Genomic DNA, 915,843 nt, shown 5'->3' on the forward strand with positions numbered 1-915,843 from the left:
TTAGGATTGGTAGGGGGAGTCAGCAAGGCTGCCCCCTCTCACCGCTGCTGTTTACGTTGGTGACAGTGCCGCTGGCAGAAGCCATTCGTCAGAACATCCACATAACCTCTCCGGAAGTGGGATCGAGGGCACACAAGATTACGCTGTATGCGGATGATGTCCTTCTGTTTTTATCGAACCAATGACCTCCGTACCCCATTTGATACAATGTATCAATTCATTTGGGGCTATTTCAAGATATAAGATTAACTTTGCAAAATTGGAGGTTATGCCTCTGGGAATCTTAAGGATGTACCAAAGGTGGCCCTAAGTTCCCTTTTAAGTGGTCACGGGCAGGGTTCTAATACCTAGGCATTTTTATTACCCCCAAGTTTGATCTGTTATTTCAGACTAACTTTGCTCACTTGCTCAACAATATTAGGCGAGATCTCCAGAGATGGGAGGCTCTTCCAATTTCATGGCTAGGCTGAATATCTCTAATTAAGGTGAATGTTCTTCCTCATTTGCTTTATGCGTATGCTCCCTATAATGTTTCCCAGGTCAACACTGCGGAAGCTTATGGGGTGGTTTGGTTCCTTTGTCTGGCATTGTGGGCGGCCCCTCATCAAACTTACTAAATTGCAGTTGCCTCAAGGAGGAGGAGGAGTTGATTTCCCAGACATCAGAAGGTATCAATTGAGTTCCCTGCTGTCCTTTGTCTGCGATTGGGTAGGTAACGATCCAACCTCAATATAGCTGGATATTGAGGCCTCCCACGCAAAGTGCCCTCTTATTAACCTATTGTTCATGGATAAGATGAGGACAGTTATGGACCATTGCCGGAACCCCATCGTCGTTAGTACAGTCAAGGCATGGAGGGAAATACATCAGAGTGAGGGTTATTTATCCAAGACTTCGCCACTTACACCTATAGTTGGCATGCCAGGATTCTGACCAGGAATGATAGACTCAGGGTTCAAACTATGGGCAGCAAAAGGAGTTTCTAGTTTGGAAGACTTGTTTGAAGGGGAGGTTCTGATGTCTTTTGAGCAACTGCGCCACAAATATGGGTTGCTCTGCAGGGATCTTTTCTGTTTTTTTCAGGTTAGGCATTTCATCCAGAAGAAGACTACACTTCTCACTGAGCCCTAAAAGCCCAATACAGAGAGGTTGTTGCTACACTCCACAAGCACCCTTTCGGTTAGTGCCCTCTATCGCCTGCTGGGTGGCAGGATCTGGCAGGATATTAACCAGTTATGTAGGTTTTGGGAGCAAGAGCTGGGAATGGAGATCTCTTCTGAAACATGGGAGAACATATGGGAGAATACACAAAAGATCTCAGTCTGTAATAGAACATGCGCTACGCAGTTAGCAGTTCAGCACAGGGCTCATCTGGCACCAGACCGTCTGGCGAAGTTTACAAAAGGGACATCTTCAGTGTGCCCCAAATGTAAAATAAGTATAGGTACTCTTACCCTTTGCTTCTGGACATGCCACAGGCTCCATGTTTATTGGGGCGCTGTGGTGGGAAAGATAGGGAGGGTATTGAGGACTGAAGTCAAAGTCGACCCGATATCTCTCCTTTTAGGTCTACTGAATTTATCATCTTCAGACGGGCGTGAGAAGAAACTATTTAATATTCTTGCATACTGTGCACGGAAGAATATTCTGATGAATTGGGTGTCTGAGAACTCGCCGGGCTTGCTGGGATGGCAGAAATTAATTATGGAGCACATTCCCTTGGACTTTTTCACAAACATAGTACACCACACAACAGACAATTTTTATAAGACATGGCAGCCCTACTTGAGTTATTTGGATATAGATTTGTCAGTTATCTGAACTAGGGCGTTTGTTTAACCAGGATGATTAGATTTGTCAAGCCCTGGGTCCTGGAAGGGGTCTCCCGAATTAATATGGGTATATATACAATGTTCCTGTTCCTTTGTTTGGGAGCCTTGCGCCGAGCATAGCTGTTGTGTATTTTGTGTTTTTTTTTGTTTTCTTTTGCTTTTCTTTCTTTTTATTGGTGTCGCTTTGCACAGTGTTAGGGTTTGCTTTGTATTATAGAGTAGGTTAATAGTTAGTAGATAGTAATTGTATTGTAATTTGTGTTTTATTTTCATTATACTGATATTTGTTATTAATTTTTTTTCAATAATTTTATATGTTTATAAAGTTAAAAAAATTTGCTAATAAATATATTTACAAAAAAAAGTATGGAAAAGGACAGAGATAAATCAGGAATGAAGTTTTTAATTGGAGGAAGGCAAGTTTTACAAAACTAAAGAAGTGACTGGCCGGACTGGACAGGACTGCTAAAGGATAAAGCAGTAGTAAACCAGTAGAAGACACTAAAAAGTGAGATCCTTGGGGCAGAAAGCAGACATGTTCCTTCCAAAAATATGACCGAACCAGATTATTATTTCAATCAGGTAGCTGTTCAGGTTTTGTTCAGGACTTTGCTGAAGCTCCCATTGTCAAGAACAATAAAGGAGAATATTAAACAGAAAGAGAGAGCTTAATGATAGTCACAAAAAAACACTCTACACTGCAGGTAGCCTACAACAGTATAAAAAGTACAGGAATCAGGTTTAAAAGAAAGGAATTCAAAGAAAAGACATGAAAATCTATCAGCAAACAAGGTAAAGAAAATCCAAGGATGTTTTGTCAGTGTATAAAGAGCAAAAGGATACTTAAGGAGAAAATGAGCCCTATCAAAGATGAAGAAGGGAACTTCAGAGTATATGGGAAGAATTTGAAATGAATATTTTGTCTCTGTATTCACAAACAAGAGGGATGATGCGGACATGGTAACAGGAGCAATGTGAAATATTGGTCAAAATAATTACAATGAGCGAGGAAGTGTTAGAGGAGTTGGAATCCTTGAAAGTGGATAAGTCACCAGGGTACGATGGATTGCTCCCCAGGTTGTTGGAGGTGGACAGGAAGGACAGAGCAGATGCTCTGTGGATTATTTTCAATCTTCACTAGACATAGGTGAAGTACTGGAGGAATGCAAATATGATTCCATAGTTTAAAAAGGGTAAAAAGGAAATGCCAAACAATTATAGGCCAGTTAGTCATACTTTAGTGATCAAATTGTTCAAATCAATCCTCCGAGATCAGATAAGCAGTCACTTAGAAAGGCATGGATTAGTCAGGGATAGTCAGCATAATTTTGTTGAGGGAAAGTCATACCTTACAAATCTGATTGAATTCTTTGAGGAAGTAACAAGGAGAATCAATGAGGGTAGTGCAGTGGTGGTTGTCAAATGCTTTACTGTAATCCATGTGGACAAGGTCCCAAGTGGCAGGTTGATTAAAAAAGTAAAAGCCCATTGGGTACAGGATAATGTGTCAAATTGGGTCCAAAGTAACAGCAAACAAAGGATACTGATTGATGGCTGCCTTTGTGAATGGAAAGATGTTTGAAGTGGTGTCCCACACAGCTCGGTGTTGGGACCCACTGCTGTTTATTCCTGTTGCTGACATTATATCAATAGCTTTCTCATCAAAACAATGAAGCATCATGTTCTGTCCTGACTTCACAGTGCTGAACACTCACCAGGGGATGTTAATGTCATCACGAATACAATATCTGGCACAATTTGGCCACAAGCTCCATTAGAGTCATTCACCATACTTAAGGAGTAAGGGGCTAATTTCACAAAGAATCCAATGTCATGCAATGATAAGTGGTTCCTACCTTGTAATCTTATGCAGCTGTGTGTTGCTGAAATCAAGTTCTCATGCAACATGGGGGAATGAAATTCTGCCATTAATCCATTGCCATAACTTCGTCTTCCAATAAGCCCAACCTTGAACATCACAGCCCACGGTTTTGTGTGTATTACAGTTCAGTGTGCAGATATTACAGCACCAAGTGTTATCTGTCTTTATCTGATAGGAAATATGATTCAGAAAGTGTAAACCCAGGAAATGTCTGAATAGATTTATTTATCTGACATGACATGGAGGCAATTAGTACGATTGTCATGGTGGTGCTTGATGTCATCATTTTCAATTGAGTATTCTTACAAAAACAAGAGTCTGCCAATGACTGGTAATCTGATGCCAGATTAATGTAGCTGCTCCCAGCAGTGCCTCAAATTCAAAGAATTATACTCCGCCCCAAAAAGAAAAGAATAACATACATCACCCACTCTATATGCTGTGACCACCATTTTTTCTCATTCTTGTGCAGTTGACTTTGGATTAAAGATGGTACAGTTCAGACTTGGTCTTCATGAGTGACTTGAAGGCTCTGCCTGCGATACAGAATGTTCCCCTTATCTTTCATGTTTCCTTTTGCGTTGTTGTCCTTCTAGCCCGCTGAAGAACTTTCACCCTCTTCCCCATTTCCTTTCATTCTCTTTATAAGACTGTTAATGCCTCCATTTGCCCCTGTAGCCCATGGCTTTGGGAATTGCCATGCTTTTGGTGGTCATCGATCTCCTCATGTTTAGTACAGATTGATTGATTGAATGTCTCTCATGAAAATCTTCCCTCCAGAAGCACCCTGTCCCCTTATATGTTGTATGAGATCCTGCCCTCTTATCTTGAAAACCTTTGCCCAGCAACCCTGTCCAAAAACCCAACCCCAGACTTGAGATTTTCATTTTCCCCAAGATTCCAAGAATTGCCTGCTAAAAGCCCCCGATTATTAATGCCCAAACTCTTGAAGTATAATCAGATGGCACCCTTGATGAGCTGTACCCTATGACTGACCATAAACCTTCTTGAACCCACTACGGACTGGTCTCCTTTGACCTTCAGACATGATCATCTGCAGTGTCTGTTCCGTATTATTGATTGTGGATGAAATGGGAAAGGAATTATTTTAAAATAAAAGGTCCATGGAAGAGATTGCAGTGCTTTCAAAAAAGCAAACTACCAGCTCTTGCTGTAAGTGATGTTTACACTTTTTTTCAATGAATAAGACACAACTTACGTGGAAATATAATAGTCACAACGCGTTATTGAGTACCTGAACTTGCTGTTGAAAATTTAAGATGATAATTGGAGGGTTTTCTCCTCAGCACTGAGATATTTTTTTCATTTTCCCTGTATCTTCGCAACTTCCTTGCCACTGCCTAAACTGTTCAAAACAGTAGCACATTCTGTCTGGATGCCTCATCTTCCACTTTGAGACCCTCTAATCACACAGCATCAACGTCAACTTCACCAGTTTCTAAATCTCCCCTCCCCCCCCCTCCCCCACCTCATCCCAGATCCAAGCTTCCAACTCGGCAGCGCCCTCTTGACCTGTCCTACCTGTCCATCTTCCTTACTATCTATCCACTCCACCCACCCCACTAACCTATCACAATCCCACACCCCCCCCAACTGCATCCAACAAACTCCTTCCTGGCTACTTTATCCTCAGCTCCACCCCCACCTTCATATTTATGTCTCAGCTCCCTTCCTCCTCCACAATCGGCTTATGCCCGAAATGTCAATTCTCCTGTTCCTTGGATGCTGCCTGGCTACTAGTGCTTTTCCAGTGCCACACTTTTTGATTCTGCCTGTTAATTCTGTTAATTCTGTTTCTCTTAGCACATTTTCTGTTTTTATTTTCTCTCACTCTCCTCCGGTAGAGAAAGATTTTTTGCATTGTACATTTAAGGAGACAATTAATGTATGTTTTGTGTTGGGGGAGCATCATATCATATTTTTAAGTATTTATGACAGTCAATTTATCTTTGACTTCAGATAAACAGGTTTGGAAAATATGACTAATTTATTAATAAAACAGATTTTTTTCTGATATATAAATTAAAATGGATGAAGCAATAATACCTTGCAAGAATTTTATAATTATTTGAAAAGTTCAACATTGCAGAGCGAAGGTGACAAAGTATAGGAATAGAATTATTCAGACAGCTCTTTCAAACTGACAGTACAGGTTAATAAAGTGAATGGCATCCGAAAGCTCTGCACTCTGATTCGATGATCTCTATAGTGATTGCCATTGCTATGTCTGGATAAAATGCACATGCCAATATTGGATTGTTAAAAGTCTTTTTATATTCATTCTCATTCCTCTAGTTACACGATATATGCTTTTGTGGACAACTGGTGTCACAACCTTTGTCATGAAGGAGTTAAAACATTTCCGTAATTTTCAAACTAACCCTTATTCTTGTCAGAGAAAAATGGCATTTTTTTCAGGTATAGTTAGTTCTTTTGTATCTGAAAGAAGCTCATTTAAGGCTAATAATTAATTCAGAGGAGCCAATACAAATGAATCCAAGTCTGGTTTCAAATTTTCCTTCTGTTGTAAATCTTTACAGTAATTCCTTGAAGTAGCTGCAAATCCCATTACAATATTTCCACAAATTAACAGAAAATATTCTTCACAGCATCAGGCGTGTCATTAAAGCTTTTGAAATGCAGAGTTAGTGAGCCAAATTGTAAAAAGGATCATCAACTTTACAAGCTGTGCTTAAATGGTGCAGTACTCTTCGCCTTCGGCTACTCTTAAGCTTTATGAAGATCATATTGTTCTATAGTCATTTTTTAATTCATTCAATTATTATATACTGTTTCTTGCATTTTGATAAAAAGGCAAATGTACTTGTCATTAGTTGTAATACAATATGAAATTACACCCTCATTTGTGTATTTTGGTTCATTCATTTCCACTCCAAAATAATCATAGCAACACAATTACCACAGAGAATAATCAAGACCCCTCAGAACTAATATTACAAAATTATTAGGTTTTACTTAAATAATAATAAATATGGCTCTCAGGATGCAACCTATTAAATGACTTCTATAGATAGCTTTTGTGTTAAAAATCTAATCCCTATCAGTTGAAGAAAAATGGAACAAACAACAAGGAAGATCTGTCTTGTGACTGTAATGGGATACTCACTGTGGAGGGTCCAGCCTGTGAACCAACACATAGCCTGCCAACGCTTTATTTTATTCCTTCATGCCTTATGAGTATTGATGGCATTTACTGGCCATCCTTTGAGAGCACAATGGTGAGCCACCTTGAATAAAAGTGGCTAAGCGCCAAGCACAGTACTGTAGGCGTAGATTTACATATCAGAGAGGTGAATTACCATGCGCGATTGCAGCAGATGCTAGCTGGGAACTTGCTGTCTCATCTCTCTCAATCAAATCAAAAGTGGCATGAAATGCCTCAAAACTTCCCAACTTTCTCCGTGAGTTTCTGAAAGGTTTAACATACGAAGGTGACCTCAAACAATTCTGGCTGATGTTTGTTCCAAGATGAACAATTTGATCAGCTTTATTTTCATCCTCAATGATCCAGATATTTTGGTTGACAAGATACTGAAGAATCTCGGATTCATAGTAATTGTAGGAAGTACGAAAAATTGTATTTGTGTACTGTTAATATTTATATGCCCATTTTTCACTGGAACATGGCTATTGTCCACCAGTAGTTAACTGGTCACTCACTGAATTACAAGCTTGCACAGCTGCATGTACATAATTTTGACTTTAGTTTTCTGTGTCAAATCACTAACTTTACCGTTGTTTAATTAAATGTAAGGTTGTTGAGTCAATAGCTTGTCAATGTAATAAACTGATGAATCCACAGAATATATACATTTTACATAGCAGTCAGCAGACTACAATTGCTATTTTGTAACAGCATTTCTATTATACTGGAAGAAAAATCTACTCTTTACCCTCTAATGATGTACCCAAAAATACATTTTAACTCATGCATGCATCATTTTTGCTGTCATACTCAGTTTTAAGTTCAGCTATGATTCATGATTGGCCATGAAGTCCCCAGTATTTCATGATTCAGTTCTAACTTGCTAACAAGTTATGGATCCATCGCACATATAAAGCTTACTATAACTTCCTGGCAGATAAAAAAATCATTTTCAGAGGTCAGGATCCATGCATTAACACCACACTTTCTTTCCCCGCAGCACAATTATATTTAGGAATATCACTGAGCTGCAATATCATTTTTAAACGCAATTCTACATTTTACAAAATTGCCTTTTCAATTTTGTGCTCAACTGATTTGTTAAGAATAGAATAACATGCAGAATGTCTGTTTATTCTGCACAAATTTGGTCCTGAACTAAGTAATATTTACAGACTACTTTCTAGGGAATTATTTCAATATTAGTGAGGAAATTAAGTACTGAAGATGTGTTCCTTTTTCACAGTCAGCAAAGAAACAGGGTTTCTTTAAAGTTAGTCTCTTGTGCCACATTTACCAAAAGAAATGGAAGTTATTAAACCTCCAGATGTTTTGAGTGGCCATGTCGATTACTAAATCTATTCATTAATGAAATTTTACTCAATTGCGTTGGAAAAAATAATGCCACACTCGATTTAACCTCGCTTGGGAATGTAAAAACAAGCCATGTGAATGAGTAGGCATAATGTTAGTGGCATATGGGCCCTCCTGCTGTAAGAATACCTCAAATTATTGGCATAAATTCCAATGACTGCTTTGAGACACAGTTATATGCTTCTTGCACACAGCGACAATCAATGATTACAGAAGACTCTTTTGGATCATTCTTTGAAAACCAAAGCCTCAAGTATCCCTGAAGCTGAACTATTACTCAGTTCAGTCTCCTCGGTGACTTTTTTTTATAGAGCCACCAGCTGTTAGAGTGTAAACAAAAAAAAACATAAGGGTGTCATTTGTACCAATATCTTTCGTACAAACAGAATAAATATTCTTGCAACTTACCATCTGTGTAATTTGGTCTATTCACTCTTGGGATAAATATGGCATTAAAAGCACTTTCTGCCCCAATAGACATCACTCATGAGTATTTGGATAAGCACCATTGTCATATGGATAATCAAATGGATTATACATATAAATGCACAGTATTCCTGCTGTGCTTATTTTTTGTTTGTTCAGTGAAATATGGGTGTTGCTAGCTGAGTCAGCATTTATTGCCCATCCCTAATTGCCCTGGAGAAGATGCGAGTGAGCATCTTAGACTTAGGCAGTCCTTGGAGTGTAGAAACAACCACAGCACTGTTAAAAAGGGTGTTCCAAGATTTTGATCCAGTGTTGTTGAAGGAAAGGCAATATAGTTCCAAGTTGGAATGGTGTGTGACTTTTTAGTCATGTTATATGCATCAAGTTACAATTTGCTGTTAGGTTTTAACCATGTGATCAAAATTATTCTACTTATTTTACTCATCTCTAATTTGTTTTTTATTATAATTTCCCTTAATATTGATGATCCCAATATTCACTTCTCGGTGAGTAATCTAAAGTAGTCATCATGTTTCATTGAGGAAATTCTTTAGAGAAATTCTAATAAGTTTGGACCCTCTGTTGCTTTACTAAATTTTGGATACTCCTTCCCCTATGCATACTTCCCCATTACCCCATTTCAGCCTGTCTACAGTTCTTTGAATTCCTCCTCAACTATAGGCTGCACTCATGCACCCATGCTATCCCCAGCTGCCAAACCGCCCTAATAAATCTCAAGTTTGTTAGTGTTTTCATATCTCTGCACTAATCATTGTCCCTTATTCTTCCCCTGCCTTATCCCTCCTCTGGTGCTCTCGCAAACCTCAGGACTATATCATAGTTAATGTACCAATATCTTTCCTTATGCCTCCCAGTGCCTAATAATCCCTCTGCTGTGTTCCTAAATACGTCCGTTGTCCAGACCAGTGCTGCCTCCTACTATGATCCCTCCTGGTTCTTCTCAACACTCCAATCCTCCCAGCAATACTTCCCCACATTATGGCAAAATCCAGAATAATTATTGTCACATTCCACCGTACACAACCCCACAGCTTCTATTAAATATCACCTACCCACAACCCACAGCATCTGCTCTGCATTACATTCCATATCCTGAGTTTAAGAAAAAGGGAAGCAATTAATATTTTATGCATATCCCTAATTTAAACCAAATGCCACTAGTTTTAGTTTCCATAACAAAATGTAGTTGTTATGGAACTCCATCTCAAAAATATCGCCTCTTTAATAATCAAAACACAGTTTATATATGCTTAAGGCAGGATGAAGTGTGATTTTCTTGAGAATTTGGGAACGATAATCTTCCATATGCCTGCTTCTTTTGTCCTTCTGGGTGATAGATGTTGAGTTGGGAAATGTTTTCCACAAGGCTTTGGTAAATTAATTCTAGATGGTGTACTCTGCAGTTTCAATGCACTGGTGATGGAGGGAGGTGTTTAAAATGAGAGAAGGAATGCTAACTGAGCAGATTGCTTTGCCTTGGCTTGGATAATGTCAAGCTTCTTGGATGTTGTTGCAACTGCTCCAATCCAGGAAACAGGAGAGTATTTTGTCACACTTCTGCCCTGTGCCTCGTGGGTATTGAAGAGGCTTATGAAGTCAGGTGAGCCATTCTCTGGCCTGTTCCGGGGGCTATGGAGTTTATGTGCCTTTTTATTTAAGCTGGTCCAAGATAACACCTTGGATTTAATGGTAATGCCATGACTTGGGTGCTTCATATTAATAAAGGTGAGGGCTTTTGCCCGAAACGTCAATTTCGCTGCTCGTTGGATGCTGCCTGAACTGCTGTGCTCTTCCAGCACCACTAATCCAGTATTTGCTTCATATTAATTGCATGACATGAATTATCACATCTTTCAAATAATTGTATTCTATCCATAATGCTAAATCTTTCCAAAGCTAATTAGAGCAGGAAAGATAGTTTTGTGAAATCCTATTCATCAATTGGCCATTTTGTAATAATCAAAGTTCACAGTAAGTGGGAGGGAATAGTGCTCCTTGAACTCTGCTGTCTTCTTTCCTTTGAACTTTGAATCACCCTAACAGATTAATATTGATGCAGATGATATTTATGTCCCTAGAATTATATAGTGCGCTAAATTTCATGGACTTATCATTAAGAATTGCAAAACAGGTGAGACATCCATTGATTAGAAATAGCAAGCCAAACAAATTTGTAAATCTGTACAGTTTATCTCATGTTGTCTGGGTGTTTAATCTGCTCATCTTTTCTGCACCAGTTAACTGTTTTTGAATAGTTTGGAATTTATTTTGTGCTCACCCTATGATTGAAATAAGCCAGTTACATTTTTCTCGCTATGATCCTGTAAATGTTCAAATCACATGGACTGATCATCATTGTTGAAAATGGCTGAAGAAAGTTTGCTAGGAATTATATTTTGGTGAGAAATAAACTTAGAGTCATACAGCACAGAAACAAACCCTTCGGTCTAACTTGTCCACGCCAACCAGAAATCCCAATCTGATCTAGTCCCATTTGTCAGGATTTGGCTCATATCCCTCTGAGTCCTTCCTCTTCATATATCGATTCAGAAGACTTTTAAATGCTGTAATTGTTCCTTCCTCCACCACTACCCGACACCTCATTCCATAAACCATCCTCTCTGTGACAAAGTTACCCCTTTTTAAATTTTTCTCCTCTAACCTTAAACCTATGCTGTTTACTTTTGGATGTTCCTACCCTGGGAAAAAGACCTTGGCGATTCACCTTATCTATGCCCCTCAGGATTTTAGAAACTTCTAAAAGGTCACCACTCAGCCTCTGACGATCCAGGGGGAGAAAAGTCCCAGCCAATACAGCTTTTCCTTATAACTCAAACCCTCCAGGCTTGGTTACATTCCTGTAAATCTTTTCTGCACTGTCTCAAGTTTAACAAGATCTTTCCTATACAAGGGCAATTGGAATAGTATGCAGTATTCGAGAAGTGGCCTCACTATTGTACTGTGCAGTCGCAACATGAAATCCCCAACTCCTACTCGATGTTCTTTCTTACTTTTTGCCAAAATGCTAATTGGTAAATATTATTAATTTCTGTGGCAATATTATACCTTTGATCAGAACATGTTTATTGTGATCATAACAGTATAAAACCAGGATAACTTAGAACCATAAATTATTAACTAGGCGAATAAAGTTTTATTTCCTTCAAGGTTTGTAACCTTTAAGAATCCTATTTTATTCAGAAGAAATTTAAGGATTTCAAAAATGGTAGCTGTGGAGTTGGGTTCTCTCTTCTTTTCCTGGGATGGGTGGAAAAGCAAGAAGGGGCTATCATTTAGAAACCAGATGTATTCATTGTTCTTATTAGACTGAAATATGGTTGTATTATTCATACTTTACAACATTTCAAAGACATGGATCATGATTCTTTGCAATGAAAACTAGTGCAGTTCTTATAAAAGCAGTCCAATTCTTTGTGAATGTAAAATATGGTGATGAAGAATCAGTAAGTGAATCAAAAGAGAATTAAAATAGTCTTTTTCTTCTAGAATTACAGGTAGTTCTCATAGTAAGAAAAAAGCTAACTTGATGACATTTCATTCACCACCTAACTTTTCACTTTAACTTGTAGTATTAATGTGTTCTAAAATTCTGGTGCCTTCACAATATTGTCCAGTCTATCTGTAGAATCAATGTTGTCTGCTATTTCACCTTGCTTTTAAGACAATGATTTACTTGCAAATGATTGTGAGATAGAGGACTACCTACACATGCACAAGATAAGGTAATATTGGACCAAGAGGTTAAAGAATAGGTTCATTTGGCTGAGTTTCAGTAAAGGCAATTACCAATGCCAGGACCAGCTTCATAAACATAGAGGAACATATTACACTAAAGTTTACAGACCTCTAACATAATTTATTGCAGCAATTCTCCTTTTGTTACATTAGCAGCAATTCATAATTCTTTGTAGTTCTTCTTTGCCTATGTAGAATTAAATTAATTAAAATGCCATCTTTATTTTGTCACATCTGTGGCTAATGCACAATTTGAAAGGAATGAAATCAGCCAAAGATACAAGACCAGAGACACATCCAAAGCAATAAACTGGACTTGCAAAGGCTTCTGTTATTTTTGATATGTAGTTCATAGAATCTTTACAGTGCTGAGAGACCATGTAGCCCATTGAGTCTGCACCAACCCTCCAAAAAGCACCCCACCCAGACACACCTCTGGACTTTATGGGCAATTTACCATGGCCAATCCTCCTAACCTTCACACCTTTAAACTGTGGAAGGAAACTGGATCACCCAGTGAAAACCCATGCAGACACAGCAAAATATACAAACGCCACACAGACAGTCGATCAAGATTAGAATTGAACCCAGGTCACTGGCACCGTGAAGGAGCAATGCTAACCACGGTAATGTCCATGTCATATGACGATTCTTTAATAGTAATGCATCTAGCTGAACTCAACTGCTGACTTCATGATAGATATGGTTGTACAAAACAGCTTCTTTTGGTCGGATGATACAGCATAGTGGACTTGCTGGGCAGTCTAATGCAATTGTAGTGGAGTGTAACTGAAAGGGGACAAAGGAAGTGTTGAGAGAGGACAGCTCAACAACAAATGACAAAACCAGTCACTTGTGCATGTTAACAACAGCTGTCCTTTCAGAAAATATCACAGTAGACATTACAACTCTGTATCTAGCCATATGTTACTCCAGTGTTTCTCTGACTAGATCCATTTGGTCATTGCCAGGTGGGTTGTCCACAGATGTGGTTTCAAGAATGTGGTGCTAGAAAAGCACAGCAGTTCAGGCAGCATCCAAGGAGCAAGAAAATCGACGTTTCAGGCAAAAGCCTGCTTGATGAAGAGATTTTGCCAAAAACGTCGATTTTCCTGCTCCTCGGATGCTGCCTGACTTGCTGTGCTTTTCCAGCACCACTCTCTTGACTCTAATCTCCAGCATCTGCAGTCCTCACTTTCGCCTAAAGATGTGGATTGTTGGCGGTGGCAGTAATGGCTAGTCTTTGATTATGGGGCGGTGAGCGGGTGGGAGCTGGTGAGGTGAAGTCTGCTCAGAGTTGTAAGTTTCTATCCTCAGACTTAAACACGCAGATTCCTGAACCACATATGACCATACATAGGTCAGAATGCTCATGAGGTTGTGGGATCCAGAGTGCAGGATTTGCTTCCTTTCCGTTTCTCCTACACTCTACCTCTTCATTAAGGCATTGGGACCTGAAACAAGATGCAGCTTGATGATCATGTTGCTGCTATTCTGAACCATTGGGTAGCAAGCTCCACTAAATCAGTAAAGAAGGTGTGACTGCGAATCAAGAGGACAGGAATGCAGATGTGTCAGTCTCAGCAATTGACCAATAACTTTCAGCTTCTCTCAGCCTGATGGAGTGCTTCTGTTTCAGTGTGAAACTGCCTCATTTGAAACAAAACCAAATATAATCTATCAAGTCTGGGATCGGAATTGCCCAGTATTAATGTCAGCTGGAATGATAGCATTATCATTAAGTGAGGATTGCATGCAATGGGAGGCAATAGCTAGTGGTATAATCATGAGATAATTAATCAGGAAACCTAGGTAATTTCTGTGGACCTGGCTTCAAATCCCACCATTGTAGGTGGTGGAATTTGAATTCAATAAAAATCTGAAATTAAGAATCTAATGATGATCATGACTCCATTATTGATTGAGTCCCTTGACTGAGGAATCTAGAACATCGAGGCATAGATAAGGTAAATTGGGGAAGGCAATGGCTTAGTGCTATTATTGCTGGACTGTTAATCCAGAGACGCAGTTAGTGTTCAAATCCTGCCATGGCAGTTGGTGGAATATGAATTCAATAAAAATCTGGAATTACGAGTCTAATGATGATCGTGAATCTTGGTTGATTGTTGAGGGAAAACCTATCCCTTTAGGGAAGGAAGCTACCATCCTCACCTGGTTTGGCCTGTATGTGACTCCAGACCCACTGCAATATGGTTAACTCACAACTTCCCTCTGGGCAACTAGGGATGGACAATAAATGCTGGCCTAGCCAAGGATAGCTGCATCCTGTGAATGAATAAAAACAGTTAAGAAAAGGCATTGATCATCCTGGTCTGAAATGAGAAGAGTTATGAGAATATTTGGCATTCTCTAACACAGTACTTGCTTCATTGCTGAATATACCTGAGGTTGTGATAATCAAAATTTTGGTGTCTCAGGGAGATGGGGAATGGGTGGGAAACGTCGATACAGAAATCTGCTGCCCTTATTTTGAATGGCATACAAGGTGGATGAGCTTCGGGCTCCTATTTCTCATATTTCATCGTGTGTCCAAGTCAGGGATATCATGTGAATTGGACGTGGGGATGTTCCTATTAACATGCTGCCCTTGTCCATTGTGATGGTAGTTGTGCAGTTTGGAAGGTATCATGTCCAGAGGAATGGATTCAGTTTTTGTTAATATGCGTAGATGAAGGTGGAATCACAGACCCTGATTAGGACAGTCAGATAGAATAGAGAAGTCATGTTCCTGTTATGAAATTTTGATTTTATGTAGCTGTAAATAAGAAAATCTTACTCCAACCTATATCCAAATCACTTATAGAGTAAAATAAAATTTGATTTGATCCAACACATACAGAAATGAGGACAATGATCTGAAAACACTGTCAAAGGAGTCTGCTATAGTACATCTTGTCAATGGCACACATTGATGCCACAATGTATTATAGAGGAGGGTATGACATAAAATGAGTGTTGATCAAGTTAAATTTAATTGTCTTTGGATGATTTTGAACTTGTTGAGTATAATTGGAACTGCATTCATGTACCTTCGGTCAATCAGGACGGAAATCATTCATCACAGAATAATCAACCTCTGACCTACTCTTGTAGACACCGTATCAATGTGGCTGGTTCAGTTTAGGTAGTCATGAATGGTAACACTCCAGGCTGTCAATGATAGATTGACAGTTAACGTCATTGGGAGATAGCTCAATTCTCTCCTTGGAGAGATGGTAATTGCCTGACATACGTGTGACAACCTATCAGCCAAAGCCTCAAGATGTCCAGATACTTCTGAATGTAACTGCTAACTGCTTCATTATCTGAGAGTTGTGACTAGAATTGAACATTCTGTAATCATCAGCAAATATCCTCACAATCAACTTTACGATGGAGGAAAGGACTTTAAGCTATAACTATTTTTTCTTAGGCACTGAAAAGCTCCTGCAATGATGTTCCAAAATGTAAATCAAATCTATTGTGAGGTCTTTCCATGTCATTCCTTGGGAGAGTTGGTAGAGTTGTGGTAATGTCAATGGACAAGTAATCCATGGTAATCCTTGACAGACATGGGTTCAAATCCCACCAGAGGAGTTGATGAAATTCAAATAATAAGATCTAAAATTGAAAGCTGGTTTTAGGAATGGTGATCTAAAATCCAATATCAATTGTTAATAAAATAGCTACAGTAGAGGCCAGTATCCCATCCTTTGTTTACATGGACTCTGACCAGCCTGTTCAGAAATAGTCGCCAGACTGAGGAGACCTTCAAATCTCCTGTTTTATTTTTTTTTTCTTCTTTAAAGAGCAGAGCACTTCACTCCACACTGATTCCAGCTCCCTCAGAGCCAGCTCTCAGAGTGAACAGCACCTCTGACACCTTTATTTTACTTTTTTTAAAAAAAACACACTATCACCTATCATAGTGCTTACTTCTCCCCAGCACCCATGTTGTGTGAGCAGCTGTGAGACACAGTGAAAGGCACAAGATGAATCTCCTGTTTTTCTTTCTTTTTTTCTATTTTGTTACCCCCACAGTACCGCCTAATTGTCGTAATGCTTACTTTTGCCCAGCACCCATGTTGTGTGAACAAGTGTGAGACGCAGTGAAAAACACAAGATGATTCTCCTGTTTTTTTTGGCAGTTGAGGTTGCAGAGTGAATTAACTCCACAGAGGCTGGTATCCTACCACCAAGTCTCCCTTTATTACTTGTGGAGAATAGTAGCTGATCCAGCTCCCTCAGAGCCAGCTCTCAGACAGAACAGAATCTCTGACACTCCTGTTTTTTTTTGATATTTTAAAATTTTTTTTAGGATGCCTGACAGTCCTGTTCTTTTTTTTATTTTTTTACCCCCACACTACCACCTAACTGCGGTAGTGCTTATTTTTTCCCCAGCACCCATGTTGTGCGTGTGCAGGTGTGAGACACAGTGAAAGACACAAGATGAATCTCCTGCTTTTTTCTTTTCTTTTTGTCAAAAAGCCTGATGTAGTTTCCCTGTTCCTTGAATTGCTTAGTAAAAACCGATAGCATCTCAAAGTTTGGCTCCTAATACCAAAAAAAGCTGTCGGTCCACAAGCTGTCAGGAGAATTACTCATTACTTTTCATCTGCCCCAATATCATTTGCCCAGAAAATATAATGGAGTCTTTCCACATACTTTCCACATACAGTCTTTGATGGCAGGATCGAATGAGTCAAGCTTCCCAAATAACAGCATGATGCTAGAATTTATCTCCTGTTTATATTTGTCAGCTAGGGATCCCTGATTGGCCCCAAGTTAACAGCCCCAATCAAGGGTCTTGTAGTCAATGAGATCCACCTGGCCCTTGTTCCAATCATTACAGTTACAAAAATCCATCTGGTTCACGAATGTTGTGTCCTACAAACAGTTGTAGACCTACTACAATGTGATTGACTGTTTGAAATGGCCCAGCATGCCACGCATTTGAAGGGAAATCAGAAATGGGCAACAAATGCTGGCCTTATCAATGATGTCCACATCACATAGAAAATAAAGAAAAATAAACTGCACACCTCAATAACTGTACAATTTCATTTTACATTTGGATCAATTATTACGTGTTATCCTGGTGTAGATGTTGAGAAATGATATGGACATGTAAACAGCAGTATTGAGGTCTAATTTTAAAATTTGTGAACTGTATTTTGGCAGGTGCTTTGGTGCAATTATAAAATTCAGCTGAAAAATTGGATGGTGTGCTGAACAGTTGGGAATGTGGTAAAATAGATTTCTGCTTTTTCTCAAATGTAGCCATCGTGGTGTTCCATTTTGAAATCCCATGTTCAGTGATCTTGTGTCTGAAAAGTATATACGTTAAAGTATTATCATTCAGTACTTTGTATTTTAATGAATGAAGCCTGACAAGTGGTTGCAGTTTCAGTGGGTGAGAATTTTGAGCATGGTGACCATCTGTAAGTTTCAAAGTCATTATGGAAAGAGGTAAGGTAGTGGAGAAGTTAAATGCCTAAATTGAGGAAAGGCCAATTTCAATATTATTAGACAGGATCTGGCAAACATAGACTGGGAACAGCTACTTGCAGATAAGTCTACGTTTGGAAAGTAGGAGTCTTATCAAAAAAGGATTATAGTGAGAATTCAGGGTCAGTGTGTTCTTCTAAGAGCGAAGGACAAGGCAGCAAGTCCAGGGAATCCTGAATGTCATGGGATATTGGGGGTTTGATAAAGAAAAAGAAGGAAGCATATGTCAGGTACAGTGCAGTATAAAGAGGGAGGCCCTTCAAAAGTAGGGATGGTGTAGGTCACAGTCATAGATTCCCTATAGTGGCTCAGTGGTTAGCATTGCTGCCTTACAGCACCATGGACCCAGGTTTGATTCCAACCTGGGGTAACTGTCTGTGAGGAGTTTGTACATTCGCCCCGCGTTTGCATGGGCCTCCTTCAGGTGCTCCGGTTTCCTCCCACAGACAAAAATGTTCAGGTTAGGGTGACTTGGTCATGCTAAATTGCACATAGTGTTCAGGGATGTGTAAGTAGGTTCATTAGTCAGGGGTAAATGTAGAGTAATGGGGAGAGGAATGGGTCTGGGTGGGTTACTCCTCAGAGGTTTGGTGTGGACTTGTTGAGATGAAGGGTCTGTTTCCACACTGTAGGGATTCTATGAGTAGGTGGTTGCTTAAAAAGGAAATTAGAGGAGGCCACAAAATATCTTTAGCAGATGGGATCAATATATTAAGAGTAAGAGGATTACTGGGGAAAGAGTGGAGCCTATTAGAGACCAACCTGTGCATGGAGCCAGTGGATGTGGGTGAGATCTTAAATGAATATTTCTCATCTGTATTCACAGAGGAGAAAGATATTTTAGCCAGTCATATTATATGGGATGGTTCAAGAACACCTTTTAAGATTAATAAGGAGAAGTAATAGATGCTTTAGCAGATATACAGTTATAGAAATCCCCAGGGTCTGATGAGATGTATCCCAGGCTGCTCTGGGAGGCAAAGGAGGCAATTCCTAGGCCCCTGGCAAAGATATTTAAATCTTTGTTAGCTACAGGTAAAGTGCCAGATGACCAGGTAATTACAGACTAGTCAGTCTGATGTCAGCAGTCGGGAATTATTGAAAACAATTTTGAAGGGTAGGATTAACCAATACCTGAAAAGCCAGCGATTAATCACGTATACTTTGCACAAATTTGGTAGAGGAAGATCCTTTTTCTAGCTCATTTAATTTGACTTATTGAAAAGGTGACCAAATACATCGGAGGATAGTGCAGTTGATGTGGTTTATGTAGATTTCAGAAGGCCTTTGACAAGACCCTGCATGGAAGGCTGGTCCAAGAGCTAAGAGCCCATGGGATCCAAGGCAAATTGGAAATTTGGATCCAAAATTGACTTGCAAATAAGAGGCAAAGGGCAAAGGAGGAGGGTTGTTTTTATAATTAGAAGTCTGTGACTAGCAATGTGCCACAGGGATAAGTGATGGGAGCCTTGGTGTTAGTTACGTACATTAATGACTTGGGTGTGAATGTAAATGGTACAACTGGTAAGTTTGCAGAAGACATGAAAATTGGTGGTGGTGTTGTTAGGAGGATTGTCTCAGACTACAACCTAATTAATGGGTAGTGCAATGGCAAATGGAATTTCATTCTAAGTGTGAGGTGATGCATTTTGGGAGGTCAAATAAGGGAATGATATCCTCAATGAATGGCAAGGGGAGGGGAGTACTGGAGTAAAGGGACCAAGTCCATAGATCCCTGAAGGTGTCAGCACACATAGACAAGGTGGTGAAGAAGGCTTACAGATGCTTGCCTTCATTAGTCAGGGTGTAGAATGTGGTAGCAAGGAAGTCTTGTTAAAATTTTACGAAGTACTGGTTAGCCCACAGATGGCAAACTGTGTACAGTTCTGGTTGGCACACTAACAGAAGGATGTGATTGCACTGGAGATGGTGCAGAGGAGATTCACCATGAATGTTGCCTGGGATGAAAGTCTCAGTTATGAGGAGATACTGGATAGGCTGGGTTTAGTTTCCTTGGAGCAGAGGAGGATGATGAGAGATCTGATCAAGGTATACAAAACTTTTGTATATCAAGGGTTGTGGGATGTAGGTGTGAGGGATACAAAACTGAGAGGCATAGACGGTAGATCCTGAGAATCTCTTCCCTATGACAGACATTACTGAGACAATGGGGCACATGTTTATGGTGAGCAGTAAGTGATTTAGAGGAGATCTGAGAATTCTTTGTCACCCAGAGGGTGGTCAAAGTATAGAATGTGCTGCCTGAGAGGGTGTGGAGGCAGGTACTCTCTCAACATTTAAGAAGCATCTGGATGAGCACTTTAAAATTTCAGGACACAGTAAGGTATGGAGCAAATGCAGGTAAATGGGAGTAGTGTAATGTGTGTTTGTTGCTTGGCATAGACATGATGGGCTGAAGGGCCTGTTTCTAAGCTGTATAACGATGAAAATAATTTACAAATATGTACAATCAACACACTTACATTAAGATTTATGTTAATTTCAACAGAAGAGTAACACTTTAAGGTTTTTTTTACTGCGGAAGACGTTATCGTCGGTGTGGAAATTAAATTATTTATGGAAGAGTTTGTATTCTTAATACATGTCTGATTTCTCACTAACTTTTAAAAAATATTTTATAGAATCTGAGATTGAAGACAACACAGAAAGAGGTCACTTCCATCTGAGACTGAACTTGTGAAGAGCAATCTGTCCAATCACTCAAGAGAGTGAGGGAGAAGAGGTGAGTCTGTGGCCTTCACTCAGGAGAATGCACTGGCTAGGCTGAAAGCTGGGTAAATCACCAGAACCAGATGGACTACATCCCAGAGTTCTGAAGGAGATAGCTGATGAGATTGCTGAGGCATCGGTGGTGATCTTTCAATAATCACTGCAACCAAGGAGGGTTGCAAAAAATGGTTAATGTAACACCCCTGTTTTAAAAGAGAGGGAGACAGAAGACAGAAAACTATAGGCCAGTTAGCCTGAGCTTAGTTTTTGGCAAGATTTTAGAGTCCATTATTAAACATGAATTTGCAGAGCGTTGCATGAAATAGGACTGAGTTAGCACAGGTAGTTCAAGGGGAGGTCATGTCTGACAAATTTGTTGGAATTCTTTGAAGAGGTAATGAGTAAGTTAGATAAAGGATAGTGGACATGATCTGTTTGGATTTCCAGAAGATCTTGAATCTGCTAAATAAGCTCATAGTGTTAGGAGCAGTGGACTGGCATGGGTAGAGGATTTGCTGATAGGTAAAAGGTGGAGAGTGTGATAAAGGGGTCTTTTTCAGGATGGCAGCTGGTGACTAGTGGAGTTCTCAGGGGTCCATGTTGCAATCACAACTATTCACATTCTACATTAACGATCAGGACAAAGGAACTGAGGCCATTGTTGCTACGTTTGCAGATGACACAAAGGTAAATGGAGAGACAGGTCATGTTGAGGAGGTGGGTATGCTGCAGAAGGACTTGGACAGGTCAGGAGAATGGACAAAGAAGTGGCAGGTGGAGTGCAATGTGAAAAACTGAGGTAATGCACTTTGGTAGGTGGAATAGAAATATACACTACTTTCTAAATAGGGAAAAGCTTTCGAGAGCTGGGAGTTTTGGTTTAGGATTCTATGAAGGTTAACATGCAGATTCAATTGACAGTTAGGAAGGTCATCATTCATTTCAAGAGGGCTAGAATATTAGGGCAGAGATGTACTGCTGAGGCTGTATAAGGCTCTGGTCAGACCACGTTTAGAATATTGTGAGAAGTTTTGGGCCCCATGTCTAAGGAAGGATGTGTCAGCCTTGGAGGGGGGGTCCAAAGGAGATTTATAAGAATAATCCTGGGAATGAAATGCTTGTCATATGAGGAGTAGTTGAGCATTCTGGGTCCGTACTGAATTGAGTTTAGAAGGATGAGAGAAAATCTTGCTGAATACTGAGAGGCCTGGATAGAATAGATGTAGAGAAGCTGTTTCCACTAGTAGGAGAGATGAGGATCTGAGGGTGCAGCCTCAGTGAAGGGATGATCCTTTCGAAGTGAGATGAGAAGGAATCTGTGTGGAATTCACCGTCACAGACGGCTGTGGAGACTAGGCCCTTCAGTATATTTCAGACTGAGAGAGAGCAAGGTTCATGATTTAGTAGGGGATCAAAGGTTATGGGGGGGTGCAGTGGAAAATGAAGTTGAGAAACATATCGAATGGCAGAGCATACTCAATGGGCCGAATGGCCTAATTCTGCTTCTGTATCTGTGGTTTTAGATTAGATTCCCTTCAGTATGGAAACAGGCCTTTCGGCCCAACAAGTCCACACCGACCCTCTGAAGAGTAACCCATCCAGACCCATTCCGCTCCCCCACCCCCTGCCATATATACCCCTGACTAATACACCTAACACTATGGGAGATTTAGTAAGGCCAAATCACCTGACCTGTACATCTTTGGACAATGAGGAAACTGGGGCACCCAGAGGAAACTCATGCAGACACGGGGAGAACATGCAAACTATACACAGACAGTTACCTGAGGCAGGAATCGAAGCCAGGCCTCTGTCCCTATGCGGCAGCAGTGCTAACCACTGCGCCAATGTGCCACCCAAAATGGCAGTTGTCATCAGATACTTATTTCCATTTTGAAATAACAACTACAGTGTGGAAACAGGCCATTCAACCCATACTACCCCTCTAACCCAAGCTTACCCTTGTATTTCCCATGGCTAGTCAACCTAGCCTATACATCCCTGGACACTACAGGCAATTTAGCATAGCCAATCTACCTAACCTGCACAACTTTAGACTGTGGGAGGAAATCAGAGCATCCAGAGGGTACCTACACAGACACAGGGAGAATGTGCAAACTCCACAAAGACAGTCACCCGAGGGTAGAATCGAACCCAGGCTCCGTGAGGTAGCAGTGCTAACCACTGTGCCACCCATATAGTTCTCTTTACCTTTTCCCCATATTTATGCAAATCTTTTCTCTTCAAGTAATTCTTTGATTCCCTGTTGAAAACTAGTTGAATCTGTTTTCACCTCAGGATTAGACAATGCATTCCAAATCAGTGACTGGTTTTAAAATGATGTCCGCTAGTCCTTGACCCTTCTGGTAACGAGAAGAGTTTCTTGCCTTCCCCGTGCAAATCCCTTATAAGTTTTAAAACCTTCTCTTCATTGTCCCTTTATCTTCTTGAAGCAAAACAGCCACAGCTTCTCAAATCTACCATTGTAACTAAAATTTCTTACTCCTGGAATCTTTAGAGTCATAGAGTCATAGAGATGTATAGTACAGAGACAGACCCTTCAGTCCAACATGTCCATGCCGACCAGATATCCTAACCTAAGCTAATCCCAGTTGCCAGCACTTGGTCCAAATCCCTCTAAACCCGCCCTATTCAAATACCCATTCAGATGCCTTTTAAATGTTGCAATTGTACAAGACTTGAGGGTGTGTTACTGGAAAAGCACAGCAGGTCAGGCTACTGTTGGGGTATGGAAGGAAGATTGGTGAAGTCCACATTGATGCACAGAGTGCTTTAGAGAACATCTCTGGGACACCAACACAACCAACTCCACTGCCCCGTGGTTGAACATTTCAACTCCCCCTCCCACTCTGCCAAGGACATGCAGGTCCTGTGCCTCTTCATCGCCACTCTCTCACCACCTGGAGGAAGAATGCCTTACCTTCGCCTTGGAACCCTTCAACCTCAAGGGCATGTGGACTTCACCAATTTCCTTATTTCCCCTCCCCCACCTTACCCCAGTTCCAACCTGCCAGCTCAGCGCCATCCTCATGACCTGTCCCACTGTCAATCTTCCTTTCCACCTATCCGCTCCACCGTCCTCTCCGACCTATCACCTTTATCCCACCTCCATTCACCTATTGCACTCTCAGCTACCTTCTCCCCAGCCCCTTCCCTCTCCCATTTATCTCTCCACCCCAAGGCTCCCAGCCTCATTCCTGAAGAAGGGCTCCGGCCTGAAACATCGATTCTCCTGCTCCTCGGATGCTGCCTGACCTGCTGTGCTTTTCCAGCACCACACTCTCAACTCTGATCTTCAGCATCTGCAGACCTCACTGTCTCCTCAATTGTACCAGCCTCCATCACTTCCTCTGGCAGCTCATTTCACATATGCACCACCCTCTGCATGAGAAAGTTGCCCCTTAGATCTCTTTTATATCTTTCCCCTCTTACCCTAAATCTATGGCGTCTAGTTCTGGACTCCCCCATCCCCTATCCATACCCCTCATGATGTTATAAACCTCTCTGAGGGCAGCCCTTGGCCTTTGACACTCCAGGGAAAACAGCCCCAGCCTGTTCAGCCTCTCCCTATAGCTCAAATCCTCCAACCCTGGCAACCTCCTTTGAAATCTTTCCTGAAGTTTCACAACATCTTTCCAATAGGAGGGAGACCAGAATTGCACGCAATATGCCAACAGTGGCCCAACCAATGTCCTGTACAGCTGCAATATGACCTCCCAACTCCTGTACTCAATACTCTGACCAATAAAGGAGAGCATACCAAACGCCTTCTTCACTATCCTATCTACCTGTGACTCCACTTTCAAGGAGCTATGAATCTGCACTCCAAGGTCTCTTTGTTCAGTAACATTCCTTAGGACCTTACCATTAAGTGTATAAGTCCTGCTAAGATTTGCTTTCCCAAAATGCAGCACCTCACATTTATCTAAATTGAACTCCATCTGCCACTCCTCAGCCCATTGGCCCACCTGGTCAAGATCCTGTTGTAATCTGAGGTAACCTTCTTCGCTGTCCACTACACCTCCAATTTTGGTGTCATCTGCAAACTTACTAACTATACCTCCTATGTTCATATCCAAATCATTTAAATAAATGATGAAAAGTAGTGGACCTCGCACCAATCCTTGTGGCTCTCCACTGGTCACAGGCCTCCAGGCTGAAAAATAACCCTCCACCACCATCCTCTGTCTTCTACCTTTGAGCCAGTTCTGTATCCAAATAGCTAGTTCTCCCGGTATTCCATGAGATCTAACCTTGCTCACCAGTCTCCCATGGGGAACTTTGTCGAACGCCTTACTGAAGTCCGTATAGATCACGTCCACCACTCTGCCCTCATCAATCCTCTTTGTTACTTCTTCAAAAAACCCAATCAAGTTTGTGAGACATGATTTTCCACGCACAAAGCCACGTTGATTATCCCTAATCAGTCCTTGCCTTTCCAAATACGTGTAAATACTGTCCATCAGGATTCCCTCCAATAATTTGCCCACCACCGAGGTCAGGCTCACTGGTCTATAGTTCCCTGGCTTGTCCTTACCACCTTTCTTAAATAATGGTATAATGTTAGACAACCTCCAGTCTTCTGGCACGTCACCTCATTACACATTTTTCTAAATTGTTTTCTGAAGTGTGGTTTCTAGCATTTGATACAATAGGCCGATTTGTTTTGGATGGCGGGATTTCCTGTCCCATGACCTGAAGACTCAGTGAGGAGCACATCCCAATAGGTGTCGGCTGTGTTGTAGTCATATAGCAATCAGTGGACATTAGCTAACTACAAGACTTCTGTCCTTGTCTAAGGAGGAATCCTGTTGTCGAGCTTCCTGCAATCTCAGTAGCCAGCATTACTAATGTTCAAGCAGTGTCAGGTTTGAGCGGTGCCCATGCTGGGACTACAGCTTGTCCTCAGAGCAGAGAAATTGATGGAGGTCAGGCTGAAAGGAAGTCTGGGTTTAAAGCAGAGAAGGAACCAGTGAGAGGAATAAGCCTCTATTTCCTCAGTTGCCATAGATTCATTTGATTCTGTTTCAATTACACAGCAAATTTAAATATATACAGCCTTTCTAATCATTTTTCAATTGTCTTAGTGAATGCAGTGTCTCAAATACTTGTTTTTTCACGATGGCTTAGCTGTGTAGTCTACCTTGGCGATTATTACTAAAGCCATGCATACACCTCCACATATAAATTCTCTTTTTACTCCATAATCAGCCCCAATTGTTCTTTTACTGCATCTGATTTCAGGTTTCCCTCTTATTTTCGCAGACCATCCCTTTTCATATTCACTCTTATTTTTGTTTTCCATTTCTATTTTCAGCTTGGTTCAATCTGAAATCTTTACCAGACAATGTTTTTCTGCTTTATCCGACTCTTTCTAATCCAAGGTACCATGGCTTTGTTCGTCCTACTTTCCCTCTCCTACAAGTGTATTCTGACTGTATTTCAAGCATCTCTCCTTCAAAGTCATTCTGTTATTCTGTTACAGTTTTAGATAACACCAATTTCTCTGGCTCACCCCTTTGAAATTGGCCCTCATCCAATTATATCGTTCTAGTCTGAATTGCTCCTTGTCCTATTCCACTGCCAACCTAAATCTTATAATACAATGATCACTGTTCCCTAAACGATCCCCAAATTACACTTGACACACCTCAGTTCTAGAACCAGATTCAGCAAAGCTTTATTCCATGTTGGCCCAGAAACAAACTGATCTGGAAAATTCTCCTGAACGCATTCCAGAAACTTTCTGACTTGACACTAGTTATCCCAATATAGACTAAGATAATAACAAGGACACCATTATCTCTTTTTGCTCCTTCATCAGCCCCATTCCTTATCAATTGTTTTTGAAATTCTCCATAATTCCTTTTCAAATTTGTTCCCCTAAATTCTCTGCACTGGTTAGTGGCCTAAAGAGTATATCCAACAGCATAGCATCACCTTGAGTTTTTCTGAGCTCTAACCAAAACAGTTCTGTCCTTGTGCCTTTTAGGACGTCCTTCCACTCGAGGGCTAATTTGTTTTTAAAATCAGAATGCTCTCTCTTCCTCTGACCCCATCAAATAACTTATTATTTCTTACTTTGTTGCTATCAGCGGTTTGCAACTTTTGATCTGCCATGTTTTTCCTCTGCACTGTTATGTGCTGATTCCCATATCCCCACCAACCTAATTTACAAAAACATTCCAGAATGACCTTGGCCCCAGCTCTGATGAGCTATACCTTGTCCAGTGAAGCAGTAGCCTGTCTCAGAAATTTAAAGCCTTCCATCCTGCACCATCCCTCCAGACATACATTCATCTGCTTTATTCACTTCATTCTTGGAGGTAGGGCAATTGGAAAGAAATTATGCTGAATACATTAGTTCCTGGGGTTTGGCTTAGGAGTTTTTAAATCTGCAGGTTTTTTTTGCCTGTCGGAACAGATTACAAAATTAGTACTGAATGGGAGATCTGGGATCATGACACTTAATTGTCAAATAACTGACTGTATGGGAAAGACTGTTTGGAACAGCTGGTCTTTTTCCTTTTCATCATTTTTATATCTTTGGTGACTTACCAGGAAGTGCAGAGACATGACAAGTAAATCATTCAATAAAAAATTATCTAACCATGTTTTGATTACCTCAATTTAAACACCAGCATGTTGCAATTGGAAGCAAACTATTCACATAATGCTATTCCTTGAGGCTACATTTAACTCTGTATTATAATGTGTCTTTCTATTATGGTTTTGTAGATACTTTTTAAAGTCAAAGCTTTGATTCATGATATCATTTTAAAAATATATGATTTTATACTAAACCAAGGCGGCACGGTGGCACAGTGGTTAGCACTGCTGCCTCACAGCGCCAGAGACCCGGGTTCAATTCCTGCCTCAGGCGACTGACTGTGTGGAGTTTGCACATTCTCCCCGTGTCTGCGTGGGTTTCCTCCGGGTGCTCCGGTTTCCTCCCACAGTCCAAAGATGTGCAGGTCAGGTGAATTGGCCATGCTAAATTGCCCATTGTGTTAGGTGAAGGGGTAAATGTAGGGGAATGGGTTGCGCTTCGGCGGGTCGGTGTGGAGTTGTTGGGCCGAAGGGCCTGTTTCCACACTGTAAGTAATCTAATCTAATCTAATAATAATTCTACTCTTTAGTTCTTTCTAGTGCAGACCCAAAAAGTGACACATTTTTGTTTTCTATTTCTGAAACGTTTTGCTTCCTCATTTATGTTTTGGAAAGTGGAAATATTAAGAAAGGACAGGTTGTCTAAGACAGCCATTCTCAATGGGCACTATATGGCCCCCTTCGGGGTCCTGGCACATTTGAAGGGGGCTACAGATTGAAAGAAGGGGAGCCCCAAGGGTTTATGGGGGGGCCTGTTAACTGAACCGATGACTAATCTAATTTGGAGCGCAATATCATGAAACCTGCAAAAAAGCAGCAAGCTCAAGGGTCACATTAAGATTGATAGATGTTTAATTTCATAGACTTTTTATAAGTTTTGTCCAGTATGTCAGAACGTTCATGTTTTCGTGGTGTTCAATAATAAGTGATTTTCTGTCTATCTGTTTGTGTTGTATCCATGTTTGAAAGGGTGGCCCTAGAACCTGAGAAGAGCTCCGAGGGGAACCGTGGTTGAGAATCACTGGTTTAAGATACAAAAAAATGATGTTGCCTTAAAGGACACATATCATTCATAGACATTTTGGCAGAATCAATTTGTGAGCTATCGCATGAAAATGTTGCAGATTAAAAATTAATAGAGGCTGATCTGGAAATACTTCAAATTCTATGACCTTACCACTTTCAATCTCTGTAATCTCCCACGGTCCCACAAAACTCCTAGATCTGTGCTTCTCCTAGAGTGGCCATTTGCACATCCCTGATTTTCATTGTGTCGGTGTTGATGGCTATGTCTTCTAGGTTCAAAGCTCTGAAATTCTCTCATTTAAACTCTCTATCTCTCTCTCTCTCTCTCTCACTCTCCCTCTTTCTTTCTTAACAGCAGGTGGCCTACCTTTTTCGATCAATCTCTCGGTCATCTGCGCTGTTATCGCTTTCCATGACTTGGTGTCAATGTATGTTAACAATTCTCCTCGTGGAACTCCTGGGGATGTTTTACTATGTTAAAGTTTCTACATAAATTAAGTTTATTGTGGTTTTTACTTAGGAAGATAAAAAGAATGTTGTTGTGAGAAATGGGAATGTAGTCACGGATGACCCACAACACTCTGCCAGTTCAGTTGGTCGGGACGTGATAAGTTATTTCCACTTGCTAAGAATACAATCCCAATGTTTTTGGGACTGTCACTTGAATTCAAGGTTATTTGGATTAGTGAAGAGTGTCATGCAATCTGCTAAGAGGTCTGTTCTGCCCACCAACTAGCCTGTGTGGCTTAGTTACCATGGGAAAGAGGGTTTGGGGGGGGAGGTGGTGCTCAGATTAAGAGCGAAAGCAAAGTGTGAAATATTCACATTTGAAACTAGAGGCAAGAGCAGCTGAGCTAACTGTGGACAGACTTTCTGTCTCAAAACTTTTATTGAGGCAGAAAGAGACAGCGTGTTCTCTTAGCAACAAATGATTGAGCTGATGTAGTCAGCAGACAGGGGCAGGCCACAAATTCTCTGTGAGCTACCAGACAGAATGTAGAGGAAATACAGTCTGTGTCAAAGAGACCCATCCCATATATAGGCAAGTTGGTGGAGTCGAAGGAAAGGTGGCTCAATGTAGAGAATTGTGAGGTGATGCCATTCAAGGTTCTTCTCACCAAAATGCAATACAAAATTGGGGAACAATTCTAAAGGAGCAGATGACCTGGGAGTACATGTGCACAGATCATAGAAGTTGGCAGGATAGGTGGAGAGAGCAACTTATGAAGTATACAGTATCCTCAGCTTTATTCAGAGGGGCATAGAGTACAAGAGCAAAGAGGCCATGTTGAAGGTGCATACAATACTTGTTACACCTTAGCTGGAGGACAGTGTACAGTTCTGAGTGATACAATATATGATAGATATACATGCATTGGGGAGAATACCAAAGAAATTTACAAGAATGGCTCCAGGGATGAAAAAATTCAGTTATGAGGATAGATTGAAGAAGTTGGGACTGTTCTCTTTGGAGAGAAGATAGCCAGAGGAGATCAAACAGAAGTTTTCAAAAATGAGTGGTTTGGTAGAGAAATTTTCTGCTTGTAAAAGGTTTAAGAACCAAAAGACACATATTTCATAGTTACATACAAAGAAGCAAATGTGATCAAGAAAACGCTTTAATAACAGTGAGGAGCTGTGTGTAGAATGCACTGTCTGAAAATCTGGTGGAAGCAGGTTTAATTGAGGCATTCAATGCTATTGAATGACTCTTTCTGGATAGAAATAATTTGCAAGGATATGAGGAAAAATTAGGAAATTGGCAATGATTCTCATTTAAACGCCACTGCAGATGCTGGGTTAAACAATCTCCTTCTTCGCAGTTACACTCCTGTGATTCTGTGATACCCAGGACAACAATAACTCTGCAGAGATTGTGCTGTAAAACTCAGAACAACTTGATGAATTCTCACAGTCTACCGAACTTTTATTCTTTTTTTTAAAATGAAGATGTCCTTAAAAATCTCCAAAGTTGGTGGGATTTGAACCAAGGCCTCCCTTTTCAAAGGTAAGTATGTTACCACTGTCCCACCAGAACCCCCAGAGCTCCTTGTTGACAAAGCCAAATTGCTCACAGCTGCATGCTGATGGAAGATCTTTTAAACAAACCTTCAGTTTGAAATCTTTGCGTAATGGTGCAGTCTTCCTTTTACAGGGTTTGCAAAGTAGTCAAAACTCCAAGATGTTGATTCTATCGGGTTCCCACATTTTAAACCAGGATAAGTAGGAAATAAATGAGAGACCCTGCCACATTAATGCTGCTTTTCCTTTTTTGTTGTTTCCCTTTGATATCTGAGTTTGACACAGCAACCCTGGCTGAATTTGATGTCTATGCAAACATCGAAATAACGATCCTTATTTTCTTCCAAGGTCAAGGTGTTCCATCAATTAAGGAAAATCATCACTTTTTTTAATATCCTGGAAAGTGTCCAAAGAGTTTAATACATTTCAAATTTCCCCACAGATATTACTGGAGAAACTCAGCAGGTCTGGTCATGTCGATGGTAAGAAAGCAGAGTCAACATTTCAAGTCCAGTGAGTCTTTTTCAGAACCATTTTTATCTTGTTTTAATTTGGAGGAACTGGTGTTGGACTCAGGTTGACAAAGTCAAAAATCACACAACATTTGGAGTGCAGGTTCATAGCTCCTTGAAAGTGGAGTTGCAGGTAGATAGGATAGTGAAGAAGGCTTTTGGTATGCTTTCCTTTATTGGTCAGAGTATAGAATACAGGAGTTGGGAGGTCATGTTGCGGCTGTACAGGACGTTGGTTAGGCCATTTTTGGACTATTGCATGCAATTCAAGTCTCCTTCCTATCGGAAACTTGAAAGGGTTCAGAAAAGATTTACAAGAATGTTGCCAGGATTTGAGCTATAGGGAGAGGCTGAACAGGCTGGGGCTGTTTTCCCTGGAGTGTCAGAGCTTGAGGGTGACATTACACAGGTCTACAAAATTACAAGGGGCATGGATAGGATAAATAGACAAAGTCTTTTCACTGGGATTGGGGAGTCCAGGATTAGAGGGCATAGGTTTAGGGTGAGAGGGGAAAGATATAAAAGAGACCTAATGGGCAACTTTTTCACACAGAGGGTGGTATATGTATGGAATGAGGTGTCAGAGGATGTGGTGGAGGCTAGTACAATTGCAATATTTAAAAATAATTTGGATGGGTATATGAATAGGAAGGGTTTGGAGGGATATGGGCCAGGTGCTGGCAGGTGGGACTCGATTGTATTGGGATATCTGGTCGGCGTGGACGGGTTGGACCAAAGGGTCAGTTTCCATGCTGTACATCTCTATGACTCTGTGACCAGGTTATAGTCCTGTTGGAAAATATGTTGGGCTATAACCTGGTGTTACATGATTTTTAACTTTATTTTGCTTTAAGTGCTATAGAAGTGTATTGATGAGAGGTTAAGGGCAAGTGTGCTAACAAATGAGCTACATTTCAGACTCAAATCAATTAATTGAGACAACTAAAAACAATTTCTCAGCAAAAGATGTGAGGCAGGCACAGTATCCATTATTTAGCAATGACCCAAGCACTGATATTTAACTCATTATGGAGAGAACTACTTTGGTTCAGTAATCATGAAATAGTTAGATTTTGCATTCTGAGGGCAAGTGTCAGAATTAACATGTAAGAATGATGGAATTTAGAAAGGAATCTAGGAAAGATGAACAGAGCATTGTACCAACAGAGAAACAACTGAAATGAACTACTTTTCTCAGAGAAGATACCGAGAACTTGCCTGAGATTATTCTAATGAGGTACCACCGATTAATACTTAAACTATATTCTGCAGCTCTGCATGGTTATCTTAATGCAGAATAGGGTTCTTAGATTGGACAGCATTTGCCATATCTTTTAAGATAAAATTGGATACATATTTGAAACAAAAGAAGATAAAGGGTTATAATAAAGGGATTAGTTTTGGATTGCTTTTTCAGAGAAATGGCTGAGATGCAATGGACCAAATGTCCTCCCTTAGTGCTATGAATCTTAATGATCCCACGACCAAGGAGTGGCGATCACTTGTGCAGATTGTTTCATTTGCAATAGGCATATTGGTGCCACAACAGGATAAATGGTTTATAATGTATATATGAAAAGAACCTTATTCCATTCCATCTTTCTCATGTTCTTGAACAAAGTCAAGAAATTACACCAACTCTATATTGGACCCTAAAATGACTTTTTAGAGTACATCCTTTCATTTTGTGGAGGTTCAATTCATAGAATTAAACATGGTTAAAAATGACCAATTCTTTTAAAATTGTACACAGGAAGCAACGTGGGTGATTTTGATTCTTAATATATAATAAAACTTACTTTTAGATTTATCTTATACTTTTTTTATTCGTTCATGGAATGTTGGCATTTCTGGCTTGGCCAGCATTTATTGTCCATCCCTAATTGCCCAGAGGGCAGTTAAGAATCCACCACATTGCTGGGTTTATTGCTTTTCTTAAAGGACCAGATGGGTTTTTCCAACAATAATCACCACCAGACTCTTAATTCCTGATTTTTAAATTGAATTTACATTCCACCATCTGCCATGGTGGGATTCAAACCCAGGTCTCCAGAACTGGATTAACAGTTCAGCAATAATACCTCAAGGCCATTATCTCCCCTCAATGTTATAGACGTCACATTTTAAGAGGTGACAAGATTCAGATCTATAAGATCATTTCAGAGTTGATAACACAGTGATTATCTGATTCTTTAAATATTTGGAAACAGTGTTGAGGTGATGGGTTCAAGTTAAATCCCCAAAAGCCAAGGCATTGTGACAGTATAGTTAATCTCATCTAGTCTGAGCAGTCTCTCTGGTTTCCTTCAAGACAGCCTTAACATTTTTTGTGTGTGAATGTCTAGGGAGATGTAAAATTAGCTATTATACAGAAAAAAAATTGTCCAGATGGCAAGTGGGTTTAATTTCTTTGTGTGCAGGCTGACTGGAAACTTCGATGATTGCTGTTATGAAATGGTCAGGAAAGATTTGATGCACCCAATGGTTTTTCCTTATTAGCAAAATTGTATTCATGGTTCAGAAAATTGAAACTTGTTACTGGATCTTCATTTGGTTAAAATATGTATTGGCTCCTTTTCAGTCAGGTCCTGAATGAAAACTGTGCAAATTGAATTTGCTGATCTTTTGCTGCAGTGTTGCTGAGATGCAATGGTGAGTTCTTTTGCTAGAGTTGGTAATCCTCTGCAGAGTAACGTAATAGATATTCAAACAAATATGTACATTAATAAAAATCAATGTAATTGAAATTGGTACATAATTATTTTCTACATATGAAGTAAAAGAACAAAGTTTGAAAACTACATTTTAAGATTATTTTGTTGCTATTTAGGCTATTTCTTTTAAATTTGTTTTTATTGTGACTTTGTTATAAAACAAGGATATTTTGCTCTTGGCGGGAAAACATGATGCAATGATTATCTTAATAATGAGAATCCTATGTTGAAAACTAATTTCTGATAAGAATAGGTATGATAACACTGACTGTTGTACTTTATGGAAAGTTAAGATAGTTAAGTTAAAATGCAGCAAAATGGGATTGAAAGGTATAAAGGACTGTATAGATCATTTTTCAAACTATAATGGAAGGGACTAACTTTTTTCCTTTTTGGAAGAAACATGAGAAGTCAGACACTGCTCTACTTGGAGAGTTTTGCAATTTAAATATGAGGTAATGCACAGTTTTATCTTCACAAGACTATGTTGCTTTTGGAGCAGTGAGGTTGGTATATTATTGAGACAGAACGGCACCAGGAGTTTGAGTTAAGGAACTCTGCTTGATGACAGCCTTGGTTTGGTCTAGCTGCGGTTTGCTGCAGACTTGAAGGTAGTTCAGCCAGAAACATCCAGAGGTGGGAATTGGAAAACATTTCCTTCCATTATCTCTGAGTGAATGAAAAGACAAAGAAAAATCAAGAAACTTAGAAGAAGGAATACTCATACATGAAAAGAACTAGGTCAACCTGATCAAATCAGAGAATTACTCTACAGATAACAATATTAACTTTGCGAAAATCAAGAGAATGTGAGAAGTCACTCTCTACTGAGTGGCCTTGGCTTTTGATTTTCATAATTTGTTTTCTGAAAGATTTTTTTCCATCCATTATGTTCGTATCAACCTGTCTCTTGTCTGTTATGTTTGAGAATAAATGTTTGTGCTTAGGGATATGGTTTAAGTTATATTGTAGTAGAATAGTGATCATTTATTTTTCTCTACTCTTTTTAAAGAATAAGAGTATTTACGATAAATAGTTTTAAAATCTCTCAAGGGATGTGGATATGACTGGCTGTCTAGTATTTATTGTCTGACCCTACTTATTCTTGAAAAGGTGGTGATTGGCTTCCATCTTGAATCTTTGCAAACCATGTGCTGTAGGTATATCCACAATGCTTTTGGGGAGGGGATTCCAGGAATTTGTTATTTTCCAGTTAGTGATGAAACCTGGTATGAATTGCTTTGTCCCTAAATAGCAGACAATCTGACAAATTTAATCATCTTGGGTTAATTGTCTATTTATATATTGAGATGGTTTGTAGAATAATGGATCTCTATTATTGTTGCACTCTTCTGACTTAAGTGGTAACATTAATGGAATAATCAACTATAATTCATTTTATTGTCTATTTGTGGATTCCTAACGTCAAAGATAAGTTCACAAACACTTTAAGAAAGAAGCCTGTGCCAGGTATCAGATATCAGGACACAGTGTAGTAATAATTGACTTCTTTTGCTTTGCATTTTGCGTTCAAGATAAAGAATTAGGTAACATCACTTCATCCAGATAAAGATCTTTTTCGTACGCACTTTTATTTTGAAACCTGACGCAACATCAGAAATGTTTACTAATTAGATGGCTCCATTTACTGCAATATACACATATGCAGAGAAAGAGGACCCCAATTGAAGACCACTTCTGAAGAATTAATAGTGAGGCATTTTATCAAGCTTGCAGTTGCAAAGCTTGTAGATTTTGACGGAAAATGTTTGCATGTGATGGAACCCAGACCTATGGGAGCACCAGGAGACATTGCAATGAGTTTAACTTCCACTTACAGAGCGTAGCAGGAGGAACAGTGTGTGGGTCTAGTCATATAGAGCTAAGCACTGTCAAGAAATGAATGTTAAAAGGAACCCATGATCACTGTAATGTTAATTTTGAAAGAGAAGGCATTGACAGCGAATGCTGATATTATTGATTATTTCGCACATGGTAATTATTTTCCTGTATCCTATTGAGAAGAATGAGAGAAAACTCGATGCTGAAATCAGGAACAGTATTTTAGTCTTCCAGATGTGGTTACATCGACAATAATGGAAGGGAAAAAGCTACAGTCCTTTATCGGTTCTATCAAAGCTAGAAATCAACTCCTTGTTTAATCCACAATTATAAAGTTTTCCATGAATCATACAAAAGTTATCCTTGCACAATGACTTGGTTAACCAAGCATCTATTTTGGAAAAAAAACCCGATATTCTTTGAGTCATTCTTGTTAATTGCAGATTAGTAAGATTTCTCCACAGCCCAAACAGAAGTAATGATCTCTGGAGAAACTCAAGTAAAAAGGAGTAACCGGTGAATGAATTAAGAATATTTACATGTATGGAAACTTTCAAGGAATGACCGTTGCCTAACGTTATAGTCGTATCTGCTCTGCTTATTTCCGCTCATTTAGACCACAATAGAACTTATTAGCGCACAGTTTACAATGCAAGTTCAACCCGTTTTCCGACTAAACTGAAGTTCGGCAGCACTGCTCCGGGAATGAAAACCAGATTGTTTCTAAACCCCAGCCTCTAAAGGTACGTAATGGAAAAATCTCAGTCACTTTCAGAGCAACTTGAATCTCTCCTGCAGACTACTTTTTGATTAACTTGTTTAACAGCCTCTGAGGCTTTCCGCACTTTAAATAAAAAAAAGTGGAAGGCTGAACATGAGACAAGTTTTCACATTGATCAAACCATACGCAGAAATCGCATTATATTCAAAACCAGAAACAAGGATCAAATGAGGGGGATGTATTAACGTATTTTCAGGAGATAAAAAAGTTTTTTAAAATTTTAATTTGAAAAGATATCCATTTGTAAAGGAGTGCGTTATCCAGGACCTTCTTGTTTTACTTTGTAGAGCGATGACCCTTTCAAAGGTAAGCTTTTATTTGAATTGCTATGGGAAGCTCTGCCTTGCTCGGATGGTGGGTGTGCAGGGTCTCGAACAGGGGACTGCCGCAGTCTCAGGAATTAATCTCCAGAATTCAACTTTCTCACGTTGCTGTTCCTCCTGGTGAGGGGAACCCGACCAATCGGGGCTCCGCTGGCGCATCACGTGCCGCAGAATGTGGAGATTGAGGAACATCTCTGAACCATTATTTGCAAATTGTAATTAAACCTCCCCAATCGTTACAAATAAATGATACCTCGTTCCAGAGCCCCTTTCTGCTTTGATCGCAGTGAGATCACTAATGTGTTCCTGTTGTTTGGTTGCCACCAGCGTGTTTTTCTTCTCTCTGAACATAATCCTCAGATATATACATATTCCTGCTGAAATGGGTGGTTAGTTGAAGCGCCATTGTGAGTGAAAGCGTTTTTAAATGGGTTTCTTTTGGTGCATTTTTCAGTCAGTGCTGGGGAGCTGTGGTGACAGCAGCACTCAGTCACACACACACATACCCACCCACACACACACACACACGGAACCAGCCGGCACCGTCATAATATACACTGAACAGGTAGGAGCAAGAACGTTATTCTTTCTGCAGGTACTTCATTTTTTAAATGCATATTATTATTTCGTGGAAACACCGCTGCTGGTATATTTCTTTCTTCGCAACCTTATTTTATTCGTTGTCTGACCTTGAGGTGATGGTGTATTACAGCAGCATCTAAAGCAACGCTGTTCTATTTCAACATGTACCGATTTGAGTTAGCTGGGAAGAGTGAGCGGGTCCAGTTTGCAGCAAAGAAAACATGCTCATGAATTGCACTGCCATATAAATCATTTTATTCCAAAATCTTTTGTTGTTTGCTGTTGAATACTGCAGCTGATTGATCATTCTGTACATCAACGATGGGGAATGGTTTATATGTCATTATGTTTTAAATATCCATTTGTTACTTGTTAATTATAGATCCTGTATAAGCTGCCTATAAGTTATTTCAGTTGCTCTCCCATTGCTCAACCATAATGTAGATGCTGCTTTCTGAAATTTGAATGTGTGCCTAAATATTTATGTACTTTACACTAGACCTTAAACTCGTCTAGATAATTGAAGTTTTAATGGTATCTGAAGGTGCTGTTTCTTTTATAATGCAAGATAAAAAACAAAGTATTCTATTAGTCACAATTAGTAATAGAATTTATAAGTAATCTGCAATGCATACAGACACAAACCTTCCATCTGTCACTTATATGCAGTCAATATTTCCACATTGTTTAACTTATCTTTAATTAGAGAACAGTAATATTTTTCATTCGAGAAAAACCTTTCTTTTTGTTTGTGTGGAAGACAAGAAAAAGAGGTAGTATATACTGTACAAAGTTTGTCTATACCTTTGCCTGTCGCCTTTCAGATAATGTTATAAATTATGATCTGAATGGGTTTGCAGTGTATATTGTAACATCTTATTGCAGTCTGAACCTTTTTAGGAGAGGTATTAAAGGTTTGTGTTGTTTTAATCTCAGTTGAACATTGATGAAGGTATTTGAGACTTAGATGAGTAATCATCACAATTTCCTATCAACTTGCAATAGGAAGAATAACAAACTTTTTTTTAGCTTCACCCCTTTCAACAAGAAGCAATTTTCTGCTCTGATTTTATTTAGTTATTATAACACTATTTTGTTCAAGAATACTTAAATGACTTGAATTTTTTCCTACATTTACCTCCAAATTGGTGATTTGGAAATATTTGTTTCCTAATAGGCACTGTATGAATGCTGTCTGATATGTTACTGTTATTTTTCAGTTATTGCTTGTGTGTGTGTGTCTCAGAATATTCACGTAAGCTTTGGCTCAATTGAAAAGTCATAACTACATAAATGTGTGTTCAATATTTCATTGTGCGGTTTGATTTTTCTTGGACACAACCATTCAGTCACAGTTATACTTGGCAAACAGTTGATCATGTGAAATAACGAAACAACTTCATTCCCAGCAACTATTTTCTAGCTGTTGCTTAAACAAAAAAATCTTTCTGATATCCTCAACAGAAAGACATTGAGCAATGCAAGGTTAAATATGTCAAATGTCATTAAATTATTGGGATTGGGCAGATTAAAATAACTGTGTGTTTGAATGCTAATGATGTTTGCGGACAGTGTGGGGATGGGGTGGGGGGTGGCTGCATGCCTTTTGCTTTGTCAAGAATCTTTATTAGATGAATTTATGTCCCGTAAAGAAAAGGTCTTCAAATATTTAAGTGGTGATTTGTCAAATAAAAAGACCTATACTCTGTGATAGATAATATTTAGGAATTTTACTGTGATAAAAGATGCAAACCACAATTTTTTGCATTATGCCCATGGTAAAAGCAAATAAGTACAATTTTTATCCTGTGATCCATTTTCTTTCCACAAATGTGTTTACTTTTTACAAATGACTGCTGATAGCAGCATACTGGAGATTAGCACACTGGTTCTATCTGCAAATGATCCAAACCTAGCTCTTGCTGTTCAAATAACATTTCATCTTATTTGCATTTCTGAAGGAAAAGCAATTTTAATGCAAGTATGAGAATACCTTGACCTGATAAGGATAATGGATTTCAACATCCTTCAGATATGTGGTCAAGTGGAATGTCAGTTTGGATTGCAAAGAAATTAATGTATTGACGTTTGCTACTTTAAATAATACCATGAAACATTCTCGTTCTCTTTTTATGAGATTGTGCGCAGATCATTGCTAAAATGTAGATTTCTGCATTTACTGCATTGTCAGTATCACGCTTGGACCACTTGAGACTTAATTTTTGCCTGCTTACTGTTAAATGGTAACATAATTATTTAAAGAAAAGCAAGTGACATTTGGATTTGATTGAACTGAATGTTCTCCTTTTGGAACTGCATGACCTCGGTTATTCAGACCCAGTTTTAAAATAATATAAAACAGAAGTAGATTTAACTTGCAGTTAAATTTTGTATTTATCAATTAACTATACTGTTATTAAAACTGAATAATTCCTCCAACCAAAGACTTTTACTATAACATACCATGGGCTTTTTTATGTTGATTGTCGTTTTCTGTTGACTTTATAGAACTACCTAACCAATAAGTTGAAAGAAAAGTGAAGGAACACGTGGAATATAGTATTCTCAATATTTGTACATATTAAACGAGATCATGGAAGCAAACTGGTGCAGAATTCATGGCCTTTTTGGATTGTCTTAAAATGTGGCAGTCTTACATAATCATATGAAGTCTACAACCTTGCATATAAAGTCACACCAAGGGTACACCTTACATATTCCTACCTTCTGTTGCAAAATTGACATTTAACAACTGATGATTGGCACTGAAGCCTAGGACCTGAATTATCAATGGAATTTATCGTCAGAACTAATTCTACTGACGCCAAGTGACAGCATGATTCTTCCATGTCAGAAACATGTATTGCCTGAAAACAGGTATTTTCTCATTAAGCTATTCTGGGATATTTTACAATAACAGATCTGTTTTACACTATAGTTTATACAAAGAGTAGTGCTTGTTTTAATATAAACCTTGATTTTTCATTTTTTTTTTACAATGGAACACATATAGAAGGCTTCCTCTTATGAGTAGCATGTTTGTATGTTCCCAAATGTTTTTCTCATTGATGTGATAGGGAGCTGCAGTGGTATAGTGCGTCGCTCTTCTGTCTCTGAACCAGAAGGGTTAAGTACCACTCCAAGACTTGCTGGCTTTATAATGACTCAGCCACTGGTATGTACATAGGTGAGTTGTATGTATTCTTGTTAGTTGCCATTCTGAGGAAATGGGGAAGCTTCATGGTGGAAAGGGCATATGATTGTTTCACAATCTGGCAAGTCCAAAACCAAATGATGGTTGAGATTAAGGTGATCAACCAATGTTATGCTGATTTTTATGTAACATGGGAAAAATCAAAAGAAAAATGAAGATACTAAAACAAACAGATTTTATTGACAATTTGGCTGGCATGAAAGGTGAGGTGAGTCACTTTTATTCTAGGTGAATGCCCATATGTTCTTCATCTGTCTTTGTCAATTCAACATATCCACCTCCCAATGACTATTGTTTCGTGAAGAGTTCAGACATATAAAATTTCTCTCTTTACCAAAGATTTGTTTGAATAATCTCAAACATAAGACTTGCGAAAAAGTTTGCAGTTGTGCTGAATTAACACTGTTGTCACTATCCATTCCCAGTGCTCTCGAGAAAAGATGTTAAATATGTTATCTTCATTGGATGCTATAGTAAAAAGAAAAGCAAAATTAACATTAAAATGTTACAGATGATGCTGAGTTCACCAATGGATACTTGTACTTTTACCAGGAAACAAGGAGAACACACTCCGGCATCTCGATCAAGATAGTCCTAGTTAACTGGAAATATCTCCTGACCCCAGGAAGTGGTCAGTTCGCTGATGTCCCTACTTCTGCTTTGTTTGTAAGATTTGATTGAGCATCAGCAATCCTGAAGGTCTTGTTTTCCTTTTACTAAAGGAGATCTCCCTTCCTTATTATGCCTTTTCCTTACCTCCCTCTGTCCAACAACCCTCATTCTCTCCCTTCCTCCACCATATCAGCCATTATTCTTGTAAAGAAATGCAAGGGATTAGAAACTGAGCACTAACCAAAAAAATGAGTGGAGGAAAGAGTTAGTTTTAATACGTTTGGATAATAGCTGTGTTATATGATGGTGCATGGGATTCAGAACCAGAGGGGATATGTTTCAGGTGATTAATAAAAGAATCAAAGGTAACATGAGGAATTGTCTTTCTCACAGTGTGCCATTAGAATCTGAAATGCAGTGCCCAAGAGTATGGTGGAGGCAGGATCAGTTCTGGCTATCAAAAGGGAGTTGGGTAAACAGCTGAAGACAAGGAAAGGATGCAGGAGAGGGACTAGCTAAATAGCTCTTGCAGAAAACTGTCATGGATCTGACAGATCAACCATCCTTCCATGCAGTAACCATTCTATAATCTGTCAAAGCCCTCTCTTTTTGTTTGTATGTTCCAATTTTTGAAATTTTCCATAATTCAAAAAAATTCCTGAATGTTTTCACGATATAAAGTAAAATAACGGAATATTCCAGCAATTAAAATGAATGAGCAAATTTAGTTGGTTTGCCCTCACAATGAAACTTTAATTCAAACTAAGCAAAGTTTATCTAAGCAGCCCAGCTTTTGGTTTGGTCTTTGGATAGTATTTTTTCCCACCCTGCAGCTCCCCAATGCACTACCAATTTCACAATACACACGAGAGCACAAGTGACAGCAAAATTAGCTAATAGTGCAAAATGTACCAGGACCTAACTTAGATTGCAACTCCATCTCAATGTAAAATGCAACTTTCCCTTAACAAGAGAGAATCTTTGTACAGGTATGGAACTTTATTCTCATGATTAGATTCCCTACAGTGTGGAAACAGGCCCTTCAGCCCAACAAGTCCACACCGACCCTCCGAAGAGCAGTCAACCCAGACCCATTCCCCTACGTTTACCCTTGACTAGTGCACTTAACACGACAGGCAATTTAGCATGCCAGTTCATCTAACCTGCACATCTTTGGACTGTGGGAGGAAACTGGAGCATCCAGAGGAAACCCATGCAGACATGTGCAAACGCCACACAGCCAGTTGCCTGAGGTGGGAATTGAACCCGGGTCCCTGTTGCTGTGAGGCAACAGTGCTAACCACTGAGCCACCGTGCTGCCCTATTGTTCTATGTCAGGAGACATTGAGGACATAAAACACAGACTTAGTGACTGCAGAACACCCATGGCTTGTCTCCAAAAAATGACCCCGAGCTTCCTGTTGCCTGTCACCTTAACACACCACTGTATGCTCTCTGGCCCAACATCTTTGTCTCAGGCTTGCTGCAGTGCTCCAGTGAAGCATCTCATTTTCCACTTGGGGTCCCTGCAGCCTTCAGAACTCAATATTGAGTTCAATAATTTCAGGCCTGAACACCATCTCCCACACTCTTACCCAACCTCCATACACCAGATCATTTCATCACATGGGTTGCTACAACAAAGAACGCATTGTCAGCCATCAACAGTAATTAGTCGCAGCTATTGATTTTCCTAGGCTGGCCTTTATACATCCACTTTCTCTCTCGACTCCCATCTTCACTTATCATGTACTCCCATGTGCCCTTCTAATCTTCAGCATATATACTAACCTTCTCTGAGTTATAATCAGTTCTGAAGGAGGGTCACTGGACCCAAAACGTTAACTGTGCTTTCTCTCCACAGATGCTACCAAGATGTGTTGAATTTTAAGGCAATTTGTGTTTTTGTGCTTATTTCTAGCATCAGAAGGGTTTTTAAAAACATGTTTACCCTCATAGATATAGATATTTTTAATCAGTCTGTTCAGACATGTTATGATATACCTCTGGAGCAAGTGAGACTTGAATCCAGGCCTCTGGCTTAGAGGTAGGGACACTAGCACAGTGCTACAAGAGCTCTTAGCCATTGAGTTAGGTTAAATCACTTTCTTGTTGTTGACAGTGTAGCATTAAAATTTGAAATGAGTTTGGATGGTCTCAGTGGTTTTGAAATGTTGCCAGTCTCTCCATTGTAAGATTCCTTATTTTTGAAGCAAAATTTAATTCATTTAACTTTTTATGTATTCATTCATGGGATAAGATTGTTGCTGGCATTTATCACTCGTTGCATATTGGCCTTGAGAAAGAGATGATAAATTGCCTTCTTGAACCAATGTGACTAGTATTCTGATCACAACAGAGAGCTGTCTGGTCAAAGTAAAGTCTCTTTTGAAATGCCCATAAAATGGCTGCTTACAGTGTGTGTGCTTCCTGGTGGAAGGCACATGATTTTGGCAGACCGCGAAGGACGTTTGTACTTGATTGCATTTCAGTCCAAGCAACTACTCGAATGCTGAAAAAAAATCAATGCCATGGCCTCAGCTATTTACAATCTACATGAATGAGTTACACAAAGAGAAAGAGTAGTGTGTCAAAGATTGCCGATGATACGAATGCAAGCTGAGGGCAAGGGACAAACATTTTGCAAAGAGATATCGACAGAATCAAACAAAGTAAATCAGGCGAAGAACTGTAGTGCTGGAAATTTGAAACAGAAATTGAGAAACTCAGCAGGCTTGGCAGCATCTATGGAAGAAAACAGCGTTTAATGTTTCAGGTCCAGTGACTCTTCTTCAGAAATTCATCAGATGAAGAGTCACTGGGCCCAAAATGTTACTTCTGCTTTCTTCTCACAGATGCTGCCAGGCTTGCTGAGTTTCCCCAGCAATCTTTGTAGACAGATTAAGTGAATCAACAACAACAAGATGGCAGGTGGACCGTAATGGACCCAATTTTGAGGCTATTCAGAAATTAAAAAGCAGAGCTTGTGCTAAAAGACATGAACCTTTTCAGTGTTGATGTTCACGTTGGGACTTGGTGTGTACTTCGAATGTTAACAGACAGAAAGTAAAGGGTGATGTTGGAGGGTTGTTTTTGTGGTTGGAAGCCTGGGACCAGCATGTATCACAGGGATTAGTGCTGGGAACCTTGCTGTTTGTTACATACATTAACAAGTTAGATGTGAATGTAGAAGGTATAATTAGTAAGTTTTGCAGATGACATGAAAATCATTGCTCCAACCTTATTAATGGGCAGTGCAATGGCAGATGGAATTTAATCCTGATAAGCGTGATGCATTTTTGCGAGGTCTGATATTTCCAAGTGCTTTTTGCCTTTTTCCTTTTGAACTCCAGGTTTGAAAAATGCTGTCCAAGAATTCTTGTCTGGTTGCTGCAGATTTGTAGATTCCACCTACCTCTTCTTTGTACGTGCATATGGTGTAGTGAGTGAATGTTTAAGGTGGTGAATGGGATGCCAGTCAAGTGGACAGCTTTGTTCTGATTGGCATTGAGTTGAGTGCTGTTGGAACTGCACACATCCAGGCAAGTAGAAAATATTGTATCATACTCTTGGCAAACTGCAGGTGTTGGAAAGCCTTTGTGCAGTTAAAGGGTGAAGTACCAATTTTTGACCTTCTTATCACCACAGATTTAGAAATTAGAACATAGAACAATACAGCGCAGAACAGGCCCTTCAGTCCTCGAAGTTGCACCGACCTGTGAATTATTCTCAGCTCGTCCCCCCTACACTATCCCAAATTTTATAGTGGCATGTCTGTTAAGTTTCTAGTGGGCAGTGATATGCAGGATGGTGATGGTGGAGGATTCAGGAATGATCAGGCTGTCAAATGAGAGGAGGTAAATTCTTAGAAGTGGTCATTGCCTGACAGTTTTTAAAAATCCTATTGAATGCTACTTGCTACTTTTCAAGCTCAGCCTGAATACGATGTAGATCTTGTTGTATCTGCTTACAAAAGGCATCATTATCTGAAACTTAGAAATGGAAGTGAACACCGATTATCAGTGAACATGGCCACATTTGAACTATAAGATATGGGGAGGATCATTGATGAAGGAGTTGAAAATGGATGGGATCTACTGGATTGTCAGACCGTAATCTGAAGAATTTCTGCAGTGAAATTTGGGAATGAGATGATTGGTCTTTTAGTAATTATAGCCATCTTCCTCCATATTAAGAATGACTGAAAGGATTTCTCCCTGATTTCAGTTGACACTGGGTTTAGTAGAGTTCTTTGCCATACTTGTTTAAATGCTGCCTTTTGACTTTTCTTCATTCATTCCTGGGATTTGTGCATCATTTGCAAGTTCAGCGTTTATTTTCTATCCTTCATTGTCCTTGCAAAGGTGGTTCTGAGTCGTTCCGATGTTCAATAGACAATAGGTGCAGGACTAGGCTATTCTACCCTTCAAGCCTGCACCACCATTCATTATGATCATGGCTGATCATCCTCAATCAGCATCCTGTTCCTGTCTTATTTCCATAACCCTTGATTCCACTCTCCTTGAGAGCTCTATCCAACTCTTTCTTAAACGAATCCTTCTGGGGCAGAGCATTCCACACAGCCACCACTCTCTGGGTGAAGATGTTTCTCCTCATCTCTGTCCTAAATGGCCTACCCCTTATTTTTAAGCTGTGTCCTCTGGTTCGGGACTCCCCCATCAGCGGAAACATGTTTCCTGCCTCCAGAGTGTCCAATCCTTTAATAATCTTATACGTCTCAATCAGATCCCCTCTCAGTCTTCTAAACTCAAGGGTATACAAGCCCAGTCACTCCAATCTTTCAACATAAGATAGTCCCGCCATTCCAGGAATTGACCTCGTGAACCTACGCTGCACTCCCTCAATAGCCAGAGTGTCTTTCCTCAAATTTGGAGACTAGAACTGCACATAATATTCCAGGTGCTGTCTCACCAGGGCCCTGTACAGCTGCAGAAGAACCCCTTTACTTCTATACTCAATCCCTCTTGTTAAGAAGGCCAGCATGCTATTTGCTTTCTTCACTACCTGCTGTACCTGCATGCTTGCCTTCTTTGACTGGTGTACAAGAACACCCAGATCTCTTTGTACTGCCCCTTTACCTAACTTGACTCCATCTGCCTTCCTGTTCTTGCCACCAAAGTGGATAACCATACATTTATCCACATTAAACTGCATCTACCATGCATCTGTCCAGGTCACCCTGTAAACTCCTAACATCCTCCTCACGTTTCACCCTGCCACCCAGCTTTGTATCATCAGCAAATTTGCTAATGTTACTATTAATACCAAGTAGTCACTCTCACCTCTCTTCTGGAATTCAGCTCTTTTGTCCATGTTTCGACCGAGGCTTCCAGAAGTTCAGGATCAGAGTGATCCTGATTGGATCTGACTTGCCTAATTATTTTCTGTGCAATTTTAGGGAGATTGGAAATGCAAATTTACCAGTGAAATTATGCAGCTTGGGTTAAGGGACAATTGAACACTTTATATATCAAACTCACCTATACTAACATATGATTGATATTTCAGAATATAAAGTGGACAGCTGCTAGGGTCACCTTATGTTGATAAATAAAAATGCAAATTCAGATGTTTATGGATAACTGTCAGCTAAGTGCTGCCCTACCTGAAAATCCTTTGGCACACATCCAGTTTGCAGCATGACTCTGCATCTTGAACATGGGATACAGAATGCCCTGCTGTTGCATGTTGAATTTTGAATCACACAAAAGGACACTTAAATGACAAACATAATGTTCCAAATGGAAATGGCTGGAGGGATTAAACAGCCACCTCACATTATTATGCTAATCTGCATTGAATCTTTGCTGTCATTGATTAAAACAATGGCCTTTTTTTTGCTATAGGTGACACCAACGTTTTAGCATTCTCCATTTATTACAGGGAAAATCAAACACTAACTTCAGGCACCTCTGTGTATAAGGTTAAACATAAAAGTTGAAAGGTTGCTGACCAAGACCCTTAGCACTGTTGCAATCTTGGATGATATACTGAAATCACTGTAATAGTGTGAACTTGGATTATGTGGCCACTATTTCTGCATTGCAAATTTTAATAGTGCATTTAGGAGTGAATTTTTAATGGCATAATATGCGATGGCTACTTCTGAACAACCTCTTTGGCTCTGAAAACAAAACTAATGTTACAGATATGGAGGCTTGTTCCTTTATCAGAAAACCTGCATATTCAAAAAAAAAGAAAATCTGTTTGCCTGTATAATTTCCTTTTAATCTCATTTGTACTTTAAAATCTTTTCTGTTTTGCTTTCTTATATGATGTGATTTCTGTTTCCTGTTTACTTTCTGGTTTAGATTCTGCATGCTCCAGTGAAGATTCTTCAGTCTTACTGAAGAACTTCATCGTTACTTGCCTTGTTCACTTGCTACAGATCTCTTTGGACAGTATGACACTGAAACTGATGTCAGACAACTGAATTTTCCATTCCCAAGTCCACAAAAATTGAAATCATAATAATAGAATCTCTGCAGTGCAGAAAGAGGCCAATCAGCCCCTCGAGTCTACACTGACTCTCAAAGTATACCACCCAAATCCAAGTCCCCCCTCCCACTCCGTAACCCCACATTCCCATGGTTAATCCAGCAATCTTATACATCTCCAGACATTATTTGCAAATTAGCATAGCCCAGAGGAAACCATGTAAATATGGGGAGATCATGCAAACTCCATGCAATCACAAATGGCTGGAATTGAATCAGGGTCCCTGATGCTGTGAGGCAGCTGTGATAGCTACTATGCAACTATGCCATGTATAAATACTGACACAGTGACCCTGGCCCACTAGTTGAGAAGTCTGGGTGATTCCTCCTTTCCAGGACACCATACTAGATTGAGATTCAATGACTGAGAGGCTGTTACTTGCCATAGAACGACGACTCAAACCCTGTCGAAGGGGGGATGTCTGATCTCCAAGACTTGCCGCCTAATCATATGGCTGGCAGTTCTTCTATCCCAGCAGCACCACTGGGAAATGTGATCACTGCTGGAATTACAGGCATTCCCAACAAAGAGAAGACATAGAGCTAGAGACCAGGTAAATGTAGTTCCTCTGGGGCCAAGCTGACATTTCCCAGTGGAGGGAGGGTTACAGTGGTTGGGGGAGGGGGGATGGCAAAGTTTGACAGGATATGGTGAAGCAGAACAGACATGATGGCGATGACCTCTGGGAAGCTCCGTTGAACACAACATGCCTGAACAGGAGGGATTCCTTTCAAGCTCCAACAACACTGCCAGCACTACCACATGGTCTGGGCTATTAGTTGGCCCTTAAGAGCCTCAGTGTGCTTGGAGGAGGGCAGCTCAAGTCTTCACATTCTCTCTCTCTCTCTCTCTCTCTCACACACACTCTCTTTCACAAGGGGTGGCACAGTGGTTAGCACTGCTGCCTCACAGCGCCACAGACCTGGGTTCAATTCCTGCCTTGGGCAACTGTCTGTGTGGAGTTTGAACATTCTCCCCGTGTCTGTGTGGGTTTCCTCCGGGTGCTCCAGTTTCCTCCCACAGTCAAAACATGTGCAGGTTAGGTGAATTGGCCATGCTAAATTGGCCGCAGTGTTAGGTGAAGGGGTAAATATAGGAGAATGGGTCTGGGTTGGTTGCTGTTCGGAGGGTCAGTGTGGACTTGTTGGGTCAGTTTCCATGCTGTAAGTAATCTAATCCCTCTCCCACATACACTCTCACCTCTCCCAGGGCAGAGAGGGCCTGTAAAGGTCCACCCTAAATTTCTGTGGATAACAATGCATGAGGTGAATATTGAGCCATTACTTAATGAGTAACAACCCAAGTTCTAAGCCGATGTACACTTTGCCTCTATTAATATGAAGTTCTAAAGCTAGACTAAGGGCAGTATCCAGCAAATTCAATTCTCTCAGTGCTATCCAACATATCATTAGTGAAAGCATTGAATAGGAATGGTCATAGCAGATAACCATACTGTTCTCCTGCATAGTTGGAGAATGGCACCGAGGTGATGTAGAGAATCTTGATTCTGCTCTTTCATTAACATGTATCCTGGGGATCTGTTATGAATAAAATTTTCAAAATGGGCGAGAGAATACCTTCTAGCTCTTTCATGAGGTCTGCATGAATCAATATGTCAAATGCATTTTGCAAATTAATCTTAGCAAAGATTTTTCTCAGGAATTACAAATCTCAATAGTGTTTGAATACAGGAACAGCATATCTAATACATTGCTTGCAACTTCAAATTCTAGTCTGTTCCTTTCTGATTGCCTCACAGATTTCCAGATTATTTAATATGAATCTTGTGACAACTCCCAAAACCACCTCGTGGGTACAATATTCTAGATGTCAGCACAATGCTCTGAGATAGAAGATTGTGAGTAGAAGTCACGCTTGAGCATAAAACCGCTCGGCTGGTACTTGAATGCAGCACAGATGGATGATACCGACACTTGGTAAAAGTTATAACGGGTAGATTTGATGCCACCATGTTATAGAGGTTCAGACTGGTTAAGTGTAACAGAGGGAGTGTTGGTAGTTTTAATAGAAGCTGTTCTTGTCTTAAATGAAATATAACTAATTGCATGATTATAACTATATTCAAGCAGCACAGTGGCTCAGTGGTTAGCACTGCTGCCTCACAGTGCCAGGGACCTGAGTTTGACTCCAGCCTCGGGCGACTGTCTGTGTGGAGTTTGCACAATCTCTCTGTGTCTGTGTGAGTTTCCTCCATGTGCTCCGGTTTCCTTTCACTCTCCAAAGCTGTGTAAGTTAGATGAATTGGCTACGTTAAATTGCCCATAGTGTCTAGGGATGTATAGGTTAGATGCATTAATTAGAGGTAAATATAGAGTAATAGGGTCTGAGTGGGTTACTGTTTGGAGGGTCGATGTGGATTTGTTGGGTCAAATAGCCTGTTTCCATACTGCAAGGATTCTATAATAAAAATAAATAAGTTACACTGATGTGATTGAGATTGGTACTAACGTGATGACAAATGTAAGTCTAATTATTTTGAAATCCAGAGCTGTTCTCCCACCAATATCATCATATTTTGCAATATTTCATACATTCCACTGCATTAAGCATTTCAGAGCCTAACACATTCTCTTTATGTATGTACTGTCAGTGAATAGGAAAGGTTTGGATGGATGTTGACCAGGAGCAGGCAGGTGGGACTAGTTTAGTTTGGGATTATGTTTGGCATGGACTAGTTGAACTGAAGGGTCTGCTTCTGTGCTGTATGACTCTGACTCTGACTTTATGGTGTTGTCTTTTAGTTGAGATCTGAGATCCAAGATCCATCGTCTGTCCCCTTGGTTGGATTCCATGATATTTATTTGAATAAGAGCAATGGAGATCTCTCAGGAGTCCTTCTTGGAATGGGACCCAATATTTATTTCCCTGTCAACACCTAAAAAGAAAGATGGTGCTCAATACCATTGGGATCTTACTTTGTCCAAAATGGCTACAATATTACTCCCATTACAACATTGACATTTCAAAAATGCATCCTTGATTGCAAATTATCTTAGGATATCACAAAGTCATAAAAGGCACTAAATAAATGCAAGCCTTTTTACTTTTAATGTTCCTGGATATGTGTTAGTTCACTAGAATGCTGTTTCCTCTGGTCAGAAACAATGTTATGGAATACCAGTGCCTTGTAGGTTCAATCAGCTTTACAACCTCAGAATGATATCTTTAAGGTGCTTTCCTGGGCATTGGCACTGTTCCCTAGGATCATTGCCATTTTCCACTCCTTTTGATGCAGTCAACGTTTTTTAAAAATTGGCATGGACATCGCTCACATTTGTTGTCCTGCCATTAGTTAGGTCATATAGTACAGAGTCTACCTCCTCCCATAAAGACTGAGTCAGTGATCAATATGACAACTTCATGTGTGAATGGACTTTTTTTTTAAACAGTCCATGACATGAAGAGGGTATGGAAATAGTTTACCAGGATGTTGCCTGGTTTGGAGGGTATTCGCTAAGAGAAGAAATAGGGCAAACTTCATTTGATTTTACTTGAACATTGAAGGATGAGAGACGACATGATAGAAGTTTACAAAATTGAGGGGTATGGATAGAATAGATAGGAGGGATAGCCAGAGCCTTTTATCCAAGGGTAGAAAAGTCAATTACTGGGAGACATAGGCTTAAGGGAAAAGGGGGTAAATTGAAAGGAGATGTGAGAGGCAAGTTTTTTTTTAAAGAGGGTGGCAAGTGCCTGAGATGTGCTGCCAGAGGAAGTGGTGGAGCAGATCCAATAGCAATTTCATGTTGATTCTTAACGAATATATGAATAGGCTGGGAAAAAGGAATACAGAGGGCATAGAAGCAAAAGATTTTTAGTTTGGAAAGATGTGTCAGTGCAGTTGTTATGGACTAGGTCAGACCACTCGAAACATTCCTAAGCAGGCAGCCCAGACCATAACTTTGCAATTTGTTTTGGTAAGTATACAGTGAAAATTACCCGGATCAAGTTAGCGAGGTTGACTACCAGGTTTAAAACAGACAAAAAATGTGTTCTCAAAATTACACAATGAAACACTAAGAACAGAATAAAGAACCTCTATAGAACTCAGTCTATCCTAACTAGACTTAAGTATGCTGTTCCCAAGTATACACAATGGTCCAATAAGCAAACCCTCACTTTAAAACGCGGTTCAAAAAAGGGTCAGATGCTTACAGGTTGAAGTTAGAAGGGCAGAAGAGAGGGTTTTCACACAGCTAACTGTTGAACTCCCAACCAGTTCTGGACTGAACTAAACTGCTCAGCTAGAGAGCTGACCACTCCCCTTTCATTCTACAGGTCACTTCTAAAACATGACCACTTTGGCCTCAAGACACATCTGTTCACATATAAACAAAAAGGCCTCTCAATACCTTTTAACCTCTGTACCAAACCAGATTAATTGGAACCAAGACTGGTTCATTACCCTTCTGAAAAAAAAACAAGGACATAGTATCCTTGAGAAAAGGAACATCTTTTAGAGAAAAGAAATTTAGCTTTGTGACAGAATCCTGGTGGGCCAAGGGGTCTGTTCCTGTGCTATACTGTTCTTTTGATGTTTGACTTCTTCTTTAATCGAAAAATATTATTGTACTAGTTCAATGAAGAAGCAACTTTCATGGGCTAGAGTTTTTGGATGTTGGGGTTTCCTCCACCACTCATCCCTGCTGATCACAACTGCCCCCAAACCATTTCTATACTCCATTATGCAGACAGGGACCTAAAGTAGAGAGGAGAGCAGATTCCCTTTCTAGTTGACCAGCAGATCAATCAACATGGGCCCAAATTGCAGCCCATAAAGGCCAGATGAAGTATGATACTCATCAGTGTTGGAAGCAGGTCAATGATCTTCAGTGCTCTGAAAGAGTAAGTGTTGTCACTCACTTAAGGGCCACCACTCACTTGAATACTGCCACTGCGCATATCTCTCACTAAGATTTATGGACCTGAACATCCACTCCTTCATGTATCATGCCCATTCAAAGACTATCACCCACTTCATCCACCCAAACTACTAACAATTCATATCCTCTGCCTGTCCCACTTATTCAATGCATCTCCCCAGCTCCTGCTCTTGCATCTTCTATCTATTTCCTTTATACTCTTTGTAATAATTGCACAGAGGCCAGTATCCCATCACCAAGTCACCCTTTATTTACATGTAGACAGTACTCTGGCTGTGGCCAGCCAGCTCAGAGTCAGTCCCTGAAGTGAGGAGATTCTGAATTCCCTGTTAATAATCAGAGAGCCAGAGCTCCCTGATTTGATTGGGATTCTAACCCCACCCAGGATCACATAGATAATAAAATCCATCTGATTCCAATCACCAGATTCCACCCCCACCCCAAATATCTGGGGATGTAGGTTACTTCCTTTTGTGATGTTTTTGCCCCAGGTCCAGTTCTTCTGATACAGGTGGTGTGTACCGGAATGTAGCCCATCTTTTGCATCTGGAGTGTCTTAGGAGAGTTTCCTCCTCTTCAGGTGGTAACGGCATGGAGGCTGCATCCATCTTGGACTCTGAGATTTCCTCGAGACCCCACAGTTTCTGACAGGCCTTTTGGCTGTTCTGAGGGATCAGGTGTGTTTTGCTGCCACCCCATTTGTGAAATAAAAGCTTTCGGGTGAACCACATGTTTGTTCAAGACTGCCTCTCCTACCCGAACTTTGTATGTCACGTGGCCCGACCTCGCCTTGCCCCCATGCAGGGTCATTTCTATGGTTCTGGCACCAAACTGCATTCCCTGAAGCAAAGTATTCTCTCTCACTTGTAGGAAACTTGTGGCCAGCCTTGTGGTTTCACATACCCCACATACCCACTCTGATTTGCATGTCAGGATTTGCAATGTCAAGTTTCTTGGTGGAGGACAGGGTAATTTTAACATGCATTTTGGGGTGAGTTGGGCTTTATTAAGCTGCAGTTACATGAAAATAAGGTAGTTACTGCTCAACGTCAAGAGTGTGGTGCTGGAAAAGCACAGCAGGTCAGGCAGCATCCGAGGAGCAGGAGAATCGACGTTTTGGGCATAAGCCCTTCAAAAGGAACCCAGTGCCACACTCTCAATTCTGATCTCCAGCATCTTTCTCCTCGTGATTGCTCAATGGCAGGCTTCTAAAGCTGCCATTTAAGGCTTGAAGGAAAAATGGCAAAAATCTTTCTTGATGTCAAGGTTTTGTTTTTTGTTTAACTGTCTTTTTTTCCACCACTCTTGCCATTACTTACATCACAGCAAAGACAAGAATATTCCACCTTTTCTTCCTTTTTGTTTAATTGTTAACCTTGATAACTGTCAATAAACATGGTAGTGTTTTGAACTGTTTTTGACTTTGCCCCATACAGAATATACTAAAGTCCAAAAGCATCTCAATCCATGTTGTTCTCAGTGTTCTGAAGCAATTTGTTCATTCTACAGTTAACATTTAACATACATAATATTAGAAAAAAAAGGAAACTGCAAAGTTAGTCTTGATTAGTGAGTGAGACAAGCATAAATACAGTAAACTCCACGGGTCCCGGAAACTGAAGTGCTGCGATATAGGAATCGGGTGTCGGGAGCTTCAGTTCCACACTTTCACTGTCAATGAAGGTTGCTTTTTGTCATTAAGCAGGTCTTTGCCACTTTCAGGACATGCTGTTGGAAAGAATGATGCATGATAACAATGCTTTGTCTTCTACAGACAAAAGGTTCAGAACCTGTGGGGTGATTTATGGAGTTGCACTGGTAACTGTATATTCAGATTGACCCAAATGAGGGAACATGACTAATTTACAATGTAAGAGGTGAGCGAAATGGAAAACCAGAGAAATAAGACACACAGAGCTATTTAATGAAAGCTGTAAATTAATTAACTTTAACTTTGATCTGGGTGTGTTGTTGATCAGGTGGAATGATTCCAATGTTTTATTCTATTGCCTACCACTGAAAATTAATATAACTGTAGATATGGTGAGTGAGAAAATAGAATGAAGTCTCATAGCAAATATATTAAGCGATATCTTCTGATCTGGATCAATAACCCTATGTCTGATCCTGATCAGACAAAAAAAACATATCCATCAACTGATTTCTCTGAGTGATCTTCTGATGGAAGATCCTTCTGAACTGACTCAGTGCAGCAAACCTTGGAAGGGACAGTGAAGAGAAAGACACATCACTTTTTAAAGTTTTTTTTAAAAAGTGTAAAATCCCAAAGTTTCATTGAAAAAACCATGAAGTGCAAGTATGTGTGTAAAGGGGTTTGTGACAGAATAGTTAGATAAGGTGACAGACTGATGGTAGCACCAGGGGGAGGTGGGCAGATAGCTGTTGGGTGAGGTGGTGGGTAGCAGGTGGATTGGCGGTAATTGGGGCAAAGGGTGTTATTCGATCACAGTTGCTGTGTCAGGGAAGGAGCCAATTGGAGAGTCAGGTGGGGTTTCATTTGAGGTTGTGTGATTGGTATAACCAATACTAGAGCTTGCTCACCACCACTTTCTTGAGGTTCAATAGGGATGGACAATAAATAGTTGCAAAGTGATGCCCTCTGCCCACCCCCCACCCCAAGACACAGACAGACAGACACACAAACACAGACACAATCACTGATACTCATAACCCAAATTATTTTTGTATTTTTTCATGACCCACAAAGAATAGAGAAGGTGTGAGTGTGTGGTGGATGCATGGGAGTGGTGTGGAGGAGGTGGTATGGCGGGTGCTGGGGGCTACTGTGGCTTGTTACACAGAAGTTAAACTTGGATTTTTCTGTTTAATGTTTCCTGAGAAAGCATTGAGGTAAAGAAGTCGAAAGTACTTTCTTTTTGGAGGGTCTCTACAAGTAGAGGAGTTGCAAGATCAAATTTATGGGTCAGTTCTCAGAGTCCTGTCTTAGGACAGCTGAGAGACTCTAGTATATCTGAGGGTGTGCACCTAGTCTCCAGCCATCTGGTGACTGAAAAATCTGGGCCTAGGTCTTTGTCGTTTACCTGAATACAGCTGTTTTTGAATGAATAGAATGTTTTCATTGATTTGTCACACCCATGGTGTGCTATTTTTAAATCTGTTATCCAATTAACGAGAGAAGATAGCAAGAGTGGTTTGTCTCCTGCTATCTTAAGCTTAGTGCTAGATTTATTACCCTGCAGGAAGATATCCAGAATACCAATTTTTATCCAAAATTAAAATGTCAAAGGGAAAGCATATGAGCAAGTGAATTATTAGCAGAAGTAGGTCATTCAACCCCTCAAGACTGTTGTCATTTGATAAGGCCACAATTAGATTAGTCATGATCTTGATTCCATCTTCATGACTACTCCTGATATCTCTTGATTGCTTTGTTAGTCAGGACTCTAGCTATGCATTAGTTCTATTCAATGACCCAACCTGGACCGCTCTCGAAGGAAGAGAATTCCACAGACGTGCAACCCTCTGAGGAAACATACATTCAAGATGGTTAATGAGGAGTGTTAAATGAAGCCCCAGTTAAAGGGGCAAATAGATGCCCTGCAGTTCCTTTCCCACTGGAAAGTTGTGGATTGATGGTGTGAAGTCTTGCGCTAGAGGATGACAAGGCAATTTATCATGCAAATCAAATTAGATGCTGCCTCACACACAACTCAATGTAAATATACCTCAATGAAGCAACTTTCACTTTCATCGTGCCTTTAATGTAGTAGTATGCCTCAGTGTTTCACAGGAGCATTATAAAACACAGCTTGAAACAGTTATTTAAGAAGACATTTGAATTAGCTTTTGATGATCTTTCCTAATAAATAGATTTTAAGGTGTCCACCGAAGAAGGAAAGGTGGAGAGACTGCGAGGTTAGAGTGGGAGTTTCTGAACTTAGGACTGCGGTTGAACATGTCAAAGGTTGCAGAAGGATTGAAAGACAAACAAAATAATGTACCGCAGTCACATTTGCAATCAGCTTAGTATTAGATGTCCAACCTTGGGTTCTGGTTTTTCACTTAAAGTCAAATGAGCTATTTACTTTTAATACCTCCTTAATGTTTTAAAGATTTATTTTACAGAACCCCTTAAACCCTGTGAGGGTTATGACTGAGAATGCATATCAACAATGCAGACAATGCATTGTTGATATGCTTCAAACCATCCATATGCATTAATTTCTTTTTGAAAGTCAGTGTACAAAATTACACATCATAACAACAAATTTGGTTTTCAGGTACAATGTGAAGTCAATAAGTAAAATGGTATAATTTAATTACCATTGTAGAAATCTGGCCACAGGGTGACAAAGATTGGGAACTGAAAATTTGAAGATGCTCATCATTTAGGAAGTATATGCAAAAGGGGAAAAATGAGGTGGGTAATGCTCCTAATGAGGACTGGAAGAGAAACATAGATTGAAAATCAAGATGTAGAATCAGTTTGTGTGGAGCGAAGAAATGTCAAGGGGCAGTATGTATTTGTGGGAGTTATTTCTTGGCCACCAAACAGTAATGTTGATGTAGGGTGTGGTATAAATTTGTAAATTGAAGTACATGTTAAGAAAGTAACTGACTAATCAAGGGCAACTTACCTTTACATAAACCTAGTCAGTACTAATGTTGTCGAGATTGAATCCCTGGAGTGTGCACAAGATGGATTCCTGGAGCAGTACATTGAGAAACCAATGAAGGATCAAACTACGTTAGATTTATTTTGCAATGAGAAAGAGCTAATTGTTAACCTCGATGTAAAGGAGCCTTTGGGGAAATGGTGACCATAAAATGATGGAATTTCACGTCAATTTTGACTGTGATATAGTTCACTCTGAAACTAGACTTTAAATCTGAGCAAAAGTATGACACAATGAAGGTCAAGTTGACTATGATAGATTGAGAAAATAATGTAAATGATCAATGTTGGACAGCCAATGACTAGTGTCTAAAAGAAGCATTACGTGGTCTACGCAAGTATGCAAAAAACGCATGCTCGGCACAAAAACCCAAAGGGAAGATGAATCAACCATGACTAGATTGTTATGTTAGAATCTATTATAAAAGGCATGATAATTGGACACTTAGAAAATAATAATAGAATTTCATAGCATCAGCTTAACTTTGTGAAAGGGAAATCTTGTTTGGCAGATCTGTTGGAATGTTTTGAGGATGTTATCCATAGCATCTGGAGAATATTCTGTATTTAGGTTTTCAGAATGTCCCATTTGGGTGTTTAGTAAACAAAAGCAAAGTATATGGGATGTGGGAATATGCTAGTACTCATTGAGAATTATTAACAATTGAAAGTTGGAGAATAGGAATTAATGGGTCATTCACAGAATGTAGGCTGTTACTACTGTGGTGCTACAAGTGTGAATGTTAGGGCCACAGATATCACATAATTTTGAAATGTGGGGACGAATAGTAATATTTCCAAATTTGCTGATGACCCAAAACTAAATGGGAATACAAGCTGAGGAGGATTCAAGAAGCCTACAGATAGGCCAAATGAATGTGCAAGAACAGGACAGTTGTAATATAATGGGAATAAGTTTGAAGTTGTCTACTATGGTAGAACAAAACAGAATATTTCTTTAAATGGTGAGAGGTTGCGATGAGTTGCTGTCCAAAGGGGCCTGAATATTGTTGTTCATGAGCTTTTAGAAGCTGACATGCAGGTACAACAATAAGTAATGAAGGCAAATGGTATATTAACCTCTTGACAAGGGAATATAAGTACAGGAGTAAAGACGTCGTGTTGCAATTGTATCGTGTTTTGGCGAGAACAGAGCTGGTGCACTTATGTGTTGTTTTGGCCTCCTTATCTAAGGAAGGATATATTTGTCATAGAGGGAATGCAATAGAGGTTCATCAAATTTCCCCCTGCAATGATTTCACTTCTTAAACAAGAAGAATAACAAAATATTACATTTTTGTCTTTTGTTAATCTTCCAGAAAATCTTCAAAAAACAGCTTCAATCAATCACCAACATTTGTCGACAGGATATATCTAAACAGACGACAATATGGAAATGCTTTACTGAATTATCATAAAACTTACAGAGAAAGTACATAAATAAAGAATTAGCTAAGGTTTATAAAAAGAGTAGATGAAAAATAAATTGCAGGTTGGAAGGAAAGAAATGCATCTTTCAAACTTGAAATTGCATCAACCTGGAGATTAATTTAAGGGCTACTTCGATCATAAATGTTTGTTGAGGACACCAACTAGCATGGCCAGGTGATAAACATGAAAAAGGTTGTGTGATATTGTATTATGATTCTCTTTACTAACTCGCTCATTAGCCCTCTATATTTACAATACTATGTTTCCATCCATTCATTCCTAAAATGGTGTTTTTCCAGTACATTTTACTTTTACAAGGTAAACTAAATTAAACATCCCTTCCTCGGCTGCCAACCCATTACTGTTTCTTTACACCTTTCAATTGTTATTGGTCCCATGCTGTAAGCAGCATTTAGACCTGTTTCTGTATCAAAAGCTACTTCTGAATAAGTGTTAACACTGAAACCTACTCAGAACAAAGCTATCCCCGCCATCGTGTCTCCATAACTCATTTGAAACTATGGAAAGGTTATAATATTGACTAGTCCTTCGTGACCATCTCTCAGGACCTGAATAGGCTGCAGGACATCAAACAGTTTCCTTCACCAGGATGTCCCTGCAGTCTACTGCTTTTTATCTCTTTGAAATGTCCTTATACACTACTTATTTCGAATAACACTGCACTGTCTATTTCTAACTTTTTTTAGCACCGCTATCTTGTACTAACATGCGGGTTTATACTTTTTAAATATATGTTAAATAGGGCCACTACCTCCTTAAGGAGCTTATTATCAAAATGAATGAATGTGTAGAAACTGTCAAAAACAGGCAATAATAGATGAAATCTCACAACCCAGATCAGTTTAATATCCTCTATATTTTTATTTAGTAGACATATAATTTCTCATTTATTTAGATCATAAAAGGTCTAGTATTTCTACTAACATTGCTAACTTTAAGGATAAAATGACTAGCACCTCTTAATTATACAAACTCAGACCGGAAAGACATTCTAATTGCATCAGGAGTAACAGCCAGCATTTAGAAAGTGCTTAAACTACCTCCTGCTTCCCCAGGACAGATGTTACACAAACCCTGTGTACAATAGGTACAACTATGTGACACCATTGTGATAAAAAATGTTAATGTATGTAAAAACTGTGTATAAAGGAGGCTACTGTAAAGCTATACTTTGGATCCCATCGCCACCTCAAACTTTGCCACTACGGATGCTCAATAAAGAGGCTATTTTTGCCACTCTCTGATCTCTGTCGCTATTGAACATGATCCCACAAGGTACATAAAAAAACAGTCCAGAAACTGAACCAACTCAGCAGTGAAGCTAAGGCAATCTAATGGATTTCAGTGGAATTATGACATTTTCTGATGAACAGAGATTGAAGAAACTGGGCCTGTATTCCACAGAGTTTTGACAAATGAAAAATGATGTCATTGAAAATTACAAAATTCTGACCGAGACTGACAGTGTGGATGTAGCTGGGTTGCACCCCTGGCTTCTGGATCTAGAGCATTAGGACATTGTCTCTAAATAATCAGTAGACCACTGAGATGAAGAGGGATTTCTTCAGTTAGATTCTCTTTCCCAGAGGGCTGAGAAAGCTCAATCATGGAGCACGTTCAAGGCAGAAACTGGTAGACTTTGGACTCGAATGACATCAGGCGTTGTGGAGATAGAGTCATAGATATGCACAGCATGGAAACAGACCCTTCGGTCCAACCCATCCATGTAGACCAGATATCCCAACCCAATCTAGCCCCACCTGCCAACCCCCGGACCACATCCCTTCCAACCCTTCCAATTCATATACCCATCCAAATGCCTTTTAAATGTTGCAATTATACCAGCCTCCACCACTTCCTCTGGCAGCTCACTCCATACACGTACCTCCCTCTGTATGAAAAAGTTGCCCTTTAGGTCTCTTTTATATCTTTCCCCTCTCACCCTAAACCTATGCCTTCTAGTTCTGGACTCCCCGACCCCAGGGAAAAGACTTTGTCTATTTATCCTATCCATGCCCCTCATAATTTTGTAAACCTCTAGAAGGTCACCCCTCAGCATCCGACACTCCAGGGAAAACACCCCCAGCCTGTTCAGCCTCTTCCCAATAGCTCAAATCCTCCAACCCTGGCAAAATCCTTGTAAATCTTTTCTGAACCCTTTCAAGTTTCACAACATCTTTCCGATAGGAAGGAGACCAGAACTGCATGCAATATTCCAACAGTGGCCTAACCAATGTCCTGTATAGCTGCTACATGACCTCCCAACTCCTGTACTCAATGCTCTGACCAATAAAGGAAAGCATACCAAACTCCTTCTTCACTATCCTATCTACCTGCAACTCCACTTTCAAGGAACTATGAACCTGCATTCCAAGGTCTCTTTGTTCAGCATATTGCAGGAAAGTGGCATTATGGTGTCTTGACATTATAGTGTCATGATTTAACTGGGTTCTGGAGAAGGCTAGACTCCTGTTCTTACATTCCTATCCAAAATGTAGTTAAACCAGTGTCTGAACAGATTTATAATCACATGTATAAGTATTGTGTCAACTTTAATAACTTGACTGGAAATTTACACTCAAAGATCAAACTTTGAAATCAAAACATTTGCCATCAATGTTAATTGCACACCTTCACATTATGCAGAGTAATTGTTGTTCTAATGTGTTATATTGTATGCTGAAATGATACATTTAATTACATTGAAATCCATTTATATTACCTTAGCTTCATTGCTGAGTTGGTTCAGTGTCTGGAATATTGCTCATGTACCTTTTTCATGTTTAACGTATACTAGTTGTTGTCCTCAACAAATATTCATGATCGATGTAGCCCCCAAATTAATCTCTGGGTTGATGCACTTTAAGTTGAAAAATGTATTTTCTCGCTTGCAGCTTGAAATTTATTTTTCATCCAGTCTTGGTATAAACCTTAGATAATTCGTTATTTATATGCTTTCTATGAGAATTTTATGATAATCCTATAAGCATTTCCATATAATAGTCCGGTTATATCCTGTTGACAATGCTGGTGAAGCATAGGCACACCTGATGAAGCTGGTTTTTTTTGGAGATTTTTCAAGGAGATTTACGAATGAGGAAAATGATAATTTTGTTGTTATCCTTGTATAGAAAGTAAAATTTTCCTGAAATAGCTAGGGACAACCACACTAGGTAAAGGGAAGCTGTAGAATCTTTAATGTGTAAAGGAACCATTTTTAATGCAGTAATATTGCCATGGAGTATAACACCATCACCATATTGACTTTTTCTGGGTATCTATGACCTTGTTGTCTCTGCACAATCCAGTCTTGGATATAGGTCTCCATACAGATCGATAACTTATAATTTATTTCAAAGATTCCACTAGAAGTCCTGGGACTGTGCCAAACTCTGATAAGAATAATGTTCAGTGAACTGAATAATTATTATTTAATCTGAACTGGCAAATGTTTGAGATTGAGCCATATTTTAATAGTAAGTCAGCAAGTCCAAAATAATGTGCACAGTGAATGCAGATTTAATTTTTGAATTAGATATTTGTATGCTTTCTAAATATTAATTACATTAGCGGTCAGGCCTTAGAAATGGTACCTTCAATTCACTGCCAATGATTAGAATTCAGAATATCAAAGGACGATAGCACAATAACTTACTTGATTCCATTTGTTGAAAATATTTTTGCTGTATAACAACTCACAGTGTTTTGTATATGAAAGTAATTGTGCAGCAAAAGAGCACAACTATTAATTTCTGTTATTAACAATTTAGAAACAGTAAGGAAGGAAGTGTGTTTAACTAGTGTGACTCAAATATTATTATTTCCCAGCATGTATTTTTCACTTCAAAAAATACATAAAACTGATATAATTATAAAAACAGTCATTTGTTAGTCAGGTCGTAAAGCATTTAAATTGAAATAGTTCAAAGCTTTGAAATGCCACACTACAACAGCAATATGTGCTTTCGGGTAGCATTGTAAGGGGGGAATATTAGTTTATAAAGAGGGCAGTAATGAAATAAGCATTTGTCTCTTTCCTACCCAGTCCTCCTTCCCAACCTCAACCCAGACCACAAAAAGGATTGTATTGCAGTTGAGATTTAAACTCCAAAGTGGTGATTAGCAATTGGAATTAGAGTTGGATATTGGGAAGCTTTGTAGCTGAGCGAAGGAATGTTGCAGCAAAGAGGATTGGTGCAATGACTCAACCTTGTTTAACCTTGGTCAGTAAAAATACTAAATCAGTAGTGGATCCATTGATGAGGAACTTGCATGAAATGGTGCAGCAGGTGAAGGATGGTGAATTTCTGCACGCAACCAGATTTGAGGAGGGTACTCCGTAATCTCTCCCATTTTACAGAGTCAAAGTCTTTTATGAGGGGAAAGAAAGCAGTGTATAAAATTAGCTGCTGCTCTCTGCCCACTATTTGTTCTTGAGGTCATGGATTTTCTTTGGCCTTTATCCTTAAATTGTCTGTACATCTGCTTTCTTACCTTCATGCACGGTTCAAGAACACCTTGCAATGTGATTTAATTGCTCCTGAGTCTTCTGGTCATTCTTATCAAGCCAATCTTAATGTTTCTGACAAATCACCAAGCTGTAAAAATACAAGGACAAAGACCCGCAGGTAATGGACACTGGTCACTAGTTATTCTTTGACTGCAATATTGAAAATGTTTACTTACAAAACTGGTTTAGAATGCTAATTTTTACCAGGGAGGAGCAGGTGCATAAAAATGCTTTGCAGTGGATATCTTCAAAACTACACGTAATGCAGTCTTTGAGGATGGTAGACTTCTGTGAGGACATCCTACCAGAAGGGGAGGGTTTGCAGACATTGCTCCTTGCCAAGAGTCCAGTGGAAACCCTGTGCAATTGTAGACTTCTGCCAAGAAACTTTCTCCCCCTCCCCCTCTCTCTCCACTGGTTTGTTGCTTTCTGTTCAATCTCCCATCATGCTGTAGTCTGAAAGGAATGCCTACTGTTGTACCTAAGTTCTGTAGCAATTAGTTTGTGTAGAAGCTTGGAGGTGTGCCAAAACCTCTTGAAGCACCTATTCCATTACTTCCTTTCAGACTTTTGCAAAGGAGGAAAGAATGATAAACAGTTTCAAATACAACTATCAGCCCAAAAAGAAAAAAAAAACAACTTGGATCTAAACTGTAAGCAGTTGATGATCCTTTTTTAAATATGGTGGGATTTCTTCCTGCTGTGGAATGCATGTTCAATTGTGTGAGATTAAGAGATGGCAGTAGTTTGGAATTCTGTCTTCACTTCAATGTAGGATGCATTTGGTATCATGATCTGCTTGATCTACATACTTCAGTGGCTATTCACACATTCAGAACAACTGTCCAACATGATTAGTCCCTACACAACAAATACCACCATTTCAGAGCTGCAGGGCTATTCATATCATCTACACCCCTTGTATGGGATCTTCTTGTTTATTGTGCTTAGATCGTAGCTGTGAGAAATTGAGACTAAAACTCTTACCATTTGGAATATAATCTGTTGAAATGTATTTGAAGTTTCCTCTGTAACATTAAAAGAATTTGTATATTTGAAAGTGTTTGATCATGTCTAGGATAATGAGTATGTAGTTATGTAAAGTGAAAGGAAATAGAATCACCTTATTAAAAGCCAGCAATCTCTTTCCCTACTTTCCTTAAGAAAAAACTCCACTATGACAACTTGGATGCTGCCTGGTTGCCCAAGCTGGACCTTTTTCTAACCTCCATGATAATTCAGTGATTTACTTTGCTCATGGCAAGCCACATTTAGGCTTGAATTGAGGACTTGAAATGTTAATTAATGTATAGAGTATGTGGCAAGTTCCAACACCTGTCTTCATTGGGTTGATAGTGGACAGAGCAATGAGTGCCTGATAGCAGCAGGGTGGAGCTGAACCACGGTTGAGTTTGGATTCATTTGCATTGGCTTGGTCTGCCGCTGAGTGTTCGTTAAGTGCTGGTGAGCAGCTTGTTGAAATATGGTTGGGAAATCTGTCAGCTCTGTCAAGGAATGAGCTGAGATAAAGCTATAAAAGGCAGAAGGGGGACCCTTCAGGAGGCCCCATGAGACAGGAACTGCACATATTTAAATAGGAATTTGCAATTTTATTATTCAGAAGTGAGGATCAAAGGCACTTTGTTTACTCATGCTGTGAAAATTGTGTGCTGCTCATTGACGTATCTTTTATGCACAAACCGGTTGATAGTCTAAGGTTGTGGGTATCTAGGAATCAGTGCTTCATGTCACCTTCTGTCTGTCTAATTCAGGAGTTAGAAATGGTGCTGTTATCATGCTGGGACGTGCCCACAACTATTTTGATGTCCAGTGAATTGCAGGGGAGCTGAGCAAATATCTCTGGTAAAAGTGTAAAGATTGTGGCATCTCATTGCATCTCTTCCCTCGCCCATTCCCTCATGCAGACATGGTTTCTCATGTATTGTACATGACTCCTTAGCAGAGGGAGCTGGCGGAAGACTTGCTCTTGTCCACTGCTTAAAGACATTGTTCCAATTTGCTGCCACTCTTCAACCAACCTTCAGGAAGTATGTGGAAATGCCTTTGACTGGCGTAGAGTTCAAAATTTCATTTCTTATAACGATTTCCCAAATAGCTAGTTAATGCAGACAATAGAACACTTGTTCTAAAGCCAGGAAACATTAAACTGCTGCCTGAATAGTTACTATCAAGAAACAAAAATATAAGTAAGATACCAATTATCATTAATATCAATGAAATTGTATGGAATATGGGAGAAGATGTTAATATTTGCCTTTTCTTCCTTTTGAGTGGATTCACTTGCACTTACTGATACAACAGCGTGAAAATGCTCACTATCTATCTTGAGTTCTGGACCTCCGATCATGTCCTAGCGGAGTCATTACGTAATGGAAGTCCACTGTTGGTTGTTTGTTAGGAAGGAACATAGGAACTGGAATAAAAAAACTGAGAAATTTGGTCAGGAGTGGCTCATTCAGCTCATTGAGCCTGTTTTGTCATTCAGTTAACTTGAGGCTTATCTTTAGGCTTTTGATTTTCACAATTCTGATTGTGAATTTTTTTACAAAGGAAGTATTATCATTATGCCTTTTGTATGATTTGCTACAATAGAATAACCATATCAAAAAATATTCTAACATTGAATTTTAATTATTCTTAAGATCAGTTTCTATGAAGTCTTTGTGTTTTATTGATCTAACATGTCACTCAATTTGATTTGTCATACCGCCAGTTATAAAGTGTAAATAAGATGCTAGGGTGTGTGCCTGAGCTTTTCCTAAAGAAATCAATCAAATCAGTTCAAATGGACTTTCCTTATTAAAAGGTGTCATGGCTTTGTTTGAAAGAAAGACTACATTTTTATGATGCTTTTTATGACCACTGGACTCCTCAGAGCACTTTATAGCTAACAAAATAATTTTGAACCGTAATCACTGTGTGGTGATACACAAAATGGGACAGTCAATGCACAGTATGCTCATTTTTTGTGTGTGCTGTTGATTATGGACTGAATATTAGCCAGATCACTGGGATAGTTTTGAAACTGTGCCATCAGATCTTTTATATCCATCTGAGGGGGCATGCACAATATTGGTTAAACAACACTCCTGAAGAAGGGCTTATGCCCGAAACGTCGATTCTCCTGCTCCTTTAATGCTGCCTGACCTGCTGCGCTTTTCCAGCAACACGTTTTTTAGCTCTGATCTCCAGCATCTGCAGTCCTCACTTTCTTCTAAACAACACTTCTGAAAGACAGTACTTCTGACAATGCAGCTCTGCTTTGGTACTGCACAGGAATGTCAACTTCTGCGATATTGCACAAATGTAGGATGATACAACATGACAAGAGCATATTCAGCCCAGCTTACCACTTGGCTTTCTGATAGAGCTATTCAATTGACCCCATTATTCCTCTGTTTCTCTATAGCTGGTAATTCTTTTCCCTTGAAATATGTATCCAATTCCCTTCTCAAAGTCATTATTCAATCTGCTTTCCTGCCTTTTACAGAGTGTCCAATTCTAAATGGCAATAACTCCTATTTTAAATAAAAAGCTTCCCCATGTCATCTCTGGTCTATTTGCCAACAGTTTATGCCTGTGTTCTCTGGTTTTGACCAGTCTGCCACTGGAAATGTTTCTCCTTATTTACCCTATCAAAACCTTTTCAGGATTTCTACCATCTCTATTGTGTTGTTCTGTGACCATTGGCACTCTAAAGAGAATGAGCCCAAGTTTTTCCAATCCCTTCACAAGGCGGCAGTCATAAATTCTTGGAAAGCTGTTCCACTAAACCTCTTCTGAGCTCTGTCCAAATATTTGAGGACATCTCTAAAGTGTGGTGTCCAGAAGTCAAACTGAAATAACACTTACACATGTGTGTCAGCATCTCTGTTTTCCTTTGGTGGAGAATCCAGCAGTGTAACCAAATGAAGATTTAAATGTTAATAGATCGCCAAGTGAAATCGTTTTTGAGCTGATTTGAGTTATATTGTAGCCTTGTAAACCTGAAGTGTTGTTAGAAATGGTGAATCTTGAGAATTGGTTTTGATTTGTTATGCCCTTCTCCTTTTGTGGAATTTGAATTCAGATCTGTTTGATTGGGAGAAAAGAGTGCTACCAACCAAGTGATGTTTAGCATTTCACTATTTGTACTGTGGAGTAGGAATCAAATATAAGTGATGTCTTGCAATGTTTTCGGAAATCTTTCTTGGAGAGTTTTGTTCTAACTTAAGTTTCTGTACTTTCTTTCTATGTTTCTCTTGACTGCTTTTCTTTTGCCACTCTGACACCTGAGCACAGCATTCCGATCCACGACTATGGAATCGGCCCAAAGGGATGATAGAGACCATTGTACATGACTCCTCTCCAACCTGCTGTGGCTCCATTGGGAGTACTGTTGCCTCTGAGAGAGAAGAGGATCTGGAGGCAGTCATTGGCACTTAAAACAGCAAGTGGGAGAGAGTGGACACCAGATAAAACGACACAAGGAGAGGAGAAAACAAAGGATATCATTGCAGGAAGATAGAATTAATAGTTATTGCTTGTTGTGCAGCTGCTAACAGGGACTGTGCTTCAGCTCTAGTAATGTTGAAAAATGTAAATGTTTCTACTAACACAGTGAAAGTAAGAACTTATAGATACAGAAGAGGAAGATGACTTGTGAGTCAGGGCAAAGAGTTTCTACTCTCCAGTAATCTCCATTTTTCAGTTAACAGTGCAAGAATAAGGCAGATAAAGCTATAGCAATTAAAGTAACTTCAAAGGGCAAGTTAAAGATTGTTTTGGCAGCTCAACCAAGTGTCCTTTGGCTTCTAGGGAGTCAAGGACAGTCCCTATGACCTGGATGAGCCCACGTGCTGGAATTATCACCTAATGCACAAGCTTGAGCTCTGAATTACCTAGTGTCACTGAGGTGCATCTGTGCAGCAGAGGACGACTTGTTTGGGGGCGATTGGGGGGGGGGGGTGGAGTTGTTATGTTGAACCTACATAGGGCTATTGTGCAACATTACCTTATTGTTTACAGTTCTAGGCACCAACACTTCAGGAGGAATGTGAATGGATTTCAGATGCAGAAGAGTTTGAGAATGCTTAGAGAAATTGGAACTGCTTGCCTTGGAGAGTCAAAGGCTAAGGGGAGACTCTTGTCAGACATGCACAGGGAAGTTTGCTGTACCAAAGGTGTGTTCCCACTCATACCTAAGCTTCCAACTGCTAACATGGAATCACCATCTCACGGGTCTGACTGGGTGACTAAAATAAATGCAAATGAGCAGGAGCATGTGTAGGTGGAAAGGGCACTTTAGAAAACAGCTCAGCAAAGGGAAAGCTTATTAGCTGACAGAAGAGAACATAGAAACATCTTTTAAAAGAGAGATGCTTTCTGTCTAATGCCAATGCATTTTTTTACAGCATGTCACAAAATCTGAAACAATATACTGCCTACCTGCTGTTGTACCTGTTTATTAATACTCTGCAGCTATCAATAAATCATGATGACTTCTGCTTGAAGGGTCCTAACATAACATCCATTTGAAGTCCCTAGTGCCAGCAACGGCATTTCTCCAAGTTGCTCATACTGAGTCAAGCTGGCTTTGGGCTCCACCATCTGATTCCACTTAGGGGTCTTTGCTGCATTTCATAAAACCTCTCTCCACAGATGAATGGTAGTGCTAATCTGTATTTCTATATGACAGGGGGCCATGGAATGAAAATAAAAATCATTGGCATCTCTCAGGTTGCCAGCACTTCTGCACCATTGCCATCTTCTTAACCAAGGCCAATGCTGATGCCAGAAAGCTGGCTGGGCCAGATGTCATAGCAACCCATAAGTCTCATTAAGTCTGCTTTCTCAGGTAGTCAGGAGTTATTGTTTGTTGGCACTTCAGGAACACTTGATTGAGCCATTACAACCCCCCCCCCCCCCCCCCCCCCCCCCATGCAATAGCTGCTGGTGAATAACTGTGAGTGGTAAGAGAAACTGGATTTCCTGGGGAGATAATTACCACAAAGAATTTCTTTCAACCATGACCATTATAATAATATTTTAATACCTTGTGTTCAGAGTGTTCTTGTAGCTGGTGACATCTTGGCATTAATTGACATGAATAACAGTGTTGGTCTTTTAGACAGATGCCATTTAATTGAGATTGGAATGACTGGGAGAGATTTTAGATAATACCTAATGCAGTGCAGCAGACATGATACAGCTGAGGTACACTTCAATGAACTGCTGCCAGAGATCTGTGTCTGCAGGCAACCTGCTTCCATGTTCTCGTCTATGTCAGCACTGTTCTCTTACTATTCAAGCCCCTGAGTATGCTCGCTGTATAGACCATTGAATATAGAAGCCGGATTATGCCATTTGGCCCACCGAGTCTTCTCCGCCATTCAATCATGGCTAATATGTTTCTCAACCCTATTCTCCTGCCTTCTTCCTATAACCTTTGATTCCCTTACTAATCAAGAACCTATCTATCTCTGTCTTAAATAAACTCACCAACTTTGCCATAGAAGTTTGAGGAGGCCATGAGCTCCCCAAACTTACCAACAATGACCTCCGTTCCTTTGTTCGCATTTTTATTATAACGTGAATATTTGTGGTACCAAACTGATCCCTGTAGAACTCTACTAGTCACTGGCTGCTGTTCTGGAAAAAGACCCTTTTATCCCCATTCTCTACCTTCTGCCAATCCTCGATCAATTGCCAGTACCTTGCCCCGAAGAGCCCACTGGAAAATTTCTTATTTAGCAGCATCCTTTGAGGCACCCTGTCAAAGGCCTTTTAGAAATCCAATTAAATCACATCACTGGCTCTCTTTTGACTAACTTGCTCATTACCTCTCCAAAGATTTTGAATACATTTGTCAGTTATGACCTCCCCATGTTGAAGCTGTGCTGACTCAGCATTCTTTACCAATGCATTTCCAAGTGTTTTGCAATCTCATCCTTAATAATGGACTCTGAAATCTTACCAAATACTGAAGTCATGCTAACCGACCGATAATTTTTTCCATCTTCTGCCCCCTGACTTCCTTAAACGGGGGTGCTACATTCGCCATTTTCCAGTTGTCTTGGAACCTTTCTGACTCTAGTGATTTCTGAAATATCACCGCTAATGTCTCCACAATCTCCTTACCTATTGTTTCCTCCCTCCACCCCTACTACTGCTTTGGGGACATGGCTTCAAATTGCAGTAGAAGGAGGAATTTAAATTCATTATCAAATTTGGAATTAAAGGATAGTCTATGAGGGTGATCATGAAACCATTGTCAATTACCATAAATATTAATCATGACCACTAATGTCCTTTAGGGGAGGAAATCTGCAATCCTGACTTGGTTTAGCATATTTATGACTCTCATTTGGGCCATATAAATACAGTTGCTAAATGAGCAGGAAGGAGAGTAGGAGTTCTCAAACTCACCACCTGAGTCCCTCGAGCCTTTCTACTATAAATGACACACTGGTCTGGAATCTGCTGCCATACTCTTCACTTGACCACAGTAGTGACATTCCAACAGCCATCAAGAAAGTCAATACCACCCAGGACAAAGCAACCCACTTGACTAGCACCACATCCATCACCTTCAACATTGATTGCCTCCACCGTCAATGCATAGCGACCACAGTGTGCATCATCCATAAGATGAACTGTAGCAATTTCAAAGCCTCTTTTGACAGCACCTTCCAGATCTGTGACCTTTACTACATAGAAAAGTAAGAGCAGCAAATGCATGGAAGCACCATCACCTGCAGGTACCCCTCCAAGTCTCACACCATCCTGACTTGGATTTAAATCATAATTCCTTCATTGTCACTGGACCAAATCCTGGAAATTCCCTTGTAACAGTGCTTTGGTATCCCTGCAATATATGAATTTTAGCAGTTCAAGAAAGGAGCTCACTATCACCTTCTCAAAGGCAATTAGGGATGGGAAATAAATGTTGGTCTACCCAGTGATGCCTTCATCACATGAATGAATAAAACAAAAGTATGACTTTTTAGTGAACAGCCTTCTGTGTTTAGCTTGACAACACTCTCTGAACTCTTTATTAACACTTGGGCTAATTGGAGGAACACGGAATCGTACTACTGATGAAAGGCTAAAGCAGTCTTTCCTTACTAAAGCAAGATGCTATGTGTATGCTATAAACTTTACTTTGATTTGATAGAAGAGATACAGCAAGAATTAATTTTATGGATTTGGTTTTGAGGGTACTGGTGGAGGAGGCTAGTAGGAGGTGTTAGTTGTGAGAAAGAGAGCACGGGGGATGCTGGAGATCAGAGTCAAAAGTATGGTGTTAGAAAAGCTCAGTTGGTCAGGCAGCATCCAAGGAGCTGGAGAATTGACGTTTCAGGCATAAGCCCTTCATCAGGAATGTGGGGGCCCCAAGAGGGCTGAGGGATAAATAGGTGGAGGGTGGGGCTGGAGGGGAAGTAGCTAGGAAGGCAATAGGTGGGGTGATGGTGCTAGGTTGGAATGGAGGGTGGAACGGATAGGTGGGAAGGAAGATGGGCAGGCAGGACAGTTCAAGAGGGTGGTGCCAAGTTGGAGGGTTGGATGTGGGATGAGGTGGGGGGAGGATAGATGAGGAAACTGGTGAAATTGACATTGATCTCATGTGGTTGGAGGGTCCCAAGGCAGAAGATGAGGCATTCTTCCTCTAGGTGTCAGATAGCTAGGATTTGGCGGTGGAGGGGGTCCAGGACCTGTATGTCCTTGGTGGAGTAGGAGATGGAGTTGAAGTGGTTGGCCACAGGGCAATGGGGTTATTTGTGTGTGTGCGTGCGTGCGTGCGTGTGTGTGTGTGTGTGTGTGTGTGTTGTGGAGATGTTCTCTGAAATGTTCTGCAAGTTGGTGTCCTGCCTACCCAATATAGAAGGGACCACATCGCGAGTAACAGACACAGTAAATAAGGTGTGTGGAGGTGTAGGAAAATCTCTGGCAGATTAGATTAGATTAGATTACATCAAATGATTGGAGCTCCAACAACACTCAGGAAATCCAACACCATCCAGGACAAACTAGCCTGCTTTTTTGTGCTTCTTTCATTACCTTAAATAATGACACTCTCCAGAAATGACAACAATCTCTATCATCTACAAGGTGCGACTTGGCAAGGTTTCTTTGATAGCACTTCCCAACACTTCTGTGACCAGAAGGACAAAGGCAGCAGACTTGTGGCAGCACCACGACATCATTCTGACTTGGAATGTAATTGCTGACCCTTCTTTGTTGCTGAATTGAAGTCCTGAAACTCCCTTCCTAAAATACTGGACATGTTCTTCCACAATATGATATGGATTGCAGTATTTCAAGAAGATGACTCACTGTCTTTTTGTTGAAGGCACTAGACTTTGGCCTTGCCAGTGATGTCCCATCCAATGAATGAATGAATGAAAAATATCACATATTCAGACTTTCCAGTTAACCCTGAACACATATTCTCTGATTGCTGCATTAAGATTCTCAGTGCTGCAAGCTGCCAACTCTGATATCTTAGATGGAAAGTTGGATTGTTTCCAACTTTGCTTTGAGTTGCAGCAACTCATTTACTTGCACAGTTTGAAGGAAGCAAGAGGTTTAAAAGTGCCTTGTCACCCCTTCAGTTTGAATCCTGACATTCAGTTCCATTAAAGTAGCATTGGTTTCCTGTGGCAAAAAAGATAACACTGTGCCTACGTTACTGTCATACTTTTAATAGTCTTTTTGTTTTCATGGCCTTGTTACCCCATTCACCCTTCCTTCTCCTTGCTGTCTGTGTGACCCTGTACCTACTTCCTTGCTTTTGTTTCAACTCCAAAATCTGACTGAAACTACCCATACTATAGCTGTGTGAAGTAGGCCACGTTTTATCTCCCGAAAATCACTGTTGAGTTCAGTTTAGTGAAACACTAGCCAAAAATATTCTCAAAAAGTTAGCAAAATATACATCAGCAGCTTATCAAGTTGAAACAGAGACTTGGCTTTTGAGAGGAATGTCTTTAAAAAAATTGTTCAACTGATACTTCCACACTTAGAAAATTAATTCTCAGGTTAAGACCCAGTGAACTCAACATCCACATAAACTTACCAGGAGAAAAACTTGCAAACATAGAACCCTTGTTTGTTACTTCATACCAAAGCTGCTGTTTTTGTTTTGCCCTTGCACAATTCGCTAAATTTCAGGCATTTTTCTTGCTGTTGTTTTGTGTTTCTTATTAGGAATTGTGCACAATTCTTGCTGTTTACTTCTTGTGCATTTTCCTGCATTCCACAAGAGTTTACTCAAAGTCAGGAGCTAGCCATGTGGGGGGAACTGAAAGCTCAAATAAGTATCTGACCGCTCTCTCTAATACACCACTGCCATTTGATATAATTTTCTAAACTTTGTGACAACACAAATGGTTCAATCATAGATGTACAATGATGTATCATACCCTAAAGTAGACATTTTTATTATTTGCTTCAAATGTGAGATTTTCAATCATTGAATCGTTCTAGGTTTTGTGACTTTCTTCCTTAACTGAAGCTCTTGCATACATGTTTTCTGGGAACAGTGGTTGGAAGTTAGGGAGCAGGCGCAGGAAGAAAAATTACAATCTCCTCCCCAGGTTTGTAAAATTGGCAGTAGCAATGTACCACTTCCAAGCATTTTTAACTGAGGAAAACACTAGATATATCATAATATATCTGATAATATAATGTCTTTATCCAATCATTTACTGGATGTACTCCCATTATTGGTCATAGGTTAAATATTCACTATAGATACAAGTGTACAGAGTAAATATTTCACAATAGCTCCTGCAAAGCGCAGTGCCCAAAAAGCAAATGTGAAATGATGAATGGCTTGATGTACATATATTCAATAATAATATTCTTTTGAATAAGCACTTGTGTATTAGTCATTGTGATCTTTCTCAAACTGAGAACATAAGTCTTTTGTTGTGAGTGGACAGGTCATCTTCTCTATTTCTGTCTAAATGTAGTTTTAGTTTGTTATTATATTAACTTCTTGTTTGTCGTTGCTATTTCTGTCAACTGCAACAAATCATCATTCCAGACTAAACATTAGAAAAACTTAAGTCATTGGTGAAATCTATTTAAACCAAATTTTGTTGCCTTTTTAGTAATCTACAATTGCATTCCCATTTGGAGGATATATTGGTCAAAACAATGGTACACATTTGAGGCTTGTGTTCGGGACTAAGCACATAAAGTAAGCGCTGTTGTACTGCAGTGGTAGTCTGTTTACCTCTGAGCCATAAGGTCCAGCTTGAGGTCCCATTTGCTCCATATGTGTGCAATAACACATCTGAACAAAAACAACAATTGCTGGAAAAGCTCAAAGGGTCTGGCAGCAGCTGTACAGAGAAATCAGAGTTAATGTTTCAGCTATAGTGACCGTTCCTCAGAACTAGACCTGAAACATTAACTCTGATTTCTCTGCACAGATGCTGCCAAACCTGATGAGCTTTTCCAGTAATTTCTGTTTTTGTTTTTGATTTACACCATCCGCAGTCCTTTTGATTTTTAACACTTTTGAACAAGTTGATTAGAAAATGATGAGGACCAAACTCCAAAGCCTATTTTTAAAACTTTGCATTTTTCAAGATATCAAGATATCAAGATATCTGACAGAAAAGAGTCAAACTTTGCAGAATAAATTTTTTTTTACCCTTTTTATTGGTTTGGTGGTCACCTAAAAGTGAATCTTGCCTACTGCAGTTAGCCTGTAAGTTGGGATGTACAAGTATAGAAGTAATAATGTGCCAGAAACCCAAACAGAAATTGCTGGAAAAGCAGCAAGTCTGGCAGCATCTGTGGAGAGATATCAACGTTAACATTTCAGGTTGAGTCCCCCTTCCTCTGATTTCTCTCCACAGGCGCTGCCAGACCTGCTGAATTTTTCCAACAATTTCTGTTTTGGTTTCTGATTTACAGCATCCAGGGTTTTTTTCACTTTTTAAAAATGTGCCAACTTATTTTTTTTTAAAAAGAAAAGACACACAAGCACTAAATTAGTGTCATCTAAAAGTGAGTGTAAATATTGATTGACATTTATCATTTTGTTGATTGGAATGTCAAAGGGATATTCTGTAGGCATGCTTCCAGTTTTGTTTAGAAAAGCCTTGGAAGCTCAGAGGGCTTTTCTGTTGTCAGTAAAGCATATTAATCAGTTACTATGGATTATTCAAGTATCAGTATGTATTCATATCATATAGCTGAATGTAAACATCATTGTAAGATTTATGCATCTTGATTTTAATAGATTCAGCGCATGCTATATTAATAAATTTGAATAACGTCAAATATCTCCATTACATACTCCCAGTGGTTGAAAGGAATACTGTATTGACTAAATTGGATGTTCATCCTGAGAATAAATATTCCTTTTCTTTCTGCAATTCTCAATGATTGACTGACTGACTGTTCCATTGCTTGCAGTTGGGTCTCTAGTGAATTCAGCCTGTCATTTCTGGAAACAGCATACGTCAGTCGTATCATGAACACCCCATCTGCTCATTGCTACTTTTCAGAGGAAATGTGAAGAGATCTCCCAACTGTTGTCACAGTTGTCTAGATTACCCATACCAACGCTCAGTTTAATTTACCCATTCTAAATTGTTTTATTCATAGCGACACACTATCTGATATAATGCTAGGTGGGATTAGTTTGCCACCAGAAGTTTGTCACATGAGGGTACTCAACTGAATGATGAAGCACAGATTTGTCTTTTCACTCTGTTGAAAGCTGCTTAACTGTGGGGAAAGGCCACAAAGTGGAAGGAAAATCTAGCAGAGGGCCAGGTTGCTCTTATATAATTTGCCAGCAACCTGTTCAGATGGATGTTGGTGGAAATTGGTGTATTGTACACTTCTTCTTGTTTTAGATCAATGAACATTTTGCATTGCAAAATCTAAGTGGAGGCTTGAGGTGGACTATTTATGCAATAAGCCCTGTCAGTGTCTCTGCATATTGTTTTCTTTGTGAAGTTTTCTGCATTGTAAAATTAGGATGATTTCAAATATTTGAAGTGTGTGTCATGCTCCAAGTACAAATATATTATAAAATCTTTTGACATTAAATGTGGAAAATTTATATTTCTAATAATATTTCCCAGAAGAGTCTCATTTGGTTCAGTCATTTGTTTGCATTGTGTTCTTTACTTTGGCGAATAGAATGAGGAATTTTGGTCCTTTACCTAATTTTCACCATGTGTACATCTAATCAACATGAAATAAAAGGAACGTTATGATATGTGTTGTTAAATAATGGAGATGTAAGTTATAAATTAATAATCACTTGTAATTGAAACTTATTTCAACTTCTGCTTCGCTTTTTGGTTACATTATTTAGGGTGGGGAAAAGTAGTCGTTGAACATTTTTATATAATTAAATAATTCTGTGATTTATGAAGCAGCTACATCATTTTTTTCATTATGTACATTTCAGAAAAAGAAACCACAAAATAAAGCTGCTAGCCTGTAGGCAATATTTGAAGTTCCTTTATTGGACAAGTGCTCAGTGCACTCAAGAAAACATTTGGAGTTGAATATCTCCCAAAGGCTTCTCCTGATTTTGTGCTTTTTGCTCCGTTATCTTTTTACATGGCTTTATTGAATTGGTGCATTGAAAACTTGAGCACTTCACAACACTAATTCACGATATTGCCAGCAGTATTGTGATTAAAAATAATCGGATTTCCCATTAATGGTTTCTGACACTTTGGTCAGAATACTGTTACAATGCAGAGAAACCTTGTGCTGGATTTAATGTTCCACACTTAAGTTTTTAGTTGGACACGGGAGGAGAGCAATGGGAAATCCAGCACCCCATTAAACAGCACTCTAACTGACAATAAATCATCAGTCTCTTGGTATCGGTTTATTAGATACTATTAGATAAATTTTTAACATCTTTGTTGTGAAGTTACCATTAAACAGATAGATGCTGCTCCATTTATTTTTCAAACAGTTAAAAGAAAGGCACGAACAGTTTATGGGGAATTTGTGGTTTGCAGATCAAGCACTGTTTTTTTTCTTTTAAAGAGCATTTTGGGAAATAGTTCCAGCTGCTTAAGCTGGTTAGGGCTATAGTTTATCCTTATGACTCAGATTATAAACGGATAATAGTGAATGTGACATTTATTTTATCCGCTTACTTGCAGATTTCTACATAACAACAATGATTGTACTCCAAACATAATATTCTGTTCATTGCTTTCAGACATTCCAGCAATGTGATCAGGTACTCTAATGAATACAAGTTTAAACTTTTATTCCCCCAGTTCTGTTTTCTTTGTCCTGTGTCATTGTATATTCATTGTATGACTCTCAACAGGCTATTATTTGTTTAATTAAAAAGAACCAAATAACAGTGAGGAACATTGCCCTGATGATTAGTTTTCTTTAAATATGCTTTAAGACAAAGTGCAAGATTTCATTCTCCGTAAGTGTCTCTTCACTAGACTAAGAGCTGTGCCATGTTGTGAGGTTATGAGAATAAATAGTAAAGCTTACATAATATGATTATTTTGCAGTTTTAGTATGTCCTTGGAAAGACTATCTGTGTTCCCACTGGGTATTATCTACTTCTACTCGCTCCCTGTAGTTTTCACATCACATTCGGTAGAATAAACATAAATGAACTGGTTTTGTTGATATGAGATGGAATAAGTATGATAGTAAGAAATTACCCAGGATATGAAGGCGTAAAACCTGTATGTAGGTATGAAATTGGTTAGAGTAGTCAATAGGCCTCACGATAATAGCTGTGCTATAGGACAGAGAATAAATCTGAAGATAATGAAGGCATGTAAATAAAGGCAGTACATTAAATGCAGATGACTTTAATCCACATATAAATTGGGAAAACCAAATTGGCAGAGTTGAATGTGAAGAAGAATTAGTAGTGTGTTTGTGTCAATTTCCTTAAACAATATGTTGTGGATTCAGCCAGGCACCAGACTCTATTAGGTGTGGTAGTGTGTAATGAGGCAGTTTTAATAAATGATCTCCAAGAGAAAAAAATCTCTAGGAAACAGTGGTGAGAAATTCAGGTTGGAATTTACTGTGCTATACTTAAATAAGGATTATTACAAATGAATGGAAGAAGAGTTGGTTGGAGTGAATTGAGACAAGAGTTTAGCAGTAAAGATAAATGAACAATATACAATGGTAGATACTTAAGCAATTGGTTCATGATTCTCAACAAATACATATCCCAGTGAGAAAAAAGGATTTTAGGAAGGGGATAGAGCAGCCAAGAAATTAAGGATGTAATCAAATTGAAAGGAAAAAGAAAACAAACAATGTAGCAAAGATTAGTGGTAAACCAGAATATTGAGAGAGTTTTAAAAAACAACAAAAGATGGCAAGAAATTAACAAAGTGCAAGAAAATAAAATAAAAGTAAAAGCTTTTATTAAAATATATAAAAGGGAGAAGAGAAGCCAAAGTTAACATAGGCCCCTTTAGAGAATGAGACTGGGAAAATAATTGGAAATGGTAGAGAAATTGAATAATCCCATTGTATCAGTCTTCACAGGAGAAATGTGAATATCATTCCAAAAATACCTGCAGATTCAGGGAGCAAAGGTGGTGGAGGGTTTTTAAAAACTATCGCTACTGAAAAAGTACTGGGAAACTAGTGGGGCTTAAGGCTGATAAGTCACTCATTTAAAAGGCATCTGGATGGGTTTATGAATAGGAACGGTTTAGAGGGATTATGTGTGTAACGCCAGCAAATGGGAGTAGATTAATTTTGGATATCTGATGGGAATGGACGAGTTGGACCAAAAAGTCTGTGCTGTGCAGCTTTATGACTCAGTCCTCTGGACCTGATGGATTGCATCCCTGGATATTAAAGAAAGTGGATGCACTGGTAATCATCTTCCAAAAATCCTTAGATTCTGTCAAAGTCTGAGATGTTTGAAAAATTAGTGAGGCAAAATAAATCAGATAACTATGAAAATCTGTCAATAGAAAATGTTTGCATCTATTATAAGATGGCATGAACTAGGAGCAGAAGTTGGCAATTTAGCCCCTTGAACTTGCTTCATCATTTTAATATGGGAAAGGCTGACCTCTTCTTGGCCTCAGCTCCACTTTTCTGCATGCTCCTCATGGCCCTTTAACCCACTACTAATTAAAAACATTATGCAGTGTGTCAGAGTTCATTGTACTCTGGGGTAGTGAATTCCACAGATTCACTAACCTTTGGGACAAATAATTCCTCTTTATCTCTGTCCTACATTTGTCGCCCCTTAGCATAAACTATGACCTCTCATTCTACATTACCATACAGAGGAACCATCCGCTCTATCTCTATTTTATCAACCCTATTAGCATCTTGTATGTATTAGCGGGTTTTGAGAAGATTTGTAGCTCAGGTTGAGGTTTTGGATGTAGGTTGCTCACTGAGTTGCAAGGTTCATTTCCAGATGTTTCGTCACCATACCAGGTAACATCTTCAATGGACAGGAGAAAGTGAGGACTGCAGATGCTGGAGATCAGAGCTGAAAATGTGTTGCTGGAAAAGCGCAGCAGGTCAGGCAGCATCCAAGGAACAGGAGAATCGACGTTTTGGGCATCAACCCTTCTTCTGAAGAAGGGCTGATGCCCGAAACGTCTATTCTCCTGTTCCTTGGATGCTGCCTGACATCTTCAATGGGCGTCAGGCAAAGCCAAGTTTGAAAATTCTTGCTTTCTATTTATATGTTTGGGTTTCTTTGGGTTGGTGATGTCATTTCCTGTGGTGATGTTACTTCAGCATTGCTTCGCCTGAGGCCAACTGAAGATGTTACCTAGTAAGGTAACGAAACGTCTGGAAATGAACCTTGCAGCTCAGTGAGCAAACTTACATCCAAAATCTTGTATATATCAATTAGACCTCATCTCATTTTTCCCCAGTAAAATCAAGCAGAGCCTCTATGGCTACATGCTGACAATACTTTCGGATTATTTGAGGAGGTAACAAGCAGGATAGATAATGGGGAACCCAAAGATTTCTTTAATTTCTAAATGTGTTCAACAGGGAATCCTATGGTGTAGGATGCAGTCTATGTGTATGGATAGAAGATTGGCATCCTAATAAAAGAGTTGAAAAATGTGGTGCTGGAAAAACACAGCAGGCCAGGCAGCATCCGAGGAGCGGGAAAATCGATGTTTTGGGCATAAGCCCTTCTTTGGGAATGAGCTCATTCCTGAAGAAGGGCTTATGCCCGAAACATTGATTCTCCTGCTCCTTGGATGCTGCCTGGCCTGCTGTGTTTTTCCAGCAACACATTTTTCAACTCTGGTACTCCTCACTTTCTTCAACCTAATAAAAGAGGCAGTTGGGATAAGTGGGGCATTTTCAGGATGGCAATCTGTAAATAATGGAGTGTCAAAGGGATCAGTATAGGGGTAAAACTATATATATGGAGAGGAAAATGGCAAATTTGTCAATAGTACAATCAATGACCAAAAAATAAGGGTGGGGGGGTGGGGGGGGGGAAGATGGTGAGGAGGACAAAACTTCTATAGATGGATAGATAGGTAAAGTGAATGGGCGACAAAATAGAATATGGAGAAATGTGAGATAATCTAGTTTGGCAGGAAGAATAGAGGAGCTAAATAGCATTTAAATGGAGAAACACTGCAGAAAGCAGTGGGTGGCACGGCGGCTCAGTGGTTAGCACTACTGCCCCACAGCACCAGGGTCCCAGGTTCGATTCCAGCCTCGGGCGACTGTCTGCGTGGAGTTTACACGTTCTCCCTGTGTCTGCATGGGTTTCCTCCGGATGCTCCGGTTTCCTCCCCGGTCAGGTGAATTGACCATGTGAAATCGCCCATAGTGTTAGGTGCATTTCTCAGAGAGAAATGGGTCTGGGTGGGTTACTCTTCGGAGGGTCAGTGTGGACTTGTTGGGCCGAAGGGGCTGTTTCCACACTGTAGAGAATCTAATCTAATCTAAAAGAAAAGCTGCAGTGCCAAGGGATTTAGACCATAAGACATCGGAGCAGATTAGGTCTTTTGGCTCACCGAGACTACTCTGCTATTCAATCATGGCTGATTTGTTTCTTCCTTGTTAGGCTCCCCTTCCAGTCAACTGGCCAACTCCTCCCTCATCTCCTTGTAGTTACTGTTGCTCAAATGAAATATCGTTATATCTGATACCAGCTTCTCTTCCTTGCAAACTACAGGGTGAATTCTATCATATTATGGTCACTGCTTACTAAGGATTCCTTCACCTTAAATTCCCTAATCTAGTCTGCCTCATTACACATCTTCAAATTCAGAATTACCTGTTCCCTTGTGTACTCTACCATGAGCTGCTCCAAGAAACTTTCTCGTAGACATTCCATAAATTCCTTTTCTTGAGGACTGCTACCAATCTGCTTTTCCCAGTCCACCTGCACATTGAAGTCCCCCATGTTTATTCTAATAGTGCCTTTCTTACATGCTCTTTCAACCTTTCTGATTTATTTTCTTCCCCAGACTACTGCTAGCAGGCCTGTTCACAATATCTTCAGGGTCTCTTTTCCTTTGTGCTTCGTCAACTGTACCAACATTGATTCTACAACTTCTGACTGTATACCACTTCTTGCTATTGACTTAATTTCATGTTTTACTGATAAAGTAAGCCTCCCCTCTGCCCATCTGCCTGTTCTTTTGATAGGAATGTATCCTTGCATATTTAGTTCCCAGGGCAAAAGTGAGGACTACAGATGCTGGAAACTAGAGTTTAGATCAGAGTGGTGCTGGAAAAGCACAGCAGGTCAGGCAGCATCTGAGGAGCAGGAAAATTGATGTTTTGGGCAAAAGCCCTTCATCAGGAATAGATGATGAAGAGCTCACTAAGGGCTTTTGCCCGCAATGTCGATTTTCCTGCTCCTCGGATGCTGCCTGACCTGCTGTGCTTCTCCAGCACCACTCTGATCTAAACAGTATTTAGTTCCCAGCCCTGATTCCCTTGCAGCCACATCTGTGATACCCATGACATTGTACCTGCCAATTTCAATCTGCACCACAAGCTCATTGTACTTTGTTTTGTAAACTGCGTGCATTTCAATATAACACCCGCAGTCCTGCTTGACCTTCCACCTTATCTGCTATGCCTGAAGTTAGATTCCTGACCGTTTCCATACTACCTGTCCTATTACTTATTCTGGAAACTTTATTAACCTCTGCTGAGACCCCCCTGTCTTTAACTTTTTCCATGCGACTGATTCCCATACTCCCACTGTTTAGTGTGAAGTCCTATCCCTAGCCCTAGTTGTGTGATTTGCAAAGACTCTGGTCGCAGCATGATTCAGATGGAGCCTGTCTCATGGGCATACCTCCTCTTCCCCACTACTGGTGCCAATGTCCCATGAATTCAAACCTATTTCTCCCACCCCAATCTTTGAGCCATGCACTTATCTCTTTAACCTTGCTGACCCTGTGCCAATTTGCTTGTGGCTCAGGTCACAATCAAGAGATTATCATCTTCCTGGTTCTGCTTTTCAATTTTGCCCCTAACTGCTCATATTGCCTCAGCTGTACCTCCTTCCTCTGGGACATATCATTGGTACCTATGTGGACCACGACATATGGATCTTTTACCTCCCGTTGCATGTTTTGCTGTGCAGCCCAGTTGTGGTATCTTGAAACTGGACACCCAGGCAGGAAACACATTATTTGGGACTCTCAATCCTGGCCACAGAGAGCAGTTTCTATTCCCCTAACTATAATATTTCTGATTAGAACTATATTTCTCTTTTCTCCCCCCTCTTTATTGGCTCCCTCTACCTTAGCATTATGGTCAGTTTGCTCATCCTCCCCACAGCCCCAACTCTCATCCACACAGGGAGCAAGAATCTCAAATCTGTTAGACAAGCTCAAGGTCTGAGGCTCCTTCAGTGCTACCTCCTGGATCTCTCTACCTGTCTTGCTCTTAGTCACACCCTCCTGTCCCTGACTAACGACTGAAATTGAGGTAGTTAATCTAATGGTTGTGACCATAATAGGGTCCTCCAGCTCCCACAACATACAGTAGAACACATTATATTGTGTTTACTTAGTTCCTATTTTGATTTTTACAACGTTCAAACTGGTCTTTTTGTTTGTAGCCTGTAAAGATTTCCCCTATTTACCTTCAATTTGAAAGGAACCTAAAATAGTTAGTAAATTAATAGCTCTCACTAGCGGATGAGTTTATGGTCTACCTGGTGATATCACTATTTTGTGCTGGCCCCTAATCTGGCTAATCTAAGGCTTTAACTTATCTTGTTTAGAAGAAAAGCCTTAAAAATAACCTTTGGCTATGAGCCAAAAAAGCAAGCACACAGCACCTCTTTCCTGCTGCTCCAAATTCCCACACTGCCTCCAAATTCCTTGAACTTTATACTCACTTGAGTTGTGTCTCGCTCTGGATGTGAACTTTCCTCATTGACTATGCCAATCTTACTGATTTGCATGTCCATGTGCATGAATCACAAAAACCTAGCATATAAACTCAGCAAGTAATAGGGAAAGCAAATTGAATGTTGGCTTTTATTTCAATGGGAAGAGGGAGATTTTCTTTTAAAAAACTATACAAGGGACTTGTCAGAGCTGGTCTAGAGCACTGGAAGCAATTTTGGTCCCCTTATCTAAGGGAAGATAGCCCAGGGAAGGTTCACTCAGTTGATACAAGGTACAGAGGGATTTTCTTTTTTATGAAGAGAGGTTGGGTAATTTGGATCCGTACTCATTGGAGTTTTAAAAAAACGAGAGGATAACTTATTGAAAAATGATTTGGAGATGCCGATGTTGGACTGGGGTGTACAAAGTTAAAAATCACACAACACCAGGTTACAGTCCAACAGGTTTAACTGGAAGCACACTAGCTTTCAGAGCACCGCTCCTTCATCAACCACTCCGAAAGCTAGTGCTTCCAATTAAACCTGTTGGACTATAACTGGTGTTGTGATTTTTAACTTTAGTTTCTTATGGGGCCTGACAGATAGATGCAGCAATGTTGTTTCCCCTTGCGACAGAGCTCAGAATCTGAGGGCATAATCCCATAGTAAGGGGTCACACATTTAAGACAAAGGTGAGGAGGAATTTCTTCTTTTTACTGCAGAGAGCTTTTGAGGCTCAGCCATTAAGTGTACTAAAGGCTATGATTGAACAGATTTTTAATCAGACAGCAAATTGGGTATAGTGTAAAGTTATGGGGTAAAGGAAGGAGAATAGAATTGAGGATTGCCTGATCAGCCATAATCTCATTGAATGGCAGAGCAGACTCAGTGGGCCAATTGGCCTACTTCTACTCTCGTGTGTTCAGTTACAGAAATAGATTTGTTAGGTGTATGCATTGCTGTTGCTCATTGGTTCACAATATTTTACTTGAGCAGCAGAAGGACTATGCAAATATTGATTTTATTTTCAATATTTCTTTGATAAGGTGTAAAATTATGAAGGCACGTTCTCCTGTGGCTAGCCATTTATTACTTTTGAATAGTTGACATTCATGAAAAAATGCAGCAGAGCGTGAATCCATTGATTTAAATATTTAAAGCAGAAAGGAAATAATAAGCAGGGTTGTTGCTGTGGATTGTTATCAGGATCTGATACTCCTTTTTTTTCTCCTTCCCCTCTACTTCAATAGACTGCTAATGTTGGCTGTCACACATGAATAATGATCACTTGGGTAAAGGATCAGAAAGTCATTAGTGTCCATTGCATCTTATCACAGCACCGTTGGAAATTGACTCGTTTTAAATGAGCAAATAAAGAACAGCAAAATTGAATTTAACCTTGATATCTTCATAAATTTCAAATAATTTCAGCATCGGAAGAATGAGCAGAACCTGGTATTGCCCCCTAGGTGGGTGCACAGAGTCAGGAAATTCCTAGCTTTGCCATCCACCTTGTGAGAAACCCTGGAATTTTGGGGGTTTCTGGATGGAGCCAGGTCCATCGTGCATGTAAAAAGTTCAGAGACAGTATCAGGGGCTGCTAAGCCCCAAAGGGAGCTGCTTTAAAGGCCAACCTTTTGTACTGGGGGACTTCATCCTAGTTGTGATATAGAAGGGTTAAGCTGATTAGCCCTTACTGCTTATCACCAGTGCCAAACCATGACCCTGCCTACTCCCTTCTGGCTGCTCATAGCCTCCATGACAACCTATGCCCCACTACCTATCCTACATTGCCCATTACACCCACTGTGCCCCTATCCCTCCCATACCCTTTTTTTAAAGATAAGATGCCCTGCAGTGTGGAAACAGGCCCTTCCGCCCAACAATTCCACACCAAAACTCCAAAGAGTAACCCACCCAGACCCATTCCTCTACCCTATATTTACCCCTGACTAATGCACCTAACACTACTGACAATTTAGCATGGCTAATTCACCTGACCTGGATATCTTCTTTGGATTGTGTGAGGAAACTGAAGCACCCGGAGGAAAGCACTCAGACACAGGAAGAATGTGCAAACTCCACACAACATCCGAGATGGGAATTGAACCCAGGTCCCTGGCGCTGTGAGGCAGCAGTGCTAACCACTGAGCCACTGTACCACCCTTTAGATTCCCTACAGTGTGGAAACAGGCCCTTCCGCCCAACAATTCCACACCAAAACTCCAAGGAGTAACCCACCCAGACCCATTCCTCTACCCTATATTTACCCCTGACTAATGCACCTAACACTACTGACAATTTAGCATGGCTAATTCACCTGACCTGGATATCTTCTTTGGATTGTGTGAGGAAACTGAAGCACCCGGAGGAAAGCACTCAGACACAGGGAGAATATGCAAACTCCACATAGACAGTCACCTGAGGCTGGAATCGAACCTGGGACCCTGGTTCTGTGAGGCAGCAGTACTAACCACTGAGACTCCTCATATATCCATGACAACCTATGCCCTTCTATCCATTCTCTGTAGACCCTCATACTTTCTATGCCAACTATGCCACTCTACTAATCCCATTGGCTCCTTATTCCGCCATTGTTAACTCTCCTAGATCAATCTACTTAAAACCCTTCAAGTGCTTTAGTCCCTATAAAAGCAAAAGTTTGTATGCATAGTCCTACTTTAAATACAGCTACTCACTGAGTTCTTAGGAGTATAAATTAAACTGTGGATCTGCCTCCAACTGTAATAATAGGTTGTGGAAGCAGTCAAGCGGTAATATTACAATTAGTACCACTGACAAAAAAACACACTTTGTTGAGGTTCTGCATTTCAACCTCTACAGCATAACCATAATTTATACACTGTGAGAACAGAATGCTGGTTATGGTAACTGGACTGTGTTTGAGGAATTGCCTTGGGAAAGGCCTCAATTAATGAAGATTTATGGTTTATTGCCAGGCATTATTTAGATTTTAAACCAGCCAGATTGAGTCTGATTGGTCAGGACATGAACCATGAGAAATGAACCAGCAAATGCCTGTTACTTATTTTGTTAAGTGCATGTTCTTTCTGCCGGCAAAGAATCATGACTTCCTTCAGTGCACGTGAAATGTTCTTCGATTCTTTGCAATAGGACCAATTTTTAAAACTTATTTTTGAAAAAGGGACATAATTAGAAACTGGGTCAAAATGAACTCGTGCCGCATTTTCCTTCCTCCCTCGGTAACTAACTATTTGCAGGTCTTCTCCAGTGCTACAGTTCTTCTCTTGTTATGACAAGCTTACATTGATTTGCCCTCCACATTTTCTTACCTTACTGGCGGCAAGCCTTGTGCGTGGTATTTGCACCATGTTGAAGGTGAATAATACACTTGGTAAGGAAGACATTTCCGACTTAACATATTTGAGTTTCCATATCGTGTGCTGCTTATGGATTTGGACTTTAAGATCATCGATGGAAGTAGCTGAACCTGAGCAGGAAACCTATAATAGAGAGTATGTGTGCTCAATGGTCTTCATTGCCATTTTACCCTTGTAAAGTGCAGAATTCATCTAAAACTGTAGAACCTCTTAGAACGTGATTGCAGTGTTTTCTTTCATACCATTTTATTCCATCAGTAATGGCTGGTAGATTTGATGATTTATGAAAAATTGAGGTGCGTTATTCCATTGCCATGACTTGATTACCCTTTGTCATCCCCTTGGTATGGTGACCTGTTAAACTGATACTAATGCTAGTGGGCAAACTGTTTCATTTGGCAGAACATGTAACTGCAGGGTTAAATAAAGAAATAAAACTCAATAAACAAGCAGTGACCCTGCTGCCAAGAGAAAAGACTGAGCCAAATCATTAGATAGAATAAACCTTAGAATTATTGAATTTACTGTCAAGCCTGTCACTTCAGAGTAAGTAAAACTAAACTGTAATGTAAATTAGATGAGATACAAACAACATTAACATTATTACAGTAACTAAAAGGGCAAGTTAGTATAATGATAGAGCAGTTACACTAATTATCCCATTTTATTATCACCTTAAGTACTGAAATTATAGTTGCTCTGATCGATGCCAGTATAATCCATTTATCTGAGGAAAATCTGGAATTATCTGGGCAAGATATGTGGGCACTAAAATACGCTTATGGTCTGTTATGTTATTAATTCCAGACCGCACGGGCATTGTATGTTTAAGACAGTTGCATGACATTACAACTTGCGACGTTCTGGATGTCCACAGGGACTTGGGGTTTCTGGTACATAGGTCTTTAAAATGCCACGGATAAATGCAGAAAATAATCAAGAAAGCTAATGGAATGCTGGTCTTTATATCTTGGGAACTGGAGTGCAAAGATCCAGAAGTTATGCTGCAGCAAATTAAACCTTAGTTTGACCCCACTTGGAGAGCAGATCTGGTCACCGCACCTCAGGAAGAATGTATTGGCCTTCAAGGAAGTACAATGTAGGTTTACACGAATGATACCTCCAGGGTTTAAGTTATGAGGAGAGAACATATAAATTAGGCCTCTTTAATCTAGAATTTAGAAGGTTAAAGGGCGATCTATCTAAGTCATCAAGCTATTAACAGAAAGGTCAGGGTAGTTAAAAGTAAGCTATTTCCACTGGTTGGAATTCTAGAACTCAGGGGCGTTGTCTGAGAATCAGGGCCAGACCATTCTGGAGAAATGTTAAGAAGCACTTCCCACACACATAGCGTGGTAGATGTTTGGAACTGACTTTTTCACAAATGGCGGTTGACACTGAATCATTTCTCAATGTTTAAATCTAAGATGGATAAATTTGTGCTAGGTAATTGTATTAACTGATATGGGCCAAAGGCAGACATATGGCATTACACCTCAAATAATCCATCATGGCCTATTCCTGTTCTTAACTTTCTTAAAGGTTTCCACCAGTCCCTCAGTCAGCCTCTCAATGTGATGAAGTCGGGTGTAGTGTGTTCAGTCAGACAGGTTATGTATATTCTGGATTAGTGGTGCTGGAAGAGCACAGCAGTTCAGGCGGCATCCGAGGAGCAGTAAAATCGATGTTTCAGGCAAAAGCCCTTCATCAGGAATAAAGGCAGAGAGCCTGAAGCGATTTTATTGCTCCTTGGATGCTGCCTGATCTGCTGTGCTCTTCCAGCACTACTATTCCAGAATCTGGTTTCCAGCATCTGCAGTCATTGTTTTTACCAGGTTATGTATATGTCATGTAACCATAATAGTATACACAGAGCCAGTCTATGTGTAAGTCTGTAATATTATGGCAGGGTAAATAACGTTGTTAATATACTTTAAGATATTTACCTGAACAAGATACTAGTTTTTGTATGCCGTGGGAACTAACATTCAGGGAGGCACTCCAACCTTATCAGTCTGTCAGTGATGTTTCACCCAAGAAACCGAAACCAACTGAAGTGTATTAACCCAAGAAGAAGTCTTGAAAGAAATGAATATATTATAAATGGTCTGAAGTATCTTTCTCTTACAGTGCATTGGACTGGTTAACAATCTGAATTTTCATAAATGAAGCATACAGATGGAGAAATTAGTTAATCTTAATAAGGCAAGTTTGGTAAGATGTGGCGAGAAAACATACTAGGACTCATTGCCAAAAAAAAACCTCAAAAACTCAGCGCAATTTAGACTTGGCCAAAAAACAAAAATTACGATTCAGCCCGTTGAATTAAATCAGAGCATCATAAATGTTCAACAACAGAAATTGAATTTTTTGAAACAATTTCATGCTTTGTGGCTGAGTTACTGCACAGTAAATAAAAAGAAATGTACTTGTAAGTTTTTAAAAAGGACACAAAATAGCAAACTAATAGCAAACAAGATGTAAGTCGCCCAGGTTTGGATTTATCTCCACTATTTCTGTACCTGACTCTGAGGTGGTCAAAGACTCGGAAATGACAATAAAATAGATTACATATATGTTGCCAACAGAATGCTGTGGTCCATTTATTAAAGCATTTTTGCAGTATTTTGTTTTGTTGCACAGAATTATAAAAATGGGTGAAATATTTATTGCCTTACATTGCAGTTTCACAGGCAGTATTTTCTTATTAATCTGCACACTTTTGAAAGCGAACAATTGATGCAAATGCTCTGTTTTTTTTCATTTTTGAGAGCAATAGTTCTCCTTCCCAATAAAAGACCAAAGGTATTAATTAAAATGGTCACATCCCTTTTCCTCAGTGGGCATGCATTTCAGCCCATGTGTTCAAATAGCATTCAACTACTTAATTTTTTCTTAAATTCCTAGCTGGCACTTGATGTTAAGCTTTTGCATTTCCTTTCTGTGCCACAAGAACTCAGGAAAACAGCTTCGTTCATGAAAATTCAGATGGTTAACCAGTCCAATGCATTGTAAGAGACAGATACTTCAGGCCATTTATAATATATTCGTTTCTTTCAAGACTTCTTCTTGGGTTAATACACTTCAGTTAGTTTTGGTTTCTTGGGTGAAACATCACTGACAGACTGATAAGGTTGGAGTGCCTCCCTGAATGTTAGCTCTCACAGCATACAAAGACTAGCATCTTGTTAAGGTAAATATCTTAAAGCATATTAACAACGTTATTTACCCTGCCATAATATTACAGACTTACACACAGACTGTGTATACTATTATGGTTACATGACATATACGTAACCTGTCTGACTGACACACTACACCCGATGTCATCACATTTAGAGGCTGAGTGAGAGAAAGATGGCATCCAACACATGCAATTCCAACCCCATCTTGTTACATGCCTGCCTTCAATAACTTGCCACTCAGCAGATATCTGCCAGAAGACTGACATCCCTTGGGCCCACCCATGTTTGAAAGGCATCTGTGCCTCCAGACAATCTGGTTAAAAACAAATTACTGCAGATGCTGGAATCTGAAACCAAAAGAGAAAATGCTGGAAAATCTCAGCAGGTCTGGCAGCATCTGTCAGGAGAGAAAAGAACTGATGTTTCGAGTCTAACTGACCCTTTGTCAAAGCTAAAAAAGGGAGGAATAGGGAGGTATTTATACTAGGCTAAGAGAAGGTTCACCTCTTTACCTCATTTCTTGATTGTCTCTCTTTCTCTTGCTCCCCGCTCTCTCATCACCTTTTTCCTCTCCTCTTCTCCCTTTGCTATCCTTCTCTCCTGTTTTCCATTTTGCATCTGCTTCACCCATTCCCCTCCCCCCATCCCCCACATATTTTGTTACATAGCACTGGCTTCAGCCTTGGTCGTTCACAGCTCCTAATCTCCCTATAATCTCTCTATGCACTGTCATTATCACCTCTTTATTGCTACCTTTGCTTCTGGTGCCATGACTCACCTTCTCTCAACCTTGTATAAATACCTCCCTATTCCTCCCTTTTTGTTAGCTTTGACAAAGGGTCAGTTAGACTCAAAATGCCAGCTCTTTTCTCTCCTTACAGATGCTGCCAGACCTGCTGAGATTTTCCAGCATTTTCTCTTTTGATTAGCAATCTGGTGTTGCCCCTCACTGGCAATGGAGTGATGCAGCAGGCACAAAGCTACACTGCTCATAGCTCCTAGTTAACATGGTTGACGCTCAGTTTTACAGACAACCCCATTCTGTCACCCTAGTTTTTATTTAATCTGCAGACGCACAGTTTATCTGTACTTAACTGCATCCTGTAGTTCAGTGCTACCTTGTCCTTTCTGACGACCTGCGGCTTGTCATTGTCCAGTAGGAGAACATCAAAGGCAGTAATCTGACAAGTACAAGCATGAGTTTTTATTTATAGCTAAGGGAATACTAGTATAACCAATACAAGCTGAAATTCACTCTGACAATGCAAACCATGTTATGGTATGATATCAAACAGTTCCTTTACAATCCATCATAGTGTACTACTCCTAGCACTCATCTACTGGAACCAGTTGTCAATGAGGTTCTGTTTGTCTTGTGGCACCTGACACTGCTCAGCCCTGTAATAGAGAAGGAGACCTTCATCCTCCTTCAAAGGCTGATCTTATTCCCACAGTTCCTCAGTATCTGATACATTACCTAATCACCTGCTCTAAATGTCGACACCAGATCAGTCTAAGCACAGCCCAATATTCTGTCAAGGCATGTATAATATGAAATCTGTACTCTGGATCGATCAGGAGATAGCATAATTTTGTTATTAGCCATGCTCATGGTGGGTAGTTCTTGGCCATCCCCATAACCAGTCTTTTAAGGCACCTGGATTCTCAAACACAAGAGGGTTCCAGGATGTAGTAGTTTTGGAAGCTGTCAGTGTAGTTGCCAGACACTTTCAGCAACAGTAATTATGAATGACCTAGACATTAAATGCTAGGAACCACATCCTTTTGCTGAAATCCTGCAGCATTATGATGTGGACCTTCAGTTCCACATGTGCAGTCAGTGGCACCCTGCACCTGTGGAAGTCCGGTATGTTTCCACATCCTATTGCCTGGGCTGCAGCACTGACCTTGTCATTGGTTCTTTTGAGTTCTCCAATGTGACCAGTGCATCGGGCAATGTCTTGATGTATTTGTGGGTACATGACTAAGGGTTCCCACACAGGTCACCTGTTACTCACTGTTCAAAATAGTGGATTGTGCCCAAGACTGATTGTACTAAGGCCTACTCTCGGACTTGACTAGACTGAGGACTAACCCCTACCACCCTCTGCCATGGCCATTTGATTGGAAAGCATGAAATGTGTTTAGAAAGCAGGTAACAGGCAAACACTGTAGGTATTAGGTTGAGGTTTTGTTAGGCCATACAGCACGATGTAAACCCCAGAGAGATTCCTACTGACACACATGAGAAGCAGCCTGTTTGTATGTCTGTCTTAAACAGCACCTCAGTACAGTGGAATTGATACCTTTGGTGTCCAGCTGAAGTGCCAACGTGCTAACTGGCATGGCATGGCACAACAGGAAGCAACAAGCATTGAGGTTAATGCTAAATGAGCAGGTGAGCAGCCCTGAGATGCAATTCTTATGAAGGGTCATCGGTCCTGAACCGTTAACTCTGATTTCTCTTCACAGATGCTGCCAGAGCCATTGAGCTTTTCCAGCATCTTCTGGTTTTGTTTAGTCCTGAGATGCAGTCTGGTCGCATCTTTTTGTAGTGAGTGCCTCTTACTGTGTCCTTTCAGCAGCCCTTCAGCATCAGTTGTTGATGTACTCTACACTGCAAGTCTTTGCTTCCAAAGCAACTTATTGTAGAATCCCCACAGTGTGGAAGCAGGCCATTCAGCCCATTGAGTCCACACCAACTGTCTGAAGAGCATCCCACCCCCCTGCCCTATTCCTGAAACCCTGCATTTCCCCTGGCTAATACACATGGCCTGCAAATCACTTGACATTATGGGCAACTTAGCATGGCCAATCCACCCAACATGCACATCTTTGGACTGTGAAAGAAAGAAATCAGAGCACCCGGACGAAACCCATACAGACACTAGGAGAATGTGCAAACTCTACACAGACAGTTGTGTGAGGTTGGAGCCCAGATCTCTGGTACTGTGAGGCAGCAGTGTTAACCACTGAGCCACTGTGCTGCCCTTGTAAGTATATCAGAGAGATGTCACAATGGTTGCAAGCAGTTGGCAAATGCTGTCTGTGGGAAAGAGTGCTTGTTGCTAGTGCCCATAAATCATGCTCTGAGATGGTATTTGATTGATCCTTCAGAGACAGCAGTGAGCTGAATTGGTCAGTACCCCAACTGGTTTGCATAGTTTCTCAATGTTCAGCTTCTCTGATACATTTGGTAAAATAGAAAGTTGCAAATCAATGAAGTGAGTTGGGCTATTGACAAGGCATTTAACAAGCAATGATTCCCCTCAACTGGGAACTCCCTGCTGCCTAGTGAGAAACTCACCACGCTCCTTGTGAAAACTGTAAAAGGTGGTATGAGAGGCTCCTGATGTTGAGAGGGGCTTCACTGAACTTCTCCTCTGATTCTGCTACAAATTTCCTTAAAAACCACAGTGCTCAGGTCCTTCTAAGATTCCTCCCTTTGATTCTAATAGAACATTAATATTGATACGTAATATTTATAGAGCATTATTATAATTTACAAGACTGCAGTTGTGAGATACAGATGCTACTGCAGGATTTCATGAGAGGAATCTTCTGATGCTCAGATAGACTAGCTCATTGACCTGTCATTCAAGCATAGCCACAATCAGATTGTAACAGGGTATGGCAGTTTCACATGAAGTTTATTCAGTGCTTTGTCTCAATTCTAAATTCTAAAATTATCTGATCGTGAAGCTCAAGCTATCTACAACATTTAGAAGATTGTTGAAATTCAGTTCTGACATAATCAATTAACTCTATCTACTCCCAAACAGTTAGCCTCCATATTAACTATTTCACAAGGAACAGATTGTACAAACCTGCTTATTCATTTTAAGCCCCACTGTTACTGGATGCACGAATGTTACACTTACTCTTCCACCACAAAATATTTATAGATTTTTAACACTTTTTGTCTTGAGAAAGTCTTTTCACACATTTCTAAACACAAATAATAATTTTCCTGCCTTTCTGTGCCTCAGTTTATAGTCAATGATGGTACATTCTAAGCACCATCTGTTCACACACACGCATTTCTTTTCAAATTTTTGACCCTTTTATTTGCCAAAAACAAATTGGGTGGACACTGAGTGACATTTCCCCAGTCCTTCAGTGGTGTGGACAATACAGAGATTGGAAAAATGATTCTCAATGATCGGAAAAATATTTTGATTTTCTCTGTAAGAATTTTGTTGGTAAATGGTGATTGTATTTGGATCTCATTAATGGCTCTTCTTGTCTTATTTCTATGCAGCTCACAATTCTCCCCTCCTTCCCAAGAAACTAGACAATGACAGTTCCTGATTTGAAAGTCAAGATAGCTGGCAGGAGCAGCTTACTGCTTTCTTCTCTGGGCCTCTATTTTAATGTCCCATCACCAATACGTCCTTGAATCCTGCACAGATATAATTGTCCTCTGCCCTTCAGTACCCACACACCACCAGCTTCCCCCACATGATCACAGCTGATCTCAGGTCAACTCAGAATCAACCCTTCAGAATGTCAATTTGGAACTCGGGGACATCTTTGATTTGTAAGCTTCTGCCAGGTTGCTTTGCCCACAGAGGCTCATCTACACAGGATACACCGCATGGCTCTTAGATTCATTTCTCGGCACTTACTCAATTGGTGCTTATTTAGAGATTGTCAGCCTCGATAGAATGTATATCTTTTAGCAGAGACCATGAAGGATTGGTATTTGTGGAGGATGAGGTGGGTGAGAGCCACTGTGTGGAGATGTTACATGCAGTATTGAGGTTGATAGTCCATGAGCATTGATGAGATTTGCCTGCACTAGTAGAATTCGAGTGAGTGAGGTAGCAAAGAGTCTTAGCCTTGTGGACCATAGAAGATCATTGATCTTTTTCTTACACTTTGATGCATCTGACTCGCCCTGGAGACAAACTGACCTGGGCAGCTGTCTGTTTCCAAGCCAGCTGTACCATGGCTTCCTCTGGTAGCTTGTGAGGCAGAGGAAGGCCCTCCTATTGGCCATGCCTTTCACCAGCAGGGCCTGGCACATGTCTGGAAAGTGGGTGCCAGCTTCGCTTTCTGGGGCTTATATTTTCTGTTAACATTCCAGCACCACATTGTGAAGGTCAGTTCCTGCCTTCCAGAGTTTGAAGTGGTCTGGAGCTGAGGTTGAACTGTGCTGCCAAACAGTGTAAACAGCACAAGGTCCCAGTAGTGACGAGCACTTATGCCTCTGCAGCCATGTGATTGCATGAGATGGTGACCAAAGAGGGCAGTTGTATAATAAATGAGGTGAGCAGCGGAAGATAGAGTAAGACACTGTGAACCATGAATGAATACACAGCACAGAAAAATAACACAGTCTATATTAGCCCTGTTTATTAACTGAAAATCTGCCCTCTACCACTGATGTTTTTTCTAAAGAAATGAACTATTAAATGTGCTTTAAACTAATTTTACTTGTTGTCTAGACTTCTAATGCTCATAATGCATTAACAGAGCAAAGGCCTTCTGAAGAAAATCCATTTGTAATTTCATTTCAGTCTTTACTTTTGAATTTTGTTTGACCATTGAAGGAAATAAATATTTCTCTCCTTTTGGTCGGATCTCACTTTGAGAACCCTTCTCTCTTCCAAGGGTTTCATTGCTCTTGTGGGCTGGCTTTTACCCTTGTCCTGATATATTTCATGGTGAATGTCCTGTCATGGTTCACAGCATCTATTTTTCTCGCCTCAACTTACAATCATAACTATACAAAATGCACCAATTTAATTTGAGTGCTGGACAAGCCTGGACTACAATGTCTTATTTTCTGAAATGTAACTTTTGTTTTGTTAGTTCTCTTAATTATTAATTTAGTTTTTCTTTTTAAAAAGTCTATTTCAGTAATTTGAAGGCAGGCCCCTGACAGATTGGAGATTGACTTTGTGATTTAAAATACATTTTTTTGGTGTGATAAAAGTGCATTAATTAAACACTATCAAGTTGCCACTCTCAAATATCTCAAAGGATGTTTTTGTCGTAAGGTTAAACAGATTAGTGATTTTAAATGACTGGCTGACGAAGTGTGGGTAGAGGGAATTTGGATTAATGAGGCACCTGCACCAGTACTTGGCAGCTGTTGTTAGAATGTGCTCCACTTGAACCAGGTGTTAGTGTTCTGGTGAATTGTGGCTTTAAAATAAAAGTGTGAAAGATTCAGGTGAAGGGAGATTTAGACATTTAGGGACAAAAGTGGGGACAGTAGTGATCCTCATGGCAATTTGGGTTAAGGGAAGCAATGTTGGACAAAAAGGGAAAAAGAGCTGAGAAGTAACAGTGCCTCAGCAAATAAGATCCATGCAATTACAAGAAGTCCTCAGGTAATTACACCCCTTTAAGGCTGTTTTAACTTGAATGTCGGTAAATTTAATGGGCCCATAATCTCATTTAATGTCGTGAGATGCATTTTATTTTTTAAGTTATTCATGGGATAAGGATGTTGCTGGCTAGACCGGCATTAATTGCACAGAGGACAGTTAAGAGTCAACCACATTGCTGTGGGTCTGGAGTCACGTGTAAGCCAGACTAGGTAAGGATGGCAATTTCTTTCCCGAAAGAAGATTTGTGAATTCATAAAGAACAGTCAAGAATGATTTGATGGTCACCATTAGAGTCTTAATCCCAGATTCTTTTATTGAATTTAAATTCCACCATGGTGAGATTTGAACCTGAGTCCACAGAACATTAGTTGAGTTTCTGGATTAACAGTCCAGTGATAACGCCACTAGGCTATCACCTCCCCTCATTTTAATATCATTTTCTATATAGAACAACTTTTTAACTCTTTTTAACTTGAAGCTACTACTTTTCCCAGCTTTCAGATGTGCGGCCTCTCCCTGTACCTCAACCCCCCCCACCCAAGGCCTCTCACATGAGGAGAGTGGACCCTGAGGCGTTTCTGCCCAGGGAGTCTCTACTTCCCAGAATTCATATGGCATACTGAAGCTGCCAATTGGTCTAGGTCATGTGGGGAGCTGCTGAAGTTGCCAATTGTTCTAGGCCATGTGGGGAGCTGCTGAAGTTGCCAATTGTTCTAGGCCATGTGGGGAGCTGCTGAAGTTGCAAATTACTCTTGGCCATGTGGGGAACTGCTGAAGTTGCAAATTGCTCTAGGCCACGTGGGAGCTGTTGCCTGCTAACATCTTTCTGAAACTTGTATGAAGAGGCTGTGGTGTCCCTTCTTTCCAGCCATCACTGCCTCTAGTTTCTGCTGGCTGAGGTCTTGGCTTTTCTTGACCATCAACGCCCTTCTGGTTGGCAGGGCAGGCGTGAAAAACAAGTCGAAAGAGACTAGACAGTGATCTCTTGTGATACAAAGATAATGAAGGGCTGACAACTCTCTCTGTTTAGCTGCTCCCATCATACCCATGAAAGTGGAAGATGGAGGATCAGGTAGGGGAAGAATTTGCAATAAATAGGGATCAGGAGGTTCACTAACCACAATTGTCAGCAAGCAGGATACACTGTAAATAGTTATATTTAAAAATAAGAAATGTCTTATTTCACAAGTAATTTCATTTAGCAAAATAGAAATTTAGCAATGTAAAATATCTCATCTAATAGGCAATAGTGTTTTGTTTTTTTCTGACAAAGAAAACTGTAAAGAACCAAACTTTTAGATTTAGCATCGATTCCAGTGGAAAATATAGTTTCACTTAATGTTGTGACTTTCAAGATTGCAACCTTACTAATGGTGCAATCTATTGTAATTGTAGTAAAAGCAAGAAAACTAAAAACTTTTTACCGAAATGTGCAAAACATTCACAATGAAATAGATGAACCAATAGCACAAATTGTTCAGATGTGATCGCTATTGCAGAGATTTGGAACTGAATTTTATCCTAAATTGGGAAACTGTCAATTTTGTTGAATTACATTGAGGGTTCTCTCCGTGACGCTTTGTGAGTTTCCTGATGCTATCTTCCCAAACTCACCTCAGTATATATGTTCAACATCCACACACCCCTGTGGCACCCGACTTGTTGCATTCTCCCACTCACCACAGGGGAAAGTACTGGCCACTTCCAGGATCCCTCAGGTGCTATCGACATTTTAGAGCCCAGTCGTGCACTTCTTTAAGCTCTGGCAGTCTGCAGCTGCTCTACGTGGTTTTGTCAACTGCCCTAGACCCAACAGACAAAGGGAAATTAGAAGCCCCCTTTGCTGATGGGCAGCTGGTGGATAGGAGTGTGTAAGTTCACTGCCCACTGAACACATCCACAGCCATTGGTAAGTAGTGTCCAAGATGGAAAAAAACAAGTGTGAACATGAGTCACTAGGTAACCACTTCTGCTTTCATTTCATGAATTGTTGATGTCCAGTTTACACCCAGTGAGAAACTGAACATAAGTGAGATGGGATGATATATGATGAGGATATTATTGCAGGACAAAGCATGTAAATAGATCTCTCACTCCTCACCAGTGAGATTCTTGGTTGGAAAATAGGGCTTTTTGCTGATCATGTTGGGAATCATCTTATTGTTGATCGCTTTTGAATCTCCCAATTTCCTCAACAATATCCATACCGGTGTTTGGGAAAATTCAGTCCATGGATGGAATTTAATGCAAGCTGTGAGAGGTGAGTTTGAAGTGAGAGAACTGTTTTGATTTGATGGATGGGTGCAGGGTGGAAACCTCATTACCTCCCTTCCTCTCCCAATTAAGCCTAGGGTGGCAAGGCTCAAGGATGACCTTTTTGTGCCTGGGAAACTTTCAGTGGATGGTTAATGCTGGGGGTCTGACAGCCTAGTGGCAGTGTCTTTCATTGGAGAGCGAAAGAGAGACCCTGGGAATGCTGTATTTACGGATGCAAACAGTAGCCTCTCAAAGGGGTGAAAAACAAGTTGAAAGAGACTGGACAGTGATCTCTTGTGATACAAAGATAATGAAGGGCTGACAACGCTCTCTATTTAGCAGCAAGTCACTCTCTGAAGATTCTGTCTCAAGTTGTAGATATAGTTTGTATTTTTCTCTTTGAAGAATGCACAAGGGCATGGCTTAAGAATCCAATTTCAACATTGCTGGAGTGAAGGCCTGAATGCTGTTTTATGTTCTAGACTGGGTTCAGCGATTATTGTGTTGTGACAGTCTCCGTTGAAGAACTGTCTCCAGATACATTTATTGTAGGTAAGGGCACTCTCTCTCACATTGAGTGCTAGAAGTTAGTTAGACAGCAGCTAGATGAAAAGTAATCAGAAGTACAGAAACATAAACGATCTGCAAAACTAAAGGTCATGAAATCAACTGTTCAACTATCAATGGCAGGACTACCAGAAAACACCACTACAGCAACCAAAACATTTATCTACTCTTTGCGAACAATTCAGAGACTTCTGTTTTGTTTTTATTTTTGTCTTTTTGGACTCTCCTCATTTCTAATTTGTGCCTATGCGTGTTGAACCATTAATTCTTGTCACATTTATTAATTAAGAGTTCTGCTTTCACTGTCTTTTGAGGAAGAGAATTCCAAGGACACTCTGAGGAAATTATTTTGCTTATCTGTTTTAAATGGGAATCCCATTTGAAGCAATCCTCCCTAGTTCAAGGTTCTCTAACAAGAAGATACAACCTTTCCACATGCACCCTGTCAATACCCAGTTTAAAAAAAAACATAAAACTGATTCCCTATGTTAGTTAAAGAGAAAAGAAAATTCAACAACAGTGCTCGTAACATTTAAAACATTTCTTAAACATCATTACTGGCACTTTTAGAAAGTCAATTCTGTTTGTTTTTAGGTGGCACGTACTGCATTTGACCAGTAACGTTTCTCTGTTATTTGCTTGAATCTGCAATTTCCATTCAACCACCTAGTCAATGAGACACTGGATTGGCCAAGTATTGAGACCACAGACCTTTTAGGTTCAAGTTCAGGTTACCATTAAGCTGAGCTATAATAAACTGATTTATCTCAAAATGTGAACTCGAGAATCTGCTACCAATGTAATATGACAAACTATGGTTTTGAGGTGACTTTTGAACAGGAATTATGACCGATATTTGAGTAGAGTTTGTACCAGGATTTCAAATTCCACCCATAGCATATACCCTTCTCTCAGGTTTATCCTTAATAAATTGTTTTGTTAATGTTCTGAAGAAAGTTTTTACAAATGAAGAATATACAGTAATGAGGTCACTGCTTTGCACATTTCAAGGATGAAAGGATGCGATTGCAATAGAAAATACCTGAATCATGAACAACAAATGTGGCCTCCTATGTGATAATGATAGGATTTACATTATAAAACAACAACATGGATAATGTAAGATGGAAGCTTTTGACTGTACTAAATTCATGACATTATAATTGACCCATTTAATGTGCAAACTCTTCATTTGAGGTAATTAGCACAATGTGCAAGTGTACCAATCCTGTCCTCTTTAACTAAACTGCAACTTCAAAATAAATTGGTGGATACAAAAACTTCTTTAAAAGGAGCAAGTCCAAAACTATACACTATATTGTAACTTAGCTAAATTGCTAAACTGGTTTTGTTTAGTTCCAAAACTGAGTATGATTAACATAACATGGATCAATTGGTGCACCAGAACTGATTCTTCACTAAGACTTGGGTGCAAATTCAGTACAGACGTATGCAAATCTACTCTTGCGACTGTTTTTATAATATTAAATGTACAACTTTTTTTATTCTTGAGTTGGATATTGTTGTCAAGGTGAGCATATCTTGGCCTTTTAATTCCTTACTAGGCCATATCATTAGAACTAAATTATTTACATTGCTCTGGATCAGGAGCCATAAGCTGGCCAGACCAGGTAACAAAGGTAGATTTTCTTCCCCAAAAGGACATTAGCAAACCAGATGGGTTATTACTTGGAGATAGTGAGGACTGCAGATGCAGTCAGAATCATAGAGTCATAGAGATGTACAGCATGGAAACAGACCTTTAGTCCAACCCATCCACGCCAACCAGATATCTTAAATTAATCTATTCTCAGTTGCCAGCATTTTGCCCATTGTGGAGCCAGAAAAAGCCCAGCAGGTCAAGCAACATCAGAGGAGCAGGCGAGTTGTTTTGGGCAGCATCAGCACCCTTCATGGGTTATTACAACAGTTGTTGGCAGTTGTTATAGTCACCCTTACTGGGACTAATTCTATATTCCAGATTTATTAACTGAGTTTAAATTATAAGCAAAACACCACTGACTCACCTGAATTCCTTTAGGGTAGGGGAAATAGAGCTGCAACAATAAAATGTGCACAAATAAGCATTATACGGGCAAAAGGGGATCTGAATAGAGAATTATATAAGGCCAATCGGCATAACATAATGTAGAAACAAATTACTGCAGATGCTGGAATCTGTGCCAAAAACAACAAAAGCAGATCAGATAATGTTGATGGAGAGAGAGCAAGCTTGAGCTCAACACCTTTAAACTGTGAACAGTTCTTCATTTCAGTTTGTTATCATGTCCTTCCCCCATTCCACTTACTGTCCTTCCAAGTCTGGCAGGAGACACACTATTGTTCTGCGATTCTCACATTCCGATCACTCAATCTGAACTACAAACATCTACACCCACTTACTTTTATGGAGTCGGACACGCAACAAATGATCAAGGGCATCTGGTATGCACTGGGACTGTTTTTCAGCATTTTTATGGGTGCTGTTCTCCTCAACCAGTTCAATTACCGAGTCATGACCATCAGCCTGATGGTCCGTTCAGCTCTAATATCTGCAGTCTACCGCAAATCTGTGTGGGTCAACACGATGACTCTGTCCACATTCTCCATGGGTGAGATTGTCACCTTCATGAGCACTGACACAGACTGGATTGTGAATTTCTTTCCTATCTTGCATGAGGTGTGGAGCTTACCGTTTCAGTTTGGTATCACTCTCTATTTTACCTTCTGTACCAGCGGGTTGGTGTGACCTTCCTAGGAAGCCTTGTGGTAGGCTTACTGCTGGTGCCATTAAACAAGATCATTGCCAACATAATTATGGAGAATAGCAAGAAACCTCTAGGACAGAAAGACTCCAGGGTCAGGGTAAGTCTTATGTAGAATTGTGTAGAATTTACTGAACAACAGTGAGCCATTCTGTCCATTGGTTTACAGCAATATTTATGCTTTATGCAAGTCTTCTATCATGCTTCATCTTTTTATTGACACATTATTCTATTCCTTTACCACCACCTGCAAGTTCCCCTTCAAGCCACTGCACCTCCACTTCAACCATATCCTGTGCAGCAACCTTTTTCTTGGTAAAGATAAATATTCCTTGAAACATATGGCCCTTCAAGCCTGCACCACCATTCAATATGACAATGGCTGATCATGCAATCTCAGTATCCCATTACCGCTTTTTCTCCATACGCCTTGATCCCTTTACCTGCAAAGGCAGTGCCCAGCTCTTTCTTGAATATATCTAACAACCTGGCCCCAACAGTTTTCTGTGGGAGAATTCCACAGGTTCACAACTCTGAGTGAAGAAATTCTTCCTCATCTCAGTCCTGAATGGCTTACTCCTTATTCTTCGACTGTGATCGTTAGTTCTGGATTTGCCTAACATCAGAAGATTCTTCCCACATCTAGCCTGTCCAGTCCTAACAGGATTTTGTGTTCCAACAATATCTCCCCCTCATTTTTCTTAATTCCAGGAGTACAAGCCCAGTCAATCCAATTTTCCTTCATTATGTCTGCCTTTCCATCCCAGGAATTGAGGTGTGATAGATATAGGACAGATGTCAAAGGTAGTTTCTTTACTCAGTAGAGGGGTGTGGAACGCACTGTCTGCTACAGTAGTAGACTCACCAACTTTAAGGGCATTTAAATGGTCATTGAATAGGCATATGGATGAGAATGGAATAGTGTAGGAGAAAGTGAGGACTGCAGATGCTGGAGATCAGAGCTGAAAATGTGTTGCTGGAAAAGCGCAGCAGGTCAGGCAGCATCCAAGGAGCAGGAGAATCGATGTTTCAGGCATGAGCCCTTCTTCAGGAATGGAATAGTATAGGTTAGATGGGCTTCAGATAAGTTCCACAGGTCAGCGCAACATTGAGGGCCGAAGGGCCTGTACTGTGCAGTAATGTTCTATGTTAGACAATGATGGGCTTTTATGAGAATTCACTACGAATATCACGTATACGTGTTTCACGTAGTTACTTTGTGAGTATTGCATTTCCTACTGCTATGTCGAACAAACATATTTGGTCTAATTTTAGTTTTTTGGTCATGTATAGTGTATCTTTTTCAGCAACAATACAATTTGTATTTAGATTACACATTTAATGGAAGAAAACTGCCCACAGTACTTTCCAGAAGTGCCCTAAAGCATATTTTGACACGAAACCATATAAGGCAATATAAGGGCAGATAATAGAATGTGTGAGCAAAGGGGGAATGAGAGGTAATGAGATGGAGTGGTTAACATAGAACATTACAGCGCAGTAAAGGCCCTTCGGTCCTCGATGTTGCGCTGCCCTGTCATACCAATCTGAAGCCCATCCCACCTGCACAATAGATAATAGATGCAGGAGTAGGCCATTCTGCTCTTTGAGCCTGCACCACCATTCATTATGATCATGGCTGATCATCCTCAATCAGTATCCTGTTCCTGCCTTATCTCCATAACCCTTGATTCCACAATCCTTGAGAGCTCTATCCAACTCTTTCTTAAATGAATCCAGAGTTTAAGGTAGGCCTCCACTGCCTGCTGGGGCAGAGCATTCCACACAGCCAGCACTCTCTGGGTGAAGAAGTTTCTCCTCATCTCTGTCCTAAATGGCCTACCCCTTATTTTTAAGCTGTGTCCTCTGGTTCGGGACTCCCCCATCAGCGGAAACATGTTTTCTGCCCCCCCAGAGTGTCCAATCCTTTAATAATCTTATACGTCTCAATCAGATCCCCTTTCAGTCTTCTAAACTCAAGGGTATACATGCCCACTCGCTCCAATCGTTCAACATAAGGTAGTCCCGTCATTCCAGGAATTGACCTCGTGAACCTACGCTGCACTCCCTCAATAGCCAGAAGGTCTTTCCTCAAATCTGGAGACCAGAACTGCACACAATATTCCAGGTGCGGGTCTCACCAGGGCCCTGTACAGCTGCAGAAGAACCTCTTTGCTTCTATACTCAATCCCTCTTGTTATGAAGGCCAGCATGCTATAAGCTTTCTTCACTACCTGCTGTACCTCCATGCTTGCCTTCATTGACTGGTGTACAAGAACACCCAGATCTCTTTGTACTGCCCCTTTACCTAACTTGACTCCATTTAGGTAGTAATCTGCCTTCCTGTTCTTGCCACCAAAATGGATAACCATACACTTATCCACATTAAACTGCATCTGCCATGCACCTGTCCACTCACCTAACCTGTCCAGGTCACCCTGTAATCTCCTAACATCCTTCTCACATTTCACCCTACCACCCAGCTTTGTATCATCAGCAAATTTGTTAATGTTATTACTAATACCATCTTCTATATCATTAATATATATTGTAAAAAGCTGCGGCCCCAGCACTGATCCCTGCGGTACCCCACTGGTCACCGCCTGCCATTCTGAACGGGAGCCGTTTATCACTACACTATTCCATGTACGTCCATATGCCTGTCCAATGACGACTTAAATGCACTTAAACTTGGCGAATCAACTACCATTGCAGGCAAAGCATTCCATACCCTTACTACTCTCTGAGTAAAGAAACTACCTCTGACATCTGTCTTATACCTATCTCCCCTCACTTTAAAGTTGTGTCCCCTCGTGTTTGCCATCCCCACACTTGAAAAAAGGCTCTCCCTGTCCACCCTATCTAACCCTTTGAGACATCTTGTATGTCTCTATTAAGTCACCTCTCAACCTTCTTCTCTCTAACGAGAACAGCCTCAAGGCCCTCAGCCTTTCCTCGTAAGACATTCCTTCCATACCAGGCAACATCCTAGTAAATCTCCTCTGCACCCTTTCCAAAGCTTCCACATCATTCTTATAATGCGGTGACCAGAACTATACACGATACTCCAAGTATGGCCATACCAGAGTTTTGTACAGCTGCAGCATAACCTCCTGGTTCCGGAACTCAATCCCTCTATTAATAAAGGCCAAAACACTGTATGCCTTCTTAAAACCCTGTCAATCTGGGTGGCAACTTTCAGGGATCTGTGTACATGGACACCGAGATCTTTCTGCTCATCTGCACTCCCAAGAATCTTACCATTAGACCAGACTTTGCATTCCGATTACTCCGTCCAAAGTGTGTCACCTCATACTTGTCCATATTAAACTCCATTTGCCACCTCTCAGCCCAGCTCTGCATCCTATCTATGTCTCTCTGCAACCTACTACATCCTTTGTCACTATCCACAACTCCACCGACCTTAGTGTCGTCTGCAAATTTACTAACCCACCCTTCTAAGCCCTCCTCCAGGTCATTTGTAAAAATGACGAACAGCAGTGGACCCAACACTGACCCTTGTGGTATGCCACTAGTAACTGGACACAAAGATGAACGTGTTCCATCAACTACAACCCTCTGTTTTATTTTAGCAAGCCAATTACTGATCCAAACTGCTATGTCTCCCACAATCCCACTCCTCCGCATTTTGTATAATAGCCTACTGTGGGGAACCTTATCGAATGCCTTGCTGAAATCCATATACACCACATCAACTGGTTTACTCTCATCTACCTGTTTGGTCACTTTGTCAAAAAACTCAATAAGATTCGTTAGGCACGACCTACCCTTCACAAAACCGTGCTGACTGTCTCTGATCAGATTATTCATTCCTAGATGGTTATAAATCCTATCTCTTATAACCTTTTCCAACACTTTACCAACAACTGAAATGAGACTCACTGGTCTGTAATTACCAGGGTTGTCTCTACTACCCTTTTTGAACAAGGAAACCACATCTGCTGTCCTCCAGTCCTCAGGCACTATTCGTGCAGACAATGATCATTTGAAGATCAATGCCAAAGGCTCGGCAATCTCTTCCCTTGCTTCCCAGAGGATCCTAGGATAGATCCCATCCGGCCCAGGGGACTTGTCTATTTTAGGGAGGAAATTCCAGCATTTACAAACTCAGCAACTGAAGGCGTGATTACCAACAGTCAGCAAAAAAAAATTGGGGATGCTCAGCAGCCAGAATTAGAGAGAATTGCAGAGATTTCAGAGTGTTGTCGGGCTGGAGGAGATCACAGAGACAGGGAGGGCTTGTCATGGAGGGAATTGAAAACAATGGTAAGAATTTCAGCATTGAGGAGTTGCCCAACAAGAAGCCAGTTTAAGTCAGCCAGGACAGAATTGATGGGGGATGTTTCAGTATAGTTTACTTGGAATGCACAACGTTCGTTTGATTTATATCTGGAACCTGAAGAGAATTTGGCCAAGGTTTTCGTGGTGAATGAATAGGGAAAAATATGCCATGACTTGCTTTATTGCGGTCATCCAATTTCAACAAAGGTAGCAAATATTCCTGGAGAAATTTATAATCAAATGAAATGCATTCCTTTGAAACAAATACTCTCGTTTGTTGCTAACTGGAAATTAATGAGAAGCAGTGGCATTCTATCTTATTCTGTGATTTTCACTGGCAGCAAAGGGAGCAGTATTGAATTCACAGTTTTGCTGTAGCATTCAGCGTTGGTGCTGGACAGGTGCTGCACGAATAACCATTGGCTATAAGCCCACCCTAACCCCACATATCTCAGGAGCCAGACTGCTTGTTGTTTGAGTACATAAGTACATAAATGATGATGTATGATCCTGACAGGTTCTCTTTTATTGATTCAGACAGTGAGTTGAGAATTGCCCCTGTGTACAGTAAGATTTGGAACATCATTCCACAATTCTGTTACTGCTTTGTGTCCTGCTTCTAACATACTTGCTGGTAAAATATCAGTGGCTGAGATTGAAAATTGGTGCATGTTGCGTTTGTAGTAGAAATTGTTGTGCGATGATTTTCACAGTCAATATGTCAGCAAACATTTAAGAGATATGCTCATGATATCATCATAATATTACCTGAGGGCATAAAGAACTTAGATTACATGTTAATCTGGGCCATTGGAAGCAGGACACGTTGATGGAAACATGCTGCTCTTTGTAATCAAATACCTTTTAATGTTCTGGAAATGTAACACTTGTGTATATATTAGTCAGCGGTACTAAGCATCTGTTGGATCTTTCAATACTACGTTACCCACATCTCAGTTTCTTCACTGATGAGGGATAATATAAGCTTTGCTGCATCAGGTAAAGATACACAGCTGGAGAATGAAATTGAAAGGCAATGAAAGTTACATTTATGATGGAAATTGCCATTATGAAATAAATATATGAGGGCCAGTGCCTGAGACAGAATTGCCTGCTAGAAATTGTATATTGCAGTATAGCGTAATCAATTGCATAATCCAGCTATTTTATTGCTGTCGAAAGATAACTGTTTAGTAGTTTCCTGAATATCAATATCCCCTCCAGGATCTTTTTATGTTGCAAGACAATCTTCTTGGTGATTTACATCTAAAAGTATACCAGTCCTGGTTTTGCAACATTGACAACTCCATATTCCTCTGCTCGGAGTATATTTTGGTAATGAATGAATCAATATCAATCACAATGGCAAACTGTTCTTTCTGAAAACATGCTTTTGGTAATAGCTATCGGTCAGTCACAATGTATTGGTCAGTGATCCTACAGGATTTGTTAAAGCAAGTCCAAAGTGCATCATTTGTTTGGAAGTGATTGAATACTTGTGACAGAAAAGAATAATTTATTAATAGGTCCCTCCCTGTGTAGTAACCATGTACACCTGTAGTCAGAAGCCTAAAGCTCAAGTGGAACATTATAAGGCTCACCTGATTTAAAATTCAGAAAAAATAAGCACAGGATGCTACTTCTGTGTGGTTTTTAGGTCATGTTTGTTGACCCTGTCTGGGACTGCTGCAGTTACTCCCATGACGAATTTAGGTAGAAAATTGCAGAAATTTAACTTTACATTGAAAGAGGAGCAGTGTATGTTCAGTATATAGTGTGATTAAAAGCTTTGGTCTTCTCCCAACATTGCTACACCTGTTCTTCTCTGTCTGCACCCTGTTTCACCCTGGGAGGTGAGGCACAAGTAAACCTGATGAATTGATGTCAGTAAATAGTCCATGCCAAAGCCATAGTAAATTCATGGTAGATAGGTTGGATACTAAACTTGGTAACAGGAGCAACATGATTTGCATGGTGGAAGGGAGAGATTGAATAGAATGGGCCTATGCTATCTGGAGCTTTGAAGAACAAAGGGTGATCTCATTGATTCAAAGAAGACTTAACAAGGTGGAAGCTGAGAAGCTGTTTTCCCTGACTTCCAGACTGAGGGTCATGGTTTTAGGAGAAAGTGTTGGGCACTCAGGATTGAGAACGGGAAGAAATGTTTCACAGAGATATGTGAACATTTGATATTCTCTACATCAGAACAATGGATGCACAGTTGTTGAACATAGACTAGACTGAGATTGATTGGCAATTGGATTCCTAGACAACAAAGGAAATGGTGATCCAATGTGGAAAGTAGAATTGAGCTCCAAGATTAGCCATGATCTTATTGAATGTTGGAGTTCTTTGAGAGCCGAATTTTGTTCCATTCTTTATGTTCTCTTTGAGTGTTGTGAACTTAACCAACGAGAAGATTGGTGAGCAATCTGATGCAGATACCTATTATTCTGTAATGGAATCAACATGGGTAGTGAAAATGCAAGCGTGCTACGCATATCTAATGGAACTGTGTTTAAAAGTTTATTTGTGACATTGTATGGAATAAAGCAGATGGCTAATTATACTCCTCCCTGTAGGTTCACCACCATACCAATGATTATGTATCAATGCATTGGAAAAATAAAGATATTTGCAGGCAAGGTTTAACTTCTGCTGAAATTTATTGCTAAAACTTCAGAAATATGCCTCCTCTTTCGATTTTATTTGTGTCTCTCTGGAGATATTCTAGGGTATGTTCCAGTGACTGGATTTTAGTGCACTATATGTTATAAATGACTTGTTGGTCTAAACCTGTTTCTCAAGGGGTTAAATTTACAGGAAATAGGTGCTGGGAGATGTAGTTTAGCATTTAGACAGAACATGTTTATTCATTTGAATGTAACAGGGACTGGTCCAAGCTTGTGGATTTCACTCCTGGCTGAGGGGAGTTTTCATGTTCTGTCCTAAGGCGGATAACTCAGACTCAGATATTTAAATAGACAGCTACAAGGGGGTGTCAGCTTTCATTAAAAGGAAAAGCTGAAAGTGCCTTTACTGAAGCAAAGAGTTTACTAATGCTGGCAGACAGTTAGAAGACATCTTCCTTTATTCGAGTAAGATGACACATCATTTGTGAAAATGTGTTCTTTATTCTGCATCACTGCATTGAGTGGAACTTCCTCCCCAGTAGCGTTGTCTACCTACGCCAGAAGGGCTGCAGCATTTCGAGCAGGCAGCTCACCACCACCATTCTCAAGGGTGGGCAACGAATGCTTATCCAGCCAGTCATGTTCACATCCCATGAATTAATAAAAACAAATTACTTCAGTAATACTTATTGCACTTAGTGAAATTGCTTATAAATTTTTTTATGATTAGTCCATGTGAAGGACATATCGACTCACATGAAGCTGCATCAATAACAAACTGAAGAAGGGTCACTAGTCATGAAACGTTAATTCTGGTTTTTCCTCCACAGGTGCTGCCAGACCAGCTGAATTTCTCCAACAATACCTGCTTTTGTTTCAATAATAAGCTCTTGGTCATCCCACCTTTACAGAGCTTATTCATTGCCAGCGTCCGGAAGACCACCTTCTGTTCCTCTGAGGTGCTTTATAATCTTCTGGATTCCATATTGGGTTCACCAATTTCAAAATGTTTTGATCTCTCATTTTGAGTTTTTTTTGCCATGTGCCCACCTGAATCTTGTTTTTGCTTTTGAATAAAGCTGTTCATTATTCTGCCATTCAGACTCTCATGGCACCAAAGTTTTGTTTCCTCCTTCTTCAGTTCTGTGCCTGAAGACCAGGTTTAACCCGTAGCACTGCATTCTCCACAACAGGGCAAGGAGGTTGGTCCAAATCATCCTAGTCAGAATGGGGTTGAAAACCATTCTGTTGACACCCATCTGATCCATCCCAACTGTCCAGCCAACTCTCCCTCAAGAAATCCAAGTTCTTGTGGCAGGGTACACTTCTACAGGCAGGGACCCTGCAGCAAAGAGTAGGAATGGTTCAGTATCCAATTTCTTTCCACCACATTGCCTGACCAGAAGAGTCATCCAGTCTTGCCACCCGCCATTGGTATGTGTTGGCAGGGCTTACATGTTGTTAGTACTATCTTCCTTTGGCCATCAAGTTCTGGAGTGGTACCTAAACTCAGCTCCTAGATCACTACACACTGCATCACATCACCTCCACATTTATTTCCTTACTACAATGATTTAACCTTGTTTATTTTATAATGCTTTTGCTATTTAACCTCTCCTGTCTTCTATGCCAATCATTCCTCTTTGCTCTTCCCACCCCTCCATTGATTAAATCCATCGCATTTCTCACATCCTTCAGTTCCGAAGATCAGTCCTTTTCAGATTTGAAACTTGCATTTGTTTCTCTCTTTACCGTTGTTGCCAGACCTGCAAAGTATTTCCAACACTTTCTGCTTACACCCTGAAGATTGCACGATCATTTATTTTAGATGTGAGAATGGAGATGCAATTGTAGTTTCATGGTGGCACTAACAACCCAGTCAACAGCTTCAGATGGTACAATGTGAATGGTTGTTTCAGCGGGAATGGATCTCTCAGGGCAGATTGGATGGCCACAGTCACAATTTGAGGTTCATGTTCCACTTGTGAGCAAGTGATTACACCTTCCCCGGCCTGGCCTCAAGTGATTGAGGGTTGTCCAGATTTTCTTTGGGAAGTTGAAACCTGGGACTTCACTTGGTTCAATGACCAGGAAATGGTTTGTGCTGTTTGCATTGGATCAGGAGGTGCACTATTGAGAAAAGGGACTGTCGTCACTTTGTAGCTGATGAAGTGTGTTCCACTAAGGGCTGTAGGATTTCATATGAGTGCATATGTTTGTGGCCCCATGTCAACTGAAGTGCTTAGTTAGCAGCCACCCATTGATGTTCTTTGAAGAGACTGTTTTCCTAGCAGACATCAGGACCTTCAATATGTGCTAGCACAAGAAGCCACTTGAGTTGTGTCAGTGTTAAATTCCCAAAAATAATCCTCATGACTTCTCACGTAGCTATCTATCATTTTTTGAACCAGGTTGAATAGCAAGGCTGTGCAGTTAACTGTGAAGAGCAGGATGAAAGAAGGAGTGTGATGGCTCAGTTGTTTGATGTGGTACCAGCCAGTTTCCATATGAGATTCATTCTTGTCTTGACCTTGGCTCTTGCGCTTTGGAGGGATTACCAGTAGGTCAATATACAGTCACTGGTAATGCTAACAATTATGATTTCATGATGAGAAATGTAAAAACTTCCTAAGGCTTGTTTTGAGTGTTCAGATTTGGTTTTAGTTGCTACAAGTGTGGCTTTCTAATTATGACGAATCAAGTTCAAAGGTTTGGGGAAAAAAGCAATGTGATGAGTAGAGAATGGAATGCCATTGAATGCTTAAAAAAAAATTCTCTGTAAACTGTAAAGAATTTCATCTGTCAGGAAGGTGACATTATCAGATATTATCCTGGTAAACAGTTACATTTATTCTGCAAAGCATCTTGGAAAGGTGACTTAAATTTACTTCTTGGAGGAATAGGCTTATCCAGACGTGGGGAACCTATTTATGTTGGAAGGCCGCATTATGTTAGTTGTAATCTAATAAGGCTTAATTTTTCTAATAAGAAATTTCAATTATATAAATGTTGATACGGTTAGACTGTGTAACTATTCTCAAATTTCACTTCAAATGGAAAGCCATGTGCACTGTTGTCATAAGTTGATAAACGCTGGCGTACTGGATACCCACAGGCTCTCGCCAACCAGCCTCGGGCAGTAGTGGCACCAGTCAGGTGGGGAAGATAGCGTACATTCTAGAGTCGCATTATTACTAAATCATGGGCATAGCAGTTGTCGAAATAGCCCTTATGACGTACCAATTTTTTAATTGTAGCGGTCAGTCTGTGAGGATTATTTCGTTGAATTTTCTTTTACTCTCTGATATTTTAAATACATTCATTTTAAGATTAAAATAAAAATATTAAAGGACAAAAAAAAATTAATAAAAAATAAAAGATTTGTTCTGCAAAATTTGGATTCATTCAAAAGGCCACACGCAATGGCCTAGAATGCCACATGTGGCCTTAAGGCTGCAGGTTCCCCACCCCTGGGCTTATCTTTATAAATACCTCTGTTAATATCTGTTTCCCGCCTCAGTCGACTCTCTGTGTGGAGTTTGCACATTCTCCCCGTGTCTGCGTGGGTTTCCTCCGGGTGCTCCAGTTTCCTCCCACACTCCAAAGATGTGTAGGTTAGGTAGATTGACCATGCTAAATTGCCCGTAGTGTTAGGTAAGGGGTAGATGTAGGGGTATGGGTGGGTTGCGCTTCGGCGGGGCGGTGTGGACTTGTTGGGCCGAAGGGCCTGTTTCCACTCTGTAAGTAATCTAATCTAATCCACCATGTAATTCAAATGACCTGTATAAAAAAGGTAACCCAACACACACTCATATTTGTGGACAAATTGAGCTGCTGTTGTATGCTGAGAGAGCAGTTGAATTTGTTTGATTAAATTGAGCATCCTTACCAAGGCAATGATTGGAATGTCTTTGACTGATTTGGTCATCTACATTAAATTAGATGCACACTATTTGTAATGAGTAAGTGTCAATCTGTGCATCAGCTTTAGAATTTGCCACACCTCTAGCCAAGCTGCTCCAGTACAACTACAAAGCTGACATCTACCCGACAATGTGAAAAATTACTCATGTATGTCCTGTACTCAAAGCAGGATAGATCCAAACCTGCCAATTGTTACCTTATCAAATCTACTCTTGACCATCAGTAGCATGATGAAAGGTGTCATTAACAGTGCTATCAAGAGCACTTGCTCAGTGACCCCAGTTTTGAATTTGCAGGGCTGAATTCCGAACTGGTTAATTCCAGAGTAATGGGAGAATGATTGACCCTTGATATCAAGACCGCATTTGACTGAGTGTGGCATCAATATGAATTATGGGAAAACTGATTGAAGTCACACCTGGCACATAGGAAGATTTGTTGGAGATCAGTCATTTCAGCTCCAGAAAATCTTTGCAGGAGTTCCTCCAGGGAGGTGTTCTAGGCCCAAACATCTTCAGTTGCTTCATCATTGACCTTCCATCAAAAGGTCAGATATGGGGATGATCACTAATGATTGCATAATATTCAGCATAATGTATGACTCAGTTACTGAAGCTCGTGGCCAACATCTTGGCAAGACTTGGACAACATCTATGTTTGATCTGACAAGAAGCAAGTAACTTTGGCGCCACACAAGTGCCAAGCAATGACCACCCCCAACATTGTCCCTCAACATTCAATGGCATTATTATTGCTGTATCCTCACTACCAACATCCTGGGGTTGCCATTGACTGGGATCTGAACTGGACTAACCATATGCATATGGTAGCTCCAAGAGCAGATCAGAGGCTAGGAATCCTGCTGTAATAAACTTGCCCCCTGTCTTCTCAAAGCCTGTGCACCATATATAAGGCAAAAGTCAGGAATATAATGGAACACTGCCCATTTACCTGGATGAGTACAGTTTCAACAACTTAAGCCTGACATCATCCAAGACAAAGTAGCCTGTTTGAATGGCATCACATCCATAAACATCCATTCCGTCCATCACTGCTGCGCACTAGTAATGTATACTATTTATAAGGTTCCCTCAGAAATTCAGGAATGCACAGCATCTTCCAAGAGTGTGACTGTCGCTACCTAAAAGGATAAGCGCAGCATTTACATGGAAACACCAAGCCACTCATCATCCTGAAATATATTACTGTTACTTCAATGTCACTGTGTTAAAATCCTGGAACCTTTTGCTAAAGACACTGTGGGTCTACCTGACCAAATCGACTGTGACCATTCAAGAAAGCAGCTCATAAACATCTTCTCAACAGCAGCTAGGGATAGATAATGAATGCTGGTTCAGCTAGTGAGATCCACATCCCATGAATGAATAAAAATGAAACATTCTGGTGTTTTCATAATGTTTTAGCAGCTGAAGATTTGATTCCCTAGCTAGGATCTTGATTCTTAAAATGTCAGTTAATTAAGAAGCTTAAGACAAAGCTAAATGTGAAATATCCCTTTCAGTTTCAAAACACTAAGAAGATATTTGCCCATAATCCTTGAGAGTTCCAACTGTCCATACTGACTTCCTGAATACGTGTAATCTTCAAGATTTAGCTCTGTTTACTTGAGGGCCACTTGGACATTTTTCAGGGTGTATATGTAGTTCAGGCTTACAGATTCGTACTGCTGAAGAACACCTGCATTGAAACATATGACACATAAGTAATGTTTTACTAGGATCTAATTCATAATGTTGGACAACCTCAACCCAATCAAAATCACTTCTAGCTGTTTTGAACCAGCTTAAACTTGGTACAATATGAACTGCAATTCTTGTGTATACATTATAGACAAAATGTATCACTGTCCAATGTTTATCTCTCAACCAACATCAAAGAACCAACTATTTTGCTGCTATCTGTTGTTTGTGGGACATGCAGATTGGGTCTTAATTTACTATATTATGACAGTGACTACAGGCAGAATCTTGTAGGGTCTTGAATGCCCTGGGTTATGGCAAGAAATGTGGCAGAATTGTGCAAGATGTCATGGGAAATCTATCTTGATATTGGGAACAACTCACTGCATCTTTTAACTGGTTTCAGGCATTGAGGTAAGCATTTCGCTACGCATCAACAACTTCCCTGGTAAGGAGTTATTGCTTATGAAATATCTTATTAACTTAAGTCTTGCCTTATTAATAGACAACTTCATTTCTTACCACCTGCTGTAAGCAAACAAGACACTGAGCTTTCTCAGTATGGAAGTCAAACCTCATACCTGGCAACTTCAGCTTGCAACTTACTTCAAAGGATTTCCATGTTGGACTCTGGTATCAACTTCCTGGGAATGTTCCGCGGGCATTGATCATGTGCCCACCTCCATGGCCATGATGTGGGCATTTGACATATGTCAACCTCTAAGAACCTTCAAGGCTCACCTCCTATCCATTCAGTACACTTTTGCACTTCAATGCTACACCTCATGGTGTAACAGCAACTATCACTGTTTTCTACAGCAATGACATTTTGCACTCAGGAACCCCCACCCAGCCCATGGACTGGACCAGGCTGCATCTCTGACCCATTGGCTTGCTATCTTAGCAATCACTTTGACTGTAACTGGTTTCAATGACTGCTTCTATAGTTAGAATTCCAAACTGAAAGCTAATGTAATGCATCAACAGTCCACCAAAGTATATGGTCAGAAGTCACATGACACCAGGTTACAGGAGAAAGTGAGGACTGCAGATTCTGGGGATCAGAGCTTAAAAATGTGTTGCTGGAAAAGCACAGCAGGTCAGGCAGCATCAAAGGAGAAGGAGAATCGACGTTTCGGGCATAAGCTTTGGGAGCACTGCTCCTTTGTCAGGTGGAAAGCTTGTGATTTCACATAAACCTGTTGGACTATAACCTAGTGTCATGTGACTTCTGGATATATACTTTGGACTGTTGATGCATTACATTAGTTTTCAACATTGGTTATAGTAAATATAGAGGCAGTCATTGAATTTGAAGGTAAGACAGACAGTAAATTCATTGCACAACCAAATTCTTGATGACACATTATTGTTTAATATAATTCCATTTTTCAGCTATCATTCATGCCATTCAAACAATTGTTTAAACTAATAAAGAAGGTACAGTACTGCATCAGTGACATTTTTGTTTAGAAAATGACACCCTGCGATGGTAATGAAGGAGTCATACAGCATGGAAAAGGACCCTTCATTGAACATAGAACAGTACAGCGTAGGAGCAGGCCCTTTGGCCCACGACATTGTGCTGAACATGATGCCACATTTAACAAATCCCTTCTGCATCCCCTCAGTCCATATCCCTCCATTTCTTGCATATTCATGTGCTTATCTCGAAGTCTCTTAAACACCCCTATGGAATATGCCTCCACCACCACCCCGGCAGCGTGTTCCAGACTCCTACTCTCTGTGTTTAAAAAAAATTGACCCTCGCGTCTCCTTTTGAACTTTCCCTCTCTCACTTTAAATGCATGCCCCCTAGTTTTAGACATTTTAACTCTGAGAAGAAGATTCTGACTATCAACCCTAACTATTCGATTCACCTCATCCATGCTGAACATAATCCTGAACAACACTTGTCCCACTTGCCTGCGTTTGGATTCTATCCCTCTATCCAATTCATGTATCTATCGAAATGTCTTTTAAATGTTGTACTTGTACCTGCACCTACCACTTCCTCTGTCAGTTCATTCCATGTACCAACCACCACCCACTGTGTGAAAGAGTTGCACCTCAGGTCCCTTTCAAATCTTTCTCCTCTTATCTTAAAAATATGTCCCCTAGTTTTGAACACCCTGGGGAAAAGAACTTTGCTATTATCTATGCCCCTCATGATTTTATAAGACTTTATAAGGTGACCCCTCAACCTCTTGTGCTCCAGCTCACCCAACCTATCCTTATAACTCGAACCCTCCAGCCCTGGCAACATCCTGTTAAATTGTTTCTATTTTAATAATATCTTTCCTATAACAGAGCAAACAGAACTGTATACTGTACTCCAAAAGTGGCCTCGCAGTATCTGGTGCAGTTGGTAGAATGTAGGAAAATGTTTATGAATTTCAGGATTGGTTAAATATGTCTTAGAATCCTCCACTGTGGAAACAGGCCATTTGGCCCAACAAGTCACACCGACCCTCGGAGTATCCTACCCAAACCCATTCCCTTACATTTATCCCTGAGTAATGCACCTAAACATCCCGCAACACTATGGGCGATTTAGCATGGACAATTCACCTAAGCTGCACATCTTTGGATCATGGGATGAAACCAGAGCACCCAGAGGAAATGTGCGCAGACATGGGGATATTGTGCAAATTTCACCTGAGGCTGGAATTGAACTCAGGTCCCTGGTGCTGAGGCAACAATGCTAACCACTGAGTCACTGTGCTGCCCTTAACGTGTGTGATGACTGAACATGTAATCTAACCCATTATGTACTCTTCTTGAAGTGACACTACATTGTCAATATTTCATTGGCAAGCTTAGTTTTATAATATATATATGTATGTATGTATGTATAATACTCAATAGCATTTACTTGTGCTGATACTTTTTACAGCTCTAAATAAGGTTCATTGGCTCTGCTCCCTGTATACTTTGAAGTATTGCCAGAGTGCTAATGAATAACATTTTCTCAAAATGTATGTAATACTATTCTTACATTTTGCATTTAGTGCAGTTGGACCAAGCAAGTTTCAGACTTGACTTGAGAGGAAATAATTTAGATGACAGTGGATTTATGGAAAACATGACTGGGCACCAGTATAAGTTAATCTTGGGTTTTTCACAGATGCAGGATACTGGCATGTAAAAGCCAGATTATTTTTGGTGAACCTGACTGAAGTTTTGGAAGGAGCTTATAATGCAGTTGAAAGGAAATATCTGAGGATTTCTTTTTATCGACGTCTGGAAGACATTTGGGAAAGTTCCTCTGAAGATACTGTCTGGTCAATTTGAAACTTCGGTGCAGAGAGTAAATTATTGCCCTCGTTAAGAAATTGGTTGAATGGCAGGAGACAGCGATTTGGGATAGTTGGCTAGTAACTTTCTATGCACCTAATAGTGTTTTGCAAAGATTTCTGTAGAAGCTTCAATGTCACATGATATTTATTAAAGAGAAAGGAAAGAGAAACTTCAGTTACTCCATTCATTATCGCTTATTGTAATGCACTGATCAGCACACCCTATGAAGTATTTTTGAAGTCTAGTTATTATTGTAATGTTGGAACTTAGATGGTGAGATAGAAAGCTAGATATCCAAGCTTGCCAATGTTGCAAAGATAGATAGAATTGTAAGCGGAGTAGAGAGTATGGTGCTGGAAAAACACAGCAGGTTAGGCAGCATGCAAGGAGCAGAAGAGTCGACGTTTTGGGCAAAAGCCCTTCCTGACCTGCTGTGCGTTTTCCAGCACCACACTCTTGACTCTAATCTGCAGTCCTCACTTTCGCCTTGTAAGCAGAGTAGGCAAAAGCATGAAATCAGATGTTAATAGGTTAAGTGAATGGGTAAGACTGTGATAGGTGAATTCAAAGTTGTTCATCCACTTTGGACATAATGACGATTAAACAAAATACTTTATACTGAATGAAAAGCAGTGGGGTCAAAAAGGATTTGGTAGACGAGGAATAGTCCATGTGCATAGGTTTTAAAATGCCATGAATAGCGACAGAAAATAATCAAGATAGTTAAGTGAGTGCTGCCCTTTCCTCTATGGAGAAAAAGAGTACAACAAGATAGAGTCAAAAACGCATTGTTGTATAAATACTGTTGAAATAAATCTTAAATAAAAATGGAAAATGCTGGAAATACTTAGCATGTTAGGCAGTGTTCATGCAGAGAAAGAGTTGATGTTAAAGGTTGATGACCTTTTTACTGAACTACTGAGTATTTCTAGTATTTCTTTTTATTACAAAGTTCTACAAAATTGCAGTTAAATTATACCGGAATATTGTGAGTAATTCTGAGGGCATTCCTTATGATCTTTGATTTAATGATCTTTGAGGGACTTCAGTGCAGAAGGACCATCTGGACTCCAAAGGTTAAACGACATGCAGAGATCAATGATACAAAATGGGATTGTATTCCCTCAAACTTTATAAGGTTAAGGATTGATTTGATTGAAGATTTTGAGGGGAATAAATAAGGCAGTTTATGCAAATAGCCTCTGACTCTCCTGTTAGTCAAGAATCTATGGGGTAGATTAAATATAGAATAGAAGCCACAATCAAATCAGTAATGATCCTGTTGAATGACAGAGCAGACGCAAGGGGCCAAATAGCCTACTTCAGTTCCTAATTTGTATGTTCATAGACTGAGAGAAATTATTTCTGCTAGTTGGTTGCCCAGGACTGGGACACAAGTCTAAAACTCAGGGCCAGATCGTTTGGGAATGAATTTATTAAAAATATGATTACCCACAAATTGTGGTAGAGGAATTCCCAAAAATTGTGGCATTCGTTTCTTTCAGGCTTCTTGGTCTCCCAAATATTCTTGGTTGACAGCCGATTGCTTTTGAAACTTTGGGCTTAGAAGGAAATGCATTATTTTAAGACTTGCGCTGTAGCTTGACGTCTACATTTACAGAGCCCCACGTGTTGCTCCTGCATTTGTCATTGGCTGGTTACAGAATAGCTGGGTGCAGCATTCCTGCCTATCCTTTGAACGTGGAAATGGTGAGTTCACAAGGCGGAAATTTCTTTGCAGATATAGAGAAGATTTCTTTCATATATAAAGTGCAGGTGAGACCTACTCTTCCCAATCTGTTATATAGAAAAACTTGCATACTTCCACTGTTATCTTTTGTAAGCAGGTGCTGTTAACTGAGGAGATTGGTATACATTTGTGAAGGTGTTCATTTTCAGTTTGGCATATATGATGACCTGAAGTTAACAGTTTCAGTAATCTTTATTGTGGTATGAATAGTGCAAAATCCTTTTAAGAATACCATGCATTGGGTCAAATTTAAATTTGCAATCTGTTAGAATGACACTACCAAATTGAATCACATAGAGGAAACAATCAAAATAAAGGCTTAATTGACATGGAATCCAATTTCTTTGAAAAAGAATGGACACTTACAATTTGGTGAACATGTTACAACCCACGCCACGATTTGAAGTGTTTTTCAGCATTTTTCTATAAAAGTCTTAACAGAAATAACTGTCTTCCAGCAATTATACTGCATATAAGACAATTTTCTTTGACATTAAAAGTTACATTTTAGTGACATTAAGTGGAATTTAATTACAGGCTTTCTTGGAATCATTTTTGTTGAGTTCATGGCAGTCTAAAATTAAGCTTTAAAGTGTGAAGTTGTCATGCTTGGCTCTCAGCTAATGTAGATCTAGTTTAATGACTTTGTCAGATAGTAAAAGGATCTAAATCTGATAAACTCAAACAGTGAAAAAAACAGGAAAGCATTTGAAGTTTTAGTTCATGAATACTAAGAGGATAATAGCTATTTTAGAATGTAGTTTGTTGCTTTACGTCACTGCCATCACTAATTATTTTGGGAACATTACATTTGTGTAGAGAAAGCAAAATATTGTTTAGACTTTGAAAAAGGCCACCCAGTACTGACACGCTAATGTTGTGAGATTAATTAACAATAATTAAAGGAAACGCTGGAGGTGATTATCCAAAGGAGAGGAATCTTTATTAATGCTTGTCACAGGAGGACTCTTCACTAATGAACCCCCAAACATGCCTCATGCAAATGTGAATGCTATTGGGTACCGCTCAAAACAATGCAACCAATGATCTGTGAATTCTTGTTTCATCATCTCTTATTTTCCAATACTCAACTTCCACCTGATGCGCAAAGTTTAGTTTGCCAAACTAAAAGCCCAGCAAATAGTCCCAATTCCCAGACTTCTGATAATGAGAAACTCGGCAGTCTAGCACAGGAGAATGGAATGGCCAAAATCACACCTAAGACTATAAGACACAAGAGCATAATTAGGCTAATCACCCCATCACATCTATTCTGCCATTTGGTGAGATCTTTACTAATCTGAACTCTATTTTTCAGTTTAGGGTTCACCGTGACCTATCTCTCTTCCCTTGTTTGTATATTTAAAGAATTGCTTTCTGTCCTTCTCAGTACTATTCTATCTTCTCTTACATTTCGTTTAGTTTTTTAAAACTTTCCCAGTCCCCCAATCTTTGTCACACTCTGTTTTTTCTTTCAATTTGATGCTCTCCTTAACTTCCCTGGTTAGCCATGGTTGGATTACCATCTTCCGAGAAACCTTCTTCCTCACTGGGATATATCTTTGCTATGAGCCAAGAACTAATTTCTGAAATGTCTTCCACTGTCCTTCAACCATCTCTGCTTCTAACCTCCTTTCTCAGTCCACTCCAGTCAATTCTGTCTCCATTGATTTGTAATCACCCTAATTTAAACTCAGCACAGTTGTTTCTGACCCAAGTTCCTTCTTCTGAAATCAAATGCTAAATTCTACCATATATGGTCATTGTTTCCTAGAGGATCTTTTACTCTGACATCATTTATTAAACTTTCATAGACGACTCTTAGCAGTGTTATCTTCCCCTTTTTATTTCTTACCTTCACCCACATAGATTCTATGTCTTCCGATCCTAGATTTCTTGCTATTGTACTTAATTCTATCCCATACCAACAATTCTATCCCTCAATCCTTTTCTTCCTGCCTGTCCTTATGAAAGTTACATACCCCTGGATGTTTAGTTCCCAGCTTTGATCTCCTTACAACTATGTGCCATTATTTAATTTATTTTGTTAAGAATATTACACACATTCAAGTAAGGAGCTACCAACCTTGCAGTTTTATGGTTTTACCATTGTTTTCCCCTTTGACTGTATTTACTGTTGTTTTTCTATGTTTGCATAGTGTCTTACTTCCTGTTCCACACGGGGTATTATTATCCAAATATCTACTCTATGATGCTGCCATATCCTCTTTCTTCACAAGCCTACATTTCCCAAAGCCTCCAATCCTATAATTAGTTTAAGACCCTTTCTACAGTCCGATTTATTCAATTCACCAGGACACTGGTCCCAGAACAGTTCAAGTGAAACCTATTTCACCAGAACAGCCCCCTTCTTTTCCTGTGCTCCATGAACTGAAACCCGTTACACTCAAGACTATCTGTGAGCCATGTGTTTTAACTCCTCCACTTTATTTACGCAGTTTATTCCTGGCTTAGGTAGCAAACCTGAGATTATTACATTGGAAGTTCTGCTTTTCAATTTCTTTAGTCCTATCAATGTCATTAATATCAGCGCAGATAAGAGATCCATCTCCTCCTACTCCTAGTGCTTCTCCAGCCCTGGGGAGTTATCTTTAACCCCAGTACTAGGCAGGCAACACAGTTTTTGACTTCTATCCTCCTAATTATACTATATCCCACTACTTCTACATTACTGTTTCCTCCTTTCACTTGAATGGCTCCCTGTATCAAGGTGCTGTGGTCAGTTTGTTCATTCTCCCTTCAGACCCTACTCTTGTCCAAACAGCTTGCAAGAACCTCTTAACTGTTGAGACAGCTGCAGGGACCGAGACCCGCTAGATCCTATACCTGCTGTCGCACCTAAAAGCAGCCCAGTTTTGTATTACCTAGCCTGAGGGGTGTGGCTACCCTCTGGAACAAGTGTCCACATAACTTTCCCCTGCTCTGATATGGAGCAGTGTCTGCAGCTTGGACTCTTGCTCCTCAACTCTGATTCAAAGTTCCTCAAACTGCAACCACTGAGTGCAAATGTGTTCATTCTGGATTTCATCAGTGTTCAACAGCTTCCACATGCTGTGGCACCAGCTACGCATCACCCATCCTGCCATCACTTTTACACTTGATATAATTTAAAAATTAATTACTTGAGAGGTTCCTTGCTGTTTACATTTTACTGCAATGACATTTCATTTTTTTAAGCTAAAAAGAAAAGAATTCCCAATGTCAATCTGACACTTCAGCTGTTATTTTGCATGAAAAGCGTGAAAATACTGGAGAGCTAAATACATACTGAAGACTTTACTTTTACTTTAAAGACTAGAAATATTCACTGCTGTTACTCACCAATCAGCTTCTTTCCCTGCCTTTGGGTTACATTGTGTTTTGTAATCTCACTTTGCTGTCATCTCACTGCAGCTTGGCTTCTTGTTCCATACCTTTAATCCTCTCCCACTCAGCTCTTGCTCTGGAGACTTTACATCTTGCAGTAAACCTAGTTAAAGCATCTCTGTCCGCTTTTGCACCAAGTTTCCATTATGAACCAAATTTGTTACAGTATAGCCACAATCCACTTGATCTTCATCTCACTCTGCTGAGGTCTCCTCACACTGACTGTGCCCCTTATTCAACTGTTGAAGTGCACAACATTTTTGTATTTGAGTGGACTTTCTGGCAGCTACTATGCCTGTGCTCCAGCTGTGCACATGGGATCTGTTTTGGTAGTTTTCTTATTCCCAAATCTAGCCTTCTGTTTGAAACTTTTAAACAGAACAGAGAATTTAGAGGTGACTTCTCAGGATTGTGGTCCTGTTTGGTAAATACTGAATTGCTAGTTTCAACATGCCATCAAAAGTACAAATAATATGAAATTTAAGTAAACTGAGGCAAAATATTGTTTACATTTGTATATATATTTGTTTCATTATGCATCATTCAACATGACAAATTGGGAATGCCATACTTTTGCCAATGCTGGTCTTGAGCCTGCGACTGTACATAATGTGAGAGAAAGCAATATGCCTTGACTCACTTCACCCTTCTGTCTCTATTGGGAAGTTCAGATTGTAAGGTTTCAAGCCTCTTCTCCAGGATTCTGTGATATTGAGTTTTGGGGGAAAAAAATCCAATGAAGTCTCCCAAATAGGGAAAGAGAATTTAAAGGTAATTGACTGGTAGAGATACTAGAATTGCCCAGATATGGAGGGTCCCTGGAATGGTGTGTCTGTTATGGGAGCATTGGAATGATAGTATACGTTCAGTTACAAGTTGTTATGACACTGACAAGAATGTTGCATAGGCATTAGGGGTTTTCTGCTCCTTTTATGAGAATGGGCTGGCAACAAAATTGTCACAAAACTACTTTAATGAGATAAAACCGGAACAAGTTTATCATGGGCTGTATTTCCCCCTTTCTGCTCCGAGCAGAGAGTGCATGATGGCTTCTCTTCTTACAGCTTCAAGCTTCTCTCTATCTCTATGTCCTGCCTTCATTTTTGTCCAGTTTTCACCAGGAGCTGCCTTGCTTGGAAGCATCACTTTTATTCTGGCTCTTACTCAATTAACTGCTCCCACTTGCAGTCACCTTCAACCCCGTGGGACTCATCCCCTGCGTGTGCTTTTCTTGACTAACCAGGAATAGTCCATGAAGGTCTTGGTAACCTTACATATTTACACATTGCCCTTTGTATTCTCCATTGTATCTCAAGACTTCAACATGTCGTGGTCTCTTTTACAGGGGCGTATAGTTTTCATTTTTGTCTTTCCAATGTAGCCTCGCAGCTTTCACTGTCTTCAAGAACATTGTGTTTCCAATGCAGTAAGCTTTTTATGTGTAACATTAATGTATGAAAAGTATGACATTTCCTGTAATCCTCCTACCTTATGGCCTAGTTCTAAGTTTTCAGACTGAGTGCTGCAGAGAAGGGTATTTTAGAAAGTTTAATGTTAATAAACATATTAACAACCTAGCAATCTCATAGTTCATGTATAATCATCAATAATTTGTACTGTCTTTCCTATTCTGCATTCAGTGATTTAATGGAAGTATGTGCAGTGAAAAACAAAAGAATATATCATGGCTAAAAATGAAAGATAAATTATTTTCACTGAACCGGCATCATTGACCATGAGCTTTATGTTACACAAACTTGTATACGAACCAACACAGGGTTTTCCCTTTCCAGAAATTCTGAATATTTTCTGCTTATTTTTAAACTTCTCTCCAATGTAGTTTTCATATCAAAAGTACAATTAAAACAATTAAATAGCACAATTAATTCCCAGTATGACACAGTGCAAGCCAATCAATATGTATTGTAAATCCAGTCTGTTTTCTTTTTAAACTTATCTTTCTGTCCCAGTGAAGAGGGCTCCTAGTCTCTCATTCTGATTGTGATGTTTGTTAACTTTTTTTTAAACCATCTCATTGGCCTAGGCATCCTTCCTAGAGACTTTGGAGGCACTTAATAAAGTTCCATGAGGAAAGCAATTAATTAAATTCAAAGCAATGGGGATTCAGGGTAATGCATAACAAGTGATTACAGAACTGCCTGAAAGATGGGTAAGAACAAAGCCTCCCTCAAAGAGAGATGTACTCCACGTGGTATCTCAGTGTCAGTACTTGGGCCACTACCATTTGTAGTTTTGAGTAATGACCTCGATTCAAAAACTCAAGGGGAAGAGCCAAACTTGATTCTGATGCCAAACTAGGAAAGACAATAGAGAGGAGGCAGCTCAGAATGGCAGAGAATGTGAGTGGGCTTAAACTGAAAGGGAACTGTAAAGTGACACAACTGTAAAGGAAGAAAACTGGATGACACTTCATGAACGATGTTGAAGTAACAGAGCAAGTGATTAAAATGAAGAAAGGAGTCTTTGTGGATTTAATGTTAAACGTGAAGCCTGTGTAGAGTAGCAAAAGGGAAGCCAATAGGATGTTGATGTACATTATGAAACGATCAGAAAAAGTCCTGATCAAACATGCAAAAACCATTAAATTGTGCTGTATAGCACTTGTTTTTCAGCTACCATGAAGCATGTAGGTTGACCAAATTGGCAATCAGGCAGGACTCCTGCTTCGCTGGCATCTGGGAGTGTGCCTCTCGCTGTGTTAGATAAGGACAAAACATTTCTTCCCATACTGGAAGCAAGAATGAGGTCTTACCTATTTGGGACCTGTGGAGGGAGGGAGCCGTTGGAGATTGTCCTGGCAACAGCCTGGAGCAAGGAAGCGCAAGGGCTGCCTTGGGGAGGGGTGTGCAACAAGAGTGCCCCTGCTCCTCCTACCCCACAAGGAAACCCAAAATTATGTTTTAAAGATTATCTTCCTTAACCTCTTCCGGTTCACAAGCCACCTTTCCGTAAGTCTGACCTGATAGAGAAGGTGTCAATGCTTTTCTGCACAGACCTCCAACTGGTATTGCAGACAGATCTCAATGATGCCAGTGAGATTGCATTTGATATTTAGTTCCTTTCTAATGACTGTCCTGGTAGGTAGTTCAGAAGAGCAGGTTATCATCAGGACATGCAGATAGATAATGGTACCCGTAAGCATTTTAAATATCTATTGCCTGGTTTGTGCCAGACAGGATGAGTTAATATTGGTGCTATGATTTTAAGGAGGCACGTGTAGGAATGCTAAGAATATTAAAAAAAACACAACCCAGAACATTACTTCACTTGAAACTTAAAGACATACTCAAACTAAAAACAGCCAATTAAAACCGAAGGAACTGAGGATGCTGTAAATCAGAAACTAAAACAGTTGTTGCTGGAAAAGCTGAGCAGGTTTGGCAGCATCTATGAATTGAATTGAATTGAATTGAATTTATTGTCACATGTACTGAGGTACATTGAAAGGCTTTGTCTTGCGGGCAGTACAGGCAGATCAATGGTAAAGTAGCATAGATTAGTAAATAACAACACGTAAACAGCAGCAAAAAAAAACACAGGTACAAGCGAATGTTAAGAGTTTGAGAATTCATTCAGTATTCTAACAACAGTAGAGTAGAGACTGTTAGGAAACCAGCTCCTGTGTGTTCAGGCTTCTGTACTTTCTCCCCGACGGTAGAGGTTGTAGAAGAACATTGTCAGGGTGGTATGGATCTTTAAGAATGCTGGCGGCCTTTCCTTGACAGCGGGCCTGGTAGATGGATACTATAAATGGGAGGTTGGCCTTTGTGTTTGTCTGGGCCGAGTTCACCATTCTATGTAACCGTCTCCGATCTTGAATGGTATAGTTGCGATATCAGGTAGTGATACATCCAGACAGAATGCTCTCGATGGTGCCGTGGGCAGCACGGTGGCACAGTGGTTAGCACTGCTGCTTCACAGCGCCAGAGACCCGGGTTCAATTCCCGCCTCAGGCGACTGACTGTGTGGACTTTGCACTTTCTCCCTGTGTCTATGTGGGTTTCCTCCAGGTGCTCCGGTTTCCTCCCACAGTCCAAAGATGTGCAGGTCAGGTGAATTGGCCATGCTAAATTGCCCCTAGTGTTAGGTAAGGGGTAAATGTAGGGGTATGGATGGGTTGCGCTTTGGTGGGGCGGTGTGGACTTGTTGGGCCAAAGGGCCTGTTTCCACACTGTAAGTAATCTAATCTAATAAAAATTGGCAAGGGTATTCGCCGTTATGCTAACAGCTGCCTAAGGAAGAAGAGATGATGGGCCTTTATAACTAGTGCGTCCACATGAAGAGTCCAAGAAAGCTTGTTGTGGATGACAACTCCCAGGAGCTTGACACTCTCCACTTATTCCACCTCTGTGCTGTTATGCCCCCCTACATTACCAGTAACGTCCCTCCAAAAGTTGCTAATGAGGTACTTGGTTTTGCCGGCATTGAGAGCTAGGCTGTTCTCAGTTGACCATTTTATCGAGTGACACTTCTGATTTCTGTCCATAAAACTGCTGATATTAGGATTGATATCCAGAAATTCTTCTCCATTTAAAATAAAAGAAATGTGAATATGTCAGGAATTAAAATAATGGCAAATGCTGCATGCTGTTAGAAAATCTAACCAGGGAAGGTATCTTTTTAAATCAAGGACCAAATACAAATAAAACCCAAACAAAATGTTGCACATGCAGGAAAACTGATCTAAAACCACAAAATGCTGGTGAAACTAAGCAGCTCTGGCAGCATCTATGGAGTGAAAAACTGATGTTTTGAGCCTGGTTCAGAACTCCATTTTTAAAAATAAAGTGTCATTTTGAACTCAAAATATTAACTCTGTTTCTTTCTCCACTCATGCTGTCAGATTTGTTGAGTCTCCCTTGCATTTTCTGTTTTTACTTCTAACCTTTTTACACCAGCCAGACTTCTGCTCGTTCTCTGGTGCTGACCAATCTGCTGAAGCACAATTATGAAAGCTGACAAAAGGTTTGGAAATTCACAAACCTGTCTGAAGGTATGGTCATTAGAAAGCACAATGCACTGTCCGTGAAGGAAGAACATTTGCTGCAGTGTGTGGCTTCCAGGACGATGAGTAAATCTTGGCTGTGTTTTTTAAAATAAAACACCTCTTGTCTTCAATAGTATTTGACAGATTGTGAAAGAGAAAAAAAATGAGCTGACCCACTTTGCACTGCAAAATCAAGGCACTGACTGCAGTGCATTAGCAGGGGTTTGAAAGTGCCAGTGGCATAAACATCAAGTCTGACTGTCACCTTTGGTAGGAATTCTGAGTAAAATTCCTGCTTTCCTGACATTACAACACAAAGAAGTAGTTTCTTGAATCTGAAACAATAAAAAAAAGTGATCTGATTTCGACAGGACTCTGAATAATCACCACACCATCAACACCGAAGAACTAAACCTCCTTGCCAGTTTTTCTTTTGTATGAAGGCAGAGTTTATTTATTTTTAAGTGATACTAAACAGTGCGAATTTACAGGTTGCTATTGACATAAGAGATGGCTGAAGACTCTACCATCAATGATATGCCTTAGAGAATGGATATTTAGTCCAAAATATAGAGGTACTAGGACACCGTGGATATGAGAGCAGGAACTCTCAGATTGATGGCCATTTGGTCGAAGGGCCAATGTAAATGGGAAACCTGAGTGTGGGATACAGCTAACAGCTATCTTGTGAAGCGATTTCCTCTCACTCCAGACAGGCGGTCTGATTGATAAAGAAATGTTTAAAAATGTTACCGTGAGAGCATTCTATGAAATTGATCAGTCATTGTAATAGGTCACCTTTCTGATGAATCCTCTGGCCCTCCAGGTTTGAGAGCCAGCCTGTAGCCTTTGATTGTGCAGGAACCCTGTTTCCATGTGAACTAAGGGTACAGCCCATGCAAATCCCAAAGAATGAGTGTTCCCTCCTGCCCTGATACAGGGTGAATTCAGGATGGTCCCTCTTTCCCACTCTCAGACCAAAAATTCATCTTTGAGACTCTATGTAAATTAAATTAATAATGAAGCTTGAGTCAAGTTAGGTGGTGGATGACATAAATTATGCTTTTATGTGACCAATATCCTACTATACAATTATTTGTATGATGGCCATAAATATATTAAAATTAATGGTTTGTGAATACTTAACAAGTATTATCATTTCATGCTTCAAATGATGGACATTAAAGCAATATTGATGAAAATATGTTTAGAAAAATATACTTTCTTGGTAAAGATGAAGTGTCTAAAAAGCTGCAATAATGTTACTTGCCTGAATTGGTATTATTAGTGCCTTTAGTGTTAAAGGCAGAACACAATGTAGTCTGTCGAGAGAAACTTGCTTCTGAATTGTTGACATTACTTCCATCTTCCCATCAAACGTCAAATGTAGATACAGTTCTCAGAATTGTCACGTATTTTCTGTTTATAAGTTCTCATTCATGTCACTGTAATGCATACATGAGTTTTGCTATATTGGTGCCATACTTTATTATAGATTAATTTCCTTCCTCAAGGGACTATTGTGGGAACCTTAAAGTAAATACAGTAATGGTCTTAAAGGAAAAGCAAGGCATCTTTTGTTATTTGGCAGGATAGTTGTATATGGGCTCCTTGTTGTTTGGGTAATACATGTTATGATGGCTGTGAATGCAGCACCTGCAATTCCATGGAATGTAACAGTCTGTCAAGAGTGTAGTGCTGGAAAAGCACAACAGGTCAGGCAGCATCCAAGGAACAGCCCTTCCTGATGAAGGGCTTATGCCCAAAACGTTGATTCTCCTGCTCCTCGGATGCTGTCTGACCTGCTGTGCTTTTCCAGCATACACTGCAGACTCTCAACTCCAGCATCTGTAGTCCTCACTTTCTCCTATGTAAAGATCTGTGCCTCAGACCCACATCTGACCCACATATATGACAGCCCATTCTCTATCAGAGTATGGCAAATGTACTATGACATAGCAACTGGGACAAGGGTTGGGGAGGTGGAGAGGGAATGTATTTTCTAATAGTGAACTTTGAAAGTGAGTTGATTGTTTATTTAATTTGTTTTAACAAATGGTATTTCATTAGCTCAGGTGTAAGTAGCTGCAGCACAAAGAAAGCTTCATTTAAAAAAAATGCTTGCCTATAATGGAAACCCAGGATTTTACAGTGGAACCATTTGAGAAATGATACATTCAATATTCCACTAATAACCTTATAGTTAACCACAGTCATTCTGAGTTTAATTACATTTTTTTTCCAGTTTTATTAATTATCTCACCAATCCCTCACAGCTTACTTAATCTATCTTTAAATAAGTTCCATTTATTTGAATACTAGATATACATGTTGTAGGAGAGCTCACCAAACAGGTATACTTTAGGGATTCAACACACAATAACCAACACCAACAGCAACACAGCCTGCTGGTTACCTGCAGCTTTACATCCCAGTTCTGCAAAGGCACATGACAATTTGCATATTCGTTTAAAATGGTATCACAATAATAAGTACCCTAAATTTGAGAAGAAAGAGTTCTGTGTTTGTTTGAAAATAAAGGTTTTTGAAATTCCCCTTCTGCCTGAAAGCAATATGAATACCAGCATTGACTGTGCAGGAAATTTGATTTTATTTTGCCAAAAGATATTTGACTGGAATTAGAACTTTACTAGCTATTTGTTTCCCTGGGATATTTCTTGTACTTTGGTTTTATCACTTTGGAAATTTTGGTGTTATGGGAGTTGGAAAACCTCCTGTAAGTGTGCAAAATGCTTAATGTTTTGTTATAGTCATGGTGAATCTTGGTTGTAGAGTCATAGAGTCATACAACATGGAAACAGACCCTTCAGTCCAACTCCTCTATGCTGACCAGACATCCTAAATTAATCTGGTCCCATTTGCCAACATTTGGCCCATATCCATCTAAACCCTTCTTATTAATGTACTCATCCGATGCCTCTCAAATGTTACAGGTACCAACCTCCTCCGCTTCCTCTGGCAGCTCCATACACTCACCACCCTCTTCATGAGAAAGTTGCCTCTCAGGTCTGTTTAAATGTTAAATTGGAATGAAGAGAAACAGGTGCTAAACAATATTGGAATATGTGATACAATCAAATGATCTATGAAATGTTTAAGGCAAGAAATCTAGTACTTCAGTCACCTTCAGCAGCAACTCTCTATCACCATCTTCAACATGGCATAGGAGCAGGCATGCAGCTCTATCAGCCACCTCTATTGAGATACAAGAAGGAAGGCCACACTACAGTCAACAGCTCCAGCAGCTGCTGCTTTCTCCTCAGCCACATGCCCTTCCACAGGACAGATGGATTCTAGCTGAGATCTAGCTAGAAAGAAGCAAGATTTCTAAGACCAGGTCCTCAAGCAGTGGATCAGCTCTCAACATGATCCATTGCCTCAGCAGGTTCAGGATTCCATAGCTGGTCACTACACACATCTGTGGCCTGGTGTGATCAGGCCATCTTTTGGAGTGGGCAGATTTAGTTTGGGCCACAGTTGTCAAGGTACTTGTACCTGGATGGTCAACTACCAGCTACCCTGAACTAGCCCACCCTCAAGTCTCTGTCTTTTGCTAAGTTCTGTACTTTTTTCCGCAGGTGTGGGTATTTCTAGTGGTTTGTGTGGGATGGAGGGAAGGACATTATTTATGGAAGGTGGGAGGTGACTGTTAGGAACAGTTGCAAGTTGACACTAGGCAGAGGGTGAGTGTGAGTATTGGCTTTTCAAATAGGAATGTGAGGTGCCTGGGAAGAGCTTCAGAGTCTTGACCTGAGGAGTGTTGTGTGGAGATCGAAGTATGATGTTTGGCACCCAAAAGCGTTATGCTGTCACCCACTACTCATTCTCTCTTGTGATTCTAGTTATTTCTGATGAGCTGTCAGCTTCCTGCATGCCTTCCAAACACACACCACCGGTTAGATAGATGGGCCTCTCCCATCCTTGATTGAGCTCACTTCTCTGCAGCCCATCCTATCCTGCAACTTATTGCTGGGTAACTGTGAGAGACAATGAGGAGGTAACCTTCCTACGGCTCCTCTCTATTCTGTGATTACTGTAGTCTCAAGAATCCAAGGGCTAGTGAGCCCTTAATTGTAAGCCATGGTATAATCACTTTATTTGGAAATCTTTCCTTTGAATGGGCATGTTATCCAGCCCGGCCTTATGGTGCAAAAGTCCAGAGGAATTACAAGGATTCGAGGATACAGCAATAACTAATCATGAAAATCAGTCACCTCCTTACCTGAAAGTGGCAGGGACTAAGCAACATAAAAGATCTAATTCATGTTTTCTCCTAAGTGATAAATCTAATAAATTGTTCTCTGTGGTATGCTTTCCAACATTGTTGTGTAAAGAACCAATTGAAAGAGAGTCAGCAAATAACTGACTCACCTCCTTCAGCACTTGGCTCCTCTACTTTAATCCTCTTAATTGATGAAGCCCTCATGATAACAGCACTACTTAGCATGTCTGATTTGCTCACAGAATTCCAGTCCTGATTTTCTGGGCTAAGTCCAACACCAATTCTGTTCCTGCTGGGCGATATTCTTATTCTTGTTCTAATGTAGTTGGCAGTGTAGGTATGAGAAAAGCCAATTTGATCCTTTGTGACTATTCTGTCATCCCCTTTCACAATGTAAGCTCCCTCCTTTATGAAGCAACTCTTGTTTTTGGTGGGAATTGACTAGGAAAGGACCACAAAGTGCAAGACATTTGTAGTCTTTGCTAACACTGCTAAAGTTCAAAAATACTCCATTCTCATTTACACAATATAATGGGGTATGTTGCATACAATCTGTGAGCTCCTCCAACTCTACACTTCTGCTTCTACCTCCTGCACATCAGATTCCAACTAACTGTGTGTGTGTGTGTGTGTGTGTGTGTGTGTGTATATATTCCCTCCTTTCATTAATAGTAGATTCTTTTAACTATCAAATTAGTGTTCAGGATTCCTGTTTCCAAATCCTACTACTAATACACCTTAGCTTGGGAAACGCTCCTCAGAAATAATCTCATATCTTGCCTTGCCCACTTCTGTTAACTCTTGGAATAGTCTCAACCTCAACCTCAACATCTCATAAATGAAGATTCAAAATCTCAATTCAAGCAATTCAATTGTTTAATAAAGAGTTGCCTTTTCTTCAAAAACAGGTCAACATGGATTGAAAGTTAATACCTACACTTCATTGCTGATGTATTTAATCTTGAACAGCTCTGAATGTTTCTGATCTCTTTTGAGTTTAGAGATGATGGAATGGTACAACAAGAAGGAAGATGCCTAGCAGCCCATTCTCATTTAATTCTCGAGGCTAGACAGGTGGGGGCTGAATGCTTCATGGATTTAAAAAGAAGGATCCTGAGTTTTGAGACTTGAGATTCTGTGAGAACTAGTTATATTTAAAAGTTGCATCTTAAGCAATAAATTTGAACAAGTTGGTAGATGTGCTAACTTTTTTTTTATTTCAAAAATATACTTTATTCATAAAATGATTTGATGGTCTGTACATTGGATCATGCCATACATATGTCCACATGTACAAACACAGAATCGACTTTATCCTTGTCCTTTACAATCCTGTGCATTTTTCAATCTTGTACATATATTTGGCTGAGGCATCAGCAGAGCCCAAAAAAAAACGTCCGCATGGGCCCCCTGTTCTTCTTTAGGCAGGCCGATCTTACACGGTGGTCTTTCCCCACCGCGCCTTGGCGGCAGCTGCCCCAAGCTTCAGCGCGTCCCTCAACACGTAGTCTTGGACCTTGGAATGTGCCAGTCTGCAACACTCGGTCGGGGTCAACTCCTTCAGCTGGAAGATCAACAGGTTTCGGACCGCCCAGAGAGCGTCCTTCACCGAGTTGATGATCCTCCAGGCGCAGTTAATGTTCGTCTCGGTGTGAGTCCCGGGGAACAGGCCGTAGAGCACGGAGTCCCGCGTCACGGCGCTGCTCGGGACGAACCTCAACAAGCACCATTGCATTCCTCTCCAGACTTCCTCTGCATAGGCACATTCCAGAAGGAGGTGTGTGACAGTCTCGTCCCCCCCGCAGCCACTTCGAGGGCAGCGTGCGGTGCGGCAGAGAGTCCGGGCGTGCATAAAGGATCTCACGGGCAGAGCCCTTCTCACCACCAGCCAAGCCACGTCTTGGTGCTTGTTGGAAAGTTCTGGCGATGAGGCATTCTGCCAAATGGCTTTGACAGTCTGCTCAGGGAACCGCTCGACAGGATCCGCCCTCTCCTTTTCCCGAAGGGTCTCAAGGACGCTACGTGCTGACCACTTCCTGATGGACTTGTGGTCAAAGGTGTTTTTCCTCATAAATTTCTCCACGAAGGACAGGTGATACGGAACGGTCCAACTACTCGGAGCGTTCCGCGGCAGCGAGGCCAGGCCCATCCTTCGCAACACCGGGGACAGGTAGAACCTCAGTACGTAGTGACACTTGGTGTTTGCGTACCGGGGATCCACGCACAGCTTGATGCAGCCACACACAAAGGTGGCCATCAGGGTAAGGGTGGCATTGGGCGTGTTTTTTCCCCCATTGCACCGGTCTTTGTACATAGAGTCTCTTTGGACCCGGTCCATCTTTGATCTCCAAATGAATTGGAAGATGGCCCGGGTGACTGCGGCGGCACAGGTCCTGGGGATAGGCCAGACCTGTGCCACATATAGCAATACTGAGAGTACCTCACACCTGATGACCAGGTTTTTTCCCGCGATGGAGAGCGACCGTTGCCCCCATCTGCCTAGTTTCTGTCTCATCCTCCTGATCCGCTCCTCCCAGGTCTTGGCGCACGCCCCAGCCCCCCCGAACCAAATACCCAGCACCTTCAGGTGGTCAGTCCTGACGGTGAAGGGGATAGAGGATTGGTCGGCCCAGTTCCCGAAGAGCATGGCCTCGTTCTTGCCTCGGTTTACCTTGGCCCCCGAGGCCCGTTCGAACTGGTCGCAGATGCACACGAGTCTGTGCACGGACAGCGGATCCGAGCAGAAAACAGCGACGTCATCCATGTACTAACACCTAGTTGGTGTATGTTTCTCCACCCCTTTTTCACAAGTGCTTAGGGATATTTTGCTACATTTGAGGCACTGCTCAGGTTCCTATTACTGCTGCTGTTGACCACAAGAGTATTTTATTTTTGTAATCTGTACTGGCTCTTACACATGAAGAAATTGCCTATATGATGCCAGCAATAACAGTTGCATTAAAGTTAATTACTGTGAAATGTTTTGTACTCCCATTCCACTATAATATGTTACATGATCCTCTGTAATCGATCTTTAATTTGCATTCTGAGAGTACCTCACACCTGATGACCAGGTTTTTTCCCGCGATGGAGAGCGACCGTTGCCCCCATCTGCCTAGTTTCTGTCTCATCTTCCTGATCCGCTCCTCCCAGGTCTTGGCGCACGCCCCAGCCCCCCCGAACCAAATACCCAGCACCTTCAGGTGGTCAGTCCTGACGGTGAAGGGGATAGAGGATTGGTCGGCCCAGTTCCCGAAGAGCATGGCCTCGCTCTTGCCTCGGTTTACCTTGGCCCCCGAGGCCCGTTCGAACTGGTCGCAGATGCACACGAGTCTGTGCACGGACAGCGGATCCGAGCAGAAAACAGCGACGTCATCCATGTACTAACACCTAGTTGGTGTATGTTTCTCCACCCCTTTTTCACAAGTGCTTAGGGATATTTTGCTACATTTGAGGCACTGCTCAGGTTCCTATTACTGCTGCTGTTGACCACAAGAGTATTTTATTTTTGTAATCTGTACTGGCTCTTACACATGAAGAAATTGCCTATATGATGCCAGCAATAACAGTTGCATTAAAGTTAATTACTGTGAAATGTTTTGTACTCCCATTCCACTATAATATGTTACATGATCCTCTGTAATCGATCTTTAATTTGCATTCTGAGTATCTATAGGTTATGATAGCTTGGTGTTCAGCTACTTCCTCCAGCTTGTAATATTTGGAATGTTGGAAAAATCTTCTTTTTAAAAAACATTTTAGGAAATTTGTTCTCGGGAACTTTCTTCATAGAATCCCTACAGTGTGGAAACAGGTCCTTTGACCCAACAAGTCCACAACACCCTTCTGAAGAGTAACCGACCCAGACCCATTCCGCTACCCTACATTTACCCCTGACTGATGCACCTAACCTACTCATCCCTGAGCACTATGTGCAATTTAGCTTGGCCAATTCACCTAACTTGTACATCTTTGGATTGTGGGACGAAACTGGAGGACCCAGAGGAAACCCATGCAAATACAAGGAGAATATGCAAACTCAACACAGACAATTGCCTGAGGCCGGAATCGAACCCGGATCCCTGCGCTGTGAGGCAGCAGTGCTGACCACTGAGCCGCAGTTCTGTCTCAAAACTTCTTTCTTTTGCTTGACCTTTTAACAAAAAGGCAAATCCGTCACTCAGATTCAAAAGCCTGAAAATAGAAGTTGTGCTTTTTGTAGGGCAGCTGGAGGGAAGATGGCATTAAAGGAATTGCTCATTCAGAGAATTGTTGCAGATACACTGGGCTGAATGGCCTCTTTCAGTAGTGTTAAAGTTCTGTGGATTGAAGCTTATCAGGCTTTGAACAACATGGCTGTGATGAGAGGTAGAATTGGGCAAGTCCATTTTGATATTAAGTTTATCTCATTTGCTTTTTTTCAAGCATTGGGGCAAGTTTAAAAACATTAGTGAATTGGAACAGGAGTAGGCCATTTTGCCCTTTAGAGCCTGAACTCCCATTCCATGTGATCATGGTTGATCATCCAACTGGGGATGCAGTTCCTGCTTTCACCTCATATCCTTTGATCTCTTTATCCCGAAGAATGACATCGTTCTCTTTTTGAAAACATCCCAATTGGTGCTTATTATTGCTTGTTAAAAATGCCTTGTCAACAGTATGACTCACCATGAATGATGAAATTTCAAAATGCACCACCTAAACTAGCCATTGGGAAAACTTGACATGAAAGCCAGAGCTGGCTCTTGACAAGTTCAACTCCCCACTTACTCCAGAAGACCTCCATACCGTACACATTATTAACATTTCAGAGTATGCTCCACGGGCACCAGCCACATGCACCCTACTTCCACGGACATTGGCATTCGATATGTGTCAGCTTTTATGAATCTTCATGGCACATCTGTGATCTACTTACTGGATGCTTCTGCACTTTAATGATACACCATAGGCTGTACTGCCAACTATCATTGCAATGCTGCAGCAAGGACACTTTCCACACAAGGACCTGGTATTATGGAGGGTAAAAGTGGTTGGCATAGCTGCTATTGTTGCTGCAGGTGGGTTAGTGTCCCAAGTGAGTGAGTAGGCAGAGCAGAGGTGATGAGTGTGGAGAGGAGCAGGAATATAGTATTGGGATAGGTGAGAGTGAGTGAAGGAAAATGTTGCAGCCAGCAACTGTTGGTAGAGCATGAGCTTTGGTGGGAGCTGGGTACAGTAGTAGCCAATGAGTATTAGGTACTAAAGAGGAGATGGTGGCACTTACTCTGATGGAATGGAAAAGATCATTCATCTTTTTCCTACATTTTGTGAGTATTCCACCAAAAGGCTGAGACTACTAACCCAGGTGGCAACCTTGAACCAGGTCATCGTCTCTACAGCTGATCCTGGGGGAGAAGGATGTCCCACCTGTGGGCCACCTCCATACAAAAGAACTTTTAGGTCCGTGCCCCAAAGCTGGGTACTGATTTCCCCATCCACCTTGTCCACGTCAAATGTCAAGAGCTGTGCAGGGGCAGCTGTGGACTGACAGAGCTTGTCTGGATGCACAATGACCTTTTAAATATGGTGCTGGCCCCAGGGATTTTGGCCAATTTTGAGATCTCCGGTGAATAGCTCTGGGAATGGCATGTGGTGGAAATTGGAAATGTTCACTGTAAGGGCCCAAATGCTAATGTGGTGCGTTTGGTAAGATAACGGTGTGAAAATTTGATTGACCTTACAGCAAGAACCATTCCACCGGACTCCATGTGACTTGCACTTGGCTAAAAAAATCCTTTACTGTCCTGCTATGCACCATTTGTTGGTGTATAATTGTGAAGCATCATCAGTTTTAAATGGTTGGCAATGAGTTATGCTCATCAAATTTCAATTATACAATTATAGCTGGCTAGACTTTTGGCTGCTTCCTTTAACACATTGTAATCCTCTGTTTATTTCTGTGCCCTTTTTGCAGGCTGTGTTTTTTTTTGTCAGAATTTTTTTTGTTGTTTATCTCCTTGTCTATTGTCACCTCAACCACTTATATTGATATCCACCCTATGTTTTTGATCTGCAAAATTTTCTTATTTGGTCCAAGTTTGGGACAGCACTATTCTGTGTTTCTGTCCTCCAGAGCCTCATGTTAACTGTCCTGTTTTCCACTTGGTGCTGTAGGTTTTGGAAGGAAGGTAGGGAGGAATGAAATAAAAGTGATATAATAAAGTGTGCAAATGGTACATTATTTTGTGGAGAAGTCTAGGTGAAGAGGCCAACACAACTGTACACTAATGGTTGGCTTTTTCCGGAGCAAAAACAGGATAATTAGGAAATTTATAGTGAAGAAAATATGCATAAACTTGAATTATATGTATAATGAAGTCTTAGGCTTCATCTGTAAGTGGCAAATGCTAAATATCGTAATTATAACTGTAAAATAAAACCTGAATAATATTTAAAATTCAATAATTAGGAAACAAAAATAAAACTGTCACAGAACTGCAGGTGGTGGTGTTCCCTTGAATTCGCTGCCCATCCTGTCAGATGATCAAGGCCATGAGTTTGGAGGGTGCTGCTGAAGGGGGCTTCATGTGTTTCTAAAATGCACCTTCTACACACTATTACATTGTGGTACAGACATCACAAAATGATGCCACTGTGTGTCACTAGTGACGGGAGTGAATGTTTATGATGGTAGGTGAGGTGCCAATCGGGTGGACTGGTTTGACCTAGATGGTGTCAAGCTTCTTGAATGTTGTTGGAGCTGCACTTATCCAGGCAAGTGGGGATTATTCCATCACATTCCTGACTTGTGCTTTGTAAATGATGGACAGGCTTCAGAGAGTCATCATGTGAATTACTCACTGCAATCTTCCGAACTTCTGACTTGCTTTTGTGGCCACTGGACTTGTATGGCTGGTCTAGTTCAGTTTTTGGTCAGTGGTGTTGTGTCTGATTTGCAGATTCAGGTACAATGCTTCATTTGCTTTGCACTGACATCAAACCTAGTGACCTTGACTGAAAATTCAAGATTGAGATTAGACATTCTGCTCCCAGCTTTGACAACATTGAAAGTTCCATGAAGTTCTAAGATGTTTAATTCAGATAAATTACCTACTGAATTTAGAACTCTCTCTCTATATTATTTGGAGAAATTAGATACAAAGCAGTTCATTTCAAACATAACAAATAGTAACCCCAGGCAGTTGATGATGGCAGATTCATTGTTAGATGTTATCTGACCAGGACTGCTTCAGTATCTGAGGAGTCATGAATGGTGCTGGGCATTATGCAATCATTGGTAAACATCTCCATTTCTAACCTTATTATAGAGGAAAGGATATTGGTGAAGAAGTTGAAGATGGGCGGGCGTAGGTTGCTATCCTGCAGAACTCCTGCAATGCTGTCCTTGGACTGAGATGACAGATTTCCTGACAACCGCAAAATTATTTCTTTGTACTAGATATAAGTCCATCTGGCAGTGGATTTTCCTCCTAATTCCCATTGACTTCATCTTTGCTTGGGCTTTTTGATTCCATTCTTTGTCATATGATTTCTTGATGTCAAGGGAAGTCACTCTTACCCCACCTCTGATGTTCTGCTCTTTTGCCAGTTTGGACCAAGGGTGTAATGAGGTCAGGGAGTGAGTGACTCTGACTGGTAGGATCCAAACTGAGCATCAGTGAGCAGATGAATTGAATGAACTCCTAATAATTCCAAACCAAAGCAAAATAAATTGTATTCTGAGGACTTAAATGCAAATACATTTAAAGCAAATATTTGGGGACACTTTGTTTAATGAGTGCCGAGCAAGAAATGCCATTAAAGAAAATGTTATGACTGGTTATGTAATAGATGAATGCACTTTGTTAAGATAAGTAGCTTCTCTGATTGTGTTTTCTAATTTCAGGTCAAGTTGTTTGTATAAGCTGTCTAACCTCCACGTCTTGTTAAATGGCGTTGCTTCTGAGCAGGCTGCTTGTGAATTGCAAAATGTTAAGAATCGTTGCGGACATATATAATTGACTTTCTTTTGGATTCCACTCCCACAGTCGTTTGCACAAAATTGTTCGTGTGCCCCAATCATGTGATCTCATATTTCCTTCATTAATGACAAAAAAAACTGAGAACTTTTCCATTTTGTTCTCTTAGAATAACAAAAATTGCCCAAAATAGTTTTGAGATTATTAACACACTCTTTCTTTGCAAAACATTAATGACACCAATGACAGGTGATATTGACTCCCTAAACTTGAACTGTGGGATCGAAACTGCTTCATACTTCCCTGTCTAACGTGATAAATCAAATTTGAATGAGCCTTCAGTTTATTTTTTTTGTAATTGTAGAATGCTTGAAAATTTTTTTTGTAATTGTCTTTTTCTGCAGTTCTCTCCCAGATTTTTAGTTGTTTACACCTTTTCAATGACAGAAGCCACAAACTATGTCCCAACTAAGAGCGTCAACTTTACCCTCCAGTTAGTGTGAACCATTACTCCTGATTTGCTATAAACCAGTATAAAGAGTTTTTGGTTTGAGTTTTGGTTTGCAAATAAGATCTAAATAATTGCATAGAACCACTGATCAATACGACACAAATTCAGCTCATTGAAACCAATGGTGTCTTCTGAGAAGTAGCCATTATAGTCATGGGGCAACCAATGATTGACACTTTTTTGTCCTCTGAGTGAAAATGTCCTTTCTGTTATGAATCACTTCACAAGTTAGCACTGCTGCCTCGCAGCGCCTGAGACCTGGGTTCAATTCCCGCCTCAGGCGACTGACTGTGTGGAGTTTGCACGTTCTCCCCGTGTCTGCGTGGGTTTCCTCCGGGTGCTCCGGTTTCCTCCCACAGTCCAAAGATGTGCAGGCCAGGTGAATTGGCCATGCTAAATTGCCCATAGTGTTAGGTAAGGGGTAAATGTAGATGTAGGGGTATGGGTGGGTTACGCTTCGGCGGGGCGGTGTGGACTTGTTGGGCCGAAGGGCCTGTTTCCACACTGTAAGTAATCTAATCAAAAAAAAAGTTCTTTGCCCAGAAGATTTTGGAACATGTTCCTGTTGAGGTCAGGCAGGCTGAGGTGACTGACAGTTCTGGCAACTAAATATGTGAATTCAAGTTGGAATAGGTGCTGTAATATTTGTGCTTTTGCAGTGTCTACTTGTGTGTTAATAATTGTAGTCTAAGATTGTAGTGCTGTAAAAACACAGCTGGTCAGGCAGCATCCGAGGATCAAGAGAGTTGATGTTTCAAGCATAAGCTCTTCTTCAGGATGAGGGGGTGGCCCAGGGGGCTGAGAGATAAATGACAGAGGCGTGGGGCTGGGAGGAAGATAGCTGGGAATGTAATTGGTAGATGAAGGTGTGGAAGGTGATAGGTCAGAGAGGAGGGTGGAGCAGATAGGCGGAAAGGAAGATGGACAAGTAGGACAGTACAAGAGGGAGGTGTGGAGTTGGAAGGTTGAGTATGGGATCAAGTTGGGGGAGGGGAAATGAGGAAACTGGTGAAATCCACATTGATCCCATGTGGTTGGAGGGTCCAAAGGCAGAAGATGAGGCATTTTTCCTCCAGCGTCAGGTGGCTAGAGTTTGGCAGTGGAGGAGGCCTAGGACTTGCATGTCTTTGGTGGAGTGGGAAGGGGAGTTAAAGTGTTTGGCCGCAGGGCAGTGGGGTTGTTTAGTGTGGTGTCCCAGTGATGTTCTCTGAAAAGTTCTGCAAGCTGGCATCCTGTCTCCCTAATGTACGGGAGACCACATTTGAGAGCAACGGACATGATAGATGATGTGTGTGGAAGTAGAGGTAAATCTCTGTTGGATGTGGAAGGATCCTTTGGGGCTTTGGACAGAGGTGAGGGGGAAGTGTGGGTGCAGGTTTTGCACTTGAGGTGGCAGGGGAAGGTGCCAGGAGTGGAGGGTGGGTTGGTGTGGGGCGTGGACCTAACAAGGGAGTCATGGAGGGAATGTTCTCTGTGAAATGCAGATAGGTGTATGGAGGGTAATATATCCCTGCTGGTGGGGTCTGTTATAAGTGGTGCAAAAGGGAAGGCTGAAAGTTGAAGAAAACTTCAGCTGTTGGCTTGAACAACATAAAATCAAACACCTGCCTTGATTATTTAAGAAAACTTATAAAAGTGGAAAAAGTTCAGGAAAAGGGAATGTTTTTGTAAAATGACAATTTGTGTTATATTTGGCTTCAAGTACCCTGGGCTACAGAAGATCAAAATCAGTTTGGGCACTAGCTCCTGATTACTATCCAGTGACCTGTGCGAGGAAATGCATGTGCAGCTATCATATAGGAACAGAAGCAAATTACTGTGCGTGTTGGAAGTCTGAAAAATGGTAATTGAATTGAATTTGACATTGATATTCCCCCTCCCTCCCACTCCTGGCAAAGAAGCATTTTGTCAGTTATAGTGACAGGTGAAGGATGACCACTTGTGCAAGACACCAGAGGGTCGCTGGAGCTCACTGAACCATACCCTTGTATGAGTCACAGCCTTCAGGAGAACATTGGGAGATGGAGGGAAGAAATCAGCATTGTGTAGACAGGAGCCTGAAAAGCACTGTAACAGTACAAGCACAATGGTATCAGTTCTGCAAAACAATAAAAACTGTATCAAATATTATATTTCTCATTCCATTCAGAGCCTGTACTTAGTATTGCATTAGATATATCTACTTTTAGTCTGCATTAGAAGTAAATGTAACATCACTTTATGGAATGCTAACAATTTTATTTGCATATTTTCAAACATGTAAAGGTGACAGAGTTTATTGTAATCCAAATCTATGAAGGCAGCTAGATCATAAAGAGGGGCAGTTTCTTTATATTGCTAACTAAATTATGAAACACTAATGCCATCTAAAAATGCTGTCAAACCAAAGCAGACTTCTAAGATATTATTTCTCCATGATCTCTTCATACTGCATAACTTCTTTTGTTGATATTCGCAATAACACATTTTTAAAAATCTGAATGTGTATGTTTTGTCACCCAAACATCATCATTGAGGTTATTTTTGATATATTCCTGCCTCATGACCTTTTCTGAATATAACAGACACATTATCCTCAATTTTAATTGAACCTTGTCTGTTTTTGGTTTAAATTGGCACTGGTTTTATTGAATTTTTATTCTGTTTGATTTTATTGTTCATGGACTGTTAATTTTAGGGTTGTGATTAATCGCATAACATTGTATGGTTGAGGGTCTTAGACTATTTTCATGAACTTTGCCATCTACGTGTGTATTGTTTGAGTTTAATGTCAGGATATTGTTGATTCAAATGTCCTTAACAGACTGCTGCTTTGGAAACGGTCAACAAACTTTGCCATAAGATTTTCTTCCAATCAAAGGTATTAAATTAATGAAAAACCTGAGTCAACTTGTCAGTGTATTTGGGTAAACTTTGCGACAAACTAGAGATCTGGGAAAAATGGGGAAAGAAATAATGTCATGACAAAACTTAACAGAATTGTATTCAGCAATGTGAATTAAGTAGCCAAATTATAATTTTGACTAGGAATACATTGTCACTCAATTTTTCTGCTCGTTTTAATTCTAAATAGTTCGTTGGGCAGAAGAGCATAAAATCACTTTGGTTCTTGACTTCTCACAACATATCGTAATTTGCCCACAATGGTTTTCTATCAACTTAAACAATTTTGAATATAAATAAACTTATTTCGACAACAGCGCTTCTCAGCTTGATTCAGTGATTCAATGGGCTAAGTACTGTGACATAATCAATGTTCAGAGACAGCTAATGTCATGTTTATCTCTTGCCATCCTAATTAGTAGACAGTTTTAAAAGTAACGTAGACAAAGAAATAGAAACACTAAACTTGATTCGTTTGTGGTGAATGGACGTGCTACAGACTGGGGTGAAATAACGAGTAAGCAAAATAACTCCAAACAATGCACTATTTGAATGATTTATTCTTCACCCTGATTATTATGAACTTAGAGAAGGAAGTACAGAATTTGAAGTTCAAACTGAAACACACAAAGAGTTTTTATTTTATACAGTCAGGAATGCTCTGGTGGATGGAATTCCTGAAGTTGAATTTCTTTAGTTTGTATGTTCACTTTGTATGTTCACAACAGTTAGATGCATTTAAAACTTACACAGACAAATGGTGACAACTGCAGGGCATTGATAAGTATAAATATTTGGCACGTAACACCAAATGAGGAATACATTCCCAGTTAGTCCTTTAGTTCTGATTCAACTCATTGCATTCTAACACTTTCTGATGCTACAATTCTGTTCTGGTTTTGCCAGTTCCATTCTTAAAGTTCCATCTTGAGATTCTTTGTTTTCATGCCCTAATCATTTTACTAGCTGTTTGATTTCCAATTTGGTTCTCCTGCTGGTTTCTTGATCTGTGTTCTGGCTGCAACCCATGCTGTCCCAGCTCACTGAACATTCTTCTGGCATAAACTATTCATCAGCAGTAGCTGTGAAGAAATCGCTAATGTTGATTGAAGGGCTGACTATGCAGCGAGTGTTTCATGATACAAGTCAGAAGTAATAATGATTTATTTTCTTGACTGAAGGAAAAATAAGCTTGATACCAAGGAAAAAGGAAGGAAAGCTCATGAAATGAAAAGGACAAACATTACAACAAAGACAATTAAGCAAGAAAGATTGGAACCCATTAAAATTCACAAATTAAAATGAGTTACCATTTCATCTAGCTTTACTTATGACTTTTTAGCCACTTAGTGATTCCATAAATTTAAACTAGACCATTTTACCAGAGGGGCAGAGCAATAATTTGTCATCAATGTATCATGTTACATTTAGCATAGATCCATGTGATCCACATCCATTTCACATTGTCAGAATTTTGGAATTTGAAAGTAACTTCACATTTTCTAGTGGATAATTTATATTCTTACTAATAAATGATGTGTGTATTAATAAGTGGTGTTTACTGCTGATTGAATATTGTGGTATCTATTGATTTAGTTTTACTAAAACTGAGATGCATTTCCAGGATTTATAAACTTGCATTAATGTTATTGATTTGGCATCTGTTATTTGCATTAAATTAATAAGCAAATTGACCTGCATACATTTTTTAAATGATTTGTGTTATTTAACTTAGCAGTTTTAACGGAGTGGTGTTATAAAAAAGGATTTTTGTAGGCAACTTTTGTATCTTTAGAATATTTCTATTAATTAGCTGAATCCAGTGTAACTTAGTCAAGTCACCATTACCTTATTTAGGAAGGCACATTGCAGTCCAAGACTGGTGCAGGGGTAATGGAGCTGAAATTATGCAGATCTACATTTTACCAATGGAAGTATATTTTCTAGTCGTTAGAGCAGGCATGTGGCAATGATGGCAAGTGAAATTTTCTGTACGTTTAAAAAGTTTGTGCTGTGAATTTTTATTATCATCAAAAGTAGAAAAAAAGAGAAAGTTCCCATTGGCAACGTAAAAGGTACCTCAAACTCAGGAAAATAATTTTCAATCTATCAATGCTGAGATTGCCGCTGCAGATTAAATCTTGGTTTTCAAAGTCTTGGTTATAAAATTTTTTGACTATTCCAGCACATTCAGCTGACCTCCTGACATTATATCTATCTTCCATAAACTTGAAGCCATCAAAAATTGTACTGCTAATTTCCTTACTTGCTCCCAAACCTTGTTCACCAATCACCCCTGGGCTTACAGTCTTATATTGCTTCCTGGTTAAATGGCACCTTGGTTTTAACATTGTTTTGCAGTTAAAGGTAGTGGTGAGTGGGTTTGGACAGTAAAAGTTAGGTCATCAGAAGTCTGATCAAAGACATCGGTTTTAAACAGTGTCTTGGGAGGACAGACGGGGAGGTGAAGAGATTTTTAGGGAGTGAATTCCAGAGCTTAGGATCTTTGATCTACCTTTTTCTGTTTTTGTGTCAGCATTTGTTTATGCTATTGGTATAATTTGTGTATAATTGGTATATTGGTATAATATGCTATTGGTATATATTGGTGGAGTTGGTATAATTTTGCTGTTCTGAAGGTGCTACTCAAATGTAAGTTAATCGTAATAAAAGAGTGTGGGGGAGGCAGGGGAAACTTCTCAAAATCACAACCGTACCCCTGGGGGAGATAACGGATTCATCCGCTTCCCACTACTTCTGTCCCAATCTTTTGGACAAGATATTCAGCTTATTTTCCAAAGGGAGTTAAGGATTCAAAGTATTTTCCTTTCGTACCGTGTGACCTGAAAGTGCCTGCAGCCAGTCTTGGTGCAGGGTTTACCAAAGGCTTGTGATCTCATTCCAAACCGCTCTGCAAAGGGGTCACTTATATACTGCAATAAATCTCCACTACTTGCAAAGATACATTGTTGGTAGCTACCACAACCTGAACCAGTCCCTCCATATCTGAAAGGATTAAGTATTCTATTCTAATTAAGGTTTGCAACCTTCGCAAGACTTCACAGAGTCACTAAACAGGCCGTAACTGGCATGCATCATAAGGTCTTTGCAAAGTTTAGTGGATGGAATTTCTGTATTGTACTGAATTTACTATCCAGTCTTTCTAATTTGTGTGAAGACTTGGCATAAAGCTAGAGCCAGTAGATCTGAGGTTAACTGGTAATGTGGGTGTGATTGGTCCGACCCTAGAGTAGACATGTGGGTGGCACGTTGGCACAGTGGTTAGCACTGCTGCCTCACAGCGCCAGAGACCCGGGTTCAATTCCTGTCTCAGGCGACTGACTGTGTGGAGGTTACACATTCTTCCTGTGTCTGCGTGGGTTTCCTCCGGGTGCTCCGGTTTCCTCCCACAGTCCAAAAATGTGCAGGTTAGGTGAATTGCCATGTTAAATTGTCCGTAGTGTTAGGTTAAGGGGTAAATGTAGGGGAATAGGTCTGGGTGGGTTGCGCTTCGGCGGGTCGGTGTGGACTTGTTGGGCTGAAGGGCCTGTTTCCACACTGTAAGTAATGTAATGTTACGTTAAAACTGCAAATGAACATTATATTTTGTAAATATCACATCTTTCTTTTCTTCTGTACTTTTCATTTGTGGAATGAACTGGAAAAAAGGATTATTTAGAAAAAACAAAGGCTATATAAAGGATTGCTATATTTTTTAAAAGCAAGTTACTAAGATTTATTGTCGATGCTCTTTGTTCAACCAGTCGGGAGATTTATTTGTAGACGAACTGACACAAGAAAGTTTGCTTAAAGTGAGTTTTGCTTGGCAACAAGTAGCCGATTGGTTCATGGAGTTGTGACCAGTTGTTGATGACAAAGCTCTTCTGCCTGCCAACAATATGTGATTGGCTCCCAGGTAGCTGAACAGTTTTGGGTGGAAACAATATAACCTGAAGCCTCTGGAAGGGGTGGTGGCATCTTTTTCTGCAGTACAAACTACCTAAAATCAAAGAATAAAATTTTATTTCCCTCCGTGTTAGCTGTAAGCTATTCCTTTTGACCAATAAGTCCGAAATCTTAAGTTGTAAAGCAATCATCAACATTCCTGAGAAGGGCTTTTGCCCGAAATGTTGATTTTCCTGCTCCTCGGATGCTGCCTGACCTGTTGTGCTTTTCCAGCACCACTCTAATCTAGACTCTGGTTTCCAGCATCTGCAGTCCTCACTTTTGCCTAGCAATCATCTTATGCCTCGTGAAAGCAAGTGAAAGTACCTGGAGATAAGAGTTTGAGGAGTCTAAAGGGTCATCTCAGCAAACAAATATCCTTCAACTGCCTTCTCAGTTTCTCCCTCCATCCATAATATTAATTGTTTCTGTCTGTCTGTATATATCTGTTTGTGGGTGCAGGGAATTTTTTAAATGGGGTTAGAGTTTTAATGAATAGTGTTACACGAGACCAGTTCATGGCCATTTTACCTGAAACTCGAACTATTTATTTTTAATAAACTGTAATTCTTGTTAAGTACAGAAACTTGGTCTGTACTTGTCTTAACATCAGTGTAAAAGGTCAGGTAAATTAGGGAATTTTATGTACTTTGATTAAAAACTTTAGCTTTTGGGATGACTCTGGGAATGGTGGGCCTTGATGTCCATCATGCTACCCCAGTGAGGTGTGACAGTTTACAAAAGGGAAAGATTCTTGACAGCGATGTTTCATCCTCACCACCTGTGTGACCTCAGTAAGTTTTCTTCCTCTCTGTTCCTCTACATATAGATGCTGTCCTAATGTCCACAACTGGGGTGGACAGAGCTTGCTCTGTTTGGCCCTGTTACTTTGGAAGACTTGAGTAGTTGTACCAAGGAGCTTTTGGACCTAGAGGGCAGAGGTACTCTTTGATCTCCTGCCCAAATGTAGGCACATCCTCCTTAGCTTGAACATTTGTATGCTGTGGCATCAAAGTGGCCAAAGTGGAGTGCCATGAGAAGTATTTCCTGGGGGTCCTATGTGTGGTGTCTCCTCACATCATTCTAGAGTCACTCATTCCCATCTTGCCTTGCCATTCATGCTCGCACCTATGGTTGGACCAATGGAATGCAGGTCCGTGAGTGTATCTGGCAGATGTTGAGTATGCTGGACTGGGATCTCTATGGCATTTACAAACTAGTCCACAGAAGCAGCCAGATGCCTTCATGCTGGAGCCAGCACAACATTGATAATGCTGGTGGACTCCTCTATCATTTGCTTTACCCTTGTTCTGTCAACATGTGAATTTTGATGATGTATCGGGCTGACACTAAGGGATTGTCTTGGAGCTGAGTAAGTACCTGATCCCTGGAATTCATCTGAGTGCCAAAGAGCTGAGATGTTTCTTCCTCAACAAGTTGTAGAGACATGTTAGTGATGCACTCATCAGATTGTGCTCCTAAATCTAATCTAGAATACAGTAATGACTGTAAGTCTGTGTTGGAGGGCGAAGATAAAAGTCTGGTGGTGCATCCTCTGAGGGTTCAGTAGCTTCTTTATCAATAGTAGAGGTGGGACTAAGGGTCTCTAGTGCTGGCTTCTTTGTGGAGGTTTGCTGGGTACTACAGAAGTGAAGAGGGGGTTATCATTCGAACTGGGATCAAAGCTTATACAGATTATGAATGGGTTAGCACTGGTGATAGTGAGAGAGCAGCACAGCATAGCGTAGCTTACTTTGTTGGTTAGCTATAAAGTCTCTCAACCCTCATGCAAACAATTTATGCTCTAGCCAAATCCAGCAGTTTCTCTTAGGCAGCGAGGAGTGAGATATCTACCAATCTTAGCCCCCCTCAATCTGACTGTGGACCATTTCTTATGAAGAATCAAAGGGAGGATGATGGAAATAGATGAAAACATAGCTTGTGTTGGTGAGGGAGGTGTCCTTCGTGAGTGAGTAGGAAGCACAGGAAGGATTCACAGTTTGGAAGGTTGAGATGGGTGCAGATTGCTGAGTGGACATGATGGACACAAAATTGAGAATTATGGTCCATGCACCTTTCGCAAGACATGTATGCAGTGGCAGATCAAAGTGAGTGCTGGCCCTGTGAGTGTGTGATCACAGGTGGGCGAACTCTTACTGTCAGGGGACTGCAGAAGATCATGGACATTCTTCCTGCTGTACTGGGCATCCCAGCCAGGGCACAGCCCTGACCTAGGCAGCAGTCTGTGTCCCAGCCGCAGTGTCTGGTGTTGTGGGCTCATGTGGCAGTCAGTGGGGAAGATAACTGTCCTTCTCTCCATCACCCTATCCTCAAACCCCTTCAGGTCCTTATCTGTGATACAGAGAGTGAGCTCTTGGTTCCTCTGGTCATATCCTAAATGTAGAGGCTTGAGCAACGCAATGTGAGGTTTCGTATCTGGTTTGCAGAATCTGAAATGGTGTACGGCTAGGATTTAAATATTGTGCTATACCTGTGTACACTGGAAATGTCCAGCAATGGCTATTACTTCCACCTCTCTGGCTGAGTGATTCCCAGGAGAAGGTGCCTAAGAGTTCAACTGCAAAAGTAATGAGATGAAGAATAGAAGATTGCAGGAGAAAAGTCGCTCTAAAAATACCTCAAGTGTGGAAGCAGGCTAAGCAGCCTATCGAGTCCACACCGACCCTCCGTCAAGAGTAACCTATCCAGACCCATCCCCTTACCCTATTCCTGTAACTAATGCACCTCCCTTAGCTAATCCACCTAACCTGCATATCCTTGGATTGTGGGAGGAAACTCACGCAGACACAGGGAGAACATGCAAACTCCTCATACACTGTCACCTAAGGGTGGAATTGTACCTGGGTACCTGATGCTGTGAGGCAGTAGTGCCAACCACTGAGCCACCATGCTGCCTCAGTCATCGCCCTGGTGACTACAAACCTGGATTGCATTGTTTCAGCCACTCACACCCATCCATACCTGAAAATACTGGTCTAGGATGGTGAAAAGATGAAGTTAATAGGCAAAGTGGACTTTTAATGACATGAACATATTGGAGTTTAACTGTTGAACTGAATTGCGCTGTGTCTAGTCTGGTCAGGCTCAATGTTGGCATGAAATAAAGAGAAATATTTATCTTCCAGCACGGGCATTGCTCACCCAATGAACAATTGATTAAGGAAAAATAATCAATTAAAAATCATACATGGGACGACAGCTGAATTCAAGGGAAGTGAAATTGCCTTGTTTTCTGAACTTGTATGTCTATAAATTTAGTATCCACTTTTGCCAGGGATAACCAGCTACCTGAGCCTCCGAAATAACAGCAAGTATATATGCTTCTCTCCAGAAGAGGTTGTCAAAGGAGGTTGTACCAGTGAAATGAAGTGACATTATAAAGGGAAGAATAATTGGACCTGAATTAGAGTCTTGGGTTTCTTGCATGACTTGCTTTTGATGTTTGAATGCTCCAGTTTGTCAGTTATTACGTGATGGATTTACACGGCATGACATTGCAATAAACTGCAGGAAGGCCACTACACTGCCCTGAATGTGAGTCCTGTAGGAGCAGGAGTTAAAATAGCACTGATCAGCAGCCCCCCCCCCTCCGCTCCACACCACCACCACCATTGGCTAACAGTTACCGCCATAAGGTGCACTGCCACATGATCTTCAGTGCTCATTCACTGCTAGCTTAATAATTCAGTTCACATATTGCTCAGGACTCCCCTTTCAGCTGCAAGAATTGAACTCTGCAGGCAAAGCCCCTGAACCCCGCTCTGAGCCGAACTCCTGAATTTCACATTTGTAACTTTGGGCATCTATTAGTGTGCTGTTCTATTATTATTTTAAAAGTAGCTGATGCGTGTTGGAGTGTGTGTATCGGGTGATATGACAAATATATGAAATGCCTGGCAATGTGTAAGGTGGGATTTGGTGCTACCAGGAACAAAGGAAGAGGTGGGATCAATTGGTAGATTTAATTAGTGTGGGCAATGAAACAGGCAGTGGCGATTTCCTATCTCTCTTTCGATCTTGCTATGAAAAGATGATGAGATGGTCAGTGGGGGAAGAATTGGGAGAAATGAGCATATGGGAAGGGAACCAATGGTACTTTTGCAGCCCAGATTCTTTTAATTGCACAGCAAATCTGCTCCAGATTGATTGATTGAGAAGGATGTCACAGTAAAAACTAAAATGAGTAAATGTTTCCCCTGGTGATTTGTGGAGACATGTGGTCCCTGGGTGGAATCGTCCCATTCCTGGTGTATTGCAAATATGAGATCCAGGGAAATCATACGTGGTGTTGAGAAAAATTTGTCCAAAGTCCTCAGGCCTTAGATGGCAAGTTCAGAATCTTTTCATGTTCAGAAGCTCATTTTCCTGCATTTGCATCTCATTAAGAGGCCACCTCACTTTCAATTTGCCTCAGCATGATCTGGAAACTCAAAAGTTCAAAAGGTCAATGGGTTTCTCAGAACAGGTGCCTGGTGACTGTCCTGTTGCAGTGTGTCAACCATTTTGCTTCTGCACAAGGTCAATGGCCACAGTCTTTCTGACCCCTTCATTGAGGCAAATTGGCATCAACAAAACCCCAGCCACACAACATCATCTTCAAGCTTAATCTTGGTCCAACACAGTCATCACGCCAGGCCTTCATGTATGTGTATTAGAATGGAGGTTCAGCCAGGACTTTCCCGCTTGTGGCAGCTCATCTTGTGCTGAGTGAAAACCAGCTATCTCCTGTATCTCCACAGATGTTTAGCTCTGACATGGAGCTAGCTATCCACTGGGTTTTACCCTGCTTTTCAGGCAGCTTTTAGCAGTAGGGAGCATTGAATAATGAATGCATCAGTCAGAGATGGGTCGACATGTCCCTGTGCCCGACTGTGTTGCTTCAACCTTGGAGCTGCAGCAGCGAATGCAGCAAATGCACTGTTCATGCATGAAGAAAACGGGCTATGTGTGAAATTCAAAGCAGGACATGTGCTTAATGGGGTTAGGGTGGCTTCCTGTCATTGAGGCAATACCACCACCGTCATCCAAGGTGCTGCTGATCTATTTGCAGACTAAAGGGTAAGCCACTCTTGAGCCAGGCAGTTAGTCTTACACAGGTCTGGGCATCCATGTTCTTATAGAGTGGGGATTGGGTCACAGTCAGTTTTGAGTCCCACAGTTTGGGAATTACTCAGGGCTATCCTGTCAAGTTAGTCCAGGGCTCGGCTATTGTCAGACATCAGTGTTTCAGTTCTAATTGTTGGGGGCTATCATGGAGTATTCCACAGTGAGATGGGAAAGTGGTAGATTTATTCTGGGGGTTGGGCTTTATTACAATGGGTCATTGAAAGAATGGTTGCAGTGATCGGAGTTGATTGCATATAGAAAAATGGGACCTCACAATGAATGGAAGGAGACTGGGAGCTCTTCAGGTGGGGCATGGGGAGGTTCAAGCAGGTCATTTTGACTTTGCATCTTCCTTTTCATCTCCCCATATTTAGGTGCAGCCCAATGTCTGTCTGCAGCAGGGTGGAGAGAGTCTGCTTGGTGATCGACCCTGTTGGTTTAGAAGAATTGGCACTTGTCTCCGATACCCTTCAGCCTAAAAAGATCCTAGGCCTATTGAAAGTCTCCTGCATTGAGACAGGCTTGTATTGCTGTAGGATTCAGGATCAGAGATCGGGAGTTTGGAGAGGCAGAGAATTTTTGGAGTGTGCTGGATATGAGAGTGATTTTTTTTTGAGAACAGATAGGTTAAAGCTTGTGCAGAAGAGAAATGAGTTAGTTCTGTTGGTGATCAGAGGAGTACAGCACAGTGGAGCATATTGGGCTCATTGTCCCTTGCTGTGTCTCCAGCAGGAAATGAATGGCGTGAGTCTTTCCCAGCCACCCCCTCCCAAAACCGCAATCCACCCACTACCCCACAACTGTCTAGGTCCTCTTGGCTACATTGTGGGCTAGTTTATTTCCTGAACTATGGAAAAGGGAGGGTTGGAGTGTGATGGAAATGGAAGCAGGAGCAGTTAGTGATCATGCATGAGGAGGAGAAGGAGGAGGGGTGGTGGTGAGATGCCTCCATGAGTGAGTAGGAAGAGCTGAGGGCTGAAATGGTTAGTAGCTGTAAAAGGTGAGATAGGTGTGCGCTCCTGAGTGAGTGTAATGCATGTGATGCTGTAGTGCTGTAGACTATCACCCTCTTTAATCCAATGGCAGAGTTATAATGAGTGCTGGCCCCCTGAGTGTGCAGTAGCAGAGAAAAGATGTTGCCACTTACCCTTGTTAAACAGAAGAGATTGCTGACCTTCTTTTTGCACCTTTTCATGATGGAGGCTTGTGCTGCTAGCTCTTCCCAGGCTGCCTGAGTCTGATGGCGTGGAACTCTCTCCATTGTCCCATCCGCCAGTGCCTCAAGATCTTTCTCCAAAAAGCAGGAACAAGCTTAGTTTTCTTTTGCACCATGTTTTGAGAAGTTAGAGGTATGAAACCAGCGTGGTAGTCCTTGGCATGCAGCTGCTGGCAAAGCCTCAGGAACTGGTAAATCCTTGCAGCACCCAGAGCCTCTGCCACCTGATTTGCTGAGTGATATGCCCAGCGTCTTGCTTGCGTAATGAATGAGTTGGAAAGTAGGTGATTGTTACAAGATAACTCTTCCCCAGACCATGTGGTGCAGCTGACTCTGTGAAAGACACTTGCCACTGCCTTTAACTTAACAAAAAAACCTATTCCAGAAACTCTGTTCCTGCTCCTGGAAGAAATGTCCTTCCCAATCTCGAATGTTCTGGTGCTTTCTGATGGAGTGGTACAGTGGCTATCCCTGCTGCCTCACAGTGCCAGGGACCTGGGTTTGATTCCACCCTCAGGTGACTGTGTAGAGTTTGCGCATTCTCCCCTAAACTGCGTGGGTTACCTCCCACAGTCCAAAAATGTGCAGTTTAGGTGGATTGGCCATACTAAATTGCCCACAGTGTACGGTGATGTACAGACTAGCTGGGTTAGTCATGGGAAATGCAGAGTGATAGGGTAGGGGTGTGGGTCTGGGAGAGATGCTCCATGGAAGTTTGGTGTGAACTCAATGGGTTGAATGGCCTGCTTCCACACCTATTGGGTGTGAGTTGCATGAGTTGGAGTGATGGGCTGTTTAGGTGCTTAGACTTCAGTGATCACTAAGTATGTCCATGTTTAAAATATTTAATTGTTAGCAACATTGGTTTCACACCCTAAATTTACTTTTGAAGTTACCTTGTTTTCCTGGATTTAAAGAGATGGAATCCATTCATCTGCTTATTGAACTCATCCAAGGTCGTGTCTCCAAATCTTAAGATTAAAGCTGTATCATCCCTAGTGAGTACTCCAAGTTGTGATTTTAATAAATCTAAAGTTTTTCTCCCACACCATTCTCTGAGTTCACATACCCAAGTAAGATTGACACAAATAACTTACCTGAAGGCATAAGGATTGATAATTCTAAATTACCTATGTTTGTTAAAATGGAAGCCATCTGTTACTGAATAACTGTTTCCTATTGTACTGATCGTACAAACTAGTTTCCTTTTTGTTTTGGGGAAAAAAGAAAGGTTTACAGAAAAGGTGACATTACAATAGGTTGCATTAATTAATTAATATTGTCTGTCAGTTGAAGTCTTATTTTATATTTTCTTGGCATAGATGATTTGATCATATCCAAAGAGCTTTAAAATCTTTCCAAAATAATATTAAAACAGTACAATATTCTCAGCAGTTTTCATTTGAAGTCTTTTATAGGTAATTAAAAACACAACAGTTGTTTTCCAGGATCCATGCAAAAGAGATTAGAGAAATCTCCACAGCGTGAATATTTTTTGTTGTCAAACCAGTGCAAAATTGTCATGGTAACAGTGAGATACATATATGTTTGTGACGTTCTTCATCTGAGGAACCAGTTGCACCCAAGAGGAGTGTTTTAAAACTTTTATTTTAAAGTTAACGTTGCTTCAAACCAGAGAAACTTCCAGGGGCAAGGAAAAAGCTCCCTGGTCACCAAAAACTCCCAGTCCCTGTAACCAAAATCAGGGCATCTAGGTGAGGGCAGGTTATTTGAAAGGAGAATGAAGATTCCATATTTCTTCTGACCCCACCTTCCTTCTGTTCTCCTATGTTTGCCTACTTTTATGACCAAGACACTTGTAGAAAGAACATGAGATCATTCTTCAAATAATGAGACTCTGACTTGACTACCATATTAGATTGAGGTTTAAGTGGGACAGCAATGATGGCGCATCCCTGTCAGGCCAAACCTGCCTGGGAAAGATTTGAGATGCTCAGATAAGAGCGATTTAAAGAAAATAATAATTTTAAGTTTCCTCACGGACCAGAAGAAGAAAGACCACTCCTCTTTAGGCTTGACAAAGGCTTAGGCTTCCCTTAGCCGACAGTGTGAATGAGCCCTGGGCTTCTGCAAGTTTCAAATCTGAGCTATAGAAATTCAAACTTTTCCAACTGTGTTTAAATTGAATGCAATACCGTTTGATTTTGGGCTAGCAGAATTAGCAGCTACATCACCTGAGGCTGTTGATTGCTTATCCTTCTATGTTAATGACACGAGGTGGAGCCTGAATGTGGTTTCAGAAACTTTGGAAAACTATGCTTGAAAATCTTGCATCAGATAGCTGCCTCATGAAATGATTACTGCAGCAAATTGGCAAAGATTATTAACAGAGTTAGAGAATCACTGAATTATTACAGTGTAGGAGGAGGCCATTTAAATCCATTGTTTCAGCTTTCCAAAGGGCATTATGACATTGTTTCATTCACCTGTCTTTTCCCCATACATTTGCACATTATTTTTCTTCAAATAAGCATCTAATCTCCTCTTGATTTCCTCAATTGATTGTATTCACATCCAGGCAGTGCATTGCACATTTGAACCACTCATTGTCCAATTAGATTTTTTTCCTCCCATTTGCTACATTTGCCAATCACTGTAAATCAGTGTCCTCTCATTCTTGATCCTTTTATGATCATAAAGAGTTTCTCCTTATCTACTGTATCCAGACTTCACATAATTTTGAAAATTTCTGACAGATTTCCTCTTAGCTTTCTTCTCTCCAAGGATAATGGTTCTACACTGACCTCATAGTTTGCAAAGCTTCCAAGTTTTGTATCATCCACAAACTTTGAAAGTGTCCCCTGCACAACACGACCTCGATCATTGAATATATCAGGAAAAGTAGGAGAAAGTGAGGACTGCAAATGCTGCAGATCAGAGTCAAACATTGTGCTGCTGGAAAAGCACAGCGAGTCGGGCAGCATCCAAGGATCAGGAGAGTCAACATTTCAAGCATTAGCTCTTCATTAGGAATTCCTGTTGAAGAGCTTATGCTCTAAACATTGACTCTTCTGCCCCACTGATGCTGCCTGTCTGGCTGTGCTTTTCCAGCACCACTCTATTTGACCTTGATATATTAGGAAAAACAAGGGTTCTAAGACTGATCCCTGGGGAGCTCTACTGCAAATCTCCTCCAGCCTACAAAATAACCATTGATTATTATTCTGTTTCCTACCCCTCAGTCAATTTAGTATCCATTTTACTACTGGCCCTCTTATTCCACGAGGTATAACTTTTCTCACTAGTTTGTTGTGGGGCCTTTTGGAAGTCTATGTAAACCACATCAACATCGTTGCCTCAGTGCCCCTTTCTGTTATGTCTTCAAAGAAATTCCAGTCACCTAGTCAAATTTTTTTTCCAGGTGATTGCTAGTTTCATCCTGAAAAATGGTTTCTGGGAGCTTCCTCAAATTAGATTAGGTTCCTTACAATGTGGAAACAGGCCCTTTGGCCCAACAAGTCCACACCGACCCTCCAAAGAGTAACCCACCCAGACCCATTTGCCTCTGACTAATGTACCTAACACTATGGGCAATTTAGCATAGCCAATTCACCTGACCTGCACATCTTTGGACTGTGGGAAGAAACCGGAGCACCCGGAGGAAACCCACGCAGACAGGGGGAGAACGTGCAAACTCCAGACAGACAGTTGCCTGAGGCTGGAATCGAACCTGGGACCCTGGTGCTGTGAGGCAGCAGTGCCCACCACCGAGCACCATGCCACCTATTCAGCTGACTATTTAATCAGTTTTAGGCATATCCTGACAAAATATTTAAAATAAGTCCTGATAAAATCTTTAGAATAAGTATGTAATGTTTGCAAATCTCAAATCTTCTGGCAACTCTCTGATTTCAGGCAAGACTGAAAGATGATGGCCAGTCTCCCTGCAATTTACATTCTCATTTCCTTCAATATCCCTAGATGTATCTCATCCAATCCCAGTGCCTTGTCACAACTTGTTGCCCCATTGGATTTTGGCTTCTTTGTATTTCGTAGGAATGCTAAAACAGAAATATAAGTAGGGACTGAGTTCAACAAATTGACAAAGTATTGACAATTCAAGACATGAACTTTCATTGGTTTGTACGATGTTCACTGTAGCTCAATAACTATAAAATGAAATTTAAATATTTTGAAACTTCCACTTTGTGTACAAGATGCTTTTGTAATATTTATCAGCAGTTTTTCCTTGTGTATTTAATATAATCTCTCTTAGATTTCACTTATGATTGTGCCAGTTATTTGCATAATTTCTTTGACTAATTTTGCAATCCATGCGAAGGGTTAGTGTTTTATAAGCAAAGGTTTAGTTTTGGGCTGGTGAAAATTTCCACCAGTACAATCATAGAAATGTTCCATCAGGTAATTAAAGTAGTACACCGAATGTACAAATCTATAGCATATGGGTAAATGACATTGTGTAAATTATGAAAGACTTGAAACATCAGTCTTTCAGTGCTACCATTTATGGACCAGCCTTTTGTGCTTTAGCTGCAGTGAAGTTATGGATAATATCCAAGTAACTGAGTGTAGAGAGGACTTTGGACAGGTGTTTGCTCTGGAGATCTGGTGGAAGGAGTAAGGAGAGAATTTTTCTGCTCCTGATAGTCTCAATTCTTTCGCATGCAAGTCCTCAACTACTGAGTTTGGTTTCTCTTTAGTTGTGGAACACATTATCTTGAAGCTGTAAAAAGCCAAAAGTGGAATAGAATAATAAAGACTTGTTTAATATTGTTTAATTGTAATATAGCCTTTATCTCAAATGTTTAATGAAAGTAATATTTGTTTTTAATTAACTTTGTTATTTCAGTATTGAAAGAAGCCCTAGGTTTGTTCCTTTCAATTAGATGTATATGAAGGCACAAAATGAAAACCGGCTTCAAACATTGTAATTTGACACACAATGTAATGCAGTACTACATGACAAACTCGGATGTCATAAAGTTAAAGTATCATGAAAATTCCTCATTATTGTCAACACAGCACTTATTCTCCAAATGGAGGGTCCAGCTGGATGCCAAGTACCACTAGAGTTTCAACTCATTAGACTCTGAACATCCTCAGGCAGTTTGTCCGCAAACAACAGATGCTGATGCTGTCGTACTATGTTGGCAAGTGTCCAATGCACCACATCACTTCAGCCTTCTTTTCCTTCAACCACGCTGAAACGCACTCCATTTCCTCATTTGCAGCCTCCACTATTGCCTCTTCCAATCTCCCAATAATTTCAATAACCACGATGTTCAGTATGAAATATAACTTCGACATAAAGCTTCAAATACATCCACCCACTCTTGCCACTCCAGATTCTAAGCCAGTAGAGGGACAACCACGTGACTGTGAATTGTTTTGAAATAAATCATATTCTCCACAACATTATTGCTATGTAAGGTGATTCTAAACTAATATTCTGGTAGGTGTTTTCAAACTTAGGAAAGAATTAAATAAATTAGATTGTTAATAAGTGTGCTCCAGGACTTTTTTTTTTCCCAGTGGTGAATATTAATTTACCTAACCTATCATTAACTCAATATTAATAAAGCAACATTTTGATTTTATTTGTTGAATGTACTTTGCCTTTACCAGCCATTTCCTTAGCTTTTTGAAACACGTATAAACTATCTTTCTAAGACCCCATAATTTGGAAAGGAATTCTGCCAACAATATTGTTGTTTATAATTCTGCACTCATATAACGAGTTTGCAAAACCTGTCAAACCTTTCAAATTGGGCTGATAAACTGATTGAAATATAATTGGTCAATATAGAACAACATTGAAAATCAATGCTGCTTGAGCAGAAAGCATCGCCTTGCCATTTAAACATGTATTTATTCAGGGCCTCCATTAAGATAATTGCGTATTCCAGTAACAATGTCCCTTTAGAATAGTAACAAGATAGTTCCAGATTTCTGCTGATGAGCTAATTTTCTACCTGATTTCTATCCAAAAATTCTTTACTAGTGAGTGATGAGACAGATGTGCATTCCCTCCTCCAAATTCCATTAACATCGCCCCACTGTTCTTGTTCTTTTATGCTTGTGTTCACTTTTTAATTTGTCATGTTAAATTTGTTCAAATCTTCTGATTTAACTAATCATAATTGTCAATACTGTATCGCAAAAGCAATACTATTTTCCATTTGAATCTGTTCGTTGTGAGATTTTTGTTGCACTTGTGAAATAATCAGCTCATTAAGGACAGGAGGCAGGTAGATTTACTGAAAACATATTCAGATTCGGTGTTGAACCTTTTGACAGCCCTGTCAATGTTAAAGAGAAAATTGCAGTGCCAACCTTCTCAGAGTTAAAAACATGAGCAAGTTGCTCAAGAGTACACAGTGATACCCGACCACAAAATGGTATCAAAATCTCCTCTTCATGAGACCATCCAGCCATTCTTTAGCCAACAATAATAGTTTATTTTAAAGCAAGGAAGTGAAAGGGAAGATAAATTGAGAAAGAAAGCAGATCACCTCCATCTTTTCCCATTGCCTGTTTTTCCATTCTCCAGTTTTAAGATTTTTGGATATTACTATTCCTCCTGATTTCAGTCCAGACCTATACTCCTAATTACATAAGGAAAGCAGCAGCAACCAATGCTGAGGTTGGAAGAGAGTTAGCATTTACTGAAATAACTCCAGAGAGGCCGATATCCCATCACCAAGTCACCCATTATTTACATGTGGTGAGCCCTTGACACTGATCCAGCTTCCTCAGAACCAGCACTCAGAACCAGAGTGAACAGGATGTCTGACACTTCTGCTTTTTTTTGTTTTTCTTCTTGTGAACCCCCTCTTTTTTTTCTCATTTTTTTCTGTTTTTTTCTTGTCTAACTGCAGTCGTGCTTATTTTTCCCCAGCACTCAAGTCGTGTGTGTGCAGGCGTGAGAAACAGTGAAAGATACATTGTGTACAAATCTTTATTCAATTTCCACCACCAGGAAGAAAAGAAACACCCAAGTGACCAGTGAAAAACAGTGCCCTTCACATCAAAGGGCAATGCTGACACTTCTGTTATTATTTTTGGCTTTTTTTTCCCCTAGACTGAGGAGATTCTAAATCCCCTGTTCATTTTTTTTTCTTTGCGTGTGCAGATGTGAGACACAGTAAGAGACACAAGGTGCATGAATCTTTATTCAGTTTCCACCACCAGTAAGAAAGGAAACAACCGAGTGGCCTGTGACAAGCAGTGCCCTTCACATCAAAGGGTAATGCTGTGTGATCAAACAGTGAAGGGGAGGGCAGGGATTAAATCAAAATAGAATTGGAGGGGGAAATAATGCACTCCACTCCCTGCGGCGCCTACCTCTCCCTAAACAACTCCAGGGTGTCTGTGGAGACTGCGTGCTCCTTCTCCAAGGACAACCGGGCTCTATCGTAACCCCGGAAGAGGGGCAGGCAGTTGGCCCTAATGACCTCCTCCACGGCCTGCTGCCTGGACCTGTTGATGGCCAGTTTGGCCAGGCCCAGGAGCAGACCCACAAGGAGGTCTTTGGACCTGCCCTCCCTCCTCCGTACCGGGTGCCCGAAGATCAGGAGCGTGGGACTGAAGTGCAACCAAAAGCAGAGGAGGAGGTTTTTCAGAAAATCAAAAAGGGTGTGCAAATGCCCACACCCAATATACACGTGGTCCACGGACTCCACAGCGCCACAGAACAAGCAGTTGGGCTTGGAGTCAGTGAACCAGCTCAATCTGCGGTTGCAGGGGACTGCTGCATGCAGCACCCTCCACCCCAGATCCCCGAGAGAGAGGGGGAGGACTCCCGCGTAGAGACCCCTCCACTGGGGATCCCCACCGCTCGGTGGCAAATGGGCACGCCAAGGCGTGTCCGGACGGTGGATGAGGGAGAAGAGGTGGATGGTGTGCAGCAGCAGTCTACATAGGGCCCGCCTTTTTACCCCCTGGAAGGGAACAAAATTAAAATTCCGGAGGCAGCTCAGGTTGTGGGGCACAGGCTCCCGCGGGAAGTATGGGACACTTCTGTTCTTTTTTTTAGACCTCTTGGCATCATGGGACCCCACATACCCTCCAACACAGTAAAACAACAGCTCATGAATCCAAAAGACCCCGTACAGACAACAAGCAAAACTAATGTCACTTACAAAATACCTTGCAAGAACTGTAACAAACACACTTCTGTTCTTTTTTTTTATATTTAACCCCCACACTACCGCCTAAGTGCGGTAGTGCTTATTTTTATTCCCCAGCACCCATAGTGTGTGTGTGTGCAGGTGTGAGACACAGTGAAAAGACACAAAGTGCACGAATCTTTATTCAATTTCCACCACCAGGAAGATAGGAAAGACACCCGAGTGGCCAGTGATAAGCACTGCCCTTCAAACCACAGGGCAATGCTGTGTGAGCAAAACAGTGAAGGGGAGGGTAGGGACTAAATCAAAATAGAGTTGGAGGGAGAAATGATGCACTCCACTCCCTGCGGCGCCCACCTCTCCCTGAACGACTCCAGGGTGTTGGTGGACACCGCGTGCTCCTTCTCCAAGGACACCCGGGCTCTAACGTAACCCCGGAAGAGGGGCAGGCAGTCGGCCCTAACAACCCCCTCCACGGCCCGCTGCCTGGACCTGTTGATGGCCAGTTTGGCCAGGCCCAGGAGCAGACCCACGAGGAGGTCCTCGGACCTGCCCTCCCTCCTCCGTACCGGGTGCCCGAAGATCAGGAGCGTGGGACTGAAGTGCAGCCAGAAACAGAGGAGAAGGTTTTTGAGAAAATCAAAAAGGGAGTGCAAACGCCCACACCCAATATATACATGGTCCACGGACTCCACAGCGCCACAGAACAAGCAGTTGGGCTGGGAGTCCGTGAACCACCGCAATCTGCGGTTGCAGGGGACTGCTGCGTGCAGCACCCTCCACCCCAGATCCCCAAGAGAAAGGGGGAGGACTCCCGCATAGAGAGCCCTCCACTGGGGATCCCCACCGCCCGGTGGCAAATGGGCACGCCAAGGCGTGTCCGGACGGTGGATGAGGGAGAAGAGGTGGACGGTGTGCAGCAGCAGTCGATACAGGGCCTTCCTTTTTATATCCCTGAAAGGGACAAAATTAAAATTCCGGAGGCAGCTCAGGTTGTGGGGCACAGGCTCCCGCGGGAAGTATGGGACACTTCTGTTCTTTTTTTTAGACCTCTTGGCATCATGGGACCCCACATACCCTCCAACACAGTAAAACAACAGCTCATGAATCCAAAAGACCCCGTACAGACAACAAGCAAAACTAATGTCACTTACAAAATACCTTGCAAGAACTGTAACAAACACACTTCTGTTCTTATCTGTCAGCCAGGGCTCTCTGATTGGACCAGGCTAACAGTCTCATTCAGGAAACTCTTATTCTATGAGATCCACCTTGCTGACCTCATTACAATCACTACCTTTATGTCTTGTAACACATTGAGACTCAAACAACTGTCAGCAGAAGATGTTAGGAATGTGCTGGTTGTAGTAAGGAAATACATTTGTCAATGTTGTGTTAGGTGTAGGTTCTGTGATGTTAACTTGAATGTTGTATGAGATGTATGGATTACATTGGATCAAATTTTGGTGGATGTCCTGTGGATATATATAGTACAATGGCAATGGATCGATCGACCAAGGTTGTTTGTGGGAAATTATGCATGGTCTGATTTGACCTTAAGAGACAAACTAATGTAAATTGTGCTATAAAACTGGGATAAGATGGAATCTTTATTCTGTTATATATATAATTATGAAGATGCAGGTATAAAAGCAATATCATGAGTCTGTGAACAACAATTTCCAACACATGTATAATATTATTTTATTTCTTCAAAGAAGTTGCTCATAGCTAAGTGGGACCCTCCACTCAAGTCGCCATGTCCAGTGCACAGTGTGGGATGGGCCCAAAAACGAGCATTACTGAGAAAATAATTGTATGGTACAGGTCTCCTGGCTCAACTGGGGTAGGATGCAAGTTGGACCTCTGTATTGCAGGATCCTAATCATCTTTTGTGTAAGTTAATATCTCACCTCACTTATCTTATGCTAATTATCGTCTGCAGAGCAGAAAAATCGACGTTTCGGGCAGGAGTCCTTCATCAGGAATTCCTGATGAAGGGTTCTTGCCTGAAACATTGATTTTCCTGCTCCTCGGATGCTGCCTGGCCTGCTGTGCTTTTCCAGCACCATCTAATCTAGACTCTGATCTCCAGCATCTGCAGTCCTCACTTTTGTCTTATGCTAATTAGGCTAACCCTAGAAATACCTTGAGGGGTTAATACCATAGGTTAAGTAGGCAGACTTCTGACCACATCTGGACATGAATTCTACATGAGCTTTATTCTGCCAACTGTAAGTTGTTTATCCAAATGCCAAACAAGAGAAGGAAAATCAATTTATTCGTTCCATTTAGATATTGCTGCAGGTTGCAGATCAGTTTTTAAGTTAGGAAAGCATAGGGCTGGCAAGGTGCTGAAAATGAAAGAGGGGAAATTAGTAATAGGGAAAATGTTTGACTTTAACAGAAAACAGTTTTGGGATGGAATCATATAAGTCTCTGAGTGATGTGGGCAATAATGGCATTTGTAGCAGAAATGGACCAGAGGTCTGGTGAGGCCGATCTCATTCCATCTTTTTTACATTCCATAAGTGTGAAATGATTCTCACTAGACTGTGGCGAGTTGCCAATTGAAGGTGATTAAATATTGTTGAATTCCTTGTTGATGGCCCAACCTGCCTCATTAATATTCAGCTATCCTCCTATTAAAGTGCATAATGTCACATTTTCCCCCATTATGTTCCATCTGCCTATTTTGTCTTTTGCCCAATGAATTAGCCTGTCCATATCCCTCTGAACTCTTTGTTATCCTCACCACTTGCTTTCACATCTATTTTTGTATAAACAATAAACTTGACAATTGTGTATTCACTTCCATCACTCAAATGATTCATACAGATTGTAAATAATTGTGACCCAACTACTCTCTGTGCCATTCTATTAGTTATAGTTTGCCATCTTTATCTTGACTCTTTGTCTTCTATTAGTTGTCCAATCTTCTATACATGCTAATATACTACCTTCAACACTAGGCTCTTATGTTATTGAACAATCTTACATGTGGTACCTCACTTAATACCTTGCAGAAATCTAAATATATTGCATCTACTGGTTTCCCTTTATCATCTGCTTGTTACTTTTCCAAAGGATTCTAATAAGTTTGTCAGGCATGGTTCCTCCTTCCTGAATCCATGCCACCTCTGCTTGATTATATCATCTATTTCTAAATTGCATCCTTTATAAGAGGTTAAAGCATTTTCTCAATGACAGATATTTGTATTATAAGTATGATACTCAAATTGTAATTATGGTGACATTTTATTCGATTAAAATAAGATGAAAAAAATAGTCTAAGTTTGAACTTTTACAAAGCCTTTTGATCATAAGATCAATATAATGACATTCGGGAGAGTATTTTTTTTTCAAGTTTGCATGGCATTTCATAGTTTAAGTGTGTCAAACCAGAAAGTTAATCTTTTTGGGTTCAGAGACGTAATTCTGCAAAAACGTACAAAATGAAGACTTGTTGAACATGTCTTAGTTGATAGCCAGTACCACATTTGGATCATGTGGTGCCATTTTTAGCATCTGTGTTTGAAAATGTTACTTTGAACACAAGAACTTGGAGTAGGAGGAGGCCCCCAGTCACCTAAGCCTGCTGCATTTTTTGATAAATTTTTGACTGATCTGATCGTGGCCATTACTTTCCTGTCTGCTCTCTATAATCTTTAACTCCCTTCTTAGTCAGGAATTTATCTTAAAAATATTTTATGGCTCATCCTTCTCTTAGATGGCAGTGAGATGTGGTGGTCTGAGCCGGCTCAGTGCATGAATGTAGATGGGCTTCTCTTTAAGCTTTTTTAAAAAAAATTTTCTCTAATTCTTGAACTATTGAAATGGTACTGTATTGTGTTGACAAATGAAAGCTATTCACTGTTGGAAGTGACTCAGAGAAAATTGGAATTGCATGGTACCCCAAATCCTGTAAACACCCAACTACAATGCATGAAAATTTTCCTAACATTGCAATAAAAACATAGCTAACTCAATTTGATACGCGCTGAAAACAAGGTATGGGATTTAATTTTGATCTAGAATTGACCTGGGATGATAGATCAATTATAACATAGGCACCACCCCAGCTATTGTGCCTGCTCATTTCAATGAGTTCAGTGCCCAGCCAAGGCTAATTGTGCTGTTCATTGTCTGCACTCTTTAGCAGGTGTCCAATATCATTCGTGGCTAGCACCACTTCAAGCTAACCTGCACTGCTGAAAGCTAACCTGCGGCTCTCGGGGGTTGTGACTGGAGCAGGTCCTAGATGTTTTGTGGGAAAAACTATTTAATTCATGTTTTGATAATATTTCACATTATTATTACATTTTAACATTTGTTATTATGCTGGCCCTAGACTGTACTTGAGGAAATATTTTGAACACTGAATTACAATGAAGTATGCCACTTTGCCACATAACAGGCCGAATTGTAAAGCTGCAGTAGTAAATAACTTTCTGTGCAGACAGTGACTTACTGGTTGATGAGGATCATTTTAATCAAACTCTTGGATGAACAACCAACTTTGACAAGCAGTATAAATCTGTTATTTCATTGCTACTAAAAAAAATAAATTTGATCCAGCTATGAAGAGACACTAGTTAGCTGGGTTGTTTTCCCTAGTGCAGGGAAGGCTGAGGGTACATGATGAGGTGTACAAAATTCTGAGGAGCATAAATAGGGCAATAGGAAGAAACTTTTCCCCTTCCTCATGAGGTCAATAAATAGTGGGCATAGACCTAAGCTAAGGGACAGGAGGTTTAGAGGAGATTTAATGTAACACTTCTTCACCAAGAGTGTGGTGCATATCTGGAACTCACTACCTGAAAGAGTGGTAAAGGCAGGAATGATCATACAATATAAGCCATAGCATATAAGGTCAAGTGAATGGAGAAAGAACTGGAGTAGCTTGGTGCTTGCTGACCTCACGGTTAGACCGAAGATCCTCTTTCCATGTTGTAAAGCTGTATGACTCTATCAGTGTTATATAATTATTGCTCTGATTATTTCATATCAACTGTTGAAATACATGCTATAAATTGAACAGGCTACACAGGAAACATTGTCGAGAGACAGTGATTTGTTATCAACTGAAATTAAGGACTGCAACTTAAATTTGGTGATAAATATTAAAGAACAAACTTGAACATTTCCTGGATAAATTAACCTTCAGAAGGATTTAATATTTAGCAATGTTAAACATTTACCTTCTGTAGATTGTGGTGAAGCCTTGCACGAAAACTTATATCACTTATATGCCAACATTTAACAAAATATGATTACAGTTGGTAGTTATATGATTTCTTCTGAATGGTTTCTGTTTGACTTTTTTTTCTTTTTATGACGAGCGTCTAGCTATTTGGCGAACACAATATGGTCAATTTAAGAAATGAAAATATGCACAAGCATATAGTGATAAAGATTGAAAGAAATCACCACAGTTGGTCGGTCCTATTTAAAACTGCTCCAGTGCTGGATTATATGGCTGTTTTTCAACTACCTCTTTGAAGGGCAATTAATAGTTTTGCAGAAAGAAGCAAAAAATAACAGTTCAGCTTGCAGTGGCACTGAATCTAAAGTGGTCAACTAGTAGAATCCCAGCAGTTAATGTATGTTCCACCTAAGTTAATGTATTGTTGCAAAAAGAACACTAAAGTCAATCTGATTCTGATTTAACATATTCCACACTAATTATCTATAAGTCAAAAGTATCACAATTCATTATCAGAAAATATCAAACTGCAAATGACTTTAAACAAAACAAGAAGCTAGGTTTACTTGTCATCTGTGTTGTTTTTCAGCTTACTTTGATGTATTCTGCTTGTAAGTCATATTCAGAATCTGATCTCAAAACATCATTCTTAATTTCCTGCCATTTGAAGTTAGAACTAACATCTCCATTCAAAGACCACTTGCAATTTAAGCTGGCCACTGTAGTGGTGATTTTAAACTACCATGTTCGTGATATTATTGTAACAAAACACAGTTTAAATGTACTATTTTAAACACATCAGAATCACGAGTAAATGTAATAATTGTTTGATTCAACATCAGTCATCACTCATTTTTGATTTAGGTGCTTGAGCATTATCTATGTGAATCATGGTTCTTTCAACTTACTGAAACGCACCTAGAGAAGCCTAAACTGATCTGTTGTATAGTCCCCATGTTCCATCTGCCCACACAGCAGCAACTAAGCAGTTTTTTGGAATGGACAATTAAAACTCTAGGCAAATTCATAAGAAGAAAATGAATTCACAACTATCCCTCTCTGAGCCTCAAACAATCAGAAAGGCATTCTAAAGGATAAGAGTAACCATGCGACATTATTGTCTAATCTCCAATCCACCATTTGTCAACAGAGAAATCAGCCTCTTCAGAACTCATCAGTTTTGAATGTTTGTAGTGAGTCTGCACCAACAGAATAAGTCAACAACCTGTTTTAAGTGACAGTGATCTTACATGAAATGAAAACTCCTGTGATCTAACCTAGCTCAAAGTGTAATTTAAACATTATTTATTTAATAAACAGTCCACATATACACTATTTACCCCCTTCATTACTTTAACTATTTGAATTAACTCTCCCTAGAGTTCAGACTTCTGTTGAGTAAAGCGAGCGGTGCACTAAAGCCTACTGTGAAATCCAGAGTTCGAAGAGTTAATCTGGCAGGATTCTTCTGAAACTTTTCTAAGACCTCTACAGTTAGAGTCTTGACACTGTTAGAAAGAAATGCCTTTTGAGATTATTTCCTGGTTCTCATCCTGAACCTGGCAATGTTTAAGCCAGTACAATTTCCCAAGAGTTGGCCAATTAATGACAGATGGTTCCTGAAGTTTCCAAACCTACAACATTCTGAATTAGGAGGAGGAGGCGGCCATTGAGCCTCTCAGGCCTGCTCCACCATTCAATAAGACCACATATTGAGGCTTTTTCCGAAAGGTCTCTAATTTGTTTACAAGAACTGTGGCACAACTACCAGGCCACCACTGTGAAAGAGAGAGCCCTCTACAGGTTAAGCTGTGGCCTGCTCCTTTGGTTGGGGTAAAGGTGTAGGATGCCATGTATACTCTCTGGCCAGCAGCATGAAAACTACATCCAGTCACTGGGCATTGGCCTCAAAGGGAGGGCAGAATAAGGCATTTACAGGTACAGGTTAGTTAACTAGCTAGCTGGTACTGCTAGATGACCAGCCCGCACCACTTGCTCCCTGATTCTGGCAAGATTGGTGGGAAGTAGGAACCTGTTGTTGCACCAACCCTATGCCATCCGGCACCTACTTTCCTCTGACTCTTGACTAGAAACTCACTTCCACGGACAAGATCCCATATCATCTCCAAAGCCCCCAACTCCAAGTCCCAAATATGAGAGCAGTAGACTGAGGTGCAATATTCCAGGTGGGATGTTATGGTGCTTTTTGTTTTACAACTCAGTTATAGCTATGTTTAATTTTGAATGAACATATATTTACTCCTAATTAATGGGTTTGGACAATGGTGCCATATTTTTTAATGAATGACTAAATGTCAAGGTTACAAGATACCATGTAGTGCTTTGCTTTGAGAGATGGTTTGTCTCTTTTCCTCATCATCCTATAGATTCTGCAGCATTTTCCCAGCATGCAGTAAAACATGTATATTTAATCATTATGAATCGAAGAAAACCTGTCTAAAAGAAGTCCGCCCTAAATCCAAACGTTATTTAAAAAAAAGTAAATATTGAGTGCATCTTATTAGAAGAATTTGAGTAGTGAGTAACCAGGATAAAGGTTTAGAAAAAGAATGCTATAAATCCTGCCTGTTCAAAGGCTTTTAACACCCTCATATTCTCGTTCTCTCTAAATTCTTTGTCTGTGTCATTATCCTCTTGCTCAGTTGTTCTGGAATGTTCTATTCCATCCACCATTTCCGTATGGAACTCCTTTCATTCAGTCGTCTAACCATTTCACATTCATATTTTTAAAAAACTGTTCATAGCTCATATTTTGACCAAGGATTAAAGTCACCTCTCCTTACCTTTCTTAAATTTTTTTCTATCTCAATGCCCAATCGCACAATTGGATTTATTATCATTTCCATTAAAGATGCAGTTTATTGTTTATTCCTTGCACAGTTAACAATGAAAACAAAATAATGTAATGGAATTAATTAATTTAATTGGTTATTTTGAATCAAGGGCAGATTGTTTAAAAAAAAGGTTTTTAAGCTAAAAGTGATCAATAAATATCAGAAAATAGCAAGCAGCTTCACAGTGGTTTTGAAATGTTTCTGTTGGGAGACATCTTGCAGCTGTTCATACTCTTCTAGAAGCACACTATGCTAACATTTGAAAAGCTGTTAACTATCTAAAGAAAAACAGTTGCAGAAAGTATTTATTAGGGTTCATCATCAGGCGGAATAGGCCATCAATTCAGCAAGTAGGGACAAGTACAGAAAGCAATGATGAACAGATACATGGCTTTGCAAATTACTAGGATCCAGGGGCCACCAGTTATGACTCAAGAGATGCTGATGTATACTTAACAAATGTAATCAATGCTCCAGTAATTCCTATATGCTGGGAATTAAAATACAGTAATATTTAACAGCCTCAATGTGGTACGGAGCTGTTTTGTTTCACTCTAACAAAGAAAGAGTAAGCAGCAAATGGATATATTAAATAAGTCCCATGAAATTTGATACTTTCAGCAACAGTGCTGTGTTATTAAATGTAAACTTGTACATTGTTATAGAGATTCTGGATTAGTGGTGCTGGAAGAGCACAGCATGCAAGGAGCAACGAAATCAACGTTTCGGGCAAAAGCCCTTCATTAGGAATAAAGGCAGAGAGCCTGAAGCGTGGAGAGATAAGCTAGAGGGGGGTGGGGATGGGGAGAAAGTAGCATAGAGTACAATAGGTGAGTGGGGGAGGGGTTGAAGGTGATAGGTCAGGGAGGAGAGGGTGGAGTGGATAGGTGGAAAAGGAGATAGGTAGGTAGGACAAGTCCGGAAAGTCATGGGGACAGTGCTGAGCTGGAAGTTTGGAGGGGGAAGGGGAAATGAGGAAACTATTGAAGTCCACATTGTTGCCGTGGGGTTGAAGTGTTCCGAGGCGGAAGATGAGGTGTTCTTCCTCCAGGCGTCTGGTGGTGAGGGAGCGGCGGTGAAGGAGGCCCAGGACCTCCATGTCCTCGGCAGAGTGGGAGGGGGAGTTGAAATGTTGGGCCACGGGGCGGTGTGGTTGATTGGTGCGGGTGTCCTGGAGATGTTCCCTAAAGCGCTCTGCTAGGAGGCGCCCAGTCTCCCCAATGTAGAGGAGACCGCATCGGGAGCAACGGATACAATAAATGATATTGGTGGATGTGCAGGTGAAACTTTGATGGATGTGGAAGGCTCCATTAGGGCCTTGGATGGAGGTGAGGGAGGAGGTGTGGGCACAGGTTTTACAGTTCCCGCGGTGGCAGGGGAAGGTGGGTTGTAGGGGGGTGTGGACCTGACCAGGTAGTCACGGAGGGAACAGTCTTTGCGGAAGGCGGAAAGGGGTGGGGAGGGAAATATATCCCTGGTAGTGGGGTCTGTTTGGAGGTGGCGGACATGTCGGCGGATGATTTTGTTTATGCGAAGGTTGGTAGGGTGGAAGATGAGCACCAGGGGCGTTCTGTCCTTGTTACAGTTGGAGGGGTGGGGTCTGAGGGCGGAGGTGCAGGATGTGGATGAGATGCGTTGGAGGGCATCTTTAACCACGTGGGAAGGGAAATTGCGGTCTCTAAAGCAGGAGGCCATCTGTGGTGGAACTGGTCCTTCTGGGAGCAGATATGGCGGAGGTGGAGGAATTGGGAATATGGAATGGCATTTTTCTGTGGTGGAACTGGTCTACCTCTTGCAAAAATGCCATTCCATAATCTGCTCCCTCTCCACCAGATGCCTGGAGGAAGAATGCCTCATTTTCCGCCTCGGAACACTTCAACCCCAGGGCATCAATGTGGACTTCAACAGTTTCCTTTATTTCCCCTTCCCCCCACCTCACCCTAGTTCCAAACTTCCAGCTCAGCACTGTCCCCATGACTTGTCCGGACTTGTCCTACCTGCCTATCTCCTTTTCCACCTATCCGCTCCACCCTCTCCTCCCTGACCTATCGCCTTCACCCCCTCCCCCACTCACCTATTGTACTCTATGCTACTTTCTCCCCACCCCCAGCCCCCTCTAGCTTATCTCTCCACACTTCAGGCTCTCTGTCTTTATTCCTGATGAAGGGCTTTTGCCTGAAACGTCGATTTCACAGATCCTTGGATGCTGCCTGAACTGCTGTGCTCTTCCAGCACCACTAATTCAGAATCTGGTTTACAGCATCTGCAGTCATTGTTATAGAGAGTCATAGAGATGTACAGCATGGAAACAGACCCTTTGGTCCAACCGTCCAACCACATATCCCAACCCAATCTAGTTCTGGGCCTTATTTTCCTTGTGACAAGTATATTTGCTATCCAGGAATTTGGACTACATTGTCACACTATTAGAGGGTTCCCTGAGCATGTTCCGTACTTGGAGGCTTAACTTACTGCTTTTTGTTCTATTCTTTCATGGGATGTGGATGATGCTGGTTAAGCTGGAATTTATTGTGCATTCTTAATTGCTGTCGAGGATGTGGTGATGAGCCATCTTCTTGATTGGCATGAGTTCTATATGACCATAAAAAACTGTGGCTGTAGCTATTCTGAAGTCTGCTGAACTACAACCTCCTGTTGGGATTCATGCTGCATTTAGATCACCTTTGTCTTGCAGATAAGTCTGTTCAATAAGGTTTGTTTTAATAGTGCTAATTCCTCTTTGCTGGCTAAGTGTTCAAATACAGTGAATGTACCAGTGTTTATGGGAACATGGACTGATAGCTATGTTGCCAATTGAATTTGGACTTCAGGATTGTGTTTTCAATAATGCTGACTGCGAAGGCATGCCAATAATCTCAGCAACGCTGTGACATCTGTCTAATAACAAGGCAAATCTGGCCTAAATCAAGCTGTACAGCAGTGAAATAAAGAAACTTCACCTCCAGCAATGTTATCATACACAAATGCTTTTATTCATTGTTCAAAAACAATTAATAGATTGGACAAACTAACACTTGATTTGTGTTCAGTACTTGCTTTAAAGACTTTTTAAAAATCAGGAATGTCTTAATCAAGTGAACAGGGAACCTGTGGAATTCTCTGTCGCAGAAAATGGTTGAGGCCACAACATTGGATGTTTTCAAGGTGAATACAGTTCTTATGGCTAACAGCATCGAAGGCTATCATGAGAAAGTGGAGTTGGAGGATCAGCCATAATCATACTGAATGGTGGAGCAAGCTGAGAGGGGAGAATGGTCTACTCCTGCTCTGATGTTCTACGTTTATAAAATAACAATGCTTATAGAAGACAGCATAGGATTGTAAATTTACTTGAATTTGTAGGGGCATTTCTCATTTCCAATTCTTTTAAAAAGATCATTTGCCTTTTTGGCAAGGAAAAGGCCACCTTTGTTATTCTATTATGAGAAGATTGAAGATTTTTCTTCTGTTGAAATTTACAGAAAGGCATTCCCTGAGTTTGATTCCACCGAAAGGGTAGGGCTCACTTCTCTTTGACAGTGCACAATGCCCATATTTTCTACAAGGTTTACCATAATAATAATTATTTGTATATCTATTAGTTTCTGGTCCTGTTTGCAATTTGTGGGCACTCTGCCCACGAGTTAGATTAGTGGCACACAGAAAGTTAATTTACCAGAGACACTTCTGAGGAATATTCAAACTTTTTAGATGGACCTAATAAAACACATATGCCTTACATGTTGCACAGATAATTCAGTATTTCTTCTCCTTTAGAGATTAATTCCGTTCATATTATAATGCATGCACGTAAAGCTTCCAAATTCTGATATCTATTGCAATAGATGTTGTTTGAGGGAGTTGTAGACGTCTCAGTACTGGATTCTGGATTAGTGGTGCTGGAAGAGCACAGCAGTTCAGGCAGCATCCGAGGAGCAGTACCCATCTTGCAGATAAGTTTTGTATGCTGCAGATGTTCTGGAAAAGTGATGACCCTTTAAAATGTTCAGATTGAATTGCAACAGGAGAAGAACAAGTACAAAAAGAGTCCTGAGTTATGTTATTTGAGTGTTTAGTATTTGAAAGATCCAGATTTTCAGCTTCATTTGAGAGCTAGCAAACACTTGTAATTAATTTGGCAAGAATTTTCCTATTTAAAATCCCCTTCAATAGTAGGATTGTAAATTCTTTGCCCCATTAGAGCTATAGGAGGTTATTGCATATCTGAAATCTGAGACTAGTGAGTTCGACTGGAATTATTTTTTGTTAGGAATGGAAGAACCTCAAACAACAGAATAACATGCACTTTTGGACTCAAATGTAATCTAGCATGACATTAACCTATTTATGAGTGCAGCAATCCATTGAAATCTCATTAGAACAAGTGTTTTAACTGGATGTGATTGTTGCTCGATTAGATCAGCAGAAGGGCTGGAATCTGAAGAGGCTGTATTTGATCATAAGAGCCCCTTTCTTGGACTGAGTTTGTAATCATAGAATTTAGTAGTAATTGTGTTTACTTGAGAGTATGCCTTTGTACAAGGATTTAAATACTTAGAATGCCAATTTGTGACTCTGCTTTCGCAACCAGATTGCACAAGTGATAGGGGAGATTAATTAACTTCTATAACTGAGACAAATAATAACATGCAAATAAAATCATGTTTTGTAGCATTGGGTACAATAATTGTTTGTTTTGACGTCTCTTCATATTCCAGCTGACTCAAATTTGCTTTAGTTGTTGAGCTGCTGTCTTTGTTGGGACAGTAATATTATCAGACATCTACTTCTGAATAGCATCATGTACGTTTGACCTGGAGCAACAGTATTGAATATTTTGACAGCTATCTGGCAAAATTACAGCCATTGGTCACACAACACTTTATGTAGTTGACTCCTTGCTGGGTCTTGCCTGCTGCAAATGGTCCTTTTTTATAGTAGATTGCAGAATTAGATTTACGAAGGGATTTCTGAAAATGACCTTTCAGCAAAAAAAGGCATTTAATTTATATCGTTGATTGGTGACTCTGATAAATTTTGCCATTAAGGAATCTTCCCATCAACCTATAAAATCAGTCACAAACATAAACATTTCACTGCCTATGTCATTGAGTTTTTGAGTTATTTCTGAATATGGTACTTAAAATGGAGATTGCTGATAATGTCAATGGGGTTACTTGTTTGTAATGATAGTGTTAAAAAAAACTGCATTGATGAGCACAGTTGATGCTGTGTGATCTTTGGGTTTATGACTATTTCATGCATCCACCCTCTCCACCACTGAAGCTCAGTAGCAGCATTGTGTGCTATCTACAAAGATCCTCAGACAGCATCTTCTAAACCTATGACCAACTCCATTGAGAAGGAAGTGGGCAGGAGGTACATGGGAACACCATCACCACCTTCAAGTTCCTCTCCAAGCCACTTACCATCCTGACGTGAAAATATGTCACCATTCCTTGACTGTCGCTGGGTCAAAATCCTGGAATTCCCTCCCTAATGGCATTGAGGGTCAACCTACAGACGGTGGACTGCAGTGGTTCAAGAAGGCAACTCATCACCACCTTCTCGAAAGCAACCAAGGATGAGCAATAAATGCTCGCCAGCCAGTGACACCCACAACCCAAAAGTGAATAAATTAAAATAAGAAAAAAAATTATACTTCAGCTGCCTTACATAGCCTTAATTTCACCTTCAAGCCAATACTTTTGGCAGTGCCATAAGTATTTGTGGGCGGCACGGTGGCACAGTGGTTAGCTGACACACTCACACTGTGACACTCACCCTGACACACTCACCCTGACACACTCACGCTGACACACTCACGCTGACACACTCACCCGGGAATTGAACCCGGGTTCAATTCCCGCCTCAGGCGACTGACTGTGTGGAGTTTGCACGTTCTCCCCGTGTCTGCGTGGGTTTCCTCCGGGTGCTCCGGTTTCCTCCCACAGTCCAAAGATGTGCAGGCCAGGTGAATTGGCCATGCTAAATTGCCCATAGTGTTAAGTAAGGGGTAAATGTAGATGTAGGGATATGGGTGGGTTACGCTTCGGCGGGGCGGTGTGGACTTGTTGGGCCGAAGGGCCTGTTTCCACACTGTAAGTAATCTAATCTAATCTAATCTATTTGTATAGTGGCTCAGTGGTTAGCACTGTTGCCTCACAGCACCAGGGTCCCAGGTTCAATTCCAACCTTGGGTGACTGTCTGTGTGGCATTTGTACATTCTCCCCGTGTCTGTGTGGGTTTCCTCCTGCAGTCCAAAGATTTGCAGGTTAGGTGAATTGCCCATGCTTAAATTGTCAATTAGATGTATTAGTCAGAGGGAAAAGGGGTTTGGGTGGGTTGCTCTTCAGAGGGTCGGTGTGGACCTGTTGGGCCGAAGGGCCTGTTTCCACACTGTAGGGAATCTAATAACAAATGAATTTAATAAGACAGCAGGAGACAAAAAAAAATCATGATTCCTTTGTTTGATTTTCAAAGATGTTCTTGTGATTAGATTCTCGGGATTTTCAGTTATTGGTATTGTTTCTATTTTTGATTGCTCACACGTTCAGTAATGAGCAGGATTGAGTAGTATTTCAGAGATAGGCTAAAAGCATACTAACATGCTTATGTGGAGGCTTCAGACTTAGCAGGGTGAAATTATTCCAAATAATTATATATCTGACCTATCGTTCTAGTTACCATACAAGTTACAATAGCAAGAAAAAAAGGTCCAAAGTTGAAACATATTCTTCATTTAAGATTTTTATATAAAATACTCTACAGCTCAAAGCTCTACAACTTGGATTCTCCTTTTATATGTGAGGGTCGGCTTAGACTTGGTATTAATGTCCAAAGAAAATTGCTTGGACATCTAATTGATGCCAGTGAAAATTAATTGAAAGACTTTAATGCAGTTATGACCATAAATATCCAACATTCCACTGGAAATACAAAGGTATGCAAGCTGCTTGAAAATCTAAGATTACGGATCTTACCTGTTGCTAATTTTCCACTTAAGAAATGGAAATAATCACTAAAAGAAACGTTGGTCTATTCGTTAATCTACTAAAGTACCCTTGTTAGGACACAAAATTTAATTCTTAAATAAATAGAAGTTTGGATCATTCAGAATTGAATTTCTCATTGTAGAAACTTTGCTAATTAGATCTGCTCATCAGTTTGTGGCTGCTTATTATGAGGCATTTTAAAATAGTTTTCCCTTGAACCAATTGTGATGCCAGGAATTTGGTATCTGCATGTGCCAAGTACATAATTTTAAATATATCAGATAATAATGGAGGTTATTTGTGTACGATGTACTATTTTGCAAAAGTGGTTTGTTTTTCCTCCCCTTTTTATTCACTGAATTACTGCATTAAATCTGCTCAGTAAATTCTGACAAAACCCAACATTAAATAAACTGTGTTATCTGATTTCAGTTGGGTTACTTACGATTTTAGTAACTTTATGCTTTATTTTCATTGTGGGGAGCTGAAATATTCCATTTTCAGTTAAAGTGTCTTTCTCAAGTCTGATCCTGGTTCTGCAGGGTTTGTAACAACACTTTACTCACAAATTTCTGTTCTTCACCTCATTAGTTATGCAACCAGATTTTTTTGGCATCCATCTTGTGGAATTGTCACTAGAGAAGTGGAACTGCTGGCCATTGTCAAGGCCTATCAGCACCATATTTAATACTCAACTGCCCACCATTTCAAACTCTGCAAGCCAAGAACTGTCACTCATACTGTAATGCCTGACCAAAATCACTCAGGAAATGGCTCAGAATGTAACATTGGCTCTCTGCTATCTGGACAGGGACCTGTAGGTGCTAGTGGCAAAGGAGAGCATGTCACCTCTCATAGCCAGCTTGGATACACAGTGGTGCAGCTTGGTGCTTTGTCACAGGACAATGCTCTTTTGCACTGTCTGACCTCAGAGGGTCAGAATGACTCAAACTCTGCCATTGCGCATGTTTCTCACCCAGACTGTTAGACAACAGTTCTGACTATTGCATGCATGATATCCTCTCAATGGCTCTCACCCACCTGTCTTCCCAAACGACTAACCTTCCCGTTGTTTGTGTTTCCTACTCAGTCACTGGGGACACCTCACTACCTCTCTTGCTTGAGCATCATTTTGAACTGCTCTTCCATTCATTTCCAACGTATTCACTCTCTCCCATTGCCCTGTTGCAGCAACAAATATCTCACTCCCCAGAGAGATCTCCATTGCACCTTTACTGATTTAACTGTGATCTCCAGACAGGTAGCACTTAACCTACAGTACGGATTGTGACCCAATCCTTGAACTGCAAGGACATGAATCTGGTAGCACCAAATGGCAGACCAACCTCCTGACTGACTGCAGTCCACTTTGACTCCATGGAAGACAGCTGCCCTTTGACTTTCATGCATGGCCACATGCTTGTACCACATACAATGTGTTTGCTGCAAAACTAGTCATGTAGCACTGTACCATATAACATCATGTCCACTCCCTCGAGTATTCAGTGTTCCCCTCTGTGACAACCACAGACTCTTTCCTTGGGCTTTAAAGCAATGAAAACCACAGAAACTGGCAGCATCCAAGTAAGCACCAAGTGAGTAAGCACAAGAAATCAAGCCAAGAACCATAACTTTTCATATACGCGAGATACAGGTGTGTCCCTGTACACAGTGACCTGGTAAAACTGTGCAAGGTCTAGGCCTCCCAGAGCTCCTGACTAAAGTCCTGGATGGCTAAGATGGTGTATGAGTTGGTTTGAGAGCAGGGTATCGAGACTGGTGATTTACCCATGCCAGTCACAAGTTGGAATTGTTAGGTCCTTGTCTGATTCACATCTTGGGAATTTGCATCATCTGTTTACTTGGAAAAGGAGAATTGCTTGTGGCATAGAAATCAGGCAAATTGCAAAAGCCATTATTTAAAGCTTAATGGGGAAATAGGGAAATGGTTTCTTGTTGTCAGATTCTAATTATTTTTCTTACTGTATTTTTCTAACTTTCTCCTCTTTGCCCACACCACGACGGAGGGGAAAATTATGCTCATGATGTTGGACAATGTCAGAGCAGTATGTTGTAACCTTGCCTTGGTGCTAATTGATGGGAAAAAGTATCAACAATGCATCCTTACAAGTACAGGCTATCTTGCGCAAGGGTGCAAATGATGTAACCTTGAGGACTTGGACAGGGTTTACTTCTTTTTTGACTGGTAGCCAACAATTCCCTAGTTCAATCAAGTTTCTGCTCGTGCAACAAGTCAAATATTCTCAAGCACAATTCTGGAGTATTCTATAATGGCAATGCACAGAATTTCTGTTGTAATGTTCATGAGGGTATTTTTGAACATGTGCTTTTTATTTGCAATATCTTTAAAACAATATATAATATCTTTGGATATGCAGAATTCAACCTTTGGAAGCTAACTATGGAATATATGAAATTGGAGACACTAAAATATTACTGTTTGTAATTTTTATTAATGACTTAGATGAGGGAGTCGAAGGGTGGGTCAGTAAATTTGCAGATGATACGAAGATAGGTGGAGTTGTGGACAGTGAGGAGGGCATTTGTCGTTTGCAAAGGGACTTAGATATGTTGCAGAGCTGGGCTGAGGAGTGGCAGATGGAGTTCAACCCTGCCAAGTGTGAGGTTGTCCATTTTGGAAGAACAAATAAGAATGCGGAATACAGGGTTAATGGTAGGGTTCTTAGTCAGGTGGAGGAACAGAGGGATCTTGGGGTCTATGTACATAGATCTTTGAAAGTTGCCACTCAGGTGGATAGAGTTTGTAAGAAGGCCTATGGAGTATTATCGTTCATTAGCAGAGGGATTGAATTCAAGAGTCGTGAAGTGATGTTGCAGCTGTACAGGACTTTGGTTAGGCCACATTTGGAGTACTGTGTGCAGTTCTGGTCGCCTCACTTTAGGAAAGATGTGGAAGCTTTGGAGAGGGTGCAGAGGAGATTTACCAGGATGTTGCCTGGAATGGAGAATAGGTCGTATGAGAATAGGTTGAGAGTTCTCGGCCTTTTCTCGTTGAAACGGCGAAGGATGAGGGGTGACTTGATAGAGGTTTATAAGATGATCAGAGGAATAGATAGAGTAGACAGTCAGAAACTTTTTCCCCGGGTACAACAGAGTGTTACAAGGGGGCATAAATTTAAGGTGAAGGGTGGAAGGTATAGGGGAGATGTCAGGGGTGGGTTCTTTACCCAGAGAGTGGTGGGGGCAAGGAATGCGCTGCCCGTGGGAGTGGTAGAGTCAGAATCATTGGCGACCTTTAAGCGGCATTTGGATGGGTACATGGATGGGTGCTTAATCTAGGTTAGAAGTTCGGCACAACATCGTGGGCCGAAGGGCCTGTTCTGTGCTGTATTGTTCTATGTTCTATGTTCTATGTTCTATTGACTGAGTTCATATTAGACTAGTCTTGGCATGAGTAGATGCATCAAAAACTTTGTTATAATTATCAGTGATCTGATCAACACCAGTTTAACACTTAACTGGGCAATTAAAAGATGACCATTAGACCAGGTCGCTAAATTATCTGAGAGATTGTTTAATGGGTACTCCAACTGAGTTGGTTAAATGGAATAGAGTATCCATCAAATTGCTAAAAAATAATAAATTTGGTGTAAATTTGAATGGGTATGAAGATCAAGGTCTGTGCAGTGTATAACCAACTTGGTGCACGATTTTGATGGTGATAAAGGCAATGTATTAAACATCTGCTTGGAGATGACAATAATGGTTGAATTACTCAAATCATACTTCTGTAGCTGCTTCAATTTAATGGGAATTTTTTGAGGCTTAAAGTTGCTATGTTGCCTAGGCTGAATGCAGAATCATGGATATAACAGATTTTGGCAAATGTACGCATATCTATAGCATTGGCTTCTGGAAGACAGCCCCATTCCTTATGTGGACTTGAGAAAAAAATTGACAGTGGCTGTTCATCGGATTTTATGAGAACTAGTGTTTAAAGCTATCTTTAAACTTGTATTTAAAGCTCTTCTTTTGGCTATGGAAGTATGATGCGTGTGGGAAAGCAATGCTTTGGAAGAGGAATTACTTATGATTTTCCCAAGTTATGCCTCTTTGGTTTCCGAAAATATCAGTGAGTTTGAAGAGTGGGAAGAGTATCTTATCAAAGATTAAGTAAAAGAAACAAACTCGACATTATCTCCGTAGAAAAATGCTGCAACAGTATTCCTTGTATCAATACTAACATTTTTGCAAGTATAAATCAGGCTATAAATGCCAAATTAGAAAAATAAAAAGGCTGACACAGCTCTGTAAAGCAGACCACTCAAAAATGCTCTTAATACAACTTTATGACATGTGAAAACAGTAATTACACTGAAAGTATAGTGGGATGCAGTCTTCTAACTTAATTGCATACCCAGCATACTTTCATATGCATGGGAGCAAGCAAAACATTGTCTGAAGGTCTGAAGGGGATTATTAGTGTAGAAAGCACAGGGTTTATTTTCAAAAGGGCATTCCCACAGCCTGGAAAATGTTTAATTTTCAATCCCTTTTTTGGCGGTATTTTAGAATTATGGTGAGGGTGGGCATTACGTTTGCTCTCTGCTTTAAAAAAATGTTCAGTTTCATAGAAAGTGCATTGTTATTTATCTTTTTTAATTGTTGGGTCCAGCTACATCAGATATCTGTGGAAGTCATCCATTATTATACTGTAACCTAAAGAGTTTGATTTGTTAATCTCCTGCTGACCCTTTTTTATATTTGGTGACACAGCTATAATGCCAAGCTTATTTATGAATCCTCTCATAAAAATCCTAAGTTGGTAATGGTTTATGAAAATGCACTTTATATTTCATAATGGGCTTTCTGTACTTCAGTGCCTGCATTATAGCCATAATCTTGAAAAAGTTGAATGCATTTAATGTGAACAGTGTTGTCATAAGGGAAACATTCTTTAAATCATACACCATCCAATATGTAGATAATTAATTTGTATCTGATTGAATCTTTTAATTCAATGAATGCTTTCATTATCAGGAACCCTGTTACTCTCTGTTATTGTTTGTTAGATTGCTATTCATATTTAGAATTGGACAGCAAGAGGCTTTCAGAGATTTACAGGAGTTTTATTGTCAATGTATAGTTTAGCATCTTGCGACCATTCTCTTCTGGACCCATTCCCTGTCCAGAAATCAATCCCCAAACGTGGAAGAACCCATCTCTTTATTTAAATCAACCTTCTCTGAGGCACGTGGGATTTGAACCTGGATCTTCTGGTTTAATATTAGCTTTTCAAAAATTAAACTGCCACCAAATCACCAGTTTTCGAATTAAAGGAGCAATTAAGAAGCACGACCCACCAGCGGCAGTGCAGCAATAACAAAAGGGAAGGGTAGGGAAACAGGGAGAGTGTTAAAGTCCAGTTAGAGGAGGAAGAACCTCACTGTTTGTTTTTACTAAATTCTTGTAGAGATAAAGAATCTAATATTGCCCTTAAGGTTTCAACAGCAAGACCAGAATCTTACTAATAATTGGTCACTGCCTTATTACCATCTATTTCCATCTTGTTAATACCTAAGTCACCTCATTTCTATGCAATTGCAATTCTCCCCTCTTTCCCAGGAAGCCAGGTAGTGACAATTCCTGACTTGAAAGTCAAGATAACTGGTAGCAGTAGCTTTGCAGTTGCCTCTCTGGGCCTCTATTTTAATGTCCCAACACCAACCTATCCTTGAATGCTGCTTGGACATGGTTCTCCTCTACCTCTCAGGATCAACAAACCACCAGCCTCCCCAAATGATCATGGCTGATATTGGGTAAGCTCAGACTTCACTTTGGAGCCCAGGGATATCTTTGATTTGATGCTTTGCCATCTCATGAATACACACAGGATAAAGCTCATGGATCTTAGCTTTACTTGTTAATTCCCAATCACTTGGTGTTTACTTGGAGGTTGTCAGCCTGTGCAGATTATGTAGCCTTTGGCCAGAAGCCATGAATGTGTAGCATTTGTGGAAGCTGAGGTGGGTGAGAACCATTGGGTGGAAATGCTGTATGCAATAATGAGTGAAGTGAATAGTCCATGAGCATTGGTGACATTTACATATAGTGTCGAGTTAGATTGAGTGAGAGGTAGCACAGTGAAGGTAGTGTCACTTGTGGAACACAGAAGATTCCATCTGACCCTGGAGATGCCACTGGCCCAGGAATCTGGCTGGATTTGGTGCCGTGGCCTCCCCTAGTGGTCCTCTGAGAATCGGATGATCTTTTTTCTCAATCGCCTTGTCCCTCAGACCCTCTAGGTGCCTAGCTGAAAGCACGGGGCTAGTTTCCTTTTTGGGGCCATCTCCATTTCCTAAGAGGGTGGTATGTGAAATAGTTCCTGGTTACCAGCATGTGAAGAGGTGTGCAGCTGGGCTTTAAATATGGCACCAGCGGTTCCAGCAGCACTGGGAATTTTGCCCCTCCTGCATGAGAAGGACTGCAAAGCAGCTGGCTGCATAATTGATGAGGTGTGGAGTGGAGCATAAAAAAAGTCACCATGGTGGGGCGCCTGGTGAAATTCCCCAAAAATGGCACTATGCCTAAAATTGGAAAATCCAAGCCAATGTTACTTTCCCTATATTTGATTCAGCTAATAAAATTATTATTAAGAAAAATGTACATGTGATTGGGCATCAAAAGTTTCATTTGATGTCCTTGTTTGGCAAACTTATTAAGGGTACAATAGCTCATCAAACCCTAATGATTTGGATCTTTACTTTAATCTTAGTTCAGTCTTGCTTTACTTTGAAAGATATAGTGTAATCGTAAAAAGATTATGAAGTCATTAAAAAAAATCTAAAATTTCACTTGCCTGTCAATGTGCATTGTAATTATCACAGATTGGGTAGTATAGTACAAATTAATGCTCAGAATCGAGTTAGAATGTGTGTTGAACTTGATTGTGACCTGAACTTGGATTATTTTTGGTTTATTTATGAAACCTCAGCAGTTCAGACTAAGTTGTACTTATGACCTTTCTCAAAAACAGAAAGTACTTGAGGGAGGTATTTGTGAATCTGAGAGTAGGGGTAAGTGACTGTGTACAATGAATTCAGATATAGAAATCAGTCCTTTCTTTAATTGCATCAGAGCCTAGAGTAGAAACAATAAGAAAAGCAGAAAATATTTTCTATTTAGGTGTTGTTATTTTTAATACCCTGTTTTCACTTTCCTACTATGACAGCTTCTTGTTTTTATTGCTTTAAACTTTGATGATCTCCCCTATGTTATTTCTCTGGTGCTCGATGACTGAATATTTATATAACAGCATGGGCCTGAAATGAATTTTTCATGAAGTAGTGAGTGAATGCTTACATGTTTGAATGAATATTTGAACACACAAAAGGGTAACTAGGGAGTGAATAGGCGCAGGAGATCGGGAGATACTAAATGAGTATCTTGCATCAGTGTTTACTGTGGAGAAGGACATGGAAGATATAGAATGTAGGGAAATAGATGGTGACATCTTGAAAAATGTCCGTATTACAGAGGAAGAAGTGCTGGATGTGTTGAAACGCATAAAGGTGGATAAATCCCAGGATCTATTCAGGTGTACCTAGAACTCTGTGGGAAGCGAGGGTAGTGATCGCTGGACCCTTTGCTGAGATATTTGTATCATTGATAGTCACAGGTGAGGTGCCGGAAGACTGGAGGTTGGCTAACGTGGTGCCACTATTTCAGAAAGATGGTAAGGTCAAGCCAGGTAACTATAGACCGTTGGGCCTGACATTGGTGGGCAAGTTGTTGGAGGGAATCCTGAGGGACAGGATTTACACATATTTGGAAAGGCAAGGACTGATTAGGGATAGTCAACATGGCTTTGTGCATGGGAAGTCATGCCTCATGAACTTGATTGAGTTTTTTGAAGAAGTAACAAAGAGGATTGATGAGGGCAGAGCGGTAGATGTGATCAGTTTGGACTTCAGTAAGGCGTTTGACAAGGTTTTCCATGTGAGACTGGTTAACAAGATTAGATCTCATGGAATTTAGGAAGAACTAGCCAATTGGATACAGAACTGGCTCAAAGGTAGAAAACAGAGGGTAGTGGTGGAGAGTTGTATTTCAGACTGGAGGCCTGTGACCAGTGGAGTGCTACAAGGTTCAGTGCTGAGTCCACTACTTTTCATCATTACATAAATGATTTGGATGTGAGCATAAGAGTTATAGTTAGTAAATTTGCAGATAACACCAAAATTTGAAGTATAGTGGACAGTGAAGAAGGTTACCTTAGATTACAACGGGATCTTCATTAGATGGGCCAATGAGCTGAGGAGTAGCAGATGGAGTTTAATTTAGATAAGTGCAAGGTGTTGCATTTTGGGAAAGCAAATCTTAGCAGGACTTATACACTTAATGATAAGGTCCTCGGGAGTGTTGCTGAACAAAGAGGTCTTGGAGTGCAGGTTCATAGCTCCTTGAAAGTGGAGTCACAGGTAGATAGGATAATGAAGAAGGCGTTTGGTATACTTTCCTTTATTGGTCAAAGTATTGAGTACAGGAGTTGGGAGGTCATATTGCAACTGTACAGGACATTGGTTGGGCCACTGTTGGCATATTGCATGCAATTCTGGTCTCCTTCCTATTGGAAAGATGTTGTGAAACTTGAAAGGATTCAGAAAAGATTGACAAGGATGTTGCCAGGGTTGGAGGATCTGAGCTATAGGGAGAGGCTGAACAGGCTGGGGCTGTTTTCCCTGGAGCATCGGAGGCTGAGGAGTGACCTTATAGAGGTTTACAAAATTATGAGGGGCATGGATAGGGTAAATAGGCAAAGTCTCTTTTCCCTGGGGTTGGGGAGTCCAAAACTAGAGGGCATAGGTTTAGGGTGAGAGGGGAAAGATATAAAAGAGACATAAGCGACACAGTGTATGGAATGAGCTGCCAGAGGAAGTGGTGGAGGCTGGTACAATTGCAACATTTAAGAGGCATTTGGATGGGTGTATGAATAGGAAGGGTTTGGAGGGATATGGGCTAGGTGCTGGAGGGTGGGACTAGATTTGGTTGGGATATCTGGTCAGCATGGACGGGTTGGACTGAAGGACCTGTTTCCATGCTTACATCTCTATGACTTTATGACCTTTATGTCATGGTGAAAACCTGCAGAATTACAGACTTGTTTTCGCATCATGTGTACAATGTAATAAAATGCAGCATAATCAGACATAATTGTCTTTTCACTATGAAAGATTAAAGGGACAAGTTGGTGGGTAATTGTGTTACTGCCTTGCACTTGAACTGATTACAATGACTACTGAGGCAGCACAGTGGCTCAGTGGTTAAAACTGCTGCCTCACAGCACCAGTGACCGGGGTTTGATTCCAGCCTTGGGTGACTGTATGGACTTTGCACATTCTCCCCTTGTCTGCATGGATGTTCTCCGGGTACTACAGTTTCTTCCCACAATCCAAAGATGTGCAGATTAGGTGAATTGGTGTTGCTAAGTTTCCCATTGTGTTCAGGGATGTGAGGTTAGGTGCATTAATCAAGGGTAAATGTAGAATATTAGAGTAGGGGAATGGGTCTGGGAGGGTTACTGTTCAAAGGGTTGATGTGAACTTAGGTCAAATGGCCTCTTTCCACACTGTAGGGATTCTATGAATAAAAGTTCAAAGTAGGATGGCAGAATTACAAACTGTTTCATCCTTCCTGAATAGGAGCATTGATGGGCCAAACTGTTCCACATGTAATATCACCTACCATGGAGTGAAATTCGTCTATAGTTGTCAGTGGCTAAAGAGGAGAATTTAAGGGACCACAGACTGAGACAGGTACTGGGAGGTAACCAACTAGCAATGCCCAAGAAAAATCTAAGCCAGTGTCTCAGTAGGTTTTACAAACTCAACAGCAGCAGTCAAACCTAATGAGGCACAGAATTAATAAAAATTGTACTTAAGAAGAAATTCTGAACCCATCTTGTGCATTGTTCAAATTAATGTTTTCCTAAATAAGCAATTTAGATATTTACGTTCAGAATTGTTGAATCTTAAGGCTGCTCCTCAGTGAGTACCTTTTTTAATTCTACAGCTGTTAACATTTCATTACAGTCAGTTGCAAGTAAATTGGATGCTTCATTAATATTGTTGATATTACCTCTTCTACTGGTGTGTATGTCAACACTTTTAATTTATTCTTTCTTCTCATTTTAGGGACTTCGCTAACAGAAGTATTGTTCACATTCCACCTCAAGATTCCAATCTCAGGCCCTACACTTCAATGGTACTTTTTTCCACTCCTGTTTTAATATCTCTGTCTTGATTAGTTATCTCTTTGTAAACTAATAGTTCTCAGTTCCTACCCAAATAAGGGCGCATACGGTTACAGCAATTCAATGGGTATGGTGTATCTGCCCATGAAATTTGTATAATACTGTTCTGGAAATATGCCCAGCAGCCTTTTTCCATGATGATCGTAGACAGCCACAGCTGTATTTCTTGTACTTTCAGTATAAGTATCAACAAATGCTGTTGTATGTGAAACAAAGCAAGTCCAGATTTAGCTTATACACATAAGTAGCTATGCAACAACAGGACTGAACTGCTTCTTGCAAAATGGTTCTCAGATTTGTTGCCACTACTTTGTTCTTAAAAGACCTGACGTATCCCAATATGTAGTAAGGGCAATGGAACTTTAACCCCTTACATACTAAACTGCTTATTACATCGTTTACTAATTTATTTAATTTGGCATATACAGATTGTTCTGTGGATAGTTAACTTGATGGTCTTGAGGCAACAGATTGAAATTAGTAATTTCAACTCGTTCACTTTAACCAATAAAAAGTATGTTGTTTAGCTGATGTATTCCCTAATACAGTACTTTTGTAAAAGTGTGCTTATTAACCTTGAGGTTATCCATGGGTGTACGTTCCCTTCCTACGTAAAATATGTGAGTACAATAACACTTGGGCTGGGATATGTTAAAGACAGTTATACTAAGTTATATTAAAATGATGTCAGAAACAATGAGTGGTTTGTCAACATTTTCTAAATGCAAAACATGTTACATCCTTGAACCAGCTTCAACATAATACTTTACATAGTACTCCATCAATGTACTCTTATATTGCTCATGATGAGTCAGATGGTGTGCTCAGTAATAGAGAATGCATTTACATAATGCCAGGATTGCCATTACTCAGTAACCTTTTCATCCTCTGATCAGCTAAAGGACCATAACTACTTGCTGATATCCCGTTTAAGGTGAACCATAGTCAACCGCTGCTTACCACATACCCATCTTTGGAAAGATTGGAGAAATTACTGCTCATTACCTCCCTTTTCATTTTCCAATGGAGAAAAGCATTGTTTGTGTACTCCCACTATCGGTTGTCTGACATATCCATCTTCGACTACCACCTCCTTAAAGTAATAAGAATGTCAGCAATTCTTATTTAATCAGTTGGATAACTCATCATTCCCAGTCAACAAACTCTTCAACTGTCTGATATTTTAAAAATAAATACTGTTAAAAGAATCTTTAAAAAACATGGATTTTTTTTTGTTCTTGAGTTACTTATCATGTCCTAGAGAGGAGTCTAAATCTTAGAGACTCAAGTGGAAGCTGAGAGAGGTAGCAATCTTATTTGTAAACCTTCGGTGAAGTTGTGCCTGCTAATTTGAGAAATTACCCTTGTCTATCTCTTAACAATTAAGAATGATAATTTATTTCTCTCAACAATTGAAAAGAGTCTTCAAAACTGAAGGTAAATGTAAACCTGTTTCTTCCAGCAAGTGTAAAAAATGTTTCCGAATAGTAATTCCTTTCAGTTTAAAGTTTGCTGAATTCCACATGTAAATTTCAAACTGAAACAGTGAGAGAGACAGTACATTTCATTTTTCATTACATTAAAGGTTACCCACAACAATGTCAATGAATGCAATATATTTTTCAGGAATACAATCTGATTAAATATTTTATTTATTTGAAAAATGTTGCAAAAGCCAATCTGAGGCCACAATGAAAAGGAACGACCATTGTGTGTAACAGTTATTAGTGGCATTTTTAAGAATGTGGAGCCAAGTATCAGGATAAGCCTAATTATTTTCAGAACCATTATACTTTTATACATTCATTAATTTTGTATTTACTACAGAATAGCTTTCGACTTCAGGGATGTTTAATGGACTGCATTGTAGGAGCAAGACAGCTACTGAGCAGTTTACTTTGTTTTGTGGTGGTTGCCAGCTGCTAAATTGGCTGCATTTTAATGAATGGAAAATTCCTATAAAGAGATAAAGTGAAATATTTTCTTTTAAGTGGTGGGACATTTGAACTGATCAAGATGTTTTTGTGTTGTGAAAATCTTTGTGGTGGTGCCTTATGGATATGGTGTGAGGTGCAATACCGTTAAGTTTCTAAATAGGTGCAAGCGGAGGGCAAGGTTTATTATGTTGGTGGGATGCTTTTGGACTGGGTCTGGCTGACATGGTGAATAGCAATAGCTGGAAATTTATGTTGATCGTCTGTTTTCATCTGGAATGCTATCACCTTTTATGATTTGAATGGTGGTGATGCTGGGCTTTTAATTTTATTGCATCTGAGGAGTACACTATCCATTAGTGTACCAAGTGGACTTTATAACACTTGGAATGAAGTTCATGTTACTGTCTCTTGATTATTAACTGGCTGCATGTTAGACTTGGGAGATGTTCCCTTGTCTAGTGACATGAAACAGACACAGACATGTTTATGTTTTGTTTCAGGGCTGGTTTTTCTGGATTAGCCTATTTCCAGGGCTAAAGCTTGAGAGGTGCCACTTGACATCAATCATGGATGACCAGGAGATGTTTCTGTGCTTGGTCCCTGACATAGGCATAGTGGAAGGCTTTTGCTATTGATTGTCAATCTGCTTTGACTGCATTAGGTACACATGTTCCATTGCTATCAAATCCAGGTATGGGACATTACCTGCTGTGCCACAAGACCTTCCAAACACTTCTTGGTAGAAGTGTAATCAACTGCATATGAAATAAAACTAGATAAAACATGACTGGAATGGTCCTGATGGATGGAATGTCCATTAGAACTCAATGACCACTTGGCATGAAAAAGCAGTTGCAATCTATGTTTTAATTGCTGCTTTTCATGTGAAAGTGTTTGGAGAGAGCATTTGTCGAGAAAATTGATTAACATTGACAAATTGAGCTGTCTTAAACTCTAAACAGTAGTCAAATTAGGAGTGAGTCATGGAAGCAGTAAGAATTTTCAGTTCAGTGACTCACCTCTGCTGTAAATAACCAGAATGAAGTATTCAGATTTACCATTTAGCACAAAATATACAAATAAAACTCGTTCTTTCTTTTACTTCTGTCCACGTTACAAGTGCAGAAATATTGTTTGTCAGCCTGGCAATCATGTCAAAATAGTAGAATTATGAAAAATTATTCCACTCTTAAGAGTGCACTTGTGTTTTATAAATAGAAATGTGCTCTTCAATTTGTATGTTTGTGATTTTTGCCTGAACTCTACTTTGGGCACTTAGATTGTGGCAATTTTCATAATTTGACTGTATACTGTTCCTGAGTACCTCATTAAATTAGTCAAATAATAACCCTTGTCCTGACCTGTTCAAAGACTATAGGTTCCTTATGTAAATTATCATAGATCTAGCTTTATTAAAATCTTGACAAGATAATGCATTTAAACTAGATTTCTGTTTCAATACAAATAACAGTACCCCTCTTAATTGTGTTCTTTGTGTTAGTTTGAAAGGAATTTTGCTCGCTTTTCTTTATATTTCACTCTGTTTATCACACAGTCTTAGCACAACTACTCCATTGGATGTTTATATTTCTGGTGTCATTAGCATTTGTACAAGCTTTCCCTCCTAAGCCATCGAGACTAGAAGAGAAAAACAAACTTCACATGAAATAGAATGATCACACAGGTTCAACTTCTGCAGTAGGGTCATGAGAGTGTAAAAATCAGAGGTAGTTAGCATGTATTTGTTGGAGGGAGATCCTATCTGACTAATTTAATTTTGATTTTTTTGAAAAGATGACAGAATAAATTGACGAGGGTAGTGCAGTTAATGCGGTTTATGTCGACCTCAGTAAGGCCTTTGACAAGGTCCCACATGGAAGGCTGGTCAAAAATGGTCCAAAAAGGATTCAAGACAAGTTGGCAAACCGGATCCAAAATTAACTTATAAAACAATATGGAAAGAGTGATAATGGAGGGTTGTGTTTGGACATCTGTGACCAGTGGTGTGCTCTTGGGATTGGTGCTGGGAACCTTGCAGTTTATTATGTACATTAGCATTATGTACATTGGATGTGAATGCAGAGGGTATAATTATTAAGTTTACAGATGATATAAAAATTGGTGGTTTTATTGATTGTGAGGAGGATGGTCTCAGGCTACAGTCTGAGATTGACCAGGTAGTAAATTGGGCAGAGCAATGGCATATGAAATTTAATTCTGATAAGTATGAGTTGATGCATTTTACTGAGGAACAAAGGGACCTTGTGTACATGTCCATGAATGTGTCGACACAGGTCAACAGGGATGGTGAAGAAGCTATGTGGGATGCTTGCCTTCATTAGCCAGGGCATAGACTATAGGAGTAAAGAAGTCTTGTAATAATTTTGTAAAATATTGATTAGGCCAGAGGTGGAATATTGTGTGCAGTTCGGGTTGTGACACTATTGTAAAGACCTGATTGCCCTGAAGATGGTGCAGAGGAGTGTATGTTGCCTACGATGAAAAATCTCAGCTATGAGGAGAGACTGGATAGGTTTGTTTTCCTTGGAATAGAGGAGGCTGAGGGGTGATCTGATTGAGGTATACCAAATTATGAAAGGTATAGACAGGGTAGATGGTGAAAATCCCCCCCATGGAGACTGTCTAAGATCAGAAAGCAGGGGTTTAATATGAGGAGCAAGTGATTTAGAGGAGATCTGAGAGATTTTGTTTTTCACCCAGAGGGTCGTAGATGTGTGGAACATGCTGCCTGAGAGAGTGATGGAAGCAAGTACTCTAACAACATTTAAGGAGCATCTGAATAAGTACTTACAATGCCTATGGACCAAGTCCAGGTAAATTGGATTAATGTCATTTGGTGTTTGTTGGTCAGCATAGACAAGATAGGCCGAAGGGCCTGTTTCCCTGATTCTCTAAAATCATTTAGAATTTTTGAAGTGATAGCTGCTCAGTAAATGTGAGAAATCAGTCTTCCATGATCATTTTAATTCATCTTAATTGAATGTTATAATTTTTAAACACGTTACAACAGATGCCTATTATGTTGCTGTATTACAGTTTAACCTAAATTCTGAACCATCTTTATTTATTTAAAAATCCCGTATGATTAGGAATTATGCCCTGAAAAGCTCTAGATAATAATTATTTTGGCATACTCCCTGTTTGATCTTGCTTAATGTAAAAAAAACTGATTAATTAAACAGGACAATTTATTATTTGCTGATGCTGAAATTACACAACAAGTGTATAAACTCAATTTTGTGTCAATTCATTTTTTAATATTTTTATTATTGAGTGTCCAATCTGCAAATTCTGGGATTGGGTTATTGCAATGGACTTATACTATTACTGAACAGACAGGTTTACACTTAGCGCTCTATCTTGTTCAAAAGAATCCAATTAATGGATTTAATGGAGAACGTGGAGTAAGTTAGGACTGTCCTATTTCCTTTGATGCTTGAACAAATATCAAATTTTAGGAGACAACAGAATCGTGTTATTAAGGTTCTACTGTCAGCATTTTAATTATTGCTGCATTAACTCTGTTGTTCAAGTAACTTTCACTAAATACACATTCTTGCTCCCTTTGTCTATTCAATCAATAACAGCAATAATAAAAAGATTTTTTTCATAATTTCCAGTTTTCTTTGAAAATTTGTTACCAACTCTAAGTAGATAATTAAATCTGCTAAAATAAATCTAGAATAGATGTGTGACCTGGAACGTTGCTGTAAAATCCCAGTTGTCCTTAGCTGCGCTGCATCTATATGCAATTCTAGACCCACAACTAAATAATCATATCTTAACTACCCTCTGAAATGGCCATTCAGTTGCATTCAAGAAAGCAGGTCAGTAATGCTTGCTCAAGGGCAGTTAGGAACAGGCATAAATGCTGAATTTGTTGGGGCTGCCCACTTTAAATCTCATCAAATTTTGAACTCTGTGTGGATTAGGGCTGCAGTTTTTCACTTGGCAAAATAGCTGAGTATCAAATTCAGCCTACAGAACTGGGTAGTTGTCCATTAGGTGCCAGTTTTATCTGACACGAGCCAGATAGTTGAAATTTAAAAGCATAGTTTTCCAATTTATTATTAATCTAGTCTGTCAGTTCCAAACGTCCTAGAAAGTCTATTTTTAAATTTGCACAAAATCATGTGATCAAGCACTTTAAGCCTAGAAGTGTGTAAGTCAGCATTTATCGTAAATTTTATGTTACTATCTTTCAAGATGGCATTTTAATTCTAATACTTTGACATCAATCAAAGGTTCATGGGGATTAGGGATGGGCAATAATGCTGGACAAGGCAGCCTGCTTGTTTGGCGTCCTGTTTACAGTCATCAACATTAATTCCCTTACACGAGTGCGACAACAGTGGTATTGTGTTCAAGAGGGACTGCTGCAGCTCACTAAAGCTCCTTTGACTGCTGGTTCTAAAGTTGCAATCTTTACCAACTAGAAGGACAAGTGCAGCAGATGCGTAGGCATAGAGTAACCTAGCGTTTATTGTCACATCTTCTCAATAGTGAAAAGTTTATATATCGCCAATTACAGTTGTACCTAGGCACAGCTGCTTCCGTTATAAGATGTTAGACAATAGGGGAATAAAATGTTCAGCATTACAGAAAAGCGTTCAGTATGGCACTCAGCTTCCAGTTCAAATTGGACCTTGGCTCCACAACGCACTGGCAGCACACAATGACAAGAGGCTGATGCAGGAGGCTAGAAGGTCACCACACCAGGCTGGGAGGATACTACGGGAGGATGCAGCACAAGGCCTAAAGGTTACCATGCCACACCAGGAGGTCACTATGCCAATGATGGGAGACTGCTGAGTGAGGCTGGGAGGTTGCTGTGCCCCATCTGGAGGCCCCTATAAGAGGAGGCTGCCAGCCATACTGGGAGGTTGCCAAACCAATGCCGGGAGTCTGGAAGGTTGTCACACCACACTGGGAAGCTGCTGTGCCACTGAGTGCTGTCACGGGAGGCCGGAAATCGTCGCTTGCCAGAGGCTGGGAACCATCGCTCGTCAGAGGCCAGAAGTCGTCGTTGGAGGCCAGGATAAAAAGGAGGAGAAGAAGAAAAAATGCACTGGGAGGGAGAAAAAGAGAAGAGACAGAAGAAAAGAGGAAGAAGAGCAGGCAGAGCGGACAAGATCCAGCTGAAGGGTCCTACTCTGCCACCATCTTACACAAGATCTTCCTCCAGGCCACATACCATTCTAACTTGGACCTCTATCACCATTCTTTCACTGTTAACCAGATTAAAATCCTGGAACTCCCTCCATAACAGCATTATGGATGTACCTATACCCTAACTGCTGCATTGGTACAAGGAGACAGTTCACCACCACCTTCTCAAAGGCAATTAGACTATAAATGCTCGTTCATAATGCCAGTGTTTCCTAAATGAATAAAAAAGTTTAAGTTAGTGCAAACATTTTCTTATTGAAGATTTTCAGTTATTTCAAACCGTATGTCATATAACGAATGCAACTGTGATGACTGATGGATTTCAACCCTAATTAATGCAAGTGTGTACTGTCTCCTGGAAAGTATATGAAAAGTATTGATTTTTGTGCCAACTTTTTCCTTTTCTGGCACACGACCGCGAGGTTGGAATGTTCAGTGATGCAAAGGATTATGAATCCAGAAACAATCTCGACACTCTGCATTAGTGCAGAGTATGCATTAGAATACCATCCCTTAAACTACACTTTCTATGAAAATGAAATTGTACTCACCATCTGAAATAAACAGTACTTTTTCCCAAGTGTGAAAGACATAACTACTTCAGAAATCAGTCTAAAGTACACATGTTCTATTGCATTTGCAATTAACCAGAAGAAGTGACCAAGAGATGAAGCTAATAATTCTATGTTTATACTGTTTCACAGCAACAGGCAGGTTCCTCTCCATTAATGGAACATTGCCCACAAAACTGATATCAACTAGTGTGTTCCTTCGCCTGTTCACAACATGCACACAAGATTACTGACCATACTCAATCAGTCTGGATTGTGAAACTCCAAATATATTGTCTAGTATTCGATACGATTTGAAAATTGGACAACACTTACTAAGTGCTACTGTGCATCCTAACAGTTACACTAACAACCAATTTAAGTTTATCAGTCAGAATGGCATTGTGACTTGTTTCTGCTGGGTGCTGCATCTATTCATATGGAGAGCAATGTTCTCTGCTTTATGCCTTTTTCAATAAAAACAGAAGCTTGAAGGACAACCATTCCCTAGTGCATACACCTTAACTAATCAGGAACATGCATTATTTGAATTTGAGCAAATGTTTGGGGGCTGCACCTCAACACCAATTTACTTATCCGTTAAACAACATCTTTTTTTCTGCTGTAGTATAAATTGTTATTTCCTTTGAAATTTGATATTCTTACATCTTTCTGAAAGAGTGCAAGATGAAATACTTTGAGAATTCTGCACTTCCCATTTCAACAGACCTCTTCCATGTTAATGTTGATTTCTCTCTGCACCTTCTCGGCAACTGTAACACTGTTCTGTTACCCTGATGCACTTATATAGTACGAGCTGTCTGTAAAGCATGTAAGCCAACACGTTTCTCTGTACCCTGATACATGTGACAGTAATAAATCAAATCAAATCAGATCTTAATATGTTACTAATATAATGTACGTTCCAGGTAACAGTTCTTAATTTTAAGAACAAAGAACATTACAGCACACAGGAACAGGCCCTTTGGCCCTCCAAGCCTGCACCGATCCAGATCCTCTATCTAAACCTGCTGCCTATTTTCTAAGGATCTGTGTCCCTTTGCTCCCTGTCCATTCATGTATCTGTCCAGATACATCTTAAATGATGCTATCGTCCCCGCCCCTACCACCTCCACTGGCAAAGCATTCCAGGCACCCACCACTCTCTGCATGAAGAACTTGCCATGTATATCTCCCCTCAACCTTTCCCCTCTCACTTTGAACTTGTGACCCCTAGTAATTGAGTCATCCATGCTGGGAAAAAGTTTCTTGCAATCCACCCTGTCTATGATTTTGTAGGACTCAGTCAGGCCCCCCTTCAACCTACTTCTTTCCAATGCAACTAATCCTGTCTACTCAAACTCTCTGCATAGCTGGCATCCTCCATATCCAGCAACATCCTGGTGAAGCTCCTTTGCTCCCTCTCCAAAGTATCCACATCCTTTTTGTAATTTGGCAACCAGAACCGTGTGCAGTATTCCAAATGTGGCCGAACCAAAGTCTTATACAATTGTAACATAACATGCCAACTCTTGTACTCAATATCCCATCCAATGAAGGAAAGCATACCATATGCCTTCTTGATGACTCTACTGACCTGCGTTGCCACCTTCAGAGAACAATGGACCTGAACACCCAGCTCTCTCTGTCCATCAATTTTCCCCAGGACTATTCCATTTACTGTATAGTTCGCTCTGGAATTGCATCTTCCAAAATACATAATCTCCTGTTTGTCTGGATTGATCTCCATTTGCCATTTTTCTGCCCAACTCTCCAAACTATCTATATTCTGCAGTATTCTCTGACAGTCCCCTTCATCATCTGCTACTCCACCAATCTTAGTGTCACCTGCAAACTTACTAATAAGGCAACCTGCACCCTCCAAATCATTTATGTATAAATGATGATGCTCAGCAATGCATAGATAATGTTGTCCAATTTCCAGACTGGCAGTCATTTGACCTTTAAACCAGAGATGTTATCAGAAGCAGGTTTGTCCTTGCTTCAGAAAGCTTCCTTGTTAGGTCCAGCGATCTGCTTTTAGACAGGTCGCCTCTATATCTGCAGTTTTCATAATGAGCTTGTGTTTTCTTTGATGTCTTCATTCGGGTACACAAAGCATCATTGTTTTTCAATGTTTGTTGCATTTGACCTGCCAGTATTAGACTTTAAAGCAAAATTCTCCATACTTATCAGGCTTGTTTGGTCCTTTGTTTATCCCCTTTTTAAACTACCATTCAGAACACTAACTTTTAGAAGTTAGTAGTTCCATTTTCCTTCGAGTCATGGAGGTGTAACAGCACAGAAAAAAGTCCCTCTGACCCATCGAGTCTGCGTCAGACAAAAATAAGCACTTAATTATTCTAATCCCATTTTCCAGCACTTGGCCCATTCTCTTGGAAATACAAGTGCACACCTAAATACTCAAATATTATGGGGCAGTGAGTTTCAGATTCCCCATCACCCTCTGGATGAAAAACCGTTTCCTCCTATTCTCTCTAAACCCCCTGTCCCTTAAATTAATCCTTCTACTGAGGGGAAAGTTCATTTCTGTCTACCCTGTCTATGCCCCTCATCATTTTATGCTTCTCAATCATGTCACGCTCAGTATCCTCTGCTCCAAGGAAAGAAACCCCAATTTATCCAATCTCTTGATAACTGGAACTCTCCAGCCCAGGCAACATCCTGGTAAATCTCCCGTGTATCCTCTCCAATGCAGTCACAACATTCCCAAGATATGGATTCCGGAACAACACAAAGTACTCCAGCTGTGGCCTTAGCAACTTTTTATACCGTTCCAGTGTAACCTCCCTGTTCCTAAACTCTGCTTTTGTTAGTAAAAGCAAGTATCCGATATGCCTTGTTAACCATGTTATTTACCTGCCTCACTACCTTAAGGACTGCTGGAAATGCACAAGAAGTTCCCTCTGATTCTTGGCCCTTCCTGAGGTCCTCCTGTTCATGATGTAATCCCTTACCTTGTTTGTCCTGCGTAAGTGCAGCACCTCGCACTGACCTGGATCGAACTTTATTTGCCAGCACTCACTGGAGAAGAATGCATTTTTAAAAATAACTATTCTGGAGCAGATGACACTTGAATGAAGGCCTCCTGTCTCAGAGGTAGGGGTACTACCACAAAAGCTCTCAAAAGCCAGTTTTAACCAACCTGTTCATGAATGTTATGATTCATCTCTGGAGCAGGTGCAACTTGTACAAAGCTCAGTGAGCAGCATCAGCTTTCAATAACCTCTGGAGCTGTTCTGGTTGACTCTTAAAGAGATGTGCATTTCTAACACTGACAGATTGCACAACCTCATGCCAACGCTTTAATTGGACTTTAATTACTGATAGATCACACATATATAACATCAGTAATTTTTCTCAGATTTGATGAGCCAAATGTTTTAAAGCTTGATTATATTAATTTACTTTTCATAATTCCACCACATATTAACTTCTCTGATTAAAATGCTAACGTATGTCTATGATATAAATGCTACACTTTCTTTTTAAAATAATCGGCTAATATATTGACTACCAAAGTTCAACACTGCAGTGATATTTTTAGTTTCAGAAATTCATTAAGTGCGACACCATGATGACACGAGTTATTTGAATTAAAGACAGAAATATAGGATAATGTATGTCTGGCAATATAGATTCTTACCAAATTATATTTATATTAGCAGTAATATGCAGCTTCTATTTTACGTTTGGTTGCACTGATTGTTGCATTTATCATTTTATTTTATTTTATTCTTTATATTTTATGTGGATAGTGTGGTGCAATATAATTCCTACGCATACTCTGCTCCTCTGATCACTCAGCCAAAATGCAAGGTAAGTGACCTGCTCCCATGGGGCCATGGCATTCCTGTGCTGTCATTCTATTTTGGATGTTAGAGAGACATGCAAAGCAGTTCGGTTGAGATACCCTGCAGCTTTCTATCCCTCAACACATTATGGTTTCTCTCCCAGATAACATATATGTGAAAGCTCACAGTGATGTATTATTCTTTTTAAAATGCTGAGGCAAATGCCAAATATAATTTTCTTATTAAAAGAGTTCAAAGCACTCTTGAGGAAAAAGAAAAACATTACTTTTTTTGAATAAAAGAATTTGCAATACTCTTTTTCTCTTTAGAGAATGTTGTCTGTACCAGTTGTATCTCCTGTTACTATTTCTGTATTTGCTTGTGAAAAACTGAAATCCAGATGTGGGCAATGCACAACTGCAGCTTTTCTGTTGCACAGATTTATGGTCAACATTGAAGTTAAGCTTTTATCAAACAGTTTGCTCCAGGAATTGAATGTGCACTCTGTATGCATTAAAAACTTACTGTTTGTACAATCTGTGTTAATTATAAAACCCGTAATGACAATTTGATTCCCACCGGCATTGCTCAGATAGATCAGAAATCCACTATATATAGTGACAGGAGTATGACAATGGCATGCGCGCAGTGCATTATCATCCTCTAATGTAGAGCCATGCTTAACGATGCCTGTTCTGAGACTGCAACAATATTCTTTGATCTCAGATATGCCTAGATCCGGCAATCAGAGATTGTATGTATTTTTGTAATGCTGCTGAATCCAATAGAAACTCGGGGGCTGAATTTTCCCAGCCACTGAACAATGTAAGCATTGGTGAGGCAGTTGAAAAAACACAGAGCGTTTAGAAAAATTAGATTCTTGACTTTGGAAAACAAGTCCAATTCTGCAACCAAGTTTTGAATGGTGAGACAAGAATCTAACTAGCGTGCAGTGAGAGGCTGACTTGTATCTGTTTACATTTCATTAGTACCTAATATCCCCTCATGATATCCAGTTTCTGATTCTCCCAAGGGCCAGACAGAAACTAGATGGTGACCATTATTTAGGACGTTAGAGCAGGTGCCTGGTGGATCCCGGTTGCTGCTTGCTCCTCCGGGCATCCATCTCGGCCAGCAGTTCCCAACAAACTAGGCTACACTCTATGGGCAGTGACCTCCTTCACAGACTTCATAGAATCCCATTCAGCCCCTCGGGGCCACACCCATCTCTGAAGAGCATTGCAACCAAACCCATACCATATCCCTATAATCCTGCATTTTCCATGGCTAATGCATCCAGCCTGCACCTCCCTTGACACTATGGGCAATTTAGTGTGGCCAGTCCACTTAACCTGCACATCATTTGACTGTGGGAGTAATCCAGAGGAAACCCATGTAGATGCGGGAGAACGTGCAAACTCCGCACAGGCAGTTGCCCAAGGCTGGAATTGAACCTGGGATCTTGGAGCTGTGTCTCAGCAGTGCCAACCACTGAGCCACTGTGCTGCCCCAACACATTAGCAACCCATTGCCTTAACCTCTCAGCCATCTCATATCCTGTGCCCCAGTCCACAAATGTTGGCATTGAGCATTCATCAGTTTCACCATACCATCATTGCAGATGTATGACTCACTTTGAATGCAGTTCACTATTTCAATGCCAAACATAAAGACACCAATACCTGCTATTGAGAAGATATTGTGAACAGAGACAGGCACCCATCTCATGCATGGTCCAATGTGCACTTCAGGGTTCCTCATTTTCCTTGTTGTCTATACTCACTTTGCACCTACTTGGATGTTCACATCTCTGCCTTACCTTACCTTTTTGCACTTTGCTATCTCCTTTAAATGCTCACAGTCCTTCTGTCTTTCCTTGCCTTTTAGTGCAGACACAAAGTCATGCACTTGTCATGGTTGTCATGAGTGATCACTTACGTCGACATTATTGCTGATTAACACCAGATTATATCTACAGTACAGAAACATAGAAAATAGAAGTGGAGTAGGCCATTTGGCCCCTCATTCCTGCTCAGACATTCATTATGATCATCTAACTCTCAGCCTGTTCCTGCTTTTCCGTCATATCCTTTGACCTCTTTAGCCCCAAGTGATTTATCCAACTCCTTCTTGAAATAATATAATGCTTTGGCCTTGATTGCTTTCCATGGTCGCAAATCTCACAGACTCGCCACTTCCTGGTGATGACATTTCTCTTCATCTCCGATCTAGATGATGTACCCCGAATTCTTAGTCTGTGACTCCCAACTCTGCACTCCCTTATCATCAAGTACATCCTTCCTGCAAATGCCCTGCCTAGTCCTGTTAGATTTTATAGGTTTCTATGGGATCCCCCATCATTCTTCTGAATGCCAGTGAATATAATCAGAATATTTTCAGAACTGAATCAACCTCTCCTCATACATCAGTGCTACCATCTCAGCAATCAGTCTGGTAAACCTTCATTGCATTCCCTCTATAGCAAGACTATCCTTCCTTTTTGGATAAGGAGACCAAAACTGCACACAGTATGGTTTCACCAAGGCCCTGTATATTTGTAGCAAGGCATCTATGAAGGCCAACATTAATGTCCATCTTTGCTATTAAGGCCAACATACTGTCCTATGTTGTATACCACTTACCTTCTTTAATGACTGCTGCATCTGCATGCTTGTCCCCAGTGACTGGGGTACAAGGAGACTCTTTGCACTTCCCCTTTACTAATCTAACCCCGTTTAGACAATAATCTAGCCTGCCTGTTGTCGCTACCAAAGCGGATAACCTCACATTTGTTCACATTATACTGCATCTTCCATGCTTTTGCAGATTCACTCAGTATGTCCAAATCACACTGAAGCATCCGTGCTCACCCTCCCACCCAGCTTTGGCAAATTCCAGGAGATTATATTTGGTTCCCTGATCCAAATAATGCATATAGAGTGTGAATAGCTGGGGTCTTAGCACTGATTTCTGCAGTATCTATTAACTACTGACTGCCATTTGGAAAAAGAACTGTTTATTCCGACTCTGTATACCTGTCTGTCCTCCTCAATACACTACTGTGACTCCCATACATTTTAATTTCATGCTAATCTCTTGTGAGGAACTTTTGTGAAAAGCCTTCTGCAAGTCTGAGTAAGCGACATCCACTGACTCCCCCTCGTCAATTCTATGAGTTACATCCTCAAAGAATTCCAGTAGATTTATCAAGCATGACTTCCCAAGTTGACTTTGACCAATGCTGCCTCTATTTTTGAAATGTTCAGCAGCTCAGCTATTAATTCTTTTATAATGGACTCTATCAGCATCCCCAGTATTGACATCAGGCTGACAGGTCTGAATTTTCTCTTGGCTTCCCTTCTTAAATAGAGGGGTTACAATTGCTGCCCTCTAATCTGTAGAAACTGTTCCAGTGTCTTTGGCATCTTGGAAGATGTCCACCAAAGTATCTGCTGTTTCTAGGGCTACTTGCTTAAGTACACTGGGATGTAGATTATCAGGCTCTGGGGATTTAATGACCTTCAATCCCACAAATTCCCAACACCATTTCCTTACTAATACTGATTTCCTTCAGTACATCGTTTTCACTAAACCCTAATTCCTCAACATTTCTGCTATCATATTTGTGTATTTTCTTTGTGAACACAGAACCAGAGTATTTATTTAGTTGGTCAGCTATTCCTTTGTTCCCCATTATAAATTCCGCTGTTTCTAACACCTTTGTCTTCACCAATTGTTTTCTCTTCATATACTTACAAAGACTTTTATGTTCCCAGCAATCTTACCCTTGAATTCATTGCATCCTTCAGCACTGTGTGATCCACATCTCATCCTTATGTTATGCAAACTAATGTAAGCATCACAGCACAATAGCAGCAGATGATCAGTGTGTCTTATCACATCCCACTTATGGGCTTTGGTGTGATTTTTGTATCCATAAAGATCAGTAGCTAATCTTGTAGCCCAACTCCAATTTTCTATGTTGACCCATTGATGAAAATGTCAACCATGTTTTATTAGGCACTTCCTTCTTCCCAAGTTGAACAAATTGTTTGATACTAAAAGCCAATATATGAACTTGGAATGACAATTTTCAATGTAGTCAGGTTACTGTTTTTGCACAAGGATTGCCACGATATTGTGAATGCTGGAGAAGACTTGATTGCATTAGAGACAAATTATTTTCATTGTAAGAATTAATATGTTATTGCACTCCTGCAAAATACTTAGCCACTTTTATGTCAATGCAGGGCCTAATGGAGGTATCTTCCCTTCCTGGAAGAGACAAGAAAGGTGACAAAGACAGGATATATTTGGGTGAGGAGACCCTGGAAAGAAGGTTTTTATACATTCAGGGGATGTGGGCTTTGAGGGCTGAGACAACATTTATTGCTTATTCCTAATTACCCTTGAGAAATTGGTGGTGAGCTGCCTTCTTGAGTCTGTGCAGCCTATTTGATGTAGGTACATTCACAATACTATTGTGGAGCTCCAGGATTTTAACCCAATGATCGTAAAGGAATAGCGATGTTATTCCAAGTCAGGATGGTGTGTGGCTTGGAGAGAAAATTGGTGGTGTTCCAATATATCTGCCCTTTGACCTTCCAGATGGGAGTGGTCATGGCTTTAGAATGTGCTGTCTAAGGGGCCTTATTGCATTTCTGCTATGCATCTCATAAATTGTGCAGATTGCTACTCTTGATCATTTGTAAGAGACGGATTGAATATTTCTGATGTGGCGCAACTCAAGCGGGCTCTTTGTCCTGGAGTGTGCCTAGTTCTTGAATGTTGTTGGAGCTGGATTCATCTAAATAAGTGGAGAGTATTCCATCATTCTCCTGACTTGCATCTTGGAGATGGTGGACAGGCTTTCGGGAGTCAGGAAATGAGTTAATTGCTGCAGGAGCCCCAGCCTCTTATGGCCACAGTTTGTACGTAGCTAGTCCACTTCTGTTTCTGATCAAGGCTAACCCCCAGGGTGTCAATAGTAGGGGATTCAGTGATGGTAACACCACTGAATGTCAAGAGACAATAGTTAGATACTATTTTATTGGCAATGGTCATTACCTAGCATTTGCATGCTGCAATTGTAACTTGCCACTTGTCACTCCAAGCCTGGATATTGTCCAGGTCTTGCTGCATTTAGACATGAATTGTTTCAGCTTCTAAGGGGGTCACAAATGGTGTAAAACATTGTCCAGTCATTAGTGAATATCCCCAGTTCTAACCTGGGGATATAGAGGGAGCATCATTGATGAGCAGTTGAAGCTGAGGAACTGCTACGGAGACATTCTGGAATTATGATGAAAGACCTCAAACAGCCACAACTCTCTTCCTTTGTGCAACGTATGACTCCTTCCAATTGAGAATTTTCCCTGGCTTCTTATTAACTTCGGTCTTGCTAGAGCTTCTTGATACCATACTGTCTAATGTGATATCAAGCGCAGTCACTATCATTGACTTTGCACAATTTGTCTGGAATACCTTTTCTCTCCTGTTCACCACCCTCAAGGCTTTTTCCACATCCTTAAAGACCATGAATCATAACCACTACTATGGCAGCATGGTGGCACAGTAGTTAGCACTGCTGCCTCAAAGTGTCGAGGGCTCAGGTTTGATTTCGCCTTGGGTGACTGTCTGTCTGTGTAGAGTTTGCATATTTCTCCCCATGTCTGCATGAGTTTCCATAGCGTGCTTTGGGGTTTCCTCTCACAGCCTGGGTCAGGTGGATTGGCCATGCTAAATTGCCCTGTGGTTTCCAGGGATGTGCATGTTAAGTGGAATAGCCATGGTAAATGCAGTGTCTTAGGGATAGAATAGGGAGGTGGGACTGGCTGGGATGATCTTTGGAGTGTTGGTGCAGACTTGATGGGCTGAATGGCCTCTTCTGCAGTGTAGAGATTCTATGATTCTATGATCTATGTTGTGCTGTAAATTGCTTACATTGTCTTCTGCAATCCTTTCCAATATGTGCTCAAACTACAATGCACCACCCCTTTTAAAGCTTACAAGCTAACCTTTACTGCCAGCTTTGAAGAGGAATAAACCAAAAAATTATGGATGCTGGAAATGGGAAGGAAACAAGATCAGAAATTGTGGGGAGTTGATGGCCGAGTGGTACTATCGCTGGACTGTTAATTCAGAGACCCAGATAACGTTCTGAGGACCTGGTTTTGAATCCTGCCATGGCAGATGGTGGAATTGGAATTCAATAAAAATCTGGAATTAAGGATCCAATGATGACCCTGAATCCAGTGTCGAATGTTGGACAGAAGTGTAATCCACCTGCTGCTGTATCAGAAATAAACTAATAGCGTGAAAAAGAACATATAATACTGAGGAAATAAATTGCATTGAATTTTTTGTGAATGCACAATTAGTGGTCGGCATTAAAGTTAATAGCAGATGTTATTTCAATGTTCGAATGCAGTGTAACACAACCACTAGATTTCTTTCTGTTCCATTCATTCCCAGTTGGACATCTGGTTCACGAATGTCCTTTAGGGAAGGAAACTGCCATCCTTACCAGGTCTGGCCTACATGTGACTCCCGATCCACAGCGATGTGGTTGACTCTTAACTGCACTCTGGGCACTTAGGGATTGACAATGAATGCTGCCTCGTCTCGTGAATGAATAAAAATAAAAAAAAGTTCTCAGTTGGCCTGGCAGCATCTGTAGAGAGAAAGCAGAGTTAATGTTTCAAGTCCAATGACTCTTCTTCAGTTCTGGTGAAATCTGAATTCAATCAAACCTGGAATCGAGAGCTGACCCAATTGTGACGATGTAACCATTGTCGATTCTTGCAAAAATCCATTTGGTTCACTAATATCCTGCAGGAAAAGAAATTACCATCCTTACCCAGTCTGGCTGGCATGTGATTCCAGATCCATGACAATGTGATAGACTCTCAATTGCTCTCTGGGAAGTTCAGGATGGGCATAAATGCTGGCCTAGTCAGTGCCACTACAGAACAAATAAAAATAACTAAAAAGGTCTTTCATTCTATCATTTTGTTCACCTTGGAATTATGGGTTTCAGGTCTTCTCTTACTCATCCCTGAGCTTCAATATTTTTTCAGTGTAAAATTATAATCTGAAATTGGGGGAAACAAAGAGCTAACTATTATATTTTGGAATTATGTACAAGAATACATAAGAAGCGAATATGTATAATTGCTTAAATAAAATGAAAAATGTTGGAAACAGTCAGCAGGCCAGCCAGGGCTGTCAAAAAGGCAAATATGTTACTGGTTTGGATGTATATTCTTTGTAATTTGAAGGATTTAGAATTAAAATATGTGTTAGAATTAAAATCTGTTCCATATCATTTGGGTCCTCATTCAGTTTCATTTCAAATTCTGCTTCTTTCATGGTTGAGACGATAGCTGGTTGCACTTCTGGTAGACACCTTTCAGAGTAATTTAAGATGATAGCAAGAAATCCTACATTGACTTTGTTTTTCCTCTAGATTTTCGAGGAGAAATTCCGTTATATCCATTTCTTGCCTCTTCACAACAATATGGCTGAGAGCAGTAGCTGTGAGTGATCTTAATTACAAATCAGTACTTGTGCTCTCCCACATAATATGTTGGATGTGCTGATCCACTTTGCTAGTACCTGCCTAACAAGTGGATATTTGCACAAAGCAGTGACAGAAAGAAAAACAGAAGTGGTATGTCTTTGGACTAATAAAGAATTATTCTACATTTATTGTAGTTTTGCTGTATTCTGAACTGTATAATGTAACTTAGCTGTGAAGTTGACTCATTCTAATTTAGATAAATGCTATATGAGCATGTAGACTAGGTTATCTGTGCTGATAGAAGTACATTGACCTGAAATATTAACCCTGTTTTCCTTTCCTTGAAATGCCCCTAATGTCCTGAGTGTTGCCAACAATTTCCGATTAGATTTCAAATTTCCAACACCTGATTTTTTTTTTCCTTGGTTTGGTAAGTTCAGCCACAGATGGCTTCAGTCTTATTGCACTTTGCAATTGTTCTGAAGAAAACAGAGCTTGTATTGCAGATACTGAAAGCTTAATTTTCTCTGGTCAGACAGTGTTTGCAGCTCGCTGTTTCAATTGGCTTGTCAATGGTACAGTTCTCGAAGATGTCCCTGAAGTTATAGTAATACAAAGATGAAGTTTCTTTCGGCTGATGCAGTACCATGGTATACAGACTCATGAACAGCCATATAGAGTTGTAAGAACAAAATGCTGCTTCGGCAATAAATGTGCAATAAAAAGAATGACTGGAGAGACTGTATTTTTAGAGAGGCAATGTTATTGTTGCAAGCTGATGACTTAGAGAGCATCCCCAGAATTTTCAGTTTGTACAATAGTCCAGTCTGACTAAAGGAGTCTTTAAATTATGACCTACTGGGAATGAATGGAACAGAAAGAAAATGTAGTTGTTGTATAACACTGCATTCGAACATTGAAATAACATCTGTTAATGACTTTAATGCCTACAGCTAATTGTGCATTCACAGAAAATTCAATGCAATTTATTCCCTCAGTATTATATGGTTTTCTTTTGCTACTGGTTTATTTCTGGTACAGCAGCAGACTGACTACACTTCTGTGCCCTTGGTATGACCGTGAGCTCTGGCTATCACACTGCAGAGAACTGATAAAATGCATGGCACGGTGCATGGGTAGGCTGATAGCAAATCTGTAATACACCATTCAGAGCTTGTTAGCATGCATCACACTGCTTCACCTGCTGGTGTTTAATCATATGCTCCATTGTTGTTTAAGCTGCTTGTATGAGCTGCACTGCAGCTTTTGTATACAAGCTGATTTAAACATGCAAACGTGTTGAAAGATAAATTTTAAATTGATCATTCTTCGCCAGATGAGGGGCATTTGAGAATAGCATTTGGAGTTGATTATCACAAGGTCTTAGAAACGCACTCTTGGCAAAATGTTCTTACTATATTTCATGGCCACAATGATGACAACTTGTACTGTCTCAATATGTCCTGGACCTATGTTGCTTTAGTAATAAGAAAGAAAAATAAAACACATTCTCTGGTGTTTGCTCAATCGACTGTGTAATCCTTCTTGACAGCTGTAGTATGCATAGAGCCTGTAGGCAGCATAAAGAGAGGGACAGCTCAGCTAATGCAGAATTAAATAGAAGGTAAAAGCAGATCAGACAATGTACTGATCAAACAGATGCAAACTTTTAAGATGGAGACAGAGTGGAGATTCAAGGTCCTCTGATCCTTAATATGTTTGAAAATAAACGAACCATGGAATATATAGATTCTAGTTTGATTTGCAAAATTATATAGCACTGCTGCCTCACAGTGCCAGGGACCCGGGTTCAATTCCAATTTCGGGGGACTATCTGTGTGATGTTGGTACATTTTTCCCCATGTCTGTGTGGGTTTCTTTTGGGAGCTCCAGTTTCTTCTCACAGTCCAAAGATGTGCAGGTTAGATGGATTGGCCATGCTAAATTTCTCAGTGTCCAGGGATGTGTAGGTTAGGTGGATTAACCATGGGAAATGCAAAGTTACAGGAATAGGGTAGGGGGTGTCTGGGTGAGATGCTCTTCAGAGAGTCGGTGTGGACTTGTTGGACCAAATGGCCTATTTCTACACTATAGGGATTCAAATTTAAATTATATATAGTGTCATCTAATTATTTAGTCAAAATGGATTTACCAAAATGTTAACATGTTTTTAAGTATGTATGATAGTTTTGTATCTCTGTACTTTTGATCTAAACACAAATGCCTCTGAAAATAAAAGTTACATTGACAGGAATTTCATTTTCTGCTATGGTGACACTAGCTTTAATTTTAAATAGGCTGACATTTTAATCAAATTCATGTGCAGATAAATTTCATAGCAGTGTGTTAACATACTTGCTACTAACGCATCAAAATGTAATTTTAAGCTGAAAATATATTAAGTGTTACATACCATGTTGAAAATATTGACCAGATTTTTGTCATGATATGCTAGTTAGCTGACAGTTTTCTACTCATTAGTTTTATTTGTCATTAAATTGGAACCTATTTTGGATGGAAGAGCAGAAAATTGTGATTATTGCCTGCTATTGTTCACTGATTTTTCAGTGATTTTGATTTCCTGGTGAATAGCACCATCATACATATAAAGAAGATCCTAGATTCAATTCTAAAATTGCATTTGGTTGGATGAATCTCTAGCTAATTTCTTGACCATGGTGCCCTATGTTTCCTCACGTGGGGAAATGTGTAACTAGAAGTCGTTAATCTCAGGTAGCAACCAAGAAATCTAATTTGGAATTCAGAAAGACCTCTTTTCTCAAAGAGTGGTGAGAATGTGAAGCATGTTAAGGTTGAAGTGAATAGCATCATATTTAAAGGGAAGATAGACAAATACATGAAGGTGAACTGTGGCACTGTGGTAATGGCTTTAGTTCTGGACCAGAAGGTCTCAGATTAAGGTCTGATCTGCTGCAGAGGTCTGCCATAACACATCTGAATGGATTGACTTGAAACAAAATCAACAAAGGAGAATAAGGATTATGATAAATTTAGATGAATAAATGTTGGAGGAAGTTTAGGTAGAGCATAAACTCAAGCATGGACTGTTTTGCCCTTATTTTCGGCCATTTATCCTACATAATAAAAAACCTTTGAATGGAAGGTATGCTGAAATCTCATTCTCGACATCATTTAGCAACCCATGCTGTATATGTAAGGATGTGACTGGGCTTTGGTTAGGATATTTCCTGTAGCACTCATCGTCATTGCTTTTGTATGTATAAAAATAATGGTCAGGGTGCCAAAGCACACACGTCATCAGCCTTGGAATAGTTTTATTCATTCATAGGATGTAGGCATGACATTGTTTTCAAATTAGGCAAAAGTGAGGACTGCAGATGCTGGAGATCATTGTCAAGATTAGAGTGGTTCTGGAAAAGCACAGCCGGTCAGGCAGCATTCGAAGAGCAGGACAATCGACATTTCGGGCAAAAACCCTTCATCAGAAATGAGACAGGGAGACTCCGGGGTGGAGGGATGAATGGGAGTGGGTGGGGCTGGGGAGAAGGTAGCTAAGAGTGCAATAGGTGGATGGAGGTGGGGATGAAGGTGATAGGTCAGAGAGGAGGGTGGAGCGGATAGGTGGGAAGGAAGATTGGTAGGCAGGACAGGTCATGAGGAAGGTGCTGAGCTGGCAGATTAGAAGTGGGGGGAGGGGAAATGAGGAAACTGGTAAAGACGGCATTGATGCCCTGGGGTTGAAGTGTTCCAAGGCGGAGATGAGGTGTTCTTCCTCCAGGCGTTGGGTGGTGAGGGAGCGGCAGTGGAGGCGGCCCAGGACCTGCATGTCCTTGGCAGAGTGGGAGGGGGAGTTGAAATGTTGGGCCACAGGGCGATGGGGTTGATTGGTGCAGGTGGCCAGGAGATGTTCCTTAAAGCGCTCTGCTAGGAGGCGTCCAGTCTCCCCAATGTAGAGGAGACCGTATCGGGAGCAACGAATACAATAAATGATATTGGTGGATGTGCAGGTGAAGCTTTGATGGATGTGGAAGGATCCTTTGGGGCCTTGGATGGAGGTGAGGGGGGAGGTGTGGGTGCAGGTTTTGCAATTCCTGCGGTGGCAGGGGAAGGTGCCAGGAGGAGAGGGTGGATTGTTGGGGGGTGTGGACCTGACCAGATAGTCACAGAGGGAATGGTCTTTGCAGAAAGTGGATAGGGGTGGGTGGGAAATATATCCCTGGTGGTGGGGTCCATTTGTAGGTGGTGGAAATGTCGGTGGATGATGTGATTTATGCGAAGGTGGGTAGGGTGTAAGGTGAGAACTGGGTGGGTTCTGTCCTTGTTACGGTTGGAGGGTTGGGTTTGAGGGCAGAAGTGCAGGATATGGATGAGATGCATTGGGTGGCATCTTCAATCACGTGGGCGGGGAAATTATAGTCTTTAAAGAAGTAGGCCATCTGGTGTGTTCTGTGGTGGAACGGGTCCTCCTGGGAGCAGATACGGCAGAGGTGGAGGAATTGGGAATATGGGGATAGCATTTTTGCAGGCTATCCCATTTTAGGGTGGGAATATAAGTCAGTGTTAAGTTGGTCGTCATTGATGGAAATGGAAAGGTCCAGGAAGGGGAGGTAAGTGTCAGTGATGGTCCAGGTGAATTTAAGGTCGGGGTGATGAAGTTGATGAACTGCTCAACCTCCTAGTGGGAGCACGAGGTGGCGCCGATGCAGTCATCAATGTAGCAGAGGAAAAGTCGGGGAGTAGTGCTGGTATAACTACGGAAGATGGACTGTTCTACGTAGCCAACAAAGACAGGCATAGCTGGGGCCCATGCGGGTTCCCATGGCTACCCCTTTGGTCTAGAGGAAGTGGGAGGATTCGAAGGGGAAATTGTTAAGGGTGAGGACCAGTTCAGTCAAACAAATGAGTGTGTCAGTGGAAGGGTACTATTGGGGGCACCGGGAGAGGAAGAAACGGAGGGCTTGGAGGCCCTGGTCATGGCGGATGGAGGTGTAGAGGAATTGGATGTCCGTGGTGAAGATGAGGCATCGGGGGCCGGGGAAACTGAAGTCTTGGAGGAGGTGGAGGGCGTGGGTGGTTTCTCGAACGTATATGTGGAGTTCTTGGACTAGACGATATAGGACGTATCGAGGTAGGTGGAGATGAGTTCGGTGGGACAGGAGCAGGCTGAGACAATGGGTCAACTGGGGTGGTCAGGCTTGTGGATCTTGGGAAGGAGGTAGAACTAGGCGGTGCAGGGTTCCTGAACTATGAGGTTAGAATCTGTGGGTTGGAGATCTTCTGAGGTGATGAGGTTCTGTATGGCCTGGAAGATGATGGTTTGGTGATGAGGGGTGGGGTCATGGTCAAGGGGGTGGTAGGAGGAGGTGTCTTCGAGTTGGTGTCTGGCTTCAGTGGTGTCTAGGTCAGTGCGCCAAACTACCACTGCGCCCCCTTTATCCACTGCTTTGATGGTGAGGTTGGGATTGGAGCAGAGGGAGTAGAGGGCTGTGCGTTGAGAGGGTGAGAGGTTGGAGTGGGGAGGGGGGGCTAGACAGATTGAGGTGGTTTTTAAATTAGTCAAATTTAAATTTTGCTGTAGTGGGTTTCGAACACACTTCCTTAGAACCCTTGGTCTGGATTGTTCGACAAATAATATCTCCACTAGTCCACACCCCTCTTCCGCTGTACCCCAGAGACTTTTGGAGAGGTGGAGGGTCAAAAAAGAGCTCCCTATTTCTGCCATAGTCTGCAGTGACCAGTATCATGGTTCAGATTGTATTTGGTCACCTTTTCCCTCTAAGAAATCAGAAAAGAACGATCCTGATCTTTTGATATCCTCAAAGTACACCAGATACTGGAAATCTGAAATGAAAACAGGAAATGCTGGAGGAACTAAGCAGGCCTGGAGGCATCTATGAAGAAAGATACAGAATCAGTGTTGTGAGTCCAGTATGATTCTTCTCTGGAACTGAGATACTAAAGTGGTCGCTTTTATACTATAGAAAAGGCTGTAGGGACTCACAGGGAACAGAAAGGAGGTCAGGGGAGGAAGATGAGAGATCACAGGTGTTACAGACCAAAAGGCAAAGGTTGTTTTAGAGAGGAGGGTTAGATGTTAATAGTAGAATACAGGCCAGCTCTGCTCAGAGCATTACCAAGAAAACCAGACACCAGAAGTTGGGGGGAGGTTCGGTTCGGGAGGATGGTACCATGCCTGGAGCAAACACAATGGCAGACAGATTTCATGATCTGAAGTTGTTGAATTCATTGTTGAATCATGAAGACTGTAAAGTGTCAAAGTGGAAAATGAAGTGCTATTCTTCCAGCTTGCACTGGGCTTCAGTGGAATACTGCAGAAGATCCAAAACAGAAGTGTGAACATGAGAGGAAGATGGTGTATTGAGATGCCAAGCAACTGGAAGGTCATGAATTGTGCTGTGGTGTTTCACAAAGTGGTTTCCAAGTTTGAATGTGGTTCTTGCCAATGTACAGGAGACTGCATTGCGAACAATGAACAGAGAAGGCTAGTTTGAAGGAAATACAAGTAAACCACTGGTTCCCCTGGAAAATATGTTCGGGGCTTTGGACAGTGAGTGGAGATAGGTAAAGCTTAGTGTTATGATCGGATGTGAAAATGCTTTGGGAGGAGAAGAGGTTTTGGGGGTGATAGAGACCAGAGTGTCACAGAGGTAGTGGTTTCTTCAGAATGTGGATGAGGAAGGGGGGGGGCGTTGGTGGGAAGGGGGATTGGGAGCAAGATGTGTTTGGTGGTAGTATAAAAAAATGGTGGATAATGATGCTTTAAATATGGGGACTGGCATATTAGAAAATTAGGTCTGGATTCTGGGAAGAGGGAGGGAGCAGAAGAACTGCGAATGGGTTGAGGGTCCTACTGATTAATACACTGGAGAGTACTGGAGAATTGAGGGAAACAAAGACATGTCAAAAGCACTGTTCTGGAAGGTAGTTTCATCAGAACAAATACAGCTGGGACAAGGAAACTGGGAGAATAGAATGGAGTTTTTGCAGGAAGCATAGCATGAGGAAGTGGAGTCAGGTACAGTGGAAGTCAGTAGGTTTGTAATGAATATTTGTTGACACTGTCTCCCAGAAGTGGCAGAAGACAAGTCGAGGCTAGAATCAGACTGGATCATGTGAAGGTGAAACAAGGTGGAAATTGGATGCAAAATTAACAATTTTTTCTGGTTTCAGATAAGAGCAGGAAGTAGCACTAATAGAGTCATTGATGTATCAGAATAAGAGTTGGGGGAGGGGTTCCCACAAGGAGGACTGGAACATAGAATGTTCCATAAACTCCACATGAGGACCTGTGCCATTCAGGTGTCCGTGGCTACACCTTTTATATAAAGCAAGTGAAACAAGTTCAAGGGAAAATTGTTCAATGAGAGCAGAAGCTAGGCTAGGTGGAAAGGTGGTGTGGATGGGGATTGTTCGGGCTTCTATCAAGGGGAAGCAGATACTGTCCTGGTTAGAGGTGAAGATGAAGACGGATTGGACGTCCCTGGCGAAGAGTAGGTCGATAGGACCAGGAATGCCATAGTCTGTTAGAAGAAGTGTGAATGCAGGTGGGAAGAGACTGGACAGGGGAGAATTAGTAAGAGTCAAGATAGAAAGAAATAAAGCCAGTGGATTGGTCTGACATGTCAGTTTAATTTATGGAGAAGTGACCTGTCCTGATATTTTGAGACTTTGCAGCCAAATACATTCATTTAAGTTTAAATCAAGAGATGAAGTGTGACTAAAATGTTAATAAGCTTGGCATTAAATATATTTCCCCAAGGACTGAAAACAATAAGTGATTTGTTAGCCTGCCATAGGAATTGATAAACACATCAGATCCATTGTGTTGGAAAGTTCCTGGTCCTGGGTGTTGCAGCCAAGGTTATCTGGCTCCAAACAGAAGGATTTTTTTTTTAAAAGACAGAAAAGCAGACTGATAGATTTTTTTAAAATAAAAAAGCTAGGCATGGCAGGATTTCACTGAGATTCAGAGGTTAAGGATGCGGGAGGGTAGTTCAGGCTATGGTGTGTGAATCAAGTCTTTTAGCCTACTGACTTGGAGAAGCAGTGTGTGTTTTCATTATTTTGTGTTGTTATGAAAGTTGTAATGATTTAAGTGTGATCCATCATAACTTTTTTTTGTCTGAGGAATATTTGTTCTGGCTTCAAAACAGAAAAGTATGAATAGTCTGCCTACTGGAAATAATGTTGGGCCAGCCTTTACACTGATCCCCAATTGGCTAGGGCACAGTTAAGAGTCAACCGCATAGCTATGGTTCTGAAGTCATATGTCGGTCAAAACAGCAAAGGATGGCAGATTACCCTCCTTCAGGAAGACACTTGGCCCACTTGGTTCAATTAACATGGTTATCTTGAGACAAGGTTTTTAAGTCAAGTTGTTATTAGCTTCAAACTTCAACATCTGCAATGGTGGGATCCAAACCCCACATCTCTGGATCACTAGTCTCGGTTCTGGATTAATATTGCAGTGATGTTACCACAATGTCGTGCCTCATCTGAGATCAGAGGCTCTCATTTCTGATTCTCTGGGAAACTGCCTTTAAATATTTAAAGGGGGGGGTGGAATTTGAATTATGGACCGATATATAGTCTACTTCTTTTGTAGAGGATAGGTCCTAAACATTGTTTTTGTGCTGTCACATGCTAGCGGGAATTTAAAAAGGATGATTTGTGTATGGCTTGCACAGAAACTTTAGGGATGCCCAGTATCCATGCGATTAAGGGGCGGTGGGGAGTGAATATTGCCATGGGCCATCACATTCTAAATTTGACGCCAATGTTGCAAACAGTCTGGTTCATGGATGGGGATGGCATTGATGTCAATGCTGGAAGATAAAGCTTTGGTCTTCACAATGTTTGACTGGAAGGAATTGCTCTCACCGAGGAATGGATTTCAGATGAAGTTCTTGAGGGTTATGATGGTAAAATTGAGTTCAATGTTGTCAGCAAACATGGGTTCTTGGATAATGTTGCCTGGCATGTAAATGAAAAACAAGAGAGAACTAAAGTTAGATCCACGGAAGGCATGAGGTGTAACCATGCAGGGCAGGAAGTGAAGCTACCGGTGAGATACTCCCGCTATGACAGTTTTGGGAAAGAATGGAGTCAGGCAAAGGCAGGGTTTGGTCAAACTCATTAAAAACTGCAGAGGAATTGGAAGAGGTGAGGCAGGATAGTGGACAACTCTTACAGTCATTTAGCATTCACAGAATTTTAGAATCCCTGCAGTGTGGAAAGGGGCCATTCTGCCCAACGAGTCTGCATTGACCTTCTGAAGAGCATTCCACTCAACCCCAGCCCCTTACCCTTGCCCTGTAACCTAGCATGTGCCATGACTATTCCACCTAGCCTATCCATCCCTGGACACTATGGATGAATGAATTAGTGTTGATCTAGAACTATGGCAGGGTTGGTGACCTGATTGGAAAAAAACTGAGACATGAAGTTGCAGGGAATGTGGGTATTAGGTGGGGAGGTGTTAGCACATTCAAGAACTTTGGAGAAGAAAAAGAGAGATTGCAGCTGAGATAGTTTAAATTCAAGAATGGATTTTCCAAAGAGGGAAATAATTATTATAAAATTGAATTGAAGGGCAGCAGTACCTAAGGGAAGTGGACCTCTACAGTATCAGTTAACATGGGAACCAAGAAAGATGTGAATTCCAGATCTAGCCAAATATTGTGGATTTGCACAGAACTCTTTTCCTCCCTCTGCTCCTTAACCATCAGCATTACTTCTAATCTTCCTATTCAATTAAATATATACTTACACTGGACAATGTTCATCATCACATAGTTTTGAGATTTAAGCATTAGATTATTTTCCCTTCGGTATCAGCATGACTCCCAAACAAAGTGGCGTCAAAGTGCAAACAAGCAGAGGTAATTGAGAGCAATTCACTTGTTCACTAGTGGTAGCAATTCACCAAAGGGTATGTTGTAATGAATTGGAATTGACAAGCTTGTGCCAAATATCTGAACTTTGTCTCCCAAACATGTCCACTCCACTCAATCAAAGATTTTAACACATCAAGAGGATTTGCTCCTTCAATGATTGAAGCAATTTCATACTTGTGATTTCTTTCTATATTTGCTAATCTACATTATAGATTCATGGCACCATAAAACCAGCTGTTTGAAAAAGATTTTGCAGCCTCGATCCTCTTTCCCGATTGCATCCAAATTTTTCCTTTTTGAGTTTGTATCCACTTCCCTTTAAACAGTTGCTATGATTAGATTTTCGCTGCGTAAAGACATTTGTCCTTCTCCTTTCCCCCTGGTGTTTTTCCTTTGCCAAATATCTAAATTTGTGCCTCTGGCTGCTCAAACCTTCACCAAGTGGAAATGGCTTTATGAAAAAGAGAAACTATTTAGCAAATATAAAGTTCACTGAATGAAACGTTTTATGAACCTGCCGAATCAATTGACTAAAGATTTAATGATGGACACAGAGAAGTTGGACTGGGTAATAAATATTCTGAATTGAGTGAAGGCTATTGTTAGTTATATAGGATCTGGCCAAAGTGGACTTAGAGCAGATATATGCAGGGAAACCCAAGTCAGAGCAGTGGGAAACATTCCAAAGGATAAAAGTGAGAGTGCAGGGCGATTAAATTCCCATAAGGGTGAAGGTGAAATCAACAAGTTCAGAGAACATCGGATGCCAGGAATGTACAAGATTGGATAAGGATTAAAAAAAGGAAGCTTATGGGAAATAGTGAAGGCTCTCAACACAGAGTACCCTTTCAGGGGATAGAAAGTGCAGAGGGACACTTAAAAAGTAATTAGGAGACTGAAAAGGGGGCATGAAAATACTGGCAGGTGACATGAAAAGAGGTTCAAATGCATTTTATCAGTACTTTAGGGGAAAGAGTGGTGCCCATTAGGGTCCAAAGTGGAACTGTGTGTGTGGAGCTAGAAGACATAGCTGGAGTTTAAAATTAGTATTTTGCACCCGTATTCACTGTAGAGAAGGATGATTTGGATGAAATCAGAGAGGAAGACTGTGGTATATTTGAACAAATTAGCATTGAGACAGAGAAGGTATTAATGATTTTAGAAAACTTCAAAGAGGATAAATCCTCAGGCACAGATGAGATGTATCCCAAACTGTGGTGGAATGCAAGGCAGAAGATGGCAGGGGCTCTGACATTAATTTTCCAGTCCTCTTTGGCGACAGAAGAGAGGGCAGAGGACAGGAGGACAGCTTAACATGGTACAATTATCAAGAAGGGTGGTAGGAATAAACCAGGAAACTACAGGCCATTGAATCTGTGGTTGGAAAACTTGTTGGAAAAAAGTTCTGAGGGGTGGAATTAATCTAGAGTTGGAGAGGTAAGGATTAATCATAGACAGCATGGCTTTGTATGGCGAGGTCATGTCTAACTAATTTGATTGAAATTTTCGAGGAGAAAGTGAGATGTGTAAGTGAGGCTAATGGAATTGCTATGGTCTACATGGACTTCAGTAAGGCCATATGACAAGGTTTTGAATGGCAGACTGACAGGTAACATGAAAGAAGATTCGAAGGCTTTTTATAAGTACTTTAGGGGCAAGAGAATGATCAGAGAAAGAGTTGTGCCCATTTGGGTCCAAAGTGCAAGTAAAAGCCTATTGTAGCCATAGCAATTTGATAAACTGGATCCAAAATTGGCTGAGTGGCAGGAAACAGAGGGTATTGTTTTGTGAGTGGAAGAATGGACGTTCAGTGGTATATTGTAGGTTTCCATATGAACGTAAGATATAGGAGCAGAATTAGGTCATTCAAGTCTGCTCCACCATTCAATCATGGCAAATATGTTTCTCAAGCCCATTCTCTTGTCTTCTCCCTCTAACCCTTGATTGATTTACCAATCAAGAGTCTATCTATCTCTGTCTTAAGTATGCTCAATAATCTAGCCTTTACAGTCTTCTGTGGTAATGCGTTCCACAGGTTAACCACCCTCTGGCTGAAGAAATTCCTCCTTATCCCAGTTCTAAAGGGTTGACCCTTCACTCTGAGGCTGTGCCCTCAGGTCCGAGTCTCTCCTACTGGTGGAAACATCTTCTGCATGTTTAGTCTATCCAGGCCTCTCAGTATTCTGTAAGTTTCAATGAGATCCTTCCTTTTCTTTTCAGTACAGTCAAAGATCCTCAACCACTCATATGATAAGCCCTTCATCACTGGGATTATTCTTGTAAATCTCCTCTGGACACCCTCAACATCAACGCATCCTTCCTTAGATACAGGGCCCTAAACTGCTCACAATATTCAAAATTCAGTCTGATCAGAGCCTTATACAGCCTCAGCAATACATCTGTGTTCTTTTATTCTAGCCCTTTTGTAATGAATGCTAATGTTGCATTTACCTTCCTCATTGACAACTGAACCTGCATGTTAACCTGAAAAGAATCCTGAATTAGGACTCTTCAGTCTCTGTTCATCATATTTGTAAAAGCCTTTTCCCAGTTAGAAAATACAGTACATCTGTATTCTTCCTACCAAAGGACATAACCTCACACTTTCCCACATTGTACTCCCCCTTTGCCTATTCTCACAAGTCCTTCTGCAGCCTTCCAGCTTCCTCAACACTACCTATTCCTCCACCTACTTTTTGTATCATCTGCAAACTTAGCAACAGTGCCCTCAGTTCTTTTGTTAAGAAACCTTTGTTTTTGTATTGGGTCTTTTGCTCTTTGTTTTTTAGATTAGATTAGATTACTTACAGTGTGGAAACAGGCCCTTCGGCCCAACAAGTCCACACCGCCCCGCCGAAGCGCAACCCACCCATACCCCTACATCTACCCCTTACCTAACACTACAGGCAATTTAGCATGGCCAATTCACCTGACCTGCACATCTTTAGACTGTGGGAGGAAACCGGAGCACCCGGAGGAAACCCACGCAGACACGGGGAGAATGTGCAAACTCCACACAGTCAGTCGCCTGAGGCAGGAATTGAACCCAGGTCTCTGGCGCTGTGAGGCAGCAGTGCTAACCACTGTGTCACCGTGCCGCCATTTTGTTATACTTGTTGTATAGGTTAATGATCTAAACAGGACTGTAGGAGGTATGATCAGTAGGTTCGCAGAAAATTTGTAGCGTGGTAAGTAGCAAGGAGGAAAGCCTTTGACTGCAAGGAAATATAGAGGGCTAGTCAGATGGGCTGATCATTGGCAAATGGAAGTTAATCTTGAAAGTGTAAGTGTATTTTGGGAGGACTAATGAGTCAAGGAAATACACATTGAATGGTAGAGCCCTGGAAAGTCTAGAAGATTGGAGGGACGTTGGTGTGCATGTCCATGGACCTTGAAGCTAGCAGGACAGGTAGGTTAAGAAGGCATTTGGGATACTTGCCTTCATTAGTCAAGTTATTGAATACAAGAGCAAGGAGGTTAACATGGAATTTTATGTAACATTGGTTAGGCTACAGCTGGAGCACTGTGTGCTATTCTGGTCACTACACTGTAGCAAGAATGTGATTGGACTGGAGAAGGTGCAGAGGGAATTCACCAGGATGTTGCCTGGACTGGAGCAATTCCAATATGAAGCAAGACATAGATACACTGGTGTTGTTTTTCTGAGAGCAGAGAAGTCTAAGGAGGGATCCGTTTTGAGGTGTACAAAGTTCTGAGGGGCATAGACAAGGTGGAAAGGGAAATCCTCCTTCCCCTTCATAGGGTGGATCAATAATTGTGGGTCACACACTTCAGGTAAAGGGCAGATGGTTTAGAGGGATTTGAGGTTTTGTTTTCACCCAGGTGACTGTGGGTAGCTGAACTTACTGCCTAAAAGGGTGATTGAGGCAGGAACACGCAAGACACTTAAGAAGTATTTGGATGCTCACTTGAAATGCCACAGCATCTCAGGCTATGGGTGAAGTGCGAGTAAATGGGATTAGAACAGATGGATCTTTGATGAGTGGTACAGACAAAATGGGCCAAAGGACCTTTTTCCATGCTGTAAACATTCTTTGACTCCAAAATAAACTTACAATTAGGAGAGAGTTGTGTTTCTGATCATTTGAGCTGAGCGATTCTGTCCCCTCTTTATGTACCAGTGTAATCAATGGCAAAACACTCTTCACCTTCCTCAGTTTATATTCCTTTAAGTACAAGTGGGGCAATTCATCTGTTCAGCATGGAGTTTATTGAATTTCACAGCAAGCATTCTCAGGTGATTAGCTAGCCAGCGGTTTCTAACCTCTGCTTTGAAAGATCTAGCTGACTTATCTTTCATTTCATTTCTAACTGGGCTAATTGCACTGTGCTAAGCTTGCACTAAGGTCCACAGACTCTGGGGAACGTTCTGAGGAATACATTTTTAGAAGGCCACAAATGCCTAATTAATTGCTTCACAATTTACTCCCATTAACATTCAGTTGCTTACATTTGGAACAATGTCTGATTATTTTTCAGCAGCTTCGCTGAGAATATTCCAGCTGTCCTTTTAGTGCCATTGGTCACAAAGACATTTTTGCTCTTGTATTTACTTAACTAAATCTGTATTTTTCAGCAAGCAGGTGGTTCAAAATATTCAAAGCTTTTTGTTTAGTTTGTTAGCCCTATGAGTTTTCAGCAGTTTTCCCCTCTTATTCATTTTCACTTGAGTACGTGGGCTAAATCTTCACCAATGTGTCTTCGTTGGCGAGAATGACCGCACTTAATGTTTCTTTGGAGGAAATCCTATTTTTGTCCACATTCTTGACAATGTGCCATTTCCCTCGGGCCTATTACTGGTTGGTAGTAGCTAATGTACAAAATTCTCCCCACGTTCAGGTCATGTTTTCCGTTTTATAAGTGAGCAAAACATAATACCAGAAGCAACCTCAAACCTGTGCAAGAAACTTGAACATTGTATTAAAATTAGCAAAAGGTTAACAGCTTTAACATCAAAGGCAAGGACACACACTGAGTTCTAATGAAATGGTTCTAGGATGGTGCCATTGGCGAGGTGGGCCCAGCTGTGAGTGATAAGAACATAAGACATAGGAGCGGAAGTAAGGCCATTCAGCCCATCGAGTCCACTCCGCCATTCAATCATGGCCGATGGGCATTTCAACTCCACTTACCCGCATTCTCCCCGTAGTCCTTAATTCCTTGTGACATCACGAATTTATCAATTTCTGCCTTGAAGACATTTAGCGTCCCAGCCTCCACTGCACTCTGCGAGAATGAATTCCATAGGCCCACCACTTTCTGGCTGAAGAAATGTCTCCACATTTCTGTTCTGAATTTCTGATGGCACCGGAGCAGGAGGAGTCTGTTGTTGGTGGGTCCAACACACATGATGGGAATGTGCAGGACTCAAGATGGCATTACTGGCAGTGGCGAAGTGTGTTCTGCAGTGATTGTGGCACTGTGGCATTGAGGGGGCCAGCTCATGGCAGTGGTTGTGGCAAGGGTGATCGGGATATTTTCTTTTCCTTTTGTTTTCATTTCTTTAATTTCAGCTCTCGTTTTTAATTCTAACTATTATATTCTAAGATGGTGCTGGAGAGTGGTGCCTTTGTATGCTTTTCTATATGTTCCTGTTTTCTTGTACTTGGGTACTTGTGACAATAAAATTTAACATGGGGGTTGATCATTGGATCTCTTCCTGTATACAATTTTTATTTGGTGGTTTGGAATGTCATTAAAAAAATAACAGGTTGAGAGTTCACGAAGAAAATGGCAAGCCTGTTAAGAAACCGGAGCATTTTGAATGGCAAATGTTTTGGCAGCAATTCATAATATCATTTCAAGACATAGCATACTGATCTGTTCTGCAAGGGTGAGTTGATCATTGCGACCAGCTGTGTGTATTTCCTTGCATGCATTACCATACTATTCCAAGGGAGAAACCAGTGGGGGACAAAATAAAAACAAAAATGCTGTCAGACTGTGCTATCATCCTTTCTAATGGGACTTAAGTGGTGCATACTGACTTAAAAGTATTTTCACCCTGAAAAAATGTCACCAACACCTCTCTTGTGTCGATTGCTAGGTACTTTGCTTTATAATTAAAATGAATACCTGCTGTTCTTTCCTTCCCAGAGGGGAGTCAGTTGTTGTACAACTTGCCAAATTGAATGTTTGACTGAGTTTCAAGTGCTAGTAGGTTTCAGCACAATATGTGTTCAGCTCCTCTGAGAATAAGTGACAGTGAAGAAGATCGTGCCATTGATAAAGCTTCTGTTTTATTGACAAAAACTCACAGGACTACGCATGTTACATGTTTTGTTTACACGGCAGAATGCATTTTTGTTATATTAATTATACAGAGATTTCTGAGACGTTTAGGGATTTATTTTACCTCCATGAATTGCAAAATGTTTCGCATCAATGTTACATTGAATCTGATGACTGTATATAACGTATACTGGCTGAGTGGCTAAAGAGAATCATTGGAGGCAAGGCTGATCAACCATGTATGCCGGACACGAGAGCATTGGGATCGTGTGGATGATATCAGAGAGAATGGAACATAGAACATTTCAGTGCAGTACAGGCCCTTCGGCCCTCGATGTTGCGCCGCTCTGTCTTACTAATCTGAAGTTCATCCCACCTACACTATTCCATGTATCTCCATTTGCCTGTCCAATGACAACTTAAATGCACTTAAACTTGGTGAATCTACTACTGGATGGAGTATACATAAAGCATAGATGTGTTCTAGATGGACTGGTTTTCCAGGTATCAGAGGAAGATTTGACTCCAAGCATCTGATTAAGTATTCAATTCTCCTTAAATGAATGGTGGTGCTGGCTCGAAGGGCAGAATGGCCTACTCCTGCACCTATTGTCTATTGTCTAAAACGAACAAATGTCGCCTAATTTTGAGGGTGTGTTCTGTTTTATCAAATTTCGACCTATTGTGGACAAAAGGCAGTAAGTATAGCAACAAGTTGCTAAATCTCTGTAGTTTTAAACATTGTAGTTAATTGTCTGCCTGAAATTGAGAGCCCCGCCTTACCACATACTATCACGATGATTCTGAAATTTGTGCTTTGGTTAATTGCGATTGTTATATTATTTATCAGTTTCTAAACAACTTGTCAACGTTTTTTGTCTTGTACACATCAGGACAATTTGCAAGAATTGCCAACGGAAAAGAAAAATAACATTTATGTTGTAGGAAAGGAGAGTGCGGATTGGTTTTCAAGTGGACTCTGTTAAAAATATTGGAATGAAGAATCAAACTGTTATAATGATTGATAGACAGCTGCCAGACATTATTTAACTTTTAAGCTAGGTCCATGGGTCCACGTCCCTCTGTCAGTAAAGAATGGAGTATTGTGTATTAATGTATGGCTTCCAATACACACAAACACACCACACTGTGAGCTCAACTGACAATTCTAAATTGGTTGTTACTGTAATTCTTTGCACACTCAGGATTGTTTAACAAATGCACTCCAATTGTTTAATTACAACTAACGTTGAACATTGAGGTTTGGGTTTTGTAGGCACTGACCAGTTGTTAGCATCCTGCTTGTCACAAACAGCTAATGGGATACATGTACACACACTGCGCCTGTTTCAACCCAATAAAATAATTCTCTGCTTCATTTCTCATTACTTGACCAATCAGAGTCAAACTTTCTGGTTTACAATTTAAATGAAGTTTAGCAGTTAATTATCAGTCATCTTTTAATTGCTGTATTCTCCACGGTAATGTTTCTAATAATCAGAAAGCACTTGCCCACAATATAGTATAAATGTTGTTTTGCATTTACTGTGATATTTCTTGCACAATGTCCTGATGAGTGCAAGGCAACAAAAATGTGCTTGTTTTCAACAGTGCTCCAAGTTCTGCACTGCTGCACTTGAAAATTTACATTGTGATATGACTGTAATAAACAATAGCATAATCACAAGCTTTGGATGTTAGAGATTTAGAGTTCAAAGTGAAACTCCTCATAATTAAGAATGTGCATTTTTCTGCCTGCAGAACATTGAAAATTTTTACCTGCCAAATATGCCACCTTGTGGTTTAGAATTGCTACTGACCCTGGAAGCAATTTGACTTGATAACCACTTTGGTTTTAGAAGTGCCTTAGTTCATCAGTGGCAATGATCCCATGTTTCTTTTGTCAAGAAAAAGCACAAACTTTTTAAAGTCCTGTAAACAGCATTTCAGTTCAGTACAATCACAACCTTGAACTTTGCTCTTTTGAACTGTGCAAGGGTTTTGTTTATTTGCCATGTGTGCTTGTAATGACAAATTCAGCTACTAATGTCGACCATTAAATTCTCAAGCTATGTAAGCTTTTTTCTTACATCCTGGCCATGTGCCAAAATAATTTAGCCACAGGCAATTGTAATGAGAACAAATGAATGCAGACTTGACCTAGAAAGTTGCTGAGAATATAAAACGACGCTGTCTCGAAGCAGACTAGTAGGTGACCCCCCTCCAAGTATTTTTGAGTACCACGTAATGTCCTACTACATTTTTGAAAAGTTCAACAAACTAATTTTTTTCAAGCAATGCAAACCTTATAGTTGACGTTGCCACAGGGCTGTTCATATAGGCAGAATATTTGTGATTCTATTGGTAATAACTGTACCTTCAAATGACAAGATCTTTCAAAGTAATATATCGACTCAAATCAAATTTGTTTCCCTCTGCACAAAGGCAAAGTATTGCTCATGTGATAAATCTGAAAAATGACCAGACAATACTGGAAACACTTAGCAGGTCAGGTAACATCTATGTAGAGGCAAATAGAGCGAACAGGCTGAGCTTTGTCAGCATCAAAGAAATTCCAAAACCTGGGACCATGAGCAGGAACTGACCACCATGTGCCCAGGCAGTGGGACCCTGCACTGGTATTATATTAGCGCCTAATGATCAAGAGACAGGACCACTTCTACATGTGGCCACTGAAGAGGTTATGGGATGAAGGAGACAGTACCTCAATACCAAGCGTCTTCAAAACTGAGGGAAACTTGGCCAGACAAGCCAGGTGCTGGTAGACAGGCCAAGGCAATTAAAGGAGGGTGAGGGATCTATTCCAGTGAGGCACCCCAAACAATAGGGGTAGCCATTTCCACCAGGGATGACCCTGTGCATGCCATAGAATGGCCAAAAGGAAGGCCTCATCAGAACTGAGGACAGTTTTGGTCTCTTTACTTGAGAAAGAATGTTCTGGCACTGGAAGGGGTGCGGATGAGGTTCACTAGGTTGATTCCAGAGTTGAGAGGGTTAGTTTATGAGGAGACATTGAGTACACTGGGACTGTACTCATTGGAATTTCGAAGAATTGGTGGGGAATGCGGGGGGCTGGATCTTATAGAAACACATAAAATTATGAAGGCAATAAATAAGATAGAAGCAGGGAGATGTTTCCACTGGCAGGTAAACTGGAACTAGGGGGCATAGCCTCAAAATAAGGGGGAGCAGATTTATGACTGAGTTGAAGAGGAACTTCTTCACCCAAAGGGTTGTGAATCTATGGAATGCCCTGCCCAGTGAAGCAGTTGAGGCTTCCTTGCTAAAAATTTTAAGGCAAACATAAATTTTTGAACAGTAAATGAATTAAGGTTTATGGTGAGCAGGTGGTTAAGTGGAACTGAGTCCAAGAAAAGATCAGCTACAATCTTATTGAACGGTGGAGCAGGCTTGACAGGCCAGATGGCCTACACCTGCTCCTATTTCTTTTGTTCTTAGGTTTTTATGAACCTGCTGGGAGGGCTCCAGGGTTTTCTGGTTGGTCTCTCGTGTTGGTGAGCTCTCCTGACACAGGCAAAATGCTGGCATTGGCAGGAAGTGGTCCTCTCTTGTGGTTCTAAATGGTTGTCTGTTGGGTATCCTTGTGTTGAAATTCCTGCCACTGGTTATAAGCCATTGCAGCATGAAAATATTGGGTTCCCTTCTCAATATCTTTTTCTAATGTATCCACAACCATCCTGCTGTAGGGCTCATAAACTTGAGCTTAATGTTCCAGACTGATGACTTTTCATTTGGAATACTTTTCATAGTCGTTAGGAAATTAAATTTCATCTCAATTAAAACATGTCACAACATTGGTATCTATCAATTTGATATTATTTAATTGCAACGTATAATTTATGATCATTGCTACAAGAGTTTTGCTAAGATTAGTTTTCAAGTTTTAGTAAGATTTAAATCATTTACACAGCTCCAATTTTATTGTTTAGTTCAAATATGTTGATTTGTATTTTTAAATGGTTGAACTTAGACTATGAAATGGAGATGGAAGTTCAAATTATTTATTCAGGAGTCCCTTTAAAATATTAGTTTAGAATACCAAAGAAGATATAATTTGTTCAGAGATATGACTTAAAACTTTGATAAGACAAGTTCTTTTTTGCATTTATCTTTTTTTTGAAAGTGCTTATGACAATGTGGAAAAGTTATGGGGAATGGCATATTTTTCTGACAATGTTTTTTTCTGTGATTCATATTCACAGGTTGACTGCTGAATTCAATTTTTTTCTATTCCTTCTTGGGTACATGTCTCTGTCAACAAGCTTCACTTCCAAATTCTGACAAAAATGCATCTGTGAAGTTTTCTGTTTCCCATATTTCTAAGTGAAGCTATAAATTTGATGCTGACCAAGGGAAATTGTCCATTGTGGACATCTACCCATGAAGAGCTGGTGTACAGTTGCCTCAATGACCTACCAATCTCTGGGAAGCAAGAATATTTTTCCTGATGGAGTTGAAACATAGATCCCAGACAAATTGCAACATCCAGTTACAAACAGAGAATGCTGGTGAAACTCAATAGGTCTGGCAGCATTTCTGGCAAGAAAAGCAGAGCTAATGTTTTTCAAGTCCAGAAGGATTCTTTGATGAATTAAGGTATGAGAGAGAGAGAATAGTTCCTCTCTACTGAGAGCAAAGTAAACAAATCACAAACAAGAGAAGGGGGTTGGGGGAGCTGAGGTTTTTACAGTCAGAGAGGGAGTGTAATGAAAATGGAGAATAAACTTTGCGCTCTCTGCTTCTGAAGTTATTGATTTCAGTATTGAGACCTAGAGACTGTAAAGTCCCAAAGCGTAAAATAAGATATTGTTCCTCCAGCTTGCATTGTGCTTTGCTGGAACATTGTAGTAGGCTCAAGGTAGAAGTTTTAGCATGAGAGCCAGTTTTGAAGAAGAGTCATACTGGACCCAAAATGTTAACTCTGAAGAACTCTCTCCACAAATGCTGAGTTTCTCCAGCACTTTCCAGGTTTGTTTCAGATTTCCAGCACCTGCAATAGTTTTATTTTTATTTAAGTAGACGATCTTGGTTTATTGAGGAAGAACATTTTTGTTCTTTTTCTTGTGTGCAACACTATTAGTCCTAGTCATAGCAGTATTGGGACGATTGCCACTGCTGTTCTTGTGAGGGCATCAATTGAAATTGAAGTCAATTAAATGAATGGTAGTTGGTTATAAATATGCCCAAATGATGCATCGATATTCGTTTAGTAAAAACAGAGTTTTAAAAATCCTTCAGTCTTTTGGTAAGGCAAACCAGCTCAGGATTTATGCAATTAATGGTTGTTGTCTGGATAGTGTTGTAGCATGCAGAGACCTAGAGGTTCAGATGCATAGTTCTTTGAAAGCAGATAGACAAGTAGGTGAAAAATGTATTTGGCACGCTTGCCTTCATTAGTCAGATTTCATTGAATACAAGAGTTGGGATGTCATGTAGCTGTATAGGATATTGGTGAGGCCGAGTTTGAAATACTGTGACCAATTCTGGTCGCCCTTCTATAGGAAGGATGTAGTTGAATTTGAGGGGGTGCAGAAAAGGTTTATTGCCAGGACTGGAGTGTTTGAGTTATAAGAGGAGACTGAATATGCTGGCGCATTTTTCCTTGAGTGTCGGAGGCTGAGGAGTGACCTTGTAGAGTTTTATAAAATCATGAGGGGCATGGATAGGGTGAGTAGCCAAGGTCTTTTTCCCTGGGGTGGAAGAGTGCAAAACTGGAGAACATAGATTTAAGGTGATAGGGAAAGGAATTAAAAAGCATCTGAGGGGAAATATTTTCAAGCAGAGGGTGGTGCGTGTATGGAATAAGCTGCCAGAGGAGGTGGTGCAGACTACTATAATTACAACACTTCAAAGGCATCTGAATGGGTACATGAATAAGAAGGGTTTAGAGGGATATTGGCCAAATGTTGGAAAATGGGACTAGTTCAGATTGAGATATCTGGTCCACGTGGATGAATTGGACCGAAGGATCTCTTTCCATGCTATGTGACTCTATGACTCTACAACTTTCCTTCATCTTTATCCCCAACCAGCTGCCATCTCTTGAAGTGGAAGATCCATGTTGGGATCTCTTCAGTGAATAATTAATATTCTTCCTACTTAGGCCTGAACAATGTGTCAGGTTGCAATTTGATGAAGGAAAAGGAGACTTAAAGGTCACCCAGTCCCATTTACACTCAGAGTATGATTTTCATGGTGTAAATAAACATAAACATTTTCAGGTTAAATGCCAAGATCATCCTATCTGCCACAAATGCAATTTCTAAATGAGAGTTTGTTCGTTTTGCTCAGGATTTTATTTTCTGAGCAACCTATTGTTTATCCTCAGCCGTAGCTGCTGTATATTTTTCCAGATCACCAAATTTATTTTTTTTAACTTTTGCGGTCAAACTATGAGAAAGAGTGGTTATTCAAGCAGGCTGAAATAAAGAGTGTTCATTATCTGATAGATGGAAGTCCAACACTGCAGGGTTCAGAATGAATTGTATATCATTCACCTTTCTACCCCTGAGGGTAACTTAACAGAACATAACAGCATTACTATGGGGAGGAAAGAACTTAGCAAAACTAGTGTCATAAAGAAAAGAATATAAGCCATGCACTGTGTGGCAAACATATTGTGCTTTATTTCCTTAAATAGAAATGGGTCTTTTGTGAACTGTGAAACTGTCAATAAGGATGCTGCGACACTAGCAATGGAATCCAGATTGACAGTACAATCATCCAAGAAAATAGAGTTATGTTGTTCACTTCCCCAGACTAGGAATCAGAGCTATCTGCATTAATGACAGCAGTGTGGCACTTATATTATTTAAGTAGTATTTCACTGGTTTTAAAGAATTAATCTGCATTGATTGTCAAATTTTGAGTACCAAGCATGTAGAGGTTGAGAAAGACTTACAGCATATGTGATTATGTGGCTGTATGAAGTGCAGGATTAACGACTATGACAGATGTGTATTTTAGCACTTGACAAACAGACTACGTCAGTAATGAATTATGCAATAACCGTTGCTCACAAATCTGGAGCAGAAAATGAAAATGAATATATGATTTCAATGCCTTTTAACCATTCCAAAATTGATTGGTAATATCTTTGGCTTTAGTTGTTACATTTCCAAGTTACATATGGTCATTTCACTTCCCTGTAACAAAATATACTTGAGGTGAGGATTTATTTTAAACATTTGTGGCTGAACCTCTTTTATTTTTAATCTTTTTCTGGCTAGGTGTTCATTCTCAGAGGTAAAGTAATTTGTAAAAATACATGCTTGACAAATTGACAGTAATTGTGTTTATTAGATAGTTTTGAAATGGCACTGGGCATTTTGTCATTGCAAGAGTGACATTATACCTGCAACATTGATATTTTCTTTAGATAAGCAGGATTTTGCAAAACTTTGAGATAAGATACACATTATCTGTGTTTGGTGTCTTTTTGGGGTGGGAAACTGCCATTCAGTTTCAGGTACCATGCTAAAGGTAAGGTGCATGACATGGCAGACTGTTATTTTAACATATTTGGAGATCGTGAGCACACTGGGTAAGGGTCAATATATATGTCATCTCAGCAACATTCGAGTTTAGTTCTGTCATCCAGTTGTGAAATGCAATAATTATCTTGCAAAAGGATTGAACTCAATGGGGTAGATTTTGAACTTGTCTCCGAGATATCCAACTGGTATTGCAAATTGGATGCTTTTATAGGGGACAACTAAATTTTATTTCCAATGGAAACAGAACATTCTTTGTAATCTGCAGTGGATCCTCACAACTTGTTTTTAGTCATGGTGACAAGCTGAAAATAAAACCCAATTTTTTTTTCAAATATGAACTCCTGACATAGGGAGGTGAATTGCTGTCTCCCTGCTACAGGAAAGATGTCGTGAAAGTTGAAAGGGTTTGGAAAAGATTCACAAGGATGTTGCCAAGATTGGAGGATTTAAGCTGTTAGGGAGTCAAGAGTGTGGTGCTGGAAAAGCACAGCCAGTTAGGCAGCATCCAAGTTGCAGAAGACATTCCTGATGAAGGGCTTATGCCCACAATTTTGATTCTCCTGCACCTTGGATGCTGCCTGACATGCTGAGCTTTTCCAGCACCATACTCTCGGCTCTGAACTCCAGCATCTGCAGTCTGCAGTTTCTCCCCGGTGTTAGGGAGAGGCTGAATAGGCTGGGGGTTTTTTAGATTAGATTAGATTACTTACAGTGTGGAAACAGGCCCTTTGGCCCAACAAGTCCACACCGCCCCGCCGAAGCGCAACCCACCCATACCCCTACATCTACCCCTTACCTAACACTACGGGCAATTTAGCATAGCCAATTCACCTGACCTGCACATCTTTGGACTGTGGGAGGAAACCGGAGCACCCGGAGGAAACCCAGGTAGACACGGGGAGAATGTGCAAACTCCACACAGTCAGTCGCCTGAGGCGGGAATTGAACCCGGGTCTCTGGCACTGAAACATCTGAGACTGAGGGGTGACCTTATAGAAGTTTTACAAAGTCATGAGGGGTATGGATGGGTGAATAGCCAAGGTATTTTCCCCAGGATAGGGAAATCCAAAACTTAGGCTTAAGGTGAAAGGGGAAAGATTTAAAAGAGACGCTTTCATGCAGAGGGTGATGCATATATGGAACAAGCTGCCAGAGGAAGTGGAAGAGGCTGATACAATTACAACATTTGAGAGACATCTGGATGGGTACATGATTAGGAAGGGTTTGGAGGGATATGGGCCAAATACTGGCAAATGGGATTAGATTAATTTAGGATATGTGGTCAGCATGGACAAGTTGGACCAAAGGGTCTGTTTCCATGCTGTGACTGTAGTGGCTACTGTCTAATTTTGGAGGGGGGTGGGTAGAGAAAGAGACAAACAGAGAGAGACTGCTGATATAGCAGCATCCAGTAGGCAGGCAGAACACATTCAATCCACTATTTTTCTAAGCTTAGTCAGGAGAGAGCTGGTTGCACACTCTTGCAACTTGTGAGGATAAAAGTGGAGACTACATTAATTAAAGCCTTGAACTTATTCCTGAAAGGCAAAACACTAGAACTTGAATTTCTTTTCATCATTATCAATTTTATTTAGGAATTGAAATTATGAAGCTTTTGGAAAAAGGAACGGAGTAGATGGTGTTAAGATACTGAGGAGCCATAATCAAATTGAATGGCAGTATAGTCTCAAGGAATTGTATGGCTTACTTGTGTTACCAACTATTCTCTGATAGCTGATTTTGCAACCTCGTTACCTTGTCTACTGATGATCACCTTTCACTTAGAAACTCACTGAATATCTCTAGGCTCCAACTGTGTGATCATCAAGAGGTTTGGTCATGCACATGAAGGTGCACCTTTTTCAAGATTTATTAGAAACTGAAAATACATTGCAAAGACATTTAAAATATTTTCCAAGTTTAGACAAATGTAAATTGTTATAACACTTATACTATCACTATTAAATCATGAAATTTGACAAATGAAAATATTATGAGAGCTTTTTTGTTGTCTTGCTACCTGAGAGTTTAACTACATTGTATTTTACAAATGGCATTAAATTATAAGTTATTAGACCAATATAAATGAAAGAATTAATATTAGTAATATGTATGTTTGAATATGCAACATGATAAATAAATGCTTATAAAAGCATGAAAAAAATTGGCTCCAGTTCTGTCTTGATTTGAATTGAATTAGCTGTATTGTCATGGGCATTTGAATGAGTGCAGTGAAAAGTTTGCAATGTCACTACTTACAGCACTATCTTAGATACAAGATATCTAGGCAAAGAAACTTAAGTATTTGGTACCAAATTGAAAGAATAATAAATAAAAGTCCAGCATAACAATAAAAAGGAGAAAACATTCTCAATTTACAGTCATTTCACCCCAGTCCATGCCAGTACTGAGCCTCCACACTGCACTGGGTAAACTCTCCAGGCCATAGTGGACTTCAAAACCTGAGGCCTTTCCTTAAGTCCACAACCTCCTTATCTCTCTGCGATAGCCTTCAGTTAAGGACCCCTCTGAGCCTTGTCTCCCCATGATGGCCTCCAGTTCAAGACTCACCTCCCTGAGATGGAATCTAATCTGAGACTCACCTCCCACCTGCACCCCATCCCATGATGGTCTCTCGTCCGAGACTCTCCTCTCCGTGACAGCCTCCAGTCCGAGACTCTCCTCCCTGTGACAGTCTCCAGTCTGGAACTCTCCTCCCTGTGACAGTCTCCAGTCTGGAACCTGCCTCTTCATCCTCTGGCTTTCTGCAGTATAGCAGAGTAGCAAGTAGTTGCTTAAAGCTTAAATTTGTGAGAGAAAAATTCCGTCAGAAAACTATAATACAAGAGGAAAAAATTGTGGGAAATGGTGGAAATGTATAAATTGTCAAAGTATTATTACCCTCAATGGTCCCACACTCTGAACCAAGTGACCAATGGAAGAATAAAATATGAAATAAACACAAGTTACATCCCCATCAAAAAGCAATTAAGATCTTTCCTTGGCATTGTTTCATCATACAAGAAGTGAAATAAGAAGGAAAGCATTTTGTGAGATAGATTCGTGTCAGTTGGATAGTGTTGAAGTTTTCAAATTTCCATTAGAGATGTAGGGGGAAATAGTCGGCTGAATGCCTAAAGACATTGTCAGAATTTGAAAGGTTTTAGAAAGCTGATGGTAATCTCTAGGAGAAATGTATCAAAGATCTTTACAGATTGTATCAAAGATAGACAAAATTCAACTTGCAGATCTTTAATCCGCACTTAAATTGTTGCCTGGAGTAATCAGTATTCCCTGGATCAGTGATAAAATTATTGACTTGTGTTAAGATGTCTAAGAACAGAGACAGCTCATGCTTGGTTCTCAGAGAAGAGATGTTGGATCAGATATTGGATCTGCTGCCATAATAGAATTTCTGGCGAATTCATCATCTTATAGAATGACTATCATATGGAAGCAGGCCATTTAGCCCATCGAATCCAGACCAGCCCTCCAAAGAGCATCTCATCCAGAACTACTTCCCCGTCCTTGTAAACCTGCATTTTTCCCACATTCACATAGCCTGCACATCCCTGGACACTATGGGCAATTTAGCATGACCAATCCATCTAACCTGCACATCTTTGGTCTGTGGGAGGAAACCAAAGCACCTGGAAGGAAACCCACGCAAACATGGGGATAAGGTGCAATCTCCATACAGACAGCTGCCCAAGGCTAGAATCATATGCGGGTCGCTGGTGCTATGAGAGAGCCGCCCCAAAGGAATGAATTATTTCCATGATGACACAATGAAGACTGAGTAGTTACCAGATTTTGAAATAGTCTCGCTATCAGATCAATCTTATAGAAATATAAAGACAGATAATATGATGATTTCTTTCAAAGGTCACAATCAAATACAAAGTGGAATAAAATCATCAGGTGAATGAATACTGTGAGTGTGCAATGAACAGTTAATAAATGTTTAGCTGTAACTCAAAGTACCATTTTGTTTTGAACTGCCCAAAATGAACAAGCAGGACTATTGAAATGACACATGGCCAAGAGAACTTTGAGGAAGAGGGTGAAGACAACGACAAGTTGGAACAAACTTTACAAGGAGTTTTAATCTCACAATTAATGGATTAGTCTGTTTCTTGCTTTGGCTATGATGCAAAGAGCACATTAAGGCCGCAAAGAGTTGTAATTCCATGTGAAATCCATGGAATCAACCACTTCATAAATAGTGAAAACAAAGTGCTGTGAATGCCAGAGATCTGAAATAAAATACAATGCTAGAGAAACTCAGCATATCCAAGAACACCTGTAGAGAGAGAAAGAAACTAATGGGACTGAATTTTACCAAAACTCATCACTTTCAGGTGTTACATGGATGATTTCCCTTTGTGAGTTAAATTGTGCAATTCTCCATTGCGAACATCATTGTGGTATATACCATGCCTCAATGGTGCTGCAATTGTGACGCCATCACCGTAATAATTAAAGCTGAGCTGAACCATGGATTATCATTAGGTTATTAGTCTAGAAACTCAGCTGATATTCTGGAGACCCAGGTTCGAGTTCTGCCAGATGGTGGAAGTTGTAATTCAATGAAAATATTTGGAATTATAATCTACTGATGACTCTGAAACCATGATTGATTGTTGCGAAAACCCACCTGACTCACTGATGCCCTTCAGGGCAGTAAATCTGCCACCTTCACCTGGTCTGGCCTACATGTGACTTCAGACCCACAGCATTGTGGTTGGCTCTCAACTGCCCTTTGAAATAGTCTCTCATATCAATTGGTATAAAGTTTCAACACAGAAATTGAACCAGTTGGACAATCTGGCATCGATACAGATATGGGAAATAGCAACCTCAAAACAGCCCTGTGAACTCTGTAACATCCTCCTTGCTTAACGTCTAGGGGCAAGTGCCAAAATTGGGAGAGCTGTTGTACAAACGACTCACATAACAGCCTGACAGAGTTGTACTCTCGGAATCACAGATACCACCATTACCATCCCTGGATATGTCCTTTCGGCAACCCCCCCCCCCACCAAATAGGATGCTCCTGGCAAAGGTGGTGGTACAGTGGTACACAGTCAGGAGGGAGTTGACCTGGAAGTGACTCTGGACCCTGTGAAGTCTCATGGCATAGATTAAACATGAGCAAGGAAACAGTCTGCTGGTTACCATGAATTGTCCTTCCTCCGCTGATGAATTAGTACTCCTCCATGTTGAACAACACTTGGAGGAAGTACTGAGTGTGGCAAGGTGTAGAATGTACTCTGGGTGGGGGATTTCAATGTCTACCACCAAGTGTGGCTCAGCAGCAGTACTACTGATCGAGCTGGTCAGATCCTAAAGGACATAACTGCTGAACGGGATCTGTGCCAGTTGGTGAGGTAACCAACAAAAGGGAGAAACATACTTGACCTCATCATCATCAGTCTGCCAGCTGCAGATGCATCTGTCCATGATAGTATCGGCAAGAGTGACCACCACATGGTCCTTGTGGAGACAAGGTCCCACCTTCACATTGCGAATAGCCACCATCGTGTTATGTGACGCTATCACTGAGCTAAATGGGACAGACTTCAAACAGATCTAGCAATTCAAGACTGGGCATCTTTGAGGTGCTGTGGACCATCAACAGCAGCAGAATTGTACTCTAGCATAATCTCAACTACATGGCCCAGCATTTCCCTATCCAACCATTACCATCAAGCCAAGGGATCGACCCTGGCTCAATGAAGAGTGCAGGAGGGCATGCCAGGAGAAACACCAGGCACACCTAAAATGAGGTGTCATAAGCAGCAAGTGATAGACAGAGCAAAATGATCCCACAACCGATGGATCAGATCGAAGCTCTATACTCCCTTCATAGTACATGTAGTGAGAGGGAAATGGGGAAAAAAAGCTTCTGAGGGCACATTTAGTGGCTTGGGAAACACTTGTAGAAGCTTACGTTTATAATTGTATTGCAATTTTAAATAATCGACTGATTGACTGTCAGTGTAACTGAAACTACAAAAATAAGAGGCAATCTATTCTTAGCAAGAGTCTATGTTAGCGTCCTGTTGAAGCAAGTGCTGTTGTTACCCTCCAGTCCAGTGGAACATAACGTCCTGTCATTGTTCAATATGAAAGCACCACATGCATCAAATATTGAAAAGTCTTCACACATTTGAAAATGTTAAGTTTTTCAGTTACTTTTCTTCAGTCACAATGTTTTGCTGTTTTTTTGGGATATTTGGGACCAGATTGTCTTCTAAATGTCTATAGTGGTTTGTGTTCATTTCCATAATAATCTTTTATTAACATTTGTTACTCCATAACAAAGAGAAGAGAAATGTCAATTATATCTGAAAATGATTACAAACTCAAGAACGAATCTCCAGTAGTACAAGAGGGTGATCTCACAGCTTTTGATGTTACAGACATGGAAATGCAAGTCAAGGCTGTACCTAGAAAATGAAATAGAATTCGCAGAACAGTCTTGTAGTAGAGCTGGAAACACATTATGATTACTAGGTTTTGGTGGCTGCCTTTAAAGTGGAAGACAAGCTGTTAAAAGGGGCAAAACAAATGGTGGTGGATAATTGGAGCGAGTTTGGAATTTATTTCGATAAACCAGATAAGAATCAATCTTCTGTCTAACCCAGGCGGCTTTGTTCTGACAAAGTCATGCAGATCTGTATTATAAGACTAAGGTGAAGTTGGATGCTCGGGGTTTTGAAGAACTGTTGGGTCATAGAGATGTTAGAATGTATTCTCCCACAGGTGAAAAAGTAAGCTGACAAATCTTTTTAGCTGTTTTGGCTACATATCCATCAAGTGAAAGAAAAGTGACATTTCTGTAGTGTGACATGTTTCACAGAGAAGTATTTCTGAAACTTGCCAAAAATACATGTAAAAATAGAACTGGAAATTAAACAGACATTATCTGAATGATGCCTTCAAAGTGTGGTATTTTTTGGTGAAACCTACTTTCCTGAAAATACACTGAGTTCAACTCCTAGAATTCCTACTTTGTGGAAGCAAGCCATTCAGCCCACTGAGTCCACACCAACTCTCAGAAAAGCATCCTGCCCTCTACCCTTCCCTGTAACCCTGTGTTCCCCCTGGCTATTCCATCGAGCCTGCACCTCCCTGTACACTATGGGCAATTTAGCATAGCCAGTCCATCTAACCTACACATCTTTGGAGCATCCAAGGAAACTCACACAGACATGGGGATAATGTGCAAACTCCACATACAGATTTGCTCAAGGCTGGATTCGAACCCAACCCCCTGAGCTACTGTTCCTCACTAAAATACGATGCAATATTTAATTGGCATCTTTAGGATATAAACCAATACTCTCTTATTGGGTTACTGTGGAATGTAGAAGATATTTTAATAAAATTAAGAGTCCAGCTGATGGAACTTCTATTCTATTTGTTCATGGATCAAGCAAAATAAATCTGGAATAATTGTAAATTAACAATCCCATTTGGAGTGTGTTACTCGCATCCTGTTTAATCATGTGAGGTCATTACAGAGATATTGTTTTAACATAAAAATAGAGAGTATAATCGCAAAGTTTGACTAGTTTGTTGAACTGGTTCTGCATCAGGCTAGACCAGATGCAAGTTTTGATGTGTTGGAATTAAATACTCTGATGAGATGCCAGTTTAAATGTAAACAAAACATTATAGAAGTTACAAATGGATATACATGTGTTTCAGTTCCCATCTTTGAGTGAGACAAAGAACATGATGCAATTCATTTTTAGCAATGCTTTACATGCTAATCTTTCTGATTTCATATTCTGGTCCACCTGATCTTACAACATTTCTCATGAGCAAAAATGGAAATTTTGTCTTTCCGCCAGAGAAAGCTAAGAAAACATAAAAGCAAGGGTTGTTAAATGTACTCTAGCTGCAGAAACATTGACTCTTGTGGAAGCAGTGGCTGTGGGATTCTGTTTATTGCATATATTGGAAACAAGGATCTGAACTGAAAATAACATACCCATTGAAGACTATGTGGAGAAGTGTTCCTTGCCGGGTGTTGTACAATGTATAAAATGTGCGAGTGAGTAAAGATTACGGTTTGATGAAGGGTCACTGGACAGAAACACTAACTTTGATTTTTCACCACAGATGCTGCCAGACCTGCTGAGATTTTCCAACAATTTCTGTTGTTGCTTCTGATTTCTGGCATCCACAGTTCTTTTGGTTTTTTAAGATCACAGATTGACCTAGCTGGTTTGCAATTTGCTGGAGAAAAAGGAAATCTTTAAAATTAAGTAGGTAGATGCTCGAAGAAATTGTCCCAGATATCTCTAACTCATTGAAAAGGTACCTCTGCCAATTTGATTTGCCCAATTGCCATGTAGATTAAGTCACCCATCAAATAATGTGACCCTTCTTATATGCCCATTTTATTTTTCCCAGTATGCTCTGTGCTACAGTGTAACTACTGTTAGAGGAAATATAATTTGCTCCAATTATCGTACATCTGAATAGGTCATTTTCTACCTTTTCACACCCACACTATACCTTGAAATAAATTGGAGATCGTGTTTTCACTTTTTAGAATCTGCTTTATGGTCACGGAAATTGCAACACTGATTTCCTCTTGTAGATCTTCACACATGCCCCTAACGAGAACTCTGGTTTGTCTTCTTTTACTGTTCTTAATTTTCCAAACGAGAAGCACAAATCTTCTACACATGTGAAGCACAGTGACAAAACTGTTTACACAGAGTGATTTGGCAGCAAATGGTAACTAATACTCAAGATAAAACCAAGAGCTGAAGGGGCAAAAACAACTATTTTCCTAATTTTTGTCGGCTTTTTTTTTTAAATTGCAGGGGTAAACACAGCATTTTTGAAATTAATAGGCCAATCACTTCTAAGGAGATTCGCTTGATATGAAGAACTCGAATGTGGAAGGACATCTGATTTGCATATTATGTAACCTTAACTTGTTATATATGCAAACATTGATATCAATTGAGAATGTCTTGATAATTATGTATAATTTGATGTTCATATTACAAATGCTTACCTTTGTGAATAGATGTTATGTATAACAGCAGTAAAATATATGGTGTGCGTTCCACTTTAGAGACCAGACTGAGTAAATAATGCCATTAACAACTTCCATTTGTAACCATGGAACTGCGTAGGAAATTAACCACTAATGCAATGCTTATTATAAACCATGCAGCAGCAAATTATATTTTATGCAAATCTCTTAAAAAGCACGCTATGTTATGAGCAATAATGTTGTAAATTTACTTCAATTCATACATTTTAATTTGCTGTGGTTAATTGCACATGAGTGGGAATGACTTAACATTGAAAATAGGTAAATTTTGCTTCTCTGCTAGACCATGTTAACGAAGATTAGAACCAAGATTTCAAAGAATTGCAAATCATTTAAAAACTTAGTGCAAGTAACTGCTTCACTACAGTAACCAAGGAATAAATGCAAAATACTTTTGGACCACGGTAATTTCAAATAAAAACATAAAGTGCTAGAAATACTCAGAAGATCCAGGAGAAAGTGTTCTCTTTTTCAGTCAAATTAAGTTTGAAATGTTAACTGTGTTTTTCTTTCCACATATGCTGCTGACCTGCTGAGTATTTCCATTACTACTTATTATTTCAAAATAACTTTGGAATGTGCAAGTCACTGACAGGTACAAACCACTTGTGAGGTTTGTCTCAGCTGAAAAAAAGTTCCAAAATCTCTACCTTCTCAGCTTCCAAATTGATTTAACTTTTTTTATGAAGTGCTGATCCAGAGTCCCAAATGTTCAAAAGTTTGGTCTTGCTTGTCCAAATTCTCAACGTTCTATTCAATCCTGAGATATTGAAATTTCATTGTATGTGAAATGCCTTAAACAAAAGACGTTTTAATGTTAGCATTTAAAAAAAGACAGTGCTATTAGATATAAAGCAGATAGTGATTGGAGGTATTGAACTCAGTGAATTTGTTTTTGTTCATTCATGAGGTGTTGGCACTACTGACTAGATCAGCATTTATTGCCCATCCCAAATAGTTCTCAGGAGTTTGAGCTGTCTTTTTGAAACACTGCTCTCTTTGAGGTGTAGGAAAACTCAGTGTTTCGGAAGGTAGTTTCAGAATTTTAACCCAATATCATTATAGAAATCGTGAAATCGTTCCAAGTGAGTATGGTGCTTGATTTGAGGCGGAACCTGTAGATGATGTTGGTCCCATGCATCTGCTGCCTTCGCACTTCAGGGTGGTAGAGGCCATAAGTTTGGAAGGAGCTTTTGAAGAAGCCTTTGTGTGTTAGTGCAGCGTATCCCCTGAATAACATACTGTACTGTGCAATGATGGTGAAGGGAGTTAATATTGGATGGGTGGCCAGTTGAGGGAGCTGTTTTGTTCTGGATGGTTTCCAGTTTTTTCAATATTGTTGGAGGCAAGTTGAGGGTATTTCACCATAATTCTGATTCGTGCCTTGTAGAGCCAGTCAGACATTGTGAGACAAAAAGTAAGTTACTTGCCACAGAACTCCCAGCCACTGACGTTTTCTGGGCTACCCCATCATTGAGGACAAGGATACTTGTGGAGTTTCCACTTCCAGTCAATCGTTTAATTTTCTGCCATCATTCATGACTCGATGTGGCACATCTGCAGAGTTTTGATCTGATCTGTTGATTGTGGATTGCTTAGCCTTGTCTATCCCAAGCTGATTCCGCTGTTTGGCATCCATGTAGTCCAATGGTGTAGTCACTTCCTCATGTTGACACCTCATTTTTCGGTACATCTGGTGTATCTCTCGGCATGCCTTCCTGCACTCTTCATTGAACTAGTTACTTAACAGCTTTTATGGACTAAACAATGGGGAACCAAGATTTATACTGGCACCAGAAACAGGTAGTGCAGTCACTTCATTATAATGTGTTGTTTCATCTAAACAGTGACTTTGCGACATTGGAATTTTTCACTATAAACAGAACATCACTAAATCAGAGCTCACTGTAAACAATTTCCACTGCCTTCTGGAAAGATGTAATAACAAATTGTTACCAGTGACTCGCTTTCCTCCGTCTGTTTCACTTTGTCAAAATGTGGTGGGATTGAATTTTATGTCCACCAGCAACCCTCTGCTGCCTCACATGCAGTGTTCAAAAAGTATAAAGGACAGATGCCTGAAATGGTGGGGTATGACTAGTGGAGACTTTCAGTGATCTTTTTCGAGGCCTAAACTTTTAATTGTATTTATTTATAACTTAGATGAAGTGATAGAGAACCACAGATCCAAATATGCTGGTGTCACAACGGTTGATAGCTTATTGTAAGCAATGTAGATGGAAACATAAAGTTGCAGTGAAATGTTAATAGATAAAGTTAATGGTAAGGACTGTGGAAATTGGATATAAATGTAAACAAATGTGAAGTTGTTCACTTAGGACCTAAAAAGGCGAGAACTAGATACTTGTTAAATAGTGAAAACTTCAAAAAGACCTTGGGGATTTAGGTCAGTTGTTGAATTAATTGAATTGAATTGAATTTATTGTCATGTGTACCGAGGCATAGTGAAGAGCTTTGTCTTGTGAGCAGTACAGACAGATCACATAGTTAAGCAGCATAGATAAGTAAATAATAGGTAAACAGCGACAAAACCAAAACAACACAGGTACAGGCGAATGTTTAGCATTTGTGAGTCCATACAGTATTCTAAAAACAGGTGGGTAGAAACCGGCTGGTGTGTGTGTTCAGGCTTCTGTACCTTCTAGAGGTTGTAGAAAAACATTGCCAGGGTGGGATGGATCTTTGAGAATGCTGGGGTCCTTTCCTTGACAGCGGGCCTGGTAGATGGATCTTATAGATGGGAGGTTGGCCTTAGTGATTGTCCGGGCAGAGTTAACCACTCTCTGTAACCGTCTCCGATCTTGAATGGTACAGTTGCCATACCAGGTAGTGATACATCCAAACAGAATGCCCACGATGGCACACCTACAAAAGTTGGCAAGGATATTCGCCATCATGGCAAATTTCTTCAGCTCCCTGAGGAAGAAGAAACTTTGTTGGGCCTTTGTAACCAATGCATCCACATGAAGAGTCCAAGAAAGCTTGTTGCGGATGACCACTCCCAGGAGCTTGACACTCTCCACTCATTCCACCTCTGTACTGTTAATGTGTAAGGGGGGCATGAGTAACATCCTGCCAAAAGTCAATAATGAGTTCCTTGGTTTTGCCGGCATTGAGAGCTAGCTTGTTCTCAGTGCATCATTTTTCCAAGTCTTCCACCTCCTGTCTGTAGCCTGTTTCGTTGCCATCTGAGATTTGACTGACTTCAGTGTCTTCAGTGAACTTGTAAATGGCATTAGTCTGGTATTTGGCGACGCAGTCATGGGTATACAGTGAGTACAATAGGCGGCTGAGTATGCACCCCTGGGGGGCTCCAGTGTTGAGTGTTAGTGACAATGAAATATTGTCCCCAATCTTCACTGATTGTGGCCAGTGGGTCAGGAAACTGAAGATCCAGTTACAGAGAGTAGGGCTTAGTCTGAGATAACTAAGTTTAGTAATCAGTCTCGAGGGGATAATATTGTTGAAGGCTAAACTGTAGTCCATCAGTAGGATTCTTACGTAGCTGATCTTGGTGTCAAGGTGTTCTCGGGAGGAATGAAGGGCAAGTGATATGGCATCTGACGCGGATCTGTTGGTCCAATAGGCAAATTGGAATGGGTCAAGAGTAGTGGGGAGGCAGGAGTTGATTAATGCCATGACCAGCCTTTCAAAGCACTTCATGACCACTGAAGTTAGAGCCACTGGACGGTAGTCATTGAGACATGCTGCATGGGCCTTCTTAGGCACAGGGATGATGTTGGCCCTCTTGAAACAGGCAGGGACAGTGGCCTGCTGCAGAGAGAGGTTGAAGATGTCTGAGAAGACCTCTGCCAGTTGATCTGCGCATGCTCTGAGTGCACGGCCTGGTACTCTGTCTGGTCCCATTGCTTTCCTTGGATTCACATGAAGGAAAACTGATCTGACCTCTGATGCAGTGACTGTTAACATAGAACATAGAAAGGTACAGCACAGAACAGGCCCTTTGGCCGACAATGTTGTGTCGAGGATTAATTCTAATGTAAACTAAAATAACTTAACCTACGTTCCCCTCAACTCACTGCTATCCATGTGCATGTCCAGCAGTCGCTTAAACGTCCCCAATGACTCTGCTTCCATCACCACCACTGGCAACGCATTCCATGCATTCACAACTCTCTGCGTAAAGAACCTTCCTCTGATGTCCCCTCTATACCTTTCTGCTAATATCTTAAAATTTTGACTCCTCGTGACAGTCAATCCTGCACTGGGGAAAAGTCTCTGGCTATTGATTCTGTCCATGCCTCTCATTATCTTGTACACCTCGATCAGGTCACCTCTTTTCCTCCTCCTCTCCAGAGAGAAAAGTCCGAGCTTATTCAACCTTTCTTCATAAGGCAAGCCCTCCAGTCCAGGCAGCATCCTGGTAAATTTTCTTTGCACCCTCTCCAAAGCCTCTGTATCTTCCCTATCGTACAGCGACCAGAACTGCACACAATATTCCAAGTGTGGTCTCACCAGGGACTTGTAGAGCTGTAGCAAAACCTTGCGGCTCTTAAATTCGATCCTCCTGTTAATGAAATTCAAAACACCATATGCTTTCTTAACAACCCCATCCACTTGGGTGGCAACTTTGAGGGATCTATGCACTTATACAAAGATCCCTCTGTTCCAACACACTGCCAAGAATCCTGTCTTTAATCCTATATTCAGCATTCGAGTTTGACCTTCCAAAATGCATCACTTCGCATTTATCCAGGTTGAACTCCATCTGCCATTTCTCAGACCAGCTCTGCACCCTGTCTATGTCGCACTGCAGCCTTCAATAGCCCTCGATACTATCAACAGCACCTCTCACCTTCGTGTCATCTGCAAATTTACTAACCTACCCCTCAACCTCCTCATCCAAGTCATTTATAAAAACTACAAAGAGCAGAGACCCAAGAACAGACCTGTGGGACCCCACTCAACACTGACCTCCAGGCAAAATACTTTCCATCTACAATCACTCTCTGTCTTCTGTCAACTAACCAATTCTGAATACAGATAGCCAAATCTCCCTGTATCCCATACTTACTGACTTTATTAATGAGCCTACCATGGGGAACCTTATCAACTGCCTTGCTGAAGTCCATACACACCACATCCACTGCTCGACCTTCAGCGACCTGTCTTGTCACCTCCTCAAAGAACTCAGTAAGATTTGAGAGGCATGACCTGCCCCTCACAAAGCCATGCTAACTACCTTTCATCACGCTATGATTTTCCAAATTGCTATAACTCCTATCCCTCAGAATTCTTTCCAAAACTTTGCTGACCACAGATGGAAGACTGACTGGTCTGTAATTGCCAGGAATTTCCCTATTACCTTTCTTGAAAAGAGGAACAAAATTCACCTCCTTCCAATCCTCCGGTACGACTCTCATGGAGAGTGAGAAGGCAATGATTTTTGCCAGCAGCTTAGCAACCTCCTTTCTTGTTTCCTGTAGCAGCCTCAGATAAATCTGGTCTGGCCCTGGGGACTTATCAATCTTAATGTTTACCAAAATTTCCAGCACATCAACGTCTTCAATCTTCATCTGTTCCAGCCTGTATCCCAACTCCTCAAAGTTCTCATTCACAACAAGGTCCCTTTCCTTCATGAAAACCGAAACAAACAACTCATTTAGGGCTTCCCCTAAGTGCTCAGACTCCACGCACAATTTCCCTCCACTATCCCTGCTCGGCCCTACCTTCTCTCTGATTACTCTCTTATTCCTCACGTATGAGTAAAATGCCTTTGGGTTCTCCCTAATTCTTCCTGCCAAGCCTTTTTCGTGCTCCCTCCTGGCTCTCCTCAGTCCATTTCTGAGCTCCTTTCTAGCTAGCCTGTAATCCTCTAAAGCTGTGCTAGATCCTTGCTTTCTCCACCTTATGTAAGCTGCCTTCTTCCTTTTGACGAGAAGCTCCTCTGTTCTCGTCATCCAAGGTTCCTTAATCTTACCCCTTCTTACCTGTCTCAGAGGAACAGATTCATGCATCACTCACAACAACTGCTTCTTAAACGGTATCCACATGTCTGCTGTGCCCTTTCTGTGGAACAATTGCTCCAAGTCTGTACTTCCCAACTCCTGTCTAATAGCGTCATAATTTATTTTCCCTAATTTAATATCTTCCCTCGATAACTGCTCCTTTTCCTCTCCAAGTCTATGGTAAATGTGAGGCAGTTGTGATCACCGTCACCAAAGTTTTCTCCCATTGCGAGATCTGACACCTGTCCTGACCCATTGCCGAGCACCAAATCCAAAATGGCCTCTCCCCTCGTTGGTCTGTCTACATACTGAGTAAGGAAACCCTCCTGAACACACCTGACAAAAATTACTCCATCCAAACCATCTGCACTAAGGAGATTGGGAAAGTTGAAATCACCTACAACAACAACCCTGCAACATCTGAATTTTTCCAAAATCTGCCGACCTATGAGTTCTTCAGTCTCTCTGCTGCTATTGGAATCTGTAGAAAACCCCCAATGAGGTGGCTGTTCCCCTTGCTGTTCCTAACTTCCACCTATACTGATTCAGTAGACAAACCTCCCTCAACAACCTTTGTTTCTGTAGCTGTGATGCACTCTCTGATTAGTAATGCTACACCCCCTCTTTTTCCACCCTCTCTGTTCTTTTTAAACGTTCTAAACCCTGGAACATCAAGCAACCATACCTGCCCCAGTGAAACCCAAATCTCCTTTATGGCCACAACATCACAGCCCCAAGTACTGATCCATGCTCTAAGTTTGTCACTCTTATTTCTGACACTCAATGCTTTAAAGCAGACCCACTTTAACCGATCCCTTTGTTTCATCGTGTGAGAAACCTTCCCGACAGATTCACTACATCCTGTCACTGCCCCAGCTGCAACTGTCCCCCTCTCAGATATGTAGCTGTTATTCCCACCCCCCTGCCAATCTAGTTTAAACCCTCCCAAACCACATGAGCAAATTTTCCATCCAGGACATTTGTGCCCCTCCAGTTCAGGTGCAATCCATCCTTCATATACAGGTTCCACCTTCCCCCAGAAGGTATCCCAATGGTCTAGGTATCTGAAGCTCTCCCTCCTGCATCAGATTCGCAGCCATGTGTTCAGCTGACTATTCCTCACCTCACTATCTCATGGCACTGGTAGCAAACCCGAGATCACTACTCTACTCGTCCTGCTCTTCAGCTTCCAACCTAGTTCTCTGTAGTCACTTTTCAGATCCTAAGTCCATTTCTGGTTATATCATTTGTGCCAATATGTACCACAATTTCTGGCTGCTCACCCTCCTCCTTCAGAATCCTGTAAACCCGATCGGTGACATCCCTGACCCTGGTACCTTATGGGAGTCCCGTTCCTGACCACAAAGTCTCCTGTCAATCTGTCTAACTATTGAGTCCCCTACCACTAGCACTTTTCTATTCTCCCCCCTTCCCTTCTGAGCCTCAGTGCCAGAGACCTGACCACTATGATCCGTAGTTCATCCAGCTCCATCTCCAGTTCCCTAACTCGGTTTTCAAGGAGCTGGAGTTGGATGTACTTCCTGCAGATGTGGTCGGCAGAGACATGTGAAGTGTTTCTCACCTGCCAGATTCTGCAGAAGGAACATGCGTATCCCTCTACTCTGAAAGCCCACACAGGACTAAACAAAGGAAGAGAAGAAAAGAAAAACAATGAGAAAACCTGAAAACTTACTGAATTTACAGACTCTTAGTAAGGTTAGAGGAGGTGGATGGGAGGGAGGCTCTACGGTATAGGCTCTCTGGTTTAGATCTCACTCACTTAAAAACCTCCTGGCAGCCCTCGTTTCTCTCCGCCCTCTCTCTCCACCGCTCTGTTCAAAAAATGTTTTTTTACTCACCTTCCCAGCAGTCCTCCACTCCTCCCTCTCACCTCTTGACAAATGGAGGCCACAACTCCTGAGGTAAATATTTTAATCTGTTATACTCACTTCCGCTACTCCCTCGCACCTCTCGGCAAATGTTGGGTCAGGTTCATCAGGACTTGTTGGAATAGGTGTTGAGACGATCTGGGAGGGATATGTCATTGTCTGCTATCTTGCACTGTCTCTTTTTAGAACCTGTGATGTCATTCCGTCCTTGCCATAGTCGCCGGGTGTCTGTCTGGGTCTCTAGTTTGGATCAGTGTTGGTCCTTGGCTGTCATCATGGCTCTGTGAAGGTCATAATGGATTCCTTACATTTGAGTAGGCCTCCTGATCTGAAGGCCTCGTGCCTGGTTTTTAGCAGGTTCTGTATGACCTGATTCATTCAGGGTTTCCTGTTGGGGAACACCCAGATTGACTTCGTTGGTATGCAGTCCCTCCACATACTTGTTGATAAAGTCCGTGACAGTGGTGGTGTTTAATAAAATACTATGAACAGATTAGCCAGTTAATGGAATGCTGGTCTTTTTATGTAATAGACTAAAATATAAGAGGTTAAAAATCATGCTTCAGTTTTACATAACTCTTGCTCAGTGCCAGAGGACTGTGAAAAGTTCTGGTCAGTGCAGCTTCAGAAGAATATATTGATTTGAGAGGGAGCGAGTGTAGCTTTGCCGGAATGTCACCTAGACTTCTAAAATATGAAGTGAATTTACACAAGCTAGATTGTATTCCCTGGAATTTAAAACATTAAGGGCTACACATAAGATTATACTTCACACAGAGCCTGGTTTAAGACTTTATACTTTGATGTTGGATTGATTCAGGTGGATTTTCATGTCTACATGTGCGCGTCAGTCAAGAAGGCAATGGCCTTGTGCTATTATTGCCAGACAATTAAAGCAGAAACCCAGGGTAATGTTCTGGGGACCCAGGTTCAAATCCTGTCATGGCAGACAATGAAAGTTTACTGGAGTTAAGAATCTACAGTCCACTTCTCCATTGCACATCTATGTCTTTTGCCCTGTGCACGGAATGAAGTGGATATACAGTTGATCTGTTGCTGACTATTCTTGTCAGTGATTGTGCCACACTTATTCTGGATGGTCGCTTCCTTTGATTCCTCATGGCTGTTGTAGCAAATACAATGTAGACAGGCAGGAGGCTGGAAGATCACAGCAAGCCAAGCAGCATCAGGAGGTGGAGACTTCAACATTTCAGGTGTAACCCTTCTTCAGGTTACACCCGAAATGTTGACTTCTCCACCTCCTGATGCTGCCTGGCTTGCTGTGTTCTTCCAGCCTCATGCCTGTCTACCTTGGATTCCAGTATCTGCAGTTTTTTTGTCTCGCTGCAAATACAATGGCTTGAAGGGTGTGGTCAGTCAGATAACACTGTTTGATGTTCACCTTCACACCCTTCTCGGACAGCATCAATCAAGTGCTTTCTGAGGAAGAACTCAACAAATCTGAACACAAAGTTCATAAACAACAATGAGAATGAAGGCTAATTCATTTACCTGTGATTAAGGGAAATGTGTAAACCAATATGACAGGAGAATTTAGGAGCAAATTACTACAGATGCAGAAATCTGAACTGAAAACAAAAAGTGTTGGAGACCACAGCAGGTCAGGCAGCATCCATGGGGAGAAAACAAGCTAACATTTAAAGGCTGGACAACTCTTTGTCAGAGCTCACGACAGGAGAACTTTTTGCACTTTCACATGATGCCATAATACATTTTAATGCTCATTAGAACAGATAGAAGATAGATCACACCTTGGTTTAATAGCTCATATGAAAGACAGCACCTCAAATAATTTGTGGTATCAGTTTAGAGTATGTGTTTAATCCTCTTGTGTCTGCAGTGGATTTAATACTGTCAAATAGGCTAATACTTTAGCAATGATCACACTCTGATCAGTGGAGGAAATGATCTTGATTTTAATGTATTACATGAGGTAATTTTCATACAGTCGACAAATAGCTCCATTTTATCTTGCCCAGCTATGCCAATCCAAACTTTGCACTGAATGGAATAACGGAAATCTGCTGATATATTCTCATGACTCACATTTTGTGTACTGAGTAAGAGTCGGAACTTCTTAGACAATCACTTAACCTCACCTTTCAACCTTTTATGATCAAAACCTTGAATTGCCTTCATTTCATATTCATACTAAAATATACTGTTAAATGATGTAGTTGTAGAATACAGTTAGCATTGGTGCACAGTTGCCTAAGCAGTGGATGACTGTCTTCTGAACAAAACCCCAAATATGATTATGTGTAGAGTACAGAATGCATTTCATAACTAGTAGCAATGATTTAAGTCACTCATGACTGCAACGTTTCAATACTTCGTCATTCATCGCTGTTTTCCTCTTCACACAAAACATTTTTCAGTTGTTCTTTGCAAAGCAAAATACTGACCTTCTCACAGTTTATCCCCTCAGTTTTTGACAGCAGTATGTAATAGATTAGATACTCTTCCATTCATTCTTACAAATAATTAGATTAGATCCCCTACAGTGTGAAACAGGCCCTTCGGCCCAACCAGTCCACACCGACCCTTTGAAGAGTAACCCACCCAGACCCATTTCCCTCTGACTAATCCACCTAGCACTACGGGCAATTTAGCCTGGTCAATTCACCTAACCTGCAAATCTTTGGACTGTGGGAGGAAACCGGAGGAAACCCACGCAGACACAGGGAGAATGTGCAAACTCCACACAGACAGTTGCCTGAGCCTGGATTTGAACCCAGGTCCCTGGTGCTGTGAGGCAGCAGTGCTAATCACTGAGCCACTGTGATCACATTTTGTAGATAATGTTGAAGAATTATAAATGCTTAAAGTATAAATTATTACAACTATGACTAATTTTATTATAACTACTTGACAGATATCCTGGGATATTAAATACTAAATGTAATGTATTGCTTTATATATTAGCTCTTCATGCCAGTATCGGCTCCCTATTGTCTTATTCTGCTATTTCAGATTTATCTATCAAAAATATAGGGCTGGATATTTCTCTGGGAAGGCTGGAAACAGAGGTTGGGACTTTCTCTGAGTTCTGAACTCACATAGAGGGGGAAGTTGTCTCTCATTGTGATTTTGTCATTAAATGACCTGGTGACAAATCTGTCATTTAGTGAACATGTCCAATCTCTCGACCTGAAGGGCCAATCAGCAACATTCCATTCTTAGTAGGATCAGCTGGCTATCACGGATTGTGAAAGTAAGAGTGAGGTTATTTTAAGGTGGAAGAGCCTTCTCTCTATTTTCCTTTCAAATCTAAATTAAAAGTTGGCTTCTGCAGCCATTACTGTGGGGGAGAGAAGAAAGAAGTGGCCTGTGACTGGTCCTGAATATAGGGAGGCAAGGATAGTCTCAAAGTTGTCTCCAGGCAGCCCCTGTCCCCTGTAGAACCCAGACATCGAATGAAAAAATCCCACTTGCTGTTTTTGCAGTTGGCCTCTTTAAGTGGGCATTTAAAATCATGGGAAGTACAGATAAGATGGTAGGTGTTGTTTCCCTACAGTTGGGGGTTTAAAGACTTGGGGGCATGCTCTTAAGGTGAGGGAGGAAAGATTTAAAAAGGACATGAGGTGCACACAGATTGGTTGATGTGTGGAATGTACTTCCAGAAGAATTGGTGGATGTGTGGGTATAGTTGCAATGTTTAAAAGACGAGTAAGAAAGGTTTGGAGGAATACGGGCCAAGTGCAGGCAGATGGGCATAGTTTAGTTTGGGATTGTGGTCAGCATGGACTGGTTGAACCAAAGATTCATAGTTCATTGAAAGTGGAGTCGCAGGTAAATAGGATAGTGAAGAAGGCTTTTGATATGCTTTCCTTTATTGGACAGAGCGTTGAGTATAGGACTTGGGAGGTTATGTTGTGGCTGTACAGTCCATCGGTTAGGCCACTTCTGAAATATCGTGTGCAATTCTGGTCTCCCTCCTATTGGAAGAATGTTGTGAAATTTGAAAAAGTTCAGAAAAGATTTACAAGGGTTTTACCAGGATTGGAGGACTTGAACAAACGGAAAGGCTGAATAGGCTGGGGCTGTTTTGTCTAGAGCGTCAGAGGCTGAAGGGTGACCTTATAGACGTTTATAAAATCATGAGGGGCATGGATAGGGTAAATGGACATGGTCTTTTCCTGGAGGTAGGGGAGTCCAGAACTACAGGGTGAGAAGGGTTTAGGGTGAGAAGGGAAAAATTTAAAAGTGACCTAAAAAGCAACTTTTTCACGGAGGGTGGTGCATGTATGGAATGAGCTAATAGAGAAACTGGTGGAGGCTAGTACAATTACATTTAAAAGGGTATGTGAATAGGAAGGGTTTAGAGGGATATGGGCCAAGTGCTGGCAAATGGGACTAGATTAGGTTGGGATATCTGGTCGACATGGACGTGTTGGACCGAAGGGTCTGTTTGCCTGCTGTACGTCTCTATGACTCTTTCAACTGCTTGGTTACTTGCTGCCTCCCCCATCAACCCCACTCAATATTTTCAAAGATGGATCAAATTAAGACACAACTTCTTCCACCTCAGATCTGCTGGGGACAAAAATTCAATTTGTAATTTCTGTTCTGCACTATTTTATTGAATTACCTGAAAATGGGTTTTAAATGGGTATGTCAAAGGTTGAAATGATATCTGTTGTATTGACAATTACATCTGTTACCAAACCTGATCATTTTATACCTCATAGGTTCTTATTGGTTTGAATTCTCTTCAGCCTTTTATTGTTTTAGGCTAGTAGGAATAATTTTATCTATTTGGCAATGAATGCCAATGAATAACGTAAAGACCGTGAATTTTTACTTTTGTGCTCTTTAAAACTGTGGACTGAAATAAGTAAGAACTGTTTTGAAATCTAGAGATTTACTAGGATGGCTGTATCTTTTGAAAGCACGGAAATTGAAACGTATTGAGGCCTATTTGTGCAGATAAACTGGAGCCAAGGGAAAGTAAACTTGATTGGTTTGTGAACTAGCGGCCAATTATCAATGACAAAATTCCTCTGCCTGGCAACAACTCAGTGATCGGCTGTTAGGTAGTTGAACAGCGTGGATTTTGACCAAGTTAGTGAGAAGCTACTTCAGACTAGAAAACAAACCAGCAGGTCTGCAGCAGCCTAAAAACTCTGTCTCTCCATTCTCTGCAATAAGCCACTTTAAACAGGAAGAAAACTGGCTTATTCTTTAATAAGTTGGGACTTTGAATAGGATAGAGACATCTTATAAGTGAAACAATCACCCTGCACGTTTTGCAAAATTGTTGGAAGCATTAAGAAAAAGGAAAGTCAAGGAGAAACTTTCAGATGAGCAAGGATAAACCAAACAGGTCTCATGAACAAAGATTACAGAACAGTTTTCCCAGCTTTCTCTCTGCCCATGGGTTCTTTTTCCTGTTTATGTGTCTCTGTCTATATGTATGTAAGAGGTTTAGAGTTTATGTAATTTAGTTTGATTGTTTATTATCTGTAATAAACAGTGATTTCTTATTAAGTACATAAACTTGGTCTATGCTTATATCAACCTGTGTCTGAGAATCAGGAAGTTTGGGAATTTTGGTGTTTCTCTTAAAACCTTTAACTTTTATGATGACTCTAGAAATAGCAGGGCTTGATTTCCAACACGTTACCCTAGTGAGTTATGATGTTAATAATCATACTTTTAATCAAGTGCAATGCATCAGTAGGCTTTAACCAGTAGAAGTTATTTTGATGGTTTTGAAGGTTGACGTACATGACAAGAGTTTATATAACTAATACCTTTCCTTCTACTGAGTCATTGAATTTATTGGTGGAATGTGCAGTGTTTGTGTAATAATCAAATTCCACTCTTTGAATTCTCTTGATAAATGATTAGTAATCTTTCAGGCACATATGGTCTAAGGTCTATTTTCAGTTTTAGACCCAGTCTGTTCTGCTTAATGTTGCAGTACACAATGGCATTTGCAAACAGCAGAATTGCCTGCCCGTTTTTCATCAGCTGAGTTGTCTAGAATGCGTTTTTGACTAGTCTGTTATACTTCCTCTTCTCTTGATATATTTAAATATCAGAAGAAAGTGAAGACTGCAGATGGTGGAGATCAGAGCTGAGAGTGTGGTGCTGGAAAAGGGCAGCAGGTCAGACAGTATCGGAGGAGCAGGAGAATCAACGGTTCAGGCAAAAGCACTTCATCGGCATGGTGGCTCAGTGATTAGCACTGCTGCCTCACAATGTCAGGGACCTGGGTTCAATTCCAGTCTCGGGCAACTGTGTCTGTGTCGAGTTTGCACAACTGTGGTATGTAATTGAAAAGCTTAATATTGGTATTTCTATACCTAAAGTTCTATCAAGAGCAGGTCAGATGTTGGGTACTCTGATGAGTGGCTCACATGTTGACTTCACAAAACCTCTGCATTCAACAATAAGCCTTTAATGAACAGTGTGTCCACCAACTCACCTGCAAATGCTGCAGCAACAGTACCTGAGCAAACGCTGCAGCAACATCAAAATAAGCTCAACAGTAACAGTAGCAAAGGGTTATTGCTGAATGACTTTTGTATTCAATGTCGACCTTTTGAAACATTGGTGCATTGTTTCTAAATTATGCATTGTCTATTGGATACAATCTCAAAGCTTAGCTTGAGCACATCTTCCAGCTCTTTGACCTTTACCGTCAAATGGACCAAAAGTAATTACATAACTCCTGGCAACAACACCTTGGCGAAGTCACTCCAGCAGTGCAGAGAGAAATTGTACCACATATATAACTGTAGCTGATCTGAGTATTGTCAACATTGCAGCTTCTTCAAAATTGAAAGGTATTCCCCCAAATAGTTGATAACCATCAAGTTCTACATCCTTTCTCAACACTAGCATCATTTTGAATTATGCAGTTACTCCTGCTTTCTGCAGACAAGAGAATGGTTGCTGCACTCTTTATGTTCCATATCCTAAATTCTCATCAGGGCAATAGTTTTAATACATCATTCAACAAGTTACTCATAAAGCAATAAATTATAATGTGAACATGGCAGAGGTCAGGCAGTTATTATCTTGAGTTGAAATGCCTCTAGTTGAAGTAAAGCCCTGTCTGGATCTACTTTCAACTACTTGCTACTTTCTAGAAGCCAGGTGCAGTGCATTCGTATGTATGAGACTTTGGTTTGAATGGTGAAAATTGATTTTCGTTGGGTATAAATAATTGCCTATACAACCAGAAAAACTGAAATGCCACAATCACACAGATACAAACTGAGTATTCTTAGAGCCGTGTAATGAGCTGCTTGGTTTCTGTTAATGAATTATACCCTGATGATTATTTTAGCAAATGATACTTAATTGATTGCATGGAAAGCTGATGGATTCCTTCCATTTGATTCTTCTCCCTGGATTTTCAAATGATCTGTGGCAATGTAGCCCTGTTGTTTCCCGTGTTCTAATTCCTAGGTTTTTGGTTTGATTTGATTTTATTGTCATCACATGCACCTAAGTACAGTGAAAAGCTTTGTTTTGCAAGCAGTACAGGCAGATCATAGCAAACAAGGACATACAGATCATGGGCTGGTTAGACAGAACAAAGCATACAAGGTTACAGGAAATGCACAAAGCAAGATCAACATTTCTTCAAGTTAGAGAGGTCCATTCAGCAGTCTAATGACAAGGAAGAAGAAGGTGTTCTTGAAACTGCTGGTGCGTGTGTTTAACTTTCTGTAATTTCTACCTGACAGAAGAGGTTGGAAGAGAGCATTACAGGGGTGGGAAGGGTCTTCCTGTAGCAATGTGAAGTGTAAATGTAGCCCATTGATGGGAGATTAGCTTCCATGATGGTCTGGGCTGTGCTCACAACATTCTGTAGTTTCTTATGGTCCTGGGCAAAGCAGTTGCCATTCTAGACCGTTTATGCACCCAAATAGAATGTAAACGTTGGTAAGGCTTCTTATGGACATGCCCAATATCCTAAGCCGCCTGAAGATGAAGAAGTGTTGTGCCTTCTTGACTTTTGCATCTACCTGTGAGGTCCAGGACAGATTGTTGGATATTGCCATTCCTCGGAACTTGATGCTGTCAACTCTCTCCACCTCAGCTCCATTGATATAGATAGGGGTGTGTCCTCCTCCTTTCTTCCTGAAGTCAATGATCAGCGCTTTAGTTCTGCCAACATTGAGAGAGACTTTCTTATCATTGCACCATGACACCAAGGACCCTATCCCATTTTTATATTCTGACTCATCATTGTAAGTGGGTGATTAGGAAAGATTAGACTGGTGCTGGAAAAGCACAGCGGGTCAGACAGCAGGTGTTTCAGGCAGAAGCCCTTCAAGCTCTGACTTCTCCATTCTCTACTTTCCCACAGCCCACCTTCAATAAGGTCATTTAAAGACAGTGGCACTGACTCACTCAACCTCCTGAGGTGATGATAAACCTATGGATGTAATACACTAAAGGATTTGCTATACAACCAGACCAGCATCCCAAAGACTAACAGTCTAGTGCGTGCGTTCAAATCTCATTCTACTTCAGAATTTGAATTGAGGTTTGTTTGAAAAAGAATTGGATGTAAAAATGACTGGTATTTCCAGAAGCAACCATGGCAACTGTTAGTCAGTGTCAATGGAAAGAGAAACAGACCTAACATTTAGGTTACTGACCGATTCATGGTTGGTAACAGTGAAATGTTAATTCTGTTGCTTGCTTCACAGATGCTGTCTAGCATAATTTATTTTTCTGATCATTTTCAATTTTGATTTTGAATTTCCAGTATCCATTATATTTTGCTTTTTGAATGAAATCTGTTGAATTGTTCTTTAAAAGCTCACCTGGGTTTAGTTGTACCTTTTTGGGATGAGCCCTGCTATTCTTATTTGATTGGTCGAGATACGAATGATCAACATGGTTAAGTCTTAACTGCTGTCTAAAGTGAGCAAGTAGGGATGCAAAGTAAATTCTGGCTTCACTAGAAATGCAATTCTGAGAATGAATCTATAAAAAGGGCTGTCCCAGATGTCTTTGAGACTGTGACTACAGGAAACACATAAGGATAGAAAATAAAAAGATACAAAAATGACATCTGCTGGCATTTGTTTCAGTCTCCTCATCTACAAATACTCTTTAGGTTAGTGACCTGAAATAGACGATTGAAGTCCTGGGAGTAGCCTTCTACGTGCTATTCAATATAATCAAATAAATCTATCCTTGCCTACTAGAAGATACAGTGAAGAAGTCATGTAGAGGTTTCACTAACTCATTTTTCCTGTGTTGCTTGCCAAGAAGCCTGTCTTATAGTTAATTGTAACTGTTTTTGAGCATTAAGATAAACCAAAGAATTGCAATACTTGTGATCTGAAACCAAAACCGAAATTGCTCGCAAAACTCAGCAGGTTTTCCCCCGTGGGGGGAAGAAGCAGAGTTAACGTTTCAAGACCAGTGACTTTTCATCAGAACTGGACTGATGAAGAGTCACTGGACTCGTAACATTAATTTTGTTTTTTTTCCCCTAAATGCTGCCAGACCTGCTGAGTTTAGCGAGCAATTTCTGTTTCTGTTTTCGAGCATTCTTGGTTAAAGTCTTGTCATAATTTCCAAGCTATCTCCCTCCCACACCACCACCACCACCACCATCACCACAATACAGTTGAGAAAGTATTCTGGACTGTTACTCTCTATGATTCTGTTAATATGTTTAATACGTAGCTTTCCAGTTTTGATGAAAAAATGTGAAGCAGAATCCATCAAAAACCTGCTTCATCAGGAGCAGAGCAGCGCTCCAAAAGCTGGTGCTTCCAATTAAACCTGTTGGACTATAACTTGGTGTTGTGTGATTTTTAACTTTGTACATCCAGTCCAACACCAGTATCTCTAAATCCTGTCTCGGAGGAGCTTTCCTATCACTGTGTGAGAGAGCAAGCTGGATATTTGGGGAGTTAGGAAGAACAATTCAGACCTTTAAAAATGGCACATGGTATCTGGATATTGAAATCTCATCCCCATTTCTGATACTTTCGGTTTTGTCAGGCAGGAATTTGGAGACTGGGCAGATTTACATCCAAGTGTGGTAAAGCCATTTGAATTTAGTACTGAGTTCAAACAGGGTCTCTTTGGCTGTTCCAAGCACCTTAAACCATAATTTGGGAGTCACAGATTGACAGAGTAGATGTGAAAGACAAATAATATATTTGTGTGTCATGATGCAAACATTTCAAATCCCCTGCTCTTTAAACTTGAAAAGAAAATTAGGCTGCAGCTGTCAATGTTTAACAAATTGACTGCTGGACCTGGTGCAGGTGAAAGAAAACAAGTTCCATTTGCAGTTTTAATGGAGTTTTTTCTTGACACTTCCCATGCTATTATTTTATCTTGTTATAAATGTTTGCCTGAGATGGAAGAGTCACAGGTATCTCAGCAGTGGGTTATGACTGGCAGCTGTTAAGAGAGTAAGCATCTTTGTGGCTAGTGAATAGAGGTCTGTTTGAAGGCTTTGAATCTGTTTTATGAATGGGAGTTATTCAGTCTCGAGAATGTATGGATAAGAACTGTTTTGGGTTGTTACAAGTTTATTTTTTTTCATCTTTGCATGCCTCCTTAGGTCTGCACATTGTGGCTACAAAGTGAGTGGCCATAGAGTTTGTATGGGGGAATATCAGGAAGTGGGGAATGGCTGTAGGTCATGTATTGACATGGATCTACCGTGGGAGACAGGCATGGAAGTGTGAGGTTGTAAAGGGTCAGGATTTGGGGGCCTAGAACTTCGAAAACAACTGGGACATATTCCCAGATATATATGTCCCAAAGTCTTGGCAGTTCTCCAGAGAAAGAAGGTGACTAATGTACCTCTTTAACAGCCGATGAACTGGTTGACAGGTTTAACTCTGTTCCACCACTGCCTCTCCAAAGTGTAAGTTGGGTCTAATGGGACCCTTTATACCAAGGCAGATCTGCTGAGCCAGGAAATATATCGAGCCGGGCTACCTGCCTTGATAGCAAAAATCCAGCCCCCAGAGTTCAATTATGCCTGCTCATGCAAAGCAACCATGTCTCCATACTTAATAACAAAATATGGCTTCAGTGGATTGATCCTACCAAATTGTTAGTTAATTCATGGACAAAAGGTGGCAGCAGTTTGAATTCTTCTGTTCCACAACTGGGTAGTGAACACAGAATAGATTAGGCATCTCATCCTGGGAAAGCCATAAGCTTGTAATTTCAGTTAATAGGCTCCTGATTATTGGCAAGGTTGGTGTATAGCTGAAAACCACCAGCAGCCTCCTGAAGGGTCAGTTGGCCCAATTTGGGTGGGGAAGGGGTCCAAATCTATATCCCTGAAGAATGCTGAGGATTTTTACAAGCCAAGTTGAATTTCGTCTTAATTGCAAGATGCTTTAGGGGACAGGGGATATTTGGCAATCTGAAAGATTTTTTTGTGGCAGGTAGCCCTGTGGACTTGTCACCTCTTGTGAAGCAGTAAACTCATGGAGGACCTTCTAACTTTTGAGGAAAGGCACATATGCACATCTAGACACACAGACAACTCCACTCCTATACAAGATGGATATTCTCAGCATGTCCTCACATTCCCAAGTGTGGTTAGTACTGGTGGGCACAAATGGATATGAACCCACTAAAAGGGCAAGAATCACAGCCAGTCATGGTTTAAGGCCAGGCGGCTACTTATTATTTTCAATAATTCTGTCCAATTGAGTTGAGTATTGCTTTGAATGACAAAGTTCGAAATTTAGTTCTCAGGTTTGACAAGACCAAATCTAGCTCCTTTCTCCTAACAGGAAACATTTTTGGGTAATTTGTCACAAATCCTGTCAATGGTTTAGTTTCTATCTCTAGAACTGCCAGAGTTTGATAGTGCCACACAACATGATGGAAGGTACCCTCAATGTGAAGACAGGACGTCCTCTCCACAAAGAATATCCAGTGGTTACCTTTGATGATATGGATATAAGATCCATCTTTGTTACACTTTGGTGCAATTTACACATCCTTCTGATCATATCAATCAAGAACATGAAGATCACGAGGTTAAATGCTCCCATCAAGCTTAACTTTCTATAAAATAAATAATAAAATAATTAGTTTCAGTTCCAGTTGAGTGTAGTTGCAGTGGACACAGCTCATTGAATGGGAATTGAAAGTTAGATTCAAATAACCAAAACTAGTCATAGCCTTTTAATGGAGATGTGTTGTTCCTTCTACTCTTAGTAACTTATTTTATCTTTATGTACGCACACATTTTAAATATGACATTGATTGACAAATTGTCATTTCAAAAGGTGCTCAACTTCATTGCTTATTTTAAAAGGAATTTGAGTTTTGTGTTTGTCACTTGTCTAAATGGAGAAAAATATCTGTGTCCACATTAGACACTGGAGTGTTTAAACAGTTTGAGCATAGAGAAGGCAGTCTTTATATTCCAAATAAAAATACAATTTCATTTACCTTCTTTGATTCCTATAAGAAGACAACTTTCTGCTTGCTTGTCTGCAACTCTTGAAGTTCTGTCGACTGACCACCGACAGAGATAGAAATAGATAACATTTTGGGTTTGTAACATTCCATCGTATTGGAGATGTACATGATCAGATCAGTACTATTTTCAAGCTTTACTGGACAAAACTCTAAAGTCAGTCTGTGTGTAGAACAGAGTGTGTTTCCTACTCAGTGTGGACAGTGATGCACTGTCTCTTGCTTCTTTCTCTTTTGCCCCATTACACAAAATTCTGTTGGGATTTCCTACATATTTATTTATATTCAACTTCTGACTTCCTGTCCCAGAGGTGCAATGAATTACAACAACACATTCCCACAGTTTGGTCTTGTTGGATGATAAATTAGCAGTTGGATGATGCAAAGCTGCTGAGAAGGTTTTGGAGGATGAATGGTTCTCCTCAGAGAAAGCAAAATGAATCTTGCAAGACTGGAAGAAGCAAGCAGAAACTATGGAGGGTTGAACACTGAAGACTGAGAGACAACCAATTTTTATCCTCTATTTTACCAGTTTTGGCTGGAGAGGCCGAGGGTTGATGATATTTGGAATTCTTCAGCTAGTTCTACCAATGGGACAAAAAAGGCTGCAGATGCTGGAATCCAAAGTAGACAGGCAGGAGGCTGGAAGAACACAGCAAGTCAGGCAGCATCAGGAGGAGGAGAAATCAACGATTCGGTTGCAAGCCTTTTTTGGACAGTCACGTTGATAGTAAACCTTGTAGATGTTTTCTAATCAACCTGTTCAGAGATATTACACACCTTTGGAACTCTGTAAGCTTGAGTTCTTTGTGATCTCTGACAGTGAGTAACAAAGGGTAGAAATTATCTTGGATCCGATTGGAGGGAAACTACCCATGACAAAAAGGAATGCTGAGTTGGAGATGAGGTTTGTAGTCACAAAATACCTATATTGTTTTTCATTTTTGTTTGGTTCCTGTTTGTTTTTTTGAATAAGATTTGGGAAACAAATAAGCCAAAGCTTCATTAAAGATCTCAGCAAGTGTTACCTGGAACATAAAAATGGAGAGGCGTGGGAGGGGAAACTCTGCTATTTTGGGATAGTTCACATGGCATCGCGATCTTGCATCTGTGTGATTTTGCAAGTTAGTTGAAATAGGTAATTAAGGAATCACTCTAATAATAAGGTATAAATATAAAGTTGTACAGCAGGCAATAGAATGTGTTGATTTTTACATACCTATGATTATTTACCTACTTTTCAAAATATAGGCACACTAAGTGGTCAAGAGTTGTATTTTGCAAAGACTTTTACCCATTTACTTTAAGAGTTATCCATGACCCAGTGTAATATTAATAATCTCATATGCACATGACAGGAATAAACAAACTGAAAAGTTAAAATCCTCTTTGATAATATTACAAGCAGAAATTTTGCTTATTCACAACGTCTAGCCTCAAAGAGGGTAAAATTAGTTCATACAAGCAAAGACACTTTGGTAGCAATCCAACTATCTACCAGATTTCTCGGATGCCATTTTAAGTCCTAATAATGTATTGTAAAGTGGAAAAAGCTGAAGGTAGGGATTGATCTTTAATGGAAAATCAAGTGTAAGGGGTTAGCTCATAAATTGAACATATGATATGTTGCTTAAATCATTCCGATGCACTTCATTCAGTTGAAAGGAACTGACTCCCACAGCAAATGTACTCCAACTGTGACCTTTTAGCCATGTTCCATGACATTTTGCAACAGTTTCACTAAATTGAAAACTTTTTTTTATTAAACCAAATGCTGCAACTAAAATTTGTGGTCCAGTGAAAGAGTCTGGATTAAAGGGATTTCTCCACAACACACGAGGGGGTGAAGTTTTACAAATATAAGTTTAATAACAGGTTACAACACTTTTTAAAGACAGTTTAAATGTAAGTTCTGTTGTGAGTTAAGCTTTGTGTGGGATATTTCTGCTTTATTTCCAGTAATCTCAATTCCACCAATTAAATTCATTTTATGCCTGATTTCCCCCCCTCTCCCCTCCCCTCTCCCCTCCCCTCCCCCCCCACAACCATTACTGAAAACCCTTCAAGAAAGGATTAAGAAGGCTGTCAGGATTTTTGAGTTGGCCTCCAATTCACTGAGGTGACAGAGACCAGGTGTTCTGCTTGGATGTAGAAGTGGCAGCTCCACTTTCACTCCTTGCCCGAGATTGTTTGGAAATTCTTCTTTGCTACCATGGTGGCACAGCTTCTTGTTCTATTTTGTGTTTAAAGTTTAAAGGAAGTAGCTGCAAAGTCATAATCTTGATGGAAGGCCTTCTCAGCTCCCTGCAGCTGGATGCTTTTCAGAAACTGGAAGACTTCTGATTGGCCATCCTGCTTCAAGGGCCCAGCCACTGCCCTTAATTGGACAGGAAACTTCCATGACAATTAAAGAGGCACTGCAAGCAAACCTTCAGGTCAGTGTTTTGTTGTTCCCCAGGAGGGTGGTCTTGGTTTGCAGAATCAGTCCTGGCTCCAACTACTGAGGTCAAAATTCAGCCCATAGAATTAGGCATTGGTGTGCAGGACCTTATACTTTGGTGGTAGATGTGCCTGTTTCTATTTGATTGCACAACTGCATTAATTCAAACTAAGAGAATGAAGATTTGCTATGTTGGCAACCATTTTATTGAATCACAGAGAAGAATGGCAGGGGGAATCAGAATCCCTCCCAAAATGTAAAATTTTAGTTCACTTCCCTTTTTTGGGGGCAAGAGTTTTCTTCCGTCATTTTATTTTGATTTATACAGGCAGGAGTCGACCTTTTCACAAAATTACTTACTTAAACAAAACAGAGGTGTTAGTGCATGTTGGGGTTTACCAGCTGACAAGTTTGTTGGTGTGCAGATTTATTGCTGACCCCTCTCAACATGTGCTTGCAGACTTACTGCTAACTGTTATTTTCTATGTGAAAGTACAAATTAAATCAAACCATGAAAATTAATTACCATAATCGTGGCATTGTCCTCTGGGCCACCTGCAGTCCCTGAGCCTTGGCAGTCTGCTCCTCACTGCAAAGCACAAAATAACTATTTCTAGAACTCTTTACTGATGACTAGATAATACTTTCACTAGGACACAAATGCATCCTATATATATTTGAATTAATGTAAGCATAAGTACCTCTTTTGCCAGTTTGTCACAGTTTTCATAGCTACCAGGTTTGCATTACTGGGAACCAGACTAATTTTGTTAAGTGTAACATCAATGTGTGTTAATGCTGGCCTGAGCAAAATAATATTTTATCAAATAACACACAATATTAAACTTTTTGTGTTGTTTCAGATCAGTGCATCATTGTATTTAATTTAAACAGACTACAAAAGGTTGCCCATATAGCTTTTGGTTTGAAAAGTCTGATTCTCAACTTCTCTTTTTTTTGTTACATTTTTTTGTTCAGTGGTCGAAAACCTTTTGATAAATAGCAGTGAATTCTTATTGCTTACTGAGATAAGCTAAAGAGTGGCTTATTATTTATCAGTGACAAAACAATTTCAAAACCTAGCACTTCAGCATTTAAGCAACCAATCCATCAGTGTCTTTGATTTAGAAACTTTGTTCCTACACTTTACATGATAAACCCAACATTTAAATGTAACTCTGTTTCAAATCCTTTCTGTGGGAGAAAAGCTCAAGATTTCCTGCAATTTAACAGCATGTGAGAGCTTTAAAAATTATAATAATCTATTACATGAAAATTTTGTTTGTGTATTTTTAATTTTATACAGATGTAACGGTCGCAGTGGTGACTGTTGCGGCTATAGCTAATGTGAGCTTGCTATTTCTGCAATTATTGAATTCATGTGCAACAGTGTATGATGGAGATGTTGTTGGTAAAATAGGTCATATTTCGTGCAGAGTAGGACAATAGGATTTAGTATGATTGAAATGGCATCTGCAGCGATGAGACAGCATTCATGTATAGATATAGTGAGCAAAGTAAGACACACATTGGGTCATTCTTGCCTCCGTAAAATGACTTGTATTTTGATGCAATTGTTATTTTTAACTGAGTAATTACACTGAAAAATGCAACATTTTAATTTTATTCACTTTGCTAACACAAGTACTATTGCTTTTACCAAATGTTTTCCAGCTTTTTTGTCGGTTGTTCAACATCTTTTTGAACCACAATAATGTGTTATTGCTTGCCTGGTTGTCTGACAGTGTACATTTTACATTGACTAATGATTGCTATGGCCTCAGCTACATATAAACATTATTTGCAAACTAACTGCTGGAAGTGCCTATCCATTATGTTAGCACTTTTGAAAACCTGAAATAGATTAGGGGAAGAAACTTTAAATTCATCTGCCTGCCCTTAGGATTTCAGACCATAGATGGACATATATGTACACAAGAATTATTTTCTCTCCACTTGAGCATTGTAATGCGGAACCTGTGCTGTAGAAAATATGTTGCGTTATAATCCAGTCACCAAAAGTAAAATGTTTATTTTCTGGGCATCATCTCCTCCGAAACATCCTCGGCACCCCTCCATTCAGTGGTGTTGAGGTTATTAGAGGTTGGGGTTAGGTGGGAAGGGCAGGAGCAGGGTAGGGGTTGGTTGGGGTAGTAGAGGCTATTTCCAGCTGCATGCCGTGGTAGCTGATTGCTGCGGTAGCTGATTGCCTGATTCTCATTCAAGATTCCCTCAGGTTACAATCTAGACTGTGAAATTGAAAAATTAGCCTTGTCTGTGTTAATACATAGCTCAACAAATCTGCAGATGAATAAGGAAAGGTGAAAACTAAGAAATAGGTTACTGCAAGGCTGTACATTTTTCACAAAGTTAAATTTTGTATAGAAAATCAATCCTGAAACTTAGCAAACCCTGGGCACCCGATGTCATGCATAGAGTTCTCCAAAAGTAAATCCTTCAAAGCAAATCAACTAGCTTAGGGATGAAAATCTTTTGAAACAAATACTTCTGCCATTTCAGGTTCCATTAAAATATGCCCCAGTTTCTGAGCTTCCAGCCTGGAACGATCCTCTGAACTGTTGTTGCTTTATCACAAGACAGTGTCATATATCAAACAAGACATGAAATCCATCATTACTTATCCATTTGTACAAACAACAAATTCATCTATTTCAAACTACCTTTCTATTAAAATGGTCTATCCAACATCACAGAATGCATTGTTTTCTCTTGGCGATAAGAACAGTCACCTCGAAATTACCGTTGTGACATTGGCTGAGCAGTTATTGACATGTTCATCAGATATTCCTTTCTATGCAATTTTAATTTTGGATCCAGCAACTAGATTTTATATGGGCTATTTTTAATAAAATGATTCCCTTTTGGAAAAGAACTAAACATGGCCCATTGAATATCACAAAGGAAGACAGAATTAAGTCGGTTAGATTACTTACAGTGCGGAAACGGGCCCTTAGGCCCAACAAGCCCACCAAAGCACAACCCACCCACACCCAATCCCCTACATTTACCTCTGCCCCTAACACTACGGGCAATTTAGCATGGCCAATTCACCTGACCTGCACATTTTTGGACTGTGGGAGGAAACTGGAGCACCCGGAGGAAACCCATGCAGACATGGGGAGAATGTGCAAACTCCACACAGTCAGTCGCCTGAGGTGGGAATTGAACCCGGATCTCTGGTGCTGTGAGGCAGCAGTGCTAACCACTGTGCCACCGTGCCACCCACAATAAGTCAGGAAACAATGTTTTACGTAGACCAAATAAAACATTTTTGGAGAAAATTATCAAAATCGGCAACTGCAACATGCCATATAAATAGACTCAAGTGATAACAGGGATTTTAAAAAAGAAATTTGGGTTTGAGGGACATGGAAGGATTTGTTGACCTAAATAGTCTTTCCATGTTATTATTTGAATGTTCTTGGATGGCACTTTTAACCTAATATACTGGAGAGGAAACTGACTGTGAGGGATATTTAATGGAAAGTAAATTTGAAAACATGTAAAACAGATCTGATGCTATTTGTTTACTACTCCCGTTGATTCGATTAAAATTGTTCCTGAGAGATTGTGTTTCCGACTTTTGGAAATACTATAATTGTTCAGAAAAGAATATCAACTCAGTGAAACTTAATTTTTTTCCAGCTGTGTGGGACACAGTGTACTCATCTGGTTCAATGTATTATCTACCTTAATCGTAGCCAGACTAGTATTTGAGATCACGACTTTTCCTGCTCCAGCATCATTGCCTCAAGGGTCGTACAAGGATCTATCCTCAGTGCCCTCCTATTTCTCATCTGTCTGCTGCCTCTGTGACATCACCTGAAAGCATAGTGTCAGTCCTGGGCAAACTGTGAATGCCAATTAGGCATCTTAATGTAGCTCATCAGTTGAGGCCTAACAATTTTCAATCAATGCTAAAGTCTATAGGTAAGTTAGGGATGGGAGAGGAGAAGAGATCATCAGCAGGGAGTGAGGGCGAGTTGGCATCAGTCAGCAATTCATTTACCAAAACAGTCAAAGCACTCAGTTTCTGAACCGAGGACTTATCAAATTTGGCAAAAACTTAAGTGCTAGTGTGTCTACCCTATTAAATAGGTTAACATTGTGTTCTTTTTATGCCTCGAAAATGTAGAACCTATTCACCATCATATTCGGTGGAATTCATTGGGCCGCATTGCTAGCTGCTTTTATCTATGCCATACACCAACTATGACAGAAGTATTCCAACTATGACAGAACTATTCCAACTATACTCAAATCTACATTGTTCTGCTCAGTTGACAACTTAGACACACATGGAAGACTCTGGTAACGTGCCACCAGTTCGGAAATGTTGAGCTACACTTGAATGTTCCTGATGGTGGCGTGATGCAGATGATTAACACAGTATTGTGGGGGAATACAGTTGCAAAGTCATGTCCTACATTTTGCTGTGCTGTAGTTGCTCCCAGTCCACAACCTATTTTTAACTAAAAATTAGGTTACCTTCACATCACTTTCACAATGTCGGGGAGGAAACTTTAGCCACTGCACCAGTAGATACTTTGATCATAAAAATGGGTCATCCTGGCCACTGTGTTATAGGAAAATGGCAATAAATTTTTCTATGCAGTGAAATATACAGTTTTACCTTTACTAAGTAGAAATGCAAGTTATTCAATAAGTCTTAATTGTTTCCTATTCAAATAACCTATTTGCGCCTATATAATAGCACCTGCAGAGCATTTATAGGGGGAAGCACAATGGATCAGGTCTCTTCTAAGTTAAATAAGGAGGTGGGTGGGAGATGAAAATACTGGTACCAGCTGATGGGTTGGTTTCACAATACCATCATTCTCCAGCACTGCACTGGTGAGAAGGACATGTAATTCTACCTGATCCAATACAAAGACCAATTAACGTGGTTGAGGAGTGCATTAAGAGTGTGTTAAGGAATATGTTGTGATTTATTTCAGGGTTTGTGGGCTGCCTGTGCTGTCTGGGACAAACCTGATTAATTGAGCTCGATGTATGTAGCTGATGAGTTAGTCATAACTGCCCATGAAAGGGTGAATATTGTAGAGAGGGTTTGAGCATTGGGATACAAATATCATTGGCTCAGACAAGGCAGTAAATGTTTGAGCAGAGCAGGGAGTTGTCACAATCCTGGCATCACAGTGCCATTAGAGGGTAGGATGCTAAAGACAACTGGGGGTGGGTTGACCTCAGCTGGCAATGGAAGCTGGACTCAAATTTTGGGCCCAGTGGCATTGAGGAACAACACCATTTGCAGGCAGGGCAAAAGCCTAAGTGTCAGGAGGGTAAGGTGAGGGACAAGAGGCAGGAAGGCAATAGAGAACATCTCCTCAGTAGAGGACGTGCTGGTGTAGAAGTAGATAATCAAGAACCAATGCTGCAGGAAGATGACCACAGGGATCTACGCCCTTATCTCCAAGTGTCTCATTCTGGCAGCACTGCTTGCTATGCTCAGGCAATATCAGTCCAAGTCAATGTTATTTTGGATTCTGCTAAGAATCATCTATGAACCTTGGTGACATCTCACAAATGCCTGCACTCCACTGCATCTTGCAGGTCACTGATGTCTGATTTGCCAGGGCTGAATAATATTCAATTGCAGACATATGAACATAAGGAATAGAAGCAAGAGTTGATCTTACAGTCCTTTAAGTCTGTTTCAGTGTATGCTGCAATCTGTATGATTGAACCGTGTGGTGTCATCGAGCGAAGAATGATGCCTGTTCTCTTATGTGGTCTGACCATGGCACAGGCAGCACATCTGAGCATGCTCAATCGCACTTTCAAGTGGCAATGTTAAACTGTTTAGTCTGTATTTTGCTCTTTGACTGTGCTTCAACAATTGTACATTTTTATGCACATTGGATGCTTTGACTGCTCCTCCCAGAGAATCATGTTGTGAAACTTTTTAAAAAATTTTTCCAACAAATTCAGCATAAAGAGTTCATATGGTTCATTGGTTTCAATTGTATAGCATAGCATGAGATTTAAACTCCCGACCTTGTAGTCGGATATCACCTCATTGTGTCTCAGAAAAAAAGTAATTCTTGCCATTAATTGTGATGAGTTTGTTTTGCAATGGCAAGTAGAAACTGGTGTGATACGATGGGTTGCTTGTCTATGATTTATTTAGCCCTGCCTTTGTCATGCAAAGGCAAAAACTTCTGAACATAGTCTACTTTCCACTGAGTCCCAAGACCTTGCATCTGTGCACAACTGAATCGGTGTGTCTCTCTCCTGCCTCCCCTGAGAGACTGCTCACAACTGTCTCTGCCTTGGACACTTTTCCTGCACTCTAGTTCAGTGCTGCTCACCTGGTGTTACCCAATCTAACTGCATGTGAGACCAAGGTGACTGTATCTGTGCTGGCGGAGATTAAACTTCTAAAGAGTGATGGTGCTCCCTCTGAGCTCTGCTGACACTCCACCAGTGAGGGAACAGACTATGAGAACCAGCCTTGGAGTGCAGATATCTCTGCAGACTGAGCTGAAGTGTCTACAATGTTGCTGATTTCCAGTGGCGTGCTCTGAGGATTGGGGGTTGCATTCAGCTTCTCAGAGGTTACTGGGTCTTCTGACAATGAATACAATGTTTGTGCACCACACTGCTCCTTGCTGTGTCAGCTTTTCTATCCTTGCCTCGTTGGTGACTGCCTTCTGACACCTTTTCAGGACTGGACCTTCCTCCTCTCCCTCTTCCACTCCAGATTGACAACGACAAAGTGAGCAGCTGCCCTGTCACAGATTCCAAGCATCTGGCTCTCTGAGACGTTCTCGGATTCAAAGTTTCTCTGCTATTCCAATTTGAAGTGAAAGCGCTAAAATGACAGCCATAACAATTGCTTTTGAAATCAGGTTCACACTTGAGCAGTGTGGTCTCCTTTCCCACATACTGTGGTCCTTACTTCCCTCGCAGACTGAAATATCTTATTTGATGCTCACCTCAAATATAGGTGTCTTTTAAAGCATGAACAAAACTAAAACTTTTAATAACATTCAGTGGATAATTAAGCCTGGGTTTATTCTTAACAAAAAGCTAGAAATTTCAATGGTAAATACTTATTTCTGAACACTTACATTATAGCCTTGTAACTGTTAATCTTTCCATTGTAACCTGATAAATCCTTGAGTAAAATTAGTATAGGTGCTAATGTAGATTGAGCATGTTCAATCTTTGTATATGAACTTTGCTGATTTGAAACTTTGAAATTCCTTTTCCATTTTTGTTCATCTTGAATTAAAGCAAGGATGCCTTTGAATCCAATTTCAGAAAAATTAACCTTGTGTTAGGTTGAGCTGCTCCCTTCACATATAGATTTGAAAAAAAAAAATTAGGAACCAGTAAGAATATCTAGAACAGTGTCTCTTAACCATTTTTTTTCTCATAATGTAACTTATATTTAGGTGACCTATTTTTTGGTTCAGCTCCCTTTTGATTCATTAACTTTGTCTTCCAAATTTGGCCACTCATTCATACTTAATTATTGCATGGAATTTTAAAATAAGAGAAGTATCTCAGTCACACTGAAATAATTGACGGTGTTTAAATAATTAACTAAAAAACAAGGAAAGTGTCGTAAATACTATTTCAAATCAAGGAATTATTTGAAGTCATATATTTCAATGACTGATATATGTATACATGTGGAGAACAGCAAGAATACAGATGTTGCACATGGATATTTCCATGATGTGGAGGTGCAAGGATTGGACTGGGTGGATAATGTCAGAAGTCACATGACACCAGGTTATAGCCCATCAGGTTTATTTGAAATCACAAGCTTTTGAATTGCTGCTCCTTTGTCAGGTGAAGACTTTGTCTGATGAAGGAGCAGCACTCTAAAAACCTTTGATTTCAAATAAACCTGTTGGGTTATAACCTGACATTGTGTGACTTCTGACTAAGAATATTTCCAACTGCCTACGGCTTCAGTATGGTAAAATAGTCTGACATTTGTACCCATTAGCACCTACACTAATTTTACTCGAGGATTCATCAGTTTACAATGGAAAGATTAACAGTTACAAGGCTATAATGTAAGTGTTCAGAAATAAGTATTTACCATTGAAATTTCTATCTTTTGTACCCAGGCCATCTGCAAATTATGTACTAGGAGATTGCAGTCTTATTTTATATTCCCCACATAGATTTAAAAATGCCTTGAATGACAGTTTCAGATTTAGTTCAAACTTTTATCCAAAAAAGTACAGAACACCAGGTTATAGTCCAACAGGTTTAATTGGAAGCAATCACCTGATGAAGGAGCATCGCTCTGAAAGCTAGTGTGCTTCCAATTAAACCTGTTGGACTATAACCTGGTGTTGTGTGATTTTTAACTTTGTACACCCCAGTCCAACACCGGCATCTCCGAATCAGTTTTAAGAGCAGTTGCTTTATGTAGCTTTCCCAGTGCTTTGTCAATACGTCTAACTCAGAGGACTTGTACAAGCTTCTTGGAAAATCATGTAATGAAAGCAATTATTACTAACATTGTGGATTTAGCTATCCTTTGGAGTACTCAGATACTGGGTAACCGGTTGTTCAATTGATGCACTGGAGTGAGAACCATCCAAGACAATGATAAGTCCATGCGGCAAGTGTAATCTGCCCTGTATATAGATCTTTCAGAAGATACTTTTCTTGGTAGCAACAAAAAGCATAGAGAGAAAGTTTAATTGACAGAATGACTAGGAATAGAGCAGTTTCTGCGTGAATTCTGCAATGAATACTCAAGTCAAGAAATGCCTTTCTTATCTCTGACCAGGTAACTTTGTATTGGCATGAATGCTTCAAGCACAGGGTTCAAGTATTTTCCTGAGTGAATGTAGAAGAGGGAGTGATAATGCTGTTTGACAGTAATGGAGAAGCAATGCCAAAAAAACTGCAATATAGCAGTTACTACACTGTTCATGGCCAAGATTACTTTGATAGTGTGCTTTACAGGATGCCCTAATCAACAAATTATTTTAGATGGGAGTAAAATACATATCTGGGGTCATAAGATATAAGTAGGATCTTGACTTCAATTTTAAGAGACAGCTGTGTAGGCTGTGTGTTCTTCTGTCAGTTCTAGTTGGTGGGTCAGCTGCAGCGGATAAGAAACAGCAAGTTTAAAATTAATTTTGAGCTCCTGAGGACTGCATAAGAATAATGTGATCTGCAGCTGTCTGGAATTTACCCCATTCCATGACCATGACTTCTCCTTCTCACCCTCTCACTATCTTCCTCCCCTCATCCCCAATACCCAATTTGATGCTGACTGCACAGCCCATTATTGCACTGATTCAGAGTTGACGAGCTGTAGCAGATTTATTTAATTAATTAATTGGCCACGAGCTCATGTACTAAGCTGTGTTGAAGAATCAATGGAGAAACAGTGAATGTTTCAGATCTGTAATTAATCATCAGAACTCACTTCTTCAGTTTTCCAGAATTTCTGTTCTGATGAATGACTGAGTTCAAATCTCATCATTGTCCATAACTGAATTAAAAAGTCTGGTAATCTATTAATAAATCTGGAAATAAAAAGCTATTAGCAGCAGCGATGTTCATGTAACTATTGGATTGTTGTAAAAATCTATTTCATTCCTAAATAGCCTTTTAGGGAATGAAATCTGCCCTTCTTACTCTGTCTGTCCAAATCTGACTCCTTACAAGTCATCCTTAACTACGCTCTGAATTGGCTGAGCAAGCCTCTCAATTATGGACAAGTAATATACGGTGGCCTTTGAAAGCCATTGACATTTCACAATGCTGAGCAATGGCATGCTGTCCAGTCAGTGTCACTACATCAGAAGACAATGTGAGGAATAATAAATACGAGAGTTACGATGTAGAAAATGGCTGTACAGGCCATCAAGTTCATCCTAGCACACTGTAAGCGACTTAATCACTCCCATTCCTTCTAGCCTGTAGCCTGGCAAGCTTATTTCCGTTATTTGTCTCAAGTAATTCTTTTTGAAATCAACCTTTTATTTGTAGGCACCAGGCGTTATTTTCATTATCACTCACTGTAATCCCCACTGTACCTCTTGCCAAATGTTTAAATCTAAGTCCCATAGCCCTTGATGCATCAACTGTGAGAGCATCTTTAACTTGTCTACCTTATTCAAAATGGTCAGAATTTTCTACACTCTCATTAGGTTTCCTGCTCCATTGCGAACAACTCCAGTTCCTCCAAATGAATTATAATGTCAGTTCTGTCATCCCTGGAAGTTGATTTTGTTTGCTTCTTATGTGTCCATTCTGTTTGCCCATCTTTGTCTTCTTGAAGTCGATTGGTATGATCCTCACTGTTTGCTATAGATTCAGGTTTGGTGTCACTGGCAAAATGTGAATTTCTCTCTGAGATCCAGTAATCAAATTGGTTATAAACGCCAAATAAAGCAATGATCCTGGCACTATTCTGCAGTTGGGAAAAACACTCATTTAACACAACATGCATTTCTGTCCTTAAGCTCATCACTGAAAGTACTCTACTTAGATTGGCACGGAAACAAGATTGGCTACCTAACAGATAGAAAAATAAAGAAGAAACATAACATCTAAAGGTGAGAGATTGTAGAGCTCTGAGATGCAGAAAGATCTGGGTGCCATAGTGCATGAAGTGCAAAAGATTTGCATGCAGCGAGAACATGTAATTAGAAAATAATAGAATGTTATTGTTTGTTCCAAGGAGCATTGAACACAAAACTAGGGGGGTTGTGATGAACACACAAAGAATTACAGATGCTGGATATTGGAAACAAAAACAGATTGTATGAGAAACACGTTAGGTCTTGCAGCATCTGTGGAGAGAAAACATTTTGAGTCCAGTGACCTATCATCAGAAATGTTTCTCCAGCAGTCTCTGTATTTATATAGGTTAGAGGCTAAGCTTCAGTTATGCTGGGCCATGGTGAGGCCTGACTTAGAGTAATGTAAATTATATTGCTCTGCTTTTTAAAAGGGATGATGTCAATGTGTTGGAAATGAGTCAGAGGAGGTTTATAAAACTAATATCCTGAATGGGCGGATTGTCTGATAAGGGAAATTTGTATAGGCTCGGTTTGTAGCTGTTGTAGCTTAGAAGATTAAGAAGCAACTTCATAGAAGCACAGATCTTGAGGGATATTGGTAGGTGAATGTGGGAGTGGCTGTTTATTCTTTTGAGAGAATCTGGAACTAAGTCACTGTTTAAAATAGGAGGTCATCAATTTCAGACAGAGAATAGGACTTTTTTTTCTCCCAGAGGGTCATGAATCTTTATAACTCCTTTTCTCAATGAAAGATGAGACTTTGAAAGACGTAAGACTGAACATGGGCAGCACGGTGGCTCAGTGGTTACACTGCTGCCTCACAGCACCAGGGTCCCAGGTTCGATCCTAGCCTCGGGCGACTGCCTGTGTGGAGTTTGCATATTCTCCCTGTGCCTGCGTGGGTGTGCTCCGGTTTCCTCCCACAGTCCAAAGGTATGCAGGTTAGATGAATTGGCCATGTTAAATTGCTTATTGCATTAGCCAGAGGGAAATGGGTCTGGGTGGGTTACTCTTCAGAGGGTCGGTGTGGACTTGTTGGGTCGAAGGGCCTGTTTCCACGCTGTAGGGAATCTAATCTAATCTAAGTGGTTAGAGCAAGGGACTGAATGATTACCAGAAGTCGGGCACAATGTAAGTATTTAGACTAACCATGATTATACTGAATGGCTGAGCAAGCCAAGGGGCTGGGTGCCAGTTCCTGCTCCTAATTTGTACGTTCATAATATTCATTAGATTTGCTTCAACATTCTTCTCCTTGAGAACAATCTTTTTACAAATTTGCACCAGCTCTCCTTAATTAACTAAAAAACTCTGAAAGTGCTGCTTAAATATTTCCCTTCAATAACTTTCCGACATGTTAAATTTTAGGTAGAAGTAAGGGCTTTACACTCTTGAACTAATTTTATGTTTGTCATTTTCAGCTCCTCTGGCAACCATGGTATTTTTCAGGAAATTGCAAGCCCTTGTCTCTATCCTAACTTCCCTTAGCCATCCAGACCAGGCAATTTGACCATTCCAATGCAGCACACCCATATATTTTCTCACCATCAATTACCTCCAGCTCTGCTTTTACCAATATTTTGTTCGGATCAATTCCTTCATAAACACTTCAGTAAACAGGATCAAGTCAATGTAGATCAGCAAGCTTTCAGTGGATTTGGTCCAAGTTTGGCCAAGGGCTGAAACTTTGGATGATTTCAAGTACTACATCTGCCTTGAAAACCAATTAGCCATTAATCTATAATGCAAAGTACTCATTAAGTATTTCAGCCTTGCCCTGTGCCAGGAAACATACATATTAACTTCTTTGTGTCAGCAGGTCTTACTCAAATTCTTAGTACCTCTGAATATCTTTCTGAAGCATCAATCTTACATCCTACTGTCAATTTAAATTGTACAGATGCTTGTTTATATCTAGTTTTCATCTGTAAATTTGGATGGAACATTTGCTGTAACAGATGAGAACATGTTTTACTCATTGATCCAGTCTTCCTTCAAAATACTTTTCCTTTGAGAAAGTTTCATTCATTGATCTTTTTCAACTTCTAGTATTCAATGATGAGAGGTGAATCATGTGGATATTACATGCCGATGTTATTCTGTGCATAACACAGAAATTATCTGGCTTGTTATCAGCTCTTGTAGCAATCATCTTTATTCTCTGTCCAATGTATTTATTTAGTTCTTAATTTTAGTATCAGAGAATATTTGATAATCTTTAATAATCCTTTTTAAAGTGTTATTCTGTTCCATTATAGATTAATGGCTAATTGGCTTTCAAGGCAAATGTTGTAATTGAGATCATCCAATACTTCAGTCCTTGCCCAAAGTTGGACCAAATCCACTGATTGCTTTTGTGCTTGTCGACCTACATTGACTCAGTGCTGTTGAAGCAATATCCTTGTTTTCAAATCCTCCATGGCCTTACCCCTCTCTATTTTTGTAATCTCTTCCAGTCTCACAGTCCTCTGAGATATTTGTGCTCCTCGATTTGAATTTTCAATTCTTGAACATTCCAATTTAAATTGTTCACCTGTTCTTCAGCTGTTGATGCCTTTGCTCTGGAACTGTCCTTAAGCATCCCCTTTTTAAAAACCTACCTCTTTGACCAGACTTTTGGTCATTAAACCCTGATATTTCCTCAAGTTGCTTAGTGTCAAGTTTTGTTTTTATAGTGCTTGTGTAACATGCCTTAGGAAACTTTATCACATTAAATGTGTTCTAGATGTCAGTATTGTTGTATTCAATAAATTACCTTTTATGGAAAAGCACATTGAATTAAATGGTATTTGCTGGTAAGTATTGTGATGATGGCTTGTGTGAAAATTCTTAGCATTGTGCTAAACTTCTTTAAAGCTTTAAGGCATCTCTCTTGCAATGGAATAAATGAACATGTAACCATGAGTGGGTGTTAAAAGCTGGTTTCTGCACGTTACCAATAAAGTCCTTAAGATCTGAAGCTGAAACTATCTGGGTGAATCATTTTTGCAAACTAACTTAAATGTTTCCAGATACCAGACACCCTCCAAGGATGACTGGTGGGTGATCCAGGGCAAAGCACAAAACTGGTGTAATGCTAAACATTCACTGACAATATTCAACCACCTTGAAGGTATTATTATTAAGGCTATTTGGGACTGATTCCATAGAAACAGGAACACATTACTGATCTTCTATATTGACTACAGATTAAAATAATCTGCTTCCCTACAAAGGAAAAGACCTAGGGGACCAATACCAAAACAGCAGCAGTTAAAAGGCCAATTATGTTCTTTTAGAGAAGAGCTGAATGTATGTCCATTTATAATCTAGATTAAAACTAAAATATAGACAGGTAATGATCATGATACCGTTGAACCCATGGATAAGTAATCAGTGGAAGGTCTTTGAAAACCTGATGTAAACTGTGTGATTTATATATATAATGTTTAGTGTTAGTTGCTGCAAGCTTGGATTTCTGGGGTTGAGCTAATAATTGGTTTTTCTGTATGTGTCTGAATTATGAATTAATTTGCATATATTTCTGGTGATTTCTTTTAAAAACAGTTATGGAAGCCTGGCTGTAAGGTGAATGGCTTCTTGCACTAATGGACTTTTATCTACTTTGATTATTTGTAGCATGGTAAACAATGGTACTTCAAAAGTTTGTGAGAGACTTTTTGAAACTTTGGTTTAAGCTTTGGGGAGGCGTCCTTGGTGGAGACAGAGAGATTTACAGTTTCACATTTAATTTTGGGTAGTGTTAGTGTTGAGAAGACCTTGGACCAGGATTGCTGTGTAGAGCAATGCTGCTGAGTAGAGAAGGACATAGTGAGTTAGATCATTTAAAGTGAAGAGAATTAATCTTTGTTCCAGATGAGGAAAAACCTGGAAGTGGTTTACTTCCACTCAAGTTTCACTGCAATCAGTTTATGGGAGTTCCAGGAAGAAGCTATTGCAGGTCCAGTTTAAAAGTTAAAGTTCAAAGTGACTTAAATCTATGCAGATGTTAGATACAGCAACATTGGTACGAGTATGGTACATACCGTGTTCTGAGTGCTGTACCAACAGTGATGTTTTGAGAACAGCATCAGGAGTGTTTAGGGTATTATACAAAAGCTGTTTGGTTTCTTTTCAATTTATTAAAGAGTGTTTTAGAATCAATGGGAGTTACCTTCACTATGTGTTTAAAAATCTTTGAATTTGTATGATAAGTGGATAGTTTGGGTTATTCTATTTTATCTGTTTCTTGTAGAATAAACTTCAGTTTTATTTTAGGGCATATTCTGCAGACTTGTATACTTACACTTCAATGAGAGGAGATTTCATTAAGAAGAACACAAAACAAAATATGATCTGTAATGCTAGATTCCTGACTGAGACTTGTATTGTCCAGTAATAACATGTGCATGGATCACAAAGTCAGGAACAACTTTCAGAAAAGTTTATCTTTGATGGTTTGCTTGTGATGCTCAACTTTTCTTCGAAATTTGTGCTGAGGAAGTAGGATTAGTCGACTGAATGACCTTTATTGATAGTACATTTCATTCTTAAATCCACTTGGTTAACTTGTTCTTTCTCTTTCATCCCTTGAATGTGGAGACAGTGGAAGGCTGCATTTTTTTTGTCCATTAGTAACGGATATGAGAAGATGGTTTTGAGGTCTTCCTCGTGAAGTGCAGCAGCCAGTGTGGCTTTGACCCCTGATGATGGTGTTAGAGAAAAAAAAATCCAGGAAAGTAATGACAAAGTCAGGATGGCTTGTGATTTGGAAGAGAATTTCAGGGTGGTCCCATTGTGTTGATCATTTTGAACATTGTTCCAGCTGTTATTCTGGACAAGTGGCCAATATTTAATTCTGTTCTTAGCATGAGTGGGTGGTGGATGGACTTTTAAGGTGCAAGGAGGCATCCTACTTGTCACTGAAGAAATCCTTTCTGGCTCTGCAGATCTAACCCAGAAAAAGATGACTCAAAATTGGGAATTGTGTACTGTGATGTTGGAATTCCCTGGGAATCAGCCTGCGCAACTCCAGGAGCCTGCTAGATATTGAGATGCGCTGGGCATTGCATCAAATTTAACACACATTAAAATGATGAACAGTCCTCACCCCTCACACCCCCTTAGCCCCCACACATACTCCCTACATCTCATCCATCCTTACCTAGGGCACTTTCTGAACCTATCCACACCTATAATCCTACATATCCTTCATGCCAAGTTGTGGCCCTTCACATACCCTCTATGGTCCTTTATTGTCCGCATGTCATCTCATGCAAAGTCATTATCTTCACCCACCACACTTTGGTCTTTACCTACCATACTATCTCAATCAGTATCCACATCTCTGGGTAATGCTGAAATGATATGGTGTTCTAAACATTTCTTTCAGATCTTTGTAAATGAACACATTTGTAAAAAAAAATTCACTACATTTAATACCTTTCACCTACTTCAACTTTTATCATAGACCTGAAACACTACATTCAAATGCATACTCTCTCATTGGGAAAAAAACCATTGAAATACACAGGCTGACTTCAAAGAATCTATAACTACTTCAAGCTGTCAAACAAGTTGTGAAATGGCACCCCACTGTGATCATGGAGGGTTGTGTAATAGTTCATGCAGAACTGATTCAATAACAGTAACCCTCATGCTTACGTGAACAGAGTAAAAAAATATTTAGCACAATAATTTCTTCTTTCTTTGAAAGGCAGGACTTCTCATTGCCTTGACAGCTTGGTGGATGCTCTTGATAGATCTTCTTGATAATTTCTCTGAATATATTTGCCCATTACTCTTGATTGTTCCAATGAACTTATGTACTTTTTATACGTGACCATGTTTATGTTTTACAATCCCAAAGTGGGATCTGACCTCTACAAAAGGTCACCTGACCTCCTTGCATGGTGTCCCAAGACTTTATTCGAAGCAGTACCTTTTTCCAAAAGGGTATGCTGGTTATTGGTAATACCCAGACCTACTCCTATCAGATCCAGTCTGTACACGTCACATTTACTGCACATGACTGCAGCTCCTCATTTATATGAGAGGCTGCTTCTGCAAAGTTTGCATGGGAAAATGCTCAGTGCATCCTTGAGACGGGGACTTCTGGATTTCCGGCTTGCCTCACTTATTTTTGTAACAACAGATAGTTTCTGTGTTGTTTCAAAAATCCAGGCTGGAGTAGCTACCCTCTGTTCTATCCTTGTAGCCAAGATGCTGACATAATGCTGGCAAATGAAATTATAGCATTTATGTTAAAAGAATAGAGTAAGAGTAGGGAATTGCAGCAGAAACTGGATATGACATTATTGAAATGGTACCCTGGAATCTTGTATACAATTTGTCTCCCATTACTTGAGGAGGGATATTATTGCATTTGAGGCAGTTCAGCAGAGGTTCATTAGATTGATTCCAGAGATGAGGCATTTGTCTTATGAAGAGAGATTTGAGCTGTTTTGGAATGAGAAGTGATCTAATTGAGGTATATAACACAGTAAAAGGGACTGAGAGAATAGACTTAGAGAGCTAATGTTTCTGCTTGTGGGGCAATCTAGAGCAGGAGGTGATAGCTTTAGGCTAAGGCACAGTAGATTTAAAACAGATGAGGAGAAATTACTTCTCTCATAGGGTCATGAATCTGTGGAATTCACTACCCCAGAGTGTGGCGGATGCTGAGGCACCGAGTACATTTAAAAAGACGATAGTTAGCAATGCTTTGAAGGGCCTTCAAGACCTCTATGTCTCTTTTTATCTCCCACTGCCCCGACAGCCCATTTCCACTATTTTCCCATGGTGGAGACCCTGTGATATTTTCCTCCAATTCCCCTCTTTATTCCTGAGCCCTGACATTATAATGCCTAATAATACCCACACTGCTGCTTTAGTCTCCACTGTACAGAGGCCACAGGGATCACTGACAATTAACTCTGCTCCAGCAGCCTATCATTTGGTCCTTGTACACCTTGAGATCAACCTTGTCTCCACCTCAGCATACACTTGCTCTCCATCCCCAGATCTCACCGTGCCATCTCTTTCAACAATGATGCCTCCTTGCTCGCCACACACACACACACACACCCTCCCTTTTTGCCCCCTCCTCATTGATCAATACACACACCGCCAGGACTGTATTTGGCTTGGAACTCTGACTGCCATCGATGAGTAGCCTCCAGTCATGACTGATCAACACCTGACTGCTGTCTTTGCAGCTCCCTGACTGATGATGCACAATTCCCTTGATGGTTCCTCAGGCCTATCACCCATTGTCTGGAATGTATCCAGACATATTCCCTTCAGCCTGACAGTTTCTGTGCAAAACAGCACGTAAATACCACAGTACTGAAAGCCCTTAGGCTCAGGCTGAAGTGACATGGCCAGGCATAAATGCTGTGAGAATGCAGATGGACACTAAGAGAGCTGGGAAACAGCCCCAGTGTGAGCTCAGTGTCTGTACCTGCAAGCTAAGCATCCATCGATGCTAGCTGCTGGTACACACAGCAGTGAAGCTCTAGCCATCCAGCAAATGGTCCTGAGAGGTTCCATGAAGATCATAAGCAATTGCCAAATCTTGGATGCTGCTATCCATGGGCAAAAGTTCCATACAGCCTGTGCCTGTCGATCATGCCCTGAGGTAATGTTTCATGCTGAGCATCCCTTGGAGGCAGGGATGAGTTGAAGTCACCAAATAGCAACACTGACTTTCATGTTGAGAATTATCAGTGCCCAGTTTGTTCAGTACGTTCGATAAGATAGAGAGCTGTATACCAAAGAGGTGAGGTGCGCTGTTAATGAGGTTGTTCATAAACCTTCTTAGTGGGCAATTTGCTGCTGTCTCAATGCCTGACAGTTGTTGAAAAGATGCTGTGAGTTGTTGTCGATGTCATGAAGGGCCTTGCCAGACATCTGGTCCGGTTCTGAGTGATATAGGCCAGAGATCTTGCCATGGCCTATATCACTCAGGGCCCTGAAAGGTTTCACCTCATGTTTCTACAAATCTCCAGTATAGCTTTAACAATGTGTGGCATCACAGTGAGTAACCACACTTCCAACATTATTTAGGCTTAGAATTCTTCTCTGAGATATAGTAACAATAATATCAAAGCATTGTAACGACTGGTATTGAACAAACACAACTGTTTTCCTTTACATCAGTGAAGTCTGCAGTATGAGGTTTTATTGGTGTTCCTTAATGCTGTACTGCATCAAAACCTGCTTTGGTACTGAGGGCATTGACTCACTCTTTGTCTGAAATTTGGTTTTCATTCCCCCTTCAGATTAGTGTGGTCAGGGGCCAGTTCTGTTGGACTCTGAGCTGAGTGGATGTTTTTGATGAAGGTATTGATGGCCCTTTGTTCAGCTTTACCAATAGTTGTGATGACACTGATAGTTATTGTTTGGTCAGGATATAGAAAAAATGCATTCTGTTTTTTGTCGCTGGGCCTATAAAGTCATGCCAGGTAGCTAACAGTGCCTTTACTCTTTTGGAATACAATAGGAAAATGCTGCAGATATTGCAAATCTGAAATAAAGAAATACTCAGCTTGTTTGGAGCATCTGCAGAGAATGCGTAGAGCTAATGTTTTAGGTTTGTCAGCTTTCTTCAGAAAAGCTTCCTTCATCGAATAAAGGTCACAGACTTCAAATATTGTTGCCCTCTCCTCTTTCTCTGTACCTTTCGGTCCCCCTCTTATCCTTGATTACAGGATTTACCTGCTCTGGTGTTGGCATTACAGCTGAGATATTGTCAGGTTTCACAGCTTTTACACTCTAGTACACTCATTTATCTATTAGTGACAATTGAAGTGACCTGACTTGGATGAATTATAACAGGGCCATTCAATTTTCTGATACTTCAGCCTTGCCCCTTGCACTCGTAAACTGGGCTTCAGTGTGGGGGAGGATGCAAGTATTCATGGAGCCTCCTTCACCATTAATTGACTTGCTGTACACAATCATCCTTGACTGCAAATGACAGGACTATAGTGCCTTGTTTTGATTCATTGATTGGGGAACTAGCTCTTGTCTAGGGGATGTGCGTGTGTTCTCTCACTTCAGTAATTTAGTGCTCCATTGTATGGAATGCTCAGTGCCAGTTGTGTTATGTTCTTGTTGTGGATAGGGTAGAGAGGTCATGGGATCGTAGAATCAAACAGTCATCCAGCACGGAAACAGACCCTTCGGTCCAACTAGTCCAGGCTGATCATATCCCAAACTAAACTAGTCCCACCTGCTTGTGCTTGGCCCATATCCCTCCAAACCTCTCTTATTCATGGACTTATCCAAAAAAACTTTAATTGTTGTAACTGTACCTGCATCTACTACTTCCTCTGGAAGTTCATTCCCTACATGGACCATTCTCTGCATAATAAAAGTTGCCATCATGTCTTTTTAAAATCTCTCTCCTCTTAACTTTTTAAGTGCAATGTTGAATTCTGTAGTTTACTCCCCTTCTGTCGGCAAACAAAGATGCTTTTTTTCCCTCCCATTTTTGAAATAAGCTGTGGTATAAAGACCCTCCACTCTTGAACCCTCTGTTTGGTGAGTCCATTTGAAAAAAAAACCCATTGCAAACTCTTAAAGATTATATCAGAAATATGGTTTATTAATGTACTGAAACCTAAAGGATAGTTGTCCCAACAAATGCACACACATATGTATAGTAGTGTACAAGGTAAAGGTAAGAAAATCCTAACAGCAGTCTCCTGCCAAACTGAAAAACAGAAATGTTAATTCTTGTGAAATGTTCTGAGTCCAGAAAGTATCCTGTGGAGGTTCATTTCTGTAGATGTTTAGATTCTAGTGGCTGCTGTTGACTGAAGTGGCAGAAGTCCTTTGAAATTGGACAAAGTTTGATCAAGATGATGTTAGTGTACAGGTGTGATCTACCTTTCCAGTGATAATGGGAATCTTTTATTGAACTAGGCTTCGAGAAGATATTGGACTTGAGGCAAGCTTAACTTAGGCCGGTTTCTTGTAAAGTATTTTGCAGGAAAATGCAAGTGAAAATGCAGACTGGTTATTGGCAGCAAACTAGAGTCTTATCAGATTGAGATGTTAGAATTGACTTGATTTTTTAACTGACTGACATAATGGGTTTCAGAGATTATCATTACCCTCTCTCGTGTCATAGCCAAGCAACAGTTCCTGTATGAGCTGTTTTAACTCTACATTCCTAATGAAAACTATTGTCTGTGTATGAGATAAGTGTGTTGACCCCACTTCTGGCCAAACTGGTTTTGATAGCTTTTTCCTTTTGTTTACCAGACCCTTGCTGGGGAGACATCACCTACTGTTCTTTTCTGCTTATAGGTTACAATGACTGCACATTGAAGATGTGAGAATTCTGGATGATAATAGTTTTAACTGTTGACCTTTGAAATTATGATACAACAAGTTTCTATAATTGTAGCTACATGTTCAGTTCACAAAGTTAATTTTAAAATGACAACAAAAATCATTTTTTAAATTATTTACGGTCTCTTTCAGCTCTCATGAACCTGGTGCCCTTCTGTACCATCATTAAACTAAGTAACGATGACCATGAAGCTATCATCAATTATTGTAAAACCAGTACAGTTCCACTTCTAAATAAAACCCATTCCACTTCCCTGAAATGTCTTTCAGGGAAGGAAATCTGCCATCTTAACTTGGTCTGGCCTACATGTGACTCCAGATTCCCAGGAATGTGATTTGACTTTTAACTGCACCTGAAATGGTCTCGTGTTTATTCATTTCAAGGGCACTCAGGGATGGGCAATTGATTGTTGGTGACACCCATATCCCTTGAAAACATTGAATGAGTGAATGAATGAATGCATGAAATGAGGATTTGTCTCCTCATTTGGCAAGCATGTTACTGATCAAATGAAGAATTTAAGAAGCTGCAAGGCCATGAGATTGCAGATTAATTTTGAAGTTTAACATGCCTCATGGATGCTCAGTTTTTGGTTGTTCATGTTTACTGATCATGTCTGTATTGATTAAAAATTTTCATTGTTGTCTTCAAATTGCGCAATAGCCTATCTCTGCTCTATCTTTATACCTCTTCCAGCCTGACAAGCCTTGAAGATCTCTGTACTGTTCTATGATTGTACAGAAGGGTGCCAGGTTCATAACACCTGAAAGAGACCATAAATAATTTTTAAACTGAATATTTGTTGTCGTTTTAAAATGAGCTTTGCTGCACTAAACATGTAGCTACCAACCACCTGATTCTTGCAAGTTATCTGCAATTATAGAAACTTGCCGTAGTATAATTTCAAAGGTCAAAAGTTAAAACTATTATCCTCCAGAATTCTCAAATCTCCAATTGTGCAGTCATCATAATCTACAACCAGAAAAGAATAGTAGATGATGTCTCCCTAGCAAGGGTCTGGTAAGCAAAAGGAAAAAGCTACCAAAACCAATTAGGCCAGAAGTGGGGATTGAGCACTTTGATCATTCCACCATCAATTGCCATTCCTTCAGTGACCTAGACTCTACATTGTAGAATTTTGGCTACCTGTGCATAATCCCCCAATGTGGTTCAGACTCCTGGTAATACTCCTATGAAATTATTTGGAGTGTTTTAGTACATTAAAGGTGCCATATTTGTTTTGGTGGTACTACTTAGCACACTTTAGTTATTAGCACATTATGTGGAGGAGACCGTGTTGGACTGGGGTAGACAAAGTACTTTCAAATAAATCTGTTGGACTCTAACTGGGTGTTGTGTGATTTTAACTTAGCACATTGGTAGTGCCACACAATACATCATGGAGATTTGTGTTATCATGAGGACACAGATTAATCTTTATCGAGTTAGTATGGTTTTGAATATTATGAATGTTATTTGTGCAGATGTATTAGTGACAGGTATTTTGTGAAGACAAAAGAAATGCAAGTTGCTTCCTCATGTTGATTCCTTAGCACCTGATGCCTCACCAGTCTGGCAATGAAGCCCTTCAGATTTCAGCTAGCTTTGTCAACAGTGATTCTGTCAAGCCATTCTTGGTGGTAGACTTTGAAGTGTTCTGCCCAGAATACATCTTGTGGCCAGGTTAAAATCAGACTTGCCTTAAGTTGATGTTCAATGTAAAATACTCCAGCTTTGTTTATTGACAATTTTGAAAATGGGGTCAGTGCGGGTTGTGATCAGCAGGAAATTTACACGTCCTTGTTCAAATCGAAGGCATGAGACATTATGAAATCAGGAATCAATTTTGGGGTGGTGCTGCAAGTGTCTACAAATGTTTATCAATAAGTATGTTTTATGTGACTACTACAGTGCTGCTTTATTGGTCTGTGGCAAGCTGTCCCAAGTTGCACATCAATTTTGAGATGTTTGTGAACTGGATTTTGTACATTGACGGGCGGAGATTGCTCTAGTCTAATTTTCAACTCCTGCTTTGATTATTGTCAATAGGTCCATTTAGCATCGTATTGCTAAACTTCATAGTGATTTGTTTATGACTGAAGGCTTGCCAGGTTATTTCAGATGACTTTTAGAGTCAACCACGTAATATAGGACTGGAAGGCCAGACTGGATAGTGATGGCATGTTCAATTCCCCGAAGGGCATCAGTGAATCAATTGATTTTCTGTGAACATCTGGAAACTTTTGTGGTCATTTGTTTGGTACTTAATTTCAAAAACTTAGCTAAATACTGATAAAATGTTATGAATATAGACAGTAATCATTCTGTAGCAAGTACTTTAGCACCAGGTCATGATATTGTTGGGAAGAAAAAATGTCAAGTGTTGCAAATTCCTGTTGTTTAGAACATGCAATTTCCAATGACGTCAAAGTTACAACAGTGGTGGTTGAGAATATCAATAATTTAAAATGGACTAAGCAAATATGACACTATGGAAACTGAACCACAAAGTCTTTCAATTTTCCACCTCTTAATTTATTTGGATCTTCAGTCTTTCAGTGTTTTCAGGTTGGAGTTGGACGTTCTTATAGAAATCATAATTAATATAAACCAATTAATACTCAACTTGAGAAAATTACATTTAATAATCTATGAATCAACATGTCACTGGATAAATTAAGTCTATGTGTCTGCCTGTATATCTTAAAACAACTTCCACACATTTAACAAGAAATGAAATTTAGTAACCAAAATAGAAAGTTCTAACAGGTGTACAATACAGGTAAGTAAGAAGTTTAAAAGTAATTAAGCACAAGCGAAGTTTGCTATTGCTGAAGCTAAGTTTCTTTATCTTCTTAGACAACTTTGTGAACAATATCTGGCATGTTAATACAGAGCTCAAAAGACAACAGAGATCTTTATTAAAATTTTGTTCATAACCTAACAACTCTCTAAAGCAAATAATATACAAGTAAATGAACTAGACTCAGATTTCATTTCTTAAGCTAAAAAATTAAGAAAAATGTATTGCTGGAGCCAAAGGCAACAATGTTGAGTCTTGCATGCTCAGTGCAGATAAAAGTTCAAACAAAGATATTATTGAATCTTTGTGGGAGATTATTAACAGAAATAATAAATTGAATGATACCCGCTTACAAAGAATAATTCAGAAGCCATCGGCAACTTCGAGTTGCAATATAACTGTGTTATAGAACAAATTCAATTAAAGGTATCACCAAATCTTTGAAAGGGATTGTTAACTCACTGAAGGGTATGATTAATAAATTGAATGATACTGCGCAATGTTACTAATTTTAGCTAATCTGCAAATTAATACAAGTGCTATTTCAGGAACCTCTAAACCATTTAAGGGTGTCCTTGTATTGCACGCACTAATTTGTGCCTGCAACCCATTTAGAATTACACAAGATTAGCATATATTGATGATTGTATGTTGCTTTCTGGAACAGGATAATGGAGGTTTGTATATTTGGGTTTATAGGCATTTGTAGAACTTCTCGCACCAACCTTGTTAAATTAATGTAGGCGGAAAGATCATGTTTACTTTTGATTTTGCTGGGTTATAGTGAGCATCCAGGGCACAACCAAAGATTAGCAACTCAAAGTAATTATGCATTGTTATGGTGAATTTGATTGTGTTGTCTTTACACCTCAAATTCCCTCGACAAAGTTAAAAATGCTCCAATTATTGCATGATTTGGAGATGCTGGTGTTGGACTGGGATGTACAAAGTTAAAAATCACACAACACCAGGTTATAGTCCAACAGGTTTAATTGGAAGCACACTAGCTTTCGGAACGACGCTCCTTCATCAGGTAATTGTGGAGGGCTCAATCCTAACACAGAATTTATAGCAAAAATTGCAGTGTGATGTAACTGAAATTATACATTGAAAAATTGATTGTCTGTTAAGCCTTTCATCTGTTAGAATACAGTGATAGTTTCACTTCTTTCATGTGTAAATCACAAAACCCTTTTATTTTAAAGTTGCATTCTCGGGTTAGCTGTGAACAATGGTGATAGCTAGACAATATGTTGAAGCTGGATTAGTGGTGCTGGAAGAGCACAGCAGTTCAGGCAGCATCCAAGTAGCTTCGAAATCGACGTTTCGGGCAAAAAATTCCTGATGAAGGGCTTTTGCCCGAAACGTCGATTTCGAAGCTACTTGGATGCTGCCTGAATTGCTGTGCTCTTCCAGCACCACTAATCCAGAATCTGGTTTCCAGCATCTGCAGTCATTGTTTTTACCTATATGTTGACGCTGTTAGCCCCCTGTGTTCTCTGTCTATGACCTAATGTTTAGATTGATTCTAATTTAAAAAGTGAGATAACAGAGTTTTACATAAATTCATGCAGTTTTTGAGCTCAGAGTTCTACATGAATGTATGCAGTTTTTGAGCAAAGTGCAATGTAACTCTGCAAGGACAAATTCACCCCACAAAATATATGTATGCATGTGGGTCTTTATCAGTCTGTGTGTGTGTGTGTCTGTCTGGGGAGGGGGTTGTGAATGTGAGAAAGTGTGTGTATGAGTGTGTGTAGTGAGTGCAGAGTGTCTTAAGTCTGTGAGGGGGTGCATGTGTGAGTGTGGGAGTGTGTGTGTCTATAAGGGTATGTGTGGGAGTCTGTGTGTACCTGTGTCCTTGTGTATGTGAGAGAGTGTGTGTGTGTAGTGCAATAGTGATCACCTGTAATATGTCATGAATCCAAGGTCCCAGTTGAGGCCCTCCCTATGGGTACCGAACTTAGCTATCAGCCTCTACTCGGCCACTTTCCTCTGCTGCCCGTCCCGAAGTCCACCTTGGAGGATGGTCACCCGAAGGTCCGAGGCTGAATGTCCTGGACCACTGAAGTGTTCCCCAACTGGGAGGGAACCTTCCTGTCTGTTGATTGTTGTGCGGTGCCCATTCATCCGTTGTCATAGCCTTTGCTCGGTTTCCCCAATGTACCATGCCTCCGGGCATCCTTGCCTGCAACGTATAAGATAGACAACGTTGGCTGAGTCACATGAGTACTTGCCATGTACAAGGCGGGAGGTGCTCCCACGCGTAATAGTGGTATCTATGTCCATAATCTGACACTTCTTGCAGCGTCCACCGTGACAGGGTTGTATGGAATTGTCCTGAGAGCCGGACAGTTTGCTACAAACAATGATCTGTTTGAGGTTTGGCGGTTGTTTAAAGGCAAGTAGTGGAGGTTTGGGGAAGGTCTTGGTGAGGTGCTCATTCTCATTGATAATGTGTTGCAGGTCACGAAGAACATGGCATAATTTTTCAGCCTCTGGGAAGTACTGAACAATGAAGGGTACCCTGCCAGTTGCAGCATGTGTCTGTCTCCTGAGGAGATCATTACGGTTCCTTGCTGTGGCACGTTGGAACTGGCGGTCGATGAGTTGAGCATTGTACCCCGTTCTTGTGAGGGCATCCTTGAGTACTTCCAGGTGTCCGTCATGTTCCTCCTCATCTGAGCAGATCCGGTGTATGTGTAGGGCTTGTCCATAGGGAATGGCTGTTTTAATATGTTTTGGGTGGAAGCTGGAGAAGTGTAGCTTTGTGAGGTTGTCTGTGGGTTTGTGGTAGAGTGTGGTGCTGAGATGTCCGTCCTTGATGGAGACGCATGTGTCCAAGAATGAGACAGATAGTTGAGAGTAGTCCATGGTGAGTTTGATGATGGGATGAAACTTGTTGATGTCACCGTGTAGTTTTATCAGTGACTCCTCGCCATGGGTCCAGAGGAAGAAAATGTCATCAATGTACCTGGTGTACAATGTTGGTTGGAGATCCTGCATAGAGAATAAGTCTTGTTCGAACCTGTGCATAAAAATGTTGGCATATTGGGGCGCAAATTTGGTTCCCATTGGCTGTCCTGTGTGTCTGGATGAAGAATTGGTTGTCAAAGGTGAAGACGTTATGATCAAGGATAAAGCGGATGAGTTGTAGGATGGTGTTTGAAGACTGGCAGTTGTTGGTGTTGAATACTGAGGCTGTTATCGCGATGCCATCCTTGTGGGGGATACTGGTGTAGAGTGCAGAAACATCCATTGTGACGAGGAATGTTCCCAGTTCGACTGGTCCGTGGGTGCTGGGTTTCTGTAAGAAATCTGTAGTGTCGCGACAGAAGCTGGAGATCCCCTGTACAAAAGGTTTCAAGATGCCTTCCACATAGCCGGAGAGATTCTCACATAGGGTCCCATTGCCCGACACGATGGGACGTCCCGGTGTGTTGGCTTTGTGTACCTTTGGAAGGCAGTAGAAGTCGCCTACACGAGAAGTACGTGGGATGAAGGTGCGTAGGGAACTCTCAAGGACTGGATCCAAAGTTCTGATCAGTGTGTTTAATTCTTGAGTGTGTTCTTTGGTCGGATCAGCTGGTAGTTGGCTGTAGTGTTGGTAGTTGGTTGTTCAGTTGTCGGTACACTTCCTTGCAGTCATCTGTTCTATTCTGAATGATAATGGCTCCTCCTTTATCTGCTGGTTTGATGACAATGTTGTGATTGAACGGGTGATGTTTTGTTCTACCTTGTGGGTACAGCTGATGAATCTGGCATTTATATATTTCCTGACAGTTTGAGCATACATGTCAAGCCCAGGGCAGCGGCCCTCTGGTGAGGTCCATGTTGACACCTTCTTTGGTCGCTCCTCTACAGATCCCTGTGATTACTGTTCTAGTTCATTAGTGGGCTCAGTGGGATCACTGCCAGCACCTTGAAAGAATTCCCGGAGCCTCAATTATTGCAGGTAGTATAATGTAATTGGCAAATGTGTGGATGTACAATGTAAGAGACATTTAAACAGCTTTAGCACATCGTATATCCAGCATAATTAAAGTTTGGAGAAATTCTCTAGTGACTGAGAGACTGATTTTTGTTTTCTATTTTAAAATACATTTCAGTTCTACGATCATTCTTTATGTATTAATTTATTTCTGTCACCGACATTCTGGTATAGGAATTTGTGCGTGAAAAGAAATTAGTCTTTGAGGGGCATCCCTTTCCTTTATTTCCCTTTTATGTTCTCTTTTACTATGCTTCTTCAGCAATGCACTGCCAAAGTCACAAAGACTTTGGCTTCTCTATGATGCACAGTCTGTGCCACAAGTTCAGAAGCCCTGATGAGGACACAAATAAATAATTTATTTTTTAATATCGCAGCTATATCAGAATTCTCCTCGAAGCTGGTTGTTTAACTGAATAGTGATAGAAATCACCATAATGGCGCAATCAGTACATACTTCAGTTAGAGCTGTGTTAAAAGCTTGTCAATTTGCAAGGAACATCATTGTTTTGAAACTGAGATATGTTTAAGTTTTTTTCAAAACATTACATGCCGTATTGGTTAGAACGGCCACAAAAGCGATGTTGAAAACTGGCCTTTGTGGCAATTCCTTCTCTCTAGATGGATGCAGTTAAGTGAGAAATGTGGCATCCTAAGTAATGCCCTGAACCTAATTTCTCTGTAAAACTAAAGTAATTAACTTCAGACTCAAATTGCTTTAGCCCTCAGATTGAAGCTATTATTTTTGTGATGAATTTAGCGCACTCACTTAATATTTAGTCGAGGACTTTTAAGAAAAGTTTAATACTTTTCTTATGGTAACTTATGAACAATTGTTTTTGCCACTTTATCCTGAACACAGTCAGGGGATGAGTAAGAAACATGAAAAATTTGTAATTGTGAACCTGAACAATGTGTAAAGATCTATGAAAAAAAGTAGAAGCCTTTTGAAATGCGGGTGTTAAGATGGATGTTAAAATCCATATATAGATGATAAAATGAATGAAGAGGTACTTGAAATTGTAAGAGCAAAAAGAACTCTTTAAAAAGTGATGTCAAGAAAATAAATTGTCAGGGCTTCAAAGCTACAGCAATATCTCCTCGAGGGCAAAGGGGAGGCAGCAGAAATAGGAGTCAACCTAGACATAGTTGGATGGTGATGTTGCAGAATGGTTGTAGATGAGCTACAGTGGATCTATGAGGATGGCACAAGACAGATGAGCATAGCATCCCATAACACCCAATCTCCTGGCTACAGCAGCATGTGTATTTAAATTGCTGAGCGAGACATTGGATGGAAGAGCAGTCAGAACAGAGAAACCAAGCCTGAAATCAGGTGATTTCTTGACCACCTCTGTGAATAATTCCATATACTGCTGGATCCCACCTCTCACCTCTCCCACTCCTTTTCCATGTGAATCCTGCATCCCTTTGAAGAATCCCATTCACCCTGTCCAGCACTTTATATGTCAATATTCTCAACTATCAATTTTTTGAAGCATTGTTTGAATACTCTTCAGTGCAATTTTAAAGAGATATTTTGGTGAATACTATGCCATTCTCAGTGAGAGATGTTAGTGTTTAGAAATGAATTCCTGCTCATTTTAAAGCTCTCCTTTAAAACCCAAGTTTTGTCACCTGGATTGGGGTACAGAGACCGCAGATATCCTGAATCTACAATCCCGATCTTTTAAAATTGGACAGCAATACTTAGAAGTTTGGTCTTGGGGTGTGGACTGGATTAGGAGTCAGGTCAGGTAACCTGAGAAGCTGCCCAGTTCCTGAGATGTGCTGGGTAAAACAAATGCAGCACTATCTGCAGACATTAAAAATAAAGATTTAGATAGAAAAACTCCTTCTGCTCTCACCTCCTCATTCTCTATACTCTATCTATACAAACCCATGCTCCTGCAGCTACACCCCTGGCTCCATTGTCACACTATACCCATCTACCCTCACTCATCGTTTCTCTACTCTGATGCCAATCTATTCTTCAGCACACACCCCCATGGTCCACTCATATCTGCTGTGTCATCCTGCAACAATCTACCCAATACCTAGACCTCATAACCCTATGCCAACCTATGTGTATCTTTTACCTTTTATGCATCTAATCATTCCCGTGGCCCTTTATTATCTCCTATGCCGATTCAGTAGGCAACTCCCATAAGTTCTTATAAACCGTAAGTTAATGAACATTTCCATTCAATAAGCAGTTGGAGCTGTCCGGCACTGACATCCAGTTGTAAAAATGGTTGTTTGGGAAATCAAGCATACAGTAAAAATGCTGTAATTACATTATAAAGCACTTTCAAATGTCCTTGCAGTGTTTTTATTTTATTTAATGTCACACCTTCATTGGACAGTTTCTTGACAACTTCGCAAGACCTAACGAGTTTATGTAATTTTTTCCCATTCCCAGAGGATGCCTGGTCTCTCCTAAAGGACACCTTGATACCACCAGTAGCCCCACAGGTTCAAATCTGTTGGGGTGCCTTACTATTCCAAAAGGCAGAAATATAAAACATTCCTTCAGCACTGACCCCTCTCACTTTTCATGTCAGCCCATGCCATGCCCCAGATAGTCTCTCGTGGTCCCTCATTCCCCTACCCCAAATTAGTGTTTATTTATTTCCATTCCCCAATTCCACTATCCATTCTCTGTTCATGTACAATGTCAGCTTATTAAATACGCTGGATAAATGCAGCTCCAAAATTCAAGATGCTCAACACCATCCAGGACAAGTGGCCCATTGATCAGAACATATCTACTACCTTCAAGGTTACCTTCTTCCACTATTGATGAACATGGGCAGGAGTGTTTGTTTATTTTTTATTTGCTCATGTGATATGGGCATTGTTGACTGGATCAGTTACCCTTGAGTAGCCCTCCAGTTATGTTTTGAAAAGGTGGTGATGGTGATGCTACAGTTTATGTGCTGTAGGTAGTTTGTAATGCCATGAGGGAGGGAATTTCAGGATTTTGACCCAGCTACACTGAAGGAGCAGTGATATAGAGCTGTAGAGATGTACAGCATGGAAACAGAATCCTTCAGTCCAACTCGTCCATGCCGACCAGGTATCCTTAACTAGTCCAATCCCATTGCCAGCACTTGGCCCATATCCCACTAAACCCTTCATATCCACATCCCGATGCCTTTAAAATGTTGTAATTGTATCAGCCTCCATCACTTCCTCTGGCAGCTCATTCCATACACACACCACCCTCTGCGTGAAATAATTGCCCCTCAGGTCCCTTTTAAAATTTTCCCCTTTCACCTTAAACCTATACCCTCTAGTTCTGGACTCCCTCACCCCAGGGAAAAGACCTTGTCAGGTTTCCCTATCCATGCCCCTCATGATTTTATGAACTCCTCAAGGGTATATTGGGATGGGCAATAAATAGTGGCCCAGACAGTGATGCCTATCTCCTGAGAATGAATTATAAACCCACAAGTGTCCATGCACAAAGCAAAAAAAAGCTCATTTACTACCATTTCTATATTGCTGACTGTACTGTATAGAGAAGAGCTTTGCCATTCATGTTTTTTTAAATTCATTCATAAAGATGCCATCTGAGGAAACTTAGTGAGTGGTTGCAGAGCATTTTATAAATGGTACGTGTTGCTGCCACTGTGCATTCGTGGTGGAATAAATGCAGAAAGTGTTCAACTGTTTGCTAGTCAAGTGGGCTACTTTGAACTGGACAGTGTCAAGTTACTTGAGAATTTTGGAGCTGCACCCATTCAGGCAAGTAGCATGTTCCATCACATTACTGACTTCTGCCTTGTAGATGGTGGACAGGCTTTGCCGAGTCAGGGGATGAATTACTCACAGCAGAATTCTTAGCAATGCAAGAAAGGAACAGCTCGTGTTTATATACAGCCGCTCATGTTTATATACAGCCTTTCATGTTCTCAAGATTCAAAGGAAATTATAGACCAAGTAGTCTGATCTCAGTGGTGGGAAAGATGCTGGAGTCAATTATAAAGGATGAAATTACGACACATCTGGATAGCAGTAACATGATAGGTCAGAGACAACATGGATTTATGAAGGGGAAATCATGCTTGACTAATCTTCTGGAATTTTTTGAGGATGTAACTCTGAAGATGGACAAGGGAGATCCAGTGGATGTAGTGTACCTGGACTTTCAGAAAGCCTTTGATAAAGTCCCACATAGGAGGTTAGTGAGAAAAATTAGGGCGCATGGTACTGGGGGCAAAGTACAGACTTGGATTGAAAATTGGTTGGCTGACAGGAAACAAAGAGTAGTGATAAATGGCTACCTTTCAGAATAGCAGGCGATGACCAGTGAGATACTGCAGGGATCAGTGCTGGGACCGCAGCTTTTTACAATATATATTAATGATATAGAAGATGGTATTAATAGTAACATTAGCAAATTTGCTGATGATACAAAGCTGGGTGGTGGGGTGAAATGTGAGGAGGATGTTAGGAGATTACAGGGTGACCTGGACAGGTTAGGTGAGTGGACAGACGCATGGCAGATGCAGTTTAATGTGGATAAATGTATGGTTATCCACTTTGGTGGCAAGAACAGGAAGGCAGATTACTACCTAAATGGAGTCAAGCTAGGTAAAGGGGCAGTACAAAGAGATCTGGGTTCTTGTACACCAGTCAATGAAGGTAAGCATGCAGGTACAGCAGGTAGTGAAGAAAGCAAATAGCATGCTGGCCTTCATAACAAGAAGGATTGAGTATAGAAGCAAAGAAGTTCTCCTGCAGCTGTACAGGGCCCTGGTGAGACCGCACATGGAATATTGTGTGCAGTCCTGGTCTCCAAATTTGAGGAAAGACATTCTGCCTATTGAGGGAGTGCAGCGTAAGTTCACGAGGTCAATTCCTGGAATGGCAGGACTATCCTATGTTGAAAGACTGGAGCGACTGGGCTTGTATACCCTTGAGTTTAGAAGACTGAGAGGGATCTGATTGAGACATATAAGATTATTAAAGGATTGGACACTCTGGAGGCAGAAAACATGTTTCTGCTGATGGATGAGTCCCAAACCAGAGGACACAGCTTAAAAATAAGGGGTAGGCCATTTGGGACCATAAGACCATAAGACATAGGAATGGAAGTAAGACCATTCAGCCCATCGAGTCCACTCCGCCATTTAATCAAGGCTGATGGGCATTTCAACTCCACTTGAACAGAACAGAGATGAGGAGAAACGTCTTCACCCAGAGAGTGGTGGGTGTGTGGAATGCTCTGCCCCAGAAGGCAGTGGAGGGCCAGTCTCTGGATTCATTTAAGAAAGAGTTGGATAGAGCTCTCAAGGGTTATGGAGATAAGGCAGGAACAGGATACTGATTGAGAATGATCAGGTATGATCATAATGAATGGTGGTGCAGGCTCGAAGGGCAGAATGGCCTACTCCTGCACCTATTGTCTATTGTCAAAGGAAACTGTTCTTACTCTCGTATGTCATTCTCACCTTCAGCAAATTGAAGATTTATTTTAAAAACCTTCCTGTAAACATTTTGTGTCTGTTTCGGGGAATCTGTCTGCTGTCAGAATGTACCCACTAAAAGATGGATTAAGATTGTCCAGATGTTGTACACATATCACCAGCAAAGGACTTTTTCATTCCAAATTTGCAGAGAATGAAGAGAGTGTGGAATTCACTGTCACATGGACAAAGTTAAAAAACACACAACACCAGGTTATAGTGCAACAGGAGTTGTTGAGCTGAATAGTCATTTAAATGGAAGCTGGAGATGGGAGAAAGGATTAGAAGGGTGAGATGAAGCAAGGAAGAAATTCATGACGAGAATAAACACAAGGATAGACCTGTTTCCAAATTGTAAAGTTCAATGCAGACTTTGGAATTTGTAAAAAAGTTTCAGAAGCAAAAGATGTCTAATTGATTGTGTTTTCCAGTGCATTTTAGCAAGTTAATATATACATGTCTTCTGTATCTTGCGTACTTTGTTTCCAATCAACGCCTTTGATATTTAAGTTATTTTTCATCACAGTTTAATTACGTTTTCATTGATTTCCTATTTTCCCTTGCAGCAACTTTTATGTAGGGGAATATGTGTGAATATAATCCACTTTTTGATTTTGAAATTTGGTATTCTTTATGACTGTTTCACTATTTATGACCTTTTCATTTTAAAATGAATATTGGAAATTTATTTTTGCATTAATGATGATTGAAGCGTCAACTACTTCAGGTTTCAAATAGCTCTCTTCTAATTTCTTCTGACTCATCCTTGTTATCATTTCGTTGTGGACTACCCTGTTGCCAGTGCCTTTGGTTGACAAGGCTACAAATGCTGATATTTCATCTCACCATCTCCTTTTCTTTCACCTTTAAAGACCCTCCCTAAAATCTACCTCTTTAACCACTTTTTAATTATTAGCCCTAATAGCTCCTTTGGTGTGTTTAGTTCACTCATGGGATGTGGGCATCGCTGACGTTTCTTGCATGCCCCCCAGTTGCCCTTGAGAAGTTGGTAGTGAGCTGTCATCTTCAACTGCTAAAGTCCATTTGAAGCAGACTTGCAATGCTTTTAGAGTGGATTCCAGGATTTTGAAGGAGGAACAAGTCAAGAAATGGCATTGCATTTCAAAGACTTGGAGAGGAACTTGCAGATGGTATTGCTCCAATGTTTCAGCTGCACTTGTCCTTCCAAATGGTAGTGATCATAGGCATGGAAGGTGCTGCCAAAGGAGCCTTGATGATTTTCTGCAGTGCATGTTGTAAATGGTATTCACTCTTGTTACTGAGCTTCAGTGATGGTGGGAGTGAATATATGTGGCTTCAGTGCCAATCAAGTGGGTTACTTTGTCCTTAGATGGCTGTATGCCACAGTTAATGGTCGTATCATGTGCATGTTAAAGGCACGATAGTTAACTATTCAAATCAAGCTTTCTTCAATTCTGAAAAAGAGTCATAGTGGACTGAAATTGTTAACTGTGTTATTCTCTGCACAGGTGCTGCCGGACCAGCTGGGTATTTCCAGTACTTTCTGTTTTCGTTTCAGATATCCCACATCTGAAGTGACTTGCTTTTACATTTGATTTTCAGATTAATTTCCTACAGCTTTCCTGATGCTTCATGGTTAATGTTACTAAAGTGTATCAGGAAGGTCACAGATCAATTTCTGGCCAATGTTGTTATTTGATCTAAGCTGAAATGGCCATGAGGAGTACCAGAACTGATTCCCTGCAGTCATGGGCTTGGCATAGAATCATTGAATACTTGGGTTCTACACTATTTGTAAGCCAACTACATTTATCAGAACATCCTCATGCTTGGTGGACAATACTGGGCTCTGATCATTAAAATTTTCACTTGAAGAATTAGAGAAAAAGAGAAGAGAAAACTCAAGTTACTTCAAAATTCTTTTAAAATATAATTAACTTCTTCTATATCCACTATAGTTTTTTTAAAAATTTAGATGTGGCCACTTACTTCAAAATCCTGGATGTGTGGATGAGGAATCAGGCATTAAGATATTTGGGGGATGCTTTGTAATAATGCTTGCACCCCAAAGAAGTTTTATTTTTAAGTTTCTAGTTTTAGTTTGAGTTTAAACTTTGAACTGCTTTTGCATGTTCTAGAACCATGCTTGTTACAAATCCAATTTTTGCTTCAAATGCATGTTATTTGTGAATTAATAGAATTCAATTATGCTGTAGTTGAGTGAAAGCAACAACATAAGTAATGTCCAAATTGCAACAGGCGCATCATTAAGAAAATGAAAAAAAATTGAAAGAAAATAATAGTTTGTGTTTAATTGTCTAGAAGATTGAAATGGTAGTGGTAACCTATTTGAAGATTGCAATGTTACTGCTAGTTTCCATCCTGCTACACAAAATTGGAAATACTTCAATTTGCAGGATTTCTACTAAGATTTAAACTGAGACAAATGGATTTTACTCCAACTCCCACTTCCTGCTGTGTCAGATTTCCCATTGTCTACATTTACAGTTAAGTTTGCTGGTAGCTTGTGGAACAAACTCAAATGAAGATTGTTATTTATTCAATTGAAATGAGGCTTCCTGGCTATCCAATTGGGCAGGTGATCTGATATGCATTGTGATTGAAAATCAATCTTGTAATCTAACATTTATAGTCAAATTTATGTCTACCTTAGTTGAAGACAAAGAGCAAAGTTATTAAAGTTGTATACAGTTGTTGAAGAGTACACAGTTATTGTACCTATATTTGTTTAACATAATTCTGATCAAGGACAAAAATATTTTATCTGAATTTAGTATTTGATTGTTTTATGAGCCACCGCCGCCCCACCCCCACCCCCGAGCCTATGATGATCATTTTACTTGCCTTGACATTTCATTAAAGTCTTTTGTACATTGAAAATAGATTGCATAACACAATCATAAATACTTGAGCCAAGAAACATTGATTTTAAGAACTTGCATATTTCTGTTTATGATCCAAAATAAAATATTACTTTGTGATTGGAATTGGTGGAATGGGAAAGGACATTGAAATGGCAAGTAGTTTTATTCAAAATTGTTGTTTAAGACCTGAACTGGAGTACTGAAAATGAAAACTGTTTCTGGTTGCAAGGTAATATAAAACAAAGAACTGTGGATGCTGGAAATTGAAACAGAAACAGAAATTGCTGGAGAAACTCAGCAGGTCTGGCAGCATCTATAGAGAGAAAGTAAAGTTAATGTTTCGAGTCCAGTGACCCTTCTTCAGAGCAATTGTAATGTGCCAAGACTGACTCAGTTTTGGTAGCATTTGAATCTGATTCGGAACATTGTGGTTTTGAGTCTGACTCGAGAGATCTGTTTTTCATATCCCGCTGGACATTCCGGTTCAGTATTGAGGCATTGCTGTACTGAAGGAGTTGCTGTTTTGGACAATGCCTTATAAATGGTGTAATTTAATAAATGACTTAATAGGGAGGTAGTAGTGTAGGGGCAATTTGCTGGGCTAAAAATCCGGAGATAAAGGCTATACTCTGGGGTTATGGGTTCAAATTTTACTCTGAAATCAGGTGGAATTTAAATTAATATGAAATCTGGAATTGAAAGCAATAAAACTATCATTGAATGTTGTTTAAAAAAATTGTCAGATTCTGTCCTTTTGGGAAAGCAATCTACTGTAGTAAGTCTGGCCTATGTCGATCTGTGACTCCAGATCCACAGCAACATGACTAACTCTAAACACTGTCCTCTGAAATGGTCTGGTAAACCACTCAGCTCAAATGCAGTTAGCATGGGTGCCACATCCCTTCAAAGTATTAAAAACATTCAGCTGCATTGAGATATTTTAAAATATTTTAAATTCCAGTCAATTATAAATATGTTAAATTTGAAACATTTTAATCATATAATTGATGTGTTTATGAAATCCTGACCTGAGGAGAATAACTTATTTAATTCACTATTTTACAGTGGGAATAGGGAAAACAGTAAGTAACTCACTAGAAGAAACGCATTTAAAACGAATATGCAATATAATCCCAAGAGGTCAGCTTGAGGATCTTCAAGATTTGGCCTCAGCTCACTCCTTAATAAGGATGGGCCAAATTTGGGCAGCTTGTTCGGTGCATGAGAGATGAACAAGCCGAATAATGAGGGCCGGCAAATACCAAAAGTATGAATCCTGCTCCGTGCTCATTCCATAGAACTGCAAACTCAATAAAAGTTACTGGTCTTATCTATGGCTTCCAATTGATTGCTGGTTAGGACGCTGGAGAAGTACAAATGTAAGATTATGAATGAAAATGCTGCACTTTGCTTTTCAGAAACATGTAATACAAGATCCTGAAACAGAGGCAGCCCACTTTCTTGCATATTAATATTGTGCTAACATTGTTTTCTGCTGACTGCAAAGTTTGCTTCATAATAGAAAAAAAGCAATATGGCAGTGACCATGCTGGCAAGATAGATTAGAGGCACGACATTGTGCTGAGAACATTATATTATATCTGTTCTAAGCCCGATAGAAAGATGCAACATGTGACAATATCTCCCCCTTTACACTTTGTCTGTGGTGGTAGTATATTAGTAACATATTTGAGAGATTATAAACACCTCAGATTGAGTTAAGGTTAATCCATGAGTTCAAAGTGGTTCAGGTCAAGAGGATGAAAAAATTAGATTATAATCTTCATTTTTCTTCCGAATTGTAAATTGTATCGTCTCTTTTGAAGATAACAGTGGGTTATTTAGTTTGTAATTAATGTGTTTGGACGAATCACATTCATTGGACAGCACAATGGTCTGACCTCGACTGTGATAATGCTGGTTTTGTAAAATGGTGTAATGTTACAAAGAACTGCACTGATGAGATTTAAAACTGCATTCATTACTGTAATTGAAGATATGATTGAGTTGTCATGAAGTTCCAAAATAAATGAAGAAATGTTACATTGCAGCTCATGTTCCTGATGCTTTATGCCTGTTTTCCTCTAATGTTTATAGAACTGTTCTTCTTACTGCAGTTTTCTTCTACTTCTATTTGATTAAGTTCTTTAGGTGTATTGACACATTTTTAATTAGTTGTGAGTAAATAGGCAAAGGATTTCTACTTTAAGCTTTGCAAGAATGAAACAGCTACAGTAAATGAATAACAATCTGCTTGTAGTGCAGAAGTTGACCTTCAAAACATGAAAGAACGCTACAAAAATCAGGGGTCAACTCATTTCTTATTAATCTGTCAAGAAATGTTATTACACACCTCTGGAGCAGGTGGGACTTGAACCCAGACTTCCTGGCACAGAAGTGGGGAGGGACACTGCCATAACACTGCAAGGACCTACCTAGAGCATTAGCCTGGGTTCTAGATTATTAGATCAGTGACATTATCACTATGCCATGTGCTCAATATAAAATATGAACTGCTGGTTCAGATGGTCACTATTTTTGAAATGTGAAAAGTTTTCTGTTTCTCCGTGACCATGTGCAGTACGCCTGTGTGCATATCTTCGTGTCAACGCAGCATATATTGCCTGCATCCCTTATGGTGACTTATAAGACAAGTATTACTCAGAACATCCCTGAACTGAAAACTTGAGGCTGATTTCTAATGCAAGTGTAGGACTAAATATGTGTCTTTGAGCTGAGAAATGGGAATCAATGTCTATGTCATACGTAAACCTAAACATACATCTTGTCATCCAAAAATTAGAGTCATTGTATATACAGGTCAACCACAATGTGTAATATGTAGTTTAGTCTGTGAACAGACATTCGCTTGACACTTATTTATGGAAGCATTCATCGATGTGCTATCACAGCATCCATCTTAAATTTTAGCAGTGGAACAACAAAAAATGCACTGTAAGTGGATTGTAATTGTGCCATGAAGGTTCTTTGAGGCTGGTACATGTTGGATGCCAATGTCCATGAACATGGGCATGTGTGACTGACACCAGTGGAGCATGTCCTGAGACACTAATGTCTGGAGTCCAACATGAAAGACCTTTTGGAGCGAGCTGTGAGTTGAAGGGTCCAGGTACCCACTCTAAGTTCCATGTTGAGATTTTGAGATCTCTAGCTGGTTTGGTGCATTTCGTAACATAGAAAACTAAATATTAATGAGGTGAGTTGGGCCACTAATAGGGTATTTAACAAGCTATATTCCCCTTCAATTGACAACTTCTACCTACCTAGCAGGAAACTCGCTTTGTTGCTCATCAAAAGCATATCAAATGGCACAAGATGCTCAGACTCCAAGATAGGCTACACCAGGCCTCTTGCACAATTCTGCTACAAATCTTGCCATAGCCCACATTACTCAGACACTGACAAGATACAGCCAAACGATATTATTCCAATTCAGGATGGAGTGTGTCTTGGAGGTGAACTTACAAGAGGTAATATTTTCATGCATCCCTTGTCCTTCTGGGAATTAGAGTTTGAGTTTGGTAGGCATTGGCAATGAATCCTTGGCAAGTTTCTTCAGTGCATCCTGCAGATAGTACACAGTAAATGTGCGACTGGTGAAGATGGTGATAGTTGAGGTGTTGATTAAGTGGGCTGCTTTATCCTGGATGGTATGGAGTGTTTTGTGTTGGAGCTGAACTCATCAAAGGAAGTGGGGATCTTGCATCACATTCCTGACTGTGGGCAGGCTTTTAGGAATCAGGAACTGACTTCCTCAGCATGAAACTCCCAGGCTCTAAGCAGCTCTTCTCGCCACACTGTGGCTAGTCCAGTTAAGTTTCTGGTGAATGGTAACTGCAGGATATTGATCACTGCTTATTATGTATCAAGCTCCAGTATCTTGTCTTTTAAAAGCTTCATGTTGCCTGTTTCCTCTTTTAGATAAGCAAATTAGATTTTTAATGCTGTAAATGTTGAATGTTTAGAGGCAAGCTTTGCTGAAATGATTTATTTTATGATTGGCAAAATATTCTTTTCTGCCCCTTCACATGAATTGAATTTAGCATTTGGGGTTCTCCATTCAACAAATGCCAAGGACTGGGTCAGTCTTCATGGAGGACAGATGAAGTTGTCAATTGAGATTGATTATTAACATGACACAGTAACATGTGCAAGCAACATCTAAAGTACTGCAACAGCTGGGTAAATTGTTTCTTAGCCTGTCAGTTAGATTTGAGGTAACGGATGAGTTAAAATCACTGCATTATTACCTGGGGCCTTTCACTAGGTGGTCCAGGGAAGGCCACAGTATCATTATAGTATGAAAGTTGTCAAATTCATTTATTCTGTTTTTGATTTTGTGAGCCTGTTTGCTATTGATGCTACTGTATTTGATTGTTAATGGATTAGTGGTGCTGGAAAAGCACAGCAGTTCAGGCAACATCCGAGGAGCAGTAAAATGCTGCCTGAACTGTAGTGCCTTTCCAGCACCACTAATCCATTATCGAGGTTTCCAGCATCTGCAGTCATTGTTTTTACCTGTATTTGATTGTTGACTTTTCTCTGAAAACCAGAGAAACCAGACTGAACCAATGTGTTAAAAGAGCTGGAAGCCAGTGCTGTCAAAATAGTCATTTTACAAATGCAGGAATATTTTAAAATTCTTGTAAATACATTTCATACTTATGTACAAACTGGAGGGTAGCATCTCTGCACTGTTCTGAGATTTAAAAATAGGCAAAAAGAAAACATGTGTGCATGGTACCCTATTACTATGTTCATACTCAATGCTTTTCCTATTTGAACCAGAAGAAAGCCTCAAAATATAAGTAAGTTATTCTTTTGTGGTTGAGAGGATCACCTTAATGTCCAAGGGAGTGCTGTGAACTTCTATCATGAGGGGATTTGATATTGTGATATGTGTTGGCCAGAATGCCCACTCGCTGATTAGTTTGAAACAGCGCTGTTGAATCTTTTATGTCCATCTGAGAGAACAAATGAGGGCCTTGATTTAATATCTCATCTGAAAGATGACATCTTTGACAATACAGTGTTCTTTCGCCCTACACTGAACCAACAGCTTGGAAATTGTGCCCCAAGTTACACTTAATCATAATATTTACGTACTCTGAAAGGGAAAAGGGGTGTGACTGTGAAATGGATGGCTTTGTAAAATCCTGTGGATTTTCATAAACTAACAAAACCATGTGACTCGTTTCACTCTTGTTGAGTATTATGAATAGATATATCATATGATAACAATCAACTTCTGCAAACCTGCAGCTGCAGAATTCATACCATAACGATATGCAAATGTTTTTGGTATATCAAGGCATTGTTTCAAATTAATTATGAATTAAAACTTATCTTTGGAATGCCTCAATGTGGAAATAGTACTGTTCATGTGATACATGTATTAAATGGCTTGTGAAATGATTCTGCTTAGAATTCATAGATGTGCAATGTTTAGCAAAATGGTAACAAAGGTTTAAAGCATTTTTTTGGGGTAAATGTGAGTTGTATTGCATCTTTTAGGGGTTTCTCACCATGAGCATGAGATTGGTGACTGCAGATGAGCGAAGTATCAGCAGCTCCTGGTGTTTTCCCTTTAGTGGAGCGGTCACGGTGAGGTGCGACACCAGACAATGCTCCCCTGTTCTCTCATGCTAACTTTCCCATGGCGCTGTCAGTATCTGAGCTGGTGGGGACTGCAGGAGGCAGCTTTGCCAATGCTTACTCTGAGACCTCTATCCTCCCATCCTCAGCAGTCAAGGAGGTGGCCATATCTCCACAGAGGTTCCAGACATCCCATTGGTACCTGCAAGACACAAGTGGTTAGGCGTATCTTACCGTATCTTACAAATTCCTAACTACCTACCCAATCCCAATGGCATCTCTCCCATCCAATTCTAGCTCCAACTTACCATTTGTCGTTTCTACACCAACTCTTTACTCACCAGTAAAGCGCTGAAAGGACAGCATCACTGGTGTCTGCCACATTAAAATGCTGCAAACAAATGAGCACTGGCATTCCAAAGTTGCCCTGTGGCAGGCAGGTTATGAAAATATCAAGCAGGGGAAGATGGCACCATGATCCTCGAACAGGGAGCTGGAGATCCTAGGGTAGTGCAGAGGAGGCCACTATACTAGACCTTGGCAACCTGGTCTGAGGTCACCACGTGGGTCAGTGCTATCTCTCAGTTCAGGAAAACGAGCAACAATGTGGCTTCTCCACTGCCCAGGGTAAGGTGCCATACTCTTCTCTCTGCTACTTGGTATTCACTTGACCTCTGCTACTGCACACACTTCCCACTAAGGTTCATGTTCTGCCATTCTCACTATTGACCTGCAAAATCTTCCCTCATTTGATCTCGTTTCATTCCAAACTTCACACCATAATAACCCTGCATGGTCTGTGTGCTGTATCAGTGGTAACACTTACGCCAGCTCAGTCAATCCCTCCTTCAAGAAAGCAGAAAGAGTCCGAGCAAATGGACGGATGCCCATCATTTGACTCCTCAGCCCCTACGCTGAGAGAATCCAGACTGAAGAAGACCATGACTGCTTCTGTGGGCATGCTGTATCATCGGTGTTCTACCAATGGCGTAGGTACTATTCTTCATTCCACTACAGCTATCACATTAGGCCTGTTGTCAGTCCCAATAATTGTACACCACGCCTAACCACTTCTGTCTTGCAGGTACCAATGGGATGTCTGGAACCTCTGTGGAGAAATGGCCACCTCCTTGACTGCTGAGGATGGGAGGATAGAGGTCTCAGAATAAGCATTGGCAAAGCTGCCTCCTGCAGTCCCCACAAGCTCAGATACTGACAGCGCTATGGGAAAGTTACCATGAGAGAACGGGGGAGCATTGTCTGGTGTCGCACCTCACCGTGACCGCTCCACTGAAGGGAAAACACCAGGAGCTGCTGATACTTAGCTCATCTGCAGTCACCAATCAGGAACTTCATCCACTTGCACAGGAAGGAACAGGAGCTGATATATGGGATGCAATTGTCCTCATTGCCCAGAAAAGCTGCAGGAATTTAGCTGCTTGTGCGACCATCTGGCTGCCTCCATGCTCAGGTTGGGAGCTGCCAGGGAGAGCCAGATCCGGCACCCTCTGGGTGCTACACGGTACTCCATTGCCACAGCCAGTGGTCCTCAGGACTGAAGGTGTATTGACACAGGGAACGGGAATCCAAGTGCATACTCCAGCTTCCTTTTCCCCATAAAGAGACAGGGCAGTGGAAAGAGGCATCCAGATGGAAGATGAGTCACTCACAGGCCCCTTAGAATTCTCCTGTCAGGGCTCTTCAGAGGTGACCTCCATTTTGTCTGTTCCCCTCCAACTCTTGGACGTTCTGGCCAAGGATGGTCCAGCGCCCTCTGGTAAGAAGCTCCTTTGCTTGTCTGGGCTGCCCAGACATAAATGACCCTGGGGTTGCACAATCAAATGCCCAGGCTCCCTCCATCCAGCTGCTGGACCAGGGGCTACAGTGAGATGTAGTGATGAGGAGAGAAAAATCAAAACCTATCGAGAGTAGTTTGGTGACACATGACATTCCACTATACACAAAGTTTCATGTTTGTATGAATTTGATGGATTTTGTATCACTTTGGTTTGTTTGGGTGCCTGTACAGCCCCAAATGTAACTGTGGAAGCTTGATGAACAAGGTATATAAAGGACAATGGGTCCTGCTGACACCTTTGTTCCTCATTCTAAAACATGTATCTTCTTTCACCGGCCTCTGTCTCCTAAAGTGTTGCTGGAAATCAGGGCAGTCAGTGATGCCTGGAACTGGGAAGTGTACAGTCAACAAAGAGTCAGTGCATTCGGATGGCCTGGGAGTTCTGGATCCTGCACTGTGAATAGGCATGTAATGTTTCTTCAAGGCCACACATTGCTGGGTCCTACAGCCTCCTCTTTCAAAGGTCAAAACACTTACCCCACTCACTCTGAGTGTGGCCACAGCCAGTTCCCTTTCCATTTCAAATTACAGCGGGTGAAAGGTACCAGTGAGCATATTTCAGTGGATTCCAGTTTTCGGCTCTCTGTGTCAGATACCTATATCCCCTTCCTAATAACTCTTCCCATGAATTTCATAGACTACACCTCCCTAGGATCTCACCCAACCCAACATGAGCCTGCAGCTGCCCATCTTTTCTACCCCACTCAATATGAAGTGATGATGCTAGGTGTGGTCATACAAGTTCTACCCCTTGAATTCCGGGTGCTCCTGTGCTCGGACAAAGTCCCCTCCCACATGATCCCCTTCGTATCCACGCTTTGCTGTACTTTCTCTCACAAGTACAGATGCCCCCTGCCACCAGTCCAGAAGGTACAGTCGCTAACTCTCCTTTCCATGCCAACCTGTCCTTTCCATGCCCCTTTCCCCTTAGCTTCCGTGGATGGATCTAATGGACTGACTATGGCCCACTGAGTCCTAACTGGGCAAGAAGCACCTTGACTTCTGACTGGTGCCTGTATATTTCCTGACTATGTTAGCACTAACCGCCACCCCCCCCTCCCCCCCCCCCCCCCCCCCCCCCACCCCCCCCCCCACAGACTGTAAACAGTGGAGCCACAGTTTGACTCACTCCCTGAACTGTAGAGACACAGGCCCCTTGACCAAAATCACCTTGACCAGTCACCTGACTATGGCCAATCCCCTGGACTAGTATTAGAGGCTGTCCTGACTTACTGTGCCAGGTCCCCCTGACTGATGAGTGCCTTCATGGACTTTATTGAAGACTATTCCCCTAAGGCTTTGAGGCATGGCTGTGTGCCTGCTGCACATGCAGTGTGTTTGCCAGGTAAACTGATGGCACACAATGCATGTTTGAGATTGATGTAGCACACTGCTGCACAGCAAAATGTACACCCCCTTGATTGGGGACTATTGCTGACAAGGCAAGCCACCTGTTCATGTGACTGTGCTAATTGACACAGCAAGGCTAGACATGGATGCTGTGTGTGCGCAGGTCGACACTAAATAACTTTGAACTAAGCAAGCAAGCAGCACTGAGATACAACGTGTTCCAATGTCCAATGTGTGGGATGCTGATATACACAAAGTGTCCTTGCAGCAGCCTTTCAAAGCTAGTTGCAATGCAGATCTGTGCTTCCCAGGCAGCAAGTGGATCGGAGAGGTGTCGTGATGGTTGGAAGAGATTGGGAAATGTTGACTGGATGAGGGGTGGATATACCATCAGATACTGTTTCATGCTGAGCAACATGGCAATTGTTGGCAGCCAGTGTGTGCTAAATTCTCCAGATCCCCAATCTGAATTCCATGTTGAGGATTTTCAACATTTGGATTGTTCAGCGCAAGGTAGGAAGCTGAATATTAATGAAGCAAGTTTTGGAATTAATAAGGCTCTAATTCCTCTTAATTGGCAACTTGCTACTGCCTACTGAGAAACTTACCTTGCTGGTCGTTAAGTATATTATGAAGGCAGAGAGTTCATCTCAGCATCAAGATGAGCCTTATGCAGTTCTGTCACAAATCACATCATCATCCATGTCATGGAACCATAAAAGATTCCACCCAATATTCCTTATCAACTGGCTAAGATTTTATGAAAGGCCAGTTCATATTATGCAGGAAGTGAAGATTAAGGAATAAGGCCCAAGTATACTCTGCAGGTGAAGCAGGCTTAGAAGGTGCGAGTTAATGAATAAGGGTATGCACATGTTGATCAATCTTCATGTTGTAGTCATGCATTCTAAGTATGGACATATTTAAAATAATAGAAACTACCTGAATAAACTCACCACATTGTAATTAAACCCTCACACAAGTCAAGTTGTTCCAGCAGCTTTGCTGCTGGGACTGTATAATTACAGTGTGACAAGTTTACATTGAAAATTTTCATCGTTAGTGTGAACAGAATAATTTATTGTGGAAGAAATTTTCATGAAATGTACATCAACTTAAGATATTCCACTGATACATAAACAATGGCAAACCCTCTCAACATAATCTCTGAATTATGTTTAGATGTTATGGGTTAAAATGTAATTTTAATGGGCACTTAATCATGTCACTCAGAATGCCCTAGAGCACTTTACTAGCATTTTGCTCTCTTGTTGTGTGAACTGAGCAGAGATTTTACCAAATGAGAGATTAATTTGTTTTTGTTTTTGTTGAGCAGTACGTTTTAGCAAGAGGCCTTAAGAATTATGTCCATTAATTTGGCAGGAAATTTTGAAGCATTTTGGATCTCATCTGAACTTGTCACCTGGAGGACGCCAACTTGAACAATTCTTGATCAACATTGCCTAAGAATTATTGGAGAAGTGGGAGGTCTGCACTCGTATGAGTGAAGATTTATTAATCATAGGCGTAGCAAGAGAAGACGTTCTGCTGAAGCCCCATCTGATCTGTTGTTGCTATGACCAATTATTTTCACACATGCTCAGTAGCTATGTGCATTAAAGGTATCATTAACTCCTTACTCTGCACAAGTTCCCTTAAGGTACCCATTTAGCCAGTCACATTTCAGCACAAAATATTTGACTCTGTATATCCACCATGGCCCCCGACCCTTCCATAATCTATAAGTCTCTCAGTCTTGATGCATTAAACACCAACAACATTCTTAGTTTTATTTTTGGAGAATGTATGGGATGCTTGGATGGAATGGGGTGACAACTTTCCTGCAGTCAAGAACATTTCAGGAACTCCCTCAGGAAGCAGAGGTGCATCATTTTTGAGAGAATCAACATCTTCATCAGTCTTTAGCTGAAGGTCTTGCGCAGACAGAAACTTGATCTGCTTCATCATGAATCGCTTAGCCTTTTTCTTTCAAATCAATTCTGCAACCGATCTCTATCTGTAACTAGGGCTTGCTTCTTTGAGATCATCATTGCAACCTTAAAGGACAATTTTTGTACTTTATTTTAAGAATGTCTTAATTTCAAAATAAGGTTAATGCTCAATAATTGCGCCACGTTATAATCCAACAGGTTTATTTGGAAGTATTAGGTTTCAGAGCAGCTCCGAAAGCTAGTGCTTCCAAATGAACCTGTTGGACTATAACCTGGTGTTGCGCAATTTTGAACTTTGTACACTCAGTCCAACACCGGCATCTCCAAATCATAATTGCAGCAGGATATTCTCATCAGCTAATGGTTCACAGCAGCTTTGAGATTCTGGTAATTTCTATGAAAGAGAGACTTTCACTTGCTTACTGGATCTCTGTTGTGTCAACTGTGTGAGAAGCTTGGTTTTCTGTGTTGAGAATTTCTGGAAATCTGCAGTAGTCTTCTCTATTACAGTTTCCATGGGTTGATTGCACTGTGCAATTATTAATTATTGGAGTTTTAGGGTCAGCAGTCTCTTTGAGATAGTTAGACTGCTCTGAGTCTTGTTTAACTTTGATCTGTTCTCGCTGTTTTATTGATGCTCACTCTAAATATTTGCCAATGCATTAATCATTTGGAGCCAAGTGTTTAGAAGCTCTAAATTTAGTGCTGTTTCTCTTTGCTGAGAGCTGGTTTTGTCCAGAATGCTGTGGGATTCAGCTACAGATTTTGTTTTTTTTTGTAGATTAGCAGTATTGGAATGTTGAATGTGGGAATGACCAAATCTGGACTTAAACACATCCTTTCTTCTGGATATCTTTTTCCTAGGAACTTGTTGAATTTCCACTTCAGCTAAGTGGAGTGTTTCTTGACCCTGACTGAATTTACATCTTGGGCATTGGCAGATTAAGATGGTCTATTTTGAAATTTCTGTCCTGTGGATTGAATGTGTCTTTTGCGACTCTGACAAACAGCCTGAAAATGATGTAAGTCACTGGCAGGTGTGATCTTCAGCATCGATGGCTGGGCTGGCTTGGAGCCAGTGTGGAGCTTTTCCATCACAATCTGACAAGAAATAATGTTGGGAACTGTACCTTCTCTTTATGGCTGTTGTATTCACATCTCATTAGATATCCTCAGATGTCCTCAGATGGATTGAGCTGGTTAGTGGGTTAAGCGAGGATAATTCATTATATATAAGAGGTCTATTTTGCCTCCAAAGTTCAGTCTGTCTGTTTGGGATAGTGTATGGTCTTCTTTAGTCTGTAAAAACTCTACAAAGACTTCATCCTAGAGTCCCAATGCTATGTGATCTTTTATGAGCTCTTCTTTCAAGTTTCCATATTAATGATCTGCGAACTAATATCACTCCTTTCTTAAGGGGCTGATTGATTGGACTGGCAACTGGCTGTGCCAATTAAGCTTTGTTTATAATGGAGTCTATAATGGAGTTTCATTTTAGATGGAAAATGGTGTCAAAGGCTTTAATGACCTCTTACAAAGTTACAGTTTCTTCTGCAATGCTTTGTCTGACAAAACTGAGGCTGGTACTTCTAAAGATCATGAGCAACAATACACTGGCCTAGTCATTATCTGACTTTGCATTGAGACCTGAAGCAGCACTGTATGTGGTAAACTGTCATGTTGTTGTACCCAATACGCTCCCTGGTTGAAGCTTTCTGCATTTTCTAAAGAACCTGGTAAAAGGTAATGCTTTTTCTACCTTCAAATATGTCTTATGTGCATTATGATGACTGAAGTGCTTTTATCCTTTTCTGTGCTTATTTAAAATTTCTGCAGTCTCTACTTCTTTACATCCTCTCTTGTAAGCTTTTCTTTCTGTAAATATTCCTGATCTACAGGAATTTAACACTCGTTGTATTTTCTTGCCTTTTTCTTATTAGCTACGTGCTCTGTTGCAGTCTTCTCACTGTACTTCTTCAGGTTTTGATTCCAAGTGTCACTTTGAGCTCTTACTGTCCCTTGCTTCCAGTTCTGTTGTCCGGTCACCACATCAACCATAAGATAGTGTGAGATCTACATTAATAGTGATGAACTTAACCAGCTTTATTACCCATAAACTATTAACAAGGTGTGATATGAGAGGATATCCTGCTGAAGCCCTGTGTACTTAGGCTCCAGTTTCATGCGATCTGACCACACAATGATAGAGCTCTTTTTGCACATGCTCAGGAGCTATTCCTGGGGTACATTAGTTTTCCTATGTGCAAGTCCTGAAGTGAGCCTTGAACTCTCAACTTTTTGATTCAGTTGTAAAAGCACTATAATGGAGTCATAATGATGCTAGTTTACAATGACCAATGCTTAGAAAAATATCACCAAATAATGATTTAATGTGTCATTGGTGAAGGTAATTAAGGTTCAGAAATCTCTTCCACAAAGGGCAGTTGATGCGAGATCATTTGTTAATTTTACATCTTGGATAGGTAAATATTTGTTGAGCACAAGTTTTTAAGGGGTAGGGCTCAAAGGCAGGCTTATGCAGTTTGTTTTCTTCATTCATGGCATGTGATTGCCATTGGCCAGTCTTATTACCCATCCCTGATTTGCCCAGAGGGCATTTAAGAGTTAACTACGTTGCTATGGGTCTGGAGTCACATGTAGGCCAGACCAAGTAAGGATGGAAGTTTCCTTTCTTTAAGGACATTAGTCCTGATAATCCACGATGGTTTCATGGTCATTAGACTACTAATTCCAGATATTTATTGGAATATTCCTGCTGTGGCAGGATTCAAACCCAGATACTCAGAACATTACCAGGGACTCTGGATTAACAGAGGAGCGATAATATCACCAGGCCACAAATCAGCCATGTACAGACTTGAGGGCTGAATGACTTAGTCCTATTCCAATGTGAGTGATTTCTTTTATTCATTCACGGGATGAGGGTGTCACTGGCGAGGTCAGCATTTATTGCCTGACCCAGAGGGCAGTTAACAGTCAACCAGATGAGCTGTGGGTCTGGAGTCACATGTAGGCCAAATCAGACAATTTTCTTTTCTCAAGGACGTTAGTAAACCTGCTGGGTTTTTCCAACAATCAACAATGGATTCACGGTCATCATTAGTTTATTAATTCCACATTTTTATTGAATTTGAATTTCACCATCTGCTGTGATGCAATTCAGACCCCGGTATCCAAAACATTACCAGGGCATCTGGATTAATTGTCTAGTGATAATATCACTAGGCCACAGATCCGCCATGAACATACTTGAGGGGCTGAATGGCCGATGTGAGCGATTCAATGCAATCGTTATGTACTTGTATAAACTAAATTGCACAGAACATTTGAGAAAATGTGTTGAATCCTGAACTAACAGTATGTTACAGTTGTATAAACAAATGTAAATGTAACCACTCAGAAATAAGTTTAAAGCTTTGCATGAAAACAGAAAGCCAGGTGCCACAAACTGATTCTCATAAACATGCGTGCTTTTTGGATTGGCAGCTTGTTATTGAGCAGGGCACAATGTGATGGGATTTTGCTGTGTGCTGTCAACTGGTTTGTGTCACCAGGTGACAGTGAGGTGACTCAGAGCATTACGATGAGGTAAAAGCAGCATTGCAGATAGCAATCGAAGTGTAGGTGGAATGGACTGATGCCGGATGAGACGAGCAGCGAGGTTAATAGCTTGATGATTGGTTCATGTCAGAGAGTGTCTTATAAGGTCCATTGAAGAAACTTTGGTAGCTTAGCAATCTGTATTTTATGATTTCTTATCTGCAGTTGCCTGCATGACTCACTGCATAGCTTAATATATCTACCACTAAGCTCAATTTCTTTCTGAACGGACCACAGCAGTGACAGCTTTTTCAATAAGTTTATAATTTTCAATAAATAGAAACTGCAACAAATTTTATAGCAATGTTTGACAAGATGCACCTTTAGAAGTGGGGTCCGACAATTCTTTTCATACATTACGTAGATTGCAGCCCAGGGATGGAGGCTGGGATTTTTAGGTCAGGCCAAGGTTGGGAGGAGAACAGAGGGGCAGAGCCCTTACTCAGTCTCCTCCTAAAGCAGATACTAAATGGTCGAAGCCAGTTTGAGGTTCACACCTTCTTTTGACCTAACTGGTCAACTTGTCACCTCCCACAATCTACTGCTTGACTGCAGCGGTCCATTTTATAGGAGGACAGTGAGTTAGTGTGTTTGTACTCTATAATTACAGTCTTAGTTAGTTGGGGGTCTCTGAGAGGCGGTTTGACTTGGTGATCTGAAGCAAGCCAGAGAATGACTCACCTCGGCACTGAGCTGGACTACAGGGTGCATCCAGACCAATCCTACACCATCCCGGGACAAAACATTCATGGCAACATCCATCTGATCCATTATTCACAAGGGCTGGCCTGTTGAGTGCCTATCTCTCCCTTGATCAGAAAAAAAGGGTTAAACAGAGTGGATCATGAGTAACTGCTTGGGACTGTGTGAGTTTTCTGGTTTGGGATGCATGTTGTTCCCGAGACATGCAGCAGAGTGTGTAGTGAAGGTTGATGGGTCTCTGATGGCACCCCTGTGCTTTGGGAGAGGAGTGCATCAGGCTGCCCCTTGTCTGGCCAGCTTTATTCTCTCTCTGTTGGAGCTGTTCCTGTGCCTCCTGTGTAAGCGGCTGTTGTGTATGGCTCTGAGTGGGCCGGGGCTGGAGGTGGTTCTTTTGGTGTATACCTACGACGTGCTCCCCATATTTACAGATCCAGCTGACCTGCAGAGGATCGCTTGGAGGTCTACAGTGCAGCATCCTTCATGAGAATCAACTGGTGCAAGCGTTTGGGACTTCTGGTCAATGTGTGGCAGATAGGCATTGTGCTGAAGGAGCTCTGGTGCATTATGTGGAGTACTACCCACCTCCGCTACCTGGGAGCCCATCTTTGCCGTGGTGCGGAATCATGGCCAACGAATTGGCAAGTGTTGGAAACCTAGGTGAGTGGTCACGTAGCACACTGGACAGGACTACTCCAAGTGTTGTCCTACAGGAAGTGTGTGCTGCTCAGAAGGCTACTGGCTGCCATATTCTGGTAGTGGCTGGTTACTTTGGTCCCTCCCCCTGGTTTTGTGAGGACTTTTCAGGAAAAGCTCGTCGGGATTTTCTCGAAAAACAGGTATCGTCGGATCGCTGCTGTAGTTCAGAGTCTCGTGCTCGGGCAGGGCAGTCAGGTGCTGGTGTACCCTTGCACCCAGATAGTGACTTTCTGCCTTTAGACCCTGCAATGATACCTTTACATCATGCCCCCCCCCCAAGTGTTATGTCCTGATGATGTATTTCTTCTGTCACGGAATGTAGTTTCTGGTCGTGGAGTGGTCCCAGTCTTGGGTCTTCTTTCAGGAATTGCACGTCTTCTGTCTGGACCTGACTGCAGTCTGAGAGACAGGCAGCTTGCAATGGAGCGGCTCAGGAACAGATACCTCCTTGAGCATGGTTCATGCTGGCTGAGGGAGGAGAGAGTTTGGGATGCAGGACTGACCAGAGTCGGGGATGACTGGATGACAAAGGAGCAGGCTGGCTGCTGCCGGCACAGTTGACCGAAAGGACACTGACCCACATTTGATTTGGGACTTGAGCCTTCCTGAGCCTGATGGAGTTGAAAGGGTTCCCCATGGTAAACTAATGGAGAAAGTGAAGTCATATGGTGTGCAGGGTGTTCTGGTTAGGTGGATAAAGAACTGGGTTGAGCAACAGGAGACAGAGAGTAGTAGTTGAAGGGAGTTTCTCGAAATGGAGAAAGGTGACCAGTGGTGTTCCACAGGGGTCAGTGTTGGGGCCACAGTTGTTTGTAATATACAAAAATGATCTAGAAGAGGGCACTATTGTTTGCAGATGACAAAGATTTGTGGAGTAGCAGAAAGCATAAAGGACTGTCAGAGAATACAGGAGGATATAGGTTGACTGGAGAGTTAGGCGGAAAAGTGGCAGGTGGCTTTCAATCCAGACAAATGTGAGGTGATGCATTTAGGCAAGTCTAATTCTAGAGCGAATTATACAATGAATGGAAGAGCCTTGGTAAAAGTTGATGGGCAGCGAGACCTGGGAGTGCAGCTCTATTGTACCCTGAAGGTTGCTGCACAGGTGGATAGATTGGTCAAGAAGGCATATAGTCTGCTTGCCTTCATTGGACGGGGTATTGAGTATAAGAGCTGGCAAGTCATGTTAAAATTGTACAAGACATTGGATCGGCCGCATTTAGCATACTGTGTACAGATCTGGTCACCACATTACAAAAGGGATGTGGATGTTTGGAGAGGGTGCAGAGAAGGTTTACCAGGATGTTGCCTGGTATGAAAAGTGCTAGCTATGAAGAGGTGGAGTAGGTTAGGCTTATTTTCACTGGGAAAAAGGAGATTGAGGGGGGACCTGATTGATGTTTACAAAATCATGAAGGGTACAGACCGGGTGGATAGAGACAAGCTTTTTCCCAGGGTGAAGGATTTAATAATGAGAGGTCATGCTTTCAAAGTGAGAGTTGGAAAGTTTAAGGGGGATACACGCGGCAAGTACTTCACACAGAGGGCATTTGGAACATGTTGCCAGCAGAGGTGGTAGAGGCAGGCATGGTAGATTCATTTAAGATGCGTCTGGACAGATGCATGAGTAGGTGGGGAGCAAAGAGATACAAATGCTTAGGGATTGGGCGACAGGTTTAGACACTTAGGAGAAATTGAGGACTGCAGATGCTGAAGATCAGAGCTTAAAAATGTGTTGCTGGAAAAGCGCAGCAGGTCAGGCAGCATCAAAGGAGCAGGAGAATCGATATTTCAGGCATAAGCCCTGCTTCAGGTTTAGATAGTACATTTGGATCGGCTCAGGCTTGGAGGGCCGAAGGGCCTGTTCCTGGGCTGTAATTTTTCTTTTTTCTTTGTTCTTTGTTCTTTGATAAGGCACTCAGCCCTGACACCTTGCCTGCACTCAAGGTGGCTCAGGCAGGTGATGGGCTTCTAGCCAAACTGACCCCTGTCCGTCTGGAACTTGACATGGCCCCATGCCACAGGCCCTCCCTTGTGACGTGGTGCCCCAAACTTTGAGCCATCTTACAGATAACCTCCGGCTGCATTTTGAATGGCACAGTAGTGCTATCTGTATGGATTTCACCTCTACATGTTCACAGGCCACATCTCATCGTGATATTTTGTCCTCCAGTGGTGGAGATCCCAAGTGGAGGGCCCTTTAGTAAGTGGTCCTGCCCTCTTACATCAGGGATAGGGTGGAGAGAGCCACGTGTGGCAGTTGTGTAAAACTGGTAACTCAGCATGGTGACATTTTGTGACCTGAAGGAGATGGTCTTCCACTTCAATGTTGAATGTGTTCATTTGCAGCCTTTTTTAGTTTTTTGAAGGGGCTGCTGCTTAAATTTTAGTTGAATATCAGCCCTACACTCCTGATCTATGGACACCCAGTGCGCGAAGGGGCAGACAAGTCTATGAACCTTCCGGTGGCTTTGCTCCTGTGTCTAACCAAGATGGCCATTAACAGGTCCAGGCAGCGGGCTGAGGAGGGGCTCGTCATTCGTAGTTGTCTGTCCATCTTTTGCGGTTACTCCTCTGCTTGGAAGACCCTGGAGCAGTAGTGCACGATGCTCACCAGCAAGGTCAAGGCCTTGCGTGACCGATGGGCACAGCGGGCACTGGAAAGCATCATCAACCTGGACAATAATATTTTGATTTAGTAAGACTTTTGTTTTCTGTAGTATAAGTTTCTGTTTTTGCCTTTTGAGTTTGCATTTGTGTTCTGTTTGATGTCCCAGGAAGAGGGCTGGATTTTTCTTTTAAAGTTTGAAGACCAAGTGCTTTGTTTCTCATACCTGACATCTGGCCGGATGCAAGTCAACACAAACTCATCTTGGTGCAAATCTACTCATGCCCAGGTTCAGCTCCCTCTCCCTCTCTCTCTCTTTCTCTCTTTCTCTCTGTCTCTCTGTGCATCTCAACACTTGCTCTCAATGTTACCACCTGCTCACACATCCAACCAACTACGGCTCCAAACACCACCAAATAGCATCAGAACTTTTCAAAAAGAATAAAAAGAGATGGAACAAGTGTAGCTGTCCATCAGCCTTTCCTAATAGCGAGCGGCAATTCAGTAAAACAAGAGAATGTGAAGTCTGCTATGCTGATGGGTATGGAGCTATAAAGCTATTCAGTCATTTTCATTTTGATGATGGTATGGAATACTTGGATGCTTTGAAAGAAAAATTTTGAGAACACTGTGAGCCAGGAAGGAAAAAGAACATCCATCCTAATGTGGCCTTGATTTGCACAAACAGATTCACTTGTTTGTTTTGTAAAGAGAATGTTCCTTGACCATTTTATTGATTCACCTGAAAATTGTGCCAGGCTTCTGATTTGGAACTGTAGCAGTCAGTTTTCCAATTAGAGTTCCGGTGGTTTGGAGGGAGATGTGAGATGTGACACAAACACCAAAAGAACTGCAGATACTAGAAGAAGGGTCACTGAACCCAAAACGTTAACTCTGTCTTTTCTCCACAGATGCTGCTAGATCTGCTGAATTTTTCCAGCAATTTCTATTTTTGTGTGAGATTAACAAAAGTCAATATTGCCCCAACATCTTAATTTTGCTGTTGATGTTAAAAGCATGAATCATATTTATGAGGATAAGGCCATAAAGGTAGTAAAAAAACGACTGTGTAAAATATTAAAATTTCCTTATTTATTTACTAACCCTGATAATGGGGTTCAGAATAAATACAATTATTTAGGACTATGAGCAGCTGAAGTTTACATCTTGGAATTCAAATACTTAGTGAACAGGTTCCTCCAACAATAATAAACAAATGTTGTTACTGTTGCAAAGTTTTAAAATATCTATATGCTTAAATGTGGAATTCACATTCAGGATTGTGAGTAAGTTCAAGTTGAACTTGCGTAAAACATGGTTAATATGATCATAAAGTTCCTACAGTGTGGAAGCACACCATCCAGTCCACCGAGTCCACACCAAACATCTGAGGAGCATCCCATACAGACCAAATCCCCACCCTTTCCCAATAATCCTGCATTTTCCCATGGCCAATCCACCTAACCTGCACATCTTTGGAGCACCCAGAAGAAACCCACACAGACAAAGGGAAAATGTGCAACAGACAATCACCTGAGGCTGGAATTGAACATGGGTTCCCGGTGCTGTGAGGCAGCAGTGTTAACCACTGAGTCACCACACTATTCATGTATCTATGATAAGTGTCTTTCATGCAGCAATGTAGAATGCAGATAATTGGTACAAGCAATTGAGCAACTGTAGTTTCATGTTTTTCGCATTTAAATAATGAAGCTTGGCATTGTATCATTTTCAAATCAAGAATATTTCCTCTTTTTTAGTTTTTTCTGGTCTATTAAACCTTTTTGAAGTTCTGAATAATACAGGTCATCATTTTGACAATTTTAATGCACTATTAATGGAGCGTTTTACCAAAAATAACTTGTTATCGTTGCCCCTACCTCTGTAACCTTGGAGATTCTGCATGTCTCAATTCTGGATTCTTGAGTATTCCCAGTTTTCTTCACTTTACCCTTCCATACGTTCACTTCTCTAGGCCCTCAATCATGGAACTCCTTCTGCACACCTCATTGCACCTTCATCTTGCACTCCTTCCTTAAGACAATCCTTAAATTCTATTTTGTTGGCTGTACTTTTGGTCGCTTGTGCTAGTGGGAGGTACAGCAGGAGTGTAGTGCTCATCTTACAGAATTAAAAATCTAGTGGCCTGGATTTATGATCATGAGTTCAAATCTCACTGTGACAGCATGGGAATTTAAATTCAGTTTATTAAATAGATCTGGAATTAGAAGTTAGAATCATTAATAGTGACTATGAAACTCTACTGATCATCTAAGAAAAAAAATCTAGTTCAGCAATCTCCTTCAAGTCAAGTAATCTATTCTTACCAGCCCTTGCCCACTTGTCACCTCAGATGCAGAACAATGTCATTGACTCTTAATTACCCTCTGAAATGGCCCAGCAGGCTACTCAGTTGTATTCAAGAAACCAGCTCATCACCAGTTTCTTGACAGCATTTAGAAACCTGCAATAAATTTTACCATTGCATTCCATGAATGAATAAAAAAAACCTTACGTGGCTCAGTGTCAAATTTTGTTCGATAGAGCTTCTTGAGGGGCCTTGGGACATTTTATTAGATTAAAGGCAGTATATAGATGGAAATTATTGTGATTTAAAAGGCCATCAATGTGAAATATTAGGCATACAGAGATTGGCATAGATTTCCAAAACTTTTTCTGTGTAGATTTCTGCCTTTTAAAGTTCTAGTGCAGAAACAAACAAATTGGTGACCCCTGCAGCTGAAATACAACTGCACATTAAAATAATGTGTACAAATGTGACAGCCAGCTCACAGGAAAGATATTTACCCAATCAGTATCATATGAGGGGCTCAATAGAAGCAATGTATTTTCAGTTGTTTTGGACTCAAAAAATAGTGATATTAGATATTGCTATGAGATTTATGCTCTTACCATAAGAATCATTGCTTTCTTTCAACGTACTTTTTTAGAGCACGTGCTGAAAAAGTTGCATCCTCAGAAACTGAAGCAGCCCATGTTCAAATGCAGCAAGACCTGGACAATATCCAGGGTTGGGCTCACAAATGCCAAGTAACATTCATGCCACACAAATGCCAGGCAATTACTACCTCCAATAAGAGGCAATTTAAACCACTGCCCAAGATTTTCAATGATGTTATCATCCCTGAAGCCCCCCGCCCCACTATCAATATCTTGGGTGTTACCATTGATCAGAAACTTAATTGGACTCACGATATCATTATAATGGCTACAAGACAAGGTCAAAAGCTATGAATTCTGCAGTGAATAACACTTCCAGACTCACCAAATGCTGTCCATTTTCTAACAAGGCACAGGCCAGGAGTGTGATGGTATACTCCCCACTTGCCTGGATGGATGCAACTCCAACACACTGAAGAAACGTGACACCATAAGGTCAAAACAGCCCACCTGATTGGCACCATATCCACTACCTCCATCACTGACATTCAATAGCAGCATTGTTTACTATTTAGAAGATGCACAGCAGAAAGTCATCTGTGATCCTTCGCACCCTTCCAAATCCACAGCCAATTCCATCTAGAATGACAAAGACAGCAGGTACATGGGAACACCACCACCTGCGAGTGCTCCTCCAAGCCACTAACTAGCCTGACTTGGAAATATATTGCTGTTCATTCACTGTTGCTAGGATTCACTACAGGACTATACTGCCATAATTCAAGAAGGCAGCTCACCGCCTCCTTCTCCAGGGCAATTAGGGATGAGCAATAAATGCTGGACAGCCAGTGAAACCTACATCCCATGATAGAATGTAAACAAAATGAATTAGTTTACCCATGGCAAGGGACATAGAATTGAGCAATATTCCTTGGCAGAACATTTTCTAACCTCTTGTGAGCAACGCAGAAGGGATCTGTGAAGAATAGGCATAGCGGGTAGAAGAATGAAGATTAGGGCAGGTTAAGGTGTGGCAATTCCAAGAAGGAAAAGGGAAAGTGACATTATACCTGGGTAATCGGTTCCCATTTCCATGCTGTTTTTGTTTCAGAGCAGTTCAGAGTACCAGACAGGTCATCAATATTGCATATATGTTGAATTTTATTTCAGAGTCACTTACTGAGTCATAGAGTGTAGATACAGGCCCTTTGGTCCGCCATGTATATTGGTGTTGTTTGTGACCAGGGGAGAAAAGATTGTATCAGTCTTGAACGAAGTCCTCAATTTCACGTTGAAATTCAAAAGGAGAATATGAATCTTGGATCAGACTTGGAGCTTCGGAGCACATTCCTATGATTTTTTGGTTATTAATTTTAATATGTCACTGAAAGTACTGCCCTTTTCTTGTCCTGTGTGTGTCAGATGTGTATAAACTAACTGCACCAATTATTCTCATGATGCTGGGTTTCTGAGCCACTGTTGATCAAGTATTTAAGTTTAATTGCTTTTTTATTGCTTCATATCACACATAATATGAAATAATCAGCTGCATTGCTTTATGTATTAAAATTATCTTTTCTTTTCTCTGCTGTGCCCTACATTTTGCTAAAGCTCTTATGAGACACTGTGGTAAGAAGGAACAAGCCTGCAAGGTCATATCTTTGCCTCATTTTAGTGTGCTGTTGCGTGTTGTTCAAACAGTTATATTGGTATTCAGAGGAGCGAGTGGTGAGATAGCATCAACATAGCTACTTTTTGTTAACTGTCTATGGCAGTGAGCTGGCCTGGTATTGTCTACTTTGTTTAAAGCAGCATTGTGACTAACCAATGTTATTTTTCTGATTCCTGTACTGGCATTCCCTGTCATGTAATAATGCAAGTGAGTGCAATTACTGCATGAAAATTATGTTGCACGTATCAATAAGCAAGGCAGTAGCTACAGTAACCTTCAGAATTTTCCTCAGCTAATAACTTGCATCAAGCTGATCTCTTTGTTAAATAACAATGGATCTGCATTGAACTGCATTTTGTTTGTGCTTTTGTTTCTGTCACCTTTGCTATATAAGGTTTTCAAATGCTGCATAAAATGCAAGTGATTGCTTGAGCTGGCATGTGAAATAAATGCCACATTGTATTCAAAGAGTGTGCCATCTCAATTCAAGAATGATTGATACCTCAAAATGCTCTTGGAAAGATTGCACTTCTCGAAGATATCCCCAGGTTAATAGGAAAGAAAAGGTGTGAGGTCATCATAAGCAGAAAGACATTCACAAATGCTGTATAATTTCAGAAACAAAATAGAAAACCAAGTTATATAGAAGCATGGCAGTTACCAGCACAATGTATTAAAATGACTTAGGTATACAAAGGCATCACAGTTGTAATAAAAATAGAAAATGCTGGAAAAGGCTAAGCATCTGTGAAGAGAGAAACAGAGTTAACGTCTGACCTCACATCACATTTCAACTGTAATGTCTTAGAAATGGTGCCCTCTATTTCTGCTTCAAATTATACCCCAAACTTCCTTTAATCACAAACCCAGCATGGTTGGCCACCCCTCCTCTGACCACCCACGGACCATCATTATCATACTGTAACTCAACTGAGCTTCAGAAGGGACATTTCAGAATGCAGGGAATCTTTGTTTCTGACTCTTCCTCTGCCAGGTATTTGCCTTTTAAGCGGCAGATGAAAGTATTGCCTTGTGGAAGGCATTGAGAAGATTCCAAGTAATCTCGCACCACAGGCGTGTTGGTGGTTGACTGGGATTCCACTGGGATCCCTCTGCTGATGGATTATTGTGGAATCTGAGGATCTGCTTATTTACCTATCCAACATAATTAATTTAACCATCATTTACTATTTTTCATTCAAAAACCCTTGGGACAATGTTATTTCTGTTCGTACATGCACTGTAGTTTAAATGGTGTTGAGGCCAGATTAACATTTTAAAACATGTTTTGTATCTCTATTTTGCATTCTGTAATTAATCTATTGCTTTGTAAGAAAGTAAGAAATGAGAGACAAGCAAATCTTGGCAAAGGTTTTCAAGTATAGAAAAATCTGTGAAGTATCAATGATTAAAAAGAGAGAGGTTTTAGCTACAGTTTGCCATAAATTCTGTAGATGTTCAATTTGGAAAGAAAGTAGGTGAGGACAGAGGTATATTATCATGCAGTGTTGCTGATGAAGGTTGATGGTCTGTGTCCTTGAAGGTTTCTCCCTATTCTGATTAAGTGGCATGTTCCTGGTGGTGTGTCATCTTCCATATTTGTCATTGCCCCACAGGGATAAACTGAAAATTGCCAAAGGATGCTGTACTGTGCACTTTTAAAATATTTCTAGTTCATCCTTGCTTGCTGCAGTATCTGCTGCTTCTTGATTTAGTCCAGTTCAGAAGATGTGAGACTCAGGATCCATGCATGATTTGTTCAGTCAGTTTATTAATAACATATTATCCGAGAAATTCAGGTTCCCCTGCTCTTCTGTTGAGATGGTGCAGTCTGCAGTGGGACTTGTGTAATGTAGTCCTACTTATCAACCCCATACAGATGCTGAACTGTGATTAGTCTGCTGTATAATTGAAATCATTTTGGATTTGTGATTATAACATAGCCAAGTAAGTAACCGTAGAATCTGCATAAATATCTGAGGCTTTTTAATTGGCAGATTTGATTGTGACTTGTTAGGATTTTGCTTTTCTCAGAGATTCTGGTTATGGAGAAAATGGTGTGGATACTATTGCTGAGGGAGAGTGATGCATTATGTTTCCGACTGCATGTGTTCCTAGAAGGTAATTTCATTACAGAAATATTATTTCTGGAATACCAAAGAGCAAATCTTATTGTGCAAGCTGTCCCTTTTGCATTCTGTTGGCAGGAATGATTTTCTTTTAGTTTTTGCATCTTGTCAGTACGTGGTTATTATCTATGATTTTGCCATCGTTTACTTGTGTTTTTTGTCTTTACAACGTGGTTGTGTTTTAAATAATTTAATTCAGAGCCAATTCGTAGAAAGAACTGTTGTAAATGCGGCTTCAATATAATCTCCAGATATAGTTATTCACACTGAAATATCCAGTCCTCACTTTGGGTCTGTAATGTGGTATAAGTGACTCTGTCTGTTTGCAGACAGCAAAACTAAGTGATCTATTTATTCATTTTTTATTTAGATGGAATGATTTGATTCCTGGTTTAGCATCTTCAGTACATGAATGCTTATGGGCAGTGTGAATTCTCCAGGCATTGAGAGAGGCTGGCAGGAAAGCTGTCAATTTGTAGTCTGCAGTAGTTCAGTTGATTGTCTGTCCTTGGACTCCTGCTTCAGTGGCAGCTAAGTGGTTCTGCACAAGCCAAACAACCAGTGGCTTTACACAGCTCTAGTTTATAAGATGCTTTAATATTTACTGGAAACATGGAGTTATCAGACAGATTTATCTGACCTGTTGCTTTTATCCAAAAGGTAGGCAACAAAGCAAATAAGCATGTTTTATTTGTATTTCTATAACATTAGGCAGTTTTCCTGTATGCACTGATCTCACATTATCTTGGGGTGGGAGCTGGTGGATGACAGCGTAGCTGAAAATAATTGGTATGTGTCAAGAGTTTGCATTTTTTTTCTTACCTGCTTGTAGTCAGTATTTAAGGAACATTCAGTGCTGCCCTTTTTTTGCCTCCTAATGCTTATGCTTTGATTTTTTGGCATCCACTCATTTTTGTAACTGCAGTGTATAAATTGCCACCTGCAGGGGATGAACTCTATGCTTGCCCTGCAGTACAAGGCAGTAGCATATTTTTTGCACATTGATAGAAAGGTAAATAGCCTGGAGCTGTATTACACTGAGTTCAATGCTTTATACTGTTGTACATGTGCAACAAATTTTACATTATCAGTTGAAAGAGAGATCGATTGTTTCTGTTGTATCATTCCAAAAAGTTAAGCAGCTTAATATTTAGGGACTTAACATTTCTCCTATCTGCTTTGATTTACTTGAAATTTGTTTTAATTCTAGTGTGGGAAACTTTTAGATGCAATTTTCTTTTACGGATAGATTGCAGTTGTTGTTAAACCTTGCATTTATTTGGCATTTGCCTGAAGTGTGACATTGTGGGCAGACTTGCATTTTAACTAAGTTTAATGTTGATTGATGTCACATTTTTCAGCAGTGCATTGAAAACAAACAGATCCATAATATCTCATCAAAGCAATAGTCGTTTCTTACTAGGCTCCCCCCCGCCCCCTCCCGCCCATGCCTCCTCCACACACACACACACCACACACACACTAACACATTATTTTCTGGCCGAGAGTGAGCAGGTAAGCTGGTTCCACACCTCTGATTGTGCCATTCCTGTACTGACCACTAGGAGATGCACAAGAGTGGTGCAAGCTAGCTAACTTGCTTTTTCCCCCCCCCCACTCTATCTGTGGGGAAGTGCTTGGCAGCACCTTCCAAATGTTATTCCAGCTTGGGCAGGATTTGCTGCAGGCTGGCATTAACCCTTTGGGCGCCATAAGGAAAACTTTACTGTCTAATATCAAATACAATAAAAGATTGTGTTAACATTACGAATGTTTGTGTGTTTTAAAGCATCTCTATGATAAACAAAATAACTTTTTAATATTGAAATGAACACAAATGTATATTTTCCATGGTTCCAGATCTTAATGGCTGAAATTAGGTTTTAATATTAACAACACAAAGGTAAACTTGACAAGAAAACACTGCTAGAAAGTACACTGGCATGCCATTTGAAGATTATTCTTCCCCCTTGAACTTACCAGTTCTATTAAGGACTACTGTGCTCTGAGCCAACGTTTTCCTTCATTGGGACTTATTACGAGCACTTAGGAAATTAACTTCTTTAATGTTTGATTCCCATAATTTAGCTAAGATTTCAAACTTGGCTATTGAGAAGTCTATGACTATGATTATGCCTTAATGCTGTATGTCATGTGGCTTAATATCACTGTTATGCCCTCTCCCCACCATGGGCGCCCCACCTTTGAAGGTCATTGAAAATTATGAAAGGAAAAAGAAAAGCTGACTGAAGAAAAGATTTGTGAAGCAAAACTACTATAGATCCATATAATTCTTCTCGTTTAACTCAAGGCTCTTAGGTATTTAGTATGATTTTTAAATTCATAATTTCAGAACTATGATGGCTATAGGATAAAATTCTAAAGGATGTGTACTTTTATGTATGAGAAGACACAGTTAACCATTATTCTGTAGGCAAATTGCACCCAAGTTTGAGTGATTGTCCTGAAACTGAAAGTGGATGATAATCAATCTAAATTACCTATAAGCCTCTATTCTGTAGGTGAAAACATCCACTCTGTACCGATCAGTGATTTATGACCATTCTGTGCTTCAGTACCCCATATATTAAGCACTGAATGAATGAGCCGTGGCAGATGTTAAACAGTTTACTCTTTTAGGTTCTGAGTGAGATTGACTAGTTGTCCAGAAAAATTGAAATCTTGACCAAGATTTCCACATGTGCAAAAGCCAGATGATAAAGTGAAGGGAGCCAGGTCATGTAATCTGGATTTTTTAAAAAATGACATTTAAATTTTTAAAAGCAATACAACTTTCCAGACTTTCATGATACTTTTTTGTGCTCACTCACTTTGAAAGCAATCCGATTTTTCCATGTCTGCATGTTTTGGCCGAAGTTGATGCTATTCTGTTATTTGCACTGGTCAAGCGAATCGAGTGGGAAATGTTTCTTATTGGAATCTTATCTTCAAGTTAGAAGAGCTGTTGCCCAGTCTGTACCTCTGTTGTGTCATCAGCTGAAATTGTAACACTTTGTGAAAAATGGAAAGGTCGTGTCATGGTTGGTTTGTCTCTTACAATCTACTGCATGATGATGCAATCAGGCCACATGTCAGAACTGCGAAAAGGTCTCTGGAGGTGAAAGGAAAATGCAATACATTTTAATGGGAAGCAAATTTGCTTAAGAGCAGTAATTTTAAAACATTAATCAAATTATATTTCTTTAGCATTTTAAGATGTACTTTTCAAATTTAACAAACGTGTAATTATTAATAAGTGCAGTTTTGTTTTGCAATCCCTGTAGCATGCAAGTCTGGTTAACTTTTTTGTCAATCTTGGTTTCTTTCGTGTTTTGAAGTTTCATACACGTATAAGGATTTTCCATGATATAGCATTCAAACCAGCTTGATGATGACCTGTTACACAGAACATAGAACATAGAACAATACAGCACAGAACAGGCCCTTCGGCCCACGATGTTGTGCTGAACATTTGTCCTAGCTTAAGCACCTATCCATGTACCTATCCAATTGCCGCTTAAAGGTCACCAATGATTCTGACTCTGCCACTCCCACAGGCAGCGCATTCCATGCCCCACCACTCTCTGGGTAAAGAACCTACCCCTGACATCCCCCTTATACCTTCCACCCTTCACCTTAAATTTATGTCCCCTTGTAACACTCTGTTGTACCCGGGGAAAAAGTCTCTGACTGTCTACTCTTTTCCCCTGATCATCTTATAAACCTCTATCAAGTCACCCCGCATCCTTCGCGGTTCCAATGAGAAAAGGCCTAGCACTCTCAACCTATCCTCGTACGACCTATTCTCCATTCCAGGCAACATCCTGGTAAATCTCCTCTGCACCCTCTCCAAAGCATCCACATCTTTCCTAAAATGAGGCGACCAGAACTGCACACAGTACTCCAAATATAGCCTTACAAAGGTACTATACAGCTGCAACATCACCTCACGACTCTTGAATTCAATCCCTCTGCTAATGAACGCTAATACACCATAGGCCTTTTTACAAGCTCTATCCACCTGAGTGGCAACTTTCAAAGAGCTAGGAACATAGACCCCAAGATCCCTCTGCTCCTCCACCTTACTAAGAACCCTACCATTAACCCTGTATTCCACATTCTTATTTGTCCTTCCAAAATGGATAACCTCACACTTGACAGGGTTGAACTCCATCTGCTACTCCTCAGCCCAGCTCTGCATCATATCTAAGTCCCTTTGCAGCTGACAACAGCCCTCCTCACTATCCACAACTCCACCAATCTTCGTATCATCTGCAAATTTACTGACCCACCCTTCGACTCCCTCTTCCATGTCATTAATAAAAATTACAAGCAGCAGAAGACCCAGAACTGATCCATGCAGAACTCCACTTGTAACTGGGCTCCAGGCTGAATATTTACCATCTACTACCACTCTCTGACTTCGACCGGTTAGCCAGTTCTCTATGCAACTGGCCAAACTTCCTATTATCCCATGCCTCCTGACTTTCCGCATAAGCCTACCATGGGGAACCTTATCAAATGCCTTACTAAAATCCATGTACACTACATCCACTGCTCAACCTCATCCACATGCTTGGTCACCTCCTCAAAGAATTCAGTAAGACTTGTAAGGCAAGACCTACCCCTCACAAATCCGTGTTGGCTGTCCCTAATCAAGCAGTGTCTTTCCAGATACTCGTAAATCCTATCCCTCAGTACCCTTTCCATTACTTTGCCTACCACCGAAGTAAGACTAACTGGCCTGTAATTCCCGGGGTTATCCCTATTCCCTTTTTTGAACAGGGGCACAACATTTGCCACTCTCCAGTCCCCTGGCACCACCCCCATTAACAGTGAAGACAAAAAGATCATTGCCAACGGTTCTGCAATTTCTTCTCTTGTTTCCCACATAATCCTAGGATATATCCCATCAGGCCCGGAGGACTCGTCTATCCTCAAGTTTTTCAAAATGCCCAACACATCTTCCTTCCTAACAAGTATCTCCTCTAGCTTACCAGTCTGTTTCATACTCTCGTCTTCAACAATACCATCCCTCTCATTTGTAAATACTGAAGACCTCTCCTATCTCTTCCGACTCAATACACAGTCTCCCACTACTGTCCTTGATCGGACCTACCCTTGTTCTCGTCATTCTCATGTTTCTCACATACGCATAAAAGACCTTGGGGTTATCCTTGATTATACCTGCCAAAGATTTTACATGCTGTCTCTTAGCTCTCCTAATCCCTTTCTTCAACTCCCTCCTGGCTATCCTGTATCCCTCCAACGCTCTGTCTGAACCTTGTTTCCTCAACCTTATGCAAGCCTCCTTCTTCCTCCTTACAAGACATTCAACCTCCCTCGTCAACCAAGGTTCCCTCACACGACCATCTCTTTCCTGCCTGATGGGTACATACATATCAAGGACACGTCGTATTTGTTCCTTGAAAAAGTTCAACATTTCAACGACGTCCTTCCCTGACAGCCTATGCTCCCAATTTATGCTCCTGAGATCCTGTCTTGCAGCATTGTATTTACCCTTCCCCCAATTGTAAAACCTGCCCTGTTGCACCTATCTCTGTCCATAACCAAGGTGAAAGTCACAGAATTATGGTCACCATCTCCAAAATGCTCACCCACTAACAAGCCCATCACTTGTCCCGGTTCGTTACCGAGTACCAAATCCAATATGGCCTCCCCTCTGGTCGGACAATCTACATAATGAGTTAGAAAAGCTTCCTGGACACACTGCACAAACAATGCCCCGTCCAATCTACTTGATCTAAAGAGCTTCCAATCAATATTTGGGAAGTTGAAATCGCCCATGACTACTACCCTGTGGCTTCTGCACCTTTCCAAAATCTGTTTCCCAATCTGTTTCTCCACATCTCTGCTGCTATTGGGGGGCCTATAATAAACACCCAACAAGGTGACTGCTCCTTTCCTATTTCTGACTTCGGCCCATACTACCTCCAAAGGCAGATCCCCTTCGAATTGCCTTTCTGCAGCCGTTATACCATTTCTAATTAGCAACGCCACCCCCCCTCCTTTTTTACCACCCCCTCCTAATCTTAATGAAACATCTGTAACCAGGAACCTCCAACAACCATTCCTGTGCCTCTTCTATCCACGGTTCCGTGATGGCCACAACATCGTACTCCCAAGTACCGATCCACGCCTTAAGTTCACCCACTGATACAGTTCTGTTGAACTGGATTTTATGTTCTACAATATAATTGTGGGACACATCTACCATTTTGATGTAAAACATGCATTTTTCACCATTTTATATATGTTTAATTAAACATTACTATTTTTCACTGTAGGGTAACTGTTTCCCCCAGCGTTAACAATGTTCAAAGCATCAGTCATGTGGTAACGTTCTATGTAATGCACATGCCAAAGGTTGCTTCACGATCCATTGTGGGGACACATTAATAAAAGGTCAACCATGTGTGGAGGAATGCATAATTATTTGTGAACTAACTTAAACAATGTAGGAAAAATGCAGCCTTGAAATATATTTGGGCAACGCTATATTAAGGCTCGTTGGCTTCATACAGAGCAATGACCTCTTTTCAAATCCAGTTGATTGACTGCAATTATACCAAAATGGCTTGTGGCTCCTCTATTAATGGAGAACACAGGCTATAATGAACCTATTTATAATGCAGTGTTTTGTGGAGCCTAAAGGCAGTGCTACGTATTTTATTTCTGATTTCAAATACCAAACTATTAAAAATGTCCACTATATCTAATTCTTGATTGCAATCTGCAAGGGAGCACATAAACATCTCCTATGCCACTCGTACAGTATTGACATTACTGTCAAAACTAGATACTGTGCTTAAGTATAACATTTCACATTTTACACAAACAGATCTCAAGAGTTTCTTTTAAGAACAGAAATTAATCTTGAAGGTATTGTGCAATAGGGAAGAACAAAACTGATGTACTGTGAATATTGAAAATTTAAAAGAAAAATGGAAAATGTTGGAAATATTGAGCTTATCAGGCAGCGTCCATGAAGAGGAATGGTGTTAATGTTTCAGGTCGATGATTATTCTGAGGGTCATGGCTCCACTGATGTGTCTGAACTGCTGGGGAAAATGAAGTTTGTGAAAAAATATTTCCTCTTGCTTCTTGAGCTGCAGTCAGGATCAGCATGAAACAAAGCAAGATTTTACTGCCAAAGTTATGATTCGTTTGATGTGCAATTTGTTGTTAATGTGTAAACCATGCAGCAACATCTCATGAGTTGAGAGCCGCACATGATGCAGGCTGATTTGTGTGACTTCCCTTTTATTTTCTCATCAACCTGTTCAGAGATGTTACACACCTCTGGAATAGGTACAACCTGAGCCCCTAGCTCAGAGGTAAGGACACTATCTCTGTGCCACAAAAGCCCATTTTTTCTTAATTTAACCCTTTTTTCTAATCAACCTGTTCAGAGATGTTATTATATATGTTTAAAGCAAGTGGGACTTAAACCCAGACCACTCAGCCCAGGGGTAGAAACATTACCACTGTGCCATGACAGCCCTTTACAAAAACCCTCTTCCATTCTGCTTTTACAGCCTGTCTTCAGTAAAATTGCTGAGTTTTTACATTAATTGCCAATTAACCTGGCAGCAGAAAGTTAAGATGACTATTTAACTACATAAATACCTTTTTAATCACTAGCTTTATGCTTTTGGAATGTCAATCAACTTTTCTGGCCTAGAAAGGAAAGCAATTAAAATAATGGATTGTAATATTTGAGGTTATACATTATTATTAGTTTCTAAAATTAGATTCCAGAAAGTTTTATATTGTGCATTTTGCTTTCACACTTTTCTTCTATCGCTCCTTTCTCTTAATCAGTTTTTTCATTACTTCTCTTTCTACATATTTTTGACACTTAATTCATTGCATTTCCTTTTTTTCAAATTCCTTTCCAATTCTTCCTCTCAATCCTTAAATCTCATTTAGTTACCATTGGTCCCATTTATACCAGAGGCCCGGTTGCCCTTACCATGCCAATATTAATCCACACTTTCAGCAACAGAAAGGGCAAATACTTTTTTTTGAGTTGATGTGCAAGTGGAGAAGAACAACTGATAGAGCACTCTGTGAGATGCCTAACTCCAGCAATATCTGGACTAGTTTTTATAAGCAAACTGTTGTCTTCCTTTGCAGGCTTCCTCCAAGCCTCTTATACAACCAAATTAGGTGATTATGCTTCTGTCCTACATAGGATTTTTTTCACTTTAAAACTGAACCTGTAGTGAAGGCTTTAGGCACACATTTCTTCCTTTCCACAGCCTGGCCTCATTTCTCTGTAGCAGTGCATCATTCAGTTTTGATCTCTCAGGGCTTATTACCATGTCAGTCCCTCTCCCCAAAATGGTTGACTACAGAGGTTAGTAGATCACCTACATAAAGGTGCAGTGCTAAATATATAGATACATTTATTTTAAAAGTGTCAAGGCTCTTTAGGGAGTGAAGACACCAAGGAGAAAGCCTGTAGGTTTGTGAGAATGTATTGTTCTTACTGGCCTTTGAGGTTATACATTTCCAATCCATACATTCAAATACAATATCTCCTTTAAATTAAGATGTATACTTGTGCAATTATAAGTCTTACTCTCAGCATATCATGAAGGATTTTATTATTTATTCTTAAGTAAACCATCACTATTAACATTCAGTTTAGGGATGGGCTTTTTTTATTGATATAAATTCTCTTGATTAATGGCACAAATAATTTGTCACTTTGAGGTCTTTGAGATGTTGTGTTCTGGGAGTGTATCCTAACTGAAAATTAAACATAAAGTAAGGAATAAACACAAAGTGCAAGGAACGTATTAAGGGAATAAAAATATTGCCCCAAGATAGTACTTTGTGGATTGCAGTGCCATCAGATCAGAACCTCTGAAAGAGGGACTAAGCAAGTAAAAGTTAGGAAGTACAGTAGTCACAAAACAATATTATGTTTTGAGAATGATTCATCAGCCTGCACAAATCATTAAGTGAAAGCATGGATTCTCAGCAGTTTCTTGAATGCTGTTTGGTGAGGGGGATAATTATGCATATTTACCCACTATTCAAAACATTTCGGTAGCTAGGTCCAATCGTACACGTGATATAACTGGAAAGGTCTCTGCGGTGTGGAAGCAAAGCACTTGTTTTGCAATGCAAGAGAGATTTGCAGTAGGTGACACTACAAGAATTTATTGTCAACAGTACGTCTGTACAGAAGCCAGGCTGGTAATAGAATACAGCGTGGGTGTTTGGGTGGGTGAGCTAGTGCTTGAACAGTTATATCAACACCAGTTTTCATTACTGTAAAAGGCTTTTATTATCTGACTCTTTATAGTATTTTGAATTCCACTTTCCTACAAAGTAATTGAGGTGTTTAACATGTGACTTGTCAGTAGTTTTTTTCAAAGAAGGAAAGCTGAAGTCTTGAAGAAAAAGCAAGCCCTGCCTGAGCCAGGAGCTGGGAGGAGGACTAAATTCTCTTCTAACATTTTTTGGCTAGGCATAAAAAAATGTATTAAACCCATAATGCAAATCTAACACTAACAAAGGTAACTAAGAGCTGACCAAACCTCTTGCCAATTAAAGTCAGTATTGAATTTTCCTTACTTCATACAGGCTTTCAACTGTAAATGTGAAGCTTTTCATCTCTGTGCACTACCATAAATTGATGTGTTGCCTGCTAATTGATGGATAAATTAGAAGTTAATGAATAAATGCACTCACGTGTCATTATCACAATCCAGAAATGTGATAATGACCATTGGCCTAGAAATTCCAATTACCTTTTGAACTGATTTGGCTGACGGTAAATCTGTTCAACACTACTTATTTACTATCGGTGATTCTTCTGGCTAAGATTCCAAATCTGTATTGTCACAAATGCATCCTTCGGAGATAATCCGGGAGAAATTCCCTCAGCACAAGAGCAGCAATGAATGTTGAGTCACACACTTATCTTCAAATAATATTTGGTGCCCTATTAAAGAAACCTGAGGTTACAAAGGCACTGTGACAGTGACTGAGGAAAGGTAAGTGTGTAAGGTAAGTGAGGGGGGTAGGGTGACACTTGGGTAATGTAGGGGAGGGGATTTGGGTGCCAGGTAAGCAGAGTGCCAGGTAGGTGGATAACGCTTAGAGTAGGTTCGGAGGAGAGGGGAGGTGATCAGGTTGAGCCAGAGCTGCATTGTTGGGTCCAGTAGGATCAGATCCCACCAGGAGAGGGATGGATGTGAGCAGTGAGGGGGTGTTGTGATTGGGGAGTTGTAGGGCTCAGTTTAATATTTGGCCAGGAGTTAGACTTGGTTGTTCTCTAATTTTATTTTGGATATTTGTTAAACTTAAGCTTAGTTTGGAATTTTCCAACAATGAACTTTTTCAGAGGTCATAGACGCAGTGGAATTGTCCATCATAAAATTGAGTTTCCTGGACAATGCTGTGAGTTAACGATGTCAGGATTCTGCATGGTCCCAACTCGTTCTGTGCTGCTGCAGTGACTATCCAGCCATCAGAATAATGGGGCCAATCTGGTTTTGTGATATTAATAAAAGGCTAAACATCGAGCAAGACACTCAAGATAACACCTTGGCTCTTTTTCAAAATAGTGCTTGGGGATTTTGACATTCACTTGGCTGGGTACATGGTACCTCAGTTTAAAAAAAAACTCTTCTAAAAGACACTACTTCCAACAGTGCAACACTCCCTCAGCCTTGATTTATTTACTCAAGCCTTGGGGTGAGGATAAGCTAGCAAGTCTTTGGGAAAATGCTAGAATCCATTATTAAGGAAGGAATAGAGTCATAGAGATATACAGCACGGAAACAGACCCTTTGGTCCAACTTGTCTATGCTGACAAAATATCCTAAATTGATCTAGTCCCAATTGCCAGCATTTGGCCCATATCCCTCCAAATCCTTCCTATTCATGTACCACTCCAGATGCCTTTTAAATATTGTCATTGTACCAACCTCCACCATTTCTTCTGACAGCTCATTCCATGCATGCACCACCCTCTGCACAAAAATGTTGCCCCATAGGTCCCTTTTAATCCTCTCACCTTCAACCTATGCCATCTAGGTTTGGACTCCCCCACCCTGGAGAAAAGACCTTGTCTTTTTACCCTAACCATGCGCCTTATGATTTTGTAAACCTCTATAAGGTCATCCCTCAGCCTCCAACACTTCAGGGACGCAGTATTCCAATTGTGGCCTAACCAATCTCCTGTACAGCTGCAATATGACCTCCCAACTCCTATACTCATTGCACTGAGCAATAAAGGCAAACATACAAATGCCTTCTTCACTATCCTATCAGTTTTGTGAAAAGGAAATCATGTCTGATAAATTTACTACAGTTCTTTGGAGATATAACAAGCAAAGTTGACAAAGGGGAACCTGTAGATTTAGTGCATTTGGATTTCTAGAAGGCATTTGGTAAGGTGTCACATGAAAGGTTATTGCATAAGATAGGACAAGGTGGGGGGATGTATTGGGGATTGAGCATTGGTTAATACGTGGAAGACAGAGAGTCAGAATAATTGGTCTTCTTCAGGTTGGAAAGTCATATAACTAATGGAGTGCCACAGTGAGTTCTAGACTGTTAATTATTTATTATGAATATTATTAACTTGAAGTAATGTATTTCCTATTTGCTGATGATGTAAAAATAGGTGGAAGGTCATGTTGTGATGAGGACGCCAGGAATCTGTAATGGGTTTTAGACAGATTGAGTGAGTGGGCAAAACCATGGCAATTGGAATTTAACTTAGGAAAAAAGAGCTCATGTACTCTATTATGAAGAATGAAAAGGTGGACAATTACTTGAGTGAAGAAAGACTTCAACAATTGCAGCGCATAGGGATTTGAGTGCAACTATGCGTGAAGGACAAAAAAGGAGCATGCAGATACAGTAAGTAATTCAGATGCCAGATAGAAGTTTGGCCTTTATATCTTGGATTGGGGAAGGGGGAGATAGTAGGTGGTAGTGTGTGGATTTAATGTAGGGAAGCCTTGTTACCACTGTTCAGGCTGTTGGTGAAACCTAACTTGGAATATGATGTACAGTTTGGTTCCTTTATTTAAGAAACAATTAAACTGCTTTTGGAGATGGTTCAAAAAAGATTAATTAGGTTGATTCCTGGGATGAAGAGGTTGATTTATCAAGAACAGCTAAACAGCTTAGACATTTATTCATTGGCTTTGAGAAGAAGGAGGGATAATCTGATTTGAAATATGCAGAATTCTGAGTAGACTTGACAGATTAGTTATTGAGAAGATATTTCCATTCGTGGGGGACTCTCAAACTAGGGGACGTAGTTACAGCAAAAGGGGAAACCTCTTTCGAGCTGAGATGTGAAGGAATTTCTCCTCCCAAAGATTAATGAATGTCGAGAACTGTCTACCCCAGAGAGTTGTAATGGCTAAATCATTGAAGTGGAGGGAGATGGATTTTTGAAACATGGAGGTTTTGAGGGGCCTCGATGAGCTGGCACAAAAGAGTAGAGGCCTTTGGGTGGATCAGCCATGATCTAATGGAATGGTGAGCAGGCTTGAGGAACTGAATGGCCTAAGGCCTGCTCTTTTTCCTTTATGTTTTTAAAAGGGAAATTAAGAGCTCCTTCAAATATATACAAAGGAAGAGAGAGACCACAGTGAACATAGGCCCTGAGATCAGACGAAGAAATAATAATAGTGAAGTTAGATAAATACTTTGCATCAGTTTTCACAGTAGAAGACATTAAGATCATTCCAAAATACTAAAGAATCAGGGTTCACAAACCGGCAGAAAATAATTATCATTAGAGAAAAATTATTCAGTAAACTAATGGAATTAAAGGCTGATAAGTCCCCAGGTTCTGATGGGGGTGTGTTCCAGGATATTAAGAGAAGTAGCTACAGAGATAGTGATAGTAATCTTCCGAGAATCCTTGATTCAAGATAAGTCTCAGAAGATTGGACAAGTGAAAATGTAACACCTTATTCAAAAATGGAACAAGGAAAAAGACAGGCAACTATAGGCCAGTTAGCTGAACATCCATATTGGGAAAAATGTTAAATTCTATTATAAAGGAGGTAATATAAATATTTAAAATATTAGATTTAGAACATTTTGAAATACTTAACCTAAGCAGAGTTAACAAAGGGGAAATCATGCTCGACAAAATGATTTGAATTCTTTTGAAGAGGTAACAAGCAGGATACATAAAGGGGAACTAGCAAAAGTAATAGATTTGGATTTCCAAAAGACATTTGATAATATATCACATATTACTCTACTTAATTAAATAAAAACTCATGGTATAAGGGGTTGTATATAGGTATGGAGAGACGATTGGTTAAATAAAAGACAGTGTTGAGAAAAGGAGGGATTTCAGAATGGCAAACTGTAACTGGTGGAGTTCCAATGTGATCAGAACTGTGTCCTAATTATTAACAAAATGTAATAATGCAAACTGTCACCAAGTTTACTGATGGAATAAACATAGGTGGGCTGTCAAGTGCTGGAGGCGACCCAAAAAGTCTGCAGAGAGTTATAAACAGGTTAAATGAATGGGTAAAAACTTGTCATGTGAAACGCAATACAGGAAAGAGGAAGAACGTTAATGTTGACAGGAAGAATAGAGAAAGTGAATAATATTTAAATTGAGAAAGACTGCAGAAAGCTGCAGTTAAGAGGAATTTGTGTGTCCTCCTGCGGAAATCACAAAAAAGCAAACATCCAAACTCAGCAGGTAATACAGAAGTCGAAAAGTATGGCACTGTAAAAAAGCACAGCAGGTCAGGCAGCATCTGGGAGCAGGAGAGTCAACTCCTGCATCTGCAGTCCTCACTTTCTCCTAAGCAAACAGAAGACAAATGGAACAGTGACCTTTGCTTCAAAGGGAATGGAACATAAGAATAAGAAAGTCTTGCTAAAATTATATAGGACACTGGTTAGACCACATCTTGGATACTGTGAACAGGTTTTGTCCACTTATATAAGGAAAGATGTACTGATTTTGGAGGCAGTCCGAAAATATTTACTAGGTTGATTCTGGATGTGGAGGGATTCTTTTTATAGAGAGGTTGAGTAGGTTGGGCCTGTAATCATTGTAATTCAGAAGGATGAGAGCTGACCTTAATGAAACATGTAAGATTCTTGGGGGAATTGACAGGGTATATGCTGAGAGGGAGTCTTAGATGAGAGGCTAAGAGGATCTCAGAGTAAGGCATCACTCATTTAATACAGAGATTAGAAGGAGACTCTTCTATCGGGAGGTGATGAATTTGTGGAATTTTTTGCACAGGGCTGTAAAGGCTGGGTTATTAAGAATATTTAATACAGACATGAACAGATGATTATTCAGTAATCAATAAGAAGGAAAAAGCAGAAAAGTGAAATTGAGGATTGTCTGATCAACCATGATGTCACTAAATTGTGGAGCCGACTCAATCGGCTAAATGGCCTATGTCTTAATGTCTCATGGTCATATGGAGTGGGATTTGAGTATAGAAACTTATTATTTGTTTGCAAGAGTGCTGACAACTGCATTTTAGTTAACACAAAAGAAATCATTGAATGCCAATTGTGTGAGTATTGTAATAAAGTTCTCGCTTGTACGCTGTGCGGATCATGAAATAATTATTAATTGATTAATGTAATCGTATGGCTTCCCTTCAGTAGCCTCTGTTTTTCTCACAACATTTCTGTTCCTGATTGCCCATCCATTTGTAAATGGGCAGCACAGATTTGGAAATGACTGAAATATTTACCTCACATAAGTCAAGCATGAAAATTCCTTGTTTGCAGGTAATCGAGGGTTTTCTTGGTTTGAACTGTGTACATAAGCCAGCAAAGATACATCTAATATGCACAAACATCATGTGGAAAATGCGTCTGCTCTATGACTGAAGATGTAAGTTTTACTGGGTGGAGCTACCAGAAGCCCTACTGTGGACTCTCTGTGTGAGCTGCAGCAGATATGATTGTTTGCTTTGAATACACAGGAATCATAAAACTATATAAAACTGAAGGGAGCTATTCCATACATTGTGCTACGTTACCTTTTCGCAAGAGTTATCCAATTTGTCCCACTCCCTGCTTTTGCCATGAAGTCCTGCAATTCATTACCACTTCAAGTATTTATCAATTACCATTTTTCAAAATTACTTTTGAATGTACATTCTATCTTTTCAGGCAGAGCATTGTAGCTTATTATAATGGAATACTCGAACATTTCTGCTAATCATGCATTAGATCCTTTTGCTAATTATCTTAAATCCTATCCTGTATGGTTACCAATGGAATGGAAGCAGTTTCTTAGTATTTACTCTCTCAGAATTTCTCATAATTTTGAACATTTCTTTAAAATCTCCCCTTAGTCTTCACTGCTGTAATAAGAACTAATCCAGCTCTTCTAAAACACTACTGAGGTGGTCTCAATGTCCCTTCCTGTCATTGTCTGTTTATCGTTTCTCACATTAATTTCTTAATTAATTCCACACACTCTATTGCTTTTTCCCCAATCTTTAGATTAGATTACTTAGTGTAGAAACAGGCCCTTCGGTCCAACAAGTCCACACCGACCTGCTGAAGTGCGACCCACCCAGACCCATTCCCCTACATTTACCCCTTCTACTAACACTCCAGACAATTTAGCATGGCCAATTCACCTAACCTGCACATTTTTGGACTGTGGGAGGAAACTGGAGCACCCGGAGGAAACTATGCAGACACGGGGAGAATGTGCAAACTCCACACAGTCAGTTGCCTGAGGCAGGAATTGAACTCGGGTCTCTGGTGCTGTGAGGCAGCAGTGCTAACCACCGTGCCGCCCACTTTAGTTCACAGCAACTTCACAATTTGTGTCCTTTTCCCCACTGTTTAGTTTAAAGGCTTCTCTACTTCCCTATGCAGCTTGCAAGAACACCAGTTCCTGTATGGTACGGGTACAGACCACCCCAACATTACAGATCCCATTACCTCAGTAATGGTGTCAATGGCCCACTATCGGTATGCAGTTATCCCATACCAGACTTTTAGCCGTGCGTACATCTCTCTGACCTTGTTTATTCTATGCTAATTTGCAAATGGCTCAGGTAATAATCCCAGAGATTATTTATCAGGACTCTTCATTAGAACTCTGTTGAAGATGTCTACTCATGAAGAGTCACTGGACTCAAAATGTTAACTCAGCTTTCTTCCCATAGATGCTCCTAGACCTGTGAAGTTTCTCCAGCAATTTCTGTTTTTGTTTCAGTTCTCCAGCATCCACAGTTCTTCGTTTTATTACTAACTTTGATGTTCTCCTTAGTTTGGTGCCTAGCTCTTCATACTAGCTATGCAGAACCTTTTCCCCATTTCAACCTTTGGCATCAATACTTACATGGCTACAACAACTGGATCCTCCCTTTCCATTGCAAATTCTTCATTAGCCCAGAGCAGATATCTTGAACCTTGGCAGTGGACAGACATCCCGGCCATCTGGACTTGTGCTTTTTTCTGCAGGGAACAGTCAATCCCTCTGACTATGGTGCTGCTACTGGCACTACATCCCTTTTGGCTCCTCCTGCTTGGATGGTTGCTTGTATCATGGTGCTGTGGTGATTTAGCTCATCCATCCCACAGCCCACACTCTCCTCCAAGAAAGCTGAGAGTATCTCCAAACCAGTCAGCCAACTGCAGAGGCTGATCCTCCTGCATTTCTCTCTCGATCTCCTTGCATCTCTCATGTGCAGTCACATCTCCTGTCCCTGACGATTGACCATTTCTGAAGAGGTCTGTCTATCTCCTGGCACAAAGAATCCAGATAACATTCCCCTCCCTGATGCATCACAGTGGCAGTAGTTTAGCTATCAGCTCATAAACCCAGCCAAAGCTACTTGGAACTTCAAACATTTTATTGCAGATATGTTTGCCCCAAATCACAATGGTATCCTTGAGCTCCCACATACTGCAGTTTTGACACACCACCATTCTTAATGAGCTTTCTACTTAATTTTTTAGTCATCTTTTTCACTTATTTATCTTGCTTTTTATGTATTATTTTAACTTTAACATAGCATACACATTGATGTTAGAACTTGAGAATAGAATTGTTTGTAACCAATTGACAGACATTCACCAAACAAAGTAGCTCCTCTTTCCTCGAGTGGAGCAAAAACCAATTTCTATCAATTAGCACTTTGCATTGTGCTGACATCATTTTCATCAGCCTTTTTGAAATTTGGGGGAGCGATGAGCCAATCATGGTATTCCGGGAAAGTTATAGTGGCATCAAATTGAAAGAAGAGAAAACATAAAATGTTGTAAAGATTACTGATACGCCAGAGGATTGGCTCAGATTTTCAAAAACAAACAGAAGATGACCAAAACAAATTAGTCGGACAAAATGAAATTTCAGGGTAAACTTGCAAATAATATCAAAATGGACTGGAGATTTTTTAAAGATGTAAAATGGATGAGAGAGGCTAAAGTGAACATGAGCTTCTTAGAGAATGAAGGTTGAGAAATAATAATGAGTAAGTAGGAAATGATAGAGGAGTCATATAAATACTTTACATCACTTTTCACAGTCAAAGATATTAATAGCATTCCCTAATACTAAATAATAAAGGGAGGATGGGAAATAAATACAATAACTATTAATAGGTATAAAGTACTCTTGAAACTAATAGAGATTAATGTCAAGAAGTCATAGAGATGTACAGCATGGAAACAGACCCTTCAGTTCAACTTGTCCATGCAAACCAGACTTATCTAATCTAGTTTCATTTGCCAGCACTTGGCCCATATCCCTCTAAATCCTTCCTATTCATATATTCATCCAGATGTCTTTTGAATGTTGTAATTGTACAACCCTCCACCACTTCCACTGGCAGCTCGTTCTATACACGCACCATACTCTGCGTGAAAAAGTTGCCCCTTAGGAAGTCCCTGGACCTGAACAGATGAATCCAGAGACATTAAGGCTACAGTTATATGGATGCATTGGTAAAAACAATGGGTGTAATGTATTTGGATTTGCAAGGGGTGTTCGATAAAGAAAGGCATGTAAGGCTATTTAATAAGATAAGAACCCCCAGTATTAGAATGCATACAAATATGGATAGAGGATTGGCTGTCTAACAGAGTTGGGATGAGGGTGCATTTTTCAGTGTACCACTGAGACCTAAGGTGGGGCCACAATTACTTACAATAGTGTCAATGCCTTGGATAAGGAAGTGAATGTATTATAGTCAAGTTTGTGGATAATACACAAATAGTTGGAAATAGTCAGGTGATGAAGAGTCTATAGAGGGATATAGAACGATTAAGTGAATGGCAAAAATTTGTTACCTGGAATATATTATGGGAAAATATAAGATTATGCAATTTGGTAGAAGAATAAAAGAGGTGAGTATTATTTAAATAGAGAAAGATTGCAGAAAGCAGCAGCACAAAGGGATTTAGAAGTACTCGTGCATGAATCAGAAAAAGCTGGCAACCATGGGGAATAGGGAAAACAAATCGAATATTGACATTTATTTCAAAGGAATGGAGTTTAAAATTAGAGAGATTTTGTGAAGACTGTAAAGGCACTATTTAGGCCAAATTTTGGAATCCTGTGAACGGTTTTGGCCCCTTTTTCTAGGGAGAGATATATTGGTATTGGAGGCGGTCTAAAGAAGGTTCACTAGGTTGATTCTGGGTGTGGAGGGGCTGTCTTATAAGGAGAGGTTGAGTAGGTTGGGCCTGTACTCATTGTAGTTTAGAAGAATGAGAGGCGACCTTATTGAAACATATCAGATCCTTCAGGGCTTGACAGGGTAGATGCAGAGAGGCTTTTTCCCTTGTTGGGAGAATATAGGATCAGAGAGTATAATCTCAGAGTAAGGGGTTGCTTATTTAAGACAGATAAGGAAGAATTTCTTCTCTCAAATGGTAGTGAACCTGGGGAATTCTTTGCTACAGAGGGCTGCATACATTTAATTGAATAAGTCTCTTCAAGGCTGAGAGAGGTTTTTAATCAGGAATGGAATCAAAGGTTTTAGGGGAAAAGGCAGAAAAGTGGAGTTGAGGATTATTGGAGTAGTCATGATCTTATTGGCAGAGCAGATGCGATGTGCTGAATGGTCAGCTCCTGCGTCTTTCAGTCTTGTCTTAAGAGAATAGAAAGTGATTTAAGTCGGCAAAGACAACCTGAGATCACTCCACAATGATTGATTGGTTATCAAATATATTACTGAGTGATGATAACCTACTTTTAGACCTTCATTAATTCGGAATGTATCACCAAGGACGTCTCACAGAATTAGCAATTTGAACTTAATAACAACTTTCATTCTCCTCACCTCCCACTTTCTTTGCTGTCATTTTCCAAAGTTAAAGCAAAATGTGTAAAAATGCTCCGATAGTACTATAAAAGCAACTTGAAGTTAAATATTTACATAATCCTTACTTCTGCCTGGGTAGATGCTTGTAAAAAATTAAATCTTGGAAAATATGCTTTGTTATTGTTTGAAGCTTGAACTTTGTTTGTGTCTCTGTACTATGATAACATCTGTGACAAATTTTATTTAGAGTATTGGCCATTCGCACATTTTGCAGCATTTTGCAAGGTTGGAGGACTTTGATATATTGCTTTCTTTACTGCCCTCTCTGTCGGAAGGTGTAAATAAAATGGTACAATATCAGTTGCTTGCTGTAAATCTTCCTGTGAACTTTTCTCAATGTAATACATAATGGAAGAATCCAATAAGGCTAGGATAGTTTTTTTTTTACATTCCGTTTCTGAAATTATGGACTGGAGAATGTTGCTGATACAATCATTTGAAATTCTAAAGTTAAGGAAGATTGAGCAATGAGAAAGATTGCTCTGTGTGTATATAATGTGTCGGTATGCAGTGAGTCATACACAGCAGGTAGTCACAAAAAATAACACAGCAGACATATTGGGAGACAGTGGAGGCATTTTACTGAACCAAGGTTGCATATTTGGCTGAGAGTAAGTAAAAGGATAGAACAAATGTTCTTCTCACCATGATGGAACCAATTGCTTTTGATGTGGTGGCTAACCAGCATTGTCCGTGTGACTCCCACAGTATAGATTATACTGAAAATAATCAAATTTCGGGCTTATATTATGGCATGACAAAGAAACAAATTGCGTTGAGAATGCATTCCATCAAAAGAAGCAGTTGCTAAGTGAGACAATTGCTGATTTCATCCTCACATTAAAGGAGTTGTTTTGTCACTGTGGGTATTATGCAAACTTAGAAATCAATCTTAGAGACATGTTTGTAGGATGATTGAAGAACAATAAAATCTAGGCCAAATTTTTGAGTAAAATACAATAAACAGATATAAAAGGAGGCCTGCAATGAGGTCATCACAATAGAAATGTCAGAAACACACAGTTGCAAATTGCAGGGGAGTTCTTTTTCATAAACTGGCAGGATAAGTCCACTAGATTTCAATGGGATCCAGGCCACAGCAGCCCCATTCACAGTCTTAGAGTCAGAAATGTTGATGTCACTTGCTATGGAAGCCACAATTGCCCTGATGTCTAGTCAAAGTGCTATGCAGGTAGGCAAACTTGTCATATCCAGATGGCATGCAGTGGTAGAGGATCAGGGGTAGGTAAGCACTAGGTTGTAGCTATGCATCAGGCTAATATTGTGGCAGATCTAAAGCTGGTTCAGAATCTGGAAGTCTTTGAATGCGCATGTGAAAAGTATGGAAGCCAATGTATTTGTTATTGTGCAGGTAGATCAAGAGTAGTACCAGTCAGGAAATCAACTCATGGAACATGAGGTTTAAAAAGCGAACATTCCAGCAGCCAAGGTGGTAAGGAAGTTAGAGGTTCATAACTAACTTTAACCGTCAATATAACCATTTCTGTTGTCATGAAGAGTGAACACAAGAAATCTTGAGGTGAGGAGCCTTATAAAGAACTGGAGGGAAATTGAATAGTTTTTTTTCAATAACAATATTCTAGTGTTAGGATGGAATATGATGATAAATCCTTTTACTTGTCATTGATAATGGCTTGATGAAGTAAAGCCTCCAGAGTGAGAATGAATAAACATAAGAAATTACTGTTATGCTGGCCTAAGTTATTTACAACAGTGATCTCTAAGAGTACTGTTTTCTTTCAGCAAGGAAGACCAAATGAAAAATGACTCATCAGTACAATTTAAAATATTGTAAATCAGCAAATTATCCAAATGTGGATGTTCCTTCAAGATTTCACATGAATGTCAATTCATTTCTAGCCTCTGAGCTACCTGGGAATTGCTTTAGATGCACAAATGACATGTCAGTGTCTATCAGATAAACTAGAAAAGAAGCTTGCAAGGATTTGATGCTTTGTGAGGTGCTCAATTATGTCAAGAATGGATGACCTAAAGAGTGACATAATAAGAAATTGAAGGAGTATTTCATACATAGAAATGAACTGAATGCAGAAAAAGACTGTTCTCTCTGGGGTTTCAGTCATTACTCCATTAAGTTTAGAGAAACATTGTTAGGTGATTTTTATGAAGAGTGCACAGATTTGTACACCTGAAAGTAACAGTAAAGATACTTTTGGTTTTGAATATTAGTGATATTGAAGCATTCGTAAAACTTGCATTTCCTGGACAAACACAAGAAACAAGAGTGTGTCAATTTCTTTTAAGTGGAAGTGAAAGTGTACCTTATTTTGATTGATAGCTTTAGAATGTGGACAAATGTTGAGTCTATTTCCAAAACCACAGGCGCCAAAACTATTGAGGCTTTGTGGCATTGGTTAGCAATTTATGGGTTACCAATATTGTTAGTGTCAGATAATGGTCTACAGTTTATATTACAAGAGTTTGAAATACTTCTAGTTGTGAATGGAGTCAAATGCAGTATAATTACATTATATCAGTCAGTATCAAGTGGTGTTGTGGAAAACAATTGAGAGATTATGAAAAGATTTTTGAAGAAGTATTTGCCAGGGGACAAGCTAGGCAGTCATTTTCAGTTTCTCAGTGAACAAAGGTTTGACAAATATTTGTTCTTAAACAGGATGTCCACATAATCTGCAACAAGTTGCTCTCACACTCCTAGGACAAGGCTTAATTTGTTTAAGTCTGATGTATACAGCAATGCAATAGAAAAGCAAGACAAAACAAACATGAACCATGAAACTTACAAAATTCAGTGCTGGTCTGTTAAGCCCATAGTGGAAAAAAACACTGAAGTGGTGAAGCCTGAAGATGTAAAGATAAAGATTTCAGCTGCGTCATGTAGGCCACTTGACCGAAAAATTAAATCTGATGAAAGGAGTAGAGGAGAATTCAATGTGAATTGCAACTATTGACCATGATGGATGACAGAAAGAAAGTGGAAGTCAAAAAGAAACTGAAAGTGTGTCAGTCTTGGTGAATCCACAGGTACAGCAATGTGGGTCAGGGTCTTTGACATTGATTGAGTTTTCTTATTCATAGTGCCTATCATTATATTGATAGTTAAAGATAATTCTTTGTTCATTACTACTTGTTTTATTTATGATTACAATAAAAATAAGTATGCAACTCAACCTGTCACTGTGTCAGCTATTATTTTGTAGTTCAGTCATATTTTATTCTGGGAATTTATGCATGTCTGCCATTTTACATTTTATTGCATAATTTGCTTCTTTTTAAGTAGGGAAGGAGTGTAGTACATTGCAAAGTTTTTTATAAAATTATTTTTCTGTTATGGGCAAGTGTAAATAATGGTTATTCAATAAAGGCTGACTGCTGTATATCCACGTGGTATGTTTTTCTAAGTGAAATACACAACACTATGTTTGGCTTCGTGAGAACTAAAATTCCTTGAATCATTAAATGTAGGTTGGTTGTTTCCCACGTTATACGTATCAGCAGAATTTATTCTATTGGGGAGCTCCAATTATTCTCCAGTCTTTTATCCTTTCAAGAAAACCTCTGACTAATAAAATTGGACTATCCTGAAGTATTAACAATGAAAGAAAGTGAAAAATATCTGTGACTCAATTACATTTCATTGATAATCATGACATAAAGCATGCCGTAACTGGTTGGGTACATACAAGCCAAAAGTCAAAACACACCAAACAGAATCGTGCAGAATATTTGCACTGCATGGATGTGGCTGGGAGAGGGATGTTGACTTTAGATATTAACTTAATAAAACATTCAACCACATTATATGTGTAGAAATGTTAAAATGATGGCTTGAACCTCTGAAATACGATGTCTTTAGCCCTTAATTCTGAAAGATGCTTTACAAGAAGGGCTGATATAATGAAAAATGTCTGCAGATGTAAATTAAGATCTCTCTCTCTCTCTCTCTCTCTCTCTCTCTCTCTCTCTCTCTCAAGAGAGAGAGAGACACTGCTGACTGATGGTAACATCTAAAATGTCAAAAACCTCAAATATACTGCGTTGTAATCTCTGTGACAAAAAGATACTGAGGGTCTCACAACCCTTTGTTCAGCAGTAAGCTATCTCCCTGTAGATCAGGTCCCAAACTCCATAAACATATTGTTGTGTTATTCGCTTTGATGAATACACAGTGACAGGTTAAAAAGCCAGTCCCAACCCTACTGAAGTGGACTAGTGGGACTGAACATTGTCCTGTGTTGGAGTGTCCTTGAGTTTCAGGCAAAGACTACCTCTACTTCTGAATGCAGCATCCCAGTTAAAAAGGAAACATGACACAAAAAGACTCTCTCTCTAACCTTGAATTTGAGAACCACAATCAGCCTACAATACAAGAATCTCAAAAAAATGACTGTTAACTATGAACATCAACACTATCAGGGCCACGAAGTCAATTATCCAGTCCACAAACAATTTAGAGACCAATCTATGTAGATTTTTAGAAAACGTTTTATAATTTTGAACTCACACAGTTTAGAAATAAGAGGTATGTATGTTGCATTACTAATTCCACTAACACTGAGCAGTTAAACTCATTTTGTTTTGTTAATTCAAGAAGCCCTGGTTAAATTGTTTCCATATAAAACATTCATTCATTCGGATCTGGGAGAAGGGTATTCTCAAAGTAAGGGATCCTTTATAAATTAACCTTGTTGCAACCAAATGAGGGGCTGGCTGAATAAATAAGGGGAGTCATATAATCCTTTCTCACCCTAAGTGTAAAAATTTGGGGTATCCTGTCCAGAATTGTAAAGATTTAGTTTTTTAAGAACCACTTCCTCCTAAGCACAGCATCACTAAAAACCTTGCAATGAAATGTAAGTTATGGCTGATATTAAAGGCCATCATGAAAAATATATATTTATTCACATTTTACAGCATTTTGAGCTTTTGTATGCTTTGATGAAGCAACAAATAAAACTTGGGCAATTTTGTAGTTTTTTACAGAAATGCACAACAGATTTGTTCATTTATCTTTCTTTCTTCTACTTGAATCTGGAGGTGACACCTTTTATGTTCATAAGCTGAATATAACAACAACTTTATATTAAATAGCAACTTTAAATATGACTATCCCAAAGAACTTCTCAGAATCTTTTTGCATCAAAATAGGACACTGACCCACATAAAAAAGAATCAAGTGAGATGACCAAAGGCTCAGGCAAAAATGTTTCTTAGAAGAGAGAAGTAAGGGGATGGATGTAGCGAGGGAATTCTAGAACTTGCATCCTGGGCAGGTGAGGGTGCAACTACCATTGGATGAATGAATAAAATCAGGGGTACTCAAAAGGCCAGGATGATATGAGTACAGACATCTTGGAGGGCCTGTGTAAGTTAAAAGACATGTAAGTCATCTTGCACTCTTCACCTGCAGAACTTCTAATGAACATACTTAACTTTTATTCTTCGTTTTATCCTTTTCTTGTCGTCGATATAAGAGCCATTATTTTCACTGCAGCCATCATTAAGGATAATGTATAATGTATGTTGCATTTCTCTTCTAACTGACAAGACTGTTGCTGATGAGTGCAGTAGGACCATTTTGGGGCATGGCAATTACTATTCATTCCATTGGTATCTCTTGTAGTGTACAGAACCAACCCCTCATCACTGACTCAACAGCAGAGATCCCTGGCTTAGTCTTTGGGAACAGTTGGAACATGTTCAGTTGAATCCACAAAAGGTAAGGTATGGTGGTACACAAGAGGGACAATGCAAATGTGATTGAAGCCATTAGGCCCAGCCTAAGGAACATATCACATCAACCTGTCCACTAAGATCTGTTGGAGGAGGTACTCCATTTATACACTTGTTATCTAAGGAAACCATTGATTGGGTAGCCAAACTAGACATCTTCATAAATATTTTCATCTTCTGAATGCAACACCATTACATTCACTACACTTTCTGAACCATACTCAACAGCTGCAAAATATATAATATTAGTTTGTTTCCAAAGAAAATTTGCAGCAATTCAAAAGAAATCCTGACAAGCCCACCTTGATTTCAGTCGGTAAACTGTAATAACTCAGTAAGTCCAACTGGAAAGGAACATCATTTATTGCTGAACACAAAATAGATCTACTACTCATGTTGTTTTTGGCCGCCTTGTATCTGGAAGTATTATCACACACAGATGGACAGCTTTCCCACCACCAAATCACTGTGACTTTTTCAAAATCTATTAACCGCCACTAGTAAATCACCTGTGTCGCCAATTTGAAATTTGCATGCCATGCCCTTACGCGTAATGTAAACTGACAAAGTGAGGGATGAGTGGGAAGAGACTAAATCAAAATGGAGCTGGGGGTGTAAATAAAACACTATCCCTTGGGGTGCCCACCTCTCTAAAGACAATGAGAGTATTGGTGCACACTGTGTGCACCCTCTCCAAGGGCACTGGGGCACGGCACAAACATAACTTCAGAAGAGAGGCAGACAGTTGGCTCCCTCCACAACTCACTGCCTGGACCTGTTAATAGCCAGCCTGGCCAGGCTCAGGAACAGACCAACATTGAGGTCTTCCAATAACTTTTATATATCCATAAGTGTTATCAGAACGACTTTCTCACCAGCAAATCACTGTGACACTTTTTGTTGTTTTTAATTCTTAACCACACCAGTAATCACCTGTGCAATGGATCTGGGTTTTGTTTAAATCAACTTGTTTAGAATTATTGGTATACACCTCTGGAGAAGGTGAGACTTGGACCCAGGTCTCTTGGCACTCAGGTAGTGATGTTACCAGTGTAACATATTAGCCCCTAAACAGACAATGCAAGCATCCACAAAGAGTGTGGCCCAACTTGTGCACAGTAAACCTCAGAGAAGCCAGGTCAAGGAATTGAACTCTGGTCTCCTGGGTGACAGGCAGGGATACGAACCACTATATAAATGAAGATTTCTAAAACTTGACTCTCTGGAATAAAGGGCTCAGGTGACGAATTCCAGCTGGCCGGGGCATTGCCTGTTACCAAGGGAGTTAATACTCAGCAAGCTCCACAGGGAGATTATTTAGTGATTTCCCATGGGCTTCATAGGATTATCAAATCAAGTTAGAAGCAAGTCACAAATTACTTTTTCTGCTGACAACAAGTGTTGAAAATAACGTTTTGTGTGGCTGGTAGAAATGCTTTCCCACCAATCCCTGAGCTGTCTCCTCCCCACCCCCAATAACATGGTGGAGAGCAAGACTTCTGTTAGCCCACCCACTATGAGGCTTGTTGAACCCCTCAACTGACCAATTAAGAGCTTAATTCAACTTTCCCAATTTGGCAATGGCAGGTACAATATTGTGGCTAGCCCATGTATTCACCATGTGAGGTGAAAAGGGTGGGAAGGAAGGAGGAGACTTTCTGTTTGGAATGTCCCATGTGTACATTGGCAGTACCCTACCCCTATCAAGGTCTCTTATTTTGTGACCATGCCCCCAGCTTCCAAAATCCAATCTCTCCTTGTCCTAACTTTATTTAGTGTGGCATCCATGATACTTTTACCCAGGCATTCCCTCCTCATCCCAGCAGCAGCCAGTGTTTGCTGCTGAACCTGCTCATCTGCCTTAATAAGGCTGCCTGACTATTTTTGAAGTCAGTCAGTTTATGACAGAGAGATCTTACATATATTTTGCAGGTCGGTTGCAGGTCATTTTATTGAGTAACTGTGTGAACAGCTGATGTTCCTACTTTTCTAACATTTTTAGAAGGATATAATCTATATTAGAGATGGAAATCCTATCCCAGATAAAATGTACATGACTGTATAGAACCGTGTAAGTTGAATGACACAGGTTTGAAAACTCTAGAGACCAGCACTGGGCCTCTCTGTAGAGTATGGACACCTGGTCTAATTTACAATGAATGGCCCCTGAACATTATACCAATGTCATCAATGACTATTCTGAGGAACTGAATGAAGTCATATCATGTTCATTCAAAATGAGATCTGGTTCACGAAATGAATCCTCTTACTTGGCGATATGACGGTAGTGAAAATGCACAAATTTGATCTCATATTGCTATTGAATAGCGTACTACACAAAATCAATTCTATATGCTGGTATGTGGTATTCTGAAATAGTTTTGAGATAACAAATGTTTGATAGCCCTGACAGAGCACTGCAAGACTGATTCTGGGGATGGTGGGACTGATGTATTGAGAGAACCTTGATCTCTTAGGACTATATTTACTGGAGTTTAGAAGAATGGGTTCTAGTCCAGTTTTGGGTGACCATCTCTGTGGAATTTGCTTGTTCTCCCCCGTCTGTGTAAGTCCCTGCTGGATGCTCTGGTTTTCACCATGTGCAAGTTAGGCGGATTAGTCATGGTAAATGCTGGGTTATGGGGATAGGGTTGGGACGATGGGTCTGGCTGGAATCTTCTTTGGAGGGTTGGTGCAGACTCGATGAGCTAAATGGCCTCTCTCTGCACTGTTGGGACTCTGTGATTCTATAAGCTATAACCAGACATAAGAGCAGAGTTTTGTGTTTGGTATTGGAAGGGAAAAACATCTTCTTTACAACAGATTACAATTCAAACTTTTTCATAATATTTATACTTAGGCAATATTTCAGAGTTAAAAATCACACAACACCAGGTTATAGTCCAACAGGTTTAATTGGAAGCACACTAGCTTTCGGAGCGACGCTCCTTCATCAGGTGATTGTGGAGGGCTCGATCGTAACACAGAATTTATAGCAAAAATTTGCAGTGTGATGTAACTGAAATTATCCATTGAAAAATTGATTGTCTGTTAAGCCTTTCATCTGTTAGAATACAGTGATAGTTTCACTTCTTTCATGTGTAAATCACAAAACCCTTTTTTTAAAAGTTGCATTCTCGGGTTAGCTGTTAACAATGGTGATAGCTCGACAATATGTTGAAGGTGTTAGCCCCCTGTGTTCTCTGTCTATGACCTGATGTTATCTCACTTTTTAGATGAGAATCAATCTAGAGTTATCTAAACATCAGGTCATAGACAGAGAACACAGGGGGCTAACACCTTCAACATATTCTCTAGCTATCACCATTGTTAACAGCTAACCCGAGAATGCAACTTTTAAAAAAAGGGTTTTGTGATTTACACATGAAAGAAGTGAAACTATCACTATATTCTAACAGATGAAAGGCTTAACAGACAATCAATTTTTCAATGTATAATTTCAGTTACATCACACTGTAAATTTTTGCTATAAATTCTGTGTTAGGATCGAGCCCTCTACAATCACCTGATGAAGGAGCGTCGCTCCGAAAGCTAGTGTACTTCCAATTAAACCTGTTGGACTATAACCTGGTGTTGTGTGATTTTTAACTTTGTACATCCCAGTCCAACACCGGCATCTCCAAATCATGAGCAATTTCAGGACTTTGTAAAATCATTTCAAATATTTAATCAATTTGCTTATTTTGTATGCCAGCCACCCTGTGCACTGACAATAGTCAGACTCACTATTGATGATCAGCCAATTTTCATTGGGTTAACAACATTGTTGAATCATGCACAATTCAATATCAGATTAAAGAATGCAATTAGGAGAACAAAAATTGCTGACAAATTCCTAGTTATGCCATTAAATCTTCCTTGATTGGAGAAACGCACAGTGCTTTGGAGGGATTTGATTTTCTCCAAGGAGACTGAAGGGTTGAGAAATCAAAGTATTACTTCTAACTGCTGCATGCCTTCAAAACTGAAGAATTGTAGAAGGCGTTTTCAAAACAATATTATGAGCAAAGTGGCCAAACTATTCTGGTTTAGCAATCAGATAATTATCACAAGTTAAGGGAATGACATGTTGTAATGACGTGCAAGGAGATGCTAACAATTGCACAGAGGTGAAAATATGTCAAGAGAGTTTCATTTAGAGCTGATGCAGTGGGGCATAACAGAGACGTTCAAAGTCAGAACTGGTGAAGAGAAAGGAAACTGCTGATTGATCGACAAGATCCAAGGTGGATACATAGTTATATAGATGATATTCTGTTGAAACGTACCTGAGTGTGTCCTGTTTAGACACCACTTCTCTCTCATTAAATGTTTACAGCTACACCACTTAATTACAGGAAGAAAAATTACAAACCTGACATTAGTCAGGTTTATTTTGCAGATTGCCAGCTGCTTGTACGTTTCTGGCTCAAAGGAATGAGAGAAAGATGTGCAGGAGCTGGTCAGATGCCCTAGTAACCTCTCTCACTGTTCAGTAATATTGTTGCTGAATATCTACTGCATCATTATTCCACCTTATTCCCATTGCCTTTGATTTCTCTGACCCCAAGTCAATCTGAATTTCCCTCCTCAGCATCAGCATTACCTCCAGCTGACCCTGGATGAAGCTACTGTGTCTCTTTAAAGCACTACTGACATTTTGAAACATGACAGATGCTCTTGTATATTTTAGTAGTCGATTTCCTGTGGCACTGCAACACATGGCAGTATAGCCCACCCTCTGAGCAGGGATGATATATTACTTTACAATGACAGAAGCACCATGTTGCTCACAATGTGTTATTCTGATGTCAGTGTTTAAACTGACCTGTCTTGAAAGCCACAAAGACTAATTACTGTTAGTGAACACAGCCTGAGATGCATGAGTTTTCATTTGTGGTTTGGGATGGGTAATCCACGGTTTACTGGTACTTATGAATTTCTGGGCACTGGGTGAGAAGTGTGTGACACTAAAGGACTTTTTTTTGGCTAAGTCTGAGTTACATCATGTTTTTTGCAGGGATCTCTACTGTGAGGCTGAGTCAGTCTTCTTGCTGTATCTTAACAAGTTCATCGCATTAATGACCTCCCTATGGCACCCTTCATATCTAATTCTAGCACAGCCTCAGCACATGCCGTTCCCTGAACAGTTTGTCACTCACTAGATAGCTGCTGAAAGATCAGTATCCCTTGCACTTATGCCATCTTTGAAAGGCTGCAGTGCACCCAGGCCAATGTTGGTTGTCTGGCATTGTCCCTGACCACCAGTCATCATGGCACAGCAGTAACACAGTCACAGAGCTAAAAAGGCCTTGCACGACTTCTCATCCGATTCTGCCACAGATCTCACTGTAGCAATGTCACTCAAAACCCTCTAAGATTTTGCTCTGTGTGTGTTTTTTTCCCTTTTTGAAATTTGATGGAATTTTGGCTTTGAAAATGATAGATGCTTGGAGAGGAAAGACAAAACCTACAAGTCCTATGACTTATATAACCATTCATGACCATATATCTTCATAAATGTTGTTCTGTAATTGGAAGGACTTGCTTGTTGATAAGCCTGCATTTGTTTTTATTTCAGTATTAAAGACGTTGTTGAAGATGCGAAACCAAAACGGAAGTTGCTGGAAAAGCTCAGCACGTCTGGCAGCATCTGTGAAGAGAAATCAAAGTTAATGTTTCAGGTCTGGTGACCCTTCCTCAGAACAGTTCTGAGGAAGGGTCACTGGACCCAAAATGTTAACTTTGATCTCTCTCAACTGATGCTGCCAGACTTGCTGAGCTTTTCCAGCAACTTTGATTTTTGTTCCTGATTTATAGCATCCACAATTCTTTCGGTTGAAGATGTGCAGGCCATTTCAAATGTTAGCTGTGGAGTTTGGCAATAGACCATATAGACTGTATTAGATCATTCTTACTCTCCAAAGAAAAACAGTAGATGCCAAAGTAGTTTTGAGAGTCAACACTTCAGTTCATTTTCATTGTGTCTATTTGCTGGCACTTGCTGCTTTTGTTTTTTATCAGCTGTGTAAGTGCAATACTGTCACTGAGAGACACTCTTCGACAGCGTGCACTGTGTGTCATTACTTGTTCTCATTGACCTTTCCCACAAACACAGATCCTATAAAAATGGATGAAGCTACACTCCCAGAAAAAAAAACAAATAAAAAACGTTTGAGTGGTTGCCTATATAGCTGATTACAATTTATGAGGTCATAACTGAAGAGGCAACTGATTTGCAGATGGCTGAAAGTAAACTGTTTAAACCATATTTCCAGGGTGAAGTTTCTGGACTAATTTTAAAATTCTATAGTTTAACAATTGGAAATACATGAATAAAGTTATTACAGATTTTAGAATTTTTTTGAAATGAATTCTGGTTACTATTAAGATGGAATCTAAGAGAACAGTTGTCCTTTGTAACTTCAGCACAGATTATCAGGACTTGGGAATGTTCCAAGTTGAATCTTAATGTGTGGGGATCTTCCCTTGAATGGACTTGCCTCAACTTCAAGCTTTGCTGAATTTGTGAACCATAGTTCAAACCTTACTCCAAAACACACAGACAATGGACTACCAGATCCTGTGTCTCCAGGTTTGCAATGCACCAAAGGAATGCTGATGAATGCAGTCATCCACAAGTGTTAAAGACAATTGTTTACCTGCAATTGACTATCACGTGCACTTGACTATGTGACTGAAACTGGTTCTCTGAAAGTGAAGGGCCATCATTTACCTTCTATTGTGTATCAGTAGCTCTTATTCATATGATTGAAATGGGTTCTGGGATCCTGAAACTGATTTGGGCCAGAACTCAGAAAGCCTGAGACCAGTTTGCAAAATAATACTGACAAGACAACAGCTCTAGAGAAAGGCTCTCTCACCTTGACCTTTTAAGAACCAATAGGCTTGAAAGTCTTTTTAAAAAATCCTTCCAGCCTGATACAAAGATTCTGAGTTCGCTTTTAACGAAATTGGACCTTTAATTCTGACACGACAGCCACAAGTCCCTAACACACTGATCTGCTGAACACTTTTTTTTAGTCTTCACAATTGATAGCTAACCCTAGCCACCCAGAAATATCCAAACTGAGTAGAAAAATTGTTCACTGAACTCTCACTGACATATGAATGTTAACTGTTCTTTTCATTTATATTGGCAGAACTGTGCTATCTTCTTTAACTGTAGCTTTCTCGACTACGTAGAACAAAAATAATATGATTTGGAGGTGCTGTATAATGTGGCATTTAATAATGATCTTTGTTAAAACCCACAAAAATCTCCTGCTGAAAAGTTTTTGAAAAAAAAGCTGACCAAACGCTAATGGGGGCTTTAGAAGCACACACGTTTTGTTATAACTAGGTGAGGGGGGAGGGTTTATCAGTTCCCTTATTTTCACCCCTGCTCAGTTAGTTGAAACAATTAAGTTCTTTTCTAGAACTCAGCAATAGAACTTCAAATAAAATATAATTAACTAGATCAAAATGAAAGAAGCAGATTACAAGATTTTGGTGAGTGAAAGAAAGAAATAATAATAACCAGCTACATCAAATACAATATACTTCCAATGTAATAAGCCGAAAAAGAAGTGTTGGATGGGTGTCTAATACATAAAGAATATAAAGTTTACAGTTTACAGTTTTCCAGTCTTTAAATTGTGAGAATGACCTGTATCCTATCATACTTCACTCGGATCATGCATCGGAAATCAAGCCATCCTATTCCTGGAGTCATCACAAAAACTAAAGATTTTCTAAAAGTACACAGCATTTCCAAGTTAACCTGTTGTTTTAGACTCAGGTTGATAGAAGGCACATTCTAGGTTTCTGTGCTTAGCAATAATGACTATTTATTATAAATAAATGGGTCCTAGCTCCAGTTGAACAACAATGGACTGTTCACATATAACTCTAATTGTTTTGTAAATGCCTGTACATACACAAATAGTGACAGATACAGATAGCCAAAAATACATTGGTGTTATGGGTGGAGGAAAAAAATGGGAAGACATTTCAATAGTCCTTGGTCACGACGTTTGGTCATCCTTTTGCTAATCAAGACTTGCTGTTTATTATTCTCCCTCTCTATATCTCTTCAGGTAATTTCACTTGTTTGAAGGAGGCACCGTGCAACTCATTCACAATTATTAAAGTTTATAATATATTGATTAAAAACAACAGCTGATAGTCACTGAAAAGGAAAAATAAACTTTTTTTCTCAGGGTTAGGTGCTTTTTACTCTAGAAGAAAGGACACCACTCCCCCTTCTGGAAGTCCAATGGCTTCTGACTATATGATTCACACCCATAAGCTTTTCAGCTGCCTGAGAGCCAATTACATTGTTGTTGGCAGGGAGAAGCTCTTTGTTATTAACAATTGCATCCGCTGCACCCAATGTGGCCTCCTCTACATTGGGGAGACAGGTCGCCTACTTGCGAAACGTTTCAGAGAACACCTCTAGGACATCCGCACCAACCAACCCAATCGCCCTATGGCTGAACACTTTAACTTCCCCTCCCACTCCGCCAAGGACATGCAGGTCCTTGGCCTCCTCCATTGCCAGACCATGGCAACACGACACCTGGAGGAAGAGCGCCTCATCTTCAGCCTAGGAACCCTCCAACCACAAGGGATGAATGCAGATTTCTCCAGCTTTCTCATTTCCCCTCCCCCCACCTTATCTCAGTCCCAACCCTCAGACTCAGCACTGCCTTCTTGACCTGCAATCTTCTTCCCGACCTCTCCGCCCCCACCCCCTCTCTGGCCTATCACCCTCATCTTAACCTCCTTCCACCTATCGCATTCCCAACGCCCCTCCCCCAAGTCCCTCCTCCCTACCTTTTATCTTAGCCTGCTTGGCACATCCTCCTCATTCCTGAAGAAGGGCTTATGCCCGAAACGTCTATTCTCCTGCTCCTTGGATGCTGCCTGACCTGCTGCGCTTTTCCAGCAACGGAATTTTCAGCTCTTAACAACTGGTGATAACTCCACAGACAAACCAATTACTTGCTGCTGATAGAAACTCCTTTGTTTACACCTTCTGATACCAGTACATCTGCAATTACGCTTTCTCCCATTGGTTGACCAAACAACAGTACAAATAGCACTTCCAATAAATGCTGATTATTTGCTTTTAAAAAGTTCTTCAATCCCTTCCACAACCCTTGATTTTTAAAACCATTCCTTTCCCATTTCAGTCCCATAATCAAAATTTTAAAACTACAATCTGTACAGACCCAATGTTTAGCTGTTAACTTATTTCTTCAGCAGTGGTAAAGTTTGCAGGTAATCCTGAGCTCTCAATAAATGGTTATTTTGCCAAGTTGATTTTTCACTGGCCTCTGACTTCAAGGTTGAGACACAGAGAAAGAGGCTTCCAGCTTCTTGTATCGACTCATTTTTAAAAATTTCTGCATGCTGCTCCAAAGGTGTTGCCTAAAATATTGTTCTTTTGTAGATTCCTCTGTCTGGCATCATTGTTTGTTCAAACCGGAAGGTCCACAGGCATCTTTCATCAGAATGTGTATCTTCTAGAAAGGTGTGAATCAACCATGAGACAGAGAACTCAGTTTCTCATGAGGTTAATTTCAATTTAAACTAGCCCTTGTTTCACGATGCTTCGCCAATATGGTTAATTGATTGCAAGAGCCATTTGAGGTGAGTATTTATCTTTATTTGATGTCATTTTAGGCATGGGAGTCTCAGATATTAAAATTGACTTGCAATAGTCCCTGTTTAAAATTACCATAAACTTTTCAAAATAAACCACACTGAATATGGACAGAAGGGAGAAGAATTGACAATTTCTGTTCTTTCTCTCCTCCACTGTGCATAACATTTAGATATGGCCACAGGAAAAGATATATTACCAATTGTGTAAATACGTCATAGATTTTCGAATATTTGATTCTTTGGAGATAGTGGCTGGGATTTTTTTTTTGTTTTGCAGGCATGGTTAGTAAGCTTGCAGATAACATTAAAATTGGTATACCCGACCGTGAAGAAGGTTATCTAAGATTACCAAGGGATCTTGATCAATTGGGCCTGTGAACTGAGGAGTGACAGACAGGGTTTAATTTGGATAACTGCAATATAAAATAACAAGTGCAGCAATTATATTGTTAATGGTAGGATGCTGCTGGGAATGGAGGGTTCAAGTTATAAGGATAGGCTGGATAGACTGGGACTTTTATCACTGGTGCATAGCTGATTGAAGGCTGACCTTGTAGAGGTTTATAAAATCATGAGAGGTACAGATAAGGTGAGTGGCAAATCGAGGTGGCATATTTTTTAAGGTGAGAAGAGAAATATTTAAAAGGGACCTGAGGAGCAACTTTTTCACGCAAAGAATGGCTCATTTCTGGAATGAACTACCAAAGAAGGTGGTAGATGCAGGTATACTTATATCTGGATAGGAACATGAATAGGAAAGATTTACAGGGATCTGGGCCAAATGCAGGCAAGTGGGACGGGTTGAACTTGGGAATCTTGGTTGACATAGACGAGTTGCACTGAAGGGTCTGTTTCCTTGACTCTTTACGTCTCTTTAAATGGCAGAATCGTGCATTGGAACAAACCCTGCTGTGTTGAGATTGTGAGAAAGTCAACTTGGTAGGAAGGGGACAATTGCAATTTCCCTATTTTGTAGATCTGGTTTACAGGAGTGACATGGGAACAACAGAGCATGAGACCCTTGTCAGCTATAATAAAGAAGAAAGTTGGGTTTAGTTGCCTTTGTAAAAGGTTGCGTGGTTTGGTCAGGTGACTGAAAATAAGTAAACATTTAAGAATCAGGAGCAAACTTGCCTCGTAGAAGCTGTCTAGTCGAGTGTCATTACTGACTTTCACTTGAATGAGCAGGGTCAGGAGGATACCCCAGAGAGCTGAATGCACTGATCTGCCATGGGCCTCATTCTTGGAAGCTTTCATACCTCCAGTGAAGAGAACATCGGAGACGGAGAAAGTTGTAGTCACAGTTCATCTCTGCCTGACTGCTAATCTGCTCAAATGGACTAACATACATTTCATAGCCAGCACTGATGCCCCGCAGGAGGCTGGAAGAACACATCAAGCCAGGCAGCATCAAGAGGTGGAGAAGTGGATGTTTCGGTCTTGCCCTTCTTCGTGGTGGGGTGGGGGGGGAGGTTGGCTGCAGATAAAGAAATGGGGAGTGGTTTTGGAAGGGAGAGGGGCAGAATGGTGAGGTGGTGATAGATGAACACAAATGGTGGGTACTACTGGGCTGGTTGAGAGGAGAAATGAATCCAGTTGATGGCTGGAAGGAAGGGTCAGTAGATAGAATGGAAGGGAGGAGGCCGGGCTGGAAAAGTAGTCAGGGGATGGATGGAAAAGTCCTTTGAAATCAGAGAACTCAATGATGAGTCCTCTGGGCTGTGGGCTTCACAGGTGGAAGATGAGATGTTCCCTAATTTGCACTCTGATTCACTGTCGCAATGGAAGAGGCCAAGGATGGACATGCCGGAGAGGGAATAGGAGGAAGGATCAAAACAGGACATCATGCTGGCCCTTCCAAGCCTGGCTGAGATGTTCAGTGAAACTTGCTCTTCGTTTACATTCGGTCTCACATCGAGAGGACCACATCAGGAGTACTGAATGCAGTAAACTAGGTTGGAAGAGAGGTAAAAACAATGACGACAGATGCTGGAAACCAGATTCTGGATTAGTGGTGCTGGAAGAGCACAGCAGTTCAGGCAGCATCCAAGTAGCTTCGAAATCGATGTTTCGGGCAAAAGCCCTTCATCAGGAATAAAGCTAGACCTCTTTCACCTGGAAGGACTGCTTTGGGGAGGGGGGTGGGGGCAGGTTGGTGAGGAGAGTAGTGTGAACCAAGGAGTAATGAAGGGAATGGGTCTTTGCGGAAGGCAGTGAGGGGTGGGGAGGGGAAGATGTTCTGAATGCTGGGGTCTAATTGGAGTTGGTGGAAATGTTTGAGGATGTGTTGGATATGGAGACTAGTGGGGTGGAAAGTGAAGACAAAGGAGACCCTGCCTTTATTATGTTTGGGGTGGGGGTGGGGTTGGGTGGCAGGGTTTAGAGCATTTCCAACAGCTGGCTGAGCATGCCTATTTCCAATCTCAAATTAATCAGCTGTCACATTTCAGATCTCACAAGCTGAATATTGTGTTCTGCCCTTACCTTTGTCAAAACCAGTCATTGATCTTCTTTCAGTGCCACCATATTATGGGGGACAATCCCATGGTTGCTGACATCTTTTGTTACCTCCATTCAGACTGGTTTGGTTTGGTGAGCTGGTCACCCCCTCCCATTCTGAGGAAGTAGAAAATTCCTCTGTGCCCTCAGACTGGAAAAGTCAGTAAATCATTGCAAGTCCGTCCTTGTGACCATATCACTCCCTCTTCATTGTACTCTCAAAATTAGGTTACTGCCAATAGAATTCTGGCCCATTTATTCTAGCCAGTACATTGCATTATAATCAATATTCAACCATCCCAGTCGATTACTTGAATTAACCGCAAAATCAGGATAAATGTGTTCACACTGACATAATAACATTATGGACAAATGCTGATTTACTTGTTCCAATGATGCCTTTTACCTGAGGTCTTTACTGATCTCATTGCAATATTACCAACTTTTGGTGCATTTCCAGAAATTAATCATTTTAAAACATTTATGATGATGGTAAAGCAGAAAGAAATTTTAAAAGGTCAAAATAAGAAGGCAATTCACAAATTGAATCTTCTAACCTGAGTTTTGAAAAAAATAATTAGGGTTCCTTTGAATAGTTTGCTCAAATCATGGATGATGTATCAGTGTTTTATTCGAAGGCAATATTTCATTTCATTGTCCTGGGCAATTGATTATTCACTGAAGCTAAAGCACAGATTATATAGACGTAACTTAGCAACCATTTCTTTTCTGCTCACTGACATTTTGTTAGCAATAATCAATGCATTTAATCAAAAACATTTATTCCTTGATCTACTGTTTATTATTGATAGACTGAAATTGTGTGCCATTCTTCCTGTAATTGTGTCTCATTCTTGAACTCTTTTTGAGTTGATTTTTTTACTGTTTCTCCGACCACAGATGCCTCTCACATACTTAGAATAGAATGATTAAAGCACAGAAGGATGCCATCAGGCCCTTTATGTCCATGCTAGCCCACTGCAGGTGTCAGTCAGTGCCCATCTCCTGTAGCTTTGTAAGTTCTTTATCTCATGATAATTATATGATTCCCTTTTTGAAAGCCCTGTTTGAGTCTGTCTCCTCTACACTCTCTGGCAGTCTATTCTGCATCCTAATCACTTGCTACCTAAAAACATTTCACCTTTGATTGCTTTAGTTAAAGTACCTTAAATTGGTTTCACTCAGTTCATGATCTCTCCATCAATGTCTTTAGCTACTCGGTTCAATCGACACATGATTTTGAACACCTCAATCAAACCTCCTTGTTAAAAATCACATGACACCAGGTTATAGTCTAACAGATTTATTTGAAAGTAGAAACTTTCAGAGTGCTGCTCCTTCGTCAGGTAGCTAGTTTCTTGTACTTTCAAATAAACCTGTTGGACTATAAGCTGGTGTCGTGTGATTTTTGATTTTGTCCACCCCTCTCCAACACCAGCCCCTCCATATCAGATCTCCTTGTGATGTTTCCTTTTATAAGAAGAACAGGGCTGCATGGTGGGTCAGTGGTTAGCATTGCTGCCTCACAAGGATCCAGGTTCGATTCCTGTCTTGTGGGGAATTTGCACATTCTCCATGTATATGTGTGGGTTTCCTCATATTGGCCATGCTAAATTGGCCTTAGTGATTGGTGCATTAGTCAGGGGTAGATACAGAGCAGGAAAATGGATCTAGGTGGAGGGTTGGTGTAGATTGCTGGGCTGAAGGGCCTGTTTCCGTAATGTAAGTAATCTAATCTAAACACCAATTTATCCAACCTATCCATGTAACTGAAGATAAGTTTGGAGGAGGCATGAGGAATAATAAGAGCGAAACTAGAGAACAATGTGAGTTCAGAACTTGGGCACGGAGGAGCCTAAGAGGAAGTTTAGCCAGTAGGGGTACAGGAAGGGAGGGATGAAATGATGATGGCAGATGATTTCAATCTTACTGAGAACTGGCTCAAAGGTAGAAGACAGAGGATGGTGGTGGAGGGATGTTTTTAAGACTGGAGGCCTGTGACCAGTGGAGTGCCACAAGGATCGGTGCTGGGTCCACTACTTTTCATCGTTTATATAAATGATTTGGATGTGAGCATAAGAGATACAGTTAGTAAGTTTGCAGATGACACCAAAATTGGAGATGTAGTGGACAGTGAAGAAGGTTACCTCCGAATACAATGGGATCTTGATCAGATGGGCTAATGGGCTGAGAAGTGGCAGATGGAGTTTAATTCAGATAAATGCGAGGTGCTGCATTTTGAGAAAGCAAATCTTCGCAGGACTTATACACTTAATGGTAAGGTCCTAGGGAGTGTTGCTGAACAAAGAGACCTTGGAGTGCAGGTTCATAGCTCCTTGAAAGTGGAGTCGCAGATAGATAGGATAGTGAAGAAAGCATTTGGTATGCTTTCCTTTATTGGTCAGAGTATTGAGTACAGGAGTTGGGAGGTCATGTTGCGGCTGTATAGGACATTGGTTAGGCCACTGTTGGAAAATTGCGTGCAATTCTGGTCTCCTTCCTATCGGATGGATGTTGTGAAACCTGAAAGGGTTTAGAAAAGATTTACAAAGATGTTGCCAGGGTTGGAGGATTTGAGCTATAGGGAGAGGCTGAACAGGTTGGGGCTGTTTTCCCTGGAGTGTCAGAGGCTGAGGGGTGACCTTATAGAGTTTTATAAAATCATGAGGGGCATGGATAGGATAAATAGACAAAGTCTTTTCCCTGGAGTCGGGGAGTCCAGAACTAGAGGGCATAGGTTTAGGGTGAGAGGGGAAAGATATAAAAGAGACCTAAGAGGCAACTTTTTCCACGCAGAGGGTGGCACATGTATGGAATGAGCTGCCAGAGGATGTGGTGGAGGCTGGTACAATTGCAACATTTAAGAGGCATTTGGATGGGTATATGAATAAGAAAGGTTTGGAGGGATTTGGACTGGGTACTGGCAAGTGGGGCTAGATTGGGTTGGGATATCTGGTCGTCGTGGATGAGTTGGACCGAAGGGTCTGTTTCCATGCTGTACATCTCTATGACTATAGACTCTATCAGCTCTTTACACATAGAAAATATTTTGTAATATCGAGTAAAAAGCAGTGGTAAGCTTTGCATTCTAGAATGATCCTGGAATAACAAATGGTTATGCAGATAAAGGCAAGCCCTGATATTCCTTCATGTGATCTGACCATCCAGCAGTGCAATCAGTTGTCTGCAATTTCCGTTCAAGTCTGCATCCCTTAGATTTCAGTGAGTGGAGTTAAGGGTTATCTTGGACAATGAACAGGGTGAAAAAAGTTATAATTTTCATGGAGATGATGGCATCAAGTGGAGACGTGAGACCAGGATTGAGCAAATCAGCTGCTGCAAAACTTCATAATAAACAGAGGGCTGGAGGGTGGAAAACAGGGATAATGGTAAATATACAATTTTAAAACTATGGTCGAGCCCTTATTTTGGGCATTAGAAATTGCACTTACACAGAAAATGATGACGGTTTGAAAAAAAAATAATGCCAGAAAGCATTCTGAATAGTTTACAGGAACCTTGGGCCATAATTGAGCAATCAAGGTGTGACACATTCTACCTACTAAGTGGTAACTGTCATGTGTCACAGGGTGTGACATTTTGTTACATTAACAAGACCCATTACAGTGCCTCCTCCAGGAATACCAACCTTGTAAGTACTTCTAATGAGCTTTCAATAAAAGGTGCTGCCACATACAAAATTTAAAATACAGTTGATAGGTGGAGCACAGCTCCCCGAATCGTACAAAAATAGATGCATTCTGCAAAAGAGGAATGAAGACTAAGTCAGTGAAATTTGATGTGATTGAAATACATGTTCTAAAAACATTGCATTGTCTTTGGGAACTTAACAGCAAGATGAGGCCATACAGCTCCTTGAAACTGTTCTGTCTTTCTTGATTCACACCTAATCATCTACCATAATGCCACTTTTCCACATGACCCACACTCCTTGATGCCATTGGTATCTAGGAGTCTACTCACCTCTGTTTTGAAGATACTCAATAATGAGTATGTTCCCCTGGGGAACAGAGAATTTCAAAGAATTTTCTTTACTCAGTCCTGAATGGCTTGCTCTTTATTCTGAGACTGTTTATACTGATCAAGTCACTCCAGCCACAGGAAACATCCTCTTGCATCCACCCTGGAGGAATATTGTCAACATCTCATTCTTCCCAACTCCAAAGAAGGAAGACCAAGTCACCTCAATTTTTCTTCTTACACTAATTCTGTTATCCCAGGAATTAATCTGTGAACCTCCACTGCAGTGTCTCTCTGGTAAGTACATCCTTCCCTAGATAAAAAGATCAAAACTGTGTACATTTCTTGAGGTGCAGTCTCACATAGGTTCTAGACAATTGAAGCAAGACATTTTACCTATGTACTCAAATCATCTTGCAGTAAAAGTCAACATTATATTGTATTTTGAATCTCTATGTTAACTTTCAGTGATTAAGAAAAAGGATATCCAGATCCCTTTCAATAGCAACAATTCTCACTCTTTAAGAAATACTCAGGTTGGAGGAACACAAGTTCAACATAGATAACCTCATACTCATCTACATGATATTGCATTTGCCATATTCTGGCTCTCTCACTCAGCCTTTAAAAATTCCCTTGAAGCTGTTTTGCACTCTCCTTACAACTCACATTCTCACCTAATTTCGTGTCAAATGTAAATTTGGAAATATTACATTTGGTCTTCCATATCCAACCCATTGATGAAGCTTGTGAACAGCTATATCTCAAACACTTATCTTTCCATTACCAAAACAGTCACATGAGAGTAGCCCATTAATTCCTATTGTTTTCTTTCTCTAAACCAATCCTCAATTCATATCAGTCTGTTATTCCCTAACGCATGCACTTGTGTGACTCTTTTAACTGTACCCCCTCCTCTTCCCATCCAATCTCCGTTCCCAGTTTAGAATTTATTGACATTGTGCATTGGAATAGTTAGTTTTTTTTCCCGAGGTTGTTGTTTTATTTGTCTTCCACACATCTTTCTACCTATTGCTGGCAACACCATTGTCTTAGAGACAGGAAAGTAGGAATGAAATCCTGCCATAATCAAGAATAAAAAGTGAATTAGAACTTGAGAAAAGATGATTCATTTTGCATCAGATAGAAAGCTTAGTTTGTATGATTTCTTGAGATGAAGGAATTTCAATAAGGAAAGTTTGGGCAAGCTGTGCCTCATTGTTTTGGAGTTTAGAAGACCAGAGCTGATTTTATTGAAACATAACGTCCTGAGGAGACTTGACAAGGTGAATGGCGAAAGGATATTTTATCATGTAGAAGAGAACAAGGGGCCATAGTTGAAAAATTGGCCCCTCCCATTTAAGGTGGTGGCGAGGAGATTTTCTTTCTCTCAGAGGATTGTTATGAAATTCTCTCCCTCAGAGGGCATTCGAGGCTGGATCAGGAAAGATGTTTACAGCTGAATGTGAGAGATTTCTGACTTACTGGGGAGTCCAAGGGTTTCGATAGTAGACAGGAAAGTAGAGACCACAATTAGATCAGCAACGATCTTGCCAAATGATGAATTAGTCCTTAAGGAACAAAATGGCCTACTCCTGCTCCTGATTTGTAAGTTTTTAGCTTTCCAAGCAGCCATTTGTGTCTGCTGTTCTCCAATCTTATTTACCATGCTTCAGTCATTTTATATACAAGTGCTCTGTAAACGTAATTTAAGTCTTATGGTGTTCCTTCTTGGTCTAATCCAAGCTGATACCTTACAATTTCTGACTCTAATGTTATCTGTCTCCCCAGTTTTTTGTGCATCTATATTAGAGCCATAAATGATACAAGGAAGGAATGGGTAAATGTTTTGAGAAGGTGAGGAAAAGTTAGACATTCAGATATGACATGAAAAATGCTATCCTGTGCCTTTCCTCCAACAATGTTGTCAATGAGATCAGTCCTTTCTGATACCTGTTTTGTGAGGCTTAATCAGAGTAATTTAATATCTGTTTAGAATCATTGCATGTATCAGATAGACGTGCATTAGAAGTGGCAAGGTTAACCTCCAAGCTGATTGTACTTCATGTTAAGATAAAATACACACATAGTAAATAGTCTTACAGTTGTCTTGAGCTCAAAAACATCTTAATGCATCTTCGTCAAACAGTTTCCATCTCTTTTCACTCTGCACGGCTGTGTAGAGCAGTAACATGATCTCACTAGGTTACCCAAACAGGTGGCCATTGTTGAAATCATGGCATTGCTGAGTAAGATTGCAAAGATTTACGTAATAAACCATTAGAATGAATTTTAAAAACAAAAATTAAACGGATAAATTTCTTTCTTGCTAATAATGGTGTGGGCTGATGGCATTAATGCGATTATCAAGCATTCCCAGCACAAGTTTAGCATAGCATATTTGCAGAGGAAAGTTGCTGTGATAACATGGAGGATCACCTCCAACTCGATCACTGTAGCATTTCTTTTTCTTGTGAGTTGCCCTGTAGTTTTTCCAAATATGATTGCTAATTCAGCAGTTCCAGTGTTGGGAGAGGGGGAGTTTACACTCTGTTCCCAATTGTCACAGCCTGTCTCAAAACAGGAACAGAACTTGAAAGACCCTATACAGACAACAAGCAAAACAAATGTCATTTACAAAATACCATTCTAGAACTGTAACAAATACTACATCAGACAAACAGGCAGAAAACTAGCTACCAGGATACATGAACATCAACTAGCCACAAAATGACATGACCCTCTCTTACTAGTATCCTTACATAAAGATGAGGAAGGACACCACTTTGACTGGGACAACACATCCATCCTAGGATAAGCCAAACAGACACACACAAGAATTCCTTGAAGCATGGCACTCCAACCAGAACTCTATCGACAAACACATTGAGTTGGAACTGAGCAAAAGAACAGGAAATGACATCACCATAGGAAATGACATCACCAACCCAAAGAAACCCAAACATATAAATAGAAAGCAGGAATCATCAGCAGTGCTTTGTCTGGAGGCTCAGTGAAGATGTTACCTAGTATGGTGAGGAAACATCTGAAAATGAACCTTCCAGCTCAGCGAACAAACCTGAATCCAGAGTTGCCTGCGCCAGGCAGGCAATATCATATTTCACAGAAAGTGCAGCCTTACGATGTCATCATTGTGGTGGTGAAATGTTAACTGCTGAAATGGGGATGGCTACACAGGTCCAAACCCAATAACTCACACACGTTATTGAAAAAAACAAAGTTAGGACTGAAGTTATTTGTTCTCAAGTTTCTTACAGGCTTCAATGAACAAGAGAAACTCCCTGGATTTCAAAAAGAGTTCATGGACATCTTCATTTCTTCTAGTCCCACAAACTATGTGAAATCTATTGCCACAAGCCCTGACTTCATTCCAAGAACTGTTCCTTCAGGTCCATGATGCTGTCAGGGACCATTTCTGCTTCAGCTCTCCATTTATGCACCATTTCTGCTTCAGCTCTCCAGCCTGCCTTTATTCTCACATGTTTGGGCAGAAGGTCTTTTTTGGATTATTCAAATGAGGTCAAGGAGGTAAAATAGTCAGGCTCACATTGAATTGATGCTGGGAAAAGGGGTATAGTTGGTCCTGACAACATTCAATACTGAAGTGTGTAGGTGTTGCTGTCTATGCCATTTTGGTGAACCTATCTCTGAAACCTCATGGTTTTTGCAGATTACCATGGCAAAGTTTTGGGATGAGCACATCTTAAAATTTATTTTTTGTATGTCTTCCTGGTGGACCTTTGGTGCCACACTGTTCATGTTCTAAACACTTGCCTTCTGTTGTGTAGACCGGAACGTGGTCACAAGGACAGCAGGACGAATAGTTTCATTTTGGTTTTCAGCAGTTTTTATCCTTGCTGAGGGTAGAAATTTAATATTGACAAGCTAATATTCTAATTTTTAGGCGGCTAACAGCCAGCTTTTCTCTTGGGCAATTTAATAATCTAAACTGAATGAGGAAATCTGCCATCAGTATGTCTGTCAGATTTAGCCATGGCTGAAAAATGTGTTGCTGGAAAAGCGCAGCAGGTCAGGCAGTATCCAAGAAGCAGGAGAATCGACGTTTCAGGCATAAGTCCTTCTTCAGGATTTAGCCATGGGTCTAGGTTGTCATTGTACAGAAGATTTGGGCTTACAGAGCTGTTTGTAGTTTACACAGCAGCTGACGTTAATTTTGCTGATGAATGTCTTGTTAATGCATCTGCTCCCACAAATGTTCTCAATGATTGTTTGTTGTGCATTTGAATCTAATGAGGAAAGCCCTTGCATCCTTTCCTGTTTTGTTTCACTTTTCAGTGCTTTTCTATGTTGTTGCATAATTACCTTTTCAAATGTTATCTCAGTTGGATGGTTTTACAGTGGGAGGGGTTTAAATGCCTTGGTACCTGAGTAAACAGTTAGCATGGGGCAGAATCACATAGGGTCTGAGTGCTGTAGGCTATGGTGAGATTCATGGCAGATGTGGAGCAGAATCCATGAGACCCATCTCATTGCTAGGAGCATCTTAGTCCATTATTTGTGCTTTTGCTGAGCAGTGAGGCAGGTTTCTCATTAGTCAGCAACAAGTTGCCAAATTAAGAGAGATTGCAGCTTGTTAAAAACCTTTATTAAAGCTGAACGCATCTCATTTACAGTCAACTTTCTTTTTTACCAATGGTGCCAAACAAGCTCAAAACCTCTATGACTATCAGAGTGCCTGCCAACTTCATCCTGCTCTAAAAGATTGTCATGTGACTAAGGATCAAACTGCATCTCAGGACATAATCCACAGGTGCCATGCGATGCACTTCTCATCCACAGACATTGGCATTTGGCATTTGTCAACATCTCACAACCATCATGACACTTCTCCAATCCATTTGCATTCTGCTCAGGGAGTTGGTCAGTCAGGCCTGTGGTTCCAAAGCAGGCAGTCCAGGTGGCTAGGGGTAATGTGGTCAGTGGGAGTGTACAGCTGTCGGTCAGGGGTCTGGGTATTTCTCATCTTGGACTGTCCAGTTAGGTCACTCAAGGCGGGTGGGATATGGTCAGTCTGTCATTCAAGTGCTGTACATCTTGCTGTAAAGCAGTGTGCTACATTAATCTCACACTAGCACCATGAGCGAACAGCATCTGCAGCAAATACATTGCATGTGCAGCAAGCCATGTCTCAAAGTCGTAGAAGAATAGTTTTCATCAATAAATCCCAAAATTGCATTTTTACGAAAAGTGAAGGATTCTACTCCATCAGTGTCCTGCTGGTTTACAGGCTGTAGGTCTGTGCTTGCTGTCACCCTACATCAGTGCCACCTTTATACCGTCCAGGCTGGCATACAGGTTATTGGCTGACTCAGGTTATTGCCCGACTCAGGTTATTGCCCCTGCACATGAGTTATGACTGACATCAGTACCCCATGCCCATTGGCTGTGGTGGTCAATAATGAGTGCCTGTCCACCGCACTCAGAATCGCGGAGCATTCTCTTCTGGACCATCCCTCAGACCTTTTGAGCACCTTTTGAGAGGCTATCAGAATTTGTCTTTGCCTGCTCCTCCTGCCATCATGAAGGTCCTGCCTTTTCTGAGGTCTAACCTGACCAGCAATAAATGCACGGGCAAGAAGCTGGAGCAGGAAGAGGAGAGTCCACTATGACCGCTGCCTTTAGGACCAAAACTCAGAGTCATGAGTTCATCAAGGAATGCTACACATTCCAGTCTTCCCCAAATGCCAACAAACACACAGCCCTTGTGTGTTTGCACACACTCTGGTGGCTGCAGGTTGGGGATTGAAAGCTGAACTGCTGTCAGGATTCATTATGTTGCCATGGAGAATAATTTTGGGCAGTTTCTGGCTCCAACTGCAGACTTGAGTGTGCTGCTGTTTGCCAGAACAGCCTGGTGTGTCTGATTGCTTTTTAATTCATTCACACCACATGGAAATCATTGGCAAGGGTTAGGATGAACCATTTCCTTGAACGCTGTAGTCGTTTGTGTAAGTATACCCTCAGTGGCATAGGTATGGAGTTCTAAGAGTTTTAGCAAATGATGAGAGACGTTTGGTGATATATTTCCATTCCAGGGTGGTGTGTGGTGTTCTCATATCAAACTCTTCGTAGTATATGCTTTCTTTTATTGATCAATGTAGTGAGTACAGGAGTTGAGAGGTCATGTTGTGGCTGTACAGGACATTGGTTAAGCCACTGTTGGAATGTTGCTGCAATTCTGGTCTCATTCCTATCAGAAAGATGTTGTGAAACTTGAAAGGGTTCAGAAAAGATTTACAAGGATGTTGCCAGGGTTGAAAAGGGTTTAAGCTATAGAGAGAGGCTGAACAGGCTGGGGCTGTTTTGGGAGGCTGAGGGGTGACCTTATAGAGGTTTACAAAATTATGAGGGGCACGGATAGGGTAAATAGGCAAAATCTTTTCCCTGGGGTCGGGGAGTCCAGAACTAGAGGGCATAGGTTTAGGGTGAGAGGAGAAAGATATAAAAGAGACCTATGGGGCAACTTTTTCACACAGAGTGTATGGAATGAGCTGCCAGAGGAAGTAGTGGAGGCTGGTACAATTGCATTTGGAGGGTATATGAATAGGAAGGGTTTGGAGGTTTATGGGCCGGTGCTGGTAGGTGGGACTAGATTGGGTTGGGATATCTGGTTGGCGTGGACAGGTTGGACCGAAGGATCTGTTTCCATGTTGTACATCTCTATGACTCCATAAGATGGTATAGGTCAAGTATTTGGGAGCTGCTGGTGAAGAAACCTTTGTGAATTGCTGGATAGCTGCTGGTAGAGGGAGTGAATGTTTAAGGTGGTCAATGGATGGCCGATCAAGTAGATTGCGTACTTGTGGATGGTCTCAAACTGGAGTTGTGTGGCATTGTGTGGGACTAGCCAAGTTGTTGGCAGAGTGTTTGATGGAGAAGCAGGAATGCCATCATTGTGAGGGGACAGCATTCGCTTTACGAAATGAAGATGGCTGTACTGGGACAGAGCCTCAGCAATCCTGCAGCTCATTCTGAACAGAGTACTGGACCGCTGTAACAGTTTGGAGCCTTTTGTCAGTACTGGCTTCCGGGGCCACAATGAGTTTTCTGGGTGTCCATGGCATAGATTCCTTAAGGAATCTGCAAATGCGGTGTTTCATGGCATGCAAAGTGCTGGCAGTCTTCCAGTGTAGGTTGCATTACCTGGTATAGTGCCCATGTGCCTTTTTTCAGCTCTCAAAGTCTGGCATCTGATTTCTTAAGAGCAGATCTGGAGTGTAGACTCACTCACCAGCAAACTGGGGCCTGTAATGTTCTATACCCTTGCCCAAGCTCCTGCGTACTTCCACTTTGTGAGGTACCATATTGTTACAATTCAGATTTATAGAATTATCGTGTTTTGAGATTTTTGTGTTTAAGTTGAAAGTAAAATGTAGGGGCTAGGCTCATATTACATCTTCTGAAATTTACTCAGTCAAGTTGATTGCTAGAGATCAAAGGAAGGCTTAAATGATTTTACTCGGAGACAATGAAGGAATCCTGGGTGTTAACACTATGTTTCCAAAGTACTAGAAATGTTTTGAGAATGTCAGGTTGTAATTAGTTGTGCTTTAAATTGTACCTGTAAGATAAATAAGATCATTACCTACAAGGTAAAAATGTTGAGGTCAAGAATAGCTGGTCAGAATGTTTTTCTGGATACAAGGATAATGTGCTTCATGTCACATTTTAGCTCAATATTATAGGAAAGATGTGAATGCTTTGGAGAGAGTGCAGAAGCAATTTACAAGAACGGTTCCAGTTACGATGATTGCTGTCCTTGGAGAGATTAGGCTGAGAGGAGATCTGATGGAGGTTTTTGAAATCATGAGCAGGTTGGATAGACAGGAAGAAGCTGCAACCACCATACTTCCAGGCAGTGCATTGCAGATCGTAACTTCGCACTGTGTGAGAATTTTTTTTTCTCAGATCATGTTTGCTTCTTTTACAAATTATTTTAAAATGTGTGCCTTCCTGTTCTCGAGTGGGAATGATTTCTCTGCATCTACCCTTCATGATTTTGAAAACTTCTATCAAATCTCCTCTTAGCTTTTTCCTGTCTATCTTCAGAAGTGAAATTTCTTATCCTGAAACCATTCTTATAAGCATTGCTTGCATTCTCTCCAATGCATTCGCATCTCTTGTGAAGTGTGGCACCCAGAACAGTACACAATGTTCCAGCTGAGGTATAACTAGTGATTGATACAAGCTGAACATATATCTCCTTGCTCTTTTACTCGATGCCATTTGTCCATTCATCCTTTCAGCTCACAACTTTGTCACTTTTAAAGTTGTCTGTCTCTGCAGAGATCTTAACAATGTGCAGACCAAGCTAATGAAAGTACATTGGTGCCAGTATTTGAGTTTGTGTTTGTGTGAATCAGATGCAGTGATAATGCAGCTTCAGAAAGGTGGTCTCCCCCTTCCTTCACTGGCATTGGAGTTTTGACATTTTCATTCAAATGATCAGGTAGATCGATATTACTTGCTGGTTGAGACAATGTTAATTTTGTACCTTGTTGGGTTTTTGGACCTGTGACTGTAAGTGGTATAATTTAGCAGTGATTAGAAGCTGCTGTGACCGGGTTGATTGCCTCTTCTTTTGCTCAACTAAAATAGTATATTTGTTTGCCAAATATAATGCAGAGCTGATTACAATTTTGTAGAATATGATAGTGATCTTACTTCAATATTTTCTGATTTTCAGACAGCTTGTGTATTTTATACCTTTCTTTCATGTATTTTTGAATATATTCTGCTTCAATCAGTGATATTTGCTGTAAGTATGATAGAAGGGGTTCTGTATCAGTAATGGGCTGCGTTGTCTGGCTGAGGAAGATGAATTTGAGTAAGGTTTGAGATGGGGACAAATCAAATGTTCTCTCACCCTTTAGAGACCGTGGAAAATAAAATTACAATGTGAGGAACTGTACCAGGCAGCTGTGAAGGCACCAGTTTGTATGTAATGGAATTGTAATGTTCGCATTTTTTATTTTTGCCCTGCTACTGGAATAATTGTCAACAACTGCATTACGAAAAAGATTTCAAATGTAACATGATGTGATTCCTTAGGAAGTTTACATTAATAAGGCTGAATAATTGATTACTTTTGTTTTTTGTTAGTTGTACTGTTTGGGTTGGTGGGCAAGGTAAGTGGGAATGATTCTCCTGCCATCGCACTATAAAACTGGTCTCAAAATATAAAGCTCAAAATATAAGGGACTCTGTTCATTGTTTATGGTACAAATCACAGGATTTTTATTTATTCAGTCATACAACATGGGCATTGTTGATTAGTATTTGTTGCTTAGGCCAGCGTTTATTGCCCATCCCTAGTTGCCCTTGAGAAGGTGGTGATGAGCTGCCTTATTGACCTGGTACTGTCCATGTGTTGTAGGAAGATCCACAATGCCATTAGGGACAGAATTCCAGGGTTTTGACCCAGTGACAGTGAATGAACAATCTAGTCCACCTGCCAGGACCTGGCCCATATGCCTCCAAACCCTTCCTATTCATATACCCATCCAAATGCCTCTTTAATGTTGCAATTGTACAAGCCTCCACCACTTCCTCTGGCAGCTCATTCCATACACGTACCACCCTCTGCGTGAAAAAGCTACCCCTTAGGTCTCTTTTATATCTTTCCCCTCTCACCCTAAATCTATGCCCTCTATTACTGGACTCCCCGACTCCAGGGAAAAAACTGTCTATTTATCCTATCCATGCCCCTCATGATTTTATAAAACTCTATAAGGTCACCCCTCAGCCTCTGACACTCCAGGGAAAACAGCCCCAACCTGTTCAGCCTCTCCCTATAGCTCAAATCCTCCAACCCTGGCAACATCTTTGTAAATCTTTTCGGAACCCTTTCAAGTTTCACAACATCTTTCCGATAGGATGGAGACCAGAATTGCATGCAATATTCCAACAGTGGCATAACCAATCACAACATGACCTCCCAATTCCTGTACTCAATGCTCTGACCAATAAAGGAAAGCATACCAAATGCCGCCTTCACTATCCTATCTACCTGCGACTCCACTTTCAAGAAGCTATGAACCTGCACTCCAAGGTCTCTTTGTTCAGCAACACTCCCTAGTACCTTACCATTAAGTGTATAAGTCCTGCTAAGATTTGCTTTTCCAAAATGCAGCACCTCGCATTTATCTGAATTAAACTCTATCTGCCACTTCTCAGCCCATTGGCCCATCTGGTCCAGATCCTGTTGTAATCTGAGATAATCCTCTTCGCTGTCCACTACACCTCCAATTTTGGTGTTATCTGCAAACTTACTAACTCTGTCTCTTATGCTTGCATCCAAATCATTTATGTAAATGACAAAAGGTAGAGGACCCAGCACCAATCCTTGTGGCACTCCACTGGTCACAGGCCTCCAGTCTGAAAAACAACCCTCCACAACCACCCTCTGTCTTCTTCCTTTGAGCTAGTTCTGTATCCAAATGGCAAGTTTCCCTGTATTCCATGAGATCTAACCTTGCTAATCAGTCTCCCATGGGGAACCTTGTCGAACGCCTTACTGAAGTCCATATAGATCACATCTACCGCTCTTCCCTTATCAATGCTCTTTGCTACTTCCTCAAAAAACTCAATCAAGTTTGTCAGACATGATTTCCCACACACAAAGCCATGGTGAACTTGCAAGTAGTGGTTTTCATGTGTATCTGCTGCCTTTTCCTTCTCGATGAAAGTGATTGTGGGTTTGGAAGGTGCTCTCTAAGGACCTTTGGTGATTTTCTGCAGTGCTTTTTGTAGATAGTACGTACTGCTGCCACTGAGCATCTGTGGAGGACGGAGTGGATGCTTGAGGATGCAGTGCCAGTCAAGTGAGTTGCAATGTCCTAGACGGTGTCAAGCTTCTTGAGTGTTGTTGGAGCTGCACCCATCCAGGCAAGTGGACAAAATTCTTCACAGTCCTGTCGTTCCTTGCAGGTGCTGGACAGGGTTTGCGGAGTTAGGAAGTGTTCCTCACTGCAGTATTCCCAGCCTCTGACCTGCCACGTAGCCACTGTGTTTATGCTTCTGGTCAATGGTAACCCTCAGAATATTGGTAGTGGGCGATTTGGTAATGGTAACTTCATTGAATGTCAAGGAGCAATGGTTAGATTGTCTCTTATTGGAGATGGTTATTGCCTGGCTTTTGCATGGTGTGATTCCACCTGCAAGAGAATCACAGAATTGTTGGAGTACAAGAGGCTGCTCAGCCTATATGTCTGTGCTGGCTCTCCAAAGAAGCAATTCACTGAATGTCACTTCTCTCTCTACTCCTTGTAACCCTGCACATTCTTGTCTTTCTGATTATAATGACATTTCCTGTCAAATGCCTGGTTTTAATCTAGTTCACCCTGAGACAGTCCACTCCAGATCTTAACCACTCACTGCATGAGAAACATTCTCCTCCTGACTCCATTGTCCCTTATTCTGCCAATTACCTTCATTCTTTTTTCTGTCTGGTTCTCAATCCTTTTGCGGGAGGGTGATGGCCGATTGATATTATCACTCAACTATTAATCCAGAGACCCAGACCCAGATAATATTTTGAGGACGCAGATTCGAATCCCACCATGGCAGATGGTGACATTTGAATTTAATTAAGAAAAACTCTGGAATTAAGAATCTGCAGATGACCATGAAATCATTGTTGATTGTTGGAAAAACCCATCTGGTTCACTAATGTCCTTCAGGGAAGGAAATCTGCCATCCTCACCTGGTCTGGCCTACATATGACTCCAGACCCGTAGCAATGTGGTTGACTCTCGCTTACCCTCTGAAATGGCCTAGCAAGCCATTCAGTTGAAACCAGATGGATTACCTGGCGTTTACCAAGGCACTGCATAAGACAACAGCAGATACAGGCCTGTTGATCCTGCCAAGACCTCCTCACTAACATCTGGGGGTTAGTGCCAAACTTGGGAGAGCTATCTCACAGACTAATCAACCAACAGCCTGACATAATCATACTCACAGTATCATACCTTACAGGCAATGTCCCAGGCAGCACCCTCAGCATCCTTGGATATGTCCTGACTCACCGGCTGGACATATTCAGCAGAGGTGATGGCGCTGTGGTATATAGCCGGGAGGGAGTTGCCCCAGGAGACCTCAATATTGACTCTGGATCCCATGATGTCTCACGACTTCAGGTTAAGCACGAGCAAGGAAATCTCCTGCTGATCACCACTTACTGTCCTGCCTTGGTTGATGAATCAGTACTCCTCCATTTTGAATAAAACTAAGAGGAAACACTGACGATGGCATGGCACAACATGTATTTTGGGTAAGGGATTTCAATGTCCACCACCAAGAGTGGCTTGGCAGCAGTACTACTGATCAAGCTGGCTAGGTCCTAAAGGACATAGCTTCTAGGTTGCGTCTGCGGAAATTGATGAGGGAACAAACAGCGGGGAAAAATATACTCGACATCATCCTTACCAATCTGCCAGCTGCAGATGCATCCGTCCGTGACTGTATTGGTGAGAGTGATCACAGCACTGTCCTTGTGGGACAAAGTCTCACCTTCACATTGAGAATAACCTCCATTGTGTTGTGTGGCAGTATCACTATTCTAAATGGGGCAGACTTCAAACAGATCTCGTAATTTAAGATGGGGCATCCAAGAGACATTGTGGGCCATCAACAGCAGCACAATCTGTAACCTCATGGCCTGACATATCCCCCATTCAGTCATTACCATCAAGCCAGGGGATCATTTCTGGTTCAATGGATAATGCAGGAGGGCATACCAGGAGAAGCACCAGACAGACCTGAAGATGACAGGTCAACCTGGTAAAGCCACCAAAAAAGATGACTTGCATGCCAAACAGTATAAGCAGCAAGTGATAGAGCTAAGCAATCCCATAACCAACAGATCAGATGTAAGTTCTGCAGTCCTGCCACATCCATTTGAGTGTGGTGATGGATGATTAAACAACTCACTGGAGGAGAAGGTTCCACAAATATCCTCACAAATGATGGAAGAGCCCAGCATATTAGTGCAAAAGATCAGGCTGAAGCTTTCGCAGTAATCTTCAGCCTGTAATGCTGAGTGGATGATCTATCTCTATCTCCTCCAATGGTCCCTAGCATTCCAGATACCAGTCTTCAGCTAATTCGATTCACTTCACGTGATATCAAGGAAGGTTGGAGGCACTGGATACTGCAAAGACAATGGCCCCTGATAACATTCCGGCAATAGTCCTGAAGACTTGTTCACCAGAACTTAATGCTACCCTAGCCAAGCTGTTCCAGTACAGTTCCAACACTGGCATCTAATCAACAATGTGGAAAATTGCCCAAGTATGTCCTGTACGTTACAAAGCAGGACACATCCAACCTGGCCAATTAAGGCCCATCAGCCTATTGTCTATCATCATGGAAGGTGTCATCAACAGTGCTGTAAAGCAGCACCTGCTCAGCAATAACCAGCTTATTGACACCCAGTTTGGGTTGGCCAGGGCCACTCAGCTCCTGACCTCATTATAGCCTTCATTCAAACACGGATGAAAGAGCTGAATTCCAGAGGTGAGGAGTGAGTGACAGCCCTTAACATCAAGTCTGCATTTGACCAAGTGTGGCATCAAGGAGCCCTAGCAAAACTGGAATCAATGGATATCAGGGGCAAACTCTCAGATGGTTAGAGTCATGCCTGATACATAGGAAGATGGTCGTGGTTGTTGGAGGTCAGTCATCTCAGCTCCAGGACATCTCTGCAGGAGTTCCTCGGGGGAGTGTCCTAGGCCCAGCCACCTTCAGCTGCTTCATCAATGACCTTCTTTCTATCATAAGGTCAGTAGTGGGGATGTTCACCGATGATTGCACAATGTTCAGCATCATTCGTGACTCCTCAGAGACTGAAGCGGTCTGTGTCCAAATGCAATAAGATCTGGACAATATCCAGATTTGGGCTAACAAGCAGCAAGTAACATTCACGCCACACAAATACCAGACTATGACCATTACCAAAAAGATACAATCTAACCACTGCCCCTTGACATTCAGTGGTGCTACCAGTAATGAACCCCCCACTATCAACATCCCGAGAGTTATCATTGATCAGAAACTCACCTGGACCCACCACATAAATTCAGTGGCTAGAAGAGCAGATCAGACACTAAGAGTACTGTGGTTAATAATTCACCTCCTGATTCCCAAATGTCTGTCTACCATTACAAGGCACAAGTCAGGAGTGTGATGGAATACTCCCCACTTGTCTAGATGATTACAGTCCCAAAAACACTTAAGAAGCTTGACAACATTCAGGACAAAGCAGCCCACTTGATTGGCACTGCATCCACAAGCATCCACTCCTTCCACCACCGATGCTCAGTAGTAGTAGTGTGTACTATCTACAAGATGCATTGCAGAAATTTGTCAAAGATCTTCAGACAGCACCTTTCAAACTCATAAGCACTTTCATCTAGAAGGAGAAGGGCAGCAGATATATGGGAGTACCACCATCTTCAAGAGACCCTCCAAGCCATTTACCATCCTGACTTGGAAATATGTTGTCGTTCCGTCACTGTTGCTGGGTCAAAATCCTGGAATTCCGTCCCTAATGGCATTTTGGGTCAATCCACAGCAGGTAGACTGCAGCGGTTCAAGGTGGCAGCTCACCACCACCTTCTCAAGGGCAATAAATGCTGGTCCAGCCAATGATGTCCAGATCCCACAAAATGAATACATTTGAAAAAAGCAGGAGCAGTTTCTCCCAATCTCCCAAATGTAAACCTCACATGATTTTGAATAGCTCCACAAGATTGTCCATAACTGAAACCATTCTTTGCTGCACTCTCCCCATTGTCTCCACATCTTTTCTGGAATGTGCTGCCCAGAACTGGAAACAAGATTCAACTTGTTCCACAAATTCAACATAACCTCATTGCGCTTTTAATTGATGCCTGGATTAGTTAGGCCTAGGATACAGTATACTTTATGAACTGCTCTCTCAACCTACCTTGTCACTTTCTGTAATTTATGCATATTTACCCAGGTCCCCCTGTTCATGCAGTATTTAGAATTGTTTTTCTTTTGCACTGTTTCTCCATGTTCTTCCGGTCAAAATAATTGTCTTTATACATCTCGGCATTGAATTTTCTTTGTCATTTTTGCATCCACTCCATTTTCACCATGTCCTTTTCAAGTTCCACCCTACCCTCCTCACAGTTTGCATTACGTTTTGTATCATCCATAAATTTTGAAATTGTGTTGTGTACATCACTAACATAGATCAGGAGGGACATGGGCTCTAACACCAACCCCTGGATACACAGAATCCTCAATTACTTCTGGATATATTGTTCTTTCTAAAGTTGCAGTATATCAAAATTTCACATTTTCTGTATTCTTTAAAAAAAATGCAAATCTCTTCTGATTTTCCCAAGTAGAAGTCACATGGAATAAGCAATGGTAGATGATAGAAAGATAAATGACTTGCATTAATGTATGATTTCTTTTATGATCTCAGGATTCCATCGATGTAACAGCAATGCCAAACTAGTATTGCGTTCAAATTTTTTCAATGTGTCACATACCTATCACCTGTTGATTGAGAGATGATAGCTGATTCACTGAGCCTGGCTGACACCTTACCACTTAATTGCTAAGGTCACATTTCCCTCCTATAGTACTGAGAGAATGGATGATGACATGGGTGAAAATATGATGTATATCCCTTATTAAATATTTAACTCAGAAAGTGAGGACTGCAGATGCAGGAGAGTCAGTCAAAAAATGTGGCACTGGAAAAGCACAGCAGATCAGGTAGCATTCGAGGAGCAGGAGAGTTGATGTTTTGGACACAAGCCTTGATCATCAAGGGCTTATGCCTGAAATGTCAACTCTACTACTCCTCGGATGCTGCCTGACCTGCTGTGCTTTTCAGTACCAGACTTCTTGACTATAAACGTAAATGAACCATGTTACAAGCCCAAATTATTATTTTAAATTGGCTATTTATTAATCAGTTGTGCTCAAAACATGTCTCATTTATACTTGCTAGAAGTCACATACATTCTTACTCAGGGAACCGTTCTCTGCAAACAAAAGGAATATGTCCAAGCCTTGCAACATTCTTGAATTACTCAGGAGCTTGAACAGCCTATAGTTTCCCATGGCCTTCTCTTTAGCAATGTTGTGACCAATCAGCGTTGACAAATTCAGCATCCTTTTTCTGTCATGTAAATTAATGTGACCATTTGAAATTTGGCATTCTTGCACTGTTCCTGATGAATTCAAGCTGAAACCTTTGACAGCATGAATTTACTTTCAGCAGTATTCACATTTTGTACTACTTTTGTCTGATTTTGATTGAATTGGACAAATTCATGAGCATGGAATCAGGAACTAAAATGGCTCGTTAAATGAGTAAAGCAAAATAAGAGGAACATGATGTTGTCCTTGTGGTGCAGCAGCAAAAGAACTGAGCTGAATAGACTAATTGGAAAAACTATTTGAAAATATATCCAAGATAGGAATATGTGCCCCAGTATTCCAAATATCTGTAAAAATTTATGTACAGCCTTTCCTCCCACGCAATCCTCCAGTACTGTAAGGTTAGTTGTTAAAACAATGTGCATGAGTATAAATTATGCAAAAATAGATTTGTGATAAATTATCAGTTCTACATACAATAAATCCACAACTTAACTGTAACAACTTGTCCATATCTCTGCTTAATGGCATGTAGCAGCTGTTGCCACAGTAACATGGAATCATTGAATTCTGCAGCTCAGAAGGAAGCAATTTGGTATATCACATCTGAGCTGGTTATCTGTACAGAAAAACTAGCTACTCGTAGCAAAGAGGGCACGCACACAGATTGAACCATAATTCCTGTCAAGCAAAGTTATCATCATAGAGTTCCACTCAGGAAGGCATTGAAAATCCACGATGATTACTGGGAACTGCCAGTGAGGCAGTATTTTCATTTGTGGTCACAGAAGAAAGGTCATGGTGGAGGGAATATAGTGTCTCTTCCCAAGATATGGAAAAGGCTGATATTTTACTCTTTGCAGTAGGTCTCTATGTCTACCTCAAATGTTTAGGACCCTTTTCATTCGTTGATGAAGAGATATGAGGCAGACTTTCCCAGATACAGCATTTATGTGTTACATAAGCGTATTGCAAAAGACAATAGGGACAATGCTCACGGTTGCATGCAACCTGCATAGCGTCTGCTGCAAAATCACCTGGTGATCCTGCTGACACCAGCGAGGGGCCACGGTTCTCTGACCAAGAAAGGTTTTTGGTAAATTTGCTCATTAAGTGTTGCAGATCTAGAAACCCTCTTCAATGTGTCTCCAGATTACCAGAATATTTCGAGATCTGTAGAAACGGCTGAAGGCATGTTAGTGTTTGGACTGAAGCCTTTTTCATTATAGTCCTTGTGTTTCTGCTACAGGGCACCAGTCTAGAGAAGAATCCTTTAATAGATGAGTTGAAGCAAAACTCAATACCAAATTTTCTAAACAGTTAAAAGTATAATGCCTGTTTCAAACATGTATGTTTCATAGAACAGGACACTATGTTCAGGGTTTTCGTGAAAGTTAAAAGACCTGAAAAAGATTAACTTCTCATGAAGAAATTCTAACTTTTGATTCTGGGATATCTCCATCGGATGCCACATGGTATTGCCATGGAGACCGAGAGCTCCAATTGCTGGCATTCCCTGAGACTCGTGGCTCATGATAGGCTGCATCTGTTCTATCAGAGTTTATTGCACTGTAGCTACAGAGATTGGGAAGGGCTTTGTCATTCTAACTTATTCAAACAATAGTGTACCTCTGTTGCAGAGATTGGCATGGAAAGGAGACCAGAGAATCAGAGAGGGGGGAATAAAAGTGCCCCAAATGACCCAATCAGTTTGTCAAAGGCAGCTGTAGCAGAAGGCTCCTTCCTTTAGTCTGCTGATCAGTCAGGTATATAGGAACAGTGGAAGACACCCAGTCTAGCTAAAATTGTGCTGTTAGCTGGCTGAGTGCTCAGGGAATACCCTGCAAATTGATAGCTCTGTGCTGCTGGGTTATTGGAGCTCAAGGAGGCCCTGGGGATACTTTAACAGCCCAGTGGAGTTGAATGGAAGCTGTCTGCTAGAGAACTGGCAGCTGGTCAGAAAGGAAGCCTAAGAAGGTGATTTCACATTGCAGAAGTGCTGCTGTTTGCTCAGAGGAGCCAAGGGCTCATTGAAGTCCCAGAAGCTATTTGTTGGCTGAGATTTGCTGCTCTCGGAAGCTAAGAGAGTCACTTGCCGTAGTGTAGCTTGGGAGACTGAAGTTCAGAGAAACCCATAAGTGGTGAGAGCTGAGTGAAGCCAGCTATGGCTTCATGACAAAGGTGAAATTGCATTGTAAGTAGATGCTGGAGCTCAGCTTCGAGAATCCAGGGGAGCCCAGTTCCAAGAAAACAGTTTGAACCATTTGGGGGTGAGCAGCCTTTGAGGCAGTTCAATGCGTTACGCCATTTGAGGAAGTTCAGAGGCCAGATCTTTGAAAGTGAAGTTTCAGTGTCCCTTGTGAAGGAGGCAAAATTTTGATGTCACTCATTTTGAGTGGGTTGCTAGTAAGTCCTTGTGGATACAGAACAGATACTGAAAATGTTTTCCAATTGTGGGACAGATTAGAACTCAGGGACGTTGTTTAAAAATTAGGGGTTTCCCATTTAAAACAGAAATGAGGAGGTTTTTTTTTTATCTCTGAGGGTCATGACTCTTTGGAACTCTATTCTATAGATAATGATGGATGCAAGGCATTGAATAGTTTCAAGGCAGAGATAGATTGATACTTGATTAATGAGGGATTCAGAGGTTATTGGGGTGGGTAGGAAGGTGGAGTTGAGGCCATATTAAATCAGCCAAGAACTTATTAAATGATGGAGCAAGTTTAAGAGTTGAATGGCTTATTCCTATTCTTAATTTACATGTTCTTATGTTTGTGTTTGTCCTTGACTGCATTTGGTATTTGATGTACACAGAGATATGTTTATCCATAATTTATCCATTGACTTATATTACCTCATGGTAATTCTAGATGCTAGAATATAACTTGTATGTATATTATTGGTTGTTGTAGTTTTTTCATCCTGTGCCATAAACTTTATTTTGTTTGTTCAAAACTGTGGAATCTTGTGCCTTTACTTCCTTTGCAAGTACATGAAATTGCAAACTGTCTTTACTTTTACCAAACATATTTTTGGTCCTTAATTAGATTGTGACAGAAATTTGGTGGCTTTGTCAGAGATTGTGATACTGCCTCTTCAGACTCTACCAAAACCAATATCTTTGGCATTTTCTATGCTTATTCTATATGTTACAGTATGAATGTCACTGCTTATCTTTGGAAGATATTTCCACACAATACTTGAAAGAAATGGTACAAAATAGATATTGTAATGGAATATATTAAGCACTTGCTAATAATATGTTCAAAACTAGGTACAAATCAGGGGTGTAATGGAATTCTCCCCAGTTGCCAGGGTGGGTACAGTACTAACAACACTCAAAAGGCTCCACACTATCCAGGAAAAAGCAGATGATTTGACTTAACCTCCACCCAGCAACTACAACATTCACTCCCTTCACAACCATTGCATAGTGGCAACAGTGTGCACCATCTGCAACATGCGCTGTAAAAACTCAGCACAGCTCGTTTGACAGCACCTTCTATCTTGTGACTTCTACCATCTAAAAGGATATGGAAAGTAGATGCATGGGAACACCACCACCTGCCAGCTTCCTCCACCCCAACCATATATGATCCTGAGTAGGAACTATTTTGCCATTCCTTCATGGTTTCTGTCAAAGTCTTGGAACTGCCTTCCTAATAGCAATGAGGGTGCAAGACTGGAATGGTTCAAGTTAAAAAATCGCACAACACCAGATTATAGTCAAAAATGTTTATTTTGTAGATAGTACAAATAAACGTGTTGGACTATAACCTGGTGTTGTGTGATTTTTAACTTTGTACATCCCAGTCCAACACCAGCATCTCCAAATCATGGTTCAAGTAAGTAGTTCAGCACCACCTTTGCAGTTAAGGATGTGCAATACATGCTTGCTGAGCCACTGAAACCCACATTCTGTGAATGAATAAATAAAATAATCTGCTAAAGCTGCAGAGAAAATGCTTATATTGCTATTGGATGAATCCCTAGTGGAATTTTCAGCTTCCAGAGATAGTGAGATTAGACGCAGCATGGTGTCATGACCAATCCCACTCTTCTTGCCTCCACTGGAATTAAGTTCTGGGTGGAAAGGCCCATGTCCAACCTTCTCACCCCATTGCAAACTGAGGCTCTTAAAGTGGCCAGTTAACGATGACTAAAGGCCTCATCCTGCCACTACCAGGATTAATCCAGTAGCAAGTGGGTCTGTCACCATGTGGCACATCCAGAAGGTCAACTTTTGGGCTGCTTGTCACATTGGTGAAGTGAGGTTGCTCAATCAATGCAAATCTGTGCATGACTAAGGGACTACACTTTGGTTGGGTGTGGGCAATTCCCCCTTGCCCTTGCTTCTGATCATTCTACTCCTCTCTCCTTACAACCCCCAACCTTGCCTCCCTCTCATCATGTTGCATGTTTTCACCTTGGGTCCTATACAATCCTGGGGCTGCAGGGTAACTCTTCTTACAGCAGCCATAGCCACTTCGGTGGTATGGCTGAATGCAAGAGAATGCAAGCTTTTGATTGGTCAGCAGCACTTGCTGTGTGGGACTTCCATCCCCAGGGATGATGATATTATGGCAAGGCCGATGGGTAGCCTTGCCACTGCCTGATTCATGTATGGTTCAGTGGGACATCTCTAGAAATGGTAGTACAAGTTTCTATAGCTCTTCAACCAGGGGTGGAGACCCCGATATCTTCAAAAGATTTCACCCACTGTTACACAAGTCGTCATTTTAATTGCCTATAATTATAGCTGCTGTTCTGATTGACTACAACTCACAGAATTCATTGCAGGTAACTCCTGATATAAAAATATAGCTATAAATGGGAGACCAGCAGAATGTAACTAATAGGCTATGTGCAGCTCATACTAATGACTGTCCTTATTGGAATAACCATCTCTATTCAGTTATATTTTCCATAATAGACAGCATCAACAGATCATGCAGTCCTTCTTACACCTTTTTGGTGTATGTTTGGGGACTCTATCCTGAATTTAATTCCAAATTTGCGATCATTCACAATGGGATTCTAGGCTGCCCATTTTCTAAATGTATTATCAAATATGGGAAGCCTGTTTATCAGTAAAAATAATTTGTACGGAATAGATTGTCATTATTGCTCTGCATCATATGCTCAAATTTGGCTGGATTGAACATCAAAATTAGATTTGAGCAGAGCCAGCTGAAATGTTAAAAATATGTTGTTATTATAATCAGGATGGATTGCAAATATATTCAATTGTCCTACATCTATCGTAACAGGTACAAGCTATACTGCTGGCTACAAATACAGCTCCAACACATCTTGTCTGAGGACGAACAATTAACAAAAGAATTCCTTAAGCTTTCAGAATCAGATTGAAACTTAAGATGTGTATAAGATGAGCTGACAAATCAAATGGCCTTTCAGCTTTGCTTTCAGGAATAGGTCTGCATGCAAGTTTCAATCACAAAACAGCATCAACAAAAAGAGTCTTCCATAAGGGTCATAACATTTATGGAAGTGAATTTCATTATGAAATACAACAAGACAGATGCTATTATGCTTTTTATGAGTGCTTCACAGTGTCCATGATGTGCCTGCAGCTTTATCGTACAGCTGAAAGATTAGAGGAAGCCAGGTACTGCTAAAGCATTATTTGGAACTGAATTTCTCAGATCATAGATAAACAGAAATTATGTCAAAATTTATGCCAGTGTCTGTTGCCAACCTTGCTGTTGGAAACTTCACCAAAATTTCCCATGGAGACTATATCAAAACATAACACTGACAGCACCACCAATTATTGTAAATTATGTTGAAATTATAGATGAGGTGGGGGTCCTTTTGAAATGGCAACTGCATGTTTCCCTTTTGCTGTTTAGTGACGTGTTTTTATAAAATCAAGAAACTTGAATGTGTGGAGTGCAAACCAGACAACCACATTATTTCATTTCACAGCAGGAATACTCCTTCATTTAGTGGTCTGGCAAGAAGCAGCAGAATATGTATAATAAGGGACTGTTGTGTGAATTTCTGTCATATCTGCTTTGACCTCTCAGTTATCCCACATAGATCTCTTATACTTTACCACTGGTCACTGGAGAAGAAAGTATTTGTAATTCAGCCTTCCATTTCTATGTGTAACAGAAGAAAATATTATTCTGTCTAGTAATAACAATAAGATGCATCACATGCATGCTTTCAAGATGGTGCCAATTTAGGCTGCATCCAATATTAGCCTCAAAAGGCCATTTGTTACCATGTTGAAGTCTGCCTTATTCAGAATTCCAGTATGAGGTTAATATCACTACTAATTGCAGGCACACATTCATGTGTGCCAATATGAAACTGATCAAGTGCAAATTTTCTCAAGAAAATCAGTCCAACCCTATTCTTGAAACATTTGAATGTTAGTGGTTGTGAAATTCATTAGCATTGGTCTAGTGGAAGCTCTACTTGTGTGTTAATGGAGTTTAGCCTACAGCCCCAGTAAAATATTCCTCATTGAGGAGGGGTGGTCATTTAGTTTTGTTGTGCTAGTGATTTCAGCATTTTGGTTCTTTTGCCACAATGCTTCATTCTTGAAGGTTTTCCTCCTCCGCACCTCTGTTGTGCGGAAGAGGTGAGCAGGCCATTCCAGCCACTGAGGATTCTGAACATACTTGAAGGCATATGAACCAAAGAATTATCTGTGCCTGAAAACACTTCCGTAATGATGATGGAGATGGAGTCATTGTTGTGGTAATGAGGTAATTTGTTGGACTAGTAACCTCAAGAGGCTAATGCTCTGCAGACATGATTCCAAATGATATTGAGTGGAATTTAAATTCCATTAATAAATCTGGAATTGAAAGCTAGTTTCAGTAATGTTGGCTGTGAGAACTATCATTAAATATTGTGAAAACTGGTCTGGTTCACTATTGTCCTTTAGGACGGAAATCTATGTCAGTACTTGATCTGGCTGACATCGCTGGCTCTCAACATGGTTGTTTCTCAACTGCGTTCTGAAATGACCGAGAAAGCCATTCAGCTTGAGGGCAATTAGGAATGGGCAATAGATGATGGCCTTTTCACGGACACCCAAACTTGACAAAAGAATAAGGAATGTAGATCAAAGTCATGAGAAGAAAATTTTACAGAAATGGCTGTGGGTCTCCAAAAATTTATTACACTGGTGTCAGGTGACTTAGATCTATTCTGATAGCAATACACCAATGCCTGGACATTTGCCTGAGGGATAGAGCAGCAGTGTATATTGACATGAAGTGAGCAGCAGTGAATGTTGACAGATGCACTTCTGAAGTGATATCAATGATCAAGGAAATTCATGTGTGCCAACATGAAACTGATCAAATCCAAATTTTCTCAAGAAAATCAGTTCAACCCTATTCTTGTAGTATTCCTGTTAAAAACATGTATAGTGCTAACAAAACAATGACTTTATAGAAAAACATTAATTGAAATTATTCCCAGAATAATAAATCACTTCTGGTAAATGAACTAACAAAGAGATTTGCTACTGCATATCTTGTCAATAACATTTTATCTCAGTCTTGAATCTATTTTGGGTATAGAGAGCAAAATTACTGTACTGAAGTAATTTTTTCATTCGGTGCCAGTGCTAAAGAACATTGACATCATCAGCCAACTTGGAGAGTTTGGCTGAAAATTGCATTTTATCTGAAGCCAAAGGGTTAGTTTCACACACTTGAATGTCATACAGCAAAACATTATAGTCACCCCAAGCAAGTTTGACATAAACATTAGTCTAGTCCTTTGGGCAGTTCCAGTGCTCACTATTTACTTCAATCTGTTGCCTACTTTATACTGTACATTATCCTAAGGCAGCATTGCAGCAATCAGCTTAATGAGCAAGATGTAGAGTTTCCAAGGTTGCATTCATCTCCGATATCAATAGAAATCATATCGAGCAGTCCAAGTCAAAAGCAGTGACAATTGGAAAGAAATGGATTCTGTGTTGGAATGAGAGCTGCATGGTGCTTTGTATTACAACTATAAACAGGGTTTATTTACTGTAATGTGGTCACAAATATTTGGCTACATGTTCAGAATGAGAAGAGTCAAACTGATCAAAAAACTTCAATTGCAATAAGCAGTTGATATGATATACTGATGTATATTGAACTTGTGTTTCTGAAAAATGGATCAAACAGGAAAAGCCTTTGCAATTAAAATTGTCAAGAAAGCATGGACCTTCACATACTCCAGTCCTTTCAGGATGTTGCACAGATCCCAGTTTGTCCAATATTTAGAAAAACATTGCTGTTCATTGTAGCTCCCTGCAATTCCCTGAAATACCTGTGGTGTACAATATAAATATCCATTGTTACAACAGAATGGAATATGATTAGATTAGATTCCCTACAATGCGGAAATAGGCCCTTTGGTCCAACCAGTCCACACCGACCCTCTGAAGAGTAACCACCCAGATCCATCTCTCATGCACCTAACACTGCGGGTAATTTAGCATGGCCAATTCACCTGACCTGCACATCTTTGGACTGTGGGAGGAAACAGGAGCACCCGGAGGAAACCCACGCAGACACGGAGAGAATGTGCAAACTTCACACAGACAGTCGCCCGAGGCTGGAATCGAACTTGGAACCCTGGTGCTGTGAGGCAGCAGTGCTAACCACTGAGCCACTGTTATATGAAGTCACCATTTCTTCATGTAGCACATGGAAAACAATCTCTCTTTCAATGTCAACAAAACTAAATAACTAATTGTTGACTTCAAAAAGGGAAGAGAACATGTTTCCATCTACATCAACGGAGTGGAGGTTGAAAGGGTGGAATTCCTAGGAGTGATGATAACTGACAACCTGTCCTGGACTTGCCACGTAGATGTTCCAGTCAAGTAGGCACACCAAAACCTCCTCTTCTTCGTCGGGACTCAGGAAATTTGGCATGTCCACAAGGCCCCTCACCGACACTTACAGATGCACAATTGACAGCATACTGTCTGGGTGTATAATGGGCTCCGGCCTGAAACATTGATTTTCCTGCTCCTCGGTTGCTGCCTGACCTGCTGTGCTTTTCCAGCAACACCCTCTCAACTGGTATAACAATGGCTTTGCCCAGGATTGTAAAAAAATACAGAAGGTTGTGGGCACAGCCCAGACCATCACAGAAGCCAACCTTCCATCCATGGATTCCATTTACATGGCCTGTTGCCGCGGAAAGGCTGCCAACATCATCAAAGACCCATCCAACCCCTGTAATACTCTCCTACAACCTCTTCCTTCAGGCAGAAAATATAGAAGCTTGAGCATATGCACCAGCTTCTTCCCAGCCATTATTAGACTGATGAATGGACTCTCACTTCAAATAATGCTGGTCTTGCTAATATTAATCTTGCCTTGCACATGCCCTGTGTGATGTAACCTGTATGTCTCTGTCTATTTTTGTTTTCTCCCTATGATCTGTATACCCTTGCTTACTATGATCTGCTTATATTGCTCATAAACAAAGCTTTTCACTGTACTTCAGTACGTATGACAATAAATCCATCAAATCAGACATTTTAAGAAAAAGATAAATATTTTGTAATTTTGTATCCATAATTTGGAATAAATAAGTATTTTTATAGCTGTGCTGATGACAATACACAGAATAGCTAAGTCCTCAGCAGTAAGAACAGATGGCCAGTCAAATACTATCCTGTAACTTTATTCAGGTAAGCTGATGGTGTGTAAGCTTGTGAGCAATCAGAATGTGACTGCTATTTCTTTGCCCCCAGTGAAATATTAGCAAGGTTATGCCAAGAAGCTCAGCTGTTGCTCACAACGTACTTGGCTGAATAGCTTGATGACGTTCAGACTTTCCAGGTTTCCAGTTCATTATGATCAAATGGATGATTTGCATGAGGCAGCTTCTGAAGGTACACTGAGCTTGGTAAGAAGACAAGACAGCTGTCTGTGCAATGATCACCAGATGGAATGGCCACAGGCAACAGATAAGCTGACAGCATTCTGCCTGCAGATAGTAAATCAAACACCTGCATTTTTTGGTGAAAGTTACTTTTCTGGCTGGGTGGTAGGACAGAGAACTCGAAAAAGGCAAGAGAAGCTTTGATGTAGCAGTAGTTGGATTACAAGCCATTACTTGATGAACGTATCGGAAGAAGTGATGCAGAAAGTGCTGCTCAATGCTTATCATGGTCAAACTAATGAGACTCCTCAATTCGGTTTTGCACATTTAGGGTCTGGAGAAATTTTTTTTTAACCATTTTCATGGGTACTTAATGAATCTTTGTTGCTCACTTGTTAACCTCACTAATTCCTTCCACTCATGGGTACCAGGCTGCCTTACTTCCTGCTGAAAATTGAGACAAGACAAAATAATTTAAAAAAGAAAGAACAGAGATCAAAGTTAAAGAAATGAAGTTGCAATATACTGATGGTGCAGATAGTACCCATTTGTCGACACTAAGTCTGACATTTTGTTTCCAAGATGTTGTGTGTGGTCCAACTGTGCATATTTAGGTGGTGATGTGCCAGAAGCAGTTTTACTGAGGGCCTTAGTATGTGTGCAGGGAGCAACATCTGATAATACACAGTATAGGCAGTTAGTTATGTTGCAATCTGATTTGACATTAGTGCTGTTATGTTAGAGCTTACCATTCCAACTAATCTGAAAAGCTTGTGAATTCATTCATCATTGGCAAGGGCACTGACACTAACAAAAGGGACCATTTACAAGCTTCAGATTCTATTGACAGTTGCTGTGATGGCAAAAGGGTTTGATAGTTTCTAGAATTGCTTAACGTTGATCATGTAGGCAAGAAAAGGCATGATGCATACTGAGGAAACTTATCCTGGTTTCAAAGGTTCTGCATCAACTCAACTGCATCAGAGGGGGTGGAGTTGCCTTGTTAGTTAAGAACAAAATTAAATCTATGGTATTGAATGACATAGCGTCGGATGATGTGGAGTCTGTGTGGGTGGAATTGAGGAACCACATAGGCAAAAAAACCATAATTGGAGTTGTGTACAGACCTCCTAACAGTGGTCAGGACCAGGGACGCAACATGTACCGGGAAATAGAGAAGGCATGTCAGAAAGGCAAGGTTACATTGATCATGGGTGACTTCAATATGCAGGTGGACTGGGTAAATAATGTTGCTAGTGGATCTAAAGAAAGGGAATTCATGGAATGCTTACAGGATGGCTTTTTGGAACAGCTAGTCATGGAGCCCACAAGAGAGCAGGCTATTCTGGACCTAGTGCTTTGCAATGAACCAGACTCTATAAAAGATCTTAAAGTAAGGGAACCCTTAGGAAGTAGCGACCATAATATGGTAGAGTTCAGTCTGGAGTTTGAAAGGGAGAAGGCGAAATCTGATGTAATGGTGTTACAGTTGAATAAAGGTAATTATGAGGGCATGAGAGAGGAACTGACGAAAATAGACTGGAAGCAGAGGCTAACCGGGAAGACACTAGAGCAAAAATGGCAGGAGTTTGTAGGTATAATTGAGGACACTGTACAGAGGTTCATTCCCAAGAAAAGAAAGATTAACCGGGGAGGGATTAGACAACCTTGGCTGACAAAGGAAGTCAGGAAATGTATTAAAGAAAAAGAGAGATCCTATAAAGTGGCTAAGAACAGTGGGAAATCAGAAGATTGGGAAGGATACAAAAGCAAACAGAGGATAACAAAGAGTGTAATAAGAAATGAGAGGATCAAATATGAAGGTAGGCTAGCCAGTAATATTAGAAATAATAGTAAAAGTTTCTTTCAGTACATAAGAAACAAACGACAGGCAAAAGTAGACATTGGGCCACTTCAAACTGATGCAGGGAGCCTAGTGATGGGAGATAAGGAAATAGCAGGAGAACTTAACAAGTACTTTGCGTCAGTTTTCACAGTGGAAGACAGGAGTAATATCCCAAAAATTAAAGGGTGTCACCGGGCTGAGTTGAGTATGGTTGCCATTACGAAAGAGATAGTGCTCGAAAAGTTAAAAAGTCTTAAAATTGATAAATCTCCTGGCCCCGATGGGATACACCCTAGAGTTCTGAGAGAGGTTGCTGAGGAAATAGCAGAGGCATTGGTTGAGATCTTTCAAGAGTCACTGGAGTCAGGAAAGGTCCCGGACGATTGGAAGATGGCTGTAGTAACCCCCTTGTTCAAGAAAGGATCAAGGCAAAAGATGGAAAATTATAGGCCAATCAGCTTAACCTCGGTTGTTGGTAAAATTCTAGAATCCATCATTAAGGATGAGGTTTCTAAATTCTTGGAAGAGCAGAGTCTGATTAGAACAAGTCAACATGGATTTAGTAAAGGGAGGTCATGCCTGACAAACCTGTTGGAATTTTTTGAAGAGGTAACAAGTAGGTTAGACCAGGGGAACCCAGTGGATGTGGTCTAGCTGGACTTTCAAAAGGCCTTTGATAAGGTGCCACACGGGAGACTGCTGAGCAAGGTGAGGGCCCATGGTGTTCGAGGTGAGCTGCTGGGATGGATTGAGGATTGGCTATCTAACAGAAGGCAGAGAGTTGGGATAAAAGGTTCTTTTTCAGAATGGCAGCCGGTGACGAGCGGTGTCCCACAGGGTTCGGTGCTGGGGCCACAGCTGTTCGCATTATATATCAATGATTTGGATGAGGGAACCGGGGGCATTCTAGCGAAGTTTGCCGATGATACAAAGTTAGGTAGACAGGCAGGTAGTACTGAGGAAGTGGGGAGGCTACAGAAGGATCTAGACAGGTTGGGAGAGTGGTCCAGGAAATGGCTGATGGAATTTAATGTGAGCAAGTGCGAGGTCTTGCACTTTGGCAAAAAGAATATAGGAATGGACTACTTTCTAAATGGTGAGAAACTTAATAAAGCCAAAGCACAAAGGGATCTGGGAGTGCTAGTCGAGGATTCTCTAAAGGTAAACATGCAGGTTGAGTCTGTGATTAAGAAAGCGAATGCAATGTTGTCTCTTATCTCAAGAGGGTTGGAATATAAAAGCAGAGATGTACTACTAAGACTTTATAAAGCTCTGGTTAGGCCCCATTTGGAGTACTGTGTCCAGTTTTGGTCCCCACACCTCAGGAAGGACATACTGGCACTGGAACGTGTCCAGCGGAGATTCACACGGATGATCCCTGGAATGACAGGTCTAGCATATGAGGAACGGCTGAGGATACTGGGGTTGTATTCGTTGGAGTTTAGAAGATTAAGGGGAGATCTAATAGAGACGTACAAAATAATACATGGCTTTGAAAAGGTGGATGCTAGAAAATTGTTTCTGTTAGGCGAGGAGACTAGGACCCGTGGACACAGCCTTAGAATTAGAGGGGGTCATTTCAGAACGGAAATGCGGAGACATTTCTTCAGCCAGAGAGTGGTGGGCCTGTGGAATTCATTGCCACGGAGTGCAGTGGAAGCCGGGACGCTAAATGTCTTCAAGGCCGAGATTGATAGGTTCTTGTTGTCTAGAGGAATTAAGGGCTACGGGGAGAACGCTGGCAAGTGGAGCTGAAATGCGCATCAGCCATGATTGAATGGCGGAGTGGACTCGATGGGCCGAATGGCCTTGCTTCCACTCCTATGTCTTATGGTCTTATGGTCTTATGGTCTTAACCCTTTGTCTCAGACTTGGATGCAGCTGTTTATATTCCCCATGAACTACAGCATAACTGCCAGAGTGTGGTTGAGGCCAAAATATTGTGTTTTCACAAAGTGGGTGGCATGGTGGCACAGTGATTAGCACTGCTGCCTCACAGCACCAGAGACCTGGGTTCAATTCCTGCCTCAGGCAACTGTCTGTGCGGAGTTTGCACATTCTCCCCATGTCTGTGTGGATTTCCTCTGGGTGCTCCGGTTTCCTCCCACAATCTAAAGATGTGCAGTTTAGGTGAATTGGCAGTGATTAATTGCCCGTAGTGTTAGGTGAAGGGGTAAATGTAGAGGAATGAGTCTGCGGGGGGGGGGGTTACTCTTCAGATGGTCAGTGTGGACTAGTTGGGCCAAAGGGCCTGTTTCCACACTGTAGGGAATCTAATCTAATCTAATCTAATCTAATCCCATTTCCCTCTGATTAATGTACCTAACACTATGGGCAATTGGCATTGCCAATTCACCTGACCTGAACATCTTTGGACTGGGAGGAAACTCATGCAGACACAGAGAGAATGTGCAAACTCCACATAAACAGTCACCCAAGACTGGAATTGAACCCAGGTCCCTGGCACTGTGAGGCAGCAGTGCTAACCACTGAGCCACCATGCGACCCCCCACTTCAAAAAGGTGTTAGATGTAGCTCTTGTGGCTAAAGGGATATGGGGACAGGACAGAATATGATCACTTGAATGGTAGAGCAGGCTCAAGGGGCTAAATGGCCCACTTCTGCTCCAAATTTCTATACTTCTTATGTTTCTATGGCTGGGATATGTAGCAGGACTAGAACTTGGAGGAGGGCTCTCAGTGGGGAGCCATAACTGTTCAGTGTGTTTACAGAGCAATTCCACTACCTGAATTTCAGCAAGAAACAGTATATTAAATGTCCTTACTAAGGATGTCCTTACTGAAATCCATCATGGCTGCTGCCTTAGAGGATAGAGAGGCATAGCATTGACTTTGCAGCTGAAATGTGCTCAGGAACCTCATATACATCTTGGCCCTTCAGATTTGTTATCAGCAAAAACTTTGCTGTCCACTGTTGCATGAAGGTGGTCACTGAAGCTCTGTATTTTCAGCTGAATACATTTCATTATTTCTTGTCAGAGAAAAGCAGACAGAGATTGCAAGTGACCTTTTGTGGATTCCAGGCTTGCCCATGATGAGGACATTGTTGGCTACAAGCCCACCACTTTGTGGGCACCAGATATCAATCAAACAAAATCCATTCTTTGCATACCCATATACAATGTAACATGTATGTCACTGCTCGGTATCCTGGCAACAGTCATGTAGCTTTGATTTCTGTCATTTCAATATTCCATCTACATGAGCCACCATGACAAACCAAGGGATTGCTACTGAGTGACAAGGTGCATTCACTGAGGATATAGCTTATAATTCTAACTAGCAATCTATGTACACTTGATCTGCTGCCACATGACTTGTAATGGATAGGACTGTTGGGTTTTTAAGCAATGATTCTATTGCAAAGTCCATTTTGAGGAGGCCTGCAGTATGTGGGAGAGTATGTTTCAAGATTCGTAGTGGTTTGTTACATGCTTCAGAACTTTACCATCATGAGGGCATGACCTCAACCATCAGTTATATTATGACCAGAGCGGAAGGAAGAGAAACACCTTTCTGCATTGGTAGTCCATGATGGACTCATTTAACGGTAACACAAATTCCACATGCACCCACAGTTCCATGCCTTCCCCCTCTTTGTTGCTGACCATCCCAATGTTTGCTTGGTCACAGTAAAAACTAAAAGCCATCAGAAAATAATGAAGTTAAGAGGTCAAAGCAAGTCATATTACCAACTAATGTCGACTGATCGTTCTTGTGTATTCCCTGAATGCTTATTTTCTGTCCTGGTGTTCCTACACAGTGCTGCAGCTCGACTGGCTGCAGGCTCCTGTGTATCAGCACAGGAGACTAACGTGGTTTTGTAAGATGACTTCAAACACCTCTGTTTCTAGTCTTCAAACTACATCATCTCAGCAGAAGCTGCAGTAAAGGGTGTTGGAGAGATGCAGCCTTAGGAGAATGAATGCTGTCATCCTGAGAGAGGACTCTAGATTCACAGAGCCAGGGCCACTTCTTTGGGGTGGCACTTCAACAGTTCTAGCCATGTATTGGAGGACAGATTGCTGGTTCATCAGATAGGTCCTTTCATCATTGACTAAAAGAGAGGGTGGACAATGGAAAAAAGAAAAGCATCATCACTCCCTCACACCCACAGCCACAACTCAGGCACTGAAGCTGTGTGTGCTTTAGAGGATAACTTTGAGGTGGAATCTGTACATGATGAGACACCAGGCCTGTAATCATGGGAGGGCACAAGGATGATGCAGGAGCCAGCTCTGCAGAGTGCAAGCTCATACGCATGGATTCTTCTGTAGGAGTGAGACCTGTAAAAGGATGGGTACTTCTCTCCAAGCTTGGGATAAGATGAGCAGTGATGCTTGTCCCCACTGGTGAGTTGCAGTTGCCTGTAGTTTTCAGTCACCTTGTTCTGCAGTACCGGTGAGTATGATACACTATGTTGATGTGATGTGGGCGATCACAGGTAAATAACTGGGATTGAGTGGAAATTGTGTGTATGGCTTGCAACACTATCAAATGTGTGAGTGAGTGATAAGACATGAGAATGTTATCTGTGAGTTCTGAATGAGAAATGTTTAGGATGAAGGAGTGATCATCTGGAGCATGGAGTAGTGTGTGAGGCTTGTTTTGCAGTTAATAGGATATGATATTTGATGATGCATTCATTGACCTTAACCACTTATGTGAGGTTTCTTATACACTGCACTTACTCAAAAGCATGACTCCAGCTTTTTAAAAACAGTGAGCTTCACCAAGCCAGAACTGCCTCTAGACTTTTTCTGAGCTCCATTCTGGCTCTAAGTAGTGCAGACCAACATTACCTCTTCATCTGTTATAATTTTGCCTCTTGTGCTTGGGCATGTAGTTGCTCTATAACTTTCATAGTGCAGGCCATGTATCGAAATCATTTAAGTTTTCAGGCAGCATCAGGCTTGAACATACCTTCATTTGAAGACACTGTGTGCTGTCAATACCACATTGCAAACCCCTCACCTGTTTTTAGACACTGCCCAGTCTTGTAGCCAATATGTGTTGCCATCTGAGTTTGAAGGTATATTCATTTCACTGAAATTTAACAAAATAATGCATTGTTTTTTCAATGAAAACATTTTCTTTATTAGGAAAAGTTTTCAGCTTCAACTTTATTCAAGCTTAACAGTATTAAGCTTGCAATTGCATGAAATCTGAGAAAGCACCCTGTTGTTTGAATCAGACAATAGGCCAGTCAGTACTTGTAAAGTATTAAAACAGATTAGAATGTTTCAAGTTCATCATTGCTATTTATTAGACATTTGTATTTGATGGTTATTAATTAAGAAACTGAATCATAATTTCCTGCCATACTGAAGAGTTTGTAACTTTTGTATGCTGGTAGATGTAGGATTGTGAATATAATCACTGAATTCTTCAATTTTTAGTGGAACAGCATAAAACTTGATATGAAATGATTTATTTTAGCCTGAGGCATGCTTTGGTCTGGCATTTGGATGGTGGGAGAAAGGGGTAGGGATGAGGATGAATGTGAAAAGTGCTCTTAGAAAGTTGAAGCCAAAGTATTTTAATTCCTGGGTTTTATTAAAGTCTGATAAATGGGCTTCTGATCTACCATATGGCTGCCTCCTAAGAGTGCAATTTTTGGTGAGCTTTTCAAAGCATTCACTATAAAAGTGGGAATGTATATCTTAAAGAAACAAAGAATGTCAAAGACCAGTATTATATAAAGTATTTCACGATCCCAAAGCACTGTATAACTAATGTAGCGCCTTTCAAATGTTGAATAAATTTCTTCAGAACAAACATTGGGAAACATAAACATGATGACCAGATAATCATCTTTTTGAGATGTTGATTGAGGGACAAGTATTGATTACTGGAGTTCACTCCCTTGCTTATTCGAAGAAATGCCATTGGATCTTTTATATTAAGCTGAGAGAGTGGATGGGCCTTGATTTCACATATCATCCCAAAGGTGGCACCTCTGATGATGAAGTACTCCCTCAGTACTGCACTGAAATGTCAACTAAGATTGGTACACTCAAAATGGCATTTCAACTCTTAACCTTGTGACTCAGAGAGAGTGCAAGATGTATTCTTTTCTGTTTTGGATTGCACTAGGAATGGAAAGTGATGACAGAGGCCATTAACTCCAGGAATCTGTATCCAGTGCTCCATATGACTAGAAAAAGTAGGCATGGCATGGCAGTTAGTTCTCTAAAATAAAACAAAGAATGGCAGGTGCTGAAGATCCGAACAAGCATCACTGGGGTTGCAATGTTAACTCTGCTTTCTCTCCACTGTTTCTCCAACAATTTCTGTTTTTGTAGCAGTTACTCCTGTGCTGTGTATTTCAGCACTCTGATCCTTTCCTCCATTTTGTTGTCCACCATTCATCACAAGTCCTTACTCTGCCATTCTCATTTCCAGGCACATCCTCACTGCTTCCTCGTTTCTTTCGCAGGATTCACTCATTACAGTCTGTTCTCACACGGAAACCTTTGTCAAAGCAGCAACTTCTCTCATTACTGCTTCCTCACCACACCAGCTGCTTGCTGTCTATTCAGCACCTCCCCTTGACTGCCTGTATCCTTCATCATCAATTCTGTCTCAGCTTGAGCAATGCAAGAAGAAGGCCCAACCACGTACACTCACTTTAGTAGGAAACCCTCATTATCTCTGACCCTGTCTCTGTGTAGGAGGAAACAGTTAATGACACCAAGGAGAGGAGTAGGATTCGTTGAGGACTAATCAACCTTTTGGATATATCAGAGCTGCAGCAGGTAGTTTTAAAAATCAAGAGCCAAGAGCACTTGGGATTTTGAGACTCAGGATAATATCTGAATCTGAACAGAGTACTTATTACTTCAAAAAGCTGGGAGAAAAGACACATTCAGTCAGCTTCTCTGCAGCTAGCTGTAATGTGATTCATGCCATCTGCAACTGCCAGGGGCACAGTCAATATTGTCCCTTTTCCTGTTTCCTTCAATTCCTCCACTACGACCACTGCCACCTCCCACCCACCATTCCACAAAGCAAGTCGCCTGGGGTACTTCATTTAATAGAGGCACTCTCTTGCACACCAGTGTTCCCAACACAGAGACCTGTGCCGCTGCTAAGTTCCAGGGCTTTATAATGTATCCAGCACTAAGGAGCAGGTAGTGGGGCCAAGGACAACTGAGGAAATAGCTCCCCAAATGGAGAGTCCTTCCACCAATGAGAATGTGTGTGAGAGGTATTAAACAGATATTAAAAGAAAGTAACGTGCTTGCCTCAAGCAAGTAGCTTTGCTGGATATCAGGAGGCTTGACAATGAATTGCAACACCATGCTACCTGCCTGTGTGCTGTCATCTCCCAGAGCTCCAGCACTCTGCCTTGAAGAGTGGGGCCATCTCCAGGCAGTACATATCAGCAACAGTCTGCCTGGTGAAATGAATAGGCAGAAAATCACAGCCTGTAGGCTGTGTGAGGCCTCCTACGAGAAGCCCCCTCACACGCTGTGTTGCACTAGGCGCACTGCTGTTCACGCCTGTTCTCGACTTGGCTGCTGCTGCTTTTCCTCCAACTGTTCTTCCGTGCAAAGCAAACAAGCAAAAATGGCAGCCGTTACAAACAGTGAGTGCTTACACAGGAGGAGTAAAGCAAATAACATCAGAAATGAGCAGTCTCCAAGCTCAGAAATCCTTTGGAAATGCACGACTTGCAACAGTACTTGCAACTCTAGTGCCTGCAGCAAAGTGCACTTTTAAATCGTGCTTTCAGTCAGTTTGTGAAGCCAGTCACATACAGTTTTACTGTTGTTGGGTTAAACTTCAGTGCTATCTTTCATGTGGGGAAGATCGGTACTCCCAAAAAAAGGGCTTTTTTTTGACAATAAAGGTGGCTTTCCAGTTTCCGTATTGAATGCAGAATACCACTCATTCTTTATACTTAGCATCTGGAATTGAGAAATAATAGCCTGACAAATTGGCAGCTGTTGTTATTCCTGAACCATCATTCTTCGTGCCCACACTTGTTTTCACCTTACTGCTTGGCACCGAGGCTGCTGCTGCCATCCAAACCATGGCACAGCAGCATGAACTCATTGCCAAGGAAGTAGAAGATATCAACACACCCGAAAGCCACCAGCCTAGAGTGACAGCTTCATTGAATTCGAGACGGCAAAATTCACGAAAGCTGACATTGTAAAGTTCTGCACAATGCCGTTACAGAACTACGATCTGTTTGGTCTCCCATTGAATCTGTTCCTTTGAAGCGCAGAGCTTGGATAGAACCTCCTCTAGAGATCATCACTGCACTCACTGCACACACCTTGCTCAGCATCACCGTCTGTAACTGCAGGGTTATTCCCATAACTTAAGTATAAAGGCAAAGTACTGAGGTTTAGGAAATCTGAAATTGGAACAGAAAATTCTGAAAATACTCAAACATGAAAGAATCTCTCTGTTCTTCTGCCTGCAGTTTCTGCCTGACTAGCATTTCCAGCATTTCTTGTTTATAACCCAGCAATGCAGGACAGTATGCAGCACTGCACACTAATAGGGACAGAGGCATGTTTAGAAGCAGTTTAATTTGAAAAGGACGAGATGTGCATTTATTTTTGTAGAAAATTTCCTCATGCTTTCACTAAATCCTGTAATTACCTTATGTCCCTCGTTAGAATTTGGCGAACTGTGTTCTACTTTCTGATGGGCTCAATTACCTGTGGTGAGCAGTAGCACGTTACCTTCATGAAATATTTGTAAGAAGCAGTAAGCCTCATTTCAGCTGTTGTTCAAGGCCTGGTCTATATACCGTATCATTTGATTTATCTACAAGAGTTATTAACTGACTGCACACGACAAAAATTTCAGGAATGCTCCTTCAATACAGAAGTGAAAGCTGCAGAATATTTCCTTCAGTTAGACTCCCCAGAGATGTTCCTGTTAAGGTCAGTATCATGTGTATGGTACCTTGGTGATTATTTACGTAGCTTTCTCTCTGTCGTGATACTCAGGTTGCAAGAATTATGGTAGGCACAGAAAACTCTATGCTGTGCTTTCCAACAGCAACTGCAATAAAAAGGTTAGCCTTGAATGAAGTATTATGAACATTCATTTACATTTCAGTACAGACAGCCAATATATTTTTGACAGATTATCGATAAAGTGTTTTTCAATCCTGACAGGGGACAGAAGGTGGAGTATCAATCTACAACAAAGCTACATATGAATGTCCTTTTTATTCCATTGTGAAATGAATACAATAGTTTATTTTGTTCTTGACTTGATTTATTTGTTTACTTGTCTTGATTACCTATTCAGTACAATTGTCACCTACACCATAGAATATATGGGGGCTGAAATTTTAAGGTCGAACAAACAAAGTAAAACATAAACAAATCAGCAGATGAATGACGAGCAAGTCAGTTTGAAAAATATTTAAACTTGCAAGTGTTTGTCAGCCCTATCTGTCATATTTTATTCCACAGAAACCTGTTGGTAAATCTGTGTTTTGGTCTGTTGCCTCACTGTTGGATGCTCAGAATTGTGTGGCATATGCACATGTAAAAGCAAATCTAGTAATGTATTATTAATAGCAACCAGTACAGTAAATCTGATAGAGAGACAGAGGGCATTATTGTAATCAACAATGTACTGTGTAAATCATAACGCCATACCTTCAGAACCAAATTGCCAGAGGGACAGGAGAGGAAAGGTGTGGTGACGGTGGCTGCGATCTACATGCAAATTATTGCAGGACGAATGGCAGTTGAAAGAAAGACCAACATATTTGTCGCATCTTTCAGGAGATCCCATAGCCCTTTGCAGTTAATTTGTGCACAGTCGTCTCCCACAAACAGCAGGATAATAATTAGAGTATCTGTTTATTTAGTTGTGTTGATTGAAGGATAAATATTGGCAAGGACATCAAAAGCATGCCTCAGGATCTTTTACATCTATCTGAGAGAGCACACGGGGTCTCTGTTTAATGTCTCATCCAGCGAATGACATCTGAAGCAATGCTGCATTTCTCACTATTGCAGTGGGTGTGTCAACTTGGATTTTGTGCCCAAGTCTAGTCTCAGAGACAGAGAAATGTTAACAACTGAGCCATTGATAATATGTTTGTGCCTGAAGTGCTGACTGCCTTGTGTAATTATGTTGTTTGTGTGCTCTGGTGATTTAGTAGTGCAAGCCTGTGTGCTTGTCAAAGCAGAGGAATTTGTATCTGAGAATGCAAAAGGCCAGCCTGATCAATAAGGATACAGGTATTTATTACCAGACAAGATCAGTAGCCTTGAAAATGATCTATATTTCTGTTGTTATAGGTTTACATTAACTACACAGACAGACTGCATGAGGATAAGTTGTCTTATAACCTGTGAACATCATCTGAATTATAAAACTTACTAAAATTATTGCTGGGAACATTCAACAGGCCACACACCATTAGTGCAGAGAGCAAAACAATGTTAACATTTTAGGTCAGGCCTTTTAGCTAACTGGAAACAGTTTGAGGTTTAGCTGTTGGGAGCAACGTAACGATCCAAAGTTGGTAAACTTTGTTTTGAGACTGGGAGACTGTAAAATGTCTAGTTGTAATATGGGATTTTTTTTGGGTTACAGTCTTGACTCTTATCTCATTTCAGTAATTTGGCTCATATTTAATCCAGGCAGCCATGCCTAACCACATAGGATATAGGAAAATCTTCAATGTTTTAGCCTCAACAGTTTCCTGTGCCAGAGAATTCCACAGTCTTACCACTCTCTGGCTGAATAAATTTCTCATCATCTCAGTCCTTAAAGGCCTATCCCCTTCTAACTGTGACCCCTGCTTCTGGACTCTTCAGTTCTTGAGAACATCCTTCCTATATCTAACCTGTCTAATCCAGCTATCGGTTACATTAAGATTCCCCTAGTTTCTTTAAAGTTTCATAATATAGTCCAAACCAGTCCTATCCCCCTCCATACGTCAGTCCTTCTATCCCAGGAATCAATCTGGTAAACCTTTATACTCAGTCAATAGCCAGCACATCCTTCCTCAGATAAGGAGACCAAAATCTGCACACAATACTTCAGGTGTGGTCTCACCAAGGCCCTGTATAATCACAGTAAGACATCTCTGCTCCTGTGCTAGAGTTCTCTTGTTATGAAGGCCGACATAGCATTTGCCTCTTCACATCTTGCTGAACCTGACTGCTGACTTTCAGTGACTGGTGTATGAGGTCACTGAGGTCTCATTGTAGCACCTCCTTCCCTGTTTTATTGCCGTTCATGTAATAATTTGCTTGCCTGTTTTTACTACCAAAATGAATAATCTCACATTTAGCCATGTTATTCTGCATCTGCCATTTATTTGTCCACTTATCTAACTTATCAAATTGCATTGAAGTTTCTTTGCATCTTCCTCACAGCATACTCTCCCACTCAGCTCTGTCATTTGCACACCAGAAGATATGATATGTAGCTTCCTCATTAAAATCATTATTATATATTGTGAATAGCTGGGGTCCAAGCACTGATTCCTGCAGTTTCCTACTAGCCACTATCTGCCATATGGGGGCTAAAAATCCATGTATTCCTACTTTTTGTTTCCTGTCTGCCAACTCGTTGTCAATCTATTTCAGTGCACAATCTCCAACCCCATGCACTTTAATTTGCAATTGTACAATTACATCATTCAATGGTTTATCACACTGTCCTTCCTGTGGTATCTGGGGTAGAATACAGAGCAGACTGGTAAGTTGAAAGTAGGCTTTCTTTATGTACTATGTCACTTACATAAAATGATGTTGAGAAGCTTTCAGCAAACACAAAATTGTCTTCATTTCAATGTAAAGTTGCTAGTGTCACTCAAGGAGGTTACCATGGCTGGTTGGGAGAGTAAACCTCATCCTAGTAAAAGAGAGAAATTTCGCCAGGCAACTACATTTCTGATTAACAACAACAACATCTATATTTACATAACGTATTTAATATAATAAATGCACTTTACAAATGTTATCAACAGAAAAAAAAGTCAGTGAACCATAAAAGGAGAGATTAGGCTAGACGAAAGCTTAATTGTAAAGCTATGGTTTTAAGGAGCATCTTATAGATGAAAAAGGAGGTAGTGATATTAGGAGAGAATTCCATGGGACTGGGTCAGACAAAGACGTGGACTATTCATAGTGGAATAATAACAATCAGGAATGTTCAGGAGATTGGAATCAGCAAAGTTCACAGATTTCAGGTGGGGAAAAAAATACATTGTAGTTGATTCTTGGCTGTGACTGGATGACCAATTGCTGTTATGTTGAATGAAATCATAGTGATTGGGTGAAACTGTGGAGAGATTTCCAAACTTTAAATTCAAGGTGTTGCTTAACTAGCGGCCAGTACAGATCAACAACCTTAAGGAAGCAGGACTATGTAGTGGTAGTAGTTTTGAATAACTGCTAGTTTGTGGGGATGTGATCGGCTGGCCAGGAATAAGTAGAAAATCTCACAACACCAGGTTATAGTCCAATAGGTTGATTGGGAAGGTAAAAGTGAGTACTGCAGGTGCTGGAAACCAGAGTCTAGATTAGAGTGGTGCTAGAATAGCACAGCAGGTCAGGCAGCATCCGAGGAGCAAGAGAATCGACGTTTCAGGCAAAAACCCTTCATCAGGAAAGCATTTTCCTGCTCCAGGTTTGTTGGGTAGTATAAGCCGTTGGAGCACTGCTCCTTCATCATGTAGCTAGCTGACAAATGAGCAGCGCTCTGAAAGCTTGTACGTCCAAATAAACCTGTTGTATGATTTTTTAACTTTGTCCACCCCAGTCCAACACTGGTGCCTCCAGATCAGGAATAAGTAAGAATAGTTAAGTCTGAATGTAACAATTGAAATGAGGTTTTCAGCAACTGAACCTTGAATGGAGTCAAGTGATGTTGCAGAGGTGGAAACAAGCAACCTTAATAATAATGGAGATATGTGTAGAGAGCTCAGATCAGTGTTAAATATAACAATAAATTTGATTCAGACTCCTAAGGTTGCCAGGGAAAGGAATAGAGTTTGTGATAATGGAACAAACTCTTGTGAAAAGTACAAACGTCAATGACTTCTGGTTTCCCAATTCGTCGTTTGAGGAATTTTTCTCCTCATGCAAGATGTGCTGATAAACAAGTCATGTGACAGTTTGGAGGTTATAGGGGATTCAAAAGGTAGTGGAGGCGGGGTGGAGTGGGCATCATTGACATACATGTGACTGATGCTGTGCTTTCACATGATGTCACTGAGGGCCAGCGTGTAGATGAGAAATAGAAGCAAGGGCCAAGAGTAAATCTTTGGGGTATGTGTTATGATCTTATTTGGGATATTTAAAGAAGAAATTCAACACTGAGTAATCAGACTACATAATTGTGCCACAGCATTTCACACCTTTAAGTAAAATCAAAATTAATGTTACATATAAAAATAAAATAAATGCTACTAATCTAATTACACATTTTTCAAATACTTCTGTTACAAACTCAATTTTAGTTTTTAGGTCATCACTCCCTGAGATTTCTTGTATCTTATGAAATATAAGGACCTCTTTTTTTATTCCCAGTGTGCTTGCAGAGAATGGCTTTTTCTTATTTAACTTTCTAGTCAAGCTGAATTCTTTCAGACACAAGGCTCTGGGAGGACCACTCTAGATTTCTTTCAGTAGCTGCAAATGAGAACAAACCTTCCAGTTCCACTCCCTGATGAAATGCAAGCTGAATTGCCTGCTTCTTTCAAAATATACACACAGATTACTGAAACAAAATTAAAGGCCTCACAGTGCCAGGGACCTGGGTTCAATTCCAAACTTAGATGATTGTCTGTGTGAAGTCTCCCTGTGTCTGTGTGGGTGTCATCCGGTGCTCAGGTTTCCTCCCACAGCCCAAAGATGTGCAGGTTAGGTGGAATTGCAATGATAAATTGCCCCATAGTATCCAGGAATGTGCTGGCTAGGTGGGTTAGCCATGGTAAATGCAGGGTTACAAGGATAGTGTGAGAAGGGGGTGGGGGCTGTTTGGGGAAGGTTTGCTGGGTGTGGGTGGAATGCTGTTCAGAGGGTCAGTACAGCCTCGATGGGCTGAATGGCCTCTTTCCACACTCTGGAGATTCTATGATTCCAAGTTAGCTTTTAACTATAATTAACTCCAAGTTTGTTTAAATTTCATTTATTTCAGGTCTTAATCAGTTGCTCCCATTTTTCTACCAGTTCAAGCCTTAATTACTGAGGTCAAAAGTTACAGTTTAAAATCTATGGATTCTGAACTAGATATTTGCAATAGATGTGAAATATATCAGTGTTGGAGTGAGAAGAGAAGTTCCTGTTGACAATTTTGAATTGAATTGAATTTATTGTCATGTGTATGAAGGCACAGTGAAAAGCTTTGTCTTGCGAGCAATACAGGCAGATCATATATTTAAGTAGCATAGATAGTAAATAATAGGTAAACAGCAGCAAAAACAAAACACAGGTGCAGGCAAATATTAAGTTTGTGTGTCCATTCAGTATTCTAACAACGGTAGGATAGAACCAGTTGTGAAGCCAGCTAGTGCGTGTGTTCAGACTTCTGTACCTTCTCCCCAATGGTAGAGTTGTAGAAAAACTTTGCCAGGGTGGGATGAATCTTTAAGAATACTGGCACCTTTTCCTTGACAGCGGGCCTGGTAGATAGATTCTATAAATGGGAGGTTGGCTGTGATTTCCTGACTGTGACTGGGTAGTTAATAATGGTGGCGGGGAGGTGCAGACCTACCTAGCTGATTGACCATGGAGCATAATTTTGTGATTAACTGCATCAAAGGTTTCAGACTGGTCAAGAAGAAGAAGCAGGGGTAGTCTTCCATGGCCACAGTCAAATAATGTCAGCTGTGACTTTGGCATGCGCCATTTTAACACTTGTTGCAAGACAGAAACATAATAGGAGAATTTCAAATGTAAAGTTATGAGAGACAGATTTGGAAGGCAGCAAGTTTAATGACATTGGTAAATCAAGAGAGATTAGAGATGTGATGGTAGTTTGCAAAGGCAGAGGGTTAGGGATTTTTTTTTAAAGGTAGTGGTGATGACGAAAGATTTGAAGGAGAGGGGAATAGATGAGGAAGCTGTTAATCATGTCAGCTAACTTGAGGTCCACAAAGGGAACTTGGCTGTATAACTGTGTAATAGGAAAAAGGTCTAGAAAGTGAAAGATAGCTCTTGTCAACAAGCTGAGCTCAAAGAGGGTATGAAGGGAGATAGGGAAGAAACTTGAGAAAGAGTTAGAGCAGCAGTAAATGTATGGAAAAGTTTGTCTTCAATGAGCTTAGACTGAGTACAATGTTCAACACTATTCACAACTCCTCAGTTTCTGAAGCAGTCTATGTCCATTTGCAGAAAGTTCTAGATAATGTTGAGGCTTGGTCTAAGAAGTAGCAAGTAACATTTGTAAGTACCAATAACATGAGAGAATATAACCATCAGCTCCTGAATATTCAATGGCATTGCATCTCTGAACACCCCGTTGTTAACATGCTGGGGGTTACCTTTGACCAGAAACTCAACAGGCCACATGAATATTGTGGCTGCAAGTGGGGCAAGACGTTGGATTTCTGTTCAAGTAACTCAGCTCCTGTGTCCTCAATTCTTGTCCACCACCTGCAATACACAAGTCAGATTGGAATACTCCCTACTTACCTCAATGACTGCAGCTCCAATAGCACTTTTGATACTATCCAGAATAAAGCAGCCTGTTCAATTGGCACCCCAACTTTGGCATTTGAACATTCAGTTCCATCACCGCCAATGCACAGCGGCAGCAATGTACTCTATCTGCAATATACAGTGCAATACTTCACCAAAGCCTCTTTGACATCCCCTTCCAAACCTGGGACCTCTATCATGCAGAAGGACAAGCACAACGGATGCATACCCAGATTGCACATCATTCTGAGAAGGAACTACTTTCATTCCTTCACTACCACTGAGTCAAAATCCCAGAATACCCCTCCTAGAAGTACTAAAAGTGTACCCCTCCTAAAAGGGTGGCCCTTTACTGCAGGGACTGCATTCGTTCAGGAAGAACCTTCTTGGTGGTAATTAGGGACACACAATTAACGTTGGCCTAGCCCTGTGCCAAGAATAATATAAAAGAAAAGGACGGAAGCAGCAGAGGATCTGAATAACGATCTTGGTATTTGTAACAATATGTCCATGAGTTCCTTATGTCATGTTTTAATGTGTGATTTAACAAAGCAGGTTGTGGTGGAGAAGAACAGCTGCGTGTTATAGTTGCCTTTCTGTGATGGAAAACAGGACCTAATAATGCATAATGTTATGCTGCCAGATCTGGGAATGAATTGTTTGATGAGGTGCATGCTGAAGGTGTTCAAATCTACATTTCTTAGATGTAAATAACCAAAGCTGGGCAATACTAGAGGAATGATGAGGGTGGGTTTAGAAAGTGTCATGTTTCAATGGCAATAAGCGCATCAATAATAGTTGAAAGAATGTGTCTTATTGGGCAGAATGTGTCTATGATTATGAATAGGAGAGTGGAAGGAGAGGGTGAGGTGAGGATGGCAGCTTTAGAGTACAGGACGATATAGAGGGCTGGTCAGATGGACCTAAGAAGGCAGATGTAATAGAAGCCTTTATTAGCCGAGGCATAGAGTTTAAAACCAGGACGGTTATGCTGGAACTGTATAAAACATTGGCTAGGCCACAGCTGGAGTATTGGGTGCAGTTCTGGAATCCACATTATAGGAGGGATGAGATTGCCCTGGAGAGGGTGCAGAGGAGATTTACCAGGATGTGGCCTGGGTTGGACAGTTTTAGTTATGAGTAGAGTTTGGACAGGCAGGGATTGTTCTCCTTGGAGCAGAGGAGACTGAGGGGGAACATAATTGGGATGTATAAAATTATGAGGGGCATACACAGGGTAGACTGGAAGAAATGTTTGCCTTTGTGGATGGATCAGAAAACATAGATTTATGGTAAGAGGTTAGAGGGAATGTGAGAAAATAGTTTTTCACTCTGGTGGTAGTAGGAATCTGGAAATCACTGCCTGTGAAACTGTTAAAGGCAGAAACCCTCATAACATTTAAGAAGTATTTAGATATGCACTTGTGAGGCCAAGGCATACGAGGCTATGGACCAGGTGCTGGATATGGTATTCAGTTAGTTTTGTGCTTGTATTTGACTGGCACAGACTCATTGGACTAAAGGTGTGCGATAGACCTCTATGACTCTGTATGGCTGAGAGATTTGGGAAGAAAAGGCGGCTTTCACCTCAGGAGAGACAGCAACAAGCATTGTAATGGAGATTGCTTGGTCTAGGAGCAGAGAGAGAAACACAGAACAGATACCTCAGTGAGAAACAAGGTGTCATTGTTGGGTGGGTGGCTCAGAGCAAGGATTTAAAACACAACAATTTGGTGTAGAGCAAAGTGAGATGCACAAAGGGGAAAAGTAATTAGAGGAGTAAACGGGCAGTCTAAGAAATTACTTCAAGACAAGGGTTGCAACACAGCCACAATAGTATGGAAAATGGTGGAAGTATAAATGGACAGGAATGTAGGGAACAGTGTCATTACCTGCCAATCCGTATTTCCATTAAACAATGATGTCAATTAGGTCAACCAGATTGAGCTCGTGAATGGCAAAGGCCCAAGTTTATAAGTGAGCATACATCCCAGAGAGAGATGTAGTGAGGTGGGCTGCTGGGAACTGATTTCAGAAGGTCAATGTTAGAAGCAGAAAATTAAGCATCATGTAATCCGTATGAGCTTCCAGATGTTTTCCTTCTGCTTTTGTGCTCTGTCTGCATTCAGTGCTAGGAGCTGGATGGCAACGAAGCTGATAAGATTAGTCCCTGGAAGATACGAAGGGGGAATTACAGCAATTCACGTTCCTGCTTGTCATGAGACTGTGATAATATAAGGATGCTGTCAGATAAAGGAAGAGGCAATTAAATCTGGCAGGAGAGTAGGAAAGATAATGAATATTAAGCTGGTGTGAAGGTACAGCACTGGAAGGAGGGGAACTGAAAAGAAGCTGTGTTGTTGGAGAAGAGAGAAAAGAAAGTACAGGGACTTACAGGCTTTAGAGTGGAGACACACCAAATGTGAACAACTGTGCTACAGAAATGTGGCTACAGTCAATTAACAATGAATGTCTTGATGCCAGGATGGATAAACTATGCTAGTAGACCATTGAAACATGAATTCCAATAGTTTGAATGTTTCCTGAGGCAGTGAGAGTTGCTGTGGTGTATACATTTCAAACCCTCATCCCCTCCAATGAAGCCAGACTGTACTAGATATCAAGGTGTTCTGCAATATCATTGTTGAAAGAATTAGAAAATATTTGATTTCTCTGGAATGAACTGGCTTGACAACATGCCTAAGAAAAACCCCTTAATGGTCAAGGTAATGCAGCATGAAGTGGTGCATTTGTGTAACATTCACACAAGATCCTAATTTGCTTACCCACAAGAGAAAGATTTTAACATGAGACCTGAATAACCCCACTGCTTTGGCCATCATTTCTTTGAAAAGTCATCCTGGAAAAATTCCTTGGTTTCAATGTAATTATCTCATTGGGTGAGCTTCATAATCTCTCATTTTCATCTCCAAAAGAGGAAAGAAAATCTAATTTGGCAGAGCAGTTGTTTATAAACCTAGTTACTGCTGGCCAGATGGTCAATGTGCAGCACTCACATATATTCTACTCTGAATTAAATCAGAGAGCAAAAAAATGGACATTAAATTTGCTACGTAAGTTGCAAATTCCAGATATGTCAGCTTAGTAAAGAGAAAACTAGGACAGATGAACATTTTCATTAATATTTTCCTAGAAATCAAAAAGAAGCAGCTTTTTTGATACTTATCTTAATCAGGTTTTGGCTCCATCATTTTGAAAGCCATCCAGCTATGGAGGTCAGTTTTTTTTTAGAATCATGCCTCAAATAGATCCCATTTTATACATATATACACACACATATATGTGTCTATCTCACCACTGCTGTCGATTACTGTTTAATTCATCTGCATATTATGAGTATGTTCAGGGATTATAGGTACTGGAACATATTGTTACTTTGCATATTCCTCATCGCTGCATCCTTGGGCAATCTCCTCATTCCTATTGATTCCAGTGTAAGAGCTGCTTATTTCTAACAGCTGCTTATTTCTAACAGCTTTGACAAAAAGTCTTAATTTGGTCATCAGACTGGCATAGATTTCTAGTGTGGATATGGTAGATGTAGGAAATCACAGCTTATGAAAGATGTCTCTTAAGATATGCTTTATTTTAACTAAAATGAGTGTGTACATGTAGAAATTCCTACTCTTGCTGAGTCTTACTTGGGGACGTTTAGATTTCCTTGTATTCCCCATGTAGTGACTTTGTATGGAATGCATTCTGTTGGTTCCATGACACTGTATTTTACACAGTGCAATGAGTATCCTCACCATTTTTGGTGAATGTACACTGTACAAATGGTGCAACATTTATTTTCAACTAAGATATTTGTGTAGTAGATTTTTTTTGCCACTTGTGCATCTTAATAAGCCTTTGCTGAGTTTCTGTTTTTTAGCTGCTCTACAATTCACTTGCTGGTCTGACTTGCAAATGTCACAGTCAGACAGTCCGAATCAGCAGCATGGTAATTCATGTTTTTAGAGTTTGCAGTGCATTGCAGTTTTATCTCAGATTGGGGAAATGTGCTGCTAAACTGCCTCTTCCATAAATGATGCGGTGCCCTACCACATTGGTTTTGGCCTCATTGCGAAAAATGCACCAATGGGCATTTTAATGTAGTTTGTCAGATTGCAGTCTCAAGACCCTAGAAAGAGGTGAATGTATATAAGAGCAGTTAAAGGAAGAGATGGATTGTAGTTACAGGGGATAGGAACCTTTACAGAGAGCACTACAAACTGTTCCAAGTAAAACAAGGTAGTCTAGACTCTGTATTTAATGAATCTTGAGGGGCAGTCATGTAATGATGACCCCAAGCTGAACACCCACATGCAGTTATTCGGTGGGAATCAAGAAAATGTACAAAATGTGCACCGCCAGGAGAGAAGGCAACCAGTAGACAAATGCAAGTGATGGACATCCTTCCTTCCAATCTAATGCTCCATGTCAATATCCTTTACATGGAGTAACATAAAAGACCCCAATTTATAAACTACAATTCCTGAGAGTCAGAAATGCCTTTAGTAACTCACAGCCTGACTCTGAGTGGAGTTAGCCTATGTGGTTGAAACACTATTTGTATCTCAGCCAAACCTCTTGTCCAGATGATGAAGAATTGAATATAATGGTCCAGAACTTGCAGCATTTATGATCCAGATGACAAATGGCATTCAACAAATGCACACATGGCAATCTCCCAGGAGTGAACTCACACCACAATTTGCTGGAAAAAGATAATTAGAATGTGCCACAGCTAGCAAAGTGACTGATCAGGAAAGACATGGCCAATGTCTGATGTACCTCCAAGATACTAGGGTCTGTCACAATGGAACATCAGCATATCTATGAGGGTCAGATTAAAAGCAGCATTGTGGACCATCAGATATATGACTTAAAATGTAAAAGTGAATTTAGAAACTTGAGAAGTAGCTGGTTGGAATTAGAAGTTGGAGATAGCAAAAATGTTGCCAAGGTCCGGTTCCTGTGCCCAAATTAACAGGACCAACAGCATTCACAGAAATGAATTATAGACTTCTCATAGGAGAATGGGTCACAGTTGTACAGGTAAAATGTTCATCTCTGGTTTAATTCCATTGATTTTGTTCTGAAACTGCATTAAACACATAAGTAGGCATTTAAAAGGATGACCCAATATTGGGTTGTCACTTGAAATACATTTGATCTCCAGCCAAAATTAATTACCGGTTGAAATAACCTTTTAGAATGTGACCTTGAAATGAATAAATATTAATATAAATTAATATAGCACACACTATCACTCAGGGAAAAAAAAATCAGTGCAAGTCTGGAAGATTGAACACCTATTTTTCCACTTAAATTTGAACATTGAAGTTTACTTAAAGCTTCCGGACGAAGTTGGTCTATTGTCAATAATTATATGTGTCTCAATAAATCGACCTTTATTTGGTTGGGGCTTAACCAATTAAAGCAAAACAGGACAGCTTGGACAGTGAGTTGGAGAAAATCCTTTAAAGACTTGGGGTAAATAACAACTTAGGACAGTGATGTATACAGCTTCAACAGGACGCAGGTAACAGGATGCACTCTCTCAAGTCGCTGGTCTGATCTCAAACTGACTTGTTGAGATTGACATAGATGATTTGAACTATTGAAGGATAGCAATGAAACCTTATAATGCACTGCCCTGTGCAAACATCGCACCATCCTAGAGCCAGCCTATTATTGATTTAATGATTGGCTATAGCTGTCGCTCAGGAAATTTTGTTGGCTTTCACTTAATCTTCCATCCTGAGTTAATCTGGCCTCTGTATCTTTCACAGAAATACGACAAGATTATTATTTTACATTCATTCACGGGTTGCAAACATCACTGGTTGGACAAGCATATATTGCCCATTGCTAAAGAATGTAGTAGTGAACCACTTTCTTGAATGCCAAGGATGGTGCCAGGGTTGGAGAATTTGAGCTATAGGGAGAGGCTGAATAGGCTGGGACTGTTGTCTCTGGGGCATTGAGGCTGAGGGGTGACCTTATAGAGGTTTATAAAATGATGAGGGGCATGGATAGGATAAATAGACAACATACTTTCCCTACGGTGGGGGAATCCAGAACTAGAGAGCATAGGTTTAGGGTGAGAGGGGAAAGATATAAAAGGGACCCAAGGGCTATTTTTTCACAGAGGGTGGTGTGTATAGAGAATTAGTTGCCAGAGGAAGTGGTGGAGGCTGATACAATTACAACATTTTAAAGGCATCTGGATGGGTATATGAATAGGAAGGGTTTGGAGGCATATGGGCCAAGTGCTAGCAAATGGGAGTAGACTAGGTTAGGATATCTAGTCAGCATGGATGAGTTGGACTGAAGGGTCTGTTTTCATATCGTACATCTCTATGACTATGCTGTAGTCCTTGCTATATAGGTACCCAAAGAGTGCGGTTAGGAAGGGAGTTCAAGGAGTTTGACATAGCAACAATGAAATAATGGTGATGTAGTTCCAAGTTAGAATGATATGGGACTGCTGCTCTTTTTCTTCCAGGTGATAGAGGATGCAAGTTTGGAAGTTGCTGTCAGAGTATCCTGAGTGAGTAACTGCAGTGCATCTTGTAGATGGTATATATAGTTGCTATTGTCTGTGAGTGGCAGATGGGGTGTCAGTCAAGTGAGTTGCTTTGTCCTGGATGATGTTGAGCATCTTAAGAGTGTTGAAGCTGCATTCACCCAGGCTAGCAGGAATATTCCAGGAAATAACAAATATGTCAACTTCTGACATTATACAAGGAAGGTTAATCATCACTTCTTCTTAATCTGATTTTAAATAACTCTTCATTCCTTAAGACAGACCACCATCATCCCGGTGCCAAACAAGTTATGCAGCATGCCTTAAAGATTACTGCCTGATTGGTCTGACCTCTATAATTTTGAAGTGCTTCGAGAGATTATTCATGGCTCACATGCCTAAGGAAATTTGGTATATTCACAAGGACTCTTACCAATTTTTATAGATGTGCCATAGATGAATGCATTACTGTGTGGTGTGGTAACTGCTATCCCAAGATCACAAAAAAAATGGAGAGTTGTGAAGGGAGCCCAATGCATCACACAAACCAGCTTTCTATCCATTGACTCCATCTATACTTCCAACTGCAGCGGGAAAGCAACCAACATCATCAATGACCCCTCCGACCTGGCTATACTCTCTTTTACCCTCGTCCATTGGGCAGAAGGTAGAAAAGTTTGAACACGTATGAATAGATTTGAGAACAGCTTCTTCTGTTATACTGTTCTCAGACTTTTGAATGGATGTCACAAATGGTAATTCTGATCTTTCTCTCTGGACCTTCTGTGCAACTGTTACACTGTATTCTGCACTCTGTTCTGCTACCCTGATAGACTTTATATGGTGCAGTCCGCCTGTGTAACAAGCAAATAACACTTTTCACGATTCTTGATACATGTGACAACAATCAATCAAACAATCTCTAGTGTCTTATAAGACCGTTGAGTGCTGTCTTATTCCACAATTTCGTTCATATTTTTCAACTGAGATAACACTTTTACATGAGAGAGTGAAACTAAAAATGTATACCCTTACCAATACTTAAGTGAAAACCCTATCCTTCTGATTTACTTATTGATTACATAAATGTGTTGGTTATAACTGAATTAAGGTTCATTACTTTCACAACCATCTATTCATGATTAGCCACCAGTCAACTTAATAGTTTGCTTAATGCACATTGTTAATACAAACTAGCTTCTCCAGCCTCACATTAATCTAATAATGGCTTCCTTGAACTTGTTAGTTGCTATGGTAAATATAGTATAAAAATGGGCATGTTGAACAAAAATCTAACTACCCCATTCTACTTGCACCATGTCTTTCCTAATGCACTTTTGGCTTTCAGCTCTTCAGTTGGTCATATATTGTTTCTCACAAATTTTCTTTTAATTTACTTCAGTCTTTTTTTTATCATTCTGAGACTTTAGGGTGCAGCTGTTGGCTTGTTCCCAGCGAATGAAAAAATGACTCAGTGATTCAATCATCAGTCCTATTTTTTTTCCCATGGAAACCTGCATAGATTTCACTCAATACTTCACCCAGACAATATTGTTTTTTAGTTGTAGGTTCCATTGAATGTAGGGGCTGGACATTTGCTGGGATTCAGTTATACCCTAAACAGAAGGAACCTGATGATTGGTTGTTGAGGTACTTGCTTGTAATGTGTATCTTCATGAATAATGCTCATAGAATTGTAGTTAACTTTAAATATTTCTATCACCTGGTGTCCTGAAATAAAACACAATTGAGATCAGGAATTTGTGTTTTCAGTGGTGTGTGGGGTAACACTCCATCACCACAAAGATAGATTACATGGTTGCCTTTAAAACAGATGCAAATACTGGAAATCTAAGTTCAAAATTGAAATGTCTGGATGCACGTAGCATCCAGAAATCAAAAGGACATGTTAATAATATGGGATTAGATTCTGAAAATTGAAGAAGGCTCCAAAATATTAACCCATGTTTTCTTTCTGCAGATGTTGGTTAACTTGCTTATTATTTCCAACATTTTTTTAAAAATTAAGAATCGGAAAGTGCTCTATAAAGTAGAAGGCAAAAATTGGCATCTAATAAATGTTCAGAAGAAGCATTTCCAATGCTTGCAATATACTAAGTAAGCTCATTGTGGAGCGATAATGTGTCTTGGATATTTATGAACTGGAATCAAATTTGCTCTCAAAGAGAGTTAATGGAAATAATGTTGACTGCAAATACTCTAATTTACTGCCTGATATTTTGCACCTATAGCAATAGCTGCCAAATTAAGATATTCAGATGACCATTTGGTATTGTTTTTGTTTGATGTTAGTCAAAGGCTCTATCGTTTGGAAGAGAATTGATGTAGGGGGTTGACTTCTCTTTCCATTTTTAATATAGGCCTTAATACAGGTCTTTGAGCACAGCTTGTTTCCAATTTACAAAATATATTTCAGTTAATGGTGGTTACATTTTTAAGAAAAAATCTGTGTGGAGATATTTTTGTTGCCTCTCTTCTGTTAACAAATCTGCTACTTGTGTTTATTATTCAGTTCTGCCTGTGGAAAGTGGTTTTAGTTGGCAGTCACAATGACTTGCAGAAAATATTAATTCCTCAAATGGGTCATGTACCTCATGTCAAAAGAGTTTAGACCCTTATGTTTGGTAGATGTTTTGTAAGAATAAATATAAAAGTCTATTGGGCAGTGTCAGGCCTTTGTGAGGTAAATTATGTTACCTATTGAAGATGCTCTAATTAGCCTTATCCATCCACATGATTATTAAAGCTACAATCCTTTCAGGCATGTTCAATCCTGTAAACCATCTTGATGAAGCTTGTAACTGTGCTTTCACTCTGACTAAGCTGTTAATTGTGTTTGGAGGAAGATAACAAGGTGGTGGGAGCATGGGGAAAGGCACTCAAATGCTGAAATTACAAATTCAAACCTGAAAGAATATGATTCATTGCTGATAGTTGTGACTAACATTTTTTTGTTCAGACGGGACTATAGCTTAAAGGGCACAACTGGAATATACACATTTGATAAAAAAAGAAGTGACTGCTGATGAAAACTCATTGTTTTGTTGCTTGCTCTTAGCTAGGATTATTGATAATTTGCATTGATTAGTTTAACTGAGAGCTGGCAATTCTCCACTTCACTTTTGCTGTTTGTGTGGTGATTTTTCCCATTATAATTTACCAAATCTGTCAGTGCAGTTATCATCAGGGGGCCCTTAATATGATGTTATGAAATATTAATCAGCTTAAACCTCAATACATTTTGGGTACAATAACTCTTATCTGATTTTCTACAGTGTTGCTTTTAGTTAAAATGCAATGCACTGAAATTTATTCAGGAATTGCTGCAAAAAAATGATAAACGTTAATGAAGGAAAACATGGAAACACGACTGATTGGCATGGATATATTAAGATTTAATGGAGATTCTTCATAATTTATGAAGTCAGAATGAGAAAAGAAGATTCATTTTAGTGAGCCGGAACAGTTAATTCTGAAAAAAAAGGTGAAAATTTATGACTCAGCTTGCCTGGTTCATAAGTTCATGATTAATCAGTAGGAAATTGACAGTGATGTGCTTGCACCTTTGACAAAATGGACAGATCAGAAAAGTACAAGCAGTGTACTCTGGACCATGTGGGACTTGAACCGTGACCCCCTCGCTCAGAGATAGACTGCTGTGCCACTAGAGTCCTACTGTTATTTGCATCAGTATTTTCAAATGAATCTATTTAGAGTTGTTATTGTACCTCTAGAGCAAGTGGACCTTGAATCCAGGCCTTCTGGCCCAAAGGTCAACAAACTGCCATTGATACTGTAAGAGTTGTTTTTCTAATATTTTCTTGCCAACATTATTACACACCTCCTGGAGCATGTGGGATTTGAAGCCAGGCATCCTGATTCAAAGATAGGGACACAAACACTGTGCCACAAGAGCATTTTCTTCAGGTGATGGGGACTAAGCTGTGCCCATAAATGTATAGGGGCAAGAGGGTCTTAACGGTGCAGTGGTAATGTGAAAGTGAATGTCTTATCTCTGGACCACAAGGTCCAGTTTAAGAACGTCCCACCTCAAGATATTAAGTCCATGGAAGTGTATCATGATGTGTCTAAACAGATTGATAAAAATATATAGAGGGGTTGAAAGAGGGGTTAGAGATATGTAAATAAATCTGTAAATAGAACCTTGTAAGGCATGGAAAGGCTCACCTGTCTTTCACCACCTGACTCTGAGGTTTAACAGTTACAGGAAGGCTCCTGCTGGCCTTCCAGCCACATATCACAGGGCCCTGCTTCACAATAAACTATGTGTTGAAAGCATAAGAATGACCATCCTCTGGCCTACCTCCTTGGGTGAAGTGATCATTGTTCGTGTCCAGTTTAGCTACAGTCACAAATATCCTCTCCAGTGACTCCTTAAATAACCAGATGCATAAGAGAATGTGAATGGGAGGCTCAAGATTATTAATTTACTTCCAATTTTTAAAAGAAATCACGATGCATTGCTTTGTTTTTTAAAGTCCAGCTACAATCAGGGTAGCTGAGTGAAAACTGCTCATTATTGCAGACAATTTCTCAGATGCCTATACCATTTAAAAAATGCAGTCAAAAGTTTGTGAAGCGCCTGTACTTTAGTAACTGTTGGTACTTATTTGTGTCTAAAATAATGTTTGTACTGCACACACAAACTGCTTGTGCTGACTGTGTGATGCCATTTTGGATATATGTTTGTGCAGGAGCTAAGCTGCATCGGCAGACTGTGATGGCAGTGTAGAACTCTGATTGGATTCTACTTGTCCTACTTTTGTCCTCCAGCTAATGCTGTTTTTTAGCATCTGAATGTGTGTGCAGCAGCAGGAAGGACACCCACCAGTACTGTTTAAAGGGATTGTCAACCATTTTCAGGTTTATTTCTGATCAGTTTCTGCTGGCTGCTTGATTGTACTGATGCTTAAAATTGAACTCTGCAGGCGATGGTGTGACATGTAATGAAGGCCTTGTCACTTGTTTTGAATTCTGCTCACACCGCTTGCTCCCAGTTAGATGTGCCATTGCTTCTATCCCTCTTGGTCCATCGCGTGATAGGGAGAATGAGCAGAGGTGACTCAGAGGAGGAAAAGCTTCTCAAAGATGGAGGAACTAAGGGCTACCAGCAAGAAAGTATGTCAAGCTGAGTTTTTTCAGAAAGAAGTTCTCCATTTTATGAAGGAGATACTCGTTGAATTCAGCCACCACTGCACGCAGACCTGTGGACTCTTAGAGTAAGTTAAGAGTAGCATTGCCAAAGGCTGCAGTACTGAATATGGCCTTGAACTTATTGGTGCTGGGCTTCTTCCAAGGTCAAACAGGCAACAGCTACAGTATTTCACAGTCTGTCATCCATACCTGTATAAGAGAAGTCACTGAAACTCGTGTTTGATTCACAAAGCAGTGGAGTTGATGTGGAAATAATTCTGATGTAAAATGCACTTCGCCGAAAGTCGTCAAGAGGCAGCAATTTGTTGAGGACTCAATTGGCAAAAAAAAAACCTCTGTTGTAGGGTTAAAGAATCATACAACATGGAAACAGACCATAAAACAGAGCTTGCTGGAAAAGCACAGCAATCCTGACAGTATGTGTGAAGAGAAATCAAAAGGGTTCTGAGGAAGGGTCACTAGACCCAAAACGTTAACTTTGATTTCTCCTCAGAGGTGCTGCCAGACCTGCTGAACTTTCCAGCAACCTCTGTTTTTGTCTCTGATTTGCAGCATCCACGACTCTTTTGGTTTTTATGGAAACAGATCTTTTGGTCCAACTCATCCATGCTGACCAACTTTCCCAAACTAAACGAATCCCACTTGCCTGGGTTTGGTCCATACTTATCTAAACATTTCCTATTCATGTACCCATCCAAATGTCTTTTAAATATTGTAATTGTATATGCATCTAGCACATCTTCTGATAGTTCATTCTGCATACGAACCAGCCTGTGTGAAAATGTTGCTCCTTTTATATCTTTCTCTTCTCACCTTAAAAATATGCCCCCCCCCAATTTTGAACTCACCCACCCTCCAGAAAAGACCTTGCTATTCACCTTTTCTATGTTACTCATGATTTTATAAATGTCTATAAGGTCATCCCTCAGCCTCCGACCCTCCAGTGAAAAAAGTCCCAGCCTATCTGACCAATTTTATAATTTAATCTCTTCAGTCCTGGCAACATTCTGGTAAATCTTTTCTAAGCCCTCTCTAATTTAATAATATCCTTCCTACAGCAGAGCGATCAGAACTGTCCGCAGTACACTAAAAGTGGCCTCACCGATGTCCTGCACAACTTCATCATGACATCCCAACTCTTATACTTAATGGTCTGAGCAGTAAAAGCAAGCAAGCTCAATGCCTTTTTAACCACCCTATCTATCCGTCATGCAGCTTTCAAAGAACTACGTACCTGAATCCCTAGGTTTCTTGGTTTGACAACACTACCCAGGGTCCTACCATTAACTGTAGAAGTCCTGTCATCCTGTGCTTTTAAAGTGAAAACTTACTTTGATTGCTCATCACTCTATGAGACAGCATTCTCCCAAATGAAGATAATCAAGTCCACATATTGCACCTATCTGAGAGTCTTTGTAGACTGTATTCAACTAACTGCCTTAAACTACAACCCACATGTTAATGCAGTGGTAGATAATGTGCAGTTATGGGCATCAAACTGATCCTTGGTGGATACGGAACAAAATGAGTAATTATATGCACTCGATTTTAAATTGATATAGCTATAAAAATAACCTGTTTATTCTTTATTTTCTTGGGAGTAGATCATGGCATGTGTATAATTCAAAGAGTGATTTTGTGCATAAAATAGTTGGAGACTACTGACCTGGAAGATCACAATGCATCAAAGCGTCACCACCTGCGAGTTCTCTTTCAAACTCCTAACCATCCTTACATAGAAAGATATTGCCATTCCTTCAGTGTTGTTGAGTCAAAATCCTAGATCTCCCCCTCTAATAGCATTGTGAGTGTCCCTACACCACAAAAAATGCAGCAGTTCAAGAAGATAATTCCTTACCACCTTCTTCAGAGCAACTGGGAATGTACAATAAACACTGTCCCAGCCAATGATGGTGACAACCTGGGCATGTTCAAACACAAAGTTGGGTGCTTCCTGTGTGTGCTGCAGTAGAAAACTGAGAGCGTAGTCATTAGTTGATGCATGACTGCTAGTTCCATAAGTATAGTAATGGGGTTAATTACCAGTTGCCATGAGCAATTAACAGTTAATGATTGACCCTTAATGATCTCGTTTGAAGACATAATTTTTAAGCCCAACATTGCAGGAAGTCAGAAGATCTGGAAGCATCTGGAGAAGAAGTCCAATGACCCTTTGTCTATTTTAATGAAAGTTTACCAGATTTAAAATGTTACCTCTGTTATGTCTCTGCAGATGCTACCAGATCTGCTGAGTTTCTCCAAGCCTTTCTGTTTTTGTTTCTGATTCTCTGCAATTGCAATTCTTTGTTTTATTTCAGAGAAGGTATGTTGGGTTGCTTCCTGGGATGAAAGGGCTACCTTTTGGGTAATGTCAAATGGATTTGGACTACACTCATTCAAGTTTAGAAGAATAACAGTAACCTTACTGAAACATGAAACATTCTGAGGACATTTGACAGGATAGACACTGAGAGGATATCTCTCTGCAGTGTGAGAGGGGCCAGGGAATGTGTAGAACTCGGATACATGGCTTCAAAATAAGGATTGTATTCTTTCAAAGAATTGTAAGTCTTTGGAATTCATTGCTTCACAGAACACCAAACACTAGGTAATTTAATGTATCAAAAGCCAAGTTAGGTATACATTTGATATAAGGGAGTTAAATGTTATAAGGTGGGGAAGGTGCAGAATGAGATGGGGGTAGGAGGTGGGTAGGTGCAAGCAGGAATGTTAAAATCAAGTTAAATAAGCCATGGTGCCATGATCATATTGAATAGCAGCACAAGTCTGAGGGACAAAATAGCCTCCTCCCATTTCTTAACTCTTGTGCTTGGTTGCTTTGGTCCTGCTGCTGGCCATGGTTTCAGTGATGGTGAGAAGCCACACATTCACAGGGATAAGGACCTGCAGTTATTCCTGTCCTCTACCAGTTAGGGCTTGATCACCAAGGAACATTCATTCAGTTTGTGCCCAAACAGGTTCAGTATTAAATTGCAGATTCATATACACCACTTGTGGCAATATCGGGCTCCAATTTCTTCTATAACTGGTTTCTTATACATTGATTTCTTACATTGATTTCTCACCTGCTATCCCTGCCGCCTTCCCAATTCCTGGTGCAGGTTAAAATTAGGCCTTTAATTCTCCTTAGAACACTGCATCCTTCACAGAGCAAGATTCATTCTTTAGTATATTTCCTTAACTAGTCCAACTAAAATTGAAAATTTCTATTCAAAAATGCTGAGGCATTGTACAAGGACAAAGCATTATATTTACAAACGAGGATGGCAGTTTATTGTTCAAAGCATAAAGTTCAATGTAGTCTGTATTTTTTCAGTTAGTACATTACATTGCAAACAATTTTGGATATCAGTGATAGTCTGTTTTGTGTTTAATTTAATTTTAAATGTCATTTTGATGCACCATTGTCAAACTTAAATTTTGATTCAATTTATGTGTGAATTTAATCCAGATTGGCATCCAGTACCTTTAAACTTGTCATTTCATTACACTCACATATGCAGTATTGACATCTTTGGCTCTGTTCAGTGTAACCAAAGCTGAGTCCAATCTGGCAGGGAGTGAGCATCTTTGTTGTTGTGGCCAAGACCTTGAAGAAGCAGATTTACAACAGCCATGCCATTAAGGCAGCTTCATTACTTTGTAATCTCATTGAGGGGAGAGGGGTAATATATATTTTGAACAAAAACTTTCATAGACAACTTTAAGGAAAGAACAGCACACCATCGCATTGGAGTGACATGAGTCAAATGGTACATCGATTAATGATCACTCTGTGTACAGTACTTAACACTGTGACTGAAAGCCATTAGGAAGTGATGTTGGACTAACTGATGTTTCCAAATAGTCAGTGGTACCATGGCAACTTGATGTTGGAATTTCAAAAGAACAGCAATTTGTCTTCTAATTTGGCAGTGTTTAGTTTTAAGAGCTCATGAATGAAATTGTCCTGCTGAGGTTGACATACGGTCATTATCAGGTTGATGTAGAAATAGACGATTATATGAAATACAGTCCTGCTTATGTTGTAGTTCATGCTGCTTTGATGCTGGCTTGGACTTTGTAGAGCAGACCATTTTATCACAGTACTGGCATAACAGAAACGGAGTTGTAGCTATAGCCTCCACAACAATGTGTCATCAGTCTTGGTGTGAAGTAAAAACGGCAAATATGAGATAGTTGTTGATTTGCACTTTGTACCTCTAGGCAGCATAGCAACTGTACATTAGTTCAGTTCTGGTGCAACTCAATCCTTCACGGTTGGATTTAAAAGGTCAGAAATCCACAGATGTGTGGTCGCTGCAAAAATTGGACCATTGCTGTAAATTAGCTGACTGAAACTGACTTGGATACCAGTGAGCTGGTGCTTCTAACCAAGGATGTGCATTGATAGTTTAACATTAGACTGTGTTAATATCATTAGCATTGTTTATCACTGGTTTTACTTTTCATCATTTCAGAATTGAAATTTGCTAAATAGTATAAATAGTTCTAAATAGTTACATCCACAAATATGGAATTGCTCGTTTCAATATATATTCTTAAAGTACTTTTTCAATGGTACACAGAATGATTGATTTGAGTTCAGTTTATTTATGAATATCAAAATCTGATGGAGGGTACTGAATCCTAGCATGCAGTTTATCATTTGTGACATGAGACCTGAGGCCAAATATGAGTAGTCCAAATTATCCAGCTACTCATTCAAATTAAGGTAGAAAATGTTGTAAATAGACACAAGCATCTGGAAAGTTTAAAAAAGGTGAACATTTTTCATTTGGTCCATCCTGTCAGAACTTATTTCAGATTCCCAGTGTCATTCTCACTTCTTGCCTTTATGCCTATTTTTGTGTTATCCATAAACTTGGCTAGAGAACACTCTCACTTCCCTCATAGCAAGACAAGGTAGTACTCAGTGATTGGTAGGACACTAGCTCATTAATGTCCTTCAGGGATGGAAATTTGTCATCCTCACCTGGTCTGGCCTACATATGACTCCAGACCCACAGCACTGTGATTGACTCTCAATTACTCTCTGAAATGGCCTAGCGAGCCATTCAGTTTTACCAATCACTACAAATGAAACCAGATCACCTGGCATTGACCTAAGTACCAGAAAAGACGACAGCAGAAACAGCCCTGAAAAAGTATATTTTGAAATTTAAAAAAGTGCCAAAATTGGGAGAACTGTCTCACACACTAGTCAAGCAACAGCCTGCCATCGTCATGCTGAAGAATCATACCTGACAGACAATGTCCTAGACACCACCACCAGCATCCACCAGCAGGACAGACCCAGCAGGGCAACGAGGGAGTTGCCCTGGGAGTCCTCAACATGGATATTGGACCCCAGGAAATTTCATGGCTTCAGGTTAAGCATGGACAAGGAAACCTACTGCCACATACTGACCTCTCTCAACTGAATTAGTATTACATCTTGATGTTGAACAGCACTTGGAGGAAGCACTGAGGATAGCAAGGGCACAAAATGTGCTCTGGGTGGGAGATTTCAATGTCCACCGACAAGAATGGCTCAGCAGTAGTATGACTGATCGAATTGGTCGGATCCTAAAGGACACAGCTGTTAGATTGTATTTTCAGCAGATGATAAGGCAGTCAACACGAGGGAAAAACATATTTGACCTCACCATTACCAATCCGCTAGCTGCAGATCCATCTGTCCATGACAGTATTGGTAAGAGTGATCACTGCACAGTCCTTGTGGAGTTGAAGTCTCACCTTCACATTGAGTATAACCTCCAATGGTTGTGTGGAAGGTTGACTAGTCTAGATTTAGAGTAGCTTTAGCAGTACAAACTCATTGGGCTGAAGGCTCATCTGTACTGTATGTTGCTCTGATTTTCTGTCATCCTTCTAGTGAGTATATGCCAAACCTGCTCAACCTCTGCTCATATCAGAATCCCTCCATACCTGGGATTAACCGAGTGAACCTTCTCTGGGCTGCTTTGCATGTCTGTATATCATTCCATAGCTAAGCAGTCCAAAACAGTTTGCAATATTCCAGGCATTGACATATTCCTGATGAAGGGCTTATGGCCAAAATGTCATCACTCCTGCTCTTCAGGTGCTGCCTGATCTGCTGTGCTTTTCTAGCACCACATGCTCAACTCTGATCTCCAGAATCAGCAGTCCTCACTTTTTCCATGGACTGATTAATGCCTCACATGGTTTTAACAAGATCCCGCTATTTTTATACTCCATTCCCTTTGAAATAAAGGTCAAAATTCCATTTGCGTTTTCTACCTGCTTAATTTGCATGATCACCCCCAAAACCTTTAAAATTGCAGCTTTCTGCAGTCTTTCCTCATTTAAGAAAAAAAAAGATCTTCTAGTCTCCTGCCAAATTGCAAACCTTCATGTTTTTTCACCTTATATTAACAAGTACATTTCAGCAATGTTTGCCCACTCACTTAACCTGTCTGTATCTCTCTGCAAGCCTTTTGTATCATTCTCGCTATTTGAATTTCCACCCATTTTATGTCATCTGCAAACTTGGCAATAGTAAGTTCACTTCCATCTTCTAAGTCTTTAATATATAATGCAAGTAACAGTGGCCCCAACACTGATGCTGTGGCACTTCACTAGTTCCAGGTTGCCAGCCTGAAAATGCTTCAAACAGATAGTTGACAGAAATAAAAAAAAGTTAGCAATACGTTCCTATTTGAAGCATAATGCTAATATGGACACATTGACATTACTAACATAACTGTTTTTATCTAAGCTGAGAAGCCTGAGAACCTTAAACAAAGTATTTGAATTTCCAATGACCAACCTGAACATCTGTCATATAATTCCTTTATGTTTTAAACTTTTACTGTAACAGCTAAAAAAACAGCATCAACTAAACATTATCCAGTCAGTACCTATTACGCTATATCGCATAAAACATATCCCCTCTTTAACATTTCAATATGACCAAAATCCCCATTCCAACATTATTATTTATGTTCTCCACAGAGAATTAATTTTTACAAGAATTGGTCTAGATTTGCTCCTAGTTTCCTATGGCTACGCCTTTTCTTGTTTCATTACATCATTGAGTGACCATCAAAAGATGTCTGCCTCCATTTCCAGAAAAGTTCCATCAGAATATCAATTGCAAAGCTTACTCTGTTAAATCTTTCCACCTTCGCTACACTAAGATGAATCTTTTGGATTCACTAGGTTACTGTATGATTTATCTCTTAGATCGTAGATTATTTTCTCCCTGTTATCGTTTAGAGAACTTGCGACCTTATTCTTTCTGCTGACTAGACCACCTTCAGCTTTCATCTCCCTCTGAGACCTTTTCTTCTTTCCTTTCCTGTGGAGAAACTTGGAGAATGAAAATATGTAGGTCCATCCATATTCAGCACAGGTTTTCAGATGTGAACATTTTGTCCCTTCCTCCAACTTAAACCTCCCTGTCCCCGTGGCAACTACGCCATCTACAACTGTTGTGGAGCAGAACTCATAATCAATCACCTGACTCTCTTCACTATAACATTTTCCCTTGAACTAAAGAATGTTTTAAATCATAATCTTGTAACCTTTATTTTAGCAACAAGCTACAGCGTGAGACATTGACGGTTGTTCTTTTTGAGGTTTATAAAATCATGAGTGGCACAGATAGGATAAATAGACAAAGTCTTTTCTCTGGGGTGGGGGAGTCCAGAACTAGAGGGCATAGGTTTAGGGTGAGACAGGAAAAATATAAAAGAGACCTATGGGGCAACGTTTTCATGCAGAGGATGGTGCATGTATGGAATGGGCTGCCAGAGGAAGTGGTGGAGGCTAGTACAATTGCAACATTTAAAAGGCATTTGGATAGGCATATAAATAGGAAGGGTTCAGAGGGATATGGACCGTGTGCTGGCAGGTGGGATTAGATTGGGTTGGGATATCTGGTCGGCATGGATGAGTTGAACCAAAGGGTCTGTTTCTGTGCTATACATTTCCATGACTCTATGGCTCTAATTACAAAGTGAGAAAACAGAAAAAAAAAGAGTTCATTGAAGTGATATATAGATTAGCTCTGTATTTCCAAAAATATTTAATCATTACATCAAAGGCCTAAGTTTGTTGTATGTTGGTATGTGGCACTGATTTTTTTGAACATGGTCTACTTCATTATAAAAACTTGTCTCTATTCTTTAGTGCAAGAGACAGAGAACATAGAACATAGAACAGTACAGCACAGAACATGCCCTTCAGCCCACGATGTTGTGCCGACCACTGATCCTCATGTATGCACCCTCAAATTTCTGTGACCATATGCATGTCCAGTAGACTCTTAAATGTCCCCAATAACCTTGCTTCCACAACTGCTGCTGGCAATGCATTCCATGCTCTCACAACTCTGTGTAAAGAACCCGCCTCTGATATCCCCTCTATACTTTCCTCCAACCAGCTTAAAACTATGACCCCTCGTGTTAGTCATTTCTGCCCTGGGAAATAGTCTCTGGCCATCGACTCTATCTATGCCTCTCATTATCTTGTGTACCTCAGTTAGGTCCCCTCTCCTCCTCCTTTTCTCCAATGAAAAAAGTCCGAGCTCAGTCAACCTCTCTTCATAAGATAAGCCCTCCAGTCCAAGCAGCATCCTGGTAAACCTCCTCTGAACCCTCTCCAAAGCATCCACATCTTTCCTATAATAGGGTGACCAGAACTGGACACAGTATTCCAAGTGCAGTCTAACCAAAGTTTTATAGAGCTGCAACAAGATCTCACGACTCTTAAACTCAATTCCCCCTGTCCATTTTCTTTCAATGGGCATATTAAGGCTGCAATTATATGTAGTATTGGACTGAGTACAAACACTTAGTGTGAAAAGCTGCTATTATACCATGTGGTGCAAATTGCTGCACTTGCTGGGACAGAATTTCAAACAATTATCTTGTTTTTGGGTGAGTGTCTGCTTTGTCAATAATAAGTTCATAAAGTGTTTAAGAGGTCAAGTATGAACAATTTTTAAATTACATGTGCTCTGTGTTCAATCGGACTAGAGTTTCATTCTAAGACATATTCTTGGGTTCCCTTTATAAATCTTACTGTTCACACTCTTTTTAACCCCATCCTTAAAATAAACTACCTCTTTGACCAGACTTTTAGTCACCATCTGAACAAATTTAGCTCAAGATCAGTATTTGTGTGATTATACATCTATCAGGCAGTTAGGGAGATTTATCTATGCTAAGAGCACTACTTAAAAAAAATTATTATTGGGACTGAAATTACAATCTGTTTTGTTTTACAAAGTACCAATTGTTAGTGAGCATCAACATAATAAATGCCAGGAATTACATATTCCTAATGGGAACAACATATGCCTTTGGTAATTTTGTTTTTAAAAGATATTTGTTCATGGGGTGAGAGCACTACTGGCTGGACCAAAATTTCTTACTGACCCTGGAAAAGATAGTTGCAAGTTGGCTTCTTAAACCATTGTAGTCCTTGTGGTTTAGGGACACCTATTGTACTGTTTGGTTGGAAGGGAGTTTTAGGATTTTGAAGAAGTGACAAATGAGTAGAGGATATATTTCCAAATCAGAATGGTGTGCGGCTTAGAACATAGAACACAGAACATTACACGCTGTACAGGGTCTTCAGCCCTCGATGATGTACTGACCTATGAAACCAATCTAAAGCCCATCTAACCTATACTATTCCATTATCATGTTTATCCAGTGACCATTTAAATGCCCTTAATGTTGGCGAGTTCATGACTTGCAGGCAGGGCATTCCACGCCCTTACTACTCTCTGAGTACTCTCTGAGTAAAGAACCTACCTCTGACATCTGTCCTATATCTATCACCCCTCAGTTTAAAACTATGTCCCTTCATGCTAGCCGTCACCATCTAAGGAGAAAGACTCTCACTGTCCCCCGATCACTTTGTATGCCTCTATGAAGTCACCTCTTAACCTTCTTCTTTCTAATGAAAACAACCTCAAGTCCCTCAGCCTTTCCTCATAAGACCTTCCCTCCATACAAGGCAACATTTTTGTAAATCTTCTCCGAATCCTTTTCAGTGTTTCCACAGTCTTCCTACAATGCGGTGACCAGAACAGTACGCAATACTCCAAGTGAGGCTGCACCAGAGTTTTGTACAGCTGCAACATGACCTCATGGCTCCAAAACTCAATCCCTCTACCAATAAAAGCTAACACACTGGACTCGTTCTTAACAACCCTATCAACCTGGGTGGCAACTTGCAGGGATCTATGCACATGGATACAAGATTTCTCTGCTCATCCACATGACCAAGAATCTTACCATTAGTCCAGAACTCTTTATTCCTGTTGCTCCTTCCAAAGTGAATCACTTTTTTGCATTAAACTCCATTTGCCACCTATCAGCCCAGCTCTGCAGCTTATCTATGTCCCTTTGCAACCTACAACATCCTTCGGCACTGTCCACAACTCCAACAACTTCAGTATCATCCGGAAATTTAATAACCCATCCTTCTACATCCTCATCCAGGTCATTTTGGAAAATGACAAACAGCAGTGGACCCAAAACAGATCTTTGCAGTACACCACTAGTAACTGAACTCCAGGATAAACATTTCTCATTAACCACCACCCTCTGTCTTCTTCATCTAGCCAATTCCTGATCCAAACCACTAAATCAGCCTCAATCCCATGACTCCGTATTTTCTGCAATAGCCTACCATGAGGAACCTTATTAAATGTTTTCGTGAATTCCATATACACCATATCAACTACTTTACCCTCATCCACCTGTTTGGTCACCTTCTCAAAGAACTCGATAAGGTTTGTGAAGCACGACCTACCCTTCACAAAACTGTGTTGACTATCCATAATCAAATTGTTCCTTACTGGATGATTATAAATCCTACCTCTTATAATCATTTACAAAATTTTGCCCACAAAAGAAGTAAGCCACATGAGATCAATGTGGAGTTCACCAATTTCCTCATTTTCCTCCCCCACCTTATCCCAGATCCAACCTTCCAACTCGGCGCCTATCTCTTGAACTCTTGAACCTACCTGTCCATTTTCCTTCCCATCTATCTTCACCACCCACCTGTCTGACCCATCACCTTCACCCCCACCTTCATCTACCTTACACCAGCCCCACAACTCTCCCATTTATCTGTCAGCCCTCATGGGCCACCAGCCCCCCATTCCTGATGAAGAGCTTACGCTCTAAACATTGACTCTCCTGCTCCACAGATGCTGCCTGACTGGCTGTGCTTTTCCAGCACCACACTCTTTGACTCTGATCTCAGGCATCTGCAGTCCTCGCTTTCCCATAACAGAAGTAAGTCTCACTGGTCAATAATTAGCAGGGTTGTCTCTATTCCCCTTTTTGAACAAGAGGACAATATTTGCTATCCTCCAATCTTCTGGCACTATTCTTGTAGACAATGATGACATGATGATTAAATCCAAAGGCTCTGCAATCCCCTCCCTAGCTTCCTAGAGAATCCGAGGATAAACCGCATGCGGCCCAGATGATCTATTTTTACACTTTCTAGAATTTGCTTGGAGGCGAACTTGCAAATGATGATGTTCTCTTCCATCTTCTGCCTTTGTCCTTCTAGCTGGTAGAGGTTGTGGGTTTGGAAGGTGCTATCAAAAGAATCTTAGTTGTTGCAATGCATCTTGAAGATAGTACACACTTCCATCATTATACATTGGTGGTGAAGGTGGTGGATAGGGTGCCAATAAAGTGTGTTGGTTTGTCCTGAATGCTGTAAAGATTCATAACTGTTGGAGTTGCATCTATCCAAGCAAACTTCTGACTTGTGCTTGATGGATAGTGTACAACTGGCACTGGGGTCACAGGAGGTGTCCTTCTCCTGTAGCAATATACTTCTACAGCTGGTCCAGTTAGTATTCTGATTAATGTTAACCCTGAGATGTTGTTAGGGATGTTCCAGTGATGGTGATGCCATTGAATGTCAAAGTGTGATGGTTAGATTTTTCTGTTAGAGATGGTCACAGCTTGGCCCTGTGAGGTAAAAACGTTACTTGTCACTTCTCAGCCCAAATTAGAGTGGTACTGGAAATGCACAGCAGGTCAGGCAGCATCCGAGGAACAGGAAAATTGACGTTTCGGGCAGGAGCCCTTCATCAGGAATGAGGCTTGTTTCCTGTTCCTCGGATGCTGCCTGACCTGCTGTGCATTTCCAGCAGCACTCTGATCTTGACGCTAATCTCCAGCATCTGCAGTCCTCACTTTTGCGTACTTGTCAGCCCAAGCCTGGATCTTGTCCAGGTCTTGATGCAGGTGGTCATTTCCTGTTTTTGTACCTGAGGAGTTATAAATGAAGCTGAACATTTGTGCAATCATCAGCAAATATCCATACTTCTGACCTTACATTGCCAGGAAGGTCATTGATTTAACAACTGAAGATATTTGGGCCGAGCACACTACCCTGAAGAACTGATACAGCAATGTCACACTGAGTTATATGCTGCATTGATAGCAACGCAACTCTCATTTCACCTCTGGAATTCAGCAATTTTATGCATGTTTGGAGCAAGGCTATAATGAGGTCAGGAGCTGAGTGGCTTTGGCATAAATTACATAAGTGTCAGTGAACATGTTATGTTGGATTTGTTCTGCTTTGCACATACAGGACAAATCTGAGCCATTCCCCATATTGGGCAAATGTGAGTTTTGCAGCTGTACTGGAACAATCTGGTTCAAGACACAGCTAGTTCTGGAGCACAAGTCTTCAGCACTACTGTTGTCAAGGCCCATAGCCTTTGCAGCTTCCAACGCCTTCAGTATTTCTTGATATCACATGGAATTAATCAAATCAGTTGAAGACTTGCATCTGTGATTCTCAGGACCTCTGGACGTGACTGATATCTAAGATGGATCATCCCACTTGTTATTTCTGGCTGAAGATGAATTCAATTTCTTCAGCTCTCTTTGACACTAATGTGCTGGGCTCCCCAATCATTGAGGCTGGAGATGTTTAGAGTCTCTTCCTGTTGGCTGTTTAATTGCCCAGCACCATTTATGGATGTGGCAAGGCTGCAAAGCTTCGATCTGATCCTTTCATGTCGGATGTTTAGCCCTGTCAATTGCAAGACAACAATGTAGGCCTGGTTTATAGCTTCACACATTTAATGACCAACAACTTTATGATGTACTAAGAAATAGTTACAAACATATTTACTGACAAAATCAGTGTTTGAGAATCATAATCATATTTAAGGTCTTACGTTTTAAATAAAAAGCGGAATACCAGTGTGGTGCGTGAAAGGGCAACAGATGGTAAAAGTTCCTGGAACATCATATTTTAAAAATGGGATGCAACTACCATTTGTTTGATGTTTAATGAGGTTTTTAATTGTGTCAACTGAAAACTTGCAATCCTGTATAGAAATATAGGACAGAAATAGGCCATTCAGCCCCTCGAGCTTATTCTCGATTCAGTGAGATCCTGGCTGATCTGTGGCCTAATTCTATTTACCTGCCTTTAATCCATGTCACTTAATACTCTTGCTTTACAAAAAATGTATCTATCTTTGATTTAAATATTTCTTTTTTAAAATAAGCAATTGATCCAACATCCAGTAAATAGTTTACAATCTTGTGTATGCATCTCATCAAAATGAGACAAAAATTAGCCTGAGTGTCAGATATTGTTTTTATTTTGGGTCACCTCATGCAGAGACTCTCTGACACGTGGGCATAACTACCAGCTGTCTACTTAGCAACAAGAGCAACCCAATGATAATTTTTATCACTTGGGCAGGGATTCCATGACTTACAGACCCTCCCAACCCCTATGCCTACAACAAAGAGACTAATTTTTAGTTGGCCTTTGCTTGCCAAATTGAAATTGGTTATCACAATATATATCAGAGCTCAAAGCTTTGATTTCCCTGCTCTTGTACATTGATGCTTTGTTATATGGTGAATTTGCTCTTTGTGTCGTGTGGTTTTATCCACACATGCAACAGTTGGCTTCAAGAACACAGGTCAAGGAGCAGGAGAAATTAGGAACTGATGCCACACTTTAGCCATATAAAATAGCTTTAGAACTGTTTTTTTTCCATAATAATACTAAATGCTCTTATACAATGTAATCTGAGATATACCAGGCTTCAATATTACAATTATATTGTTAATATTATTCTCAACATTGTTTTTATCTTGAAATGACTATTTACCTAACTGAGTCCGTCCACACTGTACTATTTATGTCTGGTGGGTTGCAGCTCCCATGAGAAAGTAGTCTTCTTTTGAGATGATCATGTGGTGGCAAAGTCTAATATATATCCCAACCTCTTCCGAACAATCAGTTCTGAAGAAAGGTCACTGGACCTGAAATGATAACCCTGCTTTCTCTCACAGTTGCTGTCAGACCTGCTGCGTTTCTTCAGCAATCTCTGTTTGTGTTTATTACTCTTTCAGTTTTTGAAAAAATTGGTCAATCAAATTGGCTATTTTATATGGCTAGAGACTGAGCATGCTATTGACATTCTCTTGAGATCAAATCATTCATTGCTTTCTCATCAGGTGGTATTTATAATTCTGTTAACTAAATGCTGTTTATATATTTCCATGTCTATTTCAAACTTAGTAGTTTCTGAACTGAATGCCATGTTAATTATATAGTCACAGTTAAGGGTAAATGAGTAGTAGGTAATGATTGATGAATTGCCTTTGATTATATATAGAAAGGCACTACTCGGACTCTGGGGGTTTAGTAGTTCAGTAACCGAGATGTATAATACTGCATCCTGTGATGATGATTAATAAAAGAAAAACCTGTCTTGTTTCATACTTCACCATTTGGCTTAAGGGGTCCACATGAATTTTTCTTTTTAAGTTGTTGTCCTCTTGACCATCTACCACTTGCGTACAAACATGCATTTCTTTTCCAATAGAAAAAGAACAATCATTTCTGTTTATGTGCCCATATAATTGTGAGGCCCTTTCCATGGCAATATAAACATTCTCTCCCCATTTCAAGCTATCTCATAGCATGCAGGAGACAAACATATCGGCCACTTAGGGAAACGAATTTCATTTCCAAACTCTTTAGGCAGTCAAAATTAATCCAGGAGATCTCAGTAACCCTGATTTATTTTGCATCTGTCTGTTGTTCAATATCCTTCAATTTGCTCAAGACACATTCCAGTGTATCAATATTATAGAATAGACTCTTGTACGATATCTTTCAAAGTTTTCTGAGCGTCCAAATGGACAAGGACCAGCTGGTCATTCTCATCCACCCCAACTTGCTGCCAGACCTGCTGCGTTTCTTCAGCAATCTCTGTGTTTATTACTGTTTCAGTTTTTGAAAAAATTGGTCAATTAAATTGGCTATTTTATATGGCTAGAGACTGAGCATGATATTGATATTCTATTGAGATCAAATCATTCATTGCTTTCTCATCAGGTGGTATTTATAATTCTGTTAACTAAATGCTGTTTATATATTTCCATGTCTATTTCAAACTTAGTTGTTTCTGAACTGAATGCCATGTTAATTATATAGTCACAGTTAAGTTTGAACATTTCAGTTACATTAGAGACATGCAGCCTTCTGGCACAAATTTACATCTTACCTATTTCTGATCCAGTTACTGTGCCTATGGTTATCCAGATCTCCCCGCACATTATTTAACAACTGAAATCAAATTCACCTCCTTCCAGTCTGGGTGTCACAGTGGCTCAGTGGCTAGCACTGTTGTCTCACTGCGACAGGGACCTGTGTCTGATTCCAGCCTCAGGTGACTGTGTGAAGTTTGCACATTTCCCGTGTGTGTGCATGGGTTTCTTCCAGGTGCTCCAGTTTCCTCCCAGAATCCAAAGATGCACAGGTTAGGTGAGTTGGCCATGCTAAATTGCCCATAGTGTCAGGGATGTGTAGGTTAGGTGCATTAGCCAGGGGTAGATATAGGATAGGGGGAATGGGTCTGGGTGGGTTGCCGTTTGGAGGGTTGGTGTGGACTTGTTGGGCTGAAGGGCCTGTTTTCAAACTGTAAGGATTCTATGATTCTAAAAACAGTTCTCAATTCTAGCCAGTCATCAAAGATGAGGATAAGGACTGTGCATCATATCTATTCCATATTTTTAAGAATCCTTAGGTAGATGCTATTTGGGCTTGCCACCCAAATTTACTTTAAGGTTTCTTATTCGGTCTAAGGCACCATTTTCACTGAAAATTAATTATGAATTGGTATCGTGCAGAAGGAAGCCATTCAGCCCGTTGTGCTCACAATGACCCATCTTCATACGCTACATATTTTTTCTGTCCAAATAATCACCCAGTGCCTTCTCAAATAATTCCGTTGAACCTCCACCACATGTCCATGCAGTGCATTCCAAACCCAACAACTTGCTGTGTGAAAAAGTTTTTCCCACATGATGTTTGGTTTTTTTTTAACAATTAAATCTGTGCCTTCTCTTCCTTGATCTTTTTAAAAATTATTATTTTAAAAGCACGGTTAGCTGCTGCTGTTGTGAATTGTATAAAGGTGCAGGCAAAGATTTTTAAAATATCTTTGCGTAACCCCAAGAGTTTTTTTCTAATCCGTCTATGGAAAATCTTTCGAAGAAGCTGTGGTGTGACATAGCAAAGAGAGCTTTTCTCATTGCTGACTCAATTGTCCACAATCCTGTTTCCCATTAACCTTTTAACTGATCTAACAGCAATACAGTTTCCTTTCATTTGTGTTCCTGCCTTGTAGTATAAGTGACACATTGACTCTCATTGATTTTCTTGCTGGTATTTATGACAGAGAATCAAGTGTTTGAAAGCTTTTAGCTGTCTGATAATTTTCTCTGCTATGTTTGATCAAATAAGAGTATTCCACATGACAGAAGTGAAAGAGTTCTAAAACCAGAAGCAATATAGTGTTGCAGTAGGAACAGAAAGAAGACATCACCATTATTTTTGGTTGATTTCAGCTGCACTTATTCCCTTTCTCATCACCTTCCTCAAGTGCATGGCTCTGCAGGAACACTTCCAGTACCTTATGCTATGTGATTTTACACTCTAGACACCAAGATATTATGAAGCTGCTAGTTATTCAGACTTTCTGATGGTGAAGATTCAGGTTTATAGTGACTGAGCACATTTTTTTCTAGGATTTGTAGGCAGTTCCGTTTGAAATAAATCATTTGAGGGCATATTGATTTAAAAATAAAATCTGCACTTTAAATAACTTGTGTATTTTATGTAATGCTTATTGATTAGAAGTTCAAAGAATAAAGCAAGTGTGAAAATCTGATAGTTAATGTTACGTGTTAGCTACACATTTGAAAACAAATCGAATATAACTGCTCAACAGTATATATAGAGATCATAAGTGAAAATCCTTTATTTCTCGTTAATCTATTATCCACCTGTGTTTTTCTCCATTCTTTCCATTAAAAAAATGTTCCTGAGACATAGGAACAATGAGCTAAGCCAGCATTTATTGCTGAGGCCGACTTGTCTGGGCAAATTGGTGGGCTGTCATCTTCAAACCCTTTCAGCCTTGGGTGTGAAAATTGCTGTTAGGAAGGGAGTTTCAGGCGATACTGAAGGAATTGTGAGGTTGTTCCAAATCAGCTGTTATTGACTCATTCTCAGTGAATGAGACAGACTAGTCCAGATTATCTTGTATTCTTCAAAATGGATATTCTGTTGTTGATATGAATTTATTAAACGATTGTAAATAGAAGCAGGAGTTACCAATTTATTGATGCTGATTCAGATACCTGGTTTCAATGTCTTTAGATAAAGTGGTAATTTCAGTGCAAATGGTTTTGTTTATTTCCCGAGTCTCAAGAAGTTTGCCTCAATCTGTGATCAGGTGACTACAGCAGCCATTAGATCCAAGTCTTTTTCTTTCTTTCCAAAACCATTTTAATTCATGAAAAGTCTTACATGGAGTAATCAGATGATGTAAGTTTAAAAATTGAAAGCCAATATGCTCATCTCCATATCTGCCTCAATTTATTTGCTGTTGGAACCCTTCCCATGTCTTTCTTATCTTCAGCGTTAACTATTCCAGCATAATCCTGTCTCCACCCGCCTTTCCACTAATCTCTATAAACTTAATACCAACTAAAAACTGCTCCTTGATTTTTTTTTCCCTGAACACCAAGGCTACGTGGAACCCATTTCAGGATCCAAGAAATTCTGGCGGTTCAAAAACAAATGCATCCATTATCTCTACAGCCACCTCTTTTAAAACTCTACGACACAAAATGTCAGATCTAGTGGATTACTCAGATTTTAGCCCCAGTCAATTTCTCCAGTACCTTTTTTTTTACTAACATTAACTTGTTTAAATTCATAACTCTCTCTTGGTTCCTCCTGATTCTCATTCTTATTGTATCTTCTACTGTCAAGACACACTCAAAATATTTATTGAATGTCTGTGTTATTTCCTTATTTCCAAGTATAACTTTCTCTTTCTCAGCCTCTAAGGGATTCATATTTACGTTTGCTAATCTATTTTATTTTATATGCTTAAAGGTTTTTATGATTTTTTCTAAACTTTTTGTTAGTCTACTCCCATGCTATTTTATCCCATACATATAATTTTTGATTGTTTTAACTGAATTTTGAAAACTACTGTGTCCCTAGACTTATCCTCTTGTTGGTGACACTGTAAACCTCTTCTTTTAATGTAATGCTATCCTTAATTTTGCTAGTTTAGCGATGATCGTATCAGTATTCTAGTGAATTTATATTAGAGCATAAGGATTGGAGCAGGAGTACGTCAGTCGGCCCCTCAAGGTTTCCCTGCCATTCAGTATGATCGTGGCTTATCTTCCAGAAGTCTCAAGTCCGCTTTTCTTTAAGCTCATCGTAGCCCTCAATTTCCTGTCATTTCAAAAATCTATCTATCTTTTTCAATACTTTCAGCGATCAAGCCTCCCTAACTTTCTTGGGTGAAGAATTTCCAACGTTCACTACCACCCAGTAGGCCAAATTACTTTGTATTGCCATTTTAAGTGAATGACCCCTTATTCTGTAACAAAGACCCTAGTTTGAGATTCCTGCAGCTGTGAAATATCTTCTCAACATCTACACTGACCATTCAGCACCATGTGGGCTTTAATGTGATCACTCCTCATTTCTCTCAATTCTAACAAATCTATCTTCACTATGTACCCCTCATTGATTGGCTTGACTGAATTCACGATCCTAATTACATAGTTCAGCATATCATGCTCAAACTTGATATGAAATTTCTTCATAATATAATACTCTTCCCTAGAAAATTGATTTCTTTGAGGTCGTTAATTAATCCCATCTCACTACAAATACTAGTTCTAAAATGGTCTGTATCCTTACTGGTTTCTTAACACATTTTTCAGGGAAACTGTCTCACGTGTCTGCCGCAAACTTAATCTTCAAACTGCTTTTGCCAATTTTGTTCGCCAAGTTCAGAAAGCTTCCCATGGTTATTGTATTGCCTTTTCTATGTGGGCCTCTACTTTTCTTATTTATACTCCGTTAAACATTATGATTATTATTAGGTGGCCTATAAATTACCTCAGGCTTTTGTTATTTGGTAGTTGCATCCATATTGATTGTGCATCTTGGTTTTCTTGGCTAAGATCTGCCTACTTACTGGTAAGCTCTCTACTTGTTTGCTATTTTACTTCTTAATCAGAATAACCAGAACAAGGATAAATGTTACATTTTGCATGTACATAATAAATCAGCTATCAAAGTCTCAGATGAGTCTAATATTATTTGTAAATGTCTCACAAGGATCTAAAATTTACCCAATTTATTGTTACATTCGTCTATGATTGAAAACTGGTTTAACAAGTCAATGTATGAATCCTGAAAAATTGGCATTGACTGCTTTGCAGTAGTTATTGTGCATTTGTTGGGTACATGATGAGCTGTGCTTTTGTTTGTTATTATGTAGAGTACCTGCTGTTGAGGGAGGCAGCAGGGCGGACGCTGAATGTTCTGAAGGGACACAATGGATTACATGCATGCTGTGCTGTGCAAAGCTTAAAGCTGGAGACATTATTGGATGCAAGATAACTATTTTATCCTTCTGGCCAAACAATTAGTCAGTGTTTATTTTATTAAGTGCTGCTGCAGTCATCCACCTGTCCTTTAACAGCACTGAATCAGCTCAGGGAATACCTTAGACAACAGTCTGTAATTTAATCCTGAGGCTACTGACAGGTTCAGGGAATCTCCTATCTCCGTGCGCCAAATGGTTTCATCTTACACATTCTAGTAATGCAATGAGTACAACAGGAAGCATTTTGTTACTGGAATAATCCATCACTACCAAACGAAATACCCAAAGTACAATTTAAGATCAAAAAGATAAAATGTAAAACACTTTGACTTCCCTTTTGGCTTCATTCCCTAGTCCTCTGCACAAACCATTCATTTTTGAAGTTGGAACAATTCTTTTTTAAAAGGTTAGGGCACCCTGAAAGAAACACTTCTAAAGGCTGGTTTAACAGCCAACAAGAAAACCAAATTGTGTAATTTAACAATTGTAATGGCCTTTTTAAAAATATCAGACAAAAAACCTATTACTAATGCATTACATATTTCTGACTAATGTTTGTACAACACAATTTTAGAACCCATCTGTAAAACATTGTCATGTTTTCATTGACTTGAGAGAAAAACTAATGATGCTAACTTCAGTAAATAAATTAGATTATATTGTTTGCATTAAGATAAGACAGCTGACAGAAAACTCTGTTGCTCACAGAAATATTTAATTTGTAGCAATCTTCAAATTACCATATGAAGGCGATAAGGATAAGCACTTAATTGTGAGTCTTTGGAACTCACTACACAGAGAGCTGTAGATGCTCAGTCATTGAGTAAATTGAAGACTCAGATCGTCACATTTTTGGACTCTGATGAAATCAAGGAAAATCAGGATTGAAGATGAGAGTTGAGTTCAATGATCAGTCGTGAATTTATTGATTGACAGATTTGAGAGGTTTTGTAGTTTAATCCTGTATTGTTCCTTAAAATTCAGAAATAAGAGCTAGAAACCTGTAATACATTTGTGAAAACACACAGCAGCTCTGTCAGCATCTTAAACCAGACTAAACGGCCATTGTTTTCTGTAGAAAACCTTCATCCGAACTAAACAAGAGAGAAGACGACCACCTAATGAAGGAACAGCGCTTTGAAAGCTAGTGCTTCCAAATAAACCTGTTGGACTGTAACCTGGTGTTATGTGATTTTTAACAAGGGAGAATATGTTGTCTTTTTTTATAATGCAGGTTAGATACATTCAGAATCCAAACATTTTGCAGAGACTCTGTGTAAACTCTCTGAAAGAGAAAGGAGGTGAAAACATTGCCCTGAACCTTTCAATTTTAAGTTTTAAAATGTTTGCTTTTTCAAAAGAATTGTCCTGCGTTCAGCTTTCATCCCTGTTGGAGTATGTTCTGCATCTTAGTGTGTATTTAGATGAAAATAATAACACCAATTCTTTCTTCTGATAATTACTTTAAATGTAATTTTTTTATTACTGACTGATTGCACCAGTGAATTTGGCTGATTTTTTTGTGTTTTATATTCTCATTCCACTTTACTCTCTTTGATTTATTTAGAATCATAGAAACCCTACAGTGCAGGAAGAGGCCATTCAGCCCACTGTGTCTGTACCAACCCTCTGAAGAGCGTCCCATTCAGACTCACCTCCTTACCCTATTCTTGCAAGCCTGCATTTCCCGTGACTATCCCACCTAGTTTGCACATCCCTGGACACTATGGACAATTTTAGCATAGCCACCATGCTGCTCCTATTCTGGGTACCACAACTCAGGAAGGATATTTTGATCTGGATATTTTGATCTTGGAAGTAGGTACATATTACCAGAATGATACCAGGGTTTCAAGTGAGGATATATTGTATAAGCTTAGCTTGTATTCTATTGGGTATGGGAGATTTAACATTGGACATACCAAGGTGATTATAATTTTGAAATCATAAGGATTCATAGTCTTTAAATTAGAGCTAGGCCAGTCAGGAATAAATGAACTATCATATATTCTCTTAAAGGACAATAAAATATTCAAAATTCCAGAAGTCTATGGTTACTGAGTTAGTTAAAATGTTCCAGACTGATGTTGGTTTGACTTTTATTTTGTAACAGTGACAGGTATACAGGATAAAGATGAGTAAATGAAGATGGGCTACAGTGCAGCCTGATCTGATTGAATAATGTATAGAGTTTGAGGACTTTAATGGCCTATTTCTGTTTCTGTATCTTGCAAGTTGTGCAATGAAATGTCATGTCAGTAGCTATTGTAAAGCCTACTTCCCTTTTCTAATTTCGAGAAAAGTCTTTGCCAAAGTATTAATATACCTGCCCTTGAGTCAGATACTGACCGTGCCGATGTGTTTCCAGAGGTTTCCAAAAGCGCACATTTTTAAAATTAAAAGTAAAAAGGATGCTACGGGGAGCAAAATATTTACAGATTTTCAATCAATGACTATCTGGCAAAGACCTGTGTGAAACCCATCGAATGTCATGTCTATAAAAGGTCAGGAAATGTGCAAACAGGGTGAGACTTAACAAAAAGAAATACAAAGGGGGTTGACTATATTTCTCCCTCAACACACACACAATCTCATTCCTTAGTAAAAAACCACCAGTTAAAGTCATGTCTCTTTTGCCCTCCAGGAATACGCAAAACCAGGGTTTAACCCCAACTGGAACATTAGTCTGGATATGCCATTGGTTGGATGTCACTAGAGTGCAGAGAAGGCTGCAATTTTGTGAACAGCCAAGTTAAACAAAGGGAAAGTCTCTCTTTCAGTCTGAACGTTGGAATTTAGCAACTATCTTATTGGGGTCAAAACAACAGAACTTCTGCAAATTTGCAAAATCAAGAATCTCAAAGCCTATTGTTTAACTGTCAAAGTCAGTGCTGCCAGAGTTTGCAATAATTATTGCAATATCATCTTACCCGCTCTTCATGAGCATTTTAGAGACTGATCTGTATCCCTTTATTTTTCTTTTATCCTTTTGAACTCATCTCTATACGTATGTTGCATTACTATTTCTTCTCACTTTCAGAAATTAATAAACTCACTCCTTTTATGAATTGAAGAAAACCTGGTTAAATTGTTTGTTGTAAAGCACTCATTTGAGTCTGGGAGAAAGATATCCACAAGGAAGGGATCCCTTTTAAATTGTTGCGACTAATAGAAGGGGTGGTTGAATTAAGAAAGTGAGATGATCCATCTCTCCTTACTCAAGAGTTTAGCCATTTCCAATTTGGAACTGTTACACAATGAGGAACCTTACCCAGGGTCTAGTCACAACAATATTAGGAGTTTATCTGGTATTTTAATTCACAGGAGAAATCAAGAAATTGGAATGGGTAAGTTGTCGTTTTAAAATCAATTTTTAAAAGTTAAAACCACAAAAAGCTTTCTTGAGTTTACATTGCTATGATATAATGATATCTGCAATCAATGCCAGTACATTCTGAGCAGAATTAGGGGAAATCACTTTTTGAGCTTTTTAAAGTTCTGTCCTTTAAACAGCCAGAGTATTTACTGAGGGCCTTGGGATTACAGTTTTACTAAAAGCCAGAAAACCTGAAATTTTATAAAGGGTGGTCGTGGATTTACAGATGGAAACTAAGGTTGGTGCGATAGACTGATTAAAATTGGAACAATGGAAATGAGAATTTCAAGAAAAAAGAAAAGAAGAGGGAACAAGGAGGGAGAAGAGGGAACTTCAGGAAAAACAGCATAAGAAAGATTTTGAACTAAGACAGCTCAAGTTGAGGAGATAATAACTACGGAGTCCTATAAAGATACTCCTGGCTCAGACTTAAAGGTGGCATCAACTTACTTTTATCATTTAATTCTGACATTTGAGAAGGCAGATATCGAAGCTTTATCTTTTTCAGGTGGGTCGCACAGCACTTAAAGTGGCCAGTCCATCTTTGGTGTTTATATTGAAGTATGAAATCTCAGAAAAGCATACAGTTAGTCCCTCTTGCCTGAGGAAAGTGCCACTCAGTATGTGAAAGTTAAAAAAAGGCTATCTTACATATGCACCAGTTAATACCAGAGGCAAGCTGTTAAAACTTCCATACTCTCAGGAAATAGCCTCACCAGACATACCTGGATTTTGAAAGGCTTAAGCAGCTTATTTTTGACCAGATGCAATTTATGAAAACATTAGTGAATGACCCTTCCGAATACGAATACACCTCCAAGATCAGACGTTGACTGTGTCCAGGTAGGCTGGCATACTGACTCATGATTATGAGCTGATCCATAGTCCCCTTTTCAAGGAGAAATCTTTGCCTTGTCAAAATCCACCATTTCCCCAGCCAACTGGAAAAAAATAGAGGTGGAGAGATTGATGGGAAATCTTAAGAACACCTACAGAAATGCTTTGAGTCTTCAGGATAAAAACGTTGATGCTGAGATGTATATCAAACTCACATCAGTTAACATTCTTAATGACCACAGCCCCACTACAGTGTATAGTAAATTCTGTAGAACTTGCCACAGTTGTCAAGTTAACGGGAAACCCCAATTCTGCAATTAAGTCCGTACCTCCAATTCCCATGTATGCTTTTGGGGAATCATTCAAGTTTTTACTGAACTGTTGGACCCCTGCTCTCAAACAAAAGGGGGCTACTAGTGTATCGTTACCATCACACACATGGTTACCCATTTCCCAGAGGTTGTTCCTCAGAACCACATCTGCCAAGACAGGGGTGAGGGAATTGACTGAATTCTTCACCCGGTGTGGTCTGCCCATTGAGATCCAATTAGATCAAGGTTCAAATTTCATGTCCAAAATAGTCCAGAAGTTATGGGTAACATGGGTGTGATTGGGAGTCTGCAATGCAAGACTCACAGTCACATGGAATGATAGACTAGTACCCCCAAAACCTAAAAACAATGATCAGGGCATACTCCCATGAGTACACCAATGACTGGGCTGAAGGACCAGATTTTCTTCAGTTCACCACGAAGAGCTCACACACAGACTCCATGATTTTGCTCCATTTGAGTTAATTTATGGGTACCAAGTCTCTCTATAACTACTCACTACTAAGGAGAGCTTTTTAAATGTTAAGGAGGAAGTTTCCATGTTAGTCTACATAGCACTGTTTTGAGAGTGACTCTTAGGAGTCTGTGAAGTAGCCCAAGAGTATGTGAAAATGTTCGAGGAGAAAGTGAGGACTGCAGATGCTGGAGATCAGAATTGAAAATGTGTTGCTGGAAAAGCGCAGCAGGTCAGGCAGCATCCAAGGAACAGGCGAATCGACGTTTCGGGCATCAGCCCTTCTTTCCTGAAGAAGGGCTGATGCCTGAAACGTCGATTCTCCTGTTCCTTGGATGCTGCCTGACCTGCTGCGCTTTTCCAGCAACACATTTTCAGCTGTGTGAAAATGTACTAAACATCGATGAAACAAAAAGCAGACAAACAAGTCAGAACCTGAAACTTTCAGGAAGGAATATCGGCTGCTCATATGAATATCGGGTGAACCCTTACAGGCTCAGTTCACTGGCAAAGGAGCATGTGGAAGGGAATTATTTGATTGAGACCCTGGATAAGGGGAAGAAACAAAGGCTGTGTCATGAGAACATTATAAAGCCACCATACCGCCATAAGAAGGGGACTAGTCCAGGAGATCAATTGCAGTACATGCTGGAGCACCAACTGATAAAACCAGGTAGCAGTAGCTGGAGCTTCCCATTGTGTAGGTGACTGAGTGAGGCTCTGCATTGACTACTGAAAGATTAATGCAGTCATCTGCACAGACTCCTATATGATTAGTCAACTGGAAGATTGCATAGAAAAGGTCGGTAAAGCGGCTTAGATTCCCAAGATAGTTTACTCGAGGGTTACTGACAGGTTCCTATGACTGACCGACTGTGTGAAGGTTATCTCCAACTTTGTAACTCCAGTTGTTCTATTAGTATCAGGTCATAGAATCCTCACAGTGTGGAAGGAGGCCATTCAGCCCATCGAGTCCACACCGACCTTCCAAAGAGAATCCCACCCAGACCCACCCTATCCCTGTAACCCTGCATTTCCCATGGCTAATCGATTTAGCTTGCAGCCTTTAGTCTCTATGGTCAATTTAACATGGCTAATCCACCTAACCTGCAAATCTTTGGACTGTGGGAGGAAACAGGAGCACTTGAAGGAAACACATGCAGACATGGCGAGAATGTGCATATTCCGTACAGTTGCTTGAGGCTGGAATCAAACCTGGGTCATTGGCACTGTGAGGCAGCGGTGCTAACCACTGAGTCACCATGCCACCCACTGAGCCACATTTAGACTCCTCATCCATCCAACACTGTAATTCATGGGATATTAAACAGTTTAATTAAAAACAAACTCTGAGTAAATTCACCCGGATCATCTTCAGTTCTATCCAATCATCCTTTCCCTCACCTCCATCCGAAACTCCCATCCCTGGGCGTGCATGCAAGCTCATATCCTCTCACACGCTCTCTGTTCTAATTTTGTATAAAGAAATTATAAAAGAACAGATATGACATCAGATGGTTCTCATGAATTCAGATGTTGACTGGATTTGCAACTTTCACCTAGATATAGCTGCCAAATAATGTCTGGTAAACAAACATTGGGAAATGATACAGCTGCTTAACTATTCCCCTCTACCCCTGGCTCCCCTTCCTTATCTGACCCTTGGGAAAGTCAACAATCTGTACCAACCACTTGATCAAAGGAAATTGAACATATGTCCAGCATTCAGGAACCTATTCAGGGTAGTATTGTGGAAATTAAACATTTTTATAGCCAGAGGTACAGTGTTCACTTCTAAGTTTTATTCATTGGATACATGACTGGAGAACATTTCTTGCAACATACACTGAAGCAACAACAACCTATATTTGTATTGCACCTTTATTAAAATGAAACATTCCATTGCATATCACAGGAGTAATCTGAAACAAAAGTTTGATACTAAGCCACCAAGAAGAAAAGTCAGGTTGATCAAAGAGATGGATTTTACGAAGTGTCTTAAAGGAAGGAGGGTAGAGAGGCAGCGAGGGAATTTCAGAGCTCAGATGCAAGTAACTGAAGACATCACCATCAATGGTAGGACAATTATTTGATTGGGAATGCACGAGATGCCTGAATTACAGGAATGCAGATAGTTTAGGGTTTTCAGAAGGATGGTGGAGATGACAGAAATAAAGAGGATTGAGGCCATTGTGGATTGAGGTCATCGTGGAAAGGATGAGAATTAAAAAAAGACCTTGCTTGACTATTAGCCAATGTAGGTTAGTTGGCGCAGGGACAATGGGGGAACGGAGGCCAGGAGGGCATAGGAATAGTAAGGTCCAGCAATAATGACTGCTTGAATGTGGGTTTCAGTGGTAGCCAAGCAGAGGTGGGCAAAATTGAGTGAGTAAAGGGAAAAAGGCAGTGATAGAGCAACACGAATGTGAGATCAGAAGCTCATCTCAATTTCCATCCTCTGTATGCTGTAATCACAATAAAGAATGCAGTGAAAAATTCACAAAACAGAAATACTTGGTCTTTGCTGCTGTACTCTCTCACTCGATCTCTTATGTTCCAACGTTTGTCTTTGCAATTGTCTGAGATGAATCTCCTTCATTATCGTTCTTCCCACTTGTAAACAAGGTCAGGGTACCTGTGCAATTTCCTGATTGCTTTGGTTGATGCCCTTTTCTTGCCTGGTTTAATATTATGTGCAAATTGACCAACTGGCACTATGCTTGTGTCTGAATCCACTTGAGTGGATTAGTGACAGTAAATGCTCACCATCAATTCCTGGGCCATTGCATTTAGTATATTTCCCTAGTGTAGTACCATTCCTCTAATTAGTATTCACTGGTTTCTCTCTTTTAGTCAATTCTTTATCAAACCTATATAATTTAAAAAAAAATCTAAAACATGGAAAGGATGAGAAAGAACCATCTGATTCACCAGAGCCACCCGATTTAGACTAGATGCAGCTGTGTGACTCATTGACTCAGTCCCTCATTCAAAATAAATATTCTTGGAGATTCAAAAGGGAACGGAGAAATGATTCTGGGAAATTCTTTTCTGATCACTAAGTATTTCAAGAGATTATTGGAATGTGCGAATCCCAGTCTTCCTAGCTACTCTGTGGAAACATCTTTTTGGAAAACAGAGCCTAGAATGCGTGATGAAAAGGCAGTCTCTTACTTTTGATACCAACAACAGATTCGCATGGATCAGGAGAAAATGTATCCACCACCCTGTGAGGCAATTCATTCCAAATACAAATACAATTCAAATGTGTTAGCTCTTTATTTCCTCCACTATGTTTTCAGAACGGGAAGAAGAGAGCACTTTGGTCCAGCGTTGTGCTGTACACAAGAATACTGCGTCCAGCTGTGCACATAGCGCACTGTATAATATTCTTTAATGTTGGGGAAACGGATTTCCATCAGAATCTTGAAAGGGTACAGAATGGAATGGGTCCATCTGATCTATCTAGTTTTCAGCAGCGCTTTCACAGAACAGTCTAGTTATGCCCTGACATTTCTTACTATTGCTGCAGTTATTTTTCTCCATCGACTGTGTATTCAGTTCTTCTTTGAAGGCTTCTGTTGAAAATGCATCACCACCCTATGAGGCAATTCATTCCAAATCCTAACCGATTAATGTCATATGCAGATTGTGAGGTTCCAACTGCCATCATCTTTACCATTCTGGGATAGTGTCCTTCAGTCTATAGTGGAATCAGCTGAAGGCTACTTTGAGGGAATTATCATGACATCATACAATGGCATTTAATCTGATGATGCCACTTCATCATGAGGGTGACTGCGTGGATAAAACCTGCAGAGGATTTTCCAAAGCTCATTAGTCACTGATGTATTAAATTGCTGAAATTATTATCCACAGTGTTATTTTTGAACATTAAAATTAATGGTTTATATGTTGTAATCATTTTTAAATTTTACTATTTAAAATTAGCCTTTAAATAGTATTTCAGTGTATTTCTGTTGGCTTACAGAGCTCGGGTGCTAACAAGTGGTTGTTTTATTGTTGGGTCTTGATATGCCTTGTGAACTATTCAATAAAACAGGCCATCACACTTTGGAGCCTGATCCTGTCATTAACAAATGTCAAGATTGCAGAGTCTCCAGCCAGATTGTTGTCTTAACGACAAAGCAGGCTGATTTAAGCCCTACCTAACTCAGGGCCCCAGAAACAAATTTCAGAACCATTTCTTTATTCCAACTCAGATCTGCTAATTTTGCACTGATTCGAGATCAATAACAACAATGTGCATCTATATCTCACCTTTACCAGAACAAAGGGTGCCAAGGTACTTCACATTGAAGTATCCAGACTAGAGTTGACATAAGGCAAAGGAGGAGACCGTCAAACATGTCACCAGAAACGTGGTCAAAAAGGTAGGTCATAATGAGCATGTTAAAAAGAGGATAGAGTGGCCATGAGGTTTAGGGAAGGAGTTCTAGATCCCCAAGCCCAAACAAATCGAAGTACGGCTGTGGGGGGATGCAAAGCAAGTTGGAAGACACTTTCAAAGGAGCCAAACCGGAGGAGCATGAGTAAGGTTTGTCGGACTTGAGGTCACAGTGGTAGTGACTTGAGCAAATTGGAAGCATTGGTGGACTGGGAATGATGTCAAGCACAGTGATATAAGTGAATGAAACTTGGTGCAATTGAGGATGAGTGCAGCAGATTTAAATCAAAGGTAAATCTCAGGTTTCATACTGAACCATTGGATCAGCTTGAGGTTTCATTCAAAGTTTCAAATGTTTTTCAATTTATAGTCCATTTCAAGTTTGGTCTTATAGTCTAAAGTTATTTGCTCCCTATTCGGGGTTTAGGGCAATTTTTAAAAATTGATTATTTCTTTGCTTTGTGTTTTCCTTTTAACCATGGAGGATGTTAATAGGTTCCAAATTGGAGGTGCAATCTGATATATGGCTTTGAAGAGTTTTCACAATAATTGTATAACATGGGATCCTACTTCTATGCTGTTGGGTTTGCCATTACCAACATATCAGTAAATTCCTAAGTTAATTCGTAAAAATCCCCATAAATTATTAATCATAACCAAAATTGTTTACAAGCAAAATTATCATCTAATGAGATGGACCAATGGCAATATAATTTCTCTGTTATGAAAATGTAGAATTCTGCATTATAAAGTCTTTTTTTATGACTGGTACGTACACATGGCTTGAAGAAAGTCTTTTTATCTTGTGGATTGTGTGTTTTAAACTTAATCTAATCTATACCTATTAGAGTAAGTGCAAAACTTGACCTACTCTTGGAAAATTAGGCAAGGCAGGTGACTGAAGTGTCAATGGGGGAGCATTTTGGGGCCAGCGACCATAATTCTATTAGTTTTAAAATTGTTTTGGAAAAGGATAGACCAGGTCTGAAAGTTGAAGTTCTAAATCGGAGGAAGGCCAGTTTTGACGGTATTAAGCAAGAACTTTCAAAAGCAGCTTGGATGCAGATGTTCGCAGGTAAAGGGACGGATGGAAATTGGGGAGCCTTCAGAAATGAGATAACGAGAATCCAGAGAAAGTAATTCCTGTCAGGGTGAAACGAAAGGCTGGTAGGTATAGGGTTTGTTAAGATAAAGAAGGAAGCATATGTCAGGTACAGACAGGATAGATCAAGTGAATCCTTAGAAGAGTATAAAGGCAGTAGGAGTATACTTAAGAGAGAAGTCTGGAGGGCAAAACAGGGACATGAGAGAACTTCGGCAAATAGAGTTAATACAATGAAGGAGAATCCAAAGGGTTTTTACAAATATATTAAGGAGAAAAGGATAACTAGGGAGAGAATAGGGCTCCTCAAATATCAGCAAGGTGGTCTTTGTTTTGAGCCGCAGGAGATGGGGCAGATACTAAACGAGTATTTTGCATCAGTATTTACTGTGGAAAATAACGTGGAAGATATAGAATATGGGGAAATAGATGGCAACATCTTGCAAAATGTCCATATTACAGAGGAGGAAGTGCTGGATATCTTGAAACACATAAAAGTGGATAAATGCCCAAGATCTGATCAGGTGTACCCTAGAACTCTGTTGGAAGCTAGGGAAGTGATTCCTGGGCCTCTTACTGAGATATTTGTATCATCGATAATCACAGGTGAGGTGCCGGAAGACTGGAAGTTGGCTAACATGGTGTCACTGTTTAAGAAAGGTGGTAAGGACAAGCCAGAGAACTATAGACCAGTGAACCTGACATCGGTGGTGGGCAAGTTGTTGGAGGGAATCCTGAGGGACAGGATGTACATGTATTTGGAAAGGCAAGGACTGATTAGGAGTAGTCAACATGGCTTTATGCATGGGAAATCATGTCTCACAAACTTGATTGAGTTTTTTGAAGAAGTAACAAGGAGATGAAGGATGAGTGGTAGATGTGATCTACATGGACTTCAGTAAGGCGTTTGACAAGGTTCCCATGGGAGACTGGTAAGCAAGGTTAGATCTCATGGAATACAGGATCCAACTTGCCATTTGGATACAGAACTGGCTCAAAGGTAGAAGACAGAGGGTGGTGGTGGTGGGTTGTTTTTCAGACTGGAGGCCTGTGACCAGTGGAGTGCCACAAGGATCGGTGCTGGGTCCACCACTTTTCTTCATTTTTATAAATGATTTGGATGTGAGCATAAGAGATATGGTTAGTAAGTTTGTAGATGACACCAAAATTGGAGGTATAGTGGACAGCGAAGAATGTTTCCTCAGATTACAAGATTACTTGATCAGATGGGCCAATGAGCTGAGAAGTGGCAGATGGAGATTAATTTAGATAAATGTTAGGTGCTGCATGTTGGGAATGCAAATCTTAGCAGGACTTATACACTTAATGGTAAGGTCCTAGGTAGTGTTGCTGAACAAAGAGACCTTTGGAGTGCAGGTTCATAGCTCCTTGAAAGTGGAGTCACAGGTAGATAGGATAGTGAGGAAGGCGTTTGGTATGCTTTCCTTTATTGGTCAGAGTGTTGAGTACAGGAGTTGGGAGGTCGTGTTGTGGCTGTACAGGTCCTTGGTTAAGCCACTGTTGGAATATTGCGTGCAATTCTGGTCTCCTTCCTATCGGACAGATGTTGTGAAACTTGAAAGGGTTCAGAAAAGATTTACAAGGATGTTGCCAGGGTTGCAGGATTTGTGATATAGGGAGAGGTTGAATAGGCTAGAGCTGTTTTCTCTGGAGCGTTGGAGACTGTGTGGTGGCCTTATAGAGATTCATAAAATCATGAGGGGCTTGGATAGGATAAATAGACAAAGTCTTTTCCCTGGGGTGGGGAAGTCATAGGTTTAGTCAGAGGGCATAGATTTTGGGTGAGAGGGGAAAGATATAAACAAGACCTAAGGGGCACCTTTTTCACTCAGAGTGTTACATGTATGGAATGAGCTGCCAGAGGACGTGGTGGAGGCTAGTACCATTGCAACATTTAAACGGCATCTGGATGGGCATATGAGTAGAAAGGGTTTGGAGGGATATGGGCTAGGTGCTGGCAAGTGGAATTAGATTGGCATGGGATATCTGGTCGGCATGGATGAGTTGGACCAAAGGGTCTGTTTCCGTGCTGTCCATCTCTATGTCTCTATGACTCTATAGTAGGTGATGATTTGAAAGCTGACTAATTAAGTAATATTTGGCATGAAAGGTCAAAGAGACAACAGTCCTTTTCTATTTCAAAAATTCAAATCTAGGGACATGAATCAAATGCTTGGGAGTTTCTTATGGGGAAAAAAAAACATTTTTGCGGACAGTCCCCACCTGTAGAACATTATATGTTATGGTTACTGAGCTCAACTTTGGCTTTCAGCTCCAGCTTATAAACTTGAGTCTATAGGATGTTGCTCTCTATATCTCTCTCTCTCTCGTACATTACATTCCATGACCTTTGCACCTGCTCATAGCAGTGTTTACTAAGAAGATCCAAGCTCTTGACATTTATTTTCTGTTGTCTCAAGCCGTAGCAGGCTCTGCTTATGTTTCACTTGAGAAAAGCAGAAAATATTGCAGCTGTGACTACGCAATAGACAAATTTATCTGTAAGCATGCATGAGTGAGGATTTACATTTTCTGAAAATGTGAATCAGTTTGTGACCTCTGTTACATTCTGTTTATTTCTACCTTCAAGGTTAGTACAAAATGCATCATCCCCATGCTCTGGATCTCTTAACAGATAGTCCTGACAGACATGATGATATTGATTTTTGTGCATTATTTCGAGTATAAAATATTATGGAAGTGACTTATAAAAACACTAAGTAACATCCATTAGGTATGAAGTGTCAGGTTTAATGATGAACCTCATTTTTCATAAATCCAAAAAGATAGGCAGCCCAAAGTGTCACTAAATTTTGAAGGGCTGGATTTAGGTTTAGCCGGGTAAGCTCAAATAAAGCCTCTCTAAACAGTGATGTCATCAAGCACAATAAACAGCCAATCACATCAGAGTATTTATGCCCACCGACCACAAACCAGGAAGTAAAGATCATTGAATTCCTTAACATTAGTAAGTCAAATGATCGGGATGTACAAATTAGAAGTTGAAATACCATAAATTAAAAATAATTTGAAAATGTGTAAATTTCTCTCATAACGAAAGAAAATTCAAAAGAATAGTAATAGGAAAGGCTAAAAGTTTTGCTGTCATTACCTTAAAATCTGGGTGGAAGTTCATAATGACAGGAGCCAGGAGCTTTGAACATTTCTTTTTGCCCTCCTACTAAAACGCTGAGTCATGCACATAAAACATTACAGTCATGTTCCATTTAATTTTTGTACATCAAAACTTTACATCCTTCAAGATCTTGGTGCAAAGATGTAGCATTCAACGATACTGATAGGGCAGCAGGACCAAGTACACATTTCTCGGTCTGTCTATTTCTATAGGACAAAACAGCAGTTAAGGCATGTAACTCATAATAAAAATACATTGCTGGACCTCATTGATCACTTATTGACCACAGTTTGAATTATGTAAAAGTAAATGATAATTTGTTAATCCATCTGATTTCACATTATACATTTGTGGTTTCATCTCTTGTGGTTGAGGCAGGTTCCTTGTGATAGATTTCCTTTTAATGTTCAGATGACTGTGACAGATGCAAATTTCCAATCTCTTTCAAATTTGAGGATTTTCTATAATATATAATTTGAATAAAAGATAATTGGTTGAAACTTTTTACCTTGCACTCAAAACTATATGCAAGAATATCAGTTCAAAAGAACCAACATTTATACTGCATGAGAAAGGAGTACCTGCCAGTTAACTGTTGATAAGCATTCCTCTTGACAATGTCTCTATGAATCAGAATCCACTTGCCAATCAATCAGTACTCTTGCCTCGTACAGTATATATGCTGTCTTCCCATTGAATTGGTTTTCTTGCAAATAGTCCTGATGAGTGCAAGTCAAAAAGCTTCCACAACTGTCTTTTTTCAATATTTCTTAAATTCTGTACTACGAAATGATTATTATATTTTGTCATATGAATTTTTTGGTAGCACAATGTATTGTAAGATCTAACTGCAACTCTGTGAACTGCATTACTTTGTCTTAGAACTTAAAAGTAGATTGAATGTATAACACAGGCTGGGAGGAGATGGTAATAATATCAGGAAATGTAACTCAGCCAACTTTACAAAGAAAATAATTAGTATGTCAATTGTGCCAGGAGTTCTCCTCACTTTGAGATGTTGTGTAAATGCAGAATCAGTAATGCAAAAGGAAAAATATTGAGCAATATTTTCCCATTTTCAGTTTAGTTGAGTGAGATTCATAGAATCCAATCTACCATGCCTCTGTGTGACTTTTCTCAGACATTCTCCAAGAAGTAAATTTCATTATTTATGGACCGACTGTGGGGCATCTTTTTTGGCAGACCCAGGCATTTAGAGATATGGAATGCCTGCAACTGCTGGGTCCTTATGATGTTCATGGCTCCCCATTTAATGCCCAGTTATATACAACTTCAGATGGTGCAAGCTAGAAACTGGCCTTCATACTGTCATGCTTGACCATTATCTTGCTAGAGGACGGAATAGCTTACTCCCTGCTTTGCAGAAAGGGCCCTTGGATGGAGTAATGGTGAGGAGGGCACTTCCTTTTCCTGCCGTCCACCACAGGAAACAACACCACCAGACCAAATCAGTCTGGACCCAACTTGGGTGAGTACCATGTTCCCTTGAAACAAAATGTCAAGCAGTGCAGAAAGAAGATCAGTGATCTCCTGTACTTCGCATAAGTGCCATCATTTTCTCTGCTGCCTCACATTGGTCACTTGTACTCTGCCACTGCAGACAACTCTCATCAACACTCAGAAAGTCACCAACTCTCAGTATTGCATGCATCATATCCATTTGAAAGGCTCTTACCTCATCCTTCACAGTACTAATTCTTCTGTGCTTTCAACTCAGTTACTGGGGACACATTACACTTCTCCTGTCCCTGCAATACCATCAATTGATCTCCTATCCACATTCCAACATACACAACTTTGTCTCTTTACAAAGGAAATTGACTGGTGTCTCCACAGCACCCAACTCTAATCCCCAGATGATGGCCTTCAGTGCTGAACCTAGTCATCTCTAGGCTGGACTAGGATGAATCCCTTGACTCACTGTGGCAGTATCTCCTGACTGACAGGATTTCTTCCTTCGCCCCACTTAGGACTGCTCCCCTTTGACTCTCAGACATGACCATTTTCTTGAAGCACACATGCATCAGCTGCTGGCACATGGTACAGGTCTGACATTGACATGGCATGGGGCCAAGTAATGACATGTCCACCTCCTTGACTGTCCAGAGCTCCATGACAAGCTGTGTGCTTCTCCATCTCAGCTAAAAAAACAATGCAAGTCACAGAGGCTGGCAGCCTATAACTGATCATGTAACACCTTGTGTGCTAAGAAAACACAGTCACCCACACAGAGATTGGCAGCCAGTAAGTCAATGCTGAAGTTAGTTGGAGAATACAAAGAAAGCAATATGAAGTAGACAGAAGCTTGCAGCCTCCAGATAAAGGAGAGTAAAAACGATGAGATAGCTCCTGTGAGATGCATGAGATTTCTAAGGGTCCCTACACACAAAGTGACCTGCACACCATTGGTATTCCTGAGCTCCAAGGTGAAGTGTTGAAGAGTTGAAGTGGTTTGTGAGTTTGTTTGAGAGCAAGCATGATGGTGTGGTGAGGCTGATGGTTTGCTGATGCCAACTTGTGTGGATGGGAGCCTTGGAGCATACAGGGACATTGCTGTAAGGAAACAGTTGGATGATGGCTGGGGTAAGTATTCAGTAAGCTGGAGCTGCCAAGTACCTGCTTTGATTTACATGCTGTGTATTTGCACTATCTAGTTTCTCAGGGAAGTGTCATGTAAATAAGATGAGTTTGGGCTTTCATGAGATGCAAATACATGGAAATAAGGTAGTCACTACTTACTGACAAGATTTAAGAAGCCATCATATAAGGTGTGAGGGTAAAATTGTTGAAGTCTTTCCTTGAAGTCAGGAATCTGATGTTTTCATTCTCTCCATATTTTTGCACTTTTCTCCCCATTGCTCCACCGCACAAGGAAGGGGAAAGGTTTGTGCATGGTCATTATTCCATCTTGGTAAGATATGGAATAAATGTAATTCATGTCTCATAATTAATTCCCAGGATTTTTATTGAAGTCTGGATGAGTTATTGGTCAGACAAAAACTTTGTAATAGGGGTAGATGGAGTTCAATCTGGATAAATGCAAAATATTGCATATTGGGACAACAAACAGGGTTAGGACTTATACAATGAATGTAGGGCCTTGAGTAGTGGTGTAGAACAGAGGGACCTCGTGGATCAGGTACATAATTCTTTGAAGTTTGCATCACATGTAGACAGGGTGGTTGGAAAAGGCGTTTAGCATGCTTGCCTTCATTGCTTATTTCTTTGAGTTGGAATGTCATGTTGAGGTTGTATAGGAATTGGTGAGGTCTATTCTGGAGTACTGTGTAAAGTTCTGGTCACCCAGTTATAGGAAGGATATTATTAAGCTGGAGGGGGTTCAGAAGAGATTCGCCAGGATGTTAGTGGGTATGGAAGGTTTGAGTTATACTAAAAAGCTGAATAGGCTGGGACATTTTTCACTGGTGCATTATTTGAGAGGCGACCTCACGGAAGATTGTAAAATCAGAAAGGGTATTGATAAGGTTCATTGTAAGTGTCATTTTCCTAGGATGGGGGATTTCATGACCATGGAGCACATATTTAAGGTGAGAGGAGAGAGGTTTAAAAAAAGACATGAGGGGCACATTTTTACACAGAGGGTGGTTCATGTGTGGAATGAACTTCATGAGGAAGTGGTGGAAGTGGGCACAACATTTAAAAGACATTTGGATATGTAAATGTATAAAAACAGGTTGGAGGGATATGGGCCAGAAGCAGACTGATTAGGACTAGTTCAGTTTGGGATTGTGTTCAATATGGATTGGCTGGACCAAAGGCTCTGTTTCTGTGCTAAAGAGACACAAAACTGGACAGAATGACCAGGAGACAACAGTTAGAAGTGTGCAAAGTGGAGCATGCAGCTATAGAGAATTCATTACTCTGCACAATGCAGAAGATGAAAATTTAAATTAAATATGCTCTGTGGTTAAAACTGTGTCCTCTGCCCAAAGGCAGTTCCACTCTACAGCACCTCACTGGCAAGAAGGCAGGCCCCAAACCACTGCAGCCAGAACTGGGATTGACCCTGTGTTGTTGCCACTACAGTGGCCAGCAAATCATCTAGTCAACAACCTTGGAAGGAGTCAGAGTTACTGGGTGATGTGAACTTTTGTATACATGTTGGAGCCTGGAGCTGTGGACGGAGATGAGAGGCTCCAATTTCTTTCCATCACAAGGCCAATCAAGAACCTTTCCTGCTCTTATTGTGTTGTACTGTTGTGTGTTGGGAAGATTTGTAGGTTGTTTGGCTGTGTTCCAGGCATATTTCTTCCTTGGCCATCTAGGCTTGGAGTGACTGTTAAACTTGTAGTTCAGGGGGAGGAACAGTACTCTAAAACCTACTCAACTGAAAATAAATCTCAGAATCTTTAAACATCAATGAAATTTTTAGTCTCCTAAACTTGCAGCAGGTACCTCCTAAACTGTACTGTGAAAGTGACTGATTTTGAATACTCAGAAAATGACAGCTTATTAGATTGAGAAGTATTTTCTACAGGTCATGAGTGACAGCCAATTGCAAGACATTATTGGTACGTATATAATTTATGCCTGATTATTTGTTTGTTATTGTGTCCCCTGTCATGTCCTCAGATGGACAGGTTATAATGGATTAGGATTAAATACAATTGAAAATCCAAGTCTGGCTCTCCATTGTGGATTGTTGCAAAAGCCCATCAGGTTCACTTTTGAAAATCTGCTGTTCTTACTGCTGTGGCATTTGTGCGCTGAAGACCTAAAGCAATATGATTGATTCTTAACTACTCTGAATTGACTCAGTGAACCACTAAGTTGTATCAAACTGATACAAGTCCTGAACAAAGGGATGTAACCAGCGGACAAAGCAGCATCAACCCAAGCACTGGCACACCCAGCACTGTCAATCCTGTAAAGTCTTCCTTACCAATATCCGAGGGCTTGTGCCAAAATTAAGGGAACTGTCCTGTAAAAACAATAAAGCAACTGCCTGACATAGTCATACTCACCAAATCGAACCTTACAATGTCCCCGACAACACAATCACCATGCCTGGCTATGTCCAGTCCCACCAGAAGAACAGAGCCACCAAAGGTGATGACACAATGGTATATATTCAGAGGAAGTTCCTCTGGAAGGGCTTAACATTGAGACCATGAAGTATCTTATGACTTCAGGTCAAGCATTGGCAATGGAACATCCTGCTGATTATTATCTTCCAACTACCTCCCCTCCCCCACCTTGGCTAATGAATAAGTCCCCTCCCATGTTGAACATCACTTGAAAGATGTACTGAGGGTGGCAAGGGTACAAAATATTCTCTGGATGGGGGATTTCAATACCCATCACCAAAAGCAGTTTGGCAGCTCCACTACTGACTAAGCTGGCCAAGCCCTAAAGGACATAGCTGGTAGATGGGAACAGATTTCTTCGACAACAAGAACAGAACAGAGGCTATGAGCTCTCTAGCAAGTGATTCAGCGTTCATTTCCCCAAAGCCTGTCCACGATTTTACAAGGCACCAGTCAGGAATGTGATGGAATACACTTGCCAAACCCAGGATGGATGCAGTTCAATCGACACTCAAGATGCTTGACACAATCCAGGACAAAGCATTCCACTTGATTGGCACTCCATTCACCACTTTCAACATTTACTATCTTCATCATCAATACACACTGGCAGCAAAATGCAATGCAGTAATGCACGAAGGCTCCTCTGACAACACTTTATAAACCTGTGGCTTCTACCATCTAGAAGGACAAGAGCAGTGCATACATGGGGACATGACCACCTACTGGTTTCCCTCAAAGCCACACATCATCTTGACTTGAAACTATATTTCCACTGTGGTGTACACCTGGAGCTCTCTTTCTAACACCACTGCTGGTGTCCTACATCTCGAAGACTTCAGCAGTTCAAGAAGGCAAATCACCACCTTGCCCATGGTACTTAAGAATGGCAATAAATGCTGGACCATCCAGTGACACCAATTTGGATATGGGCCAAAGACTGGGATATAGAATCAGGCCACATATTAGCCACGATCTATTGAATGACAGAACAGGCTTGAGGGGCTGAATGGCTTGCTCCTGTTTCTATGTTCCCGTAAATGAATAATTGGAATAAAATTTCAGAATCCCACCCTTATGATAGGATTTTACAGTCTCATGTGAAGTCAAGCAAACTCCACATTATTGTTTACAACAATCTTGAAACGCTTACATTTTTCAATTTGTAGAACTTCAGTCTGCAAATATCTTAAGGTTCGAGTTCTATGGAGCCTGACCTGTTTATGTTGTGGTTGGATTCCATAGCACCGAGAATAATGGGCAAACAATTGACTGACCTAATCAAGTATCTAATGAAGCACACCAGTTTCTTGCTACAGGGATAAATGTAATATCTTTTTAGAAAGGGATTTGGAGAGACATGATGAGATGATCATGCTACTGCATGCAGAGATGTATTTTTAGTGGAGGCCAGTAACAATTTTCTTAAAAAATAAATCTGAAACCTTGTTGAAAAGGCAGATATGTGACGAAATCTTTTCACCTTGTAGTCATCAGGACAAGTGCAAGAATGCCAAATTTCACAAGATCACATCAATGTTTACTACAGGTGAAAAGGTGTTGATTGGTTGGCAAGATGATTCCAGTTGACCAAGAAATTTTAATGGAGAAAACAACGGAAACTATATAGGATCAATGAAACTTCTGGTAATTAATTAAAAGGATGGAGTATATTCTTTTTATTCACAGACAATGGATTCCTCTGTATGTGACTTCTAGCAAGCAATAATGAACCAAATTCTGAACTCAACTAATCATCTTAAATTGTTTATTCGTATAGCTGTTAGAACAACAGGATTGTGTAGCAGTTCCAAATCATAGAATTGTATCCAATAGCAGAGGTTTTATTTGGGGCTTTGCAAGCATGAATCAGTTCAATATGGTCTGCACTCGACAGGTTACGAACAATTGAAAGAACATGCTCCCAAACGAGAAAATGCTGGAAAATCTCAGCAGGTCTGGAAGCATCTGTAAGGAGAGAAAAGAGCTGAGAAAAGACCTAATTGACCAGTTTTGACAAAGGGTCAGTTAGACTTGAAACGTCAGCTCTTTTCTCTCCTTACAGGTGCTGCCAGACCTGCTGAGATTTTCCAGCATTTTCTCTTTTGGTTTCAGGTTCCAGCATCTGCAGTAATTTACTTTTATTTGAAAGAACATCCTGTTTGATTTGATCAGTCAGTTGTTGAAACGTGCAAGACTTGCCATTGCACTATACTGAAACTCCTGCACACTATTGTTCAACTGTGTATTAGGTAGAATGTCTGTTTGGATTGATAGCAGCATCTTGTTTGTGGAAAATAGCCAATGCATGGCAACACCACAAACCGCTTGCTTAACATGTCGTTCAAATGTTTTGAGATGTTCCCCAAAGCAAGCACTAGGATAATGAGGGAGGCATTTAGAATGCTTGCCTTTATTAATCAGTGCATTGAGCATAGAAGTTGGGAGGTCATGTTGCTGTACAGGACATTGGTTAAGCCACTTTTGGAATATTGTGTGCAATTCTGGTCTCTCTACTATGGGAAGGACGTTGTGAAACTTAAAAGGGTTCAGAAAAGATTTACAAGGATGTTGCCAGGGTTGGAAGGTTTGAGCTGTAGGGAAAATAGGCTGGGGCTATTTTCCCCGGAGCATTGGAAGCTGAGGAATTACCTGATAGAGGTTTATAAAATCATGAGGGGCACAGATAGGGTAAATAGAAAAGGTCTTTTCCCAGGGGTGGGAGTGTCCAAAACTAGAGGGCATAGGTTTAGGGTGAGAGGGGAACGATTTAAAAGAGACCTGAGGGGCAACGTTTTCACGCAGAGGGTGGTGCATGTATGTAATGAGCTGCCAGAGGAAGTGGTGGAGGCTGGTACAAATACAACATTTAAAAAGCATCTGGATGGGTATCTGAATAGGAAGGGTTTAGACGGATATGGGCCAAATGCTGGCAAACGGTATTAGATTAATTGAGGATATCTGGTAGACATGGACGAGTTGGGCCAATGGGTTTGTTTCCATGCTGTACATCTCTATGACTCTATAACACTATGACACTCAATCCCTGTGGATCTTCTTAAAGTAGATAAGATTGCATGGTGAGCAGTGTTTATGAAATAAGAATTTGAAAAAAAAAGTACAAGCACAACACCATTTCCTCTGGAAGGAGAGTTCAAGGCTTTGGACTGTGACAAGAGGAATTATACAGGGACGTGTTTTATCTCCTGCACTTGTGTGGTATTGGGCAGGTGCTGAGAGTGGGCATAGAGTCATGGAAGAATGTTCCCTTCAGCAGGCTGACAAGTTGAGTGAATAAGTTTGGCAATAACATTCAGCTGGAGGTAGCAGAAATGGTAGAGGGTAATCTGTTAAATATGGAGGCTGATGGAGTGAAGGGCATGGAACTCTTGTAAGGCCTGCAAGAGAACTCCTAACTTTACTGGAAGGTTGTCTACTTCTGCTGATTGCCCTCAAGCAGGCTGGAGCAGCTTTCTTTCTTAACACCAGCATTAAAATGGGACCTGTCCTCGTGATGTAATCAGATGGCCATTTGCATTTTTAAAATATGGAATCCATTTTGTATGCACTGTGGAAATTCACCAAAGATCCTCCAAAGATCCAAACCCTATGACCACTTCCATCTTGAAGGACAAGGGCAGCAGATGCATGAGAACACCACCAACTGCAAGTTCCTTTCCAAGACACTCACCATCCTGACTTGGAAATAGATCACCATTTCTTCACTGTCACTGTGTCAGAATCCTGGAATTCCCTCACCAAAGGCAATGTGGGTCAACTCACAGCCTGCAGACTATAGTGGTTCAAGAAGGCAGCTCACCACTACTTTCTCAAGGCCAGCTCGGGATGGGCAATAAAACGCTGGCCTGGTCACGAGTCCCACAAATGAATAAATAAAAATTAGGCTTTGGAATATCACACTTCTCACCCACAACATAAAGTTGTACTCTGTCTGATCCCACAAGGAGTCCTAGTGGGTAAATATACTCGGTCTGATCCCACAAGGAGTCCTAGTGCGTAAATGTACTCAGTCTGATCACACAAGGAGTCCTAGTGCGTAAATGTACTCTGTCTGATCCCACAAGGAGTCCTAGTGCGTAAATGTACTCAGTTCAATCGGATGAGCCCCGTTTTAATGCTGATGTACTCTGAGTAAACATACTATTCCATTTTACTTACCCCTTTTCCATCCCATTCAATTTCTCTTGGGCCAGAAATTTAAGATATCTCTCTAAATTTGATTCGTTAGTCAATTTCATTGGAAATCTGTCTTGAGTGTCTAGTATAACCAGACTTTCATCATGCTAACTTAGAATGACCAACCATTGTGTTTAGGAAGTCAGAAATCATAGACATAATTAAAGAACAAAGAAAAACTTAGGCCATTGTCTATTCCAATTTTCTCCAACTGGGATTTCACTTTCCTTATTTTTATTGTCTCATGCAGCAATTGATATTTATTCTCATTAACAACCAATGAATGAAAGAATGTTGACCATTCCATCACATACAGACTGCTCTGACTAATGCTATCAGATGTGGGAGACCTCTCATATGTGTGAACTTAAAATATCAATTCTTCTTAGCTGCTATCCCCCATAACTCTGAAGTGTTAGCTAGGTATTTCTTTGATATGTGAAGGAGTGAGTAAAAAGCAGCATCATAAATGATGGAAAACATTTGCTACGTTCTGTGTTTGAAATGATCACCTCACACCAATGGCTTTCTCCAGTATTGTTTCTGGTAATTCAGGTGTAATGGCCTGTAGATAATGTTTTGACGGGTATAAGTCTAGGCAACTTGCTGGAACTGTTGAGTAGTGGTTCTTTCTGCTTGTTATAGTGATCATCAAACCTTACCTTCATCTTAAAATTTTAAAAGTTCCATATTATAATCAGATGATTACTGAAGAAGATCACCCATTCCATATGGCTTGTGGTCATATTCAATCACTCTTGGACTTTTCTATTCTAATCTAATTTCTCTGGCCATTTCCTTCTAGCTGTCTCTGAATGTCCTAATTGACTCAAGTATCATAGACCTTTGTAATAATTCATTTTATACTCTCATAACCATTTGCATGAAAACAATTACCTAGTATTCTGGCCCTTTCTGTTTCTTGCTCTGATCCTAAATTACCTTCTAGTTCCTTTTTCACTGACCAGTTTGCATGATCAACATTACCAGGTCAAGATTTTGAACACTTCTGTTGGAAGTTTTCTTAACTGCTTTATTTCATTCAACAAAGCCTTAATTTTCAAAATATTGTGATTGTATCTTCCGATTCCTTTTTTATTCTTTGAGATCTACATTGCTCATTTTCTATGGCTCCATTTATATATTTGTGTATGGTTGCCTAAAACTGCACCCAATGCTTACATTGTGGCCCAATTACAGCCTAATCAGCATAACTAACCTTATGTTCTGGTTGAAAGCTAGGCAACTAGACACTTCAAACCATCCGAGTTACTTGCCTAGGCTGGACATAGCTCCTGACTTTAAGATGTTCAATTGAATAATTGTTAAGCACGTTTCCTAATGCAGTTAAAAAAAATCACACAATACTAAGTTATAGTCCAACAGGTTTATTTGGAAGCACTAGCTTTCGGAGCGCTGCTCCTTCATCAGGTGGTGCTGATGTTCCCTAGCAGCTGATCTTCTTGCTGGTCTGGGTGATACAGGTTGAGGATTTGGGAGACACTGTCAAAGCAGCCTGGGTGAGTTGCTGCAGTACAGCTTGCAAAAGGTATGCTGCTGCCACTGAGCTCAGCAATAGATGGACTGAATGTTCATAGAGTGCGGTAGGGAAAGTTTCCTAGGGCAATACGTCATGAAGCTAATCAGGAACAGGCTATGCTGGATTGGAATACACATGCTCCGAGCCTTTCTCTAGAGCACCGGGCTCGCTAATGAGGCTGCTGCAGCTGTTGGCAATGCCCAGCAGAGGAGCCCCTGTGTCGGTGTTGGTCAGCCATGTTGACTCGGTTTCCCTCTTTCAGCTCCCTTAATATTTGGGCTCAATGGTGTCAGCATGGCTATCGCCACAGCCCATCCCTTCCACTCCAAGCGTGGATCCTAGCTGGAAAGCACTCTCCGTACAGCCAGTCAGTTTACTCAGCATCCAGAGGGGGGGGCACAGCAACCCAGCCTGCTGCAAAACCTGAGGGAAACATCATCGCTTTCTGTGTGTGTGTGTGCGAGACTGATGTCTCCAAATCATTTCTGAATGCAGGTTGGGTCCATCTTTCAAGCTTGTTTGATTTCACTAATGTCATCAGGATCAAAGGCATCAGGTTGCCAGTTGGGCCAATTTAGCAGGGAAGTGGATCAAAGCTCAAGCAGCAGTTTTCCTGTACATTCCAAAAAGGAGAGATGTAGTTCTCTGTGCACTAGGCAGATATCGGGAATGACTGACTGCCTGTCTCTCCCAGCAAGAAAGACCCAGTTGTTGACAAGTTCATTGACTAGATTAGACTCTCTTTCTACAGTGTGGAAACAGGCCCTTCGGCCCAACAAGTCCACACCGCACCTCAGAAGAGAAACCCACCCCCCCTACCCTATACTTACCCCTGACTAACGCACCTAACACTGTGGGCAATTTAGCGTGGCCAGTTCGCCTGACCTGCACATCTTTGGATTGTGGGAGGAAACCGGAGCACCCGAAGAAAACACATGCAGACACAAGGAGAATGTGCAAACTCCACACAGACAGTCGGGAATCGAATCCAGGACCCTGGTGCTGTGCTAACCACTGTGCCACCCATTTGTGATGTCTTGAAAGGTTGAAAGAGCAATAAGATAGAGGGATATTGGAAGGGTGAGGATGATGTAAAGAGGGAGTTCAAAGATCAGGACAGGATTTTATCTGTCAGTAACCACTCCTAGTCCCCATCCATGCCCCTAGTTGTCCCAACATTAGGGAAAGTAGACCGCTTCTAACCTAAGCTGGCATGTAAAAAACAAAGTCGCCATAGTCCAACCAGACGTTGGGCAGCTCTTTTATCAGAGAGAGATGTCATGTGATGTTTTAATCTGAGGGTCACTAGGCAGCAGGTACCCTCTCTGTAGGGAAGACAGGTAATCATGCTGGTGGTGAATTGAGGCCCTTAATGGTTGCCAATTGACCATTAAAAGACCTTTACTGGTGGCAACTCAATAAGGTCACCTAAGGACAAAGACTGTCTTTTTCACCTTCATAACATTGACCAACTTCATTTCTGCGTCAGCCCATCTGCTGTTAAACTCTTCATTTATGACATTTTACTTCTAAACTTTTATCCTTTAAAGCACTTCAGGCTGGTCTACTGCATTCTTCCCTCCATGTATCCAAAGTCATCCAAAACTCTGCTGCTCCTGTCTTAACTCGCTCTCAGCCTAACTGACTCAACACATCCATTCCTGCTGACCTATGTCAGCTCCCAGTCAAGAATAAGTTAATTTGAAAATTCTGCCCTTGTTTTCAAATCCTTCCATGACCTTTCCAACCTCTGTCATTGAAACTTCCTCCAGCCTTACCACACTCTTTGATAATGTGCACTCGTCTAATTCTGGCCTTCTGATTAACCCCTAATTTGAATTGTTTGAGCCATATTCTTAGGGCTTCAGCTTTAACATTTTACCTCCTAAATCTCTCCACCTCTTGTGTAATGTTTCTTCTGGTACTAACTATCTACCAATCTCAGGATCCTGATGAATTGAACCTTCTTAATTCAATACCAAATGCTGGCAGTTTTTCTGGTCTTTTCCCACAACTCATTCTCTTGACATTAAGACCTCTTTGATTAAACTGAGTGTGCATTAGAACTAGGTTAATTCTTAATTATGGCCATAACTTTAGCCATAAATCAAGGTTGGGATGTTAAGGTGTTATATATCTCAGATCTGGCCACATTTCCTTACATCAATCCACTCCTCATTTCAATGAAGGTAGATTGGAAGCTGGCAACCATTCATCACCTGGGAAAGTTGGTTGTTTATTGAAGTTTTTTTAATAAGGATGATTTGTTATGATTGAGGTTGAAGAAGTGCACTGTCTGTTAAGACACTCCTTAAAACCTACCACTCTGTCCAGGCTTCTAGTCATCTGACCAAATATTTGTTTTTGTGCTCATGTCATCATTTGTTTAAACTGTCCTATGAAGTGCTGGGGACGATTATTACTTTGAAGGTACGATACCGATATAAGTTCTTGTTCTTGCTTTTGTGTAGCCATATGGACAGTTTAATTTAGGGAGAGATGCCTTTGCCCCTCACTCAGATTCTCATCAAGATGAAGAAGTTGATGTAGTCATCCACAAGTAGCTCACGGAAGGCAACAGTCTGATCCACAAATGAGAATGAAGGAGATGTACATTGATGGTGATAGCTGATCAGAGTCGAAGAGTGTGGTGCTGGAAAAGCTCAGCAGGTCAGACAGCATCCAAGGAGCAGGAGGGTCAATGTTTCAGGCGTAAGCTCTTCATCAGCATCTGCAGTTCTCGCTTTCTTCTAGGTGATATTTGATCCACTGGCAAAGTTATCAATGGGAACAGTGAGTGAATGGAGAGGAGATTAACCCAAGATTAACACCCAATGCAGACATGTAGTCAGAGAGAGATGGGATTAGATTTGGAGCTCATATAGACGCAACAACAATTGCCTCAACAGGCCCTGTTGAAGATGCCAAGAAAGATATAGTGGGAAGCTGTAGGTGTACATTGAAAGGACTCAAGTCTGAAACGTTCGGGGCGTCAGAAGATCAATGGCTCCAGCATGTGAGAAAGATGGAAGCATAAGAGGCATAATGACAGGACAGAGGCTTAGGAAAGGTATTGAGAAAAGAAGTAAAATGAAAAGGACTAGAAAAAAATGGAAATAGGAACAGTAGGGCCAGATTCATTAAGACAACCAAGACAACCAAAACAACCACATGATTAAACATAGATAAATCTCAACTCTCCTGGTGATAAACAGGGAATGAACAGCAATCAAATTGCAGCTGGAGTTGAAGTCTGAGTCCTGTGCTGAAATTTAGAATAGTTAGATTAGAGTCAACAAGGATCATCAATGCACAGTTGTCCTATTTCAGAGGCAAGTTCAAGAGTAGAACATTGAAGGATAAACTGACGGAGACGTTATCTTTGGGCTAATGGTACATAGACATAGCGCAGTACAGGCCCTTCAGCCCTTGACGTAGTGCCCCCCTGTGAAACCAATCTGAAGCCCATCTAACCTATTCCATTCTCATCCATGTGTCTCACCAATGACCATTTAAATGCCATTAAAGTTGGCGAATCTACAACTTTGCAGGCAGTGTTTTCCACACCCCCACTACTCTGAGTAAAGAAACTACCCCTGACATCTGTCCTATATTTATCACCCCTCAATTTGAAGCTATGCCCCTTGCGCTAGCCATCCCCATCTTTGGAAGAAGACTCTTACTGTCCACCCAATTAACTTCTGATTATCTTATATGTCTCAAGTCACCTCTCAACTCTCTTTACTCTAATGAAAACAGCCTCAAGTCCTCAACCTTTCCTCGTAAAACCTTCCCTCCAAACCAGGCAACATCCTAGTAAATCTCCTCTGAACCCTTTCCAAAGCTTTCACGTCCTTCCTATAATGCGGTGACTAGAATTGCATGCAGTATCCAAGTGCAGCCACACCAGAATTTTGTACAGCTGCAGCATGACATCATGGCTCCAAAACTCAATCCCTCTACCAATAAAACCTAACACACTGTTTGCTTTATTAACAGCCCTATCAATCTGGGTGGCAACTTTGAGGGATCTATGTACATGGACACCGAAATCCCTCTGCTCATTTACACTACCAAAGATCTTACCATTCGCCCAGTGTTCTGCATTCCTGTAACTCCTTCCAGGAGATGTGTAGGATTGTTTGCAGGGTGAGGGAAAAAAATCTCCCTGATTTTATCTGGAATTAAGAATCTAAGGATGACCATGAATCCATTGTGGAATATTGGAAAAACCCATCTGGTTCACTAATGTCCTTCAGGAAAAGAAACAGTCATTCTTCCCTGGTCTGGTCTACATGTGACTACAGACCCACAACAATGTGGTTGACTCTTAACTGCCCTCTGGGCAATTAGGGATAGGCAATAAATGCTACCTAGCCAGCGGTGCCCTCAACCCATGGAGAAATAAAAAATAATTCAGGAACCCATTTTCCAGTTGAATGTTCCTTCTCTTGCTTTTAAAAGTCTATCCAGCTGAATCCCTCAATCAGTCATTCCTTGGTTCATGTGAGGCTTTTACTGAACAGAACAGATTTCTAGTTTGTTATTTTTGCCAGGACTGACTACTGCAGATTTATCTGCAATGATCTACATTTGCTGCATACCCATAGCTAATCTGTGTCCAGAATGCAACCCACTGTATGCATTCTCAGTTTGCCATCCTTCATAATTTGATATTGTCAGTAAGTTTTGATATGTTGATTATAAATCGAAAAGCCTTACAAAGGCTAGCTTGATACCACCTATAATATACTAGAGAGGAACAAATACCAGCTTGTCCAATCGTGGTAAGTCCTCTGTCTTTTTCTGATAACTGGTCAAACTGCTTCAGCACAATTACTACCAGATTTAAATAGTCAGGGGATGTTCAATTCATTTGTGTTTCATGCAGCTGAAACCAAAGTAAAAATTATGAACAGTTGCCCTTTTCAGGCACTAGACATTCGTGCAACCTTATGCACTAGATACATCTTTTCTATATACGCTATGAAAGTACAATGAAGGAGAAGTATAAGGAAGGATATAAACAAAGCAGAGAGGAGACTGCACACAAACAAAAATAGAACCTGGAGCACAGATCAAAGTCTGGCCAAATAATTAAGTTGGACAGGCAGAGAATACATAAAGAAGGACACAAAATAGTTGACTGAGTCACAGAAAAATCGATGGAGGAAGTAATTGTGTGCAATCTATATTGGGATATTTATATGTGTCTTTTAAAGGAGTCTTGCCATCTGGGTCAGGTGTCTTTTGACTGATGCTCCAAGCTGTCAGTAATGCCTCTGTGCTCCGCAGTGCTTCATATCGCATCTCAAAATTGTTGGTGGTACAAGAACACATTTCAAAACGTGAAACAAAGCATTTAAATCAAAATAAGCGGATTGTATGAATGGATGTTTTGTATAACACTTGCCATTTACCAAAGCGATTCATGACGCTGGAGATCTGTGGGAGGGCTGTGGAGCAGCTTGCAGAAGCCTTTGCTAAATGACCTCACCTGGAGCAGACAGAATGTTTAGTAGTTGATGCCAAATTGGTGATTAGAATGTGGATATTGCTTTTCAAAGGATGGAACTTACATTTAAAGTGTGAGGAAAATCTGATCCCTGTGGTACCATCTGCTGCTCCTGCGAGGAGTGGGAAGCTGGGCACCCGACTGTTTCTACTTCCTTTAAATGACCTTCTCAAACACTGTGCTGACTTAAAAAGTATATAATGCAACTCTTTCACCATCACGAAATTCTCATACAATGGCATGTTTTTCTTTAAGCTATAATAACATCCTAATCACGGAAGTGTGTATCACATGATATGACAAAGCTAAAATATTACAGTAATTTATTATATCTCCTTAATAGTGGTATATCTGAAAGGCTATTTAAACGAAGAATTGAATTAAAGCTGCCCCTTCCTTGATGACTCTTTCTGTAAGCACAATGTTATATTTCAATTAGAGGGTGTTTATTGAGTCACCCTGATGGAAATTAAATTAACAAGCTGAGTGAATTGCTCCATTTAGTAAAACCTATCAGTACTGATTCTAATGCATTTGGAATCAATTAGAGCTTGAGAAAATACTCCTGGTGAAATAATATCCTCATTAGTTATATTCCTGAAATAATTAATGTCAATTCTAATTGTGTGTGCATGTGTGAATTTCAATAGGAAAATAAATTCTTAAAGTAAAATTGTCCCTTCATGGAGTGTGACAAATTATTCATTTGGCATGACTGGTTGGCATTTCTGAGAGCAACAAGAAGGATTAATTTATTTTAATTCATTGGTGCAGATCCTGCTGCCTGACTCTGGGGTTCAAATTCATATCCTCAAGGAGAACTTCTTTCCAAGAATAGCCTTTGACAGTTTCAGCCATCAGGGCAGCATGCATAATTAAAGAAAGCAACCCCTGCCATCTTACACTGTGTAATAGTCAATGGAATAAGAAGAGGTTTGAATGCCAAAGAGCAGCAGGGAACAGAGGTGAGAATGTTGTCAGGCTTTGAAAATTTCATACACCCAAGATGGGTAGTTATTTGGTGAAAAGTTAATTGTACATGTATTTCTATCCATGAGAAATTATCTCAGTTACAGATTGAGGGATAGGTAATAGCATTCATTTCATTTTGCTGCTCTAGAAATTTCTTTTTTTTACCATTTCTCTTTCGATAAAGATTTACAATACCACTTGAACAAACAGCACATACTGGAGACACATCTGAGATCCTGGCATAAAGGCTTACTGTTTAATATTCATGAGCCATCTAATTTGGCTGGTGCACTCGGTACTGATCAAAGTGAAGAATGCCGCTGCAGGAAAGCTCTGTGCCTGTGACAGTCATCAGTGTCATAACCAGTCAAGGCTGCTCAAGCAACAAACTGTATTGTACTGAAGCACTTTTAGCCCTTTTACAGGATTGAGCTGTTACTCTCTAATTTTGCAGGGGCAGGGCTATTCAGCCCCTGGATACCTGTAGTTAAGGACGTTTGCTAATGCTTTCTTCTGCTTTTTCTCCTCCTAAAGGTTTGTTCAACCAACTGACCATGTAGAATCTGAGAACCTGAGACAACCACGATGGGAAACTCTATATGGAGTGGTGCTGGACTTCAGCCTTGCCTGCAGCAATCCATTTGACTATTAACTGGTTCTTGATTCCTGTCCTTGATGAGACTAAAGTGCAGCGAATATACATTAGCAACCTGCAGTACAAAAGCAAAATAAAAATAGTGGATATTTTGATCATCCTGTTTGAACAGAAACTTGAGTACAGTCTGCACTGATCTTACCCCTGCCATAAATATCTTCATAAAGCTGTGAGCAATACTGTGGAAACAATGGGAGACATGACAAATAGTGCGGTGGATTTCTATCCAAAGAACCAAAGAGGCGAGTCTAATCATGCAGGTGAATTTGGGTGTTCTCTCAATGAACTCCGCTCTCTTATGGAGCTACGTGGATCAGAGGCAGTGCAAAAGATACAAGATACCTATGGTGATGTGAATGGATTCTGTAGACGTTTGAAAACTTCACCAACAGAAGGTAAGATTATTTTATGGTGAAAAGCATAAATGTACGCTGACACTAAAATAGCCAATCCTCAACTTTAATAAAAACGTTGATTATTTTGACTTGTTAATACATTGCTTTTGTGTTCAGTGACTTGTATCTGTGCAATGTCACATTAACCTTGAGAACAATAGCTCGTTGTGGCAGGTAATTTCTTTGCAGCATTTGGTCAATATAGCACATGAAAATGTGTTGTGCCTATTTTGGCCGGCAATGTATTTAGTTGTGATCTCTGCATTGCTCAGTAATAATGTAAATTATATAAATATATGCACAGCATGCATACATCAAAATACAATTAACAGCTCTTTATCGTTCAGCAGAATCAGCCAGTTTAATTATTTACATGAATTTTTCATTCTCTGTCTTGAACTGCTCTTGTACAGTGCATAGTCACAGATCATTACAGCAACAATTATATATTTTTACAATAAATGAATATATTCTGAAATATATATGCAAACCAGGTCAGACAAAGCTTTGAACTTGGGTTATGTGTAGCTCAAGAGAAAGTTTATTTTGTGAATGTGTATAATATTTGAAATCCTAACCTATGAACAGTTTTATCTATACAAAGGAGATTTACTTGCAGCATTCTATGAATAAAACATTATCTAATACCATCACAGTAGTACTTAGGCACTGGTTTATAACTACAAGTTTTGAACTCCTCCAACATATTAACTGATATCAGATATTCTCTTAAAGTATAACAGGAGTTGTTGTTCATTGGCATACTAATGAAAGTCCATTGCATGAAATTTGCTTTCCTTTTTCCTTCAAGAATCTTAGCAGGTGGATTTGACGGCCAACAGCAAATGAGGCAAAATGGCATAAATATTGAACTGGATGTATCAAAAACAAGAGTTTGAAAAAGTACAGATTTCTTTACATTGGATGTGGTCACAAGCGAAAGAAGGATCAAAAGCTCCCAGTTTTGATTGTGTTTGTGCTTGAGCTCTACTCTCCATCCTCAGTGTGTAAAGTTCTTTCCTCCAAAAACTGTCCTCTGTTTATAACCCAAGTCATGGTCACTTGTAACACCTATTCTTACTGACCATGTAAATTGTCTATTACTGTCACAAAATCTCCTTGTTAATATTTTGATTCATATATTTAAACATCTCTATGGCCTTGCCCTCTCTGTGATCTTTTTCGCCCTTATTATGAACTTTTCTCCTGTATTCTACATTCCCTTGAATTTGACCATTCACCCCTATCCTTTTGCCCTAGCATTACAGCCGAGCATTTAGTTATTTGGGCCTAACTCTCAAGAATTCCTTTACTCCTCTGTTTCTCGACCGAAGGACATAAGAAACAGGAGCAGGAGGCCCATTAAACCTTTGGTTATTCAATAAGATCATGGCTGATCATCAGCTAAAATGTAACTTTAATGCTCACTCCTCATATCCCTTAATTCCCTGAGCATCGGAACGCCTGCCTGTTTCAACCTTAAATATTCATTTATGAACATTCCACAATCCTCTAAGTTAATGAATTCCAAAAGATTCCCAACCCATTGATTGAAGACATTTCTCTTCATCTTAATCCTAAATGATTGGCCCTTTTCCTGAGCCTGTGTCAGCATGTTCTAGATACCCAAAGCAAGGGATACAACCTCTCAGTGTCTATCCTATCAAGATCTTTCTAAATATCAGCCCCTGCTACTTTGAAAACATCTTTAAGATTTCTCTCTTTGACCAGGTTTCTGGTCACAATTCTGCATTCCTTTTTTTTGAACATTGTTGAAATTCTTTATCATATTTAACAAAATTGTACTATTTAAACATTCTTAAAACATACAAATATTTTTATGCTTAATTAATTTGTTAGCCTAAACTTGTGATGCTACACTGCTTACCCATAAAGATGTACGCCAGTAGCTGAAGGGAATTTCACAGTTGATGAGCTCATTGGATCATAGAATTCTGTGTTCTTCTCTCATACAAGTGCAATCCCTTGTCTGAGCATATTTTATGAGTCCATGTGTTGCTAACATTGTTTATTCAACTGTGGAGCAATATTCCCAAGTTTGATGGACTCATTACTTGACTATGTGTTTTGAAACAGCAATTGTTTGATAGCCATCAAGAACTAGGTAGCTGACAGGTATTTAAAAAGTAGTCCTTCCCCCATCCTCCTTCCCTCTTCTACCAATAGCTCTGTGGGTATTGAAATGAATTGTAGTTCTCCATTACTGCCTGGTCCATCTAGCACAACAACTGATCCATTTCATTTCAGAGGTAGTTTAATTTTCACCATTCTTCCTTGCTGAGAATTTTTGTTCGTTTTTTTTTCAAAACATTGGACAACCAACCCTATTAAATTCTTTCATGTTTCAAGTAATTTTCTATTATTTTAGATGGTCACTGAATTCAAGTTTGACTAGACTGCATTGTGATAGTCATTCTGTGAGTGTTGATCAGTATTGCATTGTAAACAATGTTGACATTCTCAGTGCTGAATTATGTCAATCGCACATTAAATTCTGCTGATCATACATGCATGTGGAAATCGCCAAGTTTCTGACAGAGATTGCCCTGTTCTCCAGAAACTGTACAATGACCGTATCAAGCCAAGAAATCTCTGCATTGAAATACTTTAAATTGTGTGAAGCCGTTGTACTTGTGCACCCGAGCACACTAAACTCACCAGAAAAAGGCTAGGGTTTTTCTGTTCCAATGTAAGTACATTTTTAACAGCATTATATTCCATAACTACTGCCAGAAGATGGAAAAGAGTTCTGCAGATAGTCAAATCAAGATCAGATTTGATTACAGCTTTTACTCTGTCACTTGCTGTCAACAAAGCAAAGTTGCCCAATCACCATCTGTAATACATGGTGGAGCTGTGACATTCCATCAACACTCTGCTGTATGTATTTAAATAGATATATACAATACCTTTGGGATTGTTGTTTAAAGTCATGAATTGGCCTAGTTTGCAGATTATACATATTCCAACTACAGTACATTGGTGATAGAGGAGAAGGCCATTGAGTCCAATATAGGGTTACTGATCAGACAGATTGCTCTCTCTTGGATAATGTTAACATTCAAAGCCACATGGGTCCAGGTAAATGTTAGGTATTGCATTGTGCATGTTAGAAAGTATTTCTATCCTACACCTGTAGGCACCCCATTGAGTAGTATGGTCCTGGTTAAGCTTCTCATTTCTGATAACCCCAATGATGTTGAAGAAAGGTAACAATGCTGCATGTGAAGATCACCAAGCAATTGTAGGGATTCCTCCCATTGGAAATATTGGTTACCAAGCTGTTATAGAGCATAAATGTTAAATTCACTTCCTCAGTTTTGTTCTGAATATTGTCCAGCTCTGAATTAAATATTGTTAAAGCAGAATTAAATAAATTCTTATTCGGAAAGGGAGTCAAAGGTTATTGTGGCGAGAGGGATATGTTGAATTTGAAACAAAATTGATCAGCCAGAGTCTTATGAAATGATGGAGTAGGTTCAAGTGGTGGCGTGCTCCCTTTCTACCCTATTTCATATGTTTGTACTGCAGGCCAACGTGAACTGCTGAATTAACTGACCAGTTGTGAATGAGGCCAAGTATTATAGAATTGACAACACAGAAGCAAACTATTGACTTTATGAAGGGCTGTTCATTGACTAAGCGGCCAATGATGATGCTGAGAAAGTTGCTCTGAGGAGTAAAGACAATATCTTGGGCTCTGATGATGGGCTCGGTTAATCACAAGCTTCTTTCTTTGTGACAGGGCCCATTGTCTTCAGGGTAGTTTATGTTTTACCCCAGTGAGAGAGCTGACCAAATCAGTTTGACTATTTGACTTACTTTCTGCTGGTTTTTGATTTTCCAGGTGAATTAAAGGCCCTCATTCTCTCAAATTTTTACTTAGTCACTTCTTAATGCTACATTAAGTGAAACAAGTTTGTGATACCATTATTAAATAAGGAAGACATGAACAAATCAAGAAATTACAGGCCATTGAGTCTAACATCAATTGTACAGAAACTATTAGGGATAAGAATTGAAAGACATAATTAATTTCCATTTGGAGAGGCAAGAATTAATCAAGGATCATCTCCATGGCTTTGTCAAAGGGAAATCATACCTGACAGATTTGTTTGAGATTTTCAAGGAAGTGACAAGATGTGTGCAGTACAATGGATGCAGATTACATGGACTTGGATAATGTAGTACAGTGGATGCAGATTACATAGACTTTTGACAAGGTCCTGTTTAGGACCTTGCTCAAGAAGGTAAGAGCCCATGAGATCCAGGGTCATTTGACATAATGAATTCAAAACTGGCTGAGTGGCTAGAGGCAGAGGATGATGATTGAAGGTTATTTTTTGACTGGAAGCCTGTATTCAGTGGCATGCTGCAATGTTCACTGCTGGGTCTCCTCTGGCTTTTTAGGTGTAAATGAATGATCTAGACATGTATGTGAGAGAAAGTTGATTGGGAACTTTTCAAATGAGCAAAAATTAGGAGAGTGTAAATAGTGAGGCAGAAAGCCTTAGACCACAGGATGATATAGAAAGGCTGGCAGATGGGTAAAACAATGATAAATGGAATTTAATCCCAAAACATTTTGGGGAGATGCCAAGGCAAGGAAGTACACAGTGCATTGTAGAACCCAAGGAAGAGCATCAAAATGATCTTTATGCGCATGTTCACAGATCCTTGAAGGCAAGTGGGACAAATGGATTTGATGGTTAAGAAGGCATGTGGAATATATGCCTTTATGAGTGAAGACAGTGAAGACAGTGAATACAAGAGCAGGAAGGTTATGGTGAGTTCGGCATTAGTTCTGCTCCAGCTGGAGTATTGTGTGCAGCTTTGGTCACAACACCAAAGGAATGATGTGATTGCATTAGAGAGGTTTCAGAAGAGATTCACCAGGATATTGCCTGGGGTGCAGAAATTCAGCAATGAAGAGAGACTAGATAGCCTGGAGTCATTTCCCATGGAGCAGAGAGGCTGGGGTGTCGAAAATTATGCAGAAATTTAAGGAAGAATTTTTTTCACCCAGAGGGTGGTTGCTCACTGCCTGAAGGGGTGGTAGAGGTAGGAATCATCACAACATTGAGGAAATATTTAGATGATCTCTTGAAGTCCCAAGCAGGATGTAGACCAAATGTCGTTAAATGGGACTCGATTAGTTAGGTGCTTGATCAGACATGATGAGCCAAAAGGTCTCTTTCTGTGCTGTAAAACTCTATAATATGGAGTTGCTGATGTTGGGCTAAGATGGACAAGGTCAGAAGTCACACAACGCCAGGTTATAGTCCAACAGGTTTATTTGAAATCACAAGCTTTCAGAGCATGGCCCCTTCATCAGGTGATGAAGCAGCAGCACTCTGAAAGCTTGTGATTTCAAATAAACCTGTTGGACTATAACCTGGTGTCATCTGACTTCTGACTATAAAGCTCTATGGCTCTGTGATTCTGGTTGAGCATTAACTTTGATGATAATGAGCACCTTAGCAAAGGCTGAACAGGATTTTCCCCTTGTTAACTTCTGACATTCCACCCTTGCTTTTTATGCTTTCGTGGCTGCTCCACAGCTAAGGATGGGCTTATTTATAAACCACCTTCTTCCCTGAACTGCCCTCTTGTCAACTACATTGTCAACTGAATGCAATGCTGCTACACAGCTTTGCTTTAGTCTACTGGTTATTGGCCTCAGCTGTATTGCCTCCTGACTTATGTGATTAGCACGCTGGTAACTCTGTGTAGTGGCTTCAATAAATTGCTGCTTCACTCATGGAGCCGCTTCTGGCACACTCTCGTCTCCACTCTGCATTGAACTGGGTGCACATATTGCCCTGTAACAATCTCGTTATAATAGAGTCTTCATGGGAGACAGCTCAGATTGGGCTGGAAAGTAAACCTCTATTTAAAACAGCACCAATGAAATTCCATCCTCTTTTTAATGATCAGTGGGATAATGGTAGTCTGTAATGCACTCCTTCTTTCTAATGGGTGGTGTGAAGTCTTTGATAGTCAGGAAGTAACTGAAAGCCTGAGAATTGAGAGCGTGAAGTGAAAATGTTAAAAAGTACATCTAACAGTGATTCCTACCAGAAATAAACAACAGATTCTCCACCCACTCATCTGAAATAACAGAATATGCTTTCTCTTCTTTTTCACGAAGAATATTTGTTGAATAACACTGTCACCATTTAGGGAATTGGATGAAGTATCTATAAATTGGATGAGTGAGAACTAGCATCACATATCAATATTAAATGTATCAATTTCTTATTGACAATTTCATACTCATCTGTGAAAGTGCAGAGAAAGTTTTTTCTTCCAATGAAAACTAACCTCTAACTTTCGCAGTATTCTTTTAAATTAATTGAACATAAGGTTTGAATATAAACATGCAATATATTAAAGCTGATATTAGACAATAGACAATAGATGCAGGAGTAGGCCATTCTGTCCTTCGAGCCTGCACCACCATTCAATATGATCAGTATCCTGTTCCTGCCTTATCTCCATAGCCCTTGATTCCACAATCCTTGAGAGCTCTATCCAACTCTTTCTTAAATGAATCCAGAGACTGGGCCTCCACTGCCGTCTGGGGCAGAGCATTCCACACAGCCACCACTCTCTGGGTGAAGAAGTTTCTCCTCATCTCTGTCCTAAATGGTCTACCCCGTATTTTTAAGCTGTGCCCTCTGGTTTGGCACTCTCCCATCAGCGGAAACATGTTTCCTGCCTCCAGAGTGTCCAATCCTTTAATAATCTTATATGTCTCAATCAGATCCCCTCTCAGTCTTCTAAACTCAAGGGTATACAAGCCCAGTCGCTCCAGTCTTTCAGTGTAAGGTAATCCCGCCATTCCAGGAATTGACCTCCTGAACCTACACTGCACTCCCTCAATAGCCAGAATGTCTTTCCTCAAATTTGGAGACCAGAACTGCACACAGTACTCCAGGTGTGGTCTCACCAGTGCCCTGTACAGCTGCAGAAGCACCTCTTTGCTTCTATACTCAATCCCTCTTGTTATGAAGGCCAGCATGCTATTAGCTTTCTTCACTACCTGCTGTACCTGCATGCTTACCTTCATTGACTGGTGTACAAGAACACCCAGATCTCTCTGTACTGCCCCTTTACCTAAATTGATTCCATTTACAGTGCCATATAACATCAGTGAGTATCATATGTACTCAATTTAACATGTGTGATGCTCTAACTTTTAAATATTAAAAATTACACATTTAAGTAACTTTTACTTTTAGTGATTGTTAGACCTCCTGACTCCAACAGGAAGTTTATTTAAATGAGGTTGGGGATAGGTTTAGAGGAAAGTAGATTAAACATCAGACTTGATGTCTGTTTGTATTATTGCTTTTGCAGATTTTTTTCATTATAGTCAAAGTGATTTCTTCCAGCAAGTTGATGTCATTTAATTCATCAATAACTAATAATTAAAGCACTAAAATTTGACTCCTTGTGTCTATGCCAGTGCTGTGCAAGAACAAATTAGGTAGTCCCATTTCCCCACTCTTTCCTGAGAGCTTTTCAAACATTTTCTCTTTGGATATTGCTCTTTTGAAAGCCATGATTGAAATGACCTCCACCATCCTCCCAGGCACTGAATTCCAGAAACTACATACTTGTAACATAAACAGAAGCTTTTCTTCATCTCACCTTTAGTTCATTTGTCATTTAAATTGAATCAGTTTCCCTGGTTCATGCCATTTCCACCAATGGGAACAATTTTTCCTGACCTGTCCAGATCTGTCATGCTTTTGAACACTTCTTTCTAAACTCCTCTCAAATAATTCCAATTTCTGCAAACTATCTAAGTAACTGAAGTCCCTCATTCCTTGAACTACTTTTGTGAATCTTCTCTACTCTTTCTAATACATTCATGTCCCTCTGAAACTGCACTGACTGGCTGCCTTCTGTACTGGAAGCACCATATGATCCTCTGATTCTGTGACATTTAAAAACTGTGAAGTTAGTAACATAGCACCTGCTTGTATATGTCTTTGTTACAAATCCAGGTTGACAGTTATCTTTCTTGGATTCATTGCCTATGATCTGTCACACAAGTAAATCCCAGCCCTTTCTGATTAAGAGGTTACCTTTGCTGTCCAGGAGTGTGACCTGAAGGGGAATATAAATTACAGTTCTCATTGGATGAACATGATTATAGAATGTTCCTCGTTGTATACTTCACCATGATTCATCAATGATAGATCTCACCACCTAAACTTCCTGATATTCTCTGTGTGTTCCTGCTTTTGGCTGGCCTGATTACAAGGGAGACCCCAGCATGATGTTTCTGGATGCATCAGAAGAAGGATTAAAGTGCTCCTATTATCTCACTTGGAATGGTTTGGGCAATTTAATATGTTCTTGATATGACTCAGTTTCTGTGTACCCAGTCAGATGGACAATTAGTTGCCATTCTGGATTCGAGTCTATTACCTTTTTTTATTCTCTTCTCTACCTTATTCTTTCTCTTATTACATATGTTCTCATTAGGTACTTTATCTTCACAAGCCCTATTTCATCATAATGTTTATTCCTACTTTCATGCAACAATCCAAACACAACTCTCTTTTAAATGATCCTTGAACTTCTCTTTGTTCCACTCTTGGCATCCTCCGAAAAATCTACTGTGGCAATAACAATCCCAATTGCCTCATCTTATTTTATCGACACACTTATACCCCAAAATAGAGTCATAGAGATGGACAGCATGGAAACAGACCCTTCGGTCCAACTTGTCCATGCCGACCAGATATCCCAACCCAATCTAGTCCCACCTGCCAGAACCCGGCACATATCCCTCCGAACCTTTCCCATTCGTCTACCTATCCAGACGCCCTTCAAATGTTGCAATGGTACCAGCCTCCATCGCTTCCTCTGGCAGTTCATTCCACACACGCACCACCTTGTATGTGAAAATGTTGCCACTTAGGTCTCTTTTATATCTTTCCCCTCTCACCCTAAACCTATGTCCTCTAGTTCTGGATTCACCCAACCCAGGAAAAAGATTTTGTCTATTTACCCTATCCATGCCTCTCATGATTTTATAAACCTCTATAAGATCACCCCTCAGTCTCTGACGCTCCAGGGAAAACAGCTCTAGCCTATTCAACCTCCCCCTACAGCTCAAACCCTCCAACCCTGACAAGAACTGGAGGCTGAACTACAGACATTGCAATACGTTGGAGGGGGAAATTTCCATGCATTCTTTGCACAAGGAGACAGCCACACCATAATAAGAGCTTCTTATATGGTCAGGATACAAGTGTGTGACTGTGAGTGAGACAGATTGCGGGACCCACAGGAAGGAGTACAGCCTCTGTAATTGTTCAAGTGATCTTATGACCTGTTTGAATGACAGCAGTGACTGTAGGGTGGATGAACAAACTGAACATGGCACCAGCCTTCAAGTTGGAGAACCAACAAGGAATACAGTGATTGGTAATGGCATAGTGCGGGGAATTGACACTGTTCTTTGCAAAAAATAATGAGTACTGATGGCTGCATTGTCTGCCCGATGTCGGGCAGCCTCATTACCATCCCAGCTCTGACTCCTGTGGGCTCAGATGACTATTACAATTTCACTGTACATTTCCTTCCAGGATGCACCTTCATGTCAGAATATAGCCCTTTCCATTCGTGGCATTATTGTAAATGATCTCATTGACATCAATGGCTTGTTGAAAACTTGGATGAGGGTTTACTAACACTTTTTTCTCTTTCGAAAAAACTTTCCTGTGAAGTTATACTTTCCATATCTCACCCTGCTCACACCATTATGATGGTGGTGTATCCCATATCACTTGGTCTACATTTGTATTACTTCTAAAACTCCTACTTTTAGTATCGCACCTTCTTCCACTATTCAAATCTTATATTTAATGTCATATTCCATTTGCCAATGCTAGTATCACTCCCAATTTTTTTCTACTTTTCATGGTTCTGCATCGAATGCTGCCTCATCTTGACGATTTCAATCTCTGTTTCAACCCTTGCAGCATTCTCTCCTGAGATTGCCATTCTTTTCTCTGTAAATCTCTTCCTCCATATAAACTTTCCTCTCAACCTTGTCATCTCAGGTGGCCTTGCTTCTGCCATTGTTATTACTGAAAAGGAAGTCTGTCATCATTTCTTTCTATTGCACTCTACCTATATTCTCATTTCCCCTCCCAATGACATTTCATCCTGTGCTCATCCCTGGAAAACAAACTCTGAAGTTCCTTGCCACTTCACTTCAGAAATTTTCAACTACCTTGACTTTGGCTTATCCTTTATCGTGGCATTCCTGCAACTACTGAATCACATTATCTAAACCACTGATAATCTCGTGTCCGCATTAAAATTGTTCATTGGTCTTTCACCCTAATTATATGCCAATCCTGCACCCTTAAGTCGAAGGAATTCAGATTTTAATATCCTTTAAAAATTTGATGAGGCCAGCATTTGTTCCCTGTCCTTAATTGTTCTAGAGCTGATTTGGCAGTACTACATAAACTGTTATCTGGTTATGTTCTCAGTTACAATGTACAGATCATCCAGGAATGAAATTATAACTTCTGAAGAAGAGGCATTCCACACTCAAAGAGTTAACTCTGTTTCTCTATCACATTTTTCAACCACCACCCCTGCCAACTTCATCCTTAGATCCCAGAATGAATGCGATAAGCTCATGAGACTTCCTTTCACAATGATTGAGACCATTCACTTCACAGCTTCTGCTATTTTGTCTTCCTTCCCCTAATCTCACCAGAATAAACTTATCCAAACGTTCCTCACTGACCTAGTTGTGAACATTATTTAATGTTCTGAATTGTTTTAGATAGTGTCCACCCTCCAATCTTGATGCCTTCTCCAATCTTATTTCGGTCATGAACCCCACATTTTGCTCCCTTGATTCTAGCCCAACAAAACCTTCCACCATTCAAGTTCCTTTTCTAGGCCTATGCTGCTATTATTGATGTCTTTTCTTCACTCTTCACTTCAAATTGGCTTTCCTCAGTCTTCTCCTCAAAAACATTAATCTTTGACTAGATTGTCATTGCAAAATATCTCTCCATTTCCAACTTAATTTTCCTCTAATGTTTGTAAAAGTGGTGTTGCCTCCCAAATCCATGTATGTTTTTCTTGCAATGTGATATCTAGTAAGGTCTCCAACCTGGCAACAGTATTGAAATGACCTTTCCCAAAGTCAAAATTTGACCTTTGTGACTGAAACATGGAGATTTTCTCTCCTTGCCTCTCTTGACCTCTCTGTAGGCTTTGTAGCAGACTACACTATATTCCTCCAATGGCTTTGCTTTGTTGTCTAGTTGGAGGGAGCTACCTCAGTTTGCTTCCATTTTTATCACTGTCTTGGCCATGTTACCCCAAAACACAACTTTGTGTTCCATTTGTATGCTAATGACTCTCAGCTCAATCTCTCAGTACCTCTTTGGACCTCTCCACTCTGTTTGATTTGTCATGTTGCTTATTCAGCATCCAATGTTGTCCAATAGATGCTCCCCTGCTTCAAGAAGACCCCCATTATCCCGGTGCCAATGAAAAACCAAGTATCGTGCCTCAATGACTACCACCCGGTGGCTCTGACCTCTGTAATTATGAAGGGTTTGCGAAGTTAGTAATGGCTCACATTAGCTCCAGCCTACCAAATTGTCTTGGTCTTCTGCAATTTGCCTACCAGCACAACAGGTCTACAGTAGACACCTGGCCCTGGACTCATCCCTGGATATCTGGATAACAGGGTTGCCTACATCAGGCTCCTACTTACTGACTACAATTCCACCTTCATCACCATAATTCTAAACATGCTCATCTCTAAACTCTGAGACCTCGGTCTTAGCCCCCCTCCTCTGTAACATGGATCTTCAACTTCCTTACCCATAGACTGCAATCAGTTAGATCAGTTGACAACCTCCTCCATGATAATGCTTAACGCCAGTACTCCACAAGGCTGTGCACTCAGTCCCCTACTATACCCGTTATACACTTATGTATGGCCAAATTCCCACCTCAGCTCCATTTGCAAGTTTGTTGATGACTTCAGGGCATTGAGTATCGAAGTGGGAGGTCATGTTACAGCTGTACAGGACGTTGGTTAGGCCACTTTTGGAATATTGCATGCAATTCTGGTCTCTTTCCTATTGCAAGGATGTTGCGAAACTTGAAAGGGTTCAGTAGAGATTTACAAGGATGTTGCTAAGGTTGGAGGAGTTGAGCTATAGGGAGAGGCTGAACAGGCTGGGGCTGTTTTCCCTGGAGCGTCGGAGGCTGAGGGGTGACCTTTTGGAGGTTTATAAAATCATGAGGGGGATGGATAGTCTTTTCCCTGTGTTGGGGGAGACCAGAACCAGAGGGCATATGTTTAGGGTGAGACAGGAAAAATATTAAAGGGACCTAAGGGGTAAAGTTTTCACGCAGAGGGTGGTGCTTGTATGGAATGAGCTGCCAGAGGAAGTGGTGGAGGCTGGTACAATTGCAGCATTTAAAAGGCATTTGGATGGGTATATGAATAGGAAGGGTTTAGAGGGATATAGGCCAAGTGCTGGCAAATGGGATTAGATTAGGTTGGGATATCTGATTGGCATGACAAGTTGGACTGAAGGGTCTGTTTCCATGCTGTATATCTCTATGACTCTATGACCATCATTGTAGGTCAGATCTCAAACAACAATGAGACAGAATATAGCATGCCTAGCGGCGTGGCGTAAAGACAACAATGTCTCTATCAATGTCAACAAAAAGAAGGAGTTGGTCATTGACTTCAGGAAGCAGAATGGAGCTGAGGTAGAGATGGTTGAAAGCGTTAAGTTCCTGGAAGTCATGATCACCAACATTCGGTCCTAGTCCACCCATGTAGACGTGACGTAACAACACCTCTTTTTCCTCAGGGAGGCTAAGGAAATTTGTCATGTCCACAAAGGCTTTTACCAATTTTCATAGATGAACTATAGAAAGCATCCTACCTGTGTGTGTCACAGCATGGTATGGCCACTGCTGTTCCCAAGACCAGAGAGTTGTGAACACAGCCCAGTGCATCACACAAACCAGCCTTCTATCCACTGATTCCATTTATACTTCCTGCTACTTTGGGAAAGCAACCAACATAATCAAAGACCCTTCCCATCTCCGTTATACTCTCTTCCACCCTCTTCCATTAGGCAGAAGATATTAAGTTGTCAATACATGTACAGATAGATTCCAGAACAACTTCTTACCCACTTTTATCAGACTTTTGAACAGAACTCTCAAATGTTAATTCTGACCTCTCTCAGCTGCTTCTCTGCAGCTGCATTTTGCACTTTGCTCTGTTCACCTGATGCACCATGCATGATACAATCTGCTTGTATAACAACACTTGCAAAACAACACTTTTTACTGTACTTGGGTACATGTAACAACAGCAAATAAATAAATATTGAAAAAGCAGTATTTATTTCAACTAAGTCTTGGGATAACTGTTTTCACTTAATGCCACAAACTGCATTCCCAGAACATCCCAGGCTACTGTCTTTTGCTGAGAAAAGTCATTTACAAATTTGGTGTTGCCTTTAAACCTTGAGATAAGTTTCTGGATCAAATGTGCACTTTGTCACCTGAGTAACATTATTTGACTCCAAGCCTGCTTTGAGTCTACTAATTCTAAAACTCTCACACATGCTTTTGTTACTTCTAGATTTGACTATTTGAAACTCCTCCTGGCTGGTCTTCCATCTTCTACTCTATATAAGCCTGTATATATCCCAAGTTTATATCTTATTCCATATTTCATTCAACCTCATGTGTTTGCTCGATGACTGTCACTTCTGGAGCTAGTGAAGATGTTTCAATTTGTCTTCAAATCCCTTTATGCCCTCATTGTTCCATGTGAATTTATGTTTGATTACATTCAGGTGATGGCCATTAACTGGGAATTCACCTGGACTCGCATAGTTAGAAACAGGCAGAAGTTTTGGTTATGGTTTGAAAGTGTACTGTATAAAGTGTGTCTCTAAAAATAAACACTTCAAAGTACGTGAAGACTAGGCTCTAGTTCTATCCTACACCGCTGAGCTATTTACATGTAGCTGTGACAGCCACCTCCAACTCTACAAGGCTTTGGGATCCCTGTGCACTTCAGTTCTAGCCTCTAGCTTTCCTAGTTTTAACTGTTACGTCATTACAATCATACTGAGTTGCTTTGAACCTATGCTCTGAATTCAATGCCTCTCTGACTATCTGTCCTCTTTTAAGATGCTCCTTAAAATCTACATGTTTGCTCAGGCTTTTGGTTATTTGTTCTTGTACTTTCTGCTGAAGCCTAGTACCAAACACGTCTTGGTAGTTATTGTTCATGTTAAGCATCTAGAGCTGTTTTCCCCGGGTACAACAGAGGGGACGTAAATTTAAGGTGAAGGGTGGAAGGTATAGGGGGAATGTCAGGGGTAGGTTCTTTACCCAGAGAGTGGTGGGGGCATGGAATGCACTGCCTGTGGGAGTGGCAGAGTCAGAATAATTGGTGACCTTTAATCGGCAATTGGATAGGTACATGGATAGGTGCTTAAGCTAGGACAAATGTTCGGCACAGCATCGTGTGCCGAAGGGCCTGTTCGGTGCTGTATTGTTCTATGTTCTATGTTCTGTTATTATTCAATAAAATTTAGTTGCCACCTTAAAAAAATTACATAAACGTATATTGCAAAAATATGTTTCTAAGCATAGTGGGAATGCATTAAAGGCTCCTGAGGTCGCAGAAAGGTGATCTCATTGAAACTTAGAAAATACTTAAAATGGTAAGCAGGGTATGTGCAGGGAAGGTGGTTCCTCTAGATGAGGGAGTTGAGAACTGGACCCGAGTCACCAATTTAAAAATAACGGAGATGCCATTTATGATTGAGATCAGGAGAAAATGTTGCTTTACTCAGAGGGTTGAGAATCTTTAGAATTTTCTACCCCAGTGGGCCCTGAAAGTTCAGTCTTTGAGTATGTTTAGAGTAGAAATTGATAGATTTCTGATTTTCAATGGCTAAAGGGATATTGAGGATAATATGGAGAAAAGCTTTGAAGTGTTCAAGCAACTATGAATACTCCAGTTATGATGATCTTATCTTTGCCACTTTTAAAGCACATTATCCAACTCTTCGATGAAGGGAACTTACACCTCCGAGAACTAAATTTTATTGAATAATAAAGTTTAAGTGTAACTCATTCTGAGAGCCATTCCTGGAAGGTGGTCTGCAATTCTGCAGTAATCTAAATTACTATCAAGCCTGATTCAAAAATGACAGTATCCATTTCTGCTGATTCAAAGGTTTGTTCTTCATTAAGGGCATTCGGTCCTGAACTGTTCCAATGGGAGGTTTTACATCTTGCACAAGAGCTGTCCATTGAAGTACAATGCAGAACCTCCGATCCACAATTTCTCATTGAATAGCTGGATGCCTCTTTGAAAATGCTTCAGCTAAGTTTTCTTTTATTTTTGTATGGGACTAACAGAAGCATTTATGAATGATCCCTACCTGCAATTGTGGTTTCTTCAGTGGACTGAAAAATTCCTGCAATGATTTTTAAGTGTTTCAATCTCCTCATTTAGTTCCATACTTGAAATTCACAATTGTTGTACATAGTAGGGAAAGTTGCTCATGTTTCTTCTCTGAGAGTATTCTGTGGCTGGGCAGTAATAGACAGAGAGGGAAAGAAACATCAAATGAGGAAAAATGTTTTTTTGTTTAATACTGCACTAATGACACTAACTTTGCTGTGCAGTTCCTGCTCAGTCTTGGTGAATGATTGAATACTGCATTAAAAATGCACAACCAACCATACAAAAATTGTTCCAATTCTGATGTCTTCTTGGCCTACAACATTGTCTATGTAAATAGCTGCCATTGATTTCAGGTCTGTAGTTCATTTTTCTTTGCAACAATACTATTTCTCACAAATAGCCAACCATCTGATATAAGTTATACAAAACAAGATCTCCCTTTAAAAAATAGAGTATCAGACCAACTGAATTATTTAGACAAGTTGTAACTGCCATTATATATCAAAAAAGCTTTGTTGGTCATTTTCACTTACTCCTTTTTATGAGAAAACTATAGGAGATTATGCTTTGTTTTATAATCCAATAATTGTAACGTTTCCAGTACTTGACATGGCCAATGTTTGACATGTTTCCTAGAAATATATTCAATAAAATGACGTAGAGTAAAGTGATACAGATATTGAGATTAAACTTCCTTTAAAAAAAACGATTTTCAAAATTGCTGTAATAATCCTAAGCAAACCTGCCTTTTTGCTCATTAACTGAAATGCTAAGCATCTTTTTAATATGTTGTATTCCGAAAATCTGATTAAATGGTTGAATTGGGGCATTCTCTTTTTTTGAGCTTGTGATTATTTAATAGCATAGACAGATGTTTATCAGAGACTTAACACTCTCCCCTTTAAAATAAAAGGCCATATTTATTCATTATGAAAGTATTTTAATTTTGTTCTCCAAACATAATGAATTCAGTTTCAACATATTACAATGTTTCAGTTTACTTCTGTTGGATTATTCAATTTAATTTTTTTTTGCTTAAAGAGTTTGAGCAAAAATAGTCAGAGACAAAAGAACTACAGATGCTGGAATCCAAGGTAGACAAGTAGGAGGCTGGAAGAACACAGGACTGAGGAAGGGTTACACCCGAAACGTTGACTTCCCCATCTCCTGATGCTGCCTGGCTTGCTGTGTTCTTCCAGCCTCCTATTTGAACAGAAGTTCCATTTTATGAATTCCTGCAGCCTCTATTCGAAATGGATGAAGAACAACAAGCGTCAGATATATGATACCCGCAAATGTGTGCATTTACCATAACATGAGAAGCAAATCTTTGAATCTGCTTCACCTTTCAAAATGATCAGGAGTGACATGCTGTCTCAAATTCACTTTCTCACTTTCCCCTCCTCCCCATATTCCTTGATACCCTGAGAAATGGAAAAAGGAGCCTTGAGTAAATTCAGTGATTGGATAGAGATTTCCAAAGATTTGCGAAACTCTGAGTTATATTTTGTTCTATATTTATGGAGCTTTAGTTTGTGTTTATTTGTTCACTGCTACATGGTTACGAATTGATTTTGAAGATGAAAAACTGAGTTGATGAAGACATCAGTGAAAGTACCAAATCAATATAAATCTACATCGAAGATCATTAGCCAATATTTATGTGTTATAATTGCATTAGAATTTTTTTCTGAAGTATATAAAAGAGGAAGATGATGTTAAAATGCATGCTCTGTGATGAGCATTTGAAGTGGTTGTTAATAACTAAGCAACAAGCTTAGGGTAGTTTTGAACAGTCAATACACTAACCATTAAAAACGTGCCTTCTGCATTGATATTGTGAAATATGGGCCGACGTATCCTTTCATATTATACCTTTAAAAGGTATTTTGACTCTTAAAATCAAAAACAATTGCACAAGTATGTTTTAAATTAAATTCACTTTGATCAGAAAGTGAAAGCTGCGATTTATATTTGATTGACCTAAGAACAAGTGTTGAAGTTATGCAAAAGATGGCAATTCTGTCCCAAGTGATCTTTTTCTTAAAAACAAATGATTGGCAATTGAAGATTTCAAAAATATTTACTTTAGCATTAATGTCTACCTGAGGTATGAAAAAATATCTTTGATTTGATTTATTATCATGTGTATCTAAGTACTTTTATGAGAGTACAGGTAGATTTAAAAAACATTTAAAAAGTAAGGACGTACAGATCATAGGGTGGAAAAAAAGAACTTGGACAGAGTAAGGGATACAAGTTACATCGCACAATGCACTACATAAGATCAACATTAGCAAGATCAGCATTTTTTTCAGTTAGACAGTCCAATAAAGGCAGGGAAGAAGCTATTCTTGAACCTGCTGATGCATGTGTTGAAGCTTCTGTATCTTCTGCTGGATGGAAGAGGTCGTAGGAAAGCTTTATCGGGGTGGAATGGGTTTGTGATGATGTTAGCAGCCTTTCTGCAGCAAGGGGCCATGTAGATGAAGTGCATAGTTGAGAGGTTGGCTTTTGTGGTAGTCTGGGCTGTACACACCACCTTCTGTCGTTTCTTATGGTCCTGGACAGAGCAGTTGCCATACCAATCTATTATACACGCAGACAGTATGCTTTCAATGGTGCATCTGTAAAAGTTGGTGAGGGACCTGATGACATGCCAAATTTCCTGAGCTGCCTGAGGGAGAAGAAGCGTTGATGTGCCTTCTTGACTATCGCATCTCTGTGGGAGGTCCAGGATAGGTGGTTGGTTATTGTCACTCCGAGGAATTTGACGCTTTCCACCCTCTCTGCCTCAGCTCCGTTTTTTGTAGATGGGGGAGTGTACTCCTCCTTCTTTCTGAAGTCAATGACCAGTTCTTTAGTTTTGCCAACATTGAGAGAGAAGGTGATCTCATTGCACCACATCACTAAGCCCTGTATCTCCTTTCTGTATTGAGACTCATTGCTGTTTGATATCCGTCCTACCACAGTGATGTCATCAGCAAACTTGCAGATGGCGTTTGTTCAGAATTTGGCAGTGCAGTCTTGGGTGAACAGGGAAAACAGTAGTGGGCTGCGAACACACCCTTGGGGGGCTCTAGTGTTGAGTGCTGTTGTGGAGGAGGTGCACTTGTCTATCTTCACTGAATGTGGTCCGTGGGTCAGGAAGCTGAGGATCCAATTGTAGAGGGCAAGCCGAGACCAAGGAATTTTGAAATCAGTCTAGAGGGGATAATGGTGTTGAAAGTAGACCTGTTATCAATGAGCAGGACATATGTGTCCTTGTTATCCAGATGTTTCAGGGATGAGTGCAGGGCTAGGGATATAGTGTCTATTGCGGGTGTTTTACATTGTAGGTAAATTATAGGGGATCGAGGTAGGGTTAGAGGTTGAGAGTTGATGTGGGTCATGACCAGCCTCTCTAAGCACTTCATGACTTCATGATTATAGAGGTCAGAGCCACAGGGCAGTAATTACTAAGACACATTGCATGTGCTTTCTTAGGTACTGGGATGATGATGGTCTTCTTGAAGCAGATGGGGACTAGGGTTTGTAGGAGGGAGAGGTTGAAGCTGTCATTGAATACCTCCACCAGTTGGTCCACAGAGGGTCGAAGTGCACAGCCAGGGATTCGGGTCAATCCTTTTCCTTGGGTTGACTCCCAAGAAGATCAATCTGATGTCTGCAGTGGTAACCGAGGGACAGGTGTATCCTGAGCTATCACCATGCTGCTGGCATTCTGCTCGAGCCAAACATAGAAGGCATTGAGCACATCAGGGAGGAATGTGTATTTGTCTGCTATCTTGCTGTGCTTCATTTTGTGTCCTGTAAGGTTGTTTAGGCCTTGCTACAGGCGGTTAGAGGCTGTATGATTGGTTTGGGCCTCAACTTGGTCTGGTACTGCCTCTTGGCTTCCCTGGTGGCTTTGCAGAGGTTCTATCTAGATTTTCTGTAGGTCTGGGTCATCCAACTTGAATGCTGCCCGTCTGGTCTTCAGTATGGAGTAGCTTTCCTGTGTCATCCAAGGTTTCCAATTGGAGAACATCCAGATTGACTTCTTTGGTACATAATCCTTCACGCATCTGACTAATAATCTGTCTTCTAGCCTGATGTGCACCTCTAAAAGTATGAGAGATTAAAATGCTAAAAATCTTTTATGATTTTCAGCTGGCCCTAGTGGTTGGTCCAAATTTAGATCGCTGAATTCATGGTTGTTTCTCAGGAAGACAAAGGGCCTTGTTCCAATAAACTCTGCCTGACTTGGATAAGGTTTATTATTCATTGAGAAAAATTCCATGTAGGATTTTTTTTAAAGACAGTAGCACAACGTGTTGGAGAAACTTAACCAGCCTGGCAACATTTGTGGAGAGAGAAAAGTCTAATTTGACTCTTCTTTGCAAGCAGAGTTCTGAAGCTGTTGATTCATCTCTCTTGGTTGTGCCAAAATATGAAAGTTTTGATTGAGTGAGGAATAGTCAAATGACCTCCCTCTTTTCTGTTCCTAGTTTAATCACAGTAGTTTTGTTTGAAAAAGATGGGCTTGGCAATTCAGGGAATGTTTGACTGCTCACATACAAACTCACATAGGAGTAGGACTCGGCGATTCAGCCCTATGAGCCTGCTGTACCAGGAATATGTCTGGGTAGGATGCTCTCCAGAGAGTTGGTGTGGACTTGTTGGGCCAAATGACCTGGATCTACGCTATAAGGATTCTTTGATTATTTATTGTACTTAATGCAGCCTAAGAAAATAGTACAAATGTTCCAAAGGGTAGCACATGCTTAAAAGTTCGACACACAGAAAATTACAGAGTGAGAGGATGGGTGGAGCAACATAAAGTCCAATAAAATAAAAGGGTATAATGCCTTTGAAAGTGGTAACTTGGCTGATATAAGGTTGATGTCGATGGTCCTCCTGAAGTATGCAGCAAGGCAGTTCAAAGATGTAGATGAATGATTTATCTGTTCTTTTGAAGATAGCAGCTGCTGGAGTGAATTAGCTTCAAAATGTCTGCAGTACATGGAGAGTCAATAAATATCAGACAGATTTTGAAATTTGCAAGTTGGCTGGAGAGATACAGAAACCTGTAGAAGGTTCTTATTTTTTCGTTGTCGCATGCGCTTGTCCTGACCTACAGAGAAAACAGATACTTTAATAAACAGGATTAGTTGACGTGTCCCTGTATCTCCAGCTACTCGGAGACCAAAATATAGCAATGGCTAGTGTGTTCCAGCTATGAATTAATGAGTTTATGGCTGAGGATTTCCTCTCTGAGCAAGAGTCATTTGTCTGATGTGAATATCCTTTATCCATTTGAGCATGGATGGCCTGTAAAGTGGATAGGAGTTATGATTTTGCTTTTGCACTGCCTGAAGGTTATTGTGTTTGGTAGGCTCTTGCAGATGGGTAAGCTTCATTTAATGGTCTTGCAGTGTAGACATCCATTAATGTCCACGTGTAGTCACCTTTCACATGAATACATCATTTGAATGCACATTTTGACATTTTCTTTTCAAAAAGCCCATTAGTTGTATACAGCCAGTGAATTAATCAAGTAATTTTTCATAAAGCAGGGTTTAAGAACATTAGGAATAAAGCATTGATTAGGAAAATAAATTAAGATTCAGGACATAAGAACAAAAATACATGGTGGGGCTCATTCTCACTTGTTGGCATTCTCTCTAACTCTCTTTAGTAAAAGATACTGTAGACCTGACATAATTTTTCTATTTACACAGTATGGATTTGGAGCGGGTAAATGTTGTTATCAGCAGTGAAGAGTGCTCCCATGAAAAGATGCCGTGTACAGGAGGTCTTCAGTAGGTGTAGCTATTTAGGGCTACACCCATTGGTGACTCTTCAGAATAAGAAAAAATATTAATGCAAAATATAATGGATGCTAGAAGTCATATACTGTTTCCAAGAACAACTTGCAATTGTAAAGCACCTTTTAATTTAGTTAAACATCCCAGCGTGCTTCATGTCAATGTTGTCATGTCGTGTAAGGAAATATCAGTTCAGATGACCAAAAGGTTGACCAAAACAGAATGCAAAGAACTTTATGGGAAGAAAGAGAGGCAAAGACGAAATTCTAAAGCTTACGTCCTAGGGAGCTGAAGGCATAGCCACTAATATAATGATAAAAATTATGAATAGACAACAGGCAGAATTGGAAGTGCAGAGAGATCTTGAGAGTAGGGGTGAGTAGTTGTAAAGCTGGAGGAGGTCAACACCGAAGAAAGTCTATACGATATTTCAAAAATAGAATCATGGGATTTAATTTCATATATATATTATATATATATATTCCTTTTGAGTGAATTTAGGAAACATTGGGTGAAAAAAACATTAATTTTGAACCCGCACAATTCTAGTTTCATATCACTGCTGTATGTGAATGCCAATTGATCTGCTATCAGAAGTTAGTTGTTTAATGTGACATGACTAAGTCATAGAGATGTACAGCATGGAAATTAACCCTTCAGTCCAATTCATCCATGCCAACCAGGTATCCTACATTAACCTAGTTTTATTTGGTCCATATCCTTCTAAACCCTTCCCATTCATACACCCATCCAAATGCCTTTTAAAAGTTGTAATTGTACCAGCCTTCACCACTTCCTCTGGCAGCTTGTTCCATACTGCTGTTGGAACACCGAACAAATTGCTTCTCTCCTGAGAGGAACAGCTTGCTAACTGAGGATTTTTTTTATTCTACACATGATTTTTTTGGCATCCCTCAAATTTTCACTTTGAAAGCTGATGAAAATGTGGGGAACAGATTAGCAGAATCTCTAACTGTTTAAAATATGATAATCCACTAATATTAGTGTGCAGATTCAATGCTCAATTAGATTCTTAACCCAAGCTCCAGAAAAAATCATAGGATATTGCAAGAAGCTAGGAAAGAAATTTTGGGGCCCCTAGCAGAGATATTGTTGTCATCTACAGCCAAAATGGAGGTGCTGGAAGACTGGAGGGTGGCTAATGTTATGCCCTTATTTAAGAAAAGCCAAGGGCACTGGTGAGCCTGAGGTCAGTGATGGATAGCTTATCAAGGGCTTTCTAAGAGGCAAGGATTAATAAGGGATAATCAGCATGGCTTTCTGCATGGGAAGTCATATTTCACAAACATGATTGAGTTATTTGAGGACATGACCAAGCAGATAGATGAGGGTAGAGCGGTAGATGTTGTTTCCATGGACATTTTTAAGGCCTTCGACAAGCTTCTGTATGGTAGACTGGTTAGTGAAGTTAGATCACATTGGATCTAGAGAAAGCTGGCCAATTAGATATAAAAATTGGCTTGATGGTAGAAGGCGGAGGCTGGTGGGAGAGATTTGTTTGGACTGGAGGCTTGTGACCAGGGGTGTGCTGCAAGGATCGGTTCTAGGTCCACTGTGGTTTGTTTGTGTGTGTGTAGGAAGCATGGTTAGTAAGTTTGGGGGTGACACCAAAATTGGTGGGATAGTGGACAGGTAAGAAAGTCATCTGAGAGTACAACGGGATCTTAATGGAATGGACCAAGGAATGGCAGATGGAGGTTAATTCAGATAAATGTGAGGTGTTGCATTTTGTAAGTCAAACCAGAGCAGGACTTACTCAGTTAATGGTAGTGCTCTGGGGAGTGTTGTCGAACAGTGAGACCTAAGGGTTCAGGTGCTTAGTTCCTCGAAAGTGGCAAAACAGGTAGACTGTGTGGTGAAGAAGACATTTGGCATGCTTGCCTTCATTGGTCAGAGCACTGAGTGAATATAGTCCTGCTGTAGTTGTACAGGACTTTGGTGAGGCCACTTTTGGAAAACTGTATACAGGTCTGGTTGCCCTGTTATAGGAAGGATATCATTAAATTGGAGAGGGTGCAGAAGAGATTTATCAGGATGTTACCATGACTGGAGGGTTTGAGTTATACGGAGAGGCAAGGTAGGCTGAGACTTTTTTTCTCTGGAGCATAAAAGGTTGAGGGTTGACCTGAAAGCAGATTATAACATCATGAGGACATAAACAAGGTGAATGGCAAAGGTCTTTCCCCTAGGATAGGGGAGTTGGAAACGAGAAGGCACAGTTTTAAGGTGAAGTGGAAAGATTTAATCAGGATCTGAGGGGCAACTTTTTCATGCAGAGGGTGGTGCGTGCATGGAATGAACTGCCAAAGAAAGTGGTAGGTGTAGGTACAGTTACAGCATTTCAAAGACTATTTCGATAGATACATGAATAGGTAAGTTTTAGAGCGATATAGACCGAACACGAGTTTAGTTTAGGAAACCTGGTTGACATGGACGGGTTGGATCGAAGGGTCTGTTTGTGTTGTCTATGACGCTATAAAAGTGACTTGATGTCCTAGTGGACGTATAGTCCTGTTTGTAGACTGAAAAACCTGAAAGAGAACATCTCTTCCTGTCTTTGGTTATAATAATCTCTCTCTCTTTTTAAGCCTATTTTATTATATTACTTCCTCAGAGCCAGGTTGCTCACATGTTCCCTGCACAGGCCATTGAGCATGAAGTTCTAACAGTGGATTCGTCATGTTTTACATGATACCCAAATTATGATGCTTCATTTACTTTTCAGAGAATTTTGTTTGACAAAACAATTATATAACTGAAATTTTTTGCATATGGCAAATCAGAAAGGGTAAGATCTTGCATTCGTCTGGTCACTTTCATGACCTCAAGGTATCTCAAAAGTGATTCACAGCCGAATGAAGTACTTTGGAAGTATCACTGTATTGTAGGCACCACTGCTAGCAACTTGAGAAGAACAAGATCTAGTAGACAGTAGAATAAAATAAATGTAGAATAAATGACCAGGTCATCTATTACTGGTCATCTTTTGAGGGGATACTTATTGATTAAAGTAACAATTCTATTTTTCAGTATCATCTGAATGAACATGCAAGTCCTGGTTTAGCATCAGACATGATGGTGCAGTATCAGCTTTTAAAGTGGGCCTTCGATGCGTAAGCTTTTGATTCAATGGCAAGAGAGCTATGACTAAGCCAAAGCTGTCAACAATTATTTGAGAATTGAAAATAAATTCCGCCAGTATTTCAGTGGAAGAAAACTAAACAAAGAGCATGTTATAATGTATTGAAGAAAGGTAGTTGACCTTTCCTCCGAGAGTAATAAGTAAGAGTAGGGATTGCACTGTATACAGTAATTTAATAGGTCAGACTCAATATTCTTATATTTGCTACCAGGAAATAGCTTCACTTGATAACAACTTAATTGGATCAAACTTATTTCTATCAATGTGGTAAGTATTTTGCAAAATCATGGAATGATATGGCACTAAATAAGGCATAGAATCCCTGGAAGCACTATTCAGCCCATCGAGTCTGTACTGACCCTCCAAAGGGCATCCCACCCTGACTCATCCCATTCCCATAATCCTGCATTGAGTTTTTAAATGTGGCTAACCGCCTGGCCTGCACATCTTTTGACTGTGGGAGGAAACTGGAGAACTCAGAGGAAACCCACACAGACATTGGGAAAGCTTGCAAACTCTCAAACTTTCGCCTGAGGCTGGAATTGAACCCGAGTCCCTGGTGCTGTGAGACAGCAGTGCTAACCACTGAGCCACTGTACCAGCCATTTAATCAGTCGAGCCTGTATTAGCGATTTGAAAGGACTATTAACTGTCCAAAAAAAAGTGCTGAAGAAACTCAGCAGAACTGGCAGTGTCTGCAGAGAGAGAAACCAAGTTAACATTTTGAGTCCAGAATGAGACCTATTCGAAATGTTAACTCTGTTGCTATCTCCACAGATGCTGCTAAACCGGCTGAGTTTCTCCAGCACTTATTGTTTTTAAGTCAGATTTCCAGAATCTGCAGTATTTTGCTTTTACATTAACGAGGTCTATCTTCCCTGTCTTTCCCCATGATTTTTCCAGTATTTAACTGATTCCCTTTTGCAAGATATTATTGAATCTGCTTCCAGTACTTTTTTTAATGATGTGGAGGAGCCAGTGTTGGACACGTTTGGACAAAGTTAAAAATCACACAACACCAGGTTATAGTCCAACAGGTTTATATGGAGCTACCTGATGAAGGAGCAACACTCCGAAAACGAGTACTTCCACATAAACCTGTTGGGCTATAATCTGCTGTTGTAGGATTTCTTTTTTTTTTAAGAAGTGCATTTCAAATCTCATTGCATAAAAATATTTTTCCTAATTTCATCCCTTGTTTTTTGACAAATTATTTTAAATCTGTGTCATCTGGGAATTGAATCTTCAATTCCCATTATTTATTCTGTTAAAATATGACATGACTCAGAACCCCTCTTTTAAACCACCCTTTAACTTCTTCGCTTTAAAGAAAACAATTTCCCGTCTCTCCATGCAGCTGAAATCTGCATTTAGTATAAAATAAATATTTGATAACCAAAGAATAAATGAGCCCTGCTTTTAGATAAGATTAGAGATAATAGCAACAGTTTATGTGATTTTGTAGTAATTTATTTTGGGTAGGAATTTACAATGATAAATGCAATAATCATGGCCTGGATTGCAATAATTCCTTTAAAGCTGGCACACACATTACATGAAATATGTTCCGATACTGAGGAAGGACATAATGTACTAAACTTATGCCAATTCTTTAACAAGCAGCTTTTGAATGTATAACTGAAGTTTTGTTTTCCCTTGTTAGGTTTAAAGATATCATCTGCAATATATTTGACTTGAGTATTACTCTGACCTACGTCCCCCAGAAAACTTACATGCAGAAAAGTTGAAGAAAGTCTGGTGTCTTTTCCTGCATTCACTTGAAAGTAAAAACAACACAATTATTTTGGGAACAGAAGTAGCTGCCATCAGATCGCTTCTAAATTTGACCCTGAAGTACATGCTAGAAGGAAAGGAAGTGTTTAATTATTGAGGGCTCTAATAGGGTTTCTGTGATGGAAGTCTACTTACATGTAATGTTCTTTTATATCTAATCAGACTGAGTAGTATTACAAACACAGGCCCTGTTGTCACACTGTGGTCATTTCAAATGTGCAGGATAATACTTAGTGGAATACTTAATGGAATCCCAGTTTGACACTATGTATCATGGTTACAAATTGTGTTTTCTTTGTAAGCAGACTTATCAAATTTAAGAACATTTTGTTTCAAATTGTAATGAGAACTGCTGTTACAAACTTGTTTCATTACGGTTAATATTCAATAATTTGGACTCTGATTCACTAAATCAGAGAGAATTGGTTCTAAGTGGTGTCACGGACTAAGGGGTAATGGAGTGAATTTAAATTATGATTGCTTTTCCTCTCTCAAGTCTGAAATGGTAAGATATTGTTTGATTTAATCCTTTCCCGTTTTACTGCTGTCTGTTACTGTGGTAGGCCGAAGGATGATCCTCAAACCCTGGTTTTTGGATTCAGATTTTTGAAGGAGAACCATAGACTGAAATCAAAGATAAGATTTATTAACAAAACACATGAGAGCTACTTCACTATTCTGTAAAGACATTAGGAAATAAAGGCAGGGCGGGCAGCAGAAGGGATATGTCATAAACTACATCTTTTGGTAAATCCAGAAATATTATAAATCAGTTTGCATGAATTATAGCTTTCTGGAGATTAATGTCCCATAGTTCTTTTGATGAGCTGCGTCCAGTAATTTTCCTTAATTCATTAAAAGTGTAGACCTCTTTCCATCCAGCAACTTGGAAACAGAGATAATAAGTCTGAGACAACTCAGCTTGGAGTCCTGCTCCCCCTCTGGAGGTCAAAAGCAACTAACTTAGTACCCTAGAAGTGTAAGTGTTTTGAATCAACCTGTTCAGGCATGTTGAGAAACATTTCCCACTCTGATGGATCTTGAACCTGGCCTTTGAAGTAGGGGTACTGCCATTGTATCAGAAGAACCCACTGCCAGCATTGGCTGTTGAAGCAATTCAACAAGCTCAACTTTCAGTCATATGGCAAAAATGGTATTCCGCCACTGAGGGCCCATTTTAATCAGTAAATTGGAAGGTTGTTTACCTTCCTCATCCAAGTTTCCTTTGCAAGGTGAAGAGCATATACCCAAAGCATTACTGCCCATTTTAACACAATGGGGTTTGATTGTTTCCTTCGTTCAGAGCTGGCTGCAGGCAGATGGCCTATCTCCAAGTTCTTTGTGTCAGCTTTAGTTCAAAGGTCTATATTCCTTGGGGGGTGTTCAGCAGCTTCTGGAGATGCAATCATGTGACCTACCTCGGCCATTTTGAGTCAAGCAACATTGTTCTTTTTATACGAAAAACACAGGCGTTAAACATGGAAATATGGAACTTTTTTTTTGAGATTTTTGTTCATGCCCTTTGATCACAACAGTGGGTTACTTTAATTGGCAGGTTAAGCATGCATTGGTTTGGTCACAACCATGTCAGATGCAAGTAATGCAGCAATCTTTTTGTTGCCTGCTGATGACTTTCTATTTTAAGTGATTCACATCTGGAAAAGGTGGGACCAGTAGAAATCTAATGGGTTGTACCTGAATAGGAATGGGACAGACCCCCTTGTGGGGAGGTTTATTAGTGCAGTTCATGCACATTTAAGCTAATTTGGCAGGGGTTTGGAATCATGGTGGAGGAATAGTAGGGGATGATGCACAGACTAGTTACAGGAAGATTCAAATCAGTCTAGCAGGCAGTACAAATATAATCAAGGCACAAAGAAGCACCGCATGCTTGGACAGCATTTATGTTTAATGGAAGGAGTCTTATGAATAAGGCAGATGAGTTGAGAGTATTAATTAATGCAAGAGGATGTGATATCACTGCTATCATACAGACCACATTGAAGGAGGCACAGGAGTGGCAGCTCAGTATTCCAGGAGGTAGAATCTTTAGATGTAATGGGAAGGCTGGTGAAAAAAAAATGGTCTTGCAATATGGAATCGATTGTTGCAATAAGGAGAAATTATATCATAGAAGGTTCCTCAAATGAGGCTGTATGATAGAGCTTAAAACAGGCTGCTTTGGGAAGCAAGAGAGGACATTTCTGATATTGTCAATTTTCAAATAGTCCTTGGTCACAGGAGGAATGCAGCTAACAAGAAGCTAATATGGTACTGTTATTCAAGAAGAATAATAAGGATAAACTAGGAAACTATAGACCAGAGAGTCTAACATCTATGTAGAGAAACTATTAGAAAACTGCTGAGAGACAGAATTACTCTCCACTTGGAGAGGCAAGGATTAATCACAGATAGTCAGCATGGCTTTGTAAGTGGGTGATCATGTCTAATAAATCTGACTGAACTTTTTAAGGACATGACTAGATGTGCAAATGAGGCTAGTGCAGTTGATGTAGTCTATATGGCCTTAATTAAGGCTTTTTACAAGGTCTTGTATGGTAGACTCATTAAGAAGCTAAGATCCTGTCAAATTATATCCAAATTTGAATTAGTGACAGGAAGTTGGAAGCCTCTCTCCAGTGGCGTACCCAGGGTTCGATGCTGGCTCCCTTGCTGCTTGTTGTGTATATAAATGATTTAGCCATGAATGTAGGAGGTATTATCAGTAAGTTTGTAGTTAACAGAGGTAGTGGTGTGGCAAATAGTGAGGAGAAAAATCTTCGACTACATGGTGGCTGAACGGTGGCAAATGGAATTTAATCCTGAAAAACATGAAGTCATGCATTTTGGGAGGGCTACCGAGGCAAGGGAATACATGGTGAATTATGGGACCCTCGGAAGTACAAAGGATTAGAGGGATCTTGGTGGACATATCCAAATATCCTTGAGGGCAGTAGACAAGGTGGATAAGATGTTTAAGAAGGCACATGAGTTACTCGTCTTTATGAGCCAAGGTATTGAATACAAGAGCGAGGAGACTGTCAGAGCTTTATAAGACATAGTTGGAGTACAGTGTATAGTTTTGTTTGCCACACTATAGGAAGGATTTGATTGCACTAGAGAGGGTGAAGAAGAGGTACAGAAACTATTCAAGAGGATGTTGTATGGGCTGTACTGATTTAACTATGGAGGAAGACTAGATAAGCTGGGGTTGCTTCCCATAGAACAGTCTGCAGGGGATCTGATTGAGGTGTACAAATTTCCGAGGGTGGAACAGGATAAACATTTTTCTTAGTGGAGGAGTCAATAAACAGGGGCGACTTTGTTAAGGTAACAACAGGAGATTTAGAAGAGATTTGAGGAAAGGTTTTTCACTCAGAAGGTTGTGGGTATCTGAAAGTTGCTGACTAAAAGGGTGGTGGAGGTGTGAATCCTTAAAACATTTAAGAACTATCCAGATGGACACTCAGAACGCTGTAGCAAGGCTAAAGGCCAAGTGTTAGAAAATGAGATTAGCGTAGATGGATGTTTGATGACCAGCACAGAAACAATGGGCAAAAGGGGTTTCTTTCCTGCTGCAAAACTCCCTGACTCTGATAATATTTCATAGTAATTTTGGTAAATAATTGAAAGTGGCTGACCAGTGCTACTTTCAAAGGACAATTGATTTGTTCATTGATAGAAAATAAAATGCTGCTCTGTTGTAATGCCAGCCACTCTATTTATCACTGTACCATAATTAAGAGTTGCTGGTGCCTCTGAAAAATGCTGGTTGTTTATTTTTCCTTCCTGTCAATTAAAATAACAATACAAATAGGATGGCCTAGCAGTGTGCCATCATTATCTTACATCACAAGTCTCTCTATAAAAATGCAATCAACATAAACAGTCTGTAAAATCATTTAATTGCAATAGTTGCTTATGTTTTTGTTTTAACCTTTGATGCCATTGTTCTTTTCGATTCATCTCAGGAAATAACTTAGGTGAGGGTGTATTTCCATGGTCCACATGGGAGAAGGAACTTAAGACACGTGCACAGTTTTGCGAGAAGTGTGTATCGGTCTTGTTGTTTTAAATAATGAGGAATCAATGGATTCATTACAAGTCTGGGGAAGAAAGGAGAAAAAAATTGCAAAGTTTTTCAGTTAACAGTACCTCTTAAACATTGGTATGATGGCATTGATTAAAATGGAGGAGTATTTGGACACAATAGAAGATTGAGTGGGAAAGTTCACATAGCTCTCCATGTCAGTGATATCTCAGTACCAAATAATTATCTTTATGGTATATTTTATGAACTGGGATGATTAAGAGCACAAAAACAGAATATGCTGGAAAACTGCAGCAGGTCTGACAATATCTGTGGAGAGAAACTGGACCTGAGGAAAGATCAAGCGACCAGAAATGTTAACTCTGATTTCTCTCCACAGATGCTGCCAGATCTGTTGCGCTTTTCCAGGAATATCTGTTTTGGTTTCTGATTTACAGCATTCCCATTGATTCCTTTCCTGATTAAAAATCTATCTCAACCTTGAACAAACTTAATAATCCAACTTTGACATCTTTCTGTTGTAAAGAATTCCAGAGATTCACTCCCCTCTGAGAGAAGAAGTTTCTCCTTATGTCTGTATTAAGTGCATGACTCTTTAATCTGAAATTATGCCCTGTTAGATAGCAGTAAATAGTGTTTTATCCTTCAGTCCAAATGACCTTTAAATGGTAGCATTCAGTAAGCAACAAGAGCATTTATTGAACGTAGTAATACCTTACATAATTGTGAAGTAAAGATCCCTGTATGTCACATTGATTAAACAGTAGTGTGGTAATATTGTAGGATAATAGAGGCCTGCAATGCTTGAGTAACAGTGTGATATTTATAGACTTAGTACATTTGTATAATAATGTCCATTTTTTAATAAACAACAAGACAACTAAATTTGAACTTGAAAACATAGAGTCATAGAGATGTTCAGCACGGTAATAGACCCTTCGTTCTAACTCGTCCATGCTGACCAGATATCCAGGTAGTCCCATTTGGCAGCACTTGACCCATATCCTTTTAGACCCTTCCTATTCATATACCCATCCAGATGTCTTTTAAATGTTGTAATTGTACCAGTATCCACCACTTTTTCTGGCAGCTCAGTCCATACACGCACCACCCTCTGCGTGAAAAAGTTACCCCTTTTACATTTTTCCCCTCTCACCCTAAACCTATGCTCACTAGTTCTGGACTCCCCCACCCCAGAGAGAAGACTTTGTCTATTTAGAACATAGAACAGTATAGCATGTACAGACCCTTCAGCCCTCAATGTTGTGCTGGCCTTTTATCCGACTCTAAGATCAGACTAACCTACATACTCTTTATTGTACTATCTTCCATGTGCCTATCAAAGAGCCGCTTAAAGATCCCTAATGTATCTGACTCTACTACCACTGCTGGCAGTGTATTCCATGCACCCACTACTCTCTGAGTAAAGAACTGACCTCTGACATGGGAGGCACAGTGGTTAGCACTGCTGCCTCACAGCGCCAGAGACCCAGGTTCAATTCCTGCCTCAGGCGGGAATGTGGAGTTTTCACATTCTCCCCATGTCTGCCTGGGTTTCCTCCGGGTGCTCTGGTTTCCTCCCACAGGCCAAAAATGTGCAGGTTAGGCGAATTGGCCATGCTAAATTGCCGGTAGTGTTAGGTGAGGGGGTAAATGTAGAGGAATGGGTCTGGGTAGGTTGCTCTTTGGAGGGTCGGTGTTGACTTGTTGGTCCGAAGGGTCTGTTTCCACACTGTAAGTAATTTAATCTAATGAATCTAATCTAATCTAATCTCTCCTAAACCTTCCTCCAATTACTTTAAAATTATGCCGCCTCGTGATAGACATTTCCACCATGGGAAAAAGTCTCTGGCTATCCACTCTATCTATTCCTGTCAACACCTTGTACACCTCTATCAAGTCACCTCTCATCCTTCTTTGCTCTGATGAGAAAAACCCTAGCTCCCTCAACCTTTCTTCATTAGACATGGCCTCTAGTCCAGGCAACATCTTGGTCAATCTCCTCTGCACTCTCTGTAAAGCTTCCACATCCTTCCTATAATGAGGCGACCAGCACTAAACACAATATTCCAAGCATGGCCCAACTAGTGCTCTGTAGAGCTACAGCATAACCTCACGACTCTTAAACTCAATCTCCCTCTTCTCATGAAAGCCAACACACCGTACACCTTCTTAACAACTCTATAGACTTGGGTGGCAGCTTTGAGGGATCTATGGACATGGACCTTAAAATCCGTCTGTTTCTTCACACTGCCAAGAATCCTGTCTTTAACCCTGTATTCTGCATTCAAATTTGACCTTCCGAAGTCTAGGCTGAGCTCCATCTGCTACTTACCAGCCCAGATCTGCATCCTGTCAATGTCCCATTGCAACCTACAACAGCCCTTCACACTATTCAGAACTCCACCAACTTTTGTGTCATTGGCAAACTTAATTACCCTATCCATGCCCCTCACAATTTTATAAACTTCTAAAAGATCACCACACAGCCGCCGAAGCTCCAGGGGAAACAGTCTCAGCCTAGTCTTTTGATTAAACTTAAAGCCATAGCTATTAATTTAACCTAGTGCAGTGTTTTGTAGAGGAATAAGTCGGTGTTATTTTCTGGGTCTGTAGATTGTGAAGGAGCAAAAATGGCCTTTGCAGTGATATGTACTTCTTGTCAGATGTGGGAGTTTAAAGTGAGTTTAAGAGTTACTGTGGATTATATCTGCCATAAATGCTGTTGGATGCGAATCTTATCAGATTGAGTGGATCGGTTGGAGAGACACATAGAAGCGATGAGGAATTTGCAATAGCAACAGAATGTGATGGATGGCAGTTATAGGAAGGGGGGAAAGTCTCAGATACATAGATGGGTTAACTCCAGGAAGGGTGAGAGAAGTTGGCACCTCGGGCAGGAGTCTTTTGTGGATTTACCCATTTAAAACAGGTATGCTGTTTTGGAAAATGTAGGGGGTGATGGATTCTCAGGGGAACGTAGCGTGAATAGCCAAGTTTCTGATATTGAGACTGGCTCGAATGCAATGAGGGGTACGTCAGCTTCCAAGAGATCAATTGTGTTAGGGGATTTTGTTAGTCAGAGGTACAGACAGCTGTTTCTGTGGTTAGCAGAGAAAAAGCAGAATGGTGTTGCTGCCCTGGTGTCAGGATCAAGGATGTCTCCGAGAGGGTGCAGAATGTTCTCACGGGGGAGAGGGGCCAGCAGGAAGTCATTGTCCACATTGGAACCAACGACATTGTAAAGGAAAAGGTTGAGACTCTGAAGGGAGATTACAGAGAGTTAGGCAGAAATTTAAAAAGGAGGTCCTTAAGGTTAGTAATATCTGGATTACTCCCAATGCTACAAGCTAGTGAGGGCAGGAATAGGAGGATAGAGGAGATGAATGCATGGCTGAGGAGCCGTGTATGGGAGAAGGATTCACAGTTTTGGATCGTTGGAATCTCTTTTGGGGTAGAAGTGACCTGTACAAGAAGGATAGATTGCACCTTAATTGGAAGGGAACTAATATACTGGCAGGGAAATTTGCTAGAACTGCTTGGGAGGATTGAAACTAGTAAGGTGGGGGGTGGACCCAGGGAGATAGTGAGGAAAGAGATCGATCTGAGATGGGTACAGCTGAGAACAGAAGTGAGTCAAACAGTCAGGGCAGGCAGGGACAAGGTAGGACTAATAAATTAAACTGTATTTATTTCAATGCAAGGGGCCTAACGGGGAAGGCAGTTGAACTCAGGGCATGGTTAGGAACATGGGACTGGGATATCATAGCAATTATGGAAACATGGCACAGGGATGGGCATGACTGGCATCTTACTGTTCCAGGATACAAATGCTCCAGGAAGGATAGAAAGGGAGGCAAGAGAGGAGGGGGAGTGGCATTTTTGATAAGGGATAGCATTACAGCTGTGCTGAGGGAGGATATTCCTGGAAATACATCCAGGGAAGTTATTTGGGTGGAACTGAGAAATAAGAAAGGGATGATCACCTCATTGGGATTGTATTATAGACCCCCCCCCCCCCCCCCAATAGTCAGAGGGAAATTGAAAAACAAACTTGTAAGGAGATCTCAGCTATCTGTAAGAGTAATAGGGTAGTTATGGTAAGGGATTTTAACTTTCCAAACATCGACTGGGACTGCCATAATGTTAAAGGTTTAGATGGAGAGGAATTTCTTAAGTGTGTACAAGACAATTTTCTGATTCAGTATGTGGATGTACCTACTAGAGAAGGTGCAAAACTTGACCTACTCTTGGGAAATAAGGCAGGGCAGGTGACTGAGGTGTCAGTGGAGGAGCACTTTGGGGCCAGCGACCATAATTCTATTCATTTTAAAATAGTGATGGAAGAGGATAGACCAGATCTAAAAGTTGAAGTCCTAAATTGGAGAAAGGCCAATTTTGACGGTATTAGACAAGAACTTTCTAAAGCTGATTGGAAGCAGATGTTCGCTGGTAAAGGGACGGCTGGAAAATAGGAAACCTTCAGAAATGAGATAACAAGAATTCAGAGAAACTATATTCCTGTCAGGGTGAAAGAAAAGGCTGGCAGGTATGGGGAATGCTGGATGACTAAAGAAATTGAGGGTTTGGTTAAGAAAAAGAAGGAAGCATATGTCAGGTATAGACAAGATAGATCGAGTGAATGCTTAGAAGAGTTTAAAGGCAGTAGGAGTATACTTAAGAGGGAAATCAGGAGGGTGAAAAGGGGACATGAGATAGCTTTGGCAAATAGAGTTAAGGAGAATCCAACAGGTTTTTACAAATATATTAAGGATAAAAGGGTAACTAGGGAGAGAATAGGGCCCCTCAAAGATCAGCAAGGCAGCCTTTGTATGGAGCCACAGAAAATGGGGGAGATACTAAATGAATATTTTGCATCAGTATTTACTGTAGAAAAGGATATGAAGACTGTAGGGAAATAGATGGTGATATCTTGCAAAATGTCCAGATTACAGAGGAGTAAGTACTGGATGTCTTGAAATGTTTAAAAGTGGATAAATCCCCAGGACCTGATCAGGTGTACCTGAGAACTCTGTGGGAAGCTAGAGAAGTGATTGCTGGGCCTCTTGCTGAGATATTTGTATCATTGATAGTCACAGGTGACGTGTCGGAAGACTGGAGGTTGGCAAACGTGGTGGCATTGTTTAAGAAGGGCGGTAAAGACAAACCAGAGAACTATAGGCTGGTGAGCCTGACCTCGGTGGTGGGCAAGTTGTTGGAGGGAATCCTGAGGGACAGGACGTACATGTATTGGGAAAGGCAAGGACTGATTTGGGATAGTCAACATGGCTTTGTGCGTGGGAAATCATGTCTCACAAACTTGATTGAGTTTTTAGAAGAAGTAACAAAGAAGATTGATGAGGGCAGAGCAGTAGACGTGATCTATATGGACTTCAGTAAGGCATTCAACAAGGTTCTCCATGGGAGACTGATTAGCAAGGTTAGATCTCATGGAATACAGGGAAACTTGCCATTTGGATACAGAACTGGCTCAAAGTTAGAAAAGAGAGGGTGGTGGTGGAGGGTTGTTTTTCAGACTGGAGGCCTGTGACCAGTGGAGTGCCACAAGGATCGGTGCTGGGCCCTCTACTTTTTGTAATTTACATAAATGATTTGGATGCGAGCATAAGAGGTAGAGTTAGTAAGTTTGCAGATGACACCAAAATTGGAGGTGTAGTGGACAGCGAAGAGAGTTACCTCAGATTACAACAGGATCTGGATCACATGGGCCAATGGGCTGAGAAGTGGCAGATGGAGTTTAATTCAGATAAATGCGAGGTGCTGCATTTTGGGAAAGCAAATCTTAGCAGGACTTATACACTTACTGGTAAGGGCCTAGGGAGTGTTGCTGAACAAAGAGACCTTAGAGTACAGGTTCATAGCTCCTTGAAAGTGGAGTCGCAGCTGGATAGGATAGTGAAGAAGGCTTTTGGAATGCTTTCCTTTATTGGTCAGAGTGTTGAGTACAGGAGTTGGAAGGTCATGTTGCGGCTGTACAGGACATTGGTTAGGCCACTGTTGGAATATTGTGTGCAATTCTGGTCTCCTTCCTATCGGAAAGATGTTGTGAAACTTGAAAGGGTTCAGAAAAGATTTACAAGGATGTTGCCAGGGTTAGAGGATCTGTGCTATAGGGAGAGGCTGAACAGGCTGGGGCTGTTTTCCCTGGAGCGTCGGAGGCTTAGGGGTGACCTTATAGAGGTTTACAAAATTAGGAGGGGCATGGATAGGATAAATAGACAAAGTCTTTTACCTGGGGTCAGGGAGTCCAGAACTAGAGGGCATAGGTTTAGGGTGAGAGGGGAAAGATATAAAAGAGACCTAAGAGGCAACGTTTTCACACAGTGGGTGGTATGTGTATGGAATGGGCTGCCAGAGGATGTGGTGGAGGCTGGCACAATTGCAACAGTTAAGAAGCATTTGGATGGGCATATGAATAGGAAGGGTTTGGAGGGATATGGGCCAGATGCTGGCAGGTGGGACTAGATTGGGTTGGGATATTTGGTCGGCATAGACAAGTTGGACCAAAGGGTCTGTTTCCATTCTGTACATCCCTATGACTCTATGACTCTATTCAGCCTCTCTCTATAGCTGAAATTCTCCAACCCTGGCAACATTCTTGTAAGTCTTTTCTGAACCCTTTCAAGTTTTACAATATCCTTCCGCTAGGAAGGAGATCAGATTTGCACACAATATTCCAACAGTGGCCTAACCGTTATCCTGTACAGCCGCAACGTGACCTCCCAACACCTGTACTACATACTCTGACCAATAAAGGTAAACATAACAAACTCTTCTTCACTACTCTATCCACCTGCGATATTCATTCAGTTCAAATCATTTTTGGATGACCAAATCTAGATAAAGCACCTTGCAGCACAGTAAGTACTTGTAACTTTTATGTTATGTAGGGTGTTAATGAAATGCAGGAAGAGAGAAATATGCCACATTTAAGGCTTAACAGGCAGATGGTATGTTCTTTGAAAGGATAGTGATGAATGTAGCTTGTTCCTTCCAAAGTGAAGTTGGTCTTGAAATGGCCGAAGAAGTCCCAATATTGATAGATAAAGGACCAGTTAAATGATTTGGATATTTAAAATAAAAGATTAACGAAACTAAGTACTATTGGTATAAGTGTGCCATTGATTTTAAAACAAAAGCAAAATAACTATTTTTTGGGATAATTCTATTGAGAAAAGGTGTGAATTCATCTTTATTGTGTTCTTTCATTTGTAATGTTAATTTTTAAGTTGTGGAGGAATCTATTGAGAAATATGTGCTTGCATTTCCTCCTCATTGTACGGAGTGTGAAGTATGTGAATAAACTAAGTATGTCTCTGTTCGTACCACTCAGTAAGAGATGAAGGTTGCTTGAAGGTCACTGCTGAAAAATCCAGCAGAAGTACGTGAAAACACTGGTGTTGATCAGAATGAGTAGCAGACAGAAATAGATCTGAAATTCAGTGGAGCTTTTCATCGAAAGATTATATCAGGTACTGCGGGAAAAATATAACCTTTGCAGTCTAGGATAATGAACATCATTACATGCCATACATAAGTTTACTAAACAAAATCCCGGACAATGAAGCAGCATTTATCTTCTCCCGAGAGACAAATTCATGTCTGCAACTGCTGTGGTGGCTATAGGCAGCCTGGTCCTGCATCCAATTCATAATGTAATTACTGTAATTTTGAGCTGCCACCTTTAATGACCTCTTCTATTCTCATGAATATTGTTGCTGCAGTCTGAACGCTAGGTAAATAAATGGAAGGACACAGAAATATGCACTGTTATGTTCTGTACTGAATTTTTGGGAGATTGTCTTTTAGCTGGCTTCTAACCTGATCAGCCAGAAAATTGTCAAAACAATTCATGAACAGTGAAATGAGTATAATGACTATTGTTCTGAACAATAAACCAACAGGACAATAGAGACTTTGGAGAGAATTTATCAGACAAGTGATTTTGGTGCACACAGCAAGTTAACTCCCCAGAAATTAACACAGATTGGGATTCTGATGATATCATGGTCTTTGCTTTCTTTCTGAGGTAAGTGGGAACTGGTGGGAGACAGATTGATCTGAATAAAAAGGCAATTACGAGCCTCTTTAGTCATGGATTCATTTCTTATCATAGAATCAGAGAATTCCTGTAGTATGGAAGCCCATGAAGTTCACACGGGCCCTTTGAAGAGCATCCCACCCAGACTCATCACCCCCCCCCCCACCACCGGTAATCCATCTAGCCTATATATCCCTGGATATTATGGTACAATTTAGCATGGTAAAACCAATGACTGCAGACGCTGGAAAGCAGATTCTGGATTAGAGTGGTGCTGGAAAAGCACAGCAGTTCAGGCAGCATCCGAGGAGCAGGAAAATCAACATTTTGGGAAAAAGCCCTTCATCAGGAATAGAGGCAGGGTGCCTGCAGAGTGGAGAGATAAATGAGAGGAGGGTGGGGGTGAGGAGAAAGTAGCATAGAGTACAATAGATGAATGGGGGTGGGGATGGAGGTGATAAGTCAGAGAGGAGGGTGGGGGAAGGCAGCAAAGAGTACAGTGGGTGAATGGGGGTGGGGATGGAGGTGATAGGTCAGCACCTAACCTATAGATGTTTGGACTGTGGGATGAAACCAGAATAGCTGGAGGAAACCTGCACAGACACGGGGAGGACATGCAAGCTTCACATGGACAGTTGCATGAAGGTAGAATTGAACCTGGGTCCCTGGCACTGAGAGGCAACAGTGCTAACCACTGAGCCACTGTACTGCCCTGTTTGAGAGAACATTTGTTCTCATTCTGTGCACATGCCCACACTATGTCTATGTTTTGCAATGAGTGAGTACACAGCAAGAAGAGCTTCTTCAGTGAAACTGAGCTGCTGGGAAAGGTTTGATCATGGAACACGAAGAGCTCCAGACAGGGCACTGAGAAAGTCCTGTGTACAGCACTTCCTCCTGTTGAGTGCTGTGACTGCTTGACAGGTGATTTCTGATTCCTTGGAAGGCACTTCATCTGACGGAGACTTCATTCACCATGATCTGCACATTGCCGCTACCAACCTTCAACATGGCACGGGAGCAGCTAATGATTCTCTGAGGCAAGAATGAAAGCTGTACTATTATCAACAGCTCGAGCAGCTGCGGATGGACCCAGCTGCAGAAGCACCTGACTTTTCTCTCAGCCAACTGTAACTCCTCTGGTCTGAAAGGATAGATAAAGCCAGAAAGAGGTGAGATTCCTAATGCAGGGAGTCTGCATGGCTTTTACCACAGGAAGCTCTGATTCTCATGATCACCATTGCTATCTGCAACAAGACCTACCTCCTAGTGGGCATGCAGTGCCAATAACTGATTAGGCTCTTGTTACTGGACAGTCTAGGCCCCATTCCCCTCCCTTCCCACAGCTTCTCAGTCATTGCATCTTGCAAAGTTGAATGCTTTCTCCTTCTGTAAGGGGGGGGGGGAGAACAGAGATGTGATTGTTCATATTGGCTCCAATGGATAGGAGAATAGAACTTCAATGTATGAAGGATGAGTGTGAGACATGGTTGTAATAGGCTGGGATTGACTGTGAAGGATGACTATTGAGAGGGGACCTGAGGAGCTTGTTGTATATGAGAGAGAGAGAGAGAGAGAGAGAGAGGCATGAACGATGTACACACCTGAGAATGCCAAGTGCCACACTGTGGGACTTGGCATCTGGAAACACCCGGGACACCCAGCTGCCATGTTCTCTGGAAGTTCTGGAGGAACTATACCACTGCAACTGACTTCCTTAGCCACTATCATCTACACCTGCTGGAATAGACAAATTGCCCAATTCTTCCCTTTCTTGGGACAACACAGTTCACTGGAGCCTCTCAGATCCGGTTGGAGGACCTTCAGTTGTGAATGAGTTCCAGAGGGCAACTGTCCCAGGCTCCCTTTTCATTCCTATGGTTGCTATAACCTTAAGAGCCCAGCTTTTGGTGAGTTGTTCGAACTCATTCAATGCTATCTGCCCTCCGAAATCCTCCTTTTAACAGAATGAATGTCACATCTGATTCCGTCTCCATAATTGGCTGGATTCCAGAGGTGGAATGTTAATGCAGGTGCTCTGGGAAGGAACCTTGGAAAAGCTCACCCATGAGAAAAATATTCCTGACAAAAGCCCACCATGACAGCAGAGAGTAAACGAATAAAGTTCCAATCATAGTATCAGGCAACACAGAATGTGAACATTTGGCTTACTGTACCTGCCTGTACTAGATATTTGAATGTACTTTCCAATTTGTCCCATTCCCATGCTGTTTCCCCACAGCCACCCTGATATTTTCTGATCAGGTATTTATCAAATTCTCTATTGAAAGTTATGACTGAATCTGCTTCAGTCACCCTTTCAAGCAGTGCAAACAAGACCATAACAACCTGCATAATTTGATTCTCCTTGTGTGTCTTTGCTTCTTTTGCCAATTACATAAATCTATATCCTTAGTCCAGCAAATCTTGGCACTATCTCGAAGAGCCTTGACATTTTTCCTAAAGTGCAGTGCCCAGAATTGACTGGAGTATTCTAGCTGGGGCCAAACACGAAGATAGGCTGAGCCTAACTTCCTTGCTTGGTATACCATGTTTCTATTTATAAAACCAAGGATCTGGTGTGCTCTTAAAAGCCTTCTCAACTAACCTAACACAAATAATTCATTATAATGGAACTACCTTTTAAATCTTGAGTGAAGAAGTGCAATGGAAGGAAATGTTTGTATTGCAAAGTAATACAATATTTAAGTATTGAATGCACCAAAATTAATAAATGAGGGCTTGGGACTGCAGTGGTGCATTGGGTTAGTATAATTTCTTTACATCTTCTGAAACATGACGCAGATTGGTATGATAAAAGCTTTCTCTCTATGATGACTAAGTTTATTTGTGTGAAAGAGTAGGAATAAATGGGTCTTTTTCCAAGTGGCAGGCAGTCACTAGCAGGGTACTGCAGGGATCAATGCTTGGACCCCAGCTATTTACAATATATATTAATTATTCAGAAACTACATATATATATCTAAGTTTGCAGATGACACAAAGCTGAATGGGAGGGTATGCTGTTGGGAGGATGCAGAAATGCTTCATTGAGATTTTAATAAGCAAGTGGGCTGAGAGACTGGATTAGTTAGGACGGTATCCACAGTGGTTTCGAACAATGTCGTCTTCTGAGATACCACGTGATCTCATAGAAGCCTCGAAAATTCTAACAGATTAGGCAGGGCAAATGCAGGAAGGGCATTCTTGATGACTAGGAAGCTAAGGGTTATCAGGAGTTCAGGATAAGGTGAAGGCATTTTAGAACAGAGATGTGGAGAAATTTCTTTACTCAGGGAATACTAAGCCTGTGGAATTCTCAGGCACAGGAAGCTGTTGAGGCCATATCATCAGAGTTTCAAGAAAGATGTAGATAGGACTTCAGACTAAAAGCCTCAAAGGAATTGGAAAGCTGGAACAGGGTACTGACTTGGATGATCAGCCATGATCATTTTGAATGGCAGAGAAGGATGAATGGCCTACTCCTACTTTCTGTTTCTATGACGATTGTTGCAATCATGAGGAGGCTCGGCTCATGTATAAATGGAAATGCCTCTTCCACTCATATAAAAGCAAAGTATTACACATGCTAAAAGTATGAAATAAAAGTAGAAAGTGCTGGAGAAACTCAGTAGATCTGGTAGAATCTGTAGAAAGAGCTACTGAGGTAACATTTCCGATCCAATTCTTCTTGGAATCTCTTTTCCTCATGTTGGCTTGTTATTGCTTATATACAATGTGCTCTTAGCTTTGACAATGCTTTCAGCTGTTCAGAAACATTTTTAATATTTCTCCACACTTTGTGCTCTCTATTTAGTTGTTCCCTCTCTTTAGTTATTCTTACATAATATTCTTTTCTTTCTAGTGGTATCATCCCAAGGGCCAACAGCGAATATGCCTGAAGATTTGGTGATGCTGGTGTTGGACCTGGGTTGTACAAAGCTAAAAATCACACAACACCAGGTTATAGTCCAACAGGTTTAACTGGAAGCACTAGCTTTTGGAGCGACGCTCCTTCATGATGTGTGATTTTTAACTTGGCCAAAGTTATGAATTATCTGAATATGATTAGACACAAGGCTGTTTTTCTTTGGATGCATTTATTGGTGCTGCACCAGTAGGGGGAGCACATTCTGTACATATGCAGATGCTGTGCCAAAACCTGGGATGACACTGACAGTGAGATGCCTGTATTAAAGATAGGAATCATCGAATGAAGACAGCAAAGACAAAACACTATTCTGCTTACTTTCTGCTTGCCTGACCCCTTTCTCATTCCCACCTTCCTCTTTTATCATTCACTCCCTACTCCATCACCATTGCCCCTCCCTCACTGCTCCCCTGCCTCCAATCCCATTCACCCCCTTTTCCCTATCCCCATTCTCCCTATCACTATTCCACCAGCTCCCATCACTGTTCTCCATACCTCCCATCCCCAGTCCACCCCCCCCAGCTCCCATCCTCATTCTCCTCTGCCACACCCATTTTTATTCACTCCCCTGCTCCCATCACCATCCCCCCATTCCCAACAGTATTCCTCTTGCTCCAGTCACTGTTCCCCTGGCTCCCATCACCGTTTCCCCCATGTTCCCCTCACCATTCCCCCTCAGCTCCCAACACAATTCATCCCCACCGTTTGATCACTGTCTCCCCCCCCCCCCCCCAAACTCCGACCACGATCTCCTCTATTCCCATCACTGTTCCCTTTCCTCCCAACATCGTTTCCCCTGGATCCCATCATCCATTCCCCCTTATTTCCATCACCGTCCCCTCCCCAGCCCCCTTCGCCATTCTCCGCCCTCTCCATCACTGTTCCCCTTACTCTCAACTGCACAGTTCAGCAAGTCCCTTTTTAGGGTCCTAATTCTAATTCCATGCCGACTGCAACACCGATTGCTAAAACATGGTCCGGTGTTGCGAGCAAAATAGCATTGATATAAGTAGATTTTTTTTCCAAAGATCCAGCTTGTTTAATTCTGCATTTTAAAAGAATACAAATGAAATGTGAGCACAGGGTTGACTTGCCGGTTTGGTGCCTCTGTAATGCTATAGCTATAATGAGAAAGTGAAGTCCTCAAGATGAGCACTACCGTGATACTCAAGTTTCTATCCTGAATGACTCAGTCTCAAATTATATTGAAGGAAAGAAAAAGTAAATATTTTAAAATGTTTACTTCTGGGAAACAAAAGCACCCATGTTATAACAATAATGGAATTTGTTGTAGAATACTGCTCCAAGACAAATCTTTAACCTTAATTATGGAGAACAATTGAACAGGCTAAGGAGGTATACATTACATTCTTTTGCAGACATCTGTAAGCTTGTTTCACATATCCTCTAACAAAGGTTCATCTCATGCATTAATGTATAACTTCCTGTTCACCACATGATACAGCTTTCATCTCATTGTCTGCAACTGATGTCAGCTCTACCACTTTCCAATGGCTCCTTGACAACGTAAGATATTGACAGATGACTGCGTGAGATGTCATTTGATTGGTCTTCCCTGTTCACGCAGGCCTGAGCAGACGATGCTTTTTCCACTGCCAAGTGCTCAGTACCTTTTATAATGAAATCCAAAAACTATTACATGCTGAGCTAATTCTCAGTTTATCTTGCCAACAAATCTTTCTGTGGAATTGTGCTGATTTCTTGTGTCTTTATGCTGCAATAAAAAAAGAAACATTCAAGAAGTGGATTATTCTGTAGTTTTGGCAAACAATCTGGCAAGTGTACTGCACCTGAAATGTCAATAAGGTGATTGTCCATTGGAAACTTGAATTAAACAGGAAGTTGTCCAAATGTTTAAGTGCTACTTTCAGTTTGGCCAGTACTTTCTAGATTAGTGGTGCTGGAAGTGCACAGCAGTTCAGGCAGCATCCCAGTAGCTTCGAAATCGACATTTCGGGCAAAAGCCCTTCATCCGGAATAAAGGCAGTGAGCCTGAAGCGTGGAGAGATAAGATAGAGGAGGGGGTGGGGAGAAAGTAGCATAGAGTTACAATGGGTGAGTGGGGGAGGGGATGAAGGTGATAGGTCAGGGGGGAGAGGGTGGAGTGGATAGGTGGAAAAGGAGATAGGCAGGTAGGACAAGTCCGGACAAGTCATGGGGACAGTGCTGAGCTGGAAGTTTAGAACTAGGGTGAGGTGGGGGAAGGGGAAATGAGGAAACTGTTGAAGTCCACATTGATGCCCTGGGGTTGAAGTGTTCCGAGGCAGAAGATGAGGCATTCTTCCTCCAGGCATCTGGTGGGGAGGGAGTGGCAGTGAAGGAGGCCCAGGACCTCCATGTCCTCAGCAGAGTTTTTTGTAACCCTCCCTACAATACAACAGCAAACAAATTATCCTTACAAACTCAAAGGTAATTTTCAGGAATCAATAATGACACTTTACATCAAAGAAGTCCAACTTAATTGTACCATCATCTTCAATGATCTTCTTTCAATGTTATTGCTCATATATCCATACCACTTACTGAGATATCACAGAATCCAATTTAAAAAAGCAAATATTTCAGAAAACTAAAAGTCATCCCTTCCAAATAAAAAGTACCTTTTTGCACTGTCAAACCATGCAGAGATGTCAGAGATTATGGATACTGTACTCAATTTTAAAAGGGCATTTTATATATATATATATATATGTGTATGTAAGTTAGAAATACAAAGCTTAAATGTTTTTGAACCCAGATAGTTAGATGTTAACATCCCACGAAAAGGAGGTTTAGAGAGGCAATTAATAATACATGTTTCTATTACACAAACTAACTACAACTAAAATTAGGTCAGACACAGGAAGTCTCTGCTGTTCCGTTTGACATGAATGATTTGAAGCTTGCTGTTAAAAGACAAGTGAATTCTAGTCAATGGTTAAAAATGCAGCTAAGAGGCATGAATTAAATGCGGCAAAAAAGCTCTGGTCATTCACCTTTTGAATAGTTTTGAATCAAGGTAACCAGACCATGTTTGCTGTGAGGTATGTTTTTGTAATGTGGAGGATTCAGTTGGTCATGATAAATTTGAGCACTGGTAGTAACATGACACTGATGTGTTTGGTCAGTGATCTATAGTTTCCACCTGTTTAGATCAGCTGTCTGTGTAAAGGAGTTCTGTGTGGTGGCATTGATAGCCACAAAAAGAATTAAAGTCCACCTTATTTTTCAAATTGGCTATCTCCATATATTCGCTAGAAAAGGTGGCTGGGGTTTACACAAGCACTTGACAAATTAAATTGTTTACTTTGAATGATCTACAGAGAGATTGCAGGATAGGAGCAGCCCAACAAGTCACCTGGAAAAACCTGCATTTACATAGTGCCTTTTGATGAATAAGGCATCTCTCGAGATGTTTCACAGGGGAGTTATGAAGCAAATTGGCCACTTAGGCAAAGCCACTTAGGCAAAATCAGGAAATCTGGCTAAAAGCCTGGTCCAAATGTTGGGTTTGAAGCAGTGTCTCAGAGGGGCAGGGAGAAGGACAAGGTTGAGATGTTTGGGGATTAGTGTTTCAGAGCTTAGAGTGTATACAGCAGAGTGTGCATACGTGGCCACCTATGGTGTGCCAGTTAAAATTGGAGCTGCACAAAGAGCCAAAATAAGATGAATGCTGATATCACAAGTTATTGGAGCTATTGCTGGAGATGATTACAGAGATGGGGATGGGTGAAGCTATGGGGGGAGCTGAACAAAAGGATGAATATTTTTGGCGGGAAAAAACAAAGAACTTCAGATGCTGGAAATCTCACACAAAAACCAAAGTTGCTGGCAAAACTCAGCAGGTCTGGCAACATCTGTGTAGAGAAAGCAGAAATAACATTTTGAGTCCAGTGAAAATGGGTCACCTGACCTGAAATAATAACTCTGCTTTCTTTCCACAAATGCTTGCCAGACCTGCTGAGTTTCGCCAGTGATTTCTGTTCTTGTTTATGACAGTTTGAAAATTGAGGCATTGCTTGACTGGGAGCTGATATCGATCAGTAAGGCCAGGGGTAATGGATGAATGGGACTTGGTAGAAGTAGCTGAGCAAAGCAGCAATTTGGACTGAAGTTTATGAAGGGTAAGATGTGGATGGCCAGGTTGGATTGTCTTGGAATCAACAAATTTGAGGTAACAAAAGCACTAATGAGGGCTTCAACAGCGGATGAGCGGAGGCAGGGACAGAGTCAGGCGATGTCACTTAGGTAATGTGTGATCTGAGGGATGGTGCAGACATGAGGTTGAAATATCATCTTGGCTAATTGTGACACCAGTGTTGCAAACAGCCTCTTCACTCTGAGAACTCAAACAGTTCATTCCACATACAAAGCACCCTCTGTGTGAAAAAGTTGCCCCTTTTAACTCTTGGCTCTCAGCTTAAAATTATGGCCTCTAGTTTTGAACTCCCCAACTCTAGGGAAAAGATCTTTGCTATATACCCTATCTGTGCCCTTCATGATTTCATAAATATGTATAATGTCACCCCTCAACCTCCTACGCTCTAATTAAAAAAGTCCCAGCTTCTCCAGCCTTTCCTTTATAACTCAAATCCTCCAGGTGGTTACAGCTAGACAATGGCATTTATGACATTGATTAAAGACATTGGTTTTAGTCTTTGTCATGTTTAATTGAAGTCAATTTCTACTGAAACAGTATTGGATCTTAGACCAGCAGTCTGGTAATTTAGCAACAGTGGAGGAACCAAGAGACCAGGTGATGAGAGAGAGCTGACTGGAGGTGGAGGGCCAAGTTACCTCTGTGGTCTCCTGAGTGGAAAGTGCAGCAGGGTCTCTGCATGGATCCTCTTGGCACTGCACTGCCTCCTTGTGAGGGAGTGGTAGTGATCACCTGAACTGGGGTCAAGGTGCCCCATAGCTTTATTGTCATGCCTATGGTCTTAATTATACTAAAAACTATAGTACATTGCTTTTGAGTGAGGCCACTGAAAGATGATGTGAATGAGAAATGGGAGGCAACAAGGAAGATTCTAGGAATGGTCAGAAAATATATTACAATTGAAACTCTGGTTATGACAAGTCTGAGAAGAATGGAATCAATCAAGTGCAGTATTAAGGTAATAGCTTTGTAGGAGGGTGATAATGTTCAGGATTGTTAAAGATTGCAGACAAGTTGAGAAGGAATAGCTTACCTTTCTCACAGTCACTCACAATGTCATTTGTCACTTTTAAAAATCACACAACACCAGGTTATAGTCTAACAGGTTTAATTGGAAGCACTAGCTTTCGGAGCGTCGCTCCTTCATCAGGTGATAATGGAGTCCAAATCATTTGTCACTTTGACAGAGTAGTGACAGTAATGTGTCAAGGAGACCTGATCAGAGAGATCCAAACCATTAGTTATGGAAAAGATGCATTCAGGGATTTTGGAGAGAATGGGAAGGTAAAAGGTGGTAGTTTGCACAGGATGGTGGGATTAAAGATTTGTTTTGTAGAGGGGCCAATTACAATAGGTTTAAAGGAGAGGGAAAGTAAGTGAAAAGAGGGAAGCATTCACAGTGTAAGCTGACATGTGGATCATGATGGGAAACTGGGCGGTTAGAAATTTAATAGGATCAGTGGACTAGGAGCTGGGCCTCATTGAAAATTGAGATCGGAGTGAACTTGAAGATGGAACAGAAACCAGAGAAAGATACTACTGTGAGATTTGTCTATGCTCCACATGATCTTGCTGCTATGTTACCTAATTTCACCCAGACAACGTAACAACCACTAAAGTTACTTGCATTTTTATATCATCATTGTTTTAGAAAAACCCCCTGAGACAGTTTGCAGGACCATCACCAAACAAGATTTGGTGCAAAGGTACACCAAAAGCAACTTGGGAAGATAATCAGAGCTTCATCAAAGTGGTAGGCTTTATAATTAATTTGGTATTCCCAATATTTAGTTATGCCCTCACATACATTTCGGGTTTCCACCAGTTATGTGATCTCTAGTTTTAGGCAGATGTCATAATCTTTACTTGGATCTGATCAATTTTCAAGACATTTATCATTTTTCACTTTTAAGCCAGATCAGAAAATTTTAAAATTTAAGAATATTCTTTTAGAATAGGCCAAAAACAGTATAATTATTAAAATGAGATAAAGCAACTCGTCAGTCAGAAGTATTTACTAAAACAAATAGAAAGATAGACCATGGGGCTTGCATGACCCAGGAGTTTTGGATGTGACTGTCATTCTGATTTCCATAATATCCAAAGTAAACAATACATTTGATATTTGTTAATTAAGATACAGTGGGCTTCGATATTAGAGCACACTGGAGCACTGATACACTGTAAAATTGGTGTGCTGTACATTTTACATGTGCCCACTTCAGCTACAGTTTCAGGCTTTGTTGTAGTGCTGAGGGGAAGTTCAGATCTAAGTTTAGTGTAAGAACAGAAACTGAGTTTGAAAATGATCTCTGGGCAACCTGTATTCGTAGACCAAAGAAAAAAATGATAGCAATGAGACCTGAAAGTGGAGGTTAGGATTCCTCACTCATATATCTCATGAGTAACTGAACTTTCAGTGAGGTCTTGTTTTAATCTTTAATTTATCATGGGTTAATGTATTTGAGCGACAGTGGATGTAGGGGTGCTGCAGTTGACACCAGCATTTCTATTTTATTTGGGAGAAAGGTTGTTTCACCCAGCAATGCCTGTGTGAACAAAAGATAGTTGGACGAGGAGAGGATTCTGTATGACCAGTCCTCCTGAAGTCAAGTAATCAGTGGAGGAGCACTTTCTTGGCTCACATGCAGAATGTATTCGAGCCAGCACATGTATTATGGGTCAGGTGAATCCTTTTGTGTTGTGACTGCAGAGCTTCTAGAAGTCGTTACGAGGCTATAATTCCAAGGTTCAGAGAAGCTTCATAAAATGGTTATGAAGCATCCATGGTTAAGTTCACAATTATGAAATTCACTGCTTACTACTTATTAATTTACATATTGTAGTATTTAAAGATATTAAACGAGTCATTTTAAAGCAAAAGGTTTGCAAGGATGTTGACAGGGTTGGAGGATCTGAGCTATAGGGAGAGGCTGAACAGGCTGGTTCTGTTTTCCCTGGAGCGTCGAAGGCTGAGGAGTGACCTTATAGAGGTTTACAAAATTATGAGGGGCATGGATAGGATAAATAGACAAAGTCTTTTTCTTGGGGTCGGGGAGTACAGAGCTAGAGGGCATAGGTTTAGGGTGAGAGGGGAAAGATATAAAAGGGACCTAAGAGGCAACATTTTCATGCAGAGGGTGGTACGTATATGGAATGAGCTGCCAGGGGAAGTGGTGGAGGCTGGTACAATTGCAACATTTAAGAGGCATTTGGATGGGTATATGAATAGGAAGGGTCGGAGGTTTATGGGCCAGGTTCTGGCAGGTGGGACTAGATTGGGTTGGGATATCTTGTCGGCATGGCCAGGTTGGATCGAAGTATCTGTTTCCATCCTGTACATCTCTATGACTTATACCTAGCATTGCCTGACAACCATTTAGGATTCTATTTAACCAGGTTGGGAAATTAAAATATAATCCTAACAAAATGATTTTGTTGTTTAAAGGTGATTGCTTTGTTTTATTTTATCAACCAATTTCCTTCATTCCCACAACAAGTGTACGAAAAAACTTTAAAATCCGTATTGAGGCTTATCATTACTTTAATCATCTGGAGATATTTTTCTATGGATGAGATCTTGCAGTGACTGAGAACGTGGGCAATGGTGAGATGTGTGGCAGAATTGGACAAGAAACTGGCAAGACCCATTTCAATGTTGACTTCATCTTGCTCCATCTGTTTGGCTTTATACTAACGGAGTGATGAGATTTGCTAGGCAGTGGCAAGATGCCAGTTGATGGGGATTAATGCTTCTTAATGCCACAACTTGCCTCATTATCATTCCAACTCCATCTTACCAAACTCTTCAGACAAGCTCAACAACTTGACAAGGAAACCAGATTGGGGAATTGGTAAATTCAGCTCATCACTTGCTCCGAATGACCTCCACACTGGACACTGAACAACAACATCGCCGAACACAATCCACAGGGACCAGCCATTCTTACATTTCATCTTACGGACATTGGCATTTACCATCTGCCACCTCATTGTGACCATCATGGCACCGATCTGATACACTTGCAGGCCACATGGAACGCAAGTTTGCATTGTAGGTGAACTAGCCACAAGCATTGAGAAAGCTGCAGTAGCTACACCACACTTGTACAAGGACTGACATCCAGCTAATGTCTAGATGGCCCAGGTATGCTGAGGATCTTCTTACCAGTGGACTGTCCTTGGCATGAACTTTTAAGGTTCAGAATGGGGCAGACAGAGTGGAGGTGGAGGGGCCAGTTACCTCTTTGGTCTCCTGAGTGGAAAGTAGAGTGGGATCTCTGCATGGATCCTCCTGGCACTGCACTGCCTCCTTGAGGGGGAGTGGTAGTGATCACCTGAACTGGGGTCAAGATGCCCATGCCTCTGTTGTCATGCCTACGGTTGTGGGGACCAATGGTTGGCGCATGGGAATGCTGGTATGTGCGTATCTCCAGCAGCCTGGAGAGTGCTGGACCTGGCTCTCCAGAGCAGCTGTCCACCAGTCCATCGAGGCAGCCAGACAGTCCTTGGACTTGTTGAACTATTGCAGCTTCTAGGAAGTGAGGGCCATTGTGCCCCACGTACCTGTCTGCTGCTTCTCCATGTGCATGGGAATGAAATGTCTGATTGCCAGTACCACAGGGTCCTTTCCTGTCTGGGGAAATGCTGGTGCCCAGTCTCCAGCAGTCCCTCAAGTGCCAGTTTCTTCCTCGACCGGCTGCAGAGCTGCCACAGCGAGGTGCTTATCAGATTGTTTTACCACACTTGGTACTGAGGTGTCTGCAGCTGGGCTGCTGGGCGGTCGAGAAAGCAGCCTTGCTGATGTTCCTCTGAGGCCCCCGTACTTTGTCCTCAGAGCTTGAGGTTGGTGAGGCTGGACGTTTCTCAGCAGAAGTCAGAGGCGGTTTGGAGGAACCTGCAAGACCAAAGAAAGAAACAGCGATATGGCCAGTCATGAGATGTGTTAGCTAATGATTGAGAGTGACCGCAAAGTTCATGTGAGAGTGACAATGGAATGAAGAAACGTACTTATTCATTTGGCTAGACATGGATATTTCTTCATCCCCACAAAGTGGTTGTACAAAGTTGGGCCTAGTTTCACTTGAGTTTAGGAGGATGAGAGGGAATCTAATTGAAACATATTAAACTTTAATAAGACTGGATGGCCATACATGTAGGAAGGATGTTCTCCCTGATTGGAGAGACTGGAACCAAAGGTCAGAGTCGTAGGATATGGGGTAGACCATTAGCAACTGAAATGGGAAAGCTTCCTTCACTCAAAGGGTTATGAACCTGTGGAATTCTCTACCACAGAAGATTCTGGCTACCAAGTCGCTGAATATATTCAAGAAAGACAGAGATACATTTTTAGGTTTTAAATGTATCAAGGAATGTAAAGAGAAACTGGGAAGATGACATTGAAATAGAGGATCAGCCATGAACATATTTAATAGTGTAGCAGGCTCAAGGGGGAAAATAGCTCACTCCAACTCCTTGTTTCTATGTTTGTCCTGGACTTCTCCTGCACAGGCCAGGATTCTCTCCTTTTAACAGACGAGAATACGGATATAATGTACTTCTTCACCCCTATGGGCTCTTTCTGCTGTCTTCTCCTGTGACATGTTAAAGGTAGGGAATGATTGAGATTACAGTAAACACAGCTGTTGCTGAGGTGTACCCAAGGGACTGAATAAGCATCTCAGAAAGCAGATTGGACTTAGCCAAATAATGGACTTAGCCAAATAAATGTAAGTTTCAGCCCTTTGTGATTGCATCGAAGCATATAAACTTGCTGCAAAAAGTGAAGAGAAGAAACTTCCTCTGACAGTTCCATGGTCATTCAGGAAAATGCAAAGTGACAAATCACTTCTTTCTTTGATATCTTTGGGCACCAATTTTTCATTGCAGGAAGATGCAATTATGCACCTTCAGCTCTCTGAACTGGCTTAACTCTAGTTATGCAGTTAATGCCTATATGAGTTTGAGCAAGGAAAAGACAATACAATCTAAATTGAACCATTTCAAATAGAGTGTAAGGACAGGCAGACCTGGGGCTATATGTTCATAAATCTTTGGTGGCAGGACAGATAAACAAGGCAGTTTACAAATATGTGACCTAGGGCTTTTTCTACGTAATGCATTCCAGATACCCACCACCCTCTGAGTGAAAACATTTTTTCTCAAATCCCCTGTCAATCTCCTGCCTCTTACCCTAAAACTATGCCCCCTCATAATTGATCCCTCAACAGAGGGCAACTGTTGCTCTGTATTCACCCTGTCCATAATCTTATGCACCTTAATCATGTCACACCTCACTTTTTCTGTACTAAAGAAAACAATCCTAGCCTATCTAGTCTCTCGTTATCGCTCAATTTATCCATCCCAGGCAACATCCTAGTGAATCTTCTCTGTACCCAGTCCCATGCTATCACATTCTTCCTGTAGTGAGGTGACTAAAGCTGCACACACTACTCCAGTTGTGGCCTAACCAATGCTCCAACATTACCTACTTGCTCTTGGACTCTATGCCATGACTGATGAAAATAAGTGTCCCGTATACTTATTCTGAACTATGTTATTCCTGTGTTCTAGAAGTAAAAACAATGACTGCAGATGCTGGAAACCAGATTCTGGATTAGTGGTGCTGGAAGAGCACAGCAGTTCAGGAAGCTCCTTGGATGCTGCCTGAACTGCTGTGCTCTTCCAGCACCACTAATCCAGAACCTATTCCTGTGTTCTGCTGACTTCAGGGATCTGTGAATAATTACCTTAAGAACCCTCTGTTCCTCTAAGCTACCAAAGCCCTGCCATTCATTAAATATTCCCTCATCTTTGTTGCTTCTTCCAAAGTGCATTACCTTGCACTAATCAGGGTTGAATGCTATCTGCCACTTGTTTGCCCATCTGACCAACCCACCTTTATCTTCCTGCTGCCTACAACCATTTCCTTCATTATTAACCACCCTTGTTGTCATCTGTAAACTCCCCCACCCCCCCCCCCCCATGTTTTCATTTATATCATTCATGTATAGAGCAAACTAATAAGGGTCCCAGAAGTGATCCTTCTGGTCTACTGCAGGACACCAGCCTCCAGTCCCTCCAACAATCTTCCACCAATACCCTTTGTGTCTTTATTACCAAGCTAGTTTCTGATCCGTCTCGTCAAGGAAATGAGGAGGTAGTGGGGGCTCTGTCAGGATTAAAAATGGATAAATATGCTGAATGAATTACGTCCCAGGTTGCTTGAAGGTGAGGCAGGAAATTGCAGGTGCTGAAACAAATCTTTACTTGCTCTCTGACCATGGGGTAAGTGCCAAAGGACTGGAGGATGGCTAATGTCGTTCCACTTTTCAAGAAGGGTGGTAGAGATGAACCAGGAAATTACAGACTGGTGAGTCTCACATCAGTGGCAGGAAACTTTTCGAAAAACTTCTGAAGGAGAGAATGAGTATTCACGTGGAAAGGCATGGGTTAATCAGGGATAGAAAGCATGGTTTTGTTCGAGCGAGTTGTTAGAATTTTTCCAAAATGTGGTCAAGTGTGTGGATAAGGGAAGTTCTGTTTATTTAGTTTATATGGATTTTAGTAAAGTACGGCAAATTGAAACTTCTTCATTTCATTTAATTCTGATATTTAATTTTTGTCATGCTTCATATTTTCATGACATTCTGATAAATAGCATTATAATTTTTGCAGAAAATACTACTTGTCTGAAACATAGAGATGTATTCCTTACACAGTCGATTACAACAGAAAGCAAGACTGTTATAAACTGCTGGATGTTATAGAAATAAATTAATTTGCTGGGTTCCTGGAATTGTTCAACAATAAACCTGTCAATCAATCTTACTTTTATGATTCACTTACACCTCCATATAAGACTTAGAAAGCTGAAGGAGTCAGTTGGGTGAGAAAACATTCTGAATTTCAATTATTTGGAACAATCTGAGTAACACTGAGCAATGAAAAGAACAACATTAATGCAGACCAGGAATAATATAGGCTCTTATCCAAAGCAGTGGTTGAGTACATGAAGAAAGGATTTATGCTCGTTTGGAAAATAAGCTAATGCTGAATTTTCTGACTGATTTTCAGAATTGAAGCCTAATGATTGATTGCTTCAACAATGGCCTTTGTTCCATCATAAAGTCTGAAGCGGGGACATTCACTGATTGTATGGCACTCAGTGTCATTTGTAACTCCTCAGATACTAAAAGAAGCCAGTATCTATGTGCAGCAAGACCTAATCAATGTTCAAGCTTGAACTGACAAGTAGCTGTGCCATTTATGTCAAGCAAGTTGCAGGCAATGATCATTTCCAACTGGAAAGAACCTATACATTTCTCTTTAATATTCAATGGCATTGCCATTGCTGAAACCCCACCATTAACATCCTAGAGATTACCATCGATGAGAAACTGAACTGGACCACCTTTATAATGTGGCAACAAAAAAGCAGATCAAATTCTGACTCCTCAAAGTCTGTCCACTAACTACAAAGAAACAAGTCAAGAAGGATGAGCAGGTGTGGCATTCCCCAATGCCACACTACTAAACACTTTGTGATATTTGCCATCTTTGACAGAGGTGGTCTCGAATAAGGGTTATTTGAGGTTGTTCACTGCCAACAATCTTCCATTTTCTATTCTTCTTTCTGCACCTGTCTAATGATCTATTAGAGAGGATTTATTACTGGAAGGTCTTTACAGAATAATTTTAGATAACAAAGCAGTTCAGATTTTAGATTTCCAGCATCCACAATATTTTGTTATTGTTTTTAGTTGGTTTACTATATGATACCAATAAGTACTACTACATAACTAGTCAGATAGAATTACACTTGGCAGTTGTACAGAATATGTCTGCTCCTAATAGAGGTTAGTGTAGCACTTCCTGTCTCCATCCATAGACTACATGTTACATCAACAGATTGGACAGACCCCAATGTAAAATGAGCATGAACTCCTTCAGGACCATTACCCTATAAAATAGGTGGCTCTATCATCATGCCATTTACCACCATAAACATTTACTCTGTCTTGGTGCACATTTGCAGCAGCATGTACCATCTTCAGGAAGTTCTCAAGCCTCCTTTGACTGCACACTTGAATCCCACATCCTCCACCATTAAAAAGGACAGGGCAAGAGATGTACCTGAAAAGTTCCCCTCCAAACCATGCACCATCCTGGCTTTAAAGTAGCTTGCTGCTGCTGTGGTTCAAGAACTCTTTCATGGCAGGCTTGTGGTTTCTTAGATAAGTCAATGCCTTAGTTAAAGTTAAGATCTCGTTTAGCAAAAGTTTCCCAATAAGCTGTGATCTTGTAGTTTATGTTTAAGGGGCTTTATTCACCGGTGAACTTGGAGTTTGAGTAGGTTGAGGAGGACCTTTTTTTGCACCCAAAAGATATTGGTGTCTATGACCATGACCATGCTTGTTTGAAATGTCCTCAATTCAATAATGGGATGTTGCTTGCAAACAGCAATTTTAAAATATGCATTGAAATAGCTTCCTCATGATGTGACTTGTAAATGTTTAAATTCCTTCTTCCAAAAAAAGATGGTGTATTGAAACACATCCTGTGTTGTTGCTTAACACTTGAAAATTCATTTAATTTGGATGAAAAATACAGAAAATGCTAGAGAAGTGCGGCAAGTCTGGCAACATCTATGGAGAGAGAAAAACAGAGTTGATGTTTCAAGTCATTTTCCAATTACTAAGGGAAGTCACATTGAACTTGAAATATTAGCCCTGTTTTTCACTTGATAGATACTGCTAGATTTACTGAATTTCTCCAACATTTGTATTTCATATCGCCAGCATCTATAGCATATTACTCTTGTTTTAGTTTGGATGAAGTGTGCTTATGATGAAATGGAAGGCAAATGAGGAACCATTCGTATTCCTGTTCATGTGTTCATCTAACACACTTTGAGTTTTGATTTTTTTTGTGGGCAAAGCAAAAAGGATGGGCCAGCTGAAAAGCTTTAGTTCTTCTTTTGAGAGTCCATCCTTTAAAGGGATGTGTAAATTTCCAGATGGCTGTGAAGGTCCATTAGTTATTTTCTTGAGTCTCAGGATTGTCTGGAGCTCAGAAAGGCAATGGTTGCATGATTTCCAATTTTAATAGCCAGCTTGTGTTCAAAATTTTAAAACAAGTTCATCATAAACAGGAAAATGACCAGAGATTATTGCATGGTGTTGGCAGATTTCAACATCTCCAGGAACCTGATGCTTTAATTAAAGATATTGTGCATTTTCAATTGATTAATGGGTAACATTTGGCAGAAATGGCAATATTTCTGATGGAGCAGTGGGATTTAGGGTGAAGTGGAGTAGGCAGAGAGCAGGGGAGTAATGAGGGTAAGTAGCAGTGGAGCAGCAGTGGCTGGTGAGCATCCTGGACTGGGGACCAGGAAATCCGAGTCAGGAACCAGAAACATCAGATACCAGTTGCGTATGTGGCAGCAAGCTCCAGATATTGTTTGTCAGTGGTAATTCAGATGAAACGTGAGATGTGTACATGTCCAGGGAGTTGTGCTAAAGTGAGTTTCTTTCACAGTGAAGGCATTCAAGTTTGGTAGTTGGTGGCAGAGAGAGGGGAGACTGATGTGAGTTCAGGGTTAGCAGTAATGTGAGTGCTGGGAAAAGGAAGGGGAGTTGTAAGAGTGCAGATAGTGCTTGAATTACAAGTTAATTTAGTTGAATGCTGAGATAGGGATCTTACTGGGGTGGGGTTTAATGTTGGATGGGAAAGAGGGACGAGCCATTGCCAACCCATCTGGGCAACAGGCTTCAACACTACCTTCTTCTAGAGGCAGCTAAACCTGAAGAACAACAGGACAGTGGCCAAGACCCTGCTGGACTCATCCTTTAACAGGATCATCAAGAGAGTTACATTTTAAGGGTGTAAACACAACAGGAAGGTTGAAGTACAATCTCATTCTACAGTTGGTGGCATCTTCAAGCAAGTACCACCTATCAATCCCTTGGGCTCCAGATCTGTGGATATTAGCTTAGGATATCAAGAGGGGCTTTCAGATGGTAGGCAGGCCTGCAACTCCTAAAACCATACTTAAGTTATGTAACAAACAAACAGAGAGCTCTCTCATACTCTTATCAGCAAGGAAATAAACACTGGAGGTGCCAGCTACAAATGTTACATCCAGCTCGACTTGCATAGAGCAAGAGCAGCATGTATTGTCTCTGACAGTAGGATAGATCATCACATCCTGTTGTTCGGTCACTGCTACCTCACATGAGGCAGCGTTCTGGCAATAAGGTACTGGCCTATCAGCATCCATCTTTCCCTCCGGATTTGAAAGATGAGAAATTTTTATCTCTGTAAGCAGATGGAAAATGAGTCTCCAACAAATGCAAAGGAGAGAATTTCCATGGGGAAGATGAGGATTTTGTGCATTGATAGAAAGAATGACCTATGGTCTACAACACCCATATACAAGACAATACTGATTTCATTGTGAATTATACAGGTTTGTTGATAATATTGCTGCTCTACAAAAGACCAGAATAGGGCAGACGGTCTGTGCTTGAGGCCTTCTACTAGCATGACAAGAGTATAGAAGACCATCCTGAATATGATGCAGACTTTGCATTCTATAATAGTTTGCCAACAACAATTGAGTCGCTAGTAGCAACAGCTGAAGACCTCTGTTTTATCATCTGACGGAGGCCTAATCTCTGATTTTGTTGGAGTATTCTTCATATCAACCACAGTGCAAATCAAAAAGACAAACCGCAGTCCTGTCAACAGCAGAGTAAGGGTTAACGCCAAATGTTTCATAGCTCCAAGCAATGCATGACCCCCAGCAGTTTACATTGGTGCTCAAGCAATTGCTACCTTGTATGGTAAAGACTAAAATGGGTCCAGGTCATTCCAGGGAAGAAGGTGTGAGATATATTCAGCTATAAACAATAATGAGAGTAGCTGTGCTGATACTGGGTAACATTTTTGTCTCAAAGTCATCACAGAATGGTGTTCAAAATAATTGGCTTTATGAACTGTTTGAACTATATTTCAAACTGTTTATTCATTTCAGGATGTAATGGAGTTAGAAGTCAAAAGGGTAGCTGATTGGCATTTCTACCTGGATACAAGATCTTTGTGATTCACATTGCTATGAGATAGGTTTTAAGTGAGGAAGACTCCATAACAAGCCATTGTGGGATCAGCTGACAGGTTTTCTAAAATATTCTTGCATTACTCTTAAATAAAGCCATACTGAAAGTTAGAAACTGAGTATAGCTTTTTGTCATTTAAGATAAAATATGGCCATAACAAAGGACTTCGGATTGTTTTAAAAGGCTACTGGGGAAACCATTTTGTTGTTTAAAGTATAAATGGACTCCCATAGTAGTATTTAGTCAAGATTGCTTTTAGATTGTTATAGGACCTTAAGTCTTTAAATCCTGTGTTATCCTTCCAGTAACTAAGCCACCAGGTATCATTTTTCAGAAAGTATCCATCTTTATGAGAATCATGACAAATATTAAAGCAGAACAGCTCTCCTGTTCTCTCCACAACTTTTCAACCTGGAAAATATGAACCAATTTTTTGGTTGTGCATTTTTCCACTACCTAGCCACACATTTAGCTGGGGAGCATAGGTTCACTGTCATATCTGTCATTATCTAAGTGGGAGAAAGACCTGGATAAGGTAGGTTAAAGGATCAACTCTTTAATTTTCTTAACTGAGGAATCAAAGTACATTAAAGTGCATCGAAGGGAATTAATAATATAGCTCCTTTACTTTGTTGATATATGATCCATTTATGCCCTTTAATTAGACCTCGTGAGTACAGTAATCTCCCGTGAAGCATGGAACTAATTTTCTATGCTTTATCATTCTTTGAGGGTTCACTCTGTTGCAGATCAATAGAAAATTATTTACTGTACAACAAGCAATTTATTTTGGGAATATTATGTTTCGTATTTATATTTTAAAATATGGGATAATTTGTTACTTTGAATTCTTTGACCTTATCAGAAAGTCAAACAATTGACAGATTAGCATTTGCATTAGTGAGAAGCAGTGGGGCATAGCTGTAATACCTTATAGTTTTCAATAACAATGGCTATGAAAATTACAACATGTTTTTGAATTTAAAAGTATTATATTAATGATGATGGATATAGATTGAATGTCAGCATTCCTGCCTATAAGAACAATATGGATTGAAGAAATAGAATCAGAAAATAGCACAGCACAGAAGAAGTCTATTCAGGCAATGGAGTCTGTGCTGGCTCTTTTGAAAAGTATTTAAATTAGTATTGACTCAGTTTCTAAACTATTGAAAAATACATTCTAAATCCTCGATGGATAAAAGTACCTATGGCTCTTTTGCCAAGCACTTCAAATGTTGTAGCACATCAGCCATTGAAAGCTACTTACTGGTTCAATTTGAACCATTCATGATTGTAATAATTCTGAAGAAAGGTCACTGCAGCTGAATCGTTATGGTGGCAAGCACGGTGGTTCAGTGGTTAGCACTGCTGCCTTATAGCATCAGGGACCCGGGTTCAATTCCAGCCTCGGGTGACTGTCTGTGTGGAGTTTGCACCTTCTTTCCATGTCTGCATGTACTCCAGTTTCCTTCCACAATCCAAAGATGTGCAGGTTAGGCGAATTGATCATGCTGAATTTGCCCATAGTGTTCAGGGATGTTTAGGTTAGGTGCATTAGGGAAACTGGTAGAGGAAGAAGTGCAGGAGAATGGTTTAGGATGGGATACTCTTCAGAGGGTCAGTGTGGAGTTGATGGGCCAAATGAACTGTTTGCACACTGTAGGGATTCTAATTCTTAACTCTACATTCTCTCTTCAAATGCTGCCAGACCTGTTGAGTTTCTCCAGCAATTTCTGATTCTGTTTCAGATTTCGAGCATCTGTAGTTCTTCAAGTTTTTTTTGTTTAAGAGATTGTAATAATCCATGTACAAAAATAATACAGTTCTTTGGCTTACCCCTGCATTTCCCCATCATGTGACGGGTTAAAGAGGGGTGTGGTGTTGAAACTTGGCGTTTCGAAGTTAACACATTTGTACTCACACTTGTATTCAATGGCTTGTGGAATTGAGTCAAAATTCTCCGTGTGGAAAATTGCTGAATGAATGTTCAATGTGATAAAAGCTGATTTTCCACTGGAAGACTATTCTAAGCTTCCTTGTGATTGGGTGAAGTGTGGCTCCATTGAAAGCTTAGATCCTGGCCCAGTTTTACCAGTCGTATAAATGTGAGAGTTAAGAGATCAAAGGAAAACACAAAATCACAAATGTTCTCATTCCTTTTCTTTTTGTATTTTGCTTTTCTCTTATTTTTGCTTTTTATTTGGAAAAACACTAGCTCCAGAAACATCTTTGGTCCTCGATTTCTGTTCCTGCTCTACTTAGTCCTTGTAAAACTAATTAGATTAGATTCCCTACAGTGTGGAAACAGGCCCTTTGGCCCAACAAGTCCACACTGACCCTCCAAAGAGTAACCCACCCAGATCCATTTCCCTCTGACTAATGTACCTAACATTATGGGCAATTTAGCATGGCCAATTTACCTGACCATCTTTGGACCGTGGGAGGAAACCCACGCAGACACTGGGAGAATGTGCAAACTCCACACAGACAGTTGCCCGAGGCTGGAATTGAACCTGGGACCCTAGTGCTATGAGGTAGCAGTGCTAACCACTGAGCCACCATGCTGCCCCTAAGAGTAGTTGGAGTGAGAACAGTGAACACTGCGTCCCTGGGAGTTTGTGAACCAACAACCTTTCGGCAATTCTTCTGTCATTCAGTCTCTCCTGTCATTCATCCCATCGTAGACCTTCCCTTTGCCTTGTCCCACCCACCCATTTTTCAAAACCAATTACATCTCTAACTTTTCCCTGTTTCAATTTAAAACAAAACTTCACAGACCTGAATGTTGATGTTTTTGCTTCTGTAGGTGGTACCTGTCTTGCTGAGGTTTTCCAGCATTTTCTGTTTAGATTTCAGACTCCCACTATTTGCGGTATTTACCTTTTAAGGATTGCAATCGCCTGTACTCTTGTTTTATAAAATAATTTTTAAAATAGCATTTTCGTAAGACGAGTATCACCAGTCAAGTCCTTATGCGTTTTCAGAGCTCATGTCCAGGCTACAATTTTCACTCCCTGGTTAAGTGCTCCGAAGTTAGATAAATCTCAGTTCCACATAAGTGACCTGTCAAAATGGCCACCCACACTTCCTATTATGGTCTGCGGAGGTGGAGTGGGATGGATTGGGAATTGGGCTGCTGACCTGGGTGGAGGCTAACATTTCCTGACATGCACTGGGCAGAAGAGCCTCGCCTCAGGGCTCTCGCACTGTGGTAAAAGTTTAAAAGTAATAAAAAAAAAACCTAAAATATCCCTTCTGCTCACTGTTCCTCAATCCCATACTTTTCCTATGGTCCCAGTCCAAGCCATCCTGTAACCCTGTACCCAACCTCTGGCCAGTCATGACAGCTGTGCCACCCTGTGTCAATCATCCATCACATATACATCTTTATCGAAGCATAGAATCCCCACATTGTGGAAGTAGGCCATTGAGTCCACATTGACCCTCTAAAGAGCATCCCTAACTGCCCTACCCCTGTAACCCTGTATTTCCCATGATAATTCACTTAATCTGCATATCCCTGAACACTATGCACTATTTAGCAGGGCCAATCCATCTAATCTGCACAGTTTTGGATTGTGGGAGGAAACTGGAGCACCCATTCATGGGAGTAGGCAAACTGCACACAAACAGTTTCCTACGAGTGGAATCAAACTTGGTCCCTGGCACTGTGAGTCAGCAGTGCCACCATGCTGGACTTTATAGTGCTTATATCACCCTACATCCAGCTCCTTAAACACTTATTCTCCCTGTGGTCAAGCCATGCTATCAATCATCCCTATGGCTCTTAATAACGCCATGTGTCAACAGTTAATACATTAATATTTTCAGGCTGAGTGCTATTTGTGCTTTGTTACTAATGAATTCGTTAACACGTTTTGCCTGTGATTTTAAATGTATTTAAGAAATATTTGCACCTTGTAGGTTAAAACCTCTTTTCAAATAATAGGCATGTAAGCTTCATCCACATTTATATCATCATTTCAACCCATTGGTTTATAATTTATATGAGCAGAGAAATTATTAACATCTAAGTATCTCATTACAAGTTAAATACATGGTTGAGAACTCTTATTAGGATACTGCATAAGAATTGAAATCTCAACAAAAGTAACCTGCAGATTGTGAATACATGTTTAAATCTGTTGCAACAAAGCAGGACATTTTCAGGTTTCTGTCATTCAGTGCTGTTCAGTGATAGGAGGTCTAGGACCTTCCCGCTGTCCCTGGAGCAAGGTTTTAATGGTGTGTCAGTCAATTTAATTTTCTGACAGTAAAATAAATGTTGTGGCAGTGCTAGTCACTATTCTATTCAATATACTCAAGGGCAGACCAAGGACATTGTGTGAAGCTGCCTGCTGCATGTGAGATTTGCAGCTCTATTACATGTGCTCATTGGTCTTTAAGCTCAATTAACTTATTTTAAAAGAAAAGTGATTTTCTGTCCGCTCAAAACCTGCAAAAGGAATTTAGTTTATTACAAAGGTAACTTTGGTGCTATTATTCATTATTCATTATACTAGATGGAATTATCCTTCAGAGCACAACCTGAAATTGGAAGGACAGCAGCAGAGGATAATGCAAATTCTGATGTTGAAACAGACTATTGTATCTCTGCTGCCATCTGGTAACCATCCCTTCGCTCTGCTGGAACTGCTAGCTCAGATCTTCTGATCTCTGGTTAGTTGGAAACTGGATGCATTTATTCCATCCACTGCCAGCAACACCAAGCTATGCGTTGGAACCCAATGTCGTAGCTGTGCTGGAACAGCTTGGCTAGGGACACCATTAGCTTTGGAGAACAAGTGTTCAGTGCTCCCACTGGGCTGATGTCAGGCCATTGACTTTTCTTCTTCCAATGCCTTCAGCCATTTTTCGCAATTAGGTGAATGAACAGAACAGTCTGAAGATTGTCATCTGTGATGCTAGAGACCTCAGGAGGAGACTGAAATGCACCATTCACTCAGCACGTCTAGCTGAAGATGGATGTAAACTCTTTGCTATTTTCACTTATTTGCCTTGTTCAAAATGGGGATATTTGTCAAGCCTTCACCTCCTGTTAATAGTTGATTCATTAATGAGTGTGGCAAGCCTGTGGAAATTACCTAGAAAATAGAAGCTGGTGTAGACCATTTGGTCCTTTGCACCTGCTCCATCATTTAATACGATCATCCAACTCAATATTCTGCTCTTGCTTTTCCCCCATATCCTTTGATCCTTTTACTGCTAAGAACTATACCAAATTCCTCCTTGAAAACATTCAATGTTTTGACCTTGATCGCTTTCTGTGTCAAGAGAATTCTACTGGCTCACCATTGTTTTGGAACATTTCCTGCTTTTACCCTGTCTAGTCCTGGTAGAATCTTATTATTTTTTATGAGATTCCCTCTCATTCTTCTAAATTCCAGTGGAGGAGATGCACTGGAGGGCATCATTGACCACATGGGAGGGGAAATTGTGATCCTTGAACAGTTCACCAACTCCCCAAACACCTTCCACCCTGACCTCAAGTTCACCTGGACCATCTCAGGCACCTCCCTCCCCTTTCTGGACCTCTTCATCTCCATTCCAGCGCATCTCCTCCATTTCCTGCACCTTCACCCTTGAACCCCACCCTTCGAATTGCAACACGGATAGAGCCACCCTGGTCCTCACCTTGCACCCCACCAACCTCTCAATAAATGCATCATCCTCTATCATTTCCACCACCTACAAACAGAGCCCACCACCAGAGACTATTCCCTCTGCGACTCCCTTGTTGGGTCCACGCCCCCCACCAACCAATCTCCACTCACGTCACCTTCCCGTGCCATTGCAAGAAGTGCAAAATCTGTGCCCACATCTTCCCCTTCACCTCCGTCCAAGGCTTCAAAGGATCATTTCACATCTGACAGAGATTTTCTTGCACTTCCACACATCATCTACTGTGTCCATTGCACTCGATGTAGTCTCCTCTACATTGGGGAGACCAGATGCCCACTTGCAGAACGTTTCAGAGAACATCTCTGGGACAGACACACATTCCTGATCAAGAGCTTATGCTCAAAATATCGACTGTCCTGCTCCTTGGATGCTGCCTGACCGGCTGTGCTTTTCCAGCAGCACACACGCTCAACTTGTTCAAATCATCTGTGTCCTCCTGACAGTTCTAATGGGAATACTTAACTCTGTCTGTCTGTTGCATTCTGGTTTCGCTGTTTGCTATGCTGGTGTGATGGTAATGGTGGAGTGGGAGATATGCTGGACAAGGATGTTACAGATTGTTATTGAATACACTCCTGTTGCTGCTGTTGGCCCACAGAGCTGCATCGATGGCCAATTTTGAGTTGTTAGATTTATTTGAAGTTTGAAAGCAAACCACAACATAGCTTCATCGTCCTGTTTTTGTTTTACAACTTCAGTGACCCTTTCTCATTAAAAACATGGTTTTTATGTTGACTCCAGTATCCTGTTGTGTTACCCCCTTGAGTGTTTTGAGTCAGTCGATTCCTTTGTTCTTGAATGATGAATATAACCTGATGATAATACCCTTTCAGATTTGTTACAGAGAATTGATCAATTGCAGACTGGAATATTCCTTTTGGTCCTTTTTGAAGTGATGGGATGCACTTTCAATAAATGAAAGAAAGTCAGTTGGACTTTAGGCACTCATCTTAATCAGCGTTTTGTGTACGATATAAGAATATTGACAGGAATGGCAAAAATGAGTGACAGTGTTTATCATTAAATCTCCTGATTGTAGTTGTGTTCTCATCGCCTTTAAAACTTGCTCTTCATCTAATGACATTGCAGCATAATGGATTCCTGACATTGCTTTTGACTTGCAAATGTTTTCTGAATGAAGCTAAGAATTCATGGTTTACAATGCCCTTGCGAATACTTCATTCAAAATGCAACTTATTATTGCCTTGATCTATGGCTGTGATATCTTACAGTAGAACTGTGGTTCAGACCGTGGCAAGTAATACCCACTATTCCAAAAAAACACAGGCAATTTCATACTTTTGTCATTTGGAATCAAATTGACAGAAGCATCACTGAAGTGGCTACATTTGAAAGGAAATGATTGCTCAAGGCATGCTGGTCTATTAAGTAGAAAACTTTTACCATCTGACACTAATGCAAAAGAAAAGAAAGGATGTGGTGAGTCATCATTAAGAGGAAAGATATAATGGTTTGGTTGAGTTGGACATTATTGCATCCTACCAAGTTGGTTGTGCATCACATATACAGCATCCAGAAATGGTATACAGTACTCAGTGATCAACTCCTTCCAACACTGACAAATGCAAAGCAGAAAATCAGGTCGCAAAATCTTTAGATGATGGCTCTGAAAATCTGATTAATACAAATCCTGCTGCATATCTAACTTTGAGTTGGCACATCTCTATTATATTGGAAAAACTGAAAGCAATCACTTATAGAGAAAAAATAATTAAAGTCAAGTTGATCATAAAGGAATGTTATAATCAGCTAGTAAAAAAGTTTGCCTTTTGCTAGAAGCGCAATGAGAAAGTGTGCACCTTGAATGTGTGCACCAGAGATGATCTTGTCATTTTTTTGGAATATTATTAGAAGACAAATATTACCATGATTTTTGGTATTAGCAGATTTAGTTTCCCACTTTTTGAAATCATTAACGAGGCCACTGTGGTTTGTCATTTTTATTAATGACCTAGATGAGGGCGTAGAAAGATGGGTTAGTAAATTTGCGGATGACACTCAAGTCAGTGGAGTTGTAGATAGTGCTGAAGGATGTTGTAAGTTACAGAGGGACATAGAAAAGCTGCAGAGCTGGGCTGAGTGGTGGCAAAATGGAGTTGAATGTGGAAAAGTGTGAGGTGATTCACTTCGGAAGGAGCAATTGGAATAAAGAGTACTAGGCTAATGGTAAGATTCTTGGTAGTGTGAATGAGCAGAAAGATCTTGGTGTCCACATACATAGGTCCCTGACAATTGCCACCCAGGTTGACAGGGTTGTTGAGAAGGCAAAGGTGTGTTAGATTTTATTGGTTTGGGATTGAGTTTTGGAGCCACAAGGTCATGCTGCAGCTGTACAAAACTCTGGTGCGGCCACACTCGGAGTATTGTGTAGTTCCAGTCACCGTGTCATAGGAAGGATGTGGAAGCTTTGGAAAGGTTCAGAGGAGATTTACTAGGATGTTGCCTGGTATGGAGGGAAGGTCTTATGAGGAAAGGCTGCGGAGGCCTGTGACCAGTGGAGTGCCGCAAGGATTGATGTCGGGTCCACTACTTTTTGTCAATTTTATATGAATGATTTGGATGTGAGCATAAGAGCTATAGTTTGTAAGTTTGCAGATGACACCAAAATTGGAGGTATAGTGGACAGCGGATCAGACCAGATGGGCCAATGGGCTGAGAAGTGGCAGATGGAGCTTAATTCAGATAAATGCGAGGTGTTGCATTTTGGGAAAGCAAATCTTAGCAGGACCTATACACTTAAAGGTAAGATCCTAGGGAATGTTGCTGAACAGAGACCTTGGAGTTTTCATAGCTCCTTAAAAGTGGAGTTGCAGGTAGATAGGATAGTGAAGAAGATGTTTGGTATGCTTTCTTTATTGGTCAGAATATTGAGTACAGGAGTTAGGAGGTCATATTGTGGCTGTACAAGCCACTGTTGGAATATTGTGTGCAATTCTGGTCTCCTTCCTATCGGAAAGATATTGTGAAACTTGAAAAGGTTCAGAAAAGATTTACAAGGATGTTGCCAGGGTTGGAGGATTTGAGCTATAGGGAGAGGCTGAACAGGCTGGGGCTGGTTTCCCTGGAGCGTCAGAGACTGAGAGGTGACCTTTATAGAGGTTTACAAAATCATGAGGGGCATGGATAGGATAAATAGACAATGCCTTTTCCCTGGGTCGGGGAGTCCAGAACTAGAGGGAATAGGTTTAGGGTGAGAGGGAAAATATATAACAGAGATCTAAGGGGCAAATTTTTCACTTAGAGGGTGGTTTGTATATGGAATCAGCTGCCAGAGGAAGTGGTGGAAGCTAGTACGATTACAACATTTTAAAAGGCATTTGGATGGGTATATGAATAGGAAGGGTTTGGAGGGATATGGGCCGAGTGCTAGCAGGTGGGACTAGATTGGGTTGGGATATCTAGTTGGCATGGACAGGTTGGACCGAAAGGTCTGTTTCTGTGCTGTCCATCTCTTTGTCTGACTCCATGACTCGAGGATTTTTTCATTAGATAGAAGAAAGTTGAGAGGTGACTTAATTGAGACATATAAGATAATAAGAGGGTTAGATAAGGTGGAGAGGAAGTGCCTTTTTCTCTGGTGATGGCTAGCATGAGGGGACATAGCTTTAAATTGAGGGGTGATAGATATAGGACAGATGTCAGAGGTAGTTTCTTTACTCAGAGAGTAGTAGGGATGTGGAACGCATTTCCAGCAACAGTAGTGGAATTGCCAACTTTAAGGGCATTTAAATGGTCGTTGAATAAACATATAGATGAAAATGGAATAGTGTAGGATTGATGGGCTTCAGATTGGTTCTACAGGTTGGCACAACATTGAGGGCCAAAGGGCCTGTACTGCACTGTAATGTTTTATGTCTTTATGGATTAGGTTTCATACAGGTTTGGAAATAGACCCACATAGAATAAAACAAAAGTCTTTGAATAACCTGAGGTTGTATGTCCAAATGTTCACAAGGCCATGTGATCTGTAAGATTGAACCTATTCAAAGAATGATCACCGTTTTAACGTAGGTAAATAATCTTCCTTTCTACAATACCCAACAAGCAACTTGAGAAGTAAATGACCTTTTAGTTTAGCGAATGTTAATGGTTTGTAACCCTGTGTTCTAATGGTAGTTACTGATAATGAAACAGAAGCTGACGATACTTGAGGCACAATACATCAAGTCTAATTACGAGACGATGATAACCACATGTCATTGTTATTATACCAGTGCTAACATGCTACTTTAACAAGACATTCTGGAAATAATTTGTAACCCTAGATAATGAATAAAGACAATGTCCTTTTTAATTCACATTCAGTTTTGTGTGGCATTATTTTGCTTAAATGAAATAATCAGTTATAGTTCTGAGTGAGCTAAATTCTATATGTTATTCAAGAGCATGAATGTAATGGTTAGAATGAGTGATAGACCTTTGTTTAATCAGTGAAACTTTAATGAGGGCTTTATAATTGCTTTTATTTTGTCATTGCTATTGAGCATTGCTGCAAGGCCAGTATTTGCTGCGCATCCTTAATTGCCCTTGAGTAGGTGTTTTCTCAAACTGCTGCAGTCCATGTAGTGTAGGTACCCCCAAAGTGCTTTCAGGGAATGAATTCCACAATTTTGGCCCAGTGACAGTGAAGGACTAGTGATGCAATTTCAAATCAGGATAGTTTGTGGCTTGGATGTAAATCTGCAGATGATGATCTTCCTGTGTGTCAGCTGTCCTTCTCCTCCTAGGCTTTAAAGTGTATATGTGGTGCTGTTGAAAAAGCCCTGCGAAGTTGTTTCAAAATATTTGATAGACAATATGCGCTGCTGTCACTGTGTTTCAGTGGTGGATGAGATAGCAGTTCAGCATGCTTCTATATTAAGATACTGTTGTTGTGGTTCTGTTCGCCGAGCTGGGAATTTGTCTTGCAAACGTTTCGTCCCCTGTGTAGGTGACATCCTCAGTGCTTGGGAGCCTCCTGTGAAGCGCTTCTGTGCTGTTTTCTCCGGTAATAAATACCGGAGAAAACAGCACAGAAGCACTTCACAGGAGGCTCCCAAGCACTGAGGATGTCACCTAGACAGGGGACGAAACGTTTGCAAGACAAATTCCCAGCTCGGCGAACAGAACCACAACAACGAGCACCCGAGCTACAAATCTTCTACTAAACTTTGAATATTAAGATACTATTGCATTTTTGACTGTTAGTGGGCCGAGGGGGTGTCAGTTAGCTCAGTTGGCTGGACAGTGATTTGCAATGCAGAGTAAGACAATGGTGTCTATTTCCACATTGGCTGAGGTTACTATGACAGATTCTCCTCAATCTCTTCCATTTCTTGAGATGTGGTGACCATCAAGTTAAATCATCAGCAGTCATCCCTGTCTAATTAGAGAGAGTAGTTCTGTGGTCATTAGGTCTATGACAGCTTTTAGGCTGAGCATAAAGTATTCCATTATACTCTTGGCTTGTCTCTTATAGGTAATGGGGCAGGTTTGGGAGACTGGAGGCAACCTATTATTAATTGTCGTATTCCCAGTCACTGGTTTTCTCATAGCCACAGTATTTATATAGCTGGTCCTGTTAAGTTTCTTAATGGTAGCCCCCAGGATTATTGTTAATAGGGGATCCTGATGGTAATACTTTTAAATATCAAAGGGAAATGATTAGATTCTCTCTTGTTGAAGGTGGCTTTTATCTCACTTTTATAGTATGGCTGCTATTTGCCACTCCTCATCTGAGTGTTGTACAGATCTTGTTGTATGTGGGGATGCCATGCTACTATACCTGAGTAGCTTGAAACAATCGTCTATCAATAGAAACCCTATTTCTGACCTATTGCAAACCATTAACATTCCCTAAACTAAAAGGTCATTTACTTCTGAAGTTGCTTATTTCTGACGGAAGGTTGTTGAATCTGAAGATGCTTTAATTGGCCTGTTTCCACATTGTAGGGATTCTATGATTTTCTGATTCTAAGAATTTAGGGCACTATCCTTGAGGAACTCCTGCACCAGTGTCCAAGCGATGAGAATAATTGATCTCCAAACCAGTTGGGGTGATACTCAGGTTAAACTCACTGCCATTTGTCTCTCTCTGTCAAAGAAGAGAGAGCAACCTTTAGTCCTCTGGGACTTAAATGACTTTTCACTGGCCTTTGGAGTGGGATCACTTCTCACTCTCGGTCATGATAACCTGATTCTTGTTACCTCAACAAAATTCAGTCAAGTATATTCACTATTCATCTCGAAAGATACTTGTAAGATCTTGTTTTATCTTTAACTGAAGGCTACGTTCCACTGTGTATGTTATTTTCGGTACAGTAGTGACCTGTTTTAAGCTCCACATTAATGAGACCAGCCTTCAATAAAGTATGAATCCCACAAGCCTGAGCCTTTTACATGATTAATGGGAAATTGCAAAGGACATTGAGTTATTATGTATGTGCTACCTGTGTTCAGAGAGTTGCTGCATTGCAGTCAGAGAAAAGATGAATCCAGCTGAGAGCCCTTGAGGCTGCAGTGTCCCATTTTTCCAATGTGCAAGTATGGCCTGAGGAACCCAGTGAAAACATAATCTCCCTAAATGTATCCACATTTGAAAAGAAAATTGAAAATGTCCTCTTAGAATCAATCTGTGTGATACAGAGGTTGCTGATGACCTCAATGATTCAGTATCTGTAATTAGCATGAATGGAAGATTAAAGAAGCAGCAGTGAGAGGTACCTTTTACAAACTGTGTTTCACAGATCTTGATGCCCATGGGAAGGAAGAATACTGAACTAGTTTAAGTTTGAAAAGAATTGCTTTCAAGGTTGTATTTATTATCCCATACTTTGGCACAGCAACTGAAATGCATGCAAGGCACTACTTGGAGGAGTAATTCATACCTGGTGATACCAAAAGAGAAAATGCTGAAAAATCTCAGCAGGTCTGGAAGCATCTGTAAGGAGAGAAAAGAGCTGACGTTTCGATTCTAACTGACCCTTTGTCAAAGCTTTGACAAAGGGTCAGTTAGACTCGAAACGTCAGCTCTTTTCTCTCCTTTCAGATGCTGCCAGATCTGCTGAGATTTTCCAGCATTTTCTCTTTTGGTTTCAGATTCCAGCATCCGCAGTAATTTGCTTTCATACCTGGTGATAGTTTGCACATATCTGGTGATAGTACATTTGCAGTAGGTTACCTGGCTGCCTCTCTGTAGAATGAGGACAATTCATGCGCAAGTACATTATTTTTAAAAAATGAGGATAATGGGAATGTAGCATGATTTCAACTTTACGACATTTCTGGATTGTGGAAATTATTTAGCTGGCGTGCAGAGTTCTTCCGATACATATTGAAAAAGGGTTGGGAAAAGGTGGCATATCATTTTTACAGCTCATTTAATGGAGTCATCTCCAGTGGACCTAGAGACAGGAGGGCATTGGTAATCTCCACTGATTTAGTGCTTTACGCTTTTGAAGGCACTTCTTGTAAATTTTCGGTTTTATTTAATACCAGGACTGTTGCTTCTGTGAGTCTTTAGCCTTAAATCTTGAGTTTGCCAATATTACTATTTTGCCTTAAGATGCCTTTTATGGCTTACAAAAGCTTTCTGAAAATTTTGTATCACGACTGTTCCCTTTTAATTGCTCCTATTAAATTGACTTCCAAAGAAATTTCCCATCCAAATGGTGTCAGCCTGGTCCTCATTTGAAATTATGGATAATTATATAAATTAGCAGACCAGAAAATAGAGTGTACTTTACTTGAGATTCATCAGGTCTTAATGCAGTGTGAATTAAATTAGATCCAAATTCCAGCTGAAGATTTTTCCTGTCCTATTGAGTTTTATGGAGGACTGTAAATTCTACAATGAAAGGAAATCCTTATGGAAAACTCAGAATATGTTCATTATCATGTTAGGACCAATAATATTTGAGCCAATTTCAACAGGAGTGTGGGCAAAATGATTCATTTAAACACCTCAAATACTGCGTGATGGCAGGCTGACCTTTGATTCATATATCAGCTGGTTATTTTTAATCGTGAACTAAAGCATTACTTCTCACCCCCTGCAACTAAATTTACTGTACATACACCTATTAATGAAGAAGATTCTGCGAACAAAAAGGTCTGGACGAATATTTTCAACATACTGCTGGAGTCTGCTTTTTAATGAGTGATTTCAAAAGATGGAATAAAGCATAGAAAATTTCAGCCTGAGAGACTGACTGCAACAGCCGCAGCTCTTTTGAGTTCTTTATAATTGAATCTGTGATACCTTGGGAGAATGAGGAAAATCTGGAATGTATTATTTGCTGCCAACTTTGTTTTCAGTGCTCGCGGTCTCTGAGCTAAACATTTTCCACTGAGATACTCTTTCGTTCCTTTGTCTTGAAAGTGCGTTGATAAATTTTTTTTTAGAATTAAACTGTATTCAATTCATTCTTGTGGCTGGCTGAATTTATGTGTCAGCCATTCTCTTCTTAAATCATTGGGGGTTATCTTATTTTACTGTTGCCTAGCCTTGTGGATCTTACCACAGGCTTTAAGATCTCAACAATGGGATTGAATGGAGATCCAAAGCGACCTTTGCTGGAAGTGAGGCTGGTGAAAGAATTATCTTTAGATGGCCTCCTGATTAGTCACACCGAAGCTCATCTTATCCGAGACATGATAGCTCTGGAGGCCCAGCTGAACTACTGGGAAAGGCAGGTGCTGTTCTGGCAAGTCAGGGAAGCAAAGCTCCTTACATCAAAATAACATTTTTCTCAATAGTTCTGAGGCTATCTCTCTTTCTCAGGAGCAGCTGTTTTACATAGCCAGCTTCAGACAAGATTGCTGCAAAATTGCCTAAACTGATGCCTGAGAAGCTTTTGCCAAAAAGAATGGGTACCCAATGAACACAGTCCGACAGTTTCTCAGCAACGGATCCAAACAAGTGGACAAAATGTGTCCAGAAACCCTAGCCTCTCTTCCCCCGACATCAAAGACATCTCGGAAATGACTGCCAGACTACTCAGACCCTTTGGCATCATGGTAGTCCACAAACACACCAACACACTAAAACAGCAACGAATGAACTTGAAAGACCCTATACAGACAACAAGCAAAATTAATGTCATTTACGAATACCTTGCAAGAACTGTAATAAACATTACATTGGACAAACAGGCAGAAAACTATCCACCAGGATATGTGAACATCAACTAGCCACAAAAACAAATGATCCACTCTCACTACTATCCTTACATACAGATGAGGAAGGACACCACTTCGATTGGGACAACACATCCATCCTAGGATAAGCCAAACAGAAACACGCATGAAAATTCCTAGAAGCATGACATTCCAACTGGAACTCTATCAAAAAACACATTGACTTGGATCCCATTTACCACCCCCTGAGAAAAAGAACAGGAAATGATATCCCCTCAGGAAATGACATCACCACATGATATGATATCATCAACCCAAGGAAACCTAAACACATAACTAAAAAGTGGGCCATATCATCAGTGCTTCACCAGAGGCTCACTGATGATGTTACCTAGTATGGTGATGAAACGTCTAAAAACAAACTTTCCAGCTCAGCAAGCAAACTTACATCCAGAACCTTAACCTGAGCTAAAAATCTTCTTAAAACTCACTAATCAATAAAATCCTGTATAAACATAGATCACATGCCATACCACTAGATAAAACTCTAAAAATCAAAAATGAATGATCATAAAATATTTAGCAATCACACAATGCACATCTCAATTGGTTTCCACCAAAGTTGTAGACTTCCATGAACATGGTTTCCTCTTTGTACCTGGAGCATTTGGATGTGATGGTCTCCCACTATATGAAAAAATATCATTGATGCCTCAAAAGTGTCTCTAACTGGGCCATAACTATCATTCCATTTCTTGCTTGCCAACTCCACACTAGGAATGTTGCCAGTAACAAGAATAGATTGGTGAGCCATCTTGTTGCTGCTTTTCATTGTTTTTCTGATCTCCACTTCCCATGCTACCTCCATGCCCAACAATCATGGATCAGGGAAGTTCAACCTAATATACACTGTTACAAGACCATTTAGCTGACATTTTTTTCTTGTTTTTTTTTATGAATAGGTTTCAATATTGCTGAAATTACGAGACACATTGTTAAAGCTTTTCATTTTGCATTTACCAGGATACTGACAAGACTGCAACAATTTGTCCTGCTTTACAAAAGCATGCTGATTGGTTGGCAAACCCACAGTGATTAATCAAATCATTGCTACAGGTATGCACCAGGGAAGGGTTGACCCTTTAGAACTGAGATGAGGAGGAACTTCTCCAGCCAGGAGGTGGTTAATCTGTGGAACTCATTACCGCAGATAGCTGTGGAACCAAGTCATTGAGTGTCTTTGAGACAGAAATATCAATTCTTGATTAGAAAGGGATCAAAGGTTATGGGGAGTAGGCAGGAGAATTGGGTTGAAAAACATGTCAGCCATGATTGAATGATAGGGTAGACTCCATTGGCTAAATGGAGCAATTCTGCTCCGATGTCTTACGGTCTTCTGGGGTGAGAAAGTGGAGTTGAGGCAGAAGACTAGCCATGATTGTGCTGAATGGTGGGATTGGCTCAAGTGGGTTGTCTTGTCAATTCCTGCTATATTTCCTGTATTCTTATATTCAAAAAGTCAAGATTACCTAGCTTAAATGCACATTAAATAGGTAGTAGCACCTAAGTTACCAAGAGAAAAATATTAACTGGTAATGAATTTCTGAGAGTTACCAAACCACAGGTTTATTTACCCTTTGCTCATGGCAAGATGAGAGCCGGCCAATTGAAATGGCATTGGCTTCATTTAAAACCCACCTAATGATTTCTCAACCATTCCAGGTGGGAAGTCTCTGGAAGTGGAGGACAGTGATATGGACTAGAGGCCACTTGCTGATTGTCGATAAGTGGTGAGGTCAGCTGCCTGGTCATCCTGTAGTGATTTAGCAATTGATGAAGGTCTAAGAGCAAGAAAACTCCAATCTTTTCTAATGGCCGTGGAGAAGAAATTCTAGGGGTGTAGGTTTGCTCGCTGAGCTGTAGGTTTGATATCCAGACGTTTCATTACCTGGCTAGGTAACATCATCAGTGGCGACCTCCAAGTGAAGCGAAGCTGTTGTCTCCTGCTTTTTATTTATATCTACCTGGGCGACCCCACCCACCCCTGCTCCTGTGCCCATAAGGGAAGTTTAATAATAATGATTAATTTGACCTCTTGCATCTTTTATTGGTTTTCATCCTCATTTTCTCAGAATCATACTGACCGCGAAGTCATGGCTAGTGATTAAGTAACAGAGTAAACTTCGTAGCCAAGTTTCAGCCATGCTATCAGGTCCTGATATGTCTGTATTGAAATGGATGGAGAGCAGGTTAAAGTACGAATCTGCCAGCTCTTAGTGGCCCTAGGCAGAATAGCTCATTTGGACTAATTTAATTGCCCATCTGCTGAGTTTCAACAGACAATTGGGGTTAAAATTGCCTCAAAACCTTGGTCAACTGTGTGAAAAATTGATTCCTCAATCTGTTCATTTAGCCCCAATGGTATTGTTCACAAGTGGAAAGTTAAGCAAACCTTACTGTTAACCTCATAATTCTGATACTATAAGCTCTAATTGTTCATCAATATTTTCACTCCTGCTAAATTACATTTTTTCTTCTCCAGGTTTAGCTGGCAATCCTGCAGATCTTGAAAACAGAAGACAAATTTTTGGTAGAAACTTTATACCTCCAAAAAAGCCAAAAACTTTCTTACAATTAATCTGGGAAGCACTACAAGATGTGACTCTTATCATCCTAGAACTTGCAGCCATTATATCCTTGGGTCTCTCATTTTATCAACCACCAGGAGAGAGAAGTGAAAGTAAGTGCAATATTTTACTTTCTGCTCTTGCATGCTGGCTATAAATGTGTATACATATGTGGTAGAAATATACAGACGTATATAAATATATTTAATTTATCATTTTCATTGTAGTAGATATATTCAATTAAGAAAGATGTTAAAACATACAACGGGTTTTGTATTACAGCCTAAATCATGCATGGATGGTATAGGATGAAGTTTTTTTTATTTCAAGAGGTTATTCTGACAGTTATGTGGGCATTAATTTTGCGAAAATGATATTATGCAAATTATCCTGGGGTTTTTCAAAGTTTTGTTGATTCCAGACCTGTATTCTGTTAGTCTGAAGGTGAATATTCAGAATGATGACAAGCGGAAAATTGAATGTTACTGCTGCTTTTGTCAGGTTGTAGCTTCTGCCATATGCCTGCAGCAGACAGACGCAAGGTGGGGATGTTAGGTGATTATCACATGTTACTGCTCCCCTCCTGGAGCTTATTTTTCATCATAAATGTGTCAAGGTGTGGGGTGCAGCGTGAGTGCACAGATTTGTTGTCGCTCCCAAGCGATGATGCGACTCTCAGTTGGTGGAGTTTGCAGGGGCACGTTGTCTGGTTACATCTCAACTGAAGGGCAGCAACCCTGTGGATATGTACAAACACATGTAAGACATATGTCAATAGTAAAAATCTTAAGTCTTAATGCATCCCCTAGGTCCAATTTCCAATGTCTGCTGGAGGAAATCTGTAGCCACATAATCAGTACGTGAATGACATGAGTTGTGTTATTGAGTCATTGGGAACTCAATGCCAGCAATTATGGAATACAATTGAGAAGTTCAACAATTCAGGATGGAAACAAGACATTTAAGAGCTTGTTAAAGGAAGAAGGTGATTTGTGTTTGCAGACACTGGGAGAACAAATGCTGACAACTATATCTTTGAGTAGGAGGACATATCATGGCAGGAGGCAGTCACAAGTCCATTTAATTTTGGTGTGGTAAAGGGGTGGCTGACGCAGCTGCTCAGTCAGTGGCACACAATTGCTGTTGGCTCTGCAGATGTCACACAGAGGTAGCTCCATGGACACTGGAGCACTTAGGCAAGGGTCACCCAAGCACCCAAAGCAGTGGTGGGTGGGGCTGCCCAGGTAGCCACGCAATCACTCCAGGAGATGGAAGGCTAAATGTGGAGTTGAAGCTCAGCTAGTCGAACAGTGATGAGCAGCTGTCACTTTGCAAGCAAGTGCATGCCATTGGTCCAGCCATGCAAAGATGCTAGACACAGAGCTAGGAGTGAATTAAGGCAGCACTGTCCACTCAGCAGATACCAACAGAAACTTAGCAGTTTGAGTCAAACTGAATGCCTGTGTTACAGAAGGATCCATCTTTCAGGGGGCAGTGCAGTTTCTCAGGTAAGGGAAACCTCCATGACCATTGGACATGTTGGCAGCTTCTGCCAGCAGCTGCCAAAGTGACCATGGCATAGATCTGTTTTGTCCTGCAAGTGTTCCAAGGGATTTGAGCTGACATCTCTGGTGACTTCTCATTGCAGCATAAGGGATGAATACTCTATTTGAGAAGACTTTGATTACATTGAGTTTACATCTGAGAGGGCCACACAAGAACTGAGAGCAGCAGAATTTGCCTCCAGTGCTGGGCATCCCTCATGTGCAGCAGCTTGTTGACTTACTGCATCCAAGTGCCCAACAAGGCACTGTTAGAGTGGCTAGCTGCATTCATGAGCAAGAAGGAATTTCACACACTCAGCACTCAGTTGATGGGTGACCAGTACAGGTATTTCCTGATAGAAACTGTGCATAGTATCTGGACAGCTGTCATGACTCTTTCATCCTTAAGCAGTTGTAGGTGCTTCATGTCATGACAAAATCATCTGGGATAAACAGGACCCTTTGAAATGTGTCATCTCTCAACAAAGGCAGAGTTGTCCAGCAATCGTCTCTATTCCAGTAAAAACACACCATCAGGTAGATCATTGCACATCTCATGAGGTACTTCCAATTCTATGGCATGTGAAAGGGTGCCTCCTGTACATTTGTTAAGTTGGATTGTAGTGAACTCGTGTGCTCTCCACATGGTCAATAAGACAACTGTAGACATGAGTGAAAAAATTGAGCACTTCCTTGGAGGAGGAGGAAGAAGTAATGCAGCAGAGTAATCCAGGCTTGCAAGAATCTCCAAAGGACTGTTTGAAGTCACAAAACATCAATCAGAATGGAAGGGATGCTTGAGCTGCTCTGATTCAGCCACATTTCCCCGAAGGACTCCTCATCCTGGAAGCCAAGTGGCGAATGACCTAATGTTTCTGTTGAAGGAAGGTTGCTAATAAATCACAGAGGCAGTCCCCTTACTACATCCATCTGCATTAACACAACTAACAACTGTGCTGACTCCTTCTTCTTTGGTTTAGGTAGATCAGCAATGCTCCGAGGGCGGCAAGGTGACTCAGTTTTTACGTTGCTGCCTCACAGCACTAGGTTCCCAGGTTCAATTCTAGCCTCGGTTGACTGTCTGTGTGGAGTTTGCACATTCTCCCCGTGTCTGCGTGGGTTTCCTTTGGGTGCTCTGGTTTCCTCCCACAGTCCAAAGATGTACAGGTCAGGTGAATTGGCCATGCTAAATTGCCCATCATGCTAGGTGGATTAGTCAGAGGGAAATGGGTCTGGGTGGGTTGCTGTTCGGAGGGTTGGTGTGGACTGGTTGGGTCAAAGGGCCTGCTTCCACACTGTAGGGAATCTAATCTAATTGTGTATAGATTGTTCAGGAGGACAATATGTCCTCAAGCCATTCAACTCATGTGGAGTTATTTTTGATCAGTCAATCTGTTCAGACGTGCGATGTCACACCTCCAAAGCAAGTGGGCCTTGAACTCGGCCCAGGGGTAGGTACATTGCTACTGACCCACTAGACCCTCATCTCGTGTGTATGCTTGTGATTGTGGACGTGGAGGTCCGTTGTCGTGTGACCTCCACAGCTGCATCCTCAAACCTGTGTACTGTGTCCCTTAACCACCCTAAAATTTCCCATTATGTCAACCAGCACATTCCATATCTTCATTGGAAGAGTCAGCAAAGATTAGATATACTGTTTCATGAAAATTTGTACCTTATTCAGCGCTTCAATTCTAAACCTCTAGGTATCCATTTTAGTATCTCTAGGTGTGTTTAAATCACAGTTTAGCCTCCTTTTTTGGATTGAAGCCAGACTTTTAAATGTTTTTAAAGTACAGCACCCATTTAAACCTGTTCTTATCCCTTTCCAAAATAATATCCACATTTTTGTAGCTCATAGCCTAAAAACAGATGAATATAAGATCTAACTCCATATTTTCTCCATCATTTTGAACAATAAGAGGGATGCACCTGATATTGCCCTCCAGTACAGCGTACATGCCTGGTGACGATGATTAAGGACCAGCACTTTGCTTTGTAAAATGATTGTTGCTATATTTTGTGGCAGATCTCCAGCCAGTAAAGCACAATCTAGACTGGGCTGTAATTTGACAATATGGCATAAAGTCTGAAACTTTAAATCTCATCTTTGGAAGCTGTCATTTGCAGTTTCCTCACAGGTATTTCATCATTCTCTGTAGTAGTATCTATGCTCCATCAAAATGGAGATTTGTTTGTGATGCAATTTGACGGGTTTTTTTTACAATAGACAGAAGACAAATTGAGTTTATTTACTTTGAGCACAATGAATGATCCTGGGTATAAGACATCAAAAACATGATTTGCAAGACATTGCAAAATATTAATTGGTCAGTCTGTTCGGCAAATGTTTATTAAATTTGGCACTTTTTAAATTGTTGAGCTGTGTTACAAGGGAAATATATCAAATTGAATAAAATTAGAAAACTTTCTCAGAAGATTGAGGAATTTAAACAGTAATTTTTTTGTTATGGTATATATCTGTATTAATCTACAGCAAATGATTTCTATTGTTTATTAAAATTTAAACCTACATTTTAAATCATTATTACAGCTCCCATTGTCATGTATTTCTGACTGCCCAAACGAATCTTCTGACAACAATTACTGGGCTCTTTTGATCCAATGATGTAGTTTCCTTAAAAAGAGGGGAATGTTTCCTTTAAGTTGCTCTTGAGTAACACATTCTGTGAAAAGGGAAATGGGCAGTGATCCATCACATCAGACCTCCAGTCCCCCTTCACAGCTCCAGGAATCCATGGGGAGCCTGTCTGATGTTTATGTATTTATTTCCAGTTTACGATGTGTTTTTAATTGTTGGATTTCTGTTAGTAATTTTAGTTTTTGATGTTTTTGAGCTTTTTTTGTCAATAATGCTGAGCACTTGAACAACAATTCATTCCCTCATTGCCCTTACTGGAAAAATTGCAGGTGGCAGCTAAACTGTATGACTCAGTTGGTAACACGATTACCCCTCAGTGGAAAGCTTATGATTTAAAAGCCATTCCAGTGACTTAAGCACAACATCTAGGCTGATGATCCAGTGCAGTATTATTAGAGATGGTTTGTTTTGGATGAAACGTTATAGCCAAAACCCTGTCTTAGATGGACATAAAAGAACTCATCACAATACTGTGAAGAGTTCTCCACGATGCCCTCCAATACTTATTCCTGAATCAACATAACTAAAATAGTTTAACAGGTCATCATCACTTTGCTGTTTGTGGGAGTTTATGTTCAATTAGATGACATGTTTTCCACATTACAGCCAGTGCACTTCAGAAATACTTCCTTAATGTTGTGAAAGGCACTTTATAAATAGAAGCGTTTTTCTCTCAGTGGTCCTTTGAATTTTTACTGTGCCATGCACTTTAATGTTTATTTCCTGTTTAATTGTGTCCATACCACTGATTTCTTTTAAAGCTATTTCCATCTTGGGAGTTTTTGCTAAGAGAATTCAAATTGCCTGCAGCCTCAGTACCATCTATTGCCATCCTATTGGTCATTCTATCTGCTGGTTCATTTGGGATTAAATGCAACTGTGGAGACATGTAAGGCAAGTGTGCTTACATCTGAAGTGCCCGGGAAGGAGTCATATTTATACCACCACTTACTTATGAATTGATTTGATTTATTACTGTCACATGTACCAAGATACAATAAAAATTGTCTTGCGTGCTTTATAGGCAGGTCGTACTATACAATGCATCAAGGTAACAGAGCAGAGTGCAGGATGCAATGTTACAGCTGCTGAGAAGGTACAGGCAGAGATCAACCTTAACATTTAAGAGATCCATTCAAAGTCTGACAACAGCAAAGAAAAAGCTGTTCTTGAATCTCATTGTGTGTGTCTTCAAACGTTTATATCTTCTACCTGATGGAAGAGGGTGGAAGAGAGAATAACCAGGATTGGAAGTGTCATTGATTATGTTGGTTGCTTTCCTGAGGTAGAGGGAAGTATTGATGGTGTCAATGATGGAAGGCTGGTTTGCGTGATGGACTAGATTGTGTTCATAACTCTCTGTAGTTTATTTTGGTTTTGGGAAGAGCAGTTGCCATAACCATGCTGTAACGCATCAGATAGAATACTCTATATGGTGTATTTATAAAGATTTTTCGCAGTTTTTGTGGACATGCTGAATTTCCCTAGCCATCTGAGGAAGTAAAAGCGTCATTGTGCTTTCTTGACCTAGAGTCATCATGGGTGAACCAGGAACAGAACTTGGAGAAAGTGAGGACTGCAGATGCTGGAGGTCAAAGTTGAAGAGTGTGGCTTTGGAAAAGCATAGTATGTCAGGTAGCATCCAATGAGCAGAAGAATCGATGTTTTGGGCATAAGGCCTTCATCAGGAATGTTGGCAGGGGGAGGGTGTGGGTAGGGGAAGGGGGCTGAGAGATAAATAGGAGGGGGTGATGGGGCTGGGGGGAAGGTAACTGATTAGGTGATATATAGGTGCAGATGGGGGGTGATCGTGACAGGTTGAAGTAGAGGCTGGAGCAGATAGGTGGGAAAGAAGATGGACAGGTGGGACAGTTCAAGAGGGCCATGCCGAGTTGGAGGGTTGGATCTGGGATGAGTTGGTGAAATTGAGATTGATGTCACATGGTTTGAGGGTTCCAAGATGGAAAATGAGGCGGTCTTCCTCCAGGTGTTGGGTGGCTATGATTTGGCGGTGAAAGACAGATTGTTGGTGATTGTCACTCCAAGAAACTTGACGCTCTTGATCATCTCCACCTCAGCAGCATTGATGCAGATAGGGACATGCCCTCCACTCTGCTTCCTGAATTCAATGACCAGCTCCTTCATTTTGCTGACATTGATGGAGAGATTGTTGTCTTTATGTCATGCTGCTAAGCACGCAATCTCTTTTCTGAAATCTGTTGTTGTTTAAGATCCGGCCTACAACGATGGTGTTGTCAGCAAGCTTGTAAATGGAGTTAGGAGTAAGGAGTATAGTAGGGGGCTGAGTACATAGTCTTACAAGGGGCCAGAGTAATGGGGGAGGTGTTGTTGTTGCCTGTTCTTACTGACTGTTGGTCAGGAATTCCGTATTTAGTTACAGAGGCTACAGCAGAAATTCTGAAATGAGTTTCTTTGGAATTAAGGTATTGAAGATGAAGGTGCAGTCAATAAGTAGGAGCCTGATGTAGGTATCCTTGTTGTCCAAATGTTTGATGAGGGAGATGTAGGGCCAGGGAGATAGTGTCTGCCATCGAGCTGTTGTGCCGGTAGGTAAATTGCAAGGTATCAAGGCAATCTGGGAGGCTGGAGTTGATGTGAACCATGGCGATCCTCTCTTCACATTATGGGCGATCAGAGCCACTGAGTGGTAGTCATGAGGCATGCTGCATGATTTTCTTTCAACACTGGGATGATGGTGGTCTTCCTAAAGTAGATGGGGACTTCAGATTGTAGTAAGGAGAAGTTGAAGATATCTGTGAATACTCCCGCTAGCTGAGTGTACGGGGACGGACTGCATCCAGGCTGGCCACTTTCTGCAGATTCACCCTGAAGAAGATGATCTAACATATGTGGGTGCAGATATATATGCAGGTATATCTGAGGCTGTTGGGACAGATGATGTCGTTTCACTGACCTTCTGTTCAAAGAGAGCATAAAATGCATTAAGCTTATAAGGTAGGGATGTACTGTCGCCCACGATTTGATTTAACTTCGCTTTGAAGCCTGTTAGGTTGTGCAACCCTTTCCACAAACTACGGATGTCCATGTGGATGGACTGGGTTTCAAGCTTAGTTTGGTATTACCTCTTGGTGTCTGATGGCCTTGTGAAGGTCATACCTGGATTTCCTGTATTGGTCAGGGTTGCCCAACATGAACTGCCTCAGACCCAGATGTAGTAGGGAATGAATCTCGCAGTTCATCTCTGGTTTCTGGTTGGGGAACATTCAGATTAACTTCTTCAGTATGCAGTCATCTACATCCTAATGAAGTCTGTGATGGCAGTGGCATACTCATTTAGTTTGACCTGTATTCTTGAACGTGGACCAGTGCATTGACTCTAAGCAGGTCAAGGTGATCATTGCTGCATGAAAACTGTAAATGAAAGCATGACAGACTTGTGCAGCAAGACCTTGAAGCAATTTCAAGGACAGAGACTATAATCAGTGGTCCCTTCCAAGCAACAGCAGGAGGTATTTGCCGAATCTCACAAACCACAGGGCTAATGCAGATGACAGATGCGTTGCTTGGCTGGGCCACAGATTTCATTCAGTGTTCCATGGGAACCAGCCAACAATATGAACAAGCCCTGCAATTTTACTGTCTAGCTGGATTCCAAGACATTGTTGATACAGCAATCGGGACAATGTGGCTCTACCCGTATTGCCACCAACTTCACAAAGAGATTCTACTGTATGAAAATACAACAAGTTTATTAGTATATCATTGATCAAGAACCAAAAGACCATAAGATATAGGAGCATAATTAGGCCATTTGGCCCTTTGAGTCTGCTTTGCCATTTGATCATTGCTGATATGTTTCTTAACTCCATTCTCATGCCTTCTCCCCGTAACCCTTGATCACCTTACTAATCAAGAGCCTATCTAACTCTGTCTAAAAGATACTCAACAACATGGCCTCCACAGACTTCTCAGCAATGAGTTCCACAGATTCACCAACCTATGTCTGAAGAAATTCCTGTTCATCTCAGTTCTAAAAGGTCATCCCCTCACGCTGAGGCTGTGCCCTTAATCTTAGTCTCTCTTACTAGTGGAAACATCTTCTCACGTCCACTCTATACAAGTCTCTTTGATATTCTGTAAGCGTCCTCCTTATCCTTCTAAACTCCATCGAGTACAGACCCGGAGTCCTCAACCACTTCTCAAATGATAAGCACTTCATTCCCAGGATCATAATTGTGAAACTCCTCTGGACTCCATCCAATGCTAGCACATCCTTCCTGAAATAGGGAACCAAAATTTCTTATAATATTCATAATACAGTCTAACCAGAGCCTTATACAGTCTCAGCCGTACATCTCTACTGTGGTATTCTAGACCTCTCAAAATGAACGCTAACATTGCATTTGTCTTGCTAACTATGAACTGAGTCTTCATGTTAACCTTAAGAGAATCCTGAACCAGGACTTCTAAGTCCCTTTGTACTTCAGATTTCCGAAGCCTTTCCTCATTTAGAAAATAGTCTATGCCTCCATTCTTCCTACCAAAGTGCAAAACCTCACAGTTTCCCACATTGTATTCCATCTGCCACTTCTTTGCCCACTCTCCTTTGCTGTCCAAATCCTTTTGCAGCCTCCCCACTTCCTCAGCACTATCTGTTACACCATGTATCTTTGTGTCATCCGCAAGTGTAGCAACAATGCCCTCAGTTCCTGTTGAAGATCAGTAATGTGTATCATGAATAGTTGTGGTCCCAACGCTGATGGGTACAGAACTCTACTCAACACTCTACCATCCTGAAGAAGACCCCTTTATCCCCACTCTTTACCTTCTGCCAGTCAGCCAATTCTCTATCCATGCTAGTATCTTGCCACTGACACCTAGCCTCCTGTGCAGCACTTTGTCAAAGGTCTTTCAGAAATCCAAATCCGTCAGGTTCATGGGCTCTCCTTTGTGTAAATTGCTCATAAACTCCTCAAAGAATTCAAACAGAAATGTCAGGTATGACCTTCTCTTGACAAAGCTGTGCTGACTCAACTTTTTCTTGCCATGTATTTCCAAGTGATCCACAATCTCGTCCTGAATAATGCACTCTAAAATCCTCCAGCAGCCAAAAATTTCCTATATTCTGCCTTCCTCCCTTCTTAAACAGGGCAGTGCATTAGCTATATTCCAGTCCTCTGGGACCTTCCCTGATTCCAGTGATTGCAAACAAATCACCACCAACACCTCCACAGTCTCCTCAGCTATCTCCTTCCTGGGGTGTAGCCTATCTGGTGATGTATCCAGCTTCAGACCTTTCAGCCAGGCACATGGTGTAATTCCTTTACTTGATATTAATTTAATCAATATCGTTGCCTGTTTATTATTTCTATATGGAGGTGAATTTGCAGCACATTATCAAGGCAATCATCTTTATGCCTCCTCAAAAAGATAATATGTTTGGATTAAAAAGAAATCATGCTGGAAATGTTCAGCAAGGGAGGCAGCAGCAGTATAGAGAAAGGAACTGTAATATTGTGCCAACATTGACAGGGTGGCATGAAGTAGGGACACAAAGCATTCACCAGACAGAAACAGGCCATCCAGCTGAATGTGTCCAGGTCAGTGTTTACACTCCATACAAACTTCCTTCCTTTAATCTTCCTGTTAAATTCCTTTCTAACCTTCCACCTCGTGCTGTTGCTAATGGCCCCTTAAATGCAGTGATTCTGCTATTTGTCAGAAATCCTAATTGTGCATTTATCAACACTTATATTTATGACTTCGGTTTTTGTATTCATTTTTAAGTGGAATTACCTTCTCTATGTTTACCATATCAAAAACGATCATGATCTTGAAGATCTTGGTCAGGCCACCATATAGTCGTCTCCTTGGAGGAGACTCTAGTTGGTTACTTGAATTGGATGTTCCGGTTCTATGTTGCTTACTCTAAATAATTCTGTGGAAGAGCAAATTCACACAGATGCTTGATTCAGATAAGACATTAGTGTCTGAGTCACCCTGTTGATTTTAACTGCTCATTGAATTTTTGCCCATTGAGCAGGATTAAGATTACTCCATATAATCTTGCTTGATTCTTTCACTTCATCCCAGATTTGGGGTTTAAATGTAACTAAGAACTAGCACAGTAAGTTGTTGTTGGGCCACAGTTATTGATACTTAATGTCAAATTTGTGTCTTGTTTTACCCTGACCAGTAAACCTCAAATTCAATGAGGTAGAAATGAATAGAGCTTAGGAGGAATTTCTTCTCTGACAGATTCATTAATCTTTGGAATTCTTTACCCCAAACAGCACTGGGGAATGGGTTACTGAAATCATTCAAGGCTGAGAGAGAGAGAGAGAGTTCTTTATCTACCTTTGACCCACTTGCCAATCAAGTAGATATCTATCTCCGTCTCAAATACACTCAATGGTTTAGTTTCTGCAGCAATGAGTTCCACAGAATCACCACTCTCTGGCTGACAAAATTCGTCCTCATCTCAGTTAGGTGAGGCAGGCAGGAAAATGGAGTTGAGGCCATAACCAGATTGGCCATGGACTTCTTAAATAGTGAATCAGACTGAACGGAGAGGCTGCCTTTTGGATTACTTTTCTGGTTAAGGTAGACATCAAGGATCTACTTGAAGAACAGTGATGGAAGTGTTTCAACAAATTTCAATCCCTCAATCAAGACGATCAACAAAAACCTCATTCATTCCATTGCAGCGTGGTAATAGGTAGCAGTGTTTGCTTCCCTAAAGCTAACTGCACTTCATACTAATGAGTTATCTGTGATGTGCTTTGGATGCTCTTAAAACATGTCAGAAGTGCTAGATACAAAGCTTTTGTACCTTAAGTTTAGATGAGATAAGGTAGGCACCAACAGTAAATGAGACAGGAATGACGTTAGAAACATGAAAATCAAATGCTGATAGTTATTATTTGGACCTGTATAGGAATTACAAGGCAAAATAAAAATCATGGGTAGATCTAGTTCTGCCTCCAGCATCTTAACATTGTACTGACTTGGTATAACAATAGTGAAATTGTTTACTGTTCATAGCAATCAGTTTCTCTCCATTAGTCTACAACAGACTCTGAGATGAAACAAGGAAAACCCCCAGTGGTGGATTGCTTTGGGATACAAAGATGGTTGTTTTTCCCAAGTATGCTCCACTTACCATATGCCATGTCTCAAATTATTCATACTGTATCCCAAAAATATTATTTGTGTAAAAGAAATCTGTTTCATTTGCATTTGAATGAGTAAATACTTTTAACCAAGTCCTGAGGGAGCCTGTATCATATACTCACTGGAATGATGGTTCCACAGATTTACTTTGAATTAACCTTGTTTTAAAGACATGGGCTGTACACAGTTTTACTGTTCTGGACCGTGCAAAGGCTTGGCACACCCCCTTAGCCAGTTTACTTTAGAACCCCAGAAATTGCAAATGTATTGTCCCTTTTGACTTTCTTTTTAAATAAAAACATGCTTAATTTATGCAAAATGGTCATCATAACCTAATTGCTAGCCTCTGTTTAATACTAGTAATATCCTTTTGATACTGTGATGACCAGAAATTTGCAGACTACTTATTGCAGATGCCATTTCTCCTAAGTATCGAGCTTTCATTAGGTTCCAACACCTAACTCATTTGACTAAATACAACTGACCATTGGTGTGATTGCTTCAGGACCCTATATCTCTATTTTCAATAATGTTATGGTAATGTATGTTTGAACCCCAAAATACAGTGGGTGTTTTTTTGCTCTAAATTCCAAATTCATTTTTTTTTAACATGAGAGGACTACTACAGAGACAAACAGACTATAGCTGTAAATTCAGTAATTGATTGGCAAGAATTCTGCATGGGTTTGATAGAATGTTACATCTAGAGGTGCTAAAGAAACTTCAAACAGTCTGGATTGTGATCTCCTGTGGCTACAATAATAACAAGGGCTCGATACAAGGACAGAACTTCAACTGTTTGAGTATTCTAGAGGATTAAAGATTTGGCTTCATTCTGTGAAGCTGTGAAGGTCACATCTGTGTTGCAGGTAAGGACTTTCTCTCACTCTAGTGCTGGACGTTAGCCAGCTAGCAGTCAAACTAAAGGAAAATAGGACAACATTCGTACTCTGAATGCTAGAGTTCGATCATGGTCAAAGAAAATCAGATTATGGAGTCTCAACCAATCTGCAAAACTAAGGATCATTAAACTGACTTTTCAACGACCAACATCAGCCTGATGGCTAACCTCCACTGGAACTATCATAGCCCCTTCAACTTTTTGCTCTTCATGAATAATTCTGAGACTGATTCTGCTTTTTTTACAGCTTTTAGATTTTAGAGCAGGACTTACCTCCTATTTCTAATGTGTTTACACATATTGTGTTAGTATTTCGACTTGTGTGCAGTAATGAATAAACTCACTCTTTTGGTCATTCAAGAAGCCTTGTTAAATTGGCTCATTTTAAAAGATGAATTCATTTAGGTGTGGGCGAAAGCTATCAACAAGGTGAGGGACCTTACAAGTAACTGAGGGAATAATGAAGGGGAGCCACTTCATCCCTATTCAGTGGGAGCTGATCAGTTTGGGGCATCTTGCCTGGAATCTTAGCAGAGTGGGGATTATCGCCTGGGATCTAGACATAACATACACTTCATTCACTTTCCATTTAAATTATGGTCCTTTTCGGAATTCCTTATCCACCCCCCACCCCCTGCCAAATGCGGTACTTTATACTTCATTTGAAGCATATTTTCCACCTGTCGGTTAGTGTGTTGCCTCCTAGGTGCCAGGGTCCATGATGTCTCTGATTGATTGTGTTTTCAGGATCCTTGAAGGGGAGGGGGAGCAGCCCCAAGTTGTGGTCCACGTAGGCACCAATGACATAGGTAGGAAGAGAGATGGGGATGTAAGGCAGAAATTCAGGGAGCTAGGGTGGAAACTTTGAGCTAGAGCAAACAGAGTTTGCTCTGGTTTGCTGCCTCTGCCACATGCTAGCGAGGCGAGGAATAGGGAGAGAGAAGAGTTGAACATGTGGCTGCAGGGATGGTGCAGGAGGGAGGGTTTTGGATTCCTGGATAATTGGGGCTCTTTCTGGGGTATGTGGGACCTCTACAAACAGGACGGTCTTCATCTGAACCAGAGGGGTACCAATATCCTGGGGAAAAATTTGCTAATGCTCTTCGGGTGGGTTTAAACGAATTCAGTAGGGGATGGGAACCTAAATTGGAGTTCGAGTATACAGGAGGTTGAGAGTAGTGAGGTCAGAAATGGGATTCAAGATCGCAAGAAGGCACTGGAAAGTAAGAAGTTGGTTTGAAGTGTGTCTACTTCAATGCCAGGAGCATCCAGAATAAGGTGGGTGAACTCTCAGTATGGTTTGGTACCTGGGATTTCAACGTTGTGGCCACTACAGAGCCATGGGTAGATCAGGGACAGGAATGGTTATTGCAAGTTCTGGGATTTAGGTGTTTCAGTAAGAACAGAGAAGATGGTAAAAGAGGGGGAGGTCGGGCACTGTTAGTCAAGGACAGTATTAGGGTTGCAGAAAGGACGTTTGAGGACTCGTCCAGTGAGGTAGTAAGGGCTGAGGTTAGAAACTCCCTGTTGGGAGTTTTCGATATGCATCTGAATAGTTTCAGAGATTTAGAGGATTGAATAGCAAAGATTATCCTCGATAGGAGTGAGAGTGACAGGATAGTTGTTATGGAGGACTTTAACTTTCCAAATATTGACTGGGATTACTATAGTTCAGTACTATAGTACTTTAAATGGGTCAGTTTTTGTTCAATGTGTGCAGGAAGGTTCCCTGACACATTATGTAGACAGGCCAACAAAGGGCGAGGCCACATTAGATTTGGTACTGGGTAATGAACCAGGCCAGGTGTTAGATTTGGAGGTAGGTGAGCACTTTGGTGATGGTGACCACAATTCAGTTATATTTACTTTAGAGATGGAAACGGATAGGTACATACTGCATGGTAAGAGTTATAGCGGGGGAAGGGCAATTACGATGTGATGAGGCAAAATTTAGGACACATAGCATGGAGAAGGAAACTGCAATGAGTGGGCACTATTGAAATGTGGAGTTTTTTCATGGACCAGCAGCTGCGTGTCCTTGATAAGTATGTACCGGTCAGGCAAGGAGGAAGCTGTTGAGTGTGGGAACTGTGATTTACTAAGGAAGTTGAATCTCTTGTCAAGAGGAAAAAGGCAGCTTATGTTATGAGGTGTGAAGGCTCATTTAGAGCGCTTAAGAGTTAAAAGTTAGCCAGGAAAGACCAAAAGAGATAGCTTAGAAGACCCAGGAGGGGACATGAGAAGTTGTTGACGGATAGAATCAAGGAAAACCCTAAAGCTTTCTATAGGTATATCAGGAATAAAAGAATGACTAGAGTAAGTTGAGGGCCAATCAAGGATAGTAATGGGAAGTTGCATGTGGAGTCAGAGGAAATAGGGGAAGTGCTAAATGAATAATTTTCATCAGTATTCACACTAGAAAAAGACAATGTGGTTGAGGAGAATACTGAGATACAGGCTACCAGACTAGATGCGATTGAGTTTCATAAGGAAGAGGTGTTAGCAATTCTGGAAAGTATAAAAATAGATGCGTCCCTTGGGTCGGATGGGCTTTATCCTAGGATTGTCTGGGAGGAGATTGCTGAGCTTTTGGCTTTGATCTTTATGTCGTCATTGTCTACAGGAATAGTGCCAGAAAACTGGAGGTTAGCAAATGTTGCTCCCTTCTTCAGGAAGTGTAGTAGAGACAACCCTGGAAGTTATAGAGCTGTCAGCCTTACTTCGGTTGTGGGTAAAGTGCTGAAAAGGATGATAACAGATAGGATTTATAATCATCTAGAAAGGAATAAGTTGATTAAGGATAGTCAACATGGTTTTGTAAAGGGTAGGTCATGCCTCACAAACCTTATTGAGTTTTTTAAGAAGTTTGATAAGGCTCCCCTCAGTAGGCTATTGCATAAAATACGGAGACATGGGATTGGGGGTGATTTAGCAGTTTGGATCAGACATTGGCTAGCTGAAAGAAGACAGAGGGTGGTGGTTGATGGGAAGTATTCATCCTGGAGTTCAGTTACTCGTGGTGTATTGTAAGGAGCTGTTTTGGATCCACTGCTATTTATCATTTTTATAAACAACCTGGATGAAGGCATAGAAGGATTGGTTAGTAAATTTGTGGATGACACTAAGTTGGTTGGAGTTGTGGATAGTGACGAAGGATGTTTTCGGTACAGAGGGATGTAGATAAGCTGCAGAACTGGGCTGAGATGAGGCAAATGGAGTTTAATGTGGAAAAGTGTGAGGTGATTCACTTTGGAAGGAGTAACGGGAAAGCAGAGTACTGGACTAATGGTAAGATGCTGGATAGTGTAGGTGAGCAGAGAGATCTCTGTGTCCATGTACGTAGATCCCTGAAAGTTGCCACCCAAGTTGATAGGGTTGTTAAGAAGGCATATGGTGTGTATGATTTTATTGGTAGAGGGATTGAGTTTTGGAACCATGAGGTCATACTGCAGCTGTACAAAACTCTGGTGCAGCCACACTTAGATATTGCATACAGTTCTGGTCACTGCTTTATAGGAAGGATGTGGACGCTTTGGAAAGGGTTCAGAGGAAATTTACTAGGATGTTGCTTGGGATGGAGGCAAGGTTTTAGGAGGAAATGCTGAGAGACTTGAGGCTGTTTTCGTTAAAGAGAAAAAGGCTAAGAGGTGATTTAATTGAGACATATAAGATAATCAAAGGGTTAGGTAGTTTGGCAAGTGAGAGCCTTTTTCCTCTGATAGCGATGGCTAGCACAAGGGGACATAGCTTTAAATTGAGTTGTGATAGATATAGGACAGATGTCAGAGGTAGCTCCTTTTCTCAGAGAGTAGTAGGGGTGTGGAACGCACTGCCTGCAACAGTAGTGGACTCGCCAACTTTAAGGGCATTAAATGGTCATTGGATAGGCATATGGACAAGAATAGAATAGTGTAGGTTGAATGGGCTTCAGGTTGGTTTCACAGGTCGGCGCAAGATCGAGGGCCAAAGGGTCTGTACTGTGCTGTAATGTTCTATGTTCTATGTCTGGAGCTTTTCTGATTTGACTTTGGAGCCAGCCACCTTCATTAGCATATTATGATTGGCAAATTTCATTGCTGTGCATGCATCTCTGAATCAGTGATCATCTAGGAAAATATTGACCAAAAGACATCTTTAAACAGACGCCTGTGGCCCCCCATGACCATCTCTCAAACCAATGACAATCTCTGTACCACCACATCTGGGTTTCTCCATTAACAGATAAATTCCAAAACGCCTAGATTGATTCCTTCTTTCCCAATTTTCCAGCCTCTTCAGAGGCATCATATCTAAGAGCATGTGTGAATTCACGTCCAACATATCCATTAGACACCTGGTTAATGAAGAAAGCAGTTATGTTGGCAATTGGTGTTAATTGGTTAATGAGTTCTCTGCATTGATATAAAGGAGGAACATATAGGACTGGTTTGTGAACAGAGCTTCAAGACTGAGCTGTTAATAAATTGAAAATGCCTTTTGCATCAGAGACGGTACAAATAACATCTCAGGAGCAGCAATAAATCAGCAAATGGAATGGAGGAAGGAACTCAGGAAAATCACAATCAATAGAGAAGTGGTACTGAGTAAATTGTATTGGAGCTGTGAATTGGCAATTCCCAGGTCTTGATGAAATTCTTCCTAGGGCCTTTAAAAAATGATTAATGAGGATAGTTGATGTACTGATTTCACTTTTCCAACGATTCCTTGATTTTGGAATGCTCGTATGAGATTGCAAGATAGAAAATGTTACTTTGTTCAGAAAGGGAGGGAGACAGAAAGCAAGCCATTTCACTTAACATCACAGAGAACATGTTGGAATCTATTATTAAAGACTTTATAACAAGCTCATGTAATCAGGCAAGGTCAATATGGTTTTGTGAAAGGGAATTGTGTTTGACCAATCTGTTGGAGTTATTTGAGAATGTAACATGCTGTGGATAAAGATGAATAAGTAGATGTATTGTACTGAGAATTTCGGATGGCATTTGATAAGGTGCCATATTAAAGGTTATTATGGAAAATAACAGCTTATGGTGTATGGGATGGCATATTAGCATAGAAAGAAAAGGTTGGCTGGCTAACAGGAAGTATAGAATAAGTGTAAATGAATCTTTGTCAGGTTGGCAAGATGTAACGAATGGTATGCTATGGAATCAATGTTGGGAGCTCAACTGTTCATTATTCATCCAAATGACTTGGATGAAGGTATGAAAGATCTGGAAGTTGAATGAACTGGTGAGACAAATATCAGATAAGAAAGAAAATTGTGAAGAGGATAAAAAGAGATTACAAAAAAGTATTGATTAAGTGAGTGAACAAATATGTGACAAATGGAATATGATGTGGGGAAAAATGTGAAATTGAACATTTGGCAGGAAATTTACAAAGCACCATCTAAACAGTGAGGGATTGCAGAGCTCTAAGATGCAGGGGTATCTGGGTGTCTTGTCCATGAATTGTAAAAGGTTAGAATGCAGGTACAACAAGTAATTAGGAAAGTGAATAGAATGTGATCATTTAGTATGAAGGGAATTGTATACAAAAGGAGGGAGGCAGGTAATTTTTCAATTGTACAGGGACCCAGTGAGGCCACATCTAGAGTACCGCACACGGTATTAGTTACTTTATTTAAAGAAGGATGGAAATGATTTGGATGTAATTACGAGAATGTTTGCTAGACTAATACTTGGAATGGGTAGGATGTCTAATGAGGGACAGGTTATCCTTCAAGCAATTCTCAATCCAAGCTAATGCAATACACTCAAGCTCACAAGTCTTGACTTTAAGTAGTGCCTGATCAAATGCCTTTTGCAAATCAAAATATCCACTGGTTACCCTGATTTGCAACCTCAAAAAACTAATAGATTTTTCAAACATAGTTTCCCATTGCTGCTTAAACATCTTCTGATTTTTTAAAATAAAGATTTGAGCATTTTCCTACTACTGATGGAAAGCAAACTGGTCTATATTTCTCTGTTCTCCCTTCCTCCCTGCTTCTGTTCAAACAGTAAGCTTACCTTTACCATGTTCCAGTCTGCAGGGACCATTCTAAAATTCAGAAATTCTGGAAGATCAAAAGCAATACAATATTATCTTTGAAGTCACTTATTTTAAAAGACTCCAAAGTAGGTTATCAGGTCTAGTTGATTTGTTGTTTTTTTGTTGCATTAATTTTTCTTAATTTACTTATTAATTTCTCTATGTTACTCATTCTCACTAGTCACTGTTTCAATTTTGTTTCATTTGTGCATGAACACCGATAATGTGTATGTTTTATACCTTTGGCACCCCTTTATTCCTTGGTATAATTTTTCCCGTCTTTCTAAGTCAGGCACCAATACTTATTTTCACTAATGACTGCATTTTACATCACTGTAGAAGTGTTTAAAATGTGATTTATGTCTCTTGCTAGTTTGCTCACAGATTCTATTTGTCTCTATCAATTTCTTCATCTTCTTTCACTGAATTCTAATATGCTCCCAGTCCTCAGGTTTACTATTTTTGAATCGTTATGAATCTCTGCCTATTATCTAATATTGTTTTTAATTTCACCTGTTAGTCAGGGTTCTTTCGCATCGGGCTTATTTTGCTTCAGAAAATGTATATTTAGCACAAATGATTAATTATTTCCATACATGTTGTAATTATCTTCCATCATTCCTTTAAATGTATTTTCTTGATCTACAATAACTAATTCATTCCTCATACCTACAGAGGTTATGTTTTCTGACTCAGTTAAGCATGAAGGTAGGAACCTAAGTTATTCTCCAACTCAATATAAAGTTATACCTGTTTATGATGGTCCTTCCCCAGCAGCTCCTTTACGAGAATGTTATGTATTAACACTGTTTCACCTCATAGCACTGCATCTAAAATAAACTGCTTACTAGGTTCTTCAACATACTGATCTAGACAGTCAGCTTTAGGGGATTTCATAGAACATTACTGCGCAGTACAGACTCTTCCGCCCTTAATGTTGCGCTGACCTGTGGAACCAATCTGAAGCCTATCTATCCTACACTATTCCATTATCATCCATGTGTTTATCCAATGACCATTTAAATGCCCTTAAAGTTGGCAAGTCTACTACTGTTGCAGGCAGGGCGTTCCACGCCCTTGCTATCTCTGAGTAAAGAACCTACCTTTGGCATCTGTCACACATCTATCACCCCTCAATTTAAAGCTATGCCCCCTTGTGGTAGCCATCACCATCCGAGGAAAAAGGCTGTCACTGTCCACCCTGTCTAACCCTCTGATTATTTTATATGTCTCAATTAAGTCACCTCTCAAACTTCTTCTCTCTAACGAAAACAGCCTCGAGTCCCTCAGCCTTTCCTCATGAGACCTTCCCTCCATACCAGGTAAAATGCTGGTAAATCTCCTCTGCACCCTTTCCAATGCTTCCACATCCACCCTATGATGCAGCAACCTGAACTGTATGCAATACTCCAAGTGCAGCCGCACCAGAGTTTTGTACAGCTGCAGCATGACCTCATGCGACCTAACCTCTATCCCTCTACCATAAGAGCTAACACACTGTATGCCTTCTTAACAACCCTATCAACGTGGGTGGCAACTTTCAAGGGCCTATGCACATAGACACCGTGATCTCTGTGCTCGACATTACCGATAATCTTAACATTAGCCCAGTACTCTGTATTCCTGTTCCTGTTCCAAATCCTATCTCTTATAATCCTTTCCAACACTTTACCCACAACCAAAGTAAGGCTCACTGGTCTATCTTTATCAGGTTAGTCTCTACTCCCCTTCTTGGACAAGGGGACAATACTTGCTCCAGTCTTTTGGCACTATTACTGTAGACAATGACAACATAAAGATGAAAACCAAAAGATCTGCAATCTCCTCCCTTGCTTTCCAGAGAATCCTAGGATAAATCCCATCCAGCCCAGGGGACTTATCTATTTTCACACTTTCCAGAATTGCTAACACCCCCTCCTTCTGAACTTTAATTCCATCTCGTCTAGTAGCCTGTATCTCCGCATTCTCCTCAACCACATTGTCCTTTTCCAGTGTGAATACTGACAAAAGATATTCATTTAGCGCCTCTCCTCTCTCCTCAGACTCCACGCACAACTTCCCACTACTATCCTTGACTGGCCCTAATCTTGGTCGAGTCATTCTTTTATTCCTGACATATCTACAGAAAGCTTCCTGGCTAGTCTTAGGTCTCTCTTTAGGTCCTTCCTGACTACCTTGTAACTCTGAAGCGCCCTAACTGAGCCTTCATGTCTCATCATTACATAAGCCTCCTTCTTTCCCTTGACAAGAGATTTGACTTCCTTAGTAAAACACAGTTCACTTGCTTGACCACTTCTTCCTTGCCTGACAGGTACATATTTATCAAGGACCCACAGTAGTTTCAATTGTGCCCATCCCCTGTGGTCTCCTTCCTCATCCTATGCATCCCAAATCTTGTCTAATCACATCATAATTTCCTTTCCTCCAGCTATAACACCTGCCCTGCGGTATATACCTATCCCTTTCCATTGGTAAAGTAAACATAACCAAATTGTGGTCACTATCACCAAAGTGCTCATCTACCTCAAAATCTAACACCTGGCCTGGTTTATTACCCAGCACCAAATCCAATGTGACCTCACCTGTCTACATACTGTATCAGGAAACCCTCCTGCGCACATTGGACAAAAACTGACCTATCTAAAGTACTCAAACTATGGCATTTCCAGTCAATATTTGGAAAGTTAAAGACCCCATAACAACTGCCCTGTTGCTATTGCTCCTATCTAGAATCATTTTTGCAATCCTTTCCTCTACATCTCTGGAACTTTTCGGAGGCCTATAGCAAACTCCCAACAGGGTGACCTCTCCTTTCCTCTTTCGAACCTCAGTAAACAAGTCCTTATCAATCGTCCTTTCTGCCACTGTAATACTGTCCTTGACTAACAATGCCACACCTCCCTCTCTTTTACCACCTTTCCTATTTTTAGTGAAACATCTACATCCCGGAACCTGCAACAACCATTCCTGTCCCTGCTCTATCCATGTTTCCAAAATGGCCACAACATCGAAGTTCCAGGTACTAACCCATGCTGCAAGTTCACCCACCTTTATTCTAGATGCTTCTGGCTTTGAAGGAGACACACTTCAAACCACCTTCTGCCTGCCGATACATTTTTGCGACCTTGAAGCCTTGTTTATGATCTCTCTACTCTCCACCTCCTGTACACTGGAGGTACAATTCAGATTCCCATCCCCATGCTGGATTAGTTTAAACCCTCCCAAAGAGCATGAGCAAATATCCCCCTAGGATTCTTGGTACCCCTCTGGTTCAGGTGTACAGCATCCTGTTTGTAGAGGTCCCACCTACCCTAAGATTCCTCTCAATAATACCTATATAAAAAACAGTTCCTTATAATATCTGTACCACCTTTGTTGCAAGTGCATCTAATTCTTTGGTAAAACTGGAATCAATGGGTATCAAGGGAAAACTCTCTGATGTTTGGAGTTGTACCTGGCGCATAGGAAGATGGTTGTTGGAGATCAGTCATCTCAGCTTCAGGACATCTCTGCAGGAGTTCCTAGGCCCAACCATCATCAACTGCTTCATCAAAAACATTCCTTCCATCATAAGTGCTACAGTGGCTCAGTGGTTAGCACTGCTGCCTCACAGTGCCAGTGACCCAGGTTCAATCCCAGCCTTGGGTGACTGTCTGTGTGGAGTTTGCACAATCTCCCTCTGTCTGCATGGGTTTCCTCCGGGTGCTCCGGCTTCTTCCTACAGTTCAAAGATGTGCACGTTAAGTGAATTGGCCATGCTAAATTCCCAATAGTATTCAGGGAAGTGTAGGTGCATTAATCAGGGGAAATGTAAAGTAATAGGGTTGTGGAATTGGTCTGGGTGGGACTCTCTTTGGATGGTTGGTGTAGACTTTTTGGGCCAAATGGCCTGTTTCCATATTGTAGGGATTCTATGATGAAAAAAATATCTGAAGTGGGGATGTTTCCTATTGATTGCACAATTCACCACTCCTCAGATTCTGAAACAGTTCATGTTTAAATGCAACAAGATCTGGACAATATTCAGGCTTGAGATGACAAGTGGCAAGTAATTGTTTGCACCACGCCACTGTCACATAATGACCAAAACTAAGAAGAGATAATCTAACCACCACCCCTTGACACTCAATGATGTTACCATCACTGAATCTCCCATTATCAATATCCTGGAGGTTACTATTAACCAGAAACTCAACTGGATCAGCCACAAACACAGTGCCTACAAGAGCAAGTCAGAGGTGAGGAATACTGTGGTGAGTATCTCACCTCCTGACTCGACAATGCCTGACTACCATCTACAAGCACAAGTCAGGAGTGTGATGGAATACCCCCCACTTGCCTGGATGAGTACGGCCTCAACAAGACACAAGAAGCTTGACACCATCCAGTGCAAAGCAGCCTATTTGATTGGCACCACATCTGCAAACATCCACTCCCTCCATCACTGATGCTCAGAAACAACAGTGTGTACTATCTACAAGATGCACTGCAGAAAATCACCAAAGATCCTTGGACAGCACCTTTCAAACTCATAAGCACTTCCATTTAGAAGGGCAAGGGCAGCAGAAACATGGGAATACTACCACCTGCAAGTTTCCCTCCTAGCCACTGACTATTCTGGCTTGGAAATATTTACTGTTGCTGGGTCAAAATCCTGGAATTCCTTTCCAAATGACATTGCAGCGCATGGACTGCAGCAGCTCAAAAAGGCAGCCTACCACCACCTTCTCAAGGGCAACTGGTGACAAGCAATAAATGCTGGCCAGCCAGAGATACCGACATCAGATGAGTTAATAAAAAATGTCATAATTTGCTTGACACTATTGTACCATCAATTGGTTTATAAACCACTTCTAGCCCTTGCTATTCCTTAGTTTAACCTACATCAATTCTTCATCCTAGTATTGTGCGCTAATACATTTCTTACTACTGGCTTTTCCCACGCTTTATTATTGGGGCTAGCTCTTCACCTTGGGTACCATTTTGGGTATGAGTCATAAAACCTGCACTGTTCACTTCCCACAACCATCTCTCTGTAACAGTTATGGAATAAAAACCAATTTGTTTTCAACTGTGACTAATTCAAAAATTACTGTAAATGCTTCATGCAGTTTATAGAAAGAGTATTTAACAGTTTTCTACTTTTTTTCTGTTATCACCTTAGTCACTAATGCCTCTTTCCTTTGTGAAGTTTTCTTCCTGATCCACCCTGTTTATTTTTACAGAAATTGCTACTTTGCACTGCAACCTTGACAGTTTCTTTTCCCTGCATCCTCCCACCAGCCTTGATTTATTTAGTGGAGCCTTTATCTTCTCAAGTTACTTGATTCTCTAGTTACCGGACCCAACCTGGTTCAAGTTCAGCCCGATTCCACGGAATATCAGTACTGATGCCAAAGGCTCATGTACCATTTTCCACATAACACTCTTAAGAGTCAGGCATTACAACCTCTAAACTAATGTATGCAATTTTTCATGAAACTCAAATGACAATCCAGTATTTCTATTTGTGCGATCCTGTTTTGATTTTGATCCTACCTTCTCAAAACCTTTCAATGGTATCTTGTTTGTAGTTCTTCCTATGGTGTTGGTTCTTACGTGGATTATAGAATCATAGAGATGAACAGCACAGGAAGAGGCCTTTCAGTCCAACTCGTGCCATGCTGACCAGATGTCCTAAATTAACCCAGTCCCATTTGCCAGCATTTGGCCCGTATCCCTCTAAAACTTTCCTAGTCACGAGCTCATCCAGGTGCATTTCAAATGTTGATATTGTACCAACGTTCACCACTTCCTCTGGCAGCTCATTTCATACACGCCACCTTCTGTGTGAAAATGTTGTCCCTCAGGTTCCTTTTAAATTTTTACTCTCTCCCCTTAAACCTATGGCCTCTAGTTTTGGACTCCCCTACCCTGGAAAAAAGACCTTGTCTATTCATCATATCTTGTCTATTCAATTCAGGTCTCCCTACTATAGGAAAGATGTTGTTAAACTTAGAACATAGAAAATAGAACATAGAACATTACAGCACAGTACAGGCCCTTCGTCCCTCATGATTTTATAAACCCTAATAAGGTCATCTCTCGACCTTGGACGCTCCAGGAAAAATAGCCCCAGCCTACTCAGCCTCTCCCTTTAGCTCAAACCACCCAACCTCAGCAACATTCTTGTAACTCTTTTCTGAACCCTTTCAACAAGATAATCAGAGGGTTAGATATGGTGAACAAGGAGAGCCTTTTTCTAAGTATGGGGACGGCAAACACAAGGGGACACAACTTTAAAGTGAGGGAAGATAGGTATAAGACAGACGTCAGAGGTAGTTTCTTTACTCAGAGAGTAGTAAGGGTATGGAATGCTTTGCCTGCAACGGTAGTAGATTCACCAAGTTTAAGTGCATTTCAGTCGTCATTGGACAGACATATGGACATACATGGAATAGTGTAAGTGGGATGGGCTTCAGATTAATATGACAGGGCGGCACAACATCGAGGGCCGAAGGGCCTGTACTGTGCTGTAATGTTCTAAGTTTAACAACATCTTTCCTATAGTAGGGAGACCTGAATTGAATGCAGTGTTCCAAAAGTGGCCTAACCAATATCCTGCAGCCTCAAGGTGACATCTCAACTCCTATATTCAAAGCACAACCAGGAAAGGCAAGTTACCAAACACCTTCCTCACTATCCTGGATTCCACTTCCAAGCAACTACGAATCCCAATGTCACCCCAAGGTAACAGTTGGATCCATGGACTCTCACTCAAGGTTACTCTGCAGCCACAAGGAGCTGTCCTTGACCTTGACAAGAGGCAGGTGACAGAATTCCGGTAACTACAGAAAACAGTGGCTGTGGATCTGGCTATACTATTCTCCATCACTACCATATTCCTTTGCTCTCTCTCTCAACTTGAATGGCCTCCTGTGCTGAGGTGCCATGATCACTTTGCTCATTTAATCTGTAAATGTTGCCCTCATCCATGCAGGCAGAAGAACCTTGAACTCGCTGATTAGGGAAAGAGGCCAGTGCTGTTCTAACACTACATCTTGGCTGCCTTTGCCTGCTTGCTTTGCATTGGTACTCTTGTCTCTGACTAAGAACAAGCCCAGTACCTCATCCTAATACAATGGACATATCTGTCTCCTGGAACAAAGGTTGCAAGTAATTTTCCACATACCCTGCAATGCCTGTACTTCAGCTCATTGCTGAACTGAAGTATTTTATGATGCAAACTTACTGCCGGCCATAATTTTCTGAGATGGAAAAGGAGATGCTCTCCACAATATCGCACATGCAATAGATCATCTGCAATGCCACCCTTCTTAAGTTCTGTGCTCAAAGGCAGATCTGACCTGGAGCACCATGACTTTCATGATGGATAGGGAAAGGGGCCAGTTCCAGAACCCACCTCAGCCAGAAGAGGGATCGAACCCTATACTTTCAATACCAATCTGCTCCACATCAGTTGTCCAGCCAGCAGAGCTAACCAGCTCCCAAAGCAGTTCATGTGCTAATATGCTTTTAGATATGCTGGAGCATGGAACTGTGACTAGTGATGGACAATAGAGGCTCAGATTCCTTTCCAGCAAATGGCTGACCAGGACTGTTTCCTGCTCTCGCTGCCTCCCATTGGTGTGTGTTGAAAAGATGTGCAAGTGGTCACTCCGCCTGTGTGGCAGATGGATAAATGTGCCTTCCTTGCCCATCAAGTCCAGGAACGGAACTCAACCTGGAGTTCTGTCTCAGAGAGAGGAATACTCGTCACTGCCAGTCTTATTTAATATTTATTTATTAATTAAACAAAGGTTATGTTTTCAATTAATTTCTTAATTTTAGTTTTCTTATTAAATATTTGATTTAGTTTAACATACTAAAGCTCCACCCACAACACCTTCTAAACTTGGAGCTTCCATCATTTAGAAGGAAAAAGGCAGCAGATGCATGGGAACACCACCACTTACAGATTCCCATCAGAGCCACACCCAATCCTGACTTCGACCGATCTTATCATTCCTTCTTTGTTGTTGAGTCTGTTTAACTTCAGTGGTGCAGAGACTTCTACAAATAATAAATCAGTACAAAATGAATGGTGATGTGGACAAACGTAAGTTTATTAAAGAAAGCCAGTGCTGATTTGTTAAGGGATAGTTCAAGTTAACCAAGTTGCTACAGACTTCAAGGATTAAAGTTTGGAATTCCCTGCCTGAGAGTGATGGAGGCAGATTCAGTGGAGAGGTTGCGTAGTGGTAATATCGCTGGAATAAAGCAGAAGCATTATCTTAATTAGTTTGAATTCAATTAATCAGACAAATTGGAATTTTAAAGCTAATCTAAGTAATGGTGGCATTAAAAATTATGACATTTGATATGGAAAATAAAGTCTGGTTCAGCAATATCCTTTAGAGAAGGATAGATGCCATGCTTACCTCATCTCACCCATGTGTAACTCCAGGCCCAAGATAGTTTTATTGACTCTTAATTACACTCTGAAGTCGTCTTCCACTGATATCCACATCCCAAGAAATAGTAAAGAAAAGAAATTGAAGCATTCAAAAGACAGTCATCTAAAAAAGGATCAATGTTCAGAGGGAAGGCTCGAGTAATTCACTTTGTGCCAGAGTGTTGGTACAGACATGGTGGCCAAATGGCCTCCATTTGCACTGGAGCAGTCTTGTGATCTAGCGTTTGGCATTTCAAAATTTTCAAGCAGTTCCCAAAGAGGCGTGAGCTGGAAGTGCCTCTTTTCTGCTATGGGCCCCTTACTGGCAATGTGTCAATTTGGTGTCCAACCCAGCAGGTTCTCCTCTGCTCTGGAAGCTGAGAAACTATGCCTCATTACTTAGTCAACAGTATTGTCTGGGCATTTGGGCAGTTAAATATCAGAAGGATTTAACAACTTGGTTTGCTTCAACAGTTGAGCAGTGTTTGAATATGGTACATTGTCCAGTGAAACTGCACTTGGGATTTTACGCACTAGTATTTGAATAACTAAAGCTAGTTTGCATTTCCTGTTAATTGCTCACGTTAAATAAATAGCTGAGAACTGGATCGCAGTCGAGCCATTCTGCATCAAATACAAGTGTTATTGGCCTAATTAAATCAGGGTCAGTCTTTTCCTGTGTCACTACCTTGCTTGGAATGAACAAGGTGAATACGATAAAAGTTAAAAATGATGTGATAAGAATAAAACCTTTGCTTGTTAGTGTGAAGTTGTCTCAAACCATGATTGATTTTTAAAGTTGTTCTGTTTTTTGTTTTGTTGACTTCTTAAAAAGCCAGTGTTGACACACTGTGCTGAATGGCCTCCTCCTGCATAGTAACAAACCTATGATTCTTTACAATCTGGTGCACAAGCTCGTCCTTATTTTGGAGCTGCCATGTGGGTGTCATGTGCAATGGAAATCTGTCCTGTCCAAAGTTAATAGAGTGTAATGGGCTAGTTAAATGAAGAGCCATTGAGTTTGTTTGTGCAGAGTTTATTGACTATCCCAGTTTAATAGTTCTCTCACCCAGTCCTCACTGTTACTCTTCCTATAGACCTAGACATCAATTAATAATGAACAGCAGTTTCCCTTCGAGCTTTAATTATTTGCTACTTTAACAGATTCACTTTTCTTCAAACAATCCTTAAATAACTAATGAAGAGCAAAAGAAACAATTATTTTCTGTGGCTTGTATTGTAATACAGCCAACCTTTCATATTCGTCGTCCATCCTTTAAAGAAAAAAATGCTGTAAATTATGAAACAATCCAAACCAAAAGTTAATGTTTACAATTATTATGCAAAATGTTCCTTTTCAAGGAAATCTGCTCATTTCTCTTTGTCAAACAACCTGATGGTTGGTGATTTGTATCAAACTATTTTATAAATCCTTTTCCTTCCAACAGTCCCTTCATCCAAGTAGGGTCAATTCTCAGTCATTTCTCTGTGACTCCCTTTGTCAAATGAACATTGGTCCACATTGCATCACATTCTATGGGCAATTTTTCTCAGGCATTCCTTTTGATGGAATTTCCTCCAGATGATTAGTCAAATACACCACAGATCTTTTGCCAACATTTCCAGAGTCATAGATATATACAGCACAGAAACAGACCCTTCGGTCCAACTCATCCATGCCGACCAGATATTCTAAATAAATCTAGTCCCATTTGCCAGCATTTGGCCCATATCACTCTAAGCCTTTCCTATTCATATACCCATCCAGATGCCTTTTAAATTTAAACATCATACAATACCAGGTTATAGTCCAACAGGTTTATTTGGAAGCACTAGTTTTCGGAGCACTCCTCCTTCATCAGGTGGATGTGGAGTATAAGATTGTAAGACATACAATTTATAGCAAGTTTACAGTGTGATGTAACTGAAATTATATATTGAAAAAGATCTGGATTGTTTGTTAAATCTCTCATCTTTTAAAATGACCATGTTGGTATCAGTTATTTCATTTGTAAATCCCAGAAGTTTCCTAAAGTTACATTCTCAAGTGAACTTTAACAATAGGTGCTATGTAGACCCAGATAACGCATTGAAGTTGTGAGGTGCCCTGAGTGAGGCTGTCTGTGCCCCAATGTTTAGACTGATTCTAATTTAAAAAAGGGATTTACAGAATCTTAATGGATTCATGCAGTTTTTGAGCAAAATAAAATGTAATTCTGCAAGTACAAATTCACTCCACAAACTTATATATGTGTGTGTGTGTGTGTGTGTGTGTGTGAGAGAGAGAGAGAGAGGTGGGGGGGGGGGTGGGGGGGGGAGGCTATGAGTGTCTGTAAGAGCGTATGTGTATGAATGTAAAGGTGTAGAAGTCTGTGAGAGGCTATGTGTGAGTGTGGGAGCATATGTGTTTGCATATGTGAGAGAGCTTGTATACGAGAGAGGGTCTGCGTGAGTGTGTGTGTGTGGTTGTATGTATCTGTTGGGGTGTGTGTGTCTGTAGGTGTGTGTGTGTCTGTAGGAGTGTGTGTAATTGGGTGTGTCTGTAGGTGTGTGTGTGTCTGTAGGAGTGTGTGTAGTTGGGTATATCTGCTGCAGTGTGTGTCTCTGTAAGGAATGTGTGTGTGGTTGGATATATCTGCTGGAGTGTGTCTCTCTGTAGGAGTGTGTGTGTGGTTGGGTGTCTCTGTAGGAGTGTGTGTAAGGTTGGGTGTATCTGTTGGTGTGTGTGTGTGGTTGTGTCTGTTGGAGTGTGTGTGTGGTTGTGTGTCTGTAGGAGTGTGTGTGTGTGTGTGTGTCTGTGGTATGTTGGCAAGACCGAGCAGAGGCTACGGCAACGGATGAATGGACACCGCACAACAATCAACAAACAGGATGTGTTCCTTCCCAGACAGAGAACACTTCAGTCTGGGACGTTCGACCTCTGACCTTTGGGTGACCATCCCCCAAGGCGGACTTTGGGACAGGCAACAATGAAAAGTGACTGAGCAGAGGCTGATAGCCAAGTTCGGTACCCATGGGGATGGCCTCAACTGGGATCTTGTGTTCATGTCACACTACAGGGGACCCCACTGCACTAGACACGAACATGCACACACAGATTCCTACAGACACATACAACCACACGCACACACTCACTCCTACACACTCATGCAGACCTTCTTTCATACACAAGCTCTCTCTCATACCCTCACACATATACTCCCACACTTACACGCGCACACACACACTCTCACAGACCTATACGCCTTTACGCACATACTCTCACGCATACACATACACACCCTCTCTCACAGACACTCATGCCCTCCCAACACACACACCCATCCACATGCGCACGCTTGCACACACCCACATATAAGTTTGTGGGGTGAATTTGTACTTGTAGAATTACATTTTATTTTGCTCAAAATCTGCACGACTCCATGTGAGATTCTGTAAATCTCTTTTTTAGATTAGAATCAGTCTGAACACTGGGGCACAGACAGCCTCACACAGGGCACCTCACACCTTCAATGGGCCTACGTGGCAACTTTGTTGAAGTTCACTTGAGAATGTAACTTTAGAGAAGTTCTGAGATTTACATATGAATAAACTGAAACGAACATGGTATTTCTCAAAGATGAGAGACTTAACAAGCAATCCAGGTCTTTTTCAATATATAATTTCAGTTGCATTACACTGTAAACTTTTGCTAAAAATGCTATGTCTTACAGTTTTATACTCCACAACCACTTGATGAAGAAGCAGTGCTCTGAAAGCTCATGCTTCCAAATAAAACTGTTGGACTATAACCTGGTGTTGTGTGATTTTTAACTTTGCATACCCCAGTCCAACACCAGCACCTGCAAATCATGACTTTTAAATGTTGTATTTGTACCAACCTCCACCACTTCCTCTGGCAGCTCGTTCCATTCACATACCACCCTCTGTGTGAAAAGGTCGCCTCTTAGGTCCCTTTTAAGTCTTTCCCGTCTCACCTTAAACCTATGGCCTCTAGGTTTGGATTCTCCCTAACCCGGGAAAAGGACCTCGTCTATTTGTCCTATCCAAGCCCCACATGATTTTATAAATTTCTATAAAGTCATCCCTCAGCCTCTGATGCTCTAGAGAAAATAGCTTCAGTCTATTCAGCCTCCAACCCTGGCAACATCCTTGTAAATCATTTCTGAACCCTTACAAATTTCACAACATCCTTACTACAGCAGGGAGACCAAAATTGCACACAGTATCCAATAGCAACCTAACCAATGTCCTATATAGCTGCAACATGACTTCCCAACTCCAATGCTCAGTGCACTGGTCAATAAAAGTAAGCATACCAAATGCCTTCTGTGAGAGTATTCTATCCCTCTCTAGACATGCTTTATAGATAGTCGACAGGTTTTGGGGAGTCAGGCAATGAATTGCTCACTTTAGAAATCTCTTTGAGAAAGCTTTTTGGATTTGACGGAGTTTTACATCTTTGGAATAGTTTTCTGATTTTTAAATAGCAATTTATGTCTGTTGACACTATTATGCTATGAGAACCCTTTTTAATCACTTGTGTATATAATAAAAATTGGGATCAACTCATGACGTCATTGTGGAGTAACCTGAATTCAGCTTTTAACCCCTCAAGCTTGCTTCTTTATTCAATAGGAATATTTTAATTTCATTGCCCCTCCGGTCTTCTATTATACTTAATACATTTTGCCAAACAAAAATCTGTCAGTCCCTGTTTGTTAATTTTTGATGTACTCAATCTCAACAGCTTTTTGGGGATAGAGTTCTAGATTTACATTATGCCATTTGTTGAGAAGTGCTTTTTGACATTGCCCCTGAATGATGAACTCAAATTTGAGAGTTATGTCATCTTAACAGTGGGATTATCATAAAATAGAAATTTGTTTCCTTCATTAAATTCATTTATTTTACTTTTAAATTGTTGCATGAAGTTACTGGTTCTAATTAGCATCGCATATAAATCACTACACCCATCATTGATACACTAACAATACATTTTATTGTGTACTACAGTTTGTATTGTTTGGTTTTGTATGTGGCATTATTAGAACGCTAATTGATTTCCCATAGTGCATCTTATAGGTGTTTTGGGAATTGAAGCTGTTCTAATGTTTCTGTTAATCTGGCCTGTCCCTTTTAGGTCCCATTCCTTGTGGGGAAATGATCAATTAAAAGTTAATTGCTGCTGATGATAGGTTCTGAAGATTGGTTCCTCTACTTGTTGGCCAGAATTTTACAGTCAGTTGTGAAGTAAGGAAGTTCACTGCTGAGCTTGAAGGAAGCTGTCCACAAAGATGCAGTGTTCTGTTTGGTGGCGAAGTTCCCTTTGTTGATGGCAGTTTTAAATCCAGTGCCAGATTAGGGAGGCATCTTGGTGTTCAGCAACAATGATATCAGCGTCCAGGTAGACAATCATTCACCATTGCTGAAAATGTGTTGCTGGAAAAGCGCAGCAGGTCAGACAGCATCCAAGGAGCAGGAGAATCGACGCTTCGGGCATGAGCCCTTCTTCAGGAATGGGAGAATTCCTGAAGAAGGGCTCATGCCCAAAACGTCGATTTGCCTGCTCCTTGGATGCTGCCTGACCTGCTGCGCTTTTTCAGCAACACATTTTCAGCTCTGATCTCCAGCATCTGCAGTCCTCACTTTCTCCTCAAATCATTCACCATCCACAAGCAAAACAATCCATGACATTAAAGTCATTTAACTATAGTTTAAATTATCAGACACTAAATTAAATTTATGAATCTGTTCCAATAGTAGTTAAAATGAAGATTAACAAACTTAATACAAACATTTTTTTGAAATATGGTAATGAGAAATCTACTATTTCACACATTTGAAAATTTAGGTTTCAGACCTGATAAGGATGTTTAAACAAAATTGTAAATTTGGTAGGCTAATAAAAGCCCATTTAACATCTCAATCAACAAGCTGTAACTTTTACCAGGGTGTTTGTAGATATTTTTAATCAATTTATTTAGGGATGTTATTACACATCTCTGGTGTAGAGGAAACTTAAACACATGCCTCCTGGCTCAGAGGTGTCAGTCTAAAAGTGTCAGAGTGGAAGTTCTCGTCAATTCTTGATTGCAATGAAGCTTGTAGTCTCTGAGAATCTATACATTGTGGAAGATCATGGATTCCCTAACAGCAAGTTTTCCATTTCTGTCCTATTAAATGCATGCCTGGACTCTACAATTGGCTACCTTGACTCCACTTTATCCCCCCCCACCCACCCACCCCCACCCCATTTAAAAATGCAATCCCTTCTTCCGCCTCCGCCATACCTGCTCCCAGGAGGAGTAGTTCTACTCCAGGACATTCCAGATGTCCTCCTATTTCAAGGACTGCAATTTCCCCTTCCATGTGATCAACAATGCCCTCCCGCGCATCTCCTCCATTTCCCACACCTCTGCCATCGAACCCCACTCCTCCAACTGCAACAAGGGTAGAAACCCCCTCCCCTCCTGGTCATCATCTTCCACCCCATAAATCTCCAGATACAGTGCATTATCCTCTGCCATTTCTGCACTTACCAAGGAGATATTTCCCTCCTCACCCCTATCTGTGTTCTGCTGAGACTATTCCCTTCGCAACTCCCTTGTTAGGTCCACACCGCACCTCCCCCCCCCCCCCACCCACCAACCTACTCTCTACACCTGGCACCTTTCCTGTCATTGTCATTGCACGAGGTGTAAAACCTGTGCCCGCACCTACCCCCCCCCCCCAACCTCCGTTCAAGGCTCTAAAGGATAATTTCAAATCCAACAGAGATTTTCCTGCACATCTACCCACCTTCTCTACTTTGTCCGTTGCTCTCGATGTGGTCTCCTCTATGTCAGGGAGATAGAACACTAACTGACGGGCGGTTCAGGGAACATCTCTGGGACAAATGCACCAAACAACCCCAACACCCTGTGGCTAACCACTTCAACTCCCTCTCCTGCTCCCCCAAGGACATGGAAATTCTGGCCCTCCTCCACCGCCAAACCAAACCCAGCCGCCAACTGGAGGAAGAAGGCCTCATCTTCCACCTCAGGACCCACCAACCACATGGCATCAACATTGCCTTCACCAGTTTCCAAACCTCCCATCCCCCCACCACATCCCAGATCCAACCCTCCAACTTGGCACCACCTTCTTGACCTGTCCTACCTCTGCATCTTCTTTCCCACCTATCCGTTCCACCCTCCCCACCGACCTATCACTATTACCCCTCACCTGCATCCACCTGTTGCCTTCCCACCTATCTTCCCTCCAGCCCCACTCCCAGACATCTATTTATCTCTCAACACCCTTTCCCATATCTCCCAACCCCACGCTCCTGATGAAGGGCTTATACTCGAAACATCGACTCTCCTGCTCCTGACCTGCTGTGCTTTTCCATGACCACACTTTTAGACTCTGTTAGTTATCAGGGGAATGCTGATGATCATGTTAATGCTAATGATTGCACCATTATTACCAGAGCAAAATCCAGGCCACTACCAACCCAAAGCGACTCCTAGATTATCTCAAACGTCAGAAAATAAGTAGAGGAAACAGCTGGGATTCTTGCATTTGATAAATGTGATTTGTTTTCTTCAGTTTCTGTGATTTATCTTGTTGAGGACGATTGTTGGAATGTGACATTTGTAATTGATCAAAATTTGTATGCAACAACAAAGCTATGTTCGGTTTGTTGTACGCATTGTTGAAAAACCCAATATATTATTTCTGTCTTCTTAAATATCAAAGTGCAAGAGGTAAATAGTGGCCGAGACCCCCATGAAAGAAAGGCAGAGGCCTGTTTAATACAGGAAAGTGTCACCGTGATGACATCGTGCTGCAACAAAAACTTCATGGTGGATGAGGAGGCAGCTCAACCTAGCTGCTGATCCAAGACCGATGCTGTCCGCTGCCCAGTCGAAACAACTCTTTCAGCAGTCCATTGTTACTCCAGTGCCTCTCAATGACTCTTTCATGTTGCAGCCTGTTACTCCCTCCCAGTTAGCAACTCCACTGTCTCATTGGCCAGTTATATGTTGGGAGACACCAGTACTATATTTTAATGAGCATTTAGTGGAGGCAAGATTTTGAAAAAAAAACTTCTTTTGTGAAATGTAATAGAATGAAGTTTATGACTCCAACTTCACTGGAGTGATAATCCAGGTTGTAGGCTAGAATACACAGTGATCCTAATCTCATGACCACTCAGAGGCGAAGTGCACCTACTAACTAAACTGACCAGTTCTGCTCTGGTATAACAAGTTGGCACCAATCAAAGAAAGGACTCATTTAGAGGATGACAATTCTGGATAAAGTTGCCCATAAGAGCATTTGGGTGTTAAGGGAAGGTAAATCTATAGCCTTGTCCCATGGAGTAGGACCATTTAGTTTGAATGCTTTGCTAAGTTTACCCAGATTTGCACAGAATTTACAAAATAGCGACAAGCTTTCCAGCCCAATTCGACTTGGAGTGTTAGCTTTGCCAGGGAACCAGGATTAGCGAACACTTCATAGAACACAGAGTCGCTCTCTACTGTCTGTTCATAGTTACCCCACAAAATGCAGCATGCATGCTCGAGGAGACACCATAGGGTGAAGCCCACAACATGAAAGAAACAATGGGAAAGAATCTATTAATTCGCCATCAAGATGTTTACAACCTAGGGAAACAGCAATGTGATGTCATTCAGTAGCAATACTGCATTAGTTGATAAGGAATGAGATGACAGCGGCCTGTGTTAATGGAGGCATTGTGTATTTCTTATATCTGTGGGTGGCAGATATGCTAGACCAGAGGGATGTGAAGCTCGAAACTCAGTTGCAGCACAGTCATATCTTTAATCTATCTTTGCAGCAGATGGTGCACCTAAGTAAGTGGGGGTTCCAACTAAATCCAGGGCAAATAACGCCTTCTCCTAATGGTATCTGTAACATTGGTTTCCCTTTGGTGCCATTGGCAATGATTCAGCTGCATATCTCTGACTCCCATAGAAAAGAGAAAATGCGTTCAACTTTGAATGAATATGTGGAAAAGATTAACTTGAGAAACCTTATCTGAAAATTTTACACCTTACTTCATATTCCAGATGTTACTGGAAAACTAAAGAGGAAAGTCAGAGGTCACATTTTACACATTTACCCTTTATGGTCCCTTTTAAGTTGAAAATTCAGTATGCCAGTGCGAGGCACATAGGCAGTTGAGCAGGTCCTGTCGTGTCGTGAATAGCATCCCTGACTCTGGGGCAGAAGCTCCTGGTTCAAATCTCACTGTAGGACTGGATGGTCAAAGAAGGTGTTTTCAGAGCCTGGCCAAAATAGATTGAATGTTAAATGGTAAATTCTTTCAACGTGTACCAATAATGGGAAAGATTCCTGGTCAGGTCATGTGATGGAAGAGAATTAGAGATTGTACCTTCAATTTTCATGCTGCAACACAAGTGGGAAGAAAGTGTGGGTTTTCATAGGATCTTGACATCCTTTGGGAAGCGACAATTTTGCCCAGTTGGCTGCACTGTTCTCATTGATCAGATTGCTATACTGGCTCAGGGATCAATCCCCCTCCCAAAAGCTTCAATCTGCAATTTGAGAGGGAGTGGGTACAATCTGAAGTGACAATATTCCAGTTGAATAAAGGGAAATATGGAGCTATGAGGGAGCAACTGGCCAAAGTTCAATGGTATAATACCTTAACAGGGAAGACCGTGGAGGAACAATGGCAGATATTTCTGTGTATAATGCAGAAGATGCAGGATCAGTTCATTCCTAAAAGGAAGAAAGATCCCAGGAGGAGACATGGGCGGCCGTGGCTGACAAGGGAAGTAAAGAAGCATATAAGGTTAAAAGAGAAAAAGTATAACTTAGCGAAGATAAGCGGGAAAACGGAGGACTGGGAAGCTTTTAAAGAACAACAGAGGATTAGTAAGAAGGAAATACGCAGAGAAAAAATGAGGTACGAAGGTAAACTGGCCAAGAATATAAAGGAGGATAGTAAAAGCTTTTTTAGGTATGTCCAAGGCAAAAAAATGGTTAGGACAAAAATTGGGCCCTTGAAGACAGAAGCAGGGGAATATATTACTGGGAACGAAGAAATGGCAGAGGAATTAAATGAGTACTTCAGATCTGTGTTCACTGGGGAAGACACAAGCAATCTCCCTGAGGTAACAGTGGCTGAAGGACCTGAACTTAAGGGAATTTCTATTTGCCAGGATTTGGTGTTGGAGAGACTGTTAGGTCTGAAGGTTGATAAGTCTCCGGGACCTGATGGCCTGCATCCCAGGGTACTGAAGGAGGTGGCTCGGGAAATCGTGGATGCGCTGGTGATTATTTTCCAGAGTTCAATAGAATCGGGGTTGGTTCCTGAGGATTGGAGGGCGGCTAATGTTGTGCCACTTTTTAAGAAGGGTGGGCGGGAGAAAACAGGAAATTATAGACCAGTTAGTCTGACCTCAGTGGTGGGAAAGATGCTGGAGTCTATTATAAAGGATGAAATTACGGCACATCTGGATAATAGTAACAGGATAGGACAGAGTCAGCATGGATTTATGAAGGGGAAATCATGCTTGACTAATCTTCTTGAATTTTTTGAGGATGTAACTCGGAAGATGGACGAGGGAGATCCAGTGGATGTAGTGTACCTGGACTTTCAGAAAGCTTTTGATAAAGTCCCACACAAGAGGTTAGTGAGTAAAATTAGGGCGCACGGGATTGGGGGCAAAGTACTAGATTGGATAGAGAATTGGTTGGCTAATAGGAAACAAAGGGTAGTGATTAACGGCTCCATTTCGAAATGGCAGGCAGTGACCAGTGGGGTACCGCAGGGATCCGTGCTGGGACCGCAGCTTTTTACAATATATGTAAATGATATAGAAGATGGTATCAGCAATAACATTAGCAAATTTGCTGATGACACAAAGCTAGGTGGTAGGGTAAAATGTGATGAGGATGTTAGGGGATTACAGGGTGACCTGGACAAGTTAGGTGAGTGGGCAGATGCATGGCAGATGCAGTTTAATGTGGATAAATGTCTGGTTATCCACTTTGGTGGCAAGAACAGGAAGGCAGATTACTACCTCAATGGTATCAAATTAGGTAAAGGGGCTGTTCAGAGAGATCTGGGTGTTCTTGTCCACCAGTCAATGAAGGCAAGCATGCAGGTACAGCAGGTTGTGAAGAAGGCTAATAGCATGCTGGCCTTCATAACAAGAGGGATTGAGTATAGAAGCAAAGAGGTGCTTCTGCAGCTGTACAGGGCCCTGGTGAGACCACACCTGGAGTACTGTGTACAGTTCTGGTCTCCAAATTTGAGGAAAGACATTCTGGCTATTGAGGGAGTGCAGCGTAGGTTCACGAGGTCAATTCCTGGAATGGCAGGATTGCCTTACACGGAAAGACTGAAGCGACTGGGCTTGTATACCCTTGAGTTTAGAAGACTGAGAGGGGATCTGATTGAAACGTATAGGCTTATGAAAGGATTGGACACTCTGGCAGGAGGGAACATATTTCCGTTGATGGGGGAGTGCCGAACCAGAGGACACAACTTAAAAATACGGGGTAGACCATTTAGGACAGAGATGAGGAGAAACTACTTCACCCAGAGAGTGGTGGCTGTGTGGAATGCTCTGCCCCAGAGGGCAGTGGAGGCCCAGTCTCTGGATTCTTTTAAGAAAGAATTGGATAGAGCTCTTAAAGATAGTGGAGTCAAGGGGTACGGAGATAAGGCTGGAACAGGATACTAATTAGGAATGATCAGCCATGATCATATTGAATGGCGGTGCAGGCTCGAAGGGCAGAATGGCCTACTCCTGCATCTATTGTCTATTGTCTATTGTCTAAAAGTGGATTTGGGGCCTGCCTCCTTGGCTGACATTTGAAGATTACCCAGAGGTGCCGGTTGGACCTGCTTTTGGGTGTAGAACTCAAGAAGAAAAACAATCAACAGTTGAAACCCTTCCAACCAAGCAACGAAAGTGCAAAAGGACCCTGATAAAACTTTATTAGGATTAGTCAAATGTTTAGCTGCAAGCCCTCAAGGGCAACTGGATGTTGTATGAATAGGAAGGAGTTAGAGGGATATAGGCCAAAATGCTGGCAAATGGGACTACTTCAGATTGGGATGTATGGTTGGCATGGGCCGAAGATTCTGTTTCCATGCTGTATGACTCTATAAATGGAGTAGGAGCAACTAGCATCACTTCAGTAGCTTATTCAATGATCTTCCCTCTGATATAAGGTCAGAAAGGGATGTTCATTGATGATTGCACAATTTTCAGAACCATTTGCATTCCCCAAATACAGAAGCAATTCATGTCCATTTGTAGCAAGACCTGATAATCTTCTCTGCACTGTCTGTAGTGCAATCACAATGTGGTGATCAGAATTGAATGCAGTACCCCAGCAGTGACCTAATGACTTTATACACCAATCCATCATAGTCTCCTTGTGTTTGTATTCAGTGCCTTGTCAGATGTAGTTAAGGATCGACCACAGAGGTATGAGCCGGTGGTGATAGGGAGGCAGAAACAAAAGGAAGATAAGTAGATTTGTCATGGAGAGTCATAGGTTTTACATCCCAAAAAGAGGACCTTCAGCCCTGATATCCATGCTCGTCATCAAACATTGTGCCATTGTTTATGGTGCATCACTAGAGCAGATGCATTGGGCACAGAGAAACTGAGAGGATGGGGTAGGGTCCTTACAGGACATGGGATGAAGTGTTGTCAAGGTAGTTGTAGGAGTCAGTGACCTTGTAATGAATATTAGTAGACAATCTATCCCTCAGAACAAGGCAAGTTGTGGGGAAAAGGAAAATGTAAGAGTGTAAGACCCTGTGAATGTGAGAGAAGGATGGGAATTAGATGTTATGTTGATGATATGTTTCAGTTCAGGTTGTCAGCAGAAAGTCTCATTGTTAGTAGCGTTAAAATGTTGAAAAATGGAGTTGGGGATGACAAGTCTGAGCCAGACTGGTACAAGGAATGATTCACATACCTCACAAAAAGGCTGAACAAGGATCCATGTGGTGCCCTTGGCAACATGTTTTATTTAGCGGCAGTGAGATGTGTTAAGGAGAAACATTGTGTAATGAGTGGACATGTTCAGCCAGGCGGAGAAGGATGGGTGGTGGTAGAGGAGTGGTCCAGGATGAAATGGAGAGTCCTCTGACCATCCCGGTGACTAGGGTGATGACTTCTCAGGTTACTCACAAGTAAAATAATGTCAGTCCCAATCTGTTCCCCAGAATAATTAAATTCAGAATTTGATCTGAAATCTCTGCCCTGAATACCAAGAATTAACCAATACTACCAAAAGGATTGGTGTAAAACAGAGGACTTGATGAAACCTGAATAATGTATTTGACAAATTCTGTTAATAAGTGGCCTGAACATTAAAGTGACAATTTACCTGCTAGAAAAGTGTTGAAGGATCATTATTGGTACTCTTGGATTCTTTTGTGCTTCTGTTAATGGATTCCTATTCTCAGAAATTACATGCTTGTAAAATATTTTTCATACCAATCCATAAACTTAGCTTAACAATGAATAGTTTCTCACATTTTCCCGTATTAGATTGGAGTAATGTTTCTTTTTTTTGATTATCGTATCTCTTCCCATTTTGTATTCACTGTATGAGGTCTTTGTATTTCTCAAAGTGGGGCTGAAGCATGGAATAATTCACCTATTCACCAAGCACTGCAAAGAGCAAGGTTCGTTATGTGACAAAGTGAATTTATTTCCAATTTCAGTTGGATAAACATTGTGCCTGACTATTTTTATTAAATATTAAATTAAAGATTCTTTTTATGACTAAATTAGCATTAGGTTACAGTCTTTCAAGCCCATTGCACTTGGAATGTTTTAGGTACTTCCACATAATGATTGGACTTGAAAGATGTCTGCAACATAATGTACTATAGAACAATGTAAGCATTCTCAAGGACTTACCTATCAGTGCAATATCTATTCAAGTTGCAACAAAATTATGGTATATGTGAAAGTCTTCAAACAATAGAGTCCATTTTTACTGATGAATGTATTTTATGTGCAGCAAATGGAGAGGAATGGCTAAATGCCCTTTCTTGTGGTGGTGAAGTCCTTATCAGACAACAGAGAGATGCTGTACTGCATTGTGTTATGATTGCATCATACTTAATTTTTGTGCACTTGAGTCTAAATCACTCTGAAGATACCTGGATTCTTTTTAAAAAGATCAACAAAAAGACATGTTGGAATTTTTATTACAAGAAGCATCTCTTGGAAACCATTACGATCCAGAAAATTTCTCTTCTTGCTTGTTTGAATTCACTTCAGGATAAACACCTGAGTTTCTATAAAAACTGAAAGAACTGTGGATGCTGCAAATCAGAAACAAAAACAGAAGTTGCTTGAAAAGCTCAACAGGTCTGGCAATATCTGTGCAGAGAAATCAAAGTTAACATTTCGGGTTCTGGTTCTGAGGAAGGTTCACTAGACCTGAACCGTCAACTTGAGTTTTTATGACTGTTCTGTTTGAGCAATGTTTTGCAGATTTGGAGATTGTTTTTTTGGTTTTACAGCTGGGGTAGGCGGGGTGGGGGGGGGGGGGGCAGAAATTGCTGGAAGAAAGAAGCTTTGCAGCTCAGTTCCCCTGTTTGTGGAAAAGATCCTTTGTTATGGGTCCAGTATAGTATCTGGGACCCTGATCCAATGGCATTTGCATATGAAGGCTCTGAAATTTCCTGTGGAAGCTACATTTACCAAAATGGTGGATCCAAACATCCAATACCATCCACACGTGCCGAAATGTCAGCCCAACAGCCATGTGAACCTCTCAAGCCTTATCCTTTTGCCTTCAAGAACTGAGTGCATATGTGTGAAATAAAGCGTACGATTAGTCATACTAGGAATTCGGTAAAACAAATTAATGCTGTAACCTGTGGAGTGATGGAACTAAAATAAAACAGTGGACTTCTGTCATCTTGGTCATGTCACCTGCAACAAGAGCGCTCCTTCGGTTTTCAGGGAAACCAATTCAGCATTTTCAAGGCTCGACAGTTCCAGACACTCCTTTTAAGTATCATTGGTCAGGCCACTCAGCACCTGGTGCTCATGTATGGAGCTTGCACAGCACATTCTCTGTCCATTTGTAGCTCAGAATGACAATCAGGGTTACAGCTCACATAACACTGAAATTTGGGTCATAAACCTTTATTTTGGATCCTGTGTGCTTCAGACAGACTCTTGATCAACTTATCTAGTCCCCAGAGAAAGTGGTGGCAGTGGGGTTGAAGCAGAATCAGGGTGATAGGTGTAGCCATTTGGGATACTTCTGTACAAGGAGAGTAGAGAAGAGTATTTGTCATTTCTAGCATATACAACTGATACAGGCCCAGCAGAATGATTTAAGTTTTACCTGGTAAGTTTTACCATTCCAATCACCTGTTTGTCACTTTATATGACTGTATTAATTTCTGTACAGCATACATAGGAAAGCAGGAGTAGGACTTGGGTAGGGAGTAGGATATTTGGCCCTTTGAACTAACTCCACCAGAATGTTGGCATTCTTCCCAATGAGTGAGCGTAAAAGGAGCAGACAGTGAACAAATAATTTTAGGTAAGCATTTGCTACTACATTCAAACTTAGCACAGATTTATTTGATGCATTTTTTGGAATATGGTGGGTTGTGAAGTATGCATCGAATTTACAAGATTTGAGTACATGATTTTCAAGGGAGGCCTATACAAAACTCAAGGTCCTATTTAACTGTCTAACACACCATTCGTTTGTCCAGCATGCCCTGGGAAACTGCAGTTTTTCTTCTTTGAAGTCTCTTTGTATGGAGAATTTGCAAAATATCTTTTATAAGTGTCCTGTTAAAGGAAGCCCTTTATTTCTCAGTGTCTCTTCGATATGCTCACCGTTGATAGCAGTTATATTTTCTGACTGAAACATTTCCATAACTGCCTCGGTGATCCTTTGAAGTTGTGGAAGTCGTGTAGTGATGAAGACATTTACTGGCAACCCCTGTGGTTAGTGTTTTAGATCCCAGCCTTGTCTCAGCTCATGACCTTAACAGGCAGCCTGCTATAGATACATAAGATTCCATTTCACTGGCATGTATGTTTTGAATTTTTATTTTCTGGAAGCTGAAAGGTTAATGCAATTATTAGAAATGAAAATCCCAAAGCAACTTTGAATGCAAATAGACGGTTTACTTGCATTATTCGATTTGCAGCAGCGGACATTTTAAGCAGAAAGCGGCAGTCTGTCCATTTTCTCTGTGCAATTACTAACAATCTTCCTGATGTCTTTTTAACCTATTATATAACATGTTATTTCCCTTGAAGCCAGATTTCATACCCAGATCGCTGCAAGGAGTAGAGTCTGGGAGGAAATGAGTTGCCCCAATGTTTCACTGGAGGTCTTTGTGGAGACAGTCAGGGTAAGGAGGGAGCTGCTGTTCTGCAGCATCCTCAGGCACATCCACAGAGTGGCCACTATAGCATGCCTAGATACAGAGGATCAGTCCTCTCACTGTCAACCTGAGGACCTGGCTATAATGTGGGAAGAGATTCACTGACATCAACGGAGCAGAACGAATGGTGCAGCTCTCTACAAAGCCTGATATTGTGACTTCCCTTGTCCTCTTCCATGTCATTTAACATATGTTTGCAATGGTGTATTGCAACATCTCTTTCTGTTTCTAAACACACTCACCTTTATTCCTCTCTTCGCCACACCAAGTCAGTCTCGCACCCATTGTTCAGTCACCAGTACCTCCCAGAACATCTTCCATATATCTTATTCCAGGAGCCAGTCAGTACATTCATCCTGATCCCATTTTGCTTCTCCAGCTTTCAGCGTGCACATTGTATATACTGAATGGAGAGTGTGGTGCTGGAAAAGCACAGCAAGTCAGGCAGCATCCAAGGAGCAGGAGAATCGACATTTTGGTGTACGCACTGAGCCTATCGTAATTGTGAACTACTTTAATGTCATCCAAAAATATGCAATGAGCTTCACCACTGCATGTGGCATCCTGAGGACTATTGTGTTAATTTATGGCCTCTCAGTGCCATCTTACTCTCCCTCATGTTCTTCTTCCCGAGTCGTTTCGAGCGCCTGGAACAACAGAAGAACACACTTTGATAGGAAAATGCTTCCAAAAGATGCACCATCATGAGTTTCATTCCCACTAAGCACCTGCTCGGATGCTGTCCTCCACATAGCTGCATCATGAGCTAGAGGCAAAACCCAGTTTGAATGGATACTGGCAGATATCAAGAGCACAAACAGTTGAGGAGTGAGTCCTGTTTCATTCCATTACCAAACCTTTTCTTGCCTGAAGTTTCTATTCTGTTGGCCTCTTCTCATCTCTCCCATCTCTGTGTGATGAGATGGGTGATCGTAAGATATAGGCCAAAGTGAGTACTGCGGAGAGATCAGAGTCGAGATTAGAGTGGCTTCTGGAAAAGCACAGCAGGGCAGGCTGCATCCGAGGAGCAGGAAAATCGATGTTTCGGGCAAAAGCCCTTCCTCAAGAATGATGAAGGGCTTTTTCCTGAAACGTCAATTTTCCTGCTCCTTGGCTGCTGCCTGACCTGCTGTCCTTTTTGCAGCACCACTCTAATCTTGAGCTCTTAAGGGTCAAAATTTCAGTTTTTGTCATGCTTCACACCTTTCTTTAAAAAAAGGCTTCATCTTATAATTTTCTGTGTTTAAAAAAATTTTTTTTGAGCTCACTTATTTACTACTTCTGAATTTACTTAGTGTCTTATAAAGATTGGTTTACCAGATTAATTCCTGGGATGGGAGGACTGACAAAAAAAAAGACCGAATCAGTTAGGACTATATTCACTGGAGTTTAGAAGAATGAAAGGGATGATTTCTTAGACATCTATAAAATTCAAACAGGACTACAAAGGGAAAATGCAGGAAGGATCTTCCTAATGATGGGGGAGTCCAGAACGAAGGATCACAGTTGAAGGATGTGGGGTAGGCCATTTAGGATTGAGACAAAGAGAGATTTCTTCACCTCAGGAGTGGTGTGCCTCTGGAATTCCCTGCTACAGAAAGCCGTTGAGGCCAAAACATTGAATGTTTTCAAGGAGTTCAATATAGTTCTCGGGGCTAAAGGGATTGGAGGGTATGGGGCAAAAGCAGGAACAGGTGATTGAGTTGGGGTGAATGGCGTTTTCCTGGTCCTATTTTCTATATTTCTGTGCAATCGTTTCAACCTTGGCCTCCAAAGCTTTATGTTAATCTCTGAAATGTAAGAGCATTACACCATGGTGACAACCCTGTGCTCCCCTCTACCATCTATTCACCCCCGTTACCTCCTCCCCCCCCCCCCCCCCCAACACACATACACACACACACACACACACTCTCTCTATGCAAGTTCATACAATATTGCTAAAAGTAACATGGGTTTGAATCATGTGAAAATCTCCATTTGTTTTTTTTTGCATTGGCACTTTTGTTTCACATCTTAGCAAGTATCAGCACTGATGTTTAAAATGTGATTGAGTGGTCTGTTCAATTTAGAAAACACAAAGAACACATTTTGCTGAGTAGTACAAAGACATGTAAGCATTGATTCCTGCGAGAAATTCTGACTGAGAGTATCAAACTATTAGCAGGAGTCTGAGATATGTTGTACAAACTGTGCTGTTGTTACAAAAATACCTCCTTTATAATGGAAGCATCAACAGGGGTACATAGTGGCAGCTTTATTCCTGGCCAAAACAGACCTGATTTGGATAATTCCAGCATTATTATTGTACTGCTCCGGGAGACTTGGATTGATTTTTAAGCGTTGTGAGAACCATCCACTGCTCACTACATTTCGCTGGTGAATTCCCTGTGCTTTTGTTGTGAGAGATTGCTGCAGTTATGGCGATGGTCTCTGTTTGTTGCAGCTTATAGGGGAGAATCTTAAATAGTCTGTGCAAATAAATTTTGTTTGTTTGGCTAAATGCCTTGTTCACTATAATTCCTCTCCTAAGTCCTTACTGCATCTGACTCACTGAGTAACGAACATGAACTGGTGAATTAGGAGCAAGAGTAAGCCATTTGGCCCCTCAATCGTCTTCCACCATTTAATAAGATCATGGCCTCGATTCCACTTTCTTGCCAACCTATAATGTCCTTTGAGGCCCTCATTAGTGAAGAATTTATCTCTTCATTAAAAATATTCAGTAGCCCTAGGGCTCCCTCTGCGGAAGACTCATAACCCTGCAAGACAGAAAAAAAAATCTCATCATCTTCGTCTTAAACCCCTTTCTTAAAACTATGTCTTTTAGTTCTAGTTTCTCCCACGAGGGGAATCAGCTTTTCAGTATCCACCCTGCCGAGTCTCCTTATATGTTTCAGTAAGTTCACCAAACCTGTCCAACCGCTCCTCATAAGCCCCTCATCCCATAAATGAGTCAAGTAAGCACATTGTGTTGATAGACATTCCACAAAGAATGCACCTGTATGCATTACCAAAAATTAAGGTAAAAGTCAGGGCTATGGGGCTTGCTCATTTCAACCAATATAGTTGCACTTAACTCCTGGATTGTAGAGCTTTTTATTGTTGTTTCAGCAGTTTCAAGCTGTACAGTATACTCGAAAAGCAAAAGCATTGATTTTTTTTTGCTGAGGACAAGGTATTATTACATTCCATTTCACTTTCTGTATCCATGGGGAGACTATTTTTAACCTGCTAGCTGAAGCAAAAGGAGTAGATTTTTCACAGTGTAATAGTGCTGCCTAATGGGGCGTCAGGAGTGGACGACTAATTATCACCCTGCAACTGGCTTCCAGTGCACTTATGAAGCATCAATAAAAAGAGCAAAGATTGCCCTGAATCACTCAAACCATTTAAAATACAAGCAAAAACAAAATGGTTAAACAAAACACATAACAAAACTCGGAATCATTAAAATACATGTTTAAATAAATATTTGACAAACTGCTATGGAAAGAATTTTGCAAACGTATGAATTAAGAGCAAGAGTAAGTCAGTCGCCCCTTTGAGTCTGCTCCAGCACTTAATATGATCACAGTTGATGTGATTGTCACCACAACTCCACAGTCCCACCTACCCCTGACAACCTTTCCCTACTTATGCGTACCAAGAGCCTGAGTTGAGAGTAGTCAAAACCCCTATGAAATAATTCCAAAGGGGCTGGTATCCTGTCACCAAGTCACCTTTATTTACACGTGGAGAGTCCTTGGGCGCTGATCCTCTCAGAGTGAACTGAATCTCAAACACTCCTGTTTATATCTGTCAGGCAGGGCTTCCTGATTGGACCTGATTCATGGCCTCATTCAGGGAACTTGCATTCTGTGGGGAAAAGTGAGGACTGCAGATGCTGGAGGTCAGAGACAAAAGTGTGGCGCTGGAAAAGTACAGCAGGACAGGCAGCATCCAAGGAGCAGGAGAGTTGACATTTTAGGCATAAGCCATTCACCAGGAATGTTCTCATTTGCTGTGAAGTTGACTTGGCTGCCCTCATTACAATCACTATAACACTCTTTGAATCCGAGGACATGGGCCTGTTCTCGTTTTTTTTGTAGCAAATAAAAACCAAAAGAACTATGGATGCTGAAAACCAGAAACAAAAACAGAAATTGCTGGAAAAGCTCAGCAGGTCTGGCAACATCTGCGCAGAGAAATCTGTTCTGAGGAAGGGTCGCCGGACCCAATGCTAATGTTAGACAGAGTGGTTAAGAAGGGCATTTGGAATGCTTGTCTTCATTGCTTAGACTGTTGGGTTTAGGAGTTGGGACATTATGTTAAGTTTGTACAAGATGTTGGTGAGGCCACTTTTGGAGTACTATGTACAGTTCTGGTTGCCCTGATACAGGAAGGATGTTATTAAGTTGGAGAGGGTGCAGAAAAAATTGACAATGATGTAACCGGGGCTGGAGAGTTTGAGTTGTATGAAGAGGCTGGATAGGCTGGGACCTTTTTCACTGGAGTGTAGGCAGTTGAGGGGTGACCTTGTAGAGGCTGAGAAAATCATGAGGGATGTAGAGAATATGAGTAGCAAAGGTCTTTTCCTTTGGGTAGGGGAGTTCAAAATTAGAAGGCATAATTTTAAGCTGAGGTAAAGAAAGGTTTAAAAGGGACCTGAAGGGCAACTTTTTTCACGCCGGGAGTGATTGGTATGTAGAATGAATTGCCAGAGGAAATGGTAGATGCAGGCACAATCACAATATTTAAAAGACAGTTGGACAGGTATATGAATAGAAAAGGGTTGAAATGATATGAGGGCAAATGGGGCTAGTTTAGTTTGGGAAACCTGGTCGGCATGGACGAGTTGGACCAAAAGGTCTTTTTCCATGCTATAACTCTGTAACCATCTCCAACTTATCAAGGCTGTTCCAGATCTTATGTTTTTCAAACAAGTTGCCTCTTAGTTTTCTAAATTTCAGCTTATAAAACTTTTCCCCATAAGATAACACATCCATTCCAGGCTATTAGTCTCGTGAGGAGTCTCTGAACTCAATTTTGAATAGGTTTAAAATTGGTATGAGGTGGTCTGGATTGAGAAGATTGTGACAGTGAAGAAAAGAAACTCTGCTTGTTCCCTTTGTGCTCCATCATGACTGAATGTCAATTCACAACTGCCTGGACTCTTTTTGCCACAATATTTCTGTAATTTGCTCAACCACTCCTTTGCTTCTGTATTTGATCCCCTTACACCTTGTATTATATTGAATCTTCCTAGTCACTCCCAATGGTATGGTGGTCCATCTTTGTTTCTTCATGGTTAACAAATACGTGTAACTGATATACAGCTGCTTTACCCATCCATGGTCAGATCCTCCATCAACTACCTTCAGGTCTTATTCTCATTGTCAAACTCATTTCAGTATAAAATAATTTTATAAGGAGTGACCTTATAGAGGGTTTTATAAAATCATGAGGGGTACAGATAAAGTGAATAGGAGATCTTTTCCCTAGGATGGAGGATTTCAAGGCTAGAGGGCACATTTTTAAGGTGAGAGGAGAAAGATTTCAAAAGGACATGAGGGGCAACTTTTTTACACTGAGATTGGTTCATGTGTGGAATGAACTTCCAGAGAAAATGGTGGATGCAGGTCCAGTTACAATGTTTAAAAGATGTTTAAGTAAGTATATGAATAGGCAAGGGTTGGAAGGATATAAGCCAGGCACAGGCAGGTGTTACAACATGGGGTAAACCCTTCTGCTTAATTTCCAGCCAACCAGCTACCCCAGTAGCTGGAGCACCTGTTACATTGTGTCTTATTAAGAACACTTGGTGCTCTCACTGCTGGTTTTTATTCTCTTAAAGGTAGAGTACACCCACATCTTCATAAGAAAGGTGTGACTAGTTTGGGATTATGGTCGGCGTGAACAGGTTGGTCTGAAGGGTTTGTTTCCGTGCTGTATTGCTCTATGATTCTATGATAATCTGGGAGAACTGACATTATTTCTCAACCATGTTTGTCTACTACAAGTTATTGACAATTTGGCTCCACTTTCCAGGGATAAGAGGAAATTTTGGAGTTCATTGGTTATAAACACTTTTGGATGTCTTGAAATTATTAAAGGGGATAAATGAATGCTAAATCCTTCTTATGATTAAGACTACATGTTCAAATGCCCTTCCTGCTTCTTCCTTCTCCTTCCCAGAAGGAAAATAGCAGTTTAACCGGAATGACCGACCATTGGGCTAATTCAAAATAGTCGATTCCAGTTTTCCTAGTCAAATAATAGTTGTCACTGATTGTTTAGTTCTAATTGTACAATCTGAAAACATCTTATTTAAAGGCGAATCAGGAAAAGCAACCTAAAGAAATTGTGGATCAGCATGATGTGTGCAATCATGAAAAAACTAGTTCTGAAGCCAAAAGAAACACTGACTCTATTTGTAGATTTCAAATGTTTATTTGAAAAATGCAACTAAATTGAACATTGAATAAGTCATACAAATAAACATTTTCTTCACAAAATTTATACACAACACAATTAATCCCCAGGAACCATATTTCTTTTATGAGCAACATGGGCTATGCAAGATGTGTGGTAGAATCAGACAACATGTTCAGAGAGCCCTAACTTGACATCGATATCATCTCATCTTGTTCACTTTTCTTCAGCAGCATAGTGGGATGCTCCCCAAACAGCAATGAGTCCTCAATTAACTCTCATTATTATTGCTTGTTAAATGCCTTGTTAACCACATAATTCATAGTGTTCATATTCCAGTAGTGACCTTAACAAACTTGCCAAATAAGCTAGTCATTAGGAAAAATTGACATGGAAATCAGAGTGGGTCTCAGAATCTTCAATTCATTGCTTGCTGCAAAAGATCTCCATATTACACACTGAACACCAGCACCTTACAGTGCAAGTTAAGTGGATTAGTTATGGGAAATGCAGGGTTACAGGGTAGAGTAGATGATGTGCGTCTGGGCAGGATGGTCTTTGGAGAATCCATGTGGACCCGATGGGCAGAATGATTCTATGATTCTATAATGCTATCCTCTTAAGAACAGCACCGCACGTCTCTGGTCCACTTACCTGTCACTTCTGCACTTCAAAACTGCACCTCAGGCTGCAGCAACAACTATCATTGAATGCTACTGCAAGGACACTGTGCTCAAAGATGTCCAGTCAGCTCATGGCCTGGATCAGGCTGCATCGCTAGGTTCTTCACTCCCGGTCAACAGCGCTGACTCACTGTGAGCCCAATGGGTGCTTATGGCATCTCTGCCTTGCCTTGCCTTTTTTCTTACTTTGGCCTCTCAGCCACAGATACCAAGCTCTGTCTTGCCTGACCAATCAGTGCAGATATAATACTGGGAGGCTTTGCCATTCCAGGATCTCCGGTGTGTGGTGGATTGCTCTGGGAGTAGTGTGCGGTAAGATAGGGTGTAAATTGGAGTTATGCTTACCATGGGGTGGGAACAACAATGCAATAATTCAGAAAAGTAAACATTGGAGCATCAAAAGAAAATAGATAAGAGAGGGTATATCTTAAAAATACTGCAGGATATCAAGGTGCACATTATTGTATCAATAAAGTTATTCAGTGAATTTTTGTTTTCCATTTTATTAAAGAACATCAATGATATCAATCTGCATTGAACCAATCTGAACAGAAGTAAAAGTTTGTTAAACAAAAAGAATATATTTTTATATCAAATCCAATTAAAGAAATCAACCACAGAGTCCTAGAAATTGTAACAACCTTAATTCTTATTTTTCTGGCAGTATCCTAAACTAATATATTAATATGAATATATTAATATGATTAATTTCACCTCTTTCCATTTAATATTGTGGGCAAAGTGAAATCAATAAAATCCATGCTGTACCTTCAACTTCTGAAGTTTACACTCCAAAAGCTGACTAGTTACCAGCAGCTTAAATTTGCTTTCAATAGCTTAGGTTGAAATAATTCCAGCAAATGTTATTGTTACAAAGGATGGCTCAAGTTCATTAATTTCATATAGGTCAACTCATTGAAATTTCCTTGTACTGTTAAATTCAATTATCTGATTTGCTGCATTTCATTACTTTAAGTATGGAACAGATTTACCGAAGACTGACTCATTCTTTAGTACTGTGCATTATTATCTACTTTCTTATCCTATTATGTGGTCTATGAATTTTTCCAAAGCCTTCGCACTGATTGGATTAATGGGGAGAAATTTCCCCCAGCATAGTGACAGGAATGGTGATAGGCAGCTGCATTATATGTGACTACTCCAGGCAGGACTTGTGGCCATCTGCCTGAACACAACTGTAGTCACAAGTCACCCTGATTCATGGATTACCCTTTGTGAAGACGACTCAGCAGTTTGGATCATGTTTTAACCAAGACTTTTTGAAGGTGTCTCATGAAACATCAGGCATCATGAGCTAAACAGTGACATATCGGCTTACAAGTTGACCTGAATTTGATGGTGTGCCACTAATTGGCCAATTCAAAATAAATCACTGCCTGCTCTCAGTGTCAGAGTACATAGGGCAGTACAGCACAGGAACTGGCCCTTCAGCCCACAATGTTTTGACGAACGTGACACCAAATTAAACTAATCCCTTCGGCCTGCCCTTGGTCCATGTCCCTCCATTCCTTGAATATTCATGTGCTTATCTAAAAGTCTCTTGAAAGCCCCTATCATATCTGCCTCCACCACCGTCCCTGGCAGCAGTGTGTTCCAGACTCTTACCGCCCTCTGTGAAAAAGACTTGCCCCTCACATCTCCTTTGAACTTTCCCCCTCGCTTTAAATGCATGCCCCCTCATATTATACATCTACCCCAGGTCTCCCACCAAATCCAAATGCCTAACCTTTAGAAAAGCAAAGTCAGTAATTTGGTAAAAGGGTCACATGCTCTTTCTTCTCATCCATGAACAACCGTGTATGGTTGTTGCATATGATGTGGTGTACCTCGATTCTGTTAATCGGAACCCACGAATGGCTAAATACTGTATCTGAAAATAAATTGCTCAAACACTTAGTGGGCTCTTTAAGCATTATGGGAAATGAAACGTCCACAAGTTCAGTTAGAAAGTGTGAAAGGGTCTGCTGCCCGTTTTGCCGACAGGACCATGCTTAATGAGGATAAAGGGAATCCCTTGTGGGTGATGGAAATCTCAGTTATTCACTCCATTGATGAAAGAACATGTGTGTTGCTGCGGTTTTAGGGTCATACTTCAAATATTTAACCTTTTTGGATAACAGTTACTGTCGACTATGAGGAAGAGGCGCGCAGAGACATTTTAGATGCCCAGCTCGTAAACAAGATTGATTCTCATAGATCACTGTGCAGAGAGAGCACAGTGATTGTCATGCAAGTCAGCTGAAGTTCTTTGCAGTCTCATGGCATACCAAAGGTAACTACTGGTATCTCATCCAAAAGGAATGACGATGTAGGAACCCAACTCTGCACTGATGTACGTCTCAGTTAGCTGAAGATAAAGATAAGAAACAATAATTCCAGTTTTTTTTGTTTCTAAAAATCTAAAGATATTTTGGTAATTCTGAAGTTTGGAGGACAGTATGCTGACACATACTAAAATCTCCATTTCTGCATCTGCTATTGTGTATATGCGCTGCATATGTGCTGAATGTGCAATTAGATAATAAATATTTTTCATTGTGGAACCCGTTCCAGATGTCACCGTTTCAGAACTTGAGATTGGATTTGTGCTTTGCTATAATAGGGGCATACATAAATATGGAAGAGCTATAAAAGTAATGCTAAATGTGTAGCAAGTGAGCTGGTGAATAGACTGTTCACTTTCTGGCATCACTATACCAGTTAAAATCTCTTAGTATCTTCAGTAATTGTTGACTGATCATGAGTAATGGAGACATTTTCAGACTTTTAAAACTGAGGTATTGCGTTTCAGTATTTTTCGTTCTTGTGAATGGAAAATACATATTTGTGCTTTAAACATGTCTTTCTTCATTATTTTTCTTTTTGAAGACAGATTATGAAAACACCACAAAAAAAGAGGAATAGATACAAATTGTACAGTTTTAATTCATAGTGGATAATACACAAAGCAACAGCTTATTTGGTTAATATAGTTCAATCAATAAGATATTGACCAGTATATACAATATACAGTTTTAAATATAAAATTTAGTGTTCTCACTGTTTTTGGAACATTATTGTTTCATTCCCTTGCATTAAGAATCATTCTTTGATACATTTGAAACTGAACATGGTGAAGTTTTATTAAATCAAATGAATTTGTCACCAAAACAAACTTTATTTTAGCAAGGGACAGCATGGTAGCTCAGTGGTTAGCACTGCTGCCTCACAGCGCCGGGGTCCCGGGTTCAATTTACCCTGGTTTGCACATTCTCCCTGTGTCTGCATGGAGTTTGTCTGGGTGCTTCTCCTCCCTCAGTCCAACAATATGCAGGCTAGAAGAATCAGCCATTGTAAATTGTCCAGCGATGTGTAGGTTGGGTGGATTAATCATGGGATATGCAGGGTTACAAGGTAGGTAGGTATATCTGGGTGGGATGTCCTGTGGAGGGCCAGTGTGGACTTGATGGGCCAAATGGCCTGCTTCCATATTATGGGGATTTGATGATTCTAAGTGTCAATTCCAGTGATTCTCAAACGTGTTTGGCTGTGAACCATGTAGGTGGGGCCAAAGACCGAGTGGACCACCTGCTTCCTTCATGCATTTTCAGTTGACACCACTTATTAAAATGAACGGGAAGAATGCTGCTTTAGCGCGACACCATTGAGGTGATACCTGGCTCCTAGGGAGAGAGTGTTGGCCCCATATCAGGCTCTACATTGGACCAGTTCCTCTTCTAGGGTACAAAAAAAAGCCAAAGCACTCTTTGGAAAGAGCAATGAAGTTAACCCCAGTGTATTTCCCCTTCAAACAGCCTCACAAAAATAGAATAGATTATCTGATTGCTGTTTGTGGGAATTTGCTGACCTCAAATCAGCTGCCGCATTGGTAGCTGTTTTTGAAAAAGTAAAGCGCTGGTGGTAAAGCACTGGTCATGAAAAGTGCTATCCAGTATAAATGTGAGTGCTTGCTTTTTCTTTTTGTTATTACTCCACAACTTTGAAGCTCTGAGCTTACAGTTGTGTGTTGTAAGTGCAAAATAAATATTGTTTAGAAAACTGCATTGTCATTGCTCATTCCTATGATGGCTAGTGCCACAGACACAGGAGGGATCCAGTCAGGTCATGTGCCTTTATTCAAGTGGTGAGGCTTCGAATATTCCATTGTATATCAGTGGCTTATATTTCAGACTCGGGTCTGTGAACCACACCAAGAACCACAGATCTAGTTCATCTCCTATTCATAACTGAAAATAACTTTAAAGTAACTTATACAGTGATTTACCAGTTTTGGTTTGCCTATTGCTTAAATATTTTCTTCCCTGGTGCCACCACTATCTTTGTGCTTTTAAATGCACCCAGTAATTTTCAGTGCCTTCTCAAATGGACAAATGGACACAGTTAAAAGGAACTTGCAATGCTGATTAATTCAGTCTGAGATGTTGGCCAGTTTTCTCAGACTGACTTCCAGAAATGTATTTCTAAGCTAGTGCAATTGGTGCTGTGTGTAACTTGTGTTTGAATGGTTTTGTTCTTTTATGCTTAAAATTTAGATGATTTGAGGTGAATTGAACTGAAACATCCAATGGAACCTCGCCAAAGCTTTACCCAAGTTGCTTGAATAAGATCTTAAATGAGTATTGCCAAGTTTTGGGTTATTGAACCATCAGTTCCTGACTTATTGACTGCTTCATTCTCTTGAGCTTTGAAATACCATGGACCTTGACTTTAGCTAAAATTTACTAATTTGCACAAAAATATTGAAACGTACTTATGCAATTTGTGGAAAATTGCTAGTTGGCAATTATCACTGTTTCCTGACTTAAATAAAGTTGCCTCAGGCGTTAATCCTTAAAGCACACAACAGGGGATGACATATTGACAATGATCTGCTTGACATCGGATGTTAATCTAGTATCTGCATGCCCTTTCTTGAAAATGAACTCTTTCAATTTTCCCTTAATTGAATGCTGATCTACAACCAGTAATCTGAGGATTAATATCACCATCAATAAAACCATGGCTGACCTCATGACTCCACTTTCTTGCCTATGCTAAAATACTTCACTTCTCTGCTTATCAATAATGTATCCACTTCTGCCTTAAAAATATTCAAAGACTTTATTTTTATCAACTTTTGAGGAAGAGAGTTTCAAAGATTCATGTGAAAACAAAAATCTCCCAATCTCTGTCTTAAATAGGCAACACTTAGTTTGAAAGAGACCACCAGTTCTAGATTCTTCCATGAGAGGAAGTACCCTTTCCACATACATCCTGTCAAAACTGCTCTTATATGTTTCAATCAAGCTGCGTTTTAATCTTCTAAACTCCAACGAATAAAACCTCAGGCTATCCAATGATATCTCATAAAAGAAACCGCTCTTTCTGGGAATTAGTCTTGTAAATTCTTTTGGAATTGTTTCCAATGCATTTACATCATTCCTTCCAATGACAGCTCATTTTCCCTTGGATAAATGGATCAAAACCTTTCACAGTATTCTAGGTATTGTCTGCTTACTGTATGCTTTGTTAGCAAGACCTTCCTTCTTTTATACTCCATTCCCTTTGAAATGAAGGCAACGTGCTATTTGCCTTCCAGATTATTTGCTGAACTTTTGTGATTCATGTATGAGGACCACCAAATCCCTCTTTGCTTTCTGCAGTCTTTCTCCATTTAAATAATATTCAACTATTCTATTCTTCTTGCCAAAGTGCATAGGTTCGCATTACATTCCATCTGCTGAGTTTTTTTCCCATTCACTTAACCCTCTGTAACATTTCTGTGTCATCCTCACCACTTGCTTTTCCATAATGTATGTGTCATCTACAAATTTGACTATTGTACATTTACCTTCCTCATCCAGGTCAGTAGAATAACCTGTTAGTAATTGTGACCACTGATCTTTGTAGTATTGCACTAGTTGCAGGTCACCATTCTTGAAAATGTCCCCTTTATCTCAACTCTGTCTTCCATGAGTAAGCCAATTTTCTATCTATGCTAATATATTGCCCCTAATTTGTCAGGCATGATTTCCCCTTCATTAAGCTGACTGTTCTTGATTATTTCATATATTTCTAAATATGCTGTGATTATATCCTTTATAATAGACGAACATGTCAGATGTTAAGCTAACTGGCCTATAGTTCATTGTTTTTCTTTTGTCTCCCTCCCTTTTGAATAAGGATGTTACATTAGTAGTTTTCCGAATGCCTGGAATTAAAAATAAAACTATTTTATTCATTCTGCCCAAATGAAAGATTTATCTTTTTTCCCACATTATTCTCCATTTACTAGATCTTTTCTAACTAACAACCTATCTATATCCATTTTGTAACTTCCTTACATCCTCTTCAGAACTTAACTTTCATATCTATTTTTGAAGCCATCTGCAAATTTAGCAACCATCCCTAAAGTTCCTTCATTCCTGTCATTTGTGTGAATTAGTTGAGGCATCAGCACTGTTCCCTATGGCATACTACTCAACATATCTTGCCAAACAGAAAATAACCCATTTTTGCCTGTTTTCTGTTTCCTGCTAACCAATCTTGTATTGATGCCAACACGTCACCCTTTATACAATGCGCTTTTATTTTCTATAATATCCTTTGATGTGGGATATTATTAAATGCCTTCTGAAAATCTACATCCACTGGTTCCCTTTTAACTACAGCACATGTTACTTCTACAAATTCCAATAAATTGGTTAAACATGATTTTCCTTCCACAAATCTGTGCTGACTCTGTTGATTCCCTTGAATTTTTCTTGGTGTCCTGCTATAATTTCTTAGTTAATAGCTTGTAACATTTTCTCCGTGACATGTTTTAAGCTAACTGACCTGTGGTTTTCTGCTTTATATCTCACGTACATTCGCTATCTGCTAAGCTAATGGAGCCTTCCCTGAATCTAGAGGATTCTGGAAAATTAATATCAATGTCTCAACAATCTCCCTTGTTGTCACAGAAGGTCGAGTCATCTAGAATGTTGTGTTAGAAATAATTACCTGTGGTATTCTCAACTTAAGCAATAGATTCAATTGATTATAGGATAGAATAAAACAGAATCCCTACAGTGTAGAAACAAGCCCTTTGGCCCAACAAATTCACACTGACCCTCCAAAAAGTATCCCACTCAAACCAATTCCCCATTTCTCTACATTTACCCCTGACTAATGCACCTAACCTGCATTTCCCTGAACTCTATGGGCAATTTAACATGGCCAATTCACTTAACCTGCACATCTTTGGATTGTGGAAGGAAACCAGAGCACCCGGAGGAAACTCACGCAGACACAGGGAGAATGTACAACTTCTACACAGACAGTCACCCGAGGCTGGAATCAAACCTGGGTTCCTGGTGCTGTGAGGCTGCAGTGCTAACCACTGAGCCGCCACTATTTATTCTACCAAATGCTTATGATACTTGATAACACTTCAATTTTACAAAAAATGTTGCTGTATTAAATTATGGTTAAGTTCTGAAGAATCAAGTTTTGGACAGGTAAATATGACCTGGGTGAAAAAAATGCAAAAATGATGCACTTGCTTTCAATACCATTGATATATGATGTAATTCAGTAAACAGTTGAGAAGGCAGTTGGCAATAGACAATCAGGCTCACATTTTAGTGTAACTTGTATTTGAATTAATTCTGTATCTGCTGTCTCCACAGTGTGTGGTAATGCTGCAGGTGGTGTGGAAGATGAGGGTGAAGCTGAAGCAGGGTGGATTGAAGGAGCCGCTATCCTACTCTCCGTTATCTGTGTGGTTTTTGTAACTGCCTTTAATGACTGGAGCAAAGAAAAGCAGTTTCGAGGTTTGCAAAGTCGAATTGAACAAGAACAGAAGTTCGCTGTTGTCAGAGGAGGCCAAGTTGTCCAAATCCCAGTGTCAGAAATTGTTACTGGTGACATTGCACAAGTTAAATATGGTAAGCTGGAGAAATAGTTTTTATTAATTGTAATCAAAAGAAATACATTTTATAACTATAAAAGACTGTGTGTACATTTACTTTCTTCATCCAGGTTGCTACTGATCTCTGTAGTACTCTACTTGTTGGAAGTTGCCATCTTGAAAATGCCCCCTTTGTCTCAACTCTCTGTCTTCTATTAGTTAGCCAATCTTTGATCTATACTAATACATTGCCCCAGTACTCAGGGTTGTTAGCTTATTAAGAAGCCTTATGTGTGGTATCTTACCGAATACCTTCTGTAAATCCAAATATATTACATCTACTGGGTTCCCTTTACCTAGCCTGCTTGCTATCTCCTCAAAGAATTCTAATAAATTTGTCAGGTATGATTTCCCCTTCAATAAGCTGACTCTTCTTGATTATATCATATATTTCTAAATACACTGTGATTATATTCTTCTTAATAAATTAACATGACAGATGTTAAGCTAACTGGCCTATGGTTCATTGTTTTTCTTTTGTCTCCCTCCCTTTTGAATCAGGATTCCCAAATGTTTTGGAATTAAGTTTTTTTTAATTTTTCATCTCCTCATATAGACATTCATTGAGCTTGTTTCATTTTATTTGAGTGACTGGTTTATTAAAAAAAACCCTTATATTTTGAACTCTCTTGTTTTGTTTTACCACCGTGTTTCAGAGCCTACTGTAAGTGTCACAGACTGTACCCCCCCCTCCCCCATCCCACCCACCCTCCCTCCCTTCGTGCATTTTGGCCCTGAACGACCATTGGACATCAAATCCTATCCTCTCTGCTCCGATAAGAAGCAGCTAACACAGCTTGTAAATACCTTTGATGGTTGCCAAGGAGAATGCTGATCATCAGTCAGAGAAATTTGGACGGGAAACTAATATTTAATTCACTTTGTTTCTTTCGGTCTTTGCTTCTCAGCTGAAGGAGCCAATGGGCAGGCAACCTATCGGTGAACATTGATGGTGTTTCATGATTGTCTGAACAGGGAGCACACAAGAATCACCTTGTTTGAATTTGTCCCCTGTTGTCTCCCTCACCCTGTCAATTTTTTGTTCAATTTTTCATAGTTACTTTGTGCGCGCCTCTTTAAAAATCAGTCTTTGGGTTTAACTGTGTCTGCATCCTTACTGTTTGTCCAATTACAATTTTTCTTTTCTGCTGGTAGCAGCTCTGCTTTTGCAGATGGGACGAATGAAGTTAAAAACTCCAATATGTGTGAATTCTTGTCTTTCTCAGTTGAAACCCCAGTGTTGGAATTACCACTGCATTTAGTTTTGATTGCTCATAAGTAGGATAAAACAGCTCTGTATGATTTCATTAGTGTTCTTAATATCTTATTAGTTAGTTCCTTTGATTAACAGCTTCCATTGTTTGTTTTGAGCCATTTATCACTTTTTCAAGGGATTTCATATTCGCATCTGTCAGTAGTAGAGAATGAACCATTTTTCAATTTTTTGACATCTAGTACCATCATTGACTATTCCCTTAAGAATGTACTGGCTAGGCACAGAGTGAAGCTCCTTCTGCTCTGGCCTGACAGAAAAATATAGATCAGATTTCAAACATCATTAATTACCACAACAGTGCTTACAATTAACAAACCACAACAGCCACTCATGTGGTGCTGTCAATTCCAATTGTTATTTTTAACAATTCGTTCATGGTAAGTGAGTTGCTGGCAAGGTCAACCATTGTTACCCTTCTCTAATTACCCGTGAGGTTGGTGCTGAGGCACTTTCTTGAACTGCCACAGTCCGGCTGCTTGGGAAATGGGTTCCATGCTGTGTTGCCGCACAGTTCCAGGGACCCAGGTTCGATTCCATCCTGGAGTTTGCACATTTTCCCCGTGTCTGCGCGGGTTTCCTCCAGGTGCTCCGGTTTCCTCCCACACTCCAAAAATGTGCAGGTCAGGTGAATTGGCCACGCTAAATTGCCCATAGTGTTAGGTGAAGGGGCAAATGTATGGGAATGGGTCTGGGTGGGTTGCACTTCGGCGGGTCGGTGTGGACTTGTTGGGCCGAAGGGCCTGCTTCCACACTGTAAGTAATCTAATTGAATGACTATTCAACTGACTTGCCCCTCTACCTCCACCCCCCCCCCCCCCCCGCCCCCCCCCCCCCCCCACACCAACTTAGCTCACACACTCCCAACTACATCTCACCCAACAAACTCAATATGCCCAGCCAAGGACTAAGAACATAGAACATTACAGCGCAGTACAGGCCCTTCAGCACTCGATGTTTTGCCAACATGTGAAACCAAGCTGGAGCCGTTCTAACCTGCATAATTCCACTTTTGACCTTATGTCTATCCAGTGACCATTTAATGCCCTTAAAGTCAGTGAGTTTACTACTGTTGCAAGCAGGGCGTTCCACGGCCCTACCACTCTGAGTAAAGTAACTACCTCTGACATCTGTCCTATGTCTATCACCCCTCAATTTAAAGCTATGTCTCCTTATGCTAGCCATCACATCTGAGGAAAAAGGCTCTCACTGTCATCCTATCTAACCCTCTTATTATCTTAACCTTCTCAACCTTCTTCTCTCCAACAAAAAACAGCCTCAAGTCCTAACAGCCAGCTCTTCCCCAGGGGCAACTGCAGTGAGATCCAACTGTGGCTTCTACAGACCCCAGCCCACCTCCTTGTTGGGTCTGAACCCATCAGCATTGCACCTATTATTGCACCACCAGACCGAACACCCCTTACTCCACCATCAGACTGACCTCCCCACCCAGTGCCCCAACACAGACCCAACGCCATTCCCAATCTTTGACCCACTATCAGAAATAACACTCCCTCTATCCCGTACCCTACCAACAGACCTGACTGCCCCTTAGCCCCTTTTCCGATTTGACACCTCCCTTTACCCCACTGCCATAAGTGACACTCCACTTTCCCTATCAGAGGACTTGACAACCCTTGCCCCACCTCTGGATCTGTCCGTGCAGCAGAATCCCCCTGCTATCCCACCCCTCATCACTCTTCACCGCCAGGTCTTGCCCCACTACTGGATCCAGCCAACTCTCGTTACCTTAGTGCCAGCTCCCACTCCTCTTGCTTCACTGCCCAACCCGATCCAATCTTTGTCTCACTGCAGGACTTGACCCCCTCTTGCCCCACTGCTGGTCCTGACCCTCCTCTTGTCCCATTGCTGGTCCTGACATTCCTCTTGCCCCACTGCTGGAGCTGACCCTCCTCTTGCCCCACTGCAGGACCTGACCCCCCTCTTGTCCCACTGCTGGAGCTGACCCTCCTCTTGTCCCACTGCAGGACCTGACCGTCCTCTTGTCCCACTGTTGGTCCTGATTCTCCTCTTGCCCCACTGCTGAACCTGACCCTCATCTTGCCCCACTGCTGGACCTGGCCCCCTCTTGTCTCACTGCTGGAGCTGACCCTCCTCTTGTCCCACTGCAGGACCTGACCGTCCTCTTGTCCCACTGTTGGTCCTGATTCTCCTCTTGCCCCACTGCTGAACCTGACCCTCATCTTGCCCCACTGCTGGACCTGGCCCCCTCTTGTCCCACTGCAGGACATGACCCACATCTTGTCCCACTGCAGGTCCTGACCCTCCTCTTGCCCCACTGCTGTACCTGACCCTCCTCTTGCCCCACTGCTGGACCTGACCCCCTCTTGCTCCACTGCTGGACCTGGCCCTTCTCTTTCCCCACTGCTGGACCTGGCCCCTTCTTGCCTCACCGCTGGCCCTGCCCCTCTTCTTGCCTCACTGCAGGAGCTGATGTCTTCTTACCCCAGTGCTGGCCCTGTCCCTCCTCTTGGCCCACTGCTGGACCTGACCAACTCTTGCCTCGTTGCAGGACCTGATCCTTCTGTTACCCCCACTTACCCAGCCCCTTTGCCTCACTGCCTAACCTCACTGCCCATTACTCTTCTGTGTGACTCTAGCCACCCTTCTTCCAGACCCAAACCCCTCCCATTATCCCCCTCCAACGGACCTGACCCTATTTTGCTTCACTGCCGGACCCCACCCCTCTTTACATCATCATCATACCCAATCTTTCTTTGACCCTGCGCCTGACCTGGTACCCTTTTACCCAGCTTCGAAGCCCAGCCTACCCTATGGGAGCCTGGTGAACTTATCCATACTCTCTACCCACTTCCACGCTAGGGACCAAACCCTTCCTCCTCCACCTTCCCGCCCCACCCCATGTGGGAGCAGTTATCTCACAGCTAGCTTTCACCTTCTTGCACATTTCCAGAGCACACTTACCACCTCGTACAATGAGACTGTATCTGTTGACACCATATCCATTGGGAATACTATTTTTCTGTCACTCAATCTCCCGATCCATTTGGAACTCTCCCCACCTGGCATTCTACCTCCCTGGCATGTTAATTATCTGTCATTCTATCCTCTGACCTACTGGAATCCTATCTCCCAGCATCCTAATGTTACATTTTCCTGATGTACTTCCTGTTTGGCAGCAGCTGTCAAAGTGGCTGTATGTGATTCTTGATTTTAAATTTCAGAATGTGCAGCTGACTACTTTGTTAAAGGGGCAGTGGTTTGCCTTCTACACTATGAGGGACCTGTCAGAATAGCAGTAAAGCTCCACATTCCTGAAGAAGCCCGCATCAGAATCTCCTATCAGAAATTTGGAGCTTCTTCATTTCGTAAAATATAAGGAATGGATCAGAAACATTGGCTCATATTTATCCTTTTACGTGGCAACAACTGGGAAAATGTCAATTCAAAATTATTTTGAAGAAGGTCTGGCAGCCTGTAGAATTGTAAAACTTTTAATCCACTATTCTGGGCTAGATGCAGATCCTTTTTGTGGAGATCAAAGCTTTGTTGTTCTATTATATAACCATGTGGTTTGTTTTACATTTAACGCTTTTGTAATGACCAAGTCTAATTGTTCCATAATTGTCTGCAGTAGGAATGCATAATAAATCACTTGGCAGTGTGTTACTAACCCCTTTATTTTGTCTTTAATTATCAGGTGATCTGCTCCCTGCAGATGGAATATTAATTCAGGGAAATGACCTTAAAATTGATGAAAGTTCTTTAACTGGAGAATCTGATCATGTCCGTAAGTCAGCTGACAAGGACCCCATGCTACTTTCTGGTGAGTAGACTGTAAATTTTATTACAGAGTACCATGAATAGCAAAGAATGAGTTACATAAAAAGTGATGAGCAATCGTTATGTAAAGAAAAATCCTGGAATAGCATTAAATCCCTTTGTTTTATTCTGTGCTTTAAGCCAATACTTCTACCTGCACATTGAGATACTGTTCCAGAGTATCTCTGGGTTGTGGATGTTGGAACATGTACTGCCCCTGAGGCTGGTTACTCTTTATTTCAAAGTAAGATTCTTCAACTCGCTATGCACCATAACACTCCGTTATTTATAAGATGTACATAGGTTATCAAACACAGCTCTCAAGTGTAATGTCTAAGACGTCAGTGTTAAAATGCTCAGTCTAGACTGGTGTGTTATTTTTTACTGATGACAGGCATATGAGCAGCTACATCATCATGATTTACACTAATCTTTTTATACCACATTTTCACCCCACCTCCCCACCACCCCCTTCCCCCCCCTCCCCGCCTCCACTCCGTCCCTCACTAAGTTGAGAGGCTTGGTCGACAATATTCCTGTAGTTTACTTTAACTTCCTTTCAGAGTGTTTGGATTCATTATAATCATTATTGCCGTTATCATTACGGTCGCCATTCTCACCACCTTGTTCTACCATGCCCCAATCCACAAAGCTCTCCACTTGAGATGATCTCGACCACGAAATGTCACAATCCAGATCATAATTCTGGAATTGTTGCAATGTAACTGATCTGATTCAGTATAGTTTTGGCTGTCCCTTTATCTGTATAGTGGCTTCTGCCTTCCTGTTCCTGAAGCAGACTTTCAGCATGGACTTTAAAGTTGTCAGCATTTTTACCCTGTTTCCAGAGTTGTACTAGTTCTGCTGCTTTTTGCTGTGGCTTTTCTCTGGTTGTTTTATCTTCACCTGGTCATAAGAGGTTACATTTGGCCTGAAATTGTGTTTCAATAATGGTGTGCCCTTTTAACTTCTTCCCCATTCACAATTCTGCTGGCAAGTATCAATTATTCAATGGCTCTGTAACTGAGTAGAGCTCAGACTGGGTTCTTATGCATCAGTGACTTCATAGCCCTGAGTGTTGTTTCCGTCTCTCCACTTGACTGAGGATGGTGTGAAGAACTTGTCGCCAGCATGATGCCTGCCTCTGAAATGAACATCCTGAAATCTTCAATCATGAACTGAGATCCATGGTCTGACCCTAATTCTGTCAGAAAAATGTATTAGAAAGATCTATCTCAATGTTGTCTGTCATCACTGAGTTTTCTGTGGTTGAATTAAGTTAATCCATCTTGAGTACTTATTTATTAGGCCCAAATTCATTTTCCTTCTAAAATCAAATAAATCAGTTACTAGCCTTTCCCACGGTCTTTTCAGAAATCTTACAGAAAGGATTGGCTCTGTAGGTTGTGTATAGCACTGTTAGGTATGATGAAAGGTAGTCCTGTATGTCTTTTGGAATGCCTAACCACCTCTCTGATTCTTCTGCTGTTCTTCTATTCGTCCTGGTACCTGGAGATCCTGCCAAAAGTTTCTGGAGCATTTCTCTTCTCATTGACTGTAGCATAACCATTCTATGACCGTAAACCAATAAATTTTTTACTGCTGTTCTGTGCTGTTTCTGCTCATTTTATCTTTTCAGCACTTGGTCCACTGACTATTTTCGACTGCCTTTATAGAGAGTTGTCTCATCTTTGTGTGCTCCTTCTGTGACTTTTGTACTGCACTGATTTGTCTGAGTTTGCCTTCAGTTGCTGTAGAATAAAACTCCACTTCTTTTATAAAAACAAGACCTTCTTCATCCACTGCTGCTTTTGAGACTCTATCTGCCACTACTTGCCTGGCATATGGACTATACCATTGTCATCTGCCTGAACCTGAATCTTTGTAATATTAGAGGCATTCTTGAGATTTCTTTTCAACCCAACACTGTTACAAAAAGCTTGTGGGTATCTCATCCTGGAATTTTAGTTCCATGAAACCAACTTCCCTCTTTCACATGTACCTGATAACTTTTTCTTCTTTGTGCGGCTCTGTTCAGTCTCTGTCAGAACTCTTAACATGGATTGGACTAACTTTTGTGTTCTGTCAGTTTGCATTGAATATGAAATGCTGCTCGTCCTCTGTACAATGCATCTACAGATACTATAGTGTATTTTTGATGTGCTAAAACATCTGCAGATAGTAACTTCTCTCTAATGTTTTCAAAAGCCGCGGTCTGTTCTTTATTCCAATACCATAGTGCCTTATTTCAAAAGCTTTCTTATGGAGTTAAAAGACTGGCTAAGTGGGGCCAACATTTTCCACTTGATTTAACATGCCTAAGAAAGGTGCTGTATATCTTTTATGCACTTATTTGCCAGAATTTCACTGATGCCTTTTGTCTGTCTTGGATCCACTATTGTGCTATGTTCTTGGACAATGCATCCTGCCTAACGTAATTGTCATTCTGCAGCAATGGATTTTTCATTTAGTGTAAGGCCTGTATTCTGTAATGTCCTTAACAGGTCCCTGAGTCTCTGGTCATGTTCCTTCTTCCATGCACTAGGATATCATCCAAATGACAAATAGTCTCTTGTTTCCCCACCAGGAATTTTGGACAGAAGAATTTAAGCATTTTTATATTTATATATGGCCCAAATGATGTAATAATTAACATCAACAATCTTGCCCCTTGGTTTAACAATGTGCAGATTTATGAAAGCTTGCTTGTTGCCAATTTATCATTAAAATAGGGTGGATTTCCCTCTGAACACCTTTGTTTAATTGGGTGAGATCTAAAGACAATCTTAGTTCTCCATTTATCCTGGGAACAGGTTTTGGACTAGAGTACCGTTGTACCAATTCTGTCACTGGTGATATACCCCACTTTGATGCTGTCTAACTCAGGTTTCACTTTACTCATTAGAAGATGAGAAATAGATGGGTTTTACATTTTCTGGCAGAATAATGTGACAATACGTTGTCTTAAAAATTTTGAATAACTTCAGAAATTCCTGCTGAAATTCTCAGCTACCTTCACCCTGAACAACAGTAGCACTCTCTCTTTGAGAGACCTAGAGGAATACCTGCATTACTGCTCAACAGTGCGCTTATGGACAAGGTCTCACAGACATTTCATCCTTTGTAACTAAACTTCATGGTAATTTCCAAATCCACTTAAAAACCCACGCTTCTTGGACCTTGGAGTTTTAGGTTAGCTGACCTGACCCTCACAGCCTTCAATTAAGGCAAGCTTTCTGCCAGTATTAAAACAACTGCACCAATATTATATTTAAATTTTGTTATAAAGCCTTGTACCTTCAACTTGTTGGTTGAGAAGTTTTGACTCTCTTTGATCTCTCCGAGACATGTTTGCGTTACCTTTTGCTCTGCATCTTTCAACTTGAACTTCTTTCTTGTTGTAAATATACCATATCCCTGGAATTTTTCCTTTTGCAAGATCATTTTTGTATTTTTTTAGGTGATGAGAGGAATGAATTTACCCTTTTTAGGTATGTCCCAAATGAAGTTATTTACAGTACTTAGCTCCCCCTGCTGGATTGTGATCGTGATTCAGTTGGAGCCACATCTTGAATAATTTGATGTGGCTGATGGTATTTTGGTAGCATCCTGGAGTGTAACAACAACATCTTGGAGACTCACCATCAAAATGTGTCAAAATAGTTGGGTAGATTTGCTTGCAGTGCTGACCAGTTTCTGCCTCCATAGCGAATCGGATTCTCTGTTCTAGCCTTAAATCCTCCTTGGATTGACAGAATCGGATAATTTCTTATGCCTCGTAACAACCACAATTTAGAATCATAGAATCCATGCAAAGCACATAAAGGACATTTAGCCCATCAAGTCTGCACAGACCATCCAAACTTCACCCACCTTAGCCCCATATCCCTGCATCTCCCATGGCTACTCTGCGTCCCTTATGCATCCCTGGACACTACAGGGCAATTTAACACGGTCAATCCACCTAACCTGAACATCTTTGGACTCTGATTTATAATTCCTTCAAAGTGCCTTTCTTCCCACATCTTGCTAGATAATTTAAATCCTTTAAAAAGCTTACTATTGATTCTCAGGATGAGAGATCACTGATTAAATCTCAGCCATTATTTCTAATTTGAGGTTAAAGTACACATCAAATGCTTCAATCAGTTCATCATATTCTGTGGTACTTTTCTCCATGCTTTGCCTTTCCAGCATATCACCTACTATTGGTCCACCAGCATATAAAAACATATTGGCTTCCTACAGTGCTGAAGCTGCCATTTCCAGACCTCCTGCTCTTGACTTCCTAGGTCTTTCCTGAATTCAATTGGATGAGATCATGGCAAAGTCTCAGCCAAAGCTGCCATCCTTATGGGCTATTGAGCCTGACTAACCGAGATGGGTACTTACGTTATTCCTTCTTACTGTTGACGTTTCTGATTCTGTTTCTCTCCTCCTGCGTATTATTGGTTCATGGCTAGGCTTTGAAGTCGGAAGTCTGTTTCCCTGCTGTCAGAGTCTCCTTAGCCCTGCAATTGGATGTCTCCAAATTCTTCTTCTCGAGTCTTCTCTTTTTCCAGCTTTTCCTTGAAGTTTTCCGGGGTCTCAACTTGGGAGCTTTCCCATTTCAGCTGTGTCCTTTCGATTCTGATTTAAGTTGAGATCCAAGCTCTGGTGTTTTTTTATTCTCTGTAGCTGTCATCATTGCTTTATCTTGTGCTCTAGATCAATGCTGCTCCATCTACATTGAAATACTGGTCTGGTGTATCTCTGGGATGTGGTAGTCTGCACATAACGCTGTTCCTGAGGCAGTGTATCATTAGGTCAGGCTCTTCAACTCCTCATTACTGTAGCACCCCTTTATTTATATATTTTCACTTGAGATTTTAAGAACATTAAGTCCATAAGACCACAAGATGCACGAGCAGAAGTAGCTATTCTGCCCATGGAGTCTGCTTCACCATTGGGTGAGATCATGGTTGATCTGATGATCCTCAACTCCACTCTCCAGCTCTTTCCCCATCACCCATAATTCTTCTATTGATTAAAAATCTGTCTATCTCAGCTTGAATATACATTATGATCCAATCTCGACAGCCCTCTGTGGTAAAGAACTCCATAGATTCACTATCCTGTGAGAGGAAAAACATGCTCTCATTTCTGTCTTAAATAGGCAACTCTTTATTCTGAGGTTATGCCCTCTGGTTCTAGACTCCACCATAAAGTGAAACCTTTCCTCATCTATCCTGTTGTACTCCCTAAGAACATTATATGTTTCAATTAGGTCTCCAGTCATTCGGCTAAACGCGAATGAGTACAGACCCAACCTACTCCATGTCTCCCAATTAGAAAAGCTGTCCATACTCAGAGTCAACCTGGTGAGCCCTTTCTGGATTGTCTTCAATGCCAGGAAATCTTTCCTTAGATAAGCAGATCAAAACTGTTCACAATGTGGTCTGGCTCATGTCCTGCAGAGTTTTAGCAAGGCCTCCCCATTTGTATCCTCTGTTCATTTTCAAATAAAGGCCAACATTCTATTTACCTTCTTTATTACCTGGAACCTTGGATGCTAGCATTTTGTGATTCATGCAATAGGATGCTCAAATCCTTCGGTGCTGCAGCTTTCTACAATCTTTCTCCATTTAAATAGTATTCAGCTCTTCTATTTTTCTTGCCAAAGTGTTTCACCTCATATTTTGCCACATTACATCGCATTTGCCAAGACTTTGCCCACTCACTTAACCGGTCAATATCCCACGATAACATTCTTCTATCACCCCCACTCACTTACCCGGTCAATATCCCACTATAACATCCCTCTATCATCTCCACTCACTTAACTGGTCAGTATCCCACTATAACATCCTTATATCATCACCATTCACTTAACTGGGCAATATCACACTATCATATCCTTATGGCATCCTCACCACTTGCTTTCCAATCTATTTTTATGTAAACTGCAAACTTGGTGATTGCACATTCACTTTCTTCATCTAAATAATAATATATATTTTGAACAATTGTGACCATAGCACTGATCCCTGTGATACTCCACTACTTACAGGTTGCCATCCTGAAAATGTTGCCTTTATGCCAATTCTCTGTCATTTATCAGTTAGCCAATCCTCTATCCTCTATGCTAATATACCATCCTCAGCAGTACGGGCTCCTATCTTATTATGTAGCCTGATGTGCTTTAGCTTATTAAATGCCTTTTGGAAATCCAAACCAAGTCATTGTATTAAAGACGGGTGACAACATGGATAGGAAACTGATTGAAGGGCAGAAAGTGGAGCTATGATAAATGGTTATATTTTATTTGAATTAATATGGACAGTGATATAGCCTTAATGTCCAGACTAGGGCTATTGTTGTTAATAAGGGAAAATGACATGGGCTATAGTTTCATAGTTGATAATGAAGAGCACTGTAAGTTATGTAAGGAGGGCATGGACAGATTAATGGATTGGGAGATAGACGTCCAAAAATCATTGTAGAAAAGTCTGAATTGAAACAATTTGGGAGAATAATGATGAAAGGACATATATACTAAATAATAAACTTCATTAGAATAGAGGAGCTGACACCCCTAGGGGTTTTACATGCATAAATATTTAAAAGGATGGGAAACATTGATAAATTGTCAAAAAGCATTTTGATCTTAATTTTTATTACTGCAGCATAGAGCATTAGAGCGAAGTTGCAATTGTTGAAAAATTTGAATTCTATTTCTTTATTTTCATGTGGTCACTTGTTTTAATAAATTATAGATTGGAGCTTTAGGTGTTTAGAACTGTTCCACAGCTGCAACTTTATTTTTGGATTTCTGGATCTTATGTTCTGTACAGATTTAGTTTTGTTTATGATAATAACATGACTGTAAATGATAAAATGGTTATTTGTTTAATCATATCTTTCACAGTAGTGTGCTCTGAAATATTCGCAAGGTGTGATAGGAAGCTGCAATAAAATTTTAAAATTTAGTTTTACATTTAAAAATCCAAAAAAAGTTCTCAATTGATGAATACAAGAATTTTAAATGTGCTTGCATATAGCCATATGTGAACAGGAAGGATTTGTCATGTCCAAACAAATGGTCTTTATTGATACTCCTCCAAGGAAATTGTACTTAGAACCATAGAATCTCTACAGTATGGAAGCAGTCCGTTCAGCCCATCAATTCCACACTGACCCTCCAAAGAGCATCCCACCCAGACTCCCCCTACCCCTACCCTATCCTTGTAATCCCACATTTCCCGTGGCTGATGCGTCTAATCTGCACATCCCAGGAAAATTTAGCATGGCCAATCCACTTAACCAGCACACCATTGGACTGTGGAAGGAATCTGGAGCACCCGGAGGAAACCCATGCAGACTCTGGGAGAATATGCAACTCCACACAGACACCAAGGCCAGAACCAATTCCGGGTGCTTGGAGCTGTGAGGCAGCGGTGCTAACCATTCAGCCAACATGCTGCCATTCTTGGTGTGACTTTGCAGATAGGTGATCCCCATTTCAATGGTGTTGGAATGTAGCTAGAATAGTGATGCTGATGTACATCCATCTCTGATTTTGACATTTCGACTCTGGAATTTGGCATTAGTCTTTTAGAAGCAATTCAGTTAGGGCTTTCCAATTCAAAACTCAATTTTTATACATGATTATTCCTTGAAAAGGAGAGCTCCTTAATGTGTACAATGCAACTGGGGTGATAGCTGCAATCTACTGATCCCTGTGGTTATAGACTGTGGTGATTAAAGGAGACCTTGTTAGAAGGCCCCCTCTAGGCAATATCTGGACTTCAGCCTCAGCTGAGGTAGGCATCCATACAGTGAGCTGAAAAATGTGTAGCTGGAAAAGCGCAGCAGGTCAGGCAGCATCCAAGGAGCAGGAGAATTGACGTTTCGGGCGTAAGCCCTTCTTCAGGCTGATGCCTGAAACGTCGATTCTCCTGCTTCTTGGATGCTGCCTGACCTGCTGCACTTTTCCAGCAACACATTTTTCAGCTCTGATCTCCAGCATCTGCAGTCCTCACTTTCTCCTAGTCCATACAGTGAGGGGAAGACCCTGACACAAGATTCACGGATTTTGTTTCCCGTCACGCCACTAAATCCATGTGTGTGGGACTGGGAAAATTCAGCTCAGTGCCATCGGTAAGTATGGATTTTGCTCTTTCGAAGATTGATTTGAATTCTTAGCTGCATGGGTGAAAGCAAATGAATATTACATTTTCTCATAATGCTACATCACCCAAAAAACAAATTTGGAATCAGAAATAGGAAACATCCAGACACAAAGTAATTGGGGAAATGGAAAATGGAAAAGCTGATGTATTCTCAGTGTGGGTTAATATTAACTGCTTTTAGTTTTGAAGGGGATTGTCACAGACATTCATGGCAATCACCTGCTGATGAGTGTTCACGGTTAGGCTTTAAATACTATCAGAGGGGGAAATGAGTATTCAAAAATACTAACCAATCTATAAAACTGGTTCTTGACATCCTTACCTTCAATAAACATTCCACAATTCTATTTTTAGTTCTGTCAGGAGACGTGTTCTTTAATGACTTCCACTGTACAAGGACTAATTTACTGTGTCAAGGATAATGAAAGACAGCACATGCTGCAGAAATGTGTCACTGCAGTGTGTGTGTGAAACATACTGAACATTTTGAAATATGTCAAGATTTTGACTAGCAGCCTTGGATGCAGATTTAAAAATCTGCATTTGTCACAAACAAAATTGTAGATTTACAGCTAATTATAAAATGTATTCTTCCTAGCAGCTGTGCTAATTACAGAGATGAACAATTCTTAATAAGCCTGAAATCTGTCTGCTAAACATGTAAAAATGGGAATTTAAAATTCAACCTCCATGCATTCTCAAAAAAATCTGTATTGAGAGTTTAGGCTCCTAAATTTGGTAACAGTTCTTACCTTTTTGAAGAGTAAACATCTTATATTGCATTTATTTGCATGGCATCATTGCATTGTTCCAAGGGGAGAAACCCACCGTGTTGCGGAATTAATCTGGGCTGGCAGGCAGTCTGTAAAATGCCTCTGTTAAAATTACAATCAAACACCAAAAAGGACCTTTTGCCAAATGATTATTGAGTATACATTGTACGATAATTTTACAATTTAAAAAAAAAGAAATAATAGTTCTGTTTGATTAACGATGTTACTCTAATGTATACCAATGTCATGCCAAAGTTGGCCACTGAAGCAGGACATGATTTGCTTCCAATTGTCTTTCTCTGCCCTGTGAGAAGAATTGGCTATGCTCAACAACTGAAATCACAAGGTCATACAGTAAGAAGCAATCTACATTACATGCTTTGCTACCTCATTATTCTCAAAGTTTTGAAATTTTTAAACCTTGTGTTACTGTGGTTTTCCTGAACTAAATTCCAAATTTTACAAGCTCCTTAAAGAAGGGGAGGATGGAAGTCACAAGTAATAAAGCAGAGAGCCCTGACTGCTCTCTGTCATTGTCCCACCACAAGGCAAGCTCCAAGAGTTGGGCAATCAATTTGCAACATTGAAAGGACAATTATGGATAATTTCAGGAGACTGCCAGCTATAAGGAGAAAACCTCACATTGGTAATCACTGGTTCAGGGGAGGGGGATATAGCCTTTGGAACCAGATACTGTGTGCCTGACAGATGTTATAGACGAGGCCAGACCACTCAAAACATTCTGAAGCAGGTAGCCCAGACGGTAACTTTGTAATTTGTTTCGGTAAATGTACAGTGAAAATTACCTGGACCGAGTTAGCTAGGTTGACTGCTAGGTTTTAAAACAGACAAAAATTTATTCACAAAATTACACAACGAAACACAAATATCAGAATAAAGAACCCCTACAGAACTCAGTCTATCCAAACTGGACTTCATTATGCTGTTCCGAATATACACAACAGTCCCAAATAGCAAACACCCTTAAAAAACAGTAAAAATGGAACAAATGCTTACAGGTTGAAGTTAGAAGAGCAGAAGGAGAGAGAGAGAGCCTGTTTCCACACAGCTCACTGTTGAACTCCTAACTCGTTCTGGTTTGTACTGCTTAGCTAGAGAGTTGACCGCTCCCCTTTCATTCTACAGGTCACTTCTAAAATGTGACCACTTTGGCGTGAAGTTTCATCGGTTTACATATAAACAAAAAGACCTCTCAATAGCCTTTAATCTCCATACCAAACCAGTGTAATCAGAACCGGGGGCTATTTCTGACCCCTCTGAGAAAAGCCAAGGCCACAGTATCCTTGAGAAAAAGGAACAGCTTTTGGAAAACAAGGACCAGCTTTGTGACAAAGGGGATACTCCTGTTGGAGCAACAATCTCCACAGTCTCAATAATTCAACCTGAAGAGGTTTGTCCTTTGATTGGCACTCCTGCCCACTCAGCCATCTTGGTTTTTAACTTGTTCCTCCTCTATAAGATTACATCTATTTTGAGAGTGCCCTGAGGCCCCTAACCTGCTTGCACAGCACCGACCTCTCCTGATATCATTGCTGAGTAGCCAGAGTTGCCAGATGTCTAACTGGAGGTGACCCCCTTATGGTGAAATGTGTTCCTGCTATGACCAAGTGCACCTTTTCACATTGTGTGTGTCCTGGTGTCCCCAGGAAAAATTCAATGTGGAAGGCAAGACTTCTGTGACTCCAGTAAATGGGATTAGTATACTTTGGTGTGTCTTGATCAGCATAGAATGGAGGGCTGAAGGGCCTGTTCTATACTGTATGACTCTCTGTGACTCCAGAATGCTAAAACAAATACAAGCTGCTGCAAATGCTGGAAATCTGAAATAAAAAGACAATTTGATGAAAATATTTAGCAGATCAGTTTAGAACTGTGCAGAAAACAACAATTAATTCTTCTCTACCTCTGTTTCTCCTTCCACCAAAACTATCTGATCTGCTGAATATTTTTAATATTTTCTCTTTTGCATCTTTGAGATGAATATTGCTGTGGGTATCACTGCAAGAAGATCACACTTTCAAAAGTTGCCTCTGGGTTTACCAAATAGTGGATTTTTTATATATATGCATAGGATTGGAAAGTAATAAATATAATCCCTCCCCTCAAGAAAGGATGGAGGCAGTAAACAGGAAACTCTATGCTAGCTAGCTTGGTGTCTGTCATGGAGAAAGTGTTTGAATTGATCATATGGGGGTTATAATTGTACACTAGGAAAGATTTAAGTTCATTGAGAAGAGCCAGCATGGTTTAGTGAAAGGGTGTTCGACCAATTTATAAGAATTTCTTAAAGAAATAACATGCACTGTAGATAAAAAGGAGATAGTTGATTTACTGTAGTACAGTTTTTAGAGTAAATTTGACAAAGGCCACGCACAGAATTATTGCACAAAAGTAAGAGCTCATGGTTTTAGGGATAACATACAAGCATGAAACGAAGATTGGCTGGTTGGCAGAAAGCAGAGAATCTATAAAAGATTGGCAGGATTTGATGATTGAGATTCAGCAAAAGTCTGTGTCAGACACTCAAAATGTTACACTTTACTATCAATGACTTGCATGAGGGCAACAAAATCATGGTAGTTAAATTTGCATATGATGCAAAGGTACATAGAAGTCCATTGTGAACACAACGTAAACAAATTGATATGGATGGGTTAAGTGAATGAGCAAAAATCTGATAGATGGAATGTAACATGGGAAATGTGAAGTTGTGCACTTTAATTGGAAAAATAAGAAAAGAGCAGAATATTATTTACATGGAATAGTTATTGCTTACTTCTGAGATGCAGAGGGATTGGCATTCTAGTGCATGGATCACAAAAAGCTGGTATGTAGGTCCATTGAGTAATTAAGAAAGCTAATTCAGTTGCTATCCTTTATTCTAGGATGAAGTGTATATAGAATAAGTTTATATTTCAGTTATGCAAGACATTAGGGGATCACATGTTGAATGTTATGTGCAGTTTTGGTCGTCTTATTTAAGCAAGGGTATAAAGAAGCATGTTCCAGGTAGTTTGGAGCAGTTCAGTAAATTAATACTTGGACAGAGCAGGTTGTCTTATGAGGAAAGATTGGACAAGAAGGGCTTGTTTAGAAGAGGGAAGGTGATTTGATTGACGTTTGTAAGATCTTGAATTGTCTTCATGGGATTAAAGTGGAAAAGATGTTTCCTTTTGTGAATCAGATCAGAACTTGTGATCACTGTTTTAAAATTAGGGTTCACTCTTCTAGGACAGAGACCATGGAGTTTTTTCTCTCTGAGGATTGTGTATCTTTGGAATTGTCTGCATCAGAGTATGGTGGACGCAGAGACCTTGATTATATTAAAATGGTGGTAGTTAGATTCCTGTTACACATGGTTATTTGGTGTCGATAGGAATGTGAAATTTCAAACACAAACAGGTCAGCCATGATCTTATTGAATGGTGGAGCAGGCTTGAAGGGCCAAATGGCCTACTTTTGCTCCTAATTTGTATACATATATGTGGGAAAAGATCTGCCACCCTGCCAACCCACAATAGGTACACAAAAGCAAAATTTGGTCAATTTGTACCAAAATCACCCAGAATTCCCAAGCAGGCTCATAAGCCAAATCAGACAACCCACGCAGACAAGGGAATACACTTCAAGCTCACTAACAATGACTGAACACCACAGATATCTCAAAGCCCCAAGGGCAGTTTCACAACCCACACAAAGAGCAGGTCAGACAGGAACATGCTCCAGGAGCAGGACAATGGAAACACCTCACCACTTCAGAGGAGACATTAATACCTAGCTGTGAAGAGGAATGGAACCATCATTACTGTCAGGATGTTGCACTGTGTGATTGAACAGGACATTCATCCGATTACTGTTTTCCAGTTAGCATCCTTGCAACTAGATTACTCCATTTCCAGATACATTGCATTTTCCCCATTTCTTAATCAGCCTTATTGTGCAGCATTATTGTCAAAACTGGTCTTATCCTCAGCCTTGGAAAGAGAATCCTTGACTGCCTGGGCAGACTGCCTGTACTGTTTCAGCTTCGTCAGTTCCTCTTCTGCGATATCACCTTAATAATAAACTGTTTGTCAATTTCACTTCGAACTGTATTTTGTGATCTCTAACCTATTGAGCAAATTTCTCTGATAATAATAGATCAGGAAAACTGAATGCATCAGTTTGCATGTCAAACTATTAGTTTCTTCTGATTGAAAAGAGATATTGCTCAATGTACTTACATTTCAGCACATAGTTCTTACCTAAGCAATTACACTCTGCAAATCCTGTCTTTGTAAGGGAATTAGAAATGCAAGCAGCTTCATTGCACATTTTAATTATTAGCTAAGTATTAATGTTCCACATTCTTTAAATATAAACAAGACCTATAAAGAAGCCATTATATTGTCCTCCACATGAGAGATGGGTGTGAAGGTATGTCTTCTGGAAAAGGATCACCACTCAAAAAGTAATTATACTTGTGTTCATCTCAAATACCATTGTTTTGTGTAAAATAAAACAGACACTTCTTGAATTGTGCAATGTAAAGAGGTATTTGGGTCAAATACACAAATTAGTCCAAAGGAAATGTCAAGCAAAGCCCCAAAACTGCTATAGAGGCAGTCGTGTAGGAATTATTCATCCACCAAGACTACTTGGTTTGAACGGTTTGGCTGTTTTTTCCAAGATGTAGTCATGAGTCCTTTCATGAAACTAGTTGGAAGGTTGTGTGCCATGTGACCTAGTACTTTGATTCATGTTATTCAAATATATTTGAAAATGTCAGCTTTCAATATTTAAGACATGTTAATGAGGCCTGCCAGTCATGTTGAATCTGCTAACAATAGTTACCATGCTGAGAATTAACCTACTAATTGTAAGAATAATTAAATAATTTCTTTAACCAGTTTCTTGTCTCAGCCCAGTAATTAAAGTATCTGGTTTCCAAAAGTACTTTTCTTTTCAAAAATATGTCCTTAAATGAAGAAACAGTTAAATTCTTTTGTGGACTGCCAATTTCCATTGCTTCAGTATCCAAAGATCAGGGCAGTGACACAGCAAGATGTTCAGTCTTGCTGTCTTTAAAAAGTAAAAAAGGAGCTTACCACCATCTTTTCATGGGCAATAAGGCTATGGGCGACAAATGCTGGCCAGCCAGTGATGTTCATGTTGCACAAATGAATAATAAAAATTAACATGTTCATGTTGAACAGATATTCATGGTAAAAACAATAACTGCAGACGCTGGAAACCAGATTCTGGATTAGTGGTGCCGGAAGAGCACAGTAGTTCAGGCAGCATCCAAGGAGCTTTGAAATCGACGTTTCGGGCAAAAGCCCTTCATCAGGAATAAAGGCAGTGAGCCTGAAGCGTGGAGAGATAAGCTAGAGGAGGGTGGGGGTGGGGAGAAAGTAGCATAGAGAACAATGGGTGAGTGGGGGAGGGGATGAAGGTGATAGGTCAGGGAGGAGAGGGTGGAGTGTAGGTGGAAAAGGAGATAAGCAGGTAGGACAAGTCATGGGAACAGTGCTGAGCTGGAAGTTTAGAACTAGGGTGAGGTGGGGGAAGGGGAAATGAGGAAACTGTTGAAGTCCACATTGATGCCCTGGGGTTGAAGTGTTCCGAGGCGGAAGATGAGGCGTTCTTCCTCCAGGCATCTGTTGGTGAGGGAGCGGTGTGAAGGAGGCGCAGGACCTCCATGTCCTCGGCAGAGTGGGAGGGGGAGTTGAAATGTTGGGCCACGGGGCGGTGCGGTTGATTGGTGCGGGTGTCCCAGAGATGTTCCCTAAAGCGCTCTGCTAGGAGGCGCCCAGTCTCCCCAATGTAGAGGAGACCGCATTGGGAGCAATGGATACAATAAATGATATTAGTGGGTGTGCAAGTAAAACTTTGATGGATGTGGAAGGCTCCTTTAGGGCCTCGGATAGAGATGAGGGAGGAGGTGTGGCTGCAGGTTTTACAGTTCCTGCGTTGGCAGGGGAAAGTGCCAGGATGGGAGGGTGGGTTGTAGGGGGATGTGGACCTGACCAGGTAGTCACGGAGGGAACGGTCCTCCCTCATCTCTATCCAAGACCCTAAAGGGGCCTTCCACATCCATCAAAGTTTTACTTGCACACCCACTAATATCATCTATTGTATCCGTTGCTCCCGATGAGGTCTCCTCTACATTGGGGAGACGGGGCGCTTCCTAGCAGAGTGCTTTAGGGAACATCTCCAGGACACCCGCACCAATCAACCACACCGCCCCGTGGCCCACCTCCCCCTCCCACTCTGCCGAGGACATGGAGGTCCTGCGCCTCCTTCACCGCCGCTCCCTCACCACCAGACACCTGGAGGAAGAATGCCTCATCTTCCGCCTTGGAACACTTCAACCCCAGGGCATCAATGTGAACTTCAACAGTTTCCTCATTTCCCCTTCCCCCACCTCACCCTAGTTCTAAACTTCCAGCTCAGCACTGTCCCCATAACTTGTCCGGACTTGTCCTACCTGCCTATCTCCTTTTCCACCTATCCACTCCACCCTTTCCTCCCTGACCTATCACCTTCATCCCCTCCCCCACTCACCCATTGTACTCTATGCTACTTTCTCCCCACCCCCACCCTCCTCTAGCTTATCTCTCCACGCTTCAGGCTCACTGCCTTTATTCCTGATGAAGGGCTTTTGCCCGAAACATCGATTTCAAAGCTCCTTGGATGCTGCCTGAACTGCTGTGCTCTTCCAGCACCACTAATCCAGATATTCATGGTGGTAAAGCTCCCATTTTGTACACAAATCAAACTCGTCTGTATATTAGCAGGACCAGAAAGCCAAAAATTGGGATTTGTATACCATCTAATTTCTAACTTAGTTGTTAAATGGTTGATTGTTGTTAGAATGTAGCCAAAAGAAGTTGGGAAGAGCATGTTTTACTATTAAAAATCACACAACATCAGGCTATAGCCCAACAGGTTTAATTGAAAGCACTAGCCTTCGGAGCGCTGCTCCTTCATCAGGTGGTTGTGGAGTACAACACAACCACCTGATGAAGGAGCAGCGCTCTGAAAGCTAGTGTTTCAAATTAAACCTGTTGGACTATAACCTGGTGTTGAAAATGTGTTGCTGGAAAAGCGCAGCAGGTCAGGCAGCATTCAAGGAACAGGAGAATCAACGTTTCGGGCATAAGCCCTTCTTCTTTTTAACTTTGTACACACCAGTCCAACACCGGCATCTCCAAATCATGTTTTACTTTGATCAACTTTTAATGGGAATGTCTCATGTCAGTAATTTTCCCTTTATCCAAGTATTCTTGTTCAACAAACATGGTTAGACATAAATACACTCATCTAAGCTAGCAACATATGTTCCTTAAGAGCTCAATAATTAAATTCATTCATCTCTCTCTAACACCATGTTACTATTATGTGATGAGAGGGGTGTAAAATTGATGTTCAGGAGAGATTTCATTGTGTATTAGCAGGTGGGTATGTTCAGAAAAGATATTGCCAGGTTTGGAGGGTTTGAGCTATAGGAAGAGGCTGAATAGACTGGGCTTGTTTTCCCTGGAGCGTCGGAGGCTGAGGGGTGACCTTATAGAGGTTTATAAAATCATGAGGGGCCTGGATAGGGTAAACAGACAAGGTCTTTTCCCTGGGGTGGGGAAGTCCAGAACTAGAGGGCACAGGTTTAGGGTGAGAGGGGAAAGACTTAAAAGACCTAAGGGGTACCTTTTTCATTCAGAGAGTGGTGCGTGTATGGAATGAGCTGCCGGAGAAAATGGTGGAGGCTGGTACAATTACAACATTTAAAAGTCATCTGTGTGGGTACATGAATAAGAAGGGTTATGATGGATATGGGCCAAGTGCTGGCAAATGAGACTAGATCAAGTTAGGAGATCTGGTCAGCATGGATGAGTTGGACTGAAGGGTCTGTTTCCATGCTGTACGTCCCTCTGACTCTATGACTCCATTCTGGTTGCATAATCAAGCTGGCAGTATTGTTTTATGAAGAAAGTGAATCCATGTCATCATAAAGGATAATAATATGTGTCTAACTGCATGCCAGTAAAGCTGTTAGAGTTTAAAATAGTGCCTGTACTAATTCAGGAATGGACTTAGTAGCATCCTGGTCAGTAATTTTTCAATTTAAGTTTAACCAGGTCCTTTCCTGATCAAAACCTTAGTGTTAAATCACAGCTGTGGAGCTATCCACTTTGATAAGATATTTCCTTCAACCAATGCAATGTGCATTAATCATAAATTGTGATTGATAATGTAATTTGTCTCACTATTAACCTGTACTTTCTTAGATCTAGTAATATGGCAATGACACTCCATTTGGCTTTTGGTGAATGGAAGTTACGATCTTCATTGCCTGCTTTTTCTTTCAACAGGTACCCATGTCATGGAGGGTTCGGGCAAAATGCTTGTCACAGCCGTGGGCGTCAACTCACAGACTGGCATCATATTCACATTGCTGGGTGCAGGTGGTGAGGAAGAGGAAAAGAAAGACAAGAAAGGTAATTTCATCGCAGCTGAAAATACTTAGATATTGATCAAATCCTTCAAGCTGACCTGTAACGTACGACTGGATTTGAAATCACTAAACCTCAAGCTATGGTTTGATTCTGACGCGTGTAAAAATGTACTATTGACAAAGTCACTGCTCAAGTGCTTTTCAAAACATTCCTGATTCAGAATTGTGCAGAGATTTGAAATATTTCATCTCCGAAAGTTTTGTCTCTTTGTGATTATCCCAATAAAGTTTTGAAGGGATGCAGAAAACACATATAGCTTTGTAGGCAAACATAATCAAATGAGTGTATGATGATTTAAAATTACCCTCATGAATTGGTTTATCGGAACGACACAGAGCTTTTAAAACAAAACTGTTGGATCATAATTTGTACTTTTCCCTTTGTTTTCTATTGTGTTTTTGAAGGGCCTGTTGCTACATTTTTATCTGCTCCTGCTGCCATGTAATGGTTTTCTCTCTGAGAGCTCCTGAATACCTTCGCCTTTTGGAGGGATTAAAGGAATAGGGAAGGCTGGGTAAAATGAGACTGCTCCCTCAGATGTACTGCTACTGCAGGAGAAATAGGCCAAGCTGTATGTACCTTCACTGAGAAGCCATGCCTGTGAAAACGCAGTCAGATCTGTTACAAATCACTGCTGATGAGTTGCTAAAGTCACAATTGCCCTCAAATTTTATCCAATTCAGTCTTTGTACAGAATCATACAGCACAGGACAATTCAATTTAACCCATCATAGCTATGTTTGCTCTGAAATCCTAATAGCGCCACCACTGTCTGCTTTCCCTATAGCCCTACAAATTTTTCCTTTTCAATCTTCTACCAGATAAACATTAGTCGATCATATGTGCACAGATCTCTGAAATAAGGAGCAGACTAATTTTTTGACAGGGCATCAAGTTCATTCTGTTTACAATGGATAACAAAGAGCAGTAGGAGAGAACTACAAAGTAGTTGGATTCCTGTTCGTGCAGTGGGATGTTATTAAAAATAGCCCAACATTGTCCATTACAGTTATGCTGCTCCTACTATAAATTGTGAAGCATTGTAATCTCATTGTGTGACTTGTCTGTAACTTGGTGCTGTATTTCCTACAGTTGTCATCAAACCATCATTTTAAAGCAGTCCATGTTCTTACTAATATTTGACCTTGTAAACCAAGTCACATGCAAACTCCCTGGTCATCAGAGTTATCCTTTTGTCCACATCTGTAGTTTCCTAAACCACTAGCTGAAAATAGATCAAATGAGCTGCATAGGAGTTGTCAAACACTCCATAATATGGCATGCAGTGCTGCAGGAGTCTGAATCAGTTTGCCTCCAGTGCAGTCCGGCTAGATTCTCAGCTTCTTACGAGTGCTTGCTGTACAACTTTGCTGCAGAAAGTAAAGAGGCCCAGGAACAGCAAGAAGAACCTGGGAAAGAGTTAAAGACCCATCCAATGCCAACAGCTTTGTCATTAGCTTGACAAATGAATCTAGCTCTGCACACAGAGATTTACATCCATGCTGAAAATATGCAAAACATCAGTTCTAGATCTTCCCCATGCTCTCTAAACTTACACATTGAGTTGAAGTATCTTCCCTTCTCAGCATGAATTTGGAAATCTTAGCTTGCTACCACAGATTAAACCAGGACCCAAACCCCCACAGAGAAAAACTTATTGAATTCAATCATATTTTTGCACTGTTTTTATGTGTGCCTGTATAGACTACATTTGTGCACCCATTATATCCTGCAACAATGTTGCTCCATGATGATAGCTGTTATGGCCAGTTCCCAAGCGATGGTTCCCAATTCATTATGATACTGGACAAGATTTCACAAATAGTCATGGTCTTAAGTGAGGACGGAGGAACTGGCTTTCCTTCTCAAGTCACCCTCTCTCTTGTTTGGTCACACAAGTTTAGTTTAGTAAGGATCCCTTCCCTTGAGGATATCTATTCCCAATCCAAATGCACCTAAACATTAAATCAAGCCAGGTTTTCTTGGGTTAAACTAAATGTGCAAAATTGAATGTGACATAGATGCTCACAATTTAAAATCTTAAGCTGAGTAAAGAGTTAACAGCTAAAATGACATTTGAAGATGAAATGGCAGAGTGTTGCAGGTGTTATGTTGGGTGATGCTGGTAACACAGGCATTGGTGGTGAAGCAGTTGATTTCAAGATTCTTAGCTCTGCAGTTATCTGTTAGACCTTGGTTCTGTTTCCTTCTCAAAGGTGACCTTCTTGGTTTGCATTCAGGGTGAGAGAGAGAGAGAGAGAGAGAGAGAGAGTCCTTTTATCTGCAGCACAGAATTGTTTAATAGTTTTTCTCAAGCTGTGTGCCCTTCAAGGCACACTAAACCAAACGAGCTTGTTGGCCCAATAATACACACACAGACTAGGGGCTGCAGTTGCTTTTTAACTCACTTTTTTCTGTTGTTGCATATTTCTGGAAGGAAAGTCATGTCTGCAGTCAGATGGCTTTCTGCAGAGAGGGGCATTAGCCCCTCATTATCTCTTCCTTTTCAAACTTTTTTTAAATTCTCCCATGAGATGTGATTGTCATTGATAAGGCTAGCTATTTCTTGTCCAAATTTAATTATCCTTGAACCGAATGACTTGCTCAGCCATTTCAGAAGACTGTTGCTGGGGGCCTGGAGTCACATATCAACCAGAGTAAGTAAAGACAGCAGGTTTCCTTCCTCCAAGGATATTAGTGAACTAGAAACAAACACAGAGAATGCTGGAAAAACTCAGCAGGTCTGGCAGCATCATAAAAATGCCATATGGTCACAAATAGACTAGTTTTTTTAAAATCCCAGACTTCATATGACTATTGAATTCAAAGTTCACTATCTGCCACGATGGAATTCAAACGTACATCGCAAGAATATTAATGTGGAGTATTGAATTATTAGTTCAGTGATGTTACTGCAATGCCATTATGTCAAATCTCTGTTTAAAGTGCCCATGGCCCTCTACAGGTGTGACATTCTATGGGTTCACACACAACTTTAACAGTCAACCACTGAATTTACATCTGCAGTTCATCTTTTGGCTGTATGTCCACTTATAAAAGACACATGTTGTAATCATAAGTAATGTTGTAAGTAATCCAGAGTTATGAGTCATTATTATGTATCCATTTGACACCAATCTAGTTCTTCATTCAGAGAAGACTTTAGTAGCGCGTACACAAGGAGTGGTTGCCTTCTGTGTGTTAGTGGCAGCCTTTTGGAGTTGAAACTGTTCTTATCTCATGGCAGCTGAGTCCTAGCTGAATCTGTTGCAGAATTCCCATAGATGATTCATTGAAATTTACAGCTCGAAAGAAGGGCATTTGATCAATCATTTCATTACTATCTCTTTCAGAACATGATCCAAAATCAAATTCACAAGCTGTTCTCTTCCCACAGTTCCTTTGTTCATGACTACTTTGAAGGGGAAGAGGCTGATACTCGAATCTTAAACTGATCCTGATGAATTAAAATCACATACTTCACAATGTACCTAGATGTCTAATTACCAGGGAAGTGAAGGGTTGTGGAGTGGAGGGTGAGGTAGAAAGAGTCCTCTGTAATTACACAAGGTTGTTTTGGGCCCTTTGAACCTCTGTGGAAACTGTCTCCATTTCTTAGATCACTTCTCAGAATTGTAACGTTTCCGTTCTACTCATCATCCTAGTGAGTTTATGTTCCATACTATCGTGGGCTTTATTATCATTCCTATACTGAAATGCTCAAAATTGCCCACAGTATTAACACTGTCATTTAACTATTTCCAGTGCATTTTGTCTTCTCTACTTGATACACTTTTACTATAATATTAAAAAACACACCAAGCTGTTGGCCTTTTTATGCCTTTATCTACTTGCAATTGCACTTTCAGAGAATCATGTGTTTGAATTCCTGCGTCTACAGGCTTTGTACTTTCTGCACAGTCAATAACTGAACATGTCTCGAGGTTCCAAATATTTCTGAGAGTTTTAACATTAATTGTATTGGCAATAGACTCAACGTTTTATCTACAGTCCATAGCTGTTCACCAAAACAAGATACTTTTCCGATCCACTTCAAAGTGCAAGGTTTGTAGCTCAGGTTGAGGTTTAGGGTGTTGGTTTGCTCGCTGAGCTGTAGGTTTGATATCCAGACTGTAGGAGTTGATAGATGGTATCGAGATCTATGTGTTTGTTTATGGCGTTGTGGTTGGAGTGCCAGGCCTCTAAGAATTCTCTGGCATGTCTTTGCTTAGCCTGTCTCAGAAGTGTCAGAAATGACAGCCAGACTACTAAGACCCCTCGGAATCTTAGTAGCACACAAACCCACCAACACTCGAAACAAAAGCTAACAAACTTAAAAGACCCAGTACAACCCATGGACAAAACCAACATCATCTACAAAATTCCATGCAAGGACTGCCACAAACACTACATAGGACAAACAGGAAGAAAGTTAGCCACCAGGATACACGAACACCAGCTAGCCACAAAAAGACACGACCCTCTCTCCCTCGTAGCCCTACACACGGATGAGAAAAAGCCCCACCATTTCGACTGGGACAACACGTCTATCCTGGGACATAGATCTAGATACCATCTATCAACCCCTCAGAAAACGAACAGGAAATGACATCACCACAAACCCCAGGAACCCCATCCAGGACAAACATATAAATAAAAAGCAGGAGACAACAGCTTCGCTTCACTTGGAGGTTGCCACTGATGATGTTACCTAGCCAGGTAATGAAACGTCTGGATATCAAACCTACAGCTCAGTGAGCAAACCTACACCCTAATTCTTGTAGTTGCCATGGATTGAAGAGAACCGTGGTTCAACCATTTCTCATTCTGAAGGACATGCCAGCTCTTTCAGCAACTCTTCAGTATCTATTCACTACCAGTGGTTGTTGAGGTCAATACTTTATGGATTTGCAGGAAGTAGATAGATATAGCTTCTGTGGCTAAAGAGAACAAGGGATATGGGGGAGAGCAGGATTAAGGTATTGAACTTGATGATCAGCCATGGTTATATTGAATGGTGGAGCAAGATCGAGGGGTCAAATTGCCTACTCCTGCTTCTATCTTCTACATTTCTAACTCCATAACTTCTTGCTACTGCTTTCATATGGACTATCCCTCTATGCTATTGCTGAAGTTCCTCTGAGAGTCTCACTCTATGTCTTGGCAGGATAATAATTCTGAAACCACATTGGAGACAACCTTAATATACACTCAGTTAATTTCAACAAATACTCCTGCAATTTTTCATCATTATATTTCCCAGGCCAGATGTTCATGCCATGATTGAGCACCTTACCAAGCACCACTTGCTTTGAAATTTCTTCACTAATTCCGTAGTAGGCCTTGCTGTGCCAATTGTACATTTAAATAATTTCACAGGGAACTCAGTGGTGAGAAATGAACCTGTCATCATAGGAAATCTTGAGACAATAGACCTAATAGGCCATCAAAATCAAATCAATGTCCATCTCATAGAGTCATAGAGATGTACAGCATGGAAATAGACCCTTCTGTCCAACCTGTCCATGCTGACCAGCTATCCCAACCCAATCTAGTCCCACCTGCCGGCACCTGGCCAATATCCCTCCAAACCCTTCCTATTCATATACCCATCTAAATGCCTCTTAAATGTTACAATTGTACCAGCCTCCACCACATCCTCTGGCAGCTCATTACATACATATACCACCCTCTGCGTGAAAAAGTTGCCCCTTAGGTCTCTTTTATATCTTTCCCCTCTCACCCTAAACCTATGCCCTCTAGTTCTGGACTCCCCAATCCCAGAGAAAAGACTTTGTTTATTTATCTTATCCATGCCCCTCATAATTTTGTAAACCTCTATAAGATTACCCCTCAGCCTCCAACGCTCCAGGGAAAACAGCCCCAGCCTGTTCAGCCTCTCCCTATAGCTCAAATCCTCCAACCGTGGAAACATCTTTGTAAATCTTTTCTGAACCCTTTCAAGTTTCACAACATCTTTCCGATAGGAAGGAGACCAGAATTGCACGCAGTATTCCAACAGTGGCCTAACCAATATCCTGTACAGCCGCAACATGACCTCCCAACTCCTGTACCCAAATACATGTACATCCTGTCCCTAAGGATTCTCTCCAACAACTTGCCCACCACTGAGGTCAGGCTAACTTGTCTATAGTTCCCTGGCTTGTCTTTACCACCCTTCTTAAACAATGGCACCACGTTTGCCAACCTCCAGTCTTCGTCTGAAGCTATGGAGGATGGTGTTCTCTTACTTGAGCCAAATATCATCATAAGAGTGTGGTCAGTTCAAAAAGTAAGCTTCCTACCCTATAAGAATTTGTGGAACTTCCAGCTATATATATGACAACACTGGCAGGAAAAATAAAAGAGTAGCATATTATTGATATTTAGAGAGATTGTAGAACATTGAGGTACAAAAGGACTTAGGTGGCCTGGTATATGAATCACAAAAATCTAGTTTGCAGGTATTGCAAATGTTTAGAAATACAAATGAAATGTTGTTAATTACAAGAGTATGGGATATTAAAGTTTTTTAAAATTAGTTATATATAAGTTAGTGGAGAGTCTGCATCCCGAGTTGTGCGTGTAGTTTTGGCCTCCTTATTTCAGGCATAGCAGTTCAGATATGACTTATTGGGGTGGAGAGGATTTCATCCTATCAGAAATGGTTGGACAATTTAGTCCATATCCATTAAAGTTTAGAAGAATGAGAGGTGATCTTCGTAAAACAGGCAAGATCCTGAGGGGGCTTGCCAGTGGGGAGACTGAAAGGATGTTTCTTCTTGGGAGAGAGACAAGAGCTAGTGGACTGTTTAAAGATTAAGATTCTGCCATTTAAGACAGAGATAAGGAGAAATGTTTTCTCTCCAAGAGTTGAGAGTCTGTGGAATTCTCTTCCTTGGAGCACTGTGGATGTAGAATATAATACTTTTAAGGAAGACATAGCTAGATTTTTGACGAACAAGAAAGTCAAATGGTCTCAGGATAGGCAGGAAAGTGGAATTGAGGCCACAATCAGAACAGACCTGATTGTTTAAAAGGATTGTGGCTGTGAATTGCATACTTTTGCTCTTAGTTCATATATTTAAATGATCGTAAATATCCTTTTCTCAACTTGGGAATATCTTTGCTTTGATTTTGTTCAAGTACGTGAAGCACTTGCTCCAAACCTCTCCATAACATCTTCCATTATCTGAGATAACACCACATCCAATCTTGCAATGCATGCTAAAACCAATCTTTTCTTGAGATCACAGTTCAGGATCATTAGTCAGCATTTTCTTCATCACTTAAATGTTTTCTAACACTCCAGAAACAACTGCAAATCTATTCCAATTTTGAGCAGTTGATATCTTGGAATGAATGTATTAGCCAATTTGTGAATGAATATAGAACAAAACACCAACAATTTCAATGAATCTTTCAAATTCTTCTTCATATCCTCTCAATCTTCTCCTGGATTGAGTGGATACCTTCATCATCCACTTGGTGATACAGGTGTGTTAAATCTAATTACTTGCTGTTGACAGGCATTGGATAAGTGTCCTTCTTGATCATCTTACTTATTATTTGCTCATAATCTCCACAAATCTGAATGGCTCAATCTGTTTCGTGAACAACCACAGTAGATATGGCCCTCTCAATGCTCTTCACTTCCTTAATTGTTCCTTCACTCTATTCGGCTAATCTATTAATCTATTCGGCTTTTCATTTACTGCTCCTCACGGAACATAAGACACTCATTTAGCATTGCAGACTGTAAGCTCTGCATTGCTATTTATCTTAATTCAGGCTTGTGATGTCTACTTTTATTATTTGGTTCTCCATACTCAAAGATCACTTTGTCTTAGCACTTCTGCAATGTCAGATGTATTCTCATTAGTCCCAACTGTAAATCATTCAATCCAGTTTAACTATATCTTTCTCAACCAATTTCTTCTCAACAGGGACACGTCTTTCCCTTTGCTATCAACAGCAAGTAATTAGATTTACCATCATATTCCACCCTACCACTGATTTGACCAAGCACCGGAATGCTGTTATTTACACCTTCCCAACAGAGCTCAGATCTTGAAATGTACTACACCTTTCATAACACGTTCAATCTAAATCACAGAAAGAAATTCCATTGAGGGAAATATACAGTAGATTGAGAAGAGCACAACTGTCTTTATAATCAAATATAGGCTAAAGATGCTGCTTATGAGTTAAGTTCTTATTGAATTGCTTACACACTTAAACATTCAAATGCAAACAATGGCCAAGACAACCATTAGCATTAGTGTTTTCAGAATGTTTGTGAAAGAACATCTGTTTCCTTGCTGTTTAAATTTTCACAGAATGTTTGCAAAACATGTCACTTCTCATGTTTGTAAAGTGTTTTGTTATATTTCATTTCAAATTAAGTGTTCAAATCATTTCTCAGCCTTCCTTTTCTCAAATGTTGTTTTCCTCACAAGCCATCCTGATAAGGCAGTGAGACTACATGAGCAGTCAGCACAAGCCACCATTTCAAATGTTCAAACTTTGTGACCTTGTGCTAAGTCCAGTTTATGTTGCAGGTTAATACAGCAAACACAACCATATTTTTAAACTTTCAGGGCTGGACATTTAAACCTGTGAAAACTGCAATTGGTGTCATTCCTCTGGTGACGTAGTTATTTGCCATTTATTAAGTTTGATGAGCAGTTTCTGGTTAATTATCTTCCCTAAGTCAGCTTTCAATCATCAACAAAATGATAGAAGGTGCTATTAAAGACCAATTCCTCACCAAGAACCTATTCAGAGACTTGCAGTTTGGTTTCTATCAGGACCATTTGGAGTCCAAACATGGACAAGAGAGCTGAATTCCAGATGTTGAGATGGGAATGACTGACTGCCTTTGACATCAAAGCAAGTATGGATTAAGGAGCTTGGGAAGATGGCAGTCAGTGGGAATTGGGGAAAATCTCTTCAAAAGGGTGGCATGATCCCTAAGAAAAAGTATTGGTTGTTGGATAGCCATCATCTCAACCCCAGGACATCACTGCAGGAGCCCCTCAAAGTGGTGTCTACTGCTCAACAACTTCAGTTATTTCATCAATGAACTACCCTTCAGCAAATGCTCAGTTGTGGGCCTATTCACTGACATATAAGCATCATCCTGTCAACCGATTGAAGATCACCTAGGGAAACCGAAAACAGGCATCTAGTTTGTGATGATGTCCAATGGAAATTCAATTTGTTCTTACCTTTCCTCTTTAGGGGAAAAAAGCTGCTGTCACTGAACAGGAATTAAGCCAGCTCAGTGCCTGCACTTTATACCAAAATGAAAATGCACTAACTCCGTTTGAATGATAATCATTGAAGGTCAGACTATCAGAGAGTAAATAAATTAGTATATTTTGTCATTGTTTGAATGAAATTTATTAATTGCATATTTGTTAGTCCAGCATGATGCTTGCACAACAGGAATTTTGCAGTAATAATGGAATATGTGCTTGAAACTACCACAGGATGCCCTTTGCAATTTATTTAATGTTTTGAAGTTGAGACAGTGTCCTCTTCAATGTGCCGTGGCTCTGCTCTTCATTTTGCTGATGTTAAGATGTCTGGATTCAACATTATGTCCAATTTTTACCTTCATTGGATCTTTCAGGGTAATCTGTATCTAAACATTAAATCTATATTCTATTAATTTCTATATATCTTTAGTGTAAGTGAACACATCGTAGTGTTTTGATTAGGATTTACCAATCAGCGTCAAGGTTCTTGAAATAATGTGAGGTACTTGAGACTTAGAAACAGCTCCAATACACCAGAATACAATAATATCTCCTATTACACAGCACCCACCTTGTTTTCTCCTGCTGCTTCTTACAGCTCCATCAATTGGTGTTGTTCTGTACGGCAACTACAAGTAAACACCATCTATTAATTACTGTATCAAAATCGTCCAATCCTGCATTCCTTCCTTTGTAAAATGAGAGAGAGATCGCATGCTTCAGTGATTTGTCTCCAAAGCTTAAGTAGTAAAGTAAGGTATGACTTGACCATTCAAATTATTATATGTTTTAAATTTCCCTTCACTTATTTACAATGGGATAAGAGATTTGTTTAACAATTAAAAACAATTCACTTTGTCACATTGTCATTTGTGTATGGTGGATGTTAAGAATCCTGTCCTTAATCCTTTATTCAGCATTCAAGTTTGACCTTCCAAAATGCATCACTTCACATTTATCAAGGTTGAACTCCATCTGCCATTTCTCAGCCCAGCTCTGCATCCTGAATATGTTGTGCTGCAGCCTGCAATAGCCCTCGATACTATCAAAGACACCTCCAACCTTTGTGTCATCTGCAAATTTACTAACCCATCCCTTAACCTCCTCATCCAAGTCATTTATAAAAAATACAAAGAGCAGACGCCCAAGAACAGAGCCCTGAGGGACCCCCACTCAACACTGGCTTCCAGGCAGAATACTTTCCATCTGCAACCACTCTCTGTCTTCTGTCAGCCAACCAATTCTGAATCCAGATAGCCAAATCTCACTGTATTCCATACCTCTTAACTTTATGAATGAGCCTACCATGGGGAACCTTATAAAATGTCTTGCTGAAGTCCATATACACCACATCCACTGCTTGACCTTCATCGACCTGTCTTGTCACCTTCTCAAAGAACTCAATAAGATTTGTGAGGCATGACCTGCCCCTCACAAAACCATGCTGACTGGGTTTTCCAAATAGTCATAAATCCTATCCCTCAGAATTCTTTCCAAAACCTTGCTGACCACAGACGTAAGACTGCCCGATCTGTAATTGCCCTATTCCATTTCTTGAAAAGAGGAACAAAATTCGTCTCCTTCCAATCCTCTGGTACGAATCCCGTGGAGAGTGAGGAAGCAAAGATCTTCACCAGCGGCTTAGCAACCTCCTTTCTCACTTCCCAGAGCAGTCTAGGATAAATCTGGTCTGGCTCTGGGGACTTATCAATCTTAATGTTGCCATAATTTCCAACATATCAACTTCATCAATCTTGACCTGTTCAAGCCTGTATCCACACTCCTCAAAGTTCTCATTCACAACAAGGTCCCTTTCCTTAGTGAAAACCAAAGCAAAAAAAGTGCATTTAGGGCTTCCCCTAAGTGCTCAGACTCCACGCACAAGTTCCCTCCACTATCCCTGACCGGCCCTACCTTCTCTCTGATCACTCTTATTCCTCACATATGAGTAAAATGCCTTTGGGTTCTCCCTTATCCTTCCTGCCAAGCCTTTTTCGTGCCCCCTCCTGACTCTCCTCAGTCCATTTCTGAGCTCCTTTCTAGCTAGCCTGTAATCCTCTAAAGCTGTGCTAGATCCCTGCTTCCTCCACCTTACGTAAGCTGCCTTCTTCCTTTTGACGAGAAGCTCCTCTGTTCTCGTCATCCAAGGGTCCTTAATCTTACCCCTTCTTACCTGTCTCAGAGGAACAAATTTGTGCATCACTCGCAACAACTGCTCCTTAAACGGTATCCACATGTCTGCTGTGCCCTTTCTGTGGAACAATTGCTCCCAGTCTGTGCTTCCCAACCCCTGTCTGATAGCATCATAATTTCCTTTTCCCCAATTAAATATCTTCCCTCGGTAACTGCACCTTTCCCTCTCCAAGGCTATGGTAAATATTAAGGGATGAGTGTAGCTGGAAGCTTTCCAACAGTCAAATGTTGAGTTGCTCTGTGATTGCGAGTAAACCAGTACAGCTTTTGCTTCCATGACTTGCTCTCATCTGTAGCATCTGTCATTGTCATGTATTTGACATTCTTTCCAAGGTTTGCAGAAATCTCTTGATTTCCCTTCTACCTCTGGGCCAATGGGGCGTGATCATTGAATGAGTTAAATCTAAATAGTTTGCAAATTTACTGATTTCACCACTGTTAAATGAGAGCCCATTGTCACATCTTACTGTTTGAAGTATTCCATGAAAAATGTGGTCAATCTTTAGGTTAACTGTTTTCATGGAGGTATTTTCATGACTGGAAATGTGCTGCAGTCATCAGTGATAGCAAGTTAGTACTTACCAGTCTATAAGTCTGCAAAGTCCACATTAACATCAGTCTTTAATCCTGGACATAGAACAGACATCTTGAGGGGTCATAAAGACTTGACAATGTGCATGCTTTACTTGGGACTGCTACTTCAGGATTTTCTTAAGGTTAAAATGCAGGTTCAGTTAGAAGTTAGGAAGGCGAATGCGGTATTAGCATTCATTTACAGAGGGCTAGGATACAAGTGTAGAGACATACTGCTGAGGCTACATATGGCTCTGGTCAGTTCACATTTGGAATATTCTGAGCAGTTTTGGGCCCCGTTTCTAAGGATGGATATATTAGCTTTGAAGGGGGTCCAGAGGAGGTTTACAAGAATGATCTTGGGGATGAAGGGCTTGTCACATGAGGCGCGATTGAGCACTCTGGAAATTAGAAGGACGAGAGTGGATCTCATTAAAATGTATGGAATATTGAGAAGCCTGAACAGAGTGGATGTGGAGAAGATGTTTGCACTAATAGGAGAGACTGGGACTCGAGGGCAAAGCTTCAGAGTGAAGAGGTGACCATTTAGAACTGAGATGAGGAAGAGTTTTTTTTTCACATAGAGGATGGTTAATCTGTTCAACTCATTGCCCCAGTAGGCTGCGGACGCCAAGTCATTGAGTGTATTTAAGACAGAGACAGATAGGTTCTTGATTAGTGAAGTGATCAATAGTTACAGGGAGAAAGGAGGAGAAAGGTTTCTCAAACCCAATCAGCTGGGATCGAAAGGCCAAGCAGACTTGATGAACTGAATGGCCTAATTCTGCTCCTGTATCTTATGTGTGATGTATTCCCTTCCCATTTGATATTCCTTTTGTCAGGTTACATATGGGGACAGATAGCATAGTGAGATCAGGAATGAAGTAACCACAGTACATGGTGAGTGCAGGCTGACTGCAGACTTCCTGCATGGCATTTGCAATTGCTTCAAATTTCCATCAGTTTGGTGATTCTTCTTCACTATTGAATACACGACCAAAGAATTTGATTCTACTTTTACTGCACAAGCACTTGTCATTGATCAACATCAGGTTGCATCCTCTGAGATATGTAGGCATGCATACAGTTGTCTCTCCAGTTCACTGTCAGCGTGACAGTAGATGAGAATGTCATCACTGAAGTTTAGCCTTGAAGTCCTTGCAGTACAGACTGAATCAAGTGTTAAAATGCCTCAGCTGCTAAACTATTGGCAAAGTTGAGCCTGTTCTGTGAAAAAAGTCCAACATAGGATAATAAGATACTCTCATTCTTCGTCAAACTTGATCTTTTGGTATCCTACAGTGGAGTCAGGCTTAACAAAATGTTTAATTATTGCACTTTCTGCATGGCGCAATCAGTTGCCAGTGCCAAGTGACTGTATTGTTGTATCACACCATTTTGTAAGTGCATGCCAGTGCAGATTCTAATCTGGTTCTTACTTATTGGTGTTCTTGATGATTTAAGTGGATGTCACCCAACAGCCAGACTCACCCCAACATTTTCTTTGAAGTCAGGATCAAGTGAGAACTAAAGTTCCATCTTAATCTGTTTCCTGACACTTTTTTTTAATCATAACCGGAAGCAAATTGGGATCAATGTGCTGTTTACATGAAACATCTTCGATGCCAATGAAGTGGTCAGCATACCATTTAAGAATGTTGTTTGCATTAGAATGGAGTTTGTGATGGTAATCACGTGTACATCTGTTGCTGTGTGAAAACTGCAGGATATCTCTCAATCTCTACATACAATGTTAAATATTGCCTTCACCTGGTGTCTTTGAATGGGATTAGATTTTCAAAAGTTCTGAATACTTTCAGTGTTTTGTCAGTGTTCCAAAGAAAATGTTCTCACTCCTTGGTTTACAATGAATGGAGACTCCTGAAGTTTATTGTCTTCCATGACTAATCATGGTGCAGTAGCAATGGGAGTATTTACATCGGAACAGCCAATGATCACTGTCACACAGTGCTGCTTTCTGTGGTTGAAAGAGAGCACCAAAGTATGTTCAGGGTCATTTGCCTCTATCTTGGTTGCATTCCCTTTCCCTTTTTCAGTGGTATGCATATGTGTGCCCTTGGTAGTCAGTTGTGCTGATGAGTGATAAATATGCTTAATGCAATTAGTTTTTTTGTGGATTTTTCCCTGCTTACTGGTTAGGCCTGAGTCCACTATGGATAAGCAATGCCATGGTGGAACATTCTTTGGACTCAGTGTGACCACCGTTGCTTTGGTTTCCTGTCAGATGAGCTATGGACATCATTAATAGGTATTGAACTTGGCATGTAGTTTCACATAGCCTTAACTTTAATAGCTGTGGATTCAGACAGTGATCATTACCTTGCAGAGCTCAGTCGCTCTAATCACATTTTAGATTTCTCCAGGGCTGACTGGCATAGTTGGCTGGAGACCCATCCTCAGGTGGTCAGTGTTCCTATTTTCTGTATATCTTTCCAACTTTACAACAGTCATAGAATTCTCACAGTGCAGAAGCTATTCAGCCTCTCACATTTGCAGCAGCTCTGCACGTAAGCATTTCATTTAATGTCATTCTTCTGTTTTCTCACAATATCTGTGAAAATTAATTAATTCCATTTTGAGTACCTTCATTGAAACTGCCTCCACTACAATCTCTGGCAGTACATTTTAGACTTTAACAATCCACCGCATGAAAACCATTTTTCTTGTATTGCTTTTGCTTCCTTTGCCAGTAGTTTAAACCTGCGCCCGCTCACTCTCGATCCTTTTGCAAGAGAGAACAGTTTCTTTTTATCTACTTCTCCAAAGTTACATTTGTCTGCCAACAATTTCAATTCTGTGCAGTACCGGATCATCAACACATTGGCTTGTTACTTCTTGCATCCGAAAATGTTTGTCTCGTCTATTGTATTTTGCTTCAGCCTGAAATAAGTTGTCAATGTCTTTGTAGATAACTCAGTCGCCTTCCTCAGGTAAAAGTGTTTCAGAAGTGCCATCTAATTCTTCACCAGTGCAGTGGAAAAGTAAGGCATTTTCTGTTTTCCTCTGTAATGGCAAAATCTGTCTTCGTTCCTTCAAATTGTCAGATCCACTTCTGTCGGCATAGATTTATAAAAGTCGGCTTCAGATGCACTTCAAAAGAGGGGTAAATTAGGCATAGAAAATACTATTGTTAGCAGCAGTGATGAAAGTACTCTGTAAAAGCTTTCCTGCTTGTAAATCTGACCATCTTGTATGCACTGATCACAGCCTGACAGTTTTTCTCAGCAGCTTGAAATTCTGCCTTAATTAGCAACTTAAAATTGGGTTTTTCCTGCAGAAAGGATTCATCCATCCGAGTTTACATCATCCTTGTTGTCAGTGAAAGTTCTTGGTTGAGCTCGAGGCTCTTGAGTCTTATAGACAATTCCGAATACACAATTTCTTCTGGTTCTTCTTACAGCTTCATCTATTGCTGTTGTTCTGTACAGCAGCTACACCTGAACACTATATACAAATTGCTATTTCAAAGTTCTAGAACACTATAGAAGACTAGAGGTCGGCGACACCTACATCCCACAAATGAATAAAAAAACTCAGTAAAGCTGAGCATTAACACCAACTGTTTCCTAAACATGAAACCTATGAATTGCAAAAAGAGTGGGGTAAAGACTGGTGTACATCAAACTGTATTGTCTGCGCTTGTGGGATTGGATTGATCTGGCTTCAAGGCACATATGAATCATAGGACATATCATTTTGACAGTCCAAGATTAATGTGGCATTTTTAGCAAAGTAATATATATTGAAGGAGATGGTAACTGTAAAAGACCAGCCAACCATTTTGATGAAGTCAATCCACTTCAAATTATTTATTAGTTAGGTTTTTATATTTTGAAATGTGCACTGTCTCAAGCCATTCTGAATTTTAATCTATTAGAAATAGATTGCCATATGGTATCTTCAAGCAAGCAGTTGTGCACAGTATTATGGGAACATTCTTCATATTAGCACAACATGTTTCAATCTGATTGCACAAGTTGTAAGATGAAGAAAAGAATATCCTTTACAATAAATTCTTATAAATATTTTCACATTGGTTGTGATTTATCTTTAATTAATATTTTTACATTATCTGATCTATTTAATGCTTTTGATAAAAAAAATGTTTTTGTGGTAACAGATCTCACTTCACTTCAGTACATAACTTACTCAGTGGTTTAGATTTGTCAACAGCACTGTTCAGCTGTAGTAAATGCATTTTCATCTTATGTTCAAGATATGCTGCTGCAAAAGATTTCTTTCTGCAGAGTTCCTTTATTATGGGTAAGGTCAGTGCAAATTTGATTAAACAAGCATGATGACAGAGTTGATCGTTGGTTGTGAACTGTGTTCTTTTATTTCCTTCTTTATTTACTTGTTAAGAAGGTGCCTTATTCCAATGTCGATTGATCAATCACCATGTTTATGGTAGGCCAGTACACGCACTGATGTTTGATTTCTCAGTAGTGGAGAAAGACAAAAAGGAAGATCTGTTCAATAAGGATTATATTTGGTTACCCTAACCTTGAACTTTGAGTAAAATAGACCCACATACTTAAAAGAACAAGCAAAGAACAAAGAAGATTTACAGCCCAGGAACAGGCTCTTTGGCCCTCCAAGCCTGAGTCGATCCAAATGTACTGTCTAAACCTGTCGGTCAATTCCTCAGCATTTGTATCCCTCTGCTCCACACCTACTCATGCATCCGTCCAGACACATCTTAAATGAATCTACCACGCCTGCCTCTACTGCCTCTGCTGGCAATGCGTTCCAAACGCCCACCACCCTCTGTGTGAAGTACTTGCCGCATGTATCCCCCTTAAACTTTCCAACTCTCACCTTGAAAGCATGACCTCTCATTATTGAATCCTTCAACCTGTGAAAAAGCTTGTCTCTATCTACCCTGTCTATACTCTTCACGATTTTGTAAACTTCAATCAGGTCCCCCCTCAATCTCCTTTTTTCTAGTGAAAATAAGCCTAACCTACTCAAACTCTCTTCATAGCTAGCACCTTCCATACAAGGCAACATCCTCGTAAAGCGTCTCTGCACCCTCTCCAAAGCATCCACATCCCTTTGGTAATGTGGCGCCCAGAACTGTACACAGTATTCTAAATGCGGCCAAACCAATGTCTTGTACAATTTAACATGACCTGCCAGCTCTTATACTCAATACCCCGTCCAATGAAGGCAAGCAGACTATCTGCCTTCTTGACCACTCTATCCACCTGTGCAGCAACCTTCAGGGTACAATAGAGCTGCACTCCCAGATCTCTCTGCCCATCAACTTTTCCCAAGGCTCTTCCATTCATTGTATAATTCGCTCTAGAATTAGACTTGCCTAAATGTATCACCTCACATTTGTCTGGATTGAAAGCCACCTGCCACTTTTCCGCCCAACTCTCCAGTCTATCTATATCCTCCTGTAATCTCTGACAGTCCTTTATGCTTTCTGCTACTCTACCAATCTTTGTGTCATCTGCAAACTTGCTGATCATACCAATAGTGCCTTCTTCCAGATCATTTATGTAAATTACAAACAACAGTGGCCCCAACACTGGCCCCTGTGGAACACCACTGGTCACCTTTCTCCATTTTGAGAAATTCCCTTCAACTACTACCCTCTGTCTCCTGTTGCTCAACCAGTTCTTTATCCACCTAGCTAGAACACCCTGCACACCATGTGACTTCACCTTCTCTATTAGTCTACAATGGGGAACCTTATCAAATGCCTTACTAAAGTCCATATATATGACATCAACAGCCCTTCCTTCATCTAACAACTTAGTCACTTCCTCGAAGAACTCTATTAATAAAGTTGGCAAGGCACGATCTCCCCCGCACAAAACAATGTTGCCTATCACTGATAAGCTCATTCTTTTCTAAATATAAATAGATTCTATCTCTCATTACCCTCTCCAGCAACTTTCACACCACTGACGTCAGGCTCACTGGTCTGTAGTTACCCAGAATATCCCTACTACCCTTCTTGTACAAGGGGACAACATGAGCAACCTTCCAGTCCTCCGGCACCTCACCTGTATTTAAGGATGTCACAAAGATATCTGTCAGGGCCCCAGCTATTTCCTCTCTCGCCTCCCTCAGCAACCTGGGATAGATTCCACCCGGTCCTGGGGATTTGTCCACCTTATGCCAAAGTGATCCAGACTAATCAAACTTCTATCTCTAATCTCAGGATTCATCATGTTCCTCTCCTCAGTGAACACTGATACAAAGTAATCATTCAGAATCTCACCCATTCTCTCAGGTTCGGCACACAGCCTTCCTTCCTTAACCTTTAATGGACCAATCCTTTCTCTCTAGTTACCTGCTTGCTTCTTATATAAGAATAAAATGCTTTGTGATTTTCCTTAATTCTGCTCACTAAAGCTATTTCATGATCCCTTTTAGCCCGCTTGATTTCTCATTTAAAACTTGCAGCATTCCTCCAGAGCCTGTTCTGTTCTGAGCTGTCTAGACCTTATATACACTTCCTTTTCCTCTTGACTAGTCGTACAAGTTCTCCTGTCATCCACGGTTCACGAATCTTGCCTTTCCTATCCTTTGCCTTCAACGGGATGTGCCTATCCTGCACTGCCGTTAACCTGTCTTTGAAAGCCTCCCACATACCAAATGTGGACTTCCCTTCAAATGGCTGTGTCCAATCCACATTTCCCAGCTCCTGCCTAATTTTGATATAATTGGCCTTGGCCCAGTTTAGTACTCTTCCCTTAGGACCACTCTCTTCTTTATCTATGAGTATTCTAAAACTTACAGATTGGTGGTCACTGTTCCCAAAGAAATCCCCCCACCGCAACTTCTACCACTTGTCCTGGCTTGTTCCCCAGTACCAGGTTCCATACGGCTCCTTCCCTCGTCGGAGTATTGACATACTGCTCTAGAAAACTCTCCTGGACGCTTCGTACATATTCTACTCCATCCAGACCTCTGATGCTACGTGTATCCCAGTCAATGTTGGGAAAATTAAAATCTCCCATCACCACTACCCTATTGCCTCTACATCTTTCCATAATCTGTTTACCTATTCGTTCTTCTACCTCACGCTCACCGTTGGGAGGTCTGTAATACAGCCCCAACAATGTAACTACACCCTTCTTATTTCTCAGCTCCACCCATAATGTCTCACTACCCAAGGCCGCCATAGTGTCCTCCTTTAGCACAGCCGTGATATCGTCCCTGACCAACAACGCAACTCCACCCCCTCTTTTGCTTCCCTCCCTGACCTGTCTGAAGTGTCTATATCCTGGAACATTTAGTTGCCAATCATCATGCCCTTCCTTCAACCAAGTCTCTGTGATGGCAATAATGTCATAATCCAAGCCCTAAATTCATCTGCCTTACACACTTTATGCCTATACTCCTTGCATTAAAGTAGATGCAATTCAGACCATCAGTTCTTTTGCGCTCACTTGCTGTCTGCCTATTCTTCCCTTTATTAATGTTATCTTCATAATTCTTACAGTCTCTGGTCTCCACCTCGCTGCCTACTTGTTTTCTCTTCTGGTTCCCACTCTCCTGCCACCTTAGTTTTAAACCTCCCCAATAGCAGTAGCAAAAACTCCTCCATGGACATTGGTTCTGGTCTGGTTCAGATGTGGACTGTCCATTTCTAATAGTCCCGCCTTCCCTAGAACCGGTCCCAAAGTCCAACAAATCTGAATCCCTCCCTCCTACACCATCTCTCAATTACTTTTGAAAGCCAAGACTAGACAACTAAAACACATTTTTCTTGACTAAAACATCCTGTTTTGATATTTTTCGCAGCCTTTCAAATGGCAAGAGACATGTTGAGAACAGTGCAGATTTGTGGTTTTCTTAAAATGCGGAGAATATTGACAGTGTTGCAAATACGTCTGCTGGAAGAGGATGGAAACACAATGCAGACAGCAACTATTGCCTGTCTTTCCAAATTAATTAATTAAAAAAAACCTTTTTTTTCAGAGGCAGTATGAAACATCTTAGTAACTTCAGAAGAAAGATGTATTTGATGGCAGGTTAAGCCAAGAAAATTATATTATCTATTCTATTTGTGTTTGTCCATTAAGTACATGGCATTGTATGAATTTAAATCTCCTAGCCCATTTGTAGTGAACTTGTCCTGTTCATTGTTCAGCAGGTAGGCACTGAGTATTTACATTACTGTTCTTTGGTTAGTATAAAATGCTGCATTGTGTTGCTCAATTTTCACCTATACAAAGGTGACTTTTTTCATTACTTTTCAATGATATAAACTGTTTACTTGCATCAGGCAGGGTGAAACTTTAATTGAATTACATTCTGATATTGCTGAAAGAATGATTAGTTTTAAGTAAACAGTTTCATTTTCCTCCTGATTTTGCTTAGATCATACAGCAACAGCAAGCTTTGAAGACAGGCGGATAACCTGCCTTTTGTTTCATAACTCCGATCTAGCAGTGCTGCCTCATTGGTCACCTGTTGGAGTAGAATGGATCCAAGCTTATTTGCTCGCACATTCTTGTTTCCTTTCTTGATGAGAATATACCTAGCTTCCACTTCTCTCTATTAGCATAACTGAGATCAACTATTTTCACTTGGGCTCCTGTAATCTTGATGTAGGTATTCCATTGTTAGCAGGTTCAGCACATTGGTGGCTATACAATGGATCTCCCATTATATCGTAGGGTGTACAACTTGGATAATGGCTGAAAACAATCATTACTATTTGTGTCACATCTGTTGTTTGATGGTTCTGATTGAATAGCCAATATTGGTGGTAAACTGTATTATTGCATGATAAATGATATAAATTAGCATTCCTGAATAGTCTTAAGCAACTGTTTTAACAGAACACTTTCACTCATCTATAACAACTTTTAGTTTTTCTATCACCATGTTAACCCTACGCTTTCCAGGCATATGAACGGTGAACACTTGAGTTAAATTAAATTCCAGAAATTAATTAAAATGCAGGAAGGATCGACTGAAAAAGTAGTTACATTTGATTTGATAAAATATACTTCTGCAATAATCCTGAGTTTAGAAAATATAGATAATTTTTCCTCCTTCATGGACATTCCTTTTCCCCACACAAAGCCTTCTCCCCTTAAGATAAACAAGGATAATGTGAATTACTTGTATCACATGTCCTTCAAGTGTGAAGGAGGTAGTGAGCTGGAGATTTTGGACTGCAGATATCTCATTGAGAAATTTGAAAGGCCAAATTATGTCTGTTCTGAAAAATGGGAGTGAGGGTATGTCAGAAATGTATTGAGATTTATGTTTGTGCTTAATTTGCTTCTGAACCATCTTGCATAGACCAGCTCAAAATAAAAGAATCTAATAATGTTGGACTATCATGAGGAGTTGAATTAACTCTTTGGCAACTGAGCTTGTTCCTAACCATTATATTATGTTCCTTCTAATCTGTCACTGTAGCACAGAAAAAAAATACAATTAGCAATGTAATCATAAAATGTTGAACTTGATTCTAGAATTAAAACTTCATAGCTCGATCTCAGTTTAACTTGAAATATCCAGAACTGAAATATCACAGCTTTAACATTTGCAATATGCGTAGTACTGTAACAGATTGCAGTCATACAGTTCCTGTTGAAACTTACAATGTTCGTCTAAATTTACACACATTTTTATTTAGGTGCCAGTATAGTTGCTATATTGCAATCTTTAGTTTTCCTGTGTAGTTCTTCTGAACCTATTTCTAGGGCAGTACTTTGCTGAGTTGCTGTTGTGTTTCTTCTTTCCTGACTGATTCAGTTCTTTGCAGTGATTTCCTCTAAACACCTTCCACAATACACTTTTCTTAGGCTGTTAGAATCTAGATTACTGAGCCAACCACTTGATGGAGATTTTGTATTATGTAACCTTACCCGTGGGTAAGGTTAAACATTACTAAACATTATTCTTTCTCAAATAATCACACAACTAAAGTTAAAAGTCTTTTCCTTAAGTAAGGGCTAATAGAAACCTGTGAAAACTTTGGAAGGTCTGAAGGTGTTCCATTTTTTTCCTGCTACATTTTTCCAAGCAGGCATTGTAAGCTACATCACAACTTAACATGTTCTAGCTCAATTGACCATTCATTATGTGGGGATGAATGTTGGTCATGAGGCCGTCCCATATTATCAAGTCCTTTGTTCACAAATAGAAACTTACCAGCCGGTACCTCAGCAGCAATGGTCCTAGGTGTTCCAGTATTCACATGTCAAATGTTTATTTCCTCAGCCACTCTCAGAATCTGGGGTTTCCAAAATGGGTGACTCAAGTGGCTTCCCTCTGATGAACCATTGAGGTGGGAGGGAGTGAAGGACTGGGAAGGGAGAGGAGGTGAAGCTAAATGAATTCCATTATATTCTGTGAAGTGCTGCTGTTTTGTTCAATCTAACACAACCTTTTACTGTTATAACGATTTTAGAAGTTAAAAGAGATTTATCTGAATAATTTTTACATTTAAGCGACTGTACCTTTTTTTTGAGTGCACGTTCAGGGCTTACCTTTCCACTTGCTTACCATTTGCAAATTACAATACAGGTAAAACAAAAGAAGATGAACGCCACTTACCAGGTACTGTACATATTAAGTAGCTGTAGAAATGAAGAAGTGGCAGTAGCTTGCACTGATTTTGAATCCATTACAATAGGGCTGCTGCAAGGGGCTTTGGCTTCCTGTCTCCCTGTCTAACTAGTTCAACTCTGGCTATTGCACACTCATTTCAAAACTTTTTCTTCAAACTGAGCTTAGGCCCTGCTGCTTTGCGCTTACAGACAAAATTCTGATGATAACGCAATGTCTGGTCTTGCTATGCCATCACACCTTTGTGTGTTTTGTGATGATAACCACGTTGACTAACAAGTTAATTCTGCATATTTCATGTTATTTCTTTAATCCATTTGAGAGAGAAATTTCTTTAAATCTATCCTTTCTACCGGAACAATTCGCCTGTGAAATTGTTTGCTTTTCATGTATTATGGGGGATTTTGATGCTTATTGTGTTTTTGCTTTGCTTTTACAAAGTTAAATGATGTGTTTTGAGCAAAAGTCATATTAATCCATTTCATTTTTCTTTCCCCATTAAATCTGTTTGTTTTTCCTTTGATCCATTGCTACCAAGTAGAAGCCCCCCAGCCTCCTTCCCATGCTGTTCCCTCCCAGCCCTTGTCTACTTCAGGTACAGAAGGTGAAGCAGGTGCAAATGCCACTGATAGTACAAATGCCAGCTTAGTCAATGGTACGTTAAGAAAACCTGGCTTTTTCTTGTTTGTTTTTATGAATTTCTCATGTTCCACCTGTCCTAAGCCTTCTCAGCAAACTGCACAGATGTTTTTATATGCATGTGATTGGTTAATACGTTTCCCCAAAATATACACCAATGAGATTGCCACGATAATCCAATTATCAACAACAGTACTCTAAGGCATTTTTCAGTATTTCAGAACGGAATGCCATGTAAAGTTGAGGGCACAGCTTGTAGTAAGTCTGTTGGATAAAAGCAATGGACAAGGCCAAAGATTTGGATCAACAGTTCTCCTTGTGATTGTCCCAGAAGTGTTGAAAAGTGCTTCTCCAAGGCTTGAAGAATTATTGTATTGTCAGTGACTGGCTCCTTTTGAGGAGTTTCATGTGACACAGCAGCTCTGAAACACTGCTGAAGTAATTTCATCTGCTCATTCACACTAAGTGATCCCCAGGGATAGCATGTTTTAGTGACAATAAAAGAGTTTCAAAAGGTCATACATTTGATCAGCCTTTCTCCATTTCTTTTTGATTGCTAAGCAATCACCCCACACAGGTTTTTCTATTAATGCATGAAGGTGAATTTTGCAAATGTGTGTAATTAGCAGGGAACCTTGCCTGCAGCATCTAGAGAAAATCACCCTCATAATGTACAAAATCTGAAGAAAGTATCGTAGACTTGCAGCAGGTCATTGATGATTATCCTTCTCATATAATGCAGTATTCACCAAAAAGGAGTGATGCATTTTGACACTCAGTTTTAAAATGGTCGAGTGCTTATATTCTGGCAAATCTTTTTGTCCATGGGCTATGAGATTCTTTTGAGTACCCTGGATTCATAGTCTCACACAACAATATTTGAAGGGAATTATAAACAGTCATGTACAAAATTGCAATTTAAAGATGAGATTAGCACTTTGTCCAATATTTTCTCATTTTTACTGCAATGTGCGGTCCTCAGGTGTGGAATCAGAGGCCACTGCTGCAAGAATCCTGAAGAATAAGTGAAGCACTTCTGTCATATCTTTACATCCCTCAGCAATGTGGCGAACAAAAGTGGAAACTTGTGTCCCAGCTTGCTATGGTGTCATACCATGTCGCAGTGTGTTGTGATAAAATGCCATAATGATAGCTTTTCAAAGCATTTCTGCAAAACTCATTGTTGTGAAGGAAGTTTAACCGTGACCAGTGCGAGCTGAAATCAATAATAGGCACAGAAAACAGAAGTAGGAATAGGCTATTCAACACATGGAATCCACTTTGCCATTCAACTTAGAGCATAGAACATTACTGCACAGTACAGGCACTTCGACCCTCGATGTTGCGCCGATCTGTGAAACCCAATCTGAAGCCCATCTAACCTACACTGTTCCATTATCATCCATATGTTTATCCAATGACCATTTAAATGCCCTTAAAGGAGGTGAATCCACCACTGTTGCAGGCAGTGCGTCCCACACCCCTACTACTCTCTGAGTAAAGAACCTACCTCTGACATCTGACCTATATCTATCACCCCTCAATTTAAAGCTATGTCCCCTCATGCCAGCTATCTGAGGAAAAAGGCTCTCATTGTCCACCCGATCTAACCCTCTGATTATCTTATGTGTCTCAATTAAGTCACCTCTTAACCTTCTTCTTTCTGACGAAAACAGTCTCAAGTCTCTTAACCTTTTCTGATAAGACTTTTCCTCCTGGTAAATCCTGGCAACATCCTGGTAAATCTCCTCTGAACCCTTTTCAATGCTTCCACATCCTTCCTAAAAGTGGCGACCAGAACTGTACGCAATACTTGAAGTGTGGCCGCACTAGAGTTTTATACAGCTGCAACATGACCTCATGGTTCCAAAACGAATCCCTCTACCATTAAAAGCTAACACATTGTACGCTTTCTTAACAATGCTATCAACCTGGGTGGCAACTTTCAAGGATCTATGCCAAATGGACACCGAGATCTCTCTGCTCATCCATACTACCAAGAATCTTACCGTTGGCCCAGTACTCTGTATTCCTGTTACTCCTTCCAAAATGAATCACCTCACACTTTTGCACATTAACTCCATTTTTCACCTCTCAGTCCAGCTCTGCAACTTATCTGTCTCCCTCTGTAACCTGCAACGTCCTTCAGAACTATCCACAACACTACCAACCTTAGTATCATCCACAAATGTATGAACTCATCCTTCAACCAGGCAATTTATAAAAATGACAAACAGCGATGGGACCAAAACACACCCTTGTGGTATACCACTAGTAACTGAACTCCAGGATGAACATTTCCCATCAACCACCATCCTCTGTCTTCTTACAGTGAGCCAATTTCTGATCCAAACCAATTTCTGATCAATCCCATGCCTCTGTATTTTGTACAATAGCCTACCGAGGGGAATCTTACCACACTTTACTGAAATCCATATCCACCACATCACCTGCTTTACCGTCATCCACCTGTTTGGTCACCTTCTCAAAGAACTCAATAAGGTTTGTGAGGCATGACCTATCCTTCACAAAACCATGTTGATCATCCCTAATCAAATTATTCTTTTTTAGATGATTAAAAATCCTATCACTTATAATCCTTCCTCAAACTTTGCCCACAACATAAGTAAGGTTCACTGGTCCATAATTCCTGGGGTTGTTTCTACTCCCCTTCTTGAACAAGGGGACAATATTTGCTGTCTTCTAGTCTTCTGGCAGTATTCCTAAAGACAATAACTACATAAAGATCAAAGCCAAAGGCTCTGCAATCTCCTCTCCAGCTTGCCAGAGAATCTTAGGATAAATCCCATCCAGCCCAGGGGACTTACCTATTTTTACACTTGCCAGAATTGCTAACACCTCCTTATGAACCTAAATCCTGTCTAAACTAATAGCATGTATCTCAGTATTCTCCTCAACAACATTGTCTTTTTCCTGCATGAACAGTGATGAAAAATATTCATTGAGCACCTCTCATACGTCTTCAGACTCCATGCACAGCTTCCCTCTACTGTCCTTGACTGGCCCTAATTGTACCCTAGTCATTCTTTTATTCATAGAAAATAGAAAGGTACAGCACAGAACAGGCCCTTTGGCCCACGATGTTGTGCCGAGGTTTAATCCTAATGTAAAAAATAATAACTTAACCTACGCACCCCTCAACTCACTGCTCTCCATGTGCCTCTCCAGCAGTCACTTAAATGTCCCTAATGACTCTGCTTCCACCACCACCGCTGTCAACGCATTCCATGTAACTCTCTCCACAACTTTCTGCATAAAGAACCTATCTCTGATGTCTCCTCTATACGTTTCCCCTAATATCTTAAAACTATGACCCCTCGTACCCATCAATCCTGCCCTGGGAAAAAGTCTCTGGCTATTGACCTCTATCCATACCACTCACTATTTTGTACACCCCGATCAGGTCTCCTCTCGTCCGCCTTCTTTCCAGAGAGAAAAGTCCGAGCTTATTCAACCTTTCTTCATTAGGCAAGCCCTCCAGTCCAGACAGCATCCTGGTAAACCTTCTTTGCACCCTCTCCAAAGCCTCTGTATCTTTCCTATAGTAGGGCGACCACAATTGGACACAATATTCCAAGTGTGGTCTCACCAGGGACTTGTAGAGCTGTAACAAAACCTCGTGGCTCTTAAACTCTATCCCCCTGTTAATGAAAGCCAAACACCATATGCTTTCTTAACAACCCTATCCACTTGGGTGGCAACTTTGAGGGATCTATGTACTTGCACACCCAGATCCCTCTGTTCCTCCACACTGCCAAGAATCCTGTCTTTAATCCTATATTCAACATTCCAGTTCGACCTTCCAAAATACATCACTTCACATTTATCCAGGTTGAATTCCTTCTGCCATTTCTCAGCCCAGTTCTGCATCCTGTCTGTGTTGCGCTGCAGCCTGCAATAGCCCTCGATACTATCGATGGCACCTCCAACCTTTATGTCATCTGCAAATTTACTAACCCACCCCTCAACCTCCTCGTTGAAGTCAGTTATAAAAACTACAAAGAGCAGTGGCCCAAGAACAGAGCCCTGCGGTATCCCACTCAACACTGACCTCCAGGCAGAATACTTTTCATCTACAACCACTCTCTGCCTTCTGTCAGCCAACCAATTCTGAATCCAGATTGCCAAATCACCCTGTATTCTATACTTTCTGACTTTATGAATGAGCCTATTCTGGGGAACCTTATCAAATGCCTTGCTGAAGTCCATATACACCACATCCAGTGCATGACCTTCGTCGACCTGTCTTGTCACCTCCTCGAAGAATTCAATAAGATTTGTGAGGCTTTACCTACCCCTCTCAAAGCCATGCTGACTGCCTTTAATTACGCTATGCTTTGCCAAATAGTCATAGATCCTATCCCTCAGAATTCTTTCCAAAACCTTGCTGACCACAGACGTAAGACTGACTGGTCTGTAATTGCCAGGGACCTCCCTATTCCCCTTCTTGAAAAGAGGAACAACATTCGCCTCCTTCCAATTCCTGACATTCCTATAAAAAGCTTTTGAGTTTTCTTTGTTCCTTCCTGCCAAAGACTTCTCATGTCCCTTCCTGGCTCTTCGTAGCTCTCTCAAGGTCCTTCCTGACTAACTTGTAATTCTCAAGCGCCCCAACTGAGCCTTCTCGTCTCATCTTTAGATAAACTTCCTTCTTCCTCTTGACAAAAGATTTAACTTCCACAGTATATCATGGTTCCCTTGGTCGACCACTTCCTCCCTGCCTGACAGGTATATACTTATCAAGGACATGCAGTAGCTGTTCCTTGAAACTATTACATTTGATACCCTCATCCTAATCGTTGATGTATATTTTTAATATCTGCATCCCAAGCACAGATCCCTGCAGTACACCACTTTCAGTGCCTCTCACACAAAAAAATTAATTTATTCCTACTCTTTGTTTCCTATCTCCTAACCAGTTCTCAATCTATGCTGGTGTGCTAACACCAATCCCCTGTGCTTTGATTTTGCTCACTAATGTTTTATGTGGAAATTTATCAAAAGCTTTCTGAAAATCCAAATGCATCACATTCACTTGCTCTCCGTCATCTATTCTACATGTTATGCCCTCAAAATAAAATCCAGTAGGGTTGTCAAATATAATTTCCCTTTTATAAATCCATGCTGACTTTGTATAATTCCTTCAATATTTTCCAAATGCCCCATTAGCACATCCTTTTTAAAAGACTCAGCAGTTTCCCTCCTGCTGATGTTAGGCTAACTGGTCTATAACTGCCCATTTCCTCCTTCCCTTCATTTTTAAATAACTGGGTTACATTTGCTCCTCGCCAAACTGACAGGACTTTTCCAGAAGGATTTTGGAAGATGATAACCAACTCATATACTATCTCCATGGCCACACTCTTTTACGACTCTGAGACGCAAATGATCAACTCCTGGGGAGTTAGTTGATTTCAGTAATATTCATTTCTTCAACTCTGTTTTGTCACTGATACTAATCTCATTCAATTCTGGGAAATTATTTGTTTCTTCATCTTTGAAGGCAGAAATAAACTAGTTGGATAATTACCCTGCCATTTCCTAGTTCTCCCATTTCAGCCTTTAAGGGGTCCTGTATTTATGTTTACTGATTTTTTAAAATATTTACAGAAGCTCTTATAGTCCATTAGTAAGTTGCTTGCAATTTTACTCTCATACTCTATTTATCTCTCAATTAAATTTTTGTCCTTCTTTTGCTGAATTCTAAACTGCTTCCAGGTTGCAGGCTTGTTATTTCTTTCCTCAAACATCTATATGACTCACCTTTGCATCAAATGCTATACCAAAAATAACAAAATAACAAAAACTGTAATAAAATAGATTAATTTGCTTGCAATGATATGGTCACTTTTCCTGTTGTGTTCTTTCACCGATAAGGAATATATAATTGTTGCAATGCGTGCAATCATTCCTTATTTTTTAGCCATTGCCTCTCTACTTCTGTGTCTTTAATGAAGTTAACTATTCGTTAATAGACTCCCATGAAGTTAATAATTAACTATACTCAGCCCCTTTCCCAAAAGAGCTATACATAATCAGATCACATGCCAGTATAGTTATTAAAGTCATTCACTTATTCAAAGCTCCTCTTTCAAAGCATAATATAATGCACTAGAGACGTCTTTGTACACTCATGATTCTTGCTTCTCCTCTGAAGTAGATCGATTGATTGGGTAATCTGGTTCTGTGGCTTCATCAACAATGTTTTACTGTAATATGTTTTTCCATCAACATTTTATGATGTAGCACAATGACATTGATTCAGCTACACTTGGGGCAAGGTGGACTTCTATATGTTACTAAAGTGATGAAGTATTTTCAACAAGGTTTTTTTTACAGGAGGGTCAATAGATCCTGGATCTCATGGCTGCTGCGTTGTACTGTCAATACATTTGCTTCCAACAGGATCTCCATCAACTGATTTATTTGATTGTTGCATTTTGTTTAACTCCATTAACCTTAATTCAGATCCTCTGAAATGAAAGCTATCCTATTTACAACAAAACAAATGGTAGGGTTGTTTAACTGAAAACTGAGAAATTATGGGAGACTGTTTCTGTGGGTTTATTGTGGATGTGCATGATGATAATGCTAATCTGTAAACTTTATTTTTATAGAGACTGTCCAGTCATAACACTAATCACACATGATGTGCACACAATTTGTCTGAGTGCTTTGTTTTATTCCGGATATTTTGAATCCATCTGAAAATTTAGATTTAACGTGTAAAGTCCATCATTGCAAAACATCTGACAGTTTTATTTAAGCTTTTTTATTGTTGGGTTAGATTTCTGTTGTGTAGCATGTTTGTCTTGTAGAGTGCATGCATCTTACATGATATTTCTGTTTCATGCGTTTCTTTTATCTGATAGTGTGATGTTTCAGCTGAGATAATGTTGAGATCTGCACCATTACTGTTCAGATTATTAAAAGTTTCACAAATAACACAGTTTCCTTTTTAAAATGTAGCAGACTTACTTCAAATGATTTTCTTTATATAACTGAAATTTCAGAGATTTTTTTGGAAGGAAATATAATCTCCAGTTATAGTAACAGGATGAGTAGTTCTTAGTATTCATTATGACATCGATCTATTGAGTTGTACATGTCTGAGTGTATTTGAAATCTGATGTACATTGGTGCATACATGGACATTAAAAAGTGCAAGCATTTTAATGATAGAGTAGGAGGACAATGACTCAGCATTGACGTCATTAGTGCATTACGGATGTGTGTCAGGAACGGTACATAACCATGTTGTACATTATTCCCACGTTCATGTAGAAAACTAAAAAACCATTGATCATAACTACTTGCCTGCAGAATTCATTTTCAGAACATACACTGAATGTTGTATATTGGGTTTAGGTAATTCAATGCAATGCAAATGACAGATGTGAGATTAAATTAAAATTACTCCCTTGATACCTGCTACTGAAGGTAGCATAAGCTGAGCATTTCATACAAGGGATGTGCATGATTTCCTATTGACTGTTTGTTCATCCAACTGTTATCAGCTCAGTGCCATTTTTAAATCCTCACTTTGCTTTTTGTAATGCATTGATACAATCAATGAGTCTTTAAAAAAAACTTAATTGCTTTCTAATAAGAGGGCGATCATGCAAAGAAGAAAAATGACAATTTGCCACCAGGCCGGCAATATATTCTCCTCTGATATGTTTCCCTGCAAACACAGGCATTGACACCACATACATAATTATAATAAAATGCCTTTTCATACACTCTACATTAATATTTTAATTAGTAGTTCTTGAAACATATTTCCTATAATCTGTATTAGATACCACGTTAGTGCAAAATGGTATTGTTTCGTGGAGGTTATAGAAATGGACTACATCTTGGAAAATAAAACAAGGATGTAACGAGTGCAGTTGGTTTAAAATAGCAGACAAAGGAATGGCAGCTCTTGTAGACACAGGTTCAATTCAAGCTTAGAATTGCTTTTCCACCCAGTAATGAAATTGAGGTCAAAACATTTGAAGTTCATTTTAGTAATATAGATGAAAAAAATTGCATCTTCCTGACAGCAATAACTACAGCTAACCTTGAGATTATTTACAACTGACCAAATTTTTAAAATTAGGAAGAAGCGATTTATTCTCAGTCATTTCCAGGATGGTTCTGAACAGCTTATGAAGATACCGGAGTTAAGTTGTTGGAGCATGTGACTCTGATGGGTGAAGTTTTCAAATTACATCAGAGTAAAATAAGACTAAAGTAAAACTGAATGAATGAAACTGGTTAACAAGAATATACTCTGCACAAGAAAAAATATAATTTCCTTTCAGGATGATAATCATCAATTTTCATTTTACTTAACAATTCTTCTTCACAAAATGTCAGAATAATACTCCAAATATTTGTTTCAGTATCTATACCATACAATCTCAACATTATCACTTTATTTGTAGATATAGAGCAGTTCTATTTACTGACAACCACCTTTCTTTAATAAGTAATGAACCTTTTCACCTGTGTGCATGAAATGGTAATTAAACACTTGAACTACGTTTTCATTATATCAACTTTATGGTATATTACAACCAATCACTCCTGAGAAAAAGCTGATGGATATTTTTGCAAATATGATCTTTGAATTGTGAATCAGTGTGTAGCTAAGTAGCCTGCTCGTCAATCAATTGTAGATTTTTGGTTAAACTGTTTAAAATTTGTCTATTGTGGCCACCAGTTTTGTTTTGTTTTTGTCTGCAATGTAACTCTGTCGTGTCTCTGTTGTGACTGTTCACTGTTTGTTTCTGTTCTGTTTGTTGTACTTCTCTCATCATAGGCAAAATGCAGGATGGGAATATGGAGAACAGCCAGAATAAAGGTAACCATTCTTCTCGACAGTCAATCATTCTTTCACTGTTTTATACCGACATTGATGCCATTTCAATTAAGATGTTCCTTTTCCCTAGTTTTCTGAAGTGCTGACCAAGCATTTACTAACTCCTTCCGATTCTTTTCGTACAGGAATCTTTTTCATCGATGTTGAAAATAAATATGGTAATGCAGTTTCACACATCTCTGATGGCTCTGTAGAGGATCTTCTAGCTATTTAAAATTCTAAAATGCTTTCTCGTTCTACTGCCTATTATTTAATTTGTGTCCAGCCTTCCTGTTTTGACAGATGTTTTAATGTTGGAATATTTTAAAAATTTTCTTAAAACTAATCAAGCGTTTTGCTTTGAAGCATTTTTACCATTGTGTATTAGTATGGAACAATGCTGTTTGCTTAATTAATGAAGGAGGAACGCTATATGATACAGTAATGTTAACAAACATGCTTAATCATCCTTTAATGATTTGCAATTATCAATATTGTCAATATTAGAATAGTGGTCTAAAATATGTGAAAGGAGAGTATAAAAGTCAAATCTAATAATGCTAATTGTCAATGAATCTTAACTGCCCTGGGTTTCATTATGAAATGTGTTTATATCTGTCGGCTACTTTGCAAATGATGATTGCTGATCTTGTCAGAATGAAATGCAGAGTGGAGGTCAAGTGCATCCCACAGAGAGAGAGAGAGAGAGATTAGAAATAAGAAGAGTGAGTCAACCCCCACCCTCCTCCTGCTTCCTCTTACTCATGACTCATACAATAAACAAAGGACAACGTAGGCTCTTTACCTGTCCCCTTGGGAAGAGGGTGCAAGTGCAAGAGGGAAGAAAGACAGAAATCTGTAAATACGTTTTGCAAGAAAAAAAATCTATATATTTATGTAAGAAAGGCTTCACCTGGGTTTTTGTTGAATATAGCTGAAGGCCAAAGCTTGTTGAATAAACTGTGCCAAATGGTGTTGGATATTAAGTGCACTGTAAACTCATGCTGTTTGGTAAAGTCTTTGCTTTAGTTAGCAATGTGACTTAAATGAGCATGTTAAGTGCGAGACTGCATAGAATAATTTGTTGCTATTTTCTACATGTTTAAGGTGTTAACAGTGCCCTGTAAAATAGAAGTAAACCACCAGTTTAATTTAGAATACAACTCCAGATTTGACAGCAGCATGCCTTCTCCTTTTAAGCACTGATGAAGGAAATCAGAAAGGAAATAAAAGTAAAAGGTTGCAGCAATAGATATGGACAACTTACTGCTCTGCTCGGGTTCCACTCCGTTTCTCCTGCCAACTTCTGTAGGATAACAGAAGCTGCCCAACCAGTTTATTTGGCCTCATTAATCTATGGAAGTCAGAGGAAATGACATATATGGGATCCTGAGTCAGTCTTAATAGTGTATTGGATGGCACCTATGCTGCACAGAGATTAAAAAGAGGAACCCAAAATTTTAAGTGAAATAACCCCACAGAGGCCGTCACCAAGTCACCTTTTATTTACACATGTATTTGACACTACATATTTACTTGACACTGGTCTGACTTCCTCAGAGCCAGCTCACAGAGTGAACAGAACCTTTGACGCTCCTGTTTATATCTGTCAGCCTGGGCTCCCTGATTGGAGAAGATAAACAGTTCCAATCAAGGAACTCATATTCTGTGAGTTGACCTCATTACAATCACTACCGGAAGCTTCAGATCATTGTTGTGAAGCCAGGATTCAAATTGTTGTTTTTCTCGGAGCCAGAACAATTAAGTGGCCGACTGTCACCACTTTCCCTTTCAGCCCATCACCTGTCCTAACTGAGGACCTTATCTCCAGAATGAACACCTATTCAATGGTTGAAGCTCACTTGCAGCTTGCTAAGGAGACTCATTCATTCCTCAAAGCAGACCAGGCCTCTGTCAACAGGATCTGCAGTTTTGCCAGTAACTCCGTAGATCAGTCATCTAATAATTAATGTTTTTACTTCGTTAGTTGAGCAAATATTGCACTGTAAGCTGTGTTGTAGCTCTGCACGAGTCCGCAGTTATATTTCCAAAAGTAGCTGCCGGAGAAAAATCGTGTTTTGCATTAAAAATAAATCAACGATGGAAGTTTTTGTAGATTTACAGCAGGTGATTATGAAAACATACTAGATCCTTGTGTTCAAGGTATTTTTGACTGGCTTTCTTTAATTTGTTTGCATTAGCCAAGAAACAAGATGGCGCAGCTGCCATGGAAATGCAACCTCTCAAGAGTGCAGAAGGCGGTGATGGAGATGATAAGGAGAAGAGGAAGGGAGGTGCCCCAAAGAAAGAAAAGTCTGTCCTGCAGGGCAAACTGACCAAACTGGCAGTGCAGATAGGGAAAGCAGGTGAGCTGGTTGCTAATTCAGTGAACTAATAATTGTGAACACAAACGTGTTGTGAACAGGCTTCAGTCGCTACTAAAGTGATTCTTCAGACTTTGTCAAACCAACATTTCTAAATTAAAGTCAAAATGCTGCAGATGCTAGAAATTTAAAGCAAAACATAAAATGCTAGATGTCATCAGAAATCTGGTAGCATCTGTGCATCAAGAGACAGAATTGACATTTCAAATGGGTAGTACCATCAACTAGAAATACTCACTTTGTTGCTAGCTCCACAAACATTCTCAGATCTGCGGATTATTTCCAGCATTTGCAGTTTAAAATAGATCACAAAAACTGTGTTAAGTACTAAAGAAATTCACCCTGCTGCTGGCCCAATCATATAGGCTGTATGAAGTGCTGAGTTCAAATTTTTGCGAAGCTACATTGTGAGAGCGATAATTTTATAAAAATACTTTCAATCATATATAAACTCTTAAAACCACGCCTCAAATAATTTGTTGTTTGTTAGTATAAAATGTGAGTAGTACTAAGACAAAAGGCACATTTTCTTTTTAAAACTGTTTGTCTTGCATTCATCAGGGATGGCATGGTGGCTCAGTGGTTAGGTAAAAACAAGGACTGCAGATGCTGGAAACCAGAGTCTAGATGAGAGTGGTGCTGGAAAAGCACAGCAGGTCAGGCAGATTCCGAGGAGCACGAAAATCGATGTTTTGAGCAAAAGCCCTTCATCAGGAATAGAGGCAGGGTGGAGAGATAAATGAGAGGGGAGTGGGGTGAGGAGAAAGTAGCATAGAGTACAATAGGTGAATGGGGGTGGGGATGGAGGTGATAGGTCAGAGAGGAGAGTGGAGTGGATAATTGGAAAAGAAGATAGACAGGTAGGACAGGTCATGGGGACAGTGCTGAGCTGGAAGGTTGGTGCTGGTGTGAGGTGGGGGAAGGGGAAATGAGGAAACTGGTGAAGTCCACATTGATGCCCTGGGGTTGAAGTGTTCCGAGGCGGAAGATGAGGTGTTCTTCCTCCAGGCATCGGGTAGTGAGGGAGTGGCGGTGGAGGAGGCCCAGGACCTGCATGTCCTCGGCAGAGTGGGAGGGGGAGTTGAAATGTTGGGCCACAGGGCAGTGGGGGTGATTGGTGCGGGTATCCCAGAGATGTTCCCTAAAGCGCTCTGCTAGGAGGCGTCCAGTCTCCCCAATGTAGAGGAGACCGCATTGGGAGCAACGGATACAATAAATGATATCGGTGGATGTGCAGGTGAAACTTTGATGGATGTGGAAGGCTCCTTTGGGGTGGAATGTGTTGGTGAAGTTGATGAATTGCTCAACCTCCTCACGGGAGCATGAGGTGGCACCAATGCAATCATCAATGTAGTGGAGGAAGAGGTGGGAGTGGTGCCGGTGTAACTATGGAAGATGGACTGCTCTATGTAGCCAACAAAGAGACCGGCATAGCTGAGGCCCATACGGGTGACCATGGCTACCCCTTTGGTCTGAAGGAAGTGGGAGGATTCGAAGGAGAAATTGTTAAGGGTGAGGACCAGTTCAGCCAAACGAATAAGAGTGTCGGTGGAAGGGTAATGTTCTGGACGTCGGGAGAGGAAGAAACGTAGGGCTTGGAGGCCCTGGAGGTGTCAAGGGATTGGATATCCATGGTGAAGATGAGGTGTTAGGGGCCGGGGAAACGGAAGTCTTGGAGGAGGTGGAAGGTGTGGGTGGTGTCTCAAACATATGTGGGGAGTTCCTGAACTAGGGGGGATAGGACAGTGTCAAGGTAGGTGGAGATGAGTTTGGTAGGGCAGGAGCATGCTGCCTCCACTCTGCAGGCACCCTGCCTCTATTCCTGATGAAGGGCTTTTGCCTGAAACGTCGGTTTTCCCGCTCCTCGGATGCTGCCAGACTGCTGTGCTTTTCTAGCACCACTCTAATATAGGCTCAGTGATTAGCACTGCTGCCTCACAGCACCAAGGACCCAGGTTCAATCCCATCCTGTGTGGAGTTTACATATTCTCCCCGTGTCTGCGTGGATTTTCTCCACTGCTTCAGTTTCCTCCCATAGTGTAAAGATGTGCAGGTTAGGTATATTGGTTGCACTAAATTGTCAATAATGTCTGGAAATGTGCAGGTTAGCTGGGTTAGCCGTGGTGAGTGCAGAGATATGGTAGGGAGGTTGGTCTGGGTGGGATGCTCTTTGGAGGGTCAGTGTGGACTCAATGGGCTGAATGCCTGCTTCCACACTGTAGAGATTCTATAATCAGGACAATTCTCAGTAATGACAAAGTAAAGGGAAAGCAACATTTACATGTTTCGTTGGCAAAAGGAATTTGATTAGTAGAGGTGTTGTCATGGAGAATACATAGTTAATAATGATTGACAGTCACCCGTCAAACATTGTTTACATTTTAAACAAAGCAGGTTGATTCTCATTGGCGGGTCATTGCCTTCAGAAATAAACCACTGAATGAATGTTATCTTCTTTGGTGCATTTGAAATGTAACTATTTGAATTCAGTCAGAAGCAAAAACAATAGCATTTAAGCGTTTCCATAGGTATGCCCTGATTACAAGTTGTAACTTCGACAGAAGTTCAAAGCAACTTCTTGACAAACAGTGTAACTGGGATTGACACAACATGTCCAAGGTTTTTGCTCTGCCAAAATTATACATTTCATTAACTTGTGTCGTAACCAGTATTCTGTTTAAATTCATCATGTGCCGTACTCCAACATTTATAAAAGCTAAAGATCTCTTTGGTTTGTTATTATTGTATTGACACCTTTGGGGAATTGTTTATTTAACCCATGAGTAGTCTGGTCTCACATTGTTCAAGGTCTTTACATTAAGTGAATAACTTTACAGAAAATCAATAACTGCCAAGCCTTGTTTTTACTGTCACAGAATATATTACCTCACACTTACCTACATTAATAGCATTTACCACCTGCCTGCACATTCTGTGAACCTGTCTGTCTTCCTGAAGTCATTTGCAGTCCTTCTCACTATTTGGTAAATCTCCTACATTGTGTATCTAAACTTCTCAGCTGAAATGTTAAACATGAAGCAAATGGCTGCTATAACACTGTGACTGAGTATATTCTAATTGAATTTTTCTAGGGTTGGTGATGTCGGCAATCACAGTTATTATTCTTGTGTTGTACTTTGCCATCGATACTTTTGTGATTCAAAAACTACAGTGGCTGCCTGAATGCACACCGGTCTACATCCAATTCTTCGTTAAATTCTTTATTATTGGTGTCACTGTACTTGTTGTGGCTGTCCCAGAGGGTCTTCCACTTGCAGTCACCATCTCACTTGCCTATTCAGTGAAGGTATGGATATGCTCACTTACACTATACTATTAATTTCAGAGATAAACTTCACAGACTACTTTCCTCCATAATACATTTTCAAAGATGTAATCATTTCTGTTGGCATCAAGTTGCATAATAGAGATTTTGTAAGTCCAGTAATTGAGATATAGACTGAAGGATGCTTGAAGTAAACTGGAGGAGAAGCAAGCTGATGTCATGATCCCATTGAGGCAGTGAATGAATAATAAACAAAGCCTATCCAAGTGTTATGCTTCAACTATGTAATTTATATTATCAATAAAGTACTTGTAGTGTTAAAACAGCCTTGATTGGATTAGCTTCGGGATGCGCACATGAGGCTTTCTTTATGTTGTCTACATTGAGATACATAAATGCTATAATTGAATCAAAGATCCTGAGAACGATTTGAGGCATGTTATAAACTTTTTAAATAAGTCAAATTCTAAATTTGGAAAGGTTTGACTTGGGATAATGTAAAGCTGAACGGGTAAGTAGGCTCTGCACTTGGTGATTGTTCCAGAAAAGAACAATGGACTTGATTATTGTGAGTGCTGCGTTTCCTTAATTACAAAATGACAGTCAACATTGGGCAAATAAGTACACATTTATCTGTATCGTTGAGTGTATATGAAAATTTTCGAACCAAAATAAGTGCATGTGCCTAAAGCAGTGTCACTCTTCTCACTCACTGATAGGTTAAATAAATTTGTCCCCAAACTTTGTGATAAGTTTTGAGGATATTAACTTCACATTGAGAAGAATATGAAGAATATCAAATGATTAAAACTCATAACACTGTTAAAATTGACGGACCCTTCTATTGCAAGAGTTTGATTCAAATCTCTGATTTGGTCCATATTTATACTCTTGAATTCCATCAGAAAGGATATGATTTATTCTGCATAGGTTATCAGCCGAAGTAATGAGAAATCAAGATGTCAAGCTAAGAGGAGGAAGGGAAGGTCACAGATTTCTCCGAGGCTATGCTTTAGTCTCCATTTTCTCTCAGCAACAGAGTGTGGTTTTATGAAGGTCTTTGAGATGTCCCTGCTCATTCTCTTGGCCAAGGATTCAGGGGATTTATCAAGGAATCAAACTGAAACAAAATATATAAATTGAAATTGTTCAGTCTTGAAAATCATTAGCATTTCTGTATTATAAAAGATCTCTTCAGAATATTGATCTGTAATTACTTGTTATTGTATTGTGCCTCCTTTTGACTAGAAAATGATGAAGGACAACAATCTAGTGAGACATTTGGATGCCTGTGAGACCATGGGTAATGCTACAGCAATCTGCTCTGACAAAACAGGCACTTTGACAACAAATCGAATGACTGTTGTGCAGGCGTATGTTGGTGATGTCCATTATAAAGAAGTCCCAGATCCTGATGCCCTTCCATCAAAAACACTGGACATGCTTGTTAATGCAATATCTCTCAACAGTGCTTACACTTCCAAAATACTGGTAAGTTTTTCTTTCCTATTAGTGTCTTAAATACTGTTCTTGAGTGACTTGTTTTTTTCAGGAGCAAAGTTGTGTCCAGGTTGCCATTTGATTATTGGACACAATGGCTTAATGGGGCAGGTAATGTCAGCAGATTCAAGAGGGTTGGAGATTTTGCAGAGGAAATTATTGATGAGCATAAGAGGTGCTGAATGGCATTTTGTGAATTTTTGTATTTACCAGAAGGGCTACGGTAGTCTCTTCTGGACTGCGTTTTTCCAACAGCTTTCAAGCTAAGTGGCTCATTAGTTCTATTCTCAGTAACATTTGAATGCTGTTTGTTAATGTAAATTAATCTTTGCTTGATGTTATTTCTGACAAATAAAATTGGTCGTATCACATATTTCTGTATCAGAATCATTTTCATTGAGATTTTCAAGGGATCCATGTTTTGTGGCCCATTGGGATTTTGTTCATGGTTGGGTTCCTTTTCCTTTGTGTTCAGGGTTTCATGATTAGACTTGTCCTTTAGTTGGTAATATTCCTAAGTTCTTTCTGGCTAAACCATCCAGTAATAATTGGCCAGAACTATAGGTCTCAAAGTCACCCTTTTGAGCTTACAGCATCCTACATTGTATCAAGAACTATCATACTTTCTAAAATTTTTGTCATAAAGTTACACTGTATGTAGATAACTCATAGGTAGTGGATAATCTTTTCACATCGCAGTGTCATTTTGGTAGCTTCCCTTGTTATTAGCAAGATCAAGAAACTGCGTATTTTCTTATTGTGTAATGGTAATATGATCAAATGAACTCTTCAAACCCAGACAAGGTCAAGAAGATTTGTTCAGATTGGATTAATCAATTCAGCTGTGTGTGCCATCAAAATACATAGAAATTAAATCATAGAAGTGGGCTACTCTGCCTAAATGGTCCATATTGTGCCGATCCAGATGAAAGAAAATACCTAAGATTTAACTACTCTATCCCCATATCTATTCAACCCTTTTTCCTTCATTGATCTATGCAATCTAATTTTGAATGTCCCCATTGTATTTGGCACCATCTCTAATCTGAAAATAAAGTTTAATGTGCAAATCGCAATGTGAAGAAAAGCTTCCTGTTGACTTTTTTCTTTTCCCTACTTGTCCTCATCTTTATCTCCCTTTCCCTACATGAAGTATACATGCATATACCAAGCCAGCTGAGCTCACAGCAAGCAATTCTATTCCCCTAAGCACCAATCCATTCTTGGACCTATTGTCAACTTCTTCATAAGCCTAGGATTCTAAAGCACTGTTTTCTTACTAAGATACTGAGGACATTATCCACATTGGATTGTATTACACTTTCCATATTTATACTCTCTCTCTCTCTCTCTCTCTATAACTCCTGCACTTTCTGTTATTCTTTCTGAATACTCTTCTGCTCTTTTCCCATTTATTTTCTCCTCAGCCAACACTATCACCTCCTTTATTGTTGGATGTATTATGTCCAACTTCCTCAAATATTTTCCCATTTAATGTGATATTTTTGAAGATGAAGGGTTAGGTTGTATTTGAGAAATATTTCTTATATTGTACTCTAGGGAAACACTGAGTGATGTAATATCAAGGGCCATTCCAAGCCTCAACCTTGGTATCGCTACCGTAATGAAGAGTTCAGTCTCTTACAATGCTACCATGGATTTATCTTTTATTTATAATGTGCTGAATGATAACTGCTGTATATTTTAGATGAAAGGGGCAAATCAAATGCTCTCTCGTTAAAGTTTGTCTGTTTTCGTAATCGTGCAAATTAAAAGCTTGAATACTCAAATTAGAATGGATTCAAGTTGGTCATTTATGACTCTTCTACACCGATCATTATCAACTGGTTGGAAAACAAATTGAAGGAACTGATTACACTGACGCCAACTGAGGCTCATATCTGTCAGGAATAGGCCAGTGATTTTTGACAGAAATGTAACAGAAGGAGGTTTGTTGCCATTATAAATGTTCTGCAGCATCAAATCCATCTCACCTCAAATAACATGGCAAAATATGCCTCCAGTGCAAATGCAAGTGAGAAAGCATCAAAGGTGTAGCTGACAAAGGAAGATGGCAGCTGACAGGGCAACTGCCTGTCTAGATCTTCCCTGTGGGCAATAGCAATGGCATGATAATTATAAAAAGGTTTTTGTGGAAATTGTTCCAACTACCTTGCAGAATAGGGTATGTATGACCCTGTTTATGTAACAGGCAATCTTTAAATCACTTTGTATGAAACAGAGGATTGTGTTAACCAATGGTTTACACTCCACCTGACTAGATTTTCTGTTGTCTTAGATCAGACAACCTCCTTTGATTTGGAGTACTATTGCACGAGGAGTTCTACAATATAAACGTGATATGAGATTTTCGTGCTTGAAATGCAAATAGACATTTGAGTGCATGAATCTAAACACTTGGGATAAACTTGGAACAATGAGCTCTAAAGTTTTATTGCAGAAGACAATTCTGAATTAGGATTGAAGTAGAACTTATATGTTACAGAGTGCGAAAGGCTGATATTCAGTGTCACATTTAATGAGAGAAATAGATGTAAAATATTGAAACAATTTCCTTACATTCAAAACTGTGGCTTCGTCTGTGAGCAGCATAATTTTAGACCAAATACTTCAGATGGAACTGTATGGGTGGATGGTTGATATTGATTTTGTGATGGTCCCCAAAGAACTACTAATTTTCAAAAATACATTCAAATTCCTGGTGTCCAATGTAAAGGGACCATACAAGAAAATGTAAGGTTTTAAGAATTTTACTGCAACAAGCAAAGTACAAGCAATATTGACTAAACATTATTTGATTGGTGACTACAAAAAAGATACTGTTCTTTCATATCTTGATGTAACAATAACCACACCCTACCGACATATATTAAACATATAAAAGCAATCTCACCACAGGACTACAGTCTTTGCAGGAAACAGTCCACATTCTCTTCCAATGTGGGAGGTTTAGAAAGTAGGATTAGCAAGAAGAATCTGCAAAACTAGAAATAAAATTCTGTTGATTTATGAGTGGGTAAGGATGAAATTGATCAAGTCAGTAACACAAAGCTTCTATCTAATCAGCAGCCTGTTTAATGATGCACTGCACTGTATTCCCATTGACTTACATTTCACGGTAGTCACGTGTTGTTTAGATTGAATATTTATTGCATAGTTATCTACAGGATAGAAAGCCTTTTAGTTCAATTAACATCAGTAATAAATTACTTATTTTAATATTCTATCAATTGATGGCCATAGTATAAAATTTTGCATGAGTATAAATGACAAATTAAACCAGGTCACATTAAATTCAGGAACACTTGAGCACAGATTTGCCGTAATGCTATTATCTAAATGTTCCGATTAGGTGCAGCCACCCATCAGTTTGAACATCATGCCCCTCTGTGGCTGTAAGTTAATCAGAATGCACTCTTCCAGTGCAATCATGAGAGCTGGCCTGCATTTACAGGACACAATTGAAGGGTAGAACAAAAACAGCCTGCAAAAGCACAAATGCCAGAGCTAGGTAGAAACCATTTTATTCCATCTGGCTGGCAAATTAGGAAAGGGAATTACTCTGCTGGAACCCAGATATCATTAATGCAGTCCTTTGTGATATCTTTCAAGGACAAACAATGAGATCTGTCTTCCTGGCTGAAATAGCACTTCACAAACCATGCTAATGTGCCAGTTTCCCTGCACCAAGCCACCATCTGTAAGCTTTATCTTACACAAAATATTTGATAAAGAAACTAGGCTATTATTCTTAAGACACGGTCATACTTTGCAAATTGACAGTTTGAACTTGAATAAATCATAGAACTAAAAGGACATCTCACTGTGTAGTGAACAGAAGGAAGTGAAAAGCCAGGGGACCAAAACAGTGTTAGTGCCAGAATTGCAATTTAACACCTTTCTCATTAGGATCACCAAAGGAAAGTGTTTTCAAAACACTTTGTGTAGCTGCTTCGTTTCTCATTTTTATTTCAAAGTGATTTTGCTTGTGGTTGATGGAGATGCTGTTCAACTGTACAGTTGTATTGAGCAGCATATGATCGTCTACAAAATGTTTCAGTCAAGCTGTGCTGGCCCTGGTGATGTAGCTGTGACCTGTGCAGAAATGAAATGAAGGCTGAGCATGTGTTGGCTATGAAGGATTGTGGTGCACCATATGCTATTTTGGAATGGTTTTTGTTTCTCCTGATGGCCAAATAGTTGAGTTCTGACAAGATTACTGTTTACTTCCACTTGATGTATAAATGTTTTAGAGCAGTAGAGTCAGTGAGTCATAGAGATGTTCAGCACGGAAACAGACCCTTCGGTCCAACTCGTCCATGCCGACCAGGTATCCCAATCCAATCTAGTCCCACCTGCCAGCACCCAGCCTAATTCACTGTAAACTCTTTCTATTCATTTAACCATCCAGCTGTGTTTTAAATGTTGCAATTGTACTAGCCTCCACCGCTTCCTATGGCAGCTCATTCCATACACAAACCACCCTCTGCATGAAAACATTGCCTCTTTGGTCTCTTTTATATCTTTCCCCTCTCACCCTAAACCTATGCCTTCTAGTTCTGGACTCCCCCACCTCAGGGAAGAGACTTTGTCTATTTATCCTATCCAAGGTCCTCATGCTTTTATAAACCTCTATAAGGTCACCCCTCAGCCTTTGATGTTCTAGGGGAAACAGCCCCACCCTTTTCAACCTCTTCCCTATACCTCAAATTCTCCAACCCTGGCAACATCCTTGTAAATTTTTCTGAACCCTTTCAAGTTTCACAACGTCTTTCCGATAGGAAGGAGACCAGAGTTGCACGCAATATTCCAAAAGTGGCTGAACCAATGTCCTGTACAGCCGCAACATGACCTCCTGTGTTCAATACTCTGCCCAATAAAGGAAAGCATACCAAACACCTTCTTCACTATCCTATCTACTTGCGACTCTACTTTTAAGGAGCTGTGAACCTGCACTCCAACGTTTTTGTTCAGTAATACTCCCGAAGACCTTGCCATTAAGTGTATAAGTCCTGCTAAAATTTGCTTTCCCAAAATGCGACACCTTGCATTTATCTAAATTAAACTCTACCTGCCACTTCTCAGCCCATTGGCCCATCTGGTCAAGATCCTGTTGTAATCTGAGGTAATCTTCTTCACTGTCCACTACGCCTCCAATTTTGGTGTAATCTGCAAACTTGCTAACTATACCTCTTGTGGTCACATCCAAATCATTTATATAAATGACAAAAGGTGGTGGACCCAGCACTGATCCTTGTGGCACTCCACTGGTCACAGGCCTCCAGTCTGAAAAACAACCCTCCACCACCAGCCTCTGTTTTCTACCTTTGAGACAGTTCTGTCTCCATATAGCTAGTTCTCCCTGTACTCCATGAGATCTAACCTTGTTATCCCGTCTCCCATGGGGAACCTTGTCAAATGCCTTACTGAAGCCCATATAGATCATGTCTACCCCTCTGCCCTCATCAACCCTCTTTGTGACTTCTTCAAAAACCTCAATCAAGTATGTGAGACATGATTTCCCACACACAAAGCCATGTTGACTATCCCTAATCAGTTCTTGCCTTTCCAAATACATGTCCATCCTGTCCCTCAGGAATCCCTCCAACAACTCAGCCACCACAGAAATTAGGCTTACTGGTCTATAGTTCCCTGGCTTGTTCTTATCACCTTGTACTAAACAGTGGCACCAAGTTAGCCAACCTCCAGTCTTCCAGCACCTCACCTGTGACTATTGATGATACAAATATCTCAGCAAGAGGCCCAGCAATCACTTCCCTAGCTTCCCACAGAGTTCTAGGGTACACCTGATCAGATCCTGGGGATTTATCAATTTTTTTATGTGTTTCAAGACATCCAGCACTTCCTCCTCTGTAATATGGGCAAGATGTCACCACCTAATTCCCTACACTCTCTATCTTTCATGTCCTTTCCCATAGTAAACACTGGTGTAATATACTCGTTTAGTATCTGCCCCATCTCCTGCAGCTCCACACCAAGGCTGCCTTGCTGATCTTTGAGGGGTCCTATTCTCTCCCTAGTTATCCTTTTGTCCTTAATGCATTTGTAAAAACCCTCTGGATTCTCCGTAACCCTATTTGCTATCTCATGACCCCTTTTTGCCCTCCTGATTTCCCTTTTAAGTATATACCTACTGCCTTAATACTCTTCCAAGGATTCACCTGATATATCCTGTTTATACCTAACATCGGCTTTCTTCTTTTTCTTAACCAAACCCTCAATTTCTTTAGTCATCCAGCATTCCCTATACCTCCCAGCCTTTCCTTTCACCCTGACAGGAATATACTGATGATGTCACTTGAAAGTACAAGAAGTCAAAATCAAAAGTTTAAGCTTGCATTTTTAGCATGTAATTTTGTTAATTAATTAAGAAAGCGAATTGAATGTTATTAGAATTATTTTTTTAATTAGGAAGGTCCACTGATGGCCCTTGACACCATAGCATCATTTGGCCATATCTGGCATCACCAAACCCTAGCAAAGCTTGAGTTTAGGGAAATCAGGGGCATAGCTCCACTGGTTAGAATCATGCCTGGCACAAAGATTATGGTTATTGGAGGCAATCATCTCTGCCCTAGGATATTGCTACTTACATTACTGAAGCAAATGTATTAGACCCAATCATCTTCTGCAGATTTATTTCCATTGATTCCTATGGTTCTTGTGGGGTGCTGGGGAGAGTGGGATGGCATGGGGCTGAGTTCTAATTTGCACATTCATGGAAGCAATGCATGTCTAATGTGCAGCTGCCTCAGTCAAATTTAATTTCCGGTAGTGAAATGTCTACAACATGAGTTATACACTCTGCTCTGAGTAGGAGAAGGTCTGAATTTTCCAAACGTCTTTAGAGAAGTAGAGTATCGATTTTGGAAAGATAAGATATATTTTTAGAGAGGTGAGGTAGCTTTTGGACCTCTGGGAGAGTTTAGGTGCCCTTTGAGAGAAAAGAACAACGATTGTGCATAAAATGTGCATAAACTCTTTGGAACTGTCAAGAGAACTGGCAAGTGTGAAGGTAGTTAAATCCCTGTCCTTTAGATATTTGAAATGAGTTGCAATGTTAAAAAGAATCAGTGCATATTTTCACTCTATCTGTTGATTTAAGCTTGAGGGTTGTCACGATAGACTTTTGCTACATGATTAATTTCACAACCTTTCATTATCACAATGGGGTGCCAGTCATTTTCCAATTTGTTTGACGAATTCAAGTGAGGTTAAGCTCTTTGAATGGTATGATCACAATATTTTGTTTTATGATGACATTAAAAGACATTAATGATTTTTGAGAAGATTTGTAGCTCAGGTTGATGATAGTGATAAAAGACATTAAATGAAATGATTTTTAAAACAAAATCAATTGAATTGTTATTTTAAATAATGAAATAATGAGTAGACACTTAAGCGATGTATTTAATTGTGGCATGAGTTCGGAGATCTGCCAGTAGTGGATACTGAATATGCCTAGTGTCAAGGCAAAGGGCGATGGGTGGAGGATGTATGTTGGCACGAGTAGGCATGAAGATGACATAGTGCCTATAAAGTAGTATAGGTGTGAGTAAAGGTGCAGCGATTGGCATGGAAGGCATGAGAATCAAAGAGAGCAGGTGGGGTGCATTGCTTGACATGGAAGGTATGAGGAAACATGGGTGTGAGTGAATGCATGAGTTGGTATGAGTTTGAGCAAAGGCATGAGTGTTTTCAGAGGTGTGAATGTCTGAGGAATGAGTGTCAGAGTGCTCTTTGTTTTTCGTCATTGCTTCAACTCAGGGAGAGTGAAGTGCACAACATTTGCTGGTGAATACGTGAACAATTATACTGACAACTGATTTAGAATTGGCAGTTGAACTCACAGGGTGGTGAATTTGCAAGTAGAGGAAGTTACATAAGTTAGTACACAGGACCCTGATTTAGCAGACAAGAAGAACATATGCAGACACTGGGCTTGTTTCAACTCAACAAACTAGGTGGCAGCCATTGGCTGGTTCATTTCCCAGGGCAATGCACTGGCCAATCAGAGTCAATCTGCATGATCTAAAATTTAAACAAAGCCTGATCAAATTGTCAATCAAAATTGGTGCCTGCATTCTCCAAGGCAATGCCTTTACCAATCAGAGTCCACTTGATATATCAGCATTCTATTCTTACACAGATTAAATGATGGTTTCCCCTTGACTTGGTGTTCTTGTAAATTGTCCTGATGAGTGTAAGATGAGTAGCTTTGATCAAATCTGTTCTTAAACAATTTAATTAAAAAAAAGATTCAAAAATAATAAAATAAGTTATTTTGTGTCATACAATGTGGCATTTGACTCATTTAACTTTGGTAGGACCCAATACAACATTATCAATAGTAGAAACAGATACTGCTTTCAATTAATAGTGCACTTCCAACCAAGTAGGGGCATGAGGGGAGAGCATTGACTTTAAGGAGAATAATAGTGAGAGTTTTAGGAACAAATACACAGAGCCAGATTTAAAACACATTCAGTTATAATTGCACATCTCCCAGTGCACAAACCCTGTACTGTGGGATGAACAGTGAATTCTGCCAGTGTGGAAATCTATGTGACTAGACATGTCTCTGAGTTTACAATATTTCAGTACAGAAATAGGCAAATATGCTATCAATTACAGCATAATTGCTGGCACATTATTGTAGATTTAGTACTTATAAATGCTTTGATGTTTCCCAAGGTCAGCATACACATTCTAGAAACAATTGACTCCATTTCTCTTTAAGTCTTATGATTAACAGGATTAACATCTGAAGTATATCGTTACATTAGGTCAAAAGTCTATTTAAATTTTTTTAAAGTGACATGCATTTAAATTGGCTACTATAGAGTCATTGTCATAGAGATGTATAGCACGAAAACAGATCCTTCTATCCAACTTGTTCATGCCGACCAGATATCCTAACTTAAGCTATTTCCATTTGCCAGCATTTGGCCCATAGCCCTTTAAACCCTTTATATACCCATCCAGGTGCCTTTTAAATGCTGTAATTGTACTAGCCTCCTCCACTTCCTCTGGCAGCTCATTTTGTACATGCACCACCCCCTGCATGAAAAAGGTGGCCCATGGGTCCCATTTAAATCTTTCCCTTCGCACCTTAAACCTATGCCCTCTCATTTTGGACTCCCCAGCCCTCTGATAAAGATCAGTTACCCTGTCTATGCCTCTCATGATTTTACAAATCTCTGTACATTCCCCTTTCAGCCTCTGACGTTCCAGGGAAAATAGCCCCTTCCTATTCAGCCTCTCTCCATCGCTGAGTGTGCGCCTTTTGAAAGAACTGAAACTTGCTGCATTTGACATTTTCATTGTCAGCAACCTGGAATTCTCAGTCATTGCTCAATAAGGAGCATTATTACTTCTGAGTTTGAAAAATATATGCTCAAGTCTCACTGCACTGCAGCACTGTGATGATGTTGCACTGTTGTGTGTGCTAACCTTTGAACGAGCTTTTAAACCAAGGATCCGTCTCTCGGCTGGTCTGAGAAGATCTCATGATTTAAAAGAAGAGCAGAGATATTCTCCTGGGGCTGTGGACAACAGTAATCCTTCAGCCATCTCCTAAAACTGACAATCTTCTCATTTATTTTCCTTTGTTACCTGTGGAAGCTTGCTGTGCAAAAATTGACTCTTATTGCAACAGTGGCCACACTTCAAAAGGGCTTATTTTGCTTTAAGTCACTTGGGTCATCCTGAACTCATAAGCGACAATGTAATTGCAAATTTTTCTTTGGTTTAAATCACTTATCTCAGAAAAGTGGGGAAGAGTGTTTCTTTTTCTGAGGCTTCCTAAATCATCATCATTGGTGGTGCCTTGCAAATGAGAATGACTCTCTTCTACTCTCAGGGTGAGTCTGTAGGTAGCTGTACAGACCGATGTGGCTCCTGCAGGCACTGTTACACTTGAGGCAGAAGGTGGTCATGGGAAGGGGGTGGCTGAGGCGTTGGTGCAGTAGGGTGCTCCTTTCAATGTTTTCACCCTGCGTCCACTTTTTCCCAATGGCAAGTGCAGGATACCTTCCTGGATACCCTCCTCCACTTTGGACAGTCTTGGGCCAGTGATTCCCAGGTGTCAGTGGGAATGCCACACTGAGGCCTTGAGGGTATCGCTGAAGCACTTCCTGTCTCCACCACACAAACTGACATGACAGTATAGAATTATCTGATAAACTGCAACTGTCACATTAGTATTTAGGTTAACTCTCATAACATGAGGATGAGACATGGGTCACACAGTATTGAAGCAATCCATGAACTTTCATTTCAGCTTCTGGTATATCTGAATGTAAACTACAATCACAGTCACTTGCTTGTCTTACTCAAACTGAGCAAACTGGATCAACTGCAGTATGGTCCCCAAATGTTGTGCTGCAAGAGGACTCAGTAGGATTGAGACTAAGAGTTTTACAACATAAGGGCATATGCCATGATGTGGTGATTGCACCATGAACATGCCCTTCTCCAAGGAATAACACAACAGAAACTGACCCTGGAATATCCCTGTGTTGCAGACATGTTATCTCAGAACTGTGCGGTGATCATTCTAGTTTCTGTGTGCGACAGGTTTTAATTACAATGTTTTAAAACATCTCTGCATCAAAGATCACCAAACATCTACACTGTGCTTATCTCAGTTGTAGCTACTGTGGTGTCTGTTAACTTATTTCTGAATCAATACCTAAGCTTAACCAATCAGGCACAATCAGTTCTTCGACTCTCATAATCAAACCCTGAAAGTTTAAACACTACACCTCGCGTCATTTGAGCCTGTTGCAGAAATGTGAGATGTCAGCAATAATGTAATCACCTCTAATTATTAACCTCTACCTTCTGTCATCCTACCCAATCCTCTCAAAGGTGGAATCCGTTTGTGTTATTGGGAAATGGGCTTTGCTGTGAATTAACTGGGAGGTGATCAATTCAGTGGATTCACCTTGTAAAACAGAAAACTATGGACAGGATTTTCATTCCAAGTTTCTAAACCCAGCTATCAGGCTCCAGTTGGGAGCAGAGAACTATCACAGTTTAGGACAGTGGATGAAAATGGAGGGACAACCAGAAATCTATTTTTAAAGGATCAACAGGCTGTGGGAGAAAGCACTTCAAAATGAAGGTTCCTTCTTTCTCATTTTTTATGAGTTGAATTTTAAAAAATGGATTTTGCGGTCAGGCCACTGCCACTGCCTGATATGGGGAGGTGACGGTCTAGTGGTATTAACTCTAGACTTTTAATTCTGCCATGGCAGATGATGGAATTTGATTTCAAATTTTAAAAATCTTTATTTAAGAATATACTGTTGACCATGAAACTATTATCGATTGTCAGAACATCCCATCACTGAATCACCCACTATCAATATCCTGGGGATTACCATTGATCAGAAACTCAACTGGATTTGTCATATAATCACAGTGGTGTAAGAGCAGGTCAGAGACTAGAAATACTGCAGAGAACAACTCCATTCCTGACTTCCCAAAACCTGTCATCTACAAGACATAAGTCAGGAGTGTGATGGAATACTCCCCACTTGCTAGAGGGGTGCATCTCCAACAACATTCAGGAACTTGACACCATCCAGGACAAAGCAACCCACTTGATTGGCACCACATCCACAAACATCCACTCCCTCCACTATTGATACTCAGTAGCAGCAGTTTGTACTATCTACAAGATGCACTGCAGAAATTCACCAAAGATCCTCAGACAGCATCTTCCAAACCCATGATCACTTCTGTCTAGAAGGATAAGGGTACCAGATATATGGGAACACCACCATCTGCAAGTTCCATTCCAAGCCACTCACCTGACTTGGAAATATATCACCATTCTTTCATTGTCGTTGGGTCAGATTCCTGGAATTCCCTCCCTAAGGGCATTGTAGGTCAAGCCACAGCAGATGGACTGCCGCAGTTTAAGTAGGCACTCACCATCACCTTCTCATGGGGAACTAAGGATGGGCAATAAATGCTGGCCAGCCAGCGATGCCACATCCCACTAAATAAATAATAAAAAGGAACGGGAGATTGGGAGGTGCTGTAATGCTTCAACTGGTGACTTGTGGTTACTGCAGCATCCAGCAGGAAGGAAGGAAGGCCCCTGAGCTTGCCTGGAGATCCAGGTTTACCACTAAGAACCTACTTCAGGCAGGTTTGCCACCTCTAGGAAGTTGGGGGCTGATGGGAAAATCCTCCCTCTGGTCCTGGGCCAAGTGGGAGCTTAATATCAAGATTTCAATGACATATTGCTGATGGGTATGTCAGTTCCCTATAACATATTCTGACTGGTGGTGCCAGAGGATAAACGTGTTAGACTGTCTATTTATAACTCATGTTATCAGCAAGTAAAAGCTTCTTGGAACTATCTCTCACCAGCTTAAAATGGAATATATGTTACCTTGCTGTATGGCCAGACACTATGCAGGATTCTGTGAAATAACTGATACTGTTAAAACTTTAGTATTTTTTAGTTCAGTTAACAGTCTACGAGAATGCTTTTTAATTCTCAGGATGTGAGTGCAAAGCCTCTCATTGGGTGGCAAGGTGGCACAGTGACTAGCACTGCTGCTTCACAGTGCCAGGAACCTAGGTTTGATTATAGCCTAGGGCTACTGAGTGGAGTTTGTACATTCTCTCTGTGTCTGCATGGGTTTCCACCAGATGCTCCGGTTTCCTACTTCAGTCCAAAGATATATAAGTTAGGTGGATTTGCCATGCTAAATGCCTGTAGTGTGCAGGCTAGATGGGTTAATTTTGGGATTATGTGGATAGGGTAGGATATTGCAGACTTGATGAACTGAATGGCCTCTATCTGCACTGTTGGGATTCTATGCTCTTCTATTATTTATTACCTATCCGCAATTGCCTTTGAGAAAATGGTGCTGTTTCCTTTTTGAACAGTTGCTGTTCATGTGCTGTTTGATAGTGAGTTCAAGGACTTTGACCCAATGACTGCAATAAATTTCCAAGTTGGGGAAGTGCATAAATTTAAGTGTTGATGCTACAGGTATTTGTTGCCTTGTCCTTCTAGATGATAAAGATTGGGGACTTGGGAGGTGCAATTTAAGATGGCTTGGTGAGCTGCCGCAAGGTATCTTGTATATGGTATACACTGCAGTTGCAATTAGCGAACTGAAGTGGAAAGCTGATCAAGTCATGTGCTCTATCTTGGATGATATGGAGCCGTTCAGGTGAGTGAAGAGTATTCTGCCAAACACCTCATAGATGATGGAGATGTTCTGTGCAGAGCACAATCTTACAATTCTATTTAAATAGCTGTCAGCCTGCCTGAGAATACTAAGAAATGCATCATCTAATTTAATTCTCATGATATCAAATAAGTCTGCTGCAGGTAGGATAAGTTTGATATGAGACATTAATCTGTTTGAAGAAGACATCTGGCTTCTTCAGGTTAATATTCACGAGAAGCTGAATTACACTCAAGGAGAGTAATTTAAATTTCAGCTTGCTCAACATTCTGGAATATTTCTTCGAGTGCTGACTTCTCATTGAAGTCCCATTGGAGTGGGATTGTCTTGCAGTTTTATGAAATGAATACAGGCTGAAGTTCATGTTTCAGAACTAAGACTGTAACAATGAGCAATTAATCTAAGGTTGACCAAAATAATCCAAAGGAAGTTATTATACTGATACAATACAATACAACTGAGGGTCATGTTGTATATCCAATACAGGATGTACCTCTGTAATCTACCAATCTAAAAGCTGAATGTTATTGCCAGTCTTTTTATTGGATTTATTGCGTACAATTAAAACTGGAAGTGTTCCAGCTGTTTTGACTACATCAACTGCATGTTAACAAAATACAAAACATGTCGGAGCACAGTAGGTACACTGCTCTCTGGGAAGGGAGAGTCTAGGTTTACAGTTTAGAATTGATGGAGAACAATAGCGCAACTACTTTATAGGTCTGAGCAAAACTACATGGAAGAAAAAACAGCAGGTAAAGTATATGAGCCAGTCAAATAACTTAACCAATACAAAGAGGCAGTCAGTACATTTAAAAGTGTTAGATACTAAATAAAGATCACTGGGGTGAAGCTACAAAAAGGCATTGGAAAGAGAGAGTAAAACAACATTAAACTAGAGGTGAACAGAGTCAATGGAAATACCTGCCAAGACAATGGAAGAGGACAGCTAAAGTCTGCAATTGCTGGAAGGCTCGAGCTTCAAAAAGTAAGAGGAAATGTTCTTGAAGTAAGAACTGAGTTTGATTAGTGCAGTGCACTTGAGTGAAAATGAAAAGATCAGAATGTGATTGAGAAGGTTTGCTGATGTGGCCATTCTCTGCAGATGTTTGATAGAGAACCTAGTCAATCTGTATTTGAACTGAAACTCAGTTTGCTTGAGAAATTCAGCAGATCTGGCAGCATCTGGAGAAAGAAACAGAGTTAACATATGGGTACAGTGACTGTTCTTCAGAATTAAAACTTCCTTCAGTATTTAAACCTACCATTCCAGAAGAAGCTGCACTTGGCACTCAACAGACGGTAGCTGTAAGAGTGCTTGGAAATATGTCATATTTCTGAGTGTAAAAATTCATATCATTGTATAATTTTGCTCGGAACTTGTAACTTGCTGATATTGTAACACATTTAACAATTTCTCCTGTCATATTCTTCTGTACTTGAAGGAGGTTCTGAAACCAAACTTGTCCATAGATATATTTTCCCAAGTAGCTTCGTTATAGTTGCCAATGACATTGACATGATAGAAATAACTAATTTTGATCACAGTCACATGCTGAAACCTTAGGTCATGATGGCAATAGTAATGAAGGTAGGCAGCCCAGTAAATTCTCAATGCTGATTTGCTGTGCTGTTTCACTGGCTCTGTCCCACCCTTGGCTATTTGGCCACAGGGAGCATTGCCAGAACTACCTGCTGACAAGTGGCAGGAATCAGTTCATCTTGATGAAGGCCTATTGGGAGAGGTCACCATGAACTTCCCAGTTTGCTGAGTGTCCCTGACAGCTTCAGGTGGCAACCAGGCTTGGGGAGGATGGAGAAGCAAGGCTCCAAGCAGGCTTAATGTCTTTCAACTGCAGCTGCAGGCCACCATGCAGTGGAGAGTTTTTCTTATATTAAAGTTAAACAAAACTGAGGAGACTTGAGCCTCCATCTTGAGGTATATTCTCCATTGTTTAGTTGAAAAGACAATATGCTTTTACTTCAGTGTCAGAGGGCCACCTATTGACCAATTCAGGGAAATCACAACTGGGTGATCGTTCCCATGGTTTCTGACCCATGTTTGTCAATCAGCATGGGGGCTTTGAGACCTGCAGGGAAAATACCTGTTTGCAAAAGGCAAGTTATTATCCATATTGACTATTTGACATTGTTGCATAATATGATTTTGTTGAGTTCTTTCTTAATTGACTAATTGAAAAATTATTGCATTTGTATCACCATGACATTCAAAGAGCAGAAGGGCTCTAAACCAGTCATGTATCCTTTGATGCTTCTTGCTATACAGGAATATCACAGGCTGAAGGTATTGGTTCACCGAATCACATAAAAGCTCTTCATCGAGGTCCCAATGCCCAGCTTGTAAAAATGCTGAAACATACTGTGAAAAGATTATTTGGTGGTGAAGACATTCTACTTGTTAACTAAAATATTGCAACCCAGATATATCTGCAGGCTTTTCGAACTCACTTTTGTTCAATGTTATTTAGCAGTTAGTTAACCTGACTAGTTTGGGTGATGGATTTTTGAATTGGCAGTAGGAGGTGGGTTGTATGAGAAAAATAGCCATCCGGTTACACCAGATGGGGATAATTTTCTGGGCTCCCTGTCATTTTTGCAAAACTCAGACAAATTACCAACATGGAGTGGACTTAGGAGAGGTACTTTATATAATCAAGTATCAGTTGATCCAGCACAAAACTACAGAATTTTGGCACAATTTTATTTTTATATGGTGTTTGTTTTGGGAGTAGTGTTATCAGGAACAGGCAAGTAGTAATTTTCACAATTTTAAAAATCTTTTAAGCCATCTGAAATTGAAAGTCTGGAACAGCAGTTCCCAGCTGAATTCAGAACCATGGTTAGCAACCATTGAGACACCGTAATTAATGTTAATTACCAAGAGTTGGCTTGAACTTCCATTCCTCCAAGGTGTGACTCATCTAGAGTCAACCTCCTACTTTTTGCCTATAAGCCTTGATCTCAAAAACTTGACGATAATACAAGTATATGTGGAGGCTCCCTGATTTGGTGGTTGGAACATTAGGTGAAATCTCCTTAATTCCTACAGCTTTTAATGTATGACAAATGTACGAAAAAAGCTGACTGAACTGATGGAATGTTTTGCAGATGTGCAGAGTGCTAATTGTCATGGAATCATACAGTGTAGAAACAGGCCCCTTCAGCCTATCATGTCTATATCAACAAATGAGCCCCAAACTACATTGATCCTATTTACCTGTACATGGTCCATAGTCTACGATGCCCTGGCATTTTGAGTGCTCATCTATATTTTTCTTAAATGTTGCGGGACTACCTGCCTTCACCACCCTCTCAGATATCATGTTCCTTATATCTGCTATCCTCTAGGTTAAAAACATTTTTTCTCAGATCTCCTGTAAATCACTCGCTCCTCACCTTAAACTTATGCCCTCTGCTCTTGAACACATCTGTCAAATGGAAAAGATTCTCATGATCTAACCTGTCTGTGCCTCTTTTTTAATTTTTAAAATCTCAATTGGATCCCTCCTCAGCCTCCTCTGAGCCAAGGAAACCAAGCCCAGCCTATCCAGTGTCTCCCCATAACTGTGTCTTTTCATTCCAGGCAGCATGCTAGTGAATCTTCTCTGCACCCTCTCCAATGCTATCACATCCTTCCAAGAGTGTGGCAAACAGAACTGCACTTCTGTGGCCTGCTCAATGTTTTATCAAGTTGTAACAAGACTTCCTTGCTGCTATATTCTGTACTCTATCTAGAGAAGGCAAGAACCAAAAATCTTCTTCAACACCCTGTCTGCCTGTGCTGACACCTTCAGGGAACTCTGGATATCAAAATCCCTTTATTCCTCAGAACTTAAATTAATCATTTCTATCCTTCCCTTATTAGACTTGCCAAAATTCTTCACCTCACACTTCTCGGGATTTAATTGCAACTGTTGTTGCACTGCTCTGTTGTGTATCCAGGTTTTCTTAATTAGCCAAACAAAGCTAGTGGGTCAGTGTCTCCCATTCTCCCACCCACCAGATAGAAACAACATTTTACATGAAAGTCAGAGTGAGTACTTGGTGACTCTACCTCACCTCTTGACCCTCTGGAAGTCTACATTGGATGCCATCCACGAATATCTCAGGGCACATGTTCGGTGACTGCATGCAGTCCCCTGTTCTTGAGACTTAGTATCTACATATACCAGCCTTACCACAACCTCATGACACATTTCCGATTCACTTACAATGCAGTTCTGCACCTTATTCCTGCAATTTCGAGTAGACCAGCATTTTTCATTAGCATGCTGCTACAAGGACACTTTGCATGCAATTTATCTTTGACCAAGGTGCATCATTGGGATCTGTGCTTACCCTCTGTATTCACCCACTTAGTGACTACTTCAATGCTTGTAAAACCCTAGCTTTGTCTTGCCTTTTAGTGCAGACACAAAGCCAGGCAGCACATTATGGTTGTCAGCAGTAATCAGTCAAGGGGGTGGACATGTTGTATGCATCATGCTTTGCTAGTGTCATAACTGCACCATGTACTAGCAGCACAAATGGGAAACACTGTGCGTGCATCAAATAAATAGACATCTCCCAAAATTTATGCAGGGTAATTATTATTTTATGCAAATAGATGCTTCCAGTGAGCCACTGGGGACCTGTGTGGGATCTGCCAAACCCTGACCCACAAATGTATCAAGGCTTTTACTGCTGAAATTTGTGCCAAATCACATCATTTCATCTCATTTCCCTGTAATATGGTCAACGCGGCAGCCTGGCCAATAGGCTTTGATAACATAGCTGGCTCCCCCTAGGTGCAGGGTACAAACATTGCATTGAGAGGGCCATGCATTCCACAATGTAGTTGACTTCATCAGTAGAAAAGGTATCCATTTCTTCATTGTGCAAGTCATTCCTGTGATCGTCAGTACCATATCTTAGAATTCTGTGGCTGCACCTGTAAACTGCCACATTGCCTCTACCCTTGAAACTCACATTCCTGGATTGTGCAAAAGACTGAATGCCTTAAAACCATGGTTTCTGGAAAACAAGGAAAACATTGTATGTAACCACAGATGTTGATTCACTTATACAAGCCACTGACTGAGGCAGATATTGATACAGTGCAACCCATTCTTCATCCAGTGCCATCATTGAGCAAATTGATAAACCTGCTGAAGATGAGGTTTCAATGCTAGGGCCAGTAAGGGATGGTCTTGCAGTCCATTCCAGATGAAGTGTGCCACATAATCCTACCAGGCTGTGCTCCGCACAACTGGATCAGACAAAATGAGATGTGATCGACTCCGAGAAGCTGGAGAAGCAGCAGCAGTCTTCTGAGGAGGAGGATGAGGACGTGGAGCAGGAGGTACATCACCTTCTGGACTAGGGCACTGCAGCATTAGGTGCAGCAAGTCAGGCAGGACTTAATTAGCACACAGTTTCAGTAGTTGTGAAATGGGTGCATTGATCGTTGATGTTAAATCTATTGGTGCTTGAAATGCAAGAGTCCTTGTCTGTTCTCAGAGGAAAATGTAATTTGCATCTGTTTTTAAATTTCTTTTTGGTATTGTCAAATAAAAGTTAACTGTTTTGAATAATTTGAAGGTCCCACATTGAGTGATGAGAGGCTCTGGGGAATGAGTAATGCTCAGAGAAGGTTATAAGATGTGCTAAGGCTAAGGAGTATGTTGCTGGCTTCTCAAATAGCAACAGATGTACAAATGTGCACTTGCATGGCAATGAAGTGTCAGTCAGGCCACCCATGTGACTGGAAAAGCATTTGTTTGTTGTTGTCCCCCTACTTCCTAGATAGTGAACAGTAAGTCCAGTTATGACTGGGTACATGGCTTGGATTTAAAAATGGCATTATTGCTAGGAATCCTGGGTGTAGTGATAATTTCAATGATAGCAAGTGGGCGATAAGAACAAGCAAGGCTCCATAGGAACGTAGAACATGGGTTTGGGAAGATAGCATTAGAAAACTCAATAAGCCTCGCAGAGACAAACCCTCCATTGAAACTTCCCACAATTCACACAGAGGTGATTTCTGGCAAAGTATTACATTGTATCAATATTTTACCAGACTGATTCCCAGGATGGCAGAGTTGACATATGAAGAAAGACTTGATTGACTGGGCATGTACCCACTAGAATTTAGAAGAATGAGTGGAAACCTCATAAAAACATAGAAAATCCTAATGGGACTGGACAGGCTAGATAGGGGAAGAATGTTTCCAATGTTGAGTAAGTCCAGAACTAGGAGTCACAGTGTAAGAATAAGAGATAATCATTCAGGACTGACTTGAGGAAGAATTTCTTCACTCAGAGAGATGTGAACCTGTGGAATTCTTTACCACAGAAAGCAGTTGGGGCCAGTTTATTAGATATGTTCAAGAGGGAGCTGGTCATGACCATTGCAGCTGAAGGGATTAAGGGGTATGGAGCAAAAGTAGAAATGGGATACTGAAACTGAATGATCAACCATGATCCAATTGAATGGTGTTGAAGGTTCAAAGGGCCGAATGGCCTACTCCTGCACCTATTTTCTATATTTCTATCATTGGCTATTATATCACCCAGGGTTAACACTTCCTGCAAATTGTTATCTGTTGATGTTAATAGGCAATTGTGAATCTACTGCTTGTATTGTAGTTCTTCAAACAATCTCATTAACCATTTCAGCTGAAGTGGATATTTAATGGATTTGTTTCACCTCTTCATTTAGCTCATGGAAGTAATCTACTTATTCTGCAATATTTATTTTTGAATCTTATCCCTTCCTTGTATTATGACTTACATCTTCATGGAATGTCTATTTAAATATTCTGAAGGGAAAGAACTTGTTCGTTTATTGATGGTGCAGAAACAAGCACCCTAATTCTGACTAATCTTCCTCATTGCTCCTGGGTTAGAGGACATAAGGCAAGAAATAAAGTCAGGCTTCTGGACCTGCTTTCTATTCTGAGGGTCCTGTTAGACATCAGAAAACCTGGCTGAAGGGTGATGGTGCATTCCCGTTATCAATCTTCATTACTGACCTCACCCACAATGAAAAGCACTTAAATGAAACACAAGAGGTCTGGTTGGTTAACATGAGCCTTTATTCAGCCTCAGTTAGCCTCTTGTGGTGGGTGGGGTGGGTTTGTGTTGTGGAGAAAGGAAGTGAATTGGAGAAGAAAAAGCATAGAAAAAGAGAAGTGATAGTGAACACATCTTTACTTAATTTCAACTCGGTGTGAAGCATGTGCAAATAAACAGATTCTTTATAGTGATATCTTTGTCATCCTATATTGCATATGCAAAGGTCATAAGGCTTGTTTCAGGTATGAATACCCATGCAGATGTATATACAAATATATCTTCTGCTATGTAAAGAACATTGTTGGGCATATTCGACACTCGATGCAGTTCATTACCAGTAGGAATGAAGTCTTGATAACAAATCCTGCAATTATATTGCTTCATTATAATCACATTATATCTCCAGCAAAGCTCAGCATAAGCTAAAAGAACAACACCTCATTTTCTGCTTGGAGACCCTGCAGCTCTTGGGCCTTGGATATCGAGTTCAATAGTTTTAGGGCCTAAATTCCCCCATGTCCTAGCTCCCCACCACACACCAAGCCTTGATTTCACCTAATCTACCATTATACAGTACCTATTGTTATATACTGACCATCCCCATTAACAGCTATTCACCCTCCCAGCCAGATTGTTATCGACTCCTTTGTCTGTCCTACTGTTCTTCTCCTTGTTTGGCTCTACCCCTACTTATTGTTTCCTCCTTAACCCCTCCCCAACCATCTTCCTACATATAAACCAACCATTTTCTGAGCTACCATCAGTTCTGAGGAAGGGGCACCAGACCCGAAACATTAGCTTTGATTTCTGAACACAGTTGCTGCCAGATCTGCTGAGCTTTTCCAGCAACTTTTGTTTTTGTTTCTGATTATTTTAATGGTTTTGTTCCAAGTGAAAGAACCAATAGTTTCAAAATTGATGTAAAGTTAAACTTAGAACTTGATGTGTAGCAGAAAACAAAATTGTAGTTGTCACTCTCCTTGCTGATATTATTTCATTGAATGTAATTTTACAGTTTCAATATGTTGCGGTAAAAATTAAAAGCTTCTGAAACTTTTATGATTTACCCTATGCCAGGTTCTAACATGTCTGCATTTGCTGTGTCTAATGCGTATGAACATTAATTAGGTGGTTTTGAAACATTATTCCTTGTTTTGCTATGAAAATTATTGTATTTACTGTCACATTTATTAGCATATTCCTTTGGACCTGATTTAGAGTCATAGAGATGTACAGCATGGAAACAGACCCTTCAGTCCAACTCATCCATGCCGACCAGATACCCTAACATAATCTAGTCACATTTGACAACACTTGGCCCATATCCCTCTAGACCCTTCCTACTCATATACCCATCTAGATCCTTTTAAATGTTGTAAGTGTACAAGCCTCCACCACTTCCTCTGGAAGCTCTTTCCATACATGTACCACCCTCTGCGTGAAAAAGTTGCCCCTTAGGTCCCTTTTAAATTTTTCCCTTCTCACCCTAAACCTATGCCCTCTAGCTCTGGACTCCCCCACCTCAGGGAAGAGACTTTGTCTATTTATCCTATTCATGCCCGTCATGATTTTATAAACCTCTATAAGGTCACCACTCAGCCTCCGATGCTCAAGGGAAAACAGCCTCAGCCTATTCAGCCTTTCCCTATAGCTCAAATCCTCCAACCGTGGCAACATCCTTGTAAATCTTTTCTGAACCCTTTCAAGTTTCACAACATCCTTCTGATAGAAGGGAGACCAAAATTGCACACAATATTCCAAAAGCGGCCTAACTAATATCCTGTACAGCCGCAACGTGACATCCCAACTCCTGTACTCAATACTCTGACCAATAAAGGAAAGCATACCAAATGCTTCACTATCCTATCTACCTGTAACTCCACTTTCAAGGAGCTATGAGTCTGCACTCCAAGGTCTCTTTGTTCAGCAACACTCCTTAGGACCTTACGATTAAATGTATAAGTCCTCCTCTGATTTGCTTTTCCAAAATGCAGCACCTTGCATTTATCTAAATTAAACTCAATCTGTCCACAACACCTCCAATTTTGGTGTCATCTGGGAACTTACTAACTATACCTCGTATGTTCACATCCAAATCATTTATATAAATAATGAAAAGAAAGGACCCAGCACCAATCCTTGTGGCACACCACTGTATGCAGGCCTCCAGTCTGAAAAGCAACTGTTCACCACCAGTTTTGAGCCAGTTCTGTATCCAAATGGCTAGTTCTCCCTGTATTCCATGAGATCTGATCTTGTCATTAGTTCCAATGTGTATGACTACCTCTGCTGGTTCCTCTTCCCCTTGAGAACATTCTGCACCCTCTCCGAGATATCCTTGATCCTGGCACCAGGGAGGCAACGCACCATTCTGATTTCTCGCTGCCCGCTGCAGAAATGTCTGTTCATGCCTCTGACTAGAGAGTCCTCTATCACAATCAATCACTTGGACCCTGACATACCCCTCATTACATCAGAGCCATTCTTGGTACCAGAAACTTGTCTGTTCATGCTACATTCCCCTGAGAGTCCATCACCCCCTACATTTTCCAAAACAGCACATTTGTTAGAGATGGGGATAGCCACAGTAGACTCCTGCACTACCAACGTACCCCTCCTAACTTTCCTGGAGTTAATCCATCTATGTGATTGTATCTGCAGCTTTTCTCCCTTTCTATAACTGCCATCCATCACACCCACAGCTCCTGTAAATTCCTTATTGCCTCTAACTGCCATTCCAATGATAGGATTCACAACCAAAGATACTTCCTGCAGACATAATCATTAATAACATGGAAACTCCTCCTAAACTCCCACATACAACAAGAAGAGCATGTCAGTCAGGCCATCGTTGCTCTTTCACGATCTACAGACCCAGAAAATAGCATAATCTTATTGCTCTGAAAAAACACTGCTCCAGGCTAACTTAATATTTATAACTTAATATTTCTAGCTTATATTTTAAAAATATGTAATCAAGAGATAGATCTCAATAAAACATATAATCAAGAAAGAAGCCACTCTACTCATTATTACAGATTTACAGCAAGGTTGCACTTAAAAACTATGTTCCTGTGCCTATGATTGCTTCCACTGATTTTTTTTATTTTCCTGTTGCATGCTCATTTTTATGTTAGTCAGATTGGCAGACAGAATTTTATTGAGCAAGGTAAGGGAATCAAGGCTAATGGGGGAAAAGGCGGCTAAGGGGAGTTGAGGGTTATCAAATCAGCCATGATCTCATTGATGGGCTAAATGGCCCGCTTCTGCTCTGACATCTTACGGTCATATGGTCTTGTGGTAGGAAAGGTGTGTGTGAATCGGCTGTTGTTCAACTGGTGCATGAATAGATGGAGTTTCGGGTATAACTTTATGATTATGCCATCACAGAAAATCTACCTAAATGAAACCCAGGTGACAAGAGTCAGGAACAGAGGGCAAGGTTTGGTGAACCATGTATGTGCCCTTATTAGGTTGCCTGGGATTTCTGGGACCTTCCTGGTGGACACAGGCTAATTTGATCTGGATTCGGTGAAGTAGAACTGAAGTAAGAATTCCTGATCTTCAATCTCATTTTCATTGACTTTTGCCTGGAGAAAACCCTGCCAGAATAAAGTCTTGTGCTGACATTCCCCTGTGTCATATCTCTGACCAAGAACATGACTGTGCACTTCATTGTCTAGCATCAGTGGGTTTAGGGTGGGAGTTGGGGTAGACGCAGGACAGTTTAATTTACTGTCTTGTTATGCTCCTTAGAAAGAAATTAGTTTTCTCTCTGTACAAATTCACAAAGTGCTTAATGCACCAAACCTCCCAAAATCACTCAGGATATCTGAAAAATGATGCATGTGTGCAACAATTGTACTGTCAAGCTTGAAGAATTCTTCTCATGTAATCCTTTCCTTAGTATCAAACCACTCCAGGCTTTCTCTTAACGAGGTCAGCTGGGAGTTGAGGTGATGTCTCCATTTTCATTGCTTCCATTCTCTTTTTAACTTCAATCCTGTTGCCAAGATCCTTAATAAATTCAACATGTGTTAAATTTGCTTTTATGAACTTTTGCTTTGGGTGCATAAGTGATCTCCTGTAGCTATCATTTTCAGGTGAATCTGAATTGGTAAGTTAGGGCAGTGCTGATCACCTACCTTTATTTGAGACTGTTATTATAGTGATTCCTCTATCAGAGCTTTTTTTTAAAAAAAATCCTTTTTCTGTTTTTGTTTCAGCATTTGAATATCGAAATTGTTTTACCATGTTTTATTTATGAATATTTTCTGCATTGGCAATATATACAGTTGGGACTTTGTGTGTGCAAAGTTACTCTGTAAAATTTCCATAAATATTAATTGTCTTTTATAAATTATTCATTTGTGGAATATACATTGCTGGCTAAGCCAGAATTTTTTGCCCATTCCTAATTAAGCTTGAAATGGTGGGGGAAGTTACCATCAGTAAGTTCAAAAGGTGAGCTCTAGGATTTTAACCTCAGAGTGGTGTGTGACTTGGAAAGGGATTACATGATGTTCCCATGCATCTACTACCCTTGTCCTTTCAGAGGTCATTACTGGACAGCATGGTGGCTCAGTAGTTAGCACTGCTGCCTCACAGCGCCAGGGACTTGTGTTCAATTCCACCCTAAGACGACTGTCTGTGTGGAGTTTGCATATTCTCCCCTTGGGTTTCCTCCGGGAGCTCTGGTTTCCTCCCACAGTCCAAAGATGTGCAGATTGGGTGGATTGGCCATGTTAAATTACCCATAGTGTCTTGGGATGTTCAGATTAGGCGGATTAGCCATGGGAAATGCAGGGTTATATGCATAAGGTATGGATATGGGACAGGGTGGGATGCTCTTTGGAAGGTTGGTGTGGACTCAATGGGCTGAATGGCCTACTTCCATACTGTAGGCACTCTTTGACTTTGGAATGTACTGTCAAAGGAGCCATGATGGATTACTGGAAGCCGTCATATATGTGATACACACTGTGACTACTGTACACCAGTTGTGGAGGGGCTGAATGTTGAAGATGGCAGATAGTTTGCTCATCAATATGCAGCTTTGTCCTGGATGGTTTTAAGGATATTGTTGGAGCTGCCCTCATCCTGGCAATTTCTTGCACTTTGGGGATGCTGGACAGCTTTTAAGGAACCAGGAACTTGTTCTCTGCCAAACCTGCTAATCTCTGATCTGTTTTTGTAGTCATAGTTCAGTTAAGGCTCCAGTTAATGGTAACCCTCAGAATATTGATGGTATCAGCGAAAGTAAAGTCACTGAATATCAAGGGGTGGTGATTAGATTCTGTCTTGTTGGAGATAATCATTTTCTGGAATTTGTGCACTGCAAGTTACTTCCAACATATCAGCCCAAGCCTGGATGTTACCCAGCTCTTTCTGCATATGGACGTGGACTGCTGCAGTATCTGAAGAGTTGTGAATGATGCTGATCTTCGTGTAATAGTTAAATAACATCCCCAATTCTGACCTTATGCTTGAAGGAAGATGATTGATGAAGCAGCTAAAGATGGTTGGGCCGAGGACACTAACCTGAGGAACTCCTACAGAGATGAGCTGGGACTCAGGTCATTGATCTCCAACAATCACAATCATCATCCTTTATGCTAAATATGACTCAAACATTGGAGAGTTTTCTCCCAATTCCTATTGAATCCAGTTTTGCAAGGACTGCTTGTTGCCACATTCAGTCAAATGTTATCTTGATGTCAAGGGAAGTTGCTCTCACCACACCTCTTGAGTTCAGCTCTTTTCCCGTGCTTGGGCAAAGGTTGTAATGAGGTTAGGAGTTGAGTGGCCCCGGCAGGATCCAATTGAGCATCAATGCGCAGGTTCTGAAGAAGGGTCACTGGACCTGAAACATGAGCTCTCCTTTCTCTTTCCAGAGATGTTGCCAGCAATTTCTGTTTTTGTTTCTGATTTCCAGCATCGGCAGTTCTTTCTGTGTGCTTGATCAGTGAGCAGGTTATTGCTGAGCAATTGCCTCGTGATTGCAGTGTAAATGCAGCAGATTCGGGGAATTGATGGGGCACCTACCATCATCCTCACATCTGATTAAATATCCTGCTGGCACCTAACACACCACAAGAGAAAGCATTAGATTCCAGATAACAGTTCTGTAATGGGCAGTGTGGGTAGTTTTGGCAAATGACCAGTCTATAAACCTTAATGGTGTCAGGAAAGTGGCACCTTTATGAGATCATTTGTTGTTATTGAAAACAACTAGAAAGCATGTTTGCCTATGGGAGTGTTAAATGCCTTTGTTTTGATTTGTGATTTTGACCATATTGTGTATATTGTAAATTGTGTTTGTATAAACACAATGTTGTAACTTTAAAGTAACAGTGGAGGTAGGAACATAAAGCTGCAGCAGTTAGTTGGTTTGACAATATTTGATTGCAGAGTTTCTTAAAAGTGTTTAACCATAAATTAACACGGAAATGTTCCACAGAAACTGCCAATGAGATGTTTGAACAAGACTCTAGTTCTGACGCTACAAATAGACTGTGTCACTTTCAACTATTTTGCAAGGCCAGGTTAGATCAAGCTTAAAGCATGTAGGCTTCAATTTCCTCTTCTGGATGCATTATTATTAACGGACCAGAAAGCAACAAAAGATTTTGTGAATTTTCTTCATATTTTGAACTAAGATTAGAATGAAGGCCAAAGCAAAGGTGGTCTAATAATTCCAAATGTATTTTCAGGTTTAATGAAGTGTTACAAACTATGTATTTTGGAAATGATCTAAAGTCTGCCTCACAAAAGAAAATATCTCTCATTTTGTCAAGGAAAAAAAATATGAATCTTAGCTTAAATTAATCCAAATGAATAAAAAGTTAATTCAGGGTGAGGTGGAAGAGATTGTGTTTGAGAATATTTTCTGATGATTTTGGCAATCAAAAAAATGCTAGAAACACTAATTTCATTTGTGAAAAGCTACACTATTTTTCTCTACACAAGTGCTGCCTAACCTGCTGAGTAGAGTCATAGTCATGGAGATATACAGATGGAAACAGACCCTTCAGTCCAACTTGTCCATGCTGACCAACTATCCCAATCTAGTTAATCCCATTTGCCAGCACCTGGCCCATATCCCTCTAAACCCTTCCTATTCATGTACCCATCCAGATGCCTTTTAAATGTTGCATTTGTACCAGCTTCCCCCACTTCCTCTGGCAGCACACCATCCTCTGCATGAAAACGTTGCCCCTTAGGTCCCTTTTAAATCTTTCCCCTCTGAAAAAAAGCCTATGCCTTCTAGTTCTGGACTCCCCCACTCAAGAGAAAATACTTTGTCTATTTACCTTATTTTATGCTCCTCATGATTTTATAAACCATTATAAGGTCACCCTCAGCCTCTCCTTCAGCTCAAACCCTCCAACCCTGGCAACATCCAGACCTTTCTGGTATTATGTCAGATTTTCAGGATCCTAATATTTTACTGAGGCACTGCTGTATTTGATTATCAGCATCACGATGCCAGTGGCTGCTGAATATATTTATCTGAAAAATAAAAGGTTTCCATTTGTTTTAAAAGTTATTCCCTTCAACAATGAGAAACCAACTTTTCTAGAGATGCCATCTCTGAAATTCAAAGTTTGATTGCATTTTCTGCTGACTGACTGATAATGCTGAGCTTAGACTGCACCAAACACAATTCTTTCTCTCATCAGTTAGCTGTCTCAGCCTTGTACCTTTTCTCAAGAGATCTAGAAGAGGCACCAAGGCTCCAAGATCGGAAAGAGCATAAGAAAACACGCAATAATTTAGTAGGTCCTGTTTATTTAATGTTATGGCTGTGTTTTAAAAGTCCACGATTAGAGAAAGGGAAGTCTTTTGTGGGTTGACAGCTAGCTAGTGATAGTAAGTGCAAACTAAAGGCTGACAAGGAGACAGCAATGTGACGGTTGTCAAAGCCTTTTTGTTTCTAACAGTCATCCATCAATCTGTTGGAGTCCAGAAATGAAAAGTTTCAACTACAACCAAGACCAAAATACCAGAACCAAAACTAAAAGCTACAAATCTGTACTGAAGTACAGTGAGTACTATACCAATCACTCTATTCTTTTAAAAAAAAGCTGTTGACCAGACGTCCAGGACACTAATTTTTAGAAAATGGCTCTTGGCCTGCTTCCAAACCCCACTCGGAGCAAAGCTTCTTAGACTTAGAAGCGAGTTAAATTGAATCTGAACTGCAAGATAGTCTCAATTTCAATCTTGCACAGTTTCACCAAGCAAAGCAAACTGTGTCAAATGATGACTCAACTCAAGAAGATCATCATTAGCAGGTGGCCTGAACATATCCAACAGGTCTCATACATACACTTTGGCATTTCAGAGATGAACCAGAATACTCGAATATTATCCTCAAGGGCAAACAAGTTATAATTCTGCAGTTTCGACATCAAGACATTCTAGACCAAATATGTTTGGTCTCATGGGTGTGGGAAAAAAAAGAGATTGGCTCGTGAATCCTTTTTTTTTTAAGATTAGATTAGATTAGATTACTTACAGTGTGGAAATTAGCCCAGAAAAATAAGGAGATCAATCAACTAACCAAGTAATGTGAGATATATCAATTTCAAAAGAACCATTCCTTCACACACAATCCTTTTGAGATGTGGTTCATGATTATGACTGATATTTTCCAAGTCTGTGGGCACGATTACGTTCTGTTGACTGAACATGTCAACTAATTCCCTTCTGTGTGACAAGGCAAGGGTAAAACTAATGTGACAGTTACTGACACATTGACTGTCATATTCACTGAGACTGGTGTACTTTGACGTATTGTGTCTAACAATGGTCCCCACTACATTAGTGCAAGCACCCAAGAAATGTGCAGAAAATGGGGTGTTCGACATATCAACTCATCTTGGATTAGTGGTGCTGGAAGAGCACAGCAGTTCAGGCAGCATCCAACGAGCAGCGAAATCGACGTTTCGGGCAAAAGCCCTTCATCAGGAATAAAGGCAGTGAGCCTGAAGCGTGGAGAGATAAGCTAGAGGAGGGTGGGGGTGGGGAGAAAGTAGCATAGAGTACAATTGGTGAGTGGGGGAGGGGATGAAGGTGATAGGTCAAGGAGGAGAGGGTGGAGTGGATAGGTGGAAAAGAAGATAGGTAGGTTGGACAAGTCCAGACAAGTCAAGGAGATAGTTACTGAGCTGGAAGTTTGAAACTAGGATGAGGTGGGGGAAGGGGAAATGAGGAAGCTGTTGAAGTCCACATTGATGCCCTGGGGTTGAAGTGTTCCGAGGCGGAAGATGAGGCGTTCTTCCTCCAGGCGTCTGGTGGTGAGGGAGTGGTGGTAAAGGAGGCCCAGGACCTCCATGTCCTCGGCAGAGTGGGAGGGGGAGTTGAAATGTTGGGCCACGGGGCGGTTTGGTTGATTGGTGCGGGTGTCTCGGAGATGTTCCCTAAAGCGCTCTGCTAGGAGGCGCCCAGTCTCCCCAATGTAGAGGAGACCACATCGGGAGCAACGGATACAATAAATAATATTAGTGGATGTGCAGGTGAAACTTTGGATGTGGAAGGTTCCTTTAGGGCCTTGGATAGAGGTGAGGGAGGAGGTGTGGGCACAGGTTTTACAGTTCCTGCGGTGGCAGGGGACGCCCCTGGTACTCACCTTCCACCCTACAAACCTTCGCATCAACCAAATCATCCGCCAACATTTCCGCCACCTCCAAAAAGACCCCACCACCAGGGATATATTTCCTTCCCCACCCCTTTTCCCCTTCCGCCAAGACCGTTCCCTCCATGACTACCTGGTCAGGTCCACACCCCCCTACGACCCACCCTCCCATTCTGGCACTTTCCCCTGCCACCGCAGGAACTGTAAAACCTGTGCCCACACCTCCTCCCTCACCTCTATCCAAGGCCCTAAAGGAGCCTTCCACATCCATCAAAGTTTCACCTGCACATCCACTAATATCATTTATTGTATCCGTTGCTCCCGATGTGGTCTCCTCTACATTGGGGAGACTGGGCGCCTCCTAGCAGAGTGCTTTAGGGAACATCTCCGAGACACCCACACCAATCAACCAAGCCGCCCCGTGGCCCAACATTTCAACTCCCCCTCCCACTCTGCCGAGGACATGGAGGTCCTGGGCCTCCTTCACCGCCGCTCCCTCACCACCAGACGCCTGGAGGAAGAACGCCTCATCTTCCGCCTCAGAACACTTCAATCCCAGGGCATCAATGTGGACTTCAACAGCTTCCTCATTTCCCCTTCCCCCACCTCACCCTAGTTTCAAACTTCCAGCTCAGTAACTGTCCCCTTGACTTGTCCGGACTTGCCCGACCTGCCTATCTTCTTTTCCACCTATCCACTCCACCCTCTCCTCCTTGAGCTATCACCTTCATCTCCTCCCCCACTCACCCATTGTACTCTATGCTACTTTCTCCCCACCCCCACCCTCCTCTAGCTTATCTCTCCACGCTTCAGGCTCACTGCCTTTATTCCTGATGAAGGGCTTTTGCCCGAAACGTCGATTTCGCTGCTCGTTGTATGCTGCCTGAACTGCTGTGCTCTTCCAGCACCACTAATCCAGTATTTGGTTTTCAGCATCTGCAGTCATTGTTTTTACCTTATCGACTCATCTTCCCTACTTTCAGTCCAACTGTCTCACAGAGTGCAGTTTCTGCTGTAAATGACAATCCATCCACAATTGCAGACAACATATTGAAGGAAGAAGCTATACAGCCAGGTCATAAAAACTGTAGAATGGTATCTAGTTGTGAACACCAAAGTGTTATCTCAATATATAGACAATATGCATTCTTTTACACTGAAGGAAAAATGAGCTATGTTGTATTGTGGCAGAGATTCCATACCAGACAGGCCCGTACCTTTAAGACAGTTAAATGCCATCACAATATGTTACATTTTTGGTTCTAAAGAGACCCATCTCATCTTCAGTCACTTCCGCTCGATGTTAGAGTCAATGTAGTGTCATCAGCCAGTTGGCTATGTGTGTACAGTGTATTGAAACATCAGAAAGATCAAACCCAGACTAATGCATGTCTGCAAATATTGTGGTTGTATAAATGATTGTTAATAAACTTCAAGACAACTGTCTCAAGAGGAGGTCACTGTAGTTTACATTCTGTAGACTAACATGTAGAAAACCATTATAGATTTCAATTTTGCATTAAGTTTAAATTCAATTTTCCAAGATGTTACCAGTTAAGAACCTGCTTCTTGAATCAACAGTCTCACTGATGGTGGGCGAGACGTGTGAGGGGGAGATTTGGGTATGGCATGAGTTAAACCTGTAAATCCACAAGGAGTTTCTTGCTGGGATTAATTGTTTAAGATCCATTTTCCATTTATTCTTATTCAAGAAAGTAGTCAGATTAAAAAGAAAATGATTTATGCTCTACAAACACTGATGAAGCAGTTTCTGTGTAAATGCACTATGGCTGAACCAGTATTAACCCTGAGGCCTTATTTGGAAATGGAATATGAGGATGACCCCATACCACACTTAGAAAGATGAAGCATAAGAGTTTAGTTAAGGATGGGACCGATGCACAGGCTTTGGAAAGGAGATAGGGTGGTAACTGTGAAGATAGGGAGTGGAGAGACCAGGGCAGGAGAGACCGGGGGTTACAGGCATCTTCCCATTTTTGGAATATATGCAAATCAAGGTATTTGTCTAAAATGGACCATTTCGGAATTTGAGTAACACACTGGCTACTTGACTTGCAACGTATAAATATCTTTTGAGTCTTTAAGTTAAAGTGTAACATCAGAATCTTTTCTTCTGGAGTTGACTCTCCCAACATTGGCTCAATAAATGATCATTGACCTGTATCTCAAGGCTCCTGAGATTGTTTTGTAAATTGATATTACTCATGATGCACAAAAGATTAAATGCTATCTTCACTCACAGTAAAAAAACACCCTGTTGGTTAGTTTTCGCGAGTTAATTGGAAACATTGGATTGAATTTTTTTTTGGCTAAATGTGTCTTGTACAGAGTTTTTTGGAGAGCTTTTCCAAAAAGGCTCAGAATGGCAAGCGAGTGAAGATGTAGCCTGATCCAGTCCATTCGCTGAATGTGTTGTATATACAGAATGACCTTGATTATCCAAACAAGACGGGTGGGGAGTGTTTTGTTCGGATAATTGGTTGTTCAGATATCTGATCTGATCATAAATAAAGAAAACACTTACAGGACCTTGAGATCTTGTTTGGGTAATCCAAAATTTGGATAATTGATGTTTGGATAATCAAGGTTATTCTGTGTACTCCCATAGAATAGACAATAGACAATAGACAATAGACAATAGATGCAGGAGTAGGCCATTCTGCCCTTCGAGCCTGCACCGCCATTCAATATGATCATGGCTGATCATTCCTAATCAGTATCCTGTTCCAGCCTTATCTCCATACCCCTTGACTCCACTATCTTTAAGAGCTCTATCCAATTCTTTCTTAAAAGAATCCAGAGACTGGGCCTCCACTGCCCTCTGGGGCAGAGCATTCCACACAGCCACCACTCTCTGGGTGAAGTAGTTTCTCCTCATCTCTGTCCTAAATGGTCTACCCCGTATTTTTAAGTTGTGTCCTCTGGTTCGGCACTCCCCCATCAACGGAAATATGTTCCCTCCTGCCAGAGTGTCCAGTCCTTTCATAAGCCTATACGTTTCAATCAGATCCCCTCTCAGTCTTCTAAACTCAAGGGTATACAAGCCCAGTCGCTTCAGTCTTTCCGTGTAAGGCAATCCTGCCATTCCAGGAATTGACCTCGTGAACCTACGCTGCACTCCCTCAATAGCCAGAATGTCTTTCCTCAAATTTGGAGACCAGAACTGTACACAGTACTCCAGGTGTGGTCTCACCAGGGCCCTGTACAGCTGCAGAAGCACCTCTTTGCTTCTATACTCAATCCCTCTTGTTATGAAGGCCAGCATGCTATTTGCCTTCTTCACGACCTGCTGTACCTGCATGCTTGCCTTCATTGACTGGTGGACAAGAACACCCAGATCTCTCTGAACAGCCCCTTTACCTAATTTGATACCATTGAGGTAGTAATCTGCCTTCCTGTTCTTGCCACCAAAGTGGATAACCAGACATTTATCCACATTAAACTGCATCTGCCATGCATCTGCCCACTCACCTAACTTGTCCAGGTCACCCTGTAATCCCCTAACATCCTCATCACATTTCACCCTACCACCTAGCTTTGTGTCATCAGCAAATTTGCTAATGTTATTGCTGATACCATCTTCTATATCATTTACATATATTGTAAAAAGCTGCGGTCCCAGCACGGATCCCTGCGGTACCCCACTGGTCACTGCCTGCCATTTCGAAATGGAGCCGTTAATCACTACCCTTTGTTTCCTATTAGCCAACCAATTCTCTATCCAATCTAGCACTTTGCCCCCAATCCCGTGCGCCCTAATTTTACTCACTAACCTCTTGTGTGGGACTTTATCAAAAGCTTTCTGAAAGTCCAGGTACACTACATCCACTGGATCTCCCTCGTCCATCTTCCGAGTTACATCCTCAAAAAATTCAAGAAGATTAGTCAAGCATGATTTCCCCTTCATAAATCCATGCTGACTCTGTCCTATCCTGTTACTATTATCCAGATGTGCCGTAATTTCATCCTTTATAATAGACTCCAGCATCTTTCCCACCACTGAGGTCAGACTAACTGGTCTATAATTTCCTGCTTTCTCCCGCCCACCCTTCTTAAAAAGTGGCACAACATTAGCCGCCCTCCAATCCTCAGGAACCAACCCCGATTCTATTGAACTCTGGAAAATAATCACCAGCGCATCCACGATTTCCCGAGCCACCTCCTTCAGTACCCTGGGATGCAGGCCATCAGGTCCCGGAGACTTATCAACCTTCAGACCTAACAGTCTCTCCAACACCAAATCCTGGCAAATAGAAATTCCCTTAAGTTCAGGTCCTTCAGCCACTGTTACCTCGGGGAGATTGCTTGTGTCTTCCCCAGTGAACACAGATCTGAAGTACCCATTTAATTCCTCTGCCATTTCTTCGTTCCCAGTAATATATTCCCCTGCTTCTGTCTTCAAGGGCCCAATTTTTGTCCTAACCATTTTTTTGCCTTGGACATACCTAAAAAAGCTTTTACTGTCCTCCTTTATATTCTTGGCCAGTTTACCTTCGTACCTCATTTTTTCTCTGCGTATTTCCTTCTTACTAATCCTCTGTTGTTCTTTAAAAGCTTCCCAGTCCTCCGTTTTCCCGCTTATCTTTGCTAAGTTATACTTTTTCTCTTTTAACCTTATATGTTTCTTTACTTCCCTTGTCAACCACGGCCGCCCATGTCTCCTCCTGGGATCTTTCTTCCTTTTAGGAATGAACTGATCCTGCATCTTCTGCATTATACACAGAAATATCCGCCATTGTTCCTCCACGGTCTTCCCTGTTAAGGTATTAAACCATTGAACTTTGGCCAGTTGCTCCCTCATAGCTCCATATTTCCCTTTATTCAACTGAAATATTGTCACTTCCGATTGTACCCACTCCCTCTCAAATTGCAGATTGAAGCTTATTGTATTATGGTCACTACTTCCCAATGGCTCCTTCACTTCGAGGTCACTGACCAATTCTGGTTCGTTACACAATACCAGATCCAGAATCGCCTTATCCCTGGTCGGCTCCAGCACCAGCTGCTCTAAAAATCCATCTCTGAGGCACTCCACAAAGTCTCTTTCTTGAGGCGCGATACCATCCTGATTAACCCAGTCTACCTGCATGTTAAAATCCCCCATAACAACTGTAGTAACAGCTTTGCGACAAGCCAATTTCAGCTCCTGATTCAACTTACCTCCAACATCCAGACTACTGTTTGGGGGCCTGTAGATGACTCCCATGAGGGTCTTTTTACCCTTAGTGTTTCGAAGCTCTATCCACACTGACTCTACATCCCCTGACTCTAGGTCTGCCCACGCAAGGGACTGAATATCCTCCCTTACCAACAAGGCCACCCCACCCCCTCTGCTTAGGGAAGGGTTTCCAAGACTTTACCCCTACAACAGTGATGTAATGGCGTTATCAGGATGATTTACAAGTGATGTTTTTCACACACTTCTTCTGCCACTGTCATTCTAAGTGATGGAGGTCATGGCTTTGAAAGGTGCTGTTGAAGGAGCCTTGAAAAGTTGTTATCATGTATCTTTCGATGGCACATTTGCAGGCTAGGGTGTTTTGCTGGTGGTCAAGCAAGCTGGTTTGCCCTGGACGGTGGTGTGCTTCTTGTGTTGTTGGGACTGTGCGTGCCTAAACAAGTGAAGGGTCCTGATTTGTGCTTTATAGATGATAGACAAGGTTTTTGGAGTTGGGAGGAGCATTCCAAATGCAGCATTCCAAATCTCTGATCTGCTCTTGCAGCTACAGATTTAATGCGACTGGTCTAGTTTGGCTTTTGGTCAATGATAATCCCATGATGTTGATAATGGTTGATTTCATAATAATGATGCCATCAACTATCAAGGGAAGATGGTTAGATTATTGTTTGCCACTGGGTGATACAAACTCAAAAACTATGAGCCCAGCCTGAAAGATATCTAGGTCTTTCTGCATGTGTGGGCACAGAAGGCTTCAGTATCTGAGGGATTGTGTACGGTATTGCACATTATGCGATCATCAGTGAATATCCACACTCCTGACCTTAGTTTAAAGGAGAAATCATGAATGAAGCAGCTGGAGATGGTTGGGCCAACTGAAGGGGAACTTCTCAACAACGTCCTGGGGCTGAGATAATTGACTTCTAACTATCTAACCATCTTCCTCTGTGTCAGTTATGGCTTCAATCAGTGGCAAGTACTTTCCATGATTCTCATTGACTTCAATTTTACTATGGCATCTTTACACCAAATAGGCTACCTCTCATGTCCCCTTTTTGCCCTCCTGATTTCCCTCTTAAGTATACTCCTTTATACTCTTCTAAGGATTCACTCGGTCTATCCTGTCTAAACCTTACATGTGCTTCCTTCTTTTTCTTAACCGAACCCTCAATTTCTTCAGTCATCCAGCATTCCCTATACCTACCAGCCTTCCCTTTCACCCTAACAGGAATATACTTTCTCCGGATTCTCGTTATCTCATTTCTTAAGGCTTCCCATTATTGACAATTGTCTAACTCATTTTACTGACGATTGAGGGTACGTTGTAGACCAAATTCAAAGTTGTCTCACTCTTTATGAACAAAGTATACCTAATCAATCTTCCGCTCTGTCAGGTCAAGAGTTGTAGCTGTACAAGGAGACCTGGCTGAGGGAGCAACTAGATCTGTAGAACATGTTTTCCCTACTCCAGGCAGGATATTGTCAGCACATTTGTTGTAGCAGGTACCTTCAGTTGTTACATAGGGTGAATCAAATTATCTGAAAACTTGTATCTGTAATTTTGGGGGCATCAGAAAGAGATCAAGACAATCTGTCCACTCAGCGCTTCTGACTGAAGAAGGTTTTGAATGCTTTGGTCTTGTCTAGAATTCTTGCACTGTCACTGCAGTGGGTATACACACAAATGGAATGGAGATTTCAGCTTGAGTGTTGAGTTATTAAGTGTCAATATCTTATTTTAACTGGGCTAAGAGTTAAAAGTAAAGTAAAAAAGTAAAGTAAGTTTCTTCAACCTTGGACAGGATAAACAAGGCCTAACGGAGATTGACTGATTAGGTAATTCAGTAAACCAGTTTTATCTAGTTCCTGCACTCTAGTTATAAAGAGTATAAATACAGAAGTACACATGCAGATTGAACACATGACTGGAAAATTGGTACAGAAAGGAATTCAAGAGACTTTGGAAGGCTTTGGGACCAACTCTGAGGCAGTTGGGACCTGTTCGATATATAAAAAAAGAACTGCAGACGCTGGAGATCTAAAACTGAAACAGAAATTTCTGGTGAAACTCAGTCAGTCTGGTAGCATCTGTGGGAAGAAAGCAAAGTTAACGTTTCTGGTCCAGATTGAAAAGATCAGCAATAGAGATAGTGGATGCATTGGTGGTTACCTTTCGTAATTTTACAGATTCTGGAAAGTTTCTGCTGCCTGAAGGATAACAAATGTGATCTCATCCTTTAAGAAAGGAGCAAGAGGGAGAGTGGAGAACTATAAACCTGTCAGACAGATGTCTGCAATAAGGAATATTTTAGAATCTATTATCAAAACAACATGAACATGATAACTGTACATTTAGAAAATAATTGCAAAATTGGGCAGAGTCACTGTGGATTTATGAAAGGAAACTGATGCATGGCAAACTTGTTGGAGCTTTTTGGGGATGTTAAGTGGAGCATAGGCAAGTAGCATCAATGGCTGTGGTGTATTCGGATTTTCTGAAGGCTTTTCAGAAGGAGGTTTGTAAATAAAATTGGAGTGTTTGGGATTGTGGTAATATAGGCGTTTGGATTGAAAATTCTTTAATAGACAGAAAGCAAAGAGTAGAAATAAGCATATCATTATCTGGACAGCAGGCGGTTAGGAGTGGAGTATAGTAAGTGTCAGTACTTGGTCAATAACAGTTCATAATCTATGTGGAGATCAATTGTAATATATCCAAATTTGCTGATGAGACTAAATTGGGTGGAACCTAAATTGGGAAGACAGTACAAGGAGGCTTCAAAAGGACTTGGATGGACTATAATGTGAAGTTCTTCACTTCTGTGGGAGAAACAGAAAGGCAGAATATTTCTGGAGTAGTGATAGAGAAAGAGAGGTTGAGAGGGGGAACTAGGTGTCCTTGTATGTCAGTCAGCTCACATGTAAGTGCAGCAAGCAATTAGAGAGGTAAATTGAATGATGGCATTCATTTCAAAGGGGATTTGAGTAAACAAGTCAAGAGTGTTAAAGGTTTAGATAGAGAGGAATTTCTTAAGTGTATACAAGACAATTTTCTGATTCAGTATGTGGCTGTACCTACTAGAAAAGGTGCAAACCTTGACCTACTCTTGGGAAATAAGGCAGGGCAGGTGACTGAGGTGTCAGTGGGGGAGCACTTTGGGGCCAGTGACCATACTTCTATTCGTTTTAAAATAGTGATGGAAAAGGATAGACCAGATCTAAAAGTTGAAGTTCTAAATTGGAGAAAGGCCTATTTTGACGGTATTAGGCAAGAACTTTCAAAAGGTGATTGGAGGCAGATGTTTGCAGGTAAAGGGATGACTGGAAAATGGGAAGCCTTCAGAAATGAGATAACAAGAATCCAGAGAAAGTATATTCCTGTCAGGGTGAAAGGAAAGGCTGGTAACTATAGGGAATGCTGGATGACTAAAGAAATTGAGGGTTTGGTTAAGAAAAAGAAGGAAGCATATGTCAGGTACAGACCGGATAGATCGAGTGAATCCTTAGAAGGGTATAAAGAAAGTAGGAGTATACTTAAGAGGGAAATCAGGAGGGCAAAACAGGGACATGAGATAGCTTTAGCAAATAGAATTAAGGAGAATCGAAAGGGGTTTTACAAATATATTAAGGACAAAAGAGTAACTAGGGAGAGAATAGGGCCCCTCAAAGATCAGCCACAGAAAATGGGGGAGATACTAAATGAATATTTTGCATCAGTATTTACTGTGGAAAAGGATATGGAAGATATAGACTGTAGGGAAATAGATGGTGACATCTTGCAAAATGTCCAGATTACAGAGGGGGAAGTGCTGGATGTCTTGAACAGTTAAAAGTGGATAAATCCCCAGGACCTGATCAGGTGTACCCGAGAACTCTGTGGGAAGCTAGAGAAGTGATTGCTGGGCCTCTCGCTGAGATATTTGTATCATTGATAGTCACAGTTGTCTTGTGTAGAACCTTGGTGAGATATCATTTGGAGTATTGTATACAGACTTATTTAAGAAAGGATATGCTTTCTTTGGAGGGAATGCAATGGACATTCATTAGATTAATTCTTGGAATGGTGGAATTGTCCTACAGGGAGAGATTGAGGAGACTGGATCTGTAATCCTCAGAGTTTTGAAGAATGACAGGTGATCTTATTGAAACCTGCAAATTTCTTACAGGGTGTGACTGGGTGAGTAAAGATAGTAAGCCTCCCTTGGCCTGAACTTCAGAACTAGTGAACATAATTTCTTCAGGGAGAGGAAGATGAATTAATAGAATTCTGTACCCCAGAGGACTGTGGAATTTAAATAATTGAGCAGGTCCAAGACAGAAATAGAGAAGAATAACATGAAGGGATATGGAGATAATGCAGGAAAGTAGTATTGATCCGCTGTGATCTAAAATGGTGAGGCAGGCTTAATAAGGTTAATGGCTTAATCCTGTGCCTTTTGTACTGATGTGCTATGCTCTGCCCTATCTCTAAGATAGGGGTGTTTTTGGAAACCCTTCTTCTATGTTTAATTTTCCATCATTCAAAAGTGGATGTGGCAGGACTGCAGAATTTTAATATGACTAAATCATTTAAGAAACAAGAACCTGGAGCTCACCAATATTGAAACTCAGAGTATGAATAACACTCCCGTTGTAGATTTCAGACTCTCAAATCCATGTGGCCACCTAGTCAACAGTGGTACAAATACAGTTTCATAAGATTATAGTATTGCTTAGTTCTGTTAAGCCATGCTGATTCTTTTCTTTAACATGAATATAGTCCTGTGTTGCAATTTCACCAAGATTGTATGCCTAGTGTTGTTCCTGACATGCTGTTTCACATACCTCACTCTACAGAGTTTGATCCCTCACTTGATGTTAATTTTGGAGTGAAGGATGTGCCAGAGGTTATATCTTGTCATAAAAGACAGTGTAATCATTCACTGAATAATAAGGTAATGGTACCCCAAAAAGTTCATGTTGAAGTTTCATTGCCTGTACTCAACTTGGAGATGTCACAGAATCTTTGAATGGAGGCACTTTCCTTCCTTGATAGCCTTCAGAGAGAGGTATTTTCCCAAGAGTTCGAGAAATTATGTCTGATTAGTAATTTTTGTTATTGTTATCATGAGATAAAACATGTGGTTACATGAGACAAGTGTCTTTTCTGTTTAGATTCCCCAGTGATCTATCCTTTGCCATAGATTAGATTGGTCCTGGATACAGTATAAACGAAGGAGGATTGGTGGCAGTGGACGATCTTAACCACCCCTCGTCCAGTACTGCATACTGGCCTTTGGTGGCAAATACCACAGCCACCATGTCAGACTATGATTGATTTTACAGTTTATGTAATTGTGGTGATTATTCGTTACTTTTTATTTTAGGAGATGGCTAAGATAGGCATTGTTGTAAAACACAGTTTGTCACTGTTACTGATCATTCATTCTTTATCATTAGTGACTTCAACTAAAAAAGAATTTTAAAAGCATGAAATGATATGCTAATTTGGTGTTAGAGGATATCCTATGATGACTAAAATTCATTCTTGTAAGGAGTGAATGACTAAATTATAAATCTGTTCAGAAAGAACAGCTTTACAGTTTTGTCATATATAACATGTCAGGAAATATGCCATTATGATTTATATTGGCTGTGTCATGAGGGCCTAGTAATCACTGCCAGGTGCTCACAAAACTTCATATAACCATCTGCAGATAAGCCAGTGTTTGCAATAATATAGAATACACTGTTTTGGCTAAAGTAATACTTATTTTACCATTTGCTAGGGCTTACTAGATTGTTAATTACACTGGTAATTGCTATATTTGAGACTATTTTTGTATTTCTGGGGAGTAATAAAATGTTTATTTTCAAAAATATGTCTGCACCATTTCTTTATAATGGTCTTGTTAAAATTTGGGGTAAAACAACATTTGCAGTTCAATATTTATTTGAGCAATGTTGACTAGTTTACATTGTACTTAATAAGTACTACAGTAAACTGAAGAACTTATAATCAGTCCATCACCTCTGAGTACCAAGTCTGCTCTTCATGCTTGGCTGCACCTACTGTCGTAATCACTCTCCGGGGGCTCAGAGAACAGTCCTGATTTCCATATCATTTTTATTTTCTTTTCCATTATGTGGGCTGAAGTTGGCATGAGTTAAATTAAATGAACTGCATCATTGCGAGTTTTCTACTTATCTGTGTTGATAAAAATGTCAGAAAGCCACATTATATAATTGGAACTGACAGTTTATCTTAAAATAATTGAGCTGTTGTGTCCTCATCGGTTAATGGATGTTGTTAAATTTTTTTTTTATAATTTAATGTCAAGGACAATTGGAATATAGTTGCTTTTTTAACATCACCTGAATCTTTGTATTCTGCCTTTTTGAGGAAAATATTGGTGTGACGTTTTTGCATATGTGAGCAAATTAGTCAATCTTGATTACATAATTGAATTAAATGTAGTGATGAAAGTTTTATTTTTACCTTGCCTCATGTTTGTGTCAAGGTATTGAATGTTTGTGCATTGATCCAGCACAGATATCAACACATTATACATATAGATGAGTCCTTTGATATATTGCTGATTGCTTTCATTCGGTTGGAAATATGTTGGCTCCACAAAATATTCTTGCTGTCAGTCTAAAAATAATTCAGGTTCGTTGTCATGATTGTGATGCAATATTTTCAGTAACTGCCCCTCGTCTGGGTGGTAGCAGCTGACATACTGTCTGTGAAATAAGATTCACCAATATTGAATTGCACTGTTGCAAATGTTTTTTTTTAAATTACAGCTAAGAAACATGTTGATTTTCTATTCAAATCATGGGACAAATCACAAGACCAATCAAATTTATATTACACAACAGCCTTGTCTTAAGATGATACATTCACATCCCTCAAGGGAAGCTCAATTAATCACATTCTGGTAGCACTATATGGTAGGGTCATTACATAATTACATTTTCACACTATTACCACAGAAGAATTCTCAAACTTAGATTTACTACCTTGGGATGACACATAGCCGGGAAATAGTAAATGAAGGTCAATTAATGTTGGCACACACAGTATCTTCATAATTCCTGTATGACTCAGATCAGCAGGAGCCTGGGGGTACACTGTGGCCAGTGTGATTGGAAGGCCAGAGAACTGCAGACAAAATAGAAAGATTTTAGTGCCCCAAAAAGTTGCATGTTTACAAGCAATGATATGAAAAGAAAAGATGAAGAAGCTTAAAAATATTTGAGAAATTTGGATGAATTAACATACAAATAGGAGTAAACCACTTAGTCCCTTCAAGCCTGTTTCATCACTCAATTGATCTAGGGCTGAACTAAATACAACTGAAGAAATACTTCCCCAATTTTGGTTTCCATACTCCTCTGAGGTATAGATTAATATTCCATTGGCCTTTTTGATTATATATCTCAGCCAATGCCTACATCATGATCTGTATACATGGGGAACTAAGTTTCTTCATTGCTCCACAACTTCCTTTCTTTCAACATTTAGAAAAGAATATTTGATTGGTCTTTCTCATGTCCAAAATGGATGATCTCACATCTCCTCACATTCAACAAGGTCTGTCACCTTTCTCTTCAACTTATTTATTGCTCTTTGTTCATTTTTTTCTTTCCATTCGTACAATGTATCTTTAACTTAGTGTGTTCTGTAAGCTTGAATAGACAACTTTCAACCAAGTCATTAACATACAATGAAAGCCTGAGTACTTTTCTTTAAGGAACACCTCTTGTTTGAATTCCACCAATCAGAAAATGAGCCATAAACTGGTCAAATTTAGACCAGGATTTACTGTTTTCACACTAAGTCCAGAAGTTGGAGAACTTTCTGGAGAGAAATGCCCAGCCTACCTTGGCCATGAAGTCTACAGATCTTCCAATTGTTAGCTAACTAGTTGCTGATGGGCATTTTGTTGGAATTACAGTCTTGTAGCTATCTGAAGCTGCCAGCCAATCAGAGGTCATTATCTCGAGAACTTGGCACTGCTTGGATCTTAGATGGAGGATTATTGCTGAAAAAGGTAGATGGAGTGATTGTAATGAGGTCAGCCAGGTGGATATCATAAAATATGAGTACCCTGGTTGGGGCTGTTAACCTGGTCCAATCAGGGAGCCCTGGCTGACAGATAAGAACAGGAGTGTCACACAGCATTGCCCTTTTTGATGTGAAGGGCACTACTTGTCACTGGCCACTCGGGTGTTTCCTTTCTTCCTGGTGGTGGAAACTGAATAAAGAATCGTGCACCTTGTGTCTTTCACTGTGTCTCACACCTGCACACACACAACATGGGTGCTGGGGAAAAAATAAGCATTACTGCAGTTAGGCGGTAGTGTGGGGATAACAAAAGGAAGAAAAAAGAAAAAAAATGAAAAAAATTTAAAAAATAAAAAGAAAACATCCTTTTCGCTCTGAGAACTGGCTCTGAGGGAGCTAGATCAGTGTCCAGGAATGTGAATAAAGGATGACTTGGTGACGGGATGTCAGCCTCTAAAGATATTTAATTGGCAACAAGAGCAAAGCACCCTCCTGAAGAGATTTGAGCGCAACAATCATCTTTGAATTGGACTAAAAATTTCTGACATAATGCTGCTATTTGGGAAGCTTGACTCATTCAGTCCTGCCATTGAAGACTGAGCCCAGGATGTCGAAAAAATGTATTTCTTTTTCCAAGCAAATGACATTGGGGCAGATGAAAAGCAATGAGTAATTCTCCTGACAGCTGGTGGGCTTGCAGCTTTTTCGGGTATTAGGAGCATAACTTTCCCTGAGGCAGCAAATACTAAAACCTTTCAAGAGTTGACGGATTTAGTTAAGGAATATTACAACCTCCAGCCTCCTGTAATTCTGAGATTTTACTGGTTTTACTCGGCAATTGAGAACCAGGTGAATCAGTTTTGGGATTTTTGACTAGGTTAAGATGACTGGCAGAGGCATGTAACTTTAGTTTAGCCTTTAATGAGATGCTGAGATATTGTTTGGTAGATGGGATTAACTGTGTAACCATGCAAAAGCGCCCACTAGTCGATGCTGAATTTCAAATAGGCACTACAATTGGCTTTATCATTGGAAAATGCGGCAAGTGGAGCATATAAATAACACGTTATTCCAATGAAAGTGGACCCCCTCACCAGGTCAACTGAGCTTGGTGAACACTATTTGAGTGAGGCAATTGTGAAGCCTCACTCTGGACATGTCTTGGACAGAGGGATTCTAGGCTACCCCAAATCTTTATTTCCTATTTAACTTTGCAATATCTCATATGAGTAATCACTTTAAAAATTCAATTTTTGACAATAGTTGGACATTTTAACCTTAAAACAACATGTCAGGACTACTTCAGCAACAGGATCACGCATGAATTGTTTCACAGCACTGCTTGAACAGTATCCCATTGACCATACAATGGTAGGTCTACTAGGATCTTATTGGAATAATACATTTTTAACAGTACAAATACTATAGGAATGAAAATCAGAGGGAAAATGTCAAAAAATACTGTTTTTAATCAATTTGATCTTTTTCTGTATTTGGGCTGTGGAAGTAATGGTTTGATATACTTGCAATTTTTTGCTGGCCACGATTCTTTAACATGGGTTTTTATGTCTTTAGCTGTACAGGTGATTTTATTTGAAACATACTTATGAAAGACAACACTTCATGAAATAGACTCATTACATGCCTCATAAAGAGCTCATTACATTCTTCATGCTGTAACAAGTACATTTGGTTAAATGAGGTGATGAACCAGAAAATGTTGTTAAATTCCTACAAATGAGGAAAATAGAAATTCAAATAACACGACCAGTTTTATAAATTTACAGTGTTCTAGTGGAGAGTTATATTTGGTACTTTTCCATGTTACTATGTCAAACGTAGCTATAACTAATGTACTAGACTATAACTACGATATGGGGGTCGGGAGTGTGGTGTTGGAAAAACACAGCAGGTCAGGCAGGATCCAAGGAGCAGAAGAATCGACATTTCGGGCAAAAGCCTGTCATCAATGCCCGAAACATCAATTCTCCTGCTTCTTGGATGCTGCCTGACCTGCTGTGCCTTTCCAGCACCACACTCTCAACTTTGATCTCCAGCATCTGCAGTCCTCACTTTCTCCTCCAGAACCAGTTGAGTGAATTTTGGAAAAGAGTATGTAATGTACTGTTCAAGTGGTGCTTGCCAATCACTACAGATGGAAATGGCTAGAGGTAGTCAATAATGTTTAATCAACAAAATTGCCATGTACAGTTGTCAGGTTGAGTCATTTTGTTGTTTCTTCTACATTATTGCAATGTTTGATTTAGACCCATTGGCTCTCCTGTGAACTTTATGCCAAATTTTAAACAGTGTGGTGCAACCTCCTGTTTCTGTACATTCCCTGTTTGAGCATGATCTGCCAAGTATAGAGAAACAATACATTGATTCAAACCAGGCTGTTGGTCTTACGTTTTGGTCTAAAATTTATTTTCCTGTATTAATGGATTAAGGGTAGTGTCTAATAGGAGTGTAAAGAGATATTTGGCTCATTAAATTAAATGCCATGAAATGAACATCAGCTCTAGAATGGCAATTAGTATAGTGAATCAAATCATACCATTATGATTGGCAATAATGAAACTAACTGAAAAAAATGACTCCAATAGCTGAGGAACATACATTGAACAGTGAAAGTTAACATTGGTAAAACAAAATGTAGTCACACTTTACAGTTCTTCACAAGCCAGCATACTATTAAACACTGAAAAGCAAAACAGTAAACTGCTCCAACTGTTAACAATTATACCACATATTGCAAAAAATTTTTTTTGTCAGAGAGCAGCTTTTATTTATCAAAGCACAAGTGCATCACTGTGTTCCCAAGCTGGTAAGATGTTTATCGATGAGAAAGGCAGTCGGGTCCATCTTACATCATCCATCCAGGGGGTGATGTCTCCACTCACCCCTCTCCCTGCAAACCGAGTTTTTGTTTTCTGCCTCCAGAGCCTTTGCCCAATTTCAAAGTCTGATTTCTGTCTTAACTGCATGAAAAGAAAAATATCTTCCATATATTACATCAAAATCAGATTTTTATTAGTTTTAGCTGGTTCCACTTTCCTGCTTGAAGTCTTTTTCCAGGATAACCTACTTCATGTTGGAGTAAGTGGTCATATAGTACTAATAACACTGGCCTAGTAATCCAGAGCCCATGGGATGATGTTTTGGAGACAGGGGATCGAATCCCACCAAGGTGGATGGTTAATTCAGTCAAAAAACATCTGCCATTCAAAACTCATGTGATGACCTTACCTAGCCTGGCCCGCACGTGACTCCGGATTCCACGACAATGTAGTTTACTCTGATCTTCTCTCTGAAATCACTTACTTTGCTGGCAAGACCTGTGTTTGTTGCCTGTTATGTCCACATCCCATTCAAGAAGTGAACAAATATTGCTGATAGTTTTATTTCCCTCAACAATATTCATTATTACAGTTGCATCCTTTCAAGAAGGAAATGCCCAAGTTTTTGCCATCTTTTGTGAGGACTAAAACTCCAACAGTGGTTATCAGTCCTGTTCTGTTCTCACTAATCCTCAGGGTTTAAGCATTTCTCCAGAGCTTCAGGTAAGCAAAACGATACTAAGTGTGTTCTGATCCAAGTAATATGCAGATTTCTCATGACTTTTTCTGAATTGATGTGTATACTTTATAACTATATACAGCTGGGTTCACAAGTTGCTTTATTGATTTTTACTGTGCATTAGTTGAACAGATTGAACATTGAATCTAATAAGACTCTTGGGGCCACTTTTGTCTCTGATTGACAGATTAACAATAGGCTGAATTTCCACAGCAACTATATAGATGCATCATTAAGCTACGCAGGGTGGCTGAACTGGCATGTGTTATTCATACAATACAATTGTCATTGCTTATTGATTTATGTATTGGTTTATCAGCAAGAGGAAGATAATTGAGTGATGCTGAGTCCAAAAAAAAAACCACATCTGAATAAAATGACTATTTTTGACTTTCTTGAAGTGAGTGTTAGAATGGGGAAGGACCAACTTTTGAAAGATCAGCTTTAGGAAGAGCTCCCAGATTTACTAATGTTTCATGTATATCTTTCCAGCAGAAATAAAATTCAGAAGGACTGGGAGTTACCTCTGCCATCCCATGAAAATTATCTCTTCGCTGCACACTCCCCTTCCTCTAAACCACCTATCCCTGCTTGGACTGCTCGTGGCCTCTCTGCCAGGGGTTAATGGTAATAGTGGAAAGACCCAGATGTCCAATAGATTTTCCTCTCATCCAGCTGAATGCTGCTTCAAAGGGAACAGTAGATCTTTAGATGCAGTGATAACTCTTCATAGCTTACAAAAAAACCCAAAGAACTGTGGATGCTGGAAGATGGAAACATAAACAAAAATTGCTGGGAAAACTCAGCAAGTCTGGCAGCATCTGTGGAGAGAAAGCAAATTTAACATTTCAGGTCCAGAGACCTTTCTTCAGAACTGCATTTATTCCCTGTCCCTAATTGCCCTTGAGATCAATGCTATTAGGGAGGGATTTCCAGGATTTTGACCCAATAACATTGAAGGATCAATGATATGTGTTCAAATCAGGATGGTGAGTGGCTCAGACGGTAACTTGCAGGTGGTAATGTTCCCATAAATCTGGTGCCCTTGACAGTTGAGATGATAGGGTGGTTTTGGAAGGTACTGTTGAAGGGTCTTTGAATTTCTGCAGTGCTTCTTGTGGATGCTGCTAATCAGTGTCGAGGGAGGAAGGAGTGGATGTTTGTAGATATGGTGCCAATCAAGCGGGTTGCTATGTCCTGAATGGTGTCAAGCTTTTTGATTATTGAAGCATTCATCTCTTGAATGTTGTCTCCTGTTACCTTTGGTATACCCCTCAACTTTTCCATCCACTTGTTATATAGTGCTGAGGTAGCAATAGAATTACCTCCTTATTTATGACAGGCTTCCTTACTATGCATTGGAAATTTAACATGATCTTATCTTTGAATTCTGCTCCACTTTCCTGCTTCATCCCCATATCACTTGATACTTTGAGTCCAAATGTCTATATGTCAGCCTTCAATATATTTAACAATCATAGCCCTATGGAGTAGAGAATTCCAAAGATTTACAACTCTCCGAGCAAAGAAAATTCACCTTCTTTCAATCTGGAATGTTCATTCCTTAACCTTAAACCTTAAGCTTAGTTCTGACTCTCTAGAGAGGAGGAACTTCCTTCAGCAGTTACCCTGCCAAACCCTTTCACAATCCTGTACACTTCACTGAAATTATCTCTCATTTTCTAATTATGTATCAAAAAAACCCTGTCAAAGGGATCTATCTTTGGAATCAATGTAAACATATCAAGATTCTGTCAAATTGACCTGGCAAAAGTATCAAGATGACCTGCTAAAGGGAGCCTTCAAGTTGACTTGTCAAAAGTGTTGAGGACCTGTGAAAGGAGCTGTCAAACTGTTACAGCATTTAAAAGTCCGGATCTATTTGCAAAAAAAAGGTCTCTGGAGTCTTAAAACAAAATTGCTTGCCATTTTACTGGATCTGTTGACATAAACTCAGGGTTTTCATGATTTGACTCGATCTACATGACTGATTTCACAATTATCTATTATCAAAGCAGGGTGATTGCCATTTCACAGTTTGTTTGACAGTGATAAGCAGGTATGGACACTTTGATGTGGAATTATGAGCTCCAGTGCTTGTTATAAGGGATAGAATTAAATGTCTATTATAAGGGTTTATTTATTTTAAGAAATGCAAATAAAGTATATGGGCTTTTATGAATGAGCTTTTTTTATGATCGTAAAGTCTGCAGTTTTTATTAAGACTTGAAAATTATTTAGAATTTTATTTCATCCCTGCTCTGTGTGGGTCCTGAGGTTTGCCCATGGTGTATACTAGCTTAATTAACATGGTGGGTGTAAGGACAAACCATTGTGGATCGGGCATGGATTAACATAAGGTGACACTGTTGGCATGGTGGCTATAAAGAGCAAGAGGGGAGGATAGAGGGACATCATTTTGGTGTGAAGCATATTAGAGGCCATGGCATGGGGAATGTTGCATATGTTATCATGGAGGTTATGATGGAGCATGAGGGGATGGTAGCTGGGCATGAGTTGGCACTATTTATTCCTCTAATGGCCAATCTCTTTAATTCCAACACTTTTTTTGTGTGTAAACAAAAGTCAGAAGTATTTAATAAGAATCATGCATATCTTCCCCATTTTAGTCTGTAATTGGCCCAATTTAGATGCTTTGATCTTTTTTTCACACTCTTTTTATTCTTCCTCTCCAGAAGTTGCACTGATGTGTCTCGTCTCCTATTCTCTTTAGCTTTGTAAATTTGCCCTTCTGTGAATCTTCTCCCAATATCTCAGTCCCCCTGGTGCATCCTTTTTTAGTTCAACTCAATCGAAAACCCTAACAATATGTTTTGCCAGGAATTTATGTTACTGTCTATTACCTTTAGCAATGGAATGCTGTTACATTGCTTGCTGGAGTTTAACTAGCTTTTTCTGGTTTTAATTTTACTGGCACCAGCTGCTTCTGTGTATTGTAAATATTAATGTATTTTTAAGTCTAATTCCACAGTCAATCTCATTTTCATGTTTCATTTCTTTTTGTAAAGCAGTTTGACATCATTCAATACTAGGAGGTTAGATGCATAAGTATTTATCGTTTATCCCTGTACAGTGCTGCCTGGAAAGTTAATCAGAGTACAGAGCTCAGTTGGAGGTCTACCTGATAGATGATCTCCCTGCCCTTCTTCTGTTCTATTCCTCCCTCTCTCTCTGCTTTTAGTTGCATTTCCAAATGATAAAGCTAGAGCGATGTCATGACTGTAACTACTACTTGTACATTTGCCTTGTGCTCTGTTCACTGACAATTTAATTCAAACTCTAACTCTAAAGAGTGTCGGCGGTTTGAACACTTGCTAACTTTAGGGCTAGCTGTCACTGTAAACAAATGCAAGCTTTACTTAACCTTTCTCCTCACTCAGCATCTCGTGTTCTCTGCCACACAGCATCTCCTTCTGTCACACATGCTGTCAGTCTGTCTTTCTGTGATTCTCTTTCTCTCTCTAGTATTGCAGTCTATTAAGATAACAACAGAAATATATTCTTGTCAAAATACAAAAGTTCGAAAGTTCATGCTTTATCCTGTTTTGGAGTATTTAGGAAAAACAAGCTCATAATTATTGTTTTAACCAGTCTTTCCCTTTGCTTTGAGTGCTACATTGATTACAGTGAACTACACTGATGCATTTTTCACAATACTTATAAGGACTTAGACTGATGCGTGCTGAGAGTTGTTGGCGCAGGTTAGCTTGCTAGGATTTGTAGTCATTAAATCTCATGAACTGAGTTTAGAAAGACCATTTTCTCAATGCCATGGCTTCTCGGAGAAGCACAGAACAAAAGGATTTGAAAAGCAAAAAAGGATATCCCATGAAATTTAATAATTTTGGAGTGATTTACATCTTAATTGTGTTCCAAGCCTTATTTCCAGCTACTAAGATTATAAGATAAAGACAAACCGATTTTTCCAAAATACTACTATCAATCCGTTGGATTTGTCATCTTTTTATGTGTTTATAGGGACAGTATTATTTGCTACTCACTTTTGATTTGTTGCTTGTTGACTTTCTTGCTCTGTATTATTGATTGATATGTTCCATACTAATTGCTGTTCTGTGACTGTGAGATTTGATAAATTGGGTGCAATTGTGCCATGAACATTTGCCAAAAATAATCAGTATCATGTTAAATTTTAATGAACAGTGCTTGAAACTGCAGTGATCTGACATAAGAACGCAAGAACTAGGGGCAGGAGTAGGCTGCCCGGCCATTCGAGCCTGCTCCGCCACTCAATAAGATCATGGCTAATCTTTTCGTGGACTCAGCTCCACTTACTCCACTTTCACTATATCCCTTAATTCCTTTATTTTTCAAAAAGCTTTTTCAAATCTACCTTAGCTTTAAAAACAATTACTGAAGTAGCGTCAACTACTTCCCTGCGCAAGGAATTCCATAGATTAACAACCCTCTGGGTGAAGAAGTTCCTCCTCAGTTCAGTTCTAAACCAGCTTCCACTAATCTTGAGGCCATGCCTCCTTGTCCTAGTCTCACCTACCAGTGGAAACATCCTACCTATTTCTATTTTATCGATTCCCTTCATAATTTTATATGTTTCTATAAGATCCCCCCCTTATTCTTCTGAATTCCAATAAATATAATCCCAGTCTACTCAGCCTCTCCTCGTAAACCAAATCCTCAACTCTGGAATTAACTAGTAGGAATGCCTTCTGCACCCCCTCCAGTGCCAGTACATCCTTTCTTGAGTTAGAGATCAAAGCTGCACACAGTACTCCAGGTGTGGCCTAAACAGCACCTTGTACAGCTATAACATTACCTTCCTGCTCTTCAAGTCAATCCCTTTAGCAATGAAGGCCAAAATTCCATTTGCCTTCATAATTAATTGTTGTACCTGAAGACCAACCTTCTGCGATTCATGCACAAGGACACCCTCGCAGCATTGCAAAAAGTGAAGCTAATGAATGTATGGCTGACTTGCACAGGTCTTGGTTGTGTAACAGTTATGGTATTGGGTGAGAAAATCAGTAATCATATATTTAAATATCATTCAAATTGGTTGGCAGTACAAAGGTAATAGACAATAGACAATAGGTGCAGGAGTAGGCCATTCAGCCCTTCGAGCCTGCACCGCCATTCAATATGATCATGGCTGATCATTCCTAATCAGTATCCTCTTCCTGCCTTATCTCCATAACCCTTGATTCCACGATCTTTAAGAGCTCTATCCAACTCTTTATTAAATGAATCCAGAGACTGGGCCTCCACTGCCCTCTGGGGCAGAGCATTCCACACAGCCACCACTCTCTGGGTGAAGAAGTTTCTCCTCCGCTCTGTCCTAAATGGTCTACCCTGTATTTTTAAGCTGTGTCCTCTAGTTCGGCACTCACCCATCAGTGGGAACATGTTTCCTGCTGCCAGAGTGTCCAATCCTTTCATAATCTTATATGTCTCAATCAGATCCCCTCTCAGTCTTCTAAACTCAAGGGTATACAAGCCCAGTCGCTTCAGGATTTCAGCGTAAGGTAATCCCGCCATTCCAGGGATTGACCTCGTGAACCTACGCTGCAATCCCTCAATAGCCAGAATGCCTTTCCTCAAATTTGGAGACCAGAACTGCACACAGTACTCCAGGTGTGGTCTCACCAGGGCCCTCTACAGTTGCAGAAGCACCTCTTTGCTTCTATACTCAATCCCTCTTGTTATGAAGGCCAGCATGCTATTAGCCTTCTTCACTACCTGCTGTACCTGCATGCTTACCTTCATTGACTGGTGTACAAGAACACCCAGATCTCTCTGTACTGCCCCTTTACTTAAATTGATTCCATTGTGATAGTAATCTGCCTTTCTGTTCTTGCCACCAAAGTGGATAACCATACATTTATCCACATTAAACTGCATCTGCCATGCATCTGCCCACTCACCTAACTTGTCCAGGTCACCCTGTAATCTCCTAACAACATCCTCATCACATTTCACCCTGCCACCCAACTTTGTATCATCAGCAAATTTGCTAATGTTATTGCTGATATTATCTTCTATATCATTAACATATATTGTAAAAAGCTGAGGTCCCTGCAGTACCCCACTGGTCACTGCCTGCCATTCTGAAATGGAGCGTTTATCACTCCCCTTTGTTTCCTATCAGACAACCAATTTTCAATCCAATCTAGTACTTTGCCCCCAATACCATGCGCCCTAATTTTACTCACTAACCTCCTGTGTGGGACTTTATCAAAAGCTTTCTGAAAGTCCAGGTACACTACATCTACTGGATCTCCCTCGTCCATCTTCAGAGTTACATCCTCAAAAAATTCAAGAAGATTAATCAAGCATGATTTCCCCTTCATAAATCCATACTGACTCTGTCCTCTCCTGTTACTACTATCCAGATGTGCCGTAATTTCATCCTTTATAATAGACTCCAGCATCTTTCCCACCACTGAGGTCAGACTAACTGGTCTATAATTTCCTGCTTTCTCTCTCCCACCTTTCTTAAAAAGTGGTATAACATTAGCCACCCTCCAATCCTCAGGGACCCTGACCCCGAAAAGGTGCTAGATTGTTGTTAAAAACCCAAATAATTGATTGATAAACCTTGACGGGGATGCTCCCATTATTGTGTAGCCTGTCACAATCATTACCAAGTCACAAAGAATAGCCAGTTATAAGCATGTTACTGTGTCCTGAAGTCTTGGGGCTGAGTATATGATGGCCAGTGCAAATCACAGTGCCACGTTAAAGAAAGGTGAGATCTATGGTTTAGTGTTGAGGCCTACTACATAACCATGTTTACTGAATGATTTTACAGTGGGATTGCACTAAGGTGCTGATGTAATTCTCAATGTGCTAAACTTAATAAGGCCTTGGGGGAAGGAAAATACAAGTGACATTCTTCGGCAACAGTGCAGTTTGAGCTTCAGATTGATGCTGGGGAAACTCTGCACATATACAAAAAAGACAATAGTGTTGGTCTATTTATTCAACAATATCCTTTTTCTCTGAAATGCAGTTTGTTTGATAGTTCCATCAAATATTTACACATCGACTTGGTGATTTCATTGTTTATTTCAAAGCATTCTTGGAGTTTCCCCGTCAGACCACAGACTGAGAGTTGATTCATGACCTGCTAACAAAGAGCCAAGAGAACCTCAAATGAATCAAGCTGACCCTTATAGATCCACCCTGGAGAATTCCCCCGGGTTAGCTTCTAGGAGAACTCTCTATCTAGAAGCCTGTCACCGTGATGCTAATTGAAAATGTTTGCTTTGACGATCCCAGGAAGACATTATTGATTATAGCTTTGCAAATGGAAGCATTGAAACTTAAGGCCAATTTGATGCGAACTTGAGATGCACTTATTTGAAAGTACAATGGGTGGATCAATCCTTGTTGATCAGAGATGTCATGTTTGGAATTTGTGTTAATGTCATTATTGGGGGAGTGTAGATTTCATGGACGTCACTGGTATGGCTACAGAGATTCTTGTTGTAATGCGTACTAAAAATGTTTCAACTGGATTAACATGAGGTTAAATTTGCAAGAGAGCAAGTTGAAAAGTATGATTCAGATGTGGATATTAATCAAATGAGCTTGCTGTGACAGTGGAAGACAGTTTAATATTCCAGTCATCATTCACATTCATTGTTCTGACAGATCTGTTCATTTACATTTAGATGTTGCCAAGCTAGCCTGTGAAAATCTGCAGCTCTTGCCCCCCAAAAAACCTGTCAATGCTGGATCAGGTGTTGTGAGAACTTTGTGAAGTCAGAGTGCCCGGGGTTGGGGCTAAGTGAAGTTATGGTATTGATCAAAAGTCACATGGCACCAATAAGTATATTTGAAATCACAATTTTTCAGAGCGCTGCTCCTTTCTCATGGGAAGTGAAGAGAGTACCCAGGCACAGACTTTATAATCAAAGGAATCAAAAGATCATAGAAATGGTGTGAGTAGAGTGTCGAGAGGCCAAATAATAGGTCTGTGCAGGTGATCAAGAGTGGCAGTGTCAACAGCTGAATAACAATAACAATGTTTAATCTGATTAATAACAACCTGTAATCTGATTAATTGAAGCAGAGAGATAATTGTAAAAAGTTAAAGATAAAGTAGTGCTGGGGACAAACCAAATGACTGGAATAAAATGCTAGATCAAAGAATTGTGTGCTGAGGGTCTAACCAAAGTAATAAGTAATCCAAAACTCTACAAACTAATTGAGGTAGAGAGATCATAATAAATTATCAAGGTGATCATGTCAATATAGGACAGTAAGAAAGATTTTACAGAACAGTATCGTGAGGTCACATGTAGCACAACATGAATTCAAAATCTTCATGGGTATGGAACTTAGCTCTCAGATTCTGTTTGCTGATTCTACATTGTTGTATATCTCAAAGGCCATCTTGGAGGATGCTTACCTGAAGATCAGAGGCTGTGTGTCCTTGACCACTGAAGTGTTCCCCAACTGGGAGGGAACATTCCTGTGTGGCAACTGTTGTGCGGTGACCATTCATCAGTTGTCATAGCATCTGCATGGTCTTGCCAATGTAGCATGCCTTGGGGCATCTTTGCCTGCAACGTATGAGGTAGACAACATTGGCTGAGTCACATGAGTACCTGCAGCTTTGTGGTGGGTGCTGTTCCCACATGTGATAGTAGTGTCCATGTTGATGATCTGACATGTCCTGTAGAGGTTGTGTGGTGTTGTGATTGATGTTGTCCTGAAGGTGGGCAGCTTGCTTTGAACAATGATACTACCAAATACATAATTCTTTGAAGTTTGCTTCACGTGTAGACAGGGTGTTTAAGAAAGCATTTAGCTTAGAGTCATAGAGATGTACAGCATGGAAATCGACCCTTCTGTCCAACCCTTCCATGCCAACCAGATATCCCAACCTAATCTAGTCCCACCTGCCAGCACCTGGCCCATATCCCACCAAACCCTTCCCATTCATATACCCATCCAAATGCCTCTTAAATGTTGCAATTCTACCAGCCTCCACCACTTCCTCTGGCAGCTCATTCCATACACGTACCACCATTTGTGTGAAAAAGTTGCCCCTTAGGTCTCTTTTATATTTTTCCCCTCTCACCCTAAACCTATGCCCTCTAGCTCTGGACTCCCTGACCCAAGGGAAAAGATTTTATCTATTTATCCTATTCATGCCCCTCTTAATTTTGTAAACTTCCTCAGCCTCCGACACTCCAGGGAAAACAGCCCCAGCCTGTTCAGCCTCTCCCCATAGCTCAAATCCTCAAACCCTGGCAACATCCATGTAAATCTTTTCTGAACCCTTTCAAATTTCACAACATCTTTCCGATAGGAAGGTGACCAGAATTGCATGCAATTTTCCAACAGTGGCCTAACCAATAACCTGTACAGCTGTAACATGACCTCCCAACTCCTGTACTCAGTACTCTGACCAATAAAGGAAAGCATACAAAACGCCTTCTTCACTATCCTATCTACCTGTGACTCCACTTTCAAGGAGCTACCAACCTGCACTCCAAGGTCTCTTTGTTCAGCAACACTCCCCAGGACCTTACCAGTAAGTGTGTAAGTCCTGCTAAGATTTGCTTTCCCTAAATGCAGCATCTTGCATTTATTTGAATTAAACTCCATCTGCCACTTCTCAGCCCATTGGCCCATCTGATCAAGATCATGTTGTAATCTGATGTAACCTTCTTCGCTGTCCACTACGCCTTCAATTTTGGTGTCATCTGCCAACTTACTAACTGTACCTCTTATGCTCGCATCCAAATCATTTATGTAAATGACAAAAAGTAGAGGACCCAGCATCGATCCTTGTGGCACTCCACTGGTCACGGGCCTCCAGTCTGAAAAACAACCCTCCGCCACCACCCTCTGTCTTCTACCTTTGAGCCAGTTCTTGCTTGTCTTTGTTGCTTGGATCATTGAATATAGGAGTTGTGAGGTCATGTTGAGATTTTACTGGACATTAATGAAGCCTCTTCTGGTGTATGCACCTATGCACCTATTCCCTACAGTGTAGAAACAGGCCCTACAAGGCCACACCAACCATCCTAAGAGTAATCCACTCAGACCCATTCCCCTACATTCACCCCTGATCCAGTACTGTGTTCAGTTCTGCTTGTCCTGTTATAGGAAGATATTATTAAGCTGGAAAGGGTCCGGCAAAAATTTACCAGGATGTTGCTGGGAATGGAGGATTTGAGTTATAAGGAAAGGCTGGATAGGCTTTTCACTGGAGTGTTAGAGGTTGAGGGGTGACCATATAGAGATGTGAAAAATCAAAAGTGGTGCAGATAAAGTGAGTGAGAAGTTTTTTTTTCCCTGAGGTGTGGGATTTCAAGACTAGAGGGGTGTTTTTAAGGTGAGAGGGGAAAGATTTTAAAAAGGCATGGGGGTGATTTTCTTTACACAGAGCGGTTCATGTGTGGAATGAACTTCCAGAGGAAGTGGTGGATGCAGGTACAGTTACAATGTTTAAAAGGCATTTGGATATGTACGTGAATAAGAAATGTTTAGAGGGATATGTGGCAAACACAGGCATGTAGATCTAGTTTAGTTTGGGATTAGAATCATGGCGTCATAGAGTCGTTAAGCATGGAAACTGACCCTTTGCTCCAACCAGTCCACGCTGAACAAAATCCCAAATTAAACTAGTCCCACCTGCCTGCTCCTCGCTCATATCCCTCCAAACCTTTCCTATTCCTTTATCTGTCCAAATGTCTTTTAAATGCTGCAATTGTACCCACATCCACTGCTTTCTCAAGAAGTTCATTACACACACACAAATCATCCTCTGTGTAAAGCATTTGCCTCCTACATCTTTTTTAAATCTCCTCTCACCTTAAGAAAGTGTCCCATCCAGTCTTCAAATCCCTCAACCGAGGGAAACGATAACTACTATTAACTCTATCTATACCTTTCATTATTTTATAAACTTCTTTCAGATCACCTCTCAAACTCTTATGTTCCAGTTAAAAAACTCTTGGTTATGATCGGCGTGGACAGTTTGGATCAAAGGATGTGTTTCCGTGCTGTATGACCCTCTGGACCAGAGAGTCATACAACATAGAAACAGACCCTTTGATCCGGAGAGTCACACAGCATGGAAACACACCCTTTGGTCCAGAGAGTCATTCAGCACAGAAACACACCCTTTGGTGCAGAGGGTCACACAGCACAGAAACACATCCTTTGGTGCAGAGGGTCACACAGCACAGAAACACACCCTTTAGTGCAGAGGGTCATTCAGCACAGAAACACACCCTTTGGTGCAGAGGGTCACTCAGCACAGAAACACACCCTTTGGTGCAGAGGGTCACACAGCACAGAAACACACCCTTTGGTGCAGAGGGTCACACAGCACAGAAACACACCCTTTGGTGCAGAGGGTCATTCAGCACAGAAACACACCCTTTGGTCCAGAGAGTCATTCAGCACAGAAACACACCCTTTGGTCCAGAGGGTCATTCAGCACAGAAACACACCCTTTGGTCCAGAGAGTCACACAGCACAGAAACACACACCCTTTGGTGCAGAGGGTCATTCAGCACAGAAACACACCCTTTGGTCCAGAGAGTCACACAGCACAGAAACACACACCCTTTGGTGCAGAGGGTCACACAGCACAGAAACACACACCCTTTGGTGCAGAGGGTCATACAGCACGGAAACACACCCTTTGCTCCTGAGGGCCATTCAGCACAGAAACAGACCCTTTGGTCCAGAAGGTCATACAGCACGGAAACACACCCTTTGGTCCAGAGGGTCATGCAGGACAGAAACATACTTTGGTCCAGACAGTCATACAACATAGAAACGGACCCTTTGGTCCAAAGTGTGAATCTGTGCTGTATGACCCTCTGGACCAAAAGTGTGTGTTTCTATACTGAATGAACCTCTGAGACCAAAGGGTATGTTTCCGTGCTGTATGTCTCTATGAACCAAAGGGTGTGTTTCTGTGCTATATGACCCTCTGGGCCAAAGGGTGTGTTTTGGTGCTGTATGACTCTATGGACCAAAGCGTCTGTTTCCATGCTGTATGATTCTATGGACCAAAGGGTGTGTTTCCATGCTGTATGACTCCATGGACCAAAGGGCCTGTTTCTGTGCTGTATGACTCTCTGGACTGAAGAGTGTGTTTCATGCTGTATGACTCTGGATCAAAGGGTCTGTTTCCTTGCTGCATGACTCTCTGGACTGAAGGTGTGTTTCCGTGCTGTATGACTCTGGATCAAAGGGTCTGTTTCCTTGCTGCATGACTCTCTGGACTGAAGGTGTGTTTCCGTGCTGTATGACTCTATGGACTAAAGGGGGTGTTTCTGTGCTGTATGACTCTATGGACTAAAGGGGGTGTTTCTGTGCTGTATGACTCCATGACTTTCTGACTCTATAACTTAAAAGACTCAAAATGACCATCTGCAAAAGAGACCTGTGTTCCACTTAGGTAATAAGATGTTACTGCTATTCTGTGTATGATTATGTTATCATACAAGCAGAAAATAAAAGGAGTATTTTGAGTTAAGTCCCACAGAAATTGGACGCTGTCACTAATTAAAAGAATGACTGACATCACAGTGCTTCAAAAAACAGCCCCTAAGTTTGGAACAGAAGGTGTATGCCAAAGTGTGTGTCAGTTGCCATTGCACCATATGTGGCCTCTTGTTATTAATCCACATTTTAAAATTTGCATTGTTAATGGTAGGATAATTGCAATCTAAAGATTGAGGGTACAAGATAAAGGGCATTAATTGAACCTTCAGCTCATACAAAGAGAGACCTCTGTGTGTTGGTTAGGGAGGAGGCAGAAATATTGTGACTAGGTGAGAAGGGGTCAATTGCTTCCCCTATTTTCAACCTGTCCAATTGATCACAATAAAATATTAAAGATGTTTTAAGCACACAGCTTTACATCATTTCCATAAAAAAAGATTGTTGACTATTCTCCAGCAATAATTAAGGAGCTAATTACAAGATTTTCTAGAGTGAAAGAAGCAGCAATTTTATTCCATACTCACCCAAGAGGAATAATTAAGATGTGGTGTCAAACATACAGGGACTCAGAAGTATAACGTTTAAAAGAAAGTAGTGACCTGTATAAAAAGGACAAGAAATGTACCTTGAAGTCCTTAAGGTGTTTTTGACTATTTGTGTTTAATGTGAGGCTATGGTTGGTTAGTGGAGTCATGGATCACTAGCAGCCATGAATACTGCAGATACATTCGATTTGTCAGTGATTGGACATTTTCTTCAGTTTATTTTATCATCAAATGCTTAGTCTGACAAAACTTGAAGAAAACCAGTTCTGGTTACAAATCCATCTGCCAAAAAAACACTCCCAGAAATGAGTTCAACATCTGAGTTCCTTATATTCAAGCTAATTAAATATGGGCAAATTTTAAAAATCTCCAACACATGAATTTTCTGTAAAGGTGTAAATTACACTGGAGGTAATGATCTGACTGACTAGTTTCAGTTTCATTGAAAACTTGTTAATTTCGGTTGAGGCTGGTACTTCTTTAGTGATAACTTTGTGAAGCTTTGCTCAACCTGTCATCAAGTAATCACAGTGATCATTTTTACAACATATTTCCTCTTTGAAACTAGTTTAGTCTGTGCAAGTTCCAGGTATTAAAATCAAATGATGAAAGTTGAAAATCGATCATCAATATTTTGCCAGTATAATGGACAATATACACTTTTGTATTCTGTCAATAAACCTGGTATCAGATAACACCTGGATTCCTACTTTACCATCTGGCTTTGCAATGCATTGACATGCGTATTTCTGCTACTGAAAATAATGCCGTAATTCTGCAGTTCTAAAGATTTTCTGTGATATACTGAGGATTAATGGGTTTCAACTTTGTCAAATGGATTATGAACATATGAACTGGGAACAGCAATAGGCCATTTAGCTACTCACGCTTATCCTGCCATTCAATAAGGCCCTGTCTGATTTGTTTCTGTTTTAAACTCCACAAACTTCTGATTTCTTGTTTAACAGGAAAATATTCTTTGCTTTAAGAACATTCAGTGACTCCACACCTTCAGAGATCCCCTATGACCAGTACATTCCTTCGTACTGTCCCTATTGATAAACTTCCCATATTGTAATGCAGAGTTATCGCATCCTCTCGAGCAGGTTTCATTCTGATCCAGACGAGCTGAAAGAACCTCAGACCTGTTGAACAATGACAAAGGCTGAGGCTCCTGTGCTGCTTCCATCTGAGTCCCGTTACGCACCTCATTAATGCTTTCCTGCCCCAAAAACTGACCAATCAGATGATCCAACTTTAAGAGGTGAGACTGCCTACTGGTAGCTTACCCCTACCTGATGCATCGTGGTGTGTGAAGTTCACCCTCTAGTTCTCAAAGTCTGAGTCCAAACTGCTTGAACCTTTCATATTTGCTGCTGATATCTTTGCTCTGGACCAACCTTAATAACAGGAGCTCCCATGTGCTGTAATAGTGACCTGTCCTACAATCTTTAATGTGTTGGACTTAATTATTTTAATCAACATTGTGTTTGGTTGTATTTAATATAGTTTAAAATTTCTACAAACTCTGAAACTCTTGAAACTTTAAAATAGAACAAACCTTAATCCTTAAACCAGCGAGTGATTTAAATCACAAATAACTAGCAGCAAAACTTTATTAAAAGAAATACAGGTTAGATTATTACCAAACACAACTATCACTGACTTATGTAAAAGTAATAAAGTTATTAACTAAATACAAGGATAAAATACAGATAAGAATAAAAGAATCTTAATCCTTCTTTAGGATTTAATTACAGTTTCTAGCTTACAGTTGAAGTGTTTGCTGTCAGGAGTGATGAATTAAAGTTGAAGACAAGTGTTTATTAGCTGTAAGGGCTGATGTAATCAAAAGTCAAAATTAGCCTTTGTCGGTGGACACAATAGGTGGAGCAGGGAGTGAGTGAATGTCCTTTTTCCTACTCGTTCTGCTTGCATGACACTTGTCAACTGCTGGGATTCCTTTACAACAAAAAGGAAGGAGTTCTGGGCAGGGAGGAGTTCCTCTGTACCTCCAGGTGACAGTGAGAAAACTGACCTCTCACATGCTGTTCATGGTGAGTTTAGCTGAGAACAGTAATATTTTGTGCAGAGATCTCCTGAGATCTCTGCACAAAATAGCTGCTCCTATTCCAGGCGCTTTAAATTCAAAACTCAGAATGGCTGATATGTTAATTTAAATGACTCATTGCTCCAAAAAGACAAACATGTTCATTATATTGAGGTTCTTTTAAAGTCCCATCCTGTTTCCTGTCATCTCACTAACAATTGTGTTTTTATAGCTTTTGTAGCTTCAGTTCTGAAGCTTACTGATTTTCAAATGCCTTTTGTGATTGTTTTTCAGATAAATACAGTGAGCTTCCTCATTCTGACTAGGTGCAGTTGAATCCACAAAAGAAATCAGATGGCTATAGGCAGCCACTTTTTAAAGGCTCTTGCTGGCTGTTCAAAAGAAAATTAAAAGTTTTCAACAAAATGTATAGATCACAATATCTCAACTACTGCATTCATCACCCTGACAGCCTTCCAAAATTAATGCGTTTATCTATAGGGAGGGTTGATTGTAGTGTAGTGGTAATGTGACTAGAATAATGACCCAGAGGCGCATGCAAATGCTTTAAGAATATGGTTTCAAATCACACCAAAGTATTTGATGGATTTTGAATTCAATTAATAGAAGCTGCAATTGATAGCTAATCTATCATTCATTGTTTGTAAAAACCCATCTGGTTCACTAATGTCATTTAGAAAAGGGAATCTGCTCAACTTTACATGGTCAGACCCACTGCAATGTGGTTAAACTCTGAACCGTCCACAGAAATAGTCCAGCAAGCTACTTAGGTCAAGGGTAATGAGGGATGAACAACAGATTCTGGCCTTATTGGTGATGTCCACATCCCATGAATGATTAAAGGATGCACTCCATCATTGGCTGCTATGCTTTCAGCTGCCTAGGCTTCAAGCTTGGTAAATCCCTCCCTGAGCTGGTTTGCCTATGCTTCTTCCTTTAAGACACTTCTTAAAATCTATGTCTTTGACGAAATTTGTGGTTATCTGCCCTAACTGGTGTTAATGTGGATGGAAGGAGGAAGTGAAGACTGGAGATCAGAGTCAAAAAGGGTGGTGCTGGTAAAACACAGCAGGTCAGACACCATCCAAGGAGCAGGAGAATCGACATTTCAGGCATAAGCCCTTAATCAGGAGTATGACTGATGAAGGGCTTATGCCCGGAATATCGACTGTCCTGATCCTCGAAAGCTGTCTGACCTGCTGTGCTCTTCCAGCACCACACTTTTCAACTCTTATGTGGATGGAAGTCAAATTTTGGTGACCTTTCCATAAAGTGCCTGGGGACATTTTATTGCATTGAGTACACTTTTAGAAATGCAAGTTGTCACAATCAAGCCGATTAAGCCTTATGCTTTATACTTCTATTCTTCATTCTAGTGCAGGTCTCCATGAAAGTGGGGTGAGTGAAGATTTCATGGTCAGGATTCAGTATTGTAGCTGCTGTTTCAAATGTTGGCTTATTGCAATGTATAAATGTATTGGCTTGTATTTTGGAAGGAGCCATTAAAACAGTAGCCCCCATATAATTAATTGATATTCAAAAAAGTGACAAAAATACAACATTTATTTAACTGGATTAGTGGAACAAAAAGAGATGTGTGAAGTTCTCCTTGTTAAAGATGATCCCCTCTGGTCAGGGAGTTGGTGCTGAGGGCACATCATTAATTTTAAATTGTGATGATGAAAGTTAGAAATAATTTTTATTCAGAGGTGGTTGTCACAGCAGGAGATGCTTTTGTCACTGGGTGTAGTTAAGGTACAGACATTATATCTTTTAGGGAAATGCAGATAAATATATGATGCGGAAAAAGATACAGGGCTATGAGAAAATAGCAGAACAGTTCAATTCTTCAGAATTTCTGAAAAGAAACCCCACATTTTGTCAAAGCTTTTCATCTTGCACTCATCAGGGCAATTTGCAAGAAATGCTAAACAAAAGGAAAAATAACATTAATACTGTTGGAGAAGTGAGTGTTGAGTGGATGGCAAGTGGACTCTGATTGCTGGAGGCATTGCCAGGGAGAATGCATAAGTTAATGACAACTGACAGTTAACTGCCAAGCTTTGCTTAAATTTTAAGCAGGGCAGCTTGACACTCGTTAACACAATGATGGTTAGTTGGAACTTCCCTTGACCAAGCCATTTTGCTCCAATCCTTACTGCTGTCCTGTTGAAATGTAAGATTCAGCTGTACTTAAGAGCTTCACATGGAACAGATAATGAATTCCCAGACTGTAAAGTATAAATCTGCAATTACAGCACTGCAGCCTTCCATTGGGCAAGTGGTAATTCCAGTAGAAGCTGGAAAACTTTGATCCATATGCAACAAGGCTAGGAAAAGCAGTTTGCTTTTCTGGTCGAGATTGCAAAGTGCATTTCTTGTGGTCTCGAGTGCTAACTGGCAACCCAGAAGGGGAAATTTTAAAACATTGTAAATGCATTATCTTTGCTGCTCATGCAGTATCGTGATAAGCTGCTTTCAAAGTGTAGGGAATTACTAAAACAAATGAATACCAGTAGACATTTGGTAGCACAGAACTTGAGTATAGCTGAAAAGATACACATTTGTCAAAACATCATTTTGTTCTCATCAGGGCAACTTGCAAAAATTTCTGAAGTAAAGGGAAAACGAGGTTTATCTTCTATTAGAGGAGAGAGTTGAGTAGTTGGCAAGTGCAATCTGACTGTTAAAGGTGTTGCCATCCTGCAAGATAATGGCTCCCCTGATTGGGTCATTTCTTGCTTTTCTTATTCATTCATGGGATGTGACATCACTGGTTCGGCAGCATTTATTGCCAGAATATTATCTGGGTCTCTGGATTAACAGTCCAGCGACATTACCACTAGGCCATTGCCTCCCCTCACACGAAATAATGGAACCTGCCTAATGCTGGCAGTTTTCACCCTGAAAATTGTCCAGACTTTCACTTATCTTGGGTGTATTTACACTGCAAATTCAGTTTGGGTACAAAGTGACATGGGCTTCATATTGATGCTTATACAGCAATATTATACTTATTGATCGGTGGACGTCTGGACTCTGGGCACCACCAGAGCTCAGGAGCAAAGCCTTGTTCAGCTTCTACACTGTAGTCCTACACTGCATCGATTTGAGTCCAAATCAGTGCCAAACTAAATTGTCTGCTTGTTTCAAAATCGCACTCAACAATAATGTTGCAGAGTACAGGCTTGGTTTGATTTGATTGAGGTGATTTTGGGCCGGCCTATCAGCTGGAGACCTGGCAGGACACCAGTGTGGCCCCTTGAAGAAAGGCTGGCCGAATGAAGTGACACACAAGCACATAACTTGACAGTACCAGTCATTGCCTGAATCCAAGGGCCTTGGTGGCAACTGTCTCCCTTTCTTCCGACCACTCCTTGCACCACCCTAAAGCCGCCAGCCAATCACAGGTCAGAAAAGTCAGACTACTTTGAAAGACCATTCCAAGAGACAGGTGACTTCAGCTGCAAATAAATGCTGAGGCTAAGAATCATCGCTGGTCACAAGTGAGTAACAATGGAAGTAGATTAAGGTGGTCAAGGAGAGGAAGTAGTTCGGTACACAGGACAGGGATACAGCTCTGCCCTTGAAAGCTTTTGAATGAGAGACTTACGCTATATCTGGTTTGTGTGTCTTGGTAGCCCATACATGTGCAACAGAATAAGCCATAAGAATGCATTACACCAGGAACCAGGTTAAAGTGATCAGTTGGGCTTACAGTGTGTGTCACTTGCCAGATGCTGGAATTTACACATGTTCACCGACAGGTTTCTGTTTTATGTAGCCAAAAGGACTTTGTGCACTTTTTTCATTAAGAAAGGGTTATGGAAAGTCCAAATCCATGCTGCATTCCCTTTGGCAATGTCCTAACCAATCAGGATCTACCTGTCTGGTCTAAGGTCAATCCCTCAGTTTAAAGTGATAGCAGGTCCTGCTTAATCTCCATGCAAACAAAGGTCCAACCAATCAGCACACTGTTAAAAAATAAGTTCCCTTACAAAATTGGATTTCTTGTGTCCCAGTCCCAATAACGGCAAGATAAAAAGCTTTGAAATTGTGTTTTTTTTTATTTTCAACAAGCTACTTAATGGTTTGTTCGTTTCCACAGAAAAAAAAACATTTCAACGTTTTCCAATAAACTAGAAATATGAGTTTCTTCATATCATTTCAATAGTTTCCAAGGACATTATGAACATAGCAATCTTGTGGGGATTATATATTTCAATAATTCAGTTTTTTCAATACTATACAGAAGTAAGTGCTATAATTGCCATATATTGCCGTGCAATAATCTCTTCTAGGACAGTCACTCACGCCAACAATCTTGGAGTTAATTTGAGAATATTAAAATGACAATCCAAAATAATTTAATTGTATTTTCAAGCTACCAAATTGTTTTGAACAGTATTGAAGATGAAATCTATGTCATATATTTGAAACTCCTCAGAAACGTTGTGATTACAGGAACTATGAATTAGGAATGTATTGGGGACATTTCTCTTAAATGTTGGAAAGTATCTACATATAGTCCATGGGTTGAGGTCCAAGTCTGAGTAATTGCATTGCTGTTATTTTAATAATGAGCTCAAAGTCTACTTAAAATTCACTGGTATATTGCTGAGACTTTGTAATTATATAACTGACTGTGATACTCCCTGTGGATCATGTCCACAATGTACCTGTAGAGAAAAGACAGGCTCTGACATATTGTATTACAAGATGTATGAGCAGTTATTGGTCCAGCCATAAATATTCACAACCAGCACTATTGTGGTCTTAGACTTGTTTCAGACAGGGTGTGCAAGTGATAGACATGGATCTAAGTTAGAACTCAGATATATTTCTTAATTTATTTTAGCATTAATTTTATCAAAGTGAGAGTTGTGAAATCTGAGTTATGGAAAGGAATGTTTCTTTTGTGTTCATAAATACACAAAGAAAATTTGATTTATTGTTCAATCTTTCTGTCTAAATTCTCACTCACTAGTATATGGGGGAACGCAGTTACCATGAGGAACTCACTCCATGTGCCATAGAGTGACTGGAAAGCAGGGAACCCACAGGGACAACAAGATCCAGACCAAAATGAATTATATAGCCACTGTTTTTGTCCTGTGTAATTTTGTTCTGTGCCTTCTATTGAAGAAACTTCCTGTTAGATAAGCAGGTGTCTAGCCTAGTGAAATCCAACTAGACATAACTGGACCTTTTCCTGAAGCAATCCATTTAAATCCAATTTGATAGATGATTGAAACCCACATGGGTGGTGAGTCCTCCCAATGCCAGTAAAATGCCAGAAAGAGCAAGAAGTAGTCCACAATCAGTCACTTAATTGTTTTAATTTGCCCACTAGCGGACAGAATTTCTGCTGAGGGTAGAAGTGCTGCCATTTTACAAGGCTTCTTGTCACCCGCCCTGTGTCCAGAGTGCTGGACACATATAGATGATTTGTTTCGCATGTTCTAATGATTCCTTCCCTTATGATATGTCCCAACATACGCTGTTCCATTTTTTTACAAAACATTTATTTTAAACTTCAACAATTTATTTATTTCATCCAAATCAATGCAGTTGGAGGTATTGACTGGGACTTTATGGCCCAAGGTGAAAAAAAGATACAGTTATCACTGTCCTCAAAAAATGTTATTCACAAAGATCTCCAAGTCTCTGTGGTGTGGATTTCACCTTTGCCGACTCTAATTTAAATTCACTACCACGTCTGGACATCTCAAGGTCTCTGCTAACAGTGATGTTAGCAAACAGGATGAGCAGCATTGGAGAATTCTCACAAACCAGGAAATCAAACGTAAAAAAATTATCATTCACTTTTCATAAATTCTCCAGAAAGTAAGATCAGGATATACAACTCACTCTCATCAACAACTTTTTAAGGAATAACTAGATTTGAATTTTCAATATAATAAACCAAATTGCACAGATATAAAATAGTTTTCCAGAAATCAAAGCTATTCATCAAGTTATGACTTCGTGCACTGTTAAAACCTCACTGATGCCTCATTATCATGGTACATTGCAGGTTTTTAGCATCAATGTTGCAGTGCAAAGGGTGAAGTTCTCATTGGTTCAGTGATTTCAAAAGGGAAGGAGAGAAACGCGGAATCATTATTAGCAACTTCTTGATTTACACACATCACTGTTCATGTGCACACAGCATACGTTTCTGTCCGTTTAACATGGTAATGACAGCAAATGCTTATAGCTTCATCATCATTACAACCATAAAATCTGGACTAATGTGAATTTGTACTAATTTGTTTGTCTGTTTAATGCATTACACTGATAGAACTTGTTATTTGAGTACTGCTCCAATAGACTTCAGACATCCTAGTAGCTCAGTGGAATCCAGCAAGAAATAATTGAATCCTTGCCCAAAGCAATCCACTTGAAGCAGATTTCATAGAACCAAAATGCCATTGAAATTTACAGCACAGATGATCTTTCAGTCCTCCTCACTAGAGTAATTCAGTACTTGCTTTGCTACATTGCTCTCTCCCCAAAGCTGTATTTATTTCCTCCACATCAAATATGTGTCCAATTTTTACAGAAGCAACAGTCTTCGCTTTAACCATTCCCAGTGGCAAAGTTGGCAATGCTCCAACAGCCTTCTTTCTATAAAGTTGTCTCATAACCTCTCCCTTAATAATAATTTTAAATTGAAGATCTTTGTTACTGACTCTCCAACCCATAGAAACAATCTTTCCCTGTTCACCCTACGATAAATCCCCTACCCCAAAATGTTCCTATTAATATCTCTTCTGAAGCTTCTCAGAAATGGTTCTGGTATTTAAAACCTGACCTCTAAACTCAAGCCTTTTATCATTGGAATCTGTCCTGTATGCTGTCGATGGTCTTAATAATTTTTGTTGTAATAGGAAGCCTGAACTACATGCAATGATTTTACAGTGATTTAACCAAAAATGGAAGTTTTTCCAACTACTTCACCTCTGTTTATTTATAAACCCTAAATACTATTTGCCTTTTCTATGGCTTTACCTATCGACATTCACCTATCCACACATTCCAGTGTCTTTCTATTGCATTGATTCAATTGCTTTTCCTCTCACAATGGAACTCGTGTTGTTTACATTCATTGAAATGATTTTCATATCAGAAGTAGAAGTGAATCCAGGTTTGAGAGGCAGCCGATTTGAAAGAAAAAATACTTATAAATGAGAGAAAAATGTTTATAAAATCAGCTAGTGTGGAGTCAAGATTGGAAGGTCAGTAGTTTAAAATAGGATTGAGAGGAGGAGGAGGTTGGTCCTGAATAAAACGAGCTCAGGGAGGACATGAGGAGAGATATGTGAAAAACCAAAGAAAGAAATTGCAGGGCCTCACTTGGAAGAAGCATGGATTGGTGGACACAGGAAAAGGAGGCTGATAAAGCTGAGCAGATAATCCCCAAGCTTACTAACAAAGAAATCCACAAAGTCCTCACTTTAGTTCTTGGAGATGAGGGTGTGTTTGAGGAAATGTTTGATAGAAGGAGAGAAGAAGAATAACCTGGGGATTATTTATGCATCAAACACAAACCTGGAATCATGAGCAGTGCTAACAAAGGACAAGAGGAATGATAGGATTTGATTCTGTCACACCAGATATGGTGATCACTTAGGTGTCATAAATGTTTAAATCTCATCCTTAAGGCTTAAGGGAGTGTGCTGGCAAGGTTAAGAAAACTGTCTTCAGTTTGGTTTTTGGAAATTTATATCACAAGGGTAGTCATTGAAAAAGAGTGAATTAGAAGTCAGAGAGGGCGCGATTAAATTATTGAGGATGAAAAATCACTTTTTATGCAGAGGACAAGGTAGGAAAACAGTGGGGATATTTTGATGGGAAACCTGGTTTGGAATCTGCCTAAAGCAGTAATTAACAAGGATTTAAAGATAAAGCGATCAAAGGAGGAGAAAGTATCTTAGAATAGAGGGAGAGGTCAAGGTACAATTTAGCGATGGGCATCACCCTGCCATTTATGTAATGTTTGGATGGGTGAGATGATGGAAAGCCTACCTAGAAAGGGAGGCTTTAGTGAGGATTACAATGAGATCAACCTGTGCCACCATAGGTAGCATGGTGCCAACAGTTGGTAGTATTGCTGGGGTTCTATTCCAGCCTTGGATGATTGTCTGTCTGGAATTTGCACATTCTCCCTGTGCCTGCATGAGTTTCCTCTGGGTGCTCTGGTTTCCTCCCACAGTCCACAGATGTGCAGATTGGCCATGCTAAATTGCCCATAGTGTCTAGGGATGTGTACGTTAGGTGGATTAGTCATGGGAAATACAGGGTTACAGAGATAAGATGGTGGACTGGGTCTGGATGGGATGCTGTTCAGAGGAGCGACGTGGATTCAATGGACCAAATTGCCTCCTTTCACTCTGTAGGCATTCTATGTGATATCTGATTTAATTCATCATTTGAGTTTTAATTAATTGTTATACCAACAAATTATCTTAGTTCCTTTTAGTATTTTCTTCATATTTCTTAATTTTAGAGGATTTCGGGTTGAACAAAATGATCTACTAAACCTCAGCAGAAAAGCTGTAGTTAAAGTGAACAGTTGCAACCCTTGTTAGTTATGTGCAATTCTGCGCAAATAATAATATTTGTGAGGCTTTTTATTCAAATTACTGTCAATTCTAAACATATGATTATAAAGGTTCAGCTGGCCACATAATGTACCTCTTGTAACTTCCACAATTGAATTTGCCAGATGATTAGTGGACAAAATTCAAAATTTCACACAATGGATTGCAGATGTGAAACAAAATGAATTTAAGATTCAACATCACTTGTGGTTTGAGATTACGTTTTCACAAGCACTCTAATTGTGTTCTAATGTTAAATTACTTTTTACTTCTCCATTATTTTCCCCCTTTTCAGCTGATTCTGAAGTATGTGGGCGGCACGGTGGCACAGTGGTTAGCACTGCTGCCTCACAGCGCCAGAGACACGGGTTCAATTACTGCCTCAGGCGACTGACTGTGTGGGGTTTGCACATTCTCCCCGTTTCCTCCAGGTGCTCCGGTTTCCTCCCACAGTCCAAAGATGTGCAGGTCAGGTGAATTGGCCATGCTAAATTGCCCGTAGTGTTAGGTGAAGGGGTAAATGTAGGGATATGGGTGGGTTGTGCTTTGGTGGGTCGGTGTGGACTTGTTGGGCCGAAGGACCTGTTTCCACACTGTAAGTAATCTAATCTAATCTATGGTTCCAGGAAACAGTATGTTCTCTGAAATCTGACTCAAGTGTCATTCTTGTCTTAACAATGGACACCTCAACTCTAAGTGTCACAAGGCTGTTTGACGCTCATTGGCTTTGCCCCTCCTGTGTAATCCCCTCTTCATTGACATTCCCACAGCTGAAATTCCAGTAGAAAATGATGGATAATGAGCAAATGGAAATGCTGACTAATTTTCCACTTGGTGATAATAGAGGACACTTGCAGTGTCTCAAACCCCGCTTGTAGCAGAAGTATGGTGGGGTTTACGAAACCTTGACTGAACCAAGTAATAACATTACAGTGTGAGCCAATTTGATTTTGTTCATGCTACCTGCTGCAGATGGAGCCTGCATTGAACCTGATACCCAATTAAGGACTTAATGCCATTGTCCAATAAAATATAGTGGGCCCCATCTGAATTATTGCATATTCACCTTCCCTGTCATCAGCAAGGCCCTGACATTCCGACCTGAGGTCAACAAATTTCGTGTAGAGCTGGGGGTTTCTTATTTATTGCGTTGAGTTGTACATTACTTGGACTCACAAAGTCTTGAGCAGGAGCTCAAAATTGGCTAATTTGTTCAAAGTGCTTATTCTAATTCCACACCATAGTTCAGGGATCAAAACTGGGTTCATTGTCAATGTACCTACAATAAACATGCCAGTCTACTTATGTACTTTGAAGTCATAAAAATATATTTATATAATTTTAGCCATTTTGACACTAAACTTGTGTGTGAAACTCTGCAAGCCCATGAATGTGAAATAGCTTAGAAATGTTCAAGTGCTTTCTTTAATCCCACAAACTTGGCAAGGCAGACTACCAAGTAAACATCTGCCCTGGCCGTAATCTGAAGTTGGAATCATTTTCATAATAGGGACAGCCGCTCAAGCCATTGACAATGCTGTTCAGATTCCGACCCTCTGAGGATAACATGTGATCCTTTGCAATTCTGTTGGAGGGCAGGGATGTCTGACCAGTGTCACTGGTGGTAGTAATCTTTGTCGCACTCCTCTGAAAAGCTCAGTGTGATTGCTAATCATCTATGTGTAATGCTTCATTCACATATGCAGGTACAGTTTGTGAAATTAAAACAGAAATTGCTGGAGAAACTCAGCAGGTCTGGCAGCCTCTGGTCATTGGAGCGGAAATGTTAACTCTGCTTTCTCTCCACAGATGCTGCCAGACCCGCTGAGTTCCTCTGGCAATTTCTGTTTTTGTTTTAAATTTCCAGCATCCGCAGTTCTTTAGGTTCAACTTTTATTGATCATACACTGGCAAAATATTTGGGAGCAGTCCAGGAACCTGCCCTCCCAATCTCCAAACGCAGAATTATGGCTGGGAGGAAGCAGGAGGAATGGTGACTATTCATCTCAATTTAATTTGATCGTTTGGCATGCTTTCTTTAACTGAGTTACAGAACTATTCTCAAACTGAGTACATTGTACCTAGTCTCTTTGATAACTCTCACTGCTACATGGAGTACAGAGTTGAAGAATTTAGGGATTATGTATGCAATGACTGAAAATTGATTAAGTACGTCTGCCAGAGTTGCTGGAACAGCAGCTGAAAATCTCCACAGGGTCAATAGTGCAAGAAAATTCATTTCAAGCTTCTGAATATGTTACATTTTGTGAGTTCACTTTTCACTGACATTACAGATGTGAAACTTCAGTAATTTCTGTCAGAAAAGAAAAATTGATTGCTTGAGATATTGCATAACCATTGAAAATATGGTGAGCCTTGCCTGACTGAGTATGATAGATTGCTACTTACTACATGTAGCAGACACAATTTGTTTTCTTCCCCCCAGTACAATTGCAGCTCATGAGCAAAAAGATGGGTATTGTGTCTCCTATTTTACAAATGCTTTGTTAGCGTAATTAGTTAGTTATACTTTGATAGTTGATGAGATCCAAAGCATATCTCTGTATTTTCAGCAACTTGTTTAAACATTCACAACATAGATGCTACATGAACATTGATAGTTTGAGAAATGGTTGCGATTGGGAATAAAAATTGTCATTCTAATCATGGGTTTAGCAATTTCCTATGTTTGCATGAGATTTCTCTCACACTTTTTGGTGTGTCTTATGATTTGGAGTCCACTCTTCATGACCAATAATCGGGTAAACACCTCATAACTAAGTGATCATAATATAGACACCTTATATCTTGTATTGGATGGTATGATCTTGCCACGTACACTAAAAATGAATAGCAAATTAAGGTGTGATTGTTGACTTTTTTTTTCTTAAACAAACTGATTTCATTTACATAAAATGCAGGAATTAACACAGTGCAGATTTCATAATGAGATTTTTGTACTTTCACTATTCTTCATATAGAAAAAATATTAAAATGTATGATGCTATCATATTGTAGAGTAATTTGACTTTGGAGCGATAGTCCCTCAGCCAAACTGTCACGATATTTTCTGTTAAAGGTATATACATGCCAGTATCAGACTGCAGTCTCTCTTGTATCTGACTGACCCTCACAGATTCCTGTTAAGAGAAAATTAAAAACAGTCATCTGACTCTTTTTAAATCATATTTTTTGGCTAACTGCAAGTTGCAGCATGTTGTTTGGAGGGATCCTCCAAAAAATGGTATCTCATTTGCATCTTTACAAGGATAGTTTCTGTTGCAGCCTGGGGTTCAGCATTGAAGTGGATTGGAGATGTGCCCTGAGGGTTCTCAGAGTTGCCAGTGACTGTGGACAAGGGCTGTTGGTGGGTTGGTGCCCATGGATACTTCCTTGAGTCTTCACCTTCTCAATGGCAACTAAGGATGGGCAATAAATGCTGATCCAATCAGTGATGTCAACATCCCATGAATGAACAAAAAAGGTTAATTGCTACTTTGATTGTGTAGCTTAGTGTGGGGATTAATCAAAACTGTATGTTTTATTCAGTCAACATCCACTACCAAGCATAATGAGTAAAAGCCATCCAATTGCCAAGGTAGGAAGACCCAATCTAATAAATGTAAATATCTGAAACCTAATAAAACCAGCAAAAGTAAGCAATTTGATGTTTAGCCTGTGTGGTGACCCTATCTGGAAACCATTCGAATCAGTGCTGTAAATGGTTTCAAATTTTAAATTAACAATTGTATTCCTGGGACTATAACTTTCTAATCTTAATTGTATGTAGATCAACAGTAAAATTAAAATAAAAGCCCTGACAGGCCTTACGGTTAAAAGTACTGCAGTTGAAAATGAAATATTTAATTAGAGAAACTGAAATTTTGGTGCAATTTGTTGTTGATTTTATTTTCTCCCATATTTTCCTGAAAATGTTGAACGATGTTGTAGGTTTAGTGAGCCTTGAGTACCTAGCCCAAATGTGATCCCAGATGGTGGACGTTGAAAGGCAATTTAACTTGAAGAAAGATTACTGCTGAAAGCAATCTGATCTTATTCACTGAAGTTGACTCTGGGGGCCTTTAATTCTATTGTGGTTGAGATTTACTAACACTGGTCAGACTACGGTTTGAATCTAGAATCTTCCTTGTTTGGCTTAATACCAATTACTATTGTACATTTACACACTACACTATCAAGGACCTATCACCACCAAACTTTACAAATACCTACTGATACAATCAGGCAAGGAGTGGTGAATCTACTCGATTCACTTTCACCCTCTCAGTCAGCCACAATGTACAGTTTTGATTTTTTTTAGCATATTGCTATATCACACCCCGATTGAAAATAGTCTACAAGTTGATTAGAATCAAATTGTTTGCATTGGTAAATTCATGGTTTCTTTGGGTGAAGCAAAGAACAATTTTATTCAGTGATTCATCACAAGAAAATAACAGTAATGTGACATCAAACATACACAAGTATAAAATGTTAAAAAGTGGAGAGTGTCTAGTACAGAAAAAAAAGATCGAAAATGGGTAATTTAAAATAAATGTTCTTTCAAGTCCTTGAGGTGTTAAATTCTAATGTGAGACCCCAGTTGTTTACTTAATGATGGTACCTCAGCAGTGAAAAAAAATTGGAGATAACTTTGAGTTCTTGGTGAGTGGATGTTTCTCCAATTTGTTGTATTTACGGGTGCTATTTTTTTGAGACACTGAGGGACCAGGGGCTGAATCCTATCATCATCAGCTAAATGTCATTTTTGCCTTGTTTTGCGATGGGATTCTCTCCAAAAGATCTAACTAGTTTTCTCATGCTATCTTCTCAAGCTTGTCTCATTAGCTATGCATCCCTTTCACTCTATTCTCCCACTTGTAGGTGGAAGTACTTGCCATTGTCAGCAAATCGCAGGATTCGTGTCACCAGTGCTATCTTTGAAGTCCAGCATTGGCAGGGTGAAGTTGCCCTTCACTATGCAGTGGGGAAGCAACCTTAATCCAATGTTCCTCAGGGCATAGAGGTGACATAGATGACTCTTCATTGTGCATGCAAGGGCACATTCATACATATTATTTAAAAACCAAGCCATGCAGCTTGCCCATCCTTCATCACATCGCATTTTGCAATCCTAAGTTAGGGTTTCCCTTCCTCCAATGTCCAATAGAGCAAAACTTCTTATAATTCCATCACATACAGGAAAGCTTTCAAAAGCTTCAGACCATCCAGACTTTTATTCAGTACCGGCAAAAATGAACAAAAAAAAACACAGAATCTGCACTTGTCTTTCAAGCACCAACAAATTCACAGTCAATGGTCGCAGCTCACGTCTATTAGAAGCAGGTGTCAACTGAGTCCTGTTTGGCTTAGAGTGCCTGACACTGCGATGCTGTAACATGCAAATGGTGATGTTCCTCCTGATATTCTCAGCTTCCTCCTCAGAATCCAGTGCTCTCAGCCTTATAGATTAGATTACCTACAGTGTGGAAACAGGCCCTTTGGCCCAACAAGTCCACACCGACCCTCTGAAGAGTAACCCACCCAGACCCATTTCCCTCTGACTAATGTACCTAACTCTATGGACAATTTAGCATGGCCAATTCACCTGACCTGCACATCTTTGGACTGTGGGAGGAAATCGGAGCATCCGGAGGAAACCCACGCAGACACAGGGAGAATGTGCAAACTTCACACATTTTATTGAGACACTGAGACAGTCACCCGAGGCTGGAATCGAACCTGGGACCTTGTTGCTGTGAGGCAGTAGTGCTAACCTCTGAGCCACCGTGCTGCCCATAGCATCCATCACATTCTCTCTTTGGCTGTTCCATTTGTACAGTTACAGTGAGTTGCACCCAGGCTGATCCAAGTATAAGAATCTCAATTTTAGCAAGCGGCTGTCTGCCCCACTGTGGTCCTGAGTGAAGCAAGAAATGCATTGTATCTACATGTCACCTCAGTGAGTGGTTTGCAAAATGGAGTCATCAGCTGTGGTTGCAGAGGGTAGACCTTGTCTCCTTAGTAACCATCCTTGTAAGGCATCTGACCCTTAAAACACAACAGAAAAATGAGAATTCTCAAAGATATGACCATCTTGACAGCTCCCAGGGTACCTGGAAAATTACGCACTGTTGGGAATCCATTTCTATTAATGAACTCAGCCATATTACGTATAGCCCTCCCAATTCAACCTCTGTGAAGTCCATTGTGCCCTTCACCTGGAGAAGCCGGCTGCTTTATAAAGTTAACTGCCCGAGCTGTTGACCTTTTGATGGGGAAACGGCACAAACTGCATCGATAAGAAAATTGAGAAATTTGTGGGCTGAGGACCGAGAGATCCCATAAAGATTACCTTTGGAAGGAACCAGTCATATCAAAGTTCAATGTAGCTATCGCCTTGATGGCCACTCACTCCTTCATGTCATGGGTACCACTCCAACACACTTGTGTAGTTTTATAATAGAGTCCTGGGACATCCTCCAGGTGCGTCTCACTCACCTGGAAGAAGTAGCAGACTCTCAAGATGATGAAATCACACCTTACTACATCTCTTCCACACTCTGAGGGGACCTTCAATTACAACGTCCTTGTGCAAAGGCTGTGAAACAACTGCTGGAGGTTGCCGCTAATCCTGTACTTGCTAGGACTTCTGTTCCTCCTCAATTTCTCTGCACTTTTGTTTCATCACAGTAACAGTGATGATAACTCCTACCATCATTGGATCCATAAATCATGATTACAATGAACATGCAGGGAGAAATTAAGAACAGAACATATTCTTCGTCATTTGGGCAGTTATTATTTACACAACTTGCAAATTACAGTTTTGCAAATCCTACGATATAACAGGAAGGCCTCTACATGCAACCTTGATGTTGGACCTTGTTTCAATGAATGCAGCAGCAGTTATGTAGCAAAGCGACAGTAGAAGATTAAGTGCTGCATGAGTACTGAGACTTGTCCTCCCAGCCCCATGTATAAGAGTGAAACAGTGGCTCAGTGGTTAGCACTGCTGCCTCACAGTGCCAGGGACCTGGGTTTGATTCCACCCTCAGGTGACTGACTGTATGGAGTTTGCAAATTCTTACCATGTCTGTGTGGGTTGCCACCAGATGTTCTGGTTTCCTTCCACCGTCTAAAGGTGTGCAGGTTAGGTGGATTGGACATATGAAATTGTCCATAGTCCAAGGATGTGCTGGCTAGGTGGATTAGGCATGGGAAATGCAGGCTTGCAGGGAGATGGTAAGGGGCTGGTTTTGCGTGGGATGTTCTTTGAAGGGTCAGTACTGACTTGATGGTCTGAATGGCCTTTTTCAGCACTCTTGATGTTCTATAATTCTAAGAGTAGCCTGTGTCCTTAGACAGCAAGACCTGAATAACATCCAGGCTTAGGGTGACAATTGACAAGTAACATTAATGTCACATAAGTACTGGGCAACAACCAAGAGAGAATCTAACCATCTCCCTTTCACAGTTAGTGGCATTACCGTCACCTAACCCCCACTATCAACATCCTGTTGGTTAGCATTGACCAGAAACTGAACTGAACTATCTAAATCAATAGAAAAATAAGCCAGAAGCTCCAAGTTCTGCAGTGATTAGTTTGCCTCCTGACTTCATAAAGTCCATTCACCACCAACAAGGCACAAGTCAGGAGTGAGAAGGAGTATGGTCCATTTGGCTGGCACATTGCAGTTTCAAAAACAGGGAAGAAGCTGAGCACTACCCGCATCAAAGCAGCCTATTTGCCTCACTACGCTTCCATCCTTGACACAATGTCAGACATGTGTACATTTAACAATATGTCCTATAGCAACTCACTCAAGTTCTTTTGTCAGTATCTTTCAAACTCACAACCACTACCACAACAAGGACAGCGGATGCATGGGAACACCACAACCTGTAAGCTTCCCTCCAAATCGTACATCACCCTCAGTTTGAACTATATCGCCTTTCCTTCAGTGTTGATGGGTAAAAATCCTGAAACTCCCTTCACAATAACACAGATGGACATATCGACTGCAGCAGTTCAAGAAGGTGGCTTATCATCACCATCTCAAAAGCAATTATGGACAGACAGATGCACACATTCCATAAAAAATAAAATCGTTAGTTGAAGAAGTTCTGGTGTAGGCTTCAATGAGTATCATTTTAACTGGTGTACTGAAACAAACTGCCTTTCCTTTTTGATTGTAACATTCATACTTACTTATACCAGTCACTTGCCAGTATTTCTGTGACATGTGATTACTTTCCACAAGAGTGAATAGCCATAACTGAAATTGTTCAACCTGCAAACAGGTTGTAACCAGATGCCATTTTTCACCTGTGTAACAATGTGTATACATCAGGTTGGAAGATGTTATATAACTTGGTGTTTGTAAATTAACTATCAGATATCCCCAGAGGAAATTAATAGAACTAACTCTGGTTAGTGTCAATATTCTAACACCATAAATTTGAGATGATTTGCGCAATTCCTTCTCGCAACATCTTGTTAATGTGATCTGTTCAGCTTCATATTGAAATTGAAGTCTTTTCGACTGAATCCCACTGATTATCAAAGCCTAATCAAGTGCTATGGTTTACTTGCATTTGTCTTGCAAAATTTAACAGAGGCATGTTACGCAAAAATGTACTTTTTTAATACAGTCAAGCATTAACTAATAATTCAGATGAAGGGCAACAGCTGCCTTGTGAAATAGTTGTATACCAGATATGCTGGATAACCACTCCATAGCCTAGACTTAAGGGAATAAAGATGGGGATCACCTCAGATGTGTAGATGGAGAAGGGAGCGATGCAAACTGAATAACTTAACAGCTTCCTGTAACTAGTGACACACGAGGGCAATAAAGCATGTGTTTTGGATTTCTGTAGCTAGTTTCTTCCTGGCACAGATCACCAGTCTGTCTCCAGAGTCTATGAATTAAGGATACCACTCCACATTAATCATTGAATTTTCCTACTCTTTTGTCTGCCATTGCAATACTGAAAGGATTTAGTTCTTTGGCTGTGTTATGAGCAAATCTTCCATTACTATCATGTCCTGGAGTAGAACTCAAATGCAGGGACACTACCCACTGCACCAAAAGATGTTCTCAGGACTCCAAATTGTGGCACTGTAAAGGTTTAGCTGAGGCTAGTAGTGAAGGTGAGTAAGGGATTATTAACTATTGAGGACCAAAGGCTAAGACATTAGTAGTTATGAAATGCAGTGACTTGGAGATGGTTTTGTTTTACCAGATCATTTACAGGAGAAGTGAAATTGTAAGGGAGTAGGAATATGGCGAATGAATAAAAATGAAACTAATTAGATTAGATTCTCTATAGCGTGGAAACAGGCCCTTCGGCCCAACAAGACCACACCGACCCTCCGAAGAGCAACCCACCCAGACCCATTCCCCTACACCTAACACTACGGGCAATTTAGCATAGCCAATTCACCTAATCTGCACATCTTTGGGCTGTGAGAGGAAACCGGAACAAGCCCATGTAGACACGGGGAGAATATGCAAACTCCACACAGACAGTCCCCCAAGGCTGGAATTGAACCTGGGTCCCCAGCGCTGTGAGGCAGCAATGCTAACCACTGAGTCACTGTGCCGCCCAGATGAAGGAAATGGATTTATTTGACTGTGTGTAACAGCTTCATTTTGTACTGGAATGATAAACTCATTATCCACTCATTTCAGAAAAGTAATTAAAGTTGTTATTTTAGATCATTTGAATGCAATTGATTTTGAATTATTTACCATCAGTTCATAAATGAAGTGTCCAGGATGTACATGTATGTATTAACAGTTCTCCTGATGTTTCACTGCATCCAATTTGCTTTCTACTGAGGTTCATAGTACGATGGTTCAAACTTGTTTCCTCATCTCACTGCTATTTTTACTTGCTTTGAAATTACTTGGAAATTTCACCCCAGGCCATTTAGATAGTTACGTATTGCAACATGTTTAAGGCATAATGTCAATTTCATACATTTTTCCGAAGGTTTTTCTATTTCAAGGAACAGAATACAATAACATTGCAAAACTACACCAGCTACAGTAATCCACCCTTTCTCTTCCATATTCCCACCCCCACCCAACTTTTGATAAGTGGAACCATTCATATGAAAAACACCGTGGAATCCATTTTCAGTGACTGCTTCCACTGGTAGGGACAGAAATGGCTAAATCCCCACCCTGCCAACAAGACAAAATGTGGATTAAGCAGCCACAAGTGCCAACCCTAGGTTTATGGATAAGACGATCAATACATTGGTTGCCTCTGCCAGTACAACCCAGTGAAGGATTGAAGACAATTGCCCAATGCTAGATAAAAACTCTGAAATTCTCTAGCACAGCATGATTGGCAGATTTTCTCTCCGCGAAACGAGCTACCATTGTCAAAAAGTGAACGAGAGGGCACCTCCATCTTGAGCTGACCTCTGAAGAGCTTTTCAAAAATGAAAAATAAAAAGTGATCACAGACTGCCAGCCGGCAGCTGTGGCCCTCCTGGATGTTAGGGAAATTTCGGGCACGGTGTTTAAAATCAGGACCTACCATTAAGACACCAACCTCAGTTCATCGCTGGCCTTTGTGTGTAGTGGCAGCACTACCTGTCCTATAGCTTCTGAAAAGTGCCTTCAATGGGTAGTTTAATTGACCTAATTGGCTAGCCATTGCTGGTGGGCAGGTTGTGTTAATGCCACCTTTCTGCCAATCCAGCCGCAATGAAAATTGCCCACAGTCAGCAGTTTGGTGTCAAACTACCATTTTGGTCTGGTAACAGGGAATGTGAGGCTTAAATGGTCTCCTGTAATTGTGAGGAAAATTCACCTCAGACTGTGTTGAACCACCCCTCAAGAAGGATGAAAACTTTCAGAGTTCGAACCCATTCTCATGACCGGACTTCATTCACACATCATCTTAGCAATGTGTAGCTTGGAGGAGTTCAACACTCGAAGTTGGGGGGGTGGGGTTGAGGGGTAAGAAATGTACTCCTTCAATTGCAGAATCCTGCCAATTAGGGTCAGTAAAATCAGCAGGGGTTTGTAAAGCTTTAGATATTGATGTGAGCGTTTTCACCAGGGTTTTAATTTTCCTCTTGGCGCTGTTTTTTTTCCCCTAACCTTATTTTGATTGACTAAAGTGGCCATTTTACATCAAATACCAACTGGTAAAGCACACAAAGCATATGGCATCCCTCCTGGTACTTCAAAGGTACAGCAGGTTCCAGGTGGCATTTTATAAATATAAGTAAAATGGACTGATGAAGCTTCTCGTTGTTGCTGACCATGGTCCACCCATTCCATGCAGAGAGTGACAGTGAGCTCAATGCTGGTGGGAATGGGACAGTTGACTCATTGGGTTACCCGCTTGCCACTGTCCTATTTTGGGATGGTGAGGTAGTGAAGGAGAGGGGAATAAAAATAATCCTCCCCACCCTCATTACCTCACACAGCTTCATCTGTTCTTTTGGCGTATGTGATGGACTCCTTGTCGAAGAACTGATCGAAGTTTGTGAAATTTTAGTCATCAGCCACGATCCAAAAGCTTTGCCAAAGATACGCATTAAACGAACACAGCATTTGTAAGTGATTAAATTTCAAAAGTCCAGCTCCCCTTGGGATCCGCATCATGCCGTGTATTAATGATTAAAGCGGTTCTCAGTCTGTAGGCCACTGCACATAACCCATCAGACAGAATATTCAGAATATAAATGATGCAGCTGGCTTGAAATCTCACTGTGCTTCAAAGCTCAAAGTAATCCAATGTAATTTGTATAAAAAATAAAGATGATTTCACTTAAGTCTTCTACAGTACTGTAGTGATTTGGTATCTCCTCTCTATTATTTAGCATGTTTTACAATTTAAATGGCAATATTTGACTGAGAGACTTAAACATGAACAGGTTTATAAGCCTTCGATTTAAATTTCAACTTTGAACATTTTTTGGAGTTATACTTCTTCTTTCATTTTGAAAATACTCTGATATTCTTAATGAAATCTTATTCTAGATTGTAATAAACCAATATTATTTAACTGAGGGAAAACTGCAGAAAGCTGCATCACGAGAGATTTGAATGCCCTCATGTAGGTATCACAAACACTAGTATACAGGTTCCAACGGTAATAGACAATGCAAGTGAAATATTGGCATTTATCACAAAGAGAATGGGGTATTAATAAAGAAGGAAAATTTTGCTAAAACTGTATAAGGTGTGAGTCAGACCACAGCTAGAACACTGTGAATGATTTTGGGCCCTTGATCTAAGGAAAGATATACTGACATTGGAAGCATCGAGAGAGGGTTCATGAGATTGATCTCGATATAGAGAAATTCTCCTATGAAAAATGGTTGAATAGGTTGGTCTTGGAATCAGGAGAAAGTGAGGACTGCAGATGCTGGGGATCAGAGCTTAAAAATGTGTTGCTGGAAAAGCGCAGCAGGTCAGGCAGCATCAAAGGAGAAGGAGAATCGATGTTTTGGGCATAAGCCCTTCTATGCCCGAAACGTCGATTCTCCTTCTCCTTTGATGGTCTTGGAATCAATGCAGTTTAGAAGAATGAAGAAAAACCTTAGTGAAACACCTACGATTTTTATTTTTTGTTTTCCAAGGGTAGTGAATCTGAGAAATTCTTTACCACAAAGAGTTGTCGATGCTGCATTGTTAAGTATATTCAAGACCTAGATTTTTCATCAGTAAGGGTAGCAAGGGTTATGAGGATAAAGTGGAAAGATGGAGTTGAGGATGATCAGCTCGGCCTTGATCTCATTGAATGGCAAAGTGGATTCGATGGACCCCGAATGGCCTACTTCTGCTTCTGCGTCTAATAGTCTATTGTCCATGGCAAGCATTCCATGCCTGGTTAGTAGAAGCAGGACCATTGTAAATATATAGAAGTTCAGGTGAATTAATGGAAAACAATTAAAGTTCCTTCAAAGGTTAAACACATTTCTGAAAAATTGCAAGAACAAAGTAAGAGAAACTATTTCCACAAGATACTAAAACCCCCAGGCCCATGGACTGTGTGCTACAATATAGAAATGAGAATGTTCTTTTTACTATTTCGTTTGGAATACATGCAAAAAGGAACAGTCTCATGTACCATAGGAAACATGGGAATGGGGGCAGCAAGAAATAAGAGGAGATTAAGGGTGAGCAGGAAAAAGGTGAGACCATTGCAGTTGATGCAGGGGGGTGAATGACTGTAATATGATGGTAGGAATGAAATAGTCCAAAAAAAATCAGAATCTTCCATATTGGAGAAGGTGGATCTGAATGAGAGGGAAGCAGCTGAAGAAATTGTTGGCACTGAAGAATATTAACCAGCCAAAGTAGGATATCAGTGAGACAGCCTTACAACATGAAGTGGAGCCACCAGTGACTGGACCAGAATAGTAGCACTTCAGAAGATGAAGCAGCAGAATAAAGACATGGCAGGAATAACAGGCCTGAAGATTAAAAGGAACAGAGCAGGAAAAGTGCAGAAGCAGCAGAGGAATTCCCAATTCATGAATTGCACCATCTTGAAGGACAATGGCAAAAATTATATGGGCAGACCACTACCTGCTGATTTTCCTCCAAGCTGCACACCATCCTGACTTGGAGCTATACTCCGGTTCCTTTAGTATCCCTGGTTCAAAATCCTTCGAATCCCTTATTAACAGCACTGGGGATGCAACTGCACTCCATAGACTGAATGGTTCAAGAAGACAGCTCACCACCACCTACTCAAGGGCACATAGGGATGGGCAATAAATGCTGACCTTCTTGGTGATGCCCATACACAAGAATTAATCATTCTTTTAAAAAGTTCAGATCTGGGCTTGCAAATGGAAATAATAAAATAAGTCAAGGGAGAAAATGGCAAAAGTCAAGTGGGGCTTAATGTAAGCCAGAGTCAATATTATAAAGAATGAAAGCCTGAAACTGAGGAGTGTGTGCCTTGGAAATAGCAGAAGCAAAGTAAGGGGAAGCAATGGGGAAAATGAATGGGGCAAATTAGGGTTGTCAAATAGTAGGGAAAATTTGCTGGGGGAGGAAATTCAATTATTCAATTCAAAACCTCAAGCCTGTACTAACCTGTCAACCAGGACATATTGATAAAGAGGACATGATGCAAAATCTGCTCCACAGAGCCACCAGGTGGCCATAAGATGAAAGTATAACAGGAGCTAGCAAGTTCCAGATTAAACTGGGAATTGGGAAGGAGAGGATAGGTGGCACAGTGGCTCAATGGTTTAGCACTGCTGCCTCACAATACCAGGGTCCCAGGTTCAATTCCAGCCTTGTGTGACTGTCTGTGTGGAGTTTGCACATTCTCCCTGTGTTTGCATGGGTTTCCTCCCACAATCCAAAGATGTGCAGGTCAGGTGAATTGGCTATGCTAAATTGCCCATAGTGCTAGGTGCATGAGGGGTGGGTTACTCTTCGGAGGGTGGGTGTGTGTGCTCTGGTTTCCACATTGTAGGGAATCCAAGTGATATCGTGTTGTAAGGTGTAGAATCGGTGTGGGTATAGTTGAGGAACTGCAAAGAAAGATAAGACCCTGATGTGAGTAATCAGGATATGGGGCAGAAAATAAATCTGAAAATAGCAAAGGCATATAAGAAAGGCACTATTGTAATAATCATGGGGATTTCAATATGCAGGTGGTTTGTAGCAGATCCCAAGAAAAGGAATTTGTGGAATGTCTACGAGATGGATTTTTGAGCAGCTTGTGGTAGAGTCCATGAGGGAACAGGCAATTCTGGATTTGGTGATATGTAATGAGGTTGACTTGATCAGGAAGCTGAAGGAATTCATAGAGGGCGGTGACGATAACATGATAGGTTTCACCCTGCAGTTTGAGTGGGAGATGCTGAAATCAGATATAACGATATTATAATTGAATGAAGGTAATTACAGAGACATGAAGGAGGAGTTGGCCAGAGTTGATTGGAAGGGAAACCTAGCAGGGAAAATAGCCAGAGTTTCATGGGGTAATTTGGGAGGCAGAGAGGAAATTCATCCCAAGGAAGAAGAAAAATACTCAGTGGAAGATGAGGCAACCATGGCTGATAAGGGAAGTCAGGGACAGCATATAAACAAAAGAAAAAGCATACAGTGGGAAGCCTGGAAAGCCTTTAAACCAGCAGTGGTTAATTTAAAAAGCAATAAAGGGGAAAAAGATGAAATATGAGGATAAGCTAGCCAGTAGTATAAAGAAGATTCCAAGTTTTTTAAAAAATAACAAAAATCTATATGGAAAGCAAGAGTGAATGTTCGACTGCTAGGAAATAAGAAGTAGTAATGGGAACCAAAGAAATGGCAGGGGACCTGAATGGGTACTTTGTCAGTCTTCATGGTGGAAGGCAACAGCAACATACCAGAACTTCGAGAGTCAGGGGCAGAGGTAAGTGTAGTCTAAAGAGAAGGTGCTGGGGTAGCTGAAAGGCCTGAAGATTGATAAATCACCTGGACCATATGGACAATAACCCAGAATTCTGAAGGAGATAGCTGAGGAAATTGTGGAGGTATTAATGGTGATCTTTGAGGAATCACTGGAATCAGGGAGGGTCCCAGGGGGCTGGAAAATGGCTAATGAAACACCCCTGTTTCAGGAAGGAGGGAGGCAGGAGTCAGAAAACTGTAGGTCGGTTAGCCTGACCTTGATCATTGGTAAGATTTTAGAGTCCATTATTAAGGATGAGATTACAGAATATTTGGAAGAATGTGTTAAAATAGGGCTGAGTCAGCATGGCTTCATCAAGGGGAGGTCATGTCTGACAAATATGTTTGAATTCTTTGAGGAGGTAACAAGCAAGTTATACAAAGAAGAGCCAGTGAAAATCATCTGATTGGATTTCCAGAAGACCTTTGACAAGGTGTCATACAGGCAGCTGCAAGTAAGATAAGAGTCCATGGTGTTAGGAGCAACGTATTGGCACAGATAGAGGATTGGCTGACTGGCAGAAGGCAAAGAGTAGGGATAAAGGGGTCTTTTTCAGGATTGTGGATGATAATGAGTGGAGTACTGTATGGATCAGTGTTGGGACCTCAACTATTCATGATATGCATTAGTGATCTGGAAAAGGAACTAAGGGCATGTTGCTACGTTTGCAGATGACACAGGTGGAGGGACAGGTAAAGTTGAGGAAGCAGAAAGGTTACAGAAGGACTTGGACAGGGTAGGCGAGTGGGCAAAGAAGTGGCAGATAAAATACAATGTCGGAAAGTGTGGGGTATTGCACTTTGATAGGAAGAATAGAGGCATAACACTATTTTCAAAATGGTGAAAAGCAAAGAGTCTTAATTCAGGATTTTCTTAAGGTTAACATGCAGGTTCAGTTGGCTGTTAGGAAGGCATATGCAATATTAGAATTAATTTCAAGAGAACTAGAATACAAGAGCAGGGATATACTGCTGAGGCTGTATAATGCTCTGGTCAGAATGCATTTGGAATATTATGAGCAGTTTTGGGTCCAGTATCTAAGGAAGGATGTGCTGGTCTTGGAGGGATCCAGAAGGGATTTACAAGAGTAATCCCAGGGATGAAGGGCTTGTCATATGAGGACCAGTTGAGGACTCTACTTCCATAACCAATGGCGTTTAGAAGGATGAGGGACGATCTCATTGAAACTTATAGAATACTGAGAGGTTTGGATAGGACAGATACACAGAGATGTTTTAACTAGCAGGAGAGACTAGGACACAAGGCCACAGCCACCGAGTGAAGGGACAACCCTTTAGAACTGACATGAGGAGGAATTTCTTCAGCCAGAAAGTGGTTAATCTGAGGAACTCATTGACGTAGATGGTCATTGAGTGTATTTATGAAAGAGACAGATAGGTTATTTATTAGTAAGGTGATCAAGGGCTACAGGGAGAATGTAGGAGAATAGGTTGAGAAATATATAAGCCATGATCTAATGGCACAGCAGACTCGATGGGCTGAATGGTCCTTTATCTTATGGTCTTATGGAAAGTGTCATGAACTGTCACATAACATTAAAAAGTCATGGACAGCATTACCTAAAGGTTCCACAAGAGTAAGGTTGCATTGGACATGTCAATGGAACTTTGCAGGACATTTCTAATTTCGTAATTATATAGGTAGCCCACAGGAACTCTTGGTCTGAAGGTAGTTAGTCTGAATGCCCTCTCTTGCCTCCACTCTTCACCACATGAAGCTACTTTTGTTCTTGTTCCAACAGCTAGTTACAATGAATTGTTGCCCAGAGCAGGTTACCTGCCCACGCTCTCAGCTGGTAATGGACTATGAAATAAAGAGACTAAAGATGCAAAGAAATTACAACATAACTTGTGGGAAACCATGTCATTAAACAGGCACTCGGCAGATTGACTTGACCTCCAATATAGAATTTAGTATGGGATTACTAATGCTTTCAAGAAAAAAGATGCCTGCATTTATATAACACTTTTTCAAAGAATTCTTTGGTATGACAATGTTTTTCACATGCTGAATTGCATTTGGAGTGCTGTGGCTGCGTAAGAGATGGCAGAATGCATACAGAATATCTGATAATCACCAATAGGGTCATATTCATCTCTAAGTTTTTGTGTTACCGGTTAATAGTGGATTATTGCCCAGAACAATTTGCACTTTTCTGAATTGTGCTGTGGAATCTTTAATATCCATCTGCTCAGAGAAATGGGACATTGGTTTAACATTTAATTTGAAAGGATGACACCACAGACAATTCAGCATTGCCTTTGTACAAGAGTGACATTTTGAAACTTTGAGTGCTGATATTATGAATGCCAGCTCAAATAAATTTCATTTAAAAGTATCTCCAGAGCTTTAATCTATGGAATAAATGTCTTTGCCACTTCAGTGGATTAGTGGCGCCTCATGTGTTCACGAAAGTCAGGCTTATGCCATTTCTAGCATTATGTTTCTTTGGAAGTGTCTTTGCTCTTACTTATGCAAGTTCACACGACTGGCCTCCAAGTCCCAATCGATCCCACTTGTTATAAGGAGAGCAAATGTTGCAGCAGCTCCTGGCTTCCTTGTGTCATACTCTAGATAGTTATGTGCAGTCTGTCAGCTTTGCAGAAATCAGAAACATCTGAGCCTGGAGTTTATTAGGGGTAATGTCTTTGGTTGTCTTTATTTTTAAAAGGCAATGTTTCGCCATCCTGTCAATTAAAAGAGCTAGACCATTGGCTCACCCCAGCCTCCTTTTCCTGTGTGCACTGTGAAGTTCTGTCAAAAGGAAGGATGGCCCTTGCTATGGGTACTTCCTTGTACAGTCAAAGGGGAAAAGGAGGAGGAACAGTGGTGCGAAGGAGAGTCAGCTGTTATTTAAGAATAATGTAGCTCAACAGATATTATCTCCTTATACAACACACAAGCAAGGATGGGTCAAGAGTGAGCCTTACTTCGGAATTGGGCATGAAAAGTCTGTACATTATCTAGAAGGTAATTGGACAGCCCTATCAGCTACTCCATGGGACATATTCACCTGCCCACATTCCTTTGTGATTATCACAGAATCCCTACAGTGTGGAACAGGTCCTAAGGCCCAACAAGTCCACACTGATCCTCCAAAGAGTAACCCACCCAAACCCATTCCCCTACCTGATATTTAAACTCGACCAATGCACCTAACCTACACATCCCTGACTACTATGGGCAATTTAGCACAGCCAATTCACCTAACCTGCACATCTTTGGACTGTGGGAGGAAATCGAAGCACCCGGAGGAAACCCATGCAAACACGGGGAGAATGTGCAAACTCCACACAGACAGTCACCCAAGGTTGGAATTGAACTCAGGTCTCTGGCACTGTGAGGCAGCAGTGCTAACCACTGGGGCCACCATGTCACCCCATGGAAGACAGACAAGTGGATGAAAGTGCAACCACACAGGAAGGCCAGGTGTTAAGTGTTCAGTCTATAATCTGGCAGCATGCTGCCAGACGTCCTGTAAGTGATGATTACAGAAAAAGCACGAAGGTATGGTACATGGAGAAAAGTCTAGGACTCAGTTATTCATTTGCAGTATTAATTAGAGTAATACATTTGAAGTCTTATCAACTATAGTTATTCCAACATTGTTACAAAAAGCCAGACGTTACTTTATTTTGCTTCCCGAATATGCCTTTTCTGGATATGCACAATTACATGCAAAAAGAATTAATGAAATGCCAATGGCATTGTATTGGAAATGAGACATTCCTGTCAGATTTAGTGCAATTAATTTAATTATGCTACCCAGCATACAGATGCTGTTCTAATGTATAATGTATAACAATGCTGAATTTCAAGTTGCTTGTTTAAATTGTCAAGAGAGTGACACTGAATATTAATATGAAAGCAAAATACTACAGATGCAGGAAACCTGAAATGAAACCAGAAAATCTGATAATGCTCAGCTAGTCAGGCAGCACCTGTGAAGACAAGAACAGAATTAACATGTTTGTAGAACATGTACTTTCACAGGATGTAGACCTCTTTAGTTGCCCTTGAATGGATTGGCTTGCTAGTTCATTTGGAGGGAAATTAGGTGTCAATGATATTGATATGGATCTGGAGCTACATATAGGCCAGATTGGATAAAGATCGCAGATTTCCTTTCTTAAAGGATATCAGTGAAGCAGATGGACTCTTGTGAAAATTAGTGATTGTTTCATGGTCACTATATCTGAGACTAGCTTTATATTCCAGACTTTATTACTTGAATTCAAATTTCACCAATTGCCGCAGTGTAAGTTGAATCCATATACTCGGAACATTAACCTGGGCCTCTGGATTACTGGTGCACTGACTTTACTTTACCCTACTGGATCTCTCATAACGTTTTCAGGTCATGAACTTTTGTTAGAATTGGCACAGGTTAGAAATTGAAGAGGTTTTCAGGAAATAAAGAGGTATGGGCGAAAACGAAAGGGAAGCTCTGCAATAGGGTGGGAGGAGGGGTTGCAGGAGAGTCTAAAGGATAAGAGGAAGAATGGTGCAAGACGTATTTGGAAGATAATGGGACAAGTAAACAAAGAAAAGGTAGATGCAGAGTTATAAATTACAGCAAGAAAACTGTGATCATTAGAAGTTGTCTGACAAATTGAGTGTTGTGATTGTGGTCCAAGATGTTGAACTCACTATTCAGCCCTGAAGGCTGAATTGTCTGAAGTAAAAGTTAAATGTTGTTCCTTCAACCAGGTTCTACTTCTGTTTATTGACATCTTATGGTTAGTTTATAAATCTTTCTCTCTTATAGCCTCCAGAGAAGGAAGTTGCTCTACCCCGTCAAGTTGGGAACAAGACCGAGTGTGGACTGTTGGGACTCGTCTTGGACTTGAAGCGAGATTACCAAACTGTTCGAGATCAGACTCCAGAAGAGAAGCTGTACAAAGTCTATACTTTCAATTCTGAGAGAAAGTCCATGAGTACTGTGATCAAAATGCAAGATGGAAGCTTTCGGATGTATAGCAAAGGAGCCTCAGAAATTGTCTTGAAAAAGTAAATATATTGAAATAATACAAATACGTACACTTTAATATGAAATACATGTTTTTAATTATATTTTGTGTATAATGTCATAACTAAGGCTGCCCTGATACTACAGTTCTATAAATAGTAATTTAGTGGTACAGAACATGAGTATTGTTGTAAAGAACACTTTGCTGAAGCTTTTCATATAGAATTCATCAGGCCAATTCTCCAATTCAAGGCGAGAATAAACAATCATTTATTCTGCATGGGAAAAGAGTACTGATTGGTTGACAAGTGGACTGTGATTAGAAAAGGCATTGCCATTCAGTCCTTTTCCTGTTATGCAAATAAATGTTGTTTCTCCCCTTGAATTAGTATACTTGTGATTTATTCTAAAGAGTACAAGACAAAAAGCATTGGAAAAAAGATGCCAGTTTTCAGCAATATGCAATTCGATAAGATGCTTTACATTAATACTAAAACTGTATTGTAAATGCAATCAGTTTCTATAATGTACCATAGCAAATTATTTAAAAATAGATTAGAAGTGGATTGTTTTGTGATCAAATATGTCTGTAAAAGAAAAATACAATAACTGGTTGTTGGCACAAGCTTTCAGAGCTAGGTCCTTTCATCATGTCAGCATGTGTTAAAATCCTGCCACAGATCGATCGAGATTCTATTTTCGATGCATTGAGGTCAAAGTCCACCAATACAACTTGACTGCGCTCCTCTTGAGTAGTATGTTTCAATTACTAGCAGGGACTATTTCCTTCAAATTGACTTGTTTAGAATTCCAGTATTGTCAAATGGCTGTGCATAAATAACACAGAAACACTTTTATTTTCTATTATAGATGCTCAAACATCCTCAACGCTGCAGGAGAAGCACGAGTCTTCAGGCCTCGAGATCGTGACGAGATGGTAAAGAAAGTAATTGAACCCATGGCTTGTGATGGATTGAGGACCATTTGTATTGCCTTCCGTGATTTTCCAGGTAGTCCAGAACCTGACTGGGACAACGAAAATGACATTTTAATGGACTTGACCTGTATAGCTGTAGTTGGCATTGAGGACCCAGTGAGACCAGAGGTAAGTACGTCATGAATGAATGAATGAATGCCTAGCTTTTGTGTCCTGATATCCTACAATTTACACCTTAGAAGCAGTCAACAGAAAATAACAGAAAATGAGAAAGTACAATGTTGCCAATGCTAGCATGGTAAAATAAAACTCAAAAATGTTGTAAATACTTAGTGGGCCAAGTAGCATTGTGAGGAGAGAAAGAGATTTAAAGTTTCAGGTTGCTGATCTCTTGCCAGAGCACAAAATTAATTAATTCCACAGTACCAAGCAATGGGTTCTGAAATATTATTTGAATTGTTATTTTTTCATTAGGTCTCCAGTAACTGATAGACATTTTCCTGTTAGATTCAAATGAAGAACTGTCATTCAGTTTGTATATAATTTAAGACATCAGGAACTCAGAAAGAGTTTGATTATTTAGCAGATTTGACAGTGTTGAGATGGAAGTTCCAGTCTTCTGAATTTGTTGCATAGACTCTTTTCCTTTTGAATAAATACATAATAGATCCAGAAAATGTTGGAAATTCTCAACAGGTCTGACAGCATCTATGAAGAAGAACTGCGTTAATATTTCCAGTCAAAAATGAGGAGGACTCTTGACCTATAATTGCTGCGCATTTCCAGATTTTTCTTTTATTTCAGATTTTGAGCATCTGCAACATTTTTAATTTTGTTGCAGAATAGATCAAACTAGTTTTCTCTGTCTTTTTAAAAATGATAAATATGTAGAATATAATTCTGTAACATTTTTGTGAAGAACATAGTGCTTTTATGACTGTTAGAAAATCATAGCAAAATATTAATACAGTTAAATAGTATTGCAGGGAAAAGAATAAAATCCACATAAACATCCTCATTAAGCTGGTTGGTAGCTCATAGGGATGACAGGCCAACAGGTCTCTCTTCCCATCATGCATTCACGTGCTGAACACTGCATCCTAGTATGATATCAATCATATCAATATGCTATCAGCTCAATGATATGTATAATCACAGATGCTCTTTGGCTAACCCATCTACTCAGATTTGCAGTCCTAAGGAATATTGCACCCTTCCCTTGTCCCCCATCTCCCTAAACTCCTAGCTTTGATCTCCCAGTGACAATGGTTCTTTTTAAACTATTTCCAATTAATTAAGGCCTCTGTGCAGCCACCAAAAGTCAGTGGGATTGCTCAGATCATCTAAGCCACAGCTGTGGTGCAGTGTGAAATGCAATTCCCATTGTTGAAGCCTCCAATGACTAAACGAGAAGCTGGTCTTAAACATTGCGCTGAAAGCAAACAATAGCTTGAGAAATACATACTGAATTAAAGGATAGGGAGGAAAAGTTAAAAGAAATTTCATTTTGTTTTTTTTGTCAATCTCCAACACAGATATACTTCTGAAGGAATGAGCTTGTTAATTCAATTTTACAGGGTCATAGAGGCTGTTCAGTACTAATAGACACTTGCCAAAAAAAATCAAACATCAGTTCTTACTGAATGCATCAGTCCTAACCTTTTTAGCCTTTTTTCTAGTGTTGAACAGTACTCCAAGTTCTCAAATGTGACAGTCAGTTCAATTTCAAATCTATTATTGAAGACAACCACCTCTTACACTCTGCAGAGGAATAGGTCATTCCTAGCAGTGATGTCTGGATTTTTGTCCTTAACTGTTTGTGTCTCCTCCAGAAGCTGATATCAGACTTCTTCCTCTGTAAGTGTTATTTGCAATGCAAATTCTGGATCAATTTATATAAAGAACATGAGGTACAGGTTAGCTTATGGCTGTGAAACGGAATCCTCAAATTCTCTATCGGCAATCAAATGACACCCAAAGGGTCTTAATAAGACCACTTGATTAAGATTTATCCAGGAAAGAACCAAATCAAATAATTATTTAAGGTCATTTTTTTGTTCATTATTTCAGATATTTTCTCAGTTAATACTTTTGTGCCATTCTACATTTCATTAGACTAACCCAAGGGACCTTCCTGTAGTAATTACTCACAAGTGCATTTATGTTTTCGAGCCTTGTAATGATTAATATAGATTGACTGTCCATTTTGTTATTTAAATAGGGAATAAGCTATACAAGTAAAGTGACAGAACTTAACCTTTGATTTGGCTTTCATTATTTCCTGGCCAGTTGATATTCATGAGAATGATGTGCAATGATCTCAATTTTTGCTAATAATTTCAGGCAGTTCTATGCTGAAGTCAATTAATGGCTAAATTGAAATCTAACAATGTTAAGGATATCTAAAAAGCAAAAGTCTTTGAACTTTTATATGCTGTCTTTCAACATGTAAAGTTAATTAATGGTTATGAAAAAGCAACAATAAGATGTAGCTTTATTCTACATAACTGGAAGTGGAGTGTACACATATTTCAACAAGAAATATCAGGTGGAAGCTGTTGTATCATGGCATAGATTCTAGACAAGACAGGACTGTATCTTTCAGACAGTTACATGAAATCATAACATGTGACATTCCACTATAAAGATATCTAGCTTGCCTTCAGTCATTCTCTTGATGTCAGGAGTCAGTGTAGTGTGTTCAGTCAGTGAGCTATGTGCATCTAATGTACAATAACATCACTAAGCACAGTTCCCAGACTATAAGTGTTAACCTGTGATATGGTAGCTATAAAAGTAATTAGTGTTATTAATAAATTTCAAGACATCTGTCTCAATAGGAACCCAACTCTGTGGTATACCTTACATGTGCTAAGATATAGAAAACCATAAAACACATCACAGTGCCTGTAAGTGTCACTAAACGCTGGCTGTGACAACTAGACATTGGAATTAAGTGGAATGTGAAGACTCAAAAGATGGCATTTTGTGAAATGTCTTTGTCCAAAAAGTCATCATCAACATTCTGAGATCAGGGATGAAGTTATAAATGCAGCCCAGACCACAACTAAAGTTATAACTTTACTGAAGTGACTCCAGTTATGACGAGTAAATCTAAAGGCTACAAACATACTGAAGCACAATGAGTGCTCTGTCGTTCTTAAATGAACAGACAGTTTAAAAGGACTGAAGTCACAACCTAAAAAAGTGATCCTAGAAAAAACTAAGTAAAATAAACAGAAAAAAATGTTTTTGATGCCAAAATGCCTTACCTGTATACCGGTGATGTTGCTAGACTAGTAATCTAGAATCCATTGGTAATGTTCTGGTGAAATGGGTTTCAATCTGACAGTGGCAGGTGGTGAAAATTGAATTCAGTAAATATCTGAAATAAAATATCGCCTAATGACCATTGCAACCTATGTTGATTGCTGTAAATACCCACCTAGTTCAACAATGCCCTCTCGGGAAGGAAATCAGCTGTCCTTATCTGGTCTGGCCTGTATGTGACTAGATCCACTGCAATGTGGCTGACTCTTCACTATTCTGTGAAATGTCCGGGCAAGCCAAAAAATGAAAAAGTCTAAACAAAGGAATGAAACCAAACAGACCACCCAGTATTGACCTTGAAATTGTACTAGAAATAGCAACAGCAAACACACTCCAGGTGACGATGCTAAACAATATCGGGGAGCTTGTGTGAAAATTGCAAGATTAGTCAAGCAAAAGCCTGACATATTCATTCTCACAGAATCATACTTTACAGATAAAGTCCCTGCATCTGCCTTTTGCCACCAGCAGGACAGACCCAGTAGAGGTGGTGGCATTGTTCCCTTGGGAGTCCTCAATATTGACTGTAGACCCCATGAAGTCTCATGGTATCAAGTCAAATACGAGTATGTAAATCTCCTGCTTTGTACCACTGACCTACCCTTTGGTTGAAGACTCCTTCACGTTGAGCACCATATAGATGAAACACTAAGTGTGGAAAGGGAACAGAATGTGCCCTAGATAGAGATTGTGGCTTGGTATCATTTCTACTGACTGAGCTTGTTGAGTGAAGGGCATTTCTACTGAATTGGGTCTACAGTCAGTGATGAGAGAACCAACAACAAGGAAAGCTCATCAATCTACTTGTCACAGATGCCATTACCGTACCATTAGAGTTGACCACCGCACAACTCTTGTGGATATTCTTCATTGTCGTGTATGGCACTATCACCACGTTAGGATTTCGATCAGAGATGGCAACTCAAAACTGGACATCTATGAGACTCTGTGGGCCATCAGCAGGAGCAGAATTATATTCAACCACATCTATAAATTTTGAGTCAATTTCAGTTCAATCCGGCTTGAGTTCATGCCATTCTGACAATAGCCAGGTGAAATGATTGAGAAATTCACAGGCAAGTGTTGATATAAAGGCATAGAATGTGAGTCAATTGAAATTAATTTAATAGGATGCTGGCCATTGCTCTGCATACATCATATCCTTCAGAAAAGCACTTCTGGGCAAACCCAAGAAGGTACTATTGACACTGTTCTGGAGGAAGAATGCAAGTCCATTGCAATTACAGCAGCATCTGAAGGTGTTTTGTCTCTGAAACAACAATTCCAGCTGTCAACAGGTTCTGTGAAACATCTAAATCTTGTACAAGATGTAACTTGTCTCCCCCACCAAGATGGTGGCCAGCACTTTGTGACATGCATAAGTTGGGTTCCAGAAAAGGTCATTAGGCTCAAATATGTAAGTAATGCAGTCACCCTGAGAAACACAATGCTCCACAGCAGTACATGAGGAAGAGTCAACCAAGGCACAATGCCAAAGAAGTTTTCAAAATTCTGTCCATGTCATGTCGACAAAAGTCTAATAAGAATCTGCAATGTTACAACTTGAAGAGCCCAGTCAGAAAGTACATATGTACACTTTATTCATCATGAGAAAAGCTGAAGAGTTTATCTACCTTGAAACGATATCTCCAAAAGGAATATGTATATACCAAAATCAACACCAGTGACAATGCAATTATCATCCCTAAATGCATCTTATAGAAATGTAATCAGGAAAGTGATGCAATGTGATGCAGTCCCCACAAGATAAGCTAATTGCTTACTTTGGCTCTGACATCCTATGCATTGCCATTCATGGAATCATACAATACACGAGAGGGCCTTTAGCCCATCGCATCTGCATTACCAAAAACTATTCAAAATTAACACTGGTCCCACTTCCTGGCATATGACCCATAGCCTTGAAAGTTATGACATTTCAAGTGCTCATTCAAGTACTTTTTAAAAGATTTTTGACTCTACTCACAATTATTACCAATATCAGTACAGCACCTCACAATGTTCATCTGAAATCTTTTACTTCATAGGAAGAGATGGATTCCCCCTCCCACCAATCCCTACCTGAAATCATTGGTCCAACAGCAGGCACAGTTAGACTATGATCCATGAGGTGGAAAATCTGTCAGCTGCAACATCAAAGATTCCAGACTGCATCATCAATCTCAAACATTTTCATCATAATCAAGCAGAGCTGATTCAGAGAATGATCAACTGCAACAGCTCAAAACGTTCATCATCAATGGGTGGCCTGAACCCATCCAACCTAGTACTTTCTTTTCAGCCTTTCACAGATGAACAAAGAATTGCCAAGAATGGAATCATCCAAAACAAACAAGTTGTAATTCCACGAGTTCTGTATCAAGACATGCTAGATGACATTATATATAGATCACATTGGTGCAGAATAAAACTAAGAATCCATACATTGGCTTGGCACTTAAGAAGACATCACTGAAGTAAATGCATTGTGAGAAATGTGTCCATTCCATAGACCTGAACAACCAAAAGAACCTTTCCATCCAAAGCACATTCCTTTCAAGTCATGGTGCAAGATTGCCTCTGGTATTTTCTATGTTCTCAGACATAGACTCATAGAGTCATAGAGATATACAGCATGGAAACAGACCCTTCAGTCCAACCCATCCATGCCGACCAGATATCCCAACCCAAACTAGTCCCACCTGCCAGCACCTGGCCCATATCCCTCCAAATCCTTCCTATTCATATACCCATCCAAATGCCTCTTAAATGTTGCAATTGTACCAGCCTCCACCACTTCCTCTGGCAGCTCATTCTATACACGTACCACCCTCTGCGTGAAAAAGTTGCCCCTTAGGTCTCTTTTATATCTTTCCCCTCTCACCCTAAACCTATGCCCTCTAGTTCTGGACTCCCCAACCCCAGGGAAAAGGCTTTGCCTATTTATCCTATCCATGCCCCTCATAATTTTGTAAACTTCTATAAGTTCACCCCTCAGCCTCCGACGCTCCAGGGAAAACTACCCCAGCCTGTTCAGCCCCTCCCTATAGCTCAAGTCCTCCAACTCTGGCAACATCCTTGTAAATCTTTTCTGAACCCTTTTAAGTTTCACAACATCTTTCTGATAGGAAGGAGACCAGAATTGCATGCAATAGACATTGGCCTAACCAATGTCCTGTACAGCTGCAACTTGACCTCCCAACTCCTGACCAATAAAGGAAAGCATACCAAACACCTTCTTCACTATGCTATCTACCTGCAACTCCACTTTCAAGGAGCTATGAACCTGCACTCCAAGATCTCTTTGTTCAGCAACACTCCTTAGGACCTTACCATTAAGTGTATAGGTCCTGCTAAGATTTGCTTTCCCAAAATGCAGCACCTCGCATTTATCTGAATTAAACTCGATCTGCCACTTTTCAGCCCATTGGTCCATCTGGTCCAGATCCTGTTGTGATCTGAGGTAACCCTCTTCACTGTCCACTACACCTCCAATTTTGGTGTCATCTGCAAACTTACTAACTGTACCTCTTATGCTCACATCTAAATCATTTATGTGAATGACAAAAAGTAGAAGACCCAGCACCGATCCTTGTGGCACTCCACTGGTCACAGGCCTCCGGTCTGAATACATGATGACATTCTGGTGACTATTTCACTAAATTCCCTTTTGCGCGACAAATTAGTGTCATGGTTTTTGACATATTGATCTCCATGATAAATTGCATCTGACAGTTGTCTGTGGTATATATTTGTGAACCTTTCAAGATGCGCAGGAAATGGAGTATTCAACACATTAGCTTTTCTGCTCACTATCCTCAATTGAATGTTCTCATACTGTTTGTGCTATAAAATTTATGATCATTAAATGTAAAGCAACTTACCAAATATTTTAGATAGTTATGTAAATCTACATAAGCAATGGCAGCTCTCCAAGTTTGGAGACAGATCCACACAGTTGTTGCTCCCACAGTCTCACTGCACATGCATTGTTAAAAATAAGGGAGAAAATTGAACAGGAACGTAATCAATGAGCACGCAGATGGTTATCTCAACAATCAAACAGGACAATGTGTACAGGTTTGAGAGTTTCACACAAATACACAGGTTTGTGAAATGATATCACATTCAAAGAAACAGATGGCATATCACCCACATATGCATATCTCTATGTATCCTGGCAATGTTATCAGTACGGGATTCCCACCCTTTAAAAGGATAAGAAGGTTTTGTTTCATAGCATAGATTCCAATTCAGACAAGCCTGTACCTTTAAGACTAGTTACATACTTTCATGACATTTGGCATTCTGAAATAAGATAAAGAAATAGACCAAATGAGAGGGAAGAAAATAGAGAGCATTAATGTCAAATTGGATAGGAAAAGGACAGCAAATTAAGTAATTGCTTTCTTTTAAACACCAATAATTGTGTTAAATTGCCATTATTAAGTAACTATCCGGAAAAACTGATTGAATTGCTATCAACACACCTGTCTTGTTTATAATCCTTTTGGTGATACGTAATAAGCCAACTATATTGGAATAGTCTTTTTTATTCTCTCATTAATTTATCATCAAACACATTTCCTGAGGCTGGAAGGTGATTTTAAATTAAAAGGAAGTGTTTAGATGAGAATAAACATATGGCCTGCTGTTACTTCAGATGTCACAGTGGCTAGCAATTTATCTACTAGTTTCAAAGCTGTTGCTATCCATTTAGCAAATGCCTGCATTATGATTGAGGGAAGTAAACATTATCATGGTATTCTGACCAGGAATAATTGCTTTGACAAGTATCAATGGAAAGCTGACTGATGAATGGTGGATTGTTGGGGGAATTTAGAGCTGGCATCAACTGACATGATCAACTCCACTCAGTCTGGCCTCCCTGGAAGCTAAAGAGAATTATAATCATTTAGCCAAAGCAATCATGCAAACTTTCAGGATAGCATAACACAACATTTAATAAGTTATACATCAGCAAAAGATTGTCATCTTAAAACCTTCTTTGAAATATTTACCTTTACAATGCCAGTGAAAGACTTCCATTGGTAAACCATTAACACTGCATCGATGTAATAATAACAGCAATTCATGATTGAGTTGTTGCATTCTTAGAATTTCACTCTGTGGGAGCCAGTTAAATTCATGAATTACCAGAAGAAAAAACTTACAACTTGATCCCAAATGTGATTTTTATTTCTCTCCATAGAAGGCATTTTCTGGTCTAAAGCTTGGTTTTGAACATCAGAGCACATTTATAAATCAGAGCACAATTGTTACTTCAGGCTAGTCATTCCCTACATGGAAAGAACAGGCAAAATTAGTAGAGCCACAAGTCAGAAAGGTACACTTAGTAAGTTCACAACGTTGTGGTCGATTCTAATTAAGCTTGTATCATCAGTTATAGAAGATGACATCTTTCAAACTTTAGGTAGTCCTTCAGGCAAGTGAACTATTTCAAGCAAGGAAATTCTTCTGAGAGATATATTTAAACAGCACAATTTCAAACTCATCGTAATTCAACTGTTTGGTATCAAATTAAGTTCATCTTTCAATTTTCCCTCAATAAACATGAAGGAAATCTTCATTTTAACCAATCAATGCTCTGGGGTCAAAGTTGTTACAGCTATTCAAAACAGATCAGAAAGTATTCCTACAAATTTTGAGTGTACAAACATAGTCCATACATGATACTTCCATAGTTTCAAGAGGTTCATATTTGGCGAAGAACGTTTAACTGATAATCCATTAAATATGAAATGTTTTATGAAGGATTAACATGAAAACAAACATATTCTCACTTTCTTGAGTTAGATTTATGCTTGTGTAGCACACTCATTGAAAATTATTATAAAGTGTCACATTGCTTACCATTTATTAATTATAGGGTGCAAGTGTTATTTTATACTCGGGGTATAAAAAAGTAGATTAAATGTGGTGGTAGAGACTTTACTTCCAGTTAACTCCATCCAATTGCTTGGAGTGCAGAGCTTGCTGATCAAAGCAATTGTCTAGGTAAGAATAATGAGATGATTGGAGCCCATTCACTTGAACTTTGCGAAATGACATGTGATCAAAAGAAGTGATTGTTAAAAATTGTGTCCACGGAAGTGCTACAAATTGTTTAAGTCACCAATAATACTGTATTCTCAAGCCAGGTGCTTCTTCGAGAACAAATAAAAAAGTCAGGTCCTTTCTATCAGATGGTGAATGAGTTCGAGACGTGGGGAGGAAATTTACCTTCAAAATAAAGAAAGATTAGCCTAGTATTAAATAGGCCGTTCTTCTGTAACACAATGGTCGCATTATAGGAAAGTCACATTTTAGAAATAGTGCTTAAAGTGTTGGTGATGTAATCACTTTACAGCCAACACATGTTTGAAATATTCACGCTTTAGAAACAGTGTCCCTAATTTGTCAGTCACATTATAGTGAATTCACGTTAATGAAACTTGCGTTATGGCAGAACGACCTGTAATTGAATCAGCTCCTTTTACAGGAAGCATCATTCTGTGTGAATAAAATGTAGGCAGTCAGTTGTCTTAGCAGGTAAAGTAACCATTACTGGGTGCAAACATTTATGAAATAAAGAATATGCACATAAGTAAGATGTGATGGTTCCAGAAAGTGTTGAAAAATACATAAACTGCATTTCTTTATTTAGAGCAAGGAAGATGGAAGGAATGTCGGGTAATGCCTTTGAACAGAAGAACCTAGGGGTGCAGCTACATAATTCTTTGAAGTTTGCGTGACTTGTAGACGTTGTTAAGGCACGCCTTCATTGTTCAGACCTTTGAGTATTGGAGTTTGGAAATGTTGATTTTGCACAGGACATTGGTGAGGCTTCTTCGAGAATACTGTGTCCAGTTCTGGTCACTCAGTTATAGGTGAAATTGGTAAACTGGAGACAGTTCAGAAGAGATTTACTAGGGTGTTGCTGGGTATGGAAGGTTTGAGTTACAGAGAAAGGCTGGATAGGTTGGAACTTTTCTCACTTGATCATAGGAGGTTGAGAGGCAAGTTTATCGAAGTTTATAAAATAAGGAGGGGGATCGATAGAGTTGATGGTAATTTTCTTTTCCCTAGGATGGGGGATTTCAAGACCAGGGGGCACATTTTTAAGGTGAGAGGTGAAAGATTTAAAGAACGACCCAAGGGGCAAAGTTTTTACACGTGTGGAATGAACTTCCTGAGGATGTGGTGGATGTGGGTACAATTAAAATGTTTAAAAGACATTTGGATAAGCACATGAATAGGAAAGGTTTGGAGGGATATGGGTCAGGAGCAGGCAGGTGGGACCAGTTAGTTTTGGATTATGTTTGGCATATATTAGTTGGACTGAAGAATCTGTGTCTGTGCTGTATGACTCTATGACTCTACAACTCAAACTTACTTCATTTGCAAATCTTTGCTGTCCATAGTGGTTGCTAAACAACCTCCTAAGTTTTAAGTTTCTATGGTTTGAATATATTTCCTTAAAAATGTGAATGTACAGGACAAATATACCCATAGTTTAGCACTGACTGAGATTTAAACAAAAAAATCATTCTTGGAATGGGAGCATCAATGACAATACCCAATTTGATGGTTACGCTAATTTATCATTCAGAAGGTGGTCTTTTTGAACTATAACAGTACATATGGTTTGGTATGTACACAGTGCTGTTAAGGAAGGAGTTCCAGGATCCAGACACAGTGAATATACAGTGATATAGTTCCAAAGTCAGGTGTGTGACTTTGAGTGTAACTTGTATCTGCTACATTTGATCTTCTAGGCAGTACAGGTCAGGGGTTTGGAAAGTATAGTCATAGAAGTCTTGGCAACATGCAGCAGTACATTTTATAATGGTACATGCTGCTACTGTGCATCAGCGAAGCAGAGAATGAGTGCTTAAGGTGGCAAATTGCAAACCAATAGAGTATGCTGCTTTATCCAGTTTACTACAGGCCCAGAATCAGGCCAACAGAATCTTCATCTCCATTGGTTCCATATCACTAGGAAAGAGGCCATCACTGCTCTCTTCCCTTTTCTTTGGCCTGTGTAACCCTTTCTGTCAGGCCTCTGATTGTTCATGACTAGTTACCCATCCAAGACAAGCACATTACCTATCCTGGAGGCAGCTGAACTGTCTATGGTAGTACCACAGAAATATTTCTTGCATGTAGCAGTGCCGGAGTCAATTCTGTTAGCCCAGGACCGTTCACACAGATGCTGCCATGTTTCTAGCTATTGCCAGTGACAGAATTGCTCTGCCCTTTTCAGTGATCTCAAATCCATGCCGAGTCCCATGTGAGGTTGTTTGGGTATGCAATTTGTGATGCTGTCATTTAGACATATTGTATGAGCCATTTAGCCGCGTTGTAGCAGAGAAACCAGGTTTGAAGGCTGCTAGCTCCTCGCCTTCTCCCAGTGATCTTCATTCAGGCAATTGCTTCAACTGTTGGGTAGGTGTCGCCTTACCATTCCAGTGGAGGAAGGACTTTCCTCTTTAACCACAGAAACTTCGAGGAGGACCTGAAGGGGCGTCTCATTAAACCAGGGGTGGCCTTGACCGGTCGTTCAACCACATGATCTTCATGTTTCTGTCTACGCTGCATCTGTAGATGATTCCATCTGCCTGAATGTGAGCAACCCTTTATGGATGGCACAATGCTTCCATAGGTGTGATCCCAACTATCCGTGCAGCCTGAGTGAGCTCCTCCAAACTCTGACAGCAAAATGGCAAGTTGCAAGACAATTGGACTTTTAGCCTATCCCTGCTACATGAGTAGCTTTGGCTGCTGCCTGCTGTAAAATCCAGCTCGTGCAATTGCTGCACAATTCTAGAGATTCACCCTGGCAGTGAAAGTGAAATCCCATGTTGAACATATAAACAAGGAAAAACAGTCAGCCACTTGGCCATTTGAGCCTGCTCTGTAATCCAATAAGATCATGGCTGATCTACTTTCAACCTCAACTCTGTATTCATCCATACCCCTGAATATCTTTCATCCCATTGATCAACCAGAACCTATCTGCACTGTCTTCAAAATATTTATATTTCTGCATCCATTATCTTTTTAGAAGGGGAATCCCAAAGCCCTATGAGGGGAAAACTGTTTCCTCATCTTTGTATGAAATGTCAATATTTCTGGCCTCAAGGTTTGAAGCAGAGAACAATACAAGGCAACATCATCCAACAAATCCCCGTGTGAATTATTAACCACAGAATTTTAAATTCTTCTGCCAACTTAATAGAACTGGGCAAGAAATGACTGAGGCTCCATTATAAATTGTGCTGGTCATATTTATGGATGCTATCATGCATGGCACTGAACACGATACATGAACATATGACTTTACCCGATCCCCCTCAGAAAATAAAAATCACTTTTTCAAGAATGAGTGAGTGCCCCTTTAAAACCTATGTCATTTAAAAGTCAGAACAAAAATTGAATGTGTTAAAAAGAAAAACATTTTTGACAAATCAGTTGCAATTGGCAAGGCCAGCATTTGGTTTTAAGTTAAGTAGTTCAATCTTGATAGGATACTTGCTGTTTTTAAATTTTCATTTTTGGGATCTGGGTATCACTGGTCAAATTACCCTTGAAGATTGTGTTCAATCCCCTTCAGTCCATTAAGGTGAAGGTATCCCCAGAGTGCTGTCAGATCAGAGTCTGAAAATTTGGCGAAGTCATAACGAGGGAACACTGATTCGTGTCGAAATCGAGATGGTGAGTTGAAAGTGCTCCAGTGATGCCCTTGACCTCCTGGGTACTGGCAGTTGTAAATCTGGGAGATGCTACCAAAAGAAATCCTGGTGAATTGCTGCAAGGTGCCTGATCTGATAGAACACCGGCAGGAACAGTATTCCAGTGATAGTAAAGATGCTGTTAATGAGTGGAAGGGATATCAATGAAAGGGGCAGCTTCTCTCTGAGTGGTACTGAACCTCTGGATGCTGCTGTAGTTACATCAATCTTGGAGAATGAAAGTGTTTCATCAAATTGCTGACTCGTGCCTTTTGGGTAAGTGTGCAGACGGGGGAAAAAAGAAGCAAATTCTTTAAAATCTGTGGAGGATATGCAGAGGTGGGTGAAGAATCAGTTTCAGTCTTGCATTATTCAACTGTCTCTCTTTATCTATCTCTCATGGGTTCCATCATATTACATCTGTCAGCTTTTGAAGCTGCTTAAAGGACTGAAAGACATGATATATTTATAAGTGAATGTTAAAACTATTGCCCAGCTCTTGTCTCTACCCACTAACTGCATCCTGCAAATGTCAATAGTAACTTCAAAGAAGTGACGTAAGGATGTGTAAATAATGAAACATTCAAATTATTGAATCCACAGATAGGATTTGTGAACACTTTAGCTGATGCAATGATTATACTTCAGTGCTCTTCAAAACAATGTCTTCTAGATTTCATTGTTTTTGTTTCTGATTGATGACACTACAGGGGCACTCAATAAACATAATCAGGAGGCATACAAGTTCTATCGATGAGCTGACCCCACTGAATCTGACCAGATCTGCTTCTCTTTCTAGTTGAATAAAAGCAAAATACTGGAGAGGCTGCACATCTGAACCAAACAAAAGAATGCTGGAGAAATTCAGCAGGTCACACAGCTTTTGTGGAGAGAGAAACAGAGTGAATGTTTTCAGGTCGTTATTACTCTTTGTAAAGTTCTCAAGAAGAATCATAGTCTGTTTCTCTTGCCGTAGGTTCAGCCAAATCTGTTGAGTTTCTCCATCTGAATTCCAATCCAGTAACCCACTTCACAACTCCATCTAGTTTAAAACCAGGTGAAGCTGCTAAGGCTGCTTCATTAAATATAGGTGGCACTCTTATGACACAGTGATAACATCCCTACCCCTGGACCCAGGTGCCTGAGTTCAAAACCCACCTGCTCCAGAGGTGTGGAATAACATCTCTGAACAGGTTGATCAGAATAAAGGGTCGAATAAAAATAATTTTGAAAAACAAAATAGAGGGTCCCCTTTATGGTAATGTCCATACCCTTGAACAAGGAGGCCTGGATTCAAGTCCCACCTGCTCCAGAGGTGTTTAAGAACATCTCTGAACAGGTTGATTGGAATAATTGCTTAAACTTAAAAAACTTACCAGGATGCTGCCTGGATTAGAGGGCAGGAGCAATTGGAAGAGGCTGGAAAACATTAGGTTGTTTTCTCTGGAGCGGTTGAGACTGAGGAGAGACTTGATAGAAATCTATAAAATTATGAGGTGCATAGTTTGGGTTGATGGTGAAAATCTTTTTTCCCAGAGTTGAAATATCAAATACAAGGGGGCATTTAATGTGAGAGGAGGGAAATTTCTAAGAAGATGTGAGAAGCAAGTTTTTTACAGAGAGTGTGGTAGGAACCTAGAACACACTGCCAGGGATGATGGTGGAGGCAGGGACTTTTAAGGGACTTGTGGATAAGGGCAGGAATATGCGAGGAATGGAGGGATACGGACCAAGGGCAGGGATTAGTTTAACTTGGCGTCGTGTTTGACAGAACATTGTGGGCCGAAGGGCCCATTCCTGTGTTTGATGTTCTATGTTTGATAACTTGTGGGAGCTCTTGTGTGTCCCTATCTCTGAGCTAAAAGGCACAGGTTCAGGTCCTACCTGCTCCAGGATGATTAGAAAATATAAAAAATGTCTTGTCCATTTTTCAGATAAATCACTTAATGAGCTTTGATAGTCAATGAAATGTATCATATAGTACCTATTAATCTGATCAGGTGGTAGAGCTGCAGAGCCCAGGATCACCAAATCAATTTCAAGCATTAATCATTAGTTTCTTCATCATTGCTAAAAGTGAACATGGGAAAAAGATTTGCATTTAAAATGATACCTTTCATGATCTCAGGATGTGAGACCAGATACTGAGGGCTGAAAATAACAGAAGCTCTAGAGAGTTACTGACAACACTGGAACTGATGGCATTGTTGCTAAGTTTACAGTTGGATGGAAAGCTAGTGTTATGGAAGCAGAAGGACTTGGACAGGCTCGGAGAATGGGCAAAGAAGTGGCAGATGGAATACAGCGTGGGAAAGTGTGAGATTATGCACTTTGGAATGAAGAATAGAGGCATAGACTATTATATAATGGGAGAAGGGTTGGGAAATCTGAAGCACAAAGGGACTTGGGAGTCCAGTTTCAGGTTTCTGCTAAAGTTAGCATGCAGGTTCAGTTGGCAGTGAGGAAGGTAAAAACAGCCTTAGCATTCATTTCAAAAGGGCTTGACAAAAGAGCAGAAATGTACTGCTGAGTAGGGGCAAATTACTGCAGATGCTGGAATCTGAACTGAAAACAACAATTGCTGGAGATCACAGCAGGTCAGGCAGCATCCATAGACAGCTGATAAAGGGTCATCTAGACTCAAATAGTGAGCTTGCACTCTCTCCATGGATACTGCCTGACCTGCTGTGATACACTGCTGAGGCTGTATAAGGTACCGGTCAGACTGCATTTGGAATATTGTAAGCAGTTTGGGACCGATATCCAAGGAAGGATGTGCTGGCATTGGAGACGATCCAGAGAAGGTTTATACAAGAAGGATGCCAGGGATGAAAGGCTTGTCAATTGAGGAATGGTTGAGGACTCTGGATGTGTATTCAGTTGAGTTTAGATGGATGAGAGGGACCTGATTGAAACTTATGGAATTCTGAGAGGCCTGGATAGAGTGGACAGAGAAGAACTGAGTTGAGGGGGAATTTCTTGAGCCAGAGGGTGGTCAATCTATGGAACTCATTGTGCAAGTGATAGAGACAGAAACCCGCAACATTTCTGAACCGTTTATATATACACTTGCGATGCCAAGACGTACATGTCCATGAGCCAAATACTTGAAAGTGGGATTAGAATAGACAAGTGGCTGGTTTTGATGAGTGCAAATACAACGAGCCTTCTTCTGTGCTCGAGGTGAAAAGTGTGGTGCTGGAAGGTGCAGCAGCATCCGAGGAGCAGGAGAATCAATGTTTCAGGTATTTAGCCCTTCATCAGGAATTCCTGATGAATGTTGACTCTCCTGTTCCTCGGATGTTGCCTGACCTGCTATGCTTTTCCAGCGCCACACTTTTCGACCCTCTAATCTCCAGCATCTGCAGTCCTCGCTTTCTCCTTTTTTTTTCTGTGCTGTAGACCTCAATGACTTTTATTGGTCAGAGTATTGAGTACAGGAGTTGGGAGGTCTCATGTTGCGGCTGTACTGGACTTTGGTTAGGCCACTGTTGGAATATTGTGTGCCATTCTGGTCTCCTTCCTATCGGAAAGATGTCATGAAACTTGAAAGGGTTCAGAAAAGATTTACAAGGATGGACTAGATTGGGTTGGGATATCTGGTCAGCATGGACGGATTGGACTGAAGGATCTGTTTCCATGCTGTACATCTCTATGACTCTATGACTCTAACCCAAAGGGTTTTATAGATAATGAAGTACATTGGAAGTGTAATCTCCAACTCTAAAACAAGTTAGAAGCTTAAAGCTACACAACAATGTGAAACTTGAGGCACGTCAAATGTTTGCAAGGATAACTTTTGATTTAAGCAAACTTTAACTTGCAGCTGTATGTGAGTCCATGCAGTAAATGGCTGCTCCATCAAAACAAAAATCACATAGCAATGTTGTTGCCTTGTGTTAATTAATTATTCATGACATTCACTTGAGCAGACCTTGACACAATCTTGTTCCAGTTGCATTTCAATCTTACACTTCTCTTTACTTTGTATATGTAGCTATCATCATCATCACATCAGTAAATCTAACCATTAGGATTCTGCCTGCCAAATGAGAATCAAATTAGGTAAGGCTGTCAGACTCAATCATACGTAATAGCATTCGGCTGGGAGCTAAGCCTATATAATACCCTTGTGATTCTGTTGCTGCATTTTTGACATCACAATGTTTACCAGAGGATGGCTTAAAGTTATGGCTGTGCCAATACATGAACAAGTTCAGCACAGACTACGTGTACTGCAGATTCCCACATCATGGCTGGCATGCCCTGAATATGTCATTTCATGAATTATTCTGACTTCTGGAGCATATTTCAGGATCTGAATAATTTTTATCAAATATTTGATTTTTTTTTCAAAATGTTGTACTCTGAAGAGATTTCCCGTAGGCGATAGAGGATGGTGGAGGGTTGTTTTTCAGACTGGAGGCCAGTGACCAGCAGTGTTCTACATGGATCCATACTGGGTCCACTGTTATTCATAACTTTTATAAATGATTTGGATGAGAATATAGGAGGCATAGTTAGTACGTTTGTGGATCACACCAGAACTGATGGTATTGTGGACAGTGAAGAAGGTTACCTAAGAATATAAAGAGATCTTGATCAATTGGGTCAATGGGCTAGGGAGTGGCAGATGGAAATTAATTTGGATAAATGCGAGGTGTTGCATTTTGGGAAAACAAGTAATGGCAGGACTTATACAATTAATGGTAGGGCCCTAAGCAGAGACCTAGGGGTTCAAGTACATAATTGTTTGAAATTTCCATCACATGTAGACAAGATGGTTAAGAAGATGTTTAGCACGCTTGCCTTGACTGCTCAGTTCTTTGAGTCTATGTGTTGGGAAGTCATGATGCAGTTGTATTGGACATTAGTGAGGCCCTCTACTAGAGTGCTGTCTTTAGTTCTGATGGCCCCCTGTTATAGGAAGGATATTATTAAACTGGAGAGGGTTCAGAAAAGATTTACCAGAATGTTACCAGGAAAGGAAGGTTTCAGTTATAAAAATAGGCTGGGACTTTTTTTCCTTGAAGGAGGTTGAGGGGTGACCTTACAGAAGTTTATAAAATCATGAGGAGCAAAGATAAAGTGAATAGCAAAGATCTTTTCCCTAAGGTGGGGGAAGGCAAGAGGAGAAAGATTTAAAAAGGACATCAAGGGCAGCGTATTGATGCAGCAAGTGGTTAGTGTGTGCATTAAACTGCCAGGGGAAGTGGTGGATGATGGTACAGTTACAGCTTGTAAAAAACATTTGGATGAGTACATGAATAGGAAAGGTTTGGAGGGATATGGGCTGAGAGGCAGGTGGGACTATGTAAATTCGGGAAGATGGTCGGCAAAGATTGTTTGGACCAACGGGTCTGTTTCCGTGCTGCATGACTCTATGACTCTATATCCCTAGTACGTTACAGATATATAAACAAAGATGTCACTAGTTTGTAGACTTCACTGGCTAGTTAAGTATTTTATTGCTGCAGTCATGTGTAGTTCAGAATAGGTGAGGATGGCAGTTTCCAGAGGGTTTTTCTAACAATGGTTTCATCATTATCATCATCAGTACTCGAGATTTTTATTGAAATCCATGTGCCATGGTTTGATTCGAATCCAAGGCCCCAGACCATTACCTGGTTCTCTAGATTAATAATCTAGCAATAAGACCACACAGCCATTGCTTCCTCTAAATATGTTGAACGCTGTTCAATCTATGATTGGAGTTTATCTAAAGTAGTTTGAATATATCCCAATTGTAGTTCTATGTTCTAACCAAAGTGACCAAAATCTGTCTGCATGACATAATCCGTTTAGAATCCAAAGGACAGCAATTATTTCACTACCCAATCTTTTCTTTTCCAGCGAAGCGTATCTAGTTTACATAACTTCTCCTTGTAATACAATCCCTTCTCAAAAAGCTAGGAGAAGAGCCAAAAGCTGATAAGTATAGACTTAAGACCAAAGACATAACTAAAGAGAAGTGCTTAAAGGGCTCAAAGCAGTAGAAACAGTGAAGCGAAATGGTTTTCTCAGAGAATTCCTGAATGCGAAGGCATCGTTATTGAACTTTTGACACTCAATGGCTAGGATGATATGAAAGATGCATGGTCCTGGCTGAGACACATGGTAAAAGTACATTGTTCAGTAAGATGGTAAATTAAGAGACACTGGAGGACTATGAAAGTGATCATGTGGATTTTGATGATGGCTCAATTGGAGAAGAGTCAAGGAGAAGCTGATTTGACTCAACAAAAATTGTGAAGGTCTCAGAGACGTCTCCCCCCAGCAATGGTCTGGACTGTAAGGTGAAGGCTCTCTTCCTGCATTCTTATTGTAACCCATTGAAAACTAGAGGTGCTGGAAATGGGAGCAGAAATCCCACACTCAGATTCTGGTTGACATTTTTAAGTGGGTCTGGCATCATTGCTACACAGCTAAAATCAAAGCCTTTTTCTCTTTAGGATATCCAGTATCTCAACATTAATTATAACATAATATCATCCACTTCTCCTGTGAAGACAATCAGACACAAAGTATCCATGCAGCATGTACCTGTCTTCACAAGATTTCCATTTTAGTGCCTAATTAGATTTGCTATTCCTTTTATCTTTACTTTTACCTTTTATATACTTTAAAATAATTTGATGTCCCTTTTATATTACATGCTAACACATCATTGCTTTAAGGATGACTCAAATTATTTAGGAACTATTGGACAGAAACTACAAGACAGCAGGGATAAGGACATGAATTATGAAAGAAAGAAGAAAGAAGCAAACCGACTGGTCAATGGTCTTGGTGATAGAAGTCAGGGTAAAAGGGGACAGATTACAGCTATGTACATGTCAGAAGTCGTTATCTGAGTACTTGGGTTTAATTCATTTATTTATGGCATGAATGTTGCTGCTAAGGACAGCATTTATTTCTCATCCTTATTTCCCTTGAAAAAGGTAGCGGTGAGCTATTTCTTTACCAGTTGCAGTTCATGTACAGTGCCAGTAAATAAGAGAGTTCTAGGATTTTGACTGAAGAATAGTGAATGGTAATTTGTTTTCAGTTTTGGGTGATTCATGACTTGGAGCAGACATGGAAGTGTTCCCATTGCATCTGCTACCCTTGTACAGATGTCAAGTGAAGATGGCTACATTCTCTCTTTTAAGAGACAGACACTGTTGTCACTTGTATGTGTGAATGTCACTTGACACTTGGTGCAAATCTAACCTTTATCCGGCATGTGGCAGTGGGAATGGAATGCTTCATTATCAAAGAACTTGGACATTGTGCAATCATTGTGAACTTGTCTACTTCAGAGTTTTGGACGACAGGAAGATCATTGATGAAAGAGCTGAAGGCAGTTGGGTCTAGGATGCTGACAAACACCTGCAGTGATGTCCCCTGGGCCGAGATGATGGGCCTCCAACAACCATAACTATCTTGTTTTGTGTTATGTACAACTCCATGCAGTGAAGAATTTTCTGCCTGATTCCTACTAGCTTCCATTTTACTAGAGCTTCTTGATGCCACAGTCAGTAAATATAGGCCTCTATACCATATACCAATTATTAACTGTATTGGAGGGAAGTGAGAGTTGGGTGGAGGTGTGTGATTTGTTAATTATGTATTAATGTTCAGCACAATTCAGGGATAAAATGGAAATTTGCAATGGCGGGGAGGTCAAGTGCACAATATTTAGGAACTAGGTAATTATACAAAGAAGAAAAGAAGATTTGCATTCTGTAGCACCTGTCACCACTTCAGAATATCTCGAATCACGTTATAAACAATGAAGCTTCCAATAGGTACATAACTGTCAATACCCAACAGCAAGCTCCTGTAAACATACAAATATCTGAATTAGGAGTAGGAGTAGCCCATTCAGACCCTGGGACCTGTTGTGCCATTCAATAAAACCATGACTAACCTGCCCGTGTTTCAAATTCACATCCCCGATAAACCTTTGATTCTATTGTCTAATGAAAATATATCACCACAGCCTTGAAAACATCCAATGACCGCACCACACCACCTCTAAGGCACCATCGTCCAACCATCGTGCGAAATAAAATTTCCCCATATCTATTGGACAAAGAGCAATTTCAAAGTTTTAAACAGTGCCCCATAGTTCTGGATTAAGCAACAAGAGGAAGAATCAATTCCTTCTCCACTTTTGTCAAATCCACTCAGAATCTTATCTCCCTGAATCATGTTCCCTCTCACTCTTCTGAGCTCCAGTGGATCCAAGTCCATCAATGAAAGCTGACCAGATTGTCTGTTTTAGGTATTGGTGGAGCAATAACATAAAATTGGCCAGAACGCTGAGAAAAGCTGTGCTCTTCTTGAACAATGTCATCGGATCTTTTGTATTCAACTGAAAAGGCAGGTAGGGCCCTTGATTTAATTTCCTTATCTGAAAGACAATCACTCTAACAGTGCATCAGTCCTTCAGTACTCCATTGAAATGTCAGACTTGAGTATATTCTAAAGTGGTACTTAAGCCCACAATCTCTGACTCAGAGGCTAATTTCAAAAGGTGTGAGAACAATACATACAGTACAAGAACAAAAGAGGTTGGCCATGTTAATAGGGATACAATGGAGAAGTGAACGCTACCTTCTTGGACTTCTATGGGGAGTGGTCACCTCTCCTGCTTTGCCATGCAAGTGTGATGAACTTCCTGTGCTCCAGGTGGCTGGCACCTCTCTTGACACCATAACAAACTCAGATCTCAGACTGGGGCAGCCACCCATAACATGGAACCATGGGTAGTTTCACCTGTTATACTGTGTGCAGAGAATAAGTCTGCCTTCAATGTATAATCCAGCATAGTACTTTAAATCTGGGGGGAAACAAAAACAAATACATTCTTGAGACAAAAATGTGAATTTACAACATTAAATAGGTCACAGTATTATCAATGAAACATAGCTTGCTAATTTTGTATTTTGTGAACAAGTATAACATTTTATGAACATGTTTATGCTACATTATAACAAAAAAACATAGAACTGTAAGATATTCTAGTTTAATTCCACAAAGTTACTGAAGACATTAATGTGATAACAATGTAAGGTTACACAGATATACATCATTATTATGAGGTGTAGAGAAAAGAATATAATCAGCAGTTGCATACCATTGAGTTTGCTAAGCAATTCACCTGCTTGAAGAGTAAAGTTGTTACCCAACTATCTGGAGTGAGATAAGGGAGATAGGAACCTTTAGTTGTTCCTATAAATTAAAACATGCAATAAAAAGTCAGCAACCTGAAACTTTAATATTATTTCTCTCCACTGATCTTATTGACTGTTTCTGGTATTTTCTGTTCTTATTTAAGATTTCTAACATTCATAGCATTTTGCTTTTATACTAAAATACCTAAAAATATGTAGCAATCATCAGGCAAAAGTTCTAGAACACCTTCATTTGATCTTTGACAGCAATTTCATTATTGTTCCAAAGTTATTTCTTTTTACCATATTGTGTATTTATATTTGAAATAATACATTGCTTACTTGTACAGTAGACAAAATTATTAAATAGTCAGGCTCCCTGATTTTCTTTTTGCTGTGCAGGTTCCAGAAGCCATTAGAAAGTGCCAACGAGCTGGTATTACTGTACGTATGGTCACAGGAGACAACATCAATACAGCTCGTGCCATTGCCATCAAATGTGGCATCATTAATCCGGGTGAGGACTTCATCTGCTTGGAGGGCAAAGACTTCAACAGAAGAATCCGGAATGAAAAAGGAGAGGTGAGACCTTTTGATGAATCTAATATATTGAAGAAAATCATTGCAGTTCAATCATATTATACACATGTGCTTTGGTATCACCATTTGTAGGATAATGAGTGATATGACAAGGGCTTAAGGAGGTTACAAGAAGTTCCAAATGACTTATAACTTCTGTCAAATGATCTGTCAAATGGAATATGATGTGGGAAAACATGGAATTGTTCATTTTGCTAGGAAGAATGAAATAACTGTATGGTGAGACATTGGAGAGCACTGAGCTGCAGGGCAGTCTGGGTGTCCTCGCACATAAATTACAAAAGGCCGGAAAATAGGTATAGCAAGTAGCTAGGAGAGCATATAGAATGTTATGATACATTGTGAGAGGAATTTCATACAGAAGTCGGCAATTATCCTTTGGTTATATTGGGAACTGGTTAGAGCACATTTGGAGTACTGCGCACAGTACTGGTCGCCTTATTAAAAGGTGTAACTTCAGTAGAGGCAGTTCAGTCAAGGCTTACCAGACTAATGCCGAGGTTTAGTGGGTTGTTTACGTGTCAAGGTTAGATAGGTTAGGCTATTTGGTGGAGTTGTCGAAGAGGAAGAGACTTAATTGAATCATATGGGAGAATCCAGAACATTATTTAAAAATTGAAAACAGGGATGAAGCATTTTTCTTTTCTCGAAAAGGGTCAGAAATCTGGAACTTTTCTCCTGAAAAGGCACTGGAAGGAGAGTCTGACTGTTTCTGAGGCAAGATATGGTTAGACTCTTGTTAAACAAAGATTGACAGGTGATTGGGGGTAGATGGGATGGTAAACTTAAGGTTACAATCAGATCAGCCATGATTATATGAAGTAGCAGAGCAGGTTCAAGGGACTGTAAGGACCACTCCTGCTCCTTGTATGTTTGTAAGTAATAAGAAGAATGGATTCACAATACAGAAATTGGTATTAATATCTTTGTTTTATGAGAACGTGAACTGTGCATTAGAAGTCAACATATTGTTCAGATTAAGTCATTAGAATTCCCATGAGAAGTGTGAAGTAAATTTTGGGTTAACACTGTGCATTCTTGGTAGAATCTCTGAACATTGCATGTGCAATCCTATTATGCTGATAAAATCTCAAAACATAGTGTTAGATTATGATTACTGTGTAGTGAAGGGTTATAGTTTTTCAGAAGCCCTTAAACAGATACTAAACAGGCCTCAGCTGCTTTGCAACCTCCTGTGGCCTTTGTAACATATAAAGGGAAGGTAGTAGAATCTACCATTCATTCTACTGGCTTCTGTAAAGCATTGGCCTAATAGGTTTGTGGTTAAAAGCTAATACCCTGCTTCCTGGTGCCATGTCCCTGCATTAAAAAAAAGTTAATAGTGGCATTAGCTTTCAGAAATGCCATCTTTGTCTTCATTAGTCTCCAGGTTTTGCACTCATGAACAAAGCCCTGAGCCTGACTGCTGCATTTTACCAAGCATGCTCTATGAATACTCTGGGGCAGGAATAGGTAGTCCCTTGTAATAACTCAGCAATCGGATAAACTCTTCACTGACTATGTGCACTGGTGGTTGTCAATCTATATTTTGGGTTTCCAAACCCCTATATGTTTAGCATGCCTGCTGAAATTAAAAGTTCACTTCCTCGATGGAATTCACATAGTTCTTTATTTTCAAACATCCTTTGCTGCATCTAATGACACAAGAAAGATAGATCTCATGCTTCCATCTCTTTCCGTGGCCAATTTTCCCTGGACCAGGTTGCTCACCTTTCACCAGAGGCTGTAGCTATAGGGAGGCCCCTTTGCATCACCAAGGGACACTCCTTCTGTCACCACCTGCCAGTGATTTCTATAAACTGGAATCAACCCATTAGATCATGTTTTGGCTACATCTTCCATGGCCAAAATATCTTGGAGTGGGACTCGAATTTGAAGCTTTAGTCTCAAAGACAAGAACACCACCCACTGTGTCACAAGACCTTCTCTCATAACCTCTGTATGGTGGAATACTAGGATATACTGGGAGAGGTATTAGGGACTGAAAAAAACTGTACTGTGTCGGCTCAGGCTTGGAGGGCCAAAGGTCCTATTCCTGGGCTGTAAATTTTCTTTGTTCTTTGTTCTTTTGTATATTGCGAAAGAATCATCGGAAAGTACAGCATCAAAGGAGATCATCCAGCCCAATGTTAAGAACATTGCAATTAGTTCTACTTCTCCATCATCCTTGCAAGCTTTTCTCTTTCAGACATTTACCCAATTCCCTTTTAACGACAATGACTGCATCTGTATCCTGCATCCAATTGGACAGTACATTCAAAATTTCAACTACTCATTCCACTTAGAAGAAATCTTTTTCAGCTATTGCTTCTGGATTTTATGCCAATTGCCTCAAGTTTGGAACAAAAACAGTGGCAATACTGAGCAAATGTTAACATTAATATTCTCTGTACAAATATTGCCAGATTTGTGGAATATTTCCAGCACTTTCTGTTCTTATTTCTGATCAGCAACATCTACAGTACTTGTCTCTTTATTTTAAATTTGTCTTCTAGTTACCAATCCTTCAGCCACTCAACAACATTTCTCCTTATTTGCTCCATCTAAATTCTTCATGATTTTGAAAATGTCAATCAAATCTCCTCGAAGCCCTCTCTGCTTCTAGAAGAATAATTCCTCAGATTTTCCAGTCCATTGATGAATATATAATCCATCAGCCCTGGAAATATTTTATTAAGTCTCTTTGGTACATTCTCCTCATTTCGTTCCCAATGTTGTTGGCCAGAATTGAACACCAACTGGGGCCAAAATTGTACGTAATGTAGAGGCTTAGGATAATTGCCTGACTTTTTTAACCTCTACTTCATTTCATTTTTCATTTGTTTTGCTTAGCTGCCCTGTTAACCTGTCCTGCCACTTACAAAAACAAAATCTTTTTTATCTTAAAAATTACAATGTTGAGCGACATTCCCTTTCCCACCAAAACACATCACATCTCAGTTTCCTGCATTGAGTGACTTTATGCGTCAATCCATTTCACCAGCCTATGTCCCCTTGAAATCCATCACTATCATCCTCACTGTTTACTACATTTCTTAGTTTTTCTTCATCTTTAAATTTAAAAATTGTACCCTTTAATCCTATTATAAATCAAAAGCAGTGGTACTGAACCCTGGGGTTCCTTCAATCTGAAACAAAAGTACCCATCACACTCTCTGCCTAGGAGTTTGTGTCCTTTCATGGCACTGGGTGAATAGGCAGCATGTGGTTTAAGATTGGGTGGGATAATGGGAAGGTGCAGATTTTACCAGCAGTACGCAAAAAAACTCCACATAGGCCTGTATCCCATCATCTAATCATGTGAAGAGTCCTTGTCTCTCATACTACCTCTTAAGAGTCAGCTCTCAGAGCGCCAAATCTCTGACACTTTTTTTTATTTGTCAGCCAGGGCTCCCTGATTGGGTGAGATTAACAGCCCCAATCAGAGAACTCATATTCTATTAGTCAACTGACCTTATTACAATTACTGCAGTAGAGTCTGCCAACCCTTAGGCCAAATTAAGGGCTAAATAATGGGCTCTTCTTCCCACCTTGGTATTTTATAAGCAGGCATCTTGTCACATGGAGAGACTGCAGAACTCCCCTCATTGGACACCATGTGATCCATGTTGAATAGACAAGGCCACTCCAATCCTTGGGAAGACCCCCATCCTGCCTTCAGATTCTCCACCACCTCCACATCTCACTCAGGTCTGACTGATTAGCCCGGGTGAGAACTGATCCCATCGATCTGTCCTCTGGATTGGCGATAGTACTGTGGGTGGTACTGCTGGAAACAAAGGGTAGCCAACCTGTCTGATTGGCTAACAGCTCTTGGAGGTAGACATTTTAGCTCAGAGATGAAGTCACGACTCCAAGCAAATCACTTGTCTTCTGTACCTAAAATATACCAGTTGGTCCAGGGCCATGGAAGTCAAGATTGATTCTGACTTTCTGGCCAGTGGGCTATGATGCTGATGCCCCTGAAAATCCTGATCTCTGTTTATTATTTTGCTAATTTTCTTCACATGCTGCTACTTCTACTTTAAAACCCTGGCCAACAACTTTGCTGAGTCTAGATATACTGGCAAATTTTCACATGTTGCAGAAGCATCTGCTCTACCCTCATCCATCATTTTGACTATCTTATCATAAACTTTATTAAATCAGTCAACTACAATTTCCATCACTTACTGCTGATGTAATCAATCAGGTAACATTGCTGCTGATGATACTGTTATTGAATTTGAACGTGCATTTGAAAGGCCCAGTGCTTACAGTCAGATTAATGTGCTGTGTAGAGCAGGTTTTTTTTTCAAATAATTTTTACTGATTTGTCATCAGGCAATGACAAATGAGCAGGAAAACAACTTGAGAAATTCAGACCTCAAGTGTTGCCACCTTTGAAAATCGTCATAACACTTGTTGTCCCCTTACTTATTTGATAATGACACAGTACATAAAAAACAGCAAGAACACTGGCTGATTTCCCCCTGATAAAACCAGGAGTCCCTGTGCAGGTCAATTTCTAATCAGCTGAAATCAACTGACTCCACAAAGCAATGAGCCTGAGATCTTTGTGACCTGTGCGATTTGAAGATTTTTTTTTGTTTTAGGCAACTGAACGATTAGAGGGACATAATGTAAACTATTAGTCTGTAGTAAATCATACATAGAATTTGATTTTGTTGTTTTTAATGTACAAAACAAATCTAACGAGCATTTTGTAATCATTCATATTAATAATGCTGAAGTTTTGAACTAATTCCATAATTATAAAAGAGGAGTCACGTTGGAATTGAAACATTAGCTCTGCTTCACACTCCACAGATTCTGCCAGACCTATTAAGTTGCCCCAGCATTCTCTGTGTATGTTTCCGATTTCCAGCAACTGTAGAAATTTGCTTTCAAGTTAATAATTTTTAACTTACTGTGTTTAAAATTTTTATAATAGAAAACATACATCATGACAATAAGCACAATCGCAACACTGTATAACTCCATTTAACTTTGCAATTGAATCCCTTAACTCATTGCATTCAGTACTTGCAGAAGTGCTGATCAGCAATGATAGTGATAGGATTTGTCAGGCATTTGGTCTTGTATCATTAGTCATGTTTATATATTTTTGTGATGTCTTCAGTCATGGCAAAATCAACCATGTTTTAACAAACTGGTTTAAATTATTAATAAAAGAGCAGATTATAGCATTGCATCACCTATTGACAAATATACTGAGGAAAGTACAATCACTAATCTTTCTGAAATTGGGTTATTTTTCCCTTTAATTGTTCTACTTCACCATGGATTTTGACTTTTCCATGACCTTTATGGCAAGTATAACTTTCCACTTAAAAAGAAAACATATATTTGCCAGAGAAGGAGTGTAACAGACGTTCATCAGACTAATTCTTGGAATAGCAGGACTGCCCTGTAACCGAGACTAAGGGCCTGTATTCCCTAGAGTTCAGGAGAATGGAAGGTGATTCCATTGAAACTTGCAAACTTCTTAGAGTTGGACGAGACAGAAGTTGAGGTTTGTCCTTGGTGAGTGGGAGGTGGGTCTAGGACCCGGTGATTTGGAATAAGGAGCAAGCCTTTTAGGAATGGGATACAGTAGAATTTCTTCACCTGAGGTTGGTGATTCTTTTGTGTTGACTACCCCAGAAGGCTGGGAAGCTTCATTGGTGAATAAGTTTAAGATGGAGATTGATACATTTCGAGATGCTCATGGCATCAAAGAATATGGGGATTGTGCAGGAAGGCGGCATTGATGTTAGTGAACAGCTATTATCTAGAAAGGCAAAGCAGGTTTCAGGAGCTGATTGGCTTGCCCCACTTCAGTGTTTGTCACAGTTTTGGCAATTTTTTTTTCCTGGCTTTTCCATCAGGGTGACCCTGCCTCTATTACCTAAGATTTACCATTACTGCTGCTCACCCCTAACCAACCCCTATGATCAGATCCCAATCTTGTACTTAGACCCTCTACCAAGAGCAAATCTCCCCCTAACCTAAACCTCAATATTTGTTCAAGGCATGACTTCCATCCCCAACTTGTCCTCAACCTGATTTTTCTGATGCCTCCCTCATTCTCAGTTGTGCTACCAGACTGGAGCCTTGATCTTCTACAGACTTGTCTGATCTCCACTAGCCTTTCCAGTCTTCTTTCAAATTTCTGATTGCTCTCCCTTCCCACTCTCTTTAGACAGTGTGCAGTTAAGGATGGCTACACTCAGTGGTTGGTTAAACAGGGACTGTGGTGAGACTAGGGGTTGAAAACGTGAGGGAATGTCAACTATGTGCTGTAACCAGTGTGGATTAGTGTGCCATTATGCTACCAGGGAGGAGGCAACTCTAGATTTCCAATATAATAAATAAAACAAAGAACTGCAGGCGCTGGAGGTCTGGAACAAAAAGAGAAATTGTTGGAGAAACTCAGCAGGTCTGGCAGCATCTGTGGAGAGAAAGCAGAGTTAATGTTTCAAGTTAATGCTGGCCAGCCAGCAATGCCCATGTCCCACGAGTAAATAAAATAAGTCTAATGACTCTTCATCAGAATTCCAGATTTCCAATACTTGATCAAGTGCAAAGATGGTGGGTACAAGTAATGCTGGTCATTCTGTGGATATCTGTTGAATATTAAGTTGCTTCAGAAATAGTGCATGGTAAGGTGAAGATGGAATTAGATGAAAAGGAACCATAAGGATGGGATAGGTAATTAATGAGGTGAGTTTGGTAAGATATATACAGAGAATTTACTAGGCCTTGCTGCAAAATCCCTTCAAAAAGACTTGATACAACTTGCACTTAGTCAAAAAAATCAACGACGTAAAACAGCATTGATGTTTCAGGTAAATATAACCAGTTGCAGGTGCTACATACCTCATGGTTAACCGTATTATCCACTTATAAAGAATATTCCAAAGTCATGTTGGCAGATATTTTGGAAACCTAATTGAAGATTAGCTGGACAGCAGACCTGGACATCAAGGAATTCATATATTCAGTATTCGGTTTATGTGTACAGAAGACAGCTAATTTCTTTCCGATTGAAATCTAACTTTTCCAGTAAAAAGATGCTTACAGCAAAGTTGCAAGTACAAGCAAGGCTGAAGGTTACAGTCTTGTGCTGAGAAAGTGAACACTATCTCCTTTGATCCTTTTCTCTCTTTAGCTCAGAACCAAGTGCTTGTAGTTTAAATTTTCTTTCAAAAATGTAGTTTGATGCTCCCTACATCTATAAAGCTTTTCTAAAATAAAATACAGCTGGAAATATACTTTAAAAGGGTTTTGCATGCTTTGAAGACTGCACTTATGCAAAAGTTGATTAGTTCCACCATTTTCTGTTTCTAATTTGGCGCCAAAGTCGAAGCTTTGTGTTTTGTCATTCCTTATTCAGCGTGACCGCCATCTAGTGGCTGAAAGCTGTAATAATAACCTTCAATTTTGATTGTCAGGGCTTTCAATCTCATAATCACACTTGCTATCATAACAACACTCTTAAATGGAAGGCAGCCAGAAAAGGAACAACAGCAATGAAAAATAAGCGAAACAGCAGCAGAAAATGGAACAAACAACAGGAAAGAGAAGCAAAACCAATGATGGAAACAAACATTGCACTCAGCTCGACTTCTTTAAAAAAATCACAGATCTTCGATTAGACACACAGGCAAATAATTAATTGTGGACTGGTCAGACAATGTTCCCATCCTCTTATATCTTGGCATCTCAGTTTTTATAGTCATAGTTATATAGCACAGAGACAGACTCATCTGTGCCAACCCCAGGTATCTTAAACAGATCGAGTCCCATTTTTTCCAGCGTTTGGCCCATATCCCTCTCATCCCTTCCTCTGAATTTACCCAGCCAGAAGCCTTTTAAATGGTGGAATTGTACCAGCCTCCACCATTTCCTGTGGCAGCTCATTCCATCCTCTCCGTGAAAAAGTTGCTACTTAGGTCCCTTTTAAATCTTTCGCCTCTCACCTTAAACCTCTTCCAAAACTTTATGACACTAGCTTGGCTTTGACATCATAAGTCACATCTTTGCATTACTGTCATATGTAAGTTTGCACACATATTCCAGCTGATTTATAATGCAGAGTGATCCCAATAGTGTGGGTTCAATTCCTGCACCAGCTGAGGTTTCTCTGAAGGAGTCTCCTTCTCAACATCTCCCTTTGTCTGAGCATTGTAATCCTCATGTTAAACTGCTACCAGCCATCTCTCTCTGATGAGAGTGCAGCCCTATGGTTTGGTAAGACTATGACGACTTTACTTTATCTTTTTGCTGAGTTCCATTATATAATCACAACCACCTGATGAAGGAGCAGCGCTCCGAAAGCTAGTGCTTCCAAATAAACCTGTTAGACTGTAACCTGGTGTTGTGTGATTTTTAACTTTGTCCATCCCAGTCCAACACCAGCACCTCCACATCATATACAATCTTTGTGGAACTACCTCCACTCCTTCAGAATTTGTCAAAATCTGATTCCATCTCATAAACAGTTGTTAAATCATTGTTTTAGAACATAGAACATTACAGCGCAGTACAGGTCTTTCGGCCCTTGATGTTGCGCCGACCTGGCATACCAATCTGAAGCCCACCTAACCTACACTATTCCATGTACGTCCATATACTTGTCCAATGACGACTTAAATGTACTTAAAGTTGGCAAATCTACTACCGTTGCAGGCAAAGCATTCCAGACCCTTACTACTCTGGCTAAAGAAACTACCTCTGACATCTGTCCTATATCTATCACCCCTCAATTTAAAGCTATGCCCCTTCGTGCTCGCCGTCACCATACTTGGAAAAAGGCTCTCCCTGTCCACCCTATCTAACCCTCTGATTATCTTATATGTCTCTATTAAGTCACCTCTCAACCTTCTTCTCTCTAATGAAAACAGCCTCAAGTCTCTCAGCTTTTCCTCGCAAGACCTTCCCTCCATACCAGGCAACATCCGACGAAATCTCCTCTGCACCCTTTCCAAAGCTTCCACATTCTTCTTGTAATGCGGTGACCAGAACTGTACACAATACTCCAAGTGCGGCCGCACCAGAGTTTTGTACAGCTGTAGCATAACCTCATGATTCCGGAACTCGATCCCTCTATTAATAAAAGCTAAAACACTGTATGCCTTCTTAACAACCCTGTCAATGTGGGCGGCAACTTTCAAGGATCTGTGTATCTGGACACCGAGATCTCTCTGCTCATCTACACTACCAAGAATCTTACCATTAGCCCAGTACTTTGCATTCCGGTTACTCTGACCAAAGTGAATCATCTCACACTTGTCTGCATTAAACTCCATTTGCCACCTCTCAGTTCAGCTCTGCAGCTTATCTATGTCTCTCTCTAACCTACAACATCCTTTGTCACTATCCACAGCTCCACCGACCTTAGTGTCGTCTGCAAATTTACTAACCCACCCTTCTACACCCTCATCCAGGTCATTTATAAAAATGATGAACAGCAGTGGACCCAGCACTGACACTTGTGGTACACCACTAGTAAATGGACTCCAAGATGAACATTTCCCATCAACCACCACCCTCTGTCTTCTTTCAGCAAGCCAATTACTGATCCAAACTGCTATATCTCCCACAATCCCATTCTTCCGCATTTTGTACAATAGCCTATTGTGGGGAACCTTATCAAACGCCTTGCTTAAATCCATATACACCACATCAACCAGTTTACTCTCATCTACCTGTTTGGTCACATTCTCAAAGAACTCAATAAGGTTTGTGAGGCACAACCTACCCTTCACAAAACCATGCTGACTATCCCTAATCAAATCATTCTTTTCTAGATGGCTATAAATCCTATCTCTTATAATCTTTTCCAACACTTTACCAACAACTGAAGTAAGGCTCACTGGTCTATAATTACCTGGGTTGTCTCGATTCCCCTTCTTGAACAGGGGAACCAGATATGCTATCCTCCAGTCTTCTGGCACTATTCCTGTAGACAATGACGATTTAAAGATCAATGCCAAAGGCTCGGCAATCTCCTCCCTGGCTTCCCAGAGGATCCTAGGATAAATCCCATCTGGCACAGGGGACCTATCTGTTTTCACACTCTGCAGGATTTCTAATACCTCTTCCTTGTGAACCTCAATCCCACCTAGTCTAGTAGCCTGTATTTCAGTATTCTCCTCGACAACATTGTCGTTTTCTAGAGTGAATACTGTCGAAAAATATTCATTAAGTGCTTCCCCTATCTCCTCTGACTCCACACACAACTTCCCACTACTATCCTTGATTGGCCCTAATCTTACTCTCGTCATTCTTTTATTCCTTAAATACCTATAGAAAGCCTTAGGGTTATCCCTGATCCTATCCGCCAACAACTTCTCATGTCTCCTCCTAGCTCTTCTGAGCTCTTTCTTTAGGTCTTTCCTGGCTACCTTGTAACCCTCAAGCGCCCTAACTGAGCCTTCACATCTCATCCTAACATAAGCCTTCTTCTTCCTCTTGACCAGAGATTCCACTTCCTTCGTAAACCATGGCTCCCGCGCTCTGCAGCTTCCTCCCTGCCTGACAGGTACATACTTATCTAGGACACACAGGAGCTTTTCCTTGAATAAGCTCCACATTTCTAATGTGTCCATCCCCTGCAGTTTCCTTCCCCATCCTATGCTTCCTAAATCTTGCCTAATCGCAATTGCCTTTCCCCCAGCTGTAACTCTTGCCCAGTGGTATACACCTATCCCTTTCCATCACTAAAGTAAATATAACAGAATTGTGATCGCTATCACCAAAGTGCTCACCTACTTCCAAGTCTTACACCCGGCCGGGCTCATTACCCAGTACCGAATCTAATGTGGCTTCACCCCTTGTTGGCCTGTCTACATACTGTGTCAGGAAGACCTCCTGCACACACTGGACAAAAACTGACCCATCTATAGTACTCGTACTATAGTGTTCCCAGTCAACATTTGGAAAGTTGAAGTCCCCCATGACAACTACCCATTCTCTCTCACTCCTATCGAGAATCGTCTTTGCTATCCTTTCCTCTACATCTCTGGAACTGTTCGGAGGCCTATGGAAAACTCCCAACAGGATGACCTCTCCTTTCCTGTTTCTAACCTCAGCCCATACTACCTCAGTTGATGAGTCCCCAAACATCCTTTTTGCAACTGTAATACTGTCCTTGACCAACCGCCCCCGACCCCCCCCACTCTGTTTTACCATCTTCTCTGTTCCTACTGAAACGTCTAAATCCTGGAACCTGCAACAACCATTCCTGTCCCAGCTCTATCCATGTCTCCGAAATGGCCACAACATCGAAGTCCCAGGTACCAACCCAAGCTGCAAGTTCACCCACCTTATTCCGGATGCTCCTGGCGTTGAAGTAGACACACTTCAAACCAACTTCTTGCTTGCCGGTGCCATCTTGCGTCCCTGAAACTTGATTTCGGACCTCCCTACTCTCAACCTTTTCTGTACTTGAACTACAATTTTGGTTCCCATCCGCTTGCTGGATTAGTTTAAACCCACCCCAATAGCCTTAGCGAATTTTCCCCCCAGGATATTGGTACCCCTCTGGTTCAGATGAAGACCATCCTGCTTGTAGAGGTCCCACCTATCCCAGAAAGAGCCCCAATTATCCAAGAATTCAAAATCCTCCCTCCTGCACCATCCCTGTAGCCACTCCTCTCTCTCCCTATTCCTTGCCTCACTAGCATGTGGCACGAGCAACAAACCAGAGACAACAACCCTGTTCGTCCTAGCTCTAATCTTCCATCCTAGCTGCCTGAATTTCTGCCTTAAATCCCCATCTCTCTTCCTACCTATGTCATTGGTGCCTATGTGGACCACGACTTGGGGCTGCTCCCCTTCCCCCTTAAGGATCCCAAAAACACGATCAGAGACATCACGAACCCTGGCACCTGGGAAGCAACACACCAACCGTGAGTCTCTCTTGACCCCACAGAACCTCCTATCTGTCCCCCTAACTATGGAGTCCCCAGTGACTACTGCTCTGCTCCTCTTCCCCCTTCCCTTCTGAGCAGCAGGGACAGACTCAGTGCCCTGTGCCCCATTGCTTTCCCCTGGTAAGTCATCCCCCCCCAACAGTATCCAAAATGATATACTTATTGTTGAGGGGAATGGCCACAGGAGATCCTTGCACTGCCAGCCGGTCCCCTTTCCGTCTCCTGACTGTAACCCATCTGCCTTTTTCTTGTACCTTAGGAGTGACTACTTCCCTGTAACTCCTCTCAATAACTCCCTCTGCCTCCTGAATGATCCGAACTTCATCCAGCTCCAGCTCCGGTTCCCTAATGTGGTTTTCGAGGAGCTGTAGTTGGGTGCACTTCCTGCAGATGTAGTCAGCAGGGACACTAGTGGTGACCCTTACCTCCCACATTCTGTAGGAGGAACATTCAACTGCCCTAACCTCCATTCTCACTATTCTAAATTCCCAAAGAGACTGTTGAAAAAATAAGGAATAAAAAATAAACTCGTTACCTTACCAATCTGTTGCACAGAACCTTTTCTTTGGTTAGAGGAGGAGGATGGGTGGGAGACACTACCCGAGTAGTGTTTCGGGTAACACAATCACACAAATATATGCCTTCCCAGAAGTCCTTCGCTCCTCCCTCGCACCTCTCGCCAATTGGAGGCCCGACTCCCAAGGTAAGTCCCTTTTAATGCAGGAAAGCTCACCCTTCCCAGCAGCCCTCGCTTCACCACTCATTCTCTCCTCGCTGCTCTGGTAAAATCAGATAAATTGTATTCAGGAAAGGGAGTGATCTGACCATTTTAAGTCTAAATTTTGAAATCTCCAATTCTGATTTTTAAAAAAGCCTTGTGACTTACCTTACTTTTGTGTGGTTGTGAAAGTACCAAGAACCCATTACTGGCAAGCTCATTGGAAATGTCAAAATTAGCACAAGCACCTGTCAAGAGGACATGCCAAAGGAAACTGTAAAATGGACCAGTCAAAGATTTTAAATTCCTGCCCTTTAAATCTTTGAATAAAAATGTCTGAAATATTCAAAAAAAGTTAATTAAATCTGTGTTTTCTCATAATTTCCTTGTTTCTTCTTTGGTAAAGGAACAACACAATTACCTCATTCTTCATAGGTTTGCATTCAGAAAACAAGGGCTGGTAATTATACCACAATACTTTATATTTAGATTCAACCACCTGATTGAAGTTTTCTCCAAATCACTCTTCAGTTGCAATAATCCTGAAATTTCAATACCCTCTTCTAGATATAGAGAGGAAATGCTAGATCGACGCGGTCAAGATATGTACTGTTCAGCCTTAGCTTAGTTGCACTTTCACTCCTCAGTCTCCAAGATCACTGATTTCATACATCCCCCCCTCACCCCATATACACAACCTGAATTAACATATAACCATCACCTGCCCCTTAGTTACGTTTGGCCTCCTAGCTGTACTTTACTAGAAATTAGCTCAGCGTATCCTCAGAGTGATGCTCATGTATTCAGGGGATTGTATGAAGTGGTTCTGCAGTCAGGTTACCAGTGGGATATGCAAAACTCAGCTTTGAGGATGTTCACAGGTTTGAAATGGAGTTTCTAAACATTGACTATCGCTGCTGGGTGGTCACTGCCAGATGACAATGGAAAATGGCATGTACTATCACAATGATTGGGGGATACAGCATATTGGCAACAGTCGCCAATGCTGAAAACAACAAGCTGCAGTCATACTTGGAAGCTTCATGTGTGTCTCTAGAAGAAGGAATTGCTTCTCAAGGATTGGTCGCTTCAGCCATCAGCAAATATATGCCATGTAGAAACCTCCTATCTGAAGTGGATTGTTGGGTGTGTATGTATCATCCTTTATACATTAAATGATGCTGACAATGAAGGTGGTTAGTATCAATAAATAATTTTACACTGATACACAGAAGATGAAACACTGAGGTAAGGTGAAGGCAAGTTGTTGAGTTGAATTCTACAATCTACATTCTACAATGCTATCCGTCATTTGGAGATTAATGATGTTCTGATAAAGTTAACTTGACTGGAAATATTCTCTCCACAGATGTTGCCTGACCTGAGAGTATTTCCAGCCTTTTCTTGTTCTGATGGTGTACGATTAGAATGGTTCTTTCTTGATATCTTTTTTCCCTTGATGAGTAAGAGCACATCAGGCAATATTCAGTAAGATGAGACAACTGGGTGATTTGTTTTCTTCATAAGGACAGCAAAAGTACTTACAGCTTTTATAATTTGTAACAATTTCTTTCGGATTATGGTAAAACCTCATTACATTTGCATAGACATTGTTTGAATGACTCATTTGAGGAAAATTGTTAAAATAATTGTTTATTTAATTTTAAGGTTGAACAAGAACGTATCGACAAGATCTGGCCAAAACTCCGGGTGCTTGCTCGATCATCTCCAACTGATAAACACACCTTAGTGAAAGGTATACAATTCATTTTGATACTGAAAACGGAGATGTTATGAGACCTTTACCGATGCTGAACTCCCAAATTTTATTTTCTACCCATTGCATTGTGTGTTAAATATAAACTGGTCTTATGGCCACTAATTGGGAAAGAAGGTGCTAAAGGAGATTGACAAAGCAGACATAGTGAGAATGTTTAATCAGGTGAGGTAATACAGAATGAGAGGATATCGTTTTTGAATAAAGAGTAACAGATTTAAAACAGAGGCGAGGAGAAATGACTTCTCTCAAACAATCGTGAGTCTGTAGAATTCACTACCACAGAATATGGTGGATGTCGGGACATTGAATAAATGTAAGGAGGAGATAGACAGATTTTTAATTAGTAATGGATTGAAGGTTATGGAGAGCAGGCAGAAAAATGGAGTTGAGGCTGAGATGAGATCAGCGATGATTATATTGAATGGCGGAGCAGGGTTGAGGGGCTGAATTACCTACTCCTGCTCTTAGTTCTTAAGTTATGTTCTATTTGTTTTATTTGTGTCATACTTTAAATAATATTATGTTAATGTATTGGAAGTTTATAAAGCCAGGAATGTTTCCTTTTGGGTGCAAAATTGAAAGGGCTTTCTAAAATGAAATGTTTGCTCAATTTTCAGCAATTTTTTACTCTCATTGAAACAGTGGTGGATGAATTGCTCCATTGAAATCTTTTTTATGGTAAACAGCTTTTAGCTATATTAGTAAATCTCCCCTAGGTTACCACAAATATGTAAATCAAGGAATTGTTTTACTGCGAATTCTTCCTTAAAAATTAATTGTAGAACTCACTGCTTAGAAGTTGTAGGAGTGGAAACAATCAATAATTTCAAAAGAGAATTGTGCACTTGAAGGAAAAGAATGTATGGGTTATGGAGATTGAATATGGAAGTGGAACTAATTGAACAGCTCCTCCCAGGGCCAGTATGAACTTGATGGGTTGAATAACCTTTTGCGCTGTAAATGTCTCTAACTCACCTTTGGTTTAAGAGTGGGAATCTGATTATAGTTTTAGTATTACTAATAAATATAGCTTTATCATAAAAATAAAATTAGTCACAACATTAAATCCATCACTTTTTAAACTAGAGCAAGTTAAGACAGACTTAATTTGCACTGCACCTAATTTGGAGTGTAGTGATTTCAGGCAGATTTTGCACAGCTATTATTTTCATACATTTCCTTACAGTTTGCACATGATTCAGAGTCACAGAGGAAAAGATGGAAACAATTAATCAATGTAGCTAGTTTTATCCAAAGTTGTTATATGCAGGAAAATGGCCAACAAATTATAGGAAAGAATACAAAAGGGTGCTGGGAATTATATTTTCCTCATTTTCTTGGTTTAGATTTTTCTCACTCCCTTGACTGTAATTTCCCAGGCTCTTTGTTTTGACTTTGCACTCCAGATTTATTCAATTTTCATATGGTTCCACCATAAGTCCATCATGCAAAGTTTTCTTTAAAGCAATGAGATCGTGTTTGGATCCCTGGTTTGAACAATGATTTGCACTTTGAGAAAGACAAATTAAATGTCTACACCTATTTAATTATTGCTAAAAAGAGAAATGAAATCGCAGTTTTTCGTCTTGCACTATTGTTTCCCTTCACTCAGTGACCAATCAATACAATTTCTACAGCATGAGAAAAGGGTACTGATTGGTCACAGAATAAAGGAATAATGAGATATCCAACCCCTGCTACATCACCATGGCAATATCCAAACCAATCAGAGTTAACTGCCTTGTCTGAATCTAATCACTTAACAAAGACAGTTCACACTTACCATGCCATCTGTGGTCAAACTAATCAGGACCTCTTTCTCATGTTACATAGATAGTTGTTCCTTTTTCTAAAATTGGTTTTCTTGTGATTTAGTCGTGCTGAGTGCAAGGTTCAAAGTTCCGACTTCATGTCTGTCTCCTTTTAGCAAATGTTTAAATTCTGTACTACCAAGCATCATTAATATATTTACTGTGAAAGAAAGTTCCAATTCACTTATAAGTACTGCAATCAAACAAAAATGGTAACTGAACCTGAAAAGGTGCCATTAGGAAGAAGGACTAAAGTCAGAAATCGAGGTTCATAGAAGGTCTTAACAGAGGAGAAGGATGTTGACACATGGAGAAGGAATTCCAGAAAATAGATTGCTGAGGGCAGAGCAGCTAACTGCTGGAGATTTTACAAAAGAGCTATTTAAAAAGTCAGCTGAGGTTACACTGATACAGAGGAGAAACTACTAAGGGATCCAAAGACAACTATGCAAATTTTAAATAGACCTGGCTCTTAGTAAGGTGATGGGTCTGTATGTTTTCGCTCGATTTTATGGCTGCCTGACCATCGAAAGCTGATATCCTGGAAATCTATTAAATTGTAAATCTGGTGTGAGGGTATAGACAGCAAAAGTCTAGATGAGGTTTTGCAACTATTAGGGCATTTTGACAGCCATTTTCAAATTTGAAATGTTAAAATAGCACGAACAATTTACTTGCTTTATAAGTAATCTTCCATAGCGTTGGATAAATCCAAGAATTTGTTGTTAATCATTGGAATCACTCAAAGTCTATCAATTAACTCCTAATTTATGTACCTTAACCATCAGAATGTTGACATTCACTATGAATTTCAATAAAGATACTGATATCAGAACATATCAAAAAATAACCTGATGGTTCAAAGTCCAAATAGATCTGTAACATTTTTTTTTCAATGAGTTCCATTCATTATATTGATGGTTGCCTGCTTGCAGCACTTTAATTTAAGATTCCTACAATGAAATCTATGTGTAATCTTGAAAAATTAGATTGGCAACGGTAGCCTCAAAAGGGCAAAGAATGCTTTTAAAATGGTTTGTTAGAGTAGCACATTCTAGAACTGACCAGAGTGTAGGTTATATTAGATTTGATATTGTGTAATGTGACACCTAGCAGTGACCATTTAATTGAATTTTACATCCAGTTTGAAAGGACTGGATCTAAGACTAGTACTTCAAATTTAAATAAGAGCAACTATGTGGGCCTGAAAGCTGAGCTAGCTGATGTGAACTGACATACTGGAAAAGGGGATAGATCAATAGAGACACAGTGGCAGATATTTAAGGGAATATTTCAGATCACTCAAAATAAGTATATTTCTCCTTTGAAGAAAAGTTTTGGCAGAAGGACTCCTCATCTTCAGTTAACTGAAGGAGTTAGAGAAAACATCAAACTTAAGAAAAAGACATACAACTGCTCAAACATGAGTTCAGATCAGATAATTGGTCAGAATATAATTAACAGCAGAAGACGACGAAAATATTAATCAGAAGGAAGGAATCAGTGTATGAATGGAAGCTAGCTAGGAATTTAATAATGAATAGCAAGTGTCTCTACAGGTACATGAAAAAGAGTAAGTAAAGTGACTATTCGTCCTTTAGAGAGTGACAATGTGGAGTTAATAATGACAAAGTGGCTGATGAAATGAACAAGTATTTTGTTTCAGCCTTCACTTTACAGAACATAACAAACATTCCAGTCATAACTGTGTATCAGGAAGTGGGAGGGAGTGAGGAGCTGAGTGAAATAACAATCATGAGGGAAGTTGTGCTAAGCTTTTGGCTGATAAGTCTCTGGGTGTAGATGGACTTCACCTTAGAATCTTAGTAGAAATGGTGAATAAGATAGTAATTGTGTTGCTGTTAATTCTCCAAAATTCTCTGGCAGGTTTTATCAGACTGAAAAATAGAAAATGTAACTCCTCTAGTCAGGAAGGGGTGAATGCAGAAAACAGGAAACTTTATATTCATTTGTTTGTTGTCTGTTGTGGGGATGGTATTAGAATGAATCAATAAAGAAGTTCCAGCTCAACACATAGAAAATCTCGAGCTAATCAGGAAGGGCAAGTAGAGTTTCCTGAAGTGGAAATCATGTTTAACCAGTTTATTAGCTTTCTTTGAATAACTAACACATGCAAATGGGGAGTCAGTGAACATAACTGTACTTGGATTTCCAGAACGAATTTGGTAAGGTGCCACATAAAAGGTTATTATGGAAAATAGAAGCTTATGGTGTAATGGATAACACACTGGGCATGAATAGAAAATCTGGCTGACTACCAGAAAACAGAGTGTTCATAAATTGATCTTTGACTGATTGGCAGGATATGACACATGGAGTCCCACAGGGGTCTGGGCAGGAGTCTCATCCTTTTGTAATTCACAGTAATAGCTGATGGAAGCAAAGACATGGTAGTTAAAATTGCAGATGACACAAAGATAAATAGGAAATTATTTTGTGAAGGAAACATTAGAAGTTTGTGGAAGCATAGGTAGGTTGAGTAAATTGTCAAAAATCTGACAGATGGGGTATAATCTGGTAAAAGGTTAATGTTTTAACTTTGGCAGGAAGAATGAAAAAGCAGAGTATGACTTAAACTTAGGCCAAATGCTCTACTTCTGCACCTGTTTCATATGCTCATAGGTAAATTGAAGAGTGATTTATATTCAATCACAGCTTTAGTGATTGTAATTAAACTGAAGAGTTCTGTAAATGGTCGCACTTTGAATGTAGTCCTCAATTCTTCGTAGCAGGTAGATAGTATTTCCTTTCAGATCCATATTTGGTGAGCAACAGATGTCTTGTTCTAGACTAGATTGTCAACAGGTAAATAATGAACGATATGCATTATGAATGATAGGAAAGATATCACCATTATCCCTGAAAGATCACTTTGAAAATCAAGAGCAGATGCGCACTTAAAGAAAAATCAGCCTTCCCTCCAATTCCCCTATCAGATTGATCTGATGTGGAACATTTCAATAAAAAGCAAACAGGATTATTTATTGCACTGTCAGCAGATAGGAGATCAAGGGGCCAAATGACATGAATCATGCCTTATATTTCAGAATAGAATGAAGGTCAGAAAGTGTGCAACATTATATAAATGTTAACAAAGATCAAAGCTGTTATAATGCCAGGAAATTGATTGCCAAAACCTTTCAGAGAATTAGTATTTCCCAAAGGGATGGTGCTAATCTCATTGCATTTCTAGGTGAACTCTTGTTTTATAACAGTTTTTTTCTGGACTATCATAATTAACAAGTAAGTATGATTTGAAGATTCCTATATTACTGTTTGCCTTCAAGATTAATTCTGTGGGGGAATGTTATGAGTTAGTTAGTATAAGTTCAGAAATACAGAGCTTAGGAGATAGACTCACGTTGTTACAGGTAAGCATATTGACTTGCTTTATCTGCAGGGTCATGGAAATAAGCACTGCATAAACAGTGGCTGCAGCAAATACCAACACTGAAGTCAGGAGCCAGTGGATTTTGCACCTTTTAGCACCTTTGGTTCACTTGCAAGGAGAAGTTACCCGCTTGTTTTTTTGAGATTCTTTTGCACAGTACCCAATGCTGCTCATATACAAAGGGAGTATTTAATGGTGTCCTCCATTTCTATCAGCAGGATTATCCTTGTCCATAAATAAAATCAGAAAGTGCTGGAGAAACTCAGCAGGTCTGGCCACACCTATGTAGAGAGAATCAGAGTTAATGTTTCGAGTCTTCTATAAATCTACTTATCAACTACTATCTTTTTTTCTGAACCCTGGGTTCGAAAGAAGCGTCATATCAAACTCAAGACAGTAACTCTGTTTCCCTTTCCAAAGATGCTGCCAGACCTGCTGAGCTTTTCCAGCACTTTCAGTTTCTCTTTCAGATCTCCAGCATCTACAGTATTTTGCTTTTTGTCTGTGATAGGTTTGCCCTGAATTTCAGAGTTAGATTGCACTCAGACTTATAATAGCGCCACAGCATGATATGTCACCACCCTTTGCGGATGGGTTGAGAGAAAGGGTGGAACGTACATGGCAGTGGAAGAGAGGGGGAGGGAAACCTGACATCTTTCCACTGCTGCAGGAGTGTGAATGGCAGCAGCAAGATAGGTGTCTATTTAACTCTATAGCATGGCAATTGACAGCAAGGTATTTACCCTGGCCAGTGGTTTATTGATATTACAACATTCGGTTATCATGTGGTGAAACCATTGTAGTGACTATCTAGCAGGAGGGGCAATTGGACATAATTTCTGGGCTCCCAAGGATCCAATGCCATTCCTATCACCTGAACTGCTAACCTGGCCAAGGCATATTAAGAACAATCTTTCCTACCCCTATGAAAATACTGCAACATTATGTAGCACTCTCCATCTCCCTGCTCCCTCAGCAGCAGCCACCTATATTGCCACTAATTCTAATCTCATTCACCTAAATCAGTGCTCCCTGGTTCCCAACCTTTTTGCTAACTGGAACTCAAATAGTCATGACTTTTAACAATCCTCTCAACTGTTTCTCAAGACCAACCCTGGTTTCATCAGTCTATCCATTTAAATGAAAGCCATCATATCTTGAACCATTCTTGTAAGTCTTTTCTGCATCCTTTCTAAAACTTGCACATCTGTCCTAATGTGCTTTGCCCAAAATTGCACACAGTACTCTCGGTGATACCAATCCAATGATGTATAATGGTTCATTATAACTTTATGAGATTTGTACTCTCTGTCTCTGTGCACACCGGTCCATGATCCAGGGTGCTTGTCAGTTAACAACTCAACCTGCCCTCCCATTCTCAACAATGTTTACAGTTATACTCTCAAGTCCATCAGTGCCTGGACCTGTTTAGAATTGTACCCTTTATATTGCATCTTCTTGTTCTTCAAACCAAATGGCTTCACTTCACACCTCTCTGCATTAAGTCTGCCCATTCCACTATCTTCTCTATGTCCTCTTAATTATCCTTCTCACAGTTTACAATACCTCCAAGGTTTGTATCATCTGCAGATTTTGAAATTATGTACTGTACACCCAAGTCTAGGTAATTAACGTATATTGTGTTATGACTGCTGAGGGGATCTGTAGACCAAACTAATCAAACTTGCCCACTGATCTTCAAGTGAAGAAATGACCAGACAGGGTTTCATGACTTTCACTTGAAAGAGAAAGTGAGGACTGCAGATGCTGGAGATCAGAGCTGAAAAATGTGTTGCTGGAAAAGCGCAGCAGGTCAGGCAGCATCCAAGGAGCAGGAGAATCGATGTTTCAGGCATAAGCCCTTCTTCAGGAATGAGGAGGGTGTGCCAAGCATGGTAAGATAAAAGGTAGGGAGGAGGGACTTGGGGGAGGGGCGTTGGGAATGCGATAGGTGGAAGGTTAAGGTGAGGGTAATAGGCCGGAGAGGGGGTGGGGGCGGAGAGGTCGGGAAGAAGATTGCAGGTCAAGAAGGCAGTGCTGAGTCCGAGGGTTGGGACTGAGGTAAGGTGGGGGAAGGGGAAATGAGAAAGCTGGAGAAATCTGCATTCATCCCTGGTGGTTGGAGGGTTCCTAGGCGGAAGATGAGGCGCTCTTCCTCCAGGCGTCGTGGTCTGCTGCGTTTTTCCAGCAACACATTTTTCAGCTTTTACTTAAAGGAGAGTCAAAGCCAACATATGTTAAGAGCAAAGTAAGCATGAACCTTAAATTTCAAAAGGAATAGCAAATACAAATCTTAACTAACTGAGTTAGCAGGTTAGCATCTCTGGTTGTGTTCCCCTTCCCCATCCCCCCCCCCCCCCCCCCCGCAACCTCCCGGGAGTGAATTTAAATTGAACTGTTGGGTTTATTCTTTTCTTGAAAAGGATTGTTATGTTTTCAACCCTGTAGCCTTTTAGAACTGTCACTGTATCTAAGGAGCACTGGAAGGTTTTGGCCGTTGTTTCTGCAATTTCCAGACTTTCTTCCGTCAGTATCCTCCGGTGCATCTCATCTGTTCTTGGGTGACTTACCAACATTAACTGCAACCTGTCTTTCTAAAACTCCACTTAATCAAGTTTGAGTGCATCCAGTGGCTCAACTATCTCCACAGTAACTTATTCCACAGAAAGACGTGAAATCTAATTTTAATACTTCAGCTATGTTTTCAACTTGGTAATAGTCTTATTTGCCTCTTGGTGCACAAATGGAGCATCAACATTGAAATAAAATGGAGCAATTGATTGTTAGTATCCTGTAACCTTTGCAGTATCACACTATTGACCTTCCAACTTCTTCATCACTCTCTCCTCCCTTTCCCAAGTTGTTGATTTTTTTTCTGGTGCTTTCTTGCACAGATACTGAGTACCCTTCTGGTACCTTATCCAGGTAGCAGTTTATTAGGAATGAACAGATCTGAGATGTCTAGTTGAATGGTGAAACAAGTTCACTGGGCTGCAGGCTGCTGCCATTTTGCTGTGGAAAGACAAAAGGGTAGGAAGTAAGGAGAAGAGGATGAGCAAAGAAAAGTGATCAACATTGCAGGGAATGGGAATGATAATGGGGCGGAAAGATAGAATGATGTTAAAAATAAGATCAGTCCAGGGAGAACCAGAAGGAAGGGTGTGGATGGTTAAGTGAGAAAGGCCGGAGGCAGCAAACTCTGTTCAATGATTGAGTGTTCATTTCCCCAAGCTCCAATTATATGCTCAGTATTGAAGGCTGGAAAGCTAAGTAGTGGATTACTTCCCTCAGGCTCAAGTTATTTGTTATGTGTGACAGATGAGCTTTTTTTTTGTCTACATTCCCACAGACCTATTTAGTTGCTTAAATGGGAGTGGCCGAGAGGGTGGTCATGTGGGTAGACGGGAGACAGGCTCCACTCTCACCTTTGAAAATTTGAAGGCAAAAGGGGCTGGCATTGGTTCAGGACATTAATTAGTGACAAAAAGAAGGTGTAACAATGCTGAACTCTTTTCTTCGTCAGCCACTGGTCATTGTCATGGCAGAAACCAAATGCTGTTTCTCTGTTTGGTGGATTTGATCACTTCAGGAAGATTAATTAGCGTTTGCTAACCAGAAAAACGATAACACTTTTTGTTCTGGTGGAATTTGTGGTAGGAAATTGCTTTCTGGTCACAAGGAGCAATGTGCTGGCATTTTAAGGGTGGAATTGAAATCAAAACAATTCAAGCTTTGGTGAGGAATCGATTGAACTTGGCCTGTAGATCAGACTTCTGCATTCAACAATACAGTTCCCCAGAAATCTTATGGCAAAATGTGGGTTCTTAAAACCACTAACTATCATGATCTAAATTTCAGCTTGTTTGTGCAGAGATTCTGTGTTAACTCTTCATATGTTCTTAAGTGTCTGTGATAGGCATTTGTCCTGTAAGTGACAATTATCCATCAATTGCAAACAGAATAACAGGTGAAAGTGAATACGGATTTTCAAACTCGGTTTCCAGATCGCCTCAAGATAAAATGTGACAATCCAGTTACCATCTTTAATATTAATAGGTACAAAAATATTTGGAAAAAGGAACAGAGATTAATTATTAAAATAATTGCAGTGTATATTTCTGGTTTGCTAAGATATGTTCAGTCTAGTTCAACTAAATAATGTATATGACTGAACAGTGGTTGAAATGTTGGTCAGCCAGTTTAACTCCTTGATGTTTTATTTATCTTTCCTAGTATTATAACCTCCTCATCACTTGAGAATTATTGTGTTTGTCCATCACAATGACCAGAAAATAACCACTAAAGTAAATTTGGGGTTAGGCAAGGCATCTCTGTCAGGATAAAGTACCATGTGTTGCAAACATTAATTTTCAATTGTTTTGAAAATCATTTAAGGTCTGCACTTTGATCATTTGGTTCCTACTAATCCACAAAAGGTTTGAAATTTGATCGGAAGAATATAATGGAAGTTTCTGTTTGACAAAATTTGAACTGTATGGAGGCCATTAACTGTAATCAGATTGAATGCAATCCAGTTTATTATTTTCCCTGTGAGTTTCTTCATATATTTAACATTAATTGTTTTGGAATGTGCCCTGAGGATTACAATGAATTTTAATATAATCTGGAAAACAAACGTGATGTTTACAGAGTAATGCAAAACTATTAATGATTACATTATTTATGTTCTTAGTAACAGCATAGTTATTCTACTGAGAGCCAAATTATTTACTTTTTTTTACTAATTATGTCACATTTTTAGCAATGATTAGTTCTGAGACTATTTTGCCAAAGGGTCAGACACTTAATTTAATATTTAATTGCCTTTGCCTCCCCCTATTGTTTCATAGGTTTTTTTTGGGTCATTAGACTGGTTTTGCTGTTTAAGAGAAATGTTGTCGTTGCTTGAAGGTATTCAGGGACATAGCTGACTGATTTAAAAAAGCCATTATTTTCTGTTGAATTGTTACTTCCAGCATAATTTAACTGACTTTTATAATTGGAGCTGGAAAGGTGGAGGGAGTATACCTATTAATGACAAGTGTGGGAAGCTCATTGTTTCATCAAACCTATTCTTCCTAATGAGCTCCAGTGGGATGGCTTTGTTTGTTGCAGGTATAATTGACAGCCTGCATGGAGAACGGAGACAAGTTGTAGCAGTAACTGGTGATGGAACCAATGATGGGCCAGCGCTGAAGAAAGCGGATGTTGGTTTTGCCATGGTAGGCGACAAAGCATTGACAAATATGTTAAATTAGAACTTTGCCTAAGATTTAAATCAACAACTTTTGTTAGTTCAGCATTATTCCTGCATCAGCTGCTCAAAGTGGAATCTCTAATATCATGATTTGCTTGGTGCATATGCACATTACTGAGCTGTTAGTTTGTTAAAGTGATAGTTTTCAGCAATGCAGCACATCTGTTACTCTGCCAGAGGTGGACTTTTACATGTGGGTGAACATACTGCATCCATGAGACCTATTACAAAATATTAACGAGATAACTGTCTTAATGTCCTAACTTTTCGTCCCATCTGATCTGGAAGATGACGAGGTTATTAGAGTTACATTAGAGGTGTAACAATTTGGCTGAACCATTTTAAAAATACCCAATGTAACTGATCTGCTATATAAAAAAAATGTTTTTGAAGTGTAATGTTCTTTGTAGAATGAATTATAAAATGAAAACTGATTGTTAACGGATTTTTATTTTGTTCCTGGATATTGTGTTGATTACTCTTTTACATTTGAAAGTTATCAGTTTTTCCTGTGGTAGAAGCTGGAAGCTAGCATGAGAATACATTACATTGCCCCAGTTCAATCAGTTCACCGTGATGAAGCATGTTGACCTGGAAGTCACAAGCTTGGTCTCCAGTCTGTAGGCTGAGCTAGAGTGATCTGAGCTATGCCCATGGCAGAGTGACTACAACTGGCCCGACTGGTTTAAACATAAAAATCGGCCTGAGGAAAAATTGAACCACTTTTAGTGACTCCTGTAAGAAATGTGTTTGAGGGCTACTTGATGCTCAGGGGACTCCTGTCCCTGCAAAGAGTCGATCTCTTTAAGAAAAGGAAGAAGTTAAGTTTTAAAGAAACTAAAGATTCATTTATAAAAGCGTAAAACAATAGTGATAAATCATTGTGGTAGATTAATTACTCCTACTTATTGTGCACGAATAAACTCGTTGATTGAATGCACCATTCCTATTTGATATCTTTCTATATGATATTGTACTTTTGTCGACAGTGTTATAAATGTATTGCAGATTTTAAACTATTTAAGATTAAAACATTGCTTTTTTGGATAAGTGCAAACCTGCAAATCTTTCTGACTTATCCTCATGTAACTGATCTTAGCTGGAATGGTATTAACAATCCACAAATGTGGTTTGGCTAGGGAGGGGAAGATCAGCCAATGAGTTCCAGTGGAAATGTTTCAATGTTAGAGTGATGGAATGAGGCTTGGCTGTAAAGACCCTTCTTCTAGCCCATGCTTTTTGCAGATAGTCAGCATTGATCATGGCAGGTGCTTGGGTGCTACAGATGCTGTTCAGAAACCAAAATAATATCTTGTTATTACCTGCTATGCCATGAATTGAACTGGCCACCATTTTGCTAAGATTGATATGGCACGCACAGCTAATGTCCACCAGAAGGATGATGCAAAATTTGCACAGGCAATTAGCATATCACACTGATTTGGCACCAGTTAGTGCCATTTTGCTCTAGCTATTGCCCTGCTTAGCCTTTCACAGCTGAACATGGATGAAGAATTAGGGCAGATGCCCCAATGACACACAGACATGGCAATATTTAAAGGTATCCATCCGTTACATAACAGGTTGCTTGCAGTTTGATTTCTTTTTTGGTGTTTGCTCTGGTTATTTGACAGTTTACATGGAGGGTGGAGTAGGTGCTGAAACAATGTTAAAGAGGCCATTTAGACAGACATATGGCAAGCATGGTATAAAGGGATACAGACCATGTGCAGGCAGATGGGGTTAGTTTGGAGTGGCATCATGGTCAGTGCAGACATGGTAGGCTGATGGGCCTATAACTGCTGTACTGCTCTATGTTCTATGTTCAAGACTTCTTCACAAACTGTTGCCTCCAGTAATAGATGCATTAACAGACATCCCCTTGGAATAAAATATTTGTGAGAATTAACAGAGACCATGCAGAGCAGGGTGACCTGTTCAAAGAGGTAGCAGGAGGACTGGGAGAAGGATTCTCAGTAGGAAGCTGTGTCTGTGCTAGGAGTTTAAACAACAATACTTGAGATGTCAGGGTCTCAGTAAAAATGTCTTGTTGAAATCTGCCATTTGCAGGAACCACAAGTGCAAAGCTGGAGAAGGAACAATTATATTGTCAATGTTTGTGAAGTTGAGCATGGCATTAAACTTTAGTTGAATTCTTCCACGATGGAATTGGAGACATTTTTCAATATTTCAATTTACTGACAAAGGGAGGTAACTGAGACTCTGTATTCAAAGAGATCTCAGCAATTTTCATTTTTTTCTGGTTCTAGAGACACACAGTTTTGCATTTCAGGCTTTCCCATAGTGCAGAGTGTAACTGACTGCATGGCCAACACTTTGTGGATGCTGCATGTCACATATTGGAACTGAAGGGATTCCACTTTCCAAGGTCCACATGGTGTGTGGCCACAGGCAGTGCATCTTGCAGGTCAGTTCACAATATCCTGGCAACAATAATGATGTCTCCATTCTGTGGTAGTTTACTGAGCCCACTGCATTGTATGGTAAAGCAAACTATAGCTCCTGGAAGGTGAGAGCTATCTATTGATGGTGTGTAACCCATGACTCACCCACTACACAAAGTCAGTAGCATTCATCATTTGAAAGAATATTTTTGCTTTGAAAGAGCCCTTCAGTTTGAAGCTGTTTTTCATCATTTGTGATAGTCTTCTGTCTGCGCCACAAAAACCTCACCATCTGGGGGGAGAGTCCTTACTACCTGAAATAAAGGGTAAGCTGAGGAGCACGAGGCCGAGGATAACGAAGAAGGGGAAGACATGAAGTAAGCTAGACAGCCGCTTTCTGCATGACCTGTCCGTGAAGAACTAACTGGATTGCAATTCCATGTAACCACAACCAATTTCCTGTTCATTGAAAGTTCTAGTCTTCTTCTAGGTCTTCCATCCCTCCTGTTCACATTCCGACTAACCATCATAGAGGGCACAATGCAAAAATGGAAATGACTAAAAAATTAACACAGTAAACAAAATTTTAAAATAATACCATATCTTATTGTATGATTGTGCAAATGAATTTGCAGCAAAACAACTTAAGGGTATAAGCATTGCCTTATACTGTCAGGTTCATTTTTTGTGTGCCTTTGCCAGACCTGGTGTTCCTGTGTAGTTTTATTGCAATGGCTGCAGCACGGCAGGTAGAAGACTGGTGACTTTCACTGGAGGACACTGCAGTCTGTCTTCAAAGGACAAGCAGATAGCTCAAGGCTTTGAAGACCCGACTGACGTTCAACATTGGCAGCAGCAGCATGGCTGGCTGACAGGCAATAGCAAGAGCAGCGGCAGAGTGTGTCAGCAGGGAGGCAGAGTGCTGTCATCCTGACAGAGGAGAGCAGATCCCACAGAGTTCTTGCTGTTAACTTGGGCCAGCCTGTCAGTGATTGTATTAATCTACTGGAGGACAGATTGCCGTTGTGCTGTGAGGCCCTTTTTGAGCACTATAATCTCCAGCTATGATGACAGTAGGCTGAGCTTTGAAGGCAGCAAGCTGACCTTGTATGACCTCAGTGTGAGCGTGCATTGCAGCTCCTCATTGCTATGCAAGGAGATGATGTTGAACTTGTATTAGACATTTGTGAGAGCTCACCTGGAGTACTATGTACAATTCTTTTTCAATTTGTTCATGGGATGTAGGTTTTATTGCTGAGGCTGGCATTTATTGCCCATCCTTCCTTACCGAGAGGGCAGTTGAGAGTCAACCACATTGCTGTGGTTTGGAATCATGTGTAGGCAAGAGCCAGTGAGGATGGCAGTTTCCTTCTCAAAAGGATATTAGTGAAACTAATGAGATTTTCCTTACAATCATTTGACTCTTAATTGTTAAAAAAATTCAGCCTCACCATCTGCCATGGGACTGTTCTCCTTCCAGAGAAGATGGCTCAGAGGAAACTTGATGATGGCTTTCGAAATCACGAGTGGGTCGGACAGAGTAGTTAGGGAGAAACTGTTCCTGTTCAAAGAATTATATTTAGTAAGGAATGAGATGGCATAGATTTAAAGTGATGTACCCTCAAAGTAAAGGTGATGTGACAGCGAATAGCGAAGGAAATGTGCTGGAGACAGGTTCAATGAGTTATTCAAGGGGGTGTTGGATGATGATTGGGTAGAAATGGTATATAGGGATCTGGGGAAAATGCAGGAGATTGATACCAGCTAATAGAACCTGTGCAAGTATGATGGGATGAATGGCCTCCTTCTGGTATGTCACAATTCTGTCATTCTGTGATGTGTTTTGCTGCCCGGAAACACTGGGCATCAGATGCTACATCATGGTTATGCTCAAATGTGTGAATCGGGTTGGTAACCACCCACAGGCTGGCATGGATTGGCTCTAAGAAAAGTGCAAAAGACATGTATCAAGTTACTGCTGGGCTGCTTTATACTGTTTAACATCAACCATAGGTTTTCTGGTAGTTTATACAATGCAACAAACATGTACAATCCAATAAAGTTATTCTCCAGCATTGGTTTTACCTCTTATTTGAAGCAATGAGAACATTACAGGCATTCTGTTAGCACTGGCCTAAAGGCTTGGTCACATCCATAGGACATGTAACATGGGCGACACAGTGGGTCAGTGGAGGGATGGCACAGTGGCTCAGTGGAAAGCGCTGCTGCCTCACAGTGCCAGGGACCTGGGTTCAATTCCAGCCTCAGGTGACTGTGCAAACTCCACATAGACATTCTCCCAGTGTCGACATGAGCAGCCTCCAGGTGCTCCAGTTTCCACCTACAGTCCAAAGATGTACAGGTTAGGTGGATTATCCATGCTAAATTGCCACAGTGTCTGGAGAAGTACAAGGTTGTATGGATGGGATTGGGTGAGATGCTCCAAGTTGGCAGGTTGGTGTGGACTCGAGGGGCTGAATGGCCTGCTTCCACACTGTAGGGATTCTATGACTTAAGAAATGATCATGAAAATGCTGTTGTATTTAAAATTACTTCACTCAACAAGACTTAATATACGCATTTTTTGATATAACTTTAATAATTAATGTCAGTATTCAAAATTTTGCTTTGCACATCATTTCTCCAAAACTATTGTCATCATCAGAAAAGCTTCTTCAATCAGTTGAAGCAAGGGGAAAAAAAAGCTTGGTATAAACTGTGCAGTCAGCAAGATTCATGGCAAACTGTCCATCATCACTTTTTCAATAATATATTCTTCAATGGAATTTCAAAAATTCTGTGATCATTCGGAATGTTCTAAGGAAAGGCATGCTGGTTATAGCCTTGAGACATATCACTGTTGAAAAAGATGCAGAAGGCCTCATTAGATATTATTATAGCTATTCATAGTCAACTTTCAATTCCAAAGTCAAAAAAAGAGCTGTGGATGCTGGAGATCTGAAACAAAAACAAATTGCTGGAGAAACTCAGCAGGTCAGCATATGTGGGGAGAAAGCAGAGTCCAGTGACTCCTCGTCGATTAACTTTGCTTTCCTTGCAAAGACACTGCCAGCCCTGCTGAGTTTCTCCAGCAATTTCTGGTTTTGTCTATTTCTAACTGAGTATAATTACTCCTCTTCACATCCTCCCCAGTAGGATGGCATTTTTAAAAAACGTTTGTGCGCAATGTCACCATGTAACTGCAAAAAGAGCAATCTCCCAACCTTCCTCTGCCAAACACTTGATAAGATTTGAGCACCCTCTAGTGATTGCAGTGTAGTCATAATGGAACTCTTCTATACAATACTGTACTCAAACCTCCTTTTTTGTATTCAGAACATCAAGTGATACCAATGCAGGACTTTTTCCATTTGCTACTCTTCCATCTAATGTACGAGGCCAATGAGGTAAAGTTTCTAGCGTACCTCATCATCAATATACCTTACCTTTAGTCTTTAAAGAATATCCCTTTTGAACTATGCCACAAACCTGATAGAGATTGATAACTTGTAAAGCAGAATTTTGAGTACCTAGTGACCAACTTAAAGGATCACATGACAAGATTTCCCATTTTAAGATGTTACTGTAACAAACACTAAAATGAACATCTGTAGGCAGCTAATGTATAAACATTACAGAAGGTATTCTTTAATAACTTGTTAACACAACTGTAAATACTAATGTATACACATTCCATCATGCTCACAGAAGAAATGTAGCTTGTATACTCAAATGCAGTTCCCTCCTGGATAGTTTCTGCCATGTTGTTGAATATTCCAGTGACATTTAGGAATAGGAAACCAACTCTGACAGGCATCCCGTGTCACAGCTGAATGTTTTCCTGCTGTACACACACAGCCTCTCTTCATTTCTCTCCGTCTTCCAATAGTCAAAGTCTCAAAGTCTGGCAATAGGAATACCAGCTGCCTTTATCTTTGTGTCCAGGTGTTACACTTGGTACCTGACTTTCAGTATGCCCTGACCAGTCATCATGGAACCCAGAGTGCATTCGGAAGTCTTTGTTCCTCTCATTCAATTCACTTTACTTTGAATTAAAGGAGATGACTTGAACATAACATTTTTAAAGCCTCCTATTCATAACAATCAATAAGAATAGTTTAATTTTGCATATGACAAAAGAATGTGGCTTTAATTTATATAGCACCTTCAACACAGTAAAATGTTCCAAGGCACTTTACAGGAGCATTGTTTTAAATTAAGTTACAAAACAAAGGGGAGTAATGTGCCAAATGGGTGACGGGATAAATAATTATCCAGAAGTTAGAGTAGGGACATAACCTTATAAGGTTCTGAGCAACAAGGGCAATGAGGAGATTTGTAGAAGAATCAAATGAGAAATCTGGTGAGGTGTATCTTGGCAGCAAGAGCATCTTGCTCCACCTTTTATGCTTTGGCAAACAGCAAGGCAACTTCTATTCTGAGCAGCAGTAAGTTGCCAATTAGAGGAACCATTGTTCATTAAACATCTTGTTAACAGCCCAACTCACCTCAATAATTTTCAGCTTTTGATCATACAAAATATGCCGAAGAAGCTAAACCTTGTGAAATCTCAACATAGAAACCCAAGCAGGTACCAGGCAATTCCAGTTCACTTCACTGCTTGCTCCAAAGGACGCCCTTGTGGCGTATGACCAAACAACATCTAAGAGTATGATCAATGGGCACCAGCTGTAGGCACCCCATGTACACAGATATTGGCATCCAGCATTTTTCAATTCCTCACAACCATCGCGGCACCTTTCCATTGCACTCGTAGGCTGCTCCCAAAGCATGACTTGTATTGGAGGGCACACCGCAACTAGCATTGAAGGACTGAAGAAGGGATACTTTGTGCACACGGATGAGGACCTGGCTCAGGCATTGAACTAGATTGTATCTCAGAGTGGCTTGTTGTCTCTCTCAGCACTTGCTTACTTAGTGCCTACCTGTACATTCGCAATCACGCCTTGCATTTCCTTCCGTACTATGCTGATTGTCGCAGTGACATGACCAGGCAGTTTGCATGCTGGTCAGCACTTGTCAGTCAATGGGGCAAGACCTCCTGCTGTACAGCAGTGTGCTATGTTAATCTCACACCTACACCTTATGCCAATACCCTACTTGACAAACACACTGCAGACGCAGTCAGCAAGCAGCCATATCTCAAAGGCTTTGGAGAATAGTCCTCACTGAAGACCATGTACATACTATCAGTCAATGGGTCTCAGGACAGTAAGTTAATGGTATGGCCTCCAATATCAGTTCAGGTGATTAGTTGTGACCAGGCTTCCAGTTGGGTTTACTTGGTCAGGGGCTCTGTGTTTCTTTAACTCGGAGGTTGTCAATCTACAACTAGAGCTTATCAATCAGAGATTAATAAAAAAAACACTCACTGTGTTAGGAGGCATTCTGAGCTGGAAGAGAACATCATCGTGGAAATGAAGAAGATATATTTGCAGAAGCACCAATGGAAAAATCAAAGCCGGAACACAGGATGTAAATATTGCAAAGGACATCACACATAAAGGAAAGAAAGCACATCCATTGTTGGGAAATCATCACTCTAACTGTAGGTAGCTGAGTCACTGTGCATGCGAGTGCTTGCTGGAAAGAAGCAAAGGAAGCCTATAACATTCACTGCAAGAAAAATGGCAGCTGATGACCTGATGAATCACTCTACACCATACAAAAGCTGGCATTGTCTGGTCTGCAGGTTTGTCACTGTTAGAATGATTGCGACAGAAGGAGACCATTAAGTGAATGTGAAATGTCTGGTAGACATTGATACTTCTTGTAACATCATGAATTTCACAGACCTGTGCAAAGTAGCACAAGATGGTGAGCCAAACTGAAGGCATCAAAGGTAAGATTGAAGGTATGATGGAACAATACTCATCCCAAGAGGTCATGAATGTGAGGGCCTGATACAGTGAGAGAAAAGAAGATCTGGAGTTCCACATATTGGTCAGAAAGCAAATTCCACTCATTTCAAGTGAAACAAATCTAAAGCTTGGATTGGTAACTGTACACATGCCTGAAGAGATTTGTGGTATTTTGTAGATCTCTAGGCCATTGACTGCTAAATGGGTATGAGAAGAATTCTAGCTGTGCTTAAGCTCAATCTGAAAATCATGGTAGAGGAGCTGGTGCCCCCACCAACCCAAGAGGTATTGGGAAAAGAAAAGAAAGATTAAAAATAAGCTTGCTCCGATTCCTATTTATCTCCTGGCCTTCTTTCTCCTCCACGTTGCTGATGAAGGGCTAATGCTTGAAACGTCGACTCTCCTACTTCTCAGATGCTGCCTGACTGGCTGTGCTTTTCCTACACCACGCTTTTTGTCTTTGACCCTCTAGCATCTGCAGTCCTCTCTTTCCCCTATTTCCTATGATAAGCAAATGAAAGCCAAACTGATAACTATCACAAAGTAGCAGATGAAAAGGCATTATAAGAAAAGCGTAAAATTGAAGATGCTTAAAGCCAAGTACATAGATCATGTTATGATAGCCTTCGTCTGTAACAGAGCTGTAACAGAGATGCAGTGACCAACAGATATGAAAGCAGTGCAATGATTTGTTGGATTTGTGAACTATACAGTGAAGCTTTTGTCTAATTTGTCATCAGAATATGAGTATCTGCACAAACTTATGGCTAAAAATGTGCAACAAAGGAGCAACAGCCCTTTGCTATCTCTCTTGCTTTCTCTAAAGCTCCTCCAATGAATTACAAGCCCACTACATGGCATCCCCATTACTCACGCAGAGTCCCTGAAGAACATTTTGGAATCAACCTCACCTCTTCAGAGAAAACAATTCAGTTAGCCACAACTGATCCTGAAAGACACCCTATGTGCCATCAGCTTCTGTGTACAAATTGATTTTGGCTACAGATCAAAATTTCAATCAGTTCATGGTTAATCAATTTCTCCTGACTTAACTATCACTTGTCAAAGTACTCTTAAGTTGGCAGTCTGTGGAGTTGTAGTTTTTTTATCAGACTTGGGAGCTGTGTGTGTATATGTGTGTATCTATGTGTGAGTTTTCAAAAAGGGTATTTATATATTTGCATCATCGAAATTGTTAATAATCTTTGCTTCAGTAAATTTTGGTTGGAATGAGCTAGTCGTTATTAGTTAAGAAACTTGGCCATCTTGTTTCTGATGCTGAATTGAATACAGTCTGATATCTATATCTTGAGGCCTTCATTAACCAGAGTGCCAGAAGGACTAGGTTGAATTATCAGCCCCGGGAATTACATTTTATTTTAATTTGATATGTTTCAATGAAGTTTTTGACTTAGTTATAGTGTTCCTTCAAAAGGCTATCAATTCTTAATAATGTTTTTTTCTTTTGATTTACTCAAAATAGAATAAATAGGAACTGCTGAGACTTTGGGTAATATCATATGTATAAGGCCAGGATGCATAATGCAAATTAGCACACTATCAAGGAAAGGGTGTCTATGGACTGACTTCACCATTTGGATTAAGGTAAATGTAATGGGGAGAGTTGAAGCTTTGGAGGTAAAAGTAGGTGCTGTTGCCATGAAGGTAATATTGGAAGAAGAGATTCAATTCCTTGTTAGAAAAGATGCGAGGATGTGAACAAACTATTTCAGCTCAGATCATGGTGAGTGATGGAATCAGTAGCTAGAAAATGGAGTTTGTAGCAAAAGCCTAGAAGAATGGCTTTGGTTTTACCAATATATTAATTCCAGAAATTTCTGCCCACTCACTCCTGAGTGTGGGACAAACTTTGGGACAAATGAAAGATAATGGAGATTTCAGGAAAGATGGCGTTAAGGTAGACCAGAGTGTTGTCCATACGTGAAATATTAAGTGCTTTTCTATGATGTTATCAAGAAGCAATCTGTCAGTAAAAGTTAAAAATGGGAAAGCACAGAATCTCACTCAAACTCTGAAGATTATAGTGAGCAAATGTGAAGAAAAGCCATTGTAGGATCTTGACTGGCTATGACTGAGCAAACAACAATGAAATTCTCTGGGAAGCAAGGGAGGAGATTGCAGAGCCATTGGCTTTGATTTTTGTGTCCTCTTTGTCTACAGGAGTAGTGCCAGAGGACTGGAGGCTAGCAAACGTGGTTCCCTTGTTCAAGAAGGGGAGTAGGGATAATCCTAGTAACTATAGGCCAGTGAGTCTCACTTCTGTTGTGGGCAAAGTCTTAGAGAGAATTGTAAGGGATAGGATTTATGCACATCTGGATAAGAATGATGTGATCAAGGATAGTCAGCATGGTTTTGTGAAGGGCAGGTCGTGCCTCACAAACCTTATTGAATTCTTTGAGAAGGTGACTAAGGAGGTAGATGAGGGGAAAGCGGTAGATGTGGTATATATGGATTTTAGTAAGGCGTTTGATAAGGTCCCCCATGGTAGGCTACTGCAGAAAATACAGAGATATGGCATTGAGGGTGAGTTGGAGGTTTGGATTAGGAATTGGCTGGCTGGAAGAAGACAGAGGGTAGTAGTTGATGGCAAAGGTTCATCTTGGAGTGCCGTCACTAGCGGTGTTCCGCAAGGATCTGTTTTGGGACCATTGCTGTTTGTCATTTTTATAAATGACCTGGAGGAAGGGTTAGAAGGTTGGGTGAGCAAGTTTGCGGATGATACGAAAGTCGGTGGAGTTGTAGACATTGAGGAAGGATGTGGCAGGTTACAGCGGGATATAGAGAAGCTGCAGAGCTGGGCAGAAAGGTGGCAAATGGAATCCAATGTAGCTAAGTGTGAGGTGATTCACTTTGGTAAGAGTAATAAAAAGATGGGGTACTGGGCTAATGGTCGGATACTTGGTAGTGTGGAAGAGCAGAGGGATCTTGGTGTCCATGTACACAGATCTCTGAAAGTTGCCACCCAGGTAAATAGTGCAGTGAAGAAGGCATATGGCGTACTGGCTTTTATTGGTAGAGGAATTGAGTTCCGGAGTCCTGAGGTCATGCTGCAGTTGTATAAGACTCTGGTGCGGCCGCATCTGGAATATTGTGTGCAGTTTTGGTCGCCATACTATAGGAAGGATGTGGAGGCACTGGAACGGGTGCAGAGGAAGTTTACCAGGATGTTGCCTGGTATGGTAGGAAGATCCTATGAGGAAAGGCTGAGGCACTTGGGGTTGTTTTCATTGGAGAAAAGAAGGTTTAGGGGTGACTTGATAGAGGTGTACAAGATGCTTAGGGGGTTAGATAGGGTTGACAGTGAGAACCTTTTTCCACGTATGGAGTCAGCTATTACAAGGGGGCATAGCTTTAAATTAAGGAGGGGTAGATATAGGACTGATGTTAGGGGTAGGTTCTTCACTCAGCGAGTCGTAAGTTCATGGAATGCCCTGCCAGTAGCAGTAGTGGACTCTACCTCTTTATGGGTATTTAAGCGGGCATTGGATAGGTATATGGAGGATAGTGGGTTAGTGTAGGTTAGGTGGGCTTTGATCGGCGCAACATCGAGGGCCGAAGGGCCTGTACTGCGCTGTATTCTTCTATGTTCTATGTTCTATGTTCTATGAAATCAGGTAATGCTAGTCCCTCTCAGCTCAACAGCAGAGGAGAGGCAACAATGGACTCTGGTATGTTCAGCAATGTCAAAGGTTGCAGGCAGATTAAGAAGAATGAATAGAAATAGTGCACAATGAGTGCACAAATTTTAACTTCAGTAAGAGCTGTTTTAGTTCTGTTGACAGTTTTGTATTGGGCCTGTGCACACATTGATACTTATGTAAGACTTTTGGCATTTAAGCTCATTAATTACATTGAGTTTGTTGGATGAGTATTTTCTTTCTAATGCAGTAGAACTGTAAATGAGGATGAGAGAAAAGCCTTTTTTGGATGGTACAGATTCTTTTCACTGTAGAGTTCTATCTGAGAGAAAACCTGTACTCTGAGCAGGAAATAATGCTTAATGTTGAAGAAACTTGACAGTTGTTTGCTGGTTGATTAGATAGGAATTCAGACTTGTATAAGAGAGAAGATTCTCAGCAGTAGTTAATTTGATGTGAGAGAAATTAAGAAGGATGCTAGTTGGTACCAATCGAATGTGTGATATCAAAAGGGCAAAAGTTAATCTGTTTAACACAACTAACAGATGTGATAGTGCATAAATGCTTATGGTGTTGACGCCATTTCTGACCCTGCAGGGAACTTGTTAAAAGTGTGTGCGCTGCATTTTATGCTCCCAGATTTCTCTGAACAAATCTAAAGAATTGCTTTAATTTAGCTTTATAACCAAATGCCACCAGAATCTTCAGTGGCTTAGCTGTAAATTATGTTGTTTCACGACCATTAAATGTTTGGGATTATTTAGCATCTCTCTCATGTACAGCAGTTTGTGTTCATATATCGCCAGTTTATATTGGCTACATTACAGCACCAGACATGTTGTGATATTTATATCTTAAGTTGTTAACCAATGGGAAAAAAGTGTTATCTATAACGTGTTTTAAGGAGATGGATTTTTGAATGCTTCATTTTAGCTTTATAATGAGACTGTTGCCATGGAAATCATTTTGTGCAAAGACAGTGGAATATATTCATTTAAAGATGCCCCCCCCCCCCCCCCTCCAAAACTCAGTCTTCAAGTACAAATAGCACTTTCAACCTTTAATTTATTTGTAGCAATTATAGCTAACTTTTAATGCCAATGTTTTGTAAATGCAAAGTTCTAGTTAGTAAGCCAGAAATTCTTCAGCCAAATCCCTCTCGGCTGCACAGCATTAAAATAGGTGTAATTTGTCACATTGTGGTCCTGTTTATTTTTACAATTCAGTGCTGTCACAAGATTGCCTGATACAGGATGTTCAGTATCATTCCAGCACAGTTGGAAATATTTTTCCTGATATTTGAATTAAGACGCATTGTTCTTGCAATCAAGGTGCCCATCAAAACCGTTTTAACATCTGATCTCTCTGACCTGATTACTGAGAAAAAGAGTTCTATTCCTAAATATTGATGATCTTATTAATAAATGTAAACTAATTAATGGTTCTAATCAGCACTGGTTATTATAACTTACTTAACAACTCATGACTATTAATTAGAATAACTCTGGTTAATTTAATTGAGTGTTTTTAAACAATAAATTCAATGTATTCATTGTACGTGTTTTTGTTTTCCTCTCCCAAATCGGTTAAATGCAGAGATTTCCTGATACCAGTGGAGTTGGATAACTGTGTTTTGTTGTATTTTAGGGCATTGCTGGCACTGATGTAGCAAAAGAAGCCTCCGACATTATCTTGACTGATGATAATTTCAGCAGCATCGTGAAAGCTGTCATGTGGGGCCGTAATGTTTATGACAGCATCTCCAAGTTTCTACAATTCCAGCTGACAGTGAATGTAGTTGCTGTCATAGTTGCATTTACTGGAGCATGTATCACCCAGGTGAGGGTTTACTGTCTGTTATATGCATCCTAAATTATTGAGTCACAGAATATTGTCAAGTCTTTTTAGCCATGTGTTTTCCTGTCACCAATAGCCAGGCCTTTGTTCACATACTTTGCATCAGTGTCCATATTTAAATTTTTCATGCCTGTACAAAAGTATTTTGACACATCATGTTTTATGGAAGAGTGATCAGGAAGCCAGAAATATTGACGAAAGATTGAAACATTCCCCCTACCCCTGCTGTTAACTGAGTAAAGAAATGAATTATGAGTGATGTTAAGACCAATTCAGAGCTATCCTCCGGATTCACGATGAAGATAAAGAGGATTTGCTTTTCTTAGAGGGTCATAAAAATATGGATTACTTCCCACACCTCCATCCCTTTCTCAGACAGTAGTGCAGGCTGGATCACTGAATATATTCAAGGCTGAGGTTGGATAAGGTTTTGATCTATAAGCAAGTCGAGGGATATGGGGACAGTTGGAATCTCTACAGTGTGGAAGCAGGCCATTTGGCCCATTGAGTCCACACCAGTCCTCTGAAGAGGGTCTCTCCAGGACCCATCCCATCCCTGTATTCCTCCTGCATTTCCCATTGCTACTCCACCTAGCCTGCACACCCCTGGACCCCTGGGTAACCCAATAGGTAATTTAGCTTGGCCAATCCATCTAACCTGCTTGTCTTTAGACTGTGGGAGAAAACCAGAGCACCCAGAAGAAACCCATGCAGATGTGGAGAGAACATGCAAAGCCCAAAGCTTGAATCGAACTAGGTATTGTGAGGCAGCAGTGCTAACCACTGAGTCACCGTGCCGCCCATAGTTAATGTCATAATCAGATTAGTCACGGCCCTATTAAATGGCAGAGTGGGTCAAGAGCTGAAAGTATCAACCCCTGCTCCTGTTTCTTTTGATCTTATGTTTTATTCTAGACTGTAAAAGTGGAGCTTGAGTAGAGCAATGAAAGAAGTAAACACTATTGTATACTTAGACAGGAAGCCGAAAAAGAAGTACAAAGCTTACAAATAAGAAAGGCCAAGTGGAGAGTTAGAAGAGGGTTGTCAAGTTATGGCGAAGGCTTGAGAGAATTAAGGGTCAGAACCAGGACCTGGGAAGTTGCAAGTGTTTAGAAGTGGAGTGATGGCAGTCAGTTCCTTAATGTGATGTTGTTCCTTGCAATTCCACATTTGATAAATTGGCTACTCTGTTGTTTGGGTTTGCCCAACAGTAAATTAATCTGGGTGGGATGGGTGGCATTCCAAAGGCTTTGGGGCCAATTTTACCTGGTTTAGGCATGAGTAAAAGGTTTTGTGTTTTGACCTTGCCCCATTCGGGAGATGGCATACATCAATCTGGAAATGTGAGCACTATTGTTACCTGCTTCACTGGATCTCAGTCGCCAAGTTAAACCAAGTAATACAGCAGCCAATCTCTTTTGCTAATTTAATACAAAAATAGATAGGACTAATAATTAAATGTATTTTGGGAGAAGATGCTAATGGCATATATATCTTTGTCTCTAGATAGAATCTGATGATTTTTCTCAATTCAGCGCTTTAAGTTGGCCTGTGAGGTAGCTAGAAACAGCTCAATTTCAGTTATAAGACTTTTAATTTAAACTTTCATTAATTTTTCATTGTTTTGAAATTACCTCAGGAACTTTCAGTAAAAGTCTCAATCTGCTAAGCTCAAGAGGATGTGTCAAATTCTATACATATCTTTTATATGTATATATATATATATATATATATAAAATCTTGTTCGAACCAGGAGAGGGGGCATTATGGTTCCCCTCTTTTTATTCCCCCTCTGTCAGTCACATCAACTATCTGTGTTTTTCTGTTTTGGCATGTAGCATCACACTTAGCTAACCAGATCAAACATGAGGGTCAGCCAATTCCCATGTACCTTGAGTGAAAGAGGGTGGAATTTTATTAACCAAACTAATGAAATGTGACAATAAACATGGATATGTTGTCTAAATTCATGGTCTCTCATTTTTGCTAATTTTCTTATGCTTTTAATTTCACTTGTCCATGGGATGTCAGCATCACTGGCTAGGCATGTACTGATTATCCATCCCTGAGTGTTCATGAGATGGCGGTGATGAACTGTCTTCTTGAAGTGTTGCTGTCCTTGGCGTTTGGGATACCTAAAGTTCAGGAGCATGTTCCATGGTTTTCACCCAGTGACAGTGAAGGAACGATGATATAATTCTGAGTCAGGATATTGTGTGGTCTGGAGGAGAACTAGCAGGTGGTGGTGCTTCTATACCTCTATGCACTTGTCCTTCCATATGGTCAAGGTTGAGAGGTTGGAATGTATTATTGAATGATCCTTATTGAGTCATTGCAGTGCATCTTGTATATGTTACACATTGCTGCAGCCACATGTATTGGTGGTTGAGGGAGAGACTATGAAAGGTAGTGGATGGGATGACAATGAATTGTGCTGCTTTTGAATTGAATGGTATTAAGCATTTGAGAGTCATAGAAATTGTAATCATCCAGACAAGGGGGTGAGTATTCCATTAATTTGTGCCGAGTTTGTGGTTAGTCTTTGGAGTGTCAGGAGGTGAGCTACTCATTGCAGAATCCCTAGTGTCTGACCTGGTTTGTAGCCACAATATATATGGCTGGTCTAGTTCAGTTTCTGGTTAAAGATAACTCCAACGATGTTGATAGTTGGGGATTCAGTAATGGCAATACCATTAAATGTCAAGGGGAGATGGTTAGATTCTCTCTTGTTGGAGATAGTCATTGTCTGGCATTTGTGTGGCACACATGTTACTTGCCACTTATTATGCTGTCCAGGTCTTGCTGCAAATGGATATGGACTGTTTCAGTCACTGTCAAGTTCTTCTCAAAGCTGACCTCTTCAAAACATTCACCTGTGTTCATCAGATACCCCTATTCTTCATGATCCAGGCCAACTGTCTCTCTGATCAACCCTTACTCATTCAATTGCTTAATCGCTGCTGAGAGAGTGTTTTCCCCCTTCTCCTGCTTCTCCAAAACATCTAGATTTAAATCAAATGGCATTTAAAAAACGTTAAGAGTCTGAATCTGAATCCAACTAACTGATTTTCAGTTTTACTGAAGGCGGGCCAGTGACTGTTAACAAACAACCCGTTCATCGGCAGTAGGTTGGTCATTTATGTATTAAAATGATATTGCTTGCCTCAGATTTAAGCAGCAATTTAATCCTATCCTAGGCTGGATAGATTTTCTGGGCCTGAGGGACTGAACAGTGAAAGGGAGGTGTGACTGTTGCTGGATCAGTGATGCTATTCCACTTACATATTAGGATAATTTCTCCAAACCGCCATCCTCAATTCTTCTAATTTCGCCTCCAGCTACTCAAAAGCTTGATCTCCCCCAAATTCCAACCCGCCCTTAACTTTTGATCTTTAGCTCTATTTCTCAACCTCCATCAGCCTCTCGGATCCCTCCCTCCTCTTGTTTCCTCCTGCGGGCTGACTTTGAAACCTACCTTGTAGGTAGCTGCTCAGGCCACCACCAGCATATGTTGTCATAAAATGGTAAGCAGGTTCGACCATTAAATTCAACAAACCCTTGAAAGAAACCTAATGTTCTAGGTTTCCTGGCCAAAGAATTGTACCCCCAAGCTAAGATCGGGACCTCTGTTCCTGATGATAGATTCTGGTAACTTTCCCATATCTGACAGGCCTTTAGTTAATGTGCTTCTCCTTCCTCCATTCAACACCCCTGCTCTCCATACCATCAAAAGTATTGAAGAGACATTTACAACTTTTCATCATTTGACAAAATCAGTCAAGGATCCTAGTGATTTTAATAAGTACTCACGATATTTGAGAAAATAATGGAATTAAGATTGGGTGATCAACAGGACCTAACAACTTCCATCCTCAACCATTAAAAGAAACAAATTACCAAAGCTTCAGGTGCATTTGTCATAACTTTCCAAGGCTTGTTGTTTTTAAGACCATAAGACATAGGAGTGGAAGCAAGGCCATTGACCCATTGAGTCCACTCCGCCATTTAATCATGGCTGATGGGCATTTCAATTGTGGGTAAGTGGAATTGACATGCCCATCAGCCATGATTAAATGGCGGAGTGGACTTGATGGGCCAACTAGCCTTGCTTCCACTCCCATGTCTTATGGTCTTAAAGTCAACAAACCTTGGAAAGTTATGACAAATGCACCTGATGCTTTGGTAACTTGTTTCTTTGAATGGTTGAGGATTGAAGCTGTTAGGTCCTGTTGATCACCCAATCTTAAGTCCTATTATTACCTCAAATACCATTAGTACTTATTAAAATCACGAGGATCCTTGACTGATTATTAAGTTCCTTGTACAGTGGCATTTTGTCCTCTCCATTCACTTGAACTTGGTTACAATTAACAAATTGGAATCCCCTTCTTATCTACTGGAGTCTCGCAGATATCTGGGGCCATATTCTCCATGGCTACTACTTCTGTTCATATACTTATTTTAAAAAACCCATACCATTAGCTTTGATATTACTGCAAGTTTTACTCTTCCCCCACACAAAATTGACGGCACAAAAATGTTTGAATTCTGATGTAAACTGCAACTGATGTCCTATTGAAGTCATCAGACTAGAATGGAGGGATAAGGAAGTACTAACTTTCTGAAATGATTTATTTTCCTCTGCAGTTAGTAGTTCTCCAGAATGCTGTCTGGTTTCGATTAAAATTCCACTTCAGCAGGCTATTGAAATTAAATTGTGTTTAATATTGTTGAACCAGCAGGCAGTTGAAGTGAATAATATAGTCACAGTTTGGGGGAAATTGGCAAGCATTTCAGGAATCAAGGAATAGATGGTTAAATGTAGGTGCTACAGGAGGAGGCTTGAGTCAAGCATAGCTGCCAGCAAGGTTGGGCTAAATGCCTTCCTTCGACACCATACATCCTCTGAAAAACAGTAACATTCCAATCATAGTAATGCATGAAGACTGAAATATACCCGATAATGTTTCATTATTAGAGAAGATTTCTGAGTAGAGACAATCAATTTAACATGGAGATGATTCACAGGAGCTAACATTAAAGATTGCCAATTAGAAATCAGAATATTTAGAGTGCCCTTCCTGGAACGGCATTGACTTTCCACCATTTATAGACTGTTACTGAGAATTAAGTTGATGGCACATCTCTGCCACTGTTCAACATAGTTCCTGACACTGTTGAATATTTTATGAGCCAGATATTACTTTGTTTGAAGTATAATGATCTTGCACAAAACCAAGAACTGTGCAGATTGCCTGGTATGAGTTTTACTGAATTTGTTAAAAAGATTGGAATCTTATAACTTGACTCTCCATTCAATAAAATGATTTCAGAAGCTCTGCTGAAATTAGAAGCTTCCTTATTCCTTAGATATCAGATGAAACTTAATGTAGAGAAATATGAGGTGATATATTTTAGGAGGAAGTGGAAGGATAGAAGATAATTACTAAATGGTAAAGCTTTCAAAAGATGTCCGGAAACAAAAAAAGCCTTAGGTGTTTAGATTGATGAATCTTAAAAAGTGGAGGACAAGTTAGTTACAAAGGTGTAAAACTGTATCTAAAGTCATAAGTTGTATAAATCGTACACCAAGTAGAAAGGTAAAGACTAAGATTATGTAAATCATTAGTTAGACGACAGTTAAACTTGTGTTTAGACCTGGAAAGCTTCCTTAAGGCAGAACATCAACCATGGAGCAAATATAAAATATATTCATGAGGATCTTACAAGAGATGAGAGAGGAAATACCAAAGAAATCTGCTTATTAAAGCAAAGAGGTTTGAGAAAATCTGATACAGGGCTTCACACTGATAAAGAGGAATGATCAGGAAAACCTGCTTCCAGTTGCTGATGAGTTAGTTACTAGAGATCACAGATTTAACATTGTGAGCAAGGTTAGAATAAATCTTAAAAAGTGAAGGCAGAGTCATATTAGTCTTACTAAAAATTTAAGTAAAACGTATGAAAGAGACATGTTTGGATGTCTGTTGAATAAAATGAAGAGCTTTTTTAGTGGGGGAGAAATAGTCTCATAGCAACCAGTGCCCCCACAGGACCCAGACTGTATGAAATGTACAAAGTATAAATTTCAGTTCCTGAAACCTAACCCCATTATGTTTTGAAAGGTGTTTCTCATAGAAAGCAATGAAAAAGCATAAACAGATCATACAACAGATATTTGCAACGCAGTATACATTTAAAATGATCTGTTTCCAAAGTTATTTTACTGTGCAAAATGGCAGGTGTTGATTTAATTATGACAGTGTAATGATAACCATTATGATTTGTACATGAGTCAAGTTGATTAACAAAGAATCTTTGTCTTGTTGACACAGGAACTTTTGCTTCATAATCTATCATTATAATACATAAGGGGGTCATCATTATTAGAGACACTTATTGTCAGCTTTCGTTCACTGATAGCAGCCTCACCTCTTCAATCAGAAGGCTGTGGGTTCAAGCCCCATTCCAGAAATTTACCCATGTAATTTAGGCTGATACGTTTTAGAAGTCATGTTAAAATAGGACATAGAATAATACAGCGCATAACAGGCCCTGCAGCCCTCGATGTTGCGCCGACCTGTGAACTAATCTAAGTCCATCATCGTCCAAGGACTGTTTAAATGCTGCTAATGTGGCTGATTAACTAAATTGGCAGGGCAGGGCATTCCACGCCCTTACCACTCTCTGAGTAAAGATCCTGCCTCTGACATCTGTCTTAGTTCTATCACCCCTCAATTTGCAGCTATGCCCCCCTCATACAAACTGACGTCATCATCCTAGGAAAAAGATTCTCACTGTCCACCCTAATTAATCCTCTGATCATCTCCATTAAATTGCCTCTTAGCCTTCTTCTCCCCAGTGAGAACAGACCCAAGTCTCTCAGCCTTTCCTCATAAGACCTTCCATCCAGACCAGCAATATCCTGGTAAATCTCCTCTGCACCTTTTCCAATGCTTCCACATCCTTCCTGCAATGGGGCGACCAGAACTGTACACAATATTCCAAGTATGGCCGCACTAGCATTTTGTACATTGCAGCATGACGTCACGACTCCACAACTCAATCCCTCCACCAATAAAAGGTGGCACACGTCTGCCTACTTAACAGCACTACCAACCTGGGTGGCAATTTTCAGGATCTATGTACATGGACACCAAGATCCCTCTGCACATCCACACCACCAAGAATCTTTCCATTGACCTAATATTCTGCCTTCCTATTATTCTTCCCAAAGTGAATCACTTCACATTTATCTTCATGGAACTCCATTTGCCACCTTGCAGCCCAATTCTGCAGTTTATACAAATCCCCCTTCAACCTGCAACATTTTTCCACACTGTCCATCACTCCAAGAACTTTAATGTCAATTGCAAACTTGCTAACCCATCCACCTTTGCCTGCGTCCAAGTCATTTATAAAAATGACAAACAGCAGTGGTCTCAAAACAGATCCTTGTGACACTCCACAAGTAATTGGACTCGAACTGAATTTTTTCCATCAACCACCACTCGCTACCTTCTTACAGAAAGCCAGTTTCTATTCCAAACTGCTAAATCACCTTCAATCCCATGCCTCCGCATTTTCTCCAAAAGCCTACTATGTGGAACATTTTCAAAGGCTTTACTAAAGACCATATACATCACGTCAACTGCCCTAGCCTCATCCAAATGCTTGGTCACCTTCTCAAAAAACTCAATGAGTTTTGTGAGACACGACCTGCCCTTGACAACATCATGTTGACTATCTCCAACAAAGTTTGTTGCTTGCTAGATGATTATAAATCATGTAAGCCTTTCCAAAACTTTTCTTCCAACAAAGTAAGGCTCACTGGTCTATAATTATCTGGGTCATCCCCACTGCCCTTTTTGAACAAGGGCACAACATTTGCAATCCTGCAGTCCTCTGGTACTAAACCTGTCGACCATGATGACTCAAAGATCAAGGCCAAAGGCTCTGCCATCTCTTTCCTAGCTTCCCAGAGGATCCTCAGATAAATCCCATCCAGCCCAGGGGACTTATCTGCTTTCACACCTCCTAGAAATGATAACATCTCCTCCTTACTAACATCAATCCTTTCTAGTCTAATAGTCCACATCTCCGTCTTCTATTCTACAATATTCCCCTTTTCCTGAGTGAAAACAGATGAAAAATATTCATTTAGCACCTATCCAATCTCCACAGGGTTCACACACAACTTCAACTTCTATCTTTGACTGGCCCTATTCCTACCCTAGTCATCCTTTTATTCCTCACATACCTATAGAAGGCTTTAGGGTTCTCCCTTATTCTACCTGCTAAAGACTGCTCATGTCTCCTCCTTGTTCTTCTTAACTCTCTCTTTAAATCCTTCCTAGCTAATCTGTAATTCTCTATCACCTCATCTAAACCATCTCATTTTAACGTCACATAAGCCTCCTTCTTCTGCTTAACAAGAGATACAATTTCTTTAGTAAAAATAAGGCATTATCTGTCCGCTGGATGCTAAAGTCCCATGGTACTGTTTAAAGAAGGTATGGCTGTACACCCTTGTGACCAGACAAGCTTTTATTCCTCATGAATATCATTTAAGCAGATCTTTCAGTCATTTTGCTCATTTCGCAGTACCATTTGTATGGAAATGAGCTGTTACGTGTCCCCATTTCACAACAATAATTGCACTCAAAGTTACTTCATTGGTTGTGCAACACCTGAGGATGTTCTAAGGTCATGAAGTGAGTTTGATGAATCTAAATTCTTTCATAATACGATCGCCTCAAATTCTGTCCAGACATATTTCAAGCCCCCAAAAATCAAATCTATACAGAGTGCACACCAATTCCATACGAACTTTAAGATAATTATATACTGTACTATGTTGTAGTATTTGATCGTGTGTCATTCTGTGAAGTGCTATGTTGCTTCAAGGCTTCAAGGCATGGGATTTACCATTCCTGAAGAAGGGCTCATGCCTGAAACATTGATTCTCCTGCTCCTTGGATGCTGCCTGACCTGCTGCGCTTTTCCAGCAACACATTTTCAGTTCTGATCTCCAGCACCTGCAGTCCTCACTTTCTCCCTCAAGGCATATTATATAAGTCATAATTTTGTAGTTATTTCCATGTTACCTCTTCAGTCTTGAGAGCAATGCAATGAATTTATCATGCAATTTGATCATTGTTTTTTACAGGACTCTCCTCTGAAGGCTGTACAGATGTTGTGGGTGAACCTCATTATGGATACTTTTGCCTCTTTGGCCCTCGCCACAGAGCCACCTACTGAAGCACTTCTGATGAGGAAGCCATATGGCAGGGACAAACCCCTCATCTCACGAACCATGATGAAAAATATTCTGGGTCATGGGATTTACCAGCTTACTGTCATCTTCACTTTACTCTTTGCTGGTATGTTATGCAGCATCTATGCTTCTAGCAAGTAAAATTTTTTAAAAATCCTATTTTCATTTTTCTGGAAAAATTGATTAGTTCTGCTCAAATGCATATCTTCCTGATGCAGTCTATCAGAGTTCTCATGAAATATTCGCTTGTTCGTGCATTTATATCATTTTCCTTTTATGGATGATTTTGTGTAAATATATTATTTAAAAAACACAAACTGGAATGCAGTGTTCAAAGCTTGCGAGATGTTAATAACTGCTGACTATTTGTGATGCAACATACCTTAAAGATTCAGGATTTGAAAATAGCTGTTTCTCGTCATGTTTGTGTCATTCTATTATAAATGTTTCATGCATTCTGCTCGGTCAAAATAGCACGATTTGCATTTCAGATGACTGTGATAATACTTATGCTGGAAAATTATTGGACCTTTTAAAGAAAGAAACCGAACATATTAACTTCTTAGAAAAGATATTTGGCAGATTCCTTTTTCAGTGGAAAAGAGACCTGATTCATATTTGTCACACTGAGGAAAGATTAACTCGATATACCATGTACAATCTCTTTTGGAATGAATAGCTATTAGATTTTCTGTTAAAATAATGGAGAAGCCAAAAATCAAAAAGCAGCTGTTCAAATTCTTTAGCAAAAGAAATCTTACTGCTTTGAAGAGTGTGAAATTGTTGTATTTGCTCAGTCCATATGAACTAAACTAGGCACTGAAAGCTGAGACTTTTCCATTTCAGCCTAAGCACTCTTTTAATTGAATAATTCCTGCTAAGCAATCTCTACGATCCGGCACTGCCTGACTCAAGATGGAATCTCATTCCATCAGATTTTAACTCACACAGCACCAGGTTGTAGTTCAACAGGTTTACTTTAAAGCACAAGCATTTGGAGTGCTGCTCCTGAAGTCTGGTCTCATGTGATTCTGAATTTGTCTAACACGGGCATCTTCACATCACAGCTTTTAACTGTTACTGAATATTTTAACAATGTAAAATTAGAGCAAAGTCCATTCTGCCGCTTACTTTTCTATCTCTCAATACTATCTTACCCTTGTTTTATTTTACTTTCTATCCCTGATTTGGTATTGAATCCACACAATGTAATTTACAATTCCTTCTCAGTCCCTGTGCTACTAATTTTACCATCTTCAATCTCATATAAGGAGATGCCCTGTTGCTTTCATTGTGATATTATCAGCTGACACCTTCAGCAAATTGCTACCTGTAAAATACAAATACATAAACATGCAAAATTATCTAAAAGGAGACAATGTTACATACAACAGCAAATTATGGCCCATTGTGCACAGATGAAACAGTGTACACTGACAAATATGCGTGTTTCTTTATTTGCCGGTCCAGAAGCAAGTCTGACACACAGCATTGCAATACTCACCATGTGTTGGGCAAGCAGCCAGGTCCCGAAACCGCTCTAACTGGAATGGGAAGGAAACCTCATGCTGTCAACACCAATCTGATCAACATTGGCTGTTCAGCTGACTGGAATAACTGCCTCTCAATGAATCTGAGTTGCTGGGGGACAGATTATTTTACAGCCATGTCATATGAGCTATGGATAGTGTGGTGGAGGCTCTAATGTCATTCTATCGCATGGTACATGGCTGGTCAGTAATCACTCCTGCTCTTACTATCTGGCATTGGCATATGTTGGAAGGAATTACAAGTTGATGTCCAACCTGTTTGTCAATGCAACGAATACGCTGTCCTCGGTCATCAAGGTCTGAAGTGTGATATGAACCTGGAAGTTCTGATTCAGAAGTACGGATGCTGCTACTGCACACTAAACTTCCATGACATACGTTTGCTGAGATTAATATTTCTTCCACTGAGCAGAGTGAATTTTCTTATTAATTGGTCAAGCACTACAGAACTTGATAAGCTATGTTTTGCAAAATGAATGATGTTAAGACTAACTGCACAGTTGGAACAAGTGGGGAGAGGAGTGGTAAATCACACAACAACTTCTGACATTTGCAATGGGCAGTTAAGCATAGTGATGTAGTTGCTGTCAGAGTTCCCTTGCTTCTTCACAAGATTGGCTTCTTGTTAATAGGTCAGACCACATTTTGTGCACAGTTATGGGCCCCATATCTCAGGAAGGATGTACTGGCCCTGGAACGTGTTCAGAGGAGGCTCACAAGAATGGTCCCAGGAGTGAAAGGCTTAACATATGAGGCATGTTTGAGGACTCTGGGACTACACTCGATGAAGTTTAGAAGGATGAGAAGGATCTCATAGAAACTTACAGAATGCTGCATGGCTTGGACAGAGTGGATGTTGGGAAGATGTTTCTATTGGTAGGAGAGACTAGGACCCGAGGGCACAGCCTTAGTGTAAAGGGAAGACCTTTTAGAACAGAGATAAGGAGAAACTTCTTCAGCCAGAAAGTGGGCAATCTATGGAACTCACCATTACAGAAGGCTGGGGAGACCAGGTCATTGAGTATTTTTAAGATGGAGATAGATAGGTTCTTGATTGTAAGGGGATCAAGGGTTACAGGGAGAAAGCAGGACAATGGGGTTGAGAAACTTATTGACCGTGATTGAATGGCCTAATTTCTGATCCTGTGTCTTGTGGTCTTATGGGTGTGGCACTGAAATTCCTGAATTTGTGGGACTTGGCCAGTAGTTTCCCAATAAAGTTGGCTGAAAACATTAGGGCTCTTACATTCAGGAATAAATGAGATTTAATAGCATGAAAAGTGATCATTACTGTGGAGGAACCTAGCTAGAACAGAAAAAAGTAATGTTGATGTGTTGAATCCCATTCTCTCAGATGATAAGTGGCTTCGAGATTCTTTCAAACACACTTTATTTTTAGTTCTTCTGCCTTTTCCTCTCTCCCATTCCCCACCTTTGTATTTTCCAATCCTTATTTTGCAGTATGTTAATATTTTAAATCTAATTTATATTTCCTCCTCTTTTTGCTTCCTGTTTTTGGTGCTGGATGCCCAAATGTAATTGTCTCTTAGTGTACCTTTCAATTATCTTGAGAGTAGAAGAGAAATTTCTGCAAGTATGAAAAATCTAACTACTGTGTAAACTTGAAATTATCCAAAGTATTGCTGCCATTGTCTTTAATTTCAACAAGTCTTGTTTCCCATCCTGTTGTGCTCAATGACCTCCCAATGACCTCCCTTAACATTCCTCATATGTTAAGCTTTTCATTCCTGGGACCATTCTTGCAAAACTCCTCTGAACCCTTTCCAGGACCAGTACCTCCTTCCTGAGATATGGGGTCCAAAACTGCGCACAATACTGTAAATGTGGTCTGACCCATTAACAAGGAGCCAATCCTGTGAAGGAGCAAGGGAACTCTGACAGCAACTACTGGATCACTATGCTTAATTACCCATTGCAAATGTCAGAAGTTGTGTGATTTACCGCTCCTTTCAATGCCTGTTCTCACAGTATAGTTAGCCTTGTCATCATTCATTAGTGTTAAAATTCTTATCCTTAAAATCCTCCCAAGACTTGTCCTCTCCCAAACTATGCAATATCTTCCAATCCCACAATGTTGGTGGTGGCTGTAGTCAACTAATTCTGGCCTCTTGAGCCTTTTCGATTTTAGTTACTGCAACATTGGTTCCATGACTTCAGGTGCCTTAATGCTATGGTCTGGAGTTCCCTCCCTATTTTCTACCTCTGTACTTAATTTCCCTCATTTAAGATGCTCCAAGCTTTGACTATCCCCCCAATTTTGCGTTGCCTGGATCAGTGATAAACTTTGCTTGATATGATTTCTGGGAATATCTTGGGAAGCTTTAAAGAATTAAGGTAGAATGTAAACTAAATTTGTTGTTGTTGAGGTGAAGCAATAAGGAGTTGACTTTGATGTCATAAGTCTGCTCAGGAGATGCACATTTCTTTTTGTTTTCCTATGCCAATATAAACAAAATATAAATCTATATTTGTGTTATATTTATTTTATTTTATACACCATCAATTTCATCCCGAGAAAATAAAAATGACATTGTTAGTCAGTAATGTGAAGTAAATAAGTGAAAATATTTATATCTATTACTCTGAAAATATAGTACTATATTTCGTGATTTGTAGAGAAAGGTGATGGGTGCAGTATTATTGAAAATCTAACTATTTAAACTATTGTTGAAAATCCAACAAAGACCAGCCAGCTTATTAAATTTGGAAATCAGCCATCACAATGAATGGAGAGATTTCTTTTCATTCCAAGAAAAGGATTGCTATTTTTTTCTCCAGTATAAATAGTTTTCTTTTAGCAGTAGGCATCATTGTGGAAGATTTATTCCAAATATATCCATTATGGAGTTATCTGAAGAAATGTGATTGGGTAGCATCTGGAGTGTGTAGAAACAAATTCATTTATAGTGCATTCAGAATGCACAGTTTGACGTCAGGAGACTTTGTGCAAGGTTTACTTGTCTTCAGGATGGCAAAAGACTGCTAATTCTTGAGATGGTGGGAAGTATATGAAATATGTGAGCCATCGACCTCTGATTAGTATACAACAGCAACACTAACTTCTATTTACGTAGCGCCTCCAACTTATAAATATTTCCCAAGGCATTCCCCAGGAGCACAATCAGTCAAAATTGAATGCTAAACATGTTAGTGGAAGTCGTTAAAAACACTGCATCATGCACGTTTACTTACATAAAGCAGGAAGTTGTATCATGACTATTATGCTATTTACTGTTTGTTTTCAGGTGAGACCATTTTTAACATCGACAGTGGCAGAAATGCACCACTGCATGCCCCACCGTCTGAACACTACACTATCATCTTTAACACTTTTGTGTTGATGCAACTCTTCAATGAAATCAATGCTCGCAAGATACATGGGGAGAAAAATGTGTTTGATGGCATTTTCCGAAATCCCATCTTCTGCAGTATTGTATTCGGCACTTTTGGAATTCAGGTATTGTGGAAAAGAATATTCTGATAAATTAGTGCTTTTTTTCATATGTTCTATTGCTGCTTATGCTTTAGAAATATACAGATAAAGATTAGTCACAAAGACCATTCTGCTTCTAGTGTTTCACTGAGACATGCTCTACTCCTCAAATTTGATACCACAGATTCAGAAAATTGTAGTTTAAACATTTCTTCTATGAGGAAGGTGGATTACCTCTCAGACCTGTTCTGTAGCCTGGCGAAAATTATATCATCCTGCTCTTCAATTATGCCAGTGACTTTATCACATGTGTTATGCTGAATTACTAGGTCTTCTCATTTCTGAGTTTACAGATTTTGGGTTAAAGCATCGTGCCAGGGTATTGGCTGACATTCCACCTCAAGATTGAGAGATTGCCGCATTCGCACACATTCTATCCATCAAACTAATATGCTGAGGCAGCTGGATGTGATAAGATGCCAATATATGAAACTAATAAATCAAAAAATATTGTACCAAGTAGCATGAAAAAAAAAATGCAGTATTACAATTTCTCCAATAAAGCACAATTTGGTTCTGCAGTATTGTATTTGCCACTTATCAGAGAAAATAAGTTTGTGATAAATCACCAGCTTCCCATTCTTAAGTCCTATTAATAGTGATGCTTTTGAGTGGTATAAATCAAGATTAGTCACAAATATTGTTTTACTTCATTGTTTTGTTGAGAAGTGCCATATTCTTGAATGTGGTGTTTGGGCATTGAAGGGCCTTGAAAGGCGCTCAGGTGAGTAAACCATTCAATGCTTCCTGTACCATTAGGAAAACTGCAGTAGGTGTGTGCACATGCCAACCAAGGTACATCTCTCATAATGGGCAAATTATGATTCTTTGGCTTTTCACCCCATGAATGGGTTGGGAAGAGTCATCAACGTCTGGTCCAAGATATGTAGGACAGATGCCAAGTTCATGATAAAGCAAGAAGCAGGTTGAATATTATGAGGGAATGTAAAAAAGGAAAGAAATGAAAAGCGAGAGTATGAGAAGAGACTGGCAGCTAAGATAAAATGTAATGCAAAAAGTCTTCTAATAAATAACAAAAGGATGACGGAGGAAAGTGGGGGGGGTGTGGGGAAGGGGTTACACTTGGGATCTGAAAGAATTTCAATGCAAGGATACAGAAGGCAAAGCTGACAGATTGAATATATTGTATTTGTCTTTACCAAAGAAAGTCTAGCAGAGTGATAGCAAAAGAACAGATGATTGAGATAATCAATAGGCTCCAACTTGATAAAGAAGAGGAATTAGGAAGACTGATTATACTTAAAGTTGATAATTCACTTGATGGAATGAGAGAGTTTTTAGAAATGTTAATCAAGGGCAAAGAAACAGTCAGACAGACAAAAAGAACCAAAGAACTGTGGATGCTGGAAATCAGAAACAAAAATGGAAATTACTGGAAAAGTGCAACAGATCTTGGTTAACATGGATCACTTAACCTAAAACATTAACTCTATTTCCTCTCCATAGATGATGCCTGACCTATTGAGCTTTCCCAGCAATATTTGTTTTTATTTCTGCAGCCAATCAGACAACTTAGATTAATAAAGAAATACTAAATGGATTTGTTACAGGTCATGCAGTGTTAGTCATGTGGAAATGAGTGGGTGAAAGTGGGGGAAAATGTTGCATTTAGTAGTGAGATTGAGAGGTAGGTGCAATGGAAGAGATATACTGGAGTGTAAGGTAACTGAGGAAACATGGTGGCACTTATCCTAATAGACTGGAGATTGTTATTGATCTTCCTGCAGCTTTGCTACACACTCCTCTGGACAACTGACACCTCACTGAGACAAGTGGCAACCTTGGACCAGGCAGGCAGGATCTAGGGACCTGACCTCTTCTGCCAGTTCTGATGGGAGAGAACAGACTGCCTCTACACCACCCCATCTAATAGGACATCCAGGTCCTAACCACAAAGTGAGGTGCCAATTTCCCATATTCTGCTATGTCCAGGCCAAATTCCATGAAACATAAGTGCAGTTCTGGGCTGACAGTGGAGAAGCTGGAGTCATTTTCCTTAGAGAAGTGTAGGTTGAGAGGAGATCTGGTAATGATACTCAGTCATGTGGCATAGTTACAGTGGAGAGAAAGAGAGAGGAACTGTTCTTGTGGTAGAAAGTGTGAGAACTTAAGGACACTGTTTAAGTTAAAAAGAACCAAAGGTGCCATGATTATGAAACAAGTAGTTGGTTTGTATACCTTGAGAGTGTGCTGGAGGAGATTTGATCATGGCTGTCCTGGGAAAAGACCTGAAAAGGGAGAATTTGCAAGGCTATGGGAAGGGCACTGAAGTAGTACAAACAAATTCATTCTTGCAGAGAGACAGAATAAACTTGCTGGGCCAAATGAGCCCTCTCTGTGCTTGAAATATTCTATGATTCAAAATATAGGATTCAACTCATATATACAATAATATGAGAATAAATAGCAAAAATTATAACAATGCCATTTTAAAAGGAAGGTTCTGAATATTTTTCTCTCTATTTTTCCTTCATTGTTGCAGATTTTAATTATTCAGTTTGGCGGAAAACCATTCAGTTGTATTCCTCTGCAAATAGACCAGTGGTTGTGGTGCATCGTGCTGGGAGTGGGAGAGTTGCTATGGGGACAGGTAATGATTTATTCTGAATTTAAAAGACAATTTTAAAGCATGTCTATCATTTATGCAACTTCATAATTCTAAGTACCATCCAAATCAATGCAAAGTGGGGGCTATGCATTTGGCCAGTCCCTTGAAGTTATTTTGGTAAGCAGAAGTTAATCAGCTCTGTCGTACTTTGGAGCAGGTGGTGTCATGTAAAAAGATACAGTCCTGTAAAATGATCGACGAATCGTTTGTTTTAGTAGAAATATGACAAATGCCTGTTTGAAACAAAAAACTGGAAACCCAGCAATTTTTTTTTCATTTTTTTCTTGGAATTCAAAAAAACCTTTTTGTAAAAGATGGGTTACTTGGTGCTAATGTTTCGAGGACATAGCTTTCATAATGTGCCATCAAAGCCCTGTGTATGAAGTGTACACAGCTATGAATCCTTAAATTACACATTGTTTGCATATTACTGCCAAATCACACTTGAAAATGATTAGTTGAACTGCAGGTCACAGGCAAGAACACTTCAAATTTGTATCATTTTGCAAACTTTTGATCCTATAAATGAAGAGTTGCAGAGGATTATTGTTTTGTGATGTTTAGACCCAGTTAATCTCTACAATGGAGAATTACATACCAAACCTGTATATGTTAAACAACAGCTTTTTTTCAATTACTGTACCTGATTACATAAGAATTTACTATTGCCTGACGGAATCAGATATTGCGCTCTGTTTGTTTGTTTTAGAAAAAAAACACGTGTCAGTTGTCCAGTAGAATGAGCAACCATTGTGGTGACATTATAAAGAAATGACATTGGCCAAATTTTGAGAGACTCATCAAGTCTTTGCCCAACTCCAAAGTCATGTTTCTTACACATATTCTTTGGGTAGGTAAAACACAGCAGCTTGAAGACTCATTATTCTGTGAGGACCTACTTTAAAAAAGGAAGCCACTTACCTCTTCAGATCTTAGAGTTATGGCTGCCACCACAGGTTGGTCATATGCCTAGTGTTTTCTCAGAAGACCTACTGCTTACAACAATCCTATCCAGTTAAACAATCTGGATTCCATATCAGTAACACATTTATAAGTAATAAAGTGGTCAGAGGAAATGAAGACAATCTTTTTTAGTCCATACAGTTTTTGTATTCAGTTGCTTTGAGCTTGACTGCTCTGCCCCATCAGGAAATTAGGTGATAAAATGAGTGGGTCCCAGTCTAACAAGCCTTATCCCTTGTTTCCTGCATTTCATACTTGGGAACTGGGTGTCCCCTCAATGAAAAAGGGGGGAAAAGATGAGTCCTTTAGATTGTTTGTCATGGTGCAAATCATTATACTTTCTTCCTAGCACAATGAAGAAAAAGATTTTAACAATGCATTATTCATTCATTCTTTTCTCAGGTAATATCCTCCATTCCAACCAATCGATTGAAATTTTTGAAGGAAGCAGGCCATGGAACTCAGAAGGATGACATCCCAGAAGAGGAACTTAATGAAGATGCTGAAGAAATTGATCATGCAGAGAGAGAACTGAGGCGTGGGCAGATTCTTTGGTTCAGAGGTCTGAATAGGATCCAAACTCAGGTATGCTCATCGTCATTAGGAGCACAAAAGAGATCCACTCTTGTATTCATCCTCATATTACAATAAACAGGTATTGTGATATATCACATAGGAAGTTATATCAGACAGGCGGCATGATGGGCTGAGTAGCCACCTTATTTACTATATGTTAAATAGCAGCTTTTTTTTCATTTTTTTAAAATGAGGCAGAATTGCACAAAACAAATTAATGTTCCCCTTTCTGTTTTTGTTTGAAACGTCTATGCAGTGCTGTTCCAGCAGGTAGGAAGAATAGGTTGGTTGTTTCAACTTGTGATTATCCGGTGGGAAGCAGTTGGCTGCCCTCTCATGGATTACCTAAGGTTAATCAAAAGAAGTAATAAAGATTTGTAAATCACAATGGGATAAATGACGTGGATTTAGAGTGATTTGTGAGTTGACCATGAGAAATGAATAAGAGTATTGCTTCATTGGAAACCAACTTCGATATAAAGGCACAATGACTCACATTTGCAAACATTTGAAACCAATGACCATTGGGATCAATAATTTGTAGGTGTAGAGAATAAACCACCAGATCGTTCAATTAATTGCAAAGCAAAATATGGAATAGACGCTCATTTGTTTGAGTGATTTATTAACATTTAAAACTGGTACCAACTGGTTCAGTGAGTTGTTAACAGAGAATAGACCCCATTGCCAAGTTTGAAGACTTGTTAAGACATAAAATAGACTTTTACCTACTTCATTGGCTTGTGAACATAAGGAATCCATAACCACCAGTCCAGAGAATACACATCTGATGGAAGCATTCAAAACTGGCTGAAGTCCAGATTACTGAGGAGGAAGTAGTGGATGTCTTGAAACGGTTAAAGGTGGATAAATCCCCAGGACTTGATCAGGTGTACCCGACAACTCTGTGGGAAGCTGGAGAAGTGATTGCTGGGCCTCTTGCTGAGATATTTGTATCATCGATAATCACAGGTGAGGTGCCGGAAGACTGGAGTTTGGCAAACGTGGTGCCACTGTTTTTAAGAAGGGTGGTAAGGACAAGCCAGGGAACTATAGACCAGTGAGCCTGACCTCGGTGGTGGGCAAGTTGTTCGAGGGAATCCTGAGGGACAGGATGTACATGTATTTGGAAAGGCAAGGACTGGTTCGGGATAGTCAACATGACTTTGTGCATGGGAAATCATGTCTCACAGACTTGATTGAGTTTTTTGATGAAGTAACAAAGAAGCTTAATGAGGGCAGAGCAGAAGATGTGATCTATTTGGACTTCAGTAAGGCATTCAACAAGGTTCCCCATAGGAGACTGATTAGCAAGGTTAGATCTCATGGAATACAGGGAGAACTAGCCATTTGGATACAGAACTGGCTGAAAGGTGGTGGTGGAGGGTTGTTTTTCAGACTGGAGGCCTGTGACCAGTGGAGTGCCACAAGGATCGGTGCTGGGCCCTCTACTTTTTGCCATTTACATAAATGATTTGGATGCGAGCATCAGAGGTACAGTTAGTAAGTTTGCAGATTACACCAAAATTGGAGGTGTAGCGGACAGCGAAGAGGGTTACCTCAGATTACAACAGGATCTTGACCAGATGGGCCAATGGGCTGAGAAGTGACAGATGGAGTTTAATTCAGATAAATGCGAGGTGCTGCATTTTGGGAAAGCAAATCTTAGCAGGACTTATACACTTAATGGTAAGGTCCTAGGGAGTGTTGCTGAACAAAGAGACCTTGGAGTGCAGGTTCATAGCTCCTTGAAAGTGGAGTTGCAGGTAGATAGCATAGTGAAGAGGGCGTTTGGTATGCTTTCCTTTATTGGTCAGAGTATTAAGTACAGGAGTTGGGAGGTCATGTTGCAGCTGTACAGGACATTGGTTAGACCACTGTTGGAATATTGCGTGCAGTTCTGGTCTCCTTCCTATCGGAAAGATGTTGTGAAACTTGAAAGGGTTCAGAAAAGATTTACAAGGATGTTGCCAGGGTTGGAGGATCTGAGCTACAGGGAGAGGCTGAACAGGCTGGTGCTGTTTTCCCTGGAGCATCGGAGGCTGAGGGGTGACCTTATAGAAGTTTACAAAATCATGAGGGGCATGGATAGGATAAATAGACAAAGTCTTTTTCCTGGGGGTGGGGAGTCCAGAACTAGAGGGCATAGGTTTAGGGTGAGAGGGGAAAGATATAAAAGAGACCCAAGGGGCAACTTTTTCACGTAGATGGTGGTACGTGTATGGAATGAGCTGCCAGAGGATGTGGTGGAGGCTGGTACAATTGCAACATTTAAGAGGCATTTGGATGGGTATATGAATAGGAAAGGTTTGGAGGGATATGGGCCGGGTGCTGGTAGGTGGGACTAGATTGGGTTGGGATATTTGGTCGGCATGGTCGGGTTGGACTGAAGGGTCTGTTTCCATGCTGTACATCTCTATGACTCTCTAAGTCCTGATCCAACAGAAGTAATTAAAATACAGAGAAAAATTTGAAAGCTGCATCAAGAAGATTCTTATGGGTTGAATATATTGCTCAAATTCTTGTCTTTTATATCTTATAGTAAAGCTGAGCAACATTTTCATATTGGTTGAGAACCTCATAACTCATTGTGAAAGATCCATAGGAAGGTCCCATCACAGCACTATCTCCTTACCCAACAATACCTCCCCATAACACTGAATCCCCCTTACTAAATACCCCACTATCGTATTAAATACTCCAATAATCCTTAGAGCCATAGAAACATACAGCATGGAAACAGACCCATCTGACCTAGTCCCATGTGTCAGCATTTGGCCCATATCTTTCTAAACCCTTTCTATTCACATACCCATTCAGATGCCTTTTAAATGTTGGAATTGTACCACCACCTTCTCTGGCAGCTAGTTCCATACACGCATCACCCTTTGCTTGAAAAAGATTCCCTCAGAGCCTTTTTAAATCTTTTCCCTTTCACCTTAAACTATGCCCTCTAACTTTGGACTCATCCACCCGAGGAAAAAGAGCATTGCTATTCTCCATATCCATGCCCTTCATGATTTTATAAAGCTCTGTCTGGTCACCCCTCAGCTTCTGACACTTCAGGGGAAAAAGTCCCAGTCTATTCAGCCTCTCCCTATAATGCAAAACATTCCAGTCCTGGCAACACCCTTGTAAATATTTATGCATCCTTTCAAGTTTAACAATACCCTTCCTATAGAAGGGTGACCAGCATTGAACACAGTATTTTAAAAATGGCCTCACCAATGTCCTGTACAGCCACACCATGAGGCCCCAACCCCTATACTCTATGCACTAACCAATGAAGACAAGCGTGCCAAACACCTCCTTCTCCACCCTGTCCGCTGCAACTCCAATTTCAAGGAACTATGTTCCTGCACCCCAGGTCCCTTTGTTTGGCAACACTCCGCAGGGCCCGACCAGAAACTGTATAAGTCCTGCCCTGGTTTGCCTTATCAAAACGCCAATCTCACATTTATCTAAATTAAACTCCATCTGCTACTCCTCAGCCAATTGGCCCATCTAATCAAGATCCTATTGTACTCTGAGATCGTCTTTCTTCACTGTCCACTACACCACTTATTTTGGTGTCATCTAATAACTTACTAATCAGACCTCCTATATTCATTAAAAATAATTTACATAAACAATGAAAAGCAGTCAACCTAGCACTAATCTTGCTGGGTCACAGGCCTCCAGTCTGAAAAGCAACCCTCTACCTCTGCCCTCAGCCTCTTACCTTCAAGCTAATTTTGTATCCAATTGGCTAGTTTCCCTGGATTTCATGTGATCTAACCTTACTAACTAGTCAACCATGCAGGACCTTGTTGAACACTTTGCTGAAGTCCATTGACAATGTTTACTGCTCTGCCTTCATCAAACTTTTTGTCCCCTCTTCAAAAAATTCAGTTAAGTCAGTAAGACATGATTTCCCATGAATGAATCCCTAATCAGACCTTCAGGATCCCCTCCATCAATTTACTCATGACTGACAAAAGGCACTGCTGTGTCACAGTGCCAGGGGTCTGGCTTCGATTCAAGCTTTGGGCACCTGTCTGTGTGGAGTTTGCACATTCTCCCCGTGTCTGTGTAGGTTTCCTCCCACAGTCCAAAGAGGTGCAGGTTAGGTGGATTCGCCATGCCAAAGTACCCATAGTGTCCAGGAGGGTGCAGGCTAGGTGGATTAGCCAAGGGAAATGCAGGGTTACAGAATTAGAGTGGATGGGTCTGAAAGGGATGCTCTTTAAAGGGACAGTGTAGACTCGATGGGACAAATGGCCTACTCCCATACTGTAGAGATTCTATGATTCAACAGTCTATAGTTCCCTTGCTTTTCCTTGCAGCCATTCTTAAGTAATGGCACCACATTTCCAGTCTTCTGCACCTGATCAGGTGTACCCGAGAACTCTGTGGGAAGCTAGAGAAGTGATTGCTGGGCCTCTTGCTGAGATATTTGTATCATCGATAGTCACAGGTGAGGTGCCGGAAGACTGGAGTTTGGCAAACGTGGTGCCACTGTTTAAGAAGGGCGGTAAAGACAGGCCAGGGAACTATAGACCTGTGAGCCTGACCTCAGTGGTGGGCATGTTGTTGGAGGGAATCCTGAGGGACAGGATGTACATGTATTTGGAAAGGCAAGGACTGATTTGGGATAGTCAACATGGCTTTATGCGTGGGAAATCATGTCTCACAAACTTGATTGAGTTTTTTAAAGAAGTAACAAAGAAGCTCAATGAGGGCAGAGCAGAAGACGTGATCTATATGGACTTCAGTCAGGCAGTCAACAAGGTTCCCCACGGGAGACTGATTAGCAAGATTAGATCTCATGGAATACAGGGAGAACTAGCCATTTCGATACAGAACTGGCTCAAAGGTGGAAGATAGAGGGTGGTGGTGGAGGGTTGTTTTTCAGAGTGGAGGCCTGTGAGCAGTGGAGTGCCACAAGGATCAGTGCTGGGCCCTCTACTTTTTGTCATTTACGTAAATGATTTGGATGCGAGGGAGAGGCTGAACAGGCTGGGGCTGTTTTCCCTGGAGCGTCGGAGGCTGAGGGGTGACCTTATAGAAGTTTACAAAATTATGAGGGGCATGGATAGGATAAATAGACAAAGTCTTTTTCCTGGGATCGGGGAGTTCAGAACTAGGGGGCATAGGTTTAGGGTGAGAGGGGAAAGTTATAAAAGGGAGCTAAGGGGCAACTTTTTCACGCAGAGTGTGGTACGTGTATGGAATGAGCTGCCAGAGGATGTGGTGGAGGCTGGTACAATTGCAACATTTAAGAGGCATTTGGATGGGTATATGAATAGGAAGGGTTTGGAGGGATATGGGCCGGGTGCTGGCAGGTGGGACTAGATTGGGTTGGGATATCTGGTCGGCGTGTACAGGTTGGACCGAAGGGTCTGTTTACTTGCTGTACATCTCTATGACTCTATGACCTGACCCATGGCTGTTGATGATACAAATATCTCGAGAAAATAACCACAGAGCAAAGTTCTCTTGAAACTTAGCTAATGCACAGCCACAGGGAGGGTCTGCATACTGTGAGTAGTGTGTGGATACATTGACTCTGGGTTCCAGAAGTCTCGGATGTCCATGTAAAAGCAAATAAAAGCTTTGAGAGGATGTTGGCAGTGAGGTATCAGAATGTGAGTTGGTGGAGGGTGCAGGAGGCAGCCTTTGCTGGTGGCTCGTCTCAGGGATCTGCTCTCTTCCTCAGAGGTGGAAGAGAGGATGCCTCGTGGGGAGGTTCTCTTGGCAGGTGGATGTCCCATTGGTACCTGCCAAACACAAAAGGAGGAAAGCACCAAGACTGAGGGTTCAAACTTCTGGCAGGTGAACACACATTGACAGTGGGGTTAATATGAGAATTGCAGTACACTGAACAATGGTTCTCACTTGGTTGCCAGCAAGGACCAAGAATCTGTCCTCATAGAGGCTGAGGAGCCAAATGTTGGACTCAGCCCCTTCAGCGAGATAGTGGGCTATTTGCTGCTGTCATGAGGGGGAGGGCAGGATTGAGTGAGATGACATTTAGTGTTCAGCTGTCAGTGCGGGGAAAGGTGGGTGGGTGTAGCTGGGCAGCACAAAGAGCATGCAGCTACATAATATGGCTGTTCCGCTCTTCCTCTTTTGCCCCCTGGTTTCTTCCTATATTAGGATGTTTTGAGTGTCTTAGATTGTGAAACAAACACTAAAAGTATTTTTTCAGTCTTTGAGCTGAACCTTGCAGTTTTTTGGCTGAGTGCCAGTTGCCTCACATTTCGTGGCGAGTGTCTCACTGTGAAGCCAGGTGAGATGTCATGCAGTATGTTAACAAACTCACCCATTAACTACCTACCCCATCTCTAGGGCACTCCACTTGCCACGTTCTAGTCCCATTTGACCACCTGCCACTGGCTGGGTATCGTGGAACTGATTGGCAACCCTGACACCCTGGCCACCTTTGAAAACCCGTTGTGAGCCGATCAAGCCCTGTCAGTTCAGAGTTGCCCTGCTCTAATCTCGACTCTGCATGGTTCATGACCTGTCAGAAACAAGAAAATTGGCGGTTCACTTTGAGGACAGGAACTCTGAGGTTTTGGTGTTCAGGATTATGCAGAGGCTGGACAAGCTCTTCTCTGTCTCGTAGAGGAGTTCAGAACCATAGGACCATAAAATATAAAATGTAAGATCAGAATTAGGCCATTTGCCCCACTGAGCCTGCTCGGCCATTCAATCATAGCTTATGTATTTCTCAACCCACATTCTCCTGCCTTTTCCTCTTGACCCCCTTACTAATCAAGAGCTATCTCTCTCTTAAATAGACCCAATATCTTGGCCTCCACAGTCTTCAGTGACATTGAGTTCCACAAATTAACCATTTTTACTCAATTGTAATACCTTTGAATTTGATTCCAGCTTCTCCCTCTCAAAGTGCAGAATAAATTGTGTCATACCATATGGTCACTGCTGCCTTTCTTAAGGTTTCTTCTCGGCAAGCTCCCTAATCAAGTCTACCTTATTACTCATTGCCAAATCCGGAATTGACTGTTTTCTCGTGGGTCCTACCAGAAGCTAAAAATTCATTGACATTCCACGATTTTCTTTTCCTAGTCTACGTGCATATTGAAGCTCCCCCATGATTCAAGTGGAGCCTGTCCCATCAGAAGAGCTCCCTCCTTCCCTGATACTAATGTCAATGTCTCATGAATTTGAGCCAGTTTCTCCCACACCAATCTTTGATCCGTGCATTTATCTCTTTAATCTTGTTGACCCTGTGCCAACTTGCTCATGGCTGAGGTAATAATTCTAAGATTATTACCTTTCTGGTTCTAAATTAGCGCTTAACTGCTTATAGTGTCTCAGCTGCACTTCCTTCTTCTTTGTGACTATATCATTGCTGCATAATGGACCACGACAACTGGATCCTTCCCCTCCCACTCCAAGTTCCTCTGCAGCCCAGATGAGATAGTCTGAACCCCGACACCAGGCAGGCAACATATCCTTTGGGACTCTTGATCCTAGCACAAACAACAATTTCTATTTCCCTGCCTCGGAGGTCTGTAGATGCTGGAGATCAGAGTTGAGGATGTCTTGCTGGAAAAGAACAGCAGGTCAGGCAGCATCGGAGGAGCAGGAAAATTGATGTTTCAGGCTGGAGACCTTCATCAGTTCTTCATACAGTCTCTGATTACAATTACATTTCTCTTTTCTCCCACCTCTTGATTGGCTCCCTGTACGACAGTGCTATAGTCAATTTGTTCATCCACTCTACAAACTCCACCCTCATCCACACAGGGAGCAAGAGACTCAAATCTGTTGGACAAGCTCAAAGGCAAATGCTCCTTCAGCACTACCTCTTGGATCCCTCTACCTGGCTTCCTCGTAGTCACACCCACCTGTCCCTGACCACTGAATTCAAGGTAGTTATTTTAAGGGGTGTGACTGCCTCCTGAAACACAGCGTCCAGGTAACTCTCCCCCGTCCTAATCTGGCACAGTTACAACACATTACTTGGCCCTGAATCTTGATTTTAATTACTTAGTTCTCGATTTGATTTTTAAAAATTTCATACTATTTGTAGTCTCCCCTTTCCTGATGAAGGGCTTATGCCCGAAATGTCGATACTCCTGCTCCTTGGATGCTGCTTGACCTGCTGTGCTTTTCAAGCACCATACTATTCAACTCTGATATCCAGCGTCTGCAGTCCTCACTTTCTCCTAGTACGTTTCATTTATTGTCATATTTATTCCAAAGCTTCACAAGTAATTCCTATTATGTTGCTTTCCAGTGTTTTTAAACATCATGTTGAAGCTTTCAGTTTATCTATATTCCCTCAGTCCGTTCTTCAACCCTTACAGAAGCAGTTTACCATTGTAGCACTAAATAGGAAGCAGTGATCCAATTCAGAAATAAACTTGCTCAACTATTTGTGAAGCATAGTTTTTAATTTCCAACACAAGAATATTACTTTGTGTAGAAGGTTTGCATTTCAAAGAAGAATTAGATAGTGAAAGTAACAGCTTCACTGCCTATTCTGAAATTTGAAAAGTACTTGTAGGTGGGTTTTGAGGGGTTTCTCCTGATCTTGTTCCATAAGCTTCATTGAAACTCCACTGGAGAACCCCCATTGATGTTGTGGACACTTGTGTTCAAGAAGGTCTTTAATCCTTTGAGGCTTGCAATAATATTTGTGTGTCAACATGAAGGTTATAATTTACTTGCTGTTTTTAATGTATTCAAAACAAAATAGAATTTCAAACTAATGTGTATATTATTCTGGAAGAGTTACTAATTTTTCAAAATGGTTTCCAATTTCCTCTCCTCCCTAATTTGGTGACTCATTCTGGATTCTCTGGGCAGTTCAAACCACAGAGAATATAACTCTTCATGCCAGCAGGACATAATGCATTCTACTCAGAAGTGGGAAGATTAATTACTTCAACTCTCTATCTAGTAATGCTAAAGTCTCTATTCCTTCCAACCGAGGTTAGTTAACTGAATTTGCAACAATAACGAGGTCTATTTTTATTAATTTGAAGAAACATACTGAGGCACTGTCAAGCATTTATGGGTTGGGCTTCTGTTTGATCCAGCTGAGTTAATGAAGGAATCAATTGCTGTATATTTTAAAATTGATGTTTTGATAATTAATTGTTAAGAAAAATGTGAAACCATAAGGAGACGTGCTCTCCACAATATATACTTGCAAATTCAGTGCAATAATTTGCTCACGTTCAAAGCTTTCTCTGCTAGCAAATGAGAGTGTACAAAATTGGAAATTTAGCCTTAATAAAATTACAAGTTTATTTATGCCCTGTGAATTCAAATTTTAGCTTCATTTTATTGAGAAAAACAAAATGAAGGAGGTGTTATTGTTGAAAAATTGTTGGTTTCCATAGTCTGCAATGAATAAATAGTGACACAATACTGAAATTTATTCAACCAAATTGTGCTCATAGACAATTACAGTTTTTTCACATTATTTGTATTTTAATAATATTTAATAACTTTAAGTCGTTAGATTTGAATTATTGCATTGGAAGTGATAATGTGGATTATTCTCATCTGTTTTGAGTAATTCATGTAATAACCGAAAATATATATTGCTTTAATACTGTACAAGAGAACATGGGCTAATTTTAAACACATCGGTTAATTTATTTAATCTGTATTCTGGTGAAAAGCCAGAAGGTGCAGGACATTTCCATGTTGGCTAATTTTGGGTTTTGTTGATTAGTCAGATTGCATTTGTTTAAATTTGCCATTATTTTGCTACAGTATTATCAAATTATTGGGACCTGCATGTTTTTTTCTTGCTAATTGAATCCTATTTGTGCATTAGAGGTTCCCAGGCACATTAATCTTGTATCTCCACCTTGAACAAACTTTCTCATTCTCTCCTTCATTACAGATCGAAGTAGTGAATACATTCAAGAGTGGCACTTCCTTTCAGGGGGCTCTAAGACGGCAGTCATCCGTTACCAGCCAAAATCAAGATGTAACCAATATTTCTAGCCCTACTCACGTATCGTTATCTACTCCCAATGCTCTTTCCTCTCCTACCAGCGCTTCTGCTGCTTCTGCTGGGCGTGAGTGTGTATTCTTAATGCACAAGATGATCTTTCACATCCCCCTCTTTGCTTTTTAACTATTTGATACTAATCATCTTGTCAGTCTTTTTGTAGAGTTCAGTATTATTTACCCCTTGGCGACCTGTTATGTGTCTGAAGTGAATGTGTTTGTTTTCTCTAGAGGACTAGACAGCCCTAGGCAAAGGGTCCAGCAGGAGGGAGTGAAATGAACGTTGTGAGTCTGACCTGAGCCTGCAATGAATGTGAACTGCTTGGGCATATGAGTCTAGACATTAGGTTTTAAAAGTGTGTGTAAACTTTCGAGTATAAGCCCTCAGACTGCCAAAAAAAAACTTTTTTTTTAATTTTACAGTGTTTCATCTGAACAATACACAGCCTCTTGCTTTTTCTCTCCTCTCATGTGGCGACTCAGACCAGGCAAACCAACAGCATGACGATAAACTTGATTTACTTAAACTATTTTTCCTTCCTTGAGAAATCTTAGACAAAGCCAATGTGGTATTCATTGACAAGGACATTCCTGAGCCTCACCTCGCCTCCTTTCTGGGTACTGAGAAGCAGAAGACGAGAAGAATAAAACCACCACATGAGAATGTCATGAAGTCTTGTCCCAAAGTCTTTTGTCAAATTACAGTACATTTTCTTGTTGTTCGTTTTTCTGTTCTGCCACAAAAAAAGTTTTTTACTCATTTTTTTTGTCCTGCCTGTGCATTGTCAGTCCTTTTTCTTATATTCTACGTTCAGGGACATTGCCTAGTTTGTAATGTGCCATGACTGCCTAGGCAGTTGCTTCCACATGGTCCCCTTCAGTCATTGTTTAACATATTGGAAATATTTTGAGATGATTAACTCGGCGTTATGTGGCAATGGTTGATTACCAATTCTCAAGTTTTAAATATTATTTTATTTAAAATATTTTTTGGCTGTTCCAGTGGGATAAAGAAAAGCATGCATGCGATGTAGTATTGCATGTTTCATATTCATAGCCTGGGACAAGAGTTCCTTCAAAACCTATAAATATATTTATTGTTTAATCAGAAGAGATGTTAAGTTTGGTAACATCTCTGTGCCAGTAGATGGCAAAGTTGAACACATGGTCTGGAATCCCAAGTTCAAACTCAGTACTAAAACGCAAGCTAAATAATTACTCAGAATGAAAATGGACCAAAGTGGAAATGTCTATCTATGTTGTTGTTAGAAGGCAAAGGTGCATTCTAGCTATAATAGTTATTATTGTTCCCAGTGTAGGAAAAATAGAGTTGTCAAATTGGAATCAGTGAAAATTTAAAGATAGCAAGAGGTCGATCTAATTTTTCTTGACAGCCTGTGAATTATTTTTTTCCATCAGTAATTCGGAATCTGATAAATTCTTCATTATTTTAAAATAGAAAATATATTTGTTATTCAGCTTAATTTAATGAATGGCACATACATTTTTATCAGGTAAATTGTTATACATGCTAAAACAATTTAGATTAGTTAATGATGATGTTCTTACACTGAAAACTAAACAGGTAGAGTAAATATTTTATTCAAATTAATTCCATTCTTTTTCTATTTGCACAGTCTTTGGATTGCTATTGATGTGTACCACTGTAATTCATCTTGTGTTGCTGTCAATAGAAATAAAACTACAGTGTCTTGAACTAGCTAGAATTATTCTACAGCAAATTTTAAAAATCTTCAAAGCCAGCATTCAAAATCAGTTACAAGATATGATTCAAAATCAAGCAGTTACAAGATATGATTTATCATAATAATTCAAACAAATGTTAAATGCAAAATCATTTTTTGACTCTAACAATTAACAAACCCCAAATCATAATTACTTTCATTCCCTTGAACCCTATAAGAATGAATTAAAAAGAATGGACAGGAGTATGTTATAGATTCCTCGAGTCTTTTTCACTGTGAAATAAATATGGCTGATCTTTGAGCCTAACTGCACTTTCACTCTTGATCATCATTTCCCTTGATTTTTTTTAGAGTCTAAAAATCTATAATGTCATCTTAGAACATCTTAATGAATGAGAATCATAGCCCTCTAGGATAGAGAATTACTAAGGTTCCTAAACCTATGAAAGTGAAGAAATCTTTTCTCATCTCAGACCTAGCTATCAACTACATTATCATCAGATTATGTCCCCATGATTCTACTCTTCAGACACAAGATATAGCTTCCGAACACTGACCCTGTCAAACCATCTCAGAATCCTACATCACCTCTCATTGTTCCAAACTCCAATCGGTAAACACCCTTTTTACCCAGTCTTTAATCAGAGGGAAACTCAGCCATCCTGGAACCAATCTAATGTTTCTCGTCAATTGTATCATTCCGAAGCTCGAGCCCACAATTATGCACATGCTTAAGTGTTTAAAGATGAGAGGGATGCAGGAGGAGATTTACTGTTTCATTCAGTCTTCAAAGCAGGAAAGATACCTCTTTTCAAGAAACAATCAGTCTTGATTCAAGTATAGAGGTGTTGCAGAATCATTCTTCTGCATGTGAGCAAGAGTTATTTCAGGTGATACCAGATTGAAAAATGCAGGAAAGCCACTGCATCCTCCAAATAGAATCTGGATAAGCTTTACACAAAGTCTATTAATTGAAAACCAGGGAAATCTAAAAGATGTTTAGATGTGTCTTATATCAGATAATCAGGTGACTTGGAGGAGATATGGTTACTAAGAGCAACTAAAAGTAAAAAAGGGATTCCAAATGATTAAATCATATGAAAGAAGGAAGAAACCTTTCTTTGAAGATGGAGGAAAAATATCCAATTTGGTTAAAGTGAGGACACCAGTCTAAAAATACTGTTTTACCAACCATTTTATCTAAAGTTATCATGGACCAAATTTGGTGTGGCATGGTAATACAGTGATTAGCATTGCTGTCTCACAACACAGGGGTTGATTCCAGCCTCAGGCGACTGTCTGTATGAAGTTTGCACATTCCCCCTATGTCTGCGTGGGTTTTCTCCAGGTGCTCTGGTTTCCTCCCACATCCCAAAGATATGCAGGTTAGGTGGATTGGCCAGGCTGAATAGCTCTTAAGGGATGTTGTCCAGGGATGTGTAAGTAGGTGGATTAGCTTTGGTTAATGTGGGGTTATGGAATAGAGTAGGGGTCTGGGTGGGATGCTCTTTGAAGGGTCAGTGAGGACTCAATGGGCTGAATGCTCTGCTTCCACACTGTTGGGATTCTATGATTCTATGAAATTGGGTGATGCATTCAGCAACGGTAGTGAGCATGAAGGTGTAAAGATAGATATAAAAGGTTTGAGATGCCTCTTGTAGGTTTCCCAAGCCTCCAAAGCACATAGGCTGCTTCTAGATGCCATGGAATATGCAAATGAATTTATTATCCTTGCCATTTCTGCTATCATTGTGGTAGCCAAAGAAATGAGTGCTGAAGGAAAGAAATGGAAACTTGATGTCTTTGCTGTAAGGTGAAAGTTGTCTTCATCATTTATGGAGAACTGAAGAAATCTAAAGGAAGATTGATGAATTTGATCATTGATATTAAGGATGTGAAAGTAGTATTGAGCTTCTTACTAGGAAGGTAAAGCTTAATGTGCTTGAAAGTGCTTCAATATTTATGGAGATCAGCATAAAGGAGAGGGACAAATGTAATAGTGTTAGTTGACAATGTAGACTTCTCTATAGTTGTAAATGTTAGATCCTTAAAGTGCAGAAACAGAAATTGGAACACACTTTTGGAAGTAACAAGATGTGTGAAATAATAAAGATAAACATTTTTAAGTGCATTAAAGGTATTCCTTAAAATTGAAAGAATTGACCACATTGTTGAAACTTGTTAATTGTGTAAATTGCAAAAAGACCTCTTAGAAGATCAAAGCTGACCTGGTGGGACGATATAAAAGAAATCCTAACAGAATGATCCACAATGAACACACAGTTATGGAAATTTGCCGAGAAAGATTAAAGGAAATATTTTTGCTGTATTTAATAAGTCTGCTTTTGATGAATAATTGCCTTCTTAGACATTCCCTCAGGATTGAGGACATCATGCTTCTGTTTTTATTCATTGAGGTTTAAGAAGGTGGATGAGTCCAACATGCAATTTAGCAGGAGGTAGTCAGACAGTGAGGTAGATATTTATAGGGAGGATTGAGAGCTCTGTCCAACAGCTCAACCCGTAGCCTCTCAAAGTGTTTGCTGTCGTCCTGAATGACCCTTCTTCAACTTGGTCATTCACAAAGCAGGAATTCCCTGAGTTAGTTGGAACGTTGGATCTCTGCAGGGATATTTGGAGGATATCCCTGAAATACTTCTGCTGTCCTCCATGGAGTCTCCTGTCACAATGTGTTCCAAAAAGAGCAAATTGCTTCAGGAGTCTTTTGTAAGGCAAGCAAATGCTATGTCCTGCCAGTGTAGTGCTTCTGAGTGATTAGCTTGAGAAAGGATATTGCTGTTGGACTGCCTTTTTGGTAATGGATTTGAAGGACTTTGAAAAGACACTAATGGTGGTACTTCTGCAGTGTTTTGAGATACCTGTTGTAGGTTTCCCAAGCTTCCAAAGCACATTGGATGCTTCCATATGCCATGGACATTTCGACAACCTATCAATGAGTGATATATTATCAATAACTCTTTAAAAGCTGATTGATATAAAGACTATTAAATATGCTTGAGGTTTTATAACAAACCAAGAAAAATTAGGTTGCATACTATGGTCCACATTTTCATCAAGCAGATCTTTTTCTCTAAATAATGTAGAAAGTACTTACATTTTAAATAGTACTGTAGATTCAAAATTCACCTGATCAACACAATACACAGTAACTTCAAATAGCTACAGAAACATGACATGAAGCTTTCATAATCATTAATTTATACAATTCTCCACACACACGTCCCACCAAAGTAAAAAAAAAACCCTTTATCATGTGACATGTTAGTTGGACATTATTTGAGTGAATTTCTAAATGAAAATCTGTAGAGAATTATAGTTATTTTGATGCTTCAGTTGGAAGTATCAAACTCTGCAGTCAGGTAGGTTTTTTTTTTCCCCAGACTGCTAAATTGACACATTACAAGAGAATCTTTATTATATTGGAATTGACTGGGATAAAGAAAGAGTGTTTTAAGAACCATCACGAATATGAACAAAAATCCAAAATGGCCTACTGGAGATCTGAGATAGAACACTGGGCCTATACTCGAATGTTTACCCCATTGTGCATGGATTATGCTTGTTAGTGTTTCACATTTAACCAGGCTTTTGAATATGGCTGTCTCTATGTGCCAGATTTTACCACCTACATGTGTCCTTGTTCCGCGGCATGATCTTCTGGTGAGTCTAGCGACATGCTTCCTGGCTGCTACCATCTACATCAGCAAAATGTGATTTCACCTCCCATTTTCCTGTTGTCTGCTCCATTCATTCTGTTCAGTGTTCATCTTCTAATGAGCTGTTACTTTGATTGGGTACCCATATAGTCTATGTATTTATATGTTGGTCATATTGAATATATAAACACGTATATATCTTCAAAATGAGTTCTAATTAAATCAACTTTTCACTTTTTCTCCTTCTTACCTACTGCAAGACGTTTTTCACCATGCATGGATATACATTGCATTAATTTTTTAAGTAACAAAATAACATGGCTTTTATTAGGTTACACAGCATTGGATCTTTGCTTATTTAACCAGTGCTTACCATGAGTTCTACAGTTGCCTTTCTTCCAGTTTTATTGCAGTTCTCACCGACCCCACTATGCACGAAACTGAGTCACATGTGTATGCTTATAAAGTCCTAGCGACTGCGGACTTCAGCTCACCGCACTGCCTTAAACAAATTCTGCCTCTCCATTATCTTTAGAAATCCCGTACTGTAGCCATCACTGGAGTCAACTTTTTACTTTTGACCTTTCTTTTTTTATTTCAGATTCGCGTCGTGAAGGCATTCCGTAGCTCTCTCTATGAAGGATTAGAGAAACCAGAGTCGAAATCCTCCATTCACAACTTCATGACTCATCCCGAGTTTAGGATAGATGACTCACAGCCACACATTCCCCTAATCGATGACACTGACATAGAAGAAGATGCTGCCCTTAAGCAAAACTCCAGTCCTCCCTCATCCCCCAACAAGAACAACAATGCTATTGATAGTGGAATCAATCTTACAACTGACACAAGTAAATCAGCTACCTCTTCTAGTCCAGGAAGCCCTCTACATAGCCTGGAAACTTCACTCTAGCTGACCATTTCTGTGAAAAAAAACAGAACAAAAAAAAACTGCTGGCTGATAAACTGTTCTGATTGTGCTCTTCTATGCTCTGTAGCAAGAAGGGAAACTGCTGGAAGGATGATTTCTTGTTTGGCTGACCCTCCTCAAGATAGAGATCCTGCATGAATGTACATTTCCCAAATTTCACTGGAAGGACCACGACTGAGTACATCTGAGGCAATTTATCCAATCCACTGATCTGTGACTTTTGAAGTGCTTGTGCGGCATGGACTTAATTGTATAGTTTAAATTAAGACAAAAAAACTTTAAAAATTGAAGTTGCAATGCTCAACTTGCACAGTAGAATTGCACCAATTTAACAGAGGAACTTTATAAGCATTTATTAAATACCTACAAAGTTTATCTTCTTTGTTTCTTGGCATGTTGCCTTGTTTCTGCTTAATGGCTCTTACGACTTTACCTTATTTATGTCCTGAAGAGAATGTAATTTGTTTACAAAACCTGTAGATAACTTTGTTTATTTGTAGAGTATAAGTTCTGCTGATGTAGTGCAAGGAGCTCTTCTCATTGAGTACTTCTGTAATATCAAATTCTAGATGTTCCATTACAACTGTGTACTGAATTTGCCTGCTTTTTTGTTCAATATTGTAGATATTGCTAGCAGAAACAAAGAAGCCAAAATATAACAGGGAAATATTGTTTAAGTGGTATCCTAATGTTAATTGATTGTGGACAAAAATGCAGCATGGCTTCCTTTATTTCCTAGAGTATACCTTTAGGTACTAAAGTCCTCTGGATTTTTTTTTTCTTTTTTAAATAAATGCTTGAATTTTATTTTGGTCTTTCTTAGACTCGCAAAGGCCAATTTGAAATGTAATTTGATTGAGCTGTCTGCTATATATAAACATCTGCTTGTTAAACTAAGATGTTTCAAAATAACTGTAACTATCCAAGCTTGTGATGGGTTTATTAGAGCTGATTGCAAAATAAGTTATATTTGGCTTTGTCTATATGGGGAAAAGAAAATCAAAGTAGTGTTGAAATCTTGTGATATTGTGTTGATTTTTTTTCCTTTAGTGGCTTATTGGATTTTTTTGAAATCACAGCTTGAAGGCTGTCACGTTTTAGGGGGAAAATGACAAAACAATCTGGGTTGCTTTGTTTCTCTATTGTTTTAAACAATCTTCATATTCCACACTCTCCAACTACAAATGGAACTTTCTGTGATCTATTTAGATATGCTTTGTGTGGTTTTATCAAGCTTGTCTTCCTGCAGACACCTACTAATACATTGCAGCATCTCAGCAGTATTCTTTAAATCTAGTTACTGTGCTTTCCTAAGGGGAAGCCATTAAAAGCTTATCACAAGAATGAAACAGAAGTGCTTCAAGGCAGTGCCAGCCCTATGTATTTTTTTTAATCTGGGGTATTGGGGCAATGCCTACGAAGCAGTGAGCATGAAACAATCTTTGCATCATGGACAATGAAGAAACTTTTTTTTTAAACTTTCATTTTGATTCTGTGACCTGTTGAAGGTCCAGTTGGAAAGATGAAACTTTTAAGAACTGTCTGTGCCCTGCTAAATAGAAACATGCCTGTAGTTCTGAGTTCAGGCATCTCTGAATTTGCCAGTAAATCCTGTGTATATGATTAACTCGCATAAAGTAAGATACATTTAAAGTAAGATAAATCTGGGCTTCTGTGAGCATGTATGTGTGACGTAGCGTTTGTTTAAAATAAAATTAGATGCGATTCCAACCAGTCACAACTACATGTCACACATTTCTTCACGAGCTACAAAGATTTTTGTTTCTTTTGGCATCTGTTTAGTGCAGGACAGCCTAAAATGAGGGAATTTAAAGGATAAATTTATTAAAGTAATTCTGCAATGCAAATATGCTTGCTTCTACATAATGTATTTATCAGCATGAGTTTTGTGAAAATAATAGTAATAATAAATTGCAGCAGTATATTTGGCAATTGGCCCTGTCTGGGCAATGATGTGTTCATCCATCTGTTTTTATGAATTTTTTACCCAGACAATAATTGTAAATAAAGAACTAAATGTCTCTGTTCATTTAATACTATGCAAAAAGGTTATGCTTTCTGATTGTTATTCTCATATTCTTACAAATGTGTTGCTGGAATGTTTGTGGTTTAAAAAGTCAGTAAACCATGTGATGTAAATTATTTTATAGTTTGAAAACCATGAACTGGCTCTTGCTGCTGACTGTCAAATGGTTAGATTATCTCGTGGCAGAAGCGCAAGTGAAAACAAACAAAAAAAATTAATAAATTCACAGAGCAGCATGAATCATACATGTCTTCACGTCACCATCCTTGCTTTGTGTCTTCTCTTCAAGCATGGGGTGAGTATCAAGACCGGCTTTAATAACCTAACTGGGGAATCAACTGTTCTAGTGCTACTGGTAAATGTCTCAGATGGCTTGGTAGTATCAGAAACTATGAAGCTCCATTGACATTTATATATAAAAGGAAGCCATATAAAAGGTACCTTATGGAAAATACTGAGAAGGTAAAATTTATTCAGATCTAAGATGTTATCAGAAGGTGTTTTGTTGAAGAAGCAGTTTCATAATGACATATTATAATTTTTTCATATTTGAATCCTGCATTTGTCAGGTTTAAACCAGCTAAAGAGCAGGAGTTTCACTAGTGAATGCAGACAATAAGAAGAATTTTGAGAGTTTGGACTTCCTGCTGAGTCACTAGCACTTACTTTGTTTTGGGGCAACTGACAATAAAATGTTTAGCCCTAGTATTGGCTGGGACAGAGATTCTGCGCGAGGATAGAAAAGCTTTTTTCGGCAAACTAGGAAGATTGACGTTCTTGACAGACTGTCAGGCCGGGGACATTCTGAAGGAGACTGCAGGACCCAGAGCTGATAGGAAACCCTCAGCCAGGTTACCAGAAACAAGTGGGTTGGGAGTCTGGGTCTTGGGGAAGTAAATAATTGCTATCACATAGAGGGTGTAAATAGATTGTGTTTAGGCTGGACCAAATTGTAGGGCAGCTCATCTGTCAGATTTGGGAAGAATGGGTCTGATGGCGGGCGAAGGTTGGTTTGATGGACTGGCCCCCAAGCAGTGCTGCAAAGGCCGTGGCCTTTACCATGAAACTGTCCTTGCCTTCTCTTAGATGCTGGTTTCAATCTGAAACATAGATTGAGGTATACAGCCTGATTAACATATTTTATGAAAGAAGTTTCCCGAGACTGGGTTTGCGTGCTCACTTAAATTAAGCCCCTGTTAGAACTGAGAGTGGGCAAGCTGAAGTTGGGTTTGAGATACTTAAAATTTTCGATTTTATCTGACTAAAATCCACTCATCTTTGGAAGTTAAAATTCTTCATTTTTAGTAAACAATGAAAACTCTTTTTCACAGGTGGTGTAATTCAGTGTAGCAATTTTTGCTAACTCAATTGTGGGATTGCCAAAGCTTATCAGATCAGCTTCAGCTGAAAAGATACTATTCAAAAAGGCATGACTTTGGTAGATTGATTTTTCTTTTTCAGTGTAAACATCTGCTTTTCCTTTCAGCAATGTTGGCATGAGGGCTAATTCATCTCCATGGTTGAAGAGCTGATCTAACAGTACCAACTGCTGCTTGCTGGTCGGCAGGGTGGTAAATCTGGTAAAGTGTACCTTAAGGATGAGGGCTCAAAAGAACCAGGAAGATGCTGGTCAATAGAGAGACCTTACTTGAGAGCTGTTGAAACTTGAAATGCATATTCCGCAGCAAGGAAATGGAATTAAGGAATTTTTACTGCTTACACCCCCAAAACAACGAAGAGAAAATTCGTGGAAGGAGGACCTTCCTCCAGCTTTCTGTTACTGTAATTAATAATCCCTTGAAGTAACATTGGAAATCACCTCCACCTGACTTGTGACCACATTCAGTAAGTAATGATGGCTGTACTAATTAACATGAAACTCACATTAAGGTCTTAACTACATCATCTGACTCCCACCAAAATTAGACTTGCCTTTTCACTAGTAGGAGGGTTAGCTGCCTAAATTAGATATCCAGCCTAAAACCAGAAAGCTTTGGCCTTCTGTGATAAGTTGATGTTTTATTTCTTGCAATTTTCTACTCGCTACTGCCCATTTACAGGTGACAAAGTGGTGTTTGGGACATGACAGTCAGCAACATTTTCCATGGGCCACTGACTTAAAGTTCCGATTCTGTGCAAACTTCGGTTAAGTGTTCTGAGGCCACACCTGTTATCTTTTTTTCAATCATACTATCAATAAAGGAAGAAACATTTTCACTTCCATTGGTTGCAGTGATCTTATAATTTAGGTAGAAAGACATGCATTTGTGATTAAACGAACTCATGTATGTATTATTGATCATTCTACTGCAATCACAACACAGCAATGCAGACACCCTCAATTTTTCAATATTATCTCTAAAGGAATTGATCTGGTAATATTTTGAGTATTCCATATATCTCAGCTTCTCACCTATTCAGGAAATTGACTTTTGCTTCATATAGTGTTCTGTCAGTAATTATTTGAAAATAATTGGCCCTGTAGCTTCACAGGCAATTAGAATGGAAATTGTTCAGAATTAAAAATAAAATTATTATATTCTGAATTTACTGTTAAGAAAATGAACTTTTGGTTTTAATTTTTAAAAATAGTTCCATATTTAACTTTAAGCAAACACCTTTAATAACTAGAAGGTGTAGGTTGTCTTATGAGGAAAGGTTCAACAAATTCAGTTTGTATCCACTAGAATTTGGAAGAGGAAGAGACGACCTGGAATGAAAGATATAAGTTCTTGACGGGATTTCAGAGGGGAGAATTGGAAAGGGTACTTCCTCTTGTGGGAGATTCTTGAACTAGGGATTACATTTAAAAATAAAGGGTTATCCATTTAAGACTGGAGCACATAGTTTTCAAACAGGCTCAGGAACTTCGGAATTTGTTTCCTCAAAAGGCAGTGTAGGCAGAGTCCTTCAATATTTTTTAAGTCAAATTCTTGGTAAGTAAGAGTGTGAAAGGCTGCTGGAGTGGTTGGGAAGATGGGGTAATTAAATCAGTCTCGAACTGTGGAACAGCCATGCAGGGCAGGGCAGAGTGTCCTACATCTGCTCCTAATTTGTATATTCACGACAGTATTACTATTCTCACATATTTGATTGCAATAATTTTGTGCTGCTTGCAAAAGGACCAAATTGTTCCACTTGAGTAATTGCATTGTGTTTGAGGAATAAAGACACAAGCAGAAGTCATTTGCAGGATACTGTCATGAGACCAACAAGACTTACAGCAACCTATGCAATTTTACAAACAAGACAGGACTATTTCTACCATAGTAGCAAATGCATTGACCATCATCATTTTAGGCAGTTCATGAAGAATGAATGTTACAGATGATGTATTTTCAGGTTCCAGAACAAGTAATGGTTATCTACAATCCATTAAAGCACACTTGTACTGGTTTTTGTTAGCTCTCTCGAGAACTATGCTGATCTCATGTGTCAGGAAAGCAACACTACTTTGAATATCATGAAGAAAGCCACAAGCTGCTTGCTTCTTCAACAGTTTAGCACCAATATGAAAGTTAAAATGGAACACAAACTGTAGTGAAGTTATTTTAGAAAGCATTTAGAGAGCAGCAGAACTCTCACTTCTAAGTCAGATGGCCTGGTTTTGAAATTCCTATTTCAAGGTATACCATTTAGATTAACCCTTCAGTGCAACAATGAGGGAGTGCTACATTGTTGTCTCAATGAAAATAAAGATTCTTTGGCATCATTTGCACAGCAGAGGAGTTCTCTTTCTATTCTGGTCAGCTTTTATCCTTCCAAACAGATTATCTGCTCATTTATCTTATTGTGGATTGTTGAACATTGATATGTACAAATTAGTCACCTACATAAATAACAGTGACCAAAGCTCTTTGGGACATCTGATAATTTACAAGGCCAATAAAATTCTATATTTTCTCTTTAAATATCTTAGATTCAGTTTTCACTGAATAGCTTTTAAGCCCTTTAACATATTTTGACAAACATGCTTCTTTAAGGGTACAAAACATAAATACTATTAAAATAAAAATGCCAAATTATTAAATTTAGAAATAACTGTATGTAAAGCCCTTTATGAATTGCACTTCTTTCCTCGCTGTCTCTACAAATGAATAAGTTGAGAATAACTCCAACTGGGAAGTTATATATTAATAGCTTTCTGTATTGTTGCTGAGAATGCGGTAGAAAATATTCACAAAATCAATCAAATGCTTTCTGTACTTTAAAATTCTAACTTTATAAAAATTATATAAATGTTAAACATGAATGCATGCAATTATAAAAACATCCTCCCCACCGTGTAACAATTTTACAATTACAAATTGATTTTGTCTCTTGAAGTGACACAATATTGATTGAGCATCTGCTGTAAATGAGCAGTGAAGCTTTAGCACAGATTCAGTACACTCAGTTTATTTTACTACAACTCTAAATCTTAAGAGATTGAATGCTGATGATTTTCTATGTTGGATAATTAACAATGTTTTGAACCTCAGTCGCATTTCAGAGCTTACATTATTCTAGAACTAGACTCACCTGCACTGACTTTGGAAGAGTCAAAATTGGCTTTGGAGCCCTGAAATTTGGTCAAGGGACCGAATGCCATCAGCATTAGGAACCAGGATGAACTCACATGAGATCACTGCAAATCATCTGCTTATATTTGTCAGATCATTCCTAATACTATAAAATCCTGTTTGGATTACACAGCAAATATAGAAGTAGCTGCAGCATAATTTATGAGAACTGGTGTTAATTTATCAGGAAAGATTACATAAACTATGTATTGGCGGGAATATGGGTTAAGCGATGATTTAATCAAAGCCTTGAGAAAAGTATTTCTTCTCATTCAATACTCTAGGATAACGAGGCATTGTTTGAAAATAGTGTCCAAATTTTCAGTGAAATGATGTTGAAACACAGACAATTAGCAATTGCTGCTGGAGCAATTGTTGAGTTTAAATACAGGATTATAAATTAAGAAGGGTTATGGGGCAAAGGCAGGTTTATGGTGTCAGGTTGCAGATCAACCATGACCTTATTGGAAGGTGGAAGAGACTGAGGAGACTTAATAACCTATTTGCATTCCTGTGTCAAGGCTTCTCCATTGATTACCATATAACAGATGACCACACATCATTGGAGTTGTGCCTCATGCCCATGGTAGGGTATACTGACTTCTCAGAACTCAGTACTTAATGAAAACAGAGTTTAGGAGGACGAAGGCAAACTGAAAAAATGGAGACTGTTTACTGCAAAGAAATGTGAAATGATTAATTTTGGTCAGAGAATGTGAACAGGAAATCTAAAAGAATACTATAACTTTTAAGGAGGAAATCAGGGGTTGTGACTGTGCCATGCAGGAAGATGGCAAGGCAATTTCAGAAGCTGGTTTAAAAAGGTCACTTTGGAAAGTTGCTGGAACACTCAGAATCTTTGGAGATAGAAACAGAGTTAACGTTTCAAATCTGTGATAAAAGGTTACATACCCGAAGCATTTTAGGATGAATTTAGTAGTTGTGGCAGGTGACCCTTCCATTGAAGAGCCGTTGGGAACCCCACTATGGATCTTCCAGAAACCCTAATGTAATTAGAAACCAATCAGATACCTCCATGGCCAGGATCAGGGTTTCCAGGTCCACAGGGTAGATTGGTTGCCTCTGCGAGTTACTGGCCAGTCAGAAGCTGGCAGCTTTTCAGGACTAGCAGTGCCACCAGGAGTAGTGGTTACTACCAGTACTCCACAAAAACAAACTGCCCTGGTGTTTTGGAAAATAGATAGGTGGGGAAGTTCACTGGGGCCAGTCAGACAAGCCCAGATGAGGTGCAGGGATGTTATGTTGGTTTAAAAAGTAGTGAGTTCTCCTTAAATCACATAACACCAGGTATTGTCCAACAGGTTTATCTGGAAGTACTTCGGAGCGCTGCTCCTTTGTCAGGTAGCTAGTGGGGCAGGATCATAGGACACAGAATTTATAGTAGAAGATCAAAATGTCATACAACTAATGTATTGAACAAACCTGGATTGCTGTTAAGTTTTTAATCACTTAGAATGGGGATGCAGGTTTCGATTCATCAATATGTAAATCCCAGAATTTCTTTCAAGTCACATTCCCGAGATAACTTAAGGTTTTATTAAAAAAGATGACATCTCAGCTCAGACAATGCATTAAAGGTGTGAGGTTAGAGTCTGTCTGTATTCCAACCCTGAGTCAGACCAGTTCTATTTCCAAAGTAGGAATTCATAAATGTCACATGGACTGACTGCCTACAGATTGTGTGCTTTTTCAACAAAATAGATTGTATTTACAAATGCACATTCACCCCATAATCTTACATGAGTGCGTGTGTGTGAGGGAGAAAGACAGTGACACTGTGTGTGTGGGAGAGAGGGAGACAGTGTGTGAGTGTAACAGAGTGTATGCCTGTGAGAGAGTGTCTGAGAGAGCATGTGTATGAGAGAGGGTCTGTGTGAATGTGATCGTGAGTAAGATTATGTGTGTAAGTGCAGTGGGGTCACCTGTCGTGTGACATGACCCAAGTTCCCGGTTGAAGCTATCCTCATGGGTACTGGAGTTGGTTATCAGCCTCTGATCGGCAACTCTGCATTGTTGCGTATCTCGGAGTCTGCCTTGGAGGACTGTCACCCGAAGATCCGAGTCCAAATGTCCTTGACCGTTAAAGTGTTCCCCAACTGGGAGGGAAATCCCTGTCTGGCGATTGTTGCACAGTGTTCATTCATCCATTGTTGTAGTGTCTGCATGGTCTTGCCAATATAGCATGCCTTGGGGCATCCTTGCCTGCAGTGTATGAGATAGACAACGTTGGCTGAGTCACATGAGTACCTATTGTGTACATCATGTGTGGTGTCCCCACATGTAAGGGTAGTATCCATACTGACACTCGGATACATCTTGCAGTGGGCTATCAAGACATGATTGTATGGTGTTGTGGTCAATGGGCAATTTGCTACAAACAATGGTTTTTTTAAGGTTTGGCAGCTGTTTAAAGGCAAGAAGTGGAGGCATTGGGAAGATCTTGGTGAGATGCTCATCCTCGTCGATAATTTGTTGCAGGCTGTGAAGAACATGGTGTAGTTTCTCTGCTCCCGGGAAGTCCTGGACAATGAAGGGTACCCAATCTGTCATGGCCTGTGTTTGTCTCCTGAGGAGGTCATTACAGTTTCTCGCTGTGGCACACTGGAAGTGGCAATCGATGGGTTCGGCATCATATCCTGTTCTTATGAGGGCATACTTCAGGTGTCCGTCGCACTCTGCCTCACCTGAATGGATCCTGTGTTTGTGCAGGGCTTGCCCATAGGGGATGGCTATTTTAATATGTTTAGTATGGAAGCTCGAGAAGTGCTGCATCATGAGGTTATCCATGGATTTGTGGTAGAGTGACGTACTGAGGTGCCTGTGCTTGATGGAGATGCATGTGTCCAAGAATGAGACCAATTCTAAACAGTAGACCCCAGTCAGGGCTGTAAGTTCTAGCTAAAACCTTGCCCACATGCAAAGCTCCTCCTGCCACTGATAGAAATTTCATTGGCCACTTAAAGTCCTCCGCTGGCATTGGAGAAGACAGACAATCTGTGATCCTTCCCACTCAAGTTTTAATCTAGGGAATTGTGGAAGGTGACAGTCCCTCCTGCTCAACCTTCCTTCCTGAACCCTGACCCCACCCCACCCATTAGGAGAGCCCTCTGCCTCCTAGCTCATTCACAGGGATCATTAGACTTTATACAAATTCTGTTTTTCCCTTTATTTTGTTTTACTTTTCCAGGATCCACAATATTTTGTTTTCACAGATAGGAAGGATCATTGTCTTCTAAAAAAAAGAGGTAGAGAGTACAAAAGCAAGCGGGTGTGCAAAATCTTTGTAAAACAATGCTTTAGAAGCAGGGAAACATGGATTGTAGGAGCATGACCTATTCGGCCCTTCAGGCCTGCTTCATTGAGCCTACTGATCATCCAACACAGTACTCCATTCCCACTTTCTTTCCATATTCTTTGATTCCTTTAATCTGAAGAACATCTACATCTTTCTTGAAAGTTTTGGCCTCAGTGGCTTCCCATTGCAGAGAATTCCATCGACTGACCACTCTCCAGCTGAAGAAATTTCTCTTCATCTTTGTCTTAAAATCTACACATTTTTGTTACACTGTGACCCCCTAGTTATAGATTGCCCACTCAGTGAGAATATCTTCTTTGCATCTACCTTTCACATCCTAGTTAGAATTTAATAGGTTTCTATAGGACTCCCTCATCCTTCTAAACTGCTGTGAATATAACCTAACCAATCCAATGTCTCTCTCTGTACATCAGTTCTGCCATCCCACGAATCAGTCTGCTAAAACTTCTTTGCAATCCCTCAACAGCCAGAATATCCTTCCCAGATAAGGAGACCAAAACTGAACACAAAAGTACAAGACCATAAGACATAGGAGTGGAAGTAAGGCCATTTGGCCCATCGAGTCCACTCTGCCATTTAATCATGGCTAATGGGTATTTCAACTCCTCTCTTCCCGTAGCCCTTAATTCCTTGTGAGATCAAGAATTTATCAATCTCTGCCTTGAAGACATTTAACGTCCCAGCCTCCACTGCGCTCCATGGCAATGAATTCCACAAGCCCACCACTCTCTGGCTGAGGAAATGTCTCCTCATTTCCATTCTAAATTGACCCCCTCTAATTCTAAGGCTGTGTCCACGGGTCCTAGTCTCCCCGCCTAACAGAAACAAATTCCCAGTATCCACCCTTTCTAAGCCATGCATTATCTTGTAAGTTTCTATTAGATCTCCCCTCAACCTTCTAAACTCTAATGAATACAATCCCAGGCCTAACATTCCAGGGATCATCCGTGTGAATCACCACTGGACACGCTCCAGTGCCAGTATGTCCTTCCTGAGGTGTGGGACCCAAAATTGGACACAGTATTCTAAATGGAGCCTAACTAGAGATTTATAAAGTCTCAGAAGCACATCACTGCTTGTATATTCCAACCCTCTTGAGATAAATGACAACATTATATTTGCTTTCTTAACCATGGACTCAATCTGCAAGTCAACCTTTAGGGAATCCTGGACAAGCAATCCCAGATCCCATTGTGTTTTGGCTTTATGAATTTTCTCATGTTTAGAAAATCATCCATGCCTATATCCTTTTTTCCAAAGTGCAAGACCTCACATTTGTTCACGTTGAATTTCATCAGCCATTTCCTGGACCACTCTCCTAAACTGTCTAAATCGTTCTGCAGCCTCCCCACCTCCTCAATACTACCTGCTTTTCTGCCTAACTTCGTATCATCAGCGAACATTGCCAGAATTCCCCAGTCCTTTCTACCAGATCATTAATATATAAAGAAAACAGCTGTGGCCCCAACACTGAACTCTGCAGGATACATGTCACCAGCTGCCATTCCAAAAAGGAACATTTTATCCCAACTCTCTGCCTTCTATGAGACAGCCAATCTTCAATCCATGCCAGTAACTCACCCTACTCAGTAGCTTCCCGTGAGGCACTTTTTCAAAGTCTGAATAGAAAACATCCATCAAGTTTCCCTGGTCTAACCTACTTGTTACCTCTTCAAAGAATTCTAATAGGTTTGTCAGGCATGATCTCCCCTTACTAAATCCATGCTGACTTGTTCTATTCCGACCCTGTACTTCCAAGAACTTAGAAATCTTATCCTTAATGATGGATTCTAGAATTTTACCTCCAATTGAGGTTATGCTAATCAGCCTAAAATTTTCCATCTTTTGGCATGATCCTTTCTTGAACAAGGGGGTTACAACAGATTTTCCAATCATCTGGGACTTTCCCTGACTCCAGTGATTTTTGAAAGATCACAACCAACGCGTCCGCTATTTCCTCAGCCACCTCCCTCAGAACTCTAGGATGTAGCCCATCAGGGCCAGGAGATGTAACAATTTTTAGAACTTTTAGCTTTTCTAGCACTTTCTCTTTGGTAATAGCTACCATACTCAACTCTGCCCCCTGACTCTCCTTAATTATTGGGATATTACTCATACCTTCCACTGTGAAGACTGATGCAAAGTACTTATTAAGTTCTTCAGCTATTTCCTTATCTCCCACCATTAGCCTTCCTGTATCAATTTGGGGCAGTCCAATGTCTACTTTTGCCTCTTGATTGTTTCTTATGTATTGAAAGAAACTTTTATTATCATTTTAATATTACTGGCTAGCTTACCTTCATATTTGATCCTCTCCTTCCTCATTTCTCTCTTTGTTATTCTCTGTTTGTTTTTGTAGTCTTCCCAAACTTCTGATTTCCCAGTGCTCTTGGCCACTTTATAGGCTCTCTCTTTACCTTTGACACATTTCCTGACTTCTTTTGTCAGCCATGGCTTTCTAATCTACACCTCCCCCCCCCCCCCCCACCTCCAGGTAATTTTTCTTTTCTTTGGGACAAACCTCTGTACTGTGTCCTCAATTAGACCCAGAAACTCCTGCCACTGTTGCTCTACTGTCTTCCCCCTAGGCTCTGCTTCCAGTTTTTTCGTCAGCTCTTCTCTCATGCCCCTGTGATTACCTTTATTTAACTGTCACACCAGTATATTTGATTTTGCCTTCTCTCTTTCAAGCTGCAGACTGAACTCTACCATATTATGATCACTGCCTCCTAAGTGTTCCCTTACTTTAAGATCTTTTAAAAAGTCTGGCTCATTACATAGCACTAAGTCCAGAATAGCCTGCTCCTTGTGGACTCCATCACAAGCTGTTTCAAAAAGCCATCCTATAAGCATTCTATGAATTCCCTTTCTTTGGATCCACCGGTAACATTATTCACCCAGTCTATTTGCATATTGAAGTCTCCCATGATCACCATGACCCTGCCTTTCTGACATGCCTTATCTATTTCCTGGTACATTTTGCATCCCTGGTCCTGACCACTGAGGTCTGTACATAACTCCCATTATGGTTTTTTTTGCCTTTGTGGTTCCTCAACTACACCAACACGGACTCCACATCATCTGACCCTATGTCATTCGATGCCATAGACTTAATTTTATTCTTAACTAACAAGGCAACCCCACCCCTCTGCCCACTTCCCTGTTTCTTCGATGAGTTGTAAATCCTAGGATGTTTAACTGCATGTCCTGAATTCCCTACAACCATGTCTCTATGATGCATACCATATCATAATCATTCACGATGATTTGTGCCGTTAAATCATCTATTTTGTTATGAATACTACAAGCATTCAGGTAAAGCACCTTAATGCTAATTTTCTTATTCTCATGATTTCCAATGTCTCTCGTAATATGTCCTAAGTTATCCTTTCTTTTTGCTTCATTCCTAGTCTGCCTTGAACTTAAACCCTGCACACACGCTAACCTGCTGCTTATCTTTCGACTTGACTCCATACTCCCTGTTGCTTTCCCTTTCCCTCCCCCCCCCCCCCCGCCTCACAATTTTAAAGTCCTAGTGACCATCCTATTTATCCTTTTCATTAGAACACGGGTTTCAGATCGGTTCAGGTGGAGACCATCCCATTGGTACAGATCGCCCCGGTTCCAAAACTGATGCCAATGTCCCATGAAATGGAATGCCTTTTTCCCACACCAATCTCTTAGGCACGTGTTTACTTCCATAATTTTCTTATCCCTATGCCAATTAGCACGAGGCTCGGGCAATAATCCAGAAATTATGGCCCTTGAGGACCTGTTCTTCAATTTCCTTCCCAGTGCTTGATACTCCCCAAATAGGCCCTCCTTTCTAGCCTTGCCTATGTTTTCAGTTCCAATGTGGTACAGACCAATACTACAGCAGTGGTCTCACCAGTAACAGTTGTACAGTTACATTAATACATCCCTGCTTCTGTACTCAAATCCTCTCACTACAGATATTAACATACTATTTGCATTCTTCACTGTCTTCTGCATCTGCATGCTTACTTTCAGTGATTGGTGTACCAACGACACCGAGGTCTCAATGCACTTCCCCCCTTTCCCAATCTACCGCCAGTCAGATAATAATCCGCTTGCCTGTTTTGTGATCAAAGTGGATACTCACATTTATTCACAATATTTTCCATCTTCCATGTGTTTGCCCACTTAACTTATCCAAACCATACTGAAGTTTTTCTGCAGCTTCCTTACAGCATACCCTCCCATCTAGATTTGTGTCATCTGCAAACTTTGAGATATGAAATTCCTCATCAAAATTATTTATATTGTGAATAGCTGGGATCCAAACACTGGAACCTTATGCTACCCTACTATTGACTCGGGAAAAGACCCATTTATTCTTCTCTTTGTTCCTATTTGCCAACCAGTTTTCACTCCATTTCAGGACATAACCTCCAGTCTCAAGCACTTTAATTTTGCATACTAATTTCTTATGTTGTACCTTATCAAAAGTCTCCTGAAAATTTGAGTGAACTGCATCCACTGGCTTCCCCTTATCTAATCTATTAGTTACATCCTCAAAAAATTCCAGCAAATTTGTCAAATACAACTTCTCCTTTGTAAATCCATGTTGGCTTTGTCTGATTCTGTCAGTTATTACAACTTTTATAATGGACTCAATGTTTCTCACTAATGATGTTAGGCGAGCTGATCTATGATTTGCTGATTTTTCTCTGTTTCTCTTCTTCAATAATGGGGTTACATTAGCTCCCCTCCAATCCATAGGAACTGTTCCAGTAGAATTTTGGAAGATGGCCACTAGCACATCTGCTATTTCTCGGACGACTTCTTAAGTATTTGGAGATGAAGGTTATTAGGCCTTTTAGTTTTATCTGTCTTTAATCCTCTTTGTTTCCTCAATACGATTTCCATGCTAATACTAATTTCTGACAATTTCTCCTGCCCATTAGACCCTGATTTTCCTCATAGTTTTGGGATGTTACATCAGAGAGTAGCCTGACAAGGAGAAGATTAGCTACGTAGCTAATTAATAGATTTGAGGTGGGATTGCCATCTTGCAGGTGAAGGAATTCCTGCCTCAGAAAAGCTGTTGGGCAAACAGAGGTCAGAAGTTGTCCTGTACCAACAGCACCACTGCATTGAGGTGGTCACTGCCAGTACTGCACTGGTCCTATTGCAGTTCAGGTTTGATGAAGCAACCTGCATTGAATCATGTAATGAATGTTTGTGGGTCTTGCCTTGTGCTAGCTGACAGACCCAGGGTGCAGGATTGAGGTTTGACAGGCCAAAATGGGAGGGGCCTGGATAGGAGTCCTCCAGAAGGCCCAGAGAGGGTATTGTTGATATACACCAGGGAGCCATTGGGGAACCTGCCAGAAGTGCAGTTGGCATTGACTTTTCCACTGGTGATTAAATTCTGATGGTGGCTGAATGAGGTATATAGTGAGCATTATTGTCGGTCTAAGGGCTTGAATTGATGACTGGGCCAACTGACTCCACCACTACCACTATTACCACCATGGCTTTATACCATGCTAGATTTTGTGAGCCTTTTGCCTTCAAACACACTGGCATAAAAGTGTAACATTCAATGTTTAAGACAAATGGAAAAGGATCACAGGCAAAAGATCCAATTATGTAATGATTTGTGATTGAGAATGCACTACCTGGAGGCAGATTCAACAATTATTTTCAAAAGGAAATTGCAGACAAAACGAAATTGTTATTGTCCTATCTGATGCTGAAACAGGACAAGTCAGATCCTGTCCTTGATAGACCATGACAGCTAGAATAGAATTCGTATAGTGTGGAAGCAGGCCATTCAGCCCATTGAATCCACACTGATTCTCCAAAGAGCATTCCACCCAGATTCACCCCCTCCCCCATCTCTATAATCCTGCATTTCTCATAGCTAATCCACTTAGCATGCACATCCCTGGGCATCATGGCCAATTTAGCATGACCAATCCACCTAAGTTGCATACCAAGAGCTCTTGGTAGAAACCCTCACATACACGGGGAGAATACACATAGACAGCCAACCACTGCTGGAATTGAACCCGGGTTCCTGGTGCTGTGAGGCAGCAGTGCTAATCACTGAGCCATTATGCTGCCCCCTGTTTTCTTACCTTTGGTGATCATATGCGAAACAGAAGTTTACAAAACAAGAAAAGCTATAAATACTGATAATATATAAAAAACAATTTGGGCAGATTCAAGATGGCGGCAACCCAGTAGGTTCAAGTTTGCTGATCTCTGCCTAGGACCCAGGCAAAGTGGGGTCCCCACCCTCCTCTCACGTTTTAAATCACTTAAAATAGCTTTTTCCCAGTTCCTATGGCCATTGTGCACCAAGCATCAGCAGCTTGGTACATTTTTAAATGACCAAAGGAAAGGATCATGCAGTTCACAGCAAGCAGGGACCACCTTCCCCCCTGCAGCAACAGATACGTCCGCAACCTCCCTGGGGGACTCACCTGCATAGGCGAGCCTGATCTCGGAGTTTATCAAGCTTCAAGCGAAGGTTGATGCTTCAATGGAAGAAACCCGGTCCAGGTGGGAGATAGAGAAACTTGGGCAGCATGTTGGAGGGGTGGAGTCATGAGCCATGGCCTCCAAGACCGCTGCTGAATCCTCTCTGGAACGCTGAGTCTGGACCTTGGAAGAACAGACTGATGACCTCAACTTTTGAGATCATCGGAACAATATTCGCTTGCTGGACCTTCCCAAACAGGAGGAGGAAGGCCAGCATGTGGATTTTTTGGAGCAATTCAAACTGGAGTCGGAGCTGGGCCGGGTGCAGGTTGAGTGGGCTCACCGGGTTGCTGTTCACAGGCCCGCGTCGGACCAGCGCCCCCGCCTGGTCCTGCGCCACCGCCCGGTCCTAGTGTGATTCCAGGGATAAGCAAATGCTGCTGGAGGCCTCCAGAGCTTTGGGGAAGGATCCCCAAGCTACGATATATAAAGGATCCAAAATAATGCTGTTCCAGGACTTCTCTCCGGTCGTGGTACTTAAGAGAAAGGTGTTTGATGAGGTCAAGAAGCATTTGAAGGATTGAAATATTCAGTACTCCTTGAAATACCCGGCAACACTTCGCCTCAGTCAAGAATGGTCTGTGTATAACTTTGGTTCACTGGAAAAAGCAAAATAATTTTTGGACGCTCTTAAATAGACTGAAGGAGTTGAATTATATGGATAATTATTATTCTTCTTTACCTCCCTCTTTTGACTCCTCCTTCCCCCTTTTTTCTTCTTATCTTTTCCTAGGGAGGCTTGTCTTTTAACTTTTATTTATAATTTGCTTGGCTTATCTGGTTGCTGTGGGGCGTGAGTTTGAATTTTCTTTCGAGTTTTCCTTGAATTTTTTTTGGGATTGTAATTTTATATATATGTTTTCATGATGCTGCTTTGTTAAGAATGCCCAGGGTAATAATATGGAGGGGATGGGCTGGATGTCCACTTTTAATTTCCTTGTTATAAGACATTGGTATTTGTTCATTTTATTTTGCGATGTCTGGGGCAAGGGTATAGCTCCAGTTGGAAGCAGTTATGGTGGGATTACTGGACAGTAGGAATGCTCCCTGTGTACAAGGGGGAAAGTCCCCTCTTATCGATGTTTTATGTTATTATTTTTTGAGAGTGATTTTTAGTAGTTTTGTAAAGTTTTTTTAAACTAACGTGAATTGTTTTCTGTTTTTACTCAATGTCTGTTGTGTGGGGTTCTTCCTCCGAGGGGTCTCGGACTTTCTTGAGCGATCATGGCTAATCATTTGTTTAAATGGTGCACCTGGAATGTTAAAGGGAGCCACTCGCCAATAAAAAAGAAAAAAAATTATCAACTCTTAAAAAAGAGAAGGTTGATGTAGCCCTTTTACAGGAGACACACCTAACTGATAAGGAGCACTTGAAGCTACAGCAGGGAGGATTTGGCCAGGTGTTCTTTTATTTCTTCAACTTGAAAAGTAAGGGAGTGCAATTCTTATTTGGAAACATCTTCCATTTCAAATGTTAGGCCAGATAAAAGATGAGTCTGGACAGTTTATAATACTTACTCCTCTCCAAGTATTAGAGCTTTACAGGATTTGAATGTATACTGCCCTCCCGCCCAAGAACATCCTTTTAAATTTGTAACAGATGCATTCTCCAGGCTGATGTCTCTTGGGGTACGTCACATAATTATAGGGGAAGATTTTAATTGTATTATTGATCCCAAGGTGGACAGGATACCTAGGGGGCTCTGCGGGCATATCTCTGTGATCTAGGCAGTTGGTTGATTTGAATAGGGAGCTGGGACTGGTAGATGTGTGGAGGTGTGTTCAACCTGAGGGTAGAGATTTTACTTTTTACTTTAACCACCACAAGTGCCACACCAGAATCAATTTTTTTTTGTCCCCTCAACCTTTCTGAATTCGATATTCTCATGTAAAATAGGGAATATAGCTATTTCTGATCATGCAGCAGTCTGGATGGAGGTCAAGATTAGCGGTGATAAGATAGACTCCCGACACTGGCCTATGGATCCTTTCCTATTGAAGGATAGTAAGTTCAGAGAATACTTCTTGCAGGAGTTTAAAACTTTCTGGGACATTAACATAGGTACGGCCAGCAACCCATCGGTGATGTGGGAGACTGCTAAGGTATATGCACGTGACCCAGAAAAGACAAAAGGGAGAACAAAGCACCTACTCGAGCCTTGCCTGAAGGCAGCTGACTCAGTGTATGCTGATAGGCCATCCATAATTAATTAATGCGGATTACAGCCCTCAGGGCTACCTTGAATGCTACTCTTACTCAAACAGCAAAGACGGAGATACTATTTACGAAGCAGAGACTATTTGAGCACGGCGATAAGCGGGGCAGATACCTTGCCAGAAAGAAGAAAACGCCTCAATCCATTACATCTATTAGAGGTAGTGCTGGTATTTTGACTTGTGATCCTAAGAAGATCAACTCAGCTTTTAGGAAGTTTTATTTTGAGTTGTACCAATTGGAGGGCTGCACGGATAGAGCAAGGAGAATGGAGTCCTCTTTTAAGAATCTGGATCTTTTGGAGATAACCTCGGAGGAGGTGTCCTCTTTGAATGCCCCCATGACAATTCAGGAGGTGCAGGAGGCGGTGAGGCAGCTCCAGAGTGGCAAAACACCCGGGCCAGATGGATTTCAGGCTGAGTTTTACAAAGAGTTTAGAGACGAGTTGGCCAGACCACTTATAGACATGTACAAATACTCATTTAGTCAGGGTTGTCTCCCGCCCTCTCTGAGAGAAGCAAATATCTCTCACATCCTCAAGAAAGGGAAAGCCCCAGATGATTGCGCCTCGTACAGGCCGAGATCATTACTGAATGTGGATTTTAAAATTCTCTCCAAAGTGCTAGCAATAAGGCTGGAGAAGGTTTTGCCATTTATTATAAAAGAGGATCAGAAGGGGTTTGTTAAGGATTGCAGATCTACTAATAATATCAGAAGACTGTTAAATATGGTACAAGTCTGCCAGCAAAAAAGCAATATCGGGATTAGTTGTCTCCCTGGATGCAGAGAAAGCATTTGATCGGGTAGAATGGCCATATCTTTTTTATACTATGGAGGGGTTTGGTATTGGAGAGGGTTTTACTAAATGGGTCACAGTTTTATACAAAGCAGCAATGATTACTAATGGCATAAAATTGGACAGTTTTAGTGTTGGCAGAGGTTGCTGTCAAGGATGCTCTCTTTTGCCACTACTATTTATACTAATGATCAAACTGCTGGCAGAAGCTATCCAAACTGACCTCAGTATAACGGCCCCGGAGGTAAGCATAAAATTAACCTTTATGCAGATGATGTTCTTCTCTTCTTAAGTGATCCATTGACATCTGTGCCCTGCTTAATTCAAGTGGTTAATTTATTTGGTGTGTTTTCAGGATACAAAATTAGTTTCACAAAATCAGAGGCCATGCCGGTAGGGGGTCTTATCAGCAAATCTAACTTTGCAGATGGATCTCGCTTCCCCTTTCGGTGGTCACTGGGTGGCTTCCTTTATTTAGTATTTTTATTATCCCGGTATTCGGTCAGATATATAAAGCTAATTACATTCATTTATTAGAGAAAATAAGGCAGGACCTCCAGCGTTGGGAAGATCTCCCGATATCCTGATTAGGAAGAATAGCTTTGGTTAAGATGACTATCATCCCACGCTTATTATACCCCATGACAATGCTTCCCCAATGTTGCTGAGACAGGTGCTGTGCAAGCTTTATGGTTGGCTTGTTCCTTTGTTTGGAATCATAGACAGCCCTTTATTAAATTAGATAAATTTCAGCTCCTACAAGTAAGGGGAGGTCTGGATTTTAGAAAGTACCAACTGAGCTCTCTGCTATCATATGTGGCTGACTGGGTCTCTTGCGAATCACAATCAATTTAGCTAGATATTAAGGCTTCCCATCAAAATGCCTTGTCATCAATCTATTGCTTATGGATAAGATGAGAACTGTCATGGATCATTGTAAAAGCCTGATTGTCCTAAGTACAATCAAAGCTTGGAGGATGATACGACAGGGTGAGGGTAATTTACAAAATACTTCCCCCTATACTCCTATAGTGGGAATGCAGGGATTTCAGCCAGGCCTGGTAGACGCTGGATTTAAAATTTGGGAGTCAAGAAGAATCTCCTGTTTGGGAGATTTATTTGATGGGGAGGTCATGATGTCCTTTGAATAGTTACGTCAGAAGTTTGGGTTGTCTAGCAAAGATATCTTTCGATATTTTCAAATACGAGATTTCATACAAAAAAAGACATTGTTAACCAATCCTTACAAATCAGATATGGAAAGGAGAGTGCTTCGGCCAATGGGCGCACTCTCTATCACTTGCTAGATAATAATATTTCGAAGGACATAGAATGGCTATATAAAACCTGGACTCAAGAATTAGGGATGAAAATCCCCTTAGAGATGTGGGAAGACAACTGGGAAAATGCCAGGAAGATCTATCTGTAAAAGGACTCAAGCTATTCAACTGAAGATACTTCATAGGGCCCATATAGCACCAGAGCGACTTGCAAAGTTTAAGGCAGGAGCATCTCCAATGTGTCCTAAATGTAAAATAGAAGTTCGTACTCTGACTCATTGTTTGTGGACATGTCATACGATTCGTAAATACTGGGACAGTGTAGCAAATGCCTTGGCAAAGATATTGGGAACGGAGATTGGGTTAGACCCGGTGTATCTCCTTTTGGGCTCTTCAAATCTCCCCTCTCTAGATAGATATGGGAAGAAATTATTTTCTATCCTTGCCTTTTGTGCAAGGAAATACATACTAGCAAGCTGGATATCCAAAAAGCCTCCTGGACCTTTGAACTGGCATAGGATAGTCATGGAATATGTCCCTTTAGACTTCCTTACAAATATGATGCACCAAAAAACAGAATTGTTTTACAGAATGGGGTGGCCCTTCCTGAACTATATCGATGCAGATGTATTGGCCATACTATCCAGTGCCTTTGTTTAGCCATGAGGATTATGTCTGTTGGTTCGTGGGCCCCTGGAAGGAAGAATCCAGTATAAATACAGATCTTTGTTATGACTTGACATAATTTTACTTTGAATGCTTATTTATTTATTTATTTTCCTCCTTTTTTTGTTGTTAGGTATTTACTATACTGTCGTTTTTCATTTTTTTGCTAATATACAGAGTTTTTCTTTTTGTATCTTATTTTGTATTTTGGTAGTCAGCAGAGTAGATTAGTAGTTAGCTTTTTTTATACTGATATTGTTACTACTGTACAGAGATTACACTATTAGTATTAGTTTTGTAATTTTGTAAAAAACCTAAAAACGTTTTCAATAAAAATATTTATTTTTTAAAAATTTGAAAATATTTATTAAATTTTTAAAAATTCAACCTTTTAACTAGTAATACCCTTCAGTCCTCTTGACCCAGGTGAAATGTAACTCCCATCTTTGCTCTTTAATTTCTTACTCAACTGATAAGGTCACAAGCATCTCCCCTCAGCACTTCCTACACATTAATGATATGTCATTCGCTATATCACTCCCTGAGAGACACACACACATGCTAACTCATGACTAACTATCAGGATCTTACACTGGAAATTTTGAAGACCAGAAGAAAAAGGAACAGAAGTAGCCATTCAGTTCATTGAGTCTGTTTTACCACTCAGTGAGATCATAGCTGACCTGATAATCCTCAATTCCACTTTCCAGGTACTCAGACTACTTTGACATTGCCGAAAAATAGTCAGCTTGTCTGAATCTTTTCTTCTCTATTGAACTTGCTTGTGGTTTCTGGCCTCTCCACCCATCATTCCATGGATTATAAACCAAAATAACCATTTCAGCAATTATGTCATCAATTACTGTACCTACTCAATTAGCTTAAGCTGCACGGTTTCTTGGAAATGTAGTTTTGACCAAATGATTTTAAAAAATGAGTTTGCACACCATTAAAAGAAACAAGTCACCCTTCACAGAACTAAAAGCAATAAACTCATTCACGTCTACTTTAGAAAGCAAATGGTTTTAGTTTGTGCTTTCATATGAAGCCATTCCAAAGTATTTACAATTGTGGCATGAGTCGCAAGACCAGGCATGCTAAGTGATAATTTGCCAGAAAATAGGTTACATTAAAACTAAGGACCATCCAATCACTGAGTAAGATTCAGTTCTGTTTTGGGTGTTTTGCTGATATCTGCAAATGTGTTAGCAATTGTACTTTGTGAATTCACCTTTAAGGTCCTCATATGTTGGACTAAACTGATCATTGCTTGCAGACCTATGGTAATTCTCCCCTACATGAAATATTAACCCAAGGGGGGAAAGGATACATTGAATTGTCTGATTTTCGATTTGTCTCTGTGGGAAATGCTTTAACCTCTGTTCTCCATTTCCTACATTAATTTAGAAGCTTATGTAGGGGGATTGCAAACCAAACCTTTGGTGTATGACTCTAGTTTACTACTATTTACGTGTTTGTGACTTCATCAACAAACCATTAAATAGCCAGTTCACCATCTTAAAAACCATAAAACACTCAGACTTTCCTGTAAGATGAGCAGAGGTTTTCAACAGAATCTGAAATAACTTGAAGGATCCCTCAAGAAATAATGCCACAAGCAATACATCATGTTTAGTGCACACTGAATCACCTGCCTGGAAATGCTGGAAGCTGTGATAGTCAGGATGTCTATGGTAACTGTCTCTTAGCAATCTTCAAAAATAGGTTTTCCCTAATACATTATTTATATCTTCTGGGAGAGCAAAGAATGACGTAAATATTCATAAAGCCTATCTTAAAAGCATATTGAGGAAGATTAATATTTTTCACTATCCAAATACAAGGATGAATATTGATCTATTCAATTCTGCTACCCAAATATTTGAGCCAGTTTTGAAAACAGTGGATTAATTCTGCTATTTACATTTTTCTAAATGTCTTATATTTTGTGATATTTTGAAGGCAAGAAATACAATTGAAGAATCTAACCTGGAACTGATGGAATTACCTACAGTTCTGGCAAGTAAAGGTCTGTTCTTATTAACTATTACAGCTGTGGGCTATCAGATGCACTTATCTGTCCTGTGCACAGCACGATGAAAATCATAAGAAGTTATATTCTTTCCAATATACATGAGCATTTATATTGTGGGAACCAGCTAGTAACACTTTTGCCTCTAAGTCAGGAAGATAAGAGTTCAAGTTATATTCCAGGACTTGAATGTAAAACTTCAAGCTGATGCTCCAGTGTAGTCCTGAGGAAGTGCCGCACTGTCAGAAACATTATCTTTCAGGTTAAATCAATGCAACATCTGCCTTCTCAGGTGCATGCATAAGATCTCAGGACACTATTTCAAAGCAAAGGAGTTATTTCTGATGCCTTGGTCAACATTTATCTGTCAATTTATTTCCATTGAATCTCTACAGTGTGGTAACAGGGCATTCAGCCTAATAAATCCATGGTGGCTCAGTAGTTAGCACTGCTGTCTCACAGCACCAGGGTCCCAGATTCAATTTCAGCCTCGGGCAAATGTCTGTGTGGAGTCTGCACATTTTCTCCATGTCTGCGTGGGTTTCCTCCGGGTGCTCTGGTTTCCTCCCACAATCCAAAGATGTGCAGGTCAGGTGAATTGGCCATATGGGTCTGGGTGGGTTACTCTTCGAGGGTCTGTGTGGACATGTTGGGCTGAAGGGCTTGTTTCCACACTGTAGGGAATCTAATCTAAAAAAAAATCCACATTGACTCTCTGAAGAACATCCCACCCAGACTCAGGCTCCTACCCTATAACCATGCATTCCCATGGCTAACTCACCTAACCTCTACATCCCTGGACAATTCAGCATAGCTAATCAACCTTATTTGCACATCTTTGGATTATGGGAGGAAACTGGAGTGCCTGGAGGAAACCCACGCAGTCACTGGTAGAATGTGCAAACTCCATACAGTCCCTCGAGGCTGGATTTAAACCCAGGTCCCGAGTGGTGTGAGGCAGTATCGCTAACCACTGAGCCACCATGCTTTTCATTCAAACATACTCTAGTTCGGGTTCTGAATATTTGGATTTTTATCAGAAAGTTACGAAAAGTAATTGTAAACATTGATTCACAAGCACACTAAAGTGATGTAGCATTGAATCCCATCACATTGTATCAGTTTTTTGTTGTTCATTTTGACAGAATGTGAAGACTCTGCCACTTTGAGCTGACCCTGGTATACACTGCAGTTCTGTGAACATAACTAGCTATCTGAAAAAAGGGTTGTCGAAAGCAGCAGCTGAAAGAATTAATTGATATCACGTTATGAGCTCCACCCATCAGGATACAAATGAATGATCCTGGGAGAAGCTAATGGTTGCAGTATACCAGTTATCCTAGTACTATGTCCACTAGCTAACAGTAAGATGTACTTTTAAATTGATGTCTCACAAGAGACAATTATGTATCTCAGATGTAATGTAAATCTCAACGTCATTTACCCAGCTTGGAGTTAAACAAACCACGAACAATCTTTTTTGGAATTTAAAATCAAGCCAGGTTTTGTTTTGGGGGAAAGAGAGTTCCAAATTTCTAATGTTCTTTGTGTGAAGAAATACTTCCTGACACCACCCCTGAACAGTGACGCTCTATTTTTAAGGTTATGCCCCTTTGTTCTTGGTCTTATCCACCAGAAGGAATATTTTCTCTCTATCTGCCTAGTCAAATCATTCACCAATAACCTCTAATCTCATGGAGCTGCAAGTCCCGTCTATATTAACTAGCAACACAGTGCAACTCTGAGTGATCTTAGGCCGTCCTGAGCTTTCAGAAATTCAAGAACAAAATGGTATTCAGAATATTCTGGAGGGGATGGTAAGCAGCTAGAAATTGTGGCCCATGTTGGGATGAATGATGTCAGAAGAAAGAGAAATGAGGCCCTTCAAACAGATTTTAAGGAGTTGGGTAGGGAATTGTAAAGCAGGGCTTCATAGTTAGTCATTGCTGAACTGTTTCCAGGGCCACACAGCAATGAGTATAAGAACAGATGGAGATAGCAGACAAATGTGTGATCTTTGGCTTCCTCAGGCTTTCGGGGCATTTATGGTGAGGTGGGACTTGTACATGTTGGATGGGGTACTGTAACAGGACCAACATTCTCGTGAGGATGCTTGCTCATGTTTTAGGACAGATTGAAATTAGATTGGCAGGGGGATGGGATCCTGACAAGTAGTTCAGAGGATAAAGCAGATGAAATGGAATTGATATTTGATTTGGTTTGAATTGATTGGGATATATACCTTCACACAATGAAAAATATTGTCTTGCATGCTAACCAGACATATCATACCTCACGTAAGACATTAGGATAACAGAACAGAATGCAAAATATAGTGCTACAGCTACAGGGAAGGTGTAGAGAAAGTTCAACTCCAATGTATGATATGTCCATTCAGACATCTGATAACAACAGAGAAACATTAGAAGTTAAAATATGAACAAATTAATCGGAGCTGCCTGCTTTGCATCCTGTCCAGCAAGGTGCTCCTTTGCAGTTCTGATCCAATCCAGTTCCCGAGGATGATGGGGTACAAGACATTGTGCAACACCTTATCCCTTTTCTTCAAAGCCAGCCTCTGAAGTGCTCTGCACTAGGGGACTCAGACATGTACCGGCTTTTTAAGGAGTGGACCTCTCTGACCTCAGGCTATGCACTTTTTAGTTTTTGGAACCAGTATCAGTCACTTCCGACCCTAGACACCGCTCCTCACATGTAGGTTTATCAATTTGAAATATAAGGAAGGAATCTTCAAAGACAAGCAGCTCACTAGGACTCATACTTCTGCAGGTCAATAAAGCCCTCACAGTGAGTCAGATATGTCAGACCCAAGCCCCCTACATTCAGTGGATTAGTTCTTGAAGGCACAAGAGATTTGTGCTCATTTCATTTAATTAAGGAGGTTGTATTAATTTCTGCCAAATTACATTTAAATTGTAAGTGGTTAATTTTGAATATTTACGAGGTCATCACTGATAAGAATGAGATTTCTTCTTGCTTACAATCCTGCTGCAGGCATAATCAGAACCGATTTCCTGCTGCTGGATTTCTAACGAACACCTTCTTGATTCTCCGAGCCTGCTAGTCACCTTGCACCAGCAGATTCCATAAAATCTAGTCTGCGTACATTTGCGTAATTAGCCAATCTATAGTTCAATGTGATTCTACAACATTGGGATGTCTGGTACAGAGTAACAAGGGACAGAACCTTCTCAGTGTCCTCTTCCTAAATCTCTTTGTCGTTTTGTAATGTACCAGCAAGAACATTTCTTCTTCCTGCCCCTTCCAATATCATCCTCGTCCTCATCATCTGCCCCATTCAGCTTTGCTCTACTAATGAATCCATGAGAAAGAATTGCATAAACTAAAAATATAAATGATTTGGATATAAACGTGGGAGGTATGGTTAGTAAGTTTGCAGATGACACCAACACTGGAGGTGTAGTGGATAGTGAAGAAAGTTACCTCAGATTACAATGGGATCTTGATCAGACGGGCCAATGGGCTGAGCAGTGGTAGGTAGAGATTAATTCAGATAAATGTGAGGTCCTGCATTTTGAGAAAGCAAATTTTAGCAGGACTTATTCACTTAATGGTAAGGTCCTAGGGAGTTTGCTGAACAAAGAGACCTTGGATTGCAGGTTCATTGCTCCTTGAAAGTCGAGTCACAGGTAGATAGGATAGTGAAAAAGGCATTGGTATGCTTTCCTTGACTAGTCAGAGCATTGAGTACAGGAGTTGGGAGGCCATGTTGCAGCTGTACAGGATGTTGTTTAGGCCACTTTTGGAATATTGCATGCAATTCTGGTCTCCTTTCTATCAGAACGATGTTGTGAAACTTGGAAGGTTTCAGAAAAGATTTACAAGGATGTTGCCAGGGTTGGAGGATTTGATCTATACGGAGAGGCTGAACAGGCTGGGGCTGTTTTCCCTGGAGCATTGAAGACTGAGGGGTGACCTTATAGAGGTTTATAAAATCATGAGAGCCCTGGATAGGATAAATAGACAAAGTCTCTTCCCTGGGGTCAGAGAGTCCAGAACTGGAGGGCACATGTTTAGGGTGAGAGGAGAAAGATATAAAAGAGAGCTAAGAGGCAACTTTTTCACACAGAGGATGGTGCGTGTATGGAATTAGCTGCCAGAGGAAGTGGTGGAGGCTGGTACAATTGCTTATTTAAAAGGCATCTGGATGGGTATATGAATAGGAAGGCTTTAGCAGGATATGCACCAAGTGCTGGCAAATGGGACTAGATTAAGTTGGGATAGTTGGTCAGCATGGACAGGTTGGACTGAAGGGTCTGTTTCCGTGCTGTACATTTCTATGACTCTAAAAATGATTGAGAAAACATTCCATGGACATAAGGAAAATAAAGGTACAATTGGTTCTGATATAATGTCATAGTTCTGTTCTTGTACCACCTCATATTTTAGGAAAATTGTGCAATAGCCACCACTTAAATTAATGGGGGTGAAATCGCATTATAGTCAATGAAGGTAAGAAAGGTTTGCATTCTACAAATAATGGTATAAATTCTTCAATCACAGCTAAGCCAATTTACATAGAAGAAACCAATTGTCTGTATGTATGGCAGATCCTGACTGTGTGCAGCTTCACAGTGATGCCATGGTGACTATTTAGGCACGTATTCCTTTACCTACCATGTGCTCTGTTTTATTAATCTTGCCGTCGCTCATGGATAAAGCAGCATGTTTCCCAGGAATTCAATGACCTGCTTCTAAAAGGAGTCAGATCTCCTTTGGGCTTCTGGCTGCCTGGTAGACATGGTGAACATTTCTTTCCATGTAATAATATTGAGGGAATTATTTAAAGAACAACATTTGCAAGATATTTCTCAGGTGACATCAGAGAGCTGGTGTAATAGATCGATTGATTTCCCCTTGAAAGGTAGAGCAGGTCTCCAGGCCAGTTGTTGCTGTTCAGGTAGATAGTAATGTATTTTTAAGATCTTGAGTTGACAACTCTTTTGACCACAGAGCAATTAATAGATTACTTGTGCTGCTATTAATTTTAAGGCTAAATGTTAAGTTCTTCTTACAGCGCTGGTCTGCAATCCTGGAGCTAAGAGAGACATTTATTATAGATACTAGACAGTTACGTACTGTGTCACACATTATTCCCTATTATTCAGTCTTACCCCATCTTTCTCTGTCACCTTCAGGAGCACAATAGCCATTTAAAAGCTCTGAGCTTCTCCAATTCTGGTATCCCAATTTTATTCACTTCCCTACTGATGGTGATGCCTCTCAGTAGTGCCAACCAGTTCTTGATAACTCCACGTTTAAGTCAATCATGAAAACCTACCTCATGTCCTGTACTATTAACTCGTTATGGGGCTCCAAGTTCAATTTGCCTGTGGACTGTGTTGGGACAGCACACTTGTTATTGTTACCATATAATCACAAGACATTGTTGCTCAATTTTCAGCCATTTCTGTGATTTTAAAAATGTTTCCCCGTGAACTAATTCCTTGTTACACAAAAATTGGAATATTGACCAATCAGTGAAATCGGAAAGGATCTGACTTTGTTTTATTTTGGGGTCAGTGCTGGATAATATTGGTTTTGTCCAAATTTAACAGCAGAGACTGGGACAAATGTGCCTTGAAGTCAAGACCTTTTGTGGTGATTGTACCAAAGTCAGCCAGGTTGGCCTCATAGAATATGAGGAGAAAGTGAGGACTGTAGATGTTGGAGATCAGAGTCAAAAGGTGTGGCGCTGGAAAAGCAAAGCCAGTCAGGCAGTATCCATACAGCAGGAGAGTCAACATTTCGAGTATAAGCTCTTCATCCAGAATGTGAGTTCTCTGATTGGGGTTGTTAATCTGGTCCAATGAGGGAGCCCTGCCTGCGAAATATAAACAGGAGTGTCAGAGGTTCTGCTCACTCTGAGAGTTGGCTCTGAGGGAGCTGGATCAGTGTCAAGGACTCTCCACATGTAAATAAAGTGTGACTTGGTGACAGGATACCGGCCTCTGCAGAGTTATTTCACCTTTAACCTCAATGATGACCAAACCTAAATGGATATTCAAGATGCAGTTTCATTAAGTCAGATATAAATTCAAAGGCAGCTCTTTTGAGTTATGCGCATACCCTAAACATGCACTGCAATAATGTATTTACTTTCCATGCTTCTTTTAAACACAAAGCCTCCTGCTTTGTCACCTCAAGTATGTTACCACTTAGTATGCACTCAGTATTCTCATTCCTTTTATCTCATCTTACTGCTTTACATGCATTTGTGTGGAACTCTGTCTCTTCTCTACCCTTTGACCCGAACTGTTCAGTCTCTGAATAATTTAATATTGTACTGCATCATTGCCCACTATATGCACCCTAAGTATTACAGGCCTTAACGAAACAAAAATTTTGTCTCTTGGTCCTTCTTTTAACATTTATTATTTCAGGCTAATTTTCAACCTTGCAAAAAATATTTACTGAAGTAGAGTCATTGGGATGTACTGCATGGAAACAGACCCTTTGGTCCAACCTGTCCATGCCGACCAGATATCGCAACCCAATCTAGTCCCACCTGCCAGCACCCGGCCCATATCCCTCCAAACTCTTCCATTCATATACCCATCCAAATGCCTTTTAAATGTTGCAATCGTACCAGCCTCCACCACTTCCTCTGGCAGCTCATTCCATACACATACCACCCTCTGTATGAAAAGTTTGCACTTAGGTCTCTTTTATATATTTCCCCTCTCACCCTAAACCTATTCCCTCTAGTTCTGGACTCCCGCACCCCAGGGAAAAGACTTTGTCTATTTATCCTATCCATGCCCCTCATAATTTTGTAAACCTCTATAAGGTCACCCCTCAGCCTCCGACGCTCCAGGGAAAACAGCCCCAGCCTGTTCAGCCTTTCCCTGTAGCTCAGATCCTCCAACCCTGGCAACATCCTTTTAAATCTTTTCTGAACCCTTTCAAGTTTCACAACATCTTTCCGATAGGAAGGAGACCAGAATTGCATGCAATATTCCAACAGTGGCCTAACCAATGTCCTGTACAGCCGCAACATGACCTCCCAACTCTATAAATTAAAATGACCTGCTGTCATCAAGATCAAATTTTGAGGAAGGATAATTTGTTTGCTTTTTTTTACAGAAGCCTGGCTGATTCCAATTTCAATAATACCACAATATCTTTTGTTCTGACTAGTTTGAGCCCATGACAGAACCTATGTTGATGCTGAAAATAAGAAACAGCCTCAAGTTAGGAGCAAGTTGCTCAATGCACTTTATTGTATTTGAGTGAATTTCTTTCCATGTTGGAATTTGAAGAAGATTTCGCAGCAGGATTTTTTAATATACTGGAAAATGCTTATGTAAAGTCATGGAATGTAGAGAACTCACTTCTAATTCTGAAAATAAAAGAAGAGAAGTCACAATAAATCAAGTTAAGATGGTCACACCAAATTAGTTTTTTCTTAATAAATCCAGCAAACAAGACATATATATGTGAATGCATCTTCACAGCATTTGCAAACAAAACTCCGTAGATTTGGATAAATTTTCTGTCTGCTATTTAACTTACACTGTCGGGTTACTGCCCTAATTAGTATATCTAGCTCAGCTGAAGGTAAAACAAAAGTCTGCAGGAGGGGATATCAGAGCTGCAAGATTATACACATAAGGAAATATTATACAGACCGGGGCTACTATCTCTTGAAAATGAATGGCTGAGCTATGATCTCATAGAAGTTTTTAAGGTTATGACAGAGCTTGTTAGTATAGACATAGAATCAATGGTCTCGCTCCTACAAGGATTGCATATATTTTATTGAGAAAATTGAAGTTTGGACACTATTTTGCTGCAGAAAATGAACCAGCTGCTTTTTTTATACAGTTTGAAAGTCAGCAGTGGAATTGAGTCATGTTCTCTTATTGGTTATACAAGGTCAGGTAACTTTTAGAGAAGGTGGATTTGATACATTTGTGAGATGAGCCAGATATCTTTGGGTTAAAAACAACTGTGCCACAGCCTTGATGTCTATCACAAAAATAAGAGAGGACAATTACACTTAGACCTCCAGAAAACCTGGAAGAGAAGACAGATCTATCTCCTTCAGCATTTGAGTGGGGAAAAATGCATTCAAAGACTCTGCAAAGGACAACTTCTAACTCAAGCAAAGACTGTGGCCTACATGATGGATTATCAAATTGAGGATCTCCCTGCAGTTGACAACAATGTGATAACATCACCAAAAGCCAGAAGAACTGTAAAAATTTCATCTCGTTCCACTCTTGTGATTTGAACTGTAGAACCACAAAATTTGGCCCTTTTTTGTCTCAGCTTATCACCTAGAATATTTCTGCATTACTGTCTGTATTATCTGTCCTGTTGGTGAATGAATGCATGTAGCATGGTTGCAGTGAATAATCAATTTTGCCATGCATTAAAGGATACATTTTTTAACAATAAATAAATTGTTTATTGATTAGTGATGAAGCCTGGTGTGAATTTACATTATCTTAGCTGATGCTGACAGTGTATGGGCTCTTGTGGTGTAGTGGTAATCTTTCTATCACTGAGCCAAATGGCTGGGATCAAGTCCTATCTCCTCCAGAGGTTTGTAATTATATCCATGAACAGATTCATTAAACAAAATATATACTAAACACAAATGGCAAAGTAACCATCTAACAGATTCAATTGATGATTTACACATTTGTATCACTCTTGGCATTGTAGGGACTGATTACTAGGAAAACATCACTGGTCAAAGACCTCCTAGTCAGAAAAACACCTCTCCACATTTACCCTCTGTCTTCTAATTAGTATAGAAAATTTTGAGATTTGTAGCTCAGGTTGAGGTTCTAGATGTCAGTTTGCTCACTGATCTGGGAGGTTCGTTTCCAGACGTGTCATCAACATACTAGGTAACATCATTGGTGAGCCTCCGGTGAAGCACTGTTATTATGTCTATTTATGTGTTTAGTTTCCTTGGGTTGGTGATGTCATTTCCTGAGTTGGTGATGTCATTTCCTGTTCTTTTTCTCAGAGGGTGGTAGATGGGGTCCAAGTCGATGTGTTTGTTGGTAGAGTTACTCATGGAATGCAAAGCTTCTAGGAATTCTCGTGCATGTCTTTGTTTGGCTCATTATAGGTTAGATGTGTTGTCCCAGTCAAAGTTGTGTTCTTGCTCATCTGTATGTAAGTGTACTAGTAATGTCTTTTTGTGACTAGTTGATGTTCATGTATCCTGGTGGCTAGTTTTCTGCCTGTTTGTCCAATGTAGTATTTGTTACAGTTCGAGCAAGTTATTTTGTAAATTACATTTGTTTTGCTTGTTGTCTGTATAGGGTTTTTTAAGTTCATTAGCTGCTATTTTAGTGTGTTCGTGGGTTTGTGGGCTACCATGATGCCAAGAGGTCAGAATAGTCTGGCAGTCATTTCTGAGATGTTTTTGATGTAGGGGAGACTGGCTAAGGTTTCTGGGTGTGTTTTGTCTGCTTATTTGGGTTTGTTGCTGAGAAATCAGCCTACTGCATTCATTGGCGACCTGTTCTTTTTCAATACACTGTATATGTGATTTTCCTCTGCTCTTCATAGTTCCTCTGTACTGCAGTGTATGGTGGCTCATTGAAATAATGTTCTAATGCAGCTTCTTTTGTGGGTGTTGGAATGATTGTTTCTGTCGTTAAGTAGTTAGTCTGTATGTGTTGTTTTCCCTGAAGGGCTGGTTTGAAGTTCCCCATTGACTGTTCCCTCAACTGTGACATCCAGGAATGGCAGTTTGTTGTTGTTTCCTCCTCTTTCGTGAATTTTATGCCAGTAAGGATTTTATTGATGGCCTTGAAGGTTTCCTCTAATTTGTTTCATTTAGTGATGACAAAGGTGTCATCCACGTAGCGGAACCAAAATTTAGATTGGACGGTTGGCAGAGCTGTTTGTTCGGGTCTCTACATTACTGCCTCTGCTAAGAACCCTGATATCAGAGATCCAATGGTTTGTTTGTAGGTTTTGTTGTTGAAGGTGAATTGGGTGGTAAGGCATAGGTCCACTGGCTTGATGATGTTGTCCTTGATAATGAAGTTGGTGGTGTTTGGTGCATGTGTCTTTAGTTCTTCTAATAATGTAGTCAGTGTTTCTTTCACTAGGTTGGTGTTGAGAGATGTGAACAGGGATGTTACGTCAAAGCAGATCATGATTTCATCCTCTTTTATATTCGTATCTTTGATGGTGTTCAGGAATTCTTGGGTAGACTGAATGGAGTGGTGTGAGTCTTCTATTAAATGTTTTAGTCTTTGGTGTAGTTCCTTGGCTAATCTGTACGTTGGTATTTCAGGTAGTGAGACTATGGGTCTGAGCAGAACTGCTGGTTTGTGAATTTTGGGTAATTTGTAGAAGTGTGGTATGTTGGATCCATCTGGTTTCAATTTTTGGAAGTCAGTCTTGTTTAATTCTCCAGATTTCTGAAATTTTTTGAGTCGGGCTGGGATTTAGTTCTCTAGTTATCTTGTGTGACCTGCAGAAAAAAACTAGACAAACACATGAAAAATAACAAGACAGACAACGCACAAGCATAGATAAAAAAAACCTCATCTGATCGACCCTTAACAGACACTGAAAAAGCTGTCTTAGTAAGAAGATTAAATTACAACTTCCACGATGCGGACAAGAAAGATTTCTTAGCAGCATTAGAAACAACACTGAAAGACAACAAACTCACAGAAGACACCCAGCAAACCATTAGACAGACAGTTGTACCAACATTAAGCAGGAAAATGGAAGGAAACACACTCAATACACAAGAAAGAACAACACAAAAGGACTCAAAAAAGATTTTAAAAACATTGTTTAGTTTTGGAATATAACACCAGTGCTTTACTGGAGGCTCACTGATGATATTACCTAGCATGGTGATGAAACGTCTGAAAACGAACCTTCCAGCTCAGTGAGCAAACTTACATCCAGTCAAGAAAATGGACTGGATTTTCATTTTAAGCTAGCAGAACGTGAGTTTAGGCCATTTCTTGACTTCAGAAACCTGAGCCTGTTGCTCCTGAAAACCCACACTGGCAAGGTTTTCTGAACCCTGAGGCAAATTCAGAGTAATACAGGTGTTGAGGTGAGTTGGTTTGCCCCTCTTGTTCACCGGGGCATCAGTGCAACTCACCAATATTAGTTTTTATGCCTCCTAACCCTCTTCCCTCAACCCACTCACCCACCATGTTCCCTTATCTGCTACCCATTCCCTAGCCACTGCATGCCCTCTCATGGATTCATTGCCCTGCACATGCCTATGCTCCTTCTATGACTCATCATACTCCCTATACCTTCACCTGACTCTTCATATTCCTCATGCCCCCATATAGTCCCTAAGCAGGTGGCAGAGTAAAGAGTGTGGTGCTGGAAAAGCACAGCCGATCAGGTAGCATCCGAGGAGCAGGAGAGTCGACGTTTCAGGCATAAGCCCTTCATCAGGAATGAGGCTTGTGGCTCGGGACTGAGAGATAAATGGGAGGGGGAGTGGGGCTAGGAAAGCGATAGGTGGATAAAGGTGAGGGAGAAGGTGATAGGTCAGAGGGGGCAGTGATGGACAGGTCTGGAAGGCAGTGCTGATTTGGAGGCTTGGGACAGGGAAAATGTGAGGGGAGGAAGACTGAGGAAGTAGGTGGCTCTTTGGTTAGCACTGCTGCCTCACAACCCCAGAGACCCGGGTTCAATTGTAGCCTCAGGTGACTGTCTGTAAGGAGTTTACATGTTCTCCCTATGTTTGTATAGTTTCCTCATGATGCTCCGGTTTCCTCCTCCAATCCAAAGGTGTGCAGGTTAGGTGGATTGGCCATACTAAATTGCCCCATTGTGTCCAGGGATGTGTAAGGTTACATGGGTTAGCCATGGAAAATGGGAAGGGTTACATAAATAGGGTAGGGATATGGGCCTGGATGGGATGCTCTGCAGACGTGATGGGCTGAATAGCCTCTTTCTGCATTGTAGTCATTCTGTCGCCATTCCTCCAGTGTTTAATATTAGCAGGTCTGAAAAACCTTGTCTTTGAAATTGACACTAATAATGAGGTTACTAATAATCTAATAGAGCTATCATTGAAACACATATGCTGAATAAAATACTTTAGATACTGGAAATCTAAAACAGACAGAAATGCTGGAGAAATTCAACAGATCTGGCAGTGTCTGTGGACAAAGAAACAGACTTAAGTTTTCAAATTTAGTATGACTCATGGTTTAACTCTTCTATTGTTTTCTTTAGGGACCATTTCTAGTTGAAAAAATGACTAGGAATTGAAGTTATAAATTTAACATGCATGATTAATTTTACTGTAATCATTGAAAGTTGTTTATGCTGGTTTGCATCATTATGATCCAGAATAAAAGTGTAGTCCCTATAATAATTTGACAAATAATAATTTTAATGTGGGATTGGGAGCAGAGTTCACAGACAAAGTCTTCATTGCAGGACAAATTAACAAACCTGTTAAAATTATTAGATTTTATTAATAGAAGCATTGAGTTAAAGAGAAAGGTCCATAATCTTGATAAATCACTAGTTTCACTGCACCTGCAACATTACGTGCACTTGCAAAATACCACATTTTGGAAGGATGCCAAATTCTTGGAAATGGGGGGAGGTACCTTAAGAGAATGGTTATCAAGAATGAAGAATTTTAGCTACAACTGAGGAACTGTGATCACTGTCCTTAGAATACAAAACATTAAGGAAAAAAATGTATAGATGTACTCACAATCATGAATTGGCTTCATAGCATAAATTGGAAGAAATTGTTTCTACTGGCAGACAAATCACCAGAGAAACAAAACTTAGGTAACTGGCAAAAAAAACTAGCAGGTTAAAAGGAGACGTTGGGTGGAATCTTCTCAGGCCAGCATGATCTGGGCTATGGCGAGAAATTTGGAAGAGTTGTGTGAGATGTTGAACAGGGTCTTTCTTGACATCAGGAGCAATAAGCCACATTTTCCAATGAGATATCCAAATGTAATGATGAGATTCTCAACAGTAAGCAGCGAATTGCCTATTAACTGGAATTTTCACTTATTATCAGCCTTACCTAGACCTTATCTCATCTGTTTAATATGAAGGATCCTGTCCTACCATCCACTGGATTGAAACAAGGCACCGAAAATTCCCAACATAAAATTCAGCGCAAGTACTTGGTGACTCTAGCTCACACTTGTTCCTCTGGATCTTCATCTTGGACACCTAGCACCACCATCACAGGGCACACTCCAGTCCAGCTGCTGTATGCAGACCACATCAACAGATATTAGCATTCAACATATGCCAGCCTCTTTGCACCATCATGACACATCATGATAGTGCACTTTGGAAAGCAATGCAATCTCACGTTGCAATGGCATTAAGAGGACATTTAATCCCCACAGGGGAAAGACACTGAGTTCCAGGATTAGTATAGGCTGCATGCCAGAGTGGCTTGTTTGCTTTCTTAGTGCTCACCAACTTAATATCATTCTTAGATGCTCACAGTATTCCTGCCTTTCTTTGCCTTTTGCACTTTTCCCCCTCAGGCCGAGCTCACAGTATTTCTAGGCGAAAGTGAGGACTGCAGATGCTGAGAGTCAAGTGTGTGGCGCAGGAAAAGCACAGCAGGTCAGGAATTCATTTTGCCCGAAATGTCGATTTTCCTGCTCCTTGGATGCAGCCTGACCTGCTGTGCTTTTCCAGCAATGCACTCTTGACTCACAGCATTTCTGTCTTGACTTGCTTTTTAGTGTAGACAAAGAGCCAGGCAGCTGGTTATGGTGGTCAGCGGTTCTCAGTCAACAAAATGGTCATGTTGCTGCACGGTACCATGATATGTTGTTCTCACACCGGCACCATGTGTCAGCAGTGAATGTACCAATTGCACAATGTGATTCAACCATATTTCAAAGTCCAACAGGCAGAAACGGAAAACAGAAACACTAAGGAAATGTATTTGCAAACGGACAGCAACCCTCGACAAATATCGCGGAGAAACTAAGTCCGACAGATTTCGAAGTACCAACTAACCCGACTGACACCACATGTCCTCAGGCACAACTGAGGTGAAGACTATACTTGACAAACCAGCAGAACTAAAGAAAACGAAAGTACTCAACTGATAGATCCAATATGCGACTAACGGCATCAACTGAGTGGTTACCCCGCAAGAAGTCCCTTACCAAGTTCGGGATACGGCGATGAGTGGTGAGCATCATCCCGAGACCCCAGAGTTCCAATTTAGCCAATAGTGGGATGGTATCAGTGCAGTGTAAGTCTGCATAATAAGGTCTTCTGCATAATAGTGTATTGTTCTGTTACCTTTCTTATATTGCTGTGTTACTTTTTTTCATGTCAATAAAAACAGAGATTATTTTGTCTTTAAACGTCTGTCTGCTTCCTTTTATTGCATCCTGATAAATAAGTCCAGTGTCCAGAACCAGAGGCTGGGAGCAATTCAAACTGCTGAGAAGTCGTGATGGATGGCAGTTAAAGGAAGGGGAGAAAGTCTCAGATACAGTCACATAGATGGGTTAACTCCAGGTAGGGTGAGAGAGGTCGGCACCTAGGGCTGCTGTTTTGCTGTTTTGGAAAATGTAGGGGGTGATGGATTCTCAGGGGAACATATCATGAATAGCCAAGTTTCTGGTATTGAGACTGGCTCTAATGCAACAAGAGGTACGTCAGCTTCCAAGAGACCAATTGTGTTAGGGGATTCTGTAGTCAGAGGTACAGACAGACATTTCTGTGGCTAACAGAGAAAAAGCAGCATGGTGTGTTGTTTCCCTGGTGCCAGGATCAAGGATGTCTCAGAGAGGGTGCAGAATGTTCTCACGGGGGAGGGGCCAGCAGGAGGTAATTGTCCACATTGGAACCAATGACATTGTAAAGGATAAGGTTGAGACTCTGAAGGGAGATTACAGAGAGTTAGGCAGAAATTTAAAAAGGAGGTCCTCAAGGGTAGTAATATCTGGATTACTCCCAGTGCTATGAGCGAGTGAGGGCAGGAATAGGAGGATAGAGCAGATGAATGCATGGCTGAGGAGCTGGTGTATGGGAGAAGGATTCACAGTTTTGATCATTGGAATCTCTTTTGGGGTAGAAGTGACCTGTACAAGAAGGACGGATTGCACCTAAATTGGAAGGGCATTAATATACTGGCAGGGAAATTTGCTAGAACTGCTTGGGAGGATTTAAACTAGTAAGGTGGGGGGTGGGACCCAGGGTGATGGTGAGGAAAGAGATCGATCTGAGATGGGTACAGCTGAGAACAGAAGTGAGTCAAACAGTCAAGGCAGGCAAGGACAAGGTAGGACTAATAAATTAAACTTCAGGGATGGGCAGGACTGGCAGCATTATGTTCCAGGATAAAATGGGAGGATAGAAAGGGAGGAAAGAGAGGAGGGGAAGTGGCATTTTTGATAAGGTATAGCATTACAGCTGTGCTAAGGGAGGATATTCCCAGAAATACATCCAGGGAAGTTATTTGGGTGGAACTGAGAAATAAGAAAGGGATGATCACCTTATTGGGATTGTATTATAGACCCCCCAATAGTCACAGGGAAATTGAGAAACAAACTTGTAAGGAGATCTCAGCTATCTGTAAGAATAATAGAGTAGTTATGGTAGGGGATTTTAACTTTCCAAACATCGACTGGGACTGCCATAGTGTTAAAGGTTTAGATGGAGAGGAATTTCTTAAGTGTGTACAAGACAATTTTCTGATTCAGTATGTGGATGTACCTACTAGAGAAGGTGCAAAACTTGACCTACTCTTCGGAAATAAGGCAGGGCAGGTGACTGAGGTGTCAGTGGGGGAGCACTTTGGGGCCAGTGACCATAATTCTATTCATTTTAAAATAGTGATGGAAAAGGATAGACCAGATCTAAAAGTTGAAGTCCTAAATTGGAGAAAGGCTAATTTTGACGGTATTAGGCAAGAACTTTCGAAAGCTGAGTGGAGGCAGATGTTCGCTGGTAAAGGGACGGCTGGAAAATGGGAAGCCTTCAGAAATGAGATAACAAGAATCCAGAGAAAGTATATTCCTGTCAGGGTGAAAGGAAAGGCTGGTAGGTATAGGGAATGCTGGATGACTAATGAAATTGAGGGTGTGGTTAAGAAAAAGAAGGAAGCATATGTCAAGTATAGACAAGATAGATTGAGTGAATCCTTAGAAGAGTATAAAGAAAGTAGGAGTATACTTAAGAGGGAAATCAGAAGGGCAAAACGGGGACATGAGATAGCTTTAGCAAATAGAATTAAGGAGAATCCAAAGGGTTTTACAAATATATTAAGGACAAAAGGGTAACTAGGGAGAGAATAGGGCCCCTCAAATATCAGCAAGGCAGCTTTTATGTGGAGCCACAGAAAATGGGGGAGATACGAAATGAATATTTTGTATCAGTATTTACTATGGAAAAGGATATGGAAGATATAGACTGAAGGGAAATAGACGGTGACATCTTGCAAAATGTCCAGATTACAGAGGAGGAAGTGCTGGATGTCTTGAAACGGTTAAAAGTGGATAAATCCCCAGGACCTGATCAGGTGTACCTGAGAACTCTGTGGGAAGCTAGAGAAGTGATTGCTGGGCCTCTTGCTGAGATATTTGTATCATCGATAGTCACAGGTGAGGTGCCGGAAGACTGGAGGTTGGCAAACGTGGTGCCATTGTTTAAGAAGGGCGGTAAAGACAAGCCAGGGAACTATAGACCGGTGAGCCTGACCTCAGCGGTGGGCAAGTTGTTCGAGGGAATCCTGAGGGACAGGATGTACATGTATTTGGAAAGGCAAGGACTGATTCGGGATAGTCAACATGGCTTTGTGCGTAGGAAATCATGTCTCACAAACTTGATTGAGTTTTTTGAAGAAGTAACAAAGAAGATTGATGAGGGCAGAGCAGAAGATGTGATCTATTTGGACTTCAGTAAGGCATTCGACAAGGTTCCCCATGGGAGACTGATTAGCAAGGTTAGATCTCATGGAAAGCAGGGAGAACTAGCCATTTGGATATAGAACTGGCTCAAAGGTAGAAGACAGAGGGTGGTGGTGGAGGGTTGTTTTTCAGACTGGAGGCCTGTGACCAGTGGAGTGCCACAAGGATCGGTGCTGGGCCCTCTACTTTTTGTCATTTACATAAATGATTTGGATGTGAGCATAAGACGTACAGTTAGTAAGTTTGCAGATTACCCCAAAATTGGAGGTGTAGCGGACAGCGAAGAGAGTTATCTCAGATTACAACAGGATCTTGACCAGATAGGCCAATGGGCTGAGAAGTGACAGATGGAGTTTAATTCAGATAAATGCGAGGTGCTGCATTTTGGGAAAGCAAATCTTAGCAGGACTTATTCACTTAATGGTAAGGTCCTAGGGAGTGTGGCTGAACAAAGAGACCTTGGACTGCAGGTTCATAGCTCCTTGAAAGTGGAGTGGCAGATAGGTAAGATAGTGAAGAAGGCGTTTGGTATGCTTTCCTTTATTGGTCAGAGTATTGAGTACAGGAGTTGGGAGGTCATGTTGCAGCTGTACAGGACATTGGTTAGGCCACTGTTGCAATATTGCGTGCATTTCTGGTCTCCTTCCTATCAGAAAGATGTTGTGAAACTTGAAAGTGTTCAGAAAAGATTTACAAGGATGTTGCCAGGGTTGGGGGATCTGATCTACAGGGAGAGGCTGAACAGGCTGGGGCTGTTTTCCCTGGAGCGTTGGAGGCTGAGAGGTGACCTTATAGATGTTTACAAAATTATGAGGGGCATGGATAGGATAAATAGTTACAGCCTTTTCCCTGGGGTCGGGAAGTCCAGAACTAGAGGGCATAGGTTTAGGGTGAGAGGGGAAAGGTATAAAAGCAACCTAAGGGGCAACGTTTTCATGCTGAGGGTGGTATGTGTATGGAATGAGCTGCCGGAGGATGTGGTGGAGGCTGGTACAATTGCAACATTTAAGAGGCATTTGGATGGGTATTTGAATAGGAAGGGTTTGGAGGGATATGGGCCAGGTGCTGGCAGGTGGGACTAGATTGGGTTGGGATGTCTGGTCGGCATAGTCGGGTTGGACCGAAGGGTCTGTTTCCATGCCGTACATCTCTATGACTCTATGACTCTAAGTCAGAAGTAAACAGTCAGAAAACCAGAATTCCTACAACGCGGAGAGGTTATTTTCCATTGTCAGAGAGGCTAGAACCAGAGGGCATAAGTTCAGAATAAGGGATCACCCAGTTAGAACAGAGGAGGATTACTTTTTCTGAAGGAGTCATGAATCTGTGGATTTCATTGCTGCAGAAGCTTATTGAGGCCATGCATTTCAATATATTTGAGGCTGAGGTAGACAGATTTCTAATCAGTAAAGGAATCAAGTGATACAGGGAAAAGGCAGGTTGATTGAGTTGTGAATTATCAGATAACCCGTGATCTCACTGAATGGCTCACTGAATGGGCCAAATGGCCTACTGCTCCTAAGCCTATGAGAGACTGGTTTGAGAGACAGCAATATCAGAACAGCATTGATTTTTCTGTGTCTGTCTTCCTCTTGAGACTGTGAATAACAGAAGTTATCCTTTGCTCTATAATGACCTTCTGTCTGAGGATGGGGAATGCAACTATATATTGATTTCTTTCTGCTTGTGTATGTGGCTAAGTGGATAATAACTTGTACATGTGGCATTAATGATTTTGGACTTAGATAGCATGGGTAATGCTCCATAAATTAATAATGAATGGTTAAATAAACCTGAGCATCCATTTCACCACATAGATTTCGCTATGCAGCAATTAAATACAATATGTGAACAGGACTAACTGTTTCTAGGATATAATTTGATACTATTGGTAGAAAATAATATATTTTCTGCGCTTAATGTTGTGTTAATTTCGCTCAAATTTAAACGTAGAAATTCCTGGTTTCAACAAATTGCTATTTCTGAGATTCTCCAAATAACTTAGGAGAGATTTCCTTTAATCACTATTTGAAAGTGAACATGGATTTTCTTTTGTCTATGTCTTTCCAACTGATCTATATCTTGCTTGATCCTTTGAAATTCCTCCTCACTATACACAATGTCTCCAAATGTTTGTGACACCTGCAAACTTACTAATCAGATCACCAACATTTTCATCCAAATCATTCATATATATATTACAAACAACACAAGTTTCAGCACTGTTCCTTTCAGACCACCGCTGATCAGTTAGATCTCAGTCAGAAAACATCTCAGATTATGATGGGACCTTGATCAGATGGGCCAATGGGCTGAGGAGTGGCACATGGAGTTTAATTTAGATAAATGCGAGGTGCTGCATTTTGGGAAAGCAAATCTTCGCAGGACTTATACACTTAATGGTAAGGTCCAAGGGTGTGTAGCTGAACAAAGAGACCATGGAGTGCAGGTTCATAGCTCCTTGAAAGTGGGGTCACAGGTAAATAGGATAGTGAAAAAGGTGTTTGGTATGTTTTCCTTTAATAGTCAGAGCATTGAGTATAGGACTTGGGAGGTCATGTTGCAGCTGTACAGAACGTTGGTTAGGCCACTGTTGGAATATTGCGTGCAATTCTGGTCTCCCTCCTATAGGAAGGATGTTGTGAAACTTGAAAGGGTTCAGAAAAGATTTACAAGGATGTTGCCAGGGTTGGAGGATTTGAGCCATAGAGAGAAGCTGAATAGGCTGAGGCTGTTTTCTCTGGACCCATCAGAGGCTCAGCGGTTACCTGATAGAGGTTTATAAAATCATGAGGGGCCTGGATAGGATAAATAGACAAAGTCTTTTCCATGGAGTGGGGGAGTCCAGAACTAGAGGGCATAGGTTTAGGGTGAGAGGGGAAAGATATAATAGGGACCTAAGGGACAATGTTTTCATGGAGAGGGTGGTGCATATATGGAATGAGCTGCCGGAGGAAGTGGTGGAGGCTAGTACAATTGTAACGTTTAAAAGCATCTGGATGGATATATGGATAAGAAGGGTTTAAAGCGTCGAAGGCTAAGGGGGGACCTCATAGAGGTTTATAAACTCATGAGGGGCATGGATAGGATAAATAGACAAAGTCTTTTCCTGAGATGGGGGCGGGGGGGGGGGGTCCAGAACTAGAGGGCATAGGTTTAGGGGAAAAGATATAAAAGGGACCTAAAGGGCAACTTTTTCATGCAGACACCAGCCTGTATGGAATGAGCTGCCAGAAGCAGTGATGGAGATGATAAAATTGCAACATTTAAAAGGCATTTGGATGGGTATATGAATAGGAAGGGTTTAGAAGGATATGGGCCAAGTGTTGGCAAATGCGACTAGATTAGTTTGGGATATCTGGTTGGCATAGATGAGTTGGACTGAAGGGTCTCTTCCCATGCTGTACATCCCTATGATTCTATAACTACTCTCTGCCTCCTATGGCCAAGCTAATTTTGCATCCAATATGCCAACTCACCAAGGCTTCCATGTGATTCAATTTTCTGGACCAGCCTACCATAAAGGAATCTTGTCAAATGCTTTAAAAAAGTCCAAGTTGACAACATTGACTGGCTTGTTGTCATCAATCATTTTTGTCACTTTCTCAAAAAACTCAATCAAGTTTGAGAGACAAGATCTCTGCTGCATAAAGCCATGCTGATTATTCCTAATAGGTTCATTCTTCTCCAAATGCAGGTAAAATCTGTCCCTAAGAATTTTCTTCATTAATTTCCCTATCACTAATGTGATGCTCACTGGCCTAAATTTCCTGGATTATTCTTATTATCCGTCATAAAAAAGGAACAATGTTGGCCATTCTCCAGGATTGTAGAACCTTGTCTATGGCTAAAGACCATGCAAAGATCTCTGTCAAGGCCCCAGCAATCTCCATCCTTGCATTCCAAAATAATTTTCGTCAGGTTCTACCTTAATGTTTTCAAGACACCTCCTCCTTCTTAATATCGACATGCCTCAGAGTACCATGAAACTCCTCTCAAATCTACCATCATTCATGCCTTGAATTTTGGTGAATACCATTGTGAGAATATCATTAAGGACCTCACACACTTCCTCTGGCTCTACATATTAATTCCCTCCTTTGTTCTTGGGTGAACCTTTCCTTTCCCTTATGGTCACTATTCCCAAAATGCTCCCCCACTGAAACTTCAATAACCTGGTTAGGCTCATTCCCCAATACTAGGTCTAATATTGCCCCTTCCCTAGTTGGACTATCTACATATTGCTTTAAGAATCCCTCCCGAATGCGAGTAACAAACTCTACCCCATCCACGCCCCTGGCACAAAGTCCCAGTGAATATTGGCAAGGCTCAACTCCTGGCCGACTTCCCACTTTACCATTACCATCAAGCCAGAGGATCAATTTTTCTTGCTGGAATAATATTATTAAGCTGGAGAGGGTTCAGAAGAGATTTACCAAGATGTTTCCATGAGTTATAAGGAGAGGCTGGATAGGCTAGGAGTTTTTTTCACTGGAGTTTGAGAGATGACCTTATAGAGGTTGATAAAATCATGAGGGACATAGATAAGGTGAATAGCAAGTGTCTTTTCCCTAGGGTGGAGGATTTCAAGAGTAGGGGGCATAGTTTTAAGGTGAGAGGATAAGGATTTGAAAAAGACATGAGGGACAATTCTTTTTCCACAGAGAGTAGTTCATGTGTGGAATGAGCTTCCAGAGGAAGTGCAGCATGTAGGCATATGAATAAGTACATGCATTAGAAATGTTTGGAGGGATATGGGCCAAGTGCAGGCAGGTGGGACAAGTTTAATTTTGGATTATAGTTGGCACAGACTGGTTGGACCAAAGGGTCTGTTTCAGTGCTGTATGACTTCATGACTCTAAAAATAAAATTACCCACAACAACCCTAAATCTTCCAATGATCTACCTACATATCTGTTCCTCTATTTCCTGCTGGCTATTGGGAGGGCTATAGTATACTTCCATGATGGTCATTGCATCTTGCTTATTCCTAAGTTTTACCAATATTGCTTTATTGGATGAGCCCTCCAAGATGTCATCACCTAGAACAATTGTGACATTCTCCTTAATCAGTAATGCAACTCCTGCACCCCTTTTACATCCCTCTCTGTCATACCTGAAACATCTAAACCCTGGAATGCTGAGCTGTTAGTCCTGTCCCTCTCTCAGCTAAATTTCTGTAATGGCTACTACATCGCTGTCCCATGTACTAATCCAGGTTCTAAGCTCATCTGCCTTACCTGTAATACTCGTTGCATTAAAATAAATACACTGCTAGTCTTGTTGCAGTCATTAACCTGGCCCTGCCTGTTCTTCCTCCTAGACTTATTTGATTTTGCCCCTCTCTTTTCTGCAAACACTCCACATGCTGACCTACTGCTCTGGTTCCCACCCATTAGTTTAAACTGTCCCCAGTGGCACGAGCAAATCTCCCCATAATGATATTGGTGCCCCCTTCAGTTTGGGCGCAACCTGTCCTTTGTGTACAGGTCATTCCTTCCCTGGAAGAGATCCCAATGATCCAGATACCTGAAGCCCTCCCTCCTACACCAGCTCTTCAACTGTATTATCTTCCTAGTTCTGGCCTCACTAACATGTGGCACAGAGAATACTCCTATGATTGCATCGCCAGAGGTGCTGATTTTAAACTTTCTACCTTAGATCCTAAATTCTCTTTGCAGGATCTATCTTCCTGCCTATATCGTGAATACTAATATGCACTACGCTCTTCGGCTACTCACCCTCCTCTTTCAGAATATCGTGTTCCTGCTCAGAGACCTTATTGACCCTGGCATCAGGGCAGCGATACTGAAGTCCCGCTTGTGGACACACAAACGTCTGTGCCTCTGGCTATAGAATCTCTCTCACTACCATTTGTCTACACTTCAACCCTTCCTGCCTTACATCAATGGCAGTCATGGTATCACTGCTCTGGCTGCTGCTGTTGCTTTCCTCTGAAAGGCCATTCCTACCCGCCAGTATCCAACACGACATATCTGTATGAGAGGGGAATGGCCACTGGGGGACTCCTGCACTCCCTGTCTTGTCTTCCTGCTAGTCACCCAACTCTTTTCTATCTGTGTAGTCTTGCTGCTAGTGTGACCAGCTTGCTAAATGTGCTATCCATGATATTCTCAGCCTCATTGATGCTCCATAGTGAGTCCTTCTGCAGCACCAGATGCTTCATGCAGTCAAATAGAAGCTGTAGCTGAACACATTTCCTGCATCTGTTGTCACCATGGATACTGACTGTGCCCCTGATTTCCCACATATTTCGGGAGGAGCATTCTAAAGGGTTGGGTTCTCTCACCCAGGCACTATTTCCCTTTACTTTTATGTTTTATTTTCACCTATCTTAAGCTTTTTGTACTGAACTTTCCCTGATTCATCAAGCTTTTAAAAAAAATTGCTGGTTAACTTTTGCTAGTTTTCTAGGTTGACAAAAATCACTTTCTTCCTGTCCATTTACATTCCTATTAAGTATATTTTCTTTTCTCTCTCTTTTAAACTTGACATAACGAGTCACATATTGCATTAACTAAAAAGAGAGCATGTCTGATAGCCATTGTATGGTTTGCCAGCTCTTTATACAAGCTAAGCTGCTGTTCATGATGAAGTTGCTGCCACCATCCTCTTTTAGTGTAGAAAACTCCAGGACCTGCTTTGTCTAGGATGGCAAAGCAAAACTCCTTCCTGGTTTAACTTGAAGAATTTACTGACATGTTTTTACATGTGAACAATCAATTACAGGTTACAGTATATTGATATGATTGGCAATGTAGCAGAAATTTTGAGGAGGACCACGTGTTAGATCTCACTCCTTTGAGATCCTAACCCGTTTACAGTGTTCAAGTGTCATCCTTTGTGTTTTGAATACACCTAGGCTCACAGGTATGTCCGTGATGTTCAAAGTTCCACAGAGAGCCACATCCTGAGATCCACACTCAGTACCATGTGTTGCCATATGCACACTTTCAATCTCTCTCTCTCAAACAGCACCTTTTATGCTGGCTCAGAGCAGTACAGTTCCCCAGTTCCACTTCATCCTCTGGCTGTGAACATGCTAACAAGAAACTTTTTCTTGTTATGACAGAAAACTTGGAGGAAAATGTAACTTCAAAGTAGCGAGCTGCTCAGATGTGTTATGACATGCACTATGGAGTAAGGGTGATGAGTGGTGGAGGGAAGAGGGGTAGGGGGTGATGGGGTGGAGGGAAGCAGAGTAGGGGATGGTGGGGTGGAGGAAAGCGGAGTAGGTGTGATAGGGTGGAGGGAAGAGGGGCAGGGGTGATAGGCAGTGGAGGGAAGAGGGGTGGGGTGATGGGGTGGAGGGAAGAGGGGTAGGGGTGTTGGGCGGTGGAGGGAAGTGGGGTAGGGGGTGATGGGGCGTGGAGGGCAGAGTTGAAAGGGATGGTAGGGGGAAGCGGGTTACGGGATGATGGGGATACAGGGAAGAGGATTAGAGATGATGTGGAGGTGGAGGGAAGAGGGGACTTGAAGCTGAACTACCTGGCTCACAGAAATACTGTGCTGCAAGAGGCCCCTTCAGCTGAGAGAATTTCTAGCACAGAAACAGACTCTTCAGCCCCTTATGTCCACCCTGGTTATCAAAGATCCATCTTTTCTGTAGCACTTGGCCCATAAGCCTTCTAGAAATATTCTAATCAAACTGTTCAGAGATGTTATGATACTCCAGTGGAGCAGAAGGGACACTATCACTGTGCCACAAGAGCAGGTTGAGTGACTGATATATGTCGGCAGACTGCGATGTGGCTGTGCCTTTAAGGCAGGAAGGGGCGCGGCTTAGCGGCGGCGGCGGGGTAACCAGGGAGACGGCGGGAGCGCTGGGCCCAGGCGGTAACGGCACGGGCTCGAGCTCAGCAGGCAGGATGAGCACCTCACCGGTAGGTGACCCGCGCGCTTCCCCCACCCACACTCATCATTTGTCTCGCCCGTTGGGGACCCGGGGAGGCCGAGGGCAAACCCTAGGGTGGGGGGGTTGGGAGAAGAGCCGAGCAGATGGGAGGGGGGAGGTTAGCAGGAAGAGGGGGGAGGGGGGGGGACTGAGAAAAGGGGAAGGGTTGGAGGACAGGGGTAAGGGGGGATGGGGTGGAGGGATAAGGGTGAGGGAAGAGGTGGGGAGTGAAAGGGGATGGAGGAAAGAGGGCTGTAGCTGACTGATGTGTGTGTGTAGGGAGGGGGGTAATGGGGGGGCGGGGGAGGGAGGGGGGTAATGGGGGGACGGGGGGGAGAGGGGGGTAATGGTGGGACGGGGGGGAGAGGGGGGTAATGGGGGGACGGGGGGGAGAGGGGGGTAATGGGGGGACGGGGGGGAGAGGGGGGTAATGGGGGGACGGGGGGAGGAGGGGGGTAATGGGGGGACGGGGGGAGGAGGGGGGTAATGGGGGGACGGGGGGCAGAGGGGGGTAATGGGGGGACGGGGGTCAGAGGGGGGGAAATGGGGGGACGGGGGTCAGAGGGGGGTAATGGGGGGACGGGGGTCAGAGGGGGGTAATGGGGGGGGAGGGGGGGTAATGGGGGGACGGGGGGAGGAGGGGGGTAATGGGGGGACGGGGGGGGAGGAGGGGGTAATGGGGGGACGGGGGGGAGAGGGGGGTAATGGGGGGACGGCGGTCAGAGGGGGGTAATGGGGGGGGGAGAGGGGGGTAATGGGGGGACGGGGGGTAGAGGGGTGTAATGGGGGGACGGGGGTCAGAGGGGGGGAAATGGGGGGACGGGGGTCAGAGGGGGGTAATGGGGGGACGGGGGTCAGAGGGGGGTAATGGAGGGACGGGGGTCAGAGGGGGGTAATGGGGGGACGGGGGGTGATGGGGGGGAGAGGGGGGTAATGGGGGGACGGGGGTCAGAGGGGGGGAAATGGGGGGACGGGGGTCAGAGGGGGGTAATGGGGGGACGGGGGTCAGAGGGGGGGAAATGGGGGGACGGGGGTCAGAGGGGGGTAATGGGGGGGGAGAGGGGGGTAATGGGGGACGGGGGGGGAGGAGGGGGGTAATGGGGGGACGGGGGGGAGAGGGGGGTAATGGGGGGACGGCGGTCAGAGGGGGGTAATGGGGGGGGAGAGGGGGGTAATGGGGGGACGGGGGGTAGAGGGGTGTAATGGGGGGACGGGGGTCAGAGGGGGGGAAATGGGGGGACGGGGGTCAGAGGGGGGGAAATGGGGGGACGGGGGTCAGAGGGGGGTAATGGGGGACGGGGGTCAGAGGGGGGTAATGGGGGGACGGGGGGTGATGGGGGGGAGAGGGGGGTAATGGGGGGACGGGGGTCAGAGGGGGGGAAATGGGGGGACGGGGGTCAGAGGGGGGTAATGGGGGGACGGGGGTCAGAGGGGGGGAAATGGGGGGACGGGGGTCAGAGGGGGGTAATGGGGGGACGGGGGTCAGAGGGGGGTAATGGGGGGGGAGAGGGGGGTAATGGGGGGACGGGGGAGGAGGGGGGTAATGGGGGGACGGGGGGAGGAGGGGGGTAATGGGGGGACGGGGGGGGAGGAGGGGGGTAATGGGGGGACGGGGGGGGAGAGGGGGGTAATGGGGGGACGGCGGTCAGAGGGTGGTAATGGGGGGGGGAGAGGGGGGTAATGGGGGGACGGGGGGTAGAGGGGTGTAATGGGGGACGGGGGTCAGAGGGGGGGAAATGGGGGGACGGGGGTCAGAGGGGGGTAATGGGGGGACGGGGGTCAGAGGGGGGTAATGGGGGGACGGGGGGTGATGGGGGGGAGAGGGGGGTAATGGGGGGACGGGGGTCAGAGGGGGGAAATGGGGGACGGGGGTCAGAGGGGGGTAATGGGGGGACGGGGGGTGATGGGGGGGAGAGGGGGGTAATGGGGGGACGGGGGGGAGAAGGGGGTAATGGGGGAGAGGGGGGTAATGGGGGGACGGGGGGGAGAAGGGGGTAATGGGGGAGAGGGGGGTAATGGGGGGACGGGGGGGAGAGGGGGGTAATGGGGGAGAGGGGGGTAATGGGGGGACGGGGGGAGAAGGGGGTAATGGGGGAGAGGGGGTTAATGAGGGGATGGGAGGGAGAGGGGTGTAATGAGGGGATGGGGGAGAGGGGGGTAATGAGGGGATGGGGAGAGGGGGGTAATGGGGGGATGGGGAGAGGTGGGTAATGGGGGGATGGGGAGAGGTGGGTAATGGGGGGATGGGGAGAGGGGGGTAATGGGGGGATGAGGGAGAGAGGGGTAATGGGGGGATGGGGGAGAGAGGGGTAATGGGGGGATGGGGGGGAGAGGGGGGTAATGGGGAGAGGGGGGTAATGGGGGGATGGGGGGGAGAGGGGGGTGATGGGGGGGAGAGGGGGGTAATGGGGGGAGAGGGGGGAGAGAGGGGTAATGGGGGGATGGGGGGGAGAGAGGGGTAATGGGGGGATGGGGGGGAGAGAGGGGTAATGGGGGGACGGGGGGGAGAGGGGGGTAATGGGGGGACGGGGGGGAGAAGGGGGTAATGGGGAGAGGGGGTTAATGAGGGGATGGGGGGGACGGGGGGGAGAGGGGGGCTAATTGGGGGACGGGGGAGAGGGGGGCTAATGGGGGGACGGGGGGAGAGGGGGGCTAATGGGGGACGGGGGGAAGAGGGGGGTAATGGGGGGACGTCGGAGAGGGGGGTAATGGGGGGACGGGGGGGAGAAGGGGGTAATGGGGGGAGAGGGGGTAATGGGGGGAGAGGGGGGTAATGAGGGGATGGGGGGAGAGGGGGTTAATGAGGGGGTAATGGGGGGAGAGGGGGGTAATGAGGGGATGGGGAGAGGGGGGTAATGAGGGGATGGGGGGAGAGGGGGGTAATGAGGGGATGGGGGGAGAGGGGGGTAATGAGGGGATGGGGGGAGAGGGGGGTAATGAGGGGATGGGGAGAGGGGGGTAATGGGGGGATGGGGGAGAGAGGGGTAATGGGGGGATGGGGGGGAGAGGGGGGTAATGGGGGGACGGGGGGGAGAGGGGGGTAATGGGGGGACGTGGGGGAGAAGGGGGTAATGGGGGAGAGGGGGTTAATGAGGGGATGGGGGGGACGGGGGGAGAGGGGGGCTAATGGGGGGACGGGGGGAGAGGGGGGCTAATGGGGGGACGGGGGGAGAGGGGGGCTAATGGGGGGACGGGGGGAAGAGGGGGGTAATGGGGGGACGGCGGAGAGGGGGGTAATGGGGGGACGGGGGGGAGAAGGGGGTAATGGGGGGAGAGGGGGTAATGGGGGGAGAGGGGGGTAATGAGGGGATGGGGGGAGAGGGGGTTAATGAGGGGGTAATGGGGGGAGAGGGGGGTAATGAGGGGATGGGGGAGAGGGGGGTAATGAGGGGATGGGGGAGAGGGGGGTAATGAGGGGATGGGGAGAGGGGGGTAATGAGGGGATGGGGGGAGAGGGGGGTAATGAGGGGATGGGGGGAGAGGGGGGTAATGAGGGGACGGGGGGAGAGGGGGGTAATGGGGGGAGAGGGGGGTAATGAGGGGACGGGGGGAGAAGGGGGTAATGGGGGGAGAGGGGGGTAATGAGGGGACGGGGGGAGAGGGGGGTAATGGGGGGAGAGGGGGGTAATGAGGGGACGGGGGGAGAGGGGGGTAATGGGGGAGAGGGGGGTAATGGGGGGACGGGGGGGAGAGGGGGGTAATGAGGGGACGGGGGGGAGAGGGGGGTAATGGGGGGAGAGGGGCATAATGAGGGGACGGGGGGGGAGAGGGGGTAATGGGGGGAGAGGGGCGTAATGAGTGGACGGGGGGGAGAGGGGGGTAATGGGGGGAGAGGGGGGTAATGAGGGGACGGGGGGAGGGGGGTAATGGGGGGAGAGGGGGGTAATGAGGGGACGGGGGAGAGGGGGGTAATGGGGGGAGAGGGGGGTAATGAGGGGACGGGGGGAGAGGGGGGTAATGGGGGGAGAGGGGGGTAATGAGGGGACGGGGGGAGAGGGGGGTAATGGGGGGAGAGGGGGGTAATGAGGGGACGGGGGGAGAGGGGGGTAATGGGGGAGAGGGGCATAATGAGGGGACGGGGGGGGAGAGGGGGGTAATGGGGGGAGAGGGGCGTAATGAGTGGACGGGGGGGAGAGGGGGGTAATGGGGGGAGAGGGGGGTAATGAGGGGACGGGGGGAGGGGGGTAATGGGGGGAGAGGGGGGTAATGAGGGGACGGGGGGAGAGGGGGGTAATGGGGGGAGAGGGGGGTAATGAGGGGACGGGGGGAGAGGGGGGTAATGGGGGGAGAGGGGGGTAATGAGGGGACGGGGGGAGAGGGGGGTAATGGGGGGAGAGGGGGGTAATGAGGGGACGGGGGGGAGAGGGGGGTAATGGGGGGAGAGGGAGGTAATGAGGGGACGGGGGGGAGAGGGGGGTAATGGGGGGATGGGGTGGAGAGGGGGGTAATGGGGGGGAGAGGGGGGTAATGGGGGGGAGAGGGGGGTAATGGAGGGGTTGGGGGGGAGAGGGGGGTAATGAGGGGACGGGGGGAGAGGGGGGTAATGAGGGGACGGGGGGAGAGGGGTAATGGGGAGAGGGGGGTAATGAGGAGACGGGGGGAGAGGGGGTAATGGGGGTACGGGGGGGTGGAGGGGGGTAATGGGGGGACGGGGGGGGGGGTGAGGGGGGGATGGGGAGGTTGGAGGTGGGTAATGGGGGGACGGGGGTGGGGGTGGAGAGGGGTAAAGGGGGGACGGGGGAGGGGTGGAGGGGGGTAATGGGGGGGGGGTGGAGGGGGGTAATGGGGGGGGTGGAGGGGGGTAATGCGGGGGGGATGGAGGGGGGTAATGGGGGGGACGGGGGGGTGGAGGAGGGTAATGGGGGCGACGGGGGGGTGGGGTGAAGGGGGGGACGGGTGGGGTGGGGGGGGAACGGAGGGGGGTGGAGGGGGGTAATGGGGGCGACAGGGGGGGTGGGGTGGAGGGGGGGACGGGTGGGGTGGAGGGGGGTGGAGGGGGGTAATGGGGCGACGGGGGGTGGGGTGAAGGGGGGGACGGGTGGGGTGGGGGGGAACGGAGGGGGGTGGAGGGGGGTAATGGGGGCGACAGGGGGGGTGGGGTGGAGGGGGGGACGGGTGGGGTGGAGGGGGGTGGAGGGGGGTAATGGGGGCGACAGGGGGGGTGGGGTGGAGGGGGACGACAGGGGGGGTGGGGTGGAGGGGGGGACGGGTGGGGTGGAGGGGGAGACGGGGGGGTGGAGGGGGGGACGGGACGGGGTGGGACGGTGGAGGGGGGGACGGGGGGGGGAGAGGGGGGTAATTGGGGGGCCGGGGGGGAGAGGGGGGTAATGGGGGGGCTGGGGGGGGAGAGGGGGGTAATGGGGGGGCCGGGGGGGAGAGGGGGGTAATGGGGGGGCCGGGGGGAGAGGCGGGTAATGGGGGGGGACGGGGGGGAGAGTGGGGTAATGGGGGGGGACGGGGGGAGAGGGGGGTAATGGGGGGGGACGGGGGGAGAGGGGGGTAATGGGGGGGGGACGGGGGGGGGGAGGCGGGTAATGGGGGGGGACGGGGGGGGAGAGTGGGGTAATGGGGGGGACGGGGGGAGAGTGGGGTAATGGGGGGGGACGGGGGGAGAGTGGGGTAATGGGGGGGGACGGGGGGAGAGGGGGGTAATGGGGGGGACGGGGTGGAGAGGGGGGTAATGGGGGAGGCGGGGGGAGAGGGGGTAATGGGGGGGCGGGGGGAGAGGGGGTAATGGGGGGGACGGGGGGAGAGGGGGGTAATGGGGGGGACGGGGGGAGAGGGGGGTAATGGGGACGGGGGGAGAGGGGGGTAATGGGGGGGACGGGGGGGAGAGGGGGGTAATGGGGGGGACGGGGGGGTAGAGGGGGGTAATGGGGGGGACGGGGGGGAGAGGGGGGTAATGGGGGGGACGGGGGGGAGAGGGGGGTAATGGGGGGACGGGGGGGGAGAGGGGGGTAATGGGACGGGGGTCAGAGGGGGGTAATGGGGGGACGGGGGGATGGGGGGCAGAGGGGGGTAATGGGGGGATGGGGGGGGAGAAGGGGGCTAATGGGGGGAGAGGGGGGCTAATGGTGGGGACGGGGGAGAGGGGGTAATGGGGGGACGGGTGAGAGGGGGGGCAATGGGGGGACGGGGGGAGAGGGGGGCTAATGGGGGGACGGGGGGGAGGGGGGCTAATGGGGGGACGGGGGGGAGAGGGGGGTAATGGGGGGAGAGGGGGGGATGGGGGGAGAGGGGGGGTAATGGGGGGACGGGGTGAGAGGGGGGTAATGGGGGGAGAGGGGGGTAATGAGGGGACGGGGGGAGAGGGGGGTAATGGGGGAGATGGGGGGAAATGGGGGGGGAGGGGGGTAATGAGGGGACGGGGGGGTGGAGGGGGGTAATGGGGGAGGTGGAGTCGGGTAATGGGGGGGCGGAGGGGTGGAGGGGGGTAATGGGGGGGGACGGGGGGTGGAGGGGGGTAATGGGGGGGACGGGGTGTGTGTGGAGGGGGTAATGGGGGGGACGGGGGGTGGTGGAGGGGGGTAATGGGGGGGACGGGGGGTGGAGGGGGGTAATGGGGGGGACGGGAGTGGTGGAGGGGGGTAATGGGGGGAGAGGGGGGTTAATGGGGGGGACGGGGGGTGTAATGGGGGTGTTGCGGGGTAATGGGGGGGATGGGGGGCGGGCGGGGGGGGTGGTGGTGGAGGGGGGTAATGGGGGGAACGGGGGGTGGAGGGGGTAATGGGGGGGACGGGGTTGGTGGAGGGGGGTAATGGGGGGGACGGGGTTGGTGGAGGGGGGTAATGGGGGGGACGGGGTTGGTGGAGGGGGTAATGGGGGGGACGGGGTTGGTGGAGGGGGTAATGGGGGGACGGGGTTGGTGGAGGGGGGTAATGGGGGGACGGGGTTGGTGGAGGGGGGTAATGGGGGGGACGGGGGTGGTGGTGGGGGGTAATGGGGGGACGGGGGGGTGGAGGGGGGTAATGGGGGGACGGGGGGGTGGAGGGGGATAATGGGGGGGACGGTGTGTGTGTGGAGGGGGGTAATGGGGGGGACGGGGGGGTGGAGGGTGGTAATGGGGGGACGGGGGGTGGGGGGGGGTAATGGGGGGGACGGGAGGGGTGGAGGGGGGTAATGGGGGGAGAGGGGGGTTAATGGGGGGGACGGGGGGTGTAATGGGGCTGTTGCGGGGTAATGGGGGGGATGGGGGGCGGGCGGGGGGGGTGGTGGTGGAGGGGGGTAATGGGGGGGACGGGCGGGGGTGGAGGGGGGTAATGGGGGGGACGGGGGGGTGGAGGGGGGTAATGGGGGGAACGGGGGGGTGGAGGGGGGTAATGGAGGGGAGAGGGGGGTAATGGGGGGAGACGGGCGTAATGAGGGGACGGGGGGGAGAGGGGGGTAATGAGGGGACGGGGGGGAGAGGGGGGTAATGAGGGGACGGGGGGGAGAGGGGGGTAATGGGGGGAGAGGGGCATAATGAGGGGACGGGGGGGAGAGGGGGGTAATGAGGGGACGGGGGGGAGAGGGGGGTAATGGGGGGAGAGGGGCGTAATGAGGGGACGGGGGGGGGAGAGGGGGGTAATGGGGGGAGAGGGGCGTAATGAGTGGACGGGGGAGAGAGGGGGGTAATGGGGGAGAGGGGGGTAATGAGGGGACGGGGGGAGAGGGGGGTAATGGGGGGAGGGGGGGTAATGAGGGGACGGGGGAGAGAGGGGTAATGGGGGGAGAGGGGGGTAATGAGGGGACGGGGGGAGAGGGGGGTAATGGGGGGAGAGGGGGGTAATGAGGGGACGGGGGGGAGAGGGGGGTAATGAGGGGACGGGGGGGGAGAGGGGGGTAATGGGATGGGGGGGAGAGGGGGGTAATGAGGGGATGGGGGGAGAGGGGGGTAATGGAGGGGATGGGGGGGAGAGGGGGGTAATGGAGGGGATGGGGGGGAGAGGGGGGTAATGAGGGGACGGGGGGAGAGGGGTAATGAGGGGACGTGGGGAGAGGGGGGTAATGAGGAGACGGGGGGAGAGGGGGAAATGGGGGTACGGGGGGGTGGAGGGGGGTAATGGGGGGGGGGGGCGGGGGGAGAGTGGGGTAATGGGGGGGACGGGGGGAGAGGGGGGTAATGGGGGGGATGGGGGGAGAGGGGGGTAATGGAGGGGACAGGGTGTGTGTGGAGGGGGGTAATGGGGGGGACGGGGGGGGTGGATGGGGGTAATGGGGGGGACAGGGTGTGTGTGGAGGGGGGTAATGGGGGGACGGGGGGGAGAGGGGGGCTAATGGGGGGACGGGGGGGAGAGGGGGGTAATGGGGGGAGAGGGGGGGACGGGGGGAGAGGGGGGGACGGAGGAGATGGGGGTAATGGGGGGACGGGGGGGAGAAGGGGGTAATGGGGGGAGAGGGGGTAATGGGGGGAGAGGGGGTTAATGAGGGGACGGGGGGGAGAGGGGGGTAATGAGGGGACGGGGGGGAGAGGGGTAATGGGGGGAGAGAGGGGTAATGGGGGCGAGGGGGGTAATGAGGGGACGGGGGGAGAGGGGGGAGATGGGGGGAGAGGGGGGAAATGGGGGGGGAGGGGGGTAATGAGGGGACGGGGGGGTGGAGGGGGGTAATGGGGGTGGTGGAGTCGGGTAATGGGGGGGCGGAGGGGTGGAGGGGGGTAATGGGGGGGACGGGGGGGGTGGAGGGGGGTAATGGGGGGGACAGGGTGTGTGTGGAGGGGGGTAATGGGGGGGACGGGGGGGGTGGATGGGGGTAATGGGGGGGACGGGGGGGTGGAGGGGGGTAATGGGGGCGACGGGGGGGTGGGGTGGAGGGGGGGACGGGTGGGGTGGAGGGGGGGACGGAGGGGGGTGGAGGGGGGTAATGGGGGCGACGGGGGGGTGGAGTGGAGGGGGGGCGGGTGGGGTGGAGGGGGGGACGGAGGGGGGTGGAGGGGGGTAATGGGGGCGACGGGGGGGTGGGGTGGAGGGGGGGACGGGTGGGGTGGAGGGGGAGACGGGGGGGTGGAGGGGGGGACGGGACGGGGTGGGACGGGGGGGGAGAGGGGGGTAATGGGGGGGACGGGGGAGAGGGGGGTAATGAGGGGACGGGGGGGAGAGGGGGGTAATGGGGGGACGGGGGGTAATGGGGGGACGGGGGGGAGAAGGGGGTAATGTGGGGAAGGGGGGAGAGAGGGGTAATGGGGGGAGAGAGGGGTAATGGGGGCGAGGGGGGTAATGAGGGGGCCGGGGGGGAGAGGGGGGTAATGGGGGGGCCGGGGGGGAGAGGCGGGTAATGGGGGGGGACGGGGGGGAGAGTGGGGTAATGGGGGGGACGGGGGGAGAGGGGGGTAATGGGGGGGATGGGGGGAGAGGGGGGTAATGGAGGGGACAGGGTGTGTGTGGAGGGGGGTAATGGGGGGGACGGGGGGGGTGGATGGGGGTAATGGGGGGGACAGGGTGTGTGTGGAGGGGGGTAATGGGGGGAGGGGGTTGGTGGAGGGGGGTAATGGGGGGACGGGGGGGAGAGGGGGGCTAATGGGGGGACGGGGGGGAGAGGGGGGTAATGGGGGGAGAGGGGGGGACGGGGGGAGAGGGGGGGGACGGAGGAGATGGGGGTAATGGGGGGGACGGGGGGGAGAAGGGGGTAATGGGGGGAGAGGGGGTAATGGGGGGAGAGGGGGTTAATGAGGGGACGGGGGGAAAGGGGGGTAATGAGGGGACGGGGGGGAGAGGGGGGTAATGTGGGGACGGGGGGAGAGAGGGGTAATGGGGGGAGAGAGGGGTAATGGGGGCGAGGGGGGTAATGAGGGGACGGGGGGAGAGGGGGGAGATGGAGGGAGAGGGGGGAAATGGGGGGGGAGGGGGGTAATGAGGGGACGGGGGGGTGGAGGGGGGTAATGGGGGTGGTGGAGTCGGGTAATGGGGGGGTGGAGGGGGGTAATGGGGGGACGGGGGGGTGGAGGGGGGTAATGGGGGGGACAGGGTGTGTGTGGAGGGGGGTAATGGGGGGGACGGGGGGGTGGATGGGGGTAATGGGGGGGACGGGGGGGTGGAGGGGGGTAATGGGGGCGACGGGGGGGTGGGGTGGAGGGGGGGACGGGTGGGGTGGAGGGGGGGACGGAGGGGGGTGGAGGGGGGTAATGGGGGCGACGGGGGGGTGGAGTGGAGGGGGGGCGGGTGGGGTGGAGGGGGGGACGGAGGGGGGTGGAGGGGGGTAATGGGGGCGACGGGGGGGTGGGGTGGAGGGGGGGACGGGTGGGGTGGAGGGGGAGACGGGGGGGTGGAGGGGGGACGGGACGGGGTGGGACGGGGGGGGAGAGGGGGGTAATGGGGGGACGGGGGAGAGGGGGGTAATGAGGGACGGGGGGGAGAGGGGGGTAATGGGGGGACGGGGGGAGAAGGGGGTAATGGGGGGGGAGAGGGGGGTAATGGAGGGGATGGGGGGGAGAGGGGGGTAATGGAGGGGATGGGGGGAGAGGGGGGTAATGGAGGGGATGGGGGGAGAGAGGGGTAATGGGGGGGACGGGGCGGAGAGGGGGGTAATGGGGGGACGGGGGGAGAGGGGTAATGGGGAGAGGGGGGTAATGAGGAGACAGGGGGGAGAGGGGGGTAATGAGGAGACGGGGGGAGAAGGGGGTAATGGGGGGGGAGAGGGGGGTAATGGAGGGGATGGGGGGGAGAGGGGGGTAATGGAGGGGATGGGGGGAGAGGGGGGTAATGGAGGGGATGGGGGGAGAGGGGGGTAATGGAGGGGATGGGGGGAGAGGGGGGTAATGGAGGGGATGGGGGAGAGGGGGGTAATGGGGGGGACATGGGGGAGAGGGGGGTAATGGGGGGGACATGGGGGAGAGGGGGGTAATGGGGGGACGGGGGGAGAGGGGGGTAATGGAGGGGACGGGGGAGAGGGGGGTAATGGAGGGGATGGGGGAGAGGGGGGTAATGGAGGGGATGGGGGGAGAGGGGGTAATGGAGGGGATGGGGGGAGAGGGGGGTAATGGGGGGGACATGGGGGAGAGGGGGGTAATGGGGGGGACGGGGCGGAGAGGGGGGTAATGGGGGGACGGGGGGAGAGGGGTAATGGGGAGAGGGGGGTAATGAGGAGACAGGGGGGAGAGGGGGGTAATGAGGAGACGGGGTAGAGGGGTAATGGGGGGAGAGGGGGGGTAATGAGGAGACGGGGGGGAGAGGGGGGGTAATGAGGAGACGGGGGGGAGAGGGGGTAATGAGGGGACGGGGGGGAGAGGGGGGCTAATGGGGGGAGAGGGGGGGAGAGGGGGGTAATGGGGGAGAGGGGGGTAATGGGGGGACGGGGGAGAGGGGGGTAATGGGGGGAGATGGGGGAGTGGGTGGTAATGGGGGGAGGGGGGTAATGGGGGGGGAGAGGGGGGTAATGGGTGGAGATGGGGGAGAGGGGGGTAATGGGTGGAGATGGGGGAGAGGGGGGTAATGAGGGGACGGGGGAGAGGGGGGTAATGAGGTGACGGGGGAGAGGGGGGTAATGGGGGGACGGGGGGGTTGGAGGGGGGTAATGGGGGGATGGGGGGAGGTGGAGTGGGGTAATGGGGGGACGGGGGGGTGGAGGGGGGTAATGGGGGAGGTGGAGTGGGGTAATGGGGGGGCAGAGGCGTGGAGGGGGGTAATGGGGGGAACGGGGGGGCGGAGGGGTGTAATGGGGGGGACGGGGGGGAGAGGGGGGTAATGGGGGGGACGGGGGGGAGAGGGGGGTAATGGGGG

General features: G+C 40.9%; 2 protein-coding genes across 27 annotated transcripts in view; both read left to right on the plus strand.

The window, feature by feature from the left end:
- Nucleotides 1–36,118: 36,118 nt before the first annotated feature.
- On the plus strand, nt 36,119–860,130 carry atp2b2 (ATPase plasma membrane Ca2+ transporting 2). Of its 26 annotated transcripts, none has more exons than XM_072582139.1 (27): nt 36,119–36,208; nt 187,085–187,154; nt 191,862–191,974; nt 470,973–471,488; nt 547,511–547,708; nt 605,542–605,799; nt 610,778–610,903; nt 628,216–628,341; nt 650,919–650,951; nt 651,502–651,615; nt 660,430–660,471; nt 660,615–660,647; nt 662,670–662,834; nt 665,945–666,159; nt 667,387–667,629; nt 758,370–758,611; nt 759,441–759,675; nt 782,135–782,314; nt 796,661–796,748; nt 807,111–807,217; nt 820,846–821,037; nt 830,225–830,438; nt 835,149–835,360; nt 837,900–838,007; nt 839,391–839,573; nt 849,439–849,525; nt 855,533–860,130. In XM_072582139.1, the coding sequence occupies exons 4-27, from the start codon at nt 471,284–471,286 to the stop codon at nt 855,842–855,844; spliced, it is 3,918 nt and encodes a 1,305-aa protein (XP_072438240.1). In that variant the 5' UTR covers nt 36,119–36,208; nt 187,085–187,154; nt 191,862–191,974; nt 470,973–471,283; the 3' UTR covers nt 855,845–860,130. The 26 variants fall into 26 exon arrangements, with proteins under 26 accessions (XP_072438240.1, XP_072438236.1, XP_072438237.1 ...); XM_072582136.1 differs by lacking the exon at nt 36,119–36,208 and adding an exon at nt 37,012–37,134; XM_072582137.1 differs by lacking the exons at nt 36,119–36,208; nt 191,862–191,974 and adding exons at nt 37,012–37,134; nt 470,241–470,431.
- Nucleotides 860,131–904,037: 43,907 nt separating this feature from the next.
- LOC140483711 (uncharacterized) overlaps nt 904,038–915,843 on the plus strand; it is a 144,143-nt gene continuing 132,337 nt past the window's right edge. Inside the window, exon 1 of the mRNA XM_072582159.1 lies at nt 904,038–904,139. Coding sequence (XP_072438260.1) covers nt 904,125–904,139 — 15 coding nt within the window. The 5' untranslated portion in view covers nt 904,038–904,124. The remainder of the gene's footprint in view (nt 904,140–915,843) is intronic.

Source organism: Chiloscyllium punctatum, chromosome 12 (assembly GCF_047496795.1).
Source record: "Chiloscyllium punctatum isolate Juve2018m chromosome 12, sChiPun1.3, whole genome shotgun sequence".
In the NCBI taxonomy this organism is placed as follows: Eukaryota; Metazoa; Chordata; class Chondrichthyes; order Orectolobiformes; family Hemiscylliidae; genus Chiloscyllium; species Chiloscyllium punctatum.

Excerpts from the sequence above, each read along its gene's own strand:
- atp2b2 (XM_072582139.1), top strand. The coding sequence starts at position 471,284 with ATGGGAGACATGACAAATAGTGCGGTGGATTTCTATCCAAAGAACCAA. Across the intron at positions 650,952-651,501 it reads AGATGAACGCCACTTACCAG|AAGCCCCCCAGCCTCCTTCC; the intron begins GTACTGTACATA and ends GCTACCAAGTAG. Across the intron at positions 835,361-837,899 it reads TCGGCACTTTTGGAATTCAG|ATTTTAATTATTCAGTTTGG; the intron begins GTATTGTGGAAA and ends TCATTGTTGCAG.